Source organism: Pongo abelii, chromosome 18, assembly GCF_028885655.2.
Source record: "Pongo abelii isolate AG06213 chromosome 18, NHGRI_mPonAbe1-v2.0_pri, whole genome shotgun sequence".
Lineage (NCBI taxonomy): Eukaryota > Metazoa > Chordata > Mammalia > Primates > Hominidae > Pongo > Pongo abelii.
The window spans coordinates 4,311,613-5,438,294 of record NC_072003.2 but is presented as its reverse complement, the minus strand read 5'-3'; the positions used below and the strand labels follow the sequence as shown (position 1 = coordinate 5,438,294).

Sequence of the window (1,126,682 nt, the reverse complement as noted above, 5' to 3'; positions counted from 1 at the left end):
ACGCGGCACCACACCCGGCTAATTTTTTTTTATTTTCACTGGAGACGGGGTTTCACCCCGTTGGCCAGGCTGGCCTGGAACTCCTGACCTCAGGTGATCCATCAGCCTTGGCCGCCCAAAGTGCTGGGATTACAGGTGTGAGGCATGGTGCTGAGTCAAGAGTTATATATTCAATTCATTTGGAAACACAGCTCCCATATTTGAGTGTGCGTGTACTTTTATGAAGAAATGATGTCAGAAAACCTAAGGATGATAATAAATATGAAAAGTAACAGGCATGTTAAAAGGTCTTCTGATTGAGAACTATAAGCTTCGATTTCGTTTATAGATAATGGGGTCCTAGCTCTTGTGTCGTCCTTTTACATGTTCTACATCAAAGGAATTTGTAGCACGGTGTCAGAATAAAATAGAGTGTATTTCACGGCTTCTTAATTTCTTTCAATTAGACTGAGATCTTTTTCTTAAAGAGAGAAGGACATTTTCATTGCATTGTATTTTTTCTGAAAAGAGTAGGCCGTATTTTACTGAGATCACGGATTTGTTATATATGATATTTTGGTCTTCTAATATTCTTCAGTGGATTTTCTCTAAAGTAGTATGTACAGAAAGACTTGTATAGTAAAAAAGTAAACCACGTAAAAATTCTGAGATTTTTGGAATTGTCACAGCTGAGAAACATTGCTGGCGGTGTATGGTCCGCAAGTGTGAAAATGTTCCCTGTGAATTCCTTGCGTCCAGCATTAAGGGCTGGTTTTTCTCTTTTATTTTTCCAATCCTCTTTCCTTCTCAAGGTGTCCAAGACACACAGAGCCACGGAATCTCACAGGTGTCTGAGAATTCCTCCTCCTGGGACTCTCAGAGGATCCAGAACTGCAGCCGGTCCTCGCTTTGCTCTCCCTGTCCCTGTCCATGTATCTGGTCACGGTGCTGAGGAACCTACTCAGCATGCTGACTGTCAGCTCTGACTCCCCCCTCCACACCCCCATGTACTTCTTCCTCTCCAACCTGTGCTGGGCTGACATGGGTTTCACCTCGGCCACGGTTCCCAAGATGATTGTGGACATGCAGTCACATAGCAGAGTCATCTCTCATGCGGGCTGCCTGACACAGATGTCTTTCTTGGTCCTTTTTGCATGTATAGAAGACATGCTTCTGCCTGTGATGGCCTATGACTGCTTTGTAGCCATCTGTCGCCCTCTGCACTACCCAGTCATCGTGAATCCTCACCTCTGTGTCTTCTTCGTTTTGGTGTCCTTTTTCCTTAGCCTGTTGGATTGCCAGCTGCCCAGTTGGATTGTGTTACAATTCACCATCATCAAGAATGTGGAAATCTCTCATTTTGTCTGTGACCCCTCTCAACTTCTCAAACTTGCCTGTTCTGACAGCGTCATCGATAGCATATTCATAGATTTCGATAGTACTATGTTGGGTTTTCTTGCCATTTCAGGGATCCTTTTGTCTTACTATAAAATTGTCCCCTCCATTCTAAGGATTTCTTCGTCAGATGGGAAGTAGGAAGCCTTCTCCACCTGTGGCTCTCACCTAGCAGTTGTTTCCTGATTTGACGGAACAGGCATTGGCATGTACCTGAATTCAGCTGTGTCACCACCCCCCAGGAATGGTGTGGTGGCATCAGTGATGTACGCTGTGCTCACCCCCATGCTGAACATTTTCATCTACAGCCTGAGAAACAGGGACATACAAAGTGCCCTGCGGAGGCTGCACAGCAGAACAGTCGAATCTCATGATCTGTTCCATCCTTTTTCTTGTGTGGGTGAGAAAGGGCAACCACATTCAATCTCTACATCTGCAAATCCTGCCCCTTAGTCACATTATTTTTGTGGCTTGATGGCTTTTATTCCTTTCCGCGTTTCCTTTGTGAATATTGCTTTCTTCGTTATGCCTTTAACTGGAATGGGTGAGTATTCTGGGATCCTTTGTTTAGCAGAAACCTCATGAGAGAATCCTCTATGCCTAGGCGGCCCCTTTTAGTTTCTGAGCAATAACCCTGTCATCCAGGTGGAATCACAACCATCTTTTTATATACACGAAGTCCTCACTTCACTTTGGAATTCCCTGAAAACTGACTTTATGGAAACAATGTACAGGAGCTCCTCCAACATCGTTGGTTGTTCAAAGTTGTGTAGTTATACTGTTGATGAAAAATAAGTGGTTTCACTATACATAATTTTGCTTCGAGGTGAAGTTTCCAAGAGACTTTCAAAGATGTTAAGTGAGGACATACTGTACATCAAATTCATATCCTCTTCCACAGTTCATGTGGAATTTCTTTATAAACTGCTTCTAGAGAATCTACTTAGGCAGGTTATGTGTAGAGATCCAGTCGCCGTTCCTCAATCTTGGCTTTGAGTCAAATCACCTGGGGAGCTTACAAATGATGAGGCCTGGGTCTCAACACCTAAGATTCGGATTTCCTTGCACCTGTGTGAGTATGTAAATTTTTTTTTTTCTTATAAACACCAGAGATGTTTCCAATGACGAAGTTTTTAGAGACGTCAAGCTCCAATGTGTAAGAACAAAAATTAATTGTAACATGATTTCTTCAAATATTATCTTCAAATGCATTGTCTATCAACACCATACAAATGTTTATTATGCTGTTTTTTCTTACCATTTCGTATTTTCTATTTCTTTGTTTTCCTTTTTTTTTTTTTTTTTTTTTGAGTCAGATTTTCACCTTTGTTGCCCAGGCTGGATTTCAATGGCACGGTCTCGGCTCACTGCAACCTCTGCCTCCTGTATTCAAGCAATTCTCCTTCCTCAGTCTTCCAAGTAGCTGGGATTACAGGCATGCGCTGTCATGCCTGGCTAATTTTATTTATTTATTTATTTTTTTATTGTTAGTAGAGACAGTGTTTCTCCATTTTGGCCAGGCTTGTCTTGAACTCCCGACCTCAGGTGATCCACCCGCTTCCGCCTCCAAAAGTGCTGGGATTACAGGCATGAGCGACCCCGCCCTGCCACGACTTAGAATTTACATTTCACATTTGTTGAAGTTATAGATTTATACACACATTGATTGCTGCTTTGTTATACACTTGCATACACATAAGATGTGAAATAGAAAAGAATAAAATGGGCACAGTATCCCTGAAGTTTCACATTCCAAGACATTTTAAAAATACTTGCTCTCTTGAAATTTATTTCAATTAAGAAACTGTGGTATACACACCCAATGAAGTATTATTCAGCCTACAAAGGAAGAAAATCCTCTCCGCTGCGGACGAAATGTGTGAGATTGCAGGTCTGTATATTAAATGAATTAAGCCAGGCACAGAATGACAAATATTTCGTGTCCTCACTTCTATGTAGGAAGAAAAAAGGAAACCTTGGCCAGGTGTGGTGGCTCAGGCCTGTAATCCCAGCACTGTGGGAGGCCGAGTCGCACGGATCACATGAGTCCAGGAGTTGGAGACCCGCCTAGCCAACATGGTGAAACCCCGTCTCTACGGAAAACACAAGCAATTAGCCGGGCGTGGTGATGGGTGCCTGTAGTCTCAGCTACTCGGAGAGCTGAGGCCCAGGAAGCGCTTGAACTCGAGAGGTGGAGGTTGCAGGGAGCCTGGACTGTGCCTGTGTACTCCAACCTGGGCAACAGAAAGAGACTCCATCCCACACACACCTACACACAAAAGGAATCTCAGGAAGGTGGAGAGTATAAAGGGGGTTAGCAGACGCTAGGAAGAAAAGGGGTGGGATGGGGAATGAAGACAAGTGGACAACTGGGTCCCAAAATACAGGAAGATAGAATAAGTGAGTTCTAGTGTTTGTTAGTACGGTATGAACATTTTAATTCACGAGAATTGCTTGCATATTTTCAGATGCTTTGGTAAGAAGCTTCCTTTCTCATTATGCTGGTTTTTAAGCTCTTCCCTTTCTACACTTGAAATCATGCTGGTTTTTTGTTTTTCGTTTTTTGTTTTGAGATGGAATTTCGCTCTTGTGGCCCAGGCTGGAGTATCATGGTGCAATCTTGGCTCACCGCAACCTCTGCCTCCTGGGTTCAAGCGATTCTCCTGCCTCCACCTCCCAAGAGGCTGGGATTACAGGCATGAGCCAGCACGCCCAGCTAATGTTGTATTTCTAGTAGACACGGGGGTTTCTCCCTGTCGGTCAGGCTGGCCTTCAACTCCTGACCTCAGGTGATCCGCCCGCCTCGGCCTCCCAAAGTGCTGGGATTACAGGCGTGAGCGACCGCGCCCGGCCCATGCTGTATCCTTATCTGTTCTCGGTTGTTGTTTGTTTGTTTTTGAGCCCAGAAATAACTTCTCACCTATATGTTCAAATGATTTTTAACATGAGTGCTAAGAAAACTCATCGGTGGAAAAGCAGCCTTTTCAAGAAATGGTGTCGGAGAAACTTGATTTCCACATGCGGAAGAATGAAGGTGGACGCCATGTCACACCAGGTGCAAAAATTAACACAAACTGGATCAAAGACCTAACCCCAAGGGCTAAAAGTATCATACGCCTAAAAGAAAACATTGGCCACACTTTCATGACATCAGATTGGGCAATGCTCTCTGGGATATGACACCAAAAGCATAGGCAACAAAAGAAAATTAGATTCCTTGGATTACATCTAAATGACAGACACTTTTGTGCAGCGAAAAACACTGTGAACTGAGTGAAAAGATAACCCGTGGATTAGGAAAAATATTTGCAAATCATATATCTGAAAAGAGGCTGATATAGATCACATATAAAGAACAGCTAGAACTAAACAACAAGAAACCCAAAGCATTCCATCAACAATGGTCAGAAGACTCGAGTAGACGTGTTCCTAAAGAAGATATAGCAATGGCCAATAAGCATCTAAAATGATGTTCAAAATCACTAATCATAGGGAAGCGCAAGTCAAACAAAGAATGAGATACCACACATTAGGATGGATATGATAAACAAACAAGCATTGGTCAGACTAGAAGGAAATAGGAATGCTCGAATACGATCAGAGGGAATGTAAAACCGTGAAGGAACGGAGAAAATAGTATGGCGTGCACTGGTAAAATTAGAAACAGAATGATCAGATGTTCCCGCAGTTGCATTTGTGGGTACCTACCAAAAAGAATTAGAAGCCAGGAGTGGAAGACAGATTTGTACACACATATTCATAGCAGCATTGTTCGCAACAGCCAAAATGTGGAAGCAACCCAAGGGTTCGTGGACAGATGAATGAGAAAGCACACTGCAGTTCCTTCATATAATGGAAGACTATCCAGCCTTAAAAAGGCAGGCACTTTTAGCCGGTGCGGCAGCTCACGCCTGTAATCGCAGCGTCTTGGAAGAACGAGGTGGGCGGATCACCTGAGGTCAGGAATTCAAGACAAGCCTGGCCATCTTGGTGAAACCCTGTCTGTAGTGAAAATGCAAAAAATGAGACGAGCGTGGTGGCGTGTGCCTATAGTCCCAGCTACTCGGGAGGCTGAGGCTCAAGAATCGCTGGAACCTGGGAGGCGGAGGTTGCAGTGAGCCCAGATTGTGCCGCTGCTCTCCAGCCTGGGCGACAGAGTGAGACTCCATGGAAATGCAAAACAAAACAAAGTCAAACAAACAAACAAAAAAAAGGACAGGCACTTCTGACGCAGACCGCAACATGGATGAACCTTGAAGACATTATCATCAGTGAAATAAATAAATCCCAAAAGGTTAAACACGCCCAGGCTCAGTGGCTCGCACCTGTAACCCCAGCCCTTTGGGAGGCTGAGCCAGGTGGATGACTTAAGGTCAGGAGTTCGAGACCAGCCTGGCCCATATGGTGAAGGCTCGTCTTTATTAAAAATACAAAAATTAGCTGGGCGTGGTGGCGTACGCCTGTAATCCTAGCTACTCGGGAGACTGAAACACAAGAATCGCTTGAACCCACGATGTGGAGGTTGCAGCGAGCCGAGATCACACCACTGCACTCCAGCCTGGACGACAGAGAAAGACTCTGTCTCCAAACCAAACAAATTAAACACGGTATGATTCCACTTATCTATCAAATGTGTAGAGTAGTTAAACTCATAGAGTTGCAAACTAGAAAGGTGGCCCCCATGGGTGGGCGACAGAGAGGAGTGGAGAGTTTGGTGAATGGGTGCAATTTCCATTTTGAAAGATAAAACTGTTCCGGAGACGATGGCAGTGACGGTTGCTAAACAATGTGAAAGTACTTAATGTCATTAAACTGTAAACTGAAAAAGAATGGAAATTGTAAATGTTTATACGGCCATTCTATATAATCTAATATATATTTATAATTTTCAATACTTATATGTGGTATATTTTCCCATAATAAAAGATGAAAATTATAGCTGTTGGATCTTTACAAAGAAAAGAAAGAAGTGAAGAATACACACCAGCTTTCTCCTGATTAGAGGAAGAGCCCCAAAGCCTCTATGGACACTCACTTTTCTCCTCTCCTTCTTGAATTATTATGAGGAAATCCTCAGAGGCTGGGGAACTTGGGCGACTCTGGCTAATGAGGAGCTCTGTGCCTTGAACTCCCCAGACCACAGAATAGTAAATAGTCTGTGCCTCCAGCCCTGCAGTGTGAGGGTCCAGTCCTGTGGGTTCCACACCTGTCACCTGTATCAGGAGGCTCGTGTCTCACCCTGTCTTCTTGCCAGCCTCGAGGACGGAGTCTGAGCCTCCATCGGGCACCATGCAGGGAGTACAGCGGACCTGTCCTCCGTGGTCATGGCCCAGCAGAGGGGAAGGGCAGTTCAGTGAGTGTAGGCAAAAGAAAGAGAGATCAGACTGTTACTGTGTCTGTGTAGAAAGGAAAGACATAAGAGACTCCATTTTGAAAAAGACCCGTACTTTCAACAATTGCTTTGCTGAGATGTTGTTAATGTGTAGCTTTGCCCCAGCCACTTTGACCCGACCTGAAGCTCACAAAAACATGTGTTGTATGAAATCAAGGTTTAAGGGATCTAGGGCTGTGCAGGACGTGCCTTGTTAACAAAATATTTACAAGGAGTATACTTGGTAAAAGTCATCGCCATTCTCTACTCTCGATAAACCAGGGGCACAATACACTGTGGAAAGCCGCAGGGACCTCTGCCTTTGAAAGCGGCATATTGTCCAAGGTTTCTCCCCATGTGATAGTCTGAAATGTGGCCTCGTGGGATGAGAAAGACCTGACCGTCCCCGAGCCCTACACCCGTAAAGGGTCTGTGCTGAGGTGGATTAGTCAAAGAGGAAAGCCTCTTGCCATTGAGAGAGAGGAAGGCCACTGTCTCCTGCCTACCCCTGGGAACTGAATGTCTCGGTATAAAGCCTGATTGTACACTTGTTCAATTCTGAGATGTGGGAAAATCCGCCTTATGGTGGGAGGCGAGACATGTTTGCAGCAATGCTGCCTTGTTATTCTTTACTCCACTGAGATGTTTGGGTGGAGAGAAACATAAATCTGGCTTACGTGCATCTCCAGTCACAGTAGCTTCCCTGGAACTTCCTTATGACATAGATTCTATTGCTCACATGTTCGTTGCTGACCTTCTCCTTCTTATCACTCTGCCCTCCTACTACATTCCTTTTTGCTAAAATAATAAAAATAATAATCAATAAAAACTGAGGGAACTCACAGGCTGGTGCCGGTGCAGGTCCTTGGTATGCTGAGCACCGGTCTCCTGGGCCCACTGTTGTTTCTCTATACTTTGTCTCTGTGTCTTATTTCTTTTCTCAGTCTCTCATCCCATCTGACTAGAAATACCCACAGGTGTGGAGGGGAAGTCGACTCCTTCAAGCGAGTGCTGGGATTATCGGGAGCCTTGTTTTCCTTCCTCCTCCTCAGGACAAACGGGAGAGTGCGGTGGGCAGATGTGAGGAGACCAATGTGCAAACTGTCCACTCAGCAGACTATGGAGTTTCTGTTCTTGGTTGTGCTGGGGGTCTCAGAAATCTTATTCAAAATTTTGCTTTCCTCCCCCATTGGTTGTCCTTTTCATAGACATCTCACCCATGATAGCAGGGAATCAGTCCCTCTAAACTATTCCCTAAGAACGACAAAGAGTTTATGAAGGTGATGATGAAGATAAAGAGGATGATGACAGACACCATGGCATCATGAACCGTTATTGAGGGCTTCCTGAAGGCCATGCTCTGAGCTCTCTGCTCTATGCAGCTTCTTTCATTTCATCTGTGTAGTCTCCACGTTATTAGTGCATATTTCATGGTGATTTTACAGACTAGAAAAGGAGCAACGCATTTTCATATAGCTTGTACCAGATCACGAAGTCAAAAAGGGTGAAGTCCAATTTGAACCGGGCAGTCTAAGTCCAGACACATGGCATTTGGCCAGTCCTCTCCCTCCATCCAACCTGCCCTCTCAAATCCTTGTCACTCAGGCCGATGCCCCTGCTCACTGTGCCCTTCTCTTTGGGGGTTCCTTTTAGACCACAGCTAGACCAGTGGGTGCCACAATCACTGTGTCAAGTATAGAAAGGGCAGCTGAGATCACATCAAGGATTCCAGAAAGAATTGGCACAGGATCATTCGGGACGCATCTCTCCTTTCCCCCTGTTCCTGGCTTTCCTTACAGCTCTCGACTTCCTCAAAGGAGTCATCAATTCGGGGTTTGGCTTCCATTCCTATTGAGGAAGCATGAAAGTGTTTCAAAAATGCTCCTCCGACGTGCCTGTGGTTAAAACCTCTGAGCTCTTCTGAAAACTTTTGGAAGCTGGACGCGGTGGCTCACACCTGTAATCCCAGCCCTTTGGGAGGCTGAGGCAGGCGAATCACAAGTTCAGGATTTTGAGACCAGCCTGGCCAACATGGTGAAACTCTGTCTCTACTAAAAATACAAAAAAAAAAGAAAAAATAGCCAGGCATGGTGTCTTATGCCTGTAATCCCAGCTACTGCGGAGGCTGAGGCAGAAGACTCCTTTGAAGCCGGGAGACAGAGGTTGCAGTGAGCCGAGACCACTCCACTGCACTCCAGCCTGGGCGACAGAGCAAGACTCTGTGCCAAAAAAATAAATAAATAAAAATTACAAAAAAAAGTGCTTGAATGGGCTTGGCAAACTTTAACCATTAGCTCACGTACCACTTTGGAAGGGCATACCTTCAGTCACTTCACCCTTTAATCCCTTTGCTCAAGACTAAAGTTCTGAGAGGAAACCTAATCGGCTGAGTTGTGTCCATGTGCGCAGTGCAGGAAAGGATGCAGCGGGAGGCGGCTCCAGGGATGTCTTTGGCTTGCATCATGAGGGAGCAGGCGCCTGGATTATCCACCCTAGCAAATCTGGACAAAGGAAAACGAGGTTCTCTGCGGAAGGAGACATAGAGCCCAAGGATCTAACCAAGAGACAAATAGTCATCCTGTCTTGTCATTTTCTGTTACACATGTGTGTACCTTATCTTACGCTTACCACTTTGCTTCCTTTCTCTCCTTTAATTGCACCCTGCTGCCAAAAGTTTAAATAAAATGAAAGTATTGAGATAGCTCAGTAACTGACTTTTGGTCAGGTGCCTTTTCATATAGTGAACAGCTGCCCAAACAATTGTCTCTGTCACTGTGCAAATTTGCAAGCGTTTGCATGATCACTCCCAATCCCCCAACACAGGGCTGTGTTACAGCACAACTTAGTTCATTGTTTTGCTCTCAGCAACAGGGAGGTTCTCATCCATTACAGGTTGCAGTAGAAACAGGGGTACCATAAGCAACCACCTCTTTCCTCAATGATGTGATGAAAGCAGAAGCCAAGTAGCTCCATGTATCCACCTTAAAAATATAAAAAGTTAGGCCCGTGGGCTGCAGTTGGAGCTATGGCTGTGGCAGCTGCCGCTGGGCCTAGCCCGGGGTGTGGACCTGGGGACTCCCCAGAAGGGCCTGAGGGGGAGGTTCACGGAGCGTCGGCGGAAGGCCCACAGGATGCTAAAGCTTTATTACGGCCTCTCGGAAGGGGAGGCGGTGGGACTCCCCGCCGGGTCCGACCCCCTGGACCCCACTGATCTGAACGGGGCGCACTTGGACCCGGAAGTTTACCTAGACAAGCTGCATAGAGAGTGCCCTCTGGCCCAGCTGATGGACAGTGAGATGGACATGGTGTGGCAGATCCTGGCTCTAGACAGCGACACGCAGACCCCGGTCTATGACAACTACCTCCAGTTCATCCCAGCCACAGAAATTGACAAACAGCATAAAACTGTATGAGGAATTTCAGGAGACCCAGAATTTCCCAAATAACCTTATAAAAGAAGAACAAAGTTGGAAGACTCACAAAAATATATATATACATATATATATATAAAGTTTTGTTTTCGTTCTGTTGAGAATATTTAGTAATTTCTATTGTGATTTTTCCTTTAACTCATCAAAGGATATTTTTAATTTTCCACATGTATGCTTATGGTTAGCTATCTTCTTGCTGTTGACTTCTAATTTTATTGCATTATGGTCAGGAAAACGTGGTCTGGGTAATGTCAATAGTATAGTGGATTTTTCTGAAACTTATTTATGGCCTAATATGTGGCCAGTTCTTTTGGGTTTTTTGTTTGTTTGTTTGTTTGTTTGTTTTTTGGCAAATGTGCCACATGTGGTTAAAAGGAATATGGATTATTTGTTTTTTCAGGAGAGTTTTTATTTTTAAATAGATAAGGTTCTCAGTGTAATTGAAATCTAGCTTCAATTAACAATATGCTAGATCTCTCAAACCTTAGGATATTAGTCAGTGTAACACCGGACAATGCTGCTGAGACAAATAAACCCTGAACTCTTAGTGTGTTGGCACCCATAGCATAGTCTGGTGCAGGGCAGGGGATTCTCCTTGGGGGCCCTTGTCCAACAGTGATTCAGAGATTCTGGAGGTTTCCGTCTTTTCATTCTGCTATCTCAGAGTTTTTCTCTTGTTGCTATATGGATAGGAAGAGAGGGAACATAGCTCACACTTGCCTTTGATAACCTTGGCCCAGAAGTGATTTCTTACATTTCTATTTGTGGAAATGCAGTCACATAGTTCCAAACTAACTGCAAGGGAGGCTGGTAAATGTAGTCTTTCTGCCTGTCCAGGAAGCAGAATGGTGTGAACACAGCATTGTCTTTGGCACACTATGCATGTGCTAAAGAGTTCTTACTCTTATAGGAGGTTTGTCTGTCCTGTGTAACTTTCTCAGTTTTTGCTTAGATAGTTTCAGGCAATGTTGTTTGGTGCATTCAGCTTGATGATTATTATGTCCTCTTAGCAAAGTAGTCAAGATTCCCATCAGTTTGAACGAAAGTGTTTTACAGATAGGTCAGGAAATGTTAATACTTTAAAAGGCCCTGCTATTCCTCCACTCTACAGATAAGAACAACAGAGTCCTAGAGAGAGGAGGTCATAGGTCTCATTCATGAGTGGCAGAATTGAAACCAACATGGCAGTAACTTTACCTTTCCCCCATCATGTTATTCTCCCTCTATCTTCACTCTGCTGATTTCTTCACTTGCTCCATACAGACCTCCCAGTGCCAAGTATATAAGTGTGTCCGGAATTGGCGGGTTCTTGGTCTCGCTGACTTCAAGAACGAAGCCACAGACCCTCATGGTGAGTGTTATAGTTCTTAAAGGTGGCGTGTCTGGAGTTTGTTCCTTCTGATGTTCGAATGTGTTTGAAGTTTCTTCCTTCTGGTGGGGTTTGTGGTCTCGCTGGCTCAGGAGTGAAGCTAAGGACCTTCGCGGTGAGTGTTACAGCTCTTAAGGTGGCACGTCTGGAGTTGTTCATTCCTCCCGGTGGGTACGTGGTCTCGCTGGCTTCAGGAGTGAAGCTGCAGACCTTCCCCGTGAGTGTTACAGCTCATAAAGGCAGTGTGGACCCAAAGAGTGAGCAGCAGCAAGATTTATTGCAACGAGGGAAAGAACAAAGTTTCCACAGTGTGGAAGGGGACCCCAACGGGTTGCCACTGCTGGCTCGGGCAGCCTGCTTTTATTCTCTTACCTGGCCCCACCCACATTCTGCTGATTGGTCCATTTTACAGAGAGCCGAGTGGTCTGTTTTGACAGGGCGCTGACTGGTGCGTTTACAATCCCTGAGCTAGACACAAAGGTTCTCCACGTTCCCACTAGATTAGCTAGATACAGAGTGTCCACACAAAGGTTCTCCAAGTCCCCATCAGAGTAGCCAGATACAGAGTGTCGATTGGTGCATTCACAAACCCTGAGCTAGACACAGGGTGCTGATTGGTGTATTCACAAACCTTGAGCTAGATACAGAGTTCCAACTGGTGTATTTACAATCCCTTAGCTAGACATAAAGGATCTCCAAGTCCCCACCAGAGTAGCTAGATACGAATGTCGATTGGTGCATTCACAAACCCTGAGCTAGACACAGGGTGCTGATTGGTGTGTTCACAAACCTTTAGCTAGATACAGAGTGCCAACTGCTGTATTTACAATCCCTCAGCTAGACATAAAGGTTCTACAAGTCCCCACTAGACTCAGGAGCCCCGCTGGCTTCACGCAGTGGATCCCGCACAGGGGCCGCAGGTGGAGCTGCCTGCCAGTCCCGCGCCGTGCGCCCGCACTCCTCAGCCCTTGGGTGGTCGATGGGACTGGGAGCCTTGGAGCAGGGGGCGGCGCTTGTCCGGGAGGCTCTGGCCGCACAGGAGCCCACGGAGCGGAGAGGCTCAGGAATGGCGGGCTGCAGTTCCCGAGCCCTGCCCCGCGGGGAGGCAGCTAAGGCCCGGCGAGAAGTCCACCACAGCAGCTGCTGGCCCAGGTGCTAAGCCCCTCTCTCCCCGGGGCCGACAGGGCCGGCCCGCAGCTCCTAGTGCGGGGCCGCCAAGCCCACGCCCAACTGGAACTCCAGCCGGCTGGCAAGCGCCGCGCGCAGCCCCGGGTCCGGCTCGCGCCTCTCCCTCCACACCTCCCGGCAAGCTGGGGGAGCCAGCTCCAACATTGGCCAGCCCAGAAAGGGGCTCCCACGGTGCAGCCGCGGGCTGAAGAGTTCCTCAAGTGCCGCCAAAGTGGGAGCCCAGGCAGAGGAGGCGCCGAGAGAGAGCGAGGGCTGTGAGGGCTGCCAGCAGGCTGTCACCTCTCATAAGGAGTGATTAATCTGAGCTTCTCCAGAAAGTCCATTCCTGGTAGGCACTGGGAATAAGAAATCTCAGAGTATAAAATAACATCAAGTGGTAGCGCTTTTGTGAATGGCTCCCAAATTAGTTCCTTTACCTTTTTTTTTTTCTTTCATGAAGCGCAGTTGCACAAAACACGCTTAGCCTGAGATGAAGCACATATTACAGAAAGGTTCTCTCTATAGCATTATCTATTACTCTAATGAGCATGAAAAAGAGGAGAAGGGACATGCTCTCTCTAGCTATTATTACCTCCACTATAGAGTTGACATACACAAGCTCATTATTGCATTATGTTTTATTCAACAAAATAACTTTAATGTTGTAGCTTAAATTGAATTCACTAGAACATCTTCATCTCCAGCATAATGTGCCCCAAGTGTCTTCTTGGTGCCTGAATTTTCTCCAGAATTATAGTGCTGAAGCTATGGAAATGGTGAAATTATATGCAATCTGCAAAACAATGTGGCTATAACATGGTAATTGGCCTTCCACATAATTAAAGGAACATTTCCTCATCAGAGCTGTTCCATCAGAGACCCTAAGGCCATCGTTGCACAAATCACCCACTTAGGAAAACCTTTATTCCCAGTAGCCTATAAAAATCTGGTTATGCAAACAGATTTGCTTATTTGGTAACATTAATGGCTCCTCATAGTTAAAAAGTCATCAAGGTGATTGACCTGTAATCTGTTTCCTCTGTGACCAAGTGTCATTTTTATTTTGACAGTTGGGAGACTTTTGACTCTTTCACAGCTGGCATGAAGGCACAGGAAAGGAAATCTCAAAAACCAACAACCTGTGTATTCCCAGCCTATTAATCAGTAGAAAATCACTTCAACTGGATTAGGTTCCTGTATCTGGCAGAAAGGTTCTTATGGACATTGAAATTGGATTTTTATACTTGATATGACACCTCCTTGACTCAGATCAGATTCCTGTTTGATAGACTCTCGCTGAAAAATTGCTCCAGGGTCTGTGCAGTAGCTAAAGCCTTTTTGTTGTTGTTGTTTTAAAAGCAGCATTAGATGTTTCCATTAAGACCTTCCCAGCAGTTATTTTATTGTGAATATGGTCTTTAGCTCTGGTCCTGAATAACTCACACTGAGGAAACCTCTAACAAGTGTTTTATTGGAAGATGTCCCATGGATGGTTGGTTTTAATAACAAATCTCTTCCCTTTTTCTGTCCCCTGTGTTCTATTCTCCTTTCTCTACACATTATTCAGGGAGGATTCACCTATTCGCACAGTCCTTTCCTCTTTATTTCCATTCCAGAGCTCTCTGTGTAACTCCAGGCTGATGAATCCGACTGCCCAGTTGTTATCTCCACTTGGCTTTGTGTCTTGCATTGACCTCATCTTACCTTTCCTCTCCTGATTTCCTCTTCTGCCTGGGCTCACCACCATCCACCAAGCTTCCAAAACACCTGGGCCTCATCCTGCATTCCTCCCTCTTTCTCAGTTAAGTTAGTCTACCCTCTCCTCTCCATCTTCACCGCCACAGCCTTGGTCCAGCCAACCATCTTGTCTCACTTGGTGTATTTCAGCCTCCTACCTGGTCTACTCAGCTCCCACTCTCCTCCAGCCAGACTGCCCTTTTTATAGCACAAAGTGGATCATTACTCCCCTGCCTACAAACATCTACTGTCTCGCTTTGTCTACAGGACAAACATGACAAACAGCCGTTATGATTTGGCTCCAACTTACCTCTACATTAGTCACTTTTTACAATTATATGAACATCTCTCAGCTCCGCACCCTCTCACTTCTCAATTTTTGCACATGCTCTTCCCTCTGCTGGGAATGATCTTCCATACCTCTCCTATCGACCTGGCTAAGTCCTACCATTTTCTAGTCTTCAACTTAGGAGTCCTGTGATGGAGAAGTATTTCTGACCACCTGATATAGATTGGATGCCCACCCACCTCCTGGCTTTTTTTTTTTTTTTTTGATGGAGTCTCACTCTGGCCATCCAGGCTGGAGTGCAGTGGCACGATCTTGGCTCACTGCAATCTCTGCCTCCCGGGTTCAAGCAATTCTCCCCCCTCAGCCTTCTGAGTATCTGAAATTACAGGTGCCTGCCACCACACCCAGCTAATTTTTTTGTATTTTTAGTAAAGACAGGATTTCACCATGTTGGCCAGGCTGTTTTTGAACTCCTGGCCTCAAGTGATTCACCCACCTTGGCCTCCCAAAGTGCTGGGATTACAGGCATGAACAACTGCAACTGGCTGATTGGCTGCCCCTTCTATGTGCCCCCATTGCCCCAGGCATACTGTCACCATAACTCTTACCATTCTGAGTTGAAAATGATTTTTTTTTTTTTTTTGCTTTCTATTTCTCTCATTAAATGCAAAGCTCATTGAAAAGAGTATGGTGGTTGTTCACTGTTGTACTCCTAACCTTTGACTCAGTGTCCTGAGGTCTGCTCTAGAGCTGTGCACACATGTTCAGACACTGGAGCACATCTTGTCTAGCACCTCTTTTGAGGTGACTTGGAGAAAAGTCAGTAGGTACTTCCCGAAGGATGAAACAGAAGCTTCCCCTAAATTAGGAGTTCTTCAACTTCAGCCTGCATTGGAATCCTCTGAGAGCTTGTTAAAAATACAGTCTCCTAGAGCCCACTCTTCAAGAGTCAGTGAGCTGCTTCATCATCAAAATATATACATAATCCAGCCGTTCTTCAGCGGCAGCCTGGTCTGAGCCACTGTGAATTCCCACTGCAGAATCTCCCTGCTGGTCTCCTTGCTTCTGCTCTTACCTTCTTACCATCCATTCAGGTAGCCAGGGTGATCCTTTTTAAAAATGTTTTTAAATTTTTTTGAGATGAAGTCTCACTCTGTCGCCCAGGCTGGAGTGCAGTGGTGCTATCTCGGCTCGCTGCAGCCTCTACCTCCTGGGCTCAAGCCATCCTCCCACCTCAGCCTCCTGGGTAGCTGGGACCACAGGCATACACCACCACACCCGGCTGATTTTTGTATTTTTTGTAAAGACAGCGTCTTGCTATGTTGCCCAGGCTAGTCTTGAACTTCTGTGTGCACCCACCTCAGCCTCCTGCATTTTTAGGAATCCCCTCTTGTAGGGATTTTGATGCAGAGGCCTGGGTGCCTCGTGTCTCCTCCCATCTCTCTCTGTCTTTCTGTCTCTGTCTCTGTCTCTGTCTCTCTCTCTCTTTCTCTTTGCCTTATAGCTGCCCTGGGGACTAGATTCTGCCTTAGAAATCCCTCTGACTCCTGTTTGCTTTTACACTGAGGCTGCTTTAAGTTGCACCTTGATCTGAAGTCTTGGGCTTCTGTTCCTATTGCTTGCTTTCGTTGGAAGGGCCATGCAGCTTCTTCACAAATTGCAAAGGGACCCACGAGTTTCCAAGACCCAATCAACCAAACCAGATGACAAACAAGGATGCAGCCCACAGCTGGGGAGACAGATTTCATGTCCACACAGACACTCCAAGATGCTGAAGTGAAATCCACCCCAAAACCTGTTTTCTCTCTAAGTTCAATGTCACCTGGGGGCTTGCAGGGCAGGGCTGGTGACCATTCACAGAGCAAAGATGCTTTGAAATGTCAACTGAGAATGGTGTGGTGGTTGACAGATGGCACATCAGAGCATAGATTAACATGGAAAGAGAAACTCACCCCTTAGGGGGAGTGTGTGAGGCTGGCAGCCACGGAGAGGGCTTTTCCTGCGAGTTCTCGCATAGATGCAAAGAGCCAAGAGGTTTTGCTTTCTGAGACTGAGTGGAACCATGTTCCTCCCTGCACGTTGCCGCTCTGCAGCAAATGTTTGTTCCTGTTGCATTGATTAAGAGTGCTTACCAGGCCAGGCGCGGTGGCTCACACCTGTAATCCCAGCACTTTGGGAGGCCGAGGGGGGGAGATCCCAAGGTCAGGAGATTGAGACCATCCTGGCTAACACGGTGAAACCCCGTCTCTACTAAAAATACAAAAAATCAGCCGGGTATGGTGGAGGGCGCCTGTAGTCCCAGCTACTTGGGAGGCTGAGGCAGGAGAACGGCATGAACCCAGGAGGCGGAGCTTGCAGTGAGCTGAGATTGCGCCACTGCACTCCAGCCTGGATGACAGAGCAAGACTCCGTCTCAAAAAGAAAAAAAAAAGTGTTTATTGAAGGAGATTGAAGGGAGTAGTGACAGTGTGAGTTATGGCCCTGCCAGCTGCCAGTGGAGCCAGCTGCTCTGTACAGCTTACAAGGGTATTTTGAAAAGTGGCTCAGCCAGCCAGGAGTGACTGGGTGTAAAAGTTGCTGCCACAACATCTTGTAGCCTGATTGGGGCCGTGTTTGCAGAACCCCTAAACCACTATATTTGTTCAGACTTAAAAATAAGCTTACTTTTTTTGTTTGTTTTGTTTTGTTTTATGAGACGGAGTCTTGTTCTGTCGCCCACTGCAACCTCTGCCTCCTGGGTTCAAGTGATTCTCCTGCCTCAGGCTCCCGAGTAGCTGGGACTACAGGCGTGTGCCATCATGACCTGCTAATTTTTAATAGAGACGGGGCTTCACCATGTTGGCCAGGATGGTCTGATCTCTTGACCTCGTGATCTGCCGGCCTCAGCCTCCCAAAGTGCTAGGATTACAGGCGTGAGCCACCGTGCCTGGTCAAACATAAACTTGCTTTCTTACCTCTTCTGCTGAACTCTATTTGCTGCTTTTCCCAAACGTCTTTATCCAGAAGAGCTTTTAGCAACAAAGTTACCCAATGCCCTTCCCTAGTCTCTCCTTACAACTGGCTCTCAGCGGGGAGGGGGTAGGAGGAAATCCTTGACAGAACCAATTTACATGACTGTTTGGAGGACTCTGGCTAGCCCCAGGAGGTGTTTGCATTTTTAAATTGGTTACTAGTGTCAGAATGTTTCATGAGGAAGAGCACAGCCTCTACGTTGGATGCCCTGAATTGGAATCTCAGCATTGCCACTTTGTATATAAGCAGAGGATGGATTTGGGGACCCAATGGATGTAGCATGACATGAACTTGCACCAACGTTCCCCTGACCTCCAAAATGCCTATTCTGACGGGTAGACCCTAGTCTCGCCCTAGTGCCAGTTCACAGCCTGTGTCCAGTGATCCTGCACAGGTCTCATTAGTTCCTTTTCCGCTGTTCAGTCATCCTGGTAAAAGGCTGTGTATTCCTTTGGGGGCAGGCTGGGAGAAAGATTGACAGTATAAATTTTTGGCAGTGGAGCAGAGTCCTTTCTGGAGGCGACCTGGCTTCCCATTCGGACAAGGTCCTGTGGGTCTGTGAACTGGCTTATGTCTGGGAATTGACTGGGGACTGTGACTCTGCTTTTATGATTCAGATTAGACTTCCGCTCACCTGACCTAGAACTCTTCTACAAACACAGATCAAGTAAAAATGTGGCAGGCTTCCTATCTATTTCACTTCTAGGAATGCCACGATCAGCTGGCACCATAGGTCTCTGTGAGTCAGGCTATTCTGGTTGCAGCTTTAACTCTGCTGTCCTTTGTGGTAACTGCGTCCACCTTGCCTTTGGGGATTGAGTGCTGCGGTCACTTGGCCCTGGCCCCTGTAGTGTGCCTATGTCACTTACCCTCTTTATACCTCAGTCTCCTCCTCTGTAAAATGGGCATCCTAATAGCACCCACCTTCAGGGCTGCTGTGAGGTATAGATGGATTAGCATATGGAAAGTAATAGAAGAGGGTCTCAAAGCCCATGTGTCGTTAGCAGAATTATTTCGTGACACGGGACAGTTGGAAGAGAGAGGAAGGTGCTGAGCACACCCATGTGCTCTAGCACCAGTTTTTCCTGAGCACCTACTATGTGCTGCCCACTGTGAGAGCTGTTAGGGTTGAAATAGGGAGCACAGCAGGGTAGGGGCCGCCACCAGGAGCTTAGTGGGGAGACCATTGTGCAACATGTTTCCAGCGCTTGGGGTGGGGAAGCTCAGGGACTACAGGGGCCTAGGATCCTGGGCAGAATCATGGAAAGGACACAGCCTCCCCAGCCTCTCCTGCCTCCAATGCCTCCCTGGCCTCCTCTGCTTCCCTGGCTTCTCCTGCCTTCCCCTGTCTCCCCGGCCTCCCCAGTCTCCCCTGTCTCTCCTGCTTTTGAGGTAGGCCGGGAGCTGCTGGTGCTCACTTAGCCTGTCCTGGACTCTGGGTGTAGCACCTCGATATCCAGAAAATACCCCCGGGTTCAGCTCATCACACAGCCAAGGAAGGAGCTCCACACTGACACTAAGGGTGCATCCTGGGCTCATTCATCAGGGCATGCCTCCAAAATATTTCTCCACGTCTCCTCCCTTTGCCCACTTGCATTGTCTCTGTGCCTGAACCCCGACTGGGGGCCTGCAAGGATCCCCTATCTCCTCTGTCCCTGCACGGCTGGGTCCCAGGCAATCTGTCAGCCCACCACACCTCTCTCCCTTTGCCCAGCACGCTCCAGCCCCACAGTCCTCTTTCTGCTTCTTTCCCAGCCTCTGGGCTTTTGCACACGCTGTTCCCTCTGCCTGAACACGCTCCACTGGGCTGAGAACAACTCTCTGAGACCTCTCTCAGCTGTTGCTTCCTTTGGAACAGCCGCTGCTGCTGTCCCTCTCCCAGCTCCAAAACCTGCTGAGCCTCCTGTCTTTTTCAATTCTCATGCACCCAGCACTTCTCCCTGGCCTCCTTTTGCCCAGTTGACAATGTCCATTCTCAATGCCTTGTCACCCAGCGCTGAGCCCCACTGGGTGAAGGCAATGCCTGTCATGTTCACCGCAATATCCCCTCCCCCATCACCACACCTGGTCCACAGTGATGCTCAAAAAAGATCTGTTGGTAGGCAATGCGAAGGTGCATTCATGCCATCCTGCAGGCGGAATTCTCCACGAATTGAGCAGCGTCGGTTTTCCCACCACCTCCAAATCATGCAAGACACAGGGTAAGAGCAAAGACAAGGTGGCTGTGGCCGATGTCCACCCTCTCGGGACGTCCCTTCTCTTCTCTCCTCCTTGGGCAGGGAGACCATCGGGGTGCAACCTGGCTGGGGCGGGGAGGAGGTGCAGGGCCTGGCCAGAGCGGGCCTGGCCACGGGCAAGGGACAGCGACCGCCTGGACGGGGGCAGGTGAGCGCGGCGCAGGCCCCGGCCCGCCGTGTCCGCGGTGCGCACGAGCGGCCAGCAGAGGGCGGCAGAGAGCCAAGAGAGGCCCGCGGAGGAGCCCGCGCCGGCCCCGATGCCCAGCTGCGCGCCGCGCGGACCCACCGAGCCCGCGCTCAGACGCTCCAGCTCCGCCGAGAGGCCGCTCGCGCCGGGTCCTTCCTCTTCCCCAAGTGCAGGCAGAGCCCCCGGAGCCATGGCCAGCCCTTCCGGCAGCTCCGAAGCCACTGGCAAGCCCCGAGGCAGGGATGGCCGGCCCAGGAGGGAGGAGGACGACGTCCCTCCCGAGGAGAAGCGGCTGCGCCTGGGGCTGGAGGGGGGAAGCGCACAGCCCGAGGACTGCGAGGACGGGGAGGACGCGCCGCGGCCGGGCAGGGAGGAGACCGGCACCCAGACAGGTGGCGACGGCAGAGGAGTAAGTGACGCGGGCGCGGGGGTCCGGGGGTGCCGGGGGCGCGGGGTAGGGGCGGCGGGAGGCTCCGTGGCCGGCCTCGGGTTGAAGTTGGTAACTGAGCGGCAACTTCGGCGGGCGCGGAGTGACAGCTCGTGACGGCCTCCCAGACGCCAGCTGCCCCTTCTTGGCTGTGTGGCTTCGACTTCCTGATTCTCCCACGACGTCCCTGGGCGGGAGACCCGCTGGACTCTGCGGCTGGCCAAAAGGGGAGGGGAGCCCCGCGTCCTGGGGGCCCCCAGCAGGGGAAGGGGCGGAGGTTGCGCTGGGCATCCTGTCTGGGGCATCTGTCTGCGACTCTGTCGGTCCCACCCGGCGTGGGGCTTGTGGTGGGGGTAGTGGGGAAGTCCCTGGTGCCAGGCTTGGCCAAGCCCTGCTCTGCTGGGCTGCGGGCTGGCGGCGCTCACCCAGCTCCTCACCTGCCCCGCATCTCCCTGTTTTTCTTCCCTTTCTGGTTGGGCAGCGACAGTTCAGAGGAGGCAGATGGCTTCCATCCCAGAAATCGCTCTCCTCTTTCCACCCCTACAGAGAGGGACAGAGAGGCAAAGTTCCTTGCATCCCCTGGGGCGCTGTCCCTGTGAGCTCCCGGTGTCCTGCACACGTGGGCCCCTGAGTCACCCGGCCTGTGTGTGTGGGATTTGTCTCCGTGGCCAGCCTGGCCTTGTGGGGTTCACTTTCTGCTTTCCTACACCAGCTCTTCCTGTGTGGCTTTGCTGGCCTTCCTCTAGGGAGGCACATGGGTTTGGAGGGCAGATGAGGGCCCGCTGGAGAGCTGTACCCCTCAGTGAGGGCCGCCACCTTGATGGTTTTTGATGGATAATGGGGTTGACCTCTTTGTTCCTTCCACATGTTTTTATGTTTGACCATTTGCTCAGCTGAGCTTGTCTTAATAATTTGATTCGTGGTTAATGAGCCCCACATGGGAGAGAGGGCGACCTTCATTCTGAACCCATTTAGGCAGCACGGGCAGCCCTCCTCACTGTGGCCGGCATCAGAGCCCTACTTGTCCAGTCTTGTGGTTGCTCCCGGATGCTGTCTGGGAGGCTTGCTCATGGTGACATCCTCATCTCCCCGTGCACGTTACCGCATTCAGAGCTTGGGTCACCTGGACACTGAACTCAGGTGAATTTTCTCTGAGATCCCGGGAGAAGGAGGACAGTTCTCTGGAAGGTTTTCCAGGGCCGATCTCAGAAAGGATGAGAAGGGAGAGGTCCTGGCTGGGGACACAATTACAGTGGCAGTGTAACGCCGGGAAACTTTATTGCGTGAAGTCCCACTCACTCCCTCTACCTCCCTCTTTTACGTGGACTCTGCCAAAGACCAGGATACCAGAATGCAGCGGAGTGACCAAGTGTAGTGGGACCTTGGGAACGTGAATCTGGAGCCAGGCAGCTGGGGTTTGCATCCTGGTTCTGCCACTCCTTAGATGCCTGACATGGCACACGCCACTTACCCTCCGTGAGCCTTACTGTCTTCAGTGGCAAATGGATCTGTCAACAGGCCACATTGCCTGGGGCTGTTACTGCTGAGATTAAGGGAAGCTCGTCCATAGAAGCTCTTAGCGTTGTACCTGGCACATAGTGTATGGTGAATAAATGGGACTTAGGACTGAAACTTATGCCTTGGTGTGTTTTTGCAGTGATGTTTTGTTCTGGGGCGCATCACAAGAGATAAGGTTCTTGGCCAGGCGTGGTGGCTCAAGCCAATAATCCCAGCACTTGAGAGGCCTAAAGGGGAGGATCGCTTGAGCTCAGGAGTTTAAGACCAGCCTGGGCAACGTGGTGAAGCCTCATATCTACCAAAAAAAAAAAAAGAAAAAAAAAAAAAACCAGGTATGGGGATGTGTGCCTATAGTCCTAACTACTTGGAAGGCTGATGTGGGAGGATTGCTAGAGCCTGGAAGGTCGGGCTGCAGTGAGCTGTGGTCATGCCACTGCACTCCAGCCTGGGTGACAAAATGAGACCCTGTTTCAAGGAAAAGACAGAGAGAGAGACAGACAGACCCACAAGAATCTTAAGCCAGAATCTCCATGTTAAAATGCTTTCTGGAGGCTAGAAGGATGTTATATTGATAAAGAAATATTTAAAAGGCAGAAACCCCACTGAATTTTCTGGTCCACAGAGGGAAATGGGAATCCCGTGATGTGAAGGATGATGGAGGAACTGAACACAAACCATCCTTGTTTCCCGCATCTGAACATGGTACCCTCTTTTCACGGTGCCTGTATCTGCTCAGTCCGGCGGCCCCTCGAAAAGAGGGAATCTTGATTTTCAAACTTAAAATTTGGCCCAAAGCCCACTGCTGCCCACAATGCCCGCCAGACACATTCCTCTTCCTTTTTAGTTTCTATGGGAATACTCTCTTTGAAGAACCCATGAAGCTGTGTCAGGCTGGTGTGAGGATCAGCAGTGATTTCTTTGAGGAGGAGAGCCCATTTCTTCACTCTCAGGCCATGTCTGAGTGGATCAAGAAGAACAGAGTGCCCTTTTATGAGATTTTGTCTGTGTAGACCATTAGCTTGGCAAAAATGTCAAAACCATCCTCGTTCTTTAATGGCAGATTATTTTGGACTTTTCTCTGCAAGAAGCAGCATGGGCGTTCAGATGCTTTTAAGGATAAAATGTTCTTTCTCATCACCAGGCCTGGTGCTCTGGATGGCTGAGGTTTTAGTGGGACTGGTTGTCCCTTGGACTGGCTCCCAGGCTGTGCTCTTGTGGTTGGGTGGCAACGGGTTGCTTTATTCGCTGGTGGCTAGAGGATGTTTTAGCACATAAATCGGGCCCCCAGGAGCCCCTAAGTGCCAAGTCCTGTTGCAGGGCATGTGTTTATGGTGGAGAGATAGGGGGGTGGAGGGTGGGGAGTGGGAGGCATTGATTTCCTGCCAATATCAGAAGTTTCACAGGCTTCTTGTGTAAACACAAACACCCACCCCATTGAGAAGGCCTAGAAAACCTGGCCCTCCCCAAGCCTTTATTGACTGCTTGTGAATGATCCCAGGGTGTGTCTGACCCCCAGCTCCTCCTGGAGGGAGAGAAATGTCTCTCCTAGGTATCTGGTTATCTACCTCAACCATTTGCTGAGTCTTCCCCAAGACCAGGCACCTTGGCAGAGATTTCTGGGTTGTCTGTCGGAACCGAGCATTCAAGGGTAATAACTCATTGGAGTCCCTGAAATCCCTGATGGATGCACCAGGTAAAAGCATCCAGGGTTGAATCCAGATGAGGAAGGTTATTGTCAGCCTGGGCCTCCTGTAGAGATGCATCCACGTTGCAGGTATTTTCCCTTCTTGCTGAGGAGAAACCTGGATTTCTCAGCTTTGGCACAGTGACAACACTTGGGGTGAGACCATTAGTGGTGGTGGTGGCGGGGCCGTCCTGGGTATTGTAGGAGGGTTAGCAGCATCTCTGCTCTCCATCCTCTAGGTGCCTTCTACCCTCCCAGCTCTGGCTACCCCAGATGTCTCCAGGTGGTTTCAAATGCCATGGAGCAAGGGAGTGGTACGTGAGCAAAACCACCCCAGTTGAGAGCCATTGGTCTACGCTTGTGGAAATGTTTGAGGGTGAGAGTGTGGAGCTTGGGTCCCTGCTGTACCCTTTATGAGCAATGCGGTCTTGGAAAATTACTACTACTCCAGGGGCCTCAGTTTTCTCATCTATAAAATGGAGATAAATGAGATACACTTTCATAGGAAGGTTATATGGGATTTACTGAGCTAATAAGACAGTACATGGAAAATGCTGCGCATAACATTTATTTATTTTTATTTTTTTTTAAAGATGGAATCTTACTCTGTTGCCCAGTCTGGAGTGCAGTGGCATGACCTCCGCTCACTGCAACCTCCACCTCCTGGGCTCAAGTGATTCTCCTGCCTCAGCCCCCTGAGTAGGTGGGATTACAGGTGCCCAACAGCACACCCAGCTAATTTTTGTATTTTTAGTAGAGATGGGGTTTCACCATGTTGGCCAGGTTGGTCTCAAACACCTGACCTAAGGTGATCTGCCTGCCTCGGCCTCCCAAAGTGCTGAGATCACAGGTGTGAGCCACCACGCTGTCCTGGGCATAGCATTGTAACACAGACAAAGCACAAAATACTTGGGCAATATCTTTTTACATTTGGCTTGTCTAGACTCCATCCTCCATCCCCTCATGCACTGCTGTGGTGCAGACCAGAATATCACCCACCTGGACTGCAGAGTGGATTTGGGTGGCAACTTGGCTTTCTGCACAAGACTTGCCTGTTCCCCACCACATCCCCCTGGTTCTCAGGGTCCATGATTCCTGGAGGCAGGGATGTGGGCAGGCAGGGCAAGTGGCCCACCCAGTTCATTCCCATGCTGGGGACCTGCAGAGCTGGCTGTCTGAGTCAGGGTGTCTGGATCAACATCTGGGTTTCTGGATTTCCGTTTGAGCACAGCTGGACTACACAGGCTGAAGCTCTCTCTCCGGAGATGTAGATATTTCCCTGGTGACGATATTTCAAGCTGACATGAAGACCTGTCCACCCGCTGGAATGTGGTGTGTCTGCCGTGGCGCTCTTGTAATTTGTGAGGCAGGCTCCTGAGGAATGCAGTGCGTAAGTGGGAAATGGTGGGAAGTTCTCGCATCCCCCCGGCTGAAAGTGCTGCCTGCGCAGGTTGGTGGACGGTCCTTTGAGCAGGAAGAAGACACGGAGCACATTCCTGTTAGCTATGACAGAGAGGGGCAGGGTACACACTGAACATTTCAAACCCCTGCGGAGAAGCAAGTCTTGCTGTGCTGGGAATACTTGTGGAGTGGGGGCTGTCTTGCCCTGGGCTTTAATTATTTCAGGAACATTTAACCGCAGGGCCGGCAGGCTGGATCTTGATATGTGTTTCTCAGTTGGAAAGACTTTGGACCATAGGGAAATGTCTTCTCAATTCTTTTAATTTCATTAAGGTGGTCATTTTTCTTCTTGTGGACTCTGGTATGTGACACAGAACTCAAAGGGACAGGAAGGAGATGAGTTGGAGGCTGGGACAGGGGTCCCTGTCAGGGATGCTGGTGACTCACATGACGGTGTTGATGTGTGGAGTCCGGTGCCTGGTTTGGGGAATGTTCGCGGGATATGTGCCAAAGGACTGACGGACCTATCAGGTACCGGAGGTGAATGGTCAAGTCTGATCTCAGGGCTGACAGTGTCAGGCAAGGACAGGAAGTTGACGCTGGACTCATTGGCTGAGGTTGCTTGGGAGCCAGGGGGCAATGTGTGCCAGGACAGATGGGTCTGGGGCTAGGAAGGCAGGTTTGGGCTGGAGACTCGGGCTTGGGAGGCATCCCGGGTAGACAGTGGTTGAGGCTGTGGAAATGACCGCGATTGCCTGGGATGAGAGTGGAGACAGACAAGATGGGGGTTTTGCTCTAAGCCTGGGGAACCCACCTCCCAGGTTCAAGGGATTCTCCTGCCTCAGCCTCCCAAGTAGCTGGGAATGCAGGTGCGTGCCACCGTGCCCGACTAACTTTTGTATTTTTAGTAGAGATGAGGTTTGGCCAGGCTGGTCTCAAACTCCTGACCTCAAGTGATCGGCCCACCTTGGCCTGCCAAAGTGCTGGGATTACAGGCATGAGCCACCATGCCTGACCATTTTTAAATATTAATTTTTATGAAATATTTTCAAACACATTTTACTGTACATTGGAAAAGTCAATCATGATTTGAAAACTTTATCAAAATCCAATCAAATGTCAATTAACCATTTAATTGTGGATGGGTAAGGAGACTATTTTGACCAAAACATGTTAGAAAAATTACCACTTATAGAAATAATCTGTTTTAATGTTTTAGTTGAATTAAACAATCTTTTATATTCTGTCCAGGTGCAGTGGCTGACATCTGTAATCCCAGCACTTTGGGAGGCCGAGGCTGGTGGATCACCTAAGGTCAGGAGTTCGAGACCAGCCTGGCCAACACGGCGAAACTGTCTCTACTAAAAATACAGAAATTAGCCAGGTGTGATGGCACACACCTGTAATCCCAGCTACTTGGGAGGCTGAGGCAGGAGAATCATTTGAACTTGGGAGACAGAGGTTGCAGTCAGCCGAGATCGCACCACTGCACTTCAGCCAGCCTGGGTGACAGGGCGAGACTCTCTTTCAAAAATAAATAAATAAATAAAATAGAATTCTGAATTTTATTTTTAATAATTATTTTTGTAAAGAAAATGTCTTGTTTTTTGGAGTTGTTGAATTTATTGAATTGACAAAAATTATGTACAAGAGAGTATACAACATGATGTGATTGAAGTATGTATACATTATGTAATGGCTAAATCAAGCTAAATAACATATCACCTCCCAGACTTATTTTTTTGTGGTGAGAACACTTAAAAAAATCTACTCTCTTAGTGATTTCCAAGTGTATGATATGTTGTTATTAACTATAGGTACCATGTTGTCCCATGGATCTCCTGAACTTATTCTTCCTCTCTAAAAATGACATTCTGTGTCCTTTGGCATCTGCCCATGTCCCCACCCTGGCAGCCATCATTCTACTCTGCTTCTGTGAATTCAACTTTTTTCTTCACTTTTTCTTTCTTTTTTTTGAGACAATTGCATTCTGTTGCCCAGGCTGTAGTGCAGGAGTGTGATCTTGGCTCACTGCAGCCTTGACCTCCCAAGATCAATCAATCCTCCCACCTCGGCCTCCTGAGTATCTGGGAGTACAGGCATGCACCACCACGCTCCACTAATTTTTGTATTTTTTGTAGAGATGAGGTCTTGCTGTGTTATGCAGGCTGGTCTCGAACTCCTGGGCTCAAGGAATCTGCTGGCCTCAGCCTCCCAAAGTGCTGGGATTACAGGCATGAGCCACCATGCCTGGCCGAGTTCAACTTTTTTAGATTCCACATATAGGTGAGATCAGGTGGTATTTGTCGTTCTGTGCCTGGCTTATTTCACTTAACGTAGTATCCTCCAGGCTCTTCCATGTCGTCTCAAATGGCAGGATTTCCTTCTTTTTGAAGGCCGAATAGTATTCCATTGTGTACATACACCACATTGTTGCTGGAAGTGTAATGGAGGCCAGCTGGGGGAGGAGTGGGAAAAGATTCACTTTAAGACTAGATGCTCCAGCATCCACCCAGGATGTGTGCAAGGAAGTGCAGGATGCTCCTGGTCTTGCAAACTGTGGTTTATGGGACTCCAAAGCCCCCAACCTTCCACGATGCTTTCTGTCCTGTTACCACATTTCCTTGGAGGAGAACCCAGCCTTGGTGGAGAGCCCTGCTCTGGCTTTGTCCCTCGGCATGAGATGGCAAAGGATGGTGCCGCTGGGAGACCCTCACTTCTGCAAACTGGGGGCTCTTTGCCTTCTCCATTCCTCCTTCAAGTATCTGAGCAGCTCCTGTGTGCCAGCTGCTGTTCTACGAGATGGATGGGCCCTTGGAGATCACCTGTAGCAGAGGAGGCAGGCTGTAGCCCCCAGGCCAGAACCAGCCCCTTGCCTGTTCATACAAATAAAGTTTTATTGGAACACAGCCACACCCATTTCAGTGCATATTGTCTGTGGCTGCTTTCCTGCCACTATGGAGAGTTAAATAGTTGGGACAAAGACCTATGGCTTGCAAAGCTGCACTATTTACCATCTGGCCCTCAAGAAAAAGGAAAAAAAATGCTGGTCCTTGTACCCTGACAGTCTTAGGTTAAGAGGACTTTGTACCACCCTGACGTCCCAGGGGGCCATGGGTCCAGCCACCCTTGAAATGTACACAAGTCTGGGCTAGGGTTGCAACAGGTGAGTCCCAATTTTGCAGGTCTTTGGTATCAGGGGCACAACCCGGGATTTTGAGTAGGGTTTCCTCACAACTGTGGCTGGGCACTGGGCTAGTGTGCTTTCTGATTTTTGTATGGGGAAGAGAAAGGGGGGAGGAAATGGCAACTTGTTGCCCTGTTCTAACATTTTCCTCAGATGGATCTCCAGGCAAGGGCTTGGGATCTCACCTTGCACAGCTTACAAAACCCAGTGAGGCCAGCTGTCTTGGTGCTGCCACTCTGAGGGATGGAGCCCCCAAATTACTAGGAAGGGAGATAAAAGAATGGTTTCTGTGAGCACAAGAACTGGCGTTATTGGAATTAACATTTCCCCCAAGTTTTATAACATCTAGGCATGCATATTTAAGTGTCTGCCTCAAAAGCTCTTGCTAATAACCAGATGGTGCATTTAATTTCCTTTTTTTATTCTCTGAGCAACATGCAGCTTCCTGCACAGCCCTCCTTGCGGGCAACTGCGCTGAGGTGACAGTCCTCCTGACTGCCAGCACAGATCCCCAGGGCCTCTGAGAGCCCTGTATTCTGGGGGCAGCCTTTCCCCTTCTATTCGGCCCCAGCTGGAAGGGGGCAGGTTACCCACAGCCTAGCACAGGGCTTCTGCCTTAGCTTCTCTAGGGAGTCTGGCTCACTGTGACCCTCTAGACCTCACCATCTGAGGATCAGAGCCCCGGGGCAGGAGCCAGGGCCAGGGGGCATTGGGGGGTGGTTTGAGAGTGCAGCTCCGGAGGGGGGCAGGGCAGGCCCAGGAAAAGCTGCTCAGCGGAGACTGCAAAGAGATGGCAGAGTTAGGACAAGAGGGCCGGGCATGGTGGCTAACACCTGTAATGCCAGCACTTTGGGAGGCCGAGGTGGGCGGATCACCTGAGGCCAGGACTTTGAGACCAGCCTGGCCAACATGGTGAAAACCTGTGTCTACTAAAAATACAATAATTAGCCAGACGTGGTGACACCTATAATCCCAGCTACTCGGGCAGCTGATCCACAGGAATTGCTTGAATCCAGAAGGTGGAGGTTGCAGTGAGCTGAGATTGTGCCACTGCACTCCAGCCTGGGCAACAGAGCAAGATTCCACCTCAAAAAAAAAAAAAAAAAAAGAGTCAGAACAAGAGGAAGAGGGAGGAGGAGAAAGGAGCTGTGGGGCAGCAGCCAGGACCTTAAAGGCACAGAAGAGGAAGCTTGGATTTCCAATTCCAAAGGACATGAAGACAATGTCACACACCTTTATTTAACCTGCTCCAGGTGAGGCTGGGCTTTGTGTATTTTCCTTGTTTTCCTTTTCCTTGTGTTCAGACTGTTGTAGAAACAGGTACACAGGGGCTATGTCTAGCGCCCTGTTCTGGTGGCCTTCAGGAAGCATGGAGTGCCCTGGTTTCCTTGGCTTTGTGTCTCCCTTTCCTTCTGCCACCCCTGACTGTGCACCCCACCTTGTCCCTCAGACCATTCTCCTGGAGGGGCCTGGCCAGGGCTTGTGTCCTTGCTAGTCTCTGGGGAGGAAGACTCTGTAGCTTGAAAGCCTGTCGGCTTAAGTTGCAAGGTGTAGGTGCCTGGGAGGGCACATTCATGGCCCTCTTGACTGATCCATTCATGTTTTTCTTTTTTGACTCTGTTCTACGTTGTCCCGATGGAGGGGTAAGCCCCTGCTTTCTGCCTTTCCTGCCTTGGACTCTTGCAATTGGGCCAGATGAGAGGGTCCATGTGGTCTGAGAATTCAAGCAATGCAGGCCAGGCGTGGTGGCTCACACCTGCAATCCCAGCTCTTTGGGAGGCCAAGGCGGGCAGGCCAGGAGTTCGAGACCAGCTTGGCCAAAGTAGTGAAACCCTGTCTCTACAAAAAATACAAAAGTTAGCTGGGCTTGGTGGTGCGCACCTGTAATCCCAGATATTTGTGAGGCTGAGGCAAGAGAATCACTTGAACCCAGAAGAAGCAGGTTGCAGTGAGGAGGAGGTTGTGGTGAGGAGGAGGTTGCTTTGAGGAGGAGGTTGCAGTGAGGAGGAGGTTGCAGTTTGGAGGAGGTTGCAGTGAGCCGAGATTGTGTCCCTGGACTCCAGCCTGGGCAATACAGCGAGACTATGTCTCCAAAAACAAAAAAACAAAAAAAAAAATTTATATAGAAAACAAAAAATAAAACTTCCTTTTGATTTGCTTTTCTTGATCTTGCTTCTCAGAGTTAACACTGGGAAGGGTTGGGGTATACCTCTACACACCTTTTTCTTTGATTTCTTTTTATTTTTTATTCTATGTTCTGAGATGCCTGTGCTGAGTGTGCAGGCTTGTTACATAGGTGTACATGTGCCATGGTGCTTTACTGCACCTATTCACCCATCATCTAGGTTTTAAGCCCCGCATGCATTAGGTATTTGTCCTAACACTCTGCCTCCCCTTGTCCCCCACCCTCGACGGGCCCCAGTTTGTGGTGTTCCCCTCCCTGTGTCCATGCGTTCTCATTGTTCAACTCCCACTTATGAGTGAGAACACGCAGAGTTCGGTTTTCTTTTCCTGTCCGCACCTTTTTCCTCTGTGCACACATGCACATGCATTTGCACATAAGTGTTTATTGTAATCTTTTTTAAAAAGTAAAAATGGAATAATGCTATATATATTCTTTGGAGAAGCCTGCTTTTCAGGCAGCATGTCTTTGACATTGTCTCACGTTGGAACCTGGGTGCCACCTTCTTCTCCCAGCAGTTATTCTGACGTGTGGATGCACCAGGCTTCGTTTAACCAGCCCTGCACCGATTCGTCTTTGGATGGTTTCTGCCTTTTCCCAGTCTCAGACGGTGTTCTGATGAATTTCCTCACAGACATCACTTGGTGCTCTGTGCCTGCATTTCTGTGAGATGTTCCTGGAGGTGGGCTGTCTAGGTCAGAGAGGGATCTGTGCTTAATTGGCATCCTGTGCAAAATTCCATCCAGTATTCCGGCTCCCCAAGGGCTCACATGGTGCTGTCCCCTGTAGACATCATCTTCTGCAGATGATGGCACGACCGCCTCTCTTTCTTTTACTCAAACCAGTCTGCACCCTGGTGTCCTGGGGGGGTCCAGCCCCTACCCGCTTGTCTGCCCCCACCCCACAGTCCCCCCAGCCCCTGCTAACAGGAGCTCTGGCTTCTGAGCTCTGGCAGACTGCCTCACTCTGAGAAGTTTGCTTTCTCAAACATTCCTGGCAATGTTACTGCAAATCCCGAGGCCTGTGTTTGCCTTCTTCAGGCCTCAGTTTTCTCGTAAGTAAAATGGGGTAATGTGATGCTGCTGTCTGCATCCTAGAGCTGCCATGACGGTTCAGTGAGATCACTGTTGAGAACACGTTCACAGCGCCGGCCTTGTGCGCACTCAGCACCTGTGGGGCAGGGCTGTTGCTGATACGTGGTTGACTGTCATTGTTAGACTGTGGCTTTACCGGGGGCATTGTCTTGAGTGCTGAGCCCAGAGCCACCCCTAGTACCTGCTGTGTTTATAGAGTGATTGAGTGGCAGGGTCAGAGACTGGGGCAATGGCAGCAGAAACAGAGGAAAGAAGAGGGGTTTCTAATAGGTCCTGAACCAGTGGCCCTTGAGATGAAGCCTTCTTCCAAGGTTTGGGGCTGTGCTGTGTGTTCTAGGCCCGAGACTGGAAGCTAGGCCTGGCTGCAGCCCTGGCTGAGCTGGGAAAGTGCAGGTCAGCATCCTGCTTGATTAGGACACCTCCAAGCCCAGCTTAGACGTGGATGCCAGGTGACCCCCTGTTTACTCTGAGCCCAGACAGAGGACAGAGAAGTATGCAAGGGTGGGGACCGTCATCACAGCCCTTGCCTCTGTAAGGTATATGGGTTTGTGCACGTGTGTGAGCACGGCGGTGGCTTCTCTGTGAGTTTCAAGCTCGAGATTGTGTTTACGCAGGGTTAGGCTTGCCAGGTAAAATACAGGATGTCCAATTAAACCTGAATTTCTCATTAACCTTTTTTTTTTCTTTTTTTGGTGCAAATATATCCCATGCAATATATGGGACTTGCTTACCCTAAAAAATGGTTTGTTGTTTATCTGAAATTCAAGTTTAACTGGCATCCTGTCTTTTCACTTGTTACATATGAGAGTTCCGTGTGGGGGTTGTCAGTGTGCATTTGTGAGTTCCCATGTGAAGGACCTCTCCAAGTGTCTGTAGGTGCCAGGATGGAGATGGACAGAGAGGATCCTCTTGGGCTGCTTTAGTGGCACCTAGAGGGTGTCGGGTTGGACACTTCACTTCCAGGGGCCTAGGCAGCGCTGTCCAGCACCTGCCTGCTCCTGTCTTCTCCACGGGGGCTAAATTCCCTGCCATCTCTCTCCAAATACGGTGGCAAGAGCTATTCCATCCGCCCCCATCTGGAGCTCAGCTTACCAGCCAGACAAGATGGCAAACAGTGTGCAGATGGCTGCAAAGCTTTCCCCAGCTCCTTCTGCAAGGGGCCTGTAGATGAAATGGAAACCCTCATCCTCACTGCCTCCGCCTTCCAGAAAACCCAGGCAACAGCCACCTCTGAATGCTGCTTTAGAAGCTTCTCCCTCCTGGTGATTAAACCACCCCAAACAAATAAAGCACTGCATTTCCACCATAAGCTTGTTCACATGCACGCAGCCAATTGTCTCGGTTCTGCCCGTGTGCCTGATTCATCAGGGTGAGGGGTTCTCCTCTCAGGTGCTTGCAAAGAGCTGCTTAATTTTCATCTGAAAGACTCTGTAGAAACCAGGCCTAGCTTTGGAAGAAAGCCCTTTCTCCCTCTTTAGCAAATTCTGTGTCATTCTTTTTTTTTTTCTTTCTTCCATTTTGAGACGGAGTTTCACTTCTGTTGCCCGGGCTGGAGTCCAATGGTGCAATCTCAGTTCACTGCAGTCTCTGCCTCCCAGGTTCAAGCGATTCTCCTGCCTCAGCCTCCTGAGTAGCTGGGACTACAGGCACCCACAACCACACCCGGCTAATTTTTTTATATTTTTAGTAGAGAGGGAGTTTCACCATGTTGGCCAGGCTGGTCTCGAACTCCTGACCTCAGATGATCCACCTCGTCCTCCAAAAGTGCTGGGATTACAGGTGTGAGCCACCATGCCTGGCTAGAATTCTATGTCATTCTGGATACTTATCATGACTTCAAGCATCCAGGACTCTGTCCGGGGTATTCTCAGCCTGAGGGTGTATGTGTGTCCAGCTGGCTTGGAGGTTGTCTACAGGCAGGTTGAACATGGCCTCTGAGTCCATGGCAGCCTCACATGGGAAATACCACCAAGGAGCCTCATCCTGTGCTTTTAAGAGATAGTTTCTATTTAGTCATTACTGAATCTGTTACAGAGAGGGTCTCAATTTCTTGCAAGTCCTGTATGATGTGGGTGCTGTGATTATCCACATATTCACTTGCTCTCTCTGGCCTCTTTCAGGCTCTTGCACATCTTTTGCTCTTTTCCTGCCACAGGGCCTTTGCACATCCTGCTCTTTCTGCCTGGAAAGGTTTTCCCTCTCTCTGCCTCTTCACCTGGTCACAGTCTCATCTGACAGTGCAGTCACTACAACCTCAGGGACGCCTGGCCACACTGATTCAGTCACAGCAACCCCGTTATCTGCTTTCATGACACCAGGTGCCTCTCTGTGGTAGACACTAGCTCAGCTACGGCTTCCTATTTCTGTGCGTGTCATCCTTCCCCTTCAAGACGGTAGTCACCATGAGGGCCAGGGCCATGCCTGTTCCTGATTGTCATTTGTGTCTCTGGTGTTTAGTATATGGTCACCTAGAATTTGATTAATGGATGACGTCATACCCACTTTACAGATGAGAAAGTTGAGGCTCAGGAACATTATGTAACTTGCTCGGTATTAGATAGTAATGGTTTGAAGCCATCTGGCTCCTCCCTGGGTGCACACTCTTAACCACTTCACTATGGTTCTTCTCTCATGGTAGTCCTCCAACGGCAGGAGTGACAGACAACTTTAGGACAGGTGTAACCAGAATCACAGGGGTTATCCTAGAAGGTGGTGTCAGGAACAGACTTGCTTATGGGCCTTCTTACTGTATTGCATAAAATACCCAGTTTTTCTGACTCGCCTTTACTAAAGACCTTAGCAGTATGTGAAGCACAGTTGTCAGTAGGAAAGGGTGGATGTTTATCCTTTTTTTAAAAAGGAGTCTATATCATATTTATCTTGTGGTCTGCCATGCCGCCCTGATCTTCAGGTTCAGTTATGTAAAATTAACACTTCTTGTCTGGACTGCCTCTCTCTTACCTGTTCAGTTTCTTTCCTGTGTTCGAGATTGCTTAGAAATTTTCCCCATTACTACAGCCTGCTTCCCACCTGCATCCCCCACCCAGCTTGTTCTGGATTTTGTCAACAACAGTTCCAGCGTTTAGTGAGGGCTGGATTGAAGGATAGTCTTGGAAAAGGCCGTGTGATGAAAGGTGAAGATACCCAATGGGCAGGTGGTCATCAGGGTTAATTCAAAGGCTGGAAGAAGGGCTGACCTGGAGGACTGGAAATGTCTTTGAGCCGAAGGTCATGTGCAGGTGGAATGAAGAGGGTGAACGTTTTGGGGTGAACTGCAAGTATTTGATAAGATCCCTGTCCCCATGGTTGGGGAAATCTTGATAAGCATCCTCAATGTGATAGAGGGATTAAGGAACCCCTGGCTCTACCTGCCCAGCATGGCAGTAACATGACAGAGCCAAGTTATTGATTATTGGTTGCCCAGCTGTCATCACTCAACATCTTCTGTTAGTTATAGCTGTAACTTGCATTAGTTATCAATGCCAGTTTTGACTTTCCTAGTCAATAAAGTGTTCTGAGAGTGGCGACTAAGGCTGAGCACTACCCATAATCATGAGTATTACAGAGATAAGCCCCCTTGCCCACCCGCCTGCAGGTGAGGACACACCATAGTGAAATCACTCAATTCTTTGGAGGACCCCGAATAAATGCTCAAGTCCATCTGTTCATCTGTCTGTCCATCCGTCCACCCTTCCGTCCATCCATCCATCTATCCATCCATCCATCCATCCATCCAGACATGCATACATCCATCCACCCACCTACCCATCTATCCACCCACCCACCCATCTATCCATCCAACCCACTCTCTTATGCACCAGCTATCATCCACCTACCCACCCACCAACCCATCTATCCATCCACTCACCCATGCATCTATCCACCCATTTACTCATTTACCCATCTATCCACCCACCCGTCCATCCATTTATCTATCCCTCCACCCATTCACCCACTCATCCATTTCTCCACCTACTCAGCCATCCCTTCACCTACTCAACCATCCATTCATTCATCCATCTGCCCACCCACCCATCTTTCCATCCACCCATCTATCCACCCATCCACCTGTGTATCCATCCATCTGCTTGTCCTTCTGTTCATTTATTCCACAAAGACTCATTAACCACCTACTAGATTCTGGGGAGGTATCTGCTTTAGTAATTGAGAACATGGTGTCTGGAATCTGATTCCCTGGGCTCAAACTGAGCTGCCTCCTAGCTAGCTGCTTGGGTAAGTTATAGAAACTGTGCTTTGATTTTCTTATCTGAAAATTGGCTACTAATAGCTTCTACTCTTGCAGATATAGTGAGGATTAAATAAGATGTCACATTAAAAGTGCATCATCGACATTCAATAGAGATTAGGTTTTACCATTCATTATTATTCTTGGCAGATGCTGCAGATAATGTGGAGAGCATACAAAAGACACATGTTTGAACAAGTAGTGACATACGGGTGCTAAGTTCTGCAGTAGGGGAAGCACAGAGAGCCATGGAGAGGGCCTGGCCCAATCCTGGAGCCTCAGAAATAAGTTCCGCATTGAATTGCTGTTTTAGCTGAGACTTGTGGGATGGGTAGTAGTTGGAGATCCCAGACAGGATGTGACCGAGTTAGCCAGGGAAAAATTGGGTCCCGGCACCCATGGCAGAGTTGAGTGATCCAGTCCTTCTGTCTCCTCTGGCTGGAAGTCCACCAGATCTGGGAATGTCAAGTTGAGGGAGGGGACTGACAATGATCATGACCTTCACCTGTCCTCACATGTCCTCTGTGTATCTGCAAAGCCTCTGCCTCAGTCTCCTCTTCTGGAAAGTGGGATTGGAAACCACATCTACTTTTCCTCCAGGACTCCTAGGAAAACAAGATTAGATGGCAGGTGAGAGCTCTTTGAAAATGAAAACATTCTACTATTTGAATGCAAAGTATTCTTCTTTGCCTGTGACTTTCCCTAATCTGTGAACTCATACTGGACCTCGAAGCTGTCTATTAAAATAAAATAGCAAAGTGGCTGGGCATGGTGGCTCATGCCTGTAGTCCTAGCACTTTGAGTGGCTGAAGGGGGTGGATCACTTGAGGCCAGGTGTTCGATAGCAGCCTGGCCAATATGCGAAACCACATCTCTACTAAAAATACAAAAATTAGCTAGGTGTGGTGGCGTCTGCCTGTAGTCCCAGCTACTCGGGAGGCTGAGGCACAAGAATCATTTGAGCTGAGGAGGCAGAGGTTGCATTGAGCCAAGATGGCACCACTGCACTCCAGCCTGGGCGACAGATCGAGGCTCTGTCTGAAAAAAGACAAAAAAAAAAAAAAAAAAAAACCAAAGTTAACACTTCCCCCATCTGTCCTCTAGGGGAGGCAATTCGTCAAAGATTGTTGTTGGATTTTACACCCAGGGAAATCTAAGGAAGGTGTGGAAACCAGACTAGGACTCCAGATTCTGGTCTCCCTGTTTACAGGGTCTTAAATGGGGGAGCCACTTTGGGTTCTTTCCACAAGATTGCTTTGTAAAAAAAACAAGAAACAAACAAACAGAAAACTCAAAAAAACAGCCCTGACCTAAATATTCACAAGGGACCTTAGGCAATATCTGCAAACAAAAGTGAGTGATGAGTGGAATCTGTCATCTTTACAACTAAGACAGCTCCAGAGTTGAAGCAGGTGGAAATATCTCTAGAGACAGAGATTTGGGCAGGTTTTGCCAGTTACAAATTATGAGAACTTGGGCAGGTTTACCTCTCTGAGCTTCTGTGACCTTGTGAAATTGGATGCATTGCACTAAACGTGCAGGAGGAATCCCAGCATCCTCCTGTGCACAAGGCTGGTTTCTTCCCATCCTTTTCCTTGTTCTGCCTCTCTCTTCCTCTTCAAGAGATGAATACATTTGGACCCAGTAGGGGCCTATGTTTGCAAAAGTTCCCTGGTGATTCTCATGCAGCCAGCCTGGCTCTGGCACTGAGTTCTTGGACACTTTTGGAGGCACATTTACTAGTGAGGAAGGTCACTGTGTGTTAAAGGCGTGACTCATCTTCTTTCCTCTCTTCCATGAAGCAGGTGCATGGGTCGACTGAGCTGGGAGAGTCCACAGTGTCAGAACCCCCACACTTCCCTCCCTCCTTATTCCTTGTGTGCTGTACTTTGTCTTGATTTCCTGGACTCTGCACCGAGCCCAGGAGATGGTAAGATCTCAAAAAAATCATTTTTTGGGGAAATGGGATCAAGAGGGTTTTTGTTTGCTTGTTTGTTTGTTTGAGACAGGGTCTGTCACCCAGGCTGGAGTGCAGTGGCATGACCTTGGCTCACTGCAGCCTTGACCTTCTGGGCTCAGGTGATCCTCCCACCTCAGCCTCCTGAGTAGCTGGGACTGCAGGTGCACACCACCATGCCTGACTAATTTGTCTATTTTTTGTGGAGATGAGGTTTCACCATGTTGCCTCGGCTGGCCTCAAACTCCTGGGCTCAAGCAGTCCTCCATCCACCTCGGCCTTCCAAAGTGCTGGGATTACAGGCATGAGACGCTGTGCCTGGCCAAGGTTTTTTTTTTATTATTATTATTATGAAAAATTTTTAATACACATAAAAATAGACAGACCGGTTTAATGAGCTATCATATACCCATCACATATGTTTAAAAACTATTAACATTTGCAATATTTACTCCATTTGTTTTTCTGAAGTATTTAAAAAATAGTTTACAGTAGTTATGTCATTGCATCATGATATTCACCCCTACGTAATTTACTTTCCCTCTAAAAACGTGATGGCATTTTTTATATGGCCATTGTCATACCTAATCAAATTACCAGTAATTCCTTAATATCCTCTAAGATCAAGTTTACATTCAGATGTCTTGTCCTCACAATGTCAATTGTGATTATTTTTTCTTTGAGCAAAGATAATAAGATCTCAAGATTTAATGACAGAGATTCCATATTAGCCCTGATGTCTAAGCTCTGTGGTCCATTGTGGCTTTACTTGAAAGTCTCAGGCTAGGCGTGGTGGCTCCCACCTGTAATCCCAGCACTTTGGGAGGCCAAGGTAGGCGGATCATGAGGTCAAGAGTTCAAGACCATCCTGACCAACATGGTGAAACCCTGTCTCTTTCAAAAATACAAAAATTAGCCAGGTGTGGTGGCAGGCACCTATAGTCCCAGCTACTCGGGAGGCTGAGGCAGGAGAATCGCTTGAACCTGGGAAGTGGAAGTTACAGTGAGCTGAGATTGCACCACTGCACACCAGCCTGGGTGGCAAGAATGAGACTCTGGGAAAAAAAAAAACGTCTCTCACTGTGGTCTCATAATAAAACGACACTCCATTTCCCATCTGGCCCCTGCTCCTTAATGTGAGCCCCCTCCTGTGGGGAGGAGGGGTGACCTTAAGCGCAGGTTCAAGCATTCCCAGGGCTGGTTCTGATCCTGAAAAAGCCCATCGTCATGAATGAATGCTTCCCTTGCAGGTTATACTAAGTATTGTAAATAGTGCACGTGGAACGTCCTCATGATGCCTGGGATGGTAGTGAATATTTATAGGTTTATTTAGTGCCTTTTTTTTTTAGTGTTTTCCATAGTTCCATGTTTCTACAACCCTTAGGAACATCAGAATCATGTGTGTGGGTGCTTATTAAACCAATTCCTGGAACTCACTCCCAGTGACTCCCAGTCTGATGATTAGGGGCTCAGCTAGGACCTATGTTTGCAAAAGCTCCCAGCTGAGCTCATACAGCTAGCCTGGCTCTGGCTCTGGCTCTGGCTCTGGCTCTGGCTCTGGGAGCTGGGCTGGGAATTAGTCTTTGGTGCTAATCTGCCGAAACTTCAAGTTGGCCTCTTTGACTCTGTCTTGCATTGTCATCACTTGTATTCAGGTGTGTTCTTTCCCTGGACTGTAAACTCTTTGATGTCTGGGTCCTCTCAGCTCATGAGTTGAGCTTTCAGTGGGTGCTCAGTGGAACAGGTGCTGAATGGAGTCAGGCTCTAGGGAGGCCAGCGTGTGTTGGTAAGTGAGAGACAAAAATCATTTTAAAAAGAATCTTTTTGCCCTTCAGTTATGTTTACCATGAGTTAACGCGGTTTACTCTAGTGGAAGCCAGTGCAGCTTAAGTGGAGGTGTTGCCCTGAAATTGAGCCAGGTTATGGATCAGCAGAGCTGCCAAAAGCATTTTGGGAGACATGTTTCTGTGTCACCCTCAGTTGATTGAACTCAAGTTTTCACTCCCGTTTAACACCACGTGGGGGCCATTCTGACTTCTGCGGAGTGGGTATGATCAGATCTTCTGTAAAAGTGTAAGTGAGGATGCTGGGCATGGTGGCTCACGCCTGTAATCTTAGCATTCGGAAGGCTGAGGTGGTCAGATTACTTGAGGCCAGGAGTTTGAGACAAGCCTGGCCAACGTGGTGAAACGCTGTACTAAAAATACAAAAATTAGCCAGGCATGATGGCGCATGCCTATAATCCCAGCTACTCGGGAGGCTGAGGCAGGGGAATCACTTGAACCTGGGAGGTGTAGGTTGCAGTGAGCTGAGGTTGCACCACTGCAGTGCACTCCAGCCTGGGTGACAGAGCGAGACTCCATCTCAAAAAAAAAAAAAAAAAAAAGTGTATGTGAGGAAACTGGGATTGAGCTTGGGGATGTTGGGGGATGGAGGTACTTCATCTACTGAACAAAATCCAGGGGATACCAATGCTGGAGGAAGAAGCATCATCCTCAGTTTCTGCTAACTCAACCACGCATGAGATGGGGACTTGGCATCCGAGAAGAGCCTCTTTTTAGGTCTTCAGTCTTGATCAAACCATTTCTGAATTCCTCATACACATATAATCAGGTGCTATGAGTGGTACTGATTGGATAATCTTTCTGTCATTTCCAGTGCTAGGAAGGAAAATACATGTACGGCCAACTTCCTTGAGGGTTCTTTCTTTTGCATCAGGGTGTCTCCAACTCCTGCCCTTAAAACCCCTGTAAGAAAATCATCCAGGCGGCTTGCTCGCTCTGCTTGCAGACCCTTTAGAATCAGAGTCAGAATCCCTGGGGCTGGAGCCACAAAATTAAATGACATTTCAACAAGTCTGTCATCACATAAGAGAGAATAGGTGAGTATTTGGATACCTATAATACAAAGTAGATTCAAAAAGAATGACTTATTTTAAATGTTGTGTTTTTAAAAATTTAATACAGAAAAGGCTGGGCACGGTGGCTCATGCCTGTAATCCTAGCACTTTGGGAGGCCAAAGCAGGTGGATCATTTGAGGTCAGGAGTTCAAGACCAGCCTGGCCAACAAGGTGAAACCCCATCTCTACTAAAAATACAAAAATTAGCCAGGCGGTAGTGGTGCGTGCCTGTAATCCCAGCTACGGGGGAGGCTGAGGCAGGAGAATCGCTTAAGCCTGGGAGGCGGTGGTTTGGTGAGCTGAGATCGTACCACTGCACTCCAATGAGGGTGATGATTGTTTAACCACCACCAAAATGGGTTCTGAGTCCAAATATTAATATGAAGGACATTGGTGACATTGTCTCAAAAAAATTAATGGATACTGAAAAGTACAAAAAGGGAGAGAAGTCACGTCAAATCTCATGACCTCAAGAAATAAACCTCCTTAATATTAAGTGAACAGTGATCACACAAAATGAGATTTTAAAAACAAGAAGTAGCAAATTGAATGCTGTTTAAATTTATCAGAAGAAAAAGAAATGGAAGTGGAACTGAAGGAACTGGTCAACTCAAATAAATGTAGTTTTTTTCTTACCAAAAATCAGTTTCTAGAACATCTAAGAAATCAAAGATGATGAAAAACATTAAGATGATTTATATATATGTAGAAGTCTTTACAGTTGGTTGACCATCTCATGAAAAATTCGTACAGTCACTGCAAATAAAGGCATTGCAAAATCTTTACTCCTTTTGCTTTTTGACAGCACCGACGTTGGCCTTTGCAGCCTCTTGACTTCATTCTGCCCTTGCATTCCTTTTGCTGTTTTCTTGAGGTCGTCGTCTTCTCATGCCAGCCGTGTCTTGCAAGTCTATGTTTCAGTTCATTTTTCTTTGCATAATTCAAAGAACCCGATAGCATGCCAAAGCCCATTGTTTAACCACCACCAAAGTGGGTTCTGAGTCCAACTATTAATATGAAGATGACATCCATTGTGGTCTTCTACATGTTGTTGCCTTCCTGGGGTGAAGGTCTTTGGTGATCATTTGTTTCCTCTGGAGCGGTCGATTTGTCATGAACTTCCTGGTCCAGGTAGTTCCTGTGTCGTTCATCATGGTGGTTGATCCTCAGGTAGTTAGGGAGGAAAATAAACAAGAAGTTATATATTTAAAACCAAGTTTCAATTTTAGACCTGATTAATTGACTTAATAAAGGGCATTACCACTTCTACTTCCTACAGTCTCTCCCTTTACCCCTGGAAATTAGTTATTTTTAGGTTGTTTTATGTTGTTAAGGTTGACCACCATTTCTTTCTGTTCTGCAATCATAGTCCTATTTTTAAATGGATTCACCTCTCATCACTAGCCTTTTGTCATGGTCATTCAATTCACAAGTTGCTTATTTTTTTAATTTCTTGGCTGACTAAATTTTATTATGAAGGCTTTTTTTTTTTTTGAGCTCAGAAATACTGTATTCTGTAAGTTCTTGAACATGTGATAGTGTCTTTTGCCTATTTTGATTGGGCAATAATTTAGCTGGCTATAAAATTCTTGGATTATACTCTATTTCCCTTAGAAATTATAGGCACCCATCCACTGACATTTCATTGTGCTTTCTTTTTTTTTTTTTTTTGAGATGGAGTCTTGCTCTGTCACCCAGGCTTGACTGCAGTGGTGTGATCTCGGCTCACTGTAAGCACTGCCTCCCGGGTTCACGCCATTCTCCTGCCTCAGCCTCCTGAGTAGCTGGGACTACAGGTGCCCATCTCCATGCCTGGCTAACTTTTTTGTATTTTTAGTAGAGACGGGGTTTCACCGTGTTAGCCAGGATGGTCTCAATCTCCTGACCTCGTGATCCGCCGGCCTCGGCCTCCCAAAGTGCTGGGATTACAGGTGTGAGCCACTGTATGAGCCCAGCCTCATTGTGCTTTGTACTAACCCCCTTTCCCTGGCCTCTTCCAGCTTGTCTTCTTCTCTCCCAGTAGTTTCTTCATGAAGAGGCCATATGCTGTATTCCATGAGATATTTCACACTCAAAGAAGACTTCTTTTATACTCTTTTGGTAATTTGTCTGGGAATCACTGTCTTGATTTATAAGGGAGTTTGTAATAAATACAGTAAAAGAGAAATACACAACATATTTTGAGACATCAGAGAAGGGAGAGACCAATTCTATTAATATTTGGGGTTAGCAGGGAAGGCTTAGTTAAGAGGCGACATTTGAACTAAGTCTTGTAATAAGGGAAGGATTTGGACATGCAGTAATGGGGGGAGAGTAGAAGCGAGACATGATGGTTAATGTTATGTATCAATTTGGCTGGGTTGTGGGGTGCCCAGATATTTGACTACACATTATTCTGGGTGTGTCTCTGAGGTATTCTGGATGAGGATAACACTTAATTTGTAGACTGAATAAAGCAGATTGTCCTCCCCAATGTGGGTGAGCCTCATCCAATCCACTGAAGGCCTGAACAAAACCAAAAGTTAGAGTCACAGAGAATTTGCTCTTTTTACCTGATTATATTTGAGCTGGGACATCAATCTTCTCCTGACTTTAGATGTGGACTCGAGTTGGAACTGTATCATTGGCTGTCCTGGGTCTCCAGCTTGCTGGCTGCAGACTCCAGGACTCCTTAGCCTCCATAACCATGTGAGCCATCCTTCACAACAAACCAATCTGTCTCTCTCTATGTGTATAGCTCTACCTCCATCTCTCTGCTCTTTCTCTGTAGAACCTAGAGTAATATACAAGGTTATATTAGAGAAGAGGATGGCCCAAGGAAAAGCATGGAGGCAGAAAAGTGCAAAGAGGGTTTGGGAAGACTGGGGTCCTGATGGGGAGTTTGGATTTCACTGTGTGTAGCATGGAGAATCCTTGAAAATATTCAAGAGGTGAAAATTGTATTTGTGGAAGAACACCAGGAGTATGTGAAAAGAAAAAGACTGACACCATTTTAACTCCACTGAAGGGGGCATCAAAGGGATGCACAGGGGACGTGGGTTGGAGGGTAGTTGAGGCCATATCTGGATGATCTTTACTTCTAGGCTGAGTCTGAAGTTATCTTTCTGGGGAGTGGGAGATTACAAATCTTTGAGCTCCACTCAAGAGATGGTTTTACTAACAATGTCAGGGCGATGGTGGTGGTGGTGGTGGTGGTGGTGGTGGTGGTGGTGGGAAACTGGTGGCATGAATTCTAATTGGGCTTCTGTTATTCTAGCCGAGAAAGTTGGGGAATGGACTTTCGGTAGAATAATACAGATCTGGGTATCAACTGCATGGAGGAGGTAGTTATGAGTGATGAGATGGCTCAGGGACAAAGTCTGGTAGAAGGAGAAAAGATACTAGGCTGGTACAAAAATAATTGCTATATTTGCCTTTACTTTTAATGGCAAAATCCACAATTACTTTTGCACCAACCTAATACGACGCAAACTTCGGAGCCATCTGCATCACAGGGATTGATGAAGATCAACAAAGTTTGGGAACACAGGAAGGGAGCGGGGAGGGTAATGACTTGAGGGCATAGCAGGGATAATCAAGGCTTTTCTTGTTAGCATGTGGAGACTTAAGCATGATTATATGTTAAACGCCTGGCACATACATGGTGCAAAATATGAGTGAAATGAGGAGTGAAGGTGGTGAGTCATGGGAGTTCCAAGGGAACGGGTGATAAAGGGAGGTCTCAAATGAGGCGCAAGTGGAGAAGGTAGCTTTGGAAAGGAGAAGGATGCTACTCCTTATGAGATGGGAAAGGCGGAGGAAGAGGGTCAAGATACAGTGATCTAGGGGTGAGATGGAAGTGAGTTGAGAGAACTCAACTCTGAGTGGGCTCTGAAACCCCTAGGGATGGGTTTGGGGGGCTTTGAGATACGGAAGAGGTTTAAAGTCAATTGTTCTAGCAAGTATGGTTTGGAATTTATTTGTGATGCTTAAAAATATTGCTGAACAGAAGTGAAGTCTACTCTAGAGTTGGATGGTGAGATTATTTAGTGGAACTACCAGATCCATGTTGTGATTCTTTCCAGTATCATTCAGCAGCCCTTAGGCAGTTGCAAGGCAAGTCATCAATGGGGTATGGAAATTTTCCAGGTGGGTGTGGCAGAAGGCAGGGAAGAACGAGTTTAGGAGAACATTACAAGAAGAAGGTGACTGTAAGGTCCAGGCTGAGCAGGAAGGTAAAGCAAGAAGGAAACATGAGGTTGTGAAGAGAAGTTTAGAGGGATGAGGAGGCAGGAGAGGGGAACAGTTGCAGGATGTAGCTAGAGTGGTGATGTTAGATCTTGGGGCCAGAGAGCTTTACAGTGATGATGAAGATCAAGGGGCGTTAGAATCAAGCTATAGAGAGCCACCGTTTGATGTTGGGATGTGAGGATGCTGCAGGTGGATGTCTGTGCATTAATGGTGAGAACGTGGCCACCCTGGCCCTGCTAAGGAGAATGTGCTCTGTTCTTGGGGCCGTTTTCATCACCTGATTAGAGCAGTGGTCCCCAAATTGTGTTCTTTGGACAGTCTGTATAAAATCTTCATGGGTCAAGGATAAAATAGAAAAACAGAGACAATGTCACAGAAATGTGCCCATTGGTGAAAGACCACCAGCTGTCCTTTTTGGAGGATTGTTCTTTGTTCTAAAAATGTACATATTCTATTCTATTAAAACATTTTTGTATTTGCATTTTTTCTCCTTTATGAAATGCCATGGGGTAGAAATTTGTAATATATCCAATTCTCCTGTCTTCATGCATTGCCCTGTGGTGGGGGAGGGGATGTGGCTAGTACTGGCCAGTAGGCTGGGGCAGAGGTGCAGTGTGAGACTTCTAGCCTGGAGCATTTAATTCTTAGTACAGGGCTCTCTAGCATTCTTCTCCCTCTGTTCCCTGCTTGGTGATACTCGAGGTAATGCAACCCCCATTAGCCTTAGTCTTAGGGCAAGTTTGATGGAAAACAGCGACCCCACACCTTCCTGCAGATGTAGCATGAGTGAGAAAAACAACTTCTGATGTTCGAAGTTACCAAGATTTAGGAGTTGTTTGTTATTGCAGCAAAACCTCACCTATTCTGACCAATCATGGTGGAATTTCTGTGTGTGTGTGTGTGTGTGTGTGTGTGTGTGTTAAACTGGTAGTTTAAAAAAGTTCCTTCTTACCAAAAAGAAAAAAAAATAGCAACCTTATGTTGGTTCTCAAATTAAAAAAATATTTTTACTTGTTTATAAAATAGAAAAATCTGAGATTCTGTAGCTTAGAGAACTACAGTGTGGGATGTCTGTAAAGACCAGGTTATTTTATCAGCTCCTAACACCCCTTAATAGAAGCTTAGCCAAGACTTGGACTATTTCAGTCTTTCCCATTCCACATTCCATGGACTCTTAAGGAGACATTGATAAAACGGTGCAGCCATGAACCACCCTAACTCAATCCTAGTGGCAGAATCCCCCTTTTACTGCAGAATGAGCTTCTTGCTACAGTGATACTTGAACCCCTTAGATATATTCGGTACTAATTACATTAAAACACGACCAATGCTTTTGCTTTGTTGTCCCCCAAATTAAACACCTTAATCCTGAGAACCCAGAGAATTGGATTTAGTGTGGCTGATTCCAAACTGTCAGTAAGAACATAATTAGGTTATATTTTTCTCCAGTTCAAATAAAAGAAAATTGACACTAAAACGCTGATCAATACGTGTAGCTCAGGAGGTAGAGCCTGCTTTGAGATGCAGAAGTGTTTGTTTTTTTAGGTCTATATTCTTGAGTAAAGAAAAAATCCATCTCTCTTTCCTAGAGGGGAAGACTTTCAGAGCTGGGCTTGGCAACAGCCTGACTATCAGAGGCTGAATTAAACAAATAGGTACCTCCCTGGAGTGAGTGGTGCATTTCTCCTGTTCGGGGGACTGTGCTTTTATGGTGGAGTTTGCTTTCTGTCTTGGTCTCCGGATGTGTGTATCTGTGGGTGGATTTCTGCACGTAAATGGCAGTGTATACCTGTGTGGGTGTGTACAAAATTCCCATGTGAATCTCAGCTTTGTGGGGATCTCCGGGTCTTGAGCCCAGCAGATGCCATTTGAAGAAAAATCACTTGAAAATGAGACAGAAAGAATGGAAACCAAATCCTAGCTCTAAAGGCACCAGGCTGATTAAAAAAAAAAACACTCTGTATCTTCTTTTTGGACTCTACCTGCCTCCAAATGACATTTCTGTTTCCTATGAGATGATTAGAATGAAAGAGATCCTGAGCAAGAAAGAGCAGATATTGTGTGATTCTGTGTGTCAGGGTTTCAGCTGTGACACTGCTGACATTTCGGCTCAGCAATTTCTCTGTTGTATGTGTGGGGGTTCCCTGTGCATTTTAGGATGTTGAGCGGCATCCCTGGATCCCTGGACTCACTGGATGGAGTAACACAACTCCCCCCCAAGTACAGACAACCCCCAGTGTCTCCAGATATTGCCTAATGTCCCCAGGGGGCAAAATAGCCCCATCTGAGAACTGCTGCTTTCATAAAGTACAATGTCAGGTGAAATAGGTGGAGGCTGTTTGTAGTCAGGGGTTAGTAGAGATGGAAGAGACCCCAGGAATATCCTGGAAGGGGCTGTAATATTTTGTTTCTTGAATTGGGTGTCGGTAATATGGAGATGTTCCGTTTTTTTTTTGTTTTGTTTTGTTTTTTTTTTGAGGCAGGATCTTGCTCTGTCACCCAGGCTGGAGCACAGTGGCACCGTCATGGCTCACTGCAGCCTCTGCCTCCTGGGCTCAAGCAGTCCTCCCACCTCAGCCCTCCCAAGTAGCTGGAACTACAGGCATGTGCCACCACTGTTGCCTAATTTTTGTATTTATTTATTTTTTTGTAGAGAGGGGGGTCTCTCTATGTTGCCCAGCCTGGTCTCGAGCTCCAGGGCTCAAGCAATCTGCTCACCTCGGCCTCCCAAAGTGCAGGGATGACAGGCATGAGCCACTGTGCCTGGCCAGTATGTTCAGTTTGTAAGAAAAGTACTGTGCTGACCTCTTCTTTGTGCACATTTCTTTAAGTAATAGTTCAATAAATCATTTAGAATAATTGGTCATAATAGGAGTGATTTGTAGAGTGATTGGCATGAAAGCTGATCACCTTAAGTTGAACTACTCTGAAATGAGCACCAGGGGCCACCAAGAGTAGCCCTTCAAGGCATCATAGCCAAGGAGAAGAGTGTGTTGTGTACATCTCTGCATAAAGGATTTGCTGGTTACATGGAAGGATGAAGCCTCCTTCTGAGGACAGAGGCAGCAAGGCAAGTGGAAGCCCAAAGCATTCAGCTTTCTATATGGACTTTGCTAAAATCTTGTGGATGACTCATGCTCTTAACATACACCCATGTACATATTGTCCATATAAACAATAATTCTGTAACAGGGTCCACACATACGGGTTTTTTTTTCTTTTGAGACAGTCTTGCTTTATTGCCCAGGCTAGAGTACAGTGGCATAATCTTGACTCACTGCAACCTCCACCTCCTGGGTTCAAGCAATGCTTGTGCCTCAGCCCCCCGAGTAGCTGGGACTACAGGTGCATATCAACATGCCTGGCTAATTTTTGTATTTTTAGTAGAGACAGGGTTTTATCACGTTGGCCAGGCTGGTCTCAAACTCCTGGCCTCAAGTGATCTGCCCACCTCAGCCTCCTAAAGTGTTGGGATTGCAGGTGTGAGCCACTGCGCTTGGGCCCACACGTAAGGTTTGAGTTCAGATAGAGAAACTCTGGCAGGACTGAGGGATTTGGCCACAGTCTCTGGGAAATATGCACAATTTCTGGAATCTTCTCTACTTCCAGAGTTCCCACTTTCTATCTGTCTCCTATTTATTCCACAAACTTGTATGGAACCACAGTGCGTCTAGAACTTGCCAGGTGTGGAGGATAAAAAGATGACTGAGGTTGGACAAGGTGACTCATTCCTGTAATCCCAGCCCTTTGGGAGGCCAAGACAGGCGGATCACTTGAGGTCAGGAGTTTGAGCACAGCCTGGCCAACATGATGAAACGTCTGTACTAAAAATTCAAAAATCAGCTGGGCATGGTGGCACGCACATGTAGTCCCAGCTACTTGGGAAGCTGAGGCCGGAGAATCGCTTGAATCCAGGAGGCAGATGTTGCAGTGAGCTGAGATCACACTGCTGCATTCCAGCCTGGGAGACAGACCGAGATTCCATGTCAAAAAAAAAAACGATTACTGAGATACAGACTCCATCAGAGTTGACTCTAACACAAATTTGGTAAGAGCCCAAGGTCTGGCTGGGCAAGCACCTTGATCGGCTTCATCCTGCAGCCTCTACTAGAATGAAGATCACTTTTTTCTTTACCCATGAAAATGTTTTGTGCTTTATACCAACAAGTGCAATTTGTGTTAATTCTACAAAATTTGCCGTATAACTATGCCTCTGTATTCTTAGCATTTTTCTTTTGAGAGATTTTTTCAGCACATCATCTTTGGACTATGTGGAATTGGAAATTTACTTAGAGTCGGAATTGGAAATTTACTTAGAGTCAACAACAAGTACAGGAAAGTCAGTTGTTAGTCAAGAGTTAGGTTTTCAAGACAGTGGATAAAATAAAAAATCTAGTATAGTCAAGATTATACGTGCAACTCCCCTCATCATTCATAAAGCTTAGCAGTCAGTCTTACCGTGGCTCACCAGGTCCAATCCACATTTCTTCTGCCACGATTGAAGCAGAGGGTGATTTTTTTATGAGCAACTGATGAAGTCACTTAGAGGCCATTTGCAGTGGGAGCCATGTGTACTAGAGACCAATCAATGTGCCCTCATGGCAGCATTTCTGCCTCTCTCCCTCTTTGTTCTTGCCAAGTACCCATAGTTCATTTTCCGTAGATTAAAAGAGCCCAAGTTGGGCCTATACCTAGGAGTACAATTGCTGGGTCATTTGGCAAGTCGATGTAGAATTGTTTGGGAAGTTGTCAAACTGTTTCTCACAGTGGCTACACCATTTTAATTCCTACCAGCAGTGTATGAAATTTCTAGTTTCTCTGCATCCTCACCAACACTTGTTATTTTCTGTATTTTTTTTTTTTTTTTTGAGATGAAGTCTTGCTCTGTCACCCAGGCTGGAGTGCAGTAGCACAAGATTGGCTCACTGCAACCTCTCCCTCCCAGGTTCAAGTTACTCTCCTGCCTCAGCCTCCCGAGTAGCTGGGATTATAGGCACCTGCCACCAGGCCTGGCTAATTTTTGTATTTTTTAGTAGAGACAGGGTTTCACCATGTTGACCAGGCTGGTCTCGAACTCCTCACCTTGTGATCTGCCCACATCGGCCTCCCAAAGTGCTGCAATTATAGGCTTGAGCCACTGCGCCCGGTCTCTTTGCAGTATATTTTTAAATCAGGTAGTGTGAGGCTTCTAGCTTTGTTCTTTTTGCTCAGTATTGCTTTGGCTATTTGGGGTCTTCTGTGGTTCCATGTGAATTTCAGGGGTTTTTTTTCCTGTTTCTGTGAAGAATATAATTGATAGGGATTATACTGAATCTCTAGATTGCTTCGGGTAGTATTGTCATTTTAACAGTATTAGTTATTCCAACCCACGAACATGAGATGCCTTTCCATTTGTTTGTGTCCTTCTCAATTTATTTTATCAGTGTTTTGTGCTTTTCATTGTAGAGGTTTTTTGGGGTTTTTTCCCCCATCCTTGGTTAAGTTTATTCCTAGATATTTTATTTTTGTAGCTATTGTAAATAGAATTTCTTCCTTGATTTCTATTTTAGCTGGTTTGTTACTGGTATATAGAAACATTACTTTTTGTCTGTTGGTTTTGTGTCCTGAAGCTTTACTGAATTATACATCCGTTTTTTAATTTTTTTTTTTATTTTTTATTTTTTGTCTTTTGAGATAGAGTCTCACGCTGTTGCCCAGGCTGGAGTGCAGTGGTGCAATCTTGGCTCACTGCAACCTCCACCTCTCGGGTTCAAGCGATTCTCCTGCTTCAGCCTCCCAAGTAGCTGGGATTATAGGCACCTAACACCATGCCTGGCTAATTGTATTTTTAGTAGAGACAGGGTTTCACCTTGTTGGCCTGGCTGATCTCAAACTCCCAACCTCAAGTGATCCACCCACCTTGGCCTCCCAAAGTGCTGGGATTACAGGCATGAGCTACCACTCCCAGCCTAATTTATCCATTTTAAGAGTTTTTTGGTGGAGTCTTTAGGTTTTTGTGTTTACAAGTATAAGATTATGTCATCTGCAAAGTGAGACAATTTGACTTCCTCTTGTCCATCTTGGATGCCTTTTATTTCTTTATCTTGTCTGATTACTCCGGCTTGGATGTCCCATACTGTGTTGAATAAGAGTGGGGAAAGTGGGCATCGTTGTCTTGTTCCAGTTCTTAGAGGAAAGTCTTTTCAATTTTTCCCAGTGAGTAGGATGTTACCTGTAGATCTGTTATATATGCCTTTTCTTATGTTGAAGTGTTCCTTCTATGCCTAATTTGTTGAGAGTTTTCATCATGAAGGAATGGTAAGTTTTACTGAGTGATTTTTCTGCATCTGCTGAGATGATCAGATAGTTTTTGCCTTTCATCTTGTTGATGTGATGTATCACATGTATTGATTTGTGTATGTTGAGCCATCTTTGCATTGCTGGGATAAATCCCACTTAATCATGGTATATTATCTTTTTCATTCATCATTAGATTTGGCTTGGTAGTATTATGCTGAGAATTTTTCCATCTATGTTCATTAGGAATATTGACCTGTAGTTTTCTCTTTTTGTTGTGACCTTGTCTTCATCGGATATCAGGGTAATGCTGGCCTTATACAATGAGTTAGGAAGAATTCCCTCCTCTTCAATTTTTGGGAATAGTTTGAGAAGAATTGGTGTTTGTTTTTCTTTATAAGTTGGGTAGAAATCAGCATAAAAGCCTAGTCTAGGGCCTTTCTCTTTTGGGAGACTTTTTGTTACTGATTCAAACCTGCTATTCATTTTGGGTCAGTTCAGGTTTTCTGTTTCTTCCTAGTTCAATCTTGGTAGGCTGTGTATGTCTGGGAATTTATCCCTTTCCTCTAGGTTTTCCAATTTGTTAGCATATGGTTCTTCATAGTAGCCTCTAATGATCCTTTTTGTTTCTTTGGTAACAGTTGTAATGTCTCCTTTTTCATTTCTGATTGTATTTATTTGGATCTCCTTTTTTTTTTTTTTTTTTTGTTTGGTTAGCCTCACTAGTGGTTTATCAATTTTGCTTAACTTTTCAAAAAACCAACTTTTATCTTGTTGATTCTTTGCATTTCTTTTTTATCTCTGTTGCATTTGGTTCTGCTATGTTATTTATTATTTTTTCTTTCTACCAATTTTGTGTTTGGTTTGTTCTTGCTTTTTGAGTTCCTTGAGGTGCATCATTAGGTTGTTAATCTGAAATCTTTCTACTTTTTTTGGTGTAGGCATTTATTGCTATAAACTTTCTTCCTAGTACTGCTTTTGCTGTATCCCATAGGTTTTGCAAGATGTGTTTCCATTTTCTGTTTAAAAAACATTTTTGATGTCCATCTTAATTTCTTCATTGACCCAATGATCATTCAATAGCATGTTTAATGTCCATGTATTTGTACAGTTTCCAAATTTCTTCTTCTTATTGATTTCAAGTTTTATTCCATTATGGTCTGAGAAGATACTTGATATGATTTTAATTTTTAAAATTTTGTTGAGCCTTTTTCTGTGTCCTAACATATGGTCTACCCTGGAGAATGTTCCATGTGTTGATGAGATGATTGCATATTCTGCTGCTGCTGGATGAAATATTCTGAAAATATCTGTTAGGTCCATTTGGTCTAAAGTGCAGCTTAAATCTAATGTTTCTTTGTTGATTTTATGTCTAGATGAACTATCCAATGCTGAGAGTAGGATATTGAAGTTCTCAACTATCATTGTATTGGACTCTATCTCTCCCTGTAGATTTAATAATATTTGCTATGTGTTCTGGATGCGCTTGTGTTGGTTGCATGCATATTTAGAATTGTTATACTTTGTTGTGAATTGATCTCTTTATTACCATATAATGACCTTCTTTCTCCTTTTTACAGTTTTTTGCTTAAAGTCTGTTTTATCTGATGTAAGTTTAGCTACTCCTGATTACTTTTGATTTCTGTTTGTGTGGTATATCTTTTTCAGTCCCTTCACTTTCAGTCTGTGTGTGTCTTTACAAGTGAAGTGAGTTTCTTGTAGACGATGTTGGGTCATTTTTTATCCATTAGCCCTGTCTCTATCTTTTAGGTAGGTAATTTAAACCATATTCGAAGTTATTATTGATAGGTGAGGACTTATTCCTGTCATTTTGTTCATTGTTTTCTGGTTATTTTGTATATCCTTTTGATATGGTTTGGCTGTGTCCCCACTCAGATCTCATCTTGAATTCCCATGTGTTGTGGGAGGGACCCAGTGGGAAGTAGTTGAATCATGGAGGCAGGTATTTCCCATGCTATTCTTTTGATAGTGAGTAAGTCTCAGGAGATCTGATGGTTTTAGAAGGAGGAGTTTCCCTGCTCTAGCTCTCTCTTTGCCTGTTGCCATCCCTGTAAGATGTGACTTGCCTCTCCTTGACTTCTGCAACGATTTTGAAGCCTCCCCAGCAATGTAGAACTGTAAGTCCATTAAACCTTTCTTTTGTAAATTTCCCAGTCTTGAATGTGTCTTTATCAGCTGTGTGAAAATGGACCAATACAGTAAATTAGTACCAGAAGTGGGGTGTTGCTAAAAGATACCTGAATATGTGGAAGTGACTTTGGAACTGGGAAACAGGCAGAGGTTGGAACAGTTTGGAGGGCTCAGAAGGAGACAGGAAAATGTGGGAAAATTTTGGAAGAGATTTCCTAGAGACTTGCCCAACATGCTGATGGTTATATTGACAATAAAGTCTAGGATTAGGTTGTCTCAGATGGAAATGAGGAACTTGTTGGGAACTGGCACAATGGTGACTCCTGTTATGTTTTAGTAAAGAGACTGGTGGCCTTTTGCCCCTGCTGTAGAGATTTGTGGAATTTTGAACTTGAGAGAGATGATTTAGGGTATCTGGCAGAAGAAATTTCTAAGCAGCAAAGCATTCAAGAGATGACTTGGGTGCTGTTAAAGGCCCTCAGTTTTATAAGGGAAGCAGAGCATGAAAGTTTGGAAAATTCACAGCCTGACAATGCAATAGAAAAGAAAATCCCATTTTCTCAAGAAAAATTCGATCTGGCTGCAGAAGTTTAAGTAACGAGGAGTCAAATGTGAATCCCCAAGACAATGGCGAAAATGTCTCCAGGGCATGTCACAGGTCTTCATGGCAGCCCCTCCCATCAAAGGCCCAGAGGCCTAGGAAGAAAAGATGGTTTTGTGGGCTGGACCCAGGGCCCCTCTGCTGTGAGGAGCCGAGGGTCCCTGAGTCCTAGCCACTCCAGTTGCAGCTAAAAGGAGCCAAGGTGCAACGTGGGCTGTGGCTTCAGGGGGTGCAAGCCCCAAGCCTTAGCAGCTTCCACATAGTGTTGAGCCTATAGGTGCACAGAAGTCAAAAATGAGATTTGGGAACTGCTGCCTAGATTTCAGAAGATGTATGGAAATGCCTAGATGTCCAGGCAGGAGATTGCTGCAGGGGTAGAGCACTCATGGAGAACCTCTACTAGGGGAGGGCGGAAGGGAAATGTGGGGGCAGAGCCCCCCCCAGAGTCCCTACTGCAGCGCCACCTAGTGGAGCTGTGAGAAGAGGGCCACCATCCTCCAGACCCCGGAATAGTGGATTCACTGACAGCTTGCACTGTGTGCCTGGAAAAGCTGCAGAGACTCAATGCCAGCCCATGAAAGGAGCCAGGAGGGGGTTTATACCCTACAAAGCCACAGGAGTGGAGCTGTGGCCTTTTTTCTCCCAAGGCCATGGGAGCCCACCTCTTACATCAGCATGACCTGCATGTGAGACATGGAGTCAAAAGAGATCATTTTGGAGCTTTGAGATTTGACTGCCCCACTGGATTTTGGGCTTGCATGGGGCCTGTAGCCCCTTTGTTTTGGCAATTTTCTGCCATTTGGAATGACTGTGTTTACCTAATGCCTATACCCCCATTGTATCTAGGAAGTAACTAACTTGTTTTTTATTTTACATGCTCATAGACAGAAGGGATTTGCCTTGTCTCACATGAGACTTTGGACTGTGGATTTTTGAGTTAATGCTGAACTTAGTGAAGACTTTGGGGGACTGTTGGTAAGGCATGATTGGTTTTGAAATGTGAGGATATGAGATTTGGGAAGGGACAGGGGCAGAATGCTATGGTTTGGTTGTGTCCCCACCCAAATCTCATCTTGAATTCCCACATATTGTGGGAGGGACTTGGTGGGAAGTAATTGAGTCATGGGGGCAGGTCTTTCCCACGCTGTTTTCATGATAGTGAATACGTCTCACAAGGTCTGATGGTTTTAAAAAGGGTAGTTTCTCTGCAGAAGTTCTCTCTTTGCCTGCTGCCATCCATGTGTGACATGACATGCTTTTTCCTGCCTTCCGACGTGATTGTAAGGCTTCCTCAGTTATGTGGAAGTGTAAGTCCATTAAACCTCTTTCTTTTGTAAATTGCCCAGTCTCAGTCAGGTATGTCTTTATCAGCAGTGTGAAAACAGACTAATACACCATTGTTCCTTTTTTCTCTCATTATTTATGGTTGCAGTTTGGTGGTTTTCTTTAGAGGTGATGTTTGAATCCTTTCTTCTTTGTGTGTCTGCGCTACCAGTGAGTTTTATACTTTCATGTATTTTCATGATGGTAGATATTGTTCTTTTGCTTCCCAATGTAGGACTCCCTTAAGCATTTCTTGTAGGACCACAACAAACAAGACACAAACAAACAGTCTTTTGCTTATCTGGGAAATACTTTTTTCTCTTTTATTATTATTATTTTTTTTTAGCAATGGAGTCTCACTCTCTCACCCAGGCTGGAGTACAGTGGCATGATCATAGCTCACTGCAGCCTTGAACTCCTGGGCTCAAATGAACCTCCTGCCTCAGCCTTCTGAGTCTCTGGAATTGCAGATGTGAGCCACTGTGCCAGGCTCCTTCATGTGTGAAGGATAGCTTTGCTGGGTATAGTATTTTTGGCTTTTTTTTTTTTTTTTTTTTTACTTGTAGTATACATCCCCTTTTCTCCTAGCCTGTAAGGTTTCTGCTGAGAAATCCCCTGTTAGCCTGATAGAGATTCTCTTATAAGTGACTTGATGCTTTTCTCTTGCTATTTTTCGCATTTCCTCTTTGTCTTTTGACAATTTTACCATAATGTGCCTTGCAGAAGACCTTTTTGAGTTGCATCAATTTGGTAATCTTTGAGCTTCCTGTATTTGGAAGCTTTCAGGAAGTTTTCAGTTATTATTTCATTAAATAGGTTTTCTATGCCTTTACCCATCTCACTTCCATCCAGAACTCCCAGAATTTCAGTTTTTGGTCACCTATGTGTCCCATATGTCATGTAGCCTTGTTTCATTCTTTTTTCTTTTTGTCTGACTGGATTATTTTAAAAGACTAGTCTTCAGGTTCAGAAATTCTTTGTTTTGCTTGATCTAGTCTATTGTTAAAACTGTCAATTATCTTCTGTATTTCTTTCAACGATTTCTTCTCTTCCACGATTTGTGTTCAGTTCTTTGTTATGCTGTCTCTCTCTGTTGAATTTCTCATTCAGATCATGAATTGATTTCCTGATTTTTTTGTATTCATTATCTGTGTTCTCTTGTATCTCCCTGAGTTTCTTTAATAACATTATTCTGAATTTTTTTCAGGCATTTCATAGATTTTCTTTTCATTGGAATCTGTTGCTGGAGAATTATTGTGTTTCTTTGGAGATGTCATGTTTCCTTTTTCATATTTCTTCCTTCCTTATGTGACTATCTGTGCCTCTGACATAACAGTCATTTCTTCCAATTTTATGGATTGGCTTTTATATGGGAAAGACCTTTTCTTATAGCTGTGTCTACAATGTTCATTGGATATCACACTTTAGCTTTGATTCTGGGTGGGTACAGTGGTATATTCTGCATATGATTCCTTCAGATGTAATTGGCATGAGTGGTGTCTATGAGTCATTCAGTGGCTTAGACTGCAGTGGGTTTTTTTGGGGGTTTTTGTGTGTGTGTGTGTGGTTGTTGAGATGGAGTCTAGCTCTGTCAACAGGCTGGAGTGCAGTGACACAATCTCAGCTCACTGCAACCTCTGCCTCCTGGGTTCAAGCAATTCTCCTGCCTCAGCCTCCTGAGTAGCTGGGACTATAGGCAAGTGCAACCATGCCCAGCTAATTTTTGTTTTTAGTAGAGACGGAGTTTCACCATGTTGGCCAGGCTGGTCTTGAACTCCTAACCTCATGATCTACCTGCGTCGGCCTCTCAAAGTGCTGGGATTACAGGCGTGAGCCACCATGCCTGGCCAGACTGCAGTTGTTATTGGAGGCTGTAGTGAGGCTTTGCTGAGGATGGGCATGCCAGAAAGTCTTGTCTTTCAGCATCAGTGGTAGTGGTGGTGGAACAGGTGTGTCAATACTAGGGACCATGGGCAGTGTGTGCGGGCACTGATGATAGCCTGTCTGTATGGGCCAATCCCTGGGCCTCCAGGTGGCTTCTTTGGTTGCTGGCAGTGGCACCACTGGGCTCCTGGGTGGTGTGTGTGGCAGTCTGATCTCTAGTTCTCCAGGTGATGTGTGCAGGTTCTGGTGGTGGGTAGGCAGGCGTTTCCTCAGGCCTCTCAGTAGTAAGTGTGAGCACTAGCTCTGGAGGCAGGATGAGTCAATCTGCAGGCCCCCAGATGGTACATTCAGGCACCAGCATATTCCTATGCATTTCTAGAAAAAAGTATTTTTCAGAAAACCTGAGCATATGTCCTATTAACACAACTTACCCTCATCAGCTCTGCATGAGAAGAAGGGGGAATTCCCTCAGTAGAACAGTCAGAATGGAATCACAGACTTGTTTTGAGCCAGTCACTCGTAAGGGGGGGTAGGCTAAAATGATAAGCTCAGAATCTAAACCTTAGACTAGGGAATGGCAAACTTTTTCCATAAAGAGGCAAACGGTAATATTTTAGGCTTTTGGTCTAGATAACCTCTGTTGCAGTGACGCAGTGGTGCCATTGTAGCCTAAAAGCATATGTAGACAATGCATAAATCAATGGACCTGGTTTTATTCCAATAAAACTTAATTTATACAGTCAGAGGGCCAAATTTAGCCCATGGTCTATAGTTTGCCAACCCTGTTTAGACCAGTCACAATTTATTCCCTGGGGCTGGGCCAACATTTTCTTAAAAAAAAAAAAAAGAAAGCAACCCACTGTCAGAATAAAATAGGGTTTCTATTTAAAAAGAAGAAGAGGCTGGGTGTGGTGGCTCATGCCTATAATCCTAGCACTTTGGGAGGATGAGGCAGGAGGACTGCTTGAGGTCAGGAGCTTGAAACCAACTTGGGCAATATAGTGAGACACTGTCTTGCAAAGAATAAAAAAATTAACCAGGCATGCTGGCACATGTCTGTAGTCTTAGCTACATAGGAGGCTGAAGGGGAAGATCACTTGAGCCCAGGATTTTGAGGTTACAGTGAGCTCTGACTGTACCACTTGTATTCTAGCCAAGGCAAAGAGGGAGACCCCAAAAACAAACAAAAAACAGAAACAAAAGTTGGTTGGGGCGGTTTGGAAAAGAAAGTATTTCTGAATTTCTGGGTAGGTAACTGGTAGTGTCAGGCCAAACTAGCCCTACGGTCTTATCCATTAGAAATAAAGGCAACTAGGAGATCTCCATCTAGCTATTAAAAATTGGTTAAATTCTACAGAGATAAAGGACGGTGACCGTTTTATCTGTTAGTTGTTGTCAAAAAATGTTGCATAACAAATCACTCCAAATCTCAGTGGCTTAATACAACAGTCGTTTATTTTCATGGATCTATGGGTCAGCTGAGGATTGGTTAATCTGACATGAGCATGTCTGGGAAGCTTGACTTTGCTGTTGGTGTCTCTTATCTTCTGATGGAAGCAGCAGTCTGGCCTGGGCTTGTTCTCATGGTGATAGCAAGAGTGAGCGAGCACAAATGAATGCACGCTTTCCAAGTTTTTGGTCATGCAGATTAAAATTCCAGTGACCAAAGCTAGACACATGACTAAACCCAACATTAGGGGCTGGAGAAATATACTCCGATTCTTCAGTGGGAGGAACTCCAGAGACAAATGGCAGAGTCTTGGATACAGGGAGGACATGGATCCATTAATGTACCTTCATCAACCGCAACCCTCTAACCACCAATACAATTAAATAAGTATTTGTTGAATGCACTTGTGCCTGAATGCTTCTGGCTGCAGCCGAGGCAATGGGGGCCTGACTGGGGAGGGACCATAGCAGGGACTTGATGTCCTGCAGGTCTGCATGTAATTGTGTACGGCCGACTCCACATTGGTCATGGCTGACTTGCTTTGTCCTGTGTCCCCAAGGGGTAACGATTGGCTGATTTCATTTCTGAACAGTTTTGACTAAGTTGTTTTCAGGAGTCCAGGAAGCAAATCAGTTGTAGATTTGAATTTTGCAGGGGGTCAGAATTGTTGAATATATATATAGTCTTTTACATGCTGATAATTATTTCCATACCACAAAGGCGGCCAGCTATTAGGAGGCTGCTGTTAAATTCCTTTGCCCTGTGAACTCATGAGCTGTGTCTATGTGGGGGGCACTCACTTGTTACAGCTGTTTCCCTTCATAATAACATCAGCCAACATTCTAAATAAATGCAGGAAATCAAATAGTCTTCCCCAGACAGGTACTTTGCCCTTCTAAAGTGAATTACACATTGTAAAATAAAACACAGTCACATTAAAAAAACAAAAGGTCTTTGTGTCAGGTTGGTCTGGCTTCAGCAAAGATAATATTTGCCTCCAGAGTAGAAGATCCTTGTAATCCACGGTATTGCATATGGCAGCCCCACATCTTGTTTCCTTTTCTTTTTTGTTTTTAACTAAAAGAGTTGACAATTTTATTTTCACATTTCCCAATACAAATGAAAACTGCATCTTATTTGGTCCCACTTCTCCCCTCCAAAACTATTGTCTTTGATAGGTTAAGGGGGCAAGTCTTCATTATGCTGTTAAGAAAAGCCAGCATCACAGCGGCATGATCTCCTGGTGAAGGGAGCAGGTAAATATAAAACTCATACAGGCCGGCCCAGTGGCTCAGGCCTGTAATCCCAGCACTTTGGGAGGCTGAGGCAAGCGGGTCACGAGGTCAGGAGATTGAGACCATCCCGGCTAACATGGTGAAACCCTGTCTCTACTAAAATAAAAAAAAATTAGCCAGGCATGGTGCACACGCCTGTAGTCCCAGCTACTCAGGAGGCTGAGGCAGGGGAATCACTTGAACCCAGGAAGTGGAGGTTTCAGTGAGCTGAGATCATGCCACTGCCCTCCAGCCTGGGCAACAGAGGAAGACTCTGTCTCAAAAACAAAACAAAAAAAACACATAAACAATAACAACAAAAAAACAACACTGATGTAATGAGGCCTCCCCTCTATCCTTATCTGTCTGGTCGAGTCATTCTGGGCTGACTGGGCACCATCATGAGACGGGCAGGAGGTCTCTTCATTGGGCACCCAGGCATCATGGGCATGTGGCCTCCCATTGGCGGCCTCATTCCAGGAGCAGGTCCCACTGGCGTCATCCCAGGAGGAGGAGGGCCTATCATTGGCATGATGGGAAGGTCCCCCATATGGCGTGCTACCATCATACTGAGATGTGTGAGAAGTGTCAAATACACATTAGATTGTGAAGCGTTAATATAAAAAGACAACAAAGTATTTTGTTAATGTTAAAATATTTTATACATGTAGACCTGGTATTTTGGATAGATTTCCTTAAATCTGTGATATTATTCCAATTACCTTCACTTCTTTTGTTTTACCTTTTAAAATGTGGTTACTACAAAATGCAAAATATGTGGCTGGCATCATATTTCATCACATTTAGTGTAGACCCTGAGGGTCTAGGGGAGTTGTGAGCCTTAAGTTGAGGGTGACCCAGGTTAGCGTGAATTGCTCTGAAAGAGTAGCAAAGGGCATAAAGAGAATGTATAAATGCAGAGAGGGAGCTCAGTCTCACAGGGTGAGGAAAGGCTTTCTTTCTTACACAGTCTGGCACTTCTTCAAAAGCTTAAATGCAGAGTTCTATGACCCAGCACTTCCACTCCAGTTTATGAAAGAAATGAAAATATATGTCCGTGCAGAAACTTGCACACAAATGCTCATAGCAGCATTATTCATAATAGCGCCAAAGTGAAAACAACACAAGTGCTTGTCTACTGATGAGTGGAGAAATAGAACATGGTTTGACCATGCAATGGAATATTATTCAGTCATCAAAAGGAATGAAGTACTAACACGTGCTACAACATGGATGAATCATGAGAATATTATGCTAAGTGGAAGAAACCAGTCACAAAACGTCACATATTATAAGATTTCATTTATATGAAATGTCCAGAACACGCAAATCTATGAAGACAGAAACCCTGTCTCTACTAAAAATACAAAATTAGATGGGCGTGGTGGCACATGCCTGTAATCCCAGCTACTCAGGAGGCAGGAGAATTGCTTGAACCCGTGAGGTGGAGGTTGCTGTCAGCCGAGATTGTGCCACTGCACTCCAGCCTGTGACAGAGACTCTATCTTAAAAAAGTAGATTGTCAGGGCTTAGTGGGAAGAGGAAGTGGCAGGTACCTGCTAATGGATACAGGGTTTCTTCTTGGGGTGATGAAAATGTTTTAAAATTGATGATGGTTGTTGCCAAGGTCTGTGAATGCACTGAAACCATTGATTTCTTCACTTTAAATGGGCACATCATATGGTACCTGAATTATATTTTAATAGTTACATTAAAAAAGTAAAATCTTCCTTGAAGAGATGACACTTCAGGAGAGGCCTAGGGGGTGGGATGAGTTCGCTAGGTGGAGAAATAAGGGACAGCATTTCAGGGTGAGGAACAACATAGTGAAGTCCCTGAGGTTGATGGGCATAGAGCAGATTTAAGAGACTTTTTTTTTTTTGAGACAGAATTTCGCTCTTGACGCCCAGGCTGGAGTGGAGTGGTGTGATCTTGGCTCACTGCAACCTCTGCCTCCTGACTTCAAGCAATTTTCCTGCCTCAGTCTCCCGAGTAGCTGGGATTACAGGCGCCCTCCCCCACACCTGGCTAATTTTTGGATATTTAGTAGAGATGAGGTTTCACCATGTTGACCAGGCTGGTCTCGAACTCCTGATCTCACGTAATCAACCCGCCTCAACATCCCAAAGTGCGGGGATTACAGGCGTGAGCCACTGTGCTCAGCCAGATTTAAGGGACTTTCAAGAAGTTTGTGTGGCTGAAGCCTGCAGGGCAAGCGAGAGAATCAGGAAATGAGGCTGGAGAAAGAGAGGGGCTAGGTCGTGGAGAGTCTCACATTAGGGTGTGGAAACTTCACACGAGTGGTCCCACCTTGGGCATCCCACGTAACTACTCTGTGTCCCAGCTTCCCCACTGGTGAAATCAAGGGCTGATGTAGGGATGGACTGAGATAGTGTGTGCTCAGTAAAGGTGAGCTTTTATCATCGTTTATTGTTTGTTTGTTTGTTTTGAGATGGAGTCTCACTCTGTCGCCTGGGCTGGAGTACAGTGGCGCGATCTCGGCTCACTGCAACCTCCGCCTCCTGGGTTCACGCCATTCTCCTGCCTCAGCCTCCCGAGTAGCTGGGACTACAGGCACCCGCCACCACGCCTGGCTAATTTTTTTATATTTTTGGTAGAGACGGGGTTTCACCGTGCTAGCGAGAATGGTCTGGATCTCCTAACGTCGTGGTCCACCCGCCTCGGCCTCCCAAAGTGCTGGGATTACAGGCGTGAGCCCCCGCGCCCGGCTGAGCTTTTATCATTGTTAACCCACAGAGCAGTGGGAGCCATTGAAAGTGACTGATCAGTTTGGATGCACCTTCTGAAGTGATTGCTTTTGTCCCTGTGAGGAGTGCAGATTGTCACAGGGCCAGGGGAAGACAGAGGCCAGTCAGGAGGCATTTGCAAACAGCTGGAGGTGATGGTGGCTTGCTTTATGGTGGTGTCAGGAGAGTGGCTGAGCAGTGAACGGATCTGAGAAAGATTTAGGAGGTAAAACCCACGTGACTTGGTCACTGAATGTGGGTTGGGTGGGCTGGAGGGAAGGTAAGAAAGAATGAGAAGAAAAACATACTCAAGTGGGCCCTCCAGCTTAAGGTTACTTGAGGTCCCTTTGTGAAGAGGAATGTTTGTGTTTATGATGAAGATGTCCAAACTTTCAAAGGCCATTTGTAGTACTTTTTTTTCTTTTTAACAGCCAACAACTCCTCCTTCCCTGTGCCCTAAACATATGAATTTTCTTTGCCCTAATTTATCACAGAGGGATGGACGTTCATTTGCTTTAATGAGAAATGCAGAATTCCATTCAGAAAGCATATTAAATTAATCTGGATTGCTGTGAGGGAGTTAAATCTGTTTAGATGTGCACCAGTGTTACTTTAATAGTTTGGTCTAAACCCATTTCTGGCCTGCGGTTGCAGGAGGTTGACTCCCAGCTTGTTTTCATTGGAAAGATCCCAGCAACAAGCACATTTGGCATTTCCAGCCAGACCCACTTTGTCAGCGAAGGAAAAGTTGAGGAGTGCCTCTCTTGTTTTCCCCCAAATCATTTGGCAGAAATGTGGCTGGGAGCTTCACTGCTGATTTTTTCAGTTTTAATATTGCTGTGGAAAGCCTGTACCAACACTCAGCCATGTTATTAATCCACAGCTCCAGTCTGGGCTGTGATTTGCTTTTCCTTTGAGTAACACAACCTTATTTTCCATTAAGACTCAATGCAAATAGACACTCATGCACCATCACCATCACTCCCCCAGATTGAAAGAGGGAAGTCAATGGAGTGATTCTAGTTTGGTGTTCATATCGGAGGGTTTTATTTATTTATTTATTCTGAGACAGAATCTCTCTCTGTCACCAGGCTGGAGTGCAGTGGCACGATCTCGGCTCACTGCAACCCCTGACTCCCTGGTTCAAGCGATTCTCCTGCCTCAGCCTTCCGAGTAGCTGGGCTTACAGGCATGTGCCACCACGCCCGGCTAATTTTTTGTATTTTTAGTAGAGACGGGGTTTCACCGTGTTAGCCAGGATGGTCTTGATCTCCTAACCCCGTGATCTGTCCGTCTCGGCCTCCCAAAGTGCTAGCATTATAGGCGTGAGCCACTGCGCCTGGCCCGGAGTTGTTTTTAAAAGCACATTTCTCTCCAATTAATTCCGGGGTATCCCACTGTGAGTTGGGCAAAGGTTTGGATTTTCTGGAGGTGGAAGGTCAAACTTTAAGTACAATTTGGAGGCTGGGCACTGTGGCTCATGCCTGTAATCCCAGTACTTTGGGAGGCTGAGGTGGGTGGATCATTTGAGGCCAGAAGTTCGAGACCAACCTGGGCAACATGACGAGAACTCGTTTCTTCTAAAAATACAAAAATTAGCCAGGCGTGGTGGTACATGCCTGTCACCCCAGCTACTTGGGAGGCAGAGGCAGGAGTTATCGCTTGAACCTGGGAGGCAGAGGTGTCCTGCGTCCAAACCCCATGAGGCGTATCAGCTGGCTGAAGATAACATCGGTCACGCTGTGTTGAGATTGGGGTTGCTGTTACTACACCTCATCCCCACCCCTGCTAGGCATCCACAAATAGTCATCTTCAATGAGACAGCCCTCCTGCCCCTGGCTGCCTTATTTCATCTGCACCCAACCGTATCCATTGCTTGTCAGTGGGTCTCAACCTTGGCTGCACGTTGGAATCTCCTGGGGAGATGAGACAATACCAAGGCTCCCTCTCACTCAGCATGATGTTTCCAAGGTCCATCCACATGTAGTAGGCAACAGTACTTCCATTGTATGGATACAGCACATTTTGTTTCTTCATTCATCAACCAAATGGCCATCTTGGTTGTTGCTACCTTTTAGTTATTATATATATTACATGATTCCATTTATGTGAAAGGTCCAGAATAGGCAAATCTATAGACGCAGAAAGCAGGTAAGTGGTTGACAGGAGCTGGGGGAAAGGGGAGGGGATGGAGAGTGCTTGAGGATACAGGGTTATTTTTTGGGGGGGGCGGGGGTGTTAATGAAAATGTTTTAGAACTAGACAGAGATCATGATTGTTAAACATTGTGAATGTATTTAATGATACTGAAGTGTATGGCTTCATACAGGGACTTGTATGTTATGTGAATTTTACCCCATTAAAAAAATACTGCTAGGAGCAATGGCTCATGCCTGTAATCCCAGCATTTTGGGAGACCAAGGTGGGTGGATCACCTGAGGCTGGGAATTCCAGACCTGCCTGGACAACATGGTGAAACCCTATTTCTATGAAAAATACAAAAATTAGCCAGGCGTGGTGGTGCATGCCTGTAATCCCAGCTACTCAGGAGGCTGAGGTAGGAAAATGGGTTGAACCCGAGAGGCAGAGGTTGCAGTGAGCTGAGATCGCACCACTGCACTCCAGCCTGGGTGACAGAACAAGATTCCGTCTCAAAAAAAAAAAAAACAAAAAACCACACACACACACAAACAAAAAATACTGTTTCTGCAGAGCCTGGGTACTGGGGTTTTAAAAATCTCCCCAGCTGATTCTGACATGCAGCTGTGGTTGAGAATCTCCTTCTGGAATGAACTTGTTCATGTTTTACTTGTGTTCTTTTCTAGCCTGCCTATGCCTTTCTGTTTCCTTTCACATCTTTGGGGGGTAATTTTTACAATGCAGTGTAACAACCAGCTGCCTCAAGATGCACTGGGATCCCTCTTAACCAGGTAGTTCCCCATCTCCAACTCTGACCTGCCAAGTCAGAATCTTGTGGGTGGGGCCCAGGACTGTACATATTGAAACAGGCAGTGACCGGGGAACTATTTCTGAACACCCCTATGTTTCCCCTGTGTTTGCCCTTTCCTTTCACATTTGGACCCCTTTGTGTGCTGACCACTGGGTTGTTGCACGTGGACATAGCATAAAAAAGACAGGCCAGGAGCAGTGGCTCTTGCCTGTAATCCCAGCACTTTGAGACCAAGGTAGGCAAATCACTTGAGACCAGGAGTTCAAGATCTGCCTGGCCAACATAACAAAACCCCGTCTCTACCAAAAATACGAAATTAGCTGGGTGTGGTGATGCACGCCTTTAATCCCAGCTACTCAGGAGGCTGAGGCTTGAGAATCCCTTGAGCCCAGGAAGCAGAGACTGCAATGAGCTGAGATCGCACAATTGCACTCCAGCCTTGGTGACAGAGTGAGACTCTTAAAAAAAAAAAAAGAAGACAGAGATGGTCCTTCCTCTATGGAGCTCTCAGTAAAACAAGAAAGCTCACGATGTCCTGGCATTTGTCAGAAATACATTTGGTATATGTAGCTGGGGTCACATGCTTGACATGCCTATTGAAAGCTTCTGGGTAGGAAGAGAACAGTCATCACAGCATCACAGCCTGGCATAACTGTCTCCCAGGACAGGTCTCCCTGGGGAGACTGAGACCACAACTCTAAAATCAGAGCTTAAATCCAAGTTCTACATTTCCCTCAGTAATGTACACGATTTAAGAAAGTTTTTATATTAGTTATCTATTGCTGTACAACAATATTACTGCAAACTTTGTGAATTGAGACAGCACATAGTTATCACTACACGGTTTCTGTGGGTCAGGAATCCAGGCGTGACTCAGCTGGGTTCAGTGCAAGGCTGTAGCCATAGTGTCAGCCAGGGCTCTGTTCTCATCTGGAGGCTTGACTGGTGATTGATCTGCTTCCCGGTTCATCTGTTTGTTGGCACCATTCAGTTCCTTGCAGGCTGCGGGACTCAGGGCCCCAGTTTCTTGCTGCCCTCAGCTTCTTGCCACATAGGCCACTCATGACATGGCAGCTCGCATCTTCAAAGCCGGCAAGACAGCCAGCCTCCTAGCAAGAAAACTTAACATCCTATCTAACATAATCACTACATCCCCTCACCTCTGCCATATTCTCTTGGTTATAAGAAAGTCATAGGTCCCTTTGTCAGATGAGTAGATTGCAAAAATTTTCTCCCATTCTGTAGGTTGCCTGTTCACTCTGATGGTAGTTTCTGTTGCTGTGCAGAAGCTCTTGAGTTTAATTAGATCCCATTTCTCAATTTTGGCTTTTGTTGCCATTGCTTTTGGTGTTTTAGACATGAAGTCCTTGCCCATGCCTATGTCCTGAATGGTATTGCCTAGGTTTTCTTCTAGTTTTTATGGTTTTAGGTCTAATATTTAAGTCTTTAATCCATTCTGAATTAATTTTTGTATAAGGTGTAAGGAAGGGATCCAGTTTCAGCTTTCTCCATAAGGCTAAGCCAGTTTTCCCAGCACCATTTATTAAATAGGGAATCCTTTCCCCATTTCTTGTTTTTGTCAGGTTTGTCAAAGATCAGATAGTTGTAGATGTGTGGCATTATTTCTGAGGGCTCTGTTCCGTTCCATTGGTCTATATCTCTGTTTTTCTACCAGTACAATGCTGTTTTGGTTACTGTAGCCTTGCAGTATAGTTTGAAGTCAGCTAGCGTCATGCCTCCAGCTTTGTTCTTTTGGCTTAGTATTGACTTGGTAATGCGGGCTCTTTTTCGGTTCCATATGGACGTTAAAGTAGATTTTTCCAATTCTGTGAAGAAAGTCATTAGTAACTTGATGGGTGTGGCATTGAATCTACAAATTACCTTGGGCAGTATGGTCATTTTCACGATATTGATTCTTCCTACCCATAAGCATGGAATGTTCTTCCTTTTGTTTGTATCCTCTTTTATTTCGTTGAGCAGTGGTATGTAGTTCTCCTTGAAGAGGTCCTTCACGTCCCTTGTAAGTTGGATTCTTAGGTATTTTATACTTTGAAGCAATTGTGAATGGGAGTTCACTCATGATTTGGCTCTCTGTTTGTCTGTTATTGGTGTATAAGAATGGTTGTGATTTTTGCACATTGATTTTTTATCCTGAGACTTTGCTGAATTTTGGTATTTTTAGTAGAGATGGGGTTTGCTGAATGCAGCCCCAAGTCAAGTACCCCCTGCTTGGTCGATCGATCACAACCCTCTCACAATCACGACCCTCTCACATGGAACCCCTTAGAGTTGTGAGCCCTTAAAAGTGACAGGAATTGCTCACTTGGGGAGCTGGGTTGTTAGAGACATGTGCCATCATGCCCAGCTAATTTTTGTATTTTCAGTACAGATTTGGTTTCACTATGTTGGATGGCTAGGATAGTCTTGATACCTTGACCTCATGATCCACCCACGTCGGCCTCCCAAAGTGCTGGGATTACAGGTATGAGCCACTGCACCGGGCCCAGAGAAGCCTTTTCATACTTGCTTCTCAGCCTTCTGCATCCTACCCCACCACCATGCACTCACCGCCCGTGGGTTGTGCTCATCCCTGATCATCTCTCCCCAGGCCTGCTGTTCCTCGAGAAAGGAAATTGTAATGGGCAGAATTCTAAGACAGCCCCCAAGAGACCCACTCCCTTATATCTGCTCCTTGTATCATCTCTTCTTGAGTGTGTGCAGAGCTTGTGATTTGGCCAAGGGGAAGGAATTTTGCAAATGTGATTATGGTCACACTTGCTTTGTTAAGCACATTTGCTCACCTGACTTTGAGTTCATCCAAAGCAGGATGATCTTAGGTGGGCCAGACCTAATCAGGTGAGCCTTTTAAAGGTGAAGTTTCAGGGAGTCAACCCTTAGCCTCCAAGGAGACACAAATGGTCATGCTGGGAGCTGTCTTTGGACGTGGCAGCTCTAGGAGCTGAGGGCCTTCATTCAACAATTGCAAGAAATTGAATCCAGTCCACACACTGAATAAGCTTGGAAGAGGACACTGAGCATCCAATGAGACCCCAGCTCCAGCTGACACTCTGGTTGCAGTATTGTGACCCTGAATAGAAGACCCAGTTAAACCCTGCCCAGGCCCTTGGCTCATGAAAACAGATAACTGGGTGGTGTTTTAAGCTGCTCAGTTTGCACTGGTAAATCCACCAACAGGAAAGTAATATAGAAGTTAAATTGGCCAGATGTGGTGGCTCGTGCCTGTAATCCCAAGACTTAGAGAGGCTAAGGAGGGTGGATCACAAGGTCAAGAGATCGAGACCATCCTGGCCAACATGGTAAAACCGTGTCGCTACTAAAAATACAAAAATTAGCCAGGCATGGTGGCATTCATCTGTAGTCCCAGCTACTCAGGAGGCTGAGGCAGGAGAATCATTTGAACCCAGGAGGTAGAAGTTGCAGTGACTTGGGGCCATGCCACTGCACTCCAACCTGGGCAACAGAAAGAGACTCTGTCTCAAAAAAAAAAAAAAAAAATGAAGTTAAATGAATACTTTTGACCATTGATGGAAGTTGCTTTCATTTCCTCTTACTTAATCATCTCTATCTTAGCCCTGAAAGAGGGCTGCTTTAACCCCATTTGTAACAAGTGAGTCTGAGGCCCAGGAAAGTGACAGAATTCAGCAAAGTCCACCTTGCTACCTGGTGGCCCCAGCTAGAACTCAGCCCCAAGTCAATATACCTGAAGTCATTACAACATCCACAAAAATTTTGCCCCTCTCTCCATGCCTTCCTCTTTAGAAGCCTGTTCCTTCAGGGATAGATCCCAACCCAGTGTTACAAGGTACTGAACTCTGATTTTCACAAAATATAGTAACTACCCCCCAAAATTAATAATAGTATTTTTGAGCCGGGCACAGTGTTTCATGCCTGTAATCCCAACATTTTGGGAGGCTGTAGTGGGTGGATCATCAGATCAAGAGTTCGAGAGCATCCCAGCCAATATGGTGAAACCCCATCTCTCCTAAAAATACAAAAATTACCTGGCAGTGGTTGCAGGCGTCTGTAATCCCAGCTACTCGGGAGGCTGAGGCAGAAGAATCGCTTGAACACAGGAGGCAGAGGCTGCAGTGAGCCAAGATTGCACCACTGCACTCCAGCCTGGCAACTGAGCAAGACTCCGTCTCAAAAAAAAAAAAAAAAACCATGTTTGAGTACTTATGTGTCAACCACTGGGCTATGCCAACACCAATAGATATTATGATTATGATTATTTTTTCCATTTTATTGATGAGGAAACCGACACATAGAAAGGTAAAGGAACTTGCCAAAGGTGACGGTCACACAGCCAGAGCTGTAGAAGCAGCACAGGAATCCCAGCAAACTCACAGCCAAGCTCTGCTTTTCACCTTCACATCACATTGTCCTCAGACTAAAACCCTAACTCTGACCTTCCGAATCAAAAATCATACTCAAGGCCAGGCACAGTGGCTCACGCCTGTCATCTCAGCAGGTTGGGAGGCCGAGGCAGGTGGATTACCTGAGGTCAGGAGTTCCAGACCAGCCAGGCCAACATGGTGAAACCCTGTCTCTACTAAAAATACAAAACTTAGCCAGGCACAGTGGTGGCTCTGTAATCCCAGCACTTTGGGAGGCTGAGGCATGAAAATCACTTGAACCCAGGAGGCAGATGTTGCAGTGATCCATGATCATGCCACTGCACTCCAGCCTGGGCAAGACAGTGAGACTCTGTCTCAAAAAAAAAAAAAAATTGTGCTTAATAATATCTTGGAAGTGCACATATCTTCTGGGAAGGTTGATGGACTACAATTAGCTTCAAAACACAAATAAGTAACTGTGTTTAAATGAGGCCTTCTGTGTAACAGCTAGGGAAAATCAATGTAGCTATTCATATTTTGGTTCCCCTTCCAGGCACAGAGAAGTTGCCCATGACTCTGTGATCCGTTTTATCCAATGAATCATGAGCAGGAGCAACTTGAGTCACCTCCAGGTGGAAGTGTTAAGAGGCTCTGTGATCCACCATGTTCCCTTTCCCCTGAAGTGTGATCAAGGATACATGCAGAGATGGGGCTTTTGTCAGCCTGGATCCCTGAGTGAAAACAATGAACAGACCACCCCTCAATGCCCTAACAGCCCAGACACGCAACGTGACCAAGAGTAAGCCTCACTGTGGCCAGGCACGGTGGCTCATGCCTGTCATCCCAGCACTTTGGGAGGCCAAGGTGGGTGGATCATTTGAGGTCAGGAGTTCAAGACCAGCCTGGCTCACATGGTGAAATCCTGTCTCTACTAAAGTACAACAATTAGCCAGACAGTAGTGGCACGGGCTTGTAATCCCAGCTACTCAGAAGGCAGGAGAATCGCTTGAGTCTGAGAGGCAGAGGTTGCAGTGAGCTGAGATTGCGCCACTGCACTCTACTCTGGGTGACAGAGTGAGACCCTGTCTCAAAAACAAGCAAACAAATACCTCACTGTATGGAGCCATTGAGATTTGGGGATTGTTGTTACTGCACCAGAACCCAAATCATCCTGACCACTAGACTGTCCTAACTAGGGTTTCTTACCAAAAGTAAAGGCATTTTTTAAGTTCGTGACATTTAAACAAAAGAGCAAATACCAATATCTGCCACTTTGTCAGGCTAACAAACCCAAACAAAGCCAACAGCCAGAAGTTAAAAGAAACAGATCATTAGGTTGAAAACAGAACTGTCAAAACAGGCACAATTGACTTCATTTAGTGATTGCAAAGAACATCAGGAAAGACACAGGTTGGTCATATCATTTATCACATGCTTCATTGCACATGTTTGACTAAGAAAAACACAAAGTATTTAAGCTCATCTGTAGTTCAAGGTGCCTATCAGTGTATTTATCCATTCATCCTGATTTATTTATTGAGCAACTCTTTTGTGCCAGGCACTGTGTTGGGTGGTGGTAATGCAGTAATGGAGATGGCAGGCATGGCTCTGCCCTCCAGGAGTTTCTAGGATATGGAGGGAGACAAACAAAAAAGAAGTAAATCCATGAAAGAATTATTGGTGGACCCTGTCCCCAATATTTCAATGTAGGTTCTTTCCATTTTCCATAAGGGTCAGCCAGCTGAGAAATAAAGAGAGACACTACAAAGAGAGGAATTTTACAGCTGGGCCACTGAGGGTGTTATTACATATCAGTAGGACCATGATGCCCCCTGAGTCTCAGACCAGCAAGTTTTTATTAAGGGTTTCAAAAGGGGAAGGGGTGTAAGAACAGGGAGTAGGTACAAAGATCACATGCTTCAAAGGGCAAAAAGCAGAACTACTACTAAGGGTCTAACAAAGATCACATGCTTCTGAGGGAACACGACAAAGGGCAAAAGCAGAACTACTGATAAGGGTCCAGCCAAGTTCACAAAGCAAAGGGCAAAAGCAGAACCACTGATAAGGGTCTATGTTCATTGGCGCACATATTGTCTTGATGAACATCTTAAACAACAGAAAACCGGGTTTGAGAGCAGAGAACCAGTCTGACCACAAATTTACCAGGGCAGAGTTTTTCTCCAGCCTAGTAAGCCTTTGGGTACTGCAGGAGACTAGGGCGTGTCTCAGTCCTTATCTCAACTGCATAACACAGACATTCCCAGAGCGGCCACTTATAGACCTCCTCCCAGGAATGCATTCCTTTCCCAGGATGTTAATATTCCTTGGTAGGAAAAGAATTCAGTGGTATCTCTCCTACTTGCACGTCCATTTATAGGCTCTCTGCAAGAAGAAACATATGGCTCTTTTTGCCCGACCCTGCAGACAGTCAGACCTTATGGTTGTCTTCCCTTGTTCCCTAAAAATCACTTTTATTCTCTTCTTTTTCAAGGTGCACTGATTTCATATTGTTGAAACACACATGTTTTACAATCAATTTGTACAGTTAACACAATTATCACAGTGGTCCTGAGGTGATGTACATCCTCAGCTTCTGAATATGACAGGATTAAGAGATTAAAGACAGGCATAAGAAATTATAAAAGTATTATTTGGGAACTGATAAATGTCCATGAAATCTTCACAATTTATGTTCCTCTGCTGCAGCTCAGGCCAGTCTCTCCATTTGGGGTCCCTGACTTCCCACAACAAGAAGTAATAAGAGGTTAAGGTGGAGAAGAGCAGGGAAGTCCACTTTATAAAGGGGTCAGGAAAGAGCTCTCTGTGGAAGCACCATTTTAGCTGAGGCCTAAAGGATTGTCTAATTTGGGCACCATTTTAGCTGAGGCCTAAAGGATTGTCTAATTTGGGGAGGTGGAGAGGAAAATCATTCCAGGCTGAACCAGCAAGTGCAAATGCCCTGTTGTGGAAAAAGGTTTGAAAGTCCAAGAAGACAGAAGGAGGCCAGGGTGGCTGAAATAGAGTAGGCCAAAGGAAGGAGATAGGAGAGGGCTGGAGACGTGGCAGGAACAGGCAGAAGACTCGGGGTCTCGATTTTATTCTATGTGCCATGGGCAGGAAAGGCAGGGATGAAACTCAATGGACACCTTAAGATCACTGAAGGAGCCAGATGGGAAATGGATTGCTGAGCATGGAGAGCAGGTGCAGAGGACCAGTTAAGACCAGTTAGGAGGCTGCTGCTGTAGCCCAGCTGGGATAGCACTGTCCTAGGCAAAGATAATGACAGTGAAGATAGAGAGAGTGAACAAGTTGGATAAAGTTTATAATCACAGGACTTGCTGACTGGAGAAGAGGGCAAAAGCAGAGTTAGCACAACACATGAGTTATGACCACCTTGAGCAGCTCAGCAGGGGGTGGTGCCATTTACAGAACAGAGATGGCATGGACAGAGCCCATGGAGAAAGAGGAGGAAAAAGAGTTTGGCTTTGGGTTTCTTTTAAGACAGGGTCTCTTGCTCTGTCACCCAGGCTGGGGTGCATTGGTGCAATCATAGCCCTTTGCAGCCTCAAACTCCTGGGCTCAAGCAATCCTCCTACCTCAGCCTCCCAAGTAGCAGGCTTAGAGATCCTACAGATGCACATCACCATGCCTAGCTAATTTTTTTTTTTTTTCTTTTGTAGATAGGGAGTCTCACTGTGTTTTCCAGGCTGGCTTCAAAATCCTGGCCTCAAGTAATCCTCCCACCTCGGCCTCCCATAGCACTGGGATTACAGCCATCACCTACCACTCCAAGCCATGAGTTTGGCTTTGGATGTAACAAGGCTGAGGTGTTCATGAGTTGACAAATGGAAAAAAGAAGAAAGAAGTTGAGTGTATAAGACTGCTGTTTGAAGGAGAAGTCTAGCCTCAAGACAAAAGTTCAGGACTCATCAGCTGAGAAATGGCACCGAAAATTATGCAAATGGATGAGTTCAGCTAGCAAACAAGTCCAGAGAGAGCAGAAAGTCCAGAGAGAGCAGCACTGGGCCATGCACCTGGCCTAATGCCACCCCTCTCCTCCCAATCCCTGTGTTATGCTGGAGAGGGTTCAGCCTCTGGTGAGTTCCACTAAACCCCCACATCTCTTTCTTCTGAGACCTTCTCTAAAATCCCCTCTTTTATACTTAGTGAAATGGGATTCTCTTTTTCCCATCCAGCTTAAGCAAAAACTTTTGACTGTGCGAAGAATGAGGATGCATTTAGTATCTGTTCTGCACGGCTAATTCCATCAAAGATTTCTCATTATTCATGCCTGGCAGTCTCATTTTTTTTGCCTCTCAGAGCATAGTCGTAGCATTAATTAGTGACCTTTTCACCCTTCTAATACCAGCGATTTCCCCCATCTCAGTTCTCAGGAAGTTCTGTTCGCAGAATTATCTCCTGAATCCTCACCTGGGGATAGAAATTGTTCTCTGTGGCTGTGTCTTCCCCTCTAATTCTTATCAAAAAACTCAGTGATCTCTGTGCATCAAATATTAAACTCAAGCTTAACAGATCATGCTTCTGGCTTCTCTGTCTCTCTCTGGCCTGTGGGTTAACAGGCTTGCAACCTTTGCAGAGGAGACACCAAATTCCCAGGAGGCCAGAATTTCCAAGAGTGCTGGTCACTCTTGCTCTCTTTCTCCTGCTCAAAATTCAGCACTAGAGAGTGTTACACCATTTCACCTGCAGCGGAGTTCATCTGACTCTAGGGACTGCAGAGGAGGGAGACGGGCAAACTAACAGGCATTCAGAAAATGGCTACCACAATGGGGGAGAAAATGAAACTCAAACCAAATAAGCAATGGTCAAAAAAAAAAAATCTAGAGGGCAGCTGCAGTGGCTCACACCTGTAATCCCAGCACTTTGGGAGGCCGAGGCAGGTGGATCACTTGAGATCAGGAGTTCGAGACCAGCCTGGGCAACACAGTGAAATCACATCTCTACTAAAAATACAAAAATTAGCCAGGTGTGGTGGTGGGCACCTGTAATCTCGGCATTTTGTGAGGCTGAGTTGGGTGGATCACCTGATGTCAGGAATTTGAGACCAGCCTGGCCAACATGGTAAAGCCCTATTTCTATTTAAAAATACAAAAATTAGCCAACTGTGATGGCAGGTGCCTGCAATCCCAGCTACTTGGGAGGCTGAGGCAGGAGAATTGCTTGAACTCAGGAGGCAGAGGTTGCAGCATGCAAAGATTGCACCACTGCAATCCAGCCTGAGAGACAGTGAGACTTTGTCTAAAAAAAAAAAAAAAATGTAGAGATGTCCATCCAGGCTGAAGAGAATATTCCAGAGCAGGTGTTGGAACACTATGGCCCATGGGCCAAATCTGACCTGCCTGCACATGTTTTTGTCAATAAAGTTTTATTGAAACACAGCCATGCCCATTTGCTACATACTCTCTCTGGCTGCTGGATTAGGCTGTTCTCTCATGCTATAAAGAAATACCTGAGACTCGGTAATGTATAAAGAAAAGAGGTTGAATTGGCTCAGTTTTGTAGGCTGTACAGGGAGCATGATGCTGACATCTGGTGAGCTGTGGAGGCCTCAGGAAACTTACAATCATGGCAGAAGGGGAAGCGGGGGCAAGAGCGTGAGGATGGAGGTGCTACACACTCGTAAACAACCAGATCTTGCAAGAACTCACTCACTATTGCAAGGACAGGACCAAAGGGATGATGCAAAATCATTCATGAGAAATCCACCCCCATGATCCAATCTCTTGCCACCAGCCCCACCTCTAACACTGGGGATTACATTGCAACATGAGATTTGGGCGGGGACACATATTCAACCTATATCAGCTGCTTTCATTCTATGGGTGGCAGAGTTGAGTAACCACTACAAAAGACTGTATGGCCCACGAATTCTAAAATATTTACTATCTGATGCCTTCAAGAAAATGTTTGCAAACCCTGCTCTTGAAAAGGAAGGGAAGGAAGAGGAGAGGAAGAAGGCAGGAAGGAGCAGAGGGCGACACGGGGCTGTATTGAAATGTCTGTTGTTAAGAAAGAGAAATTCAATTTATTTGGCACGGCCCAAGTTATCAAAGTAGGAGCATTCCATTGAAGTTTCAGGAGAAACACTGTGCTGAATATAAAGATGACACCATCTGTAATGCCTAACCTTGTTTTTATTAACTTTGTTCTTAGACTTTCCTTTTCTTTGAATCACTTAGCCTTGTTTCTACCTGAATTGTCTTTCTTTTAGCTAAGAGAGCTAGACAGACTTTATCTTGGCTTTTTCACTGGCAGCCCCTTCCTCAAGGACTTAACTTGTGCAAGCTGACTCTTAGCACATCTAAGAATGCAATTAACTGATAAGATACTGTGGCGAGCAATATCCGCAGTTCCTAGGAATTCGTCCGATTGATAATGTCTAAAGCCCCGCGTCTATCACTTTGTAATAGTCTTAAAGCCCTTAGACCTAGAACTGTTTACTTTCCTGTAACAATTTATCCTTTTAACTTTTTGCCTACTTTACTTCCGTAAAATTGTTTTAACTAGACCCCTTTCCCCTTTCTAAACTAAAGTATAAAAGAAAATCTAGCCCGTTCTTCGGGGCCGAGAGAACTTTAAGCGTTAGCCATATCTTGGCTGCTGGCTAACTAAACAGACCTCAATTTGTCTCAAATTGAGGCATTTTCTCTAACTCGCTCAAGCACAACATTTGGAGACCGCAGCGAGAAACGCCACCAGGTGAGATCCAGGCTCACTCCGGGCTCCCCCGGAAGGATGGCCAGCTTCTGGGGGTTGCCACCTGAAAAAAAATTTTCAGGTCCCCGAAAGTTGACCGTCTTCCAGAGGAGAGCGGATCGACTACCATGTGGGTGCCCACAAAAATTCCACCTCTGAGTCCTCAGCTTCTGACCCCGAGGTCAGGTAGGTCAGATTTGACTTCAGTTCTAGTAAGAGGGAAGCGGCCCTGACGAGGGCGTCCCTCTTTTCACTCTGTCCGTTTCTCTAGGATGCTAGAAGGTAGAGCCCTGGTTTTCTGTTAGGCACCTCTGTGTCTCTGTCTAGGAGGGAAGTGGCCCTGACAGAGGCCCTCCCTTGACTCAGTCCACATCCCAGGGTGCTGGAGGACTGAGTCCTGGTTTCTGGCAGACCGGTCTCTTTCTCTCTCTCTTTTTCTATCTCTCATCTCTCATCTTTCTCTTGTTCAAGTTTCTTGAAGAATCTCCAAGAAAGAAAAAAAAACTGTTATAAACTCTGTGTGAATAATGAATGAATGAAGGAGGACAAGGGCTTGCGCTTGTCCTCCAGTTTGAAGCTCCATGGCGAAAGCTACAGGGTTCAAATGGGCCCTCACCTGCGGATCCGTGGTGACTTCATAAGGCTTAAGGCAGCATCAGGCATAGCTCAATCTGAGCCGGAAGTTTATACCGGCCTGCCAATGCTAAGAGGAGCCCAAGTCCCCTCAGGGGGAGCGGCCAGGCAGGCATCTGACTGATCCCGTCACAGGACCCCCTCCCCTTGTCTGTCTTAAAAAAAAAAAAAAAAAGGAAAAAACTGCCATAACTGTTTACATGCCCTAAAGTCAATTGTTTATGTTTATTGTTCTGTTCAGTGTCTATTGTTCTTGTTAGTAGTTGTCAAAGTTTTGCACGTCAAGTCGTAGATATTGCCCAAGACGTCTAAGTAATAACTTCTTCAAAGTTTTAGTGCTGATTTTTTGTCACAGGAGGTTAAATTTCTCATCAGTCATTTAGGCTGGCCACCACAGTCCTGTCTTTTCTGCCAGAAGCAAGTCAAGTGTTGTTACAAGAACAAGTGAGAAAAACATTTGCCTCATTAAGATTTCTAGCACCATGAAAGTTGTAAGTAGTTAGATTGTCATACCCCACGTCCAAGTGATTAGACCTCCTCTAAACTAAACCAGTAGTAAGTTCAAAACAGCCACCCTGCAGATTTCCTTGCTCACCTCTTTTGTCATTCTGTAACTTTTCCTGTGCCCTTAATTAGAACACCGTGTAAAGAAACGTATGCCCGTACTGCTTTACTTCGTTTAGATTCTTACTGTGTTCCTCTGTGGCTACTCTCCCATCTTAAAAATGATCCGAGTAGTCCTTTTCTGCCTTATCCCTGCCCCCTACCCCACACATCTCATTTTCTGGTGCGACAGCAAGTTCAGTGTCTCCAGGACTTGGCTCTCCTCTCACTCCTTAAACCCTTAAAAGAAAAAGCTAAATTTAAGCTATTTGCCTTTAAGTCATAAAGACACCAAAAGTATTTAAAGTACAGATCTAGAAGAAGAAGAATGCCTAGATCAAACTGACCCAGAAGATCTCAGGCTGGCTCTAATCCTCCTCCCTCAATCTTAAAGCTATAGTAATGTAGCAAGTAGTAGTAGCTGTTGTAGTTTTTCTGCTCTTTCTAGTCATGTTGATTCTGTTCTTTCAATACTCCAGTCCCCCAAGAAATAAGTTTCTCTGTCCATGCTAAGTTTAATATCGATGCTCAAATTTTATTAAATTGCCTTCAAAAAAAAAAAGAAAAAGAAACACTTCCTCCCAGCCTTGTAAAAGTTAAAGCCCTCTCCAATGTATGCTGCAGAATTTTTCTCTCAGTTTCTGAGAGGATTATAAAGTCTGCCTTTAAAAAGGCAAGCTCCAGACACTCTGCGAAATAAAATGGCCAAAGTTTAAAGTCAAGTGGCACCCTGAAGGGTCATTGAACCTCACAGTTGTTCAAGCTGTGTGGCAGGTTGTTACTAAAACTCCTCGCCACCCTGATCAGTTTCCCTACATTGATCAATAGCTGAGTTTAGTGAGGAGCCCCCTCCATGGCTCCACTCATGCGCCATTCATAATTCCACCTGCAAGGTCCTCCTAAGCCAGACCGCGTTTCCGCCTCGACCCTCAGCCGGTTCGGCTCCCCCTTACTGCCTCCTCTGAAGAAGAGGAGAGTCTCCCTCACCCAGTCCCGCCGCCTTACAACCAGCCTGCTCCCTTAAAGTGATCCCGTGTCTACTGGACGACGTCCCCTGTAGGCTCGCCACCCATTGCCTCTCAGTCGCGGCCGTGGCAGGAAGAACTAGCCCCTCTACCACCACTGAGAGAGGCACAAGTCCCTCCAGGTGACGAGCGCTCAGCCCCCTTCTTAGTTTATGTCCTTTTTTCTACTTCTGACTTATATAATTCGAAAACCCATAATCCTCCCTTCTCTGGAAAGCCCCAGGCTTTGACCTCTTGATAGAGTCGTACTCCGGACTCACCCGCCCACCTAAGATGATTGCCAACAGCTCCTTTTAACCCTTTTCACCTCTGAAAAGAAAGAACGTATCCGAAAAGAAGCCAAAAAATACTTCCTCACATCAGCCAATAGACCAGAAGAAGAATCTAGAGACGTCCTTGAGGAGATCTTTCCCTCTACCCGGCCTAACTGGTACCCAAATTCCTCAAGTAGAAAGAGAGCTTTAGACGATTTTCACTAGTGTCTCCTCGCAAGTATTAAAAGAGCCGCTCAGAAACCCATAAACTTGTCTAAGATGACCGAATTTGTCCAAAGGCCCGATAAGTCACCAAGAACGTTTTTAGAGCGCCTCCAGGAGGCTTATCGGATTCACACCCCTGTTGACTCGGCAGCTCCTGAAAATAGCCGTGCTCTTAATTTAGCATTTGTGGCTCAGGCTGCCCCGGATATTAAAAAGAAACTCCAAAAACTAGAAAAATTTTCTAGAATAAATATCAGTCAGCTTTTAGAAATAGCCCAAAAAGCTTTTGACACTCAAAAGTTTAAAAAACAAAAAGCAAGGCACAGGCAGCTGAAAAGGCCGCTGATAAAGCATTCAAAAGACAAACAAAAATCTTAGTGGCGGCTATCTAAGAAGTGCAGAATGAAATAGCCCGTTAATTTAGCATTAACTGAAGCCCCTGCTTTAGCCCTCCCTAATAGCTCCATAAAAGCCAAGGAGTTGCTAAAGAGGTGCTTACTCAGACTCTAAGACCCTAAAGACACGCAGTGGCCTATTTATCTAAGAGGCTAGATCCTGTGGCCTCTAGATGGCCAAGTTCTCTGCGAGCCGTAGCGGCTACAGCAAGCCTAGTCCAAGAAGATGATAAGTTAACTCTAAGCCAAAATTTAACCCTTACAGCTCCTCATGCCGTAAAGACCTTACTACGAAGTGCTTCTGGCAAATAGATGTCAAATGCTCCCATCTTGCAATATCAAAGTTTACTGTTAGATCAGCCTCGTTTGACTTTCTCTCCCACAAAGTGTTTTAATCCAGCTACACTACTTCTTGACTCAGACTCCACTATTCCTGTTCATGACCGTCAAGGACTGTTAGAAACTATCAAAACTGGCCGATCTGATCTTCAAGATGTGCCCCTAGAAAAGGCAGATGCCACCGTGTTCACAGACAGTAGCAGCTTCCTCAAGCAGGAAGAATGAAAAGCCAGTGCAGCTGTTACTACAGAGACAGATGTGTTGTAAGCTCAAGCTTTACCAGAGAACACCTCAGTACAAAAGTCTGAATTGATCGCCCTCACTCAGGCTCTCCGATAAACTAAGAATAAACGTATTAACATTTACACTGACAGCAAGTACCCCTTTGCTACTGTGCATGTACATAAAGCCATCTACCAGGAAAGCAGGCTACTCACCTCAGCAGGTAGCTGTGATCCACCGCAAAGGACACCAATAAGAAAACACGGCCATTGCCCATAGTAACCAGAAAGCTGACTCAGGAGCTCAGGTCACAGCACGACTTTCAGTCACGCCTCTAAACTTGCTGCCCACAGTCTCCTTTCCACAGCCAGATCTGCCTGACAATCCAATATACTCAACAACAACAACAAAAACTGGCTTCAGATCTCAGAGCTAATAAAAATCAGAAAAGTTAGTAGATTCTTCCTGACTCTAGAATCTTCAAACCCTGAACTCTTAAAGAAACTTTAATCAGTCACCTACAGTCTACCACCCATTTAGGAAGAGCAAAGCTACCTCAGCTCCTCTGGAGCCATTTTAAGATCCCCTGTCTTCAAAGCCTAACACATTAAGCAGCTCTCAAGTGCACAGCCTGTGCCCAGGTAAATGCCAAACAAAGTCCTAAACCCATCCAGGCCACTGTCTCTGAAAAACTCGCCAAGAAAAAAGTAAGAAATTGACTTTACAGAAGTAAAACCACACCAGGCTAAGTACAAATACCTTCTAGTACTAGTAGACACCTTCTCCAGATAGACTAAGGCATTTGCTACCAAAAACTAAACCACCAACACAGTAGTTAAGTTTTTATTCAATGAAATCATCCCTCAATATGGGCTGCCTGCTGCCATAAAGTCTGATAATAGAACAGCCTTCACCTCACCTATAGCTCAGTCAGTCAGTAAGGTGTTAAACATTCAATAGAAGCTCCATTGTGCCTATCAACCCCAGAGCTCCAGGCAAGTAGAACGCATGAACCACACCGTAAAAAACACTCTTAAAAAATTAATCTTAAAAACCAGTGTAAATTAAGTAAGTCTCCTTCCTTTAGCTCTACTTAAAGTAAGGTGCACCCCTTACCAGGCTTAGTTCTCACTTTTTGAAATCATGTATAAGAAGGCGCCGCCTATCTTGCCTAAGCTAAGAGATGCCAAATTAGCAGAAATATCACAAACTAATTTATTACAGTACCTATAGTCTCTCCAACAGGTACAAGAGATCATCCTGCCACTTGTTCAAGGAGCCCATCCCAATCCAATTCCTGAACAAAGTCCTGCCATTCATTCCAGCCAGGAGACCTAGTGTTTGTTAAAAAGTTCCAAAAAGACTCACTCCTGCTTAGAAAAGACCTCACACCGTCATGCTCACGACGCCAACGGCTCTGAAAGTAGATGGTATTCCTGCTCAGATTCATCAGTCCCACATCAAAAAGGCCAACAGAGCCCAGCTAAAAACATAAGTCCCCAGGCCTAAGTCAGGCCCCTTAAAACTGCGCCTAAGACAGGTGAAGCCATTAGATTCTTTTTATCTACCTCACTGATTTGTTTTTGTCCGTTACATCCTCTGTGCCTTCCTACTCCTTTCTCCTCACCTCTTTCACAACAGGACGTGTATTTGCAAACACCACCTAGAAGGCCAGTACCTCCAAGGAAGTCTCCTTTGCAGTTGATTTATGTGTACTCTTCCCAAATCCAGCCCGTACCCACGAAAAGCAACACAATCTGCCAGTCGCAGGTGCAGGAAGTGTCAACCTTGCAGCAAGATTCAGACACTAAAAGAGCCAAACTAAGTGTAGAAGCTCCAAAAGTGCAGAAAAAAGACTCCAAAATATTGACTTTTACCTCTGTCCAAGAAATCACCCTGACGCTAGCTGTCAAGATACTTTTCAGTTTTTCTGCCCTGATTAGACATGTGTAACTTTAGCCACCTACTCTAAAAGATCAACCAGATCTTCAACTCTTTCCATAAGTCATGATTCTCGTCCTAAATTATGTACTAGAAAAAATTGTAATCTTCTTACTATAACCGTCCATGACCTTAATTCAACTCAATAGTATCATGGCATGCCATGAAGATTAAGATTTTATATCCCAGGATTTAATGTTAAGACTATGTTCATCATCCAAAAAAACCCTAGTCTCGTAAAGCCCACCCAAGCCAATCAGGCCTTTAACTGATCTAAGTAACCCTATGTTCCAGAAACACCCTGACAAAGTTGATTTAACTCTTCCTCCACCATTCTTAGTCATAAAAGATACAATCCAAAAAGTGCAAGAAAATCTAGATAAGCGCCAATAAGAACAAGAAAATAACATCCCCTAGTATCAAAGCATGTTCAACTAGAACCCACAGCAAACTACTCTAATTACTAAGTTAGCCGGACTCCCTCCCCATCCTACTAATAAGTCTAATTTTGGGGCCTTGTATATTAAATTAGGTTCCTAATTTTGTAAAACAACGCTTAGCTTCTGTCAAACTTATGTATCTTAAGACTCAATATAACCCCCTTTTTATAACTGAAGAATCAACGATTTGATTGCTCAAAAACACAACTGAGGAATGTAATGCCCAACCTTGTTTTTACTAACCCTGTCCTTAGACTCTCCCTTTCTTTTAATCACCTAGCCTTGTTTCCACCTGAATTGACTCTCCCTTAGCTAACAGAGCCAGACAGACTCCATCTTGGCTCTTTCACTGGCAGCCCCTTCCTCAAGGACTTAACTTGTGCAAGCTGACTCCCAGCACATCCAAGAATGCAATTAACTGATAAGATACTGTGGCGAGCAATATCCACAGTTCCCAGGAATTCGTCCGATTGATAACGCCCAAAGCCCCGCGTCTATCACCTTGTAATAGTCTTAAAGCCTCTAGACCTAGAACTGTTTTCTTTCCTGTAACAATTTATCCTTTTAACTTTTTTGCCTACTTTACTTCTGTAAAATTCTTTTAACTAGACCCCCCTCCCCTTTCTAAACCAAAGTATAAAAGAAAATCTAGCCCCTTCTACGTTAGCCGTTTCTTAGCCACCGGCTAAATAAACAGACTCTTAATTTGTCTCAAAGTGTAGCGTTTTCTCTAACTTGCTCAAGTACAACACTTCCACCAGGCATGTAATCTACTCTAAAACGCTGTCCTGGGGTAGTGAAGATGATGTTGCTGGAAATATCTTTAAATGGCATGTGGATGAGTTTCCCCAGAGGCATACATGTTGAGCTAAATACTTTGCAGATGAAGGGTACAAGTTGAAAGGCTTTCGAACGGCAGAGTGAGGTTCCTCAGAAGGCTGTTGCTACAGAAAGCCAGGAGGAGAAATTACATGGCCAGATAGAGTGGCATGACCATTGGATAAGGGTTTTTTGTTTGTTTTTGGATGGAGTTTTGCTCTTGTTGCCCAGGCTGGAGTTCAATGGCACGATCTCAGCTCACCGCAACCTATGACTCCCAGGTTCAAGCGATTCTCCTGCCTCAGCCTCCCTAGTAGCTGGGATTACAGGCATGTGCCACCACGCCCCACTAATTTTGTATTTTTAGTAGAGACGTGGTTTCTCCATGTTGATCAGAATGGTCTTGAACTCCCGACCTCAGGTGATCTGCCCGCCTTGTCCTCCTAAAGTGCTGGGATTACAGGCGTGAGCCACCTTGCCCAGCCTGGATGAGGGTCTTTAGCAAAGACGGAAGTTTTGGTAGCTTGCAGTTCAATCTCTTCATTTATGTCCTCCTGAAGTCTTCAGTAATACCACATTTTGTCAACGCTTCTGGGGTCGTACTTAGGGGGACTTAAAGGAGATGTGATGTGGCAGCCTTTGACTCAAGGGAGTATCATATTAGCTCAAAGAGATCTGGGTACCTGCCAGTTGAACCAACTCTTCTGAGGATGTGATAGATCCTGAGAGGCCACTCTGATCCTGCCAACCTTGAGGCCAGATGAGTCTTTGAAAAACATGGTTTGGCTTAACACCAGCACTTAGTCTAACACCCACCATGACTGTTGCTGAAGTGAAGCTATACAAATACCTTTTCAAAAGATTTTTTTCATTCCAGATCCTTCTCAGAAATTCCTAAGGCTCAATGCTGTGTGGAAGTTTCTAAGAAAGAAAATAGTTTCCGATCTTTGGGATTCCCCTGAGATGGTCCAATCTGCAAAAAGTTCATCGCCCTTTCCATCAAGGACACTGAGAACAAGAGTCTTATCCCGATTGGATCCTTGGAATTGAGAAGCTTCAGCAGGTGGGAAATGCACCCTCCACAGGCTCACACCCGTGTGGACTATTTCAGTTACCTATTGCACCTAAAATTAGAAACTTTAAACCACCACAAGTCATTATTGCTCATGACCCTGTGAGTTGCATGGGGACTTCCTGGCTGGTTTAACCTGGCCTCATTTGTGTGGTTACCTGCAGCTGGACGGCCAGCTGGGTGGAACATCCAGGACAGCCTCACGCATGTGCCTGGGAGTTGGTGCTGGCTGTCAGCCGGGGAACCTTGTTTTCCTCCGTGTGGCCCCTCGCCCTCCAGAGCCCCTCTCCAAATGGCCCTTTAAGCAGGATAGCCAAGGCTTGCTTGGTGCCAGCATCAAAGAGGGCAAAAATATGGAAACTACGAGAGGGCTCTCAAGGCCTAAGACTATATGCACCCCAAAAATCTGAGGTCTCGGTTAATTCAGAAAGTTTATTTTGCCAAGTTTGAGGACGCACGCCTGTGATACAGCCTCAGGAGGTCCTGACAACATGTGCCTAAGGTGGTAGGGACACAGCTTGGTTTGATACATTTTAGAGAGACATGAGACATCAATCAATATGTGAAAGATGTACATTGGTCCAGTCTGGAAAGGTGGGAAAACGCCAGGTGAAGGTGAGACAACTGGAAGCGGAGAGGGTGTTTCCAGGTCATAGGTAGTTAAGAGACAAATGGTTGCATTCTTCTGAGTTCCTGATTAGCCTCTCCAAATGAGGCAATTAGATACACATTTATCTCAGTGAGCAAAGGGGTGACTTTGAATAGAATGGGAGGCAGGTTTGCCCTAAGCAGTTCCCAGCTTGACTTTTCTCTTTAGCTTAGTAAACTTTTTTTTGAGGGGTAGGGGACAGAGTCTGGTTCTGTTTTCCAGGCTGGAGTGCAGTGGTGCGACCTCGGCTCACTACAACCTCTGCCTCCCGGGTTCAAGCAATTCTCCTGCCTCAGCCTCCCGAGTAGCTGGATTACAGACATGTACCACCACGCCAGGCTAATTTTTGCATTTTTAGTAGAGATGGGGTTTCTCCGTATTGGCCAGGCTGGTCTTGAGCTCCTGACCTCAAATGATCTACCCGTCTAGGCCTTCCAAAGTGCTGGGATTACAGGTGTAAGCCACCATGCACGGCCAGTTTGATTTTTTTATGGTGGTAAAATACATACAAAATCTATTATTTTAGCCATTTTCAAAGGAAAATTTCAGTGGTGTTAAGTGCATCCACCACGTTGTACAGCCATGTCCCCCATCCATCTCCAGAACGCTTTCATCCTGTCCTGCAAACATGCAGCACCTTGCTACACTCCGGGTTGTTTGTCCCACAACAGAGCTGGGCTGAATTATTAATGTGGACTTTGTTCAACAATAGACTAAAGAGGGAGAAGCCCATGAACTCTGTGAGGAGTGCATGACAGGTGCTGGTGGGATGACAGGGTTCGGGGCCCTCCAGCTGCTGCTGCTGCTGCCGCCTGTCCTGCTGGGTGGCCACCCCGTCCCAGGGAGGAAGAGCACTCACAGCTGCTGCTGATCTCATTCCAGGGCTTCCACTGGGACTAGGATCAGGATGTGCACCGCCCCAACCTGGACCGTCTGGCCGGGGAGGGCGTCAAGGCCAAGTACCTCATGCCACCCTATCTCACGATGACCTCCCCGTCCCACTTCACCGCCATCCTGGGTAAGCGCCACTCTGCCCATTTCACCCGATGCCCATCAAAGCCCCAGCACCCGTCATTCCTCAGAATAAGAAGCAAAAGCTCGGTCAGCTCTAGGGAGGCTGAGGCGGCTCTGGGGTCTCACTCTGTTGCCCAGGCTGTAGCTCAATGACATAGTCACAGCTCAGGGGAGCCTCAAATTCCTAGTCTCAAGCAGACCTGCCTACCTCAGCCTCCCCAGTAGCTGGGGATACAGACAAGACACGGTGCCTAATTTTCTCATTTTCTTTTAGAGATTGGGGCAGGGGGTGTCTCACTATGTTTCCTAGGCTGGTTTTGAACCCTGGCCTCAAGTGATCAACCCGCCTCAGCCTCCCAAAGTGCTGAGATTAGAGACATGAGCTACCGAGCCTGGCCTGATCTTTTTTAAAAAAGTAAATAAGGCCGGGCATGGTGGCTCACCCCTGCAATCCCAGCACTTTGGAAGGCTGAGATGGGTGGATCACCTGAGGTCAGGAGTTCAAGACCAGCCTCGCCAACATGGTGAAACGTCGTCTCTCCTAAAAATACAAAAATAAGCCAGGCGTGGTGGCAGAGGCCTATAACCCCAGCTACTCGGGAGTCTGATACAGGAGAATCACTTGAACCCAGGAGGTGGAAGTTGAAGTGAGCTGAGATCAAGTGCCATTGCTCTCCAGTTTGGGCAACAGAGCAAGATTTTGTCTCAAAAAAAAATAAAAGTAATAAAAATAAAAAGGTAAATAATTAAAATCACTTTTAAAGAATTGTATAAAAATAATAAAACATTAACATTAACAGAACTCAGTTAGATGAGGTGACTCATACCCTCTAATGGTGTCCTGGTTCTCTTACATGAGAATTCAAATGTCTTTCTGTGGCCCAGAAGATCCCAAGCAGCCTGGCCCCTGGCCCATCTTCTGCCAGCCTCTCTCATCTCTCTCCCTCTCCTTCACTTCCCTCTAGATCACAAAGGCCTTTTGCCTATGCCTTCTTCCCTGCTCTCTCCAGCCCCAGGGCCTTGGCCTGTGCTAGTCCAGTCCCTCCAGCTCACCAGGAGCATGCAGTCCAGTCGGGGAGGCAAACACCAGACACCTTGACAGGCACATACATTCCATGACAACTCGGGAGGAACCAAGGAGGACAATGAGTTTTCCAGGCACAGACTACAGGGGTAAACTGGCTTCAAACTAGGGAGGGAGAAAGGGGCTCTCTGAGCATGGGGCAGCTGAGCTGAAAGATATCTCAGGGGACCAGAGCAAGGAAAAGTGTTCCAGGCAGAGGGAACAGCATGTGTGAGGTCTCTGAGACAAAGACCTGGTCATTTCAGAATCCCAGTGGCCACTAAAATAGACGGGTTCTGACCTAAAAAGGAGGGAGAGGAGGCTGCTGGAAAGCAAAGGACTCTGTGTAAGAATCATAATAGCGGGGGTGGAGGCAAGATTGCCAAATAGGAACAGCTCCAGTCTACAGCTCCCAGCATGAGCGAAGGAGAAGACGAGTGATTTCTGCATTTCCAACTGAGGTACTGGGTTCATCTCACTGGGGAGTGTCAGAAAGTGGGTGCAGGACAGTGGGTGCAGTGCACCAAGCATGAGCCCAAGCAGGGCAAGTCATTGCCTCACCTGGGAAGTGCAAGGGGTCAGAGAATTCCCTTTCTTAGTCAAAGAAAGGGGTGACAGACAGCACCTGGAAAATCGGGTCACTCCCACCCTAATACTGCACTTTTCCAATGGTCTTAGCAAACGGCACACCAGGAGATTATATCCCGTGCCTGGTTCAGAGGGTAATACGCCCACAGATCCTCGCTCATTGCTATCACAGCAGTCTGAGATCAAACTGCAAGGTGGCAGCAAGGCTGCGGGAGGGGCGCCCACAATAGCCTAGTCTTCAGTAGGTAAACATAGCAGCTGGGAAGCTCGAACTGGATGGAGCCCATCGCAGCTCAAGGAGGCCTGCCTGCCTCTGTACACTCCACCTCTGGGGGCAGGGCATTGCCAAACAAAAGGCAGCAGAATCCTCTGCAGACTTAAATGTCCCTGTCTGACAGCTTTGAAGAGATTAGTGGTTCTCCCAGCACACAGCTGGAGATCTAAGAACGGACAGACTGCCTCCTCAAGTGGGTCCCTGACCCCCGAGTAGCCTAACTGGGAGGCACCCCCCAGTAGGGGCAGACTGACACCTCACATGGCCAGGTACTCCTCTGAGACCAAACTTCCAAAGGAACGATCAGGCAGCAACATTTGCTGCTCACCAATATCCGCTGATCTGCAGCCTCTGCTGCTGATACCCAGGCAAACAGGGTCTGGAGTGGTGGACCTCTAGCAAACTCCAACAGACCTGCAGCTGAGGGTCCTGACTGTTAGAAGGAAAACTAACAAACAGAAAGGACATCAACACCAAAACCCCGTATGTACATCAACATCATCAAAGACCAAAAGTAGATAAAACCGCAAAGATGGGGAAAAAATGGAGCAGAAAAACTGGAAGCTCTAAAAATCAGAGTGCCTTTCTTCCTCCAAAGGAATGCAGCTCCTCACCAGCAATGGAGCAAAGCTGGACAGGGAATGACTTTGACGAGTTGAGAGAAGAAGGCTTCAGACGATCAAACTATTCCGAGCTAAAGGAGGAAGATCAAACCCATGGCAAAGAAGTTAAAAACCTGAAAAAAAATCAGACGAATGGCTAACTAGAATAACCAATGCAGAGAATCCTTAAAGGACCTGATAGAGCTGAAAACCAAGACACAAGAAATATGTGATGAATGCACAAGCCTCAGTAGCCGATTTGATCAACTGGAAGAAAGGGCATCAGTGATGGAAGATGAAATGAATGAAATGAAGCGAGAAGACAAGTTTAGAGAAAAAAGAATAAAAACAACAATGCCCCAAGAAATATGGGACTATGTGAAAAGACCAAATCTACGTCTGATTGGTGTACCTGAAGGTGACTGGGAGAATGGAACCAAGTTAGAAAACACTGCAGGATATTATGCAGGAGAACTTCCCCAATCTAACAAGGCAGACCAACATTCAGATTCAGGAAATACAGAGAACGCCACAAAGATACTCCTCGAGAAGAGCAACTCCAAGACACATAATTGTCAGTTAAAATGAAGGAAAAAATGTTTAGGGCAGCCAGAGAGAAAGGTCGGGTTACCAACAAAGGGAAGCCCATCAGACTAACAGCTGATCTCTCAGCAGAAACTCTACAAGCCAGAAGAGAGTGGCGACCAATATTCAACATTCTTAAAGAAAATAATTTTCAACCCAGCATCTCATATCCAGCCAAACTAAGCTTCATAATGGAAGGAGAAATAAAATACTTAACAGACAAGCAAAGGCCGAGAGATTTTGTCACCACCAGGCCTGCCCTACAAGAGCTCCTGAAGAAAGCACTAAACATGGAAAGGAACAACTGGTACCAGCCACTGCAAAAACATGACAAATTGTAAAGACCATCGAGGCTAGGAAGAAACTGCATCAACTAACGAGCAAAACAACCAGCTAACATCATAAGGACAGGATCAAATTCACACATAACAATATTAACCTTAAATGCCAATGGGCTAAATTCTCTGATTAAAAGACACAGACTGGCAAACTGGATAAAGAGTCAAGACCCATCAATGTCCGCTATTCAGGAAATCCATCTCATGTGCAGAGACACACATAGGCTCCAAATAAAGGGACGGAGGAAGATCTACCAAGCAAATGGAAAACAAAAAATGGCAGGTGTTGCAGTCCTAGTCTCTGATAAAACAGACTTTAAACCAACAAAGAACAAAAGAGACAAAGAAGGCCATTACATAATGGTAAAGGGATCAATTCAACAAGAAGAGCTAACTATCCTAAATATATACGCACCCAATACGGGAGCACCCAGAATCATAAAGCAAGTCCTTAGAGACCTACAAAGAGACTTAGACTCCCACACAATAATAATGGGAGATTTTAACACCCTACTGTCAAAATTAGACAGATCAATGAGACAGAAAGTTAACAAGGATATCCAGGGATTGAACTCAGCTCTTCACCAAGCAGACCTAATAGACATCTACAGAACTCTCCACCCCCAATCAACAGAATATACATTCTTCTCAGCACCACACCACACTTATTCCAAAATTGACCACATATTTGGAAGTGAAGCACTCCTCAGCAAATGTAAAACAACAGAAATTATAACAAACTGTCTCTCAGACCACAGCGCAATCAAACTAGAACTCAGGATTCAGAGACTCACTCAAAACCACACAACTACATGGAAACTGAACAACCTGCTCCTGAATGACTACTGGGTACATAACGAAATGAAGGCAGAAATAAAGTTCTTTGAAACCAATGAGAACAAAGACACAACATACCAGAATCTCTGGGACACATTCAAAGCAGTGTGTAGAGGGAAATTTATAGCACTAAATGCCCACAAGAGAAAGCAGGAAAGATCTAAAATTGACACCCTAACATCACAATTAAAAGAACTAGAGAAGCAAAGAGCAAACACATTCAAAAGCTAGCAGAAGGCAAGAAATAACTAAGATCTGAGCAGAACTGAAGGAAATAGAGACACAAAAAACCCTTCAAAAAATCAATGAATCCAGGAGCTGGTTTTTTGAAAATGTCAACAAAATTGATAGACCACTAGCAAGACTAATAAAGAAGAAGAGAGACAAGAATCAAACAGACACAATAAAAAATGACAAAGGGGGTATCACCACCAATCCCACAGAAATACAAACTACCATCAGAGAGTACTATAAAGACCTCTACGCAAATGAACTCGAAAATCTAGAAGAAATGGATAAATTCCTTGACACATACACCCTCCCAAGACTAAACCAGGGAGAAGTTGAATCTCTGAATAGACCAATAACGGGCTCTGAAATTAAGGCAATAATTAATAGCTTACCAGCCAAAAAAAGTCCAGGCCAAATGGATTCACAGCCGAATTCTACCAGAGGTACAAGGAGGAGCTCGTATCATTCCTTCTGAAACTATTCCAAACAATAGAAAAAGAGGGAATCCTCCCTAACTCATTTTATGAGGCCAGCATCATCCTGATACCAAAGCCTGGCAGAGACAAAACAAAAAAGGAGAATTTTAGACCAATATCCCTGATGAAAATTGATGCAAAAATCCTCAATAAAATACTGGCAAACTGAATCCAGCAGCACATCAAAAAGCTTATCCACCATGATCAAGTAGGCTTCATCCCTGGGATGCAAGGCTGGTTCAACATACACAAATAAATAAACATAATCCAGCATATAAACAGAACCACTGACAAAAACCATATGATTATCTCATTAGATCCAGAAAAGGCCTGTGACAAAATTCAACAATGCTTCATGCTAAAAACTCTCAATAAATTAGGTATTGATGTGATGTATCTCAAAATAATAAGAGCTATCTATGACAAACACACAGCCAATATCATACTGAATGGGCAAAAACTGGAAGCATTCCCTTTCAAAACTGGCAAAAGACAGGGATGCCCTCTCTCACCACTCCTATTCAACATAGTGTTGGAAGTTCTGGCGAGGGCACTCAGGCAGGAGAAGGAAATAAATGGCATTCAATTAGGAAAGGAGGAAGTCAAATTGTCCCTGTTTGCAGATGACATGATTGTATATCTAGAAAACCCCATCATCTCAGCCCAAAATCTCCTTAAGCTGATAGGCAACTTCAGCAAAGTCTCAGGATACAAAATCAATGTGCAAAAATCACAAGCATTCTAATACACCAATAACAGACAAACAGAGAGCCAAATCATGAGTGAACTCCCATTCACAATTGCTTCAAAGAGAATAAAATACCTAGGAATCCAACTTACAAGGGACGTGAAGGACCTCTTCAAGGAGAACTGTAAACCACTGCTCAATGAAATAAGAGGATACAAACAAATGGAAGAACATTCCATGCTCATTGGTAGGAAGAATCAATATCGTGAAAATGGCCATACGGCACAAGGTAATTTATAGATTCAATGCCATCCCCATCAAGTTACCAATGACTTTCTTCACAGAATTGGAAAAAACTACTTTAAAGTTCATATGCAACCAAAAAAGAGCCCACATTGTGAAGTCAATCCTAAGCCAAAAGAACAAACCTGGAGGCATCACACTACCTGACTTCAAACTATACTACAAGGCTACAGTAACCAAAACAGCATGGTACTGGTACAAAAACAGAGATATAGACCAATGGAACATAATAGAGCCCTCAGAAATAATGCCACATATCTACAACTATCTGATCTTTGAGAAACCTGAGAAAAACAAGCAATGGGGAAAGGATTCCCTATTTAATAAATGGTGCTGGGAAAACTGGCTAGCCATATGGAGAAAGCTGAAACTGGATCCCTTCCTTACACCTTATACAAAAATTAATTCAAGATGGATTAAAGACTTACATGTTAGACCTGAAACCATAAAAACCCTAGAAGAGAACCAAGGCAATACCATTCAGGACATCGGCATGGGCAAGGACTTCATGTCTAAAATACCAAAAGCAATGGCAACAGAAGCCAAAATTGACAAATGGGATCTAATTAAACTAAAGAGCTTCTGCACAGCAAAAGAAACTACCATCAGAGTGAACAGGTAACCTACAGAATGGGAGAAAATTTTTCCAATTTACTCATCTGACAAAGGGCTAATATCCAGAATCTACAATGAACTCAAACAAATTTACAAGAAAAAAACAAACAAACCTATCAACAAGTGGGCGAAGGATATGAACAGACACTTCTCAAAAGAAGACATTTATGCAGCCAAAAGACGCATGAAAAAATGCTCATCATCACTGGCCATCAGAGAAATGCAAATCAAAATCACAGTGAGATACCATCTCACACCAGTTAGAAAGACGATCATTAACAAGTCAGGAAACTACAGGTGCTGGAGAGGATGTGGAGAAATAGGAACACTTTTACACTGTTGTTGGGACTGTAAACTAGTTCAACCATTGTGGAAGTCAGTGTGGCAATTCCTCAGGGATCTAGAACTAGAAACACCATTTGACCCAGCCATCCCATTACTGGGTATATACCCAAAGGATTACAAATCATGCTGCTATAAAGACACATGCACACGTATGTTTATTGCAGCATTATTCACAATAGCAAAGACTTGGAACCAACCCAAATGTCCAACAATGATAGACTGGATAAAGAAAATGTGGCACATATACACCACGGAATACTAGGCAGCCATAAAAAAATGATGACTTCATGTCCTTTGTAGGGACATGGATGAGGCTGGAAACCATCATTCTCAGCCAACTATCACAAGGACAAAAAACCAAACACCGCATGTGCTAACTCATAGCTGGGAATTAAACAAAGAGAACACATGGACACAGGAAGGGGAACATCACACACGGGGGCCTGTTGTGGGGTGGGGGGAGGGGGGAGGGATAGCATTAGGAGATATACCTAATGTTAAGTGATGAGTTAATGGTTGCAGCACACCAACATGACACATGTATACATATGTAACAAACCTGCACGTTGTGCACGTGTACCCTAAAACTTAAAGTATAATAAAAAATAAAAAACAAAATAAAAACATTGGCTGTTGACTCCAAATATCCTGCTTCATCATCTCTCCCTCCAGAAACTTTTCACATGCTTACAAAGGGTGTTCATTTCTCCTCTAAGTATTTGCTCCCCAGCCCCACCTGCAAGAAGGTGGAAGTAGGGCCTCTGTCTGGGATGGTAACTCTCAAATACAAGGCAAGACCTGTCTCTCCTCCAGTATCCCCAGGACTGAAGGACTGTGCAAGTCTGCATATTGATCAAGCTTCTCCCTCCCTTATCTGAAGGGACTTACTTCCTTCAAGACACTTTTCCTCTTTCCACCTAGCTTCATGCCCCCATCCAGTCATCTTCCAACTCATCTCTCCCCAGCACCATGCCACACAAGAGGGGCTTGACCACAGCACCTGGAAGTTCCTTAAAATTGAATGGTGTGTTGGGCCAGGTGCAGTGGCTCATGTCAGTAACCCCAGCAATTTGGAAGGCTGAGGCAGGCAGGTCACTTGAGGTCAGGAGATCGAGACCAGCCTGGCCAAGATGGTTAAACTGCAACTCTACTAAAAATACAAAAATTAGCTCCGTGTGGTGATGCATGCCTGTAGTCCCAGCTACTTGGGGGGCTGAGGCAAGGGAATCACTTCAACCCAGGAGGCAGAGGTTACAGACAGCTGAGATTGTGGCATTGCACTCCAGCCTGGGCGACAGAGTGAGACTCTGTCTCAAAAAAAAAAAAAAAAAATCGAATGGTGTGATTAGCTTATGATTTTTTAAAAATGGGATGATGTATTCATTTTCTAAGCTGCATAACAAATCAACACAAATTTAGCAGCTTGAAACACGCATCTATTACCTCTCCTTTCCTGTGGGTCAGGAGTCTGGGGGTGCAGCTTTAGCTGGATCCTCTGCTCAGGTTCTTACACGGTTGTGATCAAGGTGTCGGCTGGAATTAGTGTCTCATATGAGGCTTGGGGTCTTCTCCCAACCTCACATGGTTGTTGGCAGAATTTATTTCCATGCAACTGTGGAACTCATGTGGCTGGCTTCTTCAAAACCAGCCGGGTGTGTTGGCTCCCGCCTGTAATCCCAGCACTTTCGGAGGCTGAGGCAGGTGGATCACCTGAGGTCAGGAGTTCGAGACCAGTCTGGCCAATATGGTGAAACCCCGTCTCTACTAAAAATATAAAACTTAGCCAGGCATGATGGCGCATGCCTGTAATCCCAGCTACTTGGGAGGCTGAGGCAGGAGAATCACTTGAACCCGGGAGGCAGAGGTTGCAGTAAGCCGAGATCGTGCCACTACACTCCAGCCTGGGCATCAGAGTGAGACTCCATCTCAAAAACAAACAAACAAAAACCAAAAACCAGGAGGGAGGAGTCTCTCTCCTCCAGACCCTCATTGAAGATCTCACCTGAAGATGTCAGGCCCACCCTAAATAATCTCCCTTTTGATTAACTCAAAGTGAATGGATTAGGGGCTTATTTACATCTGCAAAATCCCTTCAACTTTTCCATAGGTATATATTACAAGCAATCCACGGGTCCTGCCTACACTCCAGGGGAGAGGAGATTACACCTGGCATTTATCCAGGGCAAGAACCTAAGGGGTCATCTCAGAATTCTGCCTTCCAAATAGATCCTCTGTGGAGCTCACATGCCTGGGCGAGCACCAGCCTTTGTTTAAAGGCAACAGGGAATGGTGCCCTGGCTCAGATCTTCAGCAAGCCCCCAGAATGATGGTCCAGTCTCTGAGCCCAGGGCCAAGGCAGCAGGAGATTTCGGCGCACATGGGGACTGGCTTCCCCCACTTTGAAGTGAGTCATCACATGCGTATTAGACCCTAGCTGTTGCTTAGGCAAAAATGATGATTTAGAAGAAGATGCAGAGGAGAGTTAATTTAAAAGTACTTATATTTGGCCGGGTGCAGTGGCTCACGCCTGTAATCCCAGCACTTTGGGAGGCTGAAACAGGTGGATCACGAGGTCAGGAGATGGAGACCATCCTGGCTAACACAGTGAAACCCCGTCTCTATTAAAAATACAAAAAATTAGCTGGGCTTGGTGGCAGGTGCCTGTAGTCCCAGCTACTGGGGAGGCTGAGGCAGGAGAATGGCATGAACCCGGGAGGCAGAGCTTGCAGTGAGCCGAGATCGTACCACTGCAGTCCAGCCTGGGCGACAGAGTGAGACTCCGTCTCAAAAAAAGAAAGTAATTATATTCATTCCCTAGTGCTGCCACAACCAAGTACCACAAGCTGGGTGACTTGAAACAAGAGAAATTGATTGTCTTGTGGCTCTGGTGGCCAGCAATCTGAAATGGAGGTTCCAGCAGGGCCACACTTCCTCCTGCACTTGTCGGGGAGTCCTGCCTTGCCTCGTCCTAGCTTCCTGTGGTCTCCTGGCAGTCTTCAGTGTTCCTTGGTTTGCAGACGCATCAATCCAATCTTCCGTCCGATCCATGGCCTTCTTCCCTGTGACTCCCTGACTCAGCATGTCCTCTCCTCTTTTATAAGGACACCAGTCATTGACTTAGGGCCCTCCCTGCTCCAGGATGACTTCATCCTAATCAATAGCATCTACAATAACCCTATTTCTTTCTTTCTTTTTTTTGAGATGGAGTTTCACTCTTGTTGCCCAGGCTGGAGTGCAATGGCGCGATCTCAGCTCAACGCAACCTCCGCCTCCTGGGTTCAAGAGATTCTCCTGCCTCAGCCTCCCGAGTAGCTGGGATTACAGGTATGCACCACCACACCCAGATAATTTTGTATTTTTAGTAGCGATGGGGTTTCTCCATGTTGGTCAGGCTGGTCTCTAACTCCTGACCTCAGGTGATCGACCCACCTCGGCCTCCCAAAGAGCTGGGATTACAGGCATGAGCCACCATACCTGGCCTGCAATAACTCTATTTCTAAATAAGGTCACATTCTGAGCTACTAGAATTTAGGATTTCAACATCTTTTGAGGAGGACTCAATTTAACCCATAAGAATACCATGTGGGCCACACATGGTGCTTCACATCTGTTATCCCAGCACTTTGGGAGGTTGAAGCAGGAGGATCATTGCTCAGGGCCTAGGGGGACACCAGGTACACAAGACCACAGCGTTGACTGGTGTGGGGGTTCACACCTGTAAGTTTGGGAAGCTAAAGCAGGGCAATCACTTGAGCCCAGGAGTTTGAGGCCAGCCTGGGTGACATAGAGAGATATTATTTCTAAAAAAAAAAAATAAAATAAAAAAAAATTTAATTAGCTGGGCATGGTGGTACCCGCCTACACTCCCAGCTACTCAGGAAGCTGAAGCAGGAGGGTCGCTTGAGTCCAGAAGATCAAGGCTGTGGCGAGCTGTGATTGTACCAATGCACTCCAGCCTGGGCAATAGAGCAAGCCCTGTCTCAAAAAAAAAAAAAAAGTCCTCTCCCTTGTCTTCTGATTCCCTGAGCTGTCATAGAAACGATATGAAGCAGTGAAAGCATCCCCCCAAAAGGGACTTTTCAAAACCAGCCTAAGCAACATAGCAAGACCTTGCCTCTAGAAAGTATTGAAATTTGAAGGAAGAAAAAAAAGCAGTACTATGGCACAGAGTTGACAGCTACAGGTGTGGCTACATCCAGGTCCTCAAATTATATCATCAGAATGACCCCTCACCCTCTCCCTGCTTTCCATTTTACTTTCTTAAACATGAACATGAAATTCCCAAGATTGTCTCCCCTTTGGCTAATCTGCTTCTCAGACCCAATCACTGTGGCCAGGGTGGTGGAGGGATACTGACATCGCTGGGAACACATGCCCCAACCCCAGATCAGGGTGGGGAGTGGCCAGTCGCACAAATGCCGTGGGGGACTAGTGACTCGTCGGTGGAAAATCGGGGACTGTCATTGGAGAGGAGCGATGGAAGAAAGGCTGACACACTGCAATGTATCTCCTGCACCAGCCTGGGCCTCGATGTCTTGAGAACGGGGGTTTGCAGTCTGATGACCCAGTACTCAGTCCAGGTCAATCCCAACTCCATCTGTGGGGCCGCCCACAGTACATGGACCCCCAACTTGATTTGCTGACCACATGTGCAAACAGCCACTTCCCAGCCCCATCCCCGCAGTCCCCTGAACCCTGTTGAAATTCCCCTCAGTTCTCACCAAGATTAAAAGCAATTCTGAGGGTGAGCGGCTCATTCTGCTAGTTTAAATCTCTCGATTCCCTCCCTCTCCAGAACTCTGTACTTACTGCTCCGTCACTGGTAATGACAATGAACATTTTCACAATCTCAGTTTTTATTGCAAAGTGATTGAGGACCAGTTAGAATAAATTATGCTACAGAAACTAAAGAAATCCTGTCAAGAAAATGGTGTGTAATAGAAAGTCTTAGGGCAGCCGTGTATATTTTCTCCCCCAATGAATCAATTGAAAATGAGAAGCTCATACCGCCGTGTTCTGGGCAGACGCTATCAAAAGTGTAAGCCATGATATTATAATTTGATGATTTTACATCCATAAAATGGATATGGCCCAGGGCTGAAAAGTGGATGCTCCGTAACTAGATGATGGTCAAGAGTTATAAAAATGAGATCCTCTCTGTTCAACATTTCTGCTTTCTTGAAAGGATACTCAGTGTCATGCTCAGGGCCTCTAATGGCCAGAAATAAAGTTCCTCCCGGTTCCAGAGCACGCTAGGGCAACCCCAAAACCAGAGCAGCTGCTTACAGCTATGTAGACTATATACTGTGCAATTCCTGGGGTGGCATTTTCATAAATATGTGGGTGGCGCCCCCTGGAGGTGTGCAATGCACAACTTGCACAAATGGTAAGTCATCGTATCCCAAAGTCCACAAAGAAGAGGTAAACAAAATTCCCATCGATGTTGCCATCAGTCATGAGTCTGCCTTTTCGTCATGGGACAGTAGCAAAAACAATTTGGCCAAGTGTGCTTGGATGATCTCTAAGATGGGATCAGGGTCTCTCACTTTCAGCACTATTGACATTTGGGGCTGCATCATTATTTTGTCTTAGTGGGAGTTGTCCGGGGCATTGTAGGATGTTTAGCAGCATCCCTGGCCTTTACCCATTAGATGCCAGTAGCACCACCTCCTCCAGCTGCAACAACCAAAACTGTCTCCAGACATGGGCACATGTTCTCTGGGGGGCAAAATCACCCCCTGGTTGAGAAGCTCTCAAGTAAAGACATAATATGCAGATCACATGTAAGTAAGAGAGCCTAAGGACCACACAGGTGATGCTGTACCCATGACAAAGACAGTCTTAAAGAGGTTAGAGAGGTAGAGAAACAGAAAGGAAATGAAGTCCCAGCTGCCGAGAGCAACAGATGCTGACTAGATGTTGTTGATAGTCATGTTTAAACTGAGTTAAAAGATGCTGAGAAGCCATCAGCTCCCATCCTGCTCTCCAGAGACGACGCTGCTGAAAAAGGCCTGGAGACCAACAATGCTCAGTGCACCTGTGTTTGGGGCTAAGAAACCAGAGATTGAGACAAAAAAGACATTCCCTCAAAGACTACTCATTTCCAAGAGGGGAGAAAAAGTGGAATCACATAAAACTGTTGAGACTGGGTAGAGTGACTCACACCTGTAATCCTAGCACTTTGGGATTACTCCCAGGCTGAGACAGGAAGACTGCTTGAGCTCAGGAGTTCAAGACCAGCCTGGGCAACACAGCAAGACCTTGCCTCTAGAAAAAGGGAAAAAATTATCCAGGTGTGGTGATACATGCCTGTGGTCTCAGCTACTTGGGAGGCTGAGGTGGGAGGATCGCTTAAGCCCAGGAGATAGAGGCTGCAGTGAGCCGGGATCACGCCACTGCACTCCAGCCTGGGCTACAGAGTGAGATCCTGTCTCAAAAAAGAAAAAAATTAAACAAAATTAAGGCCGGGCACGATGGCTCATGCCTGTAATTCCAGCACTTTGGGAGGCCAAGGTGGGCAGATCATGGGGTCAGGAGATCGAGACCATCCTGGCTAACATGGTGAAACCCCATCTCTACTAAAAATACAAACAATTAGCCGGACATGGTGGTGGTTGCCTATAGTCCCAGCTACTCTGGAGGCTGAGGCAGAGGAATAGAGTGAACTCAGGAGGTGGAGTTTGCAGTGAGCCAAGATCATGCCACTGCATTCCAGCCTGGGCAAAAGAGTAAGACTCCATTTCAAAAAAAAAAAAAAAAAGAAAATTAAAAATTTTTTTGAGACCAAGTCTCACTCTGTCACCCAGGCTGGAGTGTAATGGTGTGATCTCGGCTCACTGCAACCTCCACTTCCTGGATTCAAGTGATTCTCATGTCTCAACCTCGTGCCTCAACATGACTACAGGCATGTTGTCACCATGCCTGGCTAATTTTTGCATTTTTAGTAGAGATGGGGTTTCGCCATGTTGTCCAGGATGGTCTTGAACTCCAAGGTTCAAGCAATCTACCCACCTCAGCTTCCCAAAATGCTGAGATTACAGGCATGAGCCACCATGCCCGACCTCTAACTTTTCATTATGGAAATTTCCCATATGCACAAAAAGTAGGGAGAGAATTGCACCGTGAACCCCCATGCATCCATCATCCCACTGCAAGAACTTGTCAACATTTCGCCAATATCATTCCAGTTCCCACTTTTCTTTTCCTTCTTGCTATTTTAGAATATTTTAAAGCAAATTCCAGACATTTCATTTCACCCACATCCATAACACACCAGGGTGCATTCTTGATGTAAGGATTTTATTTTGTTTTATAACCCCTATGCCATTGCCATAGTTAATAGATTTAACATGGAGAAACTAAGATTCTTGCAGGTGGAGAAAAGATCTAATTACCACCTTAAAGCCTCTCTTACTAGAACTTCTCAGATCTGAAGGTGTACGCAAATCACCCAGGAATCTTGTTAAAGTGCAGATTCTGGCACAGCAGGTCCTCCCAGCTGAGCCCTGAGAGTCTTCAATTCCAAAAGCTCACAGGTGATGCAATGCTGCAAGTCCATGAATCACACAAGAGGAAGGGCCAGCCAAACACCCACAACAACTGGGTGCAAAGTCCTGACTGTTCCTGACTGCAGGGCCTTCAGGGAACTGGGAAGCTGGGGACCATTTGGGAAAGAAGGGAGGTTTTTCATACCAGCTCCAGGCCCTGTAGAACTGCCAGTGAATAACAGACACAAGGTCAGCAAAGTCCAACCAACAGCACGAGTGCGTTCATATTCCACAACCACTGCAGCAAAGTACCATGAAATGGGTGGCTTCAAACAATGTCTGGGCCGGGTGCCGTGGCTCACACCTAAATAATCTCAGCACTTTGGGAGGCTGAGGTGGGTGGATCACTTGAGGCCAGGAATTCGAGACCAGCCTGGCCAATATGGCAAAACCTCGTCTCTACTAAAAATACAAAGATTAGCCATGCATGGTGGCAGGCACCTGTAGCCCAGCTACTTGGGAGGCTGAGGGAAGAGAATGGCTTCAGCCTGGGAGGTGGAGGTTGCAGTGAACTGAGATCGTGCCACTGCACTCCAGACTGGGCAACAGAACAAGGCTCTGTTTAAAAAAAAAAAAAAAAAAAAAAAAAAAAACTGTGGAGGCCAGAAGTCCAAAATCAATCACATGTCAGCAGGACCATGCTCCTTCAGAGGTTCTAGGGGAGAATCCATTCCTTGCCTCTTCCAGCTTGTAGAGGCTGCTAGAATTCCTCAACTTGTGGCTGCATGATCCAATCTCTGCCTCTGTTATCACCTTGCCTCCTCCTCTTCTCCTCTTCTGTCTGGGTCTCCTCCTCTTGAAGAAGAGTGTCAGGCCTCTGAGCCCATGCTAAGCCATTATATCCCCTGTGACCTGCACGTACACATCCAGATGGCCAGTTCCTGCCTTAACTGATGACATTATCTTGTGAAATTCCTTCTCCTGGATCATCCTGGCTCAAAAGCTCCCCTACTGAGCACCTTGTGACCCCCATTCCTGCCTGCCAGAGAACAACCCCCCTTTTTCCATTACCTACCCAAATCCTATAAAATGGCCCCACGCCATCTCCCTTCACTGACTCTGTTTTCAGACTCGGCCCACCAGCACCCAGGTGAAATAAACAGCTTTATTGCTCACACAAAGCCTTTTTGGTGGTCTCTTCACAGGGGCACATGTGAAATTTGGTGCCATGACTCAGACTGGGGGACCTCTCTTGGGAGGTCAATCCCCTGTCCTCCTGCTCTTTGATCTGTGAGAAAGATCCACCTATGACCTCAGGTCCTCAGACTGACCAGCCTAAGAAACATCTCACCAATTTCAAATCTGGTAAGTGGCTTCTTTTTACTCTCTTCTCCAACGTCCCTCACTATCCCTCAACCTCTCTATCCTTTCAATCTTGGCACCACACTTCAATCTCTCCCTTCTCTTAATTTCAATTGCTTTCATTTTCTGGTAGAGACAAAGGAGACATGTTTTATCCATGGACCCAAAACTCCAGTGCTTGTCACGGACTATGGAAAGCAGCCTTCTTTTGGTGTTTAATCATTGCAGGGACTCCTCTCTGACTATTCAACCAGGTTTCGGAGGTGTCAGACCATGCAGGGACACCTGCCTTGGTCCTTCACCCTTAGCAGCAAGTCCCGCTTTTCTGGGGGAAGGGGCAAGAACCCCTCAACCCCTTCTCCTTCACACTTAGCAGCAAGTCCCACTTTTCTGGGGGAGGGGCAGGAACCCCCTCTTATCTCTGTGCCCTGATGCCTCATTTCTGCACCCCGACCTCTTATCTCTGTACCCCAATCCCTTATTTCCATGACCCGACCTCTCATCTCTGTGACCCGATCCCTTATTTCCGTGACCTGACCTCTTATCTCTGCATCCCAACCCCTTATTTCGGTGCCCCAACCTCTTATCTCTGCACCACAAGCCTTTACTCCTGCACCCTGACCCCTTTCCTGCTTTTCTGGAAGGCAAGAACCCCCCACCCCTTCTCTCTGTGTCTCTACTCTCTCTTTTCTGTAGGCTTGCCTCCTTCACTATGGGCAAGCTTCCACCCTCCATTCCCCTTTCTTCTCCCTTAGCCTGTGTTTTTAAAAACCTAAAACCTCTTCAACTCACACTTGACCTAAAACCTAAATGCCTTATTTTCTTTTACAATGCTGCTTGACCCCAATACATACTCAACAGTAGTTCCAAATAGCCAGAAAATGGCACTTTCAATTTTTCCATCCTACAAGATCTGGATAATTCTTGTCATAAAATGGGCAAACGGTCTGAGATGCCTGATGTCCAGGCATTCTTTTACACATCAGTCCCTCCCTACTATCTGTTCCCAATGCAACTTGTCCCAAATCTTCCTCCTTTCCCTCCCGCCTGTCCCCCCAGTCCCAACCCCAAGCATCACTGAGTCTTTCTAATCTTCCTTTTCTACAGACCCATCTGACCTCTCCCCTCCTTGCCAGGCCTAGCTGGGTCCCAATTCTTCCTCAGCCTCTGCTCCTCCACCCTATAATCCTTTTACCACCTCCCCTCCTCACACCAGGTCTGGCTTACAGTTTCATTCATGACTAGCCCTCCCCTACCTGCCCAGCAATTTCCTCTTAAAAAGGTGGCTGGAGCTAAAGGCATAGTCAAGGTTAATGCTCTTTTTTCTTTATCCCAAATCAGATAGCGTTCAGGCTCTTCTTCATCAAATATAAAAATCCAGCCCAGTTCATGGCTCATTTGGCAGCAACCCTGAGATGCTTTACAGCCCTAGACCCTGAAAAGTCAAAAGGCCGTCTTATTCTCAATATACATTTTATTACCCAATCTGCTCCCGACATTAAATAAAATTCCAAATATTAAATTCCGGCCCTCAAACCCCACAACAGGACTTAATTAACCTCGCCTTCAAGGTGTACAATAATACAGTAGAGGCAGCCAAGTAGCAACATATTTCTGAGTTGCAATTCCTTGCCTCCACTGTGAGACAAACCCCAGCCACATCTCCAGCACACAAGGACTTCCAAACACCTAAAGTACAGTGGCCAGGTGTTCCTCCAGAACTACCTCCTCCAGGAGCTTGCTACAAGTGCCACAAATCTGGCCACGAGGACAAGAATGCCTGCAGCCCGGGATTCCTCCTAAGCCATGTCCCATCTGTGCGGGGATCCACTAGAAATCGGAGGGTTCAACTCACCTGACAGCCACTCCCAGAGCCCCTGGAACTCTGGCCCAAGGCTCTCTGACTGACTCCTTCCCAGATCTTCTTGGTTTAGCAGCTGAAGACTGACACTGCCCGATCAATCGCCTCGGAAGCCTACAGGACCATCACAGATGTTCTAGGTAACTCTCACAGTGGAGGGTAATTCCGTCCCCTTCTTAATCAATACGGAGGCTACCCACTCCACATTACATTCTTTCCAAGGGCCTGTTTCCCTTGCCTCCATAACTGTTGTGGGTATTGACAGCTAGGCTTCTAAACCTCTTAAAACTCCCCAACTCTGGTGCCAACTTAGACCATAGTCTTTTAAGCACTCCTTTTTAGTTATCCCCACCTGCCCAGTGCCCTTATTAGGCTGAGGCACTTTAACTGAATTATCTGCTTCCCTGACTATTTCTGGACTACAGCTACATCTCATTGCCACCCACCTTAACCTACAAGTAGGAGATACCTCTACTCCCTCCTTGGCGACCTATCATGCACCCCTTACCATCTCATTAAAACCTAATCACCCTTACCCCGCTCAATGCCAATATCCCATCCCACAGCATGCTTTGAAAGGATTAAAGCCTGTTATCACTCGCCTGCTAAAGCATGGCCTTTTAAAGCCTATAAACTCTCCTTACAATTCCATTTTACCTGCCCTAAAACCAGACAAGCCTTACAAGTTAGTTCAGGATCTGTGCCTTATCAACCAAATTGTTTTGCCTATGGTAACACAGGCAAACATGGCACCCCATGGTGCCAAACACATATACTCTCCTATCCTCAATACCTCCCTCCACAACCCATTATTCTGTTCTGGATCTCAAACATGCTTTCTTTACTATTCCTTTGCACCCTTCATCCCAGCCTCTCTTTGCTTTCACTTGGGCTGACCCTGACACCCATCAGGCTCAGCAAATTACCCGGGCTGTACTGCCGCAAAGCTTCACAGACAGACCCCATTACTTCAGTCAAGCCCACATTTCTTCCTTATCTGTTACTTATCTCAGCATAATTCTCATAAAATCACACGTGCTCTCCCTGCCGATTGTGTCTGACTAATCTCTCAAACCCCAACCCCTTCTACAAAACAACAACTCCTTTCCTTCCTGGGCATGGTTGGATACTTTCACCTTTAGATACCTGGTTTTGCCATCCTAACAAAACCATTATATAAACTCACAAAAGGAAACCTAGCTGACCCCATAGATCCTAAATCCTTTCCCCACTCCTCTTTCTGTTCCTTGAAGACAGCTTTAAAGACTGCCCCCACCCGAGGTCTCCCTGACTCATCCCAACCCTTTTCATTACACACAGATGAAGTACAGGGCTGTGCAGTTGAAATTCTTACACAAGGACCAGGATCGTGTCCTGTAGCCTTTTTGTCCAAACAACTTGACCTTACTGTTTTAGGCTGGCCATTATGTCTCCGTGCAGCAGCTGCTGCTGCCCTAATACTTTTAGAGGCCCTTAAAATCACGAACTATGCTCAACTCACTCTCTACAGCTCTCATAATTTCCAAAATCTATTTTCTTCCTCACACCTGCTGCGTATACTCTCTGCTCCCCGGCTCCTTCGGCTGTACTCACTCTTTGTTGAGTCTCCCACAATTACCATTGTTCCTGGCCTAGACTTCAATCCAGCCTCCCATATTATTCCTAATACCACACCTGGCCCTCATGACTGCATCTCTCTGATCCACCTGACGTTCACCCCATTTCCCCACATTTCCTTCTTCCCTGTTTCTCACCCTGATCACACTTAGTTTATTGATGGCAGTTCCACCAGGCCTAATCACCACACACCAGCAAAGGCAGGCTATGCTATAGTACAAGCCACTAGCCCGCCTCTTAGAACCTCTCATTTCCCTTCCATCGTGGAAACCTATCCTCAAGGAAATAACTTCTCAGTGTTCCATCTGCTATTCTGCTACTCTTCAGGGATTATTCAGGCCTCCTCCCTTCCCTACACGTCAAGCTCACCCACCCAGGACTGGCAAATTAGCTTTACCCAACGTGCCCTGAGTCAGGAAACTAAAATACTTCTTGTTCTAGGTAGACTTTCACTGGATAGATAAAGGCCTTTCCCACAGGGTCTAAGAAGGCCACCATTGTCATTTCTTCCCTTCTGTCAGACATAATTCCTCAGTTTGGACTTCCCACCTCTATACAGTCCAATAGCAGACTGGCCTTTATTAGTCAAATCAGCCAAGCATTTTTTCAGGCTCTTAGTATTCAGTGAAGCCTTTATATCCCTTACAGTCCTCAGTCTTCAGGAAAGGTAGAACAGACTAATGGTCTTTTAAAAACACACCTCACCAAGCTCAGCCACCAACTTAAAAAGGACTGGACAATACTTTTACCACTTTCCCTTCTCAGAATTCAGGCCTGTCCTCGGAATGCTACAAGGTACAGCCCATTTGAGCTCCTGTATAGACGCTCCTTTTTATTAGGCCCCATTCTCATTCCAGACACCAGACCAACTTGGACTGTGCCCCCAAAAAACTTGTCATCCCTACTGTCTTCTGTCTAGTCATACTCCTATTCACCGTTCTCAACTACTCATACATGCCCTGCTCTTATTTACACTGCCAGTTTACATTGTTTCTCCAAGCCATCACAGCTGATATCTCCTGGTGCTATTCCCAAACCGCCACTCTTAACTCTTAAATAAATAATCTTTGCTGGCAAGGCTATGCTGAACCTCCTTAGGCACTCTCTAATTAGATGTCCTAGGTCCTCCCAATTCTTAGTCCTTTAATACCTGTTTTTCTCCTTCCCTTATTCCGTTTAGTTTTTCAATTCATACAAAACTGTAGCCAAGTCATCACCAGTAATTCTAAATAACAAATCTTCCTTCTAACAACCCCACAATATCACCCCTTACCACAAAATCTTCCTTCAGCTTAATCTCTCCCACTCTAGGTTCCCACGCCGCCCCTAATCCTGCTCGAAGCAGCCCTGAGAAACATCGCCCATTGTCTCTCCATACCACCCCAAAAAAATTTTCACCGTCCCAACACTTTACCACTATTTCATTTTATTTTTCTTATTAATATAAGAAGACAGGAACGTCAGGCCTCTGAGCCCAAGCTAAGCCATCATATCCCCTGTGACCTGCACGTACACATCCAGATGGCCGGTTCCTGCCTTAAGTGATGACATTCTACCATAAAATAAATGAAAATGGCCTGTTCCTGCCTTAACTGATGACATTGTCTTGTGAAATTCTTTCTCCTGGCTCATCCTGGCTCAAAAGCTCCCCCACTGAGCACCTTGTGAACCCCACTCCTGCCTGCCAGAGAACACCCCCTTTTTTCTTTACCTAACCAAATCCTATAAAACAGCCCCACCCCTATGTCCCTTCGCTGACTCTCTTATTGGACTCAGCCCGCCTGCACCCAGGTGAAATAAAAAGCTTTATTGCTCACACAAAGCCTGTTTGGTGGTCTCTTCACACAGATGCGCATGAAAAAGTGTGTCCTTTTTTTTTTTTTAAGATGGAGTTTCACTCTTGTTGCCCAGGCTGGAGTGCAATGGCATGATCTCAGCTCACTGCCACCTCCTCTTCCTGGGTTCAAGACACTCTCCTGCCTCAGCCTCCCCAGTAGCTGGGATTGCAGGCACGCGCCACCATGCCCGCCTAATTTTGTATTTTTAGTACAGATGGGGTTTCTCCATGTTGGTCAGGCTGGTCTCGAACTCCTGACCTCAGGTGCTCCACCCGCCTCGGCCTCCCAAAGTGCTGGGATTACAAGCATGAGCCACTGTGCCCGGACAAAAGTGTCCTCTTATAGGGACACTTGTCTTTAGATGTATAGCCTACCTAAAATACTCCAGGATAATCTCATCTCAAGATCCTTAACTTAATTACATCTGCAAAGACCCTTTTTCCAAATAATGCCACCTCCACAGATTCTAGGCACAAGGATCTGGATATATCTTGTGCAAAGCCACCATTCAGCTCACTACACTAGAAAGAGGAAAAACAACGAAGTAACAAAAAGGCGCAGAAGAAAGAACAGATGCAGCTTGTGTGGCAGTGGCCATGAAGGCAGGCTGGGGTAAAACTGTGTTAACAGAACCCCCAGATGGAACCCAAGTGCGGCCGTCTGCTCCCAGCTACTCACAGAGAACGTTTCTGTTTCTGACAGCAGAGTAAGAGAAGAGCTGGGAAGAGTGATAGCCCATTCTCTGTTGGCCTAATTCCTAAGGAATCGTGCCTCTGCCTTTGGGCCATTCTCAAGTCTTGTTCAAGGATAAAATGATTTATTGATGGCCGTAATTAAAAAGCAATGCCAACAGAAGCAGCATCAGCATTTTTCATTTGTACTTACACATGAGCAACAGCAGTTTAGGGAAACGGGTGCCTTCAGGTTCTGTTTTCTCCATCTAGAAAAGGGCTGCCTTCGTGGAATGCTGGTCCTGGGGAGAAGCCTCACGTCTATAGCAGGAATTGATACAGTTTTAAATTCCGATTGGTACACGGAGCTACCCGTCCTCATTTCAAGCACTTCTGGTTTGTTCTGGGTTCCGTGGGTGAGCAATGAGTAGAACTCTGAGGAGGAGGATTTGGAGCGAGTGTGGTTTTGATCCCCAGAGAGAGCTGCTTTTCCATCAGTGTCTTGACTGTGATTCAGAATGGGCTTCTCCACTGAAGATGGGAGTACTGGGCTGATTTAAGGCAGGTGATTGACTTGTTTTGGTGGCTACTTTTATACTAGCTGGTTAACGAGTTATTTTCTTCATTAGTTTCAGGCGTGTGAACTTAATGAAGCACTGGACCTCCCACATTACAAGGAAAATAAAGATATAGCTAATATGATAGGTTTGAAGGAGTTAGTGAACAAACACAGTAGGGCCACACATTATTGTTAAAGACATGAAGGCATGAACGTGTATCTAGTCTAAATGGACTCTCTGCAGCCATGCTGTTCCACCTGAAAATTAGTAGATAGAAATTCAGCAAATGCTTGGACAGGGGATACTCTCAGAAGTATTCTGACTAAGCAGCATGATTTCTTTTCATATCACTAAAGTAATTTCTTCCCAAATTGACTCTGGACTAAATCTTATGATACCTACTTGTTCTGATTGTACTTAGACACCTGAAAACAAGGTGGGGGCAGTGGTAAGAGGAGCTGTTGAATGAAATTAAACATTTGTAGAATGCCTACTGAGGATAAAGCCCTGTGCTTTGTGCCAGGGAGATTCCAGAATAAATGAGGCACAGACCTACTCTCAGGAAGCTTTTGCAAACTGATGGAGAAAACACATCTGCAGGCAATGACTTATGGTATAAGAGGAAACGGGGCCAGGTGCGGTGACTCACACCTGTAATCCCAGCACTTTGGGAGGCCGAGGTAGGTGCATCACTTGAGGTCGGGAGCTCAAGACCAGCCTGGCCAACATGGCGAAACCTGTCTCTACTAAAAATACACACACAAAAAAAATGAGCCAGGCTTGATGGTGTGCACCTGCAATCCCAGCTACTTGGGAGGCTGAGGCACAAGAATCATTTCAACCCTGGAGGTGGAGACTGTAGTGAGCCAAGATCCCACCACTGCACTCCAGCCTAGGAGACAGAGCGAGACTCTGTCAAAAAAAAAAAAAAAAAAAAAAAAGGAAATAAGATTGGTGTTGAATGGGAAATCTAAGCAGGATGGAATGGCAGGAGAGCGCCCACTTGCCCAGCTCCAATAACACTTTTGACAGCCATAACTATATTGCAGGGATGCCCATTCCTCATGGTATCTGAAGCCCCATGAAGGCTTGCATCTGGAGGCTAGTTCACTCTTGACTTTAAGATCAGGGGATACAAGGAATGATTTTCATCTATCCCAAGCCAAGAGTCCAGCCAAAAATCTAGGCCTGAGACAATGAGAAAAAGCAAGTCATGAACATGTCAGCCATTTCATCATCATCATCATCATCATCATCATCATCATCAAAAACAAAAGACAGACTTGTAACCGTCTTGTGTGCCTGGCTCTCGTCTTAGTTCAAAATACAGAAGGAAATTCTATGGCCAGTGAACAATGATCAAAATAGCTCTCATCATACTTGTCTGCCACCATGTAAGACGTGTCTTTTGCCTTCCACCATGATTTTGAGGCTTCTTCAGCCACATGGAACTGTGAGCCCATTAAACCTCTTTTTCTTTATAAATTTCCCAGTCTTCAGTAATAAAATAGTGGGTTGTCCACAACATCAATGAACGATGCTGTCACTTGTTCCAAACGTGTATCATTTAGGATGTTTGGATAAAAAACAACCAAAAATAAGTAAGTACTAAGCAAACTCAGGGCTACATAATCCCTGTGGTGAGGTAACTGACAATGGATACAACTGGGACAGTTTACTGTTAAATCACCTCTATCTACACGTGCCCAAGCAGTGAGATACTTGGTTTTAATCCTAAGAAATCATGGTGCACATTTACTCCTGCCTTCCAACTGGCCGTTAACATCACCTCCTCAGAGAAGCCCTCATTTCTGTGCTTCCACTCTGCCTTTTTTTTAGCATTTAGCAGAGCATCAGTCACCATCCGTACCTGGGAACAATGATTGTAAGAAACAGAAACCCACTTGCATGAGCTGGAGGGAAAGGAGCACACCTTATCTCTAACAGGCAAACTCGTGGACATGGGAAACAAATGAGAGGCCATGAGAGAATGGAAACTGCAGTTACAGAAACCAAAATTCCTCTTTCTGACTCTCAGAAACCCATGGTCTCTTTCTTTTTTTTTTCTTTTCTTTTCTTTTTTTTTTTTTTTTGAGACGCAGTCTCGCTGTCAACCAGGCTGCAGTGCAGTGGTGTGATCTCAGCTCACTGCAAGCTCCTCCTCCCGGGGATCATGCCATTCTCCTGCCTCAGCCTCCTGATTAGCTGAGACTACAGGCACCCGCCACCACACCTGGCTAATTTTTTGTATTTTTAGTAGAGATGGGGTTTCACCATGTGAGCCAGGATGGTCTCGATCTCCTGACATCATGATCCACCCGTCTTGGCCTCCCAAAGTGCTGGGATTGCAGGTGTGAGCCACTGCGCCTGGCAGCCCCTGGTCTTTCTTATCAGCCCTGTGCACTTTCTTATCTCTGCTTCTCTCACTCGCAACCAATTTTCCCTTTTGGCTGGTGGCCCATCATGGCAGCCAGCAGAGCCCACCACCAGCTGATCTGTTAGTTGCTGGATATCTTGGAGAGGGAGGGAGGAAAGGAGGGAGAGAGGGAGAGAGAGAGAGAGAGAGAATGACAATTGGGCTTCTGGTCAACCAATAGAGTATAGGGAGGGAAGTACCATGGTACAAATATGGCGCCAAGACCTGCTTTCCAGCATGGCCAGTGAGTAGGGAAATTGAGGGAAGGTACCTGCAAATACAGCAGACATCTCAGAACATGCTCTCTGTTCTTAATTCTCTCTCCTGCCTTCTCCTAGATTGTAAACATCACAAGACAATCTAGGATAATACCTGGCTCAAAATATTTGAGAAAGAGAAAAAGGAAGGGATAGGATCAAACTCTGGACTTCATGGTTTCCTAAATTCACTCTGCAAGTTTTTGTGTTTTTTATTTGTTTTTTGAGACAGAGTCTCACTCTGCTGCCCAGGCTGTAGTGCAATGGCATAATCTTGGCTCACTGAACCTCTGCCTCCCAGGTTCAAGCAAATCCCCTGCCTCAGCCTCCTGAGTAGCTGGCATTACAGGAACGCACCGCCACATCAGTTAATTTTTGTATTTTTAGCAGAGACGGGTTTTCACCATGTTGGCAAGGCTGGTCTCAAACTATTGACCTCGTGATCCACCCACCTCGGCCTCCCAAAGTGCTGGGATTACAGGTGTGAGCCACCACACCTGGCCGACTCTGCAAGTATTTAAGTGAATGAATGTCACTCCCTGAGAATCAAAAGAAAGGCATTAAATCTCCATTAGGTTTAATCATGGTCAGCAGCTGTGGGGTGTACTGGGTTTTGGATCAGTGGGATGAGGAACAAGCAGGTTCTCCAAACCACCATGCAGGGTGGGGAGGGGTTAACTAGGCCAAAGACAACGGGCGGTGTAGGTGCCTGGGTTTCAAACAGCTTATGCCAGGCCTAAAAACCAACGCTGAGGCAGAAACTGTATTAAGCAAATTGATGACACAATGGAGGGGGTCAAAAAGTTTAATATTGCTAAGAAGAATACAAATATTGATCATGAAATATGTTATGGTTATCACGCCATCTCCTGCTACATGCCAGGTTTCCTTTACCGTGAGATAGAAGAGATTTGTGGATCTGACCTAACCCTCTAAATTGTAAGGTCCCTGAGAGTGGGCTCATGACATTCATGTTTTATAAATGTGGCATAAAGGCTCACACTGGCTGCCATGTGGCCCAATCCCAGTTCGATGCTACATTCAAAGAACCATCATTCCAGCATCCAAGCATACTTAAAGGCAACTGAAATGTTTACCGCCGTCCCTCAAGACAAACACCAAAGAAAAATTATTTTCAAAATGCATAGCAACACTTCCTAAAATCTTATTTTCCCATCTCTTTCTCTCTCTCTACCACATTCCCAGCAGTTTCCCAGGAGCAAAACTGTCATAAAGACCCAGGAGCAAAATGATTAATGACTTCACTATATCTGATTCTGATTTAGTTGGTTTAGAGTGGTGTCTGGGCATACGTATTTTTTGAAATCTTGCTGGGCACAGTGGCACACACCTGTAGTCTCAGCTACTCGGGAGGCTGAAGCAGAAGAATCACTTGAGCCCAGGAGTTTGAGTCCAGCCTGGACAACATAGCAAGACCCTGTCTCTGAAAACAAAAACTAAAACAAAAGCAAATCTCTCAGCTGCAGTCAGGGTTGATAACTAGTTGATCAAATAATTGTGGTAGCCAATCTTCGCAATGGACCTTAATATTCCCACCTCCTGGTATTATTCATTGTGGAATCTGTCTTAGCTAGTCCTCAATTGGGTCTGGTATCCAGGCACCACCTTGAGAGGCTAGTCCCACCTCCTACCCCACATATGATTTTACACTAACTTTCAAGACTGACCTAAAAATGTAAAATGTACTTGTTTTCACCTTGTTTCCAAGGAAACAACTACTCTAAACACTCATTTGGAATGATTAGGCAAATTTGAACACTGGCTGAATATTAGAAGATATTTGCTTCAAAATAACCCAGCTTGGTAATGAGATGATGGCGGCTGAGGCTGGAGATAGGCACAGAGGGGTTCATTATCAAATAGAAACAAGTGGAGGAAACGGAATATTTTCCATAATAAAAATTTAAGGTAAAAATGAAAGTGTATTGGGTGCATAAAAAGAATCTATGGTCTCACAGGCATGAGCTCCCACTGGCCATGTTAGGGATAATTTGAACATCAAAAATAAAAGTAACGGCCAGGTGCAGTGGCTGATGCCTCTAATCCCAGCACTTTGGGAGACCGAGGTGGGTGCATCACTTGAGCCCAGGAGTTTGAGACCAACCTGAGCAACATAGTGAGACCCCATCTCTAAAATAAATAAATATAAATAAAAGTGACTAAAATTGATTGTAGAATATCAACTCTATTTGAGTCTATAAAGATTGCTGGCCAAGGGGGGCAATGGGGAGCAGGAGAAAGAGAATATATTTGTGACCTAGGTTATTTTCCTTCGTTTTGAGAGAATCTTCAGGTCTCCTGGGTCTTCTAGCCCAGTATTTATTTTTATTTTTTGTTTACTTATTTATTTATTTATTTTGAGATGGAGTCTCACTGTGTCACCAGACTGGAGTGAAGTGGTGTGATCTCAGCTCACTGCAACTTCCAGGTCCCAGGTTCTAGTGATTATACTGCGTCAGCCCCACTAGTAGTTGGGACTACAGGTACCTGCCACTTCACCCAGATAATTTTTTTTTTTTTTTTGAGACAGAATCTGGCTCTGTTGCCCAGGCTGGAGTGCAGTGGTACAATCTCGGCTCACTGCAAGCTCCACCTCCCAGGTTCATGCCATTCTCCTGTCTCAGCCTCCCGAGTAGCTGGGACTACGGGCAACTTCCACCACACCCGACTAATTTTTTTGTACTTTTAGTAGAGACGGGGTTTCACCGTGTTAGCCGGGATGGTCTCGATCTCCTGACCTCGTGGTCTGCCTGCCTTGGCCTCCCAAAGTGCTGGGATTACAGACATGAGCCACTGTGCCCGGCCACACCCAGCTAATTTTTGTATTTGTTGTAGAGACGGTGTTTCACCATGTTGGACCAGGCTGGTCTTGAGCTCCTGACATCAAGTGACCGCCCACCTTGGCATCGCAAAATACAAGGATTACAGGTGTGAGCCACCACACCCTGCCTATTTTCCTTAGTTTTCAGAGAACCTTCGTGTCCCCTGGGTGTTCTAGCACAGTATATCTCAAACTTTGCTGCACTGAGGACCTTGCTGAAATGCAGGTTCTCATCTGGGATGCTCAGTGGGCCAGCAAATCTGCATTGGTTTAGGAAGCTCACCCTGAGTAGCAAGCTTCAGTGAGGACCAGGCAGGCCCCTGCCTGCCAACCCCCTCTCAGCTGGGCTTGACTCTGGCTCTCTCCCGCCAGGGTTCCTCCCCTCAAAATAGGAGCTATTTTCAAAAAGCCTCTTGGAAAAAAGGCCCTGTTTTAAAATTGGGTTGTTTAGGATTGGCCATCTGCTCACCATGGGGTTTTAAGGCCTTTGCCCAGACCCCCACAACCAACTTAGAACTGACATTTTTACTCTTGAAGGCCCCACTCCACACCATATTAAATTCATTAAAATCAACCCCCATTACAGGCATATCTCAGGCATCATGCCCTCGGAACGGAGTTGCAGCTGACCACTTGACAATGTTGCAAAGCATTAAACATGCATTCATTTCCGCCTTGCAGTTTTCATATTTAGAAGCCAACTGTCTTAGGTCTAAAGCATTCATGTCCAAGCATTGTTACGGGCCCCAGACACTATGCTTCCCAGCCTTAATGGCCTCTGCAATGCTGGTTCCTACTGCCCCACCCCTGGGTTCTGGCCAGCTAGCCCACGCCACCTCACTGCTCCCCCACTCAAATGTGCCTTAGATGTGTGGTTTCCAAACTCATCTACACTTTAAGGTCACCTGGGGTTATTTTTAAATCTTCCAAAACCCAGGCCAAATGTATTTGGCATTTCCCCAGAACAATTAAACCTCAACCTCTGGAATGGGACATAGCATCGGTTTTTTGTTTTGTTTTGTTTTTGGGACAGAGCGTCGCTCTGTTACCCAGGCTGGAGTGCAGTGGCACAATCATAACTCACTACAGCCCCCAACACCTGGGCTCAACCAACCCTCCCACTTCAACCTCCAGGGTAGCTGGGATCACAGGCAGGCATCACCACGCCTGGCTAATTTTTAAATTTTTTATGGAGACAGTATCTCCCTATGTTCTCCAGGCTGGTCTCAAACTCCTGGGCTCAAGCGATCCTCCCACCTGAGCCTCCCAAAGTGCTGGGATTATACGCATGAGCCACCACGCCTGGCCATCAGCATCGGTATTTTTTGAAGCACAGACAAGTTTGGGAACTACAACCTTAGACTGAGCTCGGTTTCCTAGCCCTTTCTGACGGTAGGATTCTGCTGGGCTGCTTTTGAAAACAGAGCTCCCCAGGCTCTTCCCCAGGTAATTCTGATTCATTAGGTCTGGGGTGGGCCCTGGAATGTGCATTTTTTACGAGGTCCCTCTGGGTGAATCAGGCTAAAGCCAGTTTGGAATCTGAGACCTTGGAGGTCATTCCCCAGCTTCCCTCCTAACCCAGTTCCCAGCTTGGCCCACCTCACCCAGGCTGTGTCACGTCTGACTTCGCAGATTACACCTGAGAGGGAAGCCCCAGCCATCACGATGTGAGAACATTTTACAATGACGAGGAAATGCCAAATACATTTTAAAACTCATTCAGGATTAGCGTTCACTTTAAACTTGACAGACTCTGAAAACGGGCTGACCATGTGCTGTGCACAACCCTTAGTGCTCTTCTGTGACTAATATTTGGATAATTGATTGTTGGGAGCTCAGGAAGCCTCTCTCTCTCAGAGGGGTCGAGGATAACTTCCTTATTTCTGAGTTAGGGACAAAATGAGGGTGTCCTGCCTTTTGCTAGACAGAATACTGTCCTCCAAAAATTCACATTCACCAGGAATCCCAGAATGTGACCTTATTAGAAAATAGGGGTGGGGCTTGGTGGCTCATGCCTGTGATCTTAGCACTTTGGGAGGCTGAGGCAGGAGGATCACTTGAGGTCAGGAGTTCGAGACCAACCTGGCTAGCATGGCAAAACCCTGTCTCTACAAAAACACAAAAATTAGGCATGGTGTTGTGCACCTGTAATCCCAGCTACTTTGGAGGCTGAGGCTGAAGAATCACTTGAACCCAGGAGGCAGAGTTGCAGTGAGCTGAGATTGTGCTACTGAACTCCAGCCTGGGCAACAGAGAAAGACTCCATCTCAAAAAAAAGAAGAGAAAATAGGGTCATTGCAGATCTAATTACAAAGAGGTCATAATGGAATAGCGTGGACCTGAAATGGAGTAATAATGGCATCCCCATGGGAAGAGAAGAAGAGACAGAGACACACAGGGGAGAAGGCTACATGAGAATGAAGGAAGAGAATGGAATGATGTGGCCACAAGCCAAGGATTGCCAGCAACCACTAGAAGCCAGAAGAGGCAAGGAGGGATTCATCCCTAGAGCCTTCAGAGGGAGCACGGCCCTGCCCATTTCAGACATCAAGCTTCCGGAACTGGAGAGAATGACTTTCTGTTGTCCTGAGCCATCCATTTGGGGAACTTCATTAGAACAGTCACAGCCAGGTCATGTGCTCCTGAATGCATCTCAGGCATTAATAAACACTGTCTTGGCTGGGCAGGGTGGCTCACCCCTGTAATCCCAGCACTTTGGGAGGCCAAGGTGGGTAGATCACCTGAGGTCAGGAGTTTGAGACCAGCCTGGCCAACACTGACTGTGAAACCCCATCTCTACTAAAAAGACAAAAAAAAAGAAAGAAAGAAATTAGCCAGGCATGGTGGCGGGCGCCTGTAATCCCAGCTACTCGGGAGGCTGAGGCAGAGAATCACTTGAACCTGGGAGGCGGAGGTTGCAGTGAGCCAAGATGGTGTCATTGCACTCCAGCCTAGGCAACAAGAGTGAAACTGTCTCAAACAAAAAAAAGAAAGAAAGAAAAAAATCATAGTTTTAAGTCCACTCAGTGGAGTTTAAAAATACATTCCATTGTGCAGTGCTTTTGGAATCTTTTCTAAACTTCTGTTGCACATAATCTAATTTGATTTTCATAGCAACTCCCTGAGGTGGATAGGGCAGGCCTTTCTGAACACCTATTTTCTAGTTTGCATTAAAAGAATGGAATTGGCTGGGACCAGTGGCTCATGCCTATAATCCCAGCACTTTCTGATACAGAAGGGAAGTGCTCAGAAGGGAAGAATGTGGTCCCTTTAAATGACATGGAAGTGAGGAAGGGAAGTACTGGGTAGAGGAGGGTGTGGTCCTTGGCTAGGGCTCCACCCAAGGGCCTGCGCCCACGGACCTAGGTGAGGACAGGCATTTTTGTTTTCCTGCCCAAATGTTGCATTTCCCAAGACCACCCTGGCTCACTGTATTTTTTGTAGAAACGGGGTCTCACTATGTTGGCCAGGCTGGTCTTGAACTCCTGGACTCTAGAAGTCCACCTGCCTTAGCCTCTCAAAGTGCCAAGATTACAAGCATGAGCCACTGCACCTGGCTGATTCCTTAGTTTTCTTTTTCTCTTTGCCCATTGCCTGGATTCCATAAGCAGAAGGAAAACCCAGGGGCTGACTTTGTAGGCAAGACTCTTTCCTCTTCAAAACATAAGTGGGTTCAAGTGGTACCAAACCTGAAACATGTTTATAACTTAACATCTTTTCTTCCTATGCCTTCAATCTCTTGAGCAATGACAAAAGGCACTGAACTGTTTCTTTTTTGACACATAGTCTGTGCCCTCAAAGAACACTGACACCCTGGCAACATCCATTCGAAGAGCTTCTCTGTACCTCCCCTCCTTTATCCCCAAGGTCACTGGGTCAGAGCTCACGGGGTCATTCACAACATGATGTTTAACACCGAGACGCTCTGGAATTGCTCCTTCAAGGCTCAGAAGAAGACCCAGTGCTGAGACAATCGTGTTCTCTCTCTCTCTGGATCACTGCACAGAGACAAGGACTGCCGGAGACCCTGGCTTCCCTGGCTGCTGCCTCTCATTCCTGCACCTGTGGGATGGGAGTTCGAAGCTGTGCAACCTTGACCAAGTTACTTACCCTCTCTAAGCATATGTTTCCCTAAATGTGAAATAGGGATGATGGTGATGTGTTTATTTCACAGATTTGATAGAAGGATTAAATGAGAGATGCATCAAAACAGTGGGCACAGGGTCGATGCTCAGGGAGCTTTCTCTTTTCTTATCAATAGACAGGTCTCCATGAGGACAGAGACTGGCTTCATCTTGACTGTAGCCTCAGGGCTGGCCACAGTGTCTGCACCCAGCAGGACTTCAGTAAATATCTGTTTATACACTAACCACAGACTTACGCATAAAAGCCCTTTGGAAGAAAGTTGACCATTTCATGCACCTTCAGACTATGAAGAGCAATGATGATGACTTTAGCTCGAGAGGGTCTCAGTGCCCATTCATCACCACTGTGAAAGGGCAGAAACCAGAGCTGTGTGTTTAACTCCCAGACCCAAAACCTGGCTTTGCTTTATCACTATGAGCTTCCAATGGCACCCCTTTAGAATGGGGCCTCTCTCTTCTTCCCCAAGGCACCAGCCTTCGCCCCAGACCTATCCTTATTACCTGGTTCCTCCTCTCTGTACTCTGAGCCCATGCTGTGCTCATCAGATAGCAACATGGGAGAATACAGCAGCCCAGAATGCAGGCTGCAGAGTTAGATCCCCAGAACAGGATCTCAGCCGGCTCCATCCTTCCTCAGCTGGGCGACCGTGGCCAATGACTTGCTCTCTGTGCCTGAGTTGCTGCATCTGTGAAATGAAGATTGTCATAGTCCCTACTTCAAAGAGTCACTGGGAGGATTAACTGAGAAAATGCAGGGAAGGTGCTTGGAACTAAATGCTCAAAAAGTCTATCTGGCCAGGTGTGGTGTCTCACACCTGTAATCCCAGCACTTCGGGAGACTAAGGCAGGTGGATCACTTGAGGTCAGGAATTCAAGACCAGACTGGTCAACACGGCAAAACCCCGACTCTACTAAAAATACAAAAATTAGCCAGGCATGGTGGCAGGCACCTGTAATCCCAGCTACTTGGGAGGCTGAGGCATGAGAATCGCTTCAACCTGGGAGGCAGAGGTTGCAGTGAGCCGAGATGCTGCCACTGCATTCCAGCCTGGGCAACAAGAGTGAAACTCTGTCTCAAAAAAAAAAAAAAGTCCATCATTCTTATTAATGGAGGTCAAATCATCTCAGTGCTTCTTTGGCTGATTAGTACACTACAATCCAGTGTTATCCAATAGACCAGAGGTCCCCAGCCCCCAAACCATGGACCAGTAGTGGTCTGTGGCCTGTTAGGAACTGGGTTGCACAGAAGGAGGTGAGCAGCAGGCTAGCAAGTGAAGCTTCATCTGTATTTACAGCTGATCTCCCGGCTGAGCTCTGTCTCCTGTCAGATCAGCAGTGGCATTAGATTCTCATAGGAGCACCAACCCTATTGTGAACTGCATGTGGAAGGGATCTAGGTTGTGTGCTCCTTATGAGAATCTAATGCCTGATGATCTGTCACTGTCTCCCACCACCCTGAGATGGGATTATCTAGTTGCAGGAAAACAAGCTCAGGGCTCCCACTGATTCTACATTAGGGTGAGTTGTATAATGATTTCATTATATATTATAATGTTAATAACAATAGAAATAAAAGTACACAATAAATATAATGCACTTGAATCATCCCAAAACTTCCCCCCACAAATCCATGGAAACTGGTCCTTGGTGCTAAAAAAATTGGGGACCACTGCAATAGACTATTCAGTCATGGTCCAATCAAACATTCTGCCATGGCAGGTTGCTCTACTCTGCACTGTCCAACATGGCAGCTGCTAGCCACCCACATGGGCTGTTGAGCCCTTGAAATGTGGCTGGTGAGAATGAAGAGCTGAATTTTCAATTTTCTCTTAATTTAACTAATTTTTTTTTTTTTTTTTTTGAGACAGAGTCTCACTCTATCCCGCAGGCTGGAGTGCAGTGGCACAATCTCATCTCACTGCAACCTTCATCTTCCGGGTTCAAGCAATTCTCCTGCCTCAGCCTCCTGAGTGCCTGGGATTACAGCAACCCGCCATCATGCCCGGCTAACTTTTGTATTTTTGTAGAGATGGGATTTCACCATGTTGGCCAGGCTGATCTTGAACTCCTGACCTCAGGTGATCTGCCCAACTTGGCCTCCCAAAATGCTGGGATTACAGGTGTGAGACACCGCGCCCGGCCTTAATTCACTTCTAAATCACAATATCTAAACAACAAGTGGCTAGAAACTACCATAGTGTACAAGGCAGCTGCAGAATCACAGCAAATTGTCAATGACCCTCTCCTGCTTCAAGTTGACTTTTCCCCTCATGGTGAGACTCTAGATTCTTTCCTCTTCTCTCACATGTTTTAGATTTTCAGGCTTAGACCAAGAAAATAAGTTCTGTCCTTCCAAGAAAATAACGTTCATAACACTTACTGTATACCAGGCTGATTTCAGTGCTTTACATGTATTAATTTACAGCAACTCTGAGGCAGGAGCTGTGATTATGCCCATTTAACAGATGAGAAAACTGAGGCACAAAGCAGTGCTGGAATTTCTCAAAGTCACACAGGTAGCAGGAGACAGAGCTCGGATTTGAACTCACTTTGGGTTCAGCAACTCACAGCTCTCACCTATGACATAATATTACTTCTGTGGTCAAAACACTTAGACGGGATTTCACAGGAATCTTGCACTTGCCTGGCTGCTAGGGAGGTTTTCATCATCTTCCTTGTCTCACAGTTCAAAACCCAGGGCCTCCAGGCTCTTGCTATGGTGGCCGTTCACTGGCAGGAGGCTTCTGGGAAGGTTCTCCTTTTCCATCATTTTTCTTATTCGTGGTTTTTTGTCTCATTGGTGTTTATCTTCAGAACTTTGTTTCCTTCTGCTCAATTCATAATCAGAGTACTTTTCCTCTTGGCTGAATTCATAAGTGTTTATTCAAAAAGAGGTTGGGCGCAGAGCCAGGCGACTGACGACACCCGGCTCGTCTGGCAAGTGGATATCAAATTGTTGTATCTCGTTCTGCCATTCGAGGCTCCTGCTGTGGGGCTGGGCCACCTGCCAGCTCTCCAAGGAGCTGGTGGGAAACCACTGCAATCAGAGTGAACCCACGGCCCAGGTCAGCCTGCCTCGGCACAGCTCTCCAGGTGGCCCACAGTGCCTTTTGGGGACACATCTGCATTGTCAGGCAGGGCTGTGGGAGGGCCGCCTGCCTCCTGTCCATCACAGGGAAAGCCTACCCTTGTCCCGCGTCCCTTCCAGGCAGACTGTGTGGAGTTTGCTGCATTAACCTTTAATATGGCTAAAATGTTTTCCTTCAATGACAGTAATGCTGCCAGAACCCATCAAGATACCCAGGAACTGATGTGCTTTGGCAGATGATGATGGAAAGACGGGATTCTCGGCAGCCTTTGCATCCCTTGCTCACAGCCCACGAATGTCTCCACCTTCCAGCAGGGCTTCTGTCACGGTCAGGGCAGAAAGAGAGAGTCCATCTGGAGCAGGCTCGGATTTTAAATGAGTGTCCCCGATAATTTAACATGATTGATGGCTGAGGTATTTCACCAAGTTCAGGAGTACCTGTTCTCAGAGAAAGGCAGCCAGCCATGACTGTATGACCTGGGCAAACCGTACTAACAAGACGGCAGGTCTCACCCCTCCCCACAGAGCTCCAGAAAGTATCAAAGAGTGAAACAGCAGAGGGATGGTCTGGGTGGAGTCATTGTGGCTGGCAAGGGACTGTGACAGCACCTTGTTAGGCTACCCCCAAGAGGAAATTTGGAGAGCGGGTGGGAGGACAGTTCTCAGTGCAAGCCAAGTCTCCTGGGAAATAACCTTCAAACTTTGGAGGATTGTGAGCAAGATGGGACCAGCAACTTCTACCTAAAAGAATGTTAATAGCAAGATAACTCATCCTAATATTGGTCCAAGCTAGGACTTTATTATGCATCATAAAGGCTCTGAGAATAACAATCTAACCTCCGAAAGGGCTGGGGCTTTGAAGAATCTCAGGCAACTTGCTTCCTTCTGCTCACTGACTCCCCTGGAGCATAGCAAAGCAAGGAAGCACTTAGAGCCAAGCTTGAGTTCTGAATTTCAAATACAGGGAGTCCATCTCTTTCTACCCAGTTGTTCCCTAGATGAGTAACTAACTCCTTCCCCTTAACTGCACATACTTCCTACCAAAGCACAAGCGCGATGGGCTGTCCATGAGCCTCCCCCAAACATGTGCACCTTGTCACATAAATTCTGTCACCCAAAGAGACCAGACAAAATGCAAAACCAAAGTGGAGCCTTTCCTTGAATGATAGGTTCTAAAGAGTTTTGGACTCTCTACAAAACCCGAGTTAGGAATTGCCTGTTAGAAGCACCAGCCCTTGTTTTAAAGAGGCAATTTAAGAATAATAGCCATGCTGATGCCACACTACGCTAAGAGAGAATAATGAACCTAATAAAACTAGCGATTTTCCAATTGCTTTTGCTGTTGGAAACACTGATTATGCTAATTAAAGGGTAGAATAGTAAATACCCACTCTTTTGCATCCAATTAAGTGTTAAGATTATTTCTCAGAAGTATTTGTGGAAAATAGCACTTCTGATAATCATGGGTCCCAAATAAATAGAGTCAAGTGTGGTGTGGTACATGTGTGAGAGTCTGTGTGTGTGTGCATGTGTGCATGTGTCTTTCTGGAGCTCATTTTATGGAGATCCCACATCGCTCCCCAAATTCCTATGAGGCCAAATAAGAAAAACCACAGTTTCCTAAGACTACAGCTTGGGATGTCTTTGGAAAAGGTGTGTATTGAGAACACAGCCTACGGAAATTATTTCACATTGGCAACATCTGTGATTTAACATTGCAAACATCAGAAATACAACTGGTTCTTCAGAGTCACCTAAGCCCCTCATAATGGCAATATTAGCTTCTTCTAAATAATAAATTAGCCAGTCAAACTATGTTTTACAGCATGTTAGAAGTTTCATCCTTCTAGTCAATGTCACATTTCAAGGCAAAGTCGATTTATATGTAAGTTAAACAAAATGCTGTCACTAAAAATTGAGAATTATGTCTACTACAATCAGAACTGGAATAAATAAGTATTAGAGGATTTGCAAGTTAAAGCAACCATAGAAATGCTATTATCAGGAAGGAAAATGTATTACCTGCTGAGGGTACAGATAAGACGCTAGAACCCAGAAGAGAAAGAATCTCTGTAAATATTTCCATTAAGTTAACCAAGAGTGGCTGGGTACGGTGGCTCATGCCTGTAATCCCAGGACTTTGGGAGGCCAAGCGGGCAGATCACGAGGTCAGGAGTTTGAGACCAGCCTGGCCAACATGGTGAAACCCTGTCTCTATTAAAAATACAAAAAATTACCCAGGCATGGTGGCGTGCACCAGTAATCCCAGCTACCTGGGAGGCTGAGGCAGCAGAATTGCTTTAATCCAGAAGGCAGAGGTTGCAGCAAGCTGAGATCGCACCATTGCACTCCCGCCTGGGTGACAGAACATGGCTGGGTTTGGGGGAAAAAAAAAAAATAAAGAAAGTTAATCAGGAGTGAGAATAAGATGAGTTTTTCACCCACAAAAGGAGATGAGATTCATGCAGTCTTTCAACATGCATTCCATCAATAGTGAGCACCTGCTCTGAGCTAGGCCAGTTCTAGGTCCCAGGAAATGGGTAACCAACCAGACATGGCCCCTGATTTGGAGCTCACATTTTAGAGCAGCTAAATGGACAGTAAACAAGAAAGCAAATTAAGATCATCTTAAATTGGGGGAAGTTCTTTAGAGAAGCACTTCCACAAAGCTGAATCGTATCATAGACTATGACTGCCAGGCGGTAGGGAAGGTAATATCCCACCTGCCTGTGGATAGCAGAGCTTCTGAGCCCTTGCAAAGTATTTAGTACTAAGATTTCTGTCTTAGGTCAAGTTCCCTAAAAGCAGAGCCTGAGGCAGGGATTGAGTGCATGTAATTCATTCAGGAAGAACCCTCAAGAGATACGAGTAATGAAAACAGGATATGGCAGGGAAGGAGCTAAGTGAGATGTGGTCTCAGCTGGAGATGGGCTCCAGTCTGATCTCACAGGGAGCTCCAGAGGATGAACTGCACCACCATGTTATCCCAGCCTAAGGTCTTTTGTTCTCCTGTGTCAGCCAGTTGCTGGCCAAGGGCTGCAGACACTCTCGGAGCCCCAGCAGACAGGAGGAGAAGGCACATGGTCTATGGTCTACTCTTTTGTGCACATCCAACCACTTCTTTCCCAGCTGACACTGCTGGAGGTGGAGAGGGAAGAGATGTCATCTCCTCCCATGGCAACCTGTGGGATGGCAATGGCCCTTTTCCTGTTGGGTGTAATCTGCTGCCATCTCTTGCTGTCTGCAGCCTGACACAGAAGGGTGAAGGTCACCAGGTTCCACTGACAGAGGTCTTTGTCTCAAGCAGCAACACTAGGAACATGTCTCCCTTGCAAGATTCAACCACATTTCATGACTGTCTGCAACACACCCCATGCCTCTGATGGAAGGAACACAATGCCCCATGCTACAGCCATTTCTGTCAGACTGGGGTCCCTGATCTCAATTTCCCTCTGCATTCCCCAACTCTGGGCTCTGCAGACACATTTCAGATCCATCCTTAGTACCTCCCAGGAGGCAGAAGCCAGAGGAAATAATCCTTGCCCCAATGCACCTGAGCATGTCACTTCACTGCATGCTCTTTCTCCCTCTGCAGGAAAAAATCAAGCTTGTTGAATACTTACCAATGTGCCCACATGCATTTAGTCCCCACAACCACTTCATGGGGCAGCATTATCATCCCCAAGTTACAGACGAGGAAACTGAGGAGAGCATTTATATAACATGAATCTAAGTGGTGGACAAAGGATCTAACCAGGCAGTGCGGCACCAGAGCACACTTTTTTGTTGTTTAGAGAGATGGGGTCTCTCTCTGTCCCTCAAACTGGAGTGCAGTGGCCTGATCATAGCTCACTGCAGCCTTGAACTCCCAGGCTCCAGCAATCTTCCCACCTCAGCCTCCCGAGTAGCTGGGACTAAAGGCATTCACCACCAACCCAGCTAATTTTTAAAAAGCATTTTTCTAGAGATAGGGTCTGATCCCAAACTCCTGACTTCAAGCGATCCTCCTGCCTCAGCCTCCCAAAGTGCCCCCACGCCCAGCCCAGAGCACACTTTTTTTTTTTTTGGACGGAGTCTCACTCTGTCGCCCAGGCTAGAGTGTAGTGGCAAGATCTCGGCCCAGAGCACACTTTTAACCACTGTATCATTCTGCCTCTGGGTAGGTTAGTCAAGCCCTGTAGCTGATCAGATGTCTGTAGAGAGAAGGAGACATCAGTCTCCCCTTCTTCCAAACACCCCCAACTTGTACAAGTGATTTTCTCAGATCCATCAGCATCAGGAATGGGGATGAGCAGGGCAGCCTGTCCCCTTCCCAACAGCCCAGCAGATATCCCAAGATTACATCTCATTGGCTCTGACTAGGACATGAGCCCAAAGCTGAACCAGTTGCTGTAGCCATGGCATACAGCAGCCTCGGTCCTCTGGCCAGGCCAGAGCCACATCCCACCTCTGGATCCTCGGGTTGAGTCAATACATCTTGAACCAGGTGCAGACTGAAGCTCCAGGGGGAGTCAGAGTAATGTGATCCAGCCAAGCAGGAAGTGGGTGCTGAGCAGGCAAGCATTCATCACCCAGTGCACACATCAGGGAAGGCCTGTGGTGGCTTAGTCCCACCTGTGGGCAAAGAAAAGAGTGCCTACTCCGTGCCAAAATGTGATGCCCAACACTTTGTATTAAAGCTAGCGTACTCTGTAATCCCAGCTACTTGGGAGGCTGAGGCAGGAGAATCACGTGAATCCAGGAGGCGGAGGTTGCAGTGAGCCAAGATCATGCCATTGCACTCCATCCTGGATGACAAGAGAGAAATTCTGTCTCAACAAACAAACAAACCAAAAAAAAAGCTAGCCGGCTTAATCCTCACAAAGATGCCATCTACTTTATGGCATTCTACAGGTAAAAACACTGAGACACTGGGAGATTTTAAAACTCACCACCAGCCAGGCGTGGTGGCTCATGGCTGTAATCCCAGCATTTTGAGAGGCTGAGGCAGGAGAATTACTTGAACCGAGGTGTTCAGGACCAGCCTGGGCAACATATCCAGACCACGTCTGTACAAATATTTTTAAAAAAAAAATTAGGGCTAGGCGCGGTGGCTCACACATGTAATCTCAGCACTTTGGGAGGCCAAGGCAAGTGGATCACTTCAGCCCAGGGGTTCAAAACCAGCCTGGCCAACACGACAAAACTCTATGTCAACTAAAAATACAAAACTTAGCTGGGCATATTGGCACATGTCTATAATCCCAGCTACTTGGGAGGCTGAGGCACGAGAATTGCTTGAACCCAGGAGTCAGAGGTTGCAGCGAGCTGAGATCATGCCACTGCACTCCAGCCTAGGTGACAGAGCGAGACCGTGTCTCAAAAAAAAAAAAAATAGGTATGGTGGCACATGCCTGTGGCCCCAGCTACTCAAGAGGCTGAGGTGGCAGGATCGCTTAAGCCCAGGAGTTCAAGGGTGCAATGAGCTATGATTGTACCACTGCACCACTATATATACACATATATATGTATATGTATATAGGTATGTCTATATAAACACATATACGTGTATATGTGTGTGTGTGTATATATGTGTATATATATAAAAAACACACATGCACAGATTCACCACCACCAACTCAGAAATTACCGTCTCCCTCTATTCTAAGGAATTATTTTTCATTTTGCCATCTCTGAAGTTGGAATACACCTTGCAATCACTGGAACGTCACGGTCTTGTTGGCAGCATTTTTCTGCTTAGTAGCCCATAAAATAATAGCACATCTTGTAACAGTGTTGTAGATGCTATGAGATCCTGGGGAAGCCCAGAATCCTAACTCCACCCTGTCTGACTCCAAAGACCACATATTTTTTATGCCTTTGGACTGGGGCACAGATGCAGACAACTCGAGCTTTGCTGATTGTGAGAAAGGTATGAGAAATGGCCCTGATGGAATTTTCTTCTTGTACTTGCAGGGGAACAAAGCGGCATCATTCCACTATTCCAGGGGAGGTGCTAAATATGAGGATGACGCTGTCCAGCGGTCCCTGGTGGAGTCCTACACTCACCCAAACAGCAATGAGACAGAGCGGAGGGAGAACATCAATACCGTCATGAACTGGCTCACCAAGGAAGACTTTGACTTTGTGACTCTGTACTACAGACAGCCAGATAACGTGGGATATCGATTCGGGCCAGAGGCAGCGAACAGGAAGTTGATGATTCAGCAAATCAACAGGACAAATATCTGGTGGGAGCCACTGAGAAGCACAGCCTGCAGAGCACCTCAGCGTCACCATCACGTGACACCATGGGATGACCACCGTGAAGAAGAGACCCAATGTCAACAAGATCCCTTGTCCAACTACATCAAGTTCAGGGACTTGGTCAAGTTTGATATTGTGGGCTACGGTGGCTTTGGGATGTCCTTGCCCAAATTGGGGCAAGAGGAAGCCCTTTACCAAGCACTGAAGAATGCGCACACTCACCTCCACGTCTACAAGAAGGAGGAGTTTCCAGAACACTTCCATCTCACTAAACACTACCGGGTTCTGCCAATCATGATGTGTGCCAACTCTGGTTACAGTACCAATGGGGTAAGTTCATTCTAAAATGAATAAAGTCACCTTGGATCTAGGAGACAACCATTAGGGAAGGGTGGTTCTGCAAAAATCAAACATAAGCGCACAGCCGGGCACGGTGGCTCACACCTATAATCCCAGCACTTTGGGAGGCTGAGGCAGGTGTATCACCTGAGGTCAGGAGTTTCAGACCAGCCTGGCCAACATGGTGAAACCTCATCTCTACTAAAAATACAAAAATTAGACAGGTGTGGTGGCGGGCATCTGTAGTTCCAGCTACTCTGGAGGCTGAGGCAGGAGAATCACTTGAACCTGGGAGGCAGATGTTGCAGTGGGCCAAGATCATGCTACTGCACTCCAGTCTGGGCAACAGAGACCCTGTCTCAAAAATATAATATATAATATAATATAATAAAACATAACAAAACAAAATAAAATAAAATAAGTGCACACACTACGAGTTGTAGCCCACAGGGTTCTAAGTGTTCCCCACTCCCTGCCCAACAAGTGCTGCCCCAAATTACCATTATACAAAAATAATGACCAATTCAACTTGACAAGGCTGATTTAAAAATAAAAATAAGTCTGGCTGTGGTGGTTCACACCTGTAGTCTCAGTGCTTTGGAAGGCCAAGACAGGAGGATTGCTTAAGGACAGGAGTTCAAGACCAGCCTGGGCAACATAGGGAGACCCCATCTCTACAAAAAACAAACAAATAAATAAATAGCCAGACATGGCAATGCATGCCTGTAGTCCCAGCTACTCAGGAGGCTGAGGTGGCAGGATTTCTTGAGCCCAGGAGGTCAAGGCTGCAGTAAGCTATGATTGTACCGCTGCACTCCAGCTTGAGCAACAGAGCAAGACCCCGTCTCTAAAAAATAAATAAACAAATAATAAAAAATAAACACCACCTTCATTATTCAAAATTGTGCATAGCGCTTCACTAAACACTGAATAGCAGTTCTTTCATTTTTGCTTTCCCAACAACCCTATAAAATAGATGCTTTTAGTTCCACCATTTTAAAGAAGAAATCAAAACCTAGAGAGAAGTGACTTGAGATTAAAGACGTAAGGTTGGGATGGGTGCAGTGGCTCACACCTGTAATCCCAACACTTTAGAAGGCTAAGGTAGGTAGATTGCTTGAGCCCAGGAGTTTGAGACCACCCTAGGCAACACAGTGAAACACCATCTCTACAAAAAATGCAAAAAAAACATGTAGCTGGGCGTAGTGGCACGTGCCTGTGGTCCCAGCAACTCAGGAGGCTGAGGTGGGAGAATTGCTTGAGCCCCGGGGGTGTCGAGGCTGCAGTGAGCCATGATCACGCCACTGTGAGACAGGAGGCAGGACTTGACTCCACAGGCAGGGCTTGGACACCAGACCAAATTGAGGACTAGCTAAAACAGGGCTGGGGCAGAAGTAGCTTTCCATCAGAGATGCCCACCAGTGTGCCATGTGAGTTTACTATTGCCATGGCAACACCCGGGAGTTACTGCCCCTTTCCATGGCAATGACCCAGTGACTCAAAAGTTACTACCCATTTTCTAGAAATTCCTGCATAAATTGCCCTTTCATCTGCATGCAATTAAAAGTGGGTATAAATGTGATTGCAAACTCTCTGCCGCTACTCTCTGCCTCCAGGGTAGCCTTGCCCTACAGGAGCAGTCACAGGGCTGTAACGCTGCCTCCTCAATAAACCTGTTTTCTTCTATACCTCCGGCTTGCCCTTGAATTCTTTCCTGGGCAAAGGCAAGAACCCTCAAGTGCTATTGAGAGGTGACAGCATGCTGGCAGCCCTCGAGCTCACTCTCGGTGCCTTCTCTGCCTGGGCTCCCACTTTGGCGGCACATGAGGAGCCCTTCAGCCCGCCGCTGCACTGTGGGAGCCCCTTCCTGGGCAGGCTGAGGCTGGAGCTGGTTCCCTCAACTTCCAGGGAGGTGTAGAGGGAGAGGCGTGGGCGGGAACCGGGGCTGGGCGTGGCGCTTGCGGGCCAGCATGAGTTCTGGGTGGGCATGGGCTCAGCGGGCCCCACAGGCTGAGAGGCCAGCCGGTCCCCCCGCCCCGGGCAGTGAGGGGCTTAGCACCTGGGCCAGCAGCTGCTGTGCTCGATTTCTCACGGGGCCTTAGCTGCCTCCCCGCAGGGCAGGGTTCAGGACCTGCAGCCCGCCATGCCTGAGCCTCCCCCCTACCTGCAAGGCTCCTGCGCAGCCCGAGCCTCCCTGATGAGTGCCACCCCCTGCTCCAGAGGCGCCAAGTCCCATCGACCAGCCAAAGGCTGAGGAGTGCCGGTACAGGGCACCAGACTGGCAGACAGCTCCACCTGCGCCCCTGTGTGGGATCCACTTGGTGAAGCCAGCTGGGTTCCTGAGTCTGGTGGGGACTTGAAGAACATTTATGTCTAGCTAAGCAATTGTAAATACACCAATCAGCACTCTGTATCTAGCTCAAGGTTTGTAAACGCACCAATCAGCACCCTGTGTCTAGCTCAGGGTTTGTGAATGCACCAATGGACACTCTGTATCTAGCTAATCTAGTAGGGACTTGGAGAAATTTTGTGTCTACCTCAGGGATTGTAAATGCACCAATCAGCACCCTGTCAAAATGGACCAATCAGCTCTCTGTAAAACAGACCAATCGGCTCTCTGTAAAATGGGCCAATCAGCAGAATGTTTGTGGGGCCAGATAAGACAATAAAAGCAGGCTGGCCCAGGCAGCAGTGGCAACCCGCTGGGGTGCTTTTCCACACTGTGGAAGCTTTATTCTTTTGCTGTTTGCAATAAATCTTGCTGCTGCTCACTCTTTGGGTCTACACTGCCTTTATGAGTTGTAACACTCACCGCAAAGGTCTGCAGCTTCACTCCTAAAGCCAGCGAGACTATGAAACCACCAGGAGAAACAAACAACTCCAGACGCACCACCTTAAGAGCTGTAACACTCACCTTGAAGGTCTGTAGCTTCACTCCTGAAGCCAGCGAGACCACGAACCCACCAGAAGGAAGAAACTCTGAATACATCCGAGTATCAGAAGGAAGAATCTCTGGACACACCGCCTTTAAGAACTGTGACACTCACCACAAGGGTCTGCGGCTTCATTCTTGAAGTCAGTGAGACCAAGAACCCACCAGTTCTGGACACACGATGCTCCACTTCGGGGCTCCGCTGCCCTGCATCAACTACACTCTGGCCTGGGTGGCAGAGAGAGAGACCCTATCTTAAAAAAAAGAAAGAAATGTAAGGTTAAGTGCTGTCCCCAAGGATGCGTAGCTGATCATTATACAGAGTACACAAAAATCAGTAAAAAATTCACCACAAAGTCCCCCCGCCACTAGTTCTCATTTGCCCATATCAAAAAATATGCAAGCCTGTTCATACAAAGACACACACAGATGCTCATAGCAAAATTATTCACAATTGTCAAAAGGTGGCAATAACACAAATGCCTATCAACAACAGATGAATGGGCAAACAAGTACAGTCTACCCGTGGGATGGAACATTAATCAGCCAAAATATGGAATGAAGGGCTGATTCATCCTACAACCTGGATACACCTTGAAACCATTAGACTAAGTGAAAGAAGCCAAATATTAGATGATTCTATTTATTTATATATATATACATTTATATATATTTATTTATATTTATATATTTTTATATATATATATATATATATATATATATGCCCAGAATATGAAAATCCAAAGAAACAGAAAGTAGATTAATGGTTGCCAGGAGCCAGGGGTGGGGATAGTCAGGGGGAAATAAGGGGTGACTGCTAATGGACACAGGGTTTCTTCTGTGATAATTAAAATTTCTAAAATTGATGGTGGTGATGGCTGCACAACTCTGTGAATATATTAAAAACCACTGAATTATACACTTTATTTATTTATTTAGAGACAGGGTCTGGCTCTGTTGCCGAGGCTGGAGTGCAGTGGTGCAGTCTCAACTCACTGCGCCCTCCACCTCCCGGGCTCAAACTATCCTCCCACTTCAGCCTCCTGAGTAGCTGGGACTACAGACACACACCACCATGGCCAGCTAATTTTTTTGTATTTTTGGTCGAGGCAGGGTTTTGCCATGTTGCTCGGGCTCATCTCAAACTCTTGGGTTCAAGCGATCCTCCCACGTCAGCCCCCCAAAATGCTGGGATTACAAGTGTGAGCCAACATGCCTGGACAAATTGTACACGACAACATGGCAAAACCTGGTCTCTACAAAAAATTTAAAAATTAGGCTTGGCATGGTGGCTCACTCCTGTAATCCCAGCACTTTGGGAGGCCGAGGTAGGTGGATCACTTGAGGTCAGGAGTTCAAGACCAGCCTGGCCAACATGGTGAAACCCTGTCGCTACTAAAAATATTTTTGAACAATTTGCCAGGCATGGTGGTGAGTGCCAAGGCTGAGGCAGGAGAATCGCTTGAACCCAAGAGGTGGAGTTTGCAGTGAGCCGAGATTATGCCACTGCACTCCAACCTGCTGGGCGACAGAGCAAAACTCCATTTCAAAAAAAAAATTAAAAATTAAAAATTAAAAATTAGCCAGCGGTGGTAGCTCGTGTCTGTAGTCCCAGCTACTCAAGAGGCTAAAGTGGGAGGATTGCTTGAGCCCAGGAGGTTGAGGCTGCAGTGAGCCAAGATTGTATCACTGCAATCTGGCCTCAGCAACAGAACAAGACCCTGTTTCACAATTTTAAAAACAATTAAAAAACAAGCCTAAAGAAAACACAAAAACCAATGCTAACTGTGAGACATAAATGAAGTGGTCTATTTTTTGTTAACTACCAACTAACAATTCATAGCAGAAACAAAGTTTAAATGATGCTATAGCTGGGCGCCATGGCTCACACCCGTAATCCCAACACTTTGGGAGGCTGAGGCGGGTGGATCACCCGCCCGGTCAACATGGTGAAACCTCGTCTCTACTAAAAATACAAAAATTAGCCGGGCGTGGTAGCGGGTGCCTATAATCCCAGCTACTCGGGAGGCTGAGACAGGAGAATCGCTTGAACTCCGGCGGGGCGGAGGTTGCAGTGAGCCAAGATCGCACCTTTGCACTCCAGCCTGGGCAACAGAGCGAAGCTCCGTCTCAAAACATAAATAAATAATTAAATAAATGATGCTATAAACCTCATGTGAGGGAAGACTGCCCCAGGTACAGCTTGAAGAACCCTTGCTGTGAATAGGAGCCAAATGCGATAATTATGTTGGCAACTTGCTTCATGTTAGCTTGTTGCAACTCCAGAGTGTAACAGGTATAAGAAAACTCATGGGGTTACTGTTTAATGTTGGTGGAAATATTCACATTAAAATACAACACTTTATCACCTAAGGTATATTTTATCCCTCAAGTGGCCCGGAACACTGTGATTACTGCACACCAATCGCACGCCCATAGCTAAGGCCTTGCCAAGGAGAAATTCCACAGTCACCTGGCCTATTTCTAAACCTGGTTTATGACGTTTTGTAACAGGATATCTTGACAGTAGCATGAGGACATTTAACGAGACAAGAACATTCCCCACTGGCCAACCAGGTAGTTTCAGGGAACAGGATGCTGTGCTCAGTTTAATCTTCTGCTGAACCGACCATTAGGCAGAAAATCCTTTGGGTCAATGCCTCTCACTGAATCCACTTCTCAGATTCCTGTCCACCTGCCTGCTTTGCAGTGCATAGTAAAGTGGGCCTTCCTTGACTCTCTTCAGGGACCAATGTGCTTGAGGCCATCATGAGGACATTCATTCTTTTCTTTTTTTTTTTTTTTTTTTTTTTGAGAGAGTCTCACTCTGTCGCCCAGGCTGGAATGCAGTGGTGTGATCTCAGCCCCCCACTGCAACCTCTGAACCTCCCAGGTTCAAGTGATTCTCCTGCCTCAGCCTCCTGAGTAGCTGGAATTACAGGCATGCATCACCAAGCCCAGCTAATTTTTCTATTTTTTGTAGAGACAGGGTTTCACCATGTTGGCCATGCTGGTGTCGAACTCCTGACTTCAAGTGATCCACGTGCCGCGGCTTCCCAAAGCGCTGGTATTACAGGTGTGAACCAACGTGCCTGGCCGAGGGCTTTCATTCTTGATGGACTGCTCCATAGCCTCAGAGACAGTCGGACCGGTTTCTTCAACCAGAGCAGAGCAGACAGGAAATTTCTGTATCCACCAGGCCAAATATTAGACCAACTCTTCAATGTACAGAGAGCATCACTTTTCTTATATGCTAGAATATCTGTTGGTCCAAAATATAAATAAATAGTATTGTAGCCAGCCACAGTGGCTCATGCCTATAATTCCAGAGCTTTGTGGGGCTGAGGCAGGAGGTTCACTTGAGGTCAAGGGTTTGAGACCCGCCTAGGCAACATAGTGAAACTGCACCCCCACCGCCACCTGCCATCTCTACAAAAATTAAAATAATTAGCTGGGCACAGTAGTGTGGGCCTGTAGTCCCAAATACTTGGGAAGCTGATGTGGGTGGATTGCTTGAGCCCAAGAATTTGAGGCTGCAGTGGGCTATGACTGCATCACTGTACTCCAGCTAGAACTCGCCTCAAAAAAACCCAAAAAAGTGTTGCAATTGACATTACTTTGTCATTTGAAAAGACGGACAAACAAGAAAGGTATTTGGCATTTACCAAGCAATTACCCAGAATCCTCATCCCATCCTACCCCCACTCTTCCCCTAAAAATGTATGCATGTGTATTTATACCATAAAAAATACATCTATTTGGCTCTGGAATCAGATTGCTTGGGTTCAGTGACCTGATCTAGCATTTGCTCCTGTTGACTCAGTGCAGACAAGCCATGTAACTCAGTTTCCCCAGCTGTAAAATGGGGAATGGTGCCCTTACTGGGCTGCCATGAGGGTAAAGGAGGTAACGTATATTTATGAAGCATTCAGAACAATTCATGATACATAGTAAGCTCTATATATTTGAGCTTATTATTACTGTCACTACGATTATCATCATCTTGCTGTTTCCAATGGCTACGCTTTCTACATTCTCTTCCTTAAAGACCTTTAAATCCTTGGTATTCTCTCCACCACCACAGAGAGCAGTGTCCTTGTAGTTTAAATTCTCAAAGACTTCATGGATCTAACAAGCATGACATTAACTAAGGGACAGTTTTCTTTCAGGGGATTGGAATCTAAAATGGCTTTTTTATTGTTATTATTTTTCAGAGAATTATAATGTGTTTCAACAAAGGCGGCCATGGCTTTGATAGTGTCCTCATGGATACGAAGACCATATTCAGAGCTTTCGGGCTAGATTTCAAGAGGAATCGCCTGGCTGAGCCTTTTAACAGCACCCACATCTACCCATTCATGTGTAAGCTCCTGGGAGTCACTCCCAAACCCACAACAGCTTCTGGCAGTCACCCAGGAAATGCTCGTGAACTCTTACAACCAGCAGCCGGGTGAGATACAAAAAGCAGCTGCCAGAAAACTGTCAGCATAGTCTGCTCTGTCCTGAGATAGAAAAGAATCAAAAAGGAGTCTCATGGTGGGGAGGAGGGAATTCAAGCAGAACAATCCTGTTTCTCAGCAGCTTTGCAGCCCCAAGAACAAGACGCCAACAGCTCCAAACAGATAGCACGGGAGGTAGGGAATCCCCCGACCTGCTGGTAACATTTTACATTGTGCCTTTTGGGGGCAAAGGGAAGGCGCTTTATAGAGAAAGTCAGTCCGTAATCCTTCCGGTCCTCAGGAAATCACTGTGTACAGTCTGCCCCCAAGATGCCCCTTCCAGATACGGAAATCAGCCCTCCTTCAATAGCACAGAAAGCTCTTCATAGGGGAGGAGCAAAACCCTGCTGTTCACTCGATGCTGAAAAAAGGACAGGGGAGAGTCTGAAATGAGACTGCAAATTCTCAAGGCTTCAAACCCCTTCAATCTGGGTGATACAAAGGAAGAATAAAATCATCTCGGAATTTGCTGTTGCCTTCTTTTGTGGGTTGTTTACACACACTGGCTATCTTTCCTTTTGCCAGGAGAGACTTGGATACTGTCCAGTGATCTAACGAGGGCTTAAAGCAATTACATGCAAGAAGGAGTAATGGGCTGGCCACAGTGGCTCATACTTGTAATCCCAGGAATTTGGGAGGCTGAGGTAGGAGGATCACTTGGGGCCAGGAGCTTGAGATCAGCCTGGGCAACATAGTGAGAACCTGTCTCTACAAAAAATTAGCTGGGTGTAGTGTCACATGCCTGTAGTCCCAGCTACTGGGGAGGCTGTGGTGGGAGGATCGCTGGAGCCCAGGAGTTTGAGGCTGCAATGAGCTATGATTGTGCTACGGCACTCTGATTCCTGCCTTAAAAAAAAAATGAAAAAAGGGGAGGGCAGGGGTGATATACATCCTTTCTCTTCTTGTAAGCCACTGCCCATGATCTCCTTGTGAACCTACAGGAAGCAGTCTGTTTTGTAGAAAACTAATTAAACGAATGACCAATTCACAAAATTATGGAGGATTTTTCTTCAAGTTTTGGAGTTTTGCTACAACTATTTTGTAGCCCCTCCCCTGCCCCACGTCCCACTGGGAGCCTGGGTTAAGCTGCATCTGACTGTCAGTTACTGATAAGCAGGACATCCCACAAACAGATTTTCAGCGAATTGGCTTTCAGCAAATTGATCATTTGGCAAAGTGGTCATTAGGCAAATGGGTCATTTGGCGGAGAGGTCATTTAGTAAATCGGCTTTCAATGACTTGCCCTATGAGATGTCTCTAGAGTGAGCATTTTCTTGGGTTAAATGTACATTTCATTTCCATAATTAATACTCACTAGCGGCTAGATGGGAAACTCCCCAGGGAACCAAGAGCAGCCAGAACAGCAACTTCATAATCAGGCAATTAAAAACCCTCTGGTTTCTTAACAGGAGCGGAGGTACAGAGGGCAGCTGCTCTGCAAGGCGCAGTGATCGGGCTCAGCATTGTCACAGGAGCTCTTGCAGTTCTGCTTTTTGCTAGTGTGACATACACAGCCATTCGTCAGAAAAGGGACTGAGTCTCCTCAGGGGTCTTTGGGTCTTCTGTAGTTGATCATCATATGTCGTGATAACCCATGACAACTCCTTGCCACATGCCACGGGAGGTCCAGCACTCCAAGAACCCAGCAGCCAGGGCTGGCTTCATGGGCTTGCAACCTGGACAGTCCCACAGGGACACGGAAGAGTCCCCACTGTGGTTTAATGATCTGCCATCACCATCTTGAAATTCTTTATTTTTTAACAAGGGTGGCCAGGGATAGTGGCTCATGCCTGTAATCCTAGCACTTTGGGAGGCCAACGCAGGCAGATGGCTTGAGCCCAAGGAGTTTGAGGCCAGCCTGGGCAACATAGCAAGACCCCATCTCTACAGAAAATACAAAAATTAGCCAAGCGCATAGTCCCAGCTACTTGGAGGCTGAGATGGGAAAATTACCTGAGCCCAGGGAGGTCGAGGCTGCAGGAGCTGAGATTGTACCACTGCACTCCAGCCTGGATGACACAGTGGGATCTTGTCTAAAAAATAACCACAAAGCTGGGCGCGGTGGCTCATGCCTGTAATCCCACCACTTTGGGAGGCTGAGGCAGGCCGATCACTTGAGGTCAGGATTTTGAGACCAGCCCGGCCAACATGTTGAAACCTCACCTCTACTAAAAATACAAAAATTAGCTGGACAAGGTGGTGCATGCCTGTAATCCCAGCTGCTCAGGGGACTGAGGCAGGAGAATTGCTTGAACCTGGGAGGAGGAGGCTGCAGAGAGCCGAGGTCGCGCCATTGCATTCCGGCCTGGGGCACAAGAGTGAAACTCCATCTCCAAAAAAAAAACAACCACAACAACAACGAGGGCCTCACATGTGGCTGAAAACAACAGAAATGTATTTTCTCACAGGCCTGGATGCTAGAAGTCCAAAATCAAGGTGTCAGCCGGGCTTTGCGTCCTCTGAAACATGTAAGAGAGAACCTTTCCTGCCTCTTCTGGCTTCTGGTGGCCGCCGACAATGCTTGGTGTTCCTTGTAGATGCATCACTCAAATCTCCCCTCCCTCATCACATAGCTGCCTTCTCCCTGTGTCTCTGTCCTCATCTGACCTTCTCCTCTTTTATTTTATTTTTTTGAGATGGAGTTACCCTCTGTCACACAGGCTGAAGTGCAGTGGCACAATCTTGGCTCACTGCAACCTCCGCCTCCTAGGTTCTGGTGATTCTCCCACCTCAGCCTCCTGAGTAGCTGGGATTACAGGCACCAGCCACCACGCAGTGCTAATTTTGTATTTTTAGTAGAGATGGAGTTTCACCATGTTGGCCAGGCTGGTCTCGAACTCCTGACCTCATGTGATCCGCCCACCTCACTCTCCCAAAGTGTGCTGAGATTACAGGCATGAGCCACCATGCGCGGCCCTCATTCTCTTCTTTTATAAGGACACCAGTCATTGCATCTGCCCCCTCACCAGCAGCCCCCAATCCGGTATGACTCATCGTTACTTGATTACATCTACAAACACCCAATTTCCAAATAAGGTCACATTCCTGGGTACCGAGGATTAAGATTTCCAATTTTTTCCCTGACTCAATTTTTTTTGAGTCAGGGCCTCACCCTGTCACCCAGGCTGGAGTACAGTTATGTGATTATAGCTCACTGCAGCCTCAAACTCCTGGGCTCAAGGGATCCCCTGACCTCAGCCTTCCAAGTGGCTGAGACACAGGTCCACACCACCATGCACAACTAATTATTATTATTATTTTTTTGTACAGGTTAGGTCTCACTCTGTTGACCAGGCTGGTCTCCTGACCTCAAGCGATCCTCTTGCCTTGGCCTCCCAAAGCACTGGGATTACAGGCATTATCCCGTGCCTGGCCCTCTTTCTACATCTCAATCATTGTATCATTAGCCTGATCTGCCCATATTCCTTATTCTGCCCATCCCTGACCAAGCTCCTCGTTTAACATAACTTCCATCTCGATATCATGGGGCCTGCTGGGCACTGCAAACAGCCTAAGGAAAGTGGAAACTTTACTTAACCTTAAATCCTATTACAAAGTCCACATTGAACGTAATTTATATTTGAACTATAAAATTTTCTGTAAGTTGAAACATGACCTATAAAGGTCTCTACACCCTGAAGCAACGTTTTCGAAAGAAATCAATTGGTCCTTTTCTGCACAAACCATTACCCATAGGAGAGATAAAGGAAAAACTTCAATGTACTGATTGAACTTCCATGCCCATAGCTTAACTTCTAAAAGGCAACCATTCCATACTGTTAAACTGCCTTAGGTTGCTATTGCTGTTATTAAAGAGACCCTCAAAGCCAGAAGGTGAATCCTGATGTGAATTCTTGTACGTACACACACACACTCTTGCAACTGAAACCACTCAGATTGTCCTAATGCTGCTCCCCATAGCAACACCACCTGGAATTTTACGTTTGGTTTTAAGCATCAGTCCTAATCTTAACTTGCACCCGAACACACCGCACCTGTGAGAGCCACGTGACATTAAAAAAATCCCTTCAGTGAGGCTGGGCATGGTGGCCCACGCCTGTAATCCCAGCCCTTTGGGAGGCCAAGGCAGGTGGATCATGATGTCAACAGATTGAGACAATCCTGGCCAACATGGTGAAACCCTGTCTCTAGCAAAAATACAAAAATTAGCTGGGCATAGTGACGCGTGCCTGTAGTCCCAGCTACTCGGGAGGCTGAGGCAGGAGAATCGCTTGAGCCTGGGAGGCAGAGGTTGCAGTGAGCAGAGATCGTGCCACTGCACTCCAGCCTGGCAACGGAGGGAGACTGTCTGAAACAAAAAAATCCCTTCAGTGCCTTGATCCTTCCAGATGCAGATCCAAGAGAGATGGCATTTGTCCCTCACCAGAGCCCGCGCACCAAGATAAAGATTTCTTCTGGCCAGGCGTGGTGGCTCACGCCTGTAATCCCAGCACTTTGGGAGGCAGAGGCGGGTAGATCACCTGAGGTCAGGAATTGGAGACCAGCCTGGCCAACGTGTTCAAACCCTCTCCCTACGAAAAATACAAAAATGGCCCGGCATAGTGGCTCACGCCTGTAATCCCAGCTACTCGGGAGGCTGAGGCAGGAGAATCGCTTGAACCTGGGAGGTGGAAGTTGCAGTGAGCCGAGATCGCGCCATTGCACTCCAGCCTGGGCAACAAGAGAGCGAAACTCTGTCTCCAAAAAAAAGAAAAAGAATAAAAGACTTCTTCTGTGTGCATAGCTCAGCTCTGTGGTCCGCTAGGGTCCTTCCTCAATCTGCTTCCAATCTATGGACTCAGGAAAGACTGAACCAACCTAGATTTATTAATATTTTAGTATAACATAATACAGTGTTACTTACTATGGCATTGACCGTATATGCCCTTTTGCTGCTTGGAAGAAAGACAATTAATAGGTATTATGTGAGTTAATAAAATAAGCCCCGGATTTATGAGTATAACTAACCTGTTCCCACTGGTTTTTCTTGTCTCCTGCAGGCAGAGAGCTGATCAAAACAGCAAAAGCAAAGCCCCTGGCCCAGTTCTGAAGCCAACCTTCCTTAATCACCCAGACCCATCCCTGGTTAGGACTTGCTGTGGATTCTCAGGCGACTCCATCTCAGGATACAGGGACTGAGAGGGTGTATGCAACATCTCAGACCCAGAAACCGTTGATTCTGTCTCAAAACACAGCAAGAACCACATCCCACCCTCTTGATTTAAATGAAAGTGTTTGGGGGAATAAAAAATGAACCTTTTTTTTTTCTTTGTCAGATCTTGCACTCATTTGGTTCTGGTGGGGAACAACAGCTATGAGGGAACAAGTGTATTCAATTAGAATTAATTCCCCTCTCTTATTCTCATAGCTGAGCGGGGCTCAAGTGCCTCTCATCTGAAAGAGGTAATAAGATTTAATCTGTCTCCTCATCTACCTTCTGCAAGTATACTTAACAAATTAGCTCTCGGGACTCCTCCAAATGGAGTTTTATGAGGGATTTGCTGAGGTAAACGTTTCAGACTTTGAACACAGTTCAGTATTTCAGGAGCAGTACTGAAATTGGAACTGTGTTGGTAACTGCCTTGCCTTTCAACTCAAGACACAATAACTTTGAACTAAAATAATTATTTTTTGTTGTTGTTTTCCATTCTGTCCCCACGTCTGTATCACCACCACCCCCATCCCACCCTGCAGGAGCTAACTCCTCCTTCCTGTCCCTGCAAGATCAAAACTTCTGGAAGCCCCGCTAGCTCTGTGTGCCCGCCTTCCTGGAAGATATCGTACTTTTATACTTATTTGTGTGATAATTACTTCAATGTCCACTTCTCCCACGAGCCTCCGAGCCCTTGGAGGGCCGGGACCACACCTAGTTTTTCTCATTGTTACATCTCCCTTGCCAGGCACATCGTGGGTGCTTAATAAATATTTAGTGAACGAATGGCTTGTTGGGTAACAGTCCAAAGCCTGGGGAACAGGGGGAACGCTCCCTCCTGTTGGGCCCCAGAGGGGTGGCGCTGATGGAGAGGAGGCTAGGATAAGGCCTCCCGGACCGAAGCGCGCACCTGTAAGGCCCCTGCCAAAAAGACTTTCCTGAAGGCGCAGGAACTGCGAGAGCGCCTATGTTGGCCCAAGGACTGACCCGACGATCCCAGAGACCCTCGCCCTAACCGGCCCCGCCTCCCGGGCCGCAAACCCAGACTCCACCCGCCCGAAGCTCCGGATCCTGGGGCCCGCCCCTGGCCCCGCCTCGGCCGACCGTGGCCCCGCTCCTGGGGCTCCCTCAAACCCTCCCCAGGTAACGCCCCCCGAACTTGAGCCACACTCCGACCCCCTCCTCAAGCTCCTCTTCCAACACCCGGGACTCCTCGCTCCGTCTCGGCCCCGCCCCAAGCCCAGCTCCTTCTCGGCCCCTGAGTCCAGCGCCGATCCGCCTCCCAGGCCCTGGGTCCCTCCCCACACCGGCCCCTCCCTAAGCTCCGCCTCTCAGGGCCCGAGCAGCGCCTGGCCACGCCCCAGGACCCGCCTCCTGAGCGCAGCCCGCAGCCCGGACTCGGTCCCGCCTCCCGGACAATAGGCCCCTCCCCACGTCGGCCCGTCCCTAAACTCCGCCTCCCAGAATCCGAGCAGCGCCTGGCCATGTGCTACGACACAGTCAACGCCCCACCCCGGCCCCGCCTCCTGAGCCCTTCTCTTGGTCTCGCCTTAGCCCCACCCTAAGACCTGTCTACTGGGCTCTGCCCCGAGTCCCGCCTCCTGAACCCAATCATCGTTTAGCCCCGCCCTAATGCCCGCCTCCAGGATGCTCATCCTACCCACGCGCAAGGCCCCGTCTCCAGGTCGCCACCAACCTGGACGCTTCCGAAGCCCCGCTCCCAGGATCGCCTTATCCTGGCCCCGCCCCAGGACCCGCCAACCTGGAGTCTCCCCAGGACCTGCCCCAACGACGCTTATCCTGGCCCTTCCCCAGGCCTTGCCCACAAGACGTTCATCCTGGCCCCGCCCCAGGCTCCGCCCCCACGACGCTCCTCCCGGCCTTACCCGGGCTCCGCCTCTCTGCCCCTCGCACTGCCCCGTGCCCAACCACTCTTCTGTCCAGGCCCAGCTTCCGCCCAGTCTCCCGGCAACGATGCGGCCCCGCCCACATCATGGCGCCCGAGGAGAACCCGGGGACCGAACTCTTGCTGCAGAGTTTCGAGCGCCGCTTCCTGGCGGCGCGCGCACTGCGCTCCTTCCCCTGGCAGGTGGGCGGCGGGGCGTGCTGGAGTCCAGGGGCAGACGGGGTGGGTATCCCTGCTGAAGCCCCTGGCGCTCCCTCCAGTCAGGGCCGCGTGTCTGGGTCCCCATCCCCGGGGCTTGGCCAGAGTCGCTCGCACCCCTCCTTCCCCGCGGGCTGGCGGCGGAAGCTGGGGACGTCTCCACCGCCTTGGGGGGCAGACGCGCGCTCGGTGTGGGGTATATAGTTCACTATCATTTTCACGACGTTTTAAAGGCAGTAATCGTTCTGATCACTGGGACACAGCTGCCCTCGCCCATTCTAAAATGTCAGCGCCCTCAGGACCACGGGTAACCACGTCCTCCTGAGCGCGGTGATCAGGTCACAGGCTGTCCCTCATGCCTCAGTGTTCTCATCTGTATATCGAGCACTGCATAGAATGGGCTCATGCGCTGAGGCTCTCACACCTGTGATGGAAGAGACAGAGAAGGGGGTGGCCTCTCCTCTCCCTGGGGACCTTCTGCCAGCAGAGGAGCTTAATGCACGCGGCCCCCATTTGTAATTCATGTGCGGTGAGCTCACTGGGATGAGTCAGTTTGGATATATATTCCTCCCTGGGTCTGCCCCATTTTATGGGGTGTTGCTTAATCATTTGCGTTATTCCATTGACATAAAATATTTAGCACTCAGAGATCATTTCTGGTCAGGAGAAATTTGTGCATTTTTAACCCAAAATAGAAACCTTCATAAAAGCATCATAGGTCTCCATTCAATATTGACTATAATTGTTCACATGCCCACGCTGAATGCTAACTTGAGCTCACCCTCAGCACCCATGAGGTGGGTACTATTATTATCACTCACATTTCACCAGAGGGATTGTTTGATTAGGGTGCAGTAGTTGAGAGTTCAGACCCAGGAGACAGCCTGCCTGCTTCGAATTCTGGCCCAACCCCTGGCCCTGTGTGACCTTGGGCAAGTGACTGCATCTCTCTCTGCTGTTGTTTTCTTATTAATAAAATGGAGGATATAATGATACCTACCTCTTAGGGTTGTTGTCAGGGTTGATACAAAAGCCTGTGGATCAGTGCCTGGCTCATGGTAAATGCATGTCGCTGTTAGCTACTGTTTTTATTCAGTCTCAAAATGTTTCATAAATGCCTTCCGTGAGCCAGGCAAGCAGTACCCAAGACAGATGAGGCTCTGCTTGCATGGGAGAGCCAGAGAATAAACAAATAAATGAATGAACAAGAAAAGACCAGATGAGAGTGGCTTTAAAGCCAAGAAAACAGGGAAATGGTGAATGGAGCAACTGGGGAGAAGAGTCACCAAAGTCAGGGAATCAGGGAAGCCTTCCCCAAAGAGGTGGCATTTGAACTGGGGCCAGAGTGGTGAAGCAGCCAGCCGTGGGAAGGGCTTGGGGAACAGGATATGCAAAGGCCCTGTGGTGGAAACAAGCCAGCTGTGGTTGAGGAACAACAGCAAGGCAGCCAGTGTGGCTGGAGTGGAGTGAGCAGGGTGGGCCAGGGGTGAGGGAGATCAGGCCAGAGAGAGGGATTAGGACCAGGTCTTGTAGGCCTTTTACGGCATGGAAGGAGCTCTGAAGCAATGAAGTGCCTTGCCCTGTGTCACATACCAGCCGAGACAGTCTGCCTAACTCGGGAGCCAAAGCTTGCTGCTGGGCTTGAGGCCCCTGTAAGAGGACAATGTAACCCAGGCTGGTACGGGCACATTCTGTATTTCCACTTAAACTCAGATGGCAAGCCCATCAAACCTTGGTGCCATGGCTGCCCTGGCAATTCCTGGCTGACCAGCGCAACCAGGGAGCTGGCCCATGACCCGGGTGGCCGCTAAGTAGCCAGGACTAATGCGGCCAAGAGTCAGTCTTCTAGCCTTCTTCCTGTCACTCATCCAGGTGCACCCTGCGACATCTGAAGGTCAGGCTTTCAGCTGCTGTGGCTTCCACTGCCAACTGACTCCACGTCCCCAGGGAGGGATCACATAGGTCTTTGCCCACACATTCTATTGAGTGTTTCATGTTCCTGTGAATGCGCCCTTGAGATTTCTCTCTTTCCCTCCACACAGAGCTTAGAAGCAAAGTTAAGAGACTCATCAGATTCTGAGCTGCTGCAGGATATTTTGCAGAAGGTAAGAATCCCAGAGTCCCTGGGACTCATGACCCTGCCTCCTGAATCTCTCCAGAAGACCTGAGAGAAGAACCACAGGTGTGCTTGTACCCTTTAAAAACACCCCTGTTCAAAGAACAAAACCATGGAGTCAGCACTGCAGGTGGGTGTCAGCATCTCTGACAGCTCCAGCGCTTTCATTTTCTATCTAAGACTTAGACAAAGACATCAGAATATACAAAAATCTGCATGAGAGGGGGGAATCTAGGGAATGTTTTTTAAACCATCCACAGCAAAAACAGAGATGACAGGTGCAAAACAGCTTCTAGCATTTGGTAGATGCTCAGAGACTTTCTTTTTTGCATTCATGAGGCCTGTCCTGCCCACTCCTGTCTCTTCTAGACCTAAATGGGCCCTTGCTTTGCCCAGGGTGGGGTTTGGACTCAAGTGCATCTGCATGTAGGTGAGAGGCAGGGTCACCACCCGGCCCAGCCACAGCCTGACCTTGGCCTTGAGGGCCAAGTGCAGATCACCCTGCATCCTGGGTCTTCACCTTCGAAGGGCCACGAGCCCTTCTGAAAAGACAAAGCAATAGATTCCCTCCCAGAAAGAAGTGCACCAGAAGAATACATTTTCCATACCAACTCAGGGGAGGCAGACATCCTCCACCCCAACCCACCCAGCCCATCCGAGGAGCCCCGGTGAAGGATTCCTGTGCTAGAGGTGAACCAAGATTATCCACGTGGAAAAGATGCAGCCACATCTTTTCCACAGCAGGGAAGACTTGCGGGGCAATACAGTAGGTCAGGGCTTCGAGCGTGGAGATACCTGAAGTTATCTCCCACCCTGCTCTGAGTTTCACCCTGAGCCTCACTCTCGTAGGTGGTGAAGCATGAAATGTAGGGAGAGCTGCTTTCAAACCCAGCACAAGGCTGGGTGCACCGGCTCACACCTGTAATCCCAGGACTTTGGGAAGCTGAGGTGGACGGATCACCTAAGGTCAGGAGTTCGAGACCACCCTAGCCAACATGGCAAAAACCCATATCTACTAAAAATACAAAAATTAGCTGGGTGTGGTGGTGCATGCCTATAGTCCCAGCTACTCAGGAGGCTGAGGCAGGAGAATCACTTGAACCCGGGAGGCGGAAGCTGCTGTGAGCCAAGATCGGGCCGCTGCACTCTAGCCTGGGCAACAGAGCGAGACTGTGTCAGAAAAAATGAAAAACCAGCACCTGCCTGAAGGGCCTGTGTATTGCGTGGGGTACTTTGCTGCCCTTGGGCAGAATCTGCATCCCTCCCAGCCAGCAGGCGCTGCGGACCGTCTCCTCCCTCTCCCTCCAGGCTCCTGTTTTCCCACCGTCCCCACTCCTGCTGCACCAGTCCCTCTGCCCTCCTTTTCAAGTGCCAGGCTGTGGCCACCTCAGAGCTTGCACCGGCTGTTCCCACTGCCTGGAACTTGCTCGTCCTGCACTTGGCTTCTTTCGGCTTTAGCTGAAGTGTCACCCTGAGCGTCCCCTCCCCTCCATCCTGTCCCCAGGGACACATGCTCCAAGAGAGCAGTTGCCGAGTGGGCCTTCCCGCCTCTTCCATAGAGCCAGACAGTTAGTGACTGTCCTTACTGCAAACCCCGGTTCACACTGGCTCCCCTGGGAGGGAGGTGGTTTGGGCCCACATGCCCTGTGTTCCTGCTCAGAATGGGCGTTAGAGATGCTGCCATAGCCTGCGCCGCTGCAGTGAAGCATTTTTAGGAAACGGCTTATATCTTAAGACAAACTTCAGATGCGTGGGGCCAGAAGGCTGTGTCCATCTACATCTTTGCTGAGGGATCGGGTAGCCTGGAGTTTGCCCTCTGCTGTGTTGGCTTGTAGCTCATAGCCTCATAGCTCTCCAGGAACCAACGTTCTGTCCTTTGCTGTAGACTGTGAAGCATCCTGTGTGTGTGAAGCACCCACCGTCAGTCAAGTATGCCCGGTGCTTTCTCTCAGAACTCATCAAAAAGGTCAGTTATGGGCAGTGTCCGCCCAGTAGCCGGACAGCATAGCCACCTGCGTGCTGGAGCCCTCCTTCCCAGGCCCTGGGCCTGCTTTGCAAACCCCAGCATGGCAGGGGCCTCCCAAGGCAACTGGCTGCAGCTGCGTGTGACCCATGGGAGACAGTGCAGGGCGGGAAGAAGGGGAGGCCAGCGTCTCTTCCTCACTCTGCCTCCTGGGGTTTCCACAGCAGCTGCTTCTCTGGGGCCCCAGCTCCTAGCATCTGGATTCTCATTCCTACCAGGCTGGCCCAGCCCACAGCCCTGGAACCCTCACCCACACCCTCTGTCCTGCCCGCTGAAGGGTTTGGAGTTTCCAGCTCTTGTCCATCTCTGGGTTGCCCCACGGGCCCCTGTTGGAAGGTTTAGCTCTTGCCATACCTTTGGAACTAGTTCCTCTGGTGAATTCTCTGCATTGTTGCTGCTAGAATGAGCTCTTTCATGACTGATACAGGATGGATTTTATTTTTTACTTATTTATTTATTTTTTTGAGACAGAGTCTCACTGTGTTGCCCAGGCTGGATTACCGTGGCACAATCTCGGCTCCCTGAAACCTCTGCCTCCTGGGTTCAAGCAGCTCTCGTGCCTAGCCTCCTAAGGAGCTGGGACTGCAGGCACACACCACCATGCCTGGCTAATTTTTGTATTTTTAACAGAGACAGGGTTTCACCATGTTGGCCAGGCTTGTCTCGACCTCCTGACCTCAGGTGATCCGCCTGCCTCGGCCTCCCAAAGTGCTGGGATTACAGGCATGAGCCACCGCACCTGGCCTAGGATGGATTTTAAAGATGGGCCGAACATGCAGGGTTTGACATGAGGATGTCGACAGGCTGTTCCTTAGTAGGCAGTAGCAGACCTGCTGAGTGAAAGGGCCACACTTTTAGCAAATAAACAATCCCCTGCTTCTCCAGTACCTGCTTTCTCCCTAGTCCTCCCCAAAAGCGTGCATCTGTGGTCACTAGCAGGTCTGCTCTGTGCCACCAGGAGAGGGCAGCAGTCACCCAGTGTACCCTGCTGCTGCCTTGTGAATCCTGGGACGGGGCCAGCCGTGGAGAAGCAGCCTGCTGACAGCCACAGCCTGCAGCATGGGCCGCCCTCACAGTTCTGCCTGGGCTCACTTAAAGCACCTTTTTTCCTCCTCTCTGTGTTTGATCCAAACACAGAGCTCTCTATCATGGTCACGTGGCAGCTCTCACGGAATCCTTATCTCCTGCCCTAGACTACTCCTCACCCTACCCTCTGAACACCTCTTGTTGAAGGCCCTCCCATCCAGGTTTCTCTACCAAGTGAATTTTTTTTTTTAGAAACAGGGTCTCTTTTGCCCAGGCTGTCCTCAAACTCCTGGGCTCAAGCAGTCCTCCCATGTCAGCTTCTAGAGTAGCTGGGACTATTCGGCACACACCACCATGCCCAACGAAGTGAATATTTTATATGGCAGCTGGCCGGTATTACACCGTTCCATCCCAGATCTCCCCTCCGAACTTGGTGAAAATCATCTGGCCATTTTTACAGATTAGAACCAAAGCAAACAAGCTCTCACTCTGTCTGCCCCCAGCACGAGGCTGTCCACACGGAGCCTTTGGACGAGCTATATGAGGCGCTGGCGGAGACCCTGACGGCCAAGGAGTCCACCCAGGGCCACCGGAGCTATTTACTGGTATGAGAAGGGCACCCTCCTCCCCCTCACAGCCCAGACACCCTTCCTGCACAGACAAAGTGAAAACATGGGTATGGGTTCAAATCCTGACTCACCCATTCTGCAGTCTTAGACATGAGGTCCGTTAACCTTCTTTAGCCTCAGTTTCCCTGTCTCTAAATCAAGCACTTCAACAACAACAGCATGTCTCGTGGGGTTGTTGGGCATTTGTCCAATAGGTGACACACACTGCCTGCTTGACAAGGACCTGGTACCCAGTCCTCAAAGAATACTTGACAGGGCCGGGCACGGTGGCTCATGCCTGTAATCCCAGCACTTTGGGAGGCTGAGACGGGTGGATCCGAGGTCAGGAGTTCGAGACCAGCCTGGCCAATATGGTGAAACCCTGTCTCTACTAAAAATACAAAAATTAGCCGGGTGTGGTAGTGGGCACCTGTAATCCCAGCTACTCGGGAGGCTGAGGCAGGAGAATCTCTTGAACCCGGGAGGTGGGGGTTGTAGTGAGCTGAGATCACGCCATTGCACTCCAGCCTGGGCAACGAGAGCGAAACTCTGTCTCAAAAAAAAGTACAAAAATTAGCCAGACGTGGTGGCACATGCCTATAGTCGCAGCTACTTGGGCAGGTGAGGCAGGAGAATTGCTTGAATCCAGGAGGCAGAGGTTGCAGTGAGCCAAGAACATGCCACTGACTCCAGCCTGGGGAACAGAGCTCAAAAAAAAAAAAAAGATAAAACATAGATACAGAAAACTACAAAGGAAAAACATAGCATACTGAATCATCACAAGACAGCCACCCCTTCATAGCCACACCCGGCCCCTGGCCACCACTGACCTGTGCTCCATCACCAGAATTCCATTGTCTCAGGAATGTTCAATGAATAGAATCCTGTGTGGCCTGAGATGAGTGTCTTTCAGGCCGCGTGACACCCTTGAGGCCCGTGCAAGTTGTTGGCATGTCAACAGTTAGCTGCTTCTCATTGCTGAGTGGTGATTCGTCCTGTCATGGTTTATTCAGCCATGTGGTGGATGGCTACTTGTCTTCTAAGCCACTTGTCTTCTGATCGCTGGACTGACTCTCTCGCCCTCTCTTGGTGCAGCCCTCGGGAGACTCGGTCACACTCTCTGAGAGCACAGCCATCATCTCCCACGGCACCACAGGCCTGGTCACATGGGACGCCGCCCTCTACCTTGCAGAATGGGCCATCGAGAACCCGGCAGCCTTCACTCACAGGTGACTTCGGGGTGCAGGGCAGGGCACCGAGGCAGGCTTACCCTGGTGCAGTCGCAGACACGGTCCCCTTTCCTCCCGCCAGGACTGTCCTAGAGCTTGGCAGTGGCGCCGGCCTCACAGGCCTGGCCATCTGCAAGATGTGCCGCCCCCGGGCATACATCTTCAGCGACTGTCACAGTCGGGTCCTCGAGCAGCTCCGAGGGAATGTCCTTCTCAATGGCCTCTCATTAGAGGCAGAAATCACTGCCAACTTAGACAGCCCCAGGGTGACAGTGGCCCAGCTGGACTGGGACGTCGCGACGGTCCATCAGCTCTCTGCCTTCCAGCCAGATGTTGTCATTGCAGCAGGTAATGCCCAGCCCCGGGCACCCTGTGCAGGCGGTGTCCTTGCAGCTCTATCCAGCTCTTTTCTCTGGGAAAAGGGAACAATGGACGCTGTCGGGCATGGACGTGATGGGGCTTCCAGAAGAGTTACTCTGGGCCTCCAGGGTGACATCAAAGGACAGGGGTGCCTCTTAAGGTGACCTTCAAGCCACAGCCCTCTTGTTAGAGACAGGCATGCTCCCATTACAGGCGTCACCACATGGCTGTGTCCCAGAGCCATGCCCTGTGTCCTTCAGAGACCACAGGAGGAAAACATCCACTTCTGGGACGAGGACAGGGCCCTTGAGAGAAGGTGGTATTTGGCTGGGCCACCAAAAACCCCTCACCCCTGCCAGCACACTCAGTCCCCTCTCTGGTGGGACAGAGCTCTGCCTGTGGTCCTGGGTCCTAGACCTGGAAACCACAGGTCCAGCGGTGGCCAGGGACACAGGCCCACCCCTGCAAGCCAGCAGACAAATCAGCAGACGCCTGAAACACGAAGTTCATGGCAGGGTCAGGCTTTGTGTCATTCAAAGCCCTCTAGATAGGCCGAGAACCAGAGCTGGTTTTTTAAGGAACACCAGTGAGTCTGGAGATTTTTTTCTTTTACTTCGGTCTTTTGCAGCTTCCTCTACTAAGGGTTCTCCTTTTTCACCCAAGTAATTGCCTTTCCATGTAATGGCCCAAATGGTCAAATGGCATCTAATAGTCTCATATGAGCGCTGCCTCTCTGGCCTCGCCCTGCTGCTGAGGTCAGCATGACCTGGAACTGTCCGCTGGTCCCTTTCAGTAACCTGAAGCTTTCACCGTAGACGTGCTGTATTGCCCAGAAGCCATTGTGTCGCTGGTCGGGGTCCTGCGGAGGCTGGCTGCCTGCCGGGAGCATCAGCGGGCTCCTGAGGTCTACGTGGCCTTCACTGTGCGCAACCCAGAGACATGTCAGCTGTTCACCACCGAGCTAGGTGAGCCCCCCGCCCACCCGGGCCTGCATGGTCCCCGAGCTGTCCCTGCAGGACTCCAGTGGAAGTGAAAGAACTGGGCGCCGGGAAAAGCTAGGATGCCCCACACTCCCACACCATGCAGGGAACTCGGGCAGAGGCCGGTGAGCAGGGTGGGCTCGGGGCGTGGAGGGCTTGCGGCAGGAGGAGGGCAGCTCAGCACAGGGAGGGAGGGTCTGAGCCCAGCAGCCCTACTGTGTGCTTCAGAGCAGGGTTCCCTAAGCTCTTGGGCCTCGGTTTCCTCATCTATAAAATGGAGGTGGCAGGAGGGGCAGTCGGGGTCAGGGCTGGACACAGCTGTGGCCTGCAGGACGCTGGAGCACAGGCTGTACAGGCGGATCCACCACACCACTGTCCTGAGCACCCACTCGGTGGAAGACGAGCAGGGTGACTGTAGAGAAGGGGAACTGGCCCTGTAGTGGGCCAGCCACTGTCCTCAGACCTGACAGTTGTCAGCCCCCAGCACCTGTGAGGGTGTGTTGTCATTGTCCGATCTCACTGACAAAGACACTAGCGCACACGGAAGCCAAGCAACCCCCGAGCTCCCGCAGACTGCAGCCTGGCCACCTGGCTCTCGCGCCTCCACACTACACCCAAGCGCCCCAATGCCACCAGCCTTTGCCCAGCTCCCCCTGAGCACAGCCCCTCCTGGCAGCCGTGTGCACAGATAACACCTGCAGCAGCCTCTGCCTGCACACAGAGACACGGGTCCAATGCCTGTCCACGTGGGGCAGCCCGTTAACTACAGAGCCAGCAAACAAGCCAGCACATGAAGGCATACTGGCTTCCATGACAGAGTGCCACACAACCTCGCACGGGAGGCTGGCCGGGCGCGGGGCTCAGGCCTGTCATCCCAGCTCTTTAGGAGGCTAAGGCAGGAGGACTACTTGACCCCAGGTGTTCAAGACCAACCTAGGCCACATAGTGGGACCCCATCTCCACAAAACATACAGAAACTAGCCAGGTGTGGTTGCACACGCCTGTAGTCCCAGCTACTTGGGAGGCTGAGGTGGGAGGATGGCTTGAGCCCAGGAGGTGGAGGCTGCAGTGAGCCCTGACCTCACCACTGCACTCCAGCCTGGGCAACAGAGCAAGACCCTGTCTCAAAAAGGCAAAAAAAAAAAAAAAAAAAAAATCTTTCTTCAGATACGTGAAAAAAACCCTGCAATATCTTTTAAGTGAAAAAAACAGTGCCAAGCAGCACACATAGTATAAGCCCCCACCCACCTTTTTTGTTGTTGTTGTTGTTTTTTTTTTTTTTTGAGACAGTCTGGCTTTGTATCGCCCAGGCTGGAGTGCAGTGGTGTCATCTCAGCCCACTGCAACTTCCCACCTCCCAGGTTCAAGCTATCCTCCCATCTCGGCCTCCCAAGTAGCTGGGACACAGGCACATGCTACCACGCCTGGCTAAGTGTTGTGTTTTTTGTAGAGTTGAGGTTTCGCCATGTCGGCCAGGCTGGTCTTGAACTCCTGACCTCAAGTGATCTGCCGCCTCAGCCTCCCAAAGTGTTAGGATTACAGGTGTGAGCCACTGCGCCCAGCCCCATTTTTGTTTAAAAACTAATAATAATCACCCACACATGGTAATGAGTACCTATATTCCCAACTACTCAGGAGGCTGAGGCGGGAGCTTGGCTTAAGCCCAGGAGTTTGTGGCCACCTTGAGCAACATAGCAAGACTTCATCTCAAAAACAATTATCACAATAATCATTTTCTCATGAGCATACCTATGGGGAAAACCTAGAATATATATATATAGCAGGCTTGTCCAACCTGCGGCCCAACACAAATCTGTAAACTTTCTTAAAACAATATGAGGTTTTTTTGTGATTTCTTTTCTTTTAGCTCATCAGCTATTGCTAGCATTAGTGTACTTTATGTGTGGCCCAAGGCGATTCTTCTTCCAATGTGGCGCAGGGAGGCCAAAAGATTGGACATCCCTCATATACACGTTAACAGGTGCCATCCTTGGATGGCAGGATTATAGAGACTTCTACACGTTCATGTCTGCACTGCTTCATTTTTATAAATACGCATTTTCCACTCCTAACAAAAAACTGTGATTGAAAATCATCCCGGGTCACAGTGTCTCACGCCTGTAATCCTAACACTGTAAGAGGCTGAGGCTTTGGGAGGCTGAGGTGAGCAGATCACCTGAGGTCAAGAGTTCAGGACCAGCCTGGCCAACACGGTGAAACCCCATCTCTACTAAAAACACAAAAATTAGCCAGGCATGGTGGTGCACGCCTATAATCCCAGCTACTCGGGAGGCTGAGGCAGGAGAATCACTTGAACCTGGGAGGTGTTGCAGTGAGCTGAGATTGCGCCACTGCACTCCAGCCTGGGGAACAGAGTAAAACTCCATCTAAAAAAAATAAAAGAGGCTGAGGCAGGAGCATCACTTGAGGCCATGCGTTCAGGACCCCATCTCTACAAAATAAAACAATTACTGGCATGGGGGCACGCACCCGTCATCCCAGCTACTCAGCAAGTGGGAGGATTGCTAGAGCCCAGGAGTCGAGGCTGTGGTGAGCAATGACTGTGCCACTGCACTCCAGCCTGGGTGACAGAACAAGATCGTGTCTCAAAAAAAAAAAACATTCATTCTGGCTAAAGCTCTTCAGACATCTGTGCTTATGAGAACACCAGCCCCTTCTAAGCTGTGTGTGTGTATGTGTGTGTGTGTGTGTGTGTGTGTGTGTATGGCTTTTTTTTTTTTTTTTAGACGGAGTCTCACTCTGTCACTCAGGCTGGAGTGCAGTGGCACAATCTCGGCTCACTGCAACCTCCGCCTCCTGGGTTCAAGCAATTCTCCCGCCTCAGCCTCCCAAGTAGCTGGGATTACAGGCACCCGCCATCATGCCTGGCTAATTTTTGTATTTTTGTAGAGATGGGGTTTCACCATGTTGGCCAGGCTGGTCTCGAACTCCTGACCTCAAGTGATCCGCCCACCTTGGCCTCCCAACGTGTTGGGATTACAGACGTGAGCCACTGTGCCCGGCCACTTTCTAAGCTTTGTGAAGAGGGGGTTGACTGAGCAGCCAGGTAGATGTGGGTTCAGATCTCTGCTTCTGTCCCGCTGTGCCAAGTGCTTAGGCAGACGCTGGCAGAGAGTGGACAGCGGCAGGGTGCCTGCTGCTAGCCATTTCTATGCAAAATCAGATTTCTGGTCCCATCCTGGAGGCCAATTCTAGGCACCTGGGTGGGCCTGGGAACCTGTGAACCAAGTAAACTGACTTGGACACCCCCCCACCCCGCCAGGCCTGTCCTAGCAGTCCCATACAATACGCTCATGTCCTGTCCCCAAACACCGCCATCCTCAAACACATGTGCTCTGTTTCCAGGCCGGGCCGGGATCAGATGGGAAGTGGAACCTCGTCATGACCAGAAACTGTTTCCCTACGAAGAGCACTTGGAGATGGCGATGCTGAACCTCACACTGTAGGACTCGCACACGACTCCAACGTGATTGTGAGAATCAAGTCACTCTCGTGAGAAGAATTTTTATATGGGAAAGCGGAGAAAACTTTCATTGGACTGGAATGTTTGGAGAGTGTTAAATTCCAAATCAGGAACCACAAACTCCCCTCTAATAAGACATTGGCTATCTGAGCGTGTAGTGCCCCCTTTCTGCCAGCAGTTCTGGATCTTAAGAAAATCACCATAAATCAGACATGAAAATTCTGGCTCCAAAAATAGCATTTTCTTTGTGCAAATAAAAACGTGTGTATCAAGTATGACGTTCCCCCAACGTGGACACACTCGGTTCCTCACAAAGCCAAACCCGCTGCAGCTGCCACATCCCTGGGCTTACGGTGCAGCAGGTGCTTTTTTGAAGACAGGAATGAAAGTGTTAGGAAGACGGCAGAAAGGTGACACCTGGAGACCAAACGCAGGATGACGAGTACTGCAGGTCACAGGGAAGTCACAGAACAGTAATACGCCAGCAGGGGCAGGGGCGTGAAGAACAGAAGAAGACAGGAAGCATTTCCCAGACTCCAGAGAAGAAATCAGGGCCAACCACAGCTTCCCGGGTCACAGAACCAATTCGTTCACGAGGCGGCAGCACTGCCGTCATTTCAGCTTCTGGTCACTGGGAGGCGCTGCTCGAAAGGATTTGCCCTGAGACTCCGAGAAGAAGCTGCGGGGAGGACAGCAGGGGTCCTGGGGTTTTAGCCTCTGGCCCAGGAGTTATGTGTCCATAACCAAAGGGAGCACAGTCTGCACCCAGCTCTCATCCCATCGGAGCTGCTGTGACTCCCGCAGGTTCTTCCGGAACTGGTTTAGCTTGCCCGCAGGATCAGGAAAGTTTGAGAAAAGCATCTGCAAAAAAATAAAGAGCAGAGCTTACCTCATTGCCTGTCCCCACCCCATCCCAGGTCACCACCTGGCTGACCCCAGGTCGCCGACCCAACAACAACCCCTCCGAAGTCCCTAACTCCCTCACTTGGACTCGAGACCCTTCACACCCCAACAGCGCTCCACCTCCAACGTGACATCAAGCTTTCTGGAAACTTCCCCGCATGTCCCACTTTCCCACACTTGGTGCTGTGGAGCACCTCCCGGCCTCTACATGGTGTACGTTCCCCCTGTGAGCACCCTCCTCTTGGCCTCTGGCAAACACAGTCCCACCCATCTGCGGGTAACAAGGGGGTGTCGGTGTTCTTTTCAGCCTTGCTAAACTGTCTGAATCAAGGATCACAAACTACAGCCTGCAGGCCAAATCCAGCCCACAGCCTGTGTTTGTAAATAAAGTTTTATTGGAACAAAGCCACACCCCTTAATCTACAGATGATCTGTGGCTACTTTCACACCACAACAGAGTACCATGGTTCTGACAGAGACTGAGGGACCCAGTCTAAATGACTTCCGACCTGGACCTTTACTGGAAATCCTGCCAATCATTCTGTTGGCAAAAATGATGTATTACTTTTTGCAATAAGAAACAAGTAACCTTTGCAGAATTCCACCCATCTTTCAAGGCTGGTCCCAGAAGCTCCCTTTGCCCACCCACCTACCTGATCCTGATCACTTCCTAAACTGCAGCCCGGCCCACCCGGCTCCAGCATCATTTGTGGAGTGTCAGCTCCATAAATCCAGAGGGCAGGTGGGGGTGTGTCCTAACTTTCCTGAGACTACTGTATCGAAACAGGACAGCAGAGGGGGCCGGCCTCTGTGAGTTCTGCTCCCTCCCTAACTTTTCTGCCAGACCCCACATGGTTCCACCCTGGCTGTGGGAATCATGGATCAGGGAGCGTGGCTCGGTGCCAGTCTTCAGAACCCTCCCCACCCAGGCATGGTGGCAGACGTGGCTACCTGCAGCTGAGCTGCCAGTTCCTCTGAGTCCTCAAAGACCAGGCCATTTTCTTCATGTTTCACCAGCTCATGTAAACTGCAGAGAGAACCAAGGGAGCTTGAGAGCTGCCTGGAGAAGACACCAGACCCCTGGGGTGCCCCCCTGGGCTCCCTCCCACCCCACGCTCAAGCCAGGCTGGGGGTTGGAACAGGGGATGTGGTTTCCGGGAACTGGTTCTTAGATTTGGCATCTGAAGGGTATAAAGGCCTGGGGGGGTGCACATCAAAATGGCCAAACCGATTTGAGGAGGGAGCCTTAAGGAGGGTTTGTACCTTCTGTGCTGGATGCTCTTCAAGGACTGAAGAATTATTTTTGAATGTTTTCCTTAGTTCCATGGCCATGGAACAAGTAAAGGCAACCCCCTGGGGACGGGCTCAGCACATAAAAGATGACTTTTCTAGGGCACCAGGTTTGATCCCGACATTCCCTGAGCTCAGCTCACACGAGGGGCTCACATCCCTGAATCCCATCCAGGGGCCGGCTCCTGAGCAGGGGCCAAGGGCTCAGCTTGTGCTGGGGCTACTGCTTCTAGAATCTCCTCTAACGCCGCCCTTCCAAACACCCGTCTATGCTGGGTGGAGTGAGCCACAGCGTGGCACTCATTTAACTGATTCAAACCCACCATGTGAGCTCGGCCAAAAGGAGCATGGAGGGAGAGAAAGAAACAAACAAAACCATGTAAGCCTGCAGGCAACTCCCGCCAATTCTACTCCAGGAGAAAAAGCCCCGAGTGGAGTTCTAGTATTTAAGATGCTTTTCTTTCATATTAGGTTGGTGCAAAAGTAATTGTCATTTTTAATGGCAAAAGCCGTGATTACTTTTGTACCAACCTAAATATAACATGAGCTCTAAATGGAAGCAACTACTTCAGTGAGCCTCAGCCCAGCCACAGTAACCGCAGGGCTCCTCCTGGCCTCCAGTGTGTGCTGGACTGACCGAGGGGCAGGGCCTCACTGTGGGCAGCTCGCTCTGCACTGCTTCCCCCTCAGCGGTGGATCTGGGAAACTATCCCCAGAAAGATTCGGGTTCTGCTCCTACCACTTGAAGTTCACGGCACACACAGGCAAATGGCACCCGAACATGTCCACCACCTTCATGGGCAGGTCCAGGCCACTGGAGGACGTGTGCAGACAGACACCCAGGTCCGCCGACCCTGCTAGGCAAGAGGGGTGGGTCAGAGCGCTGGTCTCTGCCCTGGGAACACAAATCCTCCCAGCACAGTGAGGCAACATCCCCCGAGGGGAGTGAAAATCGGATAAGGCCCCCGACAGCCCCAAGCACAAGTGGCTTAAGCTGGCCAAGCAGCCACATGGCCTGGCTGGGACATCTGAAAATGTAAATTGACACTTTTTCTACTTAACCACAATTTGGTTTTTTTGTTGTTGTTTTGTTTCGTTTTGAGACAGAGTCTCACTCTGTCACCCAGGCTGGAGTGCAGTGGCACAATCTCGGCTCACTGCAACCTCCACCTCCCAGGTTCACCTCCCGCCTGGAATCCCAGCACTTAGGGAGGCCAAGGCGGGAGGATCACTTGAGGTCAGGAGTTCAAGACCAGCCTGGCCAACATGGTGAAACCCTGTCTCTGCTAAAAATACAAAAATAAGCCAGGTGTTGTGGCGGGCTCCTGTAATCCTGTAATCTACTCGGGAGGCTGAGGTGGGAGAATCGCTTGAACCCAGGAGGCGGAGGTTGCATGAACTGAGATCGTGCACTTCAGCCTAGGCAATGGAGCGAGACTGTCTAAAACAAAGACTAGCTGGAGAGTCCCACCAGGAAAAGGCCCTCAGCCTCCAACTGCTCTGCTCATTCGAAGCTGGAAGATGCAGCTCTAGAGACGCATCAGGAGCAAGCAACGACTCCCCACTTGGAGAAATCAACGGGGAAAGAGACGGAGGCAAGGGAGAACCATCTCACTGGGAGAGGCGACGCTGTTTGACACACCGTCCCTGTACCTCCCAAAGCCACTGCCCTCCCACACCTGGGCAACAGTGGCCCCAACCCCAGGCCCAGCCCTCCTGCAGGAAGGAAGAGGACTGAATGGAGGGCGTGGCAGGCTGAAAGGACGTGGCCTCCTCAAACCCCTTGGTAAACGGCCTCTGGGGCCACCTGGCAGGGAGGGGCTGGCACACCAGGAAGTAGCCTCCTCCCGGGAGTTCAGCCAGAGCCGAAGTCCCGTCCCCAAGTGGCCTCCAGAGCCACCTTTTCAGAAAAAGTACATCCCGCCCACCCCTGTTCCCCCTGCTTAAGGCCCCGCCTCCTCCCTGAGCCTCCTGCTGGCCTCTCACCTAGAAGCAGGGGGTAGTCCTCGGCCTCCAGCCAGGGGGTGCAGACCTGGATGTGCTGGAAATGCTTCTGGTGGATGAGGTGGCTGTAATACTCCCTCAGAGGCCCTTTGCCTTCACAGAGAAGAGCAGACACTGCCATGGACCCGTCTCTGTCCCTGCCACATGGCCCCAGGCCCAAGACACTCCCCGCTAGGAGGGATCCCTTTCCCAGAAGCTCCACCCGTCGGCAGCTCCAGTCAGGCCCCATCCGGGCCCTTCCAGAAGCAACCCAGGAGCCCCGAGACCTGCAGGAGTGTGTGCACCCTGACCCCTGACGCACAGCCCTGCACCTGCAGCCAGCTGGCCTCGGGCTGCAAACATGGCGGGGTAAGCCCTGGCCTGGCACCCGACCGCCCACTGGGTGGACCCAGCCTTTTGTCTGTGTTGTGCACAGGGGACACGGGGACTCCCCCTGCCCTGGCACAGCCCACAGAGCACATGGTGTGGGTTCCAAGCCGCCCCTGCCCTGCCACAGCCTCCAGAGCACATGACGGGGGTTCCAAACCACTCCCGGGAGCCTAGAGGCCAGAGGAGGGAGGAGAGCAGGACCAGCAGCTGGCCCAGACCCCGCCTCTTCCCACACCGCTTCCGCTTTTCTCCCTCCTCACTGAGTCACCTTGAAAGGGCTCAGCAGCAGTAACTGTGGGACAGGGGCTCTTCCGTTTGAAAAATTGAAAGAGGCTTGGTTAAGGTACCAATGACATGGCCGGGCACAGTGGTTCATGCCTATAATTCCAGCATATTGGGAGGCCAAGGCGGGTGGATCACCTGAGGTCAGGAGTTCAAGACCAGCCTGGCCAACATGGTGAAACTCTGTCTCTACTAAAAATACAAACATTAGCCGGGTGTGGTGGGCGCCTGTAGTCCCAGCTACTCGGGAGGCTGAGGCACGAGAATTGCTTGAACGTGGGAGGCGGAGGTTGCAGTGAGCCGTGATCGCACCACTGCACTCCAACCTGGGCGACAGAGACTCTGTCTCAAAAAAAAAAAAAGGACACCGATGACATAACAACAACAAAAAAAAGATGCCTGGAAACTACTGACAAAGTAGAAAGCTTAGTATCTACAGATTCAAATCTGGGCTCCCTGCCCTGCTGTGAAACCCTCTGAGCCTGTTTCCCCCATGTCAAGCAGTGTAAGACCCTATGGCAGAGAGCTGCAGTGAGGATTAAGGAGACAAGATCATGGGAAGCACAGGGTAAAGGCTGCGTGCCCCTCCCCCTCCACCATCCCCTAACCAAACAGACACCCAGGGTCCCAGGCGGTACCTGTTATCACACAGACAAGAGAAGGAAGGCTGTGTCCGTCAAGAGTCAGTTGTTCAAACTCTGTGTTTAAAAAAAGAAACAATTCTACATGGAATTTCTGATAGAATTTTTTTTTTTTTTTTTCTGACAAGACTCTCGCTCTGTCACCCAGGCTGGAATGCAATGGCGCGATCTCAGCTCACTGCAAACTCTGCCTCCCGGGTTCAAGTCATTCTCGTGCATCAGCCTCCCAAGTAGCTGGGATTACAGGCGCCCAACACCACACCTAGCTAATTTTTGTATTTTTAGTAGAGACAGGTTTCGCCATGTTGGCCAGGTTGGTCTCGAACTCCTGACCTCAGGTGATCTGCCTGACTCGGCCTCCCAGAGTTCTAGGATTACAGGTGTGAGCCACCATGCCCATTCAGAAAAAAAAATTTAAATAAACAATAGCCAGAGTCACCTGGTCAGGTGGAGAAAGAGCACTGCTCTGGCGGGGAGGCCACCAGCCTCTGTGAGATACTCTCCTGAAGGGGGCATTTCAGCCTGAGGGCCTGGTCACTCAATGACCCAACTGGAGATTCAGGGTGGCCCACCTCCACCACCCCCGCTGTCCCTAGGCTGCCCCACCCAGCGGCCCGGGACAGGAACATGCTGCAGGCCAGGCAAGCAGCTCGCAGCTCAGTGGCCCCCGACAAGCGCAGAGCTCCTCACCGCAGCCACACACCTACTTTCTAAAGCTGCCAGCAGGATGGAGAAGTCTTCGTCCTCTACAAGAAGAGAATTGAATGTCAGGGGCCTGTTTCTGGACACCCCTCTTCCAGCTCACACGCCCTCCCCTTCTCATTGAGACCGTGGCGGGGTGGGGGTATGCAGGACTGGCAAGGGTGAGGAGAACACAGGTTGGCCAGGTGCCCGTCACACCAACCCCAAGTGCCCCAGGAGTCATGCAGACCTGTCCAGCTCGTGCTGCTGACCAGCAGGGCTGGCCGCTCATGGAGACGCGTCACCAGCCCGCTCCCAGCATCCCGCTCCGTGAAAGCTGACCGCTCCGTGGCTGGGTCCTCAGGTTCTGAGCTGAAAGAGCAGAAAAAAAGCCTGTGAGAGGCCACAGAGCAGGCCCATGACCCAGAAGGGGCATCTCCTGCCATGGCGAGGCCTGCAGGCTCCCAACGGTTGGGGTGCCCGGCCACATCAGCAGCACCAGGCCACCCCTGCCATCCGAGGCCTGGGCTTGCTTTCTCTAATATTGTTGCTGGGTGCTAAGGTTACAACAGCAAACAAGACTGACTCATTCCTTTTCTCCACGGGACTTACTGTCTTATCATCCCCTGGACTCAAGATGAGGGTGCAGGGACGCCCTCCCACACCACCCCAGCTTACCCAGGGCACACCTCAGGGTGTGTGGACCTGCACAAAGGTCCCCTCCTTAGCCCCATGAGACACCCCAGGGGACACAGGTCCACAGATCCTGCCACAGGCCTGGGAACCCACTGGCAGGAGAGTAAGACAGTGCAGGGGTCCACAAACATTTCTTAAAGGGCCAGAGAGTAAATACTTCAGGCTTTGTGGGCCACAGGTTCTCTGTTGCAAAATGCGATTCTGCTATTGTAGCTCAAAGGCGGCTGCAGACAACTCAGAAGGCAATGAGTGTGTTGTGTCCCAAAGAAGCTTGATTTACAAAAGCAGGAGACTGGCCTGTAGCCTTAGTTTGCCAACCCCTGGATGAGTGGGTTCCCAGGTCTGCAGTGAGAAGGGCAGAGGCCAGGGCAGTGGGGAGCAGGAGAGAAGGCAGCTGAGGATGGGAGGCCTACCGGGCCCTGAACGGAGAGTGCGTGCCGCCCAGCTTCATGAAGAGCCGGTGCTGCAGGTCCAGAGGTGTCTCTTTAAAGAAAGATGCCGGCTTATCATAGACGGTCACAGCCCTGCAATGAAATCATGGCGGGGCTATTGGGAGGGCTGAAGAAAGGCCTCAGGAATAGAGGACTCAAAGGCTCCAGGAAAAGAAGGACACTTGGGGAATCCAAGTCTGAGATGATGACAAGAAGAAGCCTTGCAATTACTTGGGAATGCACAAAGAGATGTCCTAGGACCAAAACTGCCTGGACCCCCTGGCTGGCTGGGAAAGAAACTCTGCCCCCTCCTCTCCCGGCTTCCCCAAACCAGAGACCACCTCCCAGACCCTCAGTATTTCAAATTGCCTCGCCAGCACGACCGCAGCAGGCAAGGCAGCTCTCACTGCAGCCAATCAGGGGCCCTGCGCCTCTCCCAGGCCGTGGTACCTGATGTGCCAGTTCTCCGCCAGGTCTTCTCGCATGGCATTGGTAACACACAGGTTCAGGTGGGACAGGCGCCCAAAGAACCTCTCATACCTGAAAAGAGGGATCAGCAGTCAGCAGAGCCCTAAACAGGCCTCCATTACCACCACCACGTGAGTCGACATCCCTCAACAGAGAAAGACCGCAGAGCTGGGAGAGTTTGTGCTCCCTGAGCCCCACCTGTGCCAGTGTTCTTTCTTTATGCTGTATATACCCTTCTTTATGTTGTGTCACTTGTTGGCTTAAATACAATCACTTTAAAAGGAAACTGCACTCCAGCCTGGGCAACAGAGTGAGACTGTCTCAAATAAATAAATAAATAAATAAATAAACACAAATTTAAAAAAATAAATAAAACGACACTGTGTATCACTGCCAAAGTGAACATCCTCTCTCTTGCTGTAAAAGGAAGAAATACAGGCCGGGCGTGGTGGCTCATGCCTGTAATCCCAGCACTTTGGGAGGCAGATCATTTGAGATCAGGAGTTCGAGACCAGCCTGGCCAACATGGTGAAACCTTGTCTCTACTAAAAATACAAAAATTAGCCAGGCGTGGTGGTGGGCGCCTGTAATCCCAGCTACTCTAGAGGCTGAGGCAGGAGAATTGCTTGAACCCAGAAGGCGGAGGTTGCAGTGAGCCGAGATGGCATCACTGCAATTGCACTCCAGTCTGGGAGATAGAGTGAGACTCTGTCTCAACAAAAAAAAAGGAACAAATACAACAAAGGCCTCACTAGTGGATCTCAGCCACCCTGTGCTACGACTGCAAAGGCTGTAAGGCCACGGCTTGCTCTCAACGTAGGGCAAAGGGATTCAGTGAACATTGTACACATTCTCTCCCAATGGATACTGAGCCCTGATCGCAGGGTAGAGCCAGATCACGGCATGAGCGATTCTGGGTTATTTATCACCGCCAGGGTATCATGGCCTGTTCCTCTCTCAAGATGCAGAGAAAGCTCGGAAATGGAGTTGCCTGGGACATTTTGGTCCTCACACTTAGCTGTGTGGCAACAGGCGTAATCGTTCTCAGCCTCAGTTTCCTGACTTGTAAAAGGTACACCCTCCTGAGGTGCATGGAGATTGAACGGGGTAAAATACAAAAAGGGCTTGGCTGGAGGACTGGCACGCAGCAGGTGCTCACCATTGACCATTTTGCTCAATTTACTCAACTGAGCTGTTTGCTGCTGCTGTCACCACAGCCAGTGAACAAACTCATCAGGGCGAAGGCCACAGCCAGCCAATGGCCCAAGGCTGGAAGTACACACAGAGACTGGACATGCACACAGAGGCTGAATGTGTACATGAAGGCTGGCTGTGCAGAGTATAACAGAGATGTTATAGTCGGGCTCAGAAGACAGCAGACGAGCTTCCCAGCTCCACGTCCCACTGCTACCACTGGCCCTTCTTCCCTTGCTGTCTCATCAGCTGCAGCAACTGTGGCCCACTTCTCCAGCTCCCAACAGCAGCCCTGGGTTTTAATTTGGGGATGTGCCCTCACCCACCCTCTGTCCATGGGATATGGATGCTCCTGAGACCCAGCTCTTCTGCTGGAGCACTTGCCCCCTGGCCTCAACAGGCAGATCAGAGGAAGGCAGGTAACCTACATGAGCCAATCAGAGAGGGCTGCCCTCCCCACTGAGCCTGGGTGGGGACGAGAGCTAGGAGAGTTCTGGGAACCACCGCCAGAAGGGAGTGTGGAGACAGACGTGAGCTGGGTCCCAGTGACACTGCTGAGCTCGAAACCACCTACTTCCACAGACACTTCCATTTCATGGGCCAAAAAATGTGGTCCTTTGCTGAGGCCTGTTTCTATCACTTGGAACCAGCATTCGGCCTGATTCACCAGCCTCACCCCGCCTCCTGCAGAGCACACAAGGAACCAGCTTCCAGAGGCCCACAATGGCCCTTCTTCTCACTCATCCTTGAGTGGTTTGGGGGACGGTATTTTACCCTCTTCCCAGACTCTCACCACTTGGCCAGCAGAACGAGGGGGTGGTTGGGGCCATGCACCAGACCCATGATGGAGTAGCCATAGTTGTGCCAGTCAATGACGAGCTTGCTTCCACAAAGGCAGCCCACGAACCAGCAGACAGCAATGCTAGGCAGACCTGGGGGGTTCTAGGAAAGATAGAGACTTGAAGAGGCGGAAACCCAGACCATGCTCGGCAATAAACCCAGTAAAAATAGTCACAATACACATGCTGATGGGTCCATTATCTTTACAGAGCTCTTGATAATAAGGAGAAGAAAGACCCTCTCCACCACCAAAACAGGTGTAAAAAGTCACAAAAGAAACAGAATGGGCCAGGTGCGGTGGCTAATGCCTGTAATCCCAACACTTGGGAGGCCAAGGCGGGAGAATCATTTGAGCCCAGGAGTTCAAGGCCGGCCTAGGAAACACAGTATGAGACACATTAGGAAACACAGATGAGACCTCATCTCTACAAAAAATTTAAAAATTAGCCAGGTGTGGTGGGACACGCCTGTAGCCCCAGCTACTCAGGAGGCTGAGGAGGTAGGATCACTTGAGCCCAGGAGGATGAGGCTGCAGTTAAGCTATGATTGTGCCACTGCACTCCAGCCTGGGCGACAGAGCTAGACTCTGTCTCTAAAACAAACAAACAAACAAACAGAACCAACCTGAAAAGTCCAACATCATCAATAATCAAGGAGGCAAAAAACAGAACAAAGAGGTGGCATTTTTCACCTGTCAGAATGCAAATTCTAAAAAGGTCTAACAACAGCTGGTGATGGTAAGCAGCGGGGAGAAGAGGTACCCCCACACAGCAGGGGCCAAACTGGCCCAACCTTACTCTAAAGCTATCCAGTAACATACACATTTTTAAAATGCATCAACTTTGACTACACAATTCCGCTGCTAGGAAGTTATCCTAAGAAAGAAACTGGACTTACGCAAAAGGCGTATGCTCACTGTGCTTGGAGCTACACTATTTGTAAAAGTAAAAACAAAATCAGGAAGAATCTGAGTATCCATTAACATGAGACTAAATACATGCAGTATGGTACATCACATATTGGAATTCAAGGCTGCCTATTAAAAGAGGAAGGTGCGCGGCGCAGTGGCTCATGCCTGTAATCCCAGCACTCTGGGAGGCCAAGGCAGGTGGATCACCTGAGGTCAGGAGTCCAAGACCATCCTGGCCAACATAGCGAAACCCCATCTCTACTAAAAAAAAATTACAACAATTAGCCAGGTGTGGTGGCACATGCCTGTAATCCCAGCTACTCAGGAGGCTGAGGCAGGAGAATCACTTGAACACGGGAGGTAGAGGGTGCAGTGAGCCAAGATCGCACCACTGCACTCCAGCCTGAGCAACAGAGAGAGACTCCATCTCAGGAAAAATAAAAATAAATAAATAAAAGAGGATGGTGCTTCTATATATTAAAAATTGATTTGAAAAAAAAAAAGATATTCTTCCTTCAGCTAGAAAAGAAAGAAAAATTTTTTAAAGAAAAAAGTGATCAAGGGAAGAGGTTAAAAGTGTAACGATAGGCCAGGCGCAGTGGCGCACACCTGTAATCCCAGCACTTTGGGAGGCCGAGGCGGGCAGATCACCTGAAGTCAGGAGTTTGAGACCAGCCTGGTCAACATGGCATAACCCCATTTCTACTAAAAATACAAAAATTAGCTGGACGTGGTGGCAGGCACCTGTAATCCCAGCTACTCAGGAGGCTGAGGCAGGAGAATCGCTTGAACCTAGGAGGCGGAGGTTGCAGTGAGCCAAGATCACGCCACTGCACTCCAGCCTGGGCGGCAAGAGCCAAACTCTGTCTCAAAAAAATATGTGTTGTGTGTGTGTGTGTGTGTGTATACTATAGAACCACACTGACGACCTACGTTCAAATCCTGATTCCACCACTTTCTAGCTGTATGGCGATGGGCTACTTACAGAGCCTTTCTCGTTCTAGGTTTTCTCATCTAAATGAGAACAACCTTAAGAAATAGGTTCTTCTATTACCTAAATGTAATATTTCTTAGGGTTACTGTCAGGACTAAATGAGTTAATACATGGAAAACACTTAGATACACAGTCAGTACAATGTAAGACTATCTGTAATGACACACACAGCATGGATAGGTGCCATAAATAGACACATACCATAGGCTCCTACTCATGTCTTTAAACGCCTATACACACAACACACACAAACATATGAATATGCAATATATTACCAATTTATGCTGGAAAGTAAACTGCTAACATGGTTCTCACAGAGGGAGGCAGAGGCTGATACACACCTGGAGAAAGATATAGGCACCTGGCTCCCTCCACATCAACTTCCACAGCAAGTACATAGCCTGAAATACAACTTTGACTCCGTACTGGAAAACTCGAGGCCCAACTGCAAGTCAGAAAACACCTGTGACTACCAAAAGAGCATCTGGCAATCTGCACGGCTTTTCAAACAAACACCCCCTGCCCCCAGCCCCTGGATTCAGAGGATTCTGGAGTTGACTGCATCCTACCTGCAAGACTCTGAAGTTCTGTCAACCCCACAATCTGAATTCTGTTGTTCTGCAAGAGCTCATCATGGGGTTTGGAGTCTGAAAAATGAGAATGATCCCTTTAATATACCAGAAGCAGCAATCTAAAGTCAGATAATCTCCCAACTCAGGCTGAATCACGGACAGTGTTTTGGAAAGTAAGATATTTCAAAACCTCTCTCTGCTCCTCTCTAGTCAGAACAGAGAATGCGGCCAATTCTTGTTCAGATTCCTCTAGAAGGCCCACAGAGAGAGGGCCTGAATCTTAACCTACCTTCACTTAACACGATGCCTGGCAAACAGTAGGTGCTCAATTAAACTAATCTAGATTCTCTGGATAGTGGAATTTCCCCAACATAGAGCCATCCCTAGGAAGTCCCACTCTACCCCATCACCCTAGGATAGCAGATTCTAAACAGGGATTAAAGGCAACTAGTGCTGTTCCCACTTCTCCCTGAGATGGGGTTGACCTACCCTCTCAAGATACCAACGTGGAGAATAATAAGGGAGCAGACACCGCTGCCCTGCACACTGTGGGGAAAAGCTGGACATGAAGAACAAATGAAATATCTGTCTGCAGAGATCTGCGTTGAGGGATGAGGAATGAGATATCCTGTCAGCTCAGACATAGCCTGACAAGGGTAGCTGCACACGGACGTAGCTACCAGCACTAGCCCTGGAGTTCCACGAACCTGGGTTCCACTTACTAGGAGAATTACGTGAGACCACACAATGGATTCACTTAACACATTTCTGACACGTGGCAAGATTAACGCCGGCTATACCTAGAGACCCATCCAGGAAAGGCTGGGCAGAACCCGCTCGTCCAATCTCGGAGAGCTGCCCAAAGGCGACGACTAAAGGAGCACTTCCGCCTCGACTCCCCGGGGCGGTTAGAACCGAGGATCAAAGGCTGAGGGAGCATCCTCCCTCCCAGACCCCTGGCCACTCACTGCAGAACCCCAGGAGGGTCACCGAGAAGCCGTGCATGGCCAACGAGAGCGCGTGGTACTGCATACGGGGGCTGCGGCCCACGTCGCCCAGCACCACGGCTACTACATGCCGGGCCGTCCGCCCCCGCCGCCAGCGCTTCCATCCTCCCAGCAGCAGCAGCGGCAGCAGCAGACACAGGGCCAGCAGGACCAAACATGACGCCGCCATCTTGGCGGGCCCGCAGGAGTCACGTGACCACGCTTCCGCGCGCTGTGCGCAGCCGCAGACCGAACCTCCAAAGTGGGCCGAGAGAGGGCGAGATGGCGACGCGGTTCTCTAACAGGGGCGCGGAGAACCCCCAGGAGCCCGTCGGGGCCAAGAATTAGTAGTGGTAGGACACACGCACATACACCAGATTCCCTACACACCAGTGTATTTCCCCGACTAAAGTAAAGCTGTTACTGTATTGGGATCTAAGAACTCTCTTCAGGATTCGAAAATAATTTCAAAATATAGTGACACAAGAATTTGGATGAATCTCATCCTAACATTGAGAAAGGAGCCAGATGCTGACGAGTATGAATTGTAGAGTTCCGTCTATGTAAATAAAAACCAGTCCTCGCTGTTAGAAGTTAGGGCCTGGTGGGTTCTGCTTCTGGATCTGGTGCTGGTAACGTGGGTGTGGTAACGTGGGTGTGGTGCATTTGGGGCGGTACCTCAAGCAGCAGCTTACCTGCCCATTTTCCAGGGTGTACATCACACTTAATAAAACATTTAAAAGGTAGAGAGGGGGAAGGACAAACAAGGAAGTAAACACCATCATGATTTTGCTTAAGTATCAATGGCTAGAAAGGAAATTTCCCCAGTGACCCTCCAATTTCACCTCCCAAAGTAGCCATAGTAAGAGTTTAATGTGTGTCTCTGTGATGGCGTGTATTAGTCCGTTTTCATGCTGCTGATAAAGACATACCCGAGACTGGGCAATTTACAAAAGAAAGAGGTTTCATGGACTTACAGGTCCACATGGCTGAGAAGGCCTCACCATCATGGCAGAAGGCAAGGAGGAGCAAGTCACCTCTTACATAGATGGCAGCAGGCAAAAAGAGAGCTTGTGCAACAAAACTCCTTTTTATAAAACAATCACGTCTCGTGAGGCTTATTCACTATCACGAGAACGGCACGGGAAACACCTGACCCCATGATTCAGTTACTTCCCAGTAGGTCCCTTCCACACAACACATGGGAATTCAAGATGAGATTTGGGTGGGGACACAGCCAAACCATATCATGACCTTTTTTCTTTGAAAGCGGTCCCTTGCAGAGAAACACCAAGAGCTCACTAATGATGCTACCCCATTGCCTCCATTTGGGAGCCGCCGCAGAACCTGGACAGCCACCACCCAGACCGTATTCAACAAACAAACAAGACTCCTCCCCTGATGAGGACCACAGGCAGCACCCACTGGACAGGGTAGCCCACGTGGATGTGGCTCCCCAGTGTCCCCGGGCTCAGATCAGGGCTTGGCACACTTTGCATCTGCTTTTCACAATAGCCCCATCACTCCCTTTCTATGGATTCAGAAGGGACAGCTCACGCCTTAAGCCAGACCTTGAAACCCGGGCTTTCAGAAGGAAAGGAAGGATGAGTAAGTATCTGCAGACAGCAGGGATGGGCATACAAACACGCTGGCAGCAGCATTTATCCTCCGGTTCCCAGCGAGGCCCCTGCCTCCAGGTTGCGTGTGCTGGGGTGGAGGCCTGCGACACATCGCCTGCCCAACTCTGTCGACCCTCTGTAATGGGACAGATAGGGATCTGGGACCTCAGCCTCAGGACTCCTGGCTCTCCTCCTCCACCTTGGGCGAGTCACTCCCCGTCAATTTGCTTTCTTCATCTGTGAATTAAGGGAGGGGAACTTCACGTCTTTGAGAGCCTGTTCTGCTCTGATGAGCTAAGAGGATAAAGACTATGGTGATGACAAACCAAAAGTAGATGCCTCCCTCTGGTAGGTGAACCTCCATTGGGGAGGGAGTTGCAGTGGTGTCTCCTGGAGAGAGGGGACGGAGCCATCCCCAGCAGGGGGGCAGTTTCATAGCTGGGCCAGCCCACATGTCCCGCTTTCTCACTTGGCATCCATTCCACATGAGATCCAGTCCTTCCAACAATAAAGAGGATATATGGATAAGTCACTCAATCTCCCTTGGAGCCTCAGATTTTGTTCAAGTTGGTTGAGCACCCACTTGAGGGGTGGTCAAGGATTAACAGAAGTAATGACAATGACAAGCTTCCCCTAGAACCTCTGTTCCCAGTGGTGCTCCCAAGGGGGCAAAAATGGCTCTTGGGGAGCAAAACATCCTTACCCTTTTTATGTATAAAGCACAGATATTGATACAATACACAAGCATGCAGTATATCTGCAGTATTAAAATTTCATTAAGGCTGAAAGCAGTGGCTCATGCCTGTAATCCCAGCACTTTGGGAAGCTGAGTCGGAAGGATCACTTGAGCCCAGGAGTTCAAGACCAGCCTGGGCACCATAGTGAAAACCCATCTCTACAAAGAACACCAAAAAAATGGTGGTGGCGTGTGCCTATAGTCCCAGCTACTCGGGAGACTGAGGTGGGAATATCACCTGAGCCCAGGGAGGTCGAGGCTGCAGTGAACCATGATCACACCACTGCACTCCAACCTAAGTGACAAAGCGAGACCCTGTCTCAAAAAAATAAATAAGTAAAATAAAATTTCATGGGGCAGTACATGAGGAACCCTCATCTTCTGCCAGTAGGCACGTCAATGGCCCAGCCACTGTGGGAAACAGTTGGTAGTCCCTCATTAGGTTCAACATAGAATTACCATGTGACACAGCAATGGCATTCCCAGGTATACACCCAGGAGAATGAAAAACAGGTTTTCGAACAAAAACTTGTAAACAAATATCAGTACTGTCCACAAGAATCAAATCATGGACACAACCCAAAGGCTTATCAGTGGATGAGTGATGAATGGAATGTGGTCTGTCCACAGCTCCCACAGCCTCCCACCAGAGGTTTCCCAGGTGTCTCCTTGTTTGCTTGTTTGTTTGTTTTGAGATAGAGTCTCACTCTGTTGTACAGGCTGGAGTGCAGGGGCGCCGTCTCGGCTCACTGCACTAATTTGAAGTGCACTAATTTGAAGTGCACTAATTTGAAGAATCACTTGAACCGCCGCCTCCCAGGTTCAAGTGATTATCCTGCCTCACCCTCCCTAGTAGCTGGGATTACAGCCCTGCACCATCATGCCCAGCTAAGTTTTGTATTTTCCGTGGAGGTGGGGTTTCACCATGTTGGCCAGGATGGTTTCGAACTCATAACCTCAAGTGATCCGCCCACCTCAGCCACCCAAAGTGCTGGGATTACAGGCGTGAGCCACCACACCCTGCTCCAGGTGTCTTGTTATTTTATTGTATTGTATTTTATTTTATTTTATTTTATTTTATTTTATTTTATTTTGAGACAGAGTCTCGCTCTGTCACCCAGGCTGCAGTGTAGTGGCGCCATCTCGGCTCACTGCAACCTCTGCCTCCCAGGTTCAAGTGATTCTCTTGCCTCAGCCTCCCAAGTAGCTGGGATTGGAGTTGCGTGCCACCACACCTGGCTACTTTTTGTATTTTTAGTAGAGACGGGGTTTCACCATGTTGGCCATGTTGGCCTTGAACTCCTGACCTCAAGTGATCGGCCCGCCTTGGCCTCTCAAAGGGCTGGGATTACAGGTGTGAGCCACCACGCCCAGCCTAGGTGTCTACTTTTGGTTTGTCGTCTCCATAGTCCTCATTCTCTTAAATCATCAGAGCAGGAGGGGCTTCCCCGGGAGCTGATATTATTCATCCATAAAAAAGAATAAAGTACTGACATGTGCTACAACACAGATGAACCTTGAAAACATCACGCTGAGTGAGAGAAGCCAGACACAAAAGGCCACCCATTGTATGATTCCATTTACATGAAATATCCACAATAGGTCAAACCATAGACACAGAAAGTTGATTCATGGTTGGCAGGGGCTGGGGAGGGGGGAATAGGGAGTTTCTGCAAATGGGTATGGGATTTCTTTTCGGGGTGGCAAAAACATTCTGGAGATAGACAGTGATGGCTGCACAACTTTGTGAATATACTAAAAACCACTGTGAAACTGTACACATTTAAAAGGTGAATTTTATGGTAGGTGAATAATATCTCAATAAGCCTCTTATTAAAGATTTTTCAGGATTAAAATGTCTAAAAACACTCCAAGGGTAGAAAAAAGAGCAATGATGAAATTAAAAGGTGGAGAAGCCCTAACCTAGCACCTGCAGATAGGGAGCATCAAATACACACTTTCGTGGTGTTCTTTTGATTATTATTACAGATCTGTAATCTCTTAACTGAAGCCTTTGGAACCAAGTATGTTTCTGAATTCAAAATTGTTTGGACTTTAGAAAGATAATGTGGTGCACATACATACAACAGCCCCAGCAAGGTTTGCGACAGCACCCAGGAAATCAACATTAAAATTTCTGCAAGGAAACAGATGCCCATTCACACTGAGTGAAACCAATAAGGACGCTAGGTCCTCACTCTCTGCTGTGCTTTGAATGTGTGCCCTAAAGTTCGTATGCTGGAACCTTAATTCTCAATGCAACAGTGTTGAGAGATGGAATCTTTCATGAGGCCTCTGCCCTCATGAATGGATTCATGCTGTTATTGCAAAAGCGTGTTCCTGATAAAGGAATGAGTTTAGCTTCTTTCTCTTCTCTCTCTCCAGCTCTCGTGCCCTTCTGCCCTCCACCATGGGATGATATAGCAAGAAGACCCCCACCAGATGCAGCCTCTTGAACCTAGACTTCCCAGCCTCCAGAACTATGAGCCAAATGAATTTCTTTTCTTTATAAATTACTCAGTCTCAGGTATTCTGTTGTAGTAGCACAAAACTAAGACACTGCCCAGTATAGTAGCTACATGTGACTATCAAGCCCTTGAAATGTGGATAGTCTGAATTGAAAAGTGCTGAACCTGGCATGTCGGCACATGTCTAAGTCCCAGCTATTCAGGAGGCTGAGGCAAGAGGATTTACTGAGCCCAGGAGATCAAGGCTGCAGTGAGCTGTGATCAAACCACTGCACTCCAGCCTGGGCAAGAGAATGAGACCCTATTTCAAAAAACCAAGAAAAAAAATGTTTTTGCTTTCTGAGCTTTTGGATTTCTGGGTTGAATTGCAATTGCTAGATCAAAGATCTAGCCTGTGAGCCTGGAGAATCAGGGCCAAGAAGGACAGGGCGGGCACCCCTCTCCCCAGCATCCTGCGGACAGCAGGCTCTTCGCCCAGGACTGGCCTAACCTCCGCTGCCTAGCCGTCATCCCCCTGCAGCCACCCTTCCCAGAGTCCTCTGCCCAGGCCACCCCAGGCTTCTTGGCAGCCCTGCAGGGCCACTAGTCTTCAGGTCTGCCAGGCGGAGGTGGGGAGGAGGTGGGAGGAGGGCGTGCAGAGGCAGCCTGGGCTGGGCCAGAGCTCGGGGTGCTGAGCATGTGACCAGCTGTGAGCAGAGGCCAGACATGGCCAGCCCGGGGCTGCTGCTCCTGCTCTTACTGACGGCACTGCCACCGCTGTGGTCCTCCTCACTGCCTGGGCTGGACACTGATGAAAGTAAAGCCACCATTGCGGACCTGATCCTGTCTGCAGTGGAGAGAGCCACCGTCTTCCTAGAACAGAGGCTGCCCGAAATCAACCTGGATGGCATGGTGGGGGTCCGGGTGCTGGAAGGTGAGTGAGCCCCAATTCCCCTGGCTGGACACTGGGAAGCTAGCTCTCAGCTTTGTCTCCTGCCCTGCTCTGTACGCCTGGGACCTGGCAGCCTCCTGGCCCCAGTATAGCCTGCCTCGGCTATAAGGAGAGAGGAGGCCGGGGCTGGATCTTCCTGGCAGCTGTGGCCCAGCTGTTATGCAATTTTTTAGAAGTAGGAAAGATTTAGAGGCAACATGGGAAGGGATTTCGGAATTATCTTTTTCTCAGATGAAATGATCCATTTGACAGCCCCTCCTGACACGCCACGAACAAGGGGAGCAGGGAAGAGTGCCCCGTTAACAGATATTTGTGGGAGGGCCCCTCCCCTTGAGTGAGGTGGCTGTGGACAAAACTGAGGACCCTCAAGATCGGGTTCCAACCCCACTTCCTCCACTTCCAGCCAAAGTCTCCTGAGGATTCTGCAAAAACAGTCAAGTGTTTGTTTAGCTTTGAGAGCTATAAGATCCCCAAGAAGGGGGCTGGAGACAGGCCAAGGCAAACACACACACACATGCGCACATCATGCACACACACACAAGCACGCATGCACGCACACACACATGCACATCACACACACAAGCACGCATGCATGAACGCACACAAGCATATCACACACACACACAAGCACACAGGTGGCTCCCACGGGGCTGGGTGCTTCCTGGGGCGCATGTGATAGCAAAAGCTGTAGTTCACTAAGTATCTGCTCAACGTGGGCACAACCCAGGTGCATTGCATGGGGTACTTCAGTGCCCTCGCCCCGTCATCCCTGAGGTTACACCCATTATTATTATCCTCTTTTAGCAATGAAGGGAGGGGGTTCTCTTAATCATGACTGGGTAGCATTCACTGGGAAAGCGGCCCCACCTAACAGCCTCAGACCAGGGTCCCCCCTCCTTGGCAGCTGCAGTGAGCCCGGCTTCTCCGCCCACGCCACATCCCACATCCACTACCCCTTCTCCTCACAATAATCTTGCTCCATAACAGATTCCCTAGGAATTCAGCGCTTAATACAACCATAACCATGAACTGTGCCCAGAAGAGAGCAAAGGCAGTGCCAGTGCCTAGAACAGAGCTTCAGAACTGGACTGCCCAGGTCCAAATCCTGGATCTCCCCCAACTGGCTGCATGGCACTGAGTTACCTGCTCTCGTGGAGTTTTGGTTTCCTCATCCTTCAGCCGCAGCTGGTGGATGGGAGTATCACACGATCATGCACATTTATCTCATGAGATTGTATGTCTACGTCATCTTACCAGTGGGGCTCAGTACTTGTCAGCCATTACTGTTTCCATCTATCAAAGCATTGAGCATCCTTGACTAGCAGCAACGGCTTCCTCATCTGTGTCTCTCTAAACAATGAGCTCCCAGTGGGCAGGGTCTACGTCCCATTGCAGTGGTCCCCAACCTTTTTGACACCAGGGACTGGTTTTGTGGAAAGCAATTTTTCCATGGACTGAGGTGGAGGGGAGGGTTTCAGGATGATTCACGTGCATTAAATTTATTGTGCACTTTATTTTTTATTTATTATTATTATTATTATATTATTATTTTGAGACGGAGTCTCGCTCTATCGCCCAGGCTGCAGTGCAGTGGTGCCACCTCAGCTCACTGCAACCTCCACCTCTGGGTTCAAGCGATTCTCCTGCTCAGCCTCCCAAATAGCTGGGACTACAGGCACCCACCACCATGCCTGGCTAATTTTTGTATCTTTGGTAGAGATGAGGTTTTACCACGTTGGCCAGGCTGGTCTTGAACTCCTGGCCTTAAGTAATCCACCTCGGCCTCGGCCTCGCAAAGTGCTGGGATTACAGGCGTGAGCCACCGTGCCCGGCCCACGTTGTGTTTATTGTTATTATGTTATAATATATAATTATACAACTCACCATAATGTAGAATCAGTGGAAGCCCTGAGACTGTTTTCCTGCAACTGGATAATCCCATCTGGGGATGATGGGAGACAGTGACAGATCATCAGGCATTAGATCCTCATAAGGTGTGTGCAACCTAGATCCCTCGTATGTGCAGTTCACAACAGGGTTCACACTCCTGTGAGAATCTAATGCAGCCACTGATCTGACAGGAGGCAGAGCTCAGGCGGTAATGAGAGCAAATGATGGGGAGTGGCTGTAAATTACAGATGAAGCTTTGCTCGCTCACCCACCACTCACCTCCTGCTGTGCGGCCCCGTTCCTAACAGGCCATAGACCAGTACTGGACTGGAGGTTGGGGACCCCTGTCCTATTGGACTTTGTAGACCCGGTGCAATCACAGGAGGAGACACTCTGACACACAGGGAGCCCCTCCCTGTCAGCACTCCCAAGCCTGTACATCTTCCCTGCGGGTTTGCCCATGGAGGGGGCTGAGCAGACGGGGCGTGACAGAGCCCGTCACCCTGGAGGATTACCTCAGCATCCTTCTTAACCCAGCCCATCCTCCCTAACAAGGTTCCTACCTGACTGCAGCTGCCCTACTTCATCCCTCGCCCTCTCAGCCCTGCGTGGATGCTCTCACTCGGATGTTCTCACTCATGTCTCCCCAATTTCTGGCCACCTCTGGATCTTCACCATTGTCTCCCACCCCAACAAAGTCACTGCTAGCCCACAGGGTACCTCCGTGGGAATTAGAAAAAGGCACTTCCTTCCTGAAGTCACTTGACAGCCACAGGCTGGGAAATTGTCTTACTGCATATACAAACCCATGATCCAAATGTGTATTGCCCTTGTGCAGTATACAACCTGCTCAACTGTACACAGCGGTTCTCTACCCTGCAACCTTTCTCTGGCCATCCAAAAAGAAAGTATACGAGTCAAGGATTTGAGGATTTGAACCTCAAGTATCAAAGATTTGAACCCAGGCCCGCCTCCAGAAACCAAGCTCTCAGCCACCACCTTCTACCACTCTGACACCCATTCTCATTGCCCAGATCACCCCCATCCTGGCCTCATTTCCAGTCAGCTCAGTAAATCCTTCTCCTCTGAGTGCTGGAGAAGGCAGAGAGGCTCCCAGGAAGCATTAGACTTTGGGGCATTTTTTCTCCTGTTCCAAGGCAAAAAAAAAGTCCCGATTCCAAATAGCAGAATGAATTAACTCTGCTCCCTTCCAGAGCAGCTAAAAAGTGTCCAGGAGAAGTGGGCCCAGGAGCCCCTGCTGCAGCCACTGAGCCTGCGCATGGGGACGCTGGGGGAGAAGCTGGAGGCTGCCATCCAGAGATCCCTCCACTACCTCAAGCTGAGTGACCCCAAGTACCTAAGAGGTGAGCACACGCAGGGTGTCCCATTCCCTCAGGAATAGTGCCTCTGGGGATATTGACTGAAATAACCCAGCATGGGATCTCCTGGGGCAAGGCTGGGCTGGGACAGTCCGTAACCAACTTGGACCTGTCTGCCGAGCAAGCCACAGACGAGCCCTGGGGACGTGCAGTCATCCTTGACTTCAGACTGATGGGCTCTCCTACCCACACAGAGGGGTGCGGAGGAGGCAGGGTGTCTTCTCTCACGCATTCAGCGCATGCGCAAGCTGGAGGTCCTGGTTCTAGACCAGAGCGGAGGGGCTGGTCTGTCCCAGAGGGGAGAGTGTCCAAAAGGCAATTCAACACTTTGCACAGCAAACAGTAGTGTCCCATGTCACCAAATTATTTTAATCCACTTCATTAAATGTCAGCAGAAATTCCTGAAGTTGTCCACACACTATTTTTCAAAACAGTGGGGTTTATCTTTCTCATGCCTTATGACCACTGAGAGTCTCTCTCTCCTCACCAGCCCCGAGTGACCCTGCAAAAGGTCCCATCTAATAAGTCTGGCTGAGTTGTTCCGGGATGGCAAGGGCGGGGCACAAATAACCAGTCCATCATGCTGCTCCAACCCTGTCCCCTCTGCTCCCTCCTCCCATGAGATGCATGGGGGTGAGCAGGGAGGTAGCCAGGCCACACTTCATGCTCACACGGCAGTCCAGCCACAGGGACCATAGCCCAGGCCAACCTTTCCAATGTTAAGGTCCCCCACCCTCTCCCAGGCCTGGTCCCTAACACTGTCCCTGCCTGTGTCATCTTAAAGATGCCTATGACTGGGCATCTGTTTAGTTAAGAGCTCCACTTTCTCACCAAACCAAAAGGTCTACCAATATCACCTCCCCACTAATTCTACCTCCCCACTTGTTTGGGGGGGGGGGCGGTTGGGTTTTTTTGTTTGTTTTTGTTTTTGTCTTTTTTGAGACAGCGTCTCACTCTGTCTCTCTCTCTTTTTTTTGTTGAGACAGAATCTCACCCTGTCGCCCAGGCTGGAGTGCAGTGGTGTGATCTCAGCTCACTGCAACCTCTGCATCCTGGGTTCAAGTGATTCTCCTGCTTTAGCCTCTCTCAAGTAGCTGGGACTACAGGAATGCGCCACCATGCCCAGCTAATTCTTTTTTTTTCTTTTTTTTTTTTGAGACGGAGTCTCGCTCCGTCACCCAGGCTGGAGTGCAGTGGCGCAATCTCAGCTCACTGCAAGCTCTGTCTCCCGGGTTCATGCTATTCTCCTGCCTCAGCCTCCCGAGTAGCTAGGACTACAGGCGCCCACCACCACACCCAGCTAATTTTTTGTATTTTTAGTAGAGATGGGATTTCACTGTTAGCCAGACTGGTCTTGAACTCCTACCTCAAGTGATCCACCCACCTCGGCCTTGCAAAGTGCTGGGATTATAGGCGTGAGCCACCGCTCTTGGTCCTGCCTCTTAAAAAAAAAAAAAAACTGATCATAGCTCACTGCATTCTCCAACTTCTAGACTCAAGCAACCTTCCTGCCTCAGCTGGGACTACAGGTGCACACCACCACACCCCGCTACTTTTTTTATTTTTGTGGAGACAGAGTCTTGCTATGTTGCCTAGGCTGGTCTTGAACTTTGGGCCTCAAGCGATCTTCCTTCCTTAGCCTCCCCAAGTGCTGGGATGACAGGCGTGAGCCCCGCACCTGGGAAACTAACCCTTTTATTTATCTGGGGTTTCCATGGGATGCAGTGGGTTTAGTCAAATCCCATCCCAACACTGTTCCTATTGATTAGGGGAAAAAATGGTTTTATAAGCAAAAGGAGCTTTCTTGAGTGTTTTAAATCCAATCTGGGACCAGGAGACAAGGCTTAGAGCCCTGAGCTGCACCTGCCAGTGGGCAGGGCTGCAGGAGGAGGTGGGGACACCAGGGTGGTCCACTGCTCCTGGGTCACCCCCACACCCCATCTCATCTGTCTGTCCTCTCTGCCAGAGTTCCAGCTGACCCTCCAGCCCGGGTTTTGGAAGCTCCCACATGCCTGGATCCACACTGATGCCTCCTTGGTGTACCCCACGTTCGAGCCCCAGGACTCATTCTCAGAGGAGAGAAGTGACGCGTGCCTGGTGCAGCTTCTGGGAACCGGGTGGGCCCTGCACTTGCCCTGTTTGCTGGAAACCCAAATGCACTCGTTCTCAGCTGGTCCCGTCCCGCTCCTCCTTCTCCAAGCCCCCAGGGCTGAAGCCAGGGGTTTGTGCAGACACAGGTGCAGCTCCCTGTAGCTGCCGGGCACTCCCCTCTCCTACTCCAGCAGGGTCCCCCTTGCTCCAGCGGCCCGCTGGCCTCCCATGCCACAGCAGGTCTTCCAGCAGCCATGGCTGAACACACCACCTCCAGGTCCCAGGACAAATCCCCAATTCCTCTCTGCCGTTCCAAGTCTCCAGGCCCCTAGAGGCCTCTTTTCAGACTCTCCAAGGCTCCCTCCCACTTCAAAGACTTTGCTCCCCCACCCCACCCACCCCACCCCCTGGGCCTCAGAAGTCTGCCCATCCTCCAGGGCTGGCGCCAGCATCCTACCTCCAAACCCCATCCTACCTCTGACCCCAGCACATAGCAGACCTCCTGTGACGGCCTCTCCTGGCACCTCTTATAGCCACAGATGCAATTTACATTTGTATTATGGGCCTGTCCCCATCCCCAGTGAAGATTCAGCTCCGGGAAGGCAGGACTGAGCCTAGTTGGGCTCCTCATTTTATCCTGGTGTTTGGTGGGCTTGGAGCAAGGCCCCAGGGCAGCCCTGGGTGCAGGGGCCCATGGGCAAAGTGCACAGCAAGTGCCCAGGCCACATCCTCTCAGCATCCTTCAGAGCAGTGCTTGGGCGAGGACACAGCTGGACTTACGGAGGGGCTGGGCCCCAGCCAAGGACCCCTGCTTTTTAAAAATGTTTATTTATTTTTAATTTTTTGAGACAGAGTCTCACTCTGTCCCCCAGGCTGGAGTGCGATGGTGTGTTCTTTCTCGGCTCACTGCAAGCTCCACCTACCAGGTTCAAGCAATTCTCGTGCCTCAGCCTCCTGAGTAGCTGGGATTACAGACGTGCGCCACCATGCCCGGCTGATTTTTGTATTTGTGTGTGTATTTTTTATTTTTATTTTATTTTATTTTTATTTATTTATTTATTTTGAGATGGAGTCTCACTCTGTCTCCCAGGCTGAAGTGCAATGATGCGATCTCAACTCACTGCAACCTCTGCCTCCCAGATTCAAGTGATTGTCAAGTGATTCTCCTGCCTCAGCCTCCCGAGTAGCTGGGATTACAGGCACATGCCACCACACCCAGCTAATTTTTGTATTTTTTGTAGAGACAGGGTTTCACCATGTTGGCCAGGCTGGTCTCGAACTCCTGACCTCAGGTGACCTGCCTGCCTCAGCCTCCCAAAGTGCTAGAATTATAGGTGTGAGCCACCGCGCCTGGCTGGTGCAGGAGGAATAAGCATGTTGGGCCCAGATTCCAAGTGGTCTGGGTTCAAGTACCCACTGTTCAGGGCTGGAAAAGATGTGATTTGGCCCATGGAGCAATAGGAAGTTTCAGGCTTGGTGGCTTCCTCAACCCCGGAATAGCTCTAGCGTCATCTTTCCTGGGCTAGGGCAGCCAGATTTAGCAAATCAAGATGCAGGACTGCTGTATTTTCTCTGGCAACCCCCATGCCCAGCTGGGTGTCTGGAATCTACTGGGAGTTCCAACAACTACAACTGGGAGGCTGGGAAGACACGGGGCGGAGTCAGCACTCCATCCTTAACAGCTTGGAACTACTTTCCCCCAGGACGGACAGCAGCGAGCCCTGCAGCCTCTCAGACCTCTGCAGGAGCCTCATGACCAAGCCCGGCTGCTCCGGCTACTGCCTGTCCCACCAACTGCTCTTCTTCCTCTGGGCCAGAATGGTGAGTGCCCAGGGAGCCTCCGCCGTGCCAGGGGAAGGGGAAGGAAAAAGGAAAAGGGGCGGCCGGACGTGGTGGCTCATGCTTGTAATCCAAGCACTTTAGGAGGCCAAGGCAGGCAGATCACTTGAGGCCAGGAGTTCAAGACCAGCTGGGCCAACATGGTGAAACCCATTCTCTACTAAAAATACAAAAAAAGATTAGCTGGACAACGTGGTGGCGCGCACCTGTAATCCCAGCTACAAGGGAAGGCTGAGGCAGGAGAATCGCTGGAACCCAGGAGGCGGAGGTTGCAGTGAGCAAGATTGCGCCATTGCACTCCAGCCCAGGCAATGGAGTAAGACTCTGCCTCAAAAAAAAAAAAGAAAAAAGAAACAAATGAAAAGGGGCTCGTGGCAAGTGTAGTTTTGTCTGCTACACACCAGGAAAATAAGCAGAGCTTTGGATTTCTACTTGGGACCTCAGGAGGGAGAAGTAGGGCCCCTACCATACTCCTGCTGTGTAATTGAGCCGATTTGGGATCTAGCATTTGGGATCCTCTTGGGCCAGTGAAACAGATAGCTTTGCCTGCTGAACTGGACTGTAGGGCATCAGAAAAACACAATGAGGGAGAGACAGAGAGAATAAAAGAGAATCATCAGAAAGAACTCTGTAAACAAAAACAAATGAATGAGGCCGGGCACAGTGGCTCACGCCTGTAATCCCAGCACTTTGGGAGGCTGAGGTGGGTGGATCACTTGAGATCAGGAGTTCGAGACCAGCCTAGCCAACATGGTAAAACCCCCTCTCTACTAAAAATACAAAAATTAGTCGGGCATGGTGGCATGCACCTGTAATCCCAGCTACTCGGGAGGCTGAGGCAGGAGAATTGCTTGAACCAGGGAGGCAGAGGCTGTAGTAAGCTGAGATCATGCCACTACATTATATATGCCACTATATATATATGCCGCTCTCTCTATATATACATATAAAAAAATAAAAAAAGAAAAGAAATATATATATAGTGGCATATATATATATATACACACACCAGTATATACATTTCTTTTCTTTATATATATACCACCATACACACCACTATATATATGATACTATATATCTATAGATATATAGATATATAGATATATATTTCTTTTCTTTTTTTTTTTTTTTTTTTGAGATGGAGTATCACTCTGTTGCCCAGGCTGGAGTGCAATGGCACGATCTCGGCTCACTGCAACCTCTGCCTCCCGGGTTTAAGCAATTCTCTGCCTCAGCCTCTCAAGTAGCTGGGATTACAGGCACGTGCCACCATACCCAGCCAATTTTTGTATTTTTAGTAGAGATGGGGTTTCGCCATGTTGGCCAGGCTGGTCTTGAACTCTGGACCTCGTGATCCACCCGCCTCGGCCTCCCAAAGTGCTGGGGTTACAGGCATGAGCCACTGTGCCTGGCCATATATATTTCTTCATACAGAAAGGTAGGGTTCATTATCTTTATTCAAAAAAAAAAATGTGATTCGGTGTCCAGAAATCCTTAGCTGAGGAGACACTCTCTGTTTTTGTTCAACAGAATTTAAAAATTACTATTTCTCTGCAAGCTGTGACAGACCAATATTTTTATAAATACAATAAAAACTGTATTACAAGGGAATTATTTTGATCATTAGATTCAGCAGGTGGAAAGTAACTCTGACCACTGCTACAGAAGTGTCTAAAGCCTGCTGTCAACTCCTGTTCTTCTCTCCCAGTGTGGGGAGTGACCAGCCCGGTTCTTGGCCCACACTTTGAGTAGCACTGAAGCTGCCCGCAGGTTCAGGCTGGTTGTAGATTGCATTGCCCCCGCGATTGGTCACAGAGCACCTCCTAGTGGCCCTGCCATCACATTGGGCACTTCCCAGCTGTGCCATCCCCCCACATGAGAGCCCCTCTGGTGCCGTTTCTAGAGGCCTCACCCTTTCCTGATAAAAACTCTTGGGGCTCAGAAAGGTTACTTTAGCAAACCAAGATCACACAGCTCCTAAGTGGCAGAGCTGGATTTCGAACCCAACTCTCTCTGATGAAGGAGTCCCAGCAGGCTGGCGGTGTGCATGGGGAAGAAATCCTGCAAAAAGGAGAAAAAGACCTGCCCTAAACACAGCCCTAAACACAGCCCCTTGCAAGACCAACTCAGAACTGCAAGACTTTCCCATAGCAGGGCGTGTGTCAGCCATCTGTACCACTGACTCCCTTGTCTTTGGGTGTTTGTCTCCCCAGAGGGGATGCACACAGGGGCCATTCCAACAGAGCCAGGACTATATCAGCCTCTTCTGCGCTAACATGATGGACCTGAACCGCAGAGCTGAGGCCATCGGATATGCCTACCCTACCCGGGACATCTTCATGGAAAACAGTATGGCCAGCATTCTGCCCCCGGGACAAAGGAGCAGGGTGTCCCCCCACCAACACACACACACACACACACACACACACACACACACACTTGCCAGATTAAGCAAGTAAAAATACAGAGTGCTCAGTTAAATTTGAACTTCAGATAAGCAATGAATCCATTTTTAGTATAAGTTTATCCCAACTATTTCATGGGATATACTTATACTCAAAAATTACATTCATTGTTTATCGAAAACTCAAATGTAACTGGGCAGCCTGTATTTTACCTGCCACTGTGTGACAGCTTCCTGCCCCCAAAGGCTGCCCCAGTGATAGAGCTCTACACAGATGGACCAGGTGACTGGCAGACAGACCCACAAAGCCTTATGGATGAGGCAGACAGGGAGTGCTTGGGTGGCTGCTCGCTGGCTGGGGCATCCAAACCCCTCCACTGATCCTGACTTTGGAGCAGCCCTGACCAAGGCCCTCAGTGGGAGGCGGGACACAAGCATGGGAGCCCCTCGTTGCTCAGGCAAAGGCTCAAGCTGCCTCCTTCCCGCCTCTGCATTGAACGCCCACCTCCTAAGCCTAACCCAGGCAGATGGAGGCAGGTGGCACCGTGGCAGCCCTGGGGAGTGGGAGGAGGTGGGCCTGGGGGGCAGGCCTGCAGAGGGCCCCCTTCTTTACTTCCAGTCATGTTCTGTGGAATGGGCGGCTTCTCCGACTTCTACAAGCTCCGGTGGCTGGAGGCCATTCTCAGCTGGCAGAAACAGCGGGAAGGATGCTTCGGGGAGCCTGGTGAGCTGCGCTGCTGCCCTGGCTAAGAGCGGGGGCAGTGGGGGTAGGGGTGGCGCTGAGTTTCTAGGCTAGGTGTGGAAACAATGCATTGGTGTTAAGGTTGCCAAGGGATTTGTAACCTGCAGGTGCACACACACACACAGGTGTGTACACACAAATAGAAACGGGCTCGGAGCCTTGGAAGCCAAAATGTGGCAAGACAGGAGGCCGTCTTATTGGAAGGTGTTGGCCCCTACAGCTGCATTAACAAGCCCATTTGTATTGTACTGTTTTTATGCTAATGATAAAGACAAACCCAAGACTGGGTGATTTATAAAGAAAAAGAGGTTTAATGGACTCACAGTTGCACACTGCTGGGGAGGCCTCACCATCATAGCGGAAGGCGAAAGGCACATCTCTCATAGTGGCAGACGAGAGAATGAGAACCAAGCACAAAGGGAAACCCCTTATAAAACCATCAGATCTTGTGAGACTTATTCACTACCATGAGAACAGTATGGGGGAAACGGCCCCCATGATTCAATTACCTCCCACCAGGTCCCTCCCACAGCACATGGGAATTATGGGAGCTACAATTCAAGATGAGATTTGGGTGGGGACACAGCCAAACCGCATCACCATTCATTCAGCAAGTACATATTGAGCACCTACTAACGTACCAGACACCATCTAGGCTCTAGGGAAAACCAGAGGCCTGAGGAAAAGAAACATAAATCACCTGAACAAACCAAGAAGTGAAATAATTGCACGTTCTGATAAGAGCTATAAAGGAGATGACAGGGTGAAGAAGAAAAGAATTCCAGGGAAGGCTCTCCAGGTGGGTGGCCGGGAACAACTACGTGGGAGGAGGTGACGTAGCAGAGGGTGGAGAGACAGAGGACTCAGCCACTTCCTAGCCATGTGACACTGGACAGCTGATCCCTTTGGAATAAGCCGCTTCACCCCTCTGAGCCTCAATTTCCCTGTCTGTAAATAAGTGAGCATAGTAACCCCACCTTCCTGAGCCGCAAGGAGAGTCGACGTAATACATTTGAAGCCGCATAGCCTGTGCCAGGTACACGGCAGCTCCCAGGAAATGTTAGTGTCCTCATTAGAAGCTTGGGTTGCTCCAAGAAGCGAAAGCTTTTGAAATAAGATGGTGTGTTTTTAAAAGAGTTTATGCAATGAAGATTCTTAGGCCCCCAGATGTATAGATTCGGTGGGTTGGGGATGGGGCTGTGGAACTTGCATTTTTGGCTTTATTATTATTCTTAATAGACACGTAATAATTGTACATATTTATAGGGTACAGGGTGATATTTCCATACACATATACAATATGTAATGAGCAGATGCATCACCTCAAACATCTGTCATTTCTTTGTGTTGGGAACATTCCAAATTCGCTCTTCTAGCTATTTGAAAATATACAACAGGCTCACGCCTTATAATCCCAGCACTTTGGGAGGTCAAGGCAGGCAGATGGCTTGAGCTCAGGAATTAGAAACCAGCCTGGCCAACATGGCAAAACTCCGTCTGTACCAAAAATATCAAAAAAATTAGCCGGGTGTGGTGGCGCACACCTATGGTCCTGGCTACTTGGGAGACTGAGGTGGGAGAATCACTTGAGCCCAGCAGGAGGTCGAGGCTGCAGGGAGCCACGACTGCACCACTGCACTTCAGCCTGGGTGACAAAGCGAGACACTCTTTTTAAAAAAAAAAATGCCACAAATTGTTGTTATTTGCAATCACCCTATAGTACTATGGAACGGTACCATTTATTCCTCCTCCTGGCTGTACTAGTGCATCCCCTAACCAACCTCTGGTTATCTCCTCTCCCCCATCCCCCTCCCCACCTCTAGTAACCACTATTCAACACTCCACTTCTTTTTTTTTTTTAGAGATGGAGTATCGCTTTGTCACCCACGCTGGAGTGCAGTGGCGCTATCTCGGCTCAGTGCAACCTCCGCCTCCCAGGTTCAAGCGATTCTCCTGCCTCAGCCTCCCGAGTAGCTGGGACTACAGGTGCATGCCACCACACCCGGCTAATTTTTGTATTTTTAGTAGAGAGGGGGTTTCACCATGTTGGCCATGCTGGTCATGAACTCCTGACCTCAAGTGATCCACCCACCTCAGCCTCCCAAAGTGCTGGGATTACAAGCGCTCTGCCTCAACACTCCACTTCTATGAGATCAACTTTTTTAGTTTCCACATATGAGGAAGGACATGCAACATTTATCTTTCCTTGCCTGGCTTACTTCAATTAGTTAAATGTCCTCCAAGTTCATCGATGTTGCTATGAATGAAAGAATTTGGTTATTTTTATGGCTAAATAGTATTTCATTGGGTCTGTGTACCACATTTTCTCTGTCCATTCATCTGCTGATAGACACTCAGGTTGCTGTATCTTGGCTACTGTGAATAGCGCTGCAATTAACATGGGAGTGCAGATGTCTCTTCAACATACCAATTTCCTTTCCTTTAGATAAATATCCAGTAGTGGGATTGCTGGATCATATGATAGTCCTATTTTTAGCTTTTTAAGAAATCTCCATACTGCTTTTCATAATGTCTGTACTAATTTACATTCCCATCAAGTGTGTGTAAGAGTTCCCCTTTCTCTACATCTTTGCCAGCACTTGTTATTTGTTGTCCTTTTTTTTTTTTTTTTTTTTTTTTTTTTTTTTTTTTAGACAGGGTCTCACTCTGTCACCCAGGCTGGAGTGCAGTGGTGCGATCTCGGCTCACTGCAACTTCTGCCTCCCGGGTTCAAGAGATCCTCCAGCCTCAGCCTCCTGAGTAGCTGAGACTACAGGTGGGAGTCACCAATGACCGGCTAATTTTTGTATTTTTTGTAGAAGCATAGTTTCACCATGTTGCCCAGGCTGATCCCGAATTCCTGAGCCCAAAGTGATCCACCATTCACAGCCTCCTAAAGTGCTGAGATTAGAGGCGTGAGCCACTGCACTTGGCCATTTTTTGTCTTTTTGATAGTAGCCATTTTAACAGGTGCAAGATGCTGTCTCATTGTGGTTTGATTTGCATTTCCCTGATGATTAGGGATGGTGAGCATTTTTCATAGACCTGTTGGCCATTTGTATGCCTTCTTTTGAGAGATGTCTATGCAGCTCATGTGTCTTTTTTTCTTTTTTTTTTTTGAGACAGTCTTGTTCTGTCACCCAGGATGGTGTGCAGTAGCACAATCTTGGCTCACTGCAATCTCCACCTCCCGGGTTCAAGCGATTCTCCTGCCTCAGCCTCCCAAGTAGCTGGGATTACAGGCACCCACCACCACCACGCCCAGCTAATATCTGTATTTTCAGTAGAGACAGGGTTTCTCCATGTTGGCCAAGCTGGTCTTGAGCTCCTGGCCTCAAGTGATCTGCCCACCTTGACCTCCCAAAGTCCTGGGATTATAGGCGTGAGCTGCCACACCTGGTCATATTTTGTTTACTATTGCCTTGAAGCATATTTTGAAGTCCAGTAATGTGATGCCTCCAGCTGTGTTCTTTTTCCTTAGGATTGCTTTGGCTATTTGGGGTCTTTTGTGGTTCTATACAAATTTTAGGATTTTTTTTTTCTATTTCTGTGAAAAATGTCATTGGTATTTTGATTTAATCTGTAGATCACTTTGGTAGTATGGATATTTTCACAATATTAAGTCTTCGAATCCATAAACATGGGATGTCTTTTCATTTTTTGTGTGTTCTCTTCAATTTCTTTCATCAGTGTCTTTTACAGTTTTCCTTGTAGAGATCTTTCACCTCCTTGGTTAAATTTATTCCTGGGTATTCTGTTTTTAGCTCTCATAAATAGGATTACATTCTTGATTTCTTTCTCTGCTAGTTCATTGTAGGTGTATAGAAATGCTACGGATTTTTTGTATGTTTATTCTGTATTCTGCAACTTTGTTGAATTCATTTATCAGTTCTAAGAGCTTTTTTGGTGGAGCTTTTAGGGTTTCCTGTCTATCAGATCATGTCATCTGCAAACAGGTACAATTTGACTTCCCCCTTTTTCATTTGGATGCCCTTTTTTGTTTCTCTTGCTTAATTGCTCTGGCTAGGACTTCTAGTACTATGTCGAATAAAAATGGTGAAAGTAGGCACTCTTGTGTTGTTCCAGTTCTTAGTGGAAAAGCTTTCAACTTTTTCTCATTCAGTGTAATGTTGGCTGTGGGTCTGTCATATATGACCTTTATTATATTGAGGTACATTCCTTCTATACCTAACATATTGAGAGATTTATCATGAAGGGATGTTAAATTTCATCACATGCATTTTCCTGCATCTATTAAGATGATTATATGATTTTGTCTTTCATTCTGTTGGTATAATATGTCATATTTATTTATTTGCATATGTTGAACCATCCTTGCATCCCTGCAGTAAAGTCCCCTTGTTCATGATGAATGATTTTTTTTTTTTAATGTAAAACATTCATTACTTACTGGAAGTGGTCAAAGTAGGAAAGCCATGAATGGTTTTTAATGTGTTGCTGGGTTTGGTTTGCTAGTATTTTGTTAAGGATTTTTGCATCTAGTTTCATCAGGGAAATCGGCCTATAGTTTTGTTGTTGTTGTTGTGTCTTTGTCTGGTTTTAGTATTGGGGTAATGCTGAACTTGTAGAATGAGTCTGGAAAACTTTCCTCCTCTTCAATTTTCTGGACGAGACTGAAAAGAATTGGTATTTGTTCTTTAAATGTTTGGTAAAATTCAGCAGTGAAGCTGTCAGGTCCTGGGCTTTTTGTTTTGGGGAGACTTTTTATTACACATTCAATCTCATTACTCATAATTGGTCTGTTCAGGTTTTCTATTTCTTCTTGGTTCAATTTCGGTATGTTGTATGTGTCCAGCCATTTATCCCTTTCCACTAGGTTTTCTTTTTTTTTTTTGGAGACAGAGTCTCGCTCTGTCACCCAGGCTGGAGTACAGTGGTGCAATCTCAGCTCACTGCAACCTCCGCCTCCCGGGTTCAAGTGATTCTCCTACCTCAGCCTCCCAAGTAGCTGGCATTACAGGCGCCCGCCACCATGCCTGTCTAATTTTTGTATTTTTAGTAAAGACTGGGTTTCATCATATTGACCAGGCTGGTCTCAAACTCCTGACCTCAAGTGATCTGCCCACCTCGGCCTCCCAAAGTGCTGGGATTACAGGCATGAGCCACCACACCCAGCACACTCCACTAGGTTTTCTAATTTGTTGTTTATAATAGTCTCTAATGATCCTTTGTATTTCAGTGGTATCAGCTGTAATAGTCCCTTTTTCTTTCTGATTTTATTTACTTGAGTCTTTTCTCTTTTTTTCTTAGTCTAGTTAATAATTTATTTGTTGATCTTTTTAAAAAACCAACTTTTTGTTTCATTGATCTTTTGTATTGTTTCTTTAGTCTCTTATTTATTTCTGCTCTGATCTTTACAATTTCTTTCCTTCTACTAATTTGGGGCTTGATTTGGTCTTGCTTTTCTAGTTCCTTGGGATGTACCATTAGTTTGTTATTTGAAATCTTTCTGCTTTTTTGATGTAGGTATTTATTGATGTAAATTTCCCTCTTAATACTGCTTTTGCTATATCCCATAGGTTTTGGCATATTGTGTTTCTATTTTCGCTTGTGTTAAGAAATTTTTAAATGTTAATCTTAATTTCTTCATTTGCTCATTGGTCATTCGGGAACATGTTGTTTAATTGCCCTGTATTTGTACAATTTTGAAAGTTCCTCTTATTATTGATTTCTAGTTTTATTCCATTGTGGTCAAGAAGATACTTGCTATGATTTAAATTCTTTTAAATTTGCTGAGACTTGTTTTTTGGTCTAACATATGGTCTATTTTGGAGACTGTTCCATGTGCTGATGAGAAGAATATATATTCTGCAGCAGTTAGATAAAATGTTCTGTAAATGTCTGTTAGATTCATTTGGTCTTAAGTGCAGTTTAAATTCAGTGTTTCTTTGTTGAGTTTCTGTCTAGATGATCTGTCCAATGCTGAGAGCAAGGTGTTGATGTCTTCAGCTATTATTGTATTGGAGTCTGTCTCTCCCTTTATATCTAATAACATTTGCTTTAGGATTCTCCAGCGTTTAATACATATATTTTTTGAATTGTTATGTCCTCTTGCTAAATTCATTCTTTTATCATTATATAATGACCTTCTTTGTCTCTTTTTACAGTTTTTGACTTAAAGTCTGTTTTATCTAAGTATAGCTACTCCTTCTCCCTTCTGGTTTCCATTTATGTGGAAGATCTTTTCTCACTCTTTCACTTTCATTCCATATGTGTCTTTACCAGTGAAGTGAGATTCTTGTAGGCAGCATATAGTTGGGTCATGTTTTTTCATTCATTCAGCCAGTCTATATACCTGTTAAGTGGGGAACTGAATCAATTTGCATTCAAGGTTATTATTGGTGTGTGAGGACTTACTCCTGTCATTTCATTAATTGTTTTCTGGTTATCTTCTATATCCTTTGATTTTTTTTCTTCCTTTCTTATTGTTATCACTGCTGTTTGGTGCTTTTCTATGGTGATAGTTTTGCTTCTTTTCTCTTTCTTCTGTTTCTCCTCTACCAGTAACTTTTATACTTTGTCATGTTTTCATGATAGTGATTATTGTCTTTTTCTTTTCAGATGTAGGATTCCCTTGAGCACTTCTTGTAAGGCCAGTCTAGTGGTAATGAATTCCCTCAGTTTTTGCTTATCTTGGAGGGACTTCCATTTTTAACAGGCACCTCCAGCGGTTCTGATGGTGGGTGTTTGGGGAGCCACAATTTGGAAAACCATCAGTAGATGACAAGTTTAGGCCATGCGAAAGGATCTGCAGACAGGTGCAGGTGGAAACTTCTGGAATAGCCTCAAGTTTCAAGAGAAGACCTAACTTCCTTGAAATGTTATGGAGGCAGGAGGTTTAGTGAGTAACATTTAAAAATTCACCTTGAGACCAGCTGCAGTGGCTCACACATATAATCCAGTACTTTGGGAGGCCAAGGCTGGAGGATCACTTGAGCTCAGGAGTTCAAGTCCAGCCTGAGCAACATAGCAAGACCCCATCTCTACCAAAAAAAAAATTTTTTTTTAAATAGATGGACATGGTAGTCCATGCCTGTAGTCCCAGCTACTTGGTAGGCTGAGGCAGGAAGGATTGTGTGAGCTTGGGAGTTTGAGGCTGCGGTGAGCTATGATTGTTGTCACTGCACCCAGCCTGGCCAATAGAATGAGACCCTGTCTCTAAAATAAAAGAAAAGAAGTAAAAAGAAATAAAAATGTAAAAAATAAAAATCTCTCTTGAGAAGTTCAACTTTTGCTCTTCTCCCAGATGCTGAAGATGAAGAATTATCTAAAGCTATTCAATATCAGCAGCATTTTTTGAGGAGAGTGAAGAGGCGAGAAAAACAATTTTCAGGTAATGAAAATACCCAAGGGAGTTTCTTGACATGAAACTGAGATATCCTAGCAAAATAGAGGCCTGTGTTTATTCTCTGCTATGGAAGAAAAGGACTTGGCATCACCAAAGGGGCACTAATCAGAGGGCCTTCATGTTTGAGAGGTGGAAGAGAGGCTGGGGGTCCCTGATGGCCTCCTCTTAGAAAGTGGGGAGACAGCCTGGGCAACATAACAAAACCCTGTCTCTACTAAAAATACAAAACTTAGCTGGGCATGGTGGCACACGCCTGTAGTCCCAGTTACTCGGGAGGCTGAGGCATGAGAATTACTTGAACCCAGGAGGTGGAGGCTTCAGTGAGCTGAGATCGCACCACTGCACTCCAGCCCAGGTGACAGAGCAAGACCATGTCTCAAAAAAAAAGAAAGAAAGAAAGTGGGGAGTCCAGAGATACTGTCTTTTGTTAAAGGAGCATAAAAGAGAACTTTCAGTTGTTAAAAATAGTAACAGTAACCCTTCTAAGTCAAGGTCTGGTCAGGAAAATAGAACCTGCATCAGGAACTTCAACAGAGGAAATTTACTAGAGGAAACTCATCTCAGAGGTGTTGTAAGAGCTGAAAACAGAAAAGGTGGAAAAACCCAGAGATTCTACTGTTGCAGGAAGCCACTACCCTCCCCAGAGCTGGAGAATGGCAGGAGGAAGCGCTGTTAACAGAGCCTGCAGGGGCTGAACAAGGGGTAGACACAGAGAGGAAGGGAGAAATATTTTGGCTTCTCCCCTCATTCCACCTGCACCTCCTGTTGGTCGAAACCAGTAAGCAAGGCATCCTTGGAAATGCAGTTTGGAGGGGTCTGTGTGCTGGAGCTTGGAATAAAGAAAGACAGAGAAGGGACACAAAAGCCAATGAATGGGCAAGTGACCAGAACAGTTTTGGTGGCCACACAGCCCAGTGCTCCCTGAGCTGCCCCAGTTTACACCTGTTGTCTTGGAGCCATTATGAATAGTGCCCTCTTTCCTCCAAAGTGTCCCGGTTGTGACAATAAACTGCATGGTCAGTTGGCCAATGTAGAGAAAGTGAGAACAGGATATAAGTATATTGGGAAGGGAAGAAAGGCAAGAAATAACGTAGAAGAAAGGGAAGGAGGGAGGGACACAGGAAGGGAGGAACCAAGAAGAGAGGATTTTTATTTCAATTTTTCATTAATAAAAAATAAATAGGCCAGGCACGGTGGCTCATGCCTGTAATCCTAGCACTTTGGGAGGCTAAGGCGGATGGATCACCTGAGGTCAGAAGTTTGAGACCAGCCTGGCCAACATGGTGAAACCCCATTTCTACTAAAAATGCAAAAATTAGCCAGGCGTGGTGGCGCATGCCTGTAGTCCCAGCTACTTGGGAGGCTGAGACAGGAGAACTGCTTGAACCCAGGAGACGGAGGTTGCAGTGAGCTGAGATTGTGCCACTGCACTCCAGCCTGGGTGACAGAGTGAGACTCTGTCTCAAAAATAATTATAATAAAATAAAATAAAATAAAGTAAAAAATAAATAACTGCAGGCAAAAGCAGGAAGGGATATGGAATAGCCAGCTCACAGAGTAGATGTCCAACATATGTGGGTATATGATTCCAGTAACTAAACATCTCTCCATCAACCCCACTATGGCCTCATCATCCACCTACAGGTGGACAGGAGAGAGGAGTGAAAGCAGAAATCCAGTGAGTCAGTTTCGTAGCTGCCACCAAATGTCACGCAGGAGAAGGGAGAGAAATTCCCAGGAGACTTCCAGAGGCCCTGCCCTAGCTAGGCCTTTATGACACAGAGGGGCTGGGGCTGCCTATGGCTAGGGTGGTAGGGGCCTGCTGTGTACTACCTGGTCAGCTGCCTGTCCCCAGAGCCCAACACAAGGACTGTCCTGGTGACTGGAGTGGAAGCTGCAGAAATTCCAGAGCCCAAGGCCTTTCTTGGGACACCTCCAGGTTGACCAGCAGCCTAGAAAACTGCCCGGGACGAGTGTGCTCATTCTTGCACTTATGACACAAGCCCACAGAGCAGGAGGCAGCTGGTGTAGAGATTAGGAGCACAGGGTTTGAGGTCAGGTTGTGTGGGTTTGAGTCCCGCTTCTGCCTCTAACTTGCTGTGAAAGTCACACAACCTCTCTGAGCCTCATTCTCCTCATCTGTAAGATGGGCAGCAAACTGTTGGGGGCTGACATCTGATCGCCATGCAAAGCCCTCCCCATTGTATTTGCCATACAGTTAGGCCACTGAGAGGCATGAACTGCCAGGGTTAGTCATTCGGCACCTTGAAATCTGCATTCTCCCTCCCTTCAAGGGACCTAGCTGGGGTCCCCTCCCCTTCCCAAAGTCTCTGGGTAGGGAGGAAAGAATTCCTGGCTCCCTTCCACAAGTAGACAGATTGTGAGACTAGAGGCGTGCAGCCCACTTTGAGCTCAAAGAACTAACTACATCTAAGGGATATTATCTTAGGCAAGTGCTCAGGCCTGAGACTCTGACTCCAGGAGCCATGAGGTCACATGGGACCAGGCAGACCAGAGGCAACTAAGAGGAAGGCCACTGGGGTCAGGAAATGAGCTGTGGTGTCACCAGGACCAGGGGCTCAGCTCGGCTACCTGAGCCTCAGTTTCCCCATCTCAGAAGGTCTTACACAGGACCTGGGACAGGACTCCGGTGCATGTGGTTTATTGAGGTAGGTAAGTCAGGGAAGCAGGCTAAGCCAGGCGGGAGAGGGACAGGATGCAGCCTCAGGTCAGATTCCCCCGCAGGGGCGGGAGGGGAATGCCTTGGAGCATAAATTGCACCACAGAGTCATCCCCCTGGGACAAGGTGGCCAGGCTTTTGTATCCCTGTATCGGTAAGTTATTTGGGAGGGACATACCTCCCAGAAAAGGGAGCCCTTAGCAGCTGGTGGAAGGGCACCCAGCCCAGCAAAATGGGCCTAAGGGAGCACTGAAGCACCCACTCGGTGTCTTGCAAGTTGCCTGGAATGACATCTGAAAAGCACTTTTTTTTTTTTTTTTTTTTGAGACAGAGTCTCGCTCTGTTGCCCAGGCTGGAGTGCAGTGGCGCGATCTCAGCTCACTGCAACCTCTGCCTCCTGGGTTCAAGCAATTCTCTTGCCTCATCCTCCCGAGTAGCTGGGACTACAGGAGAGTGCCACCATACCCGGCTAATTTTTATATTTTTTTTAGTAGAGACAGGGTTTCATCGTGTTGCTCACGCTGGTCTCGAACTCCTGATCTCAAGTGATCCGCCCACCTCAGGCTCCCAAAGTGTGGGATTATAGGTGTGAGCCACCGCACCTGGCTGAAAAGCACTTTCAATGGGACTGTGTTGAATAAAGGGCCAAGGTTCTTGCCACCCAGCACTCATGGGGGCTCTCTCCCCCAGATGGCTGCTCCTCCCACAACACAGCCACAGCAGTGGCAGCCCTGGGTGGCTTCCTATACATCCTGGCAGAATACCCCCCAGCAAACAGAGAGCCACACCCATCCACACCGCCACCACCAAGCAGCCGCTGAGACGGATGGTCCCATGCCTGCTGCCTGGAGGAGGAACAGACCCCTTTAGTCCTCATCCCTTAGATCCTGGAGGGCATGGATCACATTCTGGGAAGACGGCATCTGGAGGAGAAACAAAGCCACCCCGACACCCCATCTTGGAAGCCCTGAGGAGGCAGGGCCAGGGTAGGTGGGGGCCGGGGGGGACCCAGGTATGAACGGATGAATAAAGTTCAACTGCAACTGATCCAGGGTTGAGTCTTGTTTCTCAGCTTTGAGGACAACCTGGGACAATCTCTTGGTCTGTTTCAACTCTCCAATCCCACTCAACACAAATTCTTTTTTCTTTTCTTTCTTTTTTTTTTTTTTTAATTAATAGATGAGGTCCTGCTCTGTCACCTAGGCTCACTGCAGCCTTGAACTCCTGGGCTCAAGCAATCTTCCCATCTCACCTCCTGAGTAGCTGGGACAACAGGTGTGTGCCACCATGCTAAGCTAACTTTTAAAGTTTTTGTAGAGATGGGGTCTCACTATATGGACTTGGCCGGTCTCAAACTCCCAGCCTCAAGTGATCCTCTTGCCTTGTCCTCCCAAAGTGCTGGGATTACAGGCATGAGCCACTGCACCCAGCCACAAATTCTAAAAAGACCCATAAAGTGATATCTTAAAGGCTATTTGTTCAGGTATCAAATATAGTATCTTTCCCAGTGGGAAAAGGAAGGGTCTTGGAAAAAACAGTTCAGGTCATGAGCCAGAACTCAAGAGATAACCATGAAAGGCAGCACATACTCATTTTTACATCCTGAGCACAAAACTCTGCGGTACCATTACATCGCATCACATGGCCATCATGTCATTTTACAAAACACAGTACAGCATAGCGGGTGATGGTGTGGTTCTGTGGCCAGACTGCCTGAATTCAAGTCCCAGCTGTCTGTGTCCTGGAGCAAAGTAACCAACTTCTCTGGGACTCAGTTTTCTCATCAGTAAAATTGGGATAATAATAACTCCTACCTTGGAGGGGCACAGTGGCCCGCCCCTATAATCCCAGCACTTTGGGAGGCTGAGGTGGGAGGATCGCTTGGATTCAGAAGTTCGAGACCAGCCTGGGCAACATAACGAGACACCTCCCCACCAATCCTCACTGGGTGCAGTAGTGAACACCTGTAGTCCCAGCTACTCGGGAGGCTCACTTGAGGAGGCAGGATCACTTGAGCCCAGGAGTTCAAGGCTGCAGTGAGCTATGATTGTGCCACTGCACTCCAGCCTGAGTGACAGAGTGGGAGTCAAAAAAAAACAAAACCCAGCCCCTACCCGAACGTTACCTCCACTGCTGTCAGTATTGTGCTTCTAGAATACTGGAAACAGTGCCCGTAACATACTAAGTGACAGGTAAACGTTACCTGCTGCCTCAAGTGATGACGTCCCATTAACTGGGGGCTCCTCCGGAAGCTGCCAGAAGAGGCCGCTGCCTTGTCATCGGTTCTCTCGTTCCCAGCTTACAGCTCTTCCCTTGAGCTCCGACTCAGTGTGACTATATCTGAATGTGTTCCCTGGAGCTCTGACACTAATTTAGCAATAAAACCTTCTGGGACGTTATTATGGGATCTGGTGCTGTCTGTGGTGCTGATGACAGCCTGCATGCATTAGACTCTGGGGTAGAAAAACCAGCTGAAAACCCGGTCCCGGGGCTGCAAACCTCTTTATACCCATTGTCCTGCTTTGCCTCAAGGTGGAAAATCACCGCGCATCATCCTCACGTGGCAACTTAGTCATATGTGAGCATCTGAATTAAAATATCCTTGGCTGCTTCTGTGCCCAGCTGAGGAGCCCAGGTGGGTAGTGGGGCGCATGGTTCTTCTCGGTCTTTCCTTTAGGAGGTAGGTTCCCTTGACCTGATCCTCTGCTGCGGTCCTCTGAATGCCTTCCCGTGATTGCTCTTAAGTTGTCAGGCCTCGAGGGACATCCCTGGATTCTGCTGACAAGTTTGACTTGCTTTCTGGAGGTTGCTGTTTTCTTGGGGGAACCAAGGGCCAGAACGTCATATCCACCTGGCACTCTGTGAGCTTTAAGGATTTCTTTCACATTGTCTTGCAAACAAAAGTTTTCCGAAACAGGCACACCACCTTGAGACAAGTCGGCTGCACATAAACAAATCGGGGGGATTATGTTCCACCTCTGTGCTTCCTGAATTAGGGATGGAGTCCTCACTGGAGCCTGACACTGGTTCATTTCAGAAGGCTTCAGTTACCAAACCAGGGAGAGGGTGAAAGCACTGCGGAGGAAAGCGGAGCGTATGAGTCACTTTCAAGGAAAGAGAATCCTTGGCTCACGCCTATAATCCCAGCACTCCTGAACTGGGAAACCATAAATTTCTGTGGTTTAAGCCTCCCAGTTGATGGTACCTTGCTACAGCAGCCCCAGAAACTAATGCAGCACCTGCCTCAAGGAGCCGTTCCTAGTCTCAGCAACAAGGTCCCTGCAGCCCAACCACACCCGTGGGGAAGCAGATGACCCGTCCTGCTGACCTGGCTCACAGCCTGGTCTTCTATTTAAAGGACCGATGTGAAACCGAAAATTAAAAAGAACGTTCTCAAGGTGGGCGGATCTCTTCAGGTCAGAAGTTCAAGACCAGCCTGGCTAACATGGTGAAACCCCATCTCTACTGAAAATACAAAAAGTAGCCAGGTGTGGTGGCTCTCGCCTGTAATCCCAGCTACTAGGGAAACTGAAGCAGGAGAATCGCTTGCACCTGGGAGGCACAGATTGCAGTGAGCGAAGATCATGCCACTGCACTCCAGCCTGGGTGACAGAGCAAGACTCCATCTCAAAAAAGCAAAAACAAACAAACACAAAAAGAACTTTCTCAGTGGCAAGCCACAGCCAAACTGTAGCCCAAAAACTCCCTGGAATTTATCCACTCAACAGACACATCCAGCCCACACGGAGTTCACGTCCCTTGCAAGGCTCTCCTGTCTTTCTGAATACTTTTCCCCTGACATCCACGTTGCTCACACTCCACTTTGCCCCAGTCTGCTCAAATGCCCTCTCATATGACCAGGCACAGTGGCTCATGCCTAGAATCCCAGCACTTTGGGAGACCGAGATGGGCGGATTGCTTGAGCTCAGGATTTGGAGACCAGCCTGGGTAACACGACGAAAATCCACCTCCACAAAAATCAGCTGGGCATGGTGACCCGTGCCTGTGGTCCCAGCTACTTGGGAGGCTGAGGCAGGAGGATCGCTTGAGACTTGGGAGGTTGAGGCTGCAGTGAGCTATTATGATCGTGCCATTGCATCCCAGCCTGGGTGACAGTGCGAGAACTTGTCTCAAAAGAGAAAAGAGGGAACCCTCCAAAGGGCTTGAAACAAAACTCGAGGTCAAGACAAGGAGCAGCCACAAATGAGAGTCAATGGTTCTCCTCGCTGGAGCAGAACAGCTCCTGACAGCCTCCTGTTCAAGTAGCACAGAGAGCGGAAAAACCAGTCACAGGCAGATTGTTTGGAGTGGGTGGGAGGAAGACAGGGAGGAAAGGAGGCTTGGGACTTGGAGTTAAATGAGGGAGGGATGGAAAAGCAGGTCCCCCGGCACAAACCCCACCTCAGGGCTTCAAGGCCTTCTTTCCCTGCCCTCCAAATACACACCCCGAGAGAGAGGCCCTCACTGGTGGCAGCACCCGGCCCACGGTGGCTCTATGTGCCCCTGCCATAATCCTTGGTCAAAAGTGCATTCCTTCCGGCTCCCGGCTCAAGGTATAAAATCCCACTGTAAACAAGTAATTCTATTAAGTCATCATGTTCTTAAAGTTTTTCCTTTTTTTTTTTTTTTTTTTTTTTGAGACAGGGTCTGACTCTGTCACCCATGCTGGAGTGCAGTAGCATATTCTCAGATCACTACAACCTCCACCTCCTGGGTTCAAGCGGTTCTCCTGCCTCAGCCTCTCGAGTAGCTAGGATTACAGGCATGTGCCACCACACCCGGCTGATTTTTCTATTTTTAGTAGAGACAGTGTTTCCCCATGTTGGCCAGGCTGGTCTCGAACTCCTGACCTCAGGTGATCCGCCCGCCTTGGCCTCCCAAAGAGCTGAGATTATAGGCAGGAGCCAGCATGCCTGGCCCCTTTTTTTTTTTTTTAAGAGACGGGACTCTTGGTGTGTTGCCCAGGCTGGCCTGGAACTCCTGGGCTCAAGCAATCCTCCTGCCTCTGCTGGGATTACAGCCATGAGCCACCATGCCTGGTTGAAAGTGTTTCCTCTTAAGATGTAAATATACACAGGCAACGGAATGAGTTAAGACTTTCTCCGTCATGTAGCTTTAGTGTGAAGGAGTTGTGAGAACAGTGTCTGCAGAAGTGTTGCTTGGAATGAGGTCTGAGACAGCAAGAGAGGGCGGGGAAGGGATTGGTGACAGCTGGGGCGAGTTCAAGCCACCCTTTCATGACTGCTTCCCCACTCCCATCCCTCAGCAGCTAAGCTTCTGTCTCCCCCCACCCACCACAGCCAGGAAGACTGACTTGGGCAACGTCCCACCAGTATCCTTGCTTTTTCTGGGTCTTCACCTATTCTCTTTCTTTCTCATTTTTTATTTCCATAGGTTTTTGGGGAACAGGTGGTATTTGGTTACATGAGTGGTGATTTGAGAGATTTTGGTACACCCAGGACCTGAGCAGTATACACTGAAAGCAATTTGTAGTCTTTTATCCCTCACCTCCTTCCCATTCTTTCCCACCCGAGTTCCCAAATTCCATTGTAACTTTTTGTTTTGTTTTGTTTTGTTTTGTTTTGAGGCTGGAGTGCAGTGGTGGGCGATCTCGGCTCACTGCAACCTCCGCCTCCTGGGTTCAAGCAATTCTTGTGCCTCAACCTTCTGAGTAGCTGGGATTACAGGCACGCGCCATCACACCCGGCTAATTTTTGGGTTTTGTTTGTTTGTTTGAAACAGAGTCTTGCTCTGTCCCCCAGGCTGAAGTGCAGTGGTGCGATCTGGGCTCACTGCAACCTCCGCCTCCCAGGTTCAAGCAATTCTCCTGCCTCAGCCTCCCGAGTAGCTGTGACTACAGGTGCACACCGCCATGCCTGGCTAATTTTTTGTGCTTTAGTAGAGACGGGGTTTCACTGTGCTGCCCAGACTGGTCTCGAACTCCTGAGCTCAGGCAATCCACCCAACTGAGCCTCCCAAAGTGCTGAGATTACAGGTATGTGCCACCGCGCCTGGCCTAATTTTCGTATTTTTAATAGACACGGGGTTTCACCATGTTGGCCAGGCCAATCTCAAACTCCTGACTTCAGGTGATCCACCCACTTCAGCTTCCCAAAATGCTAGGATTACAAGTGTTAGCCACCGCGCCTGGCCTCATTTTATCATTCTTATGCCTTTGCATCCTCACAGTTTGGCTCCCACTTATAAGTGAGAATATGTGATGTTTGGTCTCCCATTCCTGAGTTACTTCACTTAGAATAATAGTCTCCAATCCCATCCAGGTGGCTGCGAACGCCATTAATTCATTTCTTTTTATGGCTGAGTAGTATTCCATCATATATATATGATGTTTATCCACTCATTGACTGATGGGCATTTGGGCTGGTTCCACATTTTTGCAATTGCAAATCTGCCCCCACCCCCAATCTGGTTAAATTTGATTTGTCCTTTAAGATTCCCCGAGATTGGCTGGGTGCAGTGGCTCACACCTGTAATCCCAGCACTTTGGGAGGCCGAGGCAGACGGATCACGAGGTCAAGAGATCGAGACCATCCTGGCCAACCAACATGGTGAAACCGTCTCTACTAAAATACAAAAATTAGCCGGGCGTAGTGGCACACACCTGTAGTCCCAGCTACGTGGCAGACTGAGGGAGGAGAATGGCATGAACCTGGGAGGCGGAGCTTGCAGTGAGCTGAGATGGCGCCACTGCCCTCCAACCTGGGAGGCAGAGCGAGACTCCGTCTCAAAAAAAAAAGATTCCCCAAGGTTGTCCCTTGTTCTATGAAGCCTCCTCCCCTCCTCACACCAACTTGCCCATCTCATTCCCTACACTGCTCTGTGGCACCTCACTCTGGCTTCATTTGTGTGCTTGTCAATTCTATTTTCAGATTGTGAACGACTTTAGGGCACGGAAGATGTCTCGCTCCTCTTCAAGTGCCTGGCTCCTACTACACAGCCCGGAACATAGAAATGTTTAAAAAATATTTGCTGAATTAAATAGAAAAAATGAAGAAAAAGAAAAAAGAGGCACCTGGAAATGTTTCGTCCAGGTCTTAGCTGGTGGAAGGACCTTGGTCTGTGAGCGTGGTTGAGTCTGGTCTGCCCAGCTGGCAGCCCCCACACCACCCTGCAAGTCCACGTGGGATGAGGGGCACCCCTAATGTACCCAACTGGACCTGGGGGCCACCTACCAGACATGCAGCCTATGATAGAATCTCCTGCCCCTCAGATCCTCAACGCCAGGTTCTGGAATGCTGTAAATGCCCTCCCAGCCCTTTACACAACAGGTACTCTACACAGCACGGACAGAAGAAATTGATCCTTTTACGTTTGCATTTCCTAAGAGTTTTATAAAAATGACTTTCGGGCCAGGCACAGTGGCTCACGCCTATAATCCTAACACTTTGGGAGGCCAAAGGGGGTGGATCACTTGTGGTCAGGAGTTCAAGACCAGCCTGGCCAATATGGTGAAACCCTGTGTGTATTAAAAATACAAAAATTAGCTGGACTTGTTGGCACGCCCCTGTAATCCCAGCTACTCAGGAGGCTGAGGCAGGAGAATCGCTTGAACCTGGGAGGCTGAGGTTGCAGTGAGCCAAAATCAGCATTTCAATCTACACTCCAGCTTAGGCAACAGAGTGAGACTCCGTCTAAAAATAAATAAATAAATAAATAAAAAATAAACTAGCCTGGTGTGGTGGTACACACCTGTAGTCCCAGCTACTCAAGAGGCTGAGGTGGGAGGACTGCTTGAGCCCAAGAAGTTGAGGCTGCAGTGACCTATATGATTGCACCACTGTACTCCAGCCTGGGCAACAGAATGAGATCCTGTCTCTAAATAATAATAGAATTATATAACAGAACTTTTTTGGGTGATAAAAAAAATCCTAAAACTGGATAATGGTGATGCTGGAATATCGCTGTATATTTGCTACAAATCATTGCATTGTACACTTAAAACAGGAGAATTTTACAGTATGTAAATTATATCTTAATAAAGTTTTTTTAAAACCTTCCAATGGCTTACTATTTCACTTTGGCTGAAATCCATACTCATTTCCCTGGATCCCTGCATGTACGATCTGGCCTTGGCTTGGCCCTCCCACTTCAACCCTGCTCACCACCTCCACCCCCTTCCCCACGGCCCTTCTCTCCCACCAGCTGGCTCTTCCTGCTGCACCTGCCAAGCTGTTTCCCACCTCAGGCTGTGGCCCAGATCTGCACACAGCCGCATCTTTTCTTTCCTTCAATCACAGTCTAAATGGGCTTGGAGAGGCTTCCCTGCCACACCTGCAACATCCTTCTCTCGCAGTCCTGCCCTTTGCTTCTTGCATTCATCACATAACTGTTTCATGTCTATTTCCCCTTGAAAAGCTAAGCTCCATGAAGGCAGGGATCAGCTGCAATGGAGCACATTCGAGGTGCTCAGCCTGTGGAACACACAAATGATGGTAGAACTCAAATGAGGACGTTAAGAGGGGACAAAAGTATTCCAGGCTGAAGAGCAAAAAAGAAAACCCTTGGCTTCGTTAGCAGTTTTGGCTAGAACTGTGGATATGGGCTGCTCTGTTCAAATGCAGAATTTCTGTGGCACCCGTTATGTGCTTAGAAAAACTTGGCAAAGGAGTAGCAAACCTCAAAGTAGGGAGAAAACCAAAGTCAGAACTTGCCAAAGACTGCCTGTTCCTACAACTCCTAACTGAGGCAGAAAAAAGAGCGCTTCCGGAGGCAGGGAGTAGGCGTCAGGCCTGGGCTCCTCTGCTGGTTATTTTTAGCAGCCCAGTGCAAAGATCAGAAAGATACACTCCCTTCACATCAATATATTGGTCATTTAAGCTTCTAGGAGGAGCAGTCATTTTGTACATGGTTAAAGTGAACTAGGAGCATCAGAGCTGCTCCCGGGACCCCTTTGAGGTCCCTGAATTGTATTAGTTTCCAAAAGCAAGGCATCAGCATGGCCATGTTCTCTGTCAAAGCTCAAGAGTCTGTCCCACGCCTCTCTCCTAGCTCTTGGTGGCTGCTAGCAATCTTTGCATTCTTTGACTTATGACTGCATCACTCCAATCTCTGCCTGTGTTCATATGACCTTTCCTCTGTGTGTATTTGTGTCTTTTACAAGAACACCAGTCAGATTGGATTCAGGGCCCACCCTACTCCAGTATGACCTCATCTTAACTAATTACATCTGCAAAGACCCAATTTCCAAACAAGTTCACATTCTGAGGTTCTGGTAAGGACATGAGTTTGCGGGGGGACACTCTCTGAGTTCACTAACCCTCACCGTGCACTGGCTCAAAGGAGCAGTGGCTCAAAGAGGGGCCTGAGATCAAGCACCAGAAGTGCTGACTGTGGATGAAAAGGGGCTGGCCTTGCCCCTATCTGTGTCCCCCCATATCTGTGGTAGTGAGGGAGAAGGAAAAGAAAAATCCGTTGGGGAAAATTCCGACCTCAGAAGTGGCCTGCCTGAAAAGTCACAGCAACTGGCAAAAATAAAGCAACCTGGTTAAAAACTCAGGCTGAACCTGCAGAGAGAGAAGCAGACAGGGTCCAGCGCAGAAGCCCTTTGTTCTTTGCTTAATTAGCAGGCTCCCGGGAAAAAGTTTCCTCTCCTTTTCAGCCATATACACGGTGGGCTCCATGGAAACTGGCACAGGGAGGAGGGGGCCTTATCTAAAACAAACCCACAGTTACACAAACAAGAGAAGCAGCGATTTGCACTTGCCTAGAGACATACCCCCAGCTGCATAAGATAAGGGGAGCTGCACAGGCAGCTTTACTGGTAAGAAGTTACTCAGTTACCGGCAGGAGAGCAGTGTCTTATAAAAGTTTTCTGCGGCCAGGCACAGTGGCTCAGGTCTGTAATCCCAGCACTTTGGGAGGCCGAAAGAGGCGGATCTCCCGAGGTCAGGAGTTTGAAACCAGCCTGGCCAACATGGTAAAACTTCGTCTCTACCCAAAATACAAAAATTAGCAGGGCGTGGTGGTGTGTGCCTGTAATCCCAGCTACTTGGGAGGCTGAGGCAGGAGAATCGTTTGAACCCAGGAGGCGGAGGTTGTTGAGGTTGCAGTGAGCCAAGATCGCACCACTGCACTCCAGCCTGGGTGACAACAGCAAAACTCTGTCTTTAAAAAAAAAAAAAAAAAAAAAAAGCTTTTTGCACTCAGCTGTAACCCGACAATCCACTCGGACTTCCCTCTCCACTTTGGAGAGCTTTCTTCTTTCCCTTATTAAACGTTCGCTCCAACCCCACCCTTGTGTCCACGCTCCTTGGTTTTCTTGGAGGTAGGACAAAGAACCCCGGTACTAGTTCAGACAAGGAGAAACTGCTATATTAAGGTGCATTGGCAAGACTGCAACAGTATCAAGCTAACTAGACTTGCCGTGGCTCCTGGAATGGCCCATGCACTGCACTGGCACCAAGACACCACCCAACCCTGGACACCGCACTGGGACAAGAGGCCTAAAGAGAAGAATCTTCTCAAAGGAAGCGTGAAGCACATGCTACAAAATAAACTGGCTTCTGTACTCAGGGCCAGCTTCATGGGCTCACTCAGAAGGTCCCTGGCTTGCTGCAACCATTTGCTCTGACCATCTTATAATTCTTAACAGTTTTCTGGGTTTTTTTAGCAAGTGTCCCCACGTTTTCATTTTGCATTAAGTCACACAAATTATGTAGCTGGGCTGTCTTCAAAAATGTCAAGGTAGTAAAAGACAAAAGGCTGAGGAGCCTTCCAGATTAAGAGATCAAAGAGACAACAAAAAGCAACTCTTGGATTACAGGGTCAGGGGCAGCCAAAAAGGAAAGGAAAAAAAAAAAAGACATTAGAGGGACAATTTAAGGTTAGCTGTGGATGAGCTCACAGAACTGTCAATGGGAGTTGTCCTAATGATATTTGCCCTGTGTAAGAAAATGCCCTTGTTCTTAGGAGATGCATAGAGAGGTATGCGGTAAAAGATCACGACGTCTGCAATTTGGTTGCAATTGGTTCAGGGAAAAAAAAAAAAAGTACAAGTGATTGAGTAAATCAGGCAAGCCTACCAACAACTGCTAAACATGAATAAAAGTTCTACGAGAGTTCTTTATGTTCTCCTTGCAACTTCCTGTAGGTTTGAGATTACCTGGAGATAAAAAGTTACCATCACCAGCACCGCCCGCCAGCCCGCCGGCCGAAAAGAGCGCAGGTAAATCAGTCCGAGCTAAAAGCGGCTAGGCCGGGACTTGAGTCACGTGAGGCGAGCCCACGTGACCCTAGGCCCCGGTCCAACATGGCGACCTCCACGGGTCGCTGGCTTCTCCTCCGACTTGCACTATTCGGCTTCCTCTGGGAAGCGTCCGGCAGCCTCGACTCGGGGTGAGTGCAGCTCCCGGGGCGAGCCTGGTTCGGGGGGTCCCCCCTGTCCTCCGAGTTTAATAGGACAGCCCCCCGAGCTCACGGCCGCCCGTCCCCGCAGGGCCTCCCGCGACGACGACTTGCTACTGCCCTATCCACGCGCGCGCGCGCGCCTCCCACGGGACTGCACACGGGTGCGCGCCGGCAGCCGCGAGCACGAGAGTTGGCCTCCGCCCCCCACGACCCCCGGCGCCGGCGGTCTGGCCTTGCGCACCTTCGTGTCGCACTTCAGGGACCGCGCGGTGGCCGGCCACCTGACGCGGGCCGTTGAGCCCCTGCGCACCTTCTCGGTGCTGGAGCCCGGTGGGCCCGGCGGCTGCGCGGCGAGACGACGCGCCACCGTGGAGGAGACGGCGCGGGCGGCCGACTGCCGCGTCGCCCAGAACGGCGGCTTCTTCCGCATGAACTCGGGCGAGTGCCTGGGGAACGTGGTGAGCGACGAGCGGCGGGTGAGCAGCTCCGGGGGGCTGCAGAACGCGCAGTTCGGGATCCGCCGCGACGGGACCCTGGTCACCGGGTGAGGAGGCAGGGAGCCCCGTGCTGTCGAGGGCAGAGGGCCTGAGATTTGGGTTGTAGCCGTGCCTCCGTGTTCAAGTCACTTAACCAAGCTGAGCCTCTGTTTCCTCATCTGCAGAATGGGGATAGGAATCGCTTCTTTGCAGAGTTTATTCATCATCCAGTATCAGTGAGCACTTGCTTGTATCAGGCAATGTGCTGCGCCCTGGTGAGATAGCCGTGAATAACACAGTCTTTGCCTTAACAGCCCTCCCCCATTGCTAGAAAAATCAACAAAAGCCGGGTAAATAGCTAACATACATTATGATTGCTGTGTGTGCAGCAAAGCAACCAACGGGGGTGAACCCGTTGTAAATAGTGTTGATTTTAAGGAGAGTGATCTGGAACAGGCCTCTCCGAGGTGACCTTTGAGTTGAAACTTGAAGATTAATCACTAAGTCAGCCAAAGTCATAACTGGAGGAAGAGCATTTCAGTCCAAAGGAACCCCAAGCACAAAGGCTCAGAGGCTTAGGGGGGCTTGTGTGTATGAGGGACTGAAAAAGGAGTGGGGTGTCAGAAACATCAACTCATTAAGACTGATGATTTTTTTTTTTTTTTTGAGACAGAGTCTTGCTCTGTTGCCCAGGATGGAGTGCAGTGGCGTGATATCGCTCACTGCAACCTCCGCCTCCCGGGTTCAAGCGATTCTCCTGCCTCAGCCTCTGGAGTAGCTGGGACTACAGGCGTGGGCGACCACGCCCGGCTAATTTTTGTATTTTTAGTAGAGCCGGGGGTGGGGGGCGGAGCGGGGGAGTGGGTTCACCTGTTGGCCAGGCTGGTCTTGATCTCCTCACCTCAAGTGATCTGCCCACCTCAGCCCCCCAAAGTGCTGGGATGACAGGTGTGAGCCACCACGCCCTGCCAAGACTGATGATTTGAATTATTTAAAATTATCTTAAAAATTATTTGAGTCTCAAAAAAAATTATTTGATGATGATAAAGCTTGTTCTGATCCTGAGTGGGACCAGGTGGGAGAGATCAGTGGAGAAATGAGGAACGCAATGAAGGGCCGTAACAGGGATCAAGTGGTAGTTGGGCTGGGTATGGCCTGGAGATTGAGGGCCATAGATGGATTTGAGATCTGTTGGGGGATGGTCATTTTTATTAAATGAAATTTAGACTGTTTGCAAAGGCTCGTGGGGATCGTATTGTCAGAACCCTGTCTGGCTTCAGCTCTGACAACAGGGAGATTCCTAGGGCTGTTAAGTTGTATCAGCTACACTCAGGCCCCAGCAGGTTCCTGGGGCATGAGGGGGAATCTAGCAGCCAGGTTGGGACTGCCAGGGAGAAAGAACCTGACTATCTGCAGTTGCGCCTGCTGGTGAGTGAGCTTCCCACCTTCCCCGGATCCAGGTACCTGTCTGAGGAGGAGGTGCTGGACACTGAGAACCCATTTGTGCAGCTGCTGAGTGGGGTCGTGTGGCTGATTCGTAATGGAAGCATCTACATCAACGAGAGCCAAGCCACAGAGTGCGACGAGACACAGGAGACAGGTTGGATGGGGAGACTGTTGGCAACAGCCCTCTTGAGAACCAGGACCAGTGGGCTGGGCGGAGCTGTTCTTAAGTCTTTCAACGAGTATTGAGCAGCTACTTTGTGCCCAGCACTATTCTGGGTACTGGGGATTCATGGGGATGAAGATAGGCTTATATTGAATATATAGGACAGAAAATAGTTATAGAATATGCTGAAAAGAATTGATAAGTGCTCAGAAAGAAAAATAAAGTTAGGGGAAAGGGGAGAAATGGTGACAGGAGCTGTGCATAGAGGAAGAGAAAAGTGAAGAGAAAAAAATCTTCATGGACCTGCAACATCGACGTGGCCAGGAACTTGTTCCAAAGCCCAACACACCTCAGACCTGCAGAATCAGAGGCAAGGCCCAAGAGTCTATGTTTTAACGGGCCTCCATGGTGATTCTGACCCACACTCAAGGTTGAGAACCACTGGGATGCGGAATACTGGGATGAGGACAGGATACCATGGCCGTTTTAGAGTGCGCAGTAAGCTAGGTGTGGTGGCGCACACCTGTAATCCCAGCAGTTTGGGAGGCTGAGGCGGGAGGATCGGTTGAGCCCAGGAGTTCAAGACCTGCCTGGGCAACATAGTGAGACCTATCTCTACAAAAAAAATACAAAAATTAGCCAGGCATGGTGGTGTTTGCCTGTAGTCCCAGCTACTTGGGAGGCTGAAGCATGAGAGTTGCTTGAACCTGGGAGGCAGAGGTTGCAGTGAGCTGAGATCACGCCACTGCATTCCAGCCTGGGCAACACAGCGAGACTCTTTGTCTCAAAAAAAAAAAAAAAAAAAGAGTGTGCAGTCAAGGAAGGCCTCACTAAGGAGGTGATCTGACAAAGGAGCAAGCTAGAGAAAAGCACAGTTCCCAGCCAGAGGGAACAGGAAGTGCAAAGTGGCTGCAGGGTGGTGAAGGGACACCCAGGAGCTGAGGCAGGAGGAGGAAGAGGCTGGGGAGGGCATGCTGGCCCTTTGGATTTTGTTCTAAGAACAGGGGAAACCATTTGAGGGTCTTCACCTGGAGGCTGGCATGGCTTAGTTTACTTGTAAGAAGAGCCCCTCTGGCTGCCCTGGGGAGACTGGGATGTGCAGAGGGGAGGCAGGGAGACGAGCAAGGAGGCTGCTCTGCTTCCCAGGGAGGTACCGGGTAGCTCAGACCAGTGGGAAGTGGAGTTAGGCAAGAAGCAGGAGGCCTCCCAAGGGGTCGGTGATCAGCCAGGCTCCTTCTCCTTCAGGTTCCTTTAGCAAATTCGTGAATGTGATATCAGCCAGGACGGCCATTGGCCACGACCGGAAAGGGCACCTGGTGCTCTTTCATGCAGACGGCCAAACGGAGCAGCGTGGGTGAGTCCTGGGAGCTGAGGCCCCCTGGCCGGGGCTCAGTCCTGCTAGGAGGAACGTTGACCCAATGACAGGCACCCTCTGACTCTACCTGCTTTCTGGGATGTTGACACCTATCTGTCCCCCCTCCCAGGGCCCCCTCACCCTCCCACAGGATGAGGGTCCTGAGATCTTTGTCAATTCCAAGAACTCATCATCTTCAGCTTTAGGCCTCACCTTTCCTGAACCCTAGATAGGATACAAGGAAATGGTCACAAAGTTAGCAGGGAGAAGACCTTGGTTCCAATCCCAGCTCAGCCATCCTATGCCATAGGCAAGTCACTCAGCCTCCCTGAGCCGCATTTCTATCCCCTGTAAAGAGAATGTTTTTGGTTTGCTCTGGCTGCATAACTAGCACAAATTTAGCAACACTCAACAAGGAATGTTCTTTTGTTTGTTTGTTTCTTTGAGACAGGGTCTTACTCCGTCGCCCAGGCCGGAGTACAATGGTGCAATCTCAGCTCACTGCAACCTCTACCTCTCGGGTTCAGGTGATCCTCCCACCTCAGCCTCCCAAGTAGCTGGGATTACAGGCACCTGCCACCATGCCCGGCTAATTTTTGTATTTTTAGTAGAGATGGGGTATCATCATGTTGGCCAGGCTGGTCTCGAACTCCTGACCTCAGGTGATCCATCTACCTCAGCCTTCCAAAGTGCTGGAATTACAGCCGTGAGTCACCGCACCTGGCTAATTTTTGTATTTTTAGTAGACGCAGGGTTTCTTCATGTTGGCCAGGCTGGTCAACTTGGAATGTTCTATGTTCAGGGTATCCCATGGACAAAACCAAGATGCTGGTCAGGCAGGGCTCTTCTCTTATCTGGAAAGAATCTTCTTGTTTAGGTTATTGGCAGAATCCACGTTCCCTCCTCAGTTGTGGGACTGAGGTCTTGGTTTCCCTGCTGGCCGCCATCTGGGGCCTCAGCTCCTTCAAGCTGCCCAGGTTCCTTCCCATGTGTGTCCCCTCCCCCAGTTGTCGAGCCACCCTCTCATCCCCTGCGTATTTCAAATCTCACTTCCTTTTCTGCCACCAGCCAGAGAAGGTTCTCTGTGTTGAACGGCTCTTGTGATTCCAGTGGCTCCACCCAGACCCTCCAGGCCGTTTCCCCTCCCTTAAGGATGCCCTGTGCCATGTAACAGCACAGGCATGGGTGTGATCTCACTTGTTCACAGCTTCCGGGGGCTAGGATGAGACATGCTTGGGGGCGGGGGCCACTTAGAAATGTGCCTGCACTGTGGGCGTGATGCTGTGCACTGTGGAAGGAAAAGGAGTTAAATCAGAAATGATGGTGGGCGCTGAGCCTCAGCAGCGCCGCTTTGTGCCGCAGCATCAACCTGTGGGAAATGGCGGAGTTCCTGCTGAAACAGGACGTGGTCAACGCCATCAACCTGGATGGGGGTGGCTCTGCCACCTTCGTGCTCAACGGGACCTTGGCCAGTTACCCGTCAGATCACTGGTAAGCACGTGAGAGCCGCCTTCATGAGGGCTGACGTCCAGGTCTGCCCGAGCCTGTCTCATTCAGCCAATATTGAGTGACTGCTATGTGCCAGGCAGGGGTTCAAGAGAGCAGAAATAGCTGCAGTCCCTCCCCCAGGATTCCAGTACTACCCAGGCCTAGGAACAGGGTCAGTTGGTCAGCAAAGACCTCCCTGAGGATGACAGAATAAGAACTGAGATCTGAAGGAGGTGGTATCTGGGTGGGGGTGGGAGAGTCTTCCGGGCAGAGGGCACCACATGTGAAAGGCCCAGGGCTGGGAGAGATTACAGGGAGCGGAGGAACCTATAAAAGGCTGGAGAGGGCTGGGCACAGGGGCTCACGCCTGGAATCCCAGTGCTTTGGGAGGCCGAGGTGGGGGGATCGCTTGGGCCCAGGGATTCAAGACCAGTGTGGGCAACATAGTGAGACCTCATCTCTACGAAAAAATTAAAAAAAATTAGCCAGGCATGATGGCGCACACCTTATGGTCACAGCTGCTCAGGAGGTTCAGGTGGAAGGATCACAATACCTCATCTCAAAAATAGATAGACAGACCCCATCTCGTAGGTAGGTAGGTAAGTAGGTAGACAGATGAGAATGGAGAGAGGGGTGGTTGGGGGCAGCCTGGAGGGAGTTGAGGGGCTGTCTGGGGGTGTCCTCTTCTCACACATCACATCTCTCTACAGCCAGGACAACATGTGGCGCTGTCCCCGCCAAGTGTCCACTGTGGTGTGTGTGCACGAACCCCGCTGCCAGCCGCCTGACTGCCACGGCCACGGGACCTGCGTGGATGGGCACTGCCATTGCACCGGGCACTTCTGGCGGGGTCCCGGCTGTGATGAGCTGGACTGTGGCCCCTCTAACTGCAGCCAGCATGGGCTGTGCACGGAGAGTGAGTGGGGATTCTCGGGAGGGGGTTCTGCCCAGCCCTGCCTTGCCCTAGGCCCTCACCTGGCCTCCCCGGTCTTGTCTTGGCAGCCGGCTGCCGCTGTGATGCCGGATGGACCGGGTCCAACTGCAGTGAAGGTAGGAGCCGCCACGCCACTAGCGGATGGGGAGACGGTGGCCCCGGCAGCCCCCACTGCTCCTCTGCTGCCTCTGTCTCCACCTTCTGGTCTGGGAACCTCTTGCCTCTTGTCTTCTGCCCCTGCCTCACCTGCAAATCACTGCATGATTCCCCTGTGGCTGCTGCGGCCCGTTCCACAAAGGGCTCGGCTAAAACAAGGATCGCCGGGCTCTGGCTCCAGGGCCCACCTTAAATCCGGAACGATCTCATCTTGAGATCCTAACTGAAGTGCCTCTGTAAAGATTCTGCTTCCAAAGAAGGTCACATTCAGGGGCTAGTCCAGGGAGGGCAGGGGGTGCTTCACCTTTAGCCCGGCTCTGTACACATGGGCCGGGGCAGGTATCCTGTCCTGTCGAGAAAGGCTCTGACACTGGAGGCCCCAACCTCGCTCCTTCCTCCTCCCTCCTCCCATCTCCTTTCCATAGAGTGTCCCCTTGGCTGGCATGGGCCGGGCTGCCAGAGGCCTTGTAAGTGTGAGCACCATTGTCCCTGTGACCCCAAGACTGGCAACTGCAGCATCTCCGGAGGTACCTACCCCTCCGAGGGGAGGGGGTATGGGCAGACGCTCCTGCTCCGGCCCCTTCAGCCTGTCTCTGGTATGTTACAGTAAAGCAGTGTCTGCAGCCATCTGAAGCCACCCTGAGGGCAGGAGAACTCTCCTTTTTCACCAGGTGGGTGCTTCTTTGGGAGCTGGGGCCAGGATGGGAGGGATCCCCCTTCTCTCCCACACCTTTCCCCTGTGAGGTTCATCTCTGCACTTGTCCCCTGCCAGCTCCCTGCCTTAGAGGAAGAGGGACCAGCTCTCCTCACTGTCTGCTTTGGGGACCCTGGAGCAGAGCCTTTGAGTGCCCAGCCTCTGTTGTCAGCATCCCCCACTGGAACTCAGAATGCAAACTGGGCTAGATGAGATCCCAGGGTGGGGGCAGGGGGTTTCGTCATTCTGTCACCCAGGCGGAAGTGCCGTGGTACAATCAGCTCACTGCGATCCTCCCGCCTCAGCTTCCCAAGTCGCTAGGACGACAGGCACATGCCCCCACGGCCGGCTAATTTTATTTTTTACTGTTTTTTAGAGATAGGATCTCACTATGTTGCACAAACGAGGTGCACAGTCCTGGGCTCAAGTGATCCGCCTGCCTTGGCCTCCCAGCCCCCGTGTCCAGCCTCCAGCTGTGTTTTATTTGGCTTACATAATTTTTAAAAAGTTAAAATATATTAGCAGCATCTGAAAATCACTAACATTCACATTTTTTTAAACTTTTTTTTATTTTTTGAGACGGAGTCTCACTCTGTTGCCTAGACTGGAGTGCAGTGGTGCGATCTCAGCTCACCACAACCTCCGCCTCCTGGGTTCAGGCGATTCTCCTGCCTCAGTCTCCTGAGTAGCTGGGATTACAGGTGCCCGGCTAATTTTCATACTTTTAGTACAGACGGGATTTCAGCGTGTTGGCCAGGCTGGTCTTGAACTCCTGACCTCAAGTGATATGCCCACCTCAGCCTCACAAAGTGCTGGGATTGCAGGCGTGAGCACCATGCCCAGCCTTAAAAACTTTTTTAATGGCTTCTCTTAAAATATCAGGCCAGGCGTGGTGGCTCACGCCTGTAATCTTAGCACTTTGGGAAGCTGAGGCAGGTGGATCACTTGAGGTCAGGAGTTCAAGACCAGCCTGGTCAACATGGTGAAACCTGGTCTCTACTAAAAATACGAAAATTAGCCGGGTGTGGTGATCTGAGCTTGTAGTCCCAGCTACTCGGGAGGCTGAGGCAGGGGAATCGTTTGAACCCCGGAGGCGGAGATTGCAGTGAGCTGAGATCATGCCGCTGCACTCCAGCCTGGACGACAGGGCGAGACTCTGTCTCAAAAAAAAAAATCAAGAGATGGGGCAGCACGGACCCGCATTGTACGTCATGACTGCCTCTGCTGTTCCCTGCACATGTTTTAAATGTTGCCCCATCCCCACCTAGTCCATTTTGCTCATAACATTCCCTTTGTGGTCCCTGGAGGCAGCTGATTTAGTGCTGTCTATGCCGGGTAGAGGGAAGCCCCTCCAGTGCTCCCCAAACCCAGAGCCCACCCAGCAGTCCCCCACTTGGGGCTTCTCTCCTGTCTGCAGGACCGCCTGGCTAGCCCTCACCCTGGCGCTGGCCTTCCTCCTGCTGATCAGCACTGCGGCAAACCTGTCCTTGCTCCTGTCCAGAGCAGAAAGGAACCGGCACCTGCATGGGGGCTATGCATACCACCCGCTGCAGGAGATGAACGGGGAGCCTCTGGCCGCAGAGAAGGAGCAGCCAGGGGGCGCCCACAACCCCTTCAAGGACTGAAGCCTCAAGCTGCCCGGCGTGGCACATCTCGAAAGCTTGTTTCCCCACAGTCTGGCTTCTGCAGGGGAAATTTCAAGGCCACTGGCATGGACCATCTGGGTGTCCTCAGCCCCTGTGGGGCAGCCAAGTTCCTGATAGCACTTGTGCCTCAGCCCCTCCCCTGGCCACCTGCCAGGGCACCTGCAACCCTAGCAATACCATGCTCTCTGGAGAGAGTCAGCCGCCTGCTTCCTGCCTGCCTGTGTCTGCTGCTGAGAAGCCTGTGCCCCCGGGAGGGCTGCCGCACTGCCAAAGAGTCTCCCACCTCCTGGGGAAGGGGCTGCCAACAAACCAGACTCAGTGACCACATCATGACAAAACAGCACATCCTGGCCAGCACCCCTGGCTGGAGTGGGTTAAAGGGACGAGTCTGCCTTCCCGGCTGTGACACAGGACCCCTTTTCTACAGACCTCATCACTGGATTTGCCAACTAGAATTCGATTTCCTGTCATAGGAAGCTCCTTGGAAGAAGGGATGGGGGGATGAAATCATGTTTACAGACCTATTTTGTCATCCTGCTGCTGAGAAGTTTTTGTAATCACTTGAATAAATGGATATAATAAAAGGAGCCACCTGGTGGTGTCTGGATTCTGAATCATGGACTTAGGTCACTGCTAGGGCTCAGCAGGTGTGGCTTATCCTGAAACAGAAGTCACAACGGCGTCCTGGAGCCAAGTCCTGTTCCCTGCTTGTTTAATCCAGTGCTTTTCAAACTTTAATATGCCACAGGTCACGAGGAGATCTTGTCAAAATGCAGATTTGGGCCTGGGGTGAGGCCAGCAATTCTGCATTTCCAACAAGCTCGCCGACGATGCTGATGCTTCAGGTCCCCAGATCACACTTCTTGTCTTTCTTAGAAACAGGGTCTCACTCTGTTGCCTTGGCTGGAGTGCAATGGCACGATCTCGGCTCACTGCAACTTTGACCTCCTGGGCTCAAATGATTCTCCCACCTCAGTCTCTCAAGTAGCTGGGACTATAGGCACATGCCACCATGCCCAGCTAATTTTTAAAATTTTTTTTGCAGAGAAGGGGTCTCACTGTATTTCCCAGGCTGGTCTTGAGCTCCTGGCCTCAAGTGAACTTCCTGCCTTGGCCTCCCAAAGTGCTGAGATTACAGGTTCGAGTCACTGCGCCCAGCCCCTGACCATACTTTGAATGACCAGGGCTTAGTTTTTCCTCACAGTATTTTTATAGAATTTAAATTAGTTACCCATGTTTAAAAGTCAAGAGATTTTAAAATAAGGGGGGGGATGCAGTGGCTCACGCCTGTAATCCCAGCACTTTGGGACGCTGAGGTGGGCGGATCACCTGAGGTCAGGAGTTTGAGACCAGCCTGGCCAACATGGCAAAACCCCGTCTCTACTAAAAATACAAAACAGGCGTGGTGGTGGGAGCCTGTAATCCCAGTTACTCGGGAGGCTGAGGCAGAAGAATCACTTGAACCCGGGAGGTGGAGGTTGCAGTGAGCTGAGATCCCACCACTGCACCCCAGCCTGGGCAACACAGCAAGACTCCATCTCAAAAAAAACGTCCAGAGATTGACAGAAATTCCAGATTGCTGGTTTCTCTTCAAAGATCCGGCAGCTCTTGTGGACACCTGCACAAGTCACCAGGCCAGCCTAGATGCAGAGAGAAGGGAAACGGGCTCTACCTCTTTAAGAGGAGCTGCAAAGTCAGGCACCTTGAGTCATTCAGGTGTATTCCTAAGAGCAGTTTCCAAGCCTGGCTGCAGATCCTGGAATCTACAGGGATCACTCAGTCTGAGGCCATGGCCATCCTGAAATGACCCTTGGCCTGAGAACCATGACCTCTGAGGGGACATCTCTGTCCTCTGTTGTGCTGGCGGCTAAGTTGGAAAAGTGACAGTACTGTGCACTGGAATCCAGTGGAATCCAGGCCCAGAGGCAGCAGTACCTGAAGAGGGCCTGTCACAGCAAAGCTAGAGGGGTCCCAGGTCAGGTGACTCAAAGATGCTGAGTGGTGTGAGTCCTGTGGCCCCTGGATTTTTTTTTTTTTTTTGAGACAGTCTCACTCTGTTCCCCAGGCTGGAGTGCAATGGTGCAACCTCGGCTCACTGCAAGCTCTGCCTCCTGGGTTCAAGCATTTCTCATGCCTCAGCCTCCTAAGTAGCTGGGATTTCAGGCATGCACCACCATTGCCTGGCTAATTTTTATATTTTTAGTAGAGGGAGGGTTTCGCTATGTTGGCCAGGCTGGTCTCGAACTCTTGGCCTAAAGTGATCCACCCGCCTGGGCCTCCCAAAGTGCTGGGATTACAGGTATGAGCTGCTGCACCCGGCCTATAATTTCTTTTTAATTTGTCATTGTGTTATTGATTTTCTTTGCCTGCCTAACATCCAGTCTCTCTTCTAGCAACAGCCCTGTCTTAGGCTAGGAGTCCCCAGACGCAGAAACTAAGACAACGAGGTGAGAGCAAGTAGGTTACTGGGGAGGCAGCCCCAGGAAACACTGGTAGAGGACAGGGAGGGAAGGCAGCCTGTGCAGGGTGCAGGAGTGAGCAGGTCTATACTGTAGGCAACAGGGGCTCAATCCTGCTGGGGTCCTCTGGGACAGTTGGTAGAACAGGTCTCGGTTGTACCACGCAAGGGCGAGGAAGCTGGGATATTTATCAGCCAACACCCATTCATTATTGGTTGAGGGCCACTCCTGGGGGTTGACTCCCTGGCAGTGCCAGTCTGCCCTATCCAGAGACCCAGTGTGCCCTGGCAACCACAGGAAGCTGTGGGAAAGTTGCAGCTTCTTGCGACCTGAAGCCTTCCATGGTAATGAGAGTGCCCGGGGAGGTGGCCACTCCTGCCTCCTGCTCCATGTCCTGTCTAAGGTCTGCCGTCCAAAATCTTAATGCCTGAGCCCCAAAATGTGCCTCTCCTGTAACAGTACAAGTGTCACACGTTTTGGGTTGCCGGAGACCCCAAAACCCAGGAGCCCTGGCTGTGAGCCTCTAGCTTGTTGTTTTCAGGGTAGTACCTCTCCCCCATTCTCCATCCAGGTGGTTTGGGTGGCACTGTCTTCTCACCCCAAGTTACAGGTGGGCCTGAGAGATTGGTCCAGAGTTAGGCACCTGCCCCGGGTCAGCCAGTCAGAGCCCATTGTGGAACTTCTGCTGCAGCTGGAAGAAGAAACTCTCTCTGCTGGGACTAACTTCCAAGGTTAGACACAAGGAGGAGGAACGGAAACCAACTCTTCTCCAATGTGGAGAAGACCTGATTGGAACCAAGAGATGGAGCGGGTAAGCCAGTATGGAAAAGGACTAGACGGAGGGTGTGGCGGGGGAGACATGATTTGAATGCCTGGATCCAGCTATACCTGAAGCGAGCGAGATCATTCTTGGACTTCCGAATTACATGAACCCATAAATTCCCATTTTTTGCTTGAGGCAATTTGTATTGGGTTTTGGGGTCTCCGGCAACCCAAAACGTGTGACGCTTGTATTGTTACAGGAGAGGCACATTTTGGGACTCGGGCATTTAGATTTTGGACTGCAGACCTTAGATAGGACATGGAGCAGGAGGCAGAAGTGTCTGAGATTCCAGTACCTACCTATGGTGGTGGTGGGGACACAAATATACAAGAGCTAAAGTCATCAAGCTGCAGGCGAGCTGGCTGGGGATTCATGTGCTCTGATCCCAGCAGCGTAAGGGTCCCCTCCCCCACCCGCAGTAGTGACTCAAGACCTCCAGGCACAGGCACGGGGGTCTTGGACTGCACACTGAAGTCTCTGCAGCTCAAGTGGGAACCTTGAGATTTCCACGTGCTGGGCCGTCGCCATGGTGACACGTCTCAGCTTCTGGGGTGCTCTGCACAGAACTTTAGTATTTGGAAAGACCCCAGAAAGGTTCCCATCCTGGCGTCAATGGGGGGCTTTCAAGGACTCTTTGGGGCCCCAAAACAAATGAAATTCGTGTGTGTGTCCTGAGTTTTCACGGGATTCTCCAAGGAGTCTGTGTCCGGAAAAAAAAAATCCTGGCTCAGAGGTTTCAAATTGTGCTTTTTGCCAGCTTGGGCAACATGGCCCCGCTGCTACAAAAAAATACAAGAATTAGGCATGGTGGCACACACCTGTGGTTCCAGCTACTTGGGGCTGAGGTGGGAGGGTCGCTTGAGCCCGGGAGGTTGAGGCTACAGTGAACCATGATCATGCCACCGCACTCCAGCCTGGGTGACAGAGTGAGACCCTGTCTCAAAAAAAAAATGTGATTTTTGGGGATCCACATTCCTCCAAAATGCCTTGTTGGGAGCTGGGCACTAAGGGAGGCAGGGAAGCGAGAGGGAGAAGTTGGCAGCCACAGCCTCTGACATCCCTGAAGGCCCTGGGCTCCCTTCCTCCCAGGCCCTACCCCAGCTCCCACTGCAGCTGCTTGCATCCAACCCGGCTCCGCAGAGGTCCCAGGGGTCTGCGCCCCAAGAACTGATCCCAGAGGCAGCCTCTGGGCCACAGGGAGCCCTGGGCGTGTTTTGCTCGCTCTGGGTCCAGGCCCCAGGAGGCCTCCAAGGGAAGTGCTGTGGCTGACACAGGCGTCAGCAGGGCCCCACAGCTCAGGCCTGATCCCAGCTCCCGCCCACCCTCCGGAGCTCCATCTTTCCCCACAGGGCTGTTCTTTCTCGACACCCGCCGCACCCACGAGTCAGCTGGCTGTTCCTTTGAAACTCGCCACCCACAGTTCCAGAGAAATCCACGGAAGAGTCACCGCCAATTAACACACACAAGTGCAAGCCGCCTCCTCTCCCCTGACGAGCTGTGCTGGGCAGGGCTGGGGAGCAGAAGCTGGGTGGACGGATGGTCCTCGTGCCATCACACAAAACACCACACCTGTTCTGCTCTCACAAGTGACAACCCCGGCCACCAGCTCCAAAACGAGGAAGGCTTTGCAGAGTCCCAGGATCTGTGTGGCAGCCAGCTCCACTCTCCGTGCCCCAAGAGAGCTCAAGGGAAGGACAGGTGGCACCCTGGACAGGGCTCACCACACCCTTCTGATGTCAGGACTGTGGCTGTCTTGGGATGCAGCTCTCCAGGACACCAGGTCTGGCACTTTGGTAAAACCCCAGGGGGAGGGCAGGGCAGCCCAGGAGAGATGGGCACCAGGGCCCTCACTTTCACCTGGGTACCTGGCCGGTACAATTCCAGCAGTGCTGGGAGGGCCCCAGAGATTTTCATATCTGTTTAATGCAGATATAACTGTGTATCTGGTTAGCTATTGTATGCATACATAATAAGTTGAGTAGCATGCCCCAAAATTCACGTCCATCTAGAACCTTAAAATGAGACCTCGCTTGGAAATAAGATCTTTGCAAGTGGAATTAGTTAAGGATCTCAAGATGTTACACTGGACTTAGGATTGGCGCTAAATCCAATGACTGGTGTCCCTACAAGAAGAGGAGACAGAGAGAGAGAGGAAGGCCATATGATGATGGAGGCAGAGACTGGAGTGATGCAACCACAAGCCACGAAGTGCCACTAGACGCTGGAAGAGGCAAGGAAGGGTCCTCCCCTACAGCCTTCAGAGGGAGCAGGGCCCTGCCTCCACCTTGATTCCAGACTTCTAGCCTCCAGAACATTCCTGTTTTTTTGGTTTGTTTTTTTTTTTTTTTTTGGTTTTTTGTTTTTTTGAGACAGAGTCTCGCTCTGTCGCCCAGGCTGGAGTGCAGTGGTGCAATCTCGGCTCACTGCAAGCTCTGCCTCCCAGGTTCACCCCATTCTCCTGCCTCAGCCTCCCGAGTAGCTGGGACTACAGGCGCCCACCACCACACCCGGCTAATTTTTTTTGTATTTTTTAGTAGAGATGGGGTTTCACCATGTTAGCCAGGATGGTCTCGATCTCCTAACCTCGTGATCCGCCCGCCTCGGCCTCCCAAAGTGCTGGGATTACAGGCGTGAGCCACTGCGCCCGGTCATTCCTGTTGTTTTAAGCTACTAAGTGTGTGATAATTTGTCACAGCGACCCTAGGAAACTGATATGGTATATTTCTGCTTTATATATAAAAATTGTGATCCTCCCTCACACGGCCCAATAACCAATCTTGAGAACCTTAACTAATTACATCTGCAAAAACCTTATTTCCAAATGAGGTCACATTCTAAGCTTCTAGGTGGACATGAACTTGGGGACATGCTATCCAATCCATTACATATGCATACTATATATATGATACACAGTTATACCTGCATTAAACAGACATACAGCCCCTTGGGGGTGATATCACCCCTGTTTCAAATGCTCTAAAGCAAGGGTGTCCAATCTTTTGGCTTCCCTGGGCCACAATGGAACAAGAATAATTGTCTTGGGCCACACATAAAATACATTAATGATAGCTGATGTGCTGAAAAAGCAAAGAAAACACACACAAAAAAAACCTCAGTGTTTTAAGAAAGTTTACGAACTTGTGTTGGAGCACATTCAAAGCAGTCCAGGGCCGCGTGCAGCCTGCAGGCCACAGACTGAACAAGCTCGCTCTAAAGTCTTTTAAACAACAGCTGGAAAATTCTTGAACGAGCCCAGGGGAAACCTCCAGGGTTTTAGGAAGCTGACGATGCAAGTTTATCCAAATGGAAAACATTTAATGCTGCTGGTTGGAGCAAATGATCAGGCAAACAAAAAAACCCATCGGGTTTCACTGGCTCAAAGAGACTTTGTTGAAAAGAATTATACTATTCTCAACGGACAATTAATTTTACAGTGGGGATGGGGAATTCCAGAGAGTGCACGGTAGAAAAAAAGAGTCTCAAACTCTCCATATTTCAACCTCTGGGAAAAAACATTTTCTAACTGCCAAGGGAAATACCACTCAGAATACACTCCCTCAGATGGGTGGATTTGCCCAGAAAACACAAGCAGATTCTTTCTTCTTTTTTTGAGACAGGGTCTTGCTTTGTCACCCAGGATGAAGTACAGGGGTGAGATCATGGCTCACTCCAGCCTTGACCTCCAAGCAATCCTTCTGCCTCAGCCTCCCAAGCAGCTGAGACTATAGGCGTGCACCACCACACCTGGCCCATTTTTAAATTTTTTGTAGAGACAGGGTCTTACTATGTTGCCCAGGCTGGTCTTGAACTCCTGCACTCAAGCGATCTGCCAGCCTCAGCCTCCCAAAGTGCTGGGATTATAGGCATGAGCCACCACGCCCGGCCCACACAAGCAGTTTCTAAAAGAGAAAGACTGCACACCCAACTCCAAGGGTAATAATTCTTGACACCTACTTTTCTCTGGGTGCAATCATGAAAAACAGTGATAGGTGACCTCAGGAAGAAAACGAGTCTTTGGATGAGAAGCATTAAGTAATCAGAATGACCACTGACATTAATGGAGCGCTTTCTGTGTTCTGGGAGCTGTGCTGTAAGCTTTACAGCTACCCCCTCATTTTGTCCCACTACAACCTATTGAGGTAGGCACTACTATCCTCACTTTATGATGAGGAAACTGAGGCACAGAGAGGTTAAGTCACCTGGTCAAGGTTACACAGCTAGTGAAAGGAAGGCTGGGGTTTGAGTCCTGGTCTAAATTCAAGGCCCAGGTGCCCAAACACCAACAGTCATGCTGCTTGTGGGTTGCTTCTGTCCTGGTCTCAATGGATTAATGAACTAATGATACGAGAAGCCCAAGCCAAGGCACTTCCAGCCTTTGGCTCAGGGGAAATTCAAAAGCCAAAAGCTTGGCAATCCCTTCCTTGGATTATTTTTAATTCCAGGCCTCCTGAAGGCAAGAAGAATGACCTTGATGATGGTTCCACGTGGGTCCCCAAGACCTCCACATGGGAGGAGAGCCAGCCGTAGCAGACGCCACCATGGATACCTGCTGGTTCTGTGGTCCAGCTTCTCTTGTCCATTGGGGGACTGGCCCTCACCAATCCTGCTGCTGCTTCTGCAGGGAATGTCAATCACAGGACCCTAGTTCCTTGCCAGTGTGGCCCACAGGAATGAGCATTGGACTCGAGCTGGGCCAATCAGAGCCTTCCATGAGATTTGAGATGGAAAAGCATCTCTTAGAGTGTGAATCCTGAAGTTATAGGCTTGGGGCTGCCGGCAGCCATCTTTCCTACCAGGTGGAAGAAAGAATGAGGTCAGCATGCAAAGAGATGCAGAGTCAAGAGGCCTGGGTGCAGTTGAGAGGCCTGAGGACATTAAGCTCCTGGATCCAGCCATACCTGAAGCAGCAGCCACCTTCAGCCATCCCCAGTACAGGACCCAGGGAATTTGCTTTGTTGCTTAAGCCAGTTTGGGCTGGTTTTTCCCTAGGGAGAGAGCACTCTCAAGAGCAGACCTGAAAGGGCCTGAGGTTCCTCACCCCCACTGTTAAGGGTGGACAGCTGATAGCAGAGCCCCCTCCCCCCACCTGCCTCTGGAACAGGCAGCTCCAGCTTCTTCCAGTAAAAGGCTTCTGTGTCCTTCTCTGGGGCTAGACAATAAATGTATGAAGACTGCCAGGGCAGCTTATCCCAGCATACTTGTAGAGTAACACCTAGTTTTTAAGAGAAAAGCTAGAAATTCACTTAAAGATAGTAGAAAATATTGCAAGTTGCTCTCAGCAATAAATGCCTGGTGATATGGGAGCAATTAGTTTTGAGAACGTCTCCTTCCAATCAGTTGGTCTCTTATGCACACATGTGCACACACACCTTGACGCAGGGTGCAAAGCAATCTATTTTGTTCAGATACCTGAAAAGCGGACAGAGAGCCAACAGGAATGTGGGCAAGGCTCTCTCCCAGCAGGAAGAAGGATGTGTCTGAAAAGATGACCCTTTCTCTCTGCCCTGGGTTTGGGGTTGAGGCTGGCATAGATATAAGTTTCCTGGCCCTGCATTGCTGAGCCTGCATAAAGATGATCCTTGTGGCCACAAAAGCACCCCTTGGCTCAGTTACTCCGGCAGAGATGAGCCCCAACTCTAAGCAAGGCCAGGAGACAAGGGTACCAGCCACTGCTGACAGAGCCACGTCAGTGAGGCTCCTGCCACACAGGTCATGAGGATGGGTAATGTGGGCTGGGCGCAAGTCGATGGGGTAGGGACTGGCGTGGCCGCGTCCAGGGACACAGAGGTGTTGTCTTCATGCAACAATAGTGACCCCATTCTGCTGGTGCTCCCAAATGCCTAAGGGAAGCCAGAAATCCTGATTTCGATGTGAAATGCCTCAATTTTTAAACCATTCTAAAGGCAAAAAAGCAACACTAAAAGCAGGCCAGATCAGGCTTCAAGTTGATGACCCCTGACTGGCTGCCTTTTGGGGAGTCCAGGAAAGGAAAGGAGAAATGTCCTCAGGCCCCACGGAGACTCAAGACGCTCCTGTGTAGTAACTAGGGAAAGTTATGTCAATACTGAACCTAGTTCCAGAGTCATATCCGCCCCAGGGCAGACACAGCAGCCTCCACTCGCGGGGGGAGTCGAGACTCCATGTTGAGACCCTGGATCTATCCTTACCTGAAGCAAGCCCTCTTGGACTGGCCAGTTCTATGCACCCATGAATGATCACGCTTTTGTGTTTAAGCACCTGGGCATGGGTCTCTGTGGCTTACAAACAAAAACAGTCATAATTAAACAGTTCCGTAGGAGAGCAAAGCATCTCCAGTGGGGTATACAGACAGCCTCAGTCACCCCATCGCTGCCTGGAACTTAGCAGAAACCCAGGGCTCTCCCACCCTCTCCAATCAGGGATGGTCAGGGTTAGGCCATGCTGGCCAAGTGAAGGGGACATGGATTTTCAGTTCAGGATGTGCTGTTCCCCACAAAGAGCAGCGCCTGTAACTCACTTAACTGCTCACCAAGCACATCTTGATGCTGCATAACAGAACGTTATGCAATCAGATGCCAAGGTAAACATTCTTCATTTCTGCCTCCCCAGCATCCTTCCCCCTTCTTCTTAGGGGGGGGACCCCAGTACTCCTCGAGGCACCCACTAGTGCTTTTCAGAGCAGGTGGTTGGTTCCAGAGATGTGCATGTGATCCAGGCTGGCCAATCACTGCACCTCACTGCAACCCTGGATCACAGTGATTGGTCCAGATTGGGCATGAACGTGCTGGCCAATCACTGCACCTCACTGCAACCCTGGATCACAGTGATTGGTCTAGATTGGGCATGACCCTGCTGGCCAATCAGCATTCTCCAGTGTACCTGGCAACTGTGATTGGTTCAGGAATTGACCTGGGAACCGCCCCCCCTTCCAGGCTAAGACTCAGCTCTGGGAAGTGGGCTGGAGCCTTTGGCAGGAAAAGGCTGCCTTATGCAGGCGAGCTGCGGGGAGGAGAAGGGCACCTAATAGTGATGGTCCCCTGCATGGCGAAAGCAGAGCAAGAGGTGGACAGAGGGGAGATGGGCCTGGCTGACATCGCTAAGCCCGGATGTCCCAAAGGTGTGGTATGGCAGACACCTTGGCCTTGGCTTGGTCTTCCTTACACGAAGCCAGAAGGAGATGGTTCTGTCCTTGCAACTTCAAGAGCCCTGACACCATGCACAGGCCAGGCCTGGATCCTTGCCATCCGCTCCAGACACCCCAACTTGGGCAGCATCTAGGCCTGGGGACTCCAGCCCACATGGTCCCAGGCCCTGCAGTTAGCTGGCTTCTCATTCTGAATATTTCTGGACACTGGAGGCGAGCGGGCGGCCCTGAAACACTGGGCCCGGCTATCTGGAGACCAGGGAGCTGCTATGAGACTGGCCGGAAGAGGAGGACGAGGTGGCGGCGCTGAGCTGGGAGAAGCCGCTGGTGCAGGATTCCAGGCTGGACATGGAGCCCCTGGGGAGGAAGGGCGTGGCACACGTTACCCTCTCGCAGTGACAAGGCCCTTGGGCTGACACACAGCAGTGGAAAAGCTGTTGATGCTGCAAATCAGGCCCCAGAGCCCCGGGCCGATGCAGAGGGAAAAGCAAGTGACGCCATGAAAAGCGCTACCCAATTCCCCACACACCCATCTCCCCAGACGGAGCCCAGCCTGCCACAGACCCATCAGGGACTCCCCTGGCCTGAGGCCCTTGCATGGCCCTAAGGCCGCCACAGCCCAGGGAGTCCCCGGCCCTGTCTCCGGTCTCACTCCCTCCTTACTCTTTGCACTCAAACTCCATGGTCCTCCTCCTAGCTCTTGCAGTGGCCTTCCTGTGCACTGAGCCTGAGGCAGAAGCCCATTCTCTCCTCCCCGAGCTGTCTGGTTAACTCCTACTCCAAACCTCAGGGCAGTGCCATCCTCCAGAACTTTCTTTTCTTGTATAGAGACAGGGCTCTCACTATGTTGCCCAGGTGGGTCTCAAACTCCTGGGATCAAGAGATCCTCGTGCCTCGGCCTCCCAAAGCACTTGGATTACAGGCCTGAGGCACCATGCCCAGCCTCCAAGAACTTTCTGCGATGAACGTGCTCTACATCTGCACAGTTCAACACACCAACCAGTGGCCACAGGGGCTGCTCATCACTTGAAATGTGGCCCATGCAACTGAGGCACTGAATTGTTCCTTTTATTTCATTCTGCTTGCTAAGTTAAATTGCTGCAAGTGACTAGCAGCGACCAGATGGGACAGTGCAGCTTTAGGGCCTTGCTACTCAAAGCATGGTCTGGGAACTGGCAGCACCAGCAGTGCCCGGAGCTAGTTAGAGATGCAGAACCTCGCCAGGTGCCATGGCTCACGCCTGTCATCCCAGCACTTTGAGAGGCTGAGGCAGGGGGATCGCTTGAGGCCAGGAGTTTGAGACCAGCCTGGGCAAAATAGTGAGACCCCCATCTCTACAAAAAATTTAAAAAGTGGCCAGGGACAGTGGCTTATGCCTGTAATCCCAGCACCTTGGGAGGCCGAAGTGGGTGGATTGCTTGAGGCCAGGAGTTCGAGACCAGCCTGGCTAACATGGCGAAACCCGTCTCCACTAAAAATATAAAAATTAGCTGGGCGTGGTGATACGCACCTGTAATCCCAGCTACTCAGGAGGCTGAGGCATGAGAATTGCTTGAACCCAGGAGGCGGAGGTTGCAGTGAGTAGAGATCGTGCCACTGCACTCCAGCCTGGGTGACAGAGTGAAACCCTGTCTCAAAAAAAAAAAAAAAAAAAAAAAGCCAGGCAAGGTAGCGCATGCCTATAGTCCCAGCTACTTGGGAAGCTAAGGTTGGAGGATTGCTTGAGCCCAGGAGTTCAAGGCTACAGTAAGCTAGGATTGCATCACTGCACTCCAGCCTGGGTAACGGAGTGAGACTCTGTCTCCAAAAATAAATAAATAAAAAGACCCCCTGGTGACTTGTGTGACCACCACACTACTTAGATCTCACTCCAATGTCATGTTCCATATTCCTTCCCCCACCCCCTCTCCCAACCCTAGGCCAGGCCCGTCCTGTGCTCTGGCAAGGCCTAGGTTACGTCCCTGAGCACCTCCTGGCTGGGTGGCTGATACAGTTTGGCTCTATGGCCCACCCAAATCTCATCTCAAATTGTAATCCCCATGTGTTGAGGGAGAGACCTGGTGGGAGGTGATTGGATCATGGGGGCAGCTTCCCCCATGCTGTCCTCGCGATAGTGAACGAGTTCTCATGAGGTCTGACGGTGTAAAAGTGTGTGGCTTCCTTTGTTCTCTCTCTCTCCTGACCCTTTGCCTTCCGCCATGATAGTAAGCTTCCTGAGACTTTCCCAGTCATGCAGAACTGTGAGTCAATTAAACCTCCTTTCTTTATAAATTACCCAGTCTCAGGTAGTTCTTTTTTTTTTCCTTTTACTTTTTGAGACAGAGTCTCGCTCTGTCGCCAAGGCTGAAGTGCAGTGGCGCGATCTCAGCTCACTGCAATCTCCACCTCCTGGGTTCAAGCCATTCTCCCGCCTCAGCCTCCCGGGTTCAAGGCATTCTCCTGCCTCAGCCTCCTGAGTAGCTGGGATTATAGGCATGAGCCACCACACCCGGCTAATTTTTGTATTTTTAGTAAAGATGAGGTTTTGCCATGTTGGCTAGGCTGGTCTCAAACTCTTGACCTCAGGTGATCCACCCGCCTCGGCTTCCCAAAGTGCTGGGATTACAGGCGTGAGCCACCACGCCCAGCCTCAGGTAGTTCTTTCTTGCAGTGTGGAAAGGGACTAACACAGTGGCCTTGGCCATGGCATCCATCGCTGCCCATAGTTATACTTGGGTGTGAGCATTTGGTCTCTGCTTCATGATGGCAGACCCTATCTGTGTGGTCCCCCCACGATCCGAGCCGCCACCTGCCCCCTGAGGGCGACCAGGAAGCAGCCTTTGAACTGATTTTCTCATGAGGCTACAAGAGGACAGGGCAGTAAGGTCCTCTCATGGTGACCACCCTTGACAGGTTGGTGTGCAGCATCTGGCCCAGCCCGCCCCTCTGGCCTCCGCATGCCCGGCCTCAGAATCAGCCCTCCCAGAGACAACCCTCCAATGCCTGTGTCTATTCCTCTGTGTCCCCCTGGGCCTCAGCCTGTCGCCTCACACTGAGGACCGATGGCTGAAACATGCAGCTTCACAAAGAGTGAATCGCCAGCCCCTCTGACAAACTATGGGACCCCTCCTTGGATAAAGACTCTGGCCCAGTGTTCCTTACTCTGGGCTGCTCATGCTCCTGGGATCCTTGGAGCTCCACCTGGAATTTGGGGTCTAGACTCAGCACCTTCCTTGAGCCTCAATTTTACCCCCACGGTAAAGAATTTAAAGCATTATTTTTAGATGAAAACCAATGCAGATCCGTCATGAAACGGTACAAAATCATAAGTGCTTTTATAAAATGCAAAACCTTGAAGAAATTGCCTGCTCCGCCTCCAGACCTTCTCCTTCATTTCTGCTGCAGTGTGCACACCGCATGCCCAGGTGACAGGCAGCTGCCCCCAGCCATCTCATCCTCATGACAAACCCACAAGACTGGGGCTGCAGTGGTTCCCATTTAAGGGATGAAGCACTTGAGGCTCAGAGAGGAAAAGTGATTTGCCCGAGGTCATGCAGCAACCAGGAAGTGCTGGAGGTCTTAACCATTACACTTCCCTGTGTCTCTGAAAGCAACAACTTGGGGAGGGTTGTCTAAAAGGCACCCTTTTAGAATATTCTAAAATATTCCCATGGAATTCTAGGAGTGAAGGGAGGCCCACATGGAAGGGTTTAAGACTCCCCTTCTTCTCCCCTCCAACTGCTCCAAAAAGGTGAGCTTCCGCCCAAGGTTTCATTTGAAGGAAAAACCCTGCTTCGGAAGCGGAGTCAGAGGCGCAGAGCTGGACCCTCCTCACACCCTAGTGCGGGGCTGTGTCACCTGAGAACTCCAACCATGCCCATGCTGGGGCCCCACCCCGGGAGAAACTGACCCAGCTGGGAGACAAGAGGCCAGGCATCTGCACTGTCAATCAGCCCCAGGGCCCTTCCTGCCCAGGACCCCGCTCCCGAGCCCTCCTACCTGAAGTCCTCAGAGGCGAGCACCTCACAGTAGTAGAGAAGTTTGCACTTGGGCCCGGGGCTGTGCAGAGCTGTCAGGACATCGTCCACACCCGGGAGGCTGCAGGCCACGCTGCCGGGGGGGCTGTGCATTTGCCACTGGAGCAGGTAGATGCCGGGCCACCGGGTCACATGGGAGCCCTGAAACACAGCAGCCCTGCCCTGAGGCCCTTGGCCTTCCAGAGGACAGCTCAAGGCGGCTGAGCCTTCGTGGGCTTCTCATCACCAGGCCTGGAAATTGGGGCTCTTCTCCCTCTGTCCCTTTCTCCAGTCCACCAGCAAATCCTCCTGTCAGGGCCTCTGGAAGCCATCCTTGCTATTATCCCCATATCCCTGGGACCAGAGCCTCCCTCTTAATCTGGGGAGGAGCTGATGCCTGGGGGTGGGGGCGCAACTTCAGGACAACAGAGGTGCTTAAACACCTGGATTTTGTGGGGCTTCTGCTCTGCTGAGTGGGATTTGCAAACCAAGGGGATTAGGAGAGGAATTTGGGCCGGGAGCTCACAGGTGCTTAGAGAGAATTTGTGGAGGGGTCGGGGAGAGTGAGAAAGGGAAGTGTTTGTTTTTACAAGAAGAGCCATTTTGGGTTGCTCTGGGTTGAGAAGTTCAGTGGGACCCAGGGGTGGCTGTGAGGGACATGCAGAACGGCCCTCCACCCTCTCCCCACCAGGAACTTTGGTGAGATCGGCAGCAACTGCCAGTGCTTGTGGAACTGGTGCTGCGTGTGTGCAGGTGTCATTTGGGGAGTCAGAGAGTGACGTTCCACCTGCAATGCCGGCCTCCTGGAGAATGTGGGGTCAATACGGGCAGCCCAATTCCGGTTACATGTCCAAGTTCTGTTCCAAGACTACAGTTTCTTTTTTTTTTTTTTTTTCTGAGACGGAGTTTCACTCTGTCACCCAGACTAGAGTGTAATGGCACGATCTCAGCTCACTGCAACCTCTGCCTCCCGGGTTCAAGTGATTCTCCGGCCTTAGCCTCCCGAGTAGCTGGGATTACAGGCACACGCCACCACGCCTGGCAATTTTTTTTTTTTTTTTTTGTATTTTTAGTAGAGACGGGGTTTCACCATGTTGGCCAGGCTGATCTCGAGCTTCTGACTTCAGATGATTCATCTGCCTTGGCCTCCCAGGGTGCTGGGATTACAGGCGTGAGCCACCGCACCCGACCCAAGACCTACAGTTTCTTTTGCATCAGTTCTGAAACTGCAGTGTGCATCAGAAATCTGACTGCTGACCTCAGGACCTTAGCACCTCCCCTTCTATCCAAACTCACTTCCAACCCCTCCCCAGCACTCAAGCTACCCTCGTGTCCACCTTCCTTCTCCCTGCGGCTTCAATTTTGTTCTTTCTGTTCCGTCCACCTGGAACATCATCCCCTCTCACCCTCTCCCAGATCCAGCCACAACTCAAGGGCTTCGTCCATACTGAAGCCACTTGAATGCATGCAGGCAACCTGAACTTCAAATTCCAGTATGCTCATCCTTCCCCCTGCATGAGTTAATGCAGTGGGTTGAACAGTGTACCCCCAAAATTCATGTCCAGCCAGAACCTCAGAACATGACCTTATTTGGAAATAGGGTCTTTGTGGTTAAGGATTTAGGGTGAGGCCAGCCATGATGGCTCACATCTCTAATCCTAGCACTTTGGGAGGCTGAAGCAGGAGGATCACTTGAGCTCAGGCATTCAAGACCAGCCTGGGCAACATAGCAAGACCGTGTCTCTACAAAAAATACAAAAATTAGCTGGACATGGTGGCGGGCACCTGTAGTTCCAGCTACTCGGGAGGCTGAGATGGGAGGATCGCTTGAGCCTAGGAGGTAGAGGCTGTAGTGAGCTGTGATCACACCACTGCACTCCCAGTCCCGCAACAGTTTCCTGATCACGGATACAGTGAGACCCTGTCTCAAAAAAAAAACAGGATTTAAGGTGGGGCCTAAATGCGATGGCTAGTGTGTCCTTACAGGAGAGAGGGAAGGGAGATTTGAGACTCAGAAGAGAGACGGACAGAGAAGAAACCCCTTTAAGGACAGAAGCAGAGATTGGGGTGATGCATCTACTCACCAATGACACCGAGGATTGCCAGGAGCTACCTAAGGCTAGGACAGAGGCATAGAATGAACCCTTCCCTACAGCCTTCAGAGGGGGCGTGGCCCTGCCAACACCTTGGATTTGGACTTGTGACCTCCTGAACTGTGAGACAATACATTTTTGTTGTTTTAGGCCATGTAGTTCGTGGTAACTCCTTACTGCAGCCCCAAGAAACAAATACAGTTAGATCCTGTTAGAAGTCCCATTTCTCAGATGGAGAAACTGAGGTTCCAGACCCTGTGCTTCTCCCCAAGACACCAGCCACCTCTCAGCAGAGCACGCCGTGCTTTCTCGATTTTGCACCGGCTGCCATTGGGCAGGTGAGCACTTCATTACATGAGACCCTGTGTGTCTTTCCTCTGCCCTGTCCTGCAGGGTCCCTGAGGCTGGGGACCAGCAGCCCAGTTTGTCCTCCGCTGTATCCCCAGAAGCCTGGCACGCGGTGGACACTCGGTGCTGCTTGGTGAGCGAATGAGTGGTCCAGAAAATGCAAACCTGGATGCTCTCCCCCTCCCGGCAGACAAGGGGAGCCTCCACACGGCTGTAATCCCTGCCCAGGACCCAGCCTTTGTCGATCAGCTGCCCGCTGGCCCTGGTCCCCGGCTCCCGGGCGCCCAGCCTGGGCACCTGCTTGGTGTGGTACAGGCTGAACACCACGTCCCCTCGCAGGATGTCGAAGTCCCAGGTGATGACCGACTCCCCTTCCAGGATCTCCACGGCCACCTGCGTGGAGACAGGCGAGGTCTGAGAGTCACAGCCAAGACGGTAGAGCTGGGGTTGGGAAGATGGTGGCAGGAGGGGCTGTGGGTGCCCCCTGGGGTCTCCTTTCCCAGGCCACACGCTCATTCCTTACAGGAGTGCCCTCCTCTCCTCAGTTTTCTCCTGAGACCTCGCCTGCAACAGATCACTGGCATAAGAATCCTCATCTCCGCCAGGCTTGGTGGCTCATGCCTATAATCCCAACACTTTGGGAGGCCGAGGCGGGTGGATCACTTGAGGTCAGGACTTCGAGACCAGTCTGGCCAACATGGTGAAACCCCAACTCTACTAAAAATACAAAAAAAAAAAAAAGCCAGGAAAGCTGGCTGGCACCTGTAATCTCAGCTGCATGGGAGGCTGAGGCAGAAGAATCACTTGAACCTGGGAGGCAGAAGTTGCAGTGAGCCAACATCGCGCCACTGCACTCCAGCCTTGGTGACAGAGTGAGACTCGGTCTCAAAAAAAAAAAAAAAAAAAAAAAAGAGCCCAGGCGCCGTGGCTCCTGCCTGTAATCCCAGTACTTTGGGAGGCCAAGGCAGGCGGATCACCTGAGGTCAGGATTTCAAGACCAGCCTGTCCAACATGGTGAAAACCCATCTGTACTAAAAATACAAAAATTAGCTGGTCGCAGTGGCATATGCATATAATCCCAGCTACTTGGGAGGCTAAGGCACGAGAATTGCTTGAACCCAGGAGGTGGAGGTTGCAGTGAGCCGAGATTGCGCCACTGCACTCCAGCCTGGGCAACAAAGCGAGACTCCGTCTCGGAAAAAAAAAAAAAAAAAAAAAAAAAGAAAGAAAGAAAAGAAAAAAAAAAGGAATCCTCATCTCAAGCTGTGTTTTGGGGTCACCTGACCTAAGATGACAGACACTCCAGCCCAGCAGGCCCTCCCCGGCCAGGCCCCTGGCACCTCATGGGGGGCTCCGCGGAGCACGCTGGCTGAATGGTAGGTCTCGCTCCACTGCCACAGCTGGTCCGTGTGCTCCTGCTCCTCTTCTGTCATGTAGAGGGACTTGGGGACCAGCCCTCCTTCGGGGACATTACACTGCAGGTCAGAGATAAAGGGCAGCAGGTCAGGGCCAGTTGAGGCCTGGCTGGCCTGACCCACAGGAGGGTGCTGTGTGACCCCCAAAGCCATTCATAATGGCAACCCCTTACTGAATGGGCTGTGGGCTTCCATGACCCCATTTAATCCCCAGGTCCACCAATGCAGTAGAGACTATTATTCTTCCCATTTCACAGAGGAAGGAATGGAGGCTCGGGCAAGTCAGGCCACTCGCCCACGATCACACAGCAGAAAGTGAGTGAACCAGGGCACAAACCCACTTTCGTCACAGCCCCATGCTCATGTCCCTTTACCCCAGTGCCAGACTGACAGCCAGGCTGGGGGCTTCTCCACACCGCACCCCATAGCAGCTGCCTCTCCCCGTCAGAAGCGGGGGTGGAACAGTCACTGCACTGTGCTCATCGACAGATTTCCCCAAACCAAAGGCACCCTGGATGGCCAGGCCTTGGCAGACCCCCCTGCCACCACCAATGATTCCCCCCACCCCATTTCACTTGTAGAAACACTGGGATTAGCAGGCCACTGTTCAGTGTCCTTCCATAAGCCACTCTCAGATCTGCAGAACCGTTTGCTAAAAATAAGTCATGTGTGCCGCACATCACAAATGGAGAGAACAGGCAAGCCTGGAAAAATTCCTAGGAAAAGACATTTTTAAAATCCAGAAATGATGCAAGCTCACTGTCTGGTATTTCTGTTAGAAACGAAGAGGGCCTGGGCCACTGGGGGCCATATGAGACGACAGAGTTGTGACCTAGGATCACCCCAGCCTGTCATTTCACCCCCAGGGGAAGCAATAAAAGGGGCCTGGACACTGCCTCCCTTGAAGGGGGTTCTGATTGTCTCAGGCTGTGTGGCTGTGGGTTGGAGGCTAGTCCCAGCTCCAGGGTCCAGAGCTGCAGAGACATTCGAGTCACCACCCCTGCAGTGAGTGAGCAGGTAAACTCACTGCTGCTTGGCAATGTCTTTGATGGGAAAACAGAATGGGTAAGCTTTTGACTAGCCTAATCTTTAGGCTTCCAGAAACTTCTATCTCACTCACTATGTTTGAAGGACCCAGAGTAAGGCCCAACCTCAGAACGGCATCACCTCTCTTTGAAGCAGCTTCTAAAGCAAGCCCTGTGGCTGCTAAGAGACAGCAAGACCCTCCCTAGGCAGAGCACACATGCCGCACCCAGCCCCCCTCCACCTCCCAGCCCCACTCCAGGAATCCCAGCCTCCCAGCCAGGCGTGCCCCCTCCTCGAGCCCAGGTCTGGCTGTGGACGTGGAAGCCTCACCACACTCTCTCCCCCAAGGAAGTCAGGGATCACTTCTCTATCCAGATAGTCCACAAGGCCTCCGGGTCCCTGGTAGTTGCTGCCACTGTAGATGAGGAACTTCCGCCTGGTGTTCTCGTTGATGAAGGGGCTGATCTGAAACCAGGACATAAGGCAAGATGGATGTATTTTTTTTTTTTTTTTTTTTTTTTTTTGAGACAGAGTCTTGCTCAGTCACCCAGGCTGGAGTGCAGTGGCATGATCGTGGCTCACCGCAACCTTCACCTCCTGGGTTCACGCCATTCTCCTGCCTCAGCCTCCCGAGTAGCTGGGACTACAGGCACCCACCACCATGCCCGGCTAATTTTTTTTTTTGTATTTTTAGTAGAGAAGGGGTTTCACCATGTTAGCCAGGATGGTCTCGATCTCCTGACCTCGTGATCCACCTGCCTCGGCCTCCCAAAGTCCTGGGATTACAGGCGTGAGCCACCACGCCTGGCCATGGATGTATTTTTTTATTGAGATATAATTTATACAACATAGAATTAATCATTAAATAGTGCACAGTTCAGTGGCTTTCAGTGCACTCACTAGGTTGTGCAGCCAGCACCTCTACCTAGACATGTTCATCACCCCAGAAGGAAACCCCATTCCCACCCCACCGTCACTTCCCATCTCCCCGCCACCATCCCAGGGCAACCACCCATCTACGCTCTGTCTCTGTGGATTTGCCTATTCTGCACGTTTCTTTTTTGTTTTTGTTTTGGAGACAGAGTCTCACTCTGTCGCCCAGGCTTGAGTGCAATGGCGCGATCTTGGCTCACTGCAACCTCCACCTCCCAGGTTCAAGCGATTCTCCTGCCTCAGCCTCCCGAGTAGCTGGGATTACAGGCTCCCACCACCATGCCGGCTAATTTTTGTATTTTAATTTTGTACTTTTGTATTTTCACCATGTTGGCCAGGCTGGTCTCGAACTCCTGACCTCAGCTGTTCACCCACCTCGGCCTCTCAAAGTACTGGGATTACAGGCGTGAGCCACCGCGCCCAGCCCTATTCTACGCATTTCATATAAAGGAGATATAAAAGACTTCCGTGTCTGGCCCCTTTCACTGAGCATCAGGTTTTCGAGGTCCCTCCATGTTGGAGCGTGGATCAGTGCTTCCTTCTTATGGACGAATGCTATTCCATTACATGGATGGAACAGTATTCCACAGTTTGTTTATTCCAGATGGAATCCATTTTAACACTGAGCTCTAAGCCACGTGTTGACAAAGAAGGAAGGAAGTGGGAGAGAGAGAAGGAAGGAAGGAGCCCTTGGCATGGCAGGAAACAGGCCAGTTCTACAGGGATTACCGCAAGCAAGAGATGGATGAGGAACCTGCAATCCCCCCGTGCAGGGCTCTCTCCTGTCCCCAGCCCCACTGCCCACTGTGCTGTGCAGGGCCCTCTCCTGTCCCCAGCCCCACTGCCCTCTGTGCTGTGCAGGGCCCTCTCCTGTCCCCAGCCCCACTGCGCTCTGTGCTGTGCTGGGCCCCAGGAGGCTGAGGCTGACCCCCCAGTAGCTCCCTGCCCCCACCCCTGTCCCAGCTTTCCTCAGGATTCTGCAAGGACATTTCCCTCCTCTTGGGGGTGGTCAGGCTTACTGCAGTCACTGGTGCTTGGGGTCTCTCCTTCCCCTGCCCACAGCTCTACAAGGAGCCCCTTCAGGACACCCCTCATTTGAACCATCTGGGTGAGGTCCACTTCCAGCCAGGACCCCGGCCGATGCACTCGCACTCCCAAAACCACCCCAAACAGCAGGTGGACTTAATTTTCCCGGAGATTAGGACAATTCGGGATAAAAAGCTTCAGAAGCAGCTCCTGCCCCCTAGCCTCACCTGAACAGAGCCTTGAAGCACCCACAAAAGCTAGAGGACTTCCTGGCCCCTAAGTCTGTCCCCCACCCTCCCCTGCTATTGAACCCTCCATGGATCCCTATTGCCCCTGTACATCTTCCAGCCTCCTCAGGTGCCATCGTCCCTTTTGCTCTTTTTTGCTCAGCCACCCTAGACTGTTTCTTCAATTCCTCCAAAGCATCAAGCTGGGTCCAGCCTCCAGGCTTTTGCCCACACTGTGCAGTGGCTGGCTGCACCCTTGTTTCAGAGGAGTGTGTGTGGGGGGGTGGGTGTATGTGTGCGCGTACACGGGTGCATGCACACGTGTACCCACCAGGTTACAATATAGAGTATATTTCAGGTCGGGCTCAGTGGCTCACACCTGTAACACGAACACTTTGGGAAGCCAAGGCAAGAGGACCGCTTGAGCCCAGGAATTTGAGACCCACAATAATGGACATGGGGTTTCTTTTTGGGGTGACAGAAATGTTCTGGGATTGGCTAGTGGTGACAATTGCTTACCTCAGTGAATACACTAAAGACCACTGGAGTCTATACTTTAAAAGTGTGAGCTTTATGCTGAGTTTCATCTCCAAAAAGTTACTAAATGAAACGAAACAGGAAAAGAGAGCAGAGCTGCTTGCAGATGGAACCTCTCCCATCCCACCCACCCCCGAGGAGAGGCCTGGCCCAGGCTCCAGCTCTTACCAGCGTCCAGAGCACGGGGAAGACTCGGGGGGCTCGCACGATGAGCAGCCGACCCAGGGTCTCCGGGTAATTGTCCTCAACCACCTCAATCATCCGCAGCAGGGCCTTCACCCCCGGCCGCCACAGGTGCCGCATGTTGAGTCCCTCCAGGTCTAGCAGGCAGGTCCACGAGCTGTGGCAGAAATGGCCCCAGCTCCACCTGGCTCTGCTGCCGCCCAAGGCCACCAACACCCTCCCCACAGGGGATGAACAGGGAGGCTCCGAGAGGCAGGGCTGGGAGCAGAGCGGGGCTCCTGCCACAGTAGGGAGCCCATGCGATGAAGAGGATCAGAGTGTGGACTTCAGGGCTGAGCGCCCAAATTCAAGTCTCACCTCCACCCCTGAGAGCCTTAGGTCAGGGGCACAGACCCACTTCCTCATAGGACAGTGGCAAAGGTAGTAACAGTCCCCATCTGAAGCAACTGCTGTTAGGATCAAGTGAGATGGTATATACAAAGCTCTCTGCAAGGACGGGCACACCGCATGCCCTCAATTAAAGCTGGTTATCTCACAAGTGGCCATTTAGGCCCAGCGTTCCATTATTGCAACGCTAAGCGTGTGGGAGTTATTTCTATCCAACTGCTCAAGGTCATCACCAAGGTCTGATTGCAAAAATTCAAAACATTGCGACCTCAGGCATAAATGAGTTAATTGTTGAAAAGATGCTAACTACTAAATAGAGCAGAGGTGCTGACAGCATGCACTCCAGTCAGATGGTCAAGGTTCAAATCCCAGTTCTGCCACTTGCTGTGTGAGCTTGGTCAAGTCCTGAACCTCTGTGCCTCCGTTTCATTAGTATTCATTCATTAGGAAAATAACTGTTTGACTGCAGTGGCTGGTGCCTGGGAGCCTCCACCTCCCAGATTTGTTCCCTTAAACCTGCACACACCTCTCCAAAGCATCCCTTCATGACACCCCCTCATTTGAGCCATCTGGGGTGAATTATGCTTCCAGCCAGGACACTAATGAATTGATTCCCATTCCCACCCCAACATACGTGTCCTTAGAAAATCTCTAGAGACCAGCCTGGCCAACATGGTGAAACCCCATCTCTACTAAAAATACAAAAATTAGCCAGGCGTGGTGGTGCATGCCTGTAGTCCCAGCTACTTGGGAGGCTGAGGCACGAGAATCACTTGAACCCAGGAAGTGGAGGTTGGAGTGAGCCAAGATTGCACCACTGCACTCCAGCCTGGGAGACAGAACGAGACTCTGTCAAAAAAAAAAAAAAAAAAAAAATCTCCAAACAGCAAAGGAATTTTAATTTTCACAAAGATCTGGATATTTGGGGCTGAAAAGCTGAAGCAGCAGCTCCTGGCTGCCCGTGTCTCACAGGGCTGTTTAGGAGGAACTGAATCAAGGTGCTTAGAAGGGCACCTGCTACATAGCAAGCGCAAGATCCGTGTTTGCATTATTTTTAGACCCTTATTATTTTTGAGAATCCATTTGTAAAAGCCACTTTATAGGCCGGGAGCAGAGGCTGACGCCTGTAATCCCATCACTTCGGAAGGCCAAGGTGGGAGGATCACTTCAGCCCAGGAGTTTGAGACCAGCCTAAGCAACAGGGTGAGACCTCATCTCTCCAAAAAAAAAACAAAAAAAAAAAAATTAGCTGGGCGTGGTGGTGCACACTTATAGTCCCAGCTACTTGGGAGGCTGAGGTGGGAGGATTGCTCAAGCCCAGCAGGTCAAGGCCACAGTGAGCTGTGATTGCACCACTGCACTCCAGCTTGGGTGACAGAGTGAGAGCCTGTCTCAAAAAAAAAAAAAAAGCCACTTTACAGAAGAGGAAGCTGCTGCTCAGAAAGGTTTGCTGCCTTTGGGGGCGATGCCACCGTAAGTACAGGCTCCAGGAAACAGTTCAGGAACAGAAATGCGGGGGAGTCAGAGGACAGTGGGTTCCTGCAGAGGACAGTGGGTTCCTGGATGTGCCATGACAGAGCCACGGCAGAACTCGTGGTGGAGAGCTGATCTCAAAAAGCAAAGCCAGGCCGTGCGTGGTGGCTCACGCCTGTAATCCCAGCACTTTGGGAGGCCAAGGAAGGCGGATCACGAGGTCAGGAGATCGAGACCATTCTGGCTAACACGGCGAAACCCTGTCTCTACTAAAAATACAAAAAAATTAGCCAGGCATGGTGGCGGGAGCCTGTAGTCCCAGCTACTCTGGAGGCTGAGGCAGGAGAATCGCTTGAACCCGGAAGGCAGAGCTTGCAGTGAGCTGAGATCGCACGGCTGCACTCCAGCCTGGGCAACAGAGCGAGACTCCATCTCAAAAAAGAAAAAAAAAAAAAAGCAAAGTCAAGGAGACTGTTGAGTGGAGTGGAAGGATAAAGTCTTCGAGCCGGAAGCCAGACAGGACCCCTGGTTCAAATCCAGCTGTGTCGTGACCGGCTCACAAGCTTCGATGGGGGCCACCATTCTGAGTCTCAGTTTCCCCATGCATAAAAAACGGGGATGCTTACGGGCCCTGCCTCAAGGCCGAGAAGACCACTGTAGAAACTGGGGGAGAATGAAGCCCCTGGCACACAGCCCAGCACATAGGCACAGTGGACCCCTCTCCACCCTCCGTCTTTGCTGTTTAGGGGGGATTTGTGCCCAGCCCAGGTGTTTGCCTGATGGGACGGCCCAGCTGCCTTGTGCTCCCCTCACACCGCTTCTGTCCTTCCTCGTTGACGGAGAGAACCTGAAAGGGAGAGACAGTGCTGCTGAACGTCCAGCTCACTGCTTTACCCCACACAGCCCTTCCCAGGCCCGGCCCCAGCCACGGGGTCCAGGAACGAGGCCCCCAACTCACGTGCCGCAGCAGCGCCTCCTCCCCCACGGCCTTCATCAAGCCTTTGGTGTCCATCTGGCCCAGGCGGAGGATGTAGAGGGGGCGGCCATCTTTGTGGATGGGGCCAAGCAGAAAGAAGAGCCCGTTATTTAGAGGGCTGCTTCCGAGGGGTCGGTCACAGCTGCAGGTGAGGGCTTCACCTCCTCAGGCTGCAACCCACCAAGGCCCGATCCAGCCTTCACTTACTAACACCCTGCCTGCTTCCAAGAGGGGCTGACGCCCCTTATGGTGAAAGGCAGAAAAACAGAAGTGTTACAATGAGGATAAGGGCCAGCGCAGTAGCTCACGCCTATGACCCCAGCATTTTGGGGGGCAGAGGCAGGAGGACTGCTTGAACACAGGAGTTTGAGACCAGCCTGGGCAACATAGTGAGACCCGTTCTCTACAAAACATTTGTATTTATTAATTTATTTATTTATTTGAGACAGAGTCTTGCTCTGTCACCCAGGCTGGAGTGCAGTGGTGCGATCTCGGCTCACTGCAACCTCCGCCTCCCAGGTTCAAGCCATTCTCCTGCCTCAGCCTCCCGAGTAGCTGGGATTACAGGCGCCCACCACCGCACCCGGCTAATTTTTGTATTTTTAGTAGAAATGGGGTTTCACCATCTTGGCCAGGCTGGTCTCAAACTCCTGACCTCAGGTGATACACCCACCTCAGCCTCCCAAAGTGTTGGGATCACAGGCATGAGCCACCGCACCCGGCCCCATAATACTTTTTGTCAACCAATCAATACATAACCTTGTTTTATGTGGGGTTTTTGTTTGTTGGTTGGTTGATTTGTTGGTTTTTGAGACAGAGTCTCACTGTATCACCCAGGCTGGAGTTCAGTGGAGCAATCTCAGCTCACTGCAACCTCTGCCTCCCAGGTTCAAGCAATTCTCACACCTTGGCCTCCCAAGTAGCTGGGACTACAGGCATGCACCACCACGCTTGGCTAATTTTTAGTATTTTTAGTAGAGACAGGGTTTCACCACGTTGGCCAGGCTGGTTTCGAACCCCTGGCCTCAAGTGATCTGCTGCCTAGGCCTTCCAAAGTGCTGGGATTACAGACGTGAGCCCACTGAGCCTGGCCTCCTTGTTCTTTGAGACAAGGTTTCACTCTGTCACCCAGGCTGGAGTGCAGTGGCATGATCTCAACTCACTGCAGCCTGAACCTCCCCGGCTTAATCCTCCCGCCTCAGCCTCCCGAGTAGCTGGGACCACAGGCATGCAGCACCATGCCCAGATAATTTTTTGTATTTTTTGTGGAGATGTGGTGGAGGGGGGCGGTCTCACTATGTTGCCTAGGCTGGTCTCGAACTCCTGGGCTTAAACGATCCTCCAGTTTTGGCTTCCCAGAGAGCTGTGATTACAGGTGTGAGCCACTACACCTGGCTTGTGTTTCTATTTAAGGACACTTGAATGTATATTGCTGAACTATCAGCGTTGAACTCACTGCCAGCAGCCCTGTAGCTGGTGCCTGCCTGAAGCTAGTGGAGCACTTTGGGTGTTTTCTGCATGGAGCACGTGGCCACTTGTTCATCCTTAGGAAAGCTAGGCGCACTTCTGCACTACACAAGGAGGCATTTTAAACAGCAAAGTCCCCAAGAAAAGCCCAAAAATGAAGGAATGTGGCATTAAATAGGCCACAAAAAGGACACTCGTTTAGGGCATGAGAACTGAAACGAGAAGGCAGGAGCTGCGTCGTTCAACTTCAGCAGACAGTGTGCGTGATAGGCGACTCCAATACTGCGCCACTCTGAATATGTCTGAGCATGACTGAGAAAATTCTGTGAATACTGATTTGGGGGTTACAAGTAAATTTCAGCAATAAGGGGAGTTCATAAATTTGGATTCCATAAATTAGGAAGATTGATCGTGCATTAAGAGAAACCATGCCAGCCGGTTCTTTAGGAGAGTCAAGCGTTTACCCTACTTGATATAGATGAATGTGTAGATAAAGGACACTGGAAAGTGTGGTAGGCACAGGCTTCAGTGGAAATTTAACTTAAAAATCCAGAAAAGATATTTGTAATGGGTGGAATCGTGTCCCCAAAGCTCATATCCATGGGGACATTAAAATGTGACCCAGGCCTGGGTGCAGTGGCTCACTCCTGTAATCCCAGCACTTTAGGAGGCCAAGGCGGGCGGGTCACTTGAGGTCAGGAGTTCTAAGAACAGCCTGGCCAACATGGTGAAACCCCATCTCTACTAAAAGTACAAAAATTAGACAAGCATGGTGGTGCATGCCTGTAGTCCCAGCTACTCAGGAGGCTGAGGCAGGACAATCACTTGAACCCGGCGGGGGGCGCAGTTGCAGTGAGCTGAGATCACACCATTGCACTCCAGCCTGGGTGACAGAGCCAGACTCTGTCTAAAAAAAAAAAAAAAAAAAAAAAAGAAATAGAGTCTGTGCAGGTGTAATTAGTTAAGGATCTCAAGATAAAATCACACTGGATTTGGGGTGAGCCCTAAATCCAATCTCCTGGGGTCCTTATGAGAAGAGGCAGGGCGAGGACACAGAGACACAGAGGGGAAGCCCATGTGAAGAGAGAGGCAGAGACTGGAGTGAAGCTGCCACCAGCCAAGGAACACCTGGGGCCACCAGAAGCTGGAAAAAGCAGGCAAGGATTCTCCCCTAGAACTTTCAGAGGGAGCATGGCCCTGCTGATGCCTTGACTCCAGACTTCTGGTCTCAAGAACTGTGAAAGAACACATTTCTACCGTTTTAAGCCACCAAGTTTGTGTTAATTTGCTACAGCTGCCCTTGGAAATGCATACAAAATGTATGCACCTGTTAGGTTTACGATCACAATTATTGTGAGTAGTGGTGGGCTCACTCAGCCCAGTGGAGAAATGTCTCCTCCTAAAGCCCCAAAGCCTTCCAGCTCTGGTTCTTCCTAGCTAGGTTGTCACTTCAAAGCATTTCTAGATGCCTGGAAGAGACAAAAGGAAAAATAGTAAGATGTTAGTATGAAGCATGGCGTTTAAAGTGCATTTGGGCCGGGTGCGGTGGCTCATGCCTGTATTCCCAACACTTTGGGAGGCTAAGGCAGGTAGATCACTTGAGATTAGAAATTTGGGACCAGCCTGGTCAAAATGGCAAAATCTCATCTCTACTAAAAGTACAAAAAATTAGCCAGCTGTGGTGGCGGGTGCCTGTAATCCCAGCTGCTGGGGAGGCTGAGGCAGGAGAATTGCTTGAACCCGGGAGGTGGAGATTGCAGTGAGCTGAGATGGCACCACTACACTCCAGCCTGGCTGACAGAGTGAGACTCCATCTCCAAATAATAAAGTGCATTTGGCAGTGCCCAAAGTATGCCCTACACATGATGTGGGTGGAGGCACGCACCTATGTCCTGGTAATGCCAGCCCCCTGCATAGAATTCCTCCAGCAGGGCAGGGGGTTGCCAGGTCTGAAGGAGGAGATCCACCTGGTGCTGCTTCCGCCAGCTCAAGGACTGGCGCAGCATTTCCCGGGCCTTGTCCAGGTGAAAGTCACGAGCCCGCAGGAACCGAAGGATGTGCTCATCTTTGGGAATCTGAGAGACAAAGAAGTAAAAAGCCCACAGAACGGTATCCCCTCACCCAGCAGATAAAATTACAGAACCAGCCGGGGCAACATGGTGAGACCCCATCTCTACAAAAAATACAGAAATTAGCCAGGCATGGTGATGCGTGCCTGTAATCCCAGCTACTCAGGAGGCTAGGGCAGGAGAATTGCTTGAACCCAGGAGGCGAAGGTTGCAGTGAGGATCACACCACTGCACTCCAGCCTGGGGGACAGAGTGAGACTTTGTCTCACAGAAATAAATGAATAAGTAAATAAATAAGCAAGAGATAATGTATCAGCATTATCATCTCGCCTTTCCTTCTCACACACGGAGGCTGAGTACCAGTCATTGCCCGTTCATCCACTGCTCCAGGGTACCCCCTGCACCCACCTTGCCTTTGTGGGTCTCCTGTAACCAGTGCCGAAGCTGGATCAGGCAGCTCTCCTGTATGGGCGTGAGGTGGCCCAGGCACCTCTCAATGTAGTCCGCATCCAGCTTGTCCCCTTGGAGGAGAAGGGGGAGCTTCAGGACGAGAAGGAGACGCTGCGTCTCTTTACCACGTGGTCTTTGTGCCATTCCTTACTGGCTGCCTCACTGACTCTAAAACGTGGTTCCAAGCCAGGCTGAGCCCCCGCCCCAGACAGCAGCCACTGGGACTCTGAATGCATTCATTTCTCCAGTCCATGTCCAAGGGGGTTCTGAAAACGCATCATCGGGCAAACCTGGATCTCACTGTGAGACGGGATTTCTCCTCTTTGACCCTGGGAATTGAAGATAATTCCCACCCTCTCGGGATGTTCTAAGGATTCTTAACAATATGGGCTTACACTCACTGCCTGCTCAGAAGCCACCTGGTCTCAGTGAGCTTTCCCCACACCCCTGTGAGGCAGGCGTCACTATTATCCCCACTTTAGAGAAGATAAAACTACTGTGAGTGGTGGCTCACGACTGTAATCCCAGCACTTTGGGAGCCCACGGCAGGCAGATCACTTGAAGTCAGGATTTTGGGACCAGCCTGGCCAACATGGTGAAACCCGGTCTCTATTAAAATACAAAAATTAGCCAGGCGTGGTGGCACACACCTGTAATCCCAGCTACTCAGGAGGCTGAGTCAGGAGAATCGCTTGAACCTGGGAGATGGAGGTTGCAGTGAGCCAAGATTGCACCACTGCACTCCAGCCTGGGCAACAGAGTGAGACTCTGTCTTAAAAAAAAAAAAAAAAAAAAAGAGAGAAGATAAAACTGAGGCCTAGAGAGGTGGAGTAACTCGAACGAGTAAATGCATGTTGTGTGCCCAGCATAAAGGAGGTGGTTGATAAACACCAGTTCTCTTTGCTTTTCCCCATCCCCAGGCCCCATTGTGGGGTTTTGACAGACAGCGGCTTTTGACAGAGCCTGGACCTTGCAACACAGCCATGCTGTCTCTTTAGCAGCCTGGGAACCACAGGGAACATTCCCACTGTGCAGCCTTGTCCCCCACAATTGGGCAGTTGCAATCGGAATGTTGCCAGTGTGCAGAGGCCAGGCCCCAAGCCTGAGTCCTGTTGCCCGACTCTTAGCCATGAGGGTGGCAGATGCTGGCGTGCAGAGGCCTCTTGGCATCTCAGCAGTGGGCGGAGACGTCACACAAAGCAGCAGCCTCCGTGGGCAGAGCCAGTTCTTTGTGGACAGACAGCTAAATAAGAAAACAGGCTGAATGAACGGCCAGCAGCACCCCCAAAACAGAAAAGCCCACAGTGGGGGGTCACGCCAACTGCTGTGCCAGGAGCCATCTAGGCAAACAGGAGTGGGAGAATGTTGGCAGAGGGGTGAACTGTCCAGACCTTGTGTGGTCAGAGGCAGAGATGCTGGAATCAGGGAGGGAGGGAGGATGGGATGAGGGAGAAACACGAGGGAGGCCGGAGCTCCCAGCATCCTTCCGGCCCTGGGCAGATGTGAAGGCTTTTTCTACTTCTGAGCACAAAGACTCAGTGATTCAGGAGAGGGCAGAAGGGGCATGAGGATGTCCTCTGCCAGCCACCCTGAGTGCCTGTGCCGCTGGCGGACAGCACAGATGGAGAAGGAAGGAGGGACCTGTGCAAAATGGGGAAGGTACAGGGGATGAAGCCACAGAGAGCGTGCACAGGAGGGGGCAGGAGCGGGCACTGTTGTAAAAAAATATATATGTGCACATACAACAGCAGCCAACCAGCACACACAGTCGGTGCAGAATAAATACTTGTTGCATGTAATTTCAACACTTTGGGAGACCAAGGCAGGAGGATCACTTGAGGTCAGGAGTTCAAGACCAGCATGGCCAACGTGGTGAAACCCCGTCTCTACTAAAAATACAAAAATTAGCCGGGAATGATGGTGCACGCCTGTAGTCCCAGCTCCTTGGGAGGCTGAGGCAGGAGAATCGTTTGAACTCAGGAGGCGGAGGTTGCAGTGAGCTGAGATCACACCACTGCACTCCAGCCTGGGTAACAGAAAAAAAAGAAAAAAGAAAAAGAATAAATACATGTTGTATGAATGAATTTCATTCTCCCTAAACAGAGCCCCAGATGTATTATTAGTTCCATGGCACTGCCACCCAAGTGTGTCAGAGTCAGGGAAGCCCCTGCATGGCAGTGGCCCTAAAGGAAAAACATTATCAACCTGAGTACACATCTTACACATGGCTAGAACTGGATTCGTGGTGTACATACAGTTTGTATCCTAGGATTTTTCCTTTTAACATTATATTGTAAACATTTTCCATGTCCATAAAAGCTTGAACTGTGACAAAAGGCTAGTTGCCTTCATATACAAAGAGCTCTTAGAAACCAATAAGAAAGCGATGGGCAAATAAGAAAATGAACAAAGGACAAGAACAAGTATTCACTATTAAAAAAACCAAAAAGGAAAACGGTCACTAAACATGAAAAATCATACCTGATGTTGCTCATAATGAAAAAACTGGTCACTAATCAACCAGTGACTACTTTTATTGCCTTTCAGAAGTTTGAAATGTTTACTAAGACTTTTGTGGGGAGCTGGAGTGAAGTCAGGAATAGATGCAATTACACTTTCAGTGGGAACAATGATTAGTACAACCTCATTGGAAGCCTAATGGTTAAATCTGCCAAAATTTTACTTGCATGTAAACTTTGAACCAGCAATTCCACTTTTAAAATGTTATGCGTTGTATATACTTACATACATTTTTTAAAAATTCTTAAGTACTCACATGTACCATATTGTTTGTATTTTTAAAAACTGAAACAACCTAAATAGGGTTGTTTCCTTCAATAGGAAACTAGCTAAATAGACTAATTCAAAATAATCAAGGCCAGGGGCAGTGGCTCACATGTAATTCCAGCACTGTGGGAGGCCAAGGCAGGCGGATCACCTGAGGTCAGGAGTTCAAGACCAGCCTGGCCAACATGGTGAAACCCCATCTCTACTAAAGATTTAAAAATTAGCCAGGCATGGTGGCACATGCCTGTAATCCCAGCTACTCAGGAGGTTGAGGCAGGAGAATTGCTTGAACCCGGGAGGCGGAGGTTGCACTGAGCCAAGATCGTGCCGTTGCACTCCAGCCTGGGTGACAGAGTGAGACTCCACTTCAAAAATAATTAATTAATTAATTAAAAATAAAATAAAAGTAAAAATAAATTATCTAGACATGGTGGCCTGTGCCTATGTAGTCCCAGCTACTCAGGAAGCTGGGGCAGGAGGATAGTTTGAGCCCAGGATTTCAAGGTTACAGAGAGACACGACTGCACCACTGCATACCAGCCTGGCCAACAGAGCAAGAGCCTGTCTCTAAATAAATAATTAATATTTATTAATAAATTAGTTACGGTGCAACCACACCATACTATGAAGTATGAAAAGAAGACATAGGCACTGGTACAGAAAGTTTTTCAGGCAACATTAGTAAGTGAAAAAAAAGCAAAATATCAAATGGAATGTATATGTTCTCATGTCTTCAACATAAGACACACATGTATGTATGCATGTAGACACATGTGTGTGGGTATATATACATATATACATATTATGTGCATATATGCACCTAAACAGTTTCAGGACATAGAAACACAAAACTATTGTTAGCCTTTAGGGAGAGGAAAAGAATCGTACTTCTTACATCTTCCTTACAGTTTGAATTTTTTTCTACCATGATCATGCATTACTCATATAATTTAAAATAACAATAGCAATCATAATAATTAGTAAATTCATAATAATTGGTAAATTAGTAAATAGTAAAACCAGAGAAAGAGGCAATGTCAAGGCACCAGAGGTTAATTCCTGATCTAGAAATAGATGAGTTTTTGCCGGGCGCAATGGCTTACGCCGGTAATCCCAGCACTTTGGGAGGCCAAGGTGAGCAGATCACTTGAGCTCAGGAGTTTGAGACCAGCCTGGCCAACATGGTGAAACCCCATCTCTACTAAAAATACAAAAAATTGGCCGGGTGTGGTGGCAGATGCCTGTAATCCCAGCTACTTGGGAGGCTGAGGCAGAAGAATCACTTGAACCCGGGAGGCGGAAGTTGCAGAGAGCCGAGATCGTGCCACTGTGCTCCAGCCTGGGCGACACAGGGGGACTCCGTCTCAAAAAAGAAAAGAATAGAAAAGAAAAGAAACAAATGGGTTCTGCTCTTGGACCAGGATGGAGACTGGGAAAAGCAGTCAGTGGAGGCAGGAGGCTGTGTCATTCCAAGACCCAGACCCATTCCCGGGGGGACGGGAGGCAATTCTCCCCAACATGCCCCAGGGCCCCCCATGGAGCAAGAGGACCTGCAGCAGCCTCCTAGGGCTGACTGGCCTGGGCTGTACCACCTACCGTCCATACTGACCGCCTCCAGAGCGGGCCTCAGGGTGCTACTGGGCCCGTGGGCCTCCAGGGAGCCGGGGTCCCTCGGTCCAGCCTGGTTGCGGGCATCCTCCTCACGGACTGGGGCAGGCGTCCAGCGGGGAATGTGCGAGGTACCCTGGGAGATGAGCTCATTCAGGTAATGCTCAATCACTTCCTTCCCCTGGAAGCCAGAGAGACCCAAGACACATGAGCACGGGGCAGGATGGAGGGGGGTCACCAGGTCACCGCAGGGAGTCATCCCCAGCCGGCTCAGGTCCCAGCCCCGACACGTAGCTATTGAGCAGCTGGATGTGTCTGGTCGGGATGGAGAGACTGAGGGTGTGCAACACCCACCTGATTTCCAAGGCTTGGTACAAAACAAAGAATGCAAAATAGCTCAGTAATAAGTTTTTCGGGTTGGGGGTTATTTTTGTTTTCGTTTATTTTTTTTGAGACAGTGTCTTGCTGTGTTGCCCAGGCTGGAGTGCAGTGGTGCCATCTCAGCGCACTGCAGCCTCAACCTCCCAGGATCAAGAGATCCTCCTGCCTCAGCCTCCTGAGCAGCTGGGACTATAGGCACACACCACCACACCCAGCTAATTTTATTTTATTTTATTTTATTAGAGATGGGGTCCACTATGTTGCCTAGACTGCTCTGAAATTCCTGGGCTCAATTGATCCTCCCACCTCGGAGTAATAAGTTTTATATTGATAACACATTGGATAAAAATTTGTTATTAAAGTTAATTTCATCTGTTCATCACAAGAACAGGTATTTACTTAGCGATGGATCTGAGGTCTTTAAAGCAAGCAATGATCATTTTATCTAAAAAAAAAAAAAAAAAAAAATGCACCACAGAGTTATCTGTTGTCCAGATAATTCACCACACAAGCCTGGACATCTCATGGTGCCAGAGCAAGGATTAGGGTGCCCCTGTTACAGACCAGTTACTTTCCATCCATTATCTCGTGGTGATTTGGTTATTACTAGAGTACCCATTTAACAGATAAGACTGAGGCCCAGGAAGGGTAAGGGTCTTGCCAGGTGTCACGAGGCTGTTGATGGCAGAGCAGGTGTGTGCACCTTCCTCCAGTAACTAACGCAACCCACCCCTTACCCTCTTGACGTTGGCGGTGTACTGCTTCATGGCGATCTTCTCCAAGGCATTTTCAAAGCCAAAGAAAGACCGGATGTCCAGTGAGGCAGACTGCTCGAAACAAGTCCAGTCTTCATTCTCAGGGTGGACCTGAAAGCCAGGCAGGGGTCATGCCAGGGACTCAGTGTTGGGGGCACCCTGCCCTCCCCTAGGGCTCTCCCGCTGACCTGGGCCCAGACAGAGCCTGCAGTGGACGGCAGATCAAGCCTGGCAACCCTGGAGGGGGTAGCAGGACCAAGGGGCCCCCACCCAGAGAACGATGCAAAGTTCAAACTGTCAGGGAACAAAAAGCCTTCTCATGAGAAGCCGGGAGAATGTGGGTCTCAAATCTGCAGCCCTGCCCTTTCATTATTATACACACACATAGAAAATTAGTTAGAAATACATATGTTTAGGTCGGGCATAGCGGCTCAAGCCTGTAATCCCAGCACTTTGGGAGCCCAAGGTGGGCGAATCGCTTGAGGTCAGGAGTTGGAGACCAGCCTGGCCAACATGGTGAAACTCCGTCTCTACTAAAAATCCAAAAATTAGTCAGAGATGGTGGCGGGCGCCTGTAATCCCAGCTACTCAGGAGGCTGAGGCAGGAGAATCGCTTGAACCTGGGAGGCGGAGGTTGCAGTGAGCCAAGATCATGCCTCTGCACTCCAGCCTGGGTAATAGAGCAAGACTCCGTCTCCAAAAAAAATAATAATAAAATAAAATAAATACAATTGTTCAGTGTATCATTTATATAATCTATAAATAAATTATATATCAATATTATACATAAAATTTAGATATAGATTTTTAAAATAGTTATATATTATATGTTATCTATATAAAGATATATTACATATCCTTATATATCAATAAACATTTATAGATCTGTATGTTTGCAAAACGAAAACTTCATTGGCAGAGCTCCTTTATGGACCCAGACCTAGTCCTCCTCAAACGTCTGTGGGCAGAAACATTACCAGCGAGTCTGTTAAAATATGCAGATTCCTGGGCCCCAGACACTTCCAGGTTGGGGCCCAGGAATCTGCATTTCACAAGCAGCCCAGGTGCTGCTGACTCACCTATTGATAGAACTCATTCTGAGAAACACCACACACACTAAGAGGGGTTTCAACAACTGTTGCTCACCCCTCCCCAGAGGATCTGAACACTCAGCCCAAGCTCCTGGAGGACCCAAGAGGAGTTGGAGGCGTAGAAAGAAAAGGCAATGGGGCCGGGTATGGTGCCTCATGTCTGTAATCCCAGCACTTTGGGAGGCCAAGGTGGGTGGAACACTTGAAGCCAGGAGTTTGAGAATAGCCTGGCCAACATGGAGAAACCCTATCTCTACTAAAAACACAAAAATTAGCTGGATGTGGTGGCGCATGCCTGTAATCCCACCTACGCGGGAATCTGAGGCGCGAGAATCTGAGGCACAAGAATCCTTTTAACAAGGAGGCGGAGGTTGCAGTGAGCCAAGATTACGCCAATGCACTCCAGCCTGGGCCACAGAGCGAGACTGTGTCTCAAAAAAAAAAAAAAAGAAAAGAAAAAGAAAAGAAAAAAAACATGTACAGTGGTCTATCATTGCTATCCTGGAGTTATCATCGTGAAAACGACCCAACAAGGCAGGATCTGCCAATGTTCCCATTTTACAGATACAGACACTGTGGCCCATCGGCACTCAGCAAAAAAGTGGCAGAGCTGGGTCCCATCAGTGAATGTCTGCAGGTGCCTCATTCCAGCCTCTAAAGTCATCAAGATCTAGCCCCCATGGCCTCACCTTGGCAGACCTCACTCATGCTGTTCCTACCCCCAAAATGCTGTTCCCACTCCCAAAATGCTGTTCCCAGCCCTCCATGGGCAGCTCCTCTCATCCTTCAGCACTCAGCTTCAGTTCCCCCACCACCTCCTCTGACTCCCACACATCTCCCTGCTGGATCCAGCCTTAGCTGTGACAAATGCATACACACTGATTCCGTTTTGTTCCACTGGAATGGACCCTCCATGAGGGCAGTGGTCAGGCAGCCTGGTCCACTGCTGGGTGCTCAGCACTTGGCAGGGTGCCTGGCACATAGTAGGTGCTCAATCAGTATACACTAGAGAATAATAATAATTCTTATTATTAATTATATTCAAAGGTAACATTTACATAGAACTTAATATGTGCCAGGCACTGGTCTAAAGGCACCACATACAACCTATGTAGTAGGCATGATTATTAAGCCCATTTCACACGTGAGGAAACTGAGGCATAGTTTAATGAAGGAAGGAAAGGAGGGAAGGGAAAAAGGAGGGAGGGGATAGGGTTGTCAGATTTAGCAGATAAAACACAGGATGTCGAGTCACGTTTGAATTTCAAATAAACAACAAATAACATTTGAGTATAAGTATATCCCAAGCAATATTTGAGACATACTAAAAAAATTTATGGGTTGTTCATCTGAATGCAAAGGCAACCAAGCATCCTGCATCTTACTTGACAATGCCCCAGGAGGGAGGGCTGGGCAGAGGCTCAAGGAATGTGGGGACACAGCTCTGGGCACAGGTGGGTGCCGGGGGCAGGTGGGTCCCAGGGGCAGATGGGTCCCAGGGGCAGATGGGTGTTGGACGCAAGTGGGTGCCGGGCGCAGGTGGGTGCCGGACGTGGGCGCTGAGGGCGCCCTGGGCTCACCGTGTAGCTGCAGTGCTCGTTCACCACCACGCGGTTGGCGAAGGTCTCATTGTGCGCTTCGATGAGGAGCGTCCTCTCCTTCCAGTTCAAGACGTTTGTCTGCACGAAGACCACGTGCTCAACACCTGCGATCTGCAACGGAAGGGGCGGGGAGGCGGAGGTGGGTGGGCGGCGTGGACCACACAGGAATGGAGAGCGAGTCCGGCGGGCCTTCCCCAATCACCCCCTGCCCTGAGCCCCAGGTCCCTTGCGCCACCGCCCACCCAGCCGGGACCCAGGACACCAACCCCCGACTTCCGCCCTGCCGCCCACCCATCTTCACCACCCAGCTCCGGCCCTGGCCCCGCGAACACTGCCCAGTTCCCGCTACTCCCCAGCCCAGCCTTCCAGCCCTCGCCCCTCCTGGGCCCTGGTCCCCCGACCAGGGTCCCGCCACCCTCATCCTGGAACCTCCATCCGAACATCAACTCACATGCCCCGGCTCCACCTCCTGGCCCCCGCCGCCTTGGTCCCCAGCTCCCGCGCCCAGCCCTCCCGCACCCCCGCGACAGGTCCCCTCCTGCGCCCCCCAGCCCCAGGGCCGCCCACCTTCCGCAGCAGCCGCGGGGCGTCCACGCGCAGCCTGCAGCTCCGCTCCACCACGTGCACAGCCCCGTCCGGGCTGCGGGACTCGCGCAAGACCTCGCTGCCCAGGAAGACTGGGATCTGTGGGCACGTGGGGAAGCGCTTCTCGTAGGCCTGGGGGCAGAGCGGCAATGAGCGGCCGTGGTGGGGGGCAGAGGGACCCCCCCACACAAGCCCAGCACAACCTCCTTATCTGCTGTGTCACTTATCAGACGGGAAAGGCAGCCCTGGCCACTGGAAGGGGCAGGGATTTTGCAGTCATTACCAACAACCGTTCCACCAGCTAGCACCTGTTAGAGCCCAACACAGCAGTGCCTGGACAATGATTTGGCAAATAAGTTTTGCCTCTGCATTTGAGTTTTTGCCCTCAGAAGGAAGCACAGGGACTCCGGGGACATTTTAAAATAAGGTATTTCTCAGGAAAAGCATCTGAGAAAAATCCAACACCCCTTCATGATAAAAAAAAAAAAAAAAAAAAAAAAAAAAAAAAAAAAAAAATTCAATAAACTAGGAATAGAAGGGCACTTCCTCCGCCTGGTAAAGCCATCTGCTAAAAGCCACAGTTAACATCCCTGGTGAAAGACTGAGTGCTTTCCACTAAAATCAGGAACAAGGTAGGAATGTGCATTCTTTGTGTCTATTCGACCTTGTGCTGGAGGTTCTAGATAAGTAAAAGAAAGAAAAGCCATCCAGTTGGAAAGGAAGAAGTAAAACTATCTGTATTTGCAGATGACATGATTATTTACATAGAAAATCCTAAGCATCCACACACGTATACACAAAAAGATTAGAACTAATCAATGAGTTCAGCAAGGTTGCAGGATATAAAACCAATATAGAAAAATCAGTTGTATTTCATCACAAGGTCAGGAGATCGAGACCATCCTGGCTAACACGGTGAAACCTCGTGTCTACTAAAAATACAAAAAATTAGCCGGGCGCAGTGGTGGGTGCCTGTAGTCCCAGCTACTCGGGAGGCTGAGGCAGAAGAATTGCTTGAACCTGGGAGGTAGAGTTTGCAGTGAGCTGAGATCGCACCACTGTACTCCAGACTGGGCGACAGAGCGAGACTCCGTCTCAAAAAAAAAAAAAGAAAAAAGAAAAGAAAAATCAGTTGTATTTCTATGTACTAACAATGAGCAAACTGAAAATAAAATGAAAAAATTCTATTTACAACATCAAAAAGAATAAAATACTTAGGAATATATTTAACTAAAAGAAGTGTAAAATGTATACTCTGAACACTACAAAACATTGCTGAAAAAAATTAAAGACCTAAATAAATGGAAAGGCATCCCATATTCATGGAACAGAAGACTTAATATTGTTAAGATGGCAATATTCCCTTACTAGTCTACAGATTCAACACAATATCCACATCCCAGTTGACTTCTTTACAGAAATTGATAAGCTTATCCCAAAATTCATATGGAAATGCAACAGACCCAAGATAACCAAAAGCAATCTTGAAAAAGAGCAAAATTGGAGAACTCATATTTCCTGATTTACTTTAAAAGACATGGTAGCAGGCCAGGTGTGGTGGCTCACGCGTATAATCCCAGCACTTTGGGAGGCCAAAGCAGGTGGATCACCTGAAGTCAGGAGTTCGAGACCAGCCTGGCCAACATGGTGAAACCCCATCTCTACTAAAAATACAAAAAGCAGCCAGTCGTGGTGGCAGGCGCCTGTAATCCCAGCTACTCGGGAAGCTGAGGCAGAAGAATCACCTGAAACCAGGAAGCAGAGGTTTCAGTGAGCTGAAATCACACCATTGCACTCCAGTCTGGGCGACAAGAGCGAAACTCTGTCTCAAAAAAAAAAAAAAAAAAAAAAAAGACATAACAGCACACGTTGGTGAGGATGTGGAGAAACTGAAACCCCCAAACCCTGTCATGTGAATGTAATATTGTACAACCCCTTTGGAAAATGGCTTGGCAGGTCTTCAAACAGTTAAACATAGAATTACCTTATGATCCAGCAATTCCACTCCTAGGTATATAACCAAGATAAATGAAAACATAAGTCCACACAAAAAAATTATACACAAATATTTATAGCAACATCAGGCTATTCAACAATAAAAGAAAAAATAATACAATTTATATAGACTGTGCACGTATCTATCTACTCACAATGTAAATATAGGGTGTTTCTATATAATTTTATAAATATAGATAGTATGTATATAAATATATATCATATCTATAAATATATAGATATCAGGCTACAGTAATCAAAACAGTGTGATACTGGCATAAGGGGAGACATACAGCTCAGTGGAAAAGAATTTAGCATCCAGAAATAAGCCCTTACATTTATCAACTGATTTTTTACAAAGGTGTCAAGACAATCTGATGAGGAAAGAGTAATCTCTTCAGCAAATGGTGCCGGGACAATTGGATATACACGTGCAACAGAATGAAGGTGGAGCCGGGCGCGATGGCTCACGCCTGTAATCCCAGAACCTTGAGGGGCTGAGGCGGGTGGATCACCGGAGGTCAGGAGCTAGAGACCAGCCTGGTCAACATGGTGAAACCCTGTCTCTACTAAAAATACAAAAAAATTAGCTGGGCATAGTAGCATGCACCTGTAATCCCAGCTACTCGGGAGGCTGAGGCAGGAGAATCACTTCAACCCGGGAGGCAGAGGTTGCAGTGAGCCGAGATTGTGCCATTGCACTCCAGCCTGGGCAACGAGCAAAACTCCATCTCAAAAAAATAAACAAATAAAATAATAATAATAATTTTTTAAAAGCATTTTTAAAAAACTACAAAACTCTTAGAAGAAAACATACGAATAAATCTTTATGAACTTGGATTAAGCAATGGTTTCTTACTTATGGCATCAAAAGCACAAAAAATAAAAGAAAAAATAAACTGGATATCATCAAATTTTAAAACGTTTGTGTTTCAAAAGATACAAGCAAGAAAGTGAAAAGGTAACCCAGAGAATGGGAGAAAATTTTTGCAAATTATACATACATACATATGTGTGCGTGTGTGTGTAGAAAATGGGGGACTTGCATCTAGAATATATAAACAAGTGTTAGAATTCAACAATAAAGAGATGACCCAATTTTAAAATGGCAGAAGATCTGAACAGACATTTCCCCAAGGAAAATATACCAACACAAAAAAGCAAATGAAACTATGTTCAACATCATTAGTCACTAGGGAAATGCAAATCAAAACCACAATGAAATACCACTTCACATCCACTAGGATGACTATAATAACTTTTAAAAGACATAATAATAGCTAGTGCTGGTGAGGATGTGGAGAAATTGAAGCCCCCAAACCCTCCCATGTGTATGTAATATGGTACAACCGCTTTGGAAAATAGTGTGGCAGTTCTTCAAACAATTAAACAGAGAGTTACCATATGATCCAGCAATTCCACTCATAGGTATGTACCCAAGAGAAATGAAAACATAAGTCCACACACACAAAAAAATACAAATATTTATAGCAACATTATTCATAATAGGCAAAGTGGAAATAACCCAAATGTCCATCAATGAATGAGTGAATAAATCAGTGGTGGTCTAGCCATAAAATGGAATATTATACAGCCTTAAAAAGGAACAACGTGCTGATTCATGCTACAACATGGATGAACTTTGAAAACATTATGCTGAGTGCAAGTAACCAATCACAAAAGACCATATATTGCATGAAACCATTTATATGAAATGTCCAGAATGGGCAAATAGAGACAGAAAGTAGATTAGTGGTTGCCAGGGGCCAGTAGTGGTGAGGAAAGAGATGGTGGGGGTGTTGAGGGATGAGGGTTAAGGCAGACAGAGCTTCTTTTTGAGGCAATGAGACTATTCTAAAGCTGATTGTGGTGAAGTTTGCACAATACTATGAATCTACTGAAAGCCACTGAATTGTGTGCTGTAAATGGATGAGTTGTATGATATGTGAATTGTATCTCAATAAAACTGTTTCTTTAAAAAAAGTCTTTCTCTCTCCAAGTGTATGTGTTTATACATACACATACATATGAATCCACATATATACATATACTATTTATTTATTTATTTATTTATTTTTTGAGACAGAGTTTTGCTCTTGTCACCCAGGGTGGAGTACAATGGCGTGATCTCGGCTCACTGCAACCTCTACCTCCCAGGTTCAATCGATTCTCCTGCCTCAGCCTCCCAAGCAGCTGGGATTACAGGCACACGCCACTACACCCTGCTAATTTTTGTATTTCTAGTAGAGACGGGGTTTCACCATGTTGGTCAGGTTGGTCTCGAACTCCTGACTTTAGGTGATCCGTCCACCTCAGCCTCCCGAAGTGCTGGGATTACAAGCGTGAGCCACCGCGCCTGGCCACATGTATACATATATTATTTAAGTGTATATATAAATATATGTGAATATATGTTAATATAAATATACACAATTTTGTGTGCATATATCTTTCTATACACAATGTAAACATAAGGTGTTCTATATAATTTTATAAATATAGATAGAATATAAATAAATATAGATCATATCTATATATATCCATAAATATATAATGTGTATATAAATGTACCCATATAAATATATTATTTCATATATGGATACATAATATAGTCCATATATAAATATATGGGCATGCCGTGCGCAGTGGCTCATGCCAGTAATCCCAACACTTTGGGAAGCCGAGGCAGGCAGATCATTTAAGGTCAGGAGTTTGAGACCAGCCTGGCTAACATGATGAAACCCTGTCTCTACTAAAAAATAACAACAACAACAAAAATTAGCTGGGCATGGTGGCGCATGCTTGTAATCACAGCTACTCAGGAGGCTGAAGCAGGAGAATCGCTTGAACCCAGGAAGCGGAGGTTACAGTAAGCCGAGATCATGCCACTGAACTCCAGCCTGGGCAACAGAGCCAGGCTCCATCTCAAAATAAAAATAAATATATAGATAAATATATGAGTAGTTTAAGGAGCTTATTTTATATATGAATATATCTATTACATAATATTTTTATGTATATGTTCATGTAAATATTCAGCAACGTGCTTCCTGTGAGCCATTAGAGGGTCTCACCCTGGCTGACAGCACAGACTCGAGCCCTGCCTGGGTACAAATCCCAGCTCTACCACTTACAAGCTCTGTGACCTTGGGTGGGTTACTTAACCTCTCAGTGCCCTGTTACACACAGGCGTCCTGAGAACTGAGCAAACTGCTGTGGGTGCTGGAGAAGGGATGGCCAGGATTATTTCCTCCACGGTCTCTCCGTGTGTCTCAGACAGGATTTGGCCACGAGCACAGGAGGTTAAGCTGGATTCCGTGCCACTGTGCCCTTCAAAGGGAAGGGCCCCTCACTGTCCTCGGAGCCACTTCAGGTCAGCCCCAGGCTCTGTGCTGGGGCTGCTTGCTTCTGTGCGGGCGGAGGTCCTCCCAGGCGGGGGTGTAGAGCTGGGTGAAGGTAGCTGGAGGGGCCCCCAAGCCCATGAACCTACGCTCAGGGAGGTCAAGAGTCCGTGCCCAGTTCTAGAGGGGCCAGGGAGGTGGGGGGCGTATCCCGGCATCTGTGGCTGACCTTGTTCCTTATTCCAGCGGGGTCTGCTCCTAGCGCCTGTCACAGCCCACGTGCCCTGGAATTGGGATCAACGCAGGCTCCAAAAATAGTGCCTGCATCTGAGGACAGACACCTCCTCCCGATTCCCTGCTGGCTCCCAGGAAGAGAGGCGGGGGAGGGGGGCCGAGGAAGAAATGGATACATGCCCAGGAGCCCTTGGTGTCACCCCACGCCGGGCAAGGCCAGCCAGCCTGTCCTCCACGAGGGCCAGGAGGACAGAGCTGCCTCCTGCCATATCTCCATGTCAGTTGCTGGGACAAACACATCAGCGTTGGAATAGGGAGGCCTCCTTCCTTCAGAGAATGCACCATGGGGATCCTAGGGTCTGGGCTCAGTGAGCTGGCAAGGGAGACTCCCTGAGAACTGTGTCTGCCCTATAGATCTCAGCCACGCTGGACCCACTTTCAAAGGAAATCATCTCCCCACGGAGGACAGAGTGCAGAGTAAAGCCAGTGGAGGCTGGAGGGGTTCAGGCTGCCTGGTTAGAAGCCCAGCTCCACCTCCTTCCAGCGAGGCAAGCCCCTTCCTTTCTCTGGGCCTGTTTCATCATTTGGAAAATGCGTATATGTCTCATGTACTTGCCCAGAGAGGCTCACTAATTTACCCCAAGTCACACAGCATGGGATGGTGAACCTGGATTTGAATCCCAGTTGGGCCCAGTCCCCACTCCCTCCAGGAACCGTTTGCTCAGCAGCTGGGCTTGTTCTCATGGGCAGCTCAGAAACAGAGCCAGGCACTGTCCCCCCGGGCCAAGCGATCACATCTTCTCCTCCCTTTTCCACCCTCTGTCCTTCAGAATCCTGCCAGGCAGCGGCCATACCACCCCTGAGCTTCTCCCCTTCCCTCTACTGCTCAGTCTCCCTCCTGTTCCCCAAACGAAATGGTTTCGGGGGAGGATATACACAGAACAGGCTTTGAGGAGACCAGGCGCGGTGGCTCACGCCTGTAATCCCAGCACTTTGGGAGGCCGAGGTGGATAGATCATTTGAGGTCAGGAGTTCAAGACCAGCCTGGCCAACACGGTGAAACCCCATCTCTTCTAAAAATACAAAAAAAAAAAAAAAAAAAAACAATTAGCCAGGCGTGCTGGTGCATGCCTGTAATCCCAGCTACTAGGGAGGCTGAGGTGGGAGGATTGCTTGAACCCGGGAGGCGGAGATTGCAGTGAGCGGAGATCGCACCACTGCACTCCAGCATGGGCGACAGAGCAAGACTCCATCTCAAAAAAAAAAAAAAAAAGAACAGGGCTTGATGCCGAGAATAAACCCTGCACTCTTTATGGTGGTCCTCAGGCCCTGTGTGATCTGCCCTGCCCACCTACCTCCCATCCCAGCCCCCTCACCTGGCTCCACCCACGCCAGCCTTGCTGTGTTTAGAACAATACATCAACGTGTCCCTGCCATGGGGACTTTGCACTTGCTGTTCCAGATGCTTGGAACGCTGATCAATTTCCTTGACAGTGAAGGGGATGGGAAGCATAAGACGTGGGGCTTTCTGGAGCGGTAGGAGGCCTGGATTTGGGCCAAGGAGACGCTCAGGCTTCAGGGCCTCATCCATGCTGATCCTTCTTCCTGGGACACCCTCCCTTCCCCCTCCTATGCACAACTGCCTCTTCCTCAGTTCTCCTTCCTTTTACCGTTTTATTTCTTTGAAAGCGTTTATTGTGTCTTGTAACAGGAGACTTGTGAAGGAGGATCACCTGCTTTTCCAAAGCACAACCTCATACCTGTGCTGGGCTTGGTCCTTGGCACACCCTCGGGGCTAACAATGCCAACCAGCAAAGAAGAAAATAACACACACGCACTCGGCCCAAACAGCCCAAGGAGGGTGTCAGGGAGGGGACAAAGCCACAGACTCAGCACACGCAACCAATCAAGGGCCAGAGTTCCTGACTCACTTCCCATCCTAACAAACCTCTTGTTAGAAAGGCCCGGTCTGGATCCCCCAGATAACAGGCGCTGAGGGGAGGCTGGTCTGCTTGGGCACGACTTTCTCTGACTTCGAAAGGGAAGGAAGGTACTTCTCCCAGTATCCAGTGACAGAGCCACATGTTTTGGGAGGACACTCGAGCTGAGGCTCCCTCTGGAAGGCATCCATCCCAGAGCCAGTTGTCCAGCATCAGAGGACTTTCACGATTGTTGGACACTGTTGTTAAGGACTTTATAAAAGTGTTAACTGTCTCGCTTCATCCTTACAACGCCCTGGTGAGATGGGAACTAGCATTTGCCCATTTTACAGATGAGCAAGTTGAGGCTCAGGAAGACAGAGTGACTCCCCCAGCAGCACATGGCTGGGGAGTGGTGGGATTGGCGCATGAGCCTGTCTGACCCAGACGACAACCCTGAACCACTGTGTCCTGCCTCAGAACCTCTGGCTACGTCACAAGCATCGGTGGCTTGGAAATGCTGAGTCCCACTGGCCTGTAACTCGCAAAGCAGGGGACCGGGAGAAGTGAGGATCGGGGTGGGCTGAGGATGGGGCCGGTGGGGCATGAGAAGGAGGTTCACCTCCCTGGATGGCAGAGAAGGGGATGCAGGGAAGGGGATGGAGGGACCTCAGCAGAAACCAACCTCAGGTTCTGTCTGCTGCTTTTCAACCTCATCCTCCTGCTGCAGGGCAAATGACCACAGGAGCAAGAAAAGCAGCTCCTCCCAGCCCAAAGGCTCTCCAGGGACAATCAATGCCTCATCTCCAGGCCCCGGGAGAACTGCCTTGCCTTCTCCTGGGGTGAATGTTTATAGCGGGTGGCTGGTCAGGCAGAAAACTTTCCTTTAATTTCAAATGACCAAAAGGTGCCGATGAGTACCAAAAGGACACATTTGGACAATTTTCAGCTGCCCAAGCCTAATCATCATTGCAGTAACGGCAATAGCCGAGGCATACACTGGGCTCACTGCATACCGTGTGCCGCTCCCGAAGAAGTAGGTAGCACTTATCATCTCCATTTGACAGATGGAGAAGCCAAAACTCAGAGAGTTTAAGTCACTTGCCCATAGTCGCACAGCTTGTGAGGGATCAAGCTGCGATTTGACCCCCTTGCAGTCAGACCATGGGGTTGGTGCATTGTGTTGCTTCCAGAACCAAACAGTGCCTTGATCTCTGAAGGACAGCCCAACACTCAAGACACTCCCACACAGGACGGAAGCCTGGTTCATACCCTCAGTGCATGCTCAACCCAGTTCTGACCCTCCCTCTGCCCTTGTTCCTCGGACAGTCCCCCATGCATTTGAAAATTGTCTATCTCCCCAGCTTGACCATGGGCACCTCTGAGGGTCCAGCCTCTTTGCCTGAAGATCCCCTTCCTGCATCTGACTTGGAGAAGATATTAAATACACTGGCTGAGGTCGGGTGAAGTAGCTCACACCTGTAATCCTGGCAGGAGGATTGTTTGAGCCCAGGAGTTCAAGACCAGCCTGGACAAAATAGTGAGACCTCATCTCTACATAAAATAAGAAAATTAACAGGGCGCAGTGGCTCACGCCTGTAATCCCAGCACTTTGGGAGGCCAAGGCGGGCGGATCACGAGGTCAAGTGATCGAGACTGTCCTGGCTAATGCGGTGAAACCCGTCTCTACTAAAAATACAAAAGATTAGCCGAGCACTGTGGCGGGCGCCTGTAGTCCCAGCTACTCGGGAGGCTGAGGCAGGAAAATGGCCTGAACCCAGGAGGCAGAGCTTGCAGTGAGCCAAGATTGCACCACTGCACTCCAGCCTGGGCGACAGAGCGAGACTCCATCTCAAAAATAAATACATAAATATTTTTAAAAAAGAAAATTACCCAAGTGTGGTGGCACGTACCTGTAGTACCAGCTACTCAGGTGGCTGAGGCAGGAGAATCACTTGAGCATAGAAGGTCAAGGCTGCAGTGAGCTATGATTATGCCACTGCACTCCAGCCTGCGTGGCAGAGCAAGATCTTGTTTCTTTAAAAAATAAAATAAAGGCCATGCACGGTAGCTCACACCTATCATCCCAGCACTTTGGGAGGCCGAGGCAGCTGGATCACTTGAGGCCAGGAGTTTAAGACAAGCCTGGACAACATGGTGAAACCCTGTCTCTACTAAAAATACAAAAAATTAGCCAGGTGTGGTGGTGTGCACCTGTAATCCCAGCTACTCAGGAGGCTGAGGCATGAGAATTGCTTGAACCTGAGAGGAGGAGGTGGCAGTGAGCCAAGATCATGCCACTGTACTCCAGCCTGGGCAACAGAGACTCCATCTCAAAAATAATAATAATAATAAATAAATAAATAAAATAAAAACACTGGCTGAATAAAATTCAAACACCTGCCAAGTGGAGAGGGACCTTGCCTAGAAGGGACCAGGGAGCCCCGGAAGGTTATAGAGCACCTTTCTTCGCAGGATGGTTGTGAGGCCTTCACAGGTCCTGGGCCCTACCCATGTCAATCACATCACACATATTAAAATGCATCCACTTTCCGTGATTTACATATACATGTGCTCATCACAGTTGAGGTCCAGATGACAGCCTGGCATGAAGTTGCCCTTGGTAGGCATTTAATTCAACGTGTGTTCATTTTAACTCTGCAGGTTTTGGTTTTTTGTTTGTTTTTTTTTGTTTTTGTTTTTGAGATGGAGTCTCACTCTTTTGCCTAGGCTGGAGTGCAATGGCAAGATCTCAGCTCACTGCAACCTCCGCCTCCTGGGTTCAAATGATTCTCCTGCCTCAGCCTCCCAAGTACCTGGGATTACAGGCGCCCACCACCACGCCCAACTAATTTTTGTATTTTTAGTAGAGACGGGGCTTCACCATGTTGGCCAGGCTGGTCTCGAACTCCTGACCTCAAGTTGTCTGCCTGCCTCAGCCTCCCAAAGTGCTGGGATTACAGGCGTGAGCCACTGCACCTGGGCCTGCAGGTTTCTTTTCGTATTCTGGAATAATTACATTTATTTTCTTTCCTTGTTAGACATTGCTGTGATCCTTGAGAAACTGTGGGCCGCAGGCACCCTGCCCTGGGAGAGGCCCTGGCAGAGACCAAACAGGCCCCGGCCCCTGTGCCTTTGGTACCTCCCAGGGTCCTATAGGATCAAACAGCTCACGGGACCTTTCTGTGTTGGTAACCAGCTCACACCACTAGTTTTGCCCTGCCTAAGAGCCTCAGCTGCCGGCTCCTGTCCCTACAGTTGGCTTGACCACCCACAAATGAGACCTGAGCCTCTCCCTGCTAAACAAACACATGGTTTGGCGCTCTCAGGGACACAAGGCCACAGAAGGATTCGGTTACAGCCCTTCTGCCAGGTGGCTGGAGAGAACATCCAAGCCTGCCTGCTCAGAAAAGGAGATGGTCCAAAGCCCAGAGCCCACAGCTGCAGGGCCACAGTGGGGCAGGCAGGGCCCAGGCAGGGCTGCCTCTTAGGGGTCCCCATCCTGCAAAATCCATATTGACACAATTAGCATGTGGAGATGGGAGACTGGAGCTAAATAGCCCTGAATTCCCACCCAGACTTGCCCAATTCCAGGCTGGGTAACCCCTCTTGTATTTGTAAAGTGCAATAATCATAGAACCTCCCAACTAGCACTCAGGTGGGCCTGTTTCATTCCTTCATGCATCACAACTGCTGAAATAGGGTCATCAGCCGCTGACATCCCTGAATTTGCAGGGCTTTGCAAAATGCCTAGCACATAGTTGACACTCAGTAGACATTTACAGGATGAATGAATGAACAACAGCATAGCACCGCCCTTAAGAGAGTGGGCTCTGGGGCCTGGATTGGGATCTCTGCTCTGCATCTCATCAGCTGTGTGAAAAAATCATCAAGCTCTCAGTTCCTTAATTCATTTGTGGGTAAAAGGGAGAGTAAGAAAAGTAGCTACCTTGCTACTTGTCAGAGGAATAAAGGAGTCAGCTCATGTAATGTGCTTAGAGCAGTGCCTGGCACATGGTTCATTCTACATCACCACTTGTTAAGTAAATTTAAATTTTAAAAATGAGTGAGATTCTGTAAAGTACAAAAAGCTATTTCTGCTAATCACTTGACAGATGATCCCTCCTCCCCTCCTTCCTTCCTTCCTGCTCTTCCTCATCCAAATTCAAAGGAAGCTGGAATGCCACTTACCCCAAAACGTCCAGTAAGAATGCAGAAAGAATATCCAAACTGCACCAACATCTTCAGCCCGATGCTCTCCCTTCCCTTTTCTATTCTGCAGGCCTGATTTGGGGCCCTGGCCACTACGCAGCCACTGAGTAAGGTGCCCCCATCCCCTGTCATACTCTTCAGGAGTCTGCTATCAACCCCTTTCCTTCCCCCACAAGTCTAGGGGACCACAGCACAGATGTGATATCAATCTACTCACCTCCTCCAACTCTTTTTTAAAAAATTGAAATATGGGTATCTACCCAAAGGAAAAGAAGTCATTATGTGAAAAAGACACATACACATGTATGTTTATAGCAGCACAATTCACAATTGCAAAAATATGGAGCCAACCTAAACGCCCATCAACCAATGAGTGGATTTAAAAAACGTGGTATATATACACCATGGAATACTACTCAGCCATAAAAAGGAAAAAAAAGTCCTTTTTTTTTTTTTTTTTGAAACGGAGTCTCGCTCTGTCGCCTGGGCTGGAGTGCAGTGGCATGATCTTGACTCACTGCAAGCTCCACCTCCCGGGTTCACGCCATTCTCCTGCCTCAGCCTCCCAAGTAGCTGGGACCACAGGCGCCCATCACCACACCCAGCTAATTTTTCTGTACTTTTAGCAGAGACGGGGTTTCACCGTGTTAGCCAGGATGGTCTTGATCTCCTGACCTTGAAATCCACCCGCCTCAGCCTCCCAAAGTGCTAGGATTACAGGCGTGACAAAATAATGTCTTTTGCAGCAACTTGGATGGAGCTAGAGGTCATTATTCTAAATGAAGTAACTTGGGAATGGAAAACCAAATATCATATGTTCTCACTTATAAGTGAGAGCTAAGATATGAGGATGCAAGCTGCGCACAGTAGCTCTCACCTCTAATCCCAGGACTTTGGGAGGCTGAGGTGGGCGGATTACTTGAGGTCAGGAGTTTGAGACCAGCCTGGCCAACATGGTGAATCCCCATATTTACTAAAAATACAAAAATTATCCAGGCATGGTGGCACACACCTGTAATCCCAGCTACTCAGGAGGCTGAGGCAGGAGAATCGCTTGAATCCAGGAGGCAGAGGTTGCAGTGAGCCGAGATCACACCACTGCACTCCAGCCTGGGTGACAGAGTGAGACTCCATCTCAAAAAAAAAAAAAAAAAAAAAAAAATATATATATATATATATATATATGAGGATGCAAAGGCATAAGAATGATATAATGGACTTTGGGGACTTGGGAGGGGAAGACTGGGAGGGGAGTGAGGAATAAAAGACTACACATTGGGTACAGTGTACACTGCTTGTGTGACAGGTGCACTAAAATCTCAGAAATCACCACTAAAGACCTTATCCATGTAAAAAAAAGCTGTACCCCAAAAACTGTTTAAATAAAAATAAATTTTTAAAAAAAATTAAAATATAATTATCATATCATGTAGCTCACCCTTTTTAAGTATGCAGGTCAGGCCAGGCACGGTGGCTCACCCTGTAATCCCAGCACTTTGGGAAGTCAAGGTGAGAGAATTGCTTGACCCCAGGCGTTCGAGACCAGCCTGGGTAACACAGCAAGACCTCATCTCTAAAAATAAAAATAAAAAACTAGCCAGGCATGATGGTGCGTGCCTGTGGTCCCAGCTACTCGGGAGGCTGGGGCGGGAGGATGGCTTGAGATTGCAGTGAGCTATGATCCTGCCACTGCACTCCAGCCTGGGTAACAGAGAGACCCTGTCTCAAAAAATAAAATACAAAGTATGCAGTCCAGTGTGTTTTATTCAGTACATTCATGAACTTAAAACCATCACCAATACCTAATCCAGAATATTTTTATCACCTTCAAAAGAAACCCTGTATCCTTCAGAAGTTACCCCCATCTCCGCCCCCTCCCCTGCCACCCCAGTCCTCAACGACCACTCATCCGACTCATCTACTTTCTGTGTCTGTGTATTCCCTTCTCTGGATAGTTCCAAGAAATGAAGTCATATAAGGCCTGGTGAGGTGGCTCACACCTGTAATCCCAGCACTTTGGGAGGCCTCAGTGGGCAGATCGCCTGAGGTCAGGAGTTCAAGACCAGCCTGGTCAACATCGTGAAACCCCATCTCTACTAAAAATACAAAACATTAGCTGGGCATGGTGGCATGCACATGTAGTCCCGGCTACTCGGGAGGCTGAGGCACAACAGTCGTTTGAACCCGGGAGGTGGAGGTTGCAGTGAGCTGAGATTGCCTCACTGCATTCCAGCCTGGACAACAGAGCAAGGCTCTGTCTCAAAAAAAAAAAAAAAAAAAGAGAGAGAAAAAAAAGAAATCACATAAGACATGGCCTTCTGCCTCTGACCTCTCTCACTCGGCAAAATGTTTTCAGCCCATCTGCATTGCATCGTGCATCAGTGCTTCCTTCCTTTTTACTTCTGAAGACTGTGCCATGGAGTAGACCTCCCAACTTTTGGTAGGGGTGCTCAACTAGAGCTTGCTAAATGAGTCATCAGCCACCCAATGGCAGCAGTGTCACCCAGCTGATGAAGGGAAGTGGGCCTGGCAGAACCAGGCTGACACTGTTCCGGAAGCCCTGAGATGACTGTTGCAGACAATCCATCATTGCAGCTGTACTCAGATGGCCCTGGAGCTGAAAAGCCACTGCTCATCCCAGCAAAGCCAGCCTGGGACACACATGAGATGGAGATACAGGGTCAGAACAGCCTCTGCAGCCAGGGCACCTGGACTCAGTGAGAGGACAAGGGCGGAGCGTGGGGGAGTGGCAGAGACACAGCACAGGGTCGACATGTGACCCCAGCTCTGCCACTTGACAGCTGGATGTTCTCAAAGTAACCTCTCTGAGGCTCAGTTTTTCTCAGAAAAAAAGAGGAAAAGGATGCTGAGTCAGTTGGGCCTGTTTTATTCCTTCACACATCACAACTGCTGAAGTAGCATCATCAGCCCCTGACATCCCTGAATTTGCAGTGCTTTGCAAAAATGCCTAGCACATAGTCAACACTCAATAGACATTTACAGGATGAATGAATGAACAACAGCATAGCACTGCCATTAAGAGTGTGGGCTCTGGAGTTGCTGCAGCAATTAAAGGGACAATGCCAGGTACCACATAGTTGATTTTTTCTTAATGAGCAAGAGCAAACCAATGGAGACTTGAAACAGATATTTGTACACAAATGTTCACAGCAGCATCATTTACACAATGATCAAAAGGTGGAAACCACCCACGTGTCCATCAACAGATGAATAGATAAATGAAAGGTGATGGAGTCATACAATGACGTATTCTTCAGCTTTAAAGAGGAGTGAGGCACCTGCCACGACATGGCTGAACCTGGAAGACATTGTGTCCAGTGAAAAGAGCCAGAGACAAAAGGACAACTATTGTATGATTCCTCTTCTATGAGGTATCTAGAATGGTCAAATTTGCAGAGACAGAAAATAGAATAGTGGTTAATAGGAGCAGTGGGGAGCAGGGAGTGAAGAGTTAGTGTTTCATGGGTACAGAGTCCAGTTTGGGATGATGAAGGGGTTCTGGAGATGGACATTGGAGACAGTTGCACAATAACGTGAATGTACTTATGCCACTGAACTGTACACTTAAGATGCTTAAAATTGGAAGTTTTATGTTATGTGTATTTCATCACAATAAAAAAATACAGAGTGAGGCCAGGTGCAGTGGCTCACACCTATAATCCCGGCACATTGGGAGGCCAAGGCAAGAGGATCACTTGAAGCCAGGAGTTTGAGACGAGCCTGGGCAACACAGCAAAACCCCTATCTCTACAAAATATTTTAAAATTAGCCAGGTTCGGTGACACCTATAGTCCCAGCTACTCAGGTGGCTGAGGTGGGAGAATCGCTTGAACCCAGGAGGTTGAGGCTGTAGTGAGCTATAATTGCACCACTGCACTCCAGCCTGGGCAATTAAAAAAAAAAAAAAAGAATAAGCCACCTCCTAGATGGTCTACAGCCCTATCAGAAGCATTTTTCATGGTTTGGAATAGGACATTATGTCTGTGTTGTTTTGTTTATAGTTTCAATGCCCCCGTCTCTATGTAGGTTTCATTTACCACTGAATTCCCTGGTGCCTTATACAACACCTGGGACATTGTAGACGTTCAGCCAATATTTCTCAAATGAATGAAAGGAGGAAGGAATGAGTGAATGGCCAGGTGCCAGGGAAATAAAATAGGAAAATGGAACCATCTTTCTATATATCCCTGGGAGATTAAGTCACATAAGTACCGGTCTCCCTAGTCTCAGAGTGAGTGGACCTACGTCTACACTCCCAGGAGATGTCAGCAAGTGCGCAACCCAAAGCTCTACTTTCAGAGAGCTAGGTTCTGGAAGATACTTATTGGGCAGGTGAATAAATGAGTAACTCCCCGTCAGTTGTCAGAACAGGGTTTATCCACAGGGATTAAGCAATGAATCAGCCATGAACAACAAAGCTGGAGAGGGAGAGTTTTGCCTGTTTTTTTTGTTGTTGTTGTTACTGTTGTTTGTTTTTGAGACAAGGTCTTGCTTTGTCGCCCAGGCTGGAGTGCAGTGGCAAGATCACGGCTCACTGCAGCCTCGACCTCCTGGACTCCACTGATCCTCCTGCCTCAGCCTCCCAAGTAGCTGGAATTACAGGCACACACCACCATGCCCAGTTAATATTTTAATTTTTTGTAGAGACAAGGTCTCACTATGTTGCCCAGGCTGGTCTCAAACTCCTAGGCTCAAACAATCCTCCTGCCTTAGCATCCCAAAGTGCTAAGATTATAGGCATAAGCCACCGCCCCCGGCCAGTTTTGCCTGTTTTTAACAAGTTCCCTATCCCATGGCTGCAACAGGACCAAAGTCAGCTAGTTTTTTTTGTTTTTTGTTTTTTGTTTTTTTTTTTTTTTGGCTCTGTCACCAGGCTGGAGTGCAGTGGCACAATCTCGGCTCTGCATCTTCCACCTCCCAGTTCAAGCGATTCTCCTCGAGTAGCTGGGACTACAGGTGCATACCATCACGCCCAGCTAATTTTTGTATTTTTAGTAGAGATGGGGTTTCACCATGTTGGCCAGGCTGGTCTCGAACTCCTGACCTCGTGATCCACCCACCTAGGTCTCCCAAAGTGCTGAGATTACAGGCGTGGGCCACCGCACCCGGCCAGGTTTAGTTCTTACTGGTTCCTGATTCTGCACACTTAGATGTACCTTTGGGCTGGGCAGCCGTGTCCCCTCCACGTGAGGACTCACCCTCAGAACGCCTGGCCTCTCCGGCACTGGGAGAACGTCAGCCCGTGCCACCCATGTGTGCACAAACCCACTGCAGAGTCTCACCCACGTGTCAGGAGCGGGGCCCAGGGACTCCTAGGATTAGCTGGTGCCCCTGATGGCTCCGGGAGGGCAGATGTGACTTAGCGAGGCCAGCCCACAGCAGCTTGACATTTACATGGTATGTCAGGACCTTGCGCAGAGGGGAAACGCTATTTTAAATTTTCCAAGTGTCTCAGGAATGCCTCCAGACCTCCAACGCCTCTGCCTCCTGGCCGCTGACAACGCTGCCAGCCACTTTATAACTTGCACTGGGGTCCAATTAAGCTAGTTCACTTCTATGAGAGACAAGTTCCGCCCCATTGGCCTTTGCATAGCCTAAACCCTTCCCAACACCCCCCACCTCCCCACTCCCTGCTTCCCCGCAACTCTCAGCCTGGCTGGCTCAAATGACCCTCCTGTGGCCTCCAGTGGGTCCTTCTTTGTGTTCCTACAATGCCCTGTTCTTCCCCATGACGAATGGCTCTACATGGCATTTGTCTGTCACCCCCTCCCCCAATACACTATACTGGGGGCTGCATAAGGGCAGGAACCACATGAAAAGAACCAGACGGGCCAGGTGCAGTGGCTCACGCCTGTAATCCCAACACTGAGGGGCAGTCAGTTCACTTGAGCCCAGCAGTTCAAGACCAGCCTGGACAACATGGTAAAAACCCGTCTCTACAAAAGATACAAACATTAGCCTGGTGTGGTTGTGCATGCCTGTAGTCCCAGCTACTTGGGAGACTGAGGTGGGAGAATCGCGAGAGCCTGCAAGGTCGAGGCTGCAGTGAGCTGTGATCATGCCACTGCACCCCAGCCTGGGTGACAACCTGAGACCTGTCTCAAAAAAAAAAAAAAAGAAAAAGAAAAGAAAAAGAACCAGACAAAACAGACACAGCCTTTTCTTCCTGGAGCTTCCCTTAATGAAAAATACCCATATAAACAAGGAAACAAGGAAACAAATGAACAGAATAACAATGCATTTCAAAAAGTACTAGATCAGGCTGGGCACAGTGGCTCACACCTGTAATCCCAGCACTTTGGGAGGCCAAGGTGGGTGGATCACCTGAGGTCAGGAGTTCAAGACCAGCCTGACCAACGTGGTGAAACCCCATCTCTGCTAAAAATGCTAAAATTAGCCGAGCATGGTGGCAGGCGCCTGTAATCCCATCTACTTGGGAAGCTAAGGCAGGAGAATCGCTTGAACCTGGGAGGCGGAGGTTGCCATGCGCAAGATGACACCATTGCATTCCAGCCTGGGCAACAGAGCAAGACTCTGTCTCAAAAAAAAAAAAAAAAGTACTAGATCAGTGAACATTTGAGCCTCTGACATTGGAGAAAAAAAGAAGTACTAGGAATCCACCTAGCACAGCCTTCAGCACACAGCAGAAACTCAAAAAATATTTGTGGAATGCACACATGCATGAATGCATAAATAAATGCACACAGAAATGAATGAATGAGGGCCTTACACTTATTTCAGGGCCCTCTGAAATCAGAAGACAACTTTGCAGGGCAGTGGATCACCTCTGTTCTCCCAGCCCAAATCAGAGCAGCACTCAAGGTAGAAAACATTGCTTGCCTTAATCTGTTAGCAACAGGATCAGATGACGGGCTCCAGGGAGCTAATTTAAACTCATTTAAATAAGGCCCCTGCCGCTTTGTTAAAACTACATCCGTAACAGCGAATCCAACTGTAACTGCTTTTGGCCTAAGCCACACAAATTTACCTTCACAGGCTGCTTCTTATTAATAACACATTGGCTAAATTACAAGCTGTTTATCAATACAACAAGGCCAGGTCTTTAAATATTTTAACACGTAATTGCTGAAGGACAGAACCTTACCTCCATAACCCTTCCTCCACAGGAAAAGCCTTTTGCTTAGGAAGTTCTACTCCAAGCCATCTTCCTTATTTAGGTTTGCAAAACAGAGGTGACCTGAAGCTGCTGGGCTTGGGGCCCCACAGGAACACCTGGGCAGTGGCTGGACAAAAGGGGACCAGGCCATTCCTAAAGCCACAGTACTGCTGCTGGTGCACAAATGTTTATGGAAAGTCAAGGCCAGGTACAGGGGCTCACATCTGTGATCCCAGCACTTTGGGAGACCAAGGCAGGAGGATGGCTTGAGCCCAGGAATTTCGGACTAGCATGGGTAACATAGGGAGAGCTCACCTCTACAAAAATATTTTTTAAAATTAGCCAGGTGCGGCCAGGCGCTGTGGCTCACGCCTGTAACCCTAACACTTTGGGAGGCCTGGGCAGGTGGATCACCTGAGGTCGGGAGTTCGAGACCAGTCTGACCAATATGGAGAAACCCCGTCTCTGCTAAAAATACCAAAATTAGCCTGGCGTGGTGGTGCATGCCTGTAATCCCAGCTACTCAGGAGGCTGAGGTAGGAGAATTGCTTGAACGTGGGAGGCAGAGGTTTCAGTGAGCTGAGATCATGCCACTGCACTCCAGCCTGGGCAACAAGAGCGAAACTTCGTCTCAAAAAAAAAATTAGCCAGGTGTGGTGGTGAACACCTGTGGTCTCAGCTATTTAGAAGGCTGAGGTGGGAGGATCACTTGACCCCCAGGAGGTCAAGGCTGCACTGAGCCATGATTGCACCACTGCACTCCAGCTTGAGTAACAGAGCAAGCCCCGTCTCAAAAAAGAAATAAAATAAAATAAAATAGAGAGGGAGAAAGGGAAGGGAAGGGGAGGGGAGGGGAGGGGAAGGGAGGGGAAGGGAGGGGAGGGATGAAGGAAGGAAAGAAAGAAAGGAAGGAAGGAAGGAAGGAAGGAGGCCAGGTGTGGTCATGCCTGTAATTGCAGCACTTTGGGAGGCCGAGGTAGGTAGATCACCTGAGGTCAGGAGTTGGAGACCAGCCTGGCCAACATGGTGAAACCCCATCTCTACTAAAAATACAAAAATCAGCCGGGCATGGTGGCGGGCACCTGTAATCCCAGCTACTCAGGAGGCTGAGGTGGGAGAATCGCTTGACCCTGGGAGGTAGAAGCTTCAATGAGCCAAGACTGCACCACTGCACTCTAGCCTGGGCGACAGAGCAACACTGTGTCAAAAAAAAAAACAAAGGGAAAGAAAGGTCAGAGCCAGAATCCGGAAAGTCTGGCTGTGAGCTCTGGCTGTGGGGTCAGATTCGCTGAGTTTAAATCCCAGCTGTGAAATGTAACCCCTAAAATAGATATGTTGAAGTCCTAAGCCCTGGTACCTGTGAATGTGACCTCATTTGGACATTTGGAGAATGGGTCTTTACAAGCAATCAAGTTGGAACGAGGCCACTGGAGTGTCCTTATAAATCCAGTATGACTGGTGTCCTTATAAAATAGGGAAATCTGGACACAGTGAGTCACCATGTGACGACTGGGGTTCTGCTGCCCCAAGTCAAGGAACTATCCGAGGCTGGGAAAGAGGCCAGGGGCAGATCCCCTTCTAGAGCAGCCAGAGGGAGTGTGGGCCTGCCCACACCTTGAATTCAGGCTTCCAGCCTCCAGAACAGTGAGGCAATGAACTTACGTTGTTCTAAGTCACCCGGTTTGTGGCTCTGTGGGACCATAAACACTGGTCACTGAGGGACAGTCTCCTGGACCTTGCTGAGCCTCAGTTTCCTCTTCTGCTACAGATCGGGCTGTTATAATTGACCTGCCTCTGAGCTGGCCTAAAGGGCTGGCCACAGGTACCGTTGAATAAACACTCCCGGACTTGGCCGGTGTGCCAGGGACCAGGGCCTGCAGGCTTGGGCTGTGTTCTCCCTTGCAGGGTCCCAAAGGGGTAAAGGCATCCTGATGGTAACTGCCTCCGCTGGGACCATGCACTTGGCCCAGATGCCACCTCAGTAACTTCAGATCCTCCATCCAGCTCTGAAAAATGGCAGAGCTCATAGTCGGGGTGTAAATTCTGGGGCTGAACTGCCTGAAGTTGAGTCCCCACCTGCTACATGTTTGCTTTGGAGCCTTGGATAAGCCTCTCCTTAGTCTCCTCCTCTGTCGAATGGGCTGCCCACAGAACTCATCTCATGGGGTGGCTATAAGGAATTAATAAGTGAATAGACTCAGAGCAGTGTCTGGGGCCCGGCGCAGTGGCTCATGCCTGTAATCCCAGCATTTTGGGAGGCTGAGTCGGGTGATTACCTGAGGTCAGGAGTTCAAGACCAGCCTAGCCAACATAATGAAACCCTGTCTCTACTAAAAATACAAAAATTTAGCTGGGCATGGTGGGGGGCACTTGTAGTCCCAGCTACTCAGGAGGCTGAGGCAGGAGAATCACTTGAACCCGGGAGGTGAATGTTGCAGTGAGCCGAGACCATGCCACTGCATTCCAGCCTGGGTGACAGAGCAAGACTCCATCTCAAAAAAAAAAAAAAAAAAAGAGGCCGGGCGCGGTGGCTCACGCCTGTAATCCCAGCACTTTGGGAGGCAGAGGAGGGTGGATTACGAGGTCAGGAGATCGAGACCATCCTGGCTAACACAGTAAAACCCCGTCTCTACTAAAAAATAGAAAAAATTAGCCAGGCATGGTGGCAGAACTTCAGTGCTGTGTATGGGTTTGTTAAATATTTTTAACATTTTTTAAATTGTTTTTAATTTTATTTTTTGAGGCAGGGTCTCACTCTGTTGCCCAGGCTGGAGTGCAGTAGCACCATCACAGCTCACCGCAGCCTTAATCTCCTGGGCTCAAGTGATCCTCCTGCCTCAGTTTCCCAAGTAGCTGGGACTGCAGGTGTGCACCATCACACCCAGCTAATTATTTTATTTTTGGTAGAGATGGGGTCTCCCTGTGTTGCCCAGGCTGGTCTCAAACTCCTCAGCTCAAGCAATCCTCCTGCTTCAGCCTCCTAAAGTGCTGGGATTATAGGGGTGAGCCACTACAACTGGCCTTCAATAAAATTTAAAATAGAATCTTCAAAAACCCATTGAATAACCAGTACCATTCACAACAGAGATTTCTTTTTTTTTTTTTTTTGAGATGGAGTCTCGCTCTGTCACCCAGGCTGGAGTGCAGTGGCGCTATCTCGGCTCACTGCAAGCTCCACCTCCCGGGTTCATGCCATTCTCCTGCCTCAGCCTCCCGAGTAGCTGGGACTACAGGCGCCCGCCACCACGCCCAACTAATTTTTTCTATTTTTAGTAGAGGTGGGGTTTCGCCGCGTTAGCCAAGACGGTCTCAATCTCCTGACCTCGTAATCCGCCCTCCTTAGCCTCCCAAAGTGCTGGGATTACAGGCGTGAGCCACCGCGCCCGACCAACAACAGAGATTTATTTGGAAAGAATATGTTCATACAAAAACTTGTGCATATTTATAGCAGCACTATTTATAATAGTCCCCCCAAATTGAAAACAACTTAAATATCCACCAACTAATGAATGATAAAGAAAATGTGGTATATTCATACACAGTGAAGTATTTATTTAGCCATAAAAACAAGGCAGAATCTATGCATGCTAAGATGTGGGTGAACCTTAAAAATATTGTACGCTCAGGTGTCTTCTTATCACCAGACACATTCAAGATGTATACGTTAAAGACATATAGCTTTTTATGTGTCAATCACACCTCAATGAGGTAGTTTTAAAAATATATATTATAGTGGCCGGGCGCAGTGGCTCACACCTGTAATCCTAGCACTTTGGGAGGCCAAGGTGGGCAGATCACTTGGGGCCAGGAGTTCAAGACCAGCCTGACCAACACGGTGAAACCCCCCATCGCTACTAAAAATACAAACATTAGCCGGGCGTGGTGGTGGGCATCTGTAATCCCAGCTACTACGGAGGCTGAGACAGGAGAATCTGTTCAGCCTGGGAGACAAAGGTTGCAGTGAGCCAACATCAGGCCACTGCACCCCAGCCTGGGTGACAGTGAGACCCCATATCGAAAAAAGAAGAAGAGGCGGGGCACAGTGGCTCACGCCTGTAATCCCAGCACTTTGGGAGGCTGAAGCGGGCAGATCACCTGAGGTCGGGAGTGAAGAAGAAGAATTGGGGAATGTGCTGAGGCCTCGAGCAGGGATAGAGCCTGTGGGTCTGGTTCTTTTTTTTTTTTTTTTTTTTTGAGATGGGGTCTCACTCTGTCACTCAGGCTGCAGTGCAATGGCACGATCTCGGCTCACTGCAACCTGTATCCCAGGTTCAAGAGATTCTCCTGCCTCAGCCTCCCGACTAGCTGGGATTACAGGCATGTGCCACCACACCTAGGTAATTTTGTATTTTTAGTGGAGACGGGGTTTCTCTATGTTGGTCAGGATGGTCTTGATCTCCAAACCTCATGATCCACCTGCCTCGGCCTCCCAAAGTGCTGGGATTACAGGTTTGAGCCACCATGCCCAGCCCTGGTTCTTTACCACCCACTTGAGAAAAGAGACAAATAACCTAGACTCGACTCACAATGGGCTGGGCAGACCATGGCCTTCGGGACTCAGGCAACCTGAGCCACATGGCCTTTGTGTCCTCTATGCAAGGACCTCCACAAAGACACCACCACCCCACACACCTTCTGGAACCCGGGCATTCAAAGGACTGACAGACCCTCTCCAACACTGGATACTCCAGCTGCCTCCATTGTCTTAATTGTTCTTCTCTGTTTACCAAGATAATAAAAGCTCATTGTTTTGAACCCAATGATACAGAATGCTATCAAGAAAGAAAGGAAGACTGGGCGCAGTGGCTCATGCCTATAATCCCAGCCCTTTGGGAGGCCAAAGTGTGAGGATCACTTGAGCCCAGGAGTTCAAGACCAGGCTGGGCAACATAGTGAGACCTCATTTCTATAAAAGTATATATAAATTTTTATATATTAGAATTTAAAAACTAACCGGTCATGGTGGTGCATGCTTGTACTCCCAGCTAAGGCTGTACTCTGGAGACTAAGGCAGGAGGATGGCTTAAGCCCAGGAGTTCAAGGCTTCAGTGAGCCATGATTGCATCACTGCACTCCAACCTCAGCAACAGAGCAAGACTCTGTCTCAAAAAGAAAGAAAAAAGGGAGCAAAAGGCTGGGCCTGGTGGCTCGCGCCTCTAATCCCAGCACTTTGGGAGGCCAAGGCGGGCGGATCACTTGAGGTCAGGAGTTCAAGACCAGTCTGGCCAGCATGGTGAAACCCCGTCTCTACTAAAAATACAAAAATTAGTCGAGTGTGGTAGCACATGCCTGTAATCTCAGCTACTCAGGGGGCTGAAGCAAGAGAATCACTTGAACCCAGAAGGCGGAGGTTGCAGTCAGCCAAGATCATGCCACTGCACTCCAACCTAGATGACAGAGAGAGCAAGACTCCGTCTTAAAAAAAAAAAATACTTGGGAGGAGGAAAGATCCCCTAGAATCCTTCCCTTTAGAAGCAAAATTCATCGGAAGGAATTTGGAGAGAAATCTCCGTTTATTTGACTAGATAAATTTTTGAAGTGAGAGTATTAATTTTTAAAAACGTTTAAAGCCAGGTCTAGAAAGGTTACCTCAAAGCACAATTTTGTAATCAATTACTCAAGCCCAATTTCAGTCATTTGTGTCATTGTCAGTGGACTTTTGAAGAAGCCAGGGGTATTTTGATTCTGAAGTCAGTTTTGTTAAACAGAAAAACTGAAAGGCCAGCTTTTCTGGTCACTCGGATACAGTGAAAATAGCCGAGTTCATCTGAAACTTCCCCGGCATCTGACCCAATCTGAGGGCAAGTGTTTAACTGAGAAACAAAGACGAACATTAAGCATAGAAAACCCCTTTTGTGCCTCCACAGTGTGCAAGTTATGTTGAGTTATGCAGCTATTTTGGGGACAATAATGTTTTGTAAACAGTCGGCAAAGTGGCTTTGTTGGCAGTGTTGCTGTGGCTTGGGACCATTTCACAGACAAGGACTGTATGGAAGATAGAATGACATGGTTGTGGCAGTCCCTTTGAAAAATACAAATGACTTAAATTAAGGCAGGTACAGATAAGGAAGATTATTATTATTATTTTTTTTTTTTTTTTGAGACAGATTTTCACTCTTCCCCCAGGCTGGAGTGCAATGGCACAATCTCGGCTTCCTGCAACCTCCACCTCCCAGGTTTAAGTGATTCTCCTGTCTCAGCCTCCTGAATAGCTGGGATTACAGGTGCTTGCCACCACGCCCAGCTAATTCTTATATTTTTAGTAGAGACAAGGTTTCACCATGTTGGCCAAGCTGGTCTCGAACTCCTGACCTCAGGTGGTCCGCCCGCCTTGGCCTCCCAAAGTGTTGGGATTACAGGCATTGGCCACCGTACCTGGCCCCAGATAATAAAGATTTGAAAGCCTTTTTTTCACTCTACCCACAGGTGTCAGTACCTGGAGACTCAACAGCGAAGGGAGTAAATGGAGCCCTGCCTTCATTTGTGGAACATGAAGCTTACAAAATATGTTTAACATACCCAATAAAGGCAATGCGAGTGCGTTACTAGTCCTATTCATATAGTTTTTCTGTTGTTTTTGTTTTCTTTTTTCTTTTCTTTTTTTTTTTTTTTTTGAGACAGAATCTTGCTTTGTTGCCCAGGTTCAAGTGCAGGACTGTGTGTCCAGTCCTGTCTTATTCTATGAATAAGCGCCCAGCTCCCATTTTCTTTATTTGTGAAATGGGGATGACTATATACGCCTCATAAGGTTGTCATGAAGATGAAAAGTGATCGTGTGTGTGTGTGTCTGTTTGCCTCGCACAGGGCCCAGTCCTACCAAGTGACAATAAGTGGTTGATAAACATAAATAATCACTCTTAATTTAAGGCTCTGGCAGCTCACACGTTCTAAGACCCAAGCACTTGCTCATTCATTCATAAGAAGAGAGAAACTGTCCCCACCCTTCTTTGACAGTCCAGGGACCCATGGTTCTCTGCCATGAAGCTGAGACACATTAACTACAGGATGGAAAACCATCGACTGCATATGGTTAATAAATTCCAACTTAATTTGTCATGTTTAGGGTTCTCAAAAGTATTTACAATCATTGCACTTGAAAATAAGCCATGCCCATGAATGTAGCACTTAAGGCTATGTGAATAGGGGCCGGATGCAGTGGGTCACCCCTGTAATCCCAGCACTTTGGGAGGCCGAGGCTGGTGGATCACTTGATGTCAGGAGTTTGAGACCAGCCTGGCCAACATGATGAAACCCCGTCTCTACTAAAAATACAAAAATTACCAGGGCGTGGTGGTGTGCGTCTGTAATCTCAGCTACTCAGGAGGCTGAGGCACAAGAATGGCTTGAACCTGGGAGGCGGAGGTTGCAGTGAGCCAAGATGGTGCCACTGAACTCCAGTCTGGGCAATAGAGTGAGACTCAGTCTCGAAAAAATAAAAGAAAATGGGGCTTAGAAAAGTTCAGCAACTTTTGTTGTTGTTGTTGTTGTTGTTGTTGTTTTTGAGACAGAGTCTCACACTGTCACCCATGCTGGAGTGTCGCGGCGCAATCTCGGCTCTCTGCAACCTCTGCCTCCTGGGTTCAAAAGATTCTCCTGCTTCAGCCTCCCAAGTAGCTGGGACTACAGGTGCACGCCACCACGCCCGGCTAATTTTTTTTGTATTTTTAGTAGAGTTGGGGTTTCACCGTGTTAGACAGGATTGTCTCAATCTCCTGAACTTGTGATCCACCCACCTCGGCCTCCCAAAGCGCTGGGATTACAGGCGTGAGCCACTGCACCCGGCTTAAGTTCAGCAACTTTCTAAAAACATACAACCAGAGCATGGCAGAGCACAGCAGAACCCTAAAGCATCTGAATTCACATCCCTGGATCTCTTCACCATCCCCTGGTGTTCCACTTCCATTACACAGAAGCAAAGTCACACAGCCACTTACAAAAACAGTAACAATCATAGCTGGATCTCAGTGAGCATTTGATCTGCGTCAGCCCTGTACTGGGAGCTTTATACACATTGATTCATTTAATCCACAGCATGACACCGGGATTTGGAAGCCAGGAGATTCCCATTTTGGTGATGGGGAGTGGAGGCTCATGAAGATGAAGTGACTTGCCCCACAGTCACTCAGCTAGTCAATTGGGGAGCTGGAATATGACACTAAGCCAGTGCCTACCTCTTTGCTGTCCTAGAACCATCTGCCTGTAACAGCACAAAGTATGTGGATGATTTTGGTGATGCTTTTAAATCCTCTGTGTGACAATAAACATATATGCATGTAGATTCATAGAATAAGACAGGACTGGACACACAGACACACACAGACACCAAGAGATATGAAAGTCCCTGGATAGAAGGCTGGGGTTAAGCAGTCAGTGCTGGGGTGGGACAGACGGGGGTGGATGCTAATGTTTCTTACACTTTCAATACATTAATTTACAAGACTTCGGTGTAATAACAGCAACAGCATATTTTGTGAGCTCCTACTGTGTGCCCAGCACACAGCCAGGAGCACCAAGAATTATCTCATTGACTCCTCCCCGCAACCTCGTAGCATTGTCCCCCTGTTACTGAGCAGGGAAGTGAAGTGTTGAGAGGCAGAGGGATGGAGCCAAGAAGGAATTCCACGTCCACCTATGTCCAGCTCCTGCCCCCAGGGTGCAAAGACCAGGGGCCAAGGATCTTTGGGGGCCAAGGATCTGGCAGCCAATTCTAGGCCTCCAACTGACTTGCTGCACAACACAGAGTACATCACAAAGCAAACCTACCCACTCATTCTCTCTCTCGTCCCGGTGTCAGCTTCCTTGAAGGGGAGGGAAGGGGGTCTGTGAGCAGAAGGAGGGCTCTGTGGTCAAATGTGAGGTTCTAGAGTCTCCTCTGTGGGGATCTGAGCCCCGACTCCACCTCTGCGTAGATACAGAACTTGGTGTCATCCCTTCACCTGTCAAAGCCTCAGTTTCATGGAGGTTAAATGGGAATAATAACAGCTATCAGGAATTGGAAGAAACATCATCTGTTAAGACAGTGCTGTAAACATTCAATAAACAGCTGTTGTCATTATCACCACCATCCCATTTAGCACTATGATATGCCATTATATGAAATGACAGCAGTGGCTTGGCCCCTGATACCTTTGTTTTCTATCTGGAGAGTCTAAAGTAAGGGAGCAGGTCAGCTTTAACAAGAAGAAGGAAGAAAGACTTTGTGTTTTGGTCACTGGGCCGAGGATAGGATGGTTGGACAGAGGGGTCACTGGTTAGAAGTTAAACCCACCAGGTCAGCTGAGTAGCTCACTAATTCCTTCTGATCTGGGAGTCTAAGGAGCTCCGTCTTCCTCCCGCCATAGCTGATCTCAAGTCCCTCCAACTGTCACATGGGGGCCCAAGAATCAGGAGTCACTCACCGCCATGACCAGCTCAAACGGGTACTTGTAGACTCGGACAGGAGACTGGTATCTCTGAACCATGTTCACCCTGGAGCACCAGTGGAGGTCACCAGGCAGGGGTGTGCACGGAGCCTGGGGCGAGGGGTGACTGGTGAGGTTGCAGCTCCCACCTCGGGAAGCAGGGACGCCACCCACCAAGTGTAAGGGGCAGCCCCTGGCCACACCCACACAGCTCCCCAGCCTTCAAATTGAGAAGGCTGATATTACCCCAAATTACTCCAGGCCAAGCCCCAACAGCTTCCCTGTCATTAGCCATGACCCCAGACCACGCTCAGCCTTCCAAGAGCAGTCAGCACCCCCAAACTTTCCTCTACCCCCACGCCTTCACACTGAGGGCCCCCAGAAGCCTCACTGCCACCCACACAGACACACACACATTTGCAATTCTTTCACTCCCACGGTTCTCTTCACGCATGCACCCCGCAGCTTGCCACAGACTTGCTGGCCTACAGCCCACCCCCAGGTCTCCTTGCACCTGCCCTCCCATTTTCCTCCCAGATACCCTGACATACACACACAGCCTTCACATTTCACAGGCACTGTCTCTATCACACACATGTACACACGCAGGTTTCCCTCCCACACGGGACTGCTTTTGCACACGCCTCCAACTTTGCACACACACCCTGAAACACGCACCTGCCCAACTCCACGCACACAATTCCCCTGGTGTGCACAGACGTGCACACACGCACACACACTCGTGCGCACATGCACACACACGTACACACACGTAGAGGTACTCGCACCACGCATGCACACACAGGTCCCCGCAGCTTTGCTCACCCTCGCCCTCGGGAGCCTTCGGGAATGCAGCCTAGGGGAAGTGCCCTGGAAGCCCTCCTGGCTCGGAAGCTGAGCGCTTACGGGCTCCCGCGCCCGCCCGACCTGGAGCGCAGCGCCTGAGGCGGGGCCCGATCGCGGCTCGCTAGCCTGGTGTGTCCCGCCTTGAACACCCTGCGGCCAGGACAGCTGTGGAAGGCCGGAGGGGCGGGAGCGAGACCTGCCGGGCCGAGAGAGCTCCAGGACCCGGGACAGCGGAGATCCTGGCCTGGCCCCGCCCCTGACTTGGCCCCGCCCACGTCCATGGCCATGGCCCCGCCCAGGTTGGCCCTGCCCCCTAACTGGTCCCGCCCCGCCCTGGCCCCGCCCCAGGCGAACTCCCCCCTCCTCCCCGGCTCTAGCCCCGCCCCTTATTTTACATGTCTCTTGTTTGACCACGCCCTCAGCACAGTCCTTTCTCCAGATTGGTCACACCTCAGGAAGTCCCCTCCCCCTTCACTGGCCACGCCCTCCAAGGCCCTCAGCCTCGGGAATGGTCGGCCGCAGGACGACCCCGCCCTAATCTAGCTCCGCCTCCAAGCGGACCCTGAGTCCGGGCCGACCCGCCCCGGACCCTGCGTCCGGCCAGTACTGTTTACATTTGTAGATAAGCACAGTTTACGCTTTTCTTGCTCAGATTAACCTCGCCCTCGTCCCGCTGCACTTGGGTTTGACTGGCTCCTCCACCTGTCCCCGCCCCACGGCCCGCGCATGCACCTTCGCCCACTCTGCACACCTTCACAGAGCGCCTGCTGGGGATCAGCCCTGTCCAGGCGCTGGAGAGCCGCCGTTGAGCCACACGCACGAATCCCTGCCCTCGTGGAGTTTATCCTACGGTGGCGAGACAGACACTCAATAAATAAAGCAAATATATGATGTGTGAGGTGGTGAAAAACTCTAACGAGGGAAAAAATAAGCAGGAAAGGGGCTCAAGGAGCCAGCGGAGAGAAAGGACAATTTAAAACAGGTAAGAGGCCGGGCGCGATGTCTCACGCCTGTAATCCAAACACTTTAGGAGGCCGAAGCGGGAGGATCGCTTGAACCCAGGAGTTGGAGACCAAGATGGGTAACATAGCAAGACCCTATCTCTACAAAAAAATTTTTTTTAATTTAGGCCGGGCGCGGTGGCTCATGCCTGTAATCCCAGCACATTGAGAGGCCAAGGCGGGCAGATCAGCTGAGGTCAGGAGTTCGAGAACAGCATGGCCAATATGAGGAAACCCCGTCTCTACTAAAATACAAAATTAGCCGGGCATGTTGGCGTATGCCTGCAATCCCAGCTACTCGGGAGGCTGAGGCAGGAGAATCGCTTGAATCAAGGAGGTGGAGGTTGCAGTGAGCCGAGACTGCGCCATTGCACTCCAGCCTAGGCAAGAAGAACAAAACTCCGTCGCAAAAAAAAAAAAAAAAAAAAAATTACCCAGGCGTGTTGGCACGTGCCTGTGGTCCCAGCTACTCAAGAGGCTGAGGCAGGAGGATCCCTTGAGCCCAGAAGTTCAAAGCTGCAGTGAGCTGTTACCTGGCCACTGCACTCCAGCCTGGGCAACAAAGCAAGACTCTGTCTCAAAATAAATAAATAAATAAATAAATAAAACAGGGAGTAAGGGGGCCTCCCTTGGGAGAGTGCCATTTGTCCGTCACTCTCATTTTAACTCACACTTAACCCCTTTCAGCCCTCCCAGGACTCCCAGGGGACCAGCCTTGCTCGCAGAAGTCCTGCCTTGCCACTCCTCATCTGTTTAGCCTACAAGAGCCAAGAAATTGGCTCTGGACAGCGCTGTCATCCATGTATCCACTCATTCACCATTTACTGATCACCTACTACGTGCCAGCGTGGGGTGAATTCACCGCTTCATGCAGGGGAAGTCAGAGGTGGCCAGGGAGATGGACAACCCCTGGTATATTTCAAGTTTGTCCCTGCACCCTGTGAAAACCACCTCTCTTCCCTTCCTAGCGTGCATCACATTCTAATATTGCATTTATTCGTTTTATTTATCTGTGGGTTCCTGGCGGTCTCTCTCAGGAGACTGTGAGCTCCCTGAGGGCAGGGGCCGTGGCTGCCTTATTCACCTGCCCACATGTTGGCAAGGATCTTACTGGGGACCTGGCAGGCAGGCAGCAGGTGCCCAGCACACTCTTGGCTAATAAGGTAATCAAGGGCGGAAATGGGACACAAAGTTCCCATCCCTGTCGCAAGGTGGCAGCAAATGATAGCCCATGGCTCCTGGAGTAACACAAGGGTGAGTAGTTGGGGGACGTGGAATCCAGGGATGACTCTACTAACCCGGGCTCATCCAGGAAATGCCCAGCTCTGCCCAGGCATCGCCACAGAGCAAAGTGAACGTTAACACCGTTAGCTGCTGTTACCACCACGAAAGGCATTAAGTCCGCCTCTCCTGCTGCCCAACATTGAGGGAGGACAATGACTCTGCGTGGGAGACAGAGGTGTGACAGCCCTGCGGGTACAGAGAGCTCAAAGTGGAAACTGGGGCCTGGAGGGGAGTGAGAACCCCACTCCCTCCTCCTCCAGCCCCAGGGAAGGGAATTAATAATGCCACCAGCACCTACTCCAGCTTTTTTTGGGTTTTGGGGGTGTTTTTTTTAGATGGAGTCTTGCTCTATTGCCCAGGCTGGAGTGCAGTGGCCCAATCTTGGCTCACTACAACCTCCACCTCCCAGGTTCAAGCGATTCTCCTGCCTCAGCCTCCCGAGTAGCTGGGATTACAGGCGCTTGCCACCACACCAGGCTAATTTTTGTATTTTCAGTAGAGACGGGTTTCATCGTGTTGGCCAGGCTGGCCTCAAACTCCTGACCTCAGGTGATCCACCTGCCTCAGCCACCCAAAGTGCTGGGATTACAGACATGAGCCACCACACCTGGCCCAGTTGCCTATTATTACTGTTCTACTAATTATTCCTACCACTTATTGACACTCCATTGGCACTTACTATACCTAGCACCATTCTAAAGCTTTACAAACACGAATGCATTTAATCCTCAAAGCAACCCCAGAGCAATGAAAATGTCTTGGAATGTGATAGAGGTGGTGGTTGCAAAACATTGCAAATGCGCATACCACTGAATTGGGGCCACAATATTACAATGATTAATTTTCTGTTACGTGGCTTTCATCTCAATTAAATGCCCATATACAGTCAAAACTATTTTAATCCTCGTTTTACAGGTAAGGAAACTAAGGCACAAGGCACAGAGAGACTGAATAACTAGCCCAAGGCCACACAGCTAGTAAGGAACTCAAACCCAGGACTCCAGTTCTCCAATGACTTCTTCTCCTAGAGCTGCAGCTGATGCCCCGGGAAGATGTGATTTCCAAGCCCTGAATTGCAAGATCTACAGGCACCCTGGCTTCAGGACAAGAAGGCGCTGCAAGGATAGGCTGATTCCCCAGGGATCCAGGCATGAACTCAGTCCCAGGGCAGGTTCTTTAGCCTCTATCTGCTGCTTCCCACCTGCCCTGCAAGAATGACCCAACCAAAGCTGCCTTATGAGGAGGTGGGTTTTGGGAACCCCAGAAACCACCCCATGTCTCTGAATGTGTTCCCAGCAGATGGGCCACTGCCAGAGAAGATTCAACCATTAGTGATGCATTTGTTTGAGTAAAACTCTGGACCCAATCTAAAGGCAGATGTTCCTGGAAGGCATCCTGCTGGGAATGTCCTGAGTTGAATGGCTCAGTGTGACATTAAGAACGGGGGTTAAGATCTTGGAATACATAAGGGGCCCTGGGATGGCTCTGAAGCTGGAGAAGATGCAGCAAGCAGGGTACAGTCCCCAGCTTAATTTTATTGTGGCAAAATGCTCTGGGCACAGTGGCTCATGCCTGTAATCCCAACAGTTTGGGAGGCCGAGGTGGGCGGACCACCTGAGGTCAGGAGTTCGAGACCAGCCTGGCCAACATGGCAAAAATCTGTCTCTACTAAAAATGAAAAAATTAGCCAGGCATGGTAGCGCATGTCTGTAATCCCAGCTAGTCAGGAGGCTGAGGCAGGAGAATCACTTGAACCTGGGAGGCGGAGGGTGCAGTGAGCTGAGATCACACCACTGCACTCCAGCCTGGGCAACAGAGTGAGACTCCATCCCAAAAAAAAAAAAAAGAAAAAAAATCAGCTGGGCACGATGGCTCATGCCTGTAATCCTAGCACTTTGGGAGGCTGAGGTGGGCAGATCACCTGAGGTTGGGAGTTCGAGACCAGCCTGATCAACATGAAGAAACCTCGTCTCTATTGAAAATACAAAATTAGCTGGGCATGGTGATGCAAGCCTGAAATCCCAGCTACTGGGGAGGCTGAGGCAGGAGGATCGCTTGAACCCGGGAGACAGAGGTTGCGGTGAGCCAAGATCACGCCATTGCACTCCAGCCTGAGCAACAAGAGAGAAACTCCATCTCAAAAAAAAAAAAAAAAAAAAAAAAAAGCACATAACACAAAAGTTACCATTTTAACCATTTCTTAGCGTGGTGCATGCCTATAATCCCAGCTACTCAGGAGGCTGAGGCAGGAGAATCACTTGAACCCGGCAAGTGGAGGTTGCAGTGAGCCAAGATCGTGTCATTGCACTCCAGCCTGGGTGACAGAGCAAGACTCTATCTCAAAAAAAAAAAAAAAAAAAAAATGCACATAACACAAAAGTTACCATTTTAACCATATCTTAGTGTACAATTCTCTGGCTTTGGGTATATTCACAAGATGCACGTACAGCCAGCATCACTTTCTAGTTTTGGAACATTTTCATCACCCCAAAAGGAAACTCATACCCATGAAGCTGTCACTCCTCCTTCCTCCCTCCCGAAGCCCCTGGAAACCATTCATCTGCTTATCTGCTTCCTGGGGGACATCTCATTCGTCCCGGGTGGCCTCTATGTTGTGTTGTTTCTTGCCCTTTCTCGAAGCAGAGCCCTGAGGCCTCCTGGATTTGGGAATCTCCAGGGCTATCAGGATGGTTGGCAGGGCCGTTGTGTACAGGTGTATAGGTTGTAACCTGCACAACTCTGTGAAGCAGTCCTGGTCATGGGAGCAGCTTTGACTGAGCAGAGGCTGAGTCTGAGGCAGTCTGACCCAGGGGGCTGCACAGCCAGGACCCACCCGCCTTGACCCCCAGCCGGGCACCCAAGTGCATTCATTTCACAAAGACTACTGGGCTCCACCAAGTGCTGTGTGAAGCCCAAAGAAGAGAATGGCACACAGTGGGAGGACAGTGGCCCAGGGGATGGGAGGGGTGGCCCTGTGGGAGGGGTCAGGTGGCCAGGCACTTGGGGTGGGTACAGGAGTCAGACCAACTTCGATGTGCGTTCTGACCCTGCCATCCCCCAGCTTTGTTGCCTCAATGTCCCCTCTTTTTTTTTTTTTTTTTTTTTTTGAGACGGAGTCTCACTCTATCGCCCAGGCTGGAGTGCAATGGCATGATCTCGGCTCACTGCAAGCTTCGCCTCCCGGGTTCACACCATTCTCCTCCCTCAGCCTCCCAAGTAGCTGGGACTACAGGTGCCTGCCACCACGCCCGGCTAATTTTTTTGTATTTTTAGTAGAGACGGGGTTTCACCATGTTAGCCACGATGGTCTTGATCTCCTGACCTTGTGATCCACCCGCCTCGGCCTCCCAAAGTGCTGGGATTACAAGCGCGAGCCACCGCGCCAGGCCAATGTCCCCTCCTTTTAACATGGGGTAACATGGGCTGTGCACAGTGGCTCACGCCTGTAATCCCAGCACTTTGGGAGGCTGAGGTGGGTGGATCACCTGAGGTCGGGAGTTTGAGGCCAGCCTGGCCAACATGATGAAACCTGTCTCTACTGAAAATACAAAAATTAGCCTGGTGTGGTGGCGCACGCTTGTAATCCCAGCTACTTGGGAGGCTGAGGCGGGAGAATTGCTTGAACCCGGGAGGTGGAGGTTGCAGTGAGCTGAGATCACACCACTGCACTCCAGCCTGGGCAATAGAGTGAGACTCCATCTCAAAAAAAAAAAAAAGGTAGGGGGTAACATGGAAAATTACTCAGCATTAGAGAGGAATAAAGCACCCACACGCGCTACAACTTGGATGAACCTGGAGGACATTATGCTGAACGGGCAAGAACTGAGTGATTCCACATCTGAGTCACCTAGAAGGAGCCCAATCCACAGGGACAGAAAGAAGAACGGTGGGGGGCTAGGGGCTGGGGGCTGGGGAGTTAATTAATGGACACAGAGTTTGGGTTTTAGAAGATGAAAAGAGTTCTGGGCCGGGCACAGTGGCTTACGCCTGTAATCCCAGCACTTTGGGAGGCCGAGGCGGGCAGATCACGAGGTCAGGAGTTTGAGACCAGGCTGGCCAACATAGTGAAACCCCGTTTCTACTAAAAATACAAAAATAAGCCGGCCATGGTGGCACGCACCTGTAATCCCAGATACTTGGGAGGCTGAGGCAGGAGAATCACTTGAACCCAGGAGGCGGAGGTTATGGTGAGCCAAGATCACACCACTGCACTCCAGCCTGGGCAACAGAGCAAGACTCTCAGAAAAAAAAAAAAGGAGTTTTGGAGATGGATGGTGTGATGGTTGCACAACAATGTGAATGCCACTGAACTGCACACTCAAAAATGATTAAGATGGGCAACGTTTTATATATATCTTACTGCAATAAAAAAATCACGAGCTGGTCTGAGTGCAGTGGTGTTTACAACTAATTGTCACAACCAGTTGCAGATGTCTTTGTTTCATTTTGTTTTGTTTTGTTTTCTCCACTCCCACTGCTTCACCTGATTAGCCCTTTTTAAAAAAATCACATTGAGGCCAGGCACAGTGGCTCACTCCTATAATCTCAGCACTTTGGTAGGCCACGGTGGGCAGATCATCTGAGGTCATGAGTTCGAGACCAGCCTGGACAACATGGCGAGACCCTGTCTCTACAAAAAAATACAAAAATTAACCAGGCGTGGTGGCAGGCCCCTATAATCCCAGCCACTAGGAAGGCTGAGGTATGAGAATCGCTTGAACCTGGAGGCAGAGGTCGCAATGAGCCGAGATTGCATCACTGCACTTCAGCTTGGGTGACAGAGTGAAACACCATCTTAAAAAAAAAAAAAATCACATTGGAAACTTTTTTTTTAATGGGGTTAACTGTAGTGTTATCCTGAAGGTTAATGGAAATTGCGTGAGGAAAAGTAATTGCACAAAGACCACCAGAGGACCCGGGTAAATATTTGTAACTGTGCGGGCTCAGAAGGAGGCGCATTTCCCATGGGACTTTAGGGTGAAGGGGAGTGGGAACTTGACATTGGACATTTGAGGGGGTGGCCAACACAGTATAGGAAGATGATGACTCTGCTTTTTGGAGATACAGAATTCGTTTATTTAAAGTATACAATTCAGCTGTGTCTGGTGGCTCACCTCTATCATCCCTGAACTTTGGGAGGCCGAGCCAGAAGGATTGCTTGAGGCCAGAAGTTCCAGGCTGCAGTGAGCAATGATCACACCACTGCACTCCAGCCTCAGCAGTACAGCAAGACCCTTGGCCGGGCACAGGGGATCACACCTGTAATCTCAGCCCTTTGAGAGGCCAAGGAGAGAGGACCAGTTTAGCCCAGGAGTTCAAAACCAGCCTGGGCAAAATAGTAAGGCTCCAGTCTCTACAAAAAATTTTAAGGCCAGGTGAGGTGGCTCACGCCTATAATCCCAGCACTTTGGAAGGCCGAGGCAGGCAGATCACGAGGTCAGGAGTTCAAGACCAGCCTGGCCAACATAGTGAAACCCCATCTGTACTAAAAATACAAAAAAAATTAGCCGGGCATAGTGGTGAGCACCTGTAGTCCCAGCTACTTGGGAGGCTGAGGCAGGAAAATTGCTTGAACCTGGGAGGCAGAAGTTGCAGTGAGCCGAGATCACGCCACTGCACTCCAGCCTAGGCAACACAGTGAGACTCTGTCTCAAAAAAAAAAAAAAAAGTAAAAATAAAAAAACAGGGGCTAGGCGCAGTGGCTCATGCCTGTAATTGCAGCAGTTTGGGAGGCCGAGGTGGGCAGATCACCTGAGGTCGGGAGTTCAAGACCAGCCTGACCAACATGGAGAAACCCTGTCTCTACTAAAAATACAAAATTAGCCGGGCGTGGTGACGCATGCCTGTAATCCCAGCTACTCAGGAGGCTGAGACAGGAGAATCGCTTGAACCTGGGAGGCGGAGGTTGCGGTAAGCTGAGATCGCGCCACTGCACTCCAACCTGGGCAACAAGAGCAAAGCTCCATCTCAAAAAAAAAAAAAAGAGAGAGAGAGAGAGAGAAAGACCCTGTCAAAAATAAAAAATAAAAAAATGAAGTGTGCCATCCAGCTGGTTTTGGTAGTTTCAGAGTTGCACAACCATCAGCATGGTCAATTTGAGAGCACTATCATCACCTGTGCCCCTTAGCAGTCACTCCCCACTCCCCTCTCCCCAGCAGCCACAGTCTCCTTTCCATCCCTACGAATTCACCTCTGAACATTTCACAGGCAGGATCATATAACATGTGCCGTTTTGTATCTAGCTTTTCTTACTGAGCCTAATGTGTTCAGGGTCAACCATGCTGAAGCGCGGGTCAGGCCCTTGCTCCCTTCTTTTTTTTTTTTTTTTTTTTTTTTTTTTGAGACATAGTCCCACTCTGTCACCCAGGCTGGAGTGCAGCACCGCGATCTCGGCTCACGGCAACCTCCACCTCCTGAGTTCAAGCGATTCTCCTGCCTCAGCCTCCCGAGTAGCTGGGATTACAGGCGCCCGCCACCACACCTGGCTTATTTTTTTGTATCCGTGAGTGGCTTCTGTTGTGGGTTAGGTTGCACTGAGTGCCATGATTGGTGGGCAGGGAGAGAGGGTGGGAAGTGCAGGGCGGATTACAATGTAGGGACCAGGTGGGCTGCGCTGAGAAGGTGACTTGGCACAAAGGCTTGGAAGAAGAGCAGGGGGTCCACGTAGAGACTGGGGCCCAGGGGGCAGCCGGTGCAAAGGCCCTGAGGCAGGAGCATACTTGGCGTGTTTGAGGAACGTCGAGGCTGTCACTATATCGGGGGCAGAGTGAGTGGGAGGGAGGTGGCCGGGAAGAGAGCAGACTCCAAGGGGAGCCTGAGGGAGGGGGTCTCATGGGTTATCTGGCTCTGATGCTGAGGTACTCAGGGTGTCTGGGAGGTGTGGGACAGGGGAGTCGGCTGACTTCACTTTAGCCCTCTGGTTGCTGTGTTGGGAATAGATTGTAGTTGACCAGGGTGCAGGAGGGGGAAGGGTGCAGAGAGCACGGAGGAGGAGTCAGAAGGAGGAGGGAGGCCACCAAAGTGACCTCAGGAATCTGGAGGTGAGGGGGTGAGATCCTAGATCTCTTGCCCAGGTAGATGCTGTAGGAATGGAAAGGGAGCACTCAGGAGAACCAGGAAGGGGAAACCGTTCCTAGAGAGCACATCCGTGGAGTGGATGCAGACAGAGGAACCTGGGGACAACGACCTCTTGTCATTGGAGCCGGACCCTCCCACCTGAAGGTGAGCTCAGGTCTTCAGGACCTCTCAGTGTGTGATTCTGACCACCAAGCAGGGGTCAGAACAAGGGACTGGCCACTGGGGAGGGGCCACAGGCACCAACGCCCAAAGCTCAGCCCCATCAACAGAGCGACTCCAGGGACTCCCCAGCTCAGTGCCCGAGGCCTTAGCTGCCCACCCAGCCCGTCTAGGCTGCCCCTGCCTAGAAAAGGACCAGGGACCTGGGCTGTCCTCTTCTCCATGCCTGGGCCCAGGTGGACCCTGCGACAGCCACCAGATGCACGCTGCTACTTACGTTTGCATTAATTAAATTATGTAAATATGAATATGTTCTATATTTACATAAATAACAATACACATAAACAATAAAATTAACAATTCAGGCTGGGCGTGGCGGCAGGCGACTGTCATCCCAGCACTGTGGGAGGCTTAGTCGGGAGGATGGCTTGAGCTCAGGAGTTCAAGACAACCTGGGCAACATAGTGAGAATCCCCCATCTCTACAAAAAATTAACTAATTAATGGATTAAAATGAGTTTTTAAAAATTAACAATTCCTCAGTTGCACTAGTCACATTTCACGTGCTCAGTAGCCACATGTGGCTCACCTCCATGTATACACAATATTTCCATTGTCACAGGCAGTTTTATTGGACAAGGCTACACTGAGGTCTCCCCACCCCCAACCAGTGGAGGGTGGCCCTATGGCTGGGGGCTGGGGACAGGATGGTCTGGGTTGGGGGAGGTCAGGGACTCCAGGGCTGAAAGGAGGAGTATTTGCCCAGAGCGGAGTCCTGGGCCTGTGTGGGGATTAAGCCTGAGCTTGTGATTAGAGAATGGCCTGGGAGGCAGCTGATGGGGACTTGGCTGCCTGGGCCCAGCAGGAATGTTTGAGCTCAGCAGAGAGCGTGAACAAAGGGTGGAGGCAGAGCCAGGCAGGCAGGCAGGTGGAGGACGAGCTCACGGAGGCACAGGGCAGCTCCGTTCTGAAGCGGAAATGGCAAAACATGACACCTAATAGCAGGCAGCTTCCTTTTTTCACTTGCTACACCCTCGGCTTCCCTGTGAGGCCCACAGGCCTCCCCGAATTCCTCCCAGACTAGAGCAGTTTTGTAATTTACCACCACTTCCCCCACTGATGGGCACTTAGGTTATGTCATTTGTAAAAAAATGCGGCTGTTTGCTTTTCTGTCCCTCCTCCCTTCCAAGACAGGGGGCCCCCAGGATGTGGGGGATGTATCGTGTTTGCTACTATATCCTCAGAGCCGGGTACACAGTAGGTGCTCAATAAATGGATGAGTGACTTGTGGGAGGTATTGTGGGGGCAAGAGGTCGAGATCCTCCATGGGGGTTGGGGAGGAGCCTGACTCCTGGGAAATGTCAGTGATGCAGAAAACGTGATGAGGGAACCTGGCACCCTGCAAGCTAAGGCCTCCCCTTCCTCACTGGGTCTCAACCACCCTCAGACTGGGGTCTGGCCGCTTTCCTCATAGTGTCCCTGGGCCCCCACCTGATGGTGACTCTGTGCCGACTGCAGACTTTGTCTCCTGGGGCACACAGAAGAGGCGCCATGATCCACCCAAGGGGGCCTCAAACTTACATTGTTTGTCCATTCCCACTCCTGTCTCCCACAGCAAGCTCCCTGGGGGCAGGAACCTGAGTCTATTGTACTTGATCTTGAATTCTGAGTGCCTAGAACAGGACTAGTCATGTAGTAGGTGCTCAATAAATATTTGGCAAATGAAGGGATGGATGGATGGATGGAGGAAGTGAGGGAGAGAGGGAGGAAGTGAGGGAGAGAGGGAGGAATGGAGGGATGAAGAGATGGATGGATGGATGGATGAATGGATGGATGGATGGAGGAAGGGAGGGAGGGAGGGAAGGAGAGATGGAGGGATGGAGAGATGGAGGGATAGATGGATGGATGGATGGATGGATGGATGGATGGATGGATGGATGGAGGAAGGGAGGGAGGGAGGGAGGGAAGGAGAGATGGAGGGATGGAGAGATGGAGGGATAGATGGATGGATGGATGGATGGATGGATGGATGGATGGATGGATGGAGGAAGGGAGGGAGGGAGGGAAGAAGAGATGGAGGGATGGAGAGATGGAGGGATAGATGGATGGATGGATGGATGGATGGATGGATGGATGGAGGAAGGGAGGGAGGGAGGGAAGAAGAGATGGAGGGATGGAGAGATGGAGGGATAGATGGATGGATGGATGGATGGGTGGATGGATGGATGGATGGATGGAGGAAGGGAGGGAGGGAGGGAAGAAGAGATGGAGGGATGGAGAGATGGAGGGATAGATGGATGGATGGATGGATGGATGGATGGATGGATGGGTGGATGAATGGATGGATGGATGGAGGAAGGGAGGGAGGGAGGGAAGGAGAGATGGAGGGATGGAGAGATGGAGGGATAGATGGATGGATGGATGGATGGATGGATGGATGGATGGGTGGATGGATGGATGGATGAACAAACAAATGAACCCCTTCTCTTCCATCATAGTTTTAACTTAGGACTACTAACCCTTTCCTGGTCCTCCCCTAACGGGACATTCCCTGGGATCACAACAGTACGCTGGTCCTCCCACTCATTCATTTATTCACTCAACAACGACACTGAACACCCACTCTGTGGCCCAGGCTGGAGCGCAGCGGTACAACCTCGGCTCACTGCAACCTCCGCCTCCGGGGTTCAAGTGATTCTCCTGCCTCAGCCTCCTGAGTAGCTGGGATTACAGGCACTCGCCACCATGCCTGGCTAATTTTTGTATTTTTAGTAGAGACAGGGTTTCGCCATGTTGGCCAAGCTGGTCTCAAACTCCTGACCTCAGGTGATCCAACATTTTTGGCCTCCCAAAGTGCTGGGATTATAGGCGTGAGCCACTGTGTCCAGCCTAAAATTTTTAAAAATGTGCCCTTTCTTGCATATTCATCACATCTCAATCAAGCTGGAAGAAAAAGTGCCAGCCTCCAAGCCTGGTACTTAGCACGTGGCCTGGTTTATAGTAAATGCCCAACAAAAGTTATTATTTGCCATGATTCCATGTCTTCCTTTATTGAGACTTTTCAAGACCCTACAGAGCAGGTGTCAGAGTGTCCCCATTTTGCAGATGGGGAAACTGAGGTTGAGAGAGGTGAAGACATTTGCCCAGAGTCACACAGCTAGGAAATATATCAGTTGAGATTTGACACCTCAGCTCGCTGGCTCTTCCCCATGTTACAGAGAAGCCACCAGCCTACAGTCACACAGCTGGGTGCATGGCAGAGCCAGGGTTCAAACCCAGGTTGGCTTCAAGCTAAACCCTAATTTGGCTTTGTGTTCTGCCCCTTGTGGCCCAGTCTGTCCATCACTGAGTCATCCTGGCTTGGGAGGAAACAGGGCCCTGACCTCCTGACCTGGGGTGTCCCCAATCACACCTGACACTGGCCCCAAAAATGCAGCCCCACCAGTCTGGGCAGTGCAAGGTGAGGTGGGGCAGGGAGGAAGCAGGCCTGGGCGTTGGACAGAAGATGGGAGTTTTGGGGCTGGGTTGGGCAGCCTGTCCTGCGGGGATCCTGAGCCGGCAGAGCCTGTCCGGCCCCACCCAGCCCCTCTTTCTGCCCTGACAGTGTGACTTCCTCACTTAATGTCCCCACCCCTGAGAGGCCTAGGGCCAGGCTTGACAAGTGGTGTCCAAGATGTGTAGCAGGTTGTGTCAGAAAGTGCCCCGGGGGCTGGGCGCAGTGACTCACGCCTATAATCCCAGCACTTTGGGTGGCAGAGGCAAGAGGATCATTTGAGCCCAGGAGTTTGAGACCAGCCTGGACAACATAGGACAACATAGACCCCAACTCTACAAAAAAGTTTTTTAAATTAGCCAGGAGTGGTGGCGCCCCTGTGGTCCTAGCAACTCAGGAGGCTGAGATGGAAGGATTGCTTGAGCCCAGGAGTCTGAGGCTACAGTGAGTTGTGATCATGCCACTGCACTTCAGCCTTGGTGACAGAGGAAGACCCTGTCTCAAAGAGAAAAAGAAAAAGGAATGTGGCCCAGGGTTCAAGATGAAGTGTCTGAAATCCCAAAAACCTGGATCTGCAAGATGGGCTGATGGGCTGGTTATAGTCACAGTGGACCCCAGCCTTGAGTGGGGCAGAGTCCAAGAACCCTTTGCTGAGCCCACGGCTAACCCCTCAGTGGCTGGGGAGGGGAAAAACCAGGGTGGCCAGGGGCTCAGAGCAACCGCTATTTAACTACCGGTTGGGAGCTATTTCAATATTTTGATAACACACAGGGCTGTACAGGTGCATCCAGGAGAGATCCAGGAGGCGGTCGTCAGAGCAGCGGCTCCCTGGGCCGGCAGGAGGGCGGGGCTGCCTGGCAGGCAGGGAGAAGTGGCATTCTGCCAGGGGGCCCGGGCGGGTAGGGGCCTGAGGCACATTCTCAGGGGATGACTCAGGGGCAGGCAGAGCATGACTCACCGTGGACCCTCTCCTGCTCCGCCTGCCAGGGCCTGGCCTCCCCTCTGGCCCCAGGGGGACTGTGGGGAGCTCACAGGGCCCCCAGCCCAGAGCTGAGCGTGAGTCAGCCCATGTGGGCTGGAGGGCCAGCACAATTTTCCACTCCTTGAATTGTCCTGTAAGAAAAGTAAACACATATTACAAAACTGGGGTGAAGCTGGGCCAGCCCCCTCCTGTCCCCTCGGAGCAGGGACAGGAGCAGGGCCTTCATGCCAGGGGCTATGCACACATCCCTGCCCACCGGCTCTTCCCAATTTTACAGATGGGGAAACTGAGGTCTAGAGAGGTTAAGAGAGCCACCTGCCCAAGGTCACACGGCTGAGGTGTGAGGTGGAGCCAAGTTTCAAACCCAGGTTTCAGGCTGAAGCCTGTAAGTGTCTCCCGGTTGTGAGCAGACCAGGGCCGGAGTTGCTGCAACATCTGTTTCTGTTCACAGCTGTGTTTCTCAGGGTGGCCCCAAACTCACCTGCCTCAGCATCCCATGGAGTAGGTGTTTGTTAAAATGCGGATTCCTGGCTGGGCGCGGTGGCTCATGCCTATAATCCCAGAACTTTGGGAGGCTGAGGCTAGTGGATCATTTGAGGTCAGGAGTTTGATACCAGCCTGGCCAACATGGTGAAATGCCATCTCTACTAAAAATACAAAAATTAGCCGGGTGTGGTGGTGCATGCCTGTAATCCCAGCTACTCGGGAGGCTAAGGCAGGGGAACCACTTGAGCCTGGGAGGCGGAGATTGCAGTGAGCCGAGATTGTACCACTGCACTCCAGCTTAGGCAACAGAGTGAGACCCTGTCTCAAAACAAATGCAGATTCCTTGGTGGCTCATGCCTGTAATCCCAGCACTTTGGGAGGCTGAGGCAGGAGCGTGACTTGAGCCCAGGTGTTCAAGACCAGCCTGTGTAACACAGCGAGACCTCATCTCTATAATTAATAATTAAATAAATGCAGATTTCTCGGCCCTGCCAAGACTCACCCAACCGTAATCTCTTCCAGGGAGGGACCCTGGAATCTGCATTTGTAAAGGCACCCCAAGTGGGGGTGCATACAGCCACAGATGGGAGAATGGCTGTCTCGGAGAGGGCTCAGGATGTATCCCACATGTCCCTCTGTCCCGGGCTGGGGGAATGTTGCCCTTCTTGTTTCAAACTGGTTCACAGGCAAATACCCTAAACACCTCTCCAGCTGCTAGGGCAACAGTGATGGCAAACAAGGAGGGCGGGCGTGAGGAACCCTTCCGAAGTTGGTGGCCTCCCATGAGCTGGCTGCCTGGTCTGGCTGCAGGAACACAGGTTTCAGGGTCGCTGAGGGTGGCCTGGTTGCCAGGGAACAAATGGCCCTGAAGGTGCGAGCAAACTCGAGGAAAGCAAGCACCCTCCCCAACCCCGGCAGGCTGGCCCTCCACCCACGGCAACAGAGGGGATGAGTCACTTGGCAGGAGAGGGCTTCACGGATCCAAACAAATCCCATCTGCCCAGAGGAGGATGCATGGGGTGAGAACGGATCTCCCACCCCATCCGGCCTGCCCACAAACGTGTGGTGTGCGCACGTGTGTACACACGTGCACACACACACACAGCCATGCCAGCTCCTAGCCCAGCTCCTAGAGAATGGAGAGGGGAGGGATGGTGACGCGCCACTCAAATTCCTCCCTAAATCTGCTAATTCTACCCGCCACTCCTGGGCCAGGCTCAGCTGAGTCAGCGGGAGTCCAGCCCAGCTGCCCCAAGCCCAAGCCCAGGAATTAGAACTCTGAAGAGTGGAGGGAGGCAGGGGGTTCAAGAGCTCAGCCCAGGAGCAGGCTGACCCAGCTACCAGCCCAAATGGGCCCTGTGCTTCTCAGGGCCCATTTCCTTCCCTGAAAATTAAGACAAGAGAGGCCAGGCACCGTGGCCCATGCCTGTAATCCCAGCAGTTTGCAAGGCCAAGGTGGGAGGATCACTTGAGCCCAGGAGTTCTCAACCAGCCTGGGCAACAGCAAGACCTCGTATTTACAAAAAATTTAAAAATTACCCAGGCTTCATGGTGTGCATCTGTAGTCCCAGCTACTCAAGAGGTCGAGGTGGGAGGATCACTTGAGTCCAGGAGGTCGAGGCTGCAGTGAACTATGATCGCACCACTGCACTGCAGCCTGGGCGACAGAACGAGACCCTGTGCCTTAAAATTAATTAAAGAAAATAAGACAAGGAAGTGGCTACCTCCCAGGCAGGGAGCACTGCCCTGCTTCACCCAGTGGGGGTGGTTGGGCACGTGCCATGGTGCCTGGCACAGAGTCAGCCCTCAATAAACAAGAAGTGACATTACTATTATCAATGTCATCACTGTTATTCAGCAGCTGAGCTACACACTGCTGACCTAGAGGACCGTGATCTGGTTCCCTCCCGCAAACCAACTCTTAACCTTCCTAGGAGTTGTAGGGAAAGGGGATTTGGCAGGTTGGAGAAGCCCAGAGTTTTGACACTGTTTGGAGCTCCTGTACTCACTTGTGCCCGTCAGTCCCGCAAACACACAGTCTCTAGCTACAGATAGAATCCCTTTCCCTTCGTTAGGGCCTCCCTAACTGCCAGGGGACATACTGAGTGCTTAACACACAGGCTTTCACCCTGTGAAGTTGATGCTAGGCTTGCGCCCACTTCCCAGATGAGGAAAACTAAGGCTCAGAGAGGCAAAATGATTTGCCCATGTTCACATAACTGAAAGGGACTGAGTGGGGATTCAAACTGAGATCTGGGCCGGGCGCAGTGGCTCACGCCTGTAATCCCAGCACTTTGGGAAGCCAAGGCGGTGGATCACTTGAGGTCAGGAGTTCAAAACCAGCCTGACCAACATGGTGAAACCCCATCTGTACTAAAAATACAAAATTAGTTGGGCGTGGTGGCGCACACCTGTAATCCCAGCTACTTGGGAGGCTGAGGTACGAGAATCGCTGGGAGGCGAAGGTTGCAGTGAGCCAAGATCGTGACACTGCACTCCAGCCTGAGCAACAAGAGTGAAACTCCATCTCAAAAAGAAAAGAAAATTCAAACTTCTTTCTTGTCCTTTTTGGGGAGATTCAGCAACGGTTTCTCATGTATCCTTCCAGAAGTTTTTTGTGCATAGACAAGCATATTACAAACCACATACTCTGTCTTTCCCTCTTTCTTTTGCACTTTGCATCTGGCACTTGACTCCATGTGTAGTCTATATATGGTCTCCACATCTTCCCCTTTTCCAGCTGCAGGGTCTTCCTGGTGTAGGCAGCCCTGGTTACCGGACCAACCCCCTCCAAATAGGCAGCAGTTTCTTTACAGAGCTTCTCCATTAGCAACTGTGTTGCCAAAAGCATCCCAGGATGCACACTTAGCACAATGTCAGCAACACTGTTGCAGTGACCATCCTCAAGGCATGCTGAGCCCGGAGTAAGAGCCCACCTGTGGGGAAAGGTATGGGGAAGTAGAAAGGAAAGGATATCCAGGCATAGGCAGACCAGGGGGCGACAGCAAGGACCGACAAGTTCCCTGGGAACCCCTCTTGGGGTGTGGGGAAGGGGTCTGTGTGCTGAGCCAGCTCCATGTCGAGTTCAGGCTTCTGCAGGTCCGAGGTGACTCCCCGCACAGCTGTGTTCTGAAACCCCAGCTCCTCTCTAACACCTGCTCCCAATATCAGCTGGCTGGAGGGAGTGTCCCTTCGGGGCCCTGAGATCTAGGCAAGGAAGTCACTTTTGGACGAGGGAGGGCATTGTCACGCCCTTACCTGCCAATGAGAAATGCCCACCTGGGGTTGGCACCTGAAACTGAGCCAGGTAGAGCTGAGTTGGGGAAGGACTGGGTTTGGTGGGGAGGTCTCTTCAGGGCTGTCTGCCTGAGCAGCTGGAGGGCTGCACACACTGAGGCCTCAGACCACCCAGGGAAGCTTGTCCGGATTTCAGATTCCTGGGCCCCTCCCTCTTCAGACCCCCCCAATCAGGATGTCAAGGGTCCCAGTGCCCCAGAATATGCCTTTTACAAACTCCTCTAGAGATTCTAAGGTGCAACAACATTAGAACCACCGCCTCTCCCAGGGTCTTTCTCCCCCATATGTCCCCAGACCCCTTCAAAAAGTTCACAATTTGGCCGGGCGCAGGGACTGACACCTGCAATCCCAGCACTTTGGGAGGCCGACGCAAGTGGATTGCTTCAGCCTGTAGGAGTTCAAGACCAGCCTGGGCAACACAGTAAGAGCCCATCTCTACAAAGAATTTTAAAAATTAGCCAGGCAGCCCGGCGCAGTGACTCACGCCTGTAAATCCCAGCACTTTGGGAGACCAAGGTGGGCAGATCACCTGAGGTCAGGAGTTCGAGCCGTCTCTACTAAAAATACAAAATTTAGTTGGGCGTGGTGGCGCGTGCCTGTGATCTCAGCTACTCGGGAGGCTGAGGCAGGAGAATCCCTTGAACCAGGGAGTCAGAGGTTGCAGTGAGCCGAGATCTCGCCACTGCACTCCAGCCTGGTGACAGAGTGAGACTCCTAAAAAAAATAAATTAAAGGTCAGGCGCGGTGGCTCACGCCTGTAATCCCAGCACTTTGGGAGGCCGAGGTGGGCAGATCACAAAGTCAGGAGATCAAGACCATCCTGGCTAACATGGTGAAACCCCGTCTCTACTAAAATTAGCTAGGCGTCGTGGCGGGTGCCTGTAGTCCCAGATACTCGGGAGGCTGAGGCAGGAGAATGGCGTGAACCCGGGAGGTGGAGCTTGCAGTGAGCCAAGATCATGCCAGTGCACTCCATCCTGGGTGACTCCGTCTCAAAAAAATAAATTAATTAATAAATAAATTAATTAAAAACAAGAAAAAGGCCAGGCACAGTGGCTCACACCTGTAATCCCAGCACTTTGGGAGGCTGAGGCAGGCAGATCACAAGGTCAGGAGTTCAAGACCAGCTTGGCCAACATGGCAAAACTCTGTCTCTACTAAAAATACAAAAATTAGCAGGGCGTGGTGGCAGCAGAAGAGTTGCTTGAACCCAGGAGGCGGAGGTTGCAGTGAGCTGAGAGCATGCCATTGCACTCCAGCCTGGGCGACAAGAGCAAGACTGTCAAAAAAAATAATAATAATTAATTAATTAAAAAAAAAATTAGCCAGGCATGGTGGTGCACACCTGTGGTCCCAGCTACTTGAGAGGGAGGCTGAGAAGAGACAATGGCTTCAGTCTGGGAGGTCAAGGAAGGCTGCAGTGAGCCATGATCACGCCACTGCACTCCAGCGGGAGCAACACAGCAAGACCCTATCTCCAAAAAAAAACGAAAGAAAAAGAAAAGTTAACGTGGTTGTGTTTTTTTGTTTGTTTGTTTGTTTTGTTTTGTTTTGACGAAGTCTCACTCTGTCACCCAGACTGGAGTGCAGTGGCACGATCTCAGCTCACTGTGACCTCCCAAGGCTGGAGTGCAGTGGCATGATATCAGCTCACTGCAACCTCCCCTTCCCAGTTTCAAGAGATTCTCCTGCTTCAGCTTCCCAAGTAGCTGGGACTACAGGCACGCGCCACCACGCCCAGCTAATTTTTTTATTTTTAGGAGAGACGGGGTTTCACCATGTTGGTCAGGCTGGTCTTGAACACCTGACCTCAGGTGATCCCCCTGCCTCGACCTCTCAAAGTGCTGGGATTACAGGAGTGAGCCACTGCGCCCGGCCAAGTTAACGTTTTTTAATATGTGTCCCCTGCCCCAGGACCTGAAAGCTCCCAAAGAGAAAGGCCCTTTTGTGTTGTTCTTTTCCCTTTTCTCATCCGTGTACAACAAGCAGAGCCAGGCACACTGAGGCTGTGAGAGTGATGGGAAACATGTGTTGAATGAGTAAATGACTCCACTGAGCAATACATCGTCCCCCAGAAAAATGCACATTTGGACACACACATTTTGAAAGCAGCTTCAGGGCTGGGTGCGGTGGCTCACACCTGAAATCCCAGCACTTTGGGAGGCCGAGGTGGGAGGATTGCTTGAGCCCAGAAATTCAAGACCAGCTTGGGCAACACAGCGAGACCCCCATCTCTACAAAAAACATATATAAATATAAAGGTTTTAAAAATTAGCCAGGCGTGGTGGTGGACACGTGTGGATCCAGCTACTCAGGAAGCTGAGGTGGGAGGATTGCTTGAGCCCCAAAAGTCAAGGCTGCAGTGAGCTATGATTGTGCCAATGCACTCCAGCCTGGGCAACTGAGTCTGAAAAAAGAAAGAAAGCAAGAAAGCAAGAAAAGAAAGAGGAAGGAACGAAGGAAGGAAGGAAAGAAGGAAGGAGGGAAGGAAGGCAGGCAGGCAGGCACAACTTTAGGAGGAATCACACCCCTATTTACGCCTAGTGTTCCATTATTGGAACGTGACCCCTGTGGGAGTTATTTATCTCCTACTGCTCAAGGTCACTGCCAAGGTCTGATTTATCAATTCAAAAAATTGCAACCTCAGGCACAAATGGGTTAAGCCCACCCATAGAAGCCCCATTAAGAATAAGGTTGGCTGGGCACCGTGGCTAATATCTGTAATCCCAGCACTTTGGGAGACTGTAGGCGGGCAGATCACTTGAGCCCAGAAGTTCAAGACCAGCCTGGGCAACATGGTGAAACTCTGCCTCTACAGAAATTTTTTAAAATTAGCCAGGTGTGGTGGTGTGTGCCATCCGGGCTTCAGGTCAGACTGGGTTTCTGTCTAAGGGCAGCCTTCTCTCTACTGGCACACAGTCTGGGCCAGGACTTGCTGGCAGAATTGTGCAACGTCGTTGTTCTGAGCCGGAATCGAACAGCTTTTATTACCAGCTATGAAGCATTCTTCTCGTGCCAGGGCCTGGAGTTATTGAAGTTTCAAAGGAGTTTTTGTCCACCCGAGATAGCATGCGGAGAGCAGATTCGGGCCAGGGCACTGCGCTCAGCGCTTTGCGTGCATTACCTGCAGGGACATCCCCACAGGCCTTTCGGATGGGGTAGTGGCTATCACCCTCTGGCAAAGAAGTAAACTGTGGCTGGGAGCAGTAAAACACCTTGCCCAGGAGTGTCAGCCGACCTGGGGGTGGCAGGGTTTGAACTCAGGCCGGCGCCCTCCGCAGTCCAGCCCCCTTCCCTCAATTGCCACCATCTGAGTGCAATTCGCTAGCTACTAGGGCACGGGAACCCGTGCGGGTCTCTGCCGCACCTGTCTTGCGGGGTTCAGCTGGGTGTCCGCCAAAGCACCAGGAGCGCCGAGTTCCGCGGCAGCGCAGAACCAGGTGAAGGCCTCGGCCAGAGGCGCGCCGGGCCCGAGGAGGGTGGGGCTGCGAGCGCTCGCCCCGGCGGCCTTTGCGCCCCAGTGCCTGCCCGGCCTCGGGAGTCCCCCGGCTGGGGGTGGGCCGTGTCCGGCCAAGACCCGGTGTCCCCACCCCCGCGCCCAAGCCCCGCCCGCGCGGTGGCCCCTCCTTGGGAAGGTAAGCACCACCTTCTAGGGGAGCGGCCCGCAGAGCCCGTGGCCGGCGGGCGTCCCGCCCCCCGCGAGTAGGGACCCGGCGCCACTGCAGCGCCGCAGTCGGGGCTCCCCGCGCCGCCGCTCGCTCACCTGCGCTCCCGCCCGCCCCTCGGTGCGCGCCCGGCCCGCCAGCCGCCGCCGCCCGCACCCCGAGCGCCACCATGAACTCGCTCTTCAGGAAGAGAAACAAAGGCAAATACAGCCCCACTGTGCAGACCCGGAGGTGAGGAGGCGCCCACAGCTCCGCTACGGGACGCTCTTGAGCCTGTGGGCGCACAGGACCGGGAAGACCTCCCGGGCAGTGTAGGAATGGGGGGCACGGGGGTCCAGGAACAGGGAACTGAACCCGGAGTGCGGGACTCGCTGGAATGCGGGACCGAGGCCACCCTGAAGCTGGGAAGCGCCGCCAGGTGGGAGGGGACTGGCTGGGGTCCCCGAGGGGGAGCATAATTAGGGACATCGGGGACTCCGGGAGCTCAGAGAGCATTGCCTTGAGGGCCTAGGGCACGGGCAGCTGAGCTGGGGGTACAAGGCACCCCCGTGTCCCAGGGTCGCTCTTGCGCAGAGGGTCGCCCAGGACCGGGAATAGCCACCTGGATGCGGGGGCGGAGTTTTTGGAGGACCGGGCACTCAAGGCGGGGTCGCTGCGGGCGACCCAGGAAGCTCCGTCCAGGGGGCGCCCTGAGGCAGGGAAATTGAGCTGGCGTCGGGGGGCGCTCTCCAGTACCTCTGAGACCGCGCAAGTGTTCCTGGCGTCGGGGAGGCGAGGGATGGGTGTCCGGAGGGGGCGGGCCACCCGCCGCTGCACTTCCCGGCACCTGCCACCCTGCGCTCCAGAGCCGCACCCGGAGGCCCTGGGGGGTGAGCGATCGGGTCGAGGGACACAGGGGGAGGCACCCCCTTACCTCCCCACCCTCTGGGTTCTGATCAGGGGTTGGGCGGCGTCGGAGCCTCCTCTTCGAAGCTCGGTTTCTCAGGGGTGTGGCTCCCTGCCCCCACCCCAGCCCCGAAACTGGCGGCGTCTCTGAGCCGCGGGTTCCCAGGGCGGCCTGGGAGGGGAATGGCATGTCTTGATGTGTTTGCAGGGAGAAGCAGCCCACGTCCGTTTTGATAAGCCTAATGTGTTCACTTAATAACCGGTTTGGGGGAGCCTGGTGGAGATGCTGAGATTGACGGAGGGGGTGGGAATCCAGCCCCTGCCTTATCCCCTTCGGAAAATAGAGTGGGGGCTCTGGGCTAGCAAGGACCATTTTGCCAGCTTCTCTGACAAGAGGCTTCAGGCAGGTGAGGGGCCCGCACATTGCATGGCTCTACTGGCTGGGAGTTCTGCCCCCAAGCTGCTCTCACTGGGAGTCCCCACTGTGCCCTCAAGCAGCTCCTCACTCCTTCCCTAGGCAAGGAGAGGCCTCTGGGCCCAGGGCTCCCACCCAACCCCTGCAGTCCGCCTAGGCCGACCAGTCGGACAGGTGCAGGCGGTGGGGCCCTAGCACGCTGGAGTGCCACACTCCATTCCCTGGCCTTCCAGCCCTTTCAGAAACCCCCCTGCCCTGTGATCCCACCCACCCGTATCTCCGTTTGGGCTGTTTCAAGCTCAGAGGCATTACCCCCCTTTAGAGATTTCCCCACCCCTCCCCTATCTTTCACAACCCCAGAGACTGGGCAGGGCCTGCACACCCCTCCTCCATGGCTGCGTCCAGCTGGCACTCAGACCCAGCCAGGGGCCCGTCCAGTCCCTGCACTGTTCCCTGGGGCATTGCACAATTGGATGCTCTGTGCCAGCCGTGGAGAACCGTTCTGTCCTCCCCACCCCGGAGACCAGGCCCATCCAGCCCTTCACGCATGCAGACACCCACATACCAGGAGTGGGGCCAGGCCTCGCCCTGCCCTCTGCCTCCTCCCAGCCTCCCTCCTTCCTGCAGCTCTCCATCCCTGAAGGCCCCAGCTTGGACTTAACAAAAGGTTCTAATGAACCCAGACAAGCTGGGAGGGGTGCGGGCTTTCCCAGAAGCGTGAGGATGAAAGGCATCCCATCCTTTATAGCTGCAGGGACTCGGAGGATCTGGGATGGCAAAGATTTTGGGTCCTGCCACTCTCTGTATATCTGGCCCAAGGCAGCCACCGTCTGTCCTAGGCTGACAGCCATTGGTCCCAGATCTCCATTTAGACGTCTCTTTCTCCAGGAAGCCCTTCTGATTCTCTCCCCAGCATGGAGTGAAAGACCATTCCTTTGAGCCTTGCGACCCCAGCACAGAATGAGCACAGCCACAGCCCTGAGCAGATGTCAGATGCCTCCCGGGGTGGTCTCCAAGCCCAGTGCATCCCTCTGCCCCCTCCCCTTAGTAGGGACTAGTTCACAGACTGGATTGTGATGTGGGGGTAGCCCTGTATCCCGTCCTCTCAAACACATCTCTCGAGCATTGCCTGATGCCCAGCTAGCCCTATAGCAAGTGTCTTGGTGGGGGGTGGAGGGAACAGGCTTGTGGCTCTAGGCTGTGGTCGCTGGTCACAGGGAGTGGATCCCCAAGTTATTCCTTCACTCCGAGTTTTCCAGGGGCCTGCTCCATTGTCTGGGGGAGGACAAAATTGCTGGTGAGATTCAGCATGGTGGGGCAAGTAGGAGCTCCAGCACTAAGAACAGAATGCCTCACTGTTGATCCTGGCATCTCCACCCTGGAGCCTCCCGAAGCCTTGTTTTCCCTTTCTGCACAGCACGGGTGGTGATACTGAGTGTCTCATGCATAGGGCTACTGGGAGGAGCAGTGCTGTAGCACACAGGAGGTGCCCGGATGAGGGTAGTACCCCTTTCCGAGCCCAGGGGACCCAGGAGCCCCAAGTTGTGACTTTCACACCCAAGGTAGTCAGGCCTTTGGACTACAAAGTGTGGATTAGTGAATGGAACACCCCACCGAGAAAGCCACCCTTTCCAGTTTGTCTGCCTTTTAGCAGCTGAAGCTGGGGAGGGCCGGGACAGGGTGTGAACCCCGTTGCTCCCGTTGCCCGGGTTCCTGATGACAGGTGTGGGAGCTGATGTTCACACCTGAGCTAATGACAGAGTCAGGCCAGATGGTGCAGGTCACCGAGGACAGCGTCCAGCCTAGTAGAGAGGCCCTGGAGGAGACCCACTGCCACCCTCCTGGCTGTGCAACCTCGGAGGAGCTGCTTGGCTTCTCTGAGCCTGTTTTCTCCCGTGTGAGATGGGAATAAGCACGGTGCCTGCCTGGCGATGTTGGCTCAGGATTAAATGAAATAATGCAGGGGAAAGGTTGAGAATGATAAGAGGCCTCAGGTAATGGCAGCTATGACGATTACAGTTATTAAGCAAATACGGGCAAGCTAGCTGTGGTGTACCCAGGGTTAAACTTGATATCATGGTGGACAGGCTATGCACTGCACAATTCCATAGGCACTGTTGCTGGGGTTTAGCAGGTGGGTGTGGAGGAGACGTTGACAACCTCCCTGCACTTGAGTTGCTGGCAGTCACATCAGAGAGATAAAATGGAGTTAAGCTTCAGTACATGTATGGTCACATGAACATCAGACTGATGGGGCCAGGCAGGAGCAATGGAGCACAGAGCCGGACAGATGCGGTCTCCAGCCTGGCAACTCACATACCTTGTGACAGGCCTGAAGTGAGAGCTGTCACAGTCAGAGCACAGATGCTGGGAGGTGAGGGAGGACTTCCCAGAGGAGGCATCTGACCTGTCACAGGGTGGGATGGAGTGGCCAAGACCCAACTCTGCAGTCAGGCTGAATTCTACCTCTATTTGAAAAGAAACATAGCCTCCCTGAGCCTCAGCGCTTCTGAATTTGTTAAATGGGATTAATCTTGCCCCTCCACCCAGATCTGGGTCCCAGTAAACACCCAGCAGCCTGGCCTTGCCTAGACGGGTCTTGCAACACTGGGCCAGCCCTGATGGAGTGCTCCTGCATGGGAGGCAGGACCCCAGGCTTTCAGGGGAGAGCTGGCAAAAGGGAAGCATGCTCTACTGGGAGGCACCTGGGGTACCCTGAGCCTCTTAGTGGTTAAGAACACAGTGTTTTATTAGCTGGCCATGGTGGTGGGTGCCTGTAATCCCAGCTACTCAGGAGGCTGAAGCAGGAGAATCACTTGAACCTGGCAGGCAGAGGTTGCAGTAAGCCGAGACTGTGCTACTGCATTCCAGCCTGGGTAAAAGAGTGAGACTCTGTCTCAAAAAGAAAAAAAAAAAGCAAAAACACAGCGTTCGAAGCTAGCTAGACATGAGTTCAGGCCCCAGCTCTGTGTCTCTTAAGCTGTTTGATCTTGGGCAAATCACTTAATGTCTCCGAGCCTCAGTTTCTTCATCTATGAGGTGGGGTGATAACAGCAACCCCCAGTTGGTGAGGCTGCTGAGTAGATCAAATGAGAGGATGCACATGATGGGTCCAGCCCATGACCTGGTTCAGAGCGAGTGCCCGGCAAATCATAGCAGCCGATACTAGGAAACACACGCTGCTATTAAGAGTCACGACGGGCTGGGTGCAGTAGCTCATGGCTGTAATCCCAGCACTCTGAGAGGCTAAGTTGGGTGGATCACTTGAGGTCAGGAGTTCAAGACCAGCCTGGCCAACATGGTGAAATCCTGTTTCTTCAAAAATAAATATTAAAAATTAGCTGGGTGTGGTGGCGGAAACCTGTAATCCCAGCTACTGGGGAGGCTGAGGCAGGAGAATCACTTGAACCTGGGAGGCAGAGATTGCAGTGAGCCGAGATCATACTACTGCACTCCAGCCTGGGAGACAGAGCGAGACTCCGTCTCAAAAAAAAAAAAAAAAAAGATTCATGACTGAGCCAAGCCCAGAGCTGACCAGGGAGCTGACTCAAGCAGACACGCACATGCACCCATCGATCAGTGATGGTAGGAGCGCCTGATCGATTTGGGAGAGGACCTATGTGGGTGACAGCTTAGAGAAAGCCGCCCTGCCATTTCTCAGGCACATACTGTGAGCCCAGCAAGGCCATGGATGTTACATCTCATTCTGACAGCAGGCCTGCCAGGCAGGTGGAAGTGTCCTGTTTCATACAGGGCTCACGTTCACCCTTGAGCTCACAGCTCACAAATGGCTGATGCTGGGTGTCCAGGAGGGCCCGGGGAAGCAAACGAGGCCTCCCCACTCGTACCTGGATCTGGCAGCATCTGTGCCTGGGGACTGCTCCAGGCCAGGTGGTAGAGTCATTGGTGTTTGTGCTCACTGCCTCCACACCCAGCAACCCCCTCTACCTCTCTTCTCTCTAGCTTTGCCCCTCCATCCCCTGCCCAGTTCTCTTGGAAGAAGGAATGAGACTGGATAAATTTGATTCAGGACAGAGCTCAGCTTACCTGGAGGAACAGCTGCTAATGGTAGCATTTCAGGCATTGTCGGGGGGGATCATGTGGGGAAAGGGTATTTTGGAGGAGAGACACAGCTCCCTCCACACCCTTTAGGCAACACCCTAAGGGTGTGGTTGGGGGAAGCCCTGGGAGTAGGGGACCTGGAGGAGAAGCTGCTTTAGAGAGCTTCCAAGGCTCCTTGTCCGAGGAAGAGAACCCTGGCTTCCCAGCGTGCAGCTGTTCTCTGCTCCAGGCAGGGCTGTGCCGGTGTTACTGGCACCACCTTCCATCCTCCCAGCCTGCCTGCCCCGGCCTGTCTTGGGAGCGAATGGGGAAACGGCCTCTGGTCTTTGTTCTCCCGGCTTCTGATGGGTTGCTGTGCTGCAGCCTCTGGAGCCCGGGAGGCCACCTGGTGCCCCTTTCTGCCTCCGGGTGGGACAGAGCCCTCTTCAGGTCCCATCCCTGCCCTTCCCTACCCCAACCTATTTTTTTTAAGTGTTCTTTCTTTATTCTTTAGAGACAGGCTGTCACTGTATCACCCAGATTGGAGTGCAGTGGTGCAATCATAGCTCACTGTAGCCTTGAACTACTGGGCTCAAGCAATCCTCATGCCCCAGCCTCCCAAGCAACTGGGACTACAGGTGTACACACCACCATGCCCCGCTAATTTTTAATTTTTTGTAGAGATGGGGTCTCACTATATTGCCCACTCTGGTCTTGAACTCCTGGGCTCAAGTGAGCCTCTTGCCTCAGCCTCCCAAAGCACTGGGATTACAGCTGTGAGCCACTGCACCCAGGCCCTTTTCCCTTTAAATGGATACCCACTTCTCCCTGCCTGCAGAGGCAGCAGCCCAGCAGGCCTCCAGTCCCTCTTCACTGTTTCTTCTTCCACTCCAGCGCTCCAGTCCCTTCTCCCCATGGAAGCCAGGGAGCTCCTACAACATATAAATCTGACCATACCTCCAGTTGCTTAACTCCTGCCCCAGACCCCCCTTTGCTCTTAGGCCCTAGGAGCTGGCACCCTGCACAACATCAACATATGCCTGTCACCGTCTCGTTTCCACGTTGTGCCTGGCCACAAGGCCTTTCCCTGTGCCATTCCTCTTGCCCAGAATGCCCCTCCCACCCCTTTTCACTGCTTTTCTTCTGCTTCCAGGTTTACCTTCTATTCCTCAGGGAAGCCCTCCCCAACCTCTCTGCTGGGGCAGATCCACCTATTCTATGGACCCTGCTTCTGCTTGGTAGCTCTTATCTCGGCAGCTATGTGACTCTGGGGTAGCCAGATGTGGCTGTGTGGCTGCCTTCCCCAAGAAACTGGTGCTACACATGTGCTGAATGAATGAATGAATGAATGAATGAGGGTAAGCCATGGGGGACTGCTAAGATTCTCCCCTTCCCTCAGCATCTCAAGAGAGCATACATTGCCCTGTGCTTCACACCCCAGGACCAGCAGAGCCCGGAGGTTGGGATGAATGGGGCAGGGGTTCCAGCTAGTGGAAAGGAATGCAAGGCCTGAGCAGGCTGCCCCCTGCCCTGTCCCCATCCAGTCACCTCCTGCGTGCAGGACAGTGAGCAGAGAGTTGGCTGAGTATGCAGCTGGCAGCAATGCGGGGTGATAGTGAGATAAAGGAGGGCCCTGACCCAGCAACATGGGCTTCTGCAGGAGGGGTCCTCTAAGCCGAACCCGGGGATCAGTTGGAGATGAGAGGATAAAGAGAGTGTAGTTGACAGAAAGAGACAGGGACGTGTGTATCCATGACCTGAAAAGGCATGACGGTGAGCAAGCAAAGCAAGTTGATGAAGGATGCAAAGATGATGCTTGTATATATACATTTTTAGAAACATACACAGAGCAATTCCACTTACTCTTCCTGAATGCAGATGTGTTTATGTATCGGAAGGCTTAGGGAACCAGGTGCAGTGGCTCACACTTGTCCCAGCGCTTTGGGAGGCCAAGGCGGGAGGATGACTTGAGGCCAGGAGTTCAAGACCAGCCTGGGCAACATAGTGAGACCCTATTTCTACCAAAAAAAAAAAAATTAGCTGAGCATGGTGGTACATGCCTCTAGTCTTAGGTACTCAGGAGGCTGAGAGGCGAGGATCCCTGAGTCCAGGAATTCAAGGCTGCAGTGAGCTGTGATTGTGCCACTGCACTCCAGCCTGGGCAACAGAGCAAGACCCTGTCTCCAAATAAATAAAATAAAACAGGCTTAGGAAGAACCAGTAAATCTAAAATTCTGCTACTCCTAAGGAGGGGGCTGAAAGGATAATGAACAATAAGATTTTACTTCCTTTTTAGAAAAATCTGCAGCAAAGATGGTACTGTGAAAACATCAACCAAACCCTGGTGGTGGGGACATGCGTGGCTGATTCTTTTCAGTGCTTTTCTGCATGTCTGAGTAGATCATGAGTTTTCCAGTTTAGGTAAAGGATGGAGTAGAGAAGGCGAGCTGGCATGGGGCACAGCTGGCAGGGGGCACAGCATGGGAAGAGCCTGCAGGCAAGCCCTGAGTCCTGGGTCTCAGAGTCCAGTCCATAGCAAAATAAAGGAGAGGGGCCTCAGGAGCAAAGGGGGCCCAGTCCTGGAAGGCAAGCAGGCAGGTTCTGGATGGGGAGACAAAAATGGAGAGTCTCTGCGAGGAAGTGCGAGGGGAGGGGACCAGAACTGGGAAAGGTATGAACACAGAAAGGCCTTGAGGTTGGGTGCTAGCTTAAAACGATCACACCAAATTATGATTATTACATTGTCTGAGATAAATTCTACCCTCAGCTCTCTTTCCAAGCGAGGCTCAGAGAGTTTGAGTGACTTGCTCCAGGACTCTCAGCAGATCTTCTTTTTTGGTAGAGTTTCACTTTAGTTGCCCAGGCTGGAGTGAAGTGACGCAATCTCAGCTCACTGCAACCTCCACCTCCTGGGTTCAAGTGATTCTCCTGCCTCAGCCTCCCGAGTAGCTGGGATTACAGGCTCCCACCACCACACCCGGCTATATTTTGTATTTTTAGTAGAGACAGGGTTTCACCATTTTGGCCAGGCTGGTCTCAAACACCTGACCTCAGGTGATCCACCTGTCTCGGCCTCCTAAAGTGCTGGGATTACAGGCATGAGCCACTGCGCCCGGCCGAATCGAGTTTCTTATCTGGGGTTGAAGCAGGGTTGAAGCCCTGTCTCTTCTTTGTGGCAGAAACTTGGAATCCTTTCTCAGCCTTCGATGGGAAACAAACCATCCCCATGGTGAAGGCAAAGAAGTTGAAACCCTAAAAGGTATCAGCCTGAAATCCTAGCCCAGGCAGTGGCAGCAGCAAACAATTCTGCAAGTTCTATTTCTCCCACAGCCCTGCGGCCTTGCAGGCTCAGCCAGCAGCCCCGGTGTGTTTTATCTTATAAGGCATGACAAAAACGCTCTGCCTAGGAAAGGATGGGCGGGGTGGCCAGGACACCCTGCCAGCCCTCTCAAAGTGTCTGGGTAAGAACTGCTGAGATGGCCGAGCACAGTGGCCCATGCCTATAATCCCAACACTCTGGGAGGCTGAGGCAAGTTGATCACCTGAGGTCAGGCTTTGAGACCAGCCTGGCCAACATGGTGAAACCCCGACTCTACTAAAAATACAAAATATATTTTGTGTTTGAGCCCAAGAGTTGAAGGCTGCAGTGAGTGAAGTGCAGCAATGCACTTCAGCCTGAATAACAGAGCAAGACTCTGTCTCAAAAAATAAAAAAGGAGGCTGGTGCTCTTTGTCCAGTGGTCCTGAACCCAGAGTGACATCCTAATGCCTCAGGGCACCAAAGTTGGCTTGAGCCCTGTTTATCCCCCGAGTCCAGGAATTCAAAGCTGCAGTGAGCTATGAATCCTCCCCACCTCAGCCTCCTGAGCAGCTAGGACTAGAGGCATGCACCACCATGCCCAGCTAATTTTATTTATTTATTTATTTATTTATTTATTTATTTTTGGTAGAAATAGGGTCTTGCTATGTTGCCTTATCTGCAAGACCTGCCTTGGTGTTACCTGAAGCAGCTTGAACTTCTGTATGTTTGTAACAGGAGCCCAAAAGCACTCACCTGACACACAACCCTAGGCCCCATCAGAGGCCCGGAGGCAGGGCGGCCTTCCCTGGGCAGAAACAGATTAGGCCTTAAAAACAGACCTGTAATTACTACACCAGCAACCCTCTCATCTTAGGATATATTTCCCCAGGATTAATAGCTGGGTGTGAGGACATTTACTGTCTAATTAGCACAGGAGTTTCTAGTAGTGAGAGAATCAGTCAATTGACCAATCAATCTGGTATTTATTGGGCACCTCTTGTGTACTGCTTTCTCACAGGACTTCCTTCCTATAGAGATCTAGGATTCTTCCCCATCTTGCTTCTTTTAAACCTTGCTATGGTTCAATTCCTTGTTCTCATCCCTGGCTGCACATTAGAATCACCTGAGGAGCTTTGAACAGCATGTCAGAGCACTTTCCAAGACCAATTAAGTCAAAATCTCCATGGATATGGGTCCAGACATCATTCTTTTGATGTGCAGCTGTTGGGAACCACATAGTTACATGGATTGCCGCACTCCCTCTTGTCTTTGAGATATATGGACAGTGCTTTCTCGCTTCAGTATCAGTTGCCTGGTATGTCACTCTCCATTTCTTTATTCTCAACCTTCCTGTATCATTTAGTTTCAAGTGTGTGTGTCTTATAAAATGGCATATAGCTTGGGGAAGGTGTGTGTTTTGTATTTTCACTGGAGAGTCTTTTATCTTTTAATAGGCAAAATTAACTCGTTTACATTTATTGTAATGACTAATGTGTTTGAACTTACTCCACCATAGTGCCCTATTTATCATGCTTTCCCTTTGTTTCCATTTTGCTCTTTTCCTGGTTTTTACTGGATTGAGTATATTTTCATCATTAAAGTTAGATTATAAGGCCTAAATGGAACACAGTGGATGAAAATACCCTGATGTAAGTGATCTAAAATCTTTGTTTTTGGTGTTTTTTTTTGTTTTGTTTTGTTTTTTGAGACAGAGTCTTGCTCTGTTGCCCAGGCTGGAGTGCAGTGGCACAATCTCAGCTCACTGCAAGTTCCGCCTCCCGGGTTCACACCATTCTCCCATCTCAGCCTCCCAAGTAGCTGGGACTACAGACGCCTGCCACCATGCCCAGCTATTTTTGTTTTTGTATTTATCGTAGAGACGGAGTTTCACCATGTTAGCCAGAATGGTCTCGATCTCCTGACCTCGTAATCTGCCCGCCTCGGCCTTGCAAGGTGCTGGGATTACAGGCATGAGCCACCATGCCCGGCCAAATCTTTGTAATTATACCCATTGGGGTGTTTTTACTTAACCTACCTACTAGCTTGCAAGCTTTTGAACAGTTGGGATTTACTCATCTTTTGGGAGAGGGCCTTCTGTTGTCCTTAATTCCAGGCCTTACATAAGCTTGGGGCTCCATAAATAGGTGTGAAATTGAGCAGGTATTTTATAGCATGTCGACAATTCATATCTCTGGGGGCTTGTTAATGGTGAAGGGCCTGTTGCCAGGGCCTGTAAGGGGCAGAGAGATGACAAGGAGTTGGTGGGGTGGGGCTGAAAATTTATTTGGCAATTCCTGAATATCTAGAAAGTGCTCAGCTGGGGCTGCAGCAGTTATAAGCATAGACCTTTACTAACCTATTGACCCTGAGCAAGTGGCCACTCCTTCCTGAGGCTCAGTTTCCTCATCTGCAATGGAGCTATGATAGCACGTACCTCAACCAGTTGTTATAAGGATCAGAGATGAAACCTGCTTCCGGTGCTAGGGTAGGGTGTGGGCCAGGAAGGTGTTCACTCAATGCCAGTTGCTTCCGCCTGAAAGGTCTGTTTGGAGGGACAAGCTGGGAGTCCCTTGTGGGGACGTCTTAGGAGAATGACTCAGTCTCACTTTACCGTCACTAATCCTTACCCAACCAACCACTGGGATTAATTGTATTGATGAAAATGACAACAAACTGTTAATCACTCTGCCTTCCCTGGGTGGTGAATGCCTGGTCCCATCATCCTGTCTCTCGGATGTCTCTTGTCCCGTTGTCTGTAAGGGGTGGGTGTGGATTGATATTGATGTCCCCTTTGTACTGAGAAGGGGGCTTTTTGAAGCATGTCTTCATGGGTTCGAATCTTGGCACCACCACTTCCCAGCTGTGTAAACTTGGACCAGTTTCTTAACTTCCGTGAGCCTCAGTTATCTTCATCTGGAACACAGAGACATAGCAGTTACCGAATTGCATTAAAACATCTGCTCAATTCAATACCTATTTACTGAGCCCAACCCTACGCAAGGTGTGGAATTAAGGTTAGAGAAGGGCCCCCCAAAAAGGTGAGTAAGTTCTTTTTGTCCAAAAGTTTAACAGCCTAATAGGTAGGATTAAGAGCCCCGGTAACACTAAGGATGGCTACTTCCTAGGGCTATGAGATTTCAATGGGTGACGCACAAAAGGACTGAGTGGTCGCTGGGTACCCAGTAGGTGCCCTCAGTGTTGTTACTATTAATCAGTTATTTCCTGAGTGTCCACAGTGGTTGCCTTTGTGTCAGAGCCAGGACAGATGTTTCAGGAGCCAGGCAGTGTTTAAAGAAGGTAGGAGCAGAGGGCTACTCGGCAGCGCAGATGCGCCTCCCCCCAGCTGGCCCTCCAGGCGGGCAGGACTCCAGAAGAGGATGACCGTGGTGGCAGGAGGCCCAGCCCCTTCTCTGAGCTCTGGGACAGGTGAGGCTGGTTCCAAGGAGGGGTGTACCCTCCTGTGCATTCCAGACATTCCAGCACTGATGCAACCCCCATACACACCCACTGAGACAGAATTAACCCCCAGAGGAAGGAACTGCAGACATGATCAAAGGCCAGTGGCCCTGGCCAGGCAGGGAGTGCTGAGCCTGCAGGGACCTGTGTCCACACATAGGAGGAGAGTGCAGGCTGGGCTGTGACCCAGCAGGGGACACAGCAGTTCTGGGCGACAGGGACAGCTGGGGCAGAGGTGATGGCAGGAACGTGGCCCCTCTGATGTTGCTAAAGTATGATCTGTTCCCGGGGTGGCTGCTCTCGCAGCCTGGAGAAGGGGATGGCTGTGAGTAGGCCAGGTGCCTCCAGCTCAGCCCTGTGGCCTATGGACAGGGTTGCAGGGGCTCTGGGGATCTGGGGAAGGGTGTCTTGCTGCGGTCTTCGTGCCAGGGTTCTCCATACCCAGGCACCAGGCTCCACTGGGCACAGTTGGGAGCCCCGGGTTGTTTTGGAGTCAGGCAGCCAGGGAGGGACCCGCAGAGGAGACCCTGTCCAGGGGCAGACATCTAGTCAGTGAGTGTGGGCAGGAGGAGTCGCAGAGTTCAAAGAGAATGAGCATTTATTAGGTGTCCCTGGGTACCAGGCACCGAGTGAGACTGGAAGATGCTCTGAGCGCCCATCAGCTTTCCTACAGCAGAACTGACAGGCTGTGGTCACTGCGGGCTTAGAGCAAAGCAGGTCCGGGTGGCCCAGAATCACCTAGAATCTCGTAGTCCTATTCAGTAATTACTGGCGCTATGACATGGGCTGTGCATGTATGTCTGTGTGCCAGGGTTTGAAGACTTAGTATGAAAAAGAGAATGTAAAATATCCGTTAATAATGTTCTGTTGACTACCTGTCAAATTGATCATATTTTGGATATATCAGGTTAAATAAAATAGAAAAACACTCACTCATTTCCTCTTACTCTTTTCATGTGGCTACTAGAAAAATGTAAACTCTCTGTGGCGCAGGTTCGGTTTCTATTGAACAGTGCTGGCCTTGCATACAAAGCAACTTAATACCTGAATTCCTGTGGGAATGTTTTCCAGCTGTTGAGTGTCTTTCTGCTTGTTCCGTGACAAGCAGGCACGATAACCCCATTTATGTTCAAGGAAATTAAGGCTGAGACAGGTGGAGTGATACATGCTGTTATTCCAAATAGCCAGCATAGTTCATTCAGTTTGATGGGCGCTGCGGACATGGCAGTCAACAACAGACAAAGACCCCTGCCCTGGCCGGGCCCCCATGCTCCAGTGACAGGGAGGAAGAGGATGAAACCCAGTTATCCTAATCATGGTGTGGCCACACCCAAAGCGCCTTCATTTATAAGGGTTATCTCCTTGAATTATCTCAACCCTCTGCAGTGGGATCAGTTCCTATCCCTGTCTCAGAGATGAGGAAACTGAGGCACAGAGAGACTAAGGAGCCTGCCTGAGCCCACACCTAGGTCAGAGCCACAACACAGGCTACGTTCCCTGCCCTGGCCAGGCTGCCTCGGTTTCCTCCCCTACAGGCTGGTAGAAAGAATGGGCCAGTTGGTGCCATGTGACTTGAACAGGTACAGCTGAAGGCATCAAGGGTGGCTCTTGAAGCCACCCCCACACAGGGAACCCCCCTCCCAGGTCGCTGATGGTTGGAAGGTTGCCATTCATGGTGTCCTTGGAGGGTCCACGTCTCTCCTGGGGGCAGGAGGCCGGGAAGCATATCTCCCCAACTCTTAGATCTTTGTATGATGCAACCAGATCATCCCATCATCCAAACTAAAACTTACCTGTGCTCCCAAATGCTCTCAGAAAAGAGAGTGGGTGGCTGTTGCATTGGGCCAGGTGAGAAGCGGTGACTTTGATCAAGGTGAGGCCAGAGGGGCAGATGGAGGAGGATGCGCAGGAGACGTGTTCCCAGGTAGAACCAGTGGAGGGAGAAGCAGGGACAGGTCTCAGGGATCTGTTGGCATAACCGGGTAGACAGGTCCTCCCCACCCTCCCCTTCTGCGGTTTCCCTTATGCGGACGGAAGAGCGTTCTCAGAGCAGTGGGAACACCCTGTACCCTTCAAATCCCCAAACCTACTGACTCAGATCCTTAGCCCAAACCCAAGACAGCTGAAGCGGGCTGTGGGTTTGTCCCCCAGCCAGGCCCGGGGAGTGGGTATCTGGGACCCAGGATCTCCTATTCTCCCGACAACTCATTACCCGTATATGGGCACCAGCCTCTTCTCGCAGATGTTGGAGGAGATGATTCCAAATTCTGAGGTTACTTGCGAATTCCCTGTGCCCAGGCAAGGCAACATTCACGGGGCGGAAGCAAAGCACGTCTGGGCTTGCACCAGGATCAGCGTGAACAGTGTGGATGGCCGGGGTCTGCTTTCATCTCCCAGGTGCTAGAGGATTCTAACTTCAGGCCTTGGCTTCTGGCTTTTTGTTTGTTTTTAGGGTTTTTTTTGTTTTGTTTTGTTTTGTTTTGTTTTGAGATGGAGTCTTGCTCTGTCACCCAGGCTGGAGTGCAGTGGCACAATCTCGGCTCACTACAACCTCCGCCTCCCAGGTTCAAGTGATTCTCCTGTCTCAGTCTCTCGAGTAGCTAGGATTATAGGTGCCCGCCACCATGCCCGGCTAATTTTTGTATGTTTAGTAGAGACAGGGTTTCACTGTGTTGGCCAGGCTGGTCTCGAACTCCAGACCTCAGGTGATCTGCCCACCTCAGCCTCCCAAAGTGCTGGGATTATAGGCATGAGCCACTGCGCCCAGCCGGCTTCTGGCTTTTATCAGCTCCTTAAAAGGAGCCTAAATCCCTGGATGGTGGACCCAGGTCAAGGCAGAGCCGGGCTCCTCAGAGGCAGCACCCCGTATCTGTTCTCTCAGTCACCCCCACCACAGCCCTGCGGCATGCATACTGTGATGACTCTCATTTTACAGCTGGGGAAACTGAGGCTCAGAGAGGCTAAGTAATTTACAGCTTACTAAGAGCAGAGGCAGGATTTGACACCAGACTGTCTGGCTTTGGTCTGGGTGCTTAACCACTGGGCCACACTGCCCTTCCAGCTGAAAGAAAGTGCCAGTGGCACCTGCACAAAATTAAAGCAGGAAGAGAGACCCAGGAGGTGGAGAGCGAGCATCCCCAGAGACACCTGTGTTCTCTTTCTCTGTCCACATGGAGCATCGGTGGTGTGTCCTGGCCATGCCAGGGCAGCACACAGCCCTAAGTTCGAGTCCCACCTCCCCACTTTGCAGCTGGGCTTACTGAGCCACTGGGTCCTCAGCCTCGAGTAGCCACCTCTAATGCAGGCTGGGGCCAGGCACAGTGGCTCACACCTGTAATCCCAGCACTTTGGGAGGCCAAGGCGGGCAGATCACTTGAGGCCAGGAGTTCGAGACCAGCCTGGCCAACATGGCAAAACCCCGTCTCTATTAAAAATACAAAAAGTAGCCTGGTGTGATGGTGCATGTCTGTAATTCCAGCTGCTCAGGAGGCTGAGGCACGAGAATTGCTTGAACCCAGGAGGCAGAGGTTGCAGTGAGCCAAGATCATGCCACTGCACTCCAGCCTGGGCGACAGAGTGAGGCTCAGTCTCAGTCAATCAATAAAGCGGGTCGGGCTGTGTCTACTGAGGCTCTGACTCCTGGCTACAGAGCCGAGGGACCTGATGCCATTTGAGGCTCCCAGGCCCCCTCCCTAGTGGTTCCTCTGCTCTGAGTACATCCTGGGACACAAAATGATGGCTGTTCAGACTGAAGCCTGCGGGCTCAGACCTAGGAAGCCCTTGTCTGGTCCCTGGGAGCACCCTCAAACCCAGCCCTGGAACTCCGAGGAGGAACCAGGCAGTCTTCTGACCTGCTGGTTCCATTTTTCCTTGCTTGCCTCAAGAGCCTCATAGGCAGAACAGGCCAAGAAAATGGGACTCTGTGAGACTGCTCAGGATTGTCATTGTCCCAGACTCTGGCATCCCCAGCCCAGAAGGAAAAAGCTAGGGAAAAACAGCCTCAGTTGACTTGAGGTGACTCCTAGTGGCTTGCAAAACCCACCCAGCAGGCAGCCCGTGACCCACAGCCTGGCCGAGGCTGAGGGGGCTGTTTCTGCTGCCAACCGAGTCCTGGGTCCCCATTCAGGCCCACTGGTGAAACAGCCAGCAAGGCCCCAATTGTATAAACAATGTAAATGAGCCAGCCATAGTGGCTCATGCCTGTAATCCCTGTACTTTAGGAGGCCAAGTCAGGAGGATCCCTTGATCTCAGGAGTTTAAGACTAGCCTAGGCAACAGAGAGAGACTCCATGTCTACAAAAAAATTAAAAAATTAGTTGGGGCCGAGTATGGTGGTTGACACCTGTAATCCCAGCACTTTGGGAGGCCGAAGCAGGGAGATCACCTGATCAGGAGTTCAAGACCACCCTGGCCAACATGGCGAAACCCTGTCTCTACTAAAAATACAAAAATTAGCCAGGCATGGTGGCGTGCGCCTGTAATCCCAGCTACTCGAGAGGCTGAGGCAGGAGAATCACTTGAACCCAGAGACAGAGGTTGCAGTGAGCCAAGACTGTGCCACTGCACTGCAGCCTGGACAACAGAATAAGACTGTTTCAAAATTTTAAAAAGAGTGTAAATGATCTCAAGTCTGTTTCAGGGATGCTGCTCTGAACCTCCAGTTCAGTCCTTGAACCACAAAGGTGTCTTTGAAATTTGACTGAGTTTCTTTCTTTCTTTCTTTTTTTTTTTTTTTTTTTTTGAGACAGAGTCTTGTTCTGTTGCCAGGCTGGAGTGCAGTGACGCAATCTCGGCTCACTGCAACCTCCACCTCCCGGGTTCAAGCAATTCCCCAGCCTCAGCCTCCCAAGTAGCTGGGACTACAGGTGCGTGCCACCATGCCCAGCTAATTTTTTGTATTTTAGTAGAGACGGAATTTCACCAGGTTGGCCAGGAAGGTCTCGATCTCCTGACCTCGTGATCCACCCACCTCGGCCTCCCAAAGTGCTAAGATTACAGGTGTGAGCCACCACGCCTGGCCTCACTGAGGTGTTTCTAAAAGTGACCCTGATTACCCCCACCCCACACATACACTTTTTGTTTGGTTTTAATTTGAGACAGGGTCTTTCTCTGTCTCCCAGGCTGGAATGCAGTGGTGCGATCTCAGCTCACTGCAGCCTTGACCTCCTGGGCTCAAGCGATTCTCCCACCTAAGCTTCTCAAGTAGCTGGGACTACTTGAGAAGGTGCACACCACCACACCTGGCTAATTTTTGTATTTTTTGTAGAGACAAGGTCTTCGTATTTGCCCAAGTTGGTCTCGAACTCCTAGGCTCAAGAGATGCTCCTGCCTCAGCCTCCCAAAGTGGTGGGATTACAGGTGTGCACTCCTGTGCCTGGGCCCATACATAAACATAACTAGAGAGAATTTTTTGCTCACATTTCACAGATGATGAAACTGAGACTCAGAAATACAGAGTGGCTGGCCAGGCATATTGTGGCTCATACCTGTAATCCTAGCACTTTGGGAGGCCGAGATGGGAGGATCACTTGAGGCCAGGAGTTCGGGACCAGCCTGGTCAACACAGTGAGAAACCATCTCTATTTAAAAATTTGAAGAAAATAGAAAAAGATTAAAAAAGAAATACAGTGTAGCTCCTCTGTCACACCGTCACAGGTCACACTGCTGGTTGGTGCAGTCAGGATCTGAACCCTGTCTGACTCCAGACCCAAAGTCTTTCTCCTACACAGGCTGCCCTCCCAAGTGACCCTGGGTAGTGACTTCACATCCGGGACCTTGGTTTGCTCATATGGGTAATGAGCAGGTGGGGCTAGATGGCTTCTGAGTCCCCTTCGAGGGCCAGCGGCCACTGCCCTCAGCACGTGTGTCCGTGTCACCCTCTGAGTAAGAAAAGGGAGGGCTGGGCGTGTACCCTCGGCTGTCACTCAGGCTCTTTCCCTTTTCCGGTGTGTGTGTGGGGAGGGGGGATATCTTTGTCTTCGTGGCTCAGGCAGGTGGCTGTTGTCTGTGTCTGCGTGGGCAGGACAGGGCTGTGTCTTGGCCTCCATCAGTGGGGCTGATGGCCGAGGGGTGCCACGTCTGGCTGCCCCGATGCAGCTCATTACCGAGATGAAAAGCTGGACCAGCCTAGCCGGTTTCCCAGCACTCCTGGGTCCTGTCCCCTTTCCTGCAGGTTCCTGCCCCGCCCACATTCCTGCTGGCTTCCTAGCATGGGGCTCCATGGCTCCCCAAGGGACACCCATGGTTGATTCCTGCGGCCAGCTGGATGGTGGGGGGAACACAGGACCTTTGGGGGCCTCTCATTTGGGACCCCAAAGCTACAGGGCAAAAACGCTGAGACTGTGCCTCCGGAGGCCTGGATTCGAATCCCAGCTCTGTCTTGCTTGCTGGCAGTGGAACTGTGGCCAAATGATGGAATTTCTTTGTACCTCAATTTCCCTATCTGTAACTGAGTGAATTGCATGCTATGTGAATTCCATGCAATTCACTCATTTAAAGTTGTAATCCTCCCACTTTTGAGAACAATGCTACTTACTTAGAGGGTGGTAGGATTGATGAGCTAATATATATGTGATTTGCTTAGCAGTGGGTAGGACAGATAGCCCTCTAGGAGTTAACTAGCATCTTCCAGGCTGCTGGGGGATTACCTGCAGCTGGCCAGCTTCCCTGGAGAATGAGACAAGACTCAGGACCTGACTCCGGAGAGAAGAAACAAACCCCTATCACTTCTAAATGGCACTTGCCTTTTATTTATTTATTTATTTATTTTTGAGACGGAGTCTCGCTCTGTCACCCAGGCTGGAGTGTAGTGGTGCGATCTTGGCTCACTGCAACCTCCACCTCCCAGGTTCAAGCAATTCTTCCACCTCAGCCTCCCGAGTAGCTGGGATTACAGGTACCTGCCATCATGCCCGGCTAATTTTTGTATTTTTAGTAGAGATGAGGTTTCACCATGTTGGCCAGGCTGGTCTTGAACTCCTGACCTCAGGTGATCTGCCCGACTCAGCCTCCCAAAGTGCTGGGATTACAGGCGTGAGCCACCACGCCCAGCCACCTTCTTTTTTTTTTTTTTTTTTTTTTTTTTGTAGCAGCTTTACTGCGATATAATTCATATATCATCCAGTTCACTTATTTAAAGTGTTCAATTCAGGGTTTTTGTTTTTGTTTTGAGACAGGGTCTCACTCTCATTGCCCAGGCTGGAGTACAGTGGCGAAATCTCGGCTCACTGCAGCCTCAACCTCCTGGGCTCAAGCAATCGTCCTACCTCAGCCTTCCGAGTATCCAGGACTACAGGTGCGCATCACCATGCCCAGCTAATTTTTTGTGTTTTCAGTAGACATGGGGTTTCACCATGTTGCCCAGGCTGTTCTCAAACTCCTGGGCTCAAGTGATCTGCCCACCTCAGCCTCCCAAAGTGCTGGGATTATAGGTGTGAGCCACCGCGCCCAGCCCAGTGGTTATTAATATAGTCACAGAGTTGTACAACCATCCCCACGATCGATTTTAGAACATTTTCATCACCCCAAAAAGAAATCTGATACCCCTTAGCAATCACTCTCCATTTCACATCCTCCTGGGCCATGGCAACCACTCATCCACTTTCTGCTCCTGTAGATTTCTCCATTCTGGACATTTCTTATCAATGGAATAATATGTGAGCTTTTGTGTCTAGCTTCTTTCACTGAACATAACATTCTCGAGGTTCCTGAGGCTGTAGCAGCTGTCAGTCCTGCCTTCATTCTTTGGCTGAATAATACAGATAGACCACATTTTGTTTATATTTTCATCAGTTGATGAATATTTGAGTTGTTTCCACTAAAAAGTGGAGGCCAAAAGGCTATTATGAATCATGCTGCTGTGATTCATCTATGTACAAGTTTCTGTGCAGGCATAGATTTTTTTGGGTTTTTTTTGTTTGTTTGTTTTTTATTTTCTGAGACAGAGTCTTGCTCCATCACCCAGGCTGGAGTGTAGTGGCACGATCTCAGCTCACTGCAACCTCCGTCTCCCAGGTTCAAGCGATTCTCTTGCCTCAGCTTCCCGAGTAGATGGGATTACAGGCACATACCACCACGTCCAGCTAATTTTTTTGTACTTTTAGTGAAGACGGGGTTTCACCATGTTGGCCAGGCTGGTCTCAAATTCCTGACCTCAGGTGATCCACCTGCCTCGGCCTCCCAAAGTGCTGGGAGTACAGGCGTGAGTCACCGCATCCAGCCCAGACATAGGTTTTCATTTCTCTTGGATAGATAGGTAGGGGTGGGCTGGGCGCAGTGGCTCACACCTGCAATCCTAATATTTTGGGAGGCCAAGGCAGATAGATTGCTTGAGCCCAGTGTTTCAAGACCAGCTGGGGCAACATGGCAAAAACTCCCTCTCTAAAAAAAAAAAATTAGCCGGGCACAGTGCCAGGCGCCTGTAGTCGCAGTTACTCTGAGGCTGAGGTACAAAGATTGCTTGAGACTGGGAGGTCAAGGCTGCAGTGAGCTAAGATTGCACCACTGCACTCCAGCCTGGGCAACAGAGTGAGACCCTGTCTCAAAAAAATAAATAAGTAAATAAATAAGTAATAAAAATAAAAAAATACATAGGGGTGGACCTGCTGGGTCTTATGGTGACTGCTTAACTTTTTGCGGAATTTCTAGACTGTTTTCCACAACTGTGCACCATTTTGCATCCCCACCAGCAAGGCACGAGGGTTCCAATTTCTCCACATCTTTGTCAACACTTGTTATTGTCTTTTTTATTATAGCCATTGTAGTGGATGAAAAGTGGCATCCTGGTGTGGTTTTGGGCTCTTGGCATTTTAAATTAATCTGTGAAGTACCAACTGTGTGCTGGGAGCCCTGTAAGATCGTCACATGGAGTTGTTAAGGGCCCAGAGTCCTGGCTCTGCCATCTAATTGCTGGGTGACTTTGGGAGAGTTATTTAACCTCTCTGATCCTTAGTTTCCACACCCATAAACGGGGATAATAATACAATTACCCACCAAGCTAAAACCCAGCTCTCAGGGTTGTCATGAAGGTTGAGTCAGAAACAGTGAGGAGCCTGGCATGTAGAGAGTAAGTATTAGCTCATGTTACGATGGTGGAGATTGTTATCGGTGTGATTTTCCTAGCATCCCCATGAGTAACTTCTAGCCCAGTCGATCACGTGCCTCTGGAGTGAGATTGCTTGAGGGGAGAATTGCGGTTCACCAGCTGTGTGACCCTGGGCAAGTGCTTTGATGTCTCAGAGTCTTGGTTTCTTCATCTCCTTCTTCAAAGGGGCACACGAACCTCCCCGGGGACTTAGGGCAAGGATGATATTGAGCTGGTGCCTGTGAATGTGTCTGAGGTCTGGCAAAGCCCACAGCAAGTGGCAAATGCCCAGGATGCCTTTGTGGTCATCGCCAGAAGACAGATGGAGAAGCGGAGGCTGCACGAGGGTAGGGCACTTGCCTGAGGCTGTCTAAGCAGCAAGCAGCCCAGTGGGCCTTGGGCCTGGCCTGTCTGCCCATAGCTTCCTGCTGCCGCTCACAGCTTTGTCCCATCAGGAGTCCAAGGTCCCTGAGGCAGTGGTCATTGCCCCACAACTCCCATGTCCTCTGGGGGGCTTCAGCTGGGACAACAGGCCCAGCCAGGATGGAGTCCAGAAGGTGGCTTTTCTTGCATCTGCCACAATCCATGAAAGGGCTGGGTTGGGAGCTGGCCCTGTGCCTGAGGTGGGACTGGGCTCAAGAGAGACAAAGGCCCCCACTTGAGCCACAGTACAGACCCTAACGATGCACTGCAGAGTCAGGGGTTAAATATTTGGGGTGAGACTCACCGCCTCTAGGTGCAGCTGGCCTGGCAGATGGTCAGTGACTGGGATGGGAGTGTGGGGGCCCAGAAACTCACATTCTCCGTGTGGCCTGCCCAACCAGGAAGTGAGGGGTTAGGGAATGAGGGAGGAGTCGGGTGGACCCCTGACCTGGCTGTTCTAGAAGCCCAGCTTATCCCTTCTTACCCAGATCCTCCATCCAAAGCTCCCCGCTGCTAAGCCTTCCTGGCCACCCCGCCAAACACCGGCTTTCTCCACTGCAGGACTTGTCAGTGCCTTTGCTGGCTCATGAACGTATCAAGGATGGGGTTTTCCTAACTGCCTTGACCAAGGAAGAATAAGACTTTTAAAAGCTGGGTTCCTGGGACCCCACTTTGGGACGGGCTGCCCCCAGTTGACCTTGCAGAAGGTATGGCTTGGGTCCTGTTCCCTCAAGATCCCCCAGCTCCGGTGTATCCAGGTCTGCCACAAAGCTGGCCCTGAGGCAAGGTTTGGGACCTAGATGGATGGATCCCCAGCATGTTGGCTGCTGCCATTTCTGCCCCCAATGCCCCCAACATCAACAGCACCTGCAGTGCTGGCCCATGACTCCAGTAGGTGTCCAGGTACCCTGGGGAACCTGCAAAAATAGCAATAATAATATAGCTTCATGGGCCCAGCTCTGGAGACCTGGGTTCAGCAGATCTGGGTTAGTGGCCGGGAATGTGAATTTTTCGTGCTAGGCCCCAGAACCTTGACCTGCGGAGCATCACTCTAAAGGGCTCATGGTCCCCTCTGCCTTGACGGTCAAGAACCCCGCCCTGGCCCACCCCACGGGACACACCAGGACCTGCCTCTCTATGGCCTCTCCTCGCTGGAGCCTTCTGCACAGGAACTCCAAATTCTTCCTTCTGCTTTAGCACCCAGCCGACACCACCTCCTCCAGGAAGCCTTCAGTGACCACCGCCGTCCCCGCTTAGCCAGTCCAGAGGTTCCCCTGGGCATCCCCAGCCTCCAGGCCTGCCTCAGTCTCGTGACTGTTTCTATAAATACTGATTTCATCCTGGTCTGTGGGGTGGATCAGGGAGGGAGAGGCTTGTCTTTGTGAGGTGCAGGGCCCACACACAGCAGGTGCTTAATGAGTATGAGTAGAAGGCAACTTCTGCGTGCCTAGCCGCTCAGGCCCCACTGTGGGTCTTCAATGGAGACATCATCGCTGGCTAACTGGTGACAATGGCCAAGCTGCTTTCCCTCTCTGGTCTCTGTTTCTTTCTTTGTTTAAAGAAAACAACAGAGGGAGGCTGGGCATGGTGGCTCACACCTGTAATCCCAGCTACTCAGAAGGCTGAGGCAGCTGAATCGCTTGACCCTGAGAGGTGGAGGTTGCAGTGAGCCAAGATTGTGCCACTGCACTTCCAGCCTGGGTGACAGGGCAAGACTCCGTCTCAAAACAACAGAGGCAGAGCTGAGTGATCTCTAAGGCTCCTTGACAACTAAAATCACAAACCTTTGTTGAGACTTATTCTGTGCCCGGCTCTATGCACAGCCCTTTGGCAGCGTAACCTCACTTCCATTCACAACCCCTGCCACCCTGGCCCCGGGAAAGGATTGTTACTCTAGTCCATTGGATTGGGAGACAGAGGCACAGATAGGCAAGGGAGCTTGGCCAAGTCACACAGCCACTAAGTGGCTGATGGGAGCCAAGATCTGAACCCACAGCTAACCCCCAGGGCCAAAGTTTTAACTAACTCCCATTAGAGCATTTTCCAGAGTGGTCTGTCTGTGGTTCTGGGGGACGGGGGACAGTAGACAAATGTCACAGGAGAGGACACAGAGACAGGGAGAGGGCCAGTCTGCTTATCTTGCTTTTTTTTGACACGGAGTCTCGCTCTGTCACCCAGGCTGGAATGCAGTGGCACGATCTCAGCTCACTGCCACCTCCATCCCCTGGGTTCAAGCAATTCTCCTGCCTCAGCCTCCCAAGTAGCTGGGATTACAGGCGCCTGCCACCACACCCGGCTAATTTTTGTATTTTTAGTAGAGATGGGGTTTCACCATGTTGGCCAGGTTGGTCTCAAACTCCTGATCTCAGGTCATCTGCCCGCCTTGGCCTCCCAAAGTGCTGGGCTTACAGGTGTGAGCCACCACACCGGGCCTCAAGTCTCTTTCAGGCTCTCTGAGAAGATCAGGAGAAAGGCTGGGCCTGACGCCACCACGGGTGTCACACCTCCTGACTTGTAACAGTGGGCAGCCCAGTGTCACCACGGAACCCAGTGCCACTGCATTCCCATGAAATTTATTTTGGCAGCTAATTCACTCATGGTGAGGGCTTCTGATTTTCTGATTAAAATGGGGAGAGAAGTTACCTTTGTAAACATATCTATTTAACTCTAAAATAAAACGAGTAGGTTGAAAGAAAAATATCAGGTAATTAAAAATAAGACTGCTCACACAAAAGCTTGTCCCCGAACGTTCATAGCAGCGTGATTCTCACGATGGCCCAAAGGTGGAAACGGCCCAGATGGTTGTCAGCTGTTGAATGAATAAGCAAAATGTGAAGTAGCCACGTGACGGAATATTATTCAGCCATAAAAAGAATAAAGTTCTAATAGATGCTGCAATATGCATGAAGCTTGAAAACATTATGCTGAGAGAAGGCAGACGCAAAAGGCCACGTGTTGTGTGATTCTATTTATATGAAATGTCCAGAATAGGCAAATCCATAGAGAGAGAAAGTAAATTCCTGGTTGCCAGGGGCTGGAGGGGGTGGGGAATAGGGAGTGACAGCTTGTGGGTGTGGAGCTTTGGGGTGATAAAAATGTCTGGAATGAGATAGTGGTGATGGTCGCACAATTCTAAATATGTAGTACTAAAAACCAGTGACTGTGTACTTTTAAACAGGTGAATTTTACGGTATGTGAGTTATCTCCCAGTTTTTAAAATACTGTGCGTTTTGCCAACATGGCAAAATAGAAGCATTAGAAGCTCGGTGTGCTGGTGGTGCCAGTGGTCCCAGCTACTCGGGAGGCGGAGGTAGGAGGATTGCTTAAGCTCAGGAGTTCGAGGCTATAGTGAACTATGATCACGCCACTGCACTCCAGCCCGGGTGACAGAGTGAGACCCTATCTCTCACAAAAAAATATGTAGGCAGGGCCTGGTGGCTCACATCTGTAATCCCAGCACTTTGGGAGTCCGAGGTGGATGAATTGCTTGAACTCAGGAGTTTGAGACCAGCCTGGGTGACATTGTGAAACCCCCTCTCTACCAAAAGAAATGTAAAAGTTATGCAGGAGTGGTGGCATGTGCCTGTAGTCCCAGCTACTTGGGAGGCTGGGCTGGGAGGATTGCTTGAGCCTGGGAGATAGAGGCTGCAGTGAGCCAAGACTGTGCCGTTACACCCCAGCCTGGACAAGAGTGTGAGACTCTATCTCAATAAAATAAATAAATGAATGAATGAATAAATAAAAATAAAAAATAGAAGCATTAGAGAGAATGATCAAAGTGGAGGCTGGCCAGGCACGGTGGCTCATGCCTGTAATCCCAGCACTTTGGGAGGCCGAGGCAGGCGGATCACTTGAGGTCAGGAGTTCAAGACCAGCCTGGCCAACATGGTGGAATCCCGTCTCCACTAAAAATACAAAAATTAGCCAGGCTTGGTGGTGCGTGCCTGTAATCCCAGCTACTGGGGAGGCTGAGGCATGAGAATCATTTGGACCCGGGAAGTGGAGGTTGCCGTAAGCTGAGATCACGCCACTGCACTTTAGCCTGGGTGACAGAGCGAGACTCCATCTCAAAAAAAATTAAAAAAAAAAAAAATGGAGGCTGACCCCCTGCCAGGCGCTGCCTTGCCTCTGTGGCTTTAGTGATGTTGCCCTGTGGGAACAGCCCAACTACCTCAAAGGCTCTGTGGGCAGCTCCTGCTCAGAGCGCGGGGCTGGGGCCAGGTGGAGGATGGGGTGCTGGTGGGAACACAGCCCCCACCCACCAGGCACCCCGCCCATCTCCCCTCGGCTTCTGCCCCCAGCATCTCCAACAAGGAGCTCTCGGAGCTGATCGAGCAGCTGCAGAAGAATGCCGACCAGGTGGAGAAGAACATCGTGGACACAGAGGCCAAGATGCAGAGTGTAAGTGCCCCCACTCCCACCCGGGTGCCCCGTGCTGCCAGCCCTGTTCAGGACCAGGATCTGTTTGGAATCGGTGATTCCCACCCAGGGGTGATTCTGGCCCCGAGGGAACATACAGAGACATTTTGGTTGTCACTGCTTGGAAGGAAGGTGCTCCAGGCGTCCAGTTGGGGAGGGGAGACAGGGATGCTGCTGAACACCCTACCGTGCACTGTAGGGCAGGGGTGCCGAGATCAGGAAGCCCTGCTCTGTGAGAGGAACCTGGCCATTGTCGTTAATACTAGTACCTGCCGGATACTAAGTTCCTCCCGCTTCCTGGGCCCTGTGCAAAGCGTCTCCTGCCTGGAGGAGTGCCATAGGGTCAGGCTCTAGGGAAGCAGCCCAGCCTTGTCCTTGCTGGGTGACCTTGGACAAGTGAGTCATCCTACCTCCCCATGAACGAGATTCTCTCTAAGCAGGCAGAAGTGATTGTTCCCATCTGGCGGGGTGGCTGTAAAGATTAAATGAGATTATGCAGGTATAGTACAGGGCTATTATCGTCAATGTCATTATCACTGCTCATCCTACTGCTGCCAGCACTCAGGGTGCAGGTCTTCCTCCGCCTTTTTTGGAGAAGAGAGATAAAATAGCTGGGCAAATCGCTTTTCCCTCTCTGTGCCTCAGTTTCCCCTTCTGTAACATGGGGATAACAACTGCCCGGTGGACTCAACGGCACGAAGCCCCTGTACCCTGCGGGACTCACGAGCCGCTGGAATGGTCACCTTCTCTTCGAACCTTCCACCAGCGTCAGCCCGGTGCGATTGGGTTGATGCCTGTTTTGTAGCCTGGAGCAACTGAGGTTCAGAAGGGGCTGGGACGATGAGTCAGCGGCAGACATGGTGCCAGCTTCGGCCTGCAGGTGGAGTTACCAGATTTAGCAAATAAAATACGAGATGCCCAGTTACATTTGAATTTCAGAACACAAATCATGTTTTAGTAGCAGGAAAGCCCATGTATTATTAGGGAAAGGCTTATGCTAAAACATTATTGTTTATCTGAAATTCAAGTGTAACTGGTGATCTGTATTTCATCTGGTGTCCCTATGCGGGGGCGACTAAGAGGTGGGACCAGGCCAGGTGCATAATGGCTCACACCGCCGTTATCCCAGTACTTTGGGAGGCCGAGGTGGGCAGATCACTTTGAGGTCAGGAGTTTGAGACCAGACTGGCCAATATGGTGAAACCTCATCTCTACTAAAAATACAAAAATTAGCTGGGCGTGGTGGTGCACACCTATAATCCCAGCTACTCAGGAGGCTGAGGCAGGAGAATCGCTTGAACCCGGGAGGCGGAGGTTACAGTGAGCCAAGATCGTGCCACTGCACTCCAGCCTGGGCAACAGAATAAGACTGTCTCAAAAAACAAACAAACAAAAAAGGTGGGACCAGAGGAGTGGGAGGTTGAGGGTGGGAGGTCAGGCGGGAGGTCAAGGTCTGCCCGGCCATGCTGCTGTCCCCAGGCCCAGCCATAGGTGTCCAATCCCCCTGGCTGCCCCTGATGGCCCAGTTGCCCACCCTCTGAAGGCCTGTCCACAGCAGCCAAGAGACCCAAGGGGGTAGGTGGGCTGGGATGGGCACAGTCCACGGGGGTGTAGGGGGCAGGTAAGTGGAGACTCTGTTCTCCGCCACCAGCTGTCCCCTGCAGGGGCCCCAGGAGTGGGCCTTGCCCTGGCCTCCTGCCTGGCCACCCCACACCTGTTCCCTCCCATCAGCTCCCCTTGTCATTTGCAGTTACATCCTCTGCCATCTGAGGCCCCCTGTGGTGGTGGATTTTTTTTCCTTTTTAAATGGAAAACATCTTTTGGGGGTGTGTCTCTTTTTTCCTCATAACAAAAATAATATGTGTTCATCACACACATTTCAGGACGGATAAACAAGCATAACAAAGTGAATTAAAATCATGAGCCGGGCATGGTGGCTCACGCCTGTAAACTCAGCACTTTGGGAGGCCTAGGCAGGCAGATCACCTGAGCCCAGGAGTTTGAGACAAGCCTGAGCAACATGGTGAAACCTCGTCTCTACAAAAAATATGAAAAATTTGCCAGGTGTGGTGGTGTGTGTGCCTGTAGTCCCAGCTCCTTGGGAGGCTGAGGTGGGAGGCTCACTTAAGCCCGGGAGGTTGACGCTGAAGTGAGCAGAGATTACACCACTGCACTCCAGCCTGGGCAGCAGAGGGAAACCCTGCCTCAGTCAATCAATCAATCAAGTCAATCATGTAGAATTCCACCACCAGAGGTATCTATTGACTATTAACATATTGGTGTATATCTGTTTGACCTTTGTGTGTGTGTGTGAGAGAGAGAGAGAGGGAGAAAGAAGGAAGAGGGTTTAACCTTCTCATTTTATTGCCCTGGAGTATTGACTCAAAATAGGTAATTTTGAACCATTTTTATTTTACTTTTTTGCAGAGACAGAGGTCCTCGCTATGTTGTCCAGGCTGGTCTTGAACTCCTGGCCTCAAGCCATCCTCCTGCCTCAGCTTCCCAAAGTGCTGGGATTTACAGGCGTGAGCCACTGTGTGCTTGGCCTAAACAATTTTTTCTTTCTTTCTTTCTTTTTTTTTTTGAGAGTCTCGCTCTGTCATCTAGGCTGGAGTGCAGTGGTGCTATCTCAGCTCACTGCAACCTCCACCTCCCAGGTTCAAGTGATTCTTCTGCCTCAGCCTCCCAAGTAGCTGGGACCACAGGCACGCACCACCACGCCCAGCTAATTTATTTATTTATTTTCAGTAGAGATGGGGTTTCATCACATTGGCCAGGCTGGTCTCAAACTCCTGACCTCATGATCCGCCCACCTCGGCCTCCCAAAGTGCTGGGATTACAGGTGTGAGCCACTGCGCCCGGCCTATTTTTTTAACTTCAACTGAACCCACTTGAAAAAAGAAGCTAGGCTTTGAAGACTACATGGATCACACAATCTTTTTCTTATTTTCTTTTTGCTAAAGATACTACTATTTATTTCATTTCCCAGTTCTGTTGAATTTTCCATTTTTTTAATTGAGGGGAGATTCACATAAAATTAACCATGTAATGTGTACAATTCAGTGGCATTTAGTACATTCACAATGTTATACAACCATCTCCTCGATCTAGTTCCAAAACATTTCCCTTACCCCAAAGCAAAACCCCACACCCTTAATAGTTATTCCCCACCTCCCCTTTCCCCCTGGCAGCCACTAATCTGCTTTCCATCTCTGTGGACTTATTTATTCTGGATATTTCACATAAACAGAATCATACACTGCATCACACATTTATTCAAATGCTAAACACACAGAAAACTGTATAGCGAACACCCATATCCCACCACCTGATCCTACAAGGAACATCTGCTGAATTGGCTTTATCACGTATCTGTCCGTGTGTGTGTGTGTGTGTGTGTGTGTGTGTGTGTGTGTGTGTGTGTGTGTGTGTGTGTGATTTATTAGATATATCAGTCCCTATAATTTTTTATTTTTATTTTTTATTGAGACAGGGTCTTGCTCTGTCACCCAGGCTGGAGTGCAGTGGCGCAATCACGACTCACTGAAGCCTCAACCTCCTGGGCTCAAGCAATCCTCCCACCTCACCCTCCCACGTAGCTGGGACTACAGGCGCATGCTACTACGCCTGGCTAATTTTTGTATTTTTTTTTTAGAGGTAGGGTCTCACTATGTTGCCCGGGCTGGCCTCCAACTCCTGAGCTCAAGCAATCCTCCCTCCTGGGCCTCCCAGAGTGCTGGGATTATAGGCGTGAGCCACTGCACTTGGCCCCTATGACTTTAAAAAACTTTTTTATCAAGGTATAACTTATATAAACTGTAGAGAAGTGTCTACATTCAAAGACTTCACCTGGGTGAATTTTTGCATCAATAGATACCCAGATAACCACTGTCTGGGGCAAGATGGATAACTGTCTAGAAAGCTCCCAGGCCATCTCCCCAGTTGATATCCCTCAGGGGTCAACCCTGTGCTGATCTCTCTCACCATCGATCTTTTCTGCCCGACTTTGAACTTTCGAACACTAGCCTCCCTCAGCTAGATGTTCTCTTTCTCTCAGCCAGTGTTTTGAGAGAACTTGCATTCCCACTGGGCACCTTCACGAATTAGGCAATGATTAATGGACTTCCTCCTTTTGCAAAATTAATCTTTGATCTGCAGCTCAGGGAAGCTGGTGATAATGGAGTGAATAAAATTCCACTCCAAGTAGGCTGGGCGCAGTGGCTCACGCCTGTAATCCCAGCACTTTGGGAGGCCGAGGCGGGTGGATCACAAGGTCAGGAGATAGAGACCACCCTGGCTAACACGGTGAAACGCCATCTCTACTAAAAATACAAAAAATTAGCCAGGCATGGTGGGAGGCGCTTGTAGTCCCAGCTACTTGGGAGGCTGAGGCAGGAGAATGGTGTGAATCCAGGAGGCGGAGCTTGCAGTGAGCCGAGATCGTGCCACTGCACTCCAGCCTGGGCGACAGAGTGAGACTCCGTCTCAAAAAAACAAAAAATAAAAAAAATAAAAAAATTCCACTCCAAGTCAAGAAGCTGATGTTTTGTTGTAATTAACGGGCCAGCCTACCCCAGGGTTGGGGGATGCCTGGTTCCATTGGCTTTTTGGATTGGTTGGTTTGAGGTAGGGGCTTGCTCTGTTGCCAAGGCTGGAGAGCAATGGTGCAATCTTAGCTCACTGCAGCCTTGAACTCCTGGACTCAAATGATTCTCCTGCCCCAGCCTCCTGAGTAGCTAGGACTATAGGTGCATGCCATCACACCCAGCTACCTTTTAAAAATATTTTTTAATAAATGGAGTCTCACTATATTGCCCAGGCTGGTCTTGCACTCCTGGGCTCAAGCAATCCTCCTGCCTCAGCCTCCCAAAGTGTAAAGATTACAGATATGGGCCACTGTGCCTGGCCTCCATTAGCTTTTCGGAACATCAGCCTCACCTCCAACCCCCTGGGGAGTCAGGCCTGTTCACCCTTCAGCCCTTCTAGACTTAGCGAGGCAAAGACACTCTTGACACATTTTGTTCCTCCAAGAGGAAGCCAAGTCTTTACTTCGTACCAGGCACCACGTCACCCCTGTGTATTTCTCGTTTTTCTTCCTTTTGCTTTTGCTTTTTTAAAAACAACTGTATGGAGACATATTTCACTTAAAAAAGGCTCCCACTGTAAGTGTACAAGTCAATGATTTTGAGTAACTTTAGCAAGGGGCGGAACCACACCTTTGAATCAGTTTCAGAATATTTTCATCCCGCGCAAGATCTCTTGTGCCTATTTACTGTTAATGCCTCTTCCCAGCCCTGCCCCAGGCAACCACTAAGAGACAGAGACTTTCTGTCTCTCTGGACTTGCCTGTTCGGGACACTTCACATCAATGGATCCCACACCATGTGGGCTCTGTCTGGCTTCTTTGCCTTTGAATAACGTCTTCCAGGCTTGTTCAGATGGAGCACGGTCCGTAGTTCCTGCTCTTTGTTGCTAAGTGGTATTTCTCAGTTCACTTCACAAGCGGGTATTTTCCTTATGCCCATTATAGAGACGGGAATGCTGAGACCCAGCTAGGGGAAGGGACTGGCGGCCGCCTCTGAGTGCCTCAGCGTCAGCCAACCAGCACTCAGTCCCCTCACTGACATGTCACTGCCTCCCCTGCGGGACTGGCGATCCCTCAGGGATTCATCCCCAGGACCTAGCATGGTGTAGACTCACAGCCAGGCTTCTCAAATATTGACACAGTGAATTATCCCACTGTGATTAGAAACCTACTGTCCCAGCTGCCATTCATTGCTCTTCCCTAAATGAACAGAAGCCCTGTACTCATCAGCAATCATCGATGGCCCCTTCCAGCTATCCCCCCTGCTCTGTTCCTTCTTGCTGGTGCCACCTCACTGTCACCTGGCTGCTGCCACAGACCACTGCCTGTCCTCCCAGCCCACACCCTTGCTGTCCTCTCTGCAGAGCGCCCGGAGGCATCGCCTTTAAGCACAAATGGAGCTGTGCAGGATCCCTCCTTGCAGCCATTCTGTGTTCTGGCCACCCACCCTCCCTGCCGCCCCCCACCTGCCCTGTTTCCTCCCTATCCACAGAGGCCTTTTCACTATGGCCCAGTCGTAGCTCGCTCTCTCCTGCCTCAGGACCTTTGCACAGGCTGTTCCTGTGCCTGGAACACTGTCCCTTTCATCCTTTATTCTTAGCTTGTGTCTCCACCACAGAGAGGCTTCCCTGACCACCAGAGCTGAAGTAGGTCCCCTCGTTCCACCTCTGGAGCATTTCTTTCATGAACACTGACTTGGAGGGACTTGCAGTCACCTCCGTGAGGCTCATCCTTTAGCATTCCTGGTGGCCTCGCAGACTGGGCTGTGAGTGCCAGGCAGGGAGGCCATGTCTCTTCTGTTCACAGCTGTGTCCCAACACCTTGCATACAGTAGGTACTTGAGCTCTGTTTGCTGGGCGGCTGGAGGACAGGCTAGAGGGGGCATAAGAAAAATACCCGCTTTGTAAAGTGAACTGAGAAATACCACGTAGCAGCAAAGAGATGGAACTACCGACTGCGCTCCATCTGGACAAGCCTGGAAGAAGTTATTCAAAGGGAAAGAAGGGGAGCACCCTGCTGACCCCTTTCCTCCCACCCCCCCCATTGCCACCGTGCCCGCTCTCGGCTCCTGTTCATTGTCCCCTCTCTTGTGACCCTCACAGGACCTGGCTCGGCTGCAGGAGGGTCGGCAGCCTGAGCACCGGGACGTGACCCTGCAGAAGGTGTTGGACTCTGAGAAGCTGCTCTATGTGCTAGAGGCGGATGCGGCCATTGCCAAGCACATGAAGCACCCACAGGGGGACATGATCGCCGAGGAGTAGGTCACTTCGGCTTCTTACCCCAGGGGAACCATCGGGGGCTATGGGCCAGGGCGGGGGGTCCTGTTCAGCATTTGGGAGCCCGAGTCAGGGGTTATCAAGGGCTAACTAGGTACCAGGCACGTGCCAAAGGCGTCACATGATCCTTTCTTTTTTTTTTTTTTGAGACATAGTTTTGCTCTTGTTGCCCAGGCTGGAGTGCAATGGCATGATCTTGGCTTACCGCAATCTCTGCCTCCCCAGTTCAAGCAATTCTCATGCCTCAACCTCCCAAGTAGCTGGAATTACAGGCGTGCACCACCATGCCCGACTAATTTTTGTATTTTTAGTGGAGACAGAGTTTCTCCATGTTGGCCAGGCTGGTCTCAAACTCCAGACCTCAGGTGATCCGCCTGCCTCGGCCTCCCAAAGTGCTGGGATTACACAAAGTGCTGGGATTACACATGTGAGCCACCGCGCCCAGCCTCACATGATCCTCTTGATGACCCTATTTTGCAGTTGGGGAAACAGAGGCTCAGGGAGTTGATATCCCTTGTTCTGGAGCCACCAGGCTGACCTGTGAGCTTTTGAGCGAGCTGTCCCGCTGCCTGGTGCCCTGTCCCTGGCTTCCTTGGCTCACGACTCCCAGTTCAGTTTATCGTGGATGAATCAGCCCCCCTGACTCCTGCCTTGTCCCATGCCCCACCTCCACCCCAGCAAGGGCAGGGCTCTCTCAGTGCCCCACGACCCTCGGCACTTGTCCTTGGCATGGCATGCACCACACCGTGGGCCCTGCTGGATGGCAGACTCCAGAAAACAAGATCCTTCCTGCTTATTCCAGAACTTTCTATGGTTCTAGGCACATAGTAGGCCCTCGGGAAACTCTGATGGGGGAAGGAAGGTTGAGGGAAAGTGGGTGGGGCCAGGCACCGTGGCTCACGCCTGTGATCCCAGCACTTCGGGAGGCCGAAGCGGACGGATCACCTGAGGTCAGGAGTTCGAGACCAGCCTGACCAACGTGGTGAAACCCTGTCTCTACTAAAAATACAAAATTAGCCAGGCGAGGTGGCACATGCTTGTAATCCCAGCTACTCGGGAGGCTGAGGCACGAGAATTGCTTGAACCTGGGAGGCGGAGGCTGCCATGAGCTGAGATGGCGTCACTGTACTCCAGCCTGGGTGACAGAGCAAGACTCTGTCTCAAAAAAAAAAAAAGTACATGGGAGGAGAGGTGAGAGCATGCAGTGATTGTCTGCAACCCAAGGCCATATGGTCACTGTGTCCTTCCAGGACACTGAGGCCGGGGTCTGGGTGGGGGGCCCCTCCTGGGGTGCAGGCAGTGCCAACCAGCCCCACTAAGCGGGCAGCCTCTCTCCCATCAGTATCCGCCAGCTGAAGGAGCGTGTGACCAACCTGCGCGGGAAACACAAGCAGATCTACAGCCTGGCGGTGAAGGAAGTGGATCCACAGGTCAACTGGGCGGCACTGGTGGAAGAGAAGCTGGTATGGCCTGGACAGGGCCGCCGGCTCCAGGGCTTCAGCTGGGGAGGGGGCTGTGCGTGTGCAGGGAGAGCCTAGCCATGTAATGGGCATCCCGGGTCTTACCAGGGAGACAGTCATGGTCCTGATGATTTTCCAATGTGCCCATGAGAAGAGTGAGGCTCAGAGGAGTGCAGCACGAAGTCAGGGTCACACAGCTCAAGCGGTGGAGATTCGGACTGTGTCCCCTGTCAGCCACACCTCGCTGCTGCTCCTGGGTCCCACTTTCCAACCCTGGCATGTTGGGGTCCTGGTGACGTTTTGTGGGCAGGCTGGGGCGGGAGCGGCCAGGCTTCTGGCCTGTCGCTCCTACCACAGAGAAGCACACAGCCACTGCAGCTAGGTGTCCCAGGTTCAAGCCTCAGCTTCCCCAATTTTATTTATATATTTATTTATTTATTTATTTATTTTTGAGACAAGGTCTCACTCTGTCACGCAGGCTAGAGTGCAGTGGCACGATCACGGCTCACTGCAGCCTCAACTTTCCAGGCTTAGGTGATCCTCCCACCTCAGCCTCTCAAGTAGCTGGGATTACAGGTGCACGCCACCACACCTGGCTAATTTTTTGTATTTTTGTAGAGACGGGACTTTGCTACATTGGCCAGGCTGGTCTCAAACTCCTGGCCTCAAGCGATCCGCCCCCATTGGCCTCCCAAAGTGCCTGGATGACAGGCATCCGTCACCATGCCTGGCCAACTTTCCCGATGTTAGTGGCGTGACCCTGGGCAGGTGACTGGCCCTCACTCAGCCTCAGCCTCTGTGTCCTCATCTGAGAGATGGGACAGTAACCATGTGGACCCCTGAGGCTCTGTGAGATGAAAAATGATATGGGTCAGTGCTCAGCAAACAGAATTTCAGGGTTGAAGGTGTGGCCAGCGTCTCCCTGTGGCTCTGCAGGGCCCCATGAAAAAGAGAGCACCATCATGCCCACCCCCAAGGCTCCTGGGGTGGCCGCACATCCCCAGCCCTCGGCCCACCCTCTCCCTATTGCTTCTCTGCCCTCCTGGCCAGGACAAGCTGAGCAGCCAGAGCTTTGGGACTGACCTGCCGCTGGTGGACCACCAAGTGGAGGAGCATAACATCTTCCACAATGAGGTCAAGGCCATCGGGCCCCACCTGGCCAAGGACGGGGACAAGGTGGGGTGTGTGCTGGTGTGGTGGGGACCCAGGGATGGAGGGGGCCGCGCCTGTGTCCTGGCCCTGACCCATGCCCTCTGCTCTGTCCTCAGGAGCAGAACAGCGAACTCCGGGCCAAGTACCAGAAACTGCTGGTGAGGAGCTCCCTGGGGGAAAGGCCTCATGGGGAGAGGAGAGGAGGGGAAGCTTGGAGTTGGGGGGATAAGGATGTATTCTTTTAAAAATGACATAGGCAGCCGGGCATGGTGGCTCACGCCTAGCACTTTGGGAGGCAGAGGCAGGAGGATCACTTGAGCCCAGGAGTTTGAGACCAACCTGGGCAACATAGTGAGACTCCAGCTCTACAAAAAATTTAAAAATTAGCTGGGCTTGGTAGCATGCCTGTGGTCCCAGCTACTTGGGAGGCTGAAGTGGGAGGATCACTTGAGCCCAGGAGGTGGAGGCTGCAATGAGCTGAGATCGTGCCACTCCACTCCAGCCTGGGAAACAGAGCAAAACCCTGCCTAAAAAAAAAAAAAAAAAGAAAAAGAAAAAAAAGAAAGGCGTGCAGTAAACATTTCAATCAGGAGAGGGGTTGAGGTGGGAAGAGATGTGCCCCAGCCTTTTCCTGAGCGGCTGCCAGGTCTGTCCTGGTTGTTCAGGAAAAACCCTAACAGACCCCAGGAGTACAGCCTGTCCTGCTTATTTCTTTATTATCTGCTGTGTGCCAAGTATGATGCCACTTGCTTTCTATACAAAAGCTTTCCATTTTCCTTCCCAAACCTTTAAAGAATGCATTCTTTTAAAAATTGCATGAGTGTTATGCAAATGCTTCCTTGTTGCCAGTGTTTCAGACATCTCAGAGAATACAGAGGCAGCATTGTGTCGCTGTAAGGAGCCATGCTGCCTCTGCTCCTTAGTGTTAGTGGTGACACCTTGAGCGGGTTACTTAGCCTCTGGGAGCCTCAGTTTCGTCATCTGAGAAATGGAGTTCCTACGTGTTCCTGTCTCATAGGGTCGCTTTGAGGATGAAATGAGTCAATGTTGCAGAAGTTCGTCGCGCAGTGCTGGCTCGTGGAGGGCCCCATGTACCCAAATGCAAACATCCCTCCTTTCCCTTGCAGCCCCGCTTCTCAGACGTACAGTGGTGCTTTCCTTTCAGCCCTCTATAAGACGATCATGATACAGATAAAAGTAGAAGCTATAGTCACTGATATTTGTTGAGCACCAACTATATGCCAGTCTCTGTGCGCAGTGAGGTCAGGACTGTCATCTTCCCCATTTACAGATGGGCAAACTAAGCCTTCACAAAAATGTCAGTTCCGTAAGGGTTTTGTGTGTTTCGTTCACTGCTGTATCCCCAGTGCCTGGAGCCATGTCCAGCATGTAGTAGATGCTCAGTAAACATTTACTGAATGAATGAATGAATGAGTGAGTTTCAGGGGTTCAGGTGACTTGTCTAAGGGCGCCTGTGCTGGACGTGGCTAAGCTGGGCTTGTCCTCAGGCCAGCCATAGCTGGGCCCTGCAGGAGGTAGGGAAGGAAGCGAGCAGTGGCAGTGGGCTGAGGACGCAGCCCTGTCCTTGCCCCGGCCCCTTCAGGCAGCATCACAGGCCCGGCAGCAGCACCTGAGTTCGCTGCAGGACTACATGCAGCGCTGCACCAATGAGCTGTACTGGCTGGACCAGCAGGCCAAGGGCCGCATGCAGTACGACTGGAGTGACCGCAACCTCGACTACCCCAGCCGCCGGCGCCAGTATGAGGTGGGTGCTGGGGGCCTGGGGCGTCAGGGAGGAGGCAGCCCTGAAAGGAGCACGGGACCGCCAGGCTGGGCACTGAGGCCCCTCCACTGCCCCTCACTGCAGAATTTCATCAACCGGAACCTGGAGGCCAAAGAGGAGAGAATCAACAAACTGCACAGCGAAGGCGACCAGCTGCTGGTGGCCGAGCACCCCGGGAGGAACTCCATTGAGGTTCGTGCACCCTGAGACCAGACACCTCCCCCAGGGTGGCTTCTGGTCGGCCTCTGCCTGTGGGCCGCCTGGAGCTCGGGCAGACCCCGGAGCTGGGGGTCCTGCAAGCTGAATCTTGTGTCTGTCTGTCTCTATCTTGCTGTGTCTGACTCTGCCTCCTCCATTTATCCTGATCCATTGACACTTCTGCCCTCAGCCCCTGGACTTCTGAAGCCCCTGTGGGGTCTGTATTAGTTTCCTAGAGTTGCTGCAACAAGTTAAAACAAACTTAGTGGCTTTAAACAACAGAAATTCATTCTCTCAGAGGTCTGTGGGCTGTAAGTCTGAAATCAAGGTATCTTAGGGCCTCATTCCCTCTGGAAGCTCCAGGACATGTGCCTTCCTTGCTCTTCCGGCTTCTGGGGGTTGCCAGCAGCCCTTGGCTTGTGGCTGCATCATTCCAGTCCCTTCCTCTGTCTTCACATGGCCTTCTCTCCCCATGTCTCTCTGTGTTCTCTCTTCTTATAAGGATGTCAGTCAGTGGATTTAGGGCTCACCCTAATTTCAGGATCCTTAGCTAATGACATCTGCAAAGATCTTATTCCCAAATAAGGTCACATTCTTCCCAACCCCCACAATCCCACCAACCCCGCCTGAGATGGAGTTTCGCTGTTGTTGCCCAGGCTGGAGTGCAATGGTGTAATCTTGGCTCACTGCAACCTCCACCTCCTGGGTTCAAGCAATTCTCCTGCCTCAGCCTCCCAAGTAGCTGGGACTACAGGCGCACACCACCACACCCAGCTAATTTTTGTATTTTTAGTAGAGACAGGGCCTCATCATGTGGGCCAGGCTAGTCTCAAACTCCTGACCTCAGGTGATCCACCCGCCTCGGCCCTCCAAAGTGCTGCGATTACAGGCGTGAGCCACCATGCCTGGCCAGGGTCATGGATTTGGTGGGACACTGTTCGGTCCATGAAAGTACCTTTGTACAGATTTGCTGAAGGCACCACAGCCCCCACTTGCCCCTTGTGCACCGCACAGCCTGGGCATCCATATGTGGCATCCCTGTTTGGCTCCTTGACGTGACCCCTCTCTCCTCCTCCCACTCCTGAGCAGAAGCTGGCTACCCCTGTGGTAGCCACACCCACACAGATGCCAGAAGCCTCCCTCCCCCGCCATGCCCCAGCCCAATATCCCAGCAGTCCCTCCCTTGGTGTCTGCGGTACCTGCCCAGTGGTGACCAGCCCCTTCTTTTCCTGGCAGGCGCACATGGAGGCTGTGCACGCAGACTGGAAGGAGTACCTGAACCTGCTCATCTGCGAGGAGAGCCACCTCAAGTACATGGAGGACTACCACCAGGTACTTACCTCTCCTGGGAGTGCCCCCAGCACCGAGGGTGCTACTCTCTGAGAGCGCTCAGTGCCTACCTGGCTCATGTGTGGCCTCGTGCTGCTTGGTCCAGGAGCCTTGTGGGGCAGCCATCCCAGGCCCCCAGCACCCATGCTTCTGATGGCATGTGCAGACATGTCCCAAGTTTGCCGGCCCCTGTCCATCTTCCCTGAGGACCAGGGCCAGAGTCTGATTCCCCAGGTCACATGGGGCCCAGGGTGAGTGTGTGGGATTTTAATTTTGTTAAAATGTATAATATACATGCAGATACATAAAACAAAATTTGCCTTTTTTTTTTTTTTTTTTTTTTTTTTTTTGAGAGAGTCTTGCCCTGTCACCCAGGCTGGAGTGCAGTGGTGCCATCTCAGCTCACTGCAACCTCTGCCTCCTGGGTTCAAGTGATTCTCCTGCCTCAGCCTCCTGAACAGCAGCTGGGATTACAAGTGCCCACCACCACACCCAGCTAATTTTTGTATTTTCAGTAAAGACGGGGTTTCGCCATGTTGGTCAGGCTGGTCTCGAACTCCTGACCTCAGGTGATCCTCCCACCTCGGCCTCCTAAAGTGCTGGGATTACAGGCGTGAGCCACCGCACCAGGCCAGTTTGCATTTTTAAGTGTACAATTCAGTGGCATTCATTGCATTCACAATGTTGTGCAACCATCACCACCATCTACTTGCAAAACTTTCCATCACCCCAAACAGAAACCCTATACCCTGGCCGGGCACGGTAGCTCATGCCTGTAATTCCAGCACTTTGGGAAGCCGAGGTGAGTGGATCACCTGAGATCAGGAGTTCAAGACCAGCCTGGACAACATGATGAAACCCCATCTCTACTAAAATACAGAAGTTAGCCAGGCGTGGTGGCCCATATCTGTAGTCCCAGATGGGAGGCTGAGGCAGGAGAACTGCTTGAACCCAGGAGGCAGAGGTTGCAGTGAGCTGAGATCGCGCCATTGCACTCCAGCCTGGGCGACAGAGTGAGACTCCGCCTCAAAAAAAAAAAAAACCAAACAACCCTGTACTCATTAGGCAGTAAGTTTTCCATTCCCGCTCCCCCAGCCCCAGGTCACCTCTAGTCTTCTTGCTGTCTCTATGGACTTGCCTGTTCCAGATGTTTCACATCTAGAACGAATATGAAGAATCAGTGGGATCATGTAATCTCTGCCCTTTTGTGTCTGGCTTCTCTCACTGAGCATCATGTTTTCCGGGTTCATCCGTGTTGTAGCATTTTCAGTGCTTCACCCCTTTTTATGGCTGAATCATATCCTATTGTATGGCTAGACCACTGTGTTTATCCACTCATCTGTGGCTGGACACTTGTCTGTTTCCAGAGGAATGAGAGTTCTTAAGAAGCTGTGGGTAATTCTTAGGATTGAGGCGTCTGGGGAAAGCTGGATGTGGGCGACGCTGTGTCACTCCTCATTCACTGTCTGAGCCGCACGGTGGGGGCTTCAGGTCCTGTTCATGGCTGCAGCCCATGTGCTCAGCCCAGGGGATAGCTGACAGTGACCCAAGAGTTGATAGACTGAAGAATGGGCAAGAGAATTTTCGAGAACAAAAAGGGGAGGCTATTATCAAAACCTAGAAAGAAGCTATAGTATTAAGTCTGGGTGTTCCTAGTACAGAGAGAGGAACTGAATCAAAGACACCTCAAGACTTACTGATATATCCAAGAAAACATGTCACAGAGGTGGCATCTCGTGGATGGGTGGGAAGGGACCTGGCTTCTCCCAGTGAGGCCCCTAAGGAGCCAGCTCAGGGAGGGTGGGGCTGTCTCCACGCAGAGGAGCCTCAGGCTCAGCACAGGGTCCCATGCTGGACTCCAGGTGAACCGGAGGCCCAGCTCCGCCTGAGGGATGAGCTTGAAGCCTCGGACAGAAGCCCAGGTGCTTCTAGTGGTTTCCTGGCTGTAACAGAGCCACCTTTTCCCCTAGTTTCACAAAGACGTGAAGGACGCTAAGGAGCTGCTGCGCAAGGTGGACTCGGACCTGAACCAGAAGTATGGCCCTGACTTCAAGGACCAGTACCAGATTGAGCTGCTGCTGCGGGAGCTGGATGTGAGCGATGGCCCAGGACCCCTGCTGGCCCGGGGGTCGGGGGACCCTCTATACCATGCCTGCCCTCAGCCCTGTACAGGCCCCTCCACAGTACCCCACCTGCTGAACCCAGCCCCTGCTCGGCGTCCTCCCACCAGGGGGAAGGCTGTTGGTCTCACCCGGGCCCCTGACCCCGTTCTCTCCAGGACCAGGAGAAGGTGCTGGACAAGTATGAGGACGTGGTGCGGGGGCTGCAGAAGCGAGGCCAGCAGGTGGTGCCCCTCAAGTACCGCCGGGAGACTCCGCTCAAGCCCATCCCCGTGGAGGCACTCTGTGACTTTGAGGGGGAGCAGGTGCGCGGGGCCAGCTCCTCTGTTCACATCACTACAAGATCTTTGGGGTAACATGGTTGGATCTGGGGCCTCAGGCGCCGTTCTCAGGAGCCTGTGCCTGTCTCCGTGGTTGGTGTCACTCTGCCAACCCTTCCCCTCGTGCAGGCCAACTGGCACCCCTACGCCGCCCCGACCTCGGCTGCCCTCGCCTTGTGTTCCACCAGCTTAGCAACCCCAGTCCCTCCTCAGAAGTCCCAGGCCAGGTTCTCATTGGCCCACTGTGAGTCACGTGTCCATCCTACACCAATCACTGTGGCCAGGGAACGCCAGGGTCCACCCTATACCAATGACTGTGGCTGGGGAATGCCAGTCATTGGCCAGGTTCAAGTTACGTGTCCATCTGGAGCTTGGGAATGGAGGAGAGACCACAGGGACTGGGAATTGGGAGGGAAGGTTCCCCAAACGGAAATGGAGGTGGGTTGCTGGGCTGGCAGCCTCAACATATGTGCTTCTCCTGCATGCCCCTCCCCACTCTACGGGGAGGGTCCAAGGGATGAGCCGGGGCTCCCCAGGTCCAGGAGTCCGGGGTGAGATGGCAACCGGGCTCCCAGGCACTCACGCCCTCCCGGGATCCTGACTGTGCGGCCTGCCCCCGCCAGGGCCTGATCTCGCGGGGCTACAGCTACACCCTGCAGAAGAACAACGGGGAGAGCTGGGAGCTCATGGACAGCGCTGGGAACAAGCTGATTGCTCCGGCCGTCTGTTTTGTGATCCCCCCCACAGACCCTGAGGCCCTGGCTCTGGCTGACAGGTACAAGGGCAAAGGCGAGAGCCTGCATGGACCAGTCCCACCCCCAGGGCCTCTCAGGCCCCATTCATAGCCCTGGGGATTTGGACTCAGCCTGTGGGGAGCGGGGGGGTCACTGACACTCTCCATCTGCACCCCCTTGGAGGTTCATGCAGGAGAGGGGCAGATCGTGGGACAGCTGACTTGCTGAACATGAATGTCCAGCTCTGGGCTTCGTCCTGGCCCCCTGACGAGTTTCTAAGCAGTTTCTAAGGGCCCCTGGCTCCCGCACACACTGCTCCCTGTACCTGCAGACCCTAGCACTTCGGCTGGGGGACTCAGCTGGGATAAGGGCTGCCTCCTCTTTGCTCCCAGGCACCTTCTTCCACTGCACGCACCGCTTTTTATTAAGTGACTAGCGTATGCATCAGTCTCGTTGGGCCTGGGCTCCTTGAATTTCCTCTCTCCAGGGCCTAGTTCAGTACCTGGTACAAAGTAGGTGCCCAGGAACTCCTTGCTGAATGAGTGGATGATTCAAGGAATGCCTTCATTTATTAAGTATTTATTGAGCACCTACTGTGTATGCTCCCTCAGAGGTAACATCTTGGTGGAGATTATTGGACAGACAATTTTAGGTAGTAAGACTTCCTACGAAAGAGGAGGAGGGAAGGAGGGAGAAGAGTTCTGAGCCCAGGAGCACGGAAAGGCCAGTGCCACAGTGAGCACTTGCTGTCTGCATCTATGGAGCTGTCAGGCTCCTCTGGGGTGTCTGCCCAGCCAGAGTCTGCAGTCCCGCCTCTGTGGGTGCAGGGGGTGGTGGGCTGCCCAGGTTCCCAGCTCATTTCTATCCTCACAGCCTGGGCAGCCAGTACCGGAGCGTGCGGCAGAAGGCAGCTGGGAGCAAACGCACGCTGCAGCAGCGGTATGAGGTGCTGAAGACTGAGAATCCCAGAGGTGGGTGCCACGGCCACTTGCCTGAGGCCCTGGGGATACCGGGGAGGAGGGGCTGGACCAGGGTCTGTGCTGTGGATGAGATGGCAGGGGGCTGGCTGCCTAGGTCCATCCCTGGGCCTCACACCCCTGGCCCGTTGTGACACCTGCCTGTGTCCTCCCTCCCTCCACAGATGCCTCTGACCTACAGGGGCGGCAGCTGCTGGCTGGCTTGGACAAGGTGGCCAGCGACCTGGCCCGGCAGGAGAAGGCCATCACAGGGATCCTGCGGCCACCACTGGAGCAAGGCCGGGCTGTGCAGGACAGTGCCGAGCGGGCCAAGGACCTCAAGGTACCTGCGGGTCAGGAGCACAGGTGGGGCTGGGGGAGCCCTGCACTGGCCCCCAGGGGCCCCTATTTGAGGTCTTTTCCCCATGGAGTCTTGGGACATTCACTGCAGGTGTCTGACAGGGACAGCCTGCTGCATGTAACCGGGTCCCGAGTCATGGAGGTGGCAGGGCTGCTGTCATTACTTCCCCAGGAGAAAGCTGGCAAGACTTGCATTGTTCCTGCACAGCTTGTCGATCTGACACCTGGCATGGCACATGGGCTGTGGAATTCCCCAGGACTGGGTCACCGGCTGGCTTGACCGCAAACACGTTAGCGTTTATATTTATAAACTCCAGGCCTCAGTGTCTTCAGTAGGATGGGTTGGCCCTGCTCGCAGGGCAGTGGCAAGGACAGGGTGAGCTGATGCCAGGGGGGACGTGGTGGGGCCACCACCCCCCACCTCCTTTCCTATACAAAGTCTCCCACATCCTCAAGGCAGCCCTCTGAGGCAGTGAGTAGCACTCCAATTTTACAGAAGAGGATCTGGGATTGGAGAAGTGCCATAGCCTCTGATGGAGCCTCACAGTGAGGGCCGAGTCGGGGCGAGAGGATGCCAGTCTCGGGTGTAGCCTGACCCCACAAGTCCCTTCCTAAGCTGCTGGGAGTCGTCACGCCCCCACCCGTGACTGGGTGGAGTCGTAGTACTCACCTCCCAGGGTTGCCGCAAAGATTAAACAGAAGCGTCCGCGTGCAGTGCTGAGAACAGCACAGGCCCAGCAGCTGCCTGGGTGCTTCTGGTGTCACTAGTCCAGTCCACCTCAGCGGTTCCCTGTGATGCTCGTGAAAAATGCAGCCCTCAGGCTGGGGTCCCGATGCCAGGTCAGAGCCCCAGAGTGTGCCAGGCCTCTCCAGCTGCTTCCACTGTGCCTGATGTGGGAATCTGTGCCCACCCTGGGTACATCCTCAGGGGAAGGGGCTGCCTGGCTGTGTCCAAAACTGAGGGGCCCTGGTCCCCACAGAACATCACCAACGAGCTACTGCGGATTGAACCTGAGAAGACACGGAGCACAGCTGAGGGCGAAGCCTTCATCCAGGCCCTCCCAGGCAGTGGCACCACACCCCTGCTGAGGACCCGGGTGGAGGACACCAACCGGAAATACAAGCATCTCGTGCAGCTGCTGGACTTGGCCCAGGAGAAGTGGGTGGCAGACAGGCAGCATGGAGGTTGGGGTGGGGGTCAGGGGGCCAGGTGGGCATCCCCTGACGCCTGACTGGTGTCCTCAGGGTTGATGTGGCCAACCGCCTGGAGAAGAGCCTGCAGCAGGGCTGGGAGTTGCTGGCCACACATGAGAACCATCTGAATCAGGATGACACAGTGCCTGAGAGCAGCCGTGTCCTGGACAGCAAGGGGCAGGAGCTGGCGGTGAGTCTAGGGCCCAAGTCCTGGGAGTCCTTCTCTGAGCAGGTGAGGGCATCAGGCACATCCACCCGCCCCGTCTGGACAGACGAGGACACCAGCATCCAGTCTCCCCGGGTTTGGAATGCCCAAATTGGGAACTACAAATGGAGGCCCGCAGTACAAATCCGAGCTATTCACAGGATCTGTATGACTTACGGGATTTCGGGTGCCAGCATTTTAAGATCAAGTATCTGCAATAGCAAGTGTAGCGGCACATGCCTGTAACACCAGCCATTCAGGAGGCTGGGGCGGGATTGCTTGAGCCCTGGAGTTTAAGTCCAGCCGTCCGGACAATGTTGCAAGACCCTATCTCTTTAAAAAAAAACAAACAAACAAAAAAAAACACATAAAGCACATAACAATCCATGTTCCCAGTATCTCTTGCTGAGCAGAGCTGGCATCCTGGGCTGCAGCCCAGAGGGCAAGTCAGTGGGCAGAGGAGCAGCTGCCTCCTCGGCCTGCTTACCTCGCAGTTGCCACGGGCCCCCTTCCCACATTGCCTGAGCATAGGAAACATTCAAGTCTGTGACCTGAGGCCCCTTATTCACACTCCCATCTCACGACTTGCTTTTGCCACAGCCTCATGACTAGTGGCAGGCTGTTCTAGTGCAGGGCACGAGCTGCCTGCTGCGGGGTTTTTAGAAGTTAGTTTTTCGGAGCTTTGTTCATTGTAATAAAACAAGATGGCAGAAGTGACCCAGGTTTGGGATGTACAGATCAAGGCTCCGGTCCTTCCTACTTGTGGCCTTGCCCACCCTCCTACAGCCAGTGGCCCAGGGGCTTTGGGGGGGTTGTCACCTGGCTCTGGGAGCTCTGGGAGCTCTGGGGTTGTCACCTGGCCGTAGCACCGCCGTCTCCTCCTCTGCCCCACCAGGCCATGGCCTCTGAGTTACAGGCCCAGAAGTCCCTCCTGGGTGAGGTGGAGCAGAACTTGCAGGCGGCCAAGCAGTGCTCGAGCACACTGGCCAGCCGCTTCCAGGAGCACTGCCCAGACCTGGAGCGCCAGGAGGCCGAGGTGCACAAGCTGGGCCAGCGTTTCAACAACCTGCGCCAGCAGGTGGAGCGCAGGTGAGGGTGCTGTAGGTGGTGGCCATTTTTGTTTTCTGAGAATGCGATCTAATTCCCTCTAAGCAATGCTTTAGCCACGTCCCACAGATCTTGCTGTTTTTTCTTTTTGGTGAGTTCGTCAGATTTTCTGACGGCCCTGTGGTCTCTCCTTTGAGTCATGCTTACCTGGGTCCTGTAATCCACAATGGGCATCTCTGCAAGTCAATGTATATGGACCCACCTGGTTCTCCACAATGCAACCTGACGTTCCCTAATTACCACCCACCCTTTGTGGGAGACACCTGGGGTATTTCTAGTTGTTACATTTGGTTGTTTCCCGCTTTTTTTAAAAAAATGAGGGCTCCGTGAGGCATCTGCTTGCTGTGGCTGAGGCCTGAACGCTTTGCCTTGACAGGGCGCAGAGCCTACAGAGTGCCAAGGCGGCCTACGAGGACTTCCGCCGCGGCCATGACCACGTGCTGCAGTTCCTAGCCAGCATCCCCAGTTACGAGCCCCAGGAGACAGACAGCCTCAGCCAGATGGAGACCAAGCTGAAGAACCAGAAGGTGAGACGGCCGCTTCTGCAGCCCCAGGCACACACTGGCAAGGGAGGGTCAGAGGTCAGCAAGCCCCTTTCTGGGGAGCCAAGCCTTCAGGAGGTGGAGCAGGGCAGAGGCCTGCCACAGCTATGTCCTCCCTGGGCCTCAGCTCAAGCTCCTAACACTCAACCCTCTGAGAACAAGAACCGAGTGTGTCGCTCACTTCTCCCAGCTCAGTGCCCCGCACAGGGCCTGGTGCAGAATGGATGCTTGGCGTGGGTTGGCTATGTGAGTGAACAGCTACAGAATGAGGAGCCGCCTTTGTGGGGAAAACCCCATTTTCAAAGCTGGGACTCCTGCCTCCCCCATGCCCGACGCAGTGCCTTGGGGTGAGGGAGGAACACGGGAAGCCAATGACTGAGATGCAAATCCCAGGTCCACCCCATCAGCCACATCCCCACCTCGGAAGCTTTACTTTCCTCACTCATAAGCTGGAGGTCACGATGCTTACCTCCTGGCATCGTTTGAAGATTAAATGAGATAATCTAAGTCAGAGAGCAGAACAGTGTCTGGTGGTCCAAATCATCAGTAAACATTTGTTTCCTAGCAGAGATAATGATCTTGGCCCTTCTTCACAGAGCCTTAGAACTGCCTTTTGTGGCTGGGCACGGTGGCTCACGCCTGTAATCCCAGCATTTTGGGAGGCTGAGGTAGGCAGATCACAAGTTCAGGAGTTCAAGACCAGCCTGGCCAACATAGTGAAAACCCAACCTCTACTAAAAATACAAAAAAAAATTAGCCGGGTATGGTGGCAGGAGCCTGTAGTCCCAGCTACTTGGGCTGAGGCAGGAGAATTGCTTGAACCCAGGAGGCTAAGGTTGCAGTGAGCTGAGATCGCGCCACTGTACTCCAGCCTGGACAATGCAGTGAGACTGTCTCAAAAAAAAAAAAAAAAAAAAAAAAGAACTGCCTTTTGCAATGAATAAAAACGTATACAAGGGAGCCATTCATCATACTTTGTGCTACAGAAGAATAAATTCAGATTCTGAGATTTCCAGCTACTGCATCCATGGTTGCTTTTTAAAATTTTTTTCCAGTTAGTTTTGATTTTTAAACTCTGTCTTACAGAACCTGCTAGATGAGATAGCAAGTAGGGAGCAGGAAGTACAGAAGATCTGTGCCAATTCCCAGCAGTACCAGCAAGCTGTAAAGGTGAGCCGGGAAACTTCTGCCCAAAGCACAAACAGCAGGGGCCTTGTTCTACCGTCCCCTGGTCAGAGAAGCAGCAAGCACCGGCCCTGGCACATGGGGGTAGAGCTGGCCATCCGAGGCACTGCCGGCTGCTGTGCAAACTGGCACAGGCTTTTGGGAAAACAGCATGGTACTAGACATGGAATGCTGTAAAAGGGTTTTATACTCTGAAGCAGTAAACTCTTTGGGGTAATTTATCCTTAAGGAAAAAATACAAAAAAAAAAAAATGCAGGATAAACAAAATTGTTGCAACAGCACTATTTACAATAGCAAAACTAGTACGCTGGAAAGGACCGGTGTCCAGTGGAAGGGGAAAGCTGCGTGAATCAGCACACATCCACCTGATGGATTATAAAGTCAGCAAGCTGGTAAACATGAGAAGAGGTGGTGGCAAGGAGAGACAGGGTTATGGTACAATGTTAAAAGCAGCAGCAGAATGTGAAAATCTCTAGGCATGTAGGAAGGCTGGGAGGGGAATTCGGGGGGTCCTTCTTCTTGTCTCATATGTTACTGAGTGATGGCACTATGTACTGCTGAGGTATCAGTAATTCCCAAAACCTCCTGGCAATCACTACAGGGTGCAGCTGTGAGGAAGACCCATGCAGATTACAAAACCAGCACATGGCACAGGGCAGGTCTGGGTCAGCTGGAAGGCGTACAGGAACATGTCCGTCTCTTCTCAGCTGTTTTAATCTCCCCTCTGCCATGTCTCTCTCTCATGCAGGACTATGAGTTAGAAGCAGAAAAACTAAGGTCTCTTCTCGACTTGGAGAATGGAAGGAGCAGCCACGTGAGCAAGAGAGCCAGGCTCCAATCTCCTGCTGCCAAAGTGAAGGAAGAGGTGAGTTCTGTGGGCCGGGCGGCCTCGGGACTGAGGTGGAGGCCAAGCTGCCCTGCTCCCCAGGGAGCACGGTATCACGTGCTGGCCGCAGAGATGCATACACAACAGGGAAGCCGCTGAGAGCCCTCCTGCGTGCAAACAGGTTTGGTAAGAGAAGATGAGGAACTTGTTCTAGGGCAGTGACATCAATATGCCTAGAAAGACAGCAAGGCCGGGCGCAGTGGCTCATGCCTGTAATCCTAGCACTTTGGGAGGCCGAGGTGGGAGAACTGCTTGAGCCCAGGAGTTCGAGAACAGCCTGGGCAACAAAGCAGGACCTCACATCTACAAAAAAATTAGCCAGGCCTGGTGGTGCAAACCTGTAGTCCCAGCTACTTGGGAGGCTGCAGTGAGCTGCAATCACACCACGGCACTTCAGTCTGAGTGAAAGAGATTCTGTCTTTTAAGAAATAAAAATTTTTGAAAACACAGTTGAACAGAAGTGTCAGGGTCAGAACCATGGATCTGGGACGTTCCTGTTTTGCTCACCTCAGTAAGTACAGTGGAGGGCTGATATTAGTCTCCTGTACACACAAGAGAGAACACTGGTGCTCTAAGAGGCAGAAAGACTTGCTCAAAGTCAGTGTGGCCAAGACCCTCGCCTGGATCTTCTGCCTCGAGATCCAGTTTTCTCTCCACCGGTGAGGCTACAGTCTAACTCCAGGCAGGAGTGGGCAAGAGCTATGCCTCTACCCCCAAATTCCACACTTCTCAAGAACCACGTCCACGCTGTCTAGCTCTCTGTTGCTTACCCTGTTGACACCTGTTTGTTGACCGCTCTCCTAAATCCTCTTCTCTGCAGGAAGCAGCACTTGCCGCCAAGTTCACTGAAGTTTATGCCATCAACAGACAGAGGCTGCAGAATCTGGAGTTTGCTCTGAATCTCCTGAGACAGGTAACTGATCTTAGTAAGAAATTCTACTTCAAGCTATTCTAACAGGTGACAAACACAGACTCTGTCTTAGAGAAATGGTCTGTGAATTGATGGAAGTGTCCCCTTGCTAACGTTTCTGGGCAGGGCCAGTGCAAAGACTGGCCCAAGCCAATGCTTATAGTGACATGAGAACTTATTCAACTCAATAAACATCTGCTGAAAGTGAATGCTATTTTCAGCTGGGCATGGTGGCTCACGCTTGTAATCCCAGCACTTTGGGAGGCCGAGGCAGGCGGATCACCTGAGGTCAGGAGTTCGAGACCAGCCTGGCCAACATGGTAAAACTCTGTCTCTACTAAAAATACAAAAATTAGCTGGGCGTCGTGGCGCATGCTTGTAATCCCAGCTACTCAGGAGACTGAGGCAGGAGAATTGCTTGAACCCAGGAGGTGGAGGCTGCAGGGAGCTGAGAATGCGCCACTGCACTCCAGCCTGGGCAACAGAGCGAGACTCTGTCTCAAAAAAAGAGAAAGAAACAAAAGAAAGTGAATGTTATTTTCTGAAGTCCGTGATGTTGATGACAGCATTGTTTTTTAATAGCAAGACACTGGAAGCAGTTCACTCTTCATCAGCAATGGGCTAAATTGCGCTCTGTCCAGAGAGTGGAAACTATGCTGCTGGTAAATCTTGAAGCAGCACTCTTTGTGCTAAGCTGGAATGAGCTCTGTAAGTGCAGTCAGCAGCAGGGCACACAGCAAAAATACCATTTGTGCAGGAAAGATAAACACATGGTGCATACTACAGACAGACATGCTTGTGTGAGCACAGATAGCATCTCCAAGGCTGACAGACAAGCCCTAGGAAGGGGACCAGAGGTGGGAGACCGTGGTTTCATTTTAAACTCTTCCACAGCTCAAAAATGTTTTACCTGATTTAAAAAAACCCCAAACTAGTTGTTTGATCATTTTTGAAAGTAACCCTAGAACTCTACAACTAACATGAACTGGCGCTGAGGGAGTCCCTTGGGGACCACAGGACAGCCACTCTGACCAGGTGGGGACAGGCCCCATATGTGCTGCCAGAGCCTGGCTTTAACCTTGTCTTGTCTTCTCCGTCACAGCAGCCGGAAGTAGAAGTGACCCATGAGACCCTGCAAAGGAACAGGCCGGACTCTGGAGTGGAGGAGGTGTGGAAGATCAGGAAGGAACTGGATGAGGAGACTGAGCGGAGGCAGCAGCTGGAGAACGAGGTCAAGAGCACCCAGGAAGAAATCCAGACCTTGAGGAATCAGGGGCCTCAGGAATCAGTGGTGAGGAAGGAGGTGCTCAAGAAGGTGCCGGATCCGGTGCTGGAGGAGAGCTTCCAGCAGCTGCAGCGGACGCTGGCAGAGGAGCAGCACAAGAACCAGCTGCTGCAGGAGGAGCTGGACGCACTGCAGCTGCAGCTGCATGCCCTGGAGCAGGAGACCAGGGACGGAGGGCAGGAGTACGTGGTCAAGGAGGTCCTGCGCATTGAGCCTGACAGGGCCCAGGCAGATGAGGTCTTGCAGCTGCGGGAGGAGCTGGAGGCACTGAGGCGGCAGAAGGGCGCCCGGGAGGCAGAGGTGCTCCTCCTGCAGCAGCGTGTGGCCGCCCTGGCTAAGGAGAAGAGCCGGGCGCAGGAGAAGGTCACCGAGAAAGAGGTGGTGAAACTGCAGAATGATCCCCAGCTGGAGGCAGAGTACCAGCAGCTACAGGAGGATCACCAGCGCCAGGGCCAGCTCACGGAGAAACAGGAGGAGGAGCTGAGCTTCCTCCAGGACAAGCTCAAGAGGCTAGAGAAGGAGCGGGCCATGGCCGAGGGCAAGATCACCGTCAAGGAGGTGCTCAAGGTGGAGAAGGACGCGGCCACCGAGAGGGAGGTCAGCGATCTCACCCGCCAATACGAGGACGAGGCTGCCAAGGCTCGCGCTAGCCAGAGGGAGAAGACAGAGCTGCTCCGAAAGATACGGGCCTTGGAGGAGGAGAATGCCAAAGTGGTGGTGCAAGAGAAGGTGCGGGAGATCGTGCGGCCAGACCCCAAGGCGGAGAGTGAAGTGGCGAACCTCCGCCTGGAGCTTGTGGAGCAGGAGCGAAAGTACCGGGGTGCTGAGGAGCAGCTCCAGAGCTACCAGAGTGAGCTGGAGGCCCTCAGGAGGCGAGGCCCCCAGGTGGAAGTCAAAGAGGTGACTAAGGAAGTCATTAAGTACAAGACTGACCCCGAGATGGAGAAGGAGCTTCAGCGGCTCAGGGAGGAGATCGTGGACAAGACCAGACTGATTGAAAGGTGTGATTTAGAGATCTACCAGCTGAAAAAGGAAATCCAGGCCCTGAAAGACACCAAACCCCAGGTCCAGACCAAAGAGGTGGTCCAGGAGATCCTCCAATTCCAAGAAGACCCTCAAACCAAGGAGGAGGTGGCGTCTCTGAGGGCAAAGCTCTCAGAGGAGCAGAAGAAGCAAGTGGATCTGGAGAGAGAGCGAGCTTCCCAGGAAGAGCAGATCGCCCGGAAAGAGGAGGAGCTCTCGCGGGTGAAGGAAAGGGTGGTGCAGCAGGAGGTAGTCAGGTATGAGGAGGAGCCAGGCCTGCGGGCCGAGGTGAGCGCCTTTGCCGAGAGCATCGACATGGAGCTGCGGCAGATTGACAAGCTGCGGGCAGAGCTGCGGCGGCTGCAGCGCCGGCGCACTGAGCTTGAGCGGCAGCTGGAGGAGCTGGAGCGCGAGCGGCAGGCCCGCAGGGAGGCCGAGCGCGAGGTGCAGCGGTTGCAGCAGCGGCTGGCAGCGCTGGAACAGGAAGAAGCTGAGGCCCATCAGAAGGTAACCCATAAGCAGAAGGTGGTGCTGCAGCAGGACCCGCAACAGGCGCGAGAGCATGCCCTGCTCCGACTCCAGCTGGAAGAAGAGCAGCACCGGCGGCAGCTCCTGGAGGGTGAGCTCGAGACCCTCCGGAGGAAACTGGCTGCACTGGAGAAGGCAGAGGTCAAGGAGAAGGTGGTGCTCTCCGAGAGTGTCCAGGTGGAGAAGGGCGACACCGAGCAAGAGATCCAGAGGCTCAAGAGCAGCCTGGAGGAGGAGAGCCACAGCAAGCGCGAGCTGGACGTTGAGGTGAGCCGGCTGGAAGCCAGGCTTTCGGAGCTGGAATTCCATAACTCCAAGTCATCCAAGGAACTAGACTTTCTAAGGGAAGAGAACCACAAATTACAGCTGGAGAGGCAAAACCTGCAGCTGGAGACCCGAAGGCTCCAATCGGAAATTGACATGGCAGTGACGGAAACACGAGACCTGCGGAACATGACTGTGGCGGACTCTGGGACCAGCCATGACTCCAGACTGTGGTCCCTGGAGAGGGAACTGGATGACCTCAAGAGGCTCTCCAAGGACAAAGACCTCGAGATCGATGAGCTGCAGAAGCGCCTGGGATCCGTGGCCGTCAAGCGGGAGCAGCGGGAGAACCACCTGCGGCGCTCCATCGTAGTCATCCACCCTGACACAGGCCGCGAGCTGTCCCCGGAGGAAGCCCACCGTGCCGGGCTCATCGACTGGAACATGTTCGTGAAACTCAGAAGCCAGGAGTGCGACTGGGAGGAGATCTCAGTGAAGGGTCCCAATGGGGAGTCCTCAGTGATACACGACAGGAAGTCTGGCAAGAAGTTCTCCATTGAAGAGGCCCTGCAGAGTGGCAGGCTGACCCCTGCTCAGTATGACCGCTATGTCAACAAGGATATGTCCATCCAGGAGCTGGCGGTCTTGGTATCTGGGCAGAAGTAGGCACAGCTCTTGCAACTCTTCATAACGGCAGACGCTGGCCCTCTCCTACGACGCAGTGACCTCCTTGGTGTCGTCTTCTCCCTAGCCCTGGTGCAGGCCAAGCATTTTATACATACTCTCGCTGCCAGGCTGCTCAGAGTCCAGCCCACATATGGGACAGGCACTGGCTGAAGACAGGCAACTCTCATCCCAACCATCATTCAACCTGAGTGACCCACTTCATCCTCCAATGATTGGACAACTGCTATGCCTTTTCCTCCCTTTTCCTATACACTCCTAGCAACAAACTCCTCGTGATAACTGCACACAATCTGAAAACCACTGAAGGACAAGCCAACCACAGCAGCCAAGCCCACTCCATGCAGCATGGGTACTGGTGGCACACCAGACAGTGACACTCTGCCCCACAAAGGCCTGGGCCTGTGGGGGCTGCTGCCTGGCATGACATCTCTCCAGATTTCTGGCTTAAAACTAACTTTCCATCAGAGAAGCGTCCTCAGTAGTTACTCTGCTCATGAGACAGATCTGGGCTCCAAGCTAGGAAAGGCGAACAGAAACCACAAGTGTCCAGCCCTCGGTGCTGGAGTGGACATTAATTGTCAACCAGACTGTCCCAGCACCTATAGAGAATGTTTCACAGTTCTGGCATTTAAATCCTTTGATAGTTGATTGTGCTGCTGTTAGCCTTAGTTTCAGTGCTTTACAAGTCTCGCTTATTATCTCATTGGTATTTAGGTATACACAACAGTTGATTATTCACCACGCGAATTTCTGGGTCTCTGTATCTCATGTAGAACATAAGAAAACGGGAACTAATAGGGAAGTTTATTTACAGCGTGAAAATAAACCTGGTGGCTGGAGTCTGCTTTTACGGTCCACGTTTCTTCTTTTGCATGCAAGGTTTATTTCCCCCACTCCCTCTCGGCTTTCAGCCAAAATGGATATTGCATCTATAACAGCTCCTACAGGAAGAACTACTTCCACATGGTAGAAAGAAAAGAGTGAGAAAAAATGTTTTGGAAACCTTGAAACAATTTATTGAATTGCTTTATACAAGATTAACAATCTCCACACCACCCCTAACACCAACATAGTCGCTGCACAAAAGCCACAGCCCCTCTCACACCTAAGAAACGGCCACGCCCGGTAAGTGCTCAGAGACTTTCGCTGCGCCAAGGAAACCCCTGCAGCTCCCAGACCCCGAGGCCGCTCTGCCCCACCCTCTGCTGCGGCCTCACCTGTAGATCTGCCTTGCCATGGCTGTTCAGTCATTCGCTCTTTCATTACCACAAATAAAGCATAAACAAGGAAAAGAAATCTCAAACTCCCCATCAAAGAAACGTTTCCCTGAGGCAAGAGGCATCACTAGATTCCTAAAAATGAGGGTATTCTGCTCCAGCTGCACGCGCAATGGTACATGGGGAGGAGGGAGCACCAAAGGGAAAGGAAGGAGGGGCTGGGACCCGGGTGTTTATGGGCAGAGAAGCCTGGAGAGTCCCTGCTCAGCCTCCACTGCCGGCCTCTGCTTGGCTTTGAGCTCAGCAATACAAATCTCTTCTTTGGCTCTTTTGCTACTACCTAAGACTACTCTGTAAACAAACTGGAAATCCAAGTTGCAAAAAATATATATAACAAAGGGATAAGGAATCCACTTAGCCCAATGTGAAACACAGATTGGTTCTTATGTAAAAAAGGAGTCAGAGCAGAGGCCGGGCCAAAGGGCGGACAGAGGTCTTGCTCCTTGGGAAACCAGGAAGGCCAGCAAACCTCTAAATGAAGGATGAGTTACTGGGCGCTGTACCCTGGGAGTCAGGAGCCAAGAGCGGTCCGTTTTCCCACAGGTGTATGTGCTGAGGACACCGTATACTCTCAACGTGCCTCAGATCACTTAGCTGGAGCAGTCAGTTCAGACTCACCTTGTGGCACAGACCTCACAAGACAGGCAAGTGCCCTCAAATCCTTGTGAAACAGCCACTGGTTGAGTGGTGACTTAGGAGCTCTGCAGTAACTGTCCCAGTCTCTCTGATCCACTCTCCAAGCTCTTCCGCACATCACCCTTAAGTCGACACATAACCCCACTGCCTGGAGAGCCCCAGGACTTCAAGGCCTATTTCTACCTGGCAGACACTTCACAGAGGCCTGCTTCTGCCGCACTGCCTAAGAATGATTCCTAAGAAGACAAACTGGAATGTCTATCTGTGACTTGGGACCCCTGGTATCCTTGACCCTCAGAGAGATGAAGGGCTTTGGGCTCTGCAGTACAACTCCACAAACTCTGGAAAAACAAAATGGGAGCCCTGGCTATACTGGGACTTGGAATTTGGGGGCCCAGACAACCTTCTAGTCAGGACGGCACAGATAATGATGTGCAAGTGTAAAAAACTCAAAACTGGCTTTGTCTTCAATACAGACATATCTTTAAAAAGGTCTTCATCTCAGATCCATTCAGAGGGCTGAATGGACATGTGTTGTCGAATTCTGCTCCACCATAAAGGCACTGGAATTATGTCTTCCTATAATATGATGTGTGAAGAACAGTCCCCTTCTATCCAATGCATTTAATGGTAATGACGAAAACTGAGCCCAAAATAGGTGTCTGTAAAAATCCTATCACAATTGTTGAATCTACAAAGGTCTTTTTTCTCTGAAAGAGCTTCATTGTCATGTTCCGAGAAGAAACTGGCCCCCACAGAGAGCACACCCTAGGTGTTCTTAGTATTTTGCAGGGACAATGCAGGTCTCCCAGCTGTGGCTCTGGCCTGGGTTTTGTCCTCTTGAGCACACAGCCTGGGGATGGGGCGGCACTGTGACCATCCAGGGAGCTTACTGCAGCCAGGAGCCCCTGAGCAGTGGGATGCTCTGAGGTACTCTGACCAAATGCCAGGGGGTCAGGCAGATTCACCTGCAGGTGTGCCAACTGCTCTGCCACCAGAGCCTGTAAACACTGTGCCTCCCACCACAGCCCAGCGCACGCCCCAGCCTAGAGCTGCCCCTCTAACAACCGTCTAGCGACAGAGCTGCAAGGCCCAGAGCACGGGGTAGTCTGCACCTCCTGAGCGGCAAGGGCCCGGCTCCCTCCGTGGGAGGCACATCAGAAGTGCCGAGAAGCGCTCCACTGAGAACTCACGCTCCTCCAGAAGAACACCAAGCAGCAGAAAGGGCGCAGTGAGTGTACATCCTGGGAGACCTGCACGTTCTGATTCCACCCAGACCCAAGTGGCAAGCCTTGCCTCTGAAGCGGTCACAATTTCCGTGGTACAGCAGGCCCTTTCCCGTGAAGCTGAGAAGCACCTGGAAAAGAGTAAGAAAAATTAGAACGCAAGTTTTTCATGCTCTCTGATTTCCTTAAGGCAGTAGTAACCAAACTTCAAGGGAAACACCTAAATAGCAAAAGTCCCCAAATGCTGAGTGTTCCAGAGCTCAAACAAGCCATGAGACACCAGCCAGCAGTTATTCGTGTACACTGCTCCTGGCCACAGCCTGCAAGCACACTAGCATTGTGAAGGTCGGTGGTCACTCAGCACAGTGTTTCCAGAACAGCAACTCTGCTATGCAACTTGGGCTACGTCATCTCTGGCTACAATTGCCATCTTGAGGCGAGGCCTGATGATCACACAGAACTCAAGGCAGCAACGATCACTCATTCTCTTACCATCAAAAGACCCTCAGGTCCTGTAAAGACAAATTCAAAGGCACTAGCATTCTCAGTCCACAGAAGAAAGGAAAGCAACGCAGACACGTCACGCAGCTGAAATGCGCAAATAGCTTCTTACTCGCATCTCGTGTCCTCCTATAAGCTGAAGTCCATCTAAGGAAGTGAGAGAAGCTCACTTGGATAACCCTGTTTTGGTATAGTTGCTTTTCTGATTGATTTTCTTTTTCCTCGAACTTTTAAACTGATTAAAAAAAAATTTTTTTAGAGATGAGGTCTCACTATGTTGCCCAGGCTGGAGTACAGCAGCTATTCACAAGCATGATCACAGCACACTATACCCTCTGATTCCTGGGTTCAAGCAATCCTCCTACCTCTCAATGCCACCACATCCAGCCTCTGAGAGCCTTAAACAGCTTTAAAAACTGACTCATAATAATGACACATATTTTATGGGGTACATAGTGATGTTTCGACATCTAAAATGTGTAGTGTCAGCTTAGGGTTATTAGCATATCCATCATCTCAAACATTTTTCATCTCCTTTTGTTGGCGACGTTCAATATCCTCCTCCTAATTGAAACTACATACTACTGTTAACTACAGTCACCCTACAGTGGTACAGAACACTAGCACTTACTTTTCCTATTCTGATAGCCTTTTTATACCCAGAGGAAAAATGAAAATATACCAGAAAACAATATTTTGAGACAGGGTCTCACTCTTGCCCACACCGGAATGCAGTAGCATGACCACAGCTCGCTGCAGCCTCGACCTCCTCGGCTCAAGTGATCCTCCTGCCTCAGCTTCCTGAAGAGCTGGGACTACAGGCACATGCCACCACACCTGGCTAATTTTTTTCTTTTAATGTAGAGATAGGGTCTTGCCATGTTGCCCAGGCTGGTCTTGAACTCCTGGACACAGGCAATCCTCCTGCCTCAGCCTCCCAAAGTGCTGGGATTACAGGTGAAAGCCACCGCATCCGGCCTCAATTACTTTGCTTTTCTGAGAGTAACGTTCCTGAAAGTAAGCAAAGGCAGGGCAGCCTGACTTTGGAAAGACCCCTGCTCTCACCAAGGTGGCTCTGCAGCCTCTAGTCTGTAGAGAAGTCACTGCAGTTTACTTCTCCTCCCAAGGAAGGGAGGAGTCAGTAGTGTTGTAGGCTTAGCCCCTCAAAGAAGCACAGTTTCCGTTGTGGAGATTTACAGATTTAGTCTTGCCCCATATGGCCTCTGGTGTTTCCTATAATGCGCCATGGTGCCAGGGAGCCACAGCACATCATGAGGCAGATGTAACTTGGGAGACGTGCAGCACAGAGGGTCCTTACTTCTACCTGGCACCAGTTCACCAGGGTTACCTCGGCTGGCTTCCATACGAGTGGCTCTCCCCTTATCCAAGTAGCATACTGGTCATGTCTGAAGCAGGTCTACAGTAGGAACAATGCTAGGTCAAAGCCGAGACACCATGAGACTTCCCATGCCAGAATTCCAGGAGGCGTACCCAAGAATCGCAGACTAGGGATAGGGTGAGGCAGATGCACTCAATGCAAAGGTTCCAACCCGGGGCACCTGAGCCCTCTTCTCAGGTGCTACCAGACCAGCCTCAAGCCTGAGGCTTTTAGAGGCTCCCTATTTCAGAAGGTGCTAAGGGGAGCGCCGACCACATGCCTGCTGTGCTCCCACAAATCTGTTCTGATGGAGTTTTCACACCTGGACAGATTTAAAGCTGCTCCTCTCAAAGTCTTGCACTGTGGCCTCTGGCTGCTACCTGTATTTTCCCTTTAACGGAAACAAAGTTTAGAGAGCCTTCTGTTAAGCAATCACATCTGAAAGTGGAGCAGCTTGCATTCCAAGACCTTGTTGTACCCAATTAGCCCTTGGAGAAGATGCACCATTACCTTCCCTTTTTTTTTTTTAACTGAAGAGAAAAAAACGAGCCGAGGGTTAGGAACTCCTCCACCACACACAAAAGCGCACCACCCTGCCACCCGCAACTTTCCCTGTGATCACACAGGCTGAGGCTGACCTGGCGGCAGCTCCAAGTGGGGACCAGAGGAAACCCCAAGAGTAGAAGTGTGTGTCACCCTGAGTACTGACAAAGCACAGCCTCAAAGGACAAACCAAAACAACAACAGCGACAAGGCAAAGACACCAAGACCCTTGGCAGGGCAAAGCACCTAGGGGTGGAGAGGGCAAAGGCACACGGTGCGCGTGGCACACTGACCGTTGGGTGATTACCTGGCAGACTCTGCGGGATATGGGTGGGCACCGCAGCGTGTGGGAGAGGCGCTGCATGGGGCGGGCTGGAGTGCAAGCCAGCCAGAAGACCTGAGAGAAAACAGGAGGGGAGAAAAGAACAAAACACACACATTGAAGACAGAAACAGAAAAGCAGCTCCAGCAGCCAAAAGCCCCCGATAACCTGCCAGGCCAGTCTGGGCACCATACCCAAAGGGGAAGTGGGGGCTTGGCACAGTTCCCGGAGATGTTCCCCACAGTCACACACCAGACTCAAACACAGGAACCAGAGTACACAACAGCAGGACCCCTGGCCACAATCTAGAGGTTCCTGAGTGACCAGAGGCAGCAAAGAAGCACTTACTGTGGCCAAGGCCATGGTGGAAGGACCCGGGGGCAGGGCCTGTGACGATGGCATCCTTGGAGACCCCTGCTTTGGCAGAGGAGTCAGCGCTGAAGGAGAGCACGTGGACAGGAATAGGGACAGGGGTTATAATTCCCAAGGAGTTCGAGCTCATGGCCCCAGACAGCTTTGGGCTGCTGGACTTGTAGGGTGAAGCCATCAAAGAGGAGCCGGCCAGCAGCACAGTCCCACTCGCTCCTTTCTAGGGAAGAAACACAGCAAGTGGTAAGAACTCCAGTCCTGTTCGTGGCTCACTCACACCAAACCTGGCAACACAAAGGATCCTCCTTGTGTGTCCACAAAGGAGGACATACACATCCATGTCAGATGGCCCTGGGAGGCACCCTCCGACCCTGCAGCCCCAAAGACAGGACCCAGGACAGTCTTTATGAACCAACATGGAATGGATTCCAGGGAACATAATTTTTTAAAAAGCAGGATATTAAATATGTCTCCTACAGAGGTTGCAGTGAGCTGTGATCGCGCTACTGCAGTCCAGCCTAGGTGACAGAGCCAGACTCTGTTTCAAAAAAAAAAAAAAGCCTCCTTTGTGAAGAGAAAAATGTAATATAGATATCCATAAATGTTTACGTATATTTATATGTGTATATATACTTATATACATACACACACATACATACATATATACCTTTATTTGTATTTATTAATCTTTTGTTTAAAAAGAGGAAAATAAACCAGAAACTAAAGAGCTTAGTTACCTTACAGAGGTGATGGGTGCAGGAAAGGAGGTGAGACCTCCAACAGACCTTTCTATGGTTTTGTCTTTGCAACCACTTCATTTATATATTAGAAAAAGAGGCTGGGCGCGGTGGCTCACACCTGTAATCCCAGCACTTTGGGAGGCCGAGGCGGGCAGATCACGAGGTCAGGAGATCGAGACCATCCTGGCTAATGTGGTGAAACTCCATCTCTACTAAAAATAGAAAAAATTAGCTGGGCGCGGTGGAGGGCGCCTGTAGTCCCAGTTACTAGGGAGGCTGAGGCAGGAGAATGGCGTGAATCTGGAAGGTGGAGCTTGCTGTGAGCCGAGATAGCGCCACTGCACTCCAGCCTGGGCAACAGAGCAAGACTTCGTCTCAAATAAAAAAAGAAAAAGAAAAAAAATATGCTCACTCCCTCTTCCCGAACCTGCTGTAATTACACACAAGCAAGATGCATTAATTACTGGACTCTGTCCTTCAAAAACCAACAGAATCACTCTTAGAAGGTCCTGCTATTCCTGGTCCATGAACACCTCCGCATGATGCAACTGACAGAAGACAGCATTTCCACCGCCCTTGTTTAGAGAGACGGAAAGGCAAGGGGTCATGGAAGGCAAGTGCTGTGGCTCATTCTGTGCCACACAGACTCAGCCTCCGAAAAGGCATGGTGCTGGCCATCCTTTAGCTCCCTCTGCCCTCCTCAGAAGCAGCTTTAGGCCATCCTGGGCTTCCTGTCACCAGAAAAGTGAATACCTGAGAATAGGGAGCCCAGTCTCCCTTCCTACGTCTGAGCCCACTGTTCCTACCTGACCTGTGGTTTTAGATCTCACTCTCCACCCGGGGCAAGGCAAGCAACCTCATCCCCAAGGCCCCTGTGAGTGGGGCAGGGCAGGCTGCTATGCCTGATACTCACTGACAAGGAGGTAGACGATGTCACACTACTAACTGCAGAGGGCTTTAGGGATGGCGACGCGGTCAGCAACTTTGCCACTCCCTGGGTCCCACCACTGGAATCTCCGTTTGGACCACCTGGAGGGGCTACCAGGGTCAACTTCTGGGAAACAGGCATTTTTTTCCCTGCTGAGCTTGGTATGGGTCGGCTGGTGGCCTGTCCCACAGAGGGAGGCTGTATGCCAGGCACCAGGCTCCCAGAAACAGAACTCTGGACTGGTGTTCCTCCCGAGGAAGAGCTGCCAGAAGAAACCCCATGTTTGGAGATAGAGCTGGCAAAGGGATTATTCTTGTAAGATGAGCCTGCAGAGCTGACTGAATGTGGCTTTGCTGGATGGCTCAGGGCAGAAGAGGATGAGGCTGGGGTCTTGTGAGAGCTGCTGCTGGAGGCTGGCAGGCCTCCTGAGGTGGCTGGTGCAGAGGGATGGAAGCCCTGGCCTTTGGCCGCTGTCTTCACTAACTGCAGGAGGGAACGATGACACTGTGGGGGAGAAGCCTTTGGGCCTTGGAGCTTATTGGCAAATGGAGATGGGGGCGTGAAGTTTTTCTGCTGCTGAGTGCCGGCATGAAAGACTTTGACCTGGGGGCCAGGCACAGGAACTGCCACTTGGGGCCCGTGAGACGTCCGTGGCAAGCTGTGGTGCTTAGCTTTGGACTGATGTACTTCTGGCAGGCCCTTATTGAGGGGAGCCTGGCAGGACAGCTCTTTGTAGCCAGAACTCTCTGGTTTTTTCTCCTGAGAGGACTGCCCCAGTGCCAGAGCCTGTTCTGCCAGAAAATTGAGGGGTGACTGCAGAGAGCTAGCTGGTGGTGGAGCAGAAGGACTGGGCTTCGCAAAGTTCCTTTTTTCTTCTGTACATAAAACACCTCCAACTTTTTCTGCAGGTGCTTTTGAGGGTGCAGGCAGTGTGAATTCAGAGTTCCCAGCTGCTCTGCTATTCAATGCAGCCAATTCCTTGGACACGGCTTCCACAGAGGAGGCTGGATTGCGGATCAAATCTTCATCCAATGAGTCCTCCAGGTTGACAGGAGGAGGGTTAGCAAGGCCGCCCGATGCCTGGGATGGGAGCTCCCTGCTCGAGGCCCCAATACTCAGGCCTCCTGTTTGGTGATCTGAGGGCAAAGCAATGGAGCCACCAATCTGTCCTGATGGGACAGAAACCTTTTTATCAGGCTTCGTAGACGATTCCTAAAGGAAAACAGAAATGTTGATGTTTAGAAAGGTCCAAAGATGCCAACATTGGCCTGTTGTGAGGATATAAACGTGTGAACTCGAGTCACAAAAAACTGGACCTTCCTGTATAATTACAAAACATGCGGTGGGATAGAGCAGGAGCTGCGCCCACCTTGACTTTAGATGCCATGACTTCATCACCCCTGGTGAGTATCTGGTTGACCAGGGCTGGGTTTACCCCAGCATGCTTCGTTGCTAAGTACAAACAAGCCACCAGGAGAAATTTTCTTCTGTTTTGAAAAGCGTTAAGACTCTCATGAAGAGATACTCTGCCTACTGGCATTCCTACTGTCTCAGCGCACTCCTAGCTGCAATCAGACCAAGGCATGGCATGAGAATTGCCTTAAAGCAGCTATTTTTCCCTTCTTGATTTTTCCCAGCACCTATTTCCTCAGACTGTGTTCAAGGAAGAGTGAGTTTTTCATGGGAACAGGAATGGGGTCTAATCCTTCACTCCTGCATCCCTGGTGCTTAACAGTGTGTCTGGGACATTGTGGGAGCTCAACAGATACTTAGGAGTAAATGATTTGCACATCTCATTCTCATGGTCTGCTTAGGGATGGCTAAGGGCACCACACTAAGAACTGGAAAAAATGTTGATAAACAGCAATTTTTACTACATTGAGAGCTTCTCCAACATCTGAGGTAATTTTCATAGTGTCTATTCTCCAGCCACTGTATTGCCCTCCATTTCTGCCTGGTGGCTCAGCAAAGTCGCCTTTTCTTTCTGCTGTGGCTCCAAGCTAAACTGCCCTTGGCCAGAGTATATTTCTTCTATACAAAGATCACAGTGTAACACCTTCACACCTGCAGGGACTATTGACTCCTCAGAGGGCTGCCAAGAAGATCCTACTTAATCCCACATGAACCCCAGGAACTGGGCCAGCTGGGTACTCTTTGTAGAACCAAAGCTAGAGGGGGGTTTAGTGGCTTGGGTCTCTGTCCTGGTATGACTTCAAGAATGTCATCCTGAGCAGCTGTCCCCAGACAAGCAAAGATCAGTGAGCTTCCACAGTCACTTGACGGTTTCCACAGCATAGGTGCAGGGAGATGGGCATAGCTGACATGCGACCCGAGCAAACTGACTCACCTTCACCTTTATTTTAGAAGGGGCCATAACTTTCTTCTTGGCCCTGTTCAAAGGAATGAGCACAGAAAAGTTTAGAGAATATCCAGAGGAGACCAAAAACAACACTTGTCCCGAGATGTGAAAATACCAAGACACTCACAGGATTGAAGTCAGGTGCCCATGGCCTCGTCTGCTCTCCTTAAACAGAGTTCTGAAAGACACAGAACACCAGGCATCTGTACACGCCCCAGAAAGCTGGGACTCTGCTTCCAGAACTTTGCTAGTGTCCCTAGTCCTCAGTGGCTATCCCTCATTAAATGTCAACTGGCCAGGTGCAGTGGCTCACACCTGTAATCCCAACACTTTTGGAGGCCAAGGCGGGTGGATCACCTGAGGTCAGGAGTTCGAGACCAGCCTGGCCAACACGGTGAAACCCCGTCTCTACTAAAAACACTAAAATTAGCCAGGCATGGTGACGCACGCCTGTAATCCCAGCTACTCGGGAGGCTGAGGCAGGAGATTCGCTCAAACCAGGGAGGCGGAGGTTGCAGGGAGCCGAGATCGTGCCATCGCACTCCAGTCTGGGCAAGAGAGCGAGACTTTGTCCCCGCCCCCCCCCCCCACCACCCCCACCATACACACACACACACACACACAAAAAAGGTCAATGGACTGGGGAGCCAAATTCCTGGTGAGAGGATCTGAATGGGACACACTGGCTGCCCAAAGGCTGAGTCTGGCCTTTACCAAGAAAATGTATGGCTCTGCCTCAAACCTCTCGTGGTGATGCTTCCCTAAAGGGCACAGCACATTCCTTATTGCTTAGTCCCTCCATTCCAGGAATAAAATGTGGAGTGACCCAGTGTATCTTTGTCCAGAGAAAACTCAACAAAAACGTTCTTCATATGAGTCCAGCCTATATAGAGAGGACAGCAATTTCCAAGGTTCCAAGATCTATCCGCACAACAGATGATTCGGGTCCAATCAAGAAAATCACTCCAGCTAACTTTCTCTGTCCCATGTATGACAGAAATACTTCATTCGCAGGAAGTGACTTCGTACAAGGTAGCCTCTCAGACGGAAGCCTGGCACTTAGTTCCAATAAGGAGTCAGCCCTGCTACCTGCAAATGAGACTTCTTCAGGAACATCAGGAAAGACCCAAGATGAACCCATCTCTCAAATGCTCATAGCAGCCTGTATGTTAAAACAGGAAATGTGGCCGGGTGCGGTGGCTCACACCTGTAATCCCAGCACTTAGGGAGGCCAAGGTGGGCAGATCACAAGGTCAGGAGATTGAGACCATCCTGGCTAACACGGTGAAACCCCATCTCTACTAAAAATACAAAAAATTAGCCGGGCTTGGTGGCAGGCACCTGTAGTCCCAGCTACTCGGGAGGTTGAGGCAGGAGAATGGCATGAACCTGGGAGGTGGAGCTTGCAGTGAGCTGAGATCATACCAGTACACTCCAGCCCAGGCGACAGAGCGAAACTCCACCTCAAAAAAAAAAAAAAAAAAGGAAAGTGCATACTGAGATGGGAGGCCAAACCTCAACTGAAGTAGGACAAAAAATGACAAAAACAAAACCCTGCAGGCAACTTCCCTTCCTCCAGGGAAGATCCAGAAGACCCTTTCCCAGCTACCTGCATGTCTCCCAGTTACTCAGGTGAGATCAGAGTTGAGGCAGCTAGACAGTGACTCCCTGTGGGCAAGGACCCTGTTGGCCTGGCACAAAAGCAGTGTTCAAACATGTCTTGACTGCACAGATGCCCATCTCAGCACACGGCCCTCACCTGGCCTGCATCCAGCCTTTGGGCCAGAGGGGCTTGACTTCCGCATCCAGAAAGCCCTTCACACAGTCCTCCCAAGCCTGGGCTTTGTTGTTCCTCTCCAGGTCGTGGCTCTCCAGTTTGATCTTCACCACCTGGCACAGTAGCTCCCTGAGAAGGAGGCAGAAATCAGAAACTCCGAACTACTTCAGATGCTTCTTCAAGGTTCCAATCATGTGCTCTCAGCAGCCCTGATGAAAGTAAATGAGCCTAACCTTTGTCAGCAATAGGGGACGTGCTCAGACACTGCCCCACCAACCCTCCAAAGAGGCCAAGTCCCAGTGTGGGCACACCTGATCTCATCATTCCACTGGAACTTCTTCCGAGGTCCCATTATCCTCCTGCCCCCTTTTTCTTCATCTTCTTCCTCATCCGAACAAATCCGGTCCCTCTGCTCCTTGTCTTTCTCCTCTTCCAGCATCCTACGGGGTGAATAGAATTACATGGGGCCCCAAGGTGCTCCTGCCCACCGCCTCTCCCCTCACCCTCTGCACAACTGGGACTTCACAGAGAAGGAGAAAAGGCCAAAGAAGAGCCAAGAGGCTCCTTGGGAAACGGCAGTTCACACCGGGAAACAGGAGGGGAAGAGGCAAGACGGGAGGGCCGCGCCTGCAAGCACCAGGACAAACTTACTTGGCAACCTTTGCCTGCGTGTGTGCCTGGCATTCGTCCTGGTACTTTGCCATCTGCTCTGGCATCGCCCTGCCAATGGCTTCCTTGAGCTTCTGGAGAGGCTCCTTCAGACGGCCCCCCTGCGAAGAGCGGGAAAAAATTCAAGGCAGGTTTACACATCGCTTTTATGCTCAGGACGCATGACAGGGTGATCACAAGGAGGCAGTGGGGCAGCAGACGCATCATTGCTTAAGACTCAGTCACCCCTCCGCCAGGCCCCCAAAGCCAAAGGGATTCACTCTAGAGTCACCCACCTGTTCATAGAGGTGAAGTTTCCGAGCACGCTTGAGCAGGGCATCCTTGCTGCAGGGCAGGAATGACGCAAGATAGGCATACACCCCAGAGCGCACCTGACTGCTCAGCTCCCGAGTCTGCGCCTCTATGCTGAAGAACAGAACACAGTCACCACCGACTGTAGCTCGCTGCAACTCCTGTCTTCATCAGCTCACCATACGTGGAGAGGAAAGCTAGGGGCCAAAGGCAGGTCAGACCCTGTCTTGTTGGTCACACAATGTAACTGAATGCCCAAGGAAATACATCCTCAGCAATCAACAAACAAGAACCACTCCCAAGCCGGATGAACATGGCTAGGTAATGTGGGCCAAGGCTCTTAGGTCACAATACCAGGAAAACAGAGCCCAGGAGAACAAGCTCTGAAGCACTAAATTTCATAGAGAAAACATAAAAGCTTTCAAAGTGGAAAATCATGAGTTACTTGGGGTTGAAAGGAAACACTTCCCAGCAGCACTTCTTTTTTTTCCCCCAGTCCCCAGTTTTATTAACCATTATGAGGTCAGGGAAAGCCTCACCCCTCCAGTTTCTCCATCTATATAAGCAAAAAAATATTTCTCTTCAATGCCTTGAGCTGTCCATATTTGGCATGCTCAAGCAGGTTCCTTGTTGACACAACCCTATCGTCCGCACCAATGCTCAGGTGCTCTCTGCAGCTCACACTTCCTGACCCAAGGGGCCAATCCAGGTCCTGGCCAGGCGAGGCCATTTGGTAGAACACCCACATTTTGACAACTGTTCTTACATACACAAACTCCTCAGCTGTTGAGCAACAAGCTTCCCCTGCCACAAACTGCAACCAGGAGAAAAGCGGCAACACTGCAGGCCAGGCCACAAGGATTCACTTTTCCCAGTCTGGATTTACAAATGTTTGCTCTTCTGCTTTTTAACCTGATTCACACAGCGTGGTGTCTCAGAGGCTCGGGTGTGTGGGAACAGCATTAGGGATGATGCACGTGGCACTAGGAACAGGAGTGCCAGCGAGGGGAGCAGCCAGGGACACCAAGCAACACCCAAGGCAGAGCAGGCCCGAGGCCACCAGGCTGTCTCTCATTCTTCAGGATTCTCAAGAGACAGGCAAGCAACCCCTTCTATGTCTCCTCGTCTCATACCTGCCAAGAAATCCTCTTCTAACAGGCCATGATTATCATATGCTATTAATGCCTGCTGCCTAAGATCAGGGAGGTCTATCGCTTCTAGAGACAAGTATTTGGTGTCCCTGTTGTGTTTTGATTTTTAAAAGAAAAACAACAATGAAACCATGTTAATCCAATTCTTCTTTTATCTCCTTGGTGGTCCCCTTTATGCAGTTCAATTGTACTCCCATTCTCCCCTGGCTGGCTTGCCGCAAGCTCAGTAATAGCAGAGACACACAGACACACAGACACACAGACAGACACACAGACACACAGACACACAGACAGACACACAGACACACAGACACACAGACACACAGACGGACGATACTCACTCTAATAGGATTCCATTAATATCCTGGGTGAAGAACTTCTGTCGGCTCTCCCCCTCAGCAGCTCTGGCAGCCTGGTGCACAGCAGATAGTAACAGCTGTTAGTGCACTTTCCCCACATGTCCCTCACGCTCACCCACAGGCACAGGAGTCATCGCTCCATAAAGAGCACCTGTCAATACAATCACACCGCCACCTTTCCAACCCCACCCTAGTCCCGGGTTAAGTTCGCCTGCGATCAATATTCTCTTTTCAAATGCTGCTGCAGCATCTGTGGGCTGCCAGCTCTTCCCAGGACTTAAAACAGTCACAGAAAAAAAAATCACAGAGTCAAAGCCATCACCATGCACTTGGCCAGAGGCCAATAAGGCCAACTAACCCCTGCGCCCATACACCATCAACTACACCGTTAGTTGGGATTTCCATGTATCTACAGTACAAAAATATTCAAGAACTTCAACCAGCCTATAGGATTTAAAGGCCTTTTTATCTACAAAAATAATAATAATGTGTAGCTCTAGCACTTAAGGACATTAAAACTCTTTGACAATTCCTAATCTACTTATGGTATACCACGAGCTCTCTATTAGCCAGACCATGTGAATAACTAACCCACCATATTACCTATTAACATCAGATTATAGGAGTTTCAGTACAGTCTTAGTTTGCTTTCCAAAGAACACAGTTAACACACACCCTGGATGGCAAGCTCAGAGACCCCTGAAGCAACCATGGCAGGCAGCCACGACACAGCGGGAACACAAAAAAGCAGACCCTGTGGAAGTCTGCATCAGGGGTTCTTAAACTTGGTTGCATATTGGAATTCTCTGGGCAGCCTGGAGCAACTCAGGCCACTCAAATCACACTCTCTGGAAAGGAGATTCAGGAATGCGCACTCTCTTAAAAGTGGCCCAAGTACTCTTTCAAAGCAACCCTGGGAACACTGATGTGCAAAGAGGGCTGGGAACCACTCCTCTCAACCCAAGAGCCGCTGGTCTGAAGGCTTTGGGTGAAATAAAATTTCTGAAATCAGACATGATATACAGTAACGACAGCAAACAAGGGTGATAAGGTGACTATCTAGAATGAAGGGATCAACCCCTCTGAAACTGCAGACACTGCTAACCCCTCACCATCATCTCCCCCACTCACCTTCCTCTCACTGCAACCTCTGGGGCCCCTTCCAACCACTCTAACTGCTCCATCTGACTCTTCCACCAGCTCCTTTCCATAGGCGGACCCCAGGATTCTCACTAGAACCCACTTCTCCCAATAACTTCTTTCCCCCTCAGGGCTTCAAAATAACACAGACAATTGTACACTCAAATCTAAACTAAGCCCTAAACCCTCTCACCTAAGCTCTGGACCAGAATTTCCAGTTATCTCTGAGAAACTTCCAATTACAGTCAACACCTGGTATAGGCAGGGGATTGGTTACAAGACCCCCGCATATACCAAAATCCAAGTGCACAGTCAGCCCTGAGGAACCTGCCGATACAAAAGTTAGCCCTCTATACACAGATTTAGCATTCCTCAAATCAACCCACGTTTGGTTAGAAAACGTCTGCGTGTAAGTGGACCCACGCAGTTCAACCCTGTGTTGTTCAAGGGTCAACTGCACTTCTGTGGATGGATGACCCTCTGGTTTGCAAACTCAACTTACACCAGACCCACTGGCTTCTGCTCTTCCGCCTGTGTTCCCCACTTCTAATAACTGCACTCCAACCTTAAGACTGCCACTCCCTTCTTCAGAACCCTTCAGCAGCTCTTTCCAAGCCTAGAATCAAACCCAAACTCCTTCACATGGCATTTGGGGTCCTCCACGATGTGGCCCAGCCATCCACCAACTCGCCCATCTTCAGCTCTGCTCCCTGCCTTCTCTTAGGGCATCTTCCCCAGGAGGCCGGCCAAGCCTGTTGCCTCCAGTCTGCTTCCTATATGCCCCCCAAGAGCCTCTCTTTTACCCCTCAAGTCGGGCTATCTGGCCGTCCAGACATCACAAAGCTTACTTCATTCTGCTCTGTACTACAGTCCACTGTCTGCATATCTATCGGGTCCATTTATGTAACGAGCTCATGGAACCTTGGCCTGGCGCGGTGGCTCACACCTGTAATCCTAACACATTGGGAGGCCAAGGTGGGCGGAACATGCGAGCTCAGGAGTTTCAGATCAGCTTGGGCAACATGATGAGACCCTGTCTCTACTAAAAATACAAAAACAAGCTGGGCATGGTGGTGCATGCCTGTGGTCCCAACTGCTCTGGAGGCTGAGGTGGGAGGATCACTTGAGCCCTGAGCGTGGAGGTTGCAGTGAGGCAAGACTGTGCCACTGCACTCCAGCCTGGGTGACGGAGCAAGACCCTGTCTTAAAAAATAATAATAAAATACAGAACTGAGTCTTATTCATCAATATATTTCCTATGGCTGCCTGTCACATAATATTTACTAAATGTTGACTGAGTGAATGAATCAACAAATGAAGATACTACGGTAAAACAGCACACCAGAGGAAGAAAAGCTTAACACCAAACAACCAAACTAAGCTGGAAGAAAATATGCAAAACTCAAGCTTCTACAGATTCCTTGGCTAGGGGAAAGCCCAGAGGGGTGAAATCCACAGACGAATAATGAAAAAAAGGGCATGACTTTTCACCCAGCCATGTGCCAATTTCTTACACTCTTGGAAACATTCAGAATTCTACCTCGGCACTTGGAAGGTACTAGAATTATATTAGTCTGAGAAAAAATAAAACAACTTTTTTTGCTTAAGCTTACACTGCTATTTATAAGATACAGAGGCACCCTTACATTAATTCAAACTAATTAACATGTATTTCATATGCCACACTTTCAGACCCATCAACAGCTTAAACTTCCAGTCAAATTTTATCTTATTAATTTTTTTATTTTATTTTAGTTTTTGAGACGGAGTCTTGTTCTGTCGCCCAGGCTGGAGTGCAATGGCGTGATCTCAGCTCACTGCAACCTCCACCTCCCGGGTTCAAGTGATTCTCCCGCCTCAGCCTCCTGAGTAGCTGGGATTACAGGCACCCATCACCACGTTCGGCAAATTTTTTGTATTTTTAGTAGAGATGGGGTTTCACCATGTTGGCCAGGCTGGTCTCAAACATCTGACCCCAAGTGATCCGTCCACCTCAGCGGCCCAAAGTGCTGGGATTACAGGCGTGAGCCACCATGCCCAGCATCTTATTTTATTGAGATGGTCTCACTCTGTCACCCGTTCTGGAGTGCAGTGACGTGATCATAGCTCATACAGCCTTGACCTCCCAGGCTCAAACAATCCTCCCGCCTCAGCTTCCCAAGCAGCTGGGACTACAGCTGCACGCAACCACGCCTGGCTAATTTTTAGATTTTTTTTTCTCACTCTGTTACCCAGGCTGGTCTGGAACTCCTGGGCTCAGGTGATCCTCCCACCTCGGCCTCCCAAAGTACTGCGATTATAGGCATGAGCCACCGCACCCTGCCAAATTTTCTGTTTAGATAGCCACTGGTACAATATTTCAGAAGCTTTCTATGTAATCTTTACGCAATCTTTAAAAATATTTTAAATAATATTATGTAATTTTAGAAAGTATTTTTCTGAAACCTTTTGAATTGCATAGACAATATCTCTGAGGGTCTGGCTTTATACTGAAGAGTCGACCGCGGCATTTTAAAGTAAATCTAATTAAAAGAGCAATTGGATATATATATCTGATAGTCTTCCAAAAATAAATGGAGTACCTCACCTTTAAAAAGAGACACTCTTACCCCAGAAGTTGTGTGAATTAATCAATTCTAAGTTAACTAGGAAACGAAGTTAAACATCCCAATCATGCTGATTTATAAGAGTTCCAACAGCCTTTTAATGAGCTGTTTTATTTATTCCAAGAAAACTCACTTGTAGCCTTTTAGCTTCCAGCTCAAAATCTTATATACTGTATCTGTTTTTGCTGAGTAGGAGAAAATCTGGCATAATTTTTTTTAAAAAGATCAAACAAGTTGTTTAGGTTTTTTTTTCCCCCTACCTTATTCTCTTTGGACGCATCTCTCCCTGCACTTCTTGTGATGAGGGTTCTAATTCTACAGCAGGGCAGAGCAGAATGGGTGACATGGGGTCTCTTTAATTCCTGCTCTTAGTATTGTCTCTATGTTATGCTTGACTAAAGAGAACCAAAATAGATCTGGGTTATTTGTACAGCCCGAGGCTGAGTAGCCGTCAAACTACCTCAAGACAATAACCCAAAAGAGCATCAAACCTGAGCTTTGTCAGCACCTGTACCTGCCAACAACCAAGACAAAAGACACCATCAACGCATATTAAGAGAGGGCAGGGTAAGGCCATCAAATCACTGGATTCCCTGGGGCCTAAACAAACGTACAATACAAATCAGTAACAAGAAACAGGCTAATGTGAGAATGTAGTGAACGTGGCAGAGGCATCACCAAGGTTCCCTCTCAGAGGACCTCTTTAACATACACAAGTTTTCAAAGACACTTTTTAAAGTTTCGAGTACCATATTTAGTTAGAAGATATATCTAATTTCGTTTCCCAGAAAGAAAGTGTTTTTTCCCCTAAGGGATCAATACACATGGGATGAGAGTCTGCTATGTATTGTGGCAGAATACAAAACAGGAACACAGGCCAGGCGCAGTGGCTCACGCCTGTAATCCCAGCTACTCGGGAGGCTGAGGCACGAGAAATCACTTGAACCCAGAAGGCGGAGGTGGATGTTGCAGTGAGCTGAGAATGCACCACTGTACTCCAGCCTGGGTGATGGAGTCAGACTCTGTCTCAAAAAAAAAAAAAGAAAAAAAACAAAACAAAAAAACAGCAACAACAACAACAAACCAGGATCACAGATTCCTCCCACAAAGAAATTATCCTCCCAAAGAGGTGCAGCCTAGCTCCCTAATCCTTGGATCTGGGCAGCTCTTGTGATTTGCTCTGACCAAAAGTGTGGTGGAAGTCATGTGATACACATAGCCTCTAAGGCTAGCTCTCAAGGGCCCTGCGGCTTCCAGCTTTCCCCTCTTGAGATGTTGCCCTGAGACCACCAAGCCCTGAAGAAGGCAAGATGAAAGGCCAGGAAAGAAAAGCCCTGCCAGCACCTGGCCAACTTGCCAGCTGAATGCAGCCATGAGTGTGGGCCCAGAGTCAGGAGAAACGAACTGCTATGATAAGGCAAATTTTGGGGGGTGTTTTGCAGACAGTGATAGAAACTGATTTGTGTGTCACCTAGGGCCAAGATGTAAAGTCTACCCAATCTTATAATAAAGGGAAAAGGGGGGAAAATTAGGGGTATAAAAAATAAAGTGAGAAACACGTAACACTGCTAATGTCCCAGTTACATACATCAGGTTTACTTTAAATTTTAAAAATGCGATGTCCATTTCAAGATCTAGGATGGACCCCTTATTAAGGATCCAAATATCAAATATCCACATGTGGCTTTTGGAATCATAAGCAATTTGTGTATACCAGTGCATTCTTTCCCTGGGAAGACTATCTTTCCCAGCAGATTCTCAGTGGGGTCAGGGGTCCCGAGCAGTTACACACACATGCAGGGACTCCAAGTGCCCCAAGTGCGGGGCCCTGGTCAGAACAGCGCACCTGAGGACCCTTCGGAGTAGCATTAAGCATCTTTCTAAAATAAGCCACCTTTTTAATGCAACCATGAAAAGTCATGAGGGCTGTATAATATTATGTAAAAAGGCAGAAAACAGTTATTCACAACTATAATTACAGCTGCATAAAAACATATACACAGAGGCTAGAAAAGAATATCCAACTAGAAATTGCTTTTATATTGGCCGGATGGATAATTTCCATACACCTTCCACCCCATTTTTCAAAGGTTCTTAATGCTGTTATAGGAGAAGGGCAATGTGAAGACTCGAATATCAACTTCACACTTGAATACTGTATTTTCCAACCAGAATATCAGCCTCTCCTGGTCACCAGCTCCCCACCGGGACCCAGGCCCACCTTGACTATGGGATCCTGAACCCTGTGTTTGTTATGCCCAAGAGCTAACTGACACTTGGCAATCACTGAGGAGGGGCAGCTTGCCTAACAAGGTGTTTACTCAGCTCCGCTTTCTTGCGCCACAGCCCAACACTGTTTCTGGTTATGTCATTTTGTTGCCACTAAATCTGTCCCCATCTTTCCCAAGAAAGTGAAACAGTAAGTTTTCACACTAGAACACAACCTATGGCACGAGTGGGGACACAGCCAAGAATTTGGTTTTGACTTTTCTCTAACAACCAGCTATCGTCACATAGACCTTAAATGATTTAACGAGACTTTCAGAAGCTATGAAACAATTAGATTACGAACCAGAGGATTAAAAAGAGTAAGGGGTAATGTTTGTTTAACATGAATTCTGAGAGCAAATATAGGACAGCAGGCTCAAAAACACCAAGTTCAGATTCAGCTACTTTCACCTCAATGTCATACTTAGAGATACTCCAAACCCCAACATGGTACAATTCACTTAAATCGTTACACTCAAATACAATACTTGAATTTCCAATGCTGAACACAAGCTGACAAAGATGAGATAGAGCTTTGAATAGATACTTTATTTGCTTTGTATACGGTGTTCAAATATTTTTTGGAAGTGAGAAAATCATTTTAGCAGTGGCTGACAATTTACCCTGCCCTAAAACACAAAGGATATTATATGTAACAATGCTTCTGAAATACTGTAAGAATCACTGATTTAAAACCTACAGCTGTAGATTATGAGTGCCACTAGAGCTGCATCATAAGTCCTGATACTTAAGGTAAAATGTTATTTAAACTTAAAGGTAAATGATATTACAACCAATGATCCATGCCTAGTTTACAGTTAGAAATATGTTACTTGAACAGACAATTCTCAGTGCTTAGGGATCAATTCCCAATCACTGGAGTAAAACAGCAAGAGCTGCTAGATCCTAAAGGTGGTAATGGTGGTTGGTTTGTTTTTTAACGGAATCTTGCTCTGTGGCCCAGGCTAGAGTGCACCGGCGCAATCTCCACTCACCACAACCTCCGCCTCCTGGGTTCAAGCGATTCTGCTGCCTCAGCCTCCCAAGTAGCCGGGATTACAGGGCACGCCACCATGCCCAGCTAATTTTTTTATTTTTAGTGGAAACAGGGTTTCACTATGTTGGCCAGGCTGGTCTCAAACTCCTGACCTCAGGTGATCCGCCCGCCTCAGCCTCCCAAAGTGCTGGGATTACAGGCGTGAGCCACTGCACCCTGCCAATGGTGGGTTTTAATGGGGCATGGACAGCATTTAAAATTAAGCTGCTTTTCATTCATCACATTTGAGGCATTCCTGTAATCACTACCTAACACTGGATACACAATACAAGGGAGCGACTGAAACCTAGTGGCAACGAAGCATATACTCTATGTGTAACTTACATGTTTGCAAACTTTTGTGAATTTGCAAAACCTTCATAAGAATTCTAAGATTAATCTCTGCCTCAGCTGCCTGCTGCCAACATCATCCGTCTATCACATGAAGGAAAAGATGCCGTGTGGAAAACAAACTGACAGAAAACAGAGAGAACAATCTGACAGAAAACAGAAAGAAAACAATCTTCCCAGAAAAAAGCAAATTTTCCAGAAATGAAGAAACCAAGAAAGGCCTAAAATGATGCCTGACAGGCAAGGCTTACACTGTTTTCTCCCTCAGGATGAGAAGAGGGTTTGGAAAAAGCTGACACCTTAACTGCCAATTCACTAAGGGTTTCTCTGGGAGAGCTTCACGCAGTGCAGAACCAACAGCAATCTGCCCAAACTGCTTCCAGGAAAGCCCAGCCACACTGTGTCACCATACCTGAGCCAGCTCCTTAACGCGCTTCTCCAGGGGTGCCGGCAGGCCTTCGGGGAGAGAAGAGGGCTGCCTGAATTCCTGGTCCAATCCCACCCCAAGGGAATCACTTCCATCATCCATATCACGGAAGGGGCTTCCTTCTGGAGACTCACTGAGCAGATGCTCCAAGTCCAAATCCGTCAGCGAGTCCATGGCAGTGGCCGCCTGGAGCAAGTCGTTGTCAGAAGTAGAGCCAAAGAGTGAGAGCAAGGGGTCAGAGGCACCCTCCAGTTCCCGCAGGCCCTGAGCTTCCGCTGACGGGACCGCAACAGGCTTATGCTCCTCCTCCCTTTTTTTCTGAGCCTCTTTCTCTTTCTGAAATTTCTTTAGCATCTCTTTAACGCTTAAAGCCCCAGAATATTTCTTCTTCTTCTTCTCCTTACTGGCATTGAGGGCTGTGAAGCTGCAAGCAAGAGGGAAACTGGTCACTCAGACTATAGGACACCTCCAAAGGGAACTCCAGAGGCCTTCACCCCTGCTCCCAGGGCCATGGTCTCCAGGAGAACCTGTCACAGTCCACCCTGTCATTCCTCCTCCCTCCTCTTGGCATATGGAGCTCGTTCTTGCTGAGACCAAAGCTTGAGAGTTAATACAGGTTAGCAACACAGTGTCACATATGCTAAATTTCCGACGGGTTTTTAGAAACCACTGCCAGGCTGAAATAAAAGGTTGCAAAAAAGGGTGGGGAGAGCAAGAAAAGTATTTAGAGGGAGAAAGCAGGAGCAGCAGAGAACAGCAGCAACTTGAAGAGCAGCTGGGGTGAGACCAAGTGAGGAGAAGGAAGCATGACCATAGACAACAAGGGAAAACAGCGGAGACAGGAGAACTGGGGCAGAGAGGAGCACCCCAGAGAACGAGAAACATCAGCAGTCACACAGTGACAAGAATAGCTGCCAACACTGACAGTGGAACTATCTGACACACAGAGAGGTGAGCGTCTATGCCCAGAATGGCACTGCGGGAAGCGTGCGGGAGGACAGGAAGGCCAGGCCCTGCTGCCTCTTCCGAAGCTGTGGGGAGGAGGTGAGTCAGCTCCCAGTCGTCCTGCCCTAACAGTTCAGGCTTTATCCTAGCAAAGAAGCTGCTGCCTCTCACCCGGCTTTGGAAAACTTGGACTTTTTCGATTTCTTCTCCTTGTCATAAGTGTCATCTTTTTTCTTCTTCTTTATCTTCTCACCACCTTCCTTCAACTTCCGCTTCTGAGAATTAAAGACAAGGCACAGTTACACGGCTCCCTAACTCAGGGAGCAAGTGCACTACACGGCACTGGCCTTGCTCCGCCCGGGGCACATCCTGAGACCTGTCTCATTTCCTTCATGAACAAAAGCTCTCAGATCAGTCCCTGGACCACAAACCCACAGCATTCCCACCGACGGTATCTCCTGGAAACACCCAGGGCTGAGACAAGTGACCATTCTGGAGCCTGAAACCTTTCTAGTTTGAAAGTTACAAGTGGGCCCTACCTCTCATTTTAAACACATAGGCAGTGGTACACAGGTTTTTAAACACACTGATCCTAAAGCTGACTGGTTTTCAGTAGGATGGCAGCCCTGGGAACTGAAGTCCTCTACATGTCCACAGAAGAGGGTCAGCAAGGGTGGTACACATTCCCTCATTCCACACCCTTCCCACCCTGAGGCCAGCTCCAGAAACGACCCCTGCTGAGCCTGCTGGGATGTCATGTGACGTGGACATAATGACCAAGTGCTGAACAGAGCCCCCATGGGCACGTGTCCTCATCAGGGCACACGTGTAAGAGGTGAGCCATCGACCTGGCACGGCTCTGCCTTTCCACCATCCTCCTGAGCCGGCCAAGCGCCACGTATTCTGGCAAGTCACCTACCGATCTGATAGGGTCACGTCAAAAAGCATTTCTGAAATCCAAAAGCAAACACATTCTAACCTTTGGAGATTTTTTCTTCTTTTCTTTAATGAAGTCATCTTCAGACTCTGATGCTTGTCTAAACTGCAAGGTTCCCGAGTTAATGTAAAATCCTCCATATTTCGTAGTCAAAGAAGCAGGAACAAGCTCATCATACTGAAGAGGGGAAACAAACTGTCAGCTCCAAGTTCTGCTTCTGCAGTCCGAAGGTGCAAAGTGGGTCTCGAAAGAGATGTGACTGTGTTCCTCTGCCACTTCCAAGAGCATGCTAAAACATCCTCTGGTCAATCATGAATGTCTGAGCTACAAGGTGTTTTGGACAGATCTGGTCATCATTTTCTGAAGAGGGAACTAAGACCCAGATCAAGAATGTCATTTCGTCTCTCATCAGCGCTGCTACTGCCTCATGCTGGGAAGAGGGCACGCCCGCTCTGACCCCACCCCCAGCTTCCTGGTCAGTATCAGGAGGAGCTACGGTACAGTGGGTCTGACACGGCATTTTCAGTAACTACTTACCGCCTCAGAGTTATCGATGAAGGAATCGGATTCATCATAACCATACCCCATATCGATCAAGTCCTGTATTCGGTCTTTTCTACGTTTCTTTCCACCCTAAAATGTGAAAGCAATAGATTACACGCTTTTTGATAAACACACAGAATTAACTGTGGCCTTGAACTTCATCAGCTATGACTCAAAGAGGTAATGCACTAACTAGAACAGTCACTCTCTCACATACACACAAACCCCAAAACCTCCTTTCCTGAAAACCTTTTAACACAGAACACATTTGTATCTGTATAAAATGTCCTAGGACAGAAAAATGAACTAAATGGCTTCTTATGCTTTGTACCAAAATAGTTCTTCTAAGGCGACCACAGGCCCTTCTCGGTTATTTGTCCAGTTAGCTCTTCACACTAGCTCTGCCATGCCCCTTTTCTGTACCTTAATGCGTTAGGTTTAATAACTGCTTCTATTCTCTCCATGCTTAATGCTTACTTCCAGATCAGTGTTTATTACATGGTAATCCACTAAAGGAATACAGTAATGTGTGGAAACTTCTCCCACCCAATGAGGTTGTTTTGTTACTCAAGAGAGAAATCTTACGTATTTTTCTTCAAATTTCCGGGCAAGGGCCTCTACTTTATGCCTTTCCTTTTCTTCGTCATTGAAAGGATCTGACAGATCTTTCTTCTGTAAAGAGATCGTTCCACAAAAAATAAGTCAGAAAATATTCCCATGTTCTTATTCATAGACACTTCACTGATTACTGAATACCTATATAAAAACAATGTTTTCCAGAAAAGGGCAAGGTAGAAAATATGCTACCATCTCATCAATGTTTATCTTAATTAAGAAAGTAAAATTTCCCTTAATGTAGGTTAATAAAACTTGATTGAATGCCTACAATCATCCACCACAGCATGAGGGGCTGCACGACTCAAAGACAGCAAAGGGCCTTTAGAAGGAGATGCTCAGTCGCTACACGACCACGTTCAATAAAGTGGACTTCCTTCGTAACTCTAAAATTTTCTTCAGGCATTTAAAAACATTCTAAGAAAGAATCCATTAACTTCCAAAATAGTCAATGGCTCAAAAACATGAAAATCCCACTGAATGTGGTGCAAGTTCTTGAGAGCCGTTCTGCCATACTGTTTAGAAAGGTCTGAATTTGCACTTCTCTCAGTGCAACCAAAGTTAAACTCAGGCTTCCAAGGCTTATTTCCATTTTATAAGCTCATTCTTTTCTCATCAAGCAAATTTTCCACAGATAAGCCTTAAGCTTTGTGAGCAAGGAATCTAAAAAAAAAAAAATTTTTTTTTTTTTTTTTTTGAGATAAGAGTCTCACTCTGTCACTCAGGCTGCAGTGCAGTAGCACAATCATGACTCACTGTAGCCTCAACCTCCCCAGGCTCGGGTGATCCTCCTGCCTCAGCCTCCTGAATAGATGGGACTACAGGCATGCAACACTATGCCTAGCTAATTTTTTTTTAAAGTTTTTTGTACAGATAGGGTTTCATCATGTTGCCCAGGCTGGTCTCAAGCTCCTGGGCTCAAATGATCTGCCCATCTCAGCCTCCCAAAGTGCTGGGATTACAGGTGAGAGCCACCACACCCAGCCAGGAGCCAGGAATCCTAATTTTAATAAGACTCCTGTACTTAGTATGTTTAAGACTTCAAGGTAGACACAAAACACTAAAGATTGTATGCCTGTTTCAAACAAACTTTCTTATCTCACCCTCCCATCTCTGCCTACTGAAATACCACCTGCAAAGGATCAGTTAAATGATTTGTGGTGTACACATACAATGGGATATTATACAGCATACATCTAATGATCATACCACAAATGGGGAGTCTTTCAAACATGCTTATCTGGATCTTCTAATTTTTCTACCATGATCGCATAGAACTTGAGTGGTTATGTAACTGTAAGAAATCCCACCAACCTTGAGCAGCACTGGATTCTACGTATATTACTGAACGCCTTGCCAACAGCAGTCTTCCCATAACTACCATTTCCTGACTGTATGACGGAAGGCCCAGCTCTGTGCGAACACTAATCAGGATATAAGCTCTCTTCTTTCTAAGACCTCCAGGGCCTGTGTCGCACCAGACTTAAACAATGACCATATTGTAGTTTCTGTTACCTGCGGTGGTACCATTCTCTCAAAACATCTATAGGATGTTTGTTTTGAGGCTGGTACAGTGTTTTCTCTACCGTTCTATAGTCCTCTGAGTCTAGCACAGTGCCTTCACACTATTAAGAACTATACACTAAAAGAACTGCTGCACAAATGTGTCCGATTTTATTGTACTTTTAACACTGCAGAGTAGACCCACGACGATTTAGGAGTTCTGAACCCAAAGTCCAGGACTGAATCCTCTGAATTGGATCCAAAATTCTGTGTGTATCCTCCATGCATTTTTCTGCAATGGAGAAGGGCATTTGTAGTCCCCAAAAAGGTGAAATCAGAGCACTGGGGTTCTAATTTCAGTTGACCTACTGATTTGGTTTGAACCCACGAATAAACACATTAACCAACCCCTGCTACTGTCTCTTCCTCTAAAGGAAGAAGATACCATTTTCCTGAAACAGGAATTATAAAGGGATTTGAAATTACTTTTTCTCATCCTGCCCAGTGGTGCTCATCCAACAGGCTGACCCTTGGTACAGACTCATTGGCCTCCATTCTGGCAATCAGGCAATCAGATCTCAATCAAGGAAACACTTTTTCTTTTTTGGTTTGGTGTTTTTTGGTGGGGGGAGATGGAGTCTCGCCATCACCCAGGCTGGAGTACAGTGGCACGATCTCAGCTCACTGCAATCTCTGCCTCCTGGGTTCAAGCAATTATCCTGCCTCAGCCTACCAAGTAGCTGGGATTACATGCATGCACTACCACACCCGGCTAATTTTTGTATTTTCAGTAGAGATGGGTTTTTGCCATGTTGGCCAGGCTGGTCTCAAACTCCTGACCTCAAGTGATCTGCCTGCCTCGGCCACCCAAAGTGCTGGGATCACAGGCATGAGTCACTGCGCCAGGCCTTCCAGCCTTTTTTTTTTTTTTTGACACACGGTCTTGCTTTCACCCAGTGCGGTGGTGTGATCATGGCTCACCGCAACCTTGACCTCTCAGGCTCAAGCAATCCTCCCACCTCAGCTTTCTGAGTAGCTGGAACTTCAGGCATGCACCATCATGCCCAGCTAATTTCTGTATTATTTTGCAGAGATGGAGTTTCACTGTTGCCCAGGCTAGTCTTGAACTCCTGTGGTCAAGTGATCCTCATGTCTGAGACTCCCAAAGTGCTGGGATTACAGGTGTGAGCCACTATGCCAGGCCAAGAAAACACATTTTTTTAATCTCAGGAAAAAAAGATTAATCCTTCTAACCAAAAATACCCTCCAAACAGCATACCTGTGAATAAGACTGACTGATCACTTGGCACTGAGGCATACTGCTAGAAACTTCACAACATGATTTCATTCTCATTCCACACTCAGACAACTGTGAGCCAATTATCAGCCTCGTCCCCATTTCACTAACAGCCACTCTAGAGACCAGAATGCTGCGAGTGTGGGGCCCACTTACCTTTTCCTCAGAGCCTAGCACAGTGCAAAGGTAGACACAGGTGCTTAAAAATGCTTTTCACGGGCCAGGCACGGTGGCTCACGCCTGTAATCCCGGCACTTTGGGAGGCAGACACGGGCAGATCACGAGGTCAGGAGATCGACACCATCCTGGCTAACACGGTGAAACCCTGTCTCTACTAAAAATACAAAAAATTAACCAAGCATGGTGGCTGGCGCCTGTAGTTCCAGCTACTCGGGAGGCTGAGGCAGGAAAATGGCATGAACCCAGGAGGCAGAGCTTGCAGTGAGCCGAGATTGCACCACTGCACGCCAGCCTGGGCGACAGAGCGAGACTCTGTCTCAAAAAAAAAAAAAAAAAAAAGCTTTTCACCTAGGTGGTACTCAAATACCATACAATTCCATCTACACAAAATACAAAAAACACAGCCAGGTGCAGTGACTCACGCCTGAAATCCTAACACTTTGGGAGGCGGTGGGTGGATCACTTGAGGTCAGGAGTTCGAGACCAGCGTGGCCAACATGGTGAAACCCCATCTCTACTAAAAATACAAAAAAAAAAAAAAAATTAGCCAGGCGTGGTGGCTGGCACCTGTAATCCTAGCTACTTGGGAGGCTGAGGCAGGAGAAACATTTGAACCTGGGAGGTGAAGTTGCAGTGAGCCAAGATTGCGCCACCGCACTCCAGCCTGGGTGACAGAGTGAGACTTGGTCTCAAAAAACAAAAACAAAAACAACAACAACAAAAAAAAGAGGCCAGGTGCTGTGGCTCATGCCTGTAATCCCAGCACTTTGAGAGGCCAAGGTGGGTGGATCACAAGGTCAGGAGATCGAGACCATCCTGACTAACACACTGAAACGCTGTCTCTACTAAAAATACAAAAAATTAGCAGGGCATGGTGGCGGACGCCTGTACTCCCAGCTACTCGGAAGGCTGAGGCAGGAGAACGGCGTGAACCCAGGAGGCAGAGGTTGCAGTGAGACAAGATGGCGCCACTGCACTCCAGCCTGGGCGACAGAGTAAGACTCTGCCTCAAAAAAAAAAAAAAAAAAAACCCACAAATCTAAGCAGATCTAAGCTGTTAGAAATCAGGGCAGTGGTTGCCCATGAGTATTGAGGTAGTCTTCTGGCAGGGCAGAAGGAGGGTTTCTGGGGTCCTGATAAATATATTTTGTGACCTACATGCAGGTTACATGGGTGTACTGAGTTCATGAAAATCCATCAAGTTGTGACTAGGTGCAGTGGCTCATGTTTGTAATCCCAGCAATTTGGGAGGCCAAGGCAGGCAGATCACTTGAGGCCAGGAGTTTGAGACCAGCCTGGCCAACATAGTGAAACGCCATCTCTACTAAAAATACAGAAATTAGCTGGGTGTGGTGGCGTGCACCTGTAGTCCCAGGTACTCGGGAGGTTGAGGCAGGAGAATCACTTGAACTCAGGAGGCGGAGGTTACAGTGAGCCGAGATCACTCCATTGCACTCCAGCCTGGACGACAGGGCGAGACTCGGTCTCAAAAAAAAAAAAAAAGCAGTCTACGTGTTTGTCTGCCCCTATATTAGGTAGACAGCAAGATTCTCTTGGAAGAGGAAAATGTCCAGCATGGAATTCTAACAGTGGAACTGTCAGGGACTGGTTTCATTTACACATAACGTTTATAACCTTGGCAGAGAAAAATGTATTGTTTTTAAAATTTATGTTAATTAGTTATAATTCAAATTGGCCTCTCCCTTTGCACACAGAGGTAAGAGAAGCAAATCTTGTGCTTGCCTTGAGTGAGTGACAGGATCTTGGGGTAGCCAAAACCTCAGTTAAGTCTTGCTTCCCCACTACAGAAGCCCCACATGCACGCACTGACCCCCGTGCGTTAAACCTGCAGCGCCTCTGGGAACAAAGGGGTGTACCTTATCTCCAGGCTGAAGGCCTTTTACCTTCCCTCGGATATTCTTCACCAGCTCTGGGTAGAAGAACTCTGGGCAGCGTTTGTGATCTGGTTCAAAGAGGGTGAGTGTAATCCGAACAGCTGCTGCGGCCGGCTCACAGTCCTGATGCTGTTCTCCTCCCCCAGCCTCCTCCTTCCGGGACTTCTTCAAAAACGCAGGATTCAGGGAACCTGGGAGAGAGGTGAACTGGACCCTGTGGGGCTCCGACATGGCTACCAACAAGTCTTAGCGGGTGTCACTGCATGGCTTCTGTTAACATTGAAAAGAAGGGCCAGGTCAAACGAAGATGATAAAATAGTTTACCTGCCTAATTAAAGAGATTTAAGTTTAAGAGAATTTCATTGTCAAGAAAACTCCATTGTTATATTTTGTCATTTATTGTTTTTTTCTGCTTATTCATCCTAAAACTTTTTCATAATCATTCAGAGATAGTCACTGCTTAGCATACTTCCAGTCTTTCCTATGCATCTGTATCCTAGATCCTTGACCTTAAAGAACCCATGCTGACAGAGCCTTAGACCTCCAAATTGTAAAGACTACTAAAATATTAATTATTTTCCATTTAATTTGTCTAACACTTATTTTTTCTGGCTGAGAATAATCTTTAAGACCTCTTTATTTTCATCACCAGCAGTTTCCTATCATTGGGAGCCAATCTTCACAATGACAAAGCTTTTATCAGCTGAACAAAAGATATTGCCTACCCCAGGATAGTAAAGAACCAGTGACTCAGGAGGGTGTGACTAGGCTCACTTCCTAACAAAGTTACACACTCCTGCCCTGTGCACCACTCTCACACCCAAACACTGGCCTTGGCAAAATAACAAATTATGACATGCCAAAGACTTTCAAAATCACTTGGGAATGGTCAAAATAGATTTTGAGTACAGAATTCCAAATGTTCACAGAATATGAATACGCTAATACATGCCATACATGTTTTCTGCTTACTTCATATATAATTTTGTGTCCTGCTTTTTAAAAGAGTTCATATTCTAGTGTGAACTTTCTACCATACCAATAAAGATATTCATTGCAGCCTTGTTTAGACAAGAAAAATAATGGAAGCAACCAAAATGACAATCAAATGACAATCAATCAGGGAATGGTTGAATAAATTGTGACTTTCTTATTGACTTGTAAGGGCTCTTGATATTATACATAAATTATTACATATTATAGATATACAACATCTGTCATATCTCTTATAAGTGCTTCTTCTTGTTTTGTTATTTGCTGTTTAATGTTGCTTAGAGTGAGGTATGATGAAAGAAATGTTAACTTTTTTTTTTTTGAGTTAGGGTCCCACTGTTATATCCAGGCTAGAAGGCAGTGGCCCAATCACAGCCACTTCAGAACCTCAACCTCCCAGGCTCAAGCAACCCTCTCACCACTTCAACCTCTCGAGTAGCTGGGACTACAGGTATATCCCACCATGCCTAGCTAATTTTTTCTATTTTTTGTAGAGATGCTGGCCCACTATGTTGCCCAGGCTGGTCTTAAGCTCACAACCTCAAGCGACCCTCCTTCCAAGGAAATTATAACTTTGTATGCAGTTAAAACTAGGCTCTTTTCCTTTGAGACTTCTCCCATTTCTTTTATGCCTAGAATGTTTGTCTCCAACCAGATCTTATAGAAGAACTTGTGTATATAGGTTTTTTGTTTTTTGAGACAAGGTCTCACTCTGTTGCCCAGGCTGGAATAAAGTGACTCAATCTCAGCTCACTGAAGCTTCAACCTCCCAGGCTAAAGCGATCCTCCTACCTCAGCCTCCCTAGTAGCTGGAACTAAAGGCATGCTAATTTTTGTATTTTTTGTAGGGACGTTGTTTTGCCATGTTGCCCAGACTGGTTTTGAACTCCTGCTGGGATTACAGGTGTGAGCCACTGAGCCCAGCCTATATGGTCATTTACAGATTTTTTTCACATTTACTTCATTAACCCCAGATGAATTTGCTATGCTATAAAGTATGAGGAGAGGCTGTAACTTGGTTTCTTCCAGCATCAGTCACTAAACAATCCTTCCTTCCTCTGCTGATTTGGCATATATTGCAAAGCAACATCACAGATATCTAAGGCCTGTTTCTGAAGTCCATCTGTCATATTAATACAGTATTTAGAGATTCTTTAACCAATATTGCACTGTTTTGTAAAGTTTTATACTTTAATATTGCAAAGTTAAAGCTCATGTTTATTATCCTTCTTTATAAATAATACTTTGCCATTCCAGCCTATGTATTATTTTGGCAGGTTTCAAAAAAACTGACTGTATTTTGGTTGTAAATCAATCACAAATGTGAGTTAATTCAGGAAAATTAGCATATATCATATATATCCACATACATGTAGACATATTTGTATATATCCAACATTCATTTGTCGAATTATGATCATAAAATCAACTTATAACATCAGATAAGGGAACAAAATATCTACAAATGAAGAGTTAAAATAATTCTAAACAGGCAGCAAAACGATTAGCAGTATAACAGGTTGGCGCTGCAAAAGACCATCTCCCAACATGTACTAAGATGTTAAAGGAGATTTCCCTAAAAGAAATCTCCAAGGCCCTCAGGATATTTGTGATGCGCTGGGTTGTGGAAATAAATCCCAGCTGAAGGCTTACAGATTCCCCCACTGGTAGAACGGGAACAGTCTCACTATAAGAAGGGAATCAGCAAGTTAACCAATGGGATGCAGGAAGGTCATCCTTGAAGTGGCAACCAGGTCCTACTCTCCCCGTCCAGGCAATAAACACATAACCTTATCTCAGTCCAAGTCTGAGAGACTGCAGCTTCAATCCGAGATGGCAAAACTGCTCCTTTCAGTTGCTTAAGTGACTCTCCAAGCCCAAGAAGGTAAAAAATAGGACTACAGGATAAAGTGAGTCAAATCTGTAGTCTATTAACACTTAGATTTGGGGTTGTTTTATCATCACTATAATGTTCTGCTGTTACTAAGCCATTTGAAACATTTCAGAGAATCCGATATATTAAACAATGGTATGTTAGACTTACAATCATAATTCAAAATGCTTAAGAAAATATAATTAAGTTCAAACATGTCTGAATGTTTAAAAAAACTGACTTACATTTACCTGTTTATTAGACTTAAGAGAGTTGCCTAAGTCCTTGGAAAGATTTTAGTTTTGGTGTTTTTTTGTGTGTGTGTGTGAGATAGTTGCCTCACTCCTGTTGCCCAGGCTGGAGTGCAGTGGCACCATGAGAGCTCACTGCAGCCTCAACTTCCCGGACCCAGCACTTTGGGAGGCTAAGGCAGGAATGATCGCTGGAGCCTAGGAGTTTAAGACCAGCCTGGGCAACATGACGAGACTTCATCTGTACAAAAAATTTTTTTAAAAATTAGCCAGGTACGGTGGCACACCCCTGTAGTCTTGGCTACTAAGGAGGCTGAGGTGGGAGGATGGCTTGAGCCTGGGAAGGTCCAGGCTGCAGTGAGCCGTGATCCTGCCACTGCACTCCAGCCCCGTATCAAAAAAAAAAAAAGAAAAAACAAAGATCCCCCTTTAAAAACCTCAGTTGGTGTTACTGAGAAAATACTAGCCTTCCTTGTCCCTTGGTTATCCTCAGGAATTTTATATTTTTTCTTACTGTGTGTGTATATATATATATATATATATATATATATATATATATATCCTTCTAAACATTCTATTTTCAAACTGGTTATTGATGAAACAGAAAATCTAAATTGTGTATTCCAACTTATAATGAGTACCCTTCCTGAATTCTTATTTTAATGGCTTTTTTTTTTTTTTTTTTTTTTCAAAATAGGCAGACCTATCATCCACGGAAATGAGAATTCTGTCTTTACTTTTCCAAAAATTGCATTTCTTATTTTTGTTTCCTGTCTTACTGCACTGGCTAGAACTTTCAGGTTTTAGGCAATATATTCTTATTGTCTAATAGTGGTAGAAACGTACTATGTTTCTGATGTTAAGGGGAATGCTTCTAGGTTTTGGTGCAATGTTCATTTGAGATTTTTTTTTCTTTTGGCGGGGGGACGAGTCTCGCTCGCTCTGTCGCCTGGCTGGAGTGCAGTGACATAATCTCGGCTCACTGCAACCTCCGCTCCCCGGGTTAAGCGATTCTCCTGCCTCAGCCTCCCAAGTAGCTGGGACTACAGCCATGCGCCACCACGCCCGGCTAATTTTGTATTTTTAGTAGAGACTGGGTTTGACCGTGTTGGCCAGACTGGTCTCGAACTCCTGATCTCAGGTGGTCCGCCCGCCTCGGCATCCCAAAATACTGGGATTACAGGCTCATGCCACCATGCCCGGCCAAGATTCATGTTTTTAATTAAGTTATTAAAATATTCTTCAATTCCTCACAAATTCAGAATTTTTAAACAGGAACATATGTTAAATTTTTATCAAATTATTCCCTGGAATCTTAAATACGCTTTAAAGATCACTTTGTTTTAAAAACACACACGCAGTAAATGACAGTCCGTGCAGCTAATTCTTGATACTTCAGGAAAACTGATCTCCCAAGAAAAATCAGGCTGCGGGACGACCCAGTACGCTAAACACCGACTTGCAACCGAAACCTCTAACCACCACAATGCCCTGGGGAAATGCGTGTGGAACCGCCACCTTTTACAGCTGGCAGTGACTCAACAAGAGCCCGACACCAAGTCTAAGTCAATCCTTGACACTGTGGAGTCTGTGATCGGGACTGGGATCTTTTGCAAAATTGTGATTCTACCTGGTCTGCTGAAGTTTGGGCCGACGCTGCGCTCAACTGCAGTTAACACTTCCCAGTTCATGGTTCAGTTTTAAAGTGTCCAAACTACGCCCGGCATCTGTCTTCCTGTTGTCACAACTTTTTCAAAAGTGCAAAACTACCGCAAAGCTAACGAGAGAGCACGGAGCCGACAACCACACGCACCTTTGTCCCCAGCGCCGACGCGGGCCGCAGACGTCCCCCCGCGGCGGTCCTCATGCCGGTCCCCGGGCGGCGGCGCAGCTAGCGGTCGGCTCCTGAGCCGTGGCTCCCAGCGGGCGGGCGGCCCGCGCCTCGGCCCATGGCCGGGTCCCCGCGCCCAGGGGAGCCTGGTGTGCCGCGCCGCGCGCTGGACCAAGAGGAAGCGAAGAAATGCCAACTCGACGTCCGCGCGGCCACTCCGGGGACACCAGGGGGTCAGGGGAGCAACCTCCGGGCGCCCCAGGAGAACTTGCGGCGCGGGACTCCGCGCTCAGACGGCGCCTCCGAAAGCGGCCGTCGGAAGGAGCGCTCCAAAGAACACGGGCGGCGGGAGCGGACGGGCGCGGACACCGGGGCCTCCCGGCCTGCGGCCAAGCAGAGTCGCCGGGCGCGAGAGCCCAGACCCGGCGGAGGCTGAGTTCCAGGCCGCGCCGAGCTCCGTCAGGGCAGCTCACTGGCGCTGCGACGGGGCCGACCAGCGCCTCGGGCTCGGGAATGGCCCCGGGGCCCGCGCCGGACCAACGGCCGTAACGGAAGCACCGAGAGGGGAGAGGCGCGGAGTCCAAAACCCGGGGGCGGGGCGGGCCGCGAGGCCGACTCCCTCTCGCGCTCAGCCGGTCGCACCGTCGCCGCCGCCGCCGCCACCGCCGCCGCCTCAGACCGCGGGCGTTTCGTTGTCACGAGCCGGAGGGAGGGGGAAAGAGCCGGGAGTCTCTGCGCTCCGGCGCGCGGAGACCGCGGCGCTCGCGTCACGTGCCCCTCGGTCAGCCAATGATCCCCGGCGGGCGCGGTGACGTCAGAGCAGCGGCGTGGCCGATGACAACCGGCCCCCGTCACGTGGTCGGGCCCACTCCAATGGGCGGCGCCGGGGCGACCTGCTGTTCCCGGCGGCCCGTGCGTCGGCGGTGGTTGGGTGGTAAGATGGCGGCTGTGAGTCTGCGGCTCGGCGACTTGGTGTGGTGAGTCCGAGCGGCCGGGCCAACCCAGACGCGCCGGGGAGCTGCCCGCCTGGGCGCGGGGTTCGCTGCCGGCCCCGGAGCTGCCTTTTTATGCGCTCCAGGTCGCGGAGAGAGGGGAAGAGAAGGTGCCGGCGCTTGCGAGCGGCGCCGGGCGGAAGGGGCAGTCCAGTCCCGGGGGACCGAGGCCGAGGGTGGCCACGGCGGGCACCGGCTTTGATACCCGAGGCCGGCCGGGTGGGGTCTGCACTCGGGGTCCAAATATTGGCGGCCCCCGTGAAGGGAGCCGCCGGTGCCGCGAGGCTTCCCCGGACGACGGGTCCCCGGGGTCTTGCTGGGGCTTCTCAGAAAGCAGAAGCGCCGGGGACCGGACTTGCGAGTCCATCTCGCCGGTGCCATTCGGTCAAAGCCCAGGTTGCAATGCAGCCGATCTGTGCGGGCGGCTCAGCCGGGGGTGTCTAAACCGGACTGCTGGCGTTTCCCCGCGAAGAAACGGCGGGGGGAGTTCTCCTTTACAACCGATGGCTTGGCAGTGACCAGTGCAGGCTTGGGTGCCTCCCGCGGTCTGTTTCTGTGTCCCAGACAACCGCCGGAACCAAGACTGATTGTCGCCGCCTCCCTCGAGCTGCGTAGCTTGTTTCTCCACCCAGAGGAAGGCTTCCATTAGCATTTGTCAAAGCCAGGCAGGTCTCCTGTTGAATTAAACCAGACTTAGAGAGGGAAAGTCTGTGTTTACAGAGGAAGCTGTCCTTCCATCCCCGTCATTAAGAAGCTCTAGACAAGTGACTTTTGACAGTTGTGTTGTTCTGTATTCCTTGTCAACAGAAGAATGGATATAGGTTGTGCACATAAGTATACAATTTTGCATTTTACTTCTGAGGGTCTTGGGCCCAGCTGTGAAAGCTTTTGTTCCGGCATTTGAGGATGCCAGCAGAGATTTAGGAAAATAAATTGCGTATTGAATGGGTTGAAGGAGATGGACTGGCTTTTCCAGGGCAAGTGTTGACTCTGTGTGTTTTCTCTAGGGGGAAACTCGGCCGATATCCTCCTTGGCCAGGAAAGGTGAGTGTCTTGCTACTAAAGGAAGATATTTGAAGTTGGTTTTGAGGAGGTGGAGAATGTAAGATGCATTCCTCTCAGTTTCTAGTATTGAGTTAAATTGGGCCCATTCAGATGGCACTTAGAATTTTTTTTTCTCCTAGTATCGGTTATTTTTTAAAAGGCAATGCAGTATACACCAGATCATTAAATCTGCTCTAAACGCTTATTTCTTGATTTAGAGGAGGTTTATGAAGTTTCTTTTTTAACCCCGGAAATAATTCTAATCTGAATTTAGCTTTATGCTTAAATGTAACAAAAGGAGAAGAAAATATAAATTATCCAGGAAGAGAAGTCTAAATGTAGGTTAGTGAAAAGCCAAAGTATTTTTGTCCCAACTAAGTTTAAATCTTCTTTCCATGTTACCATATGTGCTACTCCAGTGCCTCTTTGCAGAAGTTGGCATTCCAGATTTTGCATGAGGTGATCCATCATTGCTTTCCAAATGTTGTGTTTTTATATTCTTGCTTGGAGCCCGGGAAGTGTCTTTAGATGGTCTCTTTGCAATATGGTGTTTTCTGTGCCTCAGTTGTCCTTTGTTTTCACTATGTCCTGTCTCAACCCTTCCTGCACAGGAAGTATTTCAGAGAGTGTCCTCTGCATTTTTTCAGTAATGTTGGGGTCACAGTGGGGCGGGGGTGGGGTGGTGGGGGGCAGGGGATGCTGTTGATCTTAGTTTTAACTGCTTGTAAAACCGGGCCACTGCAGTAAAAGGGATATTGTGTCTACTGAGCAGTGTGCTACATGTTAAATATTGGGAACTTCTAGAATATCTACACATTTCCATACACCTCAATAGAAAAATGGGAGATTTAGACAAGTACTAGGCCTTGGGTTCTGTTTTGTATATAAATAAATTTATTTGTAAGTAAGTCCTTTTAATTTACTTTTTTCTTAGCAACGTAGAACTGTGTAGAGCAATGTGGAGCCACTAGAAAGTGGGCTGCTGTGTTGCCAGCCAACCTTTTTCCCCCCTTTTATCCTCCAGATTGTTAATCCACCAAAGGACTTGAAGAAACCTCGTGGAAAGAAATGCTTCTTTGTGAAATTTTTTGGAACAGAAGATCAGTGAGTAGTACTCACCAGGAGTCTCCCTTCGCCTTTCTTTCTGTGTTACGTGGAGTCTGAGCTGCTTTGAAAATATTCTAAGGATTCTTAGTTCAGTCTTTTTATAATGTATAATACTGGCATCTCATTGTGGCTTCATACCCAAATAAAGGTGCAATTTCTTGCAGAAATTGCCCTAGACAACTGTCTTAGGTCTATAACTAAGTCAGGCAAGAACTGGGTTCATTTACCTTCTAAATATAACAATCACGTTGAAATAGTTTCTCACATGTTTCTTTACCCAACTCCAAAGGCAGTTCCTTTTTGTTTGTTTTTGAGACAGAGACTTACTCTGTCACCCAGCCTGGAGTGCAGAGGCAGTCTCAGTTCACCGCAACCTCTGCCTCCCTGACTCAAGCGGTCCTCTCACCTCAGCCTCCCGAGTAGCTGGGACCACAGGTGTGCACCACCATGCCCAGCTAATTTTTTGTAGAGGGGGTTTTACCATGTTGCCCAGGATGGTCTCAAACTCCTGGACTCAAGCAATCCACCTGCCTTGGCCTCCCAAAGTGCTGGATTTTAGGCATGAGCCACCACGCCCAGCTGGCAGTTATTTTTATAAAAGCCATGTTCAGTTCGCTTTTAATGCCATATGTCATTATGGTTCATGCATGAGGTATACAGTGGAAACTAAAATTTTATTTATCTTAAAGTAATTGTTCAATCATGTTCTCATTTGTAAAACTAAGTGATTTGCTTTGACATTATTATAGTAAGTCTTTTTACCAGATCTGTGCTAAGTTGGGGAAACCAGGATCATTAATCTGAGACTGTTTGACCATATAACATGTCGCAGTGAGGGGAAGAACGTGAAGAACCTGTATTAACTTGAGTTACTAGTGATTTGTTTAGCTTTTTCATCACTATGTCAAGTTGCTTACCTGGGTCTAGCTAGATGGTTTGATTTTTTTTTTTTTTTTGAGATGGAGTTTCACTCTGTCACCCAGGCTGGAGTGCAGTGGCGTGATCTCAGCTCACTGCAACCTCCACCTCTCGGGTTCAAGTGATTCTGGTGCGTGAGCCTCCCGAGTAGCTGGGACTACAGGCGCACACCACCACACCCGGCTAATTTTTTAATATTTTTGGTAGAGACGGGGTTTCACCATGTTGGCCAGGCTGGTCTCAAACTCCTGACCTCAAGTCATCTGCCCCCCCCACCCCCACCCCCTCAGCCTCCCAAAGTGCTGGGATTATAGGCGAGAGCCACCATGCCCAGCCAGTTTGATTTCTTTAAGTAGTTGTATTTCTATTTATTATTCTTATAGGAAAATACAGCCTTAGATTTGAAAAAAAATGTCTGTGGCTTCTCTGGTAAATCTAATTCTGATGGTTAAAGTATTTCTTCTTAGAAAGCGATATGTTATAAACAGTATTCTTCACTCATCCAGGAGTTTATATGTCAGAGTGCTCTTCCTGGTTTCATGTTTACAGATATACCCAGCCCCAGTTCTCTATCACAAGCCAGCTTAACAGCCTGTGGTGGCAGTATTTCAAGGAGATCGCTGGCCTGGAGCTGTGGAGCCAGAGCTTCTGGAAGAGGGGATGTTCTTATAATTCCATGGATTTAAAAAAGAAGATTTGGCCAGGCATGGTGCCTCAGGCCTGTAATCCCAGTACTTTGGGAGGCCAAGGTGGGTGGATCACTGGAGGTCATGAGTTGGAGACCATCCTGGCCAACATGGCAAAACCCCGTCTCTACAAAAAATACAAAAATTAGCTGGGAGTGGTGGTGCGTACCTGTAATCCCAGCTACTTGGGAGGCTGAGGCTCGAGAATTGCCTGAACCCAGGCGGCAGAGATTGTTCGAGACACTGCACTCCAGCACGGGTGACAGACTGAGACTCTGTCTCAGAAAAGTAAAACAAAAACAGGAAAGATTGTCCTTATGCATAACATCAGTGTTATGTATCCACTCTCTGAATTGCTTGACACTGAGGGAATTTATAAGAAAGCAAGTATTATAGTTCCCACCTTCCAGATGCTCAGTTAAGTGACAAGTTGTAAACATTTCAGATAAGATGATGTGCAGAATGATGGTCAGGCATGGTGGCTCATGCCTGTAACCCCAGCACTTTGGGAGGCCGGGGCAGGCAGATCGCTTGAGGCCAGGAGTTTGAGAACAGCCTGGCCAAGATGGTGAAACCCTGTCTCTACTAAAAATACAAAAAATAGTCGGGCGTGGTGGTGCACACCTATAATCCCAGCTACTCAGGAAGCTGAGGCAGGAGAATTGCTTGAACCTGGGAAGGGGAGGTTGCAGTGAGCTGAGATCGCGCCACTGCTCTCCAATCTGGGTGACAGAGCGAGACTCCATCTCAAAAAATAAATAAAGATTATGTGCAGAATGAATGATGGCAGATAATTATTAGTTCTAGGCTGGGCACAGTGGCTCATGCCTGTAATCCCAGCACTTTGGGAGGCCAAGACAGGAGGATTGCTTGAGCCCAGGAGCTGGAGACCAGCCTGGGCAACATAGCAAGACCTTGTCTCTACTTAAAAAAATAAATTTTTTTTTCAATAGCCAGGCATGGTGGCACACAAGTGTAGTCCCAGGTATGCAGAAGGCTAAGTCAGGAGGATTGCTTGAGCCCAGGAGGTCAAAACTGCAGTGAGCCATCATCACAATGTTGCACTCCAGTCTGGGTGACAGAGCTAGACCCTGTCTTAAAAAGAAAAAGAATTCTAGAAGAGGGAGAGCTCAGTGGAGAGCCATGAGATCCAAGAAGACTGAAGAGATGGGATTTGTTTTTTTGTTTGTTTTTTTTTTTTTAAGACGGAGTCTCGCTCTGTCGCCCAGGCTGGAGTGCAGTGGCACGATCTTGGCTCACTACAAGCTCCACCTCCCGGGTTCATACCATTCTCCTGCCTCAGCCTCCCGAGTACCTGGGACTACAGGCGCACACCACCATGCCCAGCTAATTTTTGTTGTATTTTTCAGTAGAGGCAGGGTTTCACCATGTTAGCCAGGATGGTCTTGATCTCCTGACCTCGTGATCTGCCTGCCTCAGCCTCCCAAAGTGTTGGGATTACAGGCGTGAGCCATCGCACCCAGCCAGAGATGGGGTTTGAATCCAGCTCTGGAAGATACGTAGAATCTGGATGGATGGGGACTATAGGGGCATTTCAGACAGTGGGGTTACTATGAACAATTGGCATTAAGCTGGGTGTTATGGAAAGGAAGAGGCTCCCTGCCTGAGGTAACTTGTGCTTAGGAATAACAGAGGCAATATGGTTGGCCCAAACTTCATTAGTTAAATGAATAATTACACAAGTCTGAAACAAAAATGGGAACTCAGTCTCATTATAGGGAGCCTGAAAGCCATTGTTTCCTTATGTTTTTTGTTGTTGTTGTTGTTCTTGTTTTGTTCTTTGATTTTTTTTGAGACAGGGCTGGAGTGCAGTATCACGGACATGGCTTACTGCATCCTTGACTTCCCAGGCTCAGGCAATCCTCCCACCTCAGCAGTCGGAGTAGCTGGGACCACAGTTGTGCACCACCATGCCCTGCTAAATTTTTTACTTTTTTTTTTTTTTGTAGAGACAGGTTCTTGCCATGTTTCCCAGGCTGCTCTCAAACTCCTGGGCTCAAGTGATCCTCCCGCCTCGGCCTCCCAAAGTACTGGGATTATGGGCATGAGCCACAGCACCGAGCCCTGATTTTTTTTTTTAATGCTAAAATACTAGGTTAATAAACTGTGATCTTTGTTTGTAACAAGTGCTAGAAATAGGACACAGAAAATTGGAGTTGAGTTAATTTCAGAGCTTAACCAGGCAAACAGGTGAAGCCAGTGGTGATGTGCTTGCTCAAGACAAAAATAGCCTGATGGTGGTGGTGATGATATAATTTCTAACTGACTAAGGTTCTTTGGAGGGTTGTAAACAAGTGGGATACAAAGCAACTGCTAAATGCAATATTTTTAACCTTTTAAACTCCTTTGATAGAGTTCTACATTTTAAACTATAAAAATGAAGTCACTATGGTACTAATATGTTATCTTTTTGTGGGTAGGCAGTTAACTTAGAGAAAGGAAATGAAGGTAAAGATGTACAGTACTTCTCTAAAGAAGGAAGTGCAGGAGGGTCCCTCTTTGACAGGTCTGATTAGTGGTGACCCCCCCATCAGAGTAGAGACAGAGCTCACGGTTTAAAAGTTTCATCGGGGCCAGGCGTGATGGCTCACACCTGTAGTCCCAGAACTTCAAGAGGCAGAGGCAGAAGCATCACTCCAGCCTAAGAGTTCAAGGCCAGCCTGGGCAACATGACAAGACCCATCTCTACAAAAAATTTAAAAATAAAAAGATTTAAAGCTACCACGCCGGCTTGTTCTCACCTTTATACGCTATGCTTGTGTGTGTGTTTGTGTGTGTGTGTGTGTGCTTTTTCTCTGTCTCCCTCCCCCCGCCATCTTCTCCCCGCCCTTTCTCCTTTTCTCTTTCTCTTAGCTTCATGGCTTCAGCCCAGGTCACCTGTCTATCCGAAGGCTGAAACACGTGACAGGGTTCATGCGTAGTAGCATGTACCTATAGTCTCAGCTACTTGGGAGACTGAAGCAGAAGGATCGCTTGAGCCTGGGAGGTCAAGGCTATAGTGAACTGTGATTGAGCCACTGCATTCCAGCCTGGGTGACAGAGCAGGACCCTGTCTTTGAAAAAAGAAAAGTTTTGGCCAGGCACGTTGGCTCACGTCTGTAATCCCAGAACTTTGGAAGGGCAAGTCAGGCGGATCATGAGGTCAGGAGATTAAGACCATGCTGGCTAACATGGTGAAACCCCGTCTCTACTAAAAATACAAAAAAATTAGCTGGGCGTGGTGGCGGGCGCCTGTAGTCCCAGCTACTCGGGTGGCTGAGGCAGGAGAATGGCGTGAACCCCAGAGGCAGAGCTTGCAGTAAGCCGAGATCGCGCCACTGCACTCCAGCCTGGGCGAAAGAGTGAGACTCTGTCTCAAAAAAAAAAAAAAAAAAAAGAAAAGTTTCATCAGTGGCTGTGGATGATGATGGAATGGAGGGAGTGTTCATTTAAATTACAGGTGCTCAGAAGCCACCAGAAACCAACCAGTTCACCAGATTGTGGACAAACAGTGGAGAGGCTGCAAGTGCCTACCCGCAAGTTTCCATAGCAGTTTTCCCCTCCAGTCCTCACAGCAGCCCTTTCAGGAAGTGCACAGGGTCATCTTTCTGGTTCTTATTTTTTCACAGATGAGGAAACTGAGAGACCAGTGGTACTTTTTCCACCAAGCCACATCTAAGGTGGACAGGTCTCGCTGCATGTGAGGTGTCTTGAGTCAGTACTGAAAGTAGCTGCTCTAGAAGAATTTGTGGTTAATAATTAGAAGCATAGCAGCTTGGAAGCATCCCTTTTTCATTTCACCTGGCACTTGATTTGTGTGTGTTTTTTTCTGGTGCCTTTATTTCTGAAGAACTTGACCTGTAACACCTCAGTAATCTTCAGCCCCTTTTGATGGATTTGTTTTAAAAAGGCACCCATAGAAATTGTTTACTAAGTATTCACCAAATCCAAATGGAGAAGCAAACCCACACCTTCTGGCCCCATCTTTGTTCTCACCTATATTTTTATTCTTATCTTTATTTTTTTTTTTGAGACGGAGTCTCACTCTGTCACCAGGCTGGAGTGCAGTGGCACGATCTTGGCTCCCTGCAACCTCCACCTCCCGGGTTCAAGCGATTCTCCTGCCTCAGCCTCCCAAGTAGCTGGGATTACAGGCGCATGCCACCACACCTAGCTAATTTTTGTATTTTTAGTAGAGACAGGGTTTCACCGTGTTGGCCAGGATGGTCTCAATCTCTTGACCTCGGCCTCCCAAAGTGCTAGGATTATAGGCGTGAGCTACCACGCCAGCTTGTTCTCACCTTTATACTCTATGCTTGTGTGTGTGTTTGTGTGTGTGTGTGCTTTTTCTCTGTCTGTCTCCCTCCCCCCACCATCTTCTCCCCGCCGTTTCTCCTTTTCTCTTTCTCTTAGCTTCACGGCTTCAGCCCAGGTCACCTGTCTATGCGAAGGCTGAAACACATGTGAGAGGGTTCAAGATTAGTCATAAGCTGACATCTTTAATATACAGTATCTACATGTATGATTTTCTTTTCTTTTTTTTTTTTTTTAAGACCAAGTCTTGCTCTGTTGCCCATGCTGGAGTGCAGTAGCACAATCTCCACTCACTACAACCTCCACCTCCCGGGTTCAAGCAATTCCTGCCACAGCCTCCTAAGTAGCTGGGATTACAGACGTGTGCTACCACAACTGGCTAATTTTTGTGTTTTCTGGTAGAGATGGTGTTTCCACATGTTGGCCAGGCTGGTGTCGAACTCCTGGCCTCAAGTAATCCACCTTCCTTGGTCTCCCAAAGTGCTGGGATTACAGGCATGAGCCACCAGACCCGGCCCTACATGTATGATTTTCATTTAAGAGGAAAGCAAATCAGAAGTGTGCAAGTTTTTGAAAATACCGGATTTTAATTCATTTTGATTGGAGTAATCTGAGAGTGGCTTAGTGGCGGTTCTGTATTCATAGATGAAGAGACTTTTTATAGGAAGAGTGTCAGGTCACCAGGGTAAATTGGCTGTGTTACAGGTGCAGTTATGCCAGCAGCCAGGCAGCAGCAGCCCACCAGAGCAAACCTGCAAACCAGGAAGTCATGGAGGAAACCCTCTGGGCAGTCGGAATAGCCTGTGTTCTATGGCAGAGGCTTTAAGTATTGATTTGGTTTTTTTTTCAAGATAATATGTGTTCACCATTCAAAAACAAAAACCTGTCAACATTGAAACAGTCGCATTCATCCCTATCCCACAGCCACCCAGTTAGACCAGTTTCTGATGGTGTTTCCCTCCAGAGGTATCTGCGTGGTCAGTCCATTTTCCTTGTCTTTGCATGAATGGTAGCACATAATATGCATTGCTTTTTATCTTGCTTATCTCCACGTAGCCGGATATCTTACGGGACATTCGCTTTCCTTCTCTGTAATGACCTTGCCTGTTTTCAGGTATTTACTACCACAATGTGTCATTCATTCTACTGTACATAAAAAGCAAAGCCTTCTACTTTAAATACAGCTTGAATAAGCTTGACTTTTCTGACTTCCCAGCCACAATTGGGCTGAAAGATATAGCTCCATCTAAGTCTTGGGAGGATGATAGGAAAATCAAAAGTTACAGCTTATATCAAGGAAAGAAACAGTCACTTAAAAAACCAACAGTAGCAACAACAAAAACACTAAAGCCTTATGCACTGGAGCATTGTAGCGCCTTTTAACTCACTGGTGAGCAGTACATCCTCCTGAACATCTGGGAAGGAATCATTTACCCAGTGATTATTTATTGAGGACCAGTGGCATGCCAGGCCCAGCTGATGTGCCTCAGTGAATTGGACAGTGATGCATTGTTGAAGCGCCAACTGAAAAGCATATTCTCATTAAAAAGACAGAGGTAGGCCAGTTGCAGTGGCTCACACCTGTAATCCCAGCACTTTGGGTGGCTGAAATGGGCAGATTACTTGAGTTCAGGAGTTCAAGACCAGCCTGGGCAACATGGTGAAACCCCATCTCTATAAAAAATAAATTTAAAAAAGATAAAAGAAGTATAACCTTTAGAGAAAAAATTGTATTCAGATAGCCAAAGTGATTTAAGTTTGATTTGCTTTCAAGAGGTAATCCACGTAGAGCTCTGGTAAGCTGGGTTTTTTTGTTGTTACTGTTTTTGAGATGGAGTCTCACTCTGTTGCCCAGGCTGGAGTGCAGTGGCACAATACTGGCTCACTGCAGCCTCCGCCTCCTGGGTTCAAATGTTTCTCCTGTCTCAGCCTTCCGAGTAGCTGGGATTACAGCTGCGTGCCACTACACCCAGCTAATTTTTATATTTTCAGTAAAGACGAGATTTCGCCATGTTGGCCAGGCTGGTCTCAAACTCCTAACCTCAGGTGATCTGCCTGCCTCGGCCTCCCAAAGTGCTGGGATTACAGGTGTGAGCCACCGTGCCCAGCCAAGCTGGTTTTTTATGGCTGTTTTCTGATGTAACAGGATGCTTCTCCAGCAATAAGTTGATTCCTTAAATAGATTAACATTTCTTGGATTTACTGTCCTATTCATACTGTCAGTTCATTTAGCCATTTTAATGTTTCGAAGATGGTTGTAAAGGAAAATTTCAGTATCTCAGATGCTTTAAAGTGAGTGGAATTTTGACTGTACAGTTCCTCATAGCAGAAATCAGTAAACCTTGTAAGATGCTTCAACAAAAAATGGGGTTGATTTCTTGGCACTTCACAGACGTCCTCACCTTTCTGTTCCCTCAGAATCGGGTTCTTGTGAGGCTGGGGAGTGGGAGGCAGCGATGGAGGTAGCAGGATGGCGTGGGTGGGATTAGCAAGTCTTGGAGTCGGTCGTCCCATCTCAAGGGGTTCCATAAAAATCACCTTGTTGGTCCTATATTGGGAACTTGTGTGGTTCTCAGCTTCTGACCAGAAGCTCCTAGGAGGAAGAGGCTGGTCACGACTCCTTAAGCTTCATCACTGATACTGGTTGTGTCATCTCAGACCCACGGGTTAGTATGGTAGCTTCGCTGGCTTTTGGGGCTGGGTCTGACTTTGCATCTGATTGCTCTGGCCTGTCATTAGCATCCCTGTAAGGAGAGGGAAGGGAGTCAGTTCAGGGATATACTTGCCAGAAAATCTGGGGTCGAAATCTCCTTCCACTTTTCCTCCCAGCAGATTGGACTCATTGGCGCTCTCATGTTGAATTTCAAACTTTAAGATGAGTTGGTCACTGGAAAGGAGTTTGCTGGATCACACCTGTAATCCCAGCACTTTGGGAGGCCAAGGCAGGTGGATCACTGGAGGCCAGAAGTTCAAGACCAGCCTGGCCAACATAGGGAAACCCCATCTCTACTAGAAATATAAAAATTAGCTGGGTGTGGTGGTGTATACCTGTAGTCCCAGCAACTCGGGAGATAGAGGCAGAATTGCTTGAACCTGGGAGGTGGAGGTCGCAGTGAGCTAAGATCATGCCACTGCACTTCATCCTAGGTGACAAAGTGAGACTCTGTCTCAAAAAGGAAAAAAAAAAGGCCAGGTGCAGTGGCTCACGCCTGTAATCCCAGCACTTGGGAGGCTGAGGCAGGACAATCGCTTGAACCTGGGAGGCAAGGTTGCAGCGAGCTGAGATCGCCCCCATTGCACTCCAGCCTGGGCAACAAGAATGAAACTCCATCTCAAAAAAAAAAAAAAAAAAAAAAAAAAAAAAGAAGGAATTTGCCTAACTCCTCTAGCTGGAGCTGTGCCAGGGAGACCAGCTTCTGTATCTCCATTCATCGTCTCACTTAGCCATGGTGGCATGCTTGATAGTGGTTTGCTGCCTGACATCTGCAGGCCGATGATCCCAGGTCTGTATTTTTGCACAGACCCCATCATCACAACTACCAGCACCACACTCAAAGTCCAGGTAGCTGGTGGAGGGTTAGTAACATCATTTTTATATGCAAAGGTTAACACTGTTGCTGTTAGTGAATATTCTCTAGCTTTCTGTAAAGAAAACAACCTGAAGCTTGTGAGATAGCTCGGTTTCTGTATCCTTAACCTGACCTACTTTTTCTGAAGGTGATGCTGTGAAACCTGTATCACAGGCTAAAACATGTAAATTAACTGACACCTTGTCAAGCCTATAAAATTATTTTGTGCTTGGATTTTATAAGCTGCATGCCATTCAGGGAAACTGTAGAAAGCCAGCTGCAGCAGATTTGTTCAGGTTAGTGTGGCAGGTCAGATACCCCAGAATTGACAGCTGACTACTTTCACTTTCATGTGTTACACATTGATGGTTGAAATTAAAAATTACATATCGGAGGTGTATGTTCTTCTGCCTTTAATCTCAAGAATCTTGTTTCTATTTCTTTTTTTTTTTTTTTGAGACATCATAAAACAGCATGCCATCTCGTTTTCAAATGCCTCCTTTTGTAACTGCTGCCCTTATTCCAAACCATGTGTTCCGTGTTTTGTGTGGTTTAGTAGCCATGGTTACCATCATTTATGAACAAATATAGGCTCAGTGGCTGTGAATATCCATAGGAGCCACAAATTTTAGAAGATGTTGCATTTCTTCAGCTCTGTAACATCCCTGACTCTCTGTTGATCAACAGATCATAAATCTGGTTCCCATTGTTGACAGGCAGCAAGCATTTTCCCGCATAGTAATGCTGCTATCATCTCTCATGTTTTCAGGTACCCTGATTCCCAGGGATCTGTGTGTGGTCATTTGTGCTGCCTGGTGAGAATGGGAAAGGGTCTCCAGATTTCTTTCTGCCCTGAGCAAGTGGCAGGGTATATGTGGTTGGGCAACAGAGGCTGATAGACGATTGTGGAAATGAATAATCTGCAACACAGTGCTTTCACTGGAGGAATTTGATTTGCGGTTGCTGCAGTGGTGGTGATGGTCGTTCTGCTTGACTTGTTTCAAGAAAATATACTTTAGGCATAAGACTCTGAGACGGTTGATAGCATGTTTTGAAAAAAATGGTGAGGCCTATTGCAAAGTCCAGTTAAACCAAATGGATATTTACACCGTGCCGTAGTGAGGTTGTTGATACTTTATGGCATATGCTATATGGATCATATCCTTTCTGTGTTTGTTTTCTGCTAGTGCCTGGATCAAAGTGGAACAGCTGAAGCCATATCATGCTCATAAAGAGGAAATGATAAAAATTAACAAGGGTAAACGATTCCAGCAAGCGGTAGATGCCGTCGAAGAGTTCCTCAGGAGAGCCAAAGGGAAAGACCAGGTGAGAGACACAATGTTCACTTTCTACCAATGCCAGACTGGTGATTTTTGCATAGCAACTAACAGGTTAAATGTCACCCAAACGCAAACCTTTGTTCTTCTGAAATGCCACTGGAGAAAGCTACTTCAGTTCTAAGGTGTCAGCGTTTTGCTTATCAGTTTGAAACTCCATGCAGCTAACCTTTCTGGAGTAGGTTGTTGCTTTTAGGAAAATTGCTTGGACCCAGGAGAAATATCTCAGCATTTGAGTCTAGCACAGGCCATTTCTTCCTTTCATAGCACAGAGATTAGGAGCATAGCCTCTGAAATATATATACTGCCTGGATTTAAATCCTGTCTCCTAGTTTTGGGACGTAGGGAAAGTGACTTTTGATATATATATTTTTAAAATCTGCTTCTCCCAATGTCTGGGGACGACAGCAGAATCTATTTCTAGGGTCATTGTAAGGAGACCACACAGGGTGCCTGTAGCAGCACATGGCACCTGTAAATGATGGTGGCGATGGCGGCAGCAGCTGTGGTGGTAGTTATCATTATTATTATTAAACTTTCAGACGTCATCCCACAATTCTTCTGATGACAAGAATCGACGTAATTCCAGTGAGGAGAGAAGTAGGCCAAACTCAGGTGATGAGAAGCGCAAACTTAGCCTGTCTGAAGGGAAGGTGAAGAAGAACATGGGAGAAGGAAAGAAGAGGGTGTCTTCAGGCTCTTCAGAGAGAGGCTCCAAATCCCCTCTGAAAAGAGCCCAAGAGCAAAGTCCCCGGAAGCGGGGTCGGCCCCCAAAGGATGAGAAGGTTTGTTTTCTCTCTGCAGCTTCCGGGATTAGTGATGTCCTTTTAGTATAAGGTAGAGTTAAGCTCTACAGTATGCTTCTGCTCATGGTGTGGGAGCAGAATTCTGTGCTCAAGAATCCTGCAGGGCAGGTGCGGTGGCTCATGCTTTATCCCAGCAACTCAGGAGGCTGAGGCAGGAAGATGGCTTGAGCCTTGGAGCTCAAGGTTGCATTGAGCTGATTGCACCACTGCATTCTAGCCTGGGTGATGGAGTGAGACCCCGACTCTTATTTAAAAAATTAAAAAATAAAGAATCCCATAGACCAGGTGAGAGACACGGCCTGGATGCAGATGTGAAGTAGGAACGCGAGGCAAGAGATCAGTCCACTTGAGCCGGTGCACAAGGGCTGGCCCTGGGAAGAGCTTAGCAAGAAAGAAGGGAACGCATTCCAAAAATGGAGGGCACAGCCCGTGTGAGGCTCGGTGCTGGTGGAGATACTCTTGAACAGGGAGAGGATAGTGAGGAAAGCCAAGAAAAAGGAAGCTTGTCCCTGGATCTTGGAGGGCCTGAAGGTCTACTGAAGCAGCGTGGTACTAAAGCGTCTTGGAGTCAGTGGGAGCCGGTGAAGGTGATTGAGCCAGTGGCAGTATGTGCTTCCCGTGTGTGCACCAGTAGTCACAGAGTGCAGAGGGGAAAGTCTCAGAGCCAATTAGAAGGTAAGTCTAGGCGTGCATTCATAAGGGGGTAATTGCAAATATTGCAAGCAAATAGGTGAGAGGCACTTCAGAGGAAGAGTTCTTAAGATTCCGTAACTGGTTATATAGAGGATGAATGAGAAAAAGGAAAAGAGGATTTCCACCTTCGTTCCTGGGAAAGTGGTGATCACTTTCTTAAAAGTAGAGGAGTGGGGATGTAGAGGTGGCTTGTGGAGAAAGAGTACCAGTTCTGTTTGGAATGGCAAGAATTTGAGGCAAGGCCTAGACAGCCTGGGAGCTTGGTGTGACCTCAGGACTACAAATGTAGATTTGGGAGGTGAATTTGTAAAAGGGTAGTTGAGTCTGGGCAGTGGGATGGGTTTGTTTCAGGAAGAGAGGGAGAAGAGGGAAGCGCGGAGGCCTGCATTGCAACAAGAATGCTGTGCTTGGGGCAGGAAGGAGCGGGAGGAGCTAGCAAGATGAGATAAAGCAGTGAGAGTGCATCTCTTGCCTTCTTGCTGACAAGATTTGGGGCCGGTCTTAGAAGGCCACAGAGAAGAATTTCAAAGTGAAGGGGCCTGTGTCAGGAACGCGGTAGGATTGTCAACAGCAGGATAAAGAGAACAGAAGCCAGATGGCTGGCAGCAACAGTTGGGTGATGAGGCCATGATGAAACATTAGACCTTGGATCAAGGCTCAAAAATTCAGACACCACCGAGCCCAGGCAGGTAATGGAAGCAACTGTAGCTGACTGGACCTAAGAAGCAGTGGCGCGGGTGCCAGGCACCCCAACTGACCTGCCTTGGTGCTCAGAGCAGCAGGGCTGGCCATGGTCGGGGAGCCTGGGGAGGTCATGCTCTGTCCACAGGGTTCTAGCCAGCTTCTGCCAAATTGTCTGTTTTTTCTCAAGAGGAGCTGGGAAGGCCAGTTGTGGTGTCTCACACCTGCAATCATAGCACTTTGGGAGGCCGAGGCGGGTGGTTCACCTCAGGTCGGGAGTTCGAGACCAGCCTGACCAACATGGAGAAACCCTGTCTCTACTAAAAATACAAAAATTACCCGAGTGTGGTGACACGCTCCTGTAATTCCAACTACTCGGGAGGCTGAGGCAGGAGAATCACTTGAACCCGGGAGGCAGAGGTTGCAGTGAGCCGAGATTGCGCCACTGCACTCCAGCCTGGGCGACAGAGTGAGACTCCGTCTCAAAGAAAAGAAAAAATTTAATATAAATGAATTAAAAATTAGCTGGGGTTGGTGATGTGTACCTGTAGTCCCCCCTACTCAGAAAGCTGAGATGAGAAGATCACTTGAACCCAGAAGGTGGAGGTTACAGTGAGCCAAGATTATGCCACTGCACTTTAGTCTGGGTGACACAGCGAGACCCTGTCTCAAAAAAAAACAACAAAAAAAACAAAAAGTACTAGTTGGGCATAGTGATACACACCTGTAGTCCCACCTACTTGGGAAGCTGGGGTGGGAGGATCACTTGAGCCCAGGAGGTCAAGGCTGTAGTGACCTACAATTGCACCACTGCACTCCAGCCTGGGCAACAGTGTGAGACCCTATCTCAAAAAAAAAGAGAGAAGCTGGAAATACAGGTTTTTATGTGAAATATCCCAATTTTAAATGTGCTTAGTTCAAAAATATGTCTTGGGTCCATAGAAACATCTCTGTGGGCTGCCAGTGTGAGGCCTCTGGTGAGAGACAGCCCTTCTCACCGTTAGATGACCTAAGGCTGAGGGAGTGGTGAGAGCAAGGGTGGCAGTGCTGTCCCTGCATACCGTGAGCCCAAGGTTTGGAAAAACTGCCAGCTGCAGTGCAGAGAAAACTTTATAGGGAGCATGATCTAAATTGATCCACAAAAAATGTAATGTGACTTTTTAGTTTATTTCCTGGAATCCGAAAGGAATCTGGGCTGTCAGATTTTATGCTATTTCCCAAATTGATATTGTCTGGTATGTGAAGCCATGCATCTCACCAGCGCCTGTGCCACCCTGGAAAGAAACACCTTCTCGTTGGATAAAGGGAAGTACAAAGGAGAGGTTATGACGAGGGCCCGGAGTTTGAATCACGTATATAGGACCTTAGCAAAGCACCTTTGCCTCAGTTTCCTTGTCTGATCGTTAGGAATTATAACAGTATGTGCCTCATAGGTTCACTGTGTGAGTTAAATGAGTGACATGGATACAGCACTTAGAACAGTGCCTGTGTACAAGGCATTTGATCAGTTCTTTAGGTTTGTTTCGCAGACGGTAGCCGGTTGTGCAGTGAGAACCCCAGAGGCCACTGCCCAGGCTTACAGGAACTCATCTCACAAGCTCCCAATAAACTGCAGACAGCCCTTGGGTCTGAATTATTAATTTGGGGAGTAGTGTAGCATACGTTGGAGATAACTGCAGGTTCGATTCCAGATCATTGCAGGTCACACAAACGTCTTGGTTTCCCATTGCATGTTAAAGTTAGGTTTATACTGTAGTCTATCAAGTGGCACAATAGCAATATGTCTTTTTAAAATGTGCATACCTTTGCCGGGCGCAGTGGCTCACGCCTGTATTCCCAGAACTTTGGGAGGCCAAGGTGGGCGGATCACGAGGTCAGGAGATGGAGACCATCCTGGCTAACACTGTGAAACCCCATCTCTACTAAAAATACAAAAAATTAGCCGGGCATGGTGGTCGGCGCCTATAGTGCCAGCTACTCGGGAGGCTGAGGCAGGAGAATGGCGTGAACCCGGGAGGCGGAGCTTGCAGTGAGCTGAGATCACGCCACTGCACCCCAGCCTGGGTGACAGAGTGAGACTCCATCTCAAAAAAAAAAAAAAAAAAAAAAAAAAAAAATATATATATATATATATATATATACACACACACGCCTTAAGTTAAAAATACTTCATTGCTAAAAAAAAAAAAAAAATGCTGACAGACACAAAGTGAACACATGCTGTTGGGAAAATGTCCCCCGTAGACTTGATTGATACTGGGTTGCCACAAACCTTCAATTTGTTTTTTGTTGTTTTGTTGTTTTGTTTTTTTGCTTTTTTGAGACGGAGTCTCGTGCTGTCGCCCAGGCTGCGGTGCAGTGGCGCAGTCTCGACTCACTGCAAGCTCCGCCTCTTGGGTTAACGCCATTCTCCTGCCTCAGCCTCTGGAGCAGCTGGGACTACAGGTGTTAGCCAGGATGGTCTCGATCTCCTGACCTCGTGATCCACCTGCCTCAGCTTCCCAAAGTGCTGGGATTACTGGCATGAGCCACCGCGCCCGGCCTGTTTTTTTTTGTTTGTTTGTTTGTTTTTTAAAGTGCAACACCTATGAAGCACAATAAAACAAAGCATAATAAAACCAGGTGTGTCTGTGGTCCAGGAGCTCTAGCTGCTATTGACCCTTCGAGATGTCCTTCTTGCTTGTTCTTTGTGCTTGGCCTGGCCCATAGTGAAAGGATGTATGAGCAGGACAGAGCTTGCATGTGGTACAGGACAGACAGCCGTTTCAGTTCAGCAGCTTCAGACAGGTAGGGAATCGGTGCCTGGGCTTTGGAATTTTGGTGTGTTTTAAATGTGATATATCCTGTAGTCTCAGAGGAGGGTGTTTGTGTGTGTGTTGCTGTAGTAATTGTCATCTAGCTGGCAAGCTCCTCTCAGAAACACTGAGCAGTCACATAGGCTAATAACTGGGCAAAGCCCAGCTGAGTGCCATTCTGGGACATAATGTCCTGCCCCGTGAGGATTAATGGAAAAGGCTGACGTTGATGGCAGAGGCAGGCAGGGAAAGGCTGGGTTTGTGTCTGGACCTGCATGTAAGAGCTGCACCCCAGCAGCACCCACTCACCCTCTTTCTGGGGATGAACTCTGGGCACAGCCCACCTGGATCAAAGTAGCGCTGTTACTTCCGTGACTCTCCCAAAATCCCACACTCACACGAGGAGCAGAAGTTTAGGAGTTGGGGCCCTTCCTTAGTGCCATACTGAGAGCTACAAGCTGCCTCCTCCTTGTTCCCATTGGGTCATTGTGGCCTTAGGTGAGTCCTAGGGCTGCACCACCCGAGACAGCTGTGCTGCCCCAGCCACAATTGGCCATTTAAATTTAAATTAAATGCACATTAAAATGGAGCTTCTCCATCACCCTATTGTGTGAGATGCTCCACAGTGACACTTGACTGGCGCCTGCTCTATCACACAGTGCAGATGTAGGACACGCCCATCATTGCAGAATATTCTTTTGGGCAGCTCTGGGCTGGGCCTTTCTTTTCCCCCAGAAACCTCTGCATTCAACAAATGTTTATTGAGCAATTCTCCCATAGGCCAAATGCCTGGAGAGAAAGCAGCATAAAAGTCAGACGAGGCTCCTTCAGTAAGAATTGAACCTGGACTGTATGGCAGCATGGGTTGTAGAGTAGGCCAAACTGGCAGAGTTCTTGCTTTCCTAGGATGTGCTTCTAATATAACAGACCCTGGAGCCAAATTCTATCAGTCTGCTAGGCACAGTGGCTCACTCCCATAATCCCAGCACTTTGGAAGGCTGAGGTAGGAGGATCACTTGAGGCCAGAAGTTAGAGACCAGTCTGGCCAACATAGCAAGACCCTATAAAAACAAAAAATTACAAATTACAAAAAACAAATAATTGCAAATAAATAATAAATCTACAAAAAATAAAAATAAAAAATTAGCTGGGCATAGTGGCCACACCTGTAGTCCCAGCTACCCAGGAGGCTGAGGTGGGAAGATCACTTGAGCTCAAGTGGTTGAGGCTGCAGTGAGCCATAATTGAGTCACTGCACTCCAGCCTGGGTGACAGCTAGACTATGCCTCCAAATAAATAAATAAATAAATTGTATCTGCCACACCAGTAACTGACTCAGTGACCTTAAACAAGGTTACTTAAGCTCTGTGTGCCTTAGTTTTCTATTCTGTAAAAGATTATAATAGGGCTGGGTGCAGTGGCTCACGCCTGTAATCCCAGCACTTTGGGAGGCCGAGGCAGGCGGATCACGAGGTCAGGAGATCGAGACCATCCTGGCTAACATGGTGAAAACCCGTCTCTACTAAAAATACAAAAAATTAGCTGGGCGTGCTGGCGCACACCTGTGGTCCCAGCTACTCAGGAGGCTGAGGCAGGAGAATTGCTTGAACAACCCAGGAGGTGGAGATTGCAATGAGCCAAGATTGCACCATTGCACTGTAGCCTGGGCTACAGAGCAAGACTCTGTCTCAAAAAAAAAGAAGATGATGATAGTTCTGTTTCATGAAGGGGTGAGAATTACATGAGAATGTATGTATAAAATAGGACTTATAGTGATGTCTAGCACATAGTAAGCCCTATGAAAGCATTTGTTCTCGTTATAATCCACATCAGCATCATGTTCTATGGGCAAAGATAAAGAGAGGTCAGGTGAAGCTACTCTGAAAAGGTGACATTTCAACAGAGTCCCAAAGCGAACCTGAGCCAAGGAGATAACTGTCAGAAAAATGTTCCCAGTAGCACAAGGGCGCCAGGGCAGGCACATGCTTGGTGTGTTTGGGGCGGGGGTGGAAAGCCAGCAGGGTGCTAACGAGCTAGAGAGCAGTGACAGGGGAGGAAGAAATAGGACTTGAGGTTGGAGATTGGCGTGGGATGGGTGGGAGACAGCAGAACTTGCAAGGCCCTCCCTGTAGACCATGCTCGTAAAGCCCATAGCTTTACTATGTGAGACTGGAAGCCAGTTTAAGGCAAAGAAGTGTCATGATCTGATTGGCCCTTTTGGTAGATGACTCTGGCTGCTGTGTAGAGACTGGACTGTGAGTGGAAGCAGGGAGATTTATCTTTGCAATTGTCCAGGTGGCCTGAGCTTAGGTATTAGTAGCAGGGGTGGTAAGAAGAAGGGGTTGGGCAGATCCCCAACTATAAAGCCCCATTCATTGCCATTCATGGATGAGAGAAGAGAGGGGTCAAGAAGGGCTCTAAAGATATCAGCCTAGTAGAATGGAGCAGGCATTTTCTAAGACTGAGAAAACCTCAGGAGTAGTTTAGGCAGGGGGTGTCAGGAGGGCCACTGTGGCTGGAAGGGAGCGACTGGGGAAAGGGAGTGCAAGGTAACCAGAGCAGTCGAGAGGGACCAGACCAGTGTTAAAACTGGAAAGAGGACCCTTTGCCCAGGAAGAAGGTGAGCCGGGCCATCGGTCAAGAGGAGCTTCTCATCTCACCATGTCCTCCTGTGTCTGTCTCAGGAGAACTCAGGCTCTTGGGTTCTGGCCACCCTGGAGTTTAATTCTGCCTTTGTCATGATAGCTGTAAAATGTGGGCAGATCTCATCAGCCCTATTTGGTTTTATTCGTTTTTTTGAAATGTGGTGGATTCCTTCTGAAGCCACTACTGTTTCTTTTTTTTTTTTTTTTTTTTTTTGAGATGGAGTCTTGCTCTGTCTCCAGGCTGTAGTGCGGTGGCACAATCTCGGCTCACTGCAACTTCCACCTCCCCGGTTCAAGCGATTCTTCTGCCTCAGCCTCCGGAGTAGCTGGGAGTACAGGTGCAGCTAATTTTTGTATTTTTTAGTAGAGATGGGGTTTCACTGTGTTGGCCAGGCTGGTCTCGATCTCTTGACCTCGTGATCTGCCCGCCTCGGCCTCCCAAAGTGCTGGGATTACAGACATGAGCCACCATGCCCAGCCACCACAACTATTTCTTAATGTTTGGTACTCACCATAAGGCATTCACTCTGCAACTTTGCAGATAGTATTGCAGATCGTACTTGGGCTTTCTAATTACCTCCATCTTTGTGAAATTTAGACATAAGCACACATTTTATTATTTCCAGAATTGAAAAGAAAGACTCACTTTGTGTTAATGGGAAGAACTGGCTTGTTTCTCCCGAGGGACAGTCATCAGAACAGTGGTTGGGGATTGGCTTGAACTTTCCCTTAGACTGTGGGGCTTGCAAGGGGTTTTGTTGGGGTTTGAATGTGATTTTAAAATGCCCTGCCCCTCCCTCTGTAGGATCTCACCATCCCGGAGTCTAGTACCGTGAAGGGGATGATGGCTGGACCAATGGCCGCGTTTAAATGGCAGCCAACCGCAACCGAGGTAAGGAGCTCTCCTGCAGGCAGGACAAGCTGTGGCTTAGGGCGAGGTTCCTGTGTGATCCTCTTTTTTTTTTTTCATCCCTTTCTTGTGTGTGAGGCTTAATTTATTGTTACAAAACAGTACAGAAGTCTATGAAATAAAAAATTAAAAATTTCCCTCTAGGGTGAGCACTGTGAGGCTCGAGGTGACGGATTTCAGTCCTTTGGGACGCCCACTCAGCATTCATTTAGATGATCATAGACTTATGTCTAGTTTTTGTTATTTTGGGCAGGGCTCTTTTTCACAAAAGTGGGATGATTCGACAAGTTTTTTTCCCCTAATATTTTATAAACACCCTCTTATTGTCCATAAATACAACTTTTATGTTTAGTTGTATTATCCTTGGTGCAGCTGCACCTGTTGCTGGGCATAATTATGGAAAGCCCATGAAGGTCCACTGTCATGGCTACTTTGTTTCTGTTAATATGCTCAGTAAGATGACATCCCCAAGGGCTTGGTACCAGACACAAGTAGGCCAAAACCCTGAAATTCCAGAATAGATGTGACTTAGTTTGCTGGGTTATCTGCTGTGCCTGATAAGTACCGAATTTATAAAGCACGAGTATGCTTGTTAATATTTTCCCACAGGCTCTTTGGAATAATTTGTGTACCAACCTAGCAGAATCATCTGTTCTTTTCCACTTTAAAGCCAGTTTTCCTCTAGCTGGAATGGGGCTTGTTTATAAAAAGGCTTAGGCCAAAATGGGAAAAGAGTTTCCAGATAATTGTGAAAAAGAGACCAGAATCCAGAGGTGTTGCAGCCAGAGGAGAGTCCATTTGCCAGGGAGAAGGAAGTGACCTTTGGTGGCAGATAACTGGTTGTATTTCACTGTTTTCTGGTTTCAGCCTGTTAAGGATGCAGATCCTCATTTCCATCATTTCCTGCTAAGCCAAACAGAGAAGGTGAGTTGCCCTTTGAGGCTCTTGGCCCTTGGTCAGGGGCTGGTCAAGGAGTGCTCCTCCACTGGGTCCTGGCCCGGCCATCTGAAAAGTTAGGCTCTGCCGGTGTATTGCCCAGAGCAACTAGCCCAGAAGCCCCCGTATGGGCCCGCTAATGAGCCAAGCATTATTAAGATTAAAAGTAAATCCAGGCCGGGCGCAGTGGCTCACACCTATCATCCCAGTACTCTGGGAGGCTGAGGCAGGTGGATCACGAGGTTAGGGATTCAAGGCCAGTCTGACCAACATGGTGAAACCCCGTCTCTACTAAAAATACAAAAATTAGCTGGGCATGGTGGTGCGTGCCTGTAATCCCAGCTACTCGGGAGGCTGAGGCAGGAAGATTGCTTGAACCCGGGAGGCAGAGGTTGCAGTGAGCCAAGATCGCGCCGCTGCACTCCAGACTGGGCAACAGCGTAAGACTCTGTCTCAAAAAAAAAATAAATAAACCCAAAGGCCGGGCATGGTGGCTCATGCCTATAATCCCAGCACTTTGGGAGGCCAAGGCGGGTGGATCACCTGAGGTCAGGAGTTCAAGACCAGCCTGGCCAACATGGTGAAATCCCATCTCTACTGAAAATACAAAAATTAGCTGGGCATGGTGGTACGTTCCTGTAATCCCAGCTACTTAGGAGGCTGAGGCAGTAGAATCACTTGAACCCGGGAGGCAGAGGTTGCAGCGAGCCGAGATGGTGCCACTGCACTCCAGCCTGGGCGACAGATTGAGACTCCATCTAAGATAGATAAATAGATAACCCAAAAAGAGCATTTAAAACTCAGCCAACTGTGTAGTTGAGACTGTCACAGTGACCTTTAGAGTTTAGGGCAGAAACCAAACATCGTAAGCTGTCAGCGCCCCATGAAATTGCATGGCAGACACATCTTCAAGCTCACTCCAAGAGGTAGTCTCCAAGTCCTGCGGATGCAGAGGGAAGTTCTCCCAAGGTCTGCAAGGTTATGGGGTGGGCTGAGTCATGCTAGGATCTCATGAGAGTTTGTGGCTTTGGAGTTGGATAGATGTGGATTCCAAGCTTGTGACTCTTGTTCTCAACACCATGGTCAGCAAAAAGACCTGGTAGAATTGCATGGGGACTTGAATGAGGTAATGTGAATGAACTTTCTAGTGTAAAATTTGGAGTTCACTAAAGTATAAAACAAATATTTGATGTTAACTTCCCACTTTGGGTCTAACCTTTGAGGGGATTATTATGAAGACTGGTTAAGCCTGCAGTAGAATAAGTAGTCTCTTTCCTCCTCCATTAGCCAGCTGTCTGTTACCAGGCAATCACGAAGAAGTTGAAAATATGTGAAGAGGTATGTAGACTCCCTGCCTCCCCATTTTAATTTTCATCTGGGGCCTTAAACTGCAGGCAGACTGACTTGATGATGTGTGCTTCCTGTCCGTAGGAAACTGGCTCCACCTCCATCCAGGCAGCTGACAGCACAGCCGTGAATGGCAGCATCACACCCACAGACAAAAAGTAGGACCTTTGATGAAAAGGCCTCCAGTGGCTCTGGTTCTGCTGAGGGTGGGGAGAAGGTGACCCCAGGGGGGTCCTTTCAGGGTTGTATCCCAGCCATTGCTGGCATTGAATGGAAAGGGTGGGGGGACGTTGTAACTCTTATTGATAAAGACAGGAGTCAGAAGCTGTATAAATCTATGGTCGGGTCTCCCTTGGGCATAAGCTGAGGGATTTTTTCTGGCTCCAGAACTCAAGAGCAAGGAGCACTTGGCTCAGTGGTTCTCAGACTTTCCTGTGCCTCACAGTCACCTGGAAGGTGGCTTCTCAGTCAGTATGTCCCGGTGGGGCCCAAGAATTTGTATTTTTAACCAGTTCCCGGGTATACTGCTGCTGCTGGTCAGAGCTACACTGTGAGAACCACTGGCTGAGTAGAATCATGATGAAGCCCCAAAATTGGCCATAGTGGGGCAGGTGGGGGAAGGGAGATGAAGGTGCTTGGGGGTCCTCACTGAGCACTTGCTGGCTGTCCTGCACCCTGCCCGGTGTGGGTGGGGCGATCCTGGACATGCTTCCAGACCCAACTTGCGCCCAGCCTTGCCTCTGTGCCTGCTCTGTAGGCCTGTCTCCTCCGCAGTCTTGTTGGCAAAAAGATACCTTTTCTAGGAAAACATGTTCTCTGGAGCAAGTTAGCTAAAGTCAGTTTCCAGTTTGTACCTTTCACATGGTCTTCCCCAGACTAAAAACAGTGCATCTTTTACTTGACATTTTTGTACCGTTGAAATCACTAATTCTACCAGTTATTTTTGGTGAACTTGCCTCTGTAGAGTGGAGGAGATAAGGGCATATTAGGTGCAAACAAAGGGGGAGGAGGATTGTGTTAAAAAATAAAAATAAAAAAATGATCAGGGTGGGGCTGAGGACAGAGTCCTGATGTTTTTACCCAACACATTTATTGGCCCATTAGTCAAACTTTTAATAAGAGAGTATGAAGCCAGCATCAAAACCAACCAGTTTTGTTGTTGCCCAACCCACCTTAATCCACATTTCCATCTTGTCTGAGACACAGTGTGAAGGACTCTCAGTTGCCATATTAAAAATTCAGAACCTTGACCCGGGTATGGTGGCTCACAGCTGTTATCCCAGCACTTTGGGAGGCCAAGGTGGGTGGATTACCTGAGGTCAGGAGTTCAAGACCAGCCTGGCCAACATGGTGAAACCCTGTCTCTACAAAAATTAGCCAGGCATGATGGTGGGTGCCTTTAATCCCATCTACTTGGGAGGCTGAGGTGGGAGAATCGCTTGAACCCAGGAGGTGGAGGTTGCAGTGAGCCGAGATCGCACCACTGCACTCCAGCCTGGGCAACAGAACGAGACTCTGTCTCAAAAAAAAAAAAATCCAGAAGCTTCATCCCAGGTCTACTGGACTTCCTAGAACACCAAGAAAGGAAAGGGAATTTGCCTGTCATGATTTAGAATCATGGGGGAATATTGTACTACACAAATAATGAGTGACAAAAAGGTACCTCCTTGTTTTTAAGCCACAACTTGAAGCAGTTAGCAAGGAGGTCTATTTTGGTGAGAAAGTTGGTGGGTTCCATTTTCAACATGTGATTCAAATTACTTAATACAGGCTGGGACAGGGAGAATGTGAGCAGCTGATATTCCAGCAGAGATTAGGGGCCCATTTGTAGAGATGGTTCCAGAAGACCAAAACTATGGAAAGACTGACGGGGTCAAAGTGGAGGAGCTGCAGGGGACATCCAGCACTCAGAGAAAGCCTGAATTGGAAACGTGGCCAAGCGCAGTAGCTCATCCTTGTAATCCCCACACTTTGAGAGACCAAAGCAGAAGGATCCCTTGAGGCCAGGAGTTCATGACCAGCCTAGGAAATACAGCAAGACCCCATCTCTACAAAAAAATTTTAAAACTTAGCCAGGCATGGTGGCACGTACCTATAGTCCTAGCTGCTCAGGTGGACTGAGGTGGAAGGATCACTTGAGCCCAGGAGTTTGAGGCTGTGGTGAGCTATGATCACACCCCTGCACTCCAGCATGGTAGACAGCATAATGCTGTCTCTAAAAAAGAAAAGAGGCTGGGTGCAGTGGCTCACGCCCATAATCCTAACACTTTGGGAGGCTGAGGTGAGAGGATTGCTTGATACCAAAAGTTCGAGACCAACCTAGCCAACATAGCAAGACCCCCCCATCTCTCTTTTTAAATAAGTAAATAAAAATTAAAAACTATAAAATAAGAACACGATATGATTAGAAATGAGGAAAGGCATTCTTCTGCACCATTGTCACTTGCAAAGAGAGGTGAAGAAGTACAAGAACCAAGAAAAGACACTTGGGCAAGCTAAAAGTCATCCGTAAAAGCATGGAGAAATAGCAGCAGTGGCAGCCAGCCCCCAGCTCTCAGGGTTGCAGGAAGGAGCAGGCGGAGTATGTGAATGTGTGTGGAGAAGAATGGCCAAAGAGTGCTTCTGTCACAAGGATTGGGAAGGATCTGTGGAAGGAAGGGCTGGGGGAGCAGTGAGAGGTTTGGGGGAAGGCAGGCATGGGGAGAAGGATTTGTGGACTGGGAAAGATTGGGTTCCAAGCTCAGGTGAAGGACTTAGCTTTGGAGAGGAGAGGCAAGGCCCATTCTGTTGATAACGGGAAGACTGGAAAGGTGGGGTGTGGGTGGAGAATTGAAGTTGGGAAAGAGAGGTGAAAATTGCCATCCTGGTTCATGCAGTCAAGGAAGTTGCCTGGCTTTAAACACAGTGCTTCAGTGACTTGTGGTGGATCCTGTTGGGCTTTAAAGTAGTATCCAGGGCCGAGTGTCATGGCTCACACCTGCAACCCCAGCACTTTGGGAGGCCGAGGTGGGCGGATCCCTTAAGCCCAGGAGTCCAAGACCAGCCTGGGTAAAAGATGGCAAAAGCCTGGATGGAGATGGCAAAAGCCCATCTCCACAAAAAATTAGGTGTGCTGACACATACCAGTAGTCTCAGCTACCCAGGAGGCTGAGGGGGAAGGATTACTTGAGCCCAGGAGGTCGAGGATGCAGTGAGCCATGATTGCACCACTACACTGCAGCCTGGGCAACAGAACAAGACACTATCTCAACAAATAAGTAAAGTATGAGGCCGGGCATGGTGGCTCACGCCTGTAATCCCAGCACTTTGGGAGGCCGAGACGGGCAGATCACGAGGTTAGGAGTTTGAGACCAGCCTGGCCAACATAGTGAAACCCTGTCTCTACTAAAAATGCAAAAATTAGCTGGGCATGGTGGCGTGCGCCTGTAATCCCAGCTACTCGGAAAGCTGAGGCAGGAGAATCGCTTGAACCCAGGAGGCAGAGGTTGCAGTGAGCCGTGTTCGTGCCACTGCATTCCAGCCTGGAACCAGAGCAAGACTGTCTCAAAAAAAAAAAAAAAAAAAAAAAAAAAAAAAAGGGCAACAAGGGGACTTTGCCCTGGGAGACTGGCCCTGAACCATACACATCATACTTTTTTCTGTGACAGTCAGGGGTTTCAAAATGCCTTTTTACATCCTGGGACACCTTTAGACCATGGCATAAGAAAAGACCCATGTGCATGACACCCCTGGCTCTGCAGGTAGATTGGCACACTGCTGTTTCTGGTGGTCTGAGTTCCCCTACCCCAAGCCTTGTGCTGCATGGAGTCATCATCACCGTGACCCTCCCGTTCCACCCTGAACTCATCAGTCTTTCTCTGTTTCAGGATAGGATTTTTGGGCCTTGGTCTCATGGGAAGTGGAATCGTCTCCAACTTGCTAAAAATGGGTCACACAGTGACTGTCTGGAACCGCACTGCAGAGAAAGTAAGCATTCGGGGGTGGTGCCTGTTGGGTCAGCGGAGTCTGGGGTAACCCTAAGAGTGGACATCTCCCCCTGTTGTCTCAGCATTCTGCGTGCAATAGAATAGAAGCCAAGCTTTTAGTCTAGGCTGGTAGAGATGTAGATGCCTAAACTTAGGATGTTATTATAAAACCTAAACATTTGCCTGGCGCGGTGGCTCACGCCTGTAATCCCAGCACTTTGGGAGGCTGAGGCGGGCAGATCATGAGGTCAGGAGATCGAGACCATCCTGGCTAACAAGGTGAAACCCCATCTCTACTAAAAATACAAAAAATTAGCCGGGCATGGTGGCAGGCACCTGTAGTCCCAGCTGCTCCAGAGGCTGTGGCAGGAGAATGGCGTGAACCCGGGAGGTGGAGCTTGCAGTGAGCCGAGATCATGCCACTGCACTCCAGCCTGGGTGACAGAGCGAGACTCTGTCTCAAATAAATAAATAAATACATACATACATAAATACATAAATACTAAACATTTAAAAACACCCAGGGGGTAAAAAATGAAGGCAAAATCCCCCCCTCTGCCATTACCTGACATAGCTTGTGTTAGGTTTTACATCCTTGTTTTCATGCCTATGTGAACATACACACATACAGTGAGTATCATTCACATGGAGCCTGTGGATAGATCCACTTGGTTCTTTTTAGCGGCTGCATGGTGTTCCGCGCACTGGAGCGTTCTGCAGTGATGGCAGTGTTTCGTATCTGTGCTGTCCAGTGCAGTAGCCACTGTCTATCCACACGAGGCTGTTAAACATTGACAACATGAAGTTGTCTAGTACAGCTGAAGAATTGAATTTTCATTTCATTTAAATTAAAATTTAAATAGCCTCATGTGGCGGGTGGCTATCATATTAGACAGCAGGTCGAGTTCTCAACCTGAGGTGGTAGTCCATGGCTTCAGAAGGTCTGCGTGCCCAGAGATGGAATTCCAGATCCATGAATGATCACTTTTTGTAATGGAGAGAGGCAACGGCTCCCACCAAGTTCTCATCTGAGAAAAGATGAAGAGCCATGGCCTGAATACCAGAAAACTAAAGCACTGTAGTCCTGCATGGAACAAAGGAAGAGAGACTAAAAACTCCCAGCCTCTTAAGATGGCCAGGTGCGGTGGCTCACACATGTAATCCCAGCACTTTGGGAGGCCAAGGCAGGGGGATCACTTGAGCTTATGAGTTCAAGACCAGCCTGGGCAACATGGCAAGACCCCATCTCAATTTCTATTAAAAATAATTTTTATTTTTTTTTTTTTTGGAGACAGTCTTGCTCTGTTGCCCAGGCTGGAGTGCAGTGGCACGATCTCAGCTCACTGCAGCCTCTGCCTCCCAGGTTCAAACGATCCTCCTGCCTCAGTCTCCTGAGTAGCTGGGATTACAGGCATCCACCACCACAACCGGCTAATTTTTGTATTTTTAGTAGAGATGGGTTTCACCATGTTGGCCAGACTGGTCTCAAACTCATGACCCCAAGTGATCTGCCCGCCTCAGCCTCCCAAAGTGCTAGGATTACAGGCCTGAGCCACCACACCTGGTCTGAAAAAAAAAAAATTAATGCACATGGTATGGTTGAGCATGTGTTTGTGAAAGGGGTGGGCGTGCCCATGTGTGCACAGCAAGGTGCTGCCGGGAGCCCTGTGAACAATACAGCAGTGATAAGAGCTGGAAGGAGGTGTGATTGCTGAAGGGAGTATTGGAACTGATGACTTTAAACTTAAAATATTCTAAACAAAGTAAAAATTCGCCAAGCGCGGTGGCTCATGCCTATAATCCAAGCACTTTGGGAGGCAGAGGCGGGCGGATCACCTGAGGCCAGGAGTTCGAGACCAGCCTGCCCAACATGGCGAAACCCCGTCTCTACTAAAAATACAAAAAAAAATTAGCCAGGCCTGGTGGCACATGCCTGTAATCCCAGCTACTTGGGAGGCTGAAGCAGGAGAATCGCTTGAACCCGGGAGGTGGAGGTTGCAGTGAGCTGAGATTGCACCACTGCACTCCAGCCTGGGCGACAGAGTAAGACTCCATCTCAAAAAAAAAAAAAAAAAGTAAAAATTCACCTCGCTGGAATGATGTTCTTTTCAAGAATAACAGGGAAGTGATTAGAGAGGTGAAGGGGTCTGGAGAGGACAGGCACTAAGGACACACTCAGGTACTTGGGCTTCGGGTGCTGGGCATTGGGTTGGCACTATGAGGACCTGTCAGGAGTGGGATCTCAAAGTCCCCATTGGCAGGGTATTTTGAGATTACGATATTCTTCTGAGAGCCTGCTACTGCCAGAGGGTACGATAACCAGGAAATCTAGTGTAAATATTTATTTATTTACTTTTTATTATTTTTTTGTTTTTGAGATGAAGTCTTGCTCTGTGGCCCAGGCTGGAGTGCAGTGGTGCGATCTTGGCTCACTGCAACCTCCATCTCCTAGGTTCACGCCATTCTCCTGCCTCAGCCTCCCAAGTAGCTGGGACTACAGGCACCTGCCACCACGCCTAGCTAATTTTTTGTATTTTTAGTAGAGATGGGGTTTCACCGTGTTAGCCAGGATTGTCTCAATCTCCTGACCTTGTGATCCGCCCGCCTCAGCCTCCCAAAGTGCTGGGATTACAGGCGTGAGCCACTGCGCCCGGCCATGTACATATTTAGTAAAGATTATCTTTAAAAAGCTATTTAATCCTATGATAGTCCCATGGAATTTTTAAAAGGCTTTTGGTAAAAATGATTCACTGGTTCTCTTAGAATAGCAAGAAACATAGTTTGGATTTTCAGAAAAGAGAGTAATGAGGAGGACCCTCCCAAGCAAAGGTGATGACATGATGTAAAGCTATATCACTAAAAGGCCGCAGGCAACACCAGGCTCTGCAAGGACTGGGCAGCCTGGGACAGCCTCTGATCAATGAGACATTGAAATAAAGGACTGGTCAGTGAGTTTGGTTCAGAACAACTAATTAGAAGTTTGGGAAAATGCTGATCCTACTTCCTAACCCATACTAATATATCCCAAGTTAAATACAGAATTATTATTTTTTTTTTTTTTTGAGACAAGAGTTTCACTCCTGTTGCCCAAGCTAGAGTGCAATGGCACAATCTCAGCCGGGCACGGTGTCTTACACCTGTAATCCCAGCGCTTTGAGAGGCCGAGGCGGATGGATCATGAGGTCAAGAGATCGAGACCATCCTGGCCAACATGGTGAAATCCTGTCTCTACTGAAAATACAAAAATTAGGCCAGGCGCGGTGGCTCATGCCTGTAATCCCAGCACTTTGGGAGGCCGAGACGGGCGGATCACAAAGTCAGGAGATCGAGACCATCCTGGCTAACACGGTGAAACCTCGTCTCTACTAAAAAAAAATAGCCGGGCATAGTGGCAGGCGCCTGTAGTCCCAGCTACTCAGGAGGCTGAGGCAGGAGAATGGCGTGAACCCGGGAGGCAGAGCTTGCAGTGAGCCGAGATCGTGCCACTGCACTCCAGCCTGGGCGACAGAGCGAGACTCCGTCTCAAAAAAAAATAAAAATAAAAAATACAAAAATTAGTATGGTGGCATTCACCTGTAGTCTCAGTTACTCAGGAGGCTGAGGCAGGAGAATAACTTGAATGTGGGAGGCAGAGCTTGCAGTGAGCCGAGATCGCGCCGCTGCACTCCATCCTGGGTGACGGAGCGAGACTCCGTCTCAAAAAAAAAAAAAATCAAACAAAAAGTTGCCTTTTTTGACTGGGTAAATGATCAGGTAGGAAGAATTTTACATGTATTTCTGGGCACTTATTTGTAGTTTTTAAATTACATACTTGGTACTGGCATAACAGGAGAGCTTGCTGGTGATCTTTATGAAGTGACGTAGTCTCATTAGGAAGTCATCTGTCTACATTTGTTAAGAGCCTTAAAACTTTTAGAACCTGTTTTATTCTATTTGTGGAGACCTGAATTTAAAACATTGAGAAGTTTTGTATGTAAAGATGTTTGTTGCTGTCACTTTACAATTGAAAGCGGGCTAAGTGTCAAACTACAGGTCAGCCATTAGGTAAATCACGGTATATCTTTCAGTGAAGTGTTCCACAGTCAACCACTATAAACCATAATTATGCCAGAATTATGAAAGACAACAATATAGGTAAATGTGAATTGTAAAAAATATTAAAAGTTTGTTAGAAAATAGTAGGTCCATCCAGCCTGGGCAAAATGGTGAAACCCTGCCTCTACAGAAAAAAAAAAAAAAAAATCACACATGGGGCATGCACCTGTAGTCCCAGCTATTCAGGAGGCTTAGGCAGGAGGATCACTTGAGTCCAGGAGGTTGAGGCTGCAGTGAGCCGTGATTGCACCACTGTGCTCCAGCCTGGGTGACAGAGCAAAACCTTGTCTCAAAAAAAAAAAAAAAAAAAGCCAAAATGGTAGTGTTTTTCGGCACTTCCAGAATTCTTATTAATCTGACAACAGTGTTGAGAAACAACCCAAAAAGGAATGGCCACCAGGCGGAAGGCTTCCAGCCACATCCCCACATTCCCAGCAGAGTGTTGATAGCTCAGGGCCAGAGCCAGGACAGCACAGCGGGGGCTGGGGAGAGGTACTGTTCATATCCCATTCTTGAAACAGCATACCTTCAGCAGACACTTGTGAAGCAGTTCATCATCCTAGGCACCCATCATGCAAAATCTGAAGATGACCGGTAAAAGGCCCCGTGCACTTCCTCAAAAGTTGGGCTCCTAGCTCCATGACCCAGGCTCCCGGCCTCAGCCTCCTGCCTTGGGAGGCCAGCCAGGAGGCCTGGTCAGTGATTCTCTGGCCTGGCTGGCATGTTTGTTGTGCACTGCCTGCAGCTCACGTTAGGATCTGTGACTTTTGCAGTGTGATTTGTTCATCCAGGAGGGGGCCCGTCTGGGAAGAACCCCCGCTGAAGTCGTCTCAACCTGCGACATCACTTTCGCCTGCGTGTCGGATCCCAAGGCAGCCAAGGACGTAAGGACCCCCTCCCTCCCCTCAGCGACTCCAGGTCACAGCCAGGATTGCTGGCTGGCCTCCTCCCCTCCTCCCCTGCACACCAAGTGAGTGTCCGCATGTGGGGGGCTGAATTTCCCATCAGGGGCCATCTCCCATTTTGAAGGGTGTTTGCATTAATTGAATACAGACTTCCTTTAATTCAGATCAAAGAATGAACACTACTAGGGCCTTTGAAGTCTGTGCTGAAATGCATCTTGAACAGGCTTCATGTGTTCTTGTTGAACTGGAAGCTTTGGAACTGAGTGTGCCTTTGGTCCAGGTGCCAAGCTTCTATGTTTAGCTGTCATTGTATTTGTATATTTTAGAAGTTCAAGTGCGGTAGTCATCTTATTAAACTGGTGACTACCCTAATCCAAGTAAATCCAAAGAAGTCCCCAAAATAAATGCTGAGGTTCATTCTTTTAAATGGGGTTTGTTTTTTTTTAAATAAAAAGAAATGCACACACTCATATAGATTCTTTTTAAAGATAAATGGGAGCGTGCAGGAAGTACTTTTCTATCCCTTGCATATTTCATTGTTCTTCCCTTTTCAGCTTGATAGAAATCAGGAAATGAGCCAAAACAGCAGCAGGATTCTGATCTGAGGTCTGTAGGGCTCCTGAGCATCTGCCTGGGAGCCTGGGCTATTGCTTCTCCCTTGTGTCCCCACAGCTGGTGCTGGGCCCCAGTGGTGTGCTGCAAGGGATCCGCCCTGGGAAGTGCTACGTGGACATGTCAACAGTGGACGCTGACACCGTCACTGAGCTGGCCCAGGTAGCAGCCTTCCTCGGGCTGGCTCTCCAGCATCTTTTCTATCAGAGCCCAAGACCCAGGCTTACAAGAGTGGGCAGTTAAGTTACTCTAGAGCCAAAGCCAGAGAGGGAAGAGGAGAGGCAAGTAGCCTTGGGACTAGCCTATCCCATGCTCCACCTTCAAACCGCAGCTAGGCCGAACAGCCATGGGCAGTCGCTGCATGGCTGGGATTGGCATCAAGTCCTGGAGCTGCCAGCCTTATGATGAGAAGCAACCCAGGCCACCCGCCTGGCATTGGGGTTTGAGCAGCTGTCTGCATTTGACACTGGCAAAGCATCCCTCCTCCCCGAGCATCTGGCCCAAATAAGGGAGTGGGGACTTTGGGACCCACATATGTTCTGAGGGGAGGGCAGCATCCACAGGGGAGGTGTGTGTTCAGCCGAGCCATTGACATGGTCGCATCTAGTTCTAGTTGTTGGTCTCTAAGAAATTCCAGGCCGAGCACGGTGGCTCAAGCCTGTAATCCCAGCACTTTGGGAGGCCGAGGCGGGCGGATCACGAGGTCAGGAGATTGAGACCATCCTACCTAACATGGTGAAACCCCATCTCTACCAAAAATACAAAAAAATTAGCCAGGCGTGGCCGGGAGCAGTGGCTCAAGTCTGTAATCCCAGCACTTTGGGAGGCCAAGGTGGGCGGATCACGAGGTCAGGAGATCGAGACCATCCTGGCTAACACGGTGAAACCCCGTCTCTACTAAAAATACAAAAAAATTAGCCGGACGAGGTGGCGGGCACCTGTAGTCCCAGCTACTTGGGAGGCTGAGGCAGGAGAACGGCATGAACCGGGGAGGCGGAGCTTGCAGTGAGCTGAGATCGCGCCACTGCACTCCAGCCTGGGCAACAGAGCAAGACTCCGTCTCAAAAAAAAAAAAAAATTAGCCAGGCATGGTGGCGGGTGCCTGTAGTCCCAGCTACTCAGGAGGCTGATGCAGGAGAATGGCATGAACCTGGGAGGCAGAGCTTGCAGTGAGCTGAGATTGCACCACTGCACTCCAGCCTGGGCGACAGAGTGCAAGACTCTGTCTCAAAAAAAAAACAAAACAATTCCAGCCAGACGCGGTGGCTCACGCCTGTAATCCAAGCACTTTGGGAGGCCGAGGCGGGCGGATCACGAGGTCAGGAGATCACGACCATCCTGGTTAACATGGTGAAACCCGTCTCTACTAAAAATACAAAAAATTAGCCTGGCGTGGTGGTGGACGCCTGTAGTCCCAGCTACTCTGGAGGCTGAGGCAGGAGAATGACATGAACCCGGGAGGCAGAGCTTCCAGTGATCCGAGATCATGCCACTGCACTCCAGCCTGGGCGACAGAGCGAGACTCCGCCTCAAAAAAAAAAAAAAAAAAAAAAAATTCCAAGTCAGTTGGGTGCCTGCGTGGAGGCCCCAGCGTCTCATCACTGCTGTGATTCGGCCTGTGTGACCTGCACATGGTTAGCTCCTGAGTTCAGGTGTCAGCTAAAGGACCTTGGTATGGGTGGCCGTCCCCTCTAGTTCTGGAAGGTGATGAGCAGCTGTGGCCACTCAGCAACACTCCTTGAGTCCTGCCCAGAGAGCACTGGGAGAGGGGAGGCCTCCAGAAGCTGTGACTTTTCTTTACAGGTGATTGTGTCCAGGGGGGGACGCTTTCTGGAAGCCCCCGTCTCAGGGAATCAGCAGCTGTCTAATGACGGGATGTTGGTGATCTTAGCGGCTGGAGACAGGGGCTTATACGAGGACTGCAGCAGCTGCTTCCAGGCGATGGGGAAGACCTCCTTCTTCCTAGGTAACACGCCTGCACCTGTCAGGCCTGGAGCCTGGGGCCACATCTCCTCTGTTTCTCACTGATGACAGCATCAGTCCCACACGGCCTTTCTGCCGGGGACCCCAGGGAAGGTTTCCTTTCACCTGCATAGTCAGTGCGTGGAAGGAGGAAGACCAGTCTGTCGGGGGCAGGTGAAGGGGGCCTCCCCTGGAGAGAGGTGGGTCTGAGCAGAGGTGAGGGTGGACAGAGAAGCCCTGTCTGTGACATTCTTGGGCTGTGACCGTGAGTCTTTACCCTGGGCAGGTGAAGTGGGCAACGCAGCCAAGATGATGCTCATCGTGAACATGGTCCAAGGGAGCTTCATGGCCACTATTGCCGAGGGGCTGACCCTGGCCCAGGTGACAGGCCAGTCCCAGCAGACACTCTTGGACATCCTCAATCAGGGACAGTTGGCCAGCATCTTCCTGGACCAGAAGTGCCAAAGTGAGTTGCCTTTGGCCCCTCTTCTTGCATTTGGTGTTTGATTAGAGCAGGGGACTAGGTCAGGGATTCAGTGAGCATGAAAGATGCCCCTCCCTAGTCAGTCCCTGACCCTGGCCAGAGGAGGTTCAGAAACACAGTGGGCGGGATTTGGGGTTATAGGCTGGGAGCTACATCCCTCAGGTGTCTAAGGGTGAGTGAGGGGCCAAGAGGCCTAGGCTATGTGGAACTGAGCCCTGAGTATGTTTTAGGTATTGACACCTGATGGACCGTAGGTAGTTTTTAGTTTCAGGTCCTTGGCTTTTGTCTAATACTGGCTTTTTCTCCTCAGATATCCTGCAAGGAAACTTTAAGCCTGATTTCTACCTGAAATACATTCAGAAGGATCTCCGCTTAGCCATTGCACTGGGTGATGCGGTCAACCATCCGACTCCCATGGCAGCTGCAGCAAACGAGGTAGGGTAGATGTGGCCCAAGCCCCAAGGCCCTTCAGTTTCTTTTTCTTTCTTTTTTTTTTTTTTTTTTTTTTTTTTTTTTTTTTTTTTTTTTTTGACGGAGTCTCGCTCTGTCACCCAGGCTAGAGTGCACTGGTGCGATCTCGGCTCACTGCAACCTCCGCCTCCTGGTTTCAAGCAATTCTCCTGCCTCAGCCTCCTGAGTAGTTGAGATTATAGGTGCCCACCACCATGCCTAGCTAATTTTTGTATTTTTAGCAGAGACGGGGTTTCTCCATGTTTTTCAGGCTGGTCTTGAACTCCTGACCTCAGGTGATCCACCCGCCTCTGCCTCCCAGAGTTCTGGGATTACAGGCATGAGCCACCACGCCCAGCCATTCAGTTTCTTTTTCTTTTATTTTGAGAGAGAGTCTTGCTCTGTCACCTCAGGCACCCGCCACCACGCCCGGCAAATTTTTTTTTTTTTTTTGTATTTTTGGTAGAGACGGGGTTTCACCATGTTAGCCAGGATAGTCTCGATCTCCTGACCTCGTGATCTGCCCACCTCGGCCTCCCAAAGTGCTGGGATTACAGGCGCGAGCCACCACACCCGGCCAAGTTTCTTTTTCTTGTATTGTTTCCTTCCCTCTACTGAGTTTAGCTTTTCTTTGTTCTTTTTCTTTTTTTTTTTTTTGAGACAGAGTCTCACTCTGTCGCCCAGGCTGGAGTGCAGTGGTATGATCTCAGCTCACTACAGCCTCTGCCTCCTAGGTTCAATAGATTTTTGTGCCTCGGCCTCCCAAGTAGCTGGGATTACAGGCGTGCCCCAACCTGCCCTGCTAATTTTTGTATTTTTAGTAGAGATGGGGTTTCGCCATGTTGGCCAGGCTGTTCTCCAACTCCTGACCTCTGGAGATCCACCTGCCTCAGCCTCTCAAAGTGCTGGGATTACAGGTGTGAGCCACTGCGTCTGGCCTCTTTGTTCTTTTTCATACCCTTTAAAGTAGAATCTTAAATCATTTATTTTAAACCTGCTTTCTTTATAACGTGAGCATATAAATCTTTAAATGTCCACTAAGCCATGTTAATTTGTCTTCTGATTTCTTCTTTGACCCATGAATTACTTAAAAGTTTATCTAGTGTTTGGGGCTTCCTAGATATCTAATGATTATTGATTTTTAATTTACTGCTCTATACATGCCCTGCCCTGTATTGAGTTTTTTTTGGGGTTTTTTTTGTAGTTTTTGTTTTTGTTTTTTTTTTTTGGAGACAGAGTTTTGCTCTTTTGCCCAGGCTGGAGTTCAGTGTCGCGATCTCGGCTCATGGCAACCTCTGCCTCCCAAGTTCAAGCGATTCTCATGCCTCAGCTTCTCGAGTAGCTGGGATTACAGGCACACACCACCATACACAACTGATTTTTGTATTTTTAGTAGAGATGAGGTTTCACCATGTTGGCCAGGCTGGGCTTGAACTGCTGACCTCAGGTGATCCGCCCACCTCAGCCTCCCAAAGTGCTGGGATGACAGGCATGGAACCACCACAACCAGCTGCCTGTATGATTTTTTTTTTTTTTTTTTTTTTTTTTTGAGACGGAGTTTCGCTCTGTCGCCCAAGCTGGAGTACAATGGCGCGATCCCGGCTCACTGCAAGCTCCATCTCCTGGGTTCATGCCATTCTCCTGTCTTACCCTCCCGAGTAGCTGGGACTGCAGGCACCTGCCACCACGCCCGGCTAATTTTTTGTATTTTTAGTAAAGACAGGGTTCCACTGTGTTAGCCAGGATGGTCTCGTTCTCCTGACCAAGATGTTGAAACCCCCGTCTCTACTAAAAATACAAAAAATTAGCTGGGCATGGTGGCAGGCACCTTTAATCTCAGCTACTCAGGAGGCTGAGGCAGAGAATTGCTTGAACCTGGGAGGCGGGAGGTTGCAGTGAGCCTAGATCGCACCACTGCACTCCAGCCTGGGCAACAGAGTGAGACTCCGTCTCAAAAAAAAAAAACGAAAGCTGCTACAGCCTTCTCAGGCTTGTTGTTTTCATAGTATGTATATTTTTCCATCCATTTCCTCTCTTATTTATGTCTAAATTATGGCTTTGATAGACAGTATGTAATTGGGGTTTGGATTTTTATCCATTTTGACGGTATCTGCCTTTTAATTAGTATGTTTATTAGCATTTTTCAAATGACGTTTTAAGCACTTATATGTGCACTTTTTTTATATTTGAGACACAGTCTCACTCTCTTGCCCAGGTGAAGTGCAGTGGCGCAATTATAGCTCACTACAGCCTTGACCTCCTAGGCTCAAGCAATCCTCCCACCTCAGCCTCCCGAGTAGCTGGGACTATAGGCGTGCACAGCTGTATCCAACTTCACATACACTTTCGAAAAGTTTTTTAGGGTAGAAGTTCCACTTTCCTAGCTCATCTTCATAGAATTTGAATCTAAAAAAAAACAACTGAAAAACATTTGTCTTTACCATATTATTATAATAAAAATGACACTTTGTGAAACAGCAGCTGTATTTTTCAAGTACTATCAGCTGACACACTTATTTTATGTTATGTTATTTTATTTTATTTTATTTTATTTTAGAGACAGAGTTTCACCTTTGTTGCAAGCTGGAGTGCAATGGTGTAATCTCGGCTCACTGCAACCTCTGCCTCCTGGGTTCAAGCGATTCTCCTGCCTCAGCCTCCCCAGTAGCTGGGATTACAGGTGCCTGCCAGTACTCCTGGCTAACTTTTTGTATTTTTAGGAGAGATACGGTTTCACCATGTTGGCCAGGTTGGTCTCAAACTCCTGACCTCAGGTGATCCACCCACCTCAGCCTACCTAAGTGCTGGGATTACAGGCGTGAGCCACCGCGCCCAGCCAGTACTGTTCTTTTGACACCTGGCTTTTCATAGTATAATTCTCTGTTCCTGAATTCTACTTTTTTTGAGACAGAGTCTTACTCTGTTGCCCAGGCTGCAGTGCAGTGGCATGATCTCAGTTCACTGCAGCCCCCACCTCTTGGGTTAAAGTGATTCTCCTGCCTCAGCCTCCCGAGTAGCTGGAACCGCAGGCATGCACCACCACACCTGGCTAATTTTTGTATTTTTAGTAGAGACAGGGTTTTACCATTTTGGCCAGGCTGGACTCGAACTCCTGGCCTCAAGTAATCCGCCTGCCTTGGCCTCCCAAAGTGCTGGGATTACAGGCATGAGCCACCGCGTGCAGCCTTGTTCCTAAATTCTGTCTTCTGTCTCTTGTCTGTTTCAACATTTCAGAGTACTTATTTCATGACTCTTTCAGATTACATTACTATTTCAAGTCCCCCCTGTTCATTCTACAAGTGGATTCTCTCTGGACAGTAGAATTCCTTGTGTATTTTATAAGTCTTTTTTGATGAAAGCTCATTTCTGACTATAGTTATTTCTCAAGGGTTTCATGTGGCTTGGGCTGGGAAAGCTTCTCTTTGAAGTGGCTTCCAAGTTGCCTCCACCCTGACTGCAGGATTCATTGGCTTGGAAGCAGAGTTTTTAGGTTAATTTCTCAATGCAGCTCGCTGCTTTCAGGTCGTTTGGATGGTATGAGCTTAGGCTCTATACTGTTAGGAGTTCAGAGGTCAGGTTCTGAAGGTTAACTGGTGCATTGACGTTTAGTAGTTATGTTGATATGTGGTTCGATTTGGAGCTGCCATTTTATCATTTGATTTTTGTTCGTTGTCTTTGTCTTTTGTTTGTTCCTCCTTCTTGCTTTCTTTTTAGAATTCCAGTTTCAGCTGGGCACGGTGGCTCACACCTATAATCTCAACACTTTGGGAGGCCAAGGCGGGCAGATCACCTGAGGTCAGGAGTTCGAGATCAGCCTGGCCAATATAGTGAAGCCCAGTCTCTACTAAAAATACCAAAAATTAGCCGGGCATAGTGGCGGACACCAGTAATCTCAGCTACTCGGGAGGCTGGGACAGGAGAATCGCTTGAACCCGGGAGGCAGAGGTTGCAGTGAGCTGAGATCGTGCCATTGCACTCCAGTCTGGGCGACAGAGCAAGACTCCGTCTCAGAAAAAAAAAAGAGGCCGGGCGCGGTGGCTCACGCCTGTAATCCCAGCACTTTGGGAGGCCGAGGCGGGTGGATCATGAGGTCAGGAGATCAAGACCATCATGGCTAACAGGGTGAAACCCTGTCTCTACTAAAAATACAAAAAATTAGCCAGGCGTGGTGGCGGGCACTTGTAGTCCCAGCTACTCGGGAGGCTAAGGCAGGAGAATGGCGTGAACCTGGGAGGCAGAGCTGGCAGTGAGCCGAGATCGTGCCACTTGCTGCACTCCAGCAAGACTCCATCTCAAAAAAAAAAAAAAAAAAAAGCCAGTTTCATTTATCTATTTTCTTTTTTACTTTGCCTCTGCATTCTTTTTTTAGTGGTTACTCTGCAGATTGCAGTATGAATCCTTAAGACAGAGTTAATCTTGCCAGGCACAGTGGCTTATACTTGTGATCCGTGTAATCCTAGCACTTTGGGAGGTCAGGCAGGATTGCTTAAGCCCAGGAGTTTGAGACCAGCCTGGGCAACATAGCAAGACTCCCATCTGTTCAAAAAAAAAAAAAATTAAAAAACTAGCTGGGCGTGGTGGCGAGCACCCTATTCCTAGCTACTTGGGAGGCTGAGGCAGGTGAGGCAGGAGGATTGCTTGAGCCCAGGAGTTCGAGGCTGCAATGAGCCATGATCCTACCACTGCACTCCAGCCTGGGCAACTGAGCAAGACCCTGTCTCAAGAAAAAAACAGTTAATCTCGTACCATTTCCCATTAAATGTAAAAACTTTGCAACCACATAGAAGCATTTCTTTCCCCCTCCCTCTCCCTCATCCTTTAAGGCAGGGTTTCTCAACCTCGGCACTACTGCCATTCTGTGTGGGGAGGCTATCCAAGCACTGCAGGATGTTGGGTAGCCCACCCACCAGACGCCAGTGACATAGCTCCTCCTCAGGTGACAGAAAATGTCTCCAGATATTACCAGATGTCCCCTGGGGGCGGAAGCACCACAGGTGTGAGAACTCTCACTCTGAGGTATAGGTGTTCTGGGTGTTTCATCTGCCCTTGTTTTATTTTTTATTCATTTATTTATTTATTTATTTATTTGAGACAGAGTTTTGCTCTTTTTTTTTTTTTTTTTTTTGAGACGGAGTCTTGCTCTGTCGCCCAGACTGGAGTGCAGTGATGCGATTTCAGCTCACAGCAACCTCCGCCTCCCAGGTTCAAGCTATTCTCCCGCCTCAGCCTCCTGAGTAGCTGGGATTACCGGCACCTGCCACCATGCCCAGCTAATTTTTTTTTTTTTTTTTTTTTTTTTTGTAAAGAAGGGGCTTCACCGTGGTCGCCAGGCTGGTCTTGATCTCCTGACCTCGTGATCCACCCACCTTGACCTCCCAAAGTGCTGGGATTACAGGCATGAGCCACCGCGCCTGGCCCTAATTTTTGTATTTTTAGTAGAGATGGGGTTTCACCTTTTTGGCCTGGTTGGTCTCGAACTCCTGACCTCAAGTGATCCACCCACCTCGGCCTTACAGGCATGAGCCGCAGTGCCCGGCCAATGCTGAATGTTTTATATCCCATAGTACATTTCATTCTCACAAGATCCCCCGGGTATGGTTCCTTCTCCCAGAGCAAGAAGCACAGTGGCTGAGGCCCAGAGAAATGGAGGTGCTTTGTGCAGGGTCAGAACAGGATTCCTAACCAGACAGCCTGGGCTCCAGCACTGCCTGCTAGCCACATCCAGCACTGCCTCCAGGAATCAGGTCTAGGTCTTGAAGGCAGCTCTGGGGCCAGAGACTGAGCCATCTCTTTTTTTTTTTCCAGGTGTACAAAAGAGCCAAGGCGCTGGACCAGTCCGACAACGATATGTCCGCCGTGTACCGAGCCTACATACACTAAGCTGTCGACATCCCACCCACACCCCTCCAATCCCCCCTCTGACCCCCTCTTCCTCACATGGGGTCGGGGGCCTGGGACTTCATTCTGGACCAGCCCACCTATCTCCATTTCCTTTTATACAGACTTTGAGACTTGCCATCAGCACAGCACACAGCAGCACCCTTCCCCTGAGGCCGGTGGGGAGGGGACAAGTGTCAGCAGGATTGGCGTGTGGGAAAGCTCTTGAGCTGGGCACTGGCCCCCCGGACGAGGTGGCTGTGTGTTCACAAACACACACACACACACACACACACAGAGGCTCTCATCCCAGGATAGAAGCTGCCCGGAAACTGCTGCCTGGCTTTTTTTCTTCCGAGCTTGTCTTATCTCAAACCCCTTCCAGTCAAGGAACTAGAATCAGCAACGAGAGTTGGAAGCCTTCCCACAGCTTCCCCCAGAGCGAAGAGGCTGTAGTCATGTCCACATCTCCCACTGGATTCCCTACAAGGAGAGGCCTTGGGCCCAGATGAGCCAGTACAGACTCCAGACAGAGGGGCCCAGACAGAAGGGCCCTTGGGGCCCTCCAACCTCAGGTGATGAGCTGAGAAAGATGTTCACGTCTAAGCGTCCAGTGTGCACCCAGCGCTCCATAGACGCCTTTGTGAACTGAAAAGAGACTGGCAGAGTCCCGAGAAGATGGGGCCCTGGCTTTCCAGGGAGTGCAGCAAGCAGCCGGCCTGCAGGTGAGCATGGAGGCCCGGCCCTCACCGCCTCGAAGCCATGCCCCAGATGCCACTGCCACAGCGGGCGCTCGCTTCTCCCTAGGCTGTTTTAGTATTTGGATTTGCATTCCAGCCCTTGGGAGGGGGGCCTCAGGGCCACTAGTAATGAGTCAAGAGGAGTGGGGGTTGGGGGCGCTCCTTCCTGTTTCCGTTAGGCCACAGACTCTCACCTGGCTCTGAAGAGCCGCTCTGACCTCGGTCCCCTCCCGGTGGTCCCACCTTCTCCAGCCTGCCCTGCCAAGTTCCCTGCATGCCCACCGCTCTCCATCCTCCCTCCTCTCCCTCTTCCTCCCGTGGAGACAGTATTTCTTTCTGTCTGTCCCTTCTTTGGCCCAGACCCAGCCTGACCAACGATGAGCATTTCTTAGGCTCAGCTCTTGATACGGAAACGAGTGTCTTCACTCCAGCCAGCATCATGGTCTTCGGTGCTTCCCGGGCCCGGGGTCTGTCGGGAGGGAAGAGAACTGGGCCTGACCTACCTGAACTGACTGGCCCTCCGAGGTGGGTCTGGGACATCCTAGAGGCCCTACATTTGTCCTTGGATAGGGGACCGGGGTGGGGCTTGGGATGTTGCAAAAAAAAAAAAAAAAGAAGTCACCCAAGGGATGTCAGTTTTTTATCCCTCTGCATGGGTTGGATTTTCCAAAATCATCATTTGCAGAAGGAAGGCCAGCATTTATGATGCAATATGTAATTATATATAAGGTGGCCACACTAGGGCGGGGTCCTTCCCCCTCTCAGCTTTGGCCCCTTTCACAGATTAGAAACTAGGTTAGAGGATTGCAGAAGACAAGTGGGGGAGGGCAGGGAAGGTGCCTGTCGGGTTTTTAGCACAGTTCATTTCACTGGGATTTTGAAGCATTTCTGTCTGAACACAAAGCCTGTTCTAGTCCTGGCGGGACACACTGGGGGTGGGGGCGGGGGAAGATGCGGTAATGAAACTGGTTAGTCAATGTTGTCTTAATATTGTTGACAATTCTGTAAAGTTCCTTTTTATGAATATTTCTGTTTAAGCTATTTCACCTTTCTTTTGAAATCCTTCCCTTTTAAGGAGAAAATGTGACACTTGTGAAAAAGCTTGTAAGAAAGCCCCTCTTTTTCTTTAAACCTTTAAATGACAAATCTAGGTAATTAAGGTTGTGAATTTTTATTTTTGCTTTGTTTTTAATGAACATTTGTCTTTCAGAATAGGATTGTGTGATAATGTTTAAATGGCAAAAACAAAACATGATTTTGTGCAATTAACAAAGCTACTGCAAGAAAAATAAAACACTTCTTGGTAACACAGCTGTGCCGCAGGAGTCCTGCTTCCCTCGCCCTCGACGAGATGGGTGGGAGGAGAAGGCAGCGGTGGGGCCGGGGTGGGTTTTCGGGACCTCCGCATCCTGGGGGAGACGGACTTGCGAGTGGCGGCGGGGTCCGCTGCAGGGTTGGAACCACGACCAACGGAGCCAAGCGGGCCAATAGGGAGAAGGAGCGGGGACAGACTGTCCTGCCGGCCAATGAGTGAGCGCGAGTGGAGCAGAGCGCCTTATCATATCCTGGGGGCGAAACGGGAGCTCCGCCCCCGGGCGGGCGCCCCAGGCTGGTGCTGGCCGCGTCCCTGGCCAGCCGGAGCAAGCCTGACGCGCAGCCGCCGGCCGCGTCCCTGGCCAGCCGGAGCGAGCCTGACTCGCGCAGCCGCCGGCCGCGACCCTGGCCAGCCGGAGCGAGCCTCACTCCCGCAGCCGCCAGTCTCGTTCCAGGGCTCCCGCAGGTTTCGGGAGCCGAGGCGGGCCGACAGGCGCCGGCCAATCGCGAGCACGGAGCCGGCCTGGGGGCGGGGTGGTACCCGCTCCGCCAATCAGGGGTGGGGGCGGAGCCAGGCGCCGGAGGCGGACGCGAGGACTGGAGGATCGAGGACAGGAAGATTGGTGGACTGGAGCAGCGGCCGGTGGGGAGGGCGCTCGGCGGCGGCCTGCGGCCATGGCCACCGTGATGGCAGCGACGGCGGCGGAGCGGGCGGTGCTGGTGAGGCGCGCGGGCCAGCGGGCGGGCCGGCGGAGCGGCGGGTCCGGGCGTGACCGCCTTGTCTGTCCCGCAGGAGGAGGAGTTCCGCTGGCTGCTGCACGACGAGGTGCACGCTGTGCTGAAGCAGCTGCAGGACATCCTCAAGGTAACGACCCGCGCCCTGCCCCGCCGGGAGTGGCGACCCTCCCTCCTCATCTCCCTGGCTCCACCTGGGGCCCCGCAGCTGCGTTCTGAGCGCCTACAGTGTGCGGCTGCCGCGGCTTTCAGGCAGGGCCCCGCCTCCGCGAACTCGAGCCGACCTCATTATATAAGTACCTGTGTGCGGGCAGGAGCGAGTCCCGACGAGGGTGCTAGCAAGGACCTGAGTCCCGCCCGGCCTCCGGTCGGGGAAGGCGGCCTTGGGAGCAGCGCCATCCAATCTGGGAGCCGAAGAATTCTGCCTCTCTGCCTGGCAGTGTGACTTCAGCCAAGTCACTGAACCTCCCTGGGCCTCCCTTTTCTCATTGGCGAAAGGAAGATAACAGTACCCGCTTCGCCGAGGCTGGGGTGTAGATAAATGAGCCAGGCAGCTCACAGAAGTAACCGGCGCAGTGCTTGCTGTGGCCCAGGACCGCGGGTTACCATGACTACTACCTTATTCCCTTACTCTGCCACTTGCCCCTTTCCCCCTCAACCAAGCTGGGAGGCTGCCCCTGTCTGTTCTGTATTCCCCGAGGCGGGCACACAGGTGGTGTTCAGGGAATGTGGGATAAGCAGAGATCGGGCTCACGGTTAGGTGCCCTGGGGGCTTGGGCAGGGTCTTCCCACCCCAGCTGAACCCAGGTGAGGCCAGGCCACGTTGTTCCTTCCCCCCGCTGACTTGGAGGGAGGGGGGCTTCTGGAAGGAGCACTGGGCCGGGCCTGAGTGGGCGCTACCAGCTCCCCTCCTTCCCTCTGTTCCACAGGAGGCCTCTCTGCGCTTCACTCTGCCGGGCTCCGGCACTGAGGGGCCCGCCAAGCAAGAGAACTTCATTCTAGGCAGCTGTGGGTAAGCCTGGGCTGGGCGGAAACCGGGGAAATGGGTACCTTGGGGGGTAGGAGGCATGGTCATAGCCCTGTCCTGCAGACCAGCTGGGTGTGCGATGGGACAGGAGGGGCAGCCCGCCGGGAGGGAGGGCTGGGTGGTGGCGGGGTGACCACAGACACCGCTCTGACGCCATATGTTACAGCACAGACCAGGTGAAGGGTGTGCTGACTCTGCAGGGGGATGCCCTCAGCCAGGCGGTGAGTCCCCCAGCCCTGTCCCCTCCCATCCTGCCAGTGGAGAAGAGCATGGGAGCTCCCACTTTCTCTCTGTACAAGTCCTGCGACTCTGGGCGGGACCCTTGATCTCTCTGGCCTCAGTTTTCTCCTTTGGAAAATGACAGCAACCCTCACACCTCCTCCCGGGATCGGTGTGCAGATTCAGTAAGAGGTACAGGAGAGGGATTCTTTGGACACGGCCTGGCCTGGCGTCCGGACCAGTGAAACATGGGCATTGGTGGATTAGGCTGGCCACACATCACAGTTGAATCAGCCACTGCCTGAGCTCCAGTCTGCACCCGACTCTGTGCCAGGCACCAAGGCGTTGGGGGAGGCCCCCCTCCTGGGCTCCATCTGTTGGCCTTTGTAGACACTAGATGCACCCCATTTGCACAGAGCCTCACAGAGGCTGCCTTTCCTCTTCCCCTTCCCCTTCCCCTTTCTTCACCTCTTTCCATTTCACTTCTTTGTGGCTCTTCTTGGGCCTGGTTTCCTGTTTCCTGTCCTCCCTGTTCACCCCCCAAACGGCCAAGGCATTGGGAGACCCTCTGCCCTATACAGCGGCCAAGGCCTGAGCCACCACACACCCCATTTCTGCCCTGGGTTTAAGGGCTCAGAGTGGCTGTGGCAGGAGGCGGTCCCCCCTGCCCGGCTCACCCCACTCTTGCCTGTCAGGATGTGAACCTGAAGATGCCCCGGAACAACCAGCTGCTGCACTTCACCTTCCGGGAGGACAAGCAGTGGAAGCTGCAGCAGGTGACCCCGCCCCTCCTGGCAAGTGCTCAGCCACAAGGACAGGCGGCAGCAGGCCCGCCGCGGGGCCTCCCTGGAGAGGCACTAGCCCTGGGGATCTGTGGCCACAGCAAGCCTGGGAGGGTGTTTCCTAGCAGCAAAGCTGGTGGCAGGCGTTCCCTGAAGCCCCGGAGCCTGCACCACGTGGGGAGGTAGAGAACTTGGCCTGAGAGCCCCAAGGGCCACATTGGGACTGTGGAGTCCCCACAGCAGCTGGCTGGATGAGATGGTTCAGAAGCCCTCTGAAAAGTCACTCCCTTGCCCAGAGCCTCCAGGGACTTGCCATGGCTCTGGGGATGAGGCCCATGCTCCCTGGCAGCTCCCGTACCATTGGGCCCCAACCTCCTCCCCTGCCTCCTCCACCCCGACTGTCTCCATCTCAGCGCCCTTGCCCCTGCCATGTCACCCTGTTTGCTTCCCTCCACAACTCGCACAGACTCTTGTCTTGGGCATTAGTGTCTGTCCATCCCTTAGAAAGGAGGGGGCAGTCAGCTCGGGCAGAGACCAGGCCTGCCCCAGGTGATGCCAGGTGCCCATCACCTGGCATGGACCTGGCCCTCTGGGGCACAGGGATGACAGTGTGGAGAGTGGAATGACCTGGGGCAGGCAGGCAGGCAGCACCCACTCTCCCCTCCTGGCTGCATGGAAGCTGGCGTGAGCCCTCTGGATCACCCCTGCTTCCAGATCCAGGATGCCAGAAACCATGTGAGCCAAGCCATTTACCTGCTTATCAGCCGGGACGAGAGCTACCAGTTCAAGACAGGCGCTGAGGTCCTCAAGGTGAGCTGCCCCCAGGGCTGACTCCTGGGCCTAGTCCCACGTCCTTGATCCGGAATCACACCTGGGTTCCAATCCCAGGGGCTCCACTTTGAGCTGTGCAACCTCTAAGCACTTACCTGCCGACTCTGTGTCTCCATTTTCTACCTGTGGGGTCAGGGGTAAGCTGGAGTGACTGTTCACCATAATAATTCAGGTCACGGGGCCCCCAGTAAGCACTCGGCACACACCACTGCCGGTAGCAGCAGTGAAATCCTTCACATTAACCGCGTGGCACGTGTGAAGAGCTGACCTGGGCACCTGACCTCATGCTTGAATTCTGCCCCTGACTCGCTGTGTGTCCTCCGGTGGTTCACCTGCCCTGTCAGGATCTCTGTTTCCTCACACTTAGAACCAGACAGACTAAGATCCCTTCGAGAACTGTAACCACCCTAGGGTGCTGCAGGCCCTATACCCCCAGTCAGCTCTTACGTGTTTCCTGGGAGCCACATCACCCTGGTACTCATGGCCACGGCTGAATGGCATGAAAGCTGGGGCTCTGGGGAGTCTGCCAGGGCTCTGCTCCACGGCAAAGGGAAGGAATGGGCTCCAGGTGGTCCCACCATCCACCAGCCGTGACCCTGGCTTACCCCCCTGAAAACCTCAACCCAGTCATCCATCGCCTCCTCCAGGAAGCCCTCTCTGGCCCTTTGCAGCCAACCTTTGTTGCCTGTACCCCTGTCCACAAAGCCTGTGTCCCTGGGACTGACTGCCCAGGACCTTCCATTCCCCATTGATCCAGTGCCCGGGATCCCCGTGCAGTGAATCAGCCCCATCCTGATTGACATTAGTGCAGACGTTCTGCCCTCCCCCACACCCAGCTGGAGCCCAACTACCTGTCTTTAACAGGCCCCTGCTGCTGGTTTTCGGGCCCTGGGAACAGTAGCCACTGGGCGGGAGTGGGAGCTACCATATCTGTTGTTCCTTGATGCATGGGGACACGGGAAGAAGCAGAGCCAACCCCGCCTCTCCCTGCAGCTGATGGACGCAGTGATGCTGCAGCTGACCAGAGCCCGAAACCGGCTCACCACCCCCGCCACCCTCACCCTCCCCGAGATCGCCGCCAGCGGCCTCACGGTCAGTGCTCCTGCCAGCCCCTGCTCCAGGAGAGGGGTCCCACAGCGGGGCCCAGCTTGCCCTCAGGATGAATGCTGAGGGGTGCCACTCCCAGGTTATAGTTGGAATATTCTGTCTAGGCAGGTTTCTGGGATGGGGTCCTTGACTTCCGTCCTGTGCCCCCAAAATACGTTAACCCTGTTTCGGGTTAGTGGTTCCCAAACCTGACAGCACAGGAGATACTTGGGGCACCTGGGAAAAGTTTGGAAGCCCCCGTTGATGAGAAGAGCATCTCTGGCGTGGGGACTGGGGTCCCCTGCAGACTCCATGAGTGACTGCAGAGCCCCGCTCCATCCAGCCTGGGTTGGGGGCTTGCGAGGGCCTCATCTCACCTGCCTCCCGCAGCGGATGTTCGCCCCCGCCCTGCCTTCCGACCTGCTGGTCAACGTCTACATCAACCTCAACAAGCTCTGCCTCACGGTGTACCAGCTGCATGCCCTGCAGCCCAACTCCACCAAGGTGAGGAGGGACCCCTGCCCGGCCCACTGCCCGCCACGCACACACCCTGCAAGGCCTGACAGGTCTGGTGCTGTTCTCCCTAGAACTTCCGCCCAGCCGGGGGCGCGGTGCTGCATAGCCCTGGAGCCATGTTGTAAGTAGGCAGGGGAGGGGGGTCCAGGCACGCCCACCCCATCCCTCCGCACCTGGAGGGCCGGGCCCCTCCTCAGGGACCCTCTCACCGCCCACAGCGAGTGGGGCTCTCAGCGGCTGGAGGTGAGCCACGTGCACAAAGTGGAGTGCGTGATCCCCTGGCTCAACGACGCCCTGGTCTACTTCACCGTCTCCCTGCAGCTCTGCCAGCAGCTCAAGGACAAGGTGGGGCCTGGGCCGAGCGCCTTCATTAGGGGAAGGGCTTCTAAGTGTTCTTGCCACACCCTCAGAGTGCCCCAACCTTGGGGTCTGGTGTACCCCCACAGTGGGCAGGGATTTTGAGGGCCCTGCCACACCCTCAGAGGGCCCCAGTCTTGGGGTCTGGTGTACCCCACAGCACTGCTAGGCAGCAATGCCCTGTCCTGACATATTGTCCTTGGGTGACCTTGACATCTCCCCTGGGCCACCCCATCTCCCTCCAGCAACTCACCACACCCTCTCCCCTTGGCAGATCTCCGTGTTCTCCAGCTACTGGAGCTACAGACCCTTCTGATCACAGCACCCAGGAGCTTGTCTCCAGAAAGGCAGCCCCTGTCCCCTACTCATACCCACCACAGAGCACTAGCCAGTGCCAACGCCAGGCTGCTATTTATCTCCCTATCCCACTCCCTACCCCACCTAACACATTTGCACTGCCGGGAATGGACACTGGAAGCGCCAGGAGGAAGGGAGGCTGGTCTGGTGGGGTAGTGGGGAGGTCAGGGAGGCGGGGCCGAGGGTGTCCCACATTCCCAACACCGCCCTCTGGTCACCATGGGAATCTTTGGACTCAGGACAGGGCCAGGCCCAGGGCTCTCCCTCCTCTCCCCTTTGCTGTCCCCTCCCCCTGGAGGGCGTGGGGTGGGGGGTGGCACTGAGCTATGAGTCCCAGGGGATGGTCAGGAACACCAAAGACAGAGCCACCCTAGGAGTGAGTGTAGTGCTGGTGACTGTGTTCCATAGCCCCAATCCAGGGCTGTCTAAGAAATAAAGATCATCAGACTCCGCCTGGAGCCCCTGTCTGTCTGTCTGAGTGGGGACCCAGGCAGGGGGTCTCTGGTAGTCAGTGGCCATGAGCTTCAGGAGCCAGCCGTCTCCCCTATTCCCAGAGCCTGGCTTCCCCACTCCCTGCGCCATGCCAGGGCTGGGCACAGAACCTACCGTCGGGCTGCCAAGAAGCCCATGGGGTGGCGACAAGAGCTCTACCTGGGACTTTGGGCCGCCAAGTCTTTTTTTTTTTTTTTTGAGACAGAGTCTTGCTCTGTCGCCCAGGCTGGAGTGCAGTGGCACGATCTTGGCTCACTGCAAGCTCCGCCTCCTGGGTTCACACCATTCTCCTGCCTCAGCCTCCTGAGTAGCTGGGCTTACAGGCACCCGCCACCACGCCGGGCTAATTTTTTGTATTTTTAGTAGAAACGGGGTTTCACCATGTTAACCAGGATGTTCTTGATCTTCTGACCTCGTGATCTGCCCGCCTCGGCCTCCCAAAGTGCTGGGATTATAGGCGTGAGCCACTGCGCCCGGCCGAGCCGCCGAGTGTGAGACCAGCTCCCCTCCCAGCTAGGTGACCCAGGATGACCTGGTACAGTCATGCTGACTGAAGGCTTGGAGAGGCCAGGTGGGCACCTGAGTGGGGCGGCGAGTCCCATGTCACCCACCCAGACGGGGACTGGAAGACACTGCAGACTCAGGCTCTGGGCAGACAGAAGGCTTTGTTACTAGCATCGGGCAGGACACACAGGGTCAGGGTTCCAGGGCCAAGTTATCCACTCCCTTGGGTCTCTCCTGCACGAGAAGCACAGTGGGACCGAGCAGGTTCGCTCGTTGTTCCCTAGGGGGATGAGCACCCTTCCCACCACTCCCCTCACCTCCCGCCTCCACCCCCAGTACAGTTCCATGCAGGTCCCGGAGGCCGGCAGGGCTCACCTTCCAGGGGCTCACCTTCCTGGGGCTTTCCCTGCGGGGCCCGGAGGAGCTGCAGCAGCAGCAGTGGGCGACGATCAGCAGCAACAGGAGCAGCACGGTGCCTGGGGACAGGACAGGCGTCCAGGTGTGGCCCCAACCTGGAGCCCAGGGCAGGGGGCTAGGGCGTACCCGGAGGCCACAGCCACACTTACCCATGAAGGTGAGGAAGACGATGAAGGCAACAGTGTCCCATGTGGACTGGAAAAACTGGTGGCTCTTCAGTCTCCCCAGGACTTCCTGAACCGTGGCCTCCAGCTCCTCTGTGGACACAGCCATCTTGGCGTGCACAGTGCCGCCTGCCCCAGCCCCCCAGAGACTGCATCAGGACCCTGGGTTCAGCTCAGCGGGGACCACATCCAGGCTTCCCACAGCCCAGCCGCTGCCCACTCCTGGCCCAGCGCCAGCTTCCCCGCCCCTCCCACTCCACTTCTCCCTTGGCCCCAGGCCCAGCTTCCCTCCTTGCCCAGCACTGTGGTCCCTAGCCTGACAAGCTTCTCCCCAGCCACTGTCATCTCCCCACTCTGTCTCCCCCGGCAGCCCAGCCCCCAGGCCCCCAGGCCCCCACCTACCTCCTAGAAGCCTCCGATTCCCCCAGCCAGGCAGGTCCTGGGAGCACAGGCTGCTTCCTGCTTCCGGCTCCACACCACCTGAGGCCTTGGCAACCAGCCCCACCCTCCCCAGGGCCAGCAGAGGCCGCCCAGCCCGGGGGAGAGGGCCCAGGCCCAGCAGGTGCGCTCCCTGGCTCCGCACTGCTGGAGGCCCAGGGAGGAAGACGCCAGCCTGTGGCTTCTTCACTCCTGAGACTTCTTACCTTTCCTCGGTATCCCAGATACGCAGCTGGGAACACCTGTGTGCTTGGCCACTGCTGACTTTGTGAATGAAACAGAGAGAGGTGGGAGAGAAGGTGTGTGGGAGGGAGGGGGAAGGGGGAGAAAACCTGCCTGCATCCCACGACCCTTGAGCAGCTAGGACAGGTGTGCCTGCATCATACAGTTGTCCTTGGAATCCTCAACGATTGGTTCCAGCACCTCCATGGGTACCAAAATCCACAGATGCTATAAAGTCTGCGATATAAAATGAGGCAGTATTTGCATATAACCTGTGCGTATACTGAATACTTTAAATCATCTCTGGATTACTTATAATACTTAATATATTTGGCTTGACGTGGTGGCTCACAGCTGTAATCCCAGCACTTTGGAAGGCCAAGGTGGGCAGATCACTTAAGGTCAGGAGCTCGAGACCATCCTGGCCAACATGGCAAAACCCCACCTCTACTAAAAATACAAAAATTGGGCCGGGCGCGGTGGCTCACGCCTGTAATCCCAGCACTTTGGGGGGCAGAGGCGGGTCACCTGAGGCCAGGAGTTTGAGACCAGCCTGACCAACGTGGAGAAACCATGTCTCTACTAAAAATACAAAATTAGCCAGGCGTGGTGGCACGTTCCTGTAATCCCACCTACTAGGGAGGCTGAGGCAGGAGAATCACTTGAACCCGGGAGGCAGAGGTTGCGGTGAGCCGAGATCATGCCATTGCACTCTATCCTTGGCAACGAGAGTGAAACTCCGTCTCAAAAAAAAAAAAGATAAATAAAAATACAAAAATTGGTCGGGTGCGGTGGCTCATACCTGTAATCCCAGCACTTTGGGAGGCCGAGGCGGGCGGATCACAAGGTCAGGAGATCAAGACCATCCTGGGTAACACGATGAAACCCCATCTGTACTAAAAATACAAAAAATTAGCCGGGCGTGGTGGCACGCACCTATAGTCCCAACTACTCTGGAGGCTGAGGCAGGAGAATTGCTTGAACCCTGGAGGCAGAGGTTGCAGTGAGCCAAGATCACGCCGCTGCACTCCAGCCTGGGTGACAGAGCAAGACCATCTCAAAAAATAATTGGCCGGGTGTGGTGGCACACTCCTGTAATCCCAGCTATTCGGGAGGCCAAGGCAGGAGAATCGCTTGAACCCAGGAGGCAGAGGCTGCAGTGAGCCAAGATGGCACCACTGCACTCTAGCCTGGGTGACAGAGCAAGACTCCATCTCAAAAAAAAATTATATATATATATATATGTATATATATATATATTTATTTAATATAATGTATGCTAGGTAAATAATTGTTACATTGTATAGGGAACAGTAAGCACAAAAGTCTGTACATGTCCAAAATAGATGTGATTTTTTTTCCAAATATTTTCTGTCTGTGGTTGGCTGAATCCACAGATGTGGAACCTGAGGATACGGAAGGCCAGCTGTACTAGGAGTCTTCACCGTCCGTATTTTCTCTATTTTAGTACTTGAAAATATCAGCTAATGTGAGGCTCTGCATCTAGCACTGTGCTGTGTCACCTGGTTTATTCCTCATAGCAACCCTAAAGTGGGTATTACTGCTTTTTCCAGTTTACAGATGAGGGAACGGAGACCTGGAGAAGTTAAGCCATTAGCCCGTCACACACCTAATGTATCCATCTCCCAATGCTGCCGTAACACTACCACAAACTCAGTGGCTTCAAACAACACAAATTTATTGCCCTACGGTTCTGAAGGTCAGAGTCTAAAATGGGTCGACCAGGCTGTGTTCATCCTGGAGGTTCTAGGGCAGAGTCCATCTTTTGCCTTGTTCAGCTTCTAGAGGGTGGCGGCATCCCTGGGCCTGCGGTCTCCCATCCCTCCACCCTCTGCTTCCAGGCTCACGTCTCCTCCTCTGACTCTAATCCTCGTCCCTCCCTTTTTTTTTTTTTTTTTTTTTTTTTTAAATTTGGGACAGAGTTTTGCTCTTTTTGCCAAGGCTGGAGTGCAGTGGCGCCATCTCAGCTCACTGCAACCTCCGCCTCCTGGGTTCAAGCGATTCTCCTGCCTCAGCCTCCTAAGTAGCTGGGATTACAGGCACCTGCCACCACGCCCAACTAACTTTTGTATTTTAGTAGAGACTGGGTTTCACCATGTTGGCCAGGCTGGTCTCAAACTCCTGACCCCTGACCTCAGGTGATTCACCCACCTTGGCCTCCCAAAGTGCTAGGATTACAGGCGTGAGCCACCATGCTTGGCAATTTTTTTTTTTTTTTTTTTTTTGAGACGGAGTCTTGCTGTCACCCAGGCTGGCAGGCTGGAGTGCAATGGCACGATGTCGGCTCACTGCAACCTCCGCTTCCTGGGTTCAAGAGATTCTCCTGCCTCGGCCTCCTGAATCACTGGGATTACAAGCGTGCACTACCACACCCAGCTGATTTTTGTGTTTTTAGTAGAGACGGGGTTTTACCATGTTGGTCAGGCTGGTCTTGAACTCCTGAGCTCTGGCAATCCGCCCCCCTCAGCCTCCCAAAGTGCTGGGATTACAGGCGTGAGCCACCGCGCCCAGCAGACATACTTCTGTTTTTAAAGTGCAGGGGAGGCTGGGCATGGTGGCTCATGCCTGTAATCCTAGCACTTTGGGAGGCCGAGGCGGGCAGATCACGAGGTCAGGAGATCGAGACCATCCTGGCTAACACAGTGAAACCCCGTCTCTACTAAAAATACAAAAAATTATCCGGGCGTGGTGGCGGGCGCTTGTAGTCCCAGCTGCTGGGGAGGCTGAGGCAGGAGAATGGCGTGAACCTGGGAGGCGGAGCTTGCAGTGAGCCAAGATCGTGCCACTGCACTCCAGCCTGGGCGACAGAGCAAGACTCCATCTCAAAAAAAAAAAAAGGAAAAAAGAAAAAAAAAGGCCAGGCATAGTGGCTCACGCCTGTAATCCCAGCACTTTGGGAGGCCAAGGTTGGTGGATCACTTGAGGTCAGAAGCTCGTGACCAGCCTGACCAACATGGTGAAACCCCTTCTCTACTAAAAATACAAAATTAGCATGGTGGTGCACGCCTGTAATCCAGCTACTTGGGAGGCTGAGGCGGGAGAATTGCTTGAACCCAGGAGACTGAGGTTGCAGTGAGCCGAGATCGCGCCACTGCATTCCAGCAAGGGCAACAGAGCGAGGCTGTCTCAAAAACAAGCAACAAAAAAGAAACAGCTTATCAGAGAGACAGTAAGGCAGGGGTGAGGACAACAGTCTGGAAAGCACATGGCCCATTTAAAGAGGGCATCTCAAGTCAGGGTGATAATCTCTAAGATACACTGGAAATCTAGATGTTTGTATAAACAAGAAAAAGGCAGTAGAGGGTGAGCACACAGACTCAGAGCCGGTAAGTCCCAGCTCTGCCACCTCCTTACTTGACCCTCTTTTATCTATGAAATGGGGGTAGTAACAGCACTTACTTCACAGGGCTTGATTATTAAACAAGTTAACATCTTTGAGCTCCTAGAACGATGCCATGTGCAGAGTCAGGACTGGGTAAATATTTGCTAAAGCAATCTCTTAATGTTTTTGACGCTGCAACTTAAAACACACGGCGCCAATTGTGGACACAGATGTCCTGCTAGCCGGCTGTGGGGCCTGGGTTTGCTGGCCCCAGCAGAGTGGTTGAGGGCGTGAGCTTGGAGGTGGAAGCCCAGCTGACGTGGGGGTCTTGGGCCCCTGGTTCTATGTGGGGATCATTGTATTATTAGGCTGGGGTCATTGTGAGGATTAGAAGGGTAACAGCTCCTGCCCCTGCTGCAGAGAAGCCCCCAGGTGGGGGTCACAGCAAGTGCGGATGGAGCTCAGATTCTTCAGTTAACTGTCACCCTCTCCCCTCCCCCGTCACACACACCAGGCCCTGCCAGGACAAGGCAGCTCCTGGAAGCTCCACCAGGACCCACGTCCACCAGGTGCCACAGCAGGCTGCTTCTCTCTCTCTCTGCCCCACCGTGGGCTCTTTGCACTGCTCCCTCCCAACGTCTTCCCTGCCTGGCCTTGGTCTCTCTCTCTCTGTGTCTCTGTCGCCTTCATGCCTGTGCCATCTCTCTCACTCTCTATCAACTCTGCTGTGTGTCCCCCTGGGGAAAGTGGGGGCACCTCCTCCTGAGCCCCCTGCCCAAGTTCCCTGCTGGGACGGGAGCCATTTCACCCCATACACACTCCCTGAAGCCCTTCAAGGACTCCAGCCTAGCTGCAAACACCCATCCTGGACTTTGCCTGGCCCTCCAGGCTCTGCTGGGGGAAGCGACCCGAGAGGCCCCTGCCTAGGCTGTAGGTGGGGACAGGGCAGACCCCTGGGCGGGGGAGCCTCTCTGGATGGGGGTTGAGGCACCCTGGAGAAACGGCTCCCCACACGCACCCTTGCCACACCCCTGGGACTACGGGCACTTAGGGTACACCAGAGGCATGAAGTGTGGAGGGGGTTGGCCAACAGCCAAGCTCAAACAGGGGTTCAGATATGAGAGGTCAATGTGGGCTCCTCTGAGCCCCAGTGACCCCCTTCTCCCCACCCATCTGGTGACAGGCATCTCGAACCCTCGGCCCCCATGGACCCCCTGAGGCGCTCCCCCTCTCCCTGCCTGTCGTCGCGGCCCTCCAGCCCCAGCACCCCACCCTGCGAGATGCTTGGTCCTGTGGGCATTGAGGCTGTGCTGGACCAGCTGAAGATCAAGGTTATGAAGATGGGGTTTGAGTTCAACATCATGGTGGTGGGTGAGTGAGAGGTAGGGCCCACGGCAGTACAGACCCACGGTGCTACGCATGCCTGGGCGTGTGGCCTCACCTTTGGCAGCCTGTTGCCCCTCCGCGTCTGTTAAGTGGGACTGATAATAGCACCTCACTGGGATGTTGTCATTGAAAATTTGAGAAATGCTGATTCATTAAAAGAGAAAAATCTGCCTGGAGCGGTGGCTCACACCTATAATCCAGGGTTTTGGGAGGCTGAGGCGGGTGGATCACTTGAGCTCAGGAGTTTGAGACTAGCAAAACCTCATGTCTACAAAAAGTACAAAAATGAGGCCAGGTGTGGTGGCTCAAGCCTGTAATTCCAGCACTTTGAAAGGCCAAGGCAGGAGGATCACTTGAGGTCAGGAGTTCGAAATCAGCCTGGCCAACATGGTGAAACCCCGTCTCTACTAAAAATACAAAAATTTGCCAGGCGTGGTGGTGGGCGCCTGTACTTAGGAGCTACTTAGGAGGCTAAGGCAGGAGAATTGCTTGAACCTGGGAGGCAGATGTTGTAGTGAGCCGAGATTGCGTCACTGTACTCCAGCCTGGGTGACAGCAAGACTGAAGCAGAAGGATCCCTCAAGGCCAGGAGTTCATGATCAGCCTAGGCAACACAGCAAGACCCCATCTCTACAAAAAAATTTTAAAAATTAGCCAGGCATGGTGACATGCACCTGAATCCCAGCTACTTGGGGGGCTCAGGTGGGAGGATCGTTTGAACCTGAGGGCAGAGATTGCAGTGAGCTTCGATCACTTGAGCCTGGGTGACAGATTGAGACCCTGTCTTAAAAATAAAAAAACAGAGCAAGGCCGGGCATGGTGGCTCACGCGTGTAATCCCAGCACTTTGGGAGGCCAAGGCGGGCGGATCATGAGGTCAGGAGATCGAGACCATCCTGGCTAACACAGTGAAACCCCGTCTCTACTAAAAATACAAAAAAATTAGCCGGGTGTGGTGGCGGGCGCCTGTAGTCCCAGCTACTGAGGAGGCTGAGGCAGGAGAATGGCGTGAATCTGTGAGGCGGAGCTTGCAGTGAGCCGAGATCCCACCACTGCACTCCAGCCTGGGCAACAGAGCGAGACTGCGTCTCAAAAAAAAAAAAAAAAAAAAAAAGTGGCCTGGTGCAGTGGCTCACACCTGTAATCCCAGCACTTTGGGAGGCCGAGGCAGGCGAATCACAAGGTCAGAAGTTCTAGATCAGTCTGGCCAACATGGTGAAACCCTGTCTCTACTAAAAATACAAAAAATTAGCTGGGTGTGGTGGTGGGCGCCTGTAATCCCAGCTACTTGGGAGGCTGAGGCAGGAGAATTGCTTGAACCCGGGAGGCGGAGGTTGCAGTGAGCCAAGATTCCACCACTGCACTCCAGCCTGGGCGACAGAGCGAGGTTCCGTCTCAGAAAAAAAAAAATTAGCTGGGTGTGGTGGCGGGTGCCTGCAGTCCCAGCTACTCGGGAGGCTGAGGTGCGAGAATCACTAGAGTCTGGGAAGATTGAGGCTGCAGTGAACTGGGATTGCATCACTGCACTCCAGCCTCAGTGACAGAGTGAGACCCTGTCTCCAAAAATAAAATAGAAAAGTAAAGAGTTGGAGAAAAACTGCCCACCCTAACTGCTGTCATCCGGTTGCCACTCCCAGGGCAAAGCGGGCTGGGCAAGTCCACGATGGTGAACACGCTGTTCAAGTCCAAAGTGTGGAAGTCAAACCCACCGGGCTTGGGGGTACCCACACCCCAGACGCTGCAGCTGCATTCAGTGACCCATGGTGAGTGAGCCCCTGCCCACACCTCACCCCACCCTACCCCACCCCATCCCACCCGCGTCCAATCTCTCCTGACTCTGCTCTCCCTCCACAGTCATAGAGGAGAAGGGTGTGAAGCTGAAGCTGACGGTGACGGACACGCCCGGCTTCGGGGACCAGATCAACAATGACAACTGGTAGGTTCTCTCTCTTTTTTTTTTTTTTTTTTTTTTAAGCAGAGTTTCACTCTTGTCACCCAGGCTGGAGTGCAATGGCATGATCTCAGCTCACTGCAACCTCCACCTCCCAGGTTCAAGTGATTCTCCTGCCTCAGCCTCCTGAAGTAGCTGGGATTACAGGTACCCGCCACCACGCCCAGCTAATTTTTTTTGTATTTTTAGTTGAGATGGGGTTTCACCATGTTGGCCAGGCTGGTCTTGAGCTCCTGACCTCAGGTGATCCACCTGCCTTGGCCTCCCAAAGTGATGGGATTACAGGCGTGAGCCACTGTGCCCGGCGACAAGTGGTGGCTTCTCAAAGGTGGGAGCCAAGCCATGGCTGTCCTCTCCTGTCCCTGCCCCTTCCCCTTCAACCTTTGGGAAACACCCCAGACCCGGAACAGCCAGGCTGTGTGATCTTTTTTTTTTTTGAGACAGAATCTCGCTCTTGTCGCCCAGGCCAGAGTGCAGTGGCACAATCTCGGCTCACTGCAACCTCCGCCTCCTGGGTTCAAGCGATTTCCAGCTAATTTTTTTTTTTTTTTTTTTTAAGACAGAGACTCCCTCTTGTCACCCAGGCCAGAGTGCAGTGGCACAATCTCTGCTCACTGCAACCTCCACCTCTCAGGGTTCAAGCAATTCTCCTGCCTCAGCCTCCCAAGTAGCTGGGATTACAGGCATCCGCCAACACGCTCGGCTACTTTTTTGTATTTATTTAGTAGAGACGGGGTTTCACCATGTTGGCCAGGATGGTCTCAAACTCCTGACCTTGGGTGATCCGCCCACCTCAGTCTCCCAAAGTGCTGGGATTACAGGTGTGAGCCACCACACCCGGCCCAATTTTTGTATTTTTAGTAGAGACAGGGATTTCCCCATGTTGGCCAGGCTGGTCTCAAACTCCTGACCTCAGGTGATCCACTTGCCTCAGCCTCCCAAAGCGCTGGGATTACACGCATGAGCCACCGCACCTGGCCCTGGTTTCATTTTATTTATTTATTTATTTATTTATTTATTTATTTATTTATTTAGAGACAGTGTCTCACTCTGTTTCCCAGGCTGGAGTGCAGTGGCGAGATCATGGCTCACTGCAGCCTTGACCTCCCCAAGCTCAAGGACCCTCCTGCCTCAGCCTCCTGAGTAGCTGGGACCACAGGCACGTGCCACCCCACCCAGCTAATTTGTGTATTTTTTGTAGAGTTGGCGTTTCCCCATGTTGCCCAGGCTAAGCCTCGAATTCCTGGGCTCGAGCGATCCTCCTGCCTCCGCCTCCCAAAGTGCTGGGATTACAGGCATGAGCCATCGGGCCTGGCCTGACACCTGTTTTTAAAAGGATCTGTTTGGCTACTTACAGTGCTGACAATACCCAAGAGGGGAAGGGACTCGAAGAGGAGGAGGGAGACCCCTGCAACCATCAGGCGCGAGTCCTTGGTGGTTTGGGCCCAGCTGTGGCCCTTTAATGCAGTTAATGCTCACCCCTCCCTTATTTGCAACGTAGGTGCTACTGTTGTCTCCATTTTACAGACAGTGAAGCCGAGAATGGCAGGAGGTCTCTCTGTCTCTCTGATGATGCAGGGAACTGGGGGAAAGTAACGGGGCGACCCAGAGGTCCCGGGCAAACCGGGACGATTCGTCGTCCCAAGGGAGGACCGCCCAGAGGACACAGAGGAGAGGGGTGGGGCTCTCTGGGCACAGCACAGTTCTGAGGGGAGAGTCCACCTCCTGCCTCAGCTGGGACCCCATCCTGGGCTACATCAACGAGCAATACGAGCGGTACCTGCAGGAGGAGATCCTCATCACCCGCCAGCGCCACATCCCAGACACCCGGGTGCACTGCTGCGTGTACTTTGTGCCACCCACTGGGCACTGGTGAGGGGGCTGCACCTGCAAGGCGAGGACCACCTGCATGGGGCAGGGAGGAGGAGAAGGGGTCCCCAACATGGGCTGCCGGCTGCCCCCACCCCCCTGCCCTGCTGCTGTTTTTTATACACTTACCACCACCGCCACCCCCATCACTGCCCTGCCTCCGGCAGCCTGCGTTCCCTGGACATTGAGTTCCTGCAGCGGCTGTGCCGGACTGTGAATGTGGTGCCTGTGATTGCCCGGGCCGACAGCCTGACCATGGAGGAGCGAGAGGCCTTCAGGCGCAGGGTGATCTGGGTGCCCGGGCAGGGCTGGGGTCAGTGGGGCAGAGGGCAGAGTAGGCAGGGTGGGCTGAGGTCACCTGTGCGGGATCTCCAGATCCAGCAGAACCTGAGGACCCACTGCATCGACGTCTACCCCCAGATGTGCTTTGACGAGGACATCAATGACAAAATCCTCAACAGCAAGTTACGGGTGAGAGGCTATGGGGCAGGAGGCGGGCGAGGTGATTTCCTTCCCACATATCCTTTCCATCCAAAGACTCATCTTTCTCTACATCTCAGGGAAATGTGCACATATTCCTAGCAGATATGATTCTCCACGCATCCACAAGCTCAAGGTGAGCAAGAAATAACAGCTCACGCTAACATCCCACAGAATCGGAGAAAATGTCTAGGAATCACATACCCAATAAGGGGCTTGTATCCTGAATATATAGAGAACATTGGGCCGGGCACAGTGGCTCACGCCTGTAATCCCAACAGTTTGGGAGGCCAAGGCAGGCAGATCACTTGAGGTCAAGAGTTGGAGACCAGCCTGGCCAACATGGTGAAACCTCGTCTCTGCCAAAAATGCAAAAAATTAGCTGGGTGTGGTGGTGCACGCCTTTAGTCCCAGCTACTCAGGAGGCTGAAGCAGGAGACTGCAGTGAGTGAGCCGAGATCGCGACATTGCACTCCAGCCTGGGCAAGAAGAGTGAAACTCCATCTCAGAAAAAAAAAAAAAATGTGTTGGCCGGGCGCAGTGGCTCAGTCCTGTAATCCCTGCACTTTGGGAGGCCGAGGTGGGTGGATCACCTGAGGTCAGGAGTTCAAGACCAGCCTGGCCAACATGACGAAACCCCGTCTCTACTAAAAATACAAAAAATTAGCCGGGCGTGGTGGTGGGTGCCTGTAAGCCCAGCTACTCAGGAGGCTGAGGCAGGAGAATCGGTTGAATCTTGGAGGTGGAGGTTACGGTGAGCCGAGATTGCGCCACTGCACCCCAGCCTGGGCAACAAGAGCAAAACTCCAGCTTAAAAAAAAAATGCTGTGGAAGATATGGAGGAACTGAAACCCTCACCTACTGCTGGAGGGAAAGTAAAATGGCTCAGCCACTTTGGAAACAGTCTGGTGGTTCCTCAAATGCTTAAACATCCAGTTACCATATGACCCAGCAACTGAACTCCTATGTGTATGCCCAAAAGAAACAAAAATGTACATTCACAGAAAAATGAGTACATGAATGTTCACAGCAGCATTATTTATTTTAGCCCCGAAAGTGGAAGCAACCCAAATATGCATCACCAGATGAGTGGGGAAACACAGTGCAGCCTATTCCCTACCATGGACTATCCCTTAACCATGAAAAGGAATGAAGTCCACCCTTTAAAAGTGTACAGTTCAAGGCTGGGCACGGTGGCTCATGCCTGTAATCCCAGCACTTTGGGAGGCTGAGGTGGGCAGATCACTTGTGGCCAGGGGTTCCAGACCAGCCTGGCTAACATGGTGGAACTCTGTCTCTACTAAAAATATAAAATTAGCCGGGTGTGGTGGCACGCACCTGTAATCCCAGCTACTGGGGAGGCTGAGGCAGGAGAATTGCTTGAACCTGTGAGGTGAAGGTTGCAGTGAGCAGAGATTGTGACACTGCACTCCAGCCTGGGCAAGGGAGTGAGACCCTGTCTCAAAAAAAAAAAAAAAAGGCCAGGCGCCGTGGCTCACACCTGTAATCCCAGCACTTTGGGAGGCTGCGGCAGGAAGATTACCTGAGGTCGGGAGTTCGAGACTAGCCTGACCAACATGGAGAAACCCCGTTTCTCCTAAAAATACAAAATTAGCCAGGTGTGGTGGTGCATGCCTGTAATCCCAGCTACTCAGGAGGCTGAGGCAGGAGAATCACTTGAACCCAGGAGGTGGAGGTTGCAGTGAGCTGAGATCACGCCGTTGCACCCCAGCCTGGGCAAGGGAATGAGACCCTGTCTCAAAAAAAAAAAAAAAAATGAAGCACTCTCACCCTGTCACCTGCCTGCTACAGCGTGGGGGAACTTTGTAAACATGTTTCTCAGACAAAAATCAATCAGACACAAAAGGTCACATATTAAAGGATTCCATTTATATGAAATGTCCCAAATAGGCATAGGCAAATCTATAGAGACAGAAAGTAGATTAGGGGTAGTCAGGGGCTGTGGGGAAGGGAGAAATGGGGAGTGATTGCTAAAAGGTATGGGGTTTTTTTGGGGGTGTGTGATGAAAACGTGAAATTAGATTGCAATGATGGTTGCATAACCCTGGTCAAATACTAAGAACCACTGTACTGTACAATGTTTTGTTTTGTTTGTTTTGTTTTTAATGTTGTTTTTTTTTTTTATGAGATAGGGTCTTTTTTTTTTTTTTTTCCAGATGGAGTCTCCCTCTGTCACCCAAGCTGGAGTATAGTGGCATGATCTCTGCTCACTGCAACCCCTGCCTCCTGGGTTCAAGCGATTCTCCTGCCTCAGCCTCCTGAGTAGCTGGGACTATAGGTGTGCAATACCACACCTGGCTAATTATTGTATTTTTAGTAGAGACGGGGTTTCACCATGTTGGCCAGGGTGATCTCTATCTCCTGACCTTGTGATCCACCCATCTCAGCCTCCCCAAGTGCTGGGATTATAGGCGTGAGCCACCGTGCCCAGCAGAGACAGGGTGTTGTTCTGTGGCCCAGGCTGGAGTGCAGTGGCAGGATCTCGGCTCATAGCAACCTCCAACCTCCTGGGTTCAGGTGATTCTCCCACCTCAGCCTCCTGAGTAGCTGGGATTACAGGCATGCGGTACCACACCCGGCTAATTTTTTATTTTTACTAGAGACAGGGTTTCACCATGTTGACCAGGCTGGTCTTAAACTCCTGACCTCAGGTGATCTGCCTGCCTTGGCCTCCCAAAATGCTAGGATTACAGATGTGAGCCACCACGCCCAATGTTATCAGCATCCACATTATTCCCCATCACAGATGAATTCAGAAGTAAAAACCCATGTATGTCACTTTGGAGTTTACAAGTTTGAATTTCTGCTTCTGGCCATGAGCAAGTAAACAACTGGAGTTTACAATAGGGTTCAACAACCTTTTCTGCAAAGGGCCAGGTAGGAAATGTTTTAGACTTTCTGGGCCGTAGGGTCTCTGTTGCGATGATTCAACTCTGATGTCATGGTTCAAGAGCAGCCATAGACAAAAATGACTCATAGGCTCGACTATGTGCCAATAAAACTTTATATATAGGAAGATAGGCAGGCTGGGTGTGGTAGCTCACTCCTGTAATCCCAGCACTTTGGAAGGCAGAGGCGGGAGGATCACTTGAACCCAGGAGTTAGAGACCAGCCTGGGCAACATAGAGAACTCATCTCTACTAAAAATGTTTAAGAAGTAGCCAGGCATGGTGGTGCACACCTATGGTCCTCACTCCTCAGGGGACTGAGGCGGGGGGTATCACTTGAGCCCAGGAGGTCAAGGCTGCAGTGAGCTATGGGATTATAGGCATGAGCTATATAATACGCTATATAATATAATGGGATTATACACTCAGCTAATTTTTTAGTTTTTGCAGAGATGGCGTTTCACCAAGTTGCCCAGGCTGGTCTCAAACTCCTAGGGGTCAAGTGATCCTCCCACCTCGGCCTCCTAAAGTGCTGAAATTACAAGCAAGAGCTACCTCACTCAGCCAGAGGCACCAATTAGACTTTATGTCTTTGAACTTGGGAATTCTGTGCACTTTCTACCATGTTCCCTCCTCGAAAAGGATAGGGCTCCCCTGTCCTGCCTGGGTGCCTTGACTTTTCTTCTCTTCTCCCCAGCGAAGTCAATCCTCCCGTCTCTGTGTCTTCTCCTTTCCCAGGAACGAATCCCTTTTGCTGTGGTAGGGGCTGACCAAGAGCACCTGGTGAACGGGAGGTGTGTCCTGGGCCGGAAGACCAAATGGGGCATCATTGAAGGTTAGTGCGGGGCCCCTGGGTAGAATGTGGGTGGGGTCAGTTTGGAAGCCAGAGCAGCCTTGGGCAACCTTAGCACCCATCACAGGGCACAGAAAGGTAAAGCCCACTGGACAAAGAGGGCTGGGGAATGGTCCCTCTTTCCAGCTGGGAGGCCGTGGCAAGTTTCCGGACCCTCTGGGCCTCAGTTTCCTCACAGTAAAGTGGGCATCACAGTGCATCAACTTCCTTGGGTGTTGGGGCGGGGAGAACCACCATTTTGCACAATGCCCAATACCCAAGGCTGCCCTAGTGGCTGGCCAGAAATTACAATGGGCCTACTGTGTATCAGGCACCGCTATGTGCAGTTACTGCAGTGCACGGTAAAGGGAGGACTGACAGGGTCCCTGTCCCCATAGAGCTGACGGGACAAGGACAGGTCGGGGAGGCACAGTGAAGGCGATTGTGGCGGGAGGGAGAGGAGACCGCCTTAGGGAGCTAGTGAAAGTGAGACAGGAGGGGCAGCCAGGATGCAGCCCCTGATGTATTATTATTTTTTTTTTTTTTTTTTTTTTTTGAGACGGAGTCTCGCACTGTCACCCGAGCTGGAATGCAGTGGCGTAATCTTGGCTCACTGCAACCTCCGCCTCCTGGGTTCAAGTGATTCTCCTGTCTCAGCCTCCCAAGTAGCTTGGATTACAGGCGACTGCCACCACGCCCAGCTAATTTTTTGTATGTTTATGAGAGACGGGGTTTCACTATGTTGCCAGGCTGGTCTCAAACTCCTGACCTCATGATCTGCCCACCTCGGCCTCCCAAAGTGCTGGGATTACACGCATGTGCCACCGCGCCCGGCCAGATGATGTATTATTATAATTATTAGAAATATTCTATACTATATATATATATTTTTTTTTTTTTTTTGAGACAGAGTCTTGCTCTGTCGCCCAGGCTGGAGTGCAGTGGAGCAATCTTGGCTCACTGCAACTTCCACCTCTCAGGTTCAAGCGATTCTCCTGTCTCAGCCTCCCAAGTAGCTGGGACTACAGATTACACCACCATACCCGGCTAATTTTTGTATTTTTAGTAGAGACGGGGCTTCACCATGTTGTCCAGGCTGGTCTCAAACTCCTGACCTCAGGTGATCCACCCAACTCGGCCTCCCAAAGTGCTGGGATTATAGGTGTGAGCCACCTCGCCCAGCCAGAAATATACTATACTATTGCCTATGATATAGCACACAGGCGTACCATGCTATCTGCAGAGGGTGGTTCCAGGACCCCCAGGGATACCAAAATCGGCAGATGCTCAAGTCCCGCAGTGGGCACCCACGGATACAGAGGCTGACTGTACATATAATACAATAATGATTGGTGGATTCATTCATTCTACAGCTATTTGTAGGAGCCACCTGTACCAGGCACTGGGGACACAACAGTGGATGGATGAATGAATGAATGAACCAACAAAGGGAAGGCAGGATAGGATAAAGAGAAATGTGGGAAAAGGGCTAAGGGAAATGGTGTCAGGTGGTGCATACAGTAGGCACTTACTCAGTGCTCACTAAGCAGCGCCCATACTGAGTCCCATGTCTTGCAGTGGAGAACATGGCGCACTGTGAATTTCCTCTCCTGAGAGACCTGCTCATCCGGTGAGGGTGTGGGGAGCCCGGGACTAGGGGGCTGGCGAGGGGCCCTGGGGACACCACCATCGGGGCTGACCGTCTCCGGTCCCCCAGCTCCCACCTCCAAGACCTGAAGGACATAACCCACAACGTCCACTACGAGAACTACCGCGTCATCAGACTCAATGAAAGCCACCTGCTGCCCCGCGGGCCCGGCTGGGTGAACCTGGCCCCGGCCTCCCCGGGACAGCTGACCACCCCCCGGACCTTCAAGGCCTGCAGGGGGGCCCATGACGATTCTGATGATGAATTCTGACCACCGGCGGATGCCGGGGCTGCTGGGCTTCCTGAGTCCCCAGCAGCTCTCAACACACACTTGTGTACCAGAGCATCTATTAAGTGTGAGCCTTGCTTTTTATGAAAAGCTGTGCTTTGAAAACAAAAGGCATTTTGTAAATGACTTCTTTGAGCTATCCACAAATAAAAAGGCTGGGTTTCACTCTGTTACCCAGGCTGGAGTACCATGGCGCGTTCATGACTCACTGCAGCCTCAAATTCCTGGGCTCAAGCGATCCTCCTGCCTCAGTCTCTTGTGTAGCCAAGACTATGGGCATGACAGTACCTTGATGGGCTGATTTTTACAATTTTTTTTGTAGAGATAGGGCCTCGCTAGGTTGTTCAGGCTGGTCTTTAACTGACCTCAGGTGATCCTCCCGCCTCAGCCTCCCAAAACACTGGGATTACCACTGCTGCCAACCAAGTATGTTTTGTGGTGGTTGTTGTTTCTGAGACGGAGTTTTCTGTTTTTTGTTTTGTTTTTTTTTTTTTGAGATGGAGTTTCGCTCTTGTTGCCCAGGCTGTAGTGCGATGGCGCGATCTCGGCTCACTGCAACCTCTGCCTCCCGGGTTCACGTCATTCTCCTGCCTCAGCATCCCAGGTAGCTGGGGACTACAGGCATACACCACCATGCCTGGCTAATTTTTGTATTTTTAGTAGAGATGGGGTTTCACCATGCTGGCCAGGCTGGTCTTGAACTGATTTCAAGTGATCCACCGGCCTCGGCCTCCCAAAGTTCTGGGATTACAGGCATGAACCACCGCACCCAGCCTCTGAGATGGAGTTTCACTCTGTCGCACCGGCTGAAATGCAGTGGCATGATCTGGGCTCATTGCAACCTCTGCCTCCCGGGTTTAAGAAATTCTTCTGCCTCAGCATCCCGAGTAGCTGGGATTACAGGTGCCCACCACCACGCCCAGCTAATTTTGTGTTTTTAGTAGAGACGGGGTTTCACCACGTTGGCCAGGCTAGTCTTGAATTCCTGACCTCAAGTGATCCATCTGCCTCAGCCTCCCAAAGTGCTGGTATTACAGGCATGAGCCACAGCACCCAGCCTTCTTTTTGAATAATGTGAGACCCAAGGCCCTAGGAATCTTGAAGGCCTGGGAAGGCATGACTTGGACAACCAGCCCCCTCTGCCCCAGAGCCAGACCCAAGTTACAAATTCAGCTCTCCCGTCTGTCCCAGCCCCTTACTCCTGGCCCAGGGCTAGGCCCACAGGCCAAGAACACTTTCAAAATCCCCATCTTTGTGGCCTGATCTCTGGCTGTCTTACCTGATCTCTGTGTTCCACCATCCCCCACCTTCCTCATTCCCCTGCCCCAGGGGCCAGCATGGCCAGGAAACAGCTCCCACTGTGGAGCCTGGCAATGCCAATGTGAAAATCCCAGCAGGCAAGTCAGTTACTTATGCTCCCCTTGCCTCACTTTCCTCATCTATAAAATGCGGATCATGGTACCAAGCACATAGCACAGTTGTTCAGACAAAATGAAATACTCCCTAGGATGTGCCGACGACCACAACCTGGAGAAATGGCACGAAGATGGAGGCTACATGATCAAGATGGAGCAGTGGTCCAGGGTGGAGGACCTACTGCAGAATGTGTGAGCTCCATAGTCCAGGGACTCTCCAGAAAACTAGAAAATAGGCCGGGCGTGGTGCTCACGCCTGAAATCCCAGCACTTTGGGAGGCCGAGGCGGGCAGATACCTGAGGTTAGGAGTTCGAGACCAGCCTGGCCAACATGGTGAAACCCTGTCTCTCCTAAAAATAGAAAAATTAGCCGGGCATGGTGGCACGTGCCTGTAATCCCAGCTACTCGGGAGGCCGAGGCAGAAGAATCGCTTGAACCCGGCAGGTAGAGGTTGCAGTGGGCCGAGATTACACGATTGCACTTCAGCCTGGGCAACAGAGCGAGACTCCATCTCAAAAAAAAAAAAAACAAAAAAAAAACCTAGAAAACAAATGGATTTCACAGAATCCCACACCATGGGGGCCAAAGCTACGTTAGTCATTAGTTTGGTAATAAAAGAAAGGGCTACCCTCTAATCTAGGAAGCTGGGTGCAAGGTGAGCCTTCAACAAATGACAACAATGAGTAGCAGTTTTGTTCCAACTAAAAGTCACCTCCCTGAAGCCCTCCTTGCCTTCCCCAGGCAACCCACTCACTGCCTCCTCTGAGTGTGTGTCACCTGGTTTGTTTCCTGGTCAGTCTGCCCCATTAGGCTGGAAACATAGTGAGGGCAGAGATATGTCAGTTTCATCCCTGCATCCAGTGCAGGGCAGCTGATAAGAACACGGCTGCTGCCTGAACAGAACGGACCCTGCATTGCCTGCCCTACAGTGATCTGCTGGTTGAATTCACAAACCAGCTTCTCCACCCACACCCCAGGCTGACTTCAGGACTGGGTAGCTTCCAGAGCCCGTGGGCACTCAAACCACCCACGACCAACATCTGAGTTGGCTGACACACTGGCCCACGTCACAGCACATCCCCAGGTTTAAGATTAGCCCTGGGCAATATGGAAACATCTATGGCATTTCAAAAGCATACACCCTTTCGCTCAGCCGTTGCATTTCTAGGAATGCATTTCACTGACCAGGTTTCTCAACCTCTGCACCACCAGCACTTATGCTAGATCATTCTTTTTCTTCTTCTTCTTCTTCCTCTTCTTCTTTTTGAGACAGGGTCTTGCTCTACTGCCCAGGTTGGAATGCAGTGGCTCAATCATAGTTCACTGGAGCCTCAACGTCTCAGGCCCAAGTGATCCTCCCACCTCAGCCTCCTGAGTAGCTGAGACTACAGGCACATGCCAGCACACCCAGCTAATTTTTTTTTTTTTTTTTTTTTTTTGAGATGAAGTTTCTCTCTTGTCACCCAGGCTGGAATGCAATGGCACAATATTGGCTCACTGCAACCTCTGCCTCCCGGGTTCAAGTGATTCTCCCGCCTCAGCCTCCCCACTAGCTGGGATCACAGGTGCGTGCCACCATGCCCGGCTAATTTTTGTATTTTTAGTGGAGACGGGGTTTCACCATGTTGGCCAGGCTGGTCTCGAACTCCTGGCTTCAGGTGATCTGCCCACCTCAGCCTCCTGAATAGCTGGGATTACAGGCGCCCGCCACCACACCCAGCTAATTTTTGCATTTTTAGTAGAGATGGGGTTTCACCATGTTGACTAGGCTGCTCTCAAACCCCTGACCTCAGGTGATCTGCCCGCCTCAGCCTCCCAAAATGCTGGGATTACAGGCGTGAGCCACAGTGCCAGGCTTTTTTTTTGAAAGTTAATCAAGAAGGCTGGGTCATGCCTGTGTAATCCCAGTACTTTGGGAGGCTGAGGTGGGCAGATAACCTGAAGCCAGGAGTTCAAGACCAGCCTGGCCAACATGGTGAAACCCCGTCTCTACTAAAAATACAAAAATTAGCCGGACGTGGTGGCAGGTGCCTGTAATCCCAGCTACTCGGGAGGCTGAGGCGGGAGAATTGCTTGAACCCAGGAGGCAGAGGTGGCAGTGAGCCGACATCGCGCCATTGCACTCCAGCCTGGGTGACAGAGCAAGACTCTGTCTCAAAAAAAAAAAAAAAAAAAAATTATCCCGGACACGTCACATGTCCCCTGGGGGAAGCATAGCACCCCCACATTGTGCACCCCTGACTGTTATGCGCATGTGTTAGGGGATCTCCCAAAGCTGTCCAGTGTTGTAAAGGAGGGGAAACAGCCTTCCTGGCCAGCCACAGTGCGTACATTCCATGCGTTCACTTCTTGTGGCTGCTGTAACAAATTAGCACAAATGCAGAGGCTTAAAACAGCACACGTTTATCCTCCTATAGCTCCAGAGGTCAGGAGTATGAGATCAATATCACTGGGCCAGAACCAAGGTGTGTACAGGGCCCTGCAGCTTCTGGAGGCTCTTTTTGAAGATTTAATTATTTTATTTTTATTTTTTATTTTTGAGACAGGGTCTCTCTTTGTCACCCAGGCTGGAGTGCAGTGGCACAATCTCAGCTCATTACAACCTCCGCTCCCAGGCTCAAGAAATCCTCCTGTCTCAGCCCCCCAAGTAGCTGGGATTAGAGGCGTGTACTACCATGCCTAATTTTTGCATTTTTAGTAGAGATGGGGTTTCGCCCAGCCCCAGGCTGGTCTTGAACTCCTGGACTCAAGCGATCTGCCCTCCTTGGCCTCCTAAAGTGAGAGGATTACAAGTGTGAGCCACCATACCTGGCCTTCTAATTTTTATTTTATTTTATTTTATTTTTTTTGAGACGGAGTCTCGCTCTGTCACCCAGGCTGGGGTGCAGTGGCGCGATCTCGGCTCGCTGCAACCTCCACCTCCCGGGTTCACACCATTCTCCTGCCTCAGCCTCCCGAGTAGCTGGGACTACAGACGCCTGCCACCACGCCCGGCTAATTTTTTGTATTTTTAGTAGAGACGGGGTTTCACCGTGTTACCCAGGATGGTCTCCATCTCCTGACCTCGTTATCCACCCGCCTCGGCCTCCCAAAGTGCCGGGATTACAGGTGTGAGCCACCGTGCCCGGCCTTTTTTTTTTTTTTTTTTTTTAAGACAGAATCTGGCTCTGTCGCCCAGGCTGGAGTGCAGTGGTGCAATCTCGGCTCACCGCAACCTCCAGCTCCCCGGTTCAAGCTGTTCTCCTACCTCAGCCTCCCTAGTAGCTGGGATTACAGGTGCGTGCCACTATGCCTGGCTAATTTTTTGTATTTTTATTAGAGATGGGGTTTTGCCATGTTGGCTAGGCTGGTCTTGAACTCCTGACCTCAAGTGATCTGCCTGCTTCGGCCTCCCAAAGTGCTGGGATTACAGGCGTGAGCCACCGCACTTGGCCTATTTAATATTATTTATTAAAACATTTGCTAGGTTTTAATACTTCATGAATACAAATTCAAAATAATGGCTTTTGTTGTTGTTTTTAAAAAGCACATTAATGGCCAGGCGCGGTGGCTCACACCTGTAATCCCAGCACTTTGGGAGGCCAAGGAGGGTGGATCACCTGAGATCAGGAGTTCAAGACCAGCCTGGCCAACACGGTGAAGCCCCATCTCTACTGAAAATACAAAAATTAGCTGGGTGTGGTGGTGCATGCCTGTAATCCCAGGTACTTGGGAGGCTGAGGCAGGAGAATCGCTTGAACCCAGGAGGCCGAGGTTGCAGTCAGCCAAGATTGCGCCACTGCACTCCAGCCTGGGCAACAGGGTGAGACTCTGTCTCACACACACACAAAAAATAAGTAAAAATAAATATAAAAATATAAATAAATATAAAAATATATAAAAATTAAAAATTAAAAATAAATAAAAAGCACATGAAAACTTGCAGTTTTTGCCCCCTGAACCTTCCCCCCATCACATCCCTCTTCAACTGTTGCCCCATCACCATCCTGAATTTGGTGTTTATCCAAGTCCCAAGCATTTCTTTGAACCGCATACATGTCTCTAAATCATATGTAGAATTGTTTTGCATTTTCAAAATTTATGAAAATTGTATCATATTGCCACTTGCCTTTTTTTGCTTGGCATAGCTTCCGTGAGATTTATCCATCCTTCTCCTGTTGACTAACATTTAGATTGTTTTCGGTTTTGCCATTACAAACAACACTGCCCTGAACACAGAGGTAGTCTTTATTACTAACAAAATTAGGACATATTAAGCCTATATGTGTCAGACATTCTGTTCTGTCTCTTAATCATAATGGTGCCTATTGCAGGAGATGTTACCATCCCCATTTTACAAAGGAGTTATCCTTGTCTCCCTCCTCTACCCCAACCTAATCAACCACCAAGCACTGTTGAATGTGCCCCAGGAATCTTGGCCGGATCCTTGTCAGTGACTACCACCATCACTAGTTATCCCGACTCTGGACCACTCCAGGAGCTTCCAGCTAGTCTCACTGCTCCTCTTCAGTCTTTCTGAGTCTGTACTCCACAAAGCTTCTTACATGATCACGATGCTACCCTACTTAAAACCCCAAACTCTATTGACTCCAGGGATAAAATCCTTAATCCTTACCAGAGTCTCCAAGTATGATCAGGCCTTGCCCATCCCTCCAGCCACATCTCCCAATCTCTGGTCTCCTTTCTGGCCCTCAAACGCACCGTGTTCTCTCCGGCCCCAGGACCTTTGCACCTGCCACTCCTTCTGTCTGGAATCTTCCCCACCGGTTCCCCAGGTTAACCCTAGGCTGCTCAACTGTCACTTCCACCCTGTAGGTATCAGGTTCCCTCTTTTACACCCCTTGGTAACATTTGCCAAAGATGTGATTAAACAATTCTTCGTGCAGTTTTGTCCACTGTATGCCTCTCATGGCAAGCTCCATGAAAGCAGACACCTGCCACCACTCCATCACCCGAGCGCCTAGTTAAGCGGGCAGACGGGAGGACTCAACGTGCAGCCTTTATGCATTTATTATGCCTGGATGAATGGTCTTAAATGAGTTACAACCTTGAGGGTTAATGTCCCCCATTAACAGATATGGAAACTGAGGCTCAGGGCGCGCAAGGGAGTCAGCCGCAGTCTCGACGACAAGGACGCCGCCACCGGGAGACTGCAGCCCCTTCCTCCGAGCCCCTGGCAGTGCCGCCACTTGAGACCCTCCAGGCCGCCAACCCACCCGCTCTAGAGTGCCCAGGAATCTGCCTCCGGGGAGGGCGCGGGGCGTTCTGGGAAATGTAGTCCTGCCAGCTCCCTGAATCCGGCGTCCCCAACTTTTGTTTCCGGCGGGCTCAGTCCTAGCCCATGTTTTGGGAAAGACGCGCGAGATTCCGGGGGTAGATCCGGGATGCGAGGCGGGGCGCGCATGGGGGGCGGGGCTTGTGCGGGGCGGGGCGTACGTTGAGTGTACGCCGACTGTGTATGCTGTGTTGCTGCTCACCCGAACTGGGCGCTGGGACTCTTACCTGGGCACCTCAGGCAGAAGGAAACTTCGGATCATGTTCAACCAAAGAGGAAAAGCAGCGAGAATCCAGTATAGGAGACGGGCCTTAGGATGCCCGAGTTAGGATTAAGGGCAAAGTACGTTAACCTGGTAGTTACGAGCTGAAGTTCTGGAATCAAAGATTTGGGTTCCAATCCCATTTCTGTACTTCCTGTTTGACCTTCCCTGGGGGGTTCAATACTTAAAACTCTCAGAGCTTCAGGGTTTTGTTTTGTTTTGTTGAACCGGTAGGGCTAGTTATAGTACTTCTATTACTAAATGAGGAAGAAATGAAGTACAAATGTGTTTTGCTTGCTTGATGCTGAAGAATTGATGCGGCAGGGAGAGGTGGCTCACTCCTGTAACCTCAGCACTTTGGGAGGCTGACGTGGGTGGATTGCTTGAGGCCGCTGGAGACCAGCCTGGGCAGCATGGCGAAACCCCATCTCTACTAAAAATACAAAAATTAGCCAGACCTGATGGTTCGTGCCTGTAATCCCAACTATTCGGGAGGTTAGGTAGGAGAATTGCTTAAAACCAGGCAGCGGAGGTTGCTGTGAGCCAAGATCGAGCCACTGCACTCTAGCCTGGGCGACAGAGTGAGACCCTGTCTCTGAATAAATAAATACATACATACAAGAATTGATACCTGACTGGGCACACCTGTAATCCTGACACTTTGGGAAGCTGAGGCGGGAAGATTGCTTGGGCCCAGGAGTTTGAGACCAGCCTAGGCACCATGGTGGGACTTCATCTCTAACAACAACAACAACAACAAAAATTCACGCTCACTATTATGTTGTGAGAAAGAAGCAGGCAGGACAAGGGATATTTGGGGTTGGGCGTTGTTGGGGGCCCTCCTGGGGGAGGGTGGGCGCAAGCACTTGGCATCTCTTCCAGTTTTATCTTGAACAACTTCTGCCTTTATTTATTTGTTTTATTTATTATTTATTTATTTTTCGAGACGGAGTTTTGCTCTTGTTGCCCAGGCTGGAGGGCAATGGCGGGATCTCGGCTCACTGCAACCTTCACCTTAGCCTCCTGAGTAGCTAGGATTACAGGCATGCGCCACCACGCCCAGCTAATTTCGTATTTTTAGTAGAGACGGGGTTTCTCCACATTGGTCAGGCTGGTCTCGAACTCCCGACCTCAGGTGATAAGCCCGCCTCGGCCTCCCAAAGTGCTGGGATTACAGGTGTGAGCCACCGTGCCCGGACGACTTTGTTGGCTTTAAAGATGGAGGAGGCGGCCAGAGGAGAGCGGAGCGGGTGTGGAAGAGTGACTGGGAAAGTGGCCCAGAGGCTGCAGAGTCGCCGCACAGTCGCGCTGTCACCGAAGTGCTGGACTACGTTACCCATAATGCGTGCCTTTGAGGACCACATTAAGTACAGTGCACGTCGCGGACCCGCCCACTCGGCCTTGTTGCCACGCCCCAACAGCCGGCTCAGCCAATGGTGCCAAGGCTACGTTACCCACAATGCCGCCCGCGGGCGCGCCCACACGGCCTGGTTTCCACCCCTGGTTTCGGGTCTTCGGCCCCGGCTCTGGCGTCCCCAGCTGCCAAGCCTGAGGCCCGCAGTCCCACTCCCGCCGAGACCCGCCGCTCCGGTCCTACCCCGAACTGCCCACGGCCGGCAGCGCTTCCAGTGAGTGCGGGGGGCGCGGGGACGCGGGTCCCGGCCGAAGCTTCGATTCCGCGGCCCGCGCCAGCACCGGGGTCTGTGCCGCGGCCTCGGGTACCGCTCACCCTCCACCTGAGGGGTGAGACGGGAAAGCAGCCCGGCCTGGGGGTCCCAGGTCTCCCAGGACCGTGGAATTGGGGGGCTGTTGTGACCACCCACTCGGGGGTGCCTGACGGGGCCGCGTAGGGGCTTCAGGGTTCGCCAGACCTGGACACCGGGGATCAAGTTGAGGCAGAGTCTGCACCTTCCTCGGCAGAAGGGCCCTGCTTTTCATCAGATTTCCAGAGGAACCCCTTCCATATAGGACCCACTATAATCATGGAAAATAACGATTCTCGAGCTCTGACCGCAAACATCTCTTTTAGATTGTTTTTGTTTGAGTCTCTCTCTCTCGCCCAGGCTGGAGTGCAGTGGCGCGATCTCAGTTCACTGCAACCTCCATTTCCCGGGTTCAAGCGATTCTCCTGTCTCAGCCTCCCGAGTTGCTGGGATTGCAGATGTGCTACCACCACCTCGGGCTAATTTTTGTATTTTTTGTAGAGACAGGGTTCCCCCACGTTGACCAGGTGGTCAACTCCTGAAGTCACGTGATCTGCCCGCCTCGGCCTCCCAAAGTGTGGGGATTACAGGCTTCAGCCTCTGCGCCCAGCCGTCTCTTTTAGTTCTGTCAGCAACCTATGTGTGTAGGTTCTGTTATCATCTCTGTTTGCCCAGTGAGGAAGCAAAGCCCAGAGCCCTTCAGTAAATTACCCGGGAATTAACAGGGGGTTAATAGCAAAGGTGGCATTCATCCACTTCCTTTTCCTTTTCCGTGGTGGGGTGAGCTGGCCTTGGAACCAGGGCAGGGGCTTCCCAGTCCAAAGGGCTTATCCAGTCCCAGGGCTGCCCTTTAAATGGTTTTATCGTCTCTCCACAGGGCCCTGAAAAAAACTCTCTTCCTGTGTCTGGCCAGAGGTATAGAGAGAGACAGGTTCAACTCTAAGGCCTGAAAAGGAACAAGGCCCACCGGAAGCAATGGCCAGTGTCCCTGGCCTCCAGCCACTGCCAACCTTGGAGCAGGACCTGGAACAGGATGAGATCCTCATTGTGAAGGTGGAGGAGGACTTCTGCTTGGAAGAGGAGCCCTCCGTGGAGACGGAGGACCCCAGCCCTGAGACTTTCCGCCAGCTCTTCCGGCTCTTCTGCTACCAGGAGGTGGCTGGGCCCCGGGAGGCCCTGAGCCGCCTCTGGGAGCTGTGCTGCCGCTGGCTGCGGCCGGAGCTGCGCACTAAGGAGCAGATCCTGGAGCTGCTGGTGCTGGAGCAGTTCCTGACTGTGCTGCCGGGGGAGATCCAGGCTCGGGTACGCGAGCAGCAGCCGGAGAGCGGTGAGGAGGCCGTGGTCCTCGTGGAAGGGCTGCAGCGGGAGCCCAGGAAACACAGGCAGCGGGTGAGGTGGGGGGCATTTTGACCCTCAGGTGAGGAAATGGGGCCCTGCTGCTGGGGTCTGCAGCTGGAGATTCCTTGGTCATTGGGTGACCAAGTGTGGCTGCCTGGCCCCTGAACCCTTTTGAAGAAAGCAACTGCAAAAGATTTCTCAGCCTTGGCCAATGGGTGTCCACCCTTTGATTAATCTCATCCTACCCCGATAGCCCTTTATTAACTAGTGCAGACGGTTTGTGAACACTGTCCTAGGATAGGCCAAACATGTTTTTTTGTGTTTTTTTTTTTTGGGTTTTTTTTTGAGACGGGGTCTGGCTCTGTTGCCCAGGCTATAGTGGTGTGATCACCGCTCATTCCAGCCTCTACCTCCAGGCTTCAAGCAATCTTCCCACCTCAGCCTATTGAGTAGCTGGGACTACAGGCATGCACCACTACACCTGGCTAATTTTGTGTATTTTTTGTAGAGACAGGGTTTCGTTATGTTGCCCAGACTGGTCTTGAACTCCTGGCCTCAAGTGATCCTCCCATCTTGGCCTCCCAAAGTGCTGGGATTACAGGCATGAGCCACTACGCCAGCCCCAAACATAGGTTTTGGTGGGAGAGAGGTCCAGCACCTTCCGAAGCAGGGAGTTGAAACTACCCCCAAAGTGGGAGAACACTGGGAAGAAAGACCAGGGGCATGGGGGGCACTTTGGTTAGAGCCCCCAGAGGTTCTAGAGTTGTGCCATGCAAAACAGTAGCTGCCAGCCACATGTAGCTTTTTAAATTACAGCTATGTACATTTATTTTACTTTTTTTTTTTTCCTTTTTTTTGAGACTGAGTCTTGCTTGCTTTGTCGCCCAGGCTGGAGTGCAGTGGCGCGATCTCAGCTCACTGCAACCTCTGCCTCCCAGGTTCACGCCATTCTCCTGCCTCAGCCTCCCCAGCAGCTGGGACTACAGGCGCCCGCTACCACGCCCGGCTAATTTTTTTGTATTTTTAGTAGAGACGGGGTTTCACCGTGTTAGCCAGGATGGTCTGGATCTCCTGACCTCGTGATTCACCCACCTTGGCCTCCCAAAGTGCTGGGATTACAGGCATGAGCCACCGCACCCAGCCCATTTATTTTACTTTTATTTTTGTGAGACAGAGTCTCTCTCTGTCGCCCAGGCTGGAGTGACTCTCGTGCCTCAGCCTCCCAAGTAGCTGGCATTACAGGCATCTGCCACTACGCCAGGCTGATTTTTGTATTTTTAGTAGAGACAGGGTTTTGCAATGTTGGCTAGGCTAGTCTCAAACTCCTGACCTCAAGTGATCCACCTGCCTCGGCCTCCCAAAGTGCTGGGATTACAGGCATGAGCCACTGCGCCCGGCCACTGTGTAGAATGTTAAATTAGTTCCTCAGTCACACTGACCACCTCTCAAGGGCTCAGTCGTCACACATGGCCAGTGGCTACTGTACTGGATGGCACAGACAGAACCCTTCTGACACCCCGAAATCTCTATAGACAGTGCCTCTCCACCTCCTTCCAGCCCCATTTGGAGGAGCAGGGGAAGCCTCTTACTCATTCCTCCTGCTTCAGTTTCAGTCATTGAACTCTTTGAGATTAAAAAGGAGAAGTCCTGCCACCTGCTGTTTCAGTTCATTTTTCAGGACCTTGCGTGGATGGGGCACATGGGCAGTGCTGACCAGCTGCCTTTCTTCCTGTGACAGCGCTGCTGGCTGCACACTGTTGGCCTTTTGCAGCCAACACAGGAGGTACATCCCCTAATGCTTGACCACAGCGTGGGCTGACCACAGTCAGAAAACCCTGCCATTGTGGTGACCAAGAAATCGGGATTTCTTCCCAGCCGGCCAGCCTCTTTCCTGGCCACCGCAGCTTCAGTGCTTGGGGTTCCCGGCATGGCTTCCTTCTGTCACTGCACCGACAGCTCTGCACACATGCCTCATGGCCATCACTGAGCTGAGAGGGGCAGGCTGTGCTCCCCAAGGGGACTACGCTCCCCTCGAGGTGTGGAATGTTGGATAAGAGGAAGCCTGACTGAGAAATCATCCCCTGAATAACTTTTTCCTCTCTGATTTCCATCCCCAATTTAATATTAAATTAACAGGCAAGCCGGCCCCCACCTCTCCGTGGGGGTCTCAGGGAGAACCTTTCACGGCACGCTTTCCCTACCTTTTCCTTCTTTAATCTCCTGGTTCACCATGATGACTTCGCCTGTGCATCTACTAACTTGGTTTTTCATTCTGCCGCTCCATCTTCAAACCCCCTCACCTTTCCCATTCTACTCCTGCCATGCGTTGAAGGGTCAGTGCATTTTGGGGTGAGCTCTGGGTTTAGGGGCCCCCTCCATCCCTCAGCTACCCTGGATCTTTGCCCACTGCTTCCTCAGAGCCCCCACTGAGGGGCCGTAGCCCTATCTAGGGCTGTGGAAGGAGCAGACTGTTTCCTAACTGTCTCCCTCCTCCTGCCCATACACATCAAAAGAATCTTCCCTACAGCCTTCTCTACCTTTATTTTTTGATTTGTGCAACCTGTAACTAGGTGTTTATGGAATAAAGGAGAATGAAAAAAAAAAAAAAAAAAAAAGAGGAAACCTGAGATGGGTCCCTGACGCTGGGTTTGTAGTGGCCTAGGGATGTCTCTTGTCCAAGTGCTATTGCAGAGCTCAATTCTAAGACCCAATTTCATTCAACTCACGTTTCCTGGAATTAGGAAATAGGTCATCTCAGAGCACCTGTTGATAATTTCTTTTTTTTTTTTTTTTTTCCCTGAGACGGAGTCTCGCTCTGTTGCCGAGGCTGGAGTGCAGTGGCACGATCTCGGCTCACTGTAACCTCTACTTCCCGAGTTCAAGCAATTCTTCTGCCTCAGCCTCCCAAGTCCCTGGGATTACAAGCATGCTGCCACCATGCCCGGCTAATTTTTGTATTTTTAGTAGAGATGGGCTTTCAGCATGTTGGTCAGGCTGGTCTCGAACTCCTGGCCTCAGGTGATCCACCCACCTCGGCCTCCCAAAGTGCTGGAATTACAGGTGTGAGCCATTGCGGCTGGCCAGATAATTTCAAAAAATCTAGCAAATGCAGTTCTGTGAACTTCTGAAATGAGTCCAGCGCTGACTCAGGGCTCTTCTGGCCCAGGGTCTATCAGGAGGACCAAGGAATAGAGGGTAAGAGTGTGATGGGGACACGATTGTGGTGACAGGGAGAGACCATGGAGTAGAGCAGGCTGGGAGCTGGCTGCAGGGAACACTGCCACATGGCTGGGCAGAGGGAGGCAGGCTGCAGACAGCCCGGGTGTGGGCAGCCGGCTGGGGTGCCTGAGATGAGGGGTGTGGGGCCCTGCGGGAATTTTTCCTTCTGGCCTTCTGGGAGCTGGTGGGCAGATCTCTGTCTGTGTGCAGGGCTCAGAGCTGCTTTCTGATGACGAGGTGCCCCTCGGGATAGGGGGACAGTCCTTAAAACACCAGGCAGAGGCTCAGCCAGAGGATCTGTCCCTGGAGGAAGAGGCTCGATTCTTCAGCCAGCAGCCCCCAGCCCAGCTGAGCCACAGGCCACAGAGGGGTCCGCTGTTGTGGCCAGAGAGGGGTGAGTAGCACCCTTTGGAGGAATGAGAAGTGGTGCAGGGGAGGGAGGTGAAGGTGAATGGGATGTGGACTGTGGCCAGGGCAGAGGCCTGCCTGGATGCGGGGTGCACAGGCTCTCCAGCAAGGAGTGGATCTTGGGTGGGCAGCCACCGGGCTATTGGGGCCTTGGTGTGCAGGGGGCGGCAGGGGCAGTGCTGGGTGAGCTGTGTGACTGGTGGTGACTCTGCTCCTTCCCAGGCCCTCCAGCTCCCCGGCATCAGGAGATGGCGTCAGCCTCGCCCTTCCTTTCGGCCTGGTCCCAGGTGAGTGGGATGCTCCTGGTCTGCAGTATCCCGGGGTCTAGCCCGACCTCCTGTGTGTCACATTTCCTTGTTAAGGGAACACCTCTCCTGGGGGCCAAGTTTTTGGATGTCAGAGGAGCTCTTCCCTGGAGTTTTCTCCCTTTGCTCCAACCCTGGAGTCACTTCCCCTGGCCTCCTGGGAAGTCTTTTCTTCTCTCCAGAGGCCATTTAAGTACTCGCTGTGCCCGGAAGATTCTGCGGTCCAACAGTGAGACAGGGTGGTGACTCCTACCCTGCTGGGCACAGGAATCTCTTGGGACTCTGGAGGAAAATACAGGTTCCTCCCACACCGCTGGGCTGGAATGGGAGTCTCCTTTGTTTGCTTGCTTGTTTTTTTTTTTGTTATTTTGGGTTTTTTTTGTTTGTTTTTTTTTTGAGCCAAAGTCTGGCTCTGTGCTCACGCTGGAGTGCAGTAGTGTGATCACGGCTCATTGCAGCCTTGACCTCCCAGGCTCAAGGGATCCTCCTGCCTCAGCATCCTTAGTTAGTTGGGACTACAGGCATGCACCACCACACCCGGCTAGTTGTTTTTTTTTTTTGTTTTTTTTTTAAATAGGGACACAGTCTCGCTGTGCTGCCCAGGCTGGTCTTGAACTCCTGGCCTCAAGTGATCCTCTTGCCTAAGCCTCCCAAAGCACTGGGATTACAGGCATAAGCCACCATGCCTGGCCTGTTTTATTTTTATTTATTTATTTATAATTTATATATATGTGTGTGTGTGTGTGTGTGTGTGTGTGTATTTGTTTTGTTTTGTTTTTGTTTTTTTGAGACAAGAGTTTTGCTCTTGTAGCCCTGGCTGCAGTGCAATGGTGCGATCTCGGCTCACTGCAACCTCCGGCTCCTGGGTTCAAGCGATTTTCCTGCCTCAGCCTCCTGAGTAGCTGGATTACAGGCACCCACCACCATGCCTGACTAATTTTTTTTGTATTTTTAGTAGAGATGGGGTTTCACCATGTCGGCCAGGCTGGTCTCGAGCTCCTGACCTCAGATGATCCACCTGCCTTAGCCTCCCAACGTGCTGAGATTACTGGTGTGAGCCACCGCGCCCAGCCAAACATTTTCTTTAGACCCTCCCAGCAAAGCCCCCTAGACTTATTACCAGAGTCTCTCCCTGTTTTTCCCTCAGCCTCTGGCAACCACAAAGCTCCTTCTTGTCTCTGTGAATTTGCCTGTTCTGGAAAGGGTTTGCTTGTTTTTTAATCATGCTTCCGGGTGAATCTGGTGCTACATCTGGGAGCCCACTGGCCCAGAGGCATCCTGAAGTCCCCTGTCTGCCGCACTGGGGTCCCGGGGCTGGCTGGCCTGTTATCTCCCTGTGGAGCATGGGCCGCAGTGGCTGAGTGTGCAGTGGGTCCACCAGTCCTCGTGGCGAATCTGTCCCTTCCCCAGTGGTGTCCCAGCTCTGCAACAGTGGCACATGGGAGCAGTGGGCGGAGACACCAGGACTCGCCAGTGCCACAAGAGTGGAGAAGACCAGCTGCACCACCAGGCTTGGCCTCAGCCTCGAGGGGCAGTGGGGGTGCAGCTCCCTGGGCCAGTGGCCTTAGTTGGGGAGGAGGAAGCTTGCTTGGGGCCAGGACTAAGTGGAGTGCGTTCTGGCAGGTGCCTGTGAACTTGGAGGACATGGCTGTATACCTTTCTGGGGAGGAGCCAGGATGCCTGGACCCAGCTCAGCGGGATGCACCGCTGGAGAATGAAGGTAACTTGCAAGGGACTGTGTCTTCTAGGGGGCTTGCCAAAAATAGAAACTGTCAGGCACCAGCTCCTGGGCTTGGTTCTGTTGGTCCAGTTGGCCTGGGGTGATCCTGCGTGGACAGGGCTGCCCATATCCCTGCAGAGTCGTACCTGCAGGGCCTGCACAGCCACTCAGCCATGACTCAGGCAGATGCCCAGCACTGCCTTGCCATCCTGTTCTTCTGCCCCTGCCCCCTACACACTGGTCCTACTTCACTTCAGCTTCCCTGTGCCCTCCACTCGAGGGCAGAGCTGCTCCCACAGGGCCTGGTTCTCCAGCCTTTCCCCATCGCACTGAGCACTGCCCTGCCCGTTACCCAGCACTGTCCCCTCAGCTCTTTCTCTGCCCGTTTGTCTCTTTCTGCCTTTCCTGATGCTGCTGAAGCCTTTTCTGGTTTTTTGTTTGTTTGTTTTGAGATGGAGTTTTGCTCTGTTGCCCAGGCTGGAGTGCAGCGGCACAACCTTGGCTCACTGCAACCTCCACCTCTTGGGTTCAAGTGATTCTCCCGCCTCAGCCTCCCAAGTAGCTGGGATTACAGGTACCCACCATCATGCCTGGCTAATTTTTTATTATTAGTAGAGATGGGTTTCATCACTATGTTGGCCAGGCTGGTCTCGAAGTTCTGACTTCAGGTGATCCGCCCGCCTAGGCCTCCCAAAGTGCTGGGATGACAGGCGTGAGCCACCGTGCCTGGCCATGCTGAAGCCTTTTCTAATGACAGTGAGATGTCGCTTTGTATTAAGATTCTTCTCCAGAGAAACAGAACCAACAGAAGATACACACACACACAGATTTATTTTAAGGAATGGGTACTCAGACAGCTCCCTTGGTTGCTTACAGAAGTTGACAAGTCTGAAATCTGCAGGCCAGGCAAGCAGGCTGGAAGCTTAGGATTTCTGTGCCACGGTCTTGAGGCAGACTTCCTTCTTTGGGAAACCTCCGGAATTTTTTTCCTTTTTAAGGCTGAAGAATATTCCATTGTGAATAATGCTGCAGTGAACGTGGGTGTACAGGTGTATCTCTGATCAACTCTGCTTTCAGTTCCTGGGGTGGATGTATCCAGCAGTGGGATGGCTGGAGCATATGTGATCATTCTGTGTTGAAGTTTTTGAGGAACCACCATACTGTTTTCCACAGCATCTGCGCCATCTTATGCACCCACCAAGAGTGCACAGGGGTTCCAGTTTCTCCACATCCACACCAACGGTTGTTATTTTCAGGTTTGTTTGTTTTTTGTTTTTTTTTTGAGATGGAGTCTTGCTCTGTTGCCCAGGCTAGAGTGGAGTGGCACAATCTCAGCTCAGCTCACTGCACCCTCCGCCTTCCGGGTTCAAGCGATTCTTCTGCCTCAGCCTCCCAAGTAGCTTGGATTACAGGTGTGCACCACCATACCCGGCTAATTTTTGTATTTTTAGTAGAGCTGGGTTTTGCCATGTTGGCCAAGCTGGTCTTGAATTCCTGATCTCAAGTGATCTGCCTGCCTTAGCCTCCCTAAGTGCTGGGATTACAGGCATGAGCTACCACACCCAGCCTGATTTGGAAATATTTTCTCCTGTTTTGTGTGTTGCATTTTCATTTTGTTGGTAGCGTCCTTTGATGCACAAAAGTTTTTGGTTCTAGTGTCCAGTTTACCATTTTTTTCTTTCGTTGCCTATGAAGAGTTTTAGATGATGTTGTATGAGGCTCTGGTTGGTCATCAGCAGTTTTGGTGACATGCATCCAGAGCAGGGGTTCTCCATCCGGGGCATTCTTGTCCCCCAGAGGACATCTGTCCATGAGTGGAGACGTTTTTGGTTGTCACGACCCTGGGGTTGTCACTGATGAAAGTGATTATTTGATGAGTGGAAGGTGGGGATGCTGCCCAACCTCCTGCGATGCACAGGGCGGCCGCATCAGAGACAGCCCGGGCCAGGTCCCACGGACGCCACCTGTACCATGATTGAGGAACCCTGATCCGAAGATCTCTGAGAGTACATTACATGTGCTCCAGTTCATTCCCTGTGCAAAAGGCAGAAGTCAAAAGGGAAAGAATTTGCCAGCCCTCCCGTCTCCCAGGTGGCTACATGGAATCCTTAGAAGGGAAGGAATGAGATTCTGCCCAGCTCTGTCACCAGCTCCTGGAGCCCAGACACAGCTTCCCTCCCAGGGCCACAGGCATGTGGTTGGGTTTTACTTACCTGGCGCCAGAGCCTATGGTAAAAAAGGTCTGTGGGGCCAAGGAAAGTTGGATCTATTTGGTCTTGCTTTAAAAAAAAATGGCCAGGCACGGTGACTCACACCTGTAATCCCAGCACTTTGGGAAGCCGAGGCGAGTGTATCATCTGAGGTCAGGAGTTCGAGTCCAGCCTGGCCAACATGGTGAAACCCTGTCTCTATTAAAAATACAAAAATTAGGCGTGGTGGCGGGCGCCTATAATCCCAGCTACTTGGGAGGCTGAGGCAGGAGAATAGCTTGAACCTGGGAGGCGGAGATTGCAGTAAGCCAAGATCACGCCATTGCACTCCAGCCTGGGCAACGAGAGCGAAACTCTGTCTCAAAAAAAAAAAAAAAAAAAAAATAGGCCGGCAAGGTGGGTCACGCCTGTAATCCCAGCACTTTCAGAGGCTGAGGCAGGTGAATCATGAGGTCAGGAGATCGAGTCCATCCTGGCCAACATGATGAAACCCTGTCTCTCCTAAAAAATACAAAAATTAGCTGGGCGTGGTGATACTCATCTGTAGTCCCAGGTACTCGGGAGGCTGAGGCAGGAGAATCGCTTGAACCTGGGAGGCGGAGGTTGCAGTGAGCCGAGATCGCACCACTGCACTCCAGTCTGGGCAACGGAGCAAGACTCCGTCTCCAAAAAACAAAAACAGGCCGGGCATGGTGGCTCATACCTGTAATCCCAGCACCCAGCCTTGAGAGGTCAAGGCGGGTGGATCGCTCGAGTCCAGGAGTTCAAGAGCAGCCTGAGTAACATGGAGAAACCTTGTCTCTACAAAAAATACAAAAATGGTGCACGCCTGTAGTCCCAGCTGCTTGAGAGGCTGAGGTGGGAGGAATGCTTGAGCTTGGGAGGTCAAGGCTGCAGTAAGCTGTGATCATACCACTCCACCCCAGCCTGGGCAACAGAGTGAGACTCTGTGTCAAAAAAACAAATTAGGTTGGTACCTGGCCTCAAAGTTTTTACATTTTTTAGTGAGATGAAACTCACATAACATAAAATTAGCCATTTTTCAATAAACGGTTCAGTGGCATTTAGTATATTCACAGTGTTGTACAATCATCACCTTCATCTAGTTCCAAAACTTTTTTTTTCTTTTTTTGAGACAGGGTCTTACTCTGTCACCCAGGTTGGAGTGCAGTAGCACAATTTTGACTCACTGCAGCTTCAACCTCCTCAGGCTCAGGTGATTCTATCACCTCAGCCTCCCGAGTAGCTGGTACCACAGGTCGATGCCACCATGCCCAGCTAATTTTGAAAAAATTTTTGTGCTGGACACAACAATGTCTCACGTCTGTAATCCCAGCACTTTGGGAGGCCAAGGCGGGTGGATCACGAGGTCAAGAGATCAAGACCGTCCTGGCCAACATGGTGAAACCTCATCTCTACTAAAAATACAAAAAAATTAGCCAGGTGTGGTGGCATGCACCTATAGTCCCAGCTACTCAGAGGCTGAGGCAGGAGAATCACTTGAACCCAGGAGGCGGAGGTTGCAGTGAGCCGAGATCGCGCCATTACACACCAGCCTGGGCAACAAAAATTTTTCGATAGAGATGGCGTCTCACTGTGTTACCCGGGCTCAAAAACTTTTTTTTTTTTAATTGAGATGGAGTTTCACTCTGTCACCCAGGTTGGAGTGCAGTGGCATGATCTCGACTCAGTGCAACCTCCATCTCCTGGGTTCAAGCAATTCTTGTGCCTTAGCCCCCCAAGTAGCTGGGATTACAGGTGTGTGTCACCACACCTGGCTAATTTTTGTATTTTTAGTAGAGACAGGGTTTCACCATGTTGGCCAGGCTGCTCTCGAACTCCTGATCTTGTAATCTGCCTGCCTCGGCCTCCCAATATTTTTTCTATTTTTAGTAGAGAACAATGTTTTGCCATGTTGGCCAGACTGGTCTTGAACTCCTGACATCAAATGACCAGCCCGCCTCAGCCTTTCAGAGTGCTGATATTACAGGTGTGAGCCACCACGACTGGCCCTCAAAAACATTTTTTATCACGCTAAATGGAAACCTCGTACCCAACAAGCAGTTTGTCCCCATTTCCCCTCCCCCAGCCTCTGGCAGCCACCTGTCTCCTCTGTCTCTGGGTGTGCCTATTCTGGTTGTCTTCTGTAAAGGGAATCGTGCAGGGACTGTCCTTTGGTGACTGGCTTCTTTTACTCAGTGTCATGTGTTCCTGGGTCATCCGTGCTATAGCGTGTGTCAGTGCTTCCTTTTCATGGCTGAATAGTATTCCGCTGTATGGATAGACCACGTTTTGTTGATCCATTTTCGTTGATGGACATTTGGGTGATTTCCATTTTTTGGCTACTGTGAAGAGTGCTGTCGTGAACATTTATGTACACATTTCTGTTAGAGGACATGTTTTCAGTTTTCTTGGGTGTGTGCCTAGGAGTAAAATCATTGGCTTATATAATGACTCTTGTTTACCTTTTGATGAGCTGCCAGACTCAGTCTCTTTTAAAAATATTTGTACAGCCGGGCATGGTGGCTCACCCCTGTGATCTCAGCACTTTGGGAGGCCAAGACGGTTGGGTCACCTGAGGTCAGGAGTTTGAGACCAGCCTGGCCAACATGGTGAAACCCCATCTCTACTAAAAATACAAAAATTAGCTGGGCGTAGTGGCTCATGCCTGTAATCCCAGCTACTCAGGAGCCTGAGGTAGGAGAATTGCTTGAACCTGGGAGGCAGAGGTTACAGTGAGCTGAGATCACACCACTGCACTCCAGCCTGGAAGATAGAGCGAGACTCCATCTCAAAAATAAATAAATAAAAATATTTTTACAACAAGGCTGGGTGCTGTGGCTCACGCCTATAATCTCAGCACTTTGGGAGGCTGAGTTGGGAGGATCACTTGAGGTCAGGAGTTTGAGACCAGCCTGGGCAATATAGTGAGGCCCTGTGTGTTAGGTGATTCTCGCATTGCTGTAAAGAAATACCTGAGAACTGGTAATTTATAATGAAAAAAGGTTTAATTGGCTGTACAGGAAGCATGATGGTGGTGTCTGCTCAGCTTTTGGGGAGGCCTCAGGAAGTTTCCAGTCATGGGGGAAGGCAGAGAGGGAGCAGGCATGTCTCACGTGGCTGTAGCAGGAGCAAAGGAGCGAGGGGAGGTGCCACTCACTTTAATCAACCAGATATCGTGGGAACTCACTCACTATTGTCAGGACAGTACCAAGAGGATGATGCCAAACCGTTCATGAGAAATCTGCCTCCATGATCCAGTCACCTCCCGCCAGGCCCCACCTCCACATTGGGGATTACAGTCTGACATGAGATTTGGATGAGGAAGTAGATCGAAACCATATCACCCTGTCTTTAAAATAAATAAATAAAATATTATTATAACAGGCCAATGAGGTGGTTCCAATCCTCCTCTCAGTTTTATTTATTTTCTATTTTTTTATTTTATTTTTTTGAGACAGAGTCTCGCTCTGTTGCCCAGGCTGGAGTGCAGTGGCACGATCTTGGCTCATTGCAACTTCTGCCTCCTGAGTTCAAGTGATTCTCCTGCCTCAGCCTCCCAAGTAGCTGGGATTACAGGCACCCACCACCACCCCCAACTAATTTTTTTATTTTTAGTAGAAACGGGGTTTCACCATGTTGGCCAGGCTGGTCTCAAACTCCTGACCTCAAGTGATCCGCCTGCCTCGGCCTCCCAAAGTGCTTGGATTACAGGCATGAGCCACCATGCCCGGCCTCCTCTCAGTTTTATAGATGTGGAATTTGAGGCTCAGTACGTGCCAAACCCACCTTTGGCTATCCGGAAGTTGGTCCTGGAGACGGGAGGGGAGGGCTAGAAGGGTTCGCCCAGGAGGTCTGGGGCTGGAAGTGTCTTAAAGTGGACATTTCCAAGGGCAGCGGGTGGTTCTGTCCCTCCCCTGTGAGGTCAGCGTGTGCCTACCATGCGCAGAGCCTCTTGCGGTACTGCTATGAAGATGGCTGCTCCCCCAGCCCCCCAGGCACCCCGGTGCACTTTGTGCTACGAGGTCCCCAACTGCAGTCACCCTCATGCTGCAGAGGAGGAACAGAGAAGTCAAGGGCGTTTTCCTGAAAGGGGCAAAGCCTGGATCATTCCAGGCGCCTCTTCCTGTTCTCCTGTCCTGAGAGTGGTGGCTCTAGAAGCTGGATCTGCAGAGGGGCCTCAGGGGCCACACCAAGTACGACAAGGGAGGTCCAGTGGCTGGGACCCATGACTGCTCTGCTCAGCCAGAACAGCCCAGAGCAGGGCTTCTCCACCTCGGTGCTGCTGGCGTTTGGGCCAGATGGCTCTCCACGTGGGGCTGCCTGTGCTGGGCGGGAGGTTTTCCAGCAGCCCTGGCCCCTGCCCACTAGAGGCCATTTACAACCCCTTCCCCAGACACGACAAAAATGTCTCCAGACCTTGCCACCGGGTGGGAACCCCTGGCTTAGAGGGTACAGCAGAGTGCAGAGCTTGATGGCCCTCAATGTGTAACTTACCAGACCGGTGATTCCGGGTAAGTTTTTTAACACTTCTGTGCCTCGGTTTCCCCATCTGCAAGATGGAGATGGTAACAGCAGTGACCCACTGGGTTATTGTGATGGTCAAATGAGTTCCTCTTTGTTTGTTTTATTGATTGTTTAGTTTTTGAAACAGGGTCTCACTCTGTCACCCGGGCTGGAATGCAGTGGCGCGATCACAGCTCACTGCAGCCTTGACCTCCTAGACTCAAGTGATCCTCCGACCTCAGCCTCCTGAGTAGCTAGGACTACAGGCACACGCCACCATGCCCAGCTAGTTTTGTTTATTTTCTGTAGAGACGAGATCTCACTGCATTGCCCAAGCTGGTCTTGAACTCCTGGGCTCAAGCAATCCTCCCGCTTCAGCCTTCCAAAGTGCTGGGATTACAGGCATGAGCCACGGTGCCCAGCCCCTGCTAACTGTTTTGTAGGGGAACTTTAGGAGCCCCGTGAGGCCTTCATTTTCCTATTAGAAGCATTTCCATTGCCCTCTTGCCATGAGTTCCTGGAGATCATGCTTTCTCTGTCTCAGGACGTGGGATCCAGTTGGAGGACGGTGGTGATGGCAGGGAAGATGCCCCGGTGAGAATGGAGTGGTACCGAGTGCTCTCGGCGCGATGCCAGGGGCCTGGCCACCCACTCCCAGGTCAGAGGCCAGCCCCAGTCAGGGGCTTGGTCAGGCCTGAGCAGCCAAGAGGTGGCCCCCCACCAGGAAGACGGGCTTCCCATGGGGCTGACAAGCCGTACACCTGCCCCGAATGTGGCAAGGGCTTCAGCAAGACATCCCACTTGACCAAGCACCAGCGCACACACACGGGCGAGCGGCCTTACAAGTGCCTGGTCTGCGGGAAGGGCTTTAGCGACCGCTCCAACTTCAGCACGCACCAGAGGGTGCACACGGGTGAGAAGCCCTACCCGTGCCCTGAGTGTGGGAAGCGCTTCAGCCAGAGCTCCAGCCTGGTCATCCACCGCAGGACGCACAGCGGGGAGCGGCCCTATGCCTGCACCCAGTGCGGGAAGCGCTTCAACAACAGCTCGCACTTCAGCGCCCACCGCCGGACACACACAGGTGAGAAGCCCTACACCTGCCCGGCCTGTGGCAGGGGCTTCCGCCGGGGCACCGACCTGCACAAGCACCAGCGGACCCATATGGGGGCAGGCTCCTTGCCGACGCTCCAGCCGGTGGCTCCTGGAGGCCCCGGTGCCAAAGTCTGATCACCATGCCTGAAACTCCCTTTCCAGGACTCTCGTCCCTGGGCACAGAATTCAGGAAGCTGCTAGACAGCCTGGTCCGAAAGCATTGCCAGCTGCCTGTTTCCTCCCGTGGCCCAGTATGAGGCCAGCAGGGGACATTTGGGATGCCCAGGCCGCAGAGGAAGCTGGGCACTGGGTGCAGAGCAAGGGCAAGGACAGGCTCTAGGAGTGTCCAGTGGCAGCCAGAACAGGTGACACAGACGGGAGCTTCAGCCAGAGACGCACTCAGGAGGCCAGAAGCCGACACTCAAGGTGTTCGTGGGGCTGGCTCCTGAAGGGCCTGGGAGGGTCCATCAGCCGCCTCCAGCATCCAGTGGCTGCTGGCATACAGCCTCATCACCGCGTCCTAACCCTCCCCTCTGTGTCTGTGACCCTGTGCGCTGTCTCTGTGTGAACCCCACACCTGCTGCCCCTTTTTTTTTTTTTTGAAACGGGGCCTTGCTCTGTCCCCCAGGCGGGAATACAGTGCCATGATCATAGCTCACTGCAGCCTAGAATCCCTGGGTTCAAGCGTTCCTCCTGCCTCAGCCTCCCGAGTAGCTGGGGATACAGGTGTGTGCCGGCATGCCCAGTCTGTTTTTTGGTAGGGCCACCACTCACTGAGTTTGGGGTCTGCCAATACACTGTGACCTCATCTTAACTAATTATATCGTCAAAACCCGTGTTTCCAAACAAGGTCACATTCTGAGGTCTGGGTGGACATGAATTTGAGGGGCCCCTCATCTGCTGCAGGGAGCCCTGCTGTACCCCAGCCTTCCCAGGACGTGGTCTCCAGCTTCTTCATCCTGTCAGAGTTTCCAAATGGAGCCCGGGGCTCTCCAGCATTCCAGTCCCCTTTGCAGATCCATAGCTGCTCTGCAGGGTGGAAGACACCTGGGGCGGGAAAGCACCCCTGAGTTCCATCTTCCTGACATGTCGCCAGGGATGTGACGGGCCTGACACCTCCCCAGGGCCGGGGCCCAGGGCTGCCTTTGCTCCTGGCCCCTTAGTGTCTGGGATGTGGCCTTCCATGTTTGCCCCACTTTGTCTTTCTAAGGTAAGAAGCCTTCACCTTCCAGCTTTTGTCCGGCCTGTGCTGCGTGGGAGCCACTGGTCTGTGCACATCCACGGTGGGTGAGTGGCCGAGACAAGCAGTGTGATAGAGTCCTTGGTGGGTTTAGTCATCTCGGAAGTCATAGGGCAACTGTGGAAACCACTGGGTTCTGGAACGTTCCAGCCAGGCAGTGGTTCCTCATGGGTAGGTGGCCTTGGCCCTCATCCCAGCCTGGGATGCTCCGTTGCATTTGTCACCTAGTCACTGTATATATGTGCACATTTGACCTTTTGGCACAGCCCAGGTTCCAGGTGCATGACCTGCCCTTTTCTCATTCCCTTAACTGACATTATTTAGTGTCAGAGGCCAGGCACAGTGGCTCCCACCTATAACCCTAGCACTTTGGGAGGCCAAGGCGGGTGGATTGCTTGAGCCCAGGAGTTCAAGAGCAGCCTGGGCAATATAGAAAGACCTCTTCTCTACCAAAAAAAAAAAAAAAAAAAAAGCCAGGTGCAGTGGCTCACGCCTGTAATCCCAGCACTTTGGGAGGCCGAGGCGGGTGGATCACGAGGTCAGGAGATCAAGACCATCCTGGCCAATATGGTGAAACCCCATCTCTACTAAAAATACAAAAATTAGCTGGGCATGGTGGCGCGGCGCGTGCCTGTAGTCCCAGCTACTCGGGAGGCTGAGGCAAGAGAATCACTTGAACCAGGGAGGCGGAGGTTGCGGTGAGCCGAGATCGCACTGTTGTACTCCAGCCTGGTGACAGAACGAGACTCCACAAAAAAACAAAACAAAAAAAATTAGCCAGGCATGATGGGGTGTGCCTGTAGTCCCAGCTACTTGAGAGGCTGAGGCTGGAGGATCACTGGAGCCCAGGAAGTTGAGGCTGCAGTGAGCTGTGATTGCGCCACTGCACTCAGCCTGGAAGACAGAGTGAGACCCTGTCTCAGATAAAATAAACAATTTTTTTTTTTTAAAGTCATTGCTTCTGGCCCCTGTGTGCTCTGTCCTGTGTCTGCAGAATGGGGCTGCCTGGTTGAGGGACAGCTTTTACCTTCTAGACCAGCTCTGGGATCTCTCATGGGGCATGAGGTACCCAGCTAGATGTGGCCAGGCCATCCTCCAGGAGCTAGCAAAGCTCCCAGCGTTGCTGACACCCATCTCCCCAGCGCAGCCTGAGCCCCCAGGCCCCTCTCTCATATCCAGGCCTATGCTGGAAGTGGCGGCCTGGGGGGAAGTGTGGTTGGGGTCTGCCCGCTTCCCTCCCCCTGCCGAGGCTGTGGCCTCCCGCTGGCTTACTGGGTCCCTGCCTGCTGCTTGGCCCCATCTCATGGGCGTCATCCTCAGCACTCACGTGATGGGAGAGTTTCGTAGGAGCTGTGAGTCCCAGGTGCCTGCGTGTGCTGTGATGTTATCTCATGCAGTCCAGTGCGGGGGAACTCCCATGATTCTCCTTTTTTTGTTTTGTTTTGAGACAGAGTCTCACTTCATTACCCAGGCTGGAGTGCAAGGCACGATCTCGGCTCACCACAGCCTCTACCTCCCAGGTTCAAGTGATTCTCCTGCCTCAGCCTCCTGAGTAGCTGGGATTACGGGTGTGCAACACTACGCCAGGCTAATTTTTGTATTTTTAGTAGAGATGGGGGTTTCTCCATGTTGGTCAGGCTGGTCTTGAACTCCCGACCTTGTGATCCACCCACCTCGGCCTCCCAAAGTGCTGGGATTACAGGCGTGAGCCACCGCGCCCGGCCATGATTCTCCTTCTGTAGGTGGAAGAACTGGCACTGGGAGCATGAAAACCTTGCCCAGGTGGCAGAGCCAGCTTTGGACCCAGGTCTGACTTCCCGCCTCACTCCCCTTGCCTTGACAGACACAGTAATTCAGAGTTGAACTTGGAACAGAGTTTATTTTCCATCACTATAAAACATTCTCAATGAGGTTACTGGCATTAAAAAGGTGGGAGAAAGGGAAGAAAATGTGGTTGAAGAAAAAAAAGCCTTTGCTCTTGACAGCTAGGCAGCCACAGCGGAGGCCGCCAGGCTGCAAGGGCAGAGTTTGGGGGCAGAGCCCGGTTCTGGCTGCACATGCCCCGGAACAGAGGGGGCAGGGGAGGGTCTCTGTAGGTGGGAGAGGGCCTGGGGGCTGGGAGGCAGCCTGGCCTTGTGCCCTGCAGAAGGGACCTCCTGGGACTTTATGGAAGCTTGTTTTGCCTTTGACTTGTAACGAAAATGCCTCTCATTATTGGGAGTGGGGTTGGGTGGGGGTCCCCAGTGGCCAGATCACGTGGGGTCTGGAGAGCAGACATCTGTGGCCCTGATCCTGGCGGCCAGTAAGCAGGGCCTGTCTTTTGCCTGGTACAAGGCTTGATGCGAAGAGACCCCTGCCCATCCTCAGCAGCATGGCAGCCAGGGGTGAACCACAGGGGAAGCTGGGACACTGGCCCAAAGGCCCGGCGCCCTGCTGTGCTGCCTGAGCCCATGGCACCATGGGGCCCAAGGTGGTGATGATTTCTCTGCTCTTCCCACGGGGCAGGCAGCGGGACACATCCTGGAGACAAGGTTGGGGAGACAAACAGGTGCCCAGGTCAGGGCTGATCATAGCAGTTACAAAAGCATCCTGTGAAGACGGGGCTGCAAGACAGTGCTGACAAAGGAACAGGACCCAGGAAGACCAGGCATGTCCTGTGGAGGGGCCGGGTCTTGGCAGGGGGCAAGCAGCTGTCCCCAGTTCTTGCTGGTGATCAACAAGTGAGGCCGCTGCTCCATTCTACACAGGACAGCATTTCCAGGGGTTTCCAGTATTCTGTCTAGATTCACGAAGGTCAAAGGCCTTAAGAATCTATGTGTGCCTTTCTATCTTAGGTAAAGAAGAGAAAGAGAAAGCAAATTCTCGTTACTCCTCTTTCAAAAAGTTCATTAAAAGCCAGGCTGGCAGCTCACACCTGTAATCCCAGCACTGTGGAAGGCCTAGGCAGGAGGATTGAGAGGAGTTCGAGACCAACCTGGGCAACACCGTGAGACCCGATCTCTACAAAAGAAAAAAAAAAAAATTAGCTGGGCGTGGTGGTATGCACCTGTAGTCCCAGCTGCTGCGTCTCGAAAAGAGAAAAAAAACAGGTGTATTAGATCTGTGTGGGTAGGCATGCGTGTGTCTTGTGTGTTAATTTAGGTGCCCAAAATAGCAAGTATGTAGGAAGCCAGAAAATAAGGCTTAGGTCTCTTTCAACCCTAAAATCTTCTAAATATGTTTTACTTCGTTTTTAAAAAGACCTTATTGATGGAAATAATAGATGCCCGTTTAAAAAAATGCAGAAGTGGAGAAAGATGAAGAGCCTCAGAGTCCCGCAGAGAGCAGCACCCCGTCGTCCTGCTGTCCCTGCCCATCTCCCTCAGAGGACGAGGCCCCTTTATCCCAAAGCTGTTGTCACAGGTTACATACAGATTTGTATCTGCATCCTTGCTCTAAGTTCATGTACCTGTGACTGAGCTCTAACAGGGTGGGCAACAGTCCAAAGTCTGAGGGTCCCTGCCTCTGGAATGCCCCTGCTAGTAGAAATGCAGGGACAACAAGGGGACACCGGGGCCCAGGGTCCATGGCAAGTCAGCCCGCCCCCGCCCACTCCTGGGATCCCACTACCTGAGGCAGCTATAGTTGCTCCAGAGGAGGCATCAGGGCCTCCCCGGCTGCCCCTGGCTCAGGAGCATCCCCCAGGGCTCTGGGCCTGCCTCTTGGGAGTCGGGCCTGGGCACTCTGCCCCTTGGCACAGAGCTTCGTGTGTTGCTTCCTCCCAGTTCCTGATCCAGCTGTGTCTTCAGGGGCCTGAGCCCTCCCACCCCCGGGCCCCTTGCTGGCAGGGAGCTCGGGCTGGGCTGTCCCCTTCTGAAAGGCCCTGAGCTGCTGGAGAAGCTGGCTCTTCCTGGTACAGCTCCTGTGACACAATGAGACCAAACTCACTCAACCCCGTGGGGGCCGCACCTCCCGGCCCTCCTTACTGAAACAGGAGAAAAGCAGGTGAGCCCAGCTCCCATCAGAGTAAGAATGCAATTCAGGCGGCCCATCACTGCTGACACTGCTGGGACCCAGTGGACATGGGCAGGATGATGGAAGCTGTGCCGTCCCCCTCACCCTGTGCGGTGGGTGCAGCAAGACCTCACCACAGGCGGTAAATGTGCCAGGTGGAGGGCTTGCTGCAGAAAGCAGAGGTGGGACGTCCGCAGGTGGTGAGAGGCCCCTTGGTGGTTACCGTAGCCCCAGGGAGGAAGGAGATGCCCCCTCTGTGTCTCCCAGAGCTGCCATCTCTTCCTCCTCCTCCTCCTCACTGTCAGAGGAGCTGTGGCTGGAGCTGCAGGGAGAGAAATAGGTTTCTGGATGTGCCCACTCCACCCGGTGTTCCAACTCCTGTTGGGGCTTGAAGCACTCGGGCTTTGCTGGTGACCCAATGCAAGAGGTCAGCAGCCACACTGGAGGCTGGTGGACGTCCTGCCAGGAGGTGAGGGCAGGTGTGGGTGATGCCCTCCAGCCTAGACATGTTGGGCTCTATTGCATGGAGCCCAGCACGAGGAGGTGTGCCTCGTGCCCCTCTTCCCTCCCTGCAGGGACCCAGGGGGACTGTAGGCCAGACCCTGTTCCAGGCTAAAAGCACTTTCCAATGGAGAATTGATCCAAGCCTTTTGAAGTCCCTGTTCCTCCCCACTGGGATCCACCAGAGGCTCTGTGAGGTCAACAGGCAACTCTGCAAAGTAGAGGCTGGTATGGGGTAGTCACTGCCCTCCGGACCTTTCTGGGGACAGGTGGTCTGGTGGCTCCATCTGCCGCAGGTCAATAAAGATGGTGGGGGCCTCTGTGTTAAGCCTCATGCCCTGGGCCAGCTGCAGGCCTGGCCCAGCCTGGGAGCCCGGCTTCCTTGAGGCACATCTGAGATGAGAAAAGCAGGTGTTGTGGAGTCAGTTCTCTGTGATAACTCTGTGACCTGCGCTGGGTTTGTCCAGTCACAGTGCTCGTGGCTGCCACCCAGTGAGTGCCCACTCTCTACCGACGGGCACATTAAACACATTTGCTCTTTACTCTTCAGAACAGCCTGCGAGATTTAGGCCACCGCTGGCCAACAGAACATCCCTAATGATGGACATGCTCTCTATCTGTGGTAAGTGTAGCCACTTGCCACAAGTGGCTAAGTTTACATTTAAGCCAGTTAAAATCCAATGAATAAAAAATTCAGTTCCTCAGTCACATGCACCACGTTAGGTATTTAATAGCCACACACGGCTAATGGCTGCCATAGTTAACACTGCAGTTCTCTCCATTTCTTTTTCTTTTTTTTTTTTTTTTTTTTTTGAGACAGAGTCTTGCTCTGTTGCCCAGGCTGGACTGCAGTGCCGTGATCTTGGTCACTGCAACCTCCACCTCCTGGGTTCAAGAGATTTCTCCTGCCCCAGCCTCCCAAGTAGCTGGGATTACAGGCATGCGCCAACATGCCTGGAAAATTTTTTTGTGTTTTTAGTAGAGATGGGGTTTCACCATGTTGGCCAGGCTGGTCTCGAACTCCTGACATCAGGTGATCTGCCTGCCTCAGCCTCCCAAAGTGCTGGGATTACAGGCATGAGCCACCACGCCCGGCCAGGTCTAGCCACTTCTGTTAGGTACTTTTGGTTTCCAGGCACAGAAACACACTGTTGGTCAGGTGAAAAGGGATTCACTGGTTCTCAGATTCCTCAAGTGTGGAACAACCAAAGTGTGGAACAACCAAAGTGTGGGGAGGGCAGGCATATAGAGGGGTCTTACGGGACCCTGGGGCCCTGCCTCCACCTCTTCCTCTCCCAGCTTCACTGCAGCTTGCCTTTCTCCCTGTGGCAGGACAGGTGGCTGTCGCCCTTCCACCCCTAACAGAGACACAGAGATTGAAAAATCCCACGGCTGGGGTCACATGCCCAGGGCTGGACCAATCAGCTGTGGCCAGAGGGGCAGGGTCACGTGACAACCTTCCTACTCTCAGGGAGGAAAGGAGGGTTCCCACTGGGTTTGAAGAAAGAGCAGATACTTTAGGGCTTGAGTCCCAGCCCTGCCATTTGTGGCCAGGGAGAGTCAACCTCTCTGAGCCTTGGTTTCCCCATCTCTAAAATGGGGATGACAGGAACGACTGCCTGATCAGATGCTTGAGAGTGACTGAGAAAATGCACATGGAGTGCCCCGCCCTTGGTAGGCCCAGTCAGTGCTACAAAACCATAGGGCCATTCTAAAGGACCACAGGAGCCAGGCCTGGCTACAAGTCCCACCTGCTTCCTGACTCTGCCTTGTCGGTGTCCTGGGGGGTGTCGGCAGGCACCTTCTGGGCACAAGCAGAGGCCTTGGACTGTGTGGTGCACAGGAGGGCCAGCTGTTCCATGAGCCTGTTGTGGGCGCTTGGCACCGTGTGGTCTGAGGATGGCCAAAGGAGAGGCTGATTAGCGGGGACTTGGCCCCACTTGTGACTTACAGCAGCTCGAGCCTCAGGACCCCTGGGGTCTCCGCATGTGAATGGACCTCGGGCTCCTCCACTGCCCCCCGCCCAGCCCTCTCCCTACTCAGCCCTCTGAGGACTCCACCTCTAGCTCAGCAGGGCTGAGGGGGGCAGAATCTTTATGAGCAGGGCCTGTGGCAGCAGGGCTTTGTGAAGTAGGAGTGACGTATTTTTAAGTTTATCCCACTTCCTCGCACCCCAGTCCCACTTGTCACAGGTGATCATAATGAACAGTTCTGTGTGTTGACTTAAAAAAAAAGTAACAATAGGGTCATCCTCTATAGGTTTTTTTTCAACTTCACTTTTTTCACTTTGTATATTACATGCTTCCATGTTAACCTACGGAGATCCCCTCATTGAGCCGCAGTGTATTCTGTGCTAAAACGATCTAGCTGGACTCCTACTGAATATGGGTTGTTTCCAGCTTTTCAGATTTTTAAACAACACTGCAGCAAACATCTCTGAACACACATCTTTACCTACTAGAGTAAGAGTGTAAGAAAGATTTTCTAAGTGAAATAGTTTGATCAAAGGGTTATGTGCCTTTAAAATAGAGAATACATTCAGCCGAGCGCATTGGCTCACACTTGTAATCCCAGCACTTTGGGAGGCTGAGGCAGGTGGATCCTGAGGTCAGGAGTTCGAGACCAGCCTGGCTAACATGGTGAAATCCCGTTTCTACTAAAAATACAAAAAAAATTAGCCAGGCATGGTGGCGCATGCCTGTAATCCCAGCTACTCGGGAGGCTGAGGCAGGAGAATTGCTTGAACCCAGGAGGTGGAGGTTGCAGTGAGCCGAGATCATGCCATTGTACTCTAGCTTGGGCAACAAGAGTGAAACTCTGTCTCAAAAAAAAAAAAAAAAAGAAGAGTACATTCTACCCTACTACCCTCCACAAAGGGAGTGCCAGTTACACACACATACACACGCACACACATGCCCTCCAGAATGGCTGGTTCTCTACCTCCTACCTTATGGGGTTTGAATTACAAACCAACAAAATGTATTTAACATAACATGGGCTGTCAGTCACAGGGGAGTCTTTGCTTTGGGACCAGAGGCGGACGCGCTGCACCTGCCCTGGCTCCTCTGCCTCAGACCTGCCTCCCCTCACCTTTGTGGCCTGAGTGGGTAGGGAGGGGTTGGAGAACTTTCATTTTATTTGCAGGACTTCCCAGAGCAAAGCCATGAGTGTAGTGACAGTGGTGACATCCTTTGCCTCCCTTTCTAAATGGGGAGGCCAGGGGAAGCAGGAGTGTGCTTAGGAGCTGACTGTGCACAGAAGTTGGGGCTTCCTTCCCCCAGGAAGGAGGAGGAAGGAGGAGGAAGGAGAAGGAAGGAAGGCCAGCCAAGGAGGTGGGGAAGAGGAGATATAGGTTATGGGGTGGTGTGTGGAGGCCTCTCCTTTGTCCCTAGGACCTGGCCCACGCCTGGCACATAGCAGGCGGTCACATATATGTTGAATGAAGTCTTTCGGGGACTGGCAGCATGAGTGTTCAGGGCAGGGCCAGCAGGGAAGACATGTGTGGGCTGCAGGACTGTCTGTGACCAGCCTGCAGCCCTCTGTGTCTGAGGGGCCCAGGAAGGTGCTGCTTGTGGGGATTCACGTGGGCTCCGTTGTTCAAGGTCAGACCTTGAACTTGGCGGTGGTCAGCTGCCCACCACACAGTTCCAGGTGCACGATTTCCCTGGTTGTCTTCTTGCCCCGCCAGACTCTGAAGGATGTCATCCAAATCCCACGCTTCAAGTTGCTGAAATCATTAAAACCAGTGATTATGAGGATGCTGAGGGGTCCCAGAGGCACGAGTACCTGCTTCACAGCTGCTGTGACCCACAGAGATGGTCACAGGATGTTGGGGGTAGAAATCAGGAATTAAATGCATGACAGAGTTTGCAAATGGGCTGACCCCACCTTTCCATTACAGATTGAACGCCTTCGTTAAGGTGGGTCTACACTTTGCCACCTCCTTCCTATGCTTTCTTGGGGATCAGTACTTTACTTTTGTTTTTGGCACAAAGACGTTGTCTGACCTGAAGGAAACCCTGTGTTGTTGTTTCATTTTGTTTTGTTTTTGAGACCGAGTCTCACTCTGTCGCTCAGGCTGGAGTGTAGTGGTGCGAGCTTAGCTCACTGCAACCTCCACCTCCCAGGTTCAAGTGATTCTCCTGCCTCAGCCTCCCAAGTAGCTGGAATTACAGGCATGCGCCACCACACCCAGTTCATTTTTTTTTTTTTTTTTTTTTTGTATTTTTAGTAGAGACGGGGTTTCACCATGTTGGCCAGGCTGGTCTTGAACAAACACCTGACTTCAGGTGATCCACCTGCCTCCGCCTCCGCCTCCCAAAGTGCTGAGATTACAGGCGTAAGCCACCACGCCCAGCCTAATTTTTGTATTTTTAGTAGAGATGGGGTTTCACCATGTTGGCCAGGCTGGTCTTGAATGCCTGACCTCAAGCGATCCATCTGCCTGGGTCTCCCAAAGTGTTGTGATTACAGGCATGAGCCACCGAGCCCAGCCAAACCCTGTGTTGTTTTCAGAAACACTATTTAGGTTCATACAGCTTCACAATGTTTGGAGGTTAAAAAATTTTGTTCTTTTAAGAATCAAGCTGTTCCAGGCAGGAGCTAAAACTGGAAGGCTTGGCAGTGAGCACTTAGGGGCAGAGTGAGTGTGAGGAGGAGGGAGGAAATTAATCAAGAATTTGTGTTTATCATATGACCTTTCAACTCTTTGCAGCCCTCTAAGTGGAGAAAAATAAGTTTTTAGGTGAGCAGAAAGAATGGTTGATTTAAACAGTAGTAAAGATGACTTCTGTGTATACCTGGTGCCAATTTTCTCTAAGCTGTTAATAAAAATTATCCAAAATGTGTAAAACCAAGAAGGTGTGATGGTTACTTTTCTGTCCAGTAGACAAGATAACTCCTCTAGGACATGAATGTGACAAGCGTATCTCTGCATTCCTCTCTTTTTCCCCAGGGTTTTACAAAGTCCCAATTTTTTTTTGAGATGGAGTCTCGCTCTGTCACCCAAATTGGAGTGCAGGGGCGTGATCTCCATCTCCTGGGTTCAAGCGAGTCTCCTGCCTCAGCCTCCCAAGTAGTGGGACTACAGGCGCGCACCAGCACACTTGGCTAATTTTTGTATTTTTAATAGAGTCAGGGTTTCACCATGTTGGCCAGGCTGGTCTCGAACTCCTGACCTCAGATGTTCCTCCTGCCTCGGCTTTCCAAAGTGCTGGGATTACAGGCGTGAGCCACCACACCTGGCCAAAATCCCAATTTCTTATGATCTCATTAAACCGGCGCTGTCATCCTGCTGGTTCCCTCATGAATGCACTAAATACAACTTTTTAACAGGTGCTCACTAGTTTATGAGAATGAGGACTTTCATATTTTGAGATAAGGCTTTGACAGAACCAGGTTCTATATTTTAGATATGGCTATATGTATTTATGAACATCCTTGGGAGTGGAACTCCTTTTTTCTCTCTCTTTTTAAATTTATACATAATTTCTTTCTTTCTTTCTTTCTTTTTTTTTTTTTTTTTTGAGACGGAGTATCTCTCTGTCACCCAGGCTGGAGTGCAGTGGTGCGATCTCGGCTCATTGCAAGCTCCACCTCCCGGGTTCACGCCATTCTCCTGCCTCAGCCTCCTGAGTAGCTGGGACTACAGGCGCCCGCCACCACGCCCAGCTAATTTTTTTTTTTTTTTTGTATTTTTAGTAGAGATGGGGTTTCACCATGTTAGCCAGGATGATTTCTTTTTTTTTTAGAGATGAGGGTCTCACTGTGTTGACCAGGCTGGTCTTGAACTCCTGGGCTCCCGCCTCGGCCTCCCAAAGTGCTGGGATTACAGGTGCGAGCCGCTGTGCCTGGCCTCCTTTTCTCTCTTTAAAGAAGGCAGGCCCTGCTTGTTCTGTGTTCTTGTTAACCCTTCCCCAGGATGTGCTCTGCTGGGACCCTCCACCCCTCTACTGAGACAGGTACATGGAATGGGCCTAAGGTCCTAGTGGGCCAGCCCTCAAGCTGCTTCTAGCCCCAGTGCATGGGAACAGCGGCCATGCCGCAGGTAACAGGCCTGCGAAAGAGCCAGGCACGGGGAGGCACCTACCTGGAGCGAGAGCACTGGTGGTCCCTCCGGAGGCTCCACAAGGGGCATTTTGGATCTGGGAGCTGACTCCACAGCGTGGCAGGGCGCCTCCTTCACCCCGCCTTGGTCACTGCTGGTCGGGCCGCAGGCATCTCGGGTGACTTTCTGGAGGATGTCTTTCTCTATCATCTTCCTTCTCTCCTGTCGGAGGGCCCGGCGGTTCACAGATTCTTGTAAGGCGGTGCTGGGGGGCTCTGCCTTTGGGTCTCCTTCATGGCAGGAGAGAGTGGCTTCGGCCTGTGGGTCCCAGGGAGGACCCTGGGATCCTTTGGTGTTGAAAGACAGGCTTCCAAGGTCGCCTTCCAGCCACCTGGGGGTCTCCTCGGCCATCCCAAGAAGAGCGCGGACCTCACCACAGCTTTCAAAAGGCCTGCCAGCATCTCTTCCTTCCTGAGAGGATGCATCCTTTGTCCTTGTGTTCTGCCTGCTCCCAGGTTCTGTGGCCAATTCTGCAGGCACCAGAACTGGCTGTCAAGAAAACAGGTATGTTCAGTTAGCATCCTCAAAAACATGCTTCAGGGAATGTTTTTCATAGTAAAATATGTAGATTTTTTTTTTGAGGTGAAGTCTCACTTTGTTGCCCAGGCTGCAGTGCAGTGGTGCGATCACAGCCCACTGCAGCCTCGACTTCCCTGGCCCAGGCAATCCTCCCACCTCAGCCTCCCAAGTAGCTAGGATGACAGGCACATACTACCAGGCCCAGTTAATTTTTTTTTATATTATTTTGTAGTGACGGAGTCTCTACAACATAGTTGGTCTTCCAGGCTTGTCTCAAGTTCCTGGCCTCAAGCTATCTTCCTGCCTCAGCCTCCCAAAGTGGTGGGATTACAGGCATGAGCCACTGTGCCTGACCTCTTTTAACCATTTTTAACTGCACACTTCACTCTACTAAAAATACAAAAATGAGCCAGCACAGTGGCACACATGTAATCCCAGCTACTTGGGAGGCTGAAGTGGGAGGATCGCTTCAGCCTGGGAGGTGGAGGCTGCAGTGAGCGGTGAGGGCACCATTGTATTCCAGCCTGGGTGACACAGCAAGATCCTGTCTCAAAAAAAAAAAAAAAAAAAAAAAGACAGTTGGAAAGCTGCTGTTGAATACGGGCTGGCTAAAGACAGCACCACTGAGATATCCTGCTATTTAAATATAAGGCTAGAGTGGAATGTATTGTTACAGCAATGAAACAATATTTAAATTATCAATAATGATAATGTTGGGGCTCAGAAATTGATACCCCAAGCTGGAGTACAAGCCATCCTTCCACCTCAGCCTCCTGAGTAGCTGGGACCACAGGCACACCACCACACCCAGCTAATTTTTTAGTAGAGATCCCACATTACAAAAAAAAAAAAAAGAAAAAAAAAAAAAGAAAATCATCCAGAAGAGTTTCTGAAGTAATTGATTGTAGAAATGAAGAAGCAAAATAAAATCACATGGAAATTGTTCCACCTGAACCCACCAGAATTCTTAGCCACCCTGGGGATCTCTCGTGTGGGATTATTTCAAACCTAGGTCTAGGAATGGCTGGGCTGATGGGGGATTTCCTTCAAGGTGATGGGCGGGGGCATGTCCTGGTTCTGGGAGATGATCTGGTTCGGTGCCCATGCCCTCCCATTCAGTAGGTTAATGGTTCTCAGCAGAACACCTGAGAGAAGTTACGCTGGAGCTAGGCCCCGCCTCCATTTTGGAAGTGGGTTAGTGCCTCTACACTGTTTTCTTTTTTTTTTTTTTTTTTGAGACAGAGTCTTACTCTGTTGCCCAGGCTGGAGTGTGCAGTGGCGTGATCTTGGCTCACTGCAACCTCTGCTCCCCCGGGTTCAAGCGATTCTCCTGTCTCAGCCTCTGGAGTAGCTGCGATTACAGGCACCTGCCATCATGCCCAGCTAATTTTTGTATTTTTAGTAGAGATAGTGTTTCACCATGTTGGCCAGGCTGGTCTCAAACTCCTGACTTAAAGTGGTCCACCCATACTGGCCTTCTAAAATGCTGGGATTACAGGCATGAGCCACTGTGCTCAGCCAGAAATGGGGTCTTGCTGTATTGCCCAGGCTGGTCTCAAACTCCTGGCCTCATGGGAACCTCTGTCTCAGCCTCCAGCACTGGCAACACAGGCCTGCGTTGGCACGCTTAGTCCACATTTGCTCATTGTCTCCTGGGTTGTCCCTCCCACGAGGTCCAGCTTGTGTGCTTGCTCAGGCACTGATGGGCCATCTTCCTCCCTCCCACTCCCCACTGTAGCCTGTAGCAGTTTAGTTTAGCAGTTTAGTAAACCAGAGTTCCTGTGTACTCGCCAGGTGCTGGGATGAGCCAGGTAGCCATGAAACCAGCTGGGTTAAGGGAGAGACATTTAGGACAAGCAGTGATGACAATGGCCAGAAGCTATTCAGGATGCCATGGTAGAGAACAGGATAGGAGTGATCAAGAGGAAGAGAAGGGTCAAAATTGGATGGAAAATCAAGTCTACATGCCCGCCCTAAGGTGCTGGGCTCGCCAGGAGAGGGAGGTGCGTGGATGTTAGATTTTGGGCATCTGAATACCTTGGGTTGTACCTGGGGGGGGGGGGGGGGAAGGACCAGGTATCGTGGAAATGCTAAACCAGTGGTTTAGACCAGTCAGTTTAGACTAACAATGCACACACACAGGTGTACACTCTTCTGTGTCCCACAGACCTCAGGAAGGGACTCTTCAGCTGCAGCGACCCAGGCTCTGGACTTGTCGCCATCAGCAGGATCTTCAGCCAGCTCCTCCGACAGGTCTGGAATCAGGGAGGTTTGGTTTCGCTGGAAGATGAACAGCTCCTCTTCCCCATAGTCCGACTGTGGACAAATGAGAGGGCTTTTGAAGGACAAGGTAGCAGGCAGAGCCCTGAGGGCCTAGCCACCCCCCGCTCTCCACTCTCACTTCCAGCCCAGCCCACCCAGCCCGTCCAGCCCTGCTGCTCAGGAGCCTGGGGGAGATCTGGTTCTATCCCAGTCAGCCTTGCCATGCGCGGCTTCTTGCCACTGTTTAGAAATCGGCTCGGCAGCACCACCTCGTGGAGGTGAGATTGGGGCTCCTGGTTCTGCAAATACCTCGCATACAGCAGGTGCTTCATTAATGCCTCGTGTGACATGAACAGGGCAGTGAGGTGGTAGCTGAAAGAGCAGGGTCCAGCCCTCCCCATCCCCTGTGACCCTGAACCATCACTTACACAGCTTAGTTTGTCTTCTTGAAGGGGCTGGGGCTCATACTCTCAAATGAGACTGAAGGTGTGAAAACACCCTGAGCACTAAGGCATGGGGTCCCCTTAGGTAGTCCTCAGCCTCGCCATGCACTGGATGACGTCTGAGGTCCCTGAAGCTCTGTTGCTGGTGCCCAGGTAGGACCCAAACCCAGCCCATGCCTTTTAAAACCGTCACATTGTCTCTTAACACCCAGTGCCAACCTGTGCACTGAGCAGCCCCCCGCCAGGAGCATCTTTAGCAGGGTCTTACACCTGCACCTAGGGCTATTGGTCTGAGCGTCTTTGAGGGCCATTTCAGGGACCCCAAATCACAAATGCAGAATCCCTCGAAGGCTTATCACAATGCAATGGAATTGTGCATTCTCAGTGGGTGTTCTGGCCCTGTCCTGCCCTGAGAGAGTGGAGAATAGCAGAATGGAAAGGACAGAGCTTCTGCATCGAGTTGACCTGGGTTCCAAGTGAGCGCCAAAAACTCCACTGAAAGGGTCTCCCAAGATGCTGAGCACCAATACCCATGTTCAGAGATGACAATCAAGGCAGAAGAAAGAGTAAACAAGGAAATAAGCACCCAGAAAACACAACTTTGAGTCTGGCCATGTGATTTAAAGTAAAATGACAACAAACTGCACAGGTCAGCGGGAGAAGTCTTCAGAGAAGTGCTCCAAAGCTGTCCTGGCCAGTGTCATGCCTGCTCTGGTAGGAAGGACAAGGCATCCAGGGAGAGAGTTCTTGCTTACCAAAGAGGAGTCTGAGTCCAGAGATGGGAGCTGGTCTTTGACAGCCTTGAGGATGGCATCCCAGGGCCCCATCTGGGAGGCCCAGGGAGAGCCCAGCGAGGGTGCCATGCCTTCATCGTTGGATGCCATGAGGGCCCAGGCTTCCAGATGCCTTCTCAGTGCACCATCATCCGAGGAGCTCTGTGGGGCACACAGGGTGATGGAACAGGGTCCAGGCCACCGAAGGTCAGGAGAGCAGGGGCTGCCCTACCAGCTGTAGGAGACCAAACAGGCTGGCAGGCCTCACCACCTGCCTCAGTTTCCTTCTAGTTATGCAAGCTCCTGTTAGTGCCAGGGTGTGTGTGTGTGTGTGTGTTATGCAAGCTCCTGTTAGTGCCAGGGGGTGTGTGTGTGTGTGTGTGTGTGTGTGTGTGTGTGTCCCCACTCATGCACACGTGTGTGTGTGTGTGTGTGTGTGTGTGTGTGTGTGTGTCTCCCCACTCATGCACACATGTGGAGCCTGCAGGTATATAATGTATATAGTGATATATACATAATAATATACAAATATATGTATTGATATAATTATGCCTATGTAGATATATGTACATGTTATATAGAATGCCATATGTATGATATATGATATATAGGTATATTTTATATATACCCCATATAACATAACTATTCTCTTCATTTCATAGGCTCAGGGTGTTTAGTAAATAGCAACAGTGGACTCTGAATCAGGGGGAATTTCAAGTCCTACTACCCTTTGCTGCCCTTTACCAAGGAACAGAAGACACCTTGCTTTTTTGTTTTGGAGACAGGGTCTGGCTTTGTCGCCCAGGCTGGAGTGCAGTGGTACAATGATAGCTCACTGAAGCCTCGGCCTCCTGAGCTCAAGTGATCCTCCCACCTCAGCCTCCTGAATAACTGGGACTACAGGTGTGTACCACTACATCTGGCTAATATTTTTATTTTTTGTAGAGATGGAGTCTCCCTGTTGCCCAGGCTGGTCTCAAACTCCTGGCCTCAAGTGATCCTCTTGCCTCAGCCTCCCAAAGTGCTGGGATTACAGGCATGTGCCACCGCGCCTGGCTGACAGTTTGGAGTCACCAAGTGATTTTTTTTTTTTTTTTTGGAGTCACTATTCTGACCAGCCCCTGCATTTGTATCTTAGAGTCTTAAAGGAGATGGTCCTGTTCTTCAGGGGGCTGGGGAGCTTGAGCTTGAGAGCTGGGGGGTGAGGGTCCTCTAGAGCCAGTGTCAGGAGAACTCTGCAGCTCGAGAGGCCGCTGTGGCTTTGGCCCTGCAGTCAGTGCCCCTTCATCACCAATCAGGGCAGCGGCAGGAGATGTGAATTGGGGGCTGCTTGCTTCCTCTGTACTTCTGGGGCCAGGGCAGGTGCTTGGTGCACTCTGAACTGGGAGCAGCAGGTTGGGGACGCATCTGATGCACACACCCAGCGGGTGTTTTTTGTAACTAGAGCTCTGTTCCGCAATTCAGGGAACAGTATTTCTTAGGGCAACAGAATCATCAGGATGAAGAGGGCCTCCAGAGACTCTGATAAACTCTTCAGGCGGACAAGACAATAGGGGAGGGAACGGCATTACCGGCAGAAGGAAGAGCATGTACAGTGGCTCAAAGGAATGAACCGCCCAACAGGTTTAAGGGAAGAAAATGTCAGTTGCTGGAATCTCCGGTGAAAACGGACCAGACAATGCAAGGCCCTGAACGCCAAGCTGAGGAGCTCGGCGCATGCAGAAGGCGAAGGGGAGGCTCAGAGCCGTTTCTGAATAACGGCCTTCCGGCTCCGTCGCGAGGTGGGTTTCTCAGCTGCAGCCTGTTAGCCCCGCCACAGCCCCGCCCCGGTTCCCAGAGCCCCGCCCCCAGCCGGCCGGCCACGAGGCTGCCGGTTGTTATGGCAACCAGACGCCAACAGCTTCCCGGGTCAAGCTTTTAAATTTTAAAGCTATGGAAGTGGAAAGCCCATCGCTCCTCCTCTCACCCACCCCCAGCCCGTATTTCCCCGCGTTTTGTTCAACTCCCTGCAGGCGCAGCAGGCTCGAGGCCCTCACCTCAGGTCTCTGCCTCCACTCCCCGCGCCGTCCTGACAGCGCTATAAACAGCCTCCAGCGCGTCACTCCGGTCGCGTCCGCCCCTTGGGCCGCGCCGCAGGTACACAGGCTGTCCCCTTCTTCGGCACTCTCCCTCTCAGGGGAGCTTTACATTACTAGACTGCCTCCGCGTTCCCCCCACCCGCCCCGCTCCTCTTTCGGGCGTTTGCGCGTCCTGCCTCTCCTGCAATGGGATTGGTTCCTCTGTAGGGCGGGGGCGGGGCAGGACAAACACCACTAGCTCATTGGCTACCGCGGGCATCAGACAGCGAGCCGGGAAGCTGACCGGAAGGTCCGGGTGCGGGACGTGTGCATTCCACGGCGCCCGGGAGCTGTGCCGGTGCCGACCCGCGAGCTTCCCGGCGTGCTCCGCGCCCTCCCGCAACTACTTCCGGGGCGGGTGCCGGGGGCGGTGGCCCGGCGAGGGAGCGTGGCGGCGAGCTGCTCGGGGGGTTGGCGACGGCAGCCCGAGGGCGGCGCAAGGCCTGAGGCCCAGCACAGGTGGGTTCCGCGGCGGCCCGGCCCCAGCAGTTGCCGGCACCTGCTGCCCGCCTAGACCCGGCGCTCGGGCGTCCCGCGCTGCACTTGCTCGCCGCGAGACTGGAGGACCGAGACCCCACATTTTCTTTATGTGGTTGTGGCGTCGGGACAGTAATGCCCTGTGCGCCGTAGCGTTCCTGTGGGGATGTGGCCGGGGGTCGTCGGGAAGCGTCACTGCTGTGAGTTACGGGTTTGTCTGCCAGGGACCGCCCGGAGGCCAGTGAGCTACCTTTGCGATGCGGTTCCACGGGGCGAGAGGGGGTGCCTGGGTGCTTTCACAGACCTCCTCTGTGGGCGTGACAGTTACCACCAGCATCACATTTGTTAAGATTTTTAAAAATTTTTTAATTTTTGTGGGTATGTAGTAGGTGTATATATTTATGGCGTATATGAGAGATTTTGATACAGGCATGCAGTTCGTAATCACATGTAAAATGGGGTCTCCATCTCTTCAAGCATTTATCCTTTGTGTTACAAACAATCTGATTATACTCTTTGAGTTATTTTTAAATGTGCAGCCGGGCGCGGTGGCTCACTCACGCCTGTAATCCTAGCACTTTGGGAGGCCAAGGCGGGCGGATCGCCTGAAGTCAAGGATTCGAGATCAGCCTGGCCAACATGGGGAAACTCCATCTCTACTAAACATACGAAAACTAGCCTGGCGTGGTGGCTCATACCTGTAATCTCAGCTACTCGGGAGGCTGAGGCAGGAGAATCACTTGAACCCAGGAGGCGGAAGTTGCGGTGAGCCGAGATCACGCCGCTGCACTCTAGCCTGGGTAACAGAGTGAGACTCCGTCTCAAAAAAAAAATAAATAAATAAAATAAATAAAATGTGCAATTAGATTATATTGACTATAGTCACCCAGTTGTGCGGTCAAATACTAGATTTTTTTTTTTTTTTTTTTTTTTTTTGAGACGGAGTCTCTCTCTGTCGCCCAGGCTGGAGTGCATGGCGCGATCAAATACTAGATCTTATTCATTCTATTTTTTTTGTATCCATTAAGCATCCCCACCCTCCACTACCCTTCCCAGCCTTGGTTACAGTAGAAGTAACCGTCCTTCTACTCTCTATCTCCATGAGTTCAGTTGTTTTGATTTTTTGATAACCACAAATAAGTGAGAACATGCAATATTTATCTTTCTGTGCCTGGCTTATTTCACTAAACATAACGATCTCCGCTTCCATCCATGTTTTTGCAAATGATAGGATCTCGTTCTTTTTTTATGGCTGAATAATACTCCATTGTGTCTAAGTACCACATTTTCTTTAGGATTCATTGTAAAGATAACAGATACTTAGCATTTTCAGAATGGACAGAACCAAAAAGTTGAATGAAAACTAAAACGTCTTATCTCGAATGCTACTTTACACCACACCACTCGGGATGGGACGTTTTAGTTTTCACTTTAGTGTTTTTTTGTTTTTTTTTTTTTTGAGACAGAATCTCGTTCTGTCACCCAGGCTGGAGTGCAGTGGTGCGATCTCGGCTCACTGCAAGCTCCGCCTCCCAGGTTCAGGCCATTCTCCTGCCTCAGCCTCCTGAGTAGCTGGGACTACAGGCGCCCGCAACCACGCCCGGCTAATTTTTTGTATTTTTAGTAGAGACGGGGTTTCACCATGTTAGCCAGGATGGTCTCGATCACCTGACCTCGCGATCCGCCCACCTCAGCCTCCCAAAGTGCTGGGATTACAGGCATGAGCCACCATGCCCGGCCCAATTTTTGTAATTTTAGTAAAGATGGGATTTCTCCATTTTGGCCAGGCTGGTCTCGAACTCCTGGCTTCAAGTGGTCCGTCACGCTTGGTCTGGTTCTGATTGTCCTTCAGACGTCTGGAGGTGTCAGATATGCAAGTCTCCAATAAATAGAGAACACGGCCTCACCCTGCAGGAGGCCTCTGGAGTGGAAGAGACATGCCCAGTGAAGGCTTGAGGGAGGTATGGAAGGGACTCTGAACTGACCCTCAGCTCATTTGGTTTCTTATCCAGGCTTCATTGGCCAGGACTGTTAGGGTGGGATTCTCACCTGCAAAGTGAGGGAAGGGGACTGCACGATCTTGGGCTCTGCTAGCTGAAGAGGTGGTGGTTCCAGGAAGGAGGGCTTTGCTTGCCCCACCGCACCTACACACACTCTTCACCAAGGGCCTGTGAAGTGTTCGTCCCCCACATTGGTGGTTTGTTTCTTTAGCCATCTTGGTTGTCACCTGGGGCTTGGAAGCATTCTTTAGTAGAAACTGAGGTCCTCATCGCATCTATTAACTACCATAGCACCTGTACAAGGCCTTTGTTTTCGCCTTTGCTCCCTTTCCTACTCTTGTTTCCTGGCACTCTTGTACCTAAGGATTCTACTAGGAAGCTGATGACTTGGCCTTGATTTGGGGATTCCTGGTGTGCCGTTACCCATGTAGGCCCATCTCGGGGAAAGTGTCACCCCACCAGTTCACTGGCCTGTTATATTTCCCCCCATAGCTCTCTCTTCAAAGGATGCCTAAGTGGATTCCTATTCAGTTGACCGTTGCTGCGTGCCACCAATCACATCCTGGTTTCTCTATTGGGGAGTTGCTTTCTATTTTTTTCAGAAAAATTTATTTTTTCTTTTTTGAAATTTTCAATTTCATAACCATTCCAGAAAAATTAATTTATATTTAAAATTTACAGGCCAGGTGCAGTGGCTCACGCCTATAATTCCAGCACTTTGAGAGGCTGAGGCGGGTGGATCACCTGAGGTCAGGAGTTCGAGACCAGCCTGGCCAGCGTGGTGAAACCCCCGTCTCTACTAAAAATACAAAAATTAGCCTAGCATGATGGCGCACACCTGTAATCTCAGCTATTCAGGTGGCTGAGGCTCAAGAAGCCCTTAAACCCAGGAGGCAGAGGTTCCAGTGAGCTGAAATCACGCCACTGCACTCCAGCCTGACAGAGCAAGACTGTCTCAAAAAAATAAATAAAATTTACATACAGTAAAATTCATTTTGGTGTTCAGTTCTGTGGTTTCATAAAGGCATGGAGTCACAGATCCACCGTCACAGTCATACAGGTCTATCGTCCCCCAAATTCCCTCTCTGCCCCAACCTCCAACCCTTTAATTTTGCCTTTTCCAGAATATCATGTAAGTGAAATTATACAGTAGGCAGGCTTCTTCCATTTAGCATAAAGCATTTGAAATTCATTCATGTGTTGCATGTCAACTGTTGGATCCTTGTGTTTAATGCTGAGTAGCATCCATTATACGGATGTGCCACCGTTTGTTTATCCATTCTTTTATGTATCATAATAGCAGCCTTTTTAGATATGTCCCCATTAGACAGTGAGGCACTAGGGATTGGAGTTGCTAAGTAGCAGAGCTGCTTTTTTGTTTTTTTTGTTTTTTTTTGGAGACAAAGTCTTGCTCTGTTTCCCAGGCTGGAGTGCAATGGTGTGATCTTCGCTCACCGCAACTTCCGCCTCCTCAGTTCAAGTGATGCTCCTACCTCAGCCTCCCGAGTCGCTGGCCTTCATGCCCAGCTAATTTTTGTATTTTTAGTAGAGACGGAATTTCACCATGTTGGCCAGGCTGGTCTTGAACTCTTGACCTCAAGTGATCCGCCCACCTTGGCCTCCCAAAGTGCTGGGATTACAGGTGTGAGCCACCGCACCCGATCCAAGCTGAATTTTGATCAAACCCCAAATCCAGGGTTCTTCCCCACCACATCAAGGAACTGATTTGGTTAAATAACCCAATTAGCATTTCTTTACTGCCCATCCAAGAGGTTGTCAGGTTCCTAGAGTTGATGGAAAATTCTCTTTTACCTGGTGCCTGCGGATGGAAGGAGGAGCAGGTACTCCACAGTTAATGCCTCACTATATGTGCTCCTCTTTACTGGTGTGGTAGCAAGCTCACCAGATTTAGCATGGATGGGACTGCCCAAACCATATATTATTTCAGCAAATAAATTTGTCTGAGTTACTCCCAGGGTTGACTGCATTGGGTTATCAGTCTGCTAGTGCAGTGGTGTAGCAAGGGCAGGACCAGCCTGTTTCATGCCCTGGAACAACCAGCCAGGAAAGATCTAACCCTTGGGCCTTCCTCCTCAGTGATGTCTGAGCTCAGCGATGAAGCCAGCGAGCCGGAACTCCTGAACCGCAGCTTGTCCATGTGGCACGGGCTCGGGGCACAGGTCAGCCGGGAGGAGCTGGATGTCCCCCTGGATCTTCACACAGCTGCTTCCATCGGCCAGTATGAAGTGGTGAAGGAGTGTGTGCAGCGGTAAGAGATCTCGGGGAACTTCCTCTCACATTTTGAGTAGCGCAGTGATGGCTTCGGATCCCACGTGATGGGGCTTTGCACACAGTTGTGGATGTTTAATGCGTGTAGAATAGGTTAACCTGCTTATCTCGGGCAGCTGTCAGTAAGCATTGATGCTGAGCCCTGACAAAAAGGCAGTTTTTATTCCTAGGAAGAAAAAGAGGGAGTAAACTTTGATCAGAAGCTTATAAACAGTCATTCTTTAACCAGACTAATTTTATTCACTAATTGCAGAAATGCCCAAACAAACAAGCAAAATAAAAATAAAGACAGAAAGTGATGGCCTGGCGTGGTGGCTCACACTTATAATTCCAGCACTTTGGGAGGCTGAGATGGGTGGGTCACTTGAGGTCAGGAGTTTGAGACCATTCTGGGTAACATGATGAAACTCCATGTCTACTAAAAATATAAAAGTTAGCTGGGTATGGTGGCATGTACCTGTAATCCCAGCTACTCAGGAGGCTGAGGCAGGAGAATCGCTTGAACCCGGGAGGTGGAGGTTGCAGTGAGCTGAGATTGCGCCACTGCACTCCAGCCTGGGCAACACAGTGAGACTCTGTCTCAAAAACAAAAACAAAAACAAAAAAAATAAAAAAGTGATCCCTGGCCTTCTTTTCCCGGAAGGTTCATTCGATCCCTGTGATCCCTGTTCCCCTCTAGCTTCTGCCACAGAGGAGGAGAGAGGCTGGGCTTTTAGTGCCTCTGAGGAATGACCTTCCGACCTCACTGCCCACCTGCCCTTTGCTAATCTGTGTACAATAGTTAGAGACAATAAAAAGCCCCTGGCAGGGTCCATGGCTGCATCTTGCCCATAGTAGGATGTGATCATCTTGTTTTTGGAAAAGGGTCATCTCCTCACTTCCACCCCCTTATGTTCCACACACAGCCTAACTCTGTCTCCTGGTTCTCATTTGATATTGTGGTGCAGCGACCTCTCTCCCTCTCTCTGCGTGCCTCTTCCAGTTCCCAGTGAGCCAAAGTAAAGCCTTGCTGAAGCCCCAGGTCTCCGGTACCCAAGTTGTGGCCCTCCCTTAGACATACCCAGCCCATGGAGCGCCGGTGCACCTTGGTACAGGGTGGTCTGTTGCGCTCCCTCCACGGGAAGCTCTAGGCATAGGCAGCTGGGTATGCAGTCAGTACGGCCCCTCACAGGGTCACGTTTGGAATTCTCAGGCTCTTAAGTCTTTGGGTGTCCTGTTAAGATGCAGAGTCCAGAACCGCTCCGCAGAGGAGCAGGGGGAGACGTTTGTGTTGTGATGGGATTTCGACACTAACTGAGGCGGAGGCTTGCTGACAGTAAGCACAGGATGGGGCCTGAGGTGAGCTAGGGGCGTCAGAAGGGAGCGGTGGGGCTGAACGAGGAGTGGTGAGAGAGCCCCAGAGAGACGCTCTGCTGTTGTGTAAAGGAAGATAGTGTTAGGACGAGCTGGGTGCATTCGAGCCCTGCTGCAGAGGCATCTCCATGCAGCTCCCCTGGCCAGGGGCTGCCACTGAACCCTGGTATCAGGACCTTCTGGAATGGCTGCCCAGGTGTGCATCCCAGAGTCACTGAGGGCTGCCAGGCAATGGAAGGTAGTTGCCTGGTGTGGTCTAATATGTGAATCCCGGCCAGGCGCGGTGGCTCACACCTGTAATCCCAGCACTTTGGGAGGCCGAGGCGGGCGGATCACGAGGTCAGGAGATCGAGACCATCCTGGCTAATACGGTGAAACCCCATCTCTACTAAAAATACAAAAAATTAGCTGGGCGTAGTGGTGGGTGCTTATAGTCCCAGCTACTCGGGAGGCTGAGGCAGGAGAATGGCGTGAACTTGGGAGGCGGAGCTTGCAGTGAGCTGAGATCACGCCACTGCACTCCAGCCTGGGCGACAGAGCGAGACTCTGTTTCAAAAAAAAAAAGAAAAAAAAGTGAATCCCACAAAAGGGACACATCCTGGGGTTCAGTCACCAGTTGTTACCCCTACTGCAGGCAAGAACTGGGGAAGGGAAAGAAGGCCTGCGGGCGTTAACCGTGTAGGATCCCAGGTAACCATGCAAGTGGGTATTATTTTAAATGTGACTCCCTTGTCCCAACCCCAAAGTCACAGCTAGGAAGCCCACACTTTTTTCCCATGGGAAAATGCATTGCCAGAATTTTAACAGAAATCAGTGAGAAAGATGGGATTCTTTGGTCACAGATTTTTCAAGAATGTTTCTTTAGGGTGAGGTGACAAAGGATGAATCAGTGGCGGTGGGACTTGTCCACGGTGGAGTCCCTTCTTTCCTCACTGCTCCTCTCCACCCAGCACTGGGCTAGTAGATGCTAGGCCTGTGGTGGTCAGGGTTTTTCAACTGTGACTGTGTTGACAATCCAGGCTGGATCACTCTTTACTGTGGGGGCTGTCCTGGACACTGTGGGATGTTTAGCAGCAGCCTTGGCCTCCACCGCTAACTGCCAGCAGCCCTTCCCTGCCCAGTTGTGAGAACCAAAAATGCCTTCAGACATTGCCAGATATTCCCTGGTTGAGTGCCATCTGCCTATTTGGTGGTGTGAAAGAACATAGCTGGCCTTGGGCTAGGAGGATGCGAAATCAGAGCAAGGAGACAAAGGTTCAGGGCCTCACAAGGCAGTGTACGAGCAACTGTCAGCATTCTCTGCCTGCCTGACCCCAATCCCCACAACGTCCAGGGTGGCAGATAACTTCTGCTTCCTGTGAACTCATCCCGCCTGGCCTAGCCTCGCCACCAGCTTTGGTGAACCCCACATACGAGGCGGCTGGCCATGTCTAGCATATCTTGCGTTTGTTTAGGAGAGAGTTAGATTTGAATAAGAAGAATGGTGGTGGCTGGACCCCGCTGATGTATGCCTCCTACATTGGCCACGACACAATCGTGCACCTGCTGCTTGAGGCGGGGGTGAGTGTGAATGTGCCGACCCCAGAAGGGCAGACTCCACTGATGCTGGCCTCCAGCTGTGGCAACGAGAGCATCGCCTACTTTCTTCTCCAGGTGAGCTACGAGGGAACTCAGGCCCAGAAACCTGAGGGGCTCCGTGGCCTCCCTGACAGAGATGCGAACCACTGCAGGCCACGGTGTTCGTGTGTGCTCTTGTAATCACTTCTGATTCTTGCAGCATGGCCGCCTGGAGGGCGCCCGCCCCACGCAGAGGAGATGAGGCCGTAACGCACGTTCTGTGTTCTCTTGAAGCAAGGTGCAGAGCTAGAAATGAAAGACATCCAGGGCTGGACAGCCCTCTTCCACTGTACCAGCGCCGGACACCAGCACATGGTCAGGTTCCTCTTGGACAGTGGAGCCAATGCCAACGTGAGGTGATTGCCACATCTTTAGTGGCCACAGGAGTGGCCTAGGTGTCATCTGACTCTAAGGAGGGTGGCTCTGGAGGCAGCTAACCAGAGTTTAGGGCCACCCTGCTTCGGCACGAGAGGCTCAAGATGAGGGGTAGGACCAGAGTCCTTCCAGGCACAGGCCTTTTCCTACATCTGTGAGATGCATCTCTTCAAGCCCTCTCAGCTTCCTTTTCTTTATCTGAAACCCACCTGGGTCATAGAGTTGTAAGAATTACGTGTTTTATTGTATGCCAGGGGCCTAACATACTGAATGGCATTTAAATGTCATACATCACATGCAAATTCCTTCCATTTTCTTGCCTTTTGTATGGATGAGGTGAGGTGATGCTTTAAAAACAGTCATGAGGCCGGGCACGGTGGCTCATGCCTGTAATCCCAGCTCTTTGGGAGGCCGAGGCGGGCGGATCACGAGGTCAGGAGATCGAGACCATCCTGGCTAACATGGTGAAACCCCGTCTCTACTAAAAATACAAAAAAATTAGCTGGGCATGGTGGTGGGCGCCTGTAGTCCCAGCTACGCGGGAGGCTGAGGCAGGAGAATGGCGTGAACCCGGGAGGTGGAGCTTGCAGTGAGCCGAGATCGCACCACTGCACTCCAGCCTGAGTGACAGAGCGAGACTCCGTCTCAAAAAAAAACAAAAACAATAGTCATGAGTTTTGGCCAGGCGCGGTGGTCACACCTGTAATCCTAGCACTTTGGGGGGCCAAGGCGGGCAGATCATGAGGTCAGGAGTTCGAGACCAGCCTGGCCAACATGCTGAAACCCCGTCTCTACTAAAAATACAAAAATTAGCTGGGTGTGGTGGCGGGTGCCTGTAATCCCAGCTACTCGGGAGGCTGAGGCAGGAGAATCACTTGAACCCAGGAGGCAGAGGTTGCAGTGAGCCGAGGTCGTGCCATTGCACTCCAGCCTGAGCAACAAGAGCAAAACTCTGTCTCAAAAACAAACAAACAAAAAACCAGTCATGAGTTTTATAAGTTGGAAGTGGGATTGTTGTCTAAAGCTTGTCATGATAATAATCACCTTTGAACAAACGCAGCGGGTACCAATGCAGCACCCACTCTGGCTGTCATCCATTCTAAGACACCTCATAACTTTGTATGCCAGTAAGAAAGAAAAAATATGCCATTAATTAACATTCAACTCGCCTGTTGATTTAAAGATGTTTTCTGACTTGAGAGATGTTAAAGTATGAACACTGTGTCTTAAGATGGATGAAAACCAGCATTTCCTATGCATGGTTCCTGACTTCTAAACCAGCATGAGACAAGGAGGGATTTGGAAGCCCTCTGAAGACAGTGCCGAGTTAGCATAACCAAGCATGAAAAGCAAGCTTCAGGAGCTAAGCATGGCAGAGACAGCTTAGATCATTAGTACTTGAGCTTTTCAGAGTGGGTTCATGGAGGACATTGAACTTGAAGCCAGGATTTGGATGAATGGATGGGAGACGTTGGCTTTCTGTGAGGAGTGAGGAGTTAGAACTGCTTTTTGAATATGATTGAGGTGGAGATTTCAGAGGTAGCAGGTGGGAATAGCCAACAGGTGGGACGATAGGCAGACATCTGTCTTTAGGACAAAGACCAGCCCTGGGGACAGACACCAGAAGAGTAAATGGAGCTGATGTGTTATATTCACTGTTCTCATCTCACCTGTTAATTCTTGAAAGGGACAGTGTTCTACACTTAGGGATCGGTGACTCGTGCACTGCCCTGGGTTTATCTTCAGCAGGGAGTTTTTGCCAGGAGGAACTTGTCTCTGCCAATCGTCTGACTGTGGCCCACATCTTGCAGGGAGCCGATATATGGATTTACTCCTTTGATGGAAGCAGCTGCGGCTGGCCATGAGATAATCGTGCAGTATTTTCTGAATCACGTAAGTGACCCTGTTTATTAGCATGTAATGTAGTCACAGCAAATGACGAATCATATTACTGAAGTATAAGCTATTACAGAATTTTCCTTTGCACAGAAATAACTTTCATTCATTTATTCAACACATTTTCATTATCTATTGACGCCTGGTGTTGAGTGGTGCTTAGGCATTAAGGATATAGTGGTGAGTAGAAATAGACACCTATTCCTGTAATAATTTTGAAAATACTATCTGAAAATTATGGAAGAATATTTTAAAAGTGAATAGCACTCATAATCCTGTCCCTTAGAAAAATTATATAGAATAAGAAGGCAGAGATCTTCCTCTCTTTTTCAACCTCCCTGAGATGCCCACTTGGTTTGAGAAAGAGCTGCCCTAGGACTTTTCCTCTGCTGTGGAAAGGTGTGTCTGTAGGCAAGTGTGTGCACATTGCTTTGTGTTTTGAACCAAGTGTGATTCTACATATATTCTGTAACTTAGAGGCATCTTACAGACATCTTATCTTTGTACAGTATTCCGTGTACAATCTGTCTCAGTTAATTTAATGAGTTTCTTGTTAGTAGAAACTTAGTTTTTAACATTTTGCAATTGTAAACAGTGCTCCGGGAATATCCTCTTACACATAGTTTTAATACATTTGCAGTTATTTCTGTATATTGTATTTGTGTTTTATTTTATTAATTTATTTTTTTGAGACAGGGTCTTGCCCTGTATCCCAGGCTGGAGTTCAGTGGCGAGATCGTGGCTCACTGCAGCTTCAACCTCCTGGGCTCAAGCGATCCTCCCGCCTCAGCCCCCAAGTAGCTGGGACTACAGGTGCATGCCACAATGCCCCGGCTAATTATTTAATTTTTTTTTTTTGGTAGAGCTGGGGGTCTCAGTATGTTGTGCAGGCTAATCTTGAATTCCTGAGCTCAAGTGATCACCTCAGCCTCCCAAAGTGCTGGGATTACTGGTGCAAGCCTGTCCACACAGAACCTTGTACATAAATATTCATAGCAGTATTATTCATAATTGCCAAAAAGTAGAAACAACCCACGAGCCATCTACTGAGGAATTGATAAACAAAATATATATCTGTATAGCAGGATATTATTCGGCCCTACAAAGTAATGCAGTACTGCCACATGCTGCGGCATGGGTGAACCCTGATGCATTAGGCTGGGCTGGGTGTGGTGGCGCACACCAGTAATCCCAACACTTTGGGAGGCTGAGGCCAGAGGATCGCTTCAGCCCTGGAGTTGGAGGTTGCACTGAGCTATGATTGCGCCGCTGCACTCCAGTCCGGGTCACAGAGTGGATCCTGCCTCAAAAAGAAAAAGAAAAGGAAAACATTAGGCTCAGTGAAAGAAGCCACACATAACAGGCCACACACTAGGTGATTTCACTCATAGGAAATGTCCAGAATAAGCAAATACATAGACAGAAAATAGATGAGTGGTTTCCTGGGTCTTGGGGAATGGGAAGATTGGGGTGATAAAAATGTGCTAAAATTGTTTGTGGTGATGGTTGAACAACTGTGAATGTACGAGAAGCCATTGAATTGTACATTGTAAGTGGGTGACTTGTTGGTATGTGGATTATATCTTTATAAGGCTGTTAAACCCAATGAGGGGAAGTGCAGGCGGTCCTGATGCATTCCCACTACCAAGGTTGTCTCTTGTCCTGCCCACCAGTCATAGACAAAGGTGTCCATTTTCTCATGTCCTCATCAGCCCTGATGTCAGTCAACCTTTTATCAATCTGGCGGGTGAATTGTGGCGTCTCATTTTAGTTTGTCCTTGTTAGAGTAGTTGAAATTTTTTTTTTTTTGGAGACAGAAGTCTTGTGCTCTGTCGCTCAGGCTGGAAGGCTGGAGTACAGTGGCGTGATCTCGGCTCACTGCAACCTTCACCTCCCAAGTTCAAGCAATTCTCCTGCCTCAGCCTCCCGAGTAGCTGAGACTACAGGCGCACGCCACCACACCTGGCTAATTTTTTGTATTTTAGTAGAGATGAGGTTTCACCATGTTGCCCAGGCTGGTCTTGAACTCCTGAGCTCAGGCAATCCGCCCACCTTAGCCTCCCAAAGTGCTAGGATTACAGGCATGAGCAACCGCGCCCAGCCAGTTGAACATTTTTAAATAGATTTCTTAGCCATTTGTATTTCTTTTTTTTTTCTTTTTTTTTTTTGAGACTGGGTCTTACTCTGTCGCCCAGGCTGGAGTGCAGTGGCATGATCTCAGCGCACTGCAACCTCCACCTCCCAGGTTCAAGAGATTCTCCTGCCTCAGCCTCCCAAGTAGCTGGGACTAAAAATACAAAAAATCCTGGCTAATTTTTTGTATTTTTAGTAGAGACAAGGTTTTATCGTGTTAGCCAGGATGGTCTCGATCTCCTGACCTCATGATCCGCCCGCCCTGGCCTCCCAAAGTGCTGGGATTACAGGTGTGAGCCACTGTGCCCGGCTGGCCATTTGTATTTCTCTTATGAGTTGTCTATGTTTATTGCCCAATTTTCTATTGGATAGTTTGTTTTTTTCTCACTTATTGGTGGGAATTTCTGAAATAATGAAAATCTCACATGGTATCTCTTTTTAACAAAGAATTTTGGGACAGAACATGCACGTGGTACACATGCAGACCAGAAGGCGGGTGCACTGCAGGACTGTCCCCCACCCTGCCTGCATCTCCTTGGCAACCTCCCCACGGCGACTCTGGGAATACACCCCCACACGCTCATGGTCCTGCCCCATGCTCCCATCTTGCGTTTTTTTAAAAACTTAATCATGAAGATTGTTCTATATTGGTGTATAAAGAGACGGGGCCAGGTGCAGTGGCTCACTCCTGTAATCCCAGCACTTTGAGAGGCCAAGGCAGACAGATCACTTGAGGTCAGGAGTTTGAGACCAGCTTGGCCAATGTGGTGAAACCCGCCTCTACTAAAAATACAAAAATACAAAATACAGGTGGCTGGCGCTGTAATCCCGGCTACTTGGGAGGCTGAGACAGGAGAATCACTTGAACCTGGGAGGCGGAGGTTGCGATGAGCCAAGATGTTGCCACTGCACTCCAGCCTGGGTGACAGAGTGAGACTATCTCTAAATAAATAAATAAATAAAGAGACGGGGTCTTGCTCTGTCACTCAGGCTGGAGTGGAGTGGTGCAGTCTCAGCTCACTACAGCCTTGACCTCCTGGGCTCAGGTGATCCTCCTGCCTCAGCCTCGCAAGTAGCTGGGACTACAGGTGTGTGCCATCACGCCCAGCCAATTTTTGTATTTTTTTTGTAGAGACGGGGTTTTGCCATGTTGCCCAGGCTGGTCTTGAACTCCTGAGCTCAGGCAGTTCGCCTGCCTCGGTCTTCCAAAGTGCTGGGATTACAGGCACGAGCCAACGCACCCAGCCCCTTCTCTTCTTTTTTTTTGAGATGGAGTCTTGCTCTGTCACCTAGGCTAGAGTGCAGTGGCACAATCTCGGCTCACTGCAACCTCCGACTTCAGGTTCACACAATTCTCCTGCCTCAGCCTCCCGAGTAGCTGGGACCACAGGCGTCCGCTACCATGCCCGGCTAATTTTTCATATTTTTAGTAGAGACGGGGTTTCACCATGTTAGCCAGGATGGTCTCGATCTCCTGACCTCGTGATCCAACCACCTTGGCCTCCCAAAGTGCTAGGATTACAGGCGTGAGCTGCCGTGCTCGGCCTCTCTTTTTTTTTTTTTTTTTTTTTTTAATGGTGGCATGGCATTCCCTGTAGGGATGAATCAGAGTTTTTTTGTTTGTTTGTTTGTTTTGAGACGGAGTCTCGCTCTGTCACCCTGGCTGGAGTGCAGTGGCGCAATCTCGGCTCACTGCAACCTCGCCTCCCGGGTTCAAGCGATTCTCCTGCCTCAGCCTCCCGAGTAGCTGGGACTACAGGTGTGTGTCACCACGCCCGGCTAATTTTTTGTGTTTTCTTTTTAGTAGAGACGGGGTTTCACCATGTTAGCCAGGATAGTCTCAATCTCTTGACCTTGTGATCAGCTCGCCTCAGCCACCCAAAGTGCTGAGATTACAGGTGTGAGCCACTGCGCCTGGCCGAATCAGAGTTTCTTTAACAATAATCTACAGATAGAATTAGGTCCTTGCCAACTATTTGCTGTTACACACAGTGCTGTGCAGAATACCTTTGCACATGTGTCTGTAAACGTGTGACCACATCTGTATGGTCCTGCACTAAAGGTACAAGTTTTGGGTGAAGTGTAAGTACAGTCTTAATGTGGATGTTGCCAAACTGCCATCTTCCACTCCTACCACAGTAAGAATCATGCATCCTATACTATGAAGCACTCAAAAGAGTACAGAGGTAAGATATCCAACCACACAAACCCAGTACCTGTGTGTGACACATGTTAACCTCTTGCCTCATCTGCCTCAGCTCCTCTCCCGTTGTTTGTAAAAGACACAACCAAAATCCCCTTTATATGCCTTTCTATTTCATCTACCTTCCTCCTTTTCCAGAGGCAACTACTCTCCAGATGCCGGTGTGTACCTCTCCTGTCCCTGATTGTATATTTTTATCACATACTGTGCATCCTTACGCCATGTGTAGACTTGTTTTGAATCTTGAAAGGTGGGTGTAAACAGCGTATCAGATTGTGTGTGTCATTCAGCAGCATGTTGGTTCATGCAGGCAGAACGCACTCTAACAGCTCTGTGTGTGGAGGGATGCCTGAGTCACCTTCATCCTCTCCCTTATTAGTGGGCTCTTAAGTTGGGTTCCACTTTGCTCTTCTGACAGTGCTGCTGTTGACATTTCTTTTTTTTTGAGACAGAGTCTCACTCTATCACCCAGGGTGGAGTGCAGTGGTGCGATCTTGGCTCACTGCAACCTCTGCCTCCTGGGTTCAAGCGATTCTCCTGCCTCAGCCTCCCGAGTAGCTGGGATTACAGGCATGTGCCACCACGCCCAGCTCATTTTGTATTTTTAGTAGACAGGGTTTCAGCATGTTGGTCAGGATGGTCTTGAACTCCTGACCTCAAGTGATCTACCCACTTCCGCCTCCCAAAGTGCTGGGATTACAGGCATAAGCCACTGCGCCTGGCCTGCCGTTGACATTTCTTACACGTCTTTTTAAGCACATATGGGAATTTCTTCAGGAGCTTAGGATGTGTTCTTCAAAGTAGAGTCTCTGTTGTGTGAGGTGGGTGAGTCTCAGTAGGTAGTGGGTAGTGTAAAGTTGCTTACTTCCATAGTGGTCCTGGTTCACACCCTCCCCTTAGGGTGTTAGACTTCTTTTTTTTTTTTTTTTGAGATGGAGTCTCTCTCTGTCACCCAGGCTGGAGTGCAGTGGCGTGATCTCGGCTCACTGCAACCTCTGCCTCCCAGGTTCAAGCGATTTTCCTGCCTCAGCCTCCCAAGTAGCTGGGACTACAGGCACTCGCCACCACACCCAGCTAATTTTTGTATTTTTAGTAGAGACGGGGTTTCACCATGTTGGCCAGAATGGTCTCAATCTCCTGACCTTGTGACCTGCCCGCCTTGGCCTCCCAAAGTGCTGGGATTACAGGCGTGAGCCACCGTGCCTGGCCTTTTTAAATTTTTTTTTTTGAGATGGGGTCTTGCTCTGTCCCCAGGCTGGAGTACAGTGGTGTGATCTCAGCTCGCTGCAACTTCTGACTCCCGGGCTCAAGCATTTCTCCTGCCTCAGCCTCCCGAGTACCTGGGATTACAGGTGTGTGCCACCATATCCGGCTAATTTTTGTATTTTTAGTGGAGACAGGGTTTCACCATGTTGGCCAGGCTGGTCTCGAACTCCTAACCTCATGATCTGTCTGCCTCGGCCTCCCAAAGTGCTGGGATTACAGGCATGAGCCACTGTGCCCGGCCAGGATGTTAGACTTTTTGGCTCCCATAGTCATATGAGTGTCTCCTTTTGATTTTTGCCTTTCTCTGATTTCTGATGAGGTTGAGCATCTTTTCATTTCTTAATTTTAATTTATGTTTTATTTTTTTATTTTTCTGTAATACTTTATACATATCTTTAGCGGCCATTTGGGTTTCTTTTTCTGCAAATAATAATTATTATTATTATTATTTTTATTTTGTATAGGGTCTTGCTCTATCACCAGACTAGAGTGCAGTGGCCTGATCATGGGTCATTGCAGTGTCAACCTCCTGGGCTGAAGTAATCCTTCTGCCTCAGCCTCCTCAGTAGCTGGGACTACAGGCACGCACCACCACGCCTGGCTGTTTTTTTTGTAGAGACAAAATCTCGCTATGTTGCCCAGGCTGGTCTTGAACTCCTGGCCTCAAGCAGTCTTCCCACCTTGGCCTCCCAAAGTGCTGGAGTTACAGACCTGAGCCACCATGCCCGGCCAGATAATTCTTTGACAGATAATCCTGCTGACATGAACTAGACTTCCTTAAGACACATCATAGAATCAATAGCCCAGAACCATAAAGAGCCTCTACTTGTAAGTTTAGAGTCTTTTTAAGTAAGGTAAAACTGGAGATCATAAGAGATATGTACTCTTATAATTTTTGATTGTATGTTTGTTTCTTTTTGAGACAGGGTCTCACTCTGTTTGCCCATGCTGGAGCACAGTGGCGCGATCATAGTTTGTTGCAGCCTCAACCTCCCAGGTTCAAGGGATCCTTGCAACTCAGCCTCCTGAGTAGCTGAGACCACAAGCGCATGCTATCACACTAGCTGATTTAATTTTTTTGTAGAGTTGGGGTCTCACTAAGTTGCTTAGGCTGGTCTCAAACTCCCGGCTGCAAGTGGTCCTCCCACCTTGGCCTCCCAAAGTGCTGGGATTACAGGCAGGAGCCACAGTGCTTGGCCAACGATTTGCATGCCTTTACCAGATTCCCCAAATGTTAACATTTCACCTCATTTTCTTATCAGTCTCTTTATATATAACATGCGTATGTTTTCTGAATCATTTAAATGTAAATTGTGACATAATGCCCCTTTTCCCCTAAATATGTATTTCCTGAGAGTAAGAATTTCATTATGTATTTCCTAAAAGCAAAAATGTTCTCTTTCCTAGTCACACAAAATTATCAGACTCAGGAACTCAACACTGAGTTCTTCCTCCAGCACTTTAATCAAGAATCAAAGTGTTGGTTAGTGACTGCTTGGTGGGATGGGGCAGGACTGGCAGCAGGTGGCCCGATGGCCTGGGTGGTTTGCCTGCCAGGGAGGCTGGTGGGCAAGCCCTGCCTGGAAGCTCCTCTCTCCCACATTCTTCCTGCCGCCCAGTAGTTAGACCACCTGGAGCCAGAGGAGGGGGCCCACCCAGTTTCCCAGCCTGCCCTTCCAGAGCTGGGCTCCATTTCTGGAGGTAGAGAATGGGGCAAGTCTGGGCATCCTGTGCTCTTTGCTAGGGGAGGAAAGGGCTGTGGCTGCTTTCCTTGTCCCCCATTTCCCTTCTGCCAGCGGGGCCAACCCCCAGCAGCTCAGTCAGAAGAGGATGTGGATCTGTTTGGGCCTCTGTCTTTAAGAGAAAGTTGATTTGTGCCTTCCGGATAGTCTTGTTCCAGGGTTTCTAAACTTTCTGATCCCACCTTCATGTTAAAATGAATTTTGATCATGTGTCTCTTTAGTAATATGGACATTATAAAATAGGAAAAAAAATCTTTTAAAGCATAAGTAGTTAAAAATTTATTTTCACGTCAGGCACAGTGGCTCATGCCAGTAATCCCAGCACTTTTAGAGGCCAAAATGGGAAGATCGCTTGAGGCTGGAGTTGGAGACCAGTCTGGGCAATACAGTGAGACATTGTCTCTACATTTAAAAAAAAAAAAAAATTGGCCAGGTGTGCTGGCTCATGCCTGTAATCCCAGCACTTTGGGACGCCAAGGCAGGTGGATCACCTGAGGTCAGGAGTTCAAGACCAGCCCGGTCAGCATAGTGAAACCCCATCTCTACTAAAAGTACAAAAATGAGCCGGGCATGATGGCAGGTGCCTGTAATCCCAGCTACTTGGGAGGCTGAGGCAGGAGAATCACTTGAACCCGGAAGGCAGAGGTTGCAGTGAGCCGAGATTGCGCCATTGCACCCCAGCCTGGGTGACAGAGTGAGACTCCATCTCAAAAAAAAAAAAAAAAAGCCAGTTGTGGTGTGTGTTTGTAATCCCAGGGAGGCTGAGATGGGAAGAGGTCAGGGTTGCAATGAGTCAATGTAATCCAGCCTGGGCCACAGAGTGAGATTCTGCCTCAAAAACAAAACCAAAAATATATAACGAGTTAAAATCCTACATTAAAGAGGCTACTGTTTTATTCTGGTTAAAACCTTAGGGTTCCTTCTATCAAACTTAAACTAGAATTTTTTTTTTTTTTCTGAGATGGAGTCTCCTTCTGTCGCCCAGGCTGGAGTGCAGCGGCTCACTGCAATCTCTGCCTCCCGTGTTGAAGTGATTCTCCTGCCTCAGCCTCCCGAGTAGCTGGGATTACAGGTGCGTGCCACCACTCCCAGCTAACTTTTGTGTTTTTAGTAGATACAGGCTGGTCTCAAACTCCTGACCAGGCTGCTTGTTGGCCAGGCTGGTCTCAAATTCCTGACCTCAAGTGATCCGCCCACCTCAGCCTCTGAAAGTGCTAGGATTACAGGTGTGAGCCTCTGTGCCCAGCCAAGAAATTATTTTTTATTTTTATTTTTTATTTTTTAGATAGAGTCTTGCTTCGTCTGTTGCCCAGGCTAGAGTGCAGTGGCGTGATCTTGGCTCACTGCAACCTCCACCTCCTGGACTCAGGCAATTCTCCTTCCTCAGCTTCCTGAGTAGCTGGGACTACAGATGTGTGCCACCACGCCCGGCTAGTTTTTGTATTTTTAGTAGAGATGGGGTTTTAACCACGTTTTCCCACGTTGGCCAGGCTGGTCTTGAACTCCTGACCTCAGGTGATCCACCCGTCTCGGCCTCCCAAAGTGCTGGGATTACAGGCTTGAGCCACCGTGCCCAGCTTATAAATTATTGTTATTATTTATTTTTTTTTTTTTGAGATGGAATCTCACTCTGTCACCCAGGCTGTAGTGCAGTGGCGCAATCTCAGCTCACTACAACCTCCGCCTCCTGGATTCAAGCATTTCTCCTCCCTCAGCCTCCTGAGTAGCTGGGATACAGGCACACACCACCACACCTGGCTAATTTTTGTATTTTTTAGTAGAGACGGGGTTTCACCACATTGGCCAGGCTGGTCTCGAACTCATGACCTATGATCCGCCTGCCTTGGTCCCCCAAAGTGCTGGGATTACAGGCGTGAGCCACCACGCCCGGCCTATAAATTATTTTTTAAGGCTCAAAATCTCATAGGTAATTTTTAACCAGAGTCAAAAGTAGGTTGGGGGGCAGTCTAGAAAGTGAAACTCCTTATACTTTGTGAAAACAGTTTTTTTCCTGTATCCCTGCCCAGAGACCACCTCTGCCTCCCCCACCGACTCCATGTGGGGGTCAAGGTTGAGGCCCCCTGGTCTGACGGGAGAGACAGTTGCAGTATGGGTGGTAGCAAAACTACTTAAGGGTGGTGATTCTTTTTTTTTTTTTTTTTTTTTTTGAGATGGAGTCTCCCTCTGTCGCCCAGTCTGGAGTGCAGTGATGTGATCTTGGCTCACTGCAACCTCCACCTCCTGGGTTCAAGCGATTCTCTTGCCTCAGCCTCCTGGAGTAGCTGGGACTACAGGCGTCCGCCACCACGCCCGGCTAATTTTTTTTTGTATTTTTAGTAGAGATGAGGATTCACCATGTTGGCCAGGCTGGTCTCGAACTCCTGACCTTGTGCTCCGTCCACCTCGGCCTCCCAAAGTGCTGGGATTACAGGCAGGAGCCACCCCGCCTGGCCGTGCCTTTTTTCTCTTAATGATGTTTTGTGCACCCTAGTCCGTGTCACCACAGGTACTCCCACCCACCACGTAAATGGGCGGGAGGCGCTCTGTTTTCTGGATATGCTCTCACGTAGCTTACTAATCTCTTATTTTAAGTTCCTTCTGATTCTCACTATGCTGAATGCCACAGTGAAAATTCTAAATTGTAGTGTATGTCCTGCATTATTTCCTTAGGCGCCGCTGCACTTCAGCCTGGGTAACAGAGCAAGATCCTATTAAAAAAAAAAAAAAGCAAACATGCTTATGGTAGTACATTTTAAAAACAGAAGATTGGAAAACTGGAAAAATCCCCATCAAAAATAGTAAATAACTTAAAAATAGCAACATTTTGGGCATGTTACCTTCCAATATTGTTTTCTGTGTACTTTTTTTGGTCTCATTTTGCAGGAGTTGTAATGTAGATGTAGTTTTGTATCATGATCCTTTTTTATTTTTTTGAGACAAGGTCTCGCTCTATTGCCCAGGCTGGAGTACAGTGGTGCGATCTCAGCTCGCTGCAGCATCAACCTCTGGGACTTAAGTGATCCTCCTGCCTCGGCCTCCTTAGTAGCTGGGACTACAGGCATGTGCCGCTACACCCTGCTAATTTTTATTAAAGATGTTCCCCCTTTCCCAGGTCCCGCCTCCTTCTCTGAGATTTGGCTCTGGCTTCCCTGCCTCCCCCAGCTGCCTGGTCTGACAGGAGAGAAGGACAGTTACAGTGTACAGTGACACCAGAAACATGCTGTATTGATTATAGTTTGTTTTTTTTTCTTGTAGAGGTGGGTTCATGCTGTGTTGCCCAGGTTGTTCTCCAACTCCTGAGCTCGAGCAATCCACCTGCCTTGGCCTCTCAAATGCTGGGATTACAGGCATGAGCCACCTCACTTGGCCATGATCCTTTTTCAACTAGATCATACAGCTGTTTGTAAATATCACTATCTATGGCAATAACATAACTGACTCCTTATCCCCCTGAGCATTCAAGTTTTCTCTAGGTAGGTTTTCATTATTGTGAATATGTTGTGCCAAACATCCTTTTTTTTTTGAGACAGAGTCTCACTCTGTCGTCAGGCTGGAGTGCAGTGGCATGATCTTGGCTCACTGCAACCTCCGCTTCCCGGGTTCAAGCAATTCTCCTGCCTCAGCCTCCCGAGTAGCTGAAACTATAGGCGTTCGCCACCACGCCTGGCTAATTTTTGTATTTTTAGTAGAGACGGGGTTTCACCATGTTGGCCAGGATGGTCTCGATCTCCTGACCTCGTGATCCACCCACCTCAGCCTCCCAAAGTTCTGGGATTACAGGCGTGAGCCACCGCACCTGGCCTGTGCCAAACGTCTTTGTGCACTAAAGCCTTTTCTATATTTAGGGTTATTTCCTTAGAGTCAAGGAAGTGGAATTGTTGCGCTGCAAGACCTGTAAATACATTATAGAGCTTTGGATCAAAGTTAGGAATTCTGCTTCAGAGGATGGTGCTTTCATTCTGACTGGTTTAAAAGGCTGCTTTCTTTGAAGACAAGCGAAGCGAGTGGGACACAGCCCAGGCGCAGAAGGTGAAGGCTGGGATCTCCACATGGTGGCTGCCAGCCCCCTGCAAGGGAGGTCATGAGCGTGGGAGATGACTCCCCAGCCCCCCTCATCCTTGTCCCTAAGAAGAGAGTGAGAGCAAAACTTGTGGCTGTGGTGCAGACAAGCCTGCCTCTTTCTCACGCAGATGTGATGTTTCCCACACAGGGAGGCAGTCAGAAACCAGCATATGCCCTTCTCTCGTCCCAGCCAGCAGCCCAGGAAGGGCAGGTGCTTTGAAGGAGAGCCCCTAACCCCCTTTCACGGACATTCGCAGGGAGTCAAGCTGGACGCGACAGACCACCGTGGAGCCACAGCCCGGATGCTGGCCAAGCAGTACGGACACATGAAGATCGTGGCCTTGATGGACACTCACTCGCCCTCTCTGCCCAAGAGCCTCTATCGGAGCCCAGGTACCCACACCTGCCTGCCACGCCCTGCTGGGGTCTCTGGTTGCCTTGAGCTTTAGGTGACCTGGCAGAGAAAGATGTCCCCCCTTCCCTGGCTCCCACCTTCTCTGAGATTTGGCTCTGCCTCCCCCAGCTGCTCCCATGTCAGGGTTGAGGCTCTAACAGGAGAGAAGGATGGTTACGATGGAGAGTGGTACAAAACCAGGCTGTTGTGACTGTCTGTAGAGGCTTTCTGTAGTATGCTTGACTACCGAGTAGGGGCAGGCCCCTCTTAGTTTTCTGTTTTCACTGTTTCCTGAGCTATGGCTTGTTCATTTTTCTATATGAACTTGAATATCACCTTGTCTAGCTCCTTAAAAACAGTATTGATATTTTTACTGAGATTGTGACAATGTATAAATTAACTATATCTTTGTGTTGTTGAGTTGTCCCATCCAAGAACAAGGGATGACTTCTTGTTCCAGTGTACTTTTGGGTCTTGCAGGAGGGTTTTAAATTTTTCTTCATCTACATTTTGCATATGACTTAAGTTTATTCCTAAGTGTTTGATCATCTTTGTTGCTATTGTAAATGGGGTTTTCCCTATCATTATATCCCTTTTCTCCCCCCAACTCTCAGGATATTAATTACTCAGTGCTATTTATTTTTTATTTCAGTAGGTTTTTGGGGAACAGGTGGTGGTTGGATACGTGAATTAAGTTCTTTAGTGGTGTCATTATATCGTTTAACTGCATATTGTTAGTGCATTTGAAGGCAATGGATTTCTGCAAACTTTTTTTTTTGAGACAGGAGTTTCGCTCTTGTTGCTCAGGCTGGAGTGCAATGGAGTGATCTTGCCTCACCGCAACCTCCGCCTCCCAGGTTCAAGCAATTCTCCTGCCTCAGCCTCCCAAGTAGCTGGGATTACAGGCATGCACCACCATGCCCGGCTAATTTTTTGTATTTTTAGTAGAGATGGTCAGGCTGGTCTAGAACTTGCAACCTCAGGTGATCCACCCGCCTCGGCTTCCCAAAGTGCTGGGATTACAGGTGTGAGCCACTGCACCCGGCCTTGCAAACTAATTTTATATTCTGCTACCTTACAGAATTCTTATATTGTTCAGGTTAGTTTTGTTATTGATTCTTTAGGGCTTTACAGGTGTACTAACATATAATCTTTAAGTATCGATGGATACACTGCTTCCTGCTGATTCTCATGACTCTGACTTTGTTGAATTGCACTGTTCTTTTGTTTAGTTGCTAACACCTCTAGCCCATTGTTCAACATAGTGGAGATAGTGAGCCTTCTTACCTTGGTCCTGATCTTAGTGGAAATGCCACGTTACATGAGAGGCTGGCTTTAAAAGGGAAGGCGTATGTTATTTTAGCATATTAACAACGTATTCATCAGTTCTTCTATTCTTGAGTGGTGTTTTAGAGGAGTAACTATTGAATTTTGTTCCCATATCTTTGGAGACGATTGTGAATTTTCATATGGTAGATTGTCTTCATGAACCTCCTAATAATGAATCAACCTTACGTTCTTGGCATAAATCCCACATGTTGTATTATTTTAATGTGTTTTTGAATTCTGTTTATTAATATTTAGTATTTTTCTGTGGATATTCAGTCATAAGTGATATTGGTCTATGGTTTTCTTTCTTCTTTTTTTTTGTTTTTGAAACGGAGTCTTGCTCTTTTGCCCAGGCTGGAGTGGAGTGGTGAGATCTCAGCTCACTGCAACCTCCGCAACCTCCGCCTCCTGGGTTCAAGCAATTCTCCTGCCTCAGCCTCCCAAGTAGCTGGGATCACAGGCATGCACCACTACACCCAGCTAATTTTTGTATTTTTAGTAGAGACGGGGTTTCACCATGTTGGCCAGGCTGGTCTCGAACTCCTGATCTCCAGTGATCTGCCTGCCTCAGCCTCCCAAAGTGCTGGGATTACAGGCGTGAGCCACTGCCCCCGGCGTGGTCTATACTTTTCTATTTTTGTTCTGTCTTTATCAGGTATGGGTATCAATGTTATACTTCATAAAAATAATTTGGAAGTTTTCCTTCCTTTTTTGTGTTCTAGGACAATACACGTAGCATTAGTGCTACCTGGTCTTAGAAGTTTTGATAGAATCCTCCCATGAAACCATCTGGTCTCTTCCTGTGAGGTGGTTCCTCGATGACAGTTTTTCTATTTCTTCCATAGATATTGGCCTCCTCATACTTTCTCTTCTTACGGGGTCAGTTTTGGTAAATTGTATTTTCCTGAGAGATCACTTCATCTAGGATTTCAGACTTATCTGCAGAGGTCTACAAGATAATTTTTTTCTCCCCCTTTTTTTTTTTGAGACACAGTTTCACTCTTGTTGCCCCAGGCTGGAGTGCAATGGCTCGATCTTGGCTCACCGCAACCTCTGCCTCCCGGGTTCAAGCTATTCTCCTGCCTCAGCATCCCGAGTAGATGGGATTACAGGCATGCGCTACCATGCCTGGATAATTTTATGTTTTTAGTAGAGACAGGGTTTCTCCATGTTGGCCGGGCTGGTCTCAAACTCCCGACCTCAGGTGGTCTGTCCGCCTAGGCCTCCCAAAGTGCTGGGATTATAGGCATGAGCCACCGCACCTGGCCAATTTTTCTCTCCTTTTAAAATATTCTGTTTCAGGGCCGGGTGCGGTGGCTCACGCCTATAATCCCAGCACTTTGGGAGGCCCAGGCGGACAGACCACCTGAGGTCGGGAGTTCGAGACCAGCCTGATCAATATGGAGAAACCCCGTCTCTACTAAAAATACAAAATTAGCCGGGCGTGGTGGTGCATGCCTGTAATCCCAGCTACTCGGGAGGCTGAGGCGGGAGAATCGCTTGAACCCGGGAGGCGGAGGTTGAGGTGAGCCGAGATTGTGCCATTGCACTGTAGCCTAGGCAACAAGAGCAAAACTCTGTCTCAAAAAAAAAAAAAAAACCGAAAAAAATTGTTTCAGGCTGGGTGCAGTGGCTCATGCCTGTAATCTCAGCACTTTGGGAGGCTGAGGTGTGTGGATCACTTGAGGTCAGGAGTTCAAGACCAGCCTGGCCAACATGGTGAAACCCCGTCTCCACTAAAAATACAAAAATAAGCCGATGTGGTGGTGTGCGCCAGCTACTCTGGAGGCTGAGGCAGGAGAATCACTTGAACCTGGGAGGGGGAAATTACAGTAAGCCAAAATCACGTCACTGCACTCCAGCTTGGCAACAGAGCAAGACTCCGTCTCAAAGAAACTAAATAGATAAAATAAAACAAAATAAAATACTCTGTTTCAGTGGTTATTTTCTGCTGTTATTATTTTTTTTTTGGCATGGAAAATATTGATTTATTTTTTGTGACAGGGTCTTGCTTTGTCACCCAGGCTGGAGTCCAGTGACCCAATCTCGATTCACTGCAACCTCTGCCTCCCAGGCTCAAAGTGATCCTTCCACCTCAGCCCTACGAGTAGCTAGGACTGTAGGTGCACCCTACCACGCCCAGCTTACATTTGTATTTTTTGTAGAGAGGTGGTTTTGCCATGTTGACCAGGCTGGTCTCAAGAGTCCTGAGCTCAAGCAATCCACCCGCCTCAGCCTCCCGAAGTGTTGTGACTACAGGCATGAGCTACTGCACCTGACCTGGAAAATATGTATCTCATTTTTAATTGACACAAAATAACTACATATTTATGGGGTACAGTGTGTGATGTTTTAATACATGTATACACTCTGTAATGATCAAATCAAGGTGATTAGCTTATCCATCACCTCAAACATTTATCATTTCTTTGAGGTGAGAACATTTAAAACCCTTTCTTCTAGTAGCTGTTTTGAGGTATAAGCTGTTGTTCCGTATAGTCACTCTGCTGTGAACACCAGCACTTCTTTCTTCAATCTGTAATTTTACACCTATTGACCAATCTCTCCAACTACCTCCCCACCCCCAACCTCTGATAACCACTATTCTACTCTACATGTTTGAGATGAGCTTTTAAAAATCCTGTAAATGGGTGAGATCATGTAGTCATGTAGTCTTTTTTGTTGTTTGTTTGGTTTTTGAGACAGTCTCGCTCTGTCACCCAGGCTGGAGTGTGGTGGCATAATCTTGGCTCACTGCAGCCTCCAATTCCTGGGCTCAAGTGATCCTCCCATCTCAGCCTCCCGAGTAGCTGGGACTACAGGCACCTACCACCACACCTGGCTAATTTTTTATTTTTTTGTAGAGATGGGGTCTTGCTATACTGACCAGGTTGGTTCTGAACTCCTGGGCTCAAGCGATCCTCTCACCTTGGCCTCCCAGAGTGTTGGGATTACAAGTGTGAGTCACCACAACGGCTGGCATTTGTCTTTCTTTTCTATGTCTGGCTTATTTTACTAAACATAGTCTCTTCCAGGCTTATGCATGTTGCCACAAATGATCAGATTTCATTCTTTATGTCTGAATAATATTCAATTGTGTATATAAAGTCATTTTCTGTCTTCGTTCATCCACTGATGGACACAGGTTGATTCTCTATCTAGGCTACTGTGAATAGTGCAGCAATAAACATGAGGGTGTAGACATCTCTTTGGTATACTGATTTCTTTTCTTTTGAATAAATACCCAGTAGTGGAATTGCTGGATCTCATTTCTTATATTTTTAAATTTTTTTTTTTTTTTTTTTTTTTTGAGATGGAGTTTTGCTCGTTTCCCAGGCTGGAGTGCAATGGCATGATCTTGGCTCACTGCAACCTCCACCTCCCGGGTTCAAGCGATTCTCCTGCCTCAGACTCCCTACTAGCTGGGATTACAGGCATGTGCCACCATGCCCGGCTAATTTTGCATTTTTAGGAGAGATGGGGTTTCTCCATGTTGGTCAGGCTGGTCTTGAACTCTCGACCTCAGGTGGTCTGCCCAACTCGGCCTCCCAAAGTGCTGGGATTACAGGCATGAGCTGCTGCGCCCAGCCAAAAATTTCTTCTATTAAAAAAAATAGAGACAGTGTCTCACTATGTTGCCCAGGCTGGTCTCAAACTCCTGGGCCCAAGCAATCCTCCCACTCAACCTCCCACAGTGCTGAGATTATAGGCATGAGCCACTGCGCCCGGCCTCACTTCTTATCTTGAATATTTGTGTTTGTTCCTTTTTCTCTTTTTCCTTTTTTTTTTTTTTTTGAGACAGAGTCTTGCTCTGTGGCCCAGGCTGGAGTGCAGTGGTGCGATATCGGCTCACTGCAACCTCCGCCTCCCAGGTTCAAGCGATCCTCCTGCCTCAGCCTTTTGAGTAGCTGGGACTACAAGGTGCCCACCACCACGCCTGAGTAATTTTTTTTTTGTATTTTTAGTAGAGACGGGGTTTCACTGTGTTAGCCAGGATAGTCTCGATCTCCTGACCTCGTGATCCGCCCGCCTTGGCCTCCCAAAGTGCTGGAATTACAGGCGTGAGCCACCATACCCGGCCTGTTCCTTTTTTTCTTAAGTTAAATACTAGTACTTTGTCTGTTTAGTGGAAAAACAAGAAAAACCCATCGGATTTTGATTTATTAATGAAACCTACTGACTGTTTAATTTCTGCTTTTATTTTTCTTTGGCTTACTTTGTTGTTGTTCTAGTTTTTTGAGTTGGAAATTTCTTTCATTTTCATTGTTTCCCTTTTGTTGCTAAATGTTAGAGGCTGTGAATTTTTGCTGATTGCTGCTTTAAGTGTATTCTGGGGGTTCTGTATTTAATACTTTCCGTGTTATTTTTCAGAAATTCTGTAATTTTTATTTATATTTTCTCCTTCACCCAGGAGTTGTCTAATAGAGGTATTATGGTTGTTTTTGTTTGTTAATTTCTAGGTGGAAGGGCCTTTTTGATCTTGTGATTAATTTCTCATGTTATTCTGATCAACTTTAATGCGTCTGATCAGAGAGTATTTATAATTCTTACATTTACATAACTTCCTTGTCATCTTATTTATCACCTACTGATCTATATATATATATATATATTTTTTTTTTTTTTCAGATGTAGTCTCACTCTGTCACACAGGCTGGAGTGCCCAAGTGTGATCTCGACTCACTGCAACCTCTGCCTCCCAGGTTCAAGCAACTCTCCTGCCTCAGCCTCCCGAGTAGTTGGGAATACAGGCGTCTGCCACCGCGCCTGGCTGATTTTTTTTTGTATTTTTAATAGGGACAGGGTTTCACCATGTTGGCCAGGTTGGTCTCGAAGTCCTGACCTCAAGTGATCCGCCCACCTCAGCCTCCCAAAGTGCTGGGATTACAGGCGTGAGCCACCGCGCCCTGCCCTGATCAGTATTTTTTAATGTTCCATGTTTTGCTTGAGAAGAAGTTGTATTCTCTATTATCTGTATACAATTTAGCATATCTGTATTATCTATCTTAATTAGGATTAAGTACTCTTAGTTCATTTTCTATCTTAATTAGGATTATGTACTCTTAGTTCATTTTCTACAAAATTACCTATTAGCGTGTTTCTGATTTATGAAGGAAGTTGGCGCATTTTTTGGTGACAGATTTTCATAACTTGTTATAGATTCACTGTGAATTATGGCTTTTAGTATTAGAAGTGTCCTTCTGGCCGGGCATGGCCCATACCTGTAATCCGAGCACTTTGGGAGGCCAAGGCGGGCAGATCACCTGAGGTCAGGAGTTCGAGACCAGTCCAGCCTACGTGGTGAAACCTTGTCTCTACTCAAAATACACAGATTAGCCAGGCATGGTGGCACATACTTATAATCCCAGCTACTTGGGAGGCTGAGGCAGGAGAATCACTTTAACCCGGGAGGCGGAGGTTACAATGAGCTGAGATTGTGCCACTGCACTCCAGCCTAGGTGACACAGTGAAACTCTGTCTCAAAAAAAAAAAAAAGAGTGTCCTTCTGTGTCATATTTAATGTGTTTTGCCCTGAATTCCACTTTGATAGCAGGATTGCAGCCCTGGCTTTTTTGTGGTTTCCATCTGTCTGTTCTTTTTAAGCCGCTCTGAGGGTGTGTTGGGTGCTCAGATTCAGGCAGCTGCCGTTCCCTTGCTTATTGCTGCCTCTGTGCATTTGTCTTACGGCTCCCTCCCCTTCAGCTTGGATGGAAGCACAGTCTCCCTGGGGTGCTGTAGATCTTTGAGTGTGAGAGAGTGTGTGTCCATATGGCTAGCTCAGTCGCCAGAGCGTGAGCCTCGTCATAGGGAAGGACAGAGTAGCCCACGTTCAGGGCCTGAGCTCTCCCTTTTTGCTGGCCTCTCCTGAGTTGTCCTGTCACTTTGCACCTGAGCGAGCAGCTCCTTTCTCAGGGTCAGGCTCAGCCCAGCCTCTTCCCTGGCGTTGGGATTGTTTCATAATAAACACAGCTCAGGTGGTAATGCAAAGGGCCTCTCCCTTCATTTCTGCCCCAGCTTACCAACTCCACAAGGAGATCTCATCATTTCCTCCTATATACAACTCACATATCTCTTAAAAGTAGAATCAGATCAGAGCCTTATACAAATCAAATATGAAAAACTGAAAAGCTGCAGAATAGTAAAAGCTCTGGGTTGAGCTCTGAAAGCTCAGACTGGGTAGTGATTTGAAACAGTTTATAATCATAGCAAACACATGCCATGCTTTAGAAAATACAGAATTGCGGCTGGGCGCTGTGGCTCACGCCTGTGATCCCAGCACTTTGGGAGGCCGAGGTGGGCGGATCACAAGGTCAGGAGATCAAGACCAGCCTGGCTAACATGGTGAAACCCCATCTCTACTAAAAATACAAAAACAAAATTAGCTGGGCATGGTGGCGGGCGCCTGTAGTCCCAGCTACTCGGGAGCCTGAGGCAGGAGAGTGGCGTGAACCCGGCAGGTGGAGCTTGCAGTGAGCCGTGATCATGCCATCGCACTCCTGCCTGGGCGACAGAGTGAGACTCCGTCTCAAAAAAATAAAGAAAAAAAAGAAAATACAGAATTGCTTAATAAGTTGTTTCCAGCCGGGCGCAGTGGTACATGCCTATAATCCCAGCACTTTGCGAGGCTGAGGTGGGTGGATCGCCTGAGGTCAGGAGTTCAAGACCAGCCTGGCAAATATGATGAAACCCCATCTCTACTAAAATATAAAAATTAGCTGGGTATGGTGGCATCTGCCTATAATTCCCAGCTACTCGGGAGGCTGAGATAGGAGAATCGCTTGAACCCAGGAGGCGGAAGTTCCAGCCTGGGCAACAAGAGCAAAACTCCTTCTCAAAAGAAAAAAAAAAAAGTTGTTTCCAAAGGAAGGGATTAGGAAAAAGCAGTTGTGACTGATATTACTATGTATTTTAATGAAGAGATGGGTTTTATTTATTCAAATTAGAACAAAATTTCTGATTATGAGCAATACAGACTTATGAAAAATTTTGCAAACCCCAACAGAGATAATAAACTCCTGGCTGGGCATGGTGGCTCATGCCTGTAATCACAGCACTTTGGGAGGCCGAGGCAGGGAGATCACCTGAGGTCAGGAGTTTGAGACCAGCCCGGCCAACACGGCAAAAGCCTGTCTCTACTGAGAAGGAAAACAAAACAAAACACTGGGCATGGTGGCACGCACCTGTAACCCCAGCTACTTGGGAGGGTGAGGTGTGAGAATCGCTAGCACCCAGGAGGCGGAGATTGCAGTGAGTGAGCCAAGATCATGCCATTACACTTCAGCTCGGGGGACAGAGTGAGACTCTGCCTCAAGAAAAATGAAACTTCCCATCCTCACTAACTTTGCAGCTCCCTGTGGCCCATTGGAGCAGTGCCCCGGCCTGTTAGGGCATTTCTCAAAAGTGATGCCCTGGCAGATACCCTTCTCCTTAATTTAACAAAACCGGCGGCAGTCACTTTCTTTCAGTTTGCTGTAAGGATCAGTAAATGAGTCCATTACTGAACAGACTATCTTAATCTTGGTGTTTGACCACAGAAAAGTACGAAGATCTGAGCTCTTCTGACGAGTCCTGCCCTGCTCCTCAGAGACAGAGGCCGTGCCGGAAGAAGGGTGTCAGCATCCACGAGGGACCGCGAGCCCTGGCCAGGATCACAGGCATTGGCCTGGGTGGCAGAGTCCCACGGCCTCGCTATGGTGAGTGGCCCGCGTTTCCTGAGGGCTCTTTCTCGTTGCATACCAGGATTCTGTGTTGGCAAGAATGGAATAGCTCTTAGGCTCCTCAAATGTGGGTCGCTGGACCTCAGGTGGCAGCGGGACAGGTGGCCCAGCTTTCATGCTCGGGGAGACTCAGGATTGAGTGCAGTGATGGAAATGCATTGGTCACGGACTAGCTCTTGTTTTTTGCTTTATCTCCTTGAGTTTCCTTTTCATTGGTTAAATTTAGGAATAGAACTTTCTCTCCTGCAGCAGAAATGTAGCTAAGGTCAGATTTCATTCATCACATAGGTGGGTCGGCTCATGCAGGGAGGAGGCAAAGTGTGAAGTTCACTTCCCTGCCCTGCCCACACCAGCTGGGTCGGGTGCGCTGCTGGGGGCAGGAGGCCAAGAAAATAGGCCCTGCTGTTTTCTCAGGGCGATGAAGTTGTACTCAGACCCTCCTGAGAGAGGACCCACTTGTTGACTTGCTGGTGAAGAATCCTACCCTTTGGGTTTTCCGATCTCGTTCATTCTCAAATTCCCAGCCCCAGGGTGTTGAGCGTTTTGCTCTTGGGGAGTGCTGGGGGCTGTTTTTAGGGGAGTTGAGTTTGATGCCTACTCTCTAGTGCTGTGGTTTGTCCCAGAGCTCAGCAGGAGGTGTGAGTTATGTCTTCCTTTGATGGCTGTCACCCACTCATAGCCAGGCCAAGGCTGCTGATCTCACAGGCCTGGTGGCTGGTCCTTCTCGGGGGCAAGGCATCTTTGAGGCCAGGACTTGGAAGAGTGAGAGTAGACAGTGTTTCAGCCAAGGGTACGTGAGTAATTGAATTCCCTTCTAAGACCCCGGGAACAAGCAGATGTGCAGACTTCTGTCTTCCCAAGCCTGGATGCTGGGTTGGGAACTGGAGACCCACCTTCTCCCGTCATCCTGGGAGAGGCAAGCTGACTGGGCCACTGGGAAGGCCTCTCTCGAGCTGCTGGCCAGCCCCACCACAGCATGAGGGCCCACCTGTGTCCTGTCCGCTGAGCTGTGAGCGCTGGCTCTGGGACACCAGGCTGGTCATTCTGAGTGGCAGAGTCTCTTCCTTCCGAAAGGTCCCTGCCACCTGCTACAGCCTGAGGTGTGGTGGGGACAGGAAGGAGGCTGTCATCCTCAGGCTGGGTTGGTAATTAATCTATATAGCTGTACAACAAATGCTTTAACAAAATCATACATGTCTGAAGCCGCTTGTGTGTGGTTCTTTGTATGTATCCACAGAGAAGTAATCGTGGTGGTCTCAGGTGTGGTATTTCAGGGGATTTTTGTTTTTTCCTGTCATACTTTGTGAAATTTAAATTTTCTATAAGTGCATATATTTTATTTGCCAGTAATTAAGAAATTTGGGGCCGGGCGCAGTGGCTCACGCCTGTAATCCCAGCACTTTGGGAGGCCGAGCCAGGCGGATCAAGAGGTCAAGAGATCGAGACCATCCTGGCTACTATGGTGAAACACCGTCTTTACTAAAAATGCAAAAATTAGCCGGGCATGGTAGTACGTGCCTATAATCCCAGCTACTCGGGAGGCTGAGGCAGGAGAATCGGTTGAACCCGGGAGGCGGAGGTTGCAGTGAGCCGAGATTGTGCCACTGCCCTCCAGCCTGGCGACGGAGCAAGACTCTTGTCTCAAAAAAAATAATAATAGTAATAATCATAATTGGGGGGGCCAGGTGCAGTGGCTTATACCTGTAATACCAGCACTTTGGAAGGCTGAGGTAGGAAGACTGCTTGGGCTCAGGAGTTGTGAGACCAGCCTGGGCAACGTAGCAAGACCCTATCTCTACAAAAAATTTTGAAAATTAGCCAGATATGGTGGCCCATGCCTGTAGCCCCAGCTACATGAGAGGCTGAGGTGGAAGGATTGCTTGAGCCCAGGAGGTCAAGGCTGTAGTGACCCATGATGGTGCCATTGCATTCCAGTCTGGATAACACAGCAAGACCCTGTCTCAAAAAAATTTTAGGGGGCAATGATAAATAGCATGTGCTGATTGTAAAAACTTCTCCATAACTAGGAAAATACGTAAAGAGGAAAGTAAGTTCCCCATGGTCCCATCAACCAGTCCTTTGGGTTCTTTTTTGAGACAGGGTTTCACTGTAGCCCAGGCTGGAGTGCAGTGGCACAATCATAGCTCACTGCAGGCTCCATTTCCTGAGCTGAAGCGATCCTCCTATCTCAGCCTCCCAAGTAGCTAAGATTACAGACATGTGCCACCGTGCCTGGTCAAGTCAGTCTTTTTATGTAAATAAAGGGGCAAAACTGGAGTGAAATTGCCTGGTATGCATGCCCCTTTTGCTACTTGGTTTTAGAGGCAGGTAGAGTTAGATAATTTCATATTATTGTTGTTAATTTTTAGCCCAAGGCCTTTTTCCTTCCTGCTCAGCCAGATCTCTTTTTTCGCTGGGGTTGACTGACCCGAGGAGGCCCGCTAAGTGCCTGTGGTTAAAGGTCACAGGGACATAAAGACACCTGGTCGATGGGTGTCTGTGTGAGGTCATTAGATACCTCCTGCTAAAAGGAACACTGACAGTATAGTTTTCTCTGGTCAGGCATCTGTAAATACAGCTGACCATTTCCTACGTTTTCCCCTTGGAAAAGAAATGGAGAGGGCCCAGGCTTGATCCAGCTGCCAGCCCTGGCCCCACCAGGCACTTGCTTGGGCCACTGACTGACCCTCAGAGTGTCTTTTCCACCCACACATCACAGATAGAGCCATGCCGGGTCACGGGGGCAAGTAGATGAGGTCATGACTGGGAAGTCACTTGCCTCCATCCTGGGCCTCGGCCTCTGAGGAGATTTCACTTTGGAGTTCCCTGGGCTTATGGGCCCCATTGTATACACAGAGCAGGCTCCTCCCCGTGGCTATGTCACCTTCAACAGCAGTGGTGAGAACCCCCTGGAAGAAGAGGGCCTCTGCTGTCGGGACGTCACCTCCCCCATCAATGAGCGGGACGTGGAGAGCAGCAGCAGCAGCAGCAGCCGGGGTACGTGCACCCCCACCCCTGTCCAGCCCGAGGCTCAGGCAGGTCCTGGAGCTCCTGTGTGCCCATCCCCACTTATCCCCTGGGACTGGCGCTGGGACACAGCCATCCAGCAGAGGACAGGAAAGGGGGAGGTGTGGACGGCCCTGGTTCTTGTGAGGAATGGGAGAAGCTTCTGGTCCAGCATCCCCGTGCAGCTTAAGGGAGCCATTCCACAGCAACAGGTTTAGCTCCTTGCTTGGGAGCCCCCTGAGGCTTTCAGGACAGGCTCCAGTAGGAATGTCTGTTATAACTGCACCTCCATGCAGCAGCTGTTTCCATAGTGCCCACCGTGTGCCAAGCACTGCTCCGGGTGCTTGGGATTTATCAGTGAACAAAAAAGACAGAAGCCCTGCCCGTCTGTATAGAGGGGAGGGTTTAAGACAGGCAGGAAGTTTGAAATATAAGGAAGCAACCGCTACAGGCCCCAAGGAGTGCCCTGGTGGAGGCGGCTCAGCCAAGGGCACGCCCATGCGCAGCACCTCGGTGAGGCCTGCAGGCGGATGCCCTGTCTTCCCGCCCTCAGAGGAACATGCTTTCTGTGCCAACCTGGGGCCCGTCCAGAGCAGCAGCAGCAGTGAGGGCCTGGCCAGAGCCCAGGGGCTCAGCAGCGAAGCTTCTGTGGAGAGCAACGAGGTACGGATTCTTTCCTTCTTGGTCTCCCATAGCTGGTCCCTGGCTGGGATGCCTGACATCCCCCAGTTACTTGAAGATGAGCACGTCTGTAACAAGCAGGTGCTGCACGTGTGTGCTGCACTGGGACATGCTGTGTCCAGGGCCTGGCCTCTCAGACAACAGTGAATGCACTGGAAGCCCCTGTGTGGCGGGTGGGGAGTTTCACGAAGGCTCTCAAGTTAGCCCGTGCACTCCTCCAGATGCACGCCTCTCGCCGCAGGACTCGGATCACGCCTGTAAAAGCTCAGCTAGCAAACAAGCTAAAAGTTACATGAAGACCAAGAATCCTGACAGCCAGTGGCCTCCCCGCACTGCACCTGACAGGGAAGGCTTTCTCGATGAGTCCAGCCCCCAGACTCAGAGGGCCCCTTACTCAGGACCCCAGGTAAGACCGCTTGTGAAACTGGAGGTTACACTCAGAGACGGCACTTTCTGTGACTTAGGAGTCATGTGTTGTGTATATGACGTGCCAGGCGCTGCTGGAAGAACAGAATGGCGGTGGCATCCCCATGGCCTGTTAGGCTCCGCAGGCTCACAGCCAGCTCCATGGCTGGCGGCCCCGCTGCAGTGCTTCTGCTCTGTTCCTCTCCACGGGAAGGACCTGTCTCCCTGCTTTCCATACTGGAGTTGGCCTCCCTGAGCCTGGGGAGAAGAAAAGCACGCCTGACCTCAGAGCTGCCTGCAGGAGTCTGACAAGATGCGGTTGAAGCAGAGACAGGAACCACACACAGTGTGTGCTTGCTGATGGTTACAGCTGCCACCATCCTCCTCCTCTCTGTGGTTCCTCTGACCACGCATTACCTTAGGGATCACAGGTGTGACTCACAGCTCAGCTGTCTCACCTGTGTCTGCTGAGTTCTCCTACCGTGTGTGGGCAGAAGAGGCACAGAGAGGAGAGGCAGAGGGAAGCGCTGGTTGGTTATTTGGTTTGTTTGTTCGAGACGGAGTCTCGCACTGTCATCTGGGCTGGAGTGCAGTGGCGCGATCTCGGCTCACTGCAACCTCCTCCTCCTGGGTTCAAGCAATTCTCCTGCCTCAGCCTCCCAAGTAGCTGGGATTACAGGCACCCGCCACCATGCCCAGCTAATTTTTTGTATTTTTAATAGAGACGGGATTTCACTATGTTGGCCAGGCTGGTCTCAAACTCCTGACATCGTGATCCGCCCGCCTTGGCCTCCCAAAGTGCTGGGATTACAGGCGTGAGCCACCGCGCCTGGCCTGGCGCCGCGCCCGGCCTGGCTGGTTATTTGTTAAAGCACTGGCTTTGCTGTTCAGTAGAGCCTTGGATTTGCCGGCTTCTCCCTGCAGCCTCCGGCTCAGTGGGCAGGCACACGTCTCGGTCCCTTCAACATACACTGAGTGGAGTCTGGTCAGGGTAGTGTCCTAAGTATGTTTCTTTCAGAAAATAGCTTGAAGAAAATGTCAGAGTAACATTTGTTTCTCCATTAAAAGCAATAAACTCTCAAAAGTAGGATTTCTGGAGTTGAAAAGTAAACTGAAATGAGAGTATCACTAGACGAGCTCACAACAGAATTGAGCAGGCAGAAGAATCAGACAACTTGTGAACACAGGTCACCTGAGATCATCTCGCTTGAGGAACAGAAAGAATGAGTGAAAAAAATGAACGGAAACCTGTGACCCCCTCAAGCACACCGACGCCGCCCCACACAGTGGCATTCCAGAAGGAGAGAGCAGAAACAGTGGGTGAGAAACAGCCTGACGATGTCAGTGGATCAGAAACACGGATCTTACATCCAGGGAGCTCGGTGAACTCCAGACAGGTGAACTCGGAGAAGAGCTACGCTTAGACAAGTGAAAATCAGAAGATCCGACACTGAGACTCTAGAATTAGAGAGCAGCGCTCTCCGCGTACAAGGCATTGTCGAGATCAGCAGCTCCATGGTCCCTTCACGGAACTGAGCATGTGTGGGAGGGGGAGGCCAGTTTCTGGTGATGAACACACAGTGTCTCCAGGTGGCCGACCATAGTGTGAGGACTCACCTGCCTGCGACATCCTGCCCTGCCTGGGCCACCAGAGTAGGAGGGGACAGCCTGGGCGCCACACACAAGGCACTGTCTGGTGCTGAGCTTGGGGAAGTGGTGGGGCTCCGAGTGGAGGAAAATGTCTCTGCTTTGTCGTCGGCCACTACCTCCCCCAACCCGTCCCCTGTGCCTGCCAGGACCTGGCCACACTGCTGGAGCAGATCGGGTGTCTGAAGTACCTGCAGGTGTTTGAGGAGCAGGACGTGGACCTCCGCATCTTTCTGACCCTCACTGAGAGCGACCTGAAGGAAATCGGCATCACGTGCGTCCAGAAGGGCCGCTCTGGCCCTCAGCCCGGGGTTGGGGCAAACTCCCACTGACGTAAGCGCTCTTGGGAGGCTGAGGCACGTCCTGGTCACATTCCCCCTGCAGGCTGTTTGGGCCCAAGAGGAAGATGACGTCCGCCATTGCCCGCTGGCACAGCAGTGCCCGCCCGCCCGGGGATGCCCTGGAGCTGGCCTACGCTGACCGGCTGGAGGCTGAGATGCAGGAGCTCGCCATCCAGCTGCACAAAGTGAGTGGCTGGGTGGCGGATGGGGGGGCAGGGTAACACCCCTGAGTTGGCCCCATCTCTGACAGAAAAAGTGGGTGCTGTGTGAAGGGGTCAGGTGGATGCAGGGGGGAGAGGGCCCCACACAGAGGACAGGGCCGTGGCCAAGGGTCTGGCTTGCCCGGCCACCTCCCAGCCTCCCCACGCCCCCCACCCCCTGCAGCGCTGCGAGGAGGTAGAGGCCACGCGGGGCCAGGTGTGCCAGGAGCAGGAGCTGCGCGCCGTGGTGGAGAGCTGCCTGCTGGAGCAGGACCGCGCCCGCGAGGACCTCCAGGCCCGGCTGCAGGAGACGTGGGCCCTGACCCGGGATGCTGCCCTCATCCTGGACCAGCTGCGGTAAGTGGTTCTGAGCTGCCCTGGGCTGGGTCTCCAGTGGTCAGCCACCTGGCCCCCGGGCCCCCAGGCATCCTTTCCTCCTGATTTTGTAACTGAGGGGTGGATTTCAGGGCCTGGAGCCACTCCACCCCCATTTCATCAGGACCTTCCTTCCTGCAGGCAGACCCAGGCAGGAGTCAGGGCCGGGAATCTGCACCGGTCACCCTCCTGCTCTTTAGCGCAGCCTCATGGGGCACTGGCTCAGCCCATGAGGGCCAGCTGCAGGGACAGGGCTGAGCCCCTCCCTCCCCTTGAAGGTCTGAGGTGGGGGCTCTGCGGCGGCCAGGCCTCTGCCCTCACCAGCATTTGTTCCTATGTCTGGCAGAGCCTGTCAAGCTGAGCTGTCAGCTCGAATGAGGCGGGACCAGCCCCCTGGTGCAGCCACTCTGGGCCTAGCCCTCCCCCCAGCTGGTAAGAGCAGTGGCCTGACTCCGCACTGGGCAGAGGGGAAGGTGGGGGAGCCCTGAAGCCAGGTTTGACCCAGTGGGCTTGGCCTGGTTCTCCGGCCGGCAGCCACTTTCCCATGTCCCTGTGTGCACATGATCCCAGAGTCCAAGGAGAGGGGGCCCTGGGGACCCACGCCCACTTCCTCTCCTGTGACAGGAAAACTGCCTATCCCCCGGGGGTAGGAGGTACTTGAGAAAGGCCCTGTGCTCTGGCTGGCTGTGCTGTGCTGAGACCACCAGTGACTTCTGTAGCCTCCAGCCAGGGCCCAGACCCGGATCCCCACTGGCACAGCTTTGTCTTCTCTTGGGCTGACCCGGGCCTCGTAGTGTTTGGCCTCGTAGTGTTTGCTCAGCCTGTGGGAGGAACGGCACAACAGGGCTCCCCAGCCTCGGCCCTGGGAGGTGGTTTAGACACTGCCAGGCAGGTAGGGAGGTTCTGATCCAAGCAGGTTCTCCTGGTTGCATGGGCTCAGAATAAAGCAGGGCCTGTGGGGACACAGACCCCCAGCTAACTCTGTCCCTGCACCACAGACTCCAAGGGCTGGCAAGCGTCCCTGCAGGCCATGAGCCTCCCCGAGCTCTCGGGAGCCCTGGAGGACCGTGTCCGTGAGATGGGTGAGTCTCCGGGCCCCAGACGACTGAGAGCTCCTTTTGTTTCCAAGGGAGGCAAAGGGACCCCTTTCCAGGAAAAGCAGGTTTGAGTCTCTCTACCCCAAGGCTGACCTCGGGGCTGGGGCCATGACGAGTGAGGGGCAGGTCACATCCTGCAGCTCAGACCCCTGGGCAGCACCACCCAGCCCTACTGAGCCTGGGCGGGAGAGGCTCAAGGTCATCATTCTTCAGGGCAAGCACTGTGCTTAGTGACCCAGAGCCTGGAGAAGCTGCAGGTGCTGAACGGGAAGAAGTGGCGGGAGCCCTAGCCCGCAAGCCGGTGAGTGTCTGCCAGCCTGGACCCCGCGTGGCAGGAGCAGCAGGGCCCGTGTGGGCAGCTGCAGGTGTGCATACGCACCCACCTGTCCCCCTCCCTTCTCACTGGGGCTTTTTCTTTCAGAATCTGACGTTGGGTGATTGGTCCACCCTGAAGCTGTGTGCCAGGGAGCGAGGAGGACAGTGAGCAGGCAGCTGCCATGTGCAGCCCAGGCCCAGTGGGGGCCAGAGGATCAGGCCCCGGGAGCAGCCGGCAGACAGAGGCAAGATGGGGGCTGCGGCCCTGGCTCGGCAGCTCGGGCCAGCACTGAGGCAGGATGAGGGCCTCACCCAGAACCTCGTGGTGAGGCCCAGAGTTCACGGGCTGCCCTGGCCCAGACCAGGCAGGGCTCTCGGGGGAAAGTGTATCCCTATACACGCACAGGTGCCAGCTGAGGTGTGACCTTAGGAGTGAAGACTGGGGCACCTGGAAAATGCCATTTGTTGGAAAATAAAATTGAAGAACAGCTAGTGAAGGGCTCAGTTCTGGTCACATGACATGTGGCACTGGCCAATGCAGCAACCCTGACTGCCCTGTCCCCTGCTGCTCAGGGGTGTGTCTTTTGCTCCTGGAGCCCACATAACTCAAGACAAGGCTTAGAGCCAAGAACATCCCCAGCCTGCCGTAGCACAGGGCCTCACCAGGGACATGCTGCTCTCACACCGAGCTCTGAGATGGAGCTGGGAACACTGCCTCCCTCACCAGGCCAGGCATGGGCTGTGAAAATTTTCTGACGATGCCGCTGAGGTCTTTCCAGATGTGGGGCTGTAGGAGACCACGAGGGATGGCTCTGCTGCTGTCCTTCTGCACAGTAAGCCTGCACTTCCACACCATCCCCTGGAGCTGCTTGCAGACCGTGGGGAATGGCAGGTTTGCAAAGCAAAGCAGGTCAGCCCAGGTGCAGCCAGGGCCACCAGCAGCAGGAAGGGAGCCTGCCCTGAAGGTCTCGGCCCAGACGCCCCAACCTGGCTGATGGGCGCAGCACTCATGCTGGGAGTGCCCCCAGTAAACACTGGGGAACAAACGTGCCCCTGGCTGCGGCAGCTCCTCCCTCCCCTACCTAGGGCAGGAGGCCTGAACTGGCTCCATCCAGAACCAAAACACACAGAACAGCTGAGAAACACACAGAGCAGCTGAGGAGCGACTTTATTGTCTTCTCCTTGGACAGCTTCGTTGTACATAGCTGGGCCCCCGAGGCCCTGACTGTCCCTGGGAACCAAGCCACGTGGGGTGAAGCTACTTTGAAACCTCACCCACAGTTCACACGTGGTGAAAGAGAAAATCTAGCAAAGTAAATCCACCAACAACCCAAATTAACAGTATTAACTTCCTCCCCCAAGCTGGCTCTCCCCCAGGAAGGAGGCAGGAATGAGCTGACCTGGACAAGGCCTCCTCCACCTACACATCCCATCTTCTGAGTGGTCCCAGAGCTGTGTGCCACCCCTGTGGGACAATCAGGCACTCCTGGGCCTCCACCAGCCGTGATGAGACGCACACAGAGCATCCTGAGGCTGGAGAGGCAGGCCCAGTGTGCCCGGACCACCCTGCTCTGCCTGAGAGGATGGGCTTGGGTCCCAGCTGGCCCGGCTGCCACCTAGTGACTGCTTGGGACAGTGGAGATGACAGGATGCCCACTCGCCCTAGGCAGTCAGAAGCGGGGTGCACACACACACACACACATACTCTAGAAGCCACACTTAGCAGGAATTCCCAGTCTTCCGACCCAGGGGAGGGTGCCACCAGCTCAGGCAGCCCTCAGGAGGAGGCCGGGAGCAACTTCTCCAGGGCCTTCTTCTGCTTCTCGGTGGCCGCAGCCAAGGCCTCAACCAGCTTCTCCTCGGGCATCATGTTGAGCACCTTGAGAGCAAAGAGGAGCTGGCACTTAGCCGTGCTCACGAAGGCGTTGCTCAGGAAGTTGGGGAAGCCTCCGACTCGGTCCTTCTGGGTGTACAGCGGGACCCGCACGAGGCCCAGCACCTGCGCAGACAGGAGGTAGGGGTTGGGGCCAGGCCTGCCACACAATGGCACCTCCAGCAGGAGGGGCCTGGAAGCTATGAGGCCAGGGTACGAGCAGCCAGCTTTGCCAAGGACTTTATGGGAGACCCAGGCAGGGCCTGGCAGAAGCCAGCCAGCTCCCTCGGAGCAGTGCAGCCCCCTCCTCCCCAAGCAAGTGTGGAGGCTGACCCCATGCACTCCCCCCTCGTACCCAGGCCACCCCCCGGGGTCCGCACCCCATGCTCCCCGGCCACCCAACGAAGCCTGAACACCCGGAGTCCAGCCCTTCCAGACCACAAAGCACAAATCCCAAGAGCCTTCACGCCCCCCATGAGGTTCCCAAGTTTTAGAAACCCCGCTGTGCTCCTCAAGTTTCCCAACTCCCCAGGCAAGCCCCGCTCCCTCCCCCATCCCTTCCTCCCCACCGATCCCACTCCCCCACTCCCAGGATTGGCAATGGCAGGCAGCAAGGCGGATGTAACACAGCCCTGAGGGAGCCCCAGCCCCGGCCCCCACCCCCGCCCCTCCTTTCCCGGCCTCCCAGCCCCAGACCCCTCTCCCCACCCCATTGCCGGAGACAGCGACACCCGACCCAGCCCGGCCAGGGGACCCTCAGGAGACGTGTTACCCATCGGTGCCTTCCACGGGGCCAGAGCCAAACCCCGGGGCGGGGGGCGGGGCCCGGGCGGCGGCCCCACCTCCAGGCCGTGGTCGCGCGAGTGCACCGCGCTGATCTCCACGGCGTGCAGCTGCTCCAGCGTCAGCTGCCGCGCGTACAGGTGCGCCACGACGCGGTGTGGGCCCTCGGTCAGGTGCGAGCTCAGGTAGTCGGCCTCGGTGAGGCGCAGGCAGCCCAGGCCCAGGCCCAGCACCCGGTTCAGGCCGTCCTCCAGCGACCAGAAGCGCCGGTCCACGAAGCCCCCGGGGAAGCCCAGCAGCCCATCGAAACGCATCTGCATCTGCAAGGGAGCGCGGGTCACGGCCGCGGAGTCGACGGGCGCCCCCGCCCCGGCCCGCCTGCGCCCTCGCCCTCGCCTGTCCTCACCAGCACCGAGAAGCGCATGGGGATGCGGCCGAAGAGCTGCCCAGGGTTGGCGGCGTACAGCATGGCGTGGCACGAGTGGCTCCAGCCCGGCCCTAGGCGCATCGCCTCCACCCGGCTGATCTGCTTCAGCTCCGGAACCGCCGCCGTCGACATCTTGGCACTGACCCCGTCCCCGCCGCTGCCACTTAAGAGCATGCGCGAGCCCGCCCCCGCCGCGCCTCGCCAATCCGCGGGCGGCCGCGCCCCCGGGTCCCGTTCCCCCGCCAATCACCGGCGCGCCCCGGGACCGAGCCCCTCGCAGCGCCGCGGTGCGTCGAGAGGTGCAGCGGGCGGTGTGCAAAGGTGGGCGGTGCGCGTCAGACGTCACCCAATAGTCGCACACCCTGGGCGGCGGCCCCGCCTCCGACGGGAGCGCCTAGTCGACTGGTCACCACTGGTGGTGGCTCAAGGTTCACACTGTGGGCGACGAACATCTTCCTTGGCGCCCAAAGCGGACAGCCGAAAATCCCTGCGGTTTCTCCACCCTCGATGGCGCCGATCCCCTTGCGCTCACCCGTTTCTCCCCAGGAGGCCGACCCGGCCCGCACGGCCCCGTCCATCCGCTATGGCACCCTTGCCACGACCACACGAGCCAGAGATGCCCCGGAGCCTTGCTCCGCCAGCGCCACCGGACCCGAGCCCGGAGGGAGACGGCCTTCGCCTGCCACGCACGACAGCTGTCCCGACCTAGCCACCCTGCTGGCCGGCTCGATCCAGGACAGCACGGGGAGCAGAGCTTGGCAGGGCTTGAGTGCCCCAGTCCCCGAGTCCACGCTGGGTCAGGGTGGACGACCGGGAGCTCTGGGGCTCTGTGGACCGAGCTTGCTGGGCAGAAAGTGACTTAAATTCCGGGGCTGGAGCTTTCCAGCATCCTCCAAGCCAGGCACCCTGTGCCAGGTACTGTGGGGGGAAGAGGAGTTTCCCCAATTTACGATGAGGAACTTGGAGCTCAGAGAGGGACAGAACTTGCCTAAGTACACCCGGCAGTTGATGACAGAGGCAGGATCCCGATTCCACAAGGGCCTGAGGTACTTACTTTGTGTTTGTACTGGAGATGTCTCTGGGGCTCAGAAGCATCAGAAACAGCCCAAGGGAGAGCGAGGTCCCCTGAACTCCATGATGGCGCGGCTCACCTCACCAGCAGCAGGGCCCAAGGCCACTTTCCTCCCCACCAGGGGAACGGATTTGCTGAGCACATGAACCCCCCTGCCTGCACTCACAGCATGGGTGCCCAGGGCTGGGGCACAGCCTCGGGAGAGCTGTGCAGTGAGGCCGAGCTCGCTGGCACAGAGAAGGCTGCGTTGAGCGGAGGCAGGCAGGAGAGAGGTAGGCAGAGGACCGGCATTGGAAACTCACCTGTTAGGTCCATGGTGGCGTCAGATGTGGAGAATAAGGACCCAGAGAGGGCACCTCTCTCCTCTTGTGGCCACCAGTGGGTCAGGGGCCACATGGGACAGCTGCAAGCAGCAGGGGAAGTCCAGATTCCAGGGTGAGCTACCAGGTCAGAAGGCGAGAGGGCAGCGAGGGGAAGGGTCCTCTCACCCAAAGAGGGCCCCACCTCTAGGCAGCCAAGCCCAGCCAGCGCCCAGGGCCCGTGGGACGCAGGGGCACAGAAGGGGAGGCTCCCCTTGCTCCAGCCCCTCCCCGAGACCAGACATCAATACAAGCGCTGGGTCTGCTGGGAGGTACAGAGGGGGAGCCGATCTGGCCCATGCAAGCACCTGACACCCTGGGCACCCCTCTACCCACACTGGGATGGGGCCAGACGCAGGCATGTCAGAGCAGCTGCAGGGCCCATGGGTGGCAGCCTTCTCGGGGCAGGGACTGATGGGCCAGAACACGGGCTCCCCCTCCACCCTCACAGTCTTCAGTCAAAGAAGGGCCATGGTGGCAGCTTGACCTGCATGCAAAGGAGCTGGGGCCCTGAGTGGTAGGCAGTGGTGTGGTGGGTGCCCTGGGGCACTGGCCACTCCCTGGGCAGGGGAGCAGGGGCCGTGCAGAGGCCTGGGGCCGGGCTCCAGCCTGCGAGCCCACAACCATGGGCAGCTAGACCTGCTCCCGCCATCTGGGCTCCCCACGCCAGCTGCAGGGTGCTAGCACTGCTTCTCTGCTTGGAAACCTGTTCTTAAAACTGACTCCCCCTTATAAAAACACTCCAGCAGCCCCTACAAGCTCTTCAGTATCTATCCAGCACCCTTCACTCCAGCCAGGGGCTCCGTCCCCAGGGGACACATCAGGCTCATTCCTGCCACCTGGAACACTCTTCCAGGGCCAGCTCCTCCTCAGCCCTCACTCGGTTAAATGAGTCCTTGTACGGTTTCATCTCATCACCATGCTGACTTTCTTCCTAATAGTAACCAAACCTGGCAGGATTCTGATTAGCTGCTGGGCATCTCACTGCCTGGAAGGCAGGCGCCTGGGACCGGGGCCTCGGCTCTTCTGCCTCCACTGACACACGGCAGGTGCTCAGCAAATGCCTTGAGATGATCAGGGCTAGAGATGGGGACGGGAGCGACAACTCACAGACCTGGAGGCCCTGGGCTCCCGCACCACCTATTCACGAGACAGCCCAATCTGGAGGGTGTGGCTTCCCTCCAACCAGACAACCAGCCCTGACAGGGATGGCTGGGAGCTACCCGTTCTCTTTAGCCCTCACCTTGCTCACTGCCCTGACCCCGGAGGGAAGCCGGGCAGAGGCCGTGGAGCTGCCACAGTGTGGGAGCCACCGCCAACCACTCGGCGGCAAAACTCCGGGTCAGGAAACAGCCACAATCCCGAGGGCTGAACCCGGAGGAAGGAGCAGACAGGATATTGCTGCATGATTTTATTACTATAAATATACAGTAAAAACGAACCAACGATGAGCCCATCTGAGCACATCAGACGGCAGCACATGGGAGTCCCAGCGGGCCACTCTGCGGCCCGAACTTCACGCAAAGCTCTGGCACCAGGACTGACGGCCAGAGGCTGGGGCCTTGGTGGGGGGGCAGTGCAGGGGGCTGTGTTGTTGGGGGAGAGGTGTGTGGGAGATGCTCGGTCCAAGTGCACACATGCATGGGAACATGTGCGTATGTGTGTGTATATGCGTGACGTGTGTGTGAGCGTGTGTGCATGTGTGAACGTGTGCGTGTGAGCATGTGCAAGTGGGCGTGCATGTGTGAGCGTGTACGCGTGAGCATGTGCGTGCGTGTGCACGAGCGGGAGGGGTGGCTGGCCTGGGTGTGCAGGGAGCTGGGTGTGGGGACCGTGCTGTCCACTGCTGGGTCTCCCCCAGAGTACCCACGAGGCAGAGCTCATGCTCGGAGCCACCGTGAGCCTCAGGGAGGGCACTGAGCTGCCCCACAGCCGACCTGTCCCCAGGCCCAGCTGCAGGGCAGCCAGGGGAGCAGCAGACACCTGCCTGACCCAGGGCTCTGCTGGGGTGGCTCCAACCCTGGGTCACCAGGCCCAAGCACTCCCTTTGCCCATCTGCTGCCCAGGAGGTTTACCTTTTAAAAAAAAAAAAAAAAAAAAAAACAGGACGAGGTCACCCAGAGGCCAAGCCTCCCGGCCGGGACCCCATTCCCCAGGTATGCTGCTGGCTCCCTCCTCCCCGGGCCAGTCCTGCCACAGAAGCCTGCGACAGAACAAAGCAAATCAGAGAGAACTGCAAGGGGGCTGGGCGCGGTGGCTCACGCCTGTAATCCCAGCATTTGGGAGGCCAAGGCAGGTGGATGACCTTAGGTCAGGAGTTCGAGACCAGCCTGGCCAACATGGTGAAATCTCTTCTCTACTAAAAATACAAAAAAATTAGCCGGGTGTGGTGCTAGGCACCTGTAATCCCAGCTACTCAGGAGCCTAAGGCAGGACAATCACTTGAACCCGGAAGGCGGAGGTTGCAGTGACCCGAGATTGCGCCATTGCACTCCAGCCTGGGCAGCAAGAGTGAAACTCCGTCTTTAAAAAAAAAAAAAAAAAAAAAAAGAACCGCAAGGGGACATTCCAATGGCAAAAGGGAAGGAGGAGGCCGCGAGGTCCTCCCTGGCAGGGGCCTGCCAAACAGAAGCCCCTGCACCTGGAGGGACCTTGTGATGTCACCAAAGCCAGCACCATGAGGAGGTGTGCAGCTTGGTGACAAGGCCACTGAATGCTGGCTGCTGGAAGCGGCTGTGCCTCCGCCCCTCCGCCAGGCCCAGCACCGGGCTGAGACACTCTTAACTGCCCAGGGCGGCACCCGTGCACCCCAAGGCCCCGAGCACTGACGGCCCCAGCGCAGACGCACCAGGGAGGGCACTGAGGCCACGCAAACACGGCAGAAGACAAAAAGCAGTGACAGCCAGGCCGCCACAGTGACACGCAGGGTGGGCGGACAGGCACTGTTTCCTTCATTGACCGTGCCTGCAGCCCCCCACTGCCCCTGAACATCTGTGAAGACGGTGCTTCAACCTCCAATCAATTCTCTTCTGCAGGTCTCCTGAGTTCTCGGGGCAGTGACCGCACTGTTGCAGGAGCAGGCAGAGCCAGCGGAGGCCGCACGTGGGCAGCCCCAGCCCCAGCCGCTCAGCCCACAGGACCCTGGGGAAGCGGGGCTCTGAACTAGGGATGGAAAGCTGCTGTCCTTCATCTTGTACCAGTTACAAATATATCAACTGTAGAAAACGGAGACTCGGAAGGGACAGTCCACTGTGCTCTTTGATCAAGGGTCACCACGGCCCCTCGGAGCCTGGTGGCCACAGGGGGCATGCAGACAGGAGAGGCCGGCTCACACCGGGGTCTGGGGCAGCCCCTTGGCAAAGTCTGGGGAGCTGAGGGCTCCATGCTGCCAGCTCGGCCAGGCTCTCAGAGTGGGGTCAGCTCGGCGGTGCTGGGATCGGGGCTCGGGCCACCAAGTGGAGGCCAGGTGGGGCTGGTGGTGCCGAGGCCGTGGGCCATCTCCATGGAGGTGGGCCATCCTGCAGGTGGGAGCAGAGGGAGGAGGATCACACTCGGATGCCTGGTGCCACACCACCCGCTCCTACCATCTGGAGCCCCAGAGGGGCTGGGCCATCCAGCACCCCCACTCCCGCCGCCTGTGGCTAGAACAGCAGATTCACTCAGATGTGAGCACACCAAGGGCCCGGGGACTCCCCAGCTGTGCCAAATACGGTGTGTCCCTCTTGGGACAAATGACCCCACATCCCCGGACACCGACAGCAGAGCTGCAACCCCGAGTCAGAGCGCGACACGACACCGCGGTTGCTGTCCTCTGGGTCTCCTGCCCTTGCCCTGGTTCCGGTTTCCTGGGATGTGACCAGCCACGGTCCTGCCAAGGTTCTTACGGCTGGGTTAGGCTGGAACTCGGTCAACCCAGGGTGCAGGGGTGGGGAGCGGCCCTGGGTGAGAACAAGCCCGTGCTCAGAGTAACTCCCAGGTGGCTACTGCAAGGCAAAGAGAGGAGCCTCCCACAGAGCCCCAATGCCCGGACTGTGGCCTGCACAATGCCGCCGGGTGCTGTCCCTGGATGGGTCTGGCGTCCCTGGTGCTTGGGCAATGGTGCTGGTGCAGAGCCTGGGACGGGGCCAGCAAGGCCTCAGGGCTGCCCGACACCCAGCCACCAGCCCTGACGCATGGCTCCCAGAAGACATGGCCCAGGCCCCATTCTCAGGTGAAGGGCAGCTATGTTCTTCCGGGGCTGCGGCGAGAGCAGGGTTCTGAGGCTGTGAGCCCTGTTCTAGATCACACCTGCACTCCCCAGCTCTGGAAGCTTGACCTGAATCGTAACACTCGCATGGCACCTTCCACCGATGCGCAGGCCGGGGCCCCTCTGAAAGGTGCTGAGTGTCATTTCAATCTAGGGGTATAATGGCTCAGGACAGGGGTCAACAGAGGGACTCGCTGGGCTCAAGAAGACAGAGGTTCATGGGAATGCAGAGCGCAGTCAAAAGAAGTGAAGTTCTCCCTGGCCCGGCTCAAGTCCACCCAAGGGAAAAGGGCCTCTTAGAGCCTGGAACCCCGGGCCAGGCACCTCCCAGCAGGCTACATAGGCCTCGGCAGACCAGAGCTGCACACAGCATGCATGCCAAGACCCTTTGGGAAGGCAGAGGGTCCCCAATCCGTCTGCCTACATTTTGGTGGCCCTCTTGGAGCTGCCTTCTCTCTCTCCCCCGTGCGTGCGTGCGTGCATGCGTGAGTGTGTATATTTTTTTATTGAGACAGGGTCTCAGGCTGGAGTGGGCCTTGACCTCCCCAGCTCAGGCGATCCTCCCACCTCAGGCCCCCTGAGTAGCTGGGACCACAGGCACAAGCTACCATGCCCGAATCAATTTTTTATTTTTTATAGAGAAGGGGTCTATGTTTCCCACACTGATCTTGAATTCCTGGGCTCATCTATCCCCTTGGTCTCCCAAAGTACTGGGCTTACAGGTGTGAACCACTGCCCGGACAGAGTGGCCTTCTGTAAAACACCCTGGTAGAAGGCGCCTCTTGTGGGGGATGGGGGATGCCAACCTCACAGGGCCTCCTATCATTCAGTGCTGGTGTTCCAGAAGGTTCCAGTACTGGGAGGGACAGGTGAGTCGGCAACAGTGGTGGGCTCATGGCACAAAGGCAGCCCACAAGGGACTGTCTGCCAGGCCCACGGTGGCCATGCTGACAAGGGAAGGAGGGAGCAGGGGAGCAGGTGGCTGTGTTAGCGGACGCCCTCAGGACAGGATGCAAGATACTCTCCCCTGGGCACCAGAGGGCCCCTCGAGGACAGACTCCCTCCAAGAGATGGGGACTGAGCTTGGGAACAGGTGATCCAGGGGCTCTCCCAATCGGGGGCGCATTCTTTTCCCCATGAATTGTTAAAGCCATGACCAGAACACGGGAGTGGACCTGCTGAGCGTCCTAACGTGTCTGCTGCAGGACCGATGGGAACTCATGGTGGGACCACCCGGAACAAGGCCAGGCCCAGGCCTCTCCCCTCGGGACGCGTCACCCCACGTCTCCCTGGGGTTCCGTGAGCCCCCAAGTTCCTGCCTCCCGCAGGGGACAGTGGCTCTGGCGGGCCTGGGCTGGGTCTGTCTCCCTGCCTGGGCTGGGACTGTTCCAGGGCCCCTCAAGGCTGGAAGAAGAGCCTGACCGGCTGCCTAGTCCAGATGGAGAGACCTCTGGCCCCGAAAGTCAGGACCCCCCAGGAGGCCACTTTCTGGGGGAAGGTGCAGCAGCCACTGGACAGCTCTGGATTCGGAATCCAGGGCCCCTGGGAAGACAAAGATGCGGACGAAGACCCGAAAACCAGAAGGAACCCCCGCCAGAGAGCAGGGGAGGGCTCCTCTCTCCAAGGACGCGCGTCAGAGCCCCCGAAGCGCGTCTGGAAGGTCACGTACCGGCTTACTCGTCTATACCAACAGAGCAGGAGTCGGGCCCCAGGGCTGCGCGAAGAGGGGGAGAGACAGACGGAAGCTCGGTTAGCAAGCGCGCAGCAGCCGGCACAGCCACAGCAAGGGCACCAGCTTGGGGACAGGGTCGAGGCCGTCTAGAAACAAACACTCTGCTGCAACCACAGAGAACCACAAGGAGAACCACAGCTGGGAGGCAGAGCGCAGCCAAAATTCAACGCGGAGGAGCGCACTGGCCCTGCCCCTCCCTCCTGCACCTCCCGCTGCTGCAGCCTAGGGAAGGGCGCATGAAGGACCTGGCAGGCGCAGTCCATCCACCTCTGGTTTCAGGAGTGAAGGCCCTGGGTGGGGGGCTGAGGCTAGACAGGACTGAGCTCAGGGCCAAGTCCGAGACACCAGGGCCCCCAGTGTTCACCATCTCATGGGCCCTCCCATCTACAGGGACACCAGGGTTCCGTGATACCGCCCACCCCGCCAGGCAGCGGCTGCACCCCTATGAGAAACCACAGGCTCCGGCGTGTGTTCATGCCTTACGCACAGACACGGAGAGACAGTCAAGGGCTCTGTGATGTGAAAAAGTCAGCGGAAAAGAGAGGCCACCCCATGGATTTAAAAACACACAGAAACCTGTGCTGACAAGGCTGACAGCCACGGACATGGTGCCACACAGCCCCCAAAGGCAGATGTGCTCTCCGTGGCTCAGAACTGAGGCCGTGCAGGCTGACCTGCTGGCATTCAGCAGCAGCCGACTCCAAGCCGGGGGCCCAGGGCCCAGGAGTTCACCTCAGGCTGCCCCGATGTAGACTTGGCCTCTGCTCTGCCGCGTTCACAGGTGACTACCGCCTGCCCCCATCTGTGGGCCTGAAGAAGGCCCGAGACCCTCCCCTGTGGGTGGGGCATGACACTCGCAGTCCTGGCCTCATCTGTGTGGGCCGGCAGTGGCTGTCCCGATCCTTCCCAGGCCTGGCCACATAGGGGAGGCGCAGCCTCTGAGATGCTGCCCCACAGGGCCACCCTGCAGGATCAGATATCATGTGCGTGGCTCCCAGAAGCTGAGGTCCTTCTGGCCCCTCCCCGATCACCCCCCAAGTTTTTCATCAGAATGAAATATTTGAGGTCCTCTGAAAGACCTTACTCGAATTCTTTGTCACTTTAAGGTAAGCTGGTCCTAAACACACCTTCTGCTGTGAGTTGTTCGGGGCAGGCCGCTGTGGCCATCAGGGCACCAGAGGCAGTGCCTGCTCCTGCACCTGCGACCTGTCATGCCCAGCCCGTGAGCACAGGCCACTGCTCAGCCAGAGTCCGGGGGGCACAAGAGCCCCTTTCCAACTAAAGCACATCACAACCACCCAATGCCAGGCCCAGGTCACCAGGTGACTCAGGAGGACTGAGCAATGGTGGGCCCTGGGGCCAGGAAGCGGGTGAAGAGGCCTGGCAGCCGCAAGGGAAGAGCCACACTCCCTAAGCAGTGGCTCCGGGGTCATGTCTGAAGGCACCGTGGCTGTTTATCCCAGTTCCAGAGCCGCAGACAGCCTCGCAGCAGGTGCTGAGACACAAGTCTGAGAGCCCCCACTTCCCTCCCGGTCTTTAGAGCTTAGGATTCGAAACTGAGGATCGTATCCCAGCAGAGCAGAACACGAAGGTGCTTGGCTGACGGGGTCTGGGCCCGAGCCTCCGGGAAAGGTGAGAAGAGCAACCCTCTGTCCTGGCCTTGCTGCTCCCCGCTGGCGCCTGGCACCCCCGCCCGTCCTCTGTGCCCTGGCCTGGGATGTGCTGCTGCATCAGGTGGCCTCCGTCAGGCCCGGGCCAGGGTGACCCAGAAGACACTGCCCCTGCTCTCTGAGCCGGGGGCCCCCACTACCCAGCACAGCATGTGGCACCTGCTCCTGCTCCTGCTCTGTCTGCAGCTCTCAGGCACTGCCAGGAGCTTACCTGGCACCCAGCATGGGGCCTGTGGGCCCACGATATGACTAGGAGTTGGGGAAGATGTGGTGATCCCAGTGGGGCCGGATCTGCCCTCCTGGTGTGAGCAGGAGGCAGAGGGAAAAGGACCCCATCCTCTCACAGGCAGCCTCTCTCGCCTCCTGTGGCCGGTGTGGCCCCAGGGAGGGAAGGGGCTTTGGTGCAGGTTCCGCTCCCAAGAGCCAGGCCCTGCCCGAGGCTGCTTTGTGGCCATGGCCCTGGCCCGCGTCCTGCTTCAGGGTCAACAGCAGCGGCACGGCTTAGAGCCAGGGAGAGAACCGGGCTCCAATGGACCAGCCTCTGCGGCTATGCACTGACCATCAGAGCAGGGCCCCCTCCCCGGGGACTGAGACGGGCACCCAGCCCCTCACCCCCAGACCCCCAGCCCCTTACCTGGCAGGTAGATGTCAGCAGGTGGGCCTCGGCCACAGTGCTCAGGGCTGCTGTCCTGCAGGACATTCTCAATGGAAGGTGTTCGGGTCCCTGCAGGTGGAGGGTGAGGTTAGGGACCTACAGGCAGGGGCCAGGTCCCGGCAGGTCCCTCTGGGCGGGAGGCCGTCTCTTACCCAAGGGCTCTGTAGCCACTGTGGGGGCCCCAGGCTTAGGCTCCAGCACGACTCCACCGTACCCCACCTGCTCTCCAGGGACCCCAAAGCCGGGTGTTTCCCTTCTATTTCCCTCCTTCCCATCCCCCAGCATGGGGCTTTTTTCCCCCTTTTTTACACTGTGTCCCGGATGTTCAGAGCACGGGGCTTTTTTGTTTTGGCCATAGAAACATTACACATTCATGTTTCAAAACCAGGAATGAATGCTGGCAGGTGTTCCCCGTCCCAGGCAGACAGCCCTGCAGGGTGAACAGCGCAGCCTGACCCCGTCACCCGTTCAGTCTCTCCCAGCCAGGATCCCAGTGCCGCCGAGGGGGGCCTCTTGGCCGAGGGTTCCTGGGGCAGAAGAGGTGCTGGCCCAATACCACCTGGAGCCCTAAGGCCCCAGCGAGCCAGGGCTGCCTGGTCCCTGCATGCGGTTTGTGCCCATGGAAGGAGGGGCTCACCTTGCTTTGGTGACGACGACTCATCAACCTCTTCGGTTATGAAACTCTAGGAAACAAAGGGGAAAGTGGCCTAGAGCTCAGAGAGCCGCGGCCACCACTCCAGGACAAGCCGCCATCAGGCACGGCCCTCCTGGGACCGCACAGCCGCTCCACTAGGAGGTGCTGCATCCACGGACCGAGGCTAAGGAGCCACGCAGCTCAGCAAGGGCCAACAAGTGCGGGAGCGCCCAGGCGGGCAGTGGGATGGGGTCTGATTCCAGCGACAGAAGCTGGAGGAGGGCTGGCCTGGGCGGGTGCGCACAGCTTCCCTGGGGGGCCTCACCTCGGGGGAGCTGCTTTCCCGCAGGGCCAGCTCTGCACCACCCAGTGGGGGAGGGGCGTCCACATCCTCGGAGAGCTTCTCCTCATCCTCTTCGTGGATGGGGGAAGACGGGGACCGCAGGCTGCTGGGGACAGAGCAGAGGGTGGGCAGGGGTGAGAAGATAATGACAAGGAAGGCTAACCCTGCCAAAGCCATGCAGGGCACCTGGGGGCCCCTGCACACGCCTGCCAGGACCCACGCAAGGACACTTCCTGGAGAAGGGCATCACCAGCCACCGGGACCAACCCAAACGGCCAACAGGCAACAGCGGCCACCACACACCCGCCCGACAGAGGGGCTCCCCGCACACTGGCACAGACCTAGCCTTCCTTTTTTTTCTAGAAGGAGAAGAGAAACCGCTGGTGGTTCCTGGGGAGGAGAAACAGCAGGAGACAGAGCCCCTGTTTCTCTGAGCTTTGGCGCTGCCTCCTCGTGGGCATGCGGGGTGCCCAGGGCGGCCCTGCAGAACCCGCACCTTCCTGACAACTCTTCTACGAGAACCGACAGGCCTGAGGCACAGAGTCCCCCCGGCAGCCGCCGCTCTATACACCGCAAGGCTCCAGGGGAACCACGAATGACCTGTGGCCAACCTCAGGAGCCAGGCCCTCGGAAGGCTGTCGTATGAGTGATGGATGATGCAGTCATCGCCTGGAGAGGGACTGTGCCCCGTGGCTCGTCACGGGCGAACGGCAAGAGCAGTGAGTGTGCCCGGGTCACTGTCAGGTCCTGAGTTTCAGCTGCCCTGGCTGGTCACCAGCAGAGTGGGCTTATATGGCCAGCCCCTCAACGAAGTCTGGGAACTCAGAGGCTCAAAGGGTCTCCCCTCAGCAGAGACACAGCACCGACCCCTGCAGTTTCCTGCTCGAGAGCACGTACGCGCCTGCACGCCGGTGTGCCCCAGTCGGGGGATCAAAGCCTCCGGCTGCCCGGACGCTCTTCCTGCCTCGTCCACTGGGTTCTTTGCTGTAATAAACTTTATCCATGAGTCTAACCTGATGCGGGGTCTCGGAGTCCTTCTGGGGAATCGCCACACAGAACACATCACAAAGTGATTTGAAACCACAAATACACCCACTCCGCACGCGTGCCACCACACACCCTGCTGTGCACCTGGCCTGGCTGCCGCTCACCTGTCAGGGGCCTTGCTCTGCGGCCTGCCCTTCTGGCGGCTGCTGTCCAGGATGTGGTCGATAGCAGCGAGGGGACAGCTGGCCTGGGACAGGCCGTCCGAGATGCCTGAATAGGTGATTTCTTCATAAAGAGGGGCCGAGGGGATGGCCGGGGAGACAGCCCGGAGGCCGTTGAGCGCCTCGAGCAGCGAGATGGGCTCGTAGCCAGGTGGGACGCTGTCAGAGTTCTGTAGGGACAGGGTGCGTGAGGGGGCTCATGCCCAGGGACCACCTGCTCCCCAGACCCTCCTGATGACCTCCTGTCCACTCTGTCCTTTGGGGGATTTGAGACTCCCCCACCCTCAGAGGGTGGCCAAGAGCTCCCCGGCAGCACCGATGCCCTCCCTGCCTCAGCCATCAGCTCCAGCACGGGGCTGGATGCCCAAATACCCATGCTGGTGCCTGGGATGACGGGCACGAGGACATCTGCCAGGAGCCGCCCCAGCCCTGGCCTCAACCAGCCCCTCCCTGGCTTTCAGTCCCGCCTGGCCACAGGTGGAGAGTGAAGGGTTAGTGACAGACAGGAGCTGGGAGCAGGGGCAGAGCAAAGCCATGCCAGAGGCGAGAGACACGGTCAGGGGCGTCCTGGACCAGGGAGAGCTGAACTGTTGGGAGCTGTGCCCTGCCCGGGCCTCTGGGGGCTGACCTGCTCCAGGCGGTTCTAACGGGCACCCTGGCTAAGAGCCACTGTTCTTCCCTCACTGGGAGCAGACAGAATCAACAAGACTGAGGAAGAAGGAAAATGCCCAGGTTCCGGGGAACGGAAGTCAGACTGCGGGGCCCCTGCTCTGTCCCCACAAAACCAGGTTGAGGGGCAAAACGCTCGTCAGTGCTCCTTTCGGGAGACCCCGGCCTGCCTGACCGAGCTCCAGGAAGGAAGGGGAAAGTGAGATGGGTGCGGGGTGCCTGGAGACCACGGGGAGGTGGGGGGGAAATGGGGGAACGGGCATGGCCCGGGCACTGAGCCCAGGATGCTTTTCTGGACCTCTGTGTACCCCACATTTGCTCCCATACCTGTCTCCAAGTTAAGGGTAAATAACCACACAGAATCCCCTCACCCCTCTAGAAAGGAAAACACGCTCCGGGTGGCTCCGGAGTGGCCTCCACCTTCTACACCAACACCCACAGGGTTTTGGCTGGGTCTGCCCGGGCGACGGAGGCTCCAGGTGGTTGTGTGCTGGTCCCCCTGCCTGCTCCCTGGGGCACAAGGAAAGCCCAAGGAAACCAAAGAGCTCAGCCCAAGGAGCTCGAACCCGCAGGGTGAAGGAGCGGGACACGGGGCCGAGAAGCATGCGCGGGGCGCGATTGCAAAACGCAGCAGCGACGTTAGTTCCGCCTGCAACGTCCATTCCACTGCCAGCAAGAAAAAAAAGGGAAACGGCACGGGGGCCACGCGGGGCGGAGGCAAAGCTGAGGGGAGGGCGGCGGGGTCAGCGCGCCTGGCGTTTTGCCCACGGACCGAGAGCTTTTCTGGTTCCACAAACTCCCTGGGCAGGGAGGCCAGGACTGGGAGAGTGGAGCTGACAGGTTATATGAATCAGACACTAGCCTGGGGCGGAAACGATCTCCCCTACTTGTCGTGGGTTTAAAAATGAGGGCAGGGGCAAAAAAACGTAGCCGGAGGACCAGACACTTACTGTTTCCCTTTTAGGTTTCTTGCTGGCCAGGGAGGCGGGGTGCGGCTTTGATTTTTTAAAGGGACACTGTCAAGATAAAAATCATATGTTTTACAACCACCACCCCCATGTGGCCCTGGAGTGGGCTGGACAGGTCTCTCTGACCGGCTGTCCTCTTGCCACACCGTGGCCCAGAACTTCACAAGCTTCCAGTGGACGTGAATCTCAGGACTGTCCTAAGTGCGGGTTGACTCGGGTCTGGGTGGGCCATGTGTGCGTCTCAGCAGCTCCCAGGAGCTGTGCTGCTGGAGTGGGGAGGCTGTGGAGCCCAATCTCATTCCCACTGCCTGTCCCCCTGCAGTCTGGGTCACCTGGGGCAACAGATTTGGGCAAGGTGGACGTGAGGGCAGCTGAACGCTGCCTAATGCAGGCTGGGTGCAGGGCGGGGATCCTGAAGCCACCCTGGTCAAAGCCCCCCAGCCGGTGCCCAGGCACCGCTGCTAACTAATCACCAACGATGAACCCCTCAAGAAGGCTGGGGAGAAGAGTCAGCCCCAGACCCACCCACCCCACCATCATCTTTAGGGACTCGCTGGAGAGAACACCCATGGTGGCTCTTTCTGTCACTATGTGGAAGGAGCTCCGACAGGAACCTGGCAGGTAACGAGAAGCGTTTGCTTTTGCTCCGTGCAGAAAGGACGGCGGCTCCCTGGGTAGGTGCCAGCCCTTCTGGGGCATGTGGAGGTCAGAGCTGCCTGGTCACCCCTCGGACCCCGGCCGCCCAGCTCACTCAGCATAAGAGGGACAAACATGGAGGGACCTACTGGACCCTCAGCCACCAGAACACAAACAGGGAGGGGCAAAAACAAGTGACAATAAACCTAGCCACGCCTGAACATCGACCACTCCCTAGGTGAAACCCTCTCAGAGGCAAATCCCTCAGGGGCTGCTTCTCTCTCCACCAAAAACCTGAGCGCACACAGCGTTTCCGAATCAAAGCCAACATCAAAAGTGCTGGAGGGCGTGGTGCCAGGAGCCCCACGATGGCAGGGGCCTAGAGGGCCTGGGTTGACAGGGACCCCCAAGCCATGTTTCTCCTCTAGCTTCAAGACCATGTCAGATTTTAAAAGACAAACCCAAAATCTGGGTTTTAAGGGAAATTCCAGACTTTTAAACATTGACCCCATTTCAGAAACATTGCACCTGCTGCCAGGGAGGCCCATGGGGCCCAGGTCAAGGCCCTGATCAAGGGGGCTCGCGAGGAGCCTTCAAGAGCAAAGGCGGTGTCTATGAATGCCAGTCCTCAGGGCTCTGCTCCTCTTTTCTGTTTAGAGAGGCAGCAGAGCCTGGAAGAACCAACGGCTCCAAACAGCCACAGCTAAGAGCCAAGAAAGGGACTCAATCTGATAATGCGCGTGGCCAGTGGGGAGCAGGGGGCCTGAGACCCGGGCCCAGCCAGTCACCGTCCAACTCCCCCATTCTGCTCCCCGCCCACCATAGCCCCTGCCACCCATCCCCGTCTCTGTCTCTCCCTGTCTCTATCCCTCCCTGTGTCTCTCCACATCTCTGTCTCACCCTGTCTCTCCACATTTCTCTCCACGTCTCTCCGTCTCTCCACATCTGTCTCTGTCTCTTCCTATCCCTTCATCAGTCTCTCCCTTTCTCTCTCCACATCTCTCATCCTGTCTGTGTCTCTCCACATTTGTGTCTCTGCCTCTCCCTGTCTCTCTCCACCTCTCTCTCGCCCTGTCTCTGTGTTTCTCTGTGCATCTCTCTCCATGTCTCTGTCTCTCTTTGGGTCCTTGAAGCCAGGGTTCCACCTCCCTCGTGTCGCTGAAGCAGGGTCTGCCCTTAAGGTCCCCATTGAGGAAGGCTGGTGGGCCTGGAGCGTGGGAGGAGGGTCACCAGTGCCCCTTGCACAGCAGCTCATGGGGGAAACAGCATGGCTCATTCACTAAGAACCACGGGCTGGAGGCGGTGGCTCAGGCCTGTAATCCCAGCACTTTGGGAGGCTGAGGCAGGACTAGCACTTGAGCCCAAGAGTTCGAGACCAGCCTGGGCAACATGGAGAAACCCCACCTTACTAAAAATACAAAACATTAGCTGGGCGCGGTGGTACACGCCTGTGGTCACAGCGTCTTGGGAGGCTGAAGTGGGGGAACTGCTTGAGGCGGGGAGGTCGAGGCTGCAGTGAGCTGAGATTGCACCACTTTGGGCGCACACCAGCCTCGGTGACGGAGCGAGACCCTGTCTCAAAAAGAAAAAAAAAAAAGCACCTGGCTCCACCAAGACCTCGACCACGCTCAGCCCTGTCGCAGGCTCTGGGTACTGACAGCAGCAGCACTGTTCCCAGCAGCGGCACCCCAGGGCCCAGCCTGGCCACCCCCTTCATGCCTCACAGCCATCCATGGGGACCACGCCTGCCCACTGGACAGAAGAGAACACAGGGCTTCTGGCTGGACCGTCTGGGCCTTGCGCCTGGCGCAGGCACTCATGCCCATCTCCCGCCCATCCCGCAGGCAGGAGGCGGCACTTACAGAGTGCTCATCATGCTCCAGGCTCTGGGCCAGGACGGGGCTGAAGGACACGGGGGACAGGGCTCCTGGCTTCTTCCGCACCGCCCGGATCTGCAGGAGGGCCCGGAAAGCTGCGGCAGAAGGAGGGCTCAGATCAGGCCCAGGCGACACACCCAGCCCCGAGCGGACCCTCCAAGCCCCAGGGACCGACACCCCCCCCACACACCATAGGGGTCCTAGGGCGATCCCGTTTCCAGATCACAACAGTCTTTTTTTTCTTTTAGTTTTAAGGAGCAGGAATTTAATAGGCAGGAAAGATGGGGGAAGAAAGATGCAGCTCCCCTGTACAGAAATAGAGGGAGGGGGCGCTCCAAAGACGAGAGACAGAACTCCCGCAAACACAGTATTAATGAAATGGCCCCGGGCAGGAGACACAGCAAGGCCACGCAGTGCTGCCCAAGGCGGGGCTCCAGAGGGTGTTTCCAAGAGGCTGGTGGCCAAGACGCCCAAAGCGTCACAGCCCTGAAGCTCCAGGCTGCACCCGGTACAGGACGTGGCTGCAAATCAGCGGCCCCGGCTGAGCCCAGAGGAGCTCTTGGCTGTAGGACAGGATGGCAGGCGGGGGACATCACACTGGGGAAGCTGAGGTGGGGATGTCATGCTGCGGAAACTGAGGCAAGAACATCATGCTGAGGAAGCTGAAGTGGGGAGTCACGCTGGGGAAACTGAGGCAAGAACATCACGCTGGGGAAGCTGAGGGGCACAGACAGCAGCCACTGGGAGCAGAGAAGATAAACCAGGACCTAGGATGCCCCGTCATCCGACGGTGCCAGTCCTGCTCACACAAGGGCCCCACAGGCCGCTGCAGAATGTTCCTGAGACACCTTTAGTTACATGTGCAGGCCAGGAAACCGAACCACCAAACCACCAAACCAAACCAGCCACCTCCAACAAACCAACACAGGGGAGAGCATCTGCCATCAGCCCAGGGACAGGGCCTCGAACCTCCTCTGTGTCGATTTCTACTGAGAACAGCAGGCTCTGCCCTTGGCCGCCTGTGAGGGGCACCTCTACTGCCACGTCCTTGAGGCTCAAAGCCACACGGGAGCTCTGAACTCGAGTCTGATGGCCCCGACCCACCGACCCCACACACCTGAAGATTCCAGAGTTGGACTCGGTTCAGGGCACCCTCCCTGGAAAGCAGCCCTGCTGTATCTCCAGCCACACAGCCTCCCTGAGGCTCAGTCCTCAACACTGCCTGCCTCCTGGGCAGGCACAGAGAACCTTCCTAGACAGCCCACCCCTGCCCCCACTTCCTGGTCCCTGCCCCTGCAACTCTGTGGCTTTCAGACAGGAGAGGCCGACAGACGGCCTGGGCCAGTCCTCCCTGCTACAGGATCTGCCACAGGCTGGGCGGCCGGCCTCTCCCTCCAGGCCCCAGCAGCCTCTTCACTTACTCCTCGGATCTGGACACATCCAGTGACCCCATGGCCTGACTGCACAGACCAGCATCCTCGCACAGCCCCACGCCCGGCTTGGAGGTCTGCTGGCCTACTAAGCACATGTGTCCTGCAGCTGCGCAGGCAAATCCCCAACTACGCCCTGGCCCCACTGCCAGGACCCAGGCCAGGGATCCCAGGATCCAGGGCAAGTGCCTGCCAGTGGGATGTGCACTTTGACCTGGTGGTTTTTCACCCTGAGAACATTCAGGTTGTTCCCTCTACTGGAAGACACTCAGAACGGGGCCCTACGAGACAGCTTTTCACTGAGGAAATGTCTGGAATGCTCTAGAAAACCCAATTTAATTCCTTGGTCAATTTTCTACCCAGCATACTTTGTTTTCACCTCACTATAATTTTTTTTTTTTTTTTTTTTTTTTGGAAACAGGGTCTTCCCCTGTCTCTCAGGCAGGAGTGCAGTGGTGGCACAATCACAGCTCAATGCAGCCTCAACCTCCCAGGCTCAGCCGATCCTCCTGCCTCAGCCTTCCAAGTCACTGGGACTACAGCCAACACATCTGGCTAATTTTTAACTTTTTGTACAGATGGGGTTTCGCCATGTTGCCCAGGCTGGTCTCGAACTCTTGGGCTCAAGCGATTCTCCTGCCTTGACCTCCCAAAGTGCTGGAATTATAGGTGTGATCTGCAACCAGCGCTACGCTAAAAGTTTATCGAAATATTTTCTATTTCACCTTTAAAATAAAGATCTGAGCTGGCCATGGTGGCTCATGCCCATAATCCCAACACTTTAGGAGGCAGGAGGACCACTTAAGCCCAAGAGTTCGAGACCAGCCTGGGCAACATAACAAGACTCTGTCTCTACAAAAAAAATTTAAAAACAAGGCCGGGCCCTGTGGCTCTGCCTGTAATCCCAGCACTTTGGGAGGCCAAGGCAGGCAGATCACTTGAGGTCAGGAGCTCCAGACCAGCCTGGGCAACAATGTAAAACCCCATCTCTACTAAAAATACACAAAATAGCCGGGCATGGTGGCACATGCCTGTAATCCCAGCTACTCAGGAGGCTGAGTCACAAGAATCATTTGAACCTGGGAGGCGGAGGTTACAGTGAGCCAAAATCCTGCCACTGTACTCCAGCCTGGGCAACAGAGTTAAGACTCTGTCTCAAAATAAATAAATAAATAAATAAATAAAAGTAAGTAAGTGATTAAAAAGCAGTGGCTCACGCCTGTAATCCCAGCACTTTGGGAGGCCAAGGCGGGCAGATCACGAGGTCAGGAGTTCAAGACCACCCTGACCAACATGGTGAAACCTCATCTCTACTTAAAACACAAAAATTAGCCAGGCGTGGTGGTGCAGGGCTGTAATCCCAGCTACTCAGGAGGCTGAGGCAGGAGAATCGCTTGAACTCAGGAGGCGGAGGTTGCAGTAAGCCGAGATTGCAACACAGCACTCCAGCCTGGGTAACAGAGCGAGACTCTATCTCAAAAAAATAAAATAAAATAAAATAGCCAGGCGTGGTGGCTCACGCCTGTAACACCAGCACTTTGAGAGGCTGAGGCAGGCAGATTACTTGAGGCCAGGAGTTCAAGACCAGCCTGGCCAACATGGCAAAACCCCATCTCTACTAAAAGTAAAATATTAGCTGGCCGTGGTGGCGGTTGCCTGCAATCCCAGCTACTAGGGAGGCTGACACAGGAGAATTGCTTGAACTCAGGAGGCAGAGGTTATAGTAAGCCAAGAACTCGCTACTGAACTCCAGCCTGGGCGACAGCGTGAAACTGTCTCAAACAAAAAATAATAAAAATAAAATAAGAATAAAGATTTCATTCACTGATCAATTTTTGTTCAGTTCATCTGCCCTGGAGTGCCTCTGTAGCCCTTTGTTCTGCAAGCCTTGTCTGGCTGGAGGCAGACGTGAAGATCTGAATGCCCTGTGCTAGCGTCCCTGCCAGCTCTCATGGTGATTGACTCCGACAGCCAACACGCCCACGTTCAGCACAGACTGGAAGAATGACGACTCTTCTTTCTTAGCCATCAAGGGACCTGTGGCCCCCTAGCCCAGGACCACCGTGGTGTGGCCAGTCCCTAATTTCCAGAACCTTCCACAGAACAGCCGGCCGGGGAACTCACGCAGCCGGCAGATGGGGCAGTTGTTGGCCTGGTAGCGCAGCGTGTCAGCGCAGGAGGTACAGAGGCACAGGTGGCGGCAGGGCAGGATCAGCGTGTCCCGCAGGTCGGACAGGCACACCACACACTCATTGCTGTTGTCGCTGTTCTCGTCATCCGAGGGCTGCTGGGACAAGGGCTTGTGGGTCAGCAGCCTCCGAAAGGCCAGAGGAGGGCTCCTGCTTCCTGTCCCCAGCTGTCCCACCCCACTCCACCCTGCCCTGGGGGCTGTCATGACAAAGAGAAGTCCCGAGGGGAGGGGGAGGTTGCCCCAGAGCAGAATCACCAGGCTCAAATCCAGTGCAAACTCAGCACCTGGCAGGGGGATGGTCTGTGCCCCTCACCCACCCAAATCATGAGAACATGGTCTCTTTCTGTTCTTCAGACCCAAAGAAAAAATGTGGAAGAGATGTACCTAAGAAACACATCTTCCTGAGGGTCAGGGTACCCGTATCTTTGGTTTAAAAAAACCAAGTTAATGGTCAGGCACGGTGGCTCACGCCTGTAATCCCAGCACTTTGGGAGGCTGAGGCGGGCAGATCACGAGGTCAGGAGATCGAGACCATCCTGGCTAACATAGTGAAACCCTGTCTCCACTAAAAATACAAAAAATTAGCCAGGCATGGTGGCACGCGCTTGTAGTTCCAGCTACTCAGGAGGCTGAGGCAGGAGAATAGCGTGAACCCAGGAGGTGGAGCTTGCAGTGAGCCAAGATCGCTGCCACTGCACTCCAGCCTGGGTGACAGAGCGAGACTCCGTCTCAAAACAAACAAAGAAACAAACAAACAAAAAACAAAAAACAAGTTAATATGTTAGAAATATTTTCATTAATGGCAGCAGCTACCAGAAACCACATTGGCAACTGGACCAAGAGAAAGCCAAAAATCTAAAACAGGTGTCCACAAACTAAGCCTGCGGCCTCTTTCTATAAATAAAATCTTACTGGAACACCGCCACACCCACTCATTTTCATACTGTCCCCACTGCTCCTGTTGTAATGGCAGCGTGGAGTCAGTGCAACAGAGACCATATGCTCGGGCGGCTGAAAACATTCCCTCTCTGGCCCTTTTCTCCAAGTGGGCCGCCCCTGGTATGAAACGTGAATGCACTGACTGCCCTGGGCTGAGGCGAGGCCCGGTCAGGTGCTCGGCTCCCGCCACGTGGAGCTGCTCCAGTTGTCCTGGGCCCAGATGCCATAATGAAGCGGGCCTGTGAGACTTTCCAAGAGATCTTAAGAGGCAGGAGTTTCACTCATGTCAGTGTGCCTTTAAACAAGTTCATCGACCAGGCGTGGTGGCTCAGGCCTGAAATCCCAGCACTTTGAGAGGCTGGGGTGGGCAGATCACTTGAGATCAGAAGTTCGAGACCAGCCTGGCCAACATAGTGAAACCCCATCTCTACTAAAAATACAAAAATTAAAAATTAGGCCGGGCGCGGTGGTTCACACCTGTAATCTCAGCACTTTGGGAGGCCAAGGGTGGATCACAAGGTCAGGAGATCAAGACCATCCTGGCCAACATGGTGAAATCCCATCTCTACTAAAATACAAAAAATTAGCCGGGTGTGGTGGTGCGCACCTGTGGTCCCAGCTACTCGGGAGGCTGAGGCAGGAGAATCGCTTGAACCCGGGAGGCAGAGGCCACAGTGAGCCGAGATCTCCTTGCTGCATTACAGCCTGGGCGGCAGAGTGAGACTGACTCAAAAAACAAAAACAAAAACGAAAAAACTAATTTCATCTCCTGCTACATTCCCCGGCTGGGGTACACCACGGCTTATTTGTCAGGCACCAGGGCTGGTTCTATGGACATCTAGAATGAGCATCCCTCCCCCAGGAGCTGCAGGGACGTGCTGTCCTGTGGGGAGGCGGGCAGGAGCCGGGCAGCAGGGTGCCACACAGCTAAGCCTGGAGGGTGAGACACTGGCCCCCATTCCTGGGCTGCCCTGGGGAACCTGGATGGCAATTTACATAACAAGCCAGTGAATTTGCTGGGGAAAGGACAAAATGCTCCCTAAACTGTTAGCTTTAAAAAAAAAAATTAAGGAAAAATGATGGCGTCTAGCAGTCTAGGACTCCAGGGGAAGGCATGGAAGGGAACCGGCACGCGTTGCTGTCCCCGGCTGCTCCCGGTGTGGGCTTCTGTAATGGCAGAGGGAAACCTCACCCAGGTACACACCTTGGTCTCCTGGTTGTTCTTGTTCTCGATGCCGTAGATCTCCTGCAGGAGGTAGCTGACCCGGTCCACCTGGAGAGCAGAGAGGGGCTCACTGGGCCCTCGCCAACTGTCATGTGAGGGCTCTCCATACCCACCTGGCCTAGCCCTGCCTCCAAGGTGCCAGGCTTCCATCCCAGGGGTCCATCCAGCTCAACCCCTGGGGGCCAGGACAGGGGCAGGGAAAACCTGCTGCTTTGCCCCTACCCAACCAGCAGCACCTGTAACAGGGCTGGAACCGGTGGCTCTCCCCATCACTGGGGGCCTGGAGCCAACCCACAGGCCCAACCACCACCCCCTGACCACCTCACCACCCCCAACACCACTTGGCTCCACCATCACCAGCCCCACGAGGTCAGCAGGAGCTGACGCCTGAAGGCAACAGACAGCAGCCTAAGTGCTCACTGCTTTCCAGACCCTCCTTCCACAAGATGTGAAGCCTCTCTGGTTTCAAAGACACCAAAGCAATGTCTCCAAGCTGATTCTGTCCTGCCACCCACTCGCAACCCAAAAGCCTCGCGCTGACCACATTACAAAGCGGTTTGTGCTGCTGGGTTTCCCAGAGACCATGGGCCAGGAGCACCACTCCAGGGAGCCCGGGGCCTGCTGGTCAGCTATCTCAACACAAGGCCCTGCCCATCACCGGGGTCTCCTGTTCCCCTGGTACCTGCAGGGACCTGGACCTGCTAGAGTTTGCTCCATCTCTCTTTTGTTTATTGTGATTTACATTTTAAATAGAGACAGGGTCTTGCTACATTGCCCAGGCTGGTCTCGAATCCCCAAGCTCAAGCAATCCTCCTGCCTCCACCTCCCATAGTGCTGGGATCATAGGCATGAACCACTGCGCCTGGACCACCTCTCTTCTAAAAAGCTAACAGATGGCCGGGTGCAGTGGCTTACACCTATAATCCCAGCACTTTAGTAGGAGGCCGAGGCTGGTGGATCACTTGAGGCCAGGAGTTTGAGACCAGCTTGGTCAACATGGCAAAACCTCATCTCTACAAAAAACACAAAAATTAGCCAGGTATGGTGGCGCGTGCCTGTAGTCCCAGCTACTGTGGATGCTGAGGCAGAAGAATCGCTTGAACCCAGGAGGTGGAGGCTACAGTAAGCTGGGATCATGCCACTGCACTCCAGCCTCGGTGACAGAGTGAGACTCCATCTCAAAAATACAAAACAAAACAAAACAAATTAACCAACTGTGGTGGCGCACATCTGTAGTCCCAGCTACTCGAGAGGCTGAGGCACAAGAAATCACGTGAACTTGGGAGACGGAGGTTGAAGTGACCTGAGATCGCGTCACTGCATTCCAGCCTGGGTGACAGAGCGAGACTCTGTCTTGTCTCAATAAAATAAAATTTAAATTTAAATTAAATTAAATATAAAAAAAATTAAAAACTAACAAAAATCATTCCCAAGTGGTGGCTTGAAACAGGTCTTATGCGCCCCAACAGTGCACACGGAGTAACTGTTAGCCGCAGCCTAGGACATCTCATTAGCAAGATCTAATACCGCTGTTTAGGGCACCCCATCCGCTAAATTCTCGGTGCCTACATGTGAGGCCACCAGGAATAACACTTCCCAGTGCAGCATCCCAGGATTGCTGACCCCAGAGAACAGATGTACTGCTCTATAGCTCCGTTGATTCTAGGCTATTTAATCCTTCAAGTATTGATGAAGTCAAGCTAAGTCTCTGTCCACTACTGACATATTGGACAATTTATAAGGAAGAGGAGAAGGAGCTGCAGACTTTGTTTCTGGTCTCGTTCCTTCCTTTTCCATCCACCCATTCATTCAGCAAATATTTACTTAACACTATGTTCCAGACACAATGGCTCAAACTGGACAGAACTCAAGGCCTGCAAGAGTCCCTGTACACGGCGGGCACGCAAAACACATATGCATACCCAAGACAGGGACCCATCGTCCCAGAGCTTAGAGCTCTACAGGGAAGTCAACAGGCTCTTGCACAGCTTTTTTTTTTTTTTTTTTTTTTTGACAGAGTCTTACTCTGTCACCCAGGCTGGAGTGCAGTGGCATGATCTCAGCTCACTGCAACCTCCACCTCCTGGGTTCAAGCGATTCTCCTACCTCATCCTCCTGAGTAGCTGAGATTACAGGCATGTGTTATTGTACCCAGTTAATTTTTTTATTTTTAGTAGAGATGGGGTCTCACCATGTTGGCCAAGCTGATATCAAACTCCTGGGCTCAGGTGATCTGCCCACCTCGGCCTCCCGAAGTGCTGGGATTACAGGCATTAGCCACTGCGCCCAGCCCCTGCACAGTTATTTCAAAGGCAGCAGCAAGGGTGGCCTAGGAAGACCAGTGCATGAAGACTACTGAAGAGTGTGCATGAGTGTCTATTTATATATGAGTGTGTGTGAGTACATGTGTGTCTGTACATGTGTATGAGTGTGTGTCTATGTGAGTGTATGCGTGTGTCTTTGTATATGTGCGTGATTGTATGAGTGCGTCTATGTATGTGTGCAAGTGACTGTCAGTGTGTATGTATGTGTGTGAGTGAATGTATGTATACGTGTATGAGTATACATGCGAGTGTGTGTGAGTATATGTGTGGGTATGTGTATGAGTGTGTGTCTATGTATACGTGTGTGTGTGTGTATCAATGTCTATGTATGTGTGTGAATGTGTGTGTGTATGAGTATGTGTCTATGTATACGTGTCTGAGTGTGAGTGTATGTGTATGAGTGTGTGTCTATGTATGTGTGTGACTGAGTGTGAGTGTCTGTGTGTGACCATGTGTGCATCTGAATGTGTCTATGATTGTGAGTGTATGTGTGTATGTGTCTATGTATGAGTCTGCAAGTGTATGAGTGTTTATGTGTATGAGTGTGTTTATGCGTGTGTCTGTGTGTGTGTGTGTCTATGTGAATGTGAGTGTGTGATGGTATGTATGAGTGTCTATATGTGCAAGTGCATGTGTCTATGTATGAGTGTGAGTATATGTGCGTGTGTACAAGTGTGAGTATATGTGCGTATGAGTGTGAGTATATGTGCGTGTGTATGAGTGTGAGTATATGTGCGTGTGTATGAGTGTGCGTGAGTGATTATATATGTGCGTGTGTATGAGTGTGAGTATATGTCTGTGTATGAGTGCATGTGAGTGATTATATGTGTGTGTTTTAATTCAAACAGGTCGTATTTCCTCTGATGACTTACAATTTGCTTCTGCTTTAAAGGCTTCACAGAGAAGCTGCCGTCCATGTGCTGCAGGGGAGAAAGACAAAGAGGTTAAGGCGGTCAAAGTGGCGCCTCTGAGCACCCCTGCGTGGCCGCCTGGGTTGGCCACCCTGCCCCAGCCAATCCATGCCCACAGCTGGAAAAAGAAAAGAAAAAAAAAAAAAAAAAAAAGGATGGGGCCACTTGAAAACTAAAGAGCCAAGATTTCTCAAAACATGGCCCCCAGGCCTGGCTGTGAAACTATCTGAGGCCTCCTAAACATACAGCCCCGGGACCCTCTGCTGACCCACAGAACCCAACTCTCCTTGGTTGGTCTCAAGCACACTCAAGCTGAAGGCCGATCAGCCAAGTTCAGATGATGGACAAGGGCCTCCTGCACACCGAGAAGTAGCACCTGGCAGCAAAAATCAAGACAGACAAAACAGGTTCCTGCTCTCCCAGGGCCCGGCTGAGTTAGAAAGACAGAGCGGGAGCACGCACAGTGGTGCACACACAGGGAACTGCAGAGCTCTAAAAACGCAGGAACAAAATAGAACAAGCACACCCGACGGTATCCAGGGAAACACACCGCCGCTCAGAGTTCAACAAGGTTAATTACGGCTTGAGATCCGAGACCTGGCAACAACACTCATTATCCCTTCTCAGTCAACCACCATCAGCACTCAGAATTTTCCAGTGAGGCTGGCGAGTTCTAACAGAAATTTCCACAATGTTGGACTCCAAAAATAAAGCAGTTTCCCACTGGGTTTTGTACTTCAAGCACAGAATAGACCATTTTGCCAGAGATGGCCCATCTGCCTCTGCCAGAGGGCGCAGATGTGTCAATAGTCACCGTGGCTTCTGACGAGGCCGGGCTGGGGAGAGCAGCTGGGGAGTCCAGTACTAAAAAGGCAGAAGGCTACCCTCTGCCCAGAGCCCTTGCGTCACCACAGTCTGTGGTCCTGGACCCGGGAGAGAACAGACCCAGCCTCGCCACAGAACACACAGACGACAGGGTCCTCTACCCAGCTCACAGAACCCCCGACCCTGGGGTGCTCTAGAAAGACCCAGATCACAGGGAAGAGCTGGACTCTGCACTTAGAGCTCTCAGGGGCTGCGGCCACACATGGGGCTGGAGGTGAGTGGAGAGCCTGGGCTAGGCAGGACCCAGAGGCAGCGTGAAGCCCGCAGCAGGCAGGCTGGGCCTTGTCTCACGGGATCCTTTCCGCCCCCGACTCCTGGGCCGCAGCATGGTGCCACGCAGACCTGCAACGGCAGGGTGCTGATGAATGTCAGTGCACACTGGGGGCGGGTCCACCAAGGCACGAAGACAATATCAAACAAGGGTGCGTCCCACCACCTCCGCCAAGTTCTCAGCAGAAACCCATGCCAGGTGGGCAGCAGCCCCTCATCCATCCTGCCAGTGTTCCGAGTGTCTACTCCGTGCCAGGCATCAAACTCAGCTCTGGGGATGCCACGACACCCAAGAGGACAGTGCTACCCTCGTGAACATCAAGTGGGAACAACAGATGTTTGTCCTGAGTGGCGTCAGGAAAAGCCTCCTGCAGGGAGCAGGGCCTGCGCAGCCCACAGGGTCCGGGTGCCGCAGCCAGGTGGGGGAAAGAGCAGCAGGACTGGGCGTCTGTGACGTGTGCCAGGTGACACCCAAGGACATTGAGCCTGGTGGGAAAAAGCTACAGCCCGAGGAGGTAACAACATTGCTGATCTCTGCGCACCCCAGGGCGAAGTCAGTCTACCACAGGGAGCCCTCCTTGTGGGAGCCCCAGCCCCTGTGTCAGCAGGCTCTACAGAATTCTACAGGGCTGGCCTCAGTCTAGAACATTCTCCCTCAACACACTCCAAGTACCCTTTGAAAAGCCTCTTGGCCAGGTACGGTGGCTCACGCTTATAATCCCAGCACTTTGGAAGGCCAAGGTGGGAGGATCACTTGAGGCCAGGAGTTTGAGACCAGCCTGGGCAACATAGCGAGACCTCTTCGCTACAAAAAAATTTTTTTAAATTAGCCAGACGTGGTGGTGCATGCCCATAGTCCCAGCTACTCAGGAGGCTGAAGTGGGTGGATCTCTTAAGCCCAGGAGGTCAAGGCTGCAGCGAGCTGAGATCACACCACAGCCCTCTAGCCTGGGCAACAGAACGAGACCCTGTTTAAAAAAAAGAGATGGCCAGGTGCGGTGGTTCACACCTGTAATCCAAGCACTCTGGGAGGGCGAGGCGGGTGGATCACCAGAGCTCAGGAGTTCAACACCACCCTGGTCAATGTGGTGAAACGCCATCTCTACTAAAAACACAAAAAATTAGCCAGGTGTGGTAGTAGACACCTGTAATTCCAACTACTCGGGAGGCTGAGGCAGGAGAATCTCTTCAACCCAAGAGGTGGAAGTTGCAGTGAGCCGAGATTGTGCCATTGTACTCCAAGCCTGGGTAAGAAGAGCGAGACTCCATCGTCTCAAAAAAGGAAAAAAAAAAAAAGGCCAGGAGCAGTGGCTCACACCTGTAATCTCAGCACTTTGGAAGGCCAAGGCGGGTGGATCACGAGGTCAGGAGATCGAGACCATCCTGGCTAGCACAGTGAAACCCTGTCTCTACTGAAAATACAAAAAATTAGCTGGGCGTGATAGTGGGCACCTGTAGTCCCAGCTGCTTGGGAGACTGAGGCAGGAGAATGGCATGAACCTGGGAGGCAGAGGTTGCAGTGAGCCGAGATCATGCCACTGCACTCCAGCCTGGGCAAAAGAGCGAGACTCTGTCTCAAAAAAAAAAAAAAAAAATTGGGCGGGCATGGTGGCATGGGCCTGTAATCCCAGGTACTTGGAGGCTGAGGCAGGAGAATCGCTTGAACCTGGGAGGCAGAGGTTGCAGTGAGCACAGATCCCACCACTGCACTCCAGCCTGGATGACAGGGTGAGACTCCGCCTCAGAAAAAAAAAAAAGGCTGGGCACGTGGCTCACGCCTGTAATCCCAACACTCTGGCAGGCTGTAGCAGGTGGATCACTTGAGGTCAGGAGTTAAAGACCAGTCTGGCCAACATGGTAAAACCCTGTTTCTACTAAACATACAAAAATTAGCCAGGCGTGGTCGTGCACACCTGTACTCCCAGGTACTCGGGAGGTTGAGGTGGGAGAATCGCTTGAACCCAGGAGGCAGAGGTTGCAGTGAGCCGAGATCACGCCACTGAACTCCAGCCTGGGTGACAGAGTGAGCCCCTGTCTCAGAAAAGAAAAAAAAAAAAAAAAGCAAATGCTAAGCCTCCTGACAGCGGCGCTCGGCCTTGGGACCAGAATGCTGGAAAGCAGGAAGCCACAGACACGCCCCAACCTGCCCCGGGCCCTTGACACACAGCTACCCCACCAAGCCCCATCCCCTGCTCAGGCTTCTCGTCTCAAAAGGCCACCCCCTGCCCTGCTCCCAGGTCCCCAGGAAAGTGATGGCCAGATGGCACTTACCTTTTCAAAGGCGGCCAAGAGCACGTGGGCATGGCCGGTCACTTCCACCACTGCTGGGGAGAGAGGCGCACAGTAGTCAGAGTCGGGGCCTGCCCCACCCAGGCATCTCACCTCCCCGACCCCGGCAGGCCTGCAGCACCGAGGGCTCAGCCTGCACAGAGTCCATAGAGTCCAGAGCCTGTTCTGGGACCTGCCCTCCTGCACTTTCCACCTCCTCACCCACCCGGGACTCCAAGCTGCCCACATCCTGCCCTGTGGGAAGCCCAAGGCCCTATGCCTGGCCTGCTTCATCACTGCTGCAAGCACTCCTCCCTCAGGACGTGCTTCCTCCCTGCACGGCCTGCACACCCAGGAGGACGGAAGAGGACGCACTCACCATCTCCTTCGTCCACCACAGCCTGGATGACCACTGGAAACACGCCCCGGTCCAGGTCAAAGTTCAGCTGAGGAGAGAGTTGGCAAGAATGGTCAGGACCCACACAGCCAAGCCTGGAAGCTGGGAGTCGGTCAACAGATGAGCTGGAGAGAGCAGGCAGGAGCAGGAGGCAGCAGCAGAGGTCAGAGGACGCGCCTCGAGATGGCAGGGAAGGCGGATGCCAGGCTTGGCACCTTTTTTATTTGTGTTACAACAGATACAACATAAAATCTGCCATTTTAACTACGTTTCAACAGCATTGAGTAAAGTACATCTATAATGTCATGCAACCGCCACCATCCATTTCCAGAACTTTTCATCACCCCAAATGGAAACCCCACGCTTAGCCATCAGCACCCACACACTCCCTGTCCCCTCCTCCAGCCCCCGGCAGCCACCATGTGCTTCCTGTCTCCAGGGATTTGCCATTTTCGGACCTGTCATTTACATGGAACTGCACAACAGGTGACCTTCTGTGTCTAGGTATGTTTCCAAAGTTCACCCACGGTGCAGCACGCATCGGTGCTGCTTTCCTTTTTCTGGCCAAATAACAGGCACTGTGTGGATATCCACACAGTGTGCTCGCGTTCCTTTGTGACGGACACCAGGCTGGGCCTGTGTCCTGGCTACGGTGAGCAGCGCTGCACTGGACGCCAGTGCGTGTCTGCCTGAACCGCGTTTTCGGTTCTCCTGGGTGCGTGCCTCCGAGGGGATGTGCTGGTCACTGGGCAACTCCCTGTAACTTTCTGAAGAAGGCACCTGACTTGGCCCCAGCAAACACAAAAGGCAAGCAAGGGAGACCATGAGGCTGGCTTGAGTCCAAAGAGAAGCTTCCTCTTGCGTTCATCCCACCCCCTGCTGTGCACAGGCTGAAGGCCACCCTCTTCCCCACGGCCCCCAGGGCCCCAGCAGTCAGCCCAGCACAGTACCATCCTCTCGGACCCCTGCTCCCCAGCACTGCTCTGCGGGTCTCGCCCTGCTCTCTGCAGGCCACGTCCTTCTCTGGGCCTCAGGAAGCACTTGGCCCCTGGGCTTCTATCGCTCATACCCTGGCAACCAGGAAAGCCACCAGCCACCATCGGGCTCCCTGACTCCCTCCATAGAGGGCAGGGACCCTGCCTCTCCAGTCACCATGACATCCTCGGTGTGTGGCACAGAACAGCAATGGACACATGCATCTGTTTATTCTGGGAAGAAAAATAATCATTTATTTCTCAATAAAGATTGACTGAAAGAACAGATGCTGGCTGTGCCACTGTGAGCATTCTAAAAGCCAGTGAATCATTCGCTTAACACGAGTGAGATGCAGGAGATGGTAATTATAACACAATAAAGGTGTTTTAAAAAAAAAAAAAAAAAAAAAAAAAACAAGGCCGGGTGCCGTGGCTCACACCTGTAATCCCAGCACTTTGGGAGGCCCAGGTGGCGGATCACCTGAGGTCAGGAGTTTGAGACCAGCCTGACCAATATGGTGAAACCCCGTCTCTACTACAAATACAAAACTCAGCCAGGCATGGTGATGCATGCCTGTAATCCCAGCTACTCAGGAGGCTGAGGTAGGAGAATCACTTGAAATCGGGAGGCAGAGGTTGCTGTGAGCCGAGATCACACCACTGCACTCCAGCCTGGGCGACAGAGTGAGACTCTGTCTCAAAAACAAAAACAAAATATGGATGAAACATCAAAGAGGAAAGGCCTGGCAGGCCCAGCCCAGGCAAGGGCAGTTGGGTCAGGGGAGAGCCTCCTGCCTCCCGAGCCCGACCACAGGCCTCACTGACTAAGACCCATGAGGAAGGGACAAGCCCCTCCATGTCTGCAGCAACCACCCCCACAGATGTCCAGGTGGGACCGCTCCTGGCCCAGCACATGGGAACCCTGAGCCCGCAGCCAAGCACCCGCCCCGAACGGCAATGCTCAGAACCAACAGACACACAGGATGTCTCCTCTCCCCTGCTGTCCCTCCGTGAAGTGGGCAGTGGAAGCAGGGCAGGGGCCCACAACCCCACCCCAGTGGCCAGGGTGGCTTTCATCTCAGGCCCTCCTCCCTCTGAGCCTCGGCTTCTTTCCCTGTAAAATGGGGTCATTACCGTGCTACTGCATGGGTTTCAAGGATAAAGTGCAAATGAAGTCCTCTCGACAGACCCAGCACAGAGACACCGCCTGTGATGGCTGCTATGGTTGTTGTGAGTATTACTATTATGATCTTTTTTTTCTTTTTTTTTTTTTTTTGAGACACAGTCTTGCTCTGTTACCCAGGCTGGAGTGCAGTGGCAGGATGTCGGCTCACTGCAACCTCCACCTCCTGGGTTCAAGCAATTCTGCCTCAGCCTCCCGAGTAACTGGGATTATAGGCGTCCGCCACCACGCCCAGCTAAATTTTTGTATTTTTAGTAGAGACGGGGTTTCACCATGTTGGCCAAGCTGGTCTCGAACTCCTGACCACCAGTGATCCGCCTGACTCAGCCTCTGAAAATGCTGGGATTACAGGTGTCAGCCATTGCGTCCAGCCAAATATTACTATTATTTAAGGAATAGAGGGAAATGTTTCTTCCTAAGATTTGTCAACACAGCGCATTTCCTACCAAAAATACAGACGAAAAGAAAGGAGTTACAGCGGACCACAGAGAGCAGTCAGAAAAAGGGGACGGGGAAAAATATCAGTGTCAAGAAAGTGCCCGACTGCGAACCAGGGAGGCTACGTGGACATGGACACAGGGCAAAGGCTGGCAGCACCCAGGCGCTCCCAGGCATGTCCCCGCCCAGCAGGGACTCCATACCCACAGGCACCTGGCACACGGCTACCGCAGCTTCCTCCCATCTGGAGCTAAGAGTTCCATTCTGATCAGAATGAATGGCACACGTAACCCATCCACACAAGAAGCCCTGGGCAGGCAGCCATCAGCTGAACAAACCACAAGCCTGGAGACCAAGGCCACATGGGCCTAGGCCCCACATCTCAAGAGGAAGGGTCAGGGGTTCCAGGCACAAGTCCCATGGGATGGACACCAACGCACACATGGACAGAGGTGGACAGAGACACTGACGCTGGGGGCTATGCTGTGAAGGCTGAGACGTGCCGTGGTCTCTGTTAGTGAGGAAGGGTGGAGCCAGGAGCTGGCAGGGCACTGACCCAGGGCCAGAGTCAGGGCTGCCGGCGTCGAGTCTAGCTCCTCATCCATTCACTACAAACAGAACCCCACCTGAACCTCAGTTTCCCCATTTGGCAAAATGGAACGGAAGCCATGCCTAACACAAAGCTCCAACTGCTATGGCTGGCAGAACACACAGTCAACACCAGCACCCTGAAGCCCTGTGTGTCCAGGCAACGGGAGCCCACCCAGCCTCCTCCGGGAGAGGGCTGGAGAGTACAGAAGGAGAAAAGGGTGCAAAAGGTGGCCAAGGAGGCCAATCCTGGGCCAGAGCTTTGTGAAAACGTCCACCCACATCAGAAAGCTGCAGACTGGTGGGCCTGACGTGGTGGCTCATGTCTATAATCCCAACACTCTGGGAGGCCGAGGTACGAGGATTGCTGGAGCCCGGGAGTTTGAGACCAGCCTAGGCAACATAGTGAAACTCTGTCGCTACAAAAAAAAAAAAAAAATCAGCCAGTAGTTGTGGCACCTGTAGTCCCAGCCACTGGGACCTGTAGTCCCAGCCTAGGCAACATAGGGAAACTCTGTCGCTACAAAAAAAAAAAAAAAAAAAAATCAGCCAGTAGTTGTGGCACCTGTAGTCCCAGCTACTGTGAAAGTTGAGGTGAGAGGATCGCTTAACCCAGGAGTTCGAGGCTGCAGCAAGCTGTGATTGTGCCACTACACTCCAGCCTGGGAGACAGAGTAAGCCCTTGTCTCAAAAAAAGGGGGGGAAAAAAAAAAAGCTTCAGGGAGGTGGGGCACATGTTCACACCCACTGAGACCCAGCCAGGCCTCCAGCTCCCAGCCGTCTGAGGGATACCACAGACACCTGGGCTTCCCAGAGGGAGGGACACTCCCTTCCCTGGTCTGGGGGGCCTGTCAGGGGCTGATCATGCTGGGACTGTAGGCCCCTCGTGAGCCTGTTTCCTGCCCACTCCACTGAGTCTGCATAGGAGCCATCGTCCCAGGGTTGCCTGGCAACGCTCCCACACTGCTGCCACAAGGGCTGTCATTAAGCCCGGAAATGGGGAGTTCACGCACCGGCAGCCACTCCTTTAGGTGATGGAGCCAGATGGGGGAGGCAGAGCTCTGTGGAGCGCATCCACCCCCGCGCCCCTGCCCACCCCTGGGCTTCTGCCCAGGCCTGGAATGCATCCACGCAGCCAGCACCTCAGCACCGGCGTGGGCCGCTTTGTGCTCTGAGGAGACCAACGGTCTGGGGAGGCGTGCATGATGGTGGCTATAGCCTTCTCTCCCACTCCCCGGCTGGTAGACGGGTTTACAGTGGGCGGCCCTGGGTAAAGCCCTTTGCATGCTGATCACGGACCCCTCGTGGCCACCCTGTGAGGGACTGCTTCCAGCCCCAGTCTACAGAGGGGCAAACCCAGGCTCACAGAGCTGCACGACTGGCCTAACGCTCTAGACAGAGAAAGCGGCAGAACCAAAGTGGGCCCCCAGCCCCTCCACACATGTCCTCTCTGCTCCTGGGCAAGGGCAGTGCAGCCACGCTGGGCACCCCTGTGGCCTGTCCTTGCAGCTGCGCTCTTGATGCTAAGCCATGCCTGGCCCAGCATCTGAGCCCCTCAGGTTCTCTTCAGGGAAGCGTCTCCCTCCTACTAGAGGTCTCTGCGGCCTGGCTGCAGGACGGGAGGCCCCCGCCCCAAGTGGGGCCACAAAGAGAAGCCACACAGCCTCCAAGCACCTCCGGACCCAGCCGGATGGCCACGCGCTGGCCTGCAGGTCACTCGCTGAGAGCAGGGCCAGCGGAGAGAGATGGGAAGCTAAGCCACAGAGATCCCCACCCTGATGACACAGGCCCTGGAAGAAACCTCAGGCCACCCAGCCTTCTCTGAATCTACACCAGTACGTCTCTGGTCTTCTTTTCTTAAACCAGACCGAGTGTTTTTCTGTCACTTGCATCCACAAAAGTCCTGACAAGGATAGCACCTTGAAGGCCCCGCAGGAGCAGCTGCCCCCAACGTGTGCCGACTCAGCGTGGCCATCCACGGACGAGCCAGGGCTATGCTGCACACGGGCGCTCCTTCAGCTTCCTCAGCAAACCCTTACCAAAGGCCCCCTGGCGAGTCCAGTGCCAAGTCCGGGACAGAGGTAAGGACAACTAGGGGCATCGTGATTCCAACTCTCTCTGGGCCCTGAACACCGTACCCCTCAGGAAGCTGGCCACAATGACCACTCCCCTCCCCTCCCCCAGCCACCTCACCTGCAAACCCATGGTTCACAGGGCATGGAGACTGGGGCTCCCCAGAGGGGCTGGGGAGGGACCCCAGGGAACAAGAAAAAAACAGGGAGCACAGACACCCCCCAAACTCCCACTCCCCAGAACTCAGCACACACGCCGCATAGCACCCACAGTCACACATGAGAGCAGGGTGCGGAGTCCATGCCAGTGATGCCGGGAGAGGACAGAGACTCCACCCACCCGAGGGAGTCTGGGGAGACGTTTATTTTACTTTTACTTTTTTTTTTTTTTTTTTTTTTACCTTCCTAAGAAATGGAGTCTCGCCATGTTGCTCAGGCTGGAGTGCAGTAGCTATGCCAAGGTACAATCCCACTACTGATCCGCATGGGAATTTTGATCTGTTCAGTTTCCAACCTGGACCAGTTCACCCCTCCTTAGACAACCTGGTGGTCCCCTACTCCCAGGTACTTTTACTTTTGAGACAGGGTCTCGCTCTGTCACCCAGGCTGAAGTGCGGTGGCACCATCATGGCTCACTGCAGCTTCGATCTCCCAGGCTCAGGCGATCTTCCCACCTCAGCCTCCTCAGTAGCTGGGACTACAGGCAGATACCACCACACCCAGCTAATTTTTGTATTTTTCATAGAGACAAGGTTTTACTCAGGCTGGTCTCAGACTCCTGGCCTCAAATGATTCTTCCACCTCAGCCTCCCAAAGTGCTGTGATTACAGGCGAGAGCCACCACACCTGGCTTGTTTTATTTTTAATGGAAGGACAAGGGAGGCTTTTTACAGAGACTGGCTACAGGTCAGGAAGAGAGCCACAGGACTGGCCCCAGCGTAAGTCAGCTCACGAGGCCTGCTAGCAGGGCATGTGGTCAATGTCTCCTCCTGGCCCCAGACCTGGGACCCACAAGGTCTATATCGTTTTTTTTCTTTTTTCTGGGACACAGTCTCGCTCTGTCGCCCAGGCTGCAGTGCAGTGGTGCGATCTCGGATCACTACAACCTCTGCCTCCCGGGTTCACACCATTCTGCCTCAGCCTCCTGAGGAGCTGGGACTACAGGCGCCCGCCACCACGCCCGGCTAATTTTTTTGTATTTTTAGTAGAGACGGGGTTTCACCGTGTTCGCCAGGATGGTCTCAATCTCCTGACCTCGTGATCCACCTGCCTTGGCCTCCCAAAGTGCTGGGATTACAGGCGTGAGCCACCGTGCCCGGCCACACAAGGTCTGTACTGTTACACAGGAACCCCCCGGACCAGGGTCTTTGCAAGCCGCAGACCAGACGGACGCTGGAAAACAAGGCAACGGGGGAAGGAGGGAGGACACAGCTTTCACTGAAAGCTGGAGAGGGGCCTAGGAGAGGAAACTAGCAAAGCAGCCACTCAAGCCGCAGCCTACAAAAGGCCTGGTTAAAAAGAGGTCTGCAGCAATGGCCGGGCGCGGTGGCTCACGCCTGTAATCCCAACACTTTGGGAGGCTGAGGCAGGCGGATCACGAGGTCAGGAGATTGAGACCATCCTGGCGAACACGGTGAAACCCCGTCTCTACTAAAAATACAAAAAAATTAGCCTGGTGTGGTGGCGGGCGCCTGTAGTCCCAGCTACTTGGCAGGCTGAGGCAGAATGGCGTGAACCTGGGAGGCAGAGGTTGTAGTGATCCGAGATCGCACCACTGCACTTCAGCCTGCGCGACAGAGCGAGACTCCGTCTCAAAAAAAAAAAAAAAAAAAAAAGGATGTCTGCACGAAGATTTTAAACAAAAGTAAGGTTGAAAAGCTTGAAGGAATACCACCTGGTGTGAACAGACAGACCCTGCCTGCATTGCTGCAGCCTGGCGGAGGGAACCCCATTCTTCACACCTCTCCAAACCCAAGTGTCCGAGCCTCCGAGTGCAGCTGCCTGGTCGGCCTCTGGTCCCCTGGCCCTACCAGCACGTGGCCAGGCCTTGCTCCCGCCCATCCGCACGTCCACCTGAGCACACAGACTGGGGCGGCCGTTCCCGGGACTTATGAACCCCGGAGGAAGCCAAACACACAGGCCGCACTGTGCTGGCCCCACCCCCAAGGGGAGAGAATTCGGGAGGAGCAAAGGGCAAGGAGGAGCCCAGCCAGGATTACCTCGTCATCCTTCCATTCCGAGAAGTCGATCTTGAAGGAGGGCAGAGAGAACTGCTGGCTCACCCCTCTCTTGTAGTGGACGGTCTCGGACTGTAGCGAGGGGCTCTTGGGGCTGTATCTGCAGGGAGCCAGGAGTAAGTAGTGAGGCTGCGGCAGGAAGAGGGCCCTCTGTACCCATCCCTCCCACTCTGACAGCTGGCAGGGCTGCAGACACGTGTCTTTTGGGGACCCTCTCTCATGGGGAACAGCAAACAGCCTACATGGCCACGTGGCCCTCACCCTTCCAGGGCCTTCCACGGCCTCTCTGCTCACCATGCAGCTCTGCCCAAGTGAGGCCTGGCTACGATTCTCCCAGAGCCCACACCTGCCCAATCCTTTTGCTGCCTCCGCAATGTAGCTGTGCTTTTCCTTTCCACGCGGTGCTAAGTTGGTTTACTTTTTTTTTTTTTTTTTTTTGAGATAAGAGTCTCGCTCTGTCGCCCGGGCTGGAATGCAGCGTTGTGATCTCAGCTCACTGCAACCTCTGCCTTCCGAGTTCAAGTGATCCTCCTCCCTCAGCTTCCCGAGTAGCTGGGGTTACAGGTGTGCGCCACCATGCTAGGCTAATTTTTTTAGTACAGACGGGGTTTCACCATGTTGGCCAGGCTGGTCTCGAACTCCTGACCTCAACTGATCCACCTGCCTCAGCCTCCCAAAGTGCTGGGATTACAGGCGTGAGTCACTGCACCCAGCTTGAGTTTGTTTACTTTTTAAATGAAGACAGTACTTAACTATACACAGTGCAAAATGCACCTTCCCCAACCCTCACGCCTGCTCCCAGAGGCCTGCTGTCTGCCCCAGCAGGGACCCACAGATCACTCCCTGAGGGCGGAGGCACAATGGTGCCCACATGCAGCACAGGTCTCTCTTCCTCAATGTTCAGACGGGGTAGGCATCAACACTGCTCTTTCATGCGTCCGCACACATCAGGGGCTGTCCTGTGAACCACCACACAGGTCCCGCTGTGGTTTTACTGATTCAGTCAGGGCCCCTGGCGGACACCAGCAGATGGTCACCAACATCTCACTTTTCCCAACACTGCTTCAAGGACCACCCTTCTGCATGTCTTAGCCACAGGCATGAGTGCCTCCCTAAGACAGGTGCCTCAAGCAGTTTCATTTCTGATAAAACTCAATGCAGGAACCCAATTCACAATCCACAGCCCCTCCCTCCACCCCACCGCCCTGCTTGTCTGTGGCCAGGGCTCCACAGGCTCTCCTGGACAAAGGCACACCAAGCCCAGAAGTGGGGTGGGGCGTGGGGGGGCCACCACTGTACACACAAAGGCAGAAGAGGCCTGCCATGGCCGCCAGAGCCCAGCATGGTTGGAGGCACTACAGGGGAGGCCCGGGCTCAGCCTCAGTAGAAGGCACAGTTAAGACGCCACCCTCAGGCGGACCCCAGCTTTCTCCTGTGAGATGTCGAGGCCTGGACACACCCCTCTGTCTAAGCCTCAGTTTCCTTGTCAGGAGGCAGGGAGGGTGGCTTGCCCTGTAGCTCAAATGGATGGAGCACTGGCAGGCTGGATGGTGTCCGGGTACCTGGGCACAGCCTCCAGGTCCTGGAGCTGCTCCTGCTCTGTGATCCCTGCTGGGAGGGGAAGCAGGCCTCGTACCAGGTCCTGAGAGAGGGGGACAGTGGCACTGGAGCCGCTCCTTCTCTGTGATCCCCACTGGGAGGGGAAGCTGGCCTTGCACCACGTCCTGAGAGAGGGGGACAGTGGCATTGGAGCTGTTCCTTCTCTGTGATCCCTGCTGGGAGGGGAAGCTGGCCTTGCACCACGTCCTGAGAGAGGGGGACAGTGGCACTGGAGCTGTCCCTGCTCTGTGATCCCTGCTGGGAGGGGAAGCTGGCCTTGTGCCAGGTCCTGGGGGGGGGGGGATTGTGGCATTTCTCTCATCACTAGCCCCCAGGGGTCTAGGACAGGGTGACAGCAGCCAGGGCTGGTAGCACACCCTCTCTGCTCTCTCTAGCCTTTCTGGTAGCAGCGGGACCCTCTCTTCAACTGCACCCGAGATGGTCACCCAGCCCCTGACAGCTGGAGCACTGGGGGACAGGGGACAGACCACTTACTCACACTGGCCTGTGACCTCGGCCCGCACCCTCTCTGTGGCAGCCCCTGGACACCTCCCCAGAGCCCAGCTCCTCCACCATGTCGGCCAGGCCCGAGGAGGGCACCAGGCCCCAGAACCCAGCTCCTCCACCATGTCAGCCAGGCCCGAGGAGGACACCAGGCCCCATGGGTGTCACACACTCAACCCCAAGCAGTGGGGTGCAAGGAGGGGACAGAGAGGCCTGCCCTGGTCACTCCAAACGCTCCTACACCCAAGAATTCCACGCCTGTCATAGCACACAGGCATGCATTACTAGTGTCATTAAAGAAATATAATCAAGTGCTGGGGCAAGGTAGAGCCTTAAAGAACAAAGTCTAGAAAAAGGGACCTGTTCCTCCCCAAAGTGCTGCTCCACAGGAGGAGCCCTGGCTGCCGGGAAGCCTAGGGCCAGAGCCCAAGGGCGGCCTCACCTGGTGGCAGGTCCCTAAGAACCTCTACATAAGTCGTCTCCACCGGCCCCTCCACTCGAGCACTCAGGCTCCTTTCATGAGCACCTGTCACACGAGGGGCTGTGCACAGGACACATGGTCTCCTCCTCACACCACCCACCCACATTTCCAGCTGAGGACACAGACGCACAAGCAGTCACGTGCCCCAAGCCACTCAGCGGGGACAGCATTCAAAGCCTAGGCTCTCAACCACACCCTATCCCCAGATGCAAAGCTGACCACTGAGCGGTGTGCTCCAGTGCAGGAAGGCGGGGGGCATGCTCCTGCCTGTCTCTAAAGCCACTTGGGGCAGATGTGCCCTTGTAGCCTGGAGGCGGTCCTGCCAGCTCCTGCTGAAGTTGCAGTTTTCAAACTTTCAGGGCCAGAAGGACTCTTATCTCAAATAAAACCTCTGAAAGTGCAAATATGTAATTATGACACAATAAAAAATAAATATTTGATCCCGGCCCCAGTTGCCGATACAGAATCCTCTAAAACCCTTGTCATTTCCAGAGCGACAGGGGTGCTAGGAGCCTCTTTTGTTCTAACATTTGTTCCCTGACCTTTACTCCCAACACAGAACTCCAAACCCTTGGAATTTCCCGGGTGGTAGGAGTGTCTTATGTACCAGTGAGGTGACTCTTGGCTCCTGGAGGGGGGGTAGCTGCCAGAAAGACCAAGCCATGATTAGAGACTTGGAAGTGTTGTCTAAGAGCTCCTGAGGAAAAACAAACAAAAATCTGGGCCAGGTGGGCCAGGTGTGGGGGCTCACGGCTGTAATCTCAGCACTCTGGAAGGCCGAGGCAGGTGGATCACCTGAGGTCGAGAGTTGGAGACCAACCTGACCAACATGGAGAAACCCCGTCTCTACTAAAAATACAAAATTAGCCAGGCATAGTAGCACGTGCCTGTAATCCCAGCTACTCGGGAGGCTGAGGCAGGAGAAGCACTTGAACCCAGGAGGCGGAGGTTGCGGTGAGCCAAGATCACACCATTGTACTCCAGCCTGGGCAACAATAGCGAAACTCTGTCTCAAAAACAAACAAAAACGACTTTCGGAGGCTGAGATGGACAGATCATGGGGTCAAGAGATTGAGACCATCCTGGCCAACATGGCGAAACCCCCATCTCTACTAAAAATACAAAAATTAGCCAAGCGTGGTGGCGCGTGCCTGTAGTCCCAGCTACTCAGGAGGTTGAGGCAGGAGAATTGCTTAAACCCGGGAGGCGGAGGTTGCAGTGAGCCGAGATTGCGCCACTGCACTCCAGCCTGGGCAGCAGTGTGAGGCTCCGTCTCAAAAAAACAAAAAACAAAAAAACACCTGGAACTGAATTTCAGCCCAGCCTCATCCTCCAGGGAGGGGACAGGGGCTGGAGACAGTTAATCATCAATCCTGCCTATGTGATGAAGCCTCCAGAAAAGGCCCTGAAATATGGGGTTTTCAGGACAGCTTCTGGGTTGCTGAATACGAGGAAGGTGGTGCGCCCCACCCCTTCCCCCACACCTCGCCCTGTGAACCTCTTCATCTGAATCCTTTACAATCAACCAACACCAGCCAAGTGTTTCCCTGGGTTCTGTGAGCCACACTAGCAACTCATCAAGCCCAAGGAGGGAGCTGTGGGAGCCTGATTTATGGCTGGTTGGTGAGAAGTTCAGGTGACAGCGGGGGCTTATGAGCGGCATCTGAAGTGGGGCAGTCTTGTGGGACTGGGCCCTCAAAGTGCAGGGGCTGCGCGAACTCCAGGCAGCGTCGGAACTGAAACGAGCCACAGGACCCCAGCTGGTTCCCGCAGAGAAGTGGGGAGTCCCTGGGGTGAGAGAAGCCCCTCACATCGTGGTAAAGTCCTGGAAGTATGGTGAAAGAGCACGGTTTGGTTTTCTCCCTCTGGTTAGTAAGGTAGACAGAAGCCCCCCCCCAAGGAGTCCAGGGCCCCCAGCCAGGCCGGTGCCAGCCGCCCGCGGAACTCACACTGCCCTGCCGTTCAGGAACTCCTCCGATGCCTGGCAGTAGATGGTGATGGCCACGCGGGCATCGGCGTCGAAGGTGAACTCCAGGCTGTAGAGCACCCGGGGCTTGTCGCCGTCCTCGGTGGGGCTGTCGGCGTCGTCTTTGTACCTACCCCATGCAGCAGAGAGAGAGGCAGCGGGTCAGCGGCCACATCCACGAAGGCTGCCTCCTCCCCTGCCAGGCTGAGGGGCGGTGGAGGTGGCTATGTGGACACAGCCGGCTTCTCCAGTAGACATAGGGGCTGTTTCCTATTTGGACATGAAAGCCCAGTGGTCCAGGGCTTGCCTCTCCTTCTTCCTACCCACAGAAGATGGGGTACATGCTTTTGGGTCAGAGACAGCCCCAGATGCCTCAATTCTAGTCGGTTTAAGCAGTTTCCGAACCTACTGAAATCTGGTGCTGGGTCATTCCTGTCAGTGGGGGGGGCCGTCCTGTGCGTGGCAGGAAGTCTGCAGCACCCCTGCCACCCAACTGAGATGCCAGGCACCCCACCTGGCTGCCTCCAGACACTGTCCAGGGTCCCTGTGCAGCACAGCTGAGAAGCCCTGGCTAAAAGGCTCTTGTTCCACATGCCCTTTCCCTCGCTGAGCCCAGGGCAGCCTGATTCCACACGGGAGGGCGCAGAAACTGGGGCCCCTCCCGCCTGCCCTTTTCCTCAAGCATCAAGCCAGAACCTCCACCCCAGGCTGCGCCCCACAGAGCCACAGGGTCCCCAAGAGCAGGGCGAAGGTTACCTCACCAGCCGCAGGGAGTCTTTGCGGATGTTCACCAGGCTCCGCAGTGTCTTCACGGGTTCATGGGGGGCAGGAGTGACGTAGGGAAACTAGGAGAAAAACCACAGGGCCCCAGGTGACTCCCTCTGGAGCGGCCAACAACAGAAAACGGGTCAGGGTGCAGCGGCCACAGCCCCAGCGGGTATCCCTGGGCTCTCGCCTCGTATGAGGGGCTGTGCTGGGTGCGCTGTCCTCATTTACAGGTAGAAGCTGCAGGCCACGCAGCCAGCACATGCAACAGTCAGGACCAAACCACCCTGAGCAAATCCGGCCAGGCAGCCTCAACGCCGGATTCCTGCACGCTGGGGCTGCCCATCCCCAACCTGCTCTCCCAGGCTTCCCACATCCCTCACTGCCCCGAGCAACCTCAGCCCCTTCCTCGGGCCCCACCCTTTCCATCCTCAAAGCTTCCATGAGCACAGCTCAGCAACCCGCCCCAGGGCCCCCAAAGTTTACTGGCTCCTCCGGCCTCCTGTCCCCCAAGGCCTGCACCCTCTCACCTCTTCCTCTGTTCCCAGGCCCCCTGCCTTCTTGCTTCTCCTGGAGGGGCCTCCTTCCCACCTATCATGGCTTGGTTCAGCCACAGCCTGTCCAGTGAAGCCTCGCTTTCTGCCCTTTCTCTCTTCTACTCATTTGTCCCCTATCAGTTGTCTACACCCCCACTAGGTAGCAGAGGCAGAGTCTGCTTTCACCGCAGGCCCTGGAAGAGCGCTAGGCATGCAGCAGGTGCCAAATGTGTGCTGAACCAACGGACAGCTCACAGTACTCAAGTACTATGACAGTACTCGAATGTGCCCTCCTCTGGCAACGAGGGGAAGATGTTAGCCAGCTGTCTGCATCTCTCCTTTGGACCATGTCTCTTGCCCACTGTTGCAGGGAAAGTAAATATTCTTTTTTTTTTTTTTTTTTTTTTTTTGAGAGTCTCCCTTTGCTGCCCAGGCTGGAGTGCAGTGGTGCAATCTCGGCTCACTGCCACCTCCGCCTCTCAGATTCAAGTGATTCTCCTGCCTCAGCCTCCCGAGTAGCTGGGATTACAGGCAAGTGCCACCAAACCCGGCTAATTTTCTTTGTTTTTTTAAGTAGAGACGTGGTTTCACCATTTTGGCCGGGCTCATCTCAAACTCCTGGCCTCAGGTGATCTGCCCGCCTCAGCCTCCCCAAGTGCTGGGATTACAGGCGTGCACCACAATGCCCGGTCTGTAAATACTATTTTTGCCTTGTAAAGAAAGTCATCTAAGAAGGCTGGAATCAAATCCACAATGTTCTACAGCCGTTGCAGCCCAGACACACCCATTCAGTATGGCTGCTGTTTCTCAGTGACCTGCCCCTGGCCTCTAGGGGGCAGCACCAAGACACAACCCATTCCAGGGCACTTGCCCACACCCAAGCTCAACTGGAATCCTGCCAGGAGCTCTGCCCCGTTTAGGGGCGATTTGGTGCCTGCTTGCCCTCATGGCTGGGATGCAGACTGCTGGGGACACGGGCCTCCCACCCCCACATCGCCATGAGACAGCCCTGTCCAGACCCACCTGGACCGGGCGGCTGCCCAGGAAGTTCAGATCCATGTTCTCTCCAAAGAGGTAACCTTCAGGGTGGGGGGTGTCGAATTTCTCTCCTCCCATGAAAAAGTGCGAAGCAAAGTAGTTTCCTGTTTAAAAAAGGAAACACGATTATAGATTGTTTTTTGTTTTTTTTTTTGAGACAGAGTCTCGCTCTTTCACCCAGGCTGGAGTGCAGTGGCACTATCTTGGCTCACTGCAAGCTACGCCCCCCGGGTTCAAGCGATTCTTCTGCCTCAGCCTCCCGAGTAGCTGGGATTACAGGCGCCCGCCACCATGCCCGGCTAATTTTTGTATTCTTAGTGGAGACGAGGTTTCACCATGTTGGCCAGGATGGTCTCCAACGCCTGGCCTCAAGTGATCCGCCCGCCTCGGCCTCCCAAAGTGCTGGGATTACAGGTATGAGCCACGGTGCCCAGCCTGGAAACACAGTTATAGACTCTGAGGCTGAACAGCCTGGTGGGAACATCTGACGGCCAAGAAGCTCAGCCCTGAGAAAGGCTCCACCTCAGGGGAGCTGGTGCAGACAGGCCAGCGGGCGCCCCTCGTACCCTCTGCCTCGGCCACCTGGCTTCGGGCCTTCCAAGGTGGCCTCCTGGCCTCCCCACACTACCAGCCTCAACACCCTTCCCTGGACGGCTCCTCACCGCTCCCAGCCCGTCAGCCAGCTCCCAGCTCCAACACCACTTTCTTCTGTAGTGGCCTGAGCTGTGTTTCCGATGAAGCCAAGTTCGCGTCCTACCGCACACCCACCCCCTACCTGTGCATGTGACCTTATTTGGAACTAGGGTCTTTGCAGATGTGATCAAGTTAAGATGAGGTCATACTGGATTGAGGGGCTCTAAATCCAGTGACTGGTTCTTAACAGAAGAAAGGAGAGGGAGGTTTGGACGCAGACTCACAGGGAACGCCAAGGGAAGACAGAAGCAAAGACTGGAGTGATGCGGCCACAAGCCCAGGGATGACAATGAGTGCCTGGGGCCCCAGGAGTGGGAAGAGGTAAGGAAGAGTCTTCCCCCAATGCCTTCGGGGACCATGGCCCTGCTGACACCTCGGTTTCTGACGTGTGCCTCTGTGATGGTGAGAGAATACATTTCTGCTGTTTCAAGCACAGTTAGAGGTCATTTGTCACAGCCACCCCAAGAAATCCTTACACATTCCCTGACCCCAGACTAAGTCACCCCACCCCCAAATCTGAGCCCTGTGTACTTTCCATGGCAGCACCAAGCCGGGTTTAGAAGTCTCTGTGGATCTGGGCTAGTTCATTCAGTCTGACTCCTGCGTGAGGGCGGGAGGCTGTAGGTGGCGCCCATCAGGACCCTGGCACACTTAGGCATGAGATCTGTGCTTCTCCTATGAGGAGGGGATGGACAGCTGAGCATCCTCAGAGACCTGGGCTCACAGCCCTGCCAAGGAACACTGAGAGCATGGCCTCTCTCCTGGATTCCTGACCTGACGCCCAGATTCAGCCCCGTTTCTCCTGGCACACAGCCCCTGAGAGGAGGACCCAGATGACCATGGGGAAGAGCCCCTGAGAGGAGGACCCAGGTGACCATGGGAAGAGCCCCTGAGGACCCAGGTAACCACAGGAAGAGCCCCTTAGAGGAGGACCCAGGTGACCATGGCACAGAGTCTCCGAGGGGAGAGGCCAGGTGACCACGGGAAGAGTCCCTGAGAGGAGGACCCAGGTAGCTGCGGGAGCCTGTGGATTTCAGGGATGCTCAGACTACATGGTCCTCAACCTCACGTATTGCAGGGACTTCTGGGAATTCTCAGAATTCCCACTGGGGGCCCCAGAATCCCTATTCCTTCTCAGAATTCCCACCTGAGGCCAGGTGGGCCCTTCCCGGGGCCCTCAGCGGGAATTCTGAGACCTTCAGGCCCTGCATGGTCTGTGTCCTTCCTGAGAACCATGGCCCCAGTTACAGTTGGCCCAGCCACGGCCACCAAGACCAGCCGGGCCCCAACAATGAGTCCAGGGTGCTCCTTCCAAGGGAGGTGGCCCAGAGCCAGGTGCCCAGCATGGCTGCTCCTGACTGCCAGGAACAGTGGTTGGGAGCTGCAGCCCCACCTAACCCACCATGCAGAACAGGGACCACTGAGAGCTGATGACCACCAGAAAAAAAGAATGAAGTGGCAACTACTTCAGCAAATGTGACGCCCTGATTTTATGGCCCACCACGCAGCTGCTGGAACCAAGCTGATCTAGACATACCGACGTGGAGTGAGTCACGAAGTATTTGTAGGTTAAAGAAAACAAGTTAACACATTGCAAGATCCTTTTCTGAGGGGTCACTGCACACACTGAGATGTGCACAGCACAAACTGTGAATACACAGAGAATGTTCTGGAAGGACACGCCCACGAGGCTGCCAGGGAGATTGGTGCAGAGCAGGTGAGGGGTGGAGCAAAGCCCATGTGGTGGTTTTAAATGAAAAGAAAGAAAGAACACCTGCACTACAGTGAGCCCAGGATGCCTTCCCCAGTTACCTGGGCCTTGCACATAGCCCCACCACATTGAAAGCTTCAGTGCATCTTAATACACAAAATCTTTAAAGGTGAATTTTCCACACAGCCTACGGGGCGGGGCCAGGGGCCACAAGGCACACCATGCGTCAGGGCACAGTGGTCTCCAGATGCTGGCCTCAGACCAACCTCAATCCCCAGTCATGGAGCAGGGCTGAGAAAGGGCCCAGCCCAGAGCCACCTGCCTGCTCCTCCAAGATGTGCACCATGTTCATGAAAACCACATGAAGGACTCGGCTGCTGGGAAACCCCCGCACTAGCCGCTGGCAGACAAGGGCCACAGCAGCACAGCAAGAGGGTGTGGGAAGCCCGGTGACCCTGCTGACCAGCCCAGGACCCATTGTCGGGGGCACCCTTAGCGGTGACCAGCCCCCACCCTTCCAGGCTCTCCCCAGCGCTGATGTAGTGAGATGGGGTCCGGAAGGCCGGGCAGCCTTGGTCTGGAGGGAGACTCAGGAGCAGGCTTGTCCCTGCGAGGCTTTCCAGGCCGAGGCACTGGGCACTCCATGGCCCCAGGCAGGAGACAGGTCCCTGGTCCAGAAGCCTCCCGCTCCAACCTCCTCCCAGGGCACCTTCAAGGCACAACCACTTTGTGTCCAAGAAGCCCCTTGAGTTTCCTCTCTGTAGGCAGAAGATGAGTGAGGTGGCCAGCCTCCACAAGGGCCCCCAACGCATCTCACCTCCCGGCCGACATGTCTCTGGGTAGACTGCACCCACACTGAACAGGGCTGACCAGGTGACCGCATCAAACGATGACCGCAGACACTGCATGAAAATGATGGTGTGTGGCTTCTAAGGCTCTGGGGGAAGCTGCCACCATGCTGTGAGGACACTCAAGCAGCCCCATGGAGAGGTCCCGAGGGGAGGACCCGAGGCCTCCCACTAAACCCAGCACCGGCACGCCGGGCCTGTGAGCCAGGGAGGCAGCCCCTCCACGCCCAGGCAAGCCCTCAGAGGACCACAGCCCACCCACAGCTTTTCTTTTCCTTTTTTTTTTGAGACAGGGTCTTGCTCTGTCACCGAGGTTGGAGTGCAGGGGCACGATCACTGCAGCCTTGGACCTCCTGAGCTCAAACAATCCTCCTGCCTCAGCCTCCCGAGTAGCTGGGAACACAGTGTGCATAATGCCTGGCTCATTTTTGTTTATTTTTGCAGACATGGGATCTCACTATGTTACCCAGGCTGGTCTCAAACTTCTGGGCACAAGCAATCCTCCCACCTTTGCCTCCCAAAGTGCTGGGATTACAGGCGTAAGCCACCATGCCACAGCCTGAGTGAGGACTCATGAGTGACAGTGAGCCAGAGCCCCCCGACTGAGCCACTGCCAATCCTGACCCACACCGTGAGGTAGTAAGTGCTGACTGTGCTAAGCCACTAAATTCTGAAGGAGTCACCCAGAAAGAGATGTGGAATCTTTCAGAGACGTGGTCTAGGTGACTGTCATTCTCTCCTAGCCCCCAATTAGATTTCATTTCTACAGCCACAGCCCTGGTTAGAGCCTCTGGCACCATCTGCCCTGTGACTGTGCCCATTCACCAGTCTCCCCACATCCCCTGGGTCCCCAGGCCTGTTGTTTCTGGACCCATTGCCCTCAAAACCCTGCTGGCGTCCCAGCCACACTGGGGCAGGTCCCAGTAGCCTCCAAGGCCCCAGACAAGGCCACTCCGCCAGCCCCGACCCACTCACACCTCGGGGCCCCGGAGTCCTCAGCTCATCCAGCTCTTCCCTGGAACTCCGGCTCCACCTCAGGCTGCTCTCTCCACGAGGCCTCTTCTGACACCCCTTTTACAACTTGCCAAGCCTCCCACACCCCAGCTTGCTAACCAACCTTCCCACTCCCCTTTCCGGCCTTATTCTTCTCCATAGCACTTCTCAGCCTGGTGTTCTAGGTGGGAGGCTCTAAGATCTTACAGTATGTAGTTTTAAGCTTCAATAACTTCAGAGAAAGTAATTAAGCTGGGCCAGTGGTACATGCCTGGGTGCTTCGGAAGATCAAGGCAGGAGGATCGCTCAAGCCCCAGAGTTCAAGACCAGCCTGGGCAACATAGGGAGACCCTGTCTCTACAAAAAATTCTTAAAAATTAGATGGGCATGGCAGCGCATGCCTGTAGTCCTAGCTACTCAGGACACTCACTGAGGCAGGAAGATCGCTTGAGTCCAAGAGTTCGAGGCTGCAGTAAGCCATGATCACACCACACTACACTCCAGCCTGGGCAAGAGAGCAAGACCCTGTCTCTCTCCCCCTCCCCCCACCCCCCCCCACTCCCGCCAACTCTCTCTCTCTCTATATATATATGCACACGCATATATACATATAAATAACTTCAGAGAAACAAATGCTACAAACTAAAACACCTGCATAGGTAATAAGTGATTATTAATTTTTTCCTTTATCTTTTTAAAATTAAGTTTTCTACAATTAACATGTATCATTTGTAAAACAAGAAAAATTATTTTTAAAAGATTAGAGACAAGGAAGAAGACAGTTTTTTAAAGCAATGGTTGTAATATCACAAAACTGGGACCGTGTTCTAGAATTAGATCAAGGTAATGGTTGCATGACTGAATATACCAAAAATCACTGACTTGTACACTTTAAAAAGGTGACCCCATGGTAAGTAAATTTTACCTCAATAAAACTTAACTGGAAGGATGTAAGTTGTGAGGTGATGAATCATTAATTTTTATACTAGGTTTTTATGTCAATTTTTGGCAAGTAACTTGGAATTAGATTCTATTGTTACATAAAAATCTTGCTAATTCCTATCTAATTGATGTTATCAAGGTTTCTCAACTTAAAAAACAGAACCCAGGTGCAGTGGCTCACACCTATAATTCCAGCACTTTGGGAGGCCAAGGTGGGTGGATCACCTGAGGTCGGGAGTTCGAGACCAGCCTGACCATCATGGAGAAACCCTGTCTCTACTAAAAATACAAAATTACCCGGGCACGGTGGTGTATGCCTGTAATCCCAGCTACTTGCGAGGCTGAGGCAGGAGAATCGCTTGAACCTGGGAGGCAGAGGTTGCAGTGAGCTGAGATTGGGCCACTGCACTCCAGTCTGGGCAACAAGAGTGAAACTCCATCAAAAAAAAAAAAAAACTAGAATTGAGGGGCCCAAGCACGGTGGCTAACACCTGTAATCCCAGCACTTTGGGAGGCTGAGGGGGGTGGATCACTTGAGGTAAGGAGTTCTAGACCAGCCTGGCCAACATGGTAAAACCCCATCTCTACTAAAAATACAAAAAAAAAAAAAAAAATTAGCCGGGAGTGGTGGTACATGCCTGTAATTCCAACTACTCAGGAGGCTGAGTCAGCAGAATCGCTTGAACCTGGGAGGCGGAGGTTGCAAGGAGCCGACACTGCACCACCTCACTCCACTCCAGCCTAGGCAACAGAGCGAGACTCCATCTCAAAAAAAAAAAAAAAAAAAAAAACTAGAATAGAGGCTGAAACCTGTATCATTTTAGCAACAGCTTATATCCAATTGTGAATGCATGAATTAACCAGGAGAAAAAGGAACTCATCTACTCAAGAGACAAATTTCCAATGTTTTTTAGTATTTCTACTTCTTACTGATAAAAACTGTAATATTTGTTTGATCAATTGGGTATTAGTAATGGCCATTCAAACCACGAAAAATTCCTCACAGCTTATGATGATGTAAAATTATTTAAAATTCTAATTTCAATTGGTGTGCATATTTTGGTTGCAGACACACAACATGATCAATACAAGACTTTTGCCGGGCGCAGTGGCTCACGCCTGTAATCCCAGCACTTTGGGAGGCTGAGGTGAGTGGATCACAAGGTCAGGAGATCAAGACCGTCCTGGCTAACACGGTGAAACCCCGTCTCTACTAAAAATACAAAAAATTAGCTGGGCATGGTGGCGGGCGCCTGTAGTCCCAGCTACTTGGGAGGCTGAAGCAGGAGAATGGCGTGAACTTGGGAGGTAGAGCTTGCAGTGAGCCGAGATCGTGCCACTGCACTCCAGTCTGGGCAAAACAGCAAGACTCTGTATCAAAAAAAAAAAAAAGATTTTCAAGCATTAAAAATTCAAGCAGGCTGGGCACAGTGGCTCACGCCTATAATCCCAGCACTTTGGGAGGCTGAGAGGAGTGGATCACAAGGTCAGGAGATCGAGATCAAGACCATCCTGGCTAACGCGGTGAAACCCCGTCTCTACTAAAAATACAAAAAATTAGCCAGGTGTGGTGGCACGCGCCTGTAGTCCCAGGTACTTGGGAAGGGCTAGGCAGGAGAATTCCTTGAACCCAGGAAGCGGAGGTTGCAGTGAAAGAGACTCTGTCTCAAAAAAAAAAAAAAAAAAAATCAAGCAAGGCCGGGCACAGTAGCTCACGCCTGTAATCCTACCACTTTGGGAGGCCAAGGTGGGAGGTTTACTTGAGCCCAGCAATTCGAGACCTGCCTGGGCAACATGGCAAAACCCCATCTCTACCAAAAATACAAAAATGAGGCCAGGCTCAGTGGTTCATGCCTGTAATCAAAGCACTTTGGAATGCCAAGGCGGGCAGATCACTTGTGGTCAGGAGTTCAAGACCAGCCTGGCCAACATGGCGAAATCCCATCTCTACTAAAAATACAAAAATTAGCCGGGCATGGTGGTGTGTGCCTGTAGTCCCAGCTACTAAGGAGGCTGAGGCACGAGAATCGCTTGAACTTGGGAGGCAGAGGCTGCAGTGAGCCGAGATTGTGCCACTTCACTCTAGCCTGGGTGACAGAGTGGGACTCTGTCTCAAAACAAAACAAAACAAATTAGCTGGCATGGTGATGCGTATTTGCAGTCCAAGCTACTCGGGAGGCTGAGGTGGAAGGATCACTTGAGCCTGGGAGGTCAAGGCTGCAGTGAACCCTGATCAAGCCACTGCACTACAGCCTAGGCAACAAAGCCAGACCCTATATCAAAAAAAAAAAAAAAAAATTCAAGCATTAAAAATTATAACCCACCAGGCACAGTGCTAATGCCTGTAATCCCAGCACTTTGGGAGGCCAGGGCAGGCAAATCACTTGAGGTCAGAGGTCAGGAGTTCAAGACCAGCCTGGCCAACATGGGAAAGTCTGTCTCTACTAAAAATACAAAAATTAGGGCCGGGTACGGTGGCTCACACCTGTAATCCCAGCACTTTGGGAGGCCGAGGCGGGTGGATCACAAGGTCAGGAGTTTAAGACCAGTCTGGCAACAAGGTGAAACCCCCATCGCTACTAAAAATAAAAAAAAAAAAAAAAAAAAAAAAAAAAATTAGCTGGGTGTGGTGGTGCGTGCCTGTAATCCCAGCTACTCAGAAGGCTAAGGCAGGAGAATCACTTGAACTCAGGAGACGAAGGTTGCGGTGAGCGGAGATCACACCATTGCACTCCAGCCTGGGCGACAGAACACGACTCCGTTTCAAAAATAAATAAATAAATAAAAATACAAAAATTAGCTCATGCCTGTAATCCCGACTACTCAGGAGGCTGAGACAGGAGAATCACTTGAACCCAAGAGGCAGAGGTTGCAGTGAGCTGAGATCGCGCCACTGCACTCCAGCCTGGGCGACAGAGCAAGACGGTCTTTTTAAAAAAAAAAAGGAACCAAGTCACATGTTGACAGATAGGGAAATGCACGACAGTGCACGGTTACAGGATGGACCCCCAGCAGTTAGGAGCAGGGTCTACATGATCAACACGGGGCAGACAATCAACAACTCACACCTGCAGGAGACAAGACCAACTGGGAAGAACCAGAAACACCTCACAGAGAATCCAGGGCCGGCCGCGGTGGCTCACGCCTATAATCCCAGCACTTTAGGAGGCCAAGGTGGGCAAGATGGCTTGAAACCAAGAATTTCAGACCAGCCTGGGCGACATGGTGAGACCCCGTCTCTACAAAAAATACAAAAAGTGGCCAGGCACGGTGGCTCACATCTGTAATCCCAGCACTTTGGGAGGCCGAGGCAGGCGAATCACCTGAGGTTGGGAGTTCGAGACCAGCCTAACATGGAGAAACCCCCGTCTCTACTAAAAATACAAAATTAGCTGGGCGTGGTGGCAGGTGCCTGTAATCCCATCTACTCAGGAGGCTGAGGCAGGAGAATCACTTGAACCTGGGAGGCAGAGGTTGCGGTGAGCCGAGACTGTGCCACTGCACTCCAGCCTGGGGCAACGAGAGCAAAACTCTGTCTTAAAAAAAAAAAAAAAAAAAGTAGCCAGGAACAGTGGTGTGTGCCTGTAGTTCCAGCCACTCAAGAGGCTGAGGCAGGAGGACCATGTGAGCCCAGGAATTTGAGGTTGCAGTGAGCTATGATTGGGCCACTGCACTCCAGCCCAAGCAACAGCGTGACTCTGTTTCAAAAAAAAAAGAATCCTACTGCTCACACATGGGTATCCCCACATGGAGAAGAAACACGGGAAGGAGACCCTAGGTCCCTGATGGGGCAGGAGGAAGGGACCAGGCCTGGGGAAGTGTTAGGGGCGGGGCCGGCCTTTTCTTTTGCCTCAAGAAGAATGACACACGTGTGTGCGTGCATGTGCTGTGTACATTTGTATGTGCACCAGCTCAGGACCAAGAGGAGCATGCAGGGCTGCCGAGGGAGTGGAGGAAAAAGAAAAGGAGACTGTGAGTGAGAAGTGGGAAGGCAGCTGTGGAGGTGAAAGAATGCAGGTGGAACCACACCCACCAGGCTCTCCCTCCACACCTGCTGAGGTCAGCGCCTTCATCCCCTTTCCGGCTGGCCCCAAGGAGAGAGGGGCAGACAAGGCCCCCACTTTCAAACATGCAGGAAACGAAGCTCAGCTAAGGCCCCCAAGCTCATGAGCGGTGGAGCTGGGGCGCACACCCTGACTCCAGAGCCCACTTGTTCTCAGTCTCTGTGCTGGGCACCTCCCCTCCTGCAGCCGGGGGACCATGGGGACAGGAGTCAGTGGGGTCATCGCCAGTGACAATGGGCACTGTTCACACACAAAAAGCCACACCCAAGGGGCTTCCCCAGCAGAATGGCTGAAAATCCTCCTGTGGGCTCAAAGAGCCTGACAGACGCCACAGGGTCCTAAGGTTGTCCTGGAAATCCCGGCTACGTGGAACCAACACACTCAAGGACCCAGGGCCTCAGGGCAGTCCTCAAACACGGCTAAAACAAAGGCATCCTTGTCCCCTGGTTTACTGTCACCCCCAGGGGTGCTGGAGCCCAGCAGTTCACTGCCTCCCTGCCCGAGGGATTCGGACTCTGGGTGGCTTGCAGGTGTCCGGGCGACCTGCACAGGGAGACAACAGCCACAGAAATGAAAACTGCACAATCCCTTCCATGGGAGGCCTGGAGGCGTTCCCCGCACAGCCTCAATCCCCTCCCCACATGCCTCAAGGTAGGAGGATACATATGTTTGTCATCCTTTACAGCTGAGAAAAACCAAAACCACAAGGCCACAAGTCACAGGCTGTCTCGGGGATGGCCGGGGGAGGGGGGCAGCCCTGTGTCTTCCATACAGGCCACAGAGTGAGCCAAGAAGCCTTCTGGGCTCCTCTTTTGTCTCTTGCACCTTGTCAATATCTCGTGGTACACAGTGTGCAATGAACGCCACCAGACATCTGCGAGAGGAAAACAGCGACATTCCGAATCACTGAAACATGCCAACCTTGGAAGGGCGGGAGGCCCGGGACGCGGCAAGGCCTCCCAAGAACGCGGGCGAAAGGTGAAGCACAGGCCATCTGAGAGTACAGACGGACTCAACGCAGCAGAGGAGCTGCAGCAAACCACCGTCAGAGCCGCGGAGCGCGGAGGGTGGATGAGTAAAGTAGGACCTTGCTATCAAGCTTGAAAGCACCTGCCCCGCCTGCCTGTGCCTGAATTCCGCGCTCACAGTTTTCAGGGAGAAGTCTGACCCATGTTTATCAGACCAGAGTTCAGGGCCCACCGGCTCAGAGGTTCCTGATCTGGACCCTTGAAAAGCATTTGCCTCCAAACCCACCAACCCTGGGACACCCCTGAGAGAAAGAAGCCAGGCTTAGATCTCGTCAGAAAGGCCTTTCCTCCACACCCCCAACACGGGGAGCATGTGTGAATCCACAGGCAGGCGTTCCTCATCCTCCCCGACCGAGGAGGCAGAGGCTGTGCATCTGGGGACAGGATGCCCAAGTCATAAGCAGGCCTTGGAGACAACTGTCCTGCCTGTTCCATCCTAGGTAGCCCAGGCTTCCTCCTCACCTTCCAGATGCCCCCAGCCCAATGATGCCCAATGGTGAAGGTTGCTGCACCCTGACCTGGAGGCCACGGCTAAGCTCTGCAGACCAGCGATTCCATCTGCCCTGCCCACACCGCCCCACCTTCCCGGCCTGGGCTATTCCCTCCTTGGGATGCCGCGGTGAGGCCAGCCTGGACCACCCTGCAGGCCAACTGCCAGCTCGTGGTCAACGCTCCCGCCGCCATTCTCCTCATAGTGTCACTGCTGCTTTATCTCGCGTACCTGTTGGTTCCCTCTGTCCTCCCCAGCCCAAAAGCAGGCATCATCTGCAACTGTCCACGGCCCCACATCCTCGTGACCTCCACCCTCCACCCTGTAAGAGCTGGATGAACACTCACCTAATGAATGAAAGCAGATGCTGTTGTTACTGGTGTTGGACAGTCAGGGAAACTGAGGCCCGGTGAGGCTGAGTGACCCACTCAGGCCACACAACCAGTGAGAGACATTATTACTGGGACCCCCGGGCAGACTCCCGAGCCTGCATTCTCAGCCATGGCAAGTAAGCCAGGATGTGAATGAAGACACCCAGCACGTCTGCCTCCTAAGAAACACAGCAGCCCAGGGACCCGAGACACCAGGGGTGGACTTCACTGGGCTGCCTCAGCCATCGTTCCCACCCGAGGAAGTGGGAGAAGGCCATGAGGTGTCTGCAGGGGCTCCGAACAGCTCACTGATTCCACCTGCTGAAAATTCTTCTCATGGTCTAACAGGACAGGTGTTCCGGGTTACCAGTCTCACAAAATCAGCTGCTGCATTGCCAATAAACCCCAGGTGGGCCAGACCTGCACAAGATCAGGTCCCGGGATGCCCCCACCAGGTGGGAGGCCAGAGGCGGTGGCAGCCCCACAGCCTCCGAGCGCTCTGGGGGTCCCACCCAGCTGTATCACCCACGCATTGATCCCCCTGGGCCAACCATGCTTCCCTGCCTACTACCAGTCCCCACCCAGCTGGGGACGTCAACACGGGCTGAGATCTTGATTTATTTCTGTTTTTGAGACAGAATCTCGCTGTCACCCAGGCTGGAGTGCAGTGGTACGATCACGGCTCACTGCAACCTCTGCCTCCCGGGTTCAGGTGATTCTCCTGCCTCAGCCTTCCAAGTAGCTGGGATTAGAGGCACCCGCCACCACGCCCAGCAATTTTCTGTATTTTTAGTAGAGATGGGGTTTCACCAGGTTGGCCAGGCTGGTCTCAAACTCCTGACCTCGTAATCCACCCGCCTCAGCCTCCCAAAGTGCTCGGATTACAGGCAATGAGCCACTGCACCCAACCTTGATTTCTTTATCTGCAAACTTGAGATGAGAGGGCCACCCTAAACTCAGGACGTCCTGAGGATTTAAAAAAGCCAATTTACGCAAAGGAGCCTCCAGCAGGTGTGAACACACTGGCTAGATGTCCCTTTCAGACCTTCCATATGTAAACATGATACCATACTAAATACAGGGCTCTGGCTCCCAGTGCGGAACACAAAGCTGAGAACAACTCTGACTAAGCAAAGATGCTGGGGCACTGAGGGGGCACTGAGGGGGCATAAGCTGTAGTCACCTTTTTTGTTGGGGGTGTGTCCTCCCCTTTTCTGGAAACAGCCTCCACCACCCTCAGGGCGGCCCCCACCCCCTAGACAGGGCTGGTTGGCCCTAAGGTGGACATTGGCACACTGGGCCATCCGAATTCTCCCTACTGTGGAATGGGACCAGGGGCGACGGCAGCACTTGGCCCTTGACCAGCCTGGTGGGTGGCGATGGCCTCACGCACGCCAGAGCAGCTGGGGCACTCTGCAGGACAGCAGGACGGCGCCGAGGCTGGAGCCGAACAGGGGTTCTGGGTTCCCGCAGCTTCCACTTGTCCATTTCCCCTGAGGTTACTGGGACTTCCCTCGGAGCCTTCAATACACTCCATTTCTTGCCTGGGCTAGCTTCCATAAACGGCACTGAGGCGGCCAATTTCCAAAGAATTAAAACCATAATAAAAAGCACTTAGGAAAGAGCTCCTATACACCAGTAAGAAAAAAAAGATAACTCAATTGGTTTTTTTTTTTTGTTTTTCTTTGAGACAGAGTCTCACTCTGTCGCTCAGGCTGGAGTACAGTGGCGCGATCTTGGCTCACTGTAACCTCCGTCTCCCGGGTTCAAGCGATTCTCCTGCCTCAGCCTCCCCAGGAACTAGGATTACAGGCGCTCAACACCATGCTCAGCTAATTTTTGTATTTTTAGTAGAGATGGGGTTTCACCATGTTGGCCGGGCTGGTCCTGAACTCCTGACCTGAGGTGATCCGCCTGCCTCAGCCTCCCAAAGTGCTGGAATTACAGGTGTGAGCCCCGGCAGCCAGCCCCCAGCCTCCGATTTTTAATGTTTATGGACAGTATGTGTACACACACCCTTTTTCCCCAAAGCACTGAAGCAATCTTTTCTTTCTTTCGATTCCCCAGACGGCTCCCTGGGAGTCTGGGCTCTCAGAGACGTCACAGAGAGCATCTGTTCCGCGGGGCAAGAGCCCTGTTAGAAGAAAGCATCAGTTATGTGAGCAGTGGCGCCAGTGCTGAGCCCTGGGGAGCCAATGCAACCTTCTACCCACCTCAGGGATGCCAGGCCCCGCTGACGCCACATACCCAAGACCACGCGAGAGGACCCAAGTCCCCAGCGAGCTGGATGAAAGAACTAAGAAAATGGTGTTTCTTCTAACGGCCTCAGGTCTTGATTTCAGTCACTCCTCAAACCTCTCGCTTCTTCGCCCAGGTCTATGGAAAGGCAAATGACCGAACACTTGCTCAGGATCCAGGGACCCCCCAACACTGCTCCAGGTCAGCGTTTCCGCAAACAAGCAGAGGGACACAGGCCCCTCCTCTTCCAGCCCCCTCCTAGGGCGCAGCAAGGGGCTGAGCTCTGGGCAATTCTACAGCTGTTCAGTGAGCACAAGTCAGACACTGCAGGGATGGTGCAGACGATACCACGCCGTCCTCCACTGGACAAGATGACCCCAAAGCGCAAAGCTAGAGAGCCTCACAGGACACAGTGGAAGGGTGCGGGGAAAGCCAGGCAATGTCGGACCCAGGCGGCACTGGGTCTGGGAGGTGGGCAGGCAGGAGTGGTCACCGCTCCAGGGTCACCCAGGAAATACAGAACATTTTCCAGAAAACTTCCGGGCATCATGAAAAACAAAAGCTGGACTGGGTGAGGGCCAGGGCCTGTCCCTCCCTGCTGGCTCACATGGACTGGCAGCCAGACTTGAAAGGGGCCCAGGGCATCAGAGGTGACCCCCAGGGCTCAGCCAGGGAAACCTGGGGCCCCAGTGAGCAAAACACTGGCCAAGGCCACTGAGGAAGTTACTGGCAGAGCTGGGGCTACCATCAGCCCAGGACTCTGAAGCTAGTGCTCCTCCCACCACACGCCTACAGGGTTGCCCCCAATGGCAGCTGCAATTTTCACAGCCTGTTAGGATTGCTTTTACCTTCCAATGCATCCTACTATGAAGCTCAATCCCTTTTTTAAAAAATTGTTATCACGAGGTCAGGAGATTGAGACTATCTTGGCTAACACAGTGAAACCCCATCTCTACTAATAATACAAAAAAAATTAGCCGCGCCTGGTGGCGGGCGCCTGTAGTCCCAGCTACTCGGGAAGCTGAGGCAGGAGAATGTCGAGAACCCGGGAGGCAGAGCTTGCAGTGAGGCGAGATAGCACCACTGCAGTCCAGCCTGGGCGAAAGAGTGAGACTCCATCTCAAAAAAAAAAAAAAAATTTTATTGATATATATATTTTTTGAGACAGAGTTTTGCTCTAGTTGCCCAGGCTGGAGTGTAATGGCACGATCTCGGCTCACTGCAAAATCCGCCTCCTGGGTTCAAGTGATTCTCCTGCCTCAGCCTCCCGAGCAGCTGGGATTACAGGCACGCACCACCACGCCCAGCTCATTTTGTATTTTTAGTAGAGATGGGGTTTCTCCATGTTGGTCAGTCTGGTCTCGAACTTCTGACCTCAGGTGATCCACTCGCCTCGGCCTCCCAAAGTGCTGAGATTACAGGTATGAGCCACCGCACCCAGCCAATTTTTATTAACTTTTTAATAAATAGAGCCTGGGCACTGTTGCCCAGGCTGGAATGCAGTGGCGTGATCTCAGCTCACTGCAAGCTCTGCTTCCTGGTTTAAAGCAGTTCTCCTGCCTCAGCCTCCTGAGTAGAGCTGGGATTACGGGCACCCACCACCATGTCCAGCTAATTTTTTGTATTTTTAGTAGAGGTGGGGTTTTACCATGCTGACCAGACTGCTCTCAAACTCCTGACCTCAAATGGTCCACCCGCCTCAGCCTCCCAAAGTACTAGGATTACAGGGGTGAGCCACCGCACCTGGCCAAATTTTATTAACTTATTCTTTGGAGACAGAGTCTCACTCTGCTGCCCAGGCTGGAGTGCAGTGGGGCAATCATAACTCACTGCAGCCTCGACCTCCTGAGCTCAAGCAATCGTCCCACCTCAGCCCACCAAGTAGCTAGGACTAAAGGTGGACGGCACCACACCCAGATAATTTTTGTATTTTTTGTAGAGACAAGGTTTTACCGTGTTGCCCAGGGTGGTCTCAAACTTCTGAGCTCAAGTCATCTGCCTGTTCTGGCCTCCCAAAGTGCTGGGATTACAAATGTAAGCCACCGCGCCTGGCCATGAGTGACTGCTTCATGGGCACTGGGTTTCTTTTTGGTGTGATGAAGATGTTCTGGAATTGATGGCTGCACAACACGAATATACTAAAAACCACTGGGCCGGGCACGGTGGCTCACGCCTGTAATCCCTGCACTTTGGGAGGCCGAGACAGGCGGATCACGAGGTCAGGAGATCGAGACTTTCCTGGCTAACACGGTGAAACCACATCTCCACTAAAAATACAAAAAAATTAGCTGGACGTAGTGGCGGGCGCCTGTAGTCCCAGCTACTCGGGAGGCTGAGGCAGGAGAATGGCATGAACCTGGGAGGCAGAGCTTGCAGAGAGCCGAGATCGCGCCACTGCACTCCAGCCTGGGCAACAGAGCGAGACTCCGTCTCAAAAACAAACAAACAAAAAAAACCACTGGACTGGATATTTTCAGTGTGACTTGTATGCTGTGAATTAGATCTCAACAAAACTGTTATTAAGAATAGCCGGGCGCAGTGACTCATGCCTGTAAGCCCACAGCTCTTTGGGATGCTGAGGCAGGCGGATCACAAGGTCAAGAGATCAAGACCATCCCTGCCAACATGGTGAAACCCCATCTCTACTAAAAATACAAAAATTAGCTGGGCGTGGTGGCATGTACCTGTAGTCCCAGCAACTCGGGAGGCTGAGGCAAGAGAGAATCGCTTGAACCTGGGAGGCAGAGGTTGGAGTGAGCCAAGATTGTGCCATTGCCCTCCAGCCTGGGTGCCAAGAGCAAGACTCCATCTCAAAAAAAAAAAAAAATATATATATATATATATATACACACACATATATAGAGAGAGAGACTGAGAGAAAGAGAAGGAAATTTTTTACCACTACTAGATTGGGAAGGCAATATCTCACTAATAGATTGGCAAGTATCACTTGCCTTAAATAGGTAAAGTTATCTGAAAAAAAAACAACTGAGAAGCTAAATATCAAAATTAATGTAGAGATATACCATGTTCATGGATTCCCAGAGTCAGCATTGTAAAGACAGCAATTCTCACCACATAGATCTATATATTCAATGTAATACTTATCAAAATTGCAGGCTGTTTTTGTAGAAATAATTGACAGGCTAATTATAAAATGTATATGGAAATGCAAAGAACTTAGCATAACCAAAACAGTTTTGAAAGAGAACAAAATTGGAGAACTTATGCCACCTGATTTCACAACTTACTATCAAACTACAGTAAACAAGCCAGTGTGTTGCTGGTCTAAGAACAGACCAGGATTTCTCAGCCCAAGCACTATGGATATTCTGGGCCCATTTATTCTTTATTGTGGGGGACTGTCCTGTGGCCTCTACCCAATAGATGCCCCCAGCTGTGACAATCACAAATGTCTCCAGACATGGCCAAATGTCCCTTGAGGGGGCAAAATTGCCCCAGTTGAGAACTTCTGGGACACACATAAATCAATGGAACAGAATGGAGAGTCTCAAAATAAACCCTCACATTCATGGTTAACTGGGGGGGTTCTTGTTGCTATTGTTTTGGTTTTTAAGAGACATGGTCTTGCTTTGTTATCCAGCCACAATGCCTGGCTTAGGTCAACTAATTTTTGACAAAGGTGCAAAGGCAATTTGATGGGGAAGATGATAGTCTCTACAACAAATGATACTAAAATAATTGAATTCCATCCACAAAAAAGGGGGGTTTACATCTTTATCTCAAGCCATAAGTGAAACAAATTAAATTGGTCAGGTACAGCGGCTCACACCTGTAATTCCAGCACTCTGGAAGGCCAAGGTGGGCAGACTGCTTGAGTCCAGGAGTTTGAGGCCAGCCTGGACAACATGATGAAACCCTGTCTCTACAAAAAAAATACAAAAACTTTGCTGGGCATAGTGGTACACACATATAGCTGGGAAAACCCAGCTACTTGGGAGGCTGAGGTAGGAGAATCACCTGAGCCAGGAAGTCAAGGCTAGAGTGAGCTGACATGCCACTATACTCCAGCCTGAATGACAGAGTAAGATCCTATCTCAAAATTAAAAAAAAAAAAAGAATTAACTCTAAATGGATCAAAGACCTAAATGTAAGAGCTAAAACTATAAAACTTCTAGAAAAGGCCAGGCACAGCGGCTCACACCTGTAATCCCAGCAATCTGTGAGGCCAAGGCAGGCAGATCACAAGGTCAGTTTGAGACCAGCCTGGCCAATACGGTGAAAACCCCGTCTCTACTAAAAAAATCCAAAAATTAGCCGGGCGTGGTGGCTCGCACCTGTAATCTCAGCTACTCAGTAGGCTGAGGTAGAAGAATCCCTGCAACCCGGGCAGAGGCTGCAGTGAGCTAAGATCACGCCACTACAATCCAGCCTGGGTGACAGAGGGAGACTCTGTCTCAAAAAAAGATCAACAACAACAACAACAACAACAAAAATGCTAGAAAAAAACAGGAGAAAATCTTTGTGACCTTGACCTAGGCAAAGATTTCTTTTTCTTTCTAGTTTTTTTTTTTTTTTTTTTTTTTTTAGATGGAGTCTCACTCTGTCGCTCAGGCTGGAGTGCCACTGGAGTGCAGTGGCACAATCTCGGCTCACTGCAACCTCTGCCCCGCCAGGTTCCAGTGATTCTTTTGCCTCGGCCTCCCAATTAGCTGGGACTACAGGCACATACCGCCACACCCGACTAATTTTTTGTGTTTTAGGAGACATGGAGTTTCACCATGTTGCCCAGGCTGGTCTCAAACTCCTGAGCTCAGGCAATCCACCCACCTCAGTCTCCCAAAATGCTAGGATTACAGACGCGAGCCACTGCACCTGGGCTTTTTTTTTTTTTTTTTTTTGAGATGGTGTCTCACTCTGTTTGCCCAGGCTGGAGTGCAGTGGCGCGATCTTGGCTCACTGCAACCCAACTCCACCTCCCAGGTTCAAGCAATTCTTCTGCCTCAGCCTCCTGAGTAGCTAGGATTACAGGCGCGCGCCATGACATCCAGCTCATTTTTGTATTTTTAGTAGAGACGAGGTTTCACCTTGTTGGCCAGGCTGGTCTCAAACTCCTGACCTCAGGTGATCCGCCCACCTCAGCCTCCCAAAATGCTGGGATGACAGGCATGAACCACCACACCCAGCCGCCTGTATGATTTTTTTTTTTGAGACGGTGTCTCGCTCTTTCACCAGGCTGGAGTGCAGCGGCGCGATCTCAGCTCACTGCAACCTCCGCCTCCCGGGTTCAAACAATTCTCCTGCCTCAGCCTCCTGAGTAGCTGGGACTACAGGTGTGCACCACCACGCCCAACTAATTTCTGTATTTTTAGTAGAGATGGGGTTTCACCATGTTGGCCAGGATGGTCTCAATCTCTTTACCTCATGATCCGCCCACCTTGGCCTCCCAAAGTGCTGGGATTACAGGCATGAGCCACCGCACCTGGCCCCAAGATTTCTTAAACATAACTCCAAAAGCAGTATTCACTTAAAAAGCAATAAATGAGACTTCGTCAAAATTCAAAACTTTTGCTCTTCAAAAGAAACACCATTAAGAAAATTAAAAGACAAGCCAGACTGGGAGAAAATATTTGCAAATCACATGGCTGACAGGAGAATCCTATCCAGAATACATAAAGAACTCTTTGTTACAACTCCGTAAGATAAACAATCCAGTTTTTGAAAATTGGATAAAAGACTCAAATAGACAATTTTCACACACACACACACACACACACACACACACAAATATACGAACAGAAAGCAGGCCAGGCGCAGTGGCTCACCCCTGTAATCCCAGCACTTTGGAAGCTAAGGTGGGCGGATCACCTGAGGTCAGGAGTTCGAGACCAGCCTTGCCAACATGGTGAAACCCCGTGTCTACTAAAAATACAAAAATCAGCCTGGCATGCTGGCCAGTGCCTATAATCCCAGCTACTTGGGAGGCTGAGGCAGGAGAATCACTTGAAACCAGGAGGCAGAGGTTGCAGTGAGCCAAGATCGCACCACTGCACTCCACAGCAACAGAGCGAGACTCTGTCTCAAAAAAAACAGAAAAGGCTGGGCATGGTGGCTCACACCTGTAATCCCAGCACTTTGGGAGGCCAAGGCAGGCAGATCACCTGAGGTCAGGAGTTCGAGACCAGACTGGCCAATATGGTGAAACCTCATCTGTACTAAAAATTTAAAAATTAGCCGGGCGTGGTGGTACGCACCTATAATCCCAGCTACTCAGGAGGCTGAAACAGGAGAATCACTTGAACCCGGGAGGCGGAGGTTGCACTGAGCCGAGATCATGCCACTGCACTGCAGCCTGGGCGACAGAGCAACACTCCATCTCAAAGAAAAAAGAAAGCTGATCACTGATGGGCTGAGGGTGGGGGTTGGGGTAGGGACTCTGTAAACAGATGGAAGGAAATTTTACAGGGGAAATGTCTGTAATTGTGGTGACGTCTGCACAATTCTCTTTTTTGTTGTTGTTGCCTCAATGTCCCCTCCTTTTTTTTTTTTTTTTGAGACGGAGTCTCGCTCTATCGCCCAGGCTGGAGTGATCTCGGCTCACTTCAAGCTTCGCGTCCCGGGTTCACGCCATTCTCCTGCCTCAGCCTCCCGAGTGGCTGGGACTACAGGCGCCTGCCACCACGCCCGGCTAATTTTTTGTATTTTTAGTAGAGGCAGGGTTTCACCATGTTAGCCAGGATGGTCTCGATCTCCTGACCTCATGATCTGCCCGCCTCAGCCTCCCAAAGTGCTGGGATTACAGGCGTGAGCCACCGCGCCCGGCCACAATTCTTTTTTTTTTTTTTTTTTTTTTGAGACGGAGTCTCACTCTGACACCTAGGCTGGAGTGCAGTGGCGCAGTCTCGGCTCACTGCAACTTCCGCCTCCCGGGTTCACACCATTCTCCTGCCTCAGCCTCCTGAGTAGCTGGGACTACAGGTGCCCACCACCACACCCGGCTAATTTTTTGTATTTTTGGTAGAGATGGGGCTTCACGGTGTTAGCCAGGATGGTCTTGCTCTCCTGACCTTGTGATCCGCCCGCCTCAGCCTCCCAAAGTGCTGGGATTACAGGCGTGAACCACCGCACCCAGTCTTTTTTTTTGAGACGGAGTGTCGCTCTGTCACCCAGGCTGGAGTGCAGTGGCGCAATCTCGGCTCACTGCAGCCTCCGCCTCTCAGCTTCAAGCAATTCGTCCTGCCTCAGCCTCCCGGTAGCTGGGACTACAGACGCCTGCCATCACACCCGGCTAAATTTTTTTGTATTGTTAGTAGAGATGGGGTTTCACTGTGTTAGCCAGGATGGTCTCAATCTCCTGACCTTGTGATCTGCCCGCCGTGGCCTCCCAAAGTGATGGGATTACAGGCGTGAGCCACCGCGCCTGGCCAGACGACTGCACAATTCTATAATTAAACTAAAAATCATCAAATCATGTTTACAATGGATGAGTTGTGTGGTACATGAACTACATCTCAATAAAGCTATGAAGAGTAAAATAGATATAGTGAAAACAAAGCAAATATTAAATTCAAGCTGAGCACTGCTGCAGAACATGCTGAAAGTTCCATTAAGAAAACTGGACAGTGTTAGGTGTTACAAATGCATATATTACCACTCAGTGACTCTTTCTCCTTGACATAATGAACAAAACTGACAGAGATGTGAAAAGAAAGTTTTCTCATTGGGTGACTGAATGGTCCATGGAGGCAACCCCTAAAATCATCTCAAACGTCTCCACGGTCCCCAGTCTGCCCTTGGGGAAACACACCAAAATGCTGCTGAGGCCAGGCCTGCCTCCCACCCTCCACCTTACGGAGTTCTCGTTAAGGAGAGAGGAGAGGAGGGGAGTCTAGGAAACCCGTGGGGCACAAAGGCAAGGACCGGAAGAGATGAACAAAGAGAACAACAAGTGTCTGCAAGGTCCCAGGGAAGGATGGAGAAGAGAAAGGGAAAAAGCATAGCTGCAGAGGACCTGTGGACTGGACGGGCCCAGAACACTGCTGGCACTGGCAACATGACCCAGGCAGCTGATGGGTTTCACCTGAGTGCCAACACCAACCAATAGTGGCTGACTCGAGTGTTCTGTGATGGGTGCTCAGTGGGAGGGAGGGCCAAGAGTGATTAGCAATGACATTTCAGCCACAGTGGGATCCCAAAGTGGGCTGTAAATGCCATATATGTTATTTTGTCCAGCCCAAGTGAAGAACGGACATCAAGTGAGCTCAGGTCCCAGGAGACAGGAAGTGCCACTCAACTTTTTGATATCTGTGTCATGCCACTGCTTACTATGATTACGGTCATTAGCCAGTCACTTATCTTCCTTTATGAGCAATTGTAGCAGCTACCATTTGGGGACTTCTGAGCCAGGTGTGGTTCTCAGGGCTGTATAAGCATCACCCCGTTTTACAGATCAGGAAACTGGGATCCAGGGGGTTAAGCAACCTCGACCAAGGTCACTCAGCCAGAGACAGGCTAGAAGAACATCAGAGATGAAAGAGGACAACAGCAAACTGCTCCATCTGATGCGGGGCCGTCAGCCCTCGGAACCTCCAGGGAAACCCCAGGGCCGAACCACCCAAAGGCCAGGCTGCCCCGCTGCTGGGCCTGGGATACAGCTGTGCTCTCCCCAGCAGGCAGGCAACAGTGCGTTCTGCCTAGCTCTGAGTCCATCCCCTTCAGAGTGCCCCCAAACTGTGCTGGTTCTCCTCACTTCATCCCAGTCGCCCCAGGCCCTCACCTAGTCACACCTTACAAAACCTGGGCAGAGCAGTTTTTCAAACCTGAGTGGACGTAAAACCTACGTGGGGAATGGGTTAGAAATGCAGGCTCCCAGGCCCCAGGGGGTCCCAGGCAGGCCCTGGCATGTCTAGCAGTCCTCCCCCTCTTGTGGACCTGGCCCACACTCAGAGAAATCTGGCCTGTGGGTGTCCAGAGACACCCAGGAGACTGAGACATCAGATCAGATGAGACGCCAGGATCTGAGGACCCAATCTTAGATGTCCCCACGATGCCCAAGTTCTCTCTCCTCTTCCTTCTCTCCTTTCCACCACAAATGACCCCACAAGGAGATGGAGGGTAAGACTTGGAGCTAGATGCTCTCAGTCAACCCATGCTCATCAATAGAGGCAGAAAGAGAGCGGGGAACAAAGCTACGTGGGAGCCCCACACCCGGTCCTGGTCCCAACTATGCTTCCATCCAGCTGAGATCTTGGCAGTCACCTCCTCCTTGGCGGCTTACGTCCCTTAGCCATAACACAGAGACCGGAGTATCGGGTGGGTCCTCTCAGCAAGGACCCGGGCCCCTCCCGATCAATTATAATCATCTCCTTGGGCCCAGCCCCACTCCTCCAACCCACACACCAAGGGCCTCCGTCTTGACGGGAGGGAAAGTGCCCAAACCACTGGCTCAGCCTTCACACCAAGCCACTAAAGAAAGCGAAAGCCGGCCCCCGCGGTGAGGTCAATCTGATGACAATGAGAGCTTTCTAGGCAGGAGCGATGCGCCGGGACCCGAGCTCAGCACCCCGCCCCGCCCTCGGGGTTTACCCCAGGAGCTCCCCCGTGTTACCAGGACGGAGCTGAGGTGCCCGGGGCGAAGGGACTGCCCCAAGGTCACCCAAGCCGGGCAGTAGCAGCGCAAAGTACGGCTCGGGCAGGCTCCTCCGGGGCCCCCAGCCACGCCTAGCGGTCGGGGCCGCGGGGCCGCGCGAAGGCTCGGGGTAGCAACGAGGACCAGAGGGGGCCGAGCAGGGCGCCCCGCCCCGAGTCCCCGCCCCCGCGCCCGCCGGGCCCGCGTTCCAGCGCGTGCCTAGCAGTCCGCGCCTGGGGCCGGGCGCTCACCGGACTTCGGAGGGTAGCGATAGGCCGAGTTCGCCTGGATGTCGATGTCCTCCACCCCCGCGATGCGGCGGCTGAGAATGGAGCCCATGGTGCGCGGCGCTGCCGGGCAGGGGCCAGGACCGGAACGGGAGCGGCGACAGCTGCGGGGTCCTCACGCGGACATGGCCCGGACCAGGCCGCACGGACGCTCGTCCACGGCCGCGGAGGCGCCTCGAACCCCCACCCCCGGTTCGGCCCGGGGCCCGACGCCACGGCGGCCCTCCGCCTCCCGGGCCCGGGGCACGTCGGGAAATGGAGTCCTCTCGCTGCCGAAGGCGCCGGGAAGCAGCGCGGGAAGCCCGTCTGGGAACTATCTTTCCCAGGATGCTCCGTTCCCAGGCTCTCTGACGTGTTGACAAGCACTCCGGGACAAACCAAATGGACCTAAATTCAGAGGGAAGGAACCAACCAACCACGCCGCAAATAGTCCTTCCCTCTGCGTTCCAAGCGCTGCACTAACATATTAACTCTTTGGTCATTTCCTCATCTGTTCGCTTACAGACTCTCCTGGGGCCCCAGCGCCTTCCACTTACCCCCCCTGAAATAGCTCCCTGAGTCGCTGTGGTTCTCCCCACTCCCCTGAGTTTGTCTCCCGCCCCGACCGGCAGAGGGTGTAGCTGCACCTGCCTCCCGGAGCCCACTTGCAGGGTGTGCACGGAAGAAGCGAAGCACCTGCTTTGGCCTTGGCCAGAATTTGAGGACTACCATTTGGGGACTTCTGAACCAGGTGTGGTTCTGAGGGCTGTAGAGGCATCAGCCCCTTTTACAGATGAGGAAGCTGGGATCCAGGGGGTTAAGCAACCTCCGGCCCCCTGACAAGGCTGAGGCCGGGTGCAGTGGCTCACCTGTAATCCCGATACTTTGGCCCCACGTCCGGAACAATTAGTTTAAAGACATAATTTCACAGCCTCCACGGAAGGCAGTAGACTCTCCCACATTTTACACACAGGGAAACTGAGGCACAGGGGAGAGAGAGCCGCATGAAATGGCGCGGCGGGCAAGATTGGAAGAATCGCTTTCAGAATGAAAACCTCGCAGTGTGCAAGGTGTTCCCTGGCTTTTGACTCACACACAGCTCTGCAAATAGATCGCTTTTTACCTACTTTTCAGTTTAGGAACTGGAATTCTGAGCAGAGTGATTTCCCAAGTCAAGCCTGCTGTACCAAGAATGCAGCTAGGCAGGGCAGGGCAGACTGAGTCTCCGACGGTCAATTCACAACAGTCCATATGGAAATGCTTCTTATACCCTTCCAGAGACCACAGTCCAGGATCCAGTCTTCCTTTTTTTCAATTGTTCTGTCTCGCAGTCTGGAGAGAAGTGGCACAATTTTAGCTCACTACAGCCTTTGCCTCCCGTGTTCAAGCGATTCTCGTGCCTCAGCCTCCCCAGTAGCTGGGATTACAGGCTTGCACCATCACACCCAGCCAATTTTTGCATTTTTAGTAGAGACAGGGTTTCACCGCTGTTAGCCAGGCTGGTGTTGAACTCCTGTCCTCAAGTGATCCGCCTGCCTTGGCCTCCCAAAGTGTTGGGATTACAGATGAGCCACTGCACCCGGCCTCAGCCTTCCTCTTGTCAGGGGAACTTGGGAAGCCAAATGAGTAGGGCAGCCAAGAGACTTGTGTGATTATGAGGCAGGTCCAGGTCTTGGAGGAGCCTGATTAAATCTCCCTGCCCCACAACCAAGATCCACACTTACTGAGTGTTATGTGCCAGGCATCATGCTGAGGGCTCTGCACATATTCTCTCATCTAATTCTTTGATGTTGGCGGGGCGCAGTGGCTCATACCTGTAATCCTAACACTTTGGGAGGCTGAGGCAGGCAGACAGCCTGCACCCAGGAGTTCCAGAACAGACTTGGCAACATGTCATGACCCTGTCTCTACCAAAAATGTAAAAATTAGCCAGGTGTGATGGCACGCCCCTGTAGTCACAGCTACTTTGGAGGTGGAGGCGGGAGCATAGCTTGAGCCTGGGAGGTCGAGGCTGCAGTGAGCCATGATCATGCCACTGCACTCCAGCCTGGGTGATAGATTGAGACCCTACCTCTAAAAAGGATAAAAATTTTTTAAAATAAAATATTAAAAAACAGGCCAGGCACTGTGGCTCACGCCTGTAATCCCAGCACTTTGGGAGGCCGAGGCAGGCATATCACTTGAGGTCAAGGGTTTAAGACCAGCCTGGCCAATATGGTGAAACCCTGTCTCTACCAAAAATACAAAAAATTAGCTGAGCGTGGTGGTGCGCGCCTGTAATCCCAGCTACTGGGGAGGCTGAGGCAGGAGAATCGCTTGAACCTGGGAGGTGGAGGTTACAGTGAGCCAAGATTGTGCCACTGCACTCCAGTGTGAGTGACAGAGCGAGACTCTGTTTCCAAAAATAATAATAATTAAAAAACAATTATCTGGCCGGGCACAATGGTTCACGCCTGGAATCCCAGCACTTTGGGAGACCGAGGTGGGCGGATCACCCAAAGTCAGGAGTTCGAGACCAGCCTGGCCAACATGGCAAAACCCCCATCTCTACTAAAAACATAAAAATTAGCTGGGTGTGGTGGCACGTGCCTGTAATCCCAGCTACTTGGGAGGCTGAGGCAGGAGAATCGCTTGAACCTGGGAGGTGGAGGTTACAGCAAGCCAAGATTGCCCCACTGCACCCCAGTGTGGCTGACAGAGCGAGACTCTGTTTCCAAAAATAATAATAATTAAAAAACAATTATCTGGCCGGGCGCAATAGTTCACACCTGGAATCCCAGCACTTTGGGAGGCCGAGGTGGGCAGATCACTCAAGGTCAGGAGTTCGAGACCAGCCTGGCCAACATGGCAAAACCCCGTGTCTACTAAAAACATAAAAATTAGCTGGGTGTGGTGGCATGTGCCTGTAACCTCAGCTACTCGGGAGGCTGAGATGGGAGAATTGCTTGAACCTGGGAGGCGGAGGTTGCAGTGAGCTGAGATCGCGCCACTGCACTCCAACCTGGGCAACAGAGCGAGACTCTATCTCAAAAAAAAAAAATCTGATGTAGATTCTATTTCCATTACCAATTTACAAAACAGGAAAGTGAGGCTCAGAAAAATGAAGTACCCTAATGAGGTTGTACAGTAGGTGGGTGGCACAGCTGGAATTGAGTCAGGCCACTGCTCTTACCTGGGCACATCCCTGCCTCCACAGAGGCATGCTCCAGCGTGCCAGATTGCCAGGCTCTTGCCCCCAGATGAATGGGCCTGAAGACCCCCCACCTGTTGTGATCTCTCCTCATTTTATATTTCTCGCCATTGAATCACGTAGCTCATGTACATGTACGTGCATTTGTGTATCAACACTGCATTCAATCGACTGCCCTCCCCATTTGCGGGGAGGAAGGGAGAGTCCTGAGGATCAGCTGTTCCCACTGAAAAACAACACTAAGAGCACATCCTCCCTGTGGAGCCTGGGCCAGAGCACTCGTTTCCACCAGGTGGATGTTTCATTAACTCTTCTTCTCCGCAGAGCTTTGGACTCAAGGTGTCCTCAAAGCCCTTTCAGCTGTATTTTTCTGTGCTTACCCACACCCAACTGGAAGACAGGCCCTTCCCGATTTGGTCCAAGTTCCATTATCAACTTGGTCCAAGATCCATTATCAACATCTGAGTGGATTCATTTATTTTTATTTATTTTATTTATTTTATTTATTTTTTTTGAGATGGAGTTTCGCTCTGTCGCCCAGGCTGGAGTGCAATGGCGCAATCTCGGCTCACTGCAACCTCCCCCTCCCAGGTTCAAGCGATTCTCCTGCCTCAGCCTCCCTAGTAGCTGGGATTACAGGCATGTGCTACCACACCCGGCTAATTTTGTATTTTTAGTAGAGACGGGGTTTCTCCATGTTGGTCAGGCTGGTCTCGAACTCCTGACCTCAAGTGATCCCCCTGCCTCGGCCTCCCAAAGTGCTGGGATTACAGGCGTGAGCCACCGTGCCCGGCCTCGATTCATTTATTTATTTATGTTTGGAGACAGAGTCTCACTCTATCACCCAGGCTGGAGTGCAGTGGCATGATCATGTGGGACCTCGGCTCAGTTTAACTTCCGCCTCTCAGGTTCAAGCGGTTCTCCTTCCTCAGCCTCCCGAGTAGCTGGGATTACAGGCACCCACAACTAATTTTTGTATGTTCAGTAGAGATAGGGTTTCACCATGTTGGCCAGGCTGGTCTTTAACTCCTGACCTCAGGCAATCCCCCCACCTTGGCCTTCCAAAGTGCTGGGATTACAGGCGTGAGCCCTCGTGCCTGGCCAATTCACTGATTTATTCAACAAATATTTATCCTGCAGCTACTATGTGACAGGTGATGAACCAGGAAACAGGCATCAAATGGTAGGACAAGCTAGATGTGGAGGCTGCAGGCAGGTGAGGAAATAGACACTAGAAAGGTTAACAAGTATATAATTCCAAAATGTGGTGGGTGCTCTGCAGAAAACATTGAGATGCAATTGATACTATTGGCAGGGGAGTCAGGGAAGAGGTTTTTTTGAGGAGGTGACAGCTAAGCCAGCACTTGTTTTTTTTTGTTGTTGTTGTTGTTTGAGACGCAGTCTCACTCTGTTGCCCGAGCTGGAGTGCAGTGGCGCAATCTCAGCTCACTGCAACCTCCGCCCCCTGGGTTCAAGCGATTCTCCTGGCTCAGCCTCCCAAGTAGCTGGAACTACAGGCATCTGCCAGCACACTCAGCTAATTTTTGTATTTTTAGTAGAGATGGGGTTTCACCATGTTGGCCAGCTGGTCTTGAACTCCTGACCTCAGGTAATCCACTCGCCTCGGCCTCCCAAAGTGCTGGGATTATAGGCGTGAGCCACCGCGCCTGGTTGCTAAACCAGGACTTGAAATACAATTAATAGCCAGCCAGGCAAAGTGTGAGGGAGTAGACTGCTCCAGGTTCTAGGTAGGGGTGATGGCATATACAAAACCTCTGTAGTGGGAAAGAACTGAGTACGGCACAGGACTAGAATCAAGTAAGAGGGAGATGACAGAATCCGAGCTCAGGAGCAAGGCAAGGGCCAGATCTTGCCTCTCATTCAGCCAGCATTGGGCTCTCTGAAACGTAAAGACAGGGCCAGGTGTGGTGTCTCACGCCTGTAATCTCAACATTTTGGGAGGCCAAGGCAGGTGGATCGCTTGAGCCTAGGAGTTCGAGGCCAGCCTGGGCACCATGGCAAAACTCTGTCTCTACAAAAAATATAAACATTAACCAGGCGTGCTGGTGCACATCTGTAGTCCCAGCTACTTGGGAGGCTGAGGTGGAAGGATCGTTTGAGCCCGGGAGGTCGAGGCTGTAGTGAGCCATGATTGTGCCACTGCACTCCAGCCTGGGTGACAGAGTGAGACCCTGTCTCAAAAATAAAATAAAATAAAATAAAAAAGAAACATAAAGGCAGACCCTGGAGACGACTGGTGGCTTCCTGGTCTGAGTGCCTGAGTCTCAAGTCTAGACTTCTCAAGCCCCTGAGTGGGCAGGATCCTGACGTATTCTGGTGCTCCCAGAGCCAGGCACCCGGTGGGTGTCTGATAAGCACATCTGTGGAATAAATCAAAGAATGGGGTGAGGAGGAGGAGGCCAGGGCCCTGGGCCCCCCATGGACTGGCCATGTGAAGCCTGGCAAAGCCTTGAATCTCTTGGGCCTTCAGGTGACATAACGGCACTGCTGGAAATGCCTTCTCCTCTCCCTCCCACTAGGTGCTGGGCTCAGCTGTCAGGTTCCATCCCAGCCTGCTAAGGAATCCAAAGTTCACTCTCCAACCAGGCTAATCCTGGCTGAAAACAAGGTTGTTTTTTAATTCCCTGTTGCCCCTGGAAAAACAAGCTGGCTTAGGGGATGGGGGTGAGGGGGTTGCATGGAGACCAGTAGGGTGACCTTTGACTCTGCCAGCCCCACCTGCCCAACTCTTGCCAGCCTTCTGGCCTGAGACAGCTCCTCCTGAGCTGGGCAAGCCTGGGCAGGCAGCTGAGTGGTACCTGGACGATGGTGGAAGGAGGGGTGAAGGCACTTCCTGCCTCTCTATGCAAGGCAAGCCCTCAGTGGGCCCTGCCGGGACAGTGTCCCTCCTCCCTTGCCAGAAATGCATCATGGGTGCCCGCTCTTCTCCACAGGTTCTGAACGTCAGAAGGTAAGGCTGGATTCCAGCCCCAGTTTTATCTGTAAAATAGGGCTAGGGCTTCCCAGAGTGGTCCAGATGGAGGCAAAGAGGTGAGAGCACTAGAACTGTGCAACTAGCACCAGGCCCCGCACTATGCACCTTACAGGCATTCATCTTCCACAGCAGGAAAGCCAGAACTCAGCCCCGCCAGCGAGAAAGTGAAGCCCAGAGCTCTGGTAACTCGCTCAACATTAAGCATTAAGTCATTAAGCAGCGGAGTCAAGCCTGACACCCAGGTCTGTCTAGCTCCTGGACCTACCCACCTTCTACCACACTGTGTTGTCATCCCAGTGGTAATTATTACAGCGCGAATCACATTCAGAGCTGGTTTTTACTGTGGGCCTACCCTATGGAGCACTTTGCCCATATTAATTCATGCATATTAACTTTGCAAAGGTTAAGGAGCAACTCTTAGCAAGAGCAAACATCTCTTGGAACCATCAGGGTTTACAAAATACTATGGCCCCTAAGTGATCCCCAAGCAGCAGGAAAGAAGTTTAAATTGTATTTCCCGTGGTCAGGTGGCTTCTGCCAAGGCTAAGTGCCTGCCTGGGAAAAGCCAAGACTCAGTGTCCGCCCCTTGCCCATAGGCCAGGCTCCCAGCCCCAGCCCTCAGAGACCAACTCCACTGCACCCTGACTCCCTTACCTCCCCAGCCCTCTCCGCTATCTCAGTGCCCCAGCCTTCCCCACCACCCTACCCTCCCACCCCAGGACATTTCAGGTCCAGTCCACTAGTTCCCCTACTGTCCTCCTCTCACCACCCAATGAGAGAGTCCTTGGTCAGGCTTGACGGGCCCGGGTAGGAGCCGCAGCTTGAGGCAGTTCCCTCCATTCCATCCAATTCCAAAGGCAGGGCAGACTCCCCTGGAACCAGACACATCAAGCACATCGCCTAGTTCAGACCGGAGCTCTCCACCACCATCTGATCCCAGCACAGCCACAGCCACAGTGATCCCAACGTGTACAAGGGACCAGATGTTTAAACACTTCAGTATCCCCTAACTCACCCGCAGGGCCAGTGCCGGCCTCCCTAGGGCATTTTTTATTTTTTGGCGACAGGGTCTTGCTCTGTCCCCCAGGCACAATCACGGCTCACTGCAGCCTCTGACTTCCCAGGCTCAAGCAATCCTCCTACCTCAATCTGTAGCTGGGACTCCAGAATTTTTTTTTTTTTTTTTTTTTTTTTTTTTGAGAAGGTCTTGCTCTGTCCCCCAGGCTGGAATGCAATGGCGCTATCTCAGCTCACTGCAACCTCCACCTCCTGAGTTCAAGCAATTCTGCCTCAGCCTCCCCAGTAGCTGGGACTACAGGCGTGCGCCACCATGTCCGGCTAATTTTTGTATTTTTAGTAGAGATGGTTTGACCATGTTGACCAGGCTGGTCTGAAACTCCTAACCTCAAGAGATCCGCCTGCCTCGGCCTCCCAAAGCGCTAGGATTACAGGCGTGAGCCACCGTGCCCGGCCAATTTTTTTTTATTTTTTATTTTTTGTAGAGACGAGGGTCTCACTATGTTGCTCAGACTGGTCGCAAACTCCTGGACTTAAGTGATCCGCCCATCTCGACCTCCGAAAGTGTTGAGATTACTTACAGGTGTGAGCCATGGAACCCAGCTAATTCTGTTTTTTTGTTGTTGTTGTTTTGTTTGTTTGTTTTTTTTTTTGAGACAGAGTCTTGCTCTGTGGCCCAGGCTGGAGGGCAGTGGCGCGATCGCGGCTCACTGCAACCTCCGCCTTCCGGGTTCAAGCGATTCTCCTGCCTCAGCTTCTGGAGTAGCTGGGAATACAGGCGACTGCCACCACGCCCGGCTAGTGTTTGTATTTTTAGTAGAGAAGGGGTTTCGCCGTGTTGGTCAGGCTGGTCTCGAATTCCTGACCTCAGGTGATCCGCCAGCCTCGGCCTCCCAAAGTGCTGGGATTACAGGCGTTAGCCACTGCGCCCGACCCGAAACCAGCTAATTTTCTTAAAATTTAAATCTCTGTAGAGGCGTGTTCTCCAAGTCCTGGACCTAGGCAATCCTCCCTCCTCGGCCCCGAGTAGCTGGGATTACAGGCCACCACGCCAGCGCGGGAGGGCATTTTCCATCTTGCAAGGCTACACTCGTCCTCCGGGTTTCCGAAATTCGATCCCGACCCCAGCCGTCCTCACAGCCCCCACCCGGCTATTGCTCTTCTGTCGCCCCAGGCTAGGTCAGGGTCACGAACAGAGGAAAGACTCAACAAATAGTGTCTCAACGAAGGAGGCTGGGGCCAGGGGGCGCAAGGAGCCGGACCAAGGTCACCGAGAGCTGCTGTGATCGCGCCTCACCGCCCCCGGGCGCTCGAAGCCGGCTAAATCCTCACTAGCTGTCAGCAACGTCAACCGGAAGCGCCATGTGCCGGTCTGTAAACACCGCCTGGTCGCCCCGCCCCCGGCTCCGCCCCCGGCCTCCCCGGCCCAGCGCCCGCCCCCGCCGCCTCTTCATTGGGCGACCAGCTTTGTTTACCTTATATGGCCAGGTCCTAACACCCAGAGGCTATCCATTGGTCGAGGCACGACCTCACTCAGCTGACGTCACCGAGACCAAACGATGCAAATAAACCGACGCATTCTGGGAATGGGAGTTTGGAGCCCGCTCCGGAACTGGCTCTGCCGGGCCCTGGCGCCCGCCCGCTGAGGGCCGAGATTTCCGGCAAAGAGCACGAGATTTTGCGTGGGAAAGCGGGAGAACTGCTGGGAGGGGGACCCCGAAGCACCAGGGGCTGCTGGCCCTCCAGCCTGTCCCAGGCGCCGTCCAGAGGGTCATGGGGCTACAGTGGGGCAGGCCCAGAGCCTAGCCCAGAGCCAGGCTAGGAAGGACCCACGCCACGAGTGGGCGATGAGAGATTGAGTGAGGAGAGCTAGGAGGCTAGCTACAGGCGGTGACCCGCAGCGGAGCTTTTAAGTGGCTCATTCATTCATTCACTGAACGAGTATTTGTCGGCGCCTACAGTGTGCCAGGCCTTTCAGCCTAGACCAGCCGATTTGGGCCAAAATTCCTAGAGACCCCTCTCTTAAGGGTGTGCCTACTATTTAACACAGAGCAATGCCAAACACAGAGGGGTTCAGGGTCCCTAGGTCTTAGCAAAGACGCCTGTGGCCCGGCGTTTGCGCCCATGCACAGATCTGTATGCCCCACCTTGGGACCCCAATTCGTGCCAGAGCAGGGGCACGGATGCCACCGAGAGCACTGAGGGCGACATGGACGTGCCTGGCTCTGGTCAAGGTCTGGACAGCTGCGCACAGTAGGCGCTTAACGTTCAGTCACAGTCCCCGGGGCATGGCAAAGACGTCTGTGGCCTGGCGTTTGCGCCCATGCACAGATCTGTGGCCCCGGCCTCTGGGGTCCTAATTCCCGCCAGAGCAGGGGCGTGGGTGCCACCGAGAGCAACGAGGGCGACGTGGACGTGACTGGCTCTGGTCCCGGCTCAGGCGCCTGCACACAGTAGGCACTCAGTTTTCAGACACCGTTCCTGGGCCTTGGCAAAGACGCCTATGCACAGATCTGAGGCCCCCGGCTGCGGACCTCCATCCGTGCCAGAGCAGGGACCGGGTGCCACCTAGAGCAACGAGGGCGAGGTGGACTCCCCCAACCCTGGTCACGGCGCGGGCATCCACACACAGAAGGCGCTCACTGTTCAGACACGGTCCCCAGGCCTTGGCCAAGATCCTATGGTCAGGCATTTGCGCCCATGCACAGACATGGCCCCCGCCAGCAGACCCCCATCCGTGCCAGAGCAGGGGCACGGGTGCCACCGAGAGCAACGAGGGCGACGTGGACGCGCCCGGCTCGGGTTACAGCCCGGACATCCGCACAGCGGGCGCTCAGTGCTCAGACACGCCCCTTCCCGGGCTTCGCGTCCCCTGGGGTGCCGGCCCCGCTCCCCCGGGGCGCCCGGCGCAGCGTGGGGACTACATATCCCAGCATGCCGCGGCGCCGGCGGAGCGAGGCGAGGCGCGGTGAGTCAGAGCCGCACAGTAAATATTTGTATTAGCCGGAGCCGGCTCGCTAATGGTGGACGCGTGAGGCGGAGGCGCGGGCGGCGGAGGGAGGCCGGAGCGGGCAGCGCGGCGGCGCCATGTCCGTGAACATGGACGAGCTCAAGCACCAGGTCATGATCAACCAGTTCGTGCTGACGGCAGGCTGCGCGGCCGACCAGGCGAAGCAACTGCTGCAGGCGGCCCACTGGCAGTTCGAGGTGCGCGGCGCCGGAGCCGGGCGAGGGCCGGGGCCACGGGCGGAGTGTGTCCCGCGTGGCCGCGGGGCGGGGGCGGACGGCGTGGACGCGTGCCGGCTGTGCGCCCCCTCCGGGCCGCAGACCCAACCCGCTTTCCCGACGGCGGTGCCCGGCGTCCGGATCCCGAGGGCTCGCGGCGGGCGGAGGTGGGAACCGGGCCACCGGTCGGGGATGCGCCGCCCCCGCGGGGCCCCGAGTCCCCCGGGATCGAGACGGGGACCACCCCCACCCCTTTTGTCCGGGTAACGGCCGAGGGCAGGGCGGCGCCGCGGTGCGGACGGACAGTCGGGCGGGCGGCCGGAAGGAGGACGCCCCAGGCCTCGGCAGAGCTGGGCCGGAGGGCGGAGCCGCTCCGGGCGAGTGGTCCGAGGGTCCGCGTGCCTGGTGGGCGGCCGGCGGCGTGCGCACACGTCCATGTGCATTTGTGTTTACGCACGCACCGCGCCACGGCGTCGGCCGAGCACCGGGGAGGTGGTGGACCTGCGGGCACGTTGGCGCGCGTGTGAACGCGCAGCCCCCCGGTGCGTTTGGTGTGTGATCAACGCGTACACATGTGGCGGGTGTGCAGATGCCGCCCGTGCCTGGCACGGCGTGATGTGTGTACACGGCCTGGAGTGTAGGGGTGGCGTGTCGGAGCCCTACACTACACCACAGGGATGAGCGTGTATCCCCTTCAGAGGTGTGCTTGGGGACTCCGTGTGCACGACTAGGTGCTCTCCTGGGGCTGGCAGGGGCATGTCCCTTTGCCGGTGCACTGGGGAGGGTGCACACGGTTCACCAGCTTTCAGGCTAGCTGGGTAGGAGGTGATGCTGCCCCAGTCTGGCACCCACTCCCCCGGGCCTCTCCTAACCCACAGGACAGTAGTGCTCCTGGCTTGTGCTGCCCAGAGGCTACCTGGCCTTCCCGAATTCACCGACCCCAGGATTAACCCCATGGTTGTTGGTATCTGGGGGTGAGGCCAGAGCCCTTTGAGCTGTGCCCCTCACAGGGGTAGGGTCATGGCCTCAGCCATCCCGGTACCATCTGTGCCTAGCTGGGGACTGGGAACCTGGTTTCTCCATGAGGAGCCATCCCAGGGCCTGCAGGAGGGACTAGAAGCCAGAGGACTCTGGGGCTCCGCTTCCTGGGGACTGGAGGGGGATCAGAATGTCCCAAGCTTGGGACAGTCTGGGATGGCAGTGGCCATCCCATCCAGATAAGTCCATTCCTCTCTCCTTGCCTACTTCCCTTCTACCAGCCGTCGCGGAGGCCACTGATCCTGTGTGGTGTTCACCCCAGGACGTGGGAGGCTGCTCTGTCCCTCTGGCCTTAGTTTCCACATCTGTATGGTGGGGTTGGGGGGCATGAGTCAGCTTCTGTTGGCCAGCTCACTGCCCCGAGGCAGCCCCACCCGGAGGAAGCTCCCTGCTCCCCTCCTGCTCTCCACAGCCCTCATCAGCCCTGTTTGTGTCAAGGGCTGGATGTGGCAAAACTTGCAAAACCACATTCATGGCAGTCCCACATCTGCACGCAGGGTTCCCTCCCTGCCTGGGGCTGGGCAGGTAGGTGTCCGGTGGGAAGCCGGCCCTGCCTGCAGGACTCAGCCCAGCCCTCAAAACCTGGCACCCAGCTGGCACCCAGGCCACATCTCTCAGTGGCACAGTTAATTGAAAATGCAGCTTTGAAGAGTGCAATGTCTGGGGAAAGACTGTTCCCAGAGGGGCAGGAGCATCTGGGGCCTCCGGTGGCTCCCAGGGGCCCCGTGGGAGGAGCCGTGTGCCCTCCACTCCCGAGTCTCAGTTGTGCCATCTGTAAAGTGGGGGCCGCCAGGGAGGCTGGAGGAAGGTGACAGGACTTGAGGCCTTGGAATGGGGCTGAGTGAGGGGTTCACATGGCCACCCCATCCCCCTCCACGCTCCACCCGCTGGCTGCATCCACCAGGCGGTGTTTCTGGGTCACATTTGCTGCAATTCAGGTGCTAATGGGGGCAGGAGGCTGCAGGGGGAGGGGCCGATGTCTAGTGGGGCAGATGTTTCTCAATGGAGAACGCTCACAGCGGCCTGCAGAGGGGGTCTGGTGTGGCCTGGGGCTCCTGGGGTTGGGATTTACACAGTGAGCCTGGGCTTTGGGGCACAGCTGCTGCTGACAGACGGTCTTGGGGTCTGGGAAGGTGCTTAAAGATCGGCCCCCATGCCTGAGCTCCCATACCCCTGTTTCGGGACACCCAGATAGGGTGTCTCCTGCAGGAAATTCCTCACATAATTCATTTATTTAAAAAATATTTTTTGCCGGGCACGGTGGCTCATGCCTGTAATCCCAGCACTTTGGGAGGCCAAGGCGGGCGGATCGTGAGGTCAAGAGATCAAGACCATCCTGGCCAACATGGTGAAACCCCATCTCTACTAAAAACACAAAAATTAGCCAGGTGTGGTGGCACATGCCTGTAGTCCCAGCTACTCGTGAGGCTGAGGCAGGAGAATCGCTTGAACTAGGAGGCAAAGGTTGCAGTGAGCCCAGATCATGCCACTGCACTCCAGCCTGGTGATAGAGCGAGACTCCGTCTCAAAAAAAAAAAAAAAAAAAATTTAAATAGCCTCCCACCCATACCCCCCGACCGCGGGCAGGCCCCAGGAGCCAGGCTGGATTTCTGGGTCTGCTGGGCCTGGGAGGGCCAGGAAGTCAAGCTGGCATTAGGGGAGTGGGCCTGAGGGGTGGCGGTAGGGGCACCTCAGCGGCTTGAAGCTCCAAGTCTGGGCCTGGGACTTGGCAGGGCCCTGAGGACCCCTCACATACTTGTGGGGCTCCCTCACTGGCCCTTGCGCAAGAGCAGCCTCCGTTTCCTGGGATGGGCCTCCCCACCCCTGCAGGGCCTCAGCCAGGACATAGCAAATACCAGCGCCTCCCTCTGGGGCTCCTCAGTCCCCAGTCACCAAGGACCTCCGGATCCTGCTGAGCTGACACACACAGGAAAGGGCTCCGGGCTCGCTCTGTCTCCCCCACCTGTCCTGGCCTTTCTGAGCGCCCCCATCTCTGTCTTCTGCCGACCAGCTGACCCTGAGCAAGTCACTTCCTACCTTCATTTCCCTGCCTGTGAGACAGCAGTCCCTGCTTGTGGGGTTAATGATGACAGTCCATGGCCCCACTGGGATGGAGCCCTGCTGTGTGCCCACACTGTACTCAGTGTGGCATGTGGCCCGGGTGTGGAGGGAGACGGTGGAGCATCGCGTGCCTAGCGTGGTGCCAGCCAAGGGCGGGTGGCTGGGGAGCTGTGCTGGGAGCTGTCGTAAACCTGTGGTGGCTTTGGTCCTAGGGCCGTCTTTCTGCTCCACTTCCCGGGCACTGTTCGAGGGAGGCTCGGGTGGGTAAGCGAGTGAGCCTAAAGTCCAGGCTTGTCTCCTTGGTGCCAGGCCCTGCTTGTTGGAATCTGGTGATCTTAGGAGGTCACTGTTGCAAGGGAGGGGACCCAGGAGCTACCTAGTCCAACCTCTTTGTGGTACAGATGGAGAAACCAAGGCCCAAACAGTGGCCCCCTTGATCAGCCAGAAGCAGAGCTGGGTGGGGCAGCAGGGGATCCCCACCACCAGGCTCAGACTCCTTCAAGATGCTTTTGCTTTGCAGATGAGGAGACCGAGGCTTAGAGAAGAGCAGAGACTTGCTACCTGTCGAGGTGGTAATAGCCAGGCTAGAATCTCCTGAAACGGGGCAGGGTGGGGAGGTCTGGTTGGGCTACCTGAGGCCATGCCGCCTTTCCCCCAGGATGGGGTGAGTGTACTGCCCGCCCTCCCCCAGTCATGGTGCTGGTGCCAGCTGGTGCAGGGGGAGGGCTCTGCAGGCCTTAGGCACTGAGGCAGGTGGCGAGCAGCAGGGGAAGGGTCTTCTCCGCCCACCCCAACTGCCCAAGGTTCCGTGGCTCCTCCTTGGACAGCAGTGAGGGTTGGGGGTGACAGGCAAGCCACTGAGCTTCAGCACCGCGACTCACCCCTCCCACTCAGTGGTCCAGCCAGGGTCATCCCCAGCCTCAGAGGAGCCTGGGAACAAGGGCAGCGGCAGGGCCGGCGGGGGCCTGGAGGGTGAGCAGGGGCCTTTCTTCCTGCAGACAGCCCTCAGCGCCTTTTTCCAGGAGACCAACATCCCCTACAGCCACCACCACCACCAGATGGTAAGTGTCCCCTGGAGTCCCCAGTTCTGGATTGGGTGGAAGGAGGCTGAGCTAGTTCAGTGTATAAGCAGCCCCTGGCCCAGGTGTACGAGGGTGCTGGTGCAGGCGGGGCTCGACCTCTTTGGAGATAGGTCAGCAGGAGTCCCGGCTCCGTGGGTCCTGCACTTAATCTTGCCTGTGCCAGCTCCCCCTGAGACCTGGGGGGCGCTGGCCTCTGGGGCAATGAAGCTCCTTACCCTACAGCCCCTGGGGATGCTGTGGCCGATGGAAGGGGTTGGGCTGGGAAAGCCTCGTGGCTCCAGGCACCGTGGGCTCCTGAGAGTGAGGCTGGGTCAGTTCATCTCAAGGCTTCTCCTCTGGGAACCCCTGGGCGGCGGACAGGCTTGGGGAGCTGGGGAAGGGACACAGAGCCTTCCGAGAATGGGCCAGCCACACATCTCCCCTTGGGAGGCAGTGGGGGCCCCTCCAGGAAAGGGTGCTCACCCCATCTCTCCTCTTTTCCCCTCACAGATGTGCACCCCTGCCAATACCCCTGCTACACCCCCCAACTTCCCCGACGCTCTCACCATGTTCTCCCGTCTCAAGGCCTCCGAGAGCTTCCACAGCGGTGGCAGCGGCAGCCCGATGGCCGCGACAGCCACGTCACCCCCGCCACACTTCCCCCATGCCGCCACCAGCAGCTCTGCGGCCTCCAGCTGGCCCACGGCGGCCTCGCCCCCGGGTGGCCCACAGCACCACCAGCCACAGCCGCCCCTGTGGACTCCAGCACCCCCTTCTCCGGCTTCAGACTGGCCACCCCTGGCCCCCCCACAGGCCACCTCAGAACCCAGGGCCCACCCTGCCATGGAGGCAGAGAGATAAGGGAGGCCCCTCCCCCCTCCCGGAGGCCAGGACCCCGTGGGGCGGGGGAGAGGACGTCTCTGCGGGCCCCCTTCACCCCTTCTCTGTCTGCACCCCTTGTTCCCCGGAGCCCTGGAGGGGAGAGCGCGGACTCTAGCCAGGCAGGGACATGTCTGGTGCCAGAACACGCAGCTGCCCACATGCAAGGTCATGGCCCCAGCGGCCCGGGCACATGGAGTGGTTCAGAGCGGCCTGGGTGCCTGGCGGACAGAACTTCAGAGACCACGCAGCCTTCCTTGGAAGACGTACCTGCCCCGCCCAGCCCAGGGGTGCCGTGGAGGACCACCCTGGCGGAGACATCGCTGATCCCTGGCTTGGAGCTCCTTGGGGGCCAGCAGGCCTCGACCCCCACCCTAGGGAATGCAGAGCCTCTCCGCATGTGTGCGCGTGGCCGTGTCTGTGTATTTCTACGTGTGTCGCTCTTCAGAAGCAACCTAGTTCCTGGGGCAGCTGGACTTTGCATGTTAGAGTGAGCCCCCAGCCCCCTGCCCACCGCCCCCTCCCCAGGGCCCTGCCTCGTCCCCACCCCCTCGTCAGCCAGCGTTGCTGTTCCTTGCAGAGAAAAGGATTGTGGGAAACTCCAGGACTCTTCCCACCGCCTCCTAGCGCCTGCCTGCTGGGGCTGCCTGCATGCCTCCCCTGCACCTGGGGGTACCCGCATCCACTTCCTTTCCCCCTTTTAACAAAAGAGAAGAACAAATTCCAAACCACTGCCAGGCTCTGTGGTCTTACCTTGTATACAAGGCTTGCTGCCAGCTAGCTCTGGGGGCCGCCGCCCAGAAGACAGGGCCACCCCCAGCTCCCCAGCTCCACACTGCTGCCTGTTGCCCTTGTCAGCCACAGCGTGCTCTGGAGTCTTTCTGCCCACCCAAGGCTTTTCCTGTGAAGTTAGTTCCTGGCCTGGGTCCCCATCCTGTCGGCCCACCCCTGCCCCTGCTTGGCTGGACAGATCCTGGCGCCCAGTTACAAGCTCGCAGGGCTCACACCTGCCTTCTGTTGTCTTGGGTTTCATCTCAGGACTTTTCTCGGTCACGGCTCCAGTGGCTGGGCACAGGCTGGACCCTCTGAGCCCGGCCTCCAGCACACACTGGGTAAGGGCAGGGCCTCTGGGCAGAGGGCAGACAGAGCCAGGGAAGCTTGCAAGGGCAGAGGACGAGGCAGGGGACAAGGATGGGGCGGAGTGCTGCCAGCAAAGGGGGCACAGATGTTGGGTCACTTAGGAGACTGGCAACCCGAGGCTGCCTGGGATGAGCTGGAGCAGCTTTGTGTGAATGCACCCTCAGCCTCACAGCCCCCTAAGAGTGGGCTTGGACTTGGGGCAGAAGGGAGACTGGGGCCTCTGCAACACCCCCACGGGACCAGCTCACAGCTCCTCACGGGCAACACCCACTCCGTCTAAGATAGCACCAGCCCCTGGCGGAGGCCCTGCCGCCTGGGTGGAAGAGCATCTTTTTCTGAAAGTCCCGTGCTCCCCTGGCGTCCGACACTCCCCATTGACCCTTCCTGGCTCCCAGGGATGTGACTGTTCCTCTCAGGAAGCGTGCCTCGGTGCTCTTGCCACACCAGTGCCTGGCTTCATCTCCCGGTTGGAACCTGCAGAGGCTGTGTTGACAGAGCCCACCTGGGACAGCTGCTCACTGGCTGCTTGGCACTGGCGACTGGCTGCTGTGACCTCCGTTCAAGCCGCACTTGCTTCCCAGGAATGGGTCCTCCCAGGAATCTGCCTTTGTAATAGCCTCTCGGAGCCCACAGGACGGGTGGCCCTGGCCAGCCAGCCCCCTGCATCCGCCTGGGGTGCCTGGGTAGCAGGGGAGGGAGAGAACGTGGCAGGAGGAGAGGGGAGGACATATCTGGCCTCCTGAGTCTTTACTTTGCAGCTCCTCCATTCTTTGATATGGAAAAAAATTCTCAGGAAACTGCCATAGCCGCCTTCCAGTGGTGGGAAAAATGCTTTGCAGAGAGAAGTGTTTTGGGGTAATCTGCAGTGTGGGGTGAGTGCCCCTGGACTCTCCCACCTCTCACATGCTGAGGTAGCTGCACGTGTCCGCCACGCATGAGGCAGCGCTGTCCGGGACTCTGCACAGTGTGAGGCTCGGGAATGCTGTGTTTTTGTTTTTGTTTTTTGAGACGGAGTCTTGCTCAGTCACCCAGGCTGGAGTGAAGTGGTGCCATCTCAGCTCACTGCAACCTCTGCCCCCCAGGTTCAAGTGATTCTATTGGCTCAGCTTCCCGGGTAGGTGGGACTACAGGCACCCTCCACCACGCCTGGCTAGTTTTTGTATTTTTAGTAGACACGGGGTTTTACCATGTTGGCCAGGCTGGTTTTGAACTCCTGACCTCAGGTGATCCACCTGCCTTGGCCTCCCAAAGTGCTGAGATTACAGGAGTGAGCCACCGCGCCCCGCGGGGAGTTCCATTTATTAAACACCATGAGCCCTGGGGCGGCCTGTAGTGAACCACACCCTCACTATTCAAGGCACGGTTCTGACCCCAGCATCAGCCAGGAGCTTGTTAGAGTGAGGCTGCAGCCCAGACTCCCTGAATCAGAAACTGATCTAACAGGAGCCCCTGGTTCCAGATAGACATCAAAGTTTAGGAAGTGTCCCTACGCTTCGTCCCTACATCGTCACTAATACCGGGGAAACTGTCCCACCACCCTCATTTCTGTTTCTGGGGCCACTGTGGGCTGGGCCTGGGGGTCTCAAGTGGTCACATTAAGGACGGGAGAGACTTGAGGTTCCTGCAGGGCTGGCTTTTTTAGCATGGTCACTGTTGATGTTGAGGGCTGTGTCATTGTCCTGCAGTGGTGCTGAGCAGTATCCCTGAGCCCTCCCCACTGAATCCAAGGGCAGCCCCCTTATTAGGACAATCAGAAGTGTTTGCAGCCAGTGCTCATGTCTCCTACAGGCCACCATGGCCCCAGTGGAGTGCCTCTGTGCTAGTTCTGTGGTTCTCATACCTGGCTGCACAACAGGTAAAATAAACCCGGCAAACCACAGGTTCCTCGGCCTCATGCCATCGGACTCTCTGGGACGAGGCCCTGACGTACAATTGTGGAAGCTCCCTGGGTAGATGATGGTGATTGATCTGTGACTGTACCAAAAACCACTCAATGGCATGCTTTAGAAAGGTGAACGTTCTGGTGTGTCAATTATACCTCAAGGCTGTTACTGAAAATAAAACAGGCTGGGCACGGTGGCTCACAGCTGTAATCCCAGCACTTTGGGAGGCTGCAGCGGGGGGATCACAAGGTCAAGAGATCGAGACCATCCTGGCCAACATGGTGAAACCGCCATCTCTACTAAAATACAAAAAATTAGCCGGGCATGGTGGCACATGCCTGTAGTCCCAGCTACTCGGGAGGCTGAGGCAGGAGAATCGCCTGAACCCAGGAGGTGGACGTTGCAGTGAGCAGAGATCGCGCCACTGCACTCCAGCCTGGAGACAGAGCAAAACTCCATCTCAAAAAAAAAAAAACCAGAAAAAAATGAAAATAGCTTCTAGACTGTTTTCACATCTGTTTTCACATGCCATCTAGTCATGCCCGCCACGTGGTGAGTGGGAGCCTGCAGACTCGATCCCCAGACTTCCAGAGCACAAGGGTCCCCTGGGTGCTTGTTGAACACCCACGTTCCCGGCCTCTCCCTTGAGGCAGTGGTTCTGGAGGGGTCACGGAATCTGATTTGTTTTTTAGGGATAGGGTCTTGCTCTGTTCCCCAGACTAGAGTGCAGTGACGCAATCATAGCTCACTACAGCCTTGAAATCTTGGGAGCAGGTGATCCTCCCACCTCAGGCTCCCAAGTAGCTGGGACTACAGGCGTACGCCACCACACCTGGCTAATTTTTTTTAAATTTTTTTTGTAGAGATGGGGTCTTGCTATGTTGCCCAGGCTGCTCTTGAACTCCTGGCCTCAAATGATCCTCTTGGCTTGGCCTGCGAAAGTGCTGGGATTACAGGCGTGAGCCACCTCGCCCAGCCCCAGATCTGATTTTTAATAAGTGCCCCAGGCCAGGTGGGAACCACTCCCAGCGGGAGCAGTCTGGGAGTCTTGGGGAGGGCCGGGCTGGTGCCAGGGCTGGCAGTGCAGGTGTTTTCCGGCAGATGCAGAGGCCCTACCAGGTGTGCTTGGAGCCCCTGGTCGCAGGGGCATCTTAAAAAAAAGGGGGCTGCGCACGTGGGCTAGGACTAACTCTAGGGGAGCCAGAGGTGGGCCTACGAAATCGCCACATGCCCCAGACCTTGAATGTGACACAAAGAACCTGGAGCCTCCCATGACTTCTCTAAGCCTGGAAAATCGAAAGCAAAACCAACGGGAGGCCGGACGCGGTGGCTCACGCCTGTAATCCCAGCCCTTTGGGAGGCCGAGGCGGGTGGATCACCTGAGGTCAGGGGATCAAGAGCAGCCCTACCAACATGGTGAAACTCCATCTCTACTAAATACAAAAACTTAGCTGGATGTGGTGGTGCATGCCTGTAATCCCAGCTACTTGGGAGGCTGAGGCAGGAGAATCACTTTAACCCAGGAGGCGGAGGTTGCAGTGAGCCGAGATGGCACCATTACACTCCAGCCTGGGCAACAAGAGTGAAACTCCGTCTCAAGAAAAAAATAAATAAATCAGGAGGGTTTATGGGAAAAGCCTCACTTCCGACTTATCTTGGAAACTGGAAGATTTGGTGCAAATTCCCTTAAGGCCATAACTGGCTGAAACTGACCATGGCACTGGGGACACAGCCTGGCCTGCCCCTGCCAGCCTGCTCCATGCCACCATAGCCATGCACGAGTCCAACTCCTGCTTGGGAATCAGCTGGAATCCCTGAAGGGGGTCTGTCTTTTCACCACGGGGAACTTCAGAAGTAAATGCCCTGTCCAGTGGGGTGGGATGAACGGCGGTGTGCAGGGCTCCCCCTGGAAAGGGCTGTGAAAACAGACGGCTTGTTCTGGGAGATGCTCTTGGTCGAGGGGGACTCACCAGGGGCTGCTGAGTGTCCCCAGGGTCTTTGCAGCGGTCCAGCCAGGGTTCTCTGAGAACACCCTGTGGCCAGCCACAGGGAACCAGGCTGTCTCCGAGGCTGGCTGCGGGGCTGGGTGGGGCTGTTGTGGCCCTGGAGGTCTCTGAGGGGCTTTCACAGCAGTCCCTGGCACAGGACAGATGAGTCCTTTGACTCCGGTCTTCCTCCCTGAATAGGGAAGACCTCCTAGGTTGGCCAGAATGGAGATCTTTTGACACAAGGCTACTTCTAATTCCTGCGTTTGGAAAGTTCTCTGGGTTTTTGAGCACTGCTCATATTTGGGCAACGGATGTATTTCAACAGAGCCTTAAAAGAACACGGCTGTTTTGGAGGTGAGGGGCTGCCGAGTCCTTCTGGGGAGGGCAGGAATTGGGGGCCCCTTCCAGGATGACCAAGGACTTGTCAGTGGCACAGCACTAGGCACCGGGGAGCCTGCTGGCCAAATTCTGCTCTGCTTCCCGGGGTCATCTCTCATCTCCTGGGGAATTGCAAAGCCACGATCTTGATGGAGTCGTTTTGCCCTCATCCCAGTGCAGCCACGAGCAAGGCGAGGGAGGCAGAGGAGAGAAACCCTTCTTTGCCGGTTGTGTGTGTGGAAGGTCTCTGCCTAGAGCTCGCACATCCATGGAGAGTCAGAAGTCAAGCCAGCCAGGACAGTGGGTGTTGGGGGTTGGAGGGAGCATGTGTTGATTCCCGCATCCCTAAGAAGTCGCTGCATGCCAAGCACTTCCGTCTGGTGCCTGAACTTCCACCCTGGGCGGTCCACCTTCGGGTACTCACAGTGCCCTTTTCCAACACACGTGCTGGCGTCCGTTGTTTATCCCTTAGTGTTAATGAGTTCAGGGTCCTTGAAAGGGAGAACAGGTTGAATGACCTTTCACTCGCAGGGGTGGACTGGGCTGGGCCTGGCAGTGTGAGGTAGTCACCACACAGCATCTCTTCTATTCCAGCAGCACCTCAAGGTGGGACCTTCCTTTCCCTTCCTGCCTACCCCATTCACAGAGCCCCACGCCCCTCCCTCCCTCCCCACATGACCAATTCATCTGTCTTCTTTTTTTTTGTTTGAGATGGAGTTTCGCTCTTGTCCCCCAGGCTGGAGTGCAGTGGCTTGATCTTGGCTCACTGCAACCTCTGCTTCCTGGGTTCAAGCGATTCTCCTGCCTCAGCCTCCTGAGTAGCTGGGATTACAGGCGCGTGCCACCATGCCCAGCTAATTTTTTCTATTTTTAGTAGAGACGGGGTTTCATCATACTGGCCAGGCTGGTCTCAAACTCCTGACCTCAGGTGAGGTCTCCCAAAGTGCTGGGATTACAGGCGTGAGCCACCACGCCCGGCTGGAAAAGTGTTTTTAAAACCACTTGGTGTTGTATTGAAAATAGATCAAGGAATTAAATTGGCTTGTTGGAAAATTCACTCTAGAAAGCTGTGTTTATATGGCAATGTAGAATGAGAATGTGCACTGTGCGGTTAGTATTTACATGCACAGGATAAAACAGCCACTGGGTCAGCATGGGGGTCCCCTACACAGACCCCTCCCCTCTATCCAGGGCCCCAGCACCCTTTCTGGGCCAGGCTCAGGGCCCTGGGTCTCAGCCGGGGACGGGACTTGGTGGGGGTGGGGAGGGGCATATGGGTCTCAGCCTCGGATGTGGAGGGGACTTGGCAGGGGTTGGGGGGCGCATGGGCCTCAGCCTCGGACGAGGAGGGGACTTGGTGGGGGTGGGGGGGCGCATGGGCCCCAGTCTCAGACGTGGAGGGGACTTGGCGATGGGGGACGCAGTGGGGTGGGGCTCACGGGTTGGCGGGCTCCTCGGGGGGCTTCCTGCCGACTCGGGACTCAATGTATGGAGCTCTTGAGAGCCTCGTGGACCCTGGGGCCTGCTGGGGGTCCCTTAGGGGTGGAATCAGCGGTGGCAGCAGCGGCAGAGGTGGCAGGGAAGGTGGTTGAGCTGGCATCGTCGGGTGAGGGCCCGAGGCAGCTGAGCAGGCACTGGAGCGGGGGCACGGGGCTGGGAGGGGCAGGAGAAACCCCAGATGTGTGCCAAGAACCTTCCTGGGAGACACTAGCCTGATGGGGCCAACCCCACTAAAGAGAAGAGAAGCCCAGGACTAGTAGCGCTGTACAGGCCATGGCCGGCTGGGCGCCATACCTCGCCTGGGCCCTGGGCACCCTAAATGTCCTGGGTGGGTGACCCAAGATAAATGACACCAGGAATGTTTGCTTAAATGGAGCAGAGCCCCCGGGAGAGAACATGGAGCTTGGAGTCCACGGATCTGGGCTCAGCTCCCAGCTCACTAGCTCTGTGATCTTGGGCCACAGCTCAAGGTGACCCAGCCTCCGCTCCCTCCTCTGTGAAATGGGCAAACAGTGCCTACCTCACAGGAGTTGGGATGAGGTTCTGATGAGATAAGGGAGAAACTGCCTTGTAAACTGTAAAGTACCCTCAGATGCCTGCTACATGGTGATTCGAACCAGAGGAGCTCAGTTCCTTCCAACCTCAGTTCCCTTGTCCCCACCCCTGCAGCTGGGTGGACACTGGGGACAGATGCCTGGCCTGGGCACTGGGGATGGCACCGGGGCCAGGAATCATCTCTGAAGTGCCATGGGCATGCAAAGCAGGCAGGAGGTGGAGGACGTGGACAGGAGAGCCGAGGCGGGGTGTGGGGGATGGGATGAGACGAGGAGGGACTGGAGACCCTTCCAGAATCACAGCTGGGCCGGGGCTGGGAACCAGGTACTCACGGGGGCAGATGGCGCCAAATAGGGCACTGGAGTGCACACGGTCATACAGACTTTGTGACGGGGGACACGGAGCCTTCACAGCTTAGCAGAAAAGAAGAGAGAAAGGTGTGGGTGGCATCCACCCCTGGGCCTGTGTCAGGCTGATCCCAGCACCGGCCAGGCTTCTCCCTCTGGTGGGACCAACCCCATTTCCCAGGCTCCCTGGTCCATTCCTTTATGGGATAATCAATGTTCCTCCCTCCTTGCCTTCTTTTTTTTTTTTTCTTGAGGCAGGGTCTCCGCTCTGTCGTCCAGGCTGGAGCACACGCAGCCTTGAACTCCCTGGGCTCAAGCAATCCTCCTACCTCAGCCTCCCGAGTAGCTGGGAGTACAGGTGTTCCCCACCAGTCCCGGTTAATTTTTTAAATGTTTCTTAGGGAGGAGGTCTCGCTATGTTGCTCAGGCTAGTCTTGAACTCCTGGGCTCAAGCTATCCTCTCACTTTGACCTCCCAAAGTGGTGAAATTACAGGCGTGAACCATTGCGCCCAGCCTTCCTTGCCTTCTTGAGTGGATAGTGTCTCAAGGCTAAGACAGAAAAGAAGCCTCTTTGAAAGTAACTCTAGGCCAGAGAGGAGTGCGACGTGATTTCATCACAGTAAGCCACAGGTGAAATGCTGGCAGGGCTATTTATGGTTTAGCTGTCCCACTGCGGGCCAGAGCACCTAAATGCCCCCATCTTCCTGTCCTTCAGCTTTGTTTTTTTTTTTCATTATTTGAAGTAAAATCCACATAACATAAAATTAACCAGTTTAAAGTGCACGATTCAGAGGCATTTAGGACACACACAGTGTTGCACACCACCGCCACCACCTTGTTCTGAAACTTTCCCATTACCCCAAAAGGGGCCCTGTCCCCATTAAGCAGTCACTCTCCCTTTCCCCGCCCCAAACTCCAGCCCCTGGAAATCACCAATTTTCCTTCTGTCTATAGATTTTCCTATTCTGGACATTTCTTTTCTTTTTTCTTTCTTTTTTGTTTGAGACCAAGTCTCATTCTTTTGCCCAGGCTGCAGCGCAGTGGCGCACTCATGGCTCACTGCAGCTGGAACCTCCCGGGCTCAAGTGATCCTCCCGCCTCAGCCCCGCAAGTAGCTGGGACTACAGGGTGCCTCACTATGCCCCGCTAATTTTTGTATTTTTTGTAAAGGCGGGGTTTCACCATGTTGCCAAGGTTGGTCTAGAACTTCTGGGCTCAAGTAATCCTCAGGCTTCAGCTTCCCAAAGTGCTGGGATTACAGGTGTGAGCCACTGTACCTGGCTTTGAGTCTGTTTTGAGTTAGAAAGTTCTTTTGGGGAAATAAATGAGTGACAACAGCAAACTGATCAAGATCTGGCCACAGACAGGTTTCCAACTGATTTCTAATACAGAAGGTCCCTGATTTATGATGGTTTGACTTACCACTTTTCAGCTTTAAGATGCTATAAATCCGTCACAATTTCAATGTAATATACAGTAGTCAATAAGTTACATGAGGCTGGGCGCAGTGGCTCACACCAGTAATCCCAGCACTTTGGGAGGCCAAGACGGGTGGGTCACTTGAGGCCAGAAGTTCGAGACCAGCCTGGCCAACATGGCAAAACCCCATCTCTACTAAAAACACAAAAATTATCCAGGCGTGGTGGCGCACGCCTGTAGTTCCAGTCACTTGGGAGGCTTCTGAAGAGGGAGGATTTCTTGAGCCCAGGAGGTTGAGATGGCAGTGAGCTGAGATCGCCCCACTGCACTCCAGCCTTGGCAACGAGCGAAACTCCGTCTCAAAAAAAAAAAGATAAAGCAGTTGACACCATCATGATTCAAGTCGTGGCTTGCTGTGCGGGTCTTGGGAATGAATGAGCCAAGGGGGAAAGCCCCTCCCTCTAGATGACAGCCCTTGGGGAGGCCAGTGAATGAGTGGGGACAGGACTGGGTGCATCAGATGTGGACTCCATCTGCCCTGGCCCCCCGGCAAGCAGCCCTCACTCAGCTGGTCATTTGTGAAACTCCTTGGCAGGTTGTTGGAGGGTGAAGGAGGTGGGGCAGGGCCTGGCATGAAGTTGGGGTTCATTAAATATTAAATATTAGCCACTGTTGTGATCCTGCCTGGTGATCCCTGACACCCAGCCTGAGCCCTCCCAGCAGATACCAGGCAGGGGGCAGGGGTTGGAACGGCCAGTCCTCTCAAGGAGAAGCCACATCCCACCCGGGAGAATGCAGGGTTTGAGACGGTGTCTGGTCCGCCTGGAAACAGGGTGTGTTGAATGGTGCTCCCCAAAAAGATACATCTCCTAGAAGCTGTGAATGTGACCTTATTTGGGGAAAGGGTCTTTGCAGGTATAATTAGGTTAAGGATCTTGAGATGAGATCATCCTGGGTTAGGTCGGGCACAAATCCAAAGACAAATGTCCTTATGGGGGACAGAGGAGGGGACACAAAGAAGAGAAGCTCACATGGGGACAGAGGAGTGCCAGGGAGTGCCATCGGCCCCAGAAGCTGAAGAGGCAGGGAGGGACCCTCCCCAAGCCTTTGGAGGGAGTGCAGCCCTGCTGACTCCTTGATTTAGGATTTCCAGCCTCCAGGACAGAGGGAGGATCAACTCTGGCTGTATTTTGTTTTTGTTGTTGTTTTTGTTTGGTTTTGTTCTGTTCTGTTTTTGTTTGTTTGTTTGTTTTTGAGACAGGGTCTGGCGCTGTCACCCAGGCTGGAGTGCAGTGGTGAGATCATGGCTCACTGCAGCCTCAAATTCCCGGGCTCAAGCGATCCTCCTGCCTCAGCCTCCTGAGAAGCTGGGACTACAGGTGTACGCCACCACGCCCAGCTAATTTGTTGTTGCCCAGGCTGGAACTTCAGCTGTTTTTTTTTTTTTTTTTTTTTGAGACGAAGTCTCGCTCTGTTGTCCACGCTAGAGTGCAGTGGGGTGATCTTGATTCACTGCAACCTCCGCCTTCTGGGTACAAGTGATTCTCCCGCCCCAGCCTCCTGAGTAGCTGGGATTAATGGCATGTGCCACCATGGCCAGCTAATTTTTGTATTTTCAGTACAGACGAGGTTTCACCATGTTGTTCAGGCTGGTCTTGAACTCCTGACCTTGTGATCCGCCCGCCTCGGTCTCCCAAAGTGCTGGGATTACAGGCATGAGCCACCGTGCCCGGCCAATGGGAGGGGATACTACATGGACCAGGGAATGAAGGAATTTCAGCTGTTTTAAGCCACCCTGCTTGTGGTAATTTGTCTTGGCAGCCCCAGGAGACGAATGCAGGGTGCCTCCTCTGCCCAGCACATTGATGAAACAGTCCCCCTTCCCTTCTTCCACGTCTGGTCTTTGAGTCAATGGAGGTACAGCGTTGGCAAGAAAGAATTTCTGCCGGTGGGCCAGGCGCAGAGGCTCATGCCTGTAATCCTTGCACTTTGGGAGGCTGAGGCAGGTGGATCACTTGAGGCCAAACATGGTGAAACCTCGTCTCTACTAAAAATACAAAAATTTAGCCGGGCGTGGTGGTGCGTGCCTGTAATCCCAGCTACTCGGGAGGCTGAGGCAGGAGAATCACTTGAACCCGGGAGGTGGAGGTTGCAGTGAACCGAGATCGCACCACTGCACTCCAGTCTGGGCGACAGAGCAAGACTTCGCCTCAAAAACAAACAAACAACAACAACAACAAAAAAAAAAACAGAATTTCTGCGGGTGGAGTTCAGGCCCCGGCCATCTTGTGGCTCTGGGATTGCTCCTTATGGGGCGGCGTGTGGCTCCCACCCAGGGGCAAAATTTAGAACTCCTCATCCCCAAGGGGGAAGAGCCTTCAAGGGGTGTGCAGAGAAGGCTCCTGTTTTTGTCCTTCGAACCCAGTGATGGACTCCAGAGTCTTGGGGTCCCAGCAGGAGCCGGCCAGAGCCGGGCCTCAGCACTGCAGCAACCACATCGGCTGATTCCAGATGTGCACAAGTCTGGGTCTCCCGCTGGCCCAACCCTTGCCTGTGATATTAACACACAGCCTCTGGGGTCTGGCCCAAGTCTCCTCCTTGTCACCCCACTGCCCCACCCCAGTCTCTGACATTCAGGGAGACTCGGCATCCTGAGCTCCTGCCTGCGACTGGCTTCCACCCACCACAGGGCCTTTGCACCCACCGTTCATGCCACACGGCCACTCTCCTCTCACCCGACCCCTTCATCCAGCTAAGTCCTAGTCCCTCTTCAAGGGCTTCAGGGCAACTGTCCAGTCCCTCCTCCGTGGACTGGCGTCCCTTGGCACCAGCCCAGCACCTTTCCTAGCCCATTGTCCTTCGTCACAGGTCATGGTCCTGTGGCCACAGCCCTCTCTCTGGTCAGCTGTTGATCTCAGGAACAGCAGATCCTCGCTCCCGCAGTCTCCCTCCCCCATTGCAAACACCGAGTCTCCTGGGGGCCTGCTGTGACCCAATTTTTGTGACTGACTGTGTGAGGACTCCCCGGTCAGGGATAGTGCTGGCTCTGGGCCCCACCTGCACCCTCTCGCCCTGCCCAGCAGAACCAGGGCCCCAGGCAAGGGTGCCCCAGGGAGCCCTACGCCCCTCACCTGCCAGATCCTTTGCGATGGCCGACGGCTGAGCCCCGCTCTGGCTGTTCATGCGGCCTTTGTACAGGATCCCATCCACGCCCAGGATGTCCACCTCGGCCTGTTGGATGGCCCAGGTCCCGGGTTACGGAGCCCCCGACCCGATCTGCCCCTGAACTTTGGCACACGCAGAAGCCCAGGAGACAGAGTGCAGCCTCTGCTGGGGTCGCCACTGCTCGGAGCCCGGTCCCACACCTGGGGCTGGAGTGCACTGACATCCACCCTCTGAGAAGGAGGCCCCGGCCAGACTCACGCTGTCATAGTCGATCACATGGGGATCCCCGTAGGGATAGAGAGTCGACAGGTTGCAGGACTTGCACTTGAGGCCGGTGGCATTTTGGGGGCCATCACCCCAGTCCTGCTGACAATCCTCCTGGATACCGAGGTCCTGGATCTGCAGCCGCTGCTGTTCCCTGCGGCAGGGCAGTGGGTCAGCAGCGACCTGGAGACCCTGCACCCCAGAGCCCAGGACAGGCCCCAAGGGCCTGGCCAGTGTCAAGGGAAGACCAGCATTTCTTTCAGCTTGTGTTTAGCTGGCACAGCCAGGCAGGCCTGGGGCCTGGTGGATGGATACAGACACACACAGTGGGGCAGAGGAATCAAATGGAGACCTGCATTTCCCCAGATCCAGCCATTTCCCTTTGGACCCCTGGCCTGAAGAGCGTGTCCTTCTAATCTCTTGATCTCAAGAAGCCAGGGAGGGAGGGTGGCAGAGTCAGCACAGGCCCCCACGTCCCTTTCCTTCCCATGGCTGTGGTGACTATTCACCAGTTCTTCCCCCACCTGGCCAGACGTCCCCACAGCAGGGTTGGAGGCTGGGGAGATCCATAGAGCTGTGGGATGTCAGGAGGTTGAGGGGTGGGGCTGGGACCCAGGGAGCCAGCTGGATGCGGTGGAAACCTGAGGGTTTGGACATCAGCCCTGGACTTGCTAGCAGTGACCTTGGACAGGTCATTGCAGTTCTCTGAGCCTCAGTTTCTTCAACTGTGACATGGGATGGTACCAGGATACATCTTAGAGGGCAGCTGTGACGACTCAACAAGGCCAGGTGAGCCCCAGCGGTTGGCACAGTGCCTGCCGGGCACAGCAGCGGCTCCCTGAGGGTCCCCCATCATCACCCATTCCCTCCGCCAAGAAAAAGGGACACGGGCATAGGAACCCTAGCTCACAGGGGCTTGTGAGATTTAAATAAGAAACCGTCTAACAGTTCTTGGCCCACAATAGATGTGCAGTAAATATGTCAGTTCCTCCCTCCGCCATCATCTCGTGGGCCTGTCTGCCGCACCAGCCACCTCTCGGAGTGCCTGTCTTGCGAAGGGCTGGCCATGTCCAGGACAATCTTAGGTCCCTAGGCCTGGAGGATGTGTCTCTGCAGGAACAGGGTTCCCAGGCTCCAGAGCGGCCTCCACGTAGGGCGGCCTCCATGCGGGGCGCCCACCCTGCTCACCTCATCTGTTGCCGCTGCAAGTACTCGTAGCTGTTGGCGCTGGCTGGCCGCAGCCGGGACAGCAGGTGGGCTTTGCGGATGGTGATCAGCTGTCTGTTGGAGGACAAGGGCGCAGCAGGGGCTGTGGGAGGCGTGCTAGGCCAGCAGAGGGCTCGGCTCCCACCCCTCCAGGAAGCCTTCCCAGCAGGAGGAAGGAGGTACAGACTCAGGTCACCACCCTCGAATGCCAGAAGCATCCACAGCATAGAAGTAGAAGGGCCCCCCCCCCACGAGAGGCATCTCAGGAACTCTGATCATCACAGTAAGACACAAAAAACAATTGTTCTATTTCCAAAAGTAAAAACCAGGCTGGGCGCGGTGGCATACACCTATGATTCCAGCACTTTGGGAGGCTGAGGTGGGCGGATCACTTGAGGTCAGGAGTTTGAGACCAGCCTTGCCAACATGGTCTTTTTTTTTTGATATGAGGTCTCACTGTCACCCAGGCTGGAGAGCAGTGGCACAATCCTAGCTCACTACAGCCTCGAACTCCTGGGCTCAAGCCATCCTCCCATCTCAGCCTCCTGAGTAGCTGGGACTATAGGCAGGCGCCATCATACAGGGCCGCATATTTGTATATTTTTGATGGCTGTGGAACAGTGTGTGTGGACATGTGTATCTTGAAGGCTGGGGAACCCTGTATATGAGTGTGGATACACATGGCACATAGAGAATACTGTACACGGATGTGTATGGACTTGATGGTACAGACAGTGGATGTGGATGTGCAGATACCTGGTGCATAGAGAATGCTGCATGAGGACGTGTACGGACTTGATGGCTGTAGAACGCTGTATATGAATGTGTAGACACACAGCATGCATGGAACGGTTCACGTGGAGGTGCATGGAGATGACCTCCATGGGCCCCACAAGCCCTTAGGGCCGGGGCACCCTGGGCGGTGGTACTCACGGGCCAGTCATAATCTCCACGGGCCGGTCACAGGAGATGCACTTCACGCGCTCGAACAGCTTCCTGAAAGGCACATGGTCATCAGCCGCTGCCCCTGCCGGGCCCAGGCCGTGTGTGGGAGGCTGCAGCCAGCCAGGGCCCCAGGGCTGCATCTCTCCTGCCAGTGCCCGGCCCAGCTCAGCCCCACAGGCCCTGCAGTCTCCAACCACTCTTGTGGTTTCTCTGCCGCCCTAAACTCAAGGGATGGTCTTTAAAGCTGTGTGAGGGGTGGTCTGAGGACAGGAGCCCATAAATATTGGGTCCCTCTGCCTGGGGCACTGTCTGGGTGGGGGTCAGGGGTCCTGGATCTGCCCAGGTCCCCTTCCCTCTCTGAGCCTTGGTTTCCCCATTGGCCGGAATAGGGCTGGATCACCTCTGCCAGCTCAGGCCAGAGCTTCCCTCTTCCTCAGTGCTGTCAGCCGCAGCCAAGCCCCCGTCCCCTCATCCACAGGTCTGGAATCTTTCCTCCCGGAGCTTCCAGGGTGTGTTCCCCACAGCCTGGGCAGCAGGACCCCTACCAGGAGGGGCTCGGGCAGGCACTCACCTCCTAAAGCCGGCAGCACTGTCAGGATCCAATCTTAAGCCCTCAATCAACAGCTTCCGGACGATTTTCCAGACCTCTTCCATTTCTTTCTTCAAGGGATCCAGATCACTGTGGACTAGCTGCCAACAGCCAAGGGGAAGACGAGAAAGAATAGTCAATGAATTCACACCCTGCCTCCTTCCAGAAGAGGGGTTGCAGCAACCTGGGAAGTTACAGGGTGTAACAAAATTCAACTAAAATAGTGAGGGCGTCTGGGAAAGGGAAAATGACACAGCTTCGATGAGGCTCAACCCCTACTAGATGCTATTGGTAGAGGGGAGCTGCAAGGTGAGTTTCCTAGCAGCCGAAGCAAAAAACACCATCAGCTACTGTCTCCAAAAGACCAAATCAAACCAAGCTCAACTGCAGGCTGGGTGGTCTGTGAAACCTTTCTCGCAATGGTCCCACTGCACCTGACATTCACACACTCAACACATGTTTATTGAGGGTCTGTATGTAAAGTGGGCAGCTTTATGGCGTATAGTATATTTACAGAGTTGTGTGACCATCATAATCAATTGTATTTATTTATTTTTAATTTTATTTATTTATTTTTCAGACAGAGTCTCACTCTGTTGCCCAGGCTGGAGTGCAATGGTGCGATCTCTGCTCACTGCAACCTCTGCTTCCCGGGTTCAAGCAATTCTTCTACCTCAGCCTCCCAAGTAGCTGGGACTACAGGTGCGTGTCACCACGGCTGGCTTTTTTTTTTTTTTTTTTTGAGAGGGAGTTTCGCTCTTGTTGCCCAGGCTGGAGTACAATGATGCAATCTCAGCTCACTGCAACTCCCACCTCCCGGGTTCAAGCAATTCTGCCTCAGCCTCCCAAGTAACTGGGATTACAGGTGCGTGCCCCCACACCCGACTAATTTTTTTTTTTTTTTTTACTTTTAGTAGAAATGGGGTTTCACCATGTTAGCCAGGCTGGTCTCGAACTCCTGACCTCAGGTGATCCGCCCACCTCAGCCTCCCAAAGTGCTGGGATTACAGACGTGAGCCACCACGCCCAGCCTAATTGCCACCACACCCGGTCTTATTTATTTACTTTTGTTTTATTTTATTTATTTATTTTTGAGACGGAGTTTCACTTCTGTTGCCCAGGCTGGAGTGCAACGGTGTGATCTCGGCTCACTGCAACCTCCACCTCCTGGGTTCAAGCGATTCTCCTTGCCTCAGTCTCCCGAGTAGCTGGGATTAAAGGCCCCCACTACAACATCCAGCTAGTTTTGTATTCTTAGTAGAGACAGTGTTTCACCATGTTGGTCAGCCTGGTCTCAAACTCCTGATCTCAAGTGATCCACTCACCTCTGCCTCTCAAAGTGCTAGGAATACAGGTGTGAGCCACCACACCTGGTCAAAAATATATTTTTTAAGTGGAGATGGAGTCTCGCTGTGTTGCTAGGACTGGTCTCAAACCCCTGGGCCCAAGTGATCTTCCCATCTCAACCTCCCAAAGTGCTGGGATTACAGGTATCAGCCACTGTGCCACCTGAGGGAGTATTTTTTTTTGAGACGGAGTCTCGCTCTGTTGCCCAGGCTGGAGTGCAGTGGCGCGATCTCGGCTCACTACAAGCTCTGCCTCCTGGGTTCACGCCATTCTCCTGCCTCAGCCTCCTGAGTAGCTGGGACTACAGGCGCCCGCCACCACACCTGGCTAATTTTTGTTGTATTTTTTAGTGGAGACAGGGTTTCACCATGTTGGTCAGGATGGTCTCAATCTTCTGACCTCGTGATCTGCCTGCCTCAGCCTCCCAAAGTGCTGGGATTACAGGTGTGAGCCACCACACCTAGCCGATGGAGTATTTTTTTTAAGTTACAGAAATGGTGACATTTCACTAATAAATATTTGAGCGTGATAACATTTTATTATATAACCACAACACTCTTACCATGTTTAATACAATTAGCAACAATTCCTGAGTTGGATGTCATCTCCAGCCCATTTGTAGACCTGGTTCAATTAAACCAGGAAACAAATAAAATCTCTTCATGTGTTGCTTTTGGTTGTTCTGAGCCTTTTTTTTTTTTTTTTTTTTTGAGATAGTGTCTCACTCTAAGTGCCTGCCAGGGTGCTCCTGCTGCCCAGGCTGGAGTGCAGTGGCACGATTTTGATTCGCTGCAGTCTCAACCTCCCAGGCTCAGGTATTCTCTCACCTCAGCCTCCTGAGTAGTTGGAACTGCAGGTATGTGCCACCACACCCGGATTTTTTTTTTTTTTTTTTTTTTAGGACAGAGTTTCACCATGTTGCCCAGGCTGGTCTTGAACTCCTGGGCTCAAGCGATCTGCCTACTTTGGCCTCCCAAAGTACTGGGATTACAGGCGTGAGCCACCACACCTGGCTGCAATGTCTTTTATGATGGAAGGTGGTCACCCTCCATCATCTCTCTAATATCCTGTTGGTCACACAAGCTGGTCCCATTCAATGTGGGAGGGGGCTACACAACCGTGTGAATACCAAGAGGTATGGTTGGCGACTGCCCTGGAGGCTAACTATGCCACTCTCCTGGCTGGGTAAGCGCAGGGATGTGGGATGGAGGAGGAGAGTCTCTGAGGGACCATGACACTCATTCATTTATTCATTCATCATTTACTACTGCCAGTGATGTATCAGACCCCAGGGAAATGTCTAGAGGAGTCATACCCCTTCTTCATAGTAGACTGGAACAGTTGGTCCAACGACAGTGCTACATGGTTCTTGCAACTGAGGTGGCTGGACTGGCCCAAAGAGGTTAAATTAGGTTTAGAATCAGGCAGCTCTGGGTTTGAGTCTCAAGCTCCACCATGAGAAGCAGCGTTTCCTGAGGGAAGTATAATAACCTCTCTGAGGCTCAGTGTTCTCCTCTGTGAAATGGGGATCAATTCATTTATTGACTATGTATGGGGCAGGTGCCCAGAGTGAGGCCCTGTATGAAAAAAAAAAAAAAAAGACATTGCTGCTTCTTCCTTCCCCTCTTGGATCATTTGCTCTGGGAGATGTCAGCTGCCATGTCATGAAGACACTCAAGTGGCCCAAAGGCAGAGTCCATGGGATGAGGAACTGAAGAGTGTTACCAACAGCCATGTGAGGGAATCTTCTTTGAATTGGCTCATCCAGCCTCATTCGAGCCTTCAGATGAGACCAGCCCTGGATGACATCTTGACTGCAATTTCATGGGAAACCCTGAGCCACCCAGCTAAGCTGCTGGGTCACTCCCAAATTCTTGCTCCTCCTAAACTGAAAACGTTTGTTGTTTGCAGTTGCTAAGTTCTGAGTTAATTTGTTAGGAATAAAGTGAAAATCAACATGGCGGCACTCACCTTGGTGTTCACGTCCTTGCTGAGCTCCTCCACAGCCTTCTTCCAGCTGTCCTCATGGATCGTGACCTTAAAGAGCATGCCCTGAATCATCTCGTTCAGCTCCAAGGCCACAGTCTCCAGGTCAACTCGGCTTGCCTTGCCTGCCAGGGCGCTCCTGTCGGCTTTCTAGGGAGACAGGGAGCTCAGGGAGGTGTGGCTGCTGGGATGGAGGAAGGCAAAGCTGGGAGACATCACACCCCTTGGGTCTGGTGCTTCTAGTTTGGGACTCTGGACTTTTAGCCTTGGCTTAAGTGCAACCCTGGGGTCTACATGAATTCAAACATGATCTCGAGATCAAAGCCAAGGTTTTCCTATAACAGGGAAGTTGATGTATGATTTTATTATTATATTATGTGTTTTTTTTTGAGACAGGATCTTGCTCAAGGTTGCCCAGGCTGGATTGCAGTGGCGCAATCATAGCTCACTGCAGCCTCCCCCTCCTGGGCTCAAGGGATCCTTCCACCTCAGCCTCCTGAGTGGCTGGGACTACAGGTATGCTCCATCATGCCCAGCTAATTTTTAAATTTTTTTGTAGAGATGTGATCTTGCTATGTTTCCCAGGCTGTTCCCAAACTCTTGGCCTCAAGTGATCCTATCTTCTCGGCCTCCCAAAGTGCTGGGATTACAGGTATGAGCCACCCTGTGCACAGCTGATGTGTGATTTTCAAGTAGAGTGTTAATAATCCTCAATTGCTGAAAATGGGAGTTGATGTGACTCCCGTTTTCCTTTCTTTTCTTTTCTTTTCTTTTCTTTTTTTTTTTTTTTTTTGAGACAGAGTTTTTGCTCTTGTTGCCCAGGCTGGAGTGCAATGGCATGATCTTGCTTCACTGCAACCTCTGCCTCCCATGTTCAAGCGATTCTCCTGCCTCAGCCTCCCAAGTAGCTGAGATTACAGTTACCTGACACCACGCCTGGCTACTTTTTGTATTTTTACTAGAGACGCAGTTTCATCACGTTGGCCAGGCTGGTCTCGAACTCCTGACCTCAGGTGATCCACCCGCCTTGGCCTCCCAAAGTGCTGGGATTACAGGCATGAGCCACTGCACCCAGCCGACTCCTGTTTTCAATATGAACAAAGGGGGAGGGAAATTCTGGAAGACTCTCTGGCGGGCTTTGCCTGGATGGCGCTGGTTCCCTGGGTAGGGGAACAGGGAAGGCAGAGGAACCTCTGCTCACTCACCTCTCTCAGCTCCTCCTCCATCGTGCTCTTATTCACCTTGTTCATTTCCAGTCTTTTGATTTGAGCCTGGAGAGTCTAAGAACAGAAGCACAGGCATGTCTGCCATCCTGGAGAGCCTTGAGGATAAAATGCCAACCTCCCACCTCTACCATTGCCATGTGCTGGGGAGGGATAGCGGGCCGTGTGGACAGCAGGCAGGTGGGCATGGACGTTAGAAGACTCAGGCTCAAGGGCTCCAGGTGCCCAGATGAGAAGGGAAGGAACGTGCGACTTGGGACAAGCTGTCCCCTCAGAGGTGGTATCATAGGAACTTTCCTCCACGGGGAGTTAGACCCAAGGAAGGAAAGCACAAACCAATGTGGACGATCTCGCTCCCTGGATGTTTAAGGCATGTTTACTACTTCTGATCTGTCCTGGGGTCCCAGCAGGAATTCCATTCTACTATCAACCGAGCACTTATCACAGCCACACACACTGTGCCCAAGTGTTAGGGAAAAACCTCACGTCCCATCCCCACAACTCCACAAAGAACCAACTGCCCCCATGAATTCCACCCTCTCTCCAATTACTAGATCCCCCTTGTAATAGGAGCAGCAGCTGGTCGGCTTGGAAGAGCCTCCATTTCCCCAGAGGGTCAGGCCATAGTTCCTACAAAGCTGCAAACAGACTTCTACTTCTCTCTTCCTGTCGGGTGTCCCTCTCACACTTACCAACAGAACTCTGGACTTTTAGCTGGAACCCAGCTGCCCAGAATCAAGACTCCATTTCACAGCCTCCCTTATAGCTTAGTGTGGCCACTGGCGTGTCAACAGAAGTGAATGGGTATCTTTAACGTGTGTTTTGTTTATTTTTTTTTAACAGAATCTGCTCTGTCGCCCAGGCTGGAGTGCAGTGGCACGATCTCGGCTCACTGCAACCTCCACCTCCCGAGTTCAAGAGATTCTCCCGCCTCAGCCTCCCGAGTAGCTGGGGTCACTGGCACCCAACACCACGCCTGACTAATTTTTGTATTTTTAGTAGATATGGGGTTTCACCATGTTGGCCAGGCTGGTCTCAAACTCCTGACCTCAAATGATTCGCCTGCCTCAGCCTCCCAAAGTGCTGGGATTACAGGTGTGAGCCACCGCGCCTGGCTCCAATATGTAGTTTTCTATCCTTCCCCCTCTCTCTATTATCCTGAGTCTCCTGTGTCCATTATCCTGCTCGGTCTGTCTTTGCACACCCATGACTTAGCTCACTTACAAGTGAGAACGTGCAGTCTTTGCTTTCCACTCCTGAGTTGCTTCACTTAGAATAATGACCCCGGCCTCCATCCAAGTTGCTCCAAAGCCAAGGGACACCTTGAGCCACCAGAAGCTGGGAGAGGCGAGGAGGCTCCTCTGAGCTTTCAGGTGGAACACAGCCTATGACACCTTGATTTCAGAATTCCCGCCTCCAGAACCCCGAGAGTGATTTGCTGCAGCAACCGCAGGGAACTGATCCAACCAGCAGGTGGCAGAATCAGGATTCAAACCTAGGCACGTCTGTTCAAAAGCCTGGGCTCTGAACCACAGGCACGCCAGGCCCCCTCCCAGCCCAGCAGGCTTGGGCTCGTTTCTTTGCTGGAGTCTCTGTTTCCTCCTCTTTATTTTAATTTTAATTTTTTTATTTTAATTTTTTGAGGTAGGCTCTTGCTGTGTCACTCAGGCTAGAGTGAAGTGGCTTGATCACAGCTCACTGCAGTCTCAGCGTCCCAGGCTCAAGCACGCCTCCTGCCTCAGCTTCCGGAGGAGCTGGGACTGCAGGTGACACCACCCACCTGGATTTTTTTTTTTTTTTTTTTTTTTTTTGTAGAAACAGGGGTCTCACTATGTTGCCTCAGGCTGGTCTGGAACTCCTAGGCTCAAAGGATCCTCCCCCATCAGCCTCCCAAAGTGCTGGGATTACAAGAGCCATCAAACCTGGCCTTATTTATGCTTTTTATTTTTATTTTTTGAGACAGGGTCTCAGTCTGTCACCCAGGTTGGAATGCAGTGGTGCGAGCTCGGCTCACTGCAACCTCCACCTCCCAGACTCCAGTGATCCTCCCACCTCCGCTTCCCCGGTAGCTGGGACAACAGGTGCAAGCCACCATGCCAGGCTATATTCATGTTTTATAATCTTATTATTTTGGCTGGGCACAGTGGCTAATGCCTGTAATCCCAGCACTTTGGGAGGCTGAGGTGGGTGGATCACTTGAGGTCAGGAGTTCGAGACCAGTCTGGCCAACATGGTGAAACCCCATCTCTACTAAAAATACAAAAAAATTGGCTGGGCACGGTGGCTCATGCCTGTAATCCCAGAACTTTGGGAGGCCAAGGTAGGCAAATCACCTGAGGTCAGGAGTTCGAGACCAGCCTGGCCAACGTGGTGAAACCCTGTCTCTACTCAAAATAAAAAATTAGCCGAGTGTGGTGGCAAACGCCTGTTACCCCAGCTACTCGGGAGGCTGAGGCCGGAGAATCGCTTGAACCCGGGAGGCAGATGTTGCAGTGAGCCAAGATTGCGCCATTGCACTCCAGCCTGGGCAACAGAGTGAAACTCCACCTCGAACAAAAACAAAAAACAAACAAAAAAAAAAACACAAAAATTATCTAGGCATGGTGGCACTCGCCTGTAGTCCCAACTGCTCAGGAGGCTGAGGCAGAAGAATTGCTTGAACCCGGGAGGCGGAAGTTACAGTGAGCCAAGATTGCGCCACTGCACTCCAGCCTGGGCAACAGAGCGAGACTCTATCTCAAAAAATAAAAAAAAAAAAAAAAATTAGCCAGGCAAGGTGGCACACGCCTGTAGTCCCAGCTACTCAGGAGGCCGAGGTGGGAGGATCACTTGAGCCTGGGAGTTCAAGGATGCACTGAGCCGTGATTAGGCCACTACGCTCCAGCCTAGGTGACAGAGCAAGACCCCAAGTGACACTGGGAAACCTAAGTCTTACATGTAAGTCACATGGTGGAGAGCAAGACAGAGACACAGTCATGAGATCTTGCTCCCATCCTGCATTTGTCACCGTGCTACTGCCTTGTGTCATCTAGAGGATTGCTATCGGACTTAAGAGTTACTGTTATTCCTCGCAATGGTTTTCCTAACACTAGTTGTGGAGTAATTCATCCTTCCTGTAGTGGTCATATGCTAAAATCTTAGATCTGGTCTTCTTGGCCTTTTTTTTTTTGAGATACAGTGTTGCTCTCTCGCCCAGGCTGGAGTGCAGTGGTGCGATCTTGGCTCACTGCAGCCTCTGCCTCCTGGGCTGAAGCAATTCTCCTGCCTCAGCCTCCCAAGTAACTAGGATTACAGGCATGCGCCACCACGCCTGGCTAATTTTTTTTTGTATTTTTAGTAGAGACACAGTTTCACCATGTTGGCCAGGCTGGTCTCAAACTTCTGACCTCAAGTAATCCGCCCACGTCGGCCTCCCAAAGTGCTGGAATTACAAGTGTGAGCCACCATGCCCAGCCTTCTTGGCCTATTGATCTGCCTATTCCCACACTAGTTCTACATTACTTTTTATTTTTCTTCTTTAACTATTGGTAATACAAACCATTTGTGTGGTTCAAAATCCTAAGATTGTATTTTAGTTTACTTTAGTTTTTGAGACAGAGTCTCACTCTGTCACCCAGGCTGGAGTGCAGTGGCATGACCTCGGCTCACTGCAACCTCCACCTCCTGGGTTCAAGTGATTCTCCTGCCTCAGCCTCCCTAGTAGCTGGGACTATAGGCGTATGCCGCCACATCTGGCTAATATTTTTATTTTTATTTTTTTTAGCAATGGGGCCTTGCCGTATTGTCCAGGCTGGTCCTGAAGGCCTGGCCTCAAGGGATCCTCCTGCCTTGGCCTCCCAAAGTGCTGAGATTTTTCCCAAGGTGGAGTTTCGCTCTTGTTGCCCAGGCTGGAGTGCAATGGCGCAATCTCGGCTCACTGCAACCTCCGCCTCCCGGGTTCAAGCGATTCTCCTGCCTCAGCCTCCCGAGTAGGTGGGATTACAGGCACCCGCAACCATGTCCAGCTGATTTTTTTGTGTTTTTAGTAGAGATGGGTTTTCATCATGTTGGTCAGGTTGGTCTTGAACTCCTGACCTCAGGTGTTCCGCCTGCCTCAGCCTCCCAAAGTGCTGGGATTACAGGCGTGAGCCACGGCGCCTGGCCAGCAATGAAATCTTGATAGCACAAGAGCCAGGAAGCTGGGACAAGGGTCCTGGGACAAGGGATGTGCTCTGTTTCAGCACACGTGGCAGGGCTTCATCAGCTTCAGAGTCTTTCTAATAAGTGACAACTATGGACATGCAGGCAGACACTGCAGCCCCCGCTCACCCCCATGCAGAGTCTGGCGTAGCGCTGGGTGCACGTTGGACATGCTGAATGGAACTGGCTCCAGCTCCATGGAGAAAGGGCACCAAGATGACCCCAGGACATGGTGGCCTGGGACTCTCTGAAGAGCAATGTTGGCAGGAGACCTGGTTCCTGGCCAGTGGTGCACGGTCTGAGCACGTACCCCTGCGTGCAGTCCACCCACACTCGGCCCAGCATCTCCAGAGACAGCCAACCCTCCTGTCCACCCCCACTTCATAGGTTGTGAATTGGTTCCCCTTTAATGAGTTATTTTCCATTCTAAGTTGCCTCGAATGGGTCTCAGCCTGATTACAGTGTGCCAGCCTTCGGGTCAGCCATACGCCATGGGTTTCCTTGGTCCCTTTTCCCCCAATACACCCCAATGCATCCCAGCAACAGCCCCCTGATTTGGAAGCCTTCATGGAAACAACCTTGGTGGGTTGTTATTTATTTAGTTAGTTAGTTAGTTAGTTAGTTAGTTAGTTTTTGAGACTGAGTCTCGCTCTTGTCGCCTAGGCTAGAGTGCAATGGCGCAATCTTCGCTCACTGCAACCTCCGCCTCCCGGGTTTAAGTGATTCTCCTGCCTCAGCCACCTGAGTAGCTGGGATTACAGGCGCCCGCCACCATGCCCGGCTAATTTTTGTATTTTTAGTAGAGACGGGGTTTCACCATGTTGGCCAGGCTGGTCTCGAACTCCTGACCTCAGGTGATCCGCCTGCCTCAGCCTCCCAAAGTGCTGGGATTACAGGTGTGAGCCACCACTCCTGGCCGTTGGTGAGTTTCTTGCTTTTTGCTTGTTTCTTTGCTTTCTTTTTTTGAGATGGTCTTTCTGTGTCACCCAGGCTGGAGTCAGTGATGCAGCCATAGCTCACTGCAGCCTCAACCTCTCACGCTGAAGCAATCCTCCCACCTCAGCCTCCCAGGTAGCTGGGACTACAGGCATGTGCTACCACGCTTGGCTAATTTTATAATTTTTTTTTGTAGAGACAGAGTTTTCTTCTGTTGGCCAAGTCTTGAACTCCTGGCCTCAAGCAATCCTCCCTAATTACAGGTTTAAGCCTCTGCACCGGAAGCACTAGGATCACAGGTATGAGCCACAACATCTAGCTAGTTTTTTTTTTTTTTTTGAGATGGAGTCTTGCTCTGTCGCCCAGGCTGGAGTGCAGTGGCACGATCTCGGCTCACTGCAAGCTCTGCCTCCCAGGTTCACGCCATTCTCCTGCCTCAGCCTCCTGAGTAGCTGGGACTACAGGTGCCAGCCACCACACCCGGCTAATTTTTTGTATTTTTAGTAGAGATGGGGTTTCACTGTGTTAGCCAGGATGGTCTCGATCTCCTGACCTCGTGATCCACTCGCCTCGGCCTCCCAAAGTGCTGGGATTACAGGCGTGAGCCACCGTGCCTGGCTTTTTTTTTTTTTTTTTTTTTTTTTGAGACAGTTTCGCTCTTGTTGCCCAGGCTGGAATGCAATGGCGCAGTCTCAGCTCAGTGCAACCTCCACCTCCCAAGTTCAAGCTATTCTCCTGCCTCATCCTCCCAGGTAGCTGGGGTTACAGGTGTGTGCCACTATGCGTGGCTAATTATATATATAAATATATATATATGTATAAATATATATATTTTTTAGACAGAGTTTTGCTCTTCTTACCCAAGCTGGAGTGCAATGGCACGATCTGGGCTCACCGCAACCTCTGCCTCCCCAGTTCAAGGGATTCTCCTGCCTCAGCCTCCTGACTAGCTGGGATTACAGGCATGCGCCACCACGCCCGGCTAATTTTGTATTTTTAGTAGAGACAGGGTTTCTCTATGTTGGTCAGGCTGGTCTCGAACTCCCGACCTCAGATGATCCGCCTGCCTCAGCCTCCCAAAGTGCTGGGATTACAAGCGTGAGCCACCGCGCCCAGCCTAATTTTGTATTTTTCTAGAAGAGATGGGGTTTCACCATGTTGGCCAGGCTGGTCTCAAACTCCTGACCTCAAGTGATCCACCCCACCTCGGCCTCCCAAAGTGCTGGGATTATAGGTGTGAGCCACTGCGCCCAGTACCAGCTAGTTTTTTTATTTGTGTAGAGATGGGGTCTCCCTGTGTTACCCTGACTTGTCTCAAACTCCTTGTCTCAAGTGATCCTCCCACTTCAGCTTCCCAAAGTGCTGGGATTACATATGTGAGCCACCGCACCCAGCCTAAATATTTCTTTTTATTATTATCTTTTTTATTTTTATCACCCAACCCAAAATGTCAGTAAATATTTCTACCGCTTGGCTCAGGGAAATGTTAAGAACATAACAGTTGGCACAAGAAGTTCTCTTAATCATTCACTGAGTCATTCAGCAAATGTGATGGAGCCTTCACTGCCCCTGCCCTTCCAGGGGCAGGTGATGCAGGGGTCAAAAAGACGAACACTGTCCGGGCCCTTCTGTTTAGATGGGTGGGGGTGGTGGTGGGATTCGTTTGCTTTTCATTGAAGTGTAATTTACACACAGTAAAATGCCAGTAAAGTCCCACCGGTTCCCAGCCTCAAGTGCATCCCCACCTCGTGCAGAACCTTCGGGAAGGGGCAGAAGGTCTGGGTGAGGAATTCTCCCTTTGCCAGCCCTTCTCCAGCCCACCCAGGCCTACTAACCTTGAACTCATTCATGCGAATCTGCAGGTTCTCCACCGCCTTGTCCAAAGTGACGTAGTGATCCTTCATTATCTCTATTTGGTTGCCCCAAATTCTCTCAAGTTCTTCCTCCTAAAAGGGGGAGACACAGACACCCCAGGCCTCTGCTTCTGAAGTTACCATGGCCGGGAAGGGGCCTGAAGGAGGGTTGAGGCCAAGAAGAATGTACCAGACCAGGCTGGGCGTGGTGGCTCATGCCTGTAATCCCAGCACTTTGGGAGGCCAAGATGGTTAGATCAAGTGAGGTCAGGAGCTCGAGACCAGCCTGCCCAACATGGCGAAACCAGTCCCTACAAAAAATACAAAAATTAGCCAGGTGTGGTGGCGGGCCCCGTAATCCCAGCTACTCGGGAGGCTGAGGCAGGAGAATTGCTTGAACCCAGGAGGCAGAGGTTGCAGTGAGCTGAGATCGCGCCACTGCACTCCAGCCTGGATGACAGAGCAAGATTCCATCTCAAAAAAAAAAAAAAAAGGTATCAGACCAGGGTGCCTTCCACCTGCCATTTTTTCTTTTTTTTTTTTCTTTTTTTTTTTTTTTGAGACAGGGCCTTGCTCTGTCACCCAGGCTAGAGTGCAGTGGCATGATCTTGACTCATTGCAGCCTCCACCTCCCAGGCTCAAGTGATCCTCCCACCTCAGCCTCCAGAGTAGTTGGGACTGTAGGGACAAACCCCCACACCTGGATAACTTTTGTATTTTTTTGTAGAGAAGGGATCTCACTATGTTGCCCAGGCTGGTCTTGAACTCCTGAGGTCAAGTGATCTGCCTGCCTCACCCTCATAAAGCGTTGGGATTACAGGTATGAGCCACCGCACCGGCCCCACCTGCCATCTGAACGGCCACCTGAGACACAGAATCGTGCAGCCCCACGCCTGCCGGGCCCCCCGCACCAGTGGATCCGCTTTACAAGGCAGCAGCTGCCTTCGCGGCCAGCTCGCTTCCCCCCAGCCTCTTTTGCTGCAGAACACAGCTGCGCCTGGGAGGGTGGCAGAATCAAGGAGTCTTCCGTTAGCTCACCTCAAGCCGTCATTGCCTCAAAAGCCCTTCGCCGGAGACACTAACCTTGAGCCTAGATTTCTGGAGGCTGCCAATCTTTTCCTGCAATATCTCCACTGTTGTCCCGAGGCTGGAAGGGCCTCCCATATTGGCTGAAAGCAGAGGACAGGGTGGCTGCTGAGGGCTCAGATGGAGGAAGATGTTTCTGTTGGGCTCTAGCTGCTTCTCTTACGGAGCATCTCAGGCAGCGCTGCCCAGTGGAAATGCACTGGTCCTTTCAGCTTGTGTTACCTTTTTATTTATTTCTTCATTATTTTTTAATTAATTTATTTTTTGAGATGGAGTCTCGCTCTGTCACCAGGCTGGAGTGCAGTGGCGCGATCTTGGCTCACTACAACCTCCACCTCCCGGGTTCAAGCAATTCTCCTGCCTCAGCCTCCCGAGTAGCTGGGATTACAGGCACACGCCACCACGCCCAGCTAATTTTTGTATTTTTAGTAGAGACAGGGTTTCACCATGTTGGCCAGGTTGGTCTCGATCTCTTCACCTCGTGATCCGCCTGCCTTGGCCTCCCAAAGTGCTGGGAGTACAGGCATGAGCCACTGCACCCGGCCTATTAGTTTTTAAATTAATTAAAAAAATTTTTTTTTATCAGGTGCAGTGGCTCATGCCTGTACTCCCAACACTTTGGGAGGCCGAGGCAGGTGGATCACCTGGGATCAGGAGTTCAAGACCAGCCTGGCCAAAATGGAGAAACCCCATCTCTACTAAAATTACAAAAATCAGCTAGGCTTGGTGGCATATGCCTCCAGTTCCAGCTACTTGGAAGGCTGAGGAAGGAGAATCTCTCGAACCCAGGAGGCGGAGGCTGCAGTGAGCTGCGATCATGCCATTGCACTCCAGCCGGCGACAAGAGTGAAACTTCATCTCAAAAAAAAATAATAATTAAAAAAAATTTTTTTTAATTTTGTTTGTATGGAGACAAGGTCTCACTCTGTTGCCCAGGCTGGAGTGCAGTGGCACGATCATAACCCAGTGCAGCCTTGAACTGCTAGGCTCAAGCAATCTTCCCACCTCAGCCTCCTGAGTAGCTGGGACTACAGGCCTGCGCCACCACTCAGGCTTTTTTTTTTTGTTTTGAGGAGGAGTCTCGCTGTCGCCCAGGTGGGAATGGCACAATCTCAGCTCACTGCAACCTCTGCCTCTCAGGTTCAAAGTGTTTCTCCTGTCTCAGCCTCCTGAGTAGCTGGGATTACAGGCACGCACTACCAAGCCTGGCTAATTTTTGTATTTTTAGTCGAGGCAGAGTTTCGCTATGTTGGCCAGGCTGGTCTCGAGCTCCTGACTTCAAGTGATCCACCTGCCTCATCCTCCCAAGGGACTGGGATTACAGGCATGAGCCACCGCACACGGCCAATGTTTAAAAAAATTTTTTATTTGAGACGGAGTCTAGCTCTGTCGCCCAGGCTGGAGTGCAGTGGCACAATCTCGGCTCACTGCAAGCTTCGCCTCCCGGGTTCATGCCATTCTCCTGCCTCAGCCTCCCGAGTAGCTGGGACTACAGGCACCCGCCACCACGCCCGGCTAATTTTTTTGTATTTTTAGTGGAGGGGTTTCACCGTGTCAGCCAGGATGGTCTCGATATCTGCCCGCCTTGGCCTCCCAAAGTGCTGGGATTACAGGCGTGAGCCACCGCACACAGCTAGTGTTTCAAAATGTTTTTAGAGATGGGGTCTTGATGTTACCCAGGGTGGTCTCGAACTTCCAGCTCAATCTTCCTGCCTTGGCCTCCCAAAGTGCTAAGATTACAGGCATGAGTCACCAAGCTTAGCCAATACAATACTGTTTTATGGGCTATCACAAAGGAGTTTTTTGTTGTTGTTGTTGTTTTTGAGACAGAGTTTCGCTCTTGTTGCCCAGGCTGGAGCACAACGGCATGATCTTGGCTCACCGCAACCTCCGCCTCCCGGGTTCAAGCGATTCTCCTACCTCAGCCTCCCGAGTAGCTGGGATTACAGGCATACACCACCATGCCCAGCAAATTTTGTATTTTTAGTAGAGACGGGGTTTCTCCATGTTGGTCAGGCTCATCTTGAACTTGCGGTCTCAGGTGATCCGCCCACCTCAGCCTCCCAAAGTGCTGGGATTACAGGTGGGAGCCACCACGCCTGGCCACAAGAGTTTTTGAGAGTAATTTTGGCATGCCATTTTCCTCGTGCCAACTTTAGACCCTAACAGCCTCCCTGCCCTACGATAAGACCTCATTGTACATTCAACAGAAAAGAATAGACTCGTTAAGAGCCAAATGCTTAAGCCAAAGGAAAGAATGGCTAATGGTGGAATGCAGATTTTGCTGGTGGAGCCCAGTGAAGGACAGGACATACTTCTCAAAGGCTGCAGGGAGAGCCCCACTCCCTTGTGCCCTTCCCAGGGCCAGACCAGGCCTACCTAGATAACTCAAGCGCTGGTTCAGGTTAAAGGACAGCTGGGCAAATTCTTCCTTCAGGGAGTCGTGTTTGACAGGTATCTGGGCTATGTGGCTCATGGAATACCGGACAGCCCTCTTCTTGTCTTCAGGGCTCGTGGCCTGCTTGGCAGCCACCATGGCCTGGGACAGGGCTGTATCGGGACCAACGCTGGCAGCAGAGTAGGAGGGAGAGAGGATTTCGTAGATTTCGGAATCATCGTCCAAGATGTGGGATTCTGTGGCTCCCCGGGAAGGCCCTGCACCCAGGACATCTGCAAAGACCCCTAGAGGCCCAGCTGCAGCCGTGTCTGTTGCAATGGTGGCCATTTTGGTGGCTGGGGCATCCTTGGCAAACTTGGCAGCAACCTTGGCTGTCTGGGCAGCGGAGGATGCGGCGGCTGCGTAGGCTGCGGCGGCAGCGGCGGCGATGGCAGCGGTGGTTTTCAGCCGGTGAAGGGCAGACTGGGGAGCCTTAGGCTGTGCTTCCTTAGGGGCCCCATCCTTGCCACCTCTATCTTTGGGGACATCATCCTTGTGAGCTCTATCCTTGGGGTCCACATCTTTGCCACCTCTATCTTTGGGCACCCCATCCTTGCGAGTTCTATCCTTGCGGGCCCCATCCTTGCGGGCCCTCTCCCGAAGGCCTCTCAGGCTGGGGACATCATTTTCCTCCCCTTTTACTTGGACAGCTGCGAGCTGGAGGGCTTCTCCCTGGCGAGACTGATATGGCTGGAGTGGTCGAGGCCACACTGAGCCAAACTCGGTGGCTGGTGGTGGGGCCCTGGAGGGTTGGGGCTGAGTTGGCCGCAGGACACCTAAGTCCCACAAAGGCCAAGAGCCCACCCTGGGCCAGTCTTGAGGAAGAGGCCAGCGTCTTGGGAGTGCAGGCCAGTCTCCCGGTGGTGGAGGCTGGGCACCTGGGGCAGGCACTGGTCCAAGCACAGACCAAGGTGCTGGCAAGGACCCAGGTGTCACACTGGGCCCTGGGACAGGCCCCAGGGCAGGCACAGGCTCCAGCTCCAGCCCCAGCTCCAGCCCTGGCACAGGTTCAGTCCCAGGTGCAGGCCCAGGTGCAAATTCAGTTGTGCGCCCAGGTGCAGACTCAGGCGTGAGGGCTGGAGGCTGCGCTGGCTCCTGGGCTCTGCTGAGTGAAACTGCTTGGGCAGATGAGCCCTCCGGGAGGAGCTCTGGAACCTCGTAATGCCAGACGGTCTGCAGCAGCTGGGGGTTTTGGACGGGCTCGGAGACCTGGATGGCACGAGTAGCTTCAAGGTACTCGGTGGTCTGGGACAGGGCAGCCTCTGGGAGCTGCTCTATGGACTGCCACAGGTCCAGCGGTGATGAACCAATTCCCTGCAGAAGTGGGGGCAGAGGGGCTCTGCTGGGTTCCAGCTCCGCCTCCCACTCTCAGTCAGCCGCCCGCCTGCTCCCCAGCTTCCTGCTAACCTCCCCTTCCTTCCTCACTCACTGAGGTGAACATGGCATCATGGAGGCCACTCCAGAGCACCATGTCCTCGGTTTTGGGGATGGTTTTAAACTTACTCTGAAGAGAAGCCTGCGGGGGGGGGGTGGTAGAAAATGAGGGGTGTGAGCCTGGAGGGGTCCGTGTCCCCCACACCTGCAAATAAACGTTTCCAGGCTGTGTTCTCCTCCTTGCACCTCCCTACCCTCAGCACCCAGGACCCGGGAGGTGGGGGGTCCCAGGGGGAGTGGGGGAAGACAGGGATGGTGGCCCTCACCACTTCCCGCTGCAGTGCAACCATCTTCCGGTTCTGTATTTTGAAGTCTTCAGCGAAGATATCCATTCTTTCCGGGTGTACCTGTCAAAGGAACTGAGTCTGTGGACTGGGGGTCCAGGTTCTGTCCCACCCCTGCCTTTTCCCATGGCTCTAGGTGACTAAGAGCTTGAGAAGGAAGAACGGGTTCCAAACCCAGTGTTTCCCAAGGAGTGGGAAAGGGTTCCATGGGCAAACAAGTTTGGGAAATGCCGGGCTTAAAAGCATGTCAGGCTAGGCACAGTGTCTCATGCCTGTAATCCCAGCACTTTGAGAGGTCAAGGTGGGTGGATAACTTGAGGTCAGGAGTTCGATAGCAGCCTGGCCAACATGGTGAAACACCATCTCTACTAAAAATGCAAAAATTAGCTGGGCCTGATGGCATGAGCCTGTAATCCCAGCTATCAGGAGGCTGAGGTAGGAGAATCACTTGAACCCGGGAGGCAGAGGTTGTAGTGAGCTGAGATGGCGCCATTGAACTCCAGCCTGGGCAACAGAGTGAGACTTTGTCTCAAAAATAAGTAAATAAATAAATAAAAAGCATTTCAACAGGTTTCTGTACTGCAGGACTTCCCAGAGCCTTGAATGAGCAAAAGCACATTAAGAATCTCCAAGAGGGCGGGGCACAGTGGCTCACGCCTGTAATCCCAGCACTTTGGGATGCTGAGGCGGGTGGATCACGAGTTCAGGAGTTCGGGACCAGCCTGACCAATGTGGTGAAGCCCCCGTCTCCACTAAAAACACAAAAATTAGCTAGGCGTGGTGGCTCGCACCTGTAATCCCAGCTACTCAGGAGGCTGAGGCAGGAGAATCACTTGAACCCGGGAGGCAGAGGTTGCAGTGAGCTGAGATCGTGCCACTGCACTCCAGCCTGGGTGACAGAGAGAGACTCCGTCTCAAAAAAAATACAAAACAAAACAACAACAAAAAAAAAACACCTCCAAGAGACAGGCCAATAAGGCATTGTTTTTCTTTTCTTTTTTTTCTTTTTTTTTTTTTTTTGAGACGGAGTCTTACTCTGTTGCCCAGGCTGGAGTGCAGTGGCATGATCTCGGCTCACTGCAAGCTCCACCTCCCAGGTTCACACCATTCTCCTGCCTCAGCCTCCTGAGTAACTGGGACTACAGGTACCTGCCACCACACCCAGCTAATTTTTTGTATTTTTAGTAGAGATGGGGTTTCACTGTGTTAGCGAGGATGGTCTCGATCTCCTGACCTTGTGGTCTGCCCACCTCAGCCTCCCAAAATGCTGAGATTACAGGTGTGAGCCACCACGCCGTCCCCCCGCCCCACCTTTTTTTTTTTTTTTTTTTTTTGAGATGGAGTCTTGCTCTGTCACCCCGGCTGGAATGCAGTGGCACAATCTTGGCTCACTACAATCTCCGCCTCCCGGGTTCAAGTGATTCTCCTGCCTCAGCCTCCTGAGTAGCTGGGGTTACAGGTGCCCACAACCACACCCGGCTAATTTTTGTATTTTTAGTAGAGACGGGGGTTTCACCATGTTGGCCAGGCTCGTCTCGAACTCCTGACCTCAGGTGATCTGCCTGCCTTGGCTTCCCAAAGTGCTGGGATTACAGGTGTGAGACACCAGGCCCCGCCGAGAAGGCATGGTTTCTCTAACAGCTTTGTCTAAGGGGCCCTTTTGAGTAGCTCATGATGCAGCTTTTGACAGTGCTCTTTCTGCTTAGATGGGAGCCATCCAGCCCATGACTGAAGCTCCCACGGTTGCCATGATGATCAAATACAGGCCCTGATCTGTGAAGCCGGGACGATATAGAAAATTACACTATTTGGTGGAAGTTGTTAAACCTGGGGGTGTGGAGAGCTGGCTTCAGACCCCAGCTGTGACTCATCAGTTTTGACGGGGACAGCTGCCTCATGTCTCAGGGACTCCATGTCCTTCCATGCATGGTAGGGTGTTAGAACATACTTGGCTGATGGTTTTTGGCTACAGAAGGAGCTTGTATGTATGCCTGCACTGTTATGATTATTCCTCTTTCCATGTGGACAGAGCTTTCCAGAAGGGGAAGAGGTTTTCTTCTTGCTAAGTTGGTGGAATATAAGTCTGGTGTTGCCAAGACTTGAGGAGCACCTGCCTGAGAATGAAGCCAACTGGGAGGAAAGCTTCACTGAGAAATGTCAGTATTGCCGGATGTGGTGGCTCACGCCTGTAATCCCAGCACTATGGGAGGCCGAGGCGGGTGGATCAAGAGGTCAAGAGATTGAGACCATCCTGACTAACATGGTGAAACCCCGTCTCTACTAAACATACAAAAAAAAATTAGCCGGGCGTGGTGGCGGGCGCCTGTAGTCCCAGCTACTCGGGAGGCTGAGGCAGGAGAATGGCGTGAACCAGGGAGACAGAGCTTGCAGTGAGCCGAGATCGCGCCACTGCACTCCAGCCTGGGCAACAGAGTGAGACTCCATCTCAGAAAGGAAAAAAGAAATATCAGTATTGCATGAGTACCTAGATCTGGCTGTCCCTGGACCTTTTAGTAAATGAGACAATAAATCCCTTATTTTGCCTAATCCAGGATGAACTTGATTTCTGTCACTTATAACTAACGTTTTAACACACTGGGGTAGAAAGCATGGAGGGGTCAGCCAGGTATGGTGGCTCACACCTGTAATCCCAGCACTTTGGGAGGCTGAGGTGGGTGGATCACGTCAGAAGTTCGAGACCAGCCTGGCCAACATGGTGAACCCCTGTCTCTACCAAAAATACAAAAATTAGCCAGGTGTGGTGGTGCGTGCCTGTAATCCCAGCTACTCGGGAAGCTCAGGCAGGAGAATCACTTGAACCTGGGAGGCAGAGGTTGCAGTGAGCCGAGATCGTGCCATTGCACTCCAGCCTGGGCAACAGAGTGAGACTCTGTCTTAAAAAAAAAAAAAAGAAAACAAAGCATGGAGGGGTCACAGAGAAGTCAGTGGCACTGGCCAATTGGAGGGGCCACATGAGCACGCCCTCACAGCTGCACTCTTGGCCTAACAGTAAGCTTCCTAGATTTTCCTCATTGCTCCAACCCCCAGAGGCCTGAGTGACGCAGCTGGCATGGAGGATGCTGGGGAGGGCCTACCTTGTCAAGCATGTTCTTCAGCATGTCCACTTCCTTCCTGAGGGCTGTGATGGTGACTTGGAGTGCATGAACATCAGTGAGCAAGTCCTGCAGGGTCTGCATTGACTGCAAAAGAGGAGGAGAAAATGTGAAGACGGGTATGGCTGGGGGAGAAGGTAAGTGAAGTGCAGAAGCTTTCTGATGATTGCCGTTGTTCAAGAGGTCCTCTTGGCTCTCCCAAGGCCTAGACTGGAACCTACAAGGGGACCAGGAGATGCTACTAAAGTCAACAGTACTCTGATCTCCAAGTGGCCTGGGTGAGAAGGAGGCAACTCTGTATTTGAATACATCCAGTAACCAGGAGTTACTCATCATGAAGCATCTCACACCCTTTCTTGTATGATAGATGTTAGCCAGGGAGGAAGCACAGCCCATCCCTGGGTAGGAGCCACTGGAGGATCAGGAGCAGGAGAGACGGTTGCATTTACTTTTTGTTTCTAAGATGGAGTCTCACTCTGTGGCCCAGGCTGGAGTGCAGTGGCGTGATCTCAGCTCACTGCAACCTCCACCTCCTGGGCTCAAGTGATTCTCCCGCCTCAGCCTCCCAAGTAGCTGGGACCGCAGGTGTGCATCACCACGTCCAGCTAATTTTTTTGGGTTTTTTTTTTTTTGGTAGAGATGGGGTTTCACCATGTTGCTCAGGCTGGTCTCGAATTCCTGAGCTCAAGCAATCTGCCCGCGTCAGCCTCCCAAAGTGCCACCGCACCCGGCCTGTATTTACATTTTAAAGGATCTCTCAGGCTCCTGTGGAGCCTGGCTCTGGGAGGGCAAAAGGGGAAGCAGCCTGCCTGCAGAAATGATTGCTTGCTGTAGGGAGAAATCCTCACACATCTGGTGTCAGAAATGTGTTGTGAGCTGGGCGCGGTGGCTCATGCCTATAATCCCAGCACTTTGGGAGGCCGAGTCAGGCAGAACATGAGGCCAGGAGTTCGAGATCAGTCTGGCCAACACGGTGAAACCCTGTTTCTACTAAAAATACAAAAAAACTTAGCAGGGCCTGATGTTGCGTGCCTGTAATCCCAGCTACTCGGGAGGATGGGGCAGGAGAATCACTTGAACCTGGGAGGCAGAGGCTGCAGTGAGCCGAGATCGCACCACTGCACTCCAGACTGGACAACGAAGTGAGTCTCTAGCTCAAAAAAAAAAAAATGTGTTGTGAGAGCAGTGTGAAAGAAACTGAGTTTTTTTCCACTCAGAGGGCCAAACTATCTGGAAGATATAATAATTATAAACATACATGCACTTAACAACAGAGCCCTTTATAAAATACATGAAGGAAACACTGACAGAACTGAAAGTGTAACTGAAAAGCACGTTGGTTGCTCATTGCATTGCAGGGTTCAGTTACCATGAGCAAGGTCTGGTACCAAAAAGAAAGTGAATTTATTCCAAAGCTAGTTTGGGCAAGGGGCACAAAGCGCCCTGGCTTTAAACATGCTGCTTCACTTCCGGAGAAAAAGTGGGCACTTTTAAGACATAGGGGATACAGCCAGCAAGGGAAGGGGTCTCCTTTTGAGCGTGATGTCTTATCTACTGGGCAGCTGAGTTGGCACCTTCCTGGGAAGAAGTAAGTTGTAAAAGTGGCCATGGGCACACTTTCAATATGTCCTCCTGGTGAGAGTGAGCTCTCAGGCAACCCCTGGAGAGTGGAAGTTCCCAGGTGAAAGTCCTAGAAGGGGCTTGCTTTGGTCTCTAAATCTGTCTCTTAACTCTCCAGGAGTTACATGAACTTGCCCTGTAGGGAGTGACTGGTGAAGGAGGGGTCAAAGACTATCTTTGCCTTTTTTTTTTTTTTTTTTTGAGACAGAGTCTCACTCTGTCACCTAGGCAAACTTCACCTCCCGGGTTCAAGTGATTCTCCCACCTCAGCCTCCCAAGTAGCTGGGACTACAGGGGCATGCCACCACACCCCGCTAATGGGGTTTCACTGTGTTGGCCAGGCTGATCTCAAACTCCTGACCTCAAGTGATCCACCCACCTCGGCCTCCCAGAGTACTGGGATTACAGGCATGAGCCAACTCACCAGGCCTCTCTTTGCATTTCTAAAGGGCTAAGTAGGAAGTGGGGAGCAGTGGAGAAGGAGAAAGGAAGAGAAAATAATTTTAAAAATAAACTATCTCTTAGAAAAATGGGGGTACTCAGTTACAAAAGGAGAAATAGTTAATTCACAAGAATAGTTCGAGACTTCAATATCCCATTTTCGGTAATGAATAGAATAACTAAGATAAGGAAGGTCCAGCACAGTGGCTCACGCCTGTAATCCCAGCACTTTGGGAGGCTGAGGCCGGTGAATCTCAAGGTCAGGAGTTTGAGACCAGCCTGGCCAACATGGTGAAACCCCATCTCTATCAAAAATATAAAAATTAGCCAGGTGTGGTAGTGTTTGCCTGTAATCCCAGCTACTTGGGAGGCAGAGGTGGGAGGATCACTTGAACCCCGGAGGCAGAGGTTGCAGCAAGCCAAGATCATGCCACTGCTCTCCAGCCTGTGTGACAGAGTAAGACTCCATCTGGAAAAAACAAAACCCAAGATAAAAAGAACAGTATCCTGGGGGCAGTGGCTCACATCTGTAATCCCAGCACTTTGGGAGGCTGAAGTAGGTGGATCACTTGAGCCCAGGAGTTCGAAACCAGCCTGGGCAACATAGTGGTCTCCCATCTCTACAAAAAAATACCAAAATTAGACAGGCATGGTGGTGCATGCCCATAGTCCCAGGTACCTGGGAGGATAAGATGGGAGGATCACCCTAGCCCAGGAGGTTGAGGCTGAAGTGAGCTGTGATTGCACTACTGCCCTCCAGCTTGGGTGACAGAGTGAGACCCTGTCTCAAAAAAAAAAAAAAGAAAAAGTAAAAGAAAAAAAGAAGAGCAAGAGTCTGGGTTCAGTGGCTCACACCTGTAATCCCAGCACTTTGGGTGGCTGCGGTGGAAGGATGGCTTGAGCCCAGGGGTTCCAGACCAGCCTGGGCAACCAAGGGAGGCCCTGTCACTATAAAATAAACAAAATTAACAAAACAAAAGGCCAGCAAGAAAAGAGAAGATTTGAACAATACTATAAACCAACTAGACATAACAGATATCTACAGGATACCTCACTCAGCAATGGCAGAATACATATTATTCTCAAGTGCACACAGAACACTCTCCAGGGTACACCATATGGTAAGGCCATAAAACAAGCCTTAACAAATTTCAAAAGGACTGAAATTATGCAAAATACATACTCTGACCACAATGGAATTAAATTAGAAAGCAACAGAAGAGGCCAGGTATGGTGGCTCATGCCTGTCATTCCAGCACTTTGGGAACTTGAGGCAGGAGTATCATTTGAGCTCAGGAGTTCCAGACCAGCCTGGGCAACATAGTGAGATCCCATCTCTATAATTCAAAAATAAAATAAAAAAGTTTTTGGATTGCCAGTGGCTCCTATACACAGGGCTTAAAACAAACAAACAAACAGAAAACAAAAACAGGCTGGACATGGTGGCTTACACCTGTAATCCCAGCACTTTGGGAGGCTACAGCAGGCAGATCATGAAGTCAGGAGATCGAGACCATCCTGGCCAACATGGTGAAACCCTATCTCTACTAAAAATACAAAAATTAGCCGGGCGTGGTGGTGCGTGACTGTAGTCCCAGCTACTCGGGAGGCTGAGGCAGGAGAATTGCTTGAACCCAGGAGCAGAGGTTGTAGTGAGCCAAGGTCATGCCATTGCACTCCATCCTGGTGACAGAGGAAGACTTCATTTCAAAAAAAAAAAAAAAAAAAAAGCAACAGAAGAAACTATTGAAAATTCACAAACATGTAAAAATTTAAAAAGCATTCTACTAAATAACAAATATGTCAAAGAAGAAATCACAATAGAAATATGTCAAAGAAGGCCGGGCGCAGTGGCTCACACCTGTAATCCCAGCACTTTGGGAGGCCGAGGCAGGCGGATGATGAGGTCAGGAGATCAAAACCATCCTGGCTAACACGGTGAAACCCCGTCTCTACTGAAAATACAAAAAAAAAATTAGCTGGGCGTGGTGGCAGGCGCCTGTAGTTCCAGCTACTCGGGAGGCTGAGGCAGGAGAATGGCGTGAACCCGGGAGGCTGAGCTTGCAGTGAGCCAAGATCGTGCCACTGCACTCCAGCCTGGGTGACAGAGCGAGACTCCATCTCAAAAAAAAAAAAAAAAAAAAAAAAAAAAAAAAATATGTCAAAGAAGAAATCACAGTAGAAACAGAAATTAGAAACTAATTTGAAATGAGTTAAAATGAAAGCACAACACACCAGAACTTATGGGATGCAGCTAAAGTGGTGATTAGACACTTACAACACTTATTGTTGTAAGTGACTATATTAACAAAGAAAGATCTTGAATCAATAACTTAACCTTCCACCTTAAGACACTGGAACAAAGAAAAGCAAACTGAACCTGAAACAAATAGAAATAAGAAAATAACAAAGAGTATGGTGAAATTAATGAAATAGAGGATTAAAAAATAGTAGAGAAAAATCAATGAAACTAAACACTGGTTAATTGAAAAGGTCAACAAAATTGACAGACTTTTAGCTAGATTGGCCAAGAATCAGACTCAAATTATTAGAATCAGAAATGAAAGAGAGGGCATTCTATCAACTCTACAGAAATAAAAAGGATTATAAAGAAACGCTATGAATAATTGCCTGTGGACAAATTATATAATTTAGGTGAAATGGACAAATTCCTAGAAAGTCATTAAAACTGACTCATGCAGAAATAGACAATCTGAATAGACCTAAAACAAGTGAAGAGATTAAAGTCATAATAAAAAGTACCTTTTGTGCTTCAAAAGACACCAGCAAGAAAATGAAAATACAACCCACAAAATGGGAGAAAACCTCATTTTGCAAATCATATATCTGACCCAGTATATGCAGAATATATACAGACCTCTTACAACTCGATGATACAAATAACCCAATTAAAAACGGGCAAAGATCTGAATAGACATTTCTCCAAAGATGATGTGCAGATGGCCACTAAGCACATAAAGAGGAAAGATGCTCAACATCATTCATCATCAGGGAAATGAAAATCAAAACTACAATGAGATACCACTTCAAACTCTGTAGGATGGTCAGAATCGAAAGTCAGATAATAAGTGCTGTTAACCATAAGGAGAAATTGTAATTCTCATACACCGCTGGCGGGAATGTAAATTGTGCAGCCATTTTAGAAGTCAGTGTGGCAGTTCCTCACAAGATTATACAGAGATACCAGATGATCACTGATTCTAATCCTAGGTATCTTCCCAAAAGAAATGAAAACATAGGTCCATATAAAAACTTGCACACATGGGCCAGGCATGGTAGCTCACATCTGTAATCCTACTGCTTTCGGACGCCAAGGTGGAAGAGTGCTTGAGGCCAGGAGTTCAAGACCAGCGTGGGCAACACAGCAAGACCACATCTCTATATAAAACTTAAAAATTAGCCAGGCATGGTGGCAAGTGCCTGTAGTCCCAGAAACTTGGGAGGCAGAGATGGGAAGATCGCTTGAGACCAGGAGTTTGAGGCTGCAGTGAGCTACGGTGGCACCACTGAACTCCAGCCAGGGCAACAGAGCAAGACCTTGTCCCTAAAAACAAAACAAAACAAAATAAGTTTGTACATGAATGCTTATAGCAGTGTATTCATAACAGTCAAAAGGTGGAAACAAGGCTGGGTGTGGTGGCTGACGCCTGTAATCCCAGCACCTCGGGAAGACAAAGTGGGCGGATCACCTGAGGTCAGGAGTTTGAGATCAGCCTGGCCAACATGGTAAAACCCTGTCTCTACCAAAAATACAAAAATTAGCCGGGCGTGGTGGTGGGCACCTGTAATCTCAGCTACTCAGGAGGCTGAGGCACAAGAATCACTTGAACCCAGGAGGTGGAGGTTGCAGTGAGCCGAGACTGTGCCACTGCACTCCATTCTGGGCGACAGAGCGAGACTCCCTGCATCTTGCATGGAGATCGCAGTGGAGCACGCCATCTCAGCTTACTACAACCTCCGCCTCCGTGTGATATGCAGTGAGAGGTTTCTCACCCAAGACCCACCTGCTGTCTCACATGTGGGGGACACGCTCTGGACTCCTGTCCTGGGGACAAAGGGGCAGGAGAGAGAGCTGTGGGGAAAGCGGCTGAGGTCTTTTTTCTGCCCAGGGTGATTGGGCCACATTCAGGGCTTGGATGGTGCTGAGTTCAAGGGAAAGTGCGTCCCTGACAGCTGCCCTTCCAGAAGCTGACCCATGCCGTAGTACTCGAAGCAGGGCTTGTCCAAACTTGCTCTCTCTCTCTCTCTCAAGAGGGCTTCAAGGATGCTGGGGTTCAGCTAGAGCCCGGTACTTACAAAGGCCTTAAGAGGCCTGAAAAAGGGGCTAAAGCAAACACCCCCTCAGACAAGAAGCTAGACTTGTCCACACGGTCACATCTGGGACTTTGGAAAATAGGAATGCTGACATTTCCCTCCATGGAGACGAGGAATGCAAGAGCACTTCACGACACTCTGTGAAGGTGACACCAATGACATCTGAGTGTTCGTTACCATGACTGCAATCATGGCAACCTTGGTCCTCTAACACCCCAAAGTGTCTTCCACACCTTTAAGCAATGTTACGAAATAGTTAAAAACCCAATTTTTATTTCTATTTTATTTTTTTTGAAATGGAGTTTTGCTCTGTCGCTCAGGCTGGAGTGCAGCGGCGCGATCTCGGTTCACCAAAATTTCCACCTCTAGGGTTCAAGCAATTCTCGTGCCTCAGCCTCTCAAGTAGCTGGGACTACAGGCACGTGCCACCATGCCCAGTTAATTTTTGTATTTTTAGTAAAGACAAGGTTTTGCCATGTTGGCCAGGCTGGCCTGGAACTCCTGAGCTCAGGTGATCCTCCTGCCTCAGCCTCCCAAAGTGGTGGGATTATAGGCGTGAAACACCATGCCCAGCCTTAAAATCCAATTTAAATGTGACATCATTTTAACCTGTGCAATATACAGCAGGCGCTTTGTAGTTTCTGGGGGAGTAAAATGGGGAGGGTGTTTAGAAATAAAGAAAGCAACAATAGGTTGTTAGCATCCCCTTAGACTGGATCCCTCTCCCGGGGACTTCCTGGACCCAGTGCATGCAGATGGCATCACCTGAGCTGCAGAAGCTGCGTGCACGTATCCCACCAAGTCTGACAATGGCCAAGAACAAATTAGGAGGGCAGAAGTCCAGGAATGGACTTCACAAAGCCAGCCAAAAACACTTTAAGGCTAAAAACAAAGCAAAACCAGTTACCACGAATCTTTTCTTTTTTAAGATGGAGTTTCATTTGTCTCCCAGGCTGGAGTGCAGTGGCGCAATCTCGGCTCACTGCAACCTCTGCCTCCCAGTTTCAAGCAATTCTCTTGTCCCAGCCTCCCGGCTAGCAGCTAATTTTTGTATTTTTAGTAGAGGTGGGGTTTCACCTTTTTGGCCAGGCTGGTCTTGAACTCCTGAGCTCAGGTGATCCGCCCACCTCGGCCTCCAAAAGTGCTGGGATTACAGGCGTGAGCCACCACACCTGGCAGTTACCACTAGTCTTAAGACAAATGTTATGATTTAAAAGTCAACAGAGGCCAGGCACAGTGGCTCATGCCTGTAATCCCAGCACATTGGGAGGCCCAGGCGGGCGGATCACCTGAGCTCGGGAGTTCAAGACCAGCCTGGCCAACATGGTGAAACCCCGTCTCTACTAAAAATACGAAAATTAGCTGGGCGTGGTGGTGCACGCTTGTAATCCCAGTTACTCAGGAAGCTGAAGCAGGAGAATCGCTTGAACCCAGGAGGCAGAGGCTGCAGTAAGCCAAGATCATGCTGCTGCCCTCCAGCCTGGGCAACAGAGCAAGACCCCGTCTCAAAAAACAAACAAAAAAAAGTTAACAGAGGGTGGGCGCAGTGGCTCAAGCCTGTAATCCCAGCACTTTGGGCCGAAGTGGGAGGATTACTTGAGCCCAAGAGTTCGAGACCAGCCTGGGGAACATGGCAACACCTGTCTCTACAAAAAATACAAATTAGCCAGTGTGGTGGCACAGGCCTGTTGTCCTAGCTACTCAGGAGGCTGAGGTGGGAGGATTGCCTCCAGGGTTGAGCCCGGGAGGTTGAGGCTGCAGTGAGCTGAGATCAAGCCACTGCACCCCAGCCTGAGCGACAGAGTGAGACCCTGCCTTAAAAATAAAAACAAACGAGTCAGTCGTGAGCGGACAAGCAAGAGGGTGTTCGACTGCTAGAGCCGAGCGAAGCGATGCCTAAATCAAAGGAACTTGTTTCTTCAAGCTCTTCTGGCAGTGATCCTGACAGTGAGGTTGACAAAAAGTTAAAGAGGAAAAAGCAAGTTGCTCCAGAAAAACCTGTAAAGAAGCAAAAGACAGGCAAAACTTGGAGAGCTCTGTCATCTTCTAAACAGAGCAGCAGTAGCAGAGATGATAACAAGTTTCAGAGTGGGAAAATGAGGTACGTTGGCGTTCGAGATTTTAAAGGCAAAGTGCTAATTGATATTAGAGAATATTGGATGGATCCTGAAGGTGAACCGAAACCAGGAAGAAAAGGTATTTCTTTAAATCCAGAACAATGGAGCCAGCTGACGGAACAGATTTCTGACATTGATGATGCAGTAAGAAAACTGTAAAATTCGAGCCATATACAAAAAACTTGTACTGTTCTAGTTGTTTTAATCTGTCTTTTTACATTGGCTTTTGTTTTCTAAATGTTCTCCAAGCTATTGTATGTTTGGATTGCAGAAGAATTTGTAAGATGAATACTTTTTTTAATGTGCATTATTAAAAATGTTGAGTGAAGCTAATTGTCAACTTTATTAAGCATTGCTTTGTGTGCCCACTACCTAGTGTAAAATAAAATCAAGTAATACAATCTTAAAAAAAAATAAAGACAAAAAAATTAAGAGTGAATAAAGGTTTTTTAAATATATAAAAGAACTTGCACACTTCTCAAAAGGCTTTTCTCTTTTTTTTTTTTTTTTGAGACAGTCTTGCTCCATTGTCCAGGCTGTAATAATAATAGCTCACTGCAGCCTCGACCTCTCAGGCTCAAGCAATCCTGCCTCAGCCTCCTGAGTACCTGGGACTACAGGTGCACCACCATGCCCAGCCAATTTCGAAATTTTTTGGTAGAAAGGGAGTCTCGCCATGTTGCTCAGACTGGTCTTGAACTCCTGGGCTCAAGCGATCCTCCCACCTCAGCCTCTCAAAGTGCTGGGATTACAGGCATGAGCCACCACACCTGGCAATGTTTTCTCTTGAACATCTGTAGAAAGAACTGATTCCCCATTGGCATCATGAAAGTGAACCAGTTAATGTTGACAAAGCTACAGGATTAATGGCTTAGCTGTAATGCAGTGGTGATGCATCTAATTCCCTCAAAAAGACCAATAAATTAAAGGTTTTCTACAATTTAAAAAAATACCCTAAGCCTTGGACCCACAATATTACGGAAACAGGGTTAGACAAAACAGTTTCAACAACAAACAGCTGACATCATCCCTCATTTTCTCCTGTGAGGCCAGCTGCAAGAGGTTATCATTACAGGGGAGAAAAACTGAGGCCTGAAGGAGGCAGACAGGGACTCGCAAAAGGAACATTGTAAAACACATTTGCCAGGCGATCCCCCGGCAGCCTCACTAGTTGGTGGGTGCGGACAGTTAGCTGTGCAGTTTGCACCATTCTAGAACCAGCTGCCATGGCAACCCCCTTCAATGGGTCATTGTGGGAAGCTCGGGCAACTTCAATCAGGCTGGGACAAGGCAAGATTCTCTAATGATGGGGACATTCCTTAGCTGTGCAAACAGTCCTGAAGGCTGTACAGCTAGGTCTGAACCTGTCCACGAGCCCCTTTTGTGAGCTGGGTGGGTTGCCCTGTTGAGCTGCTTTTTAGAAGCCTTCATCCATCAAGGCAGGCCAGGGGGCAAGCTGCCTCTGGAGTGCCGGCACCTTGGATCCTGGTACCCGCCCATCCTGCCAGCAAGGCCCTCATAACTTGCCCTCGGCCACCCCAGGCAGCCCTGCCTCTAGTAACAACTTTTGTCTTAAAGTCTATCTTGTCTGAGAAGATCCCACTCTCCTCTGGTCACTGCTTGCAAGGAATATCTTTTGTTATTTTTTAATTTTTTTGAGATGGGGTTTCGTTTTTGTCACCCAGGCTGGAGTGTGGTGGTGCGATCTCGGCTCACTGCAAATTCTGCCTCCCAGGTTCAAGTGATTCTCCTGCCTCAGCCTCCCCAGTAGCTGGGATTACAGGCTCCCGCCACCACGCCAGGCTAATTTTTTTTTTCGACGGAGTTTCAGCTCTTGTTGCCCAGGCTGGAGTGCAGTGGTGCAATCTCGGCTCACCACAACCTCCACCTCCCAGGTTCAAGCCATTCTCAGCCTCCTGAGTAGCTGGGATTACAGGCATGTGCCACCACACCCGGCTAATTTTGTATTTTTAGTAGAGACGGGTTTCTCCATGTTGGTCAGGCTGGTCTTGAATTCCTGACCTCAGGTGATCCACCCACCTCAGCCTCCCAAAGTGTTGGGATTATAGGGGTGAGCCACTGTGCCCCACTGGAATATCTTTTTATATCATTTTACTTTTAACGTATTTGTGTCTTGTCTTTTTTTCGTAGAGACAGGATCTCACTCTGTCACCCAGGCTGGAGTGCAGTGGAGTGATCAGAGCTCACTGCAATCACCAACTCCTGGGCTCAAGTGATCCTCTTGCCTCAGCCTCCCAAAGAGCTGAGATTACAGGTGCATGCCACCGTGCCTGGCCCTATTTGTGTCTTTGAATCTTAAGTGTGTCTCTTGCAAACAGCATATAGTAGTTAGGTCATGTTTTTTGTTTGTTTGTTTTTTATCTATTCTGCCAATCTCTGCTTTTTTTGTGGTAAAATACACATAATATTAAAGTATAAAAATATTTTAGTATTGGCCGGGCGTAGTGGCTCATGCCTGTAATCTCAGCACTTTGGGAGGCCAAGGCAGGCGGATCATGAGGTCAGGAGATCAAGATCAGCCTGGCCAACATGGTGAAACCGCGTCTCTACTAAAAATACAAAAATTAACTGGGTGTGGTGGCGGGCACCTACAGTCCCAGCTACTTGGGAGGCTGAGGCAGAAGAACTGCTTGAACCTGGGAGGCAGAGGTTGCAGTGAGCCGAGACCACACCACTGCACTCCAGCCTGGGCAACAGAGCGAGACTCCGTCTCAAAAACAAACATATATATATATATATATATATATATATAATATAAAAATACAAAGAAAAATTAGCCAGGCGTGGTGGCACGCACCTGTATTTCCAGCTACTCAGGAGGCTAAAGCACGAGAATCACTTGAACCTTGGAGGCAGAGGTTGCAGTGAGCAGAGATTGCACCACTCCACTTCAGCCTGGATGACAGAGAGAGACTCTGTCTCAAAAAAAAATAAAAATAAAATAAAAATGAAGTGTGCAATTTGATGGCATTTGGTATGTACACCACTATCTACTTCCAAGACACTTCATTCTCCTAAAAGGAAATCCCGTCCCTGTTACAGTCTCTCTCTGTTCCCCCCTTCCTGAGCCTCTGGAAACCACTAATCTACTTTCTGTCTCTATGAAATACACAGATTATGCCTTTAGATGAAATGTCCAGAATAGGCAAATCCGTAAGAGAGAAAGCAGATTAGTGGTTGCCAGGGGTTGCAGGGAGGAGACGTAATGGGGAAATAGGGTTTTTTCCTTTCAGGGTGATGGAAATGGCTTAGAACTAGATAGAGGTGGCTGGCTGCACAACAATGTCAATATATCATGTGCCACCGAATTTTCATTAATTCAGTGTCTAATGTCCACTTTTAAATGGTTGATTTTATGTTAGGTCAATTTCCCCTCAATTTATTTATTTATTTATTTTTAATTAATTTTTTTTTTTTGAGATGGAGTCTTGCTCTGTTGCCCAGGCTGGAGTGTAGTGGCGCAATCTACACTCACTAGAACTTCCACCTCTGGAGTTCAAGCGATTCTCGTGCCTCAGCCTCCTGAGTAGCTGGGATTCCACGCATGTGCCACCATGCCTGGCTAATTTTTTTACTTTTATTTTTAGTAGAGACAGGGTTTCACCATGTTGGCCAGGCTGGTCACAAACTCCTGACCTCAAGTGACCCACCTGCCTCGGCCTCCCAAAGTGCTGGGATTACAGGCGTGAGCCACCGCACCTAGCCAATTTCCCTTCAATTTGAAAGAGAAGAGTGGTAACTTGGGAACACTCTGAAAATGGCCCTGATTCCCAGGGAGATACAGCTGGACACACCAGTGGGCACAGTCTGGCTCAGAGAGGACTAGGACATGCTGCCTCCAGGGATAGGAAGGCAGTCATCGCTGGATGGTCTCCTTTTTGGAGACAAGACTCTCTCTGTCACCCAGGCTGGAGGGCAGTGGTGCGATCTCAACTCACTGTAACACCTGCCTTCCGGGCTCAAGCGATCCTCCTGCCTCAGCCTCCCGAGTAGCTGGGATTACAGGTGCCTGCTACCACACCTGGCTAATTTTTTTTTTTTTTTTTTTTTTTTTTTGAGACAGAGTCTCGCTCTGTCACCAGGCTGGAGTGCAGTGGTGCGATCTCGGCTCACTGCAAGTTCCGCCTCCTGGGTTCAAGCAATTCTCCTGCCTCAGCCTCCCGAGTAGCTGGGACTACAGGCGCACGCTAGCATGCCCAGCTAATTTTTGTATTTTTAGTAGAGACGGGGTTTCACCATGTTGGCCAGGATGGTCTCGATCTCCTGACCTTGTGATCTGCCTGCCTTGGCCTCCCAAAGTGCTGGGATTACAGGCATGAGCCACTGTGCCCAGCCACCTGGCTAATTTTTTGTATTTTTAGTAGAGATGGGGTTTCACCATGTTGGCCAGGCTGGTCTCGAACTCCTCACCTCAGGTGATCCACCCACCTTGGCCTCCCGAAATGCTGGGATTACAGGTGTGAGCCACTGTGCCTGGCCAAATTATTATTACTATTTTTAGACATAGGGGTTTGCTCTGTCCCCCAGGCTGGAGTTCAGGGGAGTGACTACAACTCACTGCAGCGTCCAGCTCCTGGGGTTAAGTGATTCTCCCACCTCAGCCTCCTGAGGTAAGGCTACAGGTGGACACCACCACACCCGGCTAATTTTTTAATTTTTTTATAGAGATGAGGTCTCACTACACTGCCCAGGCTGGTCTTGAACTCCTGGGCTCAAGTGATCATCCCGCCTTGGCCTCCCAAAGTGCTGGGATTATAGGTGTGAGCCACTGTGCTCGGCTTATTTTCCCTTTCTTATTTCTTCTTGGGCTGCCAGTAATTGAACACTGTCCATGTGCTGGTTGGGGTGAGCAGGGGTCAGCAGTCAAAGGTAAGCCAGGGTCAGAGGCCCCGCCTCAGCTTGCCGCTCCCGTGCCTACCAGCTGCTGGGCCTTCAGCAAATCACTGAGCTCCTCTGAGCATCAGTTTCCTCACCTATAAGACAGAAGGAATGCCTCTTTGCTGCTCCTCACAGGGCTGGTTCTTGGAGGTTCTCACTCACTTGTGTCTGTCTATCTCCGCTGCTAGGCCGGGCATGCCTGTTCACCGTGACTACTCTGGTACTTCTCCCGTGGTAGCTCCTCCAGGCATTTTTTAGAAATTGGGGTAAGGCTGAGCACAGTGGGTCACGCTTGTAATCTCAGCACTTTGGGAGGCCAAAGTGGAAGGATCACTTGAGCCTAGGAGTTTGGGTCCAGCCTGGGCAACATAAGGAGACCCTATCTCTACAAAGAATACAAAAATTAGCCAGGGGCAGTGGTGCACACCTGTGGTTCCAGTTACTCGGGAGGTTGAGGTGGGAGGATTGCTTGAGTCTGGGAGGTTGAGGCTACAGTGAGGCATGATTGAGTCACTGCACTCCAGCCTGGGGACAGAGTGACACCCTGTCTCAAAAAAAAAAAATTGGGGTGAAATTCACATAATGTACAATTAGCCATTTTTAAGTGAACAATTCGGTGTCATTTAGTACATCAATGAGGTTGTATAACTATCACCTCCATCTAGTTCCAAAACATTTTCATCACCCCAAAAGGATACCGTATACCCACAAAGCAATTACTCCCCATTTTCTCCTCCTCCAAGTCCCTGGCAACCACTGCTTTCTGTCTCCATGGATTTACCTATTCTGTACATTTTGTATATATGGAATCATACACTGGGTAGCCTTTTGTGTCTGGCTTCTTTGCAATACTTGATGGAGGCTGCAAGCTTGGCGTTTTGGTTGTGCCTGACTCTAAAGCCCCCTTCCTCCCACTCTGCGTAAGGGGATAGCCCATTGTGGGGGAACAAGCAACAAGATGTCCCAGGAGAGGGCTGGGCGCGGTGGCTCATGCTTGTCATCCCAGCACTTTGGGAGGCCAAGGCAGGTGGATCAGTTGAGATCAGGGGTTTGAGACCAGCCTGGCCAACATAGTGAAACCCCATTTCTACTAAAAATACAAAAATTAGCCGGGTGTGGTGACGTGTGCCTGTAATCCTAGCTACTAGGGAGGCTGAGGCAGGAGAATCACTTGAACCCAGGAGGTGGAGGTTGCAGTGAGCCGAGGTCGCGCCACTGCACTCCAGCCTGGGTGACAGAGCGAGACTCCGTCTCAAAAACAAACAAACAAAAGACGTCCAGGAGAGAGCAAATGGTGAAGGGAGGAAAAGAAGTGTCTGGAGGCTGGGGGCGTACCTTGGCCATGACTTCATCATGACCCTCCACCATCTTCCGGAGCTTGATCAGATGCCACAGGTCCTGGATGGGCTGGGCAGTGCCCTGGCTGGCTTCCAGCAGCTGGGCGGTGGAGGGCAGGTCCTGCAGCAGGGCCAGCTGGTTCTCCAACTTGTCGAGGCGGCTCACCACGTGGTCGAAGACATTGCTGAGCCTCTTCATGGGGTTGAGGATGGGCTGGGCGTCTCCTTCCCTGGGCACGATGACCCCCTGCGAGGTCTGCAGGAAGTCCTCATCCCCTGAGAGGACTTTCTTGAGCTCGGCCATGTGGATGTGCTCCAAGATGCCGTGCAGCAGGAGGTGCAGGGCCTTGAAGTTCAGCACCCCGCACTGTGGGATGGCGATGTTGGCCAGCTCGGTGAACGTGAGTGAGAAGCTCATCCTGCCGGGGTGGGTCAGTGGGGCTGGGGTTCCAGGCGTCCTCAAGGACAAGGGGTAGCTTTCAGTGGCTCTGAGAGCTACATGGACTGGTCCTCAGAGGCTTGGGGTGGTGGTGAGTCACGGCGGTCAGGGAGGAATGGCCTCTGTTCTGGCTGGAGCTCAGATCAGAGTCTCTGGTTGCCAGGACACCAAAGAATGTGATGAAACGGGCACACTTCAAAGTCTAGAGTGGGGCAGGTGCTCCCTGGTGAGCCTCACCCAGAGTAGGTGCTCAATTAATATTGGATGAATGTTTGAATAGCTGATGGCAGCCTCTTCATTCAAGCCCTCTGGTGATGTGAGACTGATAACTTTTTCCTAGAAGCACATATGGAAGGGATGGAGAGGCAGCTCCCTCCTCGGCATCCTCTCGAATCTAGGCAGAAGTCAGGTTTCTTGGAGTTAGGAAGACCCAGGTTTTACAAAGAGATAAGAATCTGAAGTACTGGCTGGGTGGGTGTGGGGGCTCAGGCCTGTAATCCCAGCACTTTGGGGAGGCAAAGGCGGGAGGACTGCTTGAAGCCAGGAGTTCTAGAGCAGCCTGGGCAACATAGTGAGACACTGTTTCCACACAAAAAAATTTGTAATTAGCTGGGTGTGCTGGTGCACATCTGTAGTCCCAGCTACTCAGGAGGATGGGGTGGGAGGATTGCTTGAAGCCAGGAGTTTGAGGCTGCAGTGAGCTATGAGTGTGCCACTGCACGTAGCCTGGGCAACAGAGTGAGACCTTGCCTCAAAAAAAAAAAAAAAAAAAAAAAAGAAAAGAAAAAGAGAAGAGAAAAGGCCGGGCACGGTGGCTCACATCTGTAATCCCAGAACTTTGGGAGGCCAAGGCAGGTGGACCACGAGGTCAGGAATTCAAGACCAGCCTGGCCAAGACAGTGAAACCCCGCCTCTACTAAAAATACAAAAATCAGCCAGGCGTGGTGGCACATGCCTGTAATCCCAGCTACAGTGGAGGCTGAGGCAGAGAATTGCTTAAATCTGGGAGGCAGAGGTTTCAGTGAGCCAAGATTGTGCCACTGCACTCCAGCCTGGGCGACAGAGCGAGAGACTCTGTCTCAAAAAAAAAAAAAAAAGAATCTGAAGAACTACGTTCATTTCTGGATGCATCCAAAGGCCCCCTGCAGTGTTCCATTTTCTCGTGTGTGTGTGTGTGTGTGTGTGTGTAGTGTGTGTGACAAAGTCTTTCTCTGTTACCCAGGCAGGAGTGCAATGGCGCAATCTCAGCTCACTGCAACTTCCACCTCCTGGGTTCAAGCGATTTTCCTGCCTCAGCCTGCTGAGTAGCTGGGATTACAGGCGCCTGCCACCACACCCAGCTAATTTTTATATTTTTAGTAGAGATGGGGTTTCACCATGTTGGCCAGGCTGGTCTCAAACTCCTGACCTCAGGTGATCTGCTTGCCTCGGCCTCCCAAAGTGCTGGGCTTACAGGTGTGTGCCACCGCACCTGGCCGAGTGTTCCATTTTCTGGGAAGGAGAGCTTAGGCGGTAAGAAGGGCATTGTCGGCCGTGCGCGGTGGCTCACACCTGTAATCCCAGCACTTTGGGAGGCTGAGGTGGGCAGATCACGAGGTCAAGAGATGGAGACCATCCTGGCCAACATGATGAAACAAAAATTAGCTGGGCATGGTGGTGCGTGCCTATAGTCCCAGCTACTCGGGAGGCTGAGGCAGGAGAATCACTTGAACCCAGGAGGCAGAGATTGCAGTGAGCCAAGATTGTGCCATTGTACTCCAGCCTGGTGACAGAGCAAGACTCCGTCTCAAAAAAAGAAGGGTGTTAGGCTGGGTGCGGTGGCTCATGCCTGTAATTCCAGCACTTTGGGAGGCCGAGGCGGGCAGATCACGAGATCAGGAGATTGAGACCATCCTGGCTAACACGGTGAAACCCTGTCTCTACTTCAAAAAAAATACAAAAAATTAGCCAGGCGTGGTGGCAGGTGCCTGTAGTCCCAGCTACTCGGAAGGCTGAGGCAGGAGAATGGCTTGAATTCGGGAGGCGGAGCTTGCAGTGAACCGAGATCGCACCACTGCACTCTGACCTGGGCGACAGAGTGAGACTCCTCTCAAAAAAAAAAAAAAAAAAAAAAAAAAAAAGGGTGTTGTCCTTTCTAGGCCCTGCATGTCTCTGCCCACCCAAGTGATGGTGCCCTCACCAGACCCTGCTCTGCTCCCCGCTTGAGCTGGGCTCTCCACAACCCCTGTGCTCTCAAGCAGGGTCTCAGCCCTGCTCTGACATCATAAGGACATGGCCATGAGCCAGCTGCCACAGGACCAGGAGGCTGCGTGGAGATATGAGGTATGGTCAGGCTCTGCTTGGTTAGTTCTGGGACAAGAGAATCCCAGACTGCTTGTCTCCTGGGAAAGTCTGCAGGGACACTCTCGGCTTAACATTGGGAGCCCTGACTCCCAGCCCAGCCAGCACTGTGATCCCACATTCCTGGTCCCGCGCCACAGAGCAGGAGCCCTGCTGAGGGATTCCACATTGAGTTCATGCAGGTGGGGAGGCAAATCCTTGCACCAGCTGTGGAATCTTGAGCAAGTGACTTAACCTCTCTGAGCCTCAGCTTCCCTCTCTGCTAAATGGGGAAATAAAACATGGGGGCTAGAAATAACATATGTAACATGCCAGGCCAGTGCTGATGGAAAACGTTTCTTGCAGCCAGGTGCCGTGGCTCATGCCTGTAATCCTAGCACTTTGGGAGGCCAAGGTGGGCGGGTTGCTTGAATCCAGGAGTTGGAGAGCAGCCTGAGCAACATAGCAAGACACCAACTCTACAAAATAAAAAATTAGCTGGGTGTAGTGGCTCACACCTGTAATCCCAGGTACTCAAGAGGCTGAGGCAGTTAGATTGCTTGAGCCCAGGAGTGGAGTGTGAGACCAGCCTGCACAACACGGTGAAACCCCATCTCTAAAAAATATACAAAAATTAGCTGGGCATGGTGGTGTGTGCCTGTAATCCCAGCTACTCGAGGCTGCAGTGAGCCAGAATCACACCCCTGCACTCCAGCCTGGGCAACAGAGTGAGACCCCATCTCACATAAAACAAAACACAAATTGCTCCTTGACCAGAACTGATCTGGCAGCCACTCTTGCCAATGGTTGGAACTGTGGGAGCAAGAGTCCAGGAAAACGCCTTCTGAATTGAACAGTGGGATATTTTCAGGGATGCTGCTGGTGAATCAATCCCATGTTCCTACTTCACAACAGATGCTTCTGCAGAGGTCATTACCAGTCCATCCACAAAACCTAGCTCTTCAGCCAGGCGTGGAGGCAGACAATGAGATAACAGCTGGGCAAAGGTAACCCAAGGAGGCTCCTCTGCGGAGGTGACATCTGAGCTGAGACCTGAAGAGAGGGCATTCCTGAAGCTCTTTCAGAATAGAGACTTTCTCTTTCTTCTCTGTCTTTCTAGTATCAGAACACAGATCCCTGCACACAGTAGGTGCTCAGTAAGTGTTTGCTAAATGGATGATAGCTCCAAAGGAGCTGTCAACTCTCATGGGCCATATTAATGATAGAAATATTATAAAATAAATGTTAACACTGTAACCATTCATGTTTCTTTTAGAATAATTTAGCATTTAAATGTGAAGATCTGGCAACACCAAGCATTGGCAAGCATATGAACAACAGATCTCTCATCTGCTCTGACAAAGCAGAAATTAGCAGACTTTGGAAAACTGTTTGGCAGGGTCTGCAATGCTGAAAAATTGCACACACTATGACCCAGCCCGTCCAGCCCTCGACTGGAACCCACCAGGAATTGACATACACCATGCACAAGGATGTTTGTGACAGCACTACTCATAGTAGCTAAAAATTCCCATCCAACTATCGCATATTCAAATAGTAGACTACGACACAGCAGTGAGAATGAACAAAGACAACTACATGTAATAGTGGAATGAATTTCTTTTCTTTTCTTTTTTATTTTTGAGACAGAGTCTCACACTGTCACCCAGGCTGGAGTGCAATGGCGCGATCTCGGCTCACTGCAACCTCCACCTCCTGGGTTCAAGCGATTCTCCTGCCTCAGCCTCCCAAGTAGCTGCGATTACAGGCGCATGCTACCATGCCAGGCTAATTTTTGTATTTTTAGTAGAGACGGGGTTTCACCACGTTGCCCAGGCTGGTCTCGAGCTCCTGACCTCAGGGGATCTGCCTGCATTGGCCTCCCAAAGTGCTGGGATTACAGACGTGAGCCACCGTGCCCGGCCAACATTCATAGATATAAAATTGAGCGGAATTACATATATAAAAGGGTTCATGCTATATGAAACCATTGCTATAAAAAGTCCCCAAACTGCAGCCATAAAAAAGGACGAGTTCATGTCCTTTGCAAGGACGTGGCTGAAGCTGGAAACCATCATCCTCAGCAAAAAACACAGGAAAAGAAAACCAAACACTGCATATTCTCACTCATAAGTGGGAGTTGAACAATGAGAACACATGGACACAGGGAGGGGAATGTCACACACCGGGGCCTGTCGTGGGGTGGGGGAAGCAAGGGGAAGGATAGCATCAGGACAAATACCTAATGCATGCAGTGCTTAAAACCTAGATGATGGGTTGATAGGTGCAGCAAACCACCATGGCACACGTACACCTCTGTAACAAACCTGCACATTCAGCACATGTATCCCAGAATTTAAAAACAAACAAATGGCCAGGCGCGGTGGCTCACGCCTATAATCCAAGCACTTTGGGAGGCCGAGGCGGGGGGATCACGAGGTCAGGAGATGGAGACCATCCTGGCTAACACGGTGAAACCCCATCTCTACTAAAAAAATACAAAAAATCAGCCAGGCGTGGTGGCGGGCGCCTGTAGTCCCCACTACTGGGGAGGCTGAGGCAGGAGAATGGTGTGAACCTGGGAGGCAGAGCTTGCCGTGAGCCAAGATCAAGCCACTGCACTCCAGCCTGGGCGACAGAGCAAGACTCCGTCTCAAAAACAAACAAACAAACAAAAGTCCTGAAATGGAGAAAACAAATCTTAGGTGTAGGAGGTGAGGCAAGTGGTTACCCTTGGGTGACCTCATGCTTGAAAGGAAGCATGAAGCCGAGCTGTAGCGGAGTGGGCACGCTGGTGTGGCCAGTTTGGGAAAATTCATCAAGCTGTTCGCTTCTAATATGGGTACTTTTTTTTTTTGAGATAGGGTCTCACTGTCACCCAGGCTGGAGTGCAGTGGTACGATCGCAGCTCACGCAGCCTCAAACACCTGGGTTCCAGCAATCCTTCTGCCTCACCCTCTGAGTAGCTAAAACTATAGGTGTGCACCACCTCTCCTGGCTGATTATTTTTATTTTTATTATTGTGGAGATGGGGTCTCACCATGTTGGCCAGGCTGGCCTCAAACTCCTGGCCTCAAGAGGTCCTCTGGCCTCAGCCTCCCAAAGTCCTGGGATTATAGGCATGAGCCACCGCGCCCGCCCTGAGCACTTTTCTGTATCAAAGTTCTGGTAATCTGCAACAATTCAAACAAATTAAGAGGCCAACAATGTGGATTCCATTTGGGTTTTGCTGGCTCAGCTCCAGTGGGCTCCTTCCCAGTTCTTGCTGCGTGTAAAGAAAGATTTTTGCAAAAAAAAATCTGGCCTGAATATAACAGCTTCTTCTCTCACCTCAGTGTGTGCTGACTCACACCCACGCCAGGAGAGCAGCTTGGGCAGTGAGCAGCACCATCAGGCTAGAACCACAAGACTTCGGGTCTGCTGGGCATGGGTTGTGTGACCCTGAGCCTGTGCCTTAAACCCTCCATGTAGGTTTAGGAGCTGGAGGTAAACATTTGCAGGTTTCTTGTTGAGATGAAGGGAGGTAAGGAGAGTGGCATGGTACCTAGCACAAAGTGCTCACTGACGTTAGCTGCATCTCCCAAAATGAGTACATGATTTTGTTTGAGGCTTTCAAGGCAACAATGCATTAGCTTGATGCTGGAGAGGGGGGCTAAGGAGGAAGTAGACAACATGGGAGGAGAGAGGTACCTCCTCGGACCAGTCAGTCTTTGCTCTGACGCGCAGAACTGCATTCAAAATGCTCTGGGGTTTTGTATTACAAAAATTACTGTAATCTCAGCACTGTGGGAGGCTGAGATGGGCGGATCACATGAGGTGAGTACTTAGAGACCAACCTGTCCAACATGACGAAACCCCGTCTCTACTAAAATTACAAAAATTAGCTGGGTGTGGTGGTGGGTGCCTGTAATCCTAGCTACTTGGGAGGCTAAGGCAGGAGAATCGCTTGAGCCTGGGAGGCGGAGGTTGCAGTGAGCTGAGATCACGCCATTGCACTCCAGTGGGGGCAACGAGAGTGAAACTCTGTCTCAAAAAAAAAAAAAAAATTACCCACTGTGTGCTCTAACCAGCTCAATAACACAAGATACAGAAACAGGCAAAGTGAGTACATGAGTTCATTTGCATTGCTATAAAAGAATACCTGAGACTGGGTAATTGATAAAGAAAAGAGGTTTTGGCTCACGGTTCTGCAGCCTGTACACAAAGCACAGCACCAACATCTGCTCCTGGTGAGGCCTCAGGAAGCTTCAAATTGTGGAAGGTGAAGGGGAGCTGCCATGTTGCATGGTGAGAGAAGAGCAAGAGAGTGGGGAGACGCCAGGCTCCTTTTTATTTCATTTTGTTTTATTTTTTTGAGACAGGGTCTCCCTGTATTGCCCAGGTCTTGGCTCACTGCAACCTCTGCCTCCCAGATTCAAGCAATTCTCCTGCCTCAGCCCCCCAAGTAGTTGGGATTGCAGGCGCCCGCAACACTGCCCGGCTAATTTTTGTATTTGTAGTAGAGATGGGGTTTCCCTATGTTGGCCAGGCTGGTTTCGAATTCCTAACCTCAGATGATCCACTCGCCTCGGCCTCCCAACATGCTGAGATTACAGGATTACAGGCATGAGCCACTGTGCCCAGCTGGTGTTCTGGTAGTTTTTTTTTTTTTTTTTTTAGACGGAGTCTTGCTCTGTCGCCCAGGCTGGAGTGCAGTGGTGCGATCTTGGCTCACTGCGAGCTCCGCCTCCTGGGTTCACGCCATTCTCCTGCCTCAGCCTCCCGAGCAGCTGGGACTACAGGTGCCCGCCACCACGCCCGGCTAACTTTTCTATTTTTAGTAGAGACGGGGTTTCACCATGTTAGCCTGGGTGGTCTTGATCTCCTGACCTTGTGATCCGCCCACCTCGGCCTCCCAAAGTGCTGGGATTACAGGCGTGAGCCACCGCGCCCGGCCTGGTGTTCTGTTTTGATGTGGTGCTGGTTGCACTAGTGAGTGAGGTTTGTGAAAATTCTTCAACCTTAACACTCATATGTACTTTTTTTAATGGGGTCTCCATATGAGACTCGGCTCTTATTTTAACTCTGGCCTAAAAGAACTAAACGAAGAGAGATAAACATTACCCCTGGGTCTCTGTAATGCCAACTGCAAGGCAGGAAAGGAAAGGCAAGGAAGGGACTCCACCACATCCCCAGTGCCACTGTGTTGCCAGCAGATGGCACTGGTTGTAGAGAAAGTGGAAGAGCTCCCGCTTTTCTTTCTTTTTTTTTTTTTTTTTTTGAGAGTCTCACTTTGTCACCCAGGCTGGAGTGCAATGGCGTGACATTGCAACCTTGGCTTACCGCAACCTCCGCCTCCCGGGTTCAAGCGATTCTCCTGCCTCAGCCTCCCGAGTAGCTGGGATTATAGGCATGCACCACCACGCCTGACTAATTGTTGTATCTTTAGTAGTGATGGGGTTTCACCATGTTGGCCAGGCTGGTCTCAAACTCCTGACCTCAGGTGATCCACCTGCCTCGGCCTCCCAGAGGGCTGGGATTACAGGCATGAGCCATCATGCCCAGCTGAGCTCCCGCTTTTCATACTTTTAGGCGCAAAAGTTCTTGGGAGCCCCATGGGCTGGCCCTGCTGAAGGTCAGCAGGTGTCCCCCCACTGGTGGGAGAATGGTCTTCTGGTAGCAGGTGCCACGAGGTGGAAAGACACCTGTCACTGAAGATGTCCCGGGCCTACAGCACTCCTGCTGCCCCAATTATGGTGAAATCTGGACTAAAAATAAAAGGTGGTGGCTTTGCAGTACCGATGTGAGTCTCAGAGGCGCGCCTCGGGTGCCAGGGAGGAGGAGCTGCGTTCTGCAGAAAGTGAACGTTGCCCAGGAAAAGGTGACACAAGCAGCTCCACTGCAAGCCTGAAAATAATGCCATTCAGGACAGCCGTGGGCTCCTGATCTGACAGCGAGTGAGGCAAGAACATGAGGAACATCGTCCTGTCTCCGGGCCTGCGTTTACTTTGTTATTTCATCACATGTCCGAATTCTTCCGCAGTTGCTTTTTGTGTAGCCCTGCCCCTCCTTTTCTGATAACAGCTTTATAAAGATATAATTCATCTAAAATACAATCCATCCATGTATAATTCAATGGCTTTTAGTATATTTGCAGATGGTTGCAAACACCATGACAATCAATTTTAGAACATTTCATTACCCTAAAAAGAAAACTCAGCCGGGCGCAATGGCTCACCCCTGTAATCTCAGCTACCCAGGAAGCTGAGGAAGGAGGACTGAAGACGGCTTGAGCTCAGGAGTTTGGACTAACCTGGGCAATACTGGGAGACCCTATCTCAAGGAAGGAAGGAAGGGAGGGAGGGAGGGAAAGAAAGAGAGAGTGAGAGAGAGAGGGAGGAAGGAAGGAAGCAAAGAAGGAGAAAGAGAAAGAAGAAAGGAAGGAAGGAAGGAAGGAAGGAAGGAAGGAAGAAAAGAAAGAAAGAAAGAAAGAAAGAAAGAAAGCGGAGCGGAGCGGAGCGGAGCGGAGCGGAGCGGAGCGGAGAGGAGAGGAGAAAACCTGTACCCATTAGCACTTACCTCCCATTTCGCCTGAACTCCCCCCGCCCTAGGTAACCACTAATCTATTTTCTGACTTTTGGTCTCTATGGGTTTGCCTATTCTGGACATTCAACGTAAACTGAATCACACAATAAGTGGGCCGCGCGCATTGGCTCACATCTGTAATCCCAGCACTTTGGGAGGCCAAGGTGGGTGGATCACTTGAGGTCAGGAGTCCGAGATCAGCCTAGCCAACAAGGTGAAACCCCATCTCTACCATAAATACAAAAATTAGCTGGGTGTGGTGGCGGGCCCACCTGTAATTCCAGCTACTTGGGAGGCTAAGACAGGAAAATCGCTTGAACCTGGGATGTGGAGGTTCCAGTGAGCCAAGATCACACCACTGCACCCCAGCCTGGGCGACAGAGTGAGACGCTGTCTCAAAAGAAAAAAACAATAAGTGGTCTTCTGTGACTGGCTTCTTTCACTTAGGAAGGGCTTCTTTCACCAGGGGCGGTGACTCATGCCTGTAATCCCAGCTCTTAGGAAGGCAGTGGCAGGAGGATAGCTTGAGCCCAGGAGTTACAGACCTGCCAGGGCAATATATCGAGACCCTATTCTCCACAAAAAGGAAAAAAGACAAAAAAAGAAAAATATGGATGGCTTCTTTCACTCAGAGTGTTCTCAAGGTTCATCCATGTTGTAGCATGGATCAGTGCTTCATTCCTTTTTATGGAATGAATAATATTCCATTATATGGAGATCACATGTTATTTATCCATTCATCAGTTGATGAACATTTGGTTGTGTCAAAGAAAACCAGAGCTGTTGGGTGTGGTGGCTTATGCCTGTAATCTCAGCACTTTAGGAGGCTAAGATGGGAGGATTGCTTGAGCCCAGGAGTTTGAGGCCAGCCTAGGCAACGTGGTGAGACCCTGTCTCTACAAAATAACAAATAAATAGCTGGGCATAATGGCACATGCCTGTAGTCCTAGCTCCTCAGGAGGCTGAGGCAGGAGGATCGCTTGAGCTTGGAAGGTCGAGGCTGCAGTGAGCCATGATCGCCACCACTGCACTCCAGCCTGGGCAACACAGTGAGATCCTGTGTCTTAAAAAAAAAAAAAAAAAAAGTCCAGGCGCGGTAGCTCACGCCTGTAATCCCAGCACTTTGGGAGGCCAAGGCAGGCAGATCACGAGGTCAGGAGATCAAGACCATCCTGGCTAACACGGTGGAACCCCATCTCTACTAAAAACACAAAAAATTTGCCAGGCGTAGTGGCGGGCGCCTATAGTCCTAGTTACTCGGGAGGCTGAGGCAGGAGAATGGCATGAACCCGGGAGGCGGAGCTTGCAGTGAGCTGAAATTGCGCCACTGCACTCCAGCCTGGGCGACAGAGCCAGACTCTATCTAAAAAAAAAAAAAAAAAAAAGAAAGAAAGAAAGAGGCTAGGCATGGTGGCTCATTCCTGTAATCCCAGGACTTTGGGAGGCCAGGGTGGGTGGATCATGAGATCAGGAGTTCGAGATCAGCCTGGCCAACATGGTGAAACCCCGTCTCTACTAAAAATACAAAAATTAGCCGGGCATGGTGGTATGAGCCTGTAGTCCCAGCTACTCGGGAGGCTGAGGCGGGAGAATCGCTTGAACCTGGGAGGCGGAAGTTGTGGTGAGCTGAGATCGTGCCATTGCACTCCAGCCTGGGCAACAGAGCGAGATTCTGTCTCAAAAAAATGAAAGAAAAAGAGAAAAAGAAAACCAGAGCTGGATAGTAATTAAAGCTGTAAAAACAGATTTTATTCAGGACTACTGCAATAGGGTAAAAGAGACCTCAGTACAGAAATAGGCTCAACTCCGAATACAACAAGGGAAAATAGAGATTGATAGCCAAGGAGTGGGAGGTGGGTGCTGTTGGTGGATGGAAAGTTACTAGGAGAGGAGGGTAATTCTTTGCTAAATTGAGTCTAACAAGAGTCTTGCTGAAGGCAGGTCAGGGTGATCAAATATCACCTGGAGGATGATGGGGGTTGTGAAATTTGGTCAGATATGCAGGGGTGATTCTGGCTAAATCAATTTAACAGAATTCTTGCTGAAACCCAGCTCGGCTGGGTGCAGCGGCTCACGCCTGTAATCCCAGCACTTTGGGAGGCCAGGCCACAAGGATCGCTTGAGGTCAGAAAGTTGAGAACAGCTTGGGCAACAAGCAAATTAAAAAATATATATAGCTGGTTGGGGTTGCATGCACCTGTAGTCCCAGCTACTTGGGAGGCTGAGAAAGGAGGATCACTTGAGCTCAGGAGCTTGAGGCTGCAGTGAGCTATGATCGCGCCACTGCACTCCAGCCTGGGTGACAGAACAGACCCTGTCCCTAAACAAACAATTGGGTGACGCAAAGACAGATACAGAAGTCCAAAAGTTGAGGTCTGGTTGGGGAGAGGATTCAGAGGAGCACCCAACTAATGTCTGGTCATGGAGAACCTTTGTTAGTTGTTTTGACTTTTTGGCTATTATGAATATAAACATCCATGCTATGATATGAATACCTGCTATGCATATTTGTGTACTATAGGTTTTTATGTGGCTGTGTGTTTTCATTCATCTCCGGTGCAATCCTAGGAATGGGACTGCTGGGTCACAGAGTGGCTCTATGTTCAATCTTTCGAGGAATACCGCCTTTACGTTTGCACATACACTTAATCGTCTCATCTAGTCCCCAGTTCCTGTCAACAGCAGGTGGGAGATGACAATTTCATTTTTGGAGGTGAGGGAGCTGAGGCCCAGAGCACTTAGAGGCTAACAAATAATACCAGCTGCCATTGGTCTGAGGGCTGGCTGTGTGCCAGCCACTATGAGCAGTGACCTAAATGCATTAAGCTATCCCATCCTCGCAACAGCCCCATGAAATTGGTATTAGGTTTACCCTCATTTGGTAGTTAGAAAAATTAAATATACCTATTTTTCAGACAGGGTCAGGCTCTGTCACCCAGGCTGGAGTGCAGCGGCGTGATCACCAAGCTCACTGCAACTCCAGCCTCCCGGTCTTAAGCGATCCTCCCACCTCAGTCTCTGGAGTAGCTGGGACCACAGGCACGTGCACCACACCCAGCTAATATTTTTGTATTTTTTGTAGATATGGGGTTTTGCCATGTTGCCCAGGTTGGTCTCAAACTCCTGTGCTCAAGCGATTTGCCTGCCTTGGCCTCCCAAAGTTATTGGATTACAGGAGTGAGCCATTGCGTCCAGCCAGAAAAATGAAATATTTTGGAGAGGGCTGTGAAGTGGTGTGTCCTAAGACTTGAACCCAGTTCCAGCTCACCACATTTCTGGTTCTCACTGGCTCTCAAACCCTCCACTACTCAGTGGGCTCCAGAGATCAGCAAGTTTTCACCCAGTACCTACCATGGTAAGGTTCATGTTGACTGATCTACTTGACTTTTACTGCATGGGACACTTGGGACCACCCCTTTACCTACCCTAGGCCCTACCCCTCTATGAGCCTCTTCTTAGTTTCCACAGGTCGTTCCTCTGGATCCATCCTAGAGCCCCTTCCCTTCCCGGTGGGTCCTCCTGCCTCAAATTTGCACCCCCTCCACACTGTCAGAATGATTTGTCTAAAACATGAATCCCGGCTGGGTGCGGTGGCTCACACTTGTAATCCCAGCACTTTGGGAGGCCTAGGTGGGAGGATCACTTGAAGTCAGGAGTTTGAGACCAGCCTGGCCAACATGGTGAAACCCTGTCTCTACTAAAAACACAAAAATTAGCCAGTTGTGATGGTACGTGCCTGTAATTCCAGCTACTTGGGAGGCTGAGGCAGAAGAATCGCTTGCCAAGAGGCAGAGGCTGCAGAGAGCCAAGATCGTGCCACTGCAATCTCTGTTCCAAAATAAAATAAAATTTAAATAAAAATAAAAACAAACATAAATAAATAAATAAAACACGGATCATGGCTAGGTATGGTGGCTCATGCCTGTAATCCAGCACTTTGGGTGGCTAAGGTGAGAGGATCACTTCAGCCTAGGAGTTCAAGACCAGCCTGGCAACCTAGTGAGACCCTGTCTCTATTTTAATATAAATAAATTAATTAATTAAAATAAAACATGAATCCAGTCATATCACTCAGCCCAAAATTCTCAACATTACATCACCCACTACCTACCCAATAGGATACGGTCTAAATTCCACAGATTGGTCTATAAGGCCCTCATTTTTCCTCACCCTCTGCCCTCCTCTTTCATATCCTACCACCCAACCATACAGAACTGCTTGCATTTCCCCACGCACTCTGCGTTTCATTTCTCTGCAACTTTGCATTAGCAGCTCTCACTACTTGGAGTACCCTTCCCCACTTCTTTCACCGGGGGAATCCTACACATCCTTCAAGTCCCAACTTAAATGTCCTCCTCTCTGAAGCCTTCCTTGTTCGGGCACTCCCTCTCCTGAACTCTCAAAGCACTCTGTTTTGACATCTTGAACATAAGCTATTATATTAGTCTCCCGTGCTGGACTGTGTGCGCTTTGAGGACAGAGATTGGGCTTTATTCCATTTTGTGTATTTCCAGGCCTAGAACAGGACCTTGCTTGGTCAAATGAGTAAAGGAATAAATATTCTAGATCTGTGCTGTCCAATACAGTAGCCACAAGCCATATGTGGCTACTGAGCCCCTGAAATGTGACTGCTCCAAATTGAGATGTCCTGTAAATATAAAGTACACACTGCATTTCAAAAACAGTGTGAAAAAAGAGTAAAATATATCATTGATATTTTTTTTTTGAGACAAAGTTTTGCTTGTCGCCCAGGCTGGAGTGCAATGGTGTGATCTTGCCTCACTGCAACCTCCGCCTCCCGGTTGAAGCTATTCTCCTGCCTCAGTCTCCCGAGTAGCTGGGATTACACGCGCCTGCCACCATGTCAAGCTAATTTTTTGTATTTTTAGTAGAGATGGGGTTTCACTATATTGGCCAGGCTGGTCTTGAACTCCTGACCTCAGGTGATCTGCCCACCTTGGCCTCCCAAAGTGCTGGGATTACAGGCATGAGCCACTGCACCCAGCTGACAATTTTTTATGTTGACTACTGAAACAATATTTTGCATATATTGAGTTAAATTTATTACTAGAATTAATTTCACCTGTGTCTTTTTATATTTTTAATGTGGTTACCAGGAAATTTTTATTTTCAAATTTTTATTTATTTATTTTTTTAGAGACTGAGTCTAACTCTGTTGCTCAAGCTGGAGTGCAGTGGCACAATTCTTGCTCACTGCAGTCTCAAACTCCTGGGCTCAAGTGATCCTCCTGCCTCAGCCTCCCGAGTAGGTGGGACTATGGGCGTGAGACACCACAGCTGGCTAATTTTTTAATTTTATAAATTTTTTTGTAGAGATGGGAGACTACTATGTTGCTCAGGCTAGTCTCAAACTCTTGAACTCAGTCTCCCAAAATGTTGGTATTACAGGTGTGAGCCACAGGGACCAGCTTGGAAATTTCTGGATTACATATGTGCTGGTCGCCCAGCCTTCTATTTGCCTCTCTTGGTCTAAACCATTCTCCACATCGTAGTCAGATGATCCTGTGAAATGTCAGTCGAATCATATAAGCTGCTACAAACACTGAATTAAGCAAATACTGAACCACTGCTTCTGGGGGAACAACCTAGGTTCCTGTGAGCCTGTGGACACAACATTTTTGTCAACCAATCAATACATAACCTTGTTTTATGGGTGTTTCTGTTTAAAGGCAACTTAGTTAATATATATTGTTAATTCAGTGCAATTGAACTCAATTGACTGCACCAAGCTAACTGAGCACAGCTGTTTTCTCTATAAGGCAAATCACCACCTTCTTGCACTTAGGAATGCTAGACAGCACTTTTGCACAACACTAAGGGCCATTTTAAACAGCAGAATCACCAACAAAAAGTGTAAAAATAAGAAAAAGATGACAATAAATAGACCAAAAAGGAGACTTGTAGGCAGCGCTGCCCTATTATTTTTAGAGACAGGGTCTCGCTCTGTTGCCCCTGCTGGAGTGCAGTGGCACAATCCCAGCTCACAGCAGCCTCGAACTGCTGGGCTGAAGGGATCCTCCCACCTCAGCCTCCTGAGTGGCTGGGACAGAAGGCGAGTGCCACCATGACAGGCCAGTGTTGCCTTATTTGACCTCAGTGGAGAATGTGCAGGATCGTTATGTCCACGAATGAATGAGAAAGCACCACAAGTATTGATTTTGGGATTAGAAATAAATGTTAGTGAGTAGGCAAATTTGTAAACACAAAATCCGTAAATAATGAAGATTGATTGTAACTCTACTGCTTAAAACTCTTCAAGGGCTTTAAATTCCACTTGAAATAAAATCCAGGCCGGGCGCGGTGGCTCACGCCTGTAATCCCAGCACTTTGGGAGGCCGAGGCGGGCGGATCACGAGGTCAGCAGATCGAGACCAGCCTGACCAACATACTGAAACCCAGTCTCTACTAAAAATACAAAAATTAGCCAGGCGTGGTAGTGGGCACCTAGAGTCCCAGCTCCTCAGGAAGCTGAGGCAGGAGAATTGCTTGAACCTGGGAGGCGGAGGTTGCAGTGAGCCGAGATCGAGCCACTGCACTCTAACCTGGCGACAGCGCGAGACTCCATCTAAAAAAAAAAAAAAAAAAAAAAAAAAAAATCCAAACTCCAGCCAGGTATGGTGGCTTATGCCTGCCTGTAGTCCCAACTACTTGGGAGGCTGAGGCGGGAGGACTGCTTGAGCCTAGGAGTTCAGTCACAGTGAGCTATGATCACGCCACTGTACTCCAGCCTGGGTGCCAAATCAAGATCCTATCTCAAAAAAAAAGAAAGAAGAATCCAGAGTGGTATTTTATTTTGAGAGAGTCTTGTTCTGTCTCCCAGGCTGGAGAGCAGTGGTGTGATCTTGGCTCACTGCAACCTCTGCCTCCTAGGTTCAAGCGATTCTCCTGCCTCAGCCTCCCGAATAGCTGGGATTACAGGCGTGTATGCCCGGCTAATTTTTGTATTTTTAGTAGACATGGGATTTCACTATGTTGGCCAGGCTGGTCTCTAACTCCCGACCTCAAGTGATCCGCCTGCCTCGACCCCGCAAAGTGCTGGGATTACAGGCATGAGCCACCACGCCCGGCCAGAGTTCTTAAAATGACCTACAAATCTCAACATGACTTGGATCCAGCCTGCCCCACTGACATCCTCACCTTGCTGACTCTCTCACCCAAGGCAATCCCTCCCTCTGGAATGCCCTTCCAGAATAGAGTGTCTTTTCAATTTCATGCCCCTCAGCATCGCCTCCTCTGAGAGGCCTTTTCTAACCAACCTGTCTAGAGGCACCACCCCCTAACTCTGTTAGGGCACCCCTTCCTCTCCTTCACAGTCCTGGGCATTTTGTGGTTTCCTTGTATACTGTCTGTAACTAAGGAAGTACCTGAGCAAGTAGCCACCCAGTGGGTTCTTCTTCCTGGCTGCCCAGATAGAGCCAATGTATCAAGACAGGGGAACTGCAATAGAGAAAGATAATCCACACAGAGCTGGCTGAATGGGAGACCAAAGTTTCATTACTCAAATCAGTCTCCCTGAAAATTCAGAGCCTAGAGTTTTTAAAGGGTAATTTGGTAGATAAGCTGCCAAAGAGTAGGGAGTGCTGATTGGTGGGGTGGGAGATGAAATCACAGGGTGTTGAAGGATGCAGGAACTGGTTGAGTCAGATTACAGCTCTAGGTGGCCTTGGCTGGTGCATCAGACTGCAGGGTCAGAAAAACACCTAAGAGTACCAATCTTAGGTTTTAAAATAGTGATATTATACCTAGGATCAACTGGGGAGGTTTAGAATCTTGTGGCCTCTGGGTGCATGACTCCTAAACCGTAATTTCTTTCTTTCTTTCTTTTTTGAGATGGAGTCTGAGTCTGTCGCTCAGGCTGGAGTGCAGAGGCATAATCTCAGCTCACTGCAACCTCTGTCTCTCAGGTTCAAGCAATTCTTGGGCTTCAGTCTCCCTAGTAGTTGGGATTACAGGTGCGTGCCACCATACCCGGCTAATTTTTGTATTTTTAAATAGAGACAGGGTTTCACCATGTTGGCCAGGCTGGTCTCAAACTCCTGACCTCAAGTGATCCACCTGCGTCAGCCTTCCAAAGTGCTGGGATTACAGGCGTTAGCCACTGAGCTGGGCCCTAAACCATAATTTCTAATCTTGTAGCTAACGTGTTAGTCTTACAAAGGAAGCCTGGTTCTCAGGCAAGAAGGGGGTTTGTTTTGGGAAAGAGCTGTTAGTATCTTTGTTTCAATATTAAACTATAAACTAAGTTGCTCCCAAAGTTAGTTCCGCCTATGCCTACGAATGAACAAGGACAACCTGGAGGTTAGAAGCAAGATGGAGTGGGTTAGGTCAGCTCTCTTTCACTGTCATAATTTTCTGTTGTAATTTTTGCAAAGGCAGTTTCAAGCGCAGGGACAGTGACCGTGTGGTTCAAGGTTTTATGTAATGCACCTCCCAAACTCAATAAAAATTAGTCGCATAAAGGAAAAAATGCAGCCCTGGAGGAAGATGCCCTGCCCTGTTGCTGGCATGAGTGAAGAGGAGGCGCTCACAGGGAGGGTTCTTTCCCTATTCTCCAGCCTCGTGTACATTGGGCAAACAGGCCCCATTGGGCAAACAGGCCCGGAGCATCCCACGTGCTCTGCCCCAGCTCCAGGCCAAATCACCTCCGCTCCCACTGACGTCACCACGGCTCATCACGTGCCTCCCGAGACCCCGCCCCCCGCCGTGACGTCCCGGGCCTCGGCCCTGGTCCAAAGTCTACCCGCCTCCTTGTGACAGAAGTGCGACCGCCAGCTGCCGAGGCGTTCGGTCCTGCTGTTGCGGCCGCCGCCCCAGGGCTGCGGGGACGGTGAGTCGCCTGGACGCATTCGGAGACGGCCTCCCGCGGGAGCCCTCCTCCCCGGGGTAAGGGTCTGGACGCCGGCTCCCCTCAGTCGGGGCGTGACCTCGGACCGTGGCGTCCCCTCCCCGCCCCCGCCCGCGGCGCCTGGGCGGTGCATGCCGGGCATCGTAGTCCCCAGCTTCTCAGAGCGCGCTGTGGGGGGCTACTGGGCGCACTACAAGTCCTAGAAGCCTCTCGGCGGTGGGGCGGGCGGTGCGGGGGGGGGTTTCGTTGTGCGTTCAAAGCCCCGCGGGGCTGAGGGTCTTGTCCTGCCGGCGCCTGTCCGGACCCGGGCCCCTCTCCGCGTTCGGCCTTCTTGGGCACCGGGCTTCTGGAGGTAAAGCGGGGCCGGCGGTTGGGGCGCGGCATGGCGGGCCCCGTCCTCCCCTCAGGGCGCTGCCGAGACCTAGCGCGGCCCTGGGGATGTCGAAGCCGCTGCGGTGGCGGGGCCCGGGCGGGCGCCCCGCTGTGTGCCGCGGGGTTGTGCACCCGGAATGGCAGCCTGCTCACCCGCACGTTTTTCCGTCAGGGAAGGTTGTGGAAATTGCCATCTCCGTCTTGCAGGGCGAGACGGGGAGGGGAGGGGCGGGAGTTGTTTTCTCAAGGAAAGAGGGTCGAGGAGGAGCCCCGTGGCCGAGCCAGCCCCTGCCGAGCCCCGCGGGTGACCTTGGCCGTCCCGGAGCCCAGCAGTGTCCTGCACCCGCGCCCGGCTCGCCGACGTGTGGAGTCGGGATGTGGCGCTCGGCCTCGTATCCCCGGCGGAGATGGCGACGGCCTGGCCTAGCTTTGGGCTAGGAGTCGCGCCTTCGAGGACCTTGGCTTAGCGAGTTCCTTGGGGGGCTTCTCAACAGGTGTTAGGTGAGGTGGGGCGAGCGGCTGTGAGTTCCTCCAAAGGTGGGCTCAAGATCCTCTGCGTCAGAACCACTTGGGGCTCTTGGGAAGCGGGCAGATTCCTGGGGCCCACCCCAGGTGTTGCGATGCTGTAGTTCGTCGCGCTGCCCGGGAATCTGCATTTAGTAGGCTCCCCAGATCATTCCCGGGCGCAGCTGGGGCTGAGAACCTGTCCCAGTGAGGGGGATGGCGGGCCCGGGGGCAGGGACGTTCCATAGCGTTTCTGCTAGTTTCTTCTGTATTCTGGGGCCTGATGCTGGGCAGGGCGGTGCCTGGGCAAGTGACTGCTCTCCTGGGTTTTTTGCTGCTTCCCGTGGGGCCAATCTAGGTAGAACTGTGTGGAGGGAGGCGTGCCAGCTCTGCCTTGCCCTCTGCCCTTAATCGGAAAGGTTATGCCCAGTCACTTGCCAGTCTCAGAAGACTCCCCCTCTACACATTCAGTTACGAAAAACGTGAAACATACAAAAGTTGAAGGAATTTTACAGTGAACACCCACAGACCACCACCTAGAACGTAGAGTTAACACTTTATTGTATTTCATCACGTATTTGTCAAACCAGCAGTCCCTCTTGTTTTTTGTGTCAAAGTAAGTTGCAGATATCGGTGCCTTTCCCTCCCAAATAAGCATGCATATAATTAATTAGAGTCTTAGAATTGTTGTTTATTGGGTTTGACTTTTTTATCTTCTTAATGGCCTTTACCTAAATGGAAGCCCTGGGTATTTAGAAATCCGTCTCTCACCCTTGAGAATTTGAAGGAGTTTGGAGGTTTTCCACAGGATGGGCGAACCAGGGAAGAGCTTTACAGGTTCTCTTACAAGGGATCATTTGTTTATTTAGAGCCAGGGTCTTGCTCTGTGGTCCAGGCTGGAGTGCAGCGGTGCCATCACGTTCACTGCAGCCTTGAACTCCTGGGCTCCAGCGATCCTCCTGAGTACCTGGAACTACAGGCATGCGCCACCATGCCCGGCTAATTTTTTTTGTTTGTTTGTTTTTGTAGAGATGGCGTGTCATTATTTTGCCCAGCTGGTCTCTAACTCCTGGGCTCAAGTGATCCTCTCGCCTCACCCTCCCAAAGTGCTGGGATTACAGGCAGGAGCTACCGTGCTCAACTTCTTACAAGGATTTAAGAGCAGCCAGCCATGGTTCTAGAATCACCATAAGAGCAGAACGTTGACTGTGTGATGTAAAGTAATACTTCAGGGAACACAATTGTTTTGAGAAGGAGCTAACGGAATGCGTCCCGAAGGCCAGCTTGCCCCAGCAGATCACGTTGGCAGTAATTGAAGCTAGTCATCGGCTTGCAGCTCCGTGTCAGCTCTTTACACTGTAAGCTTGTCCAGGTTGAACCTACCAGTTCAGTGTGTGTTTTCTAAGGTCTAGGGGAACTGGGGTGTGTAGTGCAATTGAGCTCATGGTGTTGATGGACTAGAGGCCATGGCTTTGAGACCCTTGGGCCCAGGTACTTTGTTCCTTAGCCACAAACACCAGCCCTTCACCCTACTCAGTTGCCTGAGTGGGAGAGAAAAGATAGGCCCTGTGAAAATTTGTCTCCACTTTGAGGAACATGGTTCCAAGGGCAAGGACATGTTTTTACTCATAGAGGACACAGGGAAATGTGGCAGTTAAAGTTGTGGCATTTTATAGCATGTCACTGTCCTGTAGGTGGAGGAAGTGCTGGTGAGAAGCTGGCAGGCAGGGAGAGCTCTGCAGAGGACCTTGGCGCTCCATGGGGAGGATGGAGAGAGAGAGCCAGGCTGGCAGTGGTGACAGGAGGTTTCCTTTCCCCCACAAGGGGACTTGGAAATAGATTACTCAAAATGGAAATGTGCCCCTTTCTAGGATCCCACAAAAAGTTTCTGTTTCTGTCTCTGCCTAGTCAGGAGTCTCCCAGCCACAGTCTCTGTGGGAGGTGGTAGAGGCTACCTTGCAATACAGTGCAGCAGAGGTGGGGGCGCCTAGGGCCTGGGCCAGAACCTCCCCATGCCCAGAGGGCTGTCCACTCTGGGAGACACTGGTCTGGTGGCTCCTGAACCTGTGGGCCTGATGGCCTGGGTCACCACTTCTCCTACTCTGTGAGTCATCAGGCAGTGGTCCGGTGACAGTGGTGGTGTCCTGGGACCAGGGCTGCCTAGACATGGAGACCTCTGTCACATTGAAGCTGTGTGACAGACAGGCCTTGCTGGCCGCATCTGTGATAGGTGAAGAGCAGCACCCAGGCCACAGGAAGGCCTGCATCTGCTGTCAGTGCTGAAGAGATGAAGGGCCCCTGACGGCGGACAAAGCAAAACCAATACGAAGCCTGCAGTGCAGGATGAGGGGGTCCAGCAGCATTCTGATTCTTTCCTTGAAAGCAGTTGTGATGCATTTTTGGTAATACTGGATCATTTTTCCAGAAAACATTTCTTGTCACCTTTTCAGTGCTCCTGATTTGTGGGTGAGACCTGCCTTGGTCTGTACATTGAGTGATCCAGTACCATCGATTCTTACTGCAAGGAGGTGTAACGGGGGTTCAGTAAACACTGAGGGTCTTCCTGAGCTGTAATTGTTCAATCAATGCTAATTAAGTCTGAATTCAGATCTAGTCCCAGTGTCTAGGTTTTTCCCCCAAGAAGGAAAAGAGGCCAAGACAGGTGGAAATAGGTAGAGAAGGGTGCGAGAGTTGCCTTGGGAGGGTTTAGGGAGAATTTCAACCCGTATTACTTCAGGAAGAAAGCGAGCTTGGTTGTCACAATTCTGATTAACATGCAGGCCGGGTGCTGTGGCTCACGCCTGTAATCCCAGCACTTTGGGAGGCCAACAGGGGCGGATCACCTGAGGTTGGGAGTTTGAGACCAGCCTGACCAACATGGAGAAACCCCGTCTCTACTAAAAATACAAAATAAGCCGGGCGTGGTGGTGCATGCCTGTAATCCCAGCTACTCCGGAGGCTGAGGCAGGAGAATCATTTGAACCTGGCAGGTGGAGGTTGCAGTGAGCCGAGATTGTGCCACTGCACTCCAGCCTGGGTGACAGAGCAAGACTCTATCTTAAAAAATCAAACAAACAAAAACCAAAAAAAAAAAAAAAAAACCATGTAAACAGTGGCTTCACAGGCTGGGGAAACAGGAGGAAATGGGGTTCTTTGCAGTGTACCGCCCATGAACATGCGTTGTTCTCACCTGTCAGCCAGGGAAGTGGCAGCACAGTGGGACTTGGCCAGCTGATGCAGCAGCCAGAGTGTCTAAGTGACTTGCCCATGGTTGCCAAATAATGGCAGAGAAGGGCCCACGGCTGGCCCTGAAACAGCAGGGTGGCGGAAGAGCAGCTGAGGGAGACGTGGGCTCTCCCAGCCCCATTGTGATCACTGCATCACGGAGTTGACTGGAATTCAAGAAATGGTGTTTTTTCCTGTCTGGATATTTGGCTATGAACGTAAGTACTTTCCTGAGAAGGCAGTGGAGTCCATTTCGGCTGTGGCTGTGTTCTCACCCTGGGCAGTGGCCTTTGGGTTAAGAATGGCACAAGAGGGGCTGGGTGCGGTGGCTCATGCCTGTAATCCCAGCACTTTGGGAGGCTGAGATGGGTGGATCATTTGAGGTCAGGAGTTCGAGACCAGCCTGGCCAACATGGTGAAACCCCGCCTTTACTAAAAATACAAAAATTAACCAGGCGTGGTGGCAGGTGCCTGTAATCCCAGCTACTCAGGAGGCTGAGGCAGCAGAATTGCTTGAACCCGGGAGTTGGGGGTTGCAGCGAGCCGAGATCGCACCACTGGACTCCAGCCTGGGCAACAGAGTGAGACTCTGTTTCAAAACAAACAAAAAAGAATGGCACAGGAGGTCCACTTAGGTTAACCCCAAACCTGTGCACTCATTTCTTCAACACACATGGACCAGGCGCCAAGCAGGGCCCAACAAGTGGGAGAGTCCCAGAATTCTTGAGGGGAGATAAGACAAGGGACAGAGAATCCCCTGGCAGCGGAATCCTCAGGAAGGCCCAAGTTTGCAGGGAAGTGGGGTGTGGGCATGTTTGGAGGCCCGGGAAAGAGTACAGGGGTGGGCTTGGGAAGGGTGGGGGGATGAGATAGTTTGGAGGAGTGTGAGTTACGATCCGGTGGGGTCGTGGTAGATCTGGGATATGGTCCAAGTCCAGACTCTTCCTGTCACCCTTGACTGTTAGATGAGATAGTGGATCTGAAGGCCTTTGAACCATGGAGTTAATAGGACTTGCTGACTGGTCATGGTTTAAGGGGACGAGAAAGGTCTGGAGCGCCTCTCAGCCATCCAGTTTGGCAGTGGGAGTGAAGTGAACAGAAGGGTCCGCTGGCTGGAGAGCAGAGTTCCTGCCTAGAGCAGCAGCCAAGCTGTAGTCCATCCACCCATTCACCCATGTTTCACAGGCTGCCCGGTGCCCCGGAGAAACTGGCCCCAAGGCCTGACCCTGCCCTCCAGGAGCTATGGGTCTGACTAGGAGATGGCCCTGATCACAACTTTCTAATTCTGCATGTTTGAGTGACTCCATTGCCCTAGACCCAGAATTCCCTGGCCACCTCCCTGCAGGGCTGTGAAGCCCGTGACAGGCCTCACCTTTTCTCTGCTGGAGCACCTGCTGTCACAGAGGCGACAGCTCCTTCTGGGCTTGCCTGTGTATTTTTTATAAGTTCTTCTCAAGTGTCACTTGTCTTGCCAGGTGGATCTGCAGCTCCCTGAGGGCAGGGACCATGAGGTGAGTGACCTCCAGGGAGGGTCTGATGAGTCTTTTTAAACAGGTAGTCACTTAAACAAAAGAGAGAGGAACTTGGATAGTGATGGCTCTGCTGAGTGAAACGGCCTCATCCTTGAACCTGAAGAGTCCCGCCCTGTTCAGGGGAGAAGGCCTCAAGTGAGCACTTCTCAGGTCTCGGATTCCCCAGGCATTTTGTGTCACCTGACCTCAGGCCTTAGTTTCTGTCCCCAGCATGGTCAAGCTCAGGTTCTGTGGTGTGTGTTTAGCTGCTTTGCAGGGAGAGTGGCCACACCATGACACATTTCTCTGTGGCCCCAGTAAAACTGGCCAAAAAGGAACTATACCTGTTGGAGGTGGTAGCCAAGTTCTCTCAGGCTCCCCAGCTCTAGGAGCCACCTACTTGATGTCAGAACTTTGGAGGACTGGATTAGCATGGCAGGTAAGTGTGGAAAATGGAGAATCGCGGGGCAACATGATTTCCCAAGCTCTCTGCAAGCCTCTCGGCTTATCAGGGTAAAAGTGGGCATCCTGCTGTGGCCAGAGGACCCGGCTCACCCATCCTCCAACACGGAGTGTTCCCTGCTCAGTGGAGCTGTCCCTGGTGAGAACTGCAGCCCTGCAGCAACCCCTTCCTTGTTCTTCCTTCTTCCATGCCACGCTTTGTTTTGTGCCAGGCCCGATGTTTTATTTCTGTATTTTACGCCCTCTACTCAACCCCCCACTGAAGGTGCCTGCCATTAAGACAGACGTTGATCTGCCATCTTCAGTGCCTAGGAAGTGCCTCACACATAGTGTGTGGTCCATACTTACTGGTTGAATAAAATGATACACCATGCCTGCATTTCAGCCGTCTCATCTTCCTAAGAGCCAAGACGCAGGGACCGTGGTCTGCATGTGCTCTGTCATTCCCTGAGTGTTGGGGGTGCTGTTTTGCATGCTGTGTTGAATTCTTCAGTACACGTTCAGTGGGTTAGGTTCTAAAGTCAACTAGCAGAGCAAAGACCTCATTAGTCAAACTGTCGTCTAAAGTCCTTGAATTGCCCATTAGCTCAGAGGCACTCCCCTTGCCAGAGGCCCAGCGGGGCCCGAGGAAACAGCACGTTCTGTGTCCCATTTCCCTCCCCAGGGAAAGCAGGGGACTGGGCAGCGCCACTTCAGCTTTTTGTCCTGGGTACCATGAAATCTATGTAAACGGAACACATGTGATGGAACTGCACTGTGTGAGCTGCACCGTGTGAAGCACTTTATTGGGAGTGTGAGATCCCACTCAAGTGTATTTTGAAAACCGTTTCTGGAGAATGTGTGAGAAAAGAAACAGGGCTGACAGTGATGTGGAAGGAGAGAGTCAGGACAGCTGAGGTCCTGTCTTGGCTCTGTCATCTCCAGGCAGCTGGGGTGCCTGGGGCAGCCGCTTCTCTCCTCGGAGACCGTTCCCCAGTCTGTGCCACCACTTGCTCACCCACCATCATCTCCAGCACTTCACAGGGCACCTGTCTTCCATGGGTGCTTAGTAAACATTTAAGACAGAAATGAATGGCAGCTTAGACTTGGACTCAGTCATCTCTGATGGCCTTGCAACCTCCAAAAAGTGTTCTCTGGCCAGGCGCAGACACTCACGCCTATAATCCTAGCACTTCGGGAGGCTGAGGCAGAAGGATCACTTGAGGCCAGGAGTTTGAGACCATGGCGAAACCCCATCTCTAAAAATACAAAAAAAAGGCCGGGCACCGTGCCTCACACCTGTAATCCCAGCACTTTGGGAGGCCGAGGTAGGCGGATCACGAGGTCAGGAGATTGAGACCATCCTGGCTAACATGGTGAAACCCCATCTCTACTAAAAATACAAAAAACTAGCCGGGTGTGGTGGCAGGTGCCTGTAGTCCCAGTTACTTGGGAGGCTGAGGCATGAGAATTGCGTGAACCTGGGAGGTGGAGGTTGCAATGAGCCGAGATCACGCCACTGCACTCCAGCCTGGTCTCTCATGTCTGAGTCATAGAGAAATAGATCCATGGCCAAGCAGATGGCAAACCCAATCATGACGTGAGCTCCTGTTTTCCCAAGCTTCCAGAATAAGTCTTCTGTCCCAGCCAGTATGAGTGAACTCAGGGCCAGATGTTGACTTAGAGTTACAGGAACTTAGGCAAAAACTACAGTTACTTTTGTACCAACCTAATAAGCTTCTATATACTATTTTTTTTTTTTTTTTTTTTTTTTTAGGCAGAGTCTTGCTTTGTTGCCCAGGTGGAGCTCAGTGGCGCACTCAGTTCACTGCAGCTTTGAACTCGTGGTCTCAAGCGATCCTCCTGCCTTGACTTCCCAAAGTGCTGAGATTACAGTCCTGAGCCACAGTGCCTGGCCTACTGTATACTATTTCTGGTTGTTTTTTTTTTTTTTTTTTTTTTTTGAGATAGAGTTTCTCTCTGTCGCCCAGGCTGGTGTGTACTGGTGCAATCTTGGCTCACTGCAAGCTCCACCTCCTGGGTTCAAGCGATTCTCCTGCCTCAGCCTCCCGAGTAGCTGGGATGACAGGCATGTGCCACCACACCTGGCTAATTTTGTATTTTTGGTAGAGATGGGGTTTCTCCATGTTGGTCAGGCTGGTTTTGAACTCCTGACCTCAAGTCATCCGCCTGCCTCAGCCTCCCAAAGTGCTGGGATTACAGGTGTGAGCCACTGCACCCAGCCTATATACTATTTCATATAATGCAGTGTAAACTACTAATTCAGTTTGTTTCACACCCAACCAATATAAGTGAATTCTTAGGGTCAGATGCCAACTAAGAGTGATAGAAACTCAGTTAAATTTCCGTATGGTATATACTGTTGCATCTAATGTAGTGTAGAATACAAATTAGATTCCCACTCTCAGTTCCTAGAGCGCTTTCTTCACCCAGCAGAGATGTCTTCAAAATAATTGAAAGAATGCCCTGTAACATGACAGATCTAAATGTCGCAGGGATGAGCCACTGTCCTCACTGTTCTGAGGGAAGATTGCTGGAGGGGGAGCTTTTGTGTACAGGTATGTATGGTGACTGACACATTTGGAGGAAGAAAGCCTAGAGGTTTGCTTTTCCACATCCCATCCCGACCCACGGAATAGGGGGACTCAGGCAAGGCCTGGCCCCGGGCAGAGCCCAGCTCCCTGGCTAAGGAGGGCCAGGAGACATTTGTGTCTGAATTAAGACTCGTCCACCTGGGTGGCCGTGAGTGGCCACATGTCTTGACTGCACTTAACGGCCTGGTGCTTTTTTGTAGATTGCAATGGTGTGTCTTGATCTCACCCAACAGACAGCTGATTGAATAGAGTCAACCCAAGACTGTCCATTTTGTGTCTGCTCAGTACAGGCAGATGGAAGGATTTTTTTTAAGGGCTCCATTTTGAGCGCTTAAGTGATGGTTCTTTAGGTTCATGCTGTTTCTAAAATTAGTCACCCTTGTAGTTACCAAGCCCTGCCTGTGGGACAGGTGCAGATGACTTGTTTATTCACTTGTGGTTGAGCTGTGTCTGATTTTTTCCTTTTGCTCTGCATTTCCCCTCCTGTCTGTGCTTCCTTCATTTTCTTTGCCAGCAGGAGAACATGCAGGAACAAGCTCTTGAGCAGCGTTCTGCCTGGGAGGTAGTTCAGAGTCCTGATGAGATCACTGGGCGAGTTGGGAGGCTGGGGCTGTGTCCTCAGCATGGGCTCCATCACTCTCGTTTTTATTATGCATCCAATGGGGACTTTCTTACCAGCCCTCCTTGGTCAGGTGACCTCCTGCTAGGTCTCCTGGCAGGGTCTCCTAGGCTAGCAGGACTGTGAGGTCATTACATTCCAACTTTACAGATCTAAACTTTCCATTTGCCTGGAGTACCGGGAGGTGATCTGGCAGAACTGACTCATTTGACCAAACTCATGGGAGACCTACGGCCATAAGGGGCTGGCTTCGGAGAGGAGGCCACTAACCAGTCCAGGCCTCTGGCTTGCTCTGCAGAGCATTTTCTTCTGTAGGTGAAATTAGATTATAGTCTGAGGTGTGTTTCTGGATTGAGGAGGAGTATATATATATTTTTTTGAGATGGAGTTTTGCTCTTGTCGCCCAGCCTGGAGTACAATGATGCAATCTCGGCTTACTGCAACCTCTGCCTCCTGGGTTCAAGTAATTCTCTTGCCTCAGCCTCCCAAGTAGCTGGAATTACAGGCATGCACCACCACGCCTGGCTAATTTTTGTATTTTTAGTAGAGATGGGGTTTCACTGTGTTGGCCAGGCTGGTCTCGAACTCCTGACCTCAGGTGATCTGCCTGCCAAAGTGCTGGGATTACAGGTGTGAGCCAGCACGGCCAGCCTTTTTTTTTTTTTTTTTTTGAGACAGGGTTCCCCACTGTTGTCCATGCTAGAGTGCAGTGGTGCAATCATGGCTTACTGCAGCCTCCACCTCCTGGGTTGAGTGTTCCTCCCTTTTCAGCCCCCCAAGTAGCTGGGATTATAGGCGTGAGCCACTGTGTCTGACTTATAATGAGCATTTTGAGGAAGGAGTCATGTAAAGGTGCTGCCCACCATGAAAAAACTAGAAACTCCACATCAATAGAAAGTTTCTGTATGTGTACTTACATATAAACAAATCCCCTAAATTCTTACTGCCCAGAAAAACTGTTAATATGTGGTATGGGTGAGTGCAGTGGCTCATGCCTGTAATCCCAGCTCTTAGAGAGGCAGAGGCGGGAGGATAGCTTGAGCTCAGGAGTTTGAGACCTGCCTGGGCAGTATATCGGGACCCTGTTCTCCACAAAAAGGAAAAAACAAAGACAAAAAATGTGTTATGTATGTAAATACATCTAAAGAAGAATCACACTGTCCTACCTTTTTTATTCTTCACTCACTGCTATATCAAAACCATTTTTCTGTGTCAATAAAAATCTATATCATTGGCTGGGCACGGTGGCTCATGCTTGTAATCCCAGCACTTTGGGAGGCCAAGGCGGGCAAAATCACTTGAGGTCAGGAGTTCCACACCAGCCTGGCCAACATGGTGAAACCCCATCTCTACTAAAATACAAAAATTAGCCAGGCCTAGTGGCGGGTGCATGTAATCCTTGTTATTCAGGAGGCTGAGGCAGGAGAATTACTTGAACCCGGGAGGCGGAGGTCACAGTGAGCCGAGACTGCACCATTGCATTCCAGCCTGGGCAACAAGAGTGAGACTCCATCTCAAAAAACAAAAACAAAACTATATCATTTTTTAGGGGCTGAATACAGTTACATTATATAGCTAATCACATGCATGTAACCAGTTCCATTTTCTTGAACATCAAGACAGTGGTGCATATAAACATCTTTGCCTGTGAATCTGTGTTCACATGTCCATTTACTTCTAGAACGAATACCCTGAAGTGGAATTGAGTCCGTAAGAGTGTACAGGTAGCAAGGCTGTCCAGAAAAGCTGTACTGATCCACTATGCTGTGGCCGCATGCCGTGGACGGAGTGTCACCAAGTGAGAGTGGTTTGCCAGGAGGTTTGACTAAAATTCAGCATGATATAAATTGCACAGTAATTGTCATCATCATAGTTCCTAGAGGCCTTAGTACTTTTAGGTTTAGAACCATTCTTTGAGTCCCGTCTGCCTTTTGATTTTGCTTCTGCTTAAGAGTAACAGTGTCACCGGGCGCTGTGGCACATGCCTGTAATCCCAGCACTTTCGGAGGCCGAGGCAGGTGGATCACGAGATCATCAGATCGAGACCACCCTGGCTAACACGGTGAAACCCCGTCTCTACTAAAAATACAAAAAATTACCCAGGTGTGGTGGTGGGCGCCTGTAGTCCCAGCTACTCGGGAGGCTGAGGCAGGAGAATGGTGTGAACCCAGGAGGTGGAGCTTGCAGTGAGCCAAGATCCCACCGCTGCACTCCAGCCTGGGCGACAGTGCAAGACTCCGTCTAAAAAAAAAAAAAAAGCAACAGTGTCGTCTTTTTTCTTGTGTACTTCCTCTCTCAGGCTCCTGTGGCAGGCCCTGAGTGGTGTGCTCTTCACCCATGGCCTCTCCCGTGCCTCATCAATTCTTGATAAGGGGCTGCTCCTACCGCCATATCACAGATGAAAAAAAATCTGAGACTGGAGAGTCAGGTGGCAGGGCAGGGTGGTGGGCTTGGGGCCTGATGCCTGTGCCCCACTCAGTGCAAGATTCTGCCCCTGCAGCTCTGCCTGCGACACAGGGCTCATGCTTCTGTTGGAGGGCGCAGTGGTGTTTGGGGCCGTGGGGTTGGGCTGATGTCTTTTTTATTTTATTTTTATTTTTATTTATCTTTTTTTTTTTGAGATGGAGTCTCACTCTGTTGCCCAGGCTGGAGTGCAGTGGCACGATCTCAGCTCACTGCAAGCTCCGCCTCCCAGTTCGCGCCATTCTCCTGCCTCAGCCTCCTGAGTAGATGGGACTACAGGCGCCCGCCACCATGTCTGGCTAATTTTTTTGTATTTTTAGTAGAGACAGGGTTTCACCATGTTAGCCAGGATGGCCTCAATCTCCTGATCTGTGATCCGCCTGCCTTGGCCTCCCAAAGTGCTGGGATTACAGGTGTGAGCCACCGTGCCCGGCTATTTTTTATATTTTGAGACAGAGTTTCAGACTGTTGCCTGGGTGGAGTGCGATGGTGTCATCTTGGCTCACTGCAACCTCCGCCTCCCGGGTTCAAGTAATTCTCCTGCCTCAGCCTCCTGAGTAGCTGGGATTACAGGCGCACGCCATCATGCCCAGCTAATTTTTGTATTTTTAGTACAGACAGTTTCACCATGTTGGCCAGCCTGGTCTTGAACTTCTGACCTCGTGATCCGCCCACCTCTGCCTCCCAAAGTGCCGTAATTACAGTCATGAGCCACCGTGCCTGGCCAGGCTGGTGTCTTATCTCCGCTGAGACTCATGATGGTCAAGGAGGAGCATGCAGGGTTGGGTGGGAGGAGAGCCGGCAGATGGGAAAACCAGATCTGTTTTCTGGTCCTTTCTGTGACTTAAGTTGAGCTTGTTTGGAAGTGTTTAGAATTCCCAAGGCATCAGATACACCCATGTTCAAGTGTAAAAATAAATAAATGGTTCAGAGCCACCCACGATGTAATCTGAGGGAGGGACTGTCTCGTCCTGCCTCCATCAGGACAATGGGAAATGGACCATGTTCAGGATTTCCCAGACCTGCCTGTGCTAGAACTTGGCAGCCGAGGACAACGGTCCCAGAGAAGGGGACACATTGGCCACCTCCCTGAGTCTTGGGAGGGCTCAGCCTCACTAGAGGCTGCTCTGCAACTGAGTGGACCTTTGTGGAGGGCCTCCTCTTTCCTGCTCATCACCCAGCGTTGGGAATAGGGTCCCTCTGGTCAGCTGCAAAAGGCCACAGGGAATCCTGGCCTGGTCCCACATGGACTTGGGTGGCTGGGTTAGCCCCAGGTTTGGATAGGGCATGGTGGAAAGGGGAGTGGAGAGGGTTTGGGGCCCAGGAGCAGTCTCACAGCAGGGGCTCCCTTTTGAGCACCTCCTCACTTGGAGCACTTCCTTCGTGTCCCTGTGCTGGGCACCTGCATCCAAACAGTGCATGCTCTATTAACGTTCACTGCATGCCATCGTCCTCCTCAGCTCCTCCTTGAGCCAGTGGTCATGCTGAAATGAGCACTGGAGTTGCAGAAGAATGTGTCCTCGCTCCAAGGCAACCAGCTGCACTTCTCTCGGGGCCTGTTTTAACTACGGAAGCATCTGCTCTGGCCTTCCCGCCAGGGAGTATTCCCCATGGCTTGGTCTCTGTACTGGCTGAGGCTGTGTCGTGTGACCTAAAGAAAGCCGTGATCCTTTTGATCGTGGATCACTTGAAGAGAACTTGTGTTCCTTCAGGCCTAAGGAACTGTAGAGATATATTTTTGTGGTGGAAGGGGGATGGAGTCGCACTCTGTCGCCCAGGCTAGAGTGCATTGGTGTGACATAGCTCTTTGTAGCCTAGAATCCCTGGGCTAGAACAATCCTCCCGCCTCAGCCTCCCAAGTAGCTGGGACCACAGGTGTCTATCACCATACCTGGCTAATTTTATTTTTTTTGTAGAGATGGGATCTTGTTATGTTGCCCAGGCTGGTCTTGAACTCCTAGCTTTAAGCAATCCTCCCACCTTGGCCTCCAAAGTGCTGGGATTACACATGTGAGCCACTGCACCTGTCTGTGCTGTATATTTGTAATGACACTTGTTAATACTTAACCTGAAATTAATTTACCATAATTAACCAGTAAAACAAGTTTAATTACTCATGTGGAAGATGTGGGAGGTGGTCAGTTAGTTGCTGGTGTGGTGTCCCATGGCTGTCCTAGGCACTGGCCTCCATCCCAAGGCCCTCATGGTGAAGCACAGCTACTGGAGCCATGGCATCCATCTTCCAGGTGGCAGATGGGAGGAAGGCAGGAAAGATGAAGGGCCTGGCTCCGGGCTGAGTCAGCTTGCCTTGAGTGCCTTCTTATGGTCTGGACACTTCTGCTTACAGCTCATCAGCCAGAGCTTTGTCACTCTAAGAAAGCTCGGGGACCCTCTTGGTTGATGGACTTGCCCTGAGTGAAAGTGGAGTTCTGTATTCAAGAATGGGAGACAGAGTGGATTTGGGTGCAGCTGGCAGTCTCCACTCTGTACTTCATTAGGCGGAACATTGCTGTTTGCGATCTTGTTATTCTGCCTTCTTCCTTTGCAGTGTGATGTGGAGGAACACAGCACAGCTCCGTATGGGTGGTGGTATCTGCGTAGTCATTTATGGAAGGCGTCTCCAGCAATACAGCCTGGACATTTACATGTGGGGTTTTGTTCAGCCTTCCAAGAACCTCATTTTGCACGTGGGGAAACTGAGGCTCAGAGAGGTTGAGGAATTTGTCTAGGGCTGCAGGCCATCAGCGGTGAGGCAGGGTCCCAGGGAGACCTGTGCTCTCCCAATACTCTATTGACAGTCAAGCAAAGAAGGCCGCTGTCTTTGTTCCCAAGTGCCACAGTGCAACAAGGCTGAATGGTGCCGGAGGTCTCCTGGGGAAGCCTAAAGCCTGAGGAGAAGGGCCTGGGACACTGCCCAGCTGGCCTTGTCATCGTTGTCCTGGAGATCTGGGATATTTGAGCTCTGGAACAACCCCTGTTGCCGGGTCGCTGTGAGGGCCCCAGGCTGCCATCTGGCCACCCTCAGGGGCACAGCCCTCCTTCCTTAGGCCTTGTGTACTCACTGTTCCCTCTGTTGTCCCCATCCCTCCCTTTGCCTCCTGGTCTCATTAACTCTTCCACCACCTCCTCCCAGGTTTGCTTGAAGAGATGGTGTTAGAGCTCCAGAACGGCGATCTTGCTGTCCTACTGTGCCCTGGACTTTCTCGATACCACTGGTCACAGATGTCATTGTGTTTGTGGTTTTTTGGCGAGGGGGGTGATTATTTCACGCTCGTCCTCTTCACTTGACTGTAAGCTTCTGGAAGGCAGGGATGTGTCTTTTTTTTTTTTTCTTTGAGATGGAGTCTCGCTCTGTTGCCAGGTTAGAGTGCAGTGGCACGATCTTGGCTCACTGCAACCTCCGCCTCCCGGGTTCAAGTGATTCTCCTACCTCAGCCTCCCAAGTAGCTGGGATTACAGGCACGTGCCACCACGCCCAGCTAATTTTTGTATTTTTAGTAGAGACAGGGTTTCACTATGTTGGCCAGCATGGTCTCGATCTCTGGACCTCGTAATCCGCCCTCCTCAGCCTCCCAAAGTGCTGGGATTACAGGCATGAGCCACTGCACCCAGCCAGGGACATGTCTTTAATCCCCAGCCTGTATCTGGCACGGAGTATGATGAGTAACTATCAGAAGGAAGCACCATCCCCCGCCCTCCCCTTAAAGGGCCTCTGTTACGTGGTCACCTCACAGACTGTGCTTCAGCCCAGCCCTGGGGTGCTTGGGAGAATAGGCGGAACAGCTACGTGGTACTGTGCAGGGAGTCAGCGGCCATCCCTTGCGAGTAACAGTCCCCCTCCTAATGACCCTCATGCTGCATGGCCCGTTACAGTGGTTCAGTAAGTTTTTATATCCATGCCTCACTTAATTCTCACATCGCCCTCCAAGTTGGGTTTGAACTAATCTGTCTGTGTGTTGGATGGAGATGTCACAGGATGGAAAGGCCTAGTGTGGGCCAAGCCTCCCTGGAAGGGGATCCCCTTCAGGCCTGCACCCTTGGTGGGGATTCTGTGCTCTGCTTTTCCCGCTGCCCTGTCCCTGCAGGGTGCTGCTATCTGGACTGAGAGCATCTTTCCTGAGGCCCACATGAGCTCCTGCTTGCTTCTGGCTCGCTTCTTGCTTTGGCCTTTTCCTCCAGACCTGGTTTGGGCCTTGCCATTCTCTTTTCAGACCCAAGAAGCACAGAGAGTGTTTGTCTTTTACCTCGGCTCTGCCCCTCGTGGAGCAGTGGGCACCTCCTTTATTCAGCACATGGAAGCTGCGGGCGAGGCAGAAAGTGGCCTTTCAGTTTTCCCAGCAAAGCATAAAGCCCTGTTCCTGGCTGGGTGCCTGGGACCTGCCTCCTGGGGACAGAGGAGCCCCTCTGAGGCCAGCTGGCATCCTGATGCCATGGCTGCCACGTGGGTAAGCACCTCCTGGGGATGCAGCACCAAGCCAGCCCAGCTCTGAGAAATGTGTCTGGGCAGCAGCTGCTGCAGAGCCCCTGCCACCAGGGTCTATCGGTGGAGCATCCTTCCAGGGGCATTGCCAACCTTGGGCACTCCCAGGCAGGCCCCTGGCATTTCCACAGCCCACCAGGGGAGATGGCCCTTGGAGGACTGCTAGTGTCTCTGCCTTCTCAAAGGATTGTCTCGGGTTCCCGTGGAGCAGGTGGCCCAGCTGAGCTGTGCTGTGAGGGAACGCTGCTGAGCTGAGCTCTTAGGGCAGGGTTTTGATTGCAAGTCCCTCCAGAATCCTGTAGAGGCATCCCTTTGTAGTCATATTAGTGAATGTGCACCAGGATCCCTCGTTGGGAATCAGAAGCCACCCCATGGCAGAGGCGTCAGTACCTGTTGTTTTCCTCCCTGTTGGAAGTTGCCTAATAAAGCATAATAATAGCAGGTTCCATTTATTTAGCGTCCTTGTGTGCTAGGCCCAGCGTTCCTGCTGCAGGAACACACTGTCTCTCTTCAACCTCACTCCCACCCTGAGAGGTAGGCATGATCATCTCTGTTTACAGAGGAAGAAACTGAGGCTCAGCTCGCTCAGCTGGAAAGTGGTGGGTCTGGGGGGTCTGGGTTTGAACTAACCTGATGCAGAGCCACCCCCCCGCCCGTGTTTTTTTTTTTTTTTTTTTTAAATATTGATGACGTCTTGCCATGTTGCCCAGGCTGGTTTCGAACTCCTGGGCTCAAGTAATCCTCCCGTCTGGGCCTCCCAGAATGCTGGAATTACAGGCCTGAGCCACCACACCTGGCCCAGAGCCCATGTTCTTGACTGCTTCATTTAAAGTCTACCGGGTGGCAAGCACATCCCTGGGGTGGGGCCTTGCCAGAACAACAAACTCAGGGCCTCCCCCGGAGCGACTCCAAGACTTGCAGGCCACTCTTGATCCTTCTGGTTGTGAAGCCCTGTCCCAGCTCTGCACTTGGCTGATATGCACCCCTTAACTTCTAGTGGGGGTTCCTCTAGCACAGCAGTTCTTGAAATGTGATCTGCAGTCTCCTGGGGGCTTCCTGAGACCACTCGGGGGGCTGAGGATCAGAACTGTTTTAATAATAACACGGCCATGATTTGTTACCGTGCCTCTTTGTTTGTGATTGCTTTCACATTGATGATGTAGGAGCAGTGGGGAAAGAAGCTGTGGGGCCTGCACTGACTCAAGACTGGCACCACTCTGTGCTGGTCTTGTTGTAATTGAGTCTTCACCACCACACACACAGTACACACACACACACGCCAGTGTTGCATCAGAAAAAGCAGTAAAAATCAACTTTATTAAGTCCTGACCCATGAGTCCACATCTTTTTAAGATCCTTTGTGACGAAATAAGGCACACATGAAGTATGTCAAATGGAGTTTGATGCTGTCGTGCACGCGTGCATCCATTTGAAGTGTGGGCTGAACTAGCTGCCTTTTTCATGGACTCTATCTTCACTTAAAGAACAACTGGCACACACCGTGGTTATTCAGATTTGGATATTTAGCATACGGTTTCTTGAAAATGAGCAAAGTGAACTTGCTACTTCAAGGGAAACAACTGACCTTTTATTTTTGTATATGTTGCTGTTTCTGTATTTGTTAGTGCTTTGTTGCCAGTGATGAAATTCAAGCTTTCAAATCATGATTAGCATAACAATATTTAGTGACTTTAATGATGACGTTGGTAGCAATACCAGCAATGTGATTTTAAAAAATATATATTGTTCAGTGAGATGTGTCAACATTGGTAGATCTGCATTACAGGAACCTGTATTTTCAGGTGACCCACACATGATGTTAAGAAATCATGTCTGTGTAAAAGACCCATTCCAAATGCAAGGTACACCAGTGACTTCTAATGTAACACATTAGAAAAAAAATCATTGTTAAGGCTTCCAATTCCTGTGGCAACTAACCCTTAAGAAACTACCACTTGTCAGTCAGGCGCGGTGGCTCACACCTGTAATCCCAGCACTTTGGGAGGCCAAGGCAGGCAGATCACAAGGTTGAGAGATTGAAACCATCCTGGTCAACATGGTGAAACCCCGTCTCTACTAAAAATACAAAAATTAGCCGGGCGGCACGCCTGTAGTCCCAACTCCTCAGGAGGCTGAGGCAGGAGAATCGCTTGAACCCAGGAGGCGGAGGCTGCAGTGAGCCAAGATCACACCACTGCTCTCCAGCCTGGTGATAGAGCGAGACTCTGTCTAAAAAAAAAAAAAAAAAACCTACCACTTGTCAAGTCTTGATGTAGTATTAGTCCATTGTGCTTCTCTAACAGAATACCTGAGACTGGGTCATTTATAAAGAAGAGGAATTTATCTCCTTACAGTTCTGGAGGCTGGTGTCTTAGTCTATTTGTGTTGCTATAAATTACCTGAGGCTGAGTAATTTATAAAGAAAAGAGAGTATTTGGCTCCTGGTTCTGCAGGCTTTACAGGATGGCACGGTACCAACATCTGCTTCTGTTGAGGGCCTCAGGCCGCTTCCATTCATGGTGGAAGGCACAGGGGGGTCTCTGTGTGCAGAGATCACATGGCGAGAGAGGGAGTGAGAAAGGGAGGGGAAGCTCTGGGCTCTTTCTGACAACCAGCTAGGATGGAGGGACTAACAAAGTGAGAAGTCACTCACTTCTCCCCCACCCCAGGGAGGGCATTTATCTATTCATGAGGAATCCACCTTCCATGTCCCAGACACCTCCCATTAAGCCTCACCGTCAGTCACCCACAGTCACCAAAACTGTGGTGTCTGGGAAGTCCAGGATCAGGGCACTGCCAGCATCTGGCAAGGGCCTTCTTGCTGTGTCATCCCATGGTGGAAGGGTCGCAGGGAGATGCACCCACAAAAGACTAGCTAATCCTCTTATAAGGAATCCGCTCCCGAGATAATGATTTATAGCCAGTTTGTCAGAAGCGCAGGTTGCAAGCTAGGAATTGCGATTAACATCAGAAGTGGGGGGCAGTCATGGGACTGAGCCCTCAACTGTGTCATGGGATCTGACACAGTAGCATCAGACTTGAATGCGACTAGAAGACGTCCAGCTGGTGTCCGCTGCAGAACTGACTGCTTGCTTGTTATTGGGGGAGAAACCCCCACATGTTTTGCCACAGAGGTCTTTTCTGTTGATTGTTATGGTGTGAAAGCAGAGGAGAAACAGGTTTTTTCTCTACACCTTCACATGCCACAGAACCCAGAGGATGTGGAGGGATAGACTTTGCAAAGGCCTCTGGTCTCCCAGAGGAGTGACTTACTATTAAGTTTATGATTGACTTGTAAAGATTTTCAAACAGGCACCTATTTTGTTTCCAATTTATAAATCCAAGATTTAAAGCGAGAAGGCCAAGAAGCCTCTCTTGGATTTGTCAGGGCTGCAAGTTGACTTCAGTGGGCTCCCCAGACCCCCCAAGTCTCCCCTTCCTTCTCTGTTGGGAACTGGGCAGATCCCCAGGTCTCCTAGCCCCCTCCCTCACCAGCACCTTCCCACAGCAGAGGTGCTGGGGCTGCATTTTCAGATCAGACATTTTCCATTTTGTAGCTTAATTTGAACAGTACTCATTTTATTGGAAAACTATTTTGCTTCTGATCGTGTGATTGAAAGATTATTCTTGTAGTTTTTATTACACCCTACACAACACGGTTTTGTGGGAATGCATGTTTGATTTTATATTGGAAGGCACTGGGAATTGAATGGGTGTTTGAATTCAGGAAATCTTCATGAGCCGTTTTCCACATACCTCTGCTTGGTAGAGAAGGATCTGCCCTGCAGTCTCTGCTGGGGTTCAGGAAGGCAGCAGGAGGACGCATGTGGATATGGAGGGGTGAGAGGGAGCAGTGAGTAGCAGGCATGGCTCTAGGTGGGGAAGACATGGAGGAGCAACAGGGCCCTGCAGCCCCCGGTAAGGGGCAAAGAGAAGGTGGGCTCTGGTGTGGCAAGCGAGCTGGAGTGGAAGCCAGCCCTTTGCAGGTCCAAACCCTTCCCTGTGGCCTGCATTGTCTGTACCTAGGTTGGGTGGACACCAAAGGAGGGCTTTGCCCTGTGGGCTTGCACCCTATCATCATGGGCAAGGCTGCATGTGGAATTCCAGAAATAGAATTTTTGAGCTCTAGGAGACCATAGGATTATATCTGTTGACTTTGATGAAAAGATGGGCCAGAGAAAGGCAATACCTGTATTCTCAGAGATGGGATGTGTGTGCACACGTGCGTGTGTGTGTGCTCCCTGCAAGGGACCCAGGCTGGGATCTGCAGGTGCTTAAGTGACTCACCAAGCACAGTGCAGCTTATTTTCCTGGTCTGCTCAGAGCATCCCAGGGCCTGGACCATTCCCTGATGAGCAAGACCACTGCAGACCACAGTGTTGGGCCACTTGGTGGATGGTGGTGCCACCCAGAGGCACCAGAGAGCATTTTCTGGGAGTCTGGGAGTTTGTAGCAGGGGCTGGCACTTGTTCCAACTCAACATATTGGAGCAGTTTTCCAGATGCAGGTAAAGCCCCATGAAAGGCTGCCCTCTTCTGCCCTGCAGGAGGGCACCTGGTGGGCTAGGATCAGCCTGGGGAAGGGACCCCAGGACCAGCTCCAAGAGGCACTGCTGCTACTCCCTGTTCTGTTCTTTTTTTTTTTTTTTGGAGACAGGGTCTCGCACTGTTGCCCAGGCTAGAGTGCAGTGGCCTGATCATGGCTCACTGTATCCTCTGAGTCTTGGGCTCAGGTGATCCTCCTGCCTCAGCCTCCCCAGTAGCTGGGACTACAGGCATATACTATCATGCCTAATTTAAAAATTTTTCATTTGTAGAGACAAGAGTCTTGCTATGTTGACCATGCTGGTTTCGAACCCCTGGCCTCAGTTCATCTTCCAGCTTCAGTCTCCCAAAGTGCTGAGATTACAGGAATAAGTCTCTGTACCTGGCCACTGCTCCCTGTTCTTAACCCTGTGCCATTGGAATTCACTCTGCGGGCAGGAGGGTGGGAGAGTCATGCCGGGGTCCTAGACTTACGCCCCGCCCCATCCTTTTCTGGGCCTCCGTGTCTTCCGTGGATAATAAGGCAGCTCAGAAGAGGTGTAATTTCTGAACACTTGGAAAGATGTTCTGTCTCCTGATTGCCAAAGAAATGCATATAAAAATAAGTGTCATTTTAATATTAAAATAACTGGCATTATAAATTGGCATCCTTTCAAAAAGGCATAAAATGCTCATGTCCTTTGACCTAGTCATCTCACTCTGACAAGCTTAGCCTGAAGAAATAATCTAACAAAAGGGAAAGAGCGGTGGACAGAGGTGTTCTCTTGTATTTCATGAAAGCAGCAAGTAGGGCCTTGCCTAAATGCCTTAATAGGGTTTGGTCAAGTATGCCCATTTTGTGGAATATTAATATCAGTGGTCATGGAGTCTTGTAAGATGGAATATGTGTGACACAGCATTAAAAGGATTTACCAGCCTGGCCAATATGGTGAAATCCCGTCTCTACTAAAAAAAATACAAAAATCAGCCAGGCATGGTGGCGTGTGCCTGTAGCCTCAGCCACTTGGGAGGCTGAGGCAGGAGAATCGCTGGGACCTGGGAGGCGGAGGTTGCAGTGAGCCAGGATTGTGCCACTGCACTCCAGCCTGGGCAACAGAGCGAGACTCTGTCTCAAAAAAAAAAAAGGATTTAAAACTGTCAGGATAGCAACTATATTTTTATATAGTATGGGCTGGGCGCAGTTGCTCCTGCCTGTAATCCCAACGCTTTAGGAGGCCGAGGCAGGAGGATTGTTTGAGGCCAGGAGTTTGAGACCAGCTTGGGCAACATAGTGAGACCCCCCGTCTCTACAAAACAAAACCAAAAGGTACAGGTGCCTGTGCATACAGACCAGCAGGGACATGTGGAGATGGGCTGCAGTAGGACTAATTTTCTTTTCCCTCATTTTTTTTTTTAAATAAGTTTTATTGACATAATTTATGTACCATTCAATTCACCCATTTAAAGTGTACAATTCAGTGGTTTTTAGTATATTCACAGAATTGTTCAACTATTGCTACAGTCGGTTTCAGAGCATCTTCGTTACCCCAGAAGGAGATTCCATGTTCCCCATTTCCCCTCTCCCCCAGACCTAAATAGCTACTAATGTACTTTCTGTTTCTATGGGTTTGCCTACTGGGGACATTTCATATAAGTGAAATCATACAGTATGTGGCCTTTTGTGTCTGGCTTCTCTCACCAAGCATGTTTTCAGAGTTCATGGTGTAGGGTGTCAGTGCTTCCTTCCTTCTTATCGCTGAATCGTCTTCCATTGTCTGGGCAGCCTACGGTTTTGTTTATCCACTTTGTTGATGGACATTTGGGTTGTTTCCACTTTTTGGCTATTATGATTCATGCTGCTGTGAACATTTGTGTACAAATTTCTGTGTAGACACGTTTTCATTTCTCTTGGGCAGATAACTAGGGGTGGAATTGCTGGGTCATCTGGTAACTCTAGGTTCAACCTTTTGAGGAACTGCCAGACTGTTCCTCAAAAGGGGAACAGGGGCTGGCAGTTCCTCAAAAGGTTTGCAGGGGCTGTCCCCCACCAGCAGTGTATGAGGGTTCCAGTTCCTCTACATAATGCCTACTACTGTCTTTTTAAATTTTAGCCATCCTAGTAGATAGGAAATGGTCTCCTTGTGGTTTTGGTTTTCATTTCCCTTATGAAAAGACACTCAGTAGTTTTTCATGTGCTTTTGGCCATTTGTCTTTTGAGAAGTCTTTATTCAAATCCTTTTAAAAATTGGGTTGTCTTTCTGTTATTGAGTTGAGTTCTTTGTATTTCTTAATACAAGTCCTTTATCAGATCTATGAATTATAAAATGTGATGGTATCCTTTGAAGCACAAGAGTTTTTCATTCTGATGACATTCACTTTAAGTTTTCTTTCTTTCGTTGCTTTGCTTTTGGTGTCATATCTAAGAAACCACTGCCTAATCGAAGGTCATAAAGATTGATGCCTGCATTTTCTTCTAAGAGCTTTTTGATCCCTTTCAGTTTTCAAACTGCCATGGTACTTTATAGTTGAACCCAAGAGCTTGGACTTGGTTCCTCTGGCCCTGCCCCTGATTTGTTAAACTTTATATTCAAACTTACGTGCCCTCCATCCTCTGCAGATGCTGGGCTCTCTGGGAAACACTCCTTTCCCTGTATTTTTTGTTCCACTGAAACTGATTTTTGTCTCATTATTTTTAGCTAAGGTAACTGAACCCCACTTCCCAAGTCCTTTATAATGCTAAGTAAGAGCAAAAGCTTCCCACGTTTCTGAGCTGTGCTCAGAGTTTGGTGACAGAAATGAGGGAAAAGATTTCACTTGACTGTTCTTCCCCCCGACCCCCGCCTCAACAAACAAACCAGAAGGGCACAGGCCAGAGCACAGCTTGCCTGGCAGTTCTCATGCATGGGAGCTCAGGCCTGGTGGGAGGGGATGCAGAGGGCAGCCGTGGCCCTTGAATGCCAACAGTCTTGGGGTAGGGAGGAAGCAGACCTGTGACGGGACTGAGGAATGGAGGGGTGGTCGGGTGTGTGGATGGCACAGAGTGACAGCCAGGGAGAAGCCTGATGTGGGAAGGGGAGGAACTGTGTGGTATGCCCAGGCCCCTGGACCCAGCCCTGGCTTGGCAGCCCTTGCTCCCCGCTGAGGGCCCTGCCTTTCCTTCCCCTGAAACAGCTCCCGGAGCCCTGCCTGTTCCCTGTCCATCCAGGCCAGCAGCTGAAGGAGCCTCACCTGCCTCCCTTCTCTGAGTAGCACAGATTTGAGGTAAGAAATCCCCCAGAATCCCCATTCCCAGTCCAGCCTCTGGCAGAGATCGGTCCAGTGTCTCCTCCGACTGCCTTAGTGCCCGCTAAACATTTGGGGAGGGGAGAGCTCGGTGCCAAACTGCTCTCGTGTGGGGCAAGTGCTGAGTTAGGCTCCCTGGGGGACTTTACCTCACTGGGCCCTGCTTCCTGGGTTCTGTCCTTGCCCTCCAGCTTCCAAACAGGGAAGAGCAGGTGACTGCTGAGAGGTGAGGATGGTGGCTGTGGGCTAGGTGGCCCTGGGGAAGGTGGGGGATCCCCAGTGCCTGGAGGCAGCCCCTTCTGAGGATGGTCACACGCCTTGTGCAGCATCTTGGCCACCCCCCAGGGCTGAAGAAGGAACCTGGCTGGGAGCTTAGTTCATGTCTGGGTTTTCCCTCCATGTCCAGGAGAAGCAGCGAAGATGTCCAACGAGCCTCCCCCTCCTTATCCTGGGGGCCCCACAGCCCCACTTCTGGAGGAGAAAAGTGGAGCCCCGCCCACCCCAGGTAGGGGGTCACTGCTCCTGAAGCTCCCTGTTGCAGCCCTCTGCCCCCATGGCATGGTTGGGACTCTCTAAGTGGTGATGCCCACTCCAGGGTTACCCCTGGGCCCCATCTGTGTCCCAAAACAGTGGCCTCTGGTCCAGCTCATCGTGCAGAGACTCCAGCTCAGTCTCCTCTTTCTGCCTCTCTCTGTCCAGGCCGTTCCTCCCCAGCTGTGATGCAGCCCCCTCCAGGCATGCCACTGCCCCCTGCGGACATTGGCCCCCCACCCTATGAGCCGCCGGGTCACCCAATGCCCCAGCCTGGCTTCATCCCCCCCCACATGAGTGCAGATGGCACCTACATGCCTCCGGGTGAGTGGGGAAGGGATCTGAGGGGAGCATGGGGAACTCCTGGCTGCTGTCTGGCCTGCGCTGGCCGTCCTCAGTACAGGTGGGCATCTGCTATAGGGCAGGGACTCCAACACGCCCAACCAGCCCTGGCCTAGGGCTTAGGCTGTGTGTGGACAGGGACGGTGGACGTGGAAGGTGGGACTGCTCTTTCTCAGGCTGCTCGGGCAGGGCTGGTCTTGGCACACCAGGACCTGACATGGGTGGGGAGGGGCGCCTTGTGTGCAGGAGAGGGGTGGGTGACCCGCAAGGCTTTCCCTCCCTTGGTCATGGGCTTGAGGCTGAGTGCCCTGTCCTTGCATGCTGGAGACAGAGGAGCAGAGGGACCGGGCCATGTGCCTGGCTCTCTGCCACATCTCTCATGGTCCCCAAGGGGTGGGGACCAGGAAGGGCTGGGAGAATGTGGCCGCACTTGACTTAGGGCCCCAACTGTAAGGCCTCCCACTGGCCCGTTAGGAGGGCAGTAGGAAGTCTGAGGCCTAGCCTTGCACGCTGGGCGCTGTGGACCATGGGGCTTTGTGCCAATCTCTTTGTCTGGGGCAGGTGGCAAGCCAGTGACCTCTTGCTTCCATCTTCTGTGCCATTCCAGGTTTCTACCCTCCTCCAGGCCCCCACCCACCCATGGGCTACTACCCCCCAGGGCCCTACACGCCAGGGCCCTACCCTGGCCCTGGGGGCCACACAGCCACAGTCCTAGTCCCTTCAGGAGCTGCCACCACGGTGACAGTGCTGCAGGGAGAGATCTTTGAGGGAGCGCCTGTGCAGACGGTGTGTCCCCACTGCCAGCAGGCCATCACCACCAAGATCTCCTACGAGATTGGCTTGATGAATTTCGTGCTGGGTTTCTTCTGTTGCTTCATGGGGTAGGTGGTGTGGGCACTGGTAGGGTGGGGGCTGCACCAGGGTCAACTGGCTGCCTCTGCCTCCTCTGCAGCAGGCCTCAGCCTGTTCTTCCCTGTCTCTGATTCAGATGTGATCTGGGCTGCTGCCTGATCCCCTGCCTCATCAATGACTTCAAGGATGTGACGCACACATGCCCCAGCTGCAAAGCCTACATCTACACGTACAAGCGCCTGTGCTAACGGAGCTGGGACTCGGGACTCCCCCGCCTGTCAGTCTGGCCCCCTGTGCTTTGCTCCCTGTGCTCAGTGGTCACTTTCCCGCTCCCACTTGGGGCTGGGAGCCGTGCCACCATCCCCTAGAAGTCCTGTCCTCTTCACCCTGCCCTACCCTGAGCAGCTGACTCTTCTGGCAAAAATTCTGTTGGGATTTAAGGCCAAGGGTCAGTGGGTGGCAGGGGGCTGGCACTGAGCTTGTGTGTTGTTGGTCTGCTTGGTGTGTGTGATCAGGAAGATAAGCTGGGAGGGGTCTCCTGCTGGGGTCCTGATTCCTCTATTTCCAAACAAGGTACAGGTTCAGTCCAGACTCTTTCCCCCTGGGACCAAAAGCAGCCAGAGCAGTAGCCAGTTAGTTCCCCAGGCCTGTGGCCACAGTTGTTTCTGACCTGCTGGGCTGAGAATGGGTAAGTTGTCTGGAGTCAGGTGGGCCCACGTAGGACAGGGTCACGAAGCCTGGGTTTGTTTCTGGGTACTTTGTGCCTCTGGGGTGCTAGAGGTGGGGCATGGTGGCTGGAAGTAAAACTGCCAACTCTGGCCCTCAGAACTCTCAGGTATAGAAACCCAGGATGTCTAATACCCTGTCCCAGTGCCGAGAGCTGCCTGGTGTCAGGTAGAGAGGACGCTGTACCTGGGTGAGTGATCAGACCCCTGGTAGCTAAGAAGGAACTTGTCCCTTTGAGTCAGTGTGCAGACCCCCTTTCAGGCCATGCCTCTGTGAACCCTGTATTGCTGGGGCCGGAAGGAGCCCCTGAGCCTAGCCCCTTCCCGTCTGCCCTGTGTCCTCACTGCGTGTGGGTATGACCTCTGCCCGGTGGCTGGTGTGTCCCAACTGGGCAAGAGATGGCAGAGGGTCCCCCTTGTGGGTGCGCTTGGATGTGCAGAGCCTTCTCCGTGGGTTTTCTTCCCTGTAAGTGCCGGGCCCCTCGCCCCAGCTGACAGGCTGTTGCTGTGCCTGCTCACACCTGCTCCTGCAGGCACACTGGGCTAGGGACGAGGAAGGAGCAGCCACAAGTGGTAGAACTGCCTTGGTGGACACCAGCCTCGCCGTGTCTTTATTTCCTGAATGGTTTGTGAACTTGCTCACCTGGACCGCTGTATCCTGCCACTGTCCTTCCTGGTCTCGCACTGCCACTGCATGGCCTCCTGTCACTGTGAATCGTGGCCCAGTCTCAGTTTGTAGTTTCTCATTAAATTGGCCCTTTCACTCCCCCGCCCTGGGCCTCTGCTGTCTTGCCTGGCTTCCTTCTTTTTTTGAGGGAAAGAGGGTGGGGCTGCAGGCAGTCTACTGGCAGGGCAGGAGGCTGAGTCCTCAGGGTCTCACACCCTCAGTGCTGATGCTATGCCAACTGCCTGGGACAACACCAACATGTAAGGACCTAATTAAACCAAACCAGAGTCAGGTGTAGACCAGCCCTCGGATTTCCAGCTGTGACTGGGCCAGGGCACATGATGGTCTTGGCAGTGGCTGTAAGGTCACCTTCCTTCCTCTGATGCTGGTTTCAACCATCTACATACCATGGCATCCACGCATGGGATCTGCAAGCTGGAGCCCTCCTACCCGCAGGCTTGAGCACAGCATCATCCAGCCCTGGGGAGGCGCACCCTTAAGCAAGACAGACTCGGCCGAGGCTGATAGGCTGAAGACTAACAGAGTGCAGTCTGCACACGCAGGTTCTGGGCCAGCTCTGGCCCTGGCCATCTCTGCACTAACTCATCTGAATTATGAAGGTGGCAGGCTTGGTCAGTAGTTTAAAGAGTTTCCCTACTTTTTAACCCTTTTTGAAATAAAACTTTTACAGGCAGTAGATTCCTATTAATAAAATTATTTAAGTTCATGTTTCTATTTTAGAGAATGAATTGTTTAAATGCAAATATATGCTTTTTTAAAACCCTTATTTTTTTATATATATATATTTTTTTAAAAAAAACCTTTTAAGTAGGAAACCTCTAAGGTATTTCTGAGCTAAAAATAGCAGTGCTGGATACACTTTAAAGATCTCTGCAAGACAATTAGAGTGACTTTGCTTTGGAGACTAGGGGTGCTGGAGAGTAGACCAAGCGCAGGAGGTGGCTGCTGGGGGCCATGATGGACAATGTCCACTCCTCACACAGACATAACATGTCCTTGCTTCTGAGGGACTCTCCTATGGGGAGGTGGCTTGACCCACCTGGTGCCAGGAGGGAGGGAAGGAGGCAGCTTGCAAAGCCCACTTTATTGAGTGTTGGAGCATTTACACAGGGCGGAGGAGGAGATAAGCTGGGGCTGAGCAAACCTCACCCAAGGGGTTAGAGGGATTCTGGGTGAGAGGGATGAGCTCCCAAGGCCTCTGAGGCTTCCACCCACACCCACCCTCACTCCCAGGGTCCAAGAGAGGCCCAGAAGTTGTACAGCAGCATCCAGCATCCAGCCTGGGCTTACAGGCCACTCACCTCCAGCAGGGGAGATAGTCACCCATGTACTGCAAAAACAGGGACTACCGGAAGCAGCCTAGGGCCCAGAGGTGTGGAAGCCTGGAGTAGAGCTGGGTCAGGGGCCAGGCCTGCTGCACTGTGCCGACTGCTCCCAGGGTGACAGCCTGTGCCCAGTGCGGAATATGGCCCATAGAGAGGATACTGTCAGGCAGAGGCTCTAGCATCTGGCTTTTATTGGTTGCTTTTCTTAAACCCAGCATTTTTTAAAAAGTCACCTGAGGTGGTAGTTTAGTCAGGGCTGGAGAAAGGGGTAGGCCAGTGGTCAGTCGGGAGGAGGGTACCAGTATGGCATGATGGGTCCTTCACATGTAGTACCAGGCCAAGAGTCCAGCAGCTAGGGCCACACCAGCGGCCAGGATGAACTGGAGGCTGGGCTTCCTCAGCACAGCCATGGCTGTTCGGAAGGGACAGCTGCTGCCCTCCAGGGCACCTGTGTGGCAGCACCAATAGGAGACATGGCATCAGTGGAGTCTCCTGCTACACCTGCCCCCGAAGGGGAGCTCAGGACACACAGACCTACCTTTGTCTTGTTCAGCAGCGTAGAAAGGGCATTTACGCTTGTCTCCTTTCCCATCGTGTACAGGGAACCCATCCTCCAAGGTCTCTCTGGCCAGCGTGGAGCCGGCCTGGTCCAGTTCATTGAATATCTGCAGGAGCAGAGGATCGACTGAGCTATCTTTGGGCTGCCCATACTTTTTTTTTTTTTTTTAATGTCTTTCGAGATGAGGTCTCTGTTGCCCAGGCTGGAGTGCAGTGTTATGAACATGGCTAACTCACTGCAGCCTCAAACTCCTAGGCTCAAGTGGTCCTCCCACCTTAGCCTCCTACATGTGTGTACCACCATACCTGGCTAATTTTTAAATTTTGTGGGGAGATGTTGTCTCACCTTGGTTGCCCAGACTGGTCTTCAACTCCTGGGGTCAGGTAATCCCCCTGCCTCAGCCTCCCAAAGTGCTGGGATTACAGGCATGAGCCACTGCGCCTGGCTACACTCTCCTTTTAGAGGACGCCCTCCTGATAGAGTAAGCTGGAGCAGGTGAGCTTGCTCAGGTGTGCCAACTACACAGCAAGCAGCACTGGTGGGCGGCAACAGCACTGCCTGATGCTCCTCCCTCCCTAGCATGAGCTCTGGGGAGGTGTGGATGTTGGTACCCCAAGAAGGCTGCCAAATGCTGGGTCTCCCCTGGGAACTGACCAGACACGCACCCCATGCCTAGCCTTCTCTGAGGTGGCTCAAGCCACTGAAACTACCACAGCACAGACAGGAGGGCATGAGTACATCCCCATTTCTAGGTGCTGATTTTTTTTTTTTTTTATCAAGAAGCAACAGAAAACCTGGAATATGGGAGAACGAGGCTGTGGCAGGGCATACCCATCCTGAGTGGCCTGGGAGGCCTCAGTGGAAGCTGACAGGATCTGGGGACAGAGTAAGCCTCCCCAGGTTCAGCCTTATCTAAAGGCTACTTGTAAACAGAGCTTATTTACTCTCCTTAGTGGCACTGGCTGTCTGTTAACTTACAAAGCAGGGCTTTTCAGAGCAAAACTTAAAAGAAAATTAACCATTCTTCAAGACCAGCATCCTGCAGTGAGGGAGGAAGCCAGCTCCATTCTCCCAGACCCCTTTATGTGCTAGAGGACTCACCTTTCCCAAAACACTACCCACTGGCATCTATCACACCAGGCCTCCATGCTGGGAACCACCCACTGGGCCCACAAGCTCTGGTGGCACCCTGCAGCTCATCTGTCCTAACGCCATGTGTGCCTTCGTAGGCCACTATGGATCTGCTACCACTGTCAAAGTTTCCCTCTTCAGCCCTGGCAGCTGGCAGCCCCCAAAAGTACCTGCATGTTATACTCAAAAGCCTTGTTGGCCTCCTCCACGATCCTCTCTTTGGTCTTCATGTTCAGGTCCAGGGCGTTCATCCTGGCCCGGTAGAGCTGCTTGAACTGCTGGGCATTGTCCACATTCTCAAACAGGTAGAACTGGGTCCCTTCCCCTGTGCTGGGGAGTTTCAGTGCTCGCTGGGCCACCTTCTTCAGCACCTGGCCCCCCGAGAGGTCCCCCATGTAGCGGGTGTATGCATGGGCCACCAGTAGCTCCGGCTCGTTCTGCCCTATGTAGTGGATCCGCTCCACATACTTTTGGGCAGCCTTGGGGCACTGCACCTGCTCCTCCCAGTTTTCACCAAAGAAATACTCCATGTCCTTGGTCAGCGCCTCCTTCCGGTGCAGCTCCATGGGGAAGTACAAAGGGGCAAAGGCTGGATGGTCCTTGTTGTGCTCCATTTCCTCCTCGAGGGCTGAGTATGTGAAGTAAAGTGCCGTGGTGGCCAGCTGTGGAGGTGACAGGAGGAGGCCAGCTATGCCTGAGCACACCATATCCGAGCAGCTGGATGCAGAGGCTCAAGTGACAACCCCCAACCCCGAAGACCCAATCCTATTGCCCATTTTTATGTAGTGAATTATTTAACACACAAGGAAGCTTTTGTGTTTCTTAAAGGAATGGCATGGTTAAGTCTTTGGAACACGCATACTTTTGCTTCCTTCACACCACTATGTTATTCTATCTAAGCCATGAGAACCATTTTTTTTTTTTGGCAGGGTAAAGAGTCTCGCTCTGTCACCCAGGCTGGAGTACAGTGGGACGATCTCAGCTCACTGTAATCTCTGCCTCCCAGGTTCAAGTGACTCTCCCACCTCAGCCTCCCAAGTAGCTGGGAGTATAGGCACGCGCCACCACACCCGGCTAATTTTTGTATTCTTAGTAGAGACAGGGTTTCACCATGTTGGCCAGGCTGGTCTCAAACTCCTGGCCTCAAGTGATCCACCTGCCTCAGCCTCCCAAAGTGCTGGGATTACAGACATGAGCCACCGTACCCAGCCGAGAGCCAGAGCTTAACGTCAAGAAGGAATGGAGTGTGGAGAAAAGCCAAGCTTTTACCTCAGAGTGGCTCCAGGGGCACTTTTCTCATGGGACTAAGGCCCCCATCCCAACCCCATATGACAGTCTGGAACCCAATGTGGGGCACAAACCTTAAACAGCTCCTTCTTAATGTTGCCTTTCAAGAAGTCCTTGACAAACTGGGTGTTTTCTGCCCGGTCGTGTGCTTCCTTGGTCCCTTCCTTCAGGAGCTCCGAGAGGTCAGCCATTCTGTGGAGAGATGGGAGGTGTTTGTGTGTCAATTAGCCCTTCCCAGCTTCCCAGAAAGGACCACAGGGAGAAGATTGAGTCCAGACCCCAAGGTGACCACCTGTTGTACTGGAGGCTGGGGCTTCTCAGACACTTCACTCCAACACAAATAGCAGGAACTTGTCAGGGAACACAGGGCAAGCAGACATGACAGTCTGCTCCAAGGACTCAGGACACAACGGATAACTGTGGCCTGCTCCTTGAGAGTAGTACCCACGTCCATGTGTCTGTGCTGGGAACCACCCAAATGAGCAATGCTTTGCTTCTGTGGCCACCTAGTGGTCGAAGAGACACACATCTGTATTCCCATCAGTATTTGCCGGCTTCTCTAAGACAGCCTGCCTTGGAAGATGTCTCCTGGAATTCACACACCTCAGTAAGGCTGTGACTGTGGGTCTCCTCAGATGGCCCTACTGCCTTCCTCCCACCTTGGACCCACAGCTTCTTTGAGACTATATGTGACTAGGACCAAGCACGAAAGGATGCAAAGGAGACAACTGAGAGGCTGGAGCCAGGACGTTGGTTTTGTGCTGCTTAACGAAATTACACAGTTGTAAAGGTGTGTGGATGGATGGACAAGGTAGAAAACATGTGATCCTAAAGATGGTGATACTTGGGCAGGGGCTTACATGTGTCCACACAATCCATCTACAAGAGTGAGAAAAATTTGGCCTTATCATGGTCTGGCTCTGCTGTCTTCTTTAGGAGGTTAGCTCGTTATCATCCATGTGCTGAGAATCAATTATTAGCAATTATTTCAAGGGATAAAAAAAAAACTTGGCCAATGACAGGGCTATAATGAGAGGCTAATGATGCAGAACAGGGCCTGGAAGCTCAGGTTTAGCATGAGCTGTCCCTATACAGAGTAAGGAAAGGCTGCCCTGCAGTCAGAGTTACTCCATTTTTATGGGGTAAAAGACTGAACAGAGCCAGCTTTGCCTACGTTTACCCTTTCTCAGCCCAGATGAGGAAACATGCAAGTTTTTAAGAAGAAAAAAGGATAACTACCATCAAATCCTATCAGCACTCCCAGGAGCACCTGCCCTGCCTCCTTGGATGAGACAATGGACCAGTGGGTAGAGTTCTAAGCAGCCAAAGCTGTATGCGGTCCCTGCAGGGCCAAGCAGGCACCCGGGGGTCCAGAGCTCATGGCCCACGGCCACTCCCCAGTGCTGCCAGCAGACAAAACCAGGTGTGCTGAGCACGACAGGTGCTGGGCCCACCGGATTCAGTGCAGCCAGCCCCCATCGCTCACCTCATTTGGTTCTCCTTTTCTAAGGCCCCAGAGTTCTTTTTCTCTGACTCGTCTACCCCCTCTGAGGTTTCCACTTCCGCTGACATTGCTGCTGGGTGTGGTTCTTGCTGCTCTCGCTCCTCTGGTCCTGCAGAGACACAAGGAGCTGGTGATGTGGCACCCACGGCAGTCACTTCCCCAAATACCTGCCGGTTCTGCTTTCCTCGGAGCCAATGTAACCAAGGTGACACCCACACACCCCAGGATTGTTTTCTTTAAAATAAAGCTCTGCCATTACTGGGACCATAGTGGAATATGGAAAAAATCTGAATATGAACAATGTATTAGGTAATAGCATTGTATTGACATTAAGCTTGTTGGTTTTTTAAAAATAATTGTACTGCGATTATATAAGAGAATGTCTTTGTTCCTAAGAAATACACACTGGGGTATTCAGAAGTAAAGGTACACTGCCTGCAACTCCCTGTCAGATGGTTCAGAAGAGAGTGTGTGTGCATGTGCACACGCTGCAGGGTGGGGACACTGGCAAGTCAGAAAAGCAAACAAGGCAAAATCCTAGCAGTGAATCTGGGGAAGAGGTATGAGAGTTCTTTGTACTATTCTTACCATTTTTCTGTATGCTTAAAACTGTATCAAGGCGGGGCACAGTGGCTCACGCCTGTAATCCCAGCACTTTGGGAGGCCGAGGCAGACTGGAGTTTGAGACTAGCCTGGTCAACATGGTGAAACCCTGTCTCTACTAAAAATACAAAAAATAGCCGGGCATGGTGGTGCACACTTGTAATCCCAGCTACTTGGGAGGCTCAGGCAGGAGAATCTCTTGAGCCCAGGAGGCAGAGGTTGCAGTGAGCCGAGATCACGCCATTGTACTCCAGCCTGGGCAACAAGAGCGAAACTCTGTCTGGGGAAAAAAAAAAACTGTATCAAAATTAAAAGTTAGGCCGGACACGGTGGCTCATGCCTGTAATCACACCACTTTGGGAGGCCAAGGTGGGTGGATCACCTGAGCTTAGGAGTTCAAGACCAGCCTGACCAACATGGAGAAACCCTGTTTCTACTAAAAATACAAAATTAGCCGGATGTGGTGGCGCATGCCTGTAATCCCAGCTACTCGGGATGCTAAGGCAGGAGAATCACTTGAACCTAGGAGGCAGAGGTTGCAGTGAGCCAAGATCGCGCCACTGCACTCCAGCCTGGGCAATAACAGTGAAACTCTGTCTCAAAAAAAAAAAAAAAAAAAATTAAAAGTTAGCAAAAACAAAGAAAACCTCAAAAACCTTAGGGAAACAAAAAGCTTGGCAAGCAACGCACAGTTCCACCCCTCTGCAAGCGTGCTGAGGCCAGTTCATCCTACCTGTGAGAGGCTGGGTGCCCTGTGCAGAAGGCAGCCTACAGAAGTTACCAAAAAAGCAGACTGTCCCTAGCCTACTCAGGACTTTGCTAGGCTGAAGGAAATATTAAGTTAGCCAATCAATTCCCATTACCTGCTGCAAATGCTGAGCCTTCGTCAGCCAGGGAAACACAGTCCCATAACAAGGCAAGCTCATCCTCCATCCCTCGGGGCTCCTGCTCAGGCAATGTAAGGCGCAGCCCATTTGGGGAACCTTCCACATAAATAGCAGCACAGTAGCACCAACAACTAATAAAGTAACTGACAAAGACAGAACTGGGGCCAAATCAGGCCAAACTGGGCCAAGGAAAAAGAACTTATTTACTGAGCATTTTTTCTATGTGCTCTACCCAGAAACAGGTGTCAAGAAGAACAAAGAGGTGTAAGAAATGGTCCTTAAAAGGCCCAAGGCACATATCCTTCCTGAGTTTTCTCTAGATACCTAGTTACATTTTTGTTAAATCTTTTAGGATATTATAGTACATGGTTTGCTCGCTGAGGTCTTTTTGAACCGTCTCTCTCACCTTTAGATTTTAGCATCTATACTGGGATTATTTTAGGAAGTCAAGCGATAACTCATATAGCACAATGCCTACCATGTGGTAAGCACTCAATGAACATTACATCATGATCATACTTTATTCTGACTGAGGCTTAGTGATGTCTGAGAACACTCAGAAAATAAACATCGGGATGTACAGAAAAATGGAACCGTCTCGACTCCAAATCAGAGACACTGTACTCTGCAATAACGCTGATGAACTGTACGATGCACAGCACAGTCTAGAAGAATGTGAAAGCAGGCAGGTATTACATGGAGGGAACAGTATGCAGAGGGCTTCCTGGGGAAGGACCCTCAACAGAGACAGGATTTGGGGCAGGGGTGGGGGAGGGCCTCTAGATCAAGGGAATATTATGAACAAAGCCAGAAATGGGTGGTTCACAGAGATAGCATAAGGCTGCCCAGCTGTGCGTCCACTTACCAAGGGGCCAAAACAGGCATTGCAAGCTGTAGAATAAGCCTCACATGGGCCTTCAGACCTTGATTTATAAGTGTTTTCTTTTTTTTTTTGTAAAAGTACAGCTTTGCTGGCCGGGCGTGGTGGCTCACGCCTGTAATCCCAACACTTTGGGAGGCCGAGGTGGGCAGATCACGAGGTTAGGAGTCTGATACCAGCCTGGCCAACATGGTAAAACCCTGTCTCTACTAAAAATACAAAAATTAGCCAGGCATGGTGGCACACACCTGTAATCCCAGCTACTCAGGAGGCTGAGGCAGGAGAATTGCTGGAACCTGAGAGGCGGAGGTTGCAGTGAGCCGAGATCGAGCCATTGCACTCCAGCCTGGGGAACAGAGCGAGAGTCCATCTTTAAAAAAATTTAAAAAGGCCAGGCGTGGTGGCTCACGCCTGTAATCCCAGCACTTTGGGAGGCCAAGGTGGGCAGATTACCTGAGGTCAGGAGTTCGAGACCAGCCTGGCCAACAAGGTGAAACCCCGTCTCTACTAAAAATACAAAAATTAGCCAGGCGTGGTGGCACACGCCTGTAATCCCAGCTACTTGGGAGGCTGATGTAGGAGGATTTCTTAAGCCTGGGAGACAGAGGTTACAGTGAGTCACGATCATGCCACTGCACTCCAGCCTGGCCGACAGAGCAAGACTCTGTCTCAAAAATAAATAAATAAAATAAAATACTTAAAATAATAATAAATAAATAATAAGAACAGCTTTGCTGTACACCCTTGAGGACCCTGAGAGCCAAAATTTGTCTCTGGCTGCTCAGTTCTCAGGCAGCAGAGAAAAAGGTGCTGGGATGAAAACACTGAGCTATCTAGAGGAGGAAGGGGTGCAGTAAAGTGTCCCGGAGCCTCTAGATGGGTGATGGAAGTAAAGGACCAGGCTGAGGCACACACACACCAGGCTGAGGGTCCAGGTACCCCAGGACCACAGGCCCCATGCTCCTTACAGGCAAAATGAGGCAAAGACAAGTGCGATCCATGGCCCAGGTTACCAACTGCAGTAACCTGAGTATGCTTCTTGCCATTTGCACCTAATTATCATGCTGCACAACAGTGATAGGGAACGTGATTAAATTTCATTAACTGTGTTTTACTCAATAATAACTGCATGCTCTGGGAGAGTATAGTCTTGCTTAATTAAACAAGTCCTTTTGCTTCTCTTAAAAATACAAAAAGGAGCCAGGCACAGTGGTTCACACCTATAATCCCAGCATTTAGGGAGGCCGAGGTGGGCAGATCATCTGAGGTCAGCAGTTCGAGACCAGCTTGGCCAACATGGTGAAAGCCCATCTCTACTAAAAATACAAAAATGAGCCAGGCATGGTGGTGGGAACCTGTAATCCCAGCTACTCAGGAGGCTAAGGCAGGAAAATCCCTTGAACCCGGGAGGCGGAGATTGCAGTAAGCCAAGATCATGCCACTGCACTCCAGCCTGGGTGACAGAGCAAGACTCTGTCTCAAAAAAAAAAAAAAAGAGAAAGCTGCTTCCTTTGGCACCCACTTGGGCATTTTCTCAGCAGCACTTTGCTTGTGTTAGCTCCCCTTGGGCACACCCTCTTCAGCCTCACTCGTGTGTGCCAGCTCCTGGTTCTGACCTCCCAGCCCGTGGGAAGCCAAACTCTGGACCAGAGCTTCTTTTCCACTGCTATAGCTCCAGGGTCTGGAAAATACTAGACTCTCAATAAATACTTGTTGAGTAAAAACATCCAACTAAAAAAAATACAGGGAGAGGAAGGAAGGAGAACATCTCATGCATGATGCCAATAATATGCAATTTTTTGTAATCTGCTGTCCACGACTTCAAATTTTCTACACTCAAAACAGGTTCTACCGATTTTACTTTGAAGGAAAGCTAACAGGAAGAATACTGAGTCCTCAAGGTGGGCTGAAAGTACCAACTACCATCTGTACAGACCTGGGGGCTGGGGGCAGAGGAGGCTCCTGGGAAGGTTCGGTTAGCACATTCAACCCACAGACAGGGGCCAGGGGAGGCGACCTTGTGGCCTAGCCACTGTCCAAGGGAGTGGCCACACAGTGTGGCATTCAGAGGCCACCTTGCAACTGCAGAAACATAATTTTTTTTCACTTTCTGAAAAGCTACATGTCCAGACTTAGTCTGGCTGGTTTCTATACTTGAATGCTCTTTTCTTTGCAGGAACCATTGGAATCTCTAGAAAATTGAGGGCCAAATCATAAACATAGAACCTTTTTAGACTTCAATCTCTAATATCCACAAGAAGCTACATGTTCCCCACCCCCCCAAAAGAGAAAAAAAGATCCTAAAATATTCCACTCTAGGAAATACACTTCAAGAAATAGTAATAGTAATCGTAATCTGTATCAAAATAATACACAACCATACTATGATGTTAGGAAAAAAACAAGACACAGCCTAAGAACAAAGGGCATGACTGCTCAAACAGTCAACAATGGAATCCTGGCACAGCTGGGGCAAGTTGATAAGCTGTGTTCATGCATGCAAAAGCCTACAGAAACTTTTTATTTTTTTAGAAAAGGATCTCAAACACTGACTATAACTGTGTGCAAAAGTATACTGATAATGACAAGCGGGAAATTTGGAGAGCTATAAATACTTGTTTTTTGTTTAGCCAACTGGCTGCTTCTTTTATATGGAGTGACTCAATTCTCTTGGAAAGAAAAAGGGAAGAGGGAGGGGAAGGCAGGGAAGGGAAGGGAAAAAAGAAACCAAGAGACAGGAATTGGACCAAGCAAACCAGCTAAGATTCCACACTGCATTAACTAACTAGTCAATGGAAGCTCCTGGGTCCTCTTTTCTATTACAAATTCTAGAAAGGCCAGTCTACCCTCTCTCTTTCCCATTTCCAAAAAACTGTGACCCTCTGTTTATAAAATCTACCTCCACTACTCCATAATTCCAGTACTCCTAGCTGTTCACCTGATCAGCTGCTGATTCTCATTCCAACACCTGAGCTAACAGAAGCAGTAACAAAGTTCCTATCACAGTTACTTCAAGCAAAAGAGGTTCCTTTAGGCCAGCTTAGCAGATCCAGAACACTGTCTCAAAGCTTTTGCTCCTGCTAAATTGCTGGCATGAGGCACTACTAGGACTTCTGAGACAACAAAGATGGTAAATCCTCCTCCATGGAGACTAAGTCCAACAAATTTCAGGTCAGGTAACTCAGTGCATTGCTGCCAGGTGGGAATATAATCTAAGGACTATATTATAATTCATTTCCCATCTGGTGATACAGAAAGGAACAATAAAGACTTCTTTGCCCTGGAGAAACCTGAACTGAAGGAAGAGAGCAGGTTGCTGAGCTCAGCCAGCACCGAGAGTAAGGAACAGCAGACTGACTCACTCCCTGGCATGAGAACAATTCTGCAGGCTTCTGACTCAATGAAATAGTGACACTTGACAGTGACCAGCTACTGCACTGCATGAGATGCCCACAACATGAACTCGGGTTGTTATCCCACATGCACAGGGAGGCTAAGTGGCTACTCAGAGACTTCTGCACTGGGACTCCACCAGTGCTCCCTCCGTGCTGAACACCTTGCAGTTGGGCATCAGGATTCTTACCATCATCCTGAATGGGGGTCCCCTGCCTGCTTCCTAGACGGCTGTTTGCAGCTCAGAGCTCAGTCCGATATAAAATTGCCACCATATTAATATGAGGTGATTACGCTTCAGCTTCCACAAGTGACTGTCATCCTGTCTTCCCAGTTAAACCAAAAGCTTCCTACAAGAGAGATCCAGATTCCCTCAGATTCAGATCAGGGTCCAATATGACTTATGGGCCAGCACCCTGGGGAGCATCCAACCTGAGTTACAGCTGTTGCAAATACATAGATGGAGTTCCTACTGAGAAAGCCAGTTTAATAGAGGATTTGTGTGCCTGTGCCTGTGTGTGTAACAAGAAAATAACAGTTAAATTCTAAAATACCAAGTAAAGTAATACAAATTTTTAATTGGGTCCCATGTCTCTAAATTAACCGTATGAAATCTGTTTTGACTTCTCTTCAGATCTGACTTGACTCTTCTAAGTTTTTAACTGACAATTATATTTATGGGGTACAGTGTGATGTTTGGACACACGTATACATTGGGGAATAATCAAATCAGGGTTATTAACATATCCATCAGCTCATATGCTTATCATGTCTTTGTGGTGAGAACTTTTAAGATCCACTCTTTTAGCAATTTTGAAGTATACAATACTATTATAATATTAACTATATTAACTATAGTCACCATGCTGTAAGACAGATCATCAGACCTTATTTCTCCTAACTGAAATTTTGTACCCTTTGATCAACATCTCCCCTTTCCACACCCACCTTTCCCTTCCCCCAGCCGCTGGTAACCAACATTTTACACTCTCCTTCTATAGCTTTGACTTTTTCAGATTTCACATATAAGTGATATCATGCACCATTTGTCTTTCTTTCTTTGGCTTACTTCACTTAGCATAATGTCCTCTAGATGCATCCATGTAGTCACAAATGACAGAATTTCCTTCTTGTTTATGGCTGAGTAGTATTCCATCGTGCATAAACACCAGCTTTTAAAAATCCATTAATCCACCGTGTGCTGCGAAGACTAAGTGGGCTAACATGTATGAATGTTTGACAAAATGCAGCACCACCTCAAATATTGAGCTCTTACTGAGGAAGTCGCTGGTGAGAATGAGCAATTGGGTGATTGTTAAACACTGAGGAAGAACAAGAAATCCAGCAATTTCAGATAGTTCTGGGCAGGTCACACCTGAGGACTTCTGACTCAGACCTCATTCTCCAGCAGCGTCAGGAAATAGGAATATCTGCCCTTTCAAAGGTGAGCCACGTAACCACTGCAGGCTAGCATATCCACATTGCAGATGCCACCGGAGATTGGCTGAGCCACATGTTTGGGGCAGCAGACAGAGCTCAATCAGTTCTAATCCAATAAGGCACGAGATAACAGAGACTTCTCCACACCCTGAAGAAGCCACATCATCTAGAACTATAGCTTCTGAGTTTATAGAATAAATGGCCTGAGGTCTCCTCTTAACTCTGGTACTACCACTCCTCAGGAAATGTTATACATAAGCCCTTTCATTTCAATCCCTGGGGGAATTCAATCCCACAGTTCATTGAACAGAAGAATAAATATTAACCTCTTGATAAAAGAGCAAATCCAGGCTGGGTGCAGTGGCTCACACCTATAATCCCGACACTTTGGGAGGCCAAGGTGGGAGGATCACCTAAACCTAGGAGCTCAAGACTAGCCTGGGCAACACAGTCAGACCTTGTCTCTACGAAAAATAAAATAATTAGCCAGGCGTGGTGACACACGCCTGTAGTCCCAACCACTCGGGAAACTGGGGCAAGAGGATCTTTTGACCCCAGGAGTTCAAGGATGCAGTGAACTACGATCATTCCATTGCACTCCAACCTGGCGAGGGAGTGAGACTCAAAAAAAAAAGAGCAAGTTAAGACTGAATCCAGCCAGGTGTGGTGGCTCTCTGTAATCCCAGCACTTTGGGAGGCCCAGCGGGTAGATCACCTGAGGTCAGGCATTCAAGACCAGCCTGGCCAACATGGCAAAACCCCATCTCTACTAAAAATACTAAAAAATTAGCCAGGTTTGGTGGTGTGTGACTGTAATCCCAAATACTCGGGAGGCTGAGGCACGAGAATTTCTGGAACCCAGGAGGTGGAGGTTGCATGCAGTGAGCCGATAGTGCCACTGCGCTCCAGCCTGGGCAACAGAGCAAGACTGTGTCTCAAAAAAAAAAAAAAGACAATGAATCCTGGAAAAGTGGGGACTCTGGGGACACAAAGCACTTGAGTCAGATTTACTAAATAAGCACTTGCACATTTGGGTAAGAAGGAAGGCAAAAGCAAAACAACTGCAAACTAATTTAAAGGCATTTACCTCCTAAGTAACCTCAAAAACTGACAAGAGACCGGTTGTGGTAGCTCAAGCCTGTAATCTCTGCACTTTGGAATGCTGAGGCAGAAGGCACCTGTGGCCAGGAGTTCAACACCATCCTGGGCAACAAAGTGAGACCCCCTCCATCTCAAAAAATATATTGAATAAAAAAAACAACTGATAGCAGTTCAAGAAGTCCAAGACTTTTCTTGCAGGCTTTTTTACTGGAGAACAGAAGCGTGCTCATCTCTAGCCATGTTCAAATACAACTGAGCAAGCAGTGAAGACAGACACCAAGGACGGAACCTGAAACACTGAAATGAGTTCAAAGAAGGGGCCTGGAATCGACTATTGTTGGGACAACAATGAGTCCTGGTAGAGTCTTCCTATTATAACTGAAATAAGCACAAGACTCGCCCCTGTTCCCTGACTGCCACCTTGCTTTATATGAGGAGAATGTGTCCCAGGGCTGAGAAGATGAGGATTCTTTAGTTCCATAAGCAGCACCAGGAGGGGGAGGGGTGAAGTCCTGAGTGAATTCTAAAATGGTTCTGGTGGGATTTTTATAGGGACAGAGCCTAGGCTTCACGCATCCCACAGGGCTGGCTTTAACTGATGAAACCTTGGGTCATCCGTAGGTTACCATCAAGCAAAAATTATTCCAACACTGAACAACCTTGAAAGCAGGTATCCTGTGGATAAGTGGAGTCAGTCATGTTTCCTTTCATACAGGCACAAAAATTGTCACCTGTAAGCTTCAGCTTCTATCATAAACAAGGACTGTGAATAGCATTTGGGGGTGGAGGGAAAAAAAGTAGGTGATTAAGGTGCATATGCAGAACTGTCATTCTGGGAAACCTGAGAGTGCCATCAGCTCCCAGGTGCTTTCCTTTCTACAAACAGTCTGAAGCCTTAGAAGCCATTCCTGGAGGCTGGTACTGGTAGCTCGCACCTATAATCTCTGCACTTTGGGAGGCCAAGGCTGAAGGATCACTTGAGTCCAGGAGTTTGAGACCAGCCTAGGAAACATAGTGAGACCCCCATCTCTACAAAAAAAAAAAAAAATTAAATAATTTTTTTTTTTTTTTTAAAAGAAGCCATTCCTCCCTTGGCAGAAGGCCCTCAAGTTCACCCAAGAGAGCACCAGACTATAAGTCTGACAGACCTGGGTATACCAGGCTAAGTCACTTTCAAGCACTGTCTCATTGGCTCTGAAGAAACTAAGATCAAGAGAATTAACGTGGGCAAGGTCACTCAGAGAGCTAATGGTCAAGTTGAGACTAAACTTAAGTCATTCTGAATGCAAGGTGACTCCTCCTGTGTCCCTGGCTAATCCTCATTGGTTCCTGCATGTGAGATTAGTATGGTGTCACCACAGACTGCTAGCAACAAGGAAACTGAAGTTATGGGCTACAGAGGCACTCGTATCACACTGCATTTATGCATGCAGTAGAGGGGTTAAACTACAGCCTGTAATTTGTTGTTTTAGTATGAAAAGTGAGCAAGAGGCCAGGCATAGTGACTCACGCCTATAATTCCAGCTCTTTGGGAGGCCGAGGCGGGCAGATCACTTGAGGTCAGGAGTTCGAGAGCAGCCTGGCCAACACGGTGAGACCCCATCTCTACTAAAAACAGAATTATTAGCCAGGCGTGGTGGCGCACACCTGTAATCCCAGCTACACAGGAGGCTGAGGCAGGAGACTCACTTGAACCCAGGAGGTGGAGGCTGCAATGAGCTAGACTGATCCACTGCACTCCAGCCTGGGCAACAGAGCGAGACTCCATCTAAAAAAAAAGAAAGAAAGAAAAGTGAGCAAGATTCTATTATTTCTGAGAAATAAGTGCTCAGGCCCAGTTGAAGATTCTGAAGTTGATGCTGCTTGTCCCCAAAACACTCACCTTGGCTCACTCAAATTATACAACAACCTGAGAAGATTGTTCCCTGGTGAGATATATTTTTGATGACTAACAGGGCAGGCCAAGGCTGGTTCCAGCAGGGGAGGATGGCATACCCCACCACTCAGTGCCTGAAAAGAGGCAATCAGACCTGCCAGACCTTAGTGGACAATGAAGCCAGGGGCTCCAGAGCATCCCTATACCAAAGGGAAGTCACAATAGGGTCTGCACATCTCTATAGCACCCATTGCCACAGTAACTAAAGAGAAATAGACTAAACTGTGACAAGCATGTATTGAGTGTTTAAAATCTAAGCAGTCCTATCTTTCTGCCTATTGAAATATATCGTGCCTCAGAAATGGTAGTGCAATGGATAGAAAGTATGTTAACATAAACTTCCTGTAAAATTAGTAACTCCATAGGACAAGCCTTTGGTCAATCGAACAAGGTGGCTCCAATTTCTCACTCTGGGCCTGCAAGTATCTTTACACATTTCCACAGGCCTATAGAGTAAGGTATTATTCCTAGGCTTCTTCACAATGACTGCCCAGATTCTGGTGGGGGCTGAAGTTGGGGCAAGGAACAAGCCCAGACCAAGAACCAGTAACTCCACATATGGTTGGCCCATCCTACACAGACTGTGCCTATGGTGGGACGGAACTAGCAGCAGCAGCTATTGGACTTGCTCCAAGAAGGATGGTCGGCTTTCCCAGCACTACCAGCAGGCCCTGCCTACACCCAAAGAGTGGTAAGGGGAATGGAATCTGCTTCCTTCTTATCCTCTGACTCACTATCTTAATTCACAAGGCACCAAGAGTTCCTAAAAAAAGGAGGTCCTCAACTGTTTTCCTCCCTTAGTATAAAGGGCCTGATTTGCACATGAATGACAACGTCCCATAGGAGTAGTCGGGCAGAGTGTCCAGAAAATATATTGCAGATGATGTGAAATTACTAGCAATTAGCTGTAAATGCAGCCCTCTCTTCTACTCTAAACAACTTCTCAGAATGAGAGCCAACTTACAGGGATAATGTTTAACCCAATCAAACCCAGACTGGTCTTGACCTCCTAGCCTCAACAATCCTCCCACTTTGGCCTCTCAAAGTGCTATGATTACAGGTATGAGCCACCATGCCTGGCCAAACTTTTTTTTTTTTAGACAGTCTCACTTTTTCACGCAGGTTGGAGTGCAGTGGTGTGATCATAGCTCACTGCAGCCTGGATTTCCCAGGCTCAAGTGATCCTCTTGCTTCAGCCCCCAAAGCAGCTGGGACTACAGGCATATGCCACCACACCTGGCTAATTTTTGTATTTTTAGTAGAGACAGGGTTTCACCATGTTGTCCAGGCTGGTCTCAAACTCCTGGACTCAAGCGATCTGCCTGCCTCAGCCTCCCAAAGTGCTGGGAATACAAGCATGAGCCACTGCACCCTGCCCAAACTTATTTTTTTAAAGGCAAAGCATTCATCAACTTCATGGTTAGTAACAAATTATTTGGAACACATCTCATAACCACACTTAAAGAGTAGAAAATCTAAGTGACACAGTGATTACTTAGCAAAATGTACACTAGCTTTCTAGGAAAGCTTTCTAGACACTCCAGCTCTTCAAAGAAACCTTTCAGTATTGGAGCGAAGAGAAAACAGATCACCATGCATTACTCCGCCTAGTCAACGTGTTAAATTTTCACAGCCATGTTTTCTTTTTTTTTTTTTTTTTTTGTGACAGAGTCTCACTCTGTCGCCCAGGCTGGTGTGCAGTGGTGCTATCTCGGCTCACTGCAAGCTCCATCTCCCGGGTTCACGCCATTCTCCTGCCTCAGCCTCCCGAGTAGCTGGGACTACAGGCGCCCACCACCACACCCCGCTAATTTTTTGTATTTTTAGTAGAGACGGGGTTTCACCGTGTTAGCCAGGATGGTCTCGATCTCCTGACCTCGTGATCCACCCGCCTCAGCCTCCCAAAGTGCTGGGATTACAGGCGTGAGCCACAATGCTGGCCCCACAGCCATGTTTTCTACTTTCCTCACCAGTACGTAACTCCCCGGACACGGCCTCCCATCACAACTGTCACTTGGCTGTAACTCGCTATCTGTATAAAAGGCATATGTGACTATTAATTTAGATAAATATTTAAATATTTGTATGTCTGTATATATTCTATGATAAGAAGACCGAATCCCTCCATCTGAATGAGAGTTTCTAGAAACTGGGTTCAACAAGTGTAACAGCAGGCATATGCACAGAAGTCCTTTCTGCACAGCATAATACTAATGTGTTCAAAAGACACACGAGGAGCTGGGGCAGTGCACTGGATTTTACAATGATCTCTAGAGCCTGAGCCACAGTAGGCACCCAACAAATGTTAATTAAGATGAGCCTAGCCATGAGAGAATCTACTGGCCACACAGAGGCCAAGAGGCAGCACATGGATGTGATTAAGGCACAGGCTCTAGAAAGGCACAACCAAGAGCAAACCCTGGTTCTGCCCATCCCAGTTTGGGTGGACTTGGGCCAGCTACTTAATTTCTTGGAGTTTCTTTCTTCATCTGTAAAGGACGGTGATGACAATTCCACAAGGTAGGTATGAGAATTAAATGAGATAAATGAGTTATAAAACTGTGACATCATATGGTGCTGATTAATAAACTAAAGAAAACGTCACTTGCAATTTAAAATTAATGGCTGAGCCCAGTGGCTCATGTCTGTAATCCCAGCACTTTGAGAGGCCAAGGCAGGAGGACTGCTTGAGCCTAGGAGTTTGAGACTGACCTGGGCAACACAGGGAGACCCCATCTCTACAAAAAAAAATTTTTTTGAATTAGCTGGTAGGCAGATGGGGGTGGAGGGGAGTGGCATGCAGTTGTGGTCACATCCACTTAGGAGGCTTAGGTGGGAAGATCACTTGAGCCTAGGAGGTAAAGGCGGCAGTGAGCTATGACTGAACCACTGAATTCCAGCTTCCAGCCTGGGCCACAGAGCGAGACTCTGTCTCAAAAAAAGAGGAAAAAGAAGAGAAAAGAAAAAGAAATATAAAATTAACAAATGTCCCCTAATATTTCCTTTTTCTCCCCACTCCTGGGTTCAAGCAATTCTTGTGCCTCAGCCTTCTGAGTAGCTGGGACTACAGGCATGTGCCAACACACCCAACTAATTTTTGTATTTTTAGTAGAGCCAGGGTATTCCCATGTTGCCCAGGCTGGTCTCAAACTGCTGACCTCAAGTGATCCGCCCACCTCGGCCTCCCAAAGTGTTGGGATTACAAGGTGAGCCACTGTGCCCCAGCCTTTTTTGTGTTTTTGTTGTTGTTGTTGTTGTTTTGTTTTTGAGACGGAGTCTCGCTCTGTCGCCAGGCTGGAGTACAGTGGCATGATGTTGGATCACTGCAATCTCTGCCTCCCGGGTTCAAGGGATTTTTCTGCCTCAGCCTCCCGAGTAGTAGGGATTACAGGCTACTAACTAGAGTTTTCTATCTCCCTTCTTGGCAATGCACACTGTGAGAATGACCTTGGAAACTAGTATCAGTTCCCTGAAGGGAAACAGACAAAGAGCCCAGATTAATTACCTCTTATGACCCAAATATTAAGGAAGGTTTTTTGGGTGATGGAAGTTCAGGCATAAATGGGTCCCCTATCAGATGCGTAGGTACCTGACACTTGGGGCAATCTATGATTAATAGGCCCCAGGAGAGTATATGTCTTCCATCTGGCTTCCAGCCCTTATGGGATGTGGACACTGAATCCCTGTTGCTACCTCCCCCCAAAAATTATAAAATTAGCTGGATGAGGCTGGGCGCAGTGGCTCACACCTGTAATCCCAGCGCCTTGGGAGGCCAAGGCAGGTGGATAGCTTGACTACAGGAGTTCCAGACCAGCCTGGGCAACATGGTGAAACCCCATCTCTACAAAAAATACAAAACTTAGCCAAGCATGGTGGCAGACGCCTGTAGTCCCAGCTACCTGGGAGGCTGAGGTAGGAGTATCACTTGACCCTGGGGGTGGAGGCTGCAGTGAGCCACAATCATGCCACTATACTCCAGCCCATGTGACAGAGCAGGACTCTGTTTCAAAAAATTTTTAAAAATAAAATAAAATTAGCTGGATGTGGTGGTGAGTGCTTGTGGTCCCAGCTACTCGCGAGGCTGAGGTGGATCACTTGAGCCCATGACTGTGCCACTGCAGAAGGAAGAAAGGAAGAAAGTAAGGGAGGAAGGGAGAGAGGGAGGGAGGACGATGGCTGCCTGGTGACTAAACACTTGGTGAAAGATAAGAATGGCCTTGTGGGGGGATCAAGCATTTGATGCTTTGTGCTCAAGTAACTCACTGTTTCATGTATGAAGGGAAAATGCTGCATTACATTGGTCTTAAACTGGCTTCCTTACATTCCACAGATATGACTACTAAGAGCGTACCTTTTAGATTTTGTTTTATGGTCTCTGAAAGCCTGATTGGTAGCATAACACTGCGTTACTTGCCCCCTCCTTATATAAAGAAATGTACACCAGCCTCGGCAACATGGCAAAAACCCTGTCTCTACAAAAAAAAACTACAAAAATTAGCTGGGCGTGGTGGCACATGCCTGTCATCCCAGCTACTCAGGAGTCCTAGGCAGGAGGATTGCTTGAACCCAGGAGGTGGAGGTTGTACTGAGCCAAAAACAACACTGCACTCCAGCCTGGGCGACAGAGTGAGATCCTGTCTCAAAAAAAAAAAGAAATGTACAGGCACATTTTTAACAGTCATGGTAGCAAATGCTTGCCAGCCTTCTCCACTCAACACACACACAAACCACTGACTCCTTGATGTCTACATCTGTGAAAAAACATCCAGGGTCCCCCAAGTTGTCCTTAGAGTCTGGGTTTCATAGCAGCAAGGTCTCCTCATGTTCTCTAGGGAAGGGGTCAGCCACAAAAAGGCAATAGTTACACAACTTTGTAACAAACCCACATCCTGTATCTATGTACATTTTGGAGGAAACACCAAGGCCTTAGGTTATCATTATTGCAAAGGAAAATGCTACAGTTATCATAATTTACTGAAAAAAAATAAAAAATCCCAGCAGTTTGCTGTAAAACTGTGTAACTTCCTGTTACAATCTTCTCCAATGGGGCAGCACCCACAACTATACACATTAAAGTGAAGTTTAATGTCCAAGAGTTTAATTCCTTCAATTCCCAAGAGCTCCCAGAACTGGTTAAACATCATTATCTCCATTAATCATTATTCAGAGGAAATTCAAATAGCCCAGAACATCAACTACTGACTGAGGACATGATTAGGCAACAATGAATGAATAGCTTTAGAAAAAAGCAGACAAAATGGAAAAGGCAACTGTCCAACAGCTCAGGCATTCTCCAGGGCTGTGAGAGGTATACTCAGGCCTTTTTTTTAATTTTTTTTTTGAGATGGAGTTTCCCTCTTGTTGCAGCGAAACAATGGAGTGCAATGGCACACTCTGAGCTCACTGCAACCTCTGCCTCCCGGGTTCATGCGATTCTCCTGCCTCAGCCTCCTGAGTGGCTAGGATTACAGGCATGCACCACCACACCCGGCTACATTTTTTTTTTTTTTTTGAGACAGAGTTTCGCTCTTGTTGCCGAGGCTGGCATGCAATGGCATGATCTCTGCTCACCGCAACCTCTGCCTCCCGGGTTCAAGCAGTTCTCCTGCCTCAGCCTCCCGAGTAGCAGGGATTACAGGCATATGCCACCACGCCCGGCTAATTTTTTTTTTTTTGAGACGGAGTCTCGCTCTGTCTCCCAGGCTGGTGCTCTTGGCTCACTACAACCTCCGCCTCCCGGGTTCACGCCATTCTCCTGCCTCAGCCTCCCTATAGGCGCCTGCCACCACGCCCGGCTAATTTTTTGTATTTTTAGTGGAGACGGGTTTCACCATTCACAGGATGGTCTCGATCTCCTGACCTTGTGATCCGCCCGCCGTGGCCTCCCAACGTGCTGGGATTACAGGTGTGAGCCACTGCGCCCAGCAATTTTGTATTTTTAGTAGACATGGGGTTTCTCCATGTTGGTCAGGCTGGTCTTGAACTCCCAACCTCAGGTGATCCAACTGCCTCGGCCTCCCGAAGTGCTGGGATTACAGGTGTGAGCCACTGCGCCCAGCTACGCCTGGCTAATTCTGTAGTTTTAGAGGTCAGGCTGGTCTCAAACTCCTGATCTCAGGTGATCCGCCCACCTAGGCTTCCCAAAGTGCTGGGATGACAGGCGTGAGCCACTGTGCCCAACGTTTTTTTTTTTTTTTTTTTTTTGAGACAGGGTCTTGCTGTGTTGCTCAGGCTGAAGTGCAGTGGCTCAATCATAGCTCACTGCAGCCTCAACTCCCGGGCTCAGGTGATACTTCCAACTTAGCCTCTCGAGCAGCTGGGACTACAGGCATTCACTACCATGTCTAGCTAATTTAAAAATTTTTTTGTAGAGACAGGGTCTCACTATGTTGCCCAGGTTGGTCTCAAACTCCTGGGCTCAAGCGATCTCTCTTTGGCCTCCCAAAGTACTGGGATTACAGGCGTGGGCCACCATGCCCAGCCTCAAGCCCTTTTTTAAACAAAACCCTACACGAATGGCCAATACATAAAGGACATAAGTGAGCTTCCACACTTAAAATAAGGAGGGAAAGAGAAAGGAGGGCCAAAAGGGACTGAGCTCAGCTCCTCATTCCCTTCAGGACCTTGAGCTTGGCCTAGCTTGCTCAGCTGTGGTCTAGGAGACATAAGATATTCAATTAAACATTTGCTGGCTACCATTTCCCACTACCTGTGCTAAGTGACCAGTGGCTCTGGGCACGGTGTCTTATCTTAGGCCTGTATGTCCAAATCAGCAGTGGGAAGCTGAGCCTGGATTAGCCACTGTTCCCAGACCTGACCTGCCCAGAGCTTTCTGGCCGCTGGGCCAGAGCTCCCTATACTCTTTCACACATCATTTCCAGTTGCCCACAAGCTCCTCGAAAACTTCATGACCTTCCAAAAAACCATGTAGTTTCTGTGTCCTCAACTCACCTCATCCCCAGCATTGGTACTGAGCTCTAACTCTGTATTAGGGACAGACACATACTCTAATCAGCTGTCCTTGACTAAAGGCAGACCTTGAGCTTCAAATACTTCTGCCTCACCCACACTAGCCAGTTAAGTTGCTGTGGCCTCAGCAGTCCTCTCCTAGGAACCAGATTAGACCACTGCCTACATATGGGGACACGCTGTCCTTTGGACAAGTACTCAGGCAAGTCCCTTGACAGTTGGTGTTTGGTAAAAGGCTGTTTCTTTACAAAGGAATGTCCTAGGGTTTCTGTCTTTAATCTACTCAAATACTTCCTTTTTGGAACACAATTTGTGTCTGAAGACACAAATTGAGAGATGTGTACTTCTGAAGATGGGAAGAAAGGGTACTTGTCAGAACAATCCTTATCCTTTTTTGGTTGCAAATCCCTTTCAGAATCAGAGCAAGGCTTCAGATTTTCTCTCCAGGACAATCGTATAGTTTAAAAATGTTGCCTGTGGCCAGGCATGGTGGCTCAAGCCTGTAATCCCAGCACTTTGGGAGGCCGAGGTGGGTGGATCACCTGAGGTCAGGAGTTCGTGACCAGCCTGGCCAACATGGTGAAACCTTGTCTCTATTAAAAATGCAAAAATTAGCCGGGCGTGGTGGCAGGTGCCTTAATCCCAGCTACCTGGGAGGCAGAGGCAGAAGAATTGTTTGAACCCGGGAGGCAGAGGTTGCAGTGAGCCAAGATCGAGCCATTGCACTCAAGCCTGGGGGACAAGAGAGAGACTTCTCTCAAAAACAAAAACAAAAATAAAAACAAAAACAAAAAATTCAATCCCTGTTCTAAGAGGAGTATATTAGTGACATTCTCTTTTTATGGGTAAAGTTTTCAGTAAGACCCTGAGTGCTCTAAAAAGGGTTTCTTCTTTCTTTGGCCTCCTTCCTTCTCTCCTTCTCTTCTCTTCCTACTCTGTCCTAGTGGGTTCAGTACAAGTTCTCCCGTTTTCTCCATTTCTCCGCTCTTTAACTTCCCTGGCCTCTCAAAACTCTCATAAACCTTACAAAGTGATTTTACTGTTTTGTGTCTTCTGAAAGTTACTACCAGCTCCTAGTAAACAAAGACTATGCTTGGTTTGTTGTTGTATTTGCACATCCCCTCAGTGCCAATACTCTGCACACCTTAGAAGCTCAATACGGTACAGTCAGCCCTCCATATCCATGGGCTCTGCATCTGTGGATTCAACCAACCTCAGATTAAATATTCAGAAAAAGGCCTGACATGGTGGCTCACGCCTGTAAACACAGCACTTTGGGAGGTGGAGGTGGGTGAATCACTTAAGGTCAGGAGTTCGAGATCAGCCTGGCCAACAAGGTGAAACCCCAGAATCTGCTAAAAATATAAAAATTAGCCGGGGGTTGTGGCAGGCACCTGTAATCCCAGCTACTCGGGAGGCTAAGGCAAAAGAATCGCTAGAACCCAGGAGGTGGAGGTTGCAGTGAGCCAAGACTGCACCACTACACCACTGCCCTCCAGCCTCGGTGACAGAGTGAGATGCCGTCTCAATCAACCAATCAATCTTCAGGGAAAAAAAAAAAAAACAGATGGCTACATATGTACTACACATATACAGATTTTTTTTCTTGTCATGATTACCTAAATGATACAGTATAACAACTATTTACATAGCACTGTGTTGGGTATTATAAATACAGATGATTTAAAGAATACAGAAGATATGCATAGGTTATATGCAAATTCTATACACCATTTTATATAAGAAACTTAAGCTGGGCACAGTGGCTCATGCCTGTAATACCAGCACTTTGGCAGGCCGCGGCAGGCAGATCACCTGAAGTCAGGAGTTCGAGACCAGCCTGGCCAATATGGTGAAACCTCGTCTCTACTAAAGATACAAAAATTAGCCAGGTGTGGTGGTACACACCTGTAATCCCAGCTACTCGGGAGGCTGAGGCAGGAGAATCGTTTGAACCCAGGAGGCGGAGATTGCAGTGAGCCGAAATCGTACCACTGCACTCCAGCCTGGGTGACCGTGCAAGACTCCGTCTAAAAAAAAAGGAAAAGAAACTTGAGCATCCTGGATCTTGGTACCCTTGAGGGGTCCTGGAACTAATCTCCACAGATACTGAGGAATGACTATATATACTTGTCAAATGGCCTCATATTACTGTTTCTTGATCCTTCTACCTTTAGGCATTTGGACTTGAACATGTTGCCTCCTTTAAAATTTGGGCATATGAGGCTGGGCGCCGTGGCTCACGCCTGTAATCCCAGCACTTTGGGAGGCCGAGGTGGGCAGATCATGAGGTCAGGAGATCGAGACCATCCTGGCTAACACGGTGAAACCCCATCTCTACTAAACATACAAAAAATTAGCCAGGCATGGTGGCAGGAGCCTGTAGTCCCAGCTACTCGGGAGGCTGAGGCAGGAGAATGGTGTGAACCTGGGAGGCGGAGCTTGCAGTGAGCCGAGATCGCACCACTGCACTCCAGCCTGGGCGACAGAGCAAGACTCCGTCTCAAAAAAAAAAAAGGCATATGCATGGGTGTGATACTGTAATTTATAAGAAGATACAGAGATAAATTTGAGGCTGGAGGCAGCGGCTCATGCCTGTAATCCCAGCACTTCAGGAGGCTGAGGCGGGCAGATCACTTGAGGTCAGGAGTTCAAGACCAGCCTGGTTAATATGGTGAAACCCCGTCTCTACTAAAAATACAAAAATTAGCCAGGTATAGTGGCGCACACCTGTAGTCCCACCTACTCGGGAGGCTGAGGCAGGAGAATCGCTTGAATCCGGGAAGCGGAGGTTGCAGTGAGCCGAGATAGCGCCATTGCACTCCAGCCTGGGTGTCGCAGCAAGACTCTGTCTCAAAACACAAACAAACAAAAAGATTTATAGATATATTTGATCTGCACCCTAGGTTCCTGGCACAAAGCTCCTAAAACCTTTGTAGATGGGGGCACTAGGAGAATCTTTCATTCTGATATTGGTCTTTAACCTCAGTTCCTGACACAGAGCTCCTAAAACTTTTCTAATTTCCTAAATCCCTTGGAATTTCCTGGGTAATAGGAGCATCTTTTGTTGTAAGTAAGTAACTCTTGGTGGGCTCCTAGATGGGGGCTGATTGCCTGGGGAACCAACCATGTGATTAAAGGGTGGGAACTTTCAGCCCTACCCCCTTAACCTCAGGGGAGGGGAGAAGGTCTAAAGGTTGAGCTGATCACCAGTGGCCAGTAATGTATTCAATTATGCCTTTGTAATGAAGCCTCCATAAACACACACACACACACACACACACACACACACACACACACACACACACACACACACACACACACACACACACACACACACACACACACACACACACACACACACACACACACACACACACACACACACACACACACACACACACACACACACACACACACACCAGGGTTTGCATTAGCTTCAGGATAGCTGAATACACGAAAGTTCCAGGGAGGACGTAGAAGCTCCATGCCCCTTCCTACATGCCTCACCCTATACATCTCTTCCATCTGGCTATTCATCTGTATCCTTTTTTTTTCTTCCACTCTTTCGCTAAGGTTGGATGGAGTGCAGTGGCGTGATCTCATTTCACTGCAACATCTGCCCCCAGGGTCCAAGCAATTTTCCTGCCTCAGCCTCCCTAGTGGCTGGGACTACAGGCATGCACGACCACACCCGGCTAATTTTTTTGTATTTTTAGTAGAGATGGGGTTTCACCACGTTGGTCAGGCTGGTCTCAAACTCCTGACCTCAGGTGATCTGCCCTCCTTGGCCTCCTAAAGTGCTGGGATTACAGGCATGAACCAGCACGCCCAGCCATCTGTATCCTTCTTAATATCCTTTAGAGTAAATTGGTAAATGTAAGTAAAGTGTTTTCCTGAGTTCTGTGAGCCACTCTAGCAGATTAATCAAACTCGAGGAGGGATTGTCAGAACTCTTGATTTATAGCTGGTAGGTCAGAAGTATAGGTGACAATTTACTACTTGTGACTCGTGCCTCAAGTTGGGACAGTTTTGTGGGACTGAGCCCTCAACCGGTGGGATCTGACGCTATCTCCAGCTAGAGTGTCAGAATTTAACTGACTTAGAGGACACCCCACTGGTGTGTCTACTACAGAATTGCTTGGTGTATGGGGAAACAACTCCCATATATCTGGTATCAGAAGTGTTGTGTTGAGTGACTGCAGGAACAGAGCAGAAAAAAGACTTTGGGTTTTTTTGCTTCTCTCAAATAACTAGAAGAGCCACAAGCAAAGACAGAAAAGCATAAGCTACAGCAGCTAGTTTCTCAGCACAGCACATTTTTCCCCTTCTGGGTCCACCTGCCTTTTTATAAACACAAAAAGTCTTACAAAGCGGGACAAATATGACACTGAGCACAGACATTTGAAAATTTTGCTGAGATTGACAAATACTCAAGTATATGGTAGAGGAATGGAGTTTTTTAAGTTATTTTCTGATTAGCGGGATACCTGCTATTACCAAGCAGACCGAAGGCCTGACTTTCCCTGTGCCTTCCTACATAAAAAGAAGGGAGTAAAGGTTTAATGTCTTCTACGTAGAAGTTAGAGGACCACCCAGGCCACACTTCACCAAGTTTGCTTTTTCATCCGCCTTCAAACACTACTATCCACACTCAGCTTTGCTCATTTACTCCTTCCCTTCTCCCTCTTGCCCTCCTCCAGACTGCCACAGAGATAGTTCAAGGTGACAACGGCTCCTCTGCAGCAGCACATAGCGGTGCTGCCAGAGACAACAGCAGATCAAGTAACTACTGAAGATGATGGCTACACTTGGACAGGTGACATTACATTATCATCAACAAACATTTATCACCCTCTTGAGTACTGTGACTACAAAGAAAGGTAAGATCTTGTTCTGCACGTCAAGTACCTTTCAATCTAGAGAGAGAGTTAGGTGGAAAAATAAAAAGATAACATAAGGTGTACCGTTCTATAAATATTAACTGTGCAATACAGACAACTGTGTTAAAGATAGAGCTTTATGTTCCCGACTTTCCAGAACAATTCTGATTTCAAATATCCTGTTCCACCCAATTCTTTCAGTACACCTGTATGCTCAGACAATGACATGTGTTTGGCATAAAAATTATGATCATCACAGCTACTTATGAGGCCAGCCAGTCAACTAGATTAACTAAAATCAGGATGGCATTATAATGCCAGATTGTTTTTTTTTTTTTTTTTGAGACGGAGTCTCGCTCTGTCTCCCAGGCTGGAGCGCAGTGGCGCGATCTCTGCTCACTGCAAGCTCCGCCTCCCGGGTTCCCGCCATTCTCCTGCCTCAGCCTCCCAAGTAGCTGGGACTACAGGTGCCTGCCACCACGCCCAGCTAATTTTTTTTGTATTTTTTTAGTAGAGACGGGGTTTCACCGTGTCAGTCAGCATGGTCTCGATCTCCTGACCTCGTGATCCGCCCACCTCCGCCTCCCAAAGTGCTGGGATTACAGGTGTGAGCCACGGACCAGATTCTTTTAATCACACTAGTACCTTCTCGCAGCCTTAGCATAGTGCTTTAATAGTAGGCCCTCTATCTCAGACATGTAAACATGAGCAAAACAAAAAATACTAGGCCTGGCCGGGCGCCGCGGTGGCTCACGCCTATAATCCCAATACTTTGGGAGGCCGAGGTAGGTGGATCACCTGACGTCAGGAGTTTGAGACCAGCCTGGCTAACATGGTGAAACCCCATCTCTACTAAAAATACAAAAAATTAGCCAGGCGTGGTGGCAGACGCCTATAATCCCAGCTTCTCCAGAGGCTGAGGCAGGAGAATCGCTTAAACCTGGGAGGTGGAAGTTGCAGTGAACCAAGATCACACCACTCCACTCCAGCCTGTGTGACAAGAATGAAACTCTTGTCTCAAAAAAAAAAAAAAAAAAAAAAAAAAAAAAAAGGATTGTAGGCCCTTAGCCGGGCATGGTTGCTCACACCTCTAATCCCAGCACTTTGGGAGGCCGAGGTGGGTGGACCACTTGAGGTCAGGAGTTTGAGGCCAGCCTGGCCAACATGGTGAAACCCTGTCTTTACTAAAAATACAAAAATTAACTGGGCGTGGTGGCACACACCTGTAATCCCAGCTACTAGGGAGGCTGAGGAAGGAGTGAGCTGGTTGCAGAGGTTGCAGTGAGCTGAGACGGCGCCACTGCACTCCAGCCCTGGCGACAGAGCAAGACTCTGTCTAAGGGAAAAAAAAAGGCCGGGTGCTGTGGCTCACGCCTGTAATACCAGCACTTTGGGAGGCCGAGGAGGGTGGTTCGCTTGAGGTCAGGGACTGGCGACCAGCCTGGCCAACATGGCGAAACCCCATCTCTACCAAAATACAAAAATTAGCCAGGCATGGTGGTGCATGCCTGTAGTCCCAGTTACTTGGAAGGCTGAGGCAGGAGAACTGCTTGAACCCCAGAGGCAGAGATTGCAGTGAGCTCAGATCAGATCACTGTACTCCAGCCTGGGTGAGAGAGCCAGACTCTGTTTCAAAAAAATAAAAAATAAAAAAGCCGGGCACAGTGGCTCATGCCTATAACCCCAGCACTTTGGGAGGCCGAGGTGGGCGGATCACCTGAGGTCAGGAGTAGGAGACCAGCCTGGCCAACATAGTGAAACCTCATCTCTACTAAAAATACAAAAATTAGCCAGGCATGGTGGCATACGCCTGTAATCCCAGCTACTCAGGAGACTGAGGCTGGAGAATCGCGTGAACCCAGGAGGCGGAGGTTGCAGTGAGCTGAGATTGTGCCACCACACTCCAGCCTGGGTGATAGAGCAAGACTCTGTCTCAAAAAAAAAAAAAAAAAAAATAGAATAAGAAAAAGGCAGGCTGCGTACAAGACACTGCTCTGTTATGCCATTCTTCCCCACAGCCTTTTTAAAGTTACTGAGAACTATGACAGTAATTAGGCCTATAATACTCCTGGGAAGGAAACGAATCTATTTGTGAAACAAAAATTAATTTTTTCCCTAAGCTGAGCGAAGAGAATATCCACTTCGTTGGCTTCTGACATACGCACTGACAGCACAGTTCACCACACAACAATCACCTCTTCTGGCGTCCCTTTCCCCAGGCATTCTATTCGCTTACTGCTCTATCTTCTCTGCCAGTCCACTCCCTCCTCTTTCCAGCCTGTGCCTTAGATAAGAACCCCAAACAAGGATCACCTGGGAAACTCCAAAAACAGATTCCTAGTCATAATACCAATTTTGCCAAAAAAGAAGGGTTTGGAAACCCCTTAGATCAACAAGCAGCATCCAAAGACACCAAAAACTTAGGCTCATCAAGTATTAACTTCCTGCCTCAGCCTCCCAAGTAGCTGAGATTACAGGTATGTGCTAGCATCCCACTTATTGTTCACTCTAATAGAATTTTTTTTTCTTTGAGATGAAGTTTTGCTCTTGTTGCCCAGGCTGGAGTGCAATGGCACGATCTTGGCTCACTGAAACCTCTGCCTCCCAGGTTCAAGCAGTTCTCCTTGCTCAGCCTCCCTAGTAGCTGGGATTATGGGCTACTTTTTGCAAGGCTAATTTTTGTATTTTTAGTAGAGACAGGGTTTCACCATGTTAGCTAGGCTGGTCTTGAAATTGCAAGGCTAATTTTTGTATTTTTAGTAGAGATGGGGTTTCGCCATGTTAGCCAGGCTGGTCTCGAACTCCTGACCTCAGGTGATCCACTCGCCTTCGTCTCCCAAAGCGCTGGGATTACAGGCGTGAGCCACCGCACCCAGTCTAGGTCAAGTTTTTCATCTCTTTCCTCTCCAAGGAGTTAGAAGCTGAATTTCAAATTTTACATCGAAATACACAATTCTAATTTTCTTTCTTTCTTTTTTTTTTTTTTGAGATGCAGTTTTGCTCTTGTTGCCCAGGCTGGAATGCAGTGGCGCGATCTTGGCTCACCGCAACCTCCGCCTCCCAGGTTCAAGCGATTCTCCTGCCTCAGCCTCCCAAGTAGCTCGGATTACAGGAACGCGCCACCATGCCCAGCTAATTTTTGTATTATTATGATTTTTTTCTTAGTAGAGACGGGGTTTCTCCATGTTGGTCAGGCTGGTCTCTATCTCCCGACCTCAGGTGATCCGCCCATCTCGGCCTCCCAAAGTGCTGGGATCACAAGCATGAGCCACTGCACCAGGCCCACAATTCTAATTTTCAAAGATATCTTCCTCCTGGAGGAGTGATATTCCAGTTTTGGGTGCAATCCTGATGTAGAGCCCAACTGTCCTGTGAAGAGAGTCAGCTGTTAAAAGGAACCAAAAAATCAAGGTAGCTCTAGCTGTCCAATTTTACAAGTTTTCAACAGACTTGATGAAGGGTGAGCTAAAGGCGGTCAATGCTTTATTGTCTGTAACTCATTGGCACTGGCATTTCTAGAGTTGCTCACGTTCCCCCTTTTGGTGACTCACAGCATTTCAACATGTTGCCACAGCCAAGGAAAAAAGGAAATCAAGTCAGACAATGGAGGAATCACAGGATTTCCCTCTTCACATCCCCAGTTAGATGAGGTCATTCAACGAGTGTGTTTCCAAGGCTCCACAAATTCCCACACCCTCACCAGTGTTTAAACCTGAATGTTTTATCTGATAACTTTTTCTAATTTCACCAAGTAAGCTTATATGTGTCTTAACTGTGAACTCCTGATAAACACAAATTTTGTCTTGTGATAATTTATTTTTTTCTTTTTTGAGACAGGGTCTCACTCTGTCACCCAGGCTGGAGTGCAGTGATGCGATCTCAGCTCACTGCAATCTCCACTTCCTGGGCTCAAGGGATCCTCCAACCTCAACCTCCCCAGTAGCTGGGATTACAGACACGCGCCACGCCGCCCGTTTAACTTTTTTCTATTTTTAGTAGAGACGGGGTTTCACCATGTTGGCCAGGCTGATCTCGAACTCCTGACCTCAGGTGATCCGCCTGCCTCGGCCTCCCAAAGTGCTGGGATTACAGGAGTGAGCCACTGCACCGGCCAGCGTTTCTTTTTTCAATCACACTCCACCTTGTCTGGTTTGTAGCGCCATCAACAAAACACAGTAGGTAAGGATGGACAGCCACAGGCCACGACAACCGGCTCATCAGAAGCGATTTTTTTTTTTTTTTAGATGGAGTCTTGCTCTGTCGCCCAGGCTGGAGTGCAATGGCGTGATCTCGGCTCACTGCAATCTCCGCCTCCCGGGTTCAAGCGATTCTCCTGCCTCAGCCTCCTAAGTAGCTGGAGCTACAGGCTCACGTTACCATGCCCGGCTGATTTTTGTATTTTTAGCAGAGACGGCGTTTCACCATGTTGGCCAGGCTGGTCTCGGACTCCTGACCTCAAGCAATCCGCCCGGCCGGCCTCCCAAAGTGCTGGAATTACAGGCGTGAGCCACCGCCCCGGCCCAGACGCGATTTAAATGGCATGACACAGGCAGGCCTCGTGCAAAGACTGCAAGGAGGTCCCGGCAGCTTTTGCAGGGCAATTAATGCACCCAGAGCACTGCGCTCAGCAGGTAACAGGTAAACACGCGTCCGGACTAACCGGCTGCCCCCACACTTGATCCCTCCCAGTCCAACTCTGATCCAAGGCGTACCAGGGTTCACTCGTGAAGTCACGACACCCACTCAAGGGGCATTTCCTATAGAGATAAGGGCACTAGAGGAAGGGCAGAGCCCCGGTCAATGCCAACAGCCCGGGAAACAGCCAAGCCGGGCTCCAATCTCTGCCGGCATCCCCCGTCTGCACCGCCGACGCCCCCAGGTACGACCCCGGGGATCACCTCGCCCAGCACAGCCGTGACGCTGGGAGGGGGTGGGCCCAACGGGGACGCCAAAGAGAGCCGCTCAGGCCTCCCCGCGCCCCCGGAGAGACGACTTCTGGAGAGCAGCGTCCGGGGTTTCGCCCTCGCCTGACAGCCCCTCCACGCCCGTCTTCGTCCTTCTGCCCGGCCTCACCCAGCTTCCGGTCGCCCCCGGCCGGGTCTCACCTCAGACCCGCGCAGGGGACCCAAAGGGCTGTGGCCCGGCCGAGCCCAGGTCCGAAGGCCCGGACCGAGGCAGGGCCCGCGAAGGACGCGGCGCGGTCCGAGAAGCCGGGCGGAAGGAAGGCCCCGGAAGGGCGCAGACAGCTCACCTGCCGCAGGTCGCTGTCGCCCGTCCGCCAGCCTCCAGTCAGCGTGCCCGTCAGCGACTCCCTCAGGCGCCGCAGTCCCTGCAGCCCAGCGGACGGGCGCGAGGCCGGCGCAACGTGGGCACGCAGCGCGGGGCGGGGCCTAGGGAGGACACGCCCCTTGTAGCTGACACGCCCTTGCGGGGGGCGGGAAGCGGAGCATGTGGCTTTCCCCAGGTCTCTGGAGGCTGCAGGCTCAGGCTCTGCTCAGCGGGGTAAGTAGGTGTGCTTCGGCAGGAACACTAGTGTTCGCAAGAGCCGAGGTGTGTGAGGGTGCCTCAGGGCTGGGCACTTTTCTTCCCCAGTGTGGTTTAATCCTTGTACATCCACTCAGTGATGTAAGAAATAGGGTTGTCAACCGTGGCACCACCCACTTGGTCACTTGCCAATGCAATCTGCGAAACTGAGTCTCAACTCTGACACCTCGGTTACCAGTCTTGTATCTGATCTCCCTGTTGCATTATTCGCATTCTTCAAACAGCAGCCAGAATGACGGAATGATTTTTTCTTTTTTTTTTGAGACGGAGTTTTTGCTTGTCGCCCAGGCTGGAGTGCAATGACGTTATCTCGGCTCACTGCAACCCCTTCTCCCGGGTTCAAGCGATTCTCCTGCCTTAACCTCCCGAATAGCTGGGATTACAGGCGCCCCGCCACCACGCCCGGCTAATTTTTGTATTTTTAGTAGAGACGGGATTTCACCATGTTGGCCAGGCTGGTCTCGAACTCCTGACCTCAGGTGATCCACCCGCCTCGGCCTCCCAAATCACTGGAATTACAGGCCACCGCACCCTGCCCAGAGTCATTTTTTAGTTTTATTGAACACAAAGAAATTACTGAAATCGTGGGCCGGGCGTGGTGGCTCATGTCTGTAATCCCAGCACTTTGGGAGCCTGAGGTGGGAAAATCACTTGAGATCAGGAGTTCGAGACCAGCCTGGCCAGCATGTCGAAACCCCGTCTCCACCAAAAATACAAAAAAAATTTAGCCGGGCATGGTGGCTCCTGTCTGTAATCCCAGCTACTCAGGAAACTGAGGCAGGAGAATCGCTTGAACCCAGGAGGCGGAGGTTGCAGTGAGCCAAGATCGCACCACCACTGCACTCCAGCCTGGGCGACAGAGCAAGACTCCACCTTGAAAACAAAAAACAAAACAAAACAAAAAAAAACTGAAATCAGTGCAAGTAGCAGCAACTTCAAAAGTGAGTTAGGGCTGGGCATGGTGGCTCCCACCTGTACTCCCAGCACTTTGGGAGGCTGAGGCAGGTGGATCGTTTGAGGCCAGGAGTTCAAGAACAGCCCGGCCAACATGGTGAAACCCCCCTCTCTACTAGAAATACAAAAAATTAGGCCGGGCGCGGTGGCTTACGCTTGTAATCCCAGCACTTTCGGAGGCCGAGGCGGGCGGATCACAAGCTCAGGAGATCGAGACCGCGGTAAAACCCCGTCTCTACTAAAAACACAAAAAAATTAGCCGGGCGTGGTGGCGGACGCCTGTAGTCCCAGCTACTCAGAGAGGCTGAGGCAGGAGAATGGCGGGAACCCGGGAGGCGGAGCTTGCAGTGAGCCGAGATCGCGCCACTGCACTCCAGCCTGGGTGACAGAGCGAGACTCCGTCTCAAAAAAAAAAAAAAAAGAAATACAAAAATTAGCCAGGCATGGTGGTATAGCAGGATGAGCCGCAGACAAGAACCCCTCAGACAATGAGTTGTAGAAGGAAAGGGCTTTACTCAGCTGGGAGCATCGGCGGACTCACGACTCCAAACACCGAGCTCCCCAAGTGAGCAATTCCTGTCCCTTTTAAGGACTTACAACGCTAAGGGGGTCTGTGTGAGAGGGTTGTGATCAATTGAGCAAGCAGCGGGTACATGACTGGGGGCTGCATGCACTGGTAATCAGAACGGAATGGAACAGGACAGGGATTTTCACGATGCTTTTCCATACAATGTCTGAAATCTATAGATAACACAAGCAGTTAGGTCAGGGGTTGATTTTTAACTACCAGGCCCAGGGCGCTGTGCTGGGCTATCTGCCTGTGGATTCCATTTCTGCCTTTTAGTTTTTACTTCTTCTTTCTTTGGAGGTAGAAATTGGGCGTAAGACAATATGAACCCAGGAGGTGGAGGTTGCACTGAGCCAACATCATGCCACCACTGCACTCCAGCCTGGGCGACAGACAGAACCAGACTGTCTTAAAAAAAAAAAAAAAAAAAAAGGCCGGGTGCGGTGGCTCACGCCTGTAATCCCAGCAATTTGGGAAGCCGAGGTGGGTGGATCATGAGGTCAGGAGTTCGAGCCCAGCCTGGCCAAGATGGTGAAACCCTGTCTCTACTAAAAATACGAAAATTAGCCGGGCACGGTGACGGTTGCCTGTAATCCCAGTTACTCGGCAGGCTGAGGCAGAATAGCTTGAGCCCGGGAGGCGGAGATTGCAGTGAGCGGAGGTCGCTGCACTGCAGCCTGGGCAACAGAGTGAGACTCCGTCTCAAAAAAAACAAAAAAACAAAAAAACTGGGCACGGTGGTTCATGCCTGTAATCCCAGCACTTTGGGAGGCTGAGGCGGGTGGATCACTTTAAGTCAGGAGTTCGAGACCTGCCTGGTCAACCTGGTGAAACCCCGTCTTTACTAAAAAATACAAAAATTAGCCGGGCTTGGTGGCACATGCTTGTAATCCCAGCTACTCGGGAGGCTGAGGCAGGAGAATCTCTTGAACCCAGGGGGCGGAGGTTGCAGTAAGCCGAGATCGCACTACTGCACTCCAGCCTGGGCGACAGACCAAGACCCTGTCTCAAAAAAATAAAAATAATAAAATTTTAAAAGTGAGTTAGGCAAAGAAATATCAAGCGGACAAGGCCTCAAGGGATAAGAGTCATGGACATAGCTTTAATTATCTTTGCTTGACGCCCAATACCTGAAAATTAAGATGTTCATGCAAGATAAAGAGGTAATTTTTCTCCTCCTCCCAGTCGTCACCCGTAGCATCCAGTTAAGCGGCTCTCCACCTTGCTCATGTTGGTCTATCTGGATTTACACAAATTCACTGTGCACGTGCCTGGGGCGGGCAAACCCGGAAAGGACGCTGAGTCCCGCGGGATCCAGGAGGAGCCAACTGCGCCGGAGGAGGGGTTTCGGCCGACACGTCAGGATTGGCGGCTGCAGCCAGGGGTCCTCGGACGCTGGGTTTCCGGGAGCGGCGCTCTGCCGGGTGGGGCCGGAGCTGCGGGGAGGGAGTTGGCGCCTAGCGCGCAGCTCCATCCCCGCCTCTGCAGTGGACTCTGCCGCAAAATCGGGGTCCCGGGCTCCTGGAACTTGTCCCGCCCAGGCCGCGGCGAGGTCACTCCAGCCGGTGGGATCCGGGCCAGGGGGCGGGTGACCGGAACCGGGGGAGGCGGGAAGGAGGAGGGGATCGGGCCCAAGGGAGACGAGGTGGGTCGCGGGACCCCGGTATCTCGGGACGGGCGTCTTGCCGCTCCGAGCCCAGCCGCCCCCCTCGACACATAATCGGTGCGTAGACAATCGGGGTGTCCTTTGTCGTTCCTGGCGGGAACCCTCGCCCCACCCCCAACTTCACGCCTCCCACTACCCCCAGATCTCTCTGGACCGCATTCGTCCCCTTCTCGTCCTCATGGTGGACAAGAAACTGGTGGTGGTTTTCGGAGGCACAGGTGAGCGAAACCCCAAACTGGGGCCCCTGCAGAGCCAGGGCGCCTAGCCCTAAAGACCGCCCGTCCTGGGGTTTGCAGGGAGGGGTAAGGTCACTGGGACCCCCGACCCGGGTTGGGGCTGTGGTCGCAGGAACAAGGCCCGTATTGCTTTCCAATTTTTTTTTTTTTTTTTTGGACGGAGTTTTGCTCCGTCACCCAGGCTGGAGTGCGATGGCACGATCTCGGCTCACTGCAACCTCTGCCTCCCGGGTTCAAGCGATTCTCCTGTCTCAGCCTCCCGAGTAGCTGGGATTACAAGCGCATGCCACCACACCTGGCTAATTTTTGTATTTTTAGTAGAGACGGGGTTTCATCATATTGGTCAGGCTGGTCTCAAACTCCTGACCTCAGGTGATCGACCCGCCTCGGCCTCCCAAAGTGCTGGTATTACAGGCATGAACCCCCACGCCCGACCTGCTTTCCAAATTAAAAAAAATAAATTACTTAACTTATTTGAATAGGAGTATTTGAACATGATACCAAAATTAAATCTTTCTAGCCTCCTCTTCCAGCTCATCTATCGCTGTTACCAAGTTTCTTGAATATCCTGCCAGAGTAGATAACATGTTATCATTTTTTCAAATGATAACATATTTCACTCCTATTTTTTTCTTATTTATACATATTTAATATCTATAACAGCTTTATTGAGATATAATTCACATACTATACAATCTACCTGTTTAAAGTCTGCAACTCACTGGTTTCTAGTGTATTCATAGAATTGTACAACCATCACCACAATCAATTTTAGAAAATTTCCATCACTCCAAAAAGAAACTCTGTGGCCCAGGTGCAGTGGCTTAACCCTGTAATCCCAGCACTTTAGTTGGACCAAATGGGCAGATCACTTGAGCTGAGGAGTTTGAGACCAGCCTGAGCAACATGGCAAAATCTCGTCTCTACAAAAAAATACAAAAATTAGTGGGGCATGGTGTCATGCACCTATAGCTACCTGGGAGGTTGAGGTGGGAGGATCACCTCAGTCCAGCAGGTCAAGGCTGCAGTGACCTGATTGTGCCGCTGCACTCCAGCCTGGGTGACAGAGTGAGACCTGATCTCAAAAAAAAAAAAAAAAAGAACTCAATGAACCTGTGAATAGTTACTCCCCATTCTTACTCCTCGCAGCCAACCCCTAGAAAGCTCCAATATACCTTTGGTTTCTATGGATTTGTCTATTCGGGACATTTCATATGAATAAAATCATAATATGTAGCCTTTTCTCTCTGGCTTCTTTCAGTTAGCATGTTTTCAAGGTTTGTTCATGTTGTAGTGTGTGTCCGGGCTTTACTCTCTTTTTTTTTTTTGAGATAGAGTCCCGCTTTGTTGCCCAGGCTGCAGTGCAGTGGCGTGATCTCTGCTCACTGCAACCTCTGCCACTTGGGTTCAAGTGATTCTCCTGTCTCATCCTCCTGAGTAGCTGGGACTACAGGCGTGAGCCACCATGCCTGGCTAATTTTTGTATTTTTAGTAGAGATGGGGTTTCGCCATGTGGGCCAGGTTGGTCTCAAACTCCTGACCTCAGGTGATCTGCCCACTTCAGCTTCCTAAAGTGCTGGGATTAGAGGCTTGAGCCACCACGCCCGGCCAACTTTACTTTTGTTTTAAGACAGTTTCTCTCTTGTTGCCCAGGCTGGAGTGCAATGGCGTGATCTCTGCTCGCTGCAACCTCTGCCTCCCGGGTTCAAGCAATTTTCCTGCCTCAGCCTCCCAAGTAGCTGGGATTACAGGTGTGCACCACCACACCGAGCTAATTTTGTATTTTTTTAGTAGAGACGGAGTTTCACTATGTTGGTCAGGCTGGTCTCAAACTCCTGACAGCTTTACTTATTTTTATGGCTGAGTAATATTCCACTGTATGGTTAGACCACATTCTGTTTATCCATTCATCAGTGGATGGATACTTCATTTATTTCCACTTTTTGGCTATTATGAATAAGGCTGCCGTGGAACATTGGTGTACATGTTTTTCTGAGTTAGGGTCTTGCTCCAGCCCAGGCTGGAGTGCAGTGGCTCAACTGTCACTCACTACAGCTTTGACTTCCAAGCCTCAAGCAATCCTCCTGCCTCAGTCTCCTGAGTAACTGGGACTTCAGATGAGCGCTAACAGGCCCAGCTGATTTTTTAATTTTTTGTAGAGACTGGGTCTCACCCTGCTGCCCAGGCTGGTCTCCAACTCCTGGCCTCAAGCAAAACCCATCCCCCTTACCCTCCCAAAGTGCTTAGATTACAGGTATGAGCTACTGTGCCCCGCCTCAGTCCTTATTTTTGATGCATTTCCGTGTAAATTGCAGATATGTGTACACCGCCCTTCCATACTAAAGCATGCATAACATTAGCTGGAATTCAGTATTTGTTTACAGATTTTTTTAAATTATGAGGTAAAATATACATATAATAAAGAATTTTTTTTTTTTTTTTTGGAGACAGGGCCTTACTCTGTCACCCAGGCTGGCGTGCAGTGGTGTGATCACGGCTTACTGCAGCCTCAACCTGCCGGCCTCAGGCTTTCCTCCAGCCTCAGCCTCCCCGGTAGCTGGGACTGCAGGCACATGTCACCACGCCCAGCTAGTTTTTGTATTTTTTTGTAGAGATAGGGTTTCGCCATGTTGCCCAGGCTGGTCTCAAACTCCTGGGCTCAAGAGATCTGCCTGCCTCAGCCTCCCAAAGTGTCAGGATTACAGGCATGAGCTACCGGGCCCAGCTGCAACGCGCAAAATCTTAAGGGTACATCTGACAGATGCGCATACCTGTGTGACTCAAGCTCCATCGAGATCTGAATAAGTTTTTGTATTCCTTTCTGTTAACTATTTTTCTTTGTCCCATTTTTGAGCAGATCTGAATATGGTTGTGTATCTGAATATGGCTTTATATTCTACTTCAGGAAGAATTTAAATCCCATCAAGATCTGAATATGGTTTTTTTCTTTTTTTTTGTGACAGAGTCTCCCAGGCTGGAGTGCAGTGGCCCAATCTTAGCTCACTGCAACCTCTGCCACCCTGGTTCAAGCGATTCTCCTGCGTCAGCCTCCTGAGTAGCTGAGATTACAGGCTCCACTGTGCCCAGCTAATTTTTTTTTTTTGAGACAGAGTCTCGCTCTGTCGTCCAGGCTGGAGTGCAGTGGTGCGATCTGGGCTCACTGCAAGCTCCACCTCCTGGGTTCATGCCATTCTCCTGCCTCAGCCTCCCGAGCAGCTAGGACTACAGGCGGCGGCCACCACGCCCGGCTAAGTTTTTGTATTTTTAGTAGAGACAGGGTTTCACCGTGTTAGCCAAGATGGTCTCGATCTCCTGACCTCATGATCCGCACGCCTCGGCCTCCCAAAGTGCTGGGATTACAGTCGTGAGCCACCACGCCCGGCCTAATTTTTTTTATTTTTAGTAGAGACGGGGGTTTCACCATCTTGGCTAGGCTGGTCTTGAACTCCTGACCTGGTGATCCACCTGCCTCAGGCTCCCAAAGTGCTAGGATTACAGCCACTGCACCCAGCCTGAATATGGTTTTGTATTCTACTTTTTTTACTTTATTACATCACAAATATTTTTTTCTTTTTTTTTTATTATTATACTTTAAGTTTTAGGGTACATGTGCACAATGTGCAGGTTAGTTACATATGTATACATGTGCCATGCTGGTGTGCTGCACCCCTTAACTCGTCATTTAGCATTAGGTATATCTCCTAATGCTATCCCTCCCCACCTACACCCCACAACAGTCCCCAGAGTGCATCACAAATATTTTTACCTTTATTTTTTTGAGACCAAGTTTCGTTCTTGTCGCCCAGGCTGGAGTGCAATGGCGCGATCTCGGCACACCGCAACCTCTGCCTCCTGGGTTCAAGCGATTCTCCTGCCTCAGCCTCTCGAGTAGCTGGGATTACAGGCATGTGCCACCACGCCTGGCTAATTTTGTATTTTTCGTAGAGACAGTGGTTTCTCCATGTTGGTCAGGCTGTTCTCGAACTCCCGACTTCAGGTGATCTACCCGCCTCGGCCTGTCAAAGTGCTGGGATTACAGGTGTGAGCCACCGCACCAGCCCCTTTTTTTTTGAGAGAGAATCTCGCTTTGTCACCCAGGCTGGAGTGCAGTGGCGCAATCTGGGGTCACTGCAACCTCTGCCTCCTGGGTTCAAACGATTCTCCTGCCTCAGCCTCCTGAGTAGCTGTGACTACAGGCGGGTGCCACCACGCCCGGCTAAGTTTTTGTATTTTTAGCAGAGACAGGGTTTCACTGTGTTAGCCAGGATGGTCTCGATCTCCCTACCCGGTGATCCACTCGCCCTGGCCTCCCAAAGTGCTGTGATTACAGGCGTGAGCCACTGCGCCTGGCCTTTTTTTTTTGATACAGATTCTCACTCTGTCACCCAGGCTGCAGTGCAGTGGTGCAATCTCAGCTCACTGCAACCTCCGCCTCCTGGGTTGCAGCAATTCTCGTGCCTCAGCCTCCTGAGTAGCTGGGAGTACAGGCATGTGCCGCCACACCCAGCTAATTTTTGTATTTTTTGATAGAGGTGGGGTTTCACCGAGCCAAGATCGTGCCACTGCACTTCAGCCTGGGTGACAGAGTGAGACTCCATCTCAAAAAAAAAATAAAATAAAAATACTTGAATGAGAATCGTCGCTGAGAAGGTTTCCTGGATGTTCCCTGCTGTGGTGGAATACTCCCTTCGGGGTTTCGCCCTTCAGTGGGACTTTCAGGCAGGTCTGACCTGAGAGGACTTTTTGACTCTCTGTAGGTGCCCAGGGTGGCTCCGTGGCCCGCACACTCCTGGAAGATGGGACATTCAAGGTTCGTGTGGTGACCCGAAACCCTAGGAAGAAGGCAGCAAAGGAACTGAGGCTGCAAGGTGCAGAAGTAGTTCAGGGAGACCAAGATGACCAGGTCAGCATGGAGCTGGCCCTGAATGGGGCTTACGCCACCTTCATCGTGACCAATTACTGGGAGAGCTGCAGCCAGGAGCAGGAGGTCAAGCAGGTGAGGGCAGGCGGGAGCTGCAGGGAGGCCGGGCCGGGCTAGGAGCAGACCGCCTGGGAGGAGCTCCGACTCTGCAGGGAAGGCCGACCACTGCAGGCCTTTCCCTCTTCTTCATGCCTCTGCCTGCTCTAGGCTGTGAAGCAGGTGGACGCTGTTGCTTTCTCATCCAATGACTTTTTTTTTTTTTTTTTTTTTTGAGGCAGTCTCAGTCTCAGTGAGCAACCACGCCTGGCCTGTTTGTTTTTAATAAAAAATGTTAGAAGTTGTTTTTTTTTATTTAAATAATTTCCACTTTTATTTTAGATTCAGGGGTACATGCACAGATTTGTTACATTGGTATATTGAGTGATGCTGAGGTCTGGGGTGTGACTGGACCTGTCACCCAGGTAGTGGGCACAGTACCCAGTAGGTAGGCTTTCAACCCTTGCCTCCCTCCCTCCCGTGGTCCCCAGTGTCTCTTGTTGCCTTCATGTCCATGTGTACCCATCCGAACTTGTTATTAGCCTTGACCCTTTCTTCAATTATGGTCTTACCTAGAAGCCCATTATATAGAGCGGACAAAGACAACTTCTCTGATTAATGCAGATCTTTTTTTTTTTTTTTGAGACGGAGTCTTGCTCTGTCGCCCAGGCTGGAGTGCAGTGGCGCAATCTCGGTTCACTGCAAGCTTCGCCTCCCGGGTTCACGCCATTCTCCTGCCTCAGCCTCCCGAGTAGCTGAGACTACAGGTGCCCACCTCCATGCCCAGCTAATTTTTTGTATTTTTAGTAGAAACGGGGTTTCACCGTGTTAGCCAGGATGGTCTCGATCTCCTGACCTCGTGATCTGCCCGCCTCGGCCTCCCAAAGTGCTGGGATTACAGGTGTGAGCCACCGCGCCCGGCAGTTTTTTTTTTTTTTTGAGACGGAGTCTCGCTCTGTCACCCAGGCTGGAGTGCAGTGGGGTGATCTCGGCTCACTGCAACCTCTGCCTCCCAGATTCAAGCAGTTCTCCTGCCTCAGCCTCCCGAGTAGCTGGGATTACAGGTGTGTAGCAGCACACCCAACTAATTTTTATATTTTTAGTAGAGACGGGGTTTCACCATGTTGGCCAGGCTGGTCTTGAACTCCTGACCTCAGGTAATCTGCCCGCCTCAGCCTCCCAAAGTGCTGGGATTACAGGCGTAAGCCACATGCCCGGCCCTAAGCAGATCTTATTTCTTTTATTTATTTATTTATTTTTTGAGACCGAGTTTCACTCTTGTTGCCCAGGCTGGTGTGCAATGGCGCAATCTTGGCTCACCACAACCTCCGCCTCCTGGGTTCAAGTTATTCTCCTGCCTCCGCCTCCCAAATAGCTGAGATTACATGCATGCGCCACCATGCCCTGGTAATTTTTTTTGTATTTTTAGTAGAGACGGGGTTTCTCCATGTTGGTCAGGCTGGTCTCGAACTCCCGACCTCAGGTGATCTGCCTGCCTCGGCCTCCCAAAGTGCTGGGACTGCAGTCATGAGCCCCCGCGCCCAGCCCAGCAGATCTTATTTCTAATCCTGATGATTCCGTGTGGGCTTCCTGGTACTGTCACGACAAAGGACCATAATCCACGTGGCTTAAAACCATAGAAATCAGCTGGGCACAGTGGCTCATGCTTGTAATCCCAGCACTTTGGGAGGCCAAGGCGGGCAGATCAGTTGAAGTCAGGAGTATGAGACCAGCCTGGCCAACACAGTGAAACCCCGTCTCTACTAAAAATACAAAAATTAGCTGGGCATGGTGGCGGGCGCCTGTAATCCCAGCTACTCAGGAGGCTGAGGCAGGAGAATCACTTGAACCCGAGAGGCGGAGGTTGCAGTGAGCCCAGATTGCGCCACTGCACTCCAGCCTGGGCGACAGAGCTACACTCTGTCTCAAAAACAAAAACAAAAACAAAAACCATAGAAATCGATTCTCTGATATTCTAGAAGTCCAAAATCAAGGTGTCAGCAACGTCACCCTCTCTCCAGAGGCTTTGAGGCCAGGCGTGGTAGTTTATGCTTGTAATCCCAGCACTTTGGGAGGCTGAGGTGGGCAGATCACTTAAGGTCAGGAGTTCAAGACCAGCCTGGCCAACACGGCAAAACCCTGTCTTACAAAAAATACAAAAATTAGCCAGGCATGGTGGTGGGCGCCTGTAGTCCCAACTACTCAGGAGGATGAGGCAGGAGAATTGCTTGAATCCAGGAAGCAGAGGCTGCAGTGAGCGGAGATCACGCCACTGCACTCCAGTCTGGGTGACAGAGTGAGAGTCCATCTTAAAAAACAAAACAAAATAAGGGGTTTGAGGGAAATCCTTCTTCACGGTTTCCGGCTTCTCGTGGCTCCAGGTGTTCCTGGGCTTGTGGCCACAAAGCTCCAATCTCCGCTTCCCTCTTCGCATGGCCTTCTCCAGGTGTCGTCTCTTCTCTCGTCTCTCATGAGTACCCTGGTTACTGGATTTAGGGCCTATCTAGTTAGTGCAGGATGTTCCCATCCCAAGATCCTTCATGTAATTACATCTGCCAAGACCCTTTTTCCGAATAAGGTCACATTCAGTTTTCAGGAATGAGGATGCGGCGTATCTTTTCGGAGGCCACCATCCGAATCCCTGCATCACCTCATGCAGTATGTAGTGTTGTCATCTGCATTTAACCAGCGAGGTCAGGATGGTGCCATCACTTCTCTGGGGTCACAAAGCTCGTACATGGCAGAGCCTGATTGGAACCTAGGCAGCTGTGGTGCCTGTGTATAGCCTCCCAGGGCTGTCCAAGGAAGACGGCTGAGCTCCATGGGCAGGGTGTTCTCACACCAGCAGAGATGGGACGTGTGCATTTTCCTTTGGGCCTCCATGCAGGCTGTCCCCCTGCAGCTGACCTGTCCGCCCCTCCTATGTTGCACATGGCGGGCCAGAGTCGGTAGCTGGTAGAAGGCTTCCGGGGCTGTGTTAACGGGCGTGGTGTCATGTGTGAACATCATTCCAGGAGAGGGGGCCTCCTCGGGTAAGTGGGGTCTGGCTGTTAACCTCGCAGATGGTGGCCGCTCCGGGATTAGAACGCTGGGGCTGTGACCAGGGACAGACGTCCTTCCTCTGAGCCTTGTGTTCTCTCCTTCCCTGCCCTCCAGGGGAAGCTGCTCGCTGATCTGGCCAGGCGCCTGGGCCTCCACTATGTGGTCTACAGCGGCCTGGAGAACATCAAGAAGCTGACGGCAGGGAGATTGGCCGCTGCGCACTTTGACGGCAAAGGGGAGGTGGAGGAATATTTCCGGGACATTGGCGTTCCCATGACCAGTGTGCGACTGCCCTGCTATTTTGAAAACCTCCTCTCCCACTTCTTGCCCCAGAAAGCCCCAGATGGAAAGAGTTACTTGCTGAGTAAGTGCCCTTCCTCGCAGCACATGGTGAGGCAGAGCTCTCGCCTTGTAAACCCGTTGGTGTAGCAGACTGCGGGCCGCTGTCACGTGGTGCCAGGTTCAAGCCGTGGCTCCCTCATGTTAGGCCCAGGACTGAGCACATCCTGTCAGCTTGCGGGGCCTCATCTTCCTGTTCTGTGAGATGGGCTTTATACCAACATTCGCAGGGATGGCAAGATCTACTGAGATGGTGGTGACGCAATATTCGCTTGGTCCATTGGAAGACTTTACAGAGAGAACGTAGTGATGGTCAGTTCTCCTTCAAAGATAAGGAGGAGGGCCGGGCACTGTGGCTCATGCCTGTAATCCTAGGACTTTGGGAGGCTGAGGCGGGGAGATCACCTGAGGTCAGGAGTTCGAGACCAGCCTGGCCAACATGGTGAAACCCCATCTCTACTAAAAATACAAAAATTAGCTGGGCATGGTGCCACCCACCTGTAGTCGCAGCTACTAGGGAGGCTGAGGCAGGGGAATCGCTTGAACCCAGGAGGTGGAGGTTGCAGTGAGCCAAGATTGTGCCACTGCACTCTAGCCTAGGCGACAAGAGCGACACTCCGTCTCAAAACAAACAAAACAAAAAAACCAAAGACAAGGAGGAGAGGATTTGGAAAATGAAGTTTGTGAAATCAGCAGATTTCACAAACTAGGAAAGCTCTTTCTTCTCAGTGCCCACTGGGGCTATAAACAGGTTAGGTGCACTGGCCCTGGCTGGGAAGGAGGCTCACCCAACCTGTGTCCTGCTGGCCACTCAGTGATCACGGCAGGAGGGGTTGGTGCCTCTGGCTGGCCACTTCTTACCCCTCTGCTTGAATGCCATGTCACCCTTGCATAAGGGCCTGCGGGGCTGCAAGATAGCCCATGGGAGTCCTGCTCACCTGACGGGCCGAGTCTGGTGGTAGCAGTAGCCCCTTGGTACCACCATTTATTATAGTTTGCAAAGCTGGCCGGGCGCAGTGGCTTACGCCTGTAATCCCAGCACTTTGGGAAGCTGAGGCGGGCGGACCACCAGGTCAGGAGTTCGAGACCAGCCTGGCCAGCATGGTGTGAAACCCCATCTCTACTAAAAATACAAAAATTAGCCAGCCCGACGTGGTGGCGCACACCTGTAATCCCAGCTACTCGGGAGCTGGGGCAGGAGAATCGCTTGAACCCGGGAGGCAGAGGTTGCAGTGAGCTGAGATTGTGGCACTGCACTCCAGCCTGGGCAACAGAGCGAGACCCCGTCCCAAAAAAAAGGCTGGGTGCGGTGGCTTACGCCTGTAATCCCAGCACTTCGGGAGGCCAAGGAGGGCGGATCACGAGGTCAGGAGATCGAGACCATCATGGCTAACTTGGTGAAACCCCTGTCTCTACTAAAAATACAAAAACTTAGCCGGGTGTGGTGGCAGGCGCCTGTAGTCCCAGCTACTCGGGAGGCTGAGGCAGGAGAATGGTGTGAACCCGGGAGGTGGAGCTTGCGGTGAGCCGAGATCGCGCCACTGCACTCCAGCCTGGGCGACAGAGCGAGACTCCGTCTCAAACAAAAACAAAAAACAAAAACCTGCAGTCAGGGATATCTCCTGCTCCGGTCTCTGAGCTCTGTGCCCTCGAGCTCCCAGGTTATCTGAACAGGAAGCTGCACTGGCCCCTGTCTCTAGGTAAGGAGGATGGGACCCGAGCATTTCACAGGCCACACCCAGACACTTGCCAGCCTCCCCATCTACAAAACCTCAGCCTGGAAGGTTGCGAGTCATTCATTCATTCAGGATTTATCAAGCGTTTATCATGGATGTGCTGCTCTAGGCCAGCCGTTGGTGTCTGGTTAATCAGGATTCCTGGTAAGTGAGTTGGTATTTGGAGTATCCACCCAGAGGTGGACATTCCAGCTTCCAGGAATTTAGGATATGACAGAGTACTTCAGGCTGGTGCCTCGGGATCAGAGTACTTCAGGCTGGTGCCTCGGGATCAGAGTACTTCAGCCTGGTGCCTCTGTAGCAGCTTTCAAAGTCCTTTTCCTTTGTCCCTTCTCCGTCATCCTAGCGCTGAGAGAGCTGGGCAGGCCCAGGTTCTTAGCTGCATTCTAGGAATGCAGTGACCCAGGCTCAGAGAGCCTCAACAGCCTGCCCTAGGTGGCAGTACCCGGATTCCATCCCGTTTCCTGACTCAATTCCACTGCTGCCTCTGTGCTACCACAAATAGCAAGACTTGTCTTAGCTATGCCCGAGTGCTGGAGTGTGCAGCTGACTGCTGGGAAGAACCAGCTTGGACCCTTTGGAGAGGGGCTCTGTCCCTGCCCGTGTCTGCCCTCAGGACATGTACCAGCTCACATCTCTGCCCCACAGGCTTGCCCACAGGTGACGTTCCCATGGATGGCATGTCCGTGTCTGACCTGGGTCCTGTGGTGCTCAGCCTGTTGAAGATGCCAGAAAAATACGTCGGCCAGAACATGGGGCTGAGCACTTGTAGGCACACGGCCGAGGAGTACGCTGCCCTGCTCACCAAGCACACCCGCAAGGTCGTGCATGATGCCAAGGTGGGCCTCCTGCCCCAGGGGACTCAGGCATGCTCGTCAGGGCTTTCTAGCTCCCATAGGGAGGGTGTATCCAGGGCTGCCCACCCCTCTGGGCATTGCATCTAAATTCATTTGGTTCATTGTCAACGTTTATTTTCTGCTGTTCCAGGAGCTAAGTGGCCACAGAGTGAAATTTCTGGCTTAGATGTTTTGACTAAATAGAGAGAAAAGCTTCCAGGAGGAGGGGGCCATAGGAGCCAAGGCGAGGAGGGGTGAAAATGCAGGCCCTGCTGGGCTCCTCTGTGGGAGGGGATTTGAAGGGAAAGAGTCTGGAAAGATAGGCCCGACCCCTCCCCTGTTGGAGGGGATTTAAAGGGAAAGAGTCTAGAAAGATAGGCCCGACCCCTGCCCCCACTGGCCTGGCTGGGTGGGCAGGAGGCCTACTGGACAGACTCTTGGGTACCTGGTTTCTAAATGTTTGTCATTACCATTAGGAAAGTAAGACATACTCATTAAAGAATCTGGGAGGCTGGGTGCAGTGGCTCATGCCTGTAATCCCAGCACTTTGGGAGGCCGAGGCAGGTGGATCACCTGAGGTCAGGAGTTCGAGACCAGCCTGGCCAACATGGTGAAACCCTGTCTCTACTAAAAGTAAACAAATTAGCTGGGTGTGGTGGCAGGCACCTGTAATCCCAGCTACTTGGGAGGCTGAGGCAAGAGAATCACTTGAATCCAGGAGGCAGAGTTTGCAGCAAGCTGAGATGCCACTGCACTCCAGACTGGGCGACAGAGCGAGACTCCAACTCCAAAAAAAAAAAGAATCTGGGAAACACTGGAGTCCTTAAAAGACAAAAGTTGGGCCGGGTGCGGTAGCTCACACCTGTAATCCCAGCACTTTGGGAGGCTGAGGCGGGCAGATTACAAGGTCAGGATATCGAGACCATCCTGGCTAACATGGTGAAACGCTGTCTCTACTAAAAATGAAAAAAATTAGCTGGGCGTGGTGGGCCTAACTCCTGGGCTCAAGCGATCCTCCCACCTCCACCTCCCAAAGTGCTGGGATGACAGGTGTGAGCCACCGTGTCTGGTCAAGCTTTGGTTTTTGAGCAAGAAAGTGATGCAGGCAGGTCTCTGATTTGGAAGGGACTGAGATATTTTTGTCTCATGATCTGAAAATAATAGTCTTTTTATTTATTTATTCATTTTTGAGACAGGGTCTCACTCTGTTGCCCAGGCTGGAGTACAGTGGTGTGATCCCAGCTCACTGCAACCTCCACCTCCTGGGTTCAAGCGATTCTCCTGTCTCAGCCTCCTAAGTAGCTGGGATTACACGCACCCACCACCAGGCCCGGCTAATTCTTGTATTTTTGGTAGAGATGGGGTTTTATCGTGTTGGCCACGCTGGTCTCGAACTCCTGGCCTCAAGAGATTTGCCTTCCTCAGCCTCCCAAAGTGCAGGGATTACGGGCATGAGCCACAGCATCTGGCCAAGAACAATCTTTAAACTGATCTAGAATGCCAGGCAGCTCACGAGAGCAGCAGTTTCTGAACTTTCGGCTCTTAGTAGAAGTTTTCAAATGACCTTGTACTGAGGACCTGGGTCAGGGACTGAGACAATAGTGGCTCTGGGTGTAGCAGGTCGGGAGACCCCAGCCCTGGGGCACTGGAGGATGCCGGCCATGACAGGCTCCTCTGCTTCCAGATGACTCCTGAGGACTACGAAAAGCTTGGCTTTCCCGGTGCCCGGGACTTGGCCAACATGTTCCGTTTCTATGCCCTGAGACCCGACCGTGACATCGAGCTGACCCTGAGACTCAACCCCAAAGCCCTGACGCTGGACCAGTGGCTGGAACAGCACAAAGGGGACTTCGCCCTGCTGTGACCTGCCCGCCTCGCGGCCCCTTGTCGGGGTCGGGGGCACCAGAGGGGCAGAGGCACTAACATCTGAATAAAGCCATTGTTCTCCCAGATGGCTTCCAGGAGAAAAGGACTCTGCTTCCAGGACTTGAGTTGGGGTGGTAGCTGTGTACCAACACAGCAGTAAGTGGCGGGAAGTGGGGCGTCCAGGGCTGTACCAACACAGCAGTAATGGGGGGGTCTAGGGCTGTACCAACACAGCAGTAAGTGGGGGGTCCAGGGCTGTACCAACACAGCAGTAAGTGGGGGGTCCGGGGCTGTGCCAACACAGCAGTAAGTGGGGGGGTCCGGGGCTGTACCAACACAGCAGTAAGGGGGTCCAGGGCTGTACCAACACAGCAGTAAGGGGGGTCCAGGGCTGTACCAACACAGCAGTAAGGGGGGGTCCAGGGCTGAAGGGATCACTTGGTGACTGGGACGAATGACCTAAACTTGTTTAGTCAAACAGGTGTGAAGTGGCCTGTTCTGACCTCAGCTAGCAGAACAGCTCTGACCAGCAGCCTCTGTTCTCACATGTGAAATTCATTCACAGACCGGGACATAGCACAGGACACAGAGGAGCCCCAGGAGCCGAGCTTCTGACACACCCATTTCATCTCCAGAGCTAGTGAGGCCATCTGCACATGTGAGCTGGAGACAGGCTCTGCAGGGAGGTGTGGGAGATGTGGGCTTCTCCCTTTCTCTCCTCATCCTTGTCCTGGAAGGAGCTGGCCTTGGGATGCCATCCTGGACACAGGTGAACTTCAAACAGGTTGGAAAAAGGAAAATCGGATGTGGCAGAGTTGTGGTCCACAACGCACAGTAATTGGACACTGCTGGGAAAAGGTGACACTGCCTGCAGCAAAGGCTGGGAAGCAAAACTGAAGGAGAAACAACCCACCTTGCTTGCTGGGGTGGGTCACAGAGAAGGACAGAGGCCGAGAGACCAGTCATTTGCCTGAGAGTTTGTGGTCCATGGCAGCTCCGAATTTTTTTTTTTTTTTTGAGACGGAGTCTCACTCTGTCACCCAGGCTGGGGTGCAGTGGCACGATCCCAGCTCACTGCAGCCTCCGCCTCCTAGGTTCAAGTGATTCTCCTGCCTCAGCCTCCCGAGTAGCTGGGATTACAGGCATGCACCATCAAGCCCAGCTAATTTTTGTATTTTTAGTAGAGACGGGGTTTCACCATATTGTCCAGGATAGTCTCGATCTCTTGACTTCGTGATCCGCCCGCCTCGGCCTCCGAAAGTGTTGGGATTACAGGCATGAGCCACCGTCCCCGGCCATTTTTTTTTTTTTTTTTTTTTTTAAAGAGTCAAGGTCTTGCTCTGTTGCCCAGGCTGGAGTGCAGTGGCAGTCATAGCTCGCTGCAACCTTCACCTCCCAGGCTTATGCGATCCTTCCACCTCAACCTCCTGAGTAGCTGGGATTACCATACAGGTGTGAGCCACCGAGCCCAGCAGTTCTGTGAATTTCAACACGTTTAGGTTTGTGTGACTACCATCACAGTTTTCATTTTTTTATTTCCCCACCCTGGCTCTGGCACCCCCAGGCACAAAAGTTCATTCTATCCATTGACTGAAGCATTTCTTTGACAATTTACCAGTATGCTGGGCCCTAAATACAATGTAGCAAAAAAAGTTATGTTCCCTGCCTTGAGGAGCTTATATTTAGTGGGAGAGCCTGATAGAAACACACAATAAATAGTTATGAATCCACGCCTGTAATTCTGGCATTTTGGGAGGCTGAGGTGGAGGATGGCTTGAGTTCAGGAGTTCGAGGCCAGCCTGGACAACATAGCAAGACCCCATTTCTACTTAAAAAAAGAAATACCAAAGAAACTAGGGCCAGGTGTGGTGGCTCATGCAGGTGGATCACTTGAGGTCAGGAGTTTGAAACCAACTTGGTCAACATGGCAAAACCCTGTCTCTACCCAAAAATACAAAAACTAGCTGGGCGTGGTGGCATGTGCCGGTAGTCCCAGCTACTCAGGAGGCTGAGGCAGGACAATCAGTTGAACCCAGGAGGTGGAGGTTGTGGTGAGCTGAGATTGTACCACTGCACTCCAGCCTGGGCAACAGAGGGAGACTCTGTCTCAAAAACAAAAAACAGAAGAAATGGTGGCAGGCGTGGTGGCATGTGCCCGTACTCCCAGCTACTCAGGAAGCTGTGGTGGGAGGATCACTTGAGCCCAGGAGGTCAAGGCTGTAGTGAGCTGTGATTGCACCACCACAAGCCAGCCAGGGCAACAGAGTGAAAACCTGTCTCAAAAAACAAAACAAAACCCAAAAAACAAATTGACATAAGGGCTGCAAAAAACAAAACAGGAAGGATAAATAAATGGGGACAGGAGCAGCATCGGGGGAGGTGACCAGTAAGCTAAGGTCTGTGGATCATGCCCTTGGCCATATGACTGTGGACCCACTTTGCCTTTTACGTTCCCACCTGGCCCATTTGTGACCCTTCAAGAGTCATGAGAAATAAGCAGAACTTCTAGTTAAAAGATAAGACCTGCACAGTATTTATTAACAAGCAAGAGTGTGAAACAAGCCTCTTGCAGCAGCCGTGCAGCTGCCATACTCCACATCAGAGCCGGCTCTGCAGTGCTATGAACACAGAGGGGCAGGGGCAGCTGGAGGCCTGCGGGCCTGGAGAGGATTCTTGCACACTGAGGGGGGTTTGGTTGACAGGGAAGGAAACAAAGGCCAGTCCACCAGAACCCAAAGGACTATGAGTGAGGAGGGGGCTCAGGTTGGAAACAACCCAATCCCAGGCCTGAGGTGGGAACGGGGCTGAGGACCAATGCCTGAGAGCTGGCCTTGTCCACCCTCCTAATGTTTTTTTTGAGATGGAGTCTCACTCTGTTACCCAGGCTGGAATCCCGTGGCGCAATCCTGGCTCACTGCAACCTCCGCCTCCCAGGTTCAAGCGGATCTCCTGCCTCAGCCTGCCGAGTAGCTCGGAGTACAGGCGCCCACCACCAAGTCTGGCTAATTTTTGTATTTTTAGTTCAGACAGGGTTTCACCATGTTGGCCAGGCTGGTCTCGAACTCGTGACCTCATGATCCGCCCACCTTGGCCTCCCAAAATGCTGGGATTACAGGTGTGAGCCACCACGCCCGGCCCACCCTCCTTATGTTTAAGCAAGTGCCAAACATGCACCTCCCACAGGCTCACGGGCCTAGAGATACTTTATTTTCTTGAGACAGGGTCTGGCTCTGTCACCTAGACTGGAGTGGAGTTGCATGATCACAGCTCACTGCAGCCTTGAACTCCTCAGCTCAAGCAATCCTGCCACCTCAAGCTTTCTAAGTAGCTGGGACTACAGGTGCAAGCCACCACTCCCAGCTAATTTTTTAAATTTTTTTGTAGAGATGGGGGTCTCACTCTCTCGCTCCTGGGCTCACGCAATCCTCTCTCCTTGGCCTCCTAAAGTGTTTGGATTACAGGTGTGAGCCACCATGCCTGACCCTTTTCTTGTATTTTTAAATACATACTCCTACTCAGAAGCTTTAAAGAAGTCTGGTAACAAATACATCAGGAGCACAAGTGGAAATAAATGAAACCCAGGCCCGGAAAGGGCACTGAATTCTACAGCTGTTGCACGGCCACCTTTTTTTTTTTTTTAGATGAAGTCTCGCGCTGTCACCCAGGCCAGAGTGCAATGGCATGATCTCCAATCACTGTAACCTTCACCTCCTGAGTTCAAGTGATTCTCCTGTCTCAGCCTTCTGAGAAGCTGGGATAACAGGCGTGCACCACCACGCCTGGCTAATTTTTTTGTATTTTTGTAGAGACGGGGTTTCACCATGTTGGCCAGGCTGGTCTTGAACTCCTAACCTCAAGTGATCCACCCGCCTCAGCCTCCCAAAGTGCTGGGATTATAGGTGTGAGCCACCTCACCTGGTCATGCATAGCCAGCTCTAATTCCTTGAGGGAAGGATGCTTCAACACAACAATGGTTTCTGTTTAGCAAGAAAATCCACCTTTCTCTTCCAAAGTCTTTCTCTAGACTTCTGCTTTGAAGCAATAGGACATGAACGAGACTCAGGGCAACTGTTCCAGGAATAAGCCCAAGCTTTCACAAGAGACACGGTCTAGCTCCCCACTGCTGTATTCCCAGGAACCAGAACAGGGCCTGGTCCATACTGAGTGTCCACAGTAGGCAGGCAATCAGTATTTCATTAATGAAAATACTGGGAAGTATCTGAGATGAGCAGAATGTCACTGCTGAGCCTCTCCTGTCCGTCAGCTCTTTCCCGAGTCTCTTCTCCACCTGACCCAGCGAATAGACTCTCATCTCACCCTGCTCAGCCCAGAGTGCCAGAGTGGACTGAGTTGTGTATCAGGGCCCCTCTAGCCATGCCAGGCATAGAGCTTGGCTGGGAACCCAGAGTAGCCAAACTATAATACATAAAAATTTTGGCCAGGCATGGTGGCTCACACCTGTAATCCCAGCACTTTGGGAGGCCAAGGCGGGCAGATCACCTGAGGTCAGGAGTTCAAGACCAGCCTGGCCAACATGGTGAAACCCCCATCTCTACTAAAAATACAGAAATTAGCCAAGCGTGGTGGCATGCACCTGTAGTCCTAGCTACTCAGAAGCCTGAGACAGGAGAATCGCTTGAACCCAGGAGGCAGAGGTTGCAGTGAGCAGAGATGGTATCACTTCACTCCAGTATGGGCGACAGAGCGAGACTCCATTTCAAAAAAAAATAAAATAAAATTGAATGTAAAAGATGCAAAGACTGGAAAGAATGGAGGGAAACAATCCAGTGAGGGAGACTGAAATGCAGGGACCCAGGGACACTGGCCAGCTCTCACAGCATGGGCTCCCAAGGAAAAAGTCACATCCAGATTCTAGAACATTCACTCACATGGGACTGTTGTGTCATGGCAAGCACCCTGCTCTGGAATCCAAGTGAGGGTCAGCACTGTCGGCACCCCAGACCCATCTGCCTCTATGTGCTCTGGGTGGCTGTGAGCACAGCATGAGGCCAGCCACGTCTCCTGTAACCCCCATAAGCCACCTGCAGACGCTGTCTGAATTCTTTCAAAGAAGAAATGACCACAATTTAGGTTTTAAATATCTTTTTGCAATAGATAATCTTATTTACATCAATACAGAATCATTTTACATTCCTAAATCAGACACTAATAGATGCTTTATTTTAGTGAATTATAAAGGAAAACAAAAAGGAAACTGTTGAGAAGTGTTCTTCATTAACCTGTCTGACGACAGCCCGAGGATCCTGAAACACATGGAAACTGCAACATGCTACCAGCAGAAGCTTGGGAATGGGGGTTCTGCTCTCACTGAATGGTGGGGAACCTTCAACTGCTTAGCCTGTGCTTTCCTTTTCTGAATCAACATTTACACAGGAAAAAACAATGATTAGCACTGAATAATTTAAACACACTTCAGAAAATAGATGTCAACAGTGTAAGTGGGAGAACCAAGCCCCTGGCTAGCAACAGTGGCAGGGCTTCAGTTCCCAAGGCAGATGAAGTCTGGCCAGCACAGTGCTGCAGTGGGCTGTGGCTCAGCAGAAGGGCAGGAGCCCTTCATGCCTGGCTTACAACAACAGGACTCAATGGTCAGGGACAGGCGGCCATCCTGGATTGGGTGGGAGCAAGGACTGTACACCCTGACAAGGATCACTACCCACACGGTCAGGAGCAGAACCCCCAGGGACTCTCTGGGCCTCTATGTGCCTCCCAGGCCCCGACTGTGCAGCTGCTTGGTACCCCGGGAATAAAAACTGAGCAGAGCAGCTGATGCCTCGGCAGGGCCCCTCATCAGGGGAGGACGGTGCTGGTGGGGCCCGGGGGCCCCAGGCTCCCAGTGAAGACAACCTGTCAGGAAGAACTCATTCTGGAACCTCCCGGAGGTTTGCTGAGAAGGAAATTCATCACTTCGTAACTTGATGCAGCTTAAGGCTTCATTTCTAAGCTGTAAGCATGGCCTTTAATTAAGATCTCCACAATATTCAATTCCAAATTAAAGTTTTAGCCCTGCAAGAGTTTAACCATCTCCCTCTGCCTGAGCCAGGGGCCGTCACCTACCCATGGACAGGAAACTGCCACCAGCCTTTGGGGCTGCATCCTACTGCCCGGGATGTCCACTGTGACCTTTCCGTGGAGAGAGGTATTGTCCCATGATTTTGCTGTTGCCAAGGCCGTCCAGAGGCTCTGCGGGTGGGAGCTCAGTGCTGCTGTTCTGGAATCCTCCCGTCTCCCAGGTGCCCTGGCCCTTGGAGGGGCTGCTGCTTCCCGGCCTAGTTTCCAGTGGATCTTTTTCCTGAGCCAAAGAGATAGGCTGTTACCTTATACTCAACATCTCAAGGGAACACACCCCTGTGGCAAGCGTCTGTTAATCCCTGGAAAGCAGCTGTGCCAAGAGAGGGGCGAGAACCCCAGCCGCTGAGATGAACATAATAAACCAAAGTGGGTCCCAAGATGACGGCGAGCAAGCGCTACCCCTGGAGCAGCCCCCAGGCTTGCACAGCCCCGCGCTGTCCACGCAGGAGGGCAGCTTCCAAGCAGGCAGGACGTGAGAAGATCTGAGTTCTAGGCCTGGCTCTGCCTGACTCGCCCTCTGTGACCATGGGCAAGCCGGACCCACCACTGCAGGGGGGCTGTACAACAGCCCCGGCATCGCCACCTCCCCAGGAAGAGGACACAGACAGAGGCTGGCTGCGGCAGCCCAGCCAGTCCTGCACTACAGGCTGACTGCCAGGTCATCTATTCCCTAGGCTGAGAGGCCGGCTCCTAGTGGAGCTAGGTTTACCACACCTTGGACTGGCACCTGTTCCAACTCCTGGGAGTGGGCATACAATATTGGTTAAAGTGGGAGAAAACCAGGATTAGTTCACAGAGGAAAACAAAGGGAAAAAAACCTCCAGGGTTTTCCTACCTCGGCTGGGATATCAGGAGGTAAACATTTTCTTAAGTTTGGAAAGGAATCCCTCCTCGTCCTCCCCAGCCTCACGCCTAGCCTTGCTTCCTGCGGAGCTATCCATGGTGCTGCCACCTGGGCACAAACAGCAGAAAGAACTGGCGTCAGGGGCCCGCACCTCCACAGTCACATCCCAGGGCCCACCTACCCCCGCCTGGCCACCCAGGGGCCCACATTCAAGGAGCGGCCAAGTGCCACCTCAAGAAGAGTGGGGGCCACTCCTAAGATGGCACAGGATGCCTCACCTGGCAGACGACTGAGGTGAACAGGCCACTCAGAGCCTGAGGGTCTCCCAACTGCTCATGGACCCACAGCAGGGAAACAAGAAATAGAGATGGACTATGACAGCTGTCTCTATCTGAGCAACAGTGACAAAAACACAGTCAAGTGCCAGGTACCTCCCAGGCCAGGCCACACACTTCCTTACAGGCAAATTTCACAGATGAAAAAACAAAAAAAGGAGGCACAGAGAGGTTACAGGGTTTACCCAAGGCCACAGAGCCAACAAGCGGGAGGGAGGACTGACTGCGAGCCCATGCAGTCTGACTCCAAAGCTGAGACTCAACCACCATGCTGTTGGCTCTAAGAAGGTAAATAATGACTGCCAAGAAAAACCCTACTCTAGACCAACTGGCCAGATTCCATGCTGCTGTGTGCGCAAAGACCCTGCAGAACAGCCCATGTGGGAGTCACGGCCACGCACAATCCTCTGTCACAGGCACTCCATCTCATCCCTCACATCAGCAGTCTATTTCCCTGAGCAAGTTGTCCCCATTTGGGGCACCTAACTAAGTGCTCTCAACCTAGGGAAGCTGTGCTGCAATTTCTTTAGGGCCCAGGCTGACACCATCTAGAGGTACTTTTCTCGCACAAACGTGTTACAGATTTGCCAACTACTAGACAAGGAGTGCACACTTTTGTTGTGAGTTAGAATATAGACCTGAACTTGGCATGTTAATTGTAGAGCACATTTTTAATGTGCTCAGAGACCTAGGTCATGCACAGTGCGTAACAGAATAAAGGCCTCAGTCTAAGTAAGACTTCGCTAGTGAAAGGTCCAAAGTTTGGGGCCACAGGTCCCCGGGAAGGGGTGAGGGAGGCTACATAAAACAGAGTGAGACCCAGTCTCAAAAAAGAAAAGGCCGGGCACAGTGGCTCACGCCTATAATCCTCGCACTTTGGGAGGCCAAGGCAGGCGGATTGCCTGAGCTCAGGAGTTCGAGACCGGCCTCAAACATGGTGAAACCCCATCTCTACTAAAATAAAAATTAGCCAGGGGTGGCATGCACCTGTAGTCTCAGCTACTCGGGAGGCTGAGGCAGAACTGCTTGAACCCAAGAGGCGGAGTGCGTTGCAGTGAGCCGAGATTGCGCCACTGCACTCCGGCCTGGGTGACAGTGTGAGCTCCATCTCCAAAAAAAGAAAAAAAGAAAAAGCACAACGAGGAGCCATACTATGTCTCTCACTCAAAAAATCACATAGTAATTGCAAGCCCCCCCAGTTCCCTCTCTTTTTGCCAGAAGATGGACCTGTTTATCCCTGCAAGTGCTGAGTCTCTAAGCACACCATGGTCTTTCTGGGAGACCGGGGTCAGCTCTTAAGGTTTTCAGCAGCTACATTAAGATACTAAACGCATCAAAAACTATGCTGGTCAGGCACAGTGGCTCATGTCTATAATTCCAACACTCTGGGAGGCCAAGGTAGGAGGATCACTTGAGTCCAGGACTTTGAGGCTGCCATGAGCTATGATTGCACCACTGCACTCCAGGCTGGGCCACAGAGCAAGACTGTCTCAAACAAATAAATAAATCCCACTGTTGATTAAGTTCTTAGGACATGAGAATTATATGTCCTGTAATACTGTCACATGTGGACGCAAAACTAACTTTCTTCACAGTATAATGAGAGACTTCACCACCCACAGGCAGCAGACTGACATGTGACGGTGTATGCTTAGGGACAGAGTCTAGCCCTGGCACCCAGGCTGGAGTATAGTGTCGCTATCATGACTCACTGCAGTGTTGAGTACTGAGGCTGAAGTGATCTTCTCATCTCAGCTTCCCAAGTAGCTGATCATAGAGGTGCATACTACTTTGCACCTGGCTAGTTTTGAAATTTTTTGTACAGATGGAGTCTCGCTATATTGCCCAGGCTGGTCTTGAACTCCTGGGTTCAACTGATCTTCCTGCATTAGCCTCCCAAAGTGCTAGGATTATAGGTGTGAGCCGCTGCATCCGGCCTCACCAAGATCTTTAAAAGGAAGAGCTGACAGTGTCTTGCACACAGGAGAAGAAATCCTGGCTGAGTGAGGGAACAGCTGAGTGAGGCTGAGTGATCAGGACAAGGAACCATGAAAGTGACAAAGGATCTTAGTGGGTGGTGGAATCAACTCTCAACTTATAGTATCAGAGAGGGGGTCAAAACATCAACTGGTGACCAATAATACCCAACCTCCAATAGAATAAGCAATACCCACGACCCCACCCAGGGCGCAGCCCTAGCACACCTCAAGCTACCCTGATGGGCAGGAGGAGGGAAGGACAGCTGTCTGTGGAACCAATCTCGCATGTTATGTGATTGTAGGGTTTGAGGCAGGAGAAGCCACAGGTGCACTGATTAGAGTTCCGGGGAATAGCTACTCTATTACCACTTCTATTTTAGTTCAAGAGATACAACAAGAACAAAAGATAGTATACATATACACAGTATACGTACCAAACTATTAAAATAAGTGACATTTGGAACCTGGTTGGACTACAGAGTTTTGTGGCAGCTGCTTTTGTTTTTTCTTGAGACAGAGTCTCGCTATGTCACCCAGGCTATAGTGCAGTGGTACAATCTTGGCTCACTGCAACCTCTGCCTCCTGGATTCAAGCAATTATCCTGCCTCAGCCTCCTGAGTAGCTGGGATTACGGGTGCCCACCACCATGCCCCGCTAGTTTTTGTATTTTTTTTTTTTTAGTAGAGACAGGGTTTCACCACGTTGGTCAGGCTGGTCTTAAACTCCTGACCTCGTGATCCACCCTCCTCGGCCTCCCAAAGTGCTAGGATTACAGGCGTGAGCCACCGCGCCAGGCCCCCCCTTTTTTTTTTTTTTGAGACAGTCTCACTGTCGCCCAGGCTGGAGTGCAGTGGCGTGGTCTTGGCTCATTGCATCCTCCGCCTCCTGGGTTCAAGCGATTCTCCTGCCTCAGCCTCCTGAGCAGCTGAGATTACAGGCACGCACCACCATATCCAGCTAATTTTTGTATTTTTAGTAGGGATGGGGTTTCGCCATGCTGTCCAGGCTGGTCTCAAACTCCTGACTTCAAGTGATCCACCTGCCTCGGCCTCCCAAAGTGCTGGGATTACAGGCGAGAGCCACTGCGCCTGGCCAGCAGCTGCTTTTTAAGAGAGGACTTCCGGTCCCCTAGGAGCAACAGGAGCTCAGTGAAATTCCAGGGACTTCCATCCCAGCCCCTGCCCCTGCCCCTGGAGCTCCAAATCCTCCACTTTATTGGAAAATCTGCCCCCAGCTCCAAACACCTGCTACAAATTACCATGCACTAATCTAAGGCCGCTCAAGTTCTGAGAACTCCACCCAGGATCCAAACAAAAACAAAATGATGCAATGAGGAGGAAATACATGCCGCCTGAACCAAGGACCCCCGGGCACAGCCTGCCCTGCCCTGAGCAGGAGTCCCAGGAAAGAGGCCCCAGGCCCCATGGGAAGAGGGGCTGCAGCTGGGGTGCCATTGTCACAGCGCCTACAGCAGTTGTTCTGATGACAGATCCCTAACACAGCCACTCGCTAGCACGATGTCTGAGCTCAGGGTAAATAGTGCCATCTGTTCAAGGCTAGATGAACTCGGAGGGAGTCCTGCTCTAAAGCGGCGGACTGAGTCCTCTGACTGCGGCTCCACTGCTGTGGCTGCTGTTGTTTTAAGACACTCTGAAATCCTGGCGGAGTGTCCCAGGTGGGAAGTGCACAAATCCTTCCAATCCATGCTCTCCTTACACTTTTGCCAGGAGCTCTCAGGGAAGGATTTGTCCGAGGTCACAGGGCAAGTGGCAGAACCAAGAATAGAACTCAGAACACTGGGTCTGAGACACGCAGAGCTGCCTGCAGGAAGTGCCCTGGTGCTCTCACCTCAGCACAGAAAAACACAGAGAGAGAAGGCGAAGCTTGGACTGGCGGCTGCGGCTCCCTGCCCACTGTCCCCACCCACAGCCCCCCTCTTTCAACTGCACATTTTAAAGGCTTCATGAAGAACCCAAAGTGGAAACCCCAACATGCTGCTCTGAATCGTCCATACCCCGGGGGGCTCTGAGGCCCCCACGTGTCGCCATGTAGTCTTCAGACTCCTTACCAGAGCTGGTGAGGGTGACGCCGTTCACCGTCCCCTCCACATCTGTCTCATCCTCAGCATAGCTCAAGATCAGGCTGTGCTGCCGGCTCGTTAGCCTCCTGTGGACCAAGCAGAGTCAGCAGCCAAGGCTTCCGCCGGGAAGCTTTGGAAAGAACTCACAGGCAGCCAGCGCCCTCACAGCACATGGGAAGAGAGGGACCCGACCTTGGCAGGGGTGGACACCCTGAGCCAGTGCAGTTGTGAGAACCTAAGGACCACGCCCTCAAAACTTCCGTACAGAAAAGCTCCTAAAACACCCTACTAAGTCGTTTAAACAAGTGTCACTGTGGCTATGCTAAATACAGTTTACAGGAGGGGAAACAGATTTTACGAGTGTGTATGTGAAGCAAGTAAGAAATTATCTAATTAGGCCAGGCGCAGTGGCTCATGCCTGTAATCCCAGCATTTTGGGAGGCCAAGGTGGGCAGATCACAAGGTCAGGAGATAGAGACCATCCTGGCCAACAAGGTGAAACCCCATTTCTACTGAAAATACAAAAATTAGCTGGGCGTGGTGGCGCATGCCTATAGTCCCAGCTACTTGGGACGCTGAGGCAGGAGAATTGCTTGAATCTGGGAGGTAGAGATTGCAGTGAGCCAAGATTGCACCACTGAACTCCACCTAGAGACAGAACTAGACTCCATCTCAAAAAAAAAAATGAAATTATCTAATTAACAAAAAGCATGAGTGCTCCCGAGGGGAGTCAGGCATGTCCCGCCCTAGGTACCCACAGCACTCTGCCCAGGCCACCTCTCCAGCTCCTAACAGTGCTAGTAGCATCAACAAGAAAAGCAACGGGCCAGGTGTGCTGGCTTACACCTGTAATCCCAGCACTTTGGGAGGCCAAGGTGGGCAGATCACCTGAGGTCAGGGGTTTGAGATCAGCCTGGCCAGTGAAACTCTGTCTCTACTAAAAATACAAAAATTAGCTGGGCGTGGTGGTAAGCGCCTGTAGTCCCAGCTACTCGGGAGGCTAAGGCAGGAGAATCATTTGAACCGGGGAGGAGGAGGTTGCAGTGAGCTGAAATGGCACCACCACACTCCAGCCTGGGCAACAGAGTGACAGACTCCTTCTCAAAAAAAAAAAAAAAAAAAAAAAAAAAAAAAAGAAGAAAATCAACAATAGCAGCAGCAGCAAAGCAATTCCTACGTGTTGTTCATTTAATTCTCCCAACAACTCCAAGAAGTCAACCATTCTGGCCGGGCATGGTGGCTCACACCTGTAATCCCAGCACTTTGGGAGGCCAAGGTGGGCAGATCACTAGGTCAGGAGATTGAGGCCACCCTGGCTAAGACGGTGAAACCCCGTCTCTACTAAAAATACAAAAAATTAGCCGGGCATGGTGGCAGGCACCTGTAATCCCAGCTACTCGGGAGGCTGAGGCAGGAGAATCGCTTGAACCTGGGAAGCGGAGGTTGCAGTGAGCCAAGATGGCGCCACTGCACTCCAGCCTGGAGGACACAGCGAGACTCCATCTCAAAAAAAAAGAAGTCGACCATTCTATTATGTCCACTTTACAGACAGATAACTCGGGCAGGAACCACCTGACTTACAGGGAGCAGTAACCTGCCCAAGCCACAGAGCTCCAGGGGCAGTGGCACCGCACGACCAGGCGGGCTTGGCCACGGCCTAGGGGGCACTTACTTTGGAACTCGTATCTTGATGTGGATGTAGTGGTCTCCGTAGCCATAGCTGTTAATCCGGGGGATGCCTTTCCCACCCATTCGAATCTTCTGGTCTGTCTGAGTCCCAGGGGGGATCTATAAAGAAAGAAAATCTGTGGTTTCCCCTGGTCCCCAGTTGCTCAAATAAAAAGTTTTCACTATATGAAGACAATCTTGATAGGAATTCCTTGAAAAGAACTACCACTGGCTCACGCCTGTAATCCCATCACTTTGGGAGGTCGAGGCGGGCTGATCACGAGGTCAGGAGTTCAAGACCTGCCTGGCCAACATGGTGAAACCCTGTCTCTACTAAAAATACAAAAATCAGCAGGGCATGGTAACGTGCACCTGTACTCTCAGCTACTCAAGATGCTGAGGCAGGAGAATTGCTTGAACCTGGGGGGCGGAGGTTGCAGTGAGCCAAGATTGTGCCATTGCACTCCAGCTCTGGCTGACAGAGCAAGACTCCATCTCGGCAGGGGCGGGGGGGTAAAAAAAAAAAAAAGGCCAGGCGCAGTGGCTCATGCCTGTAATTCCAGCACTTTTGGGGGGCTGAGGCAGGCAGATCACAAGGTCAGGAGACTGAGACCTTCCTGGCCAACATGGTGAAACCCTGTCTCTTCTAAAATACAAAAAATTAGCCAGGCATGGTGGTGCGTGCTTGTAGGCCCAGCTACTCAGAAGGCTGAGATGGGAATCGCTTGAACCTGGAAGGCGGAGATTGCCATGAGCCAAGATCGTGCTACTGCACTCCAGCTTGGTGACAGAGCGAGACTCTGTCTCAAAAAAAAAAAAAAAAAAGAACTGCCACTGGGTTGGGCACAGTGGCTCATGCCTGTAATCCCAGCACTTTGGGAGGCCGAAGCGGGTGAACTGCCTGAGCTCAGGAGTTGAAGACCAGCCTGGGAAATATGGTGAAACCTTGTCTCTACTAAAATACAAAAAATTAGCCAGGTGTGGTGGCGTGCACCTGACGACAAAGCAAGACTCCATCTCAAAAAAAAAAAAAGAACCGCCACTTGGGTTTCTGGGCCAAGCCCGCCCACAAGCACATGGAAATGAGCTAAGTTGGGTCTGCCCAGAGCAGAGCCTCTGACTAGGATGAGGGGGCAAGAGTTTGGGCAAGTGAGCCCAGGAAGCAGGAGTGAGGGAGCAAAGCAGGAAAACTCGGGAGCAGGAAAAGCCAGTACAGGGTGCGTGGCTGAGGTTGCTCCCTGGCCCTTGGAACCACAGGACCCTGGAGAAGCCAGGGAATAGCCCCCAGATGGAGGAGAAAGCCTTGGCCCAAAATGCCCACCTCCTTGGTGGAGGTTACCCCAAGGTTCCCCACAAAGAAGCTGGAGAAGGTTCTGAGGTGAATACAGAGAATGATGTGGCCTGGAGGTGGGAGGAGCTGGAGGGGCAGGTCAAGAGAGAGGTGAGGGACAGGTGCTGGCAGCACACAGGCAGCCATCACTGTGGCAAAAGGGATGTGCACCGCCCGAGGCTTCTGCTCTTGGAGCCAGACACTGGACAGAAGCAAGTGCAGAGAGCACAACCCAGGGTGAACCCCTCTGTGTCCTGGGTGCACCCAGTTCCCAGGCCCCGCTAACCAGTGTAGGAGTGATGCCAGCCAGGAACTACTTCCTGTGCAATTATAGAGTCAAGGCCTGTGGCTTGTGGTCCACACTCAAGGAGCAGCCTAAAATTCCTTGTGTCCTCCCCTGTGAGTGCCCCCCCACATGCTGGTCACTCACGGGTTCCAGGCCACTGGTCAGTTCTTTTCCATTTCAGAAAAAGAGCAATAAAGTACAGCGGTGACAAAGGTGTTCTCACACCCTCTTACCGTCACGTTGATCGTCTCGTACAGGCCCTGGGCTCTGGCTGTTCCCCCAAGAAGAGCTTGAGCTATAGAAATAAAGAGGTCGGAGTGGATGTCTGCGCCGTCCCTCCGGAACACAGGGCTTTTCTGCACCTAAGGCCAAACATGACAGATGCATGTGACGATAAGTTCACTGCAGACTAAACACCAGCTGCATGCCTGGCCAGGCCCAAGCTCAGATCTGACAAACTACACACCCCTTCCATACATAAAGCGCAGTGTTGAGAGAAAGAACTGTCCTTCCACCAAGGTGACACCATCCCAGGCCCAGGAATGACACGTTCTACATATTTCAACCCTGCAATGTTCTACACACTTGAAATGCCGAAATGGAAGCGCGCCTGGATTTCCTCAGTCTCAGATCAAGCCATTCAATCATGAAAGGAAATAAAAATGTAAAACCGGCTTTTGAATTTTTTTTTTTTTTAATCTTACTTTAGCCAGGCACAGTGGCTCACACCTGTAATCCCAGCACTTTGGGAGGCCGAGGTGAGTGGGTCACCTGAGGTCAGGAGTTTGAGATCAGACTGACTAACATGGTGAAACCCTCTCTACTAAAAATACAAAAATTAGCCAGGTGTGGTGGCAGGCACCTGTAATCCCAGCTACTCAGGAGGCTGAGGCAGGAGATCCACTTGAACCTGGGAGATGAAGTTTGCATTGAACAGAGATCACACCACGGCACTCCAGCCTGAGCAACAGAGCAAGACTCCATCTCAAAAAAAAAAAAAAAAAAAAATCTTACTTTATTAGAAAGTATAGGCCAGCCACAGTGGCTCACGCTTGTAATCCCAGCACTTTGGGAGGCTAAGGTGGGTGGATCACCTGAGGTCAGGAATTTGAGACTAGCCTGCCAACATGGTGAAACACCATCTCTACTAAAAATACAAAAATTACCTGGGTGTGGTGGCGCATGCCTGTAGTCCCAGCTACTCTGGAGGCTAAGGCATGAGAATCGCTTGAACCTGAGAGGTGGAGGTTGCAGTGAGCTGAAATCATGCCACTGCACTCCAGCCTGGGCAACAGAGCAAGACTCTGTCTCCAGAAAAAAAAAAAGAAAAAAAAAGGGCAGAGTAAATAAAATAACAAGCATGTCATACCCACAACCCCACAACCCAGTGGAGGTAACAAAATATCACAGGCCGGGCGCAGTGGCTCATACCTGTAATCCCAGCACTTTGGGAGGCCAAGGTGGGTGGATCATTTGAGCCCTGGCATTTGAGACCAGCCTGGGCAACATGGTGAAACCCCATCTTTAGTAAAGATACAAAAGTCAGCCGGGCCTGGTGGCGTGTGCCTGTAGTCCCAGCTACTCAGGAGGCTCAGGTGGGAGGATCAACTGAGCCCAGGGAGTCTGAGGCTGCAGTGAGCCAAGACTGCCCCACTGCATTTCATCCTAGGCAACAAAGCAAGACCCTACCTCAAAAAATAAAGTAAAATAAAATAAAAGATCATAAACACAGATGAGTCTTGCCCTCCTCAGCTAACCACGACCCTGACTTTAGCACTTACCATTCCTACGAGCTTCTATTTACTATGTATTTCCGTGTCCCTAAATAATACATAATGCCATCTCACATGCTTTAAAACTTTACACAGATGGTCTCTGAGGCCCTACAGCCACTGGCAAGCTGCCTTCCATCCCCGCTGTCTGTACCTGCAACGCCCGGAGCACCCCTTGAGTGCAGCTCTCATTCTTTCCTTCCGACTGCCCTGCAGCAGCCTCTGACCACCACGGCTCACTGAGCCATTCTCTTGCTGGAGGAAGGCGGTGTCTTGCTACCATGGACAGGACTCTCGTGCACCCCTTTGTACCTATCGCCTGCTAGGCTTGTGTAGGTTTTTCTCAGGTGTACATATAGGAGGGCAATTGCCAGTAGAAGGCATTGTCTTCATTAATGTTTCCACCATCTCAGAAAACCAAGGTTTGCCCCTGTATACAGTATGTAAAATTGTAACTTTCACACTCACTGCCACATCAACAATCTTATCATAAAAACACAAGATGTTTCCTGTATTTTTATGTGACCTGTATTTCTAACTTGTTAACATCTTGAAGAAGTTGTCTTCTCTCCACACAAGGCACAGAATCTTGAAGGTAACAGACAGCTAAAAACCACATCTAGGTGGGCACTGTGCCCCTCAGAAACATGAATGGGGAGACATGTTCCTGGGAAGCTCTGACCGCGTGGGAGCAGCCTCAGCCGCACCCACCCGAAGAGAGGAAGGGCCCAACAGAAGCTGTTTGGGGCAGAGCACCTACCCTGAACGTAATGAAAATTTCCTTTTTTCCCACAGGCATCCTCACGGTCTGGCCATCCTCGACTCCTACAAGAGACATTAGAAAGGGAGCAGTTAGGCAGGACGCGGTGGCTCATGCCTGTAATCCCAGCACTTTGGGAGGCCGAGGCGGGCAGATCATGACGTCAAGAGATCGAGACTATCCTGGCCAACATGGTGAAACCTGGTCTCTACTAAAAATTAACTGGGCGTGGTGGCGGGCGCCTGTAGTCCCAGCTACTCAGGAGGCTGAGGAAAGAGAATCGCTTGAACCCAGGAGGTGGAGGTTGCAGTGAGCCGAGATCACTCCACTACACTCCAGCCTGGCAACAGAGCGAGACTCCGTCTTAAAAAAAAAAAAAAAGAAAAAAAAAGAAACGGAGCAGTTATTGTGAGACCTCCCACAGCACTTTCCACCCAAGATCCACTTGTAACCCACAGATTCTTCCCCACTCCTGTTTCTTATTAACAAGGAACAATGTGTTATCTAAGAGGCACATGGGTAACCTTCCAGAGATGCAACAGACAGCTGATGACTGAGCACCTGCCTCAGGCCTGGTCTATGCAGTACCTCAGGGAGTTCATGGTCTCATTGGGGTGATGGGTGTTAACCAAACGATAGCACTAATGCATAACTACAGAGACATGTTCTTCAATGGAAATGCTCACAACTCTAGAGAAAGGGACATCTAAACAACAGTAAAGCAGGCCGGACGCGGTGGCTCATGCCCGTAATCCCAGCACTTTGGGAGGCCAAGGCGAGTGGATTACGAGGTCAGGAGATCGAGACCATCCTGGCTAACACAGTGAAACCCCGTCTCTACTAAAAATACAAAAAATTAGCCGGGTGTGGTGGCAGGTGCCTGTAGTCCCAGCTACTCAGGATGCTGAGGCAGGAGAATGGCGTGAGCCCGGGAGGCGGAGCTTGCAGTGGGCCGAGATTGGGCCACTGCGCTCCAGCCTGCGTGACAGAGCGAGACTCCATCTCAAAAAAAAAAAAAAAAAAAAAAGAACAGGGAGGAGGGTGTGAGGCTAGCTAGGGAAGGGATACTCAAGCTGGGATCTCCAAGATGAATAAAGTTAACCCAAAAAAGAAAGCAGAAAGTGAGTTTCAGGCAAGGGAACAGTAGATGTGGAGTGGGGGGTGGGATCCGTGGGGCTGATGTAGATAGGGTGGCAGTAGGGACAATGATGGCTTCGGTGACTAAGACAGGGAGAGAGGAGAGGAGCCCGGGGGTTGGAAGCTGCTCCCTCACCAGGAAGAAGCAGAGTAGGCACGTGAGGTCTCTTGTCCCCAGTGTGACATGCAAAGTGTAGATTTTAAGGATAACTGGCACAAACAGAAAGATTCAAGGAGACTCCAGTTCTTCCTCCAGCCTGGGGCTCCAGGGCTTCAACCATAACTTCTACCAAGAGCCCACTCACACACAGTGTGGTGGCCTCAGCCCTTTCCACCCTCTCCACAGAGTGTGGTGGCCTCAGCCCTTTCCACCCTCTCCACAGAGTGTGGTGGCCTCAGCCCTTTCCACCCTCTCCACAGAGTGTGGTGGCCTCAGCCCTTTCCGCCCTCTCCACACAGTGCGGTGGCCTCAGCCCTGTCTGCCCTCTCCAAGCTCCTGGACATGGCGGGCCCAAGCACCCACCTGCAGGCACAGGGATCATCACTCGCTTTTTCTGCTTGGCTTGTCCTGCTCCCCTGCAGACCACACAGGGCGATATGATGATGGAGCCGCGGCCACCACATCTCCTACACGTGGAACGCATCACAAAAGGGCCTGTGTTGATGGTTTCCTGATAAAAACAAGAAAAATGGTAACCTAAGTACACAGGTAAACTGACGGGTGGTTCTGGGACCACAACGTGCATAAGAAAAATGTCTCTTTAAGGCTTGTTTTTATGTGCATGTGCACTCAAACACACTGCCTAGGAACCCAGGTGCAGGGCCTCAATCTGTTCATCTGATTTTCTAGAACACACAAACTTCTGCACTCCATCAACTTGACCACACAACACTGAAAAATATGATACCACCTCTCTACAGAAGTACCTGAAGACTCCTGGGAGCTGAGCAGTACATTTAAAAAAGATTATTTCCCCTTGAATTACAAAAGAGATTGTTAGAAAAATAAAGAAGAAAGTGACAACTGGATGCAATCCCCCGCCCCGTCCCCGGAGCTGCTGTGCTCTGGTTGCTGAGCCTGTGGTGCCAGGGATGGAGGAGCACAGGCTCGTCTCCTCAGGGTCACGGGGGAAAGACAGCCAGGCTGAGTTCACCGACTCCCCCTACTCCCAGCATACGTTCTCCGGGAGCAGTGCCACAACCAGCTCTTCTCACGGTCAGTGGCGCGAGCCGTGGGAGGTGCAGTCTCGGGCAGACCCTTACCATGCCAGAGCCCCCGCAGTAGTGGCAATGCTGCACCTTGGTGCCGGGCTCGTTCCCCTTGCCGTTGCAGCGCTCACAAGTGTCCATGATGTTCACGGTGAACTCCTTGTTGACCCCCTTTGCAGCTTGATTAAATGTCAACTCCATGAAGTACTAAAGAAACCAAGGGACAGCCTGTCAACTTTTGTTTGCAACGACCAAAACTGACGCTTGGCTCTAAAGGGAAAGGAGGGTACTTGCCCACATTCTCGGTCACTCTTTCACCACTGTACTTAACTTGCACTCTGCCAAGTAAGCATAGGTAGGACTCACTGAACGAATTCTGCCCTACTCTTTGGGATTTTTAAGAGATAATGTATGACTTAAATGAAAACGTACTTTCAACAGACTGAAAATGTTCACAGATAAATACTTGTACATGGCACTTAAAAACAGCCTGAATGATCCACAATCATAACTTAGATCATAAATATATCCCCTCTCTCTTCCACTCTGACAGTGTCTTATAAGGACATAAATGAGAGAGGATCAGCAGTGCCTTCCCACTGGACAGAACTCTCCTGGAATACTGTAGCAGGTGAGAGACAACACTCACACCCTCATGGGCTGTGAAAGCCTTAGGTGCTACCTCACTATGCAACTGTTAAGAATACCGTCAGAATGGAGGTACTCATTACTACCTATGCGATTTTTCAAACACTGAAACTATTTTTTACTAAAATGGCTGCCTCCAGATCACTCCATTTACGCTGCCTTGCCTTTCCGAGAAACAGAAACTGATAAAAAAATTTGTTTGACCCATACTTAGTCTAAAATTTGAATAATTCTTCCAAGTGAGGAACTTACTTCCTGAGGCTGATCAAACACAGTCTGGAAATCTCCAAATGAAGAGGATGAGAACTCGCCAAAGATCTTCCTGAACAGCTCCTCGGGGTCCACAGTGGGGCCTCCCTTCCAGTAGCTATGCTGGGAGCCGCTGGCCCCAGGATCGAAGCCTGCAGAGCCGTAGGCATCGTACTGCTTCCTCTTCACCTCATCACTCAAAACCTACAGTGAAAGGCAGAGCCACTGGGCATCCCGGGTCTACCAAGGCCCAGGAATATAGACAACAGTTCACAGCAAATAAGGCAGCCATAACATTTATTAAGGGGCCCTGTGAGCAAACATATCCTATGAGGTAGGGGTGGGCCTGTGACTTTAGCACCTAGAAGAGGGATGAGATGACCAAACTGAATGCTAAGTGTAGGGCGTGAAATGCTTCCAAAAGTCTCACGAACTCTCCCGCGGTCGCGCATGCTGGGGAAACGTTTGTGCTGATCCTTGCTTGACCTCACAGGCACCCTGGATTCTTCACAGATTCACACTTCACCTCTCTCCTCAGGAGACATTACCTCGTAGAGAATTTATGCTTCCTACCCTTACCTTCATCGAAAGGCCTTCTGGAAGCCAGAACAGGTAGAAGTAACAGCAACGACAACAGCAGTGGTGCAATCCTAGCTCACTGCAGCCTCAACTTCCCAGGAGCCCAGGCAGCCTCCTGCCTCAGCCTACCGAGTAGCTGGGTCTACAGGTGCACACCACCAGGCCTGGCAAATTGTTTTAAGTTTTTGTAGAGACAGGGTCTTGCTATGTTGCCCAGGCTGCTTTCAAACTCCTGGCCTCAAGCGATCCTCCCACTTCGACCTCCCAAAATACTGGGATTACAGGCATGAGCCACTGGGCCTGGCCCACAAAACTGTTAATAAGGACTAACTACCTCAAAAAGGGGGATCAGGGAGGGACAAGAAAAAATGTACTATTCACTTTCTATCTTTTTTTTTTTTTTTTTTTTTGAGACGGAGTCTTGCTCTGTCGCCAGGCTGGAGTGCAGTGGCGCGATCTCGGCTCACTGCAACGTCTGCCTCCCAGGTTCAAGTGATTCTCCTGCCTCAGCCTCCCAAGTAGCTGGGACTAAAGGCATGCGCCACCACGCCCAGCTAATTTTTTTGTATTTTTAGTAGAGACAGGGTTTCACCACGTTTGCCAGGATGGTCTCAATCTCTTGACCTCGTGATCCATCCGCCTCAGCCTGCCAAAGTGCTGGGATTACAGGTGTGAGCCACTGTGCCTGGCCCTCACTTTGTATCTTTTTTTTATGTGTTTGTCTTACTTTTTTTTCTTTAATTAAAAAGACACTGCCCTAGGCTGAGTATGGTGGCTCACACCTGTAATCCCAGGACTTTGGGAGGCCAAGGCAGGTGGACTGCTTGAGTTCATGCGTTCAAGACCAGCCTGGGCAACATGGTGAAACCCCATCACAAGAAAAATATTAAAAAATTAACCAAGAATGGTGGTGCATGCCTATAGTTCCAGCTACTTGGGAGGCTGAGGTGGGAGGATTGCTTGAGCATGGAGGTTGAGGTTGAGGCTGCAGTGAACCGTGATTGCACCATTGCACTCCAGCCCGGGCAACAAAGTGAGACCCTGTCTCAAAAAAATAGGCACTATCCTTAAGGCCAAACAGAAAAGAGTACGCTTCCTCCAAAGGAAAAGACACTTTCACCTAGAATGGAGGGGGGACTAAGAAAGCAGGTGGAGGACAGCTTGGTGCCTAGGGTAATTTTTAGGGCACCCAGTTAAGATGCAAAGGAAGAAGGTTGGCAGAGGAGGAGACAGGTGGGAGTTCATGACTTCCTGGTGGGTTTTATCTCCTGGTTCCAGCCCCTTCCCAAGGAATTGCTGCTCTTAGGTTCTGAGGCTCGGTCCTTTTAATAACATTCCCCTTGGAGACAGAAGTCAGCAAAATGGTGGATTGGGACTCTCCAAAACTCACCCCCCTGGCAGAAACATCAAATCAACTAACCATGTGGAAAAACACATTCACAAGAATAACACCGCCCCCCGCACCCCATTAAAAACTGAATCTTCTGGGTGCAGTGGGGAACCTGTACTCCCAGCTACTCAGGAAATTGACGTTGAGGCAGGAAAACTGCTTGAGCCCAAGAGTTTGAGGCTGCAGTGAGCCGTGATCTCGTCACTACACTCCAGCCTAGGTAACAGAGTGAGACCTCAACTCTTTTTTTTTTTTTGATTGGGAGTCTCGCTCTATTGCCCAGGCTGGAGTGCAATGGCGCAATCTTCGGCTCACTGATGCCTCCCGGGTTCAAGCAATTCTCCTGCCTCAGCCTCCTGAATAGCTGGGATTACAGGCGCCCACCACCACACCTGGCTAATTTTTGTATTTTTAGTAGAGACAGGGTTTCACCATATTGGTCAGGACGGTCTCTTGGCCAGGCTGGTCTCGAACTCCTGACCTCGTGATCCGCCTGTCTTGGCCTCCCAAAGTGTTGGGATTATAGGGATTATAGACGTGAGCCACTGCGCCTGGCTGAGACCTCAACTCTTAAAAAAAAAAAAAAATTAATCTTATCTTCCACAGAAGCAGGTTCCAAGACTGTTTAGTTATGTTATCAATTAGTTTGAGTTACTTAATAAAAACATATTATTTTAAAATTACACTAGTAAATAAACCTTTCATTAGATCTAGTTGACAGATATTTACTCAAAAAAGATTTACTGAGTTGAGACTGTTCTTGTATGTGGCTGTCTGCTCCTGTAGATATATGAGCTCCTATATATCCTGAACCCCTTTAGGACGGCCAAAGTTGGCCAGGTCTGGTGCCTTGCACCTATAATCCTAGCAATTTGAGAGGCTGAGGCAAGAGGATCTCTTCAGCCCAGGAGTTCAAGACCAGCCTGGGCAACATAGAGGGACCCTGTCTCTTAATCTCTTAACTTAAAAAAAAAAAAAGGATCGTCAAAAAATCTGGGAAAAAGGTCTACTTTCAGAAAACTATGGAAGTGGGGTCAACAGCTGTTTTCACAGATGTATGCTTTGTCCTCTGATTACATTGACATTCTTATAGGACAATAATGGGCTTCTACTTTTACAATAAACGCTATCCCCAAAAAGCAGTGATGCCCTGAGGTGGAGGAAGGGGGTGTCATTGAATAAGGGCTGAATTAAGTAATCCAACTGTGAATTCCCAAATCCAGCTACAAGTCTAAATTACCTGGGGAACTTTATTAGTACAGATTATTGGATCCTGTTCTTTTTTTTTTGAGACGGAGTCTCGCTCTGTCGCCCAGGGTGGAGTGCGGTGGCGCAATCTCGGCTCACTGCAAGCTCCGCCTCCCAGGTTCACGTCATTCTCCTGCCTCAGCCTCCCCAGCAGCTGGGACTACAGGCGCCCGCCACCACGCCCGGCTAATTTTTTTTTATTTTTAGTAGAGACGGGGTTTCACCGTGTTAGCCAGCATGGTCTCGATCTCCTGACCTCGTGATCCACCCACCTTGGCCTCCCAAAGTGCTGGGATTACAGGCATGAGCCACCGCGCCTGGCCTGGATCCTGTTCTTCACTGAGATTCCAAGTTAGTCTTAGAATTTTTTTTTTTTTTTTTTTTTTTGAGAGAAGGTCTTGTTCTGTTGCCCAGACCTTCCCATAGCATGCCCATAGCATATCATGCCCATAGCATGATAGTGCTATGGCACAATCATGACAGCATGGGTCACTGTAGCTTTGAGCCCCTCAAGTGATGAACCTGACTCAGCCTCCCAAGTAGCTGGGTTTACAGGTGTGCCACCACCATGCCTGGTGATTTTTTTTTTTTTTTGGTAGAGACAGGGTCTTACTACATTGCCCAAGCTGGTCTCAAACTCCTAGGGTCAAGCCAACTCCTGAGGTCAAGTGATCCTCCTGCCTCAGCCTCCCAAAGTGCTAGGACTACAGGAGTGAGCCACGATGCTTGGCCTGGAATCTCTTTTATTTTTTTTTTTAACAAGATGACTTGGTGCAGGGACATGGCCTTCACACTGGACTGTATGACACACCAGGCTGTCCCAGGTAGCAATGCAACCTTTGATTCATACACATAGCTGAACAGCAGTGACCGCATGCACCGAAGTCATATTACCTCATAGGCTTCTGCCAGCTGGGAGAACTTCTCCTTGGCTTTGGGATCATCCTTATTTGTGTCGGGGTGATACTTCTTGGCAAGCTAAGGGAAAAACATGATAAATTACTCCAGATACAACATGAATCCCAAATACCAGATACAACAAAACTCCAGATACAACAGAACCCCAAATACCAGTCATAATTATGTTCCCTTTATAAAAGCTGTCCCTCGGCGGAGTACAGTGGCTCACGCCTGTAATCCCAACACTTTGGGAAGTGAAGACAGGCAGATCACTTAAGCTCAGGAGTTCAACACCAGCCAGGGCAAGATGGCGAAACCCCTCTCCACCAAAAATACAAAAAATTAGTCAGGCATGGTGGCACATGCCTGTGGTCCCAGCTACTCAGGAGGCTGAAGCATGAGAATCAGTTGAACCTGGGAGGTGGAGGTTGCAGTGAGCAGAGATCGAGGCACTGCACTCCAGCCTAGGTGACGGAGTGAGAGTCTGTCCGCCCCACAAAATAATAATAATAATGATCTGTTTTAATGTATCCATCTCTTAACTTGAGGGCAGGAACTGATTCTGATGTATCTTTGCCCTTAGCACCCAGCATGGCTTAGAATAGGTAAATGAACAAAAAAGAAAAACAAATTTTTAAAAAGGGGGTCGGGCGCAGTGGCTCATGCCTGTTATCCTAGCACTTTGAGATGCTGAGCTGGGTGGATCACCAGAGGTCAGGAGTTGGAGAGCAGCCTGGCCAACAGGGTGAAACCCCATCTCTAATAAAAATATAAAAATTAGCCAGGTGTGGTCGCGCGTGCCTATAAACACAGGTACTCGGGAGGCTGAGGCAGGAGAACTGCTTGAGCCTGGGAGGCAGAGGTTGCAGTGAGCCAAGACTGCACCACTGCACTCCAGCCTGAGCCACACGGCGAGACTCTGTCTGAAAAAAGAAAAAATTTTAAAAAAGGGAAGAAAATGACTGAATACATAGACGTCTCTGCTGTTTCAATTATTTTTGTAGGTAAATAAAATACAGTAATTGCTACAGCTTTACCTGATCTTTTTACTTCCATGCCTAAAAACTTGAATGTTCTCTAAATTAAGTCTTTCTCTTAAATTATGTCTCTAGGACTTGCTAAGGGCCTCAAATCAACTGTCATGTGAGTCCAAACCAGCCTCCATCTTTTCAATCTTTTCCCACTCTTGGATCAGGCACCTGACTCTTGAGCTCAGGAAGAGACAGGCCATTCGCTATTCACAGGCCAGGATCTCTGCTTCCTGTCCCCATGCCTCTGTTCATTCCATTACAACCCAATCAAAAAAAAAAGACAACCCAATTAAAAGTGGGCAATGGATCCAAACACACATTTCTCCAAAGACATACTAATAGCCAACATGCACAAGAAAGATGCTCAACATCATTAGTCACCAGGGAAAAAGCAAATCGAAACTCTAACGAGATAGCATTTTATATTCACTAGGGTAGTAATTAAAAAGACAGATGATAATAGTAAGTGTTCACTGGGATGTGGAGAAATCATGGCCCTCATATGCTGCTGATGGGAATGTAAAATGGTGCAGCTGCTTTGAAAAAGGCTGGCAGCTTCTCAAAAGGTTAAACATCCAGTTACCATATGACTCAGCAGCTATACTCCTAAATATCCAAGAGAACTGAAAACATGCCTACACAAAAACTTACATATGAATGTCTATATAGCAGCACTGTTCATGATAGCAAAAAGTGGAAAATATCCAAATGTCCATCAAACGATGAATAAACAATATGTGATCAATCCATGCAACAGATTATTTGACCATGAAAACGGATGAAGTATTGACACAAGCTATAACACAGATGAACTCTGAAAACATTATGTGAATGAAAGAAGCCAAGACACACAAAAGGATACATATCGTATGATTCCCTGTATATGAATATTCAGAATAGGCGAATCCAAAGAGGCAGGATGCAGGTTAGCAGCTGCCAGGGACCGGGGAGAGACGACAATGGAAGGGGAGTGCTAATGAATACACGGTTTCTTTTTGAGGTAATGAAAATGTCCTAAAGTTGACTGTCGTGACAGGTGCACAACTCCAGTGAAGTGTGCACTTAAAAGCTGTCAATCCTACAATGGTGCCTCCAATATTGATTTTATTTTATTGGTCAGAGCAAACCAAGGGTCTAGGAACCAGTGGTGTAGACATCTCGTATACAACTTTACTCAGCTACCCTAACTACCCTAATACACCCTGGGATACGACAATGGGAATTTCACATTTTCCAGGTTAAGAAAGGGCCAGGCGTGGTGGTCACGCCTGTAATCCCAGCACTTTGGGAGGCCGAGGCAGGTGAATCACCTGAGGTCAGGAGTTTAAGACCAGCCTGACCAACAAAGTGAAACCCTGTCTCTACTAAAAATACAAAAAAAATTAGCCGGGAGTGGTGGCGGGCGCCTGTAGTCCCAGCTACTTGGGAGGCAGAGACAGGAGAACTGCTTGAACCCAGGAGGCAGAGGTTGTGGTGAGCCGAGATTGCGCCATTGCACTCCAGCCTGGGCAACGGAGTGAGACTCCATCTCAAAAAAAAAAAGAAAGGAAAGGAAGTAATTCTAAACCTATAAACTTTTATCTGGATGCAAAGAATGACTACCTAAAACTTAGACTAGCATACCTACTGATTCAGAAAATACAGATTAAATTTAATTATGAAAATAGCTCTAGAAAAAAAAACTTCTTAAAATCTCTGGTTTGGGCTTGCCTCTTTTTTCTGAAGCACCAACCTCTATGGCATTGTGCACCAAAAAACAGTCTAGCAAAGGCCAGCTTTATCACACCCTTCTATACTATCAGTTCATGAGACCTATCCATATGGGCACATACGCCGTACTGATCAAGATCAGATGGGATCAACAACATTCCTACTACAATTTGGTCACCAAAACCTGACTTCCATACAGACCTGATAATAGGCTTTCTTGATCTCTTTCTGGCTGGCATTTCGAGGCACTCCTAATATCTGGTAATAATCTTCTTTGGCCAAAGGGGCACTTGTGTGGAAGGAGGCAGTACAAATGAAAGGGTAATGTTTTGTTCCTAAAAAGGAAAAAACAAACAAAGAAAATCACTCTGGGAATGTTCTCAACAAAAGAAAACTTTGAGTACATGACCCACCAGGCTGTATCTGTGAAGGAACAAACAAACTGATAGGGTTTGGCTGTGTCCCCACCCAGATATCACCTAGAATTTTAGTTCCCATAATCCCCAAGTGTCATGGGAGGGACCTGATGGGAGGTAATTGAATCACAGGGGCAGTTACCTCCATGCTGGTCTCCCGATAGTAAGTTCTCACGAGATCTGATAGTTTTATGACAGGCCTTTCACCCTTTTGCTCATTCTTCCTGCTGCCATGTTAAGAAGGATGTGTTTGCTTCCCCTTCCCCCACGATCGCTGAGGCCTCCCCAGCCATGCTGAACTGTGACTTAATTAAACCTCTTTCCTTTAAAATTTACCCAGTCTTAGGTATGTCTTTATTAGCTGCATGAGAACAGACTAATACACAGGCTACAGCTTTAGGGCTGTTCCCTAATGCACTTCAATAATGGCTAAAGAAGCCACAGTATTTAATTAATATTAAACAACGTCAGAGTATTGGATGAGGCTGATTCTCCTGGCTTATACTACTGGAGTGGTCTTAGTACACCACTAAAGGAATAATACTCCTGACTGGGAGATGATTAAAAAAGGGATTCAGCTCCCCCCCCTTATGCCACACGAGCACTTACCATTTGCTAGGTATTTTCGTATTTTCATATTCTTCTGTCACACTTAATGCTTAACAACTCCCCACATTCTTTTCCCTCTATCTTGCAGCCTTGGGTATCTACTTAAGGAGCAGTTCTCAAGACTGTGCTCCCTGGACCAACAGCATCATTAGATTGATGAAAATACAGATGTTCAAGCCCTACTCCAGACATTCACCAGAAACTCAGGAGGTCTCCACCCACTAGATGCCAGTAGAGAACTCCAGGCATTGCCAAATGTCCCCTGGGAAGTAAAAGTGTCCCCTGCTGAGAACCAATGACAACTCAATCTAAGAAGGTCGGGGAAGAACTTCTAGGCATTAGCTGTTAAGCTGCAAAAACTGGCTGAGCTGCCCAGGAAAGCATTTGCCATTTCCAGTGGAAAACAAGTGGCGGTTACTAACTAGGATGACTTTGTTTGTACTTTGGATCTGGATTCGCAGCACCTTTTTAAATAGCAAGACACCAACTGCTTAAGAAACAAGGATGTTTTAGTTCATTCATTTAACAGATAGGAAGAGCAGGTTTTTTTTTTTTGGAGACGGAGTCTCGATCTGTCGCCCAGGCTGGAGTGCAGTGGCACGATTCTGGCTCACTGCAAGCTCTGCTTCCCGGGTTCACATCATTCTCCTGCCTCAGCCTCCCAAGTAGCTGGGACTATGGGCGCCCGCCACCATGCCCAGCTGATTTTTTATATTTTTAGTAGAGACGGGGTTTCACCATGTTAGCCAGGATGGTCTCGATCTCCTGACCTCATGATCCGCCTGCCTCGGCCTCCCAAAGTGCTGGGATTACAGGCATGAGCCACCGTGCCCGGCAGGCTTTTTGTTTGTTTTTTGAGATGCAGTTTCGCTCTTGTTGCTCAGACTGGCATGCAATGGTGCGATTTTGGCTCACTGCAACCTCCACCTCCTGGGTTCAAGCGATTCTCCTGCCTCAGCCTCCCCAGTAACTGGGACTACAGGCGTGTGCCACCACGCCCAGACTGGAAGAGTGTTTTAATAGGTGAACTCTGTTTAAAAAGTGAATAAGCCGGGCCGGGTGTGGTGGCTCCTGCCTGTAATCCCAGCACTTTGGGAGGCCAAGGCGGGCGGATCACCTGAGGTCAGGAGTTAGAGACCAGCCTGACCAACATGGAGAAACCCCGTCTCTACTAAAAATACAAAATTAGCCGGATGTGGTGGTGCATGCCTGTAATCCCAGCTAGTAAGGAGGCTGAAGCAAGAGAATCGCTTGAACCTGGGAGGCAGAGGTTGCAGTGAGCCAAGATCGCGCCATTGCACTCCAGCCTGGGCAACAAGAGCGAAACTCCATCACACACAAAAAAAAGAAAAAAAAAAAAAGAAATAAAAATAAGCTTGGGCACAGTGGCTCTCGCCTGTAATCCCAGCACTTTGGGAACCTGAGGCGTGAGGATCGCTTGAGCCCAGGAATTCGAAACCAGCCTGGGCAACACAGAGACCCTGTCTCTATTAAAAATAAATAAATAAATGGATCAAAGACTTTAACTTATATGGCATACTAAATATGTTTGTAAATAAACTTATGACAGGGAAAAAAAAGAGAGAGAGACAGAAATAGGCTAAAGAGGACTGTGAATCCACACAGATTTATGCCTATAACTAAACTAGAGACTGTGTATGTGGTGGCAGTGGTGGTTAGAGATGATAACGATTAATGGGGCCTAGGAATAGGAAGGGCCTTAGAGCTATGCTAAGGAGTCTGGATTTTATCCTAAGAGCAATAGGGAGCCACTGCAAATGTTAAACAAAGAACCCATTAGGTTTGCATGAGAAACAACTCTAGGCTGGGCAAGGTGGCTCACGCCTGTTGTAATCCCAGCACTTTGGGAGGCCGAGGCGGGTGGATCCCTTGAGGCCAGGAGTTCGAGACCAAGCTGGCCAACATGGTGAAATCTTGTCTCTACTAAAAATACAAAAATTAGCCAGTCATGGTGGCGCACGCCTGTAATCCCAGCTACTTGGGAGGCTGAGGCATGAGAACTGTTTGAACCTGGGAGGCTGAGGTTGCAGTGAGCCAAGATCACGCCATTGCACTGCAGCCTGGGTGACAGAGCAAGAGTCCATCTGAAAAAAACAAAAAAAAAGAGAAACAACTCTAGGAAGCCTGGGAGACTACTCGAAATTAATCAGCACAAAACACAACCAGAGGTTGGTTGAGCACATCCAAGTAGGAGGCCAGGTAAAGGATGATCAGACAGGAGAATGAATAGGAATGGTCAGGATACTTAAAATTAGAAATAGGAAATAAATCCGTGTGTTTGGCACACCCAATACGCTCGGAATACAAAAAGCACACTGGAAGTAGTAGGCGTCAGGAGACCACTTTGTGTTTCTTCAGTCAGACTTGAGAAAACACTAGAGCTGGCTTATTATTGAACTTGTACTCAACCCTCTTTTTATTTCGGAGTAAGGGGTTGCCCTGGCCCAGTCCAGCCTCTCTCTCACCACTCCTTCCAATGCCAGAAGGCTGAGGCTGGTAGTGACCTGTGGCAGCTGTGGCTTCAACATTGTGGGCAGAGAACATGGACTGGAGTTAGTACAGAGATAGTAACGCACAAAACTGCATGTGGATAAAGACAAATCACGTTTAATTACAAGGTTGATGGCTTTGTTTTTTCTTTTTTTTGAGACAGAGTCTCACTTTGTCCCCCAGGCTGGAGTGCAGTGGTGTGATCTCGGTTCACTGCAACCTCCATCTCCCAGGTTCAAGCGATTCTTCTGCTTTAGCCTCTCAAGTAGCCAGGACTATAGGCGCACACCACCACACCTGGCTAATTTTTGTATTTTTGGTAGGTAAGAAGTTTCACCATGTTGGCCAGGCTGGTCTCGAACTCCTGACCTCAAGTGATCCGCCGGCCTCGTCCTACCAAAGTGCTGGGGTTACAGGCATGAGCCACCATCCCCAGTCTGATGACTTTTGACATTATCCAAAGGGCATCAATGATTAACAATAATTAGAGTTCATTTAATAGACTATTTATTTTATCAGATATGACCAGTAAATGTCCTGTCCTTTTTAGAAAAACCCAGAATAAAATAAGCCTCCAAGTCATTCTAAGAATGGCCAACCCACTGTCCAACAACTGCTTTCTTTTTTTTTTTTTTTTTTTTTGACAGGGAGTTTGGCTCTTGTTGCCCAGGCTGGAGTGCAATGGCGCAATCTCGGCTCACTGCAACCTCTGCCTCCTGGGTTCAAGCGATTCTCCTGCCTCAGCCTCCCGAGTAGCTGGGATTACAGGAACCCGCCACCACGCCTGGCCAGTTTTTTCAATTTTTAGTAGAGACAAGCTTTGGCCATCTTGGCCAGGCTGGTCTCAAACTCCTGACCTCAGGTGATCGACCCACCTCCCAAAGTAATGGGATTGCAGGCATGAGTCACGATGCCTGGCCACCAACAACTGCTTTCTTTCTGCTTGGAAGAAAAGTCAGATCTAAAATGTTGTTACGTCATCTTACTACTAGATTTGAGACAAGATCACAGACTAGTGTTTGGAAGCTGAGTTGATAAACTTAAAAAAATTTTTTTTTAAGAGACAGGGGTCTCAATATGTTGCCTAGGCCAAATTCAAATTCCTGGACTCCAGCAATCCTCTCACCTCAACCTCCTGAGTAGCTAGGACTACAGAGGCTTGCCACCACATGGCTTCTCAGTTGATGACTTTATTTATTAATTTTTTGGTAGAGAAAGAGTCATACTCTGTCGCCCAGGCTGGAGTGCAGTGGCATCATCATGGCTCACTGCAGCCTCAACCTTCTGGGCTCAAGTGATCCTCCCACCTCAGCATCCCGAGCAGCTGGGAGTACAGGCAGTTGCCACGACAGTTGGCTAATTTTTTTTTTTTTGAGACACAGTTTCGCTCTTGTTGATCAGGCTGGAGTGCAATGGCGCTAACTCGGCTCACGGCAACCTCCGACTTTCAGGTTCAAGCAATTCTCCTGCCCCAGCCTCCCGAGTACCTGGGTTTACAGGCATGCGCCACCAGGCCGGGCTAATTTTGTATTTTTTGTAGAGAGGGGGTCTCTCCATGTTAATCAGGCTGGTCTCAAACTCCTGACTTCAGGTGATCCGCCTGCGTGGGCCTCCCAAAGTGCTGGGATTACAGCCATGAGCCACCGTGTCCGGCCACAGTCAACTAATTTTTAAAAATCTTTTTCTAGGCCGGGTGCGGTGACTCACACCTGTAATCCCAGCACTTTGGGAGGCTGAGGTGAACAGATCATGAGGTAAAGAGAACGAGACCATCCTGGCCAACATGGTGAAATTCAGTCTCTACTAAAAATACAAAAATTAACTGGGAGTGGTGGCACGTGCCTGTAGTCCCAGCTACTCAGGAGACTGAGGCAGGAGGATCGCTTAAATCCAGGAGGCGGAGGATGCAGTGAGCCGAAATCACGGTGAGCCAAGATCATGGTGAACCGAGGTCACAACACAGCACTCCAGCCTGGCTACAGAGCAAGACTCCGTCTCAAACAAACAAACAAAAAAATCTTGGCCAGGCGCGGTGGCTCACGCCTGTAATCCCAGCACTTTGGGAGGCCGAGGCAGGCGGATCACGAGGTCAGGAGATCGAGACCATCCTGGCTAACACAGTGAAACTCCATCTCTACTAAAAATACAAAAAATCAGCCGTGCATGGTTGCAGGTGCCTGTAGTCCCAGCTACTCGGGAGGCTGAGGCAGGAGAATGGCCTGAACCCGGGAGGCAGAGCTTGCAGTGAGCCGAGAACACGCCACTGCACTCCAGCCTGGGCGACAGAGCGAGACTCCGTCTCAAAAAAAAAAAAAAAAAAAAAATCTTTTTGTAGAGATGGAATCTGCCTATGTTGCCCAGGCTGGTCCCAAACTGCTGGGCTCATGTGATCCTCCTGCCTCAGCGCCAGCATAGCACTGGAATTACAGTCGTGAGCCACCCCGCCCAACCACTTGATGACTCTACCTGTGAAAACAGAATGGATCCTGAAAGATGCCACCTCTCACCTGTGTACACTACCTGATACAAAACTTGCCCATGGCAGGTTATAAGCTCACTTGGGGAACAAGACAGCTAACCGCAGTTCCTTAGTCACAGCCTCACACAAAGCTTAGTGTTTAGTGCCTGTTTCTCTCTTTCACATACACAATAATAACAAATGCTCCCAAATTTGTACAGCTGGAACATGAACAAATTTGGCTTAATAAAACAAGTCACCTAAGAAATTAATATTTGAACAAAAACATGCAGACAGATTCTATTTAAAACAACCTTGACATTAGAAAATGTTAGCAAGCTCTAAAAATGGCCACTTTTGCTCATGTTGAAAAATCTAGCCTGGCATGGTGGCTCACACCTATAACCCCAGCACTTTGGGAGGCCAAGGTGGAAGGGTCATTTGAGGCCAGGAGTTTGAAACCAGCCTGGGCAACATAGTAGGACCATGGCTCTACAAAATAAAAAAATATGTATGTGTTTAAGAAAAAAATTTTAAAAAATCCATCATGACATCTCTCCAAATAATCCAGATGAAACCTAGAAAGAATACTGAACAGACGACTGCTCCTTCCATGAGGTATATAGATGCAGGGACAGAATTTAAAAATTCATTCTGGGGCCAGGCCTGGTGGCTCACGCCTGTAATTCCAGCACTGTGGCAGGCCAAGGTGGGCGGATCACTTGAAGCCAGGAGTTCAAGACCAGCCTGGCCAACACGGTGAAACCCCATCTCTACTAAAAATATAAAAGCTGACTGGGCACGATGGCAGACACCTGTAATCCCAATACTTCGGGAGGCCGAGACGGGCGAATCATCTGAGGTCAGGAGTTCAAGACCAGCCTGGCCAACATAGTGAAACCCTGTCTCTACTAAAAATACAAAAATTAGCTGGGCGTGGTGGTGGGCACCTGTAATACCAGCTACTCAGGAGGCTGAGGCAAGAGAATTGCTTGAACCCGGGAGGCGGAGGTTGCAGTGAGCAGAGATCACACCACTGCATTCCAGCCTGGGCGACAGAGCAAGACTCCATCTCAAAAAAAAAAGTTAGCTGGGCATGGTGGCTCACACCTGTAATCCCAGCTACTTGGGAGGCTGAGGCACGAGAATCGCTTGAATCCGGCAGGCAGAGGTTGCAGTGAGCCAGGATCACATCACTGCAATTCAGCCTGGGCAACAGAGCAAGAGTCCATCTCAAAAATAAAAATAAGGCCAGCTGCGGTGGCTCAAGCCTGTAATCCGAGCACTTTGGGAGGCCGAGGCGGGCGGATCACAAGGTCAGGAGATTGAGACCATCTTGGCTAACACGGTGAAACCCCGTCTCTACTAAAAATACAAAAAAGTAGCTGGGTGTGGTGGCGGGGGCCTGTAGTCCCAGCTACTCGGAAGGCTGAGGCAAAAGAATGGCGTGAACCCGGGAGGCGGAGCTTGCAGTGAGCTGAGATAGCACCACTGCACTCCAGCCTGGGCAACAGAGCGAGACTCCGTCTCAAAAAAAAAAAAAAAAAAAATTCATTCTCTTGGCTAGGTGCAGTGGCTGATGCCTGTAATCCCAGCACTTTGGGAAGCTGAAGCAAGAGAATCACTTGAGCCCAGCCTGGGTAACATGGTGAAACCCCATCTACAGAAAACTAGCTGGGTGTGGTGGTGCATGCCTGTAGTCCCAGCTACTCAGGAGGCTGAGGATGGAGGATCGATTGAACCTGGGAGGTCAAGGTTGCACTGAGTTGTAATTGTGCCTCTGCACCAGTCTGGGCAACAGGAGGCCCTGTCTTAAAAAATAATTAAATAAATAAATAATCATTCTCTTAACCAAACACACATCCAATCTCTTTGTTCTCTGCCATCTCCTCAGTGCCCAGAACAGTGGCTGGCATACAGTTGGCCTCAATTAATACCTGTGAATGAATGAATTTTCAAACAGAGGCTCAAAGGGATTAAATAACACCCCGCTCACACACACTGGGGAAGTTCACCCCTGAAGCTCAGGCTCTTTTCTTTACATTGCATGAAGTAACCACAATTACTGATAATTTAACGATTGTCTACTATGTAAGTATTACAAAGTGGATTGCAATAGGAAGTTATTTGGTATAAATTGTCTTGTCAGGGCCCTTTAATTAATCTTTATAAATTTATAGATAGCTTAAATATCTTTTGCACAAATTCTAGAGGACACAAAACTAGCACAATTCAGGTACGTACAACATACAGCACAAAACACACAGCATAAGAAAACAAGGCTAAGCAGGGCACGGTGGTTCACGCCTGTAATTCCAACACTTTCGGAAGCCAAGGGGGTATGGATCACCTGAGGTCAGGAGTTTGAGACCAGCCTGGCCAACATGGCGAAATCCCGTCTCTATTAAAGATAGAAAAATTGGCCAGGCGTGGTGGCGCGTGCCTGTAGTCCCAGCTACTCGGGAGGCTGAGGCAAGATAATCTCTTGAACCCAGGAGGCGGAGGTTGCAGTGTTGCAGTGAGTCGAGATTGGGCCTCTGCATTCCAGCCTGGGCAACAGAGCAAGACTCAGTCTCAAAAAAAAAAAAAAAAAGAAAAAAGAAAAGAAAAAAAAACATGACTAAGCATTTCAAGGCTTAATGTATAATTCAGTGTCATCTCAGGCAACGAAATCAAGCCTCCACCTCTTTGTGACATTTATAGGTGGTTTAACATCTAAGCCTCAGTATCTTTATAAAATGGAATAACAGTGCCTATCACGTGGAAATGTGATGTAAGGGGAAAACCATGCCTGGCCAACAGTAAGCGCTCAATAAATGTCTAACTGTGTTATTATTACAATCACCAACTAAAGACTTCTAAAAAGATTGTTAACTGTGCCCTTCAATTAGCACCACGTGGTAGAAACAGCGTAAACTATGACATGACAGCTTTGGGTTTGAGACAACTCTTCTAGTCTAACTTCATGACCTTGGGCTGGTCGATTCCTCTGTTGAATCTCAGTTTCTCATTCTTTAAAATGGGGATGACGACAGGCATCTTGCAGGGTTGTTGTAACAAAGTAACTAGCCTCTCCGAATGGCAGTTAGCTCTTCCCTTCCGCTATGGGCTAGAAGGTGGAGAGATGGGAAAGAAGAGGACGAGGGAGCAGCGGCCTCTAGAAATGCTGACAGAGAGGTGAAGGTTCACTATTTACGGGCGTTTCATCACCACCGCCGGGGGCTGCACGCTTCTCTCCCTTCCTTGACGGCTGAGTAGCCACTAGGGCCTCCCCGCCTCCTGCCTGTCTGTGTCTCCTGCAATTGTGCATCCGGGTCGGAAGACAAACTCTACCCCACTACCCCTGCAGCGGTAGTCACAGCGAGAAGAATCACTGCTTTCTAGGCCCTGAAACCGCCACTCGGGAGTTGGAACCTGCCCTCACCTGTGAGGCTGCCACCAGGTCTCAATGTCAGCAGCGCTCGGGGGCCGCGAAAGGTCAGGGAAGACGCAAAGGCGGGGACGCTCAGCTTGCGGCTCAGCCATGCCCCCACCACGCCCTCCCTGGGCGGCCGGGCCCCTCTCCCCGATGCAGCCGGCAGCCGCTGGGTCCCCACAGCCACCAGCAACCAGCGTGCGGAGCACCGCGCAGCCATCTTGGCCCGGGGACACTGCGCCTGCGCCGCCCGGCTCTAGGGTGCCTCGCGGGAACGGCGGGCGCGCGCAGAGGCGCATGCGTCGCGCACGCGCAGCCGCACCGTACGCGTAGCCGCACCCAACGCTCCTTCCGGGTAGCTATCGCCGAAACGGGGTTTGCTGTGAAGAGTGTTGTTAGGTAGACTCGCCGTGCAGAACCTCGTTATTCTGTGCTAGACAACCAATGAGTGTACGTTATCGGTATAAGGACGTGGTTGAATGTAGCCGAACTTAACTGGTCCGACGGTTCTGGCTAAGGGCGAGACTACATGTCCCGGCATACAACGCGGCCCTCCGTCGCGCCGCTCCCAGCATGTAGTGCGTGGTTCCGTCCTGCTGACCCTGAGACTTACGACGAATTGCGTGAGTTTTACTCTTGCCGTCTCCGCGCGCTTCCAGTAAATCTTCGTCGCCACCCCCAAATCCTGGCCGCAGTCTCACTTTCTCTTAGGCTGATTCCCCACCCGCCTCCTCTAACAAGACTCAGTTCTCTCCTTTTTTTTTTTTTTTTTTTTCTTTTTTGACAGTCTCTCTCTGTCGCCAGGCTGGAGTGCCTGCTTGACTCACTGCAACCTCCTCCTCCCGAGTTCAAGCAATTCTCTGCCTCAGTCTCCCGAGTAGCAGGGATTACAGGCGCGTGCCACCACGCCCGGCTAATTTTTTTGTATTTTCAGTAGAGATGGGGTTTCACCATCTTGGCCAGGCTGGGTCTTGAACTCCTGACCTCGTGATCCACCCGCCTCGGCCTCCCAAAGTGCTGGGATTACAGGCGAGAGCCACCGCGCCGACCTCAGCTCTCTCCTTAAGCGTGTTAGCCTTCTCCAAACCTGCAGTGAACTTGCTGGTTCAGAATGGGAGCCGTGCTGCCCAAAAACTAAATTAGTAAAACTTGTGAGCACCTACTGTGTGTCATGCACGTTCTGGAATATCGGGGATACAGTGATGCATGATACACCATCCCTGCTCGGGAGGAGCAAACAATGACTCGAGAGAGGCTCCTTAGCAACTAACAATATTAAATGCTATCACAGGAATAAGCACTGTTACAGGCATACAAGGTGAAGAAGTCATTCCATTTCTAAAATGGGGGAGAGGAAGTTTGGGATGTCAGGGCTTCTAAGAGGTAAGATTCAAATTGAACATCGATGAAAAGTGTGTCAGGTAGGGATGGAGTATTCCAGGTAGCCTGAACTTCAGAAACAGATGTCTGAGATATGAAAGTGTTTGCCGCCTTTGCTTAAGCCCTAAATTTAAGAGTATGTGATGAGGCCGGTCGCGGTGACTCACGCCTGTAATCCCAGCACTTTGGGAGGCTGAGGTGGCGGATCACGAGGTCAGGAGTGCGAGACCAGCCTGGCCAACATGGTGAAACCCCGTCTCTACGAAAAATACAAAAATTAGCCAGGCATGGTAGCACGCACCTATAGTCCAGCTACTCGGGAGGCTGAGGCAGGAGACTCGCTTGAACCCAGGAGGCGGAGGTTGCAGTGAACCAAAATCGCGGCACTGCCCTCCAGCCTGGGCAAAAGAGAGAAACTCCATCTCAAAAAATAAAAGTGGCTGGGCGCGGTGGCTCAGTGGGCGGATCACCTGAGGTCCGGAGTTCGAGACCAGCCTGACCAACATGGAGAAACCCCGTCTCTCCTAAAAATACAAAATTAGCCGGGCGTGGTGGCGCATGCCTGTAATCCCAGCTACTCCGGAGGCTGAGGCAGGAGAATGGCTTGAACTCGGGAGGTGGAGGTTGCTGTGAGCCGAGATCGCACCATTGCACTCCAGCCTGGGCAGCAAGAGCGAAACTCTGTCTCAAAAAAAAAAAAAAAAAATGTATGTGATGAGATGAGGCTAGGAAGGGAGACCTGACCTGGTTAGTCTTGCAAAGGACTTTCAGTTTTCACACTTCCACCATCATAACCACCTCAAGCAATAGGAAAAAAACCTGAGGATTCTTGGTTGGGTTTAAAACAGTCTGTGCTCATAAATCTTCGCCCCCGTCCCCAAAGCCTGGGAATCTGTGCTACTCCCCCTCCCCCCTACTCCCAGCATTGTACACCAAATTTTTGTGTACATGGATGTTAATTTGGGTAGATACCCATAGCTTTCGTCAGTCAAATTCTCCACAGGCATTGGCACTCGAAGATTAAAAACCACCAGTCCTGCCAGGCGCGGTGGCTCACGCCTGTAATCCCAGCACTCTGGGAGGCTGAGGCAGGCGGATCACCTGAGGTCAGCAGTTCGAGACTAGCCTGACCAACATGGAGAAACCCCGTCTCTACTAAAAATACAAAATTAGCTGGGTGTGGTGACGCATGCCTGTAATCCCAGCTACTCAGGAGGCTGAGGCAGGAGAGTCGCTTGAACCCAGGAGGCGGAGGTTGCAGTGAGCCGAGATCGCGCCATTGCACTCCAGCCTGGGCAACAAGAGTGAAACTCCCCCTCAAAAAAAAAATAATAATAAATAAATAAAACCACCAGTCCTTTGAAGAACAGTGACCAAGCTATTGTAAATTGCAAGTAATAGTTGGAGAGAGTTTGGGCTATGGAATGGAGAGGACTGAGATGAACAAGGGTGTTGGGAGGTGAGCAAGAGTTACTTTAATACATTCAGGAAATACTTAAATGACCAGCAGAGTGATGAAGAGTATGGGTTCTGGGCGGGGCACAATGGCTCACGCCTGTAATCCCAGCACTCTGGGAAGCTGAGGCGGGCGGATCACCTGAGGTCAGGAGTTCCAGACCAGCCTGGCCAACACGATGAAACCCTGTCTCTACTAAAAATACAAAAATTAGCCGGGAATGGTGGCAGGCGCCTGTAATCCCAGCTACTCGGGAGGCTGAGGCAGGAGAATTGCTTGAACCCGGGAGGCGGAGGTTGCAGTGAGCTGAGATAGTGCCACTGCACTCCAGCCTGGGCGACGGGGTGAGACTTTGTCTCAAAAAAAAAAAAAAAAAAAGATATGGGTTCTGATTGGGCGCAGTGGCTCATGCCTGTAATCCCAGTACTCTGGGAGGCCGAGGAGCGTGGATCACGACGTCAGGAGTTCAAGACCAGTCTGGCCAATATAGTTAAACCCCGTCCCTACTAAAAATACAAAAATTAGCCAGGCATGGTGGCACGTGCCTGTATTCCCAGCTACTCGGGAGGCTGAGGCAGGAGAATCGCTTGAACCCAGGAGGCAGAGGTTGCAGTGAGCCAAGATCGCACCACTGCTCTCCCTCCTGGGCAACAAGATCAAAACGCCATCTCAAACAAACAAAAAAAGAGTATGGGTTCTGTGGCCAGGCGCGGTGGCTCACACCTGTAATCCTAGCATTTTGGGAGGCTGAGGCGGGCGGATCACTTGAGGTCAGGTGTTGGAGACTAGCCTGGCCAACATGGCGAAACCTCGTCTCTACTGAAAATACAAAAGTTAGCCGGGCGTGATGGCGGGCGCCTATAATCCCAGCTACTCGGGAGGCTGAGGCAGGAGAGTTGCTTGAATCAAGGAGATGGAGGTTGCAGTGAGCCAAGATTGCTCCACTGCACTCCAGCCTGGGTGACAGAGTGAGACGCTGTCTCAAAAATAAAGAGAAAAAGAGTATGGGTTCTGTGCTAGGCATGGTGGCTCATGCCTGTCAATCCCTGCACCTTGGGAGGCCGAGGCAGGAGAATCACTTGGGCCCGGAAGTTCAAGACCAGCCTTGGCAACATAGCAAGACCTCATCTTTACAAAAAAAAATTTTTTTAATTGGCCAGGCATGGTGGCGCATGCTTGTGGTCCCGGTTATTTGGGAGGCCGAGGTGGGAGGACCACTTCAGTCCAGGAGTTCAAGGCTACAGTGAGCTATGATAGTGTCACTGCATTGCAGCCTGAGCAACAGAGCAAGACACTTTCTAAAAAAAAAAAAAAAAAAAAAAAAGAGTATAGCTCTGGAGTCAGACTTCCTGGGATTGAATTCTAGCTGTGCCACTTACCAGCTGTGTGTCCTTGGGCAACTTACTTCACTCTGTTCTTCCGTTTCCTTTTCTCTAGAATGGGGACATAGGCCGGGCACGGTGGCTCACACCTGTAATCCCAGCATTTTTAGAGGCTGAGGTGGGAGGATTGCTTGAGCCTGGGAGGCTGAGGCTGCAGTGGGCCATGATTGTGCCACCGTACTCCAGCCTGGGTGACAAATGGAGACCATATGTCAAAAAAATAAATGAGGACTTAATAGTAACTACCTCGGCCAGGCGTGGTGACTCACGCCTGTAATCTCAGCACTTTGGGAGGCCGAGGTGGGGGGATCACCTGAGGTTCAAGAGCAGCCTGGCCAACATGGTGAAACCCCATCTCTACTAAAAAGTACAAAAATTGCCGGGCGTGGCTCACGCCTGTAATCCTAGCACTTTGGGAGGCCAAAGCAGGTGGATCACCTGAGGTCAGGAGTTCAAGACCAGCCTGGGCCACTTGGTGAAACCCTGTCACTACAAAAATGAGCCGGGCACGGCGGCACATGCCTATAATCCCAGCTACTTGGGAGGCTGAGGCACAGGAATCACTTGAGCCCAGGAGGCGGAGGCTGCAGTGAGCTGAGATTGCACCACTGCACTCCAGTCTGGGCAACAGTGAGACTCTGTCTCAAAAAAAAAAAAAAAAAAATTCAGCAGGCATGGTGGCGCACACCTGTAGTCCCAGTTACTGGGGAGACTGAGGCAGGAGAATCACTTGAACCTGGGAGGCGGAGGTTGCAGTGAGCCCAGATCACATCACTGCATTCCAGCCTGCACAACACAGCAAGACTCTGTCTCAAAACAAAACAAAACAAAAAGTAGTAATGACCTCAAAGGGTCATCTGAGTGAAATAATCATGTAAAGGCTTCCTATAGTACTTGATGCATAGCCAGTGCTCAATCTGTGTTGGCCCCATGTGCCAGGCTCTACTAAGCACTGAGGATACTAAGAACTCAGACAGAGTTACTTACTCACAGGGAGCCCAAAACTTAGGGAAAATGGGGGTTGGGAGAATGTTGCTGGTTGAGAAGAACAGCTTTCAAGAATAGAAGCTGAGAACAAGAGCCAAAAGGACTTTCATTTACTGCCTCAGAGTGAGTTAGGAACTAGAGGAGAGCTCAGTAATATGAAAACTGTCACCGTTGTAACTTCCCTATTTTTTTGTTTTTTTGTTTTTTTTGTATTTTCGTTTATCCCCCATCTATTTCCCCATAGTGATGAACAGTAAAAATCCTCCACATTGAAATGGTGTGTGTGTTCTTGTTTTCAGGGATAGCAGGAAGGCTGATTGTCGGGGAACCAGTATTTTCTGTTAGGAAGCAGAGAACTCTTAAGGAGTGGAGTGGATGATGGTAATTACCAAAAGAAAGGACAAAGTCGTTGGGATCTGCCACACAGAAGAAAGAAAAACATGGGAAAGACTCCCAGCTGAGAGCAGCCTAGGCCTATGCCTGGTCTCTTTTTGGTTAGACTTTATTATTATTATTCTTTATTTTTGAGACAGTGTTTTGCTCTTGTTGTCCAGGCTGGAGTGCAATGGCGCGATCTTGACTCACCACAACCTCCACCTCCTCGGTTCAAGCGATTCTCCTGCCTCAGCCTCCTGAGTAGCTGGGATTACAGGCATGCGCCACCGCACCCAGCTAATTTTGTATTTTTTGGTACAGATGGTGTTTCGCCATGTTGGCCAGGCTGGTCTTGAACTCCTGACCTCAAGTGATCTGCCCGCCTCAGTCTCCCAAAGTGCTGAGATTACAGGCATGAGCCACTGTTCCCTAGCTTTGTTTTCTATTTTGATATGAGCGCAACCCTATGAGGTAGGTAGCGGGAGGACTATTCCCATTTTCACAAACGGACACCACCCCGCCCACAAAGAAAAAAAAACAACAATAAAATAAGCTCTGAAAGATGAAAAGACTTGTCCAAGGCCACATAGCTAGTAAGTGAGTGAATCAAGACCCAAGCCCAGGTCTTCTCACAATAAAACTGTGTTTTTTTTCCTTTAAACCACGTGCCTATCAATTGTCATTGTGATCAGTATCTCCCAAGCATGTGGCTCTTGGGAGTTTCTGAAGTACTTTCTCATGCTTATTTTCATTTGCTTTTCACAACAAAAGAGAGGCAGGGCAAGCATTTATTACTACCATGGGTACAAACTGCCGTCCTGCCTTTCAAGGACTTCTGCTGCAACTGGACACAAATGGATCCATCCCAGGCTTGTTGCCAAAAACTGCAGAAGCCACAAGCTACACCTATCTGCAGTGCCAGTCAGAATATGATCCCGTGTTCTCCAGGCAGAAGCTCAAAAATGGGAGCTTTAAGGAGATACAGGCCAGGCGCAGTGGCTCACGCTTGTAATCCTAGCACTTTGGGAGGCCGAGGTGGGCAGATAGCCTGAGCTCAGGAGTTTGAGACCACCCTGGGCAACATGGCGAAATCCCATATCTACTAAAAATACAAAAATTAGCCAGGCATGGTGGTATGCACCTGTAACACCAGCTACTTGGGAGGCTGAGGCAGGAAAATTGCCTAAATCCAGGAGACAGAAGTTACGGTGAGCTGAGATCGCGCCACCGCACTGCCTTGGCAACAGAGACTCTGTCTCAAAAAAAAAAAAAAAGAAAGGAGAAACAAATGTTACTTGTAAAGGGAACACAAAGTCGTAAGCATTTCCCCCTCCACACTTTCATTTCACTAGACCAGCAATTCCACCGAGCCCGTTCCCCATCTCCTGAGCTGTGGATATCTGTGAGAGCTGGGAAGGAGTTTAATGGTGCTCCCCGACACTGCTAGGCTGAAGGCAATAGGAGACAAGACAGTCTCCGTGATTTCTTGCTGAAACCACTGATCATTTGAAGTGTAATGGGACTGGCCAAGTTCATGGCTGCCAATGGCTGCAACTCTCCCATGTGAGCTCAGAGCTCTTTCACAGAGGGCAGAAGAGCCTGAGCCCAGCTCTTCAGGGGCATGATTTCTCTAAGTGTAGCGTTTTCTTTACTTTATAGAGAGTATAGGACAATTCCAACTGGGTGAGGAATGTGTGGTCCAGATGTCTGGTCTGTGATGTCTGTAGCAGGTGCAGTTCCCTATGAAAGGGGATGAGCTGTGCCTTGGTCGCCTAGGATCCAGTGGGACCACTGTCCTGATGATTTTCTTTTTTTATTATTATTTTTTTGACACAAAATCTCGCTTTTCTCCCCCAGGCTGGAGTGCAATGGCATGATCTCGGCTCATTGCAACCTCCGCCTCCCAGGTTCAAGTGATTCTCCTGCCTCAGCCTCCCGAGTAGCTGGGATTACAGGCGCCTGCCACCACACCTGGCTAATTTTTGTATTTTTGGTAGAGATGGGGTTTCACCATGGTGGCCAGGCTGGTCTCGAACTCCTGACCTCAGGTGATCCACCCACCTCGGCCTTCCAAAGTGCTGGGATTACAGGCGTGAGCCACCGCGCCCGGCCAACCTGATGATTTTCTAAAAACCTTTTTGGACTGGGCGCAGTGGCTTATGTCTCTAATCCCAGCACTTTGGGAGGCTGAGGCAGGTGGATCACTTGAGGTCAGGAGTTTGAGACCAGCCTGGTCAACATGGCAAAACCCCATCTCTACTAAAAATACAAAAATTAGGAGTAGTGGCACACACCTGTAATCCCAGCTGCTTGGGATGCTGAGGCAGGAGAATCACTTGAACTCAGGAGGTAGAGATTGCAGTGAGCCAAGAGGACACCACTGCACTCCAGCCTGGGCAACAGAGTGAGACTCTGTCTCAAAACAAACAAACAAAACACCTTTTCAATAAACCACAAGTGACTTTGGCTCACAGTAAATATACTTCTGCCCAAACTAAGATAAAATGTAAGCATTGCTTTTCAAACCTTAGAAATGCAAGAGTCAGCTGGGTGCGTTGGCTCATTCCTATAATCCCCACACTTTGGCAGGCCAAGTTGGGAGGATTGCTTGAGTCTCGTTCGAGACCAGCCTGGGCAATAGAATTAGATCTCATCTCTACAAAACATTTTTAAAAATTAAAAAATAAAAAAATTAGGTTGGAGTGTTGGCTTGCACCTGTAGTTCCAGGAGGCTGAGGCGGGAGGTTCAATCACCTGAGCCCAGGAGACAGAGGTTTCAGTGAGTCAAGTTTGCACTGCTGCAGTACAATCAGGGCGACGGAGTGAGAACTTGTCTCAAAAAAAAAAAAAAAGAAAAGAAAAGACATGCAAGAATCTCTATTTTAAAGGAAAAAAGGGCTGGGCACGGTGGCTCACACCTGTAATCTTAGCACTTTGGGAGGCCAAGACAGGAGAATTGCTTGAGCCTAGGAGTTCAAGACCAGCCTGGGCAACAGTGAGACCGCATCTCTACAAAAATGAAAAGAAAATGGGCCTGTAATCACAGCACTTTGGGAGGCCAAGTCAGGCGGATCACTTTGGGAGGCCAGGCATTCAAGACCAGCTTGGCCAATGTGGTGAAACCCCGTTTTGTTGTTTTTTTTTTTTTTTTTTTTTGAGATGGAGTCTTGCTCTGTCACCAGGCTGGAGTGTAATGGTGCCATCTTCGCTCACTGCAACCTCCGCCTCCCAGGTTCAAGCGATTCCCCTGCCTCAACCTCCCGAGTAGCTGGGACTACAGGCGTATGCCACCACGCCTGGCTAATTGTGTGTGTGTGTGTGTGTGTTTTAGTAGAGATGGGGTTTCACCATCTGGTTTTACCAGCCAGGCGCAGTGGCTCACACGTGTACTCCCAGCACTTTGGGAGGACGAGGCAGGCGGATCACGAGGTCAGGAGATCGAGACCATCCTGGCTAACACGGTGAAACCCCATCTCTACTAAAAATAGAAAAAATTAGCCAGGCATGGTGGCGGGTGCCTGTAGTCCCAGCTACTCCAGAGGCTGAGGCAGGAGAATGGCGTGAACCTGGGAGGCGGAGCTTGCAGTGAGCCGAGATTGTGCCACTGCACTCCAGCCTGGGCGACAGAGCAAGACTCCGTCTCAAAAAAACAAAAAACAAACAAACAAAAAAACCAAAAAGGATACTGGAAGACACTTCTCTACCCTGAATGGCTGTCCATCAAATGGCAGGTCAAATTCCAGCAAAACAATGATGTCTGGTTAGCCTGCTGCCTGGCATTGGTGATTTGGATTTCACAAGTCCTGTTTTCAAGAATAATTAATAACAAGATTTGAGAGTTCATTGTAATGAGGCCCTCATTCTGGAAAACTCAATTCATGCAACTGAAGGAAGTAACATTAGCAGAAAGAAAAAGGGCCTAGTGATGAAGAAGAGGGCAAAAACCCTGCAGAAAAGCCTGGAAAAGTCTCACGATGCATCCCAGTTTTTCACTGTGATGCCAATGAAAGAAGTTTCCAACCTGCTGTCACTTAATCTTCTGGGAAATCAGTGATTTCCACAAATCAGAGTTTCGGTGGGAGAGGGATAAATGAGGCCGGCTTCAATGCCAACAAACTCCTTAGAAGATCTAGTTATCTGTCCCTGAACTGACTATTCATTAAAATGCATATTGAAAACATTTTTTTTGGCCGGGCGCTGTGGCTCACGCCTGTAATCCCAGCACTTTGGGAGGCCAAGGCAGGTGGATCACCTGAGGTCAGGAGTTTGAGAACAGCCTGGCTAACATGGTGAAATCCTGTCTCTACTAAAAATACAAAAAAAAAAAAAAAAAAAAAAAAGGCTGGGTGCGTTGGCTCACACCTGTAATCCCAGCACTTTGGGAGGCTGAGGCGGGAGGACCACGAGGTCAGGAGTTCGAGACCAGCCTGACCAACATGGTGAAACTCCGTCTCTTACTAAAAATACAAAAATTAGCTGGGCGCGGTGGCAGGCGCCTGTAATCCCAGCTATTCGGGAGGCTGAGGCAAGAGAATTGCTTGAACCCGCGAGGCAGAGGGTGCAGTGAGCCGAGATCGTGCCACTGCACTCCAGCCTGGGTGACAGAGAGGGACTCCGTGTCAAATAAATACTAAAGAAAAATTAAAAGCTATTATTATTATTACTTTTAGAGGCAGGGTCTCTTTCTGTCCCCCAGGCTGGAGTGCATTGGCACGATCACAGATAACTGCAGCCTCGACCTCTTGGGCTCAAGGGATCTTCTTTCCTCAGTCTCCCAAAGTCCGGGATTACAGACCTGAGCCACCGTGCCTGGCTGGATGCAGAGCGCCTGGCCGAATGCAGAGGCTTTTGAGTAGGCCCGGAGGACAGGGATTTGCTTTAGACCTGGGCCCCTGTTCCCCCTCTGCCTCTTACCATTGGTGTGACCTGGGGACCAACAGCTTAAACTCTCCTTTAGCCGGAGGTTTCCTGTCTCTGAAATGGAGCTAATTTCTCCCCTCTCTACGGGAAGAGGTAGATAGTGCTGGAAGACGTGCTAGGTACACCACAAAGACTCCACAGCAAATCCTGCACACAAAATCGCGAATGCTGCAGCCCAGACCCCACGCAAGCAAGCACCGCAGGGGACGTGGGCGGACAGCTGCGCCCCACGTGACCTCCCACCCGCGCCTGTCCGTCCCCTCGGCATCAGGGCGTGGCCTCGCGGGGCGGCCGTACCGGGATTGGCCGGGAGGCGGGGCCGGTGGTGCGCGCGCGAAAGGAGAGGGGCTCGGGGGCGTGGCCCAGCGGGCCGGAGACGGCTGCGATTGGCAGTGGGGCGTGCCGGGGGCGTGACCGCGGCATTGGGTCCCGGGTGGGGCCGAGGCAGCTGGAGTCGCGGTTGCTCAGCGTGCACCTGAGACCCGACGCCCGGGGTCCTCGAAACCGCGTCTGCCGCCGTCCCCGTCGCCATGAACCGCTTCAGGGTGTCCAAGTTCCGGCACACCGAGGCTCGGCCGCCCCGCCGCGAGGTGAGTCCGGCCCGAGGATCGGGCGCTGTCGCCTCGGGCCCCGTCCGGCTGCCCCTTCCCCAGCCCGGACCCCACAAGGGTACCCCCCAGGGCCGCCTGGACCCCCGAGACCTCCATCCCCGGGGAACCCCCTTCAGCCAGGGCCCCGGCGTCCGGGCCGTTTCGTCGCCGCCGGAGGGCAGAGTCCGGCACTCCCATGACTCGCTCTGGCGCTCGGTGACCCTGGCGGTCTGCCCGCCTCGCCCACCTCGCCCCGGGACCCCCGAGGCGGCGCAGCCCTCCTAGCCGGGGCCCAGGCCTGCGAGGCCGCCTGCCTTCCCAGCTTCCGGTCGGCCTCGCCGGGAGCCGGGGCTCGGGGCGCTGCCGGCGCCTGGCTCCTCCTCCCTGCCGCCCCGGGTCGCCCCTGCCCCGGGTCGCCCCTGCCCCGGGCTGGGCTGTGGGGAGACGCCCCTCTCTCCTCTGGCCCCGGCGAGCCCGAGTGTGTCAGTGGTGGGGAGGAAGCCCCTCGGCCGCACGCGCCCCTCCCTCGGGTTTCCGCCGGTGCTTCCTCCTCTAGCTGCTGGCGCAAGCTCTTCCTTTATCTCGGTGATGCTGCCACGGCTGGGTGGGGCCTGGGGAAGCCTGAGCAGGTGGAGCCCCAAAGAATTGCTGAGCCAGGTGCCGGGAGACCCTTCGGACCCCCGAAACGGCAGGAGGACTGATGAGGGGTGTGCCTTGGAGACGATGTCAGCTCTGCTCTTCCTCTTTCCGTGTTATTTGTAAGGCCTGGGAGTGTCCTCCGATAAGTGGGCCTAGGAATTGACCTCAAGTGACTCCATCAGGGTCCCAGAGCAAGTTAGGGCGGTCTGGGTAGAGACTCCGTTTTTGTAGTCTGGACTATATTTCCTTTGCTTCCACTTTATGCTGTGCTAAGCTGCTGGAGACATCGGGGTGAACACAATGGCATTTTTCTTCCCCTGTGGCACTTGTAGCCTCATGAGGGAGACAAACAAGAGCACTGGAGGTTTTCATAAGGACATTGAAGAACACACATGAGGGGCTGGGATGGAGAATGGAGGGGGCCAGTCTCAGTAGGGTGGTCAGGAAAGGCTGCCTGGAGTAGATGGCATTTCAGCTGAGGCCAGAAGGGTGAGAATTGAGAAAGAGCCTGGTGGAGAAATGGAAAGTGAGCATGAGTGGATGGAGGGGATGGCCGGAGCAGCATGATGACAGATGAGTCCAGAGTGGTCCTGCAGAACCCAAGGGCCACCGGAAGAAGTTGGGTTTTATTCTGAATGCAGTGCAGAGCCATTGAAAAGTTAGGGGGATGGGCTGGACACCATGACTCACGGTAATCCCAGTACTTTGGGTGGACTGCTTTGAGCTCAGGAGTTCGAGACCAGCCTGGGCAGCGTGGCGAAACCCCTCTGAACAAGAAGTTAAAGAAAAAAAAAAAAAATTAGCCAGGTGTGGTGGCTCACTCCCATGGTCCCAGCTACTTGGGAGGCTGAGGTTGGAGGATCTCTTGAGCCCAGGAAGTGGAGGTTGCAGTGAGCTGAGATTGTGCCACTACACACCAGCCTGGGCAATAGAGTGAGACACTGTCTCAAAAAAAGAAAAAAAAAAAACCACGAATCAGGAGGGAGAAATAATAGGGTGGGACTGATGTGCTAACCATGGCAGGTGAACATTGATATAGAAACTTCAGGTGGTGGAGGTGGTTTCCGGGGTGCTATGGGTAGGTGGAGTGGGAAACATGGGTGTTGTCATCGAGGGCAGAAAGGAGTGCTGAGCGGTGGTTTGACAACAGAGAAAATGTGTGGACCTTGCAGATCTTAGTTTCAGAAACGTGCTCCTCTGCCTCCCGTTGGGTGGGGTTGTTTCTTTCACTCACTTATGAGACTTTGTGGAGAGGTGTGTCCTGATGAGGCCAGGCTTTGGTGGTTCCCCTCTCTGAGCTTGGGGGTTTTTCTCCGGGTACTTGGAGGAGGCCTGGCCACATTTTGCATTTTCTTTTTCTTTTTTTTTTTTTTTTGAGATGGAGTCTCTCTCTGTTGCCCAGGCAGGAGTGCAGTGGCATGATCTCGGCTCACTGCAACTTCCACCTCCCTGGTTCAAGTGATTCTCCTCCCTCAACCTCCTGAGTAGCTGGAATTGTAGGTGCCCGCCACCATGCCTGGCTAATTTTTGTATTTTTAGTAGAGATAGGGTTTCGCCATGTTGGCCAGGCTGGTCTCGAACTTCTGACCTCAGGATGATCTGCCTGCCTCAGCCTCCCAAAGTGCTGGGATTACAGGCATGAGCCACCACACCTGGCCCACATTTTGCATTTTCTAAGGGATTTCGTGAGTGGGGACAGAGTTTGATCTAAAGTAATACGACACGGCTGTGGGCAGAAGCTCATGCTTGTAATCCCAGCACTTTGGGAGACCAAGGCGGGCAGATCACTTGAGGCCAGGAGTTCGAGACCAGCGTGGCCAACATGGTGAAACCCCATCTCTACTAAAAATACATAAATTAGCTGGGCTTGGTGTTGGGCGCCTGTAATCCCAGCTACTCAGGAGGCTGAGGCAGGAGGATCACTTGGACCCAAGAGGCAGAGATTGCAGTGATCCGAGATCGCGCCACTGCACTCCAGCCTGGGTGACAGAGTGAGAACCTGTCTCAAAAAGAAAAAATAAATAAATAAAAGAATGCATCTCAAATGGTGCAGCTTTGAGCTAGAGTTCCCCAGATTATGCCCCACCTCTTGCTTTAGGCATGCGTGGAGGTGGAACCCTGGCTCTCATCACATACGTGTTTACTCTTGATTTTCAGGCCTGGATCAGTGACATTCGAGCAGGAACCGCCCCTTCATGCAGGAACCACATCAAATCAAGCTGCAGCTTGATCGCCTTCAACTCCGACCGTCCCGGTAGGGAGTGGCCATGAGTGTGGAGATTTGCTTACGTATTCGGTCATCATCACCATAGATGGGGTGGGGAGCAGGGGCAGGCTTGGTGTATTTGGAGACTTGGAATGGAACTGCCTTGGGGGGCTCAGAGGTGAGCCCCATGCCAGGCCTTAGACTCCCACAGACTGGTCCAGGTGCAGTAATCTGATTGCTTTTGATTAGGGCATATGTGTGTAGAAACCACAGGCAAGAGCATGGCCAGGAGGGCTGGGAGGGGACTGACGCTTGTATTTCCAGCTGTCCCTCTGTGCTCCCTGCTCCTCATCTTTGGGCCCTGGATGGCTGGGGACAGTAGGAACACAAAGGCTTGAAAAGCCCATGTGTTGGTTGGCACTCTCTTGATTGCTACTGGTAACTCAGACCCTCAAGCTGGCTTAAGCAAAAAATGGATAATGTTTCAGCCTAACTAAGAGGTCAGGGGCTTCAGGCAGATCGGTACCCAAAGGCTCACATGTACTGTCGGCCCTGACCTCTCTGGGTCTCTCAGCTCTGCCACCTTGGGTGTTGGCTTCTTTCTCAAGTAAAGGTGGGAAAAGTGGCAGATGGTAGCCGCAAGCCCCATACGAAAGCCCCATGCCCCTTTCATATGACCCATGTGAAAAAGAGAGGACCTCTTGCCTAATGTCTTCTGTATCTATCCGAGGCATGGATGGCTCATGCATGGGACCAGAACCTGCCCATAGGCCATTGCTACGTGCAGAGAATATGACCTTGTGATTGGTGGAGGCTGTGGGAAGGTCCGAGGCTGAACTGCTGGATTTCATCTCCTCTGGGATCCCTGGGCAAGGAGGTGGGTGGCCCTGTGGGGCCTGAAGTCAGAGCCCCCGTGTTTGTTTAACAGGTGTACTGGGCATTGTGCCTCTGCAAGGCCAAGGAGAGGACAAGCGACGCGTGGCCCACCTGGGCTGCCATTCAGGTGAGTGGATGTCTGACTAGTGGGTGAAGCCTGAAACTTGCACCTTCCTCTCCAGGACCAGAAATTCATCCTCACCTGGTCCCACTGTCCCATGGCTTGCCAGGTCCCTCCTGTCACCCTGTCTGTGCACTGTCTGGGAGACAGTGGGGCTCAGAAGGCTTCCTCCTGGTGTAGAATTCTGGCCTGGGCAGAGAGGAGGGAAGCTGTGTGCTCCGGTTGTGAGCTGGATGGAGCGGGGTGTGCAGTGGCCACCCCAGGCTCCAGGCTGATGCTGGCTCCCTGTCCCTGCCGAGGACTCCACGTTGGGTGGCTCTGAGCCCTCCATCTTCTGCTGGAGTCCCCTCTCCACCAGGCATCCTCCCCAGCCCAGCCGCTCAGGGCCCTCCAAGGAGGTGGCTGTGTTGGGCTGCAGGGGTGGAGATGGGCCCTCACAAAGAGACCTTTTGTGTGCCACAGCTGCTTCTGGGGGCACCCAGCAGCCTGCCTGGCAGGCTGCCCGCCTTGAGGGAACAGTTTGCTCGCCTCAGATGGAGGCAGAGCAGCCCAGCTGGCCTCGCCTCTCTGTCCAGCTGCAGCGGCCGTGGACCCAGTCTCTCTGGCCTGCATTTCTGGCTGCTTGTTGGAGGCCTTCGGGTGAGGGAAGGCGGTTGATGCCTGGTCCTCAGGCTGGGTGTGCAGGGTCATGGAGGGGTTCTGATGGTGGTAATGATGGTGGTTGATAACAACAGTAAAGATTTATGGAGAGTGCTCTCTGTACTAAGTACGTTAGCTGAGTTTTCTCATCTCAACTTTTTTTTTGAATTTTTAAAAAGTATATAGAGACAAGGTCTTGCTGTATTGCTCAGGCTGGTCTCAAACTCCTGGGCTCAAGCAATCCTCCCAAGTCAACCTCCCTAAGTACTGGCATTACAGGTATGATCCACCAGGCCCAGCCAATGTTATCAGTTTTTTGTTTGTTTTTGTAACAGGGTCTTGCTCTGTCACTCAGGCTGGAGTGCAGTAGCATAATCATGGCTCACTGTAGCCTTGACGTCCTGGGCTCAAGCAATCTTCCCACCTCAGCCTCCCAAGTTGTCAGGACCACAGGCGTATGCCACCACCCCTCCAGCTAATTTTTTAAAATTTTTTGTAAAATAGGGTCTTGCTATGTTGCCCAGCCTGGTCTTGAACTCCTGGCCTTGAGCTATCCTCCCGCCTTGGCCTCCCAAAGTTTTGGGGCCCGGTCGGATTACCTGTTTTAAGTAAAGAGCCTGATGATTCTTATTAAAGTGACCGAGTCATGTGCACTGCCATCCAGTTTCCATCATCCCCAAAAGATCCCGCGTGCCCCTTTGTAGTTAATCCATTTCCACTTTGAATACCGCAGCCTCAGGCAACAGCTGATCTGCTTCCTGCCTCTGTGGCGGAGGTCTGCAAACTACTGTCACGGCCAGATCCAGCTGGCTGCCTGTTTTCGTAAATAGTTTTATTGGAACGCTGCCACGCCCATTCATTGATGTATAGTCTGTGGCTGCTTTCTTGCAACAACTGCAGAGTTGAGTTGTGACCGAGACTGTTGAGCCCTGAAATCCTAGAATATTTACCACCTTGCCCTTTGCGGGAGACGTTTACTGGCCTCTCCTCTATAGAGGGGCCTCTTTTGCACATCTCACGCAAATGGAATCACACAATACACGGTCTTTGGAATCGGGCATCTTTCCCGTAGCATGTTGTTTTAGAGATACATCTGTGTGGCAGCTTGTATAACAAGTCTGTTCTCATCTAATCTCAGATCTCTTTGAAGTAGGTTTTAAAACAACCCATTTTATAGCTATGAAAACTGAGACTCCTACAAGGTTAGGAACTTACCCATTGTTACGGCAGGGCCAGAATCAGAACCCAGGTCTATAGGAGCCTGTGTTTGGGTTTGTCTTTTTAGAGACAGGGTCTCTCTCTCTGTCATCCAGGCTGGAGTGTGGTGGTGCAATCATAGTTCACTGCAGTCTCAAACTCCTGGGCTCAAGGGATCCTCTATCCTCAGCCTCCCTAGTAGCTGGGACTGTAGGCACACACCACCATGCCCAGCTGATTTTTTTATGTTTTGTGGAGATGGGGTTTTGCTGTGTTGCCCAGGCTGGTCCTGAACTCCTAGCCTCAAGTGATCTTCCCACCTTGGCCTCCCAAAGTGCTGAGATTATAGGCATGAGCCAATGTGCCTGGCTTCATGTTTGATTTTTTGATGCTTTTTACCCATGAGGGAGCTAGCCCAAGTTGGTGATGCTTGCAAGGTGGTGAGCCCTCTGCTACTAGGGCTCTCCAAGTAGAAGCTGGACCAGGGTCCTGTAGGCAAGTCCATAGCCTCACTGTGGCTGCAACTGTTCAGAGCCTTGCTTGCATGAGCAGCCCTGCCGGGAAACTGCTCATGGGAAGGTGAGCTCCAGCACCCCTGGAACCTACCCTAGAGGCACCAGGTGCCCTTCTGCCTCAGAGGTGCCGGTGTCGGGAGAAACGGCCAGGCAGGGCTCTGGCTGCTGCCCTGCCTTCAGGGGCCCCTTTAGCCTTTCAGCTCAGGGCCACTCTTGCCCTTCCGCCCAGCAGCCAGGGGAACAGAGGGTGAGCAACTTCTGGGTACGTTTCTGATGTCCAGGCTGTGGGGCGGCAGCTGGGGCCCACTCCAGTGGGGAAAGGCAGCAGCATGTCATGCTGAGCAGCACAGGTTCTGAAGCTGGCCCTGTCTCTTAGCCACGTGACTTGGGGCAGTTACTCACCCTCTGGGTTTTGGCGTCCTCATCCTCCAGTAGGGGATGCTGCCGCAGTGCCACCTGCTGCATCCTTATGAGGATTCAGTGAGGTCCCTGTATGTCAACCCCTGGGTACCTGTGGTGCTGGCACATGCTGAGCACTCAGATTGCTTATGTCATCACATCTCATTCACTCCTGAGATGCCAGCCTGCCTGTGCCAGCTGCTACACCTGCCCAGGGACCTGCTTTGCCCTGCAGGGCCCAGCAAGCACACCCCAGAGTGTGGCAGAGGTTCTGCCCAGAGTGTGGCAGAGGTTCTGCCCAGAGTGAGGCAGCAGGGGTTCTGTGGCTTTAGGCCCAGGACTGTTGTGGTCCTGCCAGCTGGGATTCCAGCCCAGGGCTATCCCAAGACGTGCCTGTGCACGTCCGTCCTGTCTCTTCCCTGTCTCCTGCGGCTGGGAGGAAGACAGTCCTGCTCAGCCCTGTTGGGAGGCAGATAGCAGCAGGTGGTCACTGTGCTCCCAGTTCTGGTGATGCCTCTCGTCCTGTTCACACCCCGAAGCCCCGCCACCCTCCACACCAAGTCTCTATCTCCCCAGCCACCCACCGCATTTCCCTCTAGGGTCTGGCTTACTCTGTGCACCCCACCTACCCCTCCCCACCTCTGGAGCTGAGCCGTTCAAGTTCTTATTATTTAAGTTTTGAGACAAGGTCTGGCTCTCCTGCCCAGGCTGGAATGCAGTGGTGTGATCTCTGCTCACTCCAACCTTTGCCTCCTGAGTTCAAGCAATTCTCCTGCCTCAGCCTCCTGAGTAGCTGGGACTATAGGCACCTGCCACCACGTCCAACTAATTTTTATATTTTTTGTAGAGACGGGGTTTCACCGTGTTGCCCAGGCTGGTCTTGAACTCTTGAGCCCAAGTGATCCGCCCGCCTTGGCTTCCCAAAGTATTGATATTACAGGCGTGAGCCACCATGCCCAGCCAACATTCAGGTTCTTTGGTTGCAAAGAACTAAAGCCAACTCCGGCTTGCTTAACCAAAAAGCAATTTCTTAGTTGACTCCTGGGGACCTTCCATGACTGAAGGAGCAGCAGGCTGTGCTGCCCTAGGAGGGGTCGGGCTGGGCAGCTGCGTTCCTGCGGGTGCCTGGTGACTCAAGGGGCTTCCTGCCCATTTCCTGTCAACCTCCTGATGCCAGAGCCCTTGGCCACCCTGGGTCAGCAGGGCCCTCGGGGACGTATGTCGCAGGAGGGGCCTGTGGCGTTTGCCCCCATGGTGTCCAGAGGGCCCTTGTAGACTTGCAGCCTGTTTCTGTGTGCGCACAAAAGTGTCACCTCGGAAGCCCTGGGCTTTGCTTCATACTGGGTTGGAAGCAGGACATTCCGGTGGGTTCAGCCATTCCTCTCCCACAGACCTAGTCACCGACTTGGACTTCTCGCCCTTTGATGACTTCCTCCTGGCCACAGGCTCTGCTGACAGGACGGTGAGTGGAGCCAGTTGGAAGAGCTGCTCTATGTCCCAGCCCGTAGTCGAGGGCCTTCTGAGCCCCAGCGTCATCCCCACAGGGTTCTGCTGCCTCCCAGTCCAGCCCCACCCCACCTCCCAGGGCTGCGGGGCTAGTCTGAATTCCTGGTCCCACACTGGCTCCCAAGGGCTTGCTTGGAGTCGTGACTCTGACCTGACCTGGAGCCCGAGGACAGCAGGTGGGGAGGCTGCCAGAAACAACAGAGCCACTTCCCCGACTCTGGGACCATGCCCCGTGGTCCAGGAGCTGAGATGCCCTCCCTGCTTTCTCGGATGTGGGGTATGCAGCCCCTGGCCCAAGCAAGCTGAGGCGGGTGGGCGCTCCCCTCAAGGCCAAGGTGTGTGGTCTCCTGGAGTGGCCTAGTTCCAACACGGGACCTCACTGGGGTCACGGCAGCTGCTGACTCAAGGCAGTGAGGCCCTCAGCCCTGTGCTCACGGACTTGGTCTTTCCTGCAGGTAAAACTCTGGCGACTGCCAGGGCCTGGCCAGGCCCTGCCCTCAGCACCTGGGGTGGTGCTGGGCCCCGAGGACCTCCCAGTGGAGGTGCTGCAGTTCCACCCCACCTCTGACGGCATTCTGGTGAGCGCAGCAGGCACCACTGTGAAGGTCTGGGACGCAGCCAAGCAACAGCCCCTGACAGGTACAGGCCACCCTGGCCTGCCCTTCCCAGGGCAGCCCCACTCTGGACAGCACTCCATTTCTTTGTTGGCATGTTTAGTAACATAAATTTAAAAACATATCAAAGTTTTACACTTACATAGTATAAAAGTCTTAAGATTCTATGAGGCTGTAATAAACACCCCATCTCGCTTCGCTCACCAGTTTCATCCTCTTAGCTGTTTTTTTTTTCTGTTGTTTTTCTCCATTTAAAAAAATAATGGCCGGGCGTGGTGGCTCATGCCTGTAATCCCAACACTCTGGGAGGCCAAGGTGGGTGGATCACCTGAGGTCAGGAGTTCAAGACCAGCCTGGCCAACATGGCAAAACCCCATCTCTACTAAATATACAAAAATTAGCTGGGCGTGGTGGCGCACACCTGTAATCCCAGCTACTCAGAAGGCTGAGGGAAGAGTACTGCTCCAACCCAGGAGGCAGAGGTTGCAGTGAACCGAGATTGCGCCACTGCACTCCAGCCTGGGTGACAGAGTGAGATGCCGTCTCAAAAAAATAAAAATAAAAAATAACTTCGGCCGGGCGCGGTGGCTCATGCCTGTAATCCCAGCACTTTGGGAGGCCGAGGCGGGCGGATCACGAGGTCAGGAGTTCGAGACCAGCCCGGCTAACATAATGAAACCCCATCTCTACTAAAAATACAAAAACTTAGCTGGGCGTGGTGGCGGGTGCCTGTAGTCCCAGCTACTCAGGAAGCTGAGGTGGGAGAATCGCTTGAACCCAGGAGGCACAGGTTGCAGTGGCTATGGAGAGCGAAGAGAGATCGTGCCATTGCACTCCACCCTGGGCGACAAGAGCAAGACTCCATCTCAAAAAAAAAAAAAAAAAAAAAAAACCAAAAAAAACCTTCTTGGATGGGCGCTGTGGCGCACACCTCTAATCCCAGCACTTTAGGAGGCCAAAATGGGAGGATTGCTTGAGCCCAAGATTTTGAGAATTAGTCTGAGCAACATAGTGAGACACAAACTCTACAAAAAATTAAAAAATTAGCCAGGCGTAGTGGCGTGTGCCTGTGTCCCAGGTACTCAGGAGTCTGAGGTGGGAGGATTACTTGAACCCAGGAGGTGAAAGCTGCAGTGAGCTATGATCACACCACTGCATTCCAGCCTGGGCAACAGAGCGAGATGCTGTCTCAAAAAATAATAATAGGCCGGGTGTGGTGGCTCACGCCTGTGATCCCAGCACTTTGGGAGGCTGAGGTGGGTGGATCACTTGAGGTTAGGAGTTTGAGACCAGCCTGGCCAACATGGTGAAATTCCGTCTCTACTAAAACTACAAAAATTAGCTGGGCATGGTGGCAGGTGCCTATAATCCCAGCTACCTGGGAGGCTGAGGCAAGAGAATTGCTGGAACACAGGAGGCGGAGATTGCAGTGAGCTAGATTGCACCACTGCACTCCAGTCTGGGTGACAGAGCAAGCCTCCGAAAAGTAGTGGGGGTTAAGACTTCACCATCTTTTTAGGGGAGCACAATTTAACCTGGAACAGGAGTCGCAGAGAATGTAGAGAAGTATTTTAAGACCTCACACTAGCGAGGGAGAGTATAGACGGCAGGAGTAGAGGCTTAGGGCAGGAGTGACCCTGTGGGGTGGGAGCTATGTTGGAAGTGAGCCTGGGAGGGATGAGAGAGCCAGGCCAGGAGCAGGGAGCCTTGGAAGGTAGTTGAGTGATGTACAGCTGCACAAAGGTGGGGTGAAGGAAGCAGCCTGTGGTGCAGGGGAAGCCTGTCTGGGAGAAGCTGCTGCCCTTGCCCCCTTGGCTGAAAAGGACACTCATAGCTGCTGCCTTTGCTCTGGGATTTCCCCCCAGCAAGGCCCGCCCCCACTCACTTCCCTGGTGCCCTCACTGCCCGGGGCCTGACTGTGGCTGCTTCTCTGCAGAGCTGGAGGCCCACGGGGACCTGGTGCAGAGCGCCGTCTGGAGCCGGGATGGAGCCCTGGTGGGCACAGCGTGCAAGGTGAGCAGGCAGGTGGGGATTCCCTGTGGGGCTCTGTGCAGGCCTCCTGGCCTGGGACCCCCTGGGCTGGGCCTTCCAGGCTTGTTGTTTAGGAGGCAGCGGAGCACTGAGGTCAGGATGGTCATCTGTGTGCCCTGCCCCCAAGCTGCCCCTCACACCCCCGCTCACCTACATCTGGAAGCCCCTACTTTGCCTAGGCCCCTGTCAGATGAGAACCCACGCTGGTCCCCGGTTTGCACCCTAATGTCGCCACCTTCAACCAGCCTCCTCTGGCCGCCCGTCTGGTCCGTCTGAACCGCCAGCCTTTCTGCGAGACTCTTGTTAAGCAGCATTCGGCCGCAGGTGCTGGGCCAGGCCCCAGTTGCTGGGGAGGTGACTTCCGTCGAGGACAGTACAGACAAGAGGACCCGTGACCTGGGCTCTGCAAGAGGGACATGGTGCTTTGAGCTGGTTGGACAGGCCAGGGACGCGTGGCCTCAGGCAGGGATCGGGGCTAGGACAGGCAGGTGCGGGGCAGGCGGGTGCTGGGTGGTGAGTAAGGGTTGTGCCTGTTGCCATAGGGGTAATGGGAAGGCAATGAAGTGTTAAAGGCCAGAGTAGGACAGGTGGTGCAGTGAGGGGGGCGGATTCGCATTTGGAACCTCATGGACAGTGTGTGGCAGGAGGGGAGTGTCTACAGGGGGATGTGTGGCAGCCTGCGGGGAGGTGAGAGCTGTTCTCTGCCAGGAGTGGCGGAGACCTTTGGGAGGAGGAAGCCAAGTGTTGGAGAAGGGTTGGGTGGGAGGTGTGGCGGTCCTGAGGCAGTAGGAGAGGCCTGTCACTGGGACAGGGATGTACTGTGGCAGGGAGGGGGCGCTAGAGGGGCACCTGATGTGAATGTTCTGGGCAGAGCCGCTCCAGGGTGGCTGCAGCCTTGCTGAGCTGCCTGCGGTACTTGGAGGTGTCAGTGGAGTCTGGGCCCGGAGGGGCTCTGAGCAGAATCCGGCTGCAGGTGAAAAGTTGCCGTTTGTTTGATTTGCTGACCGCGTAGTGCTGCCCCCAGGAGGGAATAAGAAGAGCCTGTAGGGGAGGAGGTGGGAAGAGGAAAGCCAGGACCAGGCTGGAGCCTGAGACCAGGGCCAAAGGGCTTCCCCAGGGAGATGGCCGTGGGTACCACCAAGGGTCTCTGAAGACCTGTCGGGGTTGCTGGGAATGAGGGCACCCATCAGGGCCCTTCTGGAGCTGTGCCGAGCCTGAAGACACATGAAGAATGGCTGCGAAGCCTGGGAATGGAGCCAAACAGGAGCTAGCAGGGCAGGGAAGCCGACCAGACCTGAGCATCCCGCCCCAGGGCTCTGCATACTTGGAGGGACCCTAGTCGAACTTTGTTTTCTGTACTCTGCTTTTGTGGAAGCCGCATCTCCCAGTCTTGATCAGTTTTTCCTTTGTGGTGTTCATTGAGCAGAGAGTCCTGAGAGACTGGCCTGAGCTCTGGGGGCCAATAAGGCCCCCAGGGAGCCCCTTCTGGGGATACCTGTTATGCGTGCTTTGACCTAACCCTGCTGGGGACGGCATCCCAGGCAGAGTGAGCTCGAGGCCGGTCCTTGAGGGATGAGCCCTGGCTGAGAAGGAGGGGACGGGCATCCCACGCAGAGGGGATGGCCTGGGCAGTCTTAGCAGGACTCAGGGATGGCTGCCTTGGGACTGTGACATCTCCTTTCTTTGAGAAACTGTCTCCGCCCCTCTGTCACTGGTGTGGTGGTCCAGGCCCTCCTCCTGGGGATCCGAGCCCTATTTGCCACCACAGTTGTGCCCGGAAGGACAGTGAGCAGCCCCATGGGCCACCGGCTTGGCCACTCTTCTCCTTGCTTACTGGTGTCTTGCAGGAAGAGTCACAGGAGTCACAGTACAGAGGAGCTCCTGCTGCTTCCCCAGTGGATGTGTTTCCCCCGCTAAACCCAGAGCTTAAAGTTGCAGGGACAAGAAGCACACATTTCCCAAGTGGGTCATGGGAGTGATGCTTAGTGGAACGACTCCCCCTCCTTCCCCTGGTTCCTGGACCTAGGAATTCCACCTGCGGGGACGCAGCATTGCCTCCAAGCCACACCTGTCAGCACAGTCTAGGGCCAGTGGGTACCTCAGCCCTGGGTCGGCTGCTGCCTTCTTTTGCTGTAAAGGGAGTAGTACATCGGGGCCCTGGTGGGGGCATCCTACACTGGAAACCCTGGCAGTATGGAGCCGGGAGTGGGGGGTGGCCTGACTGTCATAGAGCAGCCAGTGATGCCCATGAGTGTGCAGAGAGCGAGGGCTTGTCCTGAGCTGTGGCTGGAGCTGCTGGATGGGCCCACTCCACACCAGGAGCGAGCCTGAGCCCTTCTTTGCAGCCGCACCTGGCTCTGGGTTTATGTACTGGAGCTGCTCATGCCACGGGCTGCCTGATGGGGATGGGGGTGGGGGGTCATGGGACTTCCCACCAGAGTGTGCCCCCACCCTCGCCCCATCTCCTTCCTGGCGGCGAAGCCTCCGTGCCCCTGGCTCCCACTCCTGTCCTGCCGCTGTATGAGCAGGTCTGCCTCCCAGGACCACCAAAGCCCCCTCCTGCTCCCTCTTAGCTACTCCCACTGGGTGAAGGGGCCTCCCGAGCTGGGAGCGAAGGGGCAGGAGGCCGCTAGGGGGCGCGCTCTCCTTACGGATGGTCCATTTCGGCCTGCTGCGCTGCTTATTCCCGGCGTGGTTGAGCCTGATGAGCCGGGGAGGACGCGGCCTCTGCATCCTAGTTCTTCTCCGCTGAGCCAGAGCAGCCTCGGTGCCCACTCTGAACCCTGGTTTGGACCCCGCGTTAAGCTCCTCCATGAGGGTGGCCCAGCGGCCCTCATGGAGCGTGTGCTGTGAGTTCCGCCCTTAGCCCCAGCGCCCAGCCCTGCCCAGGGGTGGCGCTGTCCGCATCCTCACAGTTCACAGGGCTGGGCGGGTGGCCGGTCGCTGGCTCACGCCTGTAATCCCAGCACTTTGGGAGGACGAGGTGGGAGGATCACTTGAGCCCAGGAGTTCAAGATCAGCTCGGGCAACATGGTGAAACCCCATGTATACAAAAAAAATGCCAAAATTAGACAGGCATGGTGGCACGCGCCTGGGGTCCCAGGCTGAGGCAGGAAGATTGCTTGAGCCCAGGAGTTCCAGGCTGAAGTGAGCTCGAATTGAGCCACTTCATTCCAGCCTGGGTGACGGAGCAAGACCCTGTCTTTTGAAAAACAACAACAACAACAACAAAACTGGCCGGGCGCAGTGGCTCACGCCTGTAATCCCAGCACTTTGGGAGGCCAAGCAGGCGGATCACCTGAGGTAAGGAGTTCAAGACCAGCCTGGCCAACATAGTGAAACCCCTTCTCTACTAAAAATACAAAAATTAGCTAGGCATGGTGGCATGCATCTGTAATCCCAGCTACTCGGGAGGCTGTGGCAAGAGAATCACTTGAACCTGGGAGGCGGAGGTTGCAGTGAGCCGAGATCACGCCATTGCACTCCAGCCTGGGTGACAGAGCAAGACTCTGTCTCAAAACAAACAAACAAACAAACTAAAACCTCAAAAAAAAAAAGAAAAAAAAGAAAGAAAAAAAGAAACCATAGGGGGCTCGGGGGCTTGCCCACGTCGTAGCTGGTCAGTGGTGGTGTTGGCATCTGGACTCGGGCTGTCGGTCTCTGCAGCTCTGTGGGGCAGGAGCAGCTCTGTGGGGCAGGAGCAGCCCTGACTGCTGGATGTCGTGTCCTGCCCTTCATCTCCTGAGAGCCTCTGTCGCTTGCTGTCCCTGGTGTCCTGCCTGTCTCCTGCTGTCCCCTGTCTCTGTCCTTGATCTCTAGTTGCTCTGTCTGGCCCACTCTGTCATTGTCCTCTGTTTCTGTCACACTCTGTCCTCTCTCATCCCTTGCTGTCCCTCGCTGTTCTCTCTCTGGTCTCTGTCCTCTGTCTCTCATCCTCCTCTCTCTGTCCCTCGCCATCCCTCTGAATCCTAGGTGTGGAGTAGTGGAGTGTTAAGAGCCAGTCCTTGGACCGTACCTGGTGCCCGCCTGGCACGTAGCAGGTGCTTGGTAAACTGCAGCTGGCAGGGCTTTGCCAGGAGCGGCATAAAACCAGGGCCCTGCTGAGGCAGACCAGGGAGACCTGGCTTCTGAGGCCCTCTCCAGACAGGCCCCCGCCTCTGCCAGCCATGCGTGTACCCACGGCCCCCTTCGTTCCCACCATCTGCCTCCTCACGTGGCCTCTCCTCCCCCAGCGCCAGACACCAGCAAGTTCCTTTCTCCACCTCTTTGCTCACGCTATTTTACCTTCCTCGAATGCTTTCCCTTCCCAGCACAAGCTCTGTTTGTCCTTCCACAACCAGGTCTAAGTTCTTCCCCGCGGTTTCCCGTGACAACTTCCAGGCCCTGGAGTCCAGCACTGAGCCTGGAGCTTGGTAGTAGCAGGGAGGCTACTCATCTCTCAGGGAGGGGCTGCACATGGAGCAGGAATTCACTTGGTTTTCCCCTGCATTTCTTTTTGGGTTGTTTTAGTTGATAGACTATTTTCTAGAACAGTTTTAAGTTTACAGAAAAAGTGAGCAAGTTGTACAAGGATTTTCCGTATTCCTTACCTCCTCCCCCAGTGTCTGTGATGAACATCCTGCATGAGTGTGGTACGTTGTTTCAATTGAGGAACCAATGGTAAACATTATTATTATTACTATTATTATTATTGCACTACTGGAGCGCAGTGGTGTGATCTCAGCTCACTGCAATCTCCGCCTCCCAGGTTCAAGTGATTCTCGTGCCTCAGCCTCCCGTGTAGTTAGGACTATAGGCATGTGCCATCACATCCGTCTACTTTTTTGGTTTTTTTGTTTCTTTTTTGAGACAGAGTCTCACTCTTGTTGCCCAGACTGGAGTGCAATGGCACGATCTCAGCTCACCGCAACCTCCGCCTCCTGGATTCAAGCGATTCTCCTGCCTCCCCATCCTGAGTAGCTGGGATTACAGGCATGTGCCACCATACCCAGCTAATTTTGTATTTTTAGTAGGGATGGGGTTTCTCCATGTTGGCCAGGCTGATCTCGAACTCCTGACCTCAGGTGATCCGCCCACCTCAGCCTCCCAAAGTAGTGGGATTACAGGCGTGAGCCACCATGCCTGGCCTAATTTTTTTGTATTTTTTGAGATGGAGTTTTACCATGTTGACCAGGCTGGTCTCAAACTTCTGACCTCAAGTGATCCACCCACCTCGGCCTCCCGAAGTGCTGGGATTATAGGCCTGAGCCACCATACCCGGCCTGATACTTTATTATTAACTAAAGCGCACAGTTTACATGAGGGTTCAGTCTGTGTTGTATGTTCTATGGGTTATGACAAATGCATGACGTAATGTAACCACTATATGGAATAGTTTCACTGCTCTAAACATCCCCTGGGTTCCACCTATTCATCCCTTCCTCCCTCCTCCCAGATCACTGCCAAGCACTGATCTTTTCATTGTCTGTATATAGTTGGAATTACATGGTATGTAGTATGTAGCTTTTCAGATTGGCTTCTTTCACTTAGCAATGTGTTTTTGTGGGCTAACAGCAATTTTTTAAAATTATGGTAAGAAAACACATATCATAAAATTTACCTTCTTCTTCTTTTTTTTTTTTAGCTTGCTGCAGCCTCAAACTCCAAGGCTCAAGCAGTCCTCCCACTTCAGACTTCTGAGTAGCTGGGACTACTAGCACATGCCATCATGCCCAGCTACTTTTTAAAGTTTTTGTAGGGACAGGGATCTCACTATGTTGCCTAGGCTGGTCTCAAACTCCTGGGCTCAAATGATCCTCCCGCCTTGACCTCCCAAAGTGCCAAAATTCACCATCTTAACCATTTTTAAGTGTACAGATCAGTAGTGTTAAGTATATTTACACTGTTGTGAAACAGACTTGAGAATTTTTTCATCTTGCAGAACTGAAACTCTATACCCATTAAACAGCAGTTTCCCTTTGCCCTACCTCCCAGCCCCTAGGAACTGCCATTCCACTTTCTATGTCTATAATTTTCTATGTCTATAATTTGACTACTTTAGATGCCTCACATAAGTGGAATCATATACTATTTGTTCTTTTGGGGCTGACTTATTTCTCTGAGCATAATGAAATGCTGCATCGTCAAGGGTTACTCGTTGTGGCGTGCAGTAGGATTTCCTTGCCTTTGAAGGCTGCATAGTATGCACAGACCACATTTTGTTTATCCATTTATCCATCAGTAGATCTTGGGTTGTTTCCACTTCCTGGCTATTGCGAGTAGTGCTGCTATGAACATGGGTGCGCAAATATCTCTTCATGGCCTGCTTTCAGTTCTTTTGGATATGTACCCAGAAATGGGGTTGCTGGAAGACATGACAGGTCTATTTTTAATTTTTTGAGGAATTGCCATACTGTTTTCCATAGCAGTTGCACCATTTTACAATCCCACCAACAGTGTGCAAGGGTTCTAACTTCACGTACCCACCAACAGTTGCTTTTTTTTTTTTTTTTTTTTTTTGAGACGGAGTCTCGCACTGTCACCTGGGCTGGAGTGCAATGGTGCCATCTCAGCTCACTGCAACCTCCACCTCCTGGGTTCATGCGATTCTCCTGCCTCAGCCTCCCCAGTAGCTGGGAATACAGGCGCACACCACCAAACTCAGCTAATTTTTGTATTTTTAGTAGAGACGGAGTTTCACTATGTTGGCCACACTGGTCTTGAACTCCTGACCTTGTGATCCGCCCACCTTGGCCTCCCAAAGTGCTGGGATTACAGGTGTGAGCTACCACGCCCAGCCTTGCCATTTTTTTTTTTTTTTTTTGAGTTGGAGTCTCGCTCTGTTGCCCAGGCTGGAGTGCAGTGGCATGATCTCGGTTCACTGCAACCTCCACCTCCTGAGTTCAAGCGATTCTCCTGCCTCAGCCTTCCAAGTAGCTGGTATTACAGGTGCACGCCACCACGCCCAGCTAATTTTTGTATTTTTAGTAGAGACAGGGTTTCACCATGTTGGCCAGGCTCATCTCGAACTCCTTACCACAGGTGATTCCCCCCCCACCTTGGCTTCGCAAAGTGCTGGGATTACAGGCATGAGCCACCACGCCCAGCCTGACACTTGCTATTTTTAAAAATGTAGTAGGCGTCCTGATGGATGTCAGGGGATATCTTATTGTGGTTTGGATTTGTATTTCTCTAATGGTTAGTGATATTGAACATATTTTCATATGCTTTTTGGCCATTTCTATATATTTTTTTTAAAAATGTATATTTAAACCAGGCCTGGTGGCTCACACCTGTAATCCCAGCACTTTGGGAGGCTGAGGCAGAAGGATTGCTTGAGGCCAGGAGTTCAAAACCAGCCTGCTCAACATAGTGAGACCTCATCTCTACGAAAGAAAAATTAAAACATTAGCAGGGCCTGGTGGCTTGTGCCTGTGGTCCCAGATACTTGGGAAGCTGAGGTGGGAGGATCGCTTGAGTCCAGGAGGTTGATTTGCAGTGAGCTGTGATTGCACCGCTGCACTTGGGTCTGGGCAACAGAGCGAGACTGTCTCAAAAACAAACAGACAAAAAAGGCCAGGCACAGTGGCTCACACCTGTAATCCCAGCACTTTGGGAGGCCAAGGCAGGCAGATTACCTGAGGTCAGGAGTTCGACACCAGCCTGTCCAACATGGCAAAACCCCGACTCTAGTAAAAATACAAAAAATTAGCCTGGCATGGTGGCGTGCACCTGTAATCCCAGCTACTCGGGAGGCTGAGGCAGGAGAATCGCTTGAACCCGGGAGGCAGAGGTTGCAGTGAGCTGAGGTCGCGCCACTGCACTCCAGCCTGGGTGACAAGAATGAAACTCCATCTCAAAAACAAAAAAAAAATACAAAAAGAGAGAAATGTCCATTGATGGACTTTGCCATATTGCTCAGGCTGGTCTCAAATTCCTGGGCTCAAGTGATTCTTCCACTTTGGCCTCCCGAAGTGTTGGGATTACAGGCAGGACCCACTGTGCCTGGCCTACGGTAGCTTTTTTGTTTTTTTTTTTTTTTAGATGGAGTCTCAGTCTGTTTCCCAGGTTGGAGTGTAGTGGCATGATCTCGGTTCACTGCAAGCTCATTGCAACCTTCATCTCCCAGGTTCAAGTGATTTTCCTGACTCAGCCTCCCGAGTAGCTGGGATTACAGGCGCGTGCCACCATGCCCGGTTAATTTTTGTATTTTTGGTAGAGACGAGGTTTCACCTTGTTGGCCAGACTGGTCTCGAACTCCTGACCTCAAGTGATCTGCCGCTTCGGCCTCCCAGAGTGCTGGGATTACAGGCATGAACCACCTCTCCTGGCCATACTTACTATATTTTCAATTTAAGACGGGTTTATTGGGATGTAACTCCATTGTATGTTGAGAAGCATGTGTATTTCAAGTTCTTTTTATGTGTACTGGTGCAAATGATGTTGTTTTTCTTTTTTTCTTTTTTTTTTTTTTTTGAGACGGAGTCTCACTCTGTTGCCCAGGCTGGAGTGCAGTGGTGCAATCTGAGCTCACTGCAACCCCTGTCTCCCAGGTTCAAGCGATTCTCCTGCCTCAGCCCCCTGAGTAGCTGGGATTACAGGCGCCTGCCACCATGCCCGGCTAATTTTTTTATTTTTAGTAGAAATGGGGTTTCACCATGTTGACCAGACTAGTCTCGAACTCCTGACCTCAGGTGATCCACCCACCTCAGCCTCGCAAAGTGCTGGGATTACAGGCGTGAGCCACCATGCCTGGCTGGTGGTGTTTTTCATTTCAAATTCCAGTTGTTTACTGTTTTTCAAAATATGAAAACAGGAATCTGTGCTGAATGAAACAAAATAGACCTGTGCAAAGATGTAAAAAGGAAAAGTTAACCAGCCCCCATCTTCCCCACCCTTGATACCCAGCATTAGCACACCAGCCTGTGTTAGTCTAGACCTTTCTCCTTGCTCAGCAAACTTGTAACATGTATGGGCTATATGACAGTTGGGTATCAATAAAAACAAACAGGATCATGGTCACACAAATGGAGATTTTTGTTGATTTTTACCACAGTAGAATCACACTATGCCATGTTATTCTACAACTTCCTTTTTGCACTTAATTTATTATGGCCAAACACGGTGGCTCACGCCTGTAATCCCAGCCCTTTGGGAGGCCGAGGCGGGTGGATCACCTGAGGTCAGGAGTTTGAGACCGGCCTGACCAACATGGTGAAACCCCGTCTCTACCAAGAATACAAAAATTAGCCAGATGTGGTGGTGGGCGCCTGTAATCCCAGCTACTCGGGAGGCTAAGGCAGGAGAATCGCTTGAACCAGGGAGGCAGAGGTTGCAGTGAGCCAAGATTGCACCACTGCACTCCAGCCTGGGTGACAGAGCAAAACTCTGTCTCAAAAGAGAAAACAAAATTATTATGGCCCAGCCTGTAGTAGTGGATACAGATTGTGCCCTGGTTCTTTATGCATGAATGTTTGTGTACACACACACACATGCACACACACACGTGTGCATGCACACACACACAGATTGTTCCACAGAAAGAAGGTCCCATACAAAGCATGAGTGTTTTATTTCAGTACATTTTTTTCTGCTTTTTGTCTGTTTCCATCCTCCCTTTGGATAATCTGTCAGTAACTGCCGAATGGATGGTTCGGAAGTGTAAGCTCGTCTTCCTGGTTAGTGCTAAATTCTGTAAGTGCAGAAATGAGGTCATCATATGAGCCTCTCCAGGCTGGGCCTAGTACAGGGCTGAGCATGTGTGGGACGCTGACAGCCTAGAGTTTGGTTCTGGACCTCCGTTTGTCTGTCTGTGAGGGGTCACGGTGATAGTACCATTTCATAGGGTAGTTGGAAGAGTAGGAGGGGTCGAGTGTCTGGTATGCCTGATGTGGAGTAGGTCTCAGGAAGCTGAACACTCCTCACTGAGTAGGTCTCAGGAAGCTGAACACTCCTCACAGAAAACTGGGGGACTGGGTGGTGGTTGCTGCTGTGCTGAGGAGGAGGAACAGAGCTGATGAGGGATGCCCTGGTGTGTGATGCCAGCCCTGCATGCTGGGGATGGGCTGCTCAGAGCCGGGGTGGGGGCGGGGGGGACAGGCTGGCCCCCAGGGACCCTCCAGCCCCTGGTGTGTGATGCCAGCCTTGTGTGCTGGGGATGGGCTGCTCAGAGCTGGGGGTTGGGAGGTGGGGGGAACAGGCTGGCTTCCAGGGACCCTCCAGCCCTAATCGCAAGTTGTTTCCTCCTCTCTGCTTTTCCAGGACAAGCAGCTGCGGATCTTTGACCCCAGAACAAAGCCACAGGCCTCTCAGGTGAGTTGTGTGGGCAAGCCGGGGTTGGTTGAAGCCTCCGCTGAGGCTGAGGACCCAGTGGTTCTAGCAGGTGGAGGTAGGGGCAGGCCTGGGGTCCTGGCAGACATGTTCTGCAGCACCAGGGGTCCCCAGGAGGTGGGCCACCACTGCTGGGAGCTCTTCCTGTGGAGTGTGTTGCGGGTCCTGGGAGGGCCTGGCTTTGATCACAGGGTGGCAGAAGCTAAGCTTCCCCCAGGCTCTCCACGGAGGCCATCCTGTGGCTTCAGGCAGCGATCTGAGATTCCCACTTCCTTCCTTTGAGACCTTCACCCTGGCATAGTCAGCAGAGACCAGCTGCAGAGGAGCCAAAAAGAAACAGCACCTGTCCTCTGCAGGAAGATCCTGAGTGGGACCTATCAAAACGTACAGGGTCCAGGGACTGAGCTTGTTCTGGTTTGTGTCTGTGCATGGAGTGTGCGTGGCCATTTCAGTTCCGAGCGGGGAAGCTGGGACCTGGCTCATGCTGCAGGCATCCACCCACTGGGACACTGTTCATTCGCCCCACAGGGACCTTGTAGGCAGGAGCAACAACCCCGGGACAGGGCCCTGTGTCTGGCTCCATAAACATTGCCTGTGCTAGGCAGGGAATGTTTATGGAGCCAGACACAGGGCCCTGTCCTGGGGTAGTTGCTGGGGGCTTCTCTTGCTGGGCTGGTTTAGTGCTTCCCTGAGTAACTGGCCGGGGAGCAGAGGCCTGAGTAATGCCAAGGGGGCAGACACAGATGGCCTGAAAGAGGACGGGCTTGTCCGAGGGGTCTGCGCGAGGGGCGCTGGGGGATACAGGCCCATGGTCACCTGGGTTGTGGGAAGCCATTACAGAGTTTTTTTGTTTTGTTTTGTTTTGTTTGAGACAGAGTCTTGCTCTGTTGCCCAGGCTGGAGTGTAGTGGCGTGATCTCGGCTCACTGCAAGCTCCGCCTCCCGGGTTCACACCATTCTCTCGCCTCAGCCTCCCGAGTAGCTGGGACTACAGGCGACCGCCGCCACGCCCAGCTAAGTTTGTTTTTGTATTTTTAGTAGAGACTGAGTTTCACCATGTTAGCCAGGATGGTCTCGATCTCCTGACCTCGTGATCCTCCCACCTCGGGCTCCCAAAGTGCTGGGATTACAGGCCTGAGCCACCGTGCCCGGCTGCCATTAGGGAGTTTTAAGCAGGAGGTGCGATGAGTAGATTTACATTTCTTTTTTTTGGGTGGGGGGATGGAGTCCTGCTCTTTCGCCCGGGCTGGAGGGCAGTGGCGCAATCTCGGCTCACTGCAAACTCCACCTCCTGGGCTCAAGTGATTTTACTGCCTCAGCCTCCTGAGTAGCTGGGACTACAGGCGCCCGTCACCACGCCTGGCTAATTTTTTTGTATTTTTAGTAGAGACGGGGTTTCACCATGTTGCTCAGGCTGGTCTCAAACTCCTGACCTTGTGATCCACCCTCCTCGGCCTGCCAAAATGCTGGGATTACAGACGTGAGCTACCGCGCCTGGCCGTGAATTTACATTTCTAAAAAGAACTTTCCAGAAGCTGAGGAGGCTTATTCCCTGAGGAAGGTGAAGTTTAGGGTCCTACTGTTAGCTCAGGAGAGGAGCTCCCCAGCAAAGACCTAGGCCCATCACAGATAACCCCTCCCCATTTCTAGGACTTTTTCCCCACCCGGGGTCAAGAGCAAACCACCAGCCCACCAAACTAGTGGTAGCCTGGAGCCCCAGAGCCCCCTACATACACAAGACTCAGGAGAGAAACCCAGTCACATGGAAGATTGCAACTTTTTAGTCCAAACGGTACAGTCAGTTCCACTTTTGTCCAGCTGAAGACCGAGAGGACTCCCATTTAAGCAGTGAAACTAGCCAGGCAGGGTGGTTTTGGCCACACCCTGGTCATACTTGCTGGTGAGGCTGGCTGACCTCTTCGTCATGTGGGACCTGGGCCTGGTAGATGGTGGCTGTCTGCATCTCAAGGCCGTGTGGGTGTGTGTGGTATCCTCACTAGGTAACTTTCTTTGACCTCCAAGTCTTTGCCCAGAAAGCGGGGCCCAGGCTCAGCTTGAAGGCGCCACGGAGGCTTCCCCCGGCCCCCTTCACTTTCTCAGGTTGCACTCTCCTCTCCAGAGCGCAGGGCACTGCTGGGGCACCTATGCTTCTGCCCCCGACCTACCGGGCATGGCTCTGAGCCAGCTCGCTGGGCCCACGTGATTCTTCCTATTCTCGCCTCCTCCGCCCCCTCTTTCCAGCCTTCCTCTTCTTCTCCCCTCCTCTTCCAGCAGGGCTGGGGGCGGTGACTGATGCCGAGGTGGGGATAGAGTGGCTGCTATCCAAGGGGCTCCCAGCTCCTCGAAGAGAGAGGGAGAGGATCTGGTTCTGGAGGGAGCCCCCCTGCGGGGCTTTGGGGCGAGGAGACCTGGGAAGAGCGTGGGTGGCTCCCACCCTTTCCAGCTGCTGGCTGGGGCTGTGCTCGGGCCCTGGTGCGGGGGCAGCAGGCCTGGAATGCCGCTCTCCGTGTGGCCCTGCCCCCCACTTCCTCCCAGGGCATCTGGCCCACACCTGGCTTCTATTAGGAAAACCGCTGCTGGCAGCCAGGGCCGGTGTGAGCCGAGGGGCCGGCTCGAGGGAGAGGCCTTCTGGGATCGCCTTCTCTGGCAATCCTCCTTCCTGCCTAGTGGGGTGTGGCTGGGGGGTCAGGGAGCGGGGCCGCCTGCCCTCCATCCAACCTCTGTCCTCTGTGGGTCCCACCCCACCTGAGCCCTGGTGCTGTCCCGGAGCCCAGAGTGGGCCAGGGAGTCCGCCCTCCACTGTCTTGTTGGAGCCCTGCCTCAGGCGTGAGCTTGGAGCAGGGGGCCCTGGGGAGGCTCCTCCTGCTCACACCCCTGCTTGATTCTTAGACTGCATGTATGACCCTTTGTTATGCGCCAGGTACTTGGCATATTCCACTTCCTCGGAGGTGTAGACCCCAAGGGTTGGATGGTTCTGTGGCTTCTCCAGGGTCCCACCTCAGGGTGACAGAGGCAGGCTCGCCCCTCTGATTGCAGAACCCCCAGGACCCCCACTGCCGCCCCTTCCCTTTACAACTGACCCAGCTGGGGCTAGGTGAGGCCCTGGAGCCCAGGCTGTTCCGGGAAAGTGGCAGCCCCAAATGAGTGTCGAGGCCTCAGAACTCTTGTCTGGGCGGGAGGGGGCCCCGGATTGAGCCCTCTAGGAATCCCAGTGCATCAGACAGGCCAGTGGGGGGTGGTGAACCTCAGAGGAGGGAAGGGGGTAAGTGGGGGAGTCTTACTGTTGAAGTAGGTCCCCTCACCCCAGCAAGGAGCCAGGCCTGCTCCTGGAACCATCCTGCCCTGCACAGGAAGTGTTGCCATGGTGATGAAGGGGCGGGCACGCGCCTCCCCTCCTGCACCCGCTGCGGGGCTGACACTGCTCCTGCCCTGCCACAGCCCCTCCTGTTCTCAGAGCCAGGTTGGGGGGGCCCTTTTGGGGCTGCAGGGTAACAGGATGCCTGGGTCCCAGCTGCAGCCCCTGTTCTTGCCCCCTACCCAGGAGAATGAGGAGCTGGGGAGAGGGCTCTTCTCTGAGGCTTGCTGAGGCTGGCAAACAGGTCTCGCTCTGTCGCCCAGGCGGGAGTGCAGCAGCGCCAACACGGCTCACTGAAGCTTTGACCTCCTGGGCTCAAGCAGTCCTCCTGCCTCAGCCTCCCTAGTAGCTGGGACTACAGGCACGCACCACCACGTCAAGCTAGTTGGGTTTTATTTTTTTGGTTTTTTGGTTGTTTTTTTTTTTTTGAGATAGAGTCTCACTCTGTCACCCAGGCTGGAGTGCAGGGGCACAGTCTCGGCTCACTGTAAGCTCCGCCTCCCAGGTTCAAGCGATTCTCCCGCCTCAGCCTCCCGAGTAGCTGGGATTACAGGCGCCTGCCACCATGCCCGGCTAATTTTTCTATTTTTGGTAGAGATGGGGTTTCACCATGTTGGCCAGGCTGGTCTTGAACTCCTGACCTCAGGTGATCCACCCGCCTCGGCCTCCCAAAATGCTAGGATTACAGGCGTGAGCCACTGTGGCCAGCCTGGTGTTTGTGTTTTTAAGAGAGAAGTTTTCAGTTTGTGGCCCAGGCTGCTCTGGAACTCCTGGGCTCAAACCGTCCTCCCACCTCAGCCTCCCAAAGTGTTGGGATTACGGCAGGTACCATTGCGTCCAGCCTACCTCTCATTTTTGATACTGGTGATCACTCCATTGATGAGGAGTTATAGGGTAAGGGGTGGGCCACTGACCCCCTCCCTCACCTGGGGGCTTCCTTTGGTCTCTGGGCAAACTGAGCTGGGTGTACCCACAGTGGGGAGTGGCTGGGCGCAGCCAAAGCTCTTACCTGGACCTCTGAAGGCTGGGCTGAACGCTCCAGGGAGCAAGAGCTGGCCCAGGATGTTTGCTGGAAATCAGAGCGTTTCTGGGGCAGCTGTGGTCCTGGGCGGCTCCTCCTCCCTTCCCTGCTGCTTCCTAGCTGCGACTTTGTGCAAGCCTCATCACCACTCTGAGCCTCACGTCCGTCTTGTGCAGGTGGAGGAGACAGCTGGGGCCGGGCCACTTTGCACCATGGCTTCCTCTCTCTCTGCCTTTGGCTTCCCACATGTGAATTAGGAAGGTGGGAGATACAGGCCAAGGGCGTTCCACCCCTAGCCTTAGCCTGCGCCCCTAGGTGAAAAGTGCTCAGTGGCAGCCTCTGGGGGACCCTGCAGGCTTGGCCTAGCCTCCATCTCCCTTGTCCCCACCTGCTGGCTGAGCGGGTCTCTCTGCTTCCAGTTTCCAACTCTTTGCAGATGCCAGTTCCCATGCCTGGCTCACACCTGTCAACCCTCCCAGCCTAGCAGGAATGACACTAGGTCTTCCCTCACTTACACTCTGACGGTACCCTGCTATCACCTGTGAGATATGCACACTTGACACGTGTCAGACACAATCCTGAGCCTTCTACAAGTGTTCCCTCTTACTCCTTGTGGCCGTCTTCAAAAGTAGGTCCTTCGGCACCATAAGAAAGGTTAAAAAAAAAGTAAATTCTGTTACAGTGCTTTTTACAGACATGGAAACTGAGGCACAGAGCCAGTGACTGACCCAACATGGGAGGTGGCCAGGCCGGGGCTCTCCTGGGTCCATCTCCAGAGCTTCCTCGCCTAACACCATGCGGCTCCCCCATGGCCTGCACAGTCACAGGGAATGACACACTGATTCTGTTTGGCCTACATCTGCCTCCCTGATGTGTTTATTCCACGGGCACGGGGACTTTCCCCATTTTGTTCACCACGTCATCTCGAATAGTGTGTGGCTCAAATATCCGTATGACGAGACAACAGATGAGTGAGGGGCACTGCTTCCCCCAGCACCTGCCCTCTCTCTGAGAACCATCCGGCCCCACCGCCAGCTCCTAGCACGGTTCTGGCCCCTGGGAGGCCTTGTGTGTTTCTTGAATGAATGAGTGACTTTTGGACAAGCTAAGAGCCACCTGGTGGGCTGCACGCACACAGATATTTGCACACCAAACACCAACGAGAGGGCAGGAGCCCGAATGACACTGTGACCCTCTCCGGGTGTTGAGGGCAGGGCTGGCCAATGGCTCGACCCTTGTCCTGACCTGATATCCCCTCTTACGTGGAGAGAGGGCAGTGGGGCCTTGGTTCTCAGGCTCCAGCCCCAACTTCCTGTGCCGGCCGCAGCCTGGTGGGAAGGGAACAGTGAGAAAAGCCCCTCGAAGGACGGGACCTGGAGCTGTTTCCGATGGTCTCCCACGCTGGAGTCAGCCTCCACGGGCTGGGGAGGGGGCCCCGGGCCAGCTCCTCGCAAGCTGCTTCCCTCCCTCATTCATTCCCAAGGAGATCGTGGGAAGCTCGGAGGAAGCTGGCCATGGTTTGGGGTGAACTATTTTTGGTAACAGGGTCCTTCGTCTCAGGCTCCAGGGGCCAGGGTGACTGGGAGGAGCTGTTTGCATTTCCTCTGGCCCCCTCAGCTCCCCACTGCCAGGGCCCAGGAGGACAGGGCCCCACCCACCATGTGAGCTTCCCTCTCCTCCCAGGGGCCAGGAGCCTTCCTGCTGGCAGCTCCAGCACCTCGGGAGGGCCAGGAGAGGCACTACTTGGCACTCTCTGGATGTTGCCCAGAGGTGGGTCCCAGGCCCTGCCTCTTGCCTGGGGCAGCCGCAGTGATCCTCAAAATCCCCCGATGTACACGGCGCTTTGCCACAAGCCCTGCCCTTCCACATGGCGACAGCCCTGAGAAGCGGGTGGCACCGCACTGTGAGCCCCTTACACAAGCGAGAGAAATGAGAAATTGAGAGAGTGTGGCGTCCCCAGGATCACACAGCTCTTGGGGGCAAGAGAGTGCCAGTGCCTTTAGCCCCCGGCGCAGCAGGGAAGGGGCCTGGAGCTGGGGAGCGAGGCAGCTCTCTCCTTGGGAGGAGGGACACTCGGGAGGAGCAGCCAGGTTGGCCTCTGGGTGCAGAGCTGCCCTCAGCTGGGGCAGAGGCGGGGCTGATCCCCGGGGTGCTTCAGAGACCACCCTTGGTCCCAATGGGGACGTGGAGAAGGACCCAGCCCTTCCCACCCTCTGTGCGGCTTTCAGGCAGGTGAGCAGCAGAAGTTCCCCAGCTCAGGCCCATTCCAGGGGGCCCCACCCACCAGCAGGGGCCCTGGGGGCTCAGGTCCACCTCTTGCCTCCTGCAGAGCACGCAGGCCCATGAGAACAGCAGGGATAGCCGGCTGGCATGGACGGGCACCTGGGAGCACTTTGTGTCTACTGGATTCAACCAGGTAGGGGGTTCCTCCCGGAGGAGCAGGGCACGGCCAGGTGGGGACGTGTCCAGTCCTTTGGGTGGGGATGAAGCCAACGGGAGGCGGGGGACCGAGGGCCAGTTCCAGGCCTGTCCATATACGGCCTGGCTGTGCGGCCGGGTCTCAGAGCCTCAGGGGACTGACGGCTGCTGAAAACTGGCAGATTCCATTTGTAATAGCTCAGCCTGACCCCAGGAGCCATAGTGGCCCCACAGGGACCCAAGTCCACAGAGGGAACCGCCCCTCATCCTTTGTCACCTAAGGGTTCTTAAAGGGGCAGAACATGAAAACCCGAACTCTCTTTCCCTGGGGTGACTCCCATCCCCACTCCAAGCCCTGTTGTGGGGCAGGTGCCCCATGTCAGGCTGTACCCTCAGGCGCTGGGTTCCCTGGGAGCCCCCGGGTGGGGCTGAGGGACAGGCCCCTCTGAGCCCCTCTCTTGCCCTCCCTGCAGATGCGTGAGCACGAAGTGAAGCTGTGGGACACGCGGTTCTTCTCCAGCGCCCTGGCCTCCCTCACCTTGGACACCTCGCTTGGGTAGGAGCTGCGGCACGCAGGTGGGCTGGGGGTGCTGATGACCCAGGGTGCCGCAGGCAAGGGTACCTGATCCGGCCTGTCAGTGAGGCAGGCTGATCTCCGGGGTGTTCTGGGGTACCTGATCTGGGCTGCAAGGCCTTGCAACAGACACCTGGCCCTGTACCCCCGGAGCTTCCAGATGTCATGAGCAGCAGGTGCTCAGGTGCCCCTCTGGCCCCTGGTAGCAGAGTGGGCCCTTGGTCACTAGAGGTTTCATGGCCGGGGGTTGACACAGGTATGCTTGGCATTCAGGGAGAAGGTGTGATCCCGAAGTGCAAGAATACGCTTCATTTTTCTGTGGATGTTCTGGCAGGGCTGAGGCCCAGGGAGGCTCCAGGCTATGATAGGAGGGTGGACGTGGGCATTGTTGGACAGCCTGGCAGTTTGGAGGTGGAGGTGGAGGTGGAGGTGGGCTTTGGCTTATGCGGCCCACTGAGGTTTATGCGGCCTACTCCGCACCAGCCACATGGCTGTCTTGTTCTATCCGGAGGTGCATTCCCAGGTGGGGCTGGTGCCCAGGCAGCCTGGGGGGGCTCCAGGTGCACCTCATCCTTCCATCTGCCCCCAGAAGTGTGTGGAAAGGGCTTTTGGCAGTGCCTGGCGGGGTCCTGGCCAGGCACAGTCAGCTGTGTGCAGAGATGGCCTTGGCCCACTGCGGCTCAGGAGCCAGACACCAGGAGGCTCAGGGCAAGCATTTATGAGTGATTCATCTGTTCAGACCACCCACAACACAGCTGGGGAGACTGAGGCTGGGGGGGTGTTCAGAGACGTAGCCAGGCAGGGCCGGGGTGGAGAGACAGGGACTCCATCTGCCTTCTGAAGCTTCACCCGTGACTCATGAGGGCCTTGCTGGAATCTTCACAGGCAGGGGGATCCGAGAACGTCAGAGCCGGGAAAGGGGTGGTGCTTGGCAAGCTTATTCATTCTTCCATTGCATAACTGAGGAAACTGAGTCACAGGCAACAGTGACCTGTCCAGGCTCTGGGAGCAGCAAGGGTATGTGTCTGGGGGTAAGGAAGGCTGTGGGATCTTGCGGGGAGTCCCCAGAAGAGCTTCCACCTGAGTACCAGCGAGAGCTCCTGCCAAGGGCTTCCCCGGGCTGAGAGCTGCCCAGAGGAGGGGTAGGGGTCAGGGTGACAGTGACGCCCTTTCCCATCCTCTCACACCCAGGGAGGGGCTGAGAAGCTGGCAAGGCCCATTTTACAGATGAGGGAGGCAAAGGGGAGCAAGATTCGGCACCTTCCCTGAAGCCATATGGAGGGTAAGAGGCAGAGTCAGGGCTGCCCTCAGCCTCCTGCCTGCTCTGGGCATTGGAGATTCAGGGAGGAGTCAGTGGGACCCACCCCACCTTGAGGAGTCAGAGCTCCCAGGCCTTCAGACTCCACATCCAGGATCTGGCCCCATGTCCCCCATCCCGGGCCCGGAGCTGCCTGGCATCTTGTCTTCTAGACCTTTCTAGGTCAGACAGCCCCTTCCCTGCAGGGCCCCCAGCAGAGGCACTGGTGTGAAGGGACCCGGCATCAGTCACTTCCACCCACCACTTCCTGCCTTCCAGGCTCCGCCCCCAGTGGCAGGGTCCCCATCCCCTGCAAGCATCTCCTGCCTGGCCCCAGTGTGGCCTCTGGAGGGAGTTAATGATGCCCAGACCTCACGGTGCCACTGGCCAAGGCTGACCCTGTAATTACCACAGTTAAGAATAGCCTCGAAGGACCAGTGAGGACTGGAATTTCTCAAATGACTCCCAGATGGGTGGCCAGGCCAGGGTTCTCTCCCCTCTGCCCCCAAGCCCTGGCCCCTGCTCTACCAGCCCCCATGAAGCTGGTGGATGCCAAGGATGTATGCCAGCCCCCCAGCTGTTCTGAGAGGTGGCAGGTCCCCTGCACCCCCAGGCGTCCTGGAAGCTGGAGCCCCCCACTAACTCCCTGGGGTGCCGGGGCCTCTGAGCGAATCTGGGCTGAGCATGGAAAGTCTGGAGTGTCATCTGTGGGCACGGCTAATGGGGAGGTTGGCAACTGCATCCACTCCACCACTCTCGAGTTCTTCTGTTTTACAGATTTTCCATCTTGGCTTGGGCAAAACAGTGTGTACCCTTATGAGGGCTAGAGGAGGCCAGGGTTCGTGCACACACCCCGTCCCCTCCTCATCCTCACCCAGGGGCCTCCGCTGTGGTCCCACCTATGCTCTTCCCCTGACATTCGTGGAGTATCTCAGGGGAAGCCGGCCACAGTGAGAGGAGCAGGGGCTGGGAGCCAGGCCAGCCTTGAACACCAAGGTCCTGTCTGTGCTCAGGCAGCATCCACGGAGGGCTGCCCAGCACTTTGTGTGCCTGGCACCATGCTTGGCGCAGGGTGGAGGTGGGGGGATAACGAGAGGGACTGGCAGCCTGTACCAAAGGAACAGCTCATGTTTTGGTCTTGGAGACGCAGAGATACACCTGTCTTGGGTGCCGCGCTTCTGGGTGTGAATTGAGCGGGGATGAGTGTGTGAACGCCTGTGAGGGGGCTGAGTGAACTGTATCACCCCCTATCCCCATAGAAGTAGGGTCTATTGCTTCTGTAGCTCACAGTGGCCGTAAGCCCTCCCGCGTGGCCGGCAGCCCCATCCGTGGCTGGGGAGCAGGTGCTGGGGTCCTGTCTCCACTTACTGTGAGCACGTTGTCTTCCCTCCCTGCGGCCGCTCCTTTTCAATAGACGAGGTTGCCAGGCATGAAACAAGAGCATGTGTCGTCCACATGGCCCAGGGCCTGCTGCAGTGAGCACCTGGTGATGGGGGCTCACACACCCCCACGCCTGCCCCTGGTCCCTGGCCTAGAGTCTGGGGGCTTGTCCCGGGTCGAGGCTGCATCTCAGCTTGGTCGCCCCCTGGCTGGGTTCTCCCCTTCCCCGAAGCCCTGATCTGATGGCACACTCCAGACGCTGTTCCTGGGAAGGCTTCCTTTCTTTGGGCCCTGCCACCCCCCTGCCACTGCCCCTCGCCACCATCCCACTCGGTCAGGTTTGCTTTGCAGTGAAAACATTTCTTCAGCAGCCGCCGTGTTCAGCAGCAGCCTTAGGCCCACAAAGGCCCCTTTGACGGTGTAGCCACGGGCGGGGGGAGGCAGGCCTGGCGGCAGCCACTCCCCTAATGGGACCCAGGCCTACAGGAAATCCACCTGGGCTGCCGCCGCTGCCTCAGGAAGAAGGGGCCCCACCCAGGCCCACTGCCACCACCCACTGCCCGCCATGACCCACGGCCCGCCTCCTCCCTCCTCGTGCCAGAGCCTTCAGCAGCCGCTAATTGAATCCAGAGCCTCGCGTGGCTGGGCCTGACTCGGCGCTGACATCAACACCCGGCGGGGCCTGCTCCCTGGGTCTGGCTGGGCTGACTCTGTGCCACCAGGGGTGAGCCTGAGTGCTGGGGGCTAGGGCCATGACCTGTGGGACAGTGGCATGGGGTCTGCAGGAGGCTCACTGCAGCATGTTCTGGGTGCCCCTGCAGCGGCAGCCCAGTGGGTCCCCTCCCCTCCATCCCACTGAGGGTAACAGGAAAAGGTGCTGTGTATCCACCACTGTCCCCAAGCTCCCTGCACCCAGTCCAGGCCACAGCTGCACTCAGCATCCCTGCCCCCACCTCAGCATGCAGCCTTCCTGGAAGATGCTCCGACTTCTAGGGTTTCCGGAAAGCCTGGGCACATCCCTAATGCAGAGGCTGAGGGGGCATCCCAAGGCCACCATCCTGGCACCATCTGCAAGCCAGCCTGGGCCCTTTGTTCCTGTCCCCCAGCTTCTCCTGCTTGCTGGGGCTCGGCCCCTTTCTCCCCACCCATGGGGTCCCTGCCTTTGATGATTCACACTTCCCCTCCCACCAAAGCCCTCACTGTAGCCAGGGGCAGAAGGCAGGGAGCAGGATTTCCTGCTGCGCCCATGCTGGGCAGTGGAGTGGCATGGGGCTGGGGCCATGCAAACCGCTTGGCTCTCCTGGGACGCTGTAGGGAAGGTCCTGGAGGCCGCCTGGTCCCAGGACCATCCATGAGTCCTGGAATGAGAGAGCCCAGGGCCCTGTCCCTAGAGGAAAGCAGGCAGTGAACTGCCCATCAGACCAACCCACGAGGGCCTCACCTGGCCTCACATCTGCCACAAGCCTCTCCCAGCTGCACATGGGCCAGAGCTCCTGCTGGCAGAAGACCGGGCCTGGGGAAGGTGAGGCTCCCCGACCCGTCCTTGTCCGAGGCCAGAGGCAGCCCTGCTCCTACCTGGGCCCAGCCTCACCGCATTCAAGCCTAGGGTGGATGGCACCCAGGTCAGGACACCTGGGAGGGCTGCCCAAGCCCAGAGGCTGCTGACTGAGGGCCCCGGCTCCCCACAGTGAGGGCCGCTCCTTCTTCATCTCCCTCCACCCAGCCCTTCTACCCTGGGGCTGAGCCCAAGAAACACACTTCATCTTTTATTTTTTCTTACAAAAGGCCTTCATATCATCGTTTGTCTTACAAAAACCAAAGTCCTTGTCTCTGAGTTTGAAAAACATCTTCCCAGAATAAATGGGAAAGGATCTCTTATAAATATATATATATTTTAAAAAAGCAAAACATGTTCCTAAAGCATCTTCCTTTCCAGTTTCTTTTGTTCCTTCGCTTCCTGGGGCCAAGGCTAGAGTCACACAGCCGCCCACCCGCTCTCCCTCTGCTCTTTCCGGGAGCTTCCTTCACTGGCCCCCAGAGTCTGCCTGGAGTGGGAGAGCCCAGCAGGGCCCAGGCATGCGTTACCAGCACATGGCAGGGCCCGCCGTGCCCAGGGACTGCACGTTGCGGAGGGCAGGGCGGACACCGTCCTCATAGGCACTCGGTTCTGGGGACGTTAGGGCTCGTCAGCTGGGCCATAGCATCTCACAGATGAGGAGACCCAGGTCCAGAGGGGACAGGGCCCAGCTGTGGTCACACAGCCCTGTCTGCACACGTCCCCGAGGTTGGGACTGAGAACTTACATGGTGTGGCAGCAGGAGGGGGCTGGCCATCTCAGTGGCTGAGAGCCCGGCCCCAGCTGCCCTGTCTCTCTCTGGCTTAGATGTAGGGCTTTGCGTGGAGGGGTGACTGGAGGCCAGGCCCTGGGAAGCCCATGAGTGGCACCTCACACTCAGACCTGCTGGGCAGGGCCTCTCCACCGCCCTCTGTTGCCTTCGGGCCTGGCTCCAAGGGGGCCTTCACTCCCTCCAGTTCCAGGGGCCCAGCCCCTGGCCCCACCTGCCCTTTGTCCTGAGCCGCTGCTGCCATGGCCCGCCCCCGCCGCACACAGTAGGCTGCCCCCACCGCAGCCAGCGCGGCCAGGAGCACCGCAGCCAGGGCGGGCGCAATGAGGAGCGGCAGGTTGCCCTCGCGGGCCTGGGTGACTGGGGCGTGGTTGGAGTGGACGGCTGGGGGTGTATGGGCCTCCCCGCAGGCCTCCTCGCCCTCCGGGACCCGCCCGGGCCCCAAAGGCATGACACAGATGGAGTAAGTGGCGTTGGGCCGCAGCTGGGTGACCGTGTACTCAGTGAGCGAGGCAGGCAGCCGCAGCGTCACCAGCCGCTTATCAGGGCCCGATAGGTTGCGGTAGGTGAGGCGGAGGCTCCTGAGCTGCACGGAGCTCCCCTGGAGGTAGCGCTGCAGCCCCACACGCAGGGAGGTGGGGCTCACCGGCTCAATGCCCAGGGTCAGGGGCTGTGGTGGCCTCAGTGTGACTGGTGTAGGGCTGGGCCGTGTCCCCTGCCCCATCCGGCTCTCACAGTACAGGCCTGTGAAGCCCTCAGGGCACAGGCACGCCAGGTGGTGCCGTGCCCCCAGGTGGCATGTGCCCCCATTGAGGCAGGTGGACGGTGGGCAGTCCTGGGGCTGGGGGACAGGCCCTACAGTCGGTGGGGCAGTGGAGGGCGGGCTGGGGGCCTCAGTGGCCGGCTCTGTGGGGCTAAGCCAGGTAGGAGCCAAGCTAGAAGACAAGGGTGTGGGCTCCCACACCACAGGCCTCGTGGTGGGCACTGTGGCTGTGGTGGTGGTGGCTGGGCAGCCAAAGTCGGCGTAGTCAAGCTCCAGGAGCAGCCGGCCCGCGTTCTTGGGCGGGAAGTGGCAGCGCGTCTCCTCAGGGCTGGCCAGTATGACGTGGCTCTCGCGCACCCAGGGGCCAAACCAGCTCAGGGGGCACACGCAGTTGAAGGGGTTGCGGGCAGCTGCCAGCAGCCGCAGGCGAGGGAAGAGGCCTGAGAGGTCTCCAGGCAGGGCCTGCAGGCTTAGGTTGCTCACGTCCAGCTCCTGCAGGGCAGCCAGGCCGGCCAGGTCCTCGGGCCGCAGCTGGGCAATGCGGGTGTTGCCGGCCAGCCGCAGGCGTGTCAGGCCCCGGAGGCCTCGGATCACAGGTGGCACTCGCTCCAGCTGGTTGTCGGACACATCCAGGTCGTGGAGGTTGCGCAAGCGGCTGAAGAGCCCCTCGTCCAGCTGCTGCAGCCCCAGACCGGCCAGCCGCAGCGCCTCCACATTGGCAGTGTCCAGGATGCCGGGCTCCAGGGCCAGGAGGCTGTTGTGGCTGAGGTCCAGCAGCAGCAGGCGGGGCAGGCGCAGCAGGGGCAGTGCCCGCAGCTCGTTGTCCTGCAGCTTGAGCTCCAGGAGGCGGTCGAGCGTGTCGAAGGCACCAGGCTGGATGTGGCGGATGCGGTTCTTGCCCAGGTAGAGGCGCTCGAGGCGCCGCAGGCCACGGAAGGTCTCATTGGTGATCTCATGCAGCCTGTTGGCTGTCAGGTCCAGGTTGCTGAGGTTGGCGAGTGGCTGGAAGACCCCGCTGGGCAGGCTGGCGATCTGGTTCTGTGACAGGTCCAGGAGCTGCAGGCCCGGCAGGCCGGCAAAGCTGCCTGCATCGAGCGTGGTGATGCCGTTCTCAAAGACGTACAGCCCCACCGTGTCGGGTGGCACGTCTCGGGGCACCGTGGTCCCCTGGCGGGCAGTGCAGAAGACTGTCTGTGGCTGGCTGCACTGGCAGCCGGATGGGCAGCCCTGCACCCCAGGCCCCAGGGCCAGGAGCAGGAGCAGCGGCAGCAGCAGAGGGACCCTGGAGCACATCTTCTGTCCCTGGGAGCACAGAGGAGGCAGAGACAGAAGACTGTGAGTCAGGGGCCTAGAAGGCAGCCACGCCAGCAAGAGCCAGAGGGAATTCACTGCTCCTGCCCCCAAATGCAAGAGAACCCAATGGTTATGAGTCAGGTCTCCAGTGCCCCGACCCAGGTTCTGTCCCAGCCCCGTCACTCCCTCACTGTGTGACCTTGTCATTATATCCAATGCACACCGAGGTCATCATGGGGCGTGACATCCACTGAACGTGCAGTGACCATGCACTGCTTCCTCCTGAACCCCAGGCCCTCCTGCCTCTGCCTAGGTAGGTTCCCCCATCCCCTGCCTCGGAGATGGACAGGGAAGGAGAGAATGGTGGGACTTGGAGTGGCAGCTCCTCCCTACAGGGTCTGGAAGAGGGGGCAGGCAGGCAGCTGGGTGGGTGTGTAAGCAGAGAAGCTGGCTGCCTTGGCCGCTGGCTCCTGCTGCCACGCTCCGTGTCCCGCCCCCCTTGGAGGAGGGAATGCAGTGGGAAGACTTCACATGGAAACTATGGGATCCATGTTTTTCCACTTGGGCAGTCAGACCTGCTTAGGCTGGGGGCTGCGGGCCACCAGGAAGTGGCCGGCGGGAAGGTTCCTGGAGGGGGGGCAGAGGCCACAGGCATTGGCAGGTGTCCCCTGTAAGGGAGGGAGGCGGGGAGCTGAGGCTGGTGACAGAGCTGGAGCTGGGGGGCCACAGGGCTCAGGTGGGAACACTGGCTACATGGCAGCCCCAGGGGCAGTGTCAGGCCTGGGAAAACTCTGCAGAGTCATTCATCTACTTTTTTTTTTTTTTTGAGACGGAGTCTTGCTCTGTCACCCAAGCTGGAGTGCAGTGGCGAGATCTCAGCTCACTGCAACCTCTGCCTCCGGGGTTCAAGCAATTCTCCTGCCTCAGCCTCCCATGTAGCTGGGACTACAGGTGCCAGCCACCATGCATGGGTAATTTTTGTATTTTTTTTTTTTTTAGTAGAGACAGGGTTTCACCACATTGGTCAGGCTGGTCTCGAACTCCTGACCTCAGGTGATCTGCCCGCCTCAGCCTCCAAAAGTGCTGGGATTACAGGCGTGAGCCACCGCGCCTGGCTTCATCTACTGTTTCTTGGAGTCTGCCCTGAGCTGGGCACCAAGAAAGATGAGCAGCAGCCATCCCCTTGGCAGTGATGGTGCAAGTCCTTCCCATGTGCCAGCGAAGTGGGAAGGACGAAGGAACACTTAAGTGTTTACCGTCACCTCAGGTAGCCCCCCAGCAGCCACGTCAGGGCAGACAGAAGAAAGCAGGGCTCATGGAGGTGCAGGGACTCGCTGCCATTGCAGTGCCAGCAAGTCCGAGCCAGAGCCCAGGTGTGCAGCAGCCGCCTGTGATGGATGCATGCCCTCCAGATGCCCTGGGGGCGGGGGCTCCCACCAGCTGCTCCAGGCTCTAGATCTTAGCTGCACTGCCGAAGTCAGGCAGGTCTGTGGCTGGCCCCCATCACCTAGACTCCTGGGGAGACCGCTGGGGCCGTCCCCAGGAGCAGCCATCCCCACTTTGGCACCCCTAGAAGTCCCTGAGCCTCATACGGGGTGCCAGCCCGTCCCCAGGAAGCATCCTGCCCAGTGGCGCCTGCAGCTCACACAAGAGCCCTTTGTGCTGGAGCCCGGGCTTCCCCTTCCCCCACACAGGACGTGCAGGTAGTCCAGGGAACACGACCCCGACCCAGCCTGCACTCCGCCCCAGGCTGGGGGGACCCGTCCATGGGGCTCCCTCTCCCCAAGGTACATAGGTTCCTGGAATGTGAGAAGGAGGAGCAGGTGGTCCCAGGACAGATTAGACAAGTCACTGGTGAGGTGGCCACTGGGGTCTGTGGGTAGCTCGAGGTGAAGGAAGGAGCCCTTGTCCCCGGGATTGGGCCCACGCAGGCCCTGCCCACCTGTAGTATCGCGCTGCCAGAGTCGTCTCCCCTAGGAGCTACCGACCCTGAGCCCCTAGCCAGTTAGTGACAACAAGCGCCCTTCAGAGGCCAGCAGGCTAAGCCTCCCCAACCTAGTGGTGTCCCCCTTGCTGTCGTGTGCCCCCTCACCTCCCTGAGGTGAGACCCAGCCTGCCTTTGCCATAGGTGTCTCCAGGCCCACTTGGCTCAGCTCTGCCGAGTGGACAGCCCAGGAGGGCCTGGCACTGAGTACTGGTAGAAGTTAGCACCCCAAACCCCAGGCACACATCCCTGGCCGGGCCTGCCCACCCCAGGGGGTCTCGTGTCTGATGACCTAAGGCCCTGGGGCCACACCCCCAGCCTTCTCCTCCCCCATGGGACCCGCTCCACCCTCACTGACTCAGAGGACGGCGGGTGCGGCCTGGCCTCCAGATGTGGGCTGTGAGTGACCCCCACCCACACCATGTCCATGTGGGGGGTGAGGCCACCTCTGCCTGAATTAGCCCTCCCAGCAGGGCCAGGACAGGGTCAGGAAGGGTACAGCCAGGTTCCAGGGTGGGAGGGGATCCTCCACGTGGCCAGCCTCAGCTCCCCTTGGGCCTCGTTTAAGGTCACAGTTAAGAGCTGTCACTCCAGGCAGGCAGCCCTGGGCTCAGAGGTGTCCAAGCTGTGAGGCCACAGACAGTGACTTTGCTCTCACACCTCGATTTCTTCATCTGAGTATCTGGGACACTTCAGGGCTGCAGTGGGGGATGCATGTGGAGTCCTCAGCCCTGCGAGGCCAGGTGTGCAGGCCAGCTCTTAGGGGCACGTGCTGGGGGGTGCTCTTCGCCCTGCACTGGGGAGGGGGACCAGCCGTTGCTCTGGGCTCCGTAATCTGTTGGGTCTTTAATCAGCAAGGTTGTGAAGGGGGAGGGGATGCTGTGGGTCCATCTGGCCACAGGGTGGCTTTCCGGCTGACAGGTAGTGAGCTGTGGGATGTGCGTCCCTGTCAGCAGGACAGGGGTCTAGGTCAGGACTGTGGGCTGGGGTCCTGGGCTGACCACCCAGCAGGCAGCAGCCAGCCTGCTTCCCAGCCCTGTAAAATGTGCAGTGAGCTCTTTTGCCTGAGCCCCAATTCTGCCCCCACAGCAAAGGGAGGAGGGAGGAGGCAGCGCTGGAGCTTTGGAAAACCCCAGAGTTTGTAAGCTACAGGCTGGCAGCTCTGAGGGCGCCGCCAGGGGCTCCTGGCGCTGAGAACCCATCAGCCAGCCCCGAGAGGAACCGAGCGGGGGAAGGCTGACCGAGAGGAACCCAGCAAGGGAAGGCTGACTGTGGAGGGGACGGTGGCAGGGGACAGAGGCCAGAGTTCCTTTCTCAACTGTGGGCCTAAGTTTCTCACCTCTGGAGTTGGTGCAAGCAGCCCTGCCCCCTCACCCTCTGGAGTTGTAGTTTTCTGTTGTTCTGTTTGTTTTTAAATGGGGAAGTTCTTTTAACAAGTTCTGGGAGCTGTCCCGCCCGCCTGGGGTCTGGGCGTGTGCTTGGTGTGTGCATGGGGCTGGAGGCTGTCTACAGGTCACACTGTGGTTGCTGCAGTCTACCCACCCTTCTACCTAGTGATCCCAGGACCTGGGCTTTGATATTTGATCCACTAGTCAGGCAGGGAGGTGAGACCTTTTCCTCTGCCCAGTGCAGGAGGTGTTCCGGAGGCAGCCCTGGGATTCGGGGACATTGAGGGGTGGGAAGATGACAGCAAGGGTCTGGGGTCTCCCTCCTCCACCCAAGTTCCTCAGCCTTGCTGAGTGCTGCTGCCAGCCTTGCCCTCTCCCTGGCACAGTAGCTGGCATAGGGCGACAGGGTCCACAGCCCGGCCACAGCCCCCACCTCAGCCCCCATCGTGCAGTGGGCGCTGCTCCTGGCGCCTGTGTCTGGGGTGACTTGGTTTGTGCTCGGGGCACTTGGCTAAGTGGTCGGTAAACATTCACCGCAGAGGGCGTTACTCATAAACGCAGAACCCTGCCTGCCCCCTGGGCGCGGGTACTACTAAGGGAGAGGGCTTCAGGCCAGCTTTATACAGATGGAACGTCCCCACACCAAGGCTGCCCTTCACCCTGGGGGCTGAGGAGCGGGGGTGGGGTATCTCTGGTTCTGGAACGGGGCATGTGGTGGGTGAGCTGTCCTTTGGCGGCCCCCTTCGGCACAGGACTTCAGGGAGGGGCACTATGAGTAAGGAGGACAAGGCACTCGTCATCTCAACTCCCAGGGGGACGCCCACCCACCCCTGGGGTACACCACACACGCCCAGGGTCAGGCGGGGACGGGCGAGGGGATAGCATGGCTGGGGTGGGACTCAGGCATCTGGTGACCACATCAGCCTCTGGCAAGCACATCTCACTGATCCTGGGGCAGGCAGTGTGCCTGCTGAGTAGGGGACAGGCTTGGACAGAAAGACAGTCTGAGGCCAGTACGCCCCTCCTGCGCCGTATGCTTCAGAGTGGGTGCAGGACGGGCGCTGCAGGTCTGACCCTGAGACTCCGGGCCCCTGCTCCTCATGCTGGCCCGCCAAGGCTCTGTGTGGCCGGCCAGGCCTGGCAGCAGCCCAGCCCCGGGAGTCCGCCAACCCCTCCAGGCAGGCGGGACTGTGCCGGCGGCCAGGACGGCTGGCTCCAGTTTCGCTGACGTGTCCGAGGAGGCGCAGGGCCCGGCTGGGTCCGCCCCGTCTCCCCTTCCTTGGGACACAACAGTCCCAAGGGTAGGGCAGAGAGGTCAGGGGTCGTGGGCTCTCACAGAAGGGGCAGAGAGGGCTGGGCCTCGCTCGAGTTCCTCAGGGACTACGGCAGGTAGGCCCTCCCTATAGGCACGGGGACCCCTGGCTGGTGATTGAGCGGGGGTCCCCATGGGTGTCAGCCTCTTTCTTACTCCATCCACCACCCCAAGCTGGTGCTCTTCATTCCACAGATAATGCCACAGCCAGGAGCTCAGTCAGGCACTCACACGCTTTGTGACCTCACCCAAGCAAACTCCCCTCTCTGGGCTTCCGTCTCCCACCTGTGACGCCAGCGCTTTGCCCCCCCAGGCTGCACATCAAAATCACCCAGGAAGCTTTCTAAAAAACCTCCATGCTGGGGCCCCACCCCCAGGCCAATTAAACAAGAAATTCTGCCGGGCACGGTGGCTCATGCCTGTAATCCCAGCACTTTGGGAGGCCAAGGCAGGAGGCTCACGAGGTCAGGAGATTGGGACCATCCTGGCTAACATGGTGAAACCCCGTCTCTACTAAAAATACAAAAACATTAGCCGGGCGTGGTGGCAGGTGCCTGTAGTCCCAGCTACTTGGGAGGCTGAGACAGGAGAATGGTGTGAACCTGGGAGGCAGAGCTTGCAGTGAGCCAAGATTGCGCCACTGCACTCCAGCCTGGGAGACACAGCAAGACTCCGTCTCAAAAAAAAAAAAGAATTTCTAGGAGTGAGACCCAGGCAGAGCTGTACTTTGGAGAAGCTCCTTGAGCGAGTCCTCCGCACAGCCAGGGTTCAGAACACCAGGACAGAGGGCTGCAAAGGGGACAGTCAGGATGTCAGCTCGTCTTCCTGTGCAGAGAGGAGGCTCTGGATCCTGGAGCAGGTGTGGACCAGCTGGCAGGGCTGGGAGAAGGGCAGGCACAGTGCCTTCCCTCCTCCTTCCACCCAGGAGGCTGGCCCAGCCCCAGGTGGGTGCCTTCAGTAGCACCAGGGGTAACTTGGCAGCTGCCAGACCTGTTAGCCCAGGGCAGGGAGACCAGTGACTAAGGCCAGGCCCCAGTTCAAGTGAGCCCCTGGGGGGGTGGGACGTGCCATCGTAGTCACAAGAGGTGCAACCTGTCAGGGAGGACACCTGTGGCCCTGGGAGCTGTGCAGTGGCTGCAGCCCAACTAGAAATGGGCCAGTCCAGATGCCACTTTTGGCACGCGGCAGGTGTGATGCCACCAGGGCTGGGCCCTCACACGGGGCCTCCTCACTGCCCTGTCCCCACCCAGGGGCAAGCACCCATCTAGTAAGGCCCTAACCTGCAATTAACCCTGAACTTGCCAGAAGAACACCTTAGTCACCAAGGAAGGCCACCAGCCCTAAGCTTCTTGGGCCTGGGGGTCTGAGAAGGAAGTGGCCCTGGAAGGGGTCTTGCCCTTCTCAAGCTCCCCAAGCCGAACCCCCCACAATCACCCAGGGTTCTTGGCCAACCCGTGGCAGAAATGGCATCCCTGGGGTCTGTGAGCTGATCAATGGGCAGTTGGGATGGATTCAGGGAGACAGAACAGGACCTGGCCACTGAACCACAACCCTGCCCCCGCACTGCTCTCAATGCCCAGCCGGGCTCGGGGCCCAGGGCCAGCAGGGGCTCCAGCGGCCGCCCCAGCCCCTTCCCGGTGCAGGCCGGCTCCCTCCTCCCTCCTTAATTAAATCTCTCAGGCAGCCCCTGAGGAATGTCAGAGCCTTATTGCATTCCCCACGAGGAGTCTGGTGGGGGCTGTCTCCAACCCTGGAGAATAACTGGCCCCTCGCCTGCCCCCACTGCCCCCCCAAAACCGAGGTGGCCTGAGGGAGCCTCCTCCAGCCTCCTCACACCCAGGGAGGCTGGAATGAGGAAAAGCGGGGGAGGCCGGCGGCCCAGCGCGGAGGGAAAGCGATCCGGCTGACTCTGGAATGTGGAAACCGATAAAAGGAAGGAGGCTGAGGCCCTGCCCCTCCTGGTGCAAGCAGGCTCCCCCAAACACCCACACCCACTCCCAAATAAACAGCCCTGCTCCAGTCACGAGCACACAGACACGCCCACGCCAGACACACGCCCACTGGGCAGTGCTCCTGCAGACACACACACACACACACACACATGTGCACCCTCCCCCTTCTCCAAGAACTCACGCAAATTCCACAGCAGTGAGGGGAGCTGGTTTTCTTGGCAGCACAGAGCCTTGGGCTCCCCAGCCCAGGGAGGGGATTCTAAGGGCAGCTGATGGGGGGTCCAGGAGAGGTCACTAACAGAGTTAGGTGGCCTTGCTACCCTCCCATGAGCTCAGGGCTGGCCAGTGGTCAGGGATAGCCATCCTTGTGGGCAGCCTCCCCTCTACACACCTCTGCTCACTGGCAGGACTGGCTGTCTGGCCTGCTGAGGTGGGAGCTCCCTCCTGGGCTCAGCAGGGCCCTGCTTTCTTGTTCCCAGAGGCTACCCAGTGTTGTGTTGGGACTCACTTATAAGCCCAGGCAAGGACTTAATTCTCTTTACCTGGGACTTGTCCCAGCTCCCCCGGGGCTGTCAGTGGGGGTGACAGTAATGGGAGCTAGGAGCCGCGGACCCATCTCCTGCCCGGGCCATCTCCCTTGCCATCTCCCTGGCCCCTGGGCTGCGTGCCAGAGGGGCCTTCCTCGGGTAAGCACAGGTCTGGGCAGTGTCTGAGAGGCTCCTTATGCTGAATCCCATTCTCCCATTCCCAGAATATGGAGAGAGAGATGCCATCTGGACAAATGCCCTGGGACCCCAGCCCCCAGCCCCATCCCCATCCCCATCTGACCCTCTGGACCCACAGGTATCAGGACAGCTGTTGCAACGTGCAGGAGACGGGGGCGGGGAGGGGACAGGCAGTGCCCGGCCCCCAGGCTGGCATGCGTACGCGCATCCTCCCTCCCCAGGCCCAGGGGAGGCTAGATAATGGTCTGGAGGGGATCCAGCTGGGCTGCTCATCACCAGAGCCTCTTCCTGCCTCTGACACTCTGTTTACAGAAGCTCCAGGCCAACTCCCCTGGGAGAAGAGAGTAAACTCAGGGGACTGCTCCCCATCCCCCACCCGCCTGCCCCAGCTCTGTTGGGTTTTTGTCAATAGCTGGGCCCATCCTGGACTTTGCTGCCCACTGGACTGGCCCTAATGGACCCTGCTTGGAAGGTCCCAGCCCGGCCACCCCTCTATGCCCTCAACACCCAAAGTGCAGTCTAGTGTGAAGGAACCTTGGAGATTTTATCCAGTCCCCAGCCCTGGAGGCTCTCAGCCCGGGGAAGGGGGCTCTAGGTCCCGCTGCCTCTCTCCAGAGCCTTACCTGTCCTTGGTGCAAAAGGCATGGGGACACCTAGACCCCCAGGACCCCTTCCTTCCACCCTGCACCCTCCACCCCTGAGCCACAGCAGGGGAGGCGGTCAGTGACCCTGATGTGGCAATCGTTAACGAATCGGGGAGCGGCAGAATGGTTGGCACCAATCGGCTGGCCTGCCAGTGACCACAGGGGACCTCAGCAGTCCTCAGGCCCCAGCACTGCCAGCCCAGGGACACAAAGGACTAGGCTGGCTCCAGGCCACTGGGTTTGCAGCCCAAGCAAAGCCCCTTCCCTGGCAGAGGCAGAGACCCGGCACCCTGATACCCGGAGCTCTAAGGGCCCTGGCCAATACAGGTCCATCCCCCACCTGGAAGGATGGGCATCGGACGCCCACCAGCCACTCCCCGCCCCTCCCTAGGGCTGCATATCTGTAGCCCCCAGCTGTGCTTTGAGTGACAAGGGTCCAGAGGACTCCAGGCAGCCCTTCTGCACAGCAGCACCTAGTGCCGGACCCCAGGAGGCAAAAGTAACCCAAGCCTGCGGCTTGGCTATCCCCCTCAAAGGGGTTTGATTCATAAAACTGGTCACGCCGGAGGCCCAGCCGTGGGAGGAGGAAGCATGGGACGGGGTGTTTATTTTGTCTGCTTGCAGCCTCGCGGGCTCACCGCACACTCAGTCGGGCACCCTGGCCGGCCGCGGGGCTGTCGGCGTCCCAGGACGGCGGGGGAGGGAGCGCACAGGGCCTGCCCGCCGGGCGGCCCAGGTGACCGTGCGGGGCTGGGGCCGCGGTCCCGTCCGAGAGTGCATGTGTGCGCGCGGCGGCGGTCCCCACGCGTGTGCACAGCCTGGCCGTGGCGCCCCCTCCCCCGCCCGCAACCCCCCAGCCCCGCAGAAACTCACCGGGAGGCGGCGGCGGCGCAGGGAGCCGGGCGGGGCAGGCTGCGGCCTCAGTCTTTCCCGGCCGCTCGGGCCCGAGGGGGTCCTGGGTCCCGAGGCAACCGCGTTCGGGTACGCGTCCACCCGCCCCGGGCTCGGGCTCCGGAGTCGGCTCGCTGGAGGCAGGTCGCGCCTTAAGAGTCCCGGGGGGCGGGCCCGCCGCTGCAGGGGGCGGGGCCTCTCCCCATTGGCCGGGGCGGAGCCGCGTGGAGACACGCCCCTTCCCCACCGAGGGGCTCGTGGGCCGGGTTGCCCTGGCCCTCACCCTGCGGCCTCCCGACCTGGGCGGGGAGACCTTGCCCGTCGTGGGTTTGCCGGATGACACTGGGCAGGTTTCTGCTTTCTGTGTAAAAAGCGAGAGACTATTTAGGAATCCTAAGCGTCACAGCCCAGATGCCTATGAGGCACCAGGCAGGTGACAAATGCCAGAAGTCCACCCCAGGGCCTCTGCGGCCCTGGAGAGGCGGGATGGCGGGAGTGGGGCTGGTAAGGCCTGAGTCCTCATGACCAGCCCGGGCCAGCTAGAGCTTTGGATTTTTGAAGAGAAACTGGAAATCCAGATTTTTAGGTGAAATCTCTCAATGTGTTATTGTTGGTAGCTAATCCCAATTTCAAAAAACTCCTGGCAGCCCACACAAAGCCCTTTCAAGAGCCTCCTAAGTACAAACTCCAATGCCAAATCTGAGCTCAGGGTCCTCTTAGCCACGACAGCCTTCAGAGTTGTGAGCAGCCCTGGACTCTCTTCCCCACCATATTATGAGATGAAGGGGCTGTGTCAGGGAGGGCAGTGGTGGTCTGCCCACAGCCCCACAGTTACTGGCAGCTTCAAGCCTGAGATGTGGAGGCATAGGGGTGGTCACCGTCGGTGGGTGGGGCCTGGGCTGCAGTTGACAGTGGCCCTTGATTGGGCAGGAGGGGCGGGTGCCAGGGGCTGGACTAGTCCAAAAAAATCCCCTGCCTTGGAGGATTCCAGGAAAACACTCTGCCCTCCTCCCCCTCCGCATTTGTGGTCAGTCATGCCTCAGAGCCTTTGGGGGCCCAGCTCAGCTCCTGACTTCCGGAGAGCCTTGGGACACCCACACCCCCTCCAGCCCGGCCTGTAGCCAAGGCCCTTGGCTGGGCTAGCTCTAGTCTTTGGGGGGCCTGAAGGCTTATCCCTGGGAGGCTGGGCCACACCAGCTGGAGGGTTTCCTAGTCTCTGGAGGACTCAGTTATCTCCAGAAGACAGGATGGCCTCTGTGTCTAGCCGTCAAGGGCTAAGCAGGGTCTGGCAGGGACAGTCACCTTCTGGACCTCCCGTCCACAGGGCCCTCTCCCCACAGGGCCCCTTTCTAGGGCTGGCGGGGCTCCACACCCCATACGTTTCTCAGTCTACGTGGATTAGGGCATGGCTTGCGGACCTCTGTTCCTGGGTTGGGGCTGGCCTTTGGGTGCATTTAGTGCAGGCTTTATGGGAGTTTTTACAACTTTGAAGGCACTGCTAACATTGAAAAATCAGGTGGTTTCATATTAAAATGGGGCTTCCCAGCTTGCATTGAACAGGAACTCTCACCTGGGGCTGAGTGGCGGTTGCTCCCTCTGCCAAAATGTGGGCTCATGGGTCACCCCAGTCCCCACCACTCCCTGCTGCCTCCTGCCAAGCTGTGCACTCACTTGAGTTTCCTGCCCGGCCCCAGAACCATCTGAGCTTCCAATCAGTGCTGTGCAGCCTCTTGTCGGACTGTTTCCCTGCCTCTTCCCTTGGCCCTGTGTCCTCTGAAGCCCTCAGAAGCATCCGCAGATGCCCAGGGTCAGGGGTAAAGAGGGCTCCAAGAGCCTCCAGCCTGGCTTTCCTCAAGGAACAGGACCTCCTGATGGCCTTGAAGCTTCTCACCTCTGTGGCTGGTTCTTGCAGACGGAGAGACCCCATCTGCCTGGTGTTCACCCCCTGCCCCAATCCTGTGCCCTGGCCTTACACAGGTCCCCACTTACCCAGAGGCTCAAGGGAAGCTTTTAGGAGACCCCTCTCAGTTTATCCAACATTGCCTTGTATGGTTTCAAGGTGCCACCCGCCTTTAGAACCTGGTTACCAGCAGTCTGCACACAGCGGGGGAGTTAGGGGCTGTGGGGGTGGAGGGGGGTCAAAGGATCCTAACTAACTCTCCAGCCTGGGTGATAGGGACAGATCCAGGGGACCCAGCCTGCTTTGAACTGGTGCAATGGCAGAATGTCTGGGTTGGTGAGAAGGGGCCTGAGCGAGAGGGATGGGCTGGAGGGGAGGACAGAGGAGGAGCCTTGCAGCTGCTCCTTGTAGCAAGCACACCCTTGGTGCTTCCTCTCTGTGCTAATCACAGGAGTCTTGGGAGAGCTGGCGGGGCTTATCCAGAGGCTGAAGCTGCTCATGCCTCCCAGTTGGTACTGAGGTTGTCTTCTAGCTCCTGGGAACTGGCTGAGGGGCGGGGGCAGATCCGGGCTTTAGACCTTCTATAACTTTATGCCTGGGACAGACCCCTGGACCTGGGTCAGGGTCAGAGCCCTTCCCAGTGGCAGGTCCAGATTCCAGCAGGAGAGGTGCCGGCAATACCTCTTACCACCTCTGGCCCTCTGCCTGGCTGGGGCTCATGTACCATGTTCCGGACCCAGACCCGGCTTGGCTCTCTTTACATGGCCTGGGGTCAGGCCCATGCCAGCACTTGGCCAACCTTTGGGGCTGGGTGCCGTGACCCCATTTCTTGGCCCGTGCCATGGCAGACAGGATGCCCCTGCCTGGCAGAGTTGTCCAGATGGCTCTGCCTGAGGCAAGGAAGACTGGCCTGACCTGTCAGAGGAGCCAGCCCTGCCCTCCCTGACTTCCCGCCCCCTCGGCCCCAGCTCCTGAGTCAGTGGCTGGCTGGCTGGCTGGGACGATGGAACGGGGGTGAGGGAGGCTGAGCACCAGGCTTCCTCAGGCAGTTGGCTCAGCACACAGGTGAGCCTCTGATGCCATGAGGTGGCCCCAGGCCTGTTTCCCACCTCTCATAAGGGCAGCAGAGGGGCCACAGGAGACCCGCCCATCCTACTTGCCCTCAGCTTCTGTCCTGGGACCTGTTTCCACTCCTCCCAGCCTGTGCCCCCAGCAGCCAGTGTGATCCCTGCTCAGTGCCAGTCTGGTCCTATCCTCTTTCTATTTTTATTTTTTTGAGATAGGGTCCTGCTGTGTTGCCCAGGCTGAGCAGGGTGATGCGATTTTTTGTTTTTTTGAGACGGAGTCTCACTCTGTTGCCGAGGCTGGAGTGCAGTGGTGTGATCTCGGCCCACTGCAACCTCCGCCTCCCGGGTTCAAGTGATTCTCCTGCCTCAGCCTCCTGAGTAGCTGGGATTACAGGTGCGTGCCACCATTCTCAGCTCATTTTTGCATTTTTAGTAGAGAAGAGTTTTCACCATGTTGGCCAGTCTGGTCTCAAACTCCTGACCTAAAGTGATCTGCCCGCCTCAGCCTCCCAAAGTGCTGGGATTACAGATGTGAGCCACCACGTCCAGCCGGTGATGCAATCTTGACTCACTGCAGCCTCAAACTCCTGGGCTCAAGTGACCCTCCTGCCTCAGCCTCCCGAGTAGCTGGGACCACAGGTGTGCACTACCACACCGGGCTAATTTTTAATTTTATTTTTTGAGGTGGAGTCTCACTCTGTCACCCAGGCTGGAATGCATTGGTGCCATCTCGGCTCACTGCAAACTCCACCTCCCAGGTTCCAGCGGTTCTTCTGCCTCAGCCTCCCAATTAGCTGGGATTACAGATGCACACCACCACACTTGACCAATTTTTGTATTTTTAGTAGAGACAGGGTTTCATCATGTTGGCCTGACTGGTCTCAAACTCCTGACCTCCAGTGATCCACCCGCCTCGGCCTCCCAAAGTGCTGGGATTACAGGCGTGAGCCAGCATACCTGGCTAATTTTTTAATTTTTAATTTTTTGAAGAGCCACGGTCTCATGATGTTGCCCAGGCTGGTCACAGTGTTGACCCACTAGGCTCAAGTGATTCTCCCACCTCAGCCTCCCAAAGTGCTGGCTGGGATCACAGACATGAGTCACTGTGCCTGGCCTAGCCTCTTTTGCTTGAAACGCACCGTCACCTTTTCATTGCTCGTCCACTGGAGGCAGAACTCCGCCTCCCCACATGCACCAGGCCCCTTCTCATCTAGCCTCCACCTGCCCATCCTGAGCCTCAGCCCTCACCCACACTGTCCAGGCTGTCAGGCACATTGTCCATCTTGTTCCTCAAACAGGCCATGAACCCACCTGCCACAGGACCTTTGCACAGGCTGTGTTCTCCCTGAAACTCTCTTCCTGTGAGGTGTTTGATTTCTGCATGACCTTGGGATAGCAGGGAACACCCCCTCCCCCACTGCTGGGCCCAGTCCCCCTGCTCTGTCACTGTGTGTCCTCGGTGAACCTTCCCTTCACATGTTTGTCTATGGGATTGTGTCTGTCTGCCTCTTGTGCTAGGCTGTGAGCACCTTGAGGACAGAGGCAGGGTCTGTTGCATTCATCTCTGGGCATACCTACATGCAGGTCGAGCTGAGGACCAGGCACAGACCAGCTCATCAAAGGAGTGAATGATTGTGAATGAATGAATGAGTGAAAGCCCTGTCAAAGCTGCTGAAGGAACTTGCTTCTGGCCCCAGTGGAGCCAGTGTCAGTGTGGAGGGCACTCCAGGTCACACACCACCTTGGTCCCCTACCCTCCGCCTCCGCCACTACAAGCAGTGGTCAGGCCAGGTTGCAAAGGGCATTGCCGAGCCGGGCTCACCCTGCTGGGCCCTCAGTAATTAGGGGCCTGTGTTACTCACAGGTGACCAGCCCAAGGCATTCCAGGAAGTCATGGAGACACCCTGGGCCCCACCCAGCTTCCCAGCCACTCTGTGGCTCCTGGAAGTGGGGGGAGGGGAGGTGGGCAGGACTGCTTAGTGGTCGGCTGGCAGGAGGGGATGGGTGGACAGTGGAGGGCAGCCGGGCCCTTTGTCGCCGCGGTGAGGGATAGAGGCAGCTGCCACAGCTGGGTGACCTCTGACCCTGGCAACACAGTGGGGACAGGGTCCTGTTTGAGGGTGTCAGTCTCTGGGTTGGGGGGGTCCAGGCCTGCAGGTCCCAGAAACAAGAAACCAAGACTAAGTACAGTGGCTCATGCCTATAATCCTAGCACTTTGGGAGGCTAAGGTGGGAGGATCACTTGAGGCCAGGAGTTTGAGACCAGCCTCGGAAACATAGTGAGACCTCGTTTCTACAAAAATAGAAGTAAGAATAGCCAGGCATGGTGGTGAACACCTGTAGTCCAAGCCACTCTGGAGGCTGAGTAGGAGGATTGCTTGAGCCCAGGAGGTTGAGGCTGCAGTGAGCAATGATTTTGCCACTGCACTCCAGCCTGGGTGACAGAGGGAGACCCTGTCTCTTAAAAAAAAAAAAAAAAAAAAAAGCTAAGATCAGGAGCAAGAAACACAGGAAGGCATCTGTCAGTCCTTCTAGGTCCCCATTACCCTCAAAAGGCCCTGGAGTGGGAAGGCAGCTCTCACAGGGCTGAGGAGTTGTGCAGGGGTCTCTGAGGGGCCCCGGGAAGGAGGCATAAAGCCCTGGCCAGTGACAGGCAGTTGGCCAAGGCTGAGCTGGACATAGAGTGGCAAGGGCTCTGGGGGCTTCCAGCCTGCCCACTCTATTCCCAGCTGCCACCCCATCCTGCTCCTGCCTCGAGACCAGAGAAGGCCTGGGAGCATCCTGCCGGCAGGCTTGGCCGGGGCAGCAGGCCTGGGGTGGGCAGGGAAGCCCAGTGGTTGGAGGAGCCCCTTCTCCCGGGCACCTGGCTCAGATTTGGACACAGGAACTTTAACTCAGCGTGGAGGGGTCTCTGAGCTTCCAGGGTATCATTGAGGCCCAGGAAACGTGGGGTAACTGAGTAGAGGGCCCCAAACCTTAGTGCAGATTTGGAACGGCAGGGCTGCCTGCACTGCTCCCAGATGCTGCCCGTCCACAGGCAGTGCCGAGTGGGGATGGGAGGCTCCTCGCCTCTGGCCTCACCTCTCCACCTTCCCTGGCAATGCTGGCCTGATGTCTAGGCTGTCGGAGGTGGGAGGGGGACAGAAGGCATGTGGGGTCTTCTTGGAGGAAGAGCTGGGGCTGAGATTGGGCCCAAGTTCCCCTGTGCCCACTCCAGTCCTGGAGTGACGCAGGTGTGCAGGTGGAGGGCCTGGGGAGGAGCAGCTGGGGTGCGGGCGTGTGTTGGGCATGTGGGAAGCTCAGGAAGAGGAGGGGGTTCCTGGGGACCAGGCTGAACATGGCTGGATGGCCAAGTGGCTCCCAGTCGCTGTGGTGCCTGTCCTGGGCTCCTACATGGGGTTACAAGTCTGGCAGCCCTCCCACTGCCCCGACCCGCCATCTTGCCCTCCCTTCCCCAGGTGTCTCATGCCTCTGCTGGACCCTGACTCTGGGCTCCTGGTCCTGGCAGGAAAGGTGAGTGAGAAGCTGGGGCTGCCACCCACATCCACACCCTGCAGTCCAGCCCCTGGCGTTCCCCAAGAGAGAGGAGGAACTAGAACAGGGCCTCTGTGTCTTCCCCTGTGCAGCCGAGGTGACTGTAGCTCTCCTAGAACACTGGCCTTCCTGAGAACAAGGCCGAGAATAGAGCAGTGTCAGCACAGTCGGCACTCCATAAATACTGACATACACCCCTGGTGCTCACCCCATGTGTAACGAGGCTGAGCAAGTGAGGTAGAGTCGGCCTAGGGCTCAGCTCAGCGCCCAGCTTGTTGGGGAGCCCCATCTCCAGCCACTGTGGTTCTGTGGCTCAGGTCCTTGGGGACCTGTGAGGGAGCTGTTGCCAGCCCTGGGCCCTCCCCAGGGGTGCAGTCAGCAAATGGGGCTCAGTTCAGACTCATTTCAGGGCAAGAGGCAGCTGTACTGTTACGAGGTGGTCCCGCAGCAGCCGGCGCTGAGCCCAGGTAAGCCTTGCTTCCTCGTCCCCTCTCCCCTACCCTCCACTCCCCCACCCATCCTTCCTGTTCCCCTGTGGTGTCCTCAACAGTGACCCAGTGTGTCCTGGAGAGCGTGCTGCGGGGGGCTGCCCTTGTGCCCCGGCAGGCGCTGGCCGTCATGAGCTGTGAGGTACTCCGCGTTCTGCAGCTGAGCGACACAGCCATCGTGCCCATCGGCTACCACGTGCCCCGCAAGGTGAGGGGGACCTGGGCGAGGGGCTGCGGGGGTTGGGGAGTCGGGGGGCCTGGGCCTCACTAGCTGCCTGCTTGTCTGCGGCCAGGCTGTGGAGTTCCACGAAGACCTGTTCCCGGACACTGCCGGCTGTGTGCCTGCCACCGACCCCCACAGCTGGTGGGCTGGGGACAACCAGCAGGTAGGACCAGGGCTGGCTCACCTCTCCCAGCCTCCCCGAGTCCCTGGTAGCCCGCTGTGTGGCTGTGGGCCAGCTCAGTCTGGCCTGCTGGGTGCCCCCCATCCCCACCCAGTTGACCCTCCCATGGGGGCCCTCCTGACCAGGCAGCCCATGCCCCCATCTCCCCACTGCCGGCCTCCATGCAGGTGCAGAAGGTCAGCCTCAACCCCGCCTGCCGGCCCCACCCCAGCTTCACTTCCTGTCTGGTGCCCCCTACGGAGCCCCTCCCCGACACAGCCCAGCCTGCGGTGACGGAGACGCCCGTGGGTGATGCAGACGCAAGCGTAAGTACCAGGGCCGCCCCCATCCTCCCTCAGCAACACTGCAGTGGCTGCCCTGAGTGTTCACCGGCTCAACAGCCTTTTTTTTTTTTGAGACAGTCTCACTCTGTCATCCAAGCTAGAGTGCAGTGGCGCGATCTTGGCTTACTGCAGCCTCCTCTTCCTGGGTTCAAGTGATTCTCCTGCCTCAGCCTCCCGAGTAGCTGGGATTACAGGCATGTGCCACCATGCCCGACTATATTTTATTTTATTTTTTGAGACAGAGTTTCGCTCTTATTGCCCAGGCTAGAGTGCAATGGTGCGATCTCAGCTCACTGCAATCTCCGCCTCTTGGGTTCAAGTGATTCTCCTGCCTCAGCCTCCCCAGTAGGTGAGATTACAGGCACCCGCCACCATGCCTGGCTAATTTTTGTATTTTTAGTAGACACGGGGTTTCACCATGTTGGTCAGGCTGGTGTCGAACTCCTGACCTCAGGTGATCCACCTGCCTCGGCCTCCCATGTGCTGGGATTACAAGCATGAGCCACTGCACCTGGCCTAATTATTTTTATTTTTATTTTTTTTGAGATGAGTCTCGCCCTGTCGTCTAGGCTGGAGTGCAATGGTGCGATCTCGGCTCACTGCAACCTCTGCCTCCCTGGTTCAAGCAATTGCCCTTCCTGAGCCTCCCGAGTAGCTGGGATTACAGGCGTGCACCACCACGCCTGGCTAATTTGTATCTTTAGTATCTTTAGTAGAGATGGATTTTCACTATGTTGGCCAGGCTGATCTTGAACTCCTAAACTCATGATCCACCTGCCTGTGCCTCCCAAAGTGCTGGGATTACAGGTGTGAGCCACCACACCCGGCCAATTTTTATATTTTTTTAGTAGAGTCAGGCTTCACCATGTTGGCCAGGCTGGCCTTGAACTCCTGACCTCGTGATCTGCCCGCCTCGGCTCCCAAACTGCTGGGATTACAGACTTGAGCCACCACGCCCGGCCCCAGCCTTCTTTGTCAAGTGTAACAGAGACAGAGAAACACGTGGAGCATAAAGAAGGAACTTGCACAGTGCTTTCTAAATTGGGCAAACACTTAAAAAGCAAGAATTTTCATATAGATCTAGATTTCTGGCTTCTCTTTAAATACTGGCAGATCTAACCCTCTGGGCACACCCTCCTGCAGGGCCGGGAGCCAGCAGCTGCCACTTGCTGTCCCCGCGGTCTGAAGCTCAGCTGCTCGCTCCCCTGTGTGTCTGCGTTTATGCCCGTGCCCCCCGCCGCTCCTGTCCCATGCCCACAGCGGGGGCTCCTCCAGTCTGCAGGGGGCCCAGAGTGGGGACCCTGGAGTCTGCTGGCGCCCCCTCCTTTTGGCCATCACACCCAGGAGCAGGCTGGCTGACCCCATGCCCCTCCCCAGGAGGGCTTCTCTTCCCCTCCCAGTTCGCTGACTTCACCCTCCACACCCTCCAGCCTGGGGCCCACACTCTCCAGCACCAGTGGCATCGGGACTAGCCCCAGTCTGAGGTCGCTGCAGAGTCTGCTGGGTAAGGAGGCAGGACGGGGAGCTCACCCCTACCGCAGGAGCCCTGTCTGCCCCACTCCCTGTCGTCCTCATTTGTACCCTACTGCTGAGCACAGGCCTCATGCAGGGCACCTCTCTCACCCAGACTCACTGGCAGGGTCATTTGTTCTGGGGGCTGGGGTGTGGCGGCTGCGTCTCACCTGTAAAACAGGAGGGCAGCTGGGGCCACCAGCTTCTGAGCAGCCGAAGCCCTGGGCTCCACCAAGATTCCTCCAAGCCACCATGGAACAGGGTATCATTCCAGACATTATTCCTGGGCGAGTTGCATCCACTGGATTAGCAGAGGCCTGGGCCTAGGTCCACGCTGCACACCCACCTGGGGTGACGGGAGTGGGCAGCCGGGACTCCAAGAGTGCAGGGCGGGCGGGGACGGCATCCTCACACATGGATCCATGTCCCTGCCACCCGCCAGGCCCCAGTTCCAAGTTCCGCCATGCTCAGGGCACCGTCCTGCACCGAGACAGCCACATCACCAACCTCAAGGGGCTCAACCTCACCACACCTGGTGAGAGTGACGGCTTCTGTGCCAACAAGCTGCGTGTGGCCGTGCCCCTGCTCAGCAGCGGGGGACAGGTGGCTGTGCTCGAGGTGAGGGCCCCACCCCACCAGGGCTGCCCCTCAGTTCACTGCCAGTGGCAAAGACGCGGAGGAGGGCCTTAGCTACCCACACGGCACAGGGAGCACAAACTGTGTGTCAGGCTCCTGCCTGCCTGTCCTGTGATCCTCCCAGGCACCTGCCACGGGGCCTGCCACTTTTATCCCCATTTTACAGATGAGGGAGAAGAGGCACAGAGAGATTTAGTGACCTGCCCGGGTCACACAGCTGTGTAAGTGGTGGAGCTGGGATCCGAAGCCAGGCCACCTGAGCCCCAAGCCGGAGCTTTTCCCACCAGTTCACGCTGCTGCCCCCTCACTCTCTGGGGCCTTGTGGTTGGCACTTGGGGCTCAGAGCACAAGGTGGTCAGGGCAGAGAGCTTGGGTCACCCAGCGGTGGGAGCCTCTGCTGCAGAAGGTGGGCTCCCAGACATGCTGCTTGCCCGCAGCCCCTGGGGACTGGCTTTTCTGCCTGGCACTGATGGGCCTCGGGGTGGGGGCACCTCCCACAGCTACGGAAGCCTGGCCGCCTGCCCGACACAGCACTGCCCACGCTGCAGAATGGGGCAGCTGTGACTGATCTGGCCTGGGATCCCTTTGACCCCCATCGCCTCGCTGTGGGTAAGGAGGCTGGGTGCCTGGGCTTGAGGGAGGGTCCTGGGTCCCGGAGGGGGGCTGGGGAGCCCAGAGGTCTTGGGCTCAGCAATGATGAGCCCCTGTCTGTCCTCTGCAGCTGGTGAGGACGCCAGGATCCGACTGTGGCGGGTGCCCGCAGAGGGCCTGGAAGAGGTGCTCACCGTGCCAGAGACTGTGCTCACAGGTCAGGCAGGCTGAGGAATGGGGCTGGGGTGGCCAGTGTCTCCCAAGGACTCCCGATTACCCCTGCCTCCCTCCAGGCCACATGGAGAAGATCTGCTCCCTGCGCTTCCACCCACTGGCAGCCGATGTGCTGGCCTCGTCCTCCTATGACCTCACTGTTCGCATCTGGGACCTTCAGGCTGGAGTTGATCGGCTGAAGCTGCAGGGCCACCAAGACCAGGTAGGACGGCTGCAGAGGCGGGGCCATCAGTGTGGAGAGGCGGGACCAGCAGTGTGGAGAGGCGGGGCCATCAGTGTGGAGAGGCGGGACCAGCAGCGAGGAGGGGCAGGGCCAGTGGTGAGGAGGGGCGGGGCTAGCATTGAGGAGAAGAGGGCCCAGCAGTGAGGAGAGGGGGGCCAGCAGTGAGGAGAGGCAGGACCAGCAGTGAGGAGAGGGGGGCCAGCAGTGAGGAGAGGCAGGACCAGCAGTGAGGGGAGGTGGGACCAGCAGTGAGGAGGGGCGGGGCCAGCAGTGAGGAGGGGCAGGAGCAGTGGGGAGGGGCGGGGCCAGCAGTGAAGCAAGGCTGTCTCTCACATCCCTTCCTGCCCCCAGATCTTCAGCCTGGCCTGGAGTCCTGATGGGCAGCAGCTGGCTACTGTCTGCAAGGATGGGCGTGTGCGGGTCTACAGGCCCCGGAGTGGCCCTGAGCCCCTGCAGGTGAGCACACAGGGGCTGGGGAGTGGCCTCAGACCTGGTTCAGGGGTCCTGGCTGGGTGTCACGTGATGTGTCTCAACAGGAAGGCCCAGGGCCCAAGGGAGGACGCGGAGCTCGCATTGTCTGGGTGTGTGATGGTCGCTGTCTGCTGGTGTCTGGCTTTGACAGGTGAGGACTCAGGGATCCCCATCCCCAGCCTTCAGCAGCCACCTGTGTCCCCCTTCTCCACAGTCACATACATGTGTCAGACTTTCAGAAACCATTGCTGCCCCTCACTGGATGGTTGGGTGGGTAGGTAGATGATTGGATGAGTGGGTAGATGGGTGGATGGATAGGTGGGTGGGTGGATGGATGGGTGGATGAATGAATGTGGGGATAGATGGGTGGATGGATGAGTGGGCAGATGGGTGGATGGCTGGATGGATGAATGAGGCGGTAGGGAGAGATGGATGGATGAGTTGGGGGTAAGGGGGAGATGGATGCAGGGGAGGGTAAGGGGTAGGGGAGATGGATGGAGGGTGTTTTGGGGGTAGCAGGGAGATGGATGGAGGCGTGGGTGAGGGGTTGGGGGAGACAGATGCAGGGGTACACGAGGGGGTCTGGGGGAGATGGAAGCAGGGGTGGTGAGGCAGTCAGGGGGAGATAGATGGGTGAGTGATTAGTGGGGGAGAAAGAGTCAACAGAGAACCCAGTGGTGGAGGGGCAAGTTAGGGTGTGGCTGCGGTGCTGGGCCACACTAGGCCTCGCCTACAACCCAGAACAGAGCAGGGGCTACGTGGGCGCCTTCTTCCTGCCCCAGGCCCCTTCAGCTCTGAAACACCTGCTTCTGCCCCCAAACCCCCTTGCAGCCAAAGTGAGCGCCAGCTGCTCCTATATGAAGCTGAGGCCCTGGCTGGCGGACCCTTGGCAGTGCTGGGCCTGGACGTGGCTCCCTCAACCCTGCTGCCCAGCTACGACCCAGACACTGGCCTGGTGCTCCTGACTGGCAAGGTGGGCTGGGCCGGAGGGCCCGGTGGCAGGTGAGAGGCGGCGGGGGAAGGCCAGTGTTGCCGGAGGGTCTGCAGCCTGCTTTCTTCCCCACAGGGCGACACCCGTGTGTTCCTGTATGAGCTGCTCCCCGAGTCCCCTTTCTTCATGGAGTGCAACAGCTTCACGTCGCCAGACCCCCACAAGGTGAGGCCACCCTGGCACCTGGTCCCCGATGGGACCACAAGGCTGCCCTGCCCCCTGGTGGCCATGTGGGCAAGTACAGGAGCCTGTGGGTCGGGGGTCAGAGTCCTGGGTTGGGGCTGGGCCTGGGGCTGTGCCTAGTGACTGGCAAGAAGAGCTGCTGCTGAAATTATTTAGGAATTTTGAGAGCCGTTGTCATACTCAACCATTATTAAAAATCATACTGTAGGCCAGGTACGGTGGCCTGGAATCCCAACACTTCAGAAGGCTGAGGCAGGAGAATTGCTTGCACCCAGGAGTTCAAGACCAGCCTGGGCAACATAGCAAGACCCCATCTCTACAAAACAAACCAAAAATTACACTAGATAAGGTTAAACCGTATGAACCCACAATATGAACCTAAAAATAAGAATATTAAAAACCAAAGTAATAAACACTCAGTTTATCACATCTAATTAATTTATCGAATTTTACTGTTATTTGTGCTGAGGTCACATGTTTCTGTGTTGGAGTGCATGGAGGAAATGCAGGATGATGTGCTATTCACATCTCTTCCCGACACCACATTCAGGGAGTGGAGGTGGCATGTAGAAGCCGCCCATGGTGGGAGTTTGTACACTGTGGAAATAGGAAAACACCACAAATCAGGGCTTTCCCTCCAGAGAGCAGGCTGTTCAACATGATCAACATGTTGCTGTCCAGGGACAGGCCCTAGGCATGGTGGTCCTAAGTGAGGGGTGCCGGCACCCTGGGGAGACTACGTGCCCAGCCATGAGCTCTAGGTCCCAGCGGCGGCTCTGACTCCCTTGCTCCCCCAGGGCTTCGTCCTCCTGCCTAAGACGGAGTGCGACGTGCGGGAAGTGGAGCTGATGCGGTGCCTGCGGCTGCGCCAGTCCTCCCTGGAGCCTGTGGCCTTCCGGCTGCCCCGAGTCCGGGTGAGGGGGGGTCCTGGGACTCCCATGCCTACCCCCTTCTCGGTGCCTAGAGGCGACTTTGGGTCCCGTCTGGCCCAGCTTCCAAACTTCCCTACCCATTGTTCATGGGGACACCTACCCCCTTCTGCTGAGATGCTGAAACTCATGGAAGCCCCAGGCTGGTGGGAGGGTCCCAGGTCTTGCCCTGTCCCTCCCCAACAGATGCCCGTGTGCTCTGGGTGCCTTGTCAGTGTCTTAGCACAGCCTGCTTCTCCCTCTGCAGAAAGAGTTCTTCCAGGATGACGTGTTCCCAGACACGGCTGTGAGCTGGGAGCCTGTGCTCAGTGCTGAGGCCTGGCTGCAGGGCGCTAATGGGCAGCCCTGGCTTCTCAGCCTGCAGCCTCCTGACATGAGTCCAGGTGCACTGAGGGACTGGGTGTGGGGAGGAAGTGGGATGGGTGTTGGAGAAAGGGACATAAGGCCCACATTGAAGTTCCATTCCTGTTGGCACGCAGAATCCTCTGGCCTTTGGGAGGGTGGAGTGGCTGTGTCAATCAGTCTCTGAGCCCCTGGAGGGCAGGGCCCGTGGTCTGTGTTTTCATCACAGGTCCCCACCCCTAACACACACACACATGCACACACTCTGGTGTCTAGGGCAGGGCTTATGCACTGAGGCTCCATTGACTGTTAATACCACCTCTTAGATCTGTGCCATAGAAATCCCCTAGGTTGGCTGGGCGCGGTGGCTCACGCCTGTAATCCCAGCACTTTAGGGGGCTGAGGTGAGTGGATCACCTGAGGCCAGGAGTTTGAGACCAGCCTGGCCAACATGGTGAAACCCCATCTCTACTAAAAATACAAAATTAGCCGGGCATGGTGGTGCGCGCCTGCAATCCCAGCTACTCCAGAGGCTGAAGCAGGAGAATCGCTTGAACCCAGAGGAGGGGGAGGTTGCAGTCAGCCTAGGTCACATCATTGCACTCCAGCGTGGGCAACAAGAGCAAAACTCCATCTCAAAAAAAAAAAAAAAAAGAAAGAAAGAAAGAAATCCCCTAGGGCTTGGCACCAAAGAGCCCTCACAAAGGGGACTCTCTGACACCTGTCCTTGCCCTATCCCAGTGAGCCAAGCCCCCCGAGAGGCCCCTGCTCGTCGGGCCCCATCCTCAGCGCAGTACCTGGAGGAGAAGTCAGACCAGCAAAAGAAGGAGGAGGTAGGCATGGGAAAGGGCAGCCGTGCGGAGGTGACAGAGTCCTGGCTGCACCTGGCCACAGCCCCTTAGTTCTCCATCCCCAACCCAGACTGGGACAGCAGCCACATGTCACATCCCCTTCATGCCAGAGCCTGGTGGGGAGACCTTCCAGAGCCCTGCCACTGACCATGGGGCCCAGGAAGTGGGAGAGGGCAGTGGGAGCCCTGCCCTGGCCAGACCAAACCCAGCCCAAGCCGGCGGTTCTGGGCCCAAGTGCTTTTGGGACCCTGGAGTATATTTTGAGTGCTTGAGGCCATGTGCAGAGATAGTAGCCCCTGTGTCTGGTGCCGCATGCCACAGCCTCTCACTCTGACTCCCCCGTCTCTTCTTTGTGTCTTTTTCAATAGAAACCCATCGATTTTGTCAGGGCAGTAATTAAAATGACTCTTTTGAGGCCGGGCACGGTGGTTCATGTCTGTAAATCCTAACACTTTGGGAGCCCAAGGCAGGCGGATTGCTTGAGCTCAGGAGTTTGAGACCACCCTGGGCCACACAGTGAAACCCCATCTGTACTAAAATACAAAAATTTAGCCGGGCGTGGTGGCGGGCGCCTGTAGTCCCAGCTCCTCAGGAGGCTGAGGCAGGAGAATGGTGTAAACCTGGGAGGCAGAGCTTGCAGTAAGCCGAGATCGCGCCACTGCACTCCATCCAGCCTGGGCGACAGAGCAAGACTCCGTCTAAAGAAAAAAAAAAAAATGCTCTTTTCACAGCATTGTCAGGGTTGTTCTTGGAGTGGGAGAGGGAACAGGGAGTCCTATTCCCTTCCCTACCCTTCTCCTGCTCTCTCCCAGCTGCTGAATGCCATGGTGGCAAAACTGGGGAACCGGGAGGACCCACTCCCCCAGGACTCCTTTGAAGGCGTGGACGAGGACGAGTGGGTGAGTAGTGAGTGGCCTCACTTGCCGGCATGCAGCGCGGTCCCTCGCACATGCCACGGTGCATTGCATGCTTCCTCCCTTCCCAGGCCCTCCTGACTCCCTCCCACCTCTTGGTGTTTTGCCCCAGGACTAGCCTGCGCCCCCGTCACCTCCACTTCACCTGCGCTGCCACTTCCTAGTGCACACCTCACGGCTCATCCTCAAGCTGGAATATACCTCTCTGGCCCCGGCACATGTCACCCCTGCACTCCTGGCTTCCCGTGGGCACTTCCACAGCCTCTGGGCCTCTGGCAGTTCCCAGGGACTGTTTTCACGTCTGCTGTCTCTGGGGTCAGTGGCTGCTCATCAGCTGCCCACTAGCATGTAGCCAGGGGTGCAGGGTGGCAGGGGGTCAGTAGCATGTCCCTGGGCAGGCCCTGGGCACCCTGTCTCCCCTGGTCTCACTGCTGACCTGGGCTGGTCCCAGCCTGGGTTGGCGTCATCCAGGATCTTTGGTCACCCCACGCTGCCCCATCTTGCCTGCTATCCCAGTTCTGGTCAAGGGGCTTGGGGGCTGGCCCCCTACCAGGCCTTCTAGAGCAGCACCAGTCTCAGGGCCCTGGGACCAGCTGCCCTACTTCCCAGGTTTGTAGCCAGGAGAAGGGGGCATCGCAGAGCTGATGGTCCAATAAGGGGGGTGTGAGCCCTGCAGGGACTGGCCCGCACCTGCCTTGGATGTTCTCAGCAATTAAACTTTTTTAAGCTGGCCACCCCTTGTGCTGCTGTGGTCTCTGGGCTGGCTGGAAAGGGAAGGGGACAGGAATGTGGGTGACAGGGGTCTGGCCCTGGGCTCCCCTTTATCTCAGCCTCACTCTGGTCCCAAGGCCCAATCAGCTGCGCACTGCTGGGAGTCGTTCGCTCACCATGCAGGTTCCTGGCAGTGCTCTGGATGGCGGGATGCTGTAAAGGACAGGAGAGATAAGGTCTTGCAAGGACCTTCAGCTTCTTACAGCCTCCTTATGCGGGGGAACCAGACTGCACACGAGCAGATAGAGTGTGAAGACAGCAGTGAAGAAGAGAAACTGGCTGGGCACGGTGGCTCATGCCTATAATACTAGCACTTTGGGAGGCCAAGGTGGGAGGATCGTTTGAGGCCAGGAGTTCAAGACCAGCCTGGCCCAATGGTAAAATGTCGTCTCTACTAAAAATACAAACAGTAGCCAGGTGTAGTGGTAAGCACCTGTAATCCCAGCTACTTGGGAAGCTGAGGGAGGAGAATTGCTTGAACCCAGGAGTCAGAGGTTGCAGTGAGTCAAGATCCCGCCATTGCACTCCAGCCTGGGTCACAGAGCAAGACTCAGTCCCAAAAAACAAACAAACAAACAAAAAAACCTGTGGGACAGGAAGCAACTGGGATGCAGCGAGGCAGGGAATTCAGGGCCTGAGAAGGTGACTTTCAGCTAGGAGCCAAGACTTGAAGGCTGATGAGGAGCCATCCAGGGAGAGAGCCACTTCCCAGGCAAGGAAGTACAATGTGGACACAGAGAGAGGAATGTGGAGGCCAGGAGGAAGAGGAAGAAGGGCAGTGGTGTAGAGCACGGGTCCAGGTGGCCCAACTTTCATCCCATTTGCCGAATGCTGTGTGCCAGATGCTCTTCCAGGCGCTTGACATCTAACAGCAGAGAAGAGAGAGAAAAGCTTGCCCAACAGGAACTCCCATTCTAGTGGAAGGAAACAGATTCTCAACAATAAACATAAAAATAAAGGGAGGCCAAGGTGGGAGGCTTGCTTAAACCCAGGAGTTTGAGGTCAGACTGGGCAACATAGGGGAACCCTTGTCTCTACAAAGAATACAAATATTAGCTGGGCGTGGTGGCTCACGCCTGTAATCCCAGCACTTTGGGAGGCCGAGGCAGGCGGATCACGAGGTCAGGAGCTCAAGACCATCCTGGCTAACATGGTGAAACCCCGTCTCTACTAAAAATACAAAAAATTAGCCGGACATGGTGGCCCACGCCTGTAGTCCCAGCTACTCAGGAGGCTGAGGCAAGAGAATCGCTTGAACCCAGGAAGCAGAGGTTACAGTGAGCCGAGGTCGTGCCACTGCACTCCAGCCTGGGCAACAGGGAGACTCTGTCTCAAAAAGACAAAAAACAGAAAACAAACATCAACCACGTGTGGTGGCACATGCCTGTGGTCCCAGCTACTCAGAAAGCTGAGGTGAAAGTATCACTCAAGGCTGGAAGGTTAAGACTGCAGTGAGCTATGATCATGCTACTGTACTGCAGCCTGGGCAACAGAGTGAGACCCTGTTTCGAAAAAAAAAATTTTTTTTTGGCTGGGCACCGTGGCTCACACCTGTAATCCCAGCACTTTGGGAGGCTGAAGTGGGAGGATCACTTGAACCCAGGAGGTGGGGATTGCAGTGAGCCAAGATTGAGCGACTGCTCTCCAGCCTGGGTGACAGAGCAAGACTTCATCTCAAAAAAAAAAGGAAAAATAATTTAAAAATAAAATAAAATAAAAAACTGGTTGGGCACAGTGTCACATGCCTATAATCCCAGCACTTTGGGAGGCTGAGGCGGGTGAATCATTTGAGGCCAGTAGTTCAAGACCAGCCTGGCCAACATGGTAAAACCCTGTCTCTACTAAAAATTCAAAAATTAATGGGGCATGGTGGTGCATGCCTGTAATCCCAGCTACTCGGGAGGCTAAAGCATGAGCATCACCTGAACCTGGGAGGTGGAGGTTGCAGTGAGTCAAGATTGCGCCACTGCACTTCAGCCTGGGCAACAGGGTGAGACCCTGTCTCAAAATAATAAATAAAATAAATAAGTAAATTATGTGGTATGGTAGAGGGTGATCAGAGTCTTGGAAAAAAAAATAGAGACAAGAAGGGAGGATAAGCCAGTCACAAAAGGCTGCAGATTGTATGATTCAATTTCTTCTTTTTTTTCATTTTTACCTTTTTTTTTTTTTTTTTTTTTTTGAGGCAGGGCCTGGCTCTGTCGCCCAGGCTGGAGTGCAGTGATCACAGCTCACTGCAGCCTCTACCTCCCGGGCTCAAGAGATCCACCACCCAGCTTCCTAAGTAGCTGGGATCACAGGCACCTGCCACCACACCCGGCTAATTTTTGTATTCTTTGTAGAGATGGGGTTTCACCATGTTGCCCAGCATGGCCTTGAGTTCCTGACCTCAAGCGATCCACCTCAGCCTTCCAAAGTTTTGAGATTACAGGCATGAGCCACCACGCCTGGCTTGTATGATTCCATTTCTCTGAAATGTCCGGAACCTGTGAATCCATAGAAAAATGAGTGGTTGACAGGGGCTGGGGGAGGGGGCTGGGGAGTGACTAATGGGTGATGAAAACGTTCTGGAACTAATAGTGGTGACAGTGGCACAGCTCTGTGAATAAAAGGCATTGGACTGTGCACTTGAAAATCATGAAATGTACAGTGTATGGATTATATCTCAATAAAGCTGTTACTTTTTTCATTCATGGAGGGCAAGTCACGGCGTTTTAAGGGGTCCAGGTGGGCCTCATTGAGGTGACATTTGAGCAAAGATTTGAAGGAGGGAACGAGCTTCCCAGGCAGGAGGAATGTGGATGAAACCTATTTTGAAGTTTTCTATTTTCTAAAGTATTTTTGAGAATCTGGCATCCTACTCCATATTATGTTCATTGATTTCATATAATGTTGCATTCCCTAATATTTCGGCAAAATCAAGGGCAGAAATCGCCCCACGTCTGACCGATGTGCTTAGCTGCTCCAGCGCACCGGGGTAAGCACGCGAGCAATTGAGACTCCTGGTAACGCCCCTCGCCCTCCCAAGCCCGCCTCCAGTTTTCCAGAGCCCGACGCAGGCTCAGCCGTGTGTCAAACCCCGCCTCCGACTCCGCCCCGAGCCGCTGCGACGCTGCCGGTGCCCCGCCCCGAGATTGAGGCAATGCGCATGCCCAACGCCGTATGGCGCACGCGCTCTCTGCGGCTTTTCTTGACCTCTGACCCGCCGACCACGCTTGAGCCCCGGCCGCGGGGCCGGGAAGTCGGAGTTTGAGCCTCGGAGGCAGAGCGGCTGCCATGGTGAGCCCCGAGTCGGGCGCTACCGGGGAAGGGAAGCCGAGTCGGGCCGGGGGCCGGGGGCCGGGGGCCGGGGGCCGGGCGGCGAGCTCCGGGCTGGGCGGCGGGCGCCGTGCGCCCCCTGCATGCCCAGCAGAAAGCATGGTCTGGGGGCGTTGCACCCGGGGGAATCCAGGCCGGCAGTGGCGGCAGCGGCGGCCTCAGGGCCAGGGAATACCGTCTGCCTGGAAGCGGCCGGGCAGACATGGTCGCGCTGTGCCTAGCCCGCGTGTGAGCGAGCAGCCCTGGGCAGCGGTGGAGCATGAGTCTGGCCGGTGAGCACCTCCCCTGCCCTGCAACCTTACAGCGTTGCAGAGTCGATGTTGCTGCCTTGTTGTTATCCCCAGTGGAAAGCTGGCCTTTCCAGGGAAGTGGCCGACCTGGGACTTGAACTAGGCCCCGAGACACCGAGCACGGAGGGTTTGTGTGATATCGTTGGCACCTTGAGCCAGTCAACAGACCTGCGCCACACTGTCAGGTCACCTAGGGAATCTTTAAAAGTGCAGGTTTGGCTGGGCGCGGTGGCTCACGCCTGTAATTCCAGCACTCTGGGAGGCCGAGGCGGCGGATCACGAGGTCAGGAGTTCGAGACCAGCCTGGCCAACATGATGAAACCCCGTCTCCTCCAAAAAATTTAAAAAATTAGCCGGGTGGGGTGGCGCGCGCCTGTAGTCCAAGCTAGCCGGGAGGCTGAGGCAGGATAAACGCTTGAACCCGCGAGACAGAGGTTGCAATGAGCCGAGATCCGTCATTGCACTCTAGCCTGGGCGACAGGGTGAGACTCCGTCTCAAAAAAAAAAATATGTATATGTATTATATATACCATATACGTTTATGTGTACTATATATTATATATGTTTTTATATATCATGTGTTATATATACATACACACACACACACATAATAGTATATACATATATTAGCCAGGCATGGTGGCGCACACCTGTAATCCCAGCTGCTTGGGAGGTTGAGGCGCGAGTATCGCTTGAACCCAGGAGGCAGAGGCTGCAGTGAACCAAGATTGTGCCACTGCACTCCAGCCTGGGCGACAGAGCAAAACTCTCTCAAAAAGAAAAAGAGGGGAAAAAAAAAAAAAAGTTCAGGTTCTTGAGCTCTATCCCTGGAAGTTCTGCACACGTAAGTTCCCCAAGTGACTGTTGCAGCCGGTTCGGGGAGCCACTTCTAAACTAACATAGTAATAAGGATAATGTAACAGCTAACAGCTTACAAGTGCCAGCCCCTGAGCTGAGGCTTTATGTAGAGTCTCTCATTTAGTGTTTATGAAGTCCTGCTGTCATTGTCCTTATTTTACAGATAAGGAACCTGAGCCCCAGACAGTTTTGACTCCACCATAGTCATGCATCCCACGGTGCCAGAGACCTCTTTTGAGCCCAGCTCTGTCCCAAAACTCATGGGGTTTTTTTGGCTTGTGTTTTGAGATAGGATGTCTGTCTGTCTGTCACCCAGGCTAGGATGCAGTGGAGCGATCCTAGCTTACTAAGCAGCCTTGAACTCCTAGGCTCAAGCGATCCTCCTACCTTAGACCCCCAAGTAGTTGGGCGTACAGGTGAGTGTCAGCACACCTGGCTAATTTTTAAATTTTTTGTAGAGATGGGGTCTTGCTGTGTTGCCCGGGATGGGTCTCCTAGGCTGGATGGAGTACAGTGGTACGATCACAGCTCACTGCAGCCTCAGCCTCCTGGGGCTTAGGTGATCCTCCCATCTCATCCTCGCCAGTAGCCTCAGCCTCCTGGGTAGTTGGGACAACAGGCATGCTCCACTATGCCCAGCTAATTTTTTGTATTTTTTGTAGAGACATGGTTTCGCCATGTTTCCAGGCTGGTCTTAAACTTCTGGGCCCAAGCAGTCCTCCTGCCTCTGACTCCTAAAGTGCTGGGATTATAGGCGTGAGCCACCGCCCCCAGTGTGACAGTATATTAACAGGAAAAGAAAGTGCTGGCCGGGCACGGTGGCTCACACCTGTAATCCCAGCACTTTGGGAGGCGGAGGCGGTGGATCATGAAGTCAGGAGATCAAGACCATCCTGGCTAACACGGTGAAACCCTGTCTCTACTAAACATACAAAAAAATTAGCCAGGTGTGGTGGCAGGCACCTGTAGTCCCAGCTACTCAGGAGGCTGAGGCAGAAGAATGGCGTGAACCCGGGAGGCTGAGCTTGCAGTGAGCTAAAGGTTGCGCCACTGCACTCCAGCCTGGGTGACAGAGCAAGACTCCGTCTCAAAAAAAAAAAAAAAAAAAAAGAAAGTGGTAGGCCGGGCGCGGTGGCTCACGCCTGTAATCCCAGCACATTGGGAGGCCCAGGCGAGTGGATTGCCTGAGCTCAGGTGTTCGAGACCAGCCTGGGCAACACGGTGAAACCCTGTCTGTAGTAAAAATACAAAAAATTAGCCGGGCATGGCAGCGTGCGCCTGTAGTCCCAGCTACTCAGGAGGCTGAGGCAGAAGAATTGCTTGAACCCGGGAGGCGGAGGTTGCAGTGAGCCGAGATCGCACTACTGCACTCCAGCCTGGGCGACAGAGCAAGATTCCATCTCCAAAAAAAAAAAGTGCTGTCGGAAGGTATACATGGGAGAGCCTGGAAAGGGTTTCACCCGGGGGATGGGGGATGATGTTAAGTCCTGAGGGCTGTTGGGTTTTCACAGAATCAGGGTAGAAGGGAGGATGTTCAAGGTGGAGGAACTCAGAACGGCAAAGGCCCTGAGGAGTACAGAAGTACGAGAGCGGCTCTAGGAGCAGAGGGTGTGGCTGCAGTGTGGAGAGAAGTGAGGGTGAGAAGTTGAGGCCAGACCAGGTGCTGTGAATGCCAAGCTGGGGAGTGGACCAAATCTGCAGGCGGCAGTGGAGAATTGTGTGTTTACTGGGAGATGGCCAGAACCCTCCCGCAGAAGGGTTAGGAGGCGCTTGGAAACCCTGCCTGGGGACATGGAGTTCATGAGGCAGCAGGTTGGGCAGAGCTGCAACAGCCATATTCATTCAGATGCACCAGGGGCACTTGCTGCGCCAGCCACTGGCCAGGCCCTGAATGTCGTGGCACGTGCTACAGTTGTGGTCCTGACCTTTCTCCAGTCTAGTTGTGATGCCCATATCTGTTCTCAGGGGCCCTGGGTGACCAGAGTGTCCTTGAGAGTGAGTCTCAGGCTGTCTGCTTATCTACCTGGAGCCTGGGGCTTGGCCTCAAAGGCGCATTGCACGCGAATCTCAAAGACACAAGTCAGTGTAAGCCCCATTGCTGAGCGCCTCCCACAGCACTGTCTGTGGTCCCAGCTGCTGGGCTCTGGTCTTGCCTTGGGCCAGGTTACTGCCCAACAACGAAGTGCATGTGCTGCCGCCACGCATGCCAGGGTTGGATCCTGTGCTTCTGACTGCTGCTGTCTGACAGCCGCGTGGCCTGAAGTCGGATGCCAGGTCAGCTGGATCCTCTCACCTGGGACCCTCAGGCCCAAGTGTCAGTCAGTGGACTATGGGATGTTTGTAGCCTCTGGGAGGGGCCTCAGGCCGTGGTTGTTTTGGTCACCCATGGTAGCCACAGCTGGCAGAGCTCTGCTCCCTATGAATGAGCTCTGAACTCAGCCTGACCCATGGCAGAAGCTCAGGGGATGTTGGGGTACTGGATAGGTGGATGAGGGGCTTGGCTGCACCGCCTAGTTCTGGACCTGCCGCTGTTTGTCCATGTGTTAATGGGCATTGCCTCCTGAGGGCCTTATTGTCCTCTTGTGAGGAGGGTATTATCTCTCCATTTTGCAGTTAAGGAAACTGAGGTAGGCTGGGCACAATGTCTCACACCTGTAATCCTAGCACTTTGGGAAGCCGAGGAGGGCAGTTCATGCGAACCTAGGAGTTCAAGACCAGCCTGGGCAACATGGCGAAACCCCATCTCTCCAGAAAAGTACATTTAGCCAAATGTAATGGCGTGTGCTAAGCCTCCAGAAGTTATGAAATTTCCACCTGCTTGTGAAATCCTAACCCACTTGTGTTTGTTCATTCCCCTAATGGCCCATATCACATCCCGCCTGTTAAGGAAAGAGCAGGTCCTTGGAGACTGAGTACAAGTAGCTCCAGCTACTCGGGAGGCTTAAGCAGGAGAATCTCTTGAGGCTAGGAGGCTGAGGCTGCCAGTGAGCCATGATTGCACCACTGCACTCCAGCCTGGACGGCAGAGTTAGACTCTGCTTCCAAAAAAAAGGCCAGGCGTGGTGTCTCACGCCTGTAATCCCAGCACTTTGGGAGCCCGAGGCGGGTGTATCACCTGAGGTCAGGAGTTTGAGACCACCCTGACCAACATGGTGAAACCTTGTCTTTATTAAAAATACAAAATTAGCTGGGCTTGTTGTGTTCACCTGTAATCCCAGTTACTTGGGAGGGTGAGGCAGGAGGATCGTTTGAACTGGGGAGGTGAGCCGAGATTGAGCCACTGCACTCTAGCCTGGGTGACAGAGTGAGACTCAGTCTCAAAAAAATAAATAAAAAATAAAAAACCCAAACCAAAACCAAAAAAAACCCAGATTCAGAGAGGTTGAGTAATTTGTCCAGGGACACACAGCTATTGAGAAACAAAGCTAGGGTTCTGGTCCCAGGTCAACGTGGTTCTCGTTCTGCTTCCTTGCTGCTTCCCAGCTCCCTGAGGGAATGTAGTATGGTGTTTTGCAGCCTTCACCCCTGAGGAAGCAAAGGGCCTGTATCAAATGAGCTGCTCTTTTGAAAGAAGCTTTGTTACTTCATAGTGCCTGGTCATTGTCAGATTTTGTGAAACAGTAGTAATGAATGAAAACCAATGTTTATTGAGCACCTACTGTAACATTAGGCTCTGTGCCAGGCACTTGACAGGCATTATCTCATTCAATCCATATGACAGGTTTATTGGTGGCCACATTTTACAGGTAAGCAAACTGGGGCTCAAAGGAGTTGAGAACGTGTCTATGTCACACAGCTGGGATTTGCACACAGGTGATCCCAAAGCCTGCAGGTGTAACCATTACACTACACTGCGTCTTCTGGGAGATGCCTCCCGCAGGAACCTTGCTGGCCTCAATGGGCTGTCCAGTCTGCTGAAACTTTGCAGGCCAGCCCCCCTCTGCCCTGCAGCTCTAGGCAGCTGAAGCCACAGGCCACCGCGCCGCTTTCGTTTGAAGTGTGCAGGGGATGGTTGGGGAAGCTCCCCAGTTATGACCTCAGCTCTTACCGTTCATTATTTTGCAACAGTCTTTGTTTGGCCTTGGCAGAAAAGTAAACAAGTGATTGCAAGGCTGTGTGATGGCAGCAGAGGGACCGAAGGCTGTTGGTGGGAGGGGTAGTCTGAGACCTGAGCCGTGTTTCAGGCCGAGGGGACCCTCTGCCTTTCACCTCTGTCCTTCAGACAGCACCAGCATCCCATCCCTGAGCCTCCTGTTCCACTCGGGAGGGGCTTTAGGAAGGAGGTGAAGTCAGGTGAGACCGCAGGTGTCAGCAGGTGCATCCCTGACCCTCCCTCATCTGCAGTACTGCCACAGCCCTGCCCCTCGCCGTGATCACAGGAGGGTCTTTGGGCTCTTTCTGCTGTGAAATCCAGAAGTTATGAAGTTTCCACCTGCTTTTGAAATCTTAACGCACTTGTGTTTGTTCATTCCCCTAATGGCCCGTAGTCCCATCCCGCCTGTTAAGGAAAGAGCAGGTCCTCGGAGGCTGAACAAGGCCAGCTCTGGAGTTGAATCCACTGGAATCTGGAGCGAGCCCCTCTGGCCTCAGGGTTGGGTTCTTGATACTTGTCGGCTTGCCCAGGTGCCCTCCCTTCAGACCCCGGGACCCTGCGTAGTGACTGCTGTGACTGATAGCGCCAGCCTTGGGTTTCCGGTCTGCCTCCGAGGCACCCGCTGTATGTCCTCAGGCCAGTCACCAATCCTCCACCCCCGAGTTGTCAGAATTAAACGGCACAATGAATTGAACGTGTTTGGCACTGTGCCTGGTGTGCGGACTCAGATGATACTTGTTGACCGAAGGGAAATCTACAGAAAAGCACTAGGAAGAAAGGGAAAGTCACTCGGCTGTGCCACATGAGCTTTCAACCTATGCCGAGCCGCCTCCAGCCCGCGCCACCCCCCTGCATCTACGGCTTTGCAGTCACAAGGTCGTTTGTATGTGCTGTCTATATATAATCACTTTGTTTCACATAAGATCTGTGCATCTTTCCATGTCATCCGCCAGATTCGCAGTCTTTCCCAGGCCAGTCTAGGCTGTTGGCTGCTCGCAGGAACTCCCTTCTGCCTTCTCTCCTGCCAGTTTTGGCTCAACCCAGTCCCTCTGCCTAGAAAGCCCTAGTATTTCCGTCATGATTCTTCCTACCTGGCAAAGCCCAGCCCAGGAGGAACCCCCTCCTCTCACAGAACCCCCTCCTCTCACACAGAATCCCTTCCTCTCACAGAACCCCCTCTTCTCACAGAACCCCCTCCTCTCACAGAACACCCCCTAGAACCCCCTCCTCTCACAAAACCCCCTCCTCTCAACCCCCTCCTCTCACACAGAGTCCCCTCCTCTCACACAGAACCCCCTCCTCTCACAGAGTCCTCTCTTCTCACAGAACCCCCTCCTCTCACACTGAACCCCCTCCTCTCACAGAACCCCCTCCTCTCACAGTCCCCTCTTCTCACAGAACCCCCTCCTCTCACAGTCCCCTCTTCTCACAGAACCTCCTCCTCTCACACAGAACCCCCTCCTCTCACAGAACCCCCTCCTCTCACACAGAATCCCCTCCTCTCACAGAACCCCCTCTTCTCACAGAACCCGCTCCTCTCACAGAACCCCCTCCTCTCACAGAACCCCCTCTTCTCACAGAACCCGCTCCTCTCACAGAACCCCCTCCTCTCACAGAGTCCCCTCTTCTCACAGAACCCCCTCCTCTCACACAGAACCCCCTCCTCTCACAGAACCCCCTCGTCTCACAGAGTCCCTTCTTCTCACAGAACCCCCTCCTCTCACAGAACCCCCTCCTCTCACACAGAATCCCTTCCTCTCACAGAATCCCTTCCTCTCACAGAACCCCCTCTTCTCACAGAACCCCCTCGTCTCACAGAACCCCCCATAGAACCCCCTCCTCTCACAAAACCCCCTCCTCTTCAACCCCCTCCTCTCACACAGAATCCCCTCCTCACACAGAATCCCCTCCTCTCACACAGTCCCCTCCTCTCACAACCCCCTCCTCTCACAGAACCCCCTCCTCTCACAAAATCCCCTCCTCTCACACAGAATCCCCTCCTCTCACACAGAATCGCCTCCTCTCACACAGTCCCCTCCTCTCACAGAACCCCCTCTTCTCACAGAACCCACTCCTCTCACAGAACCCCCTCCTCTCACACAATCCCCTCCTCAGAGTCCCCTCCTCTCAGAGTTCCCTCCTCTCACACAGAACCCCCTCCTCTCACAGAACCCCCTCCTCTCACAGAATCCCCTCCTCTCACACAGTCCCCTCTTCAGAGTCCCCTCCTCTCAGAGTCCCCTCCTCTCACAGAACCCGTTCCTCTCAGAGTCCCCTCCTCTCACAGAACCCCCTTCTCTCACAGAGTCCCCTCCTCTCAGAGTCCCTTCCTCTCACACAGAACCCCCTCCTCTCACAGAACCCCCTCCTCTCACAGAACCCCCTCCTCTCACAGAGTCCCCTCCTCTCACAGAACCCCCTCCTCTCACAGAGTCCCCTCCTCTCACAGAACCCCCTCCTCTCACAGAACCCCCTCCTCTCACAGAACCCCCTCCTCTCACAGAACCCCCTTCTCTCACAGAGTCCCCTCCTCTCACAGAACCCCCTCCTCTCACAGAGTCCCCTCCTCTCACAGAACCCCCTTCTCTCACAGAACCCCCTCCTCTCACAGAGTCCCCTCCTCTCACAGAACCCCCTCCTCTCACAGAGTCCCCTCCTCTCACAGAACCCCCTCCTCTCACAGAATCCCCTCCTCTCACAGAATCCCCTCCTCTCACAGAGTCCCCTCCTCTCACAGAACCCCCTTCTCTCACAGAGTCCCCTCCTCTCACAGAATCCCCTCCTCTCCCAGAATCCCCTCCTCTTCCAGAACCCCCTCCTCTCACACGGAATCGCCTCCTCTCACAGAACCCCCTCCTCCCACAGAACCTCCTCCTCTCTCAGAATCCCATCTCAGTCTTCAGTTTTCCCTCTCGACTCTCTTGCTTCCGGTCACATCTTACTGAGTCCCCAGGGCCTCCGTGGGGCATGGAATTACACGTGCAGCCTTCCGGCATGTTCAGCCTGTTGTGTGACAGTGGGGTTCCCTGCCAGGCCAGCAGTGTGCTCTGACTCGGGGCAGGGACCAGGTTCTGTGTAGCTTTATGCTCAAGTGCTGAGCAGAGTAGACTCTCAGCAGATGTTTGAATGAATGGGTGAACCAATGGCTGCACAAATGAACGAGCCTGACTCTCCCTCATGATTTGGTCCATAGTGCGTTTAAATACCCTCCTAGTGGGCTTTTAGTTCCTTGAAGATGAAAACAGGTTTGCTTAGTAAGTTTGTTTTATTGAACAGACTTAAAGTCATCGGACTTGGGAGAATTAGGACAGATCTGTTTCCCCATTGGTAAAATAAAGGTTGGGCCTGATGATCTCAGAAACTCAGGAAGAGCGATCGTCAGCCCCAGGGTGGAGAGTGAGATACTGCCAGGTCCAGGACTGTCCCTGTGTTCTGGCTCCCAGACCACAGTGTTTCTTCCTGAAGCCAGTGGCTGCAGCCACTTTGCTTTGCTCCTTTATGCCTTTCCTGAAGGATGAGGGGGGCCAGTCTGCCTCTGGGAGCTCTGTCAAGTTCACCCGCCTGCCTGCCTGTCCAATGAGTAACTAAGCCACCCACCATGGAAGCTTTCATTCAGGGTGCTTTGGAGCGGTTGGCCTGGGGCTGCAGCTCTGTGCTTCGTGACCTCGGGTCTCCAGGAGCCTTGCCCCTCAGCAGCCGTTTCCAGGGCCCATCTCTGTGGGCCCACAGGGAGCCGCCTGCTAACCTGGTGCCTGCTTTGCCCACAGGCCAAGTACCTGGCCCAGATCATTGTGATGGGCGTGCAGGTGGTGGGCAGGGCCTTTGCACGGGCCTTGCGGCAGGAGTTTGCAGGTAAGCATGGGTCTGTCTCCCCTGTGGGCTGGGAGTTCCTCTCCAGGTCAGATTTTCCCCGTAGCCATGGGCACTTCAGGCCTGCTGGTTCTGCAGTATGCGTGGCCTGGGGCACTTCCCATGGTGGGGGGTGGTGCCAGACCAGGGCATCCTTCAGTGGTACCTGGTTAGCAAGAGCATCCAGGGCAGGAGCTGGCACACTGGCCCATCTGGATACCTGGTTTTGTAAACTTTTTTTTTTTTTTTTTGGAGATGGCATCTCACTCTGTTGCCCAGGCTGGAGTGCAGTAGGGCAATCTCGGCTCACTGCAACCTCTGCCTCCTGGTTCAAGTGATTTTCCTGCCTCAGCCTCCTGAGTAGCTGGGATTACAAGCACTCGACACCACACCGGGCTAATTTTTGTATTTTTAGTAGAGACCGGGTTTCACCATGTTGGCCAGGCTGGTCTGGAACGCCTGACCTCAGGTGATGCACCTGCCTCAAAGTGCTGGGATCACAGGTGTGAGCCACAGCGCCCAGCCCTGGTTTTGTAAATAGATCTTTTTTTTTTTTGAGATGGAGTTTTCGCTCTTGTTGCCCAGGCTGGAGTGCAATAGCGCGATCTCGGCTCACTGCAACCTCCGCCTCCCGGGTTCAAGCGATTCTCCTGCCTCAGCCTCCTGAGTAGCTGGGACTACAGGCATGCGCCACCATACCCAGCTAATTTTGTATTTTTAGTAGAGACGGGGTTTCTCCGTGTTGGTCAGGCTGGTCTTGAACTCCCAACCTCAGGTGATACGCCCACCTTGGCCTCCCGAAGTGCTGGGATTACAGGCCTGAGCCACCGCCCCCGGCCCTTTTTTTTCTTTTGAGACGGAGTCTCACTCTGTCGCCCAGGCTGGAGTGCAATGGTGCAGTCTCGGCTCACTGCAACCTCTGCCTCCCGGGTTCAAGCAATGCTCCTGCCTCAGCCTCCTGAGTAGCTGGGACTACAGGCATGTGCCACCACACCCAGCTAATTTTTGTATTTTTAGTAATTTTCTGTTTTACAGGGTTTCACCATGTTGGCCAGGCTGGTCTCGATCTCTTGACCTCGTGATCTGCCCGCCTCGGCTTCCCAGAGTGCTGGGATTACAGGCGTGAGCCACTGTGCCCGGCCGACAGGCTGCTTTCAAGGCAGAGTTGAATGGTTCCAATGCAGGCTCATTAGCCCGCAAAGCCTAAAATAGCTACTCTCTGAGCCTTTAGGAAAAGTTTAGCAGCTCCTGATTCTAGGTTCTGGGGTCACTGAAAGGGAAGAGGTCACCCAAGGCAGTGGCTTTGGTGGTCTAGGTGACAGGTGGGCAGCTGGGTTCCTGCAGAGCCCTCTCATGCCTGCAGCCCCACTATACAGTTTCCATCGTAACCTAAAGCTCCCCAATTTGCTGTGCCCCTGGGATATGGGGGTTGGGGGACAGGGTCATCTCATGGTCTAGGTTGGGGACCAGGAGCCAGGTTTAGTGGTCAGATCCTGCCCTTATCCTCCAGTGAGGCACGTCTGTCCTCACTTTCCCAGCCTCTACCCCCTAAAAAAGAAACCACTCCTGGAGAAGAGGCAGCTCCTAGCCACCTGTCCCTGTGTCTCTCATCCTGTGCTGGTGGCAGGGGCGAGCCACCAACTTGGAAGGGCCCGGGGTGAAGTGTGGGCTGCTGAGGACTGAGCGATCACCCACATGTCCACACAGCCAGCCGGGCCGCAGCTGATGCCCGAGGACGCGCTGGACACCGATCTGCAGCCGCTTCCAACCTCTCCGGCCTCAGCCTCCAGGAGGCACAGCAGATTCTCAACGTGTCCAAGCTGAGCCCTGAGGAGATCCAGAAGGTGAGGCCACTGGGCCGCCCTGAAGTTTGAGGGGGAGAGGCTGCCAGGGTGGGAAGAGTGAAGGGAGGCCTGGCCAGGGAGGTCCAATGTGGAGGCTGCAGCTGTACCCAGCTCGGACTCCAACTTGCGGGAGCCACTGTTGCTCGTGAAGTTTTAGGCCTGAGGCAGGACAGTCTAGGGACAAAGGGTGCCTTCCGGTAGCAGCTGAGTCGCCCTCCAGGGTACCTGTCCCCATCTCTGCCTCTCAGTGGCCACAGCAGCTGGGTGTGGCACACAGGGTGGAGAGGAGTCCTGTTGCCTCTCTCATGTGGCCCCACGTAGCCTGCCCGACGTCTCTCGCCTGCAGTCTGCAGCCCTCTCACCCATCCCCTCTCCTCTGCAGAACTATGAACACTTATTTAAGGTGAACGACAAATCCGTGGGTGGCTCCTTCTACCTGCAGTCAAAGGTGAGTGCTCTTTGATTCTGGGAGGAAGGAAGTCACGGGACCCCCTCTTCTCACTTGGGGCTCAATTCCCAGTTGGGGGAGCTGGCCAGCTAAGGGCTTGGCACGCAGAAAACTGTGCCGGGCCTTCCCATGGTGCCCCAGCCTCAGGGAGGCCCCCTGAACTGCCACCCCTCTGACTGCTTCAGCTTTGCAGGGTCCAGCCACTCAGGCTGTGTCACCCCAGACAGCAGCCCTCCCTCCCAGCAGCTGGGACTTCGAAGGAGCAGGAGCCCCAGTGGGTGGGGTGCTAGAAACAGCTCTCAGCTCACAGAGGTTGCAGCATGCCCTGGGCCCCTGCAGCCCAGCTCTTGTCTCCCTAGGCCACCCCAACCCTGGGGCGCCGCTGAAGGAAGCACTGGTATCCACCCACTGCCCTTCAAAAAATGGACCTGGGCTGATGGGAATAGGCCGTCCCATGTGGGCAAGGGGTATGGGGCAGAGGCTTGGCCTCCCAGCCTGATTATCTGTGACCTACTAGGTGGTCCGCGCAAAGGAGCGCCTGGATGAGGAACTCAAAATCCAGGCCCAGGAGGACAGAGAAAAAGGGCAGACGCCCCATACGTGACTGCTAGGCTCCCCCCGCCCACCCCGCCGCCTCTAATTTATAGCTTGGTAATAAATGTCTTTTCTGCATTTCTCGTGTGCATGTTTCCAGATTCCAGAAGGCAGGTTGCTCCTCCTGCCAGTTGCAGGGCTGTGGGTGCTGGAGATGGGGAGGCAGCAGCCTTTAACAGCCCAGAAGGGCTGGGCTGGGCGAGGTTAGTGGGCAGCCAGCCAGTGGGCTCCAGCTGAGTCCTGTCACGTACAGGATGCAGCCGCTCCTGCTTCCACAGCACCCATGCCAGGGTGAGGCTCCCTCCCATGGAGCCCCTGTCCCTCCCACGGGCTGGCGGTCTCCTAGCCCCAGAGCTCTGTCAGCAGCCACCCTGTCCCTGGGGCAGGTTTGAACCTAGCACCTCAGTAATCTGGGCACAATACCCCAGAATGCGGCTGGGGGGAGAAGGGCCTTTGCCCACCGCTCTCCAAAGCCACAGCGGGCAGTAGTGGGCTGAGGACATGAACCTTGGGATGCTCCGCCTGGAATCTTCCGTCTCAGTTCCTGTCACCTGTGCGCCCTCAGCACCTGCCTCCTTCCCAGCCTTCCAGTTCCTGCTGTAAGCGGCAGATTGAGAGGGAGGGACACCTGCAGGGTCGGGGAGAAAGCCCGGATCAGGCCTGCAGGGGCTCAGGGCAGTGGTGGCCTCATGTCAGGGCCGGGTTCCTGGCACATCCATGACACACAAGCCATCTTTGCAACTCACTTTTATTGTTTCTTTATAAACTTCCTCTCCCATGGAGGAATATATTGTTATAGTCATTAGCTTATCTCTTTTTTTAAAAAACTCTATGCTAACAGCAATGGAGCCAAGAGGAGGAAAAACATAAGCTACAATAGAAAGGCACTTAGAACCTGTTAAAATACTGACATCCTGGAATGTGCAACAACAAACCAATGACAACCACAAAAAGTACACCGGCCCTGCCGAGCCTGGTCCGTCACCGAGTCGCATGCTGAGCTCGTCGGCCTTCCAGTGCCCTGTTCCTCCGCTCTGCTCAAGTCGCAAACCCATGACCCAACCAGGGACTTAAGGCCTGGGGCCCTCACAGGGGTGGGGGGTGCTCAGGGCCTGGGTGGGGCCCGAAGAAAAGAGACCAGCTCCTTCCTACCTTGCTCATAGCCCCTTCGAGGGGCAGAGCCAGTGCGGCTGGGCCCCGTCGGCTGGAGTCCGAAGCCCAGTGGCAAGGTGGGCCGGGTCAGGGTGACCCCTCTGGGACAGAAGGGCAGTCTGGGAGAGGGTGGGGTCAGCAGAGCTGCCAGAGGACCTGCAGGGCCACTAAGGACCCCAAGGCTGTCCGGGCAGCTGCCTCGTTCTACAGATGGGGAGGTGGAAGGGCCTGGCCACTCAGAGGCCTGGTGACAGGGCAGGCCTAGAAGCCAGAACTCCCAGCTGCCAGGCAGGAGAGGGAGCAGGGAGAGGCCCCAGATGGGGGGCGCATGGCTGCGTCCATCCCCCAGGACGTTCTGGGATGGGACTGGGGCACAAGGCCCTCCAGCACCACCCTTAAGTGGTTCTGGCCCCTGCCAGGGTCCCTCTGAGTGGCACAGAACCTGGGGGGGCCCACTGGGTGTTGGGGGTGGGGAAGTGCCTCTGAGAAAGCGGCCCAGCAGGGAAAAGCCAGAGAAGGCAATGTGTCATGGGTCCAGCACCCTCCTCCAGCCACCGCTTCCCTCAAGGCCTTCAGTCCACAGCCTCCAGAAAGCTCCCAACACAGCAATGACTGGGAGCCCCTCTCCTGCATGCTGTCGCTTGGAGCCACCAGACCAGGAGCTGTGTCCCAGCCTGTGGTCAGTCGTCCTCAGCCAGCCTCCCCTTCCTGGTACAGGACCAAGGACCCGAAGGCCTCTTCAGGGGGCGCCGCCCAGGCCAGGCCCAGGCCCAGTGCGGGTAGAAGGAAGACGGGGCACTGGGCCTGGCCCCACATGCTCCCTGAGCCAGGGCCCAGGCCACTCAGTATCCTGGCACCACAGCTGGCCTGGTACCTCCCCTTGCCAGCTCAGGGGCCCTCAGACCTGCTTCCCACGCTCCCAGGGTGCCCCAAAAGGTAGAGGGAGGAGCCGCGGGGTGCAGGGGTAGTGGCCAGCTAGCCCGTCTGGTACTGTGGGCCTGGCCTGGGGTGAGGAGGGCGGCTGCGGAGCGGGCCTCCTTCTAACTAGTGGGAGGCGCCTTGTCCTGGGGGAGCGTGCTTCTACCTGGGGCTTTGCAGGGGCCTGCATCTGTCTTGCTTTCCCTCTGGAGGCAGGGTCAGAGGGAAAGGGGTCCAAGGAGCCCCCAGGGCAGGGGCTGGGTGAGCCTAGGAGGGAAGGGCAAGCCTCTGGTCCCTGGGGGCTCCTCTCAGGAAGGGGGAGCCTGGTGCCAGCAGGGAGGGCAGATGCCACCCACCCACCCCCTCTGCTGGGAGAGGGCGACTTGCCCTGGGTGGTCACCAAGTGAGGGAGGTGCCAGGGTGGGAGAGGGAGACGGGAGGAGGTCGAGCAGGGGAAAGCCTCTCAGAAGCTGAGGGCCAGGTGGTGGGGGACAGACAGGAGCGAGGCTTCAGCACCCAGGAGCACAGCTCTCCCTGCGTGACAGGCCAGGTCCCCCCACCCGGGGGCTGGGAGGCCAGGTCCCCACCCGGGGGCTGGGAGGCCAGCCATGAATGACCTAGCACCATCCTTGCTCCCGGCGGGCTGGGCTGGGGCTGCCCGGGCAGTAGGACATTATTGCTATTTCACAGAAGAGTTTCCGTTCGTCGGGGGCAGTGCCGGGAGCTGCCAGCGGGGCCACCACAGCTGTCCGCGGGGTGGGCTCAGTTCACCACAGCCGGTTTGAGCAGCACCGAGCCCGGCGGGATGACCACCCAGCCAGGGGCCAACGCCTCTGGGCTGCTGGCGGCTGAGTTGACGCCCGTGGACAGGTCCAGCACGGTGCCTGGCAGCAAGGGGAGTCCATCAGGGCTTGGCCGGGAGCAGCTGCTCTCCGTCCTTTCAAGGGGCGTCTTGCGGCCCTCCATGCCCAGGGCCCTGGTGGGCACCGACCCACGCCCCTTCTCCCCCTCGGCCTTGCCACCAGTGGCGCCAGCGAGGAGGGAGACCACAGGCAAGCCCAGTCCGCCAGCCCCAAAGGGCGAGGGCAGCAGCGGGTTCTTGGCCAGATTGAGAGGCAGGACAGGGCCTGGCAGCCCAGGGCCCATGCCCCCCCCACCCCCACTGCCCCCACCATTGCCACAGGCCAGGGCACTGAGGTCGAGGGGGCCGGGGGCCAGGGGTAGGGGCAGGCCGGGCAGGCCAGGGCCTCCAAAGAGGGCAGCTGGGTTGGGGATGATGATCTGGGCCCCACTGACATAGGGGCCGCCGTCGGGGGCGGGCAGTGGCGGCTTAGGGGGTGGGCGCAGCTGCAGGAGCTCTTGCTGCTCGTGGGACACGAAGTGGCCGTGGGCCTTGATGTGCTTGCGCAGTGAGCTGGGGTCCGTGTAGCGCTTGTGGCAGCCAGGCATCTTGCAGTAGTAGGGCTTGTCCACGTAGTGGGTGCGCGTGTGCTTAAAGCGGTCACTGGAGTTGGAATAGCGCTTGTTGCAGCCCTCGTAGGGGCAGACGTAGGGCTTCTCACCTGCAGGGTGGTGCAGTGCAGTGCCGCCGTGAGGGGTCTCTCCCCTTTCTGGGTCTCACCCCATGCACTCAACATTCTCCCAGGCCAAGCACTCCCTGGGAGCACAGACGCCCCAATTCTGGGGGCAGGGGGCATCCCCGGCACATGGCATGAGATCTGCCCCCAGGCAGGGCACAGAGGCTGAAAACCCAGCCTGGTTGACTCCAGCTCTGCCTGGCCTCGCCCTGCACCCTCTGCTACAGAGGGTGTGCCTTTCAGCAGCAGAACATGGCCTTGGAGGCCGGGCTCGGTGGCTCACGCCTGTAATTTCAGCACTTTGGGAGGCCAAGGCAGGCAGATCACTTGAGGCCAGGAGTTCCAGGCCAGCAGGGCCAACGTGGTGAGACCCCATCTCTACTAAAAATAAGAAAACTAGCTGGGTGTGGTGGTGGGTGCCTGTAATCCCAGCTACCTCGGAGGCTGAGGCAGGAGCATCACTTGAACCTGGGAGGCGGAGGTTGCAGTGAGCCGAGATCATGCCACTGCACTCCAGCCTGGGTGACAGAGTGAGTCTGTCTCAAGAAAAAAAAAGAAACCATGGCCTTGGAGATTACATCCTGGCACAAGGCGCCCAGCGTGGGCCTGGCCACAGGGAGTGTTGCCTGGGCGCCACTGCCCTCATTCAACAAATGGCTGAAGGTTCACCAGGCATCTTCTGCTGCCCTGGCCACAGCAGGGGGCCACATGTAGTGACTGACCTCCTGATACATGGCTCTCCACCTGGAGATGCGCTGCCAGGGTGAAATAAACACCAGGAAAAAACATACACATCAGCCCCTTGAGGCTTTGTCAGGAAATGAAGAACTTCAATATCTCACCGATTTGTTTTTAATATTGAATTGATAACACGTTGGATGTACCGGGGTCAACGAACCATATTACAATTAATTTCACCCATTTCTTTTTGCTGTTTTTTTATGCAGCGATTAGGAAATGTAAAATTATGTCTGTGGCTCCGACAGCCAGAGCTGTCCTCCTATGGGCCTGGGCTGTAGCGAGGAGTGAAGCTGACCTGGCCTCTGTGATCACAGAGGTGGCATTAGTCAGATGATACCCATGGGACCCAGGAAATGGCATTGGTGCTCCAAGAGCAGGTTCTGGGTGGGGGTCTGACCCTCAGGGGATGCTTCCCCCAGCGAACTGCATTGGAAAAGGGACCCCTGGGCGATGAGATCAACCCTTATCTCTGAGGCCTGGGATTTACTTACAGTCCCCTCCCCCTGGGGATCTGCCCAGCCGGTCTCAGCTGAGCTCCCCCTTCATGGGCCAAGCTGCCCGGCCCCGGCCTCTTACCTGTGTGCGACCGGTTGTGGATCTTCAGGTTCTCCAGGCGGGAGAAGCTCTTGCTGCAGGTCGGACAGCGGTGCGGCTTCTCGTTGGTGTGTGTGCGGATGTGGATGAGCATCTTGTACCTGCTCCAGGGAGGGCAGGGGGCATGGCTCAGCTCACTGGAGACCCCAGTCCTCCCTCTACCCCTCTCTCCCCCGCCTCACCTGGCGTTGAAACCTCGGCCATGGCGGGCGCAGCCCTCCCAGTGGCAGCAGTACCCCGCGTCCTTCTCGGGCTTGACATGGTAGTCGTTGACATGGTCCACCAGGTCTTGCAGAAGCTCAAAGAGCTGGTTACACTGCGGAGGATGGGAAGTGTTCTGAGCCCATGCGGGGTGACCTGCCCCAGACTTCACGCTGCTTTTCCTGGCCCCCACTCACCTTGGCCCAGCGACACACCAGCTGCTTGGGCAGGGGCAGGTCTGGCGAGAGGCACTTGTCCTTGGGAGGCGTAAGGAAGGAGGAGGCAGGCAGGTGCAGGGTCCCCCCGGAGCCGAGGGGCAGGAAGAACTGGAAGGAGCTGGGGACACCATCCAAATAGCGCAGTGGCTGGAAGTCCTGGGGTGCGAGGGGAGGGCTAGTCAAGGTCCTGCTGGCCCAGAGCCCCCCGTCCCATCTGTAGTGGACTGAATGGTGTCCCCAAACAGAGACATTCAGGTCCTCTTCTCCCCAGCCTCTACCTGTGCATGCGGCCTTATTCGGAACTAGGGTCTTTGCAGATGTGATCAAGTTAACATGAGGTTACACTAGATTAGGGTGGGCCCGACATCCAGTGACTGGTGTCTTTTTTTAATTTTTATTTTCTTAATTAAAAAAATACATAGCCAGGTGCAGTGGCTCACGCCTGTAATCCCAGCACTTTGGGAGGCTGAGGTGGGCAGATCATTTGAGGTCAGGAGTTCAAGATCAGCCTGGCCAATATGGTGAAACCCCATCTCTCTAAAAATACAAAAATTAGCCAGGCGTGATGGCACATGCCCGTAATCTCAGCTATTTGGGAGGCTGAGGCAGGAGAATTGCTTGAACCTGGGAGGCAGAGGTTGCAGTGAGCCGAGATCATGCCACTGCACTGCAGCCTGGATGACAGAGCTAGACCCTGTTTAAAAAAAAAAAAAGGCCGGGCACAGTGGCTCACACCTGTAATCCCAGCACTTTGGGAGGCCAAGATGGGCGGATCACTTGAGGTCAGGAGTTCAAGACCAGCCTGACCAACATGGTGAAACCCCGTCTCTACTGAAAATACAAAATTAGCCAGGTGTGGTGATGTGTACCTGTAGTCCCAGCTTGGGAGGCTGAAGCAGGAGAATCACTTGAACCCGGGAGGCGGAGGTTGCAGTGAGCTGAGATCCGGGCCACTGCACTCCAGCCTGGGCAATGGAGCAAGACTCTGTCTCAAAAAAATAAATAAATAAATAAATAGAGATGGGCTCTTGCTATGTTGCCCAGGCTAGTTTTGAACTCCTGGGCTCAAGCGATCTTCCCACTTTGGCCTCCTAAAGTGCTGGGGTTACAGGTGTGAGCCACCGTGCCCGGCCATGACTGGTGTCTTTATAAGAGAAACCAGAGAGAGATTCGGACACAGAGGGACAAAGACCGTGTGAAGACAGGGCAGAGCCTGGAGTGAAGCAGCTACCAGGCCCGAGTGCCAGGCATTGCCAGAAGCCGCCAGAAGGCAGGAGAGAGGCAGGGAAGGTTCTCCCCTGGAACCTTCCAGGTAGACTCCAGCCTCCAGAATTATGAGGGGTAACACGTCTGTTGTTTTAAACCACTCAGTGTTGGGGTACTTTATCATGGCAACCCCAGGAAACCAGTCCACCCCTCTCTCCGGAACTCTCACCCCTCCTTACCGAGGCACTGGGCACTGGAGGCAGGTCCCCGTTGCCCTGGCGCTCGGGGGACAGCGAGCTGCTGCCATTGGGGGAATCCAGCCCAGATGGTGGTGACAAGCTGAGATCCACAAGAGGGGCTGCTGAAAAGCGTCCCTCCACCTTCTCAGGGAACTTGGAGTTCAGCAGGAAGCCTAAGGGAGAGGCACAGTTCAGGGTGTGCTGGAGCGCAGAGTCCCGGTGGGCCAGGTCCTGCCTCCGAACCCCCACTGTGACCTTGGGAGCAGACACCAGCCATGCCCCCAGACCACACGAATCTGAGGAGCAGCCTGTGGAGCTGACAGGTGTGTGACACCACCCACACCTCTGAGCTTTACCAGCCGCCAGAGCTTGGCCCCCGTGAGCCGGGAGGGGGAAGTGCCCACTTTGCAGACGGGAATGGTCTGTCTGACACGCAGGGTTAATAACAGAACAGGACTTGAACCCAGGGTCCCTGGGTCCCTGTCAGATGGGCAGGTAGGAACCTTTCCAGCTTTTCCCAGGCCCCTTCCTGCCTCAGTGCTCCCTTCTGTAAAGTGGCAGGTTCGGGCTGGGCTGCTCCCATAGCCTTCCCCTTTGGACAAGTGGTGAATCTGGTTTTCCGGTGAATCTGCTCTGGGAGGCAGGGCAGAAGTGGGGCACACCACTCTGGGCCCAAGCACCGGGAATCCCTGAGAGGCACCTCCTGGGCTCAGACCCAGCCTCTACTGCCCGGGTTGGCCAGCGGCACCACCCCACAGCCCAGGGTGCAGGTCCTGGGACTGCTGCCACTCCTTCTGAATGTCTGGTTGCCTGACCAGCTCTGTTCCAGATCTGCCCAGAGGCCTCAGTTTGCATCGTGTGCCAGCCACGTGAGCTGGGCATTGCAGCTCCCACCTCCCTCCAGACACACACTGCTGGGCGGATGGAAGGACAAGCGTGTGGGCTTCCCGTGAACCGGAAGCCGAGAGGGGCTGTAGCTACATGCTGGTGGACACACTTGGCCATTCTCCCTGTCACCATGACAGGATCAGGGCTGAGTCCCCCTGCCCTGCCCAGGGCCAGTACCTGAGGGCGGGGAGCCTGGAGAGCCAGGTGTGGGGCTGTCATCCACCAGGCCCAGCTCCCTGTGCAGAGCACGGGGCCGGACCACACCCAGCGTCCTCTCCCGCTTCTCTCTTGCCGCCCGGAGCTTGGTGATACTCAGCTTCAGGTCGAGCGGCTCGTCCAGGGAGTGCATGGTGAGGGGGCTGGAGTTGGAGGTGGCAGCAGGCAGTGGGCTCCCAGCTGGTCTTCACGCAGGAATCTGGGGAAGGACAGGAGCTGTGCTGTGGCACTGAGACCCCAGGCTTCTCCTCGGGCTGTACTCATGACAGCCTAACAGGAGCAGGAGCAGGGGGCAGTGTGAGGTTGTCTCCTGGGTGGGGAGACCCTCCGAGCGACCTGGCCGGCAGCTATCATGGGGGGAGAGCCAACAGCCTCCTCAGAGATTCTGCATCTACTTCCCATGAGTCTCTTGGGGAAGACAAAGCTCATGTTCTCCATTTTGCCATGAAACTGAATTTTATTTATTTGCTGACAGGGTCTTGCTCTGTCACTCAGGCTGGAGTGCAGGTGGCACAATCATAGCTCACTGCAGCCTCGACCTCCTAGGCTCAAGCGATCCTCCCACCTCAGCCTCCCTGCTAGCTGGGACTACAGGCAGGCACCACTCCTGGCTAATTAAAAAAAAAAAAATTTTTTTTTGTAGAGATGCGGTCTCTCCATGTTGCCCAAACTGATCTTGAACTCCTGGCCTCAAGCGATCCTCCTGCCTTGGCCTCCCAAAACTCTGGGATTACATGCCTGAGCCACCACACTTGGTGAAACTGAGTCTTTTAGAGGCATCACCTCACATCACAGAGCTCAGAAGTGGAAGAACTATCAGATTTGCCAAGACCAGCTCGGTCGGGAGACTCTAATCCAGCGGTGCTAGAGGAATTAAAGACATATAGCGGTGTGGGGTGGGAAATCAGGGGTCTCACAGCCTTCAGAGCTGAGGGCCTCTAACAGAGATTTACCCACGTATTTATTGACAGCAAGCCAGTGATAAGCATAGTTTCTACAGATTATAGACTAACTGAAAGTATTCCTTATGGGAAATAAAGGGATGGGTCTGGCTAGTTATCTGCAGCAGAAGTGTGTCCTTAAGGCACAGATCGCTTATGCTATTGTTTGTGGTTTAAGAACGCCTTTGGCTGGGCATAGTAGCTCACGCCTGTAATCCCAGCACTTTGGGAGGCCGAGGTGGGGAGATCACGAGGTCAGGAGATAGAGACCATCCTGGCTAACACGGTGAAACCCCATCTCTACTAAATAACAAAAAAAAAAATTAGCCAGGTGTGGTGGCGGGCGCCTGTAGTCCCAGCTACTCGGGAGGCTGAGGCAGAAGAATGGCGTGAACCCGGGAGGCAGAGCTTGCAGTGAGCCGAGATGGCACCACTGCACTCCAGGCTGGGCGACTGAGCAAAACTCCGTCTCAAAAAACAAACAAACAAAACAAACACTTTTAAGCGGTTTTTCCGCCCTGGGTGGGCCAGGTGTTCCTTGCCGTCATTCTGGTAAACCCACAACCTTCCAGCGAGGGCGTCATGGCCATCATGAACATGTCACAGTGCTGCAGAGATTTTATTTATGGCCAGTTTTGGGGCCAGTTTACAGCCAGATTTTGGGGGGCCTGTTCCCAACAAGATTCAAGGCCTGAAGCCAGATCTCCCAGGAACTGGCTAGCCGAGTCCTAACAGCCATTTCTGACAGAGCAGGAGCCATGCTCCGGACTCCCGCCCTGTTTGACCCCAAAGATCTAGAACCAGGCCGGGGGCAAGGAGCATCCTCTGAAATGGCCAGCAGGCCACCACGCTCACCTCCAAGGAACTCGCACCAGGCAAACGGAGGAAGTGGGCACAGCCAGGGGCCCCACCTCCCTCCCTGCAGAGGCCTAGAGGAGAGGCATCGCAAGCCAGGGAGCCCCAGGGCGCTGGGCCGCCACCAGGGGGCAGCTGGGGATTGTGGCCTGGCCCGGCCAGCTGGAACAGGGCTGGTGGTGTTGACCAGCTCTATCTGGGGGTTAACATATAAATATGTAGAAATTATTTTTTACTGGAGATGATATTCTTTTAGTATAACTTCCCATGCTGTAATTTTCATCATTTTTCTTAGAATTTCTCACTGGTTTAATTTTCGTTTTCTTTTTGGAAATGGAGTCTCTCAGTCACCCAGGCTGGAGTGCAGTGGCGCGATCTGGGCTCACTTCAACCTCTGCCTCCCGAGTTCAAGCGATTCTCCTGCCTCAGCCTCCCAAGTAGCTGGGACTACAGGCATACACCATCACACCCAGCTAATTTTTCTATTTTTAGTAGCGACAGGGTTTCACCATGTTGGCCAGGCTGGTCTCAAACTCCTGACCTCAGGTGATCTGCCCGCCTTGGCCTCCCGAAGTGCTGGGATTACAGGTGTGAGCCACCTCACCCCACCTGGTGTAATTTTCCTCACATGCAAATGATCTAACAGTATCCACCGACCCAAGAACAGGGTCAACACTTCATTCTAAACCCAAACTTCACATTCAGAGCAGCAATCTTTTCCTACGCGGTTAAACACGACATTTCCTTGTGTTTGTTCGTTGGGATTATTACATCTTGAAAATCTAACTGCCGCACAATCACACTGTGAAATCCCGTCTTTCGCGGTATTGGGGTCTTTACTCAATACCAAAGGGCGGCCATGGTGGACATAACTACTACATGGTGAAATACTTTGGATATGCCCCCATGTGTTTCCCTGGGGGCTAGCATGTCCTGTGAGTGGGGAGAGCTGCCCAGATGCTGTCCACAGGGCAGGACAGGAAGGCAGCTCCCACGTGCTCCCCTTCTGCCCTGACTCTCCAAGCAAGTAGGACATAAAACGGTCCCCCCTTCACTGGAGATCCTCTGCTTCTAGGGACACATCCCAAGACCCCACCCCAACATGGCTAACACGGGGGTCTCAGCACAGGGAGGCTGCCCACCTCTCCCAAGGCTGCAGCATCAGAGCCAGGGCAGCTGCGCTAGGCCGTGGGACCTAGGTCTGCGACTCGCCCCTGTTGGGGCTGTCAGATTGTTTGAATTTACCTCCCAGGCCATGCATGGGCCAGGGGCTCCCAGAGATGCGGTGGGGTAGGCACCACACCCCCGCTAGCAGGGGGGTGGGTGACAGTGATGGATGGACCAGGGTCCCCTCCACCGTTTCTCTGGCTGGACAGGGAGTTGCCCTCTGCCTGAACCCCTGCCAGTTCCATCTGTCTATCTGTGTGTCTAATGTCCTGCTACCTGTTTATTTTTAGACACAGGCGCAGTCCAGCCTCCCCGAAGCTCCTCTGTGCTGGGAGCCTGGACGGGGAGGAAGGAAGTAAATATTTATGCTGATGAAGAATTCAGGAGCCAGGAAGGGCTGGTGGCCTGGTCCCTTGGCTGGCCTGGGGCCACAGGCCTCCCCACAGCCTCTGTCCTCACCCCCACCCTCACCCTTCCGGAGAAGGGGACCACAAGGGCAGGATGGTTTGGGAACTGGGAATTCCAGCTGACGGGGACACTCACTGGCAGCGCTGCCCAAGCAACATCCTTTGGCACCTGCCCCACTGCCTTCCCAGTACAGATGGGGACTCGGGGGAGCCAGGGGCCCTGAGTCACCTTGTTCTTAGGGCCTGCAGGGGACACTTCCCCAGGAGGAGCCCGTCTCCCCAGGTGGGGCCAGCCACATGGCCCAAAGCCAGAGGGAGGACTCCAATGACCCCCCTTCATCAGCAGGCCCAGTCCCCAGGGGCACCCCCACACACTTCCTGCCACTGGGTCCTGCCAGGGAGGCAGGGGTTCATTCCAATGCAGGCCAGAGCCCGGCACAGGGCCTGCATCCCTGCCCCCGGGAAAGGAAGGAGCTGCCCCCAGCCCTACACCTCCCAGCACCCCCGTTCCAGACCCTCCCCACCCAGAGTTTTTCCTCCTATGGAGGCCCCACCCCAGAGGGGAGACGGTCAGTGACCCTGCTTCAGTTCTGACCTTGGCCAGCCTTAAAGCCTCCCCTTCCACCCCCGCCCCGACCGGCAGCAGCCAGTTCTGGGCTCTGCTCTGTGCTTTGTTCCCGGCTGGGTGAAGGGGGCAGGCGAGAGCCAGGTTCCTGCTCTCCTGAAAGCCTCGGAGGCCCAGAGCGGGGAGCAGCGGGCCTGCAACCTGGGAACCCTGAGTGAGTGCCCATGAGCGGGTGGCCGTGGCTCTCCCCAGCGTGAGGCCGACAGCCTGGCTCTGGACAAGCTCAGCCGGAGGGCCGGGTGCTAATTACTGCGGGGTCCCGAGGGCAGGAGCCGGCTCTCGGTCAGGTGGGGGCACCCCGTGGATGCTCCCCGGGCGCAGCGCAAGGCCCGCCGGCCCCACGCCCCTCTGCGCCTCATGGTAGAGCCTTCCGTGCCTCAGTTTCCCCCCTGGTGGGAAGGCGAGGCGTGGAGGGTGCACAGAGCCCAGGGCCGCGTCTCTCGAGCACCCAGCCCGGGATGCGCCCAGGGCAGCGTCCCCACACGCAAGGGCCCGGGGGTTGGGGCGAGGGCTGGGGGTGTCGGTGGGGGGTGGGGGCCGCCGCCGTGGTCGCGGAACCGGCCGCTGCGCGGCTCCTCCAGCTGCAAAAGGAACTAATTAGAGCGGGGTGAGCGGGAGGAAGCGGCTGCGGTGAGGGAGGAAGCGCGCGGGGGCGGCCGCGGGGACCACCGGGGCGGCGGGGGCTTCGGGGGACCGCGCCCGGCCCTTCCCACCCCCCCCAAGGGCGGGGGGTGGGGGTCACCCGGAGAGTGGGCTGGGCGGGCCCCCCGCCACTCCGGTCGAGACAATGGCTGCTATTGTGTGCCCGCCCGCAGCCCGAGCAGACGGCCCCCAGCTGCAGCGCTGACTGAGCCACCCGGCCCCCCCGCCCGCAGTCCCCGGCCAGGCCAGGTAGCCAAGGATCCCGCCCCGGCAGGCGGGGCCGGCCACTGCCCCCACCCTCCCTACCGGAAGGCAGGGGGCGACCCAGCACACTCAGGGAAACTAAGGCCCGGAAAAGACAGTCTTTTCCAGGGACCCTTGGCCTGGGGTGGGTCATACCCCAGAGGGGGTAAAGGACGGTTAGGTACTGACCACGTGTCAGGCCCATCTGTCCATGGATTCACTGAGCCCTCTACAACCCTGCCTGGCAGTAGCTGCTGTCATTTTCCCGGTCTCACAGATGGGGAAACTGAGGCTTGAGATCACTAGGCTAATAGGGAGCTGGCTGGAGTCCTGCTCTGAATAAAGCTCCTTCTAGGCCAGGCACGGTGGCTGACGCCTGTAAACCCAGCACATTGGGAGGCCGAGGCAGGAGAATCCCTTGAGTGCAGGAGTTCTACACAAGCCTGGGCAACGTGGAAAAATCCCATTTGAAATACAAAAATCAGCCGGTGGCCAGGCGCGGTGGCTCATGCCTGTAATCCCAGCACTTTGGGAGGCCAGGGGCGGATCACTTGAGGTCAGGAGTTCCAGACCAGCCTGGCCAACACGGCAAAACCCTGTCTCTACTAAAAATACAAAAATTAGCCCGGCGTGGTGGCAGGTGTCTGTAATTCCAGCTACCCGGGAGGCTGAGGCAGGAGAATCGCTTGAACCAGGGAGACGGAAGTTGCAGTGAGCTGAGATTGCACCACTGCACTCCAGTGGGGTGGGACCTGTGGTCCCAGCTACTCGGGAGGCTGAGGTGGGAGGATCGCCTGAGCCTGGGGAGTTTGAGGCTGCAGTAAGCCGAGATCACACCACTGCACTCCAGCCTGTCTCAAAAAACAACAAAAAAAGCTCCTCCTTTCCTGCTTGGGGGAGGGTGGCTGGCGGGCCCTGAGCCTGTGGAGGTGCAGGGTGCACTGGGGGGCTGTGTGCACCCACCCTGAGAACCACTTGGTCTCTGCAGAAGGAAGCGGGTCCTCTGTAAGATAGGGCTGCATCCCTGCACCGCTTCCAGCAGCATGGGGTCAAGTGAGTGACCAGCGTGGCAGTGTTGTCAGGGGCAATGTGAGGAACACCCCTTGCCTTGGAGTGTCCTGCGAGTGCGCTTTCGGTCAGCAGTGGCCATTTAGCTGAGGACTTGGGGACAAGGCCTCAAGATGCATCTCTCAGAAGTCTATGTGGTCATCTTTGTTTTTTTTTGGTATGGAGTCTCACTCTGTCACCCAGGCTGGAGTGCAGTGGCGCCATCTCAGGTCACTGCAAGCTCCACCTCCAGGTTCACGGCATTCTCCTGCCTCAGCCTCCCGAGTAGCTGAGACTACAGGTACCCGCCACCACGCCAGGCTAATTTTTTTTTTTTGTATTTTTTCAGTAGAGACAGGGTTTCACCGTGTTAGCCAGGATGGTCTCGATCTCCTGACCTCGTGATCCGCCCACCTGGGCCTCCCAAAGTGCTGGGATTACAGGCGTGAGCCCCCAAGTCTGGCCTTTTTTTTTTTTTTTTTTTTTTAAAGAGGCAGTCTTGCTCTGTCTCCCAGGCTGGAGTGCAGTGGTGTGATCATAGCTAACTGCAGCCTAGGCTCAAGAGATCCTCCTGCCTCAGCCTGTAGAGTGGCTAGGACCACAGGTGCACCACCACCACACCCAGCTAATTTTTAAATTTTTTATTTTGCAGAGATGGGGGTCTCACTGTGTCATCCAGGCTGGTCTCGAACTCCTGGACTCAAGCCATCCTCCTGTCTCTGCCTCCCAAAGTGCTAGGATTACCGGCAGGAGCCACCATGCCCAGCCCATGGTCTTCTAATTGAACAGAAAGAGGAAGTGAGTCCCTGGTCACTCCTGAACCAGTCAGCGAAGCCCTGGTCTGTGGGTGTCCCTGAGTCTATTACTGGAACCATCACTTCAGCACTCTGGTCTTACAGATGGGGAAACTGAGGGCTGAAGGGGGAGGCATCCAGCCCAGGCTGCACAAGTAGGTGGCAAACCCACAACCGGAAGCCACGGGCAAACAGCATGAGGACAGTACCCACAGCCAGGTGCGGACAGGCATGCCTCTCCTGTGAAGGCAGGTGCTGTTTCATCCCCATTTTACGGATGCAAAAACTGAGGCTCAGGGGAGTGAAGTGACCCATCCAAGGTCACACAGCTTGTCCGTGGCAGAGCTGGGTTTCAACCCCAGGTAAGTCCAGAAGCCATGTTCACTATTGGCCCTTCCTATGTCAGGGCCTCAGGCTTGGTACCCCCTCCACGCCCAGGGACTTGTGGGGCTAGGAGGGACAGCAGAGCAGGCAGTGGGTGGGCGCTGGAGGGGCTGGCTGGGGTGGGGGGCCCACCAGGAGGCTTGGAGAGCCGAGGGCAGATCTGCTGCCAAAGCAAACGGCCCCACAGCCCCGAATTCCTGGGAACCAGCTGCGGCTCGCTGCTCTGGCCAAGAGCTCCACCCTCCTTGGCCGCCCAGCAGCAGGGGCTGGAGGGCAGGGGCAGGGCCTGCTGGGGGCCCCAGGCAGGAGGCCTCGTCCTCTCAGGGCCCCCCTTCCTGACCAGACAGCAGAACCGGGCTCAAAACCTGGGGACCCACCTGGCTCTGCTGCTCCCTCTGCGTGTCTCTTCAGTCTGAGCCACATCCCCCTCATCCCAAATGGGATTATACAGGACCCCCATGTTGGGTTTCAGGGAGAAACCAATGCAGTGCTGCACATCCAATCACTATTGAGTGCTTCTCATTTGTCCGTAACGTTCAGCACGGAGAACAGCGCCTGGCACATAGTAGGTGCTTAATAAAACGTGCTGAATGAATCGTCGCCAGTGTGCATGAGTCCACAGCCTTTGGCCCGTCTACCGCTGTGAGGGCAGCTGAGTGGGGACTGGCCATCCCCTCTATGCCACTGCAGTCTCACCCTGAACCAGGAGAACCTGGGCTCTGCCGCCTGCCAGCCAGCGTGCACCCTAAACAAGCCTATGCCCCTCAAAGAACCTCAGGCCTCTTCGATCCTGAGGAGTGACCACAGCTGGCCCTAACCACCTTCCAGAGCCCAACTGCTTCAAAGAAAGAGCACTAGAAGGCCCCGGAGAGGCCTGATCAACCCTGGAAGGAGCTGGCCGCAGAGAGGCCTCCTCCCAGGACTGGGGAGGGAGGAGCTTATCCTGAGGCCTGGCCCAGCAGATCCCAGGAGAGGGGCCAGGGCAGGCGGTACTTCCTGGAAGAGTGGGGGGTTCACCGTCCCTGGGAACCTTTGGCTCAGTAGGCAGCCCCTCCCCCTCCCAAGACGGGGCACTCAGCCAGCACCCCCAGACCTTTTGGGAGGGCAGACCCCCCTGGGTGGGAACACAAGGGGCCCCAGGTGACCCAGCCAGGGCTGACCTCTGCTCTCTGCCATGGGGTCCTCCGGAAAGCACCTGAAGATGGGACGTGCCAGGGATCTTTTTTCTGTGTGTTCACAGAGTGTGCCCCAGGGCCAGGCTGCCTGGTTACAGCCCCCTGTGCCACCCCTGGCTGTGGGAACTCAGAAGGGCCCTGCTGTCTCTGAGCCTTGGTTTCCTTGGAGGTAACAGACACCACGGCAATGGTCCCTGGGACTCAGGGCATCCTGCAAGGGAGGGCCTTGTCCCCATGCCTGCCATAAAGAAGGTGCCAGCTACTGGTAACCCAGAGGATTCTTGTTTCTGGCCCCAGGCTGGAGGTGCCCTGCACAGCAAGCTGGGCCTGCCAAGGTCACCCAGATAATTCAGGCAGAGCTGAAGCTGGAAGACGGGCCGGAGGGCTTCCCTGCCCCGCACCAGCCCAGGCTTCCTAGTAGATGCCCCACCAGATGCAATTCCTTCTCCAACGCCAGCAGGGAGGGTGACACCGGGCTCCGGGAGCCCCGGCACACACACGCACACTCACACAGATGGCCATGGCAGTCCAGCTGCAGGGCCGGCCTGGCACAGAGGCCTCCCCATCCTGGCGGCTCCGGGCCCCTGCTGCAGCAGCCTCCACCCCCCGCTGCCTGCCCGCTGCTGCACCTTTGCACAACTATGTCTGGTATTTTCCTGTCTGCCCAGCTTTGGAGGGGTGCTTGGAGCTATGAGCACCGCCTGCACCTGGGTCCCAGCCAGAGGAAAGCCCGCCCCGCAGCCCCCACACCTGCCCACCCACCTGGGTTGGGAGGGGAGGGGACCAGAGCACTGGGCCCTGCCACCCAAATCCCTGGGAGGGGCTGGCACCAGGGAGCGAGACAGGGATGCACGCCCAGCAAGGCTGGGGCACAGACAGCCCAGGCCCTGCCAGGCAGCACTGCCATTCTCGGCAGACCCAGCCAGAGCTATCTGAGGCCAGCAAAGGGAAGGGCCACTGTAGCACAGGACGTGAGCAGGCACCCACAGCACCCCCGGATGTACAGACACCTGTGCACAAATGTGGCACACACAGGACATGACAGTAACCCCTTGCCCCAGTGTCGGGGCCAGGACTCAGGAGCCTTGGCTTCTTGGGGAGAGCAGGGATGAGGCCCGGTCCCCAGAGGAAAGGAAACACCGCGCCTCCCAAGCCACGCCTGGCTGCAGGCAGATCCCACAAGGAGCTCCTAAGTCCTGGGGGGTCGGGGGCATGCCCGTGGCCCACGCCTCCCCTGCCCAGGGCCAGGTACCAGGTCCACTGGGAACGGCACCCGCCAACTCTGAGAGCAGGAGTGGGTAAGGCGGGCGGTGGACCTTGGCCTGCCCTCCTGCCTCGGTTCTCCAACCACGCATTCATGCATTCCAACACCAGGCCCTGCTAGATCGAACCGGACCTTGAGGGTGCCCCGACCAAGGTGGGGTGGGAGAAACAGTGTCGGCGCGGCTGCTCCTGCAGGGAGTCGGGCACAGATCCGAGTCAGCCTCATGGACATGGAGTGAAGAGCCTTGGGGTGCTGGGAGCCCTGCGGGCCGGCGCCCGGTCAGCGTGCCTGCTGCACACGGTCCATCACCCTGATGACCCTGCGAACGGATGCCATTTTCCCCATTTTCCACGTGGGGAAACCTGCCACTGTCACAGAGCCAGCAAGGGGCACAGCTGGGTTCGCCTGCAGGCCCCAAAGCCCAATGCCGCAGAGGACCAGAGGCATGGCCCGGCCGATCTGCAGTGACCCTGCCAGTCATGCAGTAGAGGAGGAGGCAGGAGAGAAAGTGGCCCCTCAGAGAGGCTGGGACAGAACCTAGAGGGCACTGGGGAGCCACAGAGGGCTCTACACAGAAGAGTGCCACCTGCTTTCTCAGCCCAGAGCCTCCTGCCCCAGGCTCTCTCCTTTGGCACCCCCTTCCTCAGGATCCCCTGCCCCCTGGGAACCTGATGCTCCCAGGTGCCAGCTCCTCCCTCACCACCAAGCCCCCCTGTTCTCCTCCAGCCACCATCTCCTTCTGTCCCCTCCTCCACCAAGTGCTCCCAGGTTCACCCTCCCCAACCTCGGTCTCTGGAGCTGCACACGGGCTGTGGGTCCAGGTACCCGAGGGCCTGCTGGGCAAAGACTTGCCTCTGTCCACCCCCGCTGGAGGCAGGCTGTCCCGGGTCCAAGTCCTTGCCAATGCATCACTGAAGCCACAATGTCACCTGTGCACAGTATGGTGTACACAGCCCCGACCTTCAGCCCCAGGCCTCCCCCTGGCCCTGGCATCCAGAGCCTCCTTCCAAGAAGAGAGCCTGGGAGTGGGCCGGGATACGTCTGGGACACCGGGCAGCTCCAAACCCGCTGTGGCTACTGAAGAGAACGCCTCACCAGCAGACCCCTGCCCCAGTTCCCACAGCCCCTGGCACGGAGCCCACCCCTTCCACCAGAGTGAACTGGGCAGTGGGGCAGGGAACCCAGAATGAGAAAACTAGGCCTGGGTTTCCCCATCCATAGGAAGGGGCCTGCTGAGAGGACAACCGAAGCTCCAACAACCCCAGCCACTCACCTTACGTGGCACGGTGGCACCTGCCCTTCACATATCCCAACACCTGGCACGCCGCGAATGAGACCATCTCATTCATGTATTCATTCACTCGACAGACATTCTCGCCCTTACCCCCAGGTGAGGAGCGGAGGGGTAGGTATGGGGGGGTTCATGCCCAAAGGCGAATGTGACTTGCCCAAGGTCAAGGCTAGAAGCAGGGGCTGGTCTCCTGACATAGATGCCTCTTTGTCCCTGTTCCAGGCAAGGGACCCAGGAACAGAGCTGGACAAGGGTGGGGTGGCCCCTAGGAACCGCCCTGGCCAGCTGGGATGGCAGGAAGGGCCCAGTTCCCCCCCAGCTCCATCTCCTGCCACGCCCACCCAGCCCTGGCCCCCAGCCCCAGACAGCTGGGCAAGAGCAGGCCCAGCAGGGCACCGCACACACGGGACTCCAGCCCATGCCCTCCTCCTCAGCCACCCGCCCCTCTCTGCTTGCCTACTCTGGAAGAAAGCAAGTCCAGAAGCCGGGGACAGCCTCCAAAGCCATCGAGGTCCTTTTCCTTCCAAAGGGGAACACCCAATGACAGGATCTGCCAGGCCTGGTGGCTCCAGGCCCTCGGGGCCCAGCGTCCCTAGAACCAAGCAGGGTGACCACTAGGTGCTCCTGGGGGTGCTGGGGGAGGCCGGGGCTGGCAGGGAGACGAGCACCAGCACAGGGTTGGGGGGACTTCAGAATAGGGAGGACAATGGAGGCCCCTACAGCCTTGCAGGAAGGGGACATCCCAGCTCAGAGTCAGTCTGCCTGGAAGTTGGGGTGGGGAATGGGGGCTCTGGATGAAGGCGGGAGTGGCCCAGGGGAGAACTGGTCCAGGCAGGCCGGGACTTGCTAGACAGCCCCAGGCAGACGACGCAGGAAGGGGAGAGGCTTCTTCCAGACACATCGGCCCCCGTCATGCCCTTGCAGTGGACATGGGGGCAGGAGTGGAGATGGGGGGATTCCCAGGCTGAACCGACATTTCAGGGGTCAGGGCCAGACAGCCCGACTCCAGTTCCCTTCTGTTCTTCTCTGATTGGGAGTGACCTCGGGCCAAACCCTCAAATGTCTCAGAGCCTCAGTTTCCCCCCACCAGCCTCCGACGACCTCTTGACTCCCAGGGTCCCAGCAAGGCTGCCCTGGGAGCGTGCTGCGCCAGCGGTGGGGACCCTCCATGTGACGGGCAGGACTATTTTCCGGAGGCTCCCGGCCGGGGGCTGACTCAGTCCGCTCAGCGGTCTCCTGGGGCCTCTGCTGGCTTCCCACCCGCCCTTGGCCATGACTGGAGGAAGGGGCCAGGGCTGGGTCTCCGTCCCTTCCCCAGCAGCCATCTGCCAAGGCTGGAGTCCGTGTGCACGCACATGTGACGCTCACAGGCCAGCCCCTCCCTGCGGTGGGCACTACCTGGCCTCTCAAGCACCGAAGACAAAGGGCACGAGGAGCCCAAGTCACCCATCCCCCAGCCATCGAACTGGAAGAGTCTCAGCCCCCACCCACCCCCCAGCAGGGGCCGCTGGAGCAGATGGGAAGCCCCCACCCCTCAGCTGGAATCACTTCCCATCTCCATGCCCCCCAGGCCCACTTAGCCTGGCCACCAGCTAACCAGAATACTCCAGCCCATCTGGGGGAGCAGGGGAGTGGAAGGCGAGTACCCGGCCTCTGTGCCTGCCTAGCCTCACCCAGGGGCTAAGCCAGAGCCAGGAGAGAAACCTGGGTCTCCTCCAGGCTGTGCCCTGCAGACCCCGCCAGCATCACCACCGTGATCCCTCTTCAGTCCTTGGGATCAAAGCAGTGCCCCCCACCCTGGCCCCCCAGCAGAGTACTAGAGGTGCTTCTTGGAAGCGCAGAGTCCCCGCCCCCAGCCACGCCTGACTTAGAATTCACCGGGTGGGGCGGAGGCGGCCACCTCAGAAACCACTGAGAGGCAGATGTGTCCCAGGAGACTCGCTAGGCTGTGGTCCCCACACCCAGGGCTGGCAGCAGACTGGGGCAGGATGCGCGTTCCCAGAGATGTGAACCCGCAGATACACATCGGGGCCTCAACCCATCTCTGTGGACCCTTTCACAGCCCCTGGGAAGGGAGGCAACTTAGGCAGAGGGTGGAGAGCATCTTTCGGCTGGTCCCAGAGATCCCCTAGCCAGCAGGGAGAGGGTCTCTTACTGCTCAATACACAGCCCCGCCAAGCCGGGGATGCCCCCTACCCCTGAGAAGGGCATTTATCTGGGTGAGGGGAAGACCACCCAGGACCTTCCGGGGTTCCCCTGTGGCCTCAGTCACCTGCTGTGAAATAAAGTAACAATTATAGCCCTGAAGAGAGGAAGGGATTCAAGGGACACTTTTCTCTGCAGCCACCCCCGCCCCAATTCCACCCAGCACAGGGCCTCTCCCATGGAATCAATTTCCTCCTTAGGTGCCAGAGCCTCCTGGGCCTCCCCTTAGAGGCAGGAACATTCGGAGGCAGCCTCTGGGGCTGGGGGGCAGGCCAGGCGACCCCCAAAACTGCCTCCCCAGGAGCCCCCCCCCCGATGCCCCACAAGAGCTCCACATCTGGTCCCCCAGTCACAGCTGTCGCCACCCTCCCTCATCCAGAGATTGCCCCAAACCCTGGCCGGCACTGGCCCTCACCCCCTGGTCCAAGTGGGGAATTCAGATTCCAGGCGAGTGGAGCGGGTGGCTAGAAATACACATGGGAAATTGTTGCCGGGAAAACACATTCTTCCTCCTATACGGCTGCCCAGACCCTGAGAGGATTAGGTGGTGAGAAGACACTCCCACCGCCCGGGGCCAAGGCCAGGCCGGGAAGGAGGGTGGAGGGGAGAGTGGGGGCCTTGGAAATGGGGTCCAGGCCTCCCTCCAGGCCCCGAGAAGGGGCCCTGGGAGACCTTTGTCTTCCCTCTGGCCTGTTCACTCTCAGCCCTCTACTTGTCCTCCCTGCAAGGGGAGTTCAGGCGGGGGAAGAAATCGCTGTGGCTACCCAGTCGCAGCTGGGTTTCTCAGAAACAAAAGCTTTGGGGGGACGCGGTTCACACGATTGTTTGCAATGAGGTTTTGGGATGTCTATGGCATCCAGTTATTCATCCCGGCTCCACCCTCGGATAATTGAGAGTTGGCTTTTGTTGGATTTACACCCTCTCTCCTCCCCCTGACCCCGCTCCATCCAGGCTTCTCATGGACTCTGGAAGCTCACCTGGTCTGACCCCTTGGTTTCATAGACAAGGCCGGGAGAGGGGAGGAGCCTGACCCAAGGACCACTGGAAGTTGGTGGTAGAGCCAAGACTTGAACTCAGGGCAGGAGACTCCCAGGCCAGGGGCTTTCCCCGGTCACCCTCCAGGCTGTGACTGGGCTCCAGCCAATCCCCAGAAGCCACTGACCCCAAAAGCAGCGGTGCCTGGAAGTGGGGTGACTCACTGTCTGGCTTCCCAGGGCACCCCCTCCCCATTGGTGAGGGAGGGACTGGCAGGTGTCCCTGTGTAGAGAGCCAGGAGCAAGGAGAGAACTCCCCAGGGGGCCTGGGCCAGGGTCACTCAGGGGCCAAAGAGCCCCAGCTGGAGGGATTTAACACCAAAGGTCAAAGGTCACAGACAGGGAAGGGCGGGCAGGCACAGGGGGTCAGGGGGGTCAGCGCTAATGGCAGCTCCGGAAAGGAGGGGGAGGAGAAAAGGCTAAGCAAAACAGGGTTGCTTCCAAGGGGTCCGCACACCCCCCAAAACACCATCCCAAGTCCCTGGCACTGTCTCCTGCTTGGCTGGCTGCAGACAGGGCCAAGTTGAGCTGGAGGTGGGCGGTAAAATGGGCCAGGCTGGAGCTTGGCAAAGGGTGTCTCGGGAGGGGCCTCCCAGGTGCAGCTAGGAGGCCCAGCCTGGGCTCTGGGGAGAAGGAGAAGCAGAGGGGGAGGTCCGAGGTCACCCGGGAGGGGTGTGTGGGCTGGGTCTGGACAGCTGTGGCACTGTGGCACCAGAATGGGGCTTGGGGAGGGGTGACCCAAGGGGCCAGTTTCCCCTCCCCTGAGCCTGGGGGCTGGAAGGCCCTCCGAAGCACAGTGTCTCTAGGCTTCCTCCCCAGCCGCAGGCTGGCCCCACCTTCCCTTCAGGGTGCCAGGACACGCAGGATGGCGGCCTACTATCCAGGGTGCCAGCCTCCGAGAACCATGGCCCAGGCCCTTTCCACGGCCCAGACCAAGCCCAGGCCTTGGCCAGGTCCCCAGCCGGCCTGGCTGCCCCCTCAGTGTCAAGAGTTCCCTCCAGAGCCAAGATCCTGGGCTGTGATGGCTGGGGTCCCAGGGCCCCTCCCAGCATCCCTTCCAGCTTCCCAGGCCCCAGGGCAGGGCTGGGCAACTCCTTGAAACCATTGCTTCCCGGCCACCCTCTGGCCAGGCTGGGCGGGCCCTCCTGGACAGGCAGACAGGCTGCACGCTGCCCTGCTGTGGCCCGAGTACCCTGCTGGGCAGGGCAGCATGCCAAGGCCTCCAGGTGCCAGCCTGGATTCCAGCCCCATCCCAGGGGGCCAGCGGGGAAGCTGTGCGTGCTTCTCCTCCCTCGGGATGCACCTGCCTCGCCCCCTCCTCCACCCGCTCCAGACCCGCCCTCCGGCGAGTATAAACCCCCCTGCCATCTCCTCCCTGCCAGGCCCCTCGCCTGCGTCCACCCGGACCGCAGGGGAGTAACAAGTGCCGGACTTGTCCCAAACTCCCAGTCCTGACCCCCCAGGGACGCGCCTTCCCGAGGTCCAAAGAAGGACCCAGGCTTGCGAGGGGCAGCAGGAGGGAGCCTTTCCCGGCCAAGGGAGGAGGCACCTTCCAAAGCCCTTCCTAGAAGCAGCCCCGGCGCGGCCCAGAGGAGGGGCGGCTGCCCCGGACAACTTCATGCCCAGGCTCCGGGTGTCCCCCTCTCACCTCGCCGCACGCCCCCCACCGCGGCCGCCCAACTTCCCAGCTGAAGTTTGCGCCGGCCCCGGGCCCGGGCGCTGCTCGGCCCGGCCTCCAGACGGAGGGAGGGAAGGAGGGAGAAGAAAGACCGAGAGCTCGAGGGACCCGGCCGGGGAGCCGGCGAGGGAGGGAGCGCGCGAGCCAGCTAGCGAGCGAACGCGGGGGCCTCGGCGAGGGCTCACAATGGCCCGGGGCGCGGACGCGAGCGGGGGAGGCGACCCTCGGGTCCCGCAGCCCCGGCGCGACAGGCGCGCCCCCACCCCCGCCCCGGCCCGGTCCCCACGGCGCGACGCCCGGGGGGCTTCCTACCTCAGCGGCGGGGGAGGTCGGGATCCGGGCTGCGGGCTCCGGCGGTCGGGGGGCGCTGGGAGCCGAGCGGGGGAGGGGCCGGGGCGGGCGGGGGCCGGGGCGCGAGGCTCACGGGGCGCGGGCTCCCCTGGCACGGCCGCCCGGCGCCCGGCCGCTCCGCCACATCTGCAGCTCGGGCAGGGAAGGTGGCCGCGGCGGCCGGGCCGTGCGGGGATGTCTTAGAGGGAGGGAGGGCGGGCGGGCGGGAGGAGGGAGGAGGGAGGCGGCGGGAGGAGGGAGGAGGGAGGCGGCGGGAGGAGGGCCCGGCTGCCGCGGAGGAGGGCGAGGAGGAGGGGCGCGGGGGGCGGCCTCCACCCCTCCCCTCGCTCGCTCGCTCCCGCCCTCCCAGCAAAACCCCTCTCACCGCTGCGGCCCCAGGCCCGGGGCGCCAGCTGCCAGGCGGGGCGTGCGCGTCAGGGGAGGGGGCGGCGGGAGCCGTCGCTGGGCCGAGGGAGGGGGAAGGGAGGGCGGCGCGGCCGCGGGGAGCGGGCACCGGGAGGGAGGGGTGGGGGAGGGAAGGGGGGCGCCGAGCCGCGCGCGTCCTCCTCGGCCCCATCCTCACGCCACCCCCCCGCGGCCCCGCCCCCGGCCCGAGGGCAGCGCTAGGACACGGCCGGGAGGCGGCCTGGGAGGGGGACGGGGGAGCCCGAGACGTCCCGCCCTCGGGGAAGCCCAGGGAGGGGGCCGGGCGCGCGGGCCCAGAGGAAAAGCCCCGCAGACCTGGAAGATGGAGGAGGTCGCGGCGGCGGAGCGGGCGGGGACCCCTCGCCTCCTCCCGCGGGGTCACCTTGGCCAGGCCCCCCTGCGGCCCCGGGCGGCCGGGAAGGCGGCAGGAATGCCTCTCTGCGGGCCCTGATTTCTCCGCCCAGCCCAGTTCCAGGAACGCTCAGGCAGCGCCCGGCGGGCAGAGGTCCCGGATCCTGATGCCGGGCGGCGCAAACCAGGGTTCGGGGCCCGGCGCAACCCCTCACGCTGGTCAGACGGCGGGCGACTCCCTGCCGTACCCTCGGTCTCAGTTTCCCTCAAGGTAGAATAACGACGAGGCCCGATGCCGAGAAGTCCGGGCTTCCGTTTGGTTCGTAGCTTGGTCCCGGCATTTGGGACCACCTGCGTCCACTAGCCCGAGCGCCGCGGGAGGTCTAGATCCCTCCTGGACATCAGCACCCTGCGCGGCGCCCGCGGCCAGGGCAGAGAGTGCAGTGAGCGGATACACGCGAGGGAGAAGCCCCGCACCCGGCCCAGCTGTTTTCTGCCTCGTGTTGAACCACAGACTCGCGTTCTTGAGTGTGTTTTGTTTGGGCTAATCCTGTGCCCCCCGCCCTGTTATCTTCTTCCTGCTCTGCTGTATGCTGGCAAATCGTAGTTCAAAAAAACAGCCCTCCTGCTGTTGGACACCCCCTCTTCCCAGCGCAGTTGGCCTTGAGGAGCCTAGGAGACGAAAAAGGCATCCCAGAATCAGCATCCCCTAGAGGTGAGGCATCTGACGCTGGTTTTAAGTCTGTCTTCATTCGTGCATTTGATGCTGCGATCCCCGCCAGAGCCCGAAGTACGTGGCTCTTGATCACAAGGCATCCATGGCAGGCACAAGGCTTGGCACATAGGTGCTTATGGGCTGGTGCCCAGATGGACACATAGTAGGTGCTCATAGGTTATGTGGACACACAATCGATGCTCACTGTAAGAGAATGCATACATAGTAGGTGCTCAGGACGTTGTGAGTGAATGCACACATAGTAGGTGTGGACTCGTAATGGATGCTCATGTTTTGGTCTAATGGACACATATCAGGTGCTCATGACCTAGTGTGGAAATGGGCACATAGTAGGTGCGCAGGAGCTGTAGGTTGATACCTGGAAGGGATGTAGGAAGGCCGTTTGCCTGGAGCAAAGGCTCGGAAGTTGGCGATTTGGAGGTGACCTCCCCCAGCCTCCACCCTCACCTTACCCCGGTCTCCTGAGTGTGGATAATGTGGAGTGTGGCCGGGTTAAACATTAGCCGGGAGATGGGCCCCAGGGGAAGGCCAGTTTCGGGACCTAGCGCTTCCAGGAGGGGGCTATTAAGGGCCGACTCTCTGGGTCCGGCGACCTGCGCGGGCGTCCGGAAGGGCCGAGGCCGAGGCCCGCAGAGCGCCCCCTCCCGGCGGCGGGAATCGCTGCGCTTCAGCCCAGAACGCTGCCCTGCAGCCGACCGCATCCGACCTCAGGCAGGCAGAGCTGCAGCCCTGGGGTCGAGGTGTGTAGAAAAAAGGTACAGGAGACGCTAGTTTAAATCTGTTAGCAAAAATGTTTATCGGTCGGGCGCGGTGGCTCATACCTGTAAGCCCAGCACTTTGGGAGGCCGAAGTGGGAGGATCCCTGGAGGCCAGGAGTTGGAGACCAGCCTGGGCAACATAGCAAGACCCCCACCTCCCGCCTAGTTTCTATTATATTTTTTTAAAATTGGCCGGGCGTGGTGGCTCACGCCTGTAATCCCAGCATTTTGGGAGACTGAGGCGGGCAGATCACTTGAGGTCAGGAGTTTGAAACCAGCCTGGCCAACATGGTGAAACCCCGTCCCTACTAAAAATACAAAAATTAGCCGGGCATGGTGGCGCGTGATTGTAATCCCAGCTACTCAGGAGGCTTAGGCAGGAGAATCGCTTGAGCCTGGGAGGCATAGGTTGCAGTGAGCCGAGATCGCGCCACTGTACTCCAGCATAGGCGACAGAGCAATAATAATAATAATAATTTTTTTAAATGTTTATTGAGTGTTTGCAGGATGCCAAGCCCTGTGCCACAGTGTGGATAAATGGCAAGCAGCCCCAGCAGGGGAGACAGACCTGAACCAAATGACCAGAGATATCAGATGACTCCGTGCCATGAGTGAGACTTGACCAGAAGCAACTTCACCCTTGAGGGTCTTTTTGAGATATTTATTTATTTATGAGACAGGGCCTCCCACTGTTGCCCGGGTTGGAGTGCAGTGGCGCCATCTCAGCTTACTGCAAGCTCCGCCTCCCGGATTCAAGCTATTCTCCTGCCTCAGCCTCCCCAGTAGCTGGGACTACAGGCACCCGCCATCATGCTCGGCTAATTTTTTTTGTATTTTTAGTAGAGACAGGGTTTCACCCTGTTGGCCAGGCTGGTCTTGAACTCCTGACCTCGTGATCTGCCCGCCTCAGTCTCCCAAAGTGCTGGGATTACAGGCATGAGCCACCGCGCCCGGACTTTTTGAGAGATTTCTGCATGTTGCTCCCAGGAAGAACTCTGACATGGGCTCCGCAACTCCCTCTGGGTTCTTACAACTGGATGGTGAAGAAGAGCTCTCTTTTCTGAGGCTGCTGTGATGAGTAAATGCAGTGCGCTCCCAATACATGTTAGCAATCACTGGGAGATGTCAGGCCCAGCACAGGGCTTGTCAATTCCAGGAACTATCTGCTGTCTGCTTAGTCTCCAGGAAACCCCTTAAATTTGGCTGTTTGGCTCCTGCAAAACCAGTAAGAGTGAAGAAAGAACTCTGTGGTCCTGGTGGGGGTGATTTAACCAGAAACCTCCAGTTCTCGGCCAGGCATAGTGGCTCACACTTATAATCCCAGCACTCGGCTGGGCACGGTGGCTCAAGCCTGTAATCCCAGCACTTTGGGAGGCCAAGGGGGGGCAGATCATGAGGTCAGGAGATCGAGACCATCCTGGCTAACATGATGAAACCCCGTCTCTACTAAAAATACAAAAAATTAGCCGGGCATGGTGGTGGGTGCCTGTAGTCCCAGCTACTCGGGAGGCTGAGGCAGGAGAATGGCATGAACCCAGGAGGCAGAGCTTGCAGTGAGCAGAGATCATGCCACTGCACTCCAGCCTGGGCAACACAGCGAGACTCCGTCTCAAAAAAAAAAAAAGAAAAAAAAAATCCCAGCACTTTGGGAAGCCGAGGCTGGCGGATCACCTGAGGTCAGAAGTTCGAGACCAGCCTGGCCAACGTGGTGAAACCCCACCTCTACTAAAAATACACAAATTAGGCCGGGAGCGGTGGCTTACGCCTGTAATCCCAGCACTTTGGGAGGCGGAGGCGGGCGGATCACAAGGTGAGGAGATGGAGACCATCCTGGCTAACACGGTGAAACCTCATCTCTACTAAAAATACAAAAAATTAGCCAGGCGTGGTGGCAGGTGTCTGTAGTCCCAGCTACTCAGGAGGCTGAGGCAGGAGAATGGCGTGAACCCAGGAGGCAGAGCTTGGAGTGAGCCGAGATGACGCCACTGCACTCCAGCCGAGGCAGCAGTGCGAGACCCCGTCTCAAAAAAAAAAAAAAAAAATTAGCCGAGCATGGTGGCATGAGCCTGTAATCCCAGCTATTTGGGAGGCTGAGTCAGGAGAATCGCTTGAACCTGGGAGGCAGAGGTTGCACTGAGCCGAGATCATGCCATTGCACTCCAGCCTGGGTGACAAAGCAGGACTCCATCTCAAAAAAAAAAAAAAAGAAGGAGAAACTTCCAGTTCTTGGCCAGACCAGTCTTTTTTTATTTTTCTTTGAATTTTTTTAGAGACAGGGTCTCCTTCTCTTGCCCAGGTTGGACTGCAATGGCTCTATCCTAGCTCACTGTAGCCTCCCTCCAACTTCAGGGCTCAAGCAAGCCTCCCACCTCAGCCTCCCAGCGTGCTGGGATTATAGGTGTGAGCCACCTCCAGACCAGTTCTTTCTCTCTACCAGACATTTGATTTTTTTACTTTTATATTTGTACAAATAAATAGAGACAGGGCCGGGCACAGTGGCTCACGCCTGTAATCCCAGCACTCTATGAGGCCAAGGCGGGAGGATCACTTGAGCCCAAGAGTTTGAGACCAGCCTGGGCAATATAATGAGACCCCAGAACTTTTTTTTTTTTTTTTTTTTTTTTTTTTTGAGACAGAGTTTTGCTCTTGTCGCCCAGGCTGGAGTCCAATGGTGCGAGATCTCGGCTCACTATAACCTCTGCCTCCTGGGTTCACCTCAGCCTCCCAAGTAGCTGGGATTACAGGCACTCGCCACCGTGCCAGCTAATTTTTTGTATTTTTAGTAGACATGAGATTTCACCATGTTGCTCAGGCTGGTCTTGAACTCTTGACCTCAGGTGATCCACCCACTCCGGCCTCCCAAGAGACCACATCTCTTTACAAAAAATAAAAAGTTAGCTGGGCCTGGTGGCACACATCTGTAATCCCAGCTACTTGGGAGGCTGAGGTGGAAGGATCGCTGGAGCCCAGGAGATCAAGGCTGCAGTGAGCTATATGATCATGCCACTGCACTCCAGCCCGGGTGACAGAGCAAGACCCTGTCTAAAAAAAATAATAGCTGGGCGCGGTGGCTCACACCTGTAATCCCAGCACTTTGGGAGGCCGAGGAGGGCAGATCACCTGAGGTCAGGGTTTGAGATCAGCCTGGCTAACATGGTGAAGCCCCGTCTCTACTAAAAATACAAAGAGTAGCTGGGCGTGGTGGTGTGCGCCTGTAATCCCAGCTACTGGAGAGGCTGAGACAGGAGACTCACTTGGACCCAGGAGGCGGAGGTTGCAGTGAGCCAAGATAGTGCCACTCTACTCCAGCCTGGGCAACAGAGCAAGACTCTGTCTCAAATAATAGTAATAATAAACCAGGTGTGTTGGCCTGTAGTCCCAGCTACTTGGGAGGTTGAGGCAGAAGGATCACTTGAACCCGGGAAGTGGAGGCTGCAGTGAGCTGAGATTGTGCCGCTCCAGCCTGGGTGACAGACTGAGAATATGTCTCAAAATAATAATAATATTTAGAGACAGGTCTCGCCATCTTGCCCAGGCTGGTCATGAACTTCTGGGCTCAGGTGATCCTCCTGCCTCAGCCTCCCAAAGTGCTGGAATTCCGGGTGTGAGCCATCACCAGCTCTTTCTCTCTACTGGACATTTTCATTATATTCATGACAACCGCACAGAGAAGTTCACTAACTTGTCCAGGGTTGTATAAGCTAGTAGGAGGCATAGTCCAGATCGCAGTCTCCATGTGTCTGCAGTCTGAATCCAAAGCTTGTGCTCTCTAAGCCATTACTTCCCTGGGGCATCAGGTAGCTGGCAAGGTGGGGGACAGGCAGTGGAGACAGCCAACAAGGCCAGACTCTGAGCTGTTTTCTCTAGGTTCTGCTTTTCCAGGAGGCAGCAGCTGCCATTGCAGGAGAGCCAGGCCCCGTTTCTCCTTCTAGGTGAACAACAGGCATGGAGGCATGTCCTCCCTCCCTGCCATTGTGCTGGGCATCTTCCTCTCAGAGTAGGGCCCTCTTGGAGGGAGGATGGTCTCCCCTATTAGATGGTAAGATCCCCAAGGAGAGGGACATTGTCTGCTTTGTCCCTCCCCCTGCAAGGTCCTGCCCAGGGCCTGGCGTGTTATAAATGCTTCCTGAGTATTGCTGATAGATACACTTTGGGGGCTGAACTTGGTCCCCTAATCCTTTACCAGTAAACATTTATTGAACATCACCTAGGTTCCCATTCATTTTTTTTTTTCGAGACAGAGTCTTGCTCTGTCGACTAGGCTGGAGTGCAGTGTCATGATCTCGGCTCACTGCAATCTCCACCTCCCAGGTTCTCCTGCCTCAGCCTCCCGAGTAGCTGGGATTACAGGCCTACGCCACCACACCCGGCAAATTTTTGTATTTTTAGTAGAAATGGGGTTTCACCATGTTGGCCAGGCTGGTCTTGAACTCCTGACCTCACGATCCACCCGCCTTGGCTTCCCAAAGTGCTGGGATTACAGGTGTTAGCCACTGTGCCCGGCTCTAACAGATTATTAAGCTCTCTTTTTTTTGAGATAGGGTCTCTATCGCCCAGGCTGGAGTGCAGTGGTGCGATCACGGCTCACTGCAGCCTCGACATCCCAGGCTCAGGTGATCCTCCTACCTCAGCCTCCCAAGGAGCTGGGACTACAGGCATGTGCCACCACACTCAGCTAATTTTCATATTTTCTGTAGAGACAGGGGTCTCACTATGTTACCCAGGCTAGTTTCGAACTTCTGGGCTCAGGCAATCCTCCTGTCATAGCCTCATAACAGGCGTGAGCCACCATACGCAGCTGAGACCCCATCTCTCTTTTTTTTTTTTTGAGACGGAGTCTTGCTCTGTCATCCAGGCTGGAGTGCAGTGGCGCGATCTCAGCTCACTGCAACCTCTGTCTCCCAGGTTGAAGCTATTCCCCTCCCTCAGCCTCCCGAGTAGCTGGGATTACAGGCACCTGCCACTACACCCACCTAATTTTTGTATTTTTAGTACAGATGGGGTTTTGCCATGTTGGCCAGGCTGGTCTCTAACTCCCGACCTCAGGTGATCCACCTACCTCCGCCTCCCAAAGTGCTGGGATTACAGGCGTCAGGCACTGCGCCTGGCCCTGAGACCCTATCTCTAAAAAACCAAAAAAACAAACAAAAAAAAATAAGTAACTCTTGAGACCTACATTGTAGATGTAGGAGAGACGACAGGAATCAGAATGGATAAATGGTGGCAGATCCAGACATCTGGCCCTTGACCTTGGCCAAGCCCTCTAACCTCTCTGAGCCTCAGTTTCCCCATCTATGAAATCGCAGTCCTCAGCGTACCTATCACCACTGGCCTCTGTGAGGCTCAGTGGGAAGCGCACAGAAAGGGCTTCCAGCAGCACGTGGCTGGGAGAAAGAGCCCGCAAATGGTAGCTATTAATGAATGAAGCAGCCCACAGCGGGCAGGGCCCACGCACAAGGCAGGAGTGATGGAGGGAGTGAGATCAGGATGACTTATCAACCCTGAGCCGGTGGCCTGGCGAGCATCTCTCTCCATTGGCGCTGGCTGGCTGAGCCTACCGAGCTGGGGCTGTCTGTGGGTGGGGTGTTTATTCTGGGAAGCGGCCCTAGCTGCTTCTCATTCCCTGCCCCAGGGAGAAAGGAGGGGTTCAAGTCAGAACCGAAGCCATGCTGCGCCTGGCATGTACAACACAGCGCCACCTGCCCGCAGGGCCCAGAGCTGAAAATGCCCAGGAGGTGCAGCCCCAGGGGCCTGGCTGGGACTTGCAGATGTGAGACACTCCCAGGGTGACCCACCTGACTCCCCAAGAACCTGTCCTGCACAGCCGGAAATGCTCAGCTTTTGGAAGTCTAGAGACTGGGTCTTGCATCCCAGGGCGGGGACGGGATGGGGCGCCTGGGCTAGGGGGGAGAGTTCTGTCAGAGGTGGGGATGTCCCTGGTGGCAGTGCTGTCACCCTTGGGCTCCTTCATCAGAGGCTTGCTTCATGGAAGCCATGTGAGCTATGCAATTGCACAGGGCTGGCCCTTAGAAGGGCCTGAGTGTGGCTGAATGTTCTGCTGTCACCGTCTTGAAATTCTTAGTCATTTTAGAACATGGCCCGCGAATTTTCATTTTACATTAAGCAGCCTGTCCTACCTTCATGGTTTCGTTTCTCCTAGCATGTAGCTTCTCCCTCCCATCAGTGCGCGCAGACCCAACCTTCAGCCACATCCAGCAAGACAGGAGTGCCTTAGGTAAGCCTCATTTCCTGAAAGGCAGTGGGAGACATGCACCTGCCCCCCCAAACCAGCAGGACCAACCTTTCTGGAAAACCCGATGTGGCTGTGTGATGTGGGTGAGTCATTCAACTGCTCTGAGCTTCTCGGTATCATAATATTGCACAGATCCTTGGGAAGTTTAAAAGAGGTAGTTTTGGGCCGGGCCTGGTGGCTCATCCCTGTAATCACAGCACTTTGGGAGGCCAAGGCAGGTGGATCTCTTGGGGTCAGGAGTTCGAGACCAGCCTGGTCAACATAGTGAGACATGGTCTCTACTGAAAATACAAAAATTAGCTGGACATGGTGGCACGCGCCTGTAATCCCAGCTACTCAGGAGGCTGAGGCACGAGAATCACTTGAAACCAGGAGGCAGAGGTTGCAATGAGCTGAGATTGCACCACTGCACTCCAGCCTGGGTGACAGAGCGAGACACCATCGCAAAATAAATAAATAAAAAGTAAAAGAGGTAGTTTTGGTTGGGCACGGTAGCTCACACCTGTAGTTCCAGCACTTTGGGGGGCCAAGGCAGGAGGATTGCTTGAGCCCAGGAGTTTGACAACAGCCTGGGCAACATACTAAGACCCTGCCCCATCTCTACAAAAAATTTAAAAATTAGCTAGTTGTGGTGGTGCATGACTGTAGTCACAGCTACTTGGACAGCTGAGGCGGGAAGATTGCTTGAACCCAGGAGGTGGAGGCTACAGTGAGCCGAGATTGTGCCACTGAACTCCAGCCTGGGGGACGGAGTGAGACCCAGTCTCAAAAAAAAAAAAAAAAAAAAAAGGCCGGTCACAGTGGCTCATGCCTGTAATCCCAGCACTTTGGGAGGCTGAGGTGGGCGAATCGCTTGAACCCGGGAGGCAGAGGTTGCGATGAGCCGAGATCACGCCATTGCACTCCAGCCTGGGCAACAGAGACTCCAACTCAAAAAAAAAAAAAAAAATTAAGATTATTGCAGGGCTGGGTGCGGTGTCTGACGCCTGTAATCCCAGCACTTTGGGAGGCCGAGGCGGGCGGATCACGAAGTCAGGAGTTCAAAACCAGCCTGGCCAACATGGTGAAACCACATCTCTACTAAAAATACAAACATTAGCCAGGCGTGTTGGCGCGCGCCTGCAATCCCAGCTACTCGGGAGGCTGAGGGAGGAGAATCGCTTGAACCTGAGAGGCGGAGCTTGCAGTGAGCCGAGATCGCGCCATTGCACTCCAGCTCCGGACGACAGAAGAAGACTGTCTTGGGGGGTGTGGGGGGAAAGATTATTGCAGGCGCTAACTTGGAGGGAGAAGAGTCCGCCCGGGATCCCTAAGGACCTGCCCCGGGGAGGAGGAGCCGTCCCTCCCCTGGCCCCTCCCCTCCTGCCTTCCGAGGGAGGAGACCCCCCCAGGGCAGGAACGAGGGGGCGGAGAAGCGCGAGCGACACATTTTTGAGTCGTGACCAAGTGGAAACTCCCTCCCAGAGGCGGAAGTCGGGGGCGCCCCACTGGGGCCCAAGCCTCCGCTGGGGCGGGATTCCAGGCCAGGGGCGGGGGGCCGCCGGTGACCCGGGCCCCGCCTCCCGCCCGCCTCCCGCCCGCCTCATGAATATGAACAAGCCGGCTGGGGAGCGGAAGTGCGAGGCGGCCCCAGGCTGGCTGGCTGGCTCCGCCGCTGACGCGGGGCACGAGTCCGGGGGGCGTGGTCTGGCCCGGACGCCCCGCCCCTACCCCCACGCGGGGCCTCCTTCCGGCCGGCGCGCCCCGGACGTGACCTCGCGGGCGCGCCCCGGGAGCCGCCAGACTGGGCGCCGACAGCACCCTGCGGGGGTAGGCCCCCGCAGTCATTCTTTCCATCTCTGCGGACACGGGAGTCAGAAGTGAAACAGTCCTGTCCTCGTGGGGCTTACGTTCCAGGCGCAAGAGCCACAGGTAGTCGAATTGGGAAATCGCCTCGGATGTCACATAAGCGCCCAGGGAGGACAGGGCAGGACAAGGCCTCGCTGGGGAGGTGACTTGAGTCAAGACTCAAAGGAGGGAAGCGAGGGAACAAGCCATGCGAGGAACTAACGAAGGAACATTCCAGAAAGATTTCACATCCCAAGCCTAAGGTCCAGGGGCAGCAGGCATTGAGGCGGATGTGGCTGGAGTGGAGAGAAAGAGGAATTAAAAGGATGGAGTAATGACAATAATGGATCACATTTTTTAGCAAGAGGTGGGTTCACTACCTATCTATCGTTATCTGGGGGGAAATTAGGCTCTGGGAGGTCAAATAACTTGCCCAAGGTCACACACCTTGTAAGTGGCCAGACCAGCATTGGAACTCAAGGGGACGGATGTCTGAAACACACCCAGGAGTCCCAAGGTGGGATCACCTTGACCAAGACAGGCCCTTTACCCCTTGCCACAGTTTCATCCCAAAGAGCTGCCCAAACGCAGCCTAAAATCAGGGCACAGAGCAAGGGTGTAGCTGAGTCTTCGTGACATCTGTTCTCCTGGGAGATGCTTTTGTTGTCTGGGAAGCACTTGTCACCTCTCCAGGCTCTGGAGCAGGTACAGGTGGCTTCAGGGAGGAAGGGTGGGAGCCGGGAAGAGGCTGCTTCTGGTGGCAGGAGGAGAGAGGGAGTGGGTGGGGGGCCCGGGTTGGCTGAGTGCTTTGGAGCATGACAAAGGCAGTGTCAGCCAGGCAGCTGTGTCCGCCACTAGCAACCGCGCAGGCAGCATCCCCCGCCATCCCTCTGAGCCTGGAGAGATTGAAACACACACAGTCAGCGCGCCTGCTGCCCAGGTGAGGTGCAGAAGGCCTGGGGGTTGCCAGTCTGGGCTCTGCCGTGAGAAAGTGGCTTTTCTGCAGTAGGAAGTGGGGAGGAAGTGCTTTCACCCTTCTGCAAAGCTCTGTCTCTGCCTCTGGATCCACGGTGCTGCAGGCCTGAGGGCTCTCATGGGTATGGGCCTGGTGAGTCATCTAGAATTTGCCCCTTCCCCAGCCTGGAGCAGCCTCTAGTCTTGGCCTTTACCCTCTGTTGTAAAATGAGGCTGGGTCAGGAGTGGGACCCATCCTCCGTGTTTGAGGAGCTGGTATATTACATGAGCCCCTACCTCAGATCGCCAGCGAGTCAGAGGTCCTGGTGGGACCAGACCAAAATGGAACCTGCTATCGGGCCCATTTTGAGAGGGAGACACAGAGAAGTTAAAAGTACATGCACACACAGCTCTAAAGTAGCAGAGATGGCATTCAAGTCCAAAGCCTTTGACTCCAGGATGGGCACAGTGGCTCACACCTGTAATTTCAGCACTTTGGGAGGCCGAGGTGGGAGGATCTCCTAAGCCCAGGAGTTCAAGACCAGCATCGGCAACATGGTAAGACACTATCTCTATCAGCGGGGCGTGATGGCACATGGCTGTAGTCCCAGCTACTCCGGAGGCTGAAGCAAGAGAATCGCTTGAACCTGGGAGGCAGATGTTGCAGTGAGCTGACAGAGCAAGATTCCATCTCAAAACGAACAATCAAAAACACTAGTCTTGCCCGGTGAGGTGGCTCAGGCCTGTAATGACCAGCCTGGCCAACATGGTGAAACCCCTTCTCTACTAAAAATACAAAAATTTGCTGGGCATGATGGCAGGTGCCTGTAATTCCAGCTACTTGGGAGGCTGAGATAGGAGAATCCCTTGAACCTGGTAGGTAGAAGTTGCAGTGAGCCGAGACCATGCTATTGCACTCCAGCCTGGGCAACAAGAGTGCAACTCCGTCCCCAAAAACAAAAAAACACTAGTCTCAAGCCACAGCCATGTCTCCAACCTCCCCTGCCAGGTTTCTCAAAAGAGTGGGCTACCTGAGGTCACCCACTCCTGCCGAACTCCAGGCGGGCTTCCTCATCCCTTGCTCTATCCTAAACTGTTCCTTAAGTGACACTTCACACCCTGACGTCTTCCAAGCTGAGACCCCACCAGCAGCTAGCTTTTCCTTTGTGGTTCCACCCACCTCCTAAATCCCTCTAGGAGCCGGGCGCGGTGGCTCACGCCTGTAATCCCAGCACTTTGGGAGGCCAAGGCAGGCGGATCAGGAGGTCAGGAGATCGAGACCATGGTGAAACCCCGTTTCTACTAAAAATACAAAAAATTAGCTGGGCGTGGTGGCGGGCACCTGTAGCCCCAGCTACTCGGGAGGCTGAGGCAGGAGAATGGCATGAACCTGGGAGGCAGAACTTGCAGTGAGCTGAGATCGCGCCACTGCACTCCAGCCTTGGCGACAGAGTGAGACTCCATCTAAAAAAAAAAAATCCCTCTAGGGTCCTGCCCCTTGGCCTGTATCCCCTAAAACTGAATACTCCTGAAAGTTTTATCCTGGGAACCCCTTTCCCTGACACTTTAACTCAGTGGAAGAGGCAAAAGTGAGGGGAACCCCCATCTCTACTTAAGAGTTGCCCACATATTTATTATTATTTTTTTTCGTGACGGAATTTCGCTCTTTGTTCGCCCAGTCTGGAATGCAATGGCACAATCTCAGCTCACTGCAACCTCCGCCTCCCGGGTTCAAGTGATTCTTCCACCCTAGCCTCCCGAGTAGCTGGGATCACAGGTGCCCACCACCACACCAAACTAATTTTGTATTTTTAGTTGAGACGAGATTTCACCATGTTTCCCAGGCTGGACTCGAACTCCTCAGGTGATCCGCCCTCTGCCTCCCAAAGTGCTGGGATTACAGGTGTGAGCTACCATGCCCGGCTCAGAATTCCCCATATTTATACTTGCCCTCCAGGGCACACTGGCCTCCATTTTTAGGGACTTGCTTGGTATCTGCGCTTGGGTAACCCACTGGAGCTTTCCAAATGGACTCCTTGATTGGAGGGGAATCTGGCTACACCTGTCAGCCTAGGATGGACCAGCAGGGCCCGTCTTGAGGCTGCACTCGAGGATAGAGGAAAAAGTGTCATCTTTAAGAGTCCCACTGAATAGCCAGGTTTCCCTGCCGGAAATTCCTGCCTTGTTTTCCTTTCCCTGGTAAAAACTAGGAGAGCCACCTCATTTTCCTGAGCCCTGAGCCCTTAGCGCCCGCCCCCACCCCTATTGGTCACACAGGCTTTCGGCCTCAGGGTTGCTTTGCACCATCCCCTTCCCCCAACCCAGGCAAGTTCGCTTCTGCTTCTCTCTTGCCCAGCCCTCATTAGCAGGCTCTGACACTTCTCAGCCGCCTGTCCGCTTTGCAGAGAACTGACATGTGAGCTGTGCCCAGGGACATCTGCTGAATGGGCGGGTCCCCTGCCGGACCAGCCCATCTGTCCCTCACTCAGTGTTCCTTCTGAGCTGAAGCTGCCCAGCATCCCCCATCTGTGTGAGTATTCACACAGCACTGGCCAAAGCCCTGTTGGGAATCACGCGATTCAGATCCTGGTTTTGCCCCTGTCAGCCTTAGGACAAGACAGATTTCTTTTTCTTTGTTTCTCTTGAGATAGGGTCTCACTCTATCGCCCAGGCTGGAGTGCAGTGGTGCGATCTCAGCTCACTGCAGCCTCAGCCTTTGGGGTTATAGCAAGCCTCCCACCTCAGCTTCCCAAGTAGGTGGGATTATAGGCGCACACCACCATGCTCAGCTATTTTTTTTTACATTTATATTTAGTAAAGACAGGGTCTCACTGTGTTTCCCAGGCTGTTCTCAAACTCCTGGCCCCAAGTGATCCTCCCGCCTTGGCCTCCCAAAGTGCTGTGATCACAGGCATGAGCCACCATGCCCTGGCTACCCAACAGATTTCTTTTCTTTCCCCCCCCCCCCACCCCAAGACGGAGTCTCACTCTGTCATCCAGGCTGGAGTGCATTAGCGCAATCTCAGGTCACTGCAACCTCTGCCTCCTGGGTTAAAGCAATTCTTCTGCCTCAACCTCCCGAGTAGCTGAGATTACAGGCTCATGCCACCACGCCCGGCTGGCTAATGTTTTTGTATTTTTAGTAGAGACGGAGTTTCACCATGTTGGCCAGGCTGGTCTCAAACTCCTGACCTCGTGATCCACCTGCCTCGGCCTCCCAAAGTGCTGGGTTTACAGGAATAAGCCACCATGCCCGGCCCACCCAACAGATTTGTTGAGGTGAGTTTTGGTTTCCTGGCATGGTATTGGCTACGTGACCTCATCTGTAATGTCTTTGGCAAACAGAATAACTTGTTTTGTATTACTGTGTTTAATCTTCAAAATCACCCTGTTGAGTAGATGTCACAATCAGCCTGTTTTGTGGATGATGAGAGGGAGGCTTGGAGAAGCCGCGTGGTTCATCCAAAAATGCAAAGCTGCAAAGTAGTGGAGGTGGGGTTCAAGTCCTGACGCTTTCACCACTAAGCGCCTCGCCATCCCCTGCTGCCATCCTTTCTTGGTTCTGATACTTCTTTTTTTTTTTGAGATGGAGTCTCACTCTGTCGCCCAGGCTGGAGTGCAATGGTGCGATCTCAGTTCCCTGCAACCTCCACCTCCCAGGTTCAAGCGATTCTCCTGCCTCATCCTCCGGAGTAGCTGGACTACAGGTGCCCGCCACCACGCCCAGCTAATTTTTTTGTATTTTTTTAGTAGAGACAGGGTTTCACCATGTTAGTCAGGATGGTCTCACTCTCCTGACCTCATGATCCACCCGCCTCGGCCTCCCAAACTGCTGGGATTACAGGCATGAGCCATCATGCCTGGCCTTTAGGCCAGCTAATTTTAAGGTGCTTCTCTGAGTAGTGCGAACTGGGGGTCATGCGAGGGGGTCCTCAGTGAATCTGGGCAGAGTGTGGTGCTGCTGGGAGCCTGCAGCCCCTTTCAAACAGTCTGGTTCCTTGAAGGGCTAAACATGGAGGCCGGGTACGGTGGTTCAGGCCTGTAATCCCAGCACTTTGGGAAGCTGAGGCGGGCAGATCACTTGAGCTCAGGAGTTGGAGACCAGCCTGGACAACATGGCGAAACCCTGTCTTGATGTTAAAAAAAAAAAAAAAAAAAAAAAAAAAAAATTAGCTGGGTGTGGTAGCAGGCGTGTGTAGTCCCAGCTACTCAGGAGACTAAGGCAGGAGAATCCTTTGAATCTGGGAGGCAGAGGTTGCAGTGAGCTGAAATCACGCCACTGCACTCCAGCCAGGGTGACAGAGTGAGACTCCATCTCAAAAAAAAAAAAAAAAAAGTTAAAAATGGAGTGACCATATGACGCAGCAATGCCCCTCCTGGGTATATATCGTGTATATCCAAGAGGAATGGGAACATATCTGCACAAAACTTTGCATGGGAATGTTCAGAGCAGCATTATTCATAAGAGCCAAAAAGTGGAAACAACCATGTGTCCCTCACCTGATGAATGGATAAATCAACTGTGGTCTCTCCAAACAGCAGAATATGATTCAGCCATAAAAAGGAACGAAGCGGCTGAGCGTGGTGGCTCACGCCTGTAGTCCCAGCACTTTGGGAGGCCGAGGCCAGTGGATCATGAGGTCAGAAGATCGAAATCATCCTGACTAACACGGTGAAACCCTGTCTCTAAAAAAATTAGCCAGGCGTGATGGCACGTGCCTGCAGACCCAGCTACTTGGGAGGCTAAGGCAGGAGAATTGCTTGAACCCAGGAGGCAGAGGTTGCAATGAGCTGAGATCGTGCCACTGCACTCCAGCCTGGGAGATAGAGTGAGACTCCGTCTCAAAAAAAAAAAAAAAAAAGAAGCACCAATACATACTACAACATGGATGACCCTTGAAAGCATTATGCCCAGTGACAAGCCAGACACACAGGACGCATGTTATGTGTTTCTGTTCATATGAAATTTCCAGAATAGGCAAATCCATAGAGACAGGAAGTAGATTAAGGGCTAGGGGCAGTGTTACGTCTACAAGCATGAGCAGTTTGGAAAGCTGGGGCAGGAGGATCACTTGAGACCAGGAGTTCAAGACCAGCCTGGGCAACAGAGTGAGACCCCTATCTCTAAAAAAAATAAAGTTAGCTGAGTGTGGTGGCGCCCACCTGTAGTCCCAGCTCTGCGGGAGACTGAGAGGAGAGGATTGCTTGACCCTGAGAGGTAGAGGCTACAGTGAGCTATGATCAAACCACTGAACTCCAGCCTGGGCAACACAGTGAGACCCTGTCTCTAAAAATAAATAAATAAAAAGATAAAGAGAGTAGCTTAGGGGTTGCCTGGGGCCGGGGGTGGTGGCGAGCATCGGGGAGTTACTGCTAAATGGAGTTTCTTTCTGGGTTAATGAAAATATTCCAAAATTGGTCAGGTGCAGTGGCTCATGCCTGTAATCCAAGCACTTTTAGGAGGCCAAGGCACATGGATCACTTGAGGTTAGGGGTTCGAGACCAGCCTGGCCAACATGATGAAACTCCGTCTCTACTAAAAATACACTTTTATTTCTTGGCCGGGCGCGGTGGCTCACGCCTGTAATCCCAGCACTTTGGGAGGCCGAGGCAGGCGGATCACAAGGTCAGGAGATCGAGACCATCCTAGCTAATACAGTGAAACCCCGCCTCTACTAAAAATATAAAAAATTAGCCGGGCATGGTGGTGGGCGCCTGTAGTCCCATCTACTCTGGAGGCTGAGGCAGGAGAAAGGCGTGAATCCGGGAGTCGGAGCTTGCAGTGAGCTGAGATCGCGCCACTGCACCCCAGCCTGTGAGACAGAGCGAGACTCCATCTCAAAAATAAATAAATAAATATACAAAAAAATTTAGCTGGGCCTGGTGGTGCTCACCTGTAGTCCGAGCTACTTGGGAGGCTGAGGCGGGAGAATCGCTTGAACCCGGGAGACAGAGGTTGCAGTGAGCTGAGATCATGCCACTGCACTCCAGCCTGGGTGACAGAGTGAGACTCCGTCTCGAAAAAAAAAAGAAAAAAGAAAATATTCCAAAATTGTGGTTATGGATGCACAGATCTGTGGATATTTAGAAACAGCTGAATCATCTACTGTGATGTAATTGCAAAGTGGTGTAAAGTGGTGAATTATATGGATTGTATCTCAATAAAGGTCTTTTTTTTTTTGAGACGGAGTCTTGCTCTGTCGCCCAGGCTGGAGTGCAGTGGCACAATCTCAGCTCACTGCAAGCTCCACCTCCCAGGTTCATGACATTCTCCTGCCTCAGCCTCCCGAGTCGTTGACTACAGGTGCCGGCCACCAAGTCCGGCAAATTTTTTGTATTTTTAGTAGAGATGGGGTTTCACCGTGTTAGCCAGGATGGTCTCGATCTCCTGACCTCATGATCCGCCCACCTTGGCCTCCCAAAGTGCTGGGATTACAGGCGTGAGCCACTGCACCCGGCCTCACTAAAGGTCTTATTAAAAAAATTAGCTAGATTCCCTGCTTCAGTAATAAAAAAAAAAAAAGGAGAAGAGGATCCAATAACTTCCTGAGTGACTGGGAAAAATATTTTTGGGTTATATTTCTGTAATTCTGGTGAAGTGATTACAGAAGTGATGGGATAGAGGAGGTTTCTTTAAAAAAATTTTTTTAATTTAGTAGAGATGGGATCTTGCTATATTGCCCAGGCTGGTCTTGAATTCCTGGACTCAAGCAATCCTCCTGCCTGGGCCTCCCAGAGCTCTGGGGTTACAGGTGTGCACTCCCATGACCAGCCGATAGAGGAGGTTTCTATTCATCCTTCAGGCCTCAGCTTACAAGTTACCCCAAGATAAGCCTCCCCCACCCCATAACCCTCCCTCTGTCACTTTGTCACGTGTCTGAGCCCTTGTTTCTTCCTTTTTTTTTTTGAAACGAACTCTTGTTCTGTTGCCAGGCTGGAGTGCAATGGTGTGATCTCGGCTCACTGCAATCTCTGCCTCTTGGGTTCAAGTGATTCTCCTGCCTCAGCCTCCTGAGTAGCTGGGATTACAAGCACCCACCACCACACCCAGCTAATTTTTGTATTTTTAGTAGAGACGGGGTTTCACCATGTTGGCCAGGGTGGTCTCCATCTCCTGACCTCATGATCTGCCAGCCTTGGCCTCCCAAAGTGCTGGGATTACAGGCACCCACCACCACACCCAGCTAATTTTTGTATTTTTAGTAGAGACGGGGTTTCACCATGTTGGCCAGGGTGGTCTCCATCTCCTGACCTCATGATCTGCCAGCCTTGGCCTCCCAAAGTGCTGGGATTACAGGCGTGAGCCACCGCGCCCGGCCTGTTTCTTCCTTTTATAGCTCTTCCCACACTTGGAATTCTTTTCTGCCTCTGGACCTGATTTTATTTGGCTCTTGCCCAGCTGAGTTCCATGAGGTTAGGGGCTTGTCTGTATCTTGTCTGCCACATAATAGGTGCTCAATGCACACCTGTTGAATGTATGAACCATAGCTATATTGATAACAGCTGTGAGCGGTTGGGAGCGAGTGAGCAAAGCAGGGCTGCTCAGGGTGTCTCCAGCCCCAGTGGCTTTCTCTCTGTTCCAGTTCCAGGAGAAAGTCTCTGGAAAGGAAGCCCGAAGTCCGGTCTGGCTGGGAAGAGGTGGGGGCTGAGGCGGGTGCCGGGTGCTGGGGCTGGGAGGAAGTCTGCAGCCAGGCTGCTGAGGGTGTGGCGTCTGTGTGTGCACCTTTGGAATGTGGCTGATTCACTCTGAGGGGAGCCATATGCTGCCGCCACCGCCTCGGATCTGACATCTGGAGGCTGAATTCCAGGAGGAGAGAGACAGATTCCTGCAAGCAGATGCCAACTTTGAAGGTCAAAGGGAGCAATGGAACTGCTTTAGGAGGGGGTGAGAGGGTCCAACACTCCCTCCAGGGGCTGGGAGGGAGGTGAGGCCCCCTCCCCAGACTTGCCCTAGCCCCTGATCTATCAGAGCCTCTATGGGGACAACTGGGGCGCAAGGAAGAGAGCATGAGCTTCAGTGTTCAGACCTAGATTCAAAGACCAGTTCCTGGGCCAGGTACAGTGGCTCATACCTGTAATCCCAGCACTTTTGGAAGCTGAGGTGGGAGGGTCACTTGAACCTAAAAGTTTGAGACCAGCCTGGGCAACATAGTGAGACATCATCTCTACAAAAAAATAGAAAAATTAGCCAGGTGTGGTGGTGCGGGCCTGTAGTCCCAGCTACTCCTGAGGCAGGAGGATTGCTTGAGCCCAGGAGGTGGAGGCTGCAGTGAGCCAAGATTGCACCACTGCACTCCAGCCTGGGTGACAGAGCGAGACCCCCCATCTCAAAAATAAATAAATAAATACATAAATGAAATAAAGACCAGTTCCTTGACAGCTCGTGTAACTGCAGAGGCCGAGGGTCTAGCTGAGTCTAGTGCACACAGGAACACTGGCTTGCATCTCCCAGCCAAGTTTCCTCCATGTTCGCTTTGCTCTTGGGCCAGCACTTCCCGAGAGGAGGCCCTGATATCACAGACCTGTGAACCTCCAGCTTGTGTCTACCACGGGTTCCAGCAGAATCCTAGGTTTGCCTCTCTTTGGCCAGAGCTGAGTCCCAACCCAGCCCTGTAGCGATCACCGTACTCCTGATGGGACAGACCTGGGTCAGGAGCCTGCCCAGCACAGGGCGATACCCCTGTAGCCACATGGAGCAAATGGAAATGAGGGGGGCTGTCCCTTAAAAGAACCACACTGGCCGGGCGTGGTGGCTCATGCCTGGAATCCCAGCACTTTGGGAGGCTGAGGTGGAAAGATAGATTGATCCCAGGAGTTGGAGACCAGCCTGGGCAACATAGTAAGACCCTGTCTCTACAAAAAAAATTTTTGTTTTTGAGATGGGAGTCTCGCTCTGTTGCCCAGGCTGGAGCACAGTGGCATGATCTCGGCTCACTGCAAGCTCTGCCTCCCGGGTTCATGCCGTTCTCCTGCCTCAGCCTCCCAAGTAGCTGGGACTACAGGCGCCCACCACACGCCCGGCTAATTTTTTTGTATTTTCAAAAAAATTTTTTTTGATTAGATGAGCATAGTGGTGTGCACCTGTGGTCCCAGCTTCTTGGGAAACTGAGACGGGAAGATGGCTTGAGCCCAGGAGATTAAGGCTGCAGTGAGCCTGGTCAACAGAGCAAGACCCTATGTCAAAAACAAAACAAACAAATACAAGAGTGACCCCACAGCTCTGCTAAGCTGCCTCCACCATGCTGGCTGCCAGGCCCTGTGCTCAGCTTCATGGGCTTTGACGTCCCCAGGTGTCCCTTTGGTTGAGTCTCTCCCTTAAGCTCTCAGATGCTCATTTTCTTCATCTCTGAAATCTCCAAGCTTCTTTTCAGGACTGGATGAGACAATCCTGGCAAATCCCTTGGCACAGGCTTTGCCCCAAGGAGGCAGATGATAGCTCACGTCTAGTTCCTTTCTCATCGTGACATCTAGGTTCTCTGTGATCTGCCTGTGGGCTTGAAGGATGGTGTGCATGTGTGTGTTTGCATGTGTGTGCATAGGTGTGCATGAGTGTGTCTGCATGCAGCAGCAGCCCCGTTTCTGTTCTCCGAGGAGTTCTGTATTTGATTTCTCCTCCAGAGTCTTGGGGACTCCACAGGAGAGATGGTGGAGGCGGGAGGAGCAAGAAAGGGGTGAGGTTAGAAGCCTGGTCCCAGCTGGAGCTGCAGCTGGGGGCCTGCAGGCTCTGGCCTGCCCTGGGAGGCCCTCCCTGTACCTGCAGCTGCATCTGGGGCTGGAGGAGGGGCCAGGCATCCTCCCGCTCCAGGAGCTGCTGCCTGTCCCCCTCCCGTGCCACATGAGGACTGTGTCTGGTCGATTCACATTGGAGGGTCCCTGAATGAGCTTTGTCCATTAGAGGACCTGTATTCTTGTTCCTGGAACCTGGGAGTGGGTCAGAAGGGTGACTCACACCTGTAATCCCAGCACTTTGGGAGGCCGAGGCCGGCAGATCACCTGAGGTCAGGAGTTCAAGATCAACCTGGCCAACGTGGTGAAACCCCGTCTCTACTAAAAAACAAAAATTAGCTGGGCATGGTGGTGCATATGCCTGTAGTCCCAGATACTTGGGAGGCTGAGGTAGGAGAATTGCTTGAACCCAGGAGGCAGAAGTTGCAGTGCACTGAGATCATGCCATTGCACTCCAACTCCAGTCTGGGTGACAGAGCGAGACAGACAGAAAGAACGAGAGGATGATAGAGAGAGAGAAGAAGAAGGAGGAGGAGAAGGAGAAGAAGAAAAGAAGAGGAGGAGGAGGAAGAAAGAAGAGAGGGGAGAAGAGGTGGGGGCGGAGAAGGGGCAGGGGAGGGGAGAGGAAGGGAGGGTCCTGCAAGGTCTGGGCTTCTTAGACCAAGTTCCCAGAGCCAGAGCCTCCAGGACAACTGCAGAGAATCTTGGAACCTCTGGGAGAATAGAGAGAAGCCAGCAATGGGATTTTCGCTGCTGTCTGTGAACCAGCAAAGTAAAGCAGCTCCTGGAATTAGCTCGGGGTAGAGGGAACATTAGAACCTACGTACCACCCCCTGCGCTCCATGACCTCCACTCCTGTGCCCAGTGTCACACGTGCCTGCCCATCCCCTTCACACCACCGAGTCCTCCCAATTTCAGCTCAAACCCTACCTCCTTGGAGAAGTCCTTCTAGACCGGCTGCTAGAACCCTTGGTTGTTGGCATCTTGACGGCCACGGGTTCAAGTGCCTGTTTGGAGATGTGCGGGGACACTGACTCTGTCAGCACGTTGGTTGGCGGTTCCTCTTTGCACAGCCACCTGCCCGGTCCCTCACCCATGTCCTGCGTGCACCGAGAACTGCCTGAGTCAGTGCTCCAGGCCCTGGCAAGGCCACACTCTGCCAGGGCTCAGCTCTCTTCTGGGAGCGAAACGCTTTTTCAGGGTGCTCATCCAATCTCTTTCATTTTACAGCAGACTCCCTGAAGATGGACACAGTCCTGAGAGGGGCATTTTCTGAGCTTTTACTAAGTGCTTTTAAAAAATTGAGCTATAGGACCAGGCATGGTGCCTCACGCCTGTCATCCCAGCACTTTAGGGGTGCGAGGATCGCTTGAGCCCAGGAGTTGGAGACCAATCTGGGCAACATAGTGAGACCCTGTCTCAAAAAATAAAATCGGCTGGACACGGTGGCTCACGCCTGTAATCCCAGCACTTTGGGAGGCCAAGGTGGGTGGACCACGTGAGGTCAGGAGTTTGAGACCAGCCTGGCCAACATGGCGAAACCCCATGTCTACTAAAAATATAAAAATTAACTGGGCATGGTGGTGCGTGCCTGTAATCCCACTACTCGGGAGGCCGAGACGGGAGAACTGCTTAAACCTGGGAGGCAGAGGTTGCAGTGAGCCGAAATTGCGCCATTGCACTCCAGCCTGGGTGACAAGAGTGAGACTCTGTCTCAAAAAATAAAAATAGGCCGGGCTCAGTGGCTCACGCCTGTAATCCCAGCACTTTGGGAGGCCGAGGCGGGCAAATCACAAGGTTAGGAGATGGAGACCATCCTGGCTAACACGGTGTAACCCCATCTCTACTAAAAATACAAAAAATTAGCCGGGCGTGGTGGCGGGCGCCTGTAGTCCCAGCTACTCTGGAGGCTGAGGCAGGAGAATGGCGTGAACCTGGGAGGCGAAGCTTGCAGTGAGCCAAGTTCGTGCCACTGCACTCCAGCCTGGGTGACAGAGAGAGACTGTGTCTAAAATAAATAAATTAATTAATAATAATAAAAATAAAAAATAAAATCAAGCTGGGATCGGCGGCTTATGCCTGTAATCCCGGCACTTTGGGAGGCTGAGACCGGCGGATCACCTGAGGTCAGGAGTTCGAGACCAGCCTGGCCAACATGGTGAAACCCCGTCTCTACTAAAAATACAAAAATTAGACCGGGCACAGTGGCTCACTCCTGTAATCCTAGCACTTTGGGAGGCCGAGGCGGGTGGATCATGAGTTCAGGAGATCGAGACCATCCTGGCTAACACAGTGAAACCCTAGACCCCATCTCTACTAAAGAAATTAGCCAGGTGTGGTGGTGGGCACCTGTAGTTTCAGCTACTCGGGAGGCTGAGTCAGGAGAATCGCTTGAACCCGGGAGGCGGAGGTTGCACTTGTGAGGCGGAGGTTGCACTCGTGATCGTGCGACTGCACTCCAGCCTGGGCGACAGAGTGAGACTCCATCTCAAAAAAAGATTAAAAAATAACATCAAGATATAATTCACATACATAAAATTCACCTCTTTGAAGTGTACAATCAGTGGTTTTTAGTGTATTCAGAGTCGTGCAACCATCACCAACATCTAATTCCAGAACATTTTCACCATCCCCAAAAGAAACCCTATACTCAAGAAGCAGCCACTCCCCATTCCTCTTTCCTCCCAGGCCCTGGCAACGCACCAGCCTGCTTTCTGCCTCTATGGATTTCCCTCTTCTGGGCATTTCAAATAAAGTGGTGGTCTCTTGTGATTGGCTTTTCACTTAATGTTTCAAGTTTCGTCTATATTGTAGCATAGATCAGCACCTTGTTCCTTTTTTTTTTGAGACAGAGTCTCGCTCTGTCGCTCAGGCTGGGGTGCAATGGTGAAATCTCTGCTCATTGCAAGCTCTGCCTCCCGAGTTCAAGCGATACTTGTGCCTCAGCCTCTGGAGTAGCTGGGATTACAGGCGTGGACCACCACGCCCAGCTAATTTTTGCTCATTTTTAGTAGAGATGGGGTTTCGTCATGTTGGCCAGGCTGGTCTTAAACTCCTGTCTTCAAGTGATCGGCCCGCCTCAGCCTCCCAAAGTGCTGGGATTACAGGGCGGCATGAGCCACCACACCCAGCCTTTATCTATCTATCTATCTATCTATCTATCTATCTATCTATCTATCTACCTATCTAATCTATTTTTGAGACAGAGTCTCCCTCTGTCCCCCAGGCTGAAGTGCAATGGCACAATCTCATCTCACTGCACCCTCTGCCTCCTGGGTTCAAGTGATTCTCCTGCCTCAGTCTCCCGAGTAGCTGGGATTACAGGCACCCGCCACCACCCCCAGCTGATTTTTGTATTTTGAGTAGAAATGGGGTTTCACCATATTGCCCAGGCTGCTTTCCAACTCCTGGCCTCAAGCAATCCGCCTGCCTTGGCCTCTCAAAGTGCTGTGATTACAGGTGTGAGCCACCGTGCCCAGCTTTTTTTTTTTTTGAGACAGAGTCCTGCTCTGTCACCCAGTTTGGAGTGCAGTGGCACGATCTCGGCTCACTGCAACCTCCACCTCCCAGGTTCAAGCGATTCTCCTGCCTCAGCCTCCCAAGTAGCTGGGACTACAGGCGTGCATCACCACACCCAGCTAATTTTTGTATTTTTAGTAGAGACAGGATTTCACCATATTGGCCGGGCTGGTGTCCAACTCTTGACTTCAGGTGATCCGCTTGCCTTGGCCTCCCAAAGTGCTGGGATTACAGGTGTAAGCCACTGCGCCCGGCCTATTTTTTTTCATTAAAAAAAAAAAAAAAAAAAAGAGCATGGATAAGGCACTCGCACTGTGCCTGGTACCTCTCACCTCTCTGGTTGATGCTTATGCATCCCTGAGGTGCCTGTGCAAAGGCAGGCGGACACCCAGGCCCATGGAGGGGGCAGCAGCCCTGCAACATTCCCTGCCCCCAAGCAGCAGGAGGCTCCTTTATCAATTTATCAGGGAAGCTTCCTGTGCCTCAGCTTTCCCAAGGTGGGGAAGGGTGAAGTCGAGGCCGGGCCTCTGTGGTTGGGACCCCCCGAGGGATCTCCCTGTCCTCCTCCTCGGTTCTCCAGGCCCCACTCTGCCACTGCCCCATCTCCCCACCTAGAGCTTCCTGCAGAGCCGGGCAGAGCCGGGTGCCTTCTCTGCTGGTTGCCTGGGCGCCTGTGCCCCTTCCCTATATCTGCAGCAGAGAACTGCTGCCCGGTGGCCTAAGGGCTTGGACGCTGGCCATGACCATGGACACCCCCACCACCCTGAGATGGTACCACACCCCAGCCCAAGGCTGGAGGGCCAGCTGTACGGCGGGGCCATGGAAGAGAGGACCAGGCAGCCTCCTGTGGCTCCTGCCAGGGAAACCCTCTCTGCTCGCTGCTGCTCAGCCTTTCCCAGCCCTGCCTCTCTCGTCCTGCTTCTCACATTTCAGCTTCTGAGTTACTGGCACCACTGTCTGTTGCTGCTGCTGCTGCTGCTGCTGCTGAAGCCGGCACCAGCCAGACATTAACCCCTGATGCGCTGGAGGCTGCAGCTGCACAGCAGGAAAGGGGCACCAGGGGCTCAAGCTCTGGCGGGCTTGAGGGAGGAGAGAGCAATCACAGAGCCGGTCCCTTTGCTCCTCCCGGTCCCCACTCCGCAGTGCTTATTGTGCTTGCTTCTTCCCTGTCTGCACAGACTTGAAGCCAAAACCCTCTCTGACCCCTACGAGTTGCTCCTTCCTCTGACCGTCTGGCTCTGACCATCAGCCCACAGGACTGGGCTACATTTCACCTGGTAGCTGACCTTGTCATTTCGTGCATGGCCATGTTTTCTCCCTCCGTATGCCTTGTCGTGCCCAGCGGGACCCTCCTCTTGTACCCGGCTTTACCTGGCCAGGGTTGGGCCACCAGGACCAGGTAAGCTCTTGAGTTTTGAGGCCAACAGGAAGCCATTCTCCAGGGCAGCCACGGGTTGGGTCTGGAGGAGCCTGAAAGAAGTGCAGGCCCTGGTAGTGGCTGGCTGTGATGGGCTTGGCCAAGCCCCTTGGGCATGATCATAGGACTCAGGGCACCATGGTGAGGATGAAACTAGGAGTGCAGGTGGGGCGCAGTGGCTCACGCCTGTAATCCCAGCACTTGGGGAGGCCGAGGCAGGCAGATCACCTGAGGTCAGGTCTTCAAGAGCAGCCTGGCCAACATAGTTAAACTCCGTCCCTACAAAAATACAAAAATTAGCAGGGCATGGTGGCTGGTGCCTATAATCCCAGCTACTCAGGAAGCTGAGATGGGAGAATTGCTTGAGCCTGGAAGGCTGTGGTTGCAGTGAGCCAAGATTGCAGCATTACATTCAAACCTGGGTGACAGAGTGAGACTCCATCTCAAAAAAAAAAAAAAAAAAAAAAAGGAAGGAAGAAAGGAAGGAAAGAAAAAACTAACTAGGAGGCTGGGCGCAGTGGCTCACGCCTGTAATCCCAGCACTTTGGGAGGCCGAGGCAGGTGGAGCATGAGGTCAGGAAATCGAGACCATCCTGGCCAACATGGTGAAACTCCGTCTCTACTAAAAATACAAAAAAAAAAAATTAGCCGGGCATGGTGGCAGGTGCCTGTAGTCCCAGTTACTCGGGAGGCTGAGGCTGGAGAATGTCGTGAACCTGGGAGGCAGAGCTTGCAGTGAGCCGACAGAGCAAGACTCCGTCCCAAAAAAAAAAAAAAAAAAAAAGAAACTAAGAGTGGGAAGAAAGCCCCCACAGCAGCACTGGCCTGCACTGGTGATGAACCATGGCTCCCGCCCCTGGACCCACACTGGGGCTTGGAGCCTGCCCCTCCCCAGGGAGAGTTGGCCCTGTTTCCCGGCTGCCTCTCCCAGCTGGAAACTCACCCAGCTTTGGTTTTCATGAGAGCAGGCCTCCAACCCTCCTCTGGCCTGGTCAGCCCCAGCCTTCCCTTTTCCAGTCTCAAGTGGAACATGACATTCCACCTTCTGTTCCCAACCTCTGTCCACTCCATGTGAAGAGAGCCAGTCACCCAGAGGGACACTGGAGATGGCGCCTCCCAGGTGTCCTCGTCCCACATCCCTCTGCTTCCTGCCTTTCTCCTGATCCCCAAATGCAACTTCCTGGTTTCTTTCTTTCTTTCTTTTTTTTTTTTTTTTGAAATGGAGTCTCGCTCTGTCAGAGGCTGGAGTGCAGTGGTGCAGTCCCGGCTCACTGCAACTTCCACCTCCCGGGTTCAAGGGATACTACTGCCTCAGCCTCCTGAGTAATTGGGACTACAGGAGTGTGCCACCACGCCTGGCTAATTTTTGTATTTTTAGTAGAAATGGGGTTTCACCATGTTGGTCAGGCTGGTCTCAAACTCCTGCACTCAAGTGATCTGCCCGCCTCAGCCTCCCAAAGTGCTGAGATTACAGGCATGAGCCACCATGCCCGGCTCTTTGTTTTTTTCAAGAGTCTCACTTGGTTGCCCTGGCCGGAGTGCAGTGACATGATCATGGCTCACTGCAGCCTCAACCTTTTGGCCTCAAGTGATCCTACCTCCTCAGCCTCCCAAGTAGCTGGGCCAGGTACACAACCAACATACCCAGTTAATTTTTAAATTTTTGTAGAGATGGAGTCTTGCTATGTTGTCCAGGCTGGTCTCAAACTCCTGGGCTCAAGTGATCCTCCTACCTCAGTCACCCGAAGTGCTGGGGTTACAAGTGTGAGCCACGGCCCCTAGCTCCCCTTGATTTCTTGTGGGCCTCCTTTGACCCTGCACTCTCTCTGGCCACACTGCCTTGGTTCCTTGACTGGCTCTTTTCTCTCTCTCTCTCTCCTTTCTTTTTTCTTTTTTTTTTTTTTTGAGACAGAGTCTCACCCTGTTGCCCAGGCTGGAGTGCAGTGGCTCGATCTCGGCATACTGCAAGCTCCACCTCCTGGGTTCACGCCATTCTCCTGCCTCAGCCTCCTGAGTAGCTGGGACTACAGGCGCGCACCACCACGCCCGGCAAATTTTTTGTATTTTTAGTAGAGACGGCGTTTCACCGTGTTAGCCAGGATGGTCTCGAACTCCTGACCTCGTGATCCGCCTGCCTCAGCCTTCCAAACTGCTGGGATTACAGGCGTGATCCACCGTGTCCGGCCTCTTTCTTTCATCTTTCTTTCTTTTTTTTTATTTTTGACGTAGTCTCACTCTGTCGCCCAGGCTGCAGTGCAGTGGCACGATCTCGACTCACTGCAATCTCCACCTCCCGGGTTCAAGCGACTCTCCTGCCTCAGGCTTCTGAGCAGCTAGGATTACAGAGGTATGCCACCACGCCCAGCTAATGTTTGTATTTTTAGCAGAGACAGGGTTTCACTATGCTGGCCAGGCTGATCTCGAACTCCTGACCTCAGGTGATCCACCCGCCTCGGCCTCCCAAATGCTGGGATTACAGGTGTGAGCCACCACGCCTGGCCTGATTTACTCTCATTTTCTATTAACTGGAGGCCTCCTGGTGAGAAGGCCCCAGGCTGGGTGTCAGGGGTCTTAGATCTGGTCTCATGGCTACAGCTAATTCTTTGAAGGTCTTCAGAAGTGTCCATCCTCTATGTCAACAGGCTCTGCTCTGCTTGATGAAATTAGTATAACTGCCCCATGGCCTCATAGTCGATTGATAAAGCAGTTTGATGGCCATTTCTGTGTAAAGCAGAAACAGTCCAGCCAGCATGGCTGTGAATCGAGTGTTTCTAGAGGGAGTGCACTCAGTTGAAGGCCTGGGCACCTGGTTCCCTCTTGCTGACACTGAGAAGCAGAGAGGCACTTCCCTAGGGGAAAAGTCCCTAAAGGGAGCTGAAATCCCCTTTGAGTGTGGGAGAAGGAAGAGAAATTGAGTGCTGAAAAGGACAGGGCAGGTGAGCTGATGGAGGGGAGACGGAGAGGCAGGGGGAGAAGGAGAGGGAGAGGGCTGGCAGGAGCCCATAGCTGGGGCCAGAGAGAGAGGATGCAGGGGACTCCAGCCACCTCAAATAGGGTTGCAGCCAGCCCCGTTTTTGTGTGTTTGTTTGTGTGTCTGTTTGTTTGTTTGTTTTTAAGACAAGGTCTCCCTGGGTCACCAAGGCTGGAATGCAGTGGTGCAATCATGACTCACTCCAACCTCAACATCCTAGGATCAAGTGATCCTCTCACCTCAGCTTCCTAAGTAGCTGGGACCACAGCATGCGCCACCAGGCCCAGCTAATTTTTTTTTTTTTTTTTTTTTTTTGAGATGGAGTTTCGCTCTTGTTGCCCAAGCTGGAGTGCAATGGCGCGATCTCAGCTCACTGCAGCCACCACCTCCTAGGTTCAAGCAATTATCCTGCCTCAGCCTCTCGAGTAGCTGAGATTACAGGTGCGCGCCACCATGCCCGGTTAATTTTTTGTAGTAGAAACGGGATTTTACCATGTTAGCCAGGCTGGTCTCGAACTCCTGACCTCAGGTGATCCACCCGCCTTGCCCTCCCAAAGTGTTGGGATTAGAGGCGTGAGCCCCCACGCTGGCCTTTTTTTTTTTTTTTTTAGATGGAGTTTCTCTCTGTCCCCCAGGCTGGAGTGCAGTGGCATGATCTCAGCTCACTGCAAGCTCTGTCTCCCAGGCCCAAGCAATTCTCCTGCCTCAGCCTCCCAAGGAGCTGGAAATACAGGTGCCCACCACCATGCCCAACTAATTTTTGTATTTTTAGTAGAGATGGGGTTTCGCCATGTTGGCCAGGCTGGTCTCAAACTCCTGACCTCAAGTGATCCGCCTACCTCGGCCTCCCAAAGTGCTGGGATTGCAGGAGTAAGCCACTGTGCCCAGCCAATTAAAAAAAAAAAAAATTTTTTTTTTTTTTTGAGACGAAATTTCGCTCTTGTTGCCCAGGCTGCAGTGCAATGGCATGATCTCGACTCACCACAACCTCCGCCTCCTGGGTTCAAGTGATTCTTTTGCCTCAGTCTCCCAAATAGCTGGGATTACAGGCATGCGCCACCACGCCCGGCTAATTTTGTGTTTTTAGTAAAGACGGGGTTTCACCATGTTGGTCAGGCTGGTGTCAAACTCCCAACCTCTGGTGATCTGCCCACCTTGGCCTCCCAAAGTGCTGAGATTACAGGCGTGAGCCACCACACCTGGCCTTAAACATTTTTTGTAGAGATGGGGGCTTGCTATGTTGCCCAGGCTGGTCTTGAACTCGTAGGCTCAAGTGATCCTCCTGCTTCAGCTTCAGGAGTAGCTGGGACTACAAGTGCACACCATCACGCCTAGCTATTTTTTTTTTTTGAGAAGGAGTCTCATTCTGTCGCTCAGGCTGGAGTACAGTGGCACGATCTCAGCTCACTACAACCTCCACCTCCCGGGTTCAAGTGATTCTCCTGCCTCAGCCTCCTGAGTAGCTGGGATTACAGGTGCCCACCACCATGCCCAGCAAATTTTTGTATTTTTAGTAGAAATGGGGTTTCACCATGTTGGCCAGGCTGACCTCGAACTTCTGACCTTAAATGATCCGCCTGCCTTGGCGTCCCAAAGTGCTGGGATTACAGGCATGAGCCACCGCGCACGGCTAATTTTTTTTTAAAGATGAAATCTTGCTATGTTGCCCAGGCTGGTTTGGAACTCCTGAGCTCAAATGATCCTCCCGTCTGGCCTCCCAGAAGGCTGGGATCACAGGTGTGAGCCACCGGGAGCCAGCCGCACTTTCAGTGCTTACTCATGGCCAAGGTGAATCAGATCCGGCTGAGGAGGAGGAGGCGGGCATCACAGGTCTCCCTAGACAAGCCAGGCACCGTAGGGATCTGCAGGGCCTCGGGGTTGTGGGGGGCCGCGGTCAGCCCCTTCACCCCAACACCTGCCTGGGGCTCCCCCACCGTGTTCCCGCTCGGCATCCACAAGGCAGCGCGTGTGCCGGACGCCCCCTACTGGTTGGGGGAGCCCCAGCCCTGTGAGCCCAGAGATCTCCCCCTGACATGGGGAGAGGAGGGCCAGAGGACTGGAATGGGCTTTGCTCCAAACCCCAACAGGGGCATCTGACCCTCGTTCCGCCTTCCTGGGAGCATCCAGGATCCTTTCCCAGGCAGGGACTTTTTGCTTCTCATCCCGGCTCCAACGACTGGTATCCCTGCCCCTGCCACCACCCCAGGAGGCTATGGTTCCCCATATGCACGGGAGTATACCAGGGCCGGAAAGGTCAGGGGGTGCATCCCTCTGCTCCTAGCAAATTTCTATAGAGGAACAAGCCTCGTTAAGACTGAGGACATAGATTCCTGCCTGGGTTCCATCTCCAGTTCTCTGTATGTTCTCAGGAAATTCTCCTCCCTTACTCTATCCTACCTTCACATCCCCTATCTGCGGCAGCAGAATTTCCCTGTAACCCCCAATGCCCTTTACCCTGGTGTAACCGCCTCTTGATGAGTGTGGGCAAAACCTGCAAATATATCACTTCTGTGGTTAGCATGTATGACATGGTATGATTGATCTTGAGACAGACAGATTATCAATGATTCTGACCTGATCACATGCACTCTTAAAAAGCAGAGTTGGCCAGGCACAGTGGCTCACGCCTGTAATCCCAGCACCTTGGGAAGCTGAGGCTGGAAGATCGCTTGAGTCCATGAGTTTGAGACAAGCCTGGGCAACATAGGAAGACCCTATCTCTACAAAAAATTTAAAAAATTAACACATGTAGTCCGGGCGCCGTGGCTCACGCCTGTAATCCCAGCACTTTGGAAGGACGAGGCAGGCGGATCACCTGAGGCTGGGAGTTCGAGACCAGCCTGACTAATATGGAGAAACCCTGTCTCTACTAAAAATACAAAATTAGCCGGGTGTAGGCTGGGCGCTGTGGCTCATGCCTGTCATCTCAGCACTTTGGGAGGCTGAGATGTGCGGATCACCTGAGGTCAGGAGTTCAAGACCAGCCTGGCCAACATGATGAAACCCATGTCTACTAAAAGGTACAAAAAACTAGCCGGCCGTGGTGGTGCATGCGTGTAATCCCAGCTATTCAGGAGGCTGAGGCAGGAGAATCACTTGAACCAGGGAGGTGGGGATTGCAGTGAGCCGAGATTGCACCATTGCATTGCAGCCTAGGCGACAAGAGCAAAGCTCTGTCTCAAAAAAAAAAAAAAAAAAAAGGCTGAATAATACCAGGCCGGGCGCGGTAGCTCACGACTGTAATCCCATCACTTTGGGAGGCTGAGGCAGGTGGATCATGAGGTCAGGAGATTGAGACCATCCTGGCTAACACAGTGAAACGCTGTCTCTAGCTGGGTGCGGTGGCTCACATCTGTAATCCCAGCACTTTGGGAGGCCGAGGCTGGCAGATCACGAGGTCAGGAGATCGAGACCATCCTGGCTAACATGGTGAAACCCCGTCTCTACTAAAAAATACAAAAAATTAGCCGGGCGTGGTGGCAGGCGCCTGTAGTCCCAGCTACTTGCGAGGCTGAGGCAGGAGAATGGCATGAGCCCGGGAGGCGGAGCTTGCAGTGAGCCGAGATCAGACCACTGCACTCCAGCCTGGGCGACAGAGCGAGACTCCATCTCAAAAAAAAAAAAAAAGAAAATTGTAGAAACACCGTGTCTACTAAAAATACAAAAAAGCCAGGCGTGGTGGCGGAGGCTGAGGCGGGGGGATCGCTTGAGCCTAGGAAGTTTTGTTTGTTTTGTTTTGTTTTTAGAAGGGGTCTCGTTCTGGAATGCAGTGGCACGATCTTGGCTCACTGCAACCTCCGCCTCCTGGATTCAAGTGATTCTTCTACCTCAGCCTCCCGAGTAGCTGAGACTACAGCCGTGTGCCACCTCCCCTGGCGAATTTTTGTAATTTTTTAGTAGAGACAGGGTTTCACCATGTTGACCAGGCTGATCTCGAACTCTTGACCTCAAGTGATCCGCCCACCTCTACCTACCAAAGTGTTGGGATTACAGGTGTGAACCACTGTGCCTGGCCTGAGCCCAGGAAGTTGACACTGCAGTGAGCCATGATTGCACCACTGCGATCAAAGCCCACCCCCCGAAAAAAAAAACCCCAAAAACCTAAGTGTAAAAATGAGAACAACCTATCTTCACCTCTGCAGCAGCCACCTTTGCCGACAGCACTTCCTCCTGGCTGCAGTTCTTATGATTTCCCATCTCCAACCAGCAGCTCCCAACCAGCCTGGGAAGGGGTTGGGGGTAGCCTTTGTCCTGAGAAGTGCTGTGCTGATGGCATGGTCAGAGCAGCTGACACCCCTGAGCCAGTGAGGAAAGAGCCAAGGGAAGGAGCCGTGAACCCTCTGCTCTAAGGAATCCCCCATGCTTGCTTTCTGGGGCTTCTCGGACTTGTGGCCATCTTTAGGGTCAGTCAATAAACTTTCTTTTTTTTTTTTTTTGAGATAGAGTCTCGCTTTGTCACCCAGGCTGGAATGCAGTGGCACGATCTTGGCTCACTGCAACCTCCACCTCCCGGGTTCAAAAGATTCTCCTGCCTCAGCCTCCCAGGTAGCTGGGACTACAGGCGTGTGTCACCATACCCGGCTAATTTTTGTATTTTTAGTAGAAACGGGGTTTCACCATGTTGGCCAGGCTGGTTTCAAACTCCTGACCTCAGGTGATCCACCTGCCTCAGCCTCTCAAAGTGCTGGGATTACAGGCATGAGCCACCGTGCCCAGCCAAAGTTGCTTTTTTTTTTTTTAAGAGTCGTAGTCTCTGGCTGGGTGCAGTGGCTCAGGCCTGTAATCCCAGCATTTTGGGAGGCCAAGGCAGGAGGATTGCTTGAGCTCAGGAGTTCTAGACCAACCTGGGCAACAAAGTCAGACTCCCATCTCTACAAAAAATTAGCTGAGTTTAGTGGCACATGCCTGTAGTCCTAGCCACTAGGGAGGCTGAAGCAGGAGAACTGCTGGAGCTCAAGTGGTCGAGACTGCAGTGAGCCATGCTCATACCACTGCACTCCAGCCTGGGTGTAAGAGCGAGACCCTATTAAAAAAAAAAAAAAAAAAGATTGGGAGACTTGCTTTACTGCCCAGGCTCCAGGATGAGTACAGTGGTGTGATTATGGCTCACCACAACCTCGAAACCCTGGCCTTAAGCAGTCCTCCCGCCTTGACCTCCCAAAGTGTTAGGATTACAGGCCTGAGTCACCAACCCTGGCTGAAGATGCTTTTTTTTTTTTTTGAGACTGAGTCTTGCTTTACTCTATAGCCCAGGCAGGAGTGCCGTGGCCTTGGCTCACTGCAACCTCCGCCTCCCAGGTTCAAGCGATTCTCCTGCCTCAGCCTCCTGAATAGCTGAGATTGCAGGCACCCACTACCATGCCGGGCTAATTTTTGTATTTTTAGTAGAGACGGGATTTCTCCATGTTGGTCAGGCTGGTCTTGAACTCCTGACCTCAGGTGATCTACCTGCCTCAGCCTCCCACAGTGTTGCAATTACAGGTGTGAGCCACCATGCCTGGCCTACAGATGCTTTTTAATAATAGCTTTATTGAGAGATAATTCACATACTATACAATTCACCCATTAAAGTGTACATTGAAGTTTTTTTTAAAAATGTATTCACAGAGTTGTGCAACCATCACCACAATCAATTTTAGAACATTTTCACTACCCCAGAGAGAAATCCCACACCTGTTAGCAGTCACTCCCCATTCCCCATTCCCCATGCCCCAGCCCCAGCCAACCACTAGTTTACTTTCTGTCTTTAAAGATTTCCCCGTTCCGGACACTTCATAAAATGAAATTACACAATATGTGGCCTTGTGTGTCTGGCTTCGTTCCCTTAGCAGAAGGCTTTCCAGGGCCACCCATGCGGTAGCGTGTGTCAGTGCTTCATTCCTTTTTACAGCTGAGTAATATTCCATTGTGCAGATAGTCTACTTTTTTGTTGTTGTTGTTGTTGTTGTTGTTGTTGAGACAGAGTCTCGCTCCATTGTCAGGCTGGAGTGCAGTGGTGCGATCTCTGCTCACTGCATCCTCCGCCTCCCGGGTTCAAGCGATTCTCCTGCTTCAACCTTCCAAGTAGCTGGGACTACAGGCACGCGCCACCATGCCCAGCTAATTTTTGTGTTTGTAGTAGAGACAGGGTTTTGCCATGTTGGCCAGGCTGGTCTCAATCTCATGACCTCATGATCCGCCAGCCTCGGCCTCCCAAAGTACTGGAATTACAGGCGTAAGTGACCACGCCCAGCCATAGACCACATTTTGTGTATCTATTCAATAATGCCTTTTTTTTTTTTTTTTTTGAGACAGGGTCTCGCTCTGTTGCCCAGGGTGGAGTGCAGTGGCACCATCACAGCTTACTGCAGCCCCAACCTCCCATGCTCAAGTGATTCTCCTGCCTCAGTCTCTCTAGTAGCTGGGACTATAAACCAAGCATGCACCACCATGCTCAGCTAATTTTTTTATTTTTTGCATTTATTTATTTATTTATTTATTTATTTATTGAGACGGAGTCTCGCTCTGTCACCCAGGCTGGAATGCAGTGGCGCAATCTCTGCTCACTGCAAGCTCCGCCTCCCAGGTTCACGCCATTCTCCTGCCTCAGCCTTCCGAGTAGCTGGGACTACAAGCGCCTGCCTCCACACCTGTGTAATTTTTTCCATTTTTAGTAGAGACGGGGTTTCACCGTGTTAGCCGGGATGGTTTCGATCTCCTGACCTTGTGAGCCACCCGCCTCAGCCTCCCAAAGTGCTGGGATTACAGGTGTGAGCCACCGTGCCCAGCTTGCATTTATTTGTTTATTCTTTTTTTTGAGAGGGAGTCTCACTCTGTCGCCCAGGCTGGAGTGCAATGGCGCGATCTCGGCTCACTACAACCTCCGTCTCCTGGATTCAATCAATTCTCCTGCCTCAGCCTCCGGAGTAGCTGGGATTACAGGTGTGTGCCACCATGCCCGACTAATTTTTGTATTTTTACTAGAGATTAAGTTTCACTAGTTGGCCAGGCTGGTCTCGAACCCCTGACCTCAGGTGATCCACCTGCCTCGGCCTCCCAAAGTGCTGGGATTACAAGCGTGAGCCACTGCCCCTGGCCTTCCCTTTTTTTTTTTTTTTAATTATTTTATTTTATTTTGTTTTGAAGTATTTCACTCTGTTGCCCAGGCTAGCTTTGCAATCCTGGACTCAGGGGATTTTTCTGTCTCAGCCTCTGGAGTAGCTGAAATTACAGATGTGTGCCATCACACTCTGCTGATTACTTTCTTTACAGAGACCCACCTTTTATTTGTATTTATTTATTTATTTATTTATTTGAGACATGGTGTTGCTCTGTTGCTCAGGTTGAAGTGCAGTGGCGTGATCACGACTCACTGCAGCCTTAACTCCTAGGCTCAAGCAATCCTCCCGCCTCAGCCTCCTGAGTGGCCGGGACTTCAGACATAAGCCACTGTGACCGGCCAAGAGACCCACCTTTTACAGAGCAAGTGGTTTGTTTGCCAATTTTCACTGCCCCACCACATGAGGGTGTTTCGAGTGGGAAGCAGGTGCACCCTGTGTGAACAGCAAAGCCCAGTGCATGCCTGCTGCCTCCCACCTGCTGCCAGGCAGAGCTGGGAAGGGGAAAGGCTGAGCCCCACCTCTGACCTTCCCTGCATATCAGGAAATCTTGTCGTCCTCCAAGGTCACTCAGACGCCTCTGGCCACTGCCGCCCATGGCAACTTGGTGCCAGGGATGACGGCAACCAACACTCATTGATGCCGTGACATGCCAGGCTGTCACCAGCTTTTCACAACAGCCGTGCCAGGGAGATGCTGTGTGGCTTTCATTTTGCAGATGAGAGAGCAGAGTCAGGTTAGTAGGGTTGGGGTTCAGGCAGGACCTGGATTCTGTACCACACTTCGTGGCTGCTAGTGGTTTCTGGAAGTCTGTTGTCTGAAGAGCAGGGAGCGTGTGTAGACAGAGACAGGTCTGAGGGCTGTGCCATGGGCATGTCCTAGATGCAAAGCCAAAAAAAGAATTTCAAGAAGGTCAGATGCAGTGAAGACAGAAAACAGAGACCCAGATGTAGCATCCTGGAGGTCCTCGTGACTTTGAAAAGAGAAGGGTTTGTGTGTGTCTTATTTTTTATTTATTTATTTATTTATTTATTTATTTTTGAGACGGAGTCTCATGGTCGCCCAGGCTGGAGTGCAGTGGTGCGATCTCGGCTCAGGTGCGATCTGTTGCCCAGGTTCAAGCGATTCTTCTGCCTCAGCCTCCTGAGTAGCTGGGATTACAGGTGCCTGCCCTTGCGTCTGGCTAATTTTTGTAGTTTTAGCAGAGACGGGGGTTTCACCATCTTGACCAGGCTGGTTTTGAACTCTTGACCTCGTGATCCACCTGCCTTGGCCTCCCAAAGTGCTGGGACTACAGGCGTGAGCCACTGTGCCTGGCCATATGTGTTTTATTTTTGAGACAGGGTCTCACTCTGCCGTCTAGGCTGGAGTGCAGTGCTGCACTCTTGGCTCAATGCAGCCTCAACCTCTTAGACTCAAGTGATCCTCCCTCCTCAGCCTCCAGAGTAGTAGCTGGGACCAAAGATGTACATCACCACACCTGGCTAATATTTTAATTATTTGTAAAGATGAAGTCTTGCTATGTTGCCCAGGCTGGTCTGGAACTCCTGGGCTCAAGCCATCCTCCTGCCTCCTGCCTTGGCCTCCCAAAGTGCTAGGATTACAGAAGTGAGTCGCTGCCCCCATGCAGTCATGGAGGTGTGATGGAGTGAGCAGGAGGGAAGGGGAGAGAGTGAGCGTGAGCATCCATTTCAAGGAGTTTTGCTGTTAGAGACCAGAACTGGGCCGGGCGTGGTGGCACATACCTGTAGTCCCAGCTACAAAAGAGGCTGAGGCAGGAGAATGGCTTGAACCTGGGAGGTGGAGGTTGCAGTGAGTGGAGATCATGCCATTGCACTCCAGCTTGGGTGACAGACAGAGACTCTGTCTCAAAACCAAAAAAAGAGAGCAGAGCTAAGGGGATCTAGGGTCGGTCGGTTGGTTTGAAAGGAGAATAGTAACAACTTGTTCTCAGTAATGGGTATGATCCAAAAGACGGCATGCACTGAAGACAGAGGAGAGAGGACGGTTTCTGGAGTGACGGCTCTGAGTTGTGCAAGTAGAAGGGTCTTCTGTGCATGAACAGCATGGACGCTCATCCAGAGACACTGGCCGATGGCAGTTCCCAGGCACAGAGAGGGAGGCAGCGATGGGCATGGCAGCCTGTGGAAGGTCTCTTCTAATTGCTTCCATTTCCCTCAGAGAAACGGGAAGTGAGCTACAAGCAAGGAGGAGGTGCTAGAGGGCTTGAGGGGAGAGGAGAAGGAAGGGTAGGAAGAAGGGGCCAGGGCAACAGGATGCGGTCACAGCAGCCCCCAGACCCACTTGAGGGTATGGATCAGGCACTTAAAAACAAGAGCAGTGGCAGGCTGGGCGCAGTGGCTCATGCCTGTAATCCCAGCACTTTGGGAGGCCAAGGCGGGCGGATCACCTGAGGTCCAGAGTTCGAAGCCAGGCTGACCAACATGAAGAAACCCCATCTCTACTAAAAATACAAAATTAGCTGGGCATGGTGGTGGGCACCTGTAATCCCAGCTACTTGGGAGGCTGAGGTAGGAGAATCACTTGAACCCGGGAAGCTGAGGTTGCAGTGAGCTGAGATTGTGCCATTGCACTCCAGCCTGGGCAACAAGAGCAAAGCTCTGTCTCAAAAAAAGGACCTGGTGCAGGCCGGGCACGGTGGCTCACGCCTGTAATCCCAGCACTTTGGGAGGCCGAGAAGGGTGGATCACAAGGTCAGGAGATCGAGACCATCCTGGCTAACACGTTGAAACCTTGTCTTTACTAAAAATACAAAAAATTAGCTGGGCACGGTGGCGGGCACCTGTAGTCCCAGCTACTCGGGAGGCTGAGGCAGGAGAATGGCGTGAACCCAGGAGGCGGAGCTTGCAGTGAGCAGAGATAGTGCCACTGCAGTCTGGCCTGGGCAACAGAGCGAGACTCTGTCTCAAAAAAAAAAAAAAAAAAAAAGGACCTGGTGCAGTGGCTCACACCTGTAATCCCAGTGCTTTGGGAGGCTGGGGCATGAGGATCGCTTGAGCCCAGGAGGCTACAATAAGCCATGCACCGCTGCATTCCAGCCTCAGTAAGAGTGAGACCCTGTCTCAAAAAAAAAAAAAAAAAATCCAAAACCCACCACCTAGCAGGTGACTTTGACTTTGACAACATCCCTAATACAACTGTTGCTGACTGGAGGGAAAAAATAAAAACAAACCAATCAGCAAGGTTGTGGGATTTCCTCTTTCTAGCCATATTTGGCTGTTTCTTTCAGGTAGGGAGAAGGGAAGAGCAGGCAGTGTGAGATGAACTGGGTCACAGCTGCAGGAGTTAGCAGGATCAATGGGTTCAGCCAACTGTGGCCCACTGCATTTTTTTTTGTTAGTTTTGAGAGGGAGTTTTGCTCTTGTCACCCAGGCTGGAGTGCATTGGTGTGATCTCGGCTCACCACAACTTCTGCCTCCCAGGTTCAAGCCATTCTCCTGCCTCAGCCCCCTGAGTAGATGGGATTACAGGTGCCCACCACCACACCCAGCTAATTTTTGTATTTTGAATACAGACAGGTTTCACCATTTGGCCAGGCTGGTCTCGAACTCCTGACCTCAGGTGATCTGACCTCCTGACCTCAGGTGATCTGACCTCCTTGAGCCTCCCAAAGTGCTGGGATTACAGGCATGAGCCACTGAGCCTGGCCCAACCCACTGCTTTTATAACAAACCTTTTTCTACTGTGGTAAAATATACATAACAAAAACTTACTGTTTAACCAATTATTTATTTATTTGTTTATTTGTTTTTGTAGAGATGGGGTCTCATCATATTGCCCACGACGGTCTTGAACTCTTTTTTTTTTTTTTAAATAGTCTCGCTCTGTTGCCCAGGCTGGAGTGCAATGGTGCGATCTCGGCTCACTGCAACCTCTGCCTCCCGGTTCAAGTGATTCTCCCTCCCTCAGCCTCCTCAGTAGCTGGGATTATAGGCACAGGCCACCACACCTGGCTAATTTTTGTAGTTTTGTAGAGATAGGGTTTCACCATATTGGCCAGGCTGATCTTGAACTCCTGACCTCAGGTGATCTGCCTGCCTTGGCCTCCCAAATTGCTGGGATTACAGGCATGAGTCACCGCTCCCAGCTGGTCTTGAACTCTTGGTGAGTGAACAAGTGAGCCAGCCAGCAAAGCTTCATCTGTATCTATAGCCACTCCACATGGCTAGCATTACTGCCTGAGCTCCACCTCCTGCCAGATCAGGGGTGGCATTAGATTCTCATAGGAGTGCAAACCTTATTGTGAATGAACTATGGGTGTGTGGGATCTAGGTTGAGTGCTTCTTATGAGAATCTAATGCCTGATGATCTGACACTATCTCCCATCACCCCCAGATGGGACTGTCTAGTTGCAGGAAAACAAACTCAGGGCTCCCATTGAGTCTACATTATGGTGAGTTGCATAGTTATTTTATTATATATTACAGTGTAATAATAGAAATAAGGTATGCAATAAATGTAATGCTGTAGCAGGTGTCAGTGCTTCATTCCGTCTTATGGCTGAATAATATTCCACTGTATGGACAGACCACATTTAGTTTATCCATTCATCAGTTGATAGACACTAGGTTGCTTCCATGTTTTGGCTCGTATGAATAATGCTGCTGTGGACATGGGTGTACCATGATCTGTTTGAGTCCCTGTTTTCATTCTCTTGGATGTTTACCTAGGAGTGGAATTGCTGGGGCCTATGATAACTGCCTGTTGCATGGCTCACAAACCAAGAATGGTGTGGTAGACAGAATAATGGCCCCCCCAATGATGTTCATGCCCCATTCCCAGAACCTGTCAATAGTTACCTTATGCGGCAAAAGGGACTCTGCAGATGTGATTATGTTAAGGATTTTGAGATGGGGAGATTATTCTGGATTATCCTGGTGGGCCCAAGGTCATCAAGAGAGGGAGATGAAAGGGTGAGAAAGATGGGATGGCAGAAGCAGAGACTGAGAGGTGCACTTTGAAGATGGAGGAAGGGGCCACAAGCCAAGGAATGTGAGTGGCATCTACAAGTTGGAAAAGGGAAGGAAACGGATTTTCCCCTAGAACTTTAGGAGAAATACAACCCTGCTTACACCCTGAATTTAGCCAAACATAACCCATCTGGACTTCTGACCTCCAGAGAATAAATTTGTGTTGTTTTTTAAAATTACACACACACACACACACACACACACACACACACACACACACACACACATATATTTGTGGAGATGGAATCTCCCTATGTTGCTGCCCAGGCTGGTCTCCAACTCCTAGCCTCAGGTGATCCTCCTGCATCAGCCTCCCAAAGTGCTGAGATTACACGCATGAGCCATGATTCCTGGTCAAATTTGTGTTGTTTTATGCCACTAAGCTTGTAGTAACTTGTTATGGAGGCCATAGAACTTTTACATTTTCAAATGGTTGGAAAGCAATCAAGTGAATGATATTTTGTGGCACATTAAATTATACGACATTCCATTTGTGTCCATAAGCAAAGTGTTATTGGTACCCAGAGAGGCCCATTCATTCATATACCATCTAGGACTGCTTTCCATCCAGACGGGCAGAGTTGAGTGCTTGCAGGAGGCCATGTGGTCTGCAAAACCTAAAATATTTACTATCTGGTCCTTTAGGGAAAAAACCTTGCTGACTCCTAATATATTTATTCATTTTGTTGTTGTTGTTTGTTTGTTTTTTGAGACGGAGTCTTGCTCTGTCACTAGGCTGGAGTGCAGTGGCACGATCTCGGCTCACTGCAACCTCTGCTTCCTGGGTTCAAGCGATTCTCCTGCCTCGGCTTCCTGGGTAGCTGGGACTACAGGCACACACCACCATGGCCGGCTAATTTTTTGTATTTTAGTAGAGACGGGGTTTCACCATGTTCGCCAGGATGGTTTCGATCTCCTGACCTCATGATCCACCTGCCTCGGCCTCCCAAAGTTCTGGGATTACAGGCGTGAGCCACGGTACCTGGCCTGTTTGTTGGTTTTTGAGATGCTTCATCACCCAGGCTGGAGTGCAGTGGCACAATCTCGGCTCACGGCAGCCTCTGCGTCGCAGGTTCAAGGGATTCTCATACCTCACTCTCCCGAGTAGCTGGGATTACAGGCGCCCGCCACCATGCCTGGCTAATTTTTGTATTTCTAGTAGAGGTAGGGTTTCCCCATGTTGGCCAGGCTGGTCTCAAACTCCTGACTTCAAGTGATCCACCTGCCTTGGCCTCCCAAAGTGTTGAGATTACAGGCATGCGCCACTGCTACCGGCCTGATTTTTTTTTTTTTTTTGAGGCGGAGTCTGGCTCTCCCAGGCTAGAGTGCAGTGGCACGATCTTGGCTCACTACAATCTCCACCTCCCGGATTCAAGCGATTCTCCTGCCTCAGCCGCCTAAGCAGCTGGGACTACAGGCATGTGCCACCATGCCTAGATTTTTTTTTTCTTGTCTTTTTAGTAGAGATTGGGTTTCACTATGTTGGTCAGGCTGGTCTTGAACTCCTGACCTCAAATGATCCGGCCTTCCAAAGTGCTGGGATTACAGGCATGAGCCATGGCACCTGGCCTGATTGATTATTTTTATTTTTTATTTTATTTATTTATTTTTTGAGACAGAGTCTTGCTCTGTCGCCCAGGCTGGAGTGCAGTGGCACGATCTCGGCTCACTGCAACCTCTGCCTCCCGGGTTCAAGCAATTCTCCTGCCTCAGCCTCCTGTGTAGCTGGGATTATAGGCACCCGCCACCACACCCGGCTAATTTTTTTATTTTAGTAGAGATGGCGTTTCGTCATTTTGGCCATGCTGGTCTTGAACTCCTGACCTCAGGTGATCCACTCACCTCGGCCTTCCAAAGTGCTGGGATTACAGGTGTGAGCCACCATGCCCGGGCTAGTCAAGGCAGTTCTGTAAGGGAGGAGCAGGAGGTAGACACGCTTGCTCCAGCTGCTGTTCATTCATTCACTCATTTTTTCAGGCACTGGAGACATCATTCAGTGCATTTGCTTTTGTGGACCTATGGCATATATTGTCTCCAAATGTCATCATTTCCTGAGCACAGCTCCTGTCGCTGCAGTGTGGTCAGGAGCTTCTCGAGGGCCGCATTTCTGCTTTGATTTCCGTGTGGCCAAGTAGGATATGTGAACACAGAAAGAAGTAGCCAGGACTGATTGGACAGTCCTTCTCCAGGGCTGTGCAAATGATGCCCATGTTCCTCGGGGACACAGAGTGGGTCCCAGAAGGCTGATGGACAGCCCTGATTCTGCTGCCTTCTGCCTGGGCTCGAGTGAGACCTCAGTAGATGCGGGAATCACAAGCAGCAAGCAGGGTGGGGCTAGGGTAATACAAGGGAGGCCCTTGCTTGGGGAACAAAAGTTAACGGGAGCACCAAACCCCTCAGTAATCAAGATTCACAAAATTTTAATGCAATACTTTAGAGAAATCAAAATGGGCCAGGCACAGTGGCTCACACCTATAATCCCAGCACTTTGGGAGGCCGAGGCAGGAGGATGGCTTGAGTCCAAGAGTTTAAGACCAGCCTGGACAACATAGTGAGACCCTGTCTCTACAAAAAATTTAAAAAATTGCCGGGCATGATGGTGGCATGCCTGTAGTCCCAGGTACTTGAGAGGCTGAGTTGGGAGGATCTCATGGGCCTAGGAGTTCAAGGCTGCAAAGAGCTATTACCACTGTACTCCTGCCTGGGCAATAGAGTAAGACCCTGTCTCACGAAAAAACTGAAATTAATGCCAAAAATTTACAATGAGCAAAATATCTGAATTACAAATTAAAAACACATTTATTGATTTATAATAAATCAATATTAGAAATCAATGTTGAACCAGCTTTTGAATGTTTATTTTTTTATTGAGACAGTCTCACTTTGTCGCCCGGGCTGGAGCGCAGTGATGCGATCTCCACTACTGCAGCCTCTGTCTCCCGGGTTCAAGTGATTCTCTTGCCTCAGCCTCCTGAGTAGCTGGGACTACAGGCACTCGCCACCATGCCCGGCTAATTTTTGTGTTTTCAGTAGAGATGGAGTTTCACCATGTTGGCCAGGCTGGTCTCGAACTTCTGACCTCAAGTGATCTGCCTGCCTCTGCCTCCCAAAGTGCTGGGATTACAGGCATGAACCACCACGCCTGGCCCAGTCTTTGAATTTTTAAAATTTTATTATTATTATTGTTATTATTATTATTATTATTTTATGCATGGAGTCTCGCTCTGTCGCCGAGGCTGGAGTGCAGTGGTGCGATCTCGGCTCATTGCAACCTCCACTTCCTGGGTTCAAGCGATTCCCCTGCCTCAGCCTCCTGAGTAGCTGCGACTATAGGCGCCCACCACCAGGCCTGGCTAATTTTTTTTGCAGTTTTAGTAGAGACGAGGTTTCATCGTGTTAGCCAGGATGGTCTCAATCTCCTGACCTCATGATCCACCTACTTTCGACTCCCAGTTAAAATGTATTATTAAGACAGGGTCTTGCACTGTTGCCCAGTCTGAAGTGCCATGGCGTGATCATAGCTCACTGTAGTCTTCAACTCCTGGGCTCAATCAACCCTCCTGCCTCAGCCTCCCAAGTAGCTGGGACTTTAGGCATGTACCACCTTGCCAGTCTAATTTTTTTTTTAATATTTTTGTAAAGACAGCATCTAGTTATGTTGTCCATGCTGGTCTCCAACTCCTGGCCTCAAGGGATCCTCCTGTCTTGGTCTTCCAAAGTGCTGAGATTACAAGTGTGAGGCACTGTGCCTGGCCATTGTTTGAATTTAAAGCTAAGGATTGACAACAGTGTCTTGGAGAGCTATACTGAAGCCTGAGGGAAAGGGAAAAATCAGTAATACTGAGACAGTCATTAAAATGTGGAGAGTGTGTTTACCATGGATTTTTGGCAGTAATTTATTTTATTTTATTGAGACAGGGTCTTGCTGTGTCACCCAGGCTGGAGTGCAGTGGCACGATCACAGCTCACTGCAGCCTCAACCTCCCTGGGCTCAAGCAATCCTCCCACCTCACCCTCCCGAATAGCTGGGACTACATCACCACGACAAGTTAATTCTTTTATATTTTTTGTAGAGACGGTGTCTCGCCACGTTGCTCAGGCTGGTCTTGAACTCCTGAGCTCAAGCAATCCACTCACTTGGGCCTCCCGAAGTGCTGGGATTACAGGCATGAGCCACTGTGCCCAGCCAATTTTGATGTTTTAAAATGTTAAATTAAGACGTAATTTGAGGCCGGGTGCGGTGGCTCATGCCTGTAATCCCAGCACTTTGGGAGACCAAGGCTGGTGGATCACTTGAGGTCAGGAGTTCGAGACCAGCCTGGGCAACATGGCGAGACCCTATCTCTACAAAAATTGCAAAAAATACCTGGGCATGGTGGTGAACTCCTGTAGTCCCAGCTACTCAGGAGGCTGAGGGACGAGAATCACTTGAACCCGGGAGGCGGAAGTTGCCGTGAGCCAAGATTACGCTATTGCACTCCAGCCTGGGTGACAGAGCGAGACTATGTCTCAAAAAAACAAACAACAATGATAACAACAAAGAAAACCCAACATAATTTATCTTGGGTTTGAAATTTTTGGCACTCTCTTACATTTTGCGACCTCAACTCTTGCCTCAGGAACCAGAGTCTGTGAGGGCCTAGAAATGACTTCCAAGACAAATGAAAAAGCAGGTCTCTGCCATCCCCTGGGCCGGACTCCAAATGCCACTGCTTTGCGGGGGCTTCCTTGATTTATTAGGAGAGGGGATGGGTGCCTACTACCCAGTTCAGTGTGGGCAGCCAGCTCCCGGGTCTGCCTGGGCCACCCACTTGTGCCTAGGGTCTCCCTCTCATCCTTTCTGCCAAGGCTGTCTCCAGGGATATCAGCTTTTCAGATCACTCTCTGTAGTTCACATATGTGCCCAGCCCTGTACCATCCCCGTGAAGAGAGAAAAGAGTAAAAGCACAGTCCCTCTTCTCTGGGAGACAAAATTGGACCAAGGAGGCCAAGTGCAGTAGTTCACGCCTGTAATCCCAGCACTTTCGGAGGCAGAGGTGGGTGGATTACGAGGTCAGGAGTTCGAGACGAGCCTGGCCAACATAGTGAAACCTCGTCTCTACTAAAAATACACAAAAATTAGCCAGGCCTGGTGGCGGGCGCCTGTAATCTCAGCTACTTGGGAGGCTGAGGCAGGAGAACAGGAGAATCGCTTGAACCTGGGAGGCAGAGGTTCCAGTGAGCCAAGATCGCGCCACTGCACTCCAGCCTCGGCGACAGTGCGAGACCCCGTCTCAAAAAAAAAAAAAAAAAAAAAAAAAAAAAAATTGAACCAGGGAGACATCCAGAGAACACTCTGAAGGCTACATACAACTAAGTATGACAGAATGCTTTGCTCTGGAAAAGAACAAAAACGAGTACAAAATAAGGCCCTGATCAGAGGTGAGGTGTGGCAGGTGGGAGGATGAGTGTGATATAAAGAACCAGGGCTTTTTGCAGCTAGCACTCCTGAGTGCATCCTTATCTGCAACTGTGAGCCTCTGTCTTCCCATCTGCAAAATGAGAGGATAAGGAGACAGTAATGCATCAGAATAGCTTGCTCACTGCTGGGTGAGGTGGCTCATGCCTGTAATCCCGGCACTTTGGGGGACCGGGGCGGGCAGATCGCCTGAGGTCAGGAGTTCGAGACCAGCCTGGCCAACAGGGCAAAATTCCATCTGTACTAAAAATACAAAAATTAGCCGGGCTTGGTGGTGTGCGCCTGTAACCACAGCTACTTGGGAGGCTGAGGCAGAAGAATCACTTGAACCCAGGAGGCGGAGGTTGCAGTGAGCCAAGATCGTGCCACTGCACTCCAGCCTGGGTGACAGAGCAAGATTCCGTCTTAAAAAAAAAAAAAAAAAACAAGAATAGCTTGCTCACTAAGGGCAGTTAAAAATACGCTTCCCGCCAGGGCCATCCATGGCTCACGCTTGTAATCCCAGCAATTTGGGAGGTAGAAGTAGGATTCCTTGAGTCCCAGGAGTCCAAGACCAGGCTGGGCAACACAGTGAGACTCCCATCTCTATTTATTGAAAAACAGTAAAAAGTTTTTTGTTTTTTTTTTTTTGAGATGGAGTTTCACTCTTGTTGCCCAGGCTGGAGTGCAATGACATGATCTTGGCTCACTGCAACCTCCGCCTTCTGGGTTCAAGCGATTCTCCTGCTTCAGCCTCCTGAGTAGCTGAGATTACAGGCATGCGCCACCACGCCCCCGGCTAATTTTGCATTTTTAGTAGAGACAGGGTTTCTCCATGTTGGTCAGGCTGGTCTCGAACTCCCGACCTCAGGTGATCCACCCACCTCAGCCTCCCAAAGTGCTGAGATTACAGGCGTGAGCCAACGCGCCCAGCTGAAAGTATTTTTTTTTTTTTTAAGTAAAAACATAGTAAGCCTTCCAGGGACTTTTTTTGGTCAAATGGTCTGGGATCTCTCCTTAGAGAAACTGCCTAACAGGTTGCTTCAAGGATTGGAGAGCATGTATGCAAAACTGCTCGGCATCCATCGGGTGCTGGCAACATCTAATAACAATATTTCCCAATAATAACAGTAACTATTGTTACTAGTAGGAATAAGTCAAATTAGGAGGCGCGATTTAGGCGGAACCTGGAAGGCGGTGGGCAGGATCCAGGACATTCCAAGGCAGGCGTGGGCTTCCTGAGCCAGGAGCCAACCCTCCAGGAGCCAGGGGAGGGCCTGGGGCCGGAAGGTGGGGCGTGCGAGCGGAGGACGGAAGCTCATCGCCAGGGTCCCCGTCCCTGCCCCAAGTCGTCACCCCCTCGTGGGGAGCGCACCCTGGCGGAGGGGCAAGTCCCACACGGGCTTTGTTATGAATGAGAAGCTGCAGCCTTCAGCCCGCGGAGGGAACAGTGGGGGTCTGGGGGAATAGCAGGACACCCGGCAGCAACCAGCAGACCTCCCGGCAGCGCTGGCAGCCTGCGCCCGGGGGCCGCTGCCGTTCGGGCCCGCCTCCACCCTCCCCTCCCTGACGGGGCCCCCGGCTTCCTAGGGCGGCCCCAGCATCCGAGGCGCCGTTTGCCGTCCCGTCGCCGGGTCCAGGATTCCCAGGATCCGGAGTCCCGAACGTGCGGCCAGCTAAGCAGGGAGGGAGGGAGGAAGCTGGCCGGCCTCCGAAGTCAGCCCCAAGTTACATGTGGGAAGCGGTGGCTGTGACGCAAGTTTCCAGGGGGCCCTGGGCTCGGCTAGAAGGGAGCACACCGGAGAGGCTCCGTCCGTGCAGTTGCAATGGTGAAAAAGCAGAAGCCCCAAGCGCGAACCCCAGGCCGCCTTCCTTGCTGCCGCTGCACGCCCGACCCAGCCGCGCCCCCTCCTCCCTGCGTGCCGGCCAAGCGCGCGGACCCTGCTCTGGGCAGTCGCTGCTGGACCCCGGGCTGCACGGGCTGGGCTCCCTGCGCGGTGGCTGGCCTTTTTTTTTTTTTTTTGCAACGCTTGCCAACCTGTCAGCTGATGGACCTCATCACCCATAGTGGCGCATGTAGCTCGGCGGCAGCTCGCTCCATTCACGCCGCGCCCCCCAAGCCCGCCCGCGGCCCCCGGCTCCCGGTGCCCCGCGAGAGGCCTGCAGACCCCAGTTGCAGCCGATCCCCGGGGGCCCGCGCCCCTCTCGCCCCGGCCTCGCGCCGCCTGGGGGGCGCTGCAAATAGTCCTTTGTTTACATGCAATTCCTTACTCCGCGGAAGGAGGCCGGGGGAGTGCTGAGTTTTCACCAGCTGTTTCCCGCCTTGAAACAGACATCTGATCAGCTGCAAACACACACACACACACACACACATACACACGCCCGGGGAGGCAGGCCGGAGAGACCTCCCTCCCGCCCCTCCCGCCCGCCTCCCTCCCCTCGCCGCCGCCGCCGCCGCCGCCGCCGCCGCCAGCATCTGGGACCGGCCGATTCTGCACCTCCGTCCGGCGCTGCCCTTTGATTCGGATTTCCATCTTGCATTCTCCGGCTGATCGCGGGACCTGGCTCGTGCAGAGGAGGGGGGCCGATCGCTATGGAGTATTTCATGGTGCCCACTCAGAAGGTGCCCTCTTTGCAACATTTCAGGAAAACAGAGAAAGAAGTGATAGGAGGGCTCTGTAGGTGTGTACTCCTCCTCCCCCCACCCCCTTCCTACCACTGCAGCCCCCGGCCAGCCCGCCCGGGCGGGCGCGCGTGTGCGCACGCATGGCCCGCGCCGCCGACCCCGCTAGCCTTTCTTAGCTGCCGGGACGGCTGCAGCCCCACGCGCCGGGTCCGCGCCGCCCCGGGACCCTCCTCCCTTGGAACATGAGGGCCCCAAGCGGCCCCGGCCACTTTTGTCCGCTGCAGGCGGGCGAGTCGCGACGTTTGTAAATTGCAAACAGACCCACGTGGTTCTGCAGCAGTCACGGCCATGCTTGGTGCTGGTGGCCTTCCCCCCCCCGCGCTTCCTCTTTCCCCCTCCCGCGGCGGCTTCCTTCCTCTCCTTCCTTCCTCGCGATCTTAGGTCGTCCCCATCCAAGGGGGTCTGGGGGCCCAGGGCGCGCGAGGGGGTGTAGCTAGGGCGGCTACAATGCAGCCATGCCGCGGCTCCCGGCGCGGGGTGGGGGCGGGGAGCCGGGCACTGTGCGTGTTTGCAGAGCGGGGCTGCAGCGGGGTCGGGGGCGTGCTCGCGTGTGGGTGTGGGGGGTGGGCGGACCCCGAGGGGCCCGCGCGGCCGGTAGGGGCGCCGCGGCCCGGGGTACGTTGGCTGCCTCTCGCTCGCCCGCCCGCGCCCGGGCGCTGTTTACTAGCGAGGCCTGGACGTGACTCTGCAGCCCTCTTGGAGTAGGCGGACCTCTGCGCGCGGCCTCGCGGGAGCTGTAGTTCTCCGTGTCCTGCAGGTGCAGCATTGTGGGATTTGTAGGCGCTCCTGGGCCACGCTTTCCCTGCACAAAGCTCGGCCCCCGCGGGCACGATGGGCAAGGCAGGCCAGGTGGGCAGGCCTTTTGGGGAAGGGACACCTGAGGCCGCCCCTAGCCTCGCAGGGCAGCTTCCCGCCGCACGTAGGTTTCCTCTGCAAACTTTCCTATCCAACGCCCCTCCCCGCTGCCGTAAACCGAAAGCATCGGGTCCCCCAGCCGGGTGGGTGGCCCGAGGTCCGCAGGCCTCCCCAGAAGCCACTTTGCAAGCTTTGGTCCTAGGTTACTCTAAACTCAAAGGGTGATGGATTCAAGGACCACACACAGCAAAACCACCCCGCAGACTTCTTAAAGTGCACATGCCTGGAACTCTGATCGCTGGGGCCCGGACATCTGCATTTCGAACGACCCCCTGGGCGGGGTGTGGGGGAGGTGGGCGTTCTACGGCGTGCGCAAGTTTGGGACCTGCGGCCCCTTTCCTGCCGCGCTGCTCCAGGAGCGAAATGGCTCCCCAGGGCTGGAGCCACGTGCTCTGCCGCCCGAGGCAGTCTGGGCGGGGATTGAGGGAGGAGGAGCCCGCCGGTGTGGCACAGGCTGGTGGACACTAGCGCCTACAGAATCCGGCCTGGAGGGAAGGTTCCTGCCCAACCCTCTGCCCCAGGGGTCCCTGCCTTAAGGCTACTCTGAAGTTCCCAGTCAATACCTAGACTTGGGCCAGTTGATGGGTTTGGCAGCTGGCAGGGATGCCCCGAAGGCTGGCCCTTGCACGAGGCCCACCTGGAGGCCCAGTAATAATAAGTAAAAAAAATTCTTGAGCTCTTTTTATGTTCTGGGGACTCACTTTGCTAGAATTTTCTCATTGAGTTATCATATCTTTCTATGAGTCAAAAGTGTCTTTTGATTCCGCGTAAAGAGGCGGACACAGAGACTGGAGAAGGGACCACTACAGCAAGTGGTGGAACTGGAACTTGAACCCTTGTCCTGGGGTTGCTGCTGCAGGGCTGGGCTGGGCAGCGCGCGGAGGTGCAGGTGAGCCGCTGTGCCTACTGGAGAAGACATTATGGGCCTCATCCTGAGCAGGGTTGAGGGGCCCTCTGGCTGCCATGCCTGGGCCTTGGGTGAGTCCTCTCAGGGATCCTAAGATTCTGGCTTCAATTTATCCCTGCCCCAAGCCTTCCTTTGGAGGATACCAGCAGTCCCCCAGGGTAGCTGGATCTTGGTAGGCCAAGGGCTTGAAGGTGTAGGGCCTTCGTCCAGGGTTGGGCATGGCAACGTCCATTGCAAGACAGTTGTCAGCTGTGCATTAGGCATGGAGTTGGGGGTCCCTGGATTTATTTACCTTCAGTAGGGGTTGCAGGGTGAGGTGGAAAGCCTGTCCGGGATCAAATGTGTTCATTAGGCAGGACCTCCTGGCCAGATGCATTTGCTTCTCTGGGTCATCTCAGGCTGGTGGGCTTTGCTCCATCCCTCAGTGACCAGCAGGGATCTCCCTGTCTTTCTGTCTCCCAGGCCTGCCAGAGGGGATTGTAGGGCACGGTGCTGCACACACAAGCTGCAGGTTTTGGACCTGTCACCTAATGGTTCTCAGTCTCTGGAAAACAGAGCACCTGTGAGAAAATTAGCTATGAGTATGGAAAGTGCCTGGTAGCTATTAAAATGACACTCAGTCTTTTTTTTATTGTTGTTTTTTTTGAGACGGCGTCTCACTCTGTCACCCAGAATGGAGTGCAGTGGTGCAGTCTTGGCTCACTGCAACCTCCGCCTCCTAGATTCAAGCGACTTTCCTGCCTCGGCCTCCCAAGTAGCTGGGATTACAGGCATGTATCACCATGTGTGGCTAATTTTTGTATTTTTAGTAGAGATGGGGTTTCACCATGGTGGTTGGCCAGGCTGGTCTCGAACCCCTGACCTCAGGTGATCTGCCCACCTTGGCCTCCCAAAGTACTAGGATTACAGGCATGAGCGACTGCGCCCAGCCACTGACATTCAGAGTCTTAAAAGCAGGTATATGGGCAGGTATATGGTAGTCTCCATCTGTATCTTGTGTTTTGTTTGTTTGTTTTGAGATGGACTCTCGCTCTGTCGCACAAGCAATTCTCCTGCCTCAGCCTCCTAAGTAACTGGGACTACAGGCCCGCTCCACCATGCCCGGCTAATTTTTGTATTTTTAGTACAGATGGGGTTTCACCATGTTGGCCAGGATGGTCTCGATCTCCTGATCTTGTGATCTGCCCGCCTCGTCCTCCCAAAGTGCTGGGATTTCAGACATGAGCCACCGTGCTCGGACTCTCCATCTTTATCTTTTTTTTTTTTTTTTTTTTTGAGGCGGAGTCTTGCTCTGTCGCCCAGGCTGGAGTGCAGTGGTGCAATCTCGGCTCACTGCAAGCTCGGCCTCCCGGGTTCACGCCATTCTCCTGCCTCAGCCTCCCGAGTAGCTGGGACAACAAGCGCCCACCACCACGCCTGGCTAATTTTTTGTATTTTAATTAGAGACAGGGTTTCACCGTGTTAGCCAGGATGGTCTCAATCTCCTGACCTGGTGATCTGCCCACCTCAGCCTCCCAAAGTGCTGGGATTACAGGCGTGAGCCACCGCACCCAGCCTCCATCTGTATCTTAAAGCTCCTAGGCCTGGCTCAGTGGCTCAAGCCTGTAATCCCAGTGCTTTGGAAGGCCGAGGGGAAAGAATCATTTGAGCCCAGGAGTTCGAGAAAGACCCCATCTCTACAAAACACAAAAAAATTAGCCTGGCATGGTGGCATGTGCCTGTAGTCTCAGCTCCTTGGGAGGCTGAGGCAGGAGGATTGCTTGAGCCCGGGAATTGGAGATTGCAGTGAGCTATGATCATACCACTGCACTCTAGCCTGGGTAACAGAGACCCTGTCTCTTAAAGAAAATAGTAAGACTGGGCGCAGTGGCTCACTCTTGTAACCCTAGCACTTTGGGAGGCCAAGACGGGAGGATCACTTGAGTCCAGGAGTTCGAGACCAGCCTCAGCAAAATGACGAAACCCTGTTTCTACTAAAAATACAAAAAACTAGCCGGGTGTGAATGGTGTGCACTTGTACTCCCAGTTGCTTGGGAGGCTGAGGAAGGAGGATGACCTGGGCCCGAGAAGTTGAGGCTACAGTAAGCCGAGATCATGCCATTGCACTCCAGCTTGGGTGATGGGAGTGAGACCCTGCCTCTAAATAAATAAATAAAAATAATAAAATAATAAAACTTAAAAAGCTCCCATAAGAAGGAGTTCGAGAAAATTGAAGGCTTTGGAGTGTTTGTTGGGTCCCTGATTTATTTATGAAGCAACAATATTCTGCCAGGACTGAGGATACAGCCACGAACAGGATGTGACTCCTGTCCTCAGCAGCTCACAGCTTTGTGGTCCTAAAAGGTATTGTAGACCCCTAAGAGTTTCATGGGTTGTCCTGGACATCTGGGTGCAAAGTAACTCTTGGGCCTCGACCTCCCGAGTAGCTGGGACTACAGGCATGTCCCACAACACCCGGCTAATTTTTGTATTTTTAGTAGAGAGGGGGTTTCACCATGTTGGCCTGGCTGGTCTGAAACTTCTGACCTCAGGTGATCTGCCCACCTTAGCCTCCCAAAGTGCTGGGATTACAGGCGTGAGCCACCATGCCCGGCCTTTCTTGATCTCTTTTAAACTTCACCATGGCCCTGTGAAGTGAAGCAGTGTTTCCATATTTTACAGATGGAGGAAACTGAGGCTTGGTGTTCCACAGCTAGTAAGTGGCAAGGCTGGACTTTTTGCACTTGAGCCCAGTGCAGGATTCCCACTGATGGGCTGGAGTTGCTTTGGGGAAGGGAGGGAGGCAGGGATGTTTCTGATGGCAACAGCCTGGGCATGGTGTGTTCTGGGAACAAGGGGAAGGGCAGCAGACTGGCCAGGTCAGAGTGCAGAGTATGAGTGAGTAGTGTAGCAGCAGCGGGGATGGAGCATGGATGAGAACTTCGGGCTGATTAGGTTAGAGAAGGATGAGTGCCTTAGTGCTTTTTTGGGTTTGGGAGAATCCCGTGTGGACTTTCCCACGTTGACTGTGTAGATGTTAAGTGACCCTGAGGTATGTGAGTGACTTCAGGGCAGTGTGAAATGAAAGTTCTCAGTGGCCGGTTTGAGGCTGGAGCTGGGCAGGCAGGTGTAGAGGGATTGGGGGTACTTGACTTTGGGCTGGGCAGGAGGGATAGGTACCTGGCAGGGTTCTAGATTTGAAGGGCATGCCCCATCCCCCCAAGTGTCTGGTTGGGACACGAGTGTCAGTCTCAGCAGATTTTGTGGGTGCTGTGGTGGTAGGTGTGGCGGCTCTTGCCTTAGCATCCAAGGCTGGTGCCCAAATTTTGTTCCTTGGCCATTGGCTGCTCAGTGACCTTATTCCTAAATCTAGGGCAGCCCCTGGTTGGACCCAGGAGGCTGGCTTGCAAGAAGCAAGAGAGCCTCGGTGTGGCTGGGCATGGTGGCTCATGCCTATAATCCCAGCACTTTGGGAGGCCGAGGCGGATGGATCATTTGAGGTCAACAGTTCGAGACCAGCCTAACCAACATGATGAAACCCCATCTCTACTAAAAATATAAAAATTAGCCCGGCGTGGTGGTGGGCGCCTGTAATCCCAGCTACTTGGGAGGCTGAGGCATGAGAATTGCTTGAACTCGGGAGGTAGAAATTGCAGTGAGCTGAGATTGTGCTACTGCACTGCAGCCTGGGCAACAGAGCGAGACTTCGTCTCAGCCCCCCACCCCGCCCCCCATAATTAGCCGGGCTTGGTGGCTCACGCCTGTAATCCCAGTTACTTGGGAGGCTGAAGCATGAAAATCACTTGAACCCGGGAGGCAGAGATTGCAGTGAGCCAAGATTGCGCCACTGCACTCCAGCCTGGGCAATAGAGAGAGGCTCAGTCAAAAGAAAAAAGAGAACCTCGGTGTCAGTGGACTTGGGTCACCTTTGATTTTCACCTGGAGGAGTCTGAAGTGGCCAGGGAGAGGATAGTGGACCTTTACTGTGTGTGTAGGACCTTTACAGATCTTAACCGTAAATGCAAAACCCCAGAAAGAGCTATCAGAAACTTTCAGGCATTTGCAGAAAAATCTACTTTATTCAGTGCAGTACCACCTGGAAATTTCAATTAACCATCCTTCAGCAACAGGATCCCCTGGTTGGTCAGCCATCAGAAGCCCTGGTTGGTCAGCATTCCACCAATAAGAATTCCTGGTTAGCCGGCACTCCACCAATCACAACCCCTGGTTAGCTCCCATTCCACCAATCAGAAGTCTTGGTTAGAATGCATTCTATTAAAGGACTCTGTCGGCTGGTTCTTCCAGGGCAATTTAGGTGAGTTATAGTTGAGGGTCTTGGTGGCAGATTCAGGTCCCCACGAGGAACTGTACCTTTGGGGGGAAATTTGCTTTCTTGGATTTAAGAAAGTGCTTAACCTAAGTTAAGCACTAGGTTAGCCAGCAGCTGGTTTCTGAGCCAGGAGACTGGGCTGATGGCTTTGGAGAGGAAGGAAGCAGGACGGAGAATTGGAGAAGCTGGGCCCGCAGATTCTGGTGCAGAGGAGGAGGCGACACAGGCCCCTGATCCCAGCCCCAGCTCCTCCTCCTTGTGAGAACTTCCGGCTGGGGTTTTCGGGACTGGGGTCTGGTGGTCTCCTTTGGTCTCCCAGTTAGTGGGCTGCCTTGCGGGCAAGGGAAGGAAAAGGCTGAGGGTCAGCTCCCAAGAGCAGAGGAGTTGGTGGGACTTGGGCCGGGAGGTGCAGAAGGGTGCATCTAGCTGCACCCTGCCCTGCCCAGCTGCTGGGTGTGAACTTGGGCAAGTCACCTCACTTGTGGGCTTGTGGTCAGAAGGGCAGGGGTGATGGCTGAGCTTGCAGTCACATACCCCCTTCTGGTAAGTGGCCGGCTGTGTGAACTAGCGGTCAGTAGAGGCGCTTCAGTGGGTTGGCGTCTGCAGGTTGCTGTTGTGCCCAGTCTGGCTGCTTGACCTTGGGATCATCACCTTCCTTCCCACGACCCTGCATTGCTTGCTCACGGTAATCTCGGCCACCCCACTGGGTTTCTGTGAGAATCAGGCAGGGAAAAATGTAAACGAGGTCTGTGAATAATAAAAAGAGTTACACGATTACAGCGATTTCCGAATGCCTGGTCCTTTTTTTTTTTTTTTTTCTTTGAGACAAGGTCTCACTCTGTTGCCCAGGCTGGAGTACAGTGACATGATCACAGCTCACTGCAGCCTCAACCTCCTGGGCTTATTACATCCTCCCACCTTAGCCTCCTGAGTTGCTGGAACAATAGGCACAGTCTACTATGCCTGTCTGATTTCTTTAATTTTTTCTAGTGATAGGGTCTCACTATGTTGCCCAGGCTGGTCTTGAACTCTGGGGCTCAAGCGATCCTCCTGCTTTGGCCTCCCAAAGCGCTAGGATTATAGGTGTTAGCCACTGTGCCCAGCCCAGTCGTCTCTTTTACAGGGATAACTGTCACCTGCCGGTTGGGGCATCTGGCTCTGTGGGATGGTCAGAGCTCATTCTGCCCTATGGCCTGACACCTGCTCTGGGGTCAGGGTTCACGCCCAGTGCTTGCTGCAGCTGGTCCCTACCCAAACCTCTGTGCCCCCCTCTTTACATGGGAGTCTTCAGGCCACCTGACTCAGGAAGATTGTGACAATTCAGTGAGAAAATTCTCGCCAAAAACTTAAAAAAAAAAAAAAAAGTATCCCTCTGTTGTGGACCCTCCAGGAGGGCCAGCTTTCAGGTGGTCCAAGGCTGGACTTGGTGCTCCCTCTTCACCCCCTGGTCAGCTCTGGCCTTTGGGCATTGCCAGGAGGGACCCAGGGACTGGGTGGGTGGGGGTCTCTCCCCACATCTCTCCTGAGGGGGATGGCTATGCCTCCAGATTGCACTTACCTTGTGTTGTGGCTTCCTATGGACATCTCTTCCCACCTCTTACCTCCAAAGATCCCCAGCTTTAAGCCACCCACTGCAGAGCAGTCCTGGTCCCCTTGGTCTGCTGGCCTCTCAGAGATGGTATGGTATGGTCTGAGGCTGTGCCAGGCCTGGGATCCTGGACTCCGCCCCAAGGCTGGGCCACACAGCCGTGCAGCAGGCCTGCTCCAGTCCCCCTATCGCCTCCACTTCAGGGCAGGGGAACGGGGAGAAGTGAGGGCACTGACATCCAGCTGACTGACCCTAAAACCATCCCCTCTCTGCCCTGCACCCTAAAGTCTCTCATGGAAAGTGGGGGGCCCGGGCCCCTTTTGCAGCGCTGACATTTCAAGACCCTGTAAGCGACTTGTACCCTGGGTACAGGCCCTGGGCCTTTGGGTCCTGATGGAGGAGGGGGCTTGGCTTGATGAGGACGGAAGGAGGCTGATTTGCATCCAGACTTCCGGCGTCGGACACCTCTCTATTGGGAGAGGAAGCTGAGGCTGGAGAAGGGGCAGGGATGCGTCCAGGGTCCCACAGGGAGCCAAGGCTGGACAGATGGGCAGGCTGGGTGGGGCCAGGAAGGCCACGGCTGTTTCCAGCTGTTGCAGATGTGCTCCCTCCTGGGTCCATGCAAACTCCTTTCCGCCTGCGGGTTGGCGAAGGGGCCAGGGCACACAGCAGGGGAGTTAGACTTGGCAGCCCCTTGACCCCAGACTGCCCTCGTCAATGGAACAGGAGCTGCTCAGAACCCTTTTCCTGTTCTCCCAGATTCAGGGGCATGAGCCCCCTTGGCCCAGTCCTGGAACAGGGCACCCCGGGAGGGCCCCTCAGGAAGAGGCCGGGGCTGCGGCTTCGGGTGGGGCCGGCAGCCTCTGCTGGGAGCCCAGCATCTGGAAGCCATCAGGCCAGGGGCGGGGGGAGTTGCAGGGGAGGTCCAGGGAGGGGGACATGCCTCCTCCAGGCCACACACAGGCCCAACCCTCGGGAGCATGGCCTTGGGCCCACAACCGCTGCCTCTGCACCCTGGCCGGCAGCCTCGCCCCCTGGGGCACACGCCCCGCCCTCGTCCGAAGCCACGCCCCCAGTCAGCAGCCACGCCCTCTTCCTCCAGGCTGCCTTCTCACCGCACTGGCCACTGCTTCTGCAAGGGTCAGTAGCGCTCCCCACAGCATGGTGGGAGCCTCGCTTCTCCGGCACAGGGTGGGTCTGTCTCTTGGAGTGGGTGGGCTGTGGGGAGCAGTGTCCCCAGGGGTTGTTGGTTTGGTGTCTTTTTGGGGAGTGAGTGGTACTTGTCTTCTGTGAAGTCTTAGCCTAGTGGGGCTGGAGCTTGTGGTGGGAGGCGTGGCTGTGAGGGTAGGACGGGAGTGGGGACGTCTTCCTCAGTCCTGGGGTGGCAAAGCCTGAGACGCTGAAGAGGCGCTCCAGGTGCCTAGCAAGTCACTCAGAAGTGTTCCAGGAGCGGGGACAGCGTCCCTGAATGTCGTCTGCATCCCACGTGCATCAGAATCACACCACGCATGTTTCTGGGTCCCATCGGGCCTGCTAGTCAGACGCTGGGGCCAGCACCCGTCGTCTGCATAGTTTCTAAGCTCCTGGATGTTTTGATGCTCAGACACACTGGGAATTCTGTTCCGGAGGAGAGACTGCTCCCTGTGAGGAAAGCCAGGGAGGGGATGGGTTTTTGTTGTTGTTGAGACAAGGTCTTGCTCTGTTGCCCAGACTGAAGTGCAGTGGCGTGATCATAGCTCACTGCAGCCTCCAACTCCTGGGCTCAAGCGATCCTCCCACTTCAGCCTCTTGAGTAGCTGGGACTACAGGCATGCACCACCACACCTGGCTAATTTTATTTTTTTGTAGAGACAGGGTCTCACTACGTTGCCTAGGCTGATCTCAAACTCTTAGGCTCAATGATCCTTGGCCAAAGAACTGGGATTACTGTGCCTGGCCCGGGGTGGGTTCTGAGCGGACTGTCTTACCCGCAGCCAGCTGATTCAGTCCGCCCCGGTGTCCCAGAGAGCACCCCTCCATCACCCTCTGGGGGTGGCCTGGCATCTTTTGCAGCAGGGGAGGGATGCAGTTTCCACTGGGGCCCTCTGGAGATGAATGATGAAGAGGGCGCCTTGGCCGAGCCTGTCCCTGTCCTCTCTGGTAGCCTTGCCAACATTCCACTAACCCCTGAGACTCAGCGGGACCAGGAGCGGCGGATTCGGCGGGAGATTGCCAACAGCAACGAGCGGAGGCGCATGCAGAGCATCAACGCGGGATTCCAGTCCCTCAAGACCCTCATCCCCCACACAGACGGAGAGAAGCTCAGCAAGGTGGGTGAGAGCAGGGAGGGCTTCCTGGAGGAGCCGGCAGGTTCCCGCCGGGAGAGGAAAGTGAGCTCTGGTAAACACTGCCAGCCTGACTCTCGGCTTTTCCACGCCCTCAGGCAGCCATTCTCCAGCAGACGGCCGAGTACATCTTCTCCCTGGAGCAGGAGAAGACCAGGCTCTTGCAGCAGAACACACAGCTCAAGCGCTTCATCCAGGTGCGCCCTGTCCTTCATGGCTCCCTCTCCCTGGCATGGGCATGCCTTGGACCCAGCCATGGGCCTGGGACTCAGGTGTGGCTGCAGGCCCCTTCTTGCCCACTGACAAGTACTTCCAGGCACTTTTTTTTCTGCCCCAGCCTCAGTTTCCCCATCGGTCAAGTGCGGTGGAGTGGGCTCTGGAAGGAGCCAGGTGACTGTTATGTAAATCATCCCATTCTCCTGGCATTTGGCTGGTTTGTTGGACTTGCAGAAGGGGCTCCCTAATGAAGATTCACCTGTGTTGGGCAGCTTTGGGGGGCTGCGATGGAACCCCAATCTCCGTGGTGGTACCGAGGTGTCAGGCACACTGACCGACTCCTTGGGGTCCCCAGGAGCTGAGCGGCTCGTCCCCCAAGCGACGGCGGGCAGAGGACAAGGACGAAGGCATAGGCTCCCCGGACATCTGGGAGGACGAGAAGGCGGAGGACCTGCGGCGGGAGATGATTGAGCTGCGGCAGCAGCTGGACAAGGAGCGCTCAGTGCGCATGATGCTGGAGGAGCAGGTGAGGCAGCGCCCTCTGCTGGGCGCGGCGCGCGGTGCAGAGGGCGTGGAGCCTGGGGTCGCGCCTCATGCTCTGCGGCCCTCGGTTGAGCCCTATTTACAGGAGCACCTACTGCGGTGCCAGGTCTAGGAGTGGGGAGCAAGCCAGACACGTCCCCGCCCTTGAGGGCCACCGTCGGCGTTGGGGTGGGGGAGATTAGCCAAAGGATCTCAAAAATGTAACCGTGCTTTGGGAGGCTGAGGCGGGTGGATCACCTGAGGTCAGCAGATCGATACCATCCTGGGTAACACGGTGAAACCCCGTCTCTACTAAAAATGTCAAAAAAAAAAAAAAAAATTAGCCGGGCGTGGTGGTGGGCGCCTGTAGTCCCCGCTGCTCGGGAGGCTGAGGCAGGAGAATGGCGTGAACCTGGGAGGCAGAGCTTGCAGTGAGCCGAGATCGTGCCACTGCACTCCAGTCTGGGCGACAGAGTGAGACTCTGTCTCAAAAAAAAAAAAAAAAAAAAAAAAAATGTAACCTTGATGGGCTGGGTATGGTGGCTCACACCTGTAATCCCAGCACTTTGCGGGGCTGAGGTGGGAGGATCGCTTGAGCCCAGGAGTTTGAGATCAGCCTGGGAAGCATAGTGAGACCCTGTCTCTACCAAAACAGATACAAAAATTAGCCAGGTGTGGTGGGGTGTGCCTGTAGTCCCGGCTACTCAGGAGGCTGAGCTGGGAGGATTGCTTGAGCCCAGGAGGTGGAGGCTGCAGTGAGCCATGATTGTGCCACTACACTGCAGCCTGAGTGACAGAAGGAGACCATGTCTCAAAAAAACCAAAAAACAAAAACAAAAAACTTAACCATATTGAAGGCCAGGCTGGAGCTGTGGCATCAGGAGGGGTTTTTCAAGGGATGACCCACGGCTTCTCCATGGAAGTGGGAAGTTGAGTCTCATAGTTAACCAAAGGACAGAGGAAAGGTGTTCCTGGCAGAGGGAACAGCATAGGCAAAGACTTGGGCAGGAGGGAGCATAGTCCAGTGGAAGCTGAGGTGGGAGGCGAGAGGAGCCAGGGGCTGAAGGGCTCTGGAAAGGCTTCTGGCCTCTGTTGAGGGGGGCCTGCCCCGTGCTAGGGTTTTCAGCAGGAGTGAATGAGCTGCTGTGAGACTGATAGGGCAGGGTGTGCTCCCGGCCCTGGCCCTGAGCCCAGGCTGTCCTGCCTCTAGGTGCGCTCGCTGGAGGCCCACATGTACCCGGAAAAGCTCAAGGTGATCGCGCAGCAGGTGCAGCTGCAGCAGCAGCAGGAACAGGTGAGGCTGCTGCACCAGGAGAAGCTGGAGCGGGAACAGCAGCACCTGCGGACCCAGGTGAGCAGGAGGTGCCCGGGAGTGGACTCTGGGGACCGGGAAGGGGACAGGTGATCTTGAATGGCAGAAGCCTCTTCCTAGGCCACCTCCTCTCTGCTTCTTAATATAAAGGAGGAGAGAAAGTTATTCACTGGCCGGCTCTGCATGAAAGGGAGGTGGATGGGCCAAGAGAAGCCTTGAGAGAAAGGCTGAGGGCCTCTGTCTTGCAGCTTCTGCCCCCTCCAGCCCCCACCCACCACCCCACGGTGATCGTGCCAGCACCGCCTCCTCCTCCCTCCCACCACATCAACGTCGTCACCATGGGCCCCTCCTCGGTCATCAACTCTGTTTCCACATCCCGGCAAAATCTGGACACCATTGTGCAGGTACCTGAGCTCGAGAAAGGGGCAGCTTTTGGGGGTCATACTCTGGGAACAGGCTCTTTAGGGGAGACTAGAAAATGAGGGGCAGAAGAGGAGGAAGATGGTGCTTGTGTGGGAAGGGGTGGAGGGCTGGAAGCCTTGGGGGGCCCCCTCCCTGGATCTGCAAGTGGAGAATGTGAGGGCCAGAGATCTGGGCAGGGCCCACCACGCCAGCAGGAGGAGCTGGCCAGGAAGACTGTCCCTTCCCTCAATATGGGGTTTCCGGAGAGGGTCCTTTGCTCCCAGAGCCCCCTGGTTACAGAGTTCCTGCATCCAGCTCTTGGGTTGGTCCGGAACATTGTCTCAGCTCCATCTCCTAGGACCTGGATGGAGATACAGGTGGCAGGGCTGGTGATAGTTGGGCCTCCTACAGAGGAGGAAGCTCTGTGGGTCAAGCCTGAAGTTACAGTTGCATTCACCCTTGAACAGGGCCCCTTGAGGAGCCCAACATCAGAAATAAGTAAATAAATAAATAACCAAAAAAGCCAAAACAAGAAAAAAAATCCATCAATCTCCTCGAATTTTAATTGCTCATAAACTTTGCAAATTGTATCATACAATTAATAACAAAGGCCTTTAATAAGTTAATAGGCAAGCTTTAAAATACATAAACATGTGGCCAGGTGTGGTGGCTCACACCTGCAATCCCAGCACTTTGGGAGGCCGAAGTGGGTGGATCACTTGAGGTCAGGAGTTCGAGACCAGCTTGGCCAACATGGTGAAAACCCCATCTCTATTAAAAATACAAAAATTAGCCGGATGTGGTGGCGCACGCCTGTAATCCCAGCTATTCAGGAGGCTGAGGCAGGAGAATCGCTTGAACATGGGAGTTGCAGTGAGCTGAGATCGCACCACTGCACTCCAGCCTGGGTGACACGGTGAGACTCTTTCTCAAAAAACAAACAAACAAAAACATATGAAAGGTCCATATTATTTCTTTCTTTTTTCTTTTTTTTTTTTTGAGATGGAGTTTTGCTCTTATTGCCCAAGCTGGAGTGCAATGGTGCGATCTTGGCTCACAGCAACCTCCTCCTCCTAGGTTCAAGTGATTCTCCTGCCTCAGCCTCCCAAGTACCTGGGATTATAGGCATGCGCCACCATGCCTGGCAAATTTTGTATTTTTAGTAGGCTTCTGACCAGCCTCTGTTGAGGGGCTGGTCTCGAACTCCCGACGTCAGGTGATCCTCCCGTCTTGGCCTCCCAAAGTGTTGGGATTACAGGCGTGAGCCACGGCGCCTGGCTGATACATATAATTTCTAAGCAGCACTGGGACTGTCGTCTTCCCGGAATGGATTTTTCAACTTAACAGAGGGGTTTTCAAAGTTTGTTCCTGGGTCAGGCGTGGTGGCTTATGCCTGTAATCCTGGGACTTTGGGAGGTTGAGGCAGGAAGATTGCCTGAGGTCAGGAGTTCGAGATCAGCTTGGGCAACATAGCAAAAACCCCCTTGTCTCTACCGAAAATACAAAAGTTAGCTGGGGATGGTGGTGCACCCCTGTGGTTCCAGCTACTAGGGAGGGAGTGCTAGGAGGATCACTGGAGCCCAGGAGTCTGAGGCTGCAGTAAGCTATGATCATGCCACTGCACTCTAGCCTGGGTGATATAGCGAGACCTTGTCTCCAAAAAAAAAGTAAGAGGAGTTTGTTTTTCCTGTACTCTAGTGGGCCTCCCCTGCTGCTTTGCAAGGCTTATTTCTGGGATATGTGTTTTGGGGGTGACAGTGGCTGGCTGAGGGCCCCCACTGTCTCCTGGCTGGCCGTGTATCCCCGGCCAAGCCTTCTCAGTGGTTCGTCCCTGTCCAGGCAATCCAGCACATCGAGGGCACCCAGGAAAAGCAGGAGCTGGAGGAGGAGCAGCGGCGAGCTGTCATCGTGAAGCCCGTCCGCAGCTGCCCGGAGGCCCCCACCTCTGACACTGCCTCCGACTCTGAGGCCTCAGACAGTGATGCCATGGACCAGAGCCGGGAGGAGCCGTCGGGGGACGGGGAGCTTCCCTGACTACCCCCCCAGCCCTCCTCTCCCTTCTGGGGGCTGGAGGGAGCCGGGGCAGCCACAGGGAGAGATGTGGGTGAATGAGTGAGAAATTTTTACAAAATTACGATGTCATTTGGGTCTCTTTTATGACCTCTTTTTCAATACTGTAAATCGACCTTTGAACGAAGCCACTCAACCCGAGGTCCCGGGGCTGGGGTGTCGCAGAGCGTGTGGGAGCATCGGGACCCCAGGGCTGGGCCTCGGCCCCAGGGGCTGGGGGAAGCTGACACGGAGATGCCTGGCCTCTCTCTGCCAAAAAGCATTTTTTCCTTTAAATATGTTTTTTAAGAACAGGGAAAATTAAAACCCCAGGTTATTTCTTCCCTGCCCAGAGCTAGCCTGGGATTGTCAGCCTTCAATCCCCTTTCCCTCCTCTTTTTGGGTTTTCTTCTTTCTCCTTTAAGCACTTACATGGTTGGGGGTCAGACTAGGCTGGGGCGTTCTGGGGGCCCGGAGGTCTCCGTTGCTTCTCGGTTGGGGTTTGCTGCTGCTGTGCCCCCGTCCCTCTTCCCCATCTCGGCACTAGAATTTGCCACTCTCCTACCCCCCAGCCCCCACCTCTGCCTCCAGGTCTCATCTTCCACCCCAAAAATGTCTGTCTCTCTCTTTTTGTTTTGTTTGTTGTTGGTTTTTTATTTTTTTTTTGGTTTGCTTTCTGTTTTTGTTTTGTTTTTCTTTTTCTTTTTTTTCTTTCTTTTTTTTTTTTTTTTTAACAATTTTAAGGTCTTCGTGTTCAAGGAGAAGCTATTATATTTTGTTAAGAAAGTGGGGAGAAAAAAACCAAGAGGCCACTGTGCCTTTGTAAAGAAACAAAATAAAGTTTGTACTTTGTTTTTTAGATTCTTTGTCTCCTGGGTGTGGGCTGGCCTGAAGACTAGGGCAGGGCTACCTCATCTAGAGCAGGGGGGCTCCTTGGGCCCCCCAAAGCGGACTGGGTGTGTGTGAGCACAGTTACTCCCTCAGCTTGTGTGTGGTGTTGCGATGAAAAATTGGGGTCCTCAGTTTCCCTGGGATGACCCTGGATATTCTGTAAAGATGGAAGATGGTGTTGAGGCTGGGGAGTGGCTCCTTGGTGGGCGGCAAGGAGAGAAGGACAACCAAGCCACCGATTCCGAACGCCTGGGAAAGGACACAGGTGTTCAGGGGCCCTGCTTGGTCCCTAGGCTTTGGTTAATCCCTAGGTTTTGCCACTTCCTGGGCTTCTGTAACTTCCCTGAGCCTCATCCTCTCCTCCCCTAGAAGGGGAACCCCACCACCCTCCAACCGCACCCCCCCAGCACCCCCCCGCTCCCCCGTGGTGTGGTGTTTAAGTGCTAAGATCCTGGAATTGGTTTGCCAGAGGTCAGTTCCCCCTCTGACAAACTGCTTCCTCTGAGCCTCAATTTCCTCTTCTAAAAATTGGCGATAATAACAGCACAAGGACATTGCATCCTATTGGGGATTGGCGTGGTCCTTTATTTTGAGAGAGTCTCTGTCCCCTAGTCTGGAGTGCAGTGGTGTGATCTCGGCTCACTGCAACCTCTACCTCCTGGGTTCAAGCAATCTTCTTGCCTCAGCCTCTCAAGTAGCTGGGACTACGGGAGCGCACCACCATGCCCGGCTAATTTTTGTATTTTTAGTAGAGACAGGGTTTCATCATGTTGGCCAGGCTGGTCTTGAACTCCTGACCTCAAGTGATCCGCCTACCTCGGCCTCCCAAAGTTCTGGGATTAAAGGGATGAGCCACCATGCCCGGCTATTTTTAAATTTTTATTATTATTTTTTGGTGTGAGATGGGGTCCTGCTCTGTCACCCAGGCTGCAGTGCAGTGTTTTGATCACAGTTCACTGCAACCTTGACCTCCTGGTCTCAAGTGATCCTCCCACCTCAGCCTCCGTAGTAGCTGGGACTACAGGCCTGTATCACCAAGCCTGGCTAATTTTTTTTTTTTTTTTTTTGAGATGGAGTCTTCCTGTGTCACCCAGGCTGGAATGCAATGACACGATCTTGGCTCACTGGAACCTCTGCCTCACAGGTTCAAGCGATTCTCCTGCCTCACAGGTTCAAGCGATTCTCCTGCCTCCACCTCCTGAGTAGCTGGGACTACAGGCACCCACCATCATGCCCAGCTAATTTTTGTATTGTTAGTAGAGATGGGGTTTCACCATGTTGGCCAGGCTGGTCTTGAACTGCTGACCTCAGGTGATCCGCCCATCTTGGCCTCCCAAAGTCCCGGGATTACAGGTGTGAGCCACCATGCCTGGCCTGGGCCCGGCTAACTTTTTAATATTTTATTGTAGAGGCAGGGTTTTGCCATGTTGCCCAGGCTAGGCCATGGTCCTTTAAATCCTTCACTTTTTCATGACCAGAGATTGATTTACACCGTGGTCCCCTCCTATGCCTCATGCTCACAGTGCTGGGTGCTTGGGGACTGAGGCCAGACCAGAAGGCAGAGTCACAGCTCACCCCACGATGACAGTGGACATGAACTCTTAACAGAAAGGCAGGAGTCTGCAGGTTTTCTTGCAATTTTACAGTGAACAATTCAATGGCACTTAATACATTCACAGTGTTACACAGCCTACCTGGTTCCAAAACATGTCCATCACTGCAAAATGACTCCATTAAGCAGTCACTCCTTCCCCCTCCTCCCAGTCTCTGGCAACCACCTGCTTTCTGGTTTTAATATCTTTTTTTAAAAATTAAAGTAGTTTTAGGGTACATGTGCACAATGTGCAGGTTAGTTACATATGTATACATGTGCCATGCTGGTGTGCTACCCCCATTAACTCGTAATTTAGCATTAGGTATATCTCCTAATACTATCCCTCCCCCCTACCCCCACCCGTACCCTAAAACTTAAAGGGTAATAATAAAAAAAAAAATTAAAGTAGTTGGCCGGGCGTGGTGGCTCACACCTGTAATCCCAGCACTTTGGGAGGCCAAGGCAGGTTGATCACGTGATGTCAGGAGTTCAAGACCAGCCTGGCCAACATGGTGAAACCCCATCTCTACTAAAATACAAAAATTAGGCTGGGCACAGTAGTGGTTCACGCCTGTAATCCCAGCAGTTTGAGAGGCCGAGGTGAGCGGATCACTTGAGGTCAGGAGTTTGAGACCAGCCTGGCCAACATGGTGAAACCCCATCTCTACTAAAACTACAAAAATTAGCCGGGCATGGTGGCGAATGCCAGTAACTGTGGTCCCAGCTACTGCTGAGGCTGAGGCAGGAGAATCACTTGCACCCAGGAGGTGGAGGTTGCAGTGAGCTGAGATTGCGCCACTGCACTCCAGCCTGGGTGACAGGGCGACACTCCATCTTAAAAAAAAATAAAAAAATAAATAAAAAATAAAAAATGAAAGTAGTTACATTTAGTAGAAGTCACACTTTCTGATTTTTGGTTTTGCGTGTTTCCTACACGCAAATGCATAGTTTCCTACCCACCACTATGATCAAGATATGATAAAAAAAAAAAAAAAAAAAACAGGCTGGGTGCGGTGGCTCATGCCCGTAATTCCAGCACTTTGGGAGGCCAAGGTGGGCGGATCACCTGAGGTCGGGAGTTCGACAGCAGCCTGACCAACATGGAGAAATCTTGTCTCTACTAAAAATACAAAATTAACCGGGCGTGGTGGCACATGCCTGTAATTCCAGCTACTCGGGAGGCTAAGGCACGAGAATCGCTTGAACCCAGGAGGCGGAGGTTGCGGTGAGCCGAGATCGCGCCATTGGACTCCAGCCTGGGCAACAAGAGCGAAACTGTCTCAAAAATAAATAAATAGATAAATAATAAATAAGTAAAACCAAAGCAAAATAAAAAAGATATGAATTAGTTCCTTCATTTCCAATGCCCCCCATGCCTCTTGGTGGTCAACCCAGCCCCTAGGAGCCACTGATCTATGTTGTTATAGTCTTACCTGTGACAACATGTCATATAAATGGGATAACCCAGCCTTTTGAGCCTGGCTTCTTTGCACACTGCGGCCAATTTTCTCTTGCTGAGATTATCCAGCTAAATTTACATAGGATCTGGCCCGGCACAGCGACCCCTTTCGGCCAGGTGCGAAACGGCAGGCCCGACAGTCCCCACGCAGCTCCTAAGAGGATCAACAGAGGGCGCAGTGCGCCTGGAACGCCCAGCCTCTGCGAAAGCGGAGGCTCCTCTCTCGGTCCCTGCGGGACAGCTCAGTTCTCATAGGCCAGAGGCGTGGCTTGGGGGCGGGCCAAGGGAATCCCACCTCCCGCTGTATGCTCAAGCGCGCCCGGGGATGGTAGGCGGTCTCACCCGCAGGCGGCGGAAGTCAGGGGCGTGGCTGCGGCCCCGCCGCTTCCTGGACTCGCCCCGCCCGTCCCCTTGTTGCGCATGTTCCCAGACGCCTCAGGCTATGGCGCGCGCGCTCCCGCCAGCACGCTCGTCTGGCCCCGCCCCCACGCCTGGCGCCCGCGCGCTCTCACGCACGATCTGCTCCGGGACTCCTTCAGCGCGCTGCCTGCCTGCCCAGGGCCTTCCCGGAGAGCAGGTGACGGCGGCCTCCGGGCACGGAGCTCGCGCTGACGAAAGGTTCTGGAAGCCGCCGTAAAAAGTAATCAAGAAACGGGTGACAGGACTTTTCGTAAGACATTTAATTTTTACCCAAAGTATCCGAAACACTGCCGTGTCAACCTGAGTGCGATGGGAGACGCCCGGCCCCAAGGAGCTGCTCGTCTTTCTGCCGAGTCCCGGGTCAGACCCGCGGAGGAGGAGACCGCCGCGGCGGAGCGCGGACCTGACGTTTTTGTGAAGCACAGGGGGCGTGGGAGGGACCGGATCAATGCAGCACTCAACAAAACCTGTTTTATTTAAAAGAGTCTTGCTGTGTCGCCCAGGCTGGAGTGCAGTGGCGCCATCTCTGCTCACTGCAGCCTCCACCTTCCGGGCTCAAGCGAGCCTCCCGCCTCAGCCTCCTGAGTAGCTGGGATTGCAGGCATGCGCCACCACGCCCGGTTAATTTTGTACTTATAGTAGAGACGGGGTTTCTCCATGTTGGTCAGGCTGATCTCGAACTCCCGACCTCAGGGGCTCCACCCGCCTTGGCCTCCCAAAGTTCTGGGATTACAGGCGTGAGCCACCTCTCCGGGGCCAAAAGCCTTTTATTGGCGTACTGGGTAACACATTCAGAAGAGGGTGCATAACTTAGGCGCTCCGTGAATTTTCGCAAACTGAACATACACCCATGTAGCCAACACCCCCAGCAAGCCCCAGAATCCCCTCATGCTTGCTTTCTGCCACTATCAAGCAGTTTGCTTTCTTTCAGATTTTTAAGTTTTGAAATAATTATCGAAATGTACAGGGAGAAGCCTGGGTTGGTAGTTCTAACCTGTAGTCTCAGCTACTAGAGAGGCTGAAGGGGGAAGATGGCTTTAGCCCTGGATTTCTAGACTAGCCTGGACAACATAGCAAGACCTCATCTCTATTTTTTTTTGAGACAGAGCCTCGCTCTGTCACCCAGGCTGGAGTGCAGTGGACCTCCGCCTCCCGGGTTCCAGTGATTCTTCTGCTTCAGCCTCCCGAGTTATTTGGGATTACAGGTGTGCGCCACCACGCCCAGCTAATTTTTTTGTATTTTTAGTAGAGACGGGTTTCACCATGTTGGCCAGGCTGGTCTTAAACTTCTGACTTCAGGTGATCTGCCCGTCTTGGCCTCCCAAAGTGCTGGGATTACAGACGTGAGCCACTGCTCTTGGCCTCTTTTTTTTTTTTTTTTTTTTTTTAAAGAGATGTATAGGGAGATCACCCAGTATCCCTCAGTGTTAACATCTTGCATAGCTACAGTTAGCATAGAAACCAGGTAATTGACATTGGTACTGTACATGGGACTTACTCAGATTTACCCGTTTTTTAATGTTTTATGTGTATGTGTATGTAATTCTCTATTCTCTACCATTTTTGTGAGAGTTCCAGTTGCGTATTGTCAGATTTATCATTATTTAGGTATTCTGGTAGGTGTATGGTGGAATCTCACCATAGTTTTCATTTCTTCTCTTTTTTTAAAAAATAGGAACAAGGTCTCACCATGCTGCCCAAGCTGGTCTGAAAATTCTTGTCCTCAGGCAGTCCTCCTACCTCGGCCTCCCAAAGATCTGAGATTACAGGCGTGAGCCACCACACCTGGCCTTGGTTTTAATTCCTATCACAGTATATTAGTTTTCTCTGTTGTGTATTGATTGATTGAGACAGGGTCTCGCTCTGTTGCCCAGGCTGGAGTGCAGGGGCATGGTCCCAGCTCACTGCAACCGCCACCTCTTGGGTTCAAGTGATTCTCATATCTCAGCCTCCCGAGTAACAGGGACCACAGGTGTGTGCCACAACGCCTGGCTATTTTTTTTTTTTTTTTTTCTTGAGATGGAGTTTCACTGTTGTTGTCCAGGCTGGAGTGCAGTGGAACGATCTCAGCTCACTGCAACCTCTGCCTCCTGGGTTCAAATGATTCTTCTGCCTCAACCTCCCGAGTCGCTGGGATTACAAGCGCCCGCCACCACGCCCAGCTAATTTTTGTTTAGTAGAAACGGGGTTTCACCATGTTGGCCTGGCTGGTCTCGAACTCCTGACCTCAGGTGATCCACCCGCCTCGGCCTCCCAAAGTTGTGGGATTACAGGCGTGAGCCACCGTGCCTGGCCTAATTTTTCAATTTTTTAGTGGAGATAGGGTTTCACCATGTTGGCCGGGCTGGAGTTTTGCCTGTTCTAGAAGCTTTTATCAGTCATACAACACATAAGTTCTTTTTGTCTAGCTTCTTTTGCTCAACACAATGTCTCTGAGATTTATTTATGTTTTTATGTAAACATAAATGTTCATTTTTCTTGCTAAGTACTATTCCATTGTATGAATAGACCACAGTTTGTTTATCCATTCACCTAGTGGTGGACATATTTATTTATTTATTTATTTATTTATTTATTTATTTATTTATTTTTGAGACGGAGTCTTGCTCTGTCGCCCAGGCTGGAGTGCAATAGCTCAATCTCGGCTCACTGCAGCCTCTGCCTCCCAGGTTCAAGCCGTTCTCCTGTCTCAGCCTCCCGAGTAGCTGGGATTACAGGCACGCACCACCACACCCTGCTAATTTTTGTATTTTTGGTAGAGACAGGGTTTCACCATGTTGGTCAGGCTGGTCTTGAACTCCTGGCTTCGTGATCCGTCCACCTCAGCCTCCCAAAGTGCTGGGATTACAGGCATAAGCCACCGCACCTGGCCCATGGTGGACATTTATGTTGTTTCCAACTTAGGGCTATTATAACTAGATTTTAGTAGCTACCATCCCCCAAATGCATGGTACCAATTTTCCCTCCTACCAACAGCATGTAAGGTGACAGTTCAGGAGAAGTGTCCTAAGCATGTGTCATGGACCCTCCTTGGGGGGTGATTTCTTTGAGGCGGGGCCGGGCATTCTTGGTTCTCTGTGGCCTCCCCTGCCCTATTTTTTTTTTTTTTTTGAGATGACGTTTAACTTTTGTCCCCCGGGCTGGAGTGCAGTAGTGCTATCCTGGCTCACTGCAACCTCTGCCTCCCGGGTTCAAGCGATCCTCCTGCCTCAGCCTCCCGAATAACTGGGATTACAGGCATGCGCCACCGTGCCCAGCTAATTTTTGTATTTTTAGTAGAGACGGGATTTTGCCATGTTGGCCAGGCTGGTCTCCAACTCCTGGCCTCAACTGATCCACCCGCCTTGGCCTCCTGAAGTGCTGGGATTATAGGCGTAAGCTACCGCGCCTGGCTGGTCCCCTGCCTTATTTTAAGAGTCTCTATTAGGGATAAGCTTCATGGAAAATGTATGTCTGCTCTAAGAATGTTCTCAAGTGTCATTACCTTGCACTGTATCTGTTTCCTCTTTACGAGGATTCTCAGAAGAAATTCTTGCCGAGTCTCAATAGTTGAAATAATTTCACTCCTCCCAAGCATTTGGTTTGCTTTTATTTTAAGGACAGTGAATTGGGCAGGTGGTCAAGTTACACACATGTGAGGGACTGAAATATATGGTGTCACTTTTTCCCATTAGTCTTACGAATGGTTCCATATTGTGTGCCTTCCTGTTTTTCTTCCACTAGTACTTCCAGTTCGTGCTTTCTTGCTATATTTTATAGAGAAAGGCCATCTCTATGTCTTTCTGGTACTGGGTGGGTTACAATAAAAACATGCCTTTGGTGCCATGATTTGGGGGTGTCTTTGGCCGTGCAGCAGAGCGATGCCCCAGCTCTGCTAGATGTTTGAAGGGCTATTGAGTGGAAGAGAGGTCCCTTCCTGTGACCTTGGCCTCCTTATCGGTTGACTAACTGGCCCCAGGCCAGTATGTAAAGCACATGCAAATCCTCAGCCTCTTGGAGCCAGCTGGCCATGCTGTCCTTAGCTTCAGATTTTTTTGTGTCTCCACCCTCTTCCCCCTCCATCCTAGTCCATCCTCCTGTCCTTTCTTGAACCAGCTGTCTGTCTGTGCTTTCCTTGATGCTGTAAGGCCTTGTAGCATTTGTCATTTTCACTCTGTTGAGTTGTCCGGCTTGGCCTCCCTTGCCCTGCAGGTCCTGGGCAGGGATGGCGTTATATCATCCTCTGCCTTGGTCTCCTTTCTCCTCTTGCCCTGCTGAGTTGCAAGTTTCTTCTGTTGATTGACAAGAACCTGTGCTGACAGAGGAGGGGATAGGACTAGGGGCTGCGGCAGGACCAGCTCTAAATCTGGCAGCTGTAGAAAGGAATGAGTTCCCCAAAGCAGCTCCTCTCACCACACTCCTGATTGAGAAAAAAAGGAGCTGGCCGGGCATGGTGGCTCACACCTATAATCCCAGCACTTTGGGAGGCCAAGGCAGGTGGATCACCCAAGGTCAGGAGTTCAAGACCAGCCTGGCCAACATGGCGAAACTCCGTCTCTATTAAAAATACAAAAATTAGCTGGGCATGGTTGTGCGTGCCTGTAATCCCAGCTACTAGGGGGGCTGAGGCAGGAGGATCGCTTGAACCTGGGAGGTGGAGGTTGCAGTGAGCCGAGATCGTGCCACTGCACTCCAGCCTGGGCAACAGAGCGAGACTCCATCTCAAAACAACAACGACAACAACAACAACAAAAGCTGGTCGTGGTGGCTCACGCCTGTAATCCTAGTACTTTGGGAGGCTGAGGCAGGCAGATTGCCTGAGCTCAGGAGTTCGAGACCAGCCTGGGCAACACGGTGAAACCCCGTCTCTACCAAAATACAAAAAATCTGTAGTCATAGCTACTCAGGGGGCTGAGGCAGGAGAATTGCCTGAACCCTGGAGGTGGAGCTTGCAGTGAGCCGAGATCACGCCACTGCACTCCAGCTTGAGCGACAGAGCAAGACTCTGTCTCCAAAAAAAAAATAAATAAATAAAAATAAATAAATAAAAAATTAGGAGCTAAGAATGACAGCTGCAAAGTTGCCTGAATTAGGGGGCCCAAGTCAAGTTTTCCCCAGGGTGCCGGCTGTCTTGGTGGATGGCCTCAATAAATAGGCAGGTCATCTCTGCAGGTTGCAGGGGTTGCAGGTGCCACACACATGAGAGATTAGTCTGTTGATACACATTTATTATCTCTCCTATTGTCTCCTGCCTTGTGGGAGATGTAGACAGTGCTCTGAACGTTCTGGTTGCAAAGAGAATTGACAAAACTCTGCTGTTCTCCAGCCTGACCAACATGATGGAACCCCATCTAAAAATACAAAACAATTAGCTGGACTGTAGTGGTGTGCGCCTGTAATCCCAGCTACTCAGGAGGCTGAGGCAGGAGAATTGCTTGAATCCAGGAGGTGGAGGTTTCAGTGAGCTGAGATCACGCCATTGCACTCCGGCCCGGGCAACAGAGTGAGACCCTGTATCTGCTGTTCTCTTGTAGGAGAAGGAGATGTCAGGTATAAGGGTTAGCAGGGGGTGGCTTGGTTGCGATCAGGAGAGAGGTGGTGCTCATTCTCCGTGGGATCCTTGTGGTGCATGTCCCTGGCTTTTTTTTTTTTTTTTTTTTTTTTTTTTTGTTTGAGATGGAGTCTCACTCTGTCACCCAGGCTGGAGTGCAGAGGCACGATACTTGGCTTACTCGGCTCTGCCTCCTGGGTTCATGCATTTCTCCTGCCTCAGCCTCCTGAGTAGCTGGGATTACAGGTGTGCACCACCACGCCTGGCTAACTTTGGTATTTTTAGTAGAGATGGGGTTTCTCCATGTTGGCCAGGCTGGTCTCAAACTCCTGACCTCAAGTGCCGCGGTTTGCCACGGTTACCACGGGACTAAACGAAGGGGGACGAATGTAGAAATGAAAACTTAAAACAAAAGAAACGGTTTTAAAGGAAGGGGCCAGGGGAAGAAGAAGAGCGCTCCCTGTTTCTAGTGAGCAAGCGCAGCTGCCTTGAGCCTCTACCACCCTTCATATTCATTGGGTAGAAAGAGCAGGGAGGAGGAGGTAACAATTAGTCAGCTGCTTGATTGATCACAGGTTCACATTATCTCATTACAAGAAACACTTGTGCCTGGGTCGTGACTGCCCTCAGCATTCCTTCTGGGTGGCAGACGCAGTTTGTCAGTTTGCCAGCATCCTGCTTTCATGAGAACAGTTTGCTGTTTACTCATGTAGCCTCCAGTGGTATACTGAGTTGATCATGACTCTCACTCTTTCGGCCTGCAACACTCAAGTGATCCACCTGCCTCGGCCGCCCAAAGTGTTGGGATTACAGGCGTGAGCCACCGCGCCTGGCCTGTTCCTGGCTTCTGGCCGAAAGTTGAGACTTAGAAGTTGGGAGGAGACCTGGAGCACTGTGGCTAGTTCTAGGCCCTACAGTCTTCAGAACAGCAGAGCTGTAGCTCTCTGGTAGTGAGCTCTCTGTTGCTGGGAGTATTCAGAGGCTGGATGGCTGGTGGTTAAGGGATTTCTGCTTGGGTGGGAATTTGGGTCCCTCTAAGACAGATAACTTGTGATTTCTTTTTTTTTTTTTTTTCATATCCTTTTTTTTATTATTTTATTTTAAGGATGGGGTCTCATTCTGTTGCCCAGGCTGAGTGCAGTAGCATGATCATAGCTCACTGCAATTCAAACTCCTAGGCTCAGATAACTTGTGATTTCTAAGATAAATGGGACAATATTTCAGTGAGGGTTACATGTTAATGCTGGGTCAGTCTTGAGTACCAAATGGATTCAGAGGCCTGAATTGTCTTGTTCAATCTGATTTTCCTAGCCCCTCGAGGAACCGTTTGAGGTGTGGCATGATATAACAAGTCAGCTGCCAAAGAGGGACTGAGCCACAGGAAGTGCGTGCCCAGAACGGTAAAGGGGCTGTGGCCTTTCTTATCATCTTCACTCCCCATCCCCACCATCACCTGCTCTTCATGCTTTGTGATAATTCAGTGAGCTCATACTCATGACCTGTGTCCTGCAGCATGTGGGTTACAACTCAGTGAAATGTTAAAATATCTACCCCTCTAGCATCTCCCATGTCCGTCACAGCAGTTCTATGAGGCCGGCTGCCCTGTTTGACAACTGAGGTCCGTGTCTTCCCCAGGATCACAGACGTGTGGCTGTGAGCCCTGCCCCAGGGATTTTCTCCATCAGAGAAGAGGAGCACTTTGAGCTTTGAGAGGAGCAACCCTCTGCGAGTGAAGCGGAAAAAAGGAAGCAGGTGAGGAGCCTCATGCAGACCCTCCCCCAAGACCCTTGCTGAAACGGCTGGGATGCGGCATGCAAAAGCTCTCCTTTCCTTCACATCTTCTGGCTTTCCAAGAGTCCCTGCCCACCCAGATGCCCGCTGGCAGATGCAGCCTCATCTCAAGGACGCTGCTTGCTGGATAAATCCCTCACCACCCTAGAGACAGCCCACATTCCTGAGACAAGGATGCGGGCCAGGCTTGATGCAGGTAAGCGCCTCCCGCAGAAACCAGTGAGGCCGGAATTCCGGAGGAAATGGTGTAGGGACAGAGGCGGAGGGCCTCCAGGAGGCACCAGCCCTAGAGTCTTCCCTAGAATCAGACTAAGCACAAGCAGGGAGGGAAAGCACTTGAGCAGTGCCCCTCCCTGCATACCTGGCCTCTGCTGGAACCCATGCAGGGACAGGACACTTCTTTATCAGCCGTCCTGTTCCTCTCCTGGGCAGCTTCAACCTGAACATCCTCCTTTACCTTGAGCTAAAATGGGTTTCTTGTCGCCCTTGCCCATCAAACCTGGCCTTGCCCTCAGGAACCACACAAGACAAGCCTAATACTTTCTTCTTGTGGCAACACTTCAGCAATTGAGACCTGGCTGTCAGGTCCTCCAAATAAACATTCGTGACTGTGACGTTGACTTGCCGCTTCTGGGGACCTCTTCTCATTTGATTGGAGGAAGTTTTTCAGGGTTAAACCTACTTCTTTCCCCCCAGAAACTCTTCTTGTCAGGCTCACGCCTATAATCCTGGCACTTTGGGAGGCCAAGGCAGGAGGATTGTTTGAGACCAGCCTGGGCAACGTGGGTAGACTTTGTTGCTACAAAAAGAAAAAGAAAAAATGGCCAGGTGTATAGTCCCAGCCGCTTGGAGGCTGAGGTAGGAGGTTTGCTTGAGCCCAGGAGGTCGAGGCTGCAGTGAGCTATGATTGTGCCACTGCACTCTAGCCTGGGCAACAGAATGAGGCCCTGTCTCAAAAAAAAAAAAAAAAAAAAAGATTAAGAAACTCCTCACATATTTCTCCCTGGAGCATGTGCTCCCAGGCTCAAATCCACAGCAGCCTTGTTACATACATGTCATCCCCTGGCCCCAAGATATTGCACCACCTTCCCCTTTCTAGCTCTGAACCCCCACATGAAGCAGCCAGACGTAGGAAAACCCAGATTCATAAAGCACTGATATGGGTGATCCTTTACCAAGGAATTTTCTGCTTTACAAAGTAATTCACCAAATGATTTCCCTAGAGTATGGGCAGAGATCTGCAAACTACAGCTTGGAACCAGCCTGCTGCCTCTTTTTTATAATAAAGTTTTATCAGGATGCATCCACATCCATTCATCTCTGTGTTGCCAGCTGCTCTAGCTACACAGGCAGAGTGGAAGAGTTGCAGATGGCCAACAAAACCTAAACTATTTACTGCCTGGCCCCTTACAGAAGCAGCTGGCAGACTCTGGCTCCAGGGCATCAGAAATGGGACCATTGGAAAGGGGTAGCTGGGCTACATGGTTTTTCTCCTGCCTCACGTCTTGTTCTCAAACACATTTCCTCCCCAGTCATCTGAGGAATGTCAGTCTGAGACAGTCAGGAGCAGGTGTGCCTAGCGATGCACGGCTTCTGAAAATGGGGCTGGGGACTTTTAGGCTGAGGGCTCTGGCAGCTTCTGTCTGAAGGCTGAGCTGAGCTGAGCTGAGCTGGGCATGGTGGCTCACTCCTGTGGTCCCAGCTACTCAGGAGGCCGAGATGGGAGAATCACTTGAGCCTGGGAGGTTGAGAGGAGCCTGGGCAACACAGTGAGATCTCATCTTTATTTTAAAAATTTTTTATTTTTATTATTTTTTTAATTTTTAGGAGCAGAGGGTTAATAGGCAAAAGAAAGAGAAAGAAAGAGAGAGAGGAAAACAGCTGTCTCCAGTGAGAGAGAGGGGACTTCTGAAAGGAAAAGGCCACCAGCAGCGGATGCACCGGATTTTATAGTCAGGCTTGAGGAGGTGGTGTCTGATTTACATAGGGTGCACAGATTGGTTCAGTCAGGTATGATGTTTACATAGCGCTGGGGTGGGGGGAAGGCTGACCTCCTCTCTCTAATCTTATCATGCAAATGAACTTTCCCCTTGGCCAGCGCCATCTTGTCTGCTCCTTAACTGTGCACGTGGCTGGCAGAGAAGGGAAGATGGAACTGCCATTTTGAACATGATTGGCACAACTGCCTGCATCTATGTCTACAGCTTGATTTTACAGCCTACTCTTTGTTGGAAAGGAAAATGATTTGGGGCTGCTTTTCAGTAAAAGGAAAACCTTACTGAGGACTTCTGTATCCTCACTATCTAAGTAATTTCTTCTTAACTCCTGTATCATTCCCCACTCTGGAGTGGTAACCCTAACTGCTCTTAGGGGTTGTTTGATGATGACTCTTTCTGGCTACTTCATGCTTAAAAGGAGTATTGTGTGGGGAACAGAAGCTAAGGGCTCCTCCTGGGGTCAAGCTAAGGGCTCCTCCTGGGGTCGAGCTAAGGGTCCTCGGAAAAAAGGCATGTCCATGCGTGGTTCTGTCTGCAGCACCGTTTAGAGTTTGATTACTGTCAGCCATTCTGATGGGTTGTAACACTGGTTTGCCTCCACCAGATGTTGAGATAGTTTCCAGATTCCAGAGAAACAAGGCAGAGAGAAACCAACATGCTCCAAATTTTCTTCACAGGAGTATACCTTATTCAATTATTAAAGGCTGTAAATAGTTCACAATAAGTTTTCTTGACTCGTTTTGATGAGTGTTGTACCTTGGGATCCCAGATGAGGTTCCCAACATGAAGCAGCTACATTGTTTGGGGTAAATACCTGGGGTTCATTGTCTCACGCCAAGAAAATTTAGGACACAGACACACATGAGGAGTTTAGGAGCAGCGGTTTAATAGGCAAAAGAAAGAGAAAGAAAAACAGCTCCTTCCTTAGTGAGAGAGAGGGGACTTCCGACAGGAAAAGGCCCAAGACCTTGTCTTTGAAAAAGCAGTAGCTCATGCCTGTAATCGTAGTGCTTTGGGAGGTCTAGACAGGAAGATCGCTTGAGCCCAGGAGTTGGAGACCAGCCTGAGTGACATAGGAAGACCCTGTTTGTACAAACAAAAAAATTAGCCAGATGTGGTGCACACCTGTATTCCCAGCCCCTCGGAGATTGAGGTGAGAGGGTGGCTTGAGCCCAGGAGTTCAAGGCTGCAGTGAGCTATGATTGTGTCACTACTGCAGCTGGGGTGACAGAGAGAGACCCTGTCTCTTAAAAAAGATTAAAAAAAAAAAAAAAAAGTCAAGCGCCTACCAGATGCCTAATTCTTTTTTTTTTTTTTTTGAGACAGAGTCTCGCTCTGTTGCCCAGGCTAGAGTCAGTGGTGCAATCTTGGCTCATGGCAACCTTCGCCTTCTGGGATCAAGTGATTCTCCGGCCTCAGCCTCCTGAGGAGCTGGGATTACAGGCACCCGCCACCACACCTAGTAATTTTTGTATTTTTAGTGGAGATGGGGTTTCACCATGTTGGCCAGGCTGGTCTCAATCTCCTGACCTCAGGTGATCCACCTGCCTCGGCCTCCCAAAGTGCTGGGATTACAGGTATGAGCCACTACCTGGTCCTGATTTAGTTCCGTTCCTCCAAGGCTGGCTTCTACCTCTTCCCCACACAGTGACACCATACCCCGACCAGACAAGCAAGTGCCTGCTTTCCCTTGGCTTCTTAAAACTGGCTCTCTGGGCCATCTACAAAAAATTTTTAAAAATTAGTACAGCATGGTGGGACTATTGTCCTAGCTACTTGGGAGGCTGAGTTGGAGGATTGATTGAGCCTGGGAGGTCGAGTGCAGTGAGCGATGATTGTGCCACTGCAGTCCAGCCTGGGTGACAGAGTGAGATCCTCTATCAAAAACAAACAAACAAAAAAGCACTTTGCAGAGGTGACTGAATGTTCTGGAACCCCTGGGCCATTGGAAATGGATATCTGTTGCTCCATCCTCCAGATTACACCACAGCCTCAGCTTGTGTCTCAGCGTGCCCCTCTCCCTCTGGTCTGTGCTCTCTGTCTTCTAGAGGCTGGGAAGGTTGTTCCAGGGCTGCAGCCTTGGACCTCAGAGGTCACATGTTGCGGGTTTGCCGTAGCTGATCACTCTCTAGCATGTGGATCAGTGGCTGTTAAATAGGATTTCTTTTGCGTGGCCTTACAACTTCCTCCTTCCAGTGCAGGCGTGTCAAGGTCCTTAACCTGCCCAGACTTCAGGTCAAGTTATCGCAAGTTCTGGGAAGGCTGAGATTCCCAGCTCCACCGCCTGAGCCCAAGGGATGCTCCATTTTATGCCTGTCACCCACGCCCTGTGACCCGTGTCATGTGATCCTAGGGCTGCAGGGGTTGGGGGGAAGAGAATCCAGCCACAGCCCTGCCTTCTGGGGCCTGGCAGCTGGGACAGCAGTGGCGCAGCCTGAGCCTCTGCACAGCCTTCTGGGGTCTGGGCTGCTTCCCCATCACGCCCTCCTAGTTGCCCTGGTGACTGTGTGACCCCTCTCCTCCCTCCACCGCCTGCTGCCACGGCCGGCCGTATAAATAGAGGCGAGGAGCAGCTGGGCTCTCTTGGCAGTCACCATGAAGGCGCTGGTCCTGCTCGGCTGCCTCCTGGCCTCGCTCCTGTTCTCAGGACAAGCAGGTAGGGCCCCTCCCAGCATGACCCAGCCCAGACTGCACCCCCACGCTTCCTTCAAGGTTTTCTGTCTACCATGGGTGGGGTAGGGGGTCGGGGCTGACGGCAAACCCTGGCTCTTGGCTGGTGTCTTCTTACCCTTCTCTTTTCCCCGGGCCTGGGGCCTCAGAGAAAGAGCTGGGTGCTGCTGAGAAGCAGTGCAGTTGCGGGGCTCTCAGGGAGGCCAGAGGAAGTGGGAATGGCAAACAGAGCTAGGGTCAGAGAGGAGTCTGGCCAGTAGATGTGGGAAAGAGGGCCCTCAAAGTCAAGACGGGGGAGCCTCTGAGACGGACAAAATAGCACAGTCTGGGAGCTGGAGGTCGTTGAGGTGACCCTCCCACCTGGTGGGAGATAAGGCGGAGGCCCCACTCGGGCAAGAGACCTGGGTTTGGGTGGACAGAGGGGGATACAGTGGGCAAAGGTGGGGACCGTTTTGGGAGCAGTGAGATAGAAGTGGAGTTGGTTTGGGATAAGATCGGAAATAGAGTTGGCGGTTGGGCTGGAAACAGAATTGGATGCAATTCAGAAGAGGAACGGGGCCCGTTCTGGAGTAGAGCCTCTGCTCAGGGTGGGGACTTCCATCAGAAAAGGGGCTTGGCTCTGTGTGCTGAGGCTTCCCTTTGACATCTCAGCACTTTGGGTAGCAGAGGTGGTGGCTTGGGTTGCAGCATGGGGGTTATCTATAGGCTGTGGAGGAGATGCCAGATTGTTTTGCCACCTCTCTTGTTGCTAAGGTTCCTGAGGCCAGGTTCCCCTGGGGAATGCTTTTAGGGAGGTGCTCTGGAGATCCCCCTAGGATCCGGACTGCCCACCGAGTCTTTTCATGACTCGGCAGTCTTCCCCCCAGCTGGGCTCTGAGTCTAGGTCCGTACCTGGGACTGGAGAGGCCCAGAGTGCAGCCTCTCAGGTCTTTGAGGTTGAATAGGGGGTTGCAGGGGCACAGTCCCTGCAAGGAGAGCAGGCAGTGCGTGGGAACAAAAGCTATTTCTCGCGGACTCAAGATGTAAGGTGGGGGGCTCCGGCCACTGCATGTGCTGCTGGGCCCTGCCCTTGTCTGTCCTTGAGTTAATTTGGGCTCTGCAGGGCTGCAGCGGCTTGAGTGCTGAGTATTCCAGGCGGCTGTCAGGCGGCTAAGTATGGAAACAGCCGCGTAATTGGATCCGGAGCCCCAAGCCACTGCCACCCTCTCCCTTCGTGGCCCCTCCTCTGCTGCCCCCCAGCCCCAGCTGCTGGGCTGCTACACGCTGGGCCCCAGGAATTTTTGGCCTTTTAGGGACATCCTTTATCTTTCCTCCCACCGAGGGAACTGGCCATCTGGAATGTTCTGCAGGCCTCGCTGGGGGCTCTTGTCGTGGGGAAAGGACGCAGGCAGGTGCTTGTGCAAAGGTCCCTTCTGTCTGCTGTCTTTCCTTCCTCGGTCCCACAGCATGTGTCTGCCCCTGGCCCAACCTCTGGCGTAAAGCTTCCCTCTCTCCTTGCTCCTGCTCAGCGCTTGGGCTGTGGGTTTCATCCACCGTGGTGGATTTTATCAGGACTCTGCCCCACTGTGGACTGTATACCCCAGAAGAGGCTTCCTCCTGCATCCACCGGCAGGTTCTAACCCACAAGGTGGCTTCCTCACGCCCCCATCATGACAGTCTTTCCTACTAGGTGATTCCCCCCTCAGAATTGTGCCACCCCGGTAAATACCGCTCCACCCAAAGGTCACATCTTGGCTCCTGACCTCTTTCCCTCATCTCTCCGCTGTGTACTAACTTCCCTCCCTATCATGCTTGCTCCTTGGCTGGGTGGCAGCAGATATTCCCGCTCAGCACTCCCATCTGCTTCCTAGGCCGGGGACCCCACAGAGCTTCTCCTCCGGCTTTTCCTCCTTGTTGCTCCCGTGCTGCTCTGGCCTGGGGTGGTGTGCTCTGCAGCCCTCCTTCTCGCCTCCCTGTGAGGAGACAAGCGCCCCTCCGTCACTGACCACCCATCGCTCATGCCCATGCCAGGATGGGGAAGGAGCAGCCAGGTGGGGCCTTCCCGGTTTCCACCTCCTGACCTGCTGCACTCGGGCCTTTGTACCCACCGGGCCCTCCTCTTTGGGAGTCCCGGCTTGAGGCTGTTCCTCCTTAAAGCAGTGGGAAACTCCCCTAGCAATGATTCGATCAGTCTCCCCGCCGTCCAGGGAAGGGAAGGAAACCCAGAGAAACAGGAAGACTTTTCCGAGGTCAGACAGCACATCAGTGACAGGCACACCCGGGCCAGGGTCCTCTCCTTTCCTCAGCCCGTCTCTCTGTGACAGACCCTGCCTGCACTCCCAAGCCCCTCTCTCCCTGTAGGGTGAGTGTGAAAGGAGGAGAAAGGGTGCAGTGGATAAGACCGTCCTGGGGGAGCTTCCCTAGTTTGCAGGGCAAAGAGCTATGCTTTTGGTTTCCCTGGAGAGCGAGGTCTGCCGAGAAAGCATTTCATTTCTTCCGGTTTAAGCCATTGGTGTTTATTGCTAAAGGGAGAATTTGGGATCTCTTTGCTTCCTGTTGTCCTTCTTGTTGCTTGATACAGAGATTGGGGATCTGGGGATTCTTGTCCATCTCATCCTTCCTCCACCTCCAGCCCTAGCTTCAGACTTGCCCATCTGCCCTGGCCCCACCCGGCCACCCTGATGGTGAGGGGCTGGTGCATGCTGGGGCTGCCCCTCTGTGAGGGCCCACGGCTCAGCGCCCGCCATGTGAGACAAGGGCGCAGTGACGGTCAGGAAGCCGTTTCCCCGCCCCTTTCTCTCCCACCCCTGGCTGGTTATTTCTGGAAAGAGGCCAGCACTCCAGTTTCCTCATCAGGGCAGCCCAGCTGCTAGGATACACTGTGGCAGGGCTGCTGAGAAAATGTAGCAAGCTCAGGGGTCTTGGGGAGAGAACAGACCCCAGAAGCCTTTTCCCCACAGCTGGTTCCCTGACTCCTCATTTGGTGCAGCTGGGCAAGCCCGTGGGGCACATCTGGTCCCACAGTGAGCCTGGAACGCACTAGACTGGGTCGTGCTCATGAACACATCCCTCAAGAAAGTGACACGTTGGTCAGACACAGTGGCTCACACCTGTAATCCCAGCGCTTTGGGAAGCCAAGATGGGAGGATCGCTTGAAGCTAAGAATTTGAGACCAGTCTGGACAACATAGTGAGACCCTGTCTCTAAAAAAAAAAAAAAAAAAAAAAAAAAAAAAAAAAAAAAAAATAGCTGGGTGTAGGGGTGCATGCCTGTGGTCCCAGGTACTCAAGAGGCTGAGATGGGAGGATCACATGAACCTGGGAGGTCAGGCTGCAGTGAGTTGTGATTGCATCACTGCACTCCAGCCTGGGTGACAGAGCGAGACCTTGTCTCAAGGCAAAAAAAAAAAAAAAAAAAGTAGCACCTGGCATGGTGGCCTGTGGAACTGCTGTTTAGGAACTGCTGATTTTTTCCCATATCCGGGTATTACAGTGAAGGTCAAACAGTGAGTTCATGGCAGGCCAGAGCTGGAATTCAGTCCTTTCCACTCCTTGGCCAGTGCTTTTACCCACTTATCCCCCACAGGGAGGTCCAGATGAGGCCGGTAGCATCCAGCTGGCTGTTTGATGCCTGCTTGGGTGTAGTGGGCTGGGGAGAGTCAGCCTATGGACTCAGGAGGAGGACAGCTGCTTCCGTTCTCTGACCTGGCCTGCAGGCTAAGGACAGGGCTAGGCCCTGTGCATCCTGGCTGGAACAAGGCAGGCAGCTGGGGCAGTGGGGAGCAGGGAGGGCCGTGGCTGTGGGATGGAGCGCCTGGGCTGACTTAGCTCTCTCTCCTGGGCACATGCCCTGCCCCAAACCCAAATCCAGGCCGCATCGCAGCGTAAGTCCTTACCTGTAAACATGGCTCGTGTGTGCAACCCTCTCATTCAAACACCTCAACGCGTTCCATCGTTCATGAACCCATCCCTCGTTTGCTGCATCCCTGCTGTTTTTGAGGTATGGTACTAGGGGAATTGAGACAGGCATTTTGTCCTCAGTGCTTATAGTCCAGTAGGGGAGAGGAGGCGTCTTCTGCCTTGCACGTAACTGAATCTAGTCAAACGGGACACACATCAGTGTCATTGGGGAAGCACAGGAAAAGCAAGGTGGGATTGAAGGCAGGGTGGAGACCATCTTGAGCTGAGTGGATCAGATCAGAAAAGGTTTTACGGATGAGGGAATATTTGAGCTGGGCCTTGAAGAAAGCAGGATTCAGAACAGAAGGATGGCAGGAAGGGAATTCTGAGTTGAGGGAACAAGATGAGCAAACTCACGGTGCCAGAGCAACGGGGCTCTGGTGAGACCCAGGAAAGGGGAGCACTGTTCTGTCTCGCATGAAGGCGGACAGGTGGAAGTGGGGTGGCGGGACATGTTTGGAAGGCAAGGTTGGGGCTGAAGTGTGAAGGGCCTTGTTAGGCTAAGCAGGGCTTTGGTCTGTGGGCAGCGGGTCACCACCAAGGGCTCAGGGAAGATCCATCTGGCAGTTGTTTGTAGGAAGAGTAGGGAGAGGGGAGACTGATTAGTCAGCCATTCCAGAGAGATAGGTGAGGGAGTGTGGACCCAGGCGAGGGGTTGGGAGTGGAGAGAAGGGGTGGACCCAGCTGATAGCTGGTGTAGAATCCCTGGCCTTCCCAGCCTGGGAGTCAGGCCGGGGGAGGGGACCCTTACAGGTTCCGTGGAGGTCACTGGGAGAATGATCTTGCCAGAAAAATAGACTGGGAACATAAGAGAGGAACAGATTTTGAGTCCAGTTTGGGCTTGGGTGAAGTAGCTCACACCTGTAATCCCAGCACTTTGAGAGGCAGAGGCAGGAGGATGGCCTGAGCCCAGGAGTTTGAGACCAGCCTGGACAACATAGAAAATAAGACAAAAAATAGAAAAAATGAACTGGGCATGGTGGTGGGTGCCTGTAGTCCCAGCTACTTGGGAGGTTGAGGCAGGAGGATCGCTTGAGCTGGGTAGGCTGAGGCTGCAGTGAGCTGTGATTGCACTATTGTACTCCAACCTGGGCAACAGAGTGAGACCTTGTCTCAAAAAAAAAAAAAAGTTCATGGCCGGGTACGGTGGCTTACACCTGTAATTGCAGCACTTCAGCAGGCTGAGGAGGGCAGATCACGAGGTCAGGAGTTCGAGACCAGCCTGACTAATAGGGTGAAACCCCGTCTCTATTAAAAATACAAAAAATTAGCCGGGCGTAGTGGCATGCGCCTGTAATCCCAGCTACTTGGGAGGCTGAGGCAGGAGAATTGCTTGAACCTGGGAGGCAGAGGTTGCAGTGAGCTGAGATCGCGCCACTGCACTCCAGTCTGGGCAACAGAGCAAGACTCTGTCTCAAAAAAAAAAAAAAAGTTCAGTTTGGGTCATTATGAAGATTGGCTAATTGTGGGGCATCTGGAAGGAGGTGGCAGGGGTTAGAAAGGCAGGACTGGAGCTTAGGAGGGAAGTCAGATCAGGGCATTTAGGAGTGAGATTCATTTACGTAAAGATGAGAGGGAGGCTCTGAGCTCACCCATGGAGCTGTACCAGGGAGAGACAAAGATTCAAGGACCGATCCTTGATCAATGCTGAGTTTGAGGAGTAGGAAGAGGAAGAAGATAAATGAATTTCAGAAAGATAGGAAGGGACCCAAGAAGAGACAGTGACCTGCAAGCCCAGGTCTTCTAGAAGAAAGGCGGGTGGCTGGCAGGATTAAATATCACAGAGATGCTGAGGGAGAGGAGCTGTTGCTTCTGACAACCAGGAGGTCCCTGACTGATGAGGAGGGTTTGAGGGTATTTAGTGAGGACGAGGAGGCAACATCTTTAGACATAGAAACTTTTAAAAATTAAGTTTGGGATAAATAAAGGCCAGCAACAGTAACTTAAAAGCAGATGGGTTTACCGAGGTAGAGAAAATTTTTTTGTTTACCTTTTCTTTTTATTTATTTTTTTAGACAGGGACTCACTCTGTCGCGCAGGCTGGAGTGCAGTGGTTGATCAAGGCTCACTGCAGTCTCCACCTCCTGGGCTCAAGCAATCCTCCCACCTCAGCCTCCCGAGTAGCCAGGACTACACTATGCCCAGCGAATTTTGTTTTTTATGGGGGAGACAGGACTCACTGTGTTGCTCAGGTTGGTCTCAAATCCCTGGGTTTAAGTGATCCACCTGCCTTGGCTTCCCATGGGCGTGAACCAGTGCACCTGGCTGAGAAAAGATTTTTCTTTTTTTTAACTTTTGTTTTTAATTTTATTTATTTTTTTGAGATGGAGTTTTGCCCTTGTTGCCTACACTGGAGTGCAGTGGCACGATCTTGGCTCACCACAACCTCTGCCTCCCGGGTTCAAGTGATTCTCCAGCCTTAGCCTCCTGAGTAGCTGGGATTACAGGCATGCTCCACCACTCCCGGCTAATTTTGTATATTTAGTAGAGATGGAGTTTCTCCATGCTGGTCAGGCTGGTCTCGATCTCCTGACCTCGTGATCCACTCACCTCGGCCTCCCAAGTGCTGGGATTACAGGCGTGAGCCACCGCACCCGGCCCAGGGTCAGCTTTTTTAAGTGGAAATTGGCGCGGTGGATACGTGGCCTGAGTTACCCAGACGATGACCATAGTCCCCTCTCTCTTTTTAATTTTTATTTATTTTTTTGAGATAAGGTCTCACTTAGTCTCCCAGGCTGGAGTGCAGTGGTGCAATCATAGCTCACTGCAGCCTCAACTTCCTGGGTTCAAGCGATCTTCCCATTTCAGCCTTCAGAGTAGCTGGGACTACAGGCATGTGTCACCACACCCAGCTAATTTTATTTTTTGTAGATACATGGTCTCACTATGTCACTATGTTGCTCAGGCTGGTCTCAAACTCCTGGGCTCAAGTGAATCTCCTGCCTTGGCCTCCCAAAGTGCTGGGGCTACGGGTGTGAGCCACTGCATGCAGCTGACTTTGGTTTTCATTCTTCCTTGTGGACTGGGGATGGAAGTCCAGCCTCAGGTCCCCTTCATGATGTGTTCCTGGCTGTGAGGCCTGTGCCGTCTCGTGTCCCATTGGTGGGACTCACTTTGGCATGAGGACTCACTTTGGCTCAAGGTGGTGGGCTGGCTTCTGTTCTCTCCCGAGTTTGCTCTGGGAGTCCTGGCTCCTCAGGGACCTCGACCCTGGCCTCACCTGTCTTCTTAGAGCTAAAAGTCGATCTTCAGAGTCTGCCTCCACCCTATTTGGCTCCTTCATTCCCTCCTGGGTCTCCCTTCCCTACTCACGCTGGGCCCCTGCTCCGACCCCTGTCCCTGCTACCAAGACCTTGGTCAGGGGAGGAGCTGCAGCTCATTGCAGTGGAGGCCGATGACTCGCAGCACAGATGGGCACTTTGCTCAAGTCTGTCTGTGTTTCAGAGGATTCAGAAGATCTCAGCTCAAGGAAGATATCTCTAAGATGGAATTTCCCATTTGGCAGGCAAGGTCTCACCCAAAGTTCCTAAATCTCAACACAGAGGTGGTAAATAGTTCACCGGTTCTGAGTGCAGAGGGACTGAGCTATACAGCAGGGGTTTCTCTTCTGGGTCCTGAATGGGTGAAATAATGAATGAATGAATTGGAGCCATGGCGAGCACGGCTGCTAAGCATGATCTGCCCAGTGCTCAAGAGGTCCCAGTCCCCTGTACTCATCCCTAGCTGGGTATCCTCAGCAGGACGTGACAGGGGTGGGTGCAGTTTAGCAGATGGGATGGATTTAACTGAGTTTCTAGAGACTGATTCATTTCCTCGATGGCGGCAGCCTGTGCTGTCATCCTTCTCTAATATCAGAGAAGTCCTGTTCCATCTAGTTTCAGCCTCCCTCATCCCTCTGCAGCGCTGAAGGTGGTTTTACTCCAAGTCAAGGTCCCAGCTGCCCCCCTACCTTGGGGACATGCCTGTTGCCTGTGACTTCCTCATTGTCTGTCACAGAGGGACTCCCAGAGCAGCCATTGCTGAGCCACCCCATCTCAGGGAAGGTGGCAGAATCAGAATGAAAGCACCAAATTAAATCAGAATTAAAGCAATAATTTATTAAATTTAATTAATAGGCTAGGCACAGTGGCTCACACCTGTAATCCCGGAACTTTGGGAGGCTAAGGCAGCAGGATTGCTTGAGCCCAGGAGTTCCAGACCAGCCTGGGCAACACAGTGAGATCTTGTCTCTACAAAAAAATTTTAAAAATAGCTGGATGTAGTGGGTACACTGTGGTCTCAGCTACTCGGGAGGCTGAGGTGGAAGGATGGCTTGAGCCTGGGAGGTCGAAGTTGCAGTGAGCCAAGATTGTACCACTATACTCTAGCCTGGGCAACAGAGTGAGACCCCATATTTAAAAAAAGAGAGAGAGAGAGTACAGAATGAGTGCAGGCTGTGGCCAGCCCTGGCAGGACAGGAGATTGGGTGCCAAATCCTGAAGAAATGAGAGATGCTCCCTAAAGGGAGTCCCCCTTTAGGCTGGAAAAGCAGGATGGACTCGGGTTAGGGATGAAGGCACAAAAGGATCAAATAGAAGCATGAGGGTATGGCATAATCTGAGACTCAGATGCCTCAGGGACTGCAGGGAGCAGAGAGAGTGGGGCATTTGATGAGAGCAGGGAGAGGTGTAAGGCAGCTGTGGGTCCCTCCCTGCAAGGCCCAGCTCTCAGCCCCTTGTCAGCCCTGTGAGGTCCTGGCCAGCTGCACTGTGCAGACGGGAATGAGTTGTGTCTCTCCCCTCAGGAGCTGACCTTCTGTTTGGGGAGATGACATGCACTGAAAAAAAAATGTAACTAACACCCCCCCACCGGCAGCCTATGCTCACTCTGGTTGAAGTTCAGAAGATGGTTGGGAAGGTTGGCTGTGCAGAGGGACAGGGTTTCAGCCCAACTTGCAGGGAGGGGACGATTGTTGGACAGTCAGCTTGGGGAGGGTGGAAGTTGTGCCTTTGTTTAATTTGCCCGTATTTCATCACTAACAGTGTAGCATGACGCTTGGCTCATTCAAGGCAGTCAGCAATGTCTAATGAATGACAGATGATTTGTGCAGGCAGAGACACCTGAAGATGGTGACAAAAGCCAGGAGGTGAGGAAGCTCAGAGCACAGCACTGCCAGGGACAGGATGAGACTAGCTCTGGCTAGAGTGTGGGGCTCATGTTTGGGGGAGATTAGGCCACCCTGATGAGTTGGGGCCAGTTGGGAAGAGCCTTGAATGCTGAGCCAAGTGGCTCTTTCTCTCAGCCCTCTGAAGACTCTAGCCTGTTTTCTTCCAGATAGCCCCTCCCTATTCCCCTCTCTCTCAGATATTTTTGGATGCCTCTAGAGCAGGGACTGTACTCTGAGCTCAAACAGGTGCAGACAAAGTCTGGCCTGGAGTTCTGGGCTTGTAGGAAGTGGCTTGTGCTGGGAGCTCCGGGGAGAGTCCCGGGGTTTGGGAGCCCCCGCCTCCCCCCACCACTGGATTGCTGCCAAAACTGCAGCCCCCGGTCCTCCTTCAGATAGTCATTTGGCTAGGACCTAGGCCAGCTCAGTTTTCTCCCATAGAATTTCCCCTAGGCTGGGCACGATGGCTCTTCCCTGCAATCCCAGCACTTTGGGAGGTTGAAGCGGATAGATCGCTTGACCCCAGTAGTTCGAGAGTAGCTTGGGCAACATGGAGAAACCCCATCTCTACAAAAAATACAACAATTAGCCAGGCATAGTGGCCTACGCGTGTGGTCCCAGCTGCTTGGGAGGCTGGAGCAGGTGGATCTCTTGAGCCCGGGAGGTCATGGCTGCGGTGAACTGTAATTGTGCCACTGTACTCCAGTCTGGGTGCCAGAGCAAGACTCTGTTGAAAAAAAAAAATTCCTCTAGATGGCAATAGGTAAAGGCTTGACCAAGCCATTCCTTTGGAAGCCATGCCACTGATGGGCATCCAACTTACACAGCATTTAGGGCCTGATGTGACCGCCTGTGTCCCTGTGTCCACCAGAGAGGCCTCTAGCCAATTTGTTGATTACTTAGTGTCAACTAGTAGATGATTACTTATTTTTCTTGCACTTACTCAAGGAGATCAAGAGACCAGGAGTGCTCTCTAGGACTTGGGAAGAATCTGAAAAAGAACTGAAGTGTCAAGTAATCATCCTGTCCTGGGGAGACCATCCTGGCCTCGGGCTCCCAAGACACCAGCCCACCTCCTTTCCTGCCTTTGTTTCCTTTCCGAATTGGTAGTTAAGCTGGTGAGCACTCCACCAAATCCCTCCTCGCTTGGCGCTGTCCACACAGAGGCAGAACGGCTGGCCTGGGGTGGGACCCAGCGGGAGCACCGGAACCCGGGGGCAGAGCAAATGCTGGTTTTGTCACAGATCAGCCGCCAAGTCCCTGACTCTCTCTGCCTTTGTTTCTTCACCCATAAAACGGGGATGATGATACTTGCCCTATTTCCAGCATGGGGCTGTTTCGTGACTGTAATAAGAAAATGGCTATCAGATGCTTAAAATATTTTTTGATAATAGATACTTTCTAAGGTTAAAAGGACTATGACAAGAATGACAGGTTATCACTCTTGTGAGTATGCGGCAACTTGATATTTGCCTCCAGTTTCCTGAAATATCATGAAACTTGACCAACCAGGGGAATCCATCAACACGCCGCCCCTGCTCAGGACTGTTAATATCCTTGGGATTCTCTGTCCTCAGAGAGCTTACAGACTAGGAGGGGAGACAGCCCCTGCTCATGACATGAATAGAGAACCATATAAGGTAGACGTAATCAGCAGCTAAAAATAAGCAGCCTGAGAGTGCAGAGAAAGGGGGAGCGGTTGTTGGGGGATGCTTCCTGGAAGTGGGGCTCGAGCTGGGTTTCAGAGCATGTGGGCCCCAGGATGGTGACGACAGGGTCTGGGGCCATGGGGATGGTGAAAACGATCGGCTCAGTGTTAAATGGCGTCAGGAAGATCTCACAGCACCAGGCTTGGGTGTTGGTTCCTGTATGATCTTCCTGGGGCCACGGTAACAACTTGCCACAAACTCAGTGGCTTTAAAACCACAGCAATTTTTTTTTTTTTTTTTTGAGACAGGGTCTCACTCTGTTGCCCAGGCTGGAGTGCAGTGGTACAATCTCTGCTCACTGCAATCTCTGCCTCCCGGGCTCAAGTGATCCACCACAGCCTCCCAAGTAGCTGAGACTATAGGCATGCACCACCATGCTCAGCTAATTTGTGTATTTTTTGTAGAGACAGGACTCTCGCCATGTTGCCTGGGCTGGTCTTGAACTTCTGGGCTCAAGCAATCCTACCTCGGCCTCCCAAAGTGCTGGGATTACAGGTGTGAGCCACCGTGCCTGACCACAACCACAGAAATTTATTCTCTCACAATTCTGGAGCCCAAAAGTCTGAAATCAAGGTGTTGGCAGGGCCACATTCCCTTTGAAAGGTCTAAGGGGGATCCTTCCTTGCCTCTTCCAGCATCCAGTGGTTGCCAGCAGTTCCTGGCATTCTTTGAGTGGTGGCTTCATCACTGCACTCTCTGCCTCTTTCATCATGTGGCCTTCTCCCCTGTCTGTGAGTCCCTGTGTCCTCTCCTCATCACCTAAGGACATTGAAGACTTTGGGTTTAGGGCCCACCTAATCCAGTATGATCTCATCTTAACTAATTACATTTGCGAAGACCCTGTTTCCATAGAAGGTCACATTCTTCCTGGGTGCGATGGCTCACACCTGTAATCTCAGCACTTTGGGAGACCAAGGGGGGGCGGATCACGAGGTCAGGAGTTCAAGACCAGCCTGGCCAACATGGTGAACCCCGTCTCTACTAAAGATACAAAAAAAAACAAAAAAAACAAAAATTAGCCAGACATGGTGGTGCCCGCCTGTAATCCCAGCTACTTGGGGGGCTGAGGCAGGAGAATTGCTTGAACCCGGGAGGTGGAGGTTGCAGTGAGCCGAGATTGCACCACCATACTCCAGCCTGGGCGACAGGGCAAGACTCCATCTCAAAAAAAAAAAAATCATATTCTGAGGTTCTAGGTGGATATGAATTTTCGGGATACACTAATTTTTGGAGGCTTTCTGCTAGGGGATAGTCTTCCACTGGGTAGAGGGGGGTACCTGTTTCCTTGGTCTTCTTTGTTCCACAGCCCATGTGTTGCCCCCCCCCCGGCTGATCTGGAGCTCTGCAGGCACACCCGGGCAAGCTTGTTGAATGAACGGATGGACAGCTGGCTCGGGCAGAGAATCTCAGAAGGTAGCCCAGCCTAGTAGTGGTGCTAGGTAGGAGGGTGGCTGCCCGAGTGGGGAGAATTGACCAGAATTGCCCAGTTCCTAGGGGGTGTGTCTCTGATGCAGGGTGAGGTAGAGAGGGGAAAGGGATGGAGGTTTGGGTCCTGGCTGCCTGTGTGATGAAAGGAGTAAGGGACCAAGAAGCCGGAAGCCCAGGACCAGCTTGCTGTGTGACCTGAGGCCCAGCTCTTCTTCTGCACGAGGCCCCAGCACGCAGTCCCCTCGAAGTCTTGGCCCTGGGCACAGCAGCCAAGCAGGAGATGGTGCAGGATGTGGAAGCACCTCTTTGTCCGCAGAAGCTCCTCAGAGGAGGAACTTCTGAGTGAACTTTATTTTAGGTTCAAGGGGTATGTGTGCGGGTTTTTTACATGGATGTAGTGCGTGATGCTGAGGTTTGGGCTTTTGTTGATCTTATCAGCCAAATAGTGAACACAATACCCAATAGGTAGTTTGTCAACCCTTGTCCTCTTTCTCACTCCCCCATCTAGTAGTCCCCAGTGCCTATTGTTCCCCTCTTTATGTCCGTGTGTGTCCAGTGCTTAGCTCCCACTTATAAGTGAGAATATGCGGTCTCTGGTTTTTTGTTTCTGCCTTAATTCGCTTGGGATAATGGCCTCCAGCTGCATTCATGTTTCTGCAAACAACGTGGTTTTTTTTTTTTGAGACGGTGTCTCGTTCTGTCGCCCAGGCTGGAGTGCAGTGGCGCGATCTTGGCTCACTGCAAGCTCTGCCTCCTGGGTTCATGTTCACACCATTCTCCTGCCTCAGCCTCCTGAGTAGCTGGGACTACCGGTCCCCACCACCACGCTTGTCTAATTTTTTTGTATTTTTAGTAGAGACGGGGTTTCACTGTGTTAGCCAGGATGGTCTCAATCTCCTGACCTTGTGATCCACCCGCCTCGGCTTCCCAAAGTGCTGGAATTACAGATGTGAGCCATTGCGCCCGGCCATGATTTTTTTTTAATGGCTGTGTGGTAGTCCATGGTGTAGATGTACCACATCTTCTTGATCAGTCCACCGTTGATGGGCACCTGGGTTGATTCTGTGTCCTTGCTGTTGTGAGTAATGCTGCAGTGAACACGTGAGTGTGTGTGTGGAACCTTCTTGAATGTTGCTGAGAAGTTCACTTTCTTATGACCTCTCCCTCTCTAGAAGGAGAGGTCCCCCACTAGAAGGCTGTGTCTTCTCACTGTGGGTGGTAGGGGTCCCAAACCCAGAGTCTGGGGTGTTTGGGCAGCCCTTGAAGCTGGTGGCTGTGGCTCAGTCCAGTTCTGGAGGGGAACAGGGGTGAGGAGACTGGTCCGCACCTTTCCCCAGCCCCGGGGTCTTCAGGCCTTTTCTTTTTTACTTTTTCTTTTTCTTTTTTTTTTTTTTGAGACGGAGTCTTGCTCTGTCACCCAGGCTGGAGTGCAGTGGCACGATCTTGGCTCACTGCAAGCTCTGCCTCCTGGGTTCACGCCATTCTCCTGCCTCAGCCTCCTGAGTAGCTGGGACTGCAGGTGCCCACCACCACGCCCGGCTAATTTTTTGTATTTTTAGTAGAGACGGGGTTTCACCGTGTTAGCCAGGATGATCTCGATCTCCTGACCTCGTGATCCACCTGCCTCGGCCTCCCAAAGTGCTGGGATTATAGGCGTGAGCCACTGTGTCCAGCCTTTTTGTTTGTTTGTTTTAAGGTGGAGTCTCGCTCTGTCGCCCAGGTTGGAGTGCAGTGGTGCGATCTCGGCTCACTGCAACCTCCACCTCCCGGGTTCAAGCAGTTCTCTGCCTCAGCCTCCCGAGTAGCTGGGATTACACGTGCGCACCACCATATCCAGCTAATCTTTGTATTTTTAGTAGAGAGGGGGTTTCACCATCTTGGCCGGGCTGGTCTTGAACTCCTGACCTCGTGATCCACCTGCCTCAGTCTTCCAAACTGCTGGGATTACAGGCGTGAGCTACCACTCCCGGCCTTCAGGCCTTTTCAGAAGTGACCACCAATGGTCAGAGAGGCCTGGTCCAGGAATCCCAGGCTGCCCTCCTTAGACCAGCATCCCAGGCTCTCCTTTGGCTGTGTCCCACTGTCCTAAGCACAGCCACTGTCCCCACACACCTGGCTGGGCTCCTGCAGTGTCCCACCCCAAATGACTTCACTTCCTCATGGGCTTCTCCGCTGAGCCCTTTGGGTTCACATTCCTGCTCAGGAGCTGCCCTGAAGTTAGTTCCATCTTTCTGCCTGCTTACCTTTCCCTCCAATAAGATCTTAAGGTCTTTAAGAGGAGGCCCTGCAACTCAGCAGTTCAGTTCATTTGGCTGTCACATGATGAAAGGTGTGGAAAGCAGCTCCTCTGGGGCCTTTTAATAATGAGAAGCAGGCCTGGAGAGGTTAGGTGACATGGCCTGAGGACACAGCCTACTCTTAGGCAAGCACTTCCCTAGTTGTGAATCTGGGTCCTGTCCTGTCTCTTGGAACCCAAGTGGGGTTGGGGGAAGGTCTTCTATTTTGCCACCACCACCACCAATCCATCCATTCATCCATCCTTCCATTCACTAATCTATCCATCCACCAATCCATCCATCCACCCATCCATCATCTACCCATCATCCATCTACTCATCTACCCACCCATTCATCCCATCCACTCATCTATCCATTCATCCACCCATCATCCATTCACTCATCCGCCCACCCACACATCCATCCTTCCATCCATCAGTCTACCCATCCATCCATCTCCCCATTCCTCTATCCATCCACGCATCCTTCCACCCAGCCATTCACCCATCTGTCCATCTATCCATCCACCCACCCATCCATCCATCCACCCATCTATCCATGCATCCATTCATGTATCCATCCACCCATCCTTCCACCCAGCCATTCACCCATCTGTCCATCTATCCATCCACCCACCCTTCCATCCATCCACCCATCTATCCATGCATCCACCCATCCATCCATCCATCCATCCACCTATCTATCCATGCATCCACCCATCCATCCGTCATCCATCCATTCATCTGTCCACCTGCCCATCCATCCACCCATCCCTTCATCCATCCGTCCACCAACCCATCCACCCATCCACCCATCTATCTGTCCATCCATCCATTCATCTATCCACCCTTCCATTCATCCACCATCCATCCTTCCTTTCATCCATCCTTCCATTCATCAATCCACCCATTTATCCATCCATCCATCTGTCTGTTCATCCATCCATCCATCATCCATCCATCCATCCATCCATCCATCCATCCATCCTTCCATCAGTCCATTCTTCCATCTATTCATCCATCCATCCACCCACTCATCGACCCACGCACCTATTCATCCACCCATCCATGCATCTACTCATCCATCCACCCATCCATTCATCCTTCCATCCATCCATTCATCCATTCATCCATCCTTCCATTCATCTTCCTATCCATCCTTCCATTCATCCATCTACCCATCCATCCATCCGTCCATTCTTCCATCCATCCATCCATTCAACCATCCATCCACCCATTCATCTGTCATTCATCCATCCACCCATTCATCCATCCTTCCATCCATCTGTTCATCCATATTTCCTTTCATTCATCCTTCCATTCCTTCATCCATGCATTCACCCATCCATCATCCTTCCATTCACCCTTCCTTCCTTCCATCCATCCACCCATTTATTCATCCATTCATGTATTTATCCATCCATCTGTCCATTCACGCATTCATCTGCCCATCCATCCATCTTTCCATCTGTGTGTCCATCCATCTGTCCCTCCATTTATCCATCCATCCATCCTTCCACTCACCCACCCACCTACCCATTCATCCATCTATCTGTCGTTCCATCCATCCTTCCATTCATCCATCCACCCATCCATCCATTCATCTATCCACCCATCCATCCATTCATCTGTTCATCCATCCTTCCATTCATTCATCTACCCATCCATCATTCATCTGTTCATCCATCCATCCTTCCATTCATTCATCCATCCAGCTGTCCATTCATCCATCCACCCATCCATCCAGTGGCTGCCCTAGGTGCTGGGGCTACAAAATCCCTGACAGACAGGAAACTGAGTAAGTTATGTAGATTATTAGAAGGTGGTAGATGCAATGGAGAAAAACCAGGGATGGAAGATGGGGAAAACTGACTGGGAGACAATATTCAATAATTCAGTAGGTGGCCAGGGAAGGCCTTATGGAGCTGGTGACATTGGAGCAGACTTAGAAGAGGAAGGAGTGAGTAAGACGGTTGTCTGGGAAGCATGAACATTTTCTGCAAAAAGCAAAGCAAGCACAGGGGGCAGGAGGGGCCCTGAAGAGCAAATCCAGAGTGGTTGGACACAGTGGACGAGGGGGCACATGGGAGAGATGGGGTCACAGGTGAAGCAGGGCTAGAGGGCGTGGGCCTCCAGGTCACTGTAGGATGTTGGCCTCTTCTTTGCATGAGGTGGGAGCCACTGGAGGGAGTGTGTGGAGTGGGGGACTCCTGTTGCTCTGCTGCTGTGTGGGAAACACGCAGGGGATGGAGGACAGAAGCAGGCAGCTCAGGAAGGGGTGACATCAACAATCCAGGTGGAAGATGACAGTGGCTGGGCCAGGGAGCTGGCGGGGGCAGGGGTGTTAAGAAATGGTTGGATTGGGGGTATATTTTGAAGGTAAACAACAGGTTTAATTAAGGTTTAGGAGAAAGAAAATAATCAGACACTTTAGAGACAGGGTCTCACTCTGTCGCCCAGGCTGGAGTGCAGCGGTACAATCAGGGCTCACTGAAGCTTCAAACTCCGGGGCGCAGGCGATCCTCCCACCTCAGCCTCCTGAGTAGCTGGCACTACAGGTGCACACCACCACACCCAGCTCATTTTTTGTATTTTTGGTAGAGATGAGGTCTCCCTATGTTTCCCAGGCTGATCTTGAACTCCTGGCCTCAAGAGATCCTCTCACCTCAGCCTCACCGAGTGTTGGGATTACAGGGGTGAGCCACCACACCCGGCTCTTTATTATTGTTCAAAACAGGTTTATTGAGATATAATTCATACGTCATATAATTTTCTCATTTAAAGCATACAATTTAGTAGTTTTTAGTATATTCACAGATATATGCAGCCATCAACACAGTCAATTTTAGAACATTTTTTATCACCTCAAAAAGAAGCTCTGGGCCCTTTAGCACTCACTCCCCAGTTCTCCTCCACCATCCATTCCTCCCTGCTCCCCCAGCAACCACCAATCTGCTTTCTGTCTCTATGGATTTGCCTATTCTGGACTTTCGTATAAATGGAATCACACAAGATGTGGTCTTTGGTGTCCAGCTTCTTTCACTTACCACCATGTCTTCCAGGTTCAGCCATGTTGTAGCAGGTGGAAGTGCCCCACTCCTTTCCATGGCTGGGAAATATTCCATTGTGTGGATAGACCATGTTCTGTTTATCCATTGATCTACTGATGGACAGTCGGGCTGTTTCTACCTTTTGGCTATTGTGAATCACACTGCTCATAAACATCAGTGTACAGGTTTTTGTGTGGATATACATTTTGGGGACACTTTATGTTTTTTTTTTCTTTTTTTTTTTGAGATAGGGTCTTGCTCTGTTGCCCAGGCGAGAGTGCAGTGAGTGCAGTGGCTCAATCTCGGCTCACTGCAACCTCCGTCTCCTGGGCTCAAGCCATCCTCCCGCCTCAGCCTCCTGAGTAGGTGGGACCACAGGTGTGAGTCATCACACTAATTTTCTTAATTTTTTAAATTTTTTATAGAGATGAGGTTTCACCCTGTTGCCCAGGTTGGTCGCGAACTCCTGAGCTCAAGCAATCTTCCCGTCTCGGCCTCCCAAAGTGCTGGGATTACAGGCATGAACCACCGTGCCCGGCCTCACTTTATCTTAGTATTAGAAATATCTTGTACGTTCTAGTACTGTCCAGCTTTCAGAATTCCTCCCACTGTGTGACAGTATATAGGCACTCCATCAATAGTAGTAGTAGGATGAAGGCACTGCAAGCCTGAGGGATGGGCAGGGTGGGTGTTTTTCTCTTCTGTTTTATTACTAATGAAACATGCCCAGAAATGTTTAAATACTTGCTTGAGGTCCCACTGCTGATTAGGGGAGAACACCTGGGCTCCTAACGCTAATCTTCCCACTCCTTTCTCTCTCCCTCCTCCAGAGGCCTGGGGTCCCAGGGCTGTTCCATCACTGTGCTCCCTGGGCAGCTCTGGCTACTAGAGTTCCATCCATGGTAGTTGCTGTGAGGGCCCCCGACCGCCAGCTGCTCCTCTCTCTGCATTCTCCTTCCAGGAATATCATCTAGTGGGGAGCAGGGCCAGCTATGCCCCCACCCATGATGGGCCTAGGGCTGATGGGCATCAGCTTTTGTTGGCCGCCTGTGGCCTTGGAAATGGATCATAGCTACGAAGGGGGTCCCAGGGGCAGGACTGGTACAGCCTCATACAGGCAGGTTCCTCCACCCTTTGCAACCCGTAGGTCTCTGGGAAGATGGGCTTAGATTGACTTCGATAATCAAGGTCCAAGGATGGTGGTTCTCGGATGTTAGTGTGTGTGAGAATCTTCTGGGAGCTTGTTTAAAAGGCAGATTCCTTGCCAGATGTGGTGGCTCATCTTTCTGTAATCTCAGCCCTATGGGAGGCCCAGGTGGGAGGATCACTTGAGCCCAGGAATTTGAGACCAGCCTGGATAACAGAGTAAGACCCTGTCTTTACAAAAAAACGTTTAAAAACCTAGCCAGGTATGATGGCATGCACCTGTAGTCCCACTACTTGGGAGGCTGAGGTGGGAGGATCATTTGAGCCCTGGAGTTTGAGGCTGCAGTGAGCCATGAGTGCACCACTGCACTCCAGCTTGAGTGACAGAGCAAGATTCTGTATCTTAAAAAAAAAAAAAAAGGTGGATTCCTGACGCCCCCTGCCCACTCTGAGTTTGTTGCAGAGGCCTGAGAATAGGCCTAGGAATTGTACTTTTCTTTTTCTTTCTTTTTTTTCAATCATCCAGCCCCAAACGTTAGGAATTGCTTTTTGTTTGTTTGTTTGTTTGTTTGTTTTTTGAGACAGAGTCTTGCTCTTTTGCCCAGGCTGGAGTGCAGTGGCATGATCTCAGCTCACTGCAAACTCTGCCTCCTAGGTTCACGCCATTCTCCTGCCTCAGCCTCCCAAGTGGCTGGGACTACAGGCACCCGCCACCATGCCCGGCTAATTTTTTTGTATTTTTAGTAGAGATGGGGTTTTACCATGCTAGCCAGGCTAGTCTCGAACTCTTGACCTCAAGTGATCTGCCCGCCTCAGCCTCCCAAAGTGCTGGGATTACAGGCATGAGCCACCACACTCAGCCTAATTTTTGTATTTTTAGTAGAGACGGGGCTTCACCATGTTGGCCAGGCTGGTCTCAAACTCCTGACCTCAGGTGAGCCATCTGCCTCAGCTTCCCAAAGTGCTGGGATTATAGGCGTGAGCCACCGCGTCCCGCCAGGAATTGTACTTTCAACCAAGCTCCTCTGTGGTCCTTTTGCAGATAGCCCTCGAGCCACACCTTGAGAAGTGCTGGCCAGGAGCGAGGCTCCTTACTGTCAGGTGCTCTCAGTGCAGCCAGCAGGTACTTATGGTGAGGGGATATCTGCCAGGCTCCAGTGGGACACCTGCAACCATCCTGGGGACAAGCCACAGGCACCAGCTTCCAGGAGCTGCTCATCTATGGAGGGACACAGGTTAAAAGAAAAAAAAAAAGGACTGGGTGTGGTGGCTCATGCTTGTGATCTAAGCATTTTGGGAGGCCGAGGCGGGTGGATCACCTGAGTCAGGAGTTCAAGACCAGCCTGGGCAACATGGCAAAACCCCCTCTCTACCAAAAATACAAATATTAGCTGAGCATGGTGGTGCACACCTGTAGTCCAAGCTACTCAGAAGGCTGAGGCAGGAGAATCACTTGAACCCAGGAGGTGGTGGTTGCAGTGAGCTGAGATCGTGCCACTGCACTCTATCCTGGGTACAAGAGTGAGACCCTGTTTTAAAAAAACAGCCGTCACATAGGGTGATGTCACATAGGTGACAGGTGCTGCAGGGACACAGAGCAGAGGAGGGGTCAGGGAGGCCTCCCAAGGGATGGGCCTCAACGCTGAGATCTGAAATGTGAGCTGGGATTAGTCAGGGGCCAGGCTGGGGGAAGGGAGTGGCAGTGGGTTAGGCAGGTGGTGTTGTGGGCTACTGGGAGACCTGTTATGGGTTGGATTGCATCCCCCAAAAGGATGCGTTGGAGTCCTAACCCCAGAACCTCAGAATGTGACCTTATTTGGAAGTAGAGTGGTTGCAGATGTAGTTAGTTAAGATGAGGTCATGCTGGAGTGGGGCTGGCCATAAATCCAATATGAAGGTGTCCTTATGGGAAGAGAAAAGACACAGACACACAGAGATGGCCTTGTGTCAATGGAGGCAGAGACTGGAGTGATGCAGCCACAAGCCAAGAGTTGCTGGCAAACACCAGAAGCTAGAGAGGCAACAAAGGAATCTCTCCTGTGGGTTTCAGAGGAGGTGGCCCTCTTGGCACCTTAATTTGAGACGTCTGGCCTCTAGGACTGTGAGTGAACACATTTCCATTGTTTTACACCACTAAGTTTGTAGTGCTTTGTCACGGCAGCCCCATAGAACAAATACAAAACCACATTCAGGCATCAGCGCAGGGATCTGGGCCTTTTTTGGCCAGGGCTGAGCGGGACCCTTTGGGCAGGCCGGCCCACTGAGCTCCTCAGATATGGGCTGGAGGTGGCCCCATGTGGCTCTCAGTGTTGACCAGGGAGGGTCAGCCTGGGGACAGCGAGTGTGGAATGTACGCTGGCTCTAGCCCTGCCGTGGCTTCAGCCTTCCTCTCTTCAGGGGAGTCATTTGGGAACTAGGGAGTAGGCAGCCTGGCCTGCTGTGTGGCCATGAGGCTGCCAAGGGAAAAGAAAAGAATGGAATAGGCCACGTGCAGTGGCTCACGCCTGTAATCCTAGCTAGCACTTTGGGAGGCCAAGGCAGGCAGATCACGAGGTCAGGAGATCGAGACCATCCTGGCTAACATGGTGAAACCCATCTCTACTAAAAATACAAAAAATTAGCTGGACATGGTGGCATGCGCCTGTAGTCCCAGCTACTCAGGAGGCTAAGGCAGGAGAATCACTTGAACCCAGGAGGCAAAGGTTGCAGTGAGCTGAGATGGTGCCACTGCACTCCAGCCTGAGTGACAAAGCGAGACTCCGTCTCGGAAAAAAAAAAAAAAAAAAAAAGAACGCAATAGCCCATGGTCCTAGGTGATGAGGGCCTCATCTGGTTTCAGTATTTGTGGGGGGTTTTTTGAGACAGGATCTCGCTCTCTTGCCAGGCTGGAGTGCAGTGGCACAATCATAGCTCACTGCAGCCTAGAACTCCTGGGCTCAAGCGATCCACCTGCCTCAGTCTCCTGAGTAGCTGGGACTACAGGTGTATACCACCAGGCCCAGCTAATTTTTTTTTTAAGTATATTCGGGGTCCCACTATGTTGCCCAGGCTGGTCTTGAACTCCTGGGCTCAAGCGATCCCCCGGTCTCAGCCTCCCAGAGTTATTTCAGTGTTTGAGTAGATGAGACAGATGCAGATAGCCCAGGCTCTTGGTGACACCAAGTTCACCAGAGAAAGCTGCTGTTGGGTTGAATGATGATTTCTCCCTGGGGTAGGAGATCCAGAGAGGGAGTCAGGCTCCTTGGAGGCCTGGCCTGAGGGGCGGGATGGAGCCTGCAGCTCACCCAGGAAAGTGTATCCCCATGTGTCTGGGGTTAAGGGGTCTGGGATTGTAAATCAGAGGCTCTAGCAAGGCTGCTCCCAGGGAAGACATGAGAAGTGTTTTTTTTTTGTTTTTTTTTTTCCTGAGACAATGTCTCCTGTCATCCAGGCTGGAGTGCAATGGCGTGATCTTGGCTCACTGCAGCCTCCTCCTCCCGGGTTCAAGCAATTCTCGTGCCTCAGCCTCCTGAGTAGCTGTGTGTCACCACACCCGGCTATCTGTGTGTGTGTGTGTGTGTTTTAGTAGAGACGGGTTTTTGCTATGTTGGCCAGGCTGGTCTCGAACTCCTGGCCTCAAGTGATCTGGCCTCCCAAAGTACTGGGATTATAGGCATGAGCCTCCACGCCTGGCCTAGACGTGAGATTTCTAGGATGGTTCCCCTTAGGGTGGCTGGGTGTTCTGGACACCTGTACCTGAGGCATCCCAAGCTCTGGAGTGAAAATTCAGGGTAATGGACAGATTTGCTCTGGAGGCATCCAGAGTTTGTACTGTTCATGGAGCAGCAAGATGGGGTAGGAGGGTCTTCCCTTCTCTAATGACCCAGACTCTGGAATGCTCTTCTCGTCCCATCTTCTTCTGGCCTCTGCCACCTTGAACTCAGATAGCTAAGAGCTGATCTCAGTGCAGCCCTCATGGAACCAACTGTCCTTTGTCTCTTGGTGGTGATGACAACCATTCCTGCATGCCTGTGGTGATGCCAGGAATACCACAGATTTAATGCTAATGCAGGGAGCTAACCCTCACCCTGGGTCATTCCTAAAATCTCCATACAGGCCGGGCGTGGTGGCTCACACCTGTAACCTCAGCACTTTGGGAGGCCAAGGTGGGAGGATCACTTGAGTCCAGGAGTTTGAGACCAGCCTGGGCAACATGGTGAAACCCCATCTCTACTAAAAATACAAAAAAAATTACCCAGGCGTGGTGGCACACACCTGTAGTCCCAGCTACTCAGGAGGCTGAGGCAGGAGAATCGCTTGAACCTGGGAGGTGGACGTTGCAGTTAGCCAATATCACACTACTGCACTCCAGCCTGGGCAACAGAGGGAGACTCTGTCTCAAAAAAAAAAAAAAAAAAAAAGCTGTGCTCAGAGCGCCAGCCTGACACTACTGTGGCTGCCCCGACACAGCCCTCAGAGACTCACCAAAGGGCTGTCCTTTGTAGGAACAATAGGGGGACAGATTCCAGGGGCCCCAGCTCCCAGGGGCAGGGCAGGATGTGAGCATCCAAAGCTTAGAAATGTCGGGGAGAAGGGGAAGTTGTATTTGTCTGGGCCCCCTATGGGAAGACGGTGGCTGTGGGGTCAGGAGACCTTGTCTCTAGTTCTAGCTTTGTCCCAGTGCACTGGCGACTTCTGGCAAGCTCCTTTTTCCTCTCTGGGCATTGGTTTCCTCCTCTGTGAAAAGAAAGAGTTGGGCTAAAGAGGTGGACTAGTTACTTTCTAAGTTTCTTTCTAGTTCTAGAGCCTTGAATGCAAAAATAACCATAAGGATAAATAAGATGAGACCTGGGGCCATGAATGCCAGGACCTGGTGGTGGGGCCCATCTGTCATGGATTCGGTGACACCCTCTGGGAAAGAAGGTGGAAAAATCTGGCCTTTTGGTGTCTAGGCAGCAATTTTTCCAGAAGGGTCTATGAGCCGGGGCACACGGGCAGGACATTTGTGTATTCTTGCTGCCCCAGCTCTGCCAGAGGCCTGGCCTTCCTCCTTAAAACTCTGCGTAGACTTGGGAACCGCCGGCTTCCCTGGTCTTCCTGGCAGTTGTAGGAGAGACGGCTGAGAACACCTCCCCGGCTGAGCAGGTCGGGGGCTGTGCGCCCCGTTGTCTGGCACTCTGGGTGTGGCATTTCCTCTCACCTGCTCTGCTAATGGGGACAGAGCTGCTGGTGACGGAGGAGCAGGGCCTGTGTGGTCCAGCGGGCCGGTGTGCGAGGCTCTTGAAAGCCGTGGAGACATCAGCTGTGATTTCACTTGTGCGGGTGGAGCAAAGCGCCGCTGTATCGGAGGCCAGAACTGCTCCTGGCCCGTCTCTGCAGCTCAGCCCTGGCTGCGTTCTCCAGACCCGAGTGGTTTCTGAAGGGCTGATTGTCTCACTCCTAGTGCTCACTTACCGTGAGGATGAGGAAGCCACACAGCACTGCTAATGACCTCCCTCCGACCGTGTTTCTGTTTCAGAGAGCTTTGAAGGGCCCTTACCAGCCCTCTCTCTTCGGAAAGGGCCTCCCTCCCATTCTCAGAAAGATGTGGCCCTTAGAATGGGTCTGTTTCAACTTCCTGAGTGCGCATTTGCGTTGGGGTGAAGTGCGGGGTCACCTCACTTCAGTGACTGGACAGAAGGGATGGGACGTGGTGGGGAAAGGGGAGGCCACATGTGGCCTCAGATGTTGCTGGTGAATCGGGGCTGACTGAGGCTGGAGACAGGGACTGCAGGAGTTAACTTTGGGATCAGCGGAACGAGCTCCTGGCCCCTGGGAGTGTTGGCAGCTCAGCCTGCTCCATTCCCAGACCAGCCAGAAGTTCACCAAGAGCGCAGGGCTCACCCATGAGGCACCCTGCAGCTCCTCGCCTGAGCTGCTTTTGGCTGGCAGCCAGGGAGGAGGAGTCCCTGGCAGAAGGACGGACGGCTCCGGGCCCCCTGACTGAGCCCCCAGACACGGAGGGCTACAGGAACAGCGTGAAGGGCCAGCTGGCTCGGCTCCTGTCCGAAGCTGGCCCTGCTTTGGCCCACTCAGCGAGTTTGAGATTTGGCCTGGTGTCTTTGCTCTTCTAGGAAAGAATGATGCTCATAGCTGACATTTATTGAAATGCTTCTGAGCACCACCTGATGTTTAAAATGCTCTGATGGGGCTGGCAAAGCAGGTATTGTTATCTACGTTTTATGCACGAAAAAAGTTGTGTGCAGAGGGAGTAAGGAGCAACCCAAGGTCACGTTGCTGGGTAGTAAGACAGCAGGGGGGGCCAGTGGTAAGACAGCGGCGGGGGGCCAGTGGTAAGACAACAGGGGGGCCAGTGGTAAGACAGCAGTGGGGGCCAGTGGTAAGATAACAGGGGGGGCCAGTGGTAAGACAGCGGTGGGGGGCCAGTGGTAAGACAGCGGTGGGGGGCCAGTGGTAAGACAGCGGGCTGGGGGCCAGTAGTGAGACAACAGCGGGGGCCAGTAGTAAGACAACAGGGGCGGGCCAGTGGCTCATGACTGTAATCCCAGTACTTTGAGACACTAAGGCTGGAGGATCCCTTGAGCCCAGAAGTTTGAGACCAGCCTGAGCAACATAGTGAGACCCTGTCTTTACAAAAAATAAAACAATTAGCCAGGCATGGTGGCGCGTGCCTGTAGTCCCAGCTACTCTGGAGGCTGAAGTATGACAAGTATGACAAGTACGAAGGCTGCAGTGAGCTTTCATCACACTGCTGCCCTCCAGTCCGGGTGACAGAGCAAGACCCTGTCTCTAAGGGACAGGGTCTGTAAAAAAAGAAAAAGAGTAAGGGGCAGAACACAGCTCTCCTGACTTCCAGGTGCATTCAGAGAGACCAGCCACTATCCAGGAGGCCGGAGCCTCAGCCCCAGGAAGAAAGAAAAGGCATAGCTGTGGGTCTGGCTCAGGCTAGGGAAGGTGTCACACCCATTTCCCAAGCTCCCGCATTTCTCAAGAAGATTCCCTCCAGCTTCCCTGGATTGGGGATGGCGTGGGCCCGGATTCCTTGACCCCTTCACCTGCCAAGCTAGAGATGGCTCTGACCTTAACCCAGGATAGCTGTTAGACTGAGACCTGGGGGAGCCACGCTCCCTTGGCTTCCAGTAAGTCTTTTCCTGTCTGGGGCCCAAAAGTTAGACCAGCACCTCCTCCCCACAGATCCCAGGGAGATTTGATTTCTTTGGACTGGGAGGTGGGGGGAAGCCAGCCACCTGCCTCGGTCTGTCTCAGAACCCAGCCTGCATCCCTTTCTCCTTCCTTTTCCTTTCCTCCCCAGCTCGGCCCCTCTGAAGGGAGGCAGCAGGCCCAAGGCCTTCTGCAAGGATTTCTGTTCACTGCAGGCACGGCTGATCTCTGGAAAGACTGAGTGCTCTATAGAGCATCCCTGCTAGTGATTGACTCATACTGAGGAGTTAGGATATAATGTTTTGCTCTTTCTGAGGTATTTGTCTTTTAAAAGTGAATAGTGGCTGGGCATCGTGGCTCATGCCTATAATTCCAACACTTTGGGAGCTTGAGGCGGGTGGATCACTTGAGGTCCGGAGTTTGAGACCAGCCTGGCAAACATGGTGAAACGCCATCTCTACAAAAAATACAAAAATTAGCCAAGTGTGGTTGCGTGCACTTGTGGTTCCAGCTACTCAGGAGGCTGAGGCAGGAGAATTGCTTGAATCTAGGAGGCAGAGGTTGCAGTGAGCCGAGATTGCACCACTGTACTCCAGCCTGAACGACAGAGATGCTGTCTCAAAAAATAAATAAATACATAAAATAAAAATAAAATAAAAGTGAATAGTCATTTATACTCATGACTCCTCCAGGCATCAGTGACAAGCATGTATATATATGATCATTGTGGGATTTCTGGTAATTTCTTTCTACCTCCCAAACCAAGAATTCCCAGGAATTGGAAGAGGGGAGAGGAGTGAAGTTATTCTGTCAATTCTCAGGACTCTATGGGTTAAAAACAATTGTGTTGAAGTCTTAATCCTTTTTTTTTTTCTTTTTGAGACAGGGTCTCCCTCTGTTGCCTAGGCTGGAGTGTAGTGGTGTGATCAAAGCTCATTGCAACTTCAAACTCCTAGGCTCAAGGGGTCCGTCAACCACAGCCTCCCCAGCAGCTGGGACCGCAGGCACACGCTACCATGCCAAGCTAATTTTAAATTTTTGGAAAGATGGGCCAGTAGTAAGACAAAGCAAGTAGTAAGCAAGACAGAGGTCTTGCTTTGTTACCCAGGCTGGTTTCAAACTCCTGGGCTCTAGGGATCCTCTCACCTCGGCCTCCCAAAGTGCTGGGATTACAGGTGTGAGCCATGGCTCTCAGAGCCACTGCGCCCAGCCTAAAACAGTTCTTTTTAAAGAGTGGAAGAGGGTGGGCTAAGAAATCACTGCCCTAGGGTAGACTTAGACCCTCTTATTGGCTGGCTCACTGCTGGGAGAGCGTCCATAGAGAGCTGAGTTCTAGAAACAGACTGCTGCCAACTACCTTAACTAGCCCCGTGGCCTTGGGACAAGCACTTATCAGGGTTTTGGGGTTTTGTTCATGAGTGAAATTAAGCCAGTTGGTCTATGAGAAGATCTCTCTGGAACCCCCAAATCCCAAGGTTCTTTCTGATTGCTACCTTTGTCATTGTACCCTGTCATACTTTTGTCATTGTATCCAATTCCCTGGATGAATCATTTTAAGGGCTAGAGTCCAGCCAGGGACAAGCTGTCCCAGTGGGATTAGCCTTGACCTTAGGAGCATGGCCAGGAAGCCAAAGAAGCCTTCCAAGAATGGCTGCCTCAGCCCCTGCACTCTGGTCGCCCATGTTGGGAGAAGAGGGAAAGGCTGAGAGAATGGCAGAAGAAGACCTCAGGGTTCCTGGGAGAATGCAGACAAGCTTTCCTCCAGCCAGAATTTCTCTTCTCGGGTCCTTATGGGCGACAGCCTTCTGCAAAGTTGTCCTAAGACTTCATCTAAGAAGTGGAAGAGGCCGGGTGCAGTGGCTCATGCCTGTAATCCCAGCACTTTGGGAGGCCGAGGTGGGTGGATCACCTGAGGTCAAGAGTTTGAGACCAGCCTGGCCAACGTGGTGAAACCCCGTCTCTACTAAAAATACAAAAATTAGCCAGGAGTGGTGGCAGGCACCTGTAATCCCAGCTACTTGGGAGGCTGAGGCAGGAGAATCCCTTGAACCCAGGAGGCAGAGGTTGCAGTGAGCCAAGATCGCACCACTGTCTCCACCCTGGGCGACAGAGTGAGACTTTGTCTAAAAAAACAAAAAAAGTGGAAGAGCAAGGGGTCCTGAGCAGTGAATGTTTACCCAGTAGGATAAAGTCAAGGAAAAACAGGACACCAGAAGAGGCTGCTGGCCCACGTTTGCCCAGTCCACGAGTGTTCAGGGACAAGATCTAGAACAAGGAAGGGGGCAGGCTGCCTGCTCTGCGGCGTGAACTCTGTTTTCTGAATTGCTCCCTGCTGCACTTGAGATACAGCCAATGAGAGCCAAAGCGTGGGGCGGGGGGGCGGATGGGGGCAAGACATGGGGCTCATGTGTATGCTATGGCTGGTGCTCCTCACTCTCTGGGACAGATGAACCAGGCAGAGATTTGGAGAGTGAGTCCTGCCCCCCCTGGGGATTTTATTACTAATGAATCATTTGCATAACTGTGTATGAGTAATGGTCAGAGGTATTTTACTTACGCATGCCTTTGGAGTTGCTAGCTCTAGTTCAAATGGATGAGAAGTCATGTGGAAGAATAACCTTGGCAGGTACTTGTTAGAAACATGTGCTAAGGAGACTTGGACGGGCTGGAATAGAATCAACATTTGATTCCACGAAGGCACTGAATACATTCAACACCCAGAGGTGGGCTCAAAACAGGTCCTGACCTCTATTCTCTCCATCTCTAGTTTCAACTTCAAGACAGAGCTTCCTGGCCCTTGCTACTGAGGATGGCTAGTGCAGAGGGTCTGAATGCTGGTGTTCTGTAGAATCCTCTTGTGAAACACACAGATACACATTGACCCAGCCCCAGAAGCTGGGTATCTGGGCTTGAACAGCTCAGCAGGTCATGGTCACTCCCAGGGAGCTTTGCTCCGTCTCTTGGCCTGAGTTCCAGCCCATCCCTGGAATGACTTGTGAGGCAGACGACTTGACTTCCGTGTGTTTGTTTCCTCGTTTCAAGAGAGGTTAACAACCCTTGCTTTTTCTGCCTCAGAGGGATGCTAGGAGCATCAGAGAAGAATAAGCACAGGAAACTACCTTGGAAAGATGGAGTCCTACGTGAGGGCAGGAGATGACCCAGCTCAGAGCCTGGCGTGTGTGGACTGGCAAAGTGAAACTATGCTGTAAGGGTGGCTCACACCTGTAATCCCAGCACTTTGGGAGGCTGAGGTGGGAGGATCGCTTGAGGCCAGGAGTTCGAGACCAGCCTGGGGAACATAGCGAGCCCTCATCTCTACAAAAATGAAAAAAATCAGCTGGATGTGGTGGCACACGCATGGAGTTCCAGCTATTTGGGGGAGCTGAGGTGGGAGGATCCCTTGAGCCCAGGAGGTGGAGGCTGCAGTGAGCTGTCATTGTGCCATTGAATCCCAGCCTGGGCGACAGCAAGACCTGTCTCAAAAAAAAAAAGAAAAGAAAAAAAGGAAAAAAAAAGATGCTGTAAGCAGGATGTCTTGGGATGTTGGAGAAAATAATGGATAGGAGGCTCGAGGCAGATACAAATATTTTGAAGGAAGAAGCGAGGGGAGTAAAGGAGCAGGGCTTGCCAGTCTCCCTCCAACCTTTCTCTGTAGACAGTGGGGCGGACAAATTCAAGGAGAGCAGGAAGTACAAAGTGGGTGGCTGTCTCTGCTGTTTGATCTTTTCTCACCCCATGAGTCACTTCTGTGGAACCCTAGCACTTCATGGGACATGGTTTGTGAACTCCGTGGGGGCAAAAAGAACTCCAGACTAAGGGTCATATATTTGGACTCTGTCCCACCCCTGCCCCGATCTTGGGCAAGTCTCTGAAGGTATCTGGCCAGAGCTTCCTCCTTTACAGTTGGACTCACAAGGGCCCTTGGCAACTCCACAGTCCTCTGAGTCCATGTAAAAGTGCTTTGGAAAGAGACGGGGCTGAAGAAAAAAAATCAGGGCGTTTGATTGGTGGTGGAGAGAGGAGAGAGGGACTGAGCTTGGGCCTGCCCTGAGGCCGTGGGGCTGGTGGGAACTGCTGGAAAGCTGGCCCCCTGAGAAAGGCTGGTGGCGGAGGGGCTGGTGGGAGAAGCAGGATTGTTGTGTGTTGTGCTTGGCCTGGGTGTGAGTGGGGCTGGGGCCTTCCCATGGTCTCTGGGCAGAGTTGGGGCCTGCTATTCCTGTGCCCTGACGTCAGTCCCGGGCCTGGCCTGGCTGGAGCCGGGGCGGCCACCCTGGCAGCAGCACATACTTCATGTCCCGGGATAGACCAAGACTCATCTTACTGGGGATTCACCTCTCCAGGGTGTCCTGGGTCCTCTGCGGCCTCCCTGCTCCAGGGCCAATAGGGTGCTTCGGCAAGAAGCAAGGGAGGCGGGAAAGACAGCGGCCTTGATTTCCCAGGGTTGAAGTGAGATGTCATGGGGTGGAAGTGAGTGTAATCGGAGGCTCCCACACCTCTGTCTGCGCCTCCAAGAGGAGAACTGGGTCCAATGGCACAGCTGCTTCCCAGGGACTGAGCTTTGGGGCCCAATGGGACAGCTTGTTTCATTGAGAGACTTTCTGTTGGAGCAGTTATTTTTAGCCTGGGAGAAAGGTCACAGTGTAAGAAGGCATTATCCTCAGTCCTTTTTACTGCAAATTGTTTAGCAGAAGTTCAGGGGAAGCTTGGCCCTAAGTTGTAAAAACCAGGGAAGAGCTTGACTATAAATGTGCATACACATATGCACACGCCTTGCTTCCTGCCCAGGGCCCAGGAGTGGAAACACACAGCAGTGTGAAAGTCATGGTCATGGTGAACCACCAACGTTTGGAATCTTCATCCCCCTTGGGACTGTGTGGCCCTCTCACCTTTACCAGGGAAAAGGGCTTTTGAGACTGTCAGAAATGTTATAGGACATCAGACCTAGAGTTCATTCAACTCAGTATCATTATCACCACTATCATTGTCATCATCATTGTCATCATCACCCTCACCATCATCACCATCGTCGTCATTGTCGTCATCACCATCATCATCATCACCACCATTATTGCCATCATCATCGTCATCACGAGCCTCATCATCAGCACAGTCATCACCATCATCATCACCATCATCATCGTCATCACGAGCCTCATCATCAGCACAGTCATCACCATCATCATCACCATCATCATCGTCGTCACGATCCTCATCATCAGCATGGTCATCACCATCACCATCATCACCATCATCATCATCACGATCCTCATCATCAGCACGGTCATCACCATCATCATCACCATCATCATCGTCATCACGATCCTCATCATCAGCACGGTCATCACCATCACCATCATCACCATCATCATCATCACGATCCTCATCATCAGCACAGTCATCACCATCATCATCACCATCATCATCGTCGTCACGATCCTCATCATCAGCACGGTCATCACCATCACCATCATCACCATCATCATCAGCACGATCTTCATCATCAGCACGGTCATCACCATCATCATCATCACGATCATCATCACGATCCTCATCAACACGGGCATCCCCATCATCATTGAAGGGCAACAGGAGCCCATGGAAAGGGCTGGATTCCCAGAGGAGAAGCCTTAACTACTGCTGTTCCAAAGGCAAACGCCAGGCCCTAGGAGACCCACCCCAACATGGGAGCCCACAATGGGGATCCTTAGTGGGGTGGGCCTGCGAGTAGGGAGGGCCTGGGAGCAGAAGTCTGGGGGTCAAGATTATTTGATTTGGTAGTTGCAGTGGTTTGCAACTTTGTGTGTTACCTAAGAACTTTTTTTTTTTAAAATCGTGATGCTGGTGCTATACCCTGGATTATTTAAATCAAAACTGCAGAGAAAGGGAAGTATGGGACCAAGAAGCAAGTGATTTCAATATGCAGCCAATGCTGAGAGTCGCTGGCTGAGGGGCAGTTTGTGAGGTAGTGTAGCCCAGCACTTCTCAGACCGTAATGTGCACAAGAATCACCTGGCCATTTTGTTAAAATGCAGATTCTGATTCAATGGGTCCAGGCTGGGGCTTAAAAGTCTGCGTCTCTAACAGGCTCCGGGGGGATACTGTGGCTCTGAAGTCACATGGTCCAAGCCAGTTATTAGCTGTGTGACATTCAACAAGGGCCTCAATGTCTCTGATTCCAGTCTTCTCATCTGTAAAAATAGGGATATGAGGCTGGGTGTGGTGGCTCACGCCTGTAATCCCAGCACTTTGAGAGGCTGAGGTGGGTGGATCCCTTGAGATCAAGAGTTCAAGACCAGCCTGGCCAACATGGTGAAACCCTGTCTCTACTAAAAATACAAAAATTAACTTGGCATGCGCCTGTAATTCCAGCTACTCGGAAGGCTGAGGCAGGAGAATCACTTGAACCCGGGAGGTGGAGATTACAGTGAACCGAGATCGCGTTCACTGCCCTCCAGCCTAGGTGACAGAGTGAGACCTTGTCTCAAAAAAAAAAAAAAAAAAAAAAAAAAAAGATATGAGTAATACTCATTTTACCAAAACAAGTAAGATTAAGAAAATTCAGTATGATGAAGATACTGCTTTATATATAAAGTGCTTAAGCATTGCCTGGCAGGCTGTATCTCAGATATGTACATACAGATGTATATCATATACATTATACGTACCCTGCTGCTCAGAGGACAGTCAGTCTCCTCTGATTAAACCAAGTTCCCACCATAGATTTTTCTGCAGGGCTGGAAGGCGGAGAGATAGAGATGTAGGTGAAGGAGTCAGGACTTACAGGTATGTAGGTAGTGATGAAAGGAGATTAAAATGAGCAACACTCAGCTCCCTGTCCTGTTCCCCACTAAGGGACCAGGAATTCTTTTTGGCACCCCAATCTAACCGCGGACCTCTTCCAGCACTTTCTGTGAGTCAGGCAGGGTCCCAGGCCCTGGGAACACAGAATTAAATTGGATTCCTGCAAATCAGGAGCCAGGACCAGTACGGAGCATGAGCCTGGAGAGAAGGCGCATACAGGCAGGAGCTGAGATACCAGCAGGAAGGGGTCCGCTGTGCCCCGCTAAGCACAGCATGGCATGGAAGCCTGGACAGGGACTGGGCAGTTCTGGGTTCCGGTCACCAATTAGCTACCTAGTGGTGACGATCTGGGCAGGGCAAAGATCTCTGGACTTTCACTAATTCAGCTCTAAAATCTTTCTGATAGTCGTAAAGAAGGTTAAATGGCCATGCATATGAAAGTGCTGGGGGAAAAGTTGCATATTTCAATCCACGGGGCTCCTCTATAATAAAAGGCACCAAGCTTCACATCTTTCTGAGTTCGACAGCAGGCTGGCTGTCTATGGGAACTAATGAGAAAATATTTGCTCCTGATCTCTGGATGCCGCCCCAGCTTTTGGGGAACAAGGGTGGACACCCTGAGGGAGAAGGGGTACCCCAAGAAGTGGCTGTTCTTTGTGGGAGGGAGAGATGGGAGGAGCAAGTGGTGGCCTGGGAGAGGGGGGTTGTCTGCATCCAGCAGATTGGTGGGGTGCTCTTCCTCGGAGAGGGGCCTTGAGAGTCAAGGGAGAACAGAGGCTGCCTCAGCTGCTCCAAGGCAGGACGCCTGTGGTCCCCTCATCTCCATGAGCCTGCAATGTCCCCCATAAACAGACCCTAGCCTGGAGGCAGGGGGCAGAGGGGTGGTCCTAATGGGCCCCATTTTCTTTTTTTTTTTTGAGATGGAGTCTCACTCTGTCGCCCAGCCTGGAGTGCAGTGGCGCGATCTCGGCTCACTGCAACCTCCACCTCCCGGTTCAAGTCATTCTCCAGCCTCAGCCTCCTGAGTAGCTGGGATTACAGGTGTGTGTCACCACACCCAACTAATTTTTCGTATTTTTAGTAGAGATGGGGTTTCACCATGTTGGCCAGGCTGGTCTCAAACTCCCAACCTCAGATGATCTGCCTGTCTCAACCTCCCAAAGTGCTGGGATTACAGGCATGAGCCACCACACTTAGCTTTTTCTGACCCCATTTTCCAAACATGTTAAACTTGATCCTTGACAGAAGTCTCTGGCACAGACGAGGCCCCTACTCTTCTCTCTTCTTGGGCCCTCTGCTCTGTGGGTTAAGCTGCAGTCCCTTACAAGGGGATCCCCTTGGAAGGGATTGGCCAGAGCCTTCGGGAAGCCAGGCCCGGCCTGCTTTGGATATCTCCTCCTCAGGCCATGTACCCTCTAATCTGAAGTAGGGAGGCCAGCAAATGCCTGCCCTTACTGGGACAGGGTTAGATGTGTGACTTAATAAGGTTGAGAGCCACAAGTAATCCCCTAAGCACTGTGCCATGTAACCTAAGATTATCCGGCCTGCAAACACCTGTTTTCACTCCTTCGCTGAGAGCAGTATTAAAAGCCTGCTGGTTAATGACGGTAGGAACCGCCATGAGGTGGGATGCACAAGCATTTGTCCCTTCTTGGAAGCATCTCCAAGGCTGAGCCCGGCTGCACATGCCCATGAGCAAGGTTGAGGGACTGGAAGGGCTCGCCCAAGTTTCCCTCCATATACAGTCATCAGGACCAATCCAGGAAGCTTGAAGGTCAGGGCTAGGGTCGCTGGGGGTTCTCGGGTTAGCACAGCTGCTCACTTTGTTAGCGATGGATGGCGGGTCAGTCCTTTAACTCCCTGATCCACAGTTTCCACATCTTGGGAGGGAGGCAGAATAGCACCTATTCTGCTCGCTACGCACGATGTAGTAGTCCTGAAGACCCAGGTTGGTAGGCCTAACACTGCACACCAGGCCAACACCACATCCCGGAAGACGGGAGCTAGGTTGATGTAGACTCTTTTGAGAAAACAGCCGGTGCCAACCCTGTGAAACTGACCAATCATGTTCTAATCATTTAGAACTGCAAGTCTCCGCGTCGGGTGGCACAGAAGATGTTGGCAATTTGTTGGAGAATCATTTCTCTGCTGGAGACGCAAGTCTAGAGGAGAAAGAAAGGGCGCTTTATGCAGACACAGCCCCTCAAGACAAGAAACTGCTCCTTGACTACCCAGATGGCAGGGAGGCTGAGAGCCCCGAGAAGACCCCCGCGTCTGCCGCCGACCCGGGCCCCGATCCTGAAGCCAGCCTCTCCAATGCCTCAGCCACAGAGTCACCTCCACCTGGGGAAAGGGACGGCAGGGACGCTGCGGGGCCTGGGGAGGAAAAGAATGGCCCACCAGTGGCAAGCGCCCTCCCTCCAGGAGGGGCCAAGGGGCCTGTGGAAGAGGAGTGGCCGAAGCCCAGTTCTGGAGAGGGACTAGGAAAGGAGGAGACTGGGCTTGGGCTCCCCACGGAGGGAACTGCCAGTGGAGAGGCAGGAGGACAGGCTGGGGGCCATGAACTCCCCGAGGAAGTCCAGGAGGTCCCAGGGGACAGCCCGGTGCAGAAAGCAGTGGCAGGGACAGCAGAGCCAAAGGCAGAGGGGGCCTCTCCTCACTCAGAGGGTGATGGGGTCCACCCACTGAACGCAGAGGCTGAGGGCAGCCCTGGGCCTGGCGAGGAGCCTGCAGTGCCAGAGGTAGCCCCTGACGTCGCGGCTGTTGGGGGAGAGTCGGAGCCGGATATTGACACAGAAGCCAGTGAGGGCACCAAAGACCACGGGGAGCCCAGCCCAGCTGCAGAGGCCAGTGCAGAGCCTGGGGGCGCCCAGAGCATCAAGGCAGGGGACACTGAGGAGAGCCAGGCCCCAGAGATGACCGAGGAGGACGCAGATGAAGCCTCCTCTGAAGAGGAAAGTGGCGATGGAAGTGGAAGCGAGGAAGAAGGAGGAGCTCCCTCCGAAGAGGAGTCCGAAGAGGACAGCGGTGATGGGGTTAGCTCAGAAGAAGCAGAGGGCACCTCCGAGGAGGCCACGGAGCCCCAGGAGGCTGGGGAGCCCCAGGAAGCCAGGGAGCCCCAGGAAGGCGGGGATCTCCAGGAAGCCGAGGAGCCCCAGGAAGGCGGGGATCCCCAGGAAGCCGAGGAGCCCCAGGAAGGCGGGGATCCCCAGGAAGCCAAGGAACCCCAGGAGGCTGGGGAGCCCCAGGAAGCCAGGGAGCCCCAGGAAGGCGGGGAGCCCCAGGAAGCCGAGGAGCCCCAGGAAGGTGAAGAGCTTCAGGAAGCCACAGGAACCACAAGTCACAGTGACAGAGGGGCCCAGCCTGGCCCGGAGGAATTAAATACAGAGTCCACGGGCAGTGAGACCCTGGACGTGAAGGCAGAGGAGCCCGAGGAGGGACATCAGGGGAGGGAGAGTCCCATCATTGCTGCCCAGGGTAGGAATTAATTCCCTAACAGCAACCCTGTCCCTTGGACAGCTGCATTCTCCCTGGAAGTCTTGTGTGTAGGGGACAGGCAGGGACAGAAGGTGGCAGAGGGTGGCAGGCCCTTTTCAGGGTCCCAGCCCGGGGAGGTGCCTTCAGGCTGTGCATTGGCCGCTGGCCTCCAGTTTGGAGGGGCCAGTGAGAGGGGTCAGAGGGGCCCTGGTACTTCCGAGTCAGGGGCCCCAGAACCTCCCCTTAGGGTCCCTGATGCGCCGTAGCCCATGCCAGTGCCTCACCCTAAAGGAGCAGCGAGCTAATGGAATGATCGGTGCCCCGTGGCCGGCAGGTGGAGGGATGTGCAGGGAGTGGATGGGGGTGGGTTGGGAACTTCCCTGGTGATTCCCTTAGTGGGCTAGGGCTGGGGTCTCCCCTTTAAGACTAGGCTGTAGGAAGCATTGCAGAACCAGGACTGAGGGGTCAGGATCATGAGATGAGAACTCAGGCTGTGACCGCTGTTGTCTCTCAAATGCCCACCTAAAGCAGCCAGAGCTGCCCTCAAAGGGCTGGGGGCCAGGAGCAGAGGGGGAAGGGCCGGGCTGAAGCTCTCAGGCAGTGTGAGAATTGCAGCCAATACGAGGGTCGGTCAGGCACCTTCATGGCTGCATCTGCTTAGTGCATGGACTTAGACCAGAAGTGGGGGCTTTCAGGGTAGAGATCGAGATCAAGTCCTCACTCTCCAAGACAGCTTCCCCACAGGCTTTGTTGCAGAATTAATTTACATACTTTTTTTTTTTTTTTGAGACAGGGTCTTGCTCTGTCACCCAGGCTGGGGTGCAGTTGTGCAATCATAGCTCACTGCAGCTTCTAACTCCTGAGATCAAGTGCTCAAGTGATCCTCCCACCTCAGCCTCCTGAGTAGCTGGGACTACAGGCATGCACTATCACGCTTGGCTAATTTTTGTATTTTTTTTTTTGAGTCTCACTCTGTCGCCTAGGCTGGATGGAGGGCAGTGGCGCGATCTCGGCTCACTGCAAGCTCCACCTCCCGGGTTCACGCCATTCTCCTGCCTCAGCCTCCCGAGTAGCTGGGACTACAGGCGCCTGCCACCATGCCTGGCTAATTTTTTTGTATTTTTAATAGAGACGGGGTTTCACTGTGTTAGCCAGGATGGTCTCAATCTCCTGACCTCGTGATCTGCCCACCTTGGCCTCCCAAAGCGCTGGGATTACAGCTGTGAGCCACCGTGTCCACTGTGCCCGGCCTAATTTTTGTATATTTTGTAGAGATGGGGTCTTACTATGTTGCCCAGGCTGGTCTGGAACTCCTGGGCTCAAGCGATCCTCCTGCCTTAGCCTCCCAAAGTGCTGGGATTACAGGCTTGAGCCACCACTCCCAGTCTATTTATATACTACCTGTCAGGAATTGTACTCCGTAGGGTGGGTGTGTGCTGCAGTCAGTCAGCTCCCTATTCTGGGTCTGGGGTTGGGGCTGCCTGGGACTGGTTTAAAGAGTCACTGTCATGAGATGCTGCACGAGGCATGTCGACTGTTTTTTGGTTCTCGCCCCTAGAGGAGCTGGCTTCCTTCTGCCCCATAAGGCCCGAGTCCACCCCTCTTCTAATTGCCTGAAATCCTCTGTGCAGGCAGCCTGGGAAGAAGCAGCTGTGATATCATAGGCTCAGGAACGGGAGCCTCCCCCTCCCTGGGAGCCTTCGGCAGGCACCCACATCACTTGCTGTCTGGGTGAGAGGCAACAGTTGCTCCCCTCAACACACACACACACACAGAGACACAGATACAGACAACAGAGAGACACACAGACACAGAAATATACACACAGATACAGAGATAGAGACACACAGAAACACACACAGAGACACACACATAGATACAGACACAGAGAGATTCACAAAGAGACACAGATACAGAGATATAGAAACATACACACAGAAACACACACACACAAGACAGACATACACAGGCACACACAGACACAGACACACAGACACAGAGATATATACAGAGACACACACAGAAACACAGACACTGAGACAGACACAACACACACACACACACACACACACACACACACACACCCTGCAGTGGCCCTCCCAGCCGTCCTTCCCACACGGCCATCGTGGTCCTGATGAGACGCTCATGTGGCCGCGGCGGCTGCCTGCCTGGAGCCCCTCACTGGCTCCCGTTGCTCTTGGGATGAGACCCAAAGCCCTGTGGAAGGTCCTGCCTGGTCAGCCCTGAGGACCTCAGCAGCTCCCCAGCACCCAGGCCTCCCTGACTGCAGCCGGACACCCCTTCTCCTGCTTCTTGCTAAACAAGGCTTGTCTGGGGCTTTCGCAGAATGCTTCTCTCCTCTGGTCACCTAACTCACTCCCCAGCAGAGACCTGGGGAGGCCTTCTCTGACCGTGCTGCTGAGACCACTGGTGCAGGCACACTCCTGACCCCCACTTAGCTTTCAGAATGGTTCCTTCTGTGGCCACCTCATCATCTGTGATGATTACATTTTATTAATTACTTTTATTATTTTTGAGACAGGGTCTCCCTCTTTTGCCCAGGCTGGAGTTCAAGCCAAAAGGCATTCTCCTACCTACCCCTAAAGCCTCCTGAGATGTTTGATGTTTTAATTTTTTAATTTTTTAAGACAGGGTCTTGCTCTGTGACCTAGGCTGGAGTGCAGTGGGGTGATCATGGCTCACTGCAGCCTTGACCTCCTGAGCTGAGAGAATCCTCCTGTCTCAGCTTCCTGAGCTGAGACTATGGGTGTGCACCACTGCTTGGAAAGTTTTTGTTGGTAGAGATGGGGTCTTGCTGTGTTGCCTAGGCTGGTCTCCAGCTTTTGGGCTCCAGTGATCCTCCCATCTGGGCCTTCTAAAGTGCTAGGATTACAGGTGTGAGCCACTGCACTTGGCCCTAGCGTTACTTTAAAGACTCATCTCTGACTCCACTGGACTAAGAGCAGCTGTCTAAGGAGTTGTGCCTATTTTGGGCACCACTGTATTCCCAGCATGATGCTCAGTGCCTGGCGTGGCGAAGGTGTTCAATGCATATTTGTTGAATATATGAAATAAATAGATAAGAAGGTTTCTGCAGGTTGAGATGTGGACCAGCTCCCCGAATGCGAATACACTGCACATGGAGCTTCATAGAGTTTGGATGATCAAATTCCTTCCTAAAGGCAGAACTCAGTCCAGTGTAACTTGGCAAGACCCTGCTGAGCCCCTGCTCGAGGCCCAGACCTCGTGTGCCGCTCCAGGGCGCAGAGCTCAGTCAGCTGTTAGCTTTGCTCTCACCTGGCTGTCTGCTTTTCTCCACAGAAGAGACGGAGGATGCAAATGAAGAAGCCCCATTGAGGGACCGCTCCCACATCGAGAAGACCCTCATGCTGAATGAGGACAAGCCATCCGATGACTACTCTGGTAACCAGGGCAGGGAGATATGCCCAGGGCTGGGAGAGCCCGGCCGCCAGGGTCCAGACAGGCTCCTGGAGGCTCCTGAGAGCGAGGGTGCGCCGGGTGGTATCTTGGAGGCCGGAGGGGACGTTGGGGAAGAGGAGAGCCCTGAAGGTGGGAGGCTTCGTAGGGGAGGCTCTGTGAGCAAGGTTCAAGCCTCGGGGTTCCAGGTGGGCACAGATGAGGAAGGGCCGTCCAAGCAGATGGCCCGGTGTGGGCGAATCCAGCGCGGCCCCATGCTGTGCTGGGGCCATCTCCTTTGCTGTGATTTTTAGTTTATAAAGCCGTTTCACGTGTGGTGTTTCATTTTATCTTTGAAACCCAAGGATTGCAGCAGGGCTCGTCTCCTCTTAATCAATGAGCCACCTAACTGGAGCTCAGGCTAGCAGCAATTTGCTCCTGGCGCACAGCTAGAGGGTGGCGGATCGAGGGGTAGAGTCTCGCTAGCCTGACTCATCACCCCATAGGCCTCCCCACTGTGAGCTCCCAGCAGGGAGCTTCTTCTTAGAAAGAGGCCACCTGGGTTACCTGACCCCACCCCTCCCAGGAGTGTCTGGGAGTACAGTGACAGGCCAAGGCCAGGGCCAGGGTGCAGTTCTGCGGGCCTGCTGGGTGCTGGGCCTCCTTGCCTTCTAAGCCTCAGGGAGCACACACAGGTGGGCGACAGAGAGGAAATTCTCATCCACCAAAGAAAGGGCTTGCAGTGAGGCAGCAGGCCGAGACAAGGTTTTAGACACACTACTGAGGTGAGGAAGGAGGAGAGAGGTTTTGAAAAAACAGCTCAGGCCGGGCACAGTGGCTTATGTCTGTAATTCCGGCACTTTGGGAGGCTGAGGTGAGTGGATCACTTGAGCCCAGGAGTTAGAGGCTGCAGTGAGCTACGATTGCTCCACTGCACTCCAGCCTGGGTGTCAGAGCAAGATCCTGTCTCTAAAAAAATAAATAAATAATAAAATAAAATAACCAAACAGCTCAGGAAGCTTTGGGGGTGGGCAGGAGAATGCCTTTTCATTTGAAGGTTTTTGCAGGTTGAGATGTGGGCCAGCTCCCCAAATGCAAATACATTGCACAGTCACTGGGCTGCAAACAGCACTTGCTGCCCACCAGGCAGGGGTGGAGCTGCCCTGGGTGGTGAGGCCCCTCCACAATGGAGGAGCTGCCTGGATCGCACCTGCCTGATGCTCTTCCCCCGGCCCCCTCTGTCTCCAGCGGTGCTGCAGCGGCTTCGGAAGATCTACCACTCATCCATCAAGCCTCTGGAGCAGTCCTACAAGTACAATGAGCTCCGGCAGCATGAGATAACAGGTAGGGCTTGAGATCACAGGTACGGCACAGGCCTGTCAGCGGGGCCACACCGCTGACCAGCCCGGTCTCCCCCGGTACCCACAAAGGTTCAGGATCTCATTCATGATGTGTGCGAGGACTTGTGGGTCTGGGTCTGGGCTCCCCCTGGGAGTTGGAAAGGACGACACCTCCATCACGGGACTACCCTTTCACCAGCAGAGCGCAATGCTTTACCAGGGTGTTACAGATGCATTTTGGTTTTAAGCCTTTATGCTTCAGTCATGCACATTTGAGTTTTCAAAGGCGATGATGCCTATTTCAATCCCTCCTGTGCTCCAGAGCCCACAGGTGCCCCCTGTCTACTCACGGGTGGTGCCTGAGTCCTCTGATCCCTCCATTCCTTCCCCTCCTATTGCCCGTCCTCTCTGCTTCCCTTGGGCCTGGATTCTTTACAAAATTGATTTTCAAAATAATAAAAATAAGACACACTTGTTGCAAAAAATTCAAATAGTGCAGAATAGTATACGTTGAAAAATAAAAATTCTATTCTTGACCTCCAACTTTTTTTTTTTTTTGAGGCGGAGTCTTGCTCTGTCACTCAGGTTGGAGTGCAGCGGCGCGATCTCGGCTCACTGCAAGCTCTGCCTCCCAGGTTCACGCCATTCTCCTGCCTCAGCCTCCCGAATAGCTGGGACTACAGGCGCCTGCTACCGTGCTCGGCCAATTTTTTGTATTTTTAGTAGAGACGGGGTTTCACCATGTTAGCCAGGATGGTCTCGATCTCCTGACCTCGTGATCTGCCCGCCTTGGCTTCCCAAAGTGCTGGGATTACAAGCGTAAGCCACCGCTCCCGGCTGACCTCCAACTTCTTTAATTCGACTCCCAGAGAAACCCATCGTTACAGTGAAGACTTCCAAGCATTTCCTCTGCATGTGTGAGCACATAGATGGATGTCGTTTTTTGTTTTTACAAACGTGGGATCCTGTTAGGTGAGCTGTGTGTGTGGAGACCTCCCTCCTTCCCTCTGACGGCTGTGTGCTCTTCCCCTGTGTGACCACGCCATGCTTGGGAAAACCAGCACCCTCCTGGTGGCTCACGCCTGTAATCTCAGTACTTTGGGAGGCAGAGGTGGGAGGATGGCTTGAGCCCAGGAGTTTGAGACCAGCCTGGGCAACATAGTGAGACCCCGTCTCTACAAAAAATATAAAAATTAGGGGTGGGCATGGTGGCTCACACCTGTAATCCCAGCACTTTGGGAGGCCAAGGCGGGCAGATCATGAGGTCAGGAGTTCGAGACTAGCCCAGCCAACATGGTGAAACCCCATCCCTACTAAAACCTACTAAAAATACAAAAATTAGCCGGGCGTGGTGGCTGGCGGCTGTAATCCCAGCTACTCAGGAGGGTGAGGCAAGAGAATTGCTTGAACCCGGGAGGCAGAGGTTGCAGTGAGCCGAGATTGTGCCACTGCACTCCAGCCTGGGCAACAGAGCAAGACTCCATCTCAAAACAAACAAACAAACAAAACACACACACACAAATTGGGCCTGGGGTGATGGCTCATAGTGCTTTTAAAAACAATCCTATGGCCGGGCACGGTGGCTCACACCAATAGTCCCAGCACTTTGGGAGGCTGAGGCGAGCAGATCCCTTGAGGCCAGGAGTTTGAGACCAGCCTGGCCAACATGGCAAAACCCTGCCTCTACTAAAAATAAAAAGATTGGCTGGGTGTGGTGGTGTGTGCCTATAATCCCAGCTACTGGGGAAGCTGAGGCATGAGAATCACTTGAACTGGGGGGGGGCAGAGGTTGCAGTGAGCCGAGATTGTGCTACTGCACTCCAGCCTGGGTGACAGAGCGAGACTCCATCTCAAAAAAAGAAAAACTAGCTGGACATGGTGGCATGTGCCTGTGGTCCTAGCTACTCGGGAGGCTGAGGCAGGAGGATCATTTGAGCCTGGGAGGCAGAGATTGCAGTAAGCTGAGATTGCACCAGTGCACTCCAGCCTGGGCGACAGAGTGAGACCCTGTCTCAAAAAAAAAAAAAAAAAAAAAAAATTGGAACCCTGGAATTAAACATTTTGTTAGTTGTTGCCATATTGTCTCCCATGATACCAATTTGTACTCACAATAACAGTAGATGAGAGTCCTTGTTTCCCAACAGCAATGCCATTTAAAAATGTTACTCATCTTTAAAAAATTTAGCAATGGTATCTTATTGTTTTTTGAATGAGATTAGAAATCTTTCCCTGTGTTAATTTGGCTGTTTCTATATGATCTCATTTGATGCTCTGGATGGCTGTAAGTGGCCAGGGTATAATAGGGTTTGTATTCTTCCTGCTCTACAGAGGGGAACCTGAGGCCCAGAGACGTGCTGGGTTACCCAGGATCACACAGCTGGAAGCAGGGAATACCCTGTTCCACAGCTACCTGTACTGTTTTTTGTAGCCTAGGAGCCAGTTATTGCCCCCCTTTGTAGCAGATGCACAGCCATTGGTGTGAGCTTACGGAGCCTCCCAAAGGCTTTCTCTTTCTCTCTTGGCCCTGAGACCCGGAGGCTTGGCCCTCCTAGGAAACTTGTGTGTACAGCAGCAGGGCCAGGAGCTCCGGCGTCCCTAGGGCATGGCGCTCTGCAGGGAGGGCCCACTTCCTGGCCCCTGCACTCGCCTTTTGGACTTGGCTCTTAACTCCTAGTCTCTGGCCAGCTTCCTTGTAACCTCTCCCAGGCTCACCTCCCACCTCCTGCATAGGCCAGCGGTGCCCCCTGCTGTGAGGAGCCGAAACCGCAGCACCAGGAAAGGACCCTGTTTGTGGCTTGTCTTGGAGAACGGGAACATCTGGGGCTCTCCTTGGCGTCGCCTGGGCCGGTGTTAAGAGACTGTGACATCTCTGTGGCTGTAACTGGGGACTCCTGCCACCCTCTCAGCCTCCTTATCCCTTCCTGGCCCCCAGCCAGGGCTTGACTTCCACAGATGTGAGTGTCTCCTGTGTATTCATAGACAGGGAGGGATGGGGCAGGGCCATGGTGTTGCTTTCAGGCAATGTACACGTGCCTGCTATGTATAAGACACCACCTGGTTAGGACTGAACTTTAGCCTCGGAGAAGGAAGACCAGAGCATCGGAAAGCAAGATACAGAAGAGGAAGCATACGGCACCACTCTCTGTGAAAAGATGGGGGCCAGGTGTGGGGGCGCACGCCTGTAATCCCAGCACTTTGGGAGGCTGAGGCAGGTGGATCACTTGAGGTCAAGAGTTCGAGAGCAGCCTGGCCAACATGGTAAAACCCCATCTCTACTAAAAATACAAAAATTAGCCAGGCATGGTGGCATGCACCTGTAGTCCCAGCTGCTTGAGAGGCTGAGGCAGGAGAATGGCTTGAACCCAGGAGGTAGAGGCTGCAGTGAGCTGAGATTGTGCCACTGCACTCTAGCCTGGGCAACAGAGCAAGACTCTGTCTCAAAAAAAAAAAAAAAAAAAGATGGGCAACGGCTGGGTGCCGGGCTTATGCCTGTAATAGTAGCACTTTGGGAGGCCGAGGTGGGTGGATCTCTTGAGCCCAGGAGTTGGAGACCAGCCTAGGCAACATGGCAAGACCCCATCTCTACTCTAAATAGAAAAATGAGCTGGGCTTGGTGGTACATGCCTATAGTCTCAGCTACACAGGAGGCTGAGGTGGGAGGATCGCTTGAGCCTGGGAGGTCGAGGCTACATGAGCTATGATCACACCACTGTACTCTGGCCTGGGCGACAGAGTGAGACCCTGTCTCAAAAAAAAAAAAAAAGATGGGGAATATGATAGCTACAAATATTGCTTAGATATGCATTAAAATGTCTAAAATAACATGTAAGAAGTCAGCAGTGGTTACCTGTTCCAGGGGGTGTTAGGGCTGAGGCAGACTGCGACGGAGATGGGAGACTTTTCACTGTTTACCTTTTTATATTCCTGATCTTTGAACCAAGAAATTAAATAAATTAAAATCATAATAAATAAATGAAACAAAAGGGGGGTGCCTAGTGTTTTTAGGGTGGCCTGCTGGCCTCAGGGAGAAGAGTCTGGAGAACTTCAGTGTTGAATTATGCAGGGCTGACCCTCTGTGCTGTAGTCCAGAGAAGAGCTGAAAGAGCTGAGGCCTGAAAATCTGCAGTAAGACTGACCACACCCCACGTTGAAAGCCTCTCCCCTCCCCTCCCTGTCTGCTGGATGTGAAAGCACGAGAGCATCTAATTTTCCTCTTAGGGACCCACCTGGAGTGGCCCTTGCAGAGTCATCTCCCCAACATGGCCTTCAGAAGGACATTAGATGCAGGACCCAAGAACTGCCAGTTCATTGTTTGGTTTTGGGCACTGGCAAATTTGCCATGGACTTTAGAGGCTATTGTTTGAGAGTGACCCTAGAAGAGGGTGAGTGCAATGGCTCATACCTGGAATCCCAGCACTTTGGGAAGCCAAGGTGAGAAGATTGCTTGAGCCCAGAAGTTTGAGACCAGCCTGAGCAACGTTGCAAGACCCCATCTCTACAAAAAAAATTTAAAAATTAGTTGGGCATAGTGGTGCATGCCTATAGTCCTAGCTACTACTTGGGAGGCTGAAGTGGGAGGATTGCTTGAGCCCAGTAATTGTAGTGGGGCACAATTGCACCACTGCATTTCAGCCTGGGTAACAGAGACCCTGATTCTAAACAAAAGACGACAGAAAGAGAGAGAGAGAGAGAGACACTGGCCCTAGAGTCCAGGATTAGGCTGTATTGGGAATTTGGGGAGCCCCAGGTTGGAGGAGAGGAGAGCTGCAGTGGCTGGAGACAGGTAGGGTCTGAGTCCAGACCACCCAAGATTATACAAGCTGCTCCACATCCATCCTCCATTCTCAACCCAGATTCTCTCCATGTGGAAGCTCCGTCCTCCTTTCTCTATGAGCTTTTCTCCTCCAGATTTAACCACGAGACCTCACCCAGAGTGAGTTCCGAATCAGGGTTTGTTGAATGCACTGAGATCCTTCTTCTGATGGGGGCAGATGTGCCAAGGATCTGGGAAAGGCCCAAAAATGACTTCTGTGTCTTTTTACTGGGTGATCACACTTACGTAGCAAGAGAAGTGCCACTGGGGGCTACACATGTCTGATTCCTGGAGAATTCCACAACTCAATTGGATGGACGGTGAGATGCTTTGGAGTACGGTGCCATACCCCTTGTGTGAACTTTTGTTAGTTATATTCCATTTCTACTTCCTGTTGCCCACAGATGGAGAGATTACCTCCAAGCCCATGGTGCTGTTCCTGGGACCGTGGAGTGTTGGTAAATCTACCATGATAAACTACCTCCTTGGGCTGGAAAATACTCGCTATCAGCTCTATACAGGTAATCAATCTTCTTGTGTGATTGTTGGGATTTGAATGTTGTATGTAAAAGCACCATGAAAAGTTAAATCACTGGCCGGACATGATGACTCATGCCTGTAATCCCAGCACTTTGGAAGGCCAAGGCAGTGGATCACTTGAGGCCATCAGTTTGAGACCAGCCTGGCCAACATGGCAAAAACCCATCTCTACTAAAAAAATACAAAAATTAGCTGAGTGTGGTGACACATGTCTGTAATCCCAGCTACTCAGGAGCTTGAGACATGAGAATTGCTTGAACCTAGGAGGCAGAGATTGTAGTGAGCTGAGATTGTGCCACTGCACTCTAGCCTGGGTGACAGAACGAGACTCCGTCTCAAAAAAAAAAAAAAAAGGAAAGAAAAGTTACGCCACATGTAGGTGTTCAAATACAAAATTTGAAAAAGGCTGGGCATGGTGGCTCTATGCCTGTAATCTCAGCACTTTGGGAGGCCGAGGCAGGAGGATCATCTGAGGTCAGGAGTTCGAGACCAGCCTGGCCAACATGGTGAAACCCTGTCTCTACTAAAAATACAAAAAATTAGCTGGGTGTGGTGGCGGGTGCCTGTAGTCCCAGCTACTTGGGAGGCTGAGGCAGCAGAATTGCTTGAACCCAGGAGGCAGAGGTTGCAGTGAGCCAAGATTGCACCACTGTACTCCAGCCTGGGCGACAGAGTGAGACTCTGTCTCACAAAAGAAAAAAAGAAAATTTGGAAAAAACAGAAAACAAAAAAAGACACTGCGCCAATGTCCACAGCAGCATTATTCATAATAGCCAAAACGTGGAAACCACTCAAATGTTCATCAGTGGATGAAGGGATCAACAAAATGTGGTCTGTTCATAGATAAATTATTATTCAGCCTTAAAAAGGAATGAAATTCTGACATCTGCTACATGGATGAACCATGAAGACATTATGCTAAAAGAAAGAAGACAGACACAAGAGGACAAATACCGTCTGATTTCACTTATATGACAGTAGGCGGCTGGGTGCGGTGGCTCACGCCTGTAATCCCAGCACTTTGGGAGGCCAAGGTGGGTTGATCACAAGGTCAGGAGTTCAAGACCAGCCTGGCCAAGATGGTGAAACCTCGTCTCTACTAAAAATACAAAAATTAGCTGGCCGTGGTGGTGGGCACCTGTAATCCCAGCTACTTGGGAGGCTGAGGCAGGAGAATCGCTTGAACCCGGGGGCGGAGGTTGCAGTGAGCTGAGATCATGCCACTGCACTCCAGCCTGGGTGATAGAGTGAGACTCTGCTCCAAAAAGGAAAAAAATAAATAAATAAAAAGAAGGCAAAATCAGAGAGAGAGACGCCAGAGTGGTTGTAACCAGGGACTGGGGGCAGAGGGAATGGGGAATGACTGTTTAATGGATACAGAGTTTTCAGTTGGGAAGATAAAAACATTCTGGAGCTGGATGGTGGCAATGGTTGCACAACAGTGTGAATGTGCTTAATGCCACTGAACTGCATGCTTTAAAATGATTAAAATGGTAAATTTAGGCCTGGAGCAGTGGCCCACACCTGTAATCCCAGCACTTTGGGAGGCCAAGGTGGGCAGATCATTAAGGTCACAAGTTCGAGACCAGCCTGGCCAACACGGTGAAACTCCGTCTCTACTAAAAATACAAAAATTAGCCGGGCATGGTGGCCAGTGCCTGTAATCCCAGCTACTCGGGAGGCTGAGGTGGGAGAATCGCTTGAACCCGGGAGGTGGAGGCTGCAGTGAGCTGAGATTGCACCACTGCTTTCCAGCCTGGGTGACAGAGCAAGACTCCATCTCAAAAAGAAAAAAAAGGTAAATTTTATGTTATGTATGTTTTACCACAATTAAAAGAAAGCCCCAATAGCTTAGCAAACATATCCAATTCTGTTGCAAAAGTCTCCCTGTGACACCAGGCATATACACATGCTTCTCAGTAGGTCTGTTTCACAGAGATCACGTATTCCTTCACCTCTCACCCCATGTGCCCAGGCGCTGAACCCACCACCTCTGAGTTCACGGTCCTCATGCACGGGCCTAAGCTGAAAACCATCGAGGGCATCGTCATGGCTGCTGACAGCGCCCGCTCCTTCTCACCCCTTGAGAAGTTTGGCCAGAATTTCCTAGAGAAGCTGATTGGCATTGAGGTTCCCCACAAACTTCTGGAGAGGGTCACTTTTGTGGATACACCAGGCATCATCGAGAACCGCAAGCAGCAAGAAAGAGGTAATTTAGCCCTCATTTCTGAACAGTGTAAGCTCTGTTTCAAAAAGTTATTTTTGGCCAGGCGTGATGGCTCATGCCTGCGATCCCAACTCTTTGGGAGGCCAAGACAGGAGGATCCCTTGAGGCCAGAGGTTCAAGACTAGCCTGAGCAACATAGTGAGACCTTATCTCTACAAAAAAATTCAAAAGATAGCCAGGCATAGTGGCATGTGCCTATGGTCCTAGCTACCCGGGAAGCTGATGTGGGAAGATTGCTTGAGCCGAGGAAGTTGAGGCTGCAGTGAGCCATAATCGTGCCACTGTACTCCAGCCTGCGCAAGAGTGAGACCCTATCTCATATAAATAAATGAATAAATAAGGCTGGGCACAGTGGCTCACACCTGTAATCCCAGCACTCTGGGAGGCCAAGGCAGGTGGATCACTTAAGCCCAGGTGTTCTAGACCAGCTTGGACAACATGGCAAAACCCCGCCTCTACAAAAAATATAAAAATTAGGTTGACACGGTGGCACATGACTGTAGTCCCACCTACTCGGGAGGCTGAGTTGGGAGGATTGCTTGAGCCCAGGAGGTCAAAGCTGCAGTGAGCTGTGGTCATGCTACTGCACTCCAGCCTTAGTGACACAGCAAGACTCTGTCTCAAAAAAAAAAAAAAAAAAAGAAGGAAGAAAAGAAAACTACTTTTGACAGTGGGTGGTAGGCAGGCAGGGAAAGGAAGTGTGCCCAGTGTTGCCCAAGACCAGGAGAGGCGTTCTTAACTTCCACCCTTCTTGTCGTCACTGCAATGCCATCTGGGTTTTGGAGTGCCTGGTCCTCCTACCTCCCCAAGGACTGATTTGGTTTGGAGACGGCAATATTTTCCAAAGTGGGGGCCTAGTCCTCTCTGCAAGCAGCTCTGAGAGGTTCAAGCTGGGGCTCAGTTGTCTTTGGGAGGCCCTGTGTGTCCTGTGTAGCCAAGGGCCTGGACTAATTGGATCCCAGTACCAGTATATTTGACTTCTGGCTAAATTGGGTTTGGCGCTCCTGGGCCTGCTGTAGGTTGAACCTGACCTTCAACTCTTCCTATTCCCAGTTTCTGCTTTTCCAGGGTTGCTTCCCCATAAGCCTTTAGCAGGCTTCTTCAAAGCCCTACTTGCCCTCAGGTAGCAGGGGAATGCTACTTTGGGCCTGTCTGACTTCACTTACATGAGAGTAGGCAAAATCAGAAAGACAGAAACCAGAGTGGTTTTAACCAGGGGCTGGGGGGAAGGGGAGATGGGCAGTTACTGTTAATAAGTACAGAATTTTCAATTTGGGAAGATGAATAAGTTCCAGAGAGGGATGGCCGTGATGGTTGTACAACAGTGTGAATGTATTTAATGAACAAGGCTGACAAGACTAGAAGCCAGATCCACCAGGCATGCGGCTATGGAGTAGGCCACTGAGTCCTGCCATGAGGCAAGGCTGTCTGCAGAGACTCCTGAACAGGGCAGTGCAGGAATGTGTGAACAGACGGTGGATCTCAGTTCATGGTTAGAACAACTCAATTGTGGTTATAAATAGATCTTGTAGTAATGATATTAGCAGTAATATTAGAAGCAATTAATAATATTAGTAATAATATTATAGTATATTTAATTATATTATTATGGTATAATGACATTAGTAGTATTATTAGTAATGTTAATAATGTTAATAATTATAATAGTAAATTGTACCCCTATTACACACTGGATAATTTTATACATTATTGTAAAAAAAAAAAAAGATTTCAACGTTTTTAGACAGGTAGTCCTCATCTCCTCAGTTTTCTTATTTGCAAAGAAAACTAGGAAATAAGAGGCTAATGGAATTAAAATGTATTCTGTACCAGCTGTATGATTGGAATTTTAGGTGCTGTCCTATATTTACAGCAACATGGTAATCTTTATATCAGTTCAGATGTTGATATTGTTCTTCTTGTCATTTTGGAGCTAAAAAGGTAGAGCTTAGAGGCATTTAATATACAGCTGGCCAGGGGCAAAGCTCAAATTCTAGTCCAGGTCTCAATGCCAAGCCCACATTCCTTCCCCCTAAATAATGCATTCATTCTTTCATGTTCTTTTAATTCCTCATTTCTCTCCCTCAGCATCTTTGCCATTGCCCCAGATCCTTTTAGACAATAGGACAATCTCCATTTTGAACAGGTATTTAGCTGTCTTGGAAACTTGGATTTCACAGTAGATTAAAACAATGATCAGGTGGGGCATGGTGGCTCATGCCTATTACCCCAGCACTTTGGGAGGCTGAGATGGGAGGATTCTTAAGCCCGGGAGGTTGAGGCTGCAGTGAGCTATAATCATGCCACTGCACCCCAGCCTGGGTGACAGAGTGAGACCCTGTCTCAAAAAACAAACCAACAAGAAAAACAAGGATCAGGCTGTTCTTGGTTGAAGATTGGCAAGGGACAGGAGATATGCAACTGATTTTTTAATAGTCTGTAGAAATCCAGAAAATCCGTAGCGGTGCTCCTTCTTTCAACCCCTAGAATGGTTTAGTTCTGAAAGGAGGTGTGCGGGCTTTGAGGGAGGCCTACTCAGTTTGACTTCTCGCTTCTGTCTCCCAAAGGCTACCCCTTCAACGACGTGTGCCAGTGGTTCATTGACAGAGCTGACCTCATCTTTGTCGTCTTTGACCCAACAAAGCTGGATGTGGGTCTAGAGCTGGAGATGCTCTTCCGCCAGTTGAAGGGGCGTGAATCCCAGATAAGGATCATCCTGAACAAGGCTGACAATCTGGCCACCCAAATGCTCATGCGGGTTTACGGGGCCCTCTTCTGGAGCTTGGCCCCTCTCATCAATGTCACAGAGCCCCCAAGGGTCTACGTCAGCTCCTTCTGGCCACAAGAGTATAAGCCGGACACCCATCAGGAACTGTTCCTCCAAGAAGAGATCTCCCTCCTTGAAGACCTGAATCAGGTGATCGAGAACAGACTGGAGAACAAGATTGCCTTCATCCGCCAGCACGCCATCCGGGTCCGCATCCATGCCCTCCTGGTTGACCGCTACCTGCAGACTTACAAGGACAAAATGACCTTCTTCAGTGATGGAGAACTGGTCTTTAAGGACATTGTGGAAGATCCCGATAAATTCTACATCTTCAAGACCATCCTGGCAAAGACCAATGTCAGCAAATTTGACCTTCCCAACCGCGAGGCCTATAAGGACTTCTTTGGCATCAATCCCATTTCCAGTTTCAAACTGCTCTCCCAGCAGTGCTCCTACATGGGAGGTTGCTTTCTGGAGAAGATTGAGCGGGCCATCACTCAGGAGCTTCCAGGTCTCCTGGGTAGCCTTGGGCTCGGGAAGAATCCAGGTGCTCTCAACTGTGACAAAACAGGGTGTAGTGAAACCCCAAAAAATCGCTACAGGAAGCACTAGGTGGTGTAGCGGTTCTTGGGTTCCTGTTGGTGAATCAGCTTGTGTCCTAACTGTCTGAGAAGTCCCGGTTTATTAACCCTTTGAGCCACACTGGCAGGAATTATTACACAGTGGAGAGTTGGGAGTTCACTGAGGCCAGGGGTCGGGGCAGGTGCGTGGGTCTAGGGAGGAGAGTGGAAACTGTGAATTCCTGTGTGCTTGTCTTGTTGCTTCAATGAGGAGGCCTGATTGAGGCAAGTCAGCCTCCACCTGCTTTTCCTGGGTCCTGTCTTTGAAGGACAGAGAGCAGCTAAATTCTAGTGTATCTTAAATCAATGAGGGTCAAATAAGCTAAAAGCAGCTGAAATTCCTTTGTTCCCTGTGAGCTGGGAAAACAGCGAAGGTCTGAGTCGTAGAGATTGTCAGGTCCATTTTGGCTTCTTTCCACACCCTCAGTCTCACGTTTGTTCCCCAGCCCTTGGCTGTCTCTTAACTTTGGGCTGACTTTCAACAGTGAACAGTCTCTTGGGTCTGAATATACCTGGGTTTGTTTTTGTTTTTTTGAGACGGAGTCTCGCTCTGTCGGCCAGGCTGGAGTGCAGTGGTGCAATCTCAGCTCACTGCAACCTCCCCCTCCTGGGTTCAAGCGATTCTCCTGCCTCAGCCTCCTGAGTAGCTAAGATTATATGCTACCACCATGCCCAGCTAATGTTTGTATTTTTAGTAGAAACGGGACTTCACCATGTTGCCCAGGCTGTCCTCGAACTCCTGACCTCAAGTGATCCACCCGCCTCGGCCTCCCAAAGTGCTGGGATTACAGGCATGAGCTGCCGCAGCCGGCCTCCACCTGGGTTTTGAGCCAATCCCCCAGACTTGCTCCTGGTTTCCTCAAGGGGTAGGGCAGTGGTTTAGGACACTAGACAACTAAGAACAGGAGTTCCCAGGAAGGACGACGATCTGCCTCCCCCACTGCCACTTCTCTGATGTGTTCCTCAAAGCTGGCCCTGGGGCTCGATCCCTTTATCGGACCCAGGAGGAGGCGACTGGTTGGTGGATCCAGGTAATTTACTCTTGGAAGTGACTGTAGTGAAGGTCGTGGAAGGGCTCAGAGGGTTAATTGGTTTGCAGTGTGTCTTTGTCTATTGCATGTCTTGGAAAACTCAGATCCCAAAGGCGCTGGGTTTCAGAGAGGACAGTGGAGACCTTGCTCCTTTTCCTTAGGCCGCCAGTCTCTCAAATTTCAGAGGAGGCTGTTTCCACAACTCCCTTGTGGAAACACTCGGCAGCAGAGTTGCTCCTTCGCAGTTTCCACACCATGGCTTTTCCTTTCCTTTCTTCTCCATTCCCTGATGCATCAACACTTAAAACTCGGAGCAGTTTCCTAGGAGTCAGAACCAGCACCAGCCACTTGGTGTCGGCGGCCACCAAGGCTTAACATTGACCTTCCCGCCTGACCTTGATGCAGATGTCCACTGAACACACGGCAGGAAAGCCAGGGCCTTCAATACCAATAAGTGTGAACATGTGTGTATGTTGTCCAAGAGAGATTAGGGAGATCCCATAGACTCCAGGGAGTAGAGAACTTGTAACAGTGTTGCAAGGCTAGCATGCACGGCTCCGCAGCAGGTGGTGGGGAGCAGAGGGGCAGGCCCTGCAAGGAAGAAGCAGCCTTTGGATGGTGAAATGTGCATGGTGCACAGTCTGTGCATATGCCCAGGAGACCCAGCCCGGGCTGCCTCGAGGGGCTCCTTTGTGCACAGCCAGCCGCTTCTCTTGAGAACAAGCTGTCCTGGGGGCCTTACCCACAAGGCAGGAGTCAGGATGCACCAGCTCAGCACCAGGAAGTCATCCTGGACCAGAAGGACAGTGGAAAGGCAGGCAGAAGGAGAGGCACTCTGAGGTCAGGCAGGGTAAGTCAGTTGGCAGTCAGGTTAGGTCTGTGCGGAGAACCTCGAGTTAGGAATTCCCGGTTCTCAGAATCGTTATCACTCTGGTGCATGCTGTCACAGGGGCTGCTGCATTTGGCTTTGTGTAGGGCCTGGATCCTTCCACAAGAACACCTGAGGTTCCAGGGCACTCAGGACAATGTTTCCAAGGAACGAGTCGACCAGGAAAGAAAAGTGAGTTCTGCAAGGGGCATCCACGGAGCCTGTGATAGGGGCTGATGAGATGGAATCTGTCCTGGACTTTTCTTCTCATTAACCACCCTCCGCAAACCCCAGAACCCCTCGCCTCATCTCTGTACCATCTGCCCTCTTGGGGGATGGGCTCTCCCACTTTCCTCTGCCTGCTCCTCCATGCCGTGAGCTGCTTGGGCAGATCTGTTTTTCTGTGTAGTCGGGAAAAACAAAAACCAAAAAAAAGGCACAACTGTGTGGGCATTGTCATAGCTGTTGATGTCACCGCTGCTTTGGGGGAAATGGCTGGGATGAGGCTAATACATTCATGCAATATTTATGTTTTCAGGGGGCTGCGTTATCAGCGTGCTCTCCCTGCCTTGGGCTTTTCTTTCCGTCATGTTTTCCTTTTCATGTTCCTTCTCTGACTTCTCTTGTCTCTGCTGCTCACAGGCCTGCCCATCAGTCAGCACAGATACTCAGTATCTGGTTTCTGGCCAGCTCCGTGGAGGGGGCTTTAAGCAGAATTCTGACTCTTTGGGGTGGGGGATTAGGAACTGGGGGAAACTTAAGGATCCAGAGATTCCCCCAAGAGGAGTGTCTGGAAGGATCTGTGCCTGGACAGTGGCTGAACCTTTCCAGTGTTCTTACGGTTCTGATTTCATCAGTCTCAATAAAGTTCCAGTCTCTCTTCAACACCGCGTGCTTTCTCATGGTCTCCAGCTAGATTAGTCTCTCATCCTCCTTTTATCTGGTAGAGTGAACTCGTGTAAGTTTCTTGGGGAGAGACTGGAAATTAAGAAATTGCCCACCCTTGTGTTAGCTAGATGCCCCAGGACCTTCTTTGGGGCTGAGGCTGAGTTGCTCTCTCAGCCGCCCAGGAAGCCTAGGCCAGCATGGTGTCCTCTGAAACTTAAAGAACTGCTCTCTCCTCAGCACCTCAATGCCTCATTCCCCTGGGCATCCACGCAGCTGCCTCAGATACCTGAGGGCTCCAGTGGAGGAGGGCACAAAAGTTTCCTGAATGGTAAGGCTGCTACCTCCCCTTGGCTTCACCAGAAAGTGATCTCCTCCTCCACGAAGTGTGGACTTGAGCCTCCCGCTTGGACCTGTCTTTAGAGAAACCTGAACGCGCCCTTGACTCCCTGAGCCCTTTCTACCACATTTTGCTGTTTCTAGTGTCCTCTTCAGAGCAGAGGTCCTTTAATTTTTATGTTTTACTTCTGGGGTCTTCGAAGGAGTTTCACATCTTGCTTGAGAACAGGTTTTTTGTTGTTTTCTTTTCTTTTCTTTTCTTTTTGAGACGGAGTCTCGCTCTGTCGCCCAGGCTGGAGTGCAGTGGAGCAATCTTGGCTGACTGCAAGCTCCGCCCCCCAGGTTCACGCCATTCTCCTGCCTCAGCCTCCTGAGTAGCTGGGACTACAGGCGCCCGCCACCACAGTGCCCGGCTAATTTTTTGTATTTTTAGTAGAGACGGGGTTTCACCATGTTAGCCAGGATTGTCTCGATCTCCTGACCTCGTGATCTGCCCACCTTGGCCTCCCAAAGTGCTGGGATTACAGGCGTGAGTCAACGCGCCTGGCTGATTTTTTGTTGTTTTCGATTTTTTTTTTTTTTCCTGAGATGGAGTCTCGCATTGTTGCCCAGGCTAGAGTGCAGTGGCGCCATCTCAGCTCACTGCAACCTCCGCCTCCCGGGTTCAAGCGATTCTCCTGCGTCAGCCTCCTGAGTAGCTGGGACTACAGGCACATACCACCATGCTTGGCTCATTTTTGTATTTTTGGTAGAGATAGGGTTTCACCATGTTGGCCAGGCTGATCTTGTACTCCTCACCTCAAGTGATCCGCCTGCCTCAGCCTCCCAAAGTGCTGGGATTACAGGCGTGAGCCACCACATCTAACCTTTTTTTTTTTTTTTTTTTTTTTTTTTTTTTTTTTTTTTTTGAGACAGGGTCTCGCTCTGGCACTCAGGGTGGAGTGCAGTAGCTCGATCATAGTTCATTGCAGCCTTAACCTCCTGGGCTCAAGCAATCCTCCCTCTTCAGCCTTCTGAGTAGCTGGGACTACAAGCACATGCCATCATGTCTGACTAATAGAAAAAAACATTTTTTTTTGTAGGGATGAGGTTTCATTATGTTGGCCAGGCTGGTCTCAAACTCCTGGCCTCATTCCATCCTCCTGCCTCAGCCTCCCAAAGTGTTGGGATTAGAGATGTGAGCCATCTTGCAGGTAGAGAGCAGGTTTTGAAAGGGAAAAAACTGGGCCCTGGGGAGAAAGGGAGAGTCTGCAGTCTGTTGTCTTTGAGCAACTGAGCAATCTGACCCAACTAAGGCCACTCCTGTTCACCTACCCAACCCTGCGTCCCTCTTCCACCCGTTCCCGGGAGAAATCCAGAGCTCTTGCCTGGAAGAGGGAGGACTGTTTTAAAGATAAATGTTAAGTAATATGCCAGAATCTGCCTCAAAAATGTACTGTTTCACAAGCCTCACCATCTTCACATTGTCTGCCATTAAGATGATAGAGAAACAGAAACAGAAAACGGAGAAAGCACAATCAGGGACCAGGATAAACATAGATAAAGTGAGGGGCGTGAATGGAGTGTTTTTAAGGGTAAGTGGATGTATCCTTTGAATCCATGGGGGTTACACATGGTTATATGCGTAAGGTGTGTGCAAATACATATGTAAAGTCCATGCATGTGGGGAAACAGGTGGCCAGGTACTCAGCACAGTGCCTGACACACAGGAGCTCATCACCCGTGTGCCATCAGAGTGAATAAGTGGGGTTTGGGGGAGTAAAGGTGTCTGTGCGGTTTTTTGAGACAGGGTCTCGCTCTGTCACCCAGGCTGGGTGACGTGATGCAACCACAGGTCACTGCAGCCTTGAATTACTGGCCTCCAACGATCCTCCTGCCTCAGCTCAGCTTCCCAAATAGCTGGGACTACAGGTGCACATCACCACACCCAGCTAATTTAAAAGGTTTTTTTTTTTTTTGGCTGGGTGCAGTGGCTCATGCCTGCAGTCCTAGCACTTTGGGAGGCCAAGGTGGGCAGATCACCTGAGATCATGAGTTCAAGACCAGCCTGGTCAACATGGTGAAACCCAGTCTCTACTAAAAATACAAAAATTAGCCAGGCATAGTGGAGGGTGCCTGTCATCCCAGCTACTTGGGAGGCCGAGGTAGGAGAATTGCTTGAACCCAGGAGGCAGAGGTTGCAGTGAGCTGAGATGGCACCACTACACTCCAGGCTGAGTGTTTTTTTTTTAGAGAGATGGGGTCTTGTCATCTTGCCCAGGCTAGTCTCAAACCCCTGGGCTCAAGTGATCCTCTCACCTCAGATGATTTTTCTTTAGAAGAAAGTAAAGGCAATAAAAAAGCATTAGAAAAACAAACTGGCTGGGCTAGGTGGCTCACACCTGTAATCCCAACACTTTAGGAAGCCAAGGTGGGAAGATCATTTGAGGACAGGAGTTCAAGACTGGCCTGGGAAACATAGTGAGACCTCCTCTCTACAACAGCAACAACAAAATTAGCTGGGCGTGGTGGCATGTGCCTGTAGTCCCAGCTACTCAGGTGGCTGAGGTTGGAGGATTGCTTGAGCCCAGGAGGTAGATAGAGGCTGCAGTGAGCCATGATCCCACCACTGCACTCCAGCCTGGGAAACAGAGCAAGAACCTGTCTCAGTTAAAAAACAAAACAAATAGAAAATGAGAGGAGTGTGATGCGACATGAGGTTGTCTGTAGAATGCTGACCAGCCGGCCAACATGGCGAAACCCCGTCTCTGCCAAAAATACAAAAATTAGCTGGTCGTGGTGGTGCGTGCCAGTGGTCCCAGCTACTCGTAGGCTGAAGCATGAGAATCGCTTAAGCCTGGGAGGTGGAGGTTGCAGTGAGCCGAGATCGCGCCACTGCATTACAGCCTGGGTGACAGAGCGAAACTCTGTCTCAAAAAAAAATATATATATATATAATATATATGTATATATATATAATATACATATAATATGTATATTATATACATATTATATATATAATATACATATAATATGTATATTATATATATAATATACATATAATATGTATATTATATATATAATATACATATAATATGTATATTATATACATATTATATATATAATATACATATAATATGTATATTTTATATATATAATATACATATAATATGTATATTTTATATATATAATATACATATAATATGTATATTATATACATATTATATATATAATATACATATAATATGTATATTATATACATATTATATATATTATATACATATAATATGTATATAATATATATGTACATATATATTATATACATATAATATGTATATTATATATGTACATATATAATATACATATAATATGTATATTATATATGTATATATAATATACATATAATATGTATATAATATATATGTATATATATTATATACATATAAATATGTACATATATATTATATACATATAATATGTATATAATATATATATAAAGTAATTTTCATTAAAAAATTTATTGAGGATTATTTCCTGAACAAAAAAAACTTTAAAAAAATCTTAACTCCATCTCCATTTCATATTGGATCTTTACCATGATCTTGTAAAGTAGATGGGGCAGGGATATTTCTTATTCCTAAACCCAAATCTAATATGGGGAAACTGCATCTACAGAGGTGCAGTTTTGCCCGAGTTTGGCCTGAGTTCACTCTGCTAATGCAAGACAAACCACACCAAAAGGCCAATTTCCTACCCATCCCAATATCCTTTCTACTCTATTCCATCACATTGATTTGTGGTAATCTAGAGCTGACAGCAAATTGTGCACTGTATATTTTTCAGACCCACTAAAAGATGAGATTTTGTATCGTGAAGAGTGCAAAAAGATTTGTTACATTTCCATTTTTTCCAAACTTCTTAATTTTTTCCCACCACGATTCCAAAAAAATTTAGATATTCTGCATATTAAGGCATAGTCTCTCCCCTGGGGGATGTAGCCATCTAGTAAGGGATACAACGCACAATTGTAAATCAGGGTACATGGGTCTGGCAAAGAACTTTCTTATTTGCAAATGTAATTCTTTGCAAAGCCTCATCAATGCATATAAGTTGTTAAATTATGTAATGGATTACTTCTGTTGAGAAGAATCAGTTGACCCAACCTCAGGGCTCTTCGGAGAATACTGAGACACACTGAGGGGCTATGGAGTTTGGTTGGGGAAGGAGTGGAGTTTTAGCTACACTTTGAGGGATGGGCAGGTTTGGTGGGTCACAGATTAGGGGGATGGAGCACGAGAAGATCGAGGGCGCCCAGACGCAGACAAGGGAAGACCGCTGTGTGTGGTGGGGATAAAGCAATGGAAGAGCAGCCAAGGTGAGACGAAGTGAATTAGGGGATACTGGGCCTTCAGGGGAAGCCCAGGGAGTCTAGGCCTGAGGCCACTGCAGGTTTCTGAGAAGATCCAGCGGGCAGCTGTGCTAGGGCGATCTGGGGAGGCTGGAGCGTGGCACGCAGAAGCCAAGCGCCTGCCCTTTGGGTCTGCTGCGTGGAGGGGAACGTGGGGTCTCTGTCCTTCCCCGATGCTGCCCCACTCCAATCCGATGCCAGCGCCCCACAAGGCGGCCGCGAGGAGAAGCCCATCCACTCCATCGGCCTGGCCCCCCGGGGGACCCCGCCCGCCCTAGGCAGGCGCCAATGTGTCCCTTCTCTGGATCCTTTGGGAATCAATTAAGATCGCGGTGACAGGGCCCCCAGGCCGTAGGAGGACCCGGGCCGCCACTCCCCGCGCGGCGTGGACGGGCTTCCAGCATCCGTGCGGGGACAGGGCTGGAGGCTTCGGTGATCGCGGCCGGGTACGCGATCTTCCTTCGTCTGAGGGAAAACGTCGCGGCTGGGGAGGGCCTCAGATTTCCCCGGCACGCCTCCTCTCCTTAGTGGGGAAACTGAGGCCCGGGGCAGGGCAGTTCTGGACCAGGGTCGTGACGGTGGGGAAAGTAGGCACCTGGCTGAACCTGGCCCCGTCCTTCGCTCCCGAATCCTCACACACTGTCCCCGAGGGGGCCATTACCCGACCCTGCGGACAGGGACCGATCCCGCGGCCGTTCAGCAGTGACAGTGCCGGCCGGCTCGCCCGGCGCATGCGCACTGCCTTCCCTTCGGGCTCTGCCCCGCCCCCTCCGGGCCGCGCGCCTGGGACCGAGTCCGGGACTGGGGTCAGCGCAGGCGCAGACGCACACGCGTAGCGGCGGCGCTTCCAGAACGCTGCGCTCGGGAGAGCCTCGGGGCGGGAGGCGCCTCGGCGCTGGGGGCGGGGCGGGGCGGGGCGGGGCGGGCGCCCACTGCCTGAGCCGGATGGCAGAGCCGCCTCTCCGCCAGCTCCCAGCGCTGGCTCGCGTCCCTGGGTTCCGAGCCCAGCGAAGCGCAAGCTCCGTGGCCGCCAGCGCCGGCCCTGCCCCCTCAGCTGCGGAGGCCGCTCCCGGCCTCCGCCGCCTCACGCCGCGGACTCAGCTCCGGGGTCTTGCGGCCGCTGCCGGTGGGATAGGGAGGGCCGTGAACCTCTGTCCTCTCAGGCCTTCACCGCGTGGCTGGGAGGGCGCCAGGAGGCCGAGGCCGGGGCTGCCATGCGGTCCCGGTGCCTCACCCCGCAGGTTGGTCCGCCTCGTGGGCTGTGGGGCGGACGACCTGGAAGCCCCGAGATCTCCAGATCCTCGATCGGGACCGAAAAGGACCTGAACTTGCGCAGTGACTTGCCATTGAGCCCGCGAGGTTCAGGAGACAGGGGTGACGGAAAGAACGCCCAAGGCCGACTGCTGCCCTCAGTTATCGGGGTGAGGTTTCCACCTGAGGCCAGCGCCCAGGGCAAACGGGAAATGAGAGTTTTAGGAGATTCTCCTACCGGAATGTCACCTTCCTTCCCCGCCAGAAACGAACCGCCCTCTCCGCCTGTTAATTGAAAACCGCCTGTTAATTGAAGGGCAGCCCTTAGGGCGAATGAAAACTCCAGAAACCAGGAGGGTCAGGGAGGGTCATCATCTGAATAGAATGACTCTTGTGGCTCTTGGGGTTCCCTCAATCAGTCATTTTAGGAACTGAAAAGGCCTTACGAGGATCAAGTGGTCATTAGCCTCTCTTTCTTTCCTCCCTCCCTCCCTTCCTTTCATTCCTTCATTCCTTCCTTCTTCCTCTCTTTTCTACTCTTTTTTTCTTTTCGAGGCTGCAACCTGGAACTCCCTGGGCTCAGGTGATCCTCCCGCCTCAGCCTCCCGAGTACTTGGAATTACAGGCGCGCGCCACCACGCCCGGCTAATTTAGTTTTTTACTTTTTTATCTTTTTTGAGACGGAGTCTCGCTCTGTCGGCCAGGCTGGAGTGCAGTAGCCCGATCTCAGCTCACTGCGGTCTCAAAACTCCCAGGCTCGAGCGATCCTCCCGCCCCAGCCTTCCCAGCAGCTGGGACTACAGGTGTGTATCATTACACCTGGCTAATTTTTTATTTAAAAGAATTTTTGCTAACGCCGCGCGCATTGGCTCAAGCCTGTAATCTCAGCGCTTTGAGATGCTGAGGCAGGCGGATCAGAAAGTCAGGAGTTCTAGACCAGCCTGGGCAGTATGGTGAAACCCTGTCTCTACTAAAAATACAAAAATTAGCCGGCGTGGTGGCAGGCGCCTGTAGTCCCAGCTACTCGGGAGGCTGAGGCAGGAGAATTGCTTGAAGCTGGGAGGCAGAGGTTGCAGTGAGTCGAGATCATGCCACTGCACTCCAGCCTGCCCGACAAGGCCAGACTCTGTCTTAAACACAAAAACAAAAAAAAGTTGACCAGGCACTGTGGCTCACGCCTGTAATCCCAGTACTTAGGGAGGCTAAGGCAGGTGGATCACTTGAGATTGGGAGTTTGAGACCAGCCTGACCAACATGGTAAAACCCGTCTACTAAAAATACAAAATTAGCCGGGTGTGGAGGCACAGGCCTGTGATTCCAGCTACTCAGGAGGCTGAGGCAGGAGAATCGCTTGAACCCAGGAGGTAGAGGTTGCAGTGAGCCAAGATCGTGCCACTGCACTCCAGCCTGGCAACAAGAGTGAGACTCTGTCTCAAAAATAAAATAAATTGGGCTTCTCGCTCTGTCACCAGGTTGCTCAAACTTCTTATCTCAAGCGATTCTCCCGCCGCAGCCTCTGTGCTGGGATTACAGGTATGAGCCACCGCACCCTGCCTGGCCTCTCTTTGAAACCTGCCCAGTGACAGGGATTTCAATACAGGGCATTGCATGTCTTCTGAGAGGATGCTGGTTTAGGTCACTCCCTCTGCCCTGCAAGCCAGCTGTGTCCCCAGCATTTCCCAGGGCACCCTGTGAGAGTGTTCTGGTGTCAGCGTGGAACAGCTTCCGTTTGGCCACCTGGGTATACTGGAACCTGGGAAGGGACCTCTGCAGCTACCCCAGGGCTGGGCAGTGAGTTACTGAAAGAAAAAGGAATTTATTTTTAATTTCCTGGGTTTTCTTGGCTGTTGCTTTCGAGTGGAGATCATTTAGACATCTGGTACCCTGATGGCCTGAGAGGAGAAGGAAAGTCCTTGGAAAGGAGTTAGGTGACTTCTGGGTAAGAATGAGCTGATACAATGATGGAGAGTGGGGAGAGCCGCTTAGTGGCCAACCTGGCCATCATTGCCGTATTCACTAGGGAGCTTTTATTTTCATCTGTGTCCTCCTCCTGTAACTTAACACCTAGAAGTGGCAGGGAATTGGATCATGAAAGAGCCATGTAGTCCAACCCACTCATTTGTGTGTGTGTATGTGTGTCTCTCTCTCTCTGTATATATAGGTCTCTCTCTCTATATGTATAGGTCTATATATATACGTCTATATATATGTCTATAGATATATAGGTCTATATATATGTCTATAGATATATAGGTTTATATGTCTATAGATATATAGGTCTATATATATGTCTATAGATTATAGGTCTATATATAGTCTATATAGTCTATAGATATAGATATAGTCTATATATAGTCTATATATATGTCTATATATAGTCTATCTATATATGCCTATATATAGTCTATATATGTCTATATATAGTCTATATATGTCTATAGGTCTATATATCTATGTCTATATATCTACTATATATGTCTATATATATCTATATATACTATATATGTCTATATATCTATATATATACTATATATGTCTCTATATATACTATATGTGTCTATATGTCTATGTATATACTATATGTGTCTATATATCTCTATATATACTATATGTGTCTGTATATCTATATATATACTATATGTGTCTATATATATCTATATATACTATATGTGTCTATATATCTATATATACTATATGTGTCTATATATATCTATATATATACTATATATGTCTATATATATATCTGTATATCTATATCTATATATATATTTTTTTTAGAGACAGGGTCTCACTGTGTTGTCCAGACTTAAACTCCTGGCTTCAAGCAATACCCCTGTCTCCGCCTCCCAAACGGCTGGGATTACAAGCATGAGCCACTGTGTCCGGACCCAACCCACTCATTTTAAAGGTGAGGAAGCTTGAGGCCTGGAAATGGAAAAATGTGGCCCAGAGTCACGGAGGGAGCTGGTGGCAAAGATGAGACTTAAATTCAGGTCTCCCGATTCCCAGGCCTGCCCTTGTTCTCCTACACTCTGTGTATTAGTCAGGATCCAGCAGAAAACAGATTAAATTGGGGACATTTAAAGTGGGGGCTTTGAGGCAGGATATAGGGAAACTGCTATGGAATGTGGAATAGTCTGGGGCTGGTGACAGTGGGATCTTACCACCGCTGTACCTGGAAGCAGGTTGTGTGGTGGGCAGTCTCACTAGAGCTGGGACTTTAAGTTAAGGAGCTCAAAAAGGGACTTGGAGGAATAAAAACCAAAACCCTGTCCCCACCTTCTCCCTCCCTCTGGTTTTGATTCCGTGCTCCACATGGACCAAACCCAGCTGGCAGTCAGAGGGCAAGAGCGTCTTGATGCAGCACATATAGGCCATTCCAGGGTGCAGTGCAGGATGGAAAAGGAGGAATGTACCTGAAGAGGCAAATGAAAGATATACAGCATCACAGGCAATCTTGCTTCTACTACCATAAAAATAGTTTACATTTCTTAAACACTTAGTCTGTGTCAGGCATGTCCATTATCTCTTCCCATAAACCTGGTTTCCTCCATTGGACAGATAAACCGACTAGTGAAACAGCTTGAGGGACGGAGGTATGAACAGCTAAGCTGTCATCTTCCCGTCCAGAGTCTTATCTGGTGTATAGTAGTTCCCCTGTGAATGTTTGTGGAATGAATGAATGAATGAGGAGCAGACATAAATAGGGTTAGATGGTAAACCTCCCTGAGGAGCCTTATCGGGGCCTCTTCTCCATGGGACTCGGAGGGTCTCTGCAGAGATGAGCCCTGTGCCTTTTGCTATGTCTCCTGTTGGCTTGTAATAGGCCAGCTTCTTCAGGTTAAAAGGGCAAGCATGAAAGTCTGAAAAAAAACCTTGGACTTGTGCTTGGCTTTCCTAGTGGAGGTTAGCTTTTGGAATTAAAAAAAGAGTCTGGGCTGGGCACAGTGGCTCACACCTGTAATTCCGAGGTGGGCGGATCACCTAAGGTCGGGAGTTGGGGACCAGCCTGGCCAACATGGCAAAACCCCGTCTCTACTAAAAATACAAAAATTAGCCAGGCATGGTAGCGGGCGCCTGTAATCCCAGCTACTTGGGAGGCTGAGGCAGGAGAATTGCTTGAGCCCGGGAGGCAGAGGTTGCAGTGTGCCGAGATTGCACCACTGCACTCCTGCCTGGACAACAGAGTGAGACTCTGTCTCAAAACAAACAAACAAAAAAAGTCTCTCTGAAGCCCTCTTTACCCACCCCTTGATTCTGAATACCCCCGCAGTCTGGGCAGGAGCCCAGGGTGCTACCTCTCTCCCTGCTCAACTCCTCCCCACGGCTCCACCCACGAGCTCAGTTCTGCTAATTGCGTCACTGGTGCTGCTGCTGGAGCACAGCGTTCAGGGATGAACCAACAAACAGTTTGGTGGGTGAGTTTCACCAGCACCCTGCAAGTGGCCTGCTGTGGAGCAGAAACCTCTGCTGGAAAGCGCCGAGCCATTTCTTCCATGCCTTCCTCCTGCTTTACTGCTGTGTCCCCTTTTTACTGGCCTCTTCTTTCCTGGAGGGTCCCATGAAGTCTTTCAGTTGTTGTATAATCTAAGCCCTTCAAGCATGGAAAAGGAACTTGATATATATTGATCACATGCTATGTGCCTGACATGCTGTGCCAGATGCTTCATATCTAGATCTCATTTAATTTCATAGCAATTTATTAGGTAAAAAAGAGAGTTCACAGCTGAGAAAACTAAGACTGGTTAGGGAACTTGTGGAAGATTACACAGCTGTTAAGAGGGGAGCAGGTATTTGAACTCTGGTCTAATCCCAAAGTCCATTCTAACACACTTCACACTCAGAATAAACCCTATGCCTGGGCAACAGTGAGACCCCCATCTGTACAAAAAATTAAAAACAAATTAGCAGGGCATGGCCGGGCGCGGTGGCTCATGCCTGTAATCCCAGCACTTTGGGAGGCCGAGGTGGGCGGATCACGAGGTCAGGAGATTGAGACCATCTTGGCTAACACGGTGAAACCTCGTCTCTACTAAAAATACAAAAAATTAGCTGGACGTGGTGGCGGGCGCTTGTGGTCCCAGCTACTCAGGAGGCTGAGGCAGGAGAATGGCGTGAACCCGGGAGGCGGAGCTTGCAGTAAGCGGAGATCGCGCCACTGCGCTCCAGTCTGGGTGACAAAGCAAGACTCCCTCTCAAAAAAAAAAAAAAAAAAAATTATCTGGGCATGGTGACTCATGCCTTTAGTCCTGGCTGCTTGAGAGGCTGAGGTGGAAGAATCACTTGAGCCCGGGAGGTTGAGGCTGCAGCAAGCCATGATCAGGCCACTGCGCTCCATCCAGCCTGGGTGACAGAGCAAGACCCTATCTTGAAAAAAAAAAAAAAAGGAAGAATAAACCGCGCTGCTGCAGTATTTGGGTTTATCTTGTACCTTTGCGAGTCAGAGCCTTTTCCTTGTGCCATTACTTGTATCCCTGGGGCTCGAGTGTGTGGAAGGTGCTGTTTCAGCTCACCCTTGTGGGTTTCCACGTGGAGTGCCTAACATTTCATTCCATCCATCGTCTGTCATTCCATCCATCTATTCCTTTGCTGCTGATGGCTCCTCCATCTGGGAGGCCATTTCACCTGTTTCTGAATGGCAACATCCAAGCCCAGTTCAAATGCCACCTCCCCCATTGTGTCCCTTGGATCTCATTTGCCTCCAGATTCCCAAACTTACCTTTGTTACCCTTCCCTGAAGGATTTCTTACGTTACTCCCTGTGTTACAGTAATTTGGGCATGTAATTTATTTTCCTTATTGTGGGGGGCAGGGATTGTTCTGCAGTAGTACTTGAATCTCTCCAGGACCTTAAACTAGCAAGCCGCCAGTGAATGCATGCATCAGGGGAGCCCTTTATGGGGAAAAGGGTTTGTAAAGTGAAGATGTCTTCCTCTACTTTACATGTTAACTTTGCTTAAAAACAATATTCAGCTGTATGATAAATGTCCTGGTTGAGTCTAGGGTGATGGTAGGGCACTCCTTGGGAGAAATTCCTTGTGTTTTCCTTGAGAGCTTCAAATTTGTTTCTTTGGGTTTTTTTTTTTTTTGAGACAGGGTCTCACTCTGTCACCCAGGCTGGAGTGCACTGGCGTGATCTTGGCTCACTGCAACCTCCACCTCCTACGCTCAAGCGATTCTTCTGCCTCAGCCTCCCAAGTAGCTGGGACTACAGGCACGCGCCACCATGCCCAGCTAATTTTTGTATTTTTAGTGGAAACAGGGTTTCACCATGTTGGCCAGGCTGCTCTCGAACTCCTGACCTCAGGTAATCCAGCCGTGTTGGCCTCCCAAACTGCTGGGATTAGAGGCATAAGCCACTGCGTCTGGCAAGAGAGCTTCGAATTTGGGGAAGTTAGGAGACACTAATGAGGGCAGGCAGTGGAGAACAGGCTGTTTAGGTAAAAGGCCACCCAGACCCCATGTATTCGACTCTCCAGTTGGGGCCCAGCTGAGTGGTGAGCTGTGTCCCTTGACTTTTATCACATGCTGCAGCTTTTCTGAGGCCATCACTTATGCTCCCAAGTCCCGTTATGTTTGTTCTGATAGATGAAGGCCGTCACTCCTCCTGCTTTCACCACTGGGGATGAGGGAGACCTTGGCCATAGTGGCAGTCCTCCCTCCCTGGGACCCCAGTCAGTTCAGAGCACCTATTTCCCATAACACCCAAGACAGACAGATGCTAGGGCCCTTCCGCAGAGAATGGGTGTGGGCTGGGATGACTCACCTGCTCTGTTGCCGCCTACAGTGCAGCTCAAAGCCCTTGGGAATCAAAACACTTCCCTAGGACAGGCACGGAGGCTCTCCTTAGAGACAGCAGTTTGGGTTCCTGCTTCTGCAAATGCCTGTCACCGTACTGATGTTTCAAAGTCCAGGTCAGTGAGGAGCCATCCAGCTGGATGGCCATGGAGAAGAGGCAGAATCAGCAGCCTCAGGAAGCAGTGCCCTGATCTAGGTATCAGATGACCCAGGTCTCACCTGGGCTCTTCCAGGAGCTCACTGTGTGTTTATAAAGGAAGAGCATTCAATTTTTTTTTTTTTTTTGAGATGGAGTTTTGTTGTTGTTGCCCAGGCTGGAATGCAATTGCATGATCTTGGCTCACTGCGACCTGTACCCTCTGGGTTCAAGCGATTCTCCTGCCTCAGACACCTGAGTAGCTGGGATTACAGGTGCATGCCACCACGCCTAGCTAACTTTTGTATTTTTAGTAGACGGGGTTTCACCATGTTGGCCAGGCTGGTCTCGAACTCCTGACCTCAGGTGTTCCACCTGCCTCGACCTCCCAAAGTGCTGGGATTACAGGTGTGAGCCACCACGCCTAGTCTAAGAGCATTCATTCTTTAAGTAAACTTTTTTTTTTTTTTTTGAGACAGAGTCTTGTTTTATCACCCAGGCTAGAGTGAGGTGATGCCATGATGGGCTCAAGTGATCCTCCCACCTCAGCCTCTTCAAGAAGCTGGGACTACAGTCCCACTATACGTGGCTAATTAAAAAAAAAAATTTTTTTTTTAGAGGTGGGGTCTCACCATCTTGCCCAGGCTGGTCTCCAACTCCTCGGCTTAAGCGATCCTCCTGCCTCAGCCAACCAAAGTGCTTAGATTACAGGAATGAGCCACCGCCCAAGGCTTAAACTTTTTTTTTTTTTTTTTGGGACCGCTGACTTCTGCTGTGCTAAGGACAGAGAGGGTTATGAGAAAGTCAAAATCTATCCCTCACCATGATGGTCTCTCAGTCTCTGCAAATGAATACAAGTCAGGGTAATGAATGCAATACTGCACTAAGGTGTTTTGAAGTATGGAAGAGAAACTAATATCCTAGGGGAAGTGAGTGAGTCAGGTTAGATTTAATTGAAGAGATGACATTTGAGCTAGCCCTTGAAAGTGGAATTCCTTTGGCAGACTGGAGTAAGTCTGTTGCATCTTTGGGGAATATTGTCAGAGGAATGTAGAGGAGGGTGAGGGTGAAGAGAGACAAGATTTGAAGGTCCATGTGGTCTCAGGAGTCAAGGGCCTTGGTAGAACATGTGAACTTCGGACCTTATCCTGAGGGCAGCAAGACATAATCAGATCTGTGTTGTAGAAAGATCACTGTGGCTGCAATGTGGAGGATGAATTAAAAGGGTTGAAGAGGAAGAGAGAGACACCAGTTAGAGGATTAGACTATTACAGGAAGGAAAGTTTGAGGACCTCAACTAGGGTATTACAGAAGAGAATTGGACTAGATAATCCCTAAAACCAAAGTTTTATGCTCCTGAACCCACCAGTGCTTTGGCGCTTTTCTTTTTTTTTTTTTTTTTTTCATTCTTTCTTTCTTTCTTTTTTTTTTTTTTTTGTGATGGGGTCTCGTGCTGTTGCCCAGGCCTGAGTGCAATGGTGCAATCTCGGCTCACTGCAACCTCTGGCCTCCTGGGTTCAAGCGGTTCTCCTGCCTCAGCCTCCCAGGTAGCTGGGATTACAGGCACACGCCACCATGCCCAGCTCATTTTTTTTTGTATCTTTTTTTTTTTTGAGACAGAGTCTCCCTCTTAGCCAGGCTGGAGTGCAGCGGCGTGATCTCGGCTCACTGCAATGTCCGCCTCTCCAGTTCAAGCGATTCTCCTGCTTCAGCTTCCCGAGTAGCTGGGACTACAGGCACGTGCCACCATGCCCGGCTAATTTTTTGTATCTTTAGTAGAGTCAGGGTTTCACCATGTTGGCCAGGCTGGTCTCAAACTCCTGACCTCGTGATCCACCCACCTCAGCTTCCCAAAGTGCTGGGATTACAGGCGTGAGCCACCACACCCGGCTGCTTTGGCGCTTTTCATACCTGCCTCCTCCCCACCCTACTCCTAGCTGATTGTCCTAATTGCTTGTTCATGACCCATCCTTGGGGGACGGTGACCTGTTTGGGTTTTGAACCAATCCGATTTCCCTGTTTATCTGTTCTGTTCATCCCTGAAGTCTTACTTCAGATGAGACTCAGCTCACTGGAGACCAACTAGGAGGAAGCTGTTATCTGTCTCAGAGTCCTTCCCACCCTCACGTCCAGCCCCCTCTCTCCTCTGGCATTGGATTTGAGGTCTCCAGATTGGCACTGGCATCTATGCCATCCTTCCCATTACTCTTTCCAGGAGGAAAGGTGAGACACCATGTCTCATTGGGAGATGTTGACAAGCAGGAAGTAGGAAAATGGATTAAAGACTGAGCTTGTGACCTTGGTCTAAGAGCAGAAGGTGAGATACAGGGCAGTGCCACATAGTCATTGAGCAAGTCTGAGCACCTTGACTTAAATTTAGACCATTTCTATAAGATGTAATCCAAAAACCAGAAGTATATCCCTCTCCTTCTCCTAATTCCTTCACTGTTTCTATTCCTGGCCAGGGTTACACATCCTGCCTTTTCTTGCTCTGCTTGCTTGTAAGACAGTCATCTTGTGATTCTTTTTTTTTTTTTTGAGACAGAGTCTCGCTCTGACACTCAGGCTGGAATGCAATAGCATGATTTCGGCTCACTGCAACCTCCGCCTCTCGGGTTCAAGCGATTCTCCTGCCTCAGTCTCCAGAGTAGCTGGGATTACAGGCTCCCACCACCGAGCCTGGTTAATTTTTGTATTTTTAGTAGGGACAGGGTTTCACCATGTTGGCCAGGCTGGTCTTGAACTCTTGACCTCAGGTGATCCACCCATTCCCCGCCCTCAGCCTCTCAAAGTGCAGGGATTACAGGCGTGAGCCACTGTGCCCTGTCCATCTTGTGATTCTTAGACCTGTAGACTTTAGCAGTCAACAAATAGGTTGGGAGTGCCTGTGGTGTGCCTAGCCTGATAGTAGCTGTGACAGGATATATACGCCCCCTGGCTATGTTCTCAAAAAATCAGGAGACTGGTATTTTAGAGTAGTTGGGAAAGCAAAACACAAAAGCTAATTATAGGAAAGAAAATGAGAGTAGTTAAGAGGGTGGTTAGAATTTGGTGGTACATGCCGGGCACAGTGGCTCATGCCTGTAATCCTAGTACTTTGGGAGGCCAAGGTGGGTGGATGGCTTGAGCTCAGGAGTTTGAGACCAACCTGGGCAGCATGGCGAAACCCTAGCAAAAAATACAAAAATTGGCTGAGTGCAGTGGCTCATGCCTGTAATCTCAGCACTTTGGGAGGCTGAGGCAGGTGGAACACCTGAAGTCAAGAGTTCGAGACCAGCCTGGCCAACATGGTGAAACCTTGTCTCTACTAAAAATAAAAAAAAAAAAATTAGCTAGGCGTGATGGCATGTGCCTATAGTCCCAGCTACTCAGGGAGGCTGAGGCAGGAGAATCGCTTGAACCCAGGAGACTGAGGTTGCAGTGAACCGAGATCACGCCACTGCACTCAGCCTGTGTGACAGAGGGAGACTCCATCTCAAAAAAAAAAAAATTAGCCGGGCATGGTGGCATGTGCCTGTAGTCCCAGCTACTCGAGAGGCTAAGGTGGGAGAATTGCTTGAGCCCAGGAGATTGAGGCTACAGTGAGCCATGATCGTGCCACTGGCACTGCAGTCTGGGTGATGGTGCATGACCCTGTTTTCAAAAAAAAAAAAAAAAAAGAATCTGAGGCCGGGCGCGGTGGCTCACGCCTGTAATCTCAGCACTTTGGGAGGCCGAAGTGGACGGATCACGAGGTCAGGAGTTCAAGACCAGAATGGCCAACATAGTGAAAACCCTGTCTCTACTAAAAATACAAAAATTAGCTGGGTGTGGTGGCAAGTGCCTGTAGTCCCAGCTACTCAGGAAGCTGAAGTGGGAGAATTGCTTGAACCTGGGAGGCAGAGGTTGCATTGAGCGGAGACCACACCATTGCACTCCAGCCTGGGTGACAGAGTGAGACTCAGTTTCAAAAAAAAAAAAAAAAAAGAATTTGATGGTACAGGCTGTAGATACTACAGAGCCCTAGAAAAGGGAGCAAGTGGCCGGGCGCAGTGGTTCAAGCCTGTAATCCCAGCACTTTGGGAGGCCAAGGCAGGCAGATCACTTGAGGTCAGGAGTTTGAGACCAGCCTGGCCAACATGGTGAAGCCCCATCCCTACTAAAAATACAAAAATTAGCCAGGTGTGGTGGCACACGCCTGTAATCTTAGCTACTTGGGAGGCTGAGGGAGGAGAATCTCTTGAACCCAGGAGGAGGGGGTTGCAGTGAGCCGAGATTGTGCCACTGCACTCCAGCCTGGGCAACAGAGTGAGACCCTGTCTCAACAAAAGAGAAAAGAAAAAGGAGCAAGTGGTGCCTAGTTGTCTCTAGGTATCTTGGGTTTCCTCAAGTTGGGGGTTGGATCCACCTAGATCTAGCCTGAGGGTCTGAGCTGGATCCCACCTAGTCTTACTGTGAGGTTGGGGGCCAAGCAGCACTTTGTGTGGCCTTCCTGGAGAGATGTCCCTGTTATCCAAATATTTATGCTCTTTTCTCAGCCTGCATCTTCCTAGTCATCAACAGTCCCCATTCATCCTTCAAGGCCTAGCCCAAATGCCTCTTTTTTCATGAAGACACTTTCTTCTCATCAGTTAGGTTTATTGCTATCTTCTGTGTTCCTCTGCAGTCCTTTGTTTACAACTTTATTGTGACATTTATTTTATCTCATCATGTATTTATGAGTGTTTTCATCAGTTCCACAAGATTGTGAACTTCTTGTTAGCAGGGACTGTATCTGATTCATTTCTTTAACTCCTGATGACTAGCCTAGTGTGTTATTCTGCTCAGAAAATGGTTGCTAAATGAGTGAACAGATTCTATTCTCTCTGGTATTTGAGTTCTAAAGAATCAGTTCTAGGCCAGGCGCCATGGCTCATGCCTGTAATCTCAGTGATTTGGGAGGCTGAGGCAGGAGGTTCCCTTGAGGCCAGAAATTCGAGACCAGCCTGGGCAACAAATATAAACAATACAAAGAATAAAATAATAAAAATACAAGAAATAAAAATAAAAAATTAGCAGGGTGTTGGCCAGGCATGGTGGCTCACGCCTATAATCCCAGCACTTTGGGAAGCTGAGGTGGGTGGATCACGAGGTCAGGAGTTTGAGACCAGCCTGACCAACATGGTGAAACCCCATCTCTACTAAAAATACAAAAATTAGCTGGGCATGGTGGCGCGTGCCTGTAATCCCAGCTACTCAAGAGGCTGAGGCAGGAGAATCGCTGGAACCCAGGAGGTGGAGATTGCAGTAAGCCAAGATCACACCACTGCATTCCAGCCTGAGCAACAGAGCGAGACTCTTGTCTCAAAAAAAAAAAAAAAAAAAAAAATGCTGGATGTGGTGGTGCGTGCCTGTAGTTCTAGCTACTTAGGAGGCTGAGGTGGGAGGATCCCTTGACCCAGGAGGTTGAGGCTGCGGTGAGCTGTGATGGTCCCACTGCACTCCCGCTTGGGTGGGTGACAGTAAAGTAATCCTAAAACCAGAAGGGAGAAGGGCTGTTTGTAGGGCCAGTTTTTGGCAGGGGAACACATAGTGAGATTAAAAGTCATTTTAAGTAGGACTTGTGTGGACACACGAAAGAAGGGTGTCAATCTTCTTTTGGTTTTGACCCTTTAAGACTAAAGGAGCAACAGTAGAGTGTGAGTGGTGGGAAGGCCTCCCCTAGTGTATGGAAAGAGCACTGGAATCAGAATTGGGGACTAGTTCTGATCCAGTCTCTGGTGACATTATATTTGCTTTGTTAATCCGATGAGATTGTTCTGAGAACCAAGTGAGATAAGAAAGATGTGAGTTCTTTGAAAGCTCTCAGATCATCAGCTACTAAGGTCAGCTTGAGCTTGGCCAATCTCCATTTGAATTCCCGTCTAGTCCCAAGACTAGATCCAAATGATAAAAAGAGAAGAACACTGTGTGACTTGGGTAAATCACTTCTAGTCTCTGAGCCTCAGTTTTCTTATTTGTAAAACGGAGATAATAATCTCTACGCCACCTAACCTCTTGGGCTACTTAGGAGGGTTAACTGAGAATGAATATGACACTGCCTTGTAAACTATAAGGGTTTGTGCAAATGCTATGGATTTATTTTTAATTAATTAGTTTATTTTTAAGACAGAGTCTTGTGCTGTTGCCCAGGCTGGAGTGCAGTGGCGTAATCTTGGCTCACTGCAACCTCCACCTCCCAGGTTCAAGAGATTCTCGTGCCTCAGCCTCTTGAGTAACTGGGATTACAGGCACCTGCCACCCCACCTGGCTAATTTTTGTATTTTTAGTAGAAACAGAGTTTCACCATGTTGCCCAGGCTGGTCTCAAAATCTTGGCCTCAAGTGATCCACCTGCCTTGGCCTCCCAAAGTGCTGGGATTACAGGCATGAACCACTGTGCCTGGCCTAGATTTGTTTTTTAATCTGTGTTTGAGGGCTCTGGATGAAATTTGCCAAGGCTGTTGCACATCTAGACAGTGACATCATATACATGTTATTGAGGTCCAGGGTGGGGCACAGAAGACAGGCCCAGAGTCATGGGGGCAGGGAAGAACACAGAAGGGAACCCCACCCGCTGTCTGCCTGGAGAAGACCTGATTCTGTTGTCACTCATTTGTCTGACTTGAGGAAATTCGGTCTCCTCGTTTCCAAACTGCCACAGACTCCACAGTGACCTCTATGATCAGGGGGTACTTTGATTAAAGCTCTACAGTAAGGGTCACTCTAGTTTTTTTCTCTGTCTCCAGGGTTGAGCTTGGTGCGTGGACACAACAGACATTCAGGATAAGTTTGTTGTTGAACAAAATACAAGTAATGCATTTGTGAGACCTCATTCTCACTTCCTTTGTTTTACAAAGTCAGTTGCACATCAGCCTAAAAACCCAGGACATGATTCACAGAAATGGAGCTTGAAAGCATGACTGGCCAGTATTAATCAAAGGCCAAGCGGCTGAGCGGGCGCGGTGGCACAAGCCTGTAATCCCAGCACTTTGGGAGGTCGAGGCGGGTGGATTGTCTGAGCTCAGGAGTTCACAACCAGCCTGGGCAACACGGTGAAACCCCGTCTCTATTAAAATACAAAAAATTAGCTGGGCATGGCGGTGTGCACCTGTAGTCCCAGCTACTCGGGAGACTGAGGCAGGAGAATTGCTTGAATCCGGGAGGCAGAGGTTTCAGTGAGCCAAGATCAAGCCACTGCACTCCAGCCTGGGTGACAGAGTGAGACTCTGCCTCAAAAGAAAAAGGCCAAGCTTCAGAAATGGCGTATTACCATCCAGGCGCTTTGTGAATCCCAGGAAGCCATGAAGCCAGAGTCTGATGGGAAAGGCTCTCTGTCTGCCTGTGGCCAGGCAGTGTTTGAACCCCTTCATTGGTCCTGCTGGTCACAGGAGCTGAAAGAAAATGGCTGAATCAGCAAATATTTAGTGTGCGCTTGCTCTTTGTTGGGTGCTTTGGAGAAGAAGAAGGTGAAGTCATAGAGGAGCAGGGAATTCCTGCCTACAGGCAGTGTTTGCCCAGGGCCAAGGGAATGGGAGATACCCAGCAACAGAGGATGGTACCCACTGGGGCTGGGAAGGCTTTCTAGACGGGGAGGAGATGTGTGAAGAAGACAAAGTTAGTTGTGGAGACTCCCCTCTGCCCCCGAAATGTCTTCTTTTGGTAACTGGCCCCAGTTAGGAGACTGTATTAGTTTTCTGTTGCTGCGTAACAAATGACCACACAATGTGGCAGCATAAACCAGCATCCATTTATCATCTCACAGTTCCGTAGGTCAGAAGTCCAGGCAGGCTCTACCGGGCCCCCTGCTCAGGACCTGGAAAGGCTGAAATCAAGGTGTGAGCTGGCCAGGCACTCATCCAGAGTTTCCAGGAAAGAACCCACTTCCAAGCTCATGGAGGTGGGGGTGATTCCATCCTTTTAGCTGTAGGATGAGGCCCCGGCTGGCTGTCTGCTGGGTGCTGCTCTCCACTCCTAGAGGCCACTCTCTGGTCCCTTCCATGTGGCCCCTCCATTTCCTATCTAGAAACAGTGCATCAAATCCCCCTCCTATTTTGAGTACCTGACTTGCTCTTCTGTTACCATCTGGAGAAAACAGTCTGTTTTTTAAAAAGAAAATTTTGGCTGGGCATGGTAGCTCATTCCTGTAATCCCAGCACTTTGGGAGGCTGAGATGGGTGGATCACCTGAGGTCAGGAGTTTGAGACCAGCCTGGTCAACATGGCGAAACCCCGTCTCTACTAAAAATACAAAAATTAGCCAGGCGTGGTGGTGTGCAACTGTAGTCCCACCTACTCGGGAGGCTGAGGCAGGAGAATTGCTTGAACCCAGGAGGTGAAGGTTGCAGTGAGTCAAGATCTCACTACTACACTCCAGCCTGAGCGAGAATGAGACTCCGTCTCAAAAAAAAAAAAAAAGAAAAAAAAAGTGGAATCCAAGATGATCAGCAAGTCTAGAGGATGGGGAAGAAGATGGCAGGATCATTAATAGAAATATAGTCATGCATCGCTTAATGATGGGAATACGTATGTTCTAAGAAATGCATTGTTAGGCGATTTAGTCATTGTACAAGCATCACAAAGTATACTTACACAAACCTAGATGGCACAGCCTACTACACACCGATGCTATATGGCGAGCAATACAAACCTGTACAGCAGGCTACGGTGCTGAGTACTGTAGGCAGTTGTAATGTAATGGTATGTATTTGTGTATCTGAACACATCTAAACATAGAAAAGGTACCGTAAAGATACTGTATTATAACCTTACAGAGCCACTGTTGCAGGCTGGGCGTGGTGGCTTACGCCTATAATCCCAGCACTTTGGGAGGCTGGGATGGGCTGATTGCTTGAGTCCAGGAGTTTGAGACCAGCCTGGGCAACGTAGTGAGACCCCTGTCTCCACAAAAGTACAAAAATTAGCTGGTCATGCCTATGTTCTCAGCTACTGCGGAGATTGAGGTGGGAAGATTGCTTGAGCCTGGGAGGTCAAGGCTGCACTGAACCGAGGGTGTGCCACACGACATTCCCACTCCAGCCTGGATGACAGAGTGAGACCCTGTCTCAGAAAAACAAACAAACAAGCCAGTAACAAAACCACTGCTGCATATGCAGTTCATCATTGACTAAAACATCAGTATCCGGTGCATGACTGTAAACCCCAGGGCTAATTCTGCAGTGACAGGAAGGGCACCAAGTTTCTGTGTGGATTTCAAATATTCTGTATCCTCAGGCTTTGTTAATCCACGTCTTTTGCCTTCAGAGAAGTCAGTTCGTCCAGCAAGGAGCGGTCAGGGCCACCTAGCTTTATGCCTTGACTCCTGGTTACTATTTTGAGGCCTAAGAACAGCTGAGACCCTGCACGTGTTAAGATCCAAGTGGGGTGAGGGTGAGGGGGTCAGAATCACCACCAGCCAATGTCAGCATCTGGAGCTGAATACAGAGACCCCTCTTGGCCAAATGTTCCAGGCAGCATCCATGTGCAGGCGGGCTTGACTTTTTGGACGCTGCCCGGGAGCTCACACAGACGGTCACACTGCGATGTCAGTGGGGCTGTGAGCAGGCATCTCCCCAGCTGTTCCTCCAGTATGGTCATTTCCGGGCTTATCTGCTGGCAAACTAGATCACTGTCATTTACATTTTTCCTTCCCTATCTCTCTCTACCCAGTCTGTTTCCAACAGGTGATGATAATAAAGGTGCTTTCATGGAAAATATGGGATCTCTGTAAAGATGAGATCCCGTTCTGTGAGTGTGGCTTGCTAAGTTGGGTAATTTATCTGTTGACACGCTTCTCAGTCACTTTTTCACCTTGGTTTCTCCAGATAGCTGGGACTTGATCACTCACAGGAGGAGGGAACTTCTTTGTGGTTCTGTTCTTGCCCTATCTGAAGAGTTACCATCTCAACAATGCCAACACCCCTAAAACAACAGTCAACATCAGACACATAATCAAGAGCTTCAGCAGGAGGGATGGCCAAGTTGGATGCTTTCCATCAGGGCCATTCCAGCTGTGATTCTCTGTGCTGTGGGAGTCTGGTTGAGAGGGACGTCAGAGAGATGACAGCAAGGAAGGAACCTTTAATACTAGGTGTTAAGGGATGGCTGGGACTGGATTAAGTAGACAGGAGAAGGGAAGATCTTCCAGGTTTGGTGAGAGCTGAGCAAAGCCATTCGGGTTTGAATCAGCATGGTTTATTTATGGAGTGTGAGGCAGCTGGCTTGGACCAAGGGAGGTGTTGCTTCTTAATCTAAGAAAATGGGCCAGGCGTGGTGGCTCAGGCCTGTAATCCCAGCACTTTGGGAGGCCGAGGCAGGCAGATCAATTGAGGTCAGGAGTCTGAGACCAGCCTGACCAACATGGCGAAACCCCATCTCTACTAAAAATACAAAAATTAGCTGGGTGTGGTGGCGCATGCCTGTAGTCCCAGCTACTTGGGAGGCTGAGGCAGGAGAATTGCTTGAACCTGGGAGGCAGAGGTTGCAGTGTGCTGATATCACGCCACTGCACTCCAGCCTAGGCGGCAGAGCAAGCCTCTGTCTTAAAAAATAATAATAATTTTAAAAAAAAGAAAAAAAAGAAAATGACTCCCTGCCCTCCCCTCTTCCTTCTGCCTTATATTAAAGCTTAGGATTTCTGAACTTTCGCCCCTTCCCTAGGGGTCTAGATGAATTTGTAGGGAACCACCTTCTCTGGCTTGGCCTCAACCTCAAGGGCACATCTGTGGGATGCTGTTTTCCCTTTAAGTTTACTCCTTGCCTCCCAGTCAAGGTCCTCTCCCTTGCCCTTACCTGTTTGCTTTAAAAAGCACTATTTTTTGTTGTTGTTGTTCAAGCGATTCTCCTGCCTCAGCCTCCTGAGTAGCTGGGATTACAGGCGTGTGCCACCACACCTGGCTAATTTTTATATTTTAGTAGAGACGGGGTTTCACCATGTTGGCCAGGCTGGTGTCGAACTCCTGACCTCAGGTGATCCGCTTGCCTTGCCCTCCCAAAGTGCTGGGATTACAAATGTGAGCCACTGGGCCCAGCCTATTAAAAAGCACTATTTTTAACCAAAGAGCTTTACTTGCTTTGTTTTTGTTTTTGCAGACAGATGCAGTATTAAAGTTGAATGCGTTTGAATGCCATTACTGTCCATAGTTCAACATTTGACCTCTCTTTGGCAACCAAACTATATTTTATATATTTTGTTGTTGCACATTTTCTAGAGGAGCATAGCAGGATGGGGCTTGTTTTTGGTCCTCATGGCTTGGAGAGCTTTCCTCTTCATGCTGGCGGGCCACACTTTTCTGGAGATTCTTTCCTCTTCTTTGAATCTGGACTACAATAGGACAAATTAACTCCAGTGGTCATACAAGTCATAAAGAAATGAATTTAATAGTGTATCAGTTAAGATTCTGTTATGACATATACCCAAATCATCTGGAAATAGTTTAAGCCAAAAGGAAGAATTTATTGAAAAGATTCAGGGACATATGAGATCTAAGGCCGGGAATACAACTGTGTCTCAGGAAGGGACTTTAAGTAGGAACGGGAAAGTCATCAAGAAGCCAGGCATCTCCTCAGCGTGCTTGCCGCGACGTGCACTCTGTGCAGAGTGGCTGTCCCTGCTTCCAGACCACGCAGAAGGCAAGAAAGGGCCAGCCTGAGACCCCCAGTTTGTAATCCCCTTCATTCAAGAGAACAGCCAAGGCTGGGTGTGGTGGCTCATGGCTCATTCAAGCACTTTGGGAGGCCAAGGTGGGAGGATCACTTGAGCCCAGGAATTTGAGACCAGCCTGGGCAACATAGTGAGACCCCACCTCTACAAAAAATAGAAAAAATTTAGCTAAGCATGGTGGCACATGCCTGTAGTTCCAGCTACTCGAGAGGCTGAGGTTGGAGGATTGCTTGAGCCTGGGAAGTCAGAGGCTGCAGTGAACAGTGATTGTGCCAATGCACTCCAGCCTGGGTGATGGAGCAAGACCGTCTCAAAAAAAAAAAAAAAAAAAAGGTAGATCAGAAGACCAGCCAAGACTCAGTGAGGGTCTGTTTGTCTCATTTCCAAATGTGTCCTGGAGAACCAACGTTAGCGCAGTCAACAGTGATCAGTGTGGAGTCGCAAAACACAAACTCCGGCTGTTGAAAGCCTGGCTTGTAGGAGGGGCCCACTTCCTCCAAAGGGACCTGCTTCAGATATCCCCCCTGCTAAACCAGAATCATTGCTGTTGGGATGACCTTTCTCTCTCAGAAGGAGCTAGACGACTCTGTAGAGATGGTGGCGGAGGTGAGATCTATGTCTGGAAGGGCCATGTAAAAAACATGGACCTGGCGTGTTTCTGTTCCTTGTCACTTCTGAGTTGTCCGATTTTACAGAAGAGGACTTGAAAGATGTAAGACTTGGCCAAGAACTCATCATCTGCCTCTGCTCCAAAACCACATTCTACTAAAAAAAGGTACTTACACTGAATTCTTTGAAGGTTTTTTGTTGTTGTTGTTGTAAAGGATGCAGACTTAAAAATTATTTTTGGAAGACAGTTTGCAAGCTATTAGTAGAGAATGCTAAGAAAAGCTTTTTGGGGTGGATTTGTTTAAACAGGCCCCTAACTGATGAGAGAATGGCTGTTTTCATGTTCCTTGAGAACCATTGTCTTTTAATAGAGACAGTATCGATTCTGGAGTCAGAAGACTAGATTGGGTCTCAACTCTGACACCAGGTTTGTGGCTTTGGGCAAGTTCTTTAATATCTCTAACCCTCAGTTCTAATTCTGAGAAATGGGATAAGTATCATATTAAAATTTACTTCCTGGTGTCAGGAAGAGTAGATGAATTAATGCACATTTATGTACTTGGCATTCTTCTTTGCACTTAAGCATTCAGAAAATAGTCTTACAAAGATGATTACATCTGTTTGATATTAGTGAAGGGTTAATGAGAAAAGATCAAATTGTGCTTGAGTGTTAATTTTTTTAAAGCATATTCTGTGAATAATATTTCTTTAAAAAGCATTTTGCTAATGCTGTCTATGTTTAGCTGTTCAATAAAAAGTTATATTTTTATTTTTAAAAGGAAAAAAAGTGGACGTTTTGTGTGTCATAAGAAAGGCACCCCTGGCCTGTGCTTTTTGATGTGGGTCATGAGATTTTTTGTTTTATTTTATTTTATTTTTGAAACAGAGTTTCGTTCTGTTGCCCAGGCTGGAGTGCAGCAGTGCAATCTCGGCTACCTGCAACCTCTGCCTCCCGGACTCAGGCAATTCTCCTGCTTCAGCCTCCTGAGTAGCTGGGATTACAGGCATGAACCACCATGCCCAGCTAATTTTGTATTTTTAGTAGAGATGGGGTTTTGTCATATTGGCCAGGCTGGTCTCGAACGCCTGACCTCAGGTGATCCACCCGTCTCAGCCTCCCAAAGTGCTGAGATTACAGGTGTGAGCCACCACACCCAGTCAGCTTTTTTGTTTTAAATTATAATAAAATAAACATGTCATAAAACTTACTAACTCGGCTGGGTGTGGTGGCTCACACCTGTAATCCGAGCACTTTGGGAGGCCGAGGCGGGCAGATCTTGAGGTCAGGAGATCGAGATCAGCCTGGCCAACATGGTGAAACCCCGTCTCTACTAAAAATACAAAAAATCAGCCAGGCATGGTGGCGCACGCCTGTAGTCCCAGCTACTCAGGAGGCTGAGGCAGAAGAATCACTTGAACCTGGGAGGCAGAGGTTGCAGTGAGCCGATATTGTGCCACTGTACTCCAGCCTGGGTGACAGAGTAAGACTCTGTCTCACAAAAACAAAAAAGAAAAACCAAAAAAACAAAAAAAATTTACTAACTCAAGCATTTTAAAGTGTATGGCTAAATGGTAGTAACAATATTCACATTGATATGTAACCATCACCAATCTATCTCCAGAACTCTTTTCATCTTGTAAAACTGAAACTCTCTACCCATTAAACCATAACTCAGCTGGATGCTGCACAGCTGGGAGGTTGAGACAGGAGGATCCCTTGAGCTCAGGAGTTCAAGATCAGCCTGGGTTAACATAGTGAGACCTCGTCTCTACAAAAAATCAAAAATTAGCCAAGTGTGGTGGCACATGCCTATAGTCCCAGCTACTTGGGAGGCTGAGGTGGGAGGATCGCTTGGACCTAGGAGGTTGAGGCTGCAATGAGCTGTGATTGTACCACTGCACTCCAGCCTGGGTGATAAAGTGAGACCCTGTCTCAAAAATAAAATAAAATAAACAATAACTCCCCATCCTCCTCTTTGGCAATCACCATCCTACTTTCAGTTTCTAGGAATTTGACTCTTCTAGGTAACTCATACAAATGGAATCATACAGCATTTGTCTTATTTCATTTAAGATAATGTCCTCAAGGTTCATGCACGTTGTAGCATGTGTTGTGTTGCCCAGGCTGGTCTTGAACTCCTGGCCTTAAGCTATTCTCCTACCTCAGCCATCCCAGTAGCTGGGACTACACGTGTGCACCACCATACCCAGCTAGAATTTCCTTGCTTTTTGTTTGTTTGTTTGTTTTGAGACGGAGTTTTGCTCTTGTTTTCCTGGCTGGAGTGCAATGGCGCAATCTTGGCTCCCTGTAACCTCTGCCCCCTGGGTTCAAGTGATTCTCCTGCCTCAGCCTCCCGAATAGCTGGGACTACAGGCATGCGCCACCATGCCCGGATAATTTTTGTATTTTTAATAGAGACAGGGTTTCACCATGTTGATCAGGCTGGTCTCAAACTCCTGACCTCGGGTAATCCACCTGCCTCGGCCTCCCAAAGTGCTGGGATTACAGGTGTGAGCTACCGTACCCAGCCTGTTTGTTTGTTTTTTGGTTATTTTCTGAGACAGGGTCTGGCTCTGTCGCCCAGAATGGAGTGCAGTGGTGTGATCTCGGCTCACTGGAACCTCTGTCCCTCAGGCTGAAGCCATCCTCCTACCTCAGCCTCTTGAGTAGCTGGGACTACAGGTGTGCACCACCGTGCCCAGTTAATTTTTGTATTTTTTGTAGAGACAAGGTCTCACTTTGTTGCCCAGGATGCTGGTCTTGAACTCCTAAGCTCAAGTGATCCGCCTGCCTTGGCCTCCCAAAGTGCTGGGATTGCAGGCATGAGCCACCACGCCCGGCCACAGAATTTCGTTACTTTTTGGCCAGGCGTGGTGGCTCACGCCTGTAATCCCAGCAGTTTAGGAGGCTGAGGCGGGCCGATCACTTGAGGTCAGGAGTTTGAGACCAGCTTGGCCAACATGGTGAAACCCCGTCTCTACTAAAAGTATAAAAATTAGCGGGTGTGTTAGCAGATGCCTGTGATCCAGCTACTCAGGAGGCTGAGGTGGGAGAATTGGTTGAACCTGGGAGGTAGAGGTTGCAGTGAGCCGAGATCGTGCCACTGCACTCTAGCCAGGGCGACAGAGGGAGACTCTGCCTCAAAAAAAAAAAAAAATTCTTTACTTTTTAGTAGAGGTGGGGTTTTACCATGTTGGCCAAAAAGATAAAAAATAAAATAATTTTTTTTTGTATGTATAGACCACATTTTGTTTATTCATTCATTTGTGGATGGACAGTTGGGTTGATGGACAGTTGGCTATTGAGAATAATGCTAGGGACAGGGTATAGAGATATCTCCCAGAGGCCCTGCTTTCCATTCTTTTGGGTATATACCAGGAAGTGGAATCGCTGATAAATAGTTCTATTATTAGTTTTTCGAGGAACCACCATGCTGTTTTTCACAGCAGCTGCACTATTTTACATTTCCACCAACAATGTACAAGGGTTCCAATTTCTCCACATCCTGGCCAACACTCGTTATTTTCTGTTTTTTTGACAGTAGCCACCCAGATGGATGCAAGATGGTATCTCATTGTGGTTTTCGATTTGCATTTCCCTAATGATCAGTGATGTTGAGCATATTTTCATGTTTTTGTTGGCTATTTATATATGGGTCATGAGTTCTTGATTAGTCAGTGCTATATGATGATGCTATACGTAGTTGTAGGAAATGTCCCTAATGGGGCAAAATGCTATGTTTTACGTCTCTAGAGAGAGGAAGTAGATTGGTGGTTGCCTAGGGCTGGGGCAAAATGAGAGTGACTACTAATGGGCAGGGGCGTCTTTCTGGAAATAGTAAAATGTAGTGAATTAGATGGTGATGGCGATGACTATACAATTCTAGGAACATACTAAAAACCATTGAATTGTACACTTTAAGTGGGTGAATTTTATGTTCTGTAATGTCTCAATAAAACTGGTTTAATATGCTTTTTTTGTGGAAAACAGACCTAAAACAGCAGCAGTGATGGTAGCAAAGGTTGCCACTTCATTGGCCAACTTTACCCAGTAGGAGGGGATGTTCCACATTTTTGGTGAATTTACAACCGAGAGGTACTCTCCTTGGAAAATCTGGAGGAGTGCCCCCTTGCAAGCTCACTTCCTGGCCCAGCGAGAAAGATCAGTGACTAATAAAGCTAGAGGAAAGATCACAAATGATTTCAGTTTAGAGGTGCTAGAAACACATTTTAGTAGAGTTTGGGGTGGAGGGTGTCAAGGCCCGTTTCCAACGGTGATACCACCAGAGACCTCAGGTGTTACCGAAGAGAACATCGCCCCTTCACACCTCCTCTCTGTCCTTTTCAAAATGAGGAAATGGCTGGGTGCCATGCCTCATGCCTGTAATCCCAGCAGTTTGAGAGGCTGAGGCCAGTGGATCACCTGAGGTCAGGAGTTCAAGACCAGCCTGGCCAACATGGTGAAACCCTGTCTCTACTAAAAATACAAAAATTAGGCTGGGCGCAGTAGATCACACCTGTAATCCCAGCACTTTGGGAGGCCAAGGTGGGCAGATCACGAGGTCAAGAGATCAAGACCATCCTGATCAACCTGGTGAAACCCCATCTGTACTAAAAATACAAAAATTACCTGGGTGTGGTGGCGCATGCCCATAGTCCCAGCTACTCGGGAGGCTGAGGCATGAGAATCACTTGAAGCCAAGAGGCAGAGGTTGCAGTGAGCCAAGATCACACCACTGAACTCCAGCCTGGGCAACAGAGTGAGAGTCCATCTCAAAACAAACAAACAAACACCCCAAAAAACAAAATGAGGAAATGGATCCAGAGACAAGAAATAACTGGCCCTAGGTTCATGGCCAATTAGCAGCAGAGCCAGAGCTTCTAGCTCCCTTGCCTGGGCAGCTTCATTCAAGCTCCACACATCCAATCTTGCCCAGCCAACAGCCTCTGTTGCCAGAGCATCAGCTGCTGAGGGGGAGCGGGGATGACGGATACCAACTGCAGCCCTATCCAGAGGGCCTCCGTCCATGTGCACCGCAAATATCTGACTTTCCCCACATGTGGCTCTGGCGGCTTTTGTTGGAGCAGCCTTCTCCCCTGTTTGCGCTCAGCTGCAACACCCTTCCTGCACCATCTGGAACACGGCTAGGGCTCTCCATCACTTTGCCCACCCGCTCCGCCATGTTCTGCTGAGTGTGGGCCCACACCAACGCAGATCTCCTAAGTACAGAGAGTTCTCCTTTTATTTATTTCTGATTGCTCAGGGAGGAAAAAATGTTGCTTCTCAAGCTTCAGAATCTTTGCACGTAAGTAGTGACAATTAAGAACAAATTTGCAAAATCTTCCCCTTGGTCTGAACTACGGGCCTCCTCTGCCTACACACAGTCCTTGGCCCAGATCTGCATAGGGACAAGGTCAGTGGTTTAAAGGGGTTCTATCCCTGGGCTACAAGGGGGGCGATTCTGTCCCCTCAGCCTCTTAGACTGCTCCTCTGCCACAGCCCTGATCTTATTCTCTGAAGTCAGGAGTCCTAGAGAGCTCTGCATAGTTTTGGAAAGTCTGGATTGTAACTCAGTCCTTGTGCAAAGGGGAGATACTCCATCCCCTCTCCTCTCCAACCCCATCTTCTTCTTCTTCTTCTTCTTTTTTTTTTTTTTTGAGATGCTGTCTCACTCTGTCGCCCAGGCTGGAGTGCAGTGGTGCTACCTCTGCCTCTCGGGTTCAAGTGATTCTCCTGCCTCAGCCTCCCGAGTAGCTGGGACTACAGGCACATGCCACCACGCCTGACTAATTTTTGTATTTTTAGTAGAGACGGGATTTAACCACCTTGGCCAGGCTGGTTTTGAACTCCGGACCTCAAGTGATCCACCCACCTCGGCCTCCCAGAGTGCTGGGATTACAGATGTGAGCCACTGCGCCTGGCCCAACTCCACCTTCTTTTCCTCTCCTTTTCTTTTTCTTTCTTTCCTTTCTTTCTTTCTTTCTTTCCTTTCTTTCTTTCTTTCTTTCTTTTCTTTCTTTCTTTCTTTCTTTTCTTTCTTTCTTTTTCTTTCTTCTTTCTTTCTTTCCTTTTCTTTCTTTCTTTTCCTTTCTCCTTCTTTCCTTCCTTCCTTCCTTCCTCTTTCTTCTCCTCCTTTTTCTCCTTCTCCTTCTTCTTCTTCTTTTTTTGAGACAGGGTATTGCTCTGTCACCCAGGCTGGAGTGCAGTGGTGCAGCCATATCTTACTGCAACATTGACCTCTTGGGCTCAAGTAGTCCTCCAACCTCAGCCTCCTGAGTAGCTGGGACTACAGGCGTGCACTACGACGCCTGACTAATGTTTTGTTTATTTTTATGGAGATGGGGTCTCACTGTGTTGCCCAGGCTGGCATCTTCTTTTCATCTCCAGATTTTCTCACCCTTGTGACCAAACATCATCCAGGTACTATCCGTGGGTAATGCTGTCTCAAAGATGTGGCTATTTTCTGCATGCCGCTATGATAATACAGTTGGCTCGTTCATTTCATTTGGAATACAAACCATCTGACAATGTCTCAGACCAGAAACCAGCTGGAGAAGTTAAGCTGTTCCCAGGGCGGGAATCTCTTTCTCTTTATTTTACTCATGAAGGTGGCAATGAAAGGGTTTTGTTGCCTCTTGGCACAGGGTGTGACGGGAGCACTGCACACGGAGACGTCCCTGGTAGTGGCACTGGCATTCAAAGGGAGAGAAATTCCAGGCAAGGTGTCACCCAGGAGAAACAGGGCAGAGGTGCTCAGCCCAGTGTTTTTTTTGTTTTTTTTCCACCTGGAGCTTCTCTTTATGACGATGAACATAGATTCAGGTTATGTAGGAAAGGTGTCCCCAGAGCCTTCCCTGTCTTTGCCATGAACCTCCCTGCATTGGCCCCTTTATTTGCCTTTTTTTTTTTCTTTGAGATGAAGTCTCACTTTGTTGCCCAGGCTGGAGTGCAGTGGTGCAATCTAGGCTCACTGCAATCTCCACCTCCTGGGTTTAAGCGATTCTCCTGCCTCAGGCTCCTGAGTAGCTGGGATTACAGGTGCACGCCACCATGCCCGGCTAATTTTTGTATTTTTAGTAGAGATGGGGTTTCACCATGTTGGCCAGGCTGGTCTCAAACTCCTGACCTCATGTGATCCGCCCACCTCGGCCTCCCAAAGTGCTGGGATGATAGGCGTGAGCCACCGCGCCTGGGCTGGCCCTTTTATTTGACCAAGAAAGAGTCCAAGAAGCAGCTATGCAGCAATTGTCTCCACTTTGTAATCAGAAACAACTTATCCCAGCCTCTGACCTCTGTTCTGGCCATACCCAATTAGTCCATAGTTCCCCATATCTCCTCTAGCCTCCATTTGGTAAACATGGTTCCAAGGTCCAAGACCTTGTCTCTACAAAAAAATAAAAATAAAAAAAATTATCCAGGCACACATGCCTGTAGTCCTAGCTACTCAGGAGGCTGAGGTGAGAGGATTGCTTGAGCCCAGAAGTTCAAGATTGCTGTGAGTTATGATCATTGCACTGCACTCCAGCCTGGGCGACAGAGTGAGACTGTCTCAAAAAAAGAAAAAAAATATGGTTCCATCTGATTGGATTCCTTTTGCTCTGTCAGCTCTTTGCCCAGCTGAGTAAGACCTGTTGTACTGCAACACTCTGTCATCTGGGAAGCTGGATTCGTTGGCTCTTTTCCGTGCTGCATTTTCGTCTGCCTATCTTCTTCAAAGCTTTTATCTCTTAGTTGGGTGTGGTAGCATGCACCTGTAGTCCCAGATACTCAGGAGGCTGAGAGAGGAGAATTGCTTGAACCTGGGAGGCGGAGGTTGCAGTGAGCCGAGATTGTGCCACTGCACTCCAGCCTTGGTGACAGAGCGAGACTCTGTCTCAAAAAAAAAAAAAAAAGCCTTTAAAAAAAAAAATATTATACTTTAAGTTCTGGGATACGTGTGCAGAATGTGCAGGTTTGTTACATAGGTATACATGTGCCATGTTGGTTTGCTGCACCCATCAACCTGTCATCTACATTAGGTATTTCTCCTAATGCTATCCCTCTCCTAGCCCCCCACCCCCCGACAGGCCCTGGTATGTGATGTTCCCCTCACTGTGTCTATGTGTTCTCATTGTTCAACTCCCACTTATGAGTGAGAACATGTGGTGTTCAGTTTTCTGTTCCTGTGTTAGTTTGCTGAGAATGATGGTTTCCAGTTTTATCCATGTCCCTGCAAAGGACATGAACTCATCATTTTTTATGGCTGCATAGTATTCCATGGTGTATATGTGCCACATTTTCTTAATCCAGTCTATCATTGATGGGCATTTGTGTTGGTTCCAAGTCTTTGCTGTTGTAAACAGTGCTGCAGTAAACATACGTGTGCATGTGTCTTTTTAGTAGAATGATTTATAATCCTTTGGGTATATACCCAGTAATGGGATTGCTGGGTCAAATGGTATTTCTGGTTCTAGATCTTTGAGGATTTGCCACACTGTCTTCAATAATGGTTGAACTAATTTACACTCCTACCAACAATGTAAAAGCATTCCTATTTCTCCACATCCTCTCCAGTCTGTTGTTTCCTGACTTTTTAATGATCGCCATTCTAACTGGCATGAGATGGTATCTCATTGTGGTTTTGATTTGCATTTCTCTAATGACCAGTGATGATGAGCTTAAAAATAAAAGCTTTTATCTCCTTGTACTGCAACTACCTGTTGACATGTATGTGTCCCCCACTAGATTCTGGGCTCTCTGAGGGCAGGGGTATTGATATGAACCATGGTCTTAGCTCCATTCCTGTCATTTGCTGGGTGAATGAATGAATGGAATGGTGAACGCACCCACATTTGCCAAACATGCATGTGCATTCCAGCCTTTTCTGATCTAATGAAATCTCCAGAGGGAAATGTATGTGCCTGAGGTATGGAGAAGGGGACTGTGTAGGGGAGATGTGTGAATTGAATTTCCACTGATTCTGCGGGGTACTAGTTTTCTACTGCCACTGTGACAAGTTATACAAATGGAGTGGCTCAAAACAAAACATGAGGCTGGGCACAGTGGCCCACGCCTGTAATTCCAGCACTTTGGGAGGCCCAGGCAGGTGGATTACCTGAGGTCAGAAGTTCCAGACCAGGCTGGCCAAGATGGTAAAACCCCGTCTCTACTAAAAATACAAAAAATTGCTGGCCGTGCTGGAGAGTGCTTGTAATCCCAGCTACTTGGGAGGCTGAGGCAGGAGAATCACTTGAACCTGGGAGGTGGAGGTTGAAGTGAACTGAGATCGTGCCACTGCACTCCAGCCTGGGCAACAGAGTGAGACTCCATCTCAAACAACAACAATAACAAAAAACCACACACTCGTTTGTTGTCCTGCAATTCTGAAGCTCAGAAGTCTGAAGTGAGTCTTATGGAGCTAAAATCAAGGTGTCTGCAGGTCTGTTCTCCTTCTGGAGTCTTCAGAGAGAATCAGTCTCCTTGCCTTTGCAGCTTCTAGAGTCTGCCTGCATTTCTTGGCTCATGGCCCCTTCCTCACACGGCTGCAGTCTCTTGCTGGTACTCACTCTGCTCTCTTGCCTCCCGCTTGTAAGGGTCCTTGTCATTAAATTGGGCCCAGTTGAATAACACAGGCTGATCTGTCAAGATCCTTAACTTGATCACATCTGCAAAGTCCCTTTGACCATATAAGGTGACATCTTCACAGGTTTTGGGGATTGGAAGTTGGACATCTCTGAGAAGGCCGTTGTCCAGTTTACCACATTCAGAAAGCTCCTGGCATGGCTTCTTATTTTATTTTATTTTATTTTTTTAGACAGTCTTGCTCTGTCACCCAGGCTGGAGTGCAGTGGCATGATCTTGGCTCACTGCAACCTCCACCTCCTGGGTTCAAGTGATTCTCCTGCCTCAGCCTCCTGAGTAGCTGGGATTACAGGTGCCTGCCACCACACCCAGCTAATACTTTGAATTTTTTTTAGTAGAGATGGAATTTCACCATGTTGGCCAGGCTGGTCTCGAACTCCTGACCTTAGGTTATCTGCCCACCTTGGCCTCCCAAAGTGCCAAGTATAATCCCAAAGTGCTGCGATTGCAGGCATGAGCTAGGGTCCCTGGCCCTGCCATGCCTGCTTATCTGTACATGTCTAAAGTCTTCCCATCATTCAAGACCTCTGCTGCCTCCTCCAGGAAGTCTTCCTTGAGTCCCTCCATCTGGATGCTCCTCAGCCTTGGTTCCTGCTGCTGCCCTTCACCGTGAGCAGGTCTGTGGTGAAACAGAGGCCCCTCTTTGGTCTGGGCACATTTCCGCTTTTACTCTTTTACTCTGAGAGCCCTCTTTTTCCCTGGAAATTTCCCAGTTTAACCCCAGCCTGTCTTCTTCTACGAAACTCCTCTTGCCCACCTCAGTCTTACACAGGTGTCTTAGGTTGGCAGAGCTGTGACATCCCTACTTCTTCTTCTTCTTTTTTTTTTTTTTTGTTTTTTTGTTTTTGAGATGGAGTCTCACTTTGCAGTCCAGGCTGGAGTGCAGTCTTGCGATCTTGGCTCACTGCAACCTCCACCTCCTGGGTTCAAGCAGTTCTTCTGCCTCAGCCTCCTGTGTAGCTGGGATTACAGGCGCACACCATCACGCCCGGCTAATTTTTGTATTTTTAGTAGAGATGGGGTTTCACCATGTTTTGGCCAGGCTGGTTTTGAATTCCTGACCTGAAGTGATCCTCCCGCCTTGGTCTCCCGAAGTGCTGGGATTACAGGTGTGAGCCACAGCGCCCAGTGCATCCCTCCATTTGAATGACCACCTCCGTGCAGTCCAGTTCTTTATTTGCGGGTTAGCCTACGGCCGTAGACAACAAGTGAGCATCAGGCCATGAAGCATGGGGCCGCCTCTGTTGAATCATTGTGTGCCAAGTGTTAGCACAGGCCTAGGCACCTGGCACGGGTTGACAGAATGTTGTGAGGTGGTCTCTCCAGTGTTCACGATCTGCAGCCCTTGCCGGTGTGGCGCTCAGCATCTGGCGGCTCATTGATCAGTTCTTTTTTTTTTTTTTTTTGAGAACGGAGTCTCGCTCTGTCACCCAGGCTGGAGTGCAGGGACGGGATCTTGGCTCACTGCAAGCTCCGCCTCCCGCCGGGTTCACGCCATTCTCCTGCCTCAGCCTCAGCTGGGAATACAGGTGCCTGCCACCACACCCGGCTAATTTTTTTGTTTTTGTTTTTTTTGGAGAGATGGGTTTCACTGTGTTAGCCAGGATGGTCTCGATCTCCTGACCTCATGATCCGCCTGCCTTGGCCTCCCAAAGTGCTGGGATTGCAGGCGTGAGCCACCATGCCCGGCCTGATCAGTTTTTGTTTTCGGGATTTGCCCTGCTGCCCTGCTCCACCCTCACACACAACAGGACTCAGGTCTCCAGCACTGCACACAGGGGCTTGCAGCCACTAGATGTCTACTAGGTCGAGCTGCATGAAAATGCCACGATTTGGCTGTGTTTTGTTTTTTTTTCCCAAGACGGAGTCTCGCCCTGTCACCTAGGCTAGAGGACAGTGGCGCGATCTCGGCTCACTGGAACCTCCACCTCCCCGGTTCAAGTGATTCTCCTGCCTCAGCCTCCCGAGTAGCTGGGATTACAGACACATTCTACCACACCCGACTAATTTTTGTATTTTCAGTAGAGACGGGGTTTCAGTATGTTGGCCAGGCTGGTCTTGAACTCCTGACTTGAGGTGATCCACCTGCCTCGGCCTCCCAAAGTGCTGGGATTACAGGCATGAGCCACCACACCTGGACTTTTTTTTTTTTTTTTTTTTTTTTTTTGAGACAGAGTCTAGCTCCACCCAGGCTGGAGTGCAATGGCACGATCTCGGCTCACTGCAGCCTCCGGGTTTAGGCGATTCTCCTGCCTCAGCCTCCCAAGTAGCTGGGATTACAGTGTGTGCCACCACGCCCTGCTAATTTTTGTATTTTTAGTAGAGACCGTGTTTCACCATGTTAGCCAGGCTGGTCTCAGTCTGACTTTGTGATCTGCCCACCTCAACCTCCCAAAGTGCTGGGATTACAGGCATGAGCCACCGCACCTGGACGATTTGGCTGTTTTTAACCTACATAATGCTAAGTGTCTTTGGACAAGGAGACAGGGTATTCATTGCTCAGGTGTACTGACCCGGGGCCTTGGCCTGAGACCTCCTTCCCAGTGCGGGAGGCCCTGTGCGCTGCTGCACTTCACATCCCTCACCACTCCCGGACACTGCCTCCGTTCTGGCTGAACACAAATTGTTTTTGAAATGTTAAATCAGATGTCAATTTACTGATTCACATTGGGAAATAGAACCGCCAGGCTAACCAGATATCTCTCTCTTGCAGCAGGAAAATCTACCCTGGAGGTCAACTTGCCATGACAAAGTTGCTCTGTAAGAAACTCCCAGGGCGCATGCTCAGACTCAGGGGCCTGTGCAGGGATGGGCCAGCCTGAAGCAGACAGGCTGCAGCCCTGCAGAGTCCCTTCTTCAGCAAGGAGGACAGGGTGACAGCTGGGTTGTCTCTGCAGGACCGAATGTGCCCTGCTGCTGATCATGAGAACTGATCGGTGAGCATGCCAGATAATCTCGGGGTTGTGGGGTGATCCTGGGCCCAGCTTGGTCCCTATGGAGAGCAGTTTGCTGCAACCTACTGGGGATACCTGTGGTGTTTGACTTGGGTGATTTTCCACCCCTGAAATAACTCATGCTGGCCCTCCTTCCCTCCCTGTTTTCCCTCCTTTCTTCCTGCATTCTGTCTTTATTCCTTTCCTTTGGGGGGCTCTTTTTTTTTTCTAATTGTAATTTACTTACAATAAAATGGATATTATATACTTTTAATTTTTATTTGTTTTTATTATTTTATTTTATTTTATTTTTGAGACGGAGTCTCACTCTGTAGCCCAGGCTGGAGTGCAGTGGCTCAATCTTGGCTCACTGAAACCTCTGTCTCCTGAGTTCAAGCGAGTCTCCTGCCTCAGCCTCCCAAGTAGCTGGGATTACAGGCACCCGCCACCACGCCCAGCTAATTTTTGTATTTTTAGTAGAGACTGAGTTTCACCATGTTGGCCAGGCTAGCCTTGAACTCCTGACCTCAGGTGATCTGCCCGCCTTGGCTTCCCAAAGTGCTGGGATTACAGGTGCGAGCCACTGTGCCCAGCCTTATTTTATTTTATTTTTTGAGATGACGTCTCACTCTGTCGCCCAGGCTGGAATGCAGTGGCGTGATCTCAGCCCACTGCAACTTCTGCGTCCCAGATTCAAGTGCCACCATGCCATGCTTATTTTTGTATTTTTAGTAGGGAAGGGGTTTCTCCATGTTGGCCAGAGTGGTCTCGAACACCTGATCTCAGATGATCCACCTGCCTTGGCCTCCCACAATGTTGGGATTACAAGTGTGAGCCACCTTGCCCAGCCGAGATTTGTATTTTTGTAGAGACTTGGGGTTTCACCATTTTGCCCAAGCTGGTCTTGAACTCCTGGGCTTAAGTGATCCTCCTGCCTCGGCCTCCCAAAGTGCTGGGATTAAGGCATGAGCCATCGCACCTGGCCTAAAAGGGTGAATTTTATGGTATGTGAAATGTTATCTTAAGAAAGCTGTTATTTTATTATTTATTTATTTAAAGAGATGGGGGGTCTCACTATGTTGGCCAGGTTAGTCTTGAACTCCTGGCCTCAAGCAGTCCTTCTGCCTCAGCCTCTCAAAGTGCTAGGATTACAGGCATGAGCCACCGTGCCTGGCCAAAAGCTGTTATTTTTTTAGAAAATATTGAACATCATCATCATCCCTGAAAATGCCTTCAGATTGTGTCCCAGTCAATTCCCACGCTCCAGAGCCTGCCATTGTTCTTTTTTTTTTTTTCCAACATTGATTCATTGTGCCTGTTCCCAAACTTCGTATAGTTGGAAATATACATTAAGTACTCATTTACTCTGTCACCCAGGCTGGAGTGCAGTGGCACGTTCTCGGCTCACTGCAACCTCTGCCTCCCAGGTTCAAGCAACTCTTGTGCCTCAGCCTCCCTAGTAGCTGGGACTACAGGTGTGTGCCACCATGCCCAGCTAATTTTGTATTTTTTAGTAGAGATGGGGTTTCACCATGTTGGCCAGGCTGGTCTCAAACTCCTGACCTCAGGCGATCTGCCCATCTTGGCCTCCCAAAGTGCTGGGATTACAGGTGTGAGCCACCGTGCCCTGCCAAGCATTATGTCTTTGAGATTTGTCTGTGTCATTGTGACAGTACCTTTTGCCTTAACCACCACCCGAATATGTGACTTTACCACAGTTTATCCGTTTTCTTATAGAGAGACACCAGGTGCCACTTCCATTTTTTGACTATTACAAATAATTTTGCACAACGCTTTTCGTGGACATTTGAAATGGAATTTCTGGAAAAACAAAAAACAAAACAAAACAAAACAAAACAAAACAAAAAAATGGAATTGCTGGGTCATAAGATTTTACTTTCTAGTTTAGTAAAGAAACCAGGTTGGGCACAGTGGTTCACATGCCTCCTTTGGGAGGTTGAGGCAGGAGGATTACTTGAGCCCAGGAGTTCGAGACCAGCCTGGGCAACATAGTGGGATGCCATCTCTCCAAAACACAAAAAGAAAGGCTGGGCGCGGTGGCTCACGCCTGTAATCCCAGCACTTTGGGAGGCCGAGACAGACCGATCACCTGAGGTCAGGAGTTCGAGACCAGCCTGGCCAACATGGTGAAACCCCATCTCTACTAAAAATACAAAAATTAGCTGGGTGTGGTGATGCATGCCTATAGTTCCAGCTACTTGGGAGGCTGAGGCAGGAGAATAGCTTGAACCCAGGAGGTGGAGGTTGCTGTGAGCCAAGATCATGCCACTGCACTCCAGCCTGGGCAATAGAGCGAGACTCTGTCTCAAAAAAAAAGGAAAAGAAAAGAAAAATAAAAATGTAGCTGGGCCTAGTGGCGCATGCCTGTAGTCCCATCTACTTGGAAAGCTTAGGCGGGAGGATGGCTTGAGGCCAGGAGGTTGAGGCTGCAGTGAGCAGTGATTGCATCATCTCACTCCAGCCCGGGCAACAGAAAGAGACCCTGTCTCAAAAAAAAGGAAACTGAAAGAGACCCTGTCTCAAAAAAAAGGAAACTGATAGACAGTTTTCCAAAGCAGTTTTTTTTTGTTTTGTTTTTGAGACGGAGTCTCGCTCTGTCGCCAGGCTGGAGTGCAGTGGCACGATCTTGGCTCACTACAGTCTCTGCCTCCCGGGTTCAAGCAATTCTCCTGCCTCAGCCTCCCGAGTAGCTGGGACTACAGGCGCGCACTGCCACACCTGGCTAATTTTTGTTTGCCAGGATGGTCTTATCTCCTGACCTCATGATCTGCCCGCCTCGGCCTCCCAAAGTGCTGGGATTACAGGCGTGAGCCACCGTGCCCAGCCCAAAGCGGTTTTGTTATTTTACACTCTCATCAACAACATACGATGATTCTAGTTACTCCATATTTTTGCCAACATTTGGTGTTGTCAGTCTGCTTAATTGTAGCCATTCTGGTGACTGTACTCAAAATTTAAAATTTTGATGAATTTGTTTATTCATTTTTTGTGGAATGCTTTTTGTGTTTTGCCTTAGAAATATTTGCCCATCTCAAAGTCGTGAAGATATTTTCCTATGTTTTCTTTTAGATGCTTTATAAATTTAATTTTTTATTTAGGTCTTGGATCCGTTTCAATTTAATTTTTTGGTGTGATGTAAGGAGTTGAGGGGCCAGGCACGGTGGCTCACGCCTGTAATCCTAGCACTTTCGGAGGCCGAGGCAGGTGGATCACGAGGTCAGGAGATTGAGACCATCCTGGCCAACATGGTGAAACCCCGTCTCTACTAAAAAAAAATATGAAAAATTAGCTGGGTGTGGTGGCAGGCGCCTGTAGTCCCAGCTACTAGGGAGGCTTAGGCAGGAGAATGGCATGAAACCAGGAGGTGGAGCTTGCAGTGAGCCAGCCAGGATCACGCCACTGCACTCCAGCCTGGGCAACGGAGCGAGACTCTGTCTTAAAAAAAAATAAAATAAAAGAGTTGAGGTTCACTTGTTTTCCTTACAAATAGACACTTTGTTTTTCCTTACAAATAGACAACTATTCTAGCCCATTTTTTGAAAGGTTTTTCTTTCTCCATTGAATTACCTTGGTATATTTGTTGAGAATCAGTTGGCCATATTTATGTAGGTCTATTTTTGGACTCTGTTTTCTGCTCCATTGATTCTGTTTTGTGTATCCTAATGCCACTACCAAATGGTCTTAGCTGCTGCTGTTTATAGTAGGTCTTAAAATCAGCCAGTTAAGTCCTCTGAATTTTTTCCTTGTTAGGATTATTTTGGCTATTCTTGGTCCTTTTCATTTCCACGTACATTTTAGAATCTGCTTGCCAATTTCTAAAAAAACCTTTCTGTTTTTTTTTTTAATTTTTTTTTTTTTTTTTTTTTTTTTTTTTTTTTGAGAGAGGGTCTTTTTCTGTCACCCAGGCTAGAGTGCAGTGGCATGATCATAGTCACTGTAGCTTCAACCTCCTGGGCTCAAGCAATCCTCCCACCTCAGTCTCCTGAGTAGCTGGGACTACAGGCACATTCCACCATGACTGACTAACACTTCCATTTTTTTGTAGAGATGAGGTTTTGTCATGTTGCCTAGGCTGTTCTCAAACCCCTGAGCTCAAGTGATCCTGCTGCTTTGGCCATGTCAGGCTGCGTTCTGGAATTTTACTTGGGATTACATTGAGTGTATAGATCAATTTGAGACAACTGACATTTTAAAAATATTGAATCTTCCAATCCATGAACATGGTACATTTCTTCATTTATTTAGATTTTCTTTAATTTCTTTCAATAATATGTTATAGCTTTCAGTGGAAAAGATTTGCATATCTTTTGTTAAATTTATTCCCAAATAGCATTTTTTATTTTAATGAAGGAAACTGGAAGCCCCAGAGAGGTGAAGGTGAAATGGTTGATGGGCAATTATGGGGCTGATGTTTGGGGTTGGAGCTCGATTCAGCACCCAAAATGATCACTGTCAAGAAGCAGCTGGTCACATGGGGTGATTCTCACTTTGTCCTCTCCATCTGGATATCGCAATCAAGCCAATTTGCTGTCTGGGGGACATGACAGCTAGGAAGGCTGTGTTCCATTGCAGTGAACACCTTGGTCCTCCCTTCTCGACCCTGGGTGTCCCACACAGGTCAGCCACAGGCTGGCTGTGCCTACGGTCCCCTCCTGAGAGAAGCTGCAGTGTCTCCAGCTTCTGATGCACACTGTGAGGCTTTCCCCTGAGCAACAGTGGCCAGTGGCCTTGGTGAGGCCCAGGCTTGGACAGCCCTGCTGTACGGGACTAGAAAATATAGTACCAACCACGGACTTGGTAGGAGAGGAGAAGCCAAGAAATGGATGAGAAGAGGCAGAGAGGGAAGCTGAGTGGCTTTAATGGCAGAGCACTGGGGAGGGGACCCATGAATGGCAGTTGCCTGAGGGTCTACCAGACAGGCTGCTCTCGGAGCAGCCTTGGGTTTCCAATGGACTTCCGCTTCTGGTGCCTGGGGGGTCTTGCTCTCCTGGGACTCTTGCTTTCCCCAGAAGGCTTAGGTGTTTTGACTTTCCCAAGGCTCCTTTGAGGGCTGGTGCCGTGGCTAAGCTTCCGCTCTTCCTTACTCCACAAGCATCCCCACCGTAATGCCCACCCACTGTGAGAACTGACTCGGAATCGCTGCCGCTGGTATCCAGGGGTGCCACACTCACACAACTGTGACTGCCCTTGGAGCTCTTGCGTTCCCTCAGTTGGAAGCCTTTTGTTTTCTCTAGGTTACTAGGCTATGTCAATGTGTGGGTGCATACACAAAAATAATTGGGACACCATACTTTGTCTTTGCAGTTTTGTCTCACACAGGAAGAGGTCTTACTGATAATTTGCAGGGGCCAATCAGAGGCATCCTGGATAGCGGGGAGTCTGAAAGGCAGGCCAGGCGGGGCATGGCAGCTCACACCCGTCATCCCAGCACTTCAGGAGGCTGAGGTGGGAGGATCGTTTGAGCCCAGGAGTTTGAGACCAGCCTAGGCAACATAGGGAGACCCCATCTGTATAAAAATTTTAAGAATTAGCTGGGGCTGGGTGCGGTGGCTCACGCCTGTAATCCCAGCTGAGGGACTTTGGGAGGCTGAGGCAAATGGATTATCCGAGCTAAGGAGTTCGAGACCAGCCTGGCCAACAAAGCGAAACCCCGTCTCTATTAAAAATACAAAAATTAGCCAGGTGTGGTGGCACGTGCCTGTAACCCCAGCTACTCAGGCGGCTGAGGCAGGAGAATCACTTGAACCCGGGAGGCGGAGTTTGCAGTGAGCCAAGGTTGCACCACTGCCCTCTAGCCTGGGTGACAAGAGTGAAACTCCACCCCACCCCCACCAAAAAAAAATTAGCTGGACGTGATGGCGCACACGTGTGGTCCCAGCTACTTAGGAGGCTGAGGCAGGAGAATTTCTCCTTGAGCCCAGTAGGTTGACACTGCAGTGAGCCACATTCATGCTACTGCACTTCAGCCTGGGTGACAGAGTGAGACCCTGATTCAAAAAAAAAAAGAGAGAAAGGCTGCAAGGAAGACCTCGGAAAGCTGGGGTTCGCAGGAGAGGTGCTTGGGGAGCTTGCGATACTGCCTTAAAGTAGGAGAACATTTGCTCCCAATGCCATATTGGGAGGGGAGGAGCTTTCTAGGAGCTGTACAGCCATGGGACAGGCTTCCTGGGACTCTGATTTCTGGATGCCCGGAATAAACAAGCAGATGCTACAGAGACGCCTGCACTAGACAGGGTCATGAACTCTTCAAGATCCATTTGACACTGTTTCGAACACTTTACCATGAGTCAATTCATGATCTCTCAAGAAAAGCTCTTCAGGGGAGGAACCCCCCAGAATTAATTTTTTGTTTTTGGAGGCAGAGTCTGTCTCTGTCACCCAGGCGGAAGTGAATGCAGTGGTGGGGTCATGGTTCACTGCAGCCTCGACCCCCTAGGCTCAAGAGATCCTCCCTCTTCAGCCTCCCTGAGTAGCTGGGACTGCAGGCCTGTGGTCTGGTTAATTATTATTTATTTGTTTTTGAGACAGAGTCTCTCTGTTCCCCAGGCTGGAGTGCAGTGGCTAGATCTCGGCTCCCTGCAAGCTCTGCCTCCCGGGTTCAAGCAATTCTCCTGCCTCAGCCTCCCGAGTAGCTGGGATTACAAGTGCCTGCCACCATGCCTGACTAATTTTTGTGTTTTTAGTAGAGGCAGGGTTTCACCATGTTGAACAGGCTGGTCTCGAACTCCTGAGCTCAAGTGATTCTCCCACCTCAGCCTCCCAAAGTGTTGGGATTACAGGCGTGAGTCACCATGCCTGGTCTAGTTAGGTTTTAAAAAATCTGTATAGAGACAGAGTCTTGCTGTGTTGTCCAGGCTGATGTTGAACTCCTGGCCTCAAGTGATACTCATACTTTGGCCTGCCAAAGTTCTGGGATTATAGGTGTCAGCCACCATGCCGCTGAAAGACATTTTGTGTTTGTTTGTTTTTTGAGACGGAGTCTCATTCTGTCACCCAGGCTTGAGTGCAGTGGCGTGATCTTGGCTCACTGTAACCTCTGCCTCCCAGGTTCAAGAGATTCTCCTTTCTCAGTCTCCTGAGCAACTGGGACCACAGGCACATGCCACCATGCCTGGCTAATTTTTTTTTGAGATGGAGCCTCACTCTGTCACCCAGGCTGGAGTGCAGTGGCGTGATCTTGGCTCACTGCAAGCTCCACCTCCCAGGTTCACGCCATTCTCCTGCCTCAGCCTCCCAAGTAGCTGGGACTACAGGTGCCCACCACCACGCCCGGCAAATTTTTTGTGTTTTAAGTAGAGATGGGGTTTCACCATGTTAGCCAGGATGGTCTGGATCTCTTGACCTCATGATCTGCCCGCCTCGGCCTCCCAAAGTGCTAGGATTACAGGTGTCAGCCACTGCACCCGACCCACGCCTGGCTAATTTTTGTACATATATATATATATATATATATATATATATATATATATATATATATTTAGAGATGGGGTCTCACTATGTTGCCCAAACTGGTCTTGAACTCCTGGGCTCAAGCAATTCTCCTGCCTTGGCCTCCTGAAGTGCTGGGATTACAGGCGTGAGCCACTGCACCTGGCCAATTTCACTTTTAAGGGGTCCCATGCTACTATATGAGAGGCAGCCAACATACCTGGCCTATCTGGCCTTCCTCTTCACCTTTGAAAATGGCTTTCCACACTAGCCTGAAGACTACAGACGATTTCTCCAGGTGAACCTATTAATTGCAGAAGACAGATTCTAGAAATCTCAACAACAACAAAAAAATTAAAAGTGAAATTGGTTGTCTGACACCTTGGAGCAGAGACTCTGTCATTTACCTCTTTTTAGTTGGACTAGAGAGTACAGGCCCTGCCTACAGCAGAAGCTCATCAATGTTTTTTCATGATCCAGTGAGCATCTTTTAAAACTTACAGGATTCTGAGACAGGCTATAAGATGAATAAACTTGAGGACACTGAGGTAAGTGAAATAAGCGAGACACAAAAGGACAATATTGTATAATTCCACTTACAGGAGGGACCTAGAATAGTCAAACTCCTGGAGACAGAAAATGGAATGTTTGTCAGGGAATGGAGAGGAGGGGTGAGGAGTTAGTGTTTAATGGGGACAAAGCTTCAGTTTGAGAAGATGAAAAAATTTGAAGATAGATGGTGGTGATGGTTGCACAACAATGTGAATATACTTTTTCTTTTCTTTTTTTTTTTGAGATGGAGTCTCTCTCTGTCACCCAGGCTGGAGTGCAGTGGCGCGATCTCGTGTCACTGCAAACTCTGCCTCCCAGGTTCAAGTGATTCTCCTGCCTCAGCCTCCCTAGTAGCTGAGATTACAGGCGAGTGCCACCACACCTGGCTAATTTTTGTATTTTAGTAGAGATGGGGTTTCGCCATATTGGCCAGGCTGGTCTCTAACTCCTGGCCTCAAGAGATCCGCCAGCTTCGGCCTCCCAAAGTGCTGGATTACAGGCGTGAGCCACCACACACAGCCAACAATGTGAATATACTTAATGTCACTGAATTGCACATTTTAAAAATAGTTACAATGGTAAATTTTAGGTTACATACATTTTATCAAAATTGTGTGTTTGTAATCTAATTGGTGACCTAAATTTTTGCAATTATGATATAATCAATGATTTCTCAAAGGTGATACTGTCCACCAATGTTTGTGGGGTGCAGAAACGTTGCTGAGTTTGTTCATTTATTCAACCAGCATGCCTTGGCTGCCTGCTGTGTCAGAGCTTCCTGAGCTAAACTTGAAGATATAAAGTCAATCATCCCACCACTTGGGAGGCCGTTGGAGGAAGACTTGAGGTCAGGAATTTGAGGCCAGCCTGGGCAACATAGCAAGACCCCCTCTGTAAAAAAAAAAATAATAATAATAAAAAAAGAATCACTCATATGCCTACTCTTTCAGAACTAGGTTCTGAGGGTGAGGATCAAGAGCCAGCCCATGAACCTCTGACTCGGTGCGTGAAGCTTGTACTCTGGCAGAACATCTGGCCTGGCATCTGAGGCAGCACTTATCTGAAGCCTCTTATATGAGGAGGATCTCAAAAGAAGCAGGGAGAGAGCCCTGGGAGAGGAACCTGGCGCCAGCCCTGGATACAGACATGGAGTCGTGACGGTGTCGGGCCAGCCTGAGAAATAGCAGGAAACCTGTCATGGTGTAGGGTGGGGCTCTAGGTGCCTGATGCAAGTGAGATGGAAGGAGTTCATCGTGGTGACTGCAGAGTCCTCAAAGCCACTGCAACCCTTACCTTCACCTCCTGTCAGCTGGTGACCTTGGTAAGGTTGAAAAAAAAATCTCTTGGGGCCAAGCACAGTGGCTCACACCTGTAATCCCAACCCTTTGGGAGGCTGAGGCAGGTGGATTGCTTGAGGCCAGGAGTCTGAGTCCAGCCTGGGCAACATAGCAAGACCTCATCTCTACAAAAAGTAATTAAAAAAAAATAGCCAGGCATGGTGGCATATGCCTGTGGTCCCGGGTACTTGGGAAGCTGAGACAGGAGGATCTCTTGAGCCCAGTAGTTTGAGGCTGCAGTGAGCCGTGATCACACCACTGCACACCAGCCTGGGCAACAGAGCAAGACACTGTCCACCCACCAAAAGAATGAACAAACAAAACTCTGTAAATCTGTTTTTCGCATCAATAAAACAGATAATACTTCTCACATTGATAGGATTAAATCAGAAAATCTGTGTAAAGTGTTTAGCTGAGATACATCTTTTTTTTTTTTTTCGAGATGGAGTCTCGCTCTGTTGCCCAGGCTGGAGTGCAGTGGTGCAATCTCGGCTCACTGTAACCTCTGCCTCCCAGGTTCAAGCAATTGTCATGCCTCAGCCTACCGAGTAATAGCTGAGCTATGTCTATATTGACATCTCTACCTACAAATGATATCTCGTCTGTATCTGTATCTACACACACACAAGACAGGGCAGGGTGCGAGAACTCTGAAGGTCTGGACACAAGCCTTGATTATTTCTAGGTTTCACTTCTCTGTTTTGCAGCCAGGGCATTTGGCTCTGGGAAGTGGTGAGAGCATCCTGGGTGTGTCTGGCACGCTGGGTGTCTCCAGCCCAGCATCTTTGTCAGAGTGTAGCTGGGGGTGTGGAACCGAGGGCAGAGGGGATGGGTGGGGACTGGAGGTGGCAACAAGCATCGGTGTTGAGGCCGTGGAAGCCTAAGGCTGGTTCTTTCATGGGTTACCATATTGGGGCCCAGGTGAGAAGTCTAATCCTTTGGGTGGCCCAATTTGACTTGTTGCTACAGAATCCACACCATCTCAACACGAACCATCCACCTGCTTCCTGGAAAAGCAGTTTGGAAGGCAATTGGATCATTTTATTATTATTTCTTTTTAAATATATAATATATTTTTAAAAAACAGAGGTGGGGTTTTGCCATGTTGTCCAGGCTGGTCTCGAACTCCTGGGCTCAAGCAATCCACCTGCCTCGGCTTCCCAAGGTGCTGGGATTACAGGCGTGAGCTACCGCGCCTGGCCAATTGGATCATTTTCATCAATGAAAGATGGTGCATTCTCACACCTGTTGGGTATCATGTATGAACAACGTAAATGTGATAGAGCCCAAAGAAATGATTTGCTCAGGAACGGACCGTTGAGGGAGGAAAATGGAGACAACTCACGAACCTCTGTTAGCCATTTTTGGATGGAAAAAAATTGCATCTTCATTTTTATGAATTCCAAATAAGGACATTTTTATGTCCTTCCATTATGAGTATGGCAACAGACGACAGTATTATTCATGGGGTCGTAGCTTCATTGAAGTGGATAGCGCAGATACTTAATCAAAGAGGGTTGACGTGAAAAATCGGTGAAAAGATCTAGGCTATTTTCTCTACTTTGGCTTCTGCAAGATACGGGGACAGAAATGGCATTTGTTCCATTCCTTTATGAGCCAGGTTGACTTAACTACTGAGGGAAGATGCCTGGCATGCTGCCTACGAGGCAGCAGGAGCAAACACTTCAGGTTATCATTGTGGAAATTTCCACAGATGCGTCTTCAGGCTGAGAGGGCAATGTATTGGGCTCATGTGGAAGGCCGGAAAGGCTTGATTAACTAGTCAGTCTCATTCACTTTTTCTTTCTTTTTTTTTTTGCCTGAGGTGGAGTCTTACTCTGCTACCCAGGCTGGAGTGCAGTGGCGAGATCTCAGCTCACTGCAATCTCCACCTCTTGGATTCAAGCGATTCTCCCACCTTAGCCTCCCAAGTAGCTGGGACTACAGGTTTGTGCCACCACTCCTGGCTAATTTTTGTATTTTTTAGTAGAGATGGGGTTTTGCCATGTTGACCAGGCTGGTCTCCAACTCCTGACCTCAGGTGATCCGCCCACCTCGGCCTTCCAAAGTGCTGGGATTACAGGCGTGAGCCCTGTGCCTGGCCTGTTATATTCATTTACTTTAAAGGAAAGTATTTGCCAAAGGACCTTTTCTTGTGAGGAATGTTTTGACTGATCACCTTCTTTGTGTTAATGTTAATACTGTCATTTTCCTCACCTATGAGATGTCCAGTGTTCTCAAATTACTCAGGCTTCCCGTGATTTTAACATCTTTCATCCAATCTTCAAATTTTACTTTCACTTCCACAATCTTGTCCAGCTCGGTAGCTAAAAGCCACATGCCTGGGCGTGTTCCCTAGCTGTGCTCTCAGCATAAATTAGATAGCGTGTCAGTTTGGAGTGCATACAGAGGCAAGTAACAGAAAGCCCTGTTTTAGAGGCTGATGATAATAAAGAAGTCCTTTTTCCTGGGTAGGAAAAAGTTCACGGTAGACACTTTGGCACTGGTATCTGTATTGGTTCATTTTCACATTGCTATAAAGAAATGCCTGAGGCTGGGTAATTTAAAAAGAAAAGAGATTGAATTTGTTCACAGTTCCATAGACTGTACAGGAAGCGTGGTGCTGGCATCTGCTCAGCTTCCAGGGAGGCCTTAGAAAACCTACAATCACGGTGGAAGGTGAAGGGGAAGCAGGCTTGTCCTACATGGTTGAAGCAGAAGCAAGAGAAAGAGAGAGGGGAGGTGCTGTCTCTCTTGTTCCTGCCCCACCGATCACTGTCACTGTCGTAACAACAGCACCAAAGGGAGATGGTGTTAAACTATGAGAAACCGCTCCATGATCCAATCACCTCCCACCAGACTCCACCTCCAGCACTGGGGATTACATTTCAACATGAGATTTGGGTGGGGACACAGATCCAAACCATATCAGTATTAATGACCACTGGTGCCATCAAGAACCCAGGCTCTTCCCATTTTTCTGTTCCTCTTTCCTTAGCATAGACCTCATTCTCTAGCCTCTTGTCTCATGGTTGCAAGATGGCTGCTGCACCTCCACACCTCACACTGATGTTCCAGGCAGAAAGAAGAGGAAGGGTGAAGGAATGAAGGGCTTTCCCTTAGCAAGTCCTTACCTTCTTACTCAGGAGGGGGAAATCCTCTCCAGAGCTTGGATAAGCCCATCAACAGTGTCTGTTTTATATTAACTATCTCATTTAATCCCTATTTTAACACTTTGAGGTAAGGAATCTTTTTTTTTTTTCTTGAGTCGAGGTCTCACTCTGTCACCCAGGCTGGAGTGCAGTGGTGCGATCTTGGCTCACTGCAACCTCCACCTCCTGAGGGTTCAAGCAATTCTCCTGCCTCACCGTCCTGAGTAGCTGGAATTACAGGCGGCTGCTATTACGCCCGGCTAATTTTGTGTATTTTTAGTAGAGACGGGGTTTTGCCATGCTGGCCAGTGTGTTATGGAACTCCCGACCTCAGGCGATCTGCCCACCTCAGCCTCCCAAAGTTCTGGGACTACAGGCATGAGCCACAGCACCAGGTTTTAGGTAATCTTTTCTCTGGCTGGATGCGGTGGCTCACGCCTATAATCCCAGCACTTTGGGAGGCCGAGGTGGGTGGATCTCCTGAGGTCAGGAGTTAGAGACCAGCCTGGCCGGCATGGCGAAACCCTGTCTCTACTAAAAACACAAACAATTAGCGAGGTGTGGTGGCGGGCACCTGTAATCCCAGCTACTCAGGAGGCTGAGGCAGGATCGCTTGAACCTGGGAGATGGAGGCTGCGGTGAGCCAAGATCGCGCCACTGCACTCCAGCCTGGGAGATGAGAGTGAAACTTCACCTCAAAAAAAAAAAAAATTATTTTTTCTGCCTTACAGATGAGGAAACTTAGACTCAAAGTACTTGTGGAATTTGCCCAAGGTCACACCGTAAGTGGCAGACCTAAGACTAACAAGAACAGATTATGTTTCTTTCTAGCCTGTGTTTCATGTCTATACACAAAACACCTGCTCATTCACTTTTTCTTTTGGGTCTCCCAGAACTCTTTGAGATGGGCAAGGCAGGTATTAGAATATCCTCATTTTCCAGAACAGGAACTGGAGACCAAGTTCTGTTCCTCTGTCCTTAGCACAGACCTCATTCTCAAGCCTCTTGTCTCATAGTTGCAAGATGGCTGCTGCACCTCCACACCTCACACTGATGTTCTAGGCAGAAAGAAGAGGAAGGGTGAAAGGATGAAGGGCTTTCCCTTAGCAAGTCCTTAACCTTCTTATTCAGGAGGGGGAAATCCTCCCCGGAGTTTACCTCCCCAGAGAGGTAAACCAGGCTTTGCCTGAGGTACCCAGGTGGCAACTTTCAGAGCTGGGATTCAATCTCAGGTCCCGTGTCTTGTCTTCTGGACCCCACTGGCTGGGTGTGACCAATAGGCAATCAACTCATTGAGAGAGACAGACACACAGAAGCAAAAGGGACAGATGGACTTCACGTGCTTCAGTTTTGCACAAGCCTACTTTTTTTTTTTTTTTTGAGACAGGGTCTCACTCTGTTGCTCAGGCTGGAGTGCAGTGGTGCAATCATGGCTCACTGCAACCTCTAACTCCCCAGGCTCTGGTGATCCTCCCACCTTGGCCTTCCTAGCACCTGGGACTACAGGCACACGCCATCACGCTCAGCTAATTTTTGTATTTTTTGTAGAGATGGGGTTTCATCATGTTTCTCAGGCTGGTCTTGAACTCCTGGCCTCAAGCAATCCACCTCCTTCAGCCTCCCAAAGTGCTGGGATTACAGGCGTGAGCCACCACGCCTGGCCTGGTGCAGCCTTTTCTGGTGTTTCTGTCATTGCTCTCGTGGGGATGGCAGGTGTATCTGGGACCACAGGGTGAAGAGCCAACACTTGGTCTTGGACTCAGCCTTGCACACAGACATGGTCTGCATTGCCTTTTGCTACCAACTGATCTCACGCCTTTTGTGTGTGTGTTTTCCAGCCTTGCTTCCAGACTAGCATTTGCTGCCAGAAGGGGAATTTTCTAGATCGAAAAGTCAGACTTTATCTCAATTGTTATCTTCTTCTCCTTGAACACAGGTAGCACAGAGGAATGGATGTTTCTTGACAACCCAGTCTAGTCATATGGCAAAATAAATGAAAAAACAGCACCCATGTCCAAGTGAGTTTTCTGCTTGTCTTGATAGAATTAATTATGGCTGGAAGCCAGGCATGGTGGTGCACGCCTGTAAGCCTGGGCAAGATGGCAAGACCCCATCTCTACAAAAATAAAGAATAAAAAACATTAGCTGGGTGCAGCAGTGCATTTCTGTGGTCCCTGCTACTGGGAAGGCTGAGGTGGGAGGATCCGTTGAGTCCAGGAGCTTGAGGCGGCAGTGAGCCACAATGATTGCACCACTGCATTCCAGCCTGGGGAACAAGCCGGAACCTATCTTACATTTTTTTTTCTTGAAGTTCGGGAGGCTGGGAAGTCCAAGATTAAGTGCTGGCAGATTCAGTGTCTGGTGAGGGCTGCTTCCTGGTTCATAGAGGTGCCTTCTTGCTGAGATCTCAGATGGTGGGCAGGCCTTGGCAGCTCTGGAGCCTCTTATAAGGGCACTAATCCCATTCATAAGGGCATCAACCTCATGACCTGTTCACCTCCCAAAAATCCCACCTCCTAACGCTATCACCTCTGAGATTATAGATTTTGTTGGAGACAGAAACATTCAGACCATAGTGGTACTCAACAAAATATTTATTAATATGTATTAATTCTGGGAGTCAAGCAAACCTAATGAATTGATCACTGGGATTTTGACACCACAATCAGATAAACAATTAAAAAATATGTTGCATATTCTGCAGTTATTCCATGACTCAAAGTTATGTATTAAAATAAACTACTGTCAACTTTGGGAGGCCAAGGCGGGCAGATCACCTGAGGTCAGGAGTTCGAGACCAGCCTGGCCAACATGGTGAAACCCCATCTCTACTAAAAATACAAAATTAGCCGGATATGGTGGTGGGTGCCTGTAATTGCAGCTACTTGGGAGGCTGAGGCAGGAGAATCACTTGAAACCAGGAGACGGAGGTAGCAGTGAGCGGAGATCGCGCCATTGCACTCTAGCCTGGGCAACAAGAGTGAAACTCCGTCTCAAAAAAATAAATAAATAAAATGAAATAGATAAAATAAACCACTGTCAAAGTAGTGTTGAAAATTTGGGGATGAAGGCTGAATTTAAATCTGCTTTCATCAAGGAAACTTCATATGGTAATCATTTCTCTTCCACTTTCACTAGGGGTCTGAAATGTGGACAGCATTTGCTGCTGACAGAAGCAAACCGGCTGCCTGCCGGGTGCCCATCAGCTTTTGATTGACACAAAGGAAGGGGCTGCCTGTGGAAGAAATGACACAAATGAATGATGTGGTGTGGCAGGCAGGGCACTGCTGGATGTGACTTGGGAGGAGGGCGTTTAGGCAGTCACAGCCACTTGCTGTCCTGTGTACAGTGGAAGCAACTGGGCAAGCAATTGTTTGCCAACCAAGAAAGAGAGTCCGTATATTTTGCAACTCCATGTGTTGTCAAACTAGGTGCTGTTTAATAACAAGCTGCATAATCCGTTTTTTTTTGTTCCAGCCTGCATCATCTTGAATTGCCCTTTCTTTTTCTTTCTCTCTCTTTCCCTTCCTTCCTTCCTTTCCTTCCTTCCTTCCCTTTCCTTCCTTCCTTTCCTTCCTTCCTTCCTTTCCTTCCTTCCTTCCTTTCCTTCCTTCCTTCCTTTTTCTTTCTTTTTCTTTCTCTTTTTCTTTCTTTTCTTTCTTCTCTCTCTCTTTGATGAGGTCTTTCTGTGTTGCCCAGGCTGATCTCAAACTCCTAGGCTCAAGTGATCCTTCCACCTCAGCCTACCAAAGTGCTGGGATTATCGGCGTGAGCCACCTCACCAAGCCAAAAAAGAGCAGAGACTTAAAACAGATATCTATACATGCATGTTCATAGCAGTAATATTTACAGTGGCCAAAAGGTAGAAACAAACCAAATTTCCATCAACAAATGAGTGAATAAACAAAATGCGCTTTACCCATGCAATGGAATATTATTCAGTCTTAAATAGGAATGATATTATTGCGACCGGCCATTAGCAAGGGCAGGCAGAATTTCTGCTCCCTGCACAAAGCCGGTTAATACAGAAGAAAGAAGCCCCTAGAGCTGAATGACTCCAGGCCAGGCGCAGTGGCTCAAGTCTGTAATCCTGGCACTTTGGGAGGCTTAGGTGGGCAGATCACCTGAGGTCAGGAGTTTGAGACCAGCCCGGACAACATGGTGAAACCCCGTCTCTACTGAAAATACAAAAATTAGGCCGGGTGCGGTGGCCCACGCCTGTAATCCCAGCACTTTAGGAGGTTGAGGCGGGAGGATCATGAGGTCAGGGGTTCGAGACCAGCCTGGCCAACATGGTTAAACCCCGTCTCTACTAAAAATACAAAAATTAGCCGGGCGTGGTGGCGGGTGCCTATAATCCCAGCTACTCAGGAGGCTGAGGCAGTATAATTGCTTGAACCCAGGAGGCAGAGGTTACAGTGAGCTGAGATTGCACCACTGCACTCCAGCCTGGGCAGCAAGAGTGAAACTCCATCTCTAGCAACAATAACAAAAGAACTGAATGACTCCGCTTTGTCTCCAGGAACGAGGCGCTGGCCATTTGCCCATGTGACCTGGCAAGTGACGCCATTTAGCCGCCATGTTCGAGCCAGGCTCACTAACCAAGGGCAGCTCCTAGAACTTCCAGTGGGGATGATATCCATTGAGCACCAGGCTGTGAGCAGGGCTCCTGGATGAAGCCAGCTCGTACTGCCCACCTTCCAGAACCTTTTGTCTGCCGGGTGCTGCTCTCTCATGACAGCCATAACTTTGGGATCACCTGAGCCTCAAAAATGCACCAGGAATTCACTTTGCAGCACGGCACATTCCAGATCCCCATGTAGGGCGGCCACACCCAGATTCCAAAGGAGAACCTGGGCAGACCTGGCTCCTCCTTCAGGCCTTCCCCCCTTCTCAGGTGTTTCTGCCTTGTGACTTTGAGCCATGGTGTGGCAGGAACGTGGTCTGCTTCTGCACTTGTGCGTGACATCATTTGTCCCCATCGAGGGACAGGTTTCTTCATTTGAAGCAAATTTCTACAGCCGTCCTGGTTTCGCTTTGGCAGCAGATACACCTGGGGGGTGTGCATGGCTGGCTTTGTGCATGCCTCTTCCTCAAGGACAGCCCTACACTCATTCTCTGCCTCTCCATCTTCCAAAGGCTTCCAGCTGGCTGCTGAGCCACCTTGCACCATGACTGCAACCTGCAGTTCTGCTTCATTTCCTGATGTCTTCTCTTGCACCTTGTGCCCGGTGGCTTCACTGGCCTGTTTGATCTTCCATAGCACAGCCTACGCTCTTGGGCTTTGCCTGGGACATTTGTCCTTGTGTCTTCTGGCCACTAATCTGACTGTATTAGAGTTCTATGGAGAAACAGAACTGATAGGATATGTGGACAGATAGAAGGATAGATAGCTAGATCTATATCTGTCTATCCATCCACCCACCCATCCATCCATCCACCCACCCATCCATCCATCCACCCACCCATCCAACCAACCGTCCATCCATCCATCCATCCACTCAACCACCAACCATCCATCCATCCATCCATCCATCCATCCATCCATCCATCCATCCATTCATCCATCCATCCCTATCCTCTAGCTACCTACCTACCTAAAGGAATTGTCAGTTGGGTGCAGTGCTCATGCCTATAATCCCAGCAACTTGGGATGCTGAGATGGGAGAATCTCTTGAACTCAGAAGTTTGAGACCAGCCTGGACAACATAACGGGATCCCATCTCTACAAAAAATTTAAAAATTATCTGAGCATGGTGGCACACACCTGTAGGCCCAACTACTCTGCAGGCTGAGGCGGGAGGATTGCTTGAGCCTGGGAGGTCAAGGCTGCAGTGAGCTATGATCATACCACTGCACTCTGGCCTAGGTGACAGAGTGAGACCCTGTCTCTAAATAAATAAATAGTTTCATGGGATTGGGGGGCTGGCAAGTCTGAAATCTGTAGAGCAGCTCAGAAGGCTGGAGACTCAGGGAAGAGTTGATGCTGCAGTCTTGGTGTTTTTTTTTTTTTTTTTTTTTTTTGAGATGGAGTCTCACTCTGTCACTCAGGTTGGAGTCCAGTGGCGTGATCTCGGCTCACTGCAACCTTTGCCTCCCAGGTTCAAGCAATTCTCCTGCCTCAGCCTCCCGAGTAGCTGGGACTACAGGAGTGTGCCACCACGCCCGGCGAATGTTTCTATTTTTAGTAGAGACGGGGTTTCAACATGTTGACTAGGCTGGTCTTGAACTCCTGACCTCAGGTGATCCACCCACCTCAGCCTCCCAAAGTGCTGGGATTACAGGCATGAGCCACCGCACCCAGCCAATGCTGCAGCCTTGAGCCTGGAGGCAGAATCTCTTATTTCTCTGGGAACCTCAGTCTTTTCTCTTAAGGCCTTTAACTGATTGGATAAAGCCCCCCCCAGACTGTGAAGGGTGATTTCCTTTACTCAAAGTCTACTGATTTAAATATTAATTAATCACACCTAAAACAATACCTTCACAGCAGCATCTGGACTGGCGTTTGACCAAACAGCCAAATACCATAGCCTGGCCAAGCTGACACATAAAACCACACCCTCCTTCAAGGCTTCCCTCCAGTGTGGCTGGTTGATAATAGCCGGCATTAGTTGAGCATTTTACTACATACCAGGTATTGTGTGAAGTGCTTTTTTTGGCTTGTTTGATTTAATCCTCATAATAGCCCTATGATGTAGGTTCTATTTTGGTCTTCGGTTGACAGGGAAGAGAACTGAGGTTGAGAGAGGGTGAGTAACTATCCCAAGGTTGCACAGCAAGCTGAAGAGCCAAGGTCTGAAGGCAGGCAGTCCCACTGCAAAGCCCGCTGCTTTAGCTGCACACAGTCCTCTTCCAGAACCTGCAGGGACTCCTTCCACCTCCCTAACCCCTGGCTGCCAGCTCTATCCTAAGTTGCAGGTGTTGGAGGCACTTTCCCTTCATCTGCCTACTTCTTAGCCTCCTTCCCTGTTTGTTGGGAGCAGATAATGGGTTTGTTGCATATCAATGAAGCCCAGGATTACGTGTGGCCAGGCACCTCTGACCTCTATCACTCTGGAAACCAGGGCACTCCTGAATGGCCACTGTCCCTGGCTGGGCACTGGTGAGGCCATACCTCCTGCAAGAGGCACTGTGACCCCTGGGCCCTTACAGCTCCAGCGGATACCAAACCGGGAGGAAGCCCAGCTCTGGTCTGAAGGGTCACGCAAAGTTAGCCCCCAGCAGGGCGCCATGGCCTGGCCTCGGCAGAGGTGATTAACGCAATTTCCACCTTCTTGGGAGACTTAAGGAGCCCAGGAATGTGATGTTAGCACTGTCCTGGCAGTGCTGCCCTAGCTCTCTGGGCTTTGCTTGCTTTCCTCGACCTCCCCGAGCCTCACGAACCACGATTTCGGCCCTGCCTGGCCCTGCGTTCTACTCACTCGCTGCCCAGGGAACCAGCACGTTGGCCCTTGTCTCTGATTCTTGGACGGATGGGTTGCCCAGACCCGCCCAGGGCTGATTCTGCTTCCCACTGCCTGTCTGCCCCAGGCCTGACCCTTCCTAGGGTTGTGGCAGAGGCAGCTACCGCTGAGGACTGGGGATACTGTAGGCCTGAATCTGCCTCGTCCTTGAATTAGGTTGGACAGTATCCCCACAAAAAGACATGTGCAATTCCTAAACCTAGTCCCTGTGAATATGACCTTATTTGGAAATGAGGTCTTTGGGGATATAATTAACCTAAGGATCTCGAGATGTGATTACCTGGGTGGGCCCTAAATCCAATGACAGGTGTCCTTTTAAGACTGGCCAACATGGCAAAACTCCGTCTCTACCAAAAATACAAAAAATTAGCCAGACGTGGTGGTGCCTGCCTGTGGTCCCAGCTACTTGGGAGGCTGAGGTGAGGGATTGCTTGAGCCTGGGAGGCAGAGGTTACAGGGAGCTGAGATCGTGCCACTGCACTCCAGCCTAGGTGACAGAGCGAGACTCTGTCTCAAAAAAAAAAAAAAAAAAAAAGAGTGGCACTGAACTGGAAGGAAGAGAAGTAATTGAATGCAGCTGAATTAGAAGGTGGCCTTCTAATTCAGGACACATCTGAGTTCAATGCTTCCTCTAGTATTTATTGGCTAAATTTGATTTCCTCAAAGGGTGGTGTGTATCGAAGGAAATAATAAGTGGAAAATGACTGTCACACAGTAAGTGACCACAAATGGTGGTTATTATTCTAAGGGCCAAGCAGAGAGGAACACTGGGATAGAAACCTGGGGTTCGAGCCCCAGATTCCTCTATCATGGGATGGCTGTGACTTTCCAGGAGGCATTTACACTGGCTCTGAGTCTCGGAGCCCGCATCTGTCTGTCCGAGGGGGCCGGTTTGTCCTGTCCTCTTACTTGCAGGACTACTGTGAGACTCACAGGACTTTGGGTACAACCCTTTTTTTTTTTTGAGACAGAGTCTCGCTTTGTCACCCAGGCTGGAGTGCAATGATGTAACCTCGGCTCACTGCAACCTCTGCCTCCTGAGTTCAAACAATTCTCCTGCCTCAGCCTCCCAAGTAGCTGGGATTACAGGCGCATACCAGCACACCCAGCTAAATTTTTGTATTTTCAGTAGAGAAGGGTTTTGCCATGTTGGCCAGGCTGGTTTTGAACTCCTGGCCTCAGGTGATCCACCCACCTTGGCCTCTCAAAGTGCTGGGATTACAGGCGTGAGCCACCGTGTCTGGGCTCTTTTTTTTTTTTTTTGAGACCGAGTCTCACTCTGTTGCCCAGGCTGGAGTGCAGTGGCGCAATCTCAACTCACTGCAACCTCTGCCTCCCGGGTTCAAGTGATTCTCCTGCCTCAGCCTCCCAAATAGCTGGGATTACAGGTGCCTGCCACCATGCCCAGCTAATTTTTGTATTTTTAGTAGAGACAGGGTTTCACCATGTTGACCAGGCTGGTCCTGAACTCCTGATGTCAATGAACTCCTCGCCTCAGCCCCCTCAAAGTGCTGGGATTACAGGCGTGAGCCACTGTGACTGGCCCAAGAGTTTGGGTGCAAACCTCTTGCAAGCAATATTTCAAAAGCCCAGGGTGTTTGTATGATGATTTACACGTAATACAATGTCCCAGCATGTTGCACCCTGGTATCTGTGAATGCACATTTGTGCAACTCAAGAGGTGGGAAAAGGTGGTTTCAGGCTTTGGATTTTACCAGGATTTGAACTGCGCTTATTAAAGAAAGTTGGCTTTCAACCAGGGAGAACGAAACTGCAAACAAGCATTCCCTTTTCAGCATTGCACGATTTTGCAGCACTTCTTGCTTCGTGTGGCCTTCCCTCTCTCCAACTGTGGTCACCGATGGGCTTCTAGTAGCAGGTGTGGTGAGGGACAATGAAGTGCAGACAGTCTGCATTGAAGCCTCAGGGCCCAGGAGCCAGGCTGCCCCAGTGCCGGCCCTTCCTGGACCCTGTGTGGGACAAGCCTGAACCTCTGAGCCCCACTGGCACTACTTACTCGGGATTATTCCCTCAGGTGGCATAAATGTGACTGGATCACCGCCTTCCAGCTGTTAGAGCCTCAGGTGACACGCACCTAATTTTACATTGCATGGTGGTAAATAACAGATGCAGGTCCTGACCGTGAGGGGAACATAGACGACAGATCAGCTTTTCATCTTGGGGAAGTGAATGAAAGCCTCACTTGGCAGCTTTTCTTGGAGTCATTCCCGCGATGAATCCCATCTCAAGAACCTCATATTCCCATCCCTGAAGATTCATGGCTAGAGAGGTACATGCAAGAGGGGTAATTGTGCAGGGTGAGGGGTATGGTGGGGAGAGCCAGAAAAATGATTGTGCAGTGGAAGTAGAAAAAAATATTTTTAATTTAAAGTAACAAATACGCTTTTTTTTTTTCTGAGATGGAGTCCCACTCTGTCCCCCAGGCTGGAATGCAGTGGTGCAATCTCGGCTCACTACAACCTCCGTCTCCCAGGTTCAAGTGATTCTCCTGCCTCAGCCTCCCGAGTAGCTGTGATTACAGGTGCGTGCCACCCACGCCCGGCTAATTTTTGTATTTTTAGTAGAGACGGGTTTCGCCATGTTGGATAGGCTGGTCTGGAACTCCTGACCTCAGGTAATCTGCCTGCCTTGGCCTCCCAAAATGCTGGGATTACAGGTGTGAGCCACCACACCCAGCCCTCCACAGCTTTCTGAAACTCAGCCTGAGACTGGCTTGCAAGGACTCCAGGGAGCCGGCAGAGGAGGCAAGGAGCAGGAAGCGATTACTAGGACTGCACTGGCAGGCGCCTTTAGGGGAGGCGCACCCCACACTCTCCAATCCTGCTCGGGAAGTAGAAACTTAAAAGTAGTGTTTCTCAGGCCAGGTGCAGTGGCTCATGCTTGTAATCCTAGCACTTTGGGAGGCCGAGGTGGGAGAACCACTTTGTCCCAGGAGTTGGAGACCAGCCTGGGCAACATAGTGAGACCACGCCTCTTCCAAAAAAAAAAAAAAAAAAAAGCTTGGCCTGGTGGTGTGCACCTGCAGTCCCAGTCCCAGCTACTCAGGAAGCTAAAGTGGGAGGATTACTTGAGCCTGGGGAAGTTGAGGTTGCAGTGAGCTGTGATCATGCCACTGTGCTCAGCCTGGGTGACAGAGTGAGACTCTGTCTCAAAAAAAGCAAAAATAAATAAGTAAAAAATAAAAAGCTTTCCTTGCATGATGGGGCAGAATTTAGAATGACTTTCATCCTGACCTTTGAGCCTGGCCCTACTTACCGACCCCTTTGCCTGCTTATCTAGCCCTGCACCTCCTGGCTTGGCCACTTATCTGCCCAGGCCACGCCACGTGCTGTTTCTCACAATATGCCCTGCTCCCTGGCCCACAGTGTCTTTCTTTCTGGAACTCTTTCGTCTTAGCACCATGGCTGCCTGGCAGGGTCCTACCACCTCTTTCAAGACACCATTCTCACCCTTCCTGTATCAAAGATGCTTTTCCAAATCTGCTCTGTCCACACAAACCTCCTGTCTTTCTGCACGCTCCCAGGTCCCTTTCTAGTAACACTCACCATGCCTGCTCTGTTCTGAGCTGTGGGAAGTCTGTGTGCTCTAGGAAGGCAGGTGGTGGTTGTTTTCCACTGGCATGTTCTTAGGCTTATGATTTTATTTTCATTATTATTATTTAGAGACAGAGTCTTGCTCTGTTGCCCAGGCTGGAGTGCAGTGGTACAATCATAGTGTGTCCGGAATTGGTGGGTTCTTGGTCTCACTGACTTCAAGAATGAAGCCGTGGACCCTCGCGGTGTTACAGCTCTTAAGGTGGCGCGTCTGCAGTTTGTTCCTTCTGATTGTTCGGATGTGTTCAGAGTTTCTTCCTTCTGGTGGGTTCGTAGTCTCGCTGGCTCAGGAGTGAAGCTGCAGACCTTCGCGGTGAGTGTTACAGCTCTTAAGGCAGTGCGTCTGGAGTTGTTCGTTCCTCCCGGTGGGCTCGTGGTCTCGCTGGGTTCAGGAGTGAAGGCTGCACATCTTCGCGGTGACTGTTACAGCTCATAAAAGCAGCATGGACCCAAAGACTGAGCAGTAGCAAGATTTATTGCAAAGAGCGAAAGAACAAAGCTTCCACAGTGTGGAAGGGAACCCGAGCGGGTTGCCAATACTGGCTCGGGCAGCCTGCTTTTATTCTCTTATCTGGCCCCACCCACATCCTGCTGATTGGTAGAGCTGAGAGGCCTGATTTGACAGGGTGCTGATTGGTGCGTTTACAATCCCTGAGCTAGATACAAAGGTTCTCCATGTCCCCATCAGATTAGCTAGATAGACAGTTTCGACACACAGGTTCTCCAAGGTCCCACCAGAGCAGCTAGATACAGAGTATCGATTGGTGCACTCACAAACCTTGAGCTAAACACAGGGTGCTGATTGGTGTGTTTACAAACCTTGAGCTAGACATAAAGGTTCTCCAAGGCCCCACCAGAGCAGCTAGCTACAGAGTGTCGATTGGTGCACACTTGAGCTAAATACAGAGTGCCGATTGGTGTGTTTACAATCTCTGAGCTAGATATAAAGACTCTCCATGTCCTCACCAGACTCAGGAGCCCAGCTGGCTTCACCTAGTGGATCCCGCACCGGGGCTGCAGGTGGAGCTACCTGCCAGTCCCGCGCCATGTGCTGGCACTCCTCAGCCCTTGGGTGGTCGATGGGACTGGGCGCCATGGAGTAGGGGGCGGCGCTCGTCGGGGAGGCTCGGGCTGCACAGGAACCCACGGAGGGGGGGGGAAGGCTCAGGCATGGCAGGCTGCAGTCCCGTGGCCTGCCCCGCGGGAAAGCAGCTAAGGCCCGGCGAGAAATCGAGCGCAGCGCCGGTGGGCTGGCACTGCTGGGGGACCCAGTATACCCTCCACAGCCGCTGGCCCAGGTGCTAAGTCCCTCATTGCCCGGGGCCTGCAGGGTGGGCCGGCAGCTCCAAGTGCGGGGCCCGCCAAGCTCACGCCCAGCCGGAACTCCAGCTGGCCCGCAAGCGCCGCACACAACCCCGGTTCCTGCTTGCGCCTCTCCCTCCACACCTCCCTGCAAGCTGAGGGAGTGGGCTCCGGCCTTGGCCAGCCCAGAAAGGGGCCCCCACAGTGCAGCGGTGGGCTGAAGGCCTCCTCAAGTGCCGCCAAAATGGAAGCCCAGGCAGAGGAGGCGCCAAGAGCGAGCGAGGGCTGTGAGGACTGCCAGCACGGTGTCACCTCTCAATAGCTCACAGCAGCCTCCAATTCCTGGGCTTAAGCGATCCTCCTGCCTCAGCCTCCTGAGTAGGTGGGACTACAAGCAGAAACCACCACACCTACCTAAGTTTTTTTTTTTTTTTTTTAATTTTTTAGTCTGGGCACAGTGGCTCACGCCTGTAATCCCAGCACTTTGAGAGGCTCAGGTGGGCGGACCACTTCAGGTCAGGAGCTTGAGACTAGCCTGGCCAACATAGTGAAATCCCATCTCTACTAAAAATACAAAAAATTTAGCCAGGCGTGGTAGCACACGCCTGTAATCCTAGCTACTTGGTAGGCTGAGGTTGGAAGGATGGCTTGAACCCAGGAGGCAGAGGTTGCGGTGAGCAGATATTGCGCCACTGCACTCCAGCGTGGGTGACAGAGTGAGACTCCATCTCAAAAAAAAAAAAAATTTAGCCGGGCATGGTGGCACACACCTGTAATCTCAGCTACTCAGGAGGCAGAGGTTGTAGTGAGCCAAGATGGTGCCACTGCACTCCAGCCTGGGAGACAGAGTGAGACCTTATCTCAAAAAGAAGAAAAAAAATTTTTTTGTAGAGATGGAGTCTTGTGTTGTTGCCCAGGCTGGTCTTCAGCTGGCTTCAAGCAATCCTCCTGCCTCACGTCCCAAAGCACTGGGATTATAGGCATGGGCCACCATGCCCAGCCTATTATTACTATTATTAATTGTGGTAAAATACACATACCAGAAAGTTTACCACCTGGATTAGCTTGTTAGGGCTGCCATATCTAAGTATTGCTGATGAGGCGGCTTGAACAACAGAAATGTATGTTCTCACAGTTCTGGGGCCTAGAAGGCTAACAGCACAGTGTGGACGGGGTTGGTTTCTTCTGAGGCCTCTCTCCTTGGCTCATAGATGGCTGTCTTTTCTGTGTCTCCTCATCATCTTCCTTCTGTGCCTCTGTATGTCCTAATTTCCTCCTCTTTTTTTTTTTTTTTTTTCGTTGAGACGGAGCCTCACTCTGTTGCCAGGCTGGAGGGCAGTGGCTTGATCTCGGCTCACTGCAACCTCCACCTCCCGGGTGCAAGTGATTTTCCTGCCTCAGCCTCCACAGTAGCTGAGACCACAGCTACTGGCATTCGCCACCACACCTGGCTAATTTTTGTATTTTTAGTAGACATGGGGTTTCACCATGTTGGCCAGGCTGGTCTCAAACTCCTGATCTTGTGATCTGCCTGCCTCTGCCTCCCAAAGTGCTGGGATTACAGGCGTAAGCTGCTGCACCTGGTCCCTAATTTCCTCCTCTTAGAAGAATACCAGTCATATGGGTGGATCACGAGGTCAGGTGTTTAAGACCAGCCTGGCCAACATGGTGAAGCCCCATTTCTACTAAAAACACAAAAATTAGCCAGGCGTGGTGGCGTGCACAGGAGAATCGCTTAACCTGGGAGGCGGAGGCTGGGCGACAGAGTGAGACTCCATCTCAAAAAAAAAGAATACCAGTCATATTGAATTAGGGCCCATCCTCATGACCTCATTTTAATTGAATCACCTCTTCAAAGACCCTATCTGCAAATGCAGTCATATTCTGAGGTACCAGGTTGGGGACTTCGTCATCTGGATTTTGGAAGGACACAATTCTGCCCTTAATATCACCATCACCATTAAAACGTTTTTTCTGAGACAGGGTCTCACTCTGTCACCCAAGTTGGGGTGCAGAGGTGTGATGACAGCTCACTGCAGCCTCAAACTCCCAGGCTCAAGTGATCCTCCTGCCTTAGCCTCCTGAGGCGCCAGGACCACAGATGCATGCCACCACATCTGGCTAATTAAAAAAAAAATGTTTAGCCAGGCGTGGTGGCTCACACCTGTAATCCTAGCACTTTGGGAGGCTGAGGTGGGTGGATCACTTGAGGTCAAGAGTTCAAGACCAGCCTGGCCAACATGGTGAAACCCCGTCTCTACTAAAAATACAAAAATTAGCCGGAAATTGTTTGAACCCGGGAGGTGGAGGTTGCACTGAGCCGAGATTGTGCCACTGCAATCCAGCCTGGGCAACAGAGTGAGACCCCCATTTCTACAAAAAAAAAAAATTATCATTTTTTTGAGACAGGGGTCTCACCATGTTGCCCAGGCTGGTCTTGAACTCCTGGCCTCAAGCGATACTCCCTGCTTTGGCTTCCCAAAGTGTTGAGATTACAGGCGTGAGCCACTGCACCTGGTCTATAACCTTTTTTTTTTTTTTTTTTTTTTTTTTTTTTTGAGAAACGGTCTCGCTCTGTTGCCCAGGCTGGAGTGCAGTGGCATGATCTCAGCTCACTGCAAACTCTGCCTCCTGGGTTCACGCCATTCTCCTGCCTCAGCCTCCCGAGTAGCTGGGATTACAGGCGCCCACCACCACGCCTGGCTAAGTTTTTTTGTCTTTTTAGTATAGACAAGGTTTCACCGTGTTAGCCAGGATGGTCTCGATCTCCTGACCTCGTGATCCACCCGCCTCAGCCTACCAAAGTGCTGGGATTACAGGCGTGAGCCACCGTGCCCTGCCTGGTCTATAACCATTTTTAAGTGTACAGTTCAGTGGCATTAAGTATATTCACGTTGTTGTGTAGTGATTACCACCATCTGTCTCCAGAACTGTTATCATCTTACAAACCTGAAACTCTTTATCAGTTAAATAACTCCCCATTAGCCCCGCCCTGGCCCCTGGCAACCAGCAGTTTCTTTTCTGTCTCTATGAATTTGACTACTCTAAGTGCCTCATATAAGAGGAATCATATAGTGTCTGTCTTTTTGGGTCTGGCTTCTTTCACTCAGCATAATGTCCTCCAGGTTCATCCATGTTATAGCGTGTCAGAATTCCATTCCTTTTTAAGGCTGAACAATATTATACATAGGAAAGCAGGTTAATTTTACATTTATCTTTAGTATTCAGCAATTTACCACATTGCTTTGACATAGTAAGTACAATCAGGATTTGTTTCATTAAATTGGGTTAATCTACTTGAAGGGCTGGGGTGGAGAATGGGGTCTAGGAAGAATTCTGTGATATTCAGCTGTCATTCCTAGAACTCAGACTTTCTTTTTTCAATATCAATACAAAGCTATTTTGATAGTCTCTAAAGTTTGATAGTCTCTAAAGTATTTTAGACATAGCCTAAAAGTAGAGTTCCAGTTTTTATCAGGGAATTAAGGCCCAAAAAGCATTAGGTTGGCCGGGCGTTGTGGCTCATGCCTGTAATCCCAGCACTCTGGGGGGGCCAAGGTGGGCAGATCACTTGAGGTCAGGAGTTTGAGAGAGATGAAACCCCAGCTCTACTAAAAATACAAAAATTAGCCGGATGTGGTGGCACACACCTATAATCCCAGCTACTCGGGAGGCTGAGGTAGGAGAATCACTTGAACCTGGGAGGCAGAGGTTGCAGTGAGCCGAGATCACACCACTGCACTCCAGCCTGGGTGACAGAGTAGGACTCTGTCTTGGAAAAAAAAGCATTAGGTTGACTAGAAAAAGCTTATAGACCTTGCAAGCCCTAGTCAACTCTTTTTGGCCTGAATCGCTCTTTGGAGTAAGAATAGATTGTCTCAACACAGTGGGAACCCACAGAGACCCACACCTCTCCTTCCACAGCTCCCATGAACTGAGCCAGAGCGAGCTACAGTGAAGCATTCAGTGCCTGGGCGTGGTGGTGTGATGCAGGGGGATTGATTTTTCCCGTCAAGGCCCCAAATAACCTAGGCCTTTGGAGATTTAGAACGAGGCTTGGACTTGAGGCTACTTTGAGATACTCTCGGTTTCATTTCCAGCTGTGATGGCCTTAAGGTTCCCTCCAAATGGGACGATGTGTGCCCTAGGTTACGAAGGGCAAAGGGGTCAAATGGTGCCCTTGCAGAAAGTTGGTAGTAACTCCTACCTGCCTTACAGATTCGTTTCTGTACTTACATTTGAGCATGGATGTGTCAGAGATTCTGGGAAAGCACTGCACATGCGATAACGAAGCCACAGTGATGAAGACCTGGCCCTGGAGAAGCTGGGAAGCCATCCAGCTTCCACCTCCTGCCCCTGCTCACCTCCTCCCTGGAACCCGCTACATGCTGGGAAGAGAGAACGCTTCTCTCAGACCAACTCAGAGTGTTGAAGTAAGGTCCATTAACCACACGCTCCTTGGGGCTGAATTCACAGCATAGATGCCCAGTGATTTATTCCAGCAGTGTGTGTGTCTCTCAGCAACACTATAAATTGCCAAAGAAGAGCCATGCCTCACCACCCCAAGATGCGGAGGGACCCAGAGAGAATACAGAATGCGGATCCACTGTCTCCTCCTCCTGGATAGCTGCTCATGGCTGTGTCTGAGAGCACGTGGGTGCTGTTCCAAATGAAAACATGATTCCTAGAAAACCGTAAGCTTATGGCTACCGAGAGCAATAAGATTTTTATTATTTATTGATTTTATTTGTATTCTTTGAGACAAGGTCTCGCTCTGTCACCCAGGCTGGAGTGCAGTGATGCAATCACAGCTCACCGTAGCCTCTACCTCCCAGGCTCAAGCGATCCTCCCACCTCAGCCTCCTTAGCAGCTGAGACTGCAGGCATGTGCCACCATGACCGGGTGATTTTTAAATTTTTTGTAGAGACAGGATCTCACCATGTTGCCCAGGCTGGTCTGGAATTCCTGGGATCAAGCAATCCTCCTGCCTCGGCCTCCCAAAGTGTTGGGATTACAGGCATGAGCCACCATGCCTGGCTTCTCCTGGAGTTTTTCTGTTTGAAAAAAATTATTATCTATTGGCATTGCGATCACATTTGTCTGGCTCACAAACTTATTTTATGTGTTTTTGAGATGGGGTCTCCCTTTGTCACCCAGGCTGGAGTGCAGAGGTGTGATCTCGGCTCACTGCAGCCTTCGCCTCCTGGGTTCAAGTAATTCTCCTGCCTCAGCCTCCTGAGTAGCTGGGATTACAGGTGTGCGCCACCACGCCCCCCTAATTTTTGTATTTTTAGTTATTTTTAGGAGAGATGGGGGTTTCATCATGTTGGCCAGGTTGGTCTTGAACTAATGACCTCAGGTGATCTACCCTCCTCGGCCTCCCAAAGTGCTGGGATTACAGGCATGAGCCATCACCCACAGCCGGCAAACTTATTTTTGAGTAATGTTAATGTTATTTTGGTACTACCCTGTGGCTAAAATAAACATGCATCTTCCTAACAAGCCTGCGGGTTTCTCCCATGCTGGCTATAGATGCATGCTTCCGAGGAAGTTCAGGTTCATCATGGTAGATCCAGCCCCATCTGCAAGTGACTGCCATAGGACTTCAGGGTAAGGGTTGGCAGCACGCCGATAGGATTGAAACTATCCCTAAGGATGGTTTGCTAAGCGAAGGTTTTGATACTGAAGGCTGAGACTTCCAGCCTTCTGCCTCTCTCAGCTGAGTGGCAGCAGGCGGGAAGGGTCTTCTCTGGAAAACCTGACTAATTAATCCAAGGAAAAATACTAGCAGATGGTGACACGGGGGTGGGATCCCTGACAAAATGACCTGGCCTGATTATTCTAAACAACACGTGATTACGACAATCACCCTGGGAGGTTTACATGCCTGTCTGCGCCCCTTCCCCATCTCCAAATGGTTGCATCCAGGTGTCATCCTCATTCTCCACCCTCTGTTTGAAACCTGCCTTTTCTTTCTGGAGCTTCTCCCTGGAGCTCTCTGTAGTTCTGAAGTTGCACTGCGCTGTGTCTTGGTGTGGGTCTGTTTCCAGTCATTGTGTTGGCCACTTGCTGGTCCTTTTCAATCACATTCTTCATTTAGGAAAACGTTTCTTGAATGGTTGCTCAGTAGTTTCTTCCTTCTGTGTTCTCTCTTCTTTCTGAAGCTCTTTATTATTTGGATGCTGGGTTTCTTGGGCCATTTTTCTCATTTTCTTGTAGAGACAAGAAAATTCCATTACTCTTTTTTTTTCTTTTTTTTTTTGAGCCAGAGTCTTGCTCTGTCCCCCAGGCTGGAGTGCAGTGGTGCAATCTCAGTTCACTGCAATCTCCGCCTCCCGGGCTCAAGTGATTCTCCTGCCTCAGCCTCCCTAGTAGCTGAGATTACAGGTACCGACCACCACGCCTGGCTAATTTTTATATTTTTAGTAGAGATGGGGTTTCTCCATGTTGGCCAGGCTGCTCTCAGACTCTTGACTTCAGGTGATCCACTCACCTTGGCCTCCCAAAGTGCTGGGATTACAGGCGTGAGCCACCGTGCCTGGCCTCATCTCTCTTATTTCTCTTTCTCACAGTTTTAGAGGCCAGAAGTGTGAAATCAAAGTGTCCGCAGAGCCACGCTTCTTCTGAAGGGTCTAGGGCAGGATCCTGCCTTGCCTCTGTCAGCCTCTGGAGTCTCCCAGGACCACTTGGGGTTCCTTGGCTGGTGGCTGCATCACTCTTATCTCTGCCTCTGTCTTTATATGTCTTCTGTCTTGTCTTATCTGTCTTCTCCTCCCCCGCATGTCTCTGTGGCTTTTCCTCTTCTTTTTCTTTTTTTAACTTCAATTTTTTTTTTTTTTTTTTGAGATGGAGTCTCACTCTTTGCCCAGGCTGGGGTGCAGTGGCGCGATCTCGGCTCACTGCAAGCTCCACCTCCCGGGTTCACGCCATTCTCCTGCCTCAGCCTCTTGAGTAGCTGGGACTACAGGAGCCCACCACCACTCCCTGCTAATTTTTTTTGTATTTTTAGTAGAGATGGGGTTTCACCGTGTTAGCCAGGATGGTCTCGATCTCCTAACCTCATGATCCAGCCGCCTCACCCTCCCAAAGTGCTGCGATTACAGGTGTCAGTCACCGTGCCAGCCTTAACTTTAATTTTTTATTTTGAGACAGGGTGCCCAGGCTGGAATACAGTGGCGTAATCACAACTCACTGCAGCCTTGAACTCCTGGGGATTAAGCGATCTTCCCACCTGAACCTTCTCAGTAGCTGGGACCACAGGTGCGTGCCACCACACCCAGTTAATTTTTAAAAAACATTTTTGGGCTGGGTGCGGTGGCTCATACCTGTAATTCCAGCACTCTGGGAGGCCAAGGCAGGTGGATCGCTTTAATCCAGGAGTTTGAGACCAGCCTAGGTGACATGGCAAAATGCCATCTCTCTAAAAATACAAAAATTAGCCAGGCATGGTGGTGCATGCCTGTGGTCCCAGCTGCTCGGGAGGCTGAGGTGGAGGGATCACTTGAGCCTGGGAGGAGGACGTTGCAGTGAGCCAAGATCACGCCACTGTGCTCCGGCCTGGGCAACAGAGCAAGGCCCCATCTCAAATAAAAAAAAAAAAAAAAGCGCAGGGCTCACTCTGTTGTCTGGGTTGGCCTCAAACTCTTGGGCTCAAGTGATCCTCCTGTCTTGGCCTCCCAAAGCCTTGGGGTTATAGGCATTTGCCACCATGTCCAGTTCCTCTTCTTAAAATGATGCCAGTCATTGGATTTAGGGCCATCGTAGTCCAGTACAACTGTATCTTAACTAATTATGTGTGCAAAAGCCTATTTCCAAATAAGGTCACATTCTGAGGATCCTGGTGGACATGAATTTTGAGGGGACACCGTTCAACCCACTTCACAGCTCTTGCATAGTTTTTCCTACACCCAATCCTGGGCTCCTCACCATTATTCCACACAGGATGGGATGGAAACTCCAGCAGGAGCTGTGCCAGGTGACAAAGCTGAGTGACAGACACCATGCTTTACTTCGAATCTCCCATCTGCTCTTTCAACTAAGCTCATCTTGTTGGGGCCACCAATCAGCACCTCCTTAAAATGTGATTGCCAGCTGAGTGCTCACACCTGTAATCCCAGCACTTTGGGAGGCAGAGGCAGGTGGATCACTTGAAGTCAGGAGTTTGAGACCAGCCTGGCCAACATGGTGAAACCCTGTCTCTACTAAAAATACAAAAATTAGCTGGGTATGGTGGCGCATGCCTATATTCCCAGCTACTCAGAGACTAAGGCAGGAGAATTGCTTGAAACCTTTTTTTTTTTTTTTTTTTTGTTGAGATGGAGTCTCGCTCTGTTGCCCAGGCTGGAGTGCAGTGGCGTGATCTCGGCTCACTGCAAGCTCTGCCTCCTGGTTGAAGCCACTTTTTAAAAAATAAAAATATATTAATATAACTCCCATATGCAGTCATTCAATGAATATGTATTGGCCTCTGAACTGGGCACAGCTTGATTTAGAATCTATGGATGTGGCTAGATGGAATACACCTGGTTATGGAGGCACCTGCAGGTATTTTGGTGATCTTTTCCAAAAGATCTTTTGCTTTGCTGAGATGCCTGATCCTCTTGTTAACGTGAAGGTAGCTGCTGGAGGCTTGTGAACAGCCACCAGGATCAAGCAGTCAATGGTAGGGAAAAAATGTGGGCAAAGGCCAAGCACGTGGCTCACATCTGTAATCTCAGCACTTTGGGAGGCCGAGGCAGGAGGATCACTTGAGGTCAGGAGTTCAAGACCAGCCTGGCCAACATGGTGAAACCCCGCCTCTACTAAAAATACGAAAATTAGCTGGGTGTGGTGGCATATGCTCCTAGTCTCAGCTACTTGGTAGGCTGAGGCAGGACAATTGCTTGAACCTGGGAAATGGAGGTTGCAGTGAGCTGAGATCATGCTACTACACTCTAGCCTGGGTGACAGTGAGACTCCATCTCAAAAAAAAAAAAAAAAAAAAGTGGGTACGTTCCTACAAACTCACCCTCATCAGTTGAAAGAGAAAAAGACTCAAAGCTTATAACTGCAGTTTTGGACGCATGATCAGGCAATAGCAGGGAATCCCATCTTCCAGCAGATGGTTCTCCGAGACTGTTGTCCACCTGACAAATGAAAATCACATAGGCACTGCCAAGTCCTCAGGGGCCGGTGTGATGAGAATGGCTACAACTCAATCATTATGCAACTTATCTCAAAGCCTATTGTGGTTGCCACCCAGTCTGACCTCTGATATCCTGGAGCCAAGGTCCTCACCCATCATGTGAATTTGCATGTGAGGGAGGGTGAGGAGGAGACACTGAGGAAGGCAAGGCATTCTGCAAGCTTTTGCAGAGTTTGCATGGACACATTCTGATTCCCACTGTGTCCAGGTGGGAGTTCTGTACACATCACAGATGGAAAAAAGAAACTCTCTGTGGATTTGGCAGCACCCTGGATTGGATGTTTGAAGAAAGCTGTTGCATCTGCCCCGTATCTTCTGTGAATCAGGTACCTTTATGCTTCTGGGAGGTCAAGGAGAAGAACCCAGAACCCTCCAGTGACTTCCCTTTGGGTCTTGGCACTATGAGAAGATGGTTAACCTCCTTTATAGAACTCTCCTTCGCATCCAGTCCTTCAGAAAGCCTAATTGATCCCATCTTCTTAACACAACCCCTCCCCTGGACATCGTTCCTAAGCCCCTTAAAGATACAGATGGCGGTTGGGCACGGTGGCTCACGCCTGTAATCCCAGCACTTTGGGAGGCCGAGGCATGTGAATCATGAGGTCAGGAGTTTGACACCAGCCTGGCCAATATGGTGAAACCCTGTCTCTACTAAAAATACAAAAATTAGCTGGGTATGGTGGTGGGTGCCTGTAGTCCCAGTTACACTGGAGGCTGAGGTAGGAGAATCGCTTGAACCCCGGGAGGCAAAGTTTGCAGTGAGCTGAGATCGCACCATTGCACTCCAGCCTGGGTGACAAAGCGAGACTCTGTCTCAAAAAAAAAAAAAAAGAAAAAGAAAAAGAAAAAAAAGATACGGATGGCATATCCTTGTACCTCCAGGGCCTGACACACAGTGCAGGCACCACATCCCCAGTACCCCGGGGTTGATGGCATGATTCACCCTGACCTCCTGACCTGGAGACTGGGGAGGCTTGTCAGCTTATAGGTTTCAACAGCAGGGAATGTGGCCGAATTGCTTCCAGAGAAGTAGGGAGGTGAGTATGATCATTACTCGTGTCTAAAAATCCGACATGACTAACTTACAAACACATAAGTTACCACACATGATTTGGGGAGGAGGAGAGAAGTGCAGACAGGTGAACTTTCAGATCGTTTCAGGAAACCAGGAAGCAGGGAGCACAGCGTTGCAGCCAGCGAGGGGAGACGGAAGCTGTGAGTCCTGGCTCCGAGGGCCTCCCGTCCAGCTGGGCTGATGGATGAGACAGGTACAGTCTGTGCTGGGCCATTGTGAGGCTTGCAGAGGGTAGTGCCAGGGTCACGCAGGGCGTCATGGCCTCAGAATTCTGAGATCTGGTTTTCCATCTGAACTCATCACCCTTAGTAGGAGACCTAGGGTGCGTTTCTCTTCAATCCTGGGTTTCACATCTCTAAACAAAGGACAATAGTATCTACCTCAGAGGGTTGCGGCAATGACCAAATGTGTCACAGGTGAAAATGTCCAGTAGTTTCTGGCATTTATGACATGTTCGGTCAATGTTAGTTCACTATTATTATCCTATTTACTAAGCAAATGCATGTGACACACCATGCGTTTCTGAACCTCATACGTGAGAGTGCCTGGCATGAAGGTTTATTTTTTAAATTTTTAGATAAACTTATTTTGAAATAGTTTTAGACTTGAAGAGTTGCAGAAATACTAGCCAGTTTCCCTATATCCTACATCCAGCTTCCCCTAATTTTTTTTCCCCCAAGATAAAGTCTTGCTCTGTTGCCCAGGCTGGAGTGCAGTGGCACGATCTTGGCTTACTGCAAACTCCGTCTCCTGGATTCAAGTGATTCTCGTGCCTCAGCCTCCTGAGTAGCTGGGATTACAGGCGCACACCACCACACCCAACTAATTTCTGTATTTTTAGTAGAGACGGGGTTTCACCATGCTGGCCAGGCTGGTCTTGAACTCCTAACCTCAGGTCTGTCTGCCTCAGCCTCCCAAAGTGCTGGGATTACAGGTGTGAGCCACTGCGCGGGGCCCAGCTTCCCCTAATGTTAACGTCTTACCTAACCATAGTAAGAGGATCAGAACCAGGAAATTGCAGATCTTATGTGAATTTCGCCTGCTCTCCTGCTATTGTCCTTTCCTGTTCCATGTTCCCAACCAGGATCCCATGTTCCATTTAGTTGTTGTATCTATCCCCTTAGGGACTATTCCTAGATTGTGACAGTTTCTCAGTCTTTGTCTTTCATGACCCAAAAGTGTCCAAGGACACTTTTGATGGGTACTGGTTAATCACTTTGTAGAACAGGTCTCAATCTGGGCTTGTCTGGTGTGTTTTTGCGATTGGATTGAGATTACACACTTCTGCAGGAATGCCACCGCAATATGTTACTTTTAGTTTTTTCCTCCTTTATTGTGGTAAAATACACTCAACATAACATTTACCATTTAAACCACTTTATTTTATTTTATTATTTTTTTTGAGATGGAGTTTCACTCTTGTTGCCCAGGCTGGAGTGCAATGGTGCGATCTCAGCTCACCACAACCTCCTCCTCCCGGGTTCAAGCAATTCTCCTGCCTCAGCCTCTCGAGTAACTGGGATTACAGGCGTGAGCCACCGCGCCCGGCCTACACCAATTTAAAGTGTATGATTCAAGGGCAGTATGTAGATTCATCCTGTTGGATCATTTCTAGACTTTTTCATCATCCTACAAGCAAACCCCAAGCTCCTTATCTTCCTCGCCTAGCACCTGGCAACCTCCAATCTGTGTCGCCTCTACGGATTTGCCAGTTCGAGACATTTCATCTGGATGGAATCATACGCTATGTAGCCTTTTGTGTTTGGCTTCTTTCACTAGCATAACGTTTCCCGGGTTCCTCCACACTGCAGCATGCATCGGTGCTCCATTCCTTTTTGTAGCCGAATAATATTCCATTGCATGGACAGATCACATTTTACTTTTATTTTCTAATTCAACAAGGAGACCTGGTGTGGGCCCCGGCGCTGGGCCTGGGAGGCGAGGGAGGGGATGGAAGAGAGCCCCGTGACTGGCAGGAGGCACTGTGGAGTGTGGGGAGAAGGGGTCGGGATCTGCATGCTAGGGATTTTATTTACACGTGGCAATGTTTATGGAGGCCAATGCAGAACTGCCGTTATGGGACGCGGACTCCTTTGAAAGTCTCATTTCTGTAAAAGGAAAAGCAGTAGTTCATGAGGAGGGGGAGAAGGGCTCAAGGACAGCAAGGGAAACTCCCCCTGGGGCGGGGGAACGTGGTCGTCGGTGGGCCCAGCTTTGGCGGCTTGGCCCGCGAAGGTCGCCCCGTGAGCAGGTCCAGCGCAGGCCGAGTGCCCCGGGGCCCGCATTCATTGCTTACAGAGCAAGGGGAGCCTCCCGGGAGGGAAATCCAACGGTTGGAAACTTCGATTTATCCCAAAGGCGTGCCGAATGGGAAGGCAACATTTTGATTTCCCAAACGTTGCGCCCAGCGGCTCCTTCCACGGCAGGCGCCTTCAGGTCTCTCCGCAGGGTCGGGACCCCGGGCGGCGCGCGGTCTCTGGGGCGCCGAGGGAAGCCCGGCCCGCAGCGCCCGGGAGCGCTGAGTGT

General features: G+C 51.3%; 28 protein-coding genes, 5 long non-coding RNA genes and 1 pseudogene across 189 annotated transcripts; 20 read left to right on the top strand and 14 right to left on the bottom strand.

The window, feature by feature from the left end:
* Window positions 1-1,827, top strand: part of LOC129050667 (olfactory receptor 7E24-like) — a 5,774-nt pseudogene extending 3,947 nt beyond the window's left edge.
* A 33,929-nt stretch (window positions 1,828-35,756) lies between these two features.
* On the bottom strand, window positions 35,757-70,864 carry LOC129050680 (uncharacterized). The gene is made up of 4 exons (XR_008514390.1): window positions 69,679-70,864; window positions 43,323-43,543; window positions 37,401-41,935; window positions 35,757-36,518 (listed from the first exon to the last, which is right to left on the bottom strand). It is a non-coding gene; the product is annotated as an uncharacterized LOC129050680 (long non-coding RNA).
* Window positions 70,865-128,559: 57,695 nt separating this feature from the next.
* LOC129050681 (uncharacterized) lies at window positions 128,560-142,580 on the bottom strand. The gene is made up of 3 exons (XR_008514391.1): window positions 142,506-142,580; window positions 131,084-131,222; window positions 128,560-128,883 (listed from the first exon to the last, which is right to left on the bottom strand). It is a non-coding gene; the product is annotated as an uncharacterized LOC129050681 (long non-coding RNA).
* EEF2KMT (eukaryotic elongation factor 2 lysine methyltransferase) lies at window positions 140,745-154,824 on the top strand. Of its 9 annotated transcripts, none has more exons than XM_054533432.2 (8): window positions 140,745-141,762; window positions 142,564-142,708; window positions 144,766-144,828; window positions 146,725-146,805; window positions 149,592-149,725; window positions 149,808-150,073; window positions 150,901-151,050; window positions 154,432-154,824. In XM_054533432.2, the coding sequence occupies exons 2-8, from the start codon at window positions 142,613-142,615 to the stop codon at window positions 154,530-154,532; spliced, it is 891 nt and encodes a 296-aa protein (XP_054389407.1). In that variant the 5' UTR covers window positions 140,745-141,762; window positions 142,564-142,612; the 3' UTR covers window positions 154,533-154,824. The 9 variants fall into 9 exon arrangements, with proteins under 9 accessions (XP_054389407.1, XP_054389406.1, XP_054389401.1 ...); XM_054533426.2 differs by lacking the exon at window positions 140,745-141,762 and adding an exon at window positions 148,392-148,493 and having other exon boundaries at window positions 142,549-142,708; XM_054533425.2 differs by lacking the exon at window positions 140,745-141,762 and adding an exon at window positions 148,392-148,493 and having other exon boundaries at window positions 142,554-142,747.
* ALG1 (ALG1 chitobiosyldiphosphodolichol beta-mannosyltransferase) lies at window positions 154,579-168,018 on the bottom strand. The gene is given in 13 exon segments (NM_001132917.2): window positions 154,579-155,410; window positions 156,404-156,479; window positions 157,482-157,596; window positions 158,729-158,839; window positions 160,036-160,095; window positions 160,746-160,784; window positions 160,970-161,091; window positions 161,829-161,939; window positions 162,297-162,386; window positions 164,302-164,450; window positions 166,594-166,697; window positions 166,822-166,899; window positions 167,793-168,018. Coding segments are annotated over 13 exon segments (1,395 nt in total). The 5' UTR covers window positions 168,001-168,018; the 3' UTR covers window positions 154,579-155,278.
* A 58-nt stretch (window positions 168,019-168,076) lies between these two features.
* C18H16orf89 (chromosome 18 C16orf89 homolog) lies at window positions 168,077-195,005 on the top strand. Of its 2 annotated transcripts, XR_008514381.2 has the most exons (10): window positions 168,077-168,163; window positions 169,081-169,418; window positions 172,551-173,546; window positions 176,669-176,818; window positions 178,800-178,950; window positions 180,628-180,745; window positions 182,977-183,112; window positions 183,787-183,891; window positions 191,177-191,263; window positions 194,649-195,005. It is a non-coding gene; the product is annotated as a chromosome 18 C16orf89 homolog (long non-coding RNA). The 2 variants fall into 2 exon arrangements; XR_008514383.2 differs by lacking the exons at window positions 168,077-168,163; window positions 169,081-169,418 and having other exon boundaries at window positions 172,780-173,546; window positions 194,450-194,786.
* Window positions 195,006-204,963: 9,958 nt separating this feature from the next.
* Window positions 204,964-214,269, top strand: NAGPA (N-acetylglucosamine-1-phosphodiester alpha-N-acetylglucosaminidase). The gene is made up of 10 exons (XM_024233936.3): window positions 204,964-205,313; window positions 205,414-205,869; window positions 207,262-207,401; window positions 208,656-208,764; window positions 210,127-210,255; window positions 210,963-211,168; window positions 211,255-211,302; window positions 211,768-211,869; window positions 211,950-212,013; window positions 213,454-214,269. Exons 1-10 carry the CDS (start codon window positions 205,228-205,230, stop codon window positions 213,659-213,661), a joined length of 1,548 nt encoding a protein of 515 aa, XP_024089704.2. The 5' UTR covers window positions 204,964-205,227; the 3' UTR covers window positions 213,662-214,269.
* A 5,743-nt stretch (window positions 214,270-220,012) lies between these two features.
* On the bottom strand, window positions 220,013-280,829 carry SEC14L5 (SEC14 like lipid binding 5). Of its 2 annotated transcripts, XM_054533422.1 has the most exons (16): window positions 280,566-280,829; window positions 279,738-279,851; window positions 251,483-251,632; window positions 250,895-251,026; window positions 248,206-248,334; window positions 247,076-247,268; window positions 242,651-242,763; window positions 242,059-242,248; window positions 238,689-238,777; window positions 238,507-238,577; window positions 235,856-236,027; window positions 233,295-233,429; window positions 231,864-231,998; window positions 230,689-230,916; window positions 228,066-228,244; window positions 220,013-224,444 (listed from the first exon to the last, which is right to left on the bottom strand). In XM_054533422.1, the coding sequence occupies exons 2-16, from the start codon at window positions 279,798-279,800 to the stop codon at window positions 224,333-224,335; spliced, it is 2,091 nt and encodes a 696-aa protein (XP_054389397.1). In that variant the 5' UTR covers window positions 279,801-279,851; window positions 280,566-280,829; the 3' UTR covers window positions 220,013-224,332. The 2 variants fall into 2 exon arrangements, with proteins under 2 accessions (XP_054389397.1, XP_054389396.1); XM_054533421.2 differs by lacking the exon at window positions 220,013-224,444 and having other exon boundaries at window positions 228,151-230,916.
* A 21,217-nt stretch (window positions 280,830-302,046) lies between these two features.
* Window positions 302,047-357,682, top strand: PPL (periplakin). Its single transcript, XM_024233896.3, has 22 exons — window positions 302,047-302,260; window positions 327,934-328,033; window positions 334,739-334,893; window positions 336,255-336,375; window positions 337,423-337,548; window positions 337,641-337,682; window positions 339,128-339,289; window positions 339,392-339,499; window positions 340,742-340,837; window positions 342,805-342,927; window positions 343,113-343,259; window positions 343,898-344,049; window positions 344,882-344,979; window positions 345,150-345,307; window positions 346,305-346,483; window positions 346,570-346,708; window positions 347,619-347,812; window positions 348,207-348,357; window positions 349,459-349,542; window positions 350,307-350,423; window positions 351,265-351,357; window positions 352,457-357,682. Exons 1-22 carry the CDS (start codon window positions 302,199-302,201, stop codon window positions 355,118-355,120), a joined length of 5,271 nt encoding a protein of 1,756 aa, XP_024089664.1. The 5' UTR covers window positions 302,047-302,198; the 3' UTR covers window positions 355,121-357,682.
* Window positions 356,135-390,475, bottom strand: UBN1 (ubinuclein 1). Of its 3 annotated transcripts, none has more exons than XM_024233899.3 (18): window positions 390,341-390,475; window positions 385,393-385,680; window positions 380,506-380,592; window positions 379,915-380,010; window positions 379,420-379,554; window positions 378,612-378,715; window positions 377,481-377,919; window positions 369,650-369,720; window positions 368,142-368,271; window positions 367,849-367,967; window positions 367,509-367,637; window positions 367,180-367,326; window positions 365,548-365,598; window positions 365,409-365,451; window positions 363,047-364,273; window positions 361,373-361,613; window positions 361,010-361,099; window positions 356,135-358,411 (listed from the first exon to the last, which is right to left on the bottom strand). In XM_024233899.3, exons 2-18 carry the CDS (start codon window positions 385,639-385,641, stop codon window positions 358,362-358,364), a joined length of 3,408 nt encoding a protein of 1,135 aa, XP_024089667.1. In that variant the 5' UTR covers window positions 385,642-385,680; window positions 390,341-390,475; the 3' UTR covers window positions 356,135-358,361. The 3 variants fall into 3 exon arrangements, with proteins under 3 accessions (XP_024089667.1, XP_024089669.1, XP_024089668.1); XM_024233901.3 differs by having other exon boundaries at window positions 385,393-385,601; window positions 390,341-390,468; XM_024233900.3 differs by lacking the exon at window positions 361,010-361,099.
* A 704-nt stretch (window positions 390,476-391,179) lies between these two features.
* On the top strand, window positions 391,180-435,539 carry GLYR1 (glyoxylate reductase 1 homolog). 12 transcript variants are annotated; one of them, XR_008514351.1, is made up of 17 exons: window positions 391,180-391,335; window positions 392,358-392,394; window positions 393,419-393,498; window positions 404,176-404,314; window positions 404,868-405,110; window positions 412,751-412,837; window positions 413,723-413,779; window positions 415,079-415,129; window positions 415,223-415,296; window positions 419,005-419,104; window positions 423,990-424,082; window positions 424,776-424,877; window positions 426,519-426,681; window positions 426,964-427,143; window positions 427,472-427,596; window positions 433,417-434,213; window positions 434,589-435,539. XR_008514351.1 is itself a non-coding variant. In XM_054533193.1 (16 exons), exons 1-16 carry the CDS (start codon window positions 391,193-391,195, stop codon window positions 433,489-433,491), a joined length of 1,749 nt encoding a protein of 582 aa, XP_054389168.1. In that variant the 5' UTR covers window positions 391,180-391,192; the 3' UTR covers window positions 433,492-435,539.
* A 281-nt stretch (window positions 435,540-435,820) lies between these two features.
* On the top strand, window positions 435,821-441,910 carry ROGDI (rogdi atypical leucine zipper). 2 transcript variants are annotated; one of them, XM_009250424.4, is made up of 11 exons: window positions 435,821-436,262; window positions 436,336-436,407; window positions 437,207-437,289; window positions 437,471-437,525; window positions 438,219-438,317; window positions 439,020-439,115; window positions 440,130-440,228; window positions 440,613-440,726; window positions 440,810-440,859; window positions 440,957-441,083; window positions 441,370-441,910. In XM_009250424.4, exons 1-11 carry the CDS (start codon window positions 436,218-436,220, stop codon window positions 441,409-441,411), a joined length of 882 nt encoding a protein of 293 aa, XP_009248699.1. In that variant the 5' UTR covers window positions 435,821-436,217; the 3' UTR covers window positions 441,412-441,910. The 2 variants fall into 2 exon arrangements, with proteins under 2 accessions (XP_009248699.1, NP_001129005.1); NM_001135533.1 differs by having other exon boundaries at window positions 436,167-436,262; window positions 438,219-438,299; window positions 441,370-441,903.
* A 238-nt stretch (window positions 441,911-442,148) lies between these two features.
* SMIM22 (small integral membrane protein 22) lies at window positions 442,149-465,464 on the bottom strand. 10 transcript variants are annotated; one of them, XM_054533416.1, is made up of 5 exons: window positions 465,314-465,461; window positions 444,492-444,585; window positions 443,015-443,926; window positions 442,824-442,924; window positions 442,149-442,682 (listed from the first exon to the last, which is right to left on the bottom strand). In XM_054533416.1, the coding sequence occupies exons 3-5, from the start codon at window positions 443,136-443,138 to the stop codon at window positions 442,641-442,643; spliced, it is 267 nt and encodes an 88-aa protein (XP_054389391.1). In that variant the 5' UTR covers window positions 443,139-443,926; window positions 444,492-444,585; window positions 465,314-465,461; the 3' UTR covers window positions 442,149-442,640. The 10 variants fall into 10 exon arrangements, with proteins under 10 accessions (XP_054389391.1, XP_054389394.1, XP_054389395.1 ...); XM_054533419.2 differs by having other exon boundaries at window positions 442,839-442,924; window positions 444,492-444,580; window positions 465,314-465,458; XM_054533420.1 differs by lacking the exon at window positions 465,314-465,461 and adding an exon at window positions 447,110-447,515 and having other exon boundaries at window positions 442,839-442,924.
* On the top strand, window positions 445,264-458,585 carry SEPTIN12 (septin 12). 6 transcript variants are annotated; one of them, XM_054533409.1, is made up of 10 exons: window positions 445,264-445,409; window positions 448,216-448,403; window positions 450,055-450,180; window positions 450,272-450,353; window positions 452,103-452,240; window positions 452,405-452,522; window positions 452,613-452,708; window positions 456,365-456,461; window positions 458,037-458,088; window positions 458,176-458,585. In XM_054533409.1, exons 2-10 carry the CDS (start codon window positions 448,238-448,240, stop codon window positions 458,375-458,377), a joined length of 1,077 nt encoding a protein of 358 aa, XP_054389384.1. In that variant the 5' UTR covers window positions 445,264-445,409; window positions 448,216-448,237; the 3' UTR covers window positions 458,378-458,585. The 6 variants fall into 6 exon arrangements, with proteins under 6 accessions (XP_054389384.1, XP_024089662.2, XP_024089663.2 ...); XM_024233894.3 differs by lacking the exon at window positions 445,264-445,409 and adding an exon at window positions 447,448-447,601; XM_054533410.1 differs by lacking the exon at window positions 445,264-445,409 and adding an exon at window positions 447,542-447,966.
* Window positions 465,465-466,240: 776 nt separating the features above from the next.
* ZNF500 (zinc finger protein 500) lies at window positions 466,241-482,711 on the top strand. 3 transcript variants are annotated; one of them, XM_024233505.3, is made up of 6 exons: window positions 466,241-466,976; window positions 467,929-468,353; window positions 471,819-472,002; window positions 472,239-472,303; window positions 473,945-474,041; window positions 481,302-482,711. In XM_024233505.3, exons 2-6 carry the CDS (start codon window positions 468,027-468,029, stop codon window positions 481,982-481,984), a joined length of 1,356 nt encoding a protein of 451 aa, XP_024089273.1. In that variant the 5' UTR covers window positions 466,241-466,976; window positions 467,929-468,026; the 3' UTR covers window positions 481,985-482,711. The 3 variants fall into 3 exon arrangements, with proteins under 3 accessions (XP_024089273.1, XP_002826131.1, XP_054389383.1); XM_002826085.4 differs by having other exon boundaries at window positions 467,929-468,440; XM_054533408.2 differs by having other exon boundaries at window positions 466,969-467,091; window positions 467,929-468,440.
* Window positions 482,712-484,948: 2,237 nt separating this feature from the next.
* Window positions 484,949-500,097, bottom strand: DNAAF8 (dynein axonemal assembly factor 8). 11 transcript variants are annotated; one of them, XM_054533398.2, is made up of 11 exons: window positions 499,723-500,097; window positions 497,669-497,848; window positions 496,378-496,524; window positions 493,672-494,178; window positions 491,193-491,310; window positions 490,144-490,236; window positions 489,335-489,476; window positions 487,839-487,976; window positions 487,306-487,404; window positions 486,699-486,990; window positions 484,949-485,609 (listed from the first exon to the last, which is right to left on the bottom strand). In XM_054533398.2, exons 2-10 carry the CDS (start codon window positions 497,795-497,797, stop codon window positions 486,708-486,710), a joined length of 1,656 nt encoding a protein of 551 aa, XP_054389373.1. In that variant the 5' UTR covers window positions 497,798-497,848; window positions 499,723-500,097; the 3' UTR covers window positions 484,949-485,609; window positions 486,699-486,707. The 11 variants fall into 11 exon arrangements, 10 of the variants coding, with proteins under 10 accessions (XP_054389373.1, XP_054389374.1, XP_054389372.1 ...); XM_054533399.2 differs by lacking the exon at window positions 499,723-500,097 and adding an exon at window positions 499,657-499,678; XM_054533397.1 differs by lacking the exon at window positions 499,723-500,097 and adding an exon at window positions 499,258-499,474.
* ANKS3 (ankyrin repeat and sterile alpha motif domain containing 3) lies at window positions 500,079-539,216 on the top strand. Of its 23 annotated transcripts, none has more exons than XM_024233501.3 (17): window positions 500,079-500,262; window positions 504,378-504,549; window positions 507,377-507,575; window positions 507,774-507,895; window positions 509,726-509,807; window positions 521,474-521,609; window positions 530,475-530,633; window positions 533,514-533,654; window positions 534,217-534,326; window positions 534,586-534,750; window positions 536,546-536,670; window positions 536,781-536,922; window positions 537,122-537,294; window positions 537,659-537,744; window positions 538,311-538,394; window positions 538,623-538,710; window positions 538,831-539,216. In XM_024233501.3, the coding sequence occupies exons 2-16, from the start codon at window positions 504,380-504,382 to the stop codon at window positions 538,697-538,699; spliced, it is 1,971 nt and encodes a 656-aa protein (XP_024089269.1). In that variant the 5' UTR covers window positions 500,079-500,262; window positions 504,378-504,379; the 3' UTR covers window positions 538,700-538,710; window positions 538,831-539,216. The 23 variants fall into 23 exon arrangements, 10 of the variants coding, with proteins under 10 accessions (XP_024089269.1, XP_063573615.1, XP_063573617.1 ...); XM_063717545.1 differs by having other exon boundaries at window positions 534,115-534,326; XM_054533384.2 differs by lacking the exon at window positions 500,079-500,262 and adding an exon at window positions 500,333-500,480 and having other exon boundaries at window positions 534,115-534,326.
* A 659-nt stretch (window positions 539,217-539,875) lies between these two features.
* Window positions 539,876-542,069, bottom strand: NUDT16L1 (nudix hydrolase 16 like 1). Of its 2 annotated transcripts, none has more exons than XM_002826082.6 (3): window positions 541,787-542,069; window positions 541,440-541,700; window positions 539,876-540,723 (listed from the first exon to the last, which is right to left on the bottom strand). In XM_002826082.6, exons 1-3 carry the CDS (start codon window positions 541,979-541,981, stop codon window positions 540,502-540,504), a joined length of 678 nt encoding a protein of 225 aa, XP_002826128.2. In that variant the 5' UTR covers window positions 541,982-542,069; the 3' UTR covers window positions 539,876-540,501. The 2 variants fall into 2 exon arrangements, with proteins under 2 accessions (XP_002826128.2, XP_009248712.1); XM_009250437.4 differs by having other exon boundaries at window positions 541,370-541,700; window positions 541,787-541,987.
* A 2,567-nt stretch (window positions 542,070-544,636) lies between these two features.
* On the bottom strand, window positions 544,637-608,580 carry MGRN1 (mahogunin ring finger 1). Of its 32 annotated transcripts, none has more exons than XM_054533393.2 (18): window positions 608,316-608,580; window positions 585,083-585,201; window positions 583,515-583,603; window positions 582,742-582,888; window positions 578,191-578,308; window positions 570,699-570,765; window positions 570,323-570,375; window positions 566,858-566,905; window positions 563,641-563,709; window positions 561,431-561,593; window positions 557,862-557,971; window positions 555,346-555,411; window positions 553,670-553,896; window positions 552,501-552,621; window positions 552,179-552,224; window positions 551,521-551,610; window positions 549,154-549,198; window positions 546,619-546,756 (listed from the first exon to the last, which is right to left on the bottom strand). In XM_054533393.2, exons 1-17 carry the CDS (start codon window positions 608,401-608,403, stop codon window positions 549,158-549,160), a joined length of 1,662 nt encoding a protein of 553 aa, XP_054389368.1. In that variant the 5' UTR covers window positions 608,404-608,580; the 3' UTR covers window positions 546,619-546,756; window positions 549,154-549,157. The 32 variants fall into 32 exon arrangements, with proteins under 32 accessions (XP_024089283.1, XP_024089285.1, XP_063573626.1 ...); XM_054533394.2 differs by having other exon boundaries at window positions 552,501-552,624; window positions 561,431-561,590; window positions 570,323-570,372; XM_063717567.1 differs by having other exon boundaries at window positions 561,431-561,590; window positions 570,323-570,372.
* Window positions 608,581-617,188: 8,608 nt separating this feature from the next.
* On the top strand, window positions 617,189-627,029 carry UBALD1 (UBA like domain containing 1). 3 transcript variants are annotated; one of them, XM_054533382.1, is made up of 3 exons: window positions 617,189-618,924; window positions 622,855-622,917; window positions 623,428-627,029. In XM_054533382.1, coding segments are annotated over exons 1-3 (369 nt in total). In that variant the 5' UTR covers window positions 617,189-618,619; the 3' UTR covers window positions 623,429-627,029. The 3 variants fall into 3 exon arrangements, with proteins under 3 accessions (XP_054389357.1, XP_002826127.2, XP_054389356.1); XM_002826081.5 differs by having other exon boundaries at window positions 617,189-618,739; window positions 623,428-626,815; XM_054533381.2 differs by lacking the exon at window positions 617,189-618,924 and adding an exon at window positions 619,053-622,425.
* A 655-nt stretch (window positions 627,030-627,684) lies between these two features.
* C18H16orf96 (chromosome 18 C16orf96 homolog) lies at window positions 627,685-675,317 on the bottom strand. 3 transcript variants are annotated; one of them, XM_054533378.1, is made up of 16 exons: window positions 673,802-675,317; window positions 659,037-659,141; window positions 655,924-656,004; window positions 655,653-655,739; window positions 654,166-655,537; window positions 651,784-651,869; window positions 650,683-650,793; window positions 643,715-643,789; window positions 642,495-642,659; window positions 639,159-639,277; window positions 638,576-638,638; window positions 637,625-637,717; window positions 636,431-636,590; window positions 636,139-636,238; window positions 631,573-631,653; window positions 627,685-629,676 (listed from the first exon to the last, which is right to left on the bottom strand). In XM_054533378.1, exons 1-16 carry the CDS (start codon window positions 674,219-674,221, stop codon window positions 629,669-629,671), a joined length of 3,126 nt encoding a protein of 1,041 aa, XP_054389353.1. In that variant the 5' UTR covers window positions 674,222-675,317; the 3' UTR covers window positions 627,685-629,668. The 3 variants fall into 3 exon arrangements, with proteins under 3 accessions (XP_054389353.1, XP_002826141.2, XP_054389351.1); XM_002826095.5 differs by lacking the exon at window positions 627,685-629,676 and adding an exon at window positions 629,879-630,838; XM_054533376.1 differs by lacking the exons at window positions 627,685-629,676; window positions 655,653-655,739 and adding an exon at window positions 629,879-630,838.
* LOC103892627 (ribosomal biogenesis factor-like) lies at window positions 666,260-668,442 on the top strand. Its single transcript, XM_009250435.1, has 2 exons — window positions 666,260-666,366; window positions 668,370-668,442. Exons 1-2 carry the CDS (start codon window positions 666,260-666,262, stop codon window positions 668,440-668,442), a joined length of 180 nt encoding a protein of 59 aa, XP_009248710.1.
* LOC112129418 (activated RNA polymerase II transcriptional coactivator p15-like) lies at window positions 667,299-667,933 on the top strand. Its single transcript, XM_054533383.2, has one exon. It carries the CDS (start codon window positions 667,343-667,345, stop codon window positions 667,724-667,726), a length of 384 nt encoding a protein of 127 aa, XP_054389358.1. The 5' UTR covers window positions 667,299-667,342; the 3' UTR covers window positions 667,727-667,933.
* On the top strand, window positions 674,419-683,444 carry LOC129050666 (uncharacterized). The gene is made up of 3 exons (XR_008514367.1): window positions 674,419-674,484; window positions 676,381-676,564; window positions 682,133-683,444. It is a non-coding gene; the product is annotated as an uncharacterized LOC129050666 (long non-coding RNA).
* An 8,257-nt stretch (window positions 683,445-691,701) lies between these two features.
* On the top strand, window positions 691,702-719,870 carry CDIP1 (cell death inducing p53 target 1). 6 transcript variants are annotated; one of them, XM_063717544.1, is made up of 7 exons: window positions 692,186-692,343; window positions 697,568-697,603; window positions 715,916-716,005; window positions 716,433-716,531; window positions 716,726-716,881; window positions 717,507-717,780; window positions 717,888-719,870. In XM_063717544.1, exons 4-7 carry the CDS (start codon window positions 716,447-716,449, stop codon window positions 717,997-717,999), a joined length of 627 nt encoding a protein of 208 aa, XP_063573614.1. In that variant the 5' UTR covers window positions 692,186-692,343; window positions 697,568-697,603; window positions 715,916-716,005; window positions 716,433-716,446; the 3' UTR covers window positions 718,000-719,870. The 6 variants fall into 6 exon arrangements, with proteins under 6 accessions (XP_002826124.1, XP_009248707.1, XP_002826123.1 ...); XM_054533375.2 differs by lacking the exon at window positions 692,186-692,343 and adding an exon at window positions 692,388-694,225; XM_002826078.6 differs by lacking the exons at window positions 692,186-692,343; window positions 697,568-697,603 and adding an exon at window positions 691,702-691,973.
* Window positions 719,871-720,663: 793 nt separating this feature from the next.
* Window positions 720,664-755,281, bottom strand: HMOX2 (heme oxygenase 2). 15 transcript variants are annotated; one of them, XM_054533364.1, is made up of 8 exons: window positions 752,314-752,475; window positions 744,910-745,027; window positions 734,922-735,042; window positions 724,953-725,079; window positions 723,541-723,658; window positions 722,350-722,841; window positions 721,028-721,154; window positions 720,664-720,937 (listed from the first exon to the last, which is right to left on the bottom strand). In XM_054533364.1, exons 3-8 carry the CDS (start codon window positions 735,040-735,042, stop codon window positions 720,810-720,812), a joined length of 1,113 nt encoding a protein of 370 aa, XP_054389339.1. In that variant the 5' UTR covers window positions 744,910-745,027; window positions 752,314-752,475; the 3' UTR covers window positions 720,664-720,809. The 15 variants fall into 15 exon arrangements, with proteins under 15 accessions (XP_054389339.1, XP_054389342.1, XP_054389343.1 ...); XM_054533367.1 differs by having other exon boundaries at window positions 734,964-735,042; XM_054533368.1 differs by lacking the exon at window positions 734,922-735,042 and adding an exon at window positions 744,088-744,209 and having other exon boundaries at window positions 752,314-752,431.
* Window positions 752,487-768,890, top strand: NMRAL1 (NmrA like redox sensor 1). Of its 7 annotated transcripts, XM_024233204.2 has the most exons (7): window positions 752,487-752,564; window positions 755,314-755,693; window positions 755,937-756,012; window positions 760,788-761,026; window positions 764,144-764,393; window positions 766,753-766,943; window positions 768,625-768,890. In XM_024233204.2, exons 3-7 carry the CDS (start codon window positions 755,973-755,975, stop codon window positions 768,802-768,804), a joined length of 900 nt encoding a protein of 299 aa, XP_024088972.1. In that variant the 5' UTR covers window positions 752,487-752,564; window positions 755,314-755,693; window positions 755,937-755,972; the 3' UTR covers window positions 768,805-768,890. The 7 variants fall into 7 exon arrangements, with proteins under 7 accessions (XP_024088972.1, XP_054389336.1, XP_063573613.1 ...); XM_024233203.3 differs by lacking the exon at window positions 752,487-752,564 and having other exon boundaries at window positions 755,460-755,680; XM_024233202.3 differs by lacking the exon at window positions 752,487-752,564 and having other exon boundaries at window positions 755,560-755,851.
* Window positions 768,891-773,892: 5,002 nt separating this feature from the next.
* DNAJA3 (DnaJ heat shock protein family (Hsp40) member A3) lies at window positions 773,893-805,765 on the bottom strand. 8 transcript variants are annotated; one of them, XR_010137814.1, is made up of 14 exons: window positions 805,474-805,726; window positions 796,257-796,390; window positions 793,309-793,392; window positions 789,201-789,401; window positions 788,355-788,507; window positions 787,615-787,762; window positions 785,955-786,019; window positions 783,656-783,784; window positions 781,811-781,926; window positions 780,127-780,224; window positions 775,735-775,851; window positions 774,885-775,119; window positions 774,675-774,771; window positions 773,893-774,180 (listed from the first exon to the last, which is right to left on the bottom strand). XR_010137814.1 is itself a non-coding variant. In XM_063717542.1 (12 exons), the coding sequence occupies exons 1-11, from the start codon at window positions 805,682-805,684 to the stop codon at window positions 775,748-775,750; spliced, it is 1,443 nt and encodes a 480-aa protein (XP_063573612.1). In that variant the 5' UTR covers window positions 805,685-805,726; the 3' UTR covers window positions 773,893-775,119; window positions 775,735-775,747. The 8 variants fall into 8 exon arrangements, 3 of the variants coding, with proteins under 3 accessions (XP_063573612.1, XP_024089387.1, XP_024089388.1); XR_010137812.1 differs by having other exon boundaries at window positions 774,675-775,119; XR_010137813.1 differs by having other exon boundaries at window positions 773,893-774,771.
* A 22-nt stretch (window positions 805,766-805,787) lies between these two features.
* CORO7 (coronin 7) lies at window positions 805,788-892,682 on the top strand. Of its 11 annotated transcripts, none has more exons than XM_054533190.2 (31): window positions 805,796-805,914; window positions 819,351-819,447; window positions 820,328-820,402; window positions 824,538-824,608; window positions 825,108-825,291; window positions 827,203-827,279; window positions 837,537-837,587; window positions 844,310-844,396; window positions 844,872-844,954; window positions 867,372-867,426; window positions 867,857-867,914; window positions 867,998-868,143; window positions 868,229-868,321; window positions 868,507-868,644; window positions 870,040-870,166; window positions 870,617-870,792; window positions 871,311-871,419; window positions 871,532-871,618; window positions 871,695-871,837; window positions 872,210-872,314; window positions 872,395-872,480; window positions 873,161-873,302; window positions 873,396-873,485; window positions 874,301-874,417; window positions 874,680-874,815; window positions 875,516-875,607; window positions 876,438-876,524; window positions 889,637-889,721; window positions 891,426-891,562; window positions 891,945-892,010; window positions 892,528-892,682. In XM_054533190.2, exons 1-31 carry the CDS (start codon window positions 805,909-805,911, stop codon window positions 892,612-892,614), a joined length of 3,093 nt encoding a protein of 1,030 aa, XP_054389165.1. In that variant the 5' UTR covers window positions 805,796-805,908; the 3' UTR covers window positions 892,615-892,682.
* LOC134760418 (uncharacterized) lies at window positions 844,962-849,557 on the top strand. Its single transcript, XR_010137815.1, has 2 exons — window positions 844,962-845,989; window positions 846,164-849,557. It is a non-coding gene; the product is annotated as an uncharacterized LOC134760418 (long non-coding RNA).
* Window positions 849,403-861,305, bottom strand: VASN (vasorin). Its single transcript, XM_002826067.6, has 2 exons — window positions 860,929-861,305; window positions 849,403-852,059 (listed from the first exon to the last, which is right to left on the bottom strand). Exon 2 carries the CDS (start codon window positions 852,048-852,050, stop codon window positions 850,029-850,031), a length of 2,022 nt encoding a protein of 673 aa, XP_002826113.2. The 5' UTR covers window positions 852,051-852,059; window positions 860,929-861,305; the 3' UTR covers window positions 849,403-850,028.
* A 654-nt stretch (window positions 892,683-893,336) lies between the features above and the next one.
* On the bottom strand, window positions 893,337-916,845 carry GLIS2 (GLIS family zinc finger 2). Its single transcript, XM_024233139.3, has 7 exons — window positions 916,619-916,845; window positions 900,516-900,753; window positions 899,451-899,623; window positions 897,985-898,161; window positions 897,769-897,902; window positions 897,569-897,687; window positions 893,337-896,236 (listed from the first exon to the last, which is right to left on the bottom strand). Exons 2-7 carry the CDS (start codon window positions 900,685-900,687, stop codon window positions 895,437-895,439), a joined length of 1,575 nt encoding a protein of 524 aa, XP_024088907.1. The 5' UTR covers window positions 900,688-900,753; window positions 916,619-916,845; the 3' UTR covers window positions 893,337-895,436.
* A 10,233-nt stretch (window positions 916,846-927,078) lies between these two features.
* Window positions 927,079-981,188, top strand: TFAP4 (transcription factor AP-4). Of its 3 annotated transcripts, none has more exons than XM_024234057.3 (7): window positions 927,079-927,354; window positions 975,648-975,813; window positions 975,927-976,025; window positions 976,400-976,570; window positions 977,777-977,917; window positions 978,127-978,282; window positions 980,120-981,188. In XM_024234057.3, the coding sequence occupies exons 2-7, from the start codon at window positions 975,739-975,741 to the stop codon at window positions 980,312-980,314; spliced, it is 837 nt and encodes a 278-aa protein (XP_024089825.1). In that variant the 5' UTR covers window positions 927,079-927,354; window positions 975,648-975,738; the 3' UTR covers window positions 980,315-981,188. The 3 variants fall into 3 exon arrangements, with proteins under 3 accessions (XP_024089825.1, XP_024089824.1, XP_054389333.1); XM_024234056.3 differs by lacking the exon at window positions 927,079-927,354 and adding an exon at window positions 965,357-965,781; XM_054533358.2 differs by lacking the exon at window positions 927,079-927,354 and adding an exon at window positions 966,444-966,704.
* Window positions 981,189-984,707: 3,519 nt separating this feature from the next.
* On the top strand, window positions 984,708-1,051,982 carry SRL (sarcalumenin). 5 transcript variants are annotated; one of them, XM_063717061.1, is made up of 8 exons: window positions 984,708-984,943; window positions 991,535-991,623; window positions 991,859-992,210; window positions 1,036,110-1,036,211; window positions 1,037,454-1,037,549; window positions 1,042,763-1,042,879; window positions 1,044,874-1,045,107; window positions 1,047,693-1,051,977. In XM_063717061.1, the coding sequence occupies exons 3-8, from the start codon at window positions 992,189-992,191 to the stop codon at window positions 1,048,502-1,048,504; spliced, it is 1,383 nt and encodes a 460-aa protein (XP_063573131.1). In that variant the 5' UTR covers window positions 984,708-984,943; window positions 991,535-991,623; window positions 991,859-992,188; the 3' UTR covers window positions 1,048,505-1,051,977.
* The last annotated feature ends 74,700 nt before the right edge of the window (window positions 1,051,983-1,126,682 follow it).

Bases quoted from the DNA above. Each gene is read 5' to 3' on its own strand.
- EEF2KMT (XM_054533425.2), top strand. From the start codon at position 142,613: ATGGCGCCCGAGGAGAACCCGGGGACCGAACTCTTGCTGCAGAGTTTC. The intron at 144,829-146,724 runs GTAAGAATCCCA...CCTTTGCTGTAG, and splicing joins TGCAGGATATTTTGCAGAAG to ACTGTGAAGCATCCTGTGTG. The intron at 151,051-154,431 runs GTGAGCCCCCCG...CTCTGTTTCCAG, and splicing joins GCTGTTCACCACCGAGCTAG to GCCGGGCCGGGATCAGATGG.
- NAGPA (XM_024233936.3), top strand. From the start codon at position 205,228: ATGGCGACCTCCACGGGTCGCTGGCTTCTCCTCCGACTTGCACTATTC. The intron at 207,402-208,655 runs GTTGGATGGGGA...CTTCTCCTTCAG, and splicing joins CGACGAGACACAGGAGACAG to GTTCCTTTAGCAAATTCGTG. The intron at 208,765-210,126 runs GTGAGTCCTGGG...TTTGTGCCGCAG, and splicing joins GGCCAAACGGAGCAGCGTGG to CATCAACCTGTGGGAAATGG.
- SEC14L5 (XM_054533421.2), bottom strand. From the start codon at position 279,800: ATGGTTCAGAGATACCAGTCTCCTGTCCGAGTCTACAAGTACCCGTTT. The intron at 251,027-251,482 runs GTGGGCGGCCCT...CTTCCGTTGCAG, and splicing joins CCCCGCGGCTGCTGCGGAAG to ATCGCAGGTGTTGAGCACGT. The intron at 236,028-238,506 runs GCAAACACCTGG...TTTCTGCCACAG, and splicing joins CAGCTGGGCCGTCCCATCAG to CTCGTGGACCTGCCTGCTAG.
- PPL (XM_024233896.3), top strand. From the start codon at position 302,199: ATGAACTCGCTCTTCAGGAAGAGAAACAAAGGCAAATACAGCCCCACT. The intron at 328,034-334,738 runs GTAAGTGCCCCC...TGACCCTCACAG, and splicing joins CAGAGGCCAAGATGCAGAGT to GACCTGGCTCGGCTGCAGGA. The intron at 339,290-339,391 runs GTGGGTGCTGGG...CCCTCACTGCAG, and splicing joins GCCGCCGGCGCCAGTATGAG to AATTTCATCAACCGGAACCT.
- UBN1 (XM_024233899.3), bottom strand. From the start codon at position 385,641: ATGTCGGAGCCCCACAGGGTCCAGTTCACCTCTCTCCCAGGTTCCCTG. The intron at 378,716-379,419 runs GTTAGAATGTGT...TTTAATTCTCAG, and splicing joins AGAAGAAAAAATCTCCAAAG to AAGCGGAAGTTGAAGGAAGG. The intron at 368,272-369,649 runs GTGAGTATCGTC...TCTGTTCTTCAG, and splicing joins ATTAATGGAATCCTATTAGA to CATAGAGGCGCAGACTCGGG.
- GLYR1 (XM_054533193.1), top strand. From the start codon at position 391,193: ATGACAACCGGCCCCCGTCACGTGGTCGGGCCCACTCCAATGGGCGGC. The intron at 392,395-393,418 runs GTGAGTGTCTTG...TTTATCCTCCAG, and splicing joins ATCCTCCTTGGCCAGGAAAG to ATTGTTAATCCACCAAAGGA. The intron at 426,682-426,963 runs GTAACACGCCTG...TACCCTGGGCAG, and splicing joins GAAGACCTCCTTCTTCCTAG to GTGAAGTGGGCAACGCAGCC.
- ROGDI (XM_009250424.4), top strand. From the start codon at position 436,218: ATGGCCACCGTGATGGCAGCGACGGCGGCGGAGCGGGCGGTGCTG. The intron at 436,263-436,335 runs GTGAGGCGCGCG...TCTGTCCCGCAG, and splicing joins CGGCGGAGCGGGCGGTGCTG to GAGGAGGAGTTCCGCTGGCT. The intron at 440,229-440,612 runs GTCAGTGCTCCT...TGCCTCCCGCAG, and splicing joins TCGCCGCCAGCGGCCTCACG to CGGATGTTCGCCCCCGCCCT.
- SMIM22 (XM_054533414.2), bottom strand. From the start codon at position 443,138: ATGGCTGTGTCCACAGAGGAGCTGGAGGCCACGGTTCAGGAAGTCCTG. The intron at 442,925-443,014 runs GTAAGTGTGGCT...TCCTGTCCCCAG, and splicing joins CGTCTTCCTCACCTTCATGG to GCACCGTGCTGCTCCTGTTG.
- SEPTIN12 (XM_054533409.1), top strand. From the start codon at position 448,238: ATGGACCCCCTGAGGCGCTCCCCCTCTCCCTGCCTGTCGTCGCGGCCC. The intron at 452,241-452,404 runs GTGAGGGGGCTG...TGCCTCCGGCAG, and splicing joins GTGCCACCCACTGGGCACTG to CCTGCGTTCCCTGGACATTG. The intron at 458,089-458,175 runs GTGAGGGTGTGG...CCGGTCCCCCAG, and splicing joins CTGAGAGACCTGCTCATCCG to CTCCCACCTCCAAGACCTGA.
- ZNF500 (XM_002826085.4), top strand. From the start codon at position 468,027: ATGGCCAGTGTCCCTGGCCTCCAGCCACTGCCAACCTTGGAGCAGGAC. The intron at 468,441-471,818 runs GTGAGGTGGGGG...GTCTGTGTGCAG, and splicing joins CCAGGAAACACAGGCAGCGG to GGCTCAGAGCTGCTTTCTGA. The intron at 474,042-481,301 runs GTAACTTGCAAG...TCTCTGTCTCAG, and splicing joins TGCACCGCTGGAGAATGAAG to GACGTGGGATCCAGTTGGAG.
- DNAAF8 (XM_054533397.1), bottom strand. The intron at 490,237-491,192 runs GTCTGACCTTGA...TATTTTTAGTAG, and splicing joins TGACCACCGCCAAGTTCAAG to AAACGGGATTTCACCATGTT. The intron at 487,405-487,838 runs GTCCGGAGGGCA...CTCTCCCTGCAG, and splicing joins GACCACCTGTCCCCAGAAAG to CTCCAGCCACAGCTCCTCTG.
- ANKS3 (XM_054533384.2), top strand. From the start codon at position 500,447: ATGTGGCCGGGGGTCGTCGGGAAGCGTCACTGCT. The intron at 533,655-534,114 runs GTACGTGCACCC...CAACCGCTACAG, and splicing joins CAGCAGCAGCAGCAGCCGGG to GCCCCAAGGAGTGCCCTGGT. The intron at 536,923-537,121 runs GTGAGTGGCTGG...CACCCCCTGCAG, and splicing joins TCGCCATCCAGCTGCACAAA to CGCTGCGAGGAGGTAGAGGC.
- NUDT16L1 (XM_002826082.6), bottom strand. From the start codon at position 541,981: ATGCTCTTAAGTGGCAGCGGCGGGGACGGGGTCAGTGCCAAGATGTCG. The intron at 541,701-541,786 runs GTGAGGACAGGC...GCTCCCTTGCAG, and splicing joins CCATGCGCTTCTCGGTGCTG to ATGCAGATGCGTTTCGATGG. The intron at 540,724-541,439 runs GTGGGGCCGCCG...CTGTCTGCGCAG, and splicing joins CGCGCGACCACGGCCTGGAG to GTGCTGGGCCTCGTGCGGGT.
- MGRN1 (XM_063717548.1), bottom strand. From the start codon at position 598,350: ATGCTCTCTGTGACGTCTCTGAGAGCCCAGACTCCCAGGGAGCCGTCT. The intron at 555,412-557,861 runs GTAAGTGCCGCC...TTATCTTGACAG, and splicing joins TGGAGCATGATGAGCACTCT to TGTCCCTTTAAAAAATCAAA. The intron at 552,225-552,500 runs GTGAGGCCCCCC...TTTGTTTCCTAG, and splicing joins GGGAAAGCAGCTCCCCCGAG to AGTTTCATAACCGAAGAGGT.
- UBALD1 (XM_054533381.2), top strand. From the start codon at position 622,377: ATGAGGAGACCGAGGCTTAGAGAAGAGCAGAGACTTGCTACCTGTCGA. The intron at 622,426-622,854 runs GTGGTAATAGCC...TTCTTCCTGCAG, and splicing joins GAGACTTGCTACCTGTCGAG to ACAGCCCTCAGCGCCTTTTT. The intron at 622,918-623,427 runs GTAAGTGTCCCC...TTCCCCTCACAG, and splicing joins GCCACCACCACCACCAGATG to ATGTGCACCCCTGCCAATAC.
- LOC103892627 (XM_009250435.1), top strand. From the start codon at position 666,260: ATGGCCAAGAACAAATTAGGAGGGCAGAAGTCCAGGAATGGACTTCAC. The intron at 666,367-668,369 runs TTTCTTTTTTAA...ACATCTGTAGAA, and splicing joins AAACCAGTTACCACGAATCT to AGAACTGATTCCCCATTGGC.
- LOC112129418 (XM_054533383.2), top strand. From the start codon at position 667,343: ATGCCTAAATCAAAGGAACTTGTTTCTTCAAGCTCTTCTGGCAGTGAT.
- C18H16orf96 (XM_002826095.5), bottom strand. From the start codon at position 674,221: ATGAGCTTCTCACTCACGTTCACCGAGCTGGCCAACATCGCCATCCCA. The intron at 643,790-650,682 runs GTTAGTAGGCCT...TTCTGTTCTTAG, and splicing joins TTCGCATGAATGAGTTCAAG to ACTCTCCAGGCTCAAATCAA. The intron at 638,639-639,158 runs GTGAGTGCCTGC...TGTGCCTTTCAG, and splicing joins AGTGCTGCCGGCTTTAGGAG to GAAGCTGTTCGAGCGCGTGA.
- CDIP1 (XM_002826078.6), top strand. From the start codon at position 716,447: ATGTCCAACGAGCCTCCCCCTCCTTATCCTGGGGGCCCCACAGCCCCA. The intron at 716,882-717,506 runs GTGAGTGGGGAA...GTGCCATTCCAG, and splicing joins TGGCACCTACATGCCTCCGG to GTTTCTACCCTCCTCCAGGC. The intron at 717,781-717,887 runs GTAGGTGGTGTG...TCTCTGATTCAG, and splicing joins TTCTTCTGTTGCTTCATGGG to ATGTGATCTGGGCTGCTGCC.
- HMOX2 (XM_054533364.1), bottom strand. From the start codon at position 735,042: ATGGAGTCTCGCTCTGTTGCCCAGGCTGGAGTGCAGTGGATCAGTCTA. The intron at 722,842-723,540 runs GTTTGTGCCCCA...TCACCTCCACAG, and splicing joins TTAAGAAGGAGCTGTTTAAG to CTGGCCACCACGGCACTTTA. The intron at 720,938-721,027 runs GTAGGTCTGTGT...GCTGCCACACAG, and splicing joins CGCTGCTGAACAAGACAAAG to GTGCCCTGGAGGGCAGCAGC.
- NMRAL1 (XM_054533361.1), top strand. From the start codon at position 755,271: ATGTTCATGCAAGATAAAGAGGTAATTTTTCTCCTCCTCCCAGTCGTC. The intron at 755,681-755,936 runs GTCACTCCAGCC...CACTACCCCCAG, and splicing joins CCCGCCCAGGCCGCGGCGAG to ATCTCTCTGGACCGCATTCG. The intron at 766,944-768,624 runs GTGGGCCTCCTG...CTCTGCTTCCAG, and splicing joins AGGTCGTGCATGATGCCAAG to ATGACTCCTGAGGACTACGA.
- DNAJA3 (XM_063717542.1), bottom strand. From the start codon at position 805,684: ATGGCTGCGCGGTGCTCCGCACGCTGGTTGCTGGTGGCTGTGGGGACC. The intron at 787,763-788,354 runs GTAAGGGTCTGC...TGTTTTTATCAG, and splicing joins ACTGCGGGGGCTCTGGCATG to GAAACCATCAACACAGGCCC. The intron at 786,020-787,614 runs GTGGGTGCTTGG...TGTCTCTTGTAG, and splicing joins GATGATCCCTGTGCCTGCAG to GAGTCGAGGATGGCCAGACC.
- CORO7 (XM_024233079.3), top strand. From the start codon at position 816,495: ATGAACCGCTTCAGGGTGTCCAAGTTCCGGCACACCGAGGCTCGGCCG. The intron at 871,420-871,531 runs GTAAGGAGGCTG...TGTCCTCTGCAG, and splicing joins CCCCCATCGCCTCGCTGTGG to CTGGTGAGGACGCCAGGATC. The intron at 876,525-889,636 runs GTGAGTAGTGAG...CTTTGCCCACAG, and splicing joins GCGTGGACGAGGACGAGTGG to GCCAAGTACCTGGCCCAGAT.
- VASN (XM_002826067.6), bottom strand. From the start codon at position 852,050: ATGTGCTCCAGGGTCCCTCTGCTGCTGCCGCTGCTCCTGCTCCTGGCC.
- GLIS2 (XM_024233139.3), bottom strand. From the start codon at position 900,687: ATGCACTCCCTGGACGAGCCGCTCGACCTGAAGCTGAGTATCACCAAG. The intron at 899,624-900,515 runs GTACTGGCCCTG...CCTCTCCCTTAG, and splicing joins TCCAGGCTCCCCGCCCTCAG to GCTTCCTGCTGAACTCCAAG. The intron at 898,162-899,450 runs GTAAGGAGGGGT...CTCGCACCCCAG, and splicing joins CTCCAGTGCCCAGTGCCTCG to GACTTCCAGCCACTGCGCTA.
- TFAP4 (XM_024234056.3), top strand. From the start codon at position 965,693: ATGGAGTATTTCATGGTGCCCACTCAGAAGGTGCCCTCTTTGCAACAT. The intron at 976,571-977,776 runs GTGAGGCAGCGC...TCCTGCCTCTAG, and splicing joins GCATGATGCTGGAGGAGCAG to GTGCGCTCGCTGGAGGCCCA. The intron at 977,918-978,126 runs GTGAGCAGGAGG...TCTGTCTTGCAG, and splicing joins AGCAGCACCTGCGGACCCAG to CTTCTGCCCCCTCCAGCCCC.
- SRL (XM_024233013.3), top strand. From the start codon at position 996,607: ATGAAGGCGCTGGTCCTGCTCGGCTGCCTCCTGGCCTCGCTCCTGTTC. The intron at 996,668-1,031,393 runs GTAGGGCCCCTC...CTAATCATTTAG, and splicing joins CCTGTTCTCAGGACAAGCAG to AACTGCAAGTCTCCGCGTCG. The intron at 1,032,789-1,036,109 runs GTAGGAATTAAT...TTTTCTCCACAG, and splicing joins TCCCATCATTGCTGCCCAGG to AAGAGACGGAGGATGCAAAT.